At 37.6% G+C, this 1,051,397-nt stretch overlaps 2 protein-coding genes, 2 long non-coding RNA genes, 1 other non-coding gene and 1 pseudogene across 11 annotated transcripts; 3 read left to right on the top strand and 3 right to left on the bottom strand.

Annotated features, from left to right (window-relative positions):
* Nucleotides 1-68,591: 68,591 nt before the first annotated feature.
* On the bottom strand, nucleotides 68,592-133,345 carry Hapln1 (hyaluronan and proteoglycan link protein 1). Of its 3 annotated transcripts, none has more exon segments than NM_019189.3 (5): nucleotides 68,592-72,505; nucleotides 75,606-75,908; nucleotides 79,311-79,682; nucleotides 95,299-95,422; nucleotides 133,284-133,345. In NM_019189.3, coding segments are annotated over 4 exon segments (1,065 nt in total). In that variant the 5' UTR covers nucleotides 95,399-95,422; nucleotides 133,284-133,345; the 3' UTR covers nucleotides 68,592-72,215.
* On the top strand, nucleotides 88,165-98,598 carry LOC147995976 (uncharacterized). Its single transcript, XR_015670249.1, has 4 exons — nucleotides 88,165-88,218; nucleotides 88,506-88,597; nucleotides 93,656-93,799; nucleotides 96,562-98,598. It is a non-coding gene; the product is annotated as an uncharacterized LOC147995976 (long non-coding RNA).
* Nucleotides 133,346-141,170: 7,825 nt separating the features above from the next.
* On the top strand, nucleotides 141,171-142,640 carry Eef1a1-ps7 (eukaryotic translation elongation factor 1 alpha 1, pseudogene 7; annotated as a pseudogene).
* Nucleotides 142,641-212,799: 70,159 nt separating this feature from the next.
* Nucleotides 212,800-212,906, top strand: LOC120101144 (U6 spliceosomal RNA). The gene has a single exon (XR_015678491.1). It is a non-coding gene; the product is annotated as a U6 spliceosomal RNA (small nuclear RNA).
* Nucleotides 212,907-359,694: 146,788 nt separating this feature from the next.
* Edil3 (EGF like and discoidin domains 3) lies at nucleotides 359,695-896,673 on the bottom strand. 5 transcript variants are annotated; one of them, NM_001427434.1, is given in 11 exon segments: nucleotides 359,695-362,539; nucleotides 394,848-395,003; nucleotides 505,609-505,793; nucleotides 510,139-510,283; nucleotides 512,004-512,159; nucleotides 575,249-575,430; nucleotides 618,394-618,507; nucleotides 669,275-669,403; nucleotides 733,922-733,951; nucleotides 781,671-781,799; nucleotides 896,109-896,673. In NM_001427434.1, coding segments are annotated over 11 exon segments (1,440 nt in total). In that variant the 5' UTR covers nucleotides 896,173-896,673; the 3' UTR covers nucleotides 359,695-362,389.
* Nucleotides 477,980-482,577, bottom strand: LOC147995975 (uncharacterized). The gene is made up of 2 exons (XR_015670253.1): nucleotides 482,460-482,577; nucleotides 477,980-479,526 (listed from the first exon to the last, which is right to left on the bottom strand). It is a non-coding gene; the product is annotated as an uncharacterized LOC147995975 (long non-coding RNA).
* Nucleotides 896,674-1,051,397: the final 154,724 nt, after the last annotated feature.

Genomic DNA, 1,051,397 nt, shown 5'->3' with positions numbered 1-1,051,397 from the left:
AGGCCTTCGTATAAGGTCTGTCATTTCTTTCACACAACTTTAAGTGGAGATTATGTTGTATGTTTACAATGGCTTATTTATTGGTGGAAACAGGCACTAATCTCTGAGTTGCTGATGCTGTGAAAGTGTAAGATTTGCACTGCTCTAAGTCAACAACATTAGGTGGTTCTCTATACTTCTGAAGGCTAAGTGTCACATCACTTGGAAGTATGACCCCCTGACCGCAAGAATTACACAATTCCACCCTGAGGTGGAATTCTAGGGTAGCAGAAATGGAAAAGAAGTGTCAGAAGCTGAAGGAGGAAGGCTGTATCCTTGTAATGTGGTTCTGTTGCTCTGATCTGAATTTAAACACAGCCCAAAAAATCAGGGCTGGAACAGCATCTGCCAGGAGGAAATCATAAAGTGTGCAGAATAAATTTAGGAAGCTAGATTTCACTTGAATTTCAGTGCATTTCATTTGTGTTTTTGTGTGGCACTCATGTGCCATGGGAATCATAGGATGACTTGTGAGAGTCGGTTCTCTCCTAACATGTGGGACCTGGTGATAAAACTCTAGTCACCAAGCTTGGTGGCAGTCATGCTTACCTTCTGACCCATCTCGCTTGCTCCAGTTTTAAGATGTTTTGAAATGAACACATGAAAAGAACACGGATTACAAAAGATTCAGAGTTGATTTAGTGCACGCGCTGTGCAGAAGTATTTCCCAGGAGAAATCTATGAAAGAAAAAAGGTTCCAAAGAAAGGCAAACCGTGTTATCAAATAGTAGAAGCCATGTGTTTCTTTTTAATTCTGTCTAACATTAGAAGGACAGAGAACTTGTTTTTGAAGTGATGGATTCACGGTGTGCTGTTAGCGATGAAATTTAGGGACCACTCTTGCCTCTCTGCTGCAAGTCATATTTGCTAAACAAACCAGGATAATTCACTCAAGTTATTCTTTCCTAAAACAAGCTTAAACAGAAAGTTTACAAAGGCCTGTTTAAGATTGTGTAACCTTTTCCCATTAGTGTTCGCTCTGGTGTGTTTGCATACCAGGCCGACAAGAAGAACAAAAGCCAGAATAGAACAGGAAAGGGTCTGATGAGGTGTTTACAGAACAAGCAAAGTCTGTGTTTTAATTGGATTTTAATTCAGTGCTTGTGTGAGTCCATCAAATGATCCTTGGTGAAGATCAGAAGTACACTGCTGTGGGAAGTTACTATTAAATGAGTTTTGATAGTGCACATTCTAAAATAAAATTTACAAGCTAGGCCTTCACAGGTCTCGTCTTGAAAGTTTTATCACAATAAAAAAAAATGTAAAGTGATGCTGTTTTGTCATATTTTAAATATTACGATTCTGAAATAAACATTCTACATCATTCCACAGGAAAAGTGTGCATGTGTGTTTGTGTGCATGTGTGTGTGTGTGTGTGTGTGTGTGTGTGTGTGTGTGTGTGTGTGTGTGTGGTGCTATGGAGGTAAGAAGAAGGGTTAAGAACTTCTGGCATTCAGTTCCAAACAGAAGGTGATAGGAACCAAACCCAGGTCCTTAGCAAGAGCATCCAGTTATCGTAACTGCTGAGCCACCTCTCCAACTCTATTCTCAATATTTTTAAAATGTTAAGAAAAATTTGTTTTTAGAAGTCATATATTTTATAATTTTCTTTTCCTAACTGTAGATTTATTCTTCATTTTCATTCCACCGTGTATTTTATCTAATACATATTAGAGACTTTCCCTCTGATTAAGCTATGAAATGTATATACATTAAAACATGTTCTTGACATCTGAAGATTAATTTTTTTATGACGACAACATTATAAAAGTTTACGGTTTACCCATGTGAGCCATCACTGTAATTTACTGATCTGTATTTGATCAGAACAATGTAAAACCTTTATAACATTTGAAAGTTAGTTATGTTGGTTGTAAAATTCTAAAAGGAAAAAAAAACTGATCGAGATGACTTGACAGAATCTGTTTTCTATAAGCATGCAATCTTTTAAACGAGAGCATAACTTGCTTAGGACATTGTCCTCCTACTTTTTTTAAAAATAGGCTTAAATACTAGGGAAACGTGTTGAGATCTGTAAACACATGGGGGCTCTTGTCTTATGAGACAGGGCTACCCAGTCTGTGAGGCTCCATTTGCAGTAGTTAACGCTCACCATCTCCTTTTGAGTGCCTTCCTTCTGATGGCACAGTGAGGTCCTTCTATTCTTTTGTGTTGTAAGCGTCTGATTCAAAAAGGATTAGTGACACTCTCCTAGAAATCACTCATTTTGGAAACAGGATCTAGTTCAGTAGTAAAGAGGCTAGCACACACATGGCCCTGGGTTTATTTGTGAATCTGCAGCCTGGGTAATTGCTTGGCTCTGGATGCCCTTGCGCACTGTGGTATACTTCTAGGGTAGACAGCCCTGCTTTGGAGACTCAGTGGTTTTAGGACTCTCAGGTTTGATGTGGAGTACATTTGTAGTCTATGTTCATTCACCACAAAGGGATTATATTTCCCAGACTTTGAATGAGCCTGTGGCTTCCCAAGACAAACAAAAAAGACATTCAATCCATAGAAAATTGAATAAAATAATGTGATGAAAGCGATTATTTCTGAGATCTGAGATAAACTTGTAAGTTTAGAAAGTAGGATGAATTTACAAACTGAAAAAGAAGCAAAGAAGACATGACTTTAAGTATCTGGGAGAAGGACTTTCATACATCCAGGTGAATGGTAGATACGGCATGTAGGTAGAAGATGGTTTTGGTATGATTTAATCTCAACATTTCTCCAGCTATCTTTGCTCATGTCCCTTAGTCAGATTGATCAGCATTCTAGTCAATAATAGTAGGTACTTCCCATGGTCCAGGAACTGTAGGAAAACAGGATGCTAATATAGATGGAACCATTTGAGTTTCTGTCCATAGAGATGAAGCTATATACAGTCTAATGGATATGACTAAGACTTCACAGTGGAGAAAGAAAAGACTTCTAAAATGTGAAAGCCTTCATTCTTGGCCATTTCTTTGTTCAGTTTTCATCTTTTCTTGATACGGTCCATAACCATATAAAAACTCCTTACACAGGGCTGGGGATTTAGCTCAGTGGTAGAGCGCTTACCTAGGAAGCGCAAGGCCCTGGGTTCGGTCCCCAGCTCCGAAAAAAAGAAAAAAAAAAAAAAACTCCTTACACAAAGATTCAGAATAATTATTATTGAGTCCTTAGCCAACTCTCTTGTCATTTACTTACTGTACAACTGAATATTATGGACTGAGTGTCTAATAGAGGTTTGATAGCTCATGGTTCTGAGGGTGGGGAAGTCCATGATCCTGGACCTGGGTTTTCTCCTACTCTGAGAGTATCACTCACATGATGTGAGAGCAAGCTTGCAGTTGGAGTCTTCTGTTCTCTGGAAAGCCACCTATCAAAACACGGGGCAGTATGCCCAGCCTTGTGGGCTCATTAATTCCATGATATTCAATGGCTCTGCCTTCTAACATTGGCAACATCAGCCACTATTTCTCAGGGCTTCACAGGCAGCAAACATTTAAAGCATGGCACTGCCTCTACATTTGCAGACTGAGTTATTCTCCATCTAACTGAACACCTATATGCAGTCAATCTCTAAATGGTTCCTGCTGCATTGTTTATTCTTAAAGTCCTGTGTGTGTGTGTGTGTGTGTGTGTGTGTGTGTGTGTGTGTGTGTGTGTGTGTGTGGTGTATGGTATATGTACACATTTGGGGAGGCATATGGAGGACTCACGTGCACTGCTCCATCACTGTCTGCCATATTCCTTTGAGATATGTCTTTCACTGGAGTGGTTGACCACATATCAGAGTGATCTTTTCTTTACTCTATCAAAGATCTCAGAGATAATTCAGGAAGAGTATAACACTTAGCTCCTACCAATCAAAGAAAGACCACTCTGGTCCCCATGGACCGCTTATTGTGTGCTTTTAGGTTATGGCTTAATTTTTCTTTGACAGTTTAATCAATGTAAAACAGGGAAGTTTGGTCATTTTACACCCTGCCCAACCTCATCATCCTTCCTCTTTTCTTCTCTCAGGAAACTCCTCTCCTCCTAGCCATGTGATTATTAAAACTCTAAGACACTTTAGACACTCTAGCCCGTGTCTAGTCTTATTTCTTTGTCCTTTGATTTAATGTAAATAATAAAATGTGATACTTGTCAGCTGGAGACCACAGTCAGGTGCCAATGTTTGTTTTATAAGTGGGAGCAAAGAAAAGAGTGGGAAAATTACATTGTGAGGGCAACAGTTCTCTTTCCTGAGAATAAATCCCTGTATTTTCGAAACTTTATAGCCGTTCATGATGAGAGCAGAACAAGGGGCAAAGTTGTGACTGTGAACCTTTAGAGGAGAGTTTTCCATCATCCCGCGAGGACTAGTCCCCTTTATGACTGGAGAAGCCATTTGAAATCTGAGGCATCCCTAAGCTTGCCCTGCATCAGACCAAGTCCACAGCTGGAAAAAACCAGACAATGGGGAACCCTGGCTCTTCTGCATTGTGTCCTTGTTGGAGGTGGATGGCGGGCTGGGGGTTGGGGGGTGGATGTTCTGGCCCTATTTCTTGTTTTTTGTTGCAGTTTTTCTTTTCTCTGGTTTGTGAAGGAAGGTCTTTGTAACTCAAGCTGGTGTCAAACTCAGACATCCTACCTTAGCTCTCAAGTGCTGGGATTCTGTATGCTGCCTAAAAATCTAAGAAAATATTAAGTATAAAAACCCCCGAATATGAGAAAATGTGTATCACCAAGACTTTTTTATCAAGTTATACCTCCACTTGGACTTTTAATTTCTAGTTTCTTCTTGAGGTATCATAGAAACTGGCAAGATATATTTTAAGATAAATATAGAAAACTACCACAACAGTATAAAATCCAGCAGAACAAACAGAGAAAATCAATAAAGCAATTACAGAAATGAAATGAGACTGACAGAATAGCTTCATTGTTTTGAGGAAAGAATAGGTGCTGGGATTCTGAAGGCTGGAACCTTAGGCTGAACTGAAACAAGCCTGTAAAAAGCGGACCTGGCAATAAATGGCTGCTATGGGGGGAAAGTACATTTTCCTCAGGGGCATGGCATCTAAAAGGCTACCCGTATTTGGCAGACAGGCCTGTATTCATGCACATACAGATGGCATCCTGTGGGCTCAGTGTGTTTTAAAATCACAGGAGCACAGGGAGCTGGGAGGGAAGCGATGGGGAGGGAAAGGAAGGACTGGGAAGTAGGAAATTAGACGTGGATTTGATCAAAACCCATTATAAATATGTACGAAATTCTTAGTAAAATAAAACAAAAATGATTGCTTAACATGTCAGGCAATGGAACTTTGCAATACTCTCCAAAAGAGGAGAAACTTGTTAGGTGGGATGTCTATCATACAAGGCTTGGGAAAATAGAGATATCGAACAGCACATACAGAAGAAGGCAGGTTATTTAAAGACAAGAGACAAGGAACGCAGATGGGCTTCAGAGTACAGTGTGTGCAAAGCCATAAATTCAATCCTTAGCACACTAGGTAGATAAATAATCAGGGAACATTGGAAGCTTGTCACCAACAGAGCAAATGTCATAAGGGCTTAGAAGTATCTGGGTATAGAAAGGATAAATAAATGTAGGATTATATTTAATTAAATGAGGGTTTGGAAATAGAGAAACAGAGCTGCCTATCCACATGGGAGGAGAGTCAAACAGAGACCTGACAAGAGGAATAGCGGAGATGGATAAGCCAGTGTGTGAGCGCTAGAAAGTCTGTGCCTACGCTGAAAACACTGCGGGCAATTAATGTTTAGGGAATGATTACCAACCTCATAACTCCCTCTGCTGGATACCACGAAACATCTTTAGATGTGCATTGAACTATGCCTTAGCTCCTTCTCTGTCGTTTTGAATCTGTTGCCCACACCATATCTGTGCTCGCTGCAAACTTACAGAAACATCACAGCAAAGTGCAAACTAAAAAGCGAATACTCAAGAGAAGTTTTGCATTCCATGACTATTTTTAACCCCTGTAGCTCTGGCCTGTGCCGAATACCTACCCGGAGAAGGGACTGTTTACTGAGGGCCAGTGCTGCTCCTGAGTATGCTGCAGTCTGTTTCTCGTCCCAAGGTCATATCGTCAGTGAGCACAGGGCTTCTTCTGTTTTATATGTCACAAGGTTCCTAACACCAGTAGTGGTGCATGGCATGCAGCAGACACTCAATAAATACTGCTTAAAGAAATTACCAAATCACTTCTATTCATGCTAACATCAGTGGGAGAGTCAGTCCTCCTTACCTGCAAGGAACCAGGTTAAAGGAGACTTTTCTGACTTTGGAAAACCATGTAACACCTAAGAAGCAGAGCTAGGATGCACAACTGGAGAGCGGCCGTGCACTGCTCATGAATATATTCCGTCATAACTCCTTCCATAGTGGGAAAACCTGCAGGTATGGGATGACATTAAATATAATACTGAAAGTACAAAAAGCACTGGGTTTTTCTTGTCACAGACAGTAGAAAATAGTATGGATTGTTTTCTGAACAGTTCTGTTTACTGTCAGCCTCAGAAATGAAGGACAGTCTTACTTGTCTCATGTCATTCTTGTCTTGGGATATGCCACCATGTTTGCCTGTCACCTGAAGAAGAAGCTGGATCTTTTGGCAAAATAGACTTAGAATATCGGTATTTCTTTTGGAAATTGTTTAGAAAAAACAGGTAAATCAAGATCTGTCTGAACTGCAGAAAACGCCACTAACTTCATGCTGGATGTCGGAACTGTGCCTTTCAAAGGTTGCCCAGCTTAGCAAAGTGAATAAATGCTTGCCCAGTTCTATTTAAACAGAACCAGAGGTTGCTTGCCAGCAAGACATGATCATTTCCAAGCGTCCATTAAAATATGACCCAGAAGTGGGGAAATGAATACGTAGAATTTTAAAACATAGTCCACACTGTAGTATAAGTAGTAAAAACTGGCATGTTTATCTTTTGGGTTCTAGCACTATATGATATGGATATATGAAGTTTTGAAATAAATAGAAATTGCATAAAGTGACACAACATTGACTTTCGGAGATAACCTAGTAAAAGTATATGGAGTATGTTAAGCCTTTATAATGCTGAGTTAGCTATTTTTCATTTAGGCTTATAAAACAATAACATAAATTCAGTGTTCTGTTCACTAAGATTTTTTTCCACTCTGCAGAAGATTTTTTGAGGGAAGACCACCATTTAGGAATTGCCTTATGTTGTTTCTTGGCTTCATTTCGCGTTTTGTTACATTATTATGACAACATGGAGCCCAGGTTTTAGTAATGCCCCTGTAATGTGTGTATGTCGATGCATCTTCTTTTCTTTTTTTTTTTTTTTATTAACTTGAGTATTTCTTATATACATTTCGAGTGTTATTCCCTTTCCCGGTATCCGGGCAAACATCCCCCTCCCCCTCCCCTTCCTTATGGGTGTTCCCCTCCCAACCCTCCCCCCATTGCCACCCTCCCCCCACCAGTCTAGTTCACTGGGGGTTCAGTCTTAGCAGGACCCAGGGCTTCCCCTTCCACTGGTGCTCTTACTAGGATATTCATTGCTACCTATGGGGTCAGAGTCCAGGGTCAGTCCATGCATAGTCTTTAGGTAGTGGCTTAGTCCCTGGAAGCTCTGGTTGCTTGGCATTGTTGTATATATAGGGTCTCGAGCCCCTTCAAGCTCTTCCAGTTCTTTCTCTGATTCCTTCAACGGGGGTTCTATTCTCAGTTCAGTGGTTTGCAGCTGGCATTCGCCTCTGAATTTGCTGTATTCTGGCTGTGTCTCTCAGGAGCGATCTACATCCGACTCCTGTCGGTCTGCACTTCTTTGCTTCATCCATCTTGTCTAATTGGGTGGCTGTATATGTATGGGCCACATGTGGGGCAGGCTCTGAATGGGTGTTCCTTCAGTCTCTGTTTTAACCTTTGCCTCTCTCTTCCCTGCCAAAGGTATTCTTGTTCCCCTTTTAAAGGAGTGAAGCATTCACATTTTGATCATCCGACTTGAGTTTCATTTGTTCTAGGCATCTAGGGTAATTCAAGCATTTGGGCTAATAGCCACTTATCAATGAGTGCATACCATGTATGTCTTTCTGTGATTGGGTTAGCTCACTCAGGATGATGTTTTCCAGTTCCAACCATTTGCCTACGAATTTCATAAAGTCGTTGTTTTTGATAGCTGAGTAATATTCCATTGTGTAGATATACCACATTTTCTGTATCCATTCCTCTGTTGAAGGGCATCTGGGTTCTTTCCAGCTTCTGGCTATTATAAATAAGGCTGCGATGAACATAGTGGAGCACGTGTCTTTTTTATATGTTGGGGCATCTTTTGGGTATATGCCCAAGAGAGGTATAGCTGGATCCTCAAGCAGTTCAATGTCCAATTTTCTGAGGATCCTCCAGACTGATTTCCAGAATGGTTGTACCAGTTTGCAATCCCACCAACAATGGAGGAGTGTTCCTCTTTCTGCACATCCTCGCCAGCATGTGTTGTCCCCTGAGTTTTTGATCTTAGCCATTCTCACTGGTGTGAGGTGAAATCTCAGGGTTGTTTTGATTTGCATTTCCCTTATGACTAAAGATGTTGAACATTTCTTTAGGTGTTTCTCAGCCATTCGGCATTCCTCAGCTGTGAATTCTTTGTTTAGCTCTGAACCCCATTTTTTAATAGGGTTATTTGTTTCCCTGCGGTCTAACTTCTTGAGTTCTTTATATTTTGGATATAAGGCCTCTATCTGTTGTAGGATTGGTAAAGATCTTTTCCCAATCTGTTGGTTGCCGTTTTGTCCTAACCACAGTGTCCTTTGCCTTACAGAAGCTTTGCAGTTTTATGAGATCCCATTTGTCGATTCTTGATCTTAGAGCGTAAGCCATTGGTGTTTTGTTCAGGAAATTTTTTCCAGTGCCCATGTGTTCCAGATGCTTCCCTAGTTTTTCTTCTATTAGTTTGAGTGTGTCTGGTTTGATGTGGAGGTCCTTGATCCACTTGGACTTAAGCTTTGTACAGGGTGATAAGCATGGATCGATCTGCATTCTTCTACATGTTGCCCTCCAGTTGAACCAGCACCATTTGCTGAAAATGCTATCTTTTTTCCATTTGATGGTTTTGGCTCCTTTGTCAAAAATCAAGTGACCATAGGTGTGTGGGTTCATTTCTGGGTCTTCAATTCTATTCCATTGGTCTATCTGTCTGTCTCTGTACCAATACCATGCAGTTCTTATCACTATTGCTCTGTAATACTGCTTGAGTTCAGGGATAGTGATTCCCCCTGAAGTCCTTTTATTGTTGAGGATAGCTTTAGCTATCCTGGATTTTTTGTTATTCCAGATGAATTTGCAAATTGTTCTGTCTAACTCTTTGAAGAATTGGATTGGTATTTTGATGGGGATTGCATTGAATCTGTAGATTGCTTTTGGTAAAATGGCCATTTTTACTATATTAATCCTGCCAATCCATGAGCATGGGAGATCTTTCCATCTTCTGAGGTCTTCTTCAATTTCCTTCTTCAGTGTCTTGAAGTTCTTATTGTACAGATCTTTTACTTGCTTTGTTAAAGTCACACCGAGGTACTTTATATTATTTGGGTCTATTATGAAGGGTGTCGTTTCCCTAATTTCTTTCTCGGCTTGTTTCTCTTTTGTGTAGAGGAAGGCTACTGATTTATTTGAGTTAATTTTATACCCAGCCACTTTGCTGAAGTTGTTTATCAGCTTTAGTAGTTCTCTGGTGGAACTTTTGGGATCACTTAAATATACTATCATATCATCTGCAAATAGTGATATTTTGACTTCTTCTTTTCCGATCTGTATCCCCTTGACCTCCTTTCGTTGTCTGATTGCTCTGGCTAGAACTTCAAGAACTATATTGAATAAGTAGGGAGAGAGTGGGCAGCCTTGTGTAGTCCCTGATTTTAGTGGGATTGCTTCAAGTTTCTCTCCATTTAGTTTAATGTTAGCAACTGGTTTGCTGTATATGGCTTTTACTATGTTCAGGTATTGGACTTGAATTCCTATTCTTTCCAGGACTTTTATCATGAAGGGGTGTTGAATTTTGTCAAATGCTTTCTCAGCGTCTAATGAAATGATCATGTGGTTTTGTTCTTTCAGTTTGTTTATATAATGGATCACGTTGATGGTTTTCCGTATATTAAACCATCCCTGCATGCCTGGGATGAAGCCTACTTGGTCATGGTGGATGATTGTTTTGATGTGCTCTTGGATTCGGTTTGCCAGAATTTTGTTGAGTATTTTTGCGTCGATATTCATAAGGGAAATTGGTCTGAAGTTCTCTTTCTTTGTTGGGTCTTTGTGTGGTTTAGGTATAAGAGTAATTGTGGCTTCGTAGAATGTATTCGGTAGTGATCCATCTGTTTCAATTTTGTGGAATAGTTTGGATAATATTGGTATGAGGTCTTCTATGAAGGTTTGATAGAATTCTGCACTAAACCCGTCTGGACCTGGGCTCTTTTTGGTTGGGAGACCTTTAATGACTGCTTCTATTTCCTTAGGAGTTATGGGGTTGTTTAACTGGTTTATCTGTTCCTGATTTAACTTCGGTACCTGGTATCTGTCTAGGAAATTGTCCATTTCCTGAAGATTTTCAAGTTTTGTTGAATATAGGTTTTTATAGTAAGATCTGATGATTTTTTGAATTTCCTCTGAATCTGTTGTTATGTCTCCCTTTTCATTTCTGATTTTGTTAATTTGGACGCACTCTCTGGGTCCTCTCATTAGTCTGGCTAAGGGTTTATCTATCCTGTTGATTTTCTCAAAGAACCAACTTTTGGTTCTGTTGATTCTTTCTATGGTCCTTTTTGTTTCTACTTGGTTGATTTCCGCTCTGAGTTTGATTATTTCCTGCCTTCTACTCCTCCTGGGTGTATTTGCTTCTTTTTGTTCTAGAGCTTTTAGGTGTGCTGTCAAGCTGCTGACATATGCTCTTTCCTGTTTCTTTCTGCAGGCACTCAGCGCTATGAGTTTTCTTCTTAGCACAGCTTTCATTGTGTCCCATAAGTTTGAGTATGTTGTACCTTCATTTTCATTAAATTCTAAAAAGTCTTTAATTTCTTTCTTTATTTCTTCCTTGACCAGGTTATCATTGAGTAGAGCATTGTTCAATTTCCAAGTATATGTGGGCATTCTTCCTTGATTGTTATTGAAGACCAGTTTTAGGCCGTGGTGGTCCGATAGCACGCATGGGATTATTTCTATCTTTCTGTACCTGTTGAGGCCCATTTTTTGACCAATTATATGGTCAGTTTTGGAGAAAGTACCATGAGGAGCTGAGAAGAAGGTATATCCTTTTGCTTTAGGATAGAATGTTCTATAAATATCCGTTAAGTCCATTTGGCTCATGACTTCTCTTAGTCTGTCTACGTCTCTGTTTAATTTCTGTTTCCATGATCTGTCCATTGATGAGAGTGGGGTGTTGAAATCTCCCACTATTATTGTGTGAGGTGCAATGTGTGTTTTGAGCTTTAGTAAGGTTTCTTTTACATATGTAGGTGCCCTTGTATTTGGGGCATAGATATTTAGGATTGAGAGTTCATCTTGGTGGATTTTTCCTTTGATGAATATGAAGTGTCCTTCCGTATCTTTTTTGATGTCTTTTAGTTGAAAATTGATTTTATTTGATATTAGAATGGCTACTCCAGCTTGCTTCTTCTGACCATTTGCTTGGAAAATTTTTTTCCAGCCTTTCACTCTGAGGTAATGTCTGTCTTTGTCTCTGAGGTGTGTTTCCTGTAGGCAGCAGAATGCAGGGTCCTCGTTGCGTATCCAGTTTGTTAATCTATGTGTTTTTATTGGGGAGTTGAGGCCATTGATGTTGAGAGATATTAAGGAATAGTGATTATTGCTTCCCGTTATATTCATATTTGGATGTGAGGTTATGTTTGTGTGCTTTCATTCTCTTTGTTTTGTTGCCAAGACGATTAGTTTCTTGCTTCTTCTAGGGTATAGCTTGCCTCCTTATGTTGGGCTTTACCATTTATTATCCTTTGTAGTGCTGGATTTGTAGAAAGATATTGTGTAAATTTGGTTTTGTCATGGAATATCTTGGTTTCTCCATCTATGTTAATTGAGAGTTTTGCAGGATACAGTAACCTGGGCTGGCATTTGTGTTCTCTTAGGGTCTGTATGACATCAGTCCAGGATCTTCTGGCCTTCATAGTTTCTGGCGAGAAGTCTGGTGTGATTATTATAGGTCTGCCTTTATATGTTACTTGACCTTTTTCCCTTACTGCTTTTAATATTCTTTCTTTATTTTGTGCGTTTGGTGTTTTGACTATTATGTGACGGGAGGTGTTTCTTTTCTGGTCCAATCTATTTGGAGTTCTGTAGGCTTCTTTTATGCCTATGGGTATCTCTTTTTTTAGATTAGGGAAGTTTTCTTCTATGATTTTGTTGAAGATATTTACTGGTCCTTTGAGCTGGGAGTCTTCACTCTCTTCTATACCTATTATCCTTAGGTTTGATCTTCTCATTGAGTCCTGGATTTCCTGTATGTTTTGGACCAGTAGCTTTTTCCACTTTACATTATCTTTGACAGTTGAGTCAATGATTTCTATGGAATCTTCTGTTCCTGAGATTCTCTCTTCCATCTCTTGTATTCTGTTGGTGAAGCTTGTATCTACAGCTCCTTGTCTCTTCTTTTGGTTTTCTATATCCAGGGTTGTTTCCATGTGTTCTTTCTTGATTGCTTCTATTTCCATTTTTAATTCCTTCAACCGTTTGATTGTGTTTTCCTGGAATTCTTTCAGGGATTTTTGCGATTCTTTCAGGGATTTTTGCGATTCCTCTCTGTAGGCTTCTACTTGTTTATTAATGTTTTCCTGTGTTTCCCTAAGGGAGTTCTTCACGTCTTTCTTGAAGTCCTCCAGCATCATGATCAAATATGATTTTGAAACTAGATCTTGCTTTTCTGGTGTGTTTGGATATTCCATGTTTGTTTTGGTGGGAGAATTGGGCTCCGATGATGCCATGTAGTCTTGGTTTCTGTTGCTTGGGTTCCTGCGCTTGCCTCTCGCCATCAGATTATCTCTAGTGTTACTTTGTTCTGCTATTTCTGACAGTGGCTAGACTGTCCTATAAGCCTGTGTGTCAGGAGTGCTGTAGACCTGTTTTCCTCTCTTTCAGTCAGTTATGGGGACAGAGTGTTCTGCTTTCGGGCATGTAGTTTTTCCTCTCTACAGGTCTTCAGCTGTTCCTGTGGGCCTGTGTCTTGAGTTCCCCAGGCAGCTTTCTTGCAGCAGAAAAGTTGGTCTTACCTGTGGTCCCGAGGCTCAAGTTCGCTTGTGGGGTGCTGCCCACGGGCTCTCTGCAGCAGCAGCAACCAGGAAGATATGCGCCGCCCCTTCCAGGAGCTTCAGTGCACCAGGGTTCCAGATGGCCTTTGGTGTTTTCCTCTGGCCTCTGAGATGTATGTACAGAGAGAAGTCTCTTCTGGTTTCCCAGGCTTGTCTGCCTCTCTGAAGGTTTATCTCTCCCTCCCACGGGATTTGGGTGCAGAGAACTGTTTATCTGGTCTGTTTCCTTCAGGGTCCGGCGGTGTCTCAGGCAGGGGTCCTGCCGCTCCTGGGCCCTCCCCCACGGGAGCCCAGAGGCCTTATACAGTTTCCTCTTGGGCCAGGGATGTGGGCAGGGGTGGGCAGTGTTGGTGGTCTCTTCCGCTCTGCAGCCTCAGGAGTGCCCACCTGACCAGGCGGTGAGGTCTCTCGCATCTTCTTTTCTGATACGCTGAATATGCATGTTCTGTGCCTCGGGATTCAAGACACTTAGAGGAGAGCCAGCTTTCTTTGAAACTAGTAATCAATTGTGAATTTGAGCTAGAAATAGGTACACAGAAATGCAGATGTGCATCCAAGCAATGTGTCTAAATAAGGACTTTCGTAGATAGTCTTTAAAGTGGCATCGTCTGTCATTGTAAATCTGTGGAGATTTAAAATGTAGAGACCTGGTAACAAGTAACACTTTCTGTGGACATCTGTTTTCATACACCCCAGTTTCTTGCTTGGGCACTGACGGCATGCTCACCATCCAGGCACTCAGGAAATCTCCCCTGCATATCATGAGCACCAACTGTCTGGAAAAGGCACCTTTTTCAGCCCACAGGGAAAGAGGTCGCAGAGGCATGGTTGACAGCAGAAGACCTGACTGAAATCAGGAAAAACACCGGACCAGTCATCCATAACTCCATCTAACAGCTAAGTGACTTCCCAAGACACAACCCGGAAGAAGCTTTCCCCCCACATAAATCAGCTAGGCTTTGGCATTTGTCTACCAGACTGGAAAGAGATGGTGATTTTTCAGAATTATTTTCTGTGAATTAATTTCACTGGAAGTTGACACTAAAGGAAAGTTTATCCTTCATCTTTATGTGATGCTTGGTGAGTGAGCAGACAGAGACGCAGCGCATGTGCATCAGGTCAGGCAGCTGCTGAAGGAAGCCCTGGAGCAGAACCAGGGTTTGCACAGTGTTGTACTCCAGGGCAAACAGGGCAAAACAGGACCTAGAGTTAGACAGAAAGGATCAAAGAAAACAGGCAGTCTCTGGCTCTTTGGTGGCTAACAGGAACTGAACAAACCCAGGAAGAACCAGGCATCTCTGTAGAAGTTGGGGATGCTGTGACATCCTTTGTAAATCTGGAAGCAGCAATCAGACTCGTTACTGGGAGCCCAATGAGAATGTGCCAGAGGAGAGGGCAGAAGACGAGGCCAAAGGTGTTCCAAATGCTTTTGTCTAATATCAGTACAGCCCTCTTTTCTTAAGGCCTCTTAAAAACCCTGTAAAAACTATTCTAAATAGCACTCCTATGTTTAAATGAGAAGTGAGAACCACCTGGTCAGCTCACCAAGTTTTTTAATACACCTTATCTATGTGCTTCCAGTTTGCAGACAAGTTTGCTGGTTTGGTTTGCTTCCCAACTGTGCCACCCAGTCCTCCTGGGGTCTTGCTAAAATGCAGATTCAGATGCGGGAGGTCCGGGATGGTCTAAGGTTCCTCAGATTTAACAAGCTCCCAGGTGTGTTGATGCTACTGGTAGGTAAAACACACTGTAAACATCTTGGAGTGCTGATCTTCACATACATTCCCTTCAGGGACTTAGTAACTTTTCTGGTGCTGTTCCCACAGTTTCATAATTCGCAGAGTCTGGGTCATATGTAGTTCTGATAGACTCATGAGTAAGTCAACGGGAAGTGATCCTGTAAGGCAGTGGTTTAAAACATGGTCACACTTGGAGAAGCTATAACATATGGTCGTGATAGGTATTGCCATTGCTCCCAAACCCATTATTGCCTCTTAGAGTCAAAATTATAGTCTTACAAGTGATCCTAACACACAACAGGTTTGAAAACCATTCCCATAAAGTCTGAGCAGTCACAGAAGACTTCTGATTCTATTCTAAATGCCACACTAGTCCCTGCCTTTGAACGTGAATTGTGACCATATCAAAGGTGTTTTAAAGCAGATTATTGATAGAATCCTCTGACCTAAGCTATGCCTTCTACCTGGACAGACAATCTTTATTCTTTCTGCATTGTGCATGAGGGAGCCTCAGAGAGGTTGAACAGGCATTTCCTTGCTTATTATAGAAAAATATACTAAAAGAAACACATTGGGCAATTTTGAAAACTCTTTGTGCTATGACTGTATAGTTTTTATCTAAGTGTTTATTAACATGAATCTGTTCCATTGAGGGTTGTAAGGCTAGTCACTGGGAGCCTGTAAGTTGAAGTGACAGGTAATTGGCTTCTCTGTGAAATTCTGTGTAATTCATAATACAGTATTAAGCAGTAATTTTTTAAAATACAATTGAAGCTGATTAAAGTCAGTTCCAGGAGTTAGTAGTTCATATTAAACTTGAAACTTAATAATTAACCAGAGCACAAAAAAAAGCCATTTCAGTCTAGCTGTAAAAATGATTTTTGCCATTTGGTATTAATTATGACATGCTAATATCCATAATTTCATTTGGTCTATGTACATTAGCCTCATCTGATGATGAAAATCTGAATGGAAGTTCTGAATCCAAGGAAGAAAAAAAATCATTTGTCCCACACTTGTATTAATATTTAACCTGCTTCACTGAATTAATACTGTGAGGTTGCCAGCACAATCCTCAGTAGAAATAGCAATTAAGGATATAAAATTGGACTGTGGAATCAGGTAGGGCATTATTATTTTACAAGATTTGATTACATTTTTGAAAGTGAAAAAAAGTCTCATTAGAACAATGGATACATGTCACCAATAGTTCATACCTACACTACGTTCTATACTAAATACATGATCTATAATTATAGTGTATTACATTATAATTTGGACACGTTATATATTATGATATAAATATGTTTTCATGTATATGCATATAAATATTTAAATACATAAAATTTGCTTCCCAGATTTTTATTTTAAACTTGATCACTAGATTTTGATTTTTAACTTGTCCACTGGGTTCTGATTTTTAACTTGTCCACTGGGTTCTGATTTCTAACTTGTCCATCTGAAACGTTAAGCCCTGTAGTAGTATCACCTACAATGGCTAAAACTAAACTTAAAAGGCACAGCTTTCCAGAGATGTGCGCTAGATAAAGGTGTTGGCAAACATCCTCTGTGACTTAGAGCAGAGGTCACTGAACACTGCGTTGTCTGCTTCTCAATTCCAATATGACTTACTGCTATGCAAAAAGTTGCTATATCAGACAACTACCTCCAAGTTGGGAAGTAAAATTATATGCTAACTTACTAGAATGTGATGGCTTGGTAGATTAGAACCTCCAGTGCTTGGTTTTTTTCAAGAGCAAACATCTTTCTGATCTTTTTTTTTTTTCTTGGAATAAAAATAAATTTCCTATAGGTATAAAATTGATTTTTCAAAGGTATTTTTTAAAGATCCATTTGTTTATTTAATGTATAGAATATTATGCCTGTATTTATGTCTGGTGACCAAGGAGGGCAGAAGAAGGCGTCAGATTCCCTGGGACTGGAGTGACAGAAAGTGGTGAGCTGCGATGCGGGTTCTGGGAATTGAACCCAGGTTGTCTAGTGCTCTAAAGTACTGAGACATCTCTCCAGTCCCTATAGACGTAAAAAATGTCACAACTATATAATATAGAAAGAACATATCCATTTTCTTAAACCCAAGTCCTTTTTGCTATTGGGAAAAATGTTATTTTTCAATCCAATCTTTTAAAAAGAGCAACACATGAAGATGAGGTATTCCGACAGCTGTGTAACCAAAAAGGACACACTAGCTTGTCACAACTGCTCTGCATTTGATCGTTCATGTACAATCCTGTGCAAACTTCATCTGGTTTCCACAAATCCCACTGTACTGGATCTATACTCCTCGGCTGGATCCTGCACTGGATCCTGCACGTTTTCCCTCCTCACCTTGGCTACTCGATGTTCTCTACTCTTGAGGTTGCAGATACCATCTACTTGCTCATGAGTCACCCTTCACCTCTTTGTTGAACTCCAAATATATCCTTGTGTCAACTCTACATGAATGCTGATCTCCATGAATGCTGACATCAGAGTTAACACATCCAAACATACTCTCACCTCCTGTTTCTATCAGTTCTCATCTTTGTTGCAGCAACTGCATAGTTACTTCGTCCAAGCCACCACTGTCTCTAGGATGTAATGCTAGCTTTCTGTCTAAACCTATGTCTTGGTCTGTTCTCCTTCCATTTTGGTTTATTCTTGTCAGAAATATGAGAATGAACGTATTGAACGCTCAGTTAGCAGAGAGTCCTCCACTACTCTCTTCCAGACTGAAAGGCCCGGTGGACATCATTTGTGTGGTGCCCCATGCAGCCTAGCTCCTCGGCGTCTTGGATTCCTGCTGGTGCTCACCTCCATACCCACTGCGCCCCAGCCTTACTAGGCCCCTTGATGATTCTTGATCTTGATAGATCCACCCAGAGCTCCGTACTCTGCCAATTGCTTTACAATCTGCCTGAATCACTCATTCTCCATGTGGCTGCCTGTGTGAGTCTCTCACCTCCTTTAGATCTTCAAAGAAATGCCACCTATTCAGTGAATTTTCCTTAAACACTTTTATAATGTTCAAATAATGAAGACTTTAGACTATACTCTTGGGTTTATTGATATTATTTTTAACATATCTTATGTTTATCCATACTATTTATTATCTACTTATTCCCATTATACTGTAGACACTGTGTAGAATGATATTTTTGTCTTATTCCATAGTACAGCCATTGTTAGCAACAGCACAAGCTTCTTAGTAGACAATCCATAATATTTGTTAAGTTATTGGATTAGTCTCCTTGTAATATTCTTTTGAAGGCTGACCTAGCAGAATTGTGCTTCAAGTATTTCTCACTAGCTTTCATAGCCTGTTTGTTTTAATATCTAATTTCCAGTCCAATTATTCAAATTATATAAACTTCTTAATTGTTATGTGTTAGATACTATGCTAGTTGGTGAATCATGTCACTTAAAACAAATATTACTCCTATTATGCAAAAGACACTGGACACATAGTAACACAAATATATGTGGTATCATCAGTTGAACTGAAAGGTGTGAGGTCAACATTTATGCGAAGAAGTAACAGTGGAGTAGTGGGGAGGAGAATTTATTCTAGCTGATCTGTAAAATTTACCTTAAGGTGACACTTAATCTGTATACAAGACAACAAGAAGGCAGTAAATATTCAAGACATAAATAGAATAGTACACTTCTAGGAAAGAAAACAATCTGATATGAGAATGTAAGTAACAAAAACAGAGTGTTTGAGAAACCGAAGGAAAGCCATTGTGATGAAGGCAGAGCTTGGCGGTCCTGAAGGTTCTGGAGGGTGACACAATGGCGAAGAGCTTGCGCTCTTGAGCACGAATTCATGGATCAAATATGGACTCCATCTCTCAATACACTGATGTCTGGCACGTTGCTGACCTCTTCTTTTTATTTTTTCCTCTCTAAAATGCAGGTGGTCAATGTCTAATAATTTGTAGCTGCACTATCAAATGAATCAGTGCTTAGAAGTATTTCTAACAGTATCTGTCAGGTAACATTTTGGTTCATTGGTGGTGCTATAAGTAAAATAACTCAAAACTGGTACCTTATAAATAATAGAAATTTGCTTCTACGTTGTGTGACTTTTCCTTTACTGGAGAACATTTAAAAATATGTCGACCTTCTAAAGAGTGAAATCTACTTCTGACTGAAGACATGCCTTCTTAAAAATTAATCCAATTTGGTATTTAGTCAGCAGCCAGAGGTACCAACCCTAATGAAAGTGGGTTCATCTTAGGACATATTAAAGAAGTGGAGAAACAATTATCCCTTTAGTAAGATAGTGGACTTTTCCTGCTCAGGATTCTCTCCCCCAGGTGCAATTGTACAGTGTCAGCTATGCAGCTTCATAAAGCAGTCTACTTTCCAGATTAATTCTCCTCCTCCTAAAACGTTCCTCTTCCAGGTATGCTTTCCCAACACTCTAGATTTCATTCATTCTCCAATATCTCCTTCTTGCCCTGTGATTGTTGTTCTACCATGTGGTTGACCCTCATAATGGTTTAACTCAAAAAGCCTAACTTTCTCCTTATTTCCTCTTCTCTAACTCCCTCCTTTGGGCAGCTGCTGAGTCTTACAGCTTCTGTGTCTTATGGCTTTTCTTTTAAATTTCATAAAATTATCTTTGTGCTTCTTACATAGGCTGCTTTTCAATTTTATTAATGAAACTAAGAACCCCATTAGAGACCACAGTTTCCTCAATAACATGTGATGATTCTGCTAGGAACCAGCAGAATCTCTAATAACGTCTTAACCTCAGAGAGGACGCTGACAACAGAAGAAAGAAATGCTTCAGTTCAACTCCAAGTTGACGAAATATTCAATCCATTGGTGTTATTTACAGGATCATGAGTAAGGCTTTCTTATAGGTATAGGGATAACTCAAAAGTATCTGAAGAATACCCATCCCAGTAAGAGTGATGGCTCACTTAAGTTGTATTTCTTCTGCTCTTCAAAGAATTTGTTGGCAACTCCCAGACTGAAGAATCTCCCTAGACAAATTTGGGACCTAAGAATTTCTTTTTCACCAGTATTCTTTACTAATATAAATTTGGGGAAGGAATTATGATTCTTGTAAGTTTCAGGGACTTTATGAGTCTTGTGAATTGTTTACTTTCTGAGTCCTAAAAGTCTTCCACCAGAATAAGTTGTTTCAATTTGCAGGAAATTGTTATATAGAATTATTATAGTTCTGTTCCCCCAACCCCACTGGGAATTCGAAGACTGAGGTATCAAATGATTCAGTGCTTGCTGAGGACTGAAGAAATGCCCTATAGGCTTGCCTACAGCCCGATATTAATGGAGGCATTTCTCAACTGAGGTCAACTTCAGGTGTCTTCCTGGTTCATTTCTCACTTTACTTTTTGAGATAGGGTCTGTCATTGATGATTCTGATGCTCATCAACTGGAGAGGGGCTGGCTAATGAGAGACCTTTCGTGTCTGTTTCTAAGAACTGGTATTACAGACATGTTTCTCTGTGCCCACCTTTTTCTATTTGTTGTTTGCTTGTTTGTTTGTTTGTTTTTGATTTATTTTAAAAGTGAGTGCTGGGGATCTGAATTCAGTCCCTTTACCCACTTTACTCACTGAGCCATGTCCCTAACCAAGGTGGATTACTTTTAAAAGAATGTTAGTCATTTATTTGATCTGCTCCTGGCCTTCTATATTAAACACAACCATTTGTAATTTAATACTAGGCTTTTCCACAGCCTCCGAGGGCCTACATTATTAGTCCTTACAGGATACTTTCAACAGATTGTCTACCAAGTTCCCCTAACACACTGTGATATTTTATTTTAAAACCACAACTGAAACCTACTCCATTGTCTATAAATGTAATGCTTCTGTGTCTAGAGTCTGGAATGTTCGTGCCCTAATACTCTTTTCTTCATTTATACATATTATACCCAAATGTCTCTCAGAAAGGATTTCAATGAGTACCCACTTAAATGGCCATCTCTGTTGTCATCTATTCTTCAGAGAGACTACATACCGTTCTACATTTACTCTTTATCAACCAAAACTATATGAATGTTTCATTTCTCTTTATTTTTTCTTATTTCCTTTACTGGATCGAAGTCCTTTTCATTATAACATGTAGTACACAAATATTTCTTGAATGAAAAGATGCCTTTCTATTCTGAAAAATTAAAGACAAATATGTCAAGGGAAGTTGTGCAATATTTCTTCTTTTCTGTTGCCTTCTGTTTTAGATAGGGCTTTACTGCTGTGAACAGACACCATGAACAAGTCAAATCTTACAAAGGACAAAATTTAATTGGGGCTGGCTTACAGGTTCAGAGGTTCAGTCCACTATCATCAAAGTGGGAGTTTGGCAGCATCTAGGCAGACATAGTGCAGAAAAACTGAGAGTTCTACATTTTCATCTGAGGGCTGCTAGTGGAAGACCGACTTCCAAGCAGCTAGGGTGATGTTCTTAAAGTCTCCATCCACAGTAGGCACCTACTCCAACAAGGCCACACACTGCAATAGTGCCACTCCCTTGGCCAAGCATATACAAACCATTACATCCCACTACCTGGTCCCCATAGGCTTGTTCAAACACATGAGTCTATGGGGGGGCATACCTACCCATAGCATAATAAAATATACATTTAGTCCAAATTCCAAACCCCCATAGTCTATAGCAGTCTCAGCAATATTAAAACTCCAAAGTTCAAAGTCTCTTCTCAGATTCATCTAATCACTTAACTAATTCCCAAAACAAGACAGGAAACCAGATGGGCAAACTCCAAACTCTGCATCTGCATTATGCCAAAGTGATCTTCAACTCTTCAGATCATTTTTCACCTTTGTTGACTGCAGCAAATTTCTTTTTCCTGGGCCTGTTCCACTTCCTGTTAGCAGCTTTCCTCAGCAGAGAGGTCAAGGCTGTGGTATCTCAAACATCTTGGGGTCTCCAAGGCAGCTTCAATGTTACAGCTTCTTGTTTCAATGTCTGGAATCCAAACATGTTATTCTGGGATCCATCAAAGGGCTGGAGTCACATTTCCAGCTCTGCCCTCTGTAGCACTCTTAAGCTCAGGTTGATCTACTCTACTGCTGTTCTTGGTGATCATGGTATTGGCATCAACAATACTCTGGGGTCTTCTGCTGCAACTAGGCTTCGCCAATAGCCTCTCATAGGCTCTCTTCATGGAGCCTTAACTTCTTCCCATGACCCCTTCAGTCCTGGGCCATCAACTGTAACTGAAGCTGTACTTTCACCAATGGCCTTCCTTGGCCTATCACACTGTCAAGCTTCAGCTGTTCTTCATGACTCTTTTATGCCTTCAAAACCAGTACCACCGGGATGACTTTTCCATTACCAAGCACATTGGCTATCTTTGGGGCACAGCTTCTTTGTGCTCTCAGAAAACATTTCCCAGAAAATGCCACTTCAGTGATGCTGGTGTCTTTCTAATCACCACTAAGTTCTGAGCTTCAGCTAACCAGCATCAATTGTCCCAGTAGTTCCTTCTATTCTGGACTCTAAAGTCACAACCATGTGCTGAAAGATGCCAAGTTCTGCTGCTTGCTGGGGATGGAACATGGCCCTCTTTTTCTACTACATTATCACCAACTTTCTGTTTTCCAACCCCTTCACTGCCTGAGTTTGGCTGTCCTGGAACTTGCTCTGTAGACTGATTTTGAACTCAGAGATTTACAAGCCTATATCCTAACCACTGGGATAAAAGGTGTGGTCCACCAAGCCTGGATTTAAGCTTTTCTTCACCTAGTACTTGCTCTGTTCTAGGATGGTCTTGAACTCAGAGATCTGCTTGACTTTGCCTCCTTGGATTGAAGGTTTGTACTACCATGCCTGGACTTAAAGTTAGCTGGGTAGGATCTTGCCCCAAAGTCACCACTCCATTAATCCAATTTAATATCTTTGAACACACGGTTTGGCTCCATTTCACTCCTGGTGCCCCTTTAATACTTGGACCATATATTTTTTTATTTTTCATTTCTAAGCTTGCTACACTTGTTTAAAACACTCTTCATAAGACTTTGCCTGAAAGAAAGTCTCTGCTGGGCTTTTTCGAGACTTCCTTTTTCACAACAATTAATCTAAATCTCTTTACCTTAGCCTCAGGCAGACTCTTTAGCCAATGACAAAAGGCAGCCAAAATACTACAAAAAACAGTTTCTACAACATGTACTGAAATTCTTCTCCGCTGAAACCTCTTGGGCCAGATCTGCAGCGTTCAAACCACTCTTGGTAACAAATGTCCATATTCCTGCTACAATAGCAATATTTGTAGCAAATATTCCATATTTGGGATTTACTGCTGTGAGCAGACACCACGTCCAAGTCATGTCTTACAAAGGACAGCATTTATTTGGGTTTGGCTTACAGGTTCAGCAGTTCAGTCCATTATCATCAAGGTGGGAGTTTGGCATCATCCAGGCAGGCATGGTGAAGGAGAAGCTGAGTTCTACATCTTCACCAGAAGGAAGACAGGAACAGACTGAGCATCCTCAGGCAGCTAGGAGGAGGGTCTCCAAGCCCACCCCACAGTGACACACTTCCTCTAACAAGGCCACACCTTCTAATAGTGCCATGCCCTGGGCCTAGCAAATACAAACCACCACATTCCACTCTCTCCCCCATAAGCTGGTTAAACTCATGAGACTATGGGGGCCATATCTAGCCATAGCATAAAAAAAGGTTCATTTAGTCCAACTTCCAAAGTCCCATAGTCTATATCAGTAGTTGAAAGTCTCTTCTGAGATCCATCCAATCACTTAACTATAATCCACAAATCAAGACAGGAAACCAACTGGGCAAACTCCAAACTCTGCATCTCCATGTCTGATGCCAAAGCAGTTTTCAGGTCTCCAGCTCCTTTTTCATGTTTGTTGACTGCAACAAACTTCTTTTCCTGGGCTGGTTCCACTCCCTGTTAGCAGCGTTCCTCAGGGGATATCCTATGACTTGTAACTCAAAAATATTGGGGTCTCCAAGGCAACTTCAATGTTACAGCTTATTGTTTCAATGTTTGGGATCCACCCATGATCTTCTGGGATCCTCCAAAGGGTTAGCATCATTTCTTCAGCTCTGTAGCATGTTAAACTCAGGTTGATCCACTCTATTGCTGCTGCTGTTCTTGGCGATCATCCCATGGTCCTGGCATTTCCAATACACTGGGCTCTTTCATTGTAACTGGGCTTCGTCAATAACCTCTCATAGGCTCTCTTCATGGCACCAAACCTCAAGTCTTTTGCATGACCCTCTTAGTTCTGGGCCATCAACTGCAACTGAGGCTTCACCAATAACCTTGCACTGCCTCTCACAGGGCTAAGCCTTAACTGCTCTTCATGACCCCTTTATGCTTTCAAAACCAGTACCACCTGGGTGACTCACATTACCAATATAGCTGTAGCAAGGAGTACAACCTTGGCAATCTCTGGAACACAGCTTCTCTGTGCTCTCAGAAAACACTTCCCAGAAGACTTCACCTCAGTGATGCTGGTCTCTTCTTTTTTTTTGTTTTATTTTTGTTAATTTTAATCTGTTTGTAGTTAAGTATTATGGATCTTCTGAGGCCCAAGTTCATTGGTGTTATAAGGATGTTGAGTGGTCTTGATGTCTTTGGTTGAGTCGCATCTCTTTAACTGGCTGAAAGGCAATTACCATAGATTCATGAGTATATTTCTTTCTTTTTTTTTTTTTATTAACTTGAGTACTTCTTATATACATTTCGAGTGTTATTCCCTTTCCCGGTATCCGGGCAAACATCCCCCTCCCCCCTCCCCTTCCTTATGGGTGTTCCCCTCCCAACCCTCCCCCCATTGCCGCCCTCCCCCCATAGACTAGTTCACTGGGGGTTCAGTCTTAGCAGGACCCAGGGCTTCCCCTTCCACTGGTGCTCTTACTAGGATATTCATTGCTACCTATGGGGTCAGAGTCCAGGGTCAGTCCATGTATAGTCTTTAGGTAGTGGCTTAGTCCCTGGAAGCTCTGATTGCTTGGCATTGTTGTACTTTTGGGGTCTCGAGCCCCTTCAAGCTCTTCCAGTTCTTTCTCTGATTCCTTCAATAGGGGACCTATTCTCAGTTCAGTGGTTTGCTGCTGGCATTCACCTCTGTATTTGCTGTATTCTGGCTGTGTCTCTCAGGAGAGATCTACATCCGGCTCCTGTCGGTCTGCACTTCTTTGCTTCATCCATCTTGTCTAATTGGGTGGCTGTATATGTATGGGCCACATGTGGGGCAGGCTCTGAATGGGTTTTCCTTCAGTCTCTGTTTTAATCTTTGCCTCTCCCTTCCCTGCCAAGGGTATTCTTTTTCCTCATTTAAAGAAGGAGTGAAGCATTCACATTTTGATCATCCGTCTTGAGTTTCGTTTGTTCTAGGGATCTAGGGTAATTCAAGCATTTGGGCTAATAGCCACTTATCAATGAGTGCATACCATGTATGTCTTTCTGTGATTGGGTTAGCTCACTCAGGATGATATTTTCCAGTTCCAACCATTTGCCTACGAATTTCATAAAGTCGTTGTTTTTGATAGCTGAGTAATATTCCATTGTGTAGATGTACCACATTTTCTGTATCCATTCCTCTGTTGAAGGGCATCTGGGTTCTTTCCATTTTCTGGCTATTATAAATAAGGCTGCGATGAACATAGTGGAGCACGTGTCTCTTTTATATGTTGAGGCATCTTTTGGGTATATGCCCAAGAGAGGTATAGCTGGATCCTCAGGCAGTTCAATGTCCAATTTTCTGAGGAACCTCCAGACTGATTTCCAGAATGGTTTTACCAGTCTGCAATCCCACCAACAATGGAGGAGTGTTCCTCTTTCTCCACATCCTCGCCAGCATCTGCTGTCACCTGAGTTTTTGATCTTAGCCATTCTCACTGGTGTGAGGTGAAATCTCAGGGTTGTTTTGATTTGCATTTCCCTTATGACTAAAGATGTTGAACATTTCTTTAGGTGTTTCTCGGCCATTCGGCATTCCTCAGCTGTGAATTCTTTGTTTAGCTCTGAACCCCATTTTTTAATAGGGTTATTTGTTTCCCTGCGGTCTAACTTCTTGAGTTCTTTGTATATTTTGGATATAAGGCCTCTATCTGTTGTAGGATTGGTAAAGATCTTTTCCCAATCTGTTGGTTGCCGTTTTGTCCTAACCACAGTGTCCTTTGCCTTACAGAAGCTTTGCAGTTTTATGAGATCCCATTTGTTGATTCTTGATCTTAGAGCATAAGCCATTGGTGTTTTGTTCAGGAAATTTTTTCCAGTGCCCATGTGTTCCAGATGCTTCCCTAGTTTTTCTTCTATTAGTTTGAGTGTGTCTGGTTTGATGTGGAGGTCCTTGATCCACTTGGACTTAAGCTTTGTACAGGGTGATAAGCATGGATCGATCTGCATTCTTCTACATGTTGCCCTCCAGTTGAACCAGCACCATTTGCTGAAAATGCTATCTTTTTTCCATTGGATGGTTTTGGCTCCTTTGTCAAAAATCAAGTGACCATAGGTGTGTGGGTTCATTTCTGGGTCTTCAATTCTATTCCATTGGTCTATCTGTCTGTCTCTGTACCAATACCATGCAGTTTTTATCACTATTGCTCTGTAATACTGCTTGAGTTCAGGGATAGTGATTCCCCCTGAAGTCCTTTTATTGTTGAGGATAGCTTTAGCTATCCTGGGTTTTTTGTTATTCCAGATGAATTTGCAAATTGTTCTGTCTAACTCTTTGAAGAATTGGATTGGTATTTTGATGGGGATTGCATTGAATCTGTAGATTGCTTTTGGTAAAATGGCCATTTTTACTATATTAATCCTGCCAATCCATGAGCATGGGAGATCTTTCCATCTTCTGAGGTCTTCTTCAATTTCTTTCCTCAGTGTCTTGAAGTTCTTATTGTACAGATCTTTTACTTGCTTGGTTAAAGTCACACCGAGGTACTTTATATTATTTGGGTCTATTATGAAGGGTGTCGTTTCCCTAATTTCTTTCTCGGCTTGTTTCTCTTTTGTATAGAGGAAGGCAACTGATTTATTTGAGTTAATTTTATACCCAGCCACTTTGCTGAAGTTGTTTATCAGCTTTAGTAGTTCTCTGGTGGAACTTTTGGGATCACTTAAATATACTATCATGTCATCTGCAAATAGTGATATTTTGACCTCTTCTTTTCCGATCTGTATCCCCTTGATCTCCTTTTGTTGTCTGATTGCTCTGGCTAGAACGTCAAGAACTATATTGAATAAGTAGGGAGAGAGTGGGCAGCCTTGTCTAGTCCCTGATTTTAGTGGGATTGCTTCAAGTTTCTCTCCATTTAGTTTAATGTTAGCAACTGGTTTGCTGTATATGGCTTTTACTATGTTTAGGTATGGGCCTTGAATTCCTATTCTTTCCAGGACTTTTATCATGAAGGGGTGTTGAATTTTGTCAAATGCTTTCTCAGCATCTAATGAAATGATCATGTGGTTCTGTTCTTTCAGTTTGTTTATATAATGGATCACGTTGATGGTTTTCCGTATATTAAACCATCCCTGCATGCCTGGGATGAAGCCTACTTGATCATGGTGGATGATTGTTTTGATGTGCTCTTGAATTCGGTTTGCCAGAATTTTATTGAGTATTTTTGCGTCGATATTCATAAGGGAAATTGGTCTGAAGTTCTCTTTCTTTGTTGTGCCTTTGTGTGGTTTAGGTATAAGAGTAATTGTGGCTTCGTAGAAGGAATTCGGTAGGGCTCCGTCTGTTTCAATTTTGTGGAACAGTTTGGATAATATTGGTATGAGGTCTTCTATGAAGGTTTGATAGAATTCTGCACTAAACCCGTCTGGACCTGGGCTCTTTTTGGTTGGGAGACCTTTAATGACTGCTTCTATTTCCTTAGGAGTTATGGGGTTGTTTAACTGGTTCATCTGTTCCTGATTTAACTTCGATACCTGGTATCTGTCTAGGAAATTGTCCATTTCCTGAAGATTTTCAAATTTTGTTGAATATAGGTTTTTATAGTAAGATCTGATGATTTTTTGAATTTCCTCTGAATCTGTAGTTATGTCTCCCTTTTCATTTCTGATTTTGTTAATTTGGACGCACTCTCTGTGTCCTCTTGTTAGTCTGGCTAAGGGTTTATCTATCTTGTTGATTTTCTCAAAGAACCAACTTTTGGTTCTGTTGATTCTTTCTATGGTCCTTTTTGTTTCTACTTGGTTGATTTCAGCTCTGAGTTTGATTATTTCCTGCCTTCTACTCCTCCTGGGTGTATTTGCTTCTTTTTGTTCTAGAGCTTTTAGGTGTGCTGTCAAGCTGCTGACATATGCTCTTTCCTGTTTCTTTCTGCAGGCACTCAGCGCTATGAGTTTTCCTCTTAGCACAGCTTTCATTGTGTCCCATAAGTTTGAGTATGTTGTATCTTCATTTTCATTAAATTCTAAAAAGTTTTTAATTTCTTTCTTTATTTCTTCCTTGACCAGGTTATCATTGTGTAGAGCATTGTTCAATTTCCACGTATATGTGGGCATTCTTCCCTTATTGTTATTGAAGACCAGTTTTAGGCCGTGGTGGTCCGATAGCACGCATGGGATTATTTCTATCTTTCTGTACCTGTTGAGGCCCGTTTTTTGACCAATTATATGGTCAATTTTGGAGAAAGTACCATGAGGAGCTGAGAAGAAGGTATATCCTTTTGCTTTAGGATAGAATGTTCTATAAATATCCATTAAGTCCATTTGGCTCATGACTTCTCTTAGTCTGTCGACATCACTGTTTAATTTCTGTTTCCATGATCTGTCCATTGATGAGAGTGGGGTGTTGAAATCTCCCACTATTATTGTGTGAGGTGCAATGTGTGTTTTGAGCTTTAGTAAGGTTTCTTTTATGTATGTAGGTGCCCTTGTATTTGGGGCATAGATATTTAGGATTGAGAGTTCATCTTGGTGGATTTTTCCTTTGATGAATATGAAGTGTCCTTCCTTATCTTTTTTGATGACTTTTAGTTGGAAATTGATTTTATTTGATATTAGAATGGCTACTCCAGCTTGCTTCTTCTGACCATTTGCTTGGAAAGTTGTTTTCCAGCCTTTCACTCTGAGGTAGTGTCTGTCTTTGTCTCTGAGGTGTGTTTCCTGTAGGCAGCAGAATGCAGGGTCCTCGTTGCGTATCCAGTTTGTTAATCTATGTCTTTTTATTGGGGAGTTGAGGCCATTGATATTGAGAGATATTAAGGAATAGTGATTATTGTTTCCCTTTATATTCATATTTGGATGTGAGGTTATGTTTGTGTGCTTTCATTCTCTTTGCTTTGTTGCCAAGACGATTAGTTTCTTGCTTCTTCTAGGGTATAGCTTGCCTCCTTATGTTGGGCTTTACCATTTATTATCCTTTGTAGTGCTGGATTTGTAGAAAGATATTGTGTAAATTTGGTTTTGTCATGGAATATCTTGGTTTCTCCATCAATGTTAATTGAGAGTTTTGCTGGATACAGTAACCTGGGCTGGCATTTGTGTTCTCTTAGGGTCTGTATAACATCAGTCCAGGATCTTCTGGCCTTCATAGTTTCTGGCGAGAAGTCTGGTGTGATTCTGATAGGTCTCCCTTTATATGTTACTTGACCTTTTTCCCTTACTGCTTTTAATATTCTTTCTTTATTTTGTGCGTTTGGTGTTTTGACTATTATGTGACGGGAGGTGTTTCTTTTCTGGTCCAATCTATTTGGAGTTCTGTAGGCTTCTTGTATGTCTATGGGTATCTCTTTTTTTAGGTTAGGGAAGTTTTCTTCTATGATTTTGTTGAAGATATTTACTGGTCCTTTGAGCTGGGAGTCTTCACTCTCTTCTATACCTATTATCCTTAGGTTTGATCTTCTCATTGAGTCCTGGATTTCCTGTATGTTTTGGACCAGTAGCTTTTTCCGCTTTACATTATCTTTGACAGTTGAGTCAATGATTTCTATGGAATCTTCTGCTCCTGAGATTCTCTCTTCCATCTCTTGTATTCTGTTGGTGAAGCTTGTATCTACAGCTCCTTGTCTCTTCTTTTGGTTTTCTATATCCAGGGTTGTTTCCATGTGTTCTTTCTTGATTGCTTCTATTTCCATTTTTAATTCCTTCAACTGTTTGTTTGTGTTTTCCTGGAATTCTTTCAGGGATTTTTGCGATTCCTCTCTGTAGGCTTTTACTTGTTTATTAATGTTTTCCTGTGCTTCCCTAAGTGTGTTCATGTCTTTCTTGAAGTCCTCCAGCATCATGATCAAATATGATTTTGAAACTAGATCTTGCTTTTCTGGTGTGTTTGGATATTCCGTGTTTGCTTTGGTGGGAGAATTGGGCTCCGATGATGCCATGTAGTCTTGGTTTCTGTTGCTTGGGTTCCTGCGCTTGCCTCTCGCCATCAGATTATCTCTAGTGTTACTTTGTTCTGCTATTTCTGACAGTGGCTAGACTGTCCTATAAGCCTGTGTGTCAGGAGTGCTGTAGACCTGTTTTCCTCTCTTTCAGTCAGTTATGGGGACAGAGTGTTCTGCTTTTGGGCGTGTAGTTTTTCCTCTCTACAGGTCTTCAGCTGTTCCTGTGGGCCTGTGTCTTGAGTTCACCAGGCAGCTTTCTTGCAGCAGAAAATTTGGTCTTACCTGTGGTCCTGAGGCTCAAGTTCGTTCATGGGGTGCTGCCCACGGGCTCTCTGCAGCGGCAGCAATCAGGAAGACCTGTGCCGCCCCTTCCGGGAGCTTCAGTGCACCAGGGTTCCAGATGGTCTTTGGCTTTTTCCTCTGGATGCTGGTCTCTTCTTAATCACTGCTAATTTCTTAGCTCCAGCTAACCAGCATCAATTGTCCCAGTTGTCCCTTCTATTTTGCCACTCTAAAGCCAGAGCTACATGGCTGAAGCTGCCGAGTTCTGCTCCTTGCAGGAGCTGGAACATGCATCCCCCTTCTTCTATTACATTATCACCAGTTTTCTGTTTTCTAACTCCTTCACTGTCTACGCTGGACTGTACTGGATCTTGCTCTGTAGATTAACCTTGAACTCAGAGATCTGCATACCTGTCTCCTGGGATTAAAGATGTGTACCACCACACCTGGATCTAAACTTAGCTGGATAGGACATTACCCTGAAATCCTTCTGCCATCTCCTAGAACACAGGATTCGGTACCATTTTACTTCCTGGTGCCCCTTTAGTACTCAAACCATATATTTCATATTTTTCCTTTCTAAAATTGCTACGCTTGTTCAAAATGCTCTTCATGAGACTTAACCAGAGAACAAAGTGTCTGCTGGGCTTTTTTGAGGCTTCCTTTGTCAATGCAATTAATCTGAGTCTCTTCTCCTTAGCCTCAGGCAGATTCTACAGACAAAAAATAGACACATTCTTTACCAAAATACCACAAAACAGTCTCTAGGTCACATAGTGAAATTCTTCTCCTGAGAAATCTCTTGGGCCAGGTCTGTACAGTTTAAATGACTCACAGAAACAAAGTCTTCCATATTCCTACGAGGATAGCTCATTAGGCCCCACATAAAACAATGCATGGTCTTCCAAATCCAAAGTCCCCAAATCTACATTCTTCCAAACAAAACCATGGTCAGGCCTATCACAGCAATATCCCAGTTCCAGTACCAGCTTCTGTCTTAGGGTTTTAGTGCTGTGAACAGACACCATGACTATGGCAAGTCTTATAAAGGACATTTAGCTGGGGCTGATTTACAGGTTCAAAGTTTCAGTCCGTTATCACCAAGGCAAGAGCATGGCAGCATCCAGTGCAGGCAGAGCTGAGAGTTCTACATTTTCATCTGAAGGCGGTTATCAGAAGACTGCTTTCAGGCAGCTAGAACTAGGGTGTGAAAGCCCACACCCACAGTGACACACCTACTCCAACAAGACCATAGCTCCTAATAGTGCCACTCCCTGGGCCAAGCATATATAAACCATCTCAGTCATTTAAAACAAAGTAGACGTCACCCCTATCACTTTCCCCTGTGGGAATAATCTAGCTCTATATACACAACTTTCATCAGGAAAAGTAGTCTCTGTATGCGTGCAGTGTGGACTTTTGGATAATGTGAAAACACAATTCATGTTGATTATTGGGTCCTGAGTCTGTATGCCTTGGCTTTGGGAAACAAGGAATGATATAAATAATACATTTAGATGGGCTGATGCATTATTTCCTTTATTTTCTTTTCCTGTGGCTTATTTGTGCTATTTTAGGCTTCCAATTAACAAACAGTAGAATCAGCTGGATCCCAGAATCGATGCTTCTGGGACCCAAGTCTAAGATGTGGCCTCAGGTGGAATAGTGTTTGGTTAGTTCTCATCTTTATAAAAGATATATAATTTTGAATCTGAGAAGTATGAACTTATTATCTGCAGCACTGAGGTATTTCTGAGAATGAACATGATGTTCATTGTAAGGTGATATCTCACTTTTCCCCACTGAAAATACATTTCAATACTACATTTGAACTGATGTGAAACTTTGTTCAATAGATCTATATTTGGAAATTGGAATATGGCCCAAACAATAAAAAACATTGTCTACAAAAATTATTTCTCTATGCCATTGATTTCTGGGCAGCACATTTTAACTTAAATACCTCACTATTTCTTTTTTGCAAACAGGAAGTAGATAATTAGATATGAATTCATCTATTAACACTTAGGCTTCCTATTTTCATTTCCAACAAAATAATTTTCTCCATCAGTTATAATGCTGAAAATAGATAATTTTTTGTAGCAAAGAAAATTCTTTGTTATCTAATCTTTTGTGTAATGAAAGGGAAACACAAAATGAACTTTGAAAAAGGGATTTTTCTGTTGGTAATTGTTCTGGTATGTGCTGCCGATTCTGCATTCAGGCCTAATATGAAGCCAAGAAGTTATATATGGATACTTTTGATGTAGTTTCTGTATTCATAGCAACAAAGCGTGAATGATATCATTATATCCCAGAAGAGGCTCTGAAGTTAACTTAAAATAAAAAACAGTTTAAATATATGTGGCACACAGAATAATGAATTTATTTTACTCAAACTTGAGTTTTAGATCTAGACAGAACATTAAGAGGCATTGTTCACTCTTCAGAGTAATCCTATGGCCTATAGAATGTTGAGATTTGAAACTCTAATCTGATTTAAAAGTATTGCTTTAGTATTTTGGCTAAAGAGCTAGTTGGAAGAGTTCACTTATGAAAAATCTAGTTTATAAAAACTCTGAAAATTGGGTGGATAGGACAGGAAGTGGCAGTGGCAACAGAGGGAGGTGGGTACAAGAAGAGAAGAGTAAAAGTCATTTTCAGTCAAACTTCCGTGGACAAATACCAAACTTAAAGTTTTAAGGTGTTCTGAAAATGTTTCTGGGACCCTATAACACATGTAGAAATGGATCCACTCAGTCAAGAAACAATGTGCAGTGACCAGGAATTGTAAGTCATTCTTCTAAGTATTTCAGAAAAAAACAATATATTAACAAAAATAAAAATCCCTTAACTGCTGCCTTACCTACGCCTGCAACTTATTTGAAATTTTTGTGACATTTGCTGGTGTCTTTTCCCTTTAGTATGGTCTCCTGGCTCCTCAGTCTCGCAAGGTGCTGAAGTCTGCGATCAGCTTTTTAGTATTTCGTTTTCTGGCTCTTGTAGAATCTTGCCACACTACTGTACAGCTTTGGACATTGTTTAGTGATTGGTAGAGAACACATGAATATAATAGTATTCTACATTCATTTCCTCATCCTTTTCCTGAGTTTCTATCTGCTGGTTGCTCTTCTAGTTTACTTTGTCTTACTTTTATACCCAATTAGCTCAACTGATTCAAAACTGAAAGTTGGGCTAGCGTAGATCATTGTCTTGAAAATGTAGAACACAGTGCATATCAGCAGGAGGAGGAGGCTGGCTGGAAATGTTGTGTCCATGGACAGGAAGTAGAAGAGAACTGAAAATGGGGGCCAGAGTGGAAAACATCAAGGTACTCTATCTGTGGCCCCACTCCATCCAGCTAGACTCCTTCTATAGGTCTGTAGCCTTCTGAAACAGCATCACTAAATGGAGACTAAGTTATCACTAATGACAGCCCACTGAGACATTTCCTATTTAGACCAAAGCTTTGAGTGACACTGGGGAGATCCTTTGCATTAGGTGTGATGTGGAGTTATTGTTCCATTTTATCTCCTTTAATCTTCACAACTATTCTAGACAGGACTTGAAAAATTCCCTTTTCCCCCAAAGCCTAGAAAAGGTTATAACATTCCCAAATCTAGGCATCTAGGAAATATGGCGCCCAGCCAGTCTGCCTCCCGAGCATTCTGTTTCTAACCTCCACTCTAAGATTTTATTTCATATTCCCTCATAAATTGTGCTTGATGTATAGAATGCGATGTGTAGTCCTACATGCCAACTTATCTTGATCATGACATACCTAGGTTTCTGAGTCTGCTTTGTCCTGCTAAAAAAAGGAGTGATGGACACAAGGAATTTTGTAAAGAATGGAAACTTCACAATTTCAAAACAAGGAAGTCCATAATCAATGACTGCCAGTTTCGGGGTGTTAGGGTTCGGTCTCTACATCTATGTCATTAGAAGAAATGCTGTTTCTTACATAACCAAGAAAGAAGTGGCAACCCATTCCCAAATGCCCTTTGAATTGAAACACTAATTCATTTTTGAAGGGACATTTTCTAGACCTACAATACTGACTAGGTCCCATTTTTCAATACTCGGAGACTTGTTTTCTGTTGTTGTAAAATTATAAAAATGGGGCTGTCTTTTACCCCCTCTAGATCTAGCACCACAGTGCCCCAAGGTATCTAATAGATATCCTCATCTCAGTCAGTAAAACATCTCACCCACTCTCCTCCATCCCATATCTCTCTGAGCCTGGCAGCAATCTTTCTACCCATCTAGTTCTCAAGGCAGGTTTCCATGCCAGAAACACACATCCCAACTCCGTGGCAGCTTAGTGTCCCAGCCGCCACAAACTCTCTTAAACTTAATTCACCACAAGAAAGAACACACAACACAATAACCTCTGATCCAATTGATACAATATAATTGTCCACCTAAACATACAAAGCCCTGTACACATCCATCCCTTAAGAACATTCATAACAACCTGTAAAGGTACAGTGTGGAATCTTACGTCAGCTTCCATGTTCTCTCCACGGCTACTCTCCCAGTCTCCTCCTGTTTCTTCCTCCTTTCTGTTCCAGTATCCTCCCCTTCCCTCAAACTTTTCTCCTGCCTATCCATCCTTTTTGTCCAATGACAGGCCTCATTCTATCTTGTACCTGCCTCACCTGTGACATTATCCCACAGTTTCCAACCCACAAGATCTGGAAGGGAAAAAAATCTTGATACCATGAGTCTAAACATCATCATGTTTGCAACATGTCTCTTCATTCAATTTGTTGAACAGAGTAAAACAAGTCGCCCTTCCCAATGTAGGTGCAAACCATGCAACATTCTGAAAGATTAAAAACCTTCTGAAAGAGCAAAACGGTAGAGGGAAGTAAGTTCCTTTTTCTCCTTCTCTTTTGCCCTTTCTCTTCCTTCACTTTCCCTACTTTCTCCCTTCCCTCTTCTGCTGTTCTTCCCTCTTCCCTTCTCTCTCCCTCTCTATCCCCTGACCTTTCCTGCTCTCCTTCCCTGACTTCTTGAGCTGAGACTTGGTCTGTCCTCCATTTTGACTAGAACTTATGTCATCTGTGTCTGAGTTCCATATATTGCAGGCAGAGGCTGAGAAAATTTTAACCTCCACAATTTTATAAGTCAATTCCTCTTCTCTCCTGTTTTTATTATTTTTCATAATCCTAAACAGCAAAACATTTTGATGTAGAAAGTCCAGGTTTCATTCATCCCCGTGCCTCTGAAAACTAATTTTACTTTCTACAGAAGGGATTTACCATTCATTCCATCAGAAGTTACCATTGTTGTTGCCTCTGGGGCAGGCTACAGCACAGTCTGTTTTAGCAACCCTGTCTTTTCCCTTTGGAGATGAATAGCTGAAGGAGGGATTGGCCTCAGTTCAGCTCTGGCACAGTTTTATTTTTATAACTTATTTACAATGCTAACAAAAGAAAGTAAGCAGTGCCTAAATCTTGCATTACCTTTTGAGTGTTTTCTCCTCTGAATCATGTCTGAGTTTCCCTTGGCAACCATTAAGTCTGTCCCTCCCCAACTCTATTTAGTCCAGTCACCCTGTGGTTTTAGCACTTGGTGACTGTGTTAGTCAGGGTTCTCTAGAAGAACAAAACCCATTGGATGAAATACATGTTAAAGTGCCAGCAACACAGTCATCCACACTTAAGATTGAGAACCTGGAGTTGCTCTGTCTCTGAGGCTGCTTGCCTTACCAGTCAGAGTAGCTGCACAGTGACTGACGTATGCTAGAAACACTGACAACCAATTAACTGGTCAGTCCAAAGGCTGAGAACACTAAGAGTCGCATCTGTACCCCAAACCTGAAAGGTTCCTGAAAAACTCCTGCTCTCTAGTCAATAATGGAAGCCCTGGAAAGACTGCAGTTTTTCTAATGTGAAATGTCTTCTTTAATGTCAAGCATTTGAACACTTGATCCTCAGGTAGTGACAGGGTTTTAAGTGGTTACAGGGAGGTGCAGCCTTGCCGGAGGAAGTCCTCTCACAGGCTTGGAGAATTAAAAGCTTTACCCCACATCCAGATCACTGCTTTTCACTTACTGTTATGGATGTGAAGGCTCAGCTTTCTCCTCCAACCTCCATGTCTTCTTCCTGTTGCCGTGTCCCCACTCCACCATGATGGCCCTTTACCCTCTGGAAATGTAAGCCAAAATAAACTCTCTCTTCCCTATGTTTGCTTTGGTCAAAGAGTCCTCTCTTCTCAGATAACTCTTGCTTGTGTCCAGTTAACAAACAAACAAACAGCCACAAAATGATCACTAGGACCCTGATGTGTGCTTATTTGTTAGGACGAACTTAGTTCTGAATCAGCAGAATGCTTCTTATTTGATTTCATTGTTTTAGGGAGGCAAGCCCTGCAATCAACCAATCTAATTTCATGTGCAGTGGCTTCACCTTCAAGGTTCTGTCTACGCTTCAGATGGTTCTCATGTGTTTGACTTGGTGACTTTGGAATAGCACATGGTCTACACTGATCAGATGGATTCAGCTGCCCTAGAGGAAGGTCAAGATTCTCATATAGGCAGCAAGTAGTTTCCTACTTGTAGCTGTAAAAGCAAGGAGCTCAGCAAGTGTTCCTTTGACATCTTTGATGAGGAGAAAGGTGCAAAATCTGTGATGGTCCATCCTGATTGTTCACTGGGTGGGATTTAGAATGTCCATGGGAACAAATGTTAGGAACGTCTGTGCCTGCCTTTGAGGATCAGTTAATCTGAATAGAAAGATCCACCCTAAATGTCTGTGGTACCAATTCACGAGCTAGTAGCCCAGACTTGATTATAAGGAAAAGGAAATCTAAGGACATGTATTCATTACTCTGTTGCTTGATGGTGGACACAGTGTGACCAGCTGTCTCCTGCCACCATGATGCATGGTATCATTAGGACTGGAAGTCCCAATAAATCTCTTTGTCTTTAAGTTGCTTTTGTGAAATATTTTGTGACAGCAATGAATAATTAATACAGCCTTTCTCAAAGACTGTGTCTCTTTCTCTCTACCTCTAAAGACATAGGAAAAATTAGACCTAGTTTCCCAAGTCCTTTCTCATAAATCCTTCCTATACATTATCTACACATCCTGAATCCTCTAATTTCTAAACTTCCAACACTGGAACACAGACATGTTCAACATCATTTTCAGTTTTCTTCTGAGGCAAAGAGCCCAGAATATGTGCTGCAGAGTAAGATGGCAAGCTAGAAAGCAGGGAAGTGCTGGGAAACAAACAAGAAAAAAAAGACCATTAGTTAATTAATAATAGGTAGCATATGAGTTCTAGCAATCTGGAAGGAATGATACTCCTGATGCCAAGGAAACATGAGTTCAGACGCCCACCATGTGGTTTTTCTACCTGTAAAATTATGCAAATTGTGTTTAGTCTCCAGAGACCTGGCATTTTCACTTACGAAAATAGAGGAAGCAGTAGACTTCTCTGGAGTTGTTTTGAGGACTAAATATAATGAGATAATTTATGCAAAGCTAGAGAGCTTAAACACAGGAAGGACAGCAACTACTCATGCTGATGTCATGGAAAAACTTTAAGGCTGAGTTCGTTGTCTACGTCTGGCTTCTTTTCTATGAAACTAGCATCCAGAAAGACCAGGTGTTTGGCCTCAAGATTCTATCCAAATGTGGTTTCCCACCGCTGAGTGTCAAGATGTCACTCTGAGGATGTCTGTGCCTTAATTTTACTCCTTTTGTGAGAGAGAAACTAGATCAGTGACAAGTGCCAGCTTTTCCTTTCTTCTTTTTTAGACATTATTTTTGAGCCTTGGTGTAACTTTGGCAGACAGAAATATATATATATATATGTATATGTATATGTATATGTATGTATGTATGTATATATATATATATATATATATATATATATATATATATATATAATCTTCTTGGTCCCTGGATTGCCAACCAATCCCTCCTGGAGAATAAGGTGTGCTCTGGTATATTTTTAGAAGATGAAACCTAAACAAAGCTACCTTGACTTTGCCCAAGTTTCCTCTCATGAATAAGGGCTTGTCATGCAAATTCTCGGCCACTAGATGTCATAAGTGGTGAAGCATTCTGCTCCAATCTTCACGGTTTGTCTTGGAGTACTGAATGGCTGAGAAACACCTAAAGAAATGTTCAACATCCTTAGTCATCAGGGGAATGCAAATCAAAACAATCCTGAGATTCCACCTCACACCAGTCAGAATGGCTAAGATAAAAAACAGTAGATGTTGGTGAGGATGTGGAGAAAGAGGAACACTCCTCCATTGTTGAGGGGATTGCAAACTGGTACAACCACTCTGGAAATCAGTCTGGCTGATCCTCAGAAAATTGGACATTGAACTACCTGAGGAACCAGCTATACCTGGGCATACCCAAATGATGCTCTAACATATAACAAGGACACCTGCTCCAATATGTTCATAAAAGCCTTATTTATAATAACCAGAAGCTGGAAAGACCCCAGATGTTCTTCAATGGAGGAATGGATACAGAAAATGTGGTTCATTTACACAATGGAGTACTACTCAGCTATTAAAAACAATGACTTCATGAAATTCTTAGACAAAATTAAAAAATATCATCCTGAGTGAGGTAACCCAGTCACAAAAGAACACACATGGTATGCACTCACTGATAACTGGATATTAATCCAAAAGCTCAGAACACCCAAGATACAATTTACAGACTACATGAAGCTTTAGAAGAAGGAAGATCAAAGTGTGGATGCTTCAGTCCTTCTTAGAAGGGGAAACAAAATACTCAAGGGAGGAAATACAGAGACAAAGTGTGGAGCAGAGACTGAAGGAAAGGCCACCCAGATACTGCCCCACCTAGAGATCCAGCCCATATACATATAGCCACCAAACCCAGACAACAGTGCTGATGCCAAGAAAAGCATGCTGACAGGAGTCTAGTACAGCTGTCTCCTGAGAGGCTCTGCCAGAGCATGATAAATACAGAAGCGAATGCTTGCATCCAATCATTGAACTGAGAGTGAGGTCCTGATTGTAGGAGTTAGAGAAAAGACTGAAGGAGCTGAAAAGGTTTGCAACCCATAGGAAGAACAACGATATCAACCAACCTGACACTTTAGAGCCCCCAGGGACTAAACCACCAACCAAAAAGTACATAGGGATGGACCTATGGCTCCAGCTGCATATGTAGCAGAAGATGGCCTTGTCAGACATCAACAGGAGGAGAGGCCCTTGATCCTGGGAAGGCTTGATGCCCCAGTGTAGGGAAATGCAGGGAGGTGGGAGTGGGTGGGTGGGTGGGGGAGCACCCTCATAGAAGCAGGGGGAGGGAGTATAGGATAGGGGATTTCAGAGGGGAAATCAGGAAAGGGGATAACATTTGAAATGTAAATAAATAAAATAGCCAATAAAAAATAGGGGGAAAAAAGAGAAAAGCTGTTCTATTGTAATCCATCTTGCACTGGTTGGAGTAATCAATGTTGTCATATCAGTGGCAGGTTTCAAGCATTTCTGGTACATCCTGATAGTCAGGGCTCAGGAAGCTTCATAATTTTCCTATCCATATTTATAATCATGACTATCACTTAAAATTGTTTTTTAGTGACTTCACATTGAATGTTAATAATGTAAGACCAAGGTGAGATAAATCAGTATAATTGATCAAAATGTGGAAACTCTACTCTAGAGATTATCTATATTATCTTGACCAGTAGATTATATACTGATTCCATGACAGTGACAACCTATGACAATGTTTTTAAGAATTGCTTAAAAATACACAGCCCAAATAATAAATTCCTTTGGAAACTAATGACAAACACACAGTAGTATCTGCTGTCTTCCTCGGGGGATCAGTAGAGCCTAAGAAACCTAATCTACTGTGAAACCACTTTCGATTTGGCAACAAGCAGAATTCTTTAGTTGGGGTTAGTTTACAGGTTCTGTGGTTCTGTCTATATCATCATGGCTGGAAGCATGGTGGCATCCAGACAGATGTGGTGCTGTGGGAGCTGAAAGTTCTATACTTTCTTCCAAAGGCAAACAAGAGAATACTGGCTTCCAGGTAGTTAGGAGGAGGGTCTCAAAGCCCACACCGACAGTGACACACTTTCTACCACAAGGCTATGCTTACTTCAACAAGGCCACACTTCCTAATAGTGCCACTCCCTGGGCCAAGAATATTCAAACCACCACAAATGTTAATGGGTAATTAGTAGGCAAACTGAGATCTACGGGGCTAGCAGAGTCAAGAGTCATGGTGTACTCAAAAATAAACTATAATTCATGGTAATCACATATGTGGTGCCTACAGAAAAGAAAGGAGTAGCGTGCACTAGCACAGTCCTTGATTGGAGAATTCTAATAGGAACACAGTTGATATGGGGATGCATGGAATCTTAGGGTACCTCTGATAGTCTATGTATAAAGGCAAGTGTCCAAAACAGACTGGCAAAGAGATGTGTGTTTAGCATACAAATGCTAAGAAACTTCAACCAGACTTCAGGATAAGGGGCTCTCTTCTTCCTATATTCTTTCAATCTTCTTTTTTTCTAACGCGCTGTATCGGATGTGCTACAAACAGCCTACAATAGCCCTGAATGGAGGTCTAGTGCCAGAGAGTTGTTTTGGGAGGGGCACAGAGAACAAAGAACAATGAACAGTGTAGAAAGTGAAGGTCATTCTGATGAGGTCACAAATGCCAATGGAAATTGTATGATTGTCGGTGGAAGAGAAGGTTATTCTTATAAAGTAAAAGGGAACTTGCCTGAACAGTATTTATGCCCAAATGCTTCCCAGATACTTGAACTTCTGAGTAGTAGCATAGGGTATTGGACAGAATAATAAATACTTAAGTGAAGTGTTGAGATAAAATATGACCCCTCTCCTTTGCTTTTTGTAAAAATATGAAAAAGAGAGAAACACACTGAAGATATGGTTTAGAATCAGATACAAGATAAGCAGAACATAAAGGTTTGGCTTTGAGCTGTGTTTTGTTATAAAGAATGGGAAAGTATGCTCAGGAAAGGACACCAAGGGTGTGACCAAATGACCTTTTGATAAGGCTATTTTCTATTCCTGACAATGAAAGCATGACTCTGAAAGCATTTCAGAGCTCAACACTCCCAACAAGGTATGTCAGAGAATAATGTCAAAATATGTCTTTGATATGTAAGGATCTTTGTATCCTTTGCAGTCTAAGCTTGCTATTCCTTCCTTCTGACATAGTATTTCTTCTCCACCGCCTTGCATACAGATCAAGGAAGCACAGAAGGCCCTTAAGAGAGGGCAGGTGGCTCCTTCTGTGAGGTCCTCTCTCTATAAATATGTAGAGAGCTTGGCCTGTGGGGTCTGACTATCACCACCTAGATTTCAAACATGCCTGGGTCAATCTTTGAGCAATGCCTAACAGTAGTGTTACCATATATAAAACAGGGTATGCCAAAACCTTGTAGGGAGTTTTGTGATATTCTAACTGTAGGCAACTCTTCTTTACAAAATGTAGTTTCTCAATAATTTTCCTATTGTTTTTTCCATACTTTCTTCAGAAAAGTGGTTCTATTTTTTATTTTACTTGCACAATGTACTTGGCATCACATATACTATAGAGATAAAGGATGACAAGAATGCAGAGAAGAGCACCATCCTGCTACCAGGATCTCATTCTGGTCCCTCCTCAGCAACTTGGTTCTTGCTGTCTACCATCTAAGAAGAATCTACACACACAGAAATGCAGGGCACAGGGTAGAAGGTGGGTGGAGTTTATAATAAGATGAAGCAGAAGGACTCAAGGGTCAGAGTGTTCAAGGACACAAGGACCACTGTGCACACATTTAATTTTAGGTAGTGTTCTGTTTCTTAAAGTTTTTGAAACTTTAAGACCTGGAGACCATCTGTATGTCAGGCCCATTTGGTTTAATTCTTGGTGGAGGGAACTCCAGCCAAATGGCTCTCTTCTGATCGTCTTGGTAGTTTAGAAAGTCATATCTCTCTTTGGGGCCAGGAATATACTCGTTTTCTCTTCTTTTGACCAGTATTCAGTCTTGAAGTTTCAGTTTCTGTGTTTTGAAGTCTGACCACCTGAGTTCAATTCCCAGAACCCACACGGTGGAAGAAGAGAAGCTACTCATATAGGTTGTCCTTTGACCCTCACTCTCTTTCCAAATAAACAGAATGTAATGAAAGTGTAAGAATAAAAGTCAAACGTTGATCAAAGATAAACACTAAATATAATCATGTATTTTAAAATGTAAGCAATGTCTCTAAAAGTCATTCCTCCCTCCAGGAGTACCATCCCTCCGATATCCACCACCCATCCCTACGTCTCTCTCCATTGCTGTGCTGTAGCTTGTAAGGCACCTTACACAGGATTCCAACCATCTTGTGCTCTCTTGCTTACCTCTGTACTCCGAGTTCTTTCTGTCTAGTTTCGGTGCAACTTTTCTTTGCCTTTATTTTCATTGCTGTATGTTCTCTATCCTATTTCTTGGCTTGGGTAGACACCAATAATATTTTGCTGAAGAAATGAAGGATAACAATTTAGTTCTTCATTCGCATGAGAGAAGAGCAGGTTTGTCCAGAAAAAAAACTTCTATCCCTAAATCTTAAGCAATATCCAGCTTGATATTTTATTGTACTTTCAAACTCCTCTTTTTAATATGTTGGAAACTTATATTTTATTTTATTTTTTATTGGATTTTTAAACTTTACATTTCAAATGTTAATCCCTTTCCTGGTTTTCCGGACATAAGCCCCCTATCCCCCTCCCCTTCTTCTATAAGGATGTTCCCCTCCCCGTCCACCCCTTCCCCCCACCTCGACATTCCCCTACACTGGGTGTCCAACCTTGGCAGGACCAATGGCTTCTCCCTCCATTGGTGCCCAACAAGGTCATCCTCTGCTACATATGCAGTTGGAGTCATGGGTCAGTCCATGTATTGTCTTTGGGTAGTGGTTTAGTCCCTGGTAGCTCTGGTTGGTTGGCATTGTTGTTCTTATGGAGTTGCAAGCCCCTTCAGCTCTTTCAATCCTTTCTCTTATTCCTCCAACAAGGGTCCCGTTCTCAGTTCAGTAGTTTGCTGCTAGCATTCGCCTCTGTATTTGACATGCTCTGGCTGTGTTTCTCAGAAGACATCTATATCCGGTTCCTGTCAGCATGCACTTCTTAGCTTCATCAATCTTATCTAGTTTTGGTGGCTGTATATATATATATACGGGCCACATGTGGGGGTAAGCTCTATTTTTCTATTTAGTTATTAAATCCAGTGTCTGTTTTTCCTAATGATGTGGTTGAGGGCAGGCCATTGTAAAATGTGATTAGAATATACTACCCTAAGTATTTCAGTATTTCTCTTTGGCATAAGAATACACACACACACACACACACACACACACACACACACACACACACACAATCTGGCTGTTGAGCATAAATGTACAAACAAGAGAAGGCCTGGAAATTACCTTTCTATAATAGAAATTTAGGCCTATAAATGAGACATTTACTTATAAGTGGTCTCTAAAAGGAAGGGAAGGAATATTACTGGAAAATCAAGAGCCTACTGTGGGGTTTCTCAGTCTTTTTAATAAAAGAATTTAAAAACAGATAAGAATTTCAAAGACCAACAACACAGATAAGTGGTAAATAGCCACATGTCAAACAAGAGGGAAATAGAAAAGAAGAAAAGAGAAAGCATGCTGTTTAAAAGGCCCCCACCATCATCAAGATGCTGGATGGGCAGCCACACCGCAGGGAGGGAGCTTTAGAGTAAGACCAGATCATTAGAGGAAGATTGCTTAGAAGGGGTGCATGGAAAAGAAAAAGAAAAATTATGTTTGTGGTAGCTCTGAAGATCAGGTGGCCACATGCTATGGTTCTATAAACACCAAGGGGCAGAAATTCTGGGAAGGAACAGTACATCATTAAAGGAATAATTATTTCTCCTATCTACTTGCTGTGGCTTAAGGTGAACTTATCTTCCTGAGGGGTGGTCCCTTGGCTTGGCACAACTCAGCTGGATTAACTCTTTGAGGTTTTCGATAGGTTGGAATGTTATCTTGACGCAGGGTCGATAAATAGTTTTCCCCACTGTATCTTCACAGAGCCCTGAACTGGATTGACATAAAACAGACAAACCTGAATCCACAGCGAAGGCATCAATGGAAAGTGCTGTAGCCAATCTTACCAGAGGCCCTAGCTGTAAGGGGACTTGAAGTGAGCGAAGGCTTAGCTAGTCAAGCCATGTGCAGGAGAGGACTTCCCTTCCAGTGCTGATGCTTGTTCTTTTTTTTTTTTTTTTTTTATTATTATTAACTTGAGTATTTCTTATATACATTTCGAGTGTTATTCCCTTTCCCTGTTTCCGGGCAAACATCCCCCTCCCCCCTCCCCTTCCTTATGGGTGTTCCCCTCCCAACCCTCCCCCCATTGCCGCCCTCCCCCCATAGACTAGTTCACTGGGGGTTCAGTCTTAGCAGGACCCAGGGCTTCCCCTTCCACTGGTGCTCTTACTAGGATATTCATTGCTACCTATGGGGTCAGAGTCCAGGGTCAGTCCATGTATAGTCTTTAGGTAGTGGCTTAGTCCCTGGAAGCTCTGGTTGCTTGGCATTGTTGTTCATAAGGGGTCTCGAGCCCCTTCAAGCTCTTCCAGTTCTTTCTCGGATTCCTTCAATAGGGGACCTATTCTCAGTTCAGTGGTTTGCTGCTGGCATTCGCCTCTATATTTGCTGTATTCTGGCTGTGTCTCTCAGGAGCGATATACATCCGGCTCCTGTCGGTCTGCACTTCTTTGCTTCATCCATCTTGTCTAATTGGGTGGCTGTATATGTATGGGCCACATGTGGGGCAGGCTCTGAATGGGTGTTCCTTCAGTCTCTGTTTTAATCTTTGCCTCTCCCTTCCCTGCCAAGGGTATTCTTTTTCCTCATTTAAAGAAGGAGTGAAGCATTCACATTTTGATCATCCGTCTTGAGTTTCGTTTGTTCTAGGGATCTAGGGTAATTCAAGCATTTGGGCTAATAGCCACTTATCAATGAGTGCATACCATGTATGTCTTTCTGTGATTGGGTTAGCTCACTCAGGATGATATTTTCCAGTTCCAACCATTTGCCTACGAATTTCATAAACTCGTTGTTTTTGATAGCTGAGTAATATTCCATTGTGTAGATGTACCACATTTTCTGTATCCATTCCTCTGTTGAAGGGCATCTGGGTTCTTTCCATTTTCTGGCTATTATAAATAAGGCTGCGATGAACATAGTGGAGCACGTGTCTCTTTTATATGTTGAGGCATCTTTTGGGTATATGCCCAAGAGAGGTATAGCTGGATCCTCAGGCAGTTCAATGTCCAATTTTCTGAGGAACCTCCAGACTGATTTCCAGAATGGTTTTACCAGTCTGCAATCCCACCAACAATGGAGGAGTGTTCCTCTTTCTCCACATCCTCGCCAGCATCTGCTGTCACCTGAGTTTTTGATCTTAGCCATTCTCACTGGTGTGAGGTGAAATCTCAGGGTTGTTTTGATTTGCATTTCCCTTATGACTAAAGATGTTGAACATTTCTTTAGGTGTTTCTCAGCCATTCGGCATTCCTCAGCTGTGAATTCTTTGTTTAGCTCTGAACCCCATTTTTTAATAGGGTTATTTGTTTCCCTGCGGTCTAACTTCTTGAGTTCTTTGTATATTTTGGAAATAAGGCCTCTATCTGTTGTAGGATTGGTAAAGATCTTTTCCCAATCTGTTGGTTGCCGTTTTGTCCTAACCACAGTGTCCTTTGCCTTACAGAAGCTTTGCAGTTTTATGAGATCCCATTTGTCGATTCTTGATCTTAGAGCATAAGCCATTGGTGTTTTGTTCAGGAAATTTTTTCCAGTGCCCATGTGTTCCAGATGCTTCCCTAGTTTTTCTTCTATTAGTTTGAGTGTGTCTGGTTTGATGTGGAGGTCCTTGATCCACTTGGACTTAAGCTTTGTACAGGGTGATAAGCATGGATCGATCTGCATTCTTCTACATGTTGCCCTCCAGTTGAACCAGCACCATTTGCTGAAAATGCTATCTTTTTTCCATTGGATGGTTTTGGCTCCTTTGTCAAAAATCAAGTGACCATAGGTGTGTGGGTTCATTTCTGGGTCTTCAATTCTATTCCATTGGTCTATCTGTCTGTCTCTGTACCAATACCATGCAGTTTTTATCACTATTGCTCTGTAATACTGCTTGAGTTCAGGGATAGTGATTCCCCCTGAAGTCCTTTTATTGTTGAGGATAGCTTTAGCTATCCTGGGTTTTTTGTTATTCCAGATGAATTTGCAAATTGTTCTGTCTAACTCTTTGAAGAATTGGATTGGTATTTTGATGGGGATTGCATTGAATCTGTAGATTGCTTTTGGTAAAATGGCCATTTTTACCATATTAATCCTGCCAATCCATGAGCATGGGAGATCTTTCCATCTTCTGAGGTCTTCTTCAATTTCTTTCCTCAGTGTCTTGAAATTCTTATTGTACAGATCTTTTACTTGCTTGGTTAAAGTCACACCGAGGTACTTTATATTATTTGGGTCTATTATGAAGGGTGTCGTTTCCCTAATTTCTTTCTCGGCTTGTTTCTCTTTTGTATAGAGGAAGGCAACTGATTTATTTGAGTTAATTTTATACCCAGCCACTTTGCTGAAGTTGTTTATCAGCTTTAGTAGTTCTCTGGTGGAACTTTTGGGATCACTTAAATATACTATCATGTCATCTGCAAATAGTGATATTTTGACCTCTTCTTTTCCGATCTGTATTCCTTTGATCTCCTTTTGTTGTCTGATTGCTCTGGCTAGAACTTCAAGAACTATATTGAATAAGTAGGGAGAGAGTGGGCAGCCTTGTCTAGTCCCTGATTTTAGTGGGATTGCTTCAAGTTTCTCTCCATTTAGTTTAATGTTAGCAACTGGTTTGCTGTATATGGCTTTTACTATGTTTAGGTATGGGCCTTGAATTCCTATTCTTTCCAGGACTTTTATCATGAAGGGGTGTTGAATTTTGTCAAATGCTTTCTCAGCATCTAATGAAATGATCATGTGGTTCTGTTCTTTCAGTTTGTTTATATAATGGATCACGTTGATGGTTTTCCGTATATTAAACCATCCCTGCATGCCTGTGATGAAGCCTACTTGATCATGGTGGATGATTGTTTTGATGTGCTCTTGAATTCGGTTTGCCAGAATTTTATTGAGTATTTTTGCGTCGATATTCATAAGGGAAATTGGTCTGAAGTTCTCTTTCTTTGTTGTGTCTTTGTGTGGTTTAGGTATAAGAGTAATTGTGGCTTCGTAGAAGGAATTCGGTAGGGCTCCATCTGTTTCAATTTTGTGGAATAGTTTGGATAATATTGGTATGAGGTCTTCTATGAAGGTTTGATAGAATTCTGCACTAAATCCGTCTGGACCTGGGCTCTTTTTGGTTGGGAGACCTTTAATGACTGCTTCTATTTCCTTAGGAGTTATGGGGTTGTTTAACTGGTTTATCTGTTCCTGATTTAACTTCGATACCTGGTATCTGTCTAGGAAATTGTCCATTTCCTGAAGATTTTCAAATTTTGTTGAATATAGGTTTTTATAGTAAGATCTGATGATTTTTTGAATTTCCTCCGAATCTGTAGTTATGTCTCCCTTTTCATTTCTGATTTTGTTAATTTGGACACACTCTCTGTGTCCTCTCGTTAGTCTGGCTAAGGGTTTATCTATCTTGTTGATTTTCTCAAAGAACCAACTTTTGGTTCTGTTGATTCTTTCTATGGTCCTTTTTGTTTCTACTTGGTTGATTTCAGCTCTGAGTTTGATTATTTCCTGCCTTCTACTCCTCCTGGGTGTATTTGCTTCTTTTTGTTCTAGAGCTTTTAGGTGTGCTGTCAAGCTGCTGACATATGCTCTTTCCTGTTTCTTTCTGCAGGCACTCAGCGCTATGAGTTTTCCTCTTAGCACAGCTTTCATTGTGTCCCATAAGTTTGAGTATGTTGTATCTTCATTTTCATTAAATTCTAAAAAGTTTTTAATTTCTTTCTTTATTTCTTCCTTGACCAGGTTATCATTGAGTAGAGCATTGTTCAATTTCCACGTATATGTGGGCATTCTTCCCTTATTGTTATTGAAGACCAGTTTTAGGCCGTGGTGGTCCGATAGCACGCATGGGATTATTTCTATCTTTCTGTACCTGTTGAGGCCCGTTTTTTGACCAATTATATGGTCAATTTTGGAGAAAGTACCATGAGGAGCTGAGAAGAAGGTATATCCTTTTGCTTTAGGATAGAATGTTCTATAAATATCCGTTAAGTCGATTTGGCTCATGACTTCTCTTAGTCTGTCGACATCACTGTTTAATTTCTGTTTCCATGATCTGTCCATTGATGAGAGTGGGGTGTTGAAATCTCCCACTATTATTGTGTGAGGTGCAATGTGTGTTTTGAGCTTTAGTAAGGTTTCTTTTACGTATGTAGGTGCCCTTGTATTTGGGGCATATATATTTAGGATTGAGAGTTCATCTTGGTGGATTTTTCCTTTGATGAATATGAAGTGTCCTTCCTTATCTTTTTTGATGACTTTTAGTTGGAAATTGATTTTATTTGATATTAGAATGGCTACTCCATCTTGCTTCTTCTGACCATTTGCTTGGAAAGTTGTTTTCCAGCCTTTCACTCTGAGGTAGTGTCTGTCTTTGTCTCTGAGGTGTGTTTCCTGTAGGCAGCAGAATGCAGGGTCCTCGTTGCGTATCCAGTTTGTTAATCTATGTCTTTTTATTGGGGAGTTGAGGCCATTGATATTGAGAGATATTAAGGAATAGTGATTATTGCTTCCCGTTATATTCATATTTGATGTGAGGTTATGTTTGTGTGCTTTCATTCTCTTTGTTTTGTTGCCAAGACGATTAGTTTCTTGCTTCTTCTAGGGTATAGCTTGCCTCCTTATGTTGGGCTTTACCATTTATTATCCTTTGTAGTGCTGGATTTGTAGAAAGATATTGTGTAAATTTGGTTTTGTCATGGAATATCTTGGTTTCTCCATCAATGTTAATTGAGAGTTTTGCTGGATACAGTAATCTGGGCTGGCATTTGTGTTCTCTTAGGGTCTGTATAACATCAGTCCAGGATCTTCTGGCCTTCATAGTTTCTGGCGAGAAGTCTGGTGTGATTCTGATAGGTCTCCCTTTATATGTTACTTGACCTTTTTCCCTTACTGCTTTTAATATTCTTTCTTTATTTTGTGCGTTGGGTGTTTTGACAATTATGTGACGGGAGGTGTTTCTTTTCTGGTCCAATCTATTTGGAGTTCTGTAGGCTTCCTGTATGTCTATGGGTATCTCTTTTTTTAGGTTAGGGAAGTTTTCTTCTATGATTTTGTTGAAGATATTTACTGGTCCTTTGAGCTGGGAGTCTTCACTCTCTTCTATACCTCTTATCCTTAGGTTTGATCTTCTCATTGAGTCCTGGATTTCCTGTATGTTTTGGACCAGTAGCTTTTTCCGCTTTACATTATCTTTGACAGTTGAGTCAATGATTTCTATGGAATCTTCTGCTCCTGAGATTCTCTCTTCCATCTCTTGTATTCTGTTGGTGAAGCTTGTATCTACAGCTCCTTGTCTCTTCTTTTGGTTTTCTATATCCAGGGTTGTTTCCATGTGTTCTTTCTTGATTGCTTCTATTTCCATTTTTAATTCCTTCAACTGTTTGATTGTGTTTTCCTGGAATTCTTTCAGGGATTTTTGCGATTCCTCTCTGTAGGCTTTTACTTGTTTATTAATGTTTTCCTGTGCTTCCCTAAGTGTGTTCAGGTCTTTCCTGAAGTCCTCCAGCATCATGATCAAATATGATTTTGAAACTAGATCTTGCTTTTCTGGTGTGTTTGGATATTCCATGTTTGTTTTGGTGGGAGAATTGGGCTCCGATGATGCCATGTAGTCTTGGTTTCTGTTGCTTGGGTTCCTGCGCTTGCCTCTCGCCATCAGATTATCTCTAGTGTTACTTTGTTCTGCTATTTCTGACAGTGGCTAGACTGTCCTATAAGCCTGTGTGTCAGGAGTGCTGTAGACCTGTTTTCCTCTCTTTCAGTCAGTTATGGGGACAGAGTGTTCTGCTTTCGGGCGTGTAGTTTTTCTTCTCTACAGGTCTTCAGCTGTTCCTGTGGGCCTGTGTCTTGAGTTCACCAGGCAGCTTTCTTGCAGCAGAAAATTTGGTCTTACCTGTGGTCCCGAGGCTCAGGTTTGCTCGTGGGGTGCTGTCCAGGGGCTCTCTGCAGCGGCAGCAACCAGGAAGACCTGTGCCGCCCCTTCCGGGAGCTTCAGTGCACCAGGGTTCCAGATGGTCTTTGGCTTTTTCCTCTGGCGTCCGAGATGTGTGTGCAGGGAGCAGTCTCTTCTGGTTTCCCAGGCTTGTCTGCCTCTCTGAAGGTTTAGCTCTCCCTCCCACGGGATTTGGGTGTAGAGAACTGTTTATCTGGTCTGTTTCCTTCAGGGTCCGGCGGTGTCTCTGGCAGGGGTCCTGCCGCTCCTGGGCCCTCCCCCACGGGAGCCCAGAGGCCTTATACAGTTTCCTCTTGGGCCAGGGATGTGGGCAGGGGTGAGCAGTGTTGGTGGTCTCTTCCGCTCTGCAGCCTCAGGAGTGCCCACCTGACCAGGCGGTTGGGTCTCTCTCTCACCGGGTCTGGGAGCAGAGAGCTGCTGCCCTGATGCTTGTTCTTATAACACCCACATCTGTTGGTCTTTGTAACCAACATGAGGAGAAAAGTGGGAAGTGTGGATAAAAGAAGGAAAGGAAAGGGCTGGAAATATAAGCAGGTGAGAAAAGAGGGGCTCTAGACCATTAGTACAAGGAATACAGGAACAGCTGGAGATGGGGAAAAATACCCTGGAAAATAATAAGGTTTTAAAAATGAAAAATTCAGTTACTTTGAAGATGAGTATGGTCCCTGACCTTTGATTTCTTTTTCTGTGGGAATGTTTAAAAAGAAACAAAACAAAACAAAACAACACCACCAATAAACACTTTACAGATTCGATTACCAGTTAAATGAGCTAAACTAGGGGTCTAAGAATTAGGGTCTAAGAATTCCTTCCAGGTTAGTGAAGACATTTGTGGGAATAACAGTAAAATTAACCATCAAAGAAAGAAAGAGCTTCTCAAAACGCAGTCGAGATTTTGCAGGGTCCCAGCTGCTTCCTGGGAACGGGAACCTCGGTTGTCTTCTGACTGCAGGTAGCATTACTTCTGGCACTTTCCACCGTACCAGACACTCAAGATGCATATCCAGACATTAAGGTCTTCACTCCACAGATATCTTTTGCCAATATGCCCATTCCTCTCTCTCTTATCTTCTTGAGTCACCTAGCGTCTGTCACACAGCACTTCTTCCCAGCCTCAGGAGAAGTTTCCCGAGATAAAATGTTTTATTACTTGACATTACATCATTACTATGTGCTCAATAGGAGCCCCCACCTTTCTGGGGGAACATCACTGATAGCTATTGGAATGCGCACCAAACCAACTTCTCTGTCTTTGTAGTATATGAGTTTGGACAGATCAGCCCATCCTTTCCCCTTTTTCTTTTCATTTATCAGCAGCTTTGACATTGGGAAAGTTAGTACTTTCCTTTTGGTCTTTGTTTTGAAGCTGCAAAACCCTGGAGGGCAGCCTCTTTCTATGCAACAGCTGTGAGGACCTAATGCAACCTTGAGCACCTGACACCTTCTAAGTCGGAGTTTCAGGTCAGCAACAATGTTACTGGCTCCTTTCAAGCCAGCAGCAATGTTACTGGCTCCTTTCAAGCCAGCAGCAATGTTACTGGCTCCTTTCAAGCCAGCAGCAATGTTACTGGTTCCTTTCAAGTCAGCAGCAATGTTACTGGCTCCTTTCAAGTCAGCAGCAATGTTACTGGCTCCTTTCAAGTCAGCAACAATGTTACTGGCTCCGTTTCTAGATGATGAAAATCAAAAGGACGGCTTTGAGGCTCCAGGAAAAGCTGTCTTGGCAAACTGGACTGGAGCTTGAATTATACTGGAAGCATCGAAGCCTCCCGCTTCCTGCACAGGTTCCCACCATGTACAGACACACACATTTTCAATTCTAACTGCAGTATCTTTCTATAGTCCCCCTTCTTACTAGCCTTCATTGTTTCACATACTCAGTATTTCTCTAGGTTGACAATCCTGCATATTAAGAGCATGACTTGGTATGGCCCCTTTCACAGTGTTAGCTGTCAAACTAAGCCTGTTTCAAGATGCGATTTTCAGATACTTCTGACATTAATCTCAAGATCTGATGTCTGATGTATAGGGGAAATTAAAAAGTTACTTTTAGCTATACTTGAAGGCCAAACTGCATTTAAGAAGCCTTAGGTAAAGGACACAAATGTCTGTTTTTTTACAGAGTGCAATAATCCGCAATTCTATTCATTGTTAGTCCTATGTTCTTGGGCCTGTAGGCTTTGCCTTTAGTCCTATATTTATTAGTAAAGTTACCATGTTGTCCTCTTTACCAAATGACTGCAAAGGTGTGCTTAGAATAAAGCACTAAAACCAGGTTATTTGTTAATATTCAGAGGAATTATGCTATTATTAGTTACTTTGTAGTTGACCATTAGCAATAAATAATGAAGTTTCATTTTGGAAATTAAATGTAGGCGATATACTATGTGCAATCTACACAATTTTTGAGACAGGATATCAATATGTATCCCTGAGTATCTTAGATTTTGCTGTACTGACCAAAGTAGCCCCTATCTCAGAAAGATCTGCTTTTCCTAGCTTCCCAAGTTCTGGGATTAAAATCATGCACCACCATACCTGGCCTCTAATCATCTTCCTGTCAATAAGCCAAAAGTTTAGATTTTTAAATTTTCTGCTTCTTTTTCCCACCCTCACATCTACAACTCAAATCTCTGGCTCCTGATTATGCAAATGATACTTTTGACTGCTTTGGTGCAATTCTTTTCTCCTCACTCCTGTGTAGTCTACACATGGCTTCCGAATTACTTTTTAATTTCCTTCTTAAACTAATCATTCCATTCATTTACATTTCAAATGATATCCCACTTTCTGGTTACCCCTCTACCAATCCCCCATACTACATCTGCCCTCCCCTGTCTCCAGCCCCACCACTCCAGCATCCCCCTACACTGGGCATCAAACCTCTCCGGGACCAAAGGCCTACCCCTCCCATTGCTGTTAGGCAAGGATATATATGTGTATGTGTGTATCTAGAGTCATGGACCCCTCCAGGTACACTCCTTGGTTGGTGGTTTAGTCTCTGGGAGAACTGCGTGGTCAGATCAGCTTATGTTGTTCTTCTAATGGGGTTGCCTCCCCCGCTGCTCCTCTAGTCCTTCTGTCAGCTCCCTCACCATGTTCCCTGAGCTCACATCTGCATTGGTCAGTTGCTGGCTGGACCTCCCAAGGAACTGCCACACCAGGCTCTTGTCAGCAAGCGCCTCTTGACCACTGCAACAGTGTTGGGTTTGGTGTCTGCAGACACGATGGATCCCAAGGAGGGACAGTCCCCAAATGGCCCTTCCTTCAGTCTCTGCTCCACTATTTGTCTGTTCTTCCTTTGGACAGGAACATTTCTAGGTTAAAAACATTGAGATGGTTGGGTGGCCCCATCCCTCGACCAGGGACCGTGCCTATCTACTGGATGTGGTCTCTACAGGTTCTATCTCCCCCTTCTCTGTGCATTTCAGCTAAAGTCATTCACACTGTGTCCTGGGAGCCTTATGTTTCCCTGGTGTCTGGGACTATCTATTGGCTATCCCCCCTGCTACATATTTTTGTTCGATTTCCTAACCCTTTGTACCTCTCTCACATCCCCTACAGTTCCTGATACTGCCCCTTATTACCTCCCCCCCCACCCCGATCATTCCCAGGTCCTCCCCTCCATTCCCCTTCCATGATCATCCAGTTGTCCCCTCATTTCAGGACTGAAGCAACCATACTCTTGTCTTCCTTCCTTCTAAGCTCCATATGGTCTGTGGGTGGTATCATGGACATTGTGAGCTTTGGGATTAATATTCGCTTCTCAGTGAGTGCATACCATGTGTGTTCTTTTGTGTCTGAGTTACCTCACTCAGGATGGTACTTTCTAGTTCCATCCATGAAGAAATTGCTTGTAATTGCTGAGTAGCATTCCACTGTGTAGATGTACTACATTTTCTGTATAGATTCCTCTGTTGAGGGACATCTAAGTATTTTCCAGCTTCTGGCTATTATAAATAAGGATGGTATGAACACAGTGGAGTACTTGTTCTTGTTATATGTTGGAGCACTTTTTGGGTATATGACAAGGAGTGGTACAGCTGGGTCTTCAGGTAGAACTATTTCCAATTTTCTCAGGAAACACCAGATTGATTTCCAAAGTGTTTTACCAGCTTGCAGTCCCACCAGCAGTGGAGGAATGTTCCTCTTTCTCCACATCCTCACCAACATCTGCTGTCACCTGAGTTTTTGATCTTAGCCATTCTGATTGATGTGAGATGGTCTCTCAGGGTCATTTTGATTTACGTTTCTCTGATGACTAAGGATGTTGAACATTTATTTAAGTGCTTCTCAACCATTTACAATTCCTCGGTGGAGAATTTTTTTTAGGGTTTAGTGCAGAATTCTATCAGACCTTCATAGAAGACCTAATGCCAATACTGTACAAACTATTCCACAAAATAGAAACAGAAGGAACACTACCCAATTCCTTCTATAAAGCCACAATTATATAAACACTATACATATACCACACAAAAATCCAACAGAAAGAGAACTTGAGACCAATTTCCCTTAAGAATATTGACACAAAATACTGAATAAAATTCTCACAAACCGAATCCAAGAACACATCAAAATGGTCATTCATCATGGTCAAGTAGGCTTCATCACAGGGATGTAGAGATGGTTCAATATTTGGAAATCTATCAATGTAATCCACTATATAAACAAACTCAAAGAGAATTCTCTATTTAGCTCTGTACTCTACTTTTTAATAGGGTTACTTGGTTCTCTGGAGTCTACCTTCCTAAGTTCTTTTTATATTTTAGATATTAGCCCTCTATCAGATATAGGGTTGGTAAATGTCTTTTCTCAATCTGTGGGTTGCCATTTTGTCCTATTGACAGTGTCCTTTGTCTTACAGAAGCCTTTCGGTTTTATTAGGTCCCATTCACCAATTGTTTACCTTAGAGCATAAGCCATTGGTTTTCTGTTCAGGAAATTTTCCCCAATGCCCATGTGTTCGAGTCTCTTCTCCACTTTTTCTTCTGTTAGTTTGAGTGTATCTGGTTTGATGTGATCTACTTGGGTTTGAGCTTTGTACAGGTCAATAAGAATGGATTTAATTTGCATTCTTTTACATGCTGACCTCCAGTTGAAACAGCACTATTTGTTGAAAATGGTATCTTATTTCCAGATGGTTTTAGCTCCTTTGTCAAAGATCAAGTAACCATAGGTGTGTGGGTTCATTTCTGAGTCTTCAATTCTATTCCACTGATTTACCTGCCTGTCTCTGTACCAATACCATGCAGTTTAAATCACGATTGCTCTGTAATACACTTTGAGGTCAGGGATGGTGATTCCCCCAGAAGTTCTTTCATTGTTGAGAATAGCTTTTGCTATCCTGGATTTTTTTTTATTCCAAATGAATTTGAGAATTGTTCTTTCTAACTCTGTGAAGAATTGATTTGGAATTTTTTTTTATTAACTTGAGTATTTCTTATACACATTTCGAGTGTTATTCCCTTTCCCGGTTTCCGGGCAAACATCCCCCTAACCCCTCCCCCTCCCCTTCTTTATGGGTGTTCCCCTCCCCATCCTCCCCCCATTGCCGCCCTCCCCCCAACAATCTAGTTCACTGGGGGTTCAGTCTTAGCAGGACCCAGGGCTTCCCCTTCCACTGGTGTTCATACTAGGATATTCATTGCTACCTATGAGGTCAGAGTCCATGGTCAGTCCATGTACAGTCTTTAGGTAGTGGCTTAGTCCCTGGAAGCTCTGGTTGCTTGGCATTGTTGTACATATGGGGTCTCGAGCCCGATTGAATTGAATCTGTAGATTGCTTTCAGAAAGATGACCATTTTCACTATATTAATTCTGCCAATCCATGAGCATGGGAGATCTCTCTATCTTATGAGTTCTTCTTTGAGTTCTTTCTTCAGGGATTTGACTTTCTTGTCATACAGATCTTTCAGTTGCTTCATTAGAGTCACACAAAGATATTTTATATTATTTGTGACTATTGTGAAGGGTGTTGTAATCTAATTTCTTTCTCAGTCCTTTTATTCCTTGAATAGAGGAAGACTACTTATTTGTTACATTTAATTTTATAACCAGCCACTTTGCTGAAGTTGTTTATCAGCTGTAGGAACTCTGTGGTAGAACTTTTGGGATCACTTGTACTATCATCTCATCTGCAAATAGTCATATCTTGACTTTTTCCTTTCCAATTTGTTTCCCTTTGATTTCCTTTTGTTGTCTAAGTGCTCTGGGTAGAACTTCGAGTACTATATTGAATAGGTATGGAGAGAGAGCAGGTAGCTTTGTCTTTTCCCTGATTTTAGTGGGATTGCTTTGAGTTTCTCTCTGTTGGTTGGTTATTGGTTTGCTGTATATTGCTGTTATTATATTTAGGAATGAACCTTGAATTCCTGATGCCTCCAATACTTTTAATATGAATGAATATTGTTTTATGTCAAAGGCTTTTTCAGCATCTAATGAGATGATCATGTGGTTTCTGTCTTTGAGTTTGTTTCTATAGTGGGTTACATTGATGAACCATCTCTACATTCCTAGGATGAAGCCTACTTGATCATGGTGGATGATCATTTTGATGCGTTCTTGTATTCGGTTTGCCAGAATTTTATTGAGTATTTTTGTATTGCTATTCATAAAGTAAATTGGTTTGTAGTTCTCTTTCTTTGTTTGATCTTTTTGTGGTTTAATTATCAGTGTAACTGTGGCTTCATAGAAAGAATTGGGTAGTGTTCCTTCTGTTTCTATTTTAAGAAATAATTTAAGAAGTATTGCTACTAGATCTTCTTTGAAGGCGTGATAGAATTCTGCACTAAAACCATCTTTCCCTGGGCTGCTTTTTGGTTGGGAGTGTTCTAAGAGCTGCTTCTCTTTCCTTGGAGGTTATGGGACAATTTAGCTGATTTATCTGATCCTGATTTAACTTTGGTGCCTGGTTTCTGCCTAGAAAATGACTCATTTCATCCAGATTTTCCAGTTTTGTTGAGTATAGACTTTTGTAATAGGATATGAATATTTTTCCAATTTCCTCAGTTTCTGTTATGTCTACCTTTTCATTCCCGATTTTGTTAATTTGTGGCCTCTGGTTAGTCTGGCTAAGGGTTTATCCATTTTATTGATTTTCTCAAAGAACCAGATCCTAGTTTTGTTGATACTTTGTATAGTTCTCTTTGTTTCTACTTGGTTGATTTCAGCCCTGAGTTTGATTATTTCCTGCTGTCTACTCCTCTTGGGTATATTAGCTTCTTTTTGTTCTAAAGCTTTCAGTTGAGCTGTTAAGCTGCTAGTGTATGCTCTCTCCAATTTCTTTATGGAGGTACTCAGAATTATGAGTTTTCCTCTGCCCTTAGCCCTTTCATTGTGTCCCATAAGTTTGGATATGTTGTGCCTTCATTTTCATGGAATTCTAAAAATCTTTAATTTCTTTCTTTATTTTTCCCTGACCAAGTTATTATTGAGTACATAGTTGTTCAGCTTCCACTTGTCCATGGACTTTCTGTTGTTTTTGTTGCTATTGAATACCAGCCGTAGTCAATGGTAGTCCTATAGAATACATGAATAATTCAATGTTCTTTTTTATAAGTTGATTAATTTCTTTCCTACTATAATAGTCAAAATAAACACATTTACTCATCTCTCTTATACATGGAAATAAGAAAGATTTCTTTCTTTTTTTAAAAAAAATTTATCTGGGCTATTTTATGTATTTACATTTCAAATGTTATCCCCTTTCCTCCCTCTCCCATACTGCCTCCCCCTGCTTCTATGATGATGCTCCCACTCCCACCTACCCACTCCAACCTCAACACCCTGGCATTGCCCTAAATTGGGGAAATGTGCCTTCACAGGACCAATGGCTTTTCCTCCTATTGATGATGGACATGCTATCTCCTGCTACATATATGGCTGGAGTCATGAGTTCTTCCATGTGTACTCTTTGGTTGGTGGTTTAGTTCTTGGAAGCTCTGGTGGGGTCTGGTTGTTGATACTGTTGTTATTCATATGGTGTTACAAACCCCTTCAGTTCCTTTAGTCTTTTTTCTAACTCCTCCACTGGGGTCCCCTTGTTCAGTTCAATTGTTAGCTGCAACCATCCTCATTTGTATTAGTAGGGCTCTGGTAGAGCCTCTCAGGAGACACCCATATCTGGCTCCTGTCAGCAAGTACTTCTTGGCATAGAATAGCAATAGTCATTGGGTTTGGTGACTGCATATGGGATGGAGCCCCAGGTTGGGCAGTCTCTGGGTGAGCTTTTATATAGTGCTTATGAGAAGCACTTGAAGTGGCCAACCTCACGGAGAAAGAGATAAACAGGATTAAAGGGAAGAAGTAGAAAATACTGTACGTATACATGTGTGTGTGTGTGTGTGTGTGTGTGTGTGTGTGTGTGTGTGTGTGTGTATTTGCAGCTTTACATAATGGAGATTTCTCGGGAGAGGTGAGAATGGTTTGCATCATCTCAACTGTTTATTTACAATGGTTATATTGGTGTGATGGTTAGATGGTTACGTTCAGTTGTCAACTTGCCAGTATCTGGAATCACCTGGAAAGGGAGTATCAGTGAGAGAGTGTCTAGATAAGGTTGCCTTGTCTATTGCCTGTGGAGGATTTCTTTTTAATTTGTTTAGTTAGGATGCAAAGGCCTATCCTTAATGTAGGTAGCACCATTTTTGTGAACCAGGTATGGACTGAGGGCAAGGGATTGATCCCAAGCACTGGTGTCTCTCTGTCCCTTGTCAATGAATAGTGTGTCACAATCTGCTGTGCATTCCCGATGCTGTGATTTTTTCCTTGCCAGGATAAACTATAACTGAAACTGTGAGATAAAATTACCCCTTTCTCTCTGAAGCTACTTTTGTCAGGATATTTTGTCATAGCCACAAGAAAACAAAAAATGTGAAAGATGGTGAATTTTTGTATTTATTTTACCACAATAAAATCCTGGGGGAAAAAAGTCTTACCACATGGTTGCACTTATATAACAGCCACAAAATAGCAAAGGCAGAAATATCTGGCATAGGAATTAATTAGAAAAGCAACAAATCTATAGAGATTCTGTGCATTGTTCTGGGCTTCCATAGTTAAATATTGGGACCTAGGGACAGTTTGATGGCCACAAGGACTTTATATCTTGGCATCATCTACATTTCAAGGTAGTTATCTACCCTTCCTTGTAAGAGGCCAATGTTATGCTAGATGATGATGATAACATTGTATAATTTTATTTTTTTCAAAGCCTACTTTTAATGACAGTTCTTAAATACTTTAACCCCCCTTCTAGCTCATCACCCACCAGAGGTAGTAGAAAAGAAAGGATACCTGGGAAGTAGTCCTGTTTAGAAAAGCTTCCTTGGAGCAAATCCTATCTCTGCTGTCAGAATATCAGCAGTTCAGTTCACAGTCAGCTGGTATAGTTTGATCCCCTTGCAAACACTTCACAGATACACATCAGAATCAGGACAGCAAATTTGAATCAGCAGCTGTGGCACTACTTAGCAGAGACAGCCAGGCCTCAGCCTAGACAGAGTTAGCAGGAGGGAGCCAGAGGAACTCAGGAAATTCTCAGCTGTGCCTCTCTCAGTGATTGAAGATCAGGGAAGACTCAGCATGAACAAGCCTAGCTCAGCCTCCTTTGTCCCTGTTGGGTTTATTTATATTCCCTCCAAATATCACTTGGCCTCCATGGGTTTTGACTAATCACGTGAATCTGTTTCAGCTGACATCACTCTGCCAATCAGCTTGGGTCCAAGGAAAATAGCAAGAAACCATAGCACACCACCAGAAGTTTTTTGGGGCGTTTCTCTCTTTGGAGTCCTGACAAATTGAGCTCAGCTACATATTGTAAGGTTGACTAGTACATGTGTGTCTTTAGCAAAGAATTCTTCATCATGTGTGTTTCCATATGTTTGCTTTAGCAGAAGATTCTTTCTGCTTTAATGAAACATTTCTTCATGTGTTTGCCTTTACAAAACACCATCCAACACAATTGACTTTCCAAAGAACCCTTAAGTTTCCACTTCATTGTTGTCTTTCAAGATGACTAAAACCTGAGATAAGTCTGGCTTTGGTACTGGAAGTCAGATCAGTGACTAAAATTGAGCTATAAGAGCATCTGCACAGAGAAGTAATGAACTCCCGAGGAAGGAAAGTATTGTTTCTGAAGAAACTATATGAGCTCAACCACAGGTCTGAACAGGACTTGGAGATGACACAGGGGAGCAGATTATGATGGGCTTGCACAAAGATGCAAAACATAAAGTTGAATAGTAAATGGTTTCTCAATATGGGAGCATTCTCCTATGATATGAAGCTTATTACTTCCAAGTAAGTACAAGATAGCACTAATACTCACTTAGAAGCTTCAAGAAAACCTACAGAGGACAGTTGAAATGTTAGACTTTCAGGTGCAGATGGTAAAATGACAAATCCACATAGTGTTGAGTTTGGTGTGCTTTGTAAGAATGTTTTATCAGGGCAGAAAGCATACCAACTAGAAATTGCAGGCGCAATGTAAGATGTGAGAGATACAGTTATGGTGATTTATACAATTAAATCAGTTAAGTCACTTAACTCATCTTGTGGAGTTCATGAATGACTCCTGTTTTTCTTATAAAGTCAGAGTGTAACATTTGAACCTTTATCAAATAAGGGGATATTAGAGGGAAACTATTTCAAATGTCCTTCCTCTGCACCCAATAAGCACTCATCAAATTAGCAACACCTCACTCAAACTCATTTTAATCTGAGCTTACCTTAATAGTTTGTGTTTATTTAGCAAAGAACGGACCCTCCATTGTGTTAGTTAGGGTGCCTTTAAATAATCCAAATCGAGAGCGTCATTTAGTGCACCAAAGCATAGGGCATCTACTCAGGACATTGTTGATTTTCATGGTGAGTTTAAAGAAGTGTGAAGAGGTAGTCTCTCTAAATTGTTTCAGAATGTCTTATTCCTTAGACTTAGCAAGTGTTTTAGTTACTATTTTAATGCCATCAAGAAGCACCTAGCCAAACAACGTATAAAGGAAGCATTTACTTGGAGGCTTGCTCACAGTTTCAGAGGGTTTGCCCATGACTACCACTATAGGGAGTCTGGCAGTAGGCAAGTAGGCGTGGGTGCCCAAGCATTAGCTAAGAGATTAAATCTGATTCAGAAGGAGAGAGAGAGAGAGAGAGAGAGAGAGAGAGAGAGAGAGAGAGAGAGAGAGAGAGAGATAAACACATTCAGAGAGAGACAGAAGCATAGAGACAGAGAAATACATAGAGACAGAGACAGGGAGAGATGGAGATAGATAGAGACGGTGAGATAGAGAAGATACTGGGCCTGGCTTGGGCTCTTAGAAAAACCTCAAAGTCTACCCCAGTAACATACCTTTTCCAACAAGGACATACCTCCTACACCTTTCTAAACAACCCACCACTGGGAACCAAATATTCAAATATATGAGCCTCTGAGGACCCTTCTCATTCAAACCACCACAGCAAATGACACAGCACAGAGGAGCAACATCTCCATTGTTTGGGACATATCTCTAGTTCACTTTATTGAACAAAGCATAGACTATAATCTGTGAGAGTGCTGGTGAAAAATGATCACATAAATAACAGATAGGAATTCTTTGTGTACCCTGAGATGCTCTTCGTGAATTTGGATGGTTCTGCTTCATCCAGCCATAGATGTGGAACACACCACCCTCACATGGAAGGTTATAAGTGGGAGACTAGGCTAGGAAAGTCCTGAAAGCATGAATCACATATGTTGATGGATCAGCCAACAGAGGGAGCCCACTCTTTTATTAGACATTTGTACCTATGATCCCATCGGCAGCTGTGACCACTTTACCTAGGAAGAAAATATTTGTGTGTTTTGTGTATACTGCCTAAATGCCTAAAACAGAAAGAAGTGGGCAGTAATAGCATTGTAGCCTCATTTAAGAACAGTTCTCAATAATTAAGAAAGTGGAATTTTTCTGTAAAGTAGAAATTGCTGCCTTCTGTATATTGGATATTACCTTTACTTGCAAGGTAGCATCACCAGACATGGAGATATACAGTACTTTGTGGATAGGTGCTGCAAACAAGGCTAAAGGGTCAAAGACTAAATATTCCTAATAAAGTGGGAGAAGAATCATTGTAGAGTGTAGTTCCTACTACCCGGCTTTAAGCTCTGGATAGACCGTGCTACCAGTCACTGTCCCAGTTCCCATGGGTCCATGATGAAAGACACAGACACATACAGACACACACAGACACACGCACACAGAACTCATTTTTAACCTTCCTTATGACTCAGCGGCTGGGCTCTTCTAAGCCTCCCATGGCTAGCATGGTTCAGTGGCTGGGCTTTCTAAAGCCTCCTGTGGTTAGTGTGTCTCTTTCTTTACTCCTTGTTTAGATTTACTTCTAAATCTGAGCTTTATTTAGTTGTTCAGTTGTGAAATGGACTTATTAGAAATGATACGTGGAAATCTCACCAAAGTCAACTCATTTCAAACTGGACGTTAACAGTAAGGTAGATAAGATGGTTTGCTGTCTTCAGGTTATTTAGGACATTTCAGCTATTGCTCTCATCTCTCAAGCCTGAGAGAACTAAACGGGGAGGCACTGGTGGCATAACCATGTGCTGTGCATGGGCACCACAATGCTAACATTCCTTCATCACTTCTAATATGCCTGATATCCCATGAATGGGGGCCAAGCAATACTGACAATGAATTCTGAGCTTTTGAGCTGGAACTGTGCTAGATTTGTTATTCATCTGGTTCTAGTAAGAAGTAAAACTGAAGGAAAGCAAGTTCCATTGCCTCAACTATTTCTGATGGCAAGAACCATTAGGAAGCACTGAGCTTTTGAAAGTGTTTCAGGGTCAAGCCATTAATCTACATGAACTTTGAGGGAATGTGGAGTTCAGTGGTTTTCTTCTCAGGGTATTACGACTATAATAATACCTTGAATACTTAGTACACAGTAGTGAGCCAGTCATATACTTAAAGGGTTTGATTGTATTTTATTGTATTTATAATGAAAAGCCAAACCAAACGCTTTTGCTATATTGTATAAATTTCAGAGTAGATATGATTTTCGATCAATAATTCTATTAGATTCTGAGTCTTCCTATTGGTAGGCAGCTACTATGCCTTTTGTTTTTTGGGTTTGGGTTTTTTTTTGTTTTTGTTTTGTTTGTTTGTATTTGTTTTTGCTAACAGAATGTATACAAGGGAAAAGAGAATTTAAGGAGGGTCTGTGGTCCCTTCTATTTCTGACTCTGTATGACTTTTCCAGAGAAGGGATTTTCCCTCTTCTACAACTCTACATCTCTTCTGTTCTGGACAGACCAGGACACAGGATTAGAAGAATCTCAAAGTGTCTCAAAGAATCTCAAAGAATCTCAAATCTCAGTGGGTGAGGGATGGCTAGGCAAGTGTCTGGATGCTCACCACTGGTGCTCCAGGTAGGACATAAATTCTGTGCTTGTTCAACACCAACATCTTGCTGCACAAGATGGCTTCCACTTGCATAAACTATCTCATTTTTTCATCTGCTGTCTTTATCTTAGGCCTGACCTCTCTCTCTCCTAACCTACAGCATTATTTTTCTGTTTTCAGAGAGCAGTGGTGCCCTTTTGGAAACATGGATCTCATACTCTTTTACACTACAAGGCTGTGGGAAAGTTGTATATGTTAGCTGTATTTCTTGGCTTTATATGAGTGACTTTTAATTTTGCCGTCGGATTTATGGGGGAGAGAAAAACTTGACAGAGTATGGATTAATAAATTCTGCATTTGATATGAAAGACAAATACATACTTCACACTGCTGTTGAACGAAATCATAGATACCTCTATTGTTTTGTTTTGGTGTAAATGACAGAAAATAGTTTAAGAACCTCAGAAAAAATGTATCATCGCTTTGCAAGACTAATCAGAAAACATGTCAGCAAAACCTGGAAATTTGGCAGCTTGTAAATGTTGTGGGCTTTCAGTATTTCCACTAGAACAGGTTACATACCCAACAGACCTTTTCTTAGCATGGTGTAGATCACCAACACACTTGGGAGTCTTGTGATCCATAACTTCCCCCCATATTGATGAAGGTTGAATACACAAAACCACAGGATAAAACAGGAGCGACATTTTCTCTTCCATAGCTTTCTTACCATTGAAGGCTATGAGAAGAGTAAAAATCCAATTACTTTAAGAGGAAAGGGTAGATTAGGTGAAACTCTTCATATTATTTGCAGCCATCTGGTTCAGTAACAAACTCTCCAGGGATCCAAACATATTTATAACTGAAAAGACTTTGAACTTGAATGACTTTTAGATCAGGACATACGATGTGGTAACGCAGTATTCACAGATACTTAGCAAGGAGGAATGAATAGTTCTGTGATGTTTTCTTTTCCCTGGGGAAGTAGAAATAGAAGGATACAAATAAATGCTAAATACCGACTGAAAACTCTTCCCTTAACACTAAACCATATCTTTCTGAGTGTGAGAATAAAGCAACATGGCTAACTCTGGTAGAACTATATTCATATCCCGCAGAAAGCAGTGCGGGTTCTCCCAGAACTGTTGAAGAATGGGAGACAGCACTTATCTCAGAGGCTTGCAATGTTTCTACATCATGGATCGGAACAAAAGTGACTGGACCTACATCAGAACAGAGTTGACCCTCAGTCTCGGTTTATAGGAATTTGGCTGATAACACATTCAGACCTGGGTAAAAGGATAAATAAGTAAATAAGTAAATGTCATTTTCATAATTAAATTAATTTCATAATAAAATAAAACAATATTTATCTTTACTATGATAGATTAAAGCAGGCCCCAGGCTGTGTGATAGAATCACTTGAAGATAGTGAGAACTGCAGGGTCTGGTGGTGCTTGTCTTTAATCCCAGCTCTTGCAGGCAGGAGGCAGGAGGATCACTGAGTTTGAGGCCATCCTGGTCTAGAGATTTGTCTCCTGTTAACCAGTACTAAATGGGTTTGAAACTGTTTCCAAATCGAGACTCAAACCAAAAGCTCTCTAACTTTACCGGTTTAAGGCTGATACTGAGGAAATTTAACATAGTTACTCTAATTTTGAAGACCAGAGAGAAGCTCTCTGATCAGTAGGGAAGATTTCATTGACCACTGAGAGATGCGCCAAGCCAGAAACAGAATATGCTCGGCCCAAGTGTCATTGGTCTCGTGTTTTAAGGAACTTTATGCATCCCCCTAATAGCTGAAGTTTCTTAAAGCATAACGTTAGGCAGAACTCAGTGAATCCCGAAGAATAGGAAGAAATATTGTAGGATCCAGAGGGACAAGAACATCACAAGAAACCCGTAGACTCAGCAAACTGGGAGGCGCTCTCACGAGCAGTTTTTGGAACATAGCGGGTATCTGGGAAAGCCTTAGATAGTCAGCTGTGCGGATTGACTCGCTGGCTGGAGAGTGACTGCTGATCACAGAGCTTAGCGCAGCAAGTGTGGATTTTAAAATTATACGCTACAGCTGGAGACTTAAATGAGAGCTCTATAATCTCGCTATTAAAATAATAAGAAGAGACCAGCCTGCCACATGCATTTGAAACCTTAAGGCCCACCTGCAGTGAGACACTCCCTCCAACAAGGCCAGACCTCCTAATTCCTCTTCTAATCCTTTTAAATAGTGCCATGCCCTGGTGTCTAAGCATTCAAATCTATGAGCTCTTATGGGGGCCATTTTTTTATGCAAACCATCGCTAAAATTCCTTAAATAATCATTTTGCAATTCATTTTTCTTGTGGGAGCCAAAGAAAATAAAATGTTATTTTTTTAACATATTGATTTGATTTCTTTCAGACTTATTTACTTAATTGAGAGGTCATAAAGGGCAAAATACATTTTGAATAGTTGTTTTTATGATTTGCATAAAGAAGGAATGTAAGTATTTCCTGCATGCTCTGGAAGTTCATTATTAGCAACAGGAGTGCATACCTATGGTGATTTAAGAGTTAAGAAAATCCTGTTTACGGGTTGCTTTCAGTAACCATTGCCTTCAGGTATGAACACAGGCAATTTTTTTTATTAACTTGAGTATTTCTTATATACATTTCGAGAGTTATTCCCTTTCCCGGTTTCCGGGCAAACATTCCCCTCCCCCTTCCCCTTCTTCATGGGTTCCCCTCCCCATCCTCCCCCCCCCTTGCCGCCCTCCCCCCAACGATCTAGTTCATTGGGGGCTCAGTCTTAGCAGGACCCAGGGCTTCCCCTTCCACTGGTGATCTTACTAGGATATTCATTGCTACCTATGAGGTCACAGTCCAGGGTCAGTCCATGTATAGTCTTTAGGTAGTGGCTTAGTCCCTGGAAGCTCTGGTTGCTTGGCATGAACACAGGCAATTTTGAAATGGTGAACACACCTATCTTAACAGATTTATGATACACTGAACTAAACATTTTTAAAAATTCATTTAGGGCTGGAGAGATGGCTCAGGCATTAAAGGCTAGGCTCACAACCAAATATATAAAAATTCATTTAGTGGTGCTGAGTATTGAACATAGGGCCTCAGACCTTCTATCTTCTTGCTCTGGCTCTGAACTAAATACACTAAAGCCAAGAAAGGATTTTTGAATACATTTGATTAGAAGAGCAGACCCCAGTATTCAGTCATTTGAAATTGGTTCCCATCACAGAAGCAAGCTTCTTCCAATGGAATCACAATGTTCCCGTTGGCAGAAAGTAAGCACACAGGAGGCTGCCAAGGACTGTGTGTAGGTGTGTCTATTTGTCAGAGCAATGAGTGACAGATAATGAGTGTTTTTCTGTCTTCACCTTTAGATTCACCTGCAAGGTCCTCAGCATCTTTCAAGATCCGACTTCAGTAGTTTGTAAACCATCAAACTCACTGGCTTCAAAAATATTTTTCTGATTCTGGCAAAACATTTTTCATTAATTGAAAACCCAAGGGACTTTTTTTTTAAGCAAGAAATTTTTCAGTGGGATGAGTGAAAGCAGAGTTGCTAGGTTCCTTCCTTGGATAAGAAAGGATTGGGATTAATATTGCCAGAAATCTGTTCTCATCCAATATTTTAATTACTAGACAGAGGAGAATTTCAGCTTTGTCTTTACCTTGGGAATATTTGTCCAAATCAACAGTGGTCATGTGATCAGATAACTAGATGCCTATTACATGAGAGACCCTACTTTTTGTAGCTGAAGCTTTAGAGATGTAGATAACCTCAGAGGGTAAAAACTAGACGAGAGATGCTGAAGGAAAGAGAACTACTTGATTTCATAAGCCATTGACTTCCACCAAGCCTGCTAACATGTTCTGACAGTAACTGGCTCTAAGGTAAACTTACTGGCCTGAAAGAGATATAAAAATACATTGAGGCAGATGTGAAGTTTACTTCTTATGGAGAAATAACATGTGCAATTACAGTTTTCCCTTAAGTTTGGAACGTGAGTAACACACACACACACACACACACACACACACATACACACACACGATGCTACTGAGAAGTAAGGCTGCAGAACCTTTAAACATCATAAATGAAGAAACCGAGGAATTGAAATAGAAGCCAAGAGCCTGTCATAGGCTACACACCACTTGCTGATACCTTTCTGTTTCTCCTTTCCTTATACACATGGCACCTAATGCTCAAACACAGGATCTATTCTATTCAACAAATTGTTGTAGTATTAAACCAATTTTTTGGTAAGGAAGCAACACATCACACTCGAATGGTTTCATGACTTTTATTTGGGGACTTAGAACCTCCATAGAATCTTTCACCCTGCCTCATACACTTTGTATGACAAAAATCAAAATATATGAAAAACGATGATAAAATGAATAGGATATTCCTCATTTTGAAAGACTTTGCACACTAAAAGAAAATTTAATTAACCTCATTACTGGAAGTTTTTTTTCTTCAGGCTGTTTAATGTATCCAAAATCAGCATGGGAAAGTTCTGAAGTATACTTTCTTGTGTGAATTCACAGCTGGAACTCATTTGAGTATGTTCCATTCAAAGCATTGCACTAGCAACAGAAGAATTCATGGTGCATTTAATGAGTTTGACTCAAGGTAAAATGACTGATTCTATATGTCAGAAGAATCAAATGATACTGTAGCAAAACAAAATTGACTTTTAATATTTGTTCACCAGTTCATTGAATCTTACAGAAAATGAAAACATTCTTTTTTTTTCCAATACACATTGGTTCTCCTCAAACTTGTCCTTTGTAGCTATTAAATGCATTTAAATATTGACCTTCTTCTAACTGGGTGGCTTACTGACTTCTGTATTATCCGTAGCTGTTGCTGTACACTATGCTGGCAGTCTTGAACTATGACATAATTAACTTCTCAAAAAAGTTGTCAGCTGTCAATTGATTTTTTTTAAGCATTCTATGCAAAAAGAAAAAGAAACAAACAAAATGAAAACAAAAACAAAAACAAAACAAAACAAACAAACAAACAAAAACCAAGACTAACCCTAACCTGACAACTGATTCCCTTCTAACTTTCCCTTTTTTAGCAGTCAGCTACTCCATGACATCAGCATGTTTTTAGGAGTACTGAAATCAAGAAACCCAGTATGGCTGCCAGCAACCAAATTGGTATCTTATTTGAATCTACTAATTGCTGAAATAACAAGCTACTATCTTGCTGCATAAAATAGCACTTTAACAGGTACCGGCCCTTTTTATATGAAAGAAAATTTAAATTTACAAATACTACATTTGGCTAAAAGTTGCTGTGACAAAATATGGCAGCAGTCATTAAAAGATGGCTTCCAGTGTTAATATGACAAATTAACTTCATCCCTATAAGTATTTTTAAATGTATTGGATCTTTTTGCTTAGAGGTTTCAAATCAAGGAGTTTCAGTAAAATGTATAGATTTGTTCTGTTCTTCATGTATGGGCCATACTATAAAACATTTTCATTATTTTGTAGTCTATCTGTCATCTCTTTCATCTACAATGTGATTTCTGAAATAGACACTGTTAGGTCAACTTTCTGCTAGGAAATGTGCTAAGACAACTTTTTTCTTTTGAAGACATTCATAATGAGATATGAAGTAGGAAAATACATTACTTGGTGGAGTAAACAGAAAGGTGAGAATATTAAAAGACCCCTTTCAATTAGGAGTTCAAAGGGCATGAAGATTCTGGTCCTTTGTGTGAAATTAGAAGTTAAAAACTCTGCCCAGCAGTGTTCATTCTAGGATGTTTTTAAGAATGGACAGATGGTATGCGATTGGTGTAGACATACGTCAGCTAACAGTCACTGGAGGTTTTGATCAGCACCGTTTCCTATACTAAGTATTCAAAGGTTAAGAAATGCTACTGCACTGCCCTGTGGACTTCTAGGATGATAACTGAAAGGAATGAACCTACCTCAGTATAAAATGTATCTACTTGCCTTGCAGACAAAATTCTTACAATACAGGCAATGATGGTTCAAGTATATGATCTTCCTCCAAAGAGCTTTGCCCAGCCTGTAAGGAGCTAGTTTGGAGTCTCCTTCTTAAGTAATGTATTCACTATGTTATAGGCCATTCAGTCTCTTCAATTTGTGTTTAGCTTAGAAGTTGGAGTCCAGTTTATATAATCGCTGTTTGAGTAAAACCCCATTATTTCTTTGGATGTATACTTTTGTGTAATTTGCATACCCTAACTCACAACTACATGCATCATCACGGTTTAAGCCTCTGAAAGAAAGGACCTATTATTACTTACTATATTTTATCTAGATGATATATCATGATAGTTATGGTTTCATGGACTTCCAACTGCTCTATATCTTCCACACACATAACTATATTTATAGAGCATTTTTATTATAGTTATTACAGAGCTTTATGTGCAACCATGGTCAATTCAGGAAACAGATTTATTTAGTTATGTTCATGGGGGGGGAATCTACATAAAAACATTGATGACAGCATACCAGATATGTTATACTTGGATTATTATACTAAGTCCCATTCATGAGAATTCACTGTGAAGTAATGAGAAAACAGAACTATTACTTGAATACAAATATTGGTCCCTTTGGGGGTCTCAGCAGTTGTCAAAAGAACTCGCTATTTAAGACTGGAGTTGCTAGTACTGGAAGTCACTTTTCTGAACCTGGGCTTAACTTTTCACTTAAAGCCTGAAGGTGTGAAGTGTGCTATGAGAATGCCAGTATTTTACTTTGCCAAATTTAACCAGAAAGGAAACTGACAGTGGCTGTTTTTTCTATTTGAGGGACTATTTAGAAATGTATTTTCCCCAATTTTTCTCTAAGTTCGGGTCCTACTTGGGCACTATATCGTGCAGACAAACAAGAGCGATTTTGGAAGTTGAGTCTTTATTTCTTAGTTAGGCAAATGTAGAGTTATTCATTCATTTGATGGCTTTTGTCATGTAATGTAAATAAGAAATATTAAATAGATTAAAATTACTTTTATAGGACAATAATGTTTCATACACTAACATAAAGTCAAGCTGCTACATTGTACTTGTTTTCTGTCCAGCAGTTCACTATTTTAACTGCCCTGAGTAGATTCTAAATACTGCTTAGCAAAGTTTCTTAGAATTTAAATATAATTCAGTAAAGCTACTTAAAAATAATAAAACAAGTCTTCTCAGATAGGTAATTGTAATTAGAAGGTAGGATTCTTTCATTGATAAAGTATTATCTGTGTACTTAAGTCGATACTTTATATAAAGGAGTTGACCTAGGAGATCTAACCGTGGTTTTTAATTTTAATCTGAGTCTCTATGAATTTTTTTGGTCAAAAAGGTAGATTTTTAAAGAGTAAACTATTCTGTATACTGGAGACTTGAAGTATTAACTTTTAGAAAAAGTCTCTGTTATTCCCTTATGATACTGAGTTTTTGCACCTCCCAGAATCCTGGTTTATGTAAAGAAGCCTGTATTTCAAATTCGTTGTTCTAATTTGTTTAGCGAAGTGCATTTCAAAATTGTAGAAATATGTAAAATTTGTGCTTGTGGAAGTTACTTCGGCAAGTAGCATTAATTTTCCTAATACAGTCCTGGTGACTGTCAGCCTGCAGCATGTCCCTTTCATGAAATGACATCTTGTTGGGATGACATAGCATAAACCAGTTAGGCTCTAAAGCCCCTCCCCCTCTTTTTTAGCTCCCCTTATGCTTATATTAATTTATAATATATATCGACTGATAGCTTTACAAAACAAATGAATGAATTGGCCTTTATGAAAACGACTCTTTACAGTAAGTGAAAAAGGGTTATCACAGTTTTGGTAACTTGCATGAGTTCATATTAAAAAAAAAAAACAAACGAACAAAACTTTCACGTATCTCGAGAACTGACTCCAGGGCACACTCAGTTGTATGCTCGGAAGCAATAGACCCCGTACAGCTTATGCTTTTTATCTGGGAAACCCACAAAGCGCACTGCAGCCTCTGTCGGACTACAGCGCCGTCTTGGCCGAGAAATAGGGTAGCGGACACTGCCATCCGCCAGCCATCCGGCATCGCAGCGGTCATAGCCCAGAAGCTTCCAGGCAGCAAATATCTGACCCACTTTCGCAATCTGAGCACCATCATTGAGACAAGCTTGCACTGCTTCGTCGTAGGTAAGCTTGGTGGGGTGGATCAGGTAGTAAAATCGGCCTGTGGGGAGAAGGAAAGAGTTAGCCAGCCTGGGATGGAAGGAGCCAACAGCACAGTGCTTCTCAGTGAAAGGAGACGCAGAACAACATCTGAAATTTGGAGAACATAAGATTGCCATTTAAATGTCATATTAACAGGCCATTCTCGATTAAATAAATTTGCTTAAGCCTTGCTTCTTGGCGTGTGCTCACGCATGCCCTTGTATAGCATTAAAAAGAAAAGGGCACTGGCAGATGCAGTTTCTGATAGCTAATTAGAGACTAAAAGAGCTCTTCTGTGGTTCTAGGGAAGACCGAATTCACGTTGAAAGAAGGGCTATTTAAATTCTACTTGTAGCAAGACTGAACCCCAGTACAAGTTTCTAGAGAGGCGAAATTTGAATGTGAAAGGATCAAAAAACATTCTTCACATAAAAGTCCATTTAAAAGAAACTCAAAGCCCTCAAGCTCTTTTCAATACAGGTATCAATAAGACCTTATTCTCACCATAGCCACAGCATAAAAATTCATCAAACACAGGAAGTCATTTGCGATTAATGACATCCTTGCTGAATGCAAACCCCATCTGCACCCCCTTACTAGAAGAGGAGTTTGTTAATGTTTTAAAATTTTCATCTTTTGAAGCCTGACATTTTGCTGTTTCTTGATTGCACAGAAACACTGTTACTTTTGACCACTTATTGAAGTATTAATGACTGAGATCTCATTAACAAGATGGACGGCATCATGTACGAATGAATCATCAGTTGGCAGAACTGGCATACATTGCATGTTTTCTCAGTTGTCTTAGTTTTAAGGGTAATATAATCACATTTTCCAATCACACACATTATATAGTGTATTATCCTATGGCTCTCATTTAGCATGACGCTCTTGTGTGTGTGTCAGTGTCTCTGTGTTTGTGTGTGTGTATTTTTATGTGTGTGTTTGTTTATATGTGTGTATGTGCGTGTGTTTGGGAGTGTGTGTTTGTGTGTGTGAGTGTGTGTGTGTCAGTGTGTCTGTGTTTGTATGTGTGTATTTTTAGGTGTGTTTGTTTATATGTGTGTATGTGCGTGTGTTTGTGAGTGTGTGTGTTTGTGTGTGTGAGAGTGTGTGTGTTTATATGTGTGTGAGTGTATGTGTGTTTATGTGTGTGTGAGTGTGTGTGTGAGTGTGTATGTGTGAGTGTGTGTGTTTATGTGTGTGTGTGAGTGTATGTGTGTTTATGTGTGTGTGAGTGAGTGTGTGTGTCAGTGTGTCTGTGTTTGTGTGTGTGTATTTTTATGTGTGTTTGTTTATATGTGTGTATGTACGTGTGTTTGTGAGTGTGTGTGTTTGTGTGTGTGAGTGTGTGTGTGAGTGTGTGTTTATGTGTGTGTGAGTGTATGTGTGTTTATATGTGTGTGTCAGTGTGTGTGTGTGAGTGAGTGTGTGTGTCAGTGTGTCTGTGTTTGTGTGTGTATTTTTATGTGTTTGTGTTTGTTTATATGTGTGTGTATGTGCGTGTGTGTGTGAGTGTGTGTGTCAGTGTGTGTGTCAGTGTGTCTGTGTTTGTGTGTGTGTATCTTTATGTGTGTGTTTGTTTATATGTGTGTGTGTATGTGCGTGTGTGTGTGTGTTTGTGTGTGTTTGTGTGTGTGAGTGTGTGTGTATGGTAAGTGAATATGCATTTCTGTTCAGATGTTAATGGTTTTGACTGTGTGCCTCCAGCTAGAGGCACAAACCTTGGTGTTACACTCAGAAATGCTCTTCACATCTTTTGATACAGGGCCTCCCATTAAACTGGCCGAGCTGTCCTGTGAGCCCCAGGGATCCTCCTGTTTGTGCCTCAGCATCGCTGGGATTATAAGCGCATTCCACCACACCTGGCACTTTGCCATGAGTTCTCTGGACTAAAGGCAAGCACATCTGAGATGTCTCCCTATCCCTAAATAGGCTGCCACAGTGTAAACGAATGCTCCCAGTTCTTTCTACTCTAACCTAGTAAGATTTGAAATAAGGGTAGAAGCCACTGCAACATCCATTAACTAGAGAGACTGGTCTGCCATCTACATAGAACCGCAAACCATAGGACATGAGTTCAAATCTGACCTCTACCTGTTTGAAAATGAAATTTGCTTGAGATACATATCCATCTGTTCGGCACCATGAACTCCTGCAGCAGTGTGGATGGCTGGAACTGCATCATTCAAAGCTCTTTCGGGTAAAATGTTGAAGTCTAAGTTGTTTCCCTTTTTAATTCCTCAGGAGTCTATTTCCAGGGACTTTAAATATAACTATGGGCCTAGAGCCGATTCACAGGGATGTGACTTATGCAGTTACTCTGCCCCCTCAACTAGAAGGCCCTATGTTTGTTTTAAGGCCCTGCATTGTGCTTTTGCTTGTTCGTTTGAAGAGAGTCTCGCTATATAGCTTAGGCTGGCCTTGTACTTATAGTCCTCCATCCCCAGTCTACTAAATAATAGGATTATGGACTTTTGTGACAATATAGCTTAAAACTCTTAATCCATTTTGAACAAAGGTCCCTACATTTTCATTTTGTAGTAGGCCCCCAAGGTTAGGTTCAGGATGATCCAATAGAAGGGCTGGGAGTGGGAAGAATGCGATGAGTCTGTTATTGGTGCCATAGAAAACTTCCCTGCCTTTCTCTTTTAGTCTAATTGTGCTGAATTTGTCTCACTCAGTTCCCAACTTGCCTTGAACTTTGTTGATCATGATATTGTGACTGGGAAAGGGAGGGTAAGTATGGCCGGGAAGCCCCTCCCCTCAGCACAGAGCAGTAGTGCAGGGACAGGACACTGGCAGCATGAAACAGGCACACATGACAGCTTCAACTACGTCATTAAAAAACTGTAGCGAAACCGGAAATATGTAGCTCTTGTTGGATTCATGTAGATAATTTTAAAATTATGACATTCAAAATTCAAGAACATTTTGCTTCTTTTAAAAATAGAGTGATACCTTAAAGGATTGCTTTTCTGTTGTTTTTTTTGGGGGGGTTGCTTGTTTTTTTGTTTTTGTTTGTTTTGTCTTTAAAAATTAATATCAAAATTCAAACAGCGTTTTAGTACAACTTGTTCTCCAGGATAAAAGCGAGGGCAAAACAGCTGCCATCTTACCATTGAAGTTGGATGTGAAACAGAAAACATCATATCTGCTCTTATCCTTGTCCCAGAACCCGTAGTTCCTGACTCCAGGCACGGTGTTTTGGCCCCCGCAGGGCTCACGTGGTTTGGTGATTGGGTACTGCACAGATCCGTCACTGAGCCAGCCAGCATTGCACCAATCCAGCCCGCCCCGCCAGGCATCGTACAGCTGGTCGAAGGAAGCAATCACAGCATCCTGGTCCAGACAAGCCTGGCGAGCCTCGTGAAAGTTAAGATTGTAGCGTCCCAATCGTGGAAAGTAAGGGAACACCACACCTGTTCAAAGGAGAGACAGAAAAAGTCATTAGTGATGAGCCCTGAACATGTCGGCTTACAAGAGGGTGTGCAGAAAAAGTGCAATCTCCAGATGGACTAGGTTTTGGGGAACTCGGAGTGGTTTCTCACAGCCCACTTCTACTTCACACACTTGGTTGTTAAGTACCCTGTGAGTAGCTATGACTTGGAATGACAACTTTAGTGATTTGACTCCACTGCCAAGAGTTCAACTCATGCTAAAAATTTCTCCCCTGTGAAAGAGATTCAGCCATGTGTTTCAATATGTCATATACATACAGTTGTATTGAACATACAACTGCTGAGCTTTTATGGGAAGGCAAAAGTCCAAGCTAATACTAAGGGTTCTGGGAGATAGAGTACTTGGGCAGACGGTGTTTTCCAAAATTCACAGTTTTTTGGAAGATGTTGTTATGGAGTTAGCAGTTTGTTTCGTATAGTCTTTGACACTAGTAAAAAGAATAAGTTGGATGCTTCAAATGTGCACGTTCTTCCACTCTTCTGTGTGCTGCTGAAACCATGCAAGTAAGTCACTGTCACTTCAGGGTTTGAATTCGAAGAAACCAGTTAAATTTGCATATCTAACAAAAGTCTCATTCGTCTCATGCTAATTCCATAATTCTGTTCTAGGGAGACACACCCTATGCAAAAGCATGATAATTTTTGTTTCAACATTTTATGTATCCCTTAACTCTTGTTTTCTTGCCCTTGAAACAGCTGAAACAGGGGCTCTTAGTTTAAAAAATCCCCAGGATTTCCTTAAACATCTATTGAGTAAAAGTCACATCTCCCAGCAACAGAGAGGAACTGCATGGAGGACGGACGCTGAAATGGGTTTTGCTTTTAGCATTTTCGTTTTTCCCTATTTATGAATTATATTACAAACAAGAGCCAAGGTGTGGAAAGGATTTCCATATAAATAAACTAAAACTATCACTTCTCTTAAACTCATGCTATGCAAGATGAGTACAGAGAAAACGTCCATTAATTGACTGTTTAATCCTGAAGAGTCAAGTATTTCAGAGAAAAATCCGTTTGGAGATGCAAAGAGCATGGATTGGCATTTGACTTTGTCTGGGAAGAGGCAACGGCCTTCTGAAAGCAATTCTTTTGCTCAAATAATTATTGGCGGGAATCGAGCTGTCTCACATCCTACATAGTTTCTGTAGGATTGATATCAAGTTAAGGATTCAGAATCGTGTCATTTACTGTGTATTAAGGAAGACGTCTGACAACATGTCTCCCCTGTAGTTAGTAAAAGAATTCAGAGCAAGCATTCTTAGATATGTGATTACAGCAGATTAGTATCTTAGCACATGGATTGCAGACATCTTGTCCCACTGGCCCAGTTATTGTACAGACTTTGCTACATGCGACAAGACTGCAGAATCTACACAAGACCATGTACAATTCTCTAATAACCAATCATGGGTGGTGCGTTCTTTTCTAAACTGTCCTGGATACACCTACAAGAGAACTTGAGGTTTTAAATCAAATCTTTCCCCTTGTTCCTCAGTCCAGTCCAGCTGGCAGGGATCACAGCAGGAGAGGGTCCAAGAAGGCTTTCTGATCTCATTCTGCTTTCTCAGGTTCTTGGCTGATGGATCTATCAGCTGGCTCAGAGCCAAGAGAAGAAGGAAAGACTCTAGGTTGCCACTGACTGTGGTAATGGGGAGGAAGAACCAGGAGATGGTTCTCAGGATGCTCTGCCCCTGTCCAACTAGGACCAGGGTGTGCCCCAGCATAGAAGTGCTACAACGCTCTCTGCATACTGTGACATTTGTTCTCTTTTCTCAACAATCCCAGATGTGTAGAAAGGAAAATAACGTATCGAGCAATGCTTCTCTCGGTAGCTAGAGCTCAAGGAGCAGAACTCCCAGCATCTTTATCTGAAGATAGAAATGTTTGTACCACCTTTTCTTTGCCAAAAAGAAACTGGAAAATATAGGGTACTTTAATTTGTAATAACTTTAAAGACCCAGAAAAAATTTCAGATATCAACATACTATCCTGTGTATCCTGCTTCTTATAAGCAGTAGAGCAGCATTCATTAGTTCCTGAGTTAGTTCCAAATCCAGTATACAAATATAAATATAAATATGCATATGTATTTATATTTGAGTTGCTTTCTATTTTAAAATCACATCACTCGATCCTTTTATAAAGTCACAAGACTTTTGTAACTTTAAAAATACTTTAATATTTTCTTTAAAAAACAAATTAACTTTGTTATAAAAAAACCTTGAAGGCAAAAAGCATCACATACTAGGATTAACTAGACCCACAGTCTATACATCTCGTTGAACATCTATACAGCTAGAACACATGTTCTGTAGCCACAGAGCTTTGCACTGGATTTTATCAGGGAGATAAGGCTGACCGACTTCTACATGCCTGCCAGAATCTTGTGGGATTTGGGAGGGCTGGTGGTCAGGGTTATCATTTTCAAAAGACACAATAACTTTTTTTCTGGAATGAGATTAAAAGCTTCTAGCAAACACTGACCTATGGTTTTGTGAAGGAAACGATCTTACTAATGGAGCTAGTCTCAGTCTTCAGTGTAGAACATGGGCAAAACTCATGAAAATGTGACAACTTGCACTCTATACAGTGAACCTTTAGCACTTTCCAGGAGTGATGACCGAGAAATGAGTCCAAGGTAAGGACACTTCTGCTTGCATAGCTTTGTATTCTGTTGACTTTTAAACCCATTGAATGTGGTCAGTGTATGTATGTATGTATGTATGTATGTATGTATGTATGTATGTATGTATCTATCCTTCTATCTATCATCTATCTATCTATCTATCTATCTATCTATCTATCTATCTATCTCCCCAAGTACCTGCATCATTTGCTATTTAGTTTCTAAAGGACCCTGGGCCATTAAAAAATTGCTTCTTGGCAAGAATATTTAAGTAAATTTTCTGCTAAATTAACTTCTGCAGTCATCTTACTGAATACAATTACCTGTATTTCACTGCAGATGTCCTTTACAAATCTTACCATTAGTTGGAAATAGAGATAATTTTAGAAGCACAATAAAAAAGAATCTAATTTGAATTTCTCAATAACCACATAATGGGATTTAAGTTTTGAATAGCATAAGGCTATTTCCAAATATTATTAATTCAGTTCCATTGCAGGTTTCTCCTTGTCGTGAACAGTCTCAAATTTGCACATGAGTATTGTGCGTACATTTCTAAGCTGAAAGCTGAAATCATATGCAGATGGCAAAACATAAAAGGGGAAAAACTTGCTAGGCAAAGACATATGAGTTCGTCCATTATTGCTACAGTAACTATTACATGTTACCCTGTGTGAAAATAAAGAAGTGGAGACTCACTATTCCTTTGAAGTTTAACATGCTTGATGAATACCTACCTTGTAACTCTAATGCCACCACAGCAGTATCATCTTCTAGTCCTTCAATCACCTCACACTTATATCTTCCGTAATCCTCCAGGGTGAGATCTGTGATGATCAGGGAGGCGTCATTATCACTGCCTCCCTTCAGAAACACTCGGCCTTGATAACCTCCGTAGGTTTTCTTGTGATAGCCCATGGAAACGAAGACATCCACTTCCCTGAGGTAATCTGAAGTTAGCTTGGTCCACTTAATGCGGATTTTGTGGATTCCCGAGCCAAATGCTGTAGGGTCTCGATAAAATTTACATGGCAGTGTCACGTTGCCACCTCTGTGCGAGAAGACCTTGGCTTGTTCTGCTTCCACAAGTAGACGGGGGCCATTTTCAGCTAGAAGAGGAAGGGGAAAGATGAAGAAGCAGAAAATAATTTCATGGGTTTTCAGAGTGTTTTATCTAATGAAAAGGGCTACCTGACCCGTTCTCTACATGCTTGCTTTGAAGCATACATTAAGATATCTCTATTAGCCAAGAGGTGTCTGCAAGCCATTATAAAACTGGGAATAATATACACAGTTGTCAATTAGGGGATTCAATAATGACCTTGTAATAAAGTCTAAATACTGTTTAGATTCCTTTCAATATGAACACCAAATCTTTCAAGGTAAAGTAAGCTTGGACACATTTTCTACTGCTATTAAGTCTGAAATGCACTTGTAGAAAACCTTTAAAGAGACACAATTCACTTGTGCCTTATCATTACGGTCATGCATGTACCTTTACATTTATGTCTTCCATTTATGTGCACTTGTAAAGCATTTCAAGCAACATTCACACATTTCATTTCAACCGAGACTGGGCATCAGAAGGTAGTCTTAGTGGCGGTGATAAACTACAGTAAGCTCTGAGATACATCCTCAAACCATGAAAGCTTAAAGTGTTTTAAGAATCATAATTATTTTTGTAACACCCAATAACTATTTCAGTCTTCATTTCCTGAGGTGGCCTCAGTTCCTCTCTATTTCCTTTCTTCCTCTCTTTTCCTTGCTCTCCTCTTGTTTTACACCGAGCACTTCCACCTTCATTGTTCTTGCCCTGTGGTTTCCTGCCTCCACCCTCCAAGGACTTCGTAGCTTTCTAAAGAGCACTGTGATAATATAAGTCGCCAGTCAGCACTGCTGTCTCTGTTAGAGAGCCAGCAGTTATTTTCAGATCTCAACTTTCCCTGGGGTTTCCCCTCATTAGAACTTGATGTTTTTGACCTTGACACATTCTGTTAAGGATGTTTGAGATATGCAAAGGAAAAAGTGGAAGAACTCTAGGACAACCATACCTCTTGTCTTCACAGTTTCCAAACCATAAAAGCTGTTCTGAATATAGCTTGGCAGTCTTTGCAGCCCTAGAACAATTGTTCTTGAACAATCCTTGGCCCTGAATCTTTTAAGATGGATAGATCACAAGGACAGCAGTTCTCAACCTTCCTAATGCTGCGACCCTTTAATACAGTTCCGCGTGTTGTGGTGACCCCCAACCATAAATTATTTTCATTGCTACTTCATAACTGTAATTTGGCCACTGTTCTGAATCATGATGTAAACATTTTTGGAGACAGAGGCTAGCCACAGAGTCACAACCAGTAGGCTGAGAACCACTGCATCCAAAAGAGTCGCCATTTTCCTTGAGATAGAACTCAAAACTTATTTAATGACACGCGCAGAGCAGATTCTGATTCACAGTAAAAATTATCTAAACTCGGATGCTTCTGACACTCTTGTGATAAGAATTTGATGTTCAAAACTTAGCATATCGTTGCATTTATTTGAGTCCAAATACTCAAAAACAGAAAAGTTTCCACTTTCAATAGATAATGAAAATAAAGAACATGACTTCATAAAGTAGCTAATTAAAATGAATCACAGGCATGATTCATTAAACATTTGCATGTATTCCAATCAATCTCTTCTTATTTAGTACAAGAGAATCTGAAGAGGAGAAAAATAAAACCCACTTTTGCTCTACCCTACATGTAATTCTCCCACCTAATACTCTAATATCTGAGATCTACCTAAACATCTCTGCTCTTCTTTTTGGGGTGGGGGGACATGCTGCTGACTAACTGTGCTCAGTTTGGCTGTTTGAATAGGATTGGAACCTACAGACTCTTGTATTTAAGTGCTTGCTCCATAGGGAGTGACACTAGTAGGAGGTGTGGCCATTGAGTAGGTGTGGCCTTGTGGAGGAAGTGTGTCACTATGGAGACAGGCTTTAAGGTCTCCTATGCTCAAGCTAGGGCCAGTGTAGCAGTCTCCTCTGCTGCCTGCAGATCAAAATGTCCGACACGCAGCTCTCTCTGCAGCATCATGTCGGCCTGCGTGCTGTCATGCTTCTCACCATATCATTAATGGACTGAACCTCTGAAATTTTAAGCCAGCCCTAGTCAAATATTTTCCTTTCTAAGAATTGCTGAGGTCACAGTGCCCCTTTCCAGTCATAAAACCGTAGCTAAGGCACCAATTGTCACAAGGAACACTGATGCTTGATATTTGAGGAACACACCTGGACTTTATGCCATGCTAGGCTTTAAGTATCAATAGAGACACTACACATTTCTACAAGAGGTTTCCATTTTGCAATTTGTTCAAATTACTCAGTTGAAAGTGGAAACCGATACCCACGTATAAAACTGAGAGGCACAGCAGCAGATAGCCAGACAGCAACGGGGATTTTCATAGGCAAGAGAACCTGATCTAATCCCACTGTGTCAATTGGTGATTCTTTCCCTGGGGCAAGCTCCTTCCCTTACAAATGAACTAAAGCATCATAGAGTAGACCTTGCACACACGAGTCACTCAAAACAGCATCAGATAGCACATGGTGCTACCCGCCTAGTTACTATTGCACAGCTTGCACTCAGTAGGTCTCAGAATACTAGAGCACTGTCTAGTGGTAAGCAGGATTTTCACACTTAGAGATTTTCACCATCAACCACTTGTAAAGTTTTTGAGCCGAACGGGTCAAGAATCTAAATAATATATCCAACGCCACCTATTTATTAAGGGAATTGGGCATTTGTAGGATTTAGTGCAATGGTAAGATGTTTCAGGATGAATGCAAGGTCTTGTTCCATAAATTACTGAGCTGGAGCAAAGAACAAAACTCAAGGACTGAGACTTCTGATGCTCTCTGTTTTTAACTGTTAACTCTTCTGCAGTGTTTCCTTGTGGGTAGAGGCTGACTTATATTTCAGGATTTAATGTGCTTCCCAGGGTGTATGATAGTCTAGAGTTCTTGACCTGAAATTCAAATAAGTCTGGGAAGAATGCCTAACACATTTAGTAATGAATGACCATCAGGGTTCACTAACTCACACCCCATCATGGCCCTGCTGATGGCTTTGGTTTGCATTTAGATGAATATTGCAGATTAAATAGCACTAAGCATGGCTGAAGGTGGAGGGAGGGGCCTACTACCAAGCAGAATATATGGAAGAAAGAAACACGGTTAGCAAGTCAGAAGCTTTCAAAGCTCTGTCAAAACCCTATTACAGCCCAGCTTCACCATGTCTGTCTCAGAAGAAAACTTAGTTTAATCTTGTTATTAGGCTCTGTCACAGGCTTTCATCCCATGGGCCAACGACTAAGCAAGGAAGCAAAAAGGAAACGACAATAGCATCGGAAAAGGAGTCAAGATCGCAGAAGACAGAATGCACAGTGTGGGCTAGAGTAGGAAACCTTGGATCTGATCATGTCCTTTGTTCTATATATATTCATGCTTCCATCAACACTCTTTGATTGACAGGGTGGTCTCACAGCAATACAAGTACACTATAAAATTAAGCCTTGATTGTCAGAATCAGTACTGCCTGGTTTTCTTCTTAGCAAAATGAGAGAATAAATGAAACGAAGCTGCACAACGTGTGCTGGTTTTGTTCTTATTGTCCACTGTAAGTTCATGCGAACATCTAGGTAGACTGAAGACCTTGTCCTTAAGTCAGGCTGTTTACTCAAAATATAAAGCTGATTTGGGGAATTAAAGATGCTCGGTGGAGCATGGAGCCTTTCCGAGGAGCATCTTTGAAGTAGGAAATTACTTGTTCTATCAGAAATGGCGAGTGATGGTAACTTCAGGGACTTGATGCCCTTCCAAGTGTAGTGCTTCCTCCAAGGGAAACAGCAGGGCATGGTGAGAATGCCAACCGGGGATGCACTGGACCGCTGGCGCCCTCTTATTAGTTTCCAGAATGCTGTGCAATCTGGAGGAGAGATGCAGGGGCAGCAAATGAGAGAAGCATGACCTTTATCTGCCGTGTACTTTAGATAAACTCTTTAAACAATAGGTCAAAAATGATTGTACAAAAAAAAAACCTTAGAATCACAGCTTTGAAACCAAACCTCTCAGTTCTATTAGAAGTGTAAGGTTTTTGAAGTTCATATTCAGAGAGAAACCCTACCTGGGAAAAAGTTACTGTGAATCAAAGCTTATCCCTTTGAAATAAAGCCATGCAAGACAACAAGTCTTGTTAGGTTACTTGTCCCCATGGTGTATGGAAGGAAGTAGGTTCCAGAATTTTAGATTTCTTAAATCAATTGAAAAAAAAATAAGTTGTGACTCATCTGATAGTTACATAGGGGAATTAAAAAATACACCTCTACAAGAAAAACAGCAAAGCAAAGCTTTGTTACCTTTCGTGTTGCTTTGTTTTTTTTTTTTTTTTTATTTTGTTTGTCTTGTTTTGATTTTGGTGTGCAGTCAAGGTTATAAGGTATAGATGGCTATGAACACATAGGCTTGCATATTCACACATTATATATGTATACCTAGATTTAAATCCCATTCTCATGTGTGGGCAGGGACACTACTTACTTTCACTGTAGTGTGCAGGCATCCACTATCTATTTTCAGAATTGTTCATCACACAGAAAAGAAAGCTGATTTCTCCTGCAGCACGAACTCATAGACAATGATGTAGCCGAAACCCCCAGGAGAACTCATTCAAACAAAGCTTTAAAAATAATCCCCAGAAGAATTGAAAAATGTGTGTGTGCGTGCATGCGTGTGTGTGCGCGTGCGGATGTGTGTGTGTGTGTATGTGTGTGTACGTGTGTATAAGGAGTTTGCCTGTTTGTGGTGCAAACGGCCATGTTTTAAAAACTCTGAACTTTGTGTCTGTATTACGATGTTTGACAATGGAATGAAAAATAAACTACAATTTCAGGAATTCCTTAATAAATGAATAGCCAACTGAAACCAACAAATGCTTGTCTATGGTTCTTCAGGAAAGAAGTACAAGAAGTCCGAGGGGTGATTGTGGGGTATTTTATGGTCATGAATGAAGTATTACATTTTTATATTTATAGAACTCGCTTAATAAAACTGATATCTCTAACCAAGATTTTAAAGATGCTTTACTTCAGTTTCCTTGGTCCTTAAAGGCAATGTTTCCAAGAACCTTCATGATGTCTGGTTTTGAATTATAAATGAAAGCCCCGGTGCTCGGAACAGGGCAATGAAGGTCACCCTTTCAGCAGGTGATGGCTGCTGCCTTTCTGCTTTGAGCAATGCTACCCTCAAACTGCATGAACTGCAATAATGTGCTTTTGCATCAGTTTACTGCCTCCCTGTGCTTGGACTGCCATCCCTAACACCAGTTCTGTATGTCTCTGTGACCGATTCCTTCTCATGAATCTACCAGACTATCTAGAACAATATAGCTTACAGTTTTCTCAGACAGCATGTATTTTTCCTCCGAGACCGATATTTCCTGCTTTGATGTGCTACAGAGCAAGTTTCCTTTTAGTAGCACACCGTCTTCCTCCCTTGCCTTCTGGCTAAGTTGACTGTGATGGGAAATCATTCGACACTGAATAATAGTACTGTTTGGGGCAATCCTGATCACAAATGCCTGTTATGTTATTATTATTGCCAACTTCTCATTGAAAAGTAAAGACACATGCTGCCACTGTTTTAAATCCTGAAGGTGGATTTATGGCAATGTAGGAAATATTCTTGACACTAAAGGGAAACCTGTCTGCTTGAGCTAGGCATCAAGAGGCCCAGAGAAACTCTATGGGGTCAAATGAGTTACATTTAAAAAAACTCTCAGCTCTGAGTTGTGTCCCTGAATCTGTGTAACACACTGATAAACACTCTGAATTTAGTATTTCCATCTTCTTCATATTTTAGTATAGAAGACACAAGAAGTGGGGTTGGTTTATCTCTGTTTTACCAATAGAATTCCATGTGGGCAATGCAAGATTCTTAAAACACTCTGCTTAGTCCCTCTGACTCTCAGTAAAAGAGAACAAAACAACTTCATCCAAAGGTTCTTATGAATATTTATTTAAACAACACACAAAACAGCTTTGCCAATGCCCAACTGGTAACAAGTATCCAGTTAAAGTTAGTTATGCTAAGAAAGGCTCACTGCTCAGCACGGATTGGGTGTGTTTAACAGCTCATCTTGCAGCTTACCAGGCTCAAAAACCAGTTCCTAGAAGCAGCCAGTTAAAATCCTGCACCTCATCAATGCCTCCTCTATTCCTCTGAGGCAGTGACTCTGGGCAGGACTGCATGCGAGGACCATCAACTCCCAGGAGTTCTACCCTGCTCTTGTGTCCCACTGGCAGTTAACAATTGATGGGATATGAGGTTTCATTTTTCTTCAGTTGCATAGACTGTCATAAGTTGCTCTTGCTCTAGTAAATAAGCTCCCTATCTTCCTGAGGCTGAAAATTCTAATTAAACTCAGTGAGTCTCACACAAAAAGGAGACACTGATGTAGGGAGAAAACTTATCTGAAGAAACATTTCAGTGGGAGAAAAAGGATGAGAAAGGGGAAGAGGAATATATGAACATGCCCAAAATTCATTATATAAAATAGGAAATGTCAATCAACAGTCCCCCGCCCCCGCTCTCTCGCTCTCTCTATCTCTCTCTCCCTCTTTGTCTGTCTATCTCTCTCTGTCTCTCTGTCTCTGTCCCTGTCTGTCTGTCTCTCCTTGTCTGTCTGTCTGATCTTTATTTCTATATAGTACCATTTCATTTTGATTCTTCTTCAACTTCTTCGTAGATTACTTGGACGTTTTCATTCGGAATACGGTTCCAAACATCTGGATGAACAACGAACTGAATAAACCACTAATTATATTTACTTATTCCTGCCCTCAAAAAGTACTCCCCAAGGAGTGAGGAAGTTTACCTGAAGTCTATCTGCTCACATAAGAGCGCAGAACTCAGGAGAGGCAGACGGCTCAAGTGTGAATTTCTTCTTCAATAGCTAACTGCCTGGGGCAGGACGCTTAGTCTTGTCAAAGCTAGCATGACTCATCAGTTACATACTGCTGTTGAGGAGGATGAACTGGGACGATAGAGCTCACCTTCCATCAGGCTGCATACCTGAACCCGATTGTAAATGTCAGTTCAGATGCATTAGCACTCTGCCATGGAGTCTGCTAGTTGTTTCAGAGCAAGAGATGCTGTTGGTATTTTTGTTGACTTACGGGTTCTCTGGTTAATAATCTCCAGAAATTAAATGTATTGGTGTTACCAGTAGATAACAGGGGAAACCTAGCATTAGATTTTTATTAACTGAAACTGAGCAAAAGATAAATTAAGATATTGTAGAAAGACTAAGGAAGACAGGAAATTTTTTGAATTGGGCCATTTCAACAGTGCGTTGAATGACATTTTAAAGATAAATGGGATGGCTATTGTATTCTCATTTCTCTCAATTTTTGGGGATCACTGAAGCAAAGGGAGTGGGATGATTTTAAAAGTCAGAGGCCATGGATGACTTCAAGGAAAGTGTTTTCTGAACAAAGCAATGCAGTTGCACGTTAGCACTTAGAGCATTCGTGGCAGCATGCACAAGCCCTGGGCAGGCTTAGGCCATACAAAAATCCCACTATCAAGATGGACTCCTCCCTGGGCTAGGGAACCATGGGCAGCTGATAGATGTTGGGAGAGGGAGAGTCACCCCTTAAGGGTGAGGGCTCTAGTGGTTTAGGATGTCCCAGAAAAGACCATGCATCCAAGAGTATAAGGGCAGCACAAACTGTATTTAATAGGTTTAGAAAAAAGAAGAGGACACAAGTGTCAGTGGGTAGAGAAGGTGATCTGGCAAGCGTTGGGAAGGGAATGAAGATGATCAGAAAACATTGTATGAAATTCTCAAAGAATTAATGGAAAAGAAAAGTAAAGATAGATACACTTTCCAAGATGGTGACGATCAAGGTTTGTTTCAAATACACAGAGAAATTATTGTTCCAGTTTCTTTCATTTAATATCTGCGATAATCTGCACATTTCATAATTGCCAAAACTCTTGTATTTTATGGCAAAGGAGCAGAACTAAAGTCTGTTTCCATACAGAACATGTCTATTGTGGACGGAAGTAAAAGGTCAGTTTATAGTTTTCAGAAGGGACATTTAACCGTTTGTACTGATAAGATTAACACCCTTACATAATGGGGAAGATAAAATCGCAATACAAAAGCACTAAGAAAATATTTAGGGGACTTTTCACTATTGCTTTGAAAACAATTGTGAGTTGTTAAACCTTCAATGGATCAGGTATTGAATTTAATGCTGAAAGAAAATAAAATACAATTGGGTTGGGATCATGAAGACCTTTACACCCACAGATCTCTGTTGTGGTTTGCCCTGAAGTTATCTGTATTTTGATGCTAATTCCACTGCCCCAAGGACAGCTACCTAGTCATATACTCAGAAGTCAGATGACTTCACCAGAACCACCTCCCCATTGAATTTGTAAAGTACAGGTGAGGGACAGGTACAGGATAGAAGGAAGCCTGTCATTGGAGGAGAAGGAAGGATGGGCGGAAGAGAAGTTTGAAGGAGGAGGAGGAGGAGACTAGGAGAGAGGAAGAGACAGGACAGAGGAGAGAGAGAGGGAAGAAGCCATGGCAGGTGATGTTAAGATTCTGCTCTGTGTATTTACGGGTTGTTATCAATGTTCCTAAGGGATGGATGATACTGGGCTTTGTATGTTCAAGTGGGCAATTATATCTTACCAATTGGGTCAAAGATTATTGTGTTGTGTGTTCTTTTATGTGAGGGTTTGCGTGTAAGAAAGTGTGCGGCTGGGATGTGTTTCTGCCAAGATATCTAGCAGATATCTTGGGGCACTGCAGTGCAGACCTAGTGGGGTAAAAGACAACCCTTACTTTTTTATTTTTATATTTTTACAACAACAGATCTCCAGGGATATTGGAATAAATGGAGGACTGTCCTCTCAAAAGGAAGGACTCAAACCCTGCTCTTCCGTACAGAAGACTGGGAACCGAAGGTGATCAAAAGCCTGGTGCTGTGCATGATCTGCTGGGCTGGGCCATATCAAATGTTCAAAACCAGGTCTAGACATACCCAATGGTCTGAATTATCCTCACGTTATCTGTATAACCAACCACTGTCTCCCCAAGCTCTCACAACCAGGAGCAGTAATGGTTAATAGCCCAAATGATCTCTATGTTACCTGTATGACTGAGACCAGATCCTTCCTTAGACCCTTAAGCTACTGCAGGTACCTTATCTCTAGAATTCATTTTCTTGGAAGAAATCACTTGTACTTTGACTTCAGTTTCAATGTAGTTTTGCCTCCTTGTGCACTGGGGATTGTATTACACCAAGAAATGGCTTTCTAAAATGTGTTTAAATGTGCTGGCAATAAACTACCTGGCACCAGACTATCAAAGTGTGATACAATTTAAATAAGTAAAACTGAAGGGAAGTTTCATCCTTCCCTCTTGTAGTGTGTTTCCCTGCCTGCTGTGACACCTAATACCAGCACAAGTCAAACACAAATGTTTTGGTTGATGAAGGGTTATACATTGATGCGATCAGTTTGAACAGCAGAACAATGTGCCAAAAGGCCTATAGAGAGTCTGGGAGCAACCACCCCGTTCTAAGGGGCAGTGTTACAGGCCCTTCCAATGTTGTACTAGGGGACATAGGTTGTGAAGCATCAAACCATTGGTAAAGAAATAATATTTAATATTAAAGTGTCTACTTCTAATCCTTTGCAGGCAATTTAGATCTTAACAGTATTTTTCTACCTATATATCCAGGCTAGTTTGAAGCTTGATTTTTTTCTCAAGTTCTGGGATTATGAGCATATGCTGCCATGTCAATTTAAAATTAAAAATGATGAGGAAAAATTGCATACATTATAGATCAGGATTCAGACCCTTTGGACGTGAATATAAGCCTTTTCATACTCTTGTTCAAGTTGTTGGTAGTGAGGCTCTCCATATGTATCTTCTTGCCCCTGTCTGGATATTCTACCTCCACAGGCTATCTATTCTAGTCCCAAAATCCGTGGACCTATATCTTGTAGTTTATAGTATCACATGCATGGGAAACTCTGTAACTAGCACATCTACATACCTCTGGTCCTATATTGTGTTGTCAATGTATCTCTCTTGTTTTATCCTAACCCATCTTGTCTGTTTCTATTAGTGTAGGCCTTGCCTTCACCACTCATTCATTTAGTCAACATAAAACCTGTGGGCTGTGCTTTGAGATACCTCTGCATCCATTCCGTCAGTAAGCCCTGGTGTGTATACATCCAGTAAAGTGAACAGTCCATCTAGTCTCGTGACGTCATGATTTCCCATACCTAAGACCCTTCATACTTCAGTTACGTTCTGTTGTGATAGAACACTGACCAAAAGCAACTTATGAGTGATTTATTTGGCCTTCAGGTTATAGCCCATCATCTGGGGAAGCCAAGGCAAGAAATTAATGTAGGAGCTTAAAGTAGAAACTATAGAATGTTGCTTATGGCTTGCTCTGTGGCTTTGCATCTTACTGTCCTTTCCAACACAGGATCACTTTCTCAGGAGTGGCATTCTTCACAGTCAGCAGCACCCTCTCTCATAAATTATTGATCAAGAAAATGCCCCTCAGATGAACTAAAGGAAATCTGCTGGAGGCAGTTCTTCAACAGTGGCTGCCTCCACCTAGGTGATTCTAGTTTGTCAAGCTGACAAACACTAACCAGCACACTCCTACAGGGTTTCCTCACATTGACTTGTAGTGTGCTAGCCACCTGGTCTTTATAGGAGGCAGTCAGGGTAGAGTATATCTTTTCTTCAGACTTAACATTTACAGTGGTTAAATGTAGAATGCAAGCCTGGATGACAACACACGTGGCAGTCTGGTTTCCGTTTACTCCTCCAGCCTCATTTTATGTCAGACCTTGTCCATCCGAAACATTCAAATGCTTTGGAAAAACACAGTGAAGGCTGTGTCCACATCCTGCTCGCACAGTTTATACACTTGATGGCAATAAAATGATCCTTGCTCTAATAGGTTTCATACATGATGCACTGTGGCTCTGGGGAGTTTATTGTTTTCAGGATGTAGACATGTGCCTTTCGAGTGAAGAGTAGAAAATGTAGGATGGATTCTCTTTGACTTACTTTGTTTCACAGACCTCATAACACAGTCTTTGAACATAAGCTGATATACTTCACAGAGTGTGTACATGTGGTGATTAATGGCTGATTATTCAGGGAAGCCAACTACCCAACATGTATAAATACACCAGGGGAAAATGGCTACCTTTTATCCTGGTCACTGAGCAATGTGAATGCTCTCAGCCTCTCCCAGGTGTAGGAGATAGGGGTGAGTTTACTTCAGATTATTCATTACAAGTGGTTATTGTTATTTGTTTACGTGCCTGTATGGGGGAGGGGCATATTTTTGTTGCATTCGGCTTGTCTACCCCTTGCTGTGTGCCATTGTGATAATACACTTTACTCATGTGACTCCTTTTAACGCACAAAGTTTAATTGTCTGGTGCATTGTATAAAGTTGGCCATTGCATGAGACTTTATCTCACTTATCAGCTCCGTCTTCCCAGGTCCCACAGCCTCTAGAGTGGTAAACAGTACTTCACTACGGTCATATAAAATTTTTGAAGTAGTTTTAAGGTATTATGTCCATTTTTCAATGTCTTTATTTTGAAATAATTTCTACATGGTAATGATTTTGTTTTTCCTAGATACTATTGCTGTGGTAATCCTTGAATGAGTGTTTTAATTTCTTAGAATTTAAACAAATTTTCACTATATTTTTAAGTAAAGAGCTGAAACAATAAGCAGTTGTAAATATTTTCATTATGTGGTAAAATAAAAACTAGCATGCTGTAAAGATTTTAGGTAAGTGCTTCAATTGAGAAAACACTCATTCTCATGTACTTTTGGTCAGAAAGTAATTTACTAATGAACCATTTGCTTGGTTGTAAATATGTATTTTTCTAATAATTTGATTTCTTTCATAGTTTGGCAGTTTTATCATCCAGTAAAGGAGCATAAAATGCAATGTCTATCCAATGTAAAATTGTTGCCACCTGAAAGGAAAATTTTGTACGTAGAAGTATAAAAGTACATGGTTTTAATAGATAGTTAGCAAAGTAACATATAGTAATAGTGTGTGTTATTCATTCCAAACTTAGAAGTAGCCACAAGGTATATTTTATGGGCTAAAAATGCCAAGTGTTCAAACGTCAATGAATTTAGATACATTGCTGTAGATGGGACCCATTTGTGACTGACTACTTTTCTCTCTATTTTCCTTCATTTAGTTCTTATTTTCTTCTCTCTTATCACCTCCGTTGCCCTATTGGAAATGTTAGTAAGTTTGTTGAGAAGAAAATCTGTGCTTTGATAGTATAACTGCTTTCTCTGTAATAACACTCTGGAGCTTTGCAAACACTTGGAAACATATTGTTTAAAATTATGTAGAAGAGTAAATATATTCAATATGGACCAGAAATTATAAATCATGACAAAAGCAAGTGTTGTATTCAAATACATATTCATGTATAACCAGTAGTTTTTTTTGTGTGTGTAGGAGTGTGTTATGTTATTGCATGTGTGCTATATTTATGTGTGTAAGGGTGTACATGTACATGCCCACTTGTGTGTACACATGTGACATGTGGTATATTTATGAGTGTAAGGGTGTACATGCTCATGCACATTTGTGTGTACACATGTGACGTGTGGTATATTTATGTGTGTAAGGGTGTACATGCACATGCCCACTTGTGTGTACACATGTGATATGTGGTATATTTATGTGTGTAAGGGTGTACATGCTCATGCACATTTGTGTGTACACATGTGACGTGTGGTATATTTATGTGTGTAAGGGTGTACATGCACGTGCCCACTTGTTTGTGCACATGTGATATGTGGTATATTTATGTGTGTAAGGATATTAGTTGTTACCTTCCATATTGTTTTTGATTTTTTGCTTGCTTGAGTTTTATGTTTCTGAGACAGGAACTCTCACTGAATCTGGAGTTCACTGACCAGGCTAGGCTGACTAGTCAAAGAGGTCCAGGAACCCATTTTCTTTGATCCTCCTCTCTCCCACGGTGCTGGGGTTACAGAAGTGCTACCACATCCAGCTTTTGATGTGGGTACTGGAGAATTGAGAATCAAGTCCTCATACGAGTACAGTGTGCACTGTTCCAACTGAGATCTATGCTCTGTCCTCAGGTTTTGATTTCCTGCTATCTTTCCTCTCTCCCCCTTCATTTCTTCTCTCCTTTCTTTTCTTTTTTCTCATTCCTCATTCTTTCCTTCCTTCCTGCCAGATTAAACATTTACATGCCTACATTTCTAAAAAATCTGCAACAAAGTTGAAAAGATGTTACCAGAAATGTGCTTAGGTAACTCTGATTCAAGAAGCTGGACAAATCAAGAAAATGTCGAGGATTTATACCAAAGTATCTAAGGAGAATACATGGCCTATATGTGATATTAATTCAATCAGTTAGTTTTGCTTGGGGACTTTTGAGTATAAAATAGAACTTTAATGAGAAATACAGGGCATAAAGTATATTTTCATAGTAATGTGAATTTTAAATGGTTTTTCTACCTCTTTGAAACCATACTGTTTCACAATCCGCATACTGTTTCAACCATCCGCACAATTCAGTAATCAGCTAATTTAATCATTGGGGTGCAAATGACTCAAGACGTTTTGTGAGGGTTTCAAGTTTTTTTTTTTGATTCCTCTTGGTTATTACAAATAAAGTTTAAATATGAGAAATGAGTCTAGTATTTCCAGAGTGTAACAAAAGCCCCCTGCTTTCTTGGTCCCATACTGTGCTATGAGGTTTATATTTGTATTACAATAGACAATTGAAACTGTCTCATGCCAACTGGACATGGATTCTCAGAACTCCGTGCCTTGAAACCTCAATGTGAATGGTGGTGCTCTAAGGAAGGGAGGGAGGTAGTGGGAATGGTTCCTTGAAGAACTTTACAGTAAGTTTTGATTTATGAGGAGAACCTCACAATGTTATGCCCTGACTACATTTCTGTATTAGTTTCAGCCAGCAAACACCGGCTTGGTAGTTGAATCACCTGAAAGCATCAAGCAACTTCTCCAGGGAAGCCTCCACTCTCTAAGAATATGAATTTACAATTGAAATGAAGTGGATGATCAAGGCATTTGGAAAGAACCCAACAGTGTATGAAATCATTTGAATAACTTGGGTACCTTGGGCAACAGTCCCTTTTCAATGAATTTCAATAGAACTCATGGGATTTTGAGGGCTGGGCTACAGGAGTTTTCCTTGTCCGTATAACTTTACTGTAACATGAATTAGTTCGTGAATGTCAGTATATTTTTTAAAATAATATTTTCACTAATTGGGTTTCACGTATACTCACTGGATCACATGATTTATACTACAAATTGAGTAGATCTTGTAAGTTCAAAGCGTAGTTACATAAAGATTATTTTTATATTAGATTTGAAGTTGCTATTCCAGTGTTGCCATTTATATTGAATTGAATCCTGTGACTAGAAGTTAAGAGGATATTTATTATTCCTCATCACTAACCACAGCATGTAAATACATTCCAGCCTTGGGAAGCAGCTCTGGTTCTAACACATTAGGGGAAAAGCTGAGCTGGCAGCTTCCTGAGGAAAATTTACAATTATATAATTTCTTTCCATGCTTCAGCAGTGAAAAAATAAAGCTGCTGCAAGAAAACAAAACTGAAAAGGATGTGCCTAAAATACTCAGAGACAGATTAATTAGAAATTCTACTCTCAACTGCCAAAATATTTACAGGTTCACACTCTCAAACGACCTTTACAGATCCTGCTTTTAAACAGGGAATGTAATTTTCTGAAGACTACACCTTTGACCTTGAAATTATAACTTGATGTCTAATGTCTTTTATCAAACTTATAATGTCTCTGATCCCCAAGTTGAACTTATCTAAAATTATTAATATTATACATTTAAAGTATTTATTCTATAATTCTCAGTTTAATGATTTAGCATCCAAGGGCAGGTGACAGACCTTTTTTTTTTTTGCTCCTTGGACTGCCTTTCCTCATTGCATAAGTCTTCCAGCTTTCTTATTGCAGGATGTCCCTCAACAGAAGCTTAGCCTGACGAAAGAGCTGCATTACACTGCAGCCACTAGCCTTGCTACAGCTCTCTGGCTGAGGATCAGCTGAGCTCAACAGAAATATGCAGGGCTAGTGTGGTCCATAGGAACTCGAGCTTTACACAGAGACTAACAGGGTAAGCTGCTATTTCCCAGCCATAGCTTGCTTTGTAGTTTTCTTATTGGCATTACTTTTCTCAATCTTAAAGCAACTACTGTGACAGAATGACCTTACACCCTAAGTTCTGCTGCATTTTTAGCTCTCCCCTTCACTTTGCACTGAAATGAACTTCATGCACCCCACTGTACGTGAAGACACCAATCACATCGTTCAGCTTGGGGTTAACTGCACCAACTCCCTGCAGTTGGAGGATCTTTAGAGGTTCAACTTCAATTGTCCCCCTTGTGTATTAGGGTCCATGCACCAGACATGTGTTTACTAATTAGCAGAAAGAGAAGGAAAAAGTTCATGCAGCAGACCAGAAATTAACAAGCATCAAAGCATCTCAACTGTAAGTAACTGGAAATTCATCCGATGCTCATTTGAGAACTTGTGTTCTCTTACCTTGGATGTGAATAACTCTGTCTTGATCCGGAGTGTAGCTGTCTGAAAGGTGGTCAGCCCGACAGACTGAAATCAGCACCAGGAAAAGTAGACTTCTCATCCTTGTAGCTCAGACTCCTCTCTGCTGTAAGGATCACATACACAGAGGCTTGAGAAACTTGGAAGCCTTCGGAGTGTTGCACTGCACAAATTATTACCACCTTATCATCGTAGAATGGGTCTCTAAAAATATTTAACCCAATCTGTTCAGAAAGTTACTGTAGGAGCCTTTGAGAGCTGACAGTGGAGCTTTGAAAAATTTCAGTTTCTCAGAGGCAGCCAGAGTCCAAACAGTGTTTAACTCTGTCTTTGCAGAACTGTACAGCTAACAATTTTAAACACTGTGCTTTTGGCATGAAGACTTACAGAGTTAGGCAGAGCTTTAATAAGGGGTCAAATACTCTCTTAAAACATTAACCCCTGAGTTGGGTGTATAAGTTAACAAAAGAGCAATTTGGCACATTTATTTCTGAATATTTAATCCAGCCAGCCTTGTTAGGCACCGCATCTTAGACCAGAGCAAATGAGGAGTATTTGCATGAGCCTTGACACCATCGGTCATTGCACATGTGGCTTCCTAAGCAGGCTAGAGTTGCTTGTTCTAAATAGAAAGGAGGATAAAAGATATCAAGCAGAAAGCAGTGCATTTGCTACAGATGCACTTACCATTGTAAACACTGTTGGGGTCTATGGTGAAGAGGTGAAAATTTGGACAAACTAGATTAGAACTGTGCATGACACGCCACTGCAGGCAAGCGGATTGATTTCTCATTCATTCCAAGCTAAAGTGCTGACACATCGCCTTGGAGTGTCAGGTAGGGTCTCTGCAGTCAGCAGAGCCCTGCAGGGAATGTCCCCGCCAGGCTCACAGGGCAATTAGGCAAATGAAGAGCTGAAACCGAAAGGGAGGCACAGCTCTGATCCTAAGTGAAGGAGGCAGAGCCACCCTTTGCCTGTCCTTTATCCAAGACTGACTTGATAGGAGAGGACAGGACACGGCACCCCTAAAACTTTGCTACTGTAAGGACCAAAAAGTAATTCAGAGCAATGCAAACCTCCCATTCCTTGCTGTACTTGCAGGGAAGAATTTCAGGGTAGCTTCAGTTTTAATGTAAAAGCAGAGTCTTTGGCCCCCATGCACACAGCAGCCTTAACAATACTGGCTATTTTGAAAGCTGAAATTGCAGAGTTCTGGCTTCTCACACTAATTTGTTTTTTTTCCAGGAAAGCCTGGCTCTCCGGAATACTTATATTAATGAGTTTACTGTCTGTTCCTGGAGGTCCTTGAGTGTGACCCTGCCTCCCAGGACTTTCCCAGGTCTCTCGGGACTGAAAGCATACCTCTCTACAGTTCTTGCACAGTGACTCTGTCATTGCCTCTGTGAAATCTTTCAAGTCTTCATTATGTCACGGCGAGAAGATGGTGGATGCTTGGCTATTTGTTTTGGAACGCAAGTGTGACCTTTTCTAAATTCTACTTAATTTATTAATCTTATTTTCAGAACTTTTTTCCTCTGAGGGTTTTGTAAAATGTATTTTTCCATTTGTATTTGTCCATAACATCACAGCCACCAGATATTGCATATTTTCAGCCCAAATTGAGCTATAGGTGAGCAATTAGAAGAGAGACGATTTTGTAATTTTTAATATTATTGGAATAATTATACAAATATGAAATGATAGCCATACACTATCCAAGGCATGCTGTGCTCTCTGCTTGAAAGGTAAGAGTGTGCATTGTGAAATATATATTTCTATATATTATAGAAAAACGAAGAGTGCAATTTCAACAACCAAAAATGAAACACACTCTAAGAAAAGGGTAAAATCAGCAAACACAATGAATTTCCTAGATTAATTTTCATATCACTGTGACCACATATAGTTTAGTTCATGGGGAGCTATAGATATATGCATTTTTAAAGTTGCGTGAGTTCATTAATTCAATTACACAGTTCCCTTGAATTATCTTACCTAAAATAATCCATATACGTAAGATCTAGATAGATATATAGGGATGTACGTACATAGAAGCTAGAGATAGGAACATAGAGAGATGGATAGATAGATGATAGACAGACAGACAGGCAGAGAGACAAACAGATTTTGATGGATATAGCTCCTTTAATTCCATGGCTCAGTATTCAAACATATCAATAATAGTGCCTCCCACTGACTTAACTTCCATATTCCAGTTCTGAAATGCAAAGATTGTTAGAATGCTCTTGGGGTTTATGAGACATACATAGATGTATACACCATCTTTGAAAAAGCCAAGCAAAGACTCACTTGTAGTGAGTTCTGGATAACACAGTGGCAATTGCAAAGGAAGACTCTAGAGTGCCCACACTGATATTAATGCAATTCAGCCAAGAACAGGGAAGTTATCTTTTCTTCTTTTTTAAATCAATGGCAGAACAACCATCATTTTAACAATCATGAAATCAGAAAAGAAAACCTCAGGGACACAATTTTCAGAAACAGTAACAAATTGCAAACAGAGCAAGCTCTGTTTACCAGCGGAGTCCTTTGAGCATATTTGCTATAACAAGGATCTGCAGGCTGGTTCCTTAACAGATGAGGTCAACTCAGACTGTGGTAGTCATGCAAGTGAATGGATGAATCTGATTTGTGTCTTTAATGACTACTCTAAATATTTATGTATGTTAAATGAAAATTTCCAATTCTTGATGTGAGTAAAATCAGAATACTAAAGATACTTTTTTGTAACCAGCTGTCATTAACAGCTCCTGACTTAGCACTCATATTTCACCAAAAAACTCATTGACAGTCTTTTTTAAAAGCATGCTTAATTTTATTTTGCGTGACTCTGTATTTGTATGTGTAAGTGTGTGTGTGTGTGTGTGTGTGTGTGTGTGTGAGAGAGAGAGAGAGAGAGAGAGAGAGAGAGAGAGAGAGAGAGAGAGAGAAGTCAAAGGCTAACATCCAAGAGATGGGGTTTCCTACTGACCCTGGAACACATTGGTAAGCTAGGCTGGAAGACCGGTAAATTCCAGGGTCCTGTCTCTTTCTGCCTCCCACTGCTGGGATTACAGACATGAACTGTCTTGCTTGACTTCTGCCATGGGTAACTGGGGTCTGAACTCAGAGCCTTCTGATTCCCTGTCAAGTATTTTATCAGAGTCATCTTACCCATTTTAATTGTCACTAAGTCTCCTAAGCCTTCTACTACATAATGTTGTAAGTAGCACCCAAATGAGTCCAGATTGAATATTCATGGTTAAAATAAAAATATTCAGGTATCTCTGTTGTACGATAGAGTCCTTTGGGTACATACCACAGAGTGATACAGCTCGATCATCTACTTCTGTCTTTTGAGGAACTTCCAGGCTGGCTTCTTTAGTGGTTGCACCATTTTATATGCCTATCAGCAGCTAATATACATTCTCTTTACCCACAGCCAAGCGAGCATCTACTGTCTCTATTCTTAAGTCGTGGCTATTAGGATTGAAATAAAATTAAATCTCGATGTAGCTTTAATTTCCATTTCCTGGATTTTTAATGATGTTGAACAATTTTCTTGAAATCTTATTACAGAGGTAATGTTCTGCCATGTTTATTGCTCCTCTAATGTATCCTAAATATTCCTCATCCAGTGAGGGGGTAGGAAAACTGTGGTGCGTTTACACAGTGGAATAGTATTCATCTACTAAAAATAAAATTATAAAATTCACAAGTAAATAGATGAAACTGAAAATAATTATCTTGAGTGAGGTAGTCTGGACTCAGAAAGAAGAACATCGCATTTTTCTCTGAGATGCTAACTTTGAATATTTTGTTGTGAGCGCCTCAATGAGAATACCCTCAGAGCTTCGGAAAGCAGGAACAGTCCCCCTGCAGGAGCTGGAGCCCAGGCTCTAGGACAGAAACTAATACTATTATTCTGGGAGAAGAAGGGTCAGTTTACTTGAATGGTGTCACTTCTGATGGCCTGACCACACTCCAAGCAAGGCCCTACTCTCAAGAGTAATTGAAAAACATAGACTTTATTGGTTTAAAAAAGATGGGAACTCAACGTTGAGTGGGAATGAAAGTACTAGGGCAATAGGTCATGGAGGATTTGCAGAAGGTACTGAGTATGATCAAAATGTATTGCATGAGATTCTCAAACATCTAATACAAACATCGCTTTATAAATATGTTCCAGCAGATATCTTTCTTTCCTTTTTTTATTGGATATTTTTTTATTTATGTTTCAAATGGGCAAGCATACTTGTTGCCGAGCCTGATGACCTGATGTAATTACTGGCCCCATGTGGCAGAAAGAACTGACTCCTGTGCATTGTCCTCTGACCCCCCACTTCATGTACACATGTCTTCAGTCCCCCCAGATAATAAATATGAGAGTGAGTGTGAAAAACAGAAAAAAAAAGTAGATGCTAGCATGTCATTTTGTAGTTGGTTTTGGTGATACTTAAACACTATTGGGAAGCAAGGTATCCTTTCCAAAGTAAAATTCTTTTCTTTTATTAATTTTCTTATTCTATTCTGTTCTGTTCTGTTCTAGTCTATTCTTCACTTCGAAACAAGATTTCTCTCTGTAGTTTTCACTGTTCTAGAACTGGTTCTGTAGACCAGGCTGGCCTTGAACTCAGAGACCTACCTCCTTCGGCTCCCAAATGCTGGAATTAAAGACAAAGAGCTACGACCACCAAGTCCAAAGTAAAATTTTAATACTCTGAAATACAAATATACTAGTTCCAATGATCTGATACTAAAATAGTCAGTTGCAGAATGTCAAGCTTGATTGGAATGTAAATAAATATCGAGAGAGAAGCAATGATTAGGGAAAGAACATAAAACTTAAACAAACCACCATGCATCCCCAGCCACACACATTGCTCAACTTTACAATACCCATGTTCCCTGAGGGAAATGGGAGAGTTAAGCCTGTTGGTCAGTGGATCCCTCTTCCTGTCACCCTATATGATCCTATGAATCGGGTTGACTGTGGTGGTTTTCCTAGATTCTATCCTGCCCTAGCCCCAGTCATTTCTTCCCTCTGCCTTTCTCTATAATTTGACCACGAGACTATATTGCTCTGTTTCCCTTGGTGGAATTCTTTGTGCATCTGAGTGACAGGAAAAGGTTAAAGCCTAGACATTTTATCTTATTTTATTGATATATACAACTATATTTGTGAATGACACAGGTCCCATTATAATTATAACATTACTTCCTTCCCTCTCCTCTCTGCAAACCCTCTCATACCCCCTTCTCACTCTCCTTCAAATACACAGCCTCCTTTGCACTAAATGATGTTGCATGCATCGATGTGTATGTTTATAATATATGTTCACAAACGTAACTTTTTAAGTTCAATCATGTTCCTTGTATACATGCTTTCTGGTTGATTACACTGGACAGCCAACTGCTGTGCTCTTTCCTGGGCAGATAATCTCTGCAGCTCCCGGCCGTCCTCACTTGCCTATCGTTCTGTATGTGGACCTTGTGGACATAGCCCCTCCAGGCTAGCATGCCCAAAGATATCATCACTGTTCAGCTCCCATTTGAAGAGTCACCTTGGTGAGACTTTATCGGGGCGGCTTCTGTTAAATTTAATATTTACAGGGATTCTCAATTCATGCTGTTTTTGTTCAAGGAGATGTAAGCACATCTTATGCATAAATAGAGATTACTTACTTTTTGTCATTTCTTTCTACATGTTTTCAAAATGGGGGTCCTTCCCTGGTTTATAGTTTCAGAAATCTCAGTTAATTATGCCAATTAAATACAAACAGTAGGTCCTGGGAGTCTTATGGCTTAAAAGCCTGTATTTATAGAGCATTGGGTAATTTTTTCCTTTTCTATGTTTTGACATCAGTTTACTCCTACGTTTTTCTCATAATTTTTCTGTCCATTTATGTGTTTCTGATGCTTGTATTTCTCTATCACCCTACTTTTTACTCATCTTTCTGATTCCATGTGTTTTCTTCCCTGCATGTTGATGTGTTCTATGAACTGTCCACTACTTACCATGGATCACAGGATTATTTATTATTCAAATCAGGCCACAGAGAAGGAAGAATTTTATGTAGCTACATCCTGTAAGCTGGGACTGTCTTGGGGAGATAGGAAAATAAGAGTGTAATCAAAAAAAAGGCAAAACTAATTTTCATTCCTCGGCCACGCAAGCTGTAGTTGTATGACCCGAGAAATAGCCTCTGAACAGATTGTGGTCACATTCTTATTGTTCAGTTGAAATAGTTAATGCGAATACCAAAGTTATTCATTAGCAATTTAACCATGATTATTATTTACTTTTATTAAGGGTGGTAAAAATGGAAAGGAGAAAATTATAGGTTGATATTCTCTTTTCTTCCCTCATTCTTGCTACCCCCACTTTCCTCCTCTTCCTCCTCCTTGTCCTCCTCCTTCCTTGTTCTTTATTGAGGCTTGTGTTCTAATCTCTTCTTTCTTATACTGCATTTTAGGACTGCCAATCTAAGCAAAAAATTACAGATTTTTTTAAGGGAATGGCATCAATAATGCTTAAGTGGCAATTCAATTCTTCTTTACTCTTGACTGGCTTGTTGCTAGCCCTCTCTTGGGAAATATTGACAGTGGTTTTGCAAACTCAGCAACCTCTAATCAAAGTACAATGGTCATTGGCCCATCCAAGCCTTAGGTTATTGGTGGGCTCAGGGAAGGGATGAGGGGGGCGTACATACTTCTCAACAAACCAAATTGCTGAGTGACTTTCTGGTAGCTTATACATGACTCTGATGGAAATATAGTAAGGTACATCTTACTAAAAGCTCAAGTTGAATATGATGGTTATAGAGCTCGCATATGTAGCTCTTGTATGGGAAGAAAAATAGTATTAAAATACAGTAAGCAAAGGAAACACTTGGCTGTCTATGAGTAACTGACAGCTATGTGAATAAATTGATAATACACATATAATATATTTTATTAAATAAAATAGTATATAATATGATTTTGATATACAGGCTAAAACTTTTAAGATTTCAGCTCTTTCTAAGTGATTCTCGAAGCCTTGCACAGGACTTTCAATATTGATTTTCACATAGTACCTTCAGTTAGGGCTTCATTCTTTGATTTGTTGCCTGACTTTAGATTTACAACTGTGCTGAAGATATTATTGCGTATCATTTTGTATCTGTTTAAGCAGTTTGCTGACTATGGAAGGACTAGAAAGAATAAACTATGTCTTCTCAATGTGTTCTGACCTTTTCGACCTGGCATATCTGTCTGAAGTATTTGACAAAATCCAACTCTATAGCAGGAAGAAAAGCAAGGAAGTTGAAATGAAAGTAAAAATGGGCATTCCATTTTTTAACTTTTACTTTTATTTAAAGATAAGTGTTGCTTAAAAAGGATTTATTTATCTATTTAATGTGTGCGAGTACACTATCACTCTCTTCAGACACACCAGAAGAAAGCATCAGATCCCATCAAAGATGGTTGTGAGCCACCATGTGGTTGCTGGGAATTGAACTCAGGACCTTTGGAAGACCAGTTAATGCTCTTAATCACTAAGTCATCCCTCCAGTCCTGGGCATTCTTAATAGTATCCAAATGTCTGCATTCATTATCTGCCCTTAAATTTCCATTTCCTATATATTATTAATATTCATACAGCATCCAGTATGACTTGTGATTCTTTACAAGTATATTCTTTAGGTGGGGTAGAAGAAAGCACCATACTTTATCATTGCACCTAAAGAAAATCATCCGAAATCAAGTGAGTTTATGAACAATTCTTCAAAAATTGCTAAATCTTCAGAATATAAAATATCACTGTTGCTATTTTTTGGGCAAACTAATAATTCTTTTCAGTTTTAAGATATTAAACATCATCCTACTGTCACGTTGTGTTGGCATTGTGATAGTCGGCAAATTTATGGAAATAAGGTCATGTGTTAGAGGTAATATTGACTAAAATAAAAATTCCATTTGCACATTTGTTGTTTTTAGCAGAGAATATTTCCTTTAAAAAGTGTAATGCCAAGAACTAAGGGTAGCACAAGTGAGAATTCATAAAGTGCAAACACTTCCTTACAGCCAGAGAAACAGTCAGTCAGATGGAGAGCAAGGCCACAGATGGGCCAGAACTTTTGCCAGCTATCCCTCTGACAGCTGATTAATACCCAGAAAATAGAAAGAACTTAAACAGCCTCCATGTCCCATTCAAATTATTGAACCTGGAATCTGGGCTGAGAGGTGAATTCTCAAAGGACGAAAAAATGGTTAAGACCCATCTTAAAAATTGTTCTTCCTAACAATTGGGGAAACATGAATCAAAACAATTTTGAGATTTTATCAATGTCAAACATTTCAGTATTTCCTTACTTTCAACAATTTTGCCCAAACAACCATTAACAAATTCTGAAGTGGATGTGGGAAAGATAAAACCTTCATTCAGTGTTGGTGGTATTTCAAACCGCTTCAGCAACACAGAAGTCAGTGTAGAGATTCCTCAAAAGAACTAAAGATAAATCTATCAGCTATTCCTAAATTCCCTTTAACCAAGAAATAGATAATGAAAAGGTAGTATATGGAATACTATACAGCCATAAAGAAAGCTGAAATCATGAACTTTGCAGATAAATGGATGGACTAGGAAGAAAGACAGATACCACATATTCACTCTTAGCTTCCTACCTCCAACTTTTCAGATGTGAGTACTACAGAAACAAAGAAAGTAAAAAGCATCCATCATGGAGATGGGGTAGAGGAGGAGCAATAGAGGGAGAAGAACAGGTTGCAAGTGATCTGAACAGGACAAATGAAGGGGTTCTAGTTAGGGAAGGGGATGGAGATAAATACAGGAGAGAGAAGGATAAAATAATACTTAGTATGTCTGAAAAGCCTTAAAGAATTATACTATAGATTGCTTAAAATATCTACAGTATACATAAGTCAGTGTGTAAATAATTTGTGTATATAATATATTATATTTATGTGTATATGTATATTATTTTTACATATTATAGTTATGTATATAATACATATAATTTAAATTTAAACTGAATATAAATTTGTATTTTTTCAATATATATATGTACACAGACATATATATATACACGTATATATATGCATATGTACACATATATATACACACATATATATACATACATACACACACACACATATATATATATATATATACACATATACATATATATATAGTTTTTCTATCTGAGTTGGAATGTTACTCCCAAGAACCATAGACCGTGGTATAGACACTTAAATATCAGACATGGGAAGGTCCTTTCTGAGTAGTTGTTCAGGGTTGTCCAAGAGATTTCAAAAATATTATAGGTTATTGCTATTGCCCTTGGTTGTCCCCTTCTCCTATGAGAAAGGTCATTCCCTATTCATGAGGACACTATGCACTTCAGACAAAGGGCTCAGAGACCCTCAAAACAGATCTGACCTGAAACTTCTTCCCTGAAGACTAGCATTCAGAGTGCCAACATGCCCTGCAAACTATCAAAGGAGAGACGTAGCCAACACACCTAGCCTCCTATGATACCTACCAACCACAGCGATGGCCAACATGGTCCGATAATTCTAATGGTGCAGTAGTAGCATACATACCTTAGTAGTAAACATCAGTTTTCTTTCTTTCTTTTTTTTTTCTTTTTTTCAGAGCTAGGGACTGAACCCAGGGCCTTGCGGTTGCTAGACAAGCGCACTACCACTGAGCCAAATCCCCAACCCCCAAACATCAGTTTTCTAATTGGACTTAGGATCTGCTCAACATGAGGAGATAATGCCTGGTACTGGAATTTGGGCACTGTGTAAAGATTGTCTTTGTATTACTCAAATACTGATTTATGTAACAGCAAGATCTGATTATAGGCCAGACTTTGGTTTTGTTAAGCATCACCTTTCTTCCTGTTTTGTAAACATCCTCTCCATCACTTCTGATTGGTTTAATAAAAATCTGATGGCCAATAGCAAAGCAGGAAAAGATGGGAGGGACATTTGACAGAGTTAGGAACTCTAGGAAAGAGTCTGAGGTGGAAGAATTGCCAGGCGGACATGGGAGAAGAAGCAGGTGCCGGGATAGAGACGGAGATAACAGGACACATGGTAGGTTGTAGGCCAGGCCAGTATTGTCAGGTTAGAGTAGGTGAAAATCTGCCTAACCGCAGTGCCAAAGCTTATAATAAATTTGAAAAGGTATCTGCATTATTATTCAGGATCTGGTGGTCCCAAAGAAAGTCCCATTTCTCTAGCCAACAACCCAGAGCTAGTGAAGTCATGGATCGTGGAGGAGTACCCACAACCAGCATAATCCCTAACTGCACCTGAAATGCTTGTCCTTATACCAACAGATAAGTACAGTTCTCACCTTGTATCAAAGAGACCTGTCTTGGCAACAGATAGAGACCATGACAGACAATTACAGCCAATCAACATGCTGCGTTGTGGAGCTCAGTCCCAATAGATCTATCTACAAAAATGACTCTCAGACCCAAGGCTAAGAAAGCACTGGAACAAGCGCTGGAAAGAGTCTAAGAACCAGAGGGCCAGGAAGTTTTCTGTAAGCCTGACTCCCTGTAATGTAAGAACCTACACCTATACATAGTCTTACCCAACATGACTGCCTAAACCCAAATTGAATAAGAATGACACTATTAGGCATGACAATACAGACTGGGGGAATTTCCTAAAGTCTCAGCCCTAGACCAAGAACTACAGGCATCCCAGGAACACTGAAACAGGAGCAGCAGTCTTTCCCAGGGAAGGCCACACCAATTGGTTATCCAGTACCATTGGTCAGCCTTGAAAACATGGACAAGTAGCATTATGCAGACTGAGCAGGTTGCTGTATTTAGAAACACAGTCACACAGACACACAGACACAGACACATGGATACAGAGATACACAAAGACAGATACACACACAGTTTATATGAACAATAAATAGTTAAAGAAAATGGTCATGAATTTGAAAGAGCAACAACTGTGGTGTGTGGGTAGTTTTGGAGTGAGAAAAGGGAAGGGAGAAATTATGTAAATATGTTACAATCTCAAAAATATATATAATCTTTTAAAAAAATGAAGCGAAATGAAACAAATAAACAGAAAACATATCTATTTTAGCACTGATTTTGAGAAAAAATTCTCCAAATAATCAGAAAACTAGAAAATCTATCTCTCTCTCTCTCTCTCTCTCTCTCTCTCTCTCTCTCTCTCTCTGTGTGTGTGTGTGTGTGTGTGTGTGTGTGTGTGTGTGTGTGTGGTGTCTATAGTATGTCTGTCCATGTGAGAATGTGCTAACCAAGGTATTCATGCAGAGGTGAGAGGACAGCTCTGTGGAGCCAGTTCTCTCCCGCTGCATCTACATGACTTTGAAAGACCCCCAGAGTGGGGAGACCCTCACTCAAGTCTCAGGATGACGCGACCCCCTAAGAACTCACATAAGACCATCCTTGCTGTAATTTGCATGAGGTTTATTGATAGGAACCAGTGCACTGGGGTCGAGACTCGTATCCCACACAGAGGCAGTAGAGTTCGACAACCAGTAGCTAAGAGAAGGGGAATTTAAAGGAAGAAACCACAACCCAAGAGGGTAGGGAGAGCATCATTGGAAAATGTCAAGAATACTAGTGAAAAATCACGAGGAGCTTCCTTTTTCTCAAGATTGTTCTTTAAGATTTTAATCTAACTTTATCGTCAGCTAGTTCATGGGAGAGAGTTGTCAAATCAACTGGTGTAATTGCAGTCCAGGGCCTGACCAGTTTCTTTCTTCTGGTCTAAACTTTTGTCTGGGGGCAACCTTAAAACTTCTACCTTTCAGCTTCTAGGGATTAGGTAGGCTCATGTTGTCTTGTGTCAAGTACACACACTGAGACATCTCACCAATTTTAAGTTGGACATACTTGCAAAGAAAAGATAGACCCTTAGATTTCACTCATACTTAATCTGACAATCAAAATCCCAGTAATACCTGCCACAGTGAATTATTTTGAATAATAATATGGTTTAACTCAAACTATTTTCTTCATGTATAAAGTCAAATGCATAATTGACATTTTCAATATATTAATTGATACTGGAACCGTGACAAGGGCACTGATGCTAACTTTAAAAATCCCTAAAAGTAACTTAACTATACCCATTTGCTAGTAAATTACAATTTGAAGGAGTATCAGAAGCATTTAAAAAGAATTGGACAGTCTTTAGTCAATAATGTAAACATTTACTTTAATTCTAAAGAAACTAAGAGTTGCAGCTGGAGAGATGGCTCAGCGGTTAAGAGCACCCGACTGCTCTTCCAGAGGTCCTGAGTTCAATTCCCAGCAACCACGTGGTGGCTCACAACCATCTGTAATGAGATCTGATGCCCTCTTCTGGTGTGTCTGAAGACAGCAACAGTGTGCTTATATACATAAAACAAATAAATCTTTAAGAAAAAAAAACTAAGAGCTAAAATTTTACAAAAATAAAAAAGTAAAGCAAAGCAACTTCCTTTATAAATTGTTCCTTTATATTATAATATAGAAATATGAAAGTAATTGAGGTGTTTTAGGATTCTTTGAAATGTGGGCTGTATAACAATGAGTTTGGTGCAGAACATATGCACATAAATAAATGGACATATAAATATATGTAACCTCTTGGTTACAGGCTTTATAATTTGCATCACAATTGTTACACTTTTAGAGGTAAGATATCTGTGGATAGGAAAATTGATTGTAACACCACTTGAACTAAGTTCCCCTTGGAAGTGTTTCTGACAGAACCAACAAAGCTAGAAGACTCCATTTCATTTCCAGCGTTAACATCTTTTAAAGCTCAAAATGTGAACAGCTGTCACTTAAACACCGCGATTACACCGCGATTAAAATACAACTGCAGGTAATTTGCTGGATGCTCTGCCGCCACCACAGATGTGACAGAGACACATTGCTCGCATTGTCCTAGTGCAGAACTGACAAGGAGCTCACTGTGGCTTTCCACAGGAATTCAGAATGAGCTGACACACCAGCATGGATCAGACAAGTCACAACTATGTTAAGCAGGGACCCGATCGTGAAGAGTCTGAGGAAGACTTAAAGCACCTTCTGTTTGCACTACTTTTACCCCTCTGACTGGTAGTTAAAACATAAACAATCGGTGACTTACTGAGGGGCTGGTTATGCTTAGCTGTGAAACAGAAAAATCATATTAAAGCTCTCTGGTAGCAGCGACTACTCTCCCGTCTCCACTTGGGCCCATCTCCATCTTTTCATTGTCACATTATAGACATCTTCAAAGGACTTGATGTTGGTCTGGTCCTGCTCAGCATTACATGGTAAAGCAGGATTTCATCACAGTACACTCTACTTATTAGTCTATGAGCAGCATAGCCCGTTGCAGCCTCTCATGGTGTCTATAGCACAGAGCCCAGGAAAATATACTATTCCCCAAAGAGCTTAGTTAAAAGAGACCTAGTGACTGCTGGACTTTGTGTAATGCAAGATACCATCTAAAAGTTCATCTTAATAATTTTCAAATTTTATGTCATATTTTTGTATGTGTCTGTGTTGTACATGCGTGTGTGTGTTTGTGTGAGGTGTGAGGTGTTCATCAGTACAAGGACATGTGGAAGTCAGAGTCTGACCTGGGATTTCTTCATTAATCGCTTATCTATCTTAGTGTTGGAGATGGGTCTCTCCCTGAACCTGGAGCTTGCAGGTTTCTGCAGCACTGCTGGCCGGTGAGTCCTCAGTATTTGCCTATTTTTGCTCCATAGAGCTGGGAAAGCCACAAAATCCAAACAAACAGAACTAAAGCAGAATAATGTCCGGTAGACATGTGCTGCCATGCCTGGCTTTTCCCATGGTCGCTGGAGATCCAGTCTTTATGCGCAGGCAACAAATTACAGTGATATCTAAGGGCATTTTTAACTCTGAAAGAATTGTCAGAGACTTTTATGAAATACTGAAATCTTAAGCAAGTAAAATCATTTAACCAACTTAGACAAAATGACAATGTAGACTTCAAAAAAATCTTTATAAGTTGCATTTGAGTTTTATAAACAATAAAGTTATTAAAAATGTTCACATTATACACAATTAAAATATGAATATCTTTATTATATGTATGTATTAGGCTTGTCATTAGTTCAAAGTTACGTAGTTTTATATTTATAAGTGTTTTACATAAAAATATGGCAATATTTTCTAAAAACATGTAGGGCTTTTTTTTTCTAATCTAAAACTCTATCAAAAGCCTCACCCTTTACAGCTCCTCTCTCTCACAATGGTTTCTAATCTTACCATTAGATTTATCAGTAGAGAGTTCCCATTTCTTCCTGGCCACAGTTCTAAGGACTGTATGGAAAGTCTCCTGGCCACTCTAAGAAGAGTAATGGAGGAAGGGCAAGGTGTCTAGTGGAGTACACATCAATTAAAAATAAATAAATAGTCAAAAATTCAGACAAACAGAACAAAAACAGAACAATGGACAAGAACCAGTTGCAGTTTTCTATACTTGTTACAAAAGATGGTGGTCGTTCTATAAGCACTTCTACAGAAGAACCCTGTTCTCATCAGTGCTGGGCAGACAGCACTTATGTATGGTAATGTCCTTTAAATACCTTCCCTCTTATATCCTACTATGTTAAAGCAAGTATATGTATGTTTTCCTTGTATCTAAAAGATGAGGTATAATTATGAGAACACAGCATCCAAAAGCAAAGGGATTGACAACTTAGCCAATTCTGGTTAGTTATTGTTGACTTGAGACTTCTAAAGTCTCCTAGGAAGAGGTTTTTTCAAAAGAGAAATTGCCTCCACCAGACGGGTCCAGGGCCATGTCTGTGGCATATTTATTAATTGATTCAGGGATGTTGGCAGTGTTCTAGGCCTGGGCTGCATAAGGAAAGTAGCTGAGTAAGTCAGAGGGAGTAGCAAGTAAGCAGCATTCTCTCATGGTTTCTGCCTCAAGATGCCTACTTGAGTTTCTACATTGCCCGTGCCCCCACGCTTGATGGGCTCTAACCTGTAAAAAAAAACAGACCTTTTCTTCTCACACATTGAGTCTAGTGAGTGTTTTAATCACAGCAACAGAAACCAAACTAGGTCAGGAAAGCTACTAGAAAGCAGCTGTTGGTCAATAGTGTTAGTGGTTGGCCATAGCTCCCCACTTGAAAATCAATTTTACCTTACGTACTACTACAAAGACTCTGGGAACACTGAAGCTGTCTGTGGATGGCACGGGAGACAAAATCCAAAAGGTTGATCCCAGACTAAATTCTAAGGACATGTTTGTTACGAGCACATGACTAGTTACACAGTTTTGGAAGCATTTCTACAAATGTTTTTAAAGCTCTTTGGTAAGAAAATATATTACTCTCTGTGTATGCTGGTATGGCCTCCTGTGGGGCGGCAAGCTGTGAAAGGTACCCTGATGCCTGGTCAAGATAGTTTAATCCCTGGGGGACCCTAAGGGACCGCAGGAGCATTCCCAGTCTCCTAAGAGATCAGGCCCCTCTCCTGTAGCTAAAGCCCCCCAAAACTCCCAGTAGAGAGGTTTTAAGACAGATCAGTCATGCAGGGCAATGCCCCAACCCCCTTCTCCACAGGTGAGGGCGTGGCCACAGGTCACGTAGGCTCAAGACAAATCGGTCAAGTAGAAGCAGGACCACGCCCCCAAAACGTAGATGAGGTCTTCCCAAGCTCTCAGGCCAAATCAATAGAAAGTGTCTGCTGTTAAACCTGACCTGTTCTGAAACAGTGTTTAAGGATCTAATTCAGAAAGATAAAAGGTGTGCAGGAATTACTCCACAGTCTGAGAGCTTCTGTCCTAAGAGCTGTAACACTGCTGCTTTGGGAAGAGATCTGCTCTCTGGAAACCAGCACCAGAATCTCCCCTGAACCCCTTGCTGGCTAGTCAGTCCTTTGCTGGTCCAGCCAGACCCAAACCAAAGCAACCATGGCGGAAATAGAGGTGGAGCAGCACCAGCAGGGGAGACAGTGAAAGTAGTTTCCCCTCCGGAATTCTCTCCCCTTCACTGGAAACTTTGCACCTAGTCGGACCAGAGATCTCTGTGGAAAGCCTCGGTCTCCTAAGTTTCTCTCTGCCCCTTCCCTCCTTTGTCAATTTCTAGTTGGTTGAGCTGACAGTAATCTCACTCTCATGAGAGGATGTAGGGTATTTAATACAGAAAAGCCAGATATGATCCTTCCCGTTCCTTTGTCTACCCTTGCAAACTGGAGATTATATGAAATTGTACTACCGCCATTAAAGACTGAGCTAAAACAAAATCAGAGTTGGAAAATGAAGCCACAAAGGAAGGGGTGAGGGGGAGGGAAGAAAGGGAAAGAAAATGGCAAGACTCGAAAGGATTTCAGTAATGGCAACTCTTCCCATCCTCAGCCTCAACCCCTCAGTCTCATCTCTTCCCATTCTGAACCTTATCCCTCCCATCTCAACCTCATCCCCTCCCATCCTCAGCCTCTTAATTTCTATCCTTGAGCTGAAAATTCACTGAAAACATGTGCCCTTTGATTCATTTGGCTTTTAAAAATCTATTTATTTACTCTCTGACTCGGAAAGCAAAGGTATGACATGTAAAGCAAAGAACAAACTATTCCAAGTGGGGAAAGAGTAGATGAGGTAAGAAGATGGACCTGTCAAACATGACCTCCTCTCCTGAAGCATTCTGAAGTTGGGCAGACGACTTCTGCCAGGTTGAGAACCCTGCTACCTTAGTTTACTTGAGCCACAAACAGGGAGATCTGCAGATTTTATTTTTTATTTCAGTTGATAACCGTGTCATTGGATTACAAACGGAACATTCTACCAATGAGCTGATGTAGAGGCAGACAAGCTACGTCCTTCTTGTGCCACCACGAACTAGAATTACGGTCTTTCAGGTTCGATGCAAACATGGGCGCATGCCTGTTCCTGGTTTACACTCGCTGTGACTGCTGTTTTGGTGATAGAAAACCACCGAGTTTAGGAAAACTCTGTGAAGTTATCTAAAGTACTAGACCAGGAGGTGGGAGCACACAGCAGAGCAGGTGAAGATCCAAGTAAGAGAAAACAAAAAGAGACAAAAACCAATTTCATTTTCAGTGAGGTCAAGAAAGGATAAGGTTCACATCTGGAATGGCGTCTTTATTTGCATTCCTGGATTTCAAGGGAAGAGTTTTACTCTTTAAATTCCAACTGTTTAAAGAAAATAAAACTCAAAGGAATGCACTCATACGTAAAGTTGGCACTAAATGACGGGGTGAAAGGAAAGTAGAACAAAAGGAAATGAGCTTGGAATTATGAATTATGGTCAGCCATTCAGACGGAAGGGAAAAACATACAGGAGGAAAATATCCGACCCTGCTTCCATGCTTTCTTAATCAAAATCCATTCTGAAAACTGCATAAAATGCCAGATGCTCTCTCCAGATGCAGTGAATGGCCTGAGTGTGCACCTGCCACCCAGCTCTCAGAGAACATCAGGCCCCTCGGGAACCTCTTGACCACAATTTGCATTTCCTGGTGGCAGTGTATTAAGGTCTTTTTAAAAACAGCTTCCTCAGCAAGAGCACCGATTTCTATTGAGCAGGATGTAAAAAGAGGAGAAATAGCTATTGCCCGCCACCACCGTAGTCAAACCACTTGTTCAACACTGTCATGGCATCATGTACATGGCATGGAATCTAAGTCCCAAAATATCTTTCACCATTATGACCTCCAATCCATAAGAGGAAGGGCCTTGTTAAATCTCAAGGTGTCATAACATTGTGAATCTGTGTCCACCTTTGCTCCAGGAATGGAAATGGCTTAGTCCGAGTAGTTCCAGTTATGCTGTTGATCGATTTCCTCTAGCACAGAAGTCTCTGGAAAGGTACTGCCCTATTGCATTACATTTAGTGTTTTTGTATATCACATCTATTAATCTCTATAATGAGAAAAGTAATAAAGCCTGAAGATGATTGGCTGGTTCAGTTCTTGCTCTTTGGTGTTAGAATATTTGAAATTTTGTTGGGCTTTTTAAAAAAATATCCCTAGTTATTGATATTCTGGGAGGTCGAGAGGTTGTGCTTACATCCTTGCTTTCTCGCAGAGGGAGGCTAAACAAGAAATCCGATGTCACAAAACGGACCAAAAGGATGAAGTAACTTGGCTTTATGTCCACCCCTGGCTTTCTTTCTGAAAAATTTCATTCCATTTGTCTTTTGAAATAAATTGGTGTTTGAGACATTTTTAGCTATGAACCATCTGCGCTTACAGAACCTCTGCAAATGGGCTGGTCAGTGCTGGCACCTTCCTACTCATTCCCATTAAAACCACACTTCTTGGGACTTAGTCTTCAGTCCATCTCTGGCTTCTCCGTATGGCCTTGATGTAAAGACCTATGTCACAATGGGCATATTGAGGGCTATTTTGCCCCAGGAGTCCTGCAGTGACCACAGACTGCAGCATTCACCATGGCTGCTTCCTTTTGGACTCTAGATATCCTGCTCTCCCCACAGCAGGGCAAAGCCTGCCATTCGCTACTCACTTTTCTTCTCAAGTTGAAGTTTTCAGTATCCACAATGGATCTGGCAGAGCCCCCTGGCACTATCCCCACTTTAAGAAGGCCCCATTCTTAGGAGGAAAAATGAAGTTGCTTCAAAATACGAAGATAATTGCCCAATCAGAATCTTTCCAGCAATTAAATGCACGTGAAAAGTTTATGGATGTTGATCTCTTTTGTGGGAATCCACAATTCTGGGTAATTTCCTGAGCTAGGGTTTGCTAAATGTAGCTTTGGGTGTTTTGTTTTGTTTTTTTCCTCTTGTTTCAGAATGGATATTTGGGGAAAGCAATTTAAATATGAGACATTCATGTAGGGTGAGGCGCTTATGATGCTGAAACCCAATAGAGGAAGGGCAATTGCAGAGAAAAGGAAGAGCCTCCTACCACCTCCTTTTCATCTCCAAACATCTCCTCTAATAAAGCAACACGCAAAGAACACCAAGCTGATGACCATGCAGGCTCATCTGCCAACCAACACCCCGTTTGGCTCACACCGAGGACGCTGGGCAACACTGTGGGGAACTTAAATTCAGTGTTTGGTGTTCACACTAAAGTACATTTATCAATACAGTCATTGTGTTTGCACAGCCCCAGACAAGTTTAGAATGAGCTTGCTGGAGGGATTTGCAAGGCCTACATCGGTGTACTTTATGTAATTTGGCTCATTCCTTCAGCTAACCAAGTCCAATTCTTAGGTCCTCATTCATGGGGTATTATTTGAAGAGTCGAGTGGTAGGGGGAGGGTTGAGTGAATTTAACTAAGGCGCAATGTGAACAGTGTAAGCACCCCGAAGGTGGGATGTGTGCATTGTGTACACACACTGAACACACCCACACACACTCACATACAACACATGGGTATATGTACAAATTCGAGTGCACATAGACACACACACAATGAACATAAACACGTACTTTCACACATGCAGTTTTACACAGAAGCAGGCATACACACACACACACACACACACAAACACAAAGAACACACACATACTCCCCCCACACACTGGTACACAGGAGCAGCCACATGCACACACACACAGACACACATGCACACAAGCAAACACACACCCTCACACATGCACACGTGTCCACACACCAATACAAATCACCTCTCCTTCCCACACAGTCAATGTGGTAATTAAAATCATGGCTCTAGTCATGTGAATAGTGAAGAGTAATAACATTGCCAACTTGTCCAGCGTTTTCCTGGACAATTTTTCAGTGCAATGAATCCTGTTTGAATTGAAATATATTTTATTGCCAAATAAAGAAAATAAAAGAAGTATAGAATTTTATAGAAGAAAATGGAGACTACAAAACCAAATTTTAATATTTTGTTGCGGGTAAATTCTAATGGATTTGTAATATCAAGAAAATAGCTTGTGACTTCTCACTTGAAAGTGAAATCAAAAGTGATGACAAGGTTGAATAATGACAAACCTTCTCAAAATAGAAGCTTTAATTTACTTCCTATCGCCAGACATGAATTTACTACATGCACGACTTTATGTATGGAGATTAAAGCCGTGGCTTTGTGGACACATGAGTCTGTTCTCTGATGTCGGAGCTTGCATTTATTGCTAGCATTTATTGCTAGCATTTATTGCTAGCATTTATTGCTAGCCCTGAGTTTGATATGGAAGGTAGTGAGTGTGGGCACCGATTAGCACATGAACAGAAACGTATTAAAAGATTCAATTTTGTTTGTTCTACGGTGTCTCCAGAAGTCCCATGTGCTAAGGTTCTATCCTTGGGCTGGGGTATAAGGAGATGTTGTGGATCTTTGGAAAATAAGGGAGGCTTCAATGTTTTCTACTGCTGCTGCTACTACTGCTGCTGCTACTGCTACTAATACAACCACCAGCAGCAGCATTATTGTTATTATTATTTTGTTGAATTGTTTTTCAAGACAAGGTTTCCCGGTATAGCCCTGGCAGTCCTGGAACTCGGTAGACCAGGCTGGACTCAAACTCAAGAATCTGTCTGAACTGCCTCCTGAGTGCTGGGTTTCAAGGCCATCACATCCACCTGGGTATGTGTTCATTGTGTGTGTGCGTGTGTGTGTGTGTGTGTGTGTGTGTGTGTGTGTGTGTGTGTGTGTGTGTGTGTGATGTAGCATTTGCATTTGTGGTGCTGCCACTGGTGGTCAGAAGATTGTCCTAGCCCCTGGGATTAGAGATAGGGATGACTGACTGTGAGATGCTGTATGAATGCTGTGTATTGGACTGGGGTCCTCTGCAAGAGCAGCCAATGCTTCTGATTACTGAGCCTTCTCTCCAGCACCTAAATAACTTTCAACAAGTTAACTGTGTCAGATCCTTTGTTGTCACATCGTAAAGCTGACTAGTGATCCACACACAACGCATTAAATGAGAAGCTAGTTTTAATACTAAATACATACACTTCTATTTTTTCCTAGGAGTTTTTTTAAGGAATTTTATACTCTTATTTGTTTTATATACATAGTTTTGAAAATTTTCCTTCTAAATGTAAAAGGTATGGGCTAGAGTGCTGACTAAGCTGTTATGGAAGCTTGTAGCTTATCTAGAGGGCCAGAGCTTCACTCCCAGTACTCACATGAGGAAACTGACTGTTGCCTGGCACACCAGTTCTGAGGGATACAACCCCCTCTCCTGGCCTCCCAAGTTATCCCTACATACATTTTGTACATACTCACACACATGAGTAAAAATCATTCTTTAAAATTTGAGGTAAGAAATTCTATGCCAAACGAAAGTGACTAATTGATATCTATTCTTAGTTTCAAGATTAAAAACACAAGTGTTATTCACTCTTACAGTACTCTTAGATAACTGCTGTCTTCAAAGAGAGTTCTTTTTCCAAAGACCACCCAGAAATGTAACTCACTGGGGAGGCAGTTCCAGCTTACGTAAGTAGGAATCTTAGCGGGACATATTCCGAGGCTCAGCACACGTTCACCAGTTTGTGTTGAATGTTAAGTGAACAGTTTTAAATTCTCAAAATATTCTGCTCCTTTCTTTGTTTTGTCCATATGATACCCTAAGGGGAAAAACCATCTAGAATCTCTAGATACATTTTCAGAAGTTTTGTTTCATAATCAAAGCTTTGAAAACTCCAAAGAGGGAAAAAAGAAAGAGCCACCCATGGAGATCATAGACACTGATCCACAGGTGTGGAAGCAGGACTTTGTAGTGTGGTGTATTTCTAGGTTAGGAAGAGTAACTGTTATTCAAAGTGGAGTATTGAAGAGGTGGAATTCTCATCAGCTGTTCTCATGGGATAAACATTTGTCAAGAGCAAGTGAAAGTCCATTTTAAAAATGACTGAAGAACACATTGAGCAGTTGAGTCAGGAGAAAGCCATGTAATTTATATTTACAGCCTTTTAACTCTGGGCTTGTGTGTTTTATTGAAAACTTTAAAGTTTATTAATACAAGTTTTCTTTATAGAAAATGATATTATACTCGTCGCATAAGGCCATTTTTGCCTCCTGACTTATGATATTGTCTATCCCCAATTACCTATTCTTTAAAGAGTGAAGTTGGAAACTATGCAAGAATTTATGAGATATACTTAGATATATAACATTAATTATTAAACATAGTCTTCAGATACTATCAAGACTGTATGATGAAAATAAAACATGTTTTAATTATCACAATTGTGTTATACACATACACAATTCATCAGAGAGATTGAAATAGCACAAACGAAGAACAATAGAACTATGAAAATAGAATCATGTACGCTCTGCTTCTGATCAAGACTGGCCAGCAAGACTTATCCTGCTCAAAACAGCTTCTAAAGAAAATGCAAAGAGATTTTGTTTTGTCTTGTTTTTTCCCAGTAGCTCTTAAGAAATTGGGTGTCAAAAACAACAACAACAACAAAAAAAAACCAAAAAAAAAAAAAAAAGAAAGAAAGAAAAAGAAAAAGAAAAGAAAAGAAGGAAAGAAAGAGAGAAAAGAAAAACTGCATTCTAACTGATATGTAATAAGCAAGGTAAAGCCTATGATATTCAACATGGCTGCCCGAAGAAGGTTACCATATAGAGGAGGAAGGGAAACCAGCCCAGAGCTTGACAGAGTGTAGTGGACGGTGCTGGAGTCTGAAGAGCTAAGGATGCTACAGACGATAGAGCAGCAGTAGAGATTAATGGAGTAGAGGAGTGGTACCCAGAGGGAAGAGATATGTTCACAGAGGTCATCCTAGGATGCTCTGAGGAACTGAACAGGGCTGTATATGAGCCATTTACTTGATGCCCTGGAAACCTTGGCAGCTCAGCACTGGTTTTCAGCAGCCACAGCTCAGTGTAGTGTCTGAAGTACTCTCCTTAGGAACAGGCACCAGTGACACTACAGTCAAATGTAGCTCTGGTGCTACCTACCATGAGCTGAGAAACCCACAAACTCTAACTTACCTGCATCTTTGAACATTATCAGTAATTTTTCCATGAATAAAGACCCAGAACTAAACAAGGCTAGATTCACAATTTATGACAATGGGTAGAATGCTTGTAAGTGAATAATTAGGAAAACGACCAAAATTACGGGAGGCAAATCAAAAAGACTGTTTCAGAAACGACTCAGAAATAGTAGCTATGATTATTAAAATTGTATTATGTCTGTATTACAAATGTAGACAGTAGAGAAATTATTGAACGTGTTATAAAGAAGCACAGAATAGACATTTACAAATGACCTCGATAAAATATTTAAACATGAGAATTACATTTTCTGAGATGAAGTTTTTCCTGAGATTAACCGTAGGTTAAACAACTCAGGATAAAAGATTAATGAAGTGAAACCTTACATCTGAAATGACCTAAGACACTGAAACTGCAGTACACAATACACGGGAAACGGCGAATTTTGCTCTAAGGCACCAAGTGATCAGGTAAATATGTAATTATTTTCTCAAAAGAAAAGAGCTAGGAGGGGCAAGATGATTTCTGGAAGAAAAATATAACAAGCATAAAAATAATCATCATTGAGGAAAAATATAAACATATATTCAAGGAGCTTAGGAAATCCTAAATACTAAGAAAATTTAACCACAAGACATGCAAATTGAAACTTTCAAGAGAAAAATCACCCTGAAGGGAGAATTTGAAGAGAACAAAGGCGACATAATTTAGTAAAGGAGTAGAGATGAAGGCACACTTCTTACTTGCAACAAAACAAGTAAGAAGCAAGCAAGCGGAGAGTGTTTATTTTTAAACCAGCGAAAAAAAGGAATCGTCAATCTGGAATTCTTCAGCAGGCATGCAAACAACCCATCCAAACTAAAGAGCACGTTAAGATGCTGTCAGGCACGCAAATCAACCACTCAATGGCTGACACACATGTCAATAGGTGTTTCTAAATGGCTGTTGTCTAAGGGAAGTAGTCCTAATGTAACCTGGACTGACAGAAGTTATGAGGAAATTGAATATAGTAACTACGTGGGTGAAGTCTTTTATCCTGTGCAAATCTTTAAAATAATAATTGATGCATACCCACAAGTTGTCAAGGCGTGGCGGTGTTTACATGAAAAGGCATTTTATTGTCTGGAAGCCAATTAGGTGTGAGTTGTATGTTCTAAGTCCAAATGTAACCAGTCACAATATGGAATGATAATATGAGGATAATACATCAAAAGGAATATAACATTCAAATGGTACTAAGATTATTCCAAAGGAAGACCGGAGCTATCTGGGTAAATGAGCTAGGAACATGAATATATATATATATATATATATACACACATATATATATACACATATATATACACATATATATATACACACATATATATACATATATACATATATATATATATATTAGCAGCATAGAGGATTCATAACCAGCCCTATCAATGAATATATTAAATCTAAATTGTCCAAAAGTGCCAGTAAAAGTTCAGAGATTATCCACATTAAATTTAAAGAAAAGGCTAAGAAATACGGCAATGTGAAATTTAAAAGACACAAATCAATAACAGGTAAATGGGTGGAAAATAGATATCACGTAACAACAGTTTTCGGGAAGCTAGAGGGATTACATTAAAATCAAACAGTAGATTTCAGAAGAAAAAACTGTGCGAGCCAGTAATTCTTTATGATAAGGAGGAAGGTCCCAAGGACAGCAGGACAGCAGGATAGCAGGCATCCCTAGGTTTGAAGTTCAAGACGCAGAAAGTCAGAGCTGGGAAACAGAAAGCAGGAGTTAAGATGCTTCCTTATCAATGGATGATTATCCACACAGAGAAAAATTAGTGAATATGCAGAAAATGTGAGCACTGCAAGCCACTTTCCACAATTAATTTATATAAAGCATTCTAGGAAACATAGATAAAATAACGATCTTTTCCATATATTCTTTGCTGTAAAAAAAGAGTAATGTAAAACAATTCAAATCATGCAAAATGTATTGACTGCTCACAGAGCTATGTTTAAGATAAACAAAAAGACATACTTAGAATATCTGCAATTTGGAGGATTTAAAGAATAAAAATTAAAAAACCTCCAATGTCAAAGAATAGACCTCAAAGGTCCTGTAATTATTTGAACTGAATAAGCATGAGTACCCTATGTATTGGATTGGGGCGATGCCTCAGTCCGTAAGTGCCAGCCATGTAAGTATGAGGATTTGAATTTGGTTCCACAGAGCTCACACAAATCGATGGTGTGTGAGCAACCCCAGCACTGGGAGCGGGTCTGAGCCTGGTGTCTCTGGAGTAATGGGCCTAGAACCAGCCACATCCATTAGTTTCAGGCTCAGTGGGAAACTTTGCATCCACAAATCAAAAGTTGGAGTGTGATTGATTATATGTGAACACAAATACCATAACAACACACACACACACACACACACACACACACACACACACACACTCAAAAAGAAAAAAAAACCCAGAATATCTTTGATTTCTGTAGTCCTAATCTTATTCTTCCTGAGTTTAGAACTCTCAGAGGACATAGGACAGCAAACAACCTCATTATGAGAATTTTATAAATCAACAAAGAAGGACATTTCCATAGGGGACTGCAGCACAAGCTGAATAAAACAGCTTAAGATAATATAGTGAACATAAACTGTCAATAAAGATGGGACTCATTCCAGTTGGATACCAGCTAGGGGGCCTAGAGGGAAAGCTCTCAGCAGGAGCCCAGGGTCTTGGGGATGATGGAGTGGCAAGGAGTCCTCCTGAGTTGCATTGGGCCAGTGTGGAATCAGGGAACAAGAAAGACATTCTGAGAGTTGAATTCCTGGAACCATTCTGATGAATTTGCTTTTGCCTGAGTTCCCAACGTTTATCTATCGGTGACTTAAGAGACCATTGTCAGATATCCTATACAAAAATGAACTCTGCCAACGGGATGGCTTATCAGGTAAAGAGTTTCTGGGCAAGTTTAGGTAGTGATAGCCTGGGTCCCTGGAAATGATGGAGAGAGAGAAGAAACTGCACAAAGTTTTCTGACCTGCAAATGAACCCTGTGATACCTGCACATACTCACATGCACACACACACGCGCACATACATGCATACCACAAACACACATTAGTGTGCATATAGATAGTACTAATGAATAAAAATCTGAAAAGAATGTTTATTTTCTATTTTTAACTTAAAATAACTTTAAACTGCACTTTAAAAACAAATATGAGAGTCTGAAGATGCATTTAGAATTTTTCCTAGCTATGGTTAGGACCACCCAGCAGCAGAAAGCAGAGAGCCAGAAGAGGGCTGGCTGCCACACGTCTCCATCGAGAACCTTCCTTGAACCAGGCTCCTAGACACCCTTCCACCTTGAAGACTGCTTTGAGAGGAAGCAGGTTGGGCAGCTAAGTTGTGCCTGGGATAAGGTCATACCAATGCACTGACTTGGGGGTCTTTATTTAGGTGGAGAGAAAAGCTACTTTTTCTAAGTGATCATTTGTGCTACTCATTTTGGCTTGGAGTCTTTCATTCTGGGGAGAACTTGATGCTGTTTCTGATTTTGTCAGCTGTTGTGGCCTTCCATGCCTGAGGGCTGATTTCTTGATGCTTGATGGTCATCTTATTTAGATTGTGTAGTCACTCCGTCTCTGACATTTGGGAAATTACAGCCTACTATTTCTTAAAAATTGTTCCTGCCCCATTTACCATTATTGCCTTTTGAGAAGTCAATGTCTACACGTCTCACGTTTTAACCCCTCCCACAGCCTATGTATCTTTCATGATTTTCTTCACTTAAGTAATTCTAGCTATGTTTGTTGAGACTTAGTTTTCCAGTTTTCTAATCATTGCCTTGATAAAATGATGGACTGAATTTGTAACTTTAGCTGTTACTTATTTTTTCAGCTTTGGCCTTTTCAAGTCATCTTATTTATGTTTTTTGATCTTGTATTTTGATATCTAATTTATTAGACATCACATAAAGCCCTCATCTAATAACTGTAATGTTTAGATCTTTTTGGGTCTCCTTCTATATTCTACTTTGGTAGCTTGGCTTTTGACCATTTTAGCGTGCCCAGTGTGAGGGTGTGTGATTATAGATGAAGCTAGGAACAAAACCTACAGCCAGGTCTCTGAGAACTTGCAAACTGTAATAAATTATTTCTTACCAATTTTTATTACAGTAGAAAGATGCTGGTGAGATAGATTTAAGTATGAAACTATTACTATATTTACATTTTATAAAGGTCGCTCTCACTGTGACACGAGAGGATGAATTAGGACCAAGAATGGAGACACTGAACCCAGTGGATAAAGTATGCAGGAATTCAACCAGAAGGGTGTGAGATGCAGGGTGGAATTTATGCTGGTGGAGACAGAAAAGGTGTGTGCACTGGGACAGGACAAAGGGTGACTCTCGAGCTTTTGCCCTTAGCAACTGAATGGGGATAAAATGGCACTGTTTTCTAATAGAGCTAGATTAGGGTTTCAGAGTCAGGAGAAATGGAAGAGTTCCCTTGGACTTGAAGAGTTGGAGATGTGAGTTTTCCTAGTAGAGGTGGGAAGATCCTCTACCAGAAAAGTCTGGGAAGACTTTAAACCTGAGGGCTATCAACCAATGGGTGAGAGAGGTGTAATTGTGGGATTCAATGGATACACACAGAAGACTATGAAAAGTGAGGGCAAACTGTCTGAGTAGAGGCCATTAGAAAGCAGATAGTTCATAAATAATTAAGTCAATGGTGTCACACTTAGGAGAGAATAATACGGGTCTTGTGGAATTAATTCTTTATGAGACTCAGTTGTTGCATAAAGCAGCAAGCTTTTGTGCTGACTCCCTCTCTGGTTTCTTGACGTCCTACCAGGCTGTCTTTTTCCCATCTACTGTTGGCTCTACCATTCCACCCACTGGGAGGTCCTATGCAGATCTGGACAGTGCTGCAGCCTTGCATCCTGAGACCTGTGAATTAATTCTTTTCCTTTCCTTTCAAGGTCAAGACTCTAACACTTTTGTTAATGCAACAGAAAATGACCAAAAATGTTGGCTCTGAAGGAAAGGGATTTCATTAGTAGATAGACGGCAGAGAAAAACGGGGAGCTCTTGGCCTTGGTGGGAGGGTGTCCACATTTCCAAGATGCACTTGACATCTGGTTTCCAGTGCCCTTCCTGCCAATAGGATTACAGTGGGATGGAGGGAGGTTGCCCCTCCTTTGTGTGTGTGTCTGTGTGTGTGTGTTTTCAAACAAAAATTCAAGCCTGATTAAATTCTAATAGGAAGGCATAAGCAAAGTCTGACACATTAACGATGCAAGAGAAGGAAGTCAAATCAACAGAAATTTCTTGAGAAGACTAGAAGAGATAGATTACACTGCTCAGGAAACAACAATGCTTATCCTCTTAAGATCAAAAGGATCTTCAAAAATGTGTTATTATAAATGATGGAAAAATGTAGGAGAGAGTCTCGGGGCTAGTTTGGATGTGAAGGTGTGGGAGGTGTGGATCCTGTTTTCAGTGTGAGTCAGATAGAGGCTTGGGCATCTGAGCTTACACACACACACACACACACACACACACACACACACACACACACACACACACACATATTTATAGAGGAAAGGTGTATTTAAAAGAAATATGGTAGGTCTGTATCACAGTACCATCTGGAGACCAGATCCCATGAAGTTAGCATAGCTTAAATCTCTTTGGGATGAGTTACCACTTTATTGGCATAGTTTTAAGGAGATGGATGGGCAAACCATGATGAAAAATAATTTGTCTGGCAGATCCCTTGGCAGGCAGCAGGCCAAGGATGGGAAGGAGGCTGGTGAGCGAGATGAACAACGCAGAGGGAAGGAAGGTGTAGGGAGGGGAGGAGCTGAGGGTCCGTGAAGTCCGAGTGCAGGCTTCAGCCACTTTTGAACCAGGAGTTGAAAACTCTGAATTTTCTCGCCTAAGTGATTGAAATTATGACCATTTAAAGTTTAAATAACAGTAAAATGCCCACGGGGACTTTTTTTGTTTATATTTCGTTTTCTTTCAAAGGTGTTGGTATCTTGGTTTAGGAAATGGACCAGAGCTGGTTAAAGAAAAATGAAGTAAGGAGATCAATTCTGAAATTAATGAGTTCACCAAACTTATGTAAATCTATGTTAAAAATCAACCAGGCTGAAGACAAAGTAAATGCCAGTCAATCCGCCGTAAATTCTCTATAAATTCATATAGCACTGAATGACTTTTAACACAGCGATTATCTTAAAAATGATGAAACTATTTGAAGATAAACTCAGAAAGTATTTGAGTTATTCTCCTGGAGCTTTCTTGGTACTGTTTGTTGTAAAGCTCACAGATGAGGCAGTATTGATCTATCAAGTTATTACCCATTTGTTGTACTGGGCAATCCCTACCAGGACCACAAGGTGGCAGCAAACAGCAAAATAGTCAACAAGGAGGAAACACTCCTCCAGATCCTTGCTTTTAGAACATTTGGGTTTATATTTCTTGTACCTCCGATATTTTTATGAATGTATCATCTTCTTAGGATCATTTTGTCATATAATTATTTCTGGTAGGTAAAACCTGGAAATGTGAGCACTAATTAATACACACTCAAGGCTCGTGACAGCGCAGTGAAATGTTTTCTATAAATTTATGTCTTAATACGTTACAATTTGACAATGTTATTTGAAGTTTTATTATGCAGTCAAGGCTTACCTGAATTCACAATCTTCCTGCCTCAGCTATCCTAAGAGCAGGGATAATAAGCGTAGGCTACCATGCCTGATGGCTTGTTTATTTATTTGTTTTCAATACAATATTCTCATTAATAAAAACTAAATTTAGACCTGGTGATCTAAGCATTAGCTTAGCATGTGCAATGCTTTTATTCACAGAAACACACGCAAACACACACACACACACACACACAAGCCACACAAATACATAACGTTCAGTATCTTTGGAGAGTGTTCAGAAGCTTCATGAAAGGATTTTTGTGTGATAAGTTCTAGTGACTCCCAGTGAAGGTGGGGATGACAGCTTTACCCAGAACATTTAGTTAAATTTGAATCTCAGATGTACAAGATATTTTTGTTTAGTGTAAGAAGTATATTCATGCAACATTTCGGACAGGCTTATGTTAAAATTGTTCAATTATTCATTGTATTTGACCTGGTACTTCATTGGGGTAAACGAATTAGAAAAAAATACAACTCTAAATTTGACTTAAAATATTGAAGTCTTGAGAACCCAGGAACTAGTGAATGGATGCTAAGTGTCCTTGACCTACCCTCCATCCTCTGGGCAATTCATTCATATGTCAGGGCAAACACTGTGGCTATGGTTAATCAAGTACTCTGGTGAGTTACCATCTGCACCACACATGGACTGCTGAAATGTAAGCAACAGAATGCAACAGCCTATGTTTAACGTTAACTAAGTACTGGATGCAATTGGATAAATAGCTTCAATGCAGGCATTCTGAGGTCTTGTTCATTGTTCACAGTTATCATTATGACAGTCTGTCATTAGAGCATCAAGGCTTGGAAATGCCACTTTAATTTCATTTAATTCAGCAAGCATGTCTGGCATTTTGTCTGTGCAGAGGGTCGAGGAGGGCTGCAAGATGTGGAGATCGATGGAATGCGGCTGTTAATGGTGTGTTTTTATAAAACCAAGGATATGGTGAGGTGGGAGGTGGTATCTCAGGGGGCCCAGGCTGAGGCATCCCTCCCCTGAGGTTCTAGTATATTATATAGTACTCTAGTATAAAATAGAGTTTATTTGGGGGCATGGGAAGGGGAGTTAAGAGGGGAGTCGAGACAGAGAAAGAGAGGGGACAGAGAAGGACAGTGTGTGTGTGTATGTGTGTGTGTGTGTGTGTGTGTGTGCGTGTAAGAGAGGGAGAGAGGAGGGACGGAAGGAAAGATAAGGGGGAGGGAGAAGGGAAAGGAGGGGGAGGGGGAGGGGAGAGGAAGGGGAGGAGGGAGAGGCCATGGGCTCAAACCTCAGAATCCAAACAAGTACACAGCAGCTTGCATGGCAGAATGCTCTCTACCGGGTTCCACCTGGCATTTAGCTTTCCTTCGCTCCCCGAATGTGCTCTCCGACCTTCTTCTAAATGAGTTTTTTAAAAAAAGTATTAACAGTTTAATGTTAAAGGTTCAAAATCTCCATTTTCAGCCTGACTTCTGGCCTAGACACACATGTTGATTCAATTTGCCTGTCACCATGGGTAGTTCCTCAATTCCACTCACCATTTTCACCAAGAGTATTTTACTGTCTCAGGGGCCAGCGTCTGTCCCTCTGTCTGTCCCTCTTCTCACTGCCATTGACTCTTCACTCACTCTCATCTTCCTGGAATCTTTCCCTAACACAGCCAGTGCGCCCTCTAGTGCACCCTGTAGTGCTCCTTCTACTGCACCCTCTCCTGCACCCTCTTCTGTACCTTCTCCTGCACAGCCCCCCCTTCTACTAAACCCTCTCTTGCACTTTCTACTGGACTTTCTGTCCTGCACCCTCTATAGGGCAAAGGCCTCTTTACTGATTGCTTATGTCTAGATTTGTTTTCAGTTGTTTGCTCTCTTCTTTGTTCTTTACTTAGTTTGTTTTTGAAGGTGGTATTACATCTAATCCAGGGCCTCCCACCTGCTAGGAAATGGCTCTGCCCCCAACCTTCTATTCCCATCCTCTACTCATTTTATTTTTCAATTTAGAGATTTATTGAAATCATTTAGTTATTGAAATTTACTGAAGTTTAAGCTAATTTATTTTTTAATTCATGTAAAAATTGAATTTACTGCTATACTAATTGAAGCTGAGAAAAATTTATGAAGTTGGCAGTGACAGAAAAGAAGGCCTAGGGAATGGCCTAGGGTCAAGAGAGGATTAGATACTGAAAAGCAGACATCGTCCCATTTGAGTCCTCCGGTATCCACTACTCAATGTCTGATATTGTATGGCCCAGCTAGGTGGGTAAGAAAGGTCAGAGTTGGCTCCTCTAGGTTCTAGAAAGAAGGAGAAGGATGCCAGGTCTTCAAATCAGGACCGACAGCCTTAGGGAGCAGATGGCAGGCTCTCCTTAGTATCCTGGCTCAGAAGAGCGTCTTACAGGAACACCAAACTACAGTGACAGAGACATGCTATAACAAGGGAAAAAAAAATCTGTAACTTCAAGTGCAGAGGCCCCTGATGCCATCTTCTGGCTTCTGCAGGCACTGCAGAAATATGCAGATCAGAATGCAGGCAAAATTCATACACCTAAAAACTTTTCAAAACATAGTCAAACTAATTTGAGACATAATAAAATATAACGATCAATATGTCTTATGTTAATCAAGCCTGTTTTTGTAAAAGGAAGGCAGCTTTTTACTGTGATAGTTACTTATTTATTTACAAAATGTATTTCACACATGAAAAGACTTCACTCAGTATCGGTGTGACACATTTTCTAAATCGATTGTACCTAATCCTAAACCTCGCAGATCTGAATGATGCTGGCTGTGACCCAAATTTTCAACACGATGGCTGCTTCTCCTGTGTGTACCTCTACCTATTTTCTTCCAACCTCATCACTCTCTGGACTTTATATACTAAACCTTGATTACACTCTATATACCACCATCTCTTCTCCCTACAGCTGGAACTATATGTTGGCATTGGAGGCCCAAAGAGTAGCACACAAATATCTCTGAGTCTCACTTTGTCACTGGGTCACAATCAAAACTCTGCAGCAAGGGCAAAGGACTTAATGGATAACGACAAAGTCAGCAGGGAGCCTCAACAGGAAGGGCATTTGATGCCCTGGGGGTAGTAGTAGAGATGTTTTCTGCTCAAATTCCTGGAAGAGGTAGAAAGGGGAGTGGATCTGGCTCAGCTCAAAGGGTCCAGTCACCAGGAGCCAGAGTTCTTTGAGGTCTTACAAACAGGCCTTGAGGGAGCGCTCACAAGAAACAGTGACAACTCAGAGATTGAAGACTCTGAAATTACCCCCTTTGGGGCAAGCACCAGATGCCTCCAGATGCTTTAAATTCTTTTACTTAAAACAAAACATTTACTTTACGAGATAAAGGGCTTGAGATGTCGATGCACCATGAGTAGAACTCGTTCATTCATAGAGGTAGCGAAGAAGTCAGTGAACTAGATAAGTAACTGATCCCCTGGGAGTGGAGTGTGGAGAACGCTGATCTCAGTTTATGGTAGTATACAAGGGGTTGGGACGTTTGGATAACTGCAAGGAAAGAGACGAAGGCCGTGGGGGAAGGCAAATCCTATTTCTTTGGCAGATTGAAGTTGTGATTCCTGATGTGTGTCACCTGCCTTCTCCACTAATTTGAGAATGCCTTGTGCAAACTACTGTGTGTAGCACCTAGCATGAGACTTGCCTGGTGCAAACCATAAGCACTAAATCTTCCTTGCTCAGACTGAGTTTTACGTGCAAACTAGAGGATAGCACGGATGCACAGATGCAAGTTTGCTTTTCCCGTTAGTCTGAACAAAGCATTTTCCAAACCCCAGAACTGCTGGGGTACGGTGTATCATGGCTTTCTTCTTAGACCTAACTGTGCCCACACTACCAAAGAGCCGCAGCCCCCATCACCTCAGCTATTTGAAATGGAAACAACTTTTAAAGATACCGCTTCAAAATTGACTGTATACCAGAAGTAGGTGCCTATATCTTTTCTGACTTGTTTCTATTACTCAAAATATACTTCAGAATTCTGTAATGCTTTAGGCCCAGCACCATCAATTTTGACGTTCTGGCTGTGATTATTTTAGAATGGATTTCCCTAATGTAAAGTGTGGGGCAGTTACAGTGTATAGCACTGCTACTATGCGTGATATAGCTAGTGTACACTACAGTTTTTCTGACTGAAAAGATGGATGCTGGAAAGAGTTGGTCCTCCAAGCAAGAACAAGAATAATATATTCACATATATTATGAAGACTGAAATCCAAGACCACTTATAAGATTGTAGAGATGATTTAATTTAATTGGAATTTCCAGGAATCAGAATTTTAACAACCAACCAAATAATGCTGAATTGGCTTCAGAATTTTAGAACTGGCAGGTAGAAGGGAAGATACTGTTACCCTGACAGAACAGAGTCAAAACTTTCTCTGATTTTTTGTTTTGTTTTGTTTTTATTGTTCTATGGGCTTCTGTTTTGTTTTATAAAGAGTCTCCTGCTGTAACAAATGTGCTTGCCTGGCATGGGGAAGCGCCAGAGTTTCATTTCCAGTTTCACGGACAGGCGAAAGCGAGCAAGTGCAGGCAAACGAACAGATCCTAAAAGACGTGCGGTGTCATTGACATCCAACAGACAAACAGGACAAGACAAAACAAAACAAAAACCAGAAGCTTGGCTTGCTTTGGGAAACATAGCTAAGAATCTTAATTCCACAGCTCACTTTCCCAATCCCCCAGAGTGCACCAAGACATCACCCAGAATTCTGAACACACAGACCAACTCCAGTCACATCACACTTGGGAGAGAGTAGCTCCAGATTCCCTCATAGGCTTGTGTCTGGCCAGCATCCTGAAGTCACCAGTAGACTTCAGAACTGTACCACTTTGTAATTCCTGACGGAACTTCCACCACACTCAGGCATCTGACTTTCAGGCAGTCTCTTCTGAGCACACACACTGAATAAATGCAGGCTTTCTTCTCTATTGCATGGCGGCCAGATAAAGTATTGAAATTATGTTCACCTTATAGATAATGGCCCATTGCTGGGAAGACTAAGGAAACCCATCTCTCTTTACATGAGCGAGGGCCCTGATTCTCTATTCACCTCTGTTAAACTTAGACTCCAGTTTGGTGACATTCCTGAAAGAGGACTTGGTGAGTGGGTGGTTTTTGTCACTGTGTGGGTCCCAGGGCCAAACAAGAAAAGAAACAGGAAACCCAAACCCACAACTCCCTAAACAAGAAGGTCCTTATTTCATGATGGCAGTCCCGTCTACACTGGTCTAGTGCATCTCAGCAGCTCAGCACGTGATCTATCCATTGGATATTTTCTAATGAGGCTCTACACTTTCCAACTGGGCTTTGCACCTCAACTCTATTTCTTTCCATCTCAGCCCTGCTGCCATTATGTTGTACGTCTTGCACAGAACCCACGGGAGTAATAGTTCATACAACTCTTAGAGAAAAGGTGCTTCGAATTAGCAGTCCCCAGAATGAACCGCCAATAATATCCTACTGTTTCCGTAAAACAGTGTTTCTTCACTCAAAAACGCCTGTCTAAGAAGATTTCTTTTGTCATATGAACTTCACAAAAGCAAAGTCTGTTTTAAAATTTCATGTGACCAGTAAAGATGCTAATTATTAGTGTTTAAGAGCATTTCATAAAATAAACCTTATACCTGAAAGCTACACTGGCTATCCTTGTCCATCTACTTCAAAACATACAGGTTATGCAGTAAAACACGCTGGTGTCTCTGTTAACCCTTTAAAGTAGCAATTCCCTATCCAGACAGACGGAGTTAATAGCAAAATAAACAAAAATTTGTTTCTATTTGAGAAACTAATTAGGACAGGGTTCTCTCTGCCTTCCCTGGAGTTGTCTACTGATACTTATTTACATTAGATGTGAGTTGTGTAATTAAACTATCTCTCTAGTTTAAAAAGCTGACAGTTAATAACCGAGCGATTTGAAATGCAACCACTGGGAATTCAATAAGCTGTTCAGAGAGGCCTTGACTTTTAATCTACATAAAAAATTACACTTGTTTTAATTTCTGCTCTTAGCATCCACTCCACAGTTTGTCATTTAATTAAGGGTAAAATGTATGAAGGAAACAAACTAGTCAATTTTCATGTAATTGACCCCCCAAACCAGTCAATTTTTAGAGGCTGGTAAGAAAGTCTTCTGTGTAAGTCCACTAGGTGGCGATAAGGGACCATGCTTCACCCTAAACTACAGGCCCTCCCATTCATACAGCAAAGGAAGAGCTGTGTTATTAATTTATACCATCGTACCCTTGCTACATCTAATATTTGTTTAATCAGCTGTTTCCTCTAATACTTCTCAGACAATATTGATTAAAATCTCTAGCATACTCATATTCTGTTTTTTTCCCCCCTCCTTTACTTCCCCTAACATTTTGCTACCTTTTGAATGACAGGGTAAGTAAATTTAAATGACATAGACTAAGTGATGTGGTTAGAAGTAATGACTGCAAGTGGTTGAGAAATTAATTGGAAGCAACAGAAGACTATGATGTAAAAAATTGTTTCCAAATTTGCCCTTGGCTGCTACTGGAATTTTAATTGGGGAGATACTATTAATCTTAAAACTGTAATCTGGAAAAATATACATCTGGGATAAAAGGAAATAAAAACTGGTATTTTCTGAAGGGAGCCATCTCCTGAATATGGTCTGTGTTCATCTTTATGAAGATGAAGACAGTCTTTAGGAAACACTAGTACGTCACACCCACAACCCTAAAAGAGAGGACTGTTCAAAAACCTATCCACTGTAAGGTATTTTTCTGTATACCCAGAATGTATTTATACTGGATGCATTTCTTGCTCCCAAAGGAAGGAAAATGAACTGAAACCACCAGGGACATAATGAATCGATTCTTCTCTGTGAAGGTTTCCTCAGCATTTCTAAATTAGTGTCAGTCATTCCTCTCAGAGACAGAGCCTTGTTAGAAGTAAATGGCTCACTTCATAAGAACACCATGTTCCCCTCTCACAGAAAGCCAGGGCCCACTGGGCACTCCTGTTTGAAATACTGGCCTCTGGGTGGGTTCTTCCCATCGACCACTGGTCTTCTTACCTGAGGCTATTCATACATATTCATATATATTATGTATGAATATATATCACATATACATATAAACTTGCTAGTCGAGACTCTTTAGGCAAACATTCTGTTTGATTAAATAAAATTAAGATGCTCTCATTCAAATAAATAAATAGATTCCTGATGATATATTTTTATTAGATAATAATTCTACTCTATTATTAAAATGTGTATAACATTACTCAAAACTTAGCATACTGAAATAATCAAATAAAAATTGCTACCAGAAACTACATTTGGAATGAATAAATATTACATTTACTAGAAAATTAATTCACAGACTTTATTTCTTAATAACCGTTAGGTTCTAAGCAGCCAGCTAATATATTTGATTTTATGACATCACACTGGACCACTTACAGGGACATTTTCCACCCTCAAACTCTCCCCAAATGTACTGGCTACTTTGTGTACTTTTCCAGTGATAAATGAAAATAAAACAGCTTATTTTCAAAGGAACAGACTGTGTTATTTGGACACAACAGGCATATTCAACAGAAGAGAGCAGCTTAGTCTAACCCTAGGAGTTTAGGTTTGCTTTCCTTAATGGCTTCAAAGTACAAATAACTCCTTTAGACAACTTTTTAAAAAGTGCTCTTAACAGCTGTTACTTGAAATATTTTTAGGACATTGATATCGGCCATTGACATCATTCTCTACCAAAAAACAGGGCATCATAATTATCTGTTCTTAATTTTAAAATTACCTAGAGAGACCTAGGCAGAGTATGACGTTCCAAAGGCTGTTAATCTAACATGCATTAGCTCTGACTGAAGTAACCTTCTTTTTCACATAAACCTATATATCCCCTAAGACAGAAGTCGTAACTCTGGGATGGACATTTCTATTTCACAGCTCTCCTCCATCCTGTACTACCCTTCTCTCATCTCGGCTGCTATAAAACTGCTTGTTGAAATACAGATGGAAAAGCCAGCATTTGGACCAGCGTGCCCCTCAGATTCATAGCAGCAGTTGCAAACGCTAGGAAATCTTGAGTTAATTCTTTCTTCGAGTCTAGACGGAACCTGTTTGTTGCAATGATATTTTATGACAGTAAAGTTTAAAAAGTGGAGATGCTATGTTGTATATAGACTGAAGAAAGCGATACAATTTGTTTACATACAAACATTATATGTGCAATGCTATGAAATATATAAAGCACCAAGCTACCTCTGAATGAGGGAGGAAGACCCACCAAACAGAAATGATGGAAGTTTTACCTTGTCCTGAATTCCAGTTCAGAAGCTTCGAGTCCCACTTAGCTGGGAGTTGGAGATGGAGTGAAGCTAATGCTCCTCCTGACCTTAAGTTTGTCTCTGGGCGAGTGCGGTGTGGGTGTGGGTGTGGGTGTGCGCGTGTGTGTTCGAGCGCGTGTGTGCAGAATGTCTCTTTGTGGTGCTGGATGGCAGAGGTCCTGATCCGAGGATGAAGGAGGCACTTCTCACCAAGAGCAGAAGAAAAGCAAAGCGTCACCAGGAGACTTCTCCTCCCAGATCCTCTAATTACAGCCTAACTGCACTCCATGCAAACTTCAGGGGGGGAAGGGAGGGGCAGCTCTGTGCCCAGACCTTGTAAAACAGCAGTCTCTTAGATGACTCGCTCTGCTCAGATCCGGAGGATTCAGCTCTGGAGTTCAGGAAAAGCGGCAGGCCCAACCACAAGCCCCCACCCACACCATACCCTCTGCTCTCTGTCTACTCCACAGGAGATGCTGTGAGGGGTCTGCGGGATGACTTGTAGCCTCTACTGACTCCCCTACACAGTTGTCACCTTGTAGTTATAGTATTTTCTTAGAAGGAAAATTCAAGCCTGGAAGAGAGAGGTCTTTCTCCTATAGACAAGTAGAACAACAGAGAACCAAACTTTTACCCAAATTGCTTGTTCTGCCCCAATTGTTGGCTGCGGGGAATCAGTATCAATGTTGGATTAAATCTCCTTTAATCCACAACTGCTATTGTGTCCTTAGATGATAGCGCCTAAGAACCTGAGTTTATTTATAGAGTGAGGAATGCAAGGGGGAGTCTGGGTGGGTGGGACTGGCTTATAGATCCACACTCAGTATTAGAACCAGATGTCACAGGACTAGGGCGCGCGCGAGCACACACACACACACACACACACACACACACACACACACACACACACACACACTTAAAATAACTACTGGGGAAGATGCTGGGACACGCGGGTAAACGCCTCCTGAACAAATAGACATTTATTTATAACTCGAGGGAGAGTATATAGGTCCATTGATTCCTGCCTTGAGCAGCCAAAGGGTTTGGAGAGGAAACGGCTTCGCATTTCAATAACAGAGCCACCTTTGATTGGGCCTAGGAAAGGCGGAAAAGAAAGTAACACACAGCAGGAAGCAAGGGGCTGCTGAAGCGGCGAGGAGGGAACTGATCTGGCCTCTGGGTGGAGGACGAGCAAACAAGCTCTAGGGCCCCACGGGCCGGGAGGCAGGCGGAGAGAGCCACCGCCTGAGAGCTGGTGTAGAATGATGGGGCCCTGGGCAGCATCTCCGCGGTCCCTGTAGGCGGCTCGTCACTGCGGGGACCACAGCTCTGGAGGGGAGGGGCGCGGGCGTGTGTAGGGACCAGGGACAGAGAGACTGGTGGCCCCAGACTCTTGGCAGATAAGCCAGGGAGGCAGGCTGGATAGAGGGCGATTGGGGACTCTGGGTCGGGTAGGTGACAGGCAGAGGCGCTACTGGTGGCGGAGGCTGAAGATCTGAGTCCTTTGGCTGGCGGAGAGCGGCGCTACCGTCTTAGAGATAAAGCTCAAATGGAGCGCTGTGGTCAGGACTCCAGAGGGAGGCAGGGAAAGCAGCGGTGGCGGTGCGGTGGCAGAGGGGTAACCTCACGGTGGGGCATATTCTTTCCACCTTTTGTGTAAGCTGTCTCAGAGGTCTTGCTTACATGAGTGCACCGCACTGACTCCCACCTCGCCTTAACATTGGGTCTTTGGGGATTTAGGTGTATGTGGGATAGACTTTATTTCTCCATTTCATTTTTATTTTGTAAATACAAAGCATGTGTCTAAGAAAAGACAATTAGATTTGACAAAGGAAAGCCGTTATTCAACAGGCAACCACATACCTTTCTTGCATCCCGAAATCTGGGCAAAATGCTTGCCTTTCTTTTATTGTGTTTCTCCAACCAGGGAAGAGGCTATAAGTTTTGCAGTTTTATGTCAATCATTTGGTGATTCCTAAGACAGCTGGTATTTAAAGTCCCACATTAACTGCCAATAAAAATAAAGCACAACTCTGTTTCTCAGCTAAGAAGACTATATGCAATTTCTTGAAAATGATCAGGGTAGTCGGAATTTTAGAAAGCGTAGAAGAATTAGACTTAAAAGCAAATACAGTACAATTTTTATATTAAAGCACCATAAAGGTGGTAAGGCTGCTGTGGTGAGTGGGCATGAAATTGTATAAAGAGAGTTTAAATACTACCCTTGCTCCTTCAGATTAAAACCGTAATTTCATGCAGTTGCCTGGGAAGTAAATCAGATAGGATGGTTCAGGATAGCTTGTTCTCTCTCTCTCTCTCTCTCTCTCTCTCTCTCTCTCTCTCTCTCTCTCTCTCTCCCTCTCTCTCTCTCTCTCTCTCTCTCTCTCTCCCCTTCCTTCCCCCCTCTTTCTCTCTCTCTGTGTGTGTGTGTGTGTGTGTGTGTGTGTTCTATTGTATATACACTTATTTCAACACTGTATTGGGCAATTTCAGTCATTCTTGTCTTATTACTTATAATAGATGATGTTTCATTTTGCAGATTAGCCACACCATTCTAAGTAACACTAGAAATCATTCTTTCAGTGTTCAGTATTTCAGGTATGGCCTCAGCAATTTGAGATAGGTTTTGGGGAATGAAGGAAGGCCGCTTAACTCTGCTACTGTTGACCATCCTTGTCCACCTTTCTCCAGTCCTGTCCCCAGTTTGTACTTCCTGTTTGCTTGGTAACTAGTCTCGGTTGAAAGGCCCATAGTCTTTCTTACCACAAGTATGTACCTTGTGGAGCGTATGTGTCTTAGAGTGTTGTTCAGGACTGTTTGGGTCGATGTTATATACAACCCCAGTGATTGAAGTCAGGTAATTTGCTTTCTTTTTTACTGAAAGACTTTGTGTGTGTGTGTGTGTGTGTGTGTGTGTGTGTGTGTGTGTGTGTATGTGTGTGTGTGTGTGTGTGTGTGTGTGTGTGTGTGTGTTTCAGTGAATGTTCATCAAGAAGACTTTTGGTAAAGGTATCCACTATTTAGCTCAATTGTTCAAATTTTGCATTAGAGCACAGCCATTAAACTTAGGTTGAAATAGTTACAATAAATGTGGAAATAAATATAGAGCTATATTTTCTTCACTTAAAATATAGTTTATAATGGCATAAATCATAGACATTTAGATATGAGTATCTTTTCAGGAAAATTTATACCAAAAAGTACTCTGTATTGAAGAGTCCCTACAATTATTTATTAACAAAATTAATGGTGTTATAAACTGCAACTTTTCGTTCTTTTCCTTATGGTAAGATAATTTGACTAACCAGAGAAAATCAAATTAGGATATTCAAGCATCTTTCCCCCTAATTCATAGTTCATTTTTTACCTCATTCAGGATTGGATGTGTGTATAATATGAACATAACAGTAGCAGTTTTCAACATTAAAAAATAGACACCTAAAATATTGTTAGTCTTTGATATGGAATAAATTTATTCCCAAGCAGAATGTTATTCCTCCTGGCATATTATACTAGTAATAAAACATACATTTATATTCAAATGGAGATTATCTCAATTCATCGCCTCTTCAAACTCCCAAACAGGCTGTTCTATTATCCATTAAATTCCAGAGAACTGCTTCCCTGTGAACTCTTGTTTCCTGGAATTTTTGCCTCCGGCTAATATTATACCTGGTTGAACATCTGCTAAGATAAAGGTGCAACTACGTGCACTCTGAGGCACTGGGGGAGAAAAGCCATTTGACCTTTCTGTCTGAGGGCTCAGAACTTCATTAAAGCGCCTCTTGGGATTGCGGGCATAACCATGAGAAAGACATCGTTTGTAATTAAGTCCTTCCCACTGGCTATATTCCTGTTGAACTCAATGATTAAAATACAAATTCAATATTCTAAATGGTCACAAAGCATTTGATAAAAGGTTATTTTACGTTTAATGCGATGGGGGAAGGGAGCCTTTCAAGGCCCGCATTCTGCGCTCTCATTCAGCAACGGTTCTGCAGACCGACTCTTCAAAAGGGCAAATGAAATAATTAGGCAATAAATTGTTCAAATGTTAAGAGCTGTGCTCCTCCAGAAGCTGGTAAGTCCAAATGGATACCACGGCGAGTGATAAATAGCGTCCACTCCATAGAAGTACATGCCTCCATGTGCCTGTATTTGTTCCCGGGGTTGCCTTCCCTTTTCCAGGGATCATCAATTAGCTTTTCCTTAATCAGCTCCTCTCTGTGTTTATTCTGTACAGAATATCCAAGCTGCTCTTTCATTTCCCCCAAATAAATTATCATGTATTTCATTATTAGCTACATTCTTCTCTACTCACATTCAGTTTTGTTTCTTAAAAAAATATTAGGAGATTTCAATTTGCACAATGGTGACTAATTATAGATGACGAGAACTAATTGGAGATGAAGTGTATCAAAAATCAGAATAAAACGAAACTCAAAGAGATAGATGAATAGAGATGTGCAGAATTAGAATGCTCATTTGTTGACCTTAAAAAAACTTCTTCAAGTATTATCTATATCTTCTTCCTTCTTCTCAATTCCACCTTAGGACCAGGAGGATCTCTTTGCTTTCCTGTGATGTGTATGAGTTCTCTGAGAACATATCATATTTCTGCATCTTTAGTTTCCCTTGATATTATTGCAGTTAGAAACTTACCAAAAATGGTTATTGCTACCATTGAAACTGATAGTAAGGGAGATTATTTGTATGTAGAAAATAAAATAAGACTAAAGGAGAGTATTGAATGAGTTACTTTAGAGTGTTTTGCATTTAATAGCTAATGACATAAATAATAAATCTTCAAAGGTTGATTAATAATTGTATTATTGTTATTGATCTAATATAATTAAAGGAAACATAATAAACATTTTTCTTGCATGCTTGACTGATGAATGATTGTGTAAATGATAATCAATGAAGATGAACTGCTTCATTCATTTGAGAAACCAGGTTGAGGTTAGTGAGAAAATACTGTTATTATCTTAGAATTACAGTATCAGTCACTGGAATATTGATTTCCCCTTGCATCTCTGTAGTTCCTTTAAAATTTAACCAGTAATAACTATAAATAAACATGGTCTTCTTTGTATTTCACTTTTGTTCTTTTCTTATAACTTTCAAAGGAAAGGTTGTCAAGTCTAATTGGGCTAGAATGATTTATATCTAGTCTTTGAAGGGTAAAATGGGTGAATTAGCTAATTCATCAAGGTTGATATAGGGCAAACTTGCTCACAAAAGCCTGGAGTGTAGAACTTTGGTTAATTTGAAACAATGGAAAATATTTTTGAGTTGTTAGAAGTAAAAGGAAAGGATTGAACAGACTTATATCAGAAGAGCGTTTAAGAGGGGAGAGGAGTGAAGTGCCAAGGTCAGGAACAGGCTACAGAAACTAGAAGATAATGCATAGAGATATTTACAACAACTTGTCTTTCATTAGATTCTATTAGATTAGTTTAAAGACGAATATTGTTGCACTGAAGTGTTATATATGTTTGTGCTAAGGTTGATATAGTACAATAAGTTTTTTCTATTTTCCATAAACAAAGAATTACTTCTCTTTTGACATTTCTCTTTTGGCATGTCAGTTTAGGATATGGATTTGTTAGGGTTTTTTAAAGAACATCCCAGAACCTATGTGTGTGTGTGTATGTGTGTGTGTGTGTGTGTGTGTGTGTGTGTGTGTGTGTGTGTATGTATGTATAAAATTTTCTGATATTTTTGTGATAGAATCATCAGAAATCTCCATTTATTTTTTTAAACTGTTGAACAATTTTTGGAAGGGGTCTTGCATGTGGAAGGGGCCTTACAATGCACTTATCTCAAATCCTTTCACAGACTGGCCCAGCCTATTGATTCTACAGAGAAGTAGGAGATCTATGATTCTTCCCTCCCATTGTCTAGAGTTTCCAACATATGACTAAATTAAGACACCAAAGGCTAAACTCTATCAGGAACTGAGAAAAAGAACAAGAGGAAACATTTCTCCTTTTGGGCCTAATTACTGCTCGTTTCCTTGTGTAGGATACAATAATTCTTCAGTAGCACTGACCTAAATGTCAAGTTCGCTAGTGTAAATGCCTGCTGTTATATTTCTTTTAAGCGTAGAGGCAAATTAATTTGGTATCACGAAAATACTGAAACGATTCAAAATTAGCCCACCTCTCAGCTCATGCAAACAGAAAGAATTATCAATAACTTCAGAATCTGGGACCTCTAGTTTTTCATCAGTTTTAACTTCCCCCGCCAGCTCTTCTCTTCCAATAACACTTACATAGATTGTATAATGCTGTTTCAAAATTAAAAGAAGTCAGGCTGGAGATATGGCTCAGTGGTTAAGAGCACTAACTGTTCTTCTAGAGGCCCTGAGTTGAAATCCCAGCAATCACATAGTGACTCACAACCATCTGTAATGAGATCAGGTGCCCTCTCCTGGTGTGTCTGAAAACAGACACAGTGTACTTAAAATCAGTCAATCAATCAATCAATCGATCGATCGATCAATCAATCAATTATTTTAAAAAGTTAAAAGAAGCTAAAATGATCTAACTAACAGCTTTCTCTTACAGAAAAGTATATTGAATCTAGTGAGACTAATGGTTTGTCCTAACAACACTGTGGTATTTTGGTTTGACATTTGCACGTTTCTGCATTAGGAAGAGACACAGTGTTAGAGTGTTTCTCCTAGAACATAGCCAGGATTAAATTTTCTTCTTCTATGTCCATTATTTGATATCTCTGCTGTGGACCTTACCATAATTTGAATAATTTTTTTCTTAATGTATCTGTTTTTCCTCTTATGTCAAGAACGTAATGATTGCTTGATTATGCCTAAATCATTTCTAAATCTTTTAATGCTACTTCCCATTGTGTCTCAAATACAGCATAGATACATGCAAATACAAAACAAGCTTTTTCAATTAAATCTAACCTGAACTGTATGTAGGTGAAATGTATATAGGTGTATGTAGGTGAAAGAAATTACAAAGTAGGAGGTTTCAGTTTGATTTGCTTTTTTAAACATTTATTTATTTACTGTATGTGTCTGAGAGCTCATGTGTGTGCAAACTCCTCTGAGTCATGGAACACACATGAATGTCAAAAGAAGATTTACGGACGTCTTGGTTTCTCTTTCAGTCCTGTGGGGATTGAACTCAGACTGTCAAGGATGGTGGTGGTAACTGACTTTTCCTATTGACTCACTTGGTAGTCCAGTGTTAGATTTTTTTAAATGTTTGTCTGCTAAAGAAAATAAAAGACAAAAAGCAAGAATAAAACAAACAAGACCCATACAACATCATATTTTGATTTAGGAGTCAACTTGAGTCATTTAATGTTTCCCATACCTCTTACGTTTCATGTTGAATGTTTTGCTCTTATGGAAGACCATTGTTTTGAAGTAGCAACCTGGTTGTTGTCCTGCCCCTTTTCTTTGTCATGAGAGTGGATGGCAGTGTACTTTTAATGCTGTTACATGTCTTCATCATTCTGAGCATGGCCTCTCTTTCAGCCAAACTGTTTTTCTGACAAGACTTTCTAGAGATAGAGCTCACAAAGCATGGGCGTTGGATTTGATTTTGTTACTTAGACACTAAAGTCTACCCTGATTTACTATACTTGACCTTCATTTTTCCAACTAATCAAGCAGTAGAAACTACTTTGGGTCTGGTTCACAAGTTGTACTTTTTTCTTGCTAGACTCTGACAACTCTTTAAATGTATTTTAAAGACTTAAATTACTGTGGATGAAGCTTTCTTATATAAACAGCACTCTACATAATGGGACTTGTAGTCCACTTTGAAAGTCTCTGTGCTTTTTCCCAATGGGTTTGCTGTCAGAACGCAGGAGTTGTGAAAGCCACCGATAATTCAAAGCAAAAATGGGAAAGGAAAAGACTCACATCAGCATCGTTGTAATGGACACCTAGATTCTGGCAAGTCCACCACAACCAGCCACCTGCTCTACAAATGTGATGGAATCGATAAAAGAACCATCGAAAAGTTTGAAAAGGAGGCTGCTGAGATGGGAAAAGGCTCCTTCAAGTATGCCTGGGTCTTGGGCAAACTGAAAGCTGAGTGTGAGCATGGTATCACTATTGACATCTCCCTGTGGAAATTTGAGACCAGCAAGTACTATGTGACTATAACTGATGCCCCAGGACACAGAGACTTCACCAAGACTGTGCATCATCAAGGCTGACTGTGCTGTCCTGATTGTTGCTGCTGGTTTTGGTGAATTTGAAGCTGGTATCTTCTAGAACTGGCAGATCCGTGAGCATGCTCTTCTGGCTTACACCTTGGGTGTGAAACAGCTAATTGTTGGTGTCAACAAAATGGATTCCACCGAGCCACCACACAGTCAGAAGAGATAGGAGGAAATCGTTAAGGAAGTCAGCACCTACATTAAGAAAATTGGCTATAACCCTGACACAGTAGCGTTTGTACCAATTTCTGGTTGGAATGGTGACAACATGCTGGAGCCAAGTGCTTATATGCCTTGGTTCAAGGGATGGAAAGTCACCCGCAGAGATGGCAGTGCCAGTGATATCACACTGCTGGAAGCTTTGGACTGCACTGTGCCACCAGCTCGTCCAACTGACAAGCCTCTGCGACTGCCCTTCCAGGATGTCTATAAAATTGGGGACAGTGGCACTGTCCCCGTGGGCTGAGTGGAAACTGGTGTTCTCAAACCTGGCATGGTGGTTACCTTTGCTCCAATGTAACAACTGAAGTCAAGTCTGTGGAAATGCAACATGAAGCTTTGAGTGAAGCTCTGCCTGGGGACAATGTGGGCTTCAACGTAAAGAACATGTCTGTCAGAGATGTTAGACGTGGCAATGCTGCTGGTGACAGCAAAAATGACCCACCAATGGAAGCAGCTGGCTTCACTGCTCAGGTGGTTATCCTGAACCATCCAGGCCAAATTAGTGCTGGCTATGCTCCTGTTCCGGATTATCACATGGCCCACATAGCATGCAAGTTTGCCGAGCTTAAAGAGAAGATCGATCATCGTTCTGGTAAGAAGCTGGAAGATGGCCCCAAATTCTTGAAGTCTGGTGATGTGCCATTGTTGACATGGTCCTTGGCAAGCCCATGTGTGTTGAGAGCTTCTCTGACTATCCTCCACTTGGTCGTTTTGCTGTTCGTGACATGAGGCAGACAGTTGCTGTGGGTGTCATCAAAGCTGTGGACAAGAAGGCTGCAGGAGCTGGCAAAGTCACCAAGTCTGCCCAGAAAGCTCAGAAGGCTAAGTGAATATTATCCTTAACACCTGCCACCCCAGTCTTAATCAGTGGTGGAAGAACGGTCTCAGAACTGTTTGTCTCAATTGGCCATTTAAGTTCAATAGTAAAAGACTGGGTAATGATAACAATGCATCGTAAAACCTTGAGAAGGAAAGAAGGTTTTGAGGACCATTTGTGTGAGTGTGTGGCAGTTTTAAGTTATTAGTTTTCAAAATCAGTACTTTTTAATGGAAACAACTCGACCAAAAATCTGTCACAGAATTTTGAGACCCATTAAAACCAGTTTAATGAGAAAAAACAGAAAGTCTTTCTGCTTTTATATATAGATTCAAATCATAGAGGAATATTTTTTTTTTTTTGTGCAGCAAACACTGTACTTGATACTATTGTATCATGGCTGTGATCTCTTGGCTGACTTTCTTGTGACCATGGAACTTAGTGAAATTGTAGTTTCTTATTGAGCAAGGTTTTCAAGCACAGCAACCCTGTCCTCATACAATATACTCTTTAGAAAACTGAAACTACATCATACTGCTCTCTTGACTTTTAGTGTTGCCATGTAGTTTCAGAAGATGTATGTGGGCTCTTCCAAGCTCCTTACGCATGTCAACACAGAAAACACAAACAAATGTGTCTTGTTTAATTCAAAACATTTTCCTATGAGTCTAGAGAGTTTAGAAGAGAGAGAAGAGGTAAGTTTAAATAAAATAATTCTGGGCATGAGGGGTATATGACAGCCTTTTGAAAAGGGATCTCTCTCTCTCTCTCTCTCTCTCTCTCTCTCTCTCTCTCTCTCTCTCTCTCTCTCTCTCTCTCTGTGCTCAGCTGACCAGTATGCTGAGAGCTTCACCACTGCTGATACTCAATAATTAATCTCCCTTTAGTCTTTGTTCTTGGAGGAATTATTTTTCATTTTGCATTTTTACTATTAAAGTCGTGAATTATTAAATGTAGTGTTAGGGTTCACAGCATCAGTTTCATCTCAGTGTAAAATATGTATGTCATATTGTGATCACCCTTCCAAAAGTTAACTATGGATCTGACTTCTTTCTGTCATGTTTTTAAAAATAATTGAGCTTGAAGCATATTTTGTCACACTAATTTTTCAAAGTTCTGGCTGTCAAAAGATCTTTTTTCCTTAGGGTTTAGAAAAGAAAGGAGATGCTTAAATAATAAAATACCCAATTTTAAGGCGTATAATCTTTCTGTATGGTGGCATTATCAAAGGATAAGAATTAATAGACAATGGTTGTATTTTCCCTTTCTTTCTTTTCATTACTGTTTTTAAAACTGGACTTCTAGGAAGAAAGTAATTTGATAGAATCTATTTTCATTAGTTTAATATGATAAGCGTTTTGGGTAAGGTTTATATTCTATTTCAAAATGCAAGCAAATTTTACTTTAAACTACTATTTGGAAAGCCAAAAATGATAAATAAAAAGTAATATTTTTGTAATGTTTCCAGTCACCTAAGTTTCTGCTTCTGTGCCAAAATGCTTATGGAGAAATACAAGGGTATTTACTTTTGTTACTGTTTGTCATGTATTGAAGACAGTATAAACAATTGGCAGGATGGAGATGTTTCAATGGGTGAATGTGTTTGCTTTGCAAAAATAAAAGTAGCAATCAAACATGAGGTTGGGCTTGGCTTCATGTTCATGGAGTCCTGGAATTGGAGTGGATGGGGTGGAGATGGGTGGGTCCTGAGAAGCCATCAGAAATGTTGTCATTTAGATTGAGTGACAGATCCTCCCACAGTATGGTAAGGAGAAAAGCAATTGAGAACCCTAGGTCCTGCTCTGGCTTCTAAGTGCATGTATACACAGACAACATACCCATATACACTGTATCCCCACTCTGGCCTCCACATACAAGTTTGTACCACACATACACACACACACACACACACACACACACACACACACACACACACACACACACACACAGCATGCACATATACATTGTATCATTTCTCTGGCCTCCACCATATACTCACAACACACATACCATATTGCATACATAGACAATAAATAAATATGAATTTACAAAAATTTGTATAATGCATTTGTATGTATATTTATGCTTCATGTGTTTACTCATATTCACATATATGCTTATATGTGCAGATTGTGTGTAAATGTATATGTACATTATGTGAGTGTTTACACACATGCAAGACATTAGGTATCAAGGTTTCCACACCCTTGATGGATCACATGCTCTTTCAGGAAAAAAAAAGTATGTTGCTGTATCTTTGCTACTAAGTAAAGTTAAAAAGGGCCAGTCTTTTTAGACTCCTCGTTATCTTGCTAGAATAATTTGGTTGATTTATATCAACTACCATTTTACTTTCTCCTATTAAGAACTGTTTACAAGCATTTGAGTATAATCATCTTTTAAACTTTTTCAGAATTTATTTATTATTTTTATTGGATTTTTCTTTATTTACATTTCGAATGTTATCCCCTTTCCTGTTTTCCCCTCTGGAAACCCCCTATCCCATCTGCCTTACCCCTGTTTCTATGAGAGTGCTCCCATACCCACTCCCTCTGCTCTCCCTGCCCTGGCATTCTGTTATACTGGGCCATCCAGCCTTCACAGGACCAAGGGCCTCTTCTCCCATTGATGCTGGACAAGGTCATCCTCTGCTACATATGTGACTGGAACCATGAGTCCCTCCATGTGTACTCTTTGGTTGGTGGTTTAGACCCTGGGAGCTCTGGGGGGGGGATATTGTTGGTTGATATTGTAATTTTTCCTATGGGTTGAAAACACCTTCAGCTCCTTAAGTCCTTTCTCTAATTCCTCCATAAGGGACCCTGTTCTCAGTCCAAAGGTTGGCTGTGAGCATCTGCTTCTGTATTTGTCAGGCTCTGTCAGAGCCTCTCAGGAGTCAGGTATATCAGGCGTCTATCAACAGGTACTTCTTGGCAAATTTGATGTCTGTATATGGGATGAGTCCCCAGGTGGGGCAGTCTCTGAATGGCCTTTCCTTCAGTCTCTGCTCCGCATTTTGTCTCTGTATTTTCTCCCTTGAGTATTTTGTTCCTCCTTCTATGAAGGACTGAAGCATTCACACTTGGCTCTTCCTTCTTCTTGAGCTTCACGTGGTCTGTGAACTGTATGTTGGGTATTCTGAGTTTTTGGGCTAATATCCACTTACCAGTGAGTGCATAACATGTTGTTCTTTTGTGACTGGGTTACCTCACTCAGGATGGTATTTTCTAGTTCCATCCATTTGACTGAGAATTTCATGTAGTCATTGTTTTTAATGGCTTAATAGTACTCCACTGTGTAAATGTATCACATTTTCTGTAACCATTCCTCTGGTGAAGGACATTTGGGTTCTTTCCAGCTTCTGGCTATTATAAATAAGGCTGCGATGAACATAGTGGAGCACGTGTCTTTGTTATATGTTGGAGCATCTTTTGGGTATATGCCCAGGAGTGGTATAGCTGGGTCCAATCTTCTGAGGAACCACCAGACTGATTTCTAGAGTGTTTATACCAGTTTGCAATCCCATCAACAGTGGAGGTGTGTTCCTCTTTCTCCACATCCTGGCCAGCATCTGATGTCACCTGAGTTTTGCTCTTAGCCATTCTGATTGGTGTGAGGTGGAATCTTAGGTTCACTTTGATTTCCCTGATGACTAAGGATGTTGAATATTTCTGTAGGTACTTCTCAGACATTCGATATTCCTTAGTTGAGAATTTTTTATGTAGCTCTGTACTTCATTTTTTAATAGAGTTATTTGATTCTTTGGAGTCTACCTTCTCGAGGTCTTTGTACATATTAGATATTAGCCCTCTATCAGATGGAGGATTGGTAAAGATCTTTTCCCAATATATTGATTGTCATTTTGTCCTATTGACAGTGCTTTTTGCCTTATAAAAGCTTTGCAAGTTTATGAGGTCCCATTTGTCAATTCTTGATCCTAGAGCATAAGCCATTGGTGTCCTACTTAGAAAATTTCCCCCTGTGCCCATGTGTTCAAGGTTCTTCCCCACTTTTTCTTCTATTACTTTCAGTGAATCTGTTTTATGTGGAGGTCCTTGATCCACATAGGCTTGAGCTGTGTACAGGGTGATAAGAATGGATCGATTTGCATTCTTCTACATGCTGACCTCCAGTTGAACCAGCACCATTTGTTGAAAATGCTGTCTTTTTTCCACTGGATGGTTTAAGCTCCATTGTCAAAGATCAAGTGACCATAGGTGTTTGGGTTCATTTCTGGGTCTTCAATTCTATTCCATTGATCTACCTGCCTATCTCTGTACCAATACCGTGCAGTCTTTATTACTATGGCTAAGAAAGAGTTGCCCATGAACATACACAATGTAGTTCCACAGAACTACAAATAGACTGGACCAGAAATGAAATTCCTCCCATCACATAATAATCATGTCTGTTTTTAACTCAACATAGTAAATAACTTTTGGAAAAAATTGCATTCTTGATCTATTAAGTTATTTAAAATTTTGCTTGTAAAAACTATCATAATTATGATAAAACTATCATATTATTTCTGAATTTAACTCTTTATATAATTATGCTTTAAGCTAGATTAAATAATTATATTTATATCATATAAGATTACTGTCTTCCAAGTTCTAAGCAGTTGTTGTAATTTAAAGTGCAGTTCCAGGACACAAGATTTTTAAAACCCGTAATTAAGCTCCTTTTCACTTGTATTTGTTTTCTTATATAGTTTTCACAGGATTAATGACACTGTGCAGAAACTATAGTTGATTTGGGATAAGTGATGCCCAAAGTTTTCTTCTTGAGAAACATGGCTTTAGTTTTCTTGTCATGTACTCTTCAGGCATCCTGAATCCCTGCAGAGGAATTGTTTTATTAGTTTGATATTTTTTTTATTCACTAGCAGTGAGGTACCCTGTGGCAGGACCTCAGTGTGTGCCAGCCACTGCCTGGCTTTTAGTTCCTATGATAAACTCTTGACCAATATTTGGCTATCGAAAAATAACAAAGTTGTTTTAAACATCGAGAGCAAAATTAAGGCAGAGCAATAACTGCACTACTGAGTTTGAGTTTCACGGCCAGTATATTCTTAACCAAATATTTGAAGGGCACCGTTACTTGAGCACAGACTGTTTTCTTACCTAATTCACACAGTCCTCCCGACAAATCTGCCTTTAGCTCTGTTAATCAGAGATCAGAGACCATACTGAATCATACTGAGCTGAGCTGATCATTTTTATGAACGGAGTAGGAGGCTACATGGGTGGTATTATCCAAGGCACTGACAGAGCTCTGTCTCTTCCAAAATAGTTCAGGAAGCCTCTATGCTATCTGCCTCACTGTGGGCATTTTGCTGATGTTGTTATTAAAAATATCTCCAGGAAGACCCTTTTTTTTCTTCTTTTTTTCCCAGACAGGTGACTAAAAAGATGCCCTCCTCTCCTTTATGTACAGCATGAATATTGGATATTATGATGTGAAAGGCAATCATCTGACCTGAAAATAACTCAAAAGGTGCAACTGTTTTCTTGGGCAGAATTTTTACTGGAAAATTTGAGAAGTGAAACTTTTCAAAACCTCAGTACAGATCTGCTGTGTTTCAGAAAGAATTAAAAGATCTTGTCCAAAGAAGGGGGACAGGAAAAGATATATTAAAAAGTAATAGTTATCAGACTACATTGCGAAGTTTTAAATTGTGGGAAAATCGTAAAATAGACAACTGTTTTGTGTCTGTGTGTGTGTGTGTGTGTGTGTGTGTGTGTGTTTGTAATGAATAGGACAACAGGAACAATATTGGATGAGCAGTGATATGAAGGGACAAGCATAAGAGTGAAGAAGGAGGGTTGCTTAGCAACCCAAAGGCCATCAAAGCAACAGGACCTCATCAGAAAAGACTCCTTGGCTTGTGGAATCACCATCTGCCATAAAGGAAAGGAAAGTGCGACTGGCTAGTAACAGCCTAGATTTCTTTTGCTTCATAATTTTACTTAAGGCTGACTTTCTTATTTAGAGTGCACATTTTCTCTTTTTGCTTCCTTCCTTGTATTAGGTGATAATGTGTTCTACATTTGCTGGAAGGCAAAATTAGAAAGGAAGATAGGAAAGTAATAGACTTGGATTGTTTCCTTAATAAGTACTCAGGAGCCTGAATCATTAAAAGTTTGAGTTGATTTCAGATCTTTTTACTAGAATTTTCCATCTAGGCAAATCTTAAATGTCCAATGAGTATTACAAACTGTGATGAGAGTTCCTGGCCTTTCAGAAGATCTCAGAACTTACTTCTGTATAATTGATGAAATGTACTAGGTGTATATCATCAGATTTACTTCTTGACAAAATATTCATCCTCATGAGTTAATCAAAGGAGTGTATACACAGAATCAAGAGTGAACAAACCAGAGTTTATAGATTTTTGATGATACTGAAGTCTGAAACATCCACTGATTAAAACCCCACTGACTGTGGGCAGCTTACTTCTCATTCAGTCAGCACTACATCTATTCTGAAGAGATCAATAGTTCCTGGCTGCTAGGTTACCTAAGGGTTAAAGGAAAGTGAGCATGATCTATACCACCAGCTGCTCCATTGGCTATCCTTCCTTAGGGGAACAGCCCTCTGAGCCTGCTCAGACTGGATCCATCTTGGAATTAAGGGTGACCCAGAAATTCTTGAGACATTTCGCAGATTTCAGCTGAACTACACCGTGGTGTTGTTTCACAAAAACGCAGTCTAGCTTTGCCGCCAGAGAAATGCTTGACCTTTAATCGCGGGAAACATAAAGTTCTACAAACTAGGTAGTTTATTTAACAGACCAACTATGTCAGGCAAAACAAACAAACAAACAAACAAACAAACAAACAATTAAATACCCTCCTTTGAAGCTTCTTCATGCACTGTAGGGGATACTCTTTTTGAACTCAGTCAAGGAGTGTAACGTGGCTGCTGCCTCCTCCACTCTCCTGTTCCGGAGGTACCACTGAGATGCTACTTGGTTCGTCTTTACGGATTTGGAGAGTGTCCTTATGCTACGTACTTAAAATGATTCGTTCCCTTGGACTTGATGATGGTGCTCTCTCACCACTGAATCTTTGGTTTGCAGGTTTTTCCAGCCCTGCTAGAACGTTAATGCTTTCCAAGTTTCAATTCTTTTTGTCTGTATACAGTTTTTAGTAGATGACCTCACGCATCTACCTGGCAACCCCTTGTAAATCTGCATCTCCGGACTTCAGATTCGGTGTCTCTGTGTGTGCAGAAGGACCAACTCTATATAATCTATATAATCTGACAGACGCACAATAGAGCTCCTCTTTCCTGCCTTGTCATTCAGGCTCTTTATCCATCTTTTCCTTTAAAAAGGAAGCCAATGACCAGTCTCAGATGCGTTTTTTTTTCGTCTACACCAAAGTTCAGTCAAGTGAACTCCCTGACGCCTTTCGTATTGTTCCTCGTACCTGAGTCCCTACCGCCATCACCTCTGTTAGGCCTTCCGTATTAAACAGCTTTGAAAATGTCCTAATGATCTCTATTCTTTTTTAAACTTTCAACAACGTTATAGGTTGATCCTTAAGTAGCATCTATTACAAGTTTGTCTCTGTTCTGAGTATTTACCTACATGTAAAATTTTACTGCCAACTCAGTAAAAAAATATCTAAAAAAAATTCAGTGAAGATCTCGAAACATTTCACATAATAGACAAGATACACACAGGTTAAATAATTTGGCCACAAGCATAGAACCAGTGAATAAAGCACAATGTAAAGCTAGGGATATGAGTTACAGTTAATTTTATGTCCTTTTTAAAATCTAAATAATCGATTTCAATTTTATTACTATTAGCTGTTTTCTTGTTGCTGATTCTCTATAAAAGGGAATCTCTTTAAAAAGGCACGAAAGGTTTGGTCTCTAGCTGTTGACATTATCTCTCTGTATATACATATAAGAATGTATGCAGCAGTTGGTGGCAAGGACAGTTTCCTGTCTTTTCATGCCCACTGTGTCTTGTCATTTGATTAGTACATTTGTTTCTTTTGTTGTTGTGTTGTTTATAAGATTATGTAGCAATGAAGTTGAGGTTGGCTTAGAGCTCACTATGTAGTCTTAGCAGATGATGATGATGATGATGATGATGATGATGACTTTATAATGATAATGATGATGATGATGATATTAATATTAATATTAATATTAATAATAATAATAATAATGTTGCTGTTAATGTTCCTGAAAGAATGTAAAACATCCTATCCTCAAAATCCCCAAATTCCCAGTTCAAGTCCTTGATACTTCTATACGTTTTCCTACAGATTGAAACAAACCCCAATCCAGGTACTGCTATGAAAGGATTTTGAGGAGGTAAAGTCCTAAATCAATTATTTTGTGGAGATAGTGCCTTTTATGGGGGGGAGTCATCTAATAACAAGAGTCCTTTTAAAAGAGGTGTGTGTGTATGTGTGTGTGTGTATGTGTCTGTGTGCATGCTCTCCTTTATGAGAACAATAGAAAGATTCCAAGCACAAGGAGGGTTTGATTGACTGACTTGAAGATGTAGAGGGTTTTGTGTAAGAATGAGAAATGCTGGAAGTAGAGTTAGTTATCTAGTTTGCTTTCTCTTTCTTTTTTCCCTCTAAGACTATTAGTGGTATTCTCACATCCTGATTTTAGTAATTTGAGTTTCTTATATATTGATCAATCCTACTATATTTTTTTCTAATTTCATTTACTTTTGCTGTGTTTCCTCTAGTGCTTTCTATTCTCTCTTACTCATTCTTATCTCTAACTTATCTTTTTAAATATGCTTTTCCTTCTGTTTAATTTGGTTTAAGCTATATTTCTCTTTATAATATATTTTCATTTGTTTGTTTTTTTAACGTCAGATTTTTTATTGGATATTTTATGAATTTACACTTGAAATGTTATCTCTTTTCCTGGTCTCCCCTCCAGAAAGCCCCTCCCATGGCCGTTCCTCTGCTTCTATGAGGGCGCTCCTCACCACTCCCATCTGAACGCCATGGCATTCCCTACGCTGGGGAATTGAGCCTTCACAGGACCAAGGGCTTCTCCTCCTATTGATGCCAGACAATGTCATCCTCTGCTACATATTCAGGTGGAGCCATGGGTCCCTCCATGTGTACTCTTTGGTTGGTGATTTAGTCCTTGGGGGCTGTAGTGGGGTCTGGTTGATTGATTGAGATGAAAGTAAAAGTTGTTCATTTGTGGTTATTTCATAATTTTTTTGGTATATCCCTCTATGGACTGTTCTGGCTTTGTTACACATACTTTGGTATATTATGTATTTGTTCATGTTCATCTGTAATAAAACTGTGTGTGGTTTCATATTTGGACCTTCATTAGATAGTAATTTCCCCTTACTTGTTTATTTCCTAAATGTCTTTCTGCTATGATTTCTAATTTCATTCTATTGTGGTCAAAGAACTCAAGATTAAAGTCTATCATAGAAAACTTTTCATCCTTGTTTCCTGTTTCAGTTTGTGTTCTCTCATGGATAGTGAGCAAATTTCTCACAAAACTGTTAAAAATGTATGATTTGGAGTTGGGTCATATAGAAGTTGATCATGTCTACTCAGCTGCTTTTAGATCCTTCTGTTTCCTTATTATTATTCTCATAGTTATTTGTATTGAAACTAGTGCACTAAAACCTCCAGTGTTTATTATTAAATAATCCATTCTTTTATTTCTATCAGTTTTATTTTCTTTGTGTCTGACATTGGGTTTTGACACTTGTAGTTTCTATGCGTTCTGAATTTCTTCTCTGTGTTCTTAATAGGTTATCGTAAATGCTTTATAAAATAGATTTTAATTCTGGTAGGCACTTCTGTTAAAGGATCTATTTATTTGGTATTAGTATCATGACACCATTGTTCTTTTTGTTATTTTATTTTGGTCATATATTTTATATTGTTTCTTTTTAGCATATTTTTGTGTTAAAAATAAACAGTTTGGTATATGTGTTTCACATAGGTAAGGCATTTATTGATTTATGTTACTCATTTGTTATTTTCTTTCTATGTCTCATTCTTGTTTTTCTATTTTTTCATTAATTTACTCTTCTCTGCTAAATACGTATTTTAGAGTATACTGATATTGCTACTTATTAGTTCTTTTACTGTGCTGTTTACTTATATTTAATGGTTTCTGATTGACTTGCAAACAGAAAAGTCCACACAGTTCTAGTTTACATTGCTATAAGTAATCATAGTACTTCAAAATGTGTTAAAATATTGCTATATTACCTGTGTAGTACAATGTGTTTTCTCTGTTACAAAAATTCTACATTTATATGTTACATGCCTATAAACTTAGTTTCATAATTATTACTTTGTGCCTTTGTATAAATACAATAGCAGTTGAGTAGGAGTTAAAATAAAAAAAATACACATTCCTACCTCTTTGTTTTGTGAAGATGCAGCCATCTGTGATTGCTAATTCTCCTGTGAGTTCACACTAGCTACTGCTCTGTCACTGCAAACTAAGGAATCTTATTATTATCAAAGAATAGATATGTGAGTAGCAAGATTCTAAGCTTTGTTTACCTTGGAGCATTTTGATTTCTTCCTCACTGTAAAAAGAATCATTTATTACATTTCTATAGGTGATCTAATCCAGAAAAATGACTGTTCTAGCAAGGAATCACATTTAAAGACTTTCTAGGTCTGTGTGATCTGGCTGAAATACAGACAGGTTTGTAGTACACACCTTTAATCCCAGACAATGAAGATAAATTTAGCTTATGCAAGGAAGCAGCCATGTTTGAAAGTGACATTTAATAGAAGGGTAGACAAAGTGACAAAAAAAAGCCAAAACAACAACAACAACAACAACAACAACAACAACAACAAAACAGATTTGACAAAATGTGTCAGAGATATAATACACCTGAACTCTCTCAGGAGAACAGACAGGAAAATAAGGTGACTTAAAGCATGTGAGATTGAGAGAGAGAGAGAGAGAGAGAGAGAGAGAGAGAGAGAGAGAGAGAAGAGGGGGAGGAAGAGGAGGAGGAGCAGAAGAAGAAAGCCATTCTACTGGGGCAATTTTACAGAGACAGGTTGCAGGGGAAGACAAAAATAAGAAGGATCCAGAAGATTAGGACAGATTGCCAGAGATAGTTTGAGGACAAACAGAGAAATTCAGTGAGAAGCAAAAAGAAGCCAGATTGGATCAGTCAGCTTGAAGAGGAGTTTGAAGCAGCCAGCCGGAGTTCAGAAAGAACTAGAAAGGATGAGCTTATTCAGCAGTAAGCCTTTGAAACAATTACATCTGGCAAATATAAGTTACCTTTTCATATCTGTTTATGCCTTCATGAGTTTTTGTGCTTCATGTGTACTCAGGAGCCTGTGGAGGACAAAAAGGGGAATTAGATGCCCTGGAACTGGGGCTCTGTATGGTTGTGAGCAGTAACAGGGGCGATGTGACCCAAACACAGGTCTCTTGCAAAAGCAGCAAGAACTTTGAATAGCTGAGTCATCTCTCCAGCCCCTGTCCATAACTTTTAAGAGCTATGGAATTACAGATTATGATTTGGGGTCATTATATCTTCAGAATCTCGTGCTAACTCTTTGCTTTCTTTGTTGTTGTCATGAATTTGTATTGTGATTATATTTCTATGCTATATGATACCTCATACCTCTGAGACTGTGTTCATTATTTTTAACATTTTGCTTCTTGGACTAGTAAATATTAGAACAAGTTTACTTACCTTAACCTTTTACCAATTCATTTACTGCTGAACACTTCTGGAGAATTTTTCTGTCACTATATTTTTAACTTTATAATGTCTATTCAGCCTGAAATATTTAGTACCTGTTCATTCATATTCTCTACTTGTGAGACATTTTTTCAATGCTTAACTTCCATATATATATTTATATAGTTTATGTTTCATGTAGAAATTCAGTAACTGATTTAAAGCCTGTGGAGTTAATTCAACATCCATGTTTTCTTTATAGGCATTTCATATTGACTATTTTTCTTCAGATTGACCTACTTTACTGTTCTGTAATTTTTGCATGGAATATTGATCATCAAACAATTTGCCATTATTAAAAGTCAATTCTCCACATGACCTTTAATGACATGTACTTCTGTATTTTACTTTTTCTTTTAGTTTTATGATCTTCTGAAACTTATTTTCTACCCTGTGAAGTTACTGTCAGTTTAATAAAGCAGCTAGCTCACAATTGTGCAGTTTTAACCAAGTAAATTACAGTAATGTTTGGTGTGGTAAGTTATGACCTGGTACAATGATGGTGAGTAACAAGAGGGCTCTTGTGCGCTCGCGCTCTCTCTCTCTCTCTCTCTCTCTCTCTCTCTCTCTCTCTCTCTCTCTCTCTCTCTCAGAGTAATCTGAGGAGAAAGGCCATCCAGAGACTGCCATACCTGGGGATCCACCCACATCCAGCCACCAAACCTAGTCACTACTGCTGATGCCAAGAAGTGCTTGCTGACAGGAGCCTTACTGACACAGATGAGAATGCTTGCAGTTAACATCGAACTGAGCAAGGGAACCCCAATGGAGGAGTTAGAGCTGAAGGAGCTGAAGGGGTTTGCAACCCATAGGAAGAACAACAATATCAACCAACTAGACTCCCCAGAGCTCCCAGGGACTAAACCACCAACCAAAGAGTTCACCTGGAGGGCCTCATGGCTCCAGCAGTGTATGTAGTAGAGGATGGCATTGTCTGGCATCAATAGGAGGAGAAGCCTTTGGTCCTGCGAAGGCTTGATACCCCAGTGTAGTGTAATGCCAGGGTGGTGAGGTGAAGAGTGGGTGGGTGGAAGGAAGAGCATCCTCACAGAAGCAGGGGAGGAGGCATGGGAGAGGGGGAACGAGAAAGGGGATAACATTTTAAATGTAAGTACAAAAAAAGCCAATAAATAAAAAAGAAAAAAGAAAGAGAAAGCATTGATTCAATAAGGCTTGTTGTTCTTGGGAAATAATACCATTTATCTTCCTTCACACCTTTTAGGAATTTATACAGCAAGAAATACATTTCAAGGATATCTTAGTATCAACACTTAATTGCAATATTGTGGCCTTTAATAATTAAGGTAAACACAGAAGTAAAATATTTTATCATTTCATTGGCTATGAATTATATCAACTAAAAGCTCCATTATAACAGATTAAACACATTTTCTTAATTGTGCTGAATTTCATATCTGCATACTAACATCTTTTGACTCAATTTTCTATTTACCAAGAGCTTCCTGATTGAATTTAAAGCCTACTCCAGGAAAAATCATATGCCTGGTACCACAAATCGTGTCAGGAACCCAGGGTTGGGAAATTCACTGCCACAGAGGAGAACCTATTATTATTATTTTGCTCAATGGACACAATATCCATCTGTCCTCGGAGTTCTTATCTCTTACTTGCAGATTAGTGCAGTTCTTGGACCCCATCAGAGAAGGTTCTTGGTGTAGTGGGTGCTTATTCATGCAGGATTTTCTGTTTCTAATTAAGAGTTTCTATACAATGTTGGGGATCTAGGGTAAAACATATGTGCTTTGGCAGTCTACAACTCTGTCTTAGTTTTCTTTTTGTTTGGGGATACAGTAACACTGAGAGGTAAGACATTTCTGCTCCTTTCCTGAATGATTGCAGAGGTTTTTGCATCTGAAAAGTATGCTGGAGGGCTTCAACATCTCCAACGTAAGTTCAATTCCCCAGATACACCTTAAACGCCTCAGCTCGTCCCCTCTTTGCTCCAGTGCCTACTTCCACTTCACACTGTTGAACTGCTACAGATTGTGGCTCCTTACCTTTTAAAAAGAATCTCCGTGGGTAGATTTTTCTCCTACTGAGGGAGTTCTGAGTCAGACTAAGCAATGACAAGCTTTGTGAATGGAGAGTTTCCAGGGAACTGGCAGACATGAAAAACAGTGACTCTAGGGGTGTGGCTTGCTTGGAGGTTCAAATCCACTCTGTTTCTTCCAGTCATGGCACAGTGCTGGTTTCCTATTAGCCATGGTTACAGTACTGATGGTTTTTATGGCTAGCGTAGAGGTCTGAAAGAGAGATGAGAACAGGGCAAGCCAGAACACCACAAAAGCTTTCTGTTTTACCCAAACTTAGGCACTTTTATTTAATACCATTCCTTGAATTCTTGAAAGCTGTTAGTTAACTTTCCAGACCTTCAGAAAAGATGTGTTTTTCAGTGTTTTTTGACAGTGTTTCCATTACTTTGAAGAAGAGATGGAATTTGGAAACCCTTGGTCCATGACCCCAGAAATCCATCTCCTCGTTTCTCATTGCTCTCTTTTCTTTTCTAACTCGAGCAGACACATTTCTTAAAATATTTGACTTTGAAGTTCCTGTCTGTAAAGTGAAGATTATAATATATGTTTCAAGAGGTTCTTGTAAGCATCAAATGAAGTATTGTTGAGCCCTGAGCATGGAATGTGAAAGCTGTTAGGAGAGGGAGTTTTCCTACTCTTCCTTGGTATTTTTATTGAAATATTTCTGAGGTTCAGCTTAGAAACCAGCAGTGAGCATTCCTACTGGTTAAAGTTGGCCTCTCTCTTTAGCATTCAGTGCTTTCTACAATGTAACCTCAACTTACTTTCCGATTTACAATCTTCCCTACAGAATGATGTTAAACTTAGCTTCAGACAATCTGTCCTTGTCGAAGTCATCTCACCCCGACCCTGCCTCTCTCCTGCCTACCCCCGGCCCCGCGTTTGTCCGTGTCCGTGCCCACTCCCACTTATCCTTGAGTTGTAAATGAGGTAGGGTTTTGTTTCCATGTACTTGTGTGTTTATTTCTATGTTTGATTTCTCTGTTCTCCCTCACTGCTTTTCTGAAAACTTTTTATTCGCTGTAGTCCAAACCAGAGCAGAATCAATGAACCACGGCATTTCTTACGTTAGTGAAAGGCTGAAACATTTGGCACCTGAAATAGCAGAGCTATTTTTGGGTCTCCCACCTCTTAATTAAATAACCATCCAAACCTTCTGTCTTCAGACTGCACACCTTTCAAGCCTTCAAGGGCCACTTCCTTATAAAAATCTTTATCATTTGCACTTTGAAGCTCTGTCTTTTTTTTGCATCCAAATGCACTACATTTATTTAATTATTTTAGTTTTTGTTCTATTTAATTTTATTTTGAACGGGGCTTTAGGAAGTCTTGAATATTAGCATTACAGTGTAATGATATGTGGAGTTACACATAGCAGAATGAAACACAATTTAAAAGAATGTGAGTATAAAATAAATAAAGAATTAATTATAAAAATAAGCAATATTCCGGAAAGAATATTAATGAAAGGAGTTTATTTTTTATAGTTTGTCCTTATATAATCTTCTCACAGTTTAAAATAAAGTTAAATATTTTTTAAATAATTCAGTTCAGCAAAATTTTAGGCACTAGCTATTAGGATGTGCTATAGATGCATAGGAAGCTAGTATAAACACACAATCCAGCAAAGCTGTTCGATATTTTGATATACTGCTAAGTTTTTACTCTTTAAGGTTTAATACATGTCTATATCATACATAAACCCATGTGTTTATGCTAATATACATTTACAAATACTAAGTGAGCAATGAAGCTTCTGCACATCTCTGAGGCGATATCTTAGCAGCATTTGATCTATAACTACATGGTATAAATTTGATCTATAACTATATTGTTTGTATTTGATCTATAACTACATTGTATGTATTTATTTATAACTATATTGTATGTTTCATTGTATTTTCATGTGGCCACTCCGGGCCCTGTATTTTTTTTCCAATTTCCTGTGTGAGCTCTGTTTTGTCCACCTAGAGGTTTGTTTTTTCTTTTTTCATTATCTTTTCCCCCGATTCACTAAGAAAAAAAGTATAGACAAGATTTAAAACTTAGATAATCATTGGCTAGCATATTGGCCAAGAAGAACCCAGGAATTTTAATGAATGCCAACTGAACCTATTGTAGTTCACCCGTAAAATTGAAATGTAATATTTTTTCCTCAGGGTTTTGAAGTCGCACCTAGATAACATCTGAAAAGGACACGCTGTCAAACAGTGCCCTATATTCCTAATTTCATCATCTGGGCAGCTTTGTGAACATTGCCACAGTAGCACGGCTTTCATGTGTTGTTACCTTTTGACATAAATGACAGCCTACAAAACCTGAGGACACTATGGAAGTGTCCAGACAGTCCTCACTTTTACACATGCCTGGCTTCATGGATTACGCACTCTGAAGCTTTCTTGATATCTCTCAGTAGAAATTCGGAACACCTCTTTTGTGGAATAGTAAGTAAAATGAATTTTGAAAGTATTTCATTTACTGAGTAATGTCTTCTAAATTATAAATCTAAACATTGAATTCATGGGATATTGTTACTGTAAAGTAATTGTAATACAAAACCAAGTGATTATGAGGTGACTCTTTGCGTATTTCAGAAAAAAGAAACAGTTGCCCGACGGCATTGTAAAGGTAGATGCTTCAAGTCATTGTTTGGGAGGTAGCCAGGACCTTTTCTATTTTCAAATAATACACTAAATCATACTATTTCACAGAATGGGTTATGATTAGAAGAGTTTATTTTTTAAACTACCTGGCCATATTATGAGGTTAAAGGAGAGGCAGTGCACATTAATAATTCAAAATGTTACATTTATATTTGCCTAATTAACAAAGGGCTCTTCACAGAAGCTGTTAAGGAGAGTGGAGTGTCTCCATGCTATGAAAGTTTCTGCGTCATTAACTTCCTCTCTCTTTAGAAATGTTTAACAGAGAAGGAAACACTTTATAAATATGTCGTGGCTTTGAATGAATTAGACAGCTAAACAAACATGTCCAGACTTCACTCTGGGAAAGCCACTTCACTAGGCACAACGGAACTTCAGATAGACATGATGTGAGTTCTTTCTTTTGTGAACTTAGAGTTTAGTGCCAGGTAGGGGTACAGAAAGAAGTCTTTGTTATTAATTAATTATTTTATTTATTTACATCCAAAATGTTGCCTCTTCACTGTCCTTCCCCACAGAGTTCTTCCTCAATCCTCACTCCCCTTCAACAATGAGAGGGAGCCCTCCTCCCAACCCCCACTTTAGGGCATCAAATCTCTGTAGGATTAGGCCCATTCTCTCCCACTGAGGCCCGACAAGGAAGCTCTCTGCTAAATATATGCCAGGGGCCTCAGATCAGTCCGTATATGCTCTTTGGTTGGTGGCTTAGTCTCCGGGGACTCTCAGGGGTCCAGCTTAGCTGACACTTTTGGTGTTCCCGTGGAGTTGCCATTCTATTCCGTTCCTTCAATCCTTCCCCTAACTCTTCCAAAGGGGTCTCCAACCTCTGCACAATGCTCGGCTGTGGGTATCAGCATCTGTCTCAGTCAGCTGCTGGTAGAGCCTCTCAGAGGACAGCCATGCTAGGCTCTTGTCTCCAAGCACAACATTGTATCAGTAATAGTGTTAGGATTTGGTGCCTGCCCATAGAATGGATCCCAAGTTCGGCTGGCCACTAGTCGGCCATTCCTTCAGGTTTTTGCTCCATTTTTGTCCCTGCATTTTTTTTTTTTTTAGGCAGGTGCAATTTTGGGTGGAGAATTTTGTAGGTGAATTGGTTTCTCCATCCCTTTCCTGGGAGTCCTGTCTGGCTACTGGAGGTTGTCTATTCACATTTCACGTCTCCAATGTTGGGTATTTCAGCTAAGGTCATCTGCATTGAGTCCTGGCAGCCTCTTCTATCCGAGGTCTCTGAGACCACTTAGAGGTTGCCCCACCCTCACCCCTGTCAGCTGCATGTTTCCATTCAGTCTCCTAGCCTTTTGGGCCCCTTTCCTGTCTCTCCATACTCCTATTCCCCTCCCCCTCTCTTCTCCCACCCACTTCCTTTCCTCCCTCTGACTCCCTTGACTATTTTGTTTCCCCCTCTACACAGCATTTAATCATGCTGACTTGGGCCTTCCTTCTTGTTTAATTTCTTTGGGTCTGAAAGGTACATGGTGGGTATTCTGGGTTTTATGGCTAATACCTACTTACCAGTGAGTACTTACCGTGCATGTCCTTTGGGGCCAGGATTACTTCACTCAGGCTGACATTTTCTAGTTCTATCCTTTGCCTGAAAAATTTGTGATATCCTTCTTTTTAATAATGCCACACATTATTCCATTGTGTGTATTTTCTGTATCCATTCTTCTGTTCAGGGACACCTGAGTTGCTTCCATTTCTATTACAAGTAAGGCTTCTATGAACATAATGGTCAGATTCTTTTTTTTTTTTTTTTTTTGGAGCTAGGGACCGAACCCAGGGCCTTGCGCTTGCTAGGCAAGTGCTCTACCACTGAGCTAAATCCCCAACCCCAATGGAACACATGTCCTTGTGGTATGGTGGAGAATCTTTGGGTATATGTCCAGGAGAAGTATAGCAATGGAGGAATGTTCCTCTTTCTCCACATCCTCACCAGCCTGTGCTGTCACTTGAGCTTTTGATCTTAGCCATTGTAGAAGGTGTGAAGTGGAATCTCAGAGTTGCATTTCCCTGATAACTAAGTAAGATGAACATTTAAATTAATGTTAGACATTTGAGATTCCTCTGTTGTGAATTCTCTGTTTAGCTCTGTAGCCCATTTTTCAATTGGGTTGTTCGTTTTCAAGTCTAATTTCTTGAGTTTTTATATATTTTGGATATTAGCCCTCTATTGGATGTGGGGTTAGTAAAGATGTTTTTCCTGTCTGTAAGTTGTCATTTTGTCCTATTGACAGTGTCTTTTGCCTCACAGAAGCTTTTCAGTTTCATGACTTCCCATTTATCAATTATTCATCTTTAAGAGTCTGAGTCATTGGTGCTCTGTTCAGGAAACTCTCTCCTGTGTCAATGCATTCAAGGCTCTTTCCCACTTTCTCTTCTAACAGATTCAGTGTAACCTGCTTTATGTTGAGGTCCTTAATCTACTTGGAGTACAGTTTTGTGCAGGGTGATAAATAAGAATGACAGAAGTCATTTTAAGATAAAAATTGTACATCAATATTAACACAATGGAACTCAATGGTGTTTCAGAAAACAAAGCATTATCCCAGGTTAGTAAAGTAAAGAAGGCAATGTATGAACAGAGTCTTCAAAGATAAGTTAGTCATGCATATAATGGGTCAGGAGCTCCAAAGACATGAGCAGCTTCACAGCAGTTCAACTGTTACTGTGGCTGATTTCCTGAGTGTGTTTGTGTAGGTTGAGCGCTAGTGTTCACTCCCTATAACTAAGACTTGCAAAGTTATACCTTTCTGTACCTTCTCTGCTTACAGGATGCTGTTTTCTGTAATGCCCTTAGTGAGAATTGATCCCCTTTACATATTGCTACTAAAAGAGGACTGATCTGCAATTTATACAAGCCTGCTTGCAGATACATCTGTATTTAGGGTTGGAAGGAGAGCACAGTTTCTTTTCTGACTAGTATTCACTCAAACGTTCAGCTTTCCCAGCCCTTTATTCTCTACAAAAAATGTTCTGATACTCAATCCCTCTGTCTCTGTATTATTAGGTAGCAGATTGATATGTAGTTGGAAAAAGTTCGTTTTGTTCTGGGGTGTTATGTAGATCACAGTCGATACCGACCAAAGGAACCTGGCTGCAGTGTGCATATCAGTGTTAGAATACTTGCTTAGCTCTCATGCTAGAACCTCAGGGTGATCTCTAGAACCACAAAACCAACCCAAAACAAGAGCCCTACAAAGTAACACAACAGGGACATCTAGATGTTCATTCATGGGTTCTGCCTCAGAAGGAAACAGTTGTTTATTGAGTTTGTTTCCAGGAAAGTTATGTCTTGCGGCTGCCAGCATCGCATCCATGTTTCTACATAGTACCTCTCCGTTTTGTTTGTTCTTTCATTCCACTGGTTTTTTTCTCCAGGCTGCCAGTAAAAATTTCTCCCTAGTGTGTTTACCCTCCACATTCCCCCCGCCCCGTCTCTCCCTCTCTTTATTATTTTCTCTGACTCTTAGACACACACACACACACACACACACACACACACACACACACACAACTTTTGTGTTTCTTTTGTTTCTGTAGTAGGCGATTCAAATTTATCTGTTCCCATGTAAGCCTGAGATGAGGACAGAGTTCTGACAACACGAATAGAAATGTTTATTAATCTTAGAAGGGTTGTATGTTCAGTGAAAAGAAGAAGATAGGAATATTTATAAATACTAAATTGTCATATGAACTTATACTGTAAGTCACAGATAAAAGGACTTTTGGGGAAATCCTGAGAGAGTGGCTAGTACATACATCATTTTGTTTAACTGAATGAAGAATTCTTATTAAACTAACCTTGTCATAACTCCAATAAGGAAAGGCGTAGCTTGATTGGCCTCCGTATAAGTGGTTGTTGGCAAATATTAACCCCTTACAAAATAAAGGATTAAAGTTAAGTAGTTCAGTTATTATTACTCAGGCCAGATTGAAGGAATAGTGTAGAGAAGGAATCACCAGAAAATGAAAGGATTAATCCATTAGGGTGGGGCTCCAGAAGTTGTGGACGGTGAGAACAGCAAACAGATCCTAGAGAGCTGAGAAATACTTCTCTTGAGGTAGGCAGGTTTATAATCATTTCTGACCCTGTGATAAGAAATCCAAAGAAATGCTACCATCTGTGTACCACTGTGTGGCAATGCTTCAGAGAAATAGGACAGCTGAGAACCACATACTTTGGAATCATCTGTGTCATGTCAGATTTCGGGGTTCTGCCCCAGGGCTTACAGCATCATTTCTGGTAATAGTGAGACTCAAGATCTGATTTTTTTCTATCAACACCCAATAGTATCTGGATCCATTAACACTGACAAAGTGGTTTATAGGACAGTAGACACAGGAGCTGTTCTGACATAGAAAGATATGGAAGTTTGTTTGCTTGGAGGAACTGGGGCTGGAGATGGTGGAAAGTAGTTCTGTGGTATGCTTGCATCTCTTACACGGTGAATCTAAGAGATTTATTAGTACTTCAAATTAAACAGATGTCTATAATCCGATATTCATTTTATTTCCTATTTTCTTCTTTAAAAATATATTTCATCAATTTATACACAAACTGGAATGTCTTAGGACTGAATAGGTGAGAGAAAGGAGGTAAATCTCTGATATACATACAGCTGAACAGTGTGTTTACAGTTATGACTTTAAATGAACATAATTAGCACCAAATAAAATAGCTTGCTGGTTAATGCCTGACAAATGGCCCTTTGGGAAAATATCCTGATGTGTAGGATTAGCTGATTTCTGTGGTATGGAATTCCTCTTTCTACATTGGTGGCCTTTCTGTTGTCAATAGCTTGATGCCTGACCATCAGAGTTCCTCACACCCTCCTAAATCTGTGCTTATGAGTGAGTACTGACTCCGTGGTTTCTTGTGTGTCCTCCTGTGCTTGCCATTATTTTCTCAGGGTTGATGGTGTAATTAATGCATTATTTCAACAATGCACTGAACCCCATTCAGTTGTATGCTTTTACATTTCACCGTTTCTCTGTTCTCTGTGAAACATTATCATTTCGATATGCTAGCATGGCCCATAAACTCGTCACTCCAAGTGTTTGCATACATTTGTACATCAGTGTGCTTCGAAAATTAACAAAGACACTGTATTTCAAGGGGAAACGTAGTAATAACTATTAAATGAAATATAGTAATTAAAATTCTATATTAAAATTAAATGATGCCAAAATATAGGATGCTCTCTAATTCATGTTTCAACATTTTTTCTCTTTTGAAGGATAACTTAGTTTGGAGAGTGAGGGGCTCAATTGTTAAGATACTCTAAATATAGCTGTGCTCGATATTCTCTGAGAAGTAGAAGCTGATGTGCTCTGGCAGCCAACATGTCTGGCAGGAAAATATTTGTATAATTGAATTGTATAATTGAAAGGAGAGGAATTGAAGAAGTCTAGCAGAATTTTAAACAGCGCCCAAGTACCCCGAAGAACTTTCCAGGTTAGAGGGAAGAGCATGAGGCAGATTGGGCTCAGTGTTAAAGCTCTCTCTTGTGTGTGATGATTTTGCTGCCATGTACCCTCTCTGAGCTGCAATCAGGCCTCTGGCCTTCTGCTCTTCACCTCATTCTCTCTTGAGGAGCAGTTTGTTATCGTCAATTTGCTTTGTTTTGTTTCTGAAAATATTCTAGAGAATTAGAGTGTCATTAGATTGTTTGTTTAATGAGCAATTCCCCAAACTCATGTGGATTAATTGATTTACTGATTACACATGGTAGGCATCTGGATTACATATTAGTCTGAACACAGTTGTGTTCCCCACTCATATGTTGAAGTCCCAGTGTGACTGTATTTGGAATTAGGGCCTATCAGAAAGTGAGCAAAGTTACTGTTCTGGTATGGATTGGACACTAATCTGCCGGGACTCATAATTAAATAAGATCAAGGAGAAACATTTGTGATGTTCATCTTCCCCACTCTCCCTGTTGCTTCCCTTGTTCCAGAGGAGAGGCTGTATGGAGACATAGCAAGAAGAGTGACCATCGGCAAACAACACATCCTTCTAAGAATATATATTCCAAAAGTTTATTGCTAAAGGTACCCTGCTTACAGTATTTTACAGTGGAAATCCAATCAGATTAATTAAAACTAATACAATTTAATCAGTCAACCTCGGTGCGATAATAAAACCGCTTGGAAAATCAACTAAATGCAAGACAAATTCATTTGGATTTAACAGTTTTAGCGGCCTTAGTAGGTATTCATTTAAACCTGCTTTTACTAAGCCCACAGTAAGATAGAACATTGTATCAGAACATAGGGGGGGAAACTCCACTGTTCACCTCATGGCAATGAGAAGCACAGGGAGAGCGAATGCTGGGGACAGAATCTCTTGTTCAAGCACACAATCCCAAGTCCCTACTTCCTCCAAGACTACTTTGCCTACTCAAAGTTACACTTTGCTGCTCTAGCCCATGAAGTTATGAATCTACAAAGGAATAGGTTCATTCATGAATGTAGAGAGTACTTGATCATTTACCCTCCCTAGGCTTCATCTCTGAGTACATTTGCAGTGGGGGCCAAACCATGATCTTTTGTGGACTATTAAAGATTTAAAGATTAATTTACACACTACAAACGTGAAAGTGCCTGGATTTGATTCTACTTTTTCTCAGGGAAGAGTTCAATATCTTGTAAAACTACTTCAGAAGTGGAATAATGAAAATATAATTTCCACACATTTCCATTAGAATCTTATTTCCTGAAAGTGAATAATTTGCCTTTACTGTTTTACATCCTCTTTCATGATGTTACTGTTTTTTTTTTCTTGCCCATTAGTGCTGATATAACAGAATACCCAAAGCTGAAGAACTTTTGAAGGACCAATATTAATGCCTTAGAATTCCAAGGACTGTTAAATCTATGACAAAATCTCTGGCTTGCTTCACAACATGGTTAGGTGCTGTTCTTTCCCCCAAGACGGTATATGAATTTTGGGTTTTTCAAAGGAGATGACCAGACTTTCTTAAGGCTGAAGATTTTGAAAGACTGAAATCAAAAGCTATACTTGTCAAACCATTTTATAATGGTATTGATCTGTTTATGAGAATGGAGGATTGGTTACCCAGTTGTCCTACAAAGAACTTCACTCACAGCATGGTAGCCCTGCAGAGGTGGAGGTAAGTTCCTCCTTCCTCCCTCCCTCCCTCCCTCCCTTCCTTCCTTCCTTCCTTCCTTCCTTCCTTCCTTCCTTCCTTCCTTCCTTCCTTCTTCTCTCTCTTTCTGTTTCTCTCCCCTCTGTCTCTCTCTCTCTGCTTTTCTCTTTTTTCAAGTTATTTCTATCGTTGTTGCAGTGTCCTCTCCTTCCATTCCTCCCTCTTCCCCACATCCCTTCTCTCCCAGATCCATTTCTCCTCCATTTCCCTTCAGAAAATGGGTAGACTTTCCAGGGGGTACCAACCAGGCATGGCATATGAAGTTGCAATAAGACTAGGCACCTCCCCTCATATTAAGGTTAGACAAGGCATCACAGTAGAAAAAAATGTCCCAAATGCATGCAACAGAGTCAGAGGTAACCCCTGCTCCCACTGTTAGCACTCGCACAAGAAGACCAAACTACATAACTGTAATATATATGCAAAGGGCCTAGTTGAGTCCCATGTATGTTCCTTGGTTGGCAGTTCAGTCTCTGTGAACCTCTACAGGCCCAGGTTGGTTGATTCTGTGGGTTTTCTTGTGGTGTCCTTGAATCTTCTGGCTGCTACAATCCTTCTGCTCACTCTTCTATGGAATTCCCTGAGCTCCACCTAAAGTTTGGCTGTGGGTCTCTGCCTCTGTTTCCATCACTTGCTGGGTAAATTCCCTCTGATCTTGGTTATGGTAGGCTCTAATCTGCAAGTATAGCAGACTATTATTAGGAATCATTTCATTAATGTGTGTGTGTGTGTGTGTGTGTGTGTGCATGTTCGTGTGTTTGGTTCTATCATAGTTCTCTGGGCTGGCCAGCCTCTGGCTCCTGGCACTCCAGGTACTATTGGTGGTGGGCTCTCTTTTATGGCAAGGGTATTACGCTGGGCCAGTCATTGGTGGGACACTCCCACAATTTCTGTGCCACCTTTACCCAAGGACATCTTGCCAGCAGGACAAGTTGTAGGGAGAATATTTTGTGTCTGCGTTAGTGTTACAATCACTTCACTGAAAGTCTTGAGTAGTTACAGAAGCTGACCAGTTCAGGTTCCATATCCCCTATTACTAGGAGGCTTAGCTTGGGTGACCCTTGGAATTTTCATCACACTAGGTTTCTACTTTGATCCTGAAATAGCAACCAATTTCAGTCTTCTTTCCAAGTACTCTCTCCCTTTATCCTCGTCACCTGATCCCTCCAGTTCCCATCCCCACAGGCCCCCAGTCCACTTATGAAATATATTTTACTTCCTCTTTCCAGGGACCTTCATGCATCCTCCCTTCAGACCTTCTTGTTATTTAGCCTTTCTGACTCTGTGGATTGCAGCATGATTTTGCTTTATAGCTAATATATGCTTAAAAGTGAATACATACCCTATTTGTCTTACAGGGTCTGGATTACCTCACTCAGAGTGATTTTTTTCTAGTTCTACCCATTTCCCTGCAAATTTTATGATGCATTTTTTAAACATCTGAATAATACTCCATTGTGTAAAAGTGCCACATTTTCTTTATCTAGTCTATAGTTGAGGACAGATATCAGTTTCTGACTACTATGAACAAAGCTGATATAAACAACGTTGAACAAATGTCCTTGTGATAGAATAGAATGTTCTTTGGGTATATGCCCAGGAGTGGTCTAGCATGGTCTTGAGGTAGATTGATTCCCAATTTTCTGAGAAGCCACCATATTGACTTCTGTCTGAGTTTGGGTTTTGCTGCTGTTAAAAGACACCATTACCAAGACAACTCTTTTAAGCACAACATTTAATTGGGGTGGGCTTATAGATGCAGAGGGTCAGTCTGGGCTGGATTAGAGGGCCTTTGTGTCACTTGTCCTACTGAGATAAGAATCCATGCTTGTGGTCTGTCCTATTACCAAAAATGATATTCAGGTGCAGGATTCAAGGCTGTGAAGGTTAGGGAGGTTACTTTTGCTGTGATCCCTATGACTAGCCCCACAGTTGACAAGGTGGGGGAAGGAAGACTTCTGTTACAATCCCTACCCTACCCTACCAGAATGTAACAGCATAGACAGGAGCCATCAAAGAAAACTCTTAAAAAGTGTGATGGGGATTGTGAAATGTAGATCTCCACAATTGATAGCTTCTTGAAGGGCTATAGGAGGGGGCAGACTCAGTTCTACTTAAGGGGCAGGCCACTGACAGTATACATACAACACAAATTAGACTTGCCTTTCCTTTTAAGAAATCTTCCATTATTATCATTATTACTATTATTATTATTATTATTATTATTATTATTAGTAGTAGTAATAGTAGTAGTAGTAGTACTATTATTTTGGGGGGAGGAAGTCACAGGTGTAGGGGGACACACATGGAAGGACTGGGGAATGAGTGTTATTGGGGTATGCAAAAGTCCCAGAGAATCAATAAAAATTTTATGTTAAAATATAATTAAAATTCCATCATAGTGAGAATGTTCAGATGCATGTTGGTGAGTAAAATTGTATTTTAAAGTAAAGAGAATCTTTATCAAAGTATTTCAACATTGAGATATAAATATTTTAAGGCAACACTCTATTACCCAATTATGTTGTAATTATGTTTTTTTTTCTTTTCCAAAAATTTAAGGTATACTTATAAAGAAACATTCTCCTGCCTTTAGCAGATTTTGCATATATTTCTATACACGAAATAAACATAATAAAGTATGGTGATGAGAATTACGAAGGGGAAGCCATTGTTCTGCTCTCCAGGAATGAGGTGGTCCATGGAACTGTACGTTAAATTGACCCTGGGAGAACTGGTTGCTCAGAGGGAAAGGGTAGCCGGCTGGGTTACATTGATTATTATAGGTGCTGTTCTCTCAATCCCTCTCTAACGTGTCCCATGAGCGATCATGGGATCTGTGGCCACTGTGGCTAATGTTTTCATGTGGAAGGGAAATAGTTGATTTCTAAGAATGAACAATACTGGGTCTGCGAGTTTCGTCAGTTTACCCTTGTGTAGTTTTTGTGGCGGCCCCTCATCTTTTCTGACAGCTCATGGTTCTGGTGCCATGCAAAGGGAGAAGAGCTGAGGCCTCTCCCTGTGTTTTTTAGATACATTAATCAACATAGGCTCCGTCTTAGTTTTTCTTTCCATCTTTCCTATCAGTATCATCATTAATTAAAATTTCGCGTGACATATTTATGTAGTACCACAGGATATTTTAACGCTTGCTCACACCGTCCTATCTTCCATTGCAAGCACAATTCATTTCTGCTTAAAACATTTAATTTCTACTTTTTAAATTAAAAATTCAGTACTTTATTGTTATGTGTAGATACCCGAGAGTAGAATAAAATACATAAACATATTTCTTTTACCTAAATGTGATTTTGTTTTGAATGATCCACAGCCCCTATGTGAATTGCTGGCTGCTGTTCTCAGCTTCGTGTGTAAGCACTGTTCTATTGTTTATTTCGATGTTTCGAGAATCCACAGATGAGTTGCATGATGAGGTACTGTACTTCTGAGGCTGGTTAATTTTACTCAGTGGACTCGGTTCCATCTACATTATTGAAAACAATAGGATTTTGCCTTTTTTTTTTTAAAAAAGCTGAGTCATGGTGAATTGGATGTTACCTATTTTCATTCATCCCTTCATCAATTGTTGGGCACTTAGGCTGCTTGTAGTTCTTGGCTATGTTAAAAATACAGCAGTGAACAGTTATGCAGATGTGACTTTGGCCTGATGCCTTCCTTTTCCTTGGGCATTTGCAGTGTTAGACTTGCTGGACTAAATGGTAATTCTATTCTTTAATTCGTTCACTAACTTCAGTACTGCTCTTTTTAACTCCATGGTCCCTTTTACCACATCCCCATCTTTTTTATTAACAAAGACTCTAACTGGAGTGACTTGGTAACTCAGCATGGTTTTGATTTGCACTTTAAACTGTTATTGATGTTAAACATTATGTCACCTGAATATAGCTACTTGTGACTATTTGTGACAAATTTTCATCTGATTTACTTTTAATCAGTTTTTTATTTTTTCCTTCTTAAATTTTTTTTCCTTTCAAATATCATTGTACTTTGGGTATCAACCCCTTGTCAAGTGTATGGTTTACAAGTGTTTTTTTTCTTGTTCTGTAACTCTTCTAGGTTTCCTGGAGCACAAAGGGTGGCTTCGGGGGTCACCAATATCCTTTCTGTGCATGCTCTATTTATGTTCTTCCTGTTCCTCTTCCTCTGGGAGCTAGGCTCTTTCTGACCGTCGCCTTGTGCATCTTTTTGAACTTTGAACATTTTTCCTTACTTCCTTTTTACGTAGTTGCACACACTCCTCCTAGTAGTGTTGAACCTGATGTGATAACGATTCTTTTTTCTTTCATTTTCTCTCTCTCTGTGAAGAAAATTAATTTAGGGGTTAATTAATAAAAATTCAACTTACAAAAGTTATAATTTCAAAACCTAGTTTCTGAAAAGACTAATTTCTTGTTTCTATCTTATTCATACTGACAATGATTTTTTTTAGTCTATCAAATTTATCAGTAATTTTTCAATTTTTTTCAATAATACTTGGCATAATTTAAACTTTAGCTTATTAGTAAAAAATCAAATAGATATAGCTGAATTTGTAAATTAAACATAGTCATTGTTGCTTTTAAATGTGGGCATTTTTCAAAGGAAAATCACATTCGATGTAAAAAGATGATTTTCTCAAGAATAAACTATTTCAATTAACATGGCAAATGTTACAAATTTGAATCTTCAAAGAATTTATGCAAAATAGAATTAATCTAATTGAACTCTGTCCTCTGAAACCTTATTTCAAGAGAACGCAAACTTTTTCTTAGACTGTAGTTGGCATATTCCTGAAACTTAAAGCATATAAATAAATAAATAAATAAATAAATAAGGAAGTTATATAATTCAAATTTCTTCAGTTTCTGCACACCGTTGTTTCTTTTTTTTTTGTTGGTTTCTAATAGTTGCCTTTATGCTTTATCCAAAAGTGTTAATTATTTTCAATCTGGACAGCAATCTGACCATTGCTCTTTGCCCAAATGGCTTCTCTTGCTGACGATGCCCGAGTGATGATAGACAGAGCTGGAGAACGTAGAGCACATCACAGGCAGAACGTGGGCCTGTGCTTCTGGTGTCACTGGATCTTCTTGTCCATCTTCCTAGTGTGGTTATATTGAGTAACTCTCCCTAGAAAAGAAGGACACAGGTAAGCAACTCAAAATAAATATGCTCTTTCATGGGCAAAGGTAGAATCTTAAAATGCGAGGAATTCACACATGTCGCACACCATATGGACACAGTCCCATATTTGATTTATTTGCTACCGTGAAAGCTACTTGTGTACTAGGAAGTTTAAGGCTCCCAAGCAGAGTCTGCCATTTGTGGGGCCAGAGTTCTGTGAAACTGATAGTAGCCCAATGTTAGTTTCCATCAAAATTGTTTTGCTAAATAGGTATGTTTTGTTTTTCTTCATGTGGCTTCTATTTCTGAGCAAACATCTTTTCTCCCCATAGGAGCTGTATCACTGTCATACTGGGAAACATACATAGACTTCGAAAACTGCATATTTTCTTAATTTAATTCAATGAGAAAAATTTTCATTGTCTATCTGAAACATACATTCCTTTAAAATGTTTCATTACAGGCTTAGGATTGACCACTTGGGTTATCCACTGGGGAGGCTTGCCCTCGGAGAGGCTGCTTCCCTCTCTCAGAAGCAGTGCAGACGAACATCCCACCAGTTGTTTTCTGTATTTTAACCAATTGAGAATTTTACTGATGACCCCCATTCACTGCAAAAATCAAGTTTCTTTGAAGAGGGATGAAAGCTACACTTACTTGCAAATGGGAGTATTTTATAGGATGCAGTTGTGAATTGAATAGGAAAGTGGTTGAATAATATTAATAACCATAGTAGTAGTAGGGATAGTAGTAGTAATGATCAAATGGTTGTGAATTTTAGAGGGAGCATGAAAGACAAGGGAGGAGACGAAGGTGAAAAGGATTAGGTAAAAGTTATATAAATACAGTATCCATGTATGAAAATCTCAAGGTGTAAAAAGTATGACAGACAAGCAACAGGTTATTCCTACAAGGAATGGAGTACTGCACACACTCCATAACACCTGTGAATTTGAAACTGAAAAGGAGATGCCAGGAGGGAAGCAGCATTGCCGCGTCCTTTCTGGATGACAGAATTGAGGCGCTAGCAATGTTCCTGCAAACTTCCCGCATGGTGCTGCAAACCTCTGGAGACCACGAAGAGATAAATTCCCTCTCTCTTAAGTTATGTTGGGTATTTTACCACAGCAAAAATCAAACAAAGCAAGTCAGAACAAATGAAACAAAACAAAACTAAACTAACTGCCTAGCATGTCTTGGGAAACCTGAACAAATGATTCCCTTTATCACTTTTACGTTGCCATTTGGAGAGATAGGATGACTTTTATTCTTTGTCCAAACTTAAATTATACCTGTGGTAAATTCATAATCACATAAGACTCAGTTGTATTATCTCATTACTCCTGGAATGTTATTCTCTGTTCTCTGTCTCTCTAATAAACATAGTACATAGAATGTCTCCATTCGGTCTCATGCAATAGTACTTTTCTGGCTCCAGCCGAGGCACAGGTAAATGAAGTGGTGGAGAATGAGAGCACAGGTCCTTCTAGTCCCGCTTCTGGATCGATTCCCTATTTGGATTTATTCATTACTTTGTTTTCTATACCTATGTTCATATGCCCTTTTTAGACAACCACGTGTCTTACAAAACCTTGACTCTAGCATTAGTAACTCATTGGTAAGCTTTATTCTATGATCGAAATGTCTTCCTGTGAAGATGTCATAAAAATATATGTAGTTAAGCAGAGCTGCCTGAGGACAGATTGTTTTAAATCTGTTTAAAATGCTATTAAATACCTGTGCTATGCTGGTCGACGTCAAAGTATATTTGCTTCTGCGCTTCTACTTGTGATGGATTTAAGGGCAATTTACTACACAATTAATACGAGGATTTCACTCCAAAGCTCATTCTCCGGATTCTCAGGAGTAGAGCTGAGCCACTACTAGAGCATCACTAAGTACTCTTAATGGCTAATTGAGTGCTGCTACTGCTGCTACTGCTGCTGCTGCTGCTGCTGCTGCTGCTGCTGCTGCTGCTGTGTGTGTGTGTGTGTGTGTGTGTGTGTGTGTGTGTGTGCATGTAGGGAGGGAGGTAAGATAAATAGGTAGGTAATTCCTTTTCCTTCTTTTATCATACTTTAGACAGGACCCTAGGAACAAAAATATAGATTACCCAACGAAAAGCATACAAATTTATTAACTATAAGTGTTATATGACTAAGATTACTTCATAACGTCTCAAAGGAAGACCAAGATAAATGGTGGAACTTAGTGTTTCATGGGTTTGATACAGACTGTAGAACTGTAGCGAAGTATGGCAAGACAAAGGAGAGATGAGCTAAGACTCATCCCTTCAGTTCTTCTTAGTATCCTCAGTCATCCATAAGAAGAATGTCCATTTTAATGAGGGGTGAGGAGAGCACCTTCTACGTGAGGATCCCATGATCTGCTTCAGAGAGAGTCAGAAAGTCTTTCTTGTACCTGTTTTTCTCAAATCCTTTCAGCTTTAAATATTCGGTACATCAGGGTGATGTGTGTGTGTGTGTGTGTGTGTGTGTGTGTGTGTGTGTGTGTGTGTGTGATCTTGAACATCTCTTACCTATCATAATGAAACAATCTCACAGTCCCCTACAACATAGGTGACCACTACAGCCAGAACATTCAGTCAAAAGATGCTGTCCCAGCCTTAGTACTGCCTAGTTTAACACTAAACATCTTTTATTTAACCACCTAAGTGATAATCAAACCTCTCTATTTCATGTGTTTTGTGACAGAGGCCTGGGGAAGACACATTTGACATTGGCTGTCATTAAGCATTTTCCGTTTTAGTTTTCTTGATGCCAATGAATGAAGCGGGAGAAAGTTCAATCCTGGGTATTATAGCTTTCAAAGAACCCAACATTACTTCTGATTGCTTAGAAATTGTAGCAGCGAGGAGACCACCTATGAGGAAAATAGAGCTAATTACAAACAACAATTGCAGCTGTCAACTGCAGCAGGCATAACTCATCCTCAGCAGGGAAAGCTTGTAACCAACACATCAGATGTTCGTCTGTTCTGCGTCCCCATTTTCCACTTGGATACTAGACTCGAGCAAAGCCATAGCTAATAGCAGGGAAGGTCAGCATTAATGTCCACGGTTTACACTGCATGAGAAGCTTCTAATTACGCAGAATCAAAGCCCAAATGTTCAACTCTGCAGAAAGAACATGTTATGTTAAGGTTATGTGGCAATCACCATGACACATGTTCCTCCTCTGCTTCAACATTTCCTATAGATGGCACTTGAATCATTTTGCTTATTTTCTCAGCTGTATGAAGAATAGCACATCACCACTGATAACATGCCTTGAATTCCCTAATTCTAAAGCTTTTTGGGAGAAACTTTGTAGCTCCTAGATAGAATTACGTGTCTTTCAGTAGCCAAGCACTCAATTACGTTGGACACTTCCACAATAAAGTAATTATGGCTTACCTAAGAAGACTCGTTTTTTGTAACAGTTATTTATTTCACATCCTGTGAAGCATGTTTAAAAGCATATTTAATATTGGGGCTTTTTAGTAAATGTCATTTCTCCTTCTTATTTATTTTGCTTAAATGTATCACATGTCCTCAAAATAACAGGCCACCAAGACAAATCAAGTCATACAAAAAGGAAAGCATACATTTTAAACACAGTGGATTAATCCAATATGATAAAGTTAATACATTAATCAAAATTCTTCACATTACTTTGAAATCACAAGCATAGTTGGAATAGGCTGACTTTTTAAAAAAATAATGCAAATTTAGATAATATGGTTACTGCTTTTTTGGTGTCTTTGATGTGTATCCTGGTAACCAATTCTACAAGTCTGAAGTGTCAATTGACATACAGAAATAAACTGTTTTGTGTTGCATAAAGGATTTACACACGGGACACAAAAACAACAGAAACATTTTGGGGAACTTAATTAGTTTGGAAGCGCCTGAGTGTTGCTTTATGGGATGCAGTGCCCAATGTCTTAGCAAGGACCTTGCAAGGAGATGCATAGGGGTGTACTCTATTTAGCAATCCAGAACAAAGTGTTCTGAAGGGCATAAGTCGAGGAGAGTGGAAGAAAACTAAGGCAATTCTACAAGCTTTCTTTTTCTCATAGAATAACGGGAAGGTGAGTACTAAATCCTAGGTGGTTTTGTGATGCCTATGGTAGAATGTTTAACTTTTCCATCTGCCTGGGTGTGAAATGTAAGGGCAGCAAGAAGGCTGTTTGTACATGCTCTTCTCCCATCTTCTGTCTCAGTCCATTTAGTAATCAAACCGGGCCACTTTTTAGTAACTACAAATGCAATATGAATTCTACATATAAAATATGTCATGTTTCAAATCATTATCTCACGTGACATTTTTAATGATCTGAATATCAATTCTGAAAGAAGAAAGTGTAGTGTAACTCTTATTAAAGTTAGCTCATACTTAGAAAGCATCTGTTGTTTCTCATTCGATTCTGAAAATTATCAGAAAATCAGGACAATTCTCCTGAGATAAATGTTCATAGTTAGTATTCTCGAAAGTTATTCAAGGTCACTTATGACCAACACACTACAAATTGAAGTTACTAAGAAATTTTCACCTACCCAACAACTGAGAAACCAATATGCTTGATTTTTCAAGGGCATGTGTTGGTTAAAAGGCAACAATTGTATACTATGGGTAACATCATAATTCGTTATGCCCTTTCTGAATGACATTTTGGCACTAGGAATTTATTCCGAAGATAGAAGATAAAATAGCTAAAAACAACTCTGTGCATATGAATGAATGTTAGTGCAGAGTCATTTAATTTTAGAGATGTAATTTATCTAGGAAAATGTGATTTGAAGCAGTGATCATGATATATGAGGACATTTTGTATATTAAGATCTCAGAAAGATAAAAGAATGAAGTAAGCCTGGAATGAGGGTTTCTTTCGTCATCTCTTCTCACCTGCACCGTTTCAGACGAGAGACAGGAAATACTTGTTATTGTAGCTCCTTGTCACAGCAAATTATAGTTCTAGCTGGCAGAGTTATATGTATTAATTGAATGTATTTACTTAATACCAATTGTTTTAGGAAAATTTTGGGGCTTTTATTATAAGAATAGAATTTTGTTCTTAAATTTCTTCGTAATAGTAAGAAGGATGCCATACTGATTTCTGTCTCATCTGAGCCGATCCTATCAAATCTATGTATTATAGCACATATTTTGCTAGTGTGCTATGGGCACATATTTGGTGTTGCAAATTAAAAATTAACTAACAAATCCTAATCTAATCAGTTGAGTACATGCACTTTTAGAAAACTCTTAGATTTATCTCTCTGAATTATTAGAAGGCAGATGTGCAACTTTTAGAAAATTGAAAAAACTGGTCATCAGAAGTACAGTGTGCCTTCTCTTTTCCTTGGTTACCCTTGAGTCTTCCTGGAGGACTGTCCTTTCTTTGACAGTCCTCATGCTGCTCTGTCTTCCTAAGGCATCTCGAACAATCTTCCACTCTCCTAGTCCCTTCTTGCTCCTTCGTCTTGTCCTATATGATTGTTAGGATTGAAGTATTGGTTCTTGTGTAGATAATGACAATGGGGGCACTGTGCTCTTAGTTGAGCAGTAAATTCATTTAACATGCTGTAAAGAATGACTCAGTTATCACAGATGTCTGTCCTGTTTAGTTCTTTGCCATGGAGGCAGAAAACGCCTGTTTTTCCCCCCAAGACCACAATGTCTCCAATGACATGATATCTTCAAGGGACATCTCTGGGCTGCGGCTTCTGTCCATCTAGCTACATTCTTCATTGCTATCTCTTCCTCTTGCTTTCTTGCTTATTTCCTTTGTTGAGATATGGGCATTTCCAGGATTCAGTTTTCTTTTCTTTTCTTTTTCCGGAGCTGGGGACCGAACCCAGGGCCTTGCACTCGCTAGGCAAGCGCTCTACCGCTGAGCTAAATCCCCAACCCCAGGATTCAGTTTTCTTACTTCTTTCCTGTGCCTAGTGTGCCTTTAACTTGCGGTTTGCCTATGACCTCTATAAAGACAGCTACCAAACTTTTCCCAGTCTTAGCTTCCGGGCATCCTCTTTGACATCACCATTTCCATTTACTCTTCAAACCCATTTATGATTTCCCTTGTTACAAGCCATACTTTTGATGTCCACAGGCCTGTTACTGTATCAGTACGTTCCAGTCACCCAGGCTCAGAACGTCTGATATCCTGCTCTTTAATCTGACATTCCTAGGCCCTGTCTCCTGAAACCATCCCTTCCTGCCCATTGCCACTGATAACACTCCGACTGCATCCGCTCAAAGTCTTGTCAAGTGCAGCAACTCTGAAGAAAATTACACAAAGGCTGGTTTCTACTCAGTGGGCTGTTAGCCTTTTCCTCTTCCCAGCATTTATCAGTCTTCTTTACAGCCAATCTTGCTCGCCTTCAGGATTAAATACTTTATACTGTGTCAGACAATTACTTGTTGCATACCTTTCAATGTAATCTACTTTTTGCCATGCAAACTTACCATTCCAATGTAACTACTCCTCTTAACCACTGATTCCCTCACCTGGCCCCCATGTTTTTGCTAGATTAGTTCTCTTTCTTCATGAGGAATTTTGGCACATTTTCTATCAACATCCTACCAATTCCTGAGAACCTAAATTAAAAACTAAATTTCTACCCTTTTCATAAAAAGTCTTACTCATACTGGACAGTTTTATAACACTTAATGTTGCCATTTTAAGGCTTTGCTTTTTGTATATTTTAATACTTTCCATTATAGCTAGTTTCTCACTGGTTTCTAGGAACTAATTCAATGTTGTTACCAGATGCTTTCTCGATAAGAAGTTTATTTTCTGTAGTTGATACTGGAGGTCAATGTTGATTTATTGATGTTTTCCTCTGGAGATTGTCTTTTATTACAGTCCTTTTGGCCCTATTATCCCATAAATGAGCAAAAGAAGGCCATCCAAAGGAAATTTTTCTAGGTTAAAAATAGTGGGTATTTAAATCACCCATGTAATTCTAATGGTGGCATAAGAAAAATATCAATGTGTCTAATTTTTAGTTCTTAAAACATTTACTGGAAATGCCATTTGACCATCTGGATTTCATGTGACACATTTAAAACACATCAATTCTGAAATGATTTCTACGGCTAATGTCTCTGATAGCTCAGGTAGAGGCTCAAATTGAGGACTCCATGTAGTTTGTGGTACTGAAGGGGCACAATTTGCTGTGGCAGTCTGTGACTTTTTAAGCACTGCAGTGAATTGCTCGCAGTCTGCATTTTGATTGCTATGACTTCCAGACATTCTTTCTGAAAACCTTTTGATCATTTCTTTGAAAGATTTGGCTTTAACTGATCATATTTATTAGCAATTAGAAAGGGAAGAAACACCATCTGGTTAGACACTGGTAGTACTGCAGAACAAAATGGGGTGCAACTTAAAGTAAATATGCAAAATGGCTGTGCCTGAATAGATTGCCTATGTAAGTAAGCTTCTTAAAAATCATTAGTGAGGGTTGTTCTGTTAGACACTTTGCTAGTTATGAACTTGTTATAGTTTCTCCACAAAAGAGGGATTAATTAAATCTGAGTAGATATCTATTAGTTTTTAGTTCTCTTCATCTAGTAGCATCTTCAATTACTATGTCTTCCTCCAGGCACAATTGATCAAATCCATCAATCTGTCCTTAATCCCTCCAGGCAGTAAGTACCACAAGCATAGAAACAGATACCAAGAGTCATCTCCAATTACCTGGGGAGTCATGTGACTTTTGCTGGGTGTAGACATGCTTGCATTTCATATTTTAGGACTGAGGATTTTTATGTTTGCGGAGGAAGATACATTTTTGGTACTGTGTGAGAAAAATCCTCCTGAGAATGAAGCCAAGCCAGAAAAAACAGATAAACTGTACTCTAGTTGTGTCTCTTCTCTTCTTAAGCCAAATTTAACAGGCCTTTGGAGATTTATAATTAAAAGAATTATAAGTAATACAGTTTTTCCATTTTACACAAGATAGTTCCCAGGCTTCTCTAAGCACAGAGATAATGTGCTGCTTTCAAGGCATCAGTTCCTTTGATCCCAGATTCATGGTCATAATTCCACTGCAAGTGACTTATGAACTACCCAGGCCACTAATCTAAAAAGTATGCAGAACCATGACTCGAGAGGACAAATGTCCCACAAATGGTAAACAGTGATTGTTACCCAACAGATAGTAACACACATCATTTGTTCGGACACTCTTGTAGGGTATTTGCTTAGTTTAACTGTGGTATGTGAGAACAGTTACTTTTAGAAACACTAAATACATTGGCTATGAATCCTGACATTACTGCTGTATAAACAGTCAATATCACTTAATATTGATTGATGGAAGCTGTAGAAAATAATCCCTGGATCTTGGCCACCAGCATGTAAATCAGACCTTCCTGAGACCAGCTTTCACAGCCCAGACAAGGGCTATTTCCTCTCTCGCCGCCCTCCACAGTGTTTTGATAACCCTGCTAGTGAGAGGTCTTTGGCTGGGAGGCACAGATAAGGTAATCATAGGAAAACAGTTTGTTTGATGTTTAGGGCATTTCATGAAATCTTGCAGTCTGTTTAAAAACTCATGGCCTCCTAGTTTATCACCTGTGATAAAGAAGTGACATAAGAATTCTTTTTAAGGAAAGATATTCCACAACTTGTTCTAAAGTGTTCTCAAATGAATAAGATGGAAATCAAGCTGTCTATTTGAGAGACCAGGTACAATTCTTAATTACAAAGCAAGTCTTTATGAAGACTAGTCTCTGAATATTTTGGGAGTTAGGTGTGCATGTATCAAAAAAAATACACCTATGAGTTAGTAGATATAGGAAGAATACGTGACTAGTAAACCCTGAGCTTACCAAATATTTGATCTTCTCTTATAATTTTTGAGTCTTACAATTTTTGAAAGCGAAAAATTAAATCTAGAACTGATTCCAAAAGGTAGGATTCAAGAGTGCAACATTTATTGAAACATTATTTTTAGGTTTCATATTATATTCTCAATACTTTATTAACATCAGTCTTTTTATACTTTTCATTTTGCATTCATGATATTCATGGTTATGAACATAGGGCTTATTTATAATCATTGTTATCATAAGAGCAATGTATGTTGATTCATTTGTAAACCTTTAGAACTCTTGTGAGATTATAATGTTGCTGCCTCATTTCACTTTCTGTTTCCTCCCTCTAATCTCCTACATACTCCCCATCTTGCTCAGAAATTCAGGACCTCTTTTTCTTTAGCTGTTATCTATCTATCTATCTATCTATCTATCTATCTATCTATCTATCTATCTATCTATCTATCTATCTATCTATCTATCTACCTACCTATCTATCTATCTATCTATCTATCATCTATCTCTATCTATCTATCTATCTATCTATCTATCTATCTATCTATCTATCTATCTATCCAACTATGCATCATCTATTTATCTATCCATCTATCTCTGTTATCTATCATCTATCTAAACTTCTATCTCTATCATCTATTATCTATTTATATATCTATGTATAATATATCTGTCATCAACCTATCTTCTACCTATCATATATGTCACTAAATACATACATATAACATGTACAGTTTATATAATTTCAATTGTACACACACACATACACACATATACACACACATGCTCGCACACACACACACACACACACATACACACACACACACACACACACACACACACACACACACACACACTAGGGATGACCAAGCTCCAGGCCAAAAGTTGAATTCAGTATCTTGTCAAAATTATTTTAAAGCATATCTGTACTCTCTACCATCTAACTATATTTTCTTTTATTAATTTTTCGACAATCCAGTGATTTGGAATTGCAATTAAATAGCATATGCAAACTCATTATTAAATTTAAAAGCTTAAGAAACTATACTATATTTTATAGTGTAATTTGGAAAGTTATACTGTGTACAATGTTCATACATTAGCCTTTTCTTCCTCAGATGAATGTAACAGGATGACAGGTATGTATTTCGGGGTTATAAATATTGGCTCAAGGGATTGGCTGGGAAGAATGGAAGATTGATTGGTGAAATGAGAAAAGTTTAGAAGCAAAACTACAGCCAGAAGAGTAGTGAATGACTTAGCAAATCCTAGAAACCAATCAAGAGAGACAAGAAAGCCTGGGAACAAAGTGCTTTTTACACAGAGACCTCTAAAGAGCTGTTGAGCTGCAGGCATGAGGTAATTGTTGCTTGGACTGAAAATGAACGTACGAAAGAGGGTTGACCTGCAGAGAAGACTGCTGCTGGGTGCTTAGGAAATCTCTGCTGCTTCTACCCAACGATGGTGCTTTTCCCCCTGTCAACAGGAAGAAAGTAGCATGTGAGCAGAAAACCTCCTGATGGGCTTCCATACTGTCAAACAGAAGACTAAATGTACATTTTTCTGGTGAATCTGACTAGTTTCCCCAGGAAGAGATTGAGTGTCCTCCGTTGATTAAAGGAGTAAACATGAAAAGAACGCACACCTACAACACCCGCCTACCTCCACTAGATAGGGATTTCTTACTTAATACTCAATCATAGATTTGAAAATCAAGAATTCTCATGGCATGTCAGAAAACCTCTAACAAGAATGACACAAATCCAAATGTATACTCAGTGTAAGACTGGAGAAAGAGAAATCAAAGGGTAGTTAGGACAACAGGACAGCTGAGAGACAGTTACTGTCACAACTCAAAAACGAGAACGTACATTGCTACCAGAAAAGAGAAAGAGAATGTAAGTAGTATACAGCAAGCAGAGTGACATCAGAGTTCTTATAAATTCACAAATGTAAAAGAATAGAAATGCATTTTCCTGATGACTAAGGACTTTGGTCATTTCTTTAAGTGCCTTTTAGCCATTCCAGATCTTCTGTTGTAAATTCTCTGTTTAATTCTATACCCCACTTTTTGACTGGGTTGTTTGGTATTTTGGAGATTAGCTTCCTGAGTTCCTTATATATTTTGGATATTAGCCTTCTATCAGATGTAGGGTTAGTGAAGTTTTTTCCCCAATATGTAGGGTGTCCTATTGACAATGTCCTTTGCCTTACAGAAGCTTTTCCATTTCATGCGATTCAGGGAAATATAAATCAAAATGACCCTGAGATTCCACCTTACACAATCAGAATGACTAAGATCAAAAACTCAGGTATCAGCAAATGTTGGCTAGGATTTGGAGAAAGAGGAACACTCCTCCATTGCTGGTGGGTTTGCAAACTGGTACAACCACTCTGGAAATCAATCTGGATGCTCCTCAGAAAATTGGAAATAGATCTACCTGAAGATCTAGCTATCCGTGCTTGGGCATATACCCAAAAGATGCCCCACCATGCCACAGGGGCACATGTTACACTATGTTCATAGCAGACTTATTTTGTGATAGCCAGAAATGGGAGACAACCCAGGTTTCCCACAAGGGAAGAATGGATACTGAAAATGTGGTTCATTTACACAATGGAGTACTCCTCAGCTATTAAGAACGAGGACATCCTGAGTTTTTCAGGGGAATAAATGGAACTAGAAAATACCATCCTGATTGAGGTAAATCAAACCCAGAAGCACATGCATGGTACGTACTCACTAATAAGTGGATATTAGCTCCCAAAACACAGAATATCCAGGATTCAAGCCACAGAACTCAAGAAGGTTAACAAGTAGGACCCAAGTGAGAATGCCCCAATACCACTTGGGAGGGAGAAGAAAGCAATCACAGAAGGGGGCAGAGGGAGGGAGGAATATGGTGGGTGAGGGGACAGGGAGAGGAAAAGAGGAACATGATCAGGTATTTGGGGGGGCCTGAGTGAAGCCCTAAGGCCAGTAGAATGAATGGAAACTGGCAACCTCAGGAGATAGTAGGAGGGCAGACCCTCTTAGAATGTACCACAGACCTAGGGGGTAAGAGACTCTCAGGACTCAAAGGAGGGACACTAGATGAAATGCCCAACAGTGGGGAGAGGAATTTGTTGAGGCCATGTGCAGTAGAAAGATAGGGTATCAAGCGGAGGGATCGGGTTGTCATCCCACAGTCAAAAATGGTGACCCAGGTTTGTTCCTATCTAAAAGAACTTCAGGGACAAAAATGGAGAAGAAACTAAGGGAAAGGAGTGGTGATTCAGTGACAGGCCCAACTTGGGATCCATCTCAGTGGAGGCTCCAAGGTATCACTGTTGCTGATTCTATGGTGGGCTGTAAGACAGGAGCCTACCATGGCTGCCTTCTGAGAGGCCAAACAAGCAGCTATAAGAGTCAGATGCAGATACTTACACCCAACCATTGGACTGAAGTTGAGGTAGTTGAATTAGGGAAAAGCTGGAAGAAGCTGAGGAGGAGGGTGACCCCATAGGAAGACCAGTAGTCTCAAGTAACCTGGACCACCTAGATTTCTCAGACACTGAGCCACCAACCAGGTAGCATACAGTAGCCAATATGAGACCTCTGACACATACACAACAGAGTACTTCCTGGTCTGGACACAGCGAGAAAAGATACATCTAATCCTCCAGAGACTTGAGACCCTGTGGGAATGGGGAGGTCTGGTTGGGTTGGGGTGGTGGTGGACTGGGGATATCTTCTTGGAGACAGGGGCAGGGGGAAGAATGGGATGAGGAATAGCTGGAGGGTGGACTAGGATGGGGATAATGACTAGAATGTAAGAAAGATTAAAGAATAAAAAAAAGAATAGAAGTGAAATATTTAGGAGGAGGGTTTTAAAGGTAAATGTTTCTTCCAGAAAACTTAGAAAAGTGGTCCTTTATTGAGAACTAAATGAAAGAGAGAAAAGATAATATTCGATATAGGAAGCACAGCATCTAAGTGAAGCCAGAGGGGAAAAGCAACAAAATCTGAGATCAGGATGTCAGGAAAATAATTCCCTGATATTCTAGGCACTGCGAACCATGTTTCTACATTTAAGAACGCCCACGATGTGACTGACATATAGTAAAAAGCAGCCTTAGACCCAAGTACACTATTTTAAATTTCAGAACATTAGGGAGAAAATAAGATAAAAATTACTTTGAAAATCTCTGCCGAATAAATGGATTCTAACTTAGAAATTTATGTTCGCCAAACTGTCATTTACACTTCAGAGTAGATTGAGGACATCTTCTGAAGTGTAGTCTCATAATTGGAGCACCCTTGTTCTCTTTTTCAGGACAGAAAGAGTGAAATAGATTCAAGATCCTTGGAAGTCTTTGGATGTAAGACAATACCAGGAGAAATATCCAGAAAAATTCAAAGCGATAGCCATTTTCTATTGAGGTACATCAGCAAGCCCATGAATAAAACATTTGTAAGAATTTTGTTTAGTGTATAACATGCTTGAATTAGCTTACTGGAAATCAAGCAATGGGCAGGAATGGTTTGACCATAGGTTATTAGAAAAAATACAAAAAAGTAGATGCTAGTGTCATCGGGGAAAAACAAATGAGCAGAATAGGGAAGAAATCAGACAAATACAAGAGACTACAGCTGAGCAGTGAGCAAGGAGTCATGGTGTAACCTTGGGGAAGAGGTGGAGAGGAGGTAGGAAATATAAATGACTATGAATCAAGCCTGCTTCACAGTGGAAAGTTAAGTGTCCAAAACTCAAAAGTCAGAAGAACAAGGCAGAAGGAAATCAACGCACTTTAACGGATTAAAAAACGTATTTGGAATTGATTATTTCTAGAAATCTGGGAGGGGTGACACCTGGCAGGCCAGAGATGTGCTAATTTATTTTTAGATAGTTGTTTATTCTAACCAAGGTGTGTTTAACTTTTTGACATAGTAGTACAACACAACTGAGCTATCAAAAGTATTTTCAAAACAGGCTGTAGTGTTTTATGCTCATAACTTTATGCTGGTGCATTCATAACTGTCTTTGTCCATAGCTTTCATAGCTGTAACAACATAAAAGGAAGAATGTAATAAATGATTTAAATATTTGGAATAATATTCAGCTTTTGTAATATCGTTTCCTGTATTCCATCACTGCCCCATGCCTTAAGATGCAGTTGTTATTATCTGTGCGATCATATATACATGTGTGCATACATACACAGTTAGGTATCTTATTTCTTTTACTAATTAAAGTAATGCCTTGATGAGCAGCCTTCATTGTATAACTTTATCCATAAGTCTTTATACATGTATGTTCACACAATTATACATACTTATCATTATCCGTACTTATCCCTATTTATTCATTATTGCCCAGGGTCCATGTTCCCTTCTCTAACAGTTCCTGCAGAAAGGACTAGCTACCAGAGCCTGAAGTGGACTCTCTCACTATCTGTTCCCTTATGTCTTCCCCAAACTTCTGGCCTTTGTTAGAAGTGACTATATGTTTCTTGCCTTTCATTTTTTCCCTGTTGCCATAGATACCACCCTAGTTCAAATTCTTGAAGACACGCTGCTTTATTTTTCCAAAAAATGTATTACAGGTCTAAAATCATTGGTCATGTGACTTTTCCTGGAGTGATACAAACCAACATCTATTTCCCCAAATGGGGTACCACAAACAGTCAGGAAGAATGATTGCACCTGAACCTAGCATTGTGAACCAGTGAGTTGGAGCATCACAGGCAGAGATAACAGAACTTGAGAAGCCTTCCCCAGCATGGGTTGACTCAAGAAAGCCGAGTCTTCAGAGCTCCCGTCAGAAACTGCAGACAACATGGCTGATGGGTGTCTCTTCTGTCCTCAGCAGTTCTTACAGCTTTTATATCCAGTGGGAGAAGCCTTTCTAGTTTTAGAAAATTCCTTTGAAAACTCCTGTGCTCCCCATTCCTTGTACATTTTCTTTGATTCATGAATATAATGGATTGTTCTTTCTATTCCAGAGACGAATGTTTCAGTTTGGAGGAAGCAGATCCACAACGCAGAGGGATTTGTTTGCATTATGGGTCTTCCTAAGATAACCAAGTATATGAAGAAAAGCTATTCCCAAAGCAAGCTCCATGTATCTCGAAGCTTCACTCACAAGCGCTTGCAAACCAGTGTTAATTGTTCTTGGTTTTGAAAAGAGGGTAGGCTATCTGCCAAATAAGGATCAATTAAAATATTGGAGTAAAAGAGGTTAAGGTCAAGCAAAAGAGTTGAAGAAACCGACAACTTCTGTCCATGAAAAATGCAGCCACATTCACTAATTCACTACTCAGTTTTCTCACCCCTAGTTTAAGAAATATTGCTTAACACCCAAAACAGTTACTTTTCACTTTATCATATGCAAATATATTAGAGGGAATAACAGTTTAATGAATAATTACTTTAACTAAGAAAAGATATCTAAGTGTAGCATTTTCAGATGCATGATATAAACGTGTTGAATTCATAACTCCTGCCCAACAGTCAAAGGTCAGGAAAGGTTACTTTGAAAGAGTTACCTATAAGTAGGTTATGTTTAATAGCGGGAAAAATGCTACCACTACGCAGAGAACAAAGACAGCAAGGAAGTGCACTGCTTGCCAGCCTAGTGTGGTAGTGGCATTGGCCAGCACAAATCATGGACTCAGTTACTGTCATTGCATATTCTGTAACTCAGGAAGGCAGTGTGATAAGAACTTTCAGAAGATATATACGAGTTTAGATTATAAATAGAAATATTGACTCATAAACAACAGATCATTTGAGGAGTGTGCATCTCATATGAGTAACCACATTCATATTTGCCGGCATTTTATGATTCAGATTTTAAACAGAAAATACCCTCCATTCTTTGCCTAACAAGAGATGCATCTGTTTACTTATTCTTAATCACAAGCAGAATAATGTTTGTGATATCATGCCTGAAGTATCAAAAATTTCCTCCACGTAAATTTGGCTTTGGGAGGAAGAAGTCACACATCTATCCTTAATTACTTAGTAATTAATGCATTAGCCTTTAGATATTTTATTTTGATATCTGTAGATATCTGATAATTTATGTAATAAGAAAAGAAATTTTTAATTTAAAACACAGCCTAAGCATCCAATTTTCCTTCTTTGTGCGTTGCCCTTTCTCGGCTTACCATTTAGCATCAGCCTTTGAATTGCTGTAGGCAAGCAAAAAATCGTTTGCTTCCTTACATTTCCTTAGTGCAGTTTTTGCTGAAAAGAAAAAGTCAATAGGTGAGGGGAAATTCCCGAGAACCTTTGTGGTCACACAATTTAGAGATTTTTTTTTGATAACCATGAAATAAAAGAAACAAGAAGCCAATAAGTCCTCAGCTTTGTCATTTAAAATATTTTCATGATGAACAAGGAAAAGAAAACAAACCGCCGAATGTGTAGGCTGTGAACCACAGAGCTTCAAAAATGCACAAACATGGACTAAGGTCGACATAGTCACAGGCCTTGTCTCACAAGCGCACTCGTGAGGTGATGGTGATAATCTCACAAGGCTGCTCATTCTACAAAGAAAGGCATAAATAAGTTCAGATTATAGTAAAATCCTGTATCCTGCAATCAGCCGGGAATAGAAAGATTAGTTAAAATGCTCAACATGGTGGTGTGGGAATCACAGATCCTGAAACGATATGGTCGGAAAAGGAAGTTGGTAGGAAATCCAGCAAGAGGCATTTTCTTATATTTGCTAAAATTAAAAGTGTTTAGTCTCTTGGCCTAGAATTATGTTTTTAAAGATATATGCATTAAAAAACAGGCCCAAATCAGATAATTCCAGAACTCAGGATGTGGAGGACTTCGAGGTCATCTTTGGCCTGACAGTAATTTTGGGGACAATCTGAACTACATGAGACCTTGACTTAAGAGGCAAAATGGTAATAAAAAGAAAACTTATTCAGATATATCAGGATATTCAAAAATACTGATAATCTCATTGCTCATTTTACATATAAAATAATATACTTGTAAATATCTTAAATAAAATTTCAAGAGATGGCTAGGCCAATATATTGCTAAAAGGTAAGTTATGGTTAATATATGGTAGAGAAAACTCACAGGTAAGTGCCTTGCTCAACCTCTATCAGGGAAGCTTCGTGCAGTAAACAGTAATTAACACAGGGACCCATGACTAGACAACACGCACAGAGTGAGAGTTTTTAACATACTCAATTCTAAATGGTGTGTCTTCATTAAAGATGTACTCTCAAGATGAAGAGACAGACCTCTGCAGAAGAGGGGACAGAAAGGTTGTAAGAGCCAGAGGGTTGGGTGGTTGTACATGTGAACTCATAAAGACTGTGGCAGCACATACAAGACCAGCACAGGTTCAAACCACACAAAACCCCAAGGCTGAGAAGGGAAAGTGGTCACAAATCTTACTCTAAAGAAGCTTTTGTAATTGATACCTCCTGAAAAAGGGAAATCAATTTTCTATAATTTCGTTTCACTGGGTATATCAACATTTCAGTGCAGGACTCATGACCAGCATATAGAATGGAATCCACTTTTCCCCCTCTGTCATGTTGTCATAGTCTCCTCCTCCTCCTCCTCCTCCTCCTCCTCCTCCTCCTCCTCCTCCCCCTTCTTCTTCCCCTCCTTCCTCCTCCTCCTCCTTCTCCTCCTTCTCCTCCTCTTTCTCTTCTTCTTCTTCCTCCTCCTCTTTAATTGTTTCTTTCTTGGTTTCTCCTTTTGGTATCATTGAATCTTTGATGTATGCTTTTTATTTTCTTTGCTTTTGTTAAAATGAGGGGGGAAAGAGCATGAAGTTGTGTCAATCAGGATATGGGGATGGTCTAGATGAGTTGTAAGAGGGGACAATCATGATCAGAACATACTTTATGAAAACATTTTAAAGAAAAACTTATCCATACTTACTGAATAGGCTAGAATATTGCTATTACTATTATGACTTTTTGCTAAATAACAACATAGTAAGGGACATCTTGGATATCATATCAACAGATGACTAGCAAAATATAAGTGAAAAAGTAAAATATATATGCAAGCAATATTGTCAAATAATAAGAGTAGATAAATGGGCAACGGTATCTCTTTTGGGCTTTAATTTTCTCATCTTTTTAAGGGCCTATGTGGTGTTTTGTAAAGGCTGAATACAAAGATGGTTATAAAATTTGCCTTGGGAAGGGAGGTTTGAGTTGGACTGCAGTGGTTTATTTTCAGGTACCTTAAAATTTATTAATATTTGTGAAGTAAATTTATTATTTTTAAACAATTGCCATTAATAATAATAATAGTTGGACTTTTTGCAAAAATATTGTTATGCTCTGCCAGTTTGAGGCTTAATAGAACAATGGTAAGCATGGTTTTATGATTTCATGTTGCTAGTGATAACTGGACTCTAACGTTCCATAGATGACCTTAAATATTAATTTAACCTTAAATATTCAATGGAAGACTTTAGAGATTAATGCAAGCTAAAAAACAATAGGCACATCGAACAAATCTTAGGACATGGGTACCATTAGGATAGTACTACTCTTCATTTTGTGAGCACTTGTAATGAGCAAAAGTTGATCTTAGCAGTCTATGCTCATTAACCTACTTGATTTTCGTACCTGTCCTGAATCATACATTGCCATCACCTACATCATGTATTGTAGAGAAGGTGGAACTGGGAGACAGAGTTATAGAACAACGTGTCTGAGACCAAAGCATTATTAAAGGATTGCTCACAATTCCAGGGGCTGTAACCACTGTCCTTAGCAAACAGAGGAAGTCTGATGCTCCACAGGCAAAGTCCTGCCCTTTGCAACACAATACCTCCAAGGAGGGATCTCTCTCTGTAATACTCAAAATGGTAGGCCTATTTTGGCTCACTATTCAAATCTGCAAATCTGTTCAAAGACTTTATGGATCTATTAAAACTATTTTTTAGTGAACAATATTGAAATGCCAGAGAAACAAAGGCAGGAATGGGAGCATTGCCAGACAAATTTCAAGTGTATGACAGTGACTTGTCAATTATGGTGTAGGAAAACACAATCCCAAATAATAATAATAATAATAATAATAATAATAATAATAATAATAATAATAAATATAGGGATGATTTAAAAAATATTGACAGTATTGAATTTCCACAGCAAAAATATCACATCTGTGATCATCAAATAAAATGTAGGAAGCATATTCAACCAAGAATATAAGAAATTCAAGGAAGAGTGAACGGGGAACTGTTCTGTAGATTTTTTTTTTTTTTTTTTTGGAGCTGGGGATCAAACCCAGGGCCTTGTGCTTGCTAGACAAGCGCTCTACCACTGAGCTAAATCCCCAACCTCTGTTCTGTAGAAATTTAACACACACTGTGCATCACCACTAAGGGACACTAGGAAGAAGTCTATGCTGGATTTTATACACCATATTTGGAGGGTCATATGGAAAAAACATGTAAAGCACTGAAAAGCTTACCTTTCAAAGAAACACTGGAAGGGATCTCTGCTTCTTCTGGAGGATGTGACATCACCATGCTTCCTACAGTTATATTCAGAGCAAATTATCAAAGGGAATCTGTTCAGTGACATTTGGGATGTGATACTACATTTCCATCTACCTCCTCAAACAGGTCGGTGATGGTAATATTTTGACACTAATAAAATAATGAAGAGAAATGAACTAAAATACAAAAAAATGTTTCCAAAAGTAGATTTACAGATCTGTAAATCTCTCGAACTTCAACTACAAATCTATAAACTGTTTGGTGATCATGGGAGTTTGATGCTAAATAGCATTGATAATAATGGAGCAGGTTAGTTTATAAGGTTAAAAAGTTATAATCATATTATAGAATTGTGCTGAAATGGAAACAATATTAGTGCTGTTTGTAAACAGAGGAAATCCTCTCTGTTGGTTGATGATATGCTGGAAATCTGAGGCACAAATTGCTCTAGCTGTGTTTTCTCTATCTCATTTGGATTTTAGGCCCGAAGGCTGTCATCCTTCTATAAGAAGGGCTTCATAACACCGTTAGAGGAAACAATATCTGTAGTGCGTTCCAGAACCTGTTAAAAAGTACAGCTAATATTCTGAGAGGCGCGCAAGCCCAGGAGAACCATGGAGGAAAAGATCTGCCTGCCATGTTTCCTAACTTTTTCCTTGGCAAATTAATTGGTTATCTGCTTCCATCTATTTTAAAATCTACCTACGTTACATTTTTAATATTTGTAAAATAACAGAAGCCCTTTACATGCTTCATATTAATTATTTGATTTTATGCATTCAAATCCTGTCTGTGGTTTCTGCATCATCATTTAATTATGCAAAACTTCATAATTTCTTGATATGACGTTCACATTGTTCTCTTAGGTAAGCATTTCTGGTTTCTCTGTGTATCACCACTTTTAAAATATGATACCAAAGATTTGAGACTGTCTGGCAGAGGGTGGTGACTTCTCTCCTTTTTGTATCAAACTCTGTTAGTAGAATTGAAAGCGGAGCTACATAGATCGGGTGAGAAATGAAGTTCGGTGAGTTTCTTAGTTTGGGTTCCTTGAAAGCTAATCTCTGGAACAAATGTTGAGAACAGATGGTTTGCCTGTGAAATATTTCTAAGAAGTACCAAAGAAGGATCGGGAGGAGAAGGAAGGAGAGGAGGTAATAGAAGCCAGGAGTGAGGAAGGGGGACAGAGTAAGCACACACACACACACACACACACACACACACACACACACACACACACACACGGATGGATGGACAGACAGGGAGAGGGAGAAGGGAGAAGAGGAAGGAGAGAGAGAAGTAGAGGGAGAGGGAGAGGGAGAGGGAGAGGGAGAGGGAGAGGGAGAGGGAGAGGGAGAGGGAGAGGGACAAACATTTAGGGAGTCATACAGTGATCTGAGGACTTCCACTGCTAACTTGTATAGAGTTTCTCTGGGAATATCAAGTACCAGCTGATTTCGCTCCGTGCTATTCCACAGTCCCACATCTCTAAAAATCACTGAGCCGGCTAAATAGTAGCATAGCATTCTTAGACTCTTTAAATGGATGGGGAGTGTCCAGGAAGATTTTTTTGTGGATGTCGAAGGGCATTAACAGCACCTACCACTAAGACATGGGACTTATATTTGAAACATAAATTCTTCCTGACAGCATAGAGCAAATATATGCCCCTTTGGTGGTTTACCTGCTGAGCTAGTGGGAAAGAGAATGCTACTCCTTTTTTTTTTTTTTTGAAATGTCATCTCACCACCCCAGTGCCTTTTTCTTTTCTTCTAGTACACTCCTGTCTTTCTTCGCATCTTCCATACCTGTCTGAGCTGAACCCCAGAAGTGAGTACAAGCTCAGTCATTTCCCTGGAGCCTCATTAGGCTTCCATGCAAAGAGGTTTCCCAGGGGCTTCTTAACATGTTAAGCATTTCTAAGGTTTACATTCTCACCAGTGACTGGAACGACTTCCAAACCGAGAATGACAGTATACAATCAAAATGAAATCTTACCATTTGTGTCTTTTCTCTTTCATGACCTCTGCCAACTGTTATTTGACTTATTGAATCCGAGGAAGGAGATTTACTTACAAACGTTTTCTCCTCATATTTCCTTAACTACCCTTAGCAACAGGCTACTTTAAACTTTAGTTTTTAAGTATAGACTTAAAGTGACAGCATTCCTTTAAATACAAAGAAAATTAAGAGCCCTTCTCATGAATAGACTAACAGATAATTATTTCCTCTTTGTTTTTTCATCTACAGTCGCCTCCATTTATTTACTTACAATGATCTTGGAAGGAATACTTAAAAGGAGTTAGGCTTTGGGCCAAGTGACATTCTGTCAAAACCACTCAAGGACAGAGGAGAAAAGTTGGTAGTAGGTGACTATTGAAATACTCTCTCTTCCACTGAATTATTTTAAAGCTCGAGGCAAACAGGTTGTTTTCTCCATTTCACACTTCCTTCATTTTTAGCAGAGAAGTACTAGGTGGTAAAGAACTCTAGGGAGGTCAACCCGAAGGGACAGATGAGTTGCTCTTGGCAGACTATGAGATAACTGACAAAGGGGAACTGTTGGCAGACGTGTCAGAAACTGACAGGTTATGAGATCTACTCGTGTAGGGAACTCTCTAAATTTGTGACATATGACAGGCACCATTAGTTCTCAGCCCTTGCTGCTTGGGTAGTATGGATTCTCATGCTGGTGTCTGTGTGAGGCCTGTGAGACTCGTGCACCTAAAGGATGAAGTTCAGTGTGCTTCATTTGCAGTACACCTAACCAATAAGCAGTGAGGACTGTGCAGCAGAATGCCTCTAACTTCATAATTCAAAATATCCTTTGTATTTGGAGATATACAGTAAATCCATGAAGCAATTCACAATTTTGTCTTCTCTTATAGTTACACAAGTGAGGAAAGATTAGACGTTCAGCTTCCAACTCATTTCTCTCCAGCTTAAATCCCCGTGATCTTGTTTATGCATTTCTGCCTTTATCAGGTAAAAATGAGTGTGGCTACTGGCAAGCACCCACTTGCCTTACAGGACATATCTTACATAAATTATTAGTTTTGGTTTGTGTTTTCAAATGTTTTTATTTTTGATTTTTTTCACATATAATATATTTTGTTCCTAATCATTCTTCTTCCTTAAGTCCTCAAAGACCCTCTCTACTGCCCTACCATCTTCATGGTCTTTGTCTCTCAAATCACCATGTAACAAACATAGCAGTCAAAAACAAAAACCAACAAAAATCCAAACTAATGCCTATAAGACAAAAAAATACTAAAACTAAACATAAAAGTACACACACACACACACACACACACACACTCACTCAATAACAAACACAAAAACAAATTACAACGTCCGTTTTGCCTTGCATGGGGACTTCCCTGAAGAATGGCTGATATACCTCATGACATTCCATTGAACAAAACAGAATTTTTTTATCTTCCATTAAGTGTCAATTGTGAATAGTTTCTTGGTTAGGGGTGAGACTTTGTGTCCACTTCCCTTCTCCATGCTGAGATTTTGTTTGGTTAGAACCTGACTTGGGCATAGTATCTCAGTGTCTATGAGTTCACATGTAGACCATCCGTATTGTGTCTAGAAGATGTTTTTAGTCACCCACCATCTGTGTCTCTAACGATATTTTGCTTCCTCTACCACATAGATCATTAAGCCTTGAAGAAAAGGGCTTGATGAAGGCATCTCACTTAAAGAGGTATGCGCCAATGTCTCTTGCTCTCTGCTCCTCCTCTAATTGTGGATCTCTGTGTTAATTCTTATATATTGCAAGAAGATTCTTCTACGAAGTTTTAACAAAAGACTGATCTATGGGTATATCATTAGGAGTCATTTAATTTATATGACCATTTAGCAGAATAACTGTAGTAGATTTTCCCACAAATGCATGACCTACCTAATCTCAGGTTCTTGGCCACTTTAGCACAATACTTTAGTCACACATGGGTTCTGTTTCACGAAGTAGGTCTTAGAGTTATAATATTTCTGTGAATAATACACCAGTATATCTTGAAGGTAGGTCACTGTTTTAGACATAGGTTTTGTAGATCAGTCATATTGATTTCTTTCCTCCCTTGGTAGCATGCAGAGTAATTTCTGGAACCATGGATACTAATCAATAAAGACAAAGCTTTTTGTTGGGCAACAGTTGAATTTCTCTATGTTCCAAAGCATTAGTAAGTGGTGTCTTTAGCAATAGGACTTTACCAGTGAATTGTGGAGTTAACATCAATAGTCTTAAAACCCCCAAATTTAGGAAGGAATAGCAGAGTAGACTGTGAAAATCCTAGATTTTGATTCCAATCTTGATTTTGAATCTTGGTTCAGCCATTTAGTTAGGTGAACTGCAAGTTACACAAACTCCTTTAAGCCCCAATTTCCAGTACTCATATGTGTTCACCTGCCCTTCCAATAAGGAAAATGTTATTTTCCAGGATGGTATGACCCTTGGTGCCTCTCACTGTCTTCCTCTATCATACCACATTTACCATGACTTTCTCATTAGTCAATGCAGTGATGGGGAGAAGCTTTTTGGAATCATAATGTGTTGTTACAGCATTCGATTTTCTTTTGGTTCTCTAGATGTATGTCCCAAAAATGGAAATTCATCTTTTCTCTGGGAAGACAGGAGATAGTAAATTCAGATACAATTGACCCAAAGTACAGAATTTTAAGGTAAGCAAGAAACAAGTTTTATTGCTACAATATTACATAGAAAAAATAATCTCTCCAAGATCATGTCAGAGTAAGTGAAATCACATACACGGAGCTCTAAAATGTGCTTGTGAGCACTGAGCTTTGGGGGATTAGGAGTACCATGGTCTTCAGGACAGTTTAATGTGGGGATTTCTGTTACCTCTTTTTCACCTTTTGGGCCTTTGAGTCAACAGAAACATTCTTCCTTTCCTTCTAGAAGAGTTACAACATATAACTCAAGTGACAACACAAACTCTCCCTCTATCCCAAGGCACCCCACAACTCTGTCTCTGTCTAAAATTATCTAATGTTCTATATAGCAGCATCGATGTTGTATCACACACTTACACGCTTAGTTTCTGAATTTTCTATCTGAGCATGTAGAAAGCAATAAAGTATACAGGCAGCACAGTGCCTCGTTATTGGACAATGTAATTTATTTCAACAACCATATCTGAATTGAGTGTGATTCCTTTATTTTGTGCTGTATCAGGACAACCTAGAAACACATACTGAAGTTATAATGTTTAAAAGAGAATGGAGTAAATCCTGCTTCCTGGACATATATCTTATCAGCAGTTATCATTAGCTGTCGAAGCTAATCTCTGTATAATCTCTATCGGCACACACTTTTTTTTGTGTGTGTTCTTTTAGTTAACTTTAGCATTTTTTTATTTGCTTTGCAAACAATGTCTGCATTGTACATTGTGTCTTTAATATATGTGTATTATAGCAGAAGATAAAGTTAGCAACTTCGTTCTGGGTAGATATGTAATAAACCACACCCGTGTAAAACACATAATTTGAGAAGTTCTTTATGTGTAGGATTGAGCAACACTTGAAATAGTGACTATAGTCTGCTGCGCCCAGAAACTGCCCTAAGTCTCTTGGCCTGCTCCCTTCTCTAAGCCATCTAAGATAAGCACAAATATGTCTTCTGTACTGCAGATAGGTTTACATTTTCTAGAGTTTGATATTAGTGGAGTCACGCTGTGTGCGCTCTTTTGTTTTGGGGTTCCATTCAGCACAAGTTATTTTGGAAAGAACAGTTGGCTATTTCCAGTATTCTGAATATAGCTTCTTTGAATATTTATGTACATTCCTGTGTGTGGACAGATGTTTTATTTACATGGGTAGTAAACATCTAAGACTTTGTATGAACCTGTGAGGCAGTCTTCTACAATGGTCTCCAATACCACACCCTCAACATTGTGTGCGCACAACAGGTTTTATATCCTGACCAACACTTAATTACAGCCATTCTCTTAGGATCTCATTAGGCTTTTCTTTGGCTTGATTTTTTTTTTCAGAATTGAACTAAGAAGAGTTTATTTTACTTAATTCTTTTTCATTGTTGGATCTCGGACCTGGTGCTTCACACATACTGTGCAAGGCAACCAATGAGCAACATCACAGGCTTTCCTCAGGTTTTCATTTACTCTGACTAATGATTGACTTCCTAGTTATTTCCTTATTAGTTCTCAGTTATTGAAGACATCTCCACATTTTCTTTCTTCTTTGTAGTTTTTTTTTTTTTTTTTTTTTTTTTTTTTTTTGGTTCTTTTTTTCGGAGCTGGGGACCGAACCCAGGGCCTGCCTTGCGCTTCCTAGGTAAGCGCTCTACCACTGAGCTAAATCCCCAGCCCCTTCTTTGTAGTTTTTAATGAACTGTTTTTTTTTTCATATTGCCTTTTATGGGTTCTTGTGTATTTTTAATGTGTTCTATTTTAAATAAAGAGATATGCTCTGGAAAATATTCTTTTTTAGCCCATGAATTATCTTTAGATCTGCTTAAAAATATCTTCTGGGCAGAAGACTTTATGAATTGTGTTAGAGCATATTTCATCGATATTTTAGTGGAGCAATAATCAGTGTCCAAGAAATTAATACCTAAATCAATATTGTGCAGATCTGTATCTTCTTTATAACTTTCTTTTTTGAAATGATAGGGACAAGAGAAATCTTTTATTTAAAAACACTACAGCATGTAACTTAATTATTAGAATTATGAAATTATTGCATTATTACTAACATTATTGTTTAAATTTGGTCTTATTCTGCCTATTAGTAATAGAACACCAATAAACCTGGCTGCTTAAACAGTTTTGGTATTACGTTTTAGAAAGGAACCTATTGCTATACTAGCATATTAAGACATTATTTTTAGAAAGTTTCGGGGCTTGATTTAATACCCACAGTTCTATTAACAAAATTTGTTCTTCCCTTATTCTCCACTTAAAAGCAGCAATATGAATCATGCTGGATGTGAAGATTTCTTTGAAAGGTAGAAAATACAAGCACATGACATGCTTTTAACCATCATGGTCTACCTAAGGCCAATTGGGACCCATGGATCTTATCATGAACATCCAATATTAGATAACTGGTTACTGTGGCCATTTACAGCCTTCAGTTTAAAACCCTGAAGAAAGAAAAGATTTACCTCATAAGAACTATTATATAATCATTAATGTCTTTATAACTTTTTGTGACGTTTTGGTGCCACATTTATATGAATATTTCACAAGATAATTTTCATCATAGTACAAATGAAGGATCCCAGCTCCTATTTTTGTACAGGATGTCCAATTTTTTCCACCATTATTTCTTGAAAAGACTATTCTCCTCCAATTTTGTAACTGTTACAAACCACTTCTCTATACTTTTAAGAGTTTATTTCCAGTCTGTCTTCTCTGACATAGAGAGATAGAGATGACTGACTGAATGCTCTGTAAATTTCTGCAAAGCAAACAATGTACGTCTAGAGTTTGCATTGGGAAATTGAGTATATTCTGGATGTTTCTTTCTTTCACTTCTTTAGTTCGTTCTTTCAAAACTAAATGTTCATTGATTGCAACTTAATATGTGAATCGGCACAGGTCCATGAATAAACTCATGATGTTATTATTATTGTTTTTATTTGATATTTTTATTTACATTTCAAATGTTATTCCCTTTCGTGGTTTCCTGTCCATAAGCCTGCTATCCCTTTCCCCTCCCCCTTCTTCTATAAGGTGTTCCCCCTCCCCAACCCCTCATCTGCCTCCCCGCCCTGACATTCCCCATACACTGGGGGGGGGGTCTAGCCTTGGCAGGACCAAGGGCTTCTCCTCCCATTGGTGTCCAACAAGGCCATCCTCTGCTACATATGCAGCTGGAACCATGGGTCTGTCCATATGTTGTCTTTGGGTAGTGGTTTAGTCCCTGGATGCTCTGATTGGTTGGTATTTTTGCTCTTATGGGGTCGGAAACCCCTTCACCTCCTTCAATTCTTTCTCTAACTCCTCCATTGGGGATCTTGTTTTCAATTCAATGGTTGGCTGCTAGCATTTGCCTCTATATTTGTCACACTCTGGCTGAGCCTCTCAGGAGAAAGCTATATTAGGCTGCTATTAGCATGTACTTCTTGGCTATATCAATATTGTCTAGTTTTAGGATAACACCTACAATGGAGAAATGATCAGTCTTCTACCCACTGTGCTTTTCACATAGTTTTATATAGTTATTGTTATCTTCCAAGAGTATATTTTGTATGTGTGGAATACAATTCTAATATTCATTTTATGATGTTTGAAGGATAACACCTGTACCTAAATCATATTCAATTTTTTTTTTTACTCCTTGAATTTTTCTGGTCCTCTTAAGCATCTGCTAATCTGGGTGGGCAGGCCAAAACTGAAAGTTTCATGTTACCAGTTCTGATCAATTTGAGCTTATAAATATATTCAGTTTTGGATAGATTTTTTTTTTTAGTTCTTGATTTTTAAGATTTGCCATGTAGAACCAGAGTTGTGTTTTATTATTAATTATTTCTCAGTAATGAAGAAGTCTATCTTGGGTGTACTAATTCATGCTTGACAATTATGCAATGCTTTAGTCTGTCTGGAGGGACAAGTACTATCTCCTATTTTGCCTAAACTTGAGGAAATGTCCTTTATTTTTCTTGATAGAATGAAGTTTTCTTGCATATTGGCACTGCTCTGAATTCCACCGAAAATTCAACTTCTATGATTGCTACCCTCATTCTCAGCACAGCCTTCTTCTATCTGATAATTTGTCCTGAGATCTATAGATTTGTCCTTTGATGGTATAGATCGCTACATCCATCTCTCCAACTCATAAAATCCAACTCTTCTGAACCCTTCTTTCCACAGCACATCTGAAATCTCATCAGAGTCAACAAGCTGAAGATCACTTTGTGCATTTCTCATATTCAAAGACCACAACCTTTTCTTAACAATGTCCAGTACTCTAAAATCAATATGTATTGACTTATTTGGACAGAATTTCAGGCAGGAACTTAAATCACATAGTTTTTCCCTCCATATTGGTTAGATGCAGAAGTCTCTAAACATTATCTTTAATTGTGATTTTTTTTCACTTTAATATATTTAGAAAAGCTCATTGTGTTGATCAAGATAATCCTGCATGTAAATATAGTTTAATTAGTACTATCTGTGTCTATAATTCAGAACCCTATCTTCATTATATCTAGCCATCTCCAACAAACCTTCTCCATTTTTCTGAGTATCCATAAGTGTCTTTAAGAATATATGTTCAATTATACAAATACTAAGTAATATATACATGTACTAATGAAATTAATAAGTACACTGGCATTCACTTAGTTGCTGTCATTTTATTATAAATTTACTATTATCTAGTGTGCTTTGAAGCTAACAGATTTAATTTTACAGAGTTTTTCCAACACCATTTATACAAAGCTGTCAGCTGTCAGCTGCCAGCTATATGTTTATTTTGTATCAGAGTACATCATAGAAAGTATAACCTTTTATGTATATGCACAATTTTAAAGCAGTGATAATGCTTAAATTAACACATAGAGTCACTTTCCTTCACTTATATATATTAGCATTATAAGAACTTGAGGTTTGTTGAGAAAAACAGTATTATATATACACTTTTCCAGTAGTAGGTAGATTATTTTTACCTATTCTCGACGTGGAAGGCTATGTTTACCTATACAAACACTATAAGCCAAGTGATATGTATACTTATTATATATGTGTATATTATATAAATGTATAGGTATGTATATATCCATGTATATATATGTACATATATACACACATATAAATATATACATATATTATGTATGTATGCATATGTATATGTTATATATAAAGATATATATCAATGTGTACGTATATGATGTACATATATAAACATATACATAATGTACTGTGACTGAATAAACAAATAATGGAATACTTGTATGCTTTTGTAATGCATCGTACTCATAGATTTGATTGTGTGTGTGTGTGCTTCTATGAGTAAATACATCAGATTGTAAAAAGTGTTATGTGTGAAGTTGATGACGTCAGAGAGTATAAAGGAAATTCTACGGTGCCTTCCCTAAGCGATCAGGTACTTGATTTATCTGTTAGGATGATAAACTAGATTTTGAGATGATTTCACAAATACTTGTTATGTTTTGGTAGGCAGAAATGTGTAACAGGTAATTCTAAGCAGGGGGAAAATGTTCAAAGTCAGTCCTTCCTGGATAACTAAAAATGTTCTGGTTTCCTGTTGGTTTTAAAGAGATGTAAAAGATGATTTAGGGGATAAAACTGGAGCTGCTTGAGAATCTGAGCAGAAGTAATACTCTTAGGAGTCTGGAAAATAAGCAGGATGAGGTTGTTATGTCCTTAGATAACCATAAAATTATATCTATCTATCTATCTATCTATCTATCTATCTATCTATCTATCTATCTATCTATCTCAAGAACTGGCAAGTATAAGTAGGACCAAAGTGGCCATAATGAAGACAGGGAAGCCAAGTTGAGGCTTGAGGAAAATAATTCTGTGATTTAATAGTATAGGTACAAATATTAGAGAATATTGAAGATGTTTTAGAGATAAAATTGGAATTGAGGCTTGGTTAAACATGAGACGTTAGGGGGTTTTAGAGCAGGGAAGGAGTTTTACAAATGTATTCCACTTGTTTTTAACTAACATTTCCAAAAATGAAACCACAGAATGCTGAACATGATGACAGAGTGTGTGAGAGCCCATGGTAATCTGAATGTGAGCTGTGTCCTTAAGGTCTGTACACAGAAATTGAGGCCAGAAAATTTACAACAACACAGCAGGGTAAATAAGGTGTTGAAAAACAGCCCCTTCATAAGTGTTTTTTCTGTTGCAGTAGTGACTTGGATGTTCCCAGCTTGCAGAGCAAGTACTAGAATATTAGTGCAGCCAATGGAATCCAAGAGTCCAGGCCACGGCAGTAATTCATCACTATAAATATTCCACTCCCTCTTAAACCTAGATGCTCACTGCTCTGCCAAAAGCAAACTAGAAACAGGATCTTTTCTTTTTCCCCCATATAAACTTAAATTCTGTTTACTCTGCCAAGTAAAAGTGGCAAGGAGGAACATTGAAAATGTTTACAGCAAAAATGCATGACTATTTAAATAATAGGTTTTATTTTGTAAAGCTACAATTAAGAGCACTCTCAGTGGGTCCAGACAACAACATCAGTAAACATGCCTAAATTAATGATACATTAATTGGTGTGTCATTAGATGGTTGGGTTTTTTAAAAATTTCAACAGTTGCTTTTGTTTCTTACTCAGTTTTGAAGTGTGTACCAGGCCCAATTCTGTTCTTACGTTGCAAATTAGCATTGTTTCTTTCTTATTCTCTTTTACCTTAATCTTAAATTTTTATTTTTATTTTTTCCTTATTTTTTCCTTTTTTTATTTATTCTTTAATTTTTTTTTTTACAATCCAGACTTTATCCTCCTCTCAGTCCATCCTCTAACCCTTCCACATCCGATATCTCTCCCCCAACCCCTGTCTCCAAGAGGGATGGCCCTACCCGCATTCCGCCAGACGTCCCCACTCCCTTGAGACTCAAGTCTCTTGAGAGTTAGGTGCTTCTTCTCTGACTGTGTCCAGACCCAGCAGTCCTAGGCTGTGTGTATGTTGGGGGCCCCATATCAGCTCGTGTATGCTGCCTGGTTGATGGCTCAGTGTCTGAGGATCTCAGGGTCCAGAGTAGTTGAGACTGCTGGTCTTCCTAGAGGGTCAATTTCCTCATTAGCATCTTCCAGTATATCTGTAATTCAACCACAAGGATCACCAGCTTCTGTTCATTGGTTGGGTGCACATATCTGCATCTGATTCTTTCGGCTGCTTGTTGGGTCTTTCAGAGGACAGTCATGATATGCTCCTTTGTGTGAGTACTCCAGAGCCTCAGTAGTAGTATCAGACTTTAGGGCCTCCCCCTAAGCTGGATCCCAATTAGGTCTTGTTGCTGGACCTCCTTTTCTTCAGGCTCTTCTCCACTTTGTTTCTGCAGTTTTTTTCAGACAGGAACAATCGTGGTCACAGTTTTTGACTGTGGGATAGCAACCCATCCCTCTATTTGATTTCCTGTCTTTCTACCAGAGGTGGACTCTACAAGTTCCCTCTCCCCACTGTAGGGCATTTTATCTAAGGTCCCTGCCTTTGAGTCCTGAGAGTCTTTCACCTCCCAAGTCTCTGGTTCATTCTAGAGGGTCCCCCCTCCTCCTACCTCCCAAGGTTGCCTGTTTCCATTCTTTCTGCTGGCCCTTCGGGCGTCAGCCCTGCTCCCCCACCCAATACCTGATAATTTTCCCATTTCCCTCCCTATCCCCTTTCCTACCCAGTTTCTAAAGAACTGATTCTGATCTCAAGTGGTTTCAACCACCATCGGTTTTCACCAGCCTTGGTTCTGAGATTGTCTTCACTTTTATTTTCAGTAAACCATTCAGTACCTCCTTTTGTCATCACTTACCAGGTGTTCATGAAAAATTATAGAATTTATGTTCATCTGGATGACAAAAATGCATTGAAGACACAGCAATAAAGATAACATGAAGGTGAATGAAGACAGCTGCATTGTCCTGGAGTTTATGTGCAGAAACAAACCCATTTTTGCTGTATTCATAGGTATCTGGAAGTTGGGCCATTTATGAGCATGAGTCATATGTATTTTCTGCATTCTCTCCTATTTGCTGTCTCTTGAGTACAGACTGGAAGTTGATCTTTCTGTTCTTACTAGTCATATAGGAAGGTGTAATACTCATAGAAAAGTCATTCTGTATTATTTTTAACTAAAAAATGTAGTAGGCTATTGTTAGGATGTTTTCTGCAGTGTCTTGGCATTACTGAATTCTCTCTATGAGAAAAATGATAAGAGACACTCCCAAGAAGATTCTAAATAGAGAAGTGAATGAGAAAATGCTGATAACCGTCATTCTAGTGGCATTTATTGCAAAGAAACATTTCCTTGCTTAGGGTTGATGAATGCACTTATCTGTGGTGATGAGGAAATATTTAAAATGTAATTAGGGATTATGTTAGTTTAATAAGGTTGTGGTTGTAGACATTTCGCTAAGATCCTCTGAGAGTTGGCTAGGTTTCTGGTGCTAGGCACGGTTTTCCTCCTGGTGGGTGGGTTTTAAGTTCAATTAGAGAGCATCTGAGAGATCTTTTGTCTTTTGCTCCTGCCCATGTGTGTTACTTTTTTCTATAGATTGTATAGCAAAGCAAGACAAAGCAAGACAATGTATTGAAAATACTTTCTGAGACCTCATGTGTTAATCAGAAGCCACAAACAAAGGAGCAATTAGAGTGCCAAGCCAATTGCGATGCTGCATACCAGACTACGGTACATATGGGAATGCACCCAGCATCCAGTAATGTGAGTTGGTTCTGTTTCCTTTGTTTCAGGAAGGAAAAAAAAAACAGTAAATTAAATTAATAGGATTAGTTGGATTTTACAAATCACTATCAAATATTTGGGTCTTTATAAAAATGTATTGAAAATTCATTTTTTCTTTATAAAATGTTTAGAAAGTTCATTTTCCCTCATAAATTAAATGATAAGCTAAGAACATATCTTTTCAAAGCATGGATTATTAATGGAGAAAAATGGACAATACAGAGACCTCTGTAAAAAGCAAACAAACAAGCAAACAAAGGAACAAACAACTTTGCCTATATTTAGGAAAGTCAGACTCCATTTAATAAATCATGTATTGATTAGAATGTAGCCAGGGAATTGATTATTATATGTACCATTCTACACCCCAACACCCCAAAGTTCTCTTGGCTTGGGATTCTGCATTGGTTCAAGCTACATGAGGTCCTAGTGCTGAAGGTGGGAAGTAGACACACGTTTTCATTCTTATCCAAGATGCTCTCTCCAACTGAAATCCATAAACAAGCAAAGGGAAAAAGAGATTTTTCCAAAGGAGTCTCGCCAGGTATATTAAATACACTCAAGGGTAGGCCCTGTGCCCAGCAGCCGATGGCCAACACAAAATTAATTCAATCATATTTTTGTGGATTATTCAACTTATATTGTTCTTGGGTATGTTTTTTGTCTTGCTGTTCATTTGCTTGTGTATTACAGGTTTTGACTTTGTGTTTTTATTTGTACGTGTGTGTGTGTGTGTGTGTATTTGTGTATTTCTAGTTGTTCATTTGCTTTATTTGCATGTTTGTTTCCTTTACTAAAGAGAGAGAGAGAGAAGAGGGTGGAGTTGGGTAGGCAGAGAGATGAGGAGGGCACCACAGGAGTTGGGGTAAGAGAAATGTGATCAGAATGTATTGTGTGAAAAAAATTTCAATAAAAGTATACTTAAAAAACCAAAATGGCTAGAGGTTCTCCTAAGAATACAAAATATATACAAGGGATATATACAAGGGATCTCTCAAAAGAAAAATTATCCAGTTCCAAATGTCAATAGAGCATAGTTAGAAAACCTCAACATGTCAATGGTCTTTCTTCATTCTTGTTAGCTCATACCTGTGAGCCCTTCTAACTTAGAACCTGTATCCAATAATTTTATTTCTACAGTGCATTCCACTTAAACCATAGGATTAAATGAAAATGGTTTTAAAGTTTTTATTATGTACTTATAAAATTGGTACCCAATATAATCTGTGAATGTACTTTTAAAGTTTGTATCTGCATCAAAAAATTATACATATTGGGGAAGTTTATCTGACTGGTTATTGAGAGAATTGACAAAAAATGTTTTCTGTCCAAATTGACAGAAAAAAATGTTTCTATAGGAAAGCATTGTAATAATAAGTTATTATGACTAATAAGGTAAAATTGAGAGTTTGAAGTTCTATAACATATCGCCTATATTCCCCTTTTGTAGGCATACACCTCAAAGAGTGAAGGTCAGCATTCCACAGAGATACTTACACATCACTGTTTAACATGACACTCATCACCATTGCTATGCTATGGTCCAACTTAGGAGACCACCAATGAACGATAAACAATGATAAACACATTATACACACAGAATAGACTACTATTTGTATTCTACCTGTTAAATGATTTGAGGATTTCTAGAAATGATGGAACTTGTGGTTCCAAGTTAAATGAAGTTAGACTCAGAAGATACAAATGAATTGTTTCTGTCATATTTAGAATTATGTTTTAACAAAGAATGTGAAGATGCACGGGGTGTTTGAGAGAAGGTAGTTGAAGGTGTAATACAAACAAGAGAGTGTACTGGAGGTTAATATGATAAAACTATATGTTTTACATCTATGTGAATATAATGAACATCATTATTTCGCATAATTTATACACTAATAAAAGTTACAACTTTTAAAACATGACCTTTCTTTAAACACTATTTTATTTTTCCCGGTTCTCACACTCATATAGAAGAGGTACCAGTCTCTAAAACTTGGACTCAAGGTGAACTTTTTGCCTCGCGGTTGCTGAATGACTGAATAGACTGTTCCTCCATTGCAGGCTCTCCCGATCCACAAAGGTGCCATTTGGGGTGCCCACATACCTGGTGGTTGGGGTGTAGTGGGACCTAGGAATGGGTGTGAATAATCTCTCTGTGGGTTGAGTTACACCCAAGTACGAAGTAGGAGCTGAGCTTCAGAATGCAGCCTCTATACTCGCTTTTAAAGCATTTTATTTATCTTTAGGTTAAATAACATTCTAGAATATGTAAGCGAAATCCCTGAGGCACATGGTACAGTAGTTAGAACAGATTGCACAAAAGCAAAGCCTGTAGGAGGCACGTTGTGAGCCTAGTGTTCTATGAATATCTCAGGAAAATATACATTTCAATAAAATGTAAATGTTCCAACATTTTTTTCCAGGGGGCATAAATGTTAGCCATCTGTAAGTCTAAGTATCCATTCATGTGAAGTATTGCTTCTTTGTCATAAAGGTCAGCTGGATTATTTCTGACCTTCATTTCTTCAGTCTTATGACACAAACTCACTGTGGACTGGCATTTTAAAAATGAATGTGACAAAAATTTTCATCTTTCCTCCTGGGTATCTACTCTACAGAGAAATGTTGTCCAAGATCACCATCTTTGGATTCATGATACAAAGCTAAGGTTATAATTGTGTACCCATTCATTTTTGTGTTTATCAAGTCAATAAGGAGATTAAAAACACAGAATCTGAGAAATAGACTCATTATAAAAACCACCCAATTGTAAAAATACTTCATTTTTGTTCCTCAGAAAATCAAGCACATACCATCCAGTTTCAGAGTATGTGCAAAAATAGATTGTGTTTTTTATTCTTAGGTCATAATATTTTTGGAACTGATTTTAAGATAATTAAAGAAATTTAACTAAATTTGACTGACCTTCTTGAATGCATTTATGTTAAATCTTATATTTGATGTGATTTCTTACTGGATTTCATTAATGCAAGGGGTCATAAATCAAGATTTTTGTCTGAGACAAATGTAAGTACTCAAGAAGAGAAAACCATATGGATGTAACTATGGTTTGACAGCAATTTCCAGGACTCTAATGGACCCATAAATTCCAATGGTCCCATCATACTGCTAACACCTTTTGTGGGGAGGGAATCTCCCTTTACATTTGGGTTTCTTCTGAGTTTTAAATTTTATTACTTGGCATATCAGGAATATTTAAGATATAATTTTCTATATCTTTACTTCCTCTACTCTCTTTTAAGCATTTGAACATTTAGCGCAAGATGCTTTGTGTGTTATAGAGAAGTCATGCAAGTCACAGTATGTTTCAGAGAGAGTTCAGAATAACTCCAAACTGGCTGACTGTTAAATAGGGAAGATTTCAGAAGACAGATGTATCTTCAAAAGTTCTCCTCATCTTTTAAGACTTCTCTTTTCAATTAACTTCAAATTAATACACAATCATTATTCTACATGCCTTCAAACTTGCAGAAGTCAAGTCAGCTATTCAGTAAGCATTAAGAACTATTTCTTGGTAACTGCCAGAGAGTTAAGGATAGCTATGATTTGGAGCCACTAACCTATCTCAGTGATTATGAGATCAAGTGTGTCACAGATATATACAATTGTTACATGCTTTCACAGAAACAAACTCTTCTGGTAGTTGTAGTGTGTACTGTACATTCTAGAACCTACTAATACCACAAATAAAGAGCTTTGAGGAAAAGCAATAAATACTTTTCTACTTTTACTATTAAGATATAATTAATGTAATATCTGAAGTATTGATTGACTTTAGGTCATTACATATGCCCATGCAACCACCATTTCCAATAATATAGAGAATTTTTCAAAAAACAATCTGGTACATTTTCAACCAATTATTCATTTCTAGCACATTTTTTCATTTCTGTTAGTATTATGTTACTTTCCTCATGAATTTGATAAAACAAAAACCAAAACCAATGAAACAAACAAATGAAATACCAGGAGGCTTCATAAGAGAACAAATATTTATTTTGGTTCATGGTTTCAGAGGGTTCAACCCACCAGTGAAGTCAGGAATAGTAGAAGGAAGCAAAGGAAAAGCTACTCTTAGCTCCTTTTCTCCTGTGTCTGCCCAGTTATGTCCAGGTACACAGCTGAGTATGATGCTGTTTACTTTCAGGGTTGTCTTACCTACCTTCCTCAGTTAATCTCTGTTTTTACCAGATATTTTTAAGTTTACATTTTAAACATTATCCCTTTTTCTGGTTTCTCATCCAAAATCCCCTTATCTCATCTCCCCTCTTCTTTCTTCTATGAGGGTGTTCCCCCACTCAACCACCTACCCCTTCCTGCTTCCCTGCCCTGACAATCCCCTATACTGGAGGGTCCAGCCTTGGCAGGACCAAGGACTTTTCCTCCCATTGGTCCCCAACAAGGACATCCTCTGCTATATGCAGTTGGAACCATGGGTCTGTCCATGTGTAGTCTTTGGGTATTGGTTTAGTCCCTGGGATCTCTTGTTGGTTGGTATTGTTCTTATGGGGTTGCAAACCCCTTCAGCTCCTACAATCCTTTCTTTAACTTCTCAAAATGTGAACCCTGTTCTCAGTTCAGTGGTTGGCTGCAGGCATTCACCTCTGTATTTGTTATGCTCTGGCAGAGCCTCTCAGGAGACAACTATAACAGGCTCCTGTCAGCATGGACTTCTTGGCATCAGGAATATTGCCTTGGTTTGTGGCTGTATGTATATGGGCTGGATCCCCAGTTGGTGCACATGCTGAATGGCCATTCCTTCTGTCTCTGCTCCAAACTTTGTCTCTGTATCTCCTCCTATGAATATTTTTGTTCCCCTCTTCTAAGAAGGACTGAAGTTTCCACACATTGGTCATCCTTCTTCTTCTTCAGCGTCATGTGGTCTGTGGATTTTATGTTGGGTAATCTGAGCTTTTGGGCTAATATGTACTTATCAGTGAGTGCATACCATGTGTGGTTTTTTTGTGATTGGGTTACCTCACTCAGGATAATATTTTCTATTTTCTTGAAGTGCCCACACAGACTGAGGGGTGTCTGTCCCCTATCTCCTCAGTTATACAAGATCTAACCACATTGAGAATGAAGACTGAGCATAACAGTCTACTCCTTGTCAACTTGAAACCTGAGTCTATTACTTCAATGTCAAGCCCCATTGACTCCCAAAAAGCTCATGATCATCTCCCAGTGCACATAATAATCATCCTCTCTCCATGAGTTCTTTTAATATTAATAGTTCCAACATCTTACCAAGATGCAAATTCAGTTGATCTCTGAGACTCTTAGCAGTGAGCCCACATGCAAATACATTTTACAAATTAAATGCATCCAATAAATATGACAATAACAAAATGTTTATTATAAAGTGGAATAATGAGTGCCTAGAAAGAAAGGATGGGAACAAAGCAAGACTGAAACTCAGCGGGCAGTGGGTCTATTCCTGGCCAGTAGGAAATGTACGGTCAGGATATGAGCTCAAACGGGGCTGAATATCACTGGTTTCCCTCTGGTCTTGCTATTTGCAGCTCCTCTTTTTATTGGCCTTGTACTTGACCAGACTATTTCATTTCATGTTTCTGATATTTCTAATATCCCGAGATATCCACAGCAGTCTAGTTTTCACCCAAAATACTTTATATATTGTCTTTTAATGGAGTGCCAACCAATTATCGAAGTCAGCTATTTATTGCTTGTCTGCTCGATATGACCTTTGGAATCTTGCCGTAACCCTCCACGACCTTTTCTCTCTTCCATTCTATGTTCCTGCGAAATAGCTTTGTACTGAGAAGGTCAAAAAGGCCATGACCTGCTTTCAGCTTGAGCAATATCATAATAACCTTGACCATAGCTGCTGCAGCTGCCGCGGCCTGTCCTACTTACTTCTCTGTGTGAATAGGGTACACTGCTGTATCTTTTCTCAAAGGATAATCTTTAAAACGAGATTACACTTTACATTCTGGGTCTTGCAAACAGAGTGAGCTGTCAAACATCCTAGTGAACCAGTGTAACATATTCAACATGCCTTCACCTATGCAAACCTTCTTAGTAAGCATACCTTCCTTGTCTTCAACTTCAAACTTATTTTTCTGGAATCCCTGTATGTGGAGGGGTCCATCATTGGATTATCCATAATTCTGCTCCTTCATGCCCATAAAGGAATGGGACTGGACATTAAATAATCTCTTATGCTGAATAAAATTTATTTAACAAGTAAAAATTACTGCTTTTACTTAGCATGCTACTTAAATTTTTTGACATAAATTATAGCAAACTATGAACTATTATACAGTGGGGATAAACAGTATGGATCAGACATGAGATAGGTTAGTGCTCTGTAAACAACAAAGAGAATCTTTCTCCCTTTTTATCTACTCTCTTTTTCTACAAACTCAGTTATACTTAACTATGTCATTAAATAGTCAATTTCCAATTACCAAAGTAGTCTTTCCTTTTTCATATTCTTGTAGAAATTTTTGTCACATAAGTAGAATCTTTCTTGGCACATAGATTATTTTCTTTAGAGATTAATATGTATAGATACTGTACTTTCCATACCTTGCTTTACCTTCCAGCATAGAGCATCAAATAATCTAATTGCTATGATAAATATATGTGTGGACATATCCATGGATGGATGAACACATAAATGAATTATGAAGAGTTAAAACACACATATATTGCTTGAAGCTGCTAAGCGTCAAGGTTAATTTTTCAATTTTTATGGTATTATCTGGTTATTGAAATGTACTCTTTTCACTGGTAATATTTCAACCATGAATGCTCTTGGGGCAAATGGGTGAGGATAATGATAACAGAACAAGAATGTTCCTCTGTATAATACCAAACAGGGACTAATGACAATTAAGTTGCAATACATTGATAGCATTTTCTCAAAATATTATGCAATGTTTACCATGAGAGGTCTCCTAATTTCCATGTGATAGAGTTTACATCACATTCATTAATATATGACACAAGGGGTTTATCATGTCAGTGAAGCAGGTAGAATTATTTTTTGAAGATTTATTTTGATTTTTATGTGCATTGATGTTTTGCTTACATTGGGTGCCTCGTCCTTTGGAACTGGAGTTACAGATCATTATAAAGCTGCTATGTGGTTGCTGGGAATTGATCCCAGGTCCTCTGGAAGAGCAGTAACTGCTATAAACTACTGTGCCATCTCTCCAGCCCCTAAACTTTTTTTAAGACATGTAAAATTTTAACCATATAAGACTGAGATAATTTACAAAGGAAAGATTCTTGAAAACAATGGTTGAGATACCAAAGCCACTTCTTCATGATTTCACATTAATAAGTGACAGACAAAAGTTTTGTCTGAGTAGAAATGCCCATGTCCCAGTGTAGTGGCAACAAACAAACAAACAAACGAACAGATAAAAAACCAACCAGTGTAAATTTCATTTGCTTCATGATATATGAGAAAAGAGTAAAATTGAAGTACTTGTTATAAGTTGTGAATTAAATGATTTCAACTAAGCATAATTAAAATTAAATTATTTTTAATTTCTCATGTAGGACAAGTACATCTCTAAACTCGAAATTTTTAGGGCTTAATTAGGGTTCTATAATTATAGTTCAGTATATTAAAAAGCATGTGGCTTAGAAAATCTGCTCAGCAGTTATGGTTTTAAATATTTTTTTAAAGATGCCTTTATATAGGGAATTCTACTCCTGTCTCGCTGTCACTCTCGGAAACACTTCTAGCTATACTACTCTCCTCTGACCAATCTTTTAATTTCATGACATTTTCCTTCTGGCTTAGTCTCCTTTGAGCTATTTTCAACTCAGAAACTGATTCTATTAAAGCCACAAATCAAACTACATCACATTTGATGAGAACCTTCTAGTGACTTTCTCTCTCGTTCAGCCCTAAAGTCTAACAGAAGGAGATGAATAGAGAAGCAGCGCTGTATAGCAATGAGCAATGGTATTACACCACCAGCATCCTCCAAGGATGTGAGCAAACCTCACCTTAGTTTGTAAAAACAGACCATATTTTTTTCTTTATAAACATCCTTGAGAAAATGTTCAGTACAGACGTATTCAATGCTTTAAAGAAACCTTTTAGTTAGGAAATAATAGATATGACATCTTCACACTTCTTTCATTCAGTTTGGTTTATATTCATCCTCACATTTATTTTTTGTCTTCCTCCACTACTCATTTCCCCTTTCTCTTCCTACTAGTCATCTTCTGCTTTCTTGTCATATGCAGGTAATTAAATTTTGATTCCATATAAAATAGAAAACATTTCATGCCCAACTTCTCTCTACTTTGTTTTTTGTACTCTTTCCCCCTCTCTCTAGTCCCTTCAAGGCACTAAATATTTCTTATTGCAAAGTATATAGAAATATGGTATCTATGGAGAACTGTTTAGTAACAGGTATGTTTGTTTTTCTTACTGTTTTCTTCTCCTATTGTATCTTATATTATCTGAAATAAGAATATTTGCCTTCTTAGTCCTCCACTGTTATGTCCTCTAATTCTAGAAGGATGTTTAATTGTAGATCCTTCACTTGTATTTGTTGACCAAATGCAAAATGAAGCTTTCTTCTTCCCTGGAGATTACAAAAGATACTATCTGGAAGATATCATAATTTTGAAGGCAGGAGCACAGGGCAGACTTGCCTATGTAACAATCTCATTTCTTCCTGCTTAAGATAGTGACAGGTTCATGGCTATAGAGATTAAAAATCCAAGGTCTGGTGCTCGCTTCGGCAGCACATATACTAAAATTGGAACAATACAGAGAAGATTAGCATGGCCCCTGCGCAAGGATGACATGCAAATTCGTGAAGCGTTCCATATTTTTGAGCCAAAACCATCCAATGGAAAAAAGACAGCATTTTCAGCAAATGGTGCTGGTTCAACTGGAGGTCAACATGTAGAAGAATGCAGATCGATCCATGCTTATCACCCTGTACAAAGCTTAAGTCCAAGTGGATCAAGGACCTCCACATCAAACCAGACACACTAAAACTAATAGAAGAAAAACTAGGGAAGCATCTGGAACACATGGGCACTGGAAAAAATTTCCTGAACAAAAATCCAAGGTCTGTGGTCAGCAAGCTTAGACACAGGTTTGAATCCAAGGCAACACAACTACCAGAGCAAGTGAAAATTCCAGTTGGGTCTGAAGGGAGAACAAAACTGCTGTTTCAGGTCAGTGCATTTAGGAAAAAAGAAGTAATTATCCTCACATTCTTCTTAGGCCTCCAGAGAATTGGATGAGGTCCACTCAAATTGAGAAGACAACACTCTATGTATTCTATAGATTCACATGCTAATTTTATGCAGAGAAACGTTTGACATAACACCCAGAAACAGTATTACATCTGAGTTTTGTTACTCCATTACCCCTTTGGCTTGACACGCATCACATTTGGTGCAATCCAAACAATTTTGAATGGAAGAGTATGTAATATTATTATAAGGACTCAGATCATTGTTCAGATAGTTGTATTCAGACTCATCTTCACACACATAGACACACACACACACACACATGCATACACTTGGTAATCAAAGGTAGAAGACAGAATATTAGTTTTTTCCTGATATATGATGTGTAGAGAAATCTTAATCTAGCAGCATGGCTGCTCTGGCAAGGGATCACATACAAAGACAATCTCGGTAAGTGTAATCTAGATGAAGTACAGACTTCCTCTTAGTACAAACCTTTAATCCCAAAGAATGAGGGTGAAGTTAGTAGCCATGTTAGAAAGTGATTATATAATTGAGGGGCAGACAAGGTGATGAATCAGAATAAGATTTGACAGAAAGAGTCAGAGATAGGATAAGACTAACTCTCATAAGAACAGGACAGGAAATAGAGACTGCTTAGGAACAGCACAGGGAGAAAGCAAGGAGAGTTTTTACCAGAGAGGTTTATCCTTGTATAATTTCACAGAGACAGGTTACAGAGAGAACAAGCCAGAGAATGAGGAGGGGCCAGAAGACTAGAGTGTATTGCCAGACTTAGTTTGAGGCTAAGCAGAACAGTTTAGTCAGAGGCTGAGAGAAAAGCCAGATTGATTATATCAGCTTAGAGAGGAGTTCGGACCAGAACAGCCAAGTTGAACCAGCCAGTGAGAGTTCAGAAAGACCTAGAAATGGTAAGTTTATCCTTCAGTAAGCCTCTGAGATGACAATTACATCAGGTGAATAAAAGACACTTTTATACTTATGCCTGTAAAAGTTGTTATTTAAAAACTCATGATCAAAGTAAATAAAAATAATGGATTCATAAGTAGGAAGAAGACAACCTTTTAAATATAAAAATAATGATGAAGAGTCTATTTTAAGTGTTTTAAGAGTTTATTGTTTAGAGAGTTGACATACTAATAGAAATCAGAGCATTGTACAGTGAAAATGAAAATCTTTGAGTTATAGTTATCACAGGTATGTGTAATATTTAAACTGGAAATGAAGTGAAAGACATTATTCTTATAGACCCAGAGTACTGTTATGAACATACTTGTTCGATCAGGGATTGACAAAGACAATAGAAGCCCTCCTGTGCCTGTGCCTGTGCCTGTGCCTGTGCCTGTGCCTGTGCCTGTGCCTGTGCCTGTGCCTGTGCCTGTGCCTGTGCCTGTGCCTGTGCCTGTGCCTGTGCCTGTGCCTGTGCCTGTGCCTGTGCCTGTGCCTGTGCCTGTGCCTGGTGACTCATTTCTGTTCTACTGGCATCCAGGAGGCTGAAGTAAGGAGAGAGGAAGAAGGATTGCCATGGGTTTGAGGTCAACCTGGGCTACAAAGTAAATTCTAATTTTGCTTAGGTACTGAAAATGATACTCAGTCTCAACACACACACACACACACACACACACACACACACACACACACACACACACACACCACAGAGAGAGAGAGAGAGAGAGAGAGAGAGAGAGAGAGAGAGAGACCTATACTTCCCCATAAATTCCCAAAATATGCCTACAAATAACCACCTCAATACAAGGAATAGTAAAAAATTGTTCAAACCACCTCCTACTTGGTTTCTATCTAGATGAGGCTGGCTGCTTTTCTAGCACATCTTATCATCATCACCATCACCATCAGCAGCAGCAGCACTATCACCACCACCACCACCACCACCACCACCACCACCACCACCACCATCATCATCATCATCATCATCATCATCATCATCATCATCATCATTTCAACTCCACATTATCTGAAACATGGAATTGACTCTTTTTTTTTTGTTCTTAGTTTTGTTTTTTGTTTTTTTAAAATAGTTCTTACAGAAGGTGTTTTCAGCATTCACTTCCTTTTTTGCCACATTGAATAAAGTAGTGCCAAAAAATAAGTCAGAGTGACCAAATCCTTTGATCTGCTTAAGTTTTTAAAATTAATGAGTTTGACAGTTAAGTTTTCGGCTTCATATATAAAATGCTTTAAAAAATCCTTATAAGTTATTGTAATTATCCAGGTTTCTTTTAATCCAATGAGTTTTGAAAAACTATGTTTTCCCCATTGCTTTTTATTTCTAAAAGAATCACAATTTCACACATTAAAAATTACTCAAGATTATTTTTCTTTTGTTAAAAAAGTTTTAATTTATCAAACCTTGCAAAACTTCAATTTATTTTATAGTTTAACTTCCCTTTGGGTAACTTATTCATTACTTCCTGAAATTGACCAGTCTTCTAGGTAGAAATGACTAGGTTTCTAGAAATGGCACCTCTGTGAGTCATTATTTTGGCTTGAAAATCCTATTTCCAGGGGCTAGAGAAAACATTATGGATACTGGCACACCCATTATGAGACATATGTTAGCAGAACTGAAGCATTTATGCATTAAATGTTCCTTTGGAAAGAATTTGAATATTAAAAAAGGGAGGCTGAGCTAAGTATAGACTGATCTGGTGGATATGGTCCTACTTCAACTCAGCTGGGCAGATTACAGGACCACATGGTACGAGGGGGTGTTTCCAAAGTTGTGGGAGAAGGGAGTGCAGGGTAGTCAGTCTAGTCGTTAAGGAGCAGAACTCAAAATTCCAAGGGGCAGAATAACAAGAATGGGCAGCCACAGTTAGCAATGAATAGAAGTAAACAGACTTGACATGGGCTATTGAAATAAATGTAGGATTTTGGATGAAATTTGATTACTATAAGCCTGCTGGGTAAGTCAACTTGAAGAATTAAGGCTTCATATGCTCCTCACAAAACTCTAATATTTGTACTTAGAAAATTAAAAATCAGGAGAGGAATTGACATCTCTGTAATTTGAACTGTTCTATCTGTAAATACATAACCCACTTAGTCTAGGCTGCTTCTGTGTGCTTTAATAACTTAAGACTTCAGTGTTTCCTCAGGTTTATTGCTGGAGTCAGGATAATATTAATGTTGCTAATGTTTTTTAGTGCATAGGCATTTTCAATTACACTTTCTATTTGATTATAATTGGTATGCTCACACATTCATAATCTGCATTTTGACCTTGCATCCTCACATTTTGTGTAATCTATTAGTGAGAAATCCCATTAATCGCCAAAGTCACCAGCATGCAGAACTTTGTTTCTACAACATTTACTTGGTTAGGTTTATAATTCAATGAAAATTAACATGATATTTATTGTCTAAGTCCATTTTCAAAATCATATTCAAGCTGTATAATATAATTCTCTTCTGTATCTGTTTTTATGATTATATGAATTTGTTTTTTATTCAGTTGTTAGTGTATTGGACAGTGCTTATCTGTTATTGAGCTCTACCCTTCTGAGATAATCAGAAATAACATAGTATTTTATGTCTACCTTTTCATTTATATATTATTCGGTTGTGTGTTGGTATTTGTTACTGGCTTAATTTTAAAATTGTTTTATATGGAAGTATGACTAATATTTTATTTCTAATATTTTTTGTGTCTTATATACTTACTGGTTTTAGTTTAAGTTATTTTCACTTTGCTTTTACTGCCAACAGGGGAGGGTCCTACTGTTTCTTTCTTCTGATGCTTACCTGCTATTTCAAATACCTGCTCCTAACTTTCAGTTTGTACTTTAAACGTTTAAAAAGTTTGATTTTTTATCGTTCTAGGTTTTTCTGTGAATTTCTAACACTTTCTTTAAGTCTTTCCTCAAAAGTTATTTCTTTTTAAAGTATTCTTTTATACAATTAATAAATTGTTTTTTCAAGGATGAACTTCAGTTTACATATTTATATTCTTATCTTACTTTTGCAGGGTCTCATGTTTTATAGGCTGGCCTTGAACCAAGGATGACTATGGCGTTTTGTTCTCCTGCCTCCTCGGCCCTAGTTTAGGTATATACCAATCTACTTGGTTAAGGTAGTACTGGAAACAGAGCCAGGGTCTCTGTGTATACTATGCAAGCTTCTCACAGTGAGCTGCATCCTTTGCTCTATTGTCCCCTCCTTAAAACATTGATTACTGGTCTCCTTCAGCTTCGCTTTCTAATACTTTGTTGATTTTTACTTTTAATGTTTCCTTCATTGCAGGTTTTCTTTTTCTCTGGAGCTGCTTAATGAAACAAGAAGTATATTATACAGCTTGAATATGATTTTGAAAATGGACTTAGACAATAAATATCATGTTAATTTTCATTGAATTATAAACCTAACCAAGTAAATGTTGTAGAAACAAAGTTCTGCATGCTGGTGACTTTGGCGATTAATGGGATTTCTCACTAATAGATTGCACAACACACACACACACACACACACACACACACACACACACACACATACACACATGCACATTCATATACATGCTTATTCCCGCTAGTCTAATTACTCACATTTTGAGTAAATTACACAACAGCATGGTTGCATCATTTAAAGATAAATTTTTAAACATGATGGGTCCTGACTTTCAGCACCAGATGAATGAAAACAATAATTTAAAAATGGAAGGATATGAATGAGTTTATATATGATAGAAGATGACATTTTGTAGCTATGTGGGAGAGCATAGCCAGAGGCAGGGACATCTGAGAGAGTCCAGAGTAGACATGATGGTGAGGATAGGGTGCAGGTAAGGAGTGTGGGCATGTGTAGTAGCCAGGAGGCCCAAAAGAGAGCATGGTAACAAAAGTAGTTGGATTATATAGGGGAGGGCAGCTGGGGGACAGGCTATGGAAGTTCAGGGTAGGGGGAGGGGTGGGACATGCCAGCCAAACTCTCTAATAAGTAGGAACTAGAGGATTCTGGGAGAACCTGGTGGCCAGGTGTGAGCATAATTGCTTATGCATTGTGTCAAAGAATTCACCTGTCAATAAAGCGATGAATGGCCATTGAGCTAAGGCAGGAAATAGACATCTGGTAGAGAGAGGCAGAATGTTGGGAAAGAGTCAACAATGAGAGATTTGCCCTGAATTCTGAGGAAGTTGGATATGTGAAACTGAAGAGAGTTAACATAGTCATGTGGCATATATAGAATAAAATAAACAGGCTACGAGCCAGTTGGGGAATGAGCCAAAGCTTAAGGCCTAGGCATTTATTTATAAATAATTAAGTTTCAGAGTTGTTATTCTGGGAACAAAAGGCTGGGTAGAAAAGCTCCCTACTATAACCAGGTCCACTTGGATACATTCATTAAGTAGGCACCTAAGTTATTTGTGCCTGGGTTTAAAATCTTAACAGTTTTGAGACATCTGTTTTCTGTCTGATGTTCATGTGTAATGTTATTTTCCTTACATTTCTGTTTAAATTTAGGTCTTATAATTATGTATGCCTCAAAACTTCTTTTTACACTTATAATGAGGAACAGTGAAATTCTGATGACTAGTCCTTCAGGTCTCTTGAGTTGACCTGTGATCCCACAGAGTGGCTGCGCTCGTTGCCTCCTGGTCTGCGGCTCCCTAGAAATAGTAACCACAGAAATATCCTGAAGAAACATGCTGGTAAATATTTTTCAGGATAGAGTGTTGGCCACGGATGGCTGCTTCCCTGTGTGTATCTGTAAGGATTAATGCCGGACTCACCTCACCTGGAACATTTGTGTCTGTATGTGTTTCTCTGTGGGAGTGGTGTGTGTGTGTGTGTGTGTGTGTGTGTGTGTGTGTGTGTGTGTGTGCGCGCTCGCGCGTGCCTGTGGTGTGGTATGAATGGGTATGTTGTATGGTGTGGTATATGTGTGTGGTTTGTGTATGATGTGGTACGTATATGTGTATAGTACGTATGTGTGCCTGTGTGGTATGTGTAATGTCTGTGCTTTGTGTGCGGTTGTGTGTATGTGTGTGAGTGTATGTATGTGAGTGTGTGTGTGCGTGTGTGCGTGTGTGTGTGCGTGCGTGCACGTGTGCGTGCGTGTTGTGGGGATGCTTCCCTCGCTCTGAGCAGATGAAACGAGAGGTTATTTCCTGTCCTTGGATGATGAAATGATCATTTTAGGATATATTTCAGGAACATACTGAATATCTTTTCTGTTGTATTTTGCTTTTGGTCTTTTTTTTACCCCTTTCTTTTTGCCTTTACATGTTTTATTCCCATGTGTCTGTCTGTGTAACAAGGAGCACATCAAAGCAGAAACTCCATGCACTCTGTTGACTTCACTGCTTTTATCCTGACAACATTTTGAGATTTTTTTGTGTGTTTGATAGGAAGAAATATCTAACTCATACATCTTCTGTCTGAGTAAATCAAGATCCTCTATTTTACAGGATAATTCAGTTAATCCTGTGTGACCTCTGGCTGGAACTGGTTTGTAGCTCAAGGACCTGCTGCTGCTGGTGGTCCTTTTGTTTTCCTTCATCCTTCTGCCTTCCTCCATCCCTCCTCTGCCTTCCTCCATCCGTCCTCCTTCTTCCTCCATCCGTCCTCCTTCTTCCTCCATCCCTCCTCCTTCTTCCTCCATTCCTCCGTCCCTGTAGCTTCACTCTTTCTGTTAGACAGGGTCTCACTGTGCAGGTTATAGCTTACAGAGATCACTTGTCTCTTCCTTGAAAGTGCTGAGGAAAAGGCCACACCACCACATCCAGCTTCATTTATTTTCCTTTTAACTCTTTGGGCTTCAAGTAAGAATGAAAAGCCTAGCTACGCACCAACGCAGACCATGCTCTTCTAGTGTTGGACGCTTTTCTTTCATCTTCGGTGCCTGTTTGAGCCATCAACGCATCTGAGAACGCACATTCTGCATTCATACATTCACCTGTGTTTTTGATCCATTAGCAGATTTTTGAAACTTTTTTCTTCATAAATATTTCTCCTCCCAGTTTTGCTTCTCATGGTATGTTTAGAATGCAACATAGAATCTGCAGCAGGCTTGGGGGTTGGGGGAGGCTAATGACTGCTTTGAGATTCTGCAACGCATGCACATACTCAAAACAGTAGGTGGTCTTGAACGATCACTGAGTCTACCTTGCTCTTAACTCCCTCATCACCAAAATTAAAGAAAATGGATCTTCTGTCCTTTAAGATTCATAGAAGATGCATCCTATGTCTATTTCCAGGCAGTTTGAAAGCTTTTAAAAACCACTGGTCAAAAGAACATACAGGGGCTGAACCTAGGCCTCCCTGCACATATGTAGCAGATGTGCAGCTTGGTCTTCATGTGGGTCCTGAACAACTCACGCTGGAACTATCCCAAAAGCTGTGGCCTTTATATTGAATATGTTCTTCTAGGTGGGCTATTTTGCCTGGCTGCAGTGGGAGAAGAAGCACCTGTCCTTGCAGAAACTTGAAGTGCATGGGGTTGGGGAAGGGGATACCCAGGGGGACCCCACCTCCTCAGAGGAGAAGGGGAGGGGAGTGTGGGGGAATGACTGTGAAAAGGGATGACCAGTAGGGGAACAGTGAGGGATATGTAAAGTGAATAAGTAAAAATAATAAAATAAATTAAAATAATCATTGGTGAGTTGCAAAATGGGAAGAACATATTAATCACATGGGAAAGTGGTGCTTTCTGAGTTAATGTCACAAATAGGAGGAAGAAGGGGAAGAAGAAGACCAGGAAGCCTACTTTTTTTCCTAGAACACTTGAGAAAGTAAAGGACTTGCTGACTAATGCACACGTTCTATTTGTTAGCCTAACAAGTATTTTCTTAATAAGCCAGACTCTCCTGTTATTTAAATTATTCCCTTAATTCATTTAGGTAGCTAGAGTAGCAAGCCCCGGAGTATCAAATTTGCCTTTTTATTACTCTGCTGTCTCAGATGTTGTGCCTTAAAACGCATAGTTCAGGCAGTTGTGAAGATCGGGCTCAATTTAATGTCCAATTTTAGGTACCAGGGGGCTTCATGATGCTTCTTTTTCTCCCTAGAGAGTCCATTAATTGCAGCAGGGACACTCAAATGGTAGCATACTTAACATTATTTATCTCTTGCTTTGCACACTGAGGACATTTTAGCCAGTGGGAGCATCCTGGCCATTGGTTTTGGTTCTAAGAAAATTAAGCATTATTCTCAATCCTTCAAATTTCTTGCTGAGATTCTCTGTAGCCATAATGAGCTATTCACCTTCTCAAAGGAACACTAAGTATCAATAACAAAATCTTCATGCTGTTCAACAAAACCAATACTTTTTCTATTTTTAGATATCCTCTGAATTTATTGATTTCAGTATAATATGCTCACACATGGTGTAGCTCAGTTTAAAAGTCTAATCTATCACACATCACAATGATGTCACAGATGTAGTTCTCTATATTACCTGGCATCCTTTTTTCTTTTTCAGAGTTTGATATCAAGAAAGGTTTACTTCTTTGAATGTCTGTATAGTATTTACCTGCTTACTTCGAAGACAAAATTCCGAGTGTGTGTGTGTGTGTGTGTGTGTGTGTGTGTGTGTGTATTACAGCTATTCTGTATATAGAGTAACTGAAAGGGAATAGCAGATATAAAATATTAAGATTTAAATAGAATTAGACATATATCTATCTGCACTCTCTCCCAAGGACAAAAGATGCAGGTTATTTGCATTTTTGAAATCTTCATTCCTGAAAGCAGCCATTTTGTATTTCCATTCCATACATCAATATTCATTGTACAAACCAGTTCTTTCTGTTCCCCTTTTATTTTCCATGGTACAAATGTTAGTGTATTAAGGGCTGAAGTTGAAGCTTATTGGTAGAATGTTCACAGGGTATGTTTGAAGCTCTAAATTCAATCTTTAGTATTGCCATGAAAAGAGAAAGGAAAAGGAAGTCATATATAATCATTGTGAACATTACATATGATGCATTCCTGAATTTATACCTTTCTGAAAGTACAATAAATAGTTGCAATGAAAAATATGTAAAAATAAGGAAATTTTAGTCATGTTTTTACTTCTTAAAGGCACCTACATCTATATTTTGCACATATATTCTTTTCTATGAATGTTTGCACAAATACAATGTTCATAATGCTTTTTATTGCTTGAACTATTAGTGTGTGTGTGTGAGAGAGAGAGAGAGAGAGGGAGAGAGAGAGAGAGATGCTAAACGCTGACGACTTGTACATGTCTTCTACTCTGAAATTTGAATGTTTGACTTTAATTTACAAAGCAAAATGATGCATTTACTGGGAAAGCTCAGCTAAGACCAGGGTCCTATCGGGATCTGGCTTCTGAGAGCTTAAATATATGATAGACAAATTGACCCTCGTCTTTGTTGCCTGTATCTAAACAGTCAGAGGTGGTGACTACATGGAACCATTGGGATGATTCAGACTTTATCACAGAAATACCCACTGACAATTAAAATTAGTGAGAAGCATTCACATTTTGATCATCCGTCTTGAGTTTCGTTTGTTCTAGGGATCTAGGGTAATTCAAGCATTTGGGCTAATAGCCACTTATCAATGAGTGCATACCATGTATGTCTTTCTGTGATTGGGTTAGCTCACTCAGGATGATATTTTCCAGTTCCAACCATTTGCCTACGAATTTCATATACAGCCACCCAATTAGACAAGATGGATGAAGCAAAGAAGTGCAGACTGACAGGAGCCGGATGTAGATCGCTCCTGAGAGACACAGCCAGAATACAGCAAATATAGAGGCGAATGCCAGCAGCAAACCACTGAACTGAGAATAGGTCCCCTATTGAAGGAATCAGAGAAAGAACTGGAAGATCTTGAAGGGGCTCGAGACCCCATATGTACAACAATGCCAAGCAACCAGAGCTTCCAGGGACTAAGCCACTACCTAAAGACTATACATGGACTGACCCTGGACTCTGACCCCATAGGTAGCAATGAATATCCTAGTAAGAGCACCAGTGGAAGGGGAAGCCCTGGGTCCTGCTAAGACTGAACCCCCAGTGAACTAGTCTATGGGGGGAGGGCGGCAATGGGGGGAGGGTTGGGAGGGGAACACCCATAAGGAAGGGGAGGGGGGAGGGGGATGTTTGCCCGGAAACCGGGAAAGGGAATAACACTCGAAATGTATATAAGAAATACTCAAGTTAATAAAAAAAAGAAAAGAAAAGAAAAAAAAATTAGTGAGAAGCGCTTTTGTTTCTTTTGCTTTCAAGAGTGAATTTCAATGACCGTAATGAGCAGCATATAACTCACAATTCTAAAAACGGTATGATATCATGGATCAGTCTTCCTCTGGGAGAAAGCTCTCATTACAGTTAATCTTTTGATGATTCTCCCAACTATTTCTGGGCATCAGTGCTAGCATTCTGCTAGGACTAAAATGCCTTTCCCTATAGAGATCTTTGAGTAACATACAAAATCAAATCTCATTTTGTATGAGCAAAAAGTAGTCTGCATTACAGTGTGACTGTTTCCATCCCTCCAAAATTATATGCGGCTGTGTTTGAGGCGGGACTTTCAGAAAATAATTGGGCCATCAGGATGGGAATATTGTGTTTGGAAAGGGCTTAAAAGGAGGTCAATTCTTTTACTTTAGCTCTGTGAGGACGTGACCTCTGCTCTTAGAGACTATAGAACAATAATGTCATCCTCGCAGCACAGATAACAGTACTTACCAGACACTACATCCGCTGATGCCTTGAACTTAGGCTCACTGGCCGTCATATTAAGAGAGAGGAGGATCTCTGTTACTTGTAAAATTGTACATTATTACAATGGAAAAATGGTCCAAAGACTTCTGTCCACTGAGATATGGAACAGAAAACCATAGGCCAGATGCAGATGCAGCGCACAGTAATTGTCTATGCTTGAGTACACACACACACACACACACACACACACACACACACACACTGATAGTTTAAAACATTTAAAAGTGAGAGAATACATACAGAAGTGTGGATTTCTTGCTTCATAAAATTAAGAAATCAGATGACTGTGGGATACTATTTCATGGAACAACAATTGGTTTAGACTCACTGGTGTTACCCACTAAATAACAACTATATTTTTCCATGCTAATAGATGCATTTCTCAGTCACCTGCATATGGCTGCTTCCACTCAGTCACTTCACTTCTCATTTGGATTTCTGAACCCCTCTCAATGAGTTGACTCATTCATCTCTACAGTGTAACTTATTCATGAGCTAACAATAGTCTGGCCGCACTGCTCAAAAATGTTTGTATTTATTTACTTAGATTTGTGTGCTTCTTGTTTCCTTGCTGTAGTCTAAACAGATGCTTTCCCTGTCCAGATATATAGTCTACTCTTGTCTTATTCATCAACTGCAGAGGAACCACTGATAATTTTCTGGAGCATCATAAAGTGTTGCACTTCATTGAACCTCTTCAGTGAGAAGCTTTCTGCTCCTAAAATCTCTTTGAATTCCTAGCCAACCTTTGAATGTAACTTATTCACACTACATAAACACACACGTGCATGCACACACACACACACACACACACACACACACACACACACACACACCATAAACCCAGTATCCACCCTACATTTATTCTACAGTCTGTGCCTCCTCTAGGTTCCTTACCTCGACTACTATCTATTAAAAAATTTATCTTGTTTATGAACTTAGAAGTCATACATTGATTTGTAGCTGTTAAGTTTTTCCACCCCTAGAATGGTCCCGGAGGGCATGGATTGTATGATTTGCAGGCGTTATGTGTATACATTTGACTCCATGCTCAGCCCCTAACAGGACCTGAAATGCAGATTAAATAAATGGCTGAGAAGGAAGGCATATCCCTTCAAGGTATCCTACCTTGGAGTCTGCTATTTGTTACACTCAGGTGGGATTTATTTGACAGTTTTCATAACAAACTGCACATAATGCCAGAATGATAACATAGCAGAGTAATGATACTTATTAATATCGATTATTTTGGAAATTCCAGGAGCATAAAAATAGTCATAGAAACAGTAACATCAGCCAATATTTTCCACAGTGTTTTATATATGTCTAATAAATATGTAAGTCTAATACATTAAATATATAGAGTTATAAATCTAATAAATCATATTTTGAAAACTTACTTTAATAGCAAATAAAAATATCAATTAATACAATGCAGAGATAGAATTGAAAGAAACAGAACTTTTAAATGCTCAAAAATTAAGTGTGGGTTACACAGGTAGAGCATATTCAATAAAAGGCACAGGAAATCCGAGTTAAACTGTGAAAGAAGTAATTACAGGAAAGATCTTCATGATTACAATATTACAGCCACTTGAAAAAGTGAACCATGAATATCCTCATCTATGTCCCCACTATAGAGATACTAGTCTTTATGGGATTGATTTGAATTGACAACTAATGCAGGCATTTAAATGCAAAATCTGACACTCAGGCTTCCCCTCAAATGATATTTTTGATTCATAAATTATGTGGATATGGGTAGCAGTATTCAGTTATGAAATAATGCACCTATCACTTAGTAATGCAATTGAAAACATTTTTCACTTTATTTAGTTGCTTCCAACTCTATTGCATGTAACTATGACAAGAATAAAAATTGATTAGACAAGGAGTAGGACGTGGAAAAACGCATTTTCTGGAATGTTGCCCAACTTGTGGTAAAACGATGGAACCATAGCATTTTGTTTCCTACTGAGGAGAAGGTTAATGCTCAGGTGGCCTGGTCCTGAGTTAAAGTATCCTCAAAGTACTGCTTCTATTTCCATCAAAAGATAAAATATGGTTTGTGCCAGAGAAAAGTATACTACCAACTAGAAAGAAATAAAATATATTACTACAGCATACTGACATAGCTTTAGTTCTAAAATTCAAATACGGTAGGCCTTATAATTGAGGAAATTATACCTTTTTCTTAGCTTGAAACTTTTTTCATGTTGGGTCAATATTAATGTGAAAGTAGCTAAGACCACAATAGTAGCTTGACGGTCAAGGGCCTTTTCAACATTATTTCTGCTGAATATATTATACATCGTATTCAAAACTCCCTGGAGCTGTGGAATTATCATTGTCTTTGACCGAGGGCTACTTTCAGGCCTTGTCAGATTAAATAGCTTATCCAGGGTGGGAAGTGAGTCCTCTATTCCAAGTTTGTCTGACCCATTCTCCATCCACTTCTTCACATTGTACTGACAACTCCTTTGTTCTCATTCTTATTATCAACTTAGCCCACAGCCCGGGGCTTCGTTATGAAGTGCTAAGGGGTCCCCATTCCCTTTCTTCCTAAATATGGGTCACACATGCTTGCCTCTGTGAGCCTTGTGGACTTATAAAAACATTTTGCTGTCTGAGACTTTTTTTTTTAATTCAGAGGAACTGATTTCGATATGAGTCTGTTCTAGCATTTAAGGAGACTCTGTGAGCAAGCATCTATCTGGTGGCAATGGAGAGTGTCATCTTGTCAGACCATCCATCATGTGTAAACCCAGAATGTATCCTCTGGTGCACTTGTTCACAGATGCTGACTGAGAAGCAGCTCATCTTAGAGTTCTATGAAGACTAACTTGTCAAATCACAAGAGATATGTGTTACATTTGATTTTTTAGTATGTGGTATTGGGGATCAGACTTAGCAGTTTGAGCAGAAGGCTGCTAATTTCTCTTGTGGTCTTTATCAAAAAAGCAAAAAATCAGTGAGCAGTCTATAGTTAAAGGAACACGTGTCCAGTGAGTTCTGAGTTATACAGCCAGATGGTCTTTGCTCTCCATGGACTACTTCAAACTCATATTCACGCTTTCTTCATTAATTTCAATTTTTACCTAACATTTTTATAGGTATTAAGTTTTACTACAAGGGGAAATATTAATTTTAAAGGAAAATAAGAGTATTTTGGGCTATTATTCATTTTGTAAGAAAATCTAATCATATACTTACATAGGAGTAAATGCAAAATGCCGCAAATGTGTTCACGAAGCTTTGAGTCTGTCGATTATTAGAAATGTTTAATTCTGCTCACCAACTATATTATACTGAGGTTGTGCTTCTCACCAAGAGCGACAAGAGTTCTATAGACTACCTTTCCTGATGTCATAGTTTATGTACATCATGAAGCTCATTGCATAAAACTTCCTTACTCTTCCCCCTTTGGTTTGTTTCCGACTCTGACTCCCATACGATGCTAATATTGTGTTTGTGGCCATCTGGACTCCTTAGCAACTTGATAAGGAAATGACTAGATTATATTGTCAGGTTAGCAATTCAGTGGTTGAAGTAGAAAGTTCACATTTGGCCTAAATTAATGCAATTCACAACGGTGCCATGTTACAAAGAAAGAAATTTAAGGAACCTCAGTCAGTGCCATAAAAATTTCCTTGAGTAAGAACACGGAGAAACTAGCATAATGGATAAAATTATTAATTATTTCTTTCTCTCAAATACCTCTTAGTTTGATGCATGGAACCCCAATACAGTTCTGAAGCAAATGTTATAAGCACACCGTGGAAATCAGAAGGCAAACAAATCATATCACAGTTTGTAAGCGAAGGGGTCTGAAGGTATCTGGAAGAGAATGGGGGACAAGAGACACGAAGAAGAATGCTAAGACAAGAGTCTGATCAAGGCGACAATTTTATTTTTTCCCAAGGCTGAATTTATACCATAACATGGGTAACAGAGGGAGGGGGGAATCAAGAAACATTTACGCAGGCCAAGGATACAATATTCGTGTGGTCAGGGAGTAGGCTGATGTTGACAGGTTGTCAGTGAGGTCACAGGCTTGTCATATCTATTAGTCAGCAGAATGTCAGTTTTTCAGAAAGGTTATAGGTCATCACATTGGGTATCGTTATCATATGATTATTCATCTTGACCACCAGATTTGTATTAGTCTTCTGCAGCTGGCTGGGGATTTTCCGTGAACCCAGTCATACTTAATTCTAACCATAATAATAACATCAACAATGGAAGGCTTCAAGGGCATCGCTCCCAACAATAGTTTGCATTTGAATATTCATTAGATCGACATACTCTTTGTCTTGATTTTCATACTTGTAAGTGGAATGATTAGCACGGCACAGATGGCCAACTCAAGGCCAACTCAAGGCAGCATGGTCTCTTCACACTCAGAGAGCAGACCTTTGTGCTACACCAGGGGTTCCTTTTCTTCTCTCTTCACTTGCCTTTGTTCCTGTCCTTCTGAGTCCACATGTGACCCTTCTCTGTTGGGAAGCCATTTCAAGTAAACCTGTGTTCCCTGGCCTCAGTTAATTGATATTACTTAATAGCACAGTGATATTACTTAATAGTTTTTGCCTTGCTTCTGCATGATGTAACTATACATATCCAGCTAGATTGTCAGCTTCTTGAAGACAGAGATACCATCATATGAATCCCTTAACACCAAGAAGAGCTTTCTTCTCAGAATTAATTCATCTACAGAGCTTCACACTTTCTGTTACTTTATTTTACTGTTCAATTGGCAAGATTCTGCAGATCACAATGTATTAAACCTAAGCCCCCTTTGAGGGTCATATTAATATAGGATGCCTGGGTACTCTTTATCTTCTATCTCAGTGTTCTGAGTTGGCTGTGCTGTCAATCATGGGGACTGACAGTCCGTTAGACGGGCAGAGGTGCTTTTGCTCATTGGGCATTGCACCTTCTCTTGTGACCTAAGTGGGACTAGAGGGAGAGGGCATCGTTTTCCTTTTCCAGCTTCTGTACCTGAAAAGAATTGCTTTTGTAAATATTTCATTCTGAGAATGAAGAAGGAACCCTTCCCTTAATAACACAAGAGAAAGAAGCTGAGTACTTTCCTTAGGATAGCACTCTTTGTTGACATGCCATCTTGGGCCCCCTCCTGTGCACCTCACCAGCACACCATCACATGCATTCAACATAGATGGGCATTTGGAGGACTGTTCAGAACTGAATCCCCAGCAGGTCTGAGTCCTGGGAGATCTAGCAAAGTGTTCTAATAAACATTTTCTAGGTGCTCAGCTTTTTGCAGTAAGTTCTAAGAAGGTGAGTCTACCTCAGCATAGTTGTGCCAAGACTATGTTATCATTAAGTGAAAACCATTGCCACCATCATCAGCTCTGTAGGACATAATTATTTTATGTATTCACTTTCAGATTAGTACTGAAATGCAAAAGTATCTTTTATTCTTCTGATGTAATTGCAGTCTCCGATGCTCACTTCTGCTAATCTAGGTCTAGTACTGGAAGCCTCTGTTCAATCTTATCTCAGTCTAAAATGTTTTTAGCCCCTCAGACTTGCTGCTGAATATGCTCACCCTTTTTAGCTCTTTCTGAACTCTAGTTATCAGGTTCAACTCAGCTGAACCTGTCTCCAATTCCTCTCTAAGCTAACTGATTCAATCTCTTTTCCCTGGGCTTCTCCTGAATTGCTCTGCTTGGCCTCATACTTCCTTTGGCAATATGTTCTAATTTTCTGGCTCCTTCTCATTCTCTAGCTCTTTCTGTCTTTACCTGTGTCTGGCTTATTCTTTTCCTACAAACCGTCTTTGTACATCTGTCCTGGTAAAACTGCCTCGTCTTTTCTTTCTCTCTGTATCAATACCTCCTACAGCTTCCCTTTCCCCTCTCTTCTGTGAGTTGGGCATTACTTTATCTACGATTCAATAGACATTACTTTCAAATATGACCATTTCCTTTTACAAACTAACTTTACTTTCAATTTTCGGGGAATTAAAGGTGTATGCTAAGGCTGAACTACACCACAACTAGAAATAGGTTACTCTAGTAAACAACAGAGTTTTGCATTTCCCAGCATGATGTTCAAATATCCTGCATCACTGAAATGCCTTATGGTTAAAGGATAGACAGACGGAATAACAACGATAAACCTAATATGAGGGGTCCAGGAAGCTGAGTTCAGGCCACAAAATATACTCTAAGAAAAACTAGTTTTTGGTTTCTCTAGCTTGCAATCCCAGGTTTTTTGCTTGCCAAGGATGGGAGACAATGCGTTCAAAACACCTGGTAGAGCAAATAAAATCTTGCCCCAAAATTAAAAGTGAAAATGAGACTATGGTTATAGCTCAGTAGTAGAGTTCTTGCGTTGCATTTATAAGGTCCTAGATACCCCTTCCTATCCATACTCTCAAATAAGGTAAAGACTTGTGTATGTATGATTTGGTTGGTCCACATAAGACTCTGGTTCTAACATGGGCAGTGAGAGACAATTAGAGTGCAACAAAGAATTCACTAGATAATGCAGCCCCAACAAGAGGTTGGAGGTAAGAGTAAATCTGAAGTTGGACATTCTAAATAGTATCCTAAAAGCTAAATCTATTTTAGAAAATCACATTTGTCGAGGCTCATCCTGACCTTCTTTGCCAGATTATGGAATGCTTTCAGATTATTACCAGACGTGTTTTGTCTTACACTGAAAAAGAATGGCTTCCAGGTCTGGTAATTAGCAGGGATTTTTAATAATTAACCCTGGGAAACCAGGTACCTTTGGGATTCAACTTTAGAAATGATGGAGTAGGGCTGTGCCACCATAAAGAGATACTTGGGAGACTCTATTGGCCATTTTCTTCTTGTTACTATAGCAAAATGTCTTATATAAGCAACTAAAGGGAGGGAGAATTTAATTTAACTCAAGGTTTGGCAGAAAAAGCCTGGCGCTAGGAGGATGAGGTGGCTATTCATGCTGGGTCTGATGTTAGAAAGTAAGATAAGCCAGGTCTAAAATCTCAAGCTCCCCATCCAAATAACCCGCTTTCTCTTGAAGCCCAGTCAACTAAAGCTACCTCAACTGGTACCAAGCAAGTATCTGAGCATGTGCTAGGGAGGACATTTTATTCAAATTAAAACACGGAGCTAAGTGATAAAGAGAAAAGTTTGAGTTCTATCTATGGGTCTGAAGTTACAGTTCAAGATTCAATAATTCCACTGCACTGAGCTCCCGCTAAGGATGACACATCATGCTGGGGGTGTGTGATGGGATAAACAACTCACTTTGTGAGCCAAGAAGGAAAGAGGTCAAGGGACTCTGGTCCTCACTCTCCTCCATTGACTTTCATTTTCATCTTAAAGATTCCTTCCGATTTTGCCTTCTAATAGTAACTTCTGAGGAAAGAGGCCTTTTAATTCATGGATCCTTGGAGAGTCCTGTCTGAATTCATGCCGTGGCAATTGTATTCATGTGGCCCAAGTCTCTTTAGTAGCACTAGTCTGAGTGTCTGTCCCAAAGTGAACCTTCATTCTTCACATTACTGGGATGGGTCTCCAGCACTTTCCAGACCACAGTGCCCTACTCTGGGATAAAGACAGACTCCAGGGTTTGCTTGAAACTCAGCGTATGCCTTTGGAAACACTGAATACACCTAGCATGAAAATAACCTCTCTTTGGTCAGTAGCCTGTGTGTGGCAGGGCCTTTCTCAACCCAGCACTTTCCTCTTTGCATGACTTCAGAGAAAAGGTGGGGCTCAGCACTGAAGGCTGAGGTTACAGGGTTCTCAGAAACATCTGCTTCACAAAGCAGCTATTCTTTTCACTTGAACGACTTTGAGCGGATTAATTTCATTTTCCTCAAACATCTATCAGTGCTTTGTAACTTGTGAGCAAACAAACGGAAACAGAAAGTCATTTTTAAGTTAATTTTATATTTTGGTTCAGGATTGGAAAACAGTCTCTGCTCACACACCAGCTATAGCCTGTGGCGTAGAAACCAGGCCTGCTCTTCCAGCACTGAGCAGCGCCTTTCAGTTAGCAGGGATTTAGGCTAAGAGAGTGAGAGAGAGGAAGGAAAGGCCACTGCATCAGCTTGCAGGTAATGCTCAATGTTCCCTACCAGAAGCTCAGTTACTCCTCTGTTAGTATTTTCTTTTCCATGTGTGTCATGGCCTTAAGACATTTTGGCAACACTAACGTCCTATATTCTCATCAGGAGCCATGGATCATAGAATCATTTATGAGGATTTTATTGCAGTGTCCCGAGCTGCCTGGTCACCTCCCGCTAAATTTAGGTTGAAATAAAAAGAGCATTTGAGCTGCAGAGCCACTAGAAAGCACTCAAGTATGGTCAGACCGACTTAGAACTTGGCATTTCTGTAAAGTGAAGAATAACTTTGAGACTTACGTTATTCCTCTTAGTGCAGTATGTGTACAATATAGATATTGATCCTTTCCCAAGAGAGTCTGAACAAACACAATACATAGCAAAGTTTACTTACTATCTCAAATAAAAATAAGGTTGTCAATATTACAGCTTCATTAGAATCCTTAATGAACGCAGTTTACACTGCGGAATGAATTTCTCTCTCTCTCTCTCTCTCTCTCTCTCTCTCTCTGCATCACTTTTTTATTAGATATTTTATGCATTTACATTTCAAATGTTATCCTTTTTCCCGATTCTCCCCCTCCTCCATCCCTCTTCCCCATGCTTCTATGAGGTGGCTGCCCCTCTCACCTACCTACCCACTTCTCCCTGACATTTCCCTACACTGGGGCATTGAGCCTTCACAGGACTAAGGGCCTCTACTCCCATTGATGCCAGACAATGCCATCCTCTGCTACATATGCGGCAGGACCCATGAGTCCCTCCATGTGTACTCTTTGGTTGGTGATTTAATCCCTGGGAGCTCAGGGGGGCATGGGGGAGTCTATTTTTAGATAACATCTTTCTCCTGGTGAGTACAGAAGCCTAGGCTGATCCTTTTATTCCTCATACATTGTCGCAGTGCTTGAAATTGATTTGGACACTCAGGGAGGACAACGTGTCACATCCCTCAGTGGTGTAGTCCCTGGTAAATTGTGCTTGCTCAAAAATAATCATCCACTGTCCATAATCCTTCAAGAACCCTAATTAAATACTGTCAGACACACACACACACACACACACACACACACACACACATATACATACACTCACACACACACACCGTGAAAATGTAAGGGTGACTTGGGGAAGGACTATGTATGAGGTGGATGGGAGAAATGTGTAGAATAAGACATAGTGGGGCTGAAGGTGGTCAAATCACATTATTTATACATATGAAATTGCGAAATAATAAATAAAAGTTAAACGCCAAAAGAGAGAAGTCAGAAATACATCCTGTAGTGATTTGTACTTACCATGAAATTGAAGTCCTAATAATCTAAGTTTAAATCCAAAGCATTAGTTTTTAAGCACATTCATAGCACAAAATATTTAATCACCAGTATATATACATTCTCAAAATTTATATAAACACACACAATTTAACACAAAGTAAATACCTCTCTGTTATTCAGTTAAAGCAATCATTTGGAACAGAAGTTGTGCAGTTTCACATTGGACTTTACACTTTTTAAATTGAATATAATTTTATGCACTTACGGATATATGGACGGAATGCAGTTGGCAGACTCACGTTATAAAGGAGGATACGAAACTAATTGTTTTTAGCTTTAGTTCTAACACTCTTGCCGGTGTGGTGGTAGAAAAAGGCCCATTTCTCCCTGTCATCCCGTTTGCCTTTGGCGAGGCTACTAGAGTCTTCCTGTGGAATGTGTCGAACATACTGCGTTCATTTACAAGCACACGTAGAAAAATACACGTCTGTGTCTAGTGCAGTAAAGTGGAGACATGATCTTGAACTGTTCTTCACTCAATAATATAGCCAGTAAGGGATTCTTCCATTAACACCCGGGAGCTAAGGCATTCTTTAAAAATACCGTTCAGAATTCACTTAATAATGTACAATTTTCCTAAACCGTTTGCTATTGTAAATTATACAGGAAGACTAATTTGCATGTATGTCATTTCACAAGAGGCTAATTATAAGTAAATGATAAACACGTACAAGCTGGATTGCTATGTGCAGGCACTGAGGGAACGTTCTCTGAAGACGTTTGCCCAGTCCACTTACAGTGCCGTATGATACGCAAGCAAAGAGTGTGGCATTATTAATGGCAAACACATAGTACTTAGAGTGTGCCAGCCACTGGGGCTTACATACATTATCTCAAATAAGACTCAGAGCAACCCTGTGAGGGAGCTGCTTTCATCGTCCGTAATTTCCAAATAAGATAAAACATTGAGCTTCCTTCCCTTTGAGGTCATTCGGCTGATAAACAGCAGCTGATAGCTGAGTCCAGGATGTCTGGCACCAAGAATTAGTTCTTCTAGCAATGACCCTAAACTGGGCCAAACACAAAAAATTTTTCTTACATGTTCTACACTTGATGTATAAAGGATTTCTCAAGAAGTAATTGTGTAAATGTTTAATAAGGATGAGTGGGTCAAGCTTTACCACTGGAAGGTTTCTTTTCTTTAGAGTATCTGATTCTCCCCTCATCATTCACACAGGGTTTTAGCTCACAAACACACCGAGTTCATTGTGATTATAATGAAGGTGGCTGTCAATGTCCATGCCCAGACACACTTTGGTGCCCTGCTCTCTTTGTCCCTCAACCTCTCCCTCAATGCCTGTGATCTCATCGAGCCTCCTCTGTCTTTTCCGAGATTTGTCACTGCTAATTGTGTCTCCTTTATTATGTATGTTTCAAGATCCTAGCCACAGTTCAGTAACTTCCGTTATTCTCCCTTCTCTAATGCTTCCAATTTACTACTTCGGTGAACTTTACTCTACTGACCTGGGGAAGATTCTTTTTCTCATCAGAGAAGAAGTCTGGTATCTTCAGTGTTTATTTAGCTTTAACCATGCATTGCCACAATCTTTCTTACCTAGATCACGTCCCTCAGCAAACCCTTTGCTAGCTTGTCCTCTTTCGATGCATTTCTCAAAGCATCAGACAAGCTTACTAAAATGCAAATGAAATTATGTCACTTTCAATGTTAAATCACTTTGATGTTTTACAGTTTCATTTGAGATAAAGGCAAGGCATATTAAGAGAGTATTCATCAGTTTCTCTGACTTTATATTATTCTCTCTCTTCTGTTTCTCACGGTACTTAATGCCTTGGATGTTACCTTCTGTTTCCGGAAACACCCTAGACAAGTCTGACCCTGAAGGTTTTGTGTGTGTGTGTGTGTGTGTGTGTGTGTGTGTGTGTGTGTGTGTATCATTGGGAATTGATCTTAGGGCTCAGGGGCTCTATCACTTACAGACTCAGTCACCACACCCTGAGGTCTTTGTATCTGGTTTCCGCTCTTGCAGATAACGCTCTTCTTTAGGCCAGAAGGCAGAGTCCTCCCTGACTTATCCAACCCAAGCTAAATAGAGTTACTAGCCAAATTTTTGTCTTAAAATATGTAAAAACATTTATATGCTGACTTTTTGGTAGTAAGTTTGATATAATGTTATTTATTTTCCTTGACAGAGTAAAGTTTTAATCAAACTTAAATCATTTATTGTTAGCCCTGAGTTCAATTGAAAGCCTCTTACGGTCTTTTCTTGATATATAAATTCCTGATTCAGAGAGATTGGAGGTGTGCTATGCCCAACACAGAAATGTGGGCTCATTTTGTCTGAGTAGTAGGCTTTGTAAAAACTCCATTTTTCTGAAAATGTATATTTTTTAATTTTATTTGGTCACCTGTTTGTTTAGAATTGCAAAAAGAAGAAAGAGAAAAAAGAAAAAAGAAAAGAAATGGAAAAATGAAAGAAAATAAAAAAGAAACACCACCACCCTTGAAAATGTTTGTGAGCTAAAGGCTTTATTGAGCGAATTTATAGAGAAAAGTTAAATAGTCTTTAAAACAAAATAAGTCTGAGTAACACCTTGTACTGTGTCTCTAAAAAAAAACAGGGAAGAGAAGGGGGTTCAAGGAGAATGTATAAATATCTGAAATGTTATTATGGGAAAACTGTCAAACTAAATGAGAAATAGCTATGAAATACAAATGTGGAAAATGTATGGAGCCGTACGGATAGTGTGGTTTCTACAGTTATTACCACGAAAAATTTGAAAAAGAGTTACTGTTGGCATGGTATAAGAATAAATATGAATGCTTCCATTTAATGTTCCAGAAACCACAGTGAGAGCTCCATGAGGAAAGGGAGCTGCTTAGCTTTCATTTATGGTTTTCACAGGTTTATTTTCAATATGCATTTTTTCGCTTTTATATTCAAATTTTAATTTGCAATAAAACATCAAACTGGGTCATGTGGAAGTAACTTAGTTGTCACTTCATAAATAGCAGGGCACCTTTATACCTTTGTTGTGCATTTAGTGCTGCCCCAGGTGAAAAGAAGAGACAAGAAGAAGTAATCAAATCAAAGGAGACAGGACAGAAGAGCTCTGTCCTTAGCTCCCTGAGAAACCCCATAGAGATTTCCCTGCCCGTGCCCACTTCTGTCACCCCAGGCTAAAGGACTCTTAAGTTCTTCTGTGGAGACACTTTCAAACACACCTTCATTTCTGCACCATTTGTAATAGTTAGAGAATCGAACGAACCTAGAAGTCTCCCACCAGGGGAATGAAAGAGGAAAATATAGCAATACAACATGATGGGATTTTATTCTGGTGTAAAGAAAACTTTAATCATGACATTTGCAGGACGATGGATTAAAATGGCAATGAGAGTTATGCAATATAAGAAAAATGCAGAAAGAACTATTGTGTGTTATCTGCCGGGTGTAGTGTGTAATTATTATTTGTGTGTGTGTGTGTGTGTGTGTGTGTGTGTGTGTGTGTGTGTGTGTTGACTGAAAGGGCATTGTCAGAAGCCATTAGACAAAGAAGATAAAAGATCTCTGGTCTGGTTCTTCAATGACTTTATGGTTACCTCAGAATAATGAGAACAGGAGATAGAAGCTCATCAGGGAGGGCAGGAACCTCAAAGCAGCAGGAGACACTCTTAGAATGTCCTTGCTGGAGGCCCCAAATACCAGAGAGGAGTTACCCCTGACCTTTGTCTGGTTTCAAATGAGCACCTCTGCCCTACACAACTGAGAGGAGGTGGCTGGGTACTGCTAAGGCCAATGGATAGACCAGTCTCTCCCGTTCATCTTTCCTAAGTCTGTTTCTGCCTTAAATTCTTTCCTAAAGGCCTCAGACTAACAATTAACAGCTTTACAATACCCCATTTCCTGCTTCCTCTAACCTCCCATCTACACAATTATAAAATACTACCTAAAACAAAAAAAAAATGCCTTTGAAGGAATAGATGACAGCCCGAGAAGAACAATGTATACAATAATCTAAGGAACACATACCAGGAAGCTTTAATAAATCTACAAATAAGTTGATGATATACAAATTTTTTAACTTATAACGTAAAGTACTTTCTGTCCCCAGCACCATGTTTCATGGCTGACACCACCTGCATCTCCAGCTCTCAGGGAAGTGATGCCATCTGTGATTGATTTGAGCCCCAACAGACACATGCCATACACATAAGAAAAAGCCAAATAAGCTTTTGAAACAATGTTTTAGGAAGTCAGATATTGAGATGAGTATGAAAGCTAATAGAAATTAATAAGACTAGAGGGGAAACTTATTTGATGATTAACATAGAAAACCAAGCCAGAATATTTCAGTGTAATGTAAAAAAAAATCATAGAGAGGAAAAATAAATTTATACTATCCTAGAAAATACAAGACATTTTTCCATAGAACTAAGTGATATTTTAACCCTGCAAAAAATATTTTCAGAATAGAATGGGCTTCAAAATAATTTCTAATTTCTAATGTTTCTACATTGGGTATATACATACATGTATGCATATACATGCTTAAATACATGCATACATACCTACACACATACATACATATAGACAGACAGACAGACAGACAGACAGACAGACAGATAAGTGATATCAAAACCAGAGCTGAAGAATGAGAAGCAGTTGTCCAAAGGTTTCTGTAACTGAATTTGACGTAGACAGACAGTAGTAAATGGTGCTTGTAGGCAAGTCAGCAATATTTTCAACATTCTTTGTGTGCAGTTATATGGACATTGTCAGAACTTATTCTTTATAAAGCTGATTGGCAAAATAAGTGTTCAGTACATAAAAATAATTTAGGAGTAAATCTCTGATGAAGGAAAATGAGTATAAGAAAAATGAGTACAAACAGATGGGTTGTTTTCTTCAAGAAGAGAGGGTAATGTTATAGGACACAATATACTCTTTTAGCCTTCACTCTAGACATTGGAGATAAAGCCTTGTCTCTCTGTCTTTATCTCTGTAGTGGTGCAATCTTCCAAGATGAGGCTAAAGGAAGGGATTAGATAAAGTCTCAATGGACAAGTCCAGAGTATAAATCCAACTTCTTAAGACTAACTAGATTGTCCTTCACCCCGCATAAAGCACCCAAAGACTGAGCAACTGTTTTTCCTCAAACAGTATTTCCAAACAAAATAGGGGTGCTCTTACATGGCAGAGCCATAGCAGATAAATGGGGGGGGGGGCTTGAATGAGAAACTGCGTGATGTTATTTAACAAGCACTCGATCAGGTACAGGTGAAACAGCAGTAAGTCAGAACCCAGAAGCCATCTCCTGTTGGTTTTCTACAGTGTCCTGTTTTTCTCTAGCCAGTGACACCATTCTGGAGCTGCATCACAGGTCTTGTCCATAGCCCTCTCTTCTCCCTCTGCCTGTGATGCTCCAAGGACAGGCCTCCCTCTTTCATTATCACCTCCCTTATCTGTATCTGTCTTTTTTCTTATAATTCTTCTTTCAAAATTAGTTTTTCCCCCTTAGCACAATAAATCTTTTATCAGATGCTAATGCTCACTGGCCTGATTTTTAAAATAGTCTATCCTACCCATCTATGATCAAAAAATATACTCGCCTTTTTCTTTTTTTTAATAAAAATTATATGAGTTTTTAAAAGATCTCTTACAATGTCTACTGCCTGATCAGTAGAACCTATGTTATGCTCCACAGGGAAGATACTATTTAGAGATTGGGTTTACCTAATGAGATTTTGCAAGTGTTTTCTTCAAGCCAGAGAGATGCAGTGTAGAAATTTGTTTCTTCGGAAAAGTTTGAAGAGGAAGACTAAGAAACAAAGGAAGCCAGCACCAGCAGATTCTGAGAGCAAGAAAACAGTGTCTCATTCTCCTATTTTTTTGAAGAACTGAATCTTTTCAGTAGTCATAATGAACATAGAAGCAGGTTCTCCTCTGTAGGTGTGTAAAGGATTAAATGCCCAACATATACTTCCTTAGTATATGGATAATTTTGAGTGGAGGGCAGTTTCTGGAGGAAGGCTTCTTAGAATATTGTTTTACTAAAGTAGAAGCTTTTTTTTTTTATTAACTGGAGTATTTCTTATATACATTTCGAGTTTATTCCCTTTCCCGGTTACCGGGCAAACATCCCCTAATCCCTCCCCCTCCCCTTCTTTATGGGTGTTCCCCTCCCCATCCTCCCCCCCCCTTGTCGCCCTCTCCCCAACAATCATGTTCACTGGGGGTTCAGTCTTAGCAGGACCCAGGGCTTCCCCTTCCACTGGTGCTCTTACTAGGATATTCATTGCTACCTATGAGTTTAGAGTCCAGGGTCAGTCCATGTATAGTCTTTAGGTAGTGGCTTAGTCCCTGGAAGCTCTGGTTGCTTGGCATTGTTGTTCATAGGGGGTCTCAAGCCCCTTCAAGCTCTTCCAGTTCTTTCTCTGATTCCTTGCCCAGGAAGCTGCTTTCTAGGAGAAGTTTATGGTCATCATGAATTTTGGCGATGATCGTTAACTTCACAGTATCTAGGATGAGCTGGGAGACGGGCACGAGGTCATTGTGGGAACTGAGATGGGAGAGGCACCATCTCTTCATGGGGATCCTGGATTGTGTGAGTGGAGAAGAGGAGTTGGATAGCAGAACGCATTAATTCATCTTTTGTTCTGGCTGCATATGCTATGTGAGAAGCTGCGTCTTGCTCCTGCAGCCGTGACTAACCTGACCTTATAGGCTACACTGTGGAGTGGGAACTGGGAACTAAAATAGACCGTTTTTCCATTAAGTAATTCTGGTCAGGTGTTTTGTCGCAGCAATCTCAAAAACAAGTAAAACCAAGAGCTGTGAAGAAGCTGGACAATTGGTGCTCGGTAGACTTTTCAGGAAGTAAACTGCCTTGATTTGTTTCCCGTACATTCCATCTCTCAGTTTGATTTCCTGAAAGTAAAGTAATTAATTAATAAAATAAATAAATAGAAACAAAACAAAATCCTGAAAAAAAGAAAATTAGTAAAAACTTCCCTTTTTCCTGATTTCTAAAGGGTGTCATCCTCTGATGAGACTTATCTCTAAACGGTGTTGCTGTCTGATGGCACATTGTGTCTCAGCCCACTTCTTTCTTTTTTTTCTTTTTTTAAATCTTTATTAACTTGAGTATTTCTTATTTACATTTCGAGTGTTATTCCCTTTCCCGGTTTCCGGGCAAACATCCCCCTCCCCCCTCCCCTTCCTTATGGGTGTTCCCCTCCCAACCCTCCCCCCATTACCGCCCTCCCCCCATAGTCTAGTTCACTGGGGGTTCAGTCTTAGCAGGACCCAGGGCTTCCCCTTCCACTGGTGCTCTTACTAGGCTATTCATTGCTACCTATGAGGTTGGAGTCCAGGGTCAGTCCATGGATAGTCTTTAGGTAGTGGCTTAGTCCCTGGAAGCTCTGGTTGGTTCAGCCTACTTCTAACCCTCCCACTCTTTCCTCACTCACTCTCCATCCATGTCCACCATATGCTAACTAAACTCTGTTTTGCTCTGCTAATTTCTCCTTGGACAATAAATTCACAGGATTTCAGCAGAAACCAGAAGACTACAGTACAGATCACTGCCACTATGGTCTCAAGCCACTATGTCTATGCATATGAGAGAGAAAATAAGTCAGCTTTATTTGAGTGGCTAATAGAATGTAAGTTCTTTTCTGGTTTTCAATTTTCTGTTTTTATTTTCTTTTTTCATCTTTGCTCAACACCTAGCTAGAAGGCTTTATTCTTTGTTTTATAATCTAAATTCTTAAAATGTTTCTGGGTAGTGTGATGCTTTTCTATATGCACTATTTAGGGAATCATCCTTCTAATAAATACACCACACTCAAAATAAAAGTTGAGTAATTAAAAATTATTAAATGTATTTTGTATTTATTTGTGTGCATGCATGTGTGTGTGTGTGTGTGGTGTGCGTGCGCGCATGCGTGCACGCGTGTGTGTGTGTGTGTGCATATCTGTCATATCAGGCTTATGATTGTCAGAGGACAACTTGCAAGAGTCTATTCTTCCTAGTGTGCTAATCCTTGGGATTGAACAGGTTTGATGACAAGCACCTTTACCTATGGAGCCATCCAATCACGATGAATAATTTCTAAATGTAAAAATAAAAGAGTATGATTTAAAATAGAATGCATATGATCCAGGAAAATAGGAAAACAACCATTTTCCTATTCATTTGACTCAGGGAATACGGAAACACTCAGTATAGAACTCACCCTGAAGTTAAATAAAACAGAAAATATTTTCATTCATAATAAAGTTAACTGAATGATATGATATTTGGCAAGCCAAAATTTATGTGACTTGTTTAAAACAAAGATGAACAGAAGTGTTAGTATCAACACTATAAAGACCTAATTCATTCAGATTATGTGTATGTTGACTCTAAAATCTGCAAGTAAGTTGAAAGCAGAGTGTACAGGCTAGGATCCAACTGTCCCTCTCCTATTTCTAAAGTATAGATTTTTTTGCACAAAAATCTATTGGCTACAAATAATATTTTAAAGTTTATAATTTTATAAAATTTAATCTTTAATTAAGAGCAAGAGGGATTACAGATTAATATTTTATCAATATTTATTGAATTATGTGTTAAATTCTAAGAAAGAATAAAATATGAAAACTGAATATTTAAAAATACTTTGGAATGCCTACGTTAATGATGGATGTGCTCTGAGATAAGCAATACAATTTATTTTAATATGTAAGTATATTAAAATACTTGCAGGGACTAAAAGATTATGTTTTTACTAATGGCCACTGAGTTGCACATTGATAAACTGCAGTGAGAGACATTAATGAGTCTTATTCTACAGGTAAGCTGCTTCAATTAATACTAAAAATATGGAGCAATAGATTAATCTTACAACCAGTCATTTAAAGACATTTAAATGGGTATATTTTACTACTTCTTTATAAAACAATGGCCGTGGGGTGGAGGAGAGCTTAGATTCGACCAGGAAGTGATTTGTTACCTGTCTCTGGTTCATGCCACTACTGCATGAGAGAGGATGTCTTTCCAGCCAGTCATTATTGATGTTCATGGAGTTTCGAGCTAGGTAAGAATGACGATTCTTTGCTTTTTCAGTAACATATATAACACTTGCTAACACTACAAAATTTACCCAGTTCGATTAAAACCTCCAGAACCAGTTTGATACCTCAACATTCTATGATTATAATATCATTAGCAGTAAAATCTGACAAATCAGTTCTGGAAGTAACCAAGAGCCTTAGCAATAGCCCAAAATGTTTGAGGTTCTATACTGTATATACTGTATATACTGTATATAGCTCTAAAAGACATAACTGGCTCTTGTCATGGCATTTTTATTTGTTAGTCTGTAGTGTTTAGTAAGAGCATTGCCATCTCATCAGATAGGAATTGCATAATAACTCTGTCCATCTGTCAGTCCGTCTATCTATCTATCTACCTATCTATCTATCTATCTATCTATCTATCTATCTATCTATCTATCTATCTATCTATCTATCTATCTATCTATCTATAAACAGGTTTCCATGTGAGTCTTTTGAAAGGTTTTTAGAATTATTTGTACCTTGTTCCACCTGCCGGCTTTTATCCAGCCCCAGGTGAACCTTCTTCTTCCAATAAGCCCTTTAAGAATTTAACCAATAGCATTCTATCTCTGTAACCTTGAAAGTCCAACTTCATGACCCCTTACTAATTTCTCTCCTTTAATGGATATGTCAAAAAAAGCATACATATTTGAAGACTCAAAGCTAATATTAACAAATGAGAGAAAACATGTAATTTTTGTCTGTCTGGGTCTGAGTTACCTCATTCAAGCCAAGAACCTGTTACTATGAAGGTACCTTTCTGGGGAGAACCTTTTATTATTCTGCTAAATGCACATAGTATTAATCTGACTGCTAATAACTTGTGTTATACCTATAGATTGATGCTTCTTTCAACCCTCATCAGAAAAGCTTCTATTTGCAGTAGTAGATGTTGACAGGCTTAGAGAAACACAAGTCTCTCAGGTTTAGGGAATAAGAATCTCTGGGCCAATCAAATTTTTTTTTTCGGAGCTGGGGACCGAACCCAGGGCCTTGCGCTCGCTAGGCAAGCGCTCTACCGCTGAGCTAAATCCCCAACCCCATGGGCCAATCAAATTTAATTTAACATTTGTGTCACATCTCCTATTCCCAAGTTTGGGGGTTAGTTCAGAAGTGCTGACAGATAGACCATAAAGCCAGAGGAGGTAGAGGGCTACAAGGAAGCAATGCTGTGACATCACAGCACAGCTGCAGCTACAAAGTCAGCAGTTGTACGCAAACGCACAGTCCCCACATAAGCTCAAGCCAGACGAAAATCCTAGCATGAGAAGACAGGTAAGTAAGATTTAACTCCCAGCTGAGGAGCCACTGGTAACTTAGAGCTGCTTGAAGACAGAGTCAGTTTCCTTTAAGAGTGTTGCTAGTGGCATGTTAACCACACTGCAGTGGGAGACCACACATCCAGCAATCTTGAATTGATGTCGATGGTAGGGGAAAGGGAAATAATGTTGGATATATAGAGGAAAGGGTGCATCTGGGACGAATTGGGAAAGAGCTGGTAAACATGATTTAAAAATGCTACGGACCACATAATAAACAAAAGATAGCTTTCTCCTAGGGAAATGTTATACACTAAAAATCAGTTAAAATAATATACCTGAATAGAAAATCTAGAAACCAATTTGAACATGCCGAAAATTACCCTTATGAAAAATCTTTTGACTCTTTTTCAAAGGACACATGTGTTCTCCCGTTACCATGAATCACAGTGCAAGGGAAACTAAGAAGTGGAGAGTTTTCATCCACAATTAGATGTAGACAGTACTGAAATTAATGTCTACTTTGGTAAAAAAAATGCCATCATAAGATATTCATTTGTTTAAAACTTTGGCTACCATGAAAAGATTGGACCCATTACCAAGGCAACATGTCTCAATGAGTCAGATGTGACGTTTGCGGCACAGTAGCAAGGCAAAGGAGAGGGAGCGAACACATCTAGTTTGAGGTTGTCCATTCTACAAATACTTCAGATCATTTTATCCTCCTTGTGTCGGTCACTACCTTGGCATTATCTTCTCTTCTGTGTCAAAATTTTAAAGGCATGGACTGCAAATACCTTTCCCAAGTTGTCTACGGGCTCTTTCACCTAAAACCCTAGGTTTGCTGTCTGTAGAAATTCAACTTGCATCATTCTTTGGGACATCATAAGTATAGGTCTCAGTGTGAAGGACTCTGTCCTTTGCAAGAGATGGAGGCTTAGAAATAGTTTCTCCCCATATCAGTGCAAGTTTTAAGGCCACTTGTCTAGAGTGGTGGCCAAATGAGTTAGAGGTCGGGAAAGGTTTCTATTCATTGCGTGCTTCATTCTATTGAGCTTAGTTCAGTAACTTTCCTGTGGGCACTGTTTTATTGAGACATCCTGAGCTACGGGGTAAGCCAAAGATGGGGATATCCTGAAAAAGAAAGGAAGAAAGGTGTTATGATTTTGAATCTAGATTTTTCAAAGTCACAGCATAGTAGAGATTTAACGAGTTAAAATTAGACCTCATAGAATTTTATATCTTTGGCAATAGGTTGAGGAGGTTGCACATGGAAAATAAAACTGTTCTTCCTTCATTTTGCATGCTTTTTCCTATTCTTTGACAATGAGACTAATTTGAAAACCTCTTTCCATATCTATGTGGTATTTCTTTGAAAAAAAATCCTCCCTTACTCTTAGTACTTCCCTGTCCTTTAGATTTTGAATGAAAGATTAAAGCTTACCATTTGGAACAGTTTGAGATGCAACAATAGAATCTTTGCATAAAATCTTTTTTTATCATTTTCCCAATAATTTTAAAATTTATTATCTATCAAGAGAAAAAAATCTGCATTACAATCCCCAATTTCAGAAGAATTTTACCTCTTCAGAATATGTCAATGATGCCTTCTCTTCCTAAGTGACAGCTTTGCTTATGTTCAAGTTTTAGGGCAAATTTTCTAAAATTGTGTCCATAAAAGCTGATGTGGTCTTGAGTGGAAATGTCCTGTGGAAGAGTTATAAATTTTTTAATGTGTGGGAGAAAAGAAAAGACAAAAAAATCTAGAGAAAATGGATAAAATAGTTATATTTGTGTATGACTATTGTTAATGTTCTTTACTGCTAAGATCAGGGTTATTCACACACCATTTCATACATTTATGAGTTTTCATACCTCAGAAATATATACATATAAATGCACATCCACTCCCACAACAATATAATTACAAGCATACACATATTATGGTGTATGCATGTGCTCATATGTGTGTGTGTGCCTGTGTGTGTGTGCGTGCATGTGTGTGTGTGTGTGTGTGTGTGTGTGTGTGTGTGTGTTCTACTAACTATAAAAGACTAAAATCAGTTTTTCCTTTGCTAAGGACTTATCTTTTCAACCTTGTTAGAAATAACAAAGGTGTAGATTTGAGGTTAGGCTATCCATCCTGTGGAGAGTAATCTGCTCAGAACTGGGGCCTCTAAATCTCTGAGATTTGTCTAGATCTGTGTCATTTTCTAATGTTAATCCTCAGGAGACTCGTTACATTGAGCAAGAAAAGTAAGCACAAGCTGGAGACAAATTCAAACAGGCTGAAACTGGCATGCTTTGACCTGGAATGCATTTCAGCTACTTGATCCATTCCTGCTGTCCTCAAATGCGAAGAAACACTGCAGTGGTCTGGTATAGGCTTTAAGCACCAGTTTTGTAAGAGAAAAGAAATGCACAGATTTTACTTAGAATCTATTTTCATCTTTTCTTCAAGTCGAGATAATCACATACACACAACAAATAATTGTCAATAGGCTATGCATGCCTCTTGTGGAGCACTAGTGGGTCCATATATGTAACAGTTTCACACTTCAAAGTCTACTTTCCTTTGGGTCAGGGGAAAAGAAAGTAATGGCACAAATTTAATTCTCGTTTTGCAAGAGAAAATAGTGGCCAAGAACCAAACTGTTCCTCAAAAACACTCAGCTCCTCATCTGTTCAATCTCATTAGGGGTTTTCCTCTATTGCAGGAGCTAAAGAGGCATCCGATACAAAACACGCCCTCCAGGAGTGGATCAGGGACATCTCTGTGCAATCTGCAGCATCTGCAAGGGCGTACACGACCCATTCCTGCCCCACTGCTAGCAAATATGGCATGTGAAGGCTCTGGTGACATTCCCTGATGTCGCTAAAATCTATTTCCCATACTCCATATATATATATATATATATATATATATATATATATATATATATATATATGTAGATCAAAAATTTACACAGACTGGCAGTCAATGAGAGTCATTTTGAACCAATCAGATTAAACCATTCAAGTTACAACTAGAATGGGCTGGATGCTGATGACCTTGCTTGGTGATTTCTTTTATATGACCAGCTCAGAGGTTGCCAGAGTTCCCCTCCGCAGCAATGACACACATTTGGAAGCACTGCATTACTCTCAGTCCCAAGAGAGCTAATCTGGCTCTTGTAATGCAAATGTTGTTAGAGGCACACAACCATCTTTACTAATAAAATCCAGTTAGGGGTGGGAGGCAGGGATTGGAGGGAATTAGGTGACATTTTGGAGAGTTTGTTGTGTCATGCCTTTATAACACAAGAAAACGGGACTATATGAACAGTACAGGAAACGTACTAATTTCCATTTTCTCCTTTGTCACACTGGGCATTGGAGCTAGAACAGCCAGCAGATTGTTGTGGCTCTCTGTAGGGTGCCGTTGATGATGAAGTCCACCATTTCACCAGATATCCTGTTCAGTGTGTTCAGTTGCAGGCCTCTAGAGAGACAGAAAGCAGCCTGGAAACTCACCTCTTTGGTTTATTCTGTCTGGCATGGCAACTAACCAGAATGGCTCTGATCCCAGAACCAGTAGCCTCAGCCTCCACAGCCTGGCTGAGAGAGACGTTCATAGACTCAGCAAATCTTATTTGCCAGCATTTCAGATCATAAAAATTTAAATCTTTTTGCAAAAATATCCCCAGTGCAAGCAATGATTAGTCCATAGGAGATCAATGTTGTTCCCATTTTCTATGTTGCATGTAAAGAAAACATGTTTTCCTACCATTTCTCTCTCTCTCTCTCTCTCTCTCTCTCTCTCTCTCTCTCGCAGTGAAGCACTGAAAAGGAAAAAAGGAAAGCATTACAGAAAACTGCACTGAAAATATTCATAGTTCAAGAACATTCATCCTTGCTCCACTTGGACCTGCAACTGCCCAGGTGCATGCTTCATAAAGAAGAATGGCTAGAAAGATCAGTGCTTTACACATGAAATATGACTATATAGCCATAAAAAGTTATAGCCATTGTAACCTCTAACCAATGTAAATCCATATGCTGTATACTGTACTTGACTTAAGTAAGAGAAGATATGCATATATGACTCTATAAATATAGAGTAAAAGCAATATTAAAATATTCAAACAGGACGGAAAATGCCCGTTTTAAATAGCAATCAACAAACTTTTGTTATATAGCAAACGCTTCCTGATTCTTTTTTTTTTTTTTTTGAGGGAAAGAAAGGTATATTGTCATCTGAACATATGCTCAGGTAAAATTTATTTAGTTATATGTTTTGATAATTAACTTCCTATGTAGAAAATTCACTTCTCTGATCAGTCTATAGGAGACCAATGTTTTCTCATATCCCGTGTTGCATGTAAAGAAGAGGAGGCAGCTATGTGATTTTTAGAATCCTTGTATATTTACTGTCTTGATCATCAGGTCTGTAACTGTGTGTGCATGCTTGTGTGTAGGTGTGACATCTAAATTTCAAAGAGCACACTAGAGTCCTTCTACCTTTTCACACTCCTAAATATTAAGAAATCCTTACTGGAGCCATTAAATAGCACTCACGGTGAAGACCTGCATTTCAGTGTGCTGGAGTTTACAGATTCTGGGCTTCACTGTGCTTATTGTTTCTTTCTCTGCATTTTTCTCCTTCCGCACTCAGTCTAATATTGATTTCTCAACACCATGCTAACTAGGAGGGTCATTGCTGACTGGACTTGGAATGTCAAAATCTTTAGAAGGTCTTTGGACTGTTAAACAGACAAAGGCATCTATACACTGCACTGGAAGGTGCCGAAGTCCACCAGCCACTTTAAGGCACACCGTTCACGTCCCCAGGAATATTTAGCAAATCACGCTCAGGTAAAAGGCTTCTTGAAAAGTGACCTAGGTGCTTATAGGTACAGGCAATTTCACAAATTTTCCCCTGCATTTCCTCTCCAAAAACCTTCCTATGTGTTCTCCTTGCTATCTTTCAAATTCATGGCCTTTAAAAAGTTAATCATTATTATACCCATACATATGAATGTGTATATTCCTAAATATAATCTGCTCAATGTTACTTGTCCATGAGTTTTCAGGGATACGTTCAACATCACTAGTATTTTAAAAATGTAAATTAAAGCTATTTTGAGATTTTATCTTACTTCAGTCAATAAAAAAAAAAACCTAAGATAAAAATCTCCCCAAAACAACAACAACAACCAAAACAAAAAACTACCACCGTCATCACCACCAATAAATACAAATGCATGTCAAGAAAGAATACTATTTATTTACTCTTAGCAGGAATACAAACTGATTTAGCCACTATGGAAATCCAATTAGAGGTTCCCCCCAAAACTGGAAGGAGATAGAGCATATGACCAGCTATACCACTCTTGGGCACAACTCTACATTCCACTACAGAGATATTTGCTTGTCCATCTTCATAGCTGCTCTACTCACAATACCCAGGAAACAGAAATAGCCAAGATGCCACCCAACTCTTTGAATGGAAGGTGAAATTGTGGCATATTTGTACAATGGAATAATTTTCAGATTTGAAGCCTAACAAAATTGTGAAAATTCTATATAAACGAATTAAATATGTGGTGATTTAAAAGAGTAATGTACCTCAGGAGCTCTGGAGTTTGAACATTTGGTTTGCATTTGTTTGGCGGTGCTGTTTAGAGAATTTGGGGGATGGGGCTGGGGATTTAGCTCAGTGGTAGAGCGCTTACCTAGGAAGCGAAAGGCCCTGGGTTCGGTCCCCAGCTCCGGAAAAAAAAAAAAGAGAGAATTTGGGGGAGAAGCAGACTTGCTGGAGCTGTTACAAAATGTGGACTTCGTATGTTAAAATCCTCCTGATGTTTCACTTAATTCTTTCTGCTTCATACTTGAGTGTAAAGATGTGAGCTTTTACTTTCCTGCTCCAGCTCCCGTGCCTGCTACTGTGCCTTTCCGCCATAATGGGTGTTTATCCTTTTGGAACCATAAGTCCCCCAACCCTTTTCTCTATGTAAGTTACCTTGGTTAGGGTGTTTTATTACATTTACAGATAACTAACTAATACAACCTGGAAACAACCTTTCTGAGTGCACTATCAGACCTGGAAAGATAAATGATGTATCTTCTTTCATAGGTGGATACGAGCTCTGAATCGGTAGATAATTCATTCATTTGGAGTACCCATAGATGTTGGTAATTAGCTGGAACAATGGTGGAGGAACTTTACAAAGGAGACAATATAGAATGCAGCGTATAGCAAGGTAAAGGGAGGAATTACAAAACAAGAATAGACAAATTGGGGTGAGAGAGGGTGAACAAGGTAGAGGAAGGGATATAGGGAGGACTAAGAGAGACATGATCTTTTCAGAGAAAACCTAATAATATAGGAGATGCCTATAATATACATGTATACCCATGTAAGAAAAGTTCAACACAGTTAGTCTGTAATGGAGAGGTGATACTCATTAAACACTAGAGAATAGCAAAAACCCAATATCAAAATTGTTGGCTGGTGTGTCCCCATAGATCCTCAAACATTGCAGAGGGCACCAACACCCTTGTTTACCCTCTGTGACGTTGTGGTTAGACCCTTTTGCGGTACTCAGTCTTAAAACATTGAGAAATTAACCTGGTTCTGACTGGGAAACTTCACCCCTGTTGGCAACTTCACGTGTTAAAAGGTGCCGTGCATGATACCAGAGAAGCAGTGCTACCACTTCGCACTTCCTTTTCCTCTGTTACTGTCACTTGGCTCCTCTTCCGTGCACGTTTAAGGAGGAAACTGGAGTCTTGTTATATAAGAAGTTTTCTCAACCGTCCACAGCCCCAGGCACCAGACCTGCACGTTTGGTTGCTTTTGGATTGAAGGTGGGGCGCTTGCTTCTCAGCAGTTGAAGGACTTGTGAGTGTCTGCTCCAGCTGCCAATTATTTTCCAATTCTGCAATTATTTTCCAATGAAATTCTCCTTGAGGTCTGGCTAAGTCTTAGGGTAAAGTTCTATATGTCACCTCTCTGAGGATGATTTATGCGTGAATTAGCATTTATAGAATGAAGTCCTCCACCTCTTTCAAGGATCTCCATGCATCACTGGATAGGTTAGGGAGACTCTGAAGGGAGACGACAATCTACTCAGCACTGCTACCTTTAAATCTCCTGGGCCGTTTTCTCTGTGTCTTCCTCCCTCTCCTTCCTCTCCAGCATGCAAGAAAGAGCAGAGGAATCACTGTTTGCACGTTTCTCGTTTAATTTTGATTATGTAAGTGTGTGCTTTCAGAAGAGGTTAAGTTATTTTGTAAATGACTCAAACAAGTTTGCATCAGGTCACAGATGAAACCCTGAGCCCATATCCACTCTCTTCGCTTCACAAATCTCTGTATATTTGAATAATTTCGACTGATTTTCTTGTTTCTAGGTTCAGCTTCACATAAAAATACGATAGAAATTAAGTGAGAAAACTTTTATATTTAAAAGTATTCTTAGAACATCCAGGGAGAGACAGACCTATATTAATGTCTAACCTCTTCCTTTCTTCTTTCTTCACTTTTTAAAATTTCCGTTTCCTAAGAGACAGTTCATTCATCATCCGGTGGCCTCTCTTGCATTGGAGAGCTGATTCTCTTAGTCTTTGGGTACTGATTGATTCCTTATACCTTCTATGTTGTGAAGCATGAAACATTTCCTATCACCAAAGCATTTTCCCTATGGGATAATATTTCTTTCCTAGAAATGACCATCGTAGTCTTGGTGACTCAATTTCACATTTCTCAGTGTTTCTAATTTTGCTTTTCCCTCTATTACTAATATGTTACCATAAAATTATTTCCTTGAGTAATACAAATTTTTGTGGAAATCTACTTTCCCACATGTGGATTGACAGACACATAGAAGAGATGTAAAGTACTTGATTTTGATACCTCTCAATGTTTGACTTTGCTTTTCCATTTACTATTTTTAATAACTTACATGTGCACTTGCAAGAAATGGTCAGAAACATGTTATAATTAAAATGTTATGATTAAAATGTTGTAATCAAGATGCTGTAATTATTGCTCCATTAAGTGAAAGGTTAATGTAAAAGGACTTGTTGATTTCCATTAGCAAGTAAGTCAAATGGTTTGAAAATTATCTGTCTTCATTTATTTTGTAATTATCAGTGTGATCTTATTTCCTGTGCCAAACACTGTTCTTGAGAGAGGGAAACAAAAGTGAGTCAAGGAAGAATCGTTTTCTGCCACTAACTAGTTGGAAAGATAAATTAGTGAAAAGAAAAGGTGAATGAATTCCTGCTCAGTGAAGAAAGAAAGGAAAAACGAACAAACAAACAAGCAAACAGGGCCGCTGTAGCACTTACCTGCTTTTGAATGAGAACTTGGAAAAACAAGTTTTCAGAGAAAAATATTCCTGAGTTAAGATCAGAAAAATCAGAGAGGTTTGTAATGAAGCAGGATTAAGCAGTATCTTAGAATCGGAAGAGAGCGATTGAACACTTGACATTTCAAGAAAAAGAAGAAACCAGAAATGGGAAGAAGACAGCTTGGGGAGAGCATGCAGATGCAGCCAGCACACCATCACTGTGATGAGAAAGGTAAGAAGGACCTGGCCAAGTGCATGGCTTTGGTGGTGTGGAAGATAGCGCATGAAGAACAATAAAAGTTTATTATCATAGTTATGAGCATAGACATTATATGATTAACGAAGTTTACATCTTTAAAAAGGTCCTTCTTTTACTCATGATATAGCTTGGGCTTGGATAAGACAAGAAACTCATTTTTCACTAATGTTCAACTTTAAAGTTTTGACTAAAGATACAATTTAGTAAGACATTTTATAATGCTATTAAGGTCTTTCTCTTTCTCTGCCCCTTTCTTCTATCTCTCAAGTTGTAATTGGCTCAAAGTTGATAAAATTAAAAATAGTTAAAAAAGTATTTAGGAAAAACATTTTCTAAGATTCTCTTACAACATCTACAGAAAATTGAATTCTCATATACAGTATGAAGATAGAATAATAATTGATAACCAGTAGGTATCAGATTTATAAATGAGAAATAAAATTATTAAACCAATAAAATATAAAGTAGATCAGTGTAGATATGATACACTTTCTTATTTATGAAGATATATTAATCATTTGTTATCTGTCTGTCAATCTATCAATTATCTATCATTTATCTCTCATCTATCTCTACTTATCCCCTATCTATCTATCTATCTATCTATCTATCTATCTATCTATCTATCTATCTATCTATCTCCTATATATCATTTATCTGCCTATCATCTCTCATCATCATCATCTATGTAAAAGATATGAATTTTATAGAATCATTAGATTAAAAGAAGTCTGTCCTTCCAACATAACACATATAATAACATCTTGGACAAATTTTTTACTATTTCTCTTAGTGACAAGCAAGCACACCTTTTATTGATTCATGTGCTTATTATATTTAATAAATGCCAACTGTATTTTAGGTGTTGGTTGTAGTGATATGACAGAACAGGAGAGATAAATATTTTGTTCTTATGAGTCTTATATTTTCAATGTATTGGACAGATAATCACATTAGATACAAAGAAATACAACATATGCTGTATGAAACTATAGGAAAGTGTGTGAGGTATTTGATTACATTTTAAAGATTCAGGTATGAATAATCACTTCCAATGAGATCATTTTTTTAAGCATGAAATAATATTAATACGCTAAATCAAAGAAAGCCTTTTCAAATTTCCCTTTCACTTATTGGGAGAAGACACAAAAAATTACACAAATAGTAAATATTTTTAGCTACCAAACTCAAGTGCTGACTTCTTGGCATTTGATATTTAATTGTCATGCTGGTGCCTCCTGACTTGTCCTGTGCCAGCCCTTCTTTTGTTTTTTGTTTCATTGCCAGAAGCAGATCTGCTTCTAGCTCTCACTAAAAAGTGCCTGCTAGTTGTTGATGATTACAGAGGCTTGTGAATAGCATGGCTGGTAAAAATCCACTTCATTTGCAGTGCAGTTTAATTATAAAAGAATGTTTAAAACTAATGTTTCGCTGTTAATTTCTCTCTCAGATTTGGTTTTTCTCCTTCGCTTAACAGATGTGCTTTCATTATGTACCCATTTGGTAACTTTGAAACAACTTCACACCAATCCTATCTTCTAAACCAATCTGTACATTTATACAAACTATGAAATTGACTTTCAGCTTTCTAGCTGCAACAATCAGAGGACACTTTTGTCAGAACTTCGCATCCTGAAATTGAAGACTCAATCGTTTTCAGTGATGAAATTAATTTTCTAGGCAATGAAACCAAACATTACCTGTTTTAACAATCAGAAATAAAATGTTGTCACATTATTCATAATATGTGTGATTTCTAAGCATTAGAAATCGACATTTCTGTTTCAGTAGGATGCTCATTTTCCCAGTCAAATCTATAATCCTCCATAGGTTGCTTTTATGTAGACTCAGTTTCGTGTTTCTCATTCTCAGGACTATACAGAATTCTTTTTAAGCAAATCAGATCAAAGGTCACATAATCGTCGCATTGCGCTCTTAGAGAACGAAGAAGACTTGTTTTCCTCAAATGCATTAGCCAAAGCTCTAAGCCCCACTGTGATGGTTTTGAAGATGAGACTTTTAGAGGGTGTTATCCTGTCTTTGCATATAGAATGATGTTATCACGTGAGCACACAGTGAGATGCTGGATGCCTACAAATCTATAGAAGGAGAAGAAAATCAACCCCAACAGCACACTGATTGTGGTATTTCTACATTCTGTGACTGTCAAATAAATTTCTATTGTTAAAATATGTAGTCAATGCTATTTCTATATGGTAGCCTGAGTAACCTAAAACACATATTATCCTGATCTGTCAATACATACATGGGTTTTTTTATTGCAAATGCAGCAACATGACACAAATATTAAATAAAGTATTTCCATATAATACATTAGATTAAAGAAGCAATAACACAATTATCATTGTAACAAGGTACATGCACAACTGGCATTCAACTCACTTATGGCATAGCAAGGAGATAAGTACCGTAATAACACACTGCCAACTCTTCTTGCTGAATCTTGAGATTCAAAAGCATATGCAGAATCACAGTCAAAGTTTGCTTAGCTTTCTTTCAGTACTGTTTGAGTTATTAGTTGATGTTTTAAGGGAAATCAAGAAGGCTGACATCTCTCTATTGCAGTGATATTTATTATATGATTTGAATTCTTATTTTAAAGAAAGTATACAATTGTTTAAAATAATTTGTTAGACCATCTTCTGATCAACTAAGGTACAACTCAAGAACCTACATGGAACTATTGCTTCAATATACATATTTTTTGCATAAAATTCTAAATACTGTGATACAGAAAGTTGGAATCAAAAAGTTGTACAAAGCAGCATGAGTTAGATTCAATAACTAAAACAGTATGGCTTTCACCAAAGACTTATGAGAGCTAACGAAAAATCTCTCATGCACACAAATTTATATTGTCTTTTAATAATTTAAAAGAGAGCAAAAGATAAGGCCACATTGCCTATGTTACTGACATCCATAGAATAAAGCAGTGGGACTGGTTACTTACTTATTTCTGAGTCATACTTAAAATAAGTAGGTGTTTGAGTTTCTGAATAATTTTTCCATCCTCATTTACATGGTTCACCGTAATGTCATAAATTTCCTTTAAGGTTGTCCTGAACAGTATTTGCTGGCTAATTACTAGGCTTTTCTGATGGGTTTTTAAATGTGTACCAGCAGAGGATAGTAAATATTAATGTCTTTAACCCCATTTCTTAAAGCAACTACATTAAAATTTTCCTCCATCTGAGCTAAAATGTACTGTTTAGTTAACGTATGCATATTGGGGGCCTCAAAATGAAATATAAATCGTGACCACATAAAATGTAATCCTGAAAAATCTACACCACTAAAAAATCAGATAGGACATTATCCAAAACTTATTTGTACACTATCTCTGGATAATCAACCTATGTTCAATGGAGTAATAATACAACCCGATCAAATTCTGCCCTACAGGTATATTGTAACTAACATCTATAGGCTGGCACACAAACTATATATAATAACCTCTTTAACTTCTCTGTTTTTTTTCCAGGAACTCTAATTATCAATTTGTATAAGTTATCTCTCACATAGTCTAGAAGCAGAATTCTCTTCCTCTAGTTATATTGGCAACTAGGAATCATTTAAATTAAATGCTGAAGTTGGCAAGGATAAAGTGTGCCTTGTAAATTTCTTTGCCAAGTTTTTCACATTGAGTAGCTTTAATTTAACTAAGCATGACTCATTTCTACTAATCATGACTGGAATTAAGAAGTCACATCTTTATTCTATTAACGATCATTTCTAACATCTAAGTACACTAATTAGTAAACAGTTAGTTTTTGATTTAAAAAAAAGAGTTTAAAAAGCAATTTGAGCTGAGTCTAGCATGGTTCCCAGAAAGGTCCAAAAACTGTTAGCATGAAGATTGTGTCTAACCATGAGTGGGGTATGTTTTTACAGATCCAGCACTCCAGATGCTAACACAGGAGGATACCCAGTTTGTCTCTGGCCAGAGATGTAGTCCAACAACCCAAGTAAACAACAGGAGCAGTAAACTGGACTGGCTTTGTAACGTTATACTACACAGATTATCTGAGAAAAGCAACGAGTTTCCAGCTCATTATTTATTAGTATGTGCTGTATGCTAACCATGTAAATGGGAATCAACTGTAAAACAGGGCAGAGAAATGCTTGTTGCAGTGTCTTCTACGGGAAAGTTTTTCTATTTCTTTTGTGCCACGTTTCCAGTCTGCCATGATTAGAGTCGGCCATGTACTTCCCTGAAGCCCTGGAATTTGAGTGGGAGGCTTCTCAGAAGAGACTTTGATGCTTCTCCTGGGCTCTCAGAAGAGACTTCAGTGCTTCTCCTGGGCTCTTTTCACACTGCTACATGACTGACACTGTGCAAAGCTGATGAAGCAGAGCATCTTGAGATGAGAATTATAGAAAAGACTGTGTGAAGCCACATTTAGCTTCTAAGGGACATAACATGAATAAGGAAAAAAGTGTTTCCTGCACAGAGATATTGTGGGTACTTAATAAAAAATGAAAACACCACTGATGATACACTAGTAGGGCTACGGATAAAAGTGAGGGGTATCAGGCCTCTGAGTTCAGAGGCTGATGTCTGAGGCCAGTTCTATCTCTGCACAGTGTCTACCTAATTTGACGGTAGAGTGCTGGGCATATTCACAGAAACACAATCCTGTGTCTGGGTGACTCTAGCTTGTTATTTGTTCACACTCACCCATTAAAGCTCCTCCTACTGTGTTGCCTGGCCGAGCCTTGATATGAGGGCATGTGCCTTGTCTTATTGTAACTTGTTGTGCCAAGTTTGGTTGATATCCCTGGGAGGCTTACTCTTTTCTGAAGGGAAATGGAGGAGGAGTTGATCTACGTGGATGGATGGGGAGGGAACTGGGAAGAGAGGAAGGAGGGGAAACTGTGGTCAGGATGTAATATATGAGAGAAGAGTAAATACAAAGAAAAAAAATCATTAAAAAGTCTCTAACAAAATCTTCAAAACAGATCATCCTTTAAGCTCAGCTTTATGTCTCTAATTTTCTTCTTAAAAATAAATTATGTTTAAATTCTATTCAATAAAATGTGTTTCTTCGTTCTTTCTCATGATGCATATTACATATAGAATTAACAATAGATAAATTGATGCAATCTGTCAGCCTCAATTTCAGAGTTTTATTTTGCTCATAAATAACTTAATTTAGGCAAAATATTTGCATAGAGTGTCCATTCAGACCAGGTCCTTATTTTTGAAGAGTTTGCATCACAGCTAGATAAGTGTCTATATCAAAATACATTTTTGACATAAAATAATTATGTTTCTCCTTTCTCTGTCCTTCCTCCATGCCCTTCTATGAGCCTCTTCCCACTCTCTTTCAAATTCATGACCTTTTTTCACTAAATGTTATTACATACATATATGCATATACATGCATATTCCTAAATATAACCTGATCAGTACATATAATGGCATGTCTATGTATTCTATAAGCAATAAAATGCGACCACACACAAGCATTGTTACAACAAACTATTCTAAATGATATGTAAAAGCTTTCTATGTTTTCATACATGTGGAGTATGAATTTGCAAACCTCTGAGCCTAGGTTGTTCCATCCCAACCTCTTAACTAGTTTGGTGATTTATTTACTTTTCTTTTCCCATCTCATCCTCACACAGGTAATCATAATAAATAACAGTGATAAAATGACTGATATAATCCAGAGATACAACTGAAGGGTAATTCAGGGAACATATTAAAATGATTATGATAAAGCAGTATGCTATATTAGTATCTTTATTATTATGATCACTTAACTGATACAGTCAGATTATTGTTTTTTTCTATGCATAAGGCTAATAGTTATAGCAATTTCCAATGAAATGTACTTTGTTCTTGTATTTGTGTGTGTGTATGTGTGTGTGTGTTTGTGTGTGTATTTGTGTGTATGTATGTGTGTGTGTTTGTGTGTATTTGTGTGTGTGTATGTATGTGTGTGTGTTTGTGTGTGTGTGTTGTGTCTGTATGTTTCTATGTGTGTGAGTGCATTCATGTGTGTGACACAGGCTGTGGATGGTCAGTGGAAATGTGTCCTTATTTTTACCTTGTTGGAGACAGGGTTCTTCTTGTTTTTTGTTTTCTACCTCAGACTAGCAGGTCCCTGAGGGTCTAAGGACTCTTTCTTTGCCTTTCATCCCCTAGTGGGTTGGGCTGGGATGATAAATGCCCACACTGCTGCGTTGTCATTTTATATGAGCTTGGGGGATCTCAAATCACTTCATCAGGCTTGTACAACAGGCATGCAACCTACTGAGCCATTCCCAGCTTTGTTCTTACGTTTCAGTCAGACTTTTAATGTAGCTTAGAGCATTTTGTCCAGCTTTTATAGAGAAGGATAAATTTTACTAGAAGAACTTCAGGATTTTAGCATACTGGTGATGTACACTACAGTCTCCAGTACTGAATCTCAATTTTTCATGAAGTTTCTCAGCAATCCCACATACTTTTCAAGGCTGTAATGATTTCTGCCGTGTAAGTGATAGCTATGAACTTTTTCAAATCCTAGATGAAAATGGTATTCTCACCTTATTTATTTAAAGTAAAAACAATGCTTACTTATCCTAAAACATTTTTTTATTTTTTGTTTTTTTTTCTTTTTTCTTTTTTTCGGAGCTGGGGACCGAACCCAGGACCTTGCGCTTGCTAGGCAAGTGCTCTACCACTGAGCTAAATCCCCAACCCCTAAAACATTTTTAAAAAAAAGTAATTTCATCTTAAATTTTTATCAAGTCAAGTGTATATCTGATAATGGATTGAACCAAAGATCTTTATCTGCTAGTCAAGAACTTATATAATCATCATAATTCTTAATCACCACCCAAAGCTAGATTATATCATTTTATAGATGCAGGATTTTCTTTTCTTTTTTTAAAATTTTTTATTAGATATATTTCTTTACTTACATTTCAAAGGTTATTCTCCTTCCCAGTTTCCTGTCCATAACCCCCCATTCCCTCCCCACCCCATCTCCCATACAGGTATCTCCCACATCCACTCCCTTATTGCCCCCTCCCATATTCCCCTGCACTGGGGGTCCAACCTTGGCAAGACCAAGGACTTCCCCTTCCACTGATGCCCCAACAAGGCTATTCTCTGCTACATATGCAATTGGAGCCCTGGGTCAATCCATGTATATATAGTCTTTCGGTAGTGGTTTAGTCCCTGAAAGTTCTGGTTGTTTGGTATTATTGTTTTTATGGGGTTGCAAGGTCCTTCAACTCTTTCAATACTTCCTCTAGTTACCCGCAAGGGGTCCTATTCTTAGTTTGGTGGATTGCTGCTAGCACTGACCTCTGTATTGGACATGCTCTGGATGTCTTTCTCAGGAGAGATCTATCTCTGGTCCCTTTCAGCATGCATTTTCTAGCTTCATCAATCTTATATGGTTTTGGTGGCTGTATATATATGGGCCACATGTGGATCAGGCTCTGAATGGCTGTTCCTTGAGTTGCTGCTCTAAACTTTGCTTCCATACCCCCTCCTATGAATATTTTCCCCTGTTTTAAGAAGGGGTGGGAGCATCTGCATTTTGGTCATCCTTCTTCTTGAGCTTCCTGTGGTCTGTGGCATCCGGGGTAATTTGAGCTTTTTGGCTAATATCCACTGATCAATGAGTGCATACCAAGTGTGTTTTGATGTGATTGAGTAACCTCACTCAGGATGATATTTTCTAGTTCATTCCATTTGCCTTTGAATTTCATGAAATCATTGTTTTTGATAGCTGAGTAGCACTCCATTGTGTAGATGTACCACATTTTCTGTACCCATTCCTCTGTTGAAGGGCATCTGGGTTCTTTCCAGCTTCTGGCTATTATAAATAAGGCTGCTATGAACATAGTGGAGCATGTGTCTTTGTTATATGTTGGAGCATCTTTTGGGTATATGCCCAAGAGAGGTATAGCTGGGTCCTCAGGTAGTTCAATGTCCAATTTTCTGAGGAACCTCCACAATGATTTCCAGGTTGTACCAGTTTGCAATCCCACCAACAATGGAGGAGTGTTCCTCTTTCTCCACATCCTCGCCAGCATCTGCTGTCACCTGAGTTTTTGATCTTAGCCATTCTCACTGGTGTGAGGTGGAATCTCAGAGTTGTTTTGATTTGCATTTCCCTGATGACTAAGGATGTTGAACATTTCTTTAGGTGATTTTTGGCCATTTGATAATCCTTAGTTGCGAATATGTTTTTTAGCTCTGTACCCCGTTTTTAATAGGGTTATTTGACTCTCTGGAGTCTAACTTTGTGAGTTCTTTGTATATTTTGGATATTAGCCCTCTATCAAATGTAGGACTGGTAAAGATCTTTTCCAAGTCTGTTGGTTGTTGCTAAAACAACATTTCAATAAAGTAACTTTTATTTTACAAAATAAAAAGTAGTAACTCAAATAAATCAGAAATCTTCCTTTATACAAATGATAAAGTCTGAGAAAGAAATTAGGGAAATAACACCCATCACAATAGCCACAAACAGTATAAAATGTCTCGGTGTAACTATTGCCAAGCAACTGAAAGATTTGTATAACATAAAAGTTCAAATCCCAAAAAAATGAAATCCAAGAGGACCTCAGAAGATGGAAGGATATCCCATGCTCATAGATTAGCAGGATTAACATAGTGAAAATGGCCATTTTACCAAAGCAATCAAGAGCATAGCCTTAGGGGATAGGAGGTGGGGGGGACCCTCTAGAAACTACTAGAGACCTAGGAGGTGAGAGACTCTCAGGACTCAATGAGGGTGACCTTAGCCAAAATGTCCAACACTGAGGAAAGGGAACTTGAAGAGTCCACCTCCAGTAGGTAGACAAGGCCTCAAGTGGAGGCACTGGGTTAGCAACTCATAGTTAAAATTTCTAACCCAGAATTTTTCCTGTCTAAAAGAACTGCGGAGACAAAAATGGAGAAGAGCCTGAAAAAAAGGCAGTTCAGTGACAGATCATCTTGGGATTCATTTCATTAGGACACCAAGGACTGACATTATTACTAATGCTATGATGTACTTACAGACAGGAGTCTAGCTTGGCTGTCCTCTGAGAGGCCGTACCAGCAGCTGACTAAGAGGCAGATACTTAAACCCAACCCATTGAACTGACGTTGGGGATCCCTATGGTTGAATAAGGGGGAGAATTGAAGAGTTTATGGGAAGAGTGACTGCATAGGAAGAGCAGCAGTCTCAACTAACCCAGATCCCAGGGAGCTCCCAGAGACAGAGCTACCAAGCAGGAGCATACACAGGTCGGATCCAAGCCCCCTGGCAAATATATAGGAGAGGTCTGCGTGGTGTGGCCTCAGTGGGAGAAGTTGCACTCAATTCTTTAGAGACTTGAGGCTCCAGGAAGAAGGAAGCCTGGTGGAGAGAGAACACCCTCTCAGAGTCAAGGGGGAGAAGAAATAGCATGAGGAACTGTGGGAGGGAGGATTGAGAAGTAGGGAATTAACAACTGAAATTTAAATAAATAAAATAATTAAAAAATAAAACAAATTGACAAAAGTGGCATTTTATTGATGACAAGTGTGTCATTGTCTTGTTTGTGCACAACTGTTTGATAAGTGTTTAATATTGCCTCAGAAATTATCTGGGTACTCACAATGCCTGTTCATAGTATGTGCTGTGTATTTTGTTATAGCTAAAGTGTGTACAAAGACCACGAGTTTACAGATTTATAACAGTTAAACAAAGGAGTAGTTTAATATTATTTCTAGATAATTAGGGACGTTGTTTTTTGTTAACTCACCAGAAACTTGTATGTGCTTCTCTCTGAACATTCAATTACATTGTAAAATGGGTCTCTACAGTTTTATATTAAATTGATAGGATGTCTTTTACTTCACACAGGTCTATGGCATTACTGATCAACCACTGATATTGTAACATGGCACATTGGTTACTTGTAGAACATCAATTTTCCAATTCCTATAAAGTTTTCAGGTGTAATTACAGTTCACAACGTAAAAAACAAATTACAATCATTGATAATTCCATGAATTCCAACATAGATATCTTTATGTTATGGAGTCATTTTAAAATTTACAATAGATTCAACTTTCCAAAAACTTAAGTTTTAATATAGAAGTAGTATTATTATTGAATAACAAATATAGCAAACTGTTTTATTGAAAGAAATGCTTGTTTATTTTTGATAACACAAATGCTAAATAGCCGAGTCTGAATAAACATAACCTACTCTTATTTGCCCACATCGAAAATATGTTCAACACAAAGTGACATAAATTGTTTCCCTGGAGATTGCCATGGTGCTTGTAGGCATGTCATCAATGTTTCCTACATTCTTTGTGTGCATTATGGATGCAAGGATATATTCTCAAGGGTGAGCCTAGCTAAGATTCCTTTGATTCCTTGTCTATGTAAAATAGAAATATGCTTCTTGTCTCCAAGCTTTTACACATTTAGAGGAATATGATGACCAATACCATGTGCTTCCAATGCCTTAAGAGCAAGCAGTTCTAGCTAAAGCTGCCTTTGCCACACAAGAGTGTCAGGATAATGAAAAAAAAACAAAGAAAAGGATAACTGTACACATTGGTTTGCTATGGAAATGGGTTACTACCCTCAGGAGTCTTAAAGTAGTCTCAGAGACTGGGTGCTGTGTAAGACACTCCCTGAGAACAACTGTTTTAGAACAAGTGTTTCCACATTTTTTTGTATTAAAGACATGTTCAACAAAACATTGTAATGACAATTTGCTCTGTCTCATTAGAGCATTTGTATGTTCAACAATGCTCAGTCATATGTATGTATTTTCTACCCATTCTTCAGGAAGAAACTAGCAGCCTTAAAATATTAAATTATATTTCAATTCACCAACTTTGTAATTTGTGGAATTGTAACCAAACCTTCAAACATTTAAGCAAATAAAAAACTACCTATTCTTAACCACAAATTTAATTAATTTTTCAGTATAAATACACATTGAATGTAAATTAGAAGTGACTCAGGGACCATAGAACTCCATTTCTATAAAGAATTGTTATTCTGGCATATAGGGCAATAACAAATACACCTAGATAGATTTTTCCTGGAATGATTTGCTGTGAAACAGCACTGAACACATTTTCCTGTAGCAAGACCTGACTTCGTCCTGTTCTTTGATTTCTGTTTCTCTATTACCTTCTACTCTGAAATTTTAAATGCTTTCATCCCAGGAAGGTTGATTAAAAAAGAAAGAAGCCTAGCAGGAAGGACGAGGCGGTCTTCTTTTAAAAGTCTAGATCCTTTTCTGAGACAGCTGGGATTTCAACATGTTCACTTGAATCTTTCATATGACTCTAGGTTAATCAGACACAGCTTCCTTTTCCAGAGTCTGTTATTTTCTTTCAGATGGCAAGGCACTGGGAGCAGAAACTCGTTTCATCTCTAGACTACATCCTTTGTGACATCATGGGTGCCATTCCAGATAAGCAAGGCCTGGTGATAAGGGGATTCCAGCTACCTTACTCTGACAAGGCTCGATAACCTCACAGTCTGTTTGTTTCCTATTTGGATTGATTCTTCCTATTTAGATAAAGCTTTGGGAATCAATGGAAACCCTGCTTCAAGTGAGGGAACAAGCTATCCAGTGAATCGTTGATTCATAGGTTGAGGGAACACAGCTGTGAGTCAATGACATAGGATGTGTGAGCTTTGAGAATCTGTACTTTTCTCAGAGAGCAGAGGGCATGGCTTCTGTGTTGTCTACATGCCATTTCCACTTCTCTCTAGATATGAACCTGTGACAGGGGAACACTTGTCATGACAGTATCCTTTCCTGCCATGTCATTTATTGTGTTAAGACCCTGGGGACTTCCTGTCGGCACAGGGTTAGGAACTGTAAAATAATGGTAAACCAACCACATGGCCTTACCTCCAGAACACTTAATGTTTATGTGAATATCTGCTATTAACTATATAAGTAAACATTTTTTTTGTCTATTAGCAAAATCACAATACTTTTCTTACCTTTATAGGAAATTTACCTCTGTGAAAAGTAACTTAAAGAAGATTCTGACTTGTTAAGCATCAACTTGTTAAGATGTCAACAATCCTTGTGTCTTATGAAAGGCCTTGTGATTCTGAGCTGTGGCCATACAGAACACCCCCCAATATCATTATTTTCATGATGTGAAACAACCTGCCACAATTCTTTCCCAGGGAAGTTACTCATCCCTTAGATCATAGCTCACTCGATAGTGGTCTACATAGTTTGCTCTAACTCCAGCTGATAAAAATGAATCCTGCCACTGTGTTCTCCCAACCCAGATAAGTCCATGGGTAGTTTCTCAGTACCCGGAATCCAGAACACTTGGGCTTGAAGACTGACATTGCTGTACCTTGCTGTGTGGTGTTGGAGTAGCCGCACAGTTGGAAAACCTCTGTGCTACTTACTACGTTGGCAGGCTTACTACTCAGAGATGCAAGGTATCTAGAAGGCTTGGCATGAAGTCAGCATAGAGTTAATTAGGTGATGGCATACTAGTTGGTACATCCATTCTTTTATAATATAATTATCTGCATATCCATTTCATCATGAATGTGAGTCAATATCCAAAACCCATTAAACTATGAGTTTATCCATTTCTGCTACTGTGGCCAAATATTTGACAAGAACAATTGTTAAGAGAAAAACTTTTTCTTGACTTAACAGCTTGAAGCCTACAGTTCACCATGGTGGGGAAGACAGGAGAGCAAGGTTAAATGTTAGTGTTTCTTATTCTTTCTCTTACTGTTCTCCATGCAGGTTTCCAGTTGGTTCTGACTTCTCAGCCATCTGCATTTGAATCTTTGCATTTTCCTAAGATAATCTTTTCTCAGGCAGCTTTCTAGATTCTTTTTCTTTGTCCTCCTCAGAGAAGATGGCCTTCCTAGTCATGACATTCATTATGCCAATTCCTTGTATTGTTTTCTTGACTCACTTTGTTCATAGCCTCATTGCTCTGCATTTTAATTATCATTAGCTTCCCTTGCTAGCTAGATATACACACTCTTTGAAGGAAACACTTTGGCAATTTTTATTTACCATCTAGGACCTCAAACCCTAGGAAAGTTTCTGTTGTCTAATTGTTGCTCAGTGGTTAGTTACTGTTGAAATGAAAGAGACACGCTTTCCCACTCTTAAAGTTTCTTCATAGTTTATGTATAGAGCTATTTGAATGTATGATTCTTTAGCCCAAACAGATGCTACATAAAAGGTCATTTTAATATTGGATAGATTAATCAGATTCTAATCTTACAAATGACAGGAAAAGTGGTTTTTCTATGTGAGTAAGTCTATTTTATGGAGCTAAAGATTCACAATCCCCATCACATCCAGAAATTCTTTTCTAAATGCTTTATGTAAGTAAATATTTATTGTTTAGTGTTCTTCCCTATCACTCGGTCAACAGTCTGAAACCAGAAAATGTGTATGATACACACACACACACACACACACACACACACACACACACACGCCCTTAAGTGTGGATGTTTGCCCTCCTGAAAGTGTGAAAGAAGATGGAACTTATATATGTACTTGTGAAAAAGTCCTAGATATGCCTGCTCCACCCCTGCCAACTTCTGTTCACTCTCCTGGCCCTCTCTTCCCAACTCTCCCTAAACCAGATTCCACCCCACCACAGCTCCCTTTCTCATTCTCCTGCCCATCCTTTCTGCCACCAAGTTCCTGCCCTCCATCTACATCCAATGACTATTTTATTTCCTCTTCTGAGTGAGAATCAAGCATCCTCCCTTGAGACCTCCTTGTTATTCAGTTTCATTGGGTCTATGAATTGTAGTTGGGGTATCTTGCTATGCTTGCACACAGGATCCTGGCACAATTGTTCTCAGAGGCTACACGCAGGAGCTGCCTGAAACACATGCACAGACTTATGGCCAAACATTAGATAGATCTCAGGAGTCTTGTGGCAGGTTTGGGAAAGGGATTGAGGGATCCATAAGGGATAGGGACTTTACAAGAAGACCAAGAAAGTTAACTAACCTGCACCCTTGTGGCTCCCAGAAACTGAACCACCAACCAGACTGTACTGACTGGTTGTCAACTTGACACAAGCTGGAGTTATCACAGAGAAAGATCCTCCCTTAAAGAAATGCCTCCATGAGATCCAGCTGTAAGGCATTTTCTCAGTGACCAAGAGTAGTAGGGCCCATTGTGGGTGGTGCCATTCCTGGACTGGAATGAAGAAAGCAAGCTAAGCAAGCAAGGGGAAGCAAGCCAGTAAGTAACATCCCTCCATGGCCTCTGTATCAGCTCCTACTTCCTGACCTGCTTGAGTTCCAGTCCTGACTTCCTTTACTGATGAACAGCAATGTGGAAATGAAAGCTGAATAAATCCTTTCCTCCCCTACTTACTTCTTGGTCATGATGTTTGTGCAGGAATAGAAACCCTGACTAAGACACAGACACAGTCCCCACCCCCAATGCCTCAACACACACACACACACACACACACACACACACACACACACACACACACACACACAGCAGATGTGCTGCTTGGTCTTTATGTGGTTCCCCAACAACTGGAGCAGGGGTGGTACCTAACTCTTGCCTGCCTATGAATCCTGTTCTGCTATCTGGGCTTCCTGTCTGGCTAAAGAGAGGGAGGATGTGTAAGTCTTGCAGGGACTTGGTGTGCCAGGATGGGTATCAAAGAGATGCCTCTCTCTTCTCAGAGGAGAAGGGGAAGAAGGTTAGAGGGAGGGTGTATGTTACTGGAGTCCTGGGAGGGGGCTCTGAGATCAGGATGTAAAGTGAATACATAAATAAAGCAATGGAAGAATAATTTAAAAGGTTATTTGCTTTATATTATAATATTGACTTTAGTTTATAATATTGGGGATAAAAAAGGAAAGGCTATGGTTTACTAGTAATGTATTGGTGTATCAAGTTGACAAGGTTAGATTTTTCTCAGTCTAATACAAGTTATAGTTATCTGTAAAAAAGAACTTCAGTTGAGAAAATGCCTCTGTCAGATGGTCTGTAGTGCATTTTCTTGATTGACAATTGATATGGAAGGGGACAGTCCTCTTTGAGCAGTGTGAACCCTGAGCAGATGGTCCTCTGTGATATGAGAAAGTAGGAAGATAAATCCAGGATAGCGAGCCAGGAAGTAGCACTCTTCCATTGTCTCTGCTTCAGTTCCTGACTCCAGATCCTGTTTTGAGTTCATGCATTGACTTCCCTCAGTGATAAACTGTGATGTGAAAGGGTAAACTAAACAAACCCCTTGTAACACAGTCTTTATCACAGCAGTACAAGAGTAACTAAGAGGACAGACTAGTAGAAGGAGTATGGGAAATGATAAGTAACACTAAAGACCTTTGAAAATGCAGAATAAAAACACAGCATAGAAGCTTCATATCTATCTATCTATCGTCTGTCTATCTATCTATCATCTATCTATATATGAAATATATGTATATTTACTTAACACTGTAATATGGGCAATGCCTCTTCCACTTGCCATAGACTATCAAATAAAATGTCCAATAATAGGCAGGCATGTGTAACCTCCTTTTAATCATTGGTTAGTGTGGCCTCGTAGATCCTGTGCTAATTAGGTTTTTCCCTTTTTTGTCATTGTTGTTTGTTTTGGTTTATTTTGTTTTTGTTTTTTGTTTTGTTTTGTTTGTCATCTGAAAGAGGTAGGTGATAAAGGGTGCACACCAGTAAGATTTCTTGTAGGCAGGTTGGTGGGGCATTTTCTTGATTAAATATTGAGTGTACCCAGCCCACTATGGGCAAGGTCATCCCTGGACAGGTAGCCCTCAGTGATACAAAAATGAAAACCGAACAAGTCAATAAAAGCTGACTTTCCTGTCCTCCCAAATTTGTTTGTGATTAGTGTTTTATCGCAACAGAACAGAAAAGGAAACAAGAACAGCCCTGGTGAACCTACAGGCTATTACCATTGCTCTTGGTTGCCTTCCAGAACTTGATGGTAAGACCCATTGCTAAAGACACCACATATTTGAGCCAGAGGACATTGAATAGATATTCTGTTGCTGATCTAGAAGCTTCATCTCTATTACCTAGCTTTTATAAAGAGGGAAAGTATTATGCATGCTCCTGAGGGAGAAAAATCATCAAGGGCCTCACCAGCTGGGAACTTTGGAAGCTTCACCAGCAACTGGCCTGGCACGGCATGCCCACTGGTGAATTCCTGGCAGGAATATTAGGAGAGTAACTAACCACTTTCTGCTTGATTTTTAAAGCCCACTGAGAGCAAAGCCATGCCATGGAGAATGTTCCTATATCCATGCACACACAGGCAGCGCTAACTCAGTAGGCTAAATAATGACACCAAATGAAGTTAGAAGAGAAACATGGTGAGGGGATATGGCAGGAATGAGAAGGCAAGGAAGGGGTAGATTTGATCAAAATAAAATTTATGAATATATGAAATTCTCATACCCCAAAAATTCACTTAAGAAAAAATATTTATTTTGGCTTATGGACTATAACTGTTGATGCACTGTGGGAGAGAATACGTAAGTCACAGTAATAAGGACTTGAGGCAGCTGAAAGGAAACAAAATGGCTTCCTTCAGCTTCACCGTTATGAAGAATAAATGATTTCATAAGTTCAGAAAATGAGAATTGCTCTGCTCCCAAACCCCATGGGAGAGAGACCTCACCGCCTGATCAGGTGGGCACTCCTGAGGCTACAGAGCAGAAGAGACCACCAACACTGCCTACCCCTGCCCACATCCCTGGCCCAAGAGGAAACTGTATAAGGCCTCTGGGTTCCCGTGGGGGAGGGCCCAAGAGCGGCAGGACCCCTGCTCCTGAGACACCGCCGGAACCTGAAGGAACAGACCAGATAAACAGTTCTCTGCACCCAAATCCCGTGGGAGGGAGAGCTAAACCTTCAGAGAGGCAGACACGCCTGGGAAACCAGAAGAGACTGCACTCTGCACACACATCTCAGACGCCAGAGGAAAACACCAAACGCCATCTGGAACCCTGGTGCACGGAAGCTCCCGGAAAGGGCAGCGCAAATCTTCCTGGTTGCTGTCACCGCAGAGAGCTCGAGGGCAGCACCCCGCGAGCGAACTTGAGCCTGTGGACCACAGGTAAGACCAACTTTTCTGCTGCAAGAGACCTGCCTGGTGAACACCAGACACAGGCCCATAGGAACAGCTGAAGACCTGTAGATAGGAAAAACTACACGCCCGAAAGCAGAACACTATGTCCCCATAACTGGCTGAAAGAAAACAGGAAAACAGGTCTACAGCACTCCTGACACACAGGCTTATAGGACAGTCTAGCCACTGTCAGAAATAGCAGAACAAAGTAACACTAGAGATAATCTGATGGCGAGAGGCAAGCGCAGGAACCCAATCAACAGAGACCAAGACTACCTGGCATCATCGGAGCCCAGTTCTCCCACCAATGCAAATACGGAATATCCAAACACACCAGAAAAGCAAGATCTAGTTTCAAAATCATATTTGATCATGATGCTGGAGGACTTCAAGAAAGACGTGAAGAACTCCCTTAGAGAACAAGTAGAAGCCTACAGAGAGGAATAGCAAAAATCCCTGAAAGAATTCCAGGAAATCATAATTAAACAAGTAGAAGCCCATAGAGAGGAGTCACAAAAATCCCTGAAAGAATTCCAGGAAATCATAAATAAACAAGTAGAAGCCCATAAAGAGGAGTCACAAAATCCCTGAAAGAATTCCAGGAAAACACAATCAAACAGTTGAAGGAATTAAAAATGGAAATAGAAGCAATCAAGAAAGAACACATGGAAACAACCCTGGATATAGAAAACCAAAAGAAGAGACAAGGAGCTGTAGATACGAGCTTCACCAACAGAATACAAGAGATGGAAGAGAGAATCTCAGGAGCAGAAGATTCCATAGAAATCATTGACTCAACTGTCAAAGATAATGTAAAGCGGAAAAAACTACTGGTTTAAAACATACAGGAAATCCAGGACTCAATGAGAAGATCAAACCTAAGGATAATAGGTATAGAAGAGAGTGAAGACTCCAAGCTCAAAGGACCAGTAAATATCTTCAACGAAATCATAGAAGAAAACTTCCCTAACCTAAAAAAAGAAATACCCATAGGCATACAAGAAGCCTACAGAACTCCAAATAGATTGGACTAGAAAAGAAACACCTCCCTTCACATAATAGTCAAAACACCAAACACACAAAATAAAGAAAGAATATTAAAAGCAGTAAGGGAAAAAGGTCAAGTAACATACAAAGGCAGACCTATCAGAATTACACCAGACTTTTCGCCAGAAACTATGAAGGGCAGAAGATCGTGGACAGATGTCGCACAGACCCTAAGAGAACACAAATGCCAGCCCAGGTTACTGTATCCTGCAAAACTCTCAATTAACATAGATGGAGAAACCAAGATATTCCATGACAAAACCAAATTTACACAATATCTTTCTACAAATCCAGCACTACAAAGGATAATAAATGGTAAAGCCCAACATAAGGAGGCAAGCTATACCCTAGAAGAAGCAAGAAACTAATCGTCTTGGCAGCAAAACAAAGAGAAGAAAAGCACACAAACATAACCTCACATCCAAATATGAATATAACAGGAAGCAATAATCACTATTCCTTAATATCTCTCAAAATCAATGGCCTCAACTCCCCAATAAAAAGACATAGATTAACAAACTGGATACGCAACAAGGACCCTGCATTCTGCTGCCTATAGGAAACACACCTCAGAGACAAACACAGACATTACCTCAGAGTGAAAGGCTGGAAAACAACTTTCCAAGCAAATGGTCAGAAGAAGCAAGCTGGAGTAGCCATTCTAATGTCAAATAAAACAATTTCCAACTAAAATTCATCAAAAAAGATAAGGAAGGACACTTCATATTCATCAAGGGAAAAATCCACCAAGATGAACTCTCAATCCTAAATATCTATGCCCCAAATACAAGGGCACCTACATACGTAAAAGAAACCTTACTAAAGCTCAAAACACACATTGCACCTCACACAATAATAGTAGGAGACTTCAACACCCCACTCTCATCAATGGACAGATCATGGAAACAGAAATTAAACAGAGATGTAGACAGACTAAGAGAAGTCATGAGCCAAATGGACTTAACAGATATTTACAGAACATTCTATCCTAAAGCAAAAGGATATACCTTCTTCTCAGCTCCTCATGGTACTTTCTCCAAAATTGACCATATAATTGGTCAAAAAACAGGCCTACAGGTACAGAAAGATAGAAATAATCCCATGCGTGCTATCGGACCACCACGGCCTAAAACTGGTCTTCAATAACAATAAGGGAAGAATGCCCACATATACGTGGAAATTGAACAGTGCTCTACTCAATGATAACCTGGTCAAGGAAGAAATAAAGAAAGAAATTAAAGACTTTTTAGAATTTAATGAAAATGAAGGTACAACATACCCAAACTTATGGGACACAATGAAAGCTGTGCTAAGAGGAAAACTCATAGCGCTAAGTGCCTACAGAAAGAAACAGGAAAGAGCATATGTCAGCAGCTTGACAGCACACCTAAGATCTCTAGAACAAAAAGAAGCAAATATACCCAGGAGGAGTAGAAGGCAGGAAATAATCAAACTCAGAGCTGAAATCAACCAAGTAGAAACAAAAAGGACCAAAGTTGGTTCTTTGAGAAAATCAACAAGATAGATAAACCCTTAGCCAGACTAACGAGAGGACACAGAGAGTGTATCCAAATTAACAAAATCAGAAATGAAAAGGGACACATAACTACAGATTCAGAGGAAATTAAAAAAATCATCAGATCTTACTATAAAAGCCTATATTCAACAAAACTTGAAAATCTGCAAGAAATGGACAATTTCCTAGACAGATACCAGGTACCAAAGTTAAGTCAGGAACAGATAAACCAGATAAACAACCCCATATCTCCTAAGGAAATAGAAGCAGTCATTAAAGGTCTCCCACCCAAAAAGAGCCCAGGTCCAGATGGGTTTAGCGCAGAATTCTATCAGACCTTCATAGAAGACCTCATACCAATATTATCCAAACTATTCCACAAAATTGAAACAGATGGAGCACTACCAAATTGCAACAGAGGAATGGATACAGAAAATGTGATACATCTACACAATGGAATATTACTCAGCTATCAAAAACAACGGCTTTATGAAATTCATAGGCAAATGGTTGGAACTGGAAAATATCATCCTGAGTGAGCTAACCCAATCACAGAAAGACATACATGGTATGCACTCACTGATAAGTGGCTATTAGCCCAAATGCTTGAATTACCCTAGATCCCTAGAACAAATGAAACTCAAGACGGATGATCAAAATGGGAATGCTTCACTCCTTCTCTAAAAGGGGAACAAGAATACCCTTGGCAGGGAAGAGAGAGGCAAAGATTAAAACAGAGACTGAAGGAACTCCCATTCAGAGCCTGCCCCACATGTGGCCCATAGATATACAGCCACCCAATTAGACAAGATGGATGAAGCAAAGAAGTGCAGACCGACAGGAGCCGGATGTAGATCGCTCCTGAGAGACACAGCCAGAATACAGCAAATACAGAGGCGAATGCCAGCAGCAAACCACTGAACTGAGAATAGGACCCCCGTTGAAGGAATCAGAGAAAGAACTGGAAGAGCTTGAAGGGGCTCGAGACCCCATATGTACAACAATGCCAAGCAACCAGAGCTTCCAGGGACTAAGCCACTACCTAAAGACTATACATGGACTGACCCTGGACTCTGACCTCATAGGTAGCAATGAATATCCTAGTAAGAGCACCAGTGGAAGGGGAAGCCCTGGGTCCTGCTATGACTGAACCCCCAGAGAACTAGATTGTTGGGGGGAGGGCGGCAAGAGGGGGAGGATTGGGAGGGGAATACCCATAAAGAAGGGGAGGTGGGAGGGTGATATTTTCTGGAAACCGGGAAAGGGAATAACACTCGAAATGTATATAAGAAGTACTCAAGTTAATAAAAAAAAAAAAAAGAAGAAGAAGAAAAAAATAAAATGAAGGATAGAGTAAAAAAAGGGGAAACAAGAATATCCTTGGGAGGCAATAGAGAGGCAAAGTTTAGAACAGAGGCTGAAGGAACACCCATTCAGAGCCTGCCCCATATGTGGCCCATAAATATACAGCCACCAAACTAGATAAGATGGATGAATCAAAGAAGTCCAGTCTGACAGAAACCGGATGTAGATGTCTCCTAAGAGACACAACCAGAATATGGCAAATACATAGGCGAATGCCCGCAGCAAACCACTGAACTGAGATCGGGACACCTGTTGAAGGAATCAGAGAAAGGACTGAGAGAGCTGAAAGGACTTGAGACCCTATATGAACAACAATGCCAACCAACCAGAGCTTCCAGGGACTAAGCCACTACTCAAACACTATACATGGACTGACCCTGGGCTCCAACTGCATAGGTAGCAATGAGTAGCCTAGTAACGGTACCAGTGGAAGTTGGAGCCCTTGGTCCTGCCAAGACTGGACCTCCCAGTGAACGTGATTGTTGGGGCGAGGGCTGTTATTGGGGGGAGGATGGGGAGGTGAACACCTATATAGAAAGGGAGGGGGAAGTGTTAGTGGGATGTTGGCATGGAACCCAGGAAAGGGAATAACATTTGAAATGTACATAAGAAATACCCAATCTAATAAAGATAAAAAAAAAAGAAAAAAAAAGAAAATGAGAATTATGCCTGGGTTATACCACATATTTAATAACTATGCAACATTTTATGGACGGTTTTCTCCCAATGTATTGCCTGTACCCAATACACTTCAATGTCACATGCAGTGGTATTGAGGTTACCCATGAATTAGGAATGAATAACTTCAGAGGTGAACTCCTATGATGTTTATAATGATTGTACCTAAAATAAGTGGCATCACATTTAACGAGTGCATTTAGGATGTGCAGAATACATCATTATTCACTGAAAGAATGAACACCTGACGTTTCCTCTTGATAAGTGCTTATTAGATTCAGTATGGAACATGGCCACCTAGATGACTTGTCAAAATACCGGGTATTGAGTTCTGTTTCCAGTTTCTGATTCATTGGTCTAGGATAATGACCAAGTAATTTGCTTTTCTAACCGTTCCCCAGTGTTGTTCATTCCCTGGTACATGCACCATGCCTTGTGAGCGAAATCAATGCTATATTTTCTATAAGGCTTACGAGACCCTTTTCATTTCCACCAATATTTGCTGTTGTCCTTACGGCCTTGTGTTCATTTGGAAAATTGATTGCATTGGGAAAGGCATCCTGGGAAGTCTTAGATAAATAGAACACCAATGCCAACATGAATTTTAAGAAAATTATATTATTTACACTTTCAATTGGTGCATTTTTAGCAGTATATTACTTCACGTTTTGTAGCTGCTTTGAAATCTTAAGGGTGTTTCTTTTCTCTCTCTCATGTCGGTACCATGGCCACCATCTCTGCCCCGGACAACAGTAAAAATCATTGCTAAGACGATGATGCAGACAGAAACTTTTCTTCTAAAAAGGTTAAATGATGTTTGTGTTTGTAATTTCTTTTTTTTAATCTTTGGAGAATGTGATAATCACACACTAATAAGTCAGATTTAGAATGTGATGTGATACAGCATGTCTTGGTCCCAAAAGTGTGAACAGAAATCCTGTTTATAACAAATGTTTTCCAGTGCTTTGGCATGAGAGCATTTTGCAAACGGACAGTAGCATGTGGGCTCTGATACTACATTTTCTTATGTTCACTCAGAGTTCTCAAGTCTGCAGTCTCCAGCTACTCGTTAAAATCTCCAGATGGCCAGAATCCTCTCTCTCTCTTGCTCTCTACCTCTCTTGGTCTCTTACTCTCTCTGTGTCTGTCTCTGTGAATGTCTCTGTGTCTCTGTGTCTCTGTTTCTCTCTCTCTCTCTCCCTGCACTCACTCCCTCTCTTGCTTTCTACCTCTCTTGCTCTCTTACTCTCTCTGTGTCTGTTTCTGTGAATGTCTCTGTCTCTCTGTCTCTCTCTCCCTCTCTCTCCCTCTCCCTTCCTCCCTGCCTCTGTCTAAATTAAAGAAAATATAATCCTCTTGCTGAGCTGGTCACTGTTGCGGTTTGTAGGCTTTATGGCTGGGTAGAACTATCCATTGCTTTTCTCCTTTGGCGACTTACATAGTGCCTCCCAATACTATGAGACCTAGTCCTCAGGGAAGCGGCTTCCAGGTCAGGTCCAGCTAGAAATAAACCTTGGAATACATAAAATGAGCAATTGATGAGTAAGAAAAAAAAGTTTTCAACTAATAATAGGCAATATGCACAGGCTGTCTCATTTTATTGGTGTTGCTATTTTGTGATCTGTTAATTAGGGGTCATTTATTCATACTACAAGCAGTGGTGTTTCACGTCTAAGAGTGTATTTACTCATTTAGTAGTATAGACATTCCCAATAAGGGTGTGTCTTGCCATCACACCTGTGACTAAATGTGTGACCTTGTCTTGGAAATACATCGCTTGTTGGGCGTATGCATTTAAAAACACTTATTTTACTTTGAAATATCTAATTTTGTATATTTAGCCTAAAATTATTAATATGTAGTGACTCAGGACATACTCTCCCAAATACCTCAATCAGGAGGCTGTTTGTAAGACATCCAAAGAGAAGTGACCTCAGGCATGAAGCCTGGGCAGAGGTTCGGAAATAGCAGCCAAAGAAAACTACACCTTGTTAAACAGGCGTGCTACTGAGAAACAGTTGCCCTTTTGAGAAGCGGGTTTCTGGAATTTTCCCAACTTGGGGGTGACAGTAAGCAAAATAAGAGTTAAATGGAGTTCTTTAACCTTGTTCTCCAACGGTCTTGGAAGCTAGGCACCAGCCCGCCCACTGGCTGGTTAGCCCTGAAACAGGAAGGCAGCTGAGGAGAGAAAAGCAGTCTGCTAACAGGATATTTCTGTGCGCTTGCTCCACAGCTGCATCCTCAAAGAGGATAAATGAGGGCACATTCGCTCATTAATCAACAGAGAGGGATCACACGCGCAGAAAAAAGCCCCAATCAAGTGGCTCAGATGTGTTTGTCCTTAAGCGCAGTCACTAATTGCCTGGAAATGATCCTACAATTCTTCGAGTTGGATCTGGGCCTCTGCTCTCCCGGTTTTTTTTTTTTTTTTTTTTTTTTTTCTTCTGAGTAGCAATAGCTGGTTTCCAAAATCCTGCCGATAGACAGAGCAAACTGTGGCTTTTGACACGTGCCGGTACCTCTTCCGGAACTTTCAGGAGGGAAAATGGAAACAGAGTTGCACAGGTTAGAAACCCTGGTGACTGGAGAGATATATCTGAGAATGAGGGTCAGAGTAGCCCATCTCTTCTATAAAACTTTATTAAGTTTGGCTGGCTGACATTATTATTTTCTATCGTTATAGCTTTCATTTACATAAAAATATATTGAAGAGTGAAGTTTATCAAATGCCAATGAGACATCAGATTTCAGCTTTGAGTCGAGTTTCTTACAAACCTTAGAGAAGATCTGTTTGCAGTTTGGAGTGAGTTATAAGGCAAAAGTGTACTGTTGGGAGCTAGACAGCAAACATCACCCTGTAACTTTGCTATTAAAAGACAGCCTGAGATACATTGTGTTATGCTGTAAGGGGCCCAAGGCGATGTCTCTAATCTCATCCTTTGTTTTTTTTGTTTTTGTTTTTTTTTTAGAGAAAATGGGAAGTTGTGGGTGGAGTGGGGGTAGGGTGTAATAGCACAGGTTACTCAATGGTGAACCAAGAGATTCCCAAGGGTTATGATACTTGCTGAGTGCTTTGATTGGAAGTGAATCTCCACATTTTTCATTTTCAAATATAAGAGCCAAAATATATTCTGAACTAAAAGATAAAGACTTTTAACCCCATGTAAATAATTTGCTTTCTGTCCCTTTATTAAGAATAGTCTATTCTTAACACATTGCTGTGTGTATGTAAAATGTAAGTGGGATTGACACCAGGAGTGTTCTTCATGAAGCAGAAGTCACCTCCGAAAGAATTTACAGTGTATTGTTTATACTCCAAATTCTGTGCTATGGTTTGGTAGGTTATGGGATGGGGAGTTTAATTAGAGAATAAGAAGAGATAGCACTTTAAATGTTGTCTTCTTAAGAGCTGTTGTTACCTATTGTTTTATTTGCTTGTTTTGGGTTTTCAAGAAAGATTTTTTATGTTTATGGCTGTTTTGTCTGCATGTATGTATGTGAACCACATGCATGCAGTGCCCATGACAGCAAGAAGAGGGCATTGGATTGCCTGGAACTAGAGGACGTGAATAGCTGTCATGTGTGTGCTGAGATGTGAATGCTGGTCCTCTGCAAATGCAGCTGGTGCTCTTCCCCATTGTGCCATCTTTTCAGTCCATGGCTTTCTCAAACTTGTGATTTCCTCTGTTAGCCTCCTGAGCTCTGAGATCACATGCTGGAGAGCAAAGTCATGGGATTCAGGTATATTGGGTGAGCGATACATAGCTGAGCCATAACCACCCTCGTCTTCTCTTCAGATCCTTCTCTCCTCCACTGTCAGTCATACTCATGTTTTAAGACTTTAGGATACTGTTAATGTAGTAAAGATTAGAGCCAAGGAATGAGCACAGCAGGTAATTTCAGCATGAAATGCTTAAATTACACATTCTGAAATAGAGCTAGAAGAGCTGAGATTTAGTACAGACAAAAATGAATGGGCTTGGCCAGAGATGTCTCCAACAAATTCTGCAAAATGAGCTGTCATTCAATTTAGCAAGCAGGTTTCATACCTCACTCTGAATTTGGACAGGAAAAGGAACCCTTATAAGTTCTCATTTTTCTCTCTCCCTGTGGTCAAAAGTGATCACAATAGTACCTGCAGTCTCATGGCAATTACCACTGGTCACATTTTACTGTTTCTTCCTGCACATTAGTCACAAGAATAGGTGTTCCAGCCCCACCTAGTAGAACATAGAGAAATGCCTGCTCAGTCTCATTGTCTGTGGAAATGTAGAGCAATAGCAAAGCTGTCAGTGGATCTGCTTTTTGTTAACACCATTAACTCGCCATCCTAAACAAGTTAGTAATGCTTCCAGATCCTTCCAGAGGGCCTGCATTTCTCATAAAGTCATAGCAAACTGGTTTTATTTTGAGAACTATGATTATATAGCAAACAGTTTGTCTTTTGTTGCTACTCAATATCCCTTCCTGTTGTATAGTTCTACCCTACCATTATTCATTGACTTAAACAATTCCCTCTTTGGAATTCTGTAGAACGATTATTTGTAAAACTGGAAACTAAAGCAGCTCGTTTTATATTCAGTCACTAGTGCTTTAGTGTAAAATTATTGAGTAGAAACAATAGAGAGCATATTCTCTCTCTGTCTCTCTCTGTCTCTCTCTCTCTCTCTCTCTCTCTCTCTCTCTCTCTCTCTCTCTCTCTCTCTCTCTCTCTCGGCCTGACTGTTATAGCCCAAGTTGGTCTCAGTTTTAATGGTTGGTTTTGAGTATCAGTCAGTCAGGAGTCATGGCTCTAGGCATCTGTGCGGGTGCTTCCAAAGATTAACTGGACAGATTCACTGTCAAAGTGCACAGTGAGTTCCAATGGGCTGTGAGACAGAAAGGGGATCTAAAGAAAAATACAGTGTGCTTGTTGCCTTGGCTGCTTCATTCTGAGCATGCACGTCCCTGCCTCTGCTGCTCCTATCACCCTCTCTGAGACCCCTGGCTACTTCATTCTCCTTCGTGGCTTTAATACCAAGGCTCTCAATGGAACTCCCAGGATGTCAGCCCTCAAATGCTCACACGTTAAGCTTCATGGAACTCAGTAGCTCTCCTCCCAGCATGCAGAACACCATTGTTGGACTACCCAGACCCTATCACAGAAGCCTGTATGTTAATACCTTTTTAGTATTTTTCTGTTTCTCTCTCCTCACCCTTCTTCCACTCAGTTCTGTACTTCTAAAAAAATCTTGCCAAATGTACTTATAATCTTGCCTGTTTCCTCAGAATTAGGATTATAGATAAGCCAGATAAGGCTTTAAAGCAAAACATTTCATTGTAGAAAATTATACATATTTAGAATCTCTCCCACAATGTTGGACAGTAGACACTTCCTAGTAGGTATACCAAGATTGAAATCTATCTTTAAATACAGTAATAAATATATATGAAATATCCAGGATAATTTGATAGATCAGTTGTGTCTTATCGTTGTTTTAATTTGTGTTGCTTTTGCTTTATTTTGGTTCTTATAGTGAGGCCGTTAATGTTCATCAATTTTCTTGAAATTTTGATAATCTTTATCCTCTTGGCTGAAGTATGTGAGTACATGTTTTTAAAATTATTCTGCAACAAAAGAGAATCAGGTAAGTGAATTTTTACTCCTTTCACTGTGTTCTGATTCCAATCTCCAGATTTATATCTAGCCTTGTAGTACACCATTCTCTGTGGCCTCTCTGCCCTCTCTTTCCTTTTCCCACATATCCTGGTGCTACAACCAGCTTTCTCTCCTTGACAAAATAGAAAGAGAAGGAACACTGTTTAATTCTTTTTATGAACTCAAAGTTACTCTAATATTGTAGTGCACAGCCAGACAATGTACAGAGAATGTCCTAAAAGGGATGTCCCCATCAAAGCCTTCCCTTCAGGGTTCAGAGAACACTGTGGAAGATGAGGCAAAATGGTTGCTTGAGCTGGAGTGGGAGTGTGGAGACTGAAGACATCACTGGGATAAGGCCTTCTAATTACAGTACGACCAGATGCACTCATAAGCCCACAGAGACTGTGGCAGCCTGCAGTGCCTGGGCCAGATGAGGTTCCAGCATGGAAAGGGGAAGTAGACACATACCCCCATCCCCAACCCAGAAGCTATCTCCCATTTTTAACTGTTTGCAAATGAGAGGTCAGTTTTCTCCAAAAGAATCTTACTAGGGATACAAACCACTCTTAAGGGCAGGTCAGATGCTCAACATGAGATTGCCTGTTGAAAATGAAATCCATGGCAGTTTTGGAGGTTTTTTTTGTCTTATGTGTCAGGAATCATTTTGTCATTTATTTTGTTTTACCCTAACAGGTTCTTTGCATATATATATATATATATATATATATATATATATATATATATATATATATATATATATATATATCATGGCTTCTGCCTTTGCGTTTTTGTGGGATTTCTGTGGATTCACACATGGATGGCTCTTTATCTATGTGAATCTTTGTGCTTTTTCTTCTACATTTTTCCTTCTGTTTGTTTGCTTTGTCCTATTGCCTTTTATTGTACCTTAATATACTATATTTTACTGGATTATTATCCCTTGGATGCCTGTTTATTTTCTAAGGGACGCAGAAAGCAGGTAGATGCAGATGGGAGATGGGTTGGGGAGGAATTGGGGGCATAATTAGAAATATTGAAAGAAAAACATGTATTTTCAATAAAAGAAAGAAATTTAAAATGTTGCTTACTATGCATATTACAAATAGTTTAAGTGTTTCTTTGACTTATTTATTCTCCAGATAAGTTTCCTGAAGCTATGGGTTGCAAAGAACTGCTTAAAATTTTACATAGTTCAGTCTTATTTTAATATTTTAAAAAGTAACTGTGGAATCGAGCTCTTTCTTTTTCTCTTACATGTTTTATGTCTAGGTCAGTTTCTATTTTGGAATGTAGAATAGCGAGCCAACTGTGGTACTTATCAAATTTCAGTATGATTATTCCTAAAATGAAATTTTTACATGCATGTGTATATATGTATATGTGTATAGATATAGATACTTATTTTCTGTTTTATATGTAAACAGATAGTATGATAGATATCATACTATTCTCTTGCAAATAATACCCTTGATCTCTCCTCTTATAGTTTTAACACTTCATTTTATTTTATTTTATTTATTTTTTATTGGATTTTATTTTTAACATTTCATGTTTTCCCCTTTCCCCGTTTCCCATCCATAACCCCCCTAACCCATCCATCCCCTCCTTCTTCTATGAAAGTGTGACCCTCTACTCACCAACCACTTTCTGCCCTCCTGCCATGACATTCCTCTATACTGGGGCATCCAGTCTTGGCAGGACCAAGGACTTCTCCTCCCGTTGGTGCCCAACAAGGCCATCCTCTTCTACAAACACAGCTGGAGCCTTGGGTCTGTCTATGTGTACTCTTTAGATTTTGGTTTAGTCCCTGGGAGATCTGGGTGGTTGGTATTGTTGTTCTTATGGGGTTGCAAACCCCTTCAGCTCCTTCAATCCTTTCACTAACTCCTCCAATAGGGACCCCATTCTCAGTTCAATGGTTGGCTGCAAGCATCAACCTCTGTATATGTCAGGCTCTGGCAGAGCCTCTCAAGGAGACAGCTATCTCAGGCTCCTGTCAGCATGCACTTCTTGGCATCTGCAATAGTGTCTGGGTTTGGTGGCTGTGCATCTGATGGATACCCAGGTGAGGGAGTCTCTGGATGGCTTTCCCTCAGTTTCTGCTCCACACTTTGTCTCCGTATTTCCTCCTGTAGTTTTGTTCCCCTTTATTTCCTTTATTTTACAACTTTATGAGTACTGTATTTATGTCACCCCTCTTTCTTTTTCCCACTACACATCCTATATCTAAATTTAAGACTTTGAAGTTTTTATTTAGCATTGTTACATACATATACATATAAATTCATAACTGCAATTAGCCATGTGAATTTCATGTTGCTTTCAGGTATATGTGTTAAGGGGTGTCCTGTTTGAGATTGGATCACCTCTCAGAAGACCTGTCAGTGGAACAGACTGACTCTCCCTTTCTTGGTAGTTATTCATTGACTAACTCTTTCTCTAGTGGCAGCTTTGTGATATTTCTCCTATACACATTGGCTTGTCATTTGGAGTTATTTAGGTAGTCATATTGTTACTATCTCATGAATGTATTTTCCTTGTTCTATCTTGAAGATACAGTCTCTAGTCAACTTCTTGATCCTCCGGTTATTCCCATATTTCTGCTATGTCTTCTGTGATGCTTCCTGAGTCTTGGATGTATGGGTTGTATTGTAGATGTACCAACTGACATTGGGCACCACCATGGTCAGTTGTTCTCTGGATTTTGATGAGTTGTATCTTTCTGTAATGGTCTGTATCTACTACAAAAAACCTATTTATGAAGATTGAGAACTACACTTATCTGTGGAAATGAAGATAAGTACTTAGAATGCAGTTTGAAATTTTACTGGTTTGGGGAAGTGGCAGTAGTAGGCTCTTCTTTACTGTCTTTGACTTCACCAGGCACAGGGAGAGCCCCCCTCCCAAGATAGAAATACGATTATTGCATCCTTTGGAATATCTTGCCATTTTGAGGCTCCTAGGCATTCCAGCTGAGTAGAATTACTGATTACCTTCAGCATGCACATCTGTGCCCAGCTGACATTCGTTTCACATAGTGCCAAACATTCTTTCTCCTGTTCCTTCCTCTCTTTTCCTCTCACTCTCTCCCGCTTATTTATTTTTGATGTTTCTTATATAAACATTTTCACAATAGAAGGCTAATTTAAAATCCAAAAGAGATAGATATAGCATATGACAATTCTGCTATATTTTAACTACTGTTTTCCCAAAACATGTTTCTATATCAAGCACAATATATTCCACTAATAGAGAATATTTTTCTAGATATTTTCTTGTGTTTTTTATAAACTATATTTTTGTATGTATGTATGTATATATATATATATATATATATATAGAGAGAGAGAGAGAGAGAGTTCATGGAAATGAGAATTATATTATGTATTTATTGTTATCATACTAATCGAATTCTACTTTAATTTTTCCATAGTTCTGCTGAAAGACTCCATGTCTTAATTTTTTGAAAACTTTTTTTTATTAATTTATTTATTCACTTTACATCCCAAATCAGCTTTCTGTGTACCCATAGTCCCTCATTCACACAATTCTTTACCCCGTTCCCACTCCTCTTCTCCTCTGAGGGAATCACCCCACCCTAGCATATCAAGTCATTGTAGGACTAGACACATCCTCTCCCACTGAGGCCAGACAAGGTGGCCCAGTTCGGGGAACAGGATCCAACAGGTTCAGGGATAGCCCCCACACATGTTGTTGGGGGACCCCATGAAAACCAAGTAACGTATGTACTTCATATCTACTACATATGAACATCCCATACTTGCTCTTTGGATAGTGTTTCAGTCTCTGGGAGACACCAAGGGTACAGGTTAGTTGACTCTGTCGGTCTTTCTGTGGAGACTTCATATTTTAGCTTTAAAATGAAGTTTTACCTTTAAGTACTTCACAAGAGTTTATAAGCATATGTTTTTCTTTTAAAGACTTATAGAGGTTTCTTTTCTTAATTAAAAAGCTAGACAGGTATATTATCAACATAGCGATCCTCTGGGCAAGTATGCTTTGAAAACTTTTCTCTTTGCTTACCTCTGTGCAGGTTGGTATTATATAATGTGATGCAGAAGGAGCAATGATTTTGTGTTTGTTTGTTTTTACGATAGAAATGAAAGGATAGGAAGACAGTATAATTTAAAAACCAAATAGTTTGAAATTACTCTTGAACAACTGGAGGAGGGTCTTAGCACAGGTGAAAACATCACTTATATTTGTGGGAAAACAAAATATCTAGCTCCTTTGCGTTTATATAGCTCCTAAGGTAGAAAAATGAAATATGAGACTCTGTTCGGCTAGACTTCTAACAGGTGAGAACCAGGGCAGAAGGGTTGTTTGAGTGGATGGATAATAAGATTTTGGAAAAACGAGAGTAGGGCAGGAACTATTTACGACTCAAAAAATATCTAACTGCTCTGCTTAATCAAAAGTATGCCACTACATTTTCAGCAAGCAAACTGATGAGGGCTGCTTAGACATGTCTAGACAGTTTCAGAAAATTTTGAGAAGAGAAAAAGCACACACTGTAGGGCAGCATACCGTTATTATATCTAATCTTCAGTAATAACTGAAACCCAAACCATTGTTGTAGATGAATGTGGAGATAAAGAAATTCAGGAAAGTAATGGGGACTAGCTTTGAAGAAAATGAAGGTCATACACAAGTGAGACCCAGTTAAACAATGTTAAAATCATGAACATAGCAATAATTATAGAGACTCCACAATGCTCATCATTTACAATGTGAAAATCAAGCATGTTTGTTACAAACATTTTTTGTGTATGAATGTGTATGTACGTTAACGTTTTGTATGCAGCTGTATATGTGTATGGGCATGTATGTAGACGCAAGAGGATAGCCTCAGCTATCATTCCTATGTGCTGTTCAATTTGTTCAGGATTTCTCATTGGCACTATATTTGCAAAATAGTATAATCTGCCCAGTGAGATCCAGGAATCCATCTGGCTTACTAGACCTGGGATTAAAGCTAGCACCACGAAGTCATCTTCCTTCTTCTTCCTCTTTGTCTTCCTTTCATTTTTATCTTATGTGGTTTCCGGAGATCCAACACAGGTCCTTATGCTAGAATGGCAAGATGTTTACTGAATTAAGTATTTACCCAGCCCTAATTATGATTTTTAGGAGGCTTAGTATAATCTATATCTAGATTACATATGGTTAGACCTCTTCCTTAAAAAGAGGTACAATATAATTACATTAATCATCACATGTGATATAGTTAGAATTATAACCAAATATGTTATTTTTTAAAACTTTAACATTTACTTGTCATTATGCTATCCTTATGATCTACATGATTGGGAAGCTATATATACAGTCTTATAAGTTCGATTTGACATTCAAAAATATTGAAATATTTGGACTTAGTGTTTATCCTTAATTTTCAATGTAAAGCAAGAAACAGTAATTAGAAGACATATTTAAAAAATATTCATCCACAGTTTGTTTCCTTCTCTTTCTCACATCCTCAGTTTGTTATTAGCAAACATTACAATTTCTTACTATGTTTTGATTTCTGCATATCTCTTTGGGAACTGGAATACACTATTGTAGGGTTTCGAGTCCCACATCTATCTTCTCCAACACAGGGCATGAGTGCTTGGTATGGTGGGCCATCTGGTCTACCCTGACCTCCATTCTCTCCCTGGATCTCAACTCCATTTGACTGTATCTTATAGTATACTTAAAATTGCTCTCAAATTATATTCTACATAAACTGAGTATTTGTAGCTATCTCAGCCTTTTTCAGTCGAGGCCTATATAAATTATTTCTTGAAAAAAATTAGCAAAGGATTATTTTATTATTAGGCAGGTAGGCTACCTTTGAACTCATGAATCTCTGACTACTCAAGATTCCAGCCTCTGATCACTGCATTTGATTTTTTGATGGCAGCCTTTGTACTTTTCAGATAATTTGTCCCTCATTTTACCCTTTGTTCTTGAGATATCTATGAGTTTCAATGAGAAAACTCATTTTTAAAAATTTTATCATTGTACTCATTCTGTATCTTATTGATAAAACTTCCCTGAATTCTCAGTTGTCCTTTCAGGCATTTTTCAGAAGCGATGTTGATAAAAAAAAAATGAGGTGTGTATCTGTGAGTGTGTGTGGGTACACTCACATCTCTCTGTGTGTTCAGTGGTGTGCATATATATATATATATATATATATATATATATATACATATATATATATGTTACTTTTAAAGACTTGCAGCTGTTAGAAGGAAGCTCTTGAGCGATTCTGTAATTATAGTAAAGTTTATAGTCTTAATGAATTCATGCAGTTTTATTTTTCTTTCTTTTAAAAGAATCCATGTAAGAGTATGAATAAGTGAACTATTATGCCAAATTATTGATTTAGAATTTTCTATAAGTTTATATAAGCTTACATTCACAGATATGGAAAATACCTTTAAATAAGTCAGGAAATATAGCTTTTATGATCCCTAAGAGAACACCCGCAGTAGCTGCTAAAGGTAGCAGAAAAGAATAAGTGTTATTATTCTAAGGCTGAGAGCTCAGAATCAGTTTAGGGAATTGTGGCATACCTAGGATTTTAAAACTCTTTATTTTGCTTGTGTATATTTTAGGGTTTTGTGACTCTTAGATTTACCCAGTATAATTTTTATTTAGTAAAACTGATTCTGCACAGAAATATAAAATCTCTGGCCTCTGAGGGAGTACCAGCAAGTCTACAATATTGACTGTCAGTTCAGAAAGAATGTACAGTTTTTTAAAAACATTAAAGCAACTTATATAATTCAATATGGTGCTTTAAACTTTAAATGGATAGAAAGAATTGCTACTGAGACAATGTTATCAGGTAAGATTGACATTTGATTTATTTGGAAAATTAATACTCATGGTTTTGAAGAATTGAGTCAGTATTAAGAGGGGTACTTGAAAATTTGAGGTGGTTCACGTTCATGTGTTTATATTTTTATTTTTATTGAATTTTTTTCATACTTGAATTATGGTTTCCCTCCCTCTACTTCTCTCAATTTCCCCATCTACCTTCTTCCTGTCTCTTCTTAGAAAATAAACATACATTTAAAGTGTATATATATTATATTACATTATAATTATATATGTATATATATATATATATATATATATATATATATATCTCCTAAAAAACAAACCACAATCAGAATAGGACATAGCAAACAAACAGAAGCACAAGTGTTAAAGAAAGAGAACAAGGGACACAGATATACGTACAACAGACCCAACACTATATGAACTCACAGAGACTGAGGTAGCATGTTAGGGCCCTCACAGGTCTGTACCAGACGGGGTCCTAGAGGTAAAAAAGCAGCAGACACAATTTCCCATCCCTAACTCAGATGTTATTAATAATTGATAATCATGTACTAATGGTAATTTGGTTTTCTACAAGGTTTCCACTGGGGAAACAAATTAATCTTAACGATAGGCCACATGCACAGCAAAAGATAGCTAACAGAAAGTGAACTTAATAGCATCTTTGGACATTCTTTGTCTGGTGTCGTCAGTGATCGCCTTCCTCCTTTCTCTCTCTTCTTCCTTTTACCTCTCCTGTTTTCTCTCGTTCCTTCCTTCTCACCTCTCTTTTTCCTTCCTACCTTTCTCCCTCTCCTTTTTAAATCTTTCTTATTTATTACTATAAATAAAAGGGTGAGGCAGCAATCCTAGGGCCTGCATATGTATTCAACAAGTTCTTTAAACACACACACACACACACACACACACAGAGACAGAGAGAGAGAGAGAGAGAGAGAGAGACAGAGAGACAGAGAGACAGAGAGACAGAGAGACAGAGAGAGAGAGAGGATTCAAATGACTGGGTCTTTGTTTCTTGTGTCTTCTCTTGGGTTCTTTTCCTTGTGTTTGATTTGTTCAAGTCTGATGTGTTAGTTTTTGATTTATCATACTATAACATAATTATATTATATTATTTTATATTTATATTATATTACCTTCAAAGTCTGCATTTTGCTAATGAGAGACAAAAGAAGAGTAAGCTCAGATATTCAGATGAAAGGAGAAGTGGGGAAAAATTGGGAAGAGTGATCAGAGGGAAAACTATGATCAGGATACAGTATGTGAGAATAAATTCTATTTTCAATAGAAGGGGAAAATCTTACATAAAAGTACACAGAACAAAGTTAGACATATATTTTTATCTTGAAAAAACTAAAAGTCAAGTCGTATTCTGATGTATCTACTTTTATATGTGACTGGCTATTTCTTCCAGTCTCAATTTCTTTATTTTTTGTTTGTTTGTTGTTTGTTTTTGTTTTGCCTTGTCTATACATTTAGTGATTTGATTCTTATATGACATGGGCAGTTTCTTTCATGGTCCTCTTTATGTGTGTGGTGTTGTGTATGCCCTTGCTTCAGTTGTCGTTCCTTTCTTCCCTTAGATTAAGGCAAACTTATACTATTTTTTGTCAAAAATATTTTATGTGCCTTTGAATTTCTTCTTTTTATGCTTATTATCTATAGATTTTTTTATTGAGATCTTGCTATATGTTTGTTCGTTTGTTTTTTATACTGTTCCAATTTTTTGCATGTTCAGTTCCTGGTTTTATTTAGATTTAACACTTTGACAAAGTGATCCACACCCTCTTCCCTGTCTTAGGAACCTGTTATTCTCTCTTCTGCTAGATACCATCTGTTTTCTGATACTTTCCTCTAGGTTCTTAGCCTTTCTGAAGTTTTCATTTTGAGGTACCTTCCATTATTAAGTTACTTCATTTAGTTAGATAACAATACAATGGGGTGTTAATTTCTGCAGGGGGCAATATTTTTATTATTTATGTTGTTTGAGTTTTTGTCATTGGGCCTAGACATTTGGAGTTAGGGCTTTGGCAGTGTTTCTTCTGGATGTCTGGATCCCTTAGTAACTCAAGTTGACAATGTATGGAGCAGCTGACTTATGGTTTGTGTTTGTTCTTGAAATACTCTTTGTTGATTTGTAAATAGAATGCTAGAAGTGTGTACTAGCTCAGCTAGGTGTACCTTCGGAACCTAGAAGTAAATGTTTTGTATTGTGATGGCTAGTTTTATGTTTACTTGACATAAGCTAGAGTCACCAGAGAGGAGTGAGCCTCAACTGAGTAAATGCCTCTATAAGATCAGGAGGTAGCCAAGCCTGTAGGTCATTTTCTTATCTAGTGATTGAAGGAGAAAGACCCAGCCTGCTGTGGTTGGTACTACCCTTGGGATGGCAGTACTGGGTCTTATAATGTCCTTTAACTGAGGAATGAATACAGAAAAATGTGGTACATTTTCACAACGAAGTACTACTCAGCTATTAAAAATAATGATTTCATAAAATTCATATGCAAATGGATTGAACTAGAAAATATTATCCTTAGTGAGGTAACCGAGTCACAAAATGCACTCACTGATAAGTGGATATTAGCCCAAAAGCTCGGGACACCCAAGATACAATTAACAGACCACATTAAGCTCAAGAAGAATAAAGACCAAAGTGTGGATGCTTCAGTCCTTCTTAGAAGGGGGAACAAAATTACTCACAGGAGGAAGTATAGAGACAAAGTTTGGAGCAGAAACTGAAGGAAAGGCCATCCAGAGACTCCCCCACCTGAGTATCCATCCCATACACAGTCACCAAACCCAGACAATATTGCAGATGCCAAGAAGTGCATGTTGACAGAAGCCTGAGATAGCTGTCTCCTTGAGAGGCTCTGCCAGAGCCTGACATATACAGAGGTTGATGTTTGCAGCCAAATGTTGAACTGAGAATGGGTTCCTCAATGGATGAGTTAGAGAAAGGACTGAAGGTGCTAAAGGGGTTTGCAACCCCATAAGAAGAACAACAATATCAACAAGACCCCCAGAGCTCCCAGGGACTAAACAAGCATCCCAAGAGTACACAGGGATGGACCTATGACTCCAGCCACATATGTAGCAGAGGATGGCCTTGTCGGGCATCAATGGGAAGAGAGGCCCTTGGGCCTGTCAAGGCCCAATGCCCTAGTGTAGGAGAATGTCAGGGCAGGGAAGTGGAAGGGAGTGGATGGGTGGGTGGGGGAGCACCCTCATAAAAGCAGGGGGAAATAGTGGGTTTATGGAGGGGAAACCGTGAAAGGGGATATTTGAAATGTAAATAAACAAATATCCAATAAAAGTGCTCTCTTCCCATAAAAAAGAAAAAAAAAGGAAAGAAAAGAAAAAAGAAAAAGAAAGCAGGCTGAGCAAGTCAATAAGTGTAAGTGGCAAACTTCTATGACCTCTGCAACAGCTCTGAGTTCAGGTTCGTGTGTTGAGTTTCTGTACTGGCTTCTTTTGATGATGAACAGTGATACACATGAAAATGTAAGCCAAAGAAACCCTCTCCTCTCTAAGATGCTTTTGGTCATTGTTTTAAATATATAACAGCAATAGTAACCCTAACTAGGACATATAGGTTTAGAAGATTCCTTTGGCTGATCTTTAGTTCGTTTAGGGCTTGCCAGGCTGTGCACGTGGTCCTTGATTTCAATGGTGAACTCATGGTACACATGCTTTGCAGGGCAGTGGATGGTATAACTGACATGCAGGTGAATGTGTGACAAGATCTGGCTAATATACTGCTGGTCCTTGCTGTACTCCAAACCTCTGCTTCTTGTATCAGATGTCTAGTTCACATGCAACTTCTTTTGTGAAATTTGTTCTTGTTTATTTGCTCGATTTCATTTTTTTTTTTTTTTTTTTTTGGAGCTGAGGACCGAACCCAGGGCCTTGCGCTTGCTAGGCAAGCGCTCTACCACTGAGCTAAATCCCCAACCCCGATTTCATTTTTAAAAAATGCAAGTAAACCATGTAAATTACTATGGAACTTGTACCCACAGTGTCCACATCATATGTATCAAAGCCACAATTTTGTTCTCCCTAATTTTGTGTCTCCCCCCTATCATACTGCCAGCTCCTTGAAGACTCGAGAGGTGCTACTCCTACATTTTTTGTACCATAGAATACTGTTTTACAGATGCTCAAATATAGCAAATGTACAGAGAAGTAAATCCAAGAATTCTAATTCTGCAAAGTTGCTTGAAACTTTAAAACAGATTCAAATTAACTTGTGAAAGCACACTAGAGGTATAATAGCATTTATTGAAGAAAAAAACAATAAGTAAGTGCTATAATGCCTCTTGGAGTTAAAATTTCTAGAATATTAGAAAATTGAAAAACAAAAAACTATTGTTTTTCAAGGATTTCTAAGCAATTGATATTTCTTACTATAAATGAGATACTCTTATTTACTTGGATTTTGTGTTGTGATCAAGTATCTTTGTAAATACTCCACTCAAAAGAAGTATGTTGCTTATTGTATGCTCGTTGAAGCAAGACTGCATGCAAAAATTGGTCTTGACATGACAATGTTTTCTTGTTTCTTAACATTGATGAGACATTAAAAATAAAAAAAAATCACCTAGTCAGCTCAGCAAGAGAGACAGAAAAGACAACTCAAAGATACGTTAGAGCAGCATATTACAATGGCACCCATCATGCATCATTTGAAATTATTGACTGACTTAATTAAGAATTTATAGCAGGTGTGCACACATGATCTTTCGATGCCATCTGTGATCTGCCTGCCAAATTGCAAATTATTTATACAAGATTGCACTGATCACTCTTATCAGCAGGGCACTTACAAAAGATCGGCTCTGATTTCACCAAAACATTCTTTAGGGTCCAGTAAAGGACTAATAGAAATGAGCTTATTATGCATTGAGTGGGTATTTGTGATTAAGTGTCCACAAATGTGTGCTGCTTGAATAAGATAGTAGAATAGCAGATGGATGGCCTAATTTGTACTCTTCCATTATTCATCTGTCGTTATTGATATAGTAGTTTTTACTTTTCCAATTGCTGGTAATTTTAATGGAATATTTTAGATACTGTCTCTGTCTTGAAAAAAAAGTCTTCATACGCTCCAAAGGAAGTTTTATTAGAAGTTTTCCATGGTTTTGTTTAGACACATTTACATGCCTGAAGTGGCAGAGCATATGTGGAGAAGTTGAGCCTCTCCCTTCCCTTGAGTAGACTGTGACAGCTCCTGAACGGACCCTGTGGCAGTAAGCAGCCTGGCACTTTTCTCCAACTCAGTTGTTCAAATATGATCTTTTCATGTATGCAATCATATGAAAAACATTTGGAAATCATGTATAGCATGTCCTTCCAGAACCTTAGGAGGAATTTGCCGAAAGACCTACAAAGAAAAGGAGATCATAGGATAGTGTCCAGAAGCTTTGAGGTGTTGACATGCCTGAATTTGAGTTTTTGTTCTGTTTTTACATGTTGGAAAACATTGTTAAATTACTCAATTTTTCTATGCTTAATTTTTTTCTGAAGATAATAATAGAATGCTTCTAAGTCTGAAAAAACAAAGGAAAACAATAGTCCAAAGGCTTAGAATATATTTGACATACACAAAGTCCATGAGACTGCTCACTATTTTGATTTGCTTGGTGAAGAATAAGTTCTATTACATACAAGAACATTTTAATAACATAATATTACTTGTTAAGGACATTTCTCAATAGCACCTAGTTTCCTCTCTGTAAAGAGTTCATCTTTTTTCTCATCTGATCATTTACTCATGTTAAGCAACACTTTTGTGGCACTTAATCTTCAATAGCATAGACTAAGGTAGAAGTCTACGGTACATCTGCAAATGCAACTGAATTGGCTCAAACTGTGAAGTTTCAAATCTGAAAGTGAGGAAACCATGGTTACAAGGGCTGTTTGAAATACAGACTGCATTTTGCTAACCTTTTGATTTAGCTAAGGAGCATTTAATAGTTCATGATCTTTATGGCTGATTCTGAAGGAATCGTGGCCTGAGCCGGTACAGTTTGTAGACCTTGCTACACATGCTATTATGTTTGAAAGATACAAAGACTTACTGCTGTTCTGTGTTGTCAGTGCACCAGTTTGTTTCAACCCAATAGGCATCTGATAACTGTCCCCTCCCTGAAAATTAAGTGAACGCATTAACTAGTGTTGAGATCAAGCCATAAATTAATCATGCAATTTATTCACCTCACTGCTGCAGTCATTCCCCAGTAGCAACTTGGATACTGCAGAGAATAAGTTGACTATGGAAATGCACAAAATGGCATCTTAATGACGTCCAAAAGCTAATGTAAGTGTCTAACTAAATATCAGAGTGGCTTGGATGCCGGGGAGAGCGTGGCTCATTATTCCACTCTGCTGAGCTAAATCATTTAGGTTCCCTTTATTGGCTGTTGGCCTTTATCTTTCTCTTTTTCTACTCATGCATAAAGAAATTGATTTAAATAAAAGATATTGTAAACAAGAAGTTTGTTAGATAAATTTGACTATGAAAGTTTAATTTCAAAGGTCAGAGTTCTCTTGCAATGGTTAATTTATATTAATTTGTTCTTGAGGCAAATGTCCTACTTGACAAAATAAATGTTTTTTTTAAAACCAAATCATGCATTGCTCCTGGTCATCTATCATATTTTCCCAAAGTCTATCAGAGAAGAAAAATCATATTTACTAGAAATTATCATACTTGATTTCAGCTTAGTATTGTAAAATAGATTAAACCTCTGAGAAAGACTAGAGAAATGAATTTAAATATGAAAGATTTTTGTACTAAAGTTGTCCTAAAAGTTTTTTTAACCACCATGAAATGAATAGTTTCAATTTTGGGGAATATTTTACAAACTTTCTTGGAGAATTAATTTAAATGAAATATGCAGTTAAATTTGAGCTGATGTGTTTACTTACGTGTAAAACAGGATAGATGTTTTTAAAAAATGATTATATAGACCAGTTACAATAGTAAATAGATATTTTCAGTCATTTTCCTACACCAATACTAATCTTCCCTAGGTGTGTTTATTTTGCATATAATTTATTCTGTAGTTCTCATTTGCTTATGATATTAAATACAGTTTCTGAAAGTACTTTACCTGCATACGAAAGTTCATTTACCATTTCAGTACTCTAGTCCGTAGGGTTAAATGGTGAAGTGAATTAAACTCTTGAAAGTTAGTGATAAAATTCTATTGGCTGTCTTGTGACAAGCAAGTAAGACTGTAGTATTAAGTCTTTCATAAACCCTGTTTATACTCATTTATTTTTACCAGATACTCCTAACTCTTAAGAAATGCAATGTTCTGTCTCATCTTTATGAGAAACGTTTGAAGGCTTCTATGGAATGAGATATGAAGTAGATCACAGAGCAAACAGGTTATAGAAAGAGGATGAGAATGTTGCCAACAAGGACACTGACAAAACGGCAACCAACAGATTGGGAAAAGATCTTTACCAATCCTACAACGGATAGAAGGATGACCAAAGTGTGGATGCTTCACTCCTTCTTTAAAAGGGGAACAAGAATACCCTTAGGAGGGGATAAGGAGGCAAAGTTTAGAACAGAGACTGAAGGAACATCCATTCAGAGCCTGCCCCACATGTGGCCCATACAAACACAGCCAGCAAACTAGATAAGATGGATGAAGCAAAAAGGTGCAGGCTGACAGGAACCGGATGTAGATCTCTCCTGAGAGACAAAGCCAGAATACGGCAAATACATTGGCGATTCCAGCAGCAAACCACTGAACTGAGAACGGGATCCCTGTTGAAGGAATCAGAGAAAGGACTGAAAAATCTAAAGGGGCTTGAGACCCCATATGAACAACAATGCCAACCAACCAGAGCTTACAGGGACTAAGCCACTACCCAAAGACTATACATAGACTGACCCTGGGCTCCAACTGCATAGGTAGCAATAAATAGCCTAATAAGGGCACCAGAGGAAGGGGAAGCCTTTGGTCCTGCCAAGGCTGGACTCTGAGTGAATGGGATTCTTGGGGGAGGGCAGTAATGGGGGAGGGCAGTAATGGGGGGAGGATTGGGAGGGGAACACCCATATAGAATGGGAAGGGAAGGGGTTAGGGGGATGTTGGCATGGAAACCGGGAAAGAAATACCATTTGAAATGTAAAAAAGAAATACCCTATTTAATAAAGATGGGGGAAAAAAAAAGAAAAAAGAAAACATCAACACAATCAACAACGAATATGTAAAACACCAAAAGCTCCTAACCAAACCATCCAGGAAATCCAGTACACAATGAGAAGACCAAACTTAACGATAATAGGTATAGAAGAGAGCGTGATTCTCAACTTAAAGGGCCAGTAAATATCTTCACAAAAACTTCCCTAACCTAAGGAAAGAGATGACCAAAAACATATAAGAAGCCTACAAAACTTCAAATAGATTAGAACAGAAAGGAAATTCTTCCTGTCACATAATATTCAAAACACCAAATGCACAAAACAAAGAAAGAATAGTAAAGGCAGTGAAGGGATAAAGGTCAAGTAACATATAAAGGCAGACCTATCAAAATTACACCAAACTTGTCACCAGAGATTATGAAAGCCAGAAGATCCTGGACAGACATCATATAGACCCTAAGAGAACACAAATTCCAGCCCAGGCTACCATATCTAGCAAAGTTCTTAATTAACATATATGGGGAAACCAAGATATTCCATGAGAAAACCAAATTTACACAAGATCTTTCCCCAAAGCCAGTCATACAAAGGATAATTGATGGAAAACTACAAAACAAGGAGGGGAACTATACCCTGGAAAAGGCAAGAAAGTAATCTAATTTCAACTAACCCAAAAGAAGTTAGCCACACAAACATAATCCCAATTCTAACAACAAAAACAACAGGAAACAACAATCGTTCGTCACAAATATGACTCAACATCAATGGACACAATTCCTAAATACAAAGACATAGACTAACAGACTGGATACATAAAGAGGACACAGCATTTTGCTGCATACAGGAAACATAACTCAATGATAAAGGCAGATTCTACCTCAGCGTAAAAGGCTGGAAAACAATTTCCGAAGCAAATGGTAACAAGAAACAGGCTAGAGTAGCCATTCTAATAGCCAATAAAATTGACTTTCAACCAAAAGTTATCAAAAAGATGAGAAAGGACACTTCATATTCATCAAAGATCCACCATGATGAACCCTTAATCATGAATATTTATGCTGCAAATGCAAAAGTACCTACATTCATAAAAGAAACTGTACTAAAGTTCCAAGCACACATTGCAGCTCACACAATAATAGTGGCAGACTTCAACACCCCACTCTCATGAATGGACAGATCATGGAAAAGGAAACTAAACAGAGACACAGAGAACCTAAGAGAAGTTATGAACCAAATGGATTTGACAGATATCTATAGAATGTTTCATCCTAAAACAAAAGAATATACCTACTTTTCAGCCCCTCATGGTACCTTCTCCAAAATTGACCATATAATAGGTCATAAAACAGGCATCAACAGATACAAGATGTTGAACTAATCCCCTTCATCCTATTGGATCACGATGCATTAAGACTGGTCTTCAATAACAACAAAAACAACTGAACGCTCACATATACATGGAAGTTGAACAATGCTCTACTCAATAATAACTTGGTCAAGGAAGAAATAAAAAAAGAAATTAAAGACTTTTCAGAATTTGATGAAAGTGAAAGCACAACATACCCAAACTTATGGGACACAATGAAGGAAAGGAAGGACTAAGAGGAAAACTCATAGCTCTGAGTGTCTCCAAAAAGAAACTGGAGAGAGAATACACCAGCAGTTTGATAGCACATGTAAAAGACTCTAAAACAAAAAGAAGCAAATACACGCAAGAGGAGTAGATAGCAGGAAATAATCAAACTCAGGGCTAAAATCAACCATGTGGGAAAAAAAGAACTGTATAATGAATCAACAAAACAAGGAGCTGATTCTGTGAGAAAATAAACAAGATAGATAAACCTTTGCTAGACTAACCAGAGGGCACAGAGAGAGTATCTAAATTAACACAAACAGAAATGAAAAGGGAGACATAACAACAGAAACCAAGGAAATTCAAAAAAAATATCAGATCCTACTACAAAAGCCTATATTCAATAAAACTGGAAAATCTGAATGAAATGGATAATTTTCTAGACAGATACCAGATACCAAAGTTAAATCAGATTCAGATAAACCATCTAAACAGTCCCATAACTCCTAAAGAAATAGAAGCATTCACTAATATTGTCCCAACCAAAAAATTCCCAGGACCATATGGGTTTAATGCATAATTCTATCAAACCTAATACCAATACTAGCCAAATTATTCCACAAAATAGAAACAGAAGAAGCTCTACCCAATTCCTTCTATGAAACCACAATTAGGCTTATACCTAAACCATGCAAAGACCCAAAAAAGAAAGAGAACTTCAGACCAATTTCCCTTATGAATATCTGTACAAAAATACTCAATAAAATTCTTGTAGATGGAATCCAAGAACACATCAAAACATTAATCTATCGTGATCAAACAGGATTCATTTCAGGCATGCAGGGATGGTTCAATATATGAAAATCCATCAACAGAATCCACTATATAAACAAACTTAAAGAAAAAAATTACATGATCATCTCATTAGATGCTGAGAAAGCATCTGACAAAATTCAATACCTCTTCATATTAAAAGTCTTGGAAAGATCAGGAATACAAGGCCCCTAACTAAACATAGTAAAAGCAAAATACAGCAAACCTGTAGCCAACATCAAATTAAATGGAGAAAAACATGAAGCAATCCCAAAAATAAGAGACTAGACAAAGTGGCCACTCTCTCCCTATGTATTCAATATAGTACTCGATGTCCTAGGCAGAGCAAACAGACAACAAAAGGAGGTCAAAGAGATACAAATTGGAAAGGAAGAAATCAAAATATCACTATTTGCAGATGATGTGATAGTATACTTAAGTGACCCCAAAAGTTCCACCAGAGAACTCCTAAGCCTGATAAACAACTTCAGCAAAGTGGCTGGGTATAAAATTAACTCAAACAAATCAGTAGCCTTCCTCTACTCAAAGGATAAACAGGCTGAGAAAAAAATTAAGAAAGTGACACACTTCACAATTGTTACAAATAATATAAAATACCTTGGTGTGATTTTAAGCAAGCATGTGAAATATCTGTTTCACAAGAACTTCAAGTCTCTGAAGAAAAAAATTGAAGAAGATCTCAGAAGATGGAAGGATCTCTCATGCTCATCGCTTGGCAGGATTAGTGTTGTAAAACTGGCCATCTTGCCAAAAGCAATCTACAGATTCAATGCAATCCCCATTAAAATTCACACTCAATTCTTCATTGAGTTAGAAAGAACAATTTATCAATTCATTTGGCATAACAAAAAAACCCAGGATAGGGAAAACTATCCTCAACAATAAAAGAACTTCTGGGCGAATCACCATCTCTGACCTCAAGCTGTATTACAGAGCAAAAGTGATAAAAACTCTATGGTATTGGTAGAGTGACAGGCAGGTAGATCAATGGAATAGACTTGAAGACACAGCAATGTACCCATGCAAGTACTGTCACTTGATCTTTGACAAAGGAGCTAAAATTATCCAGTGGGAAAAATATCGAAATTTCAACAAATGGTGTTGGTTCAACTGGAGGTCAGAATGTAGAAGAGCGGAAATTATTCCATTCTTATTGTTTTGTACAAAGCTCAAGTCCAAGTAGATAAAAGACCTCCACATCAAACCAGATGCACTCAAACTATTAGAAGAAAAAGTGGGGAAGATTCTTGAACACACTGGCACTGGGGAAATTTTCCTGAACAGAACACCAATGGCTTATGCACTAAGATCAAGAATCTGCTAATTTGACTTCATAAAATTGCAAAGATTCTGTAAGACTAAGGACACTGTCATTAGGACAAAATGCCAACAAACAGACTGGGCAAAGATCTTTACCAATCCTACAACTGATAGAGGGCTAATATCCAATATATACAAAGAACTCAAGACGTTAAATTCCAGAGAATCAAATATCCCTATTAAAAAATAGGATACAGAGATAAACAAAGAATTCTCAACTGAGGAATATTGAATGGGTGAGAAGCTCCTAAAAAAAATGTTCAGCATCCTGAGTCTTCAGGGAAATGCAAATCAAAACAACCCTGAGAGTCTACCTCATACCAGTCAGAATGGCTAAGATCAAAGACCCAGGTGACAACAGATGCTGGCAAAGATGTGGAGAAATGGGAACACTCCTCCATTGTTGGTGGAATTTCAAACTAATACCACCACTCTACAAACCAGTCTGGAGGTTCCTCAGAATATGGGACATAGTACTACCTGAGGACCCAGCTATACTACCCTTGGACATATAACCAAAGATGCTCCAACATATAACAAGGACACGTGCTCTACTATATTCATATCAGCCTTAGTTATAACAGCCCAAAGCTGGAAAGAACCCAGATGTCCCTCAACAGAGGAATGGATATAGAAAATGTGTCACATTTACACAATGGAATACTACTCAGCTATTAAAACAATGACTTCATAAAATTCAGAGGCAAATGGATGGAACTAAAAAATAATCATTCTGTTTGAGGTAACCCAATCACATGGTATATACTCACTGATAAGTGGATGTTAGCCCCAAAGCTTGGATTACCCCAGATGCAATTCACAGACCTCATGAAGCTTAAGAAGAAGGACAACCATAGTTCAGATGCTCCAGTCTTTCTAAGAAGGGAGGACAAAATATTCATAGGAGGAAATATGGAGACAAATTGTGGAGTAGAGACTGAAGGAAAGGACATTCAGAGTCTGCCCCACCTGAGGATTCAGTCCATATGTATACAGACACCAAACCCAGACAATATTGCTGATGCCAAGAAGTACATTCTGACAGGAGCCTGATACAGCTGTCTCCTGAGAGGCTCTGCAGAACATGACAAATACAAAGGCAGACTCTTTCAGACAACCACTGAACTGAGAACAAGGTCCGTGTTTGAGAAGGTGGAGAAAGGATTGAAGAAAATGAAGGGGTTTGTAACCCATAAGAACAACAATACCAACCAACCAGAGCTCCAAGAGTACTCATGGACAGACTCCAGTGTTATATGTAGCAGAAGATGGCCTTCTTGGGCACCAATGGGAAGAGAAGTTGTCGGTCTGGTCAAGGCTGGACACCCCCGCCCTCAGTGTCCCGGAACATCAGGGCAGAAAGGCAGGAAGGGGTGGGTGGAGGGGTGACAGAACACCCTCATAGAAGAAGGGGGGAGGGAGATGTGATAGGTGTTTTATGGACAGGAAACCGGGAAAGGGGATAACATTTGAAATATTAACAAATAAAAATATATCCAATAAAAAATAAATAAACTATTTATATATTTATGTATAAATTCTTACATATTATATATTTATAAATTGTCTTTCATAAATACTTATGTATAAATAATTAAATAACAAATAATTAAATATATAAAATATTAATATTTATACAAATATTAAGTATTTCATTTTATCTCATCATTTAGACATCATATATGCTAGATCACAGAAATGCATAGTCACATTAATTTCTGTAGGCCATTAGTATATTTTATTTATTTTATCTAATGGGTTTATATTTTTATAAATAAATCATTTAAAAAATTTGGCAATAAATAGATGCAAGTTTTAAAAGATTCAGTGTTTTTTACACTCCGAATTTTCCATGACATTTTAATGAGGAAAAATTATTTGTTACTTGTAAACCGTTTCGTTTTTAGATTTTTAAAACTGTGTCTTTTCACATAGCCTGGGGTAACCTCTATGGAATAATGGTTTATAAATACATTTGAGTCAGTTCAGCGGTAATTAGTGACACTTGAGTGAAGGACCGTATTTTAACGCCACGGATATTTAGCTTAGTGAATGATATTTGGCTCTATAAGTATCTGTTGGGGGCTGTTATGAATAATAATGAAGCAAGAGCATATAATTTCATCTATGGTGAATGCCCCAAGGCAGTGTGGCCTTGGGAATCCGAGCTGCCCTACTTCCATTGCCTAAGTGACATCCCAGAAGACCCTCTGCTACAAGCAGCGTGCTGCTGCAAGGGTCATTACCTTAGGTACACCATTCTCATTGCTTCTTTCATCTGCCGTTCCTCTGAGAATAAATTGTATTCATTCTATAGCTCTAATACATCTGCTTTTGGCGATTGTTATCAGTAGTTACAAAAGAACAAATCGTGTGAAATTTGGAACAATTTAGATATTGTCTAGCTGAACTGTGGCTCTCAGTTTTGTAGAACTTCTGGAACCCAGCATGGCTTGCAAATCTTCCTGTTTTGTTAGGGAAGGATAATCCGTAAGGATCCTTTTGCTAGAGGCAACCTCCGCATGCTCGCCCTAAGTCGGCATCACTTCCATCTTTGCTTATATGTCTTCGCTATTTTGTGTTCTTTCAAGCATGTAATACCCTCTGACATTATGATATTTAATTATTCATTGCTTTTTGTCTTCCCAGTGGGATGTAAGCTTGGTGAGAATAAGAATTTTTTATTTGGCCACAACGGAAATTTTAGGGTTAGAATTCTGTCTGCCACATTTTGCTGGATGAATGATTGGGTGTGAATTATGAGGATCTCGAATTCATTTTCACACACACACACACACACACACACACACACATATTCTTTGTATTTATCTTAGGAATGAATCCATGTTATATATTGGATTTATGCACTATTATATCTATTCTAATTTGATAATTTCAGTATAGAATGCTACAGCATAAATCCCAGGGTAATTCAGTTCTGTTAGGTAATAGATAGTTGAAGATGAACAAAATAGAATCCACTTAGACTTCAAATTGTACATTTATACCAATCTAATTTTATAAGGCAATGTTTTAAAGCTAAAATTGCATGCAGGCCTCCTCTTAATTATACAGCACACAAGAGTCATGAAAGACCCCCTGATGCAAATGACAGATCAATTAAAGTGTTTCCAGATATTAGTGCGTGTGTGCACAACACACACACACACACACATATGCCATCACCACCACCACCCTACATACTATTGTAGTGATAAAAAAATATGAAAACTAACGAAATACCAGCCATGATCATCTGCTACTGAGCACTTGGCGATGATGGTATTTCTGATCAACGTACATTTCCCTAATTTTGTTAATGATCTTTATATTTTGTTTTGGGATCTTGTTTTCTTATCTCTTTGTTTTCAAGTTCTTGTGGCATAGCAGACAAATACAAAGATTCCAGCTGAGGAAAGCAAGACTCCAGGTAATCCAAACAGAACAAGCCACGTCTCTGGACATGATAATGTCTTTGGTGTGACTCAAATGCATGGCCCACATGAAATGTGACTCTCTGTCAGGAAGACATATTTGTGACTTCTACTTTGATTCACACTTAAAATGAGAAGTTTCTTCACCCACTGTACTGTGGACCTGTAGGAGCCTGCTGATTACTGGCGCTAGAGAAGAGGGGTTTGCTGGAAACCTGCCATGGTGCAGTGGAAGAAATTAGACACATTTTCTTGAACGTCTATATAACCAGGTCCATACAAAGCTCACTTTTATTGTTTTTGTTAGTGCTTAACTAATTTATTTATTCACTTTACAGTCTGATCACAGATCCCTGCCCTCCCAGCTCCCTAACTCTCCTTCCTCTTCTCCTCTGCGAAGGGGAAACTCCCCTGCGCACTGAGTACCAACCTACCTTTGCACATCAATTCTCTACAGGACTAGGCACATCTTCCACTGAAGCCAGAGAAGGCAGCCAAGTTAGGGGAAAAGGATCCACAGCCAGTCTCTGCTCCCGTTATAGAGGGTTCCCCTGTGTTCTTAGTGGACAGTCACTTTTGGAAAATCAAACTTTTCCTCTGATTATCATTTGGTAGAGGATAGACACATCTATGCCCCTGGAAGAGACAAAGCATTTTATTTGTAAGTAAGAATATTTTCCCCTGTGGGACTCTCATTTTCTCTGTGTCTAACATGGGGTACATCTTTACATTTGCTGCATCCTTCCCTTTCTTTTACCCTTACAACTGAAGAGTTGGGCTGACCTCGTTCTTTCCTTTGACACACACTTCATAGATTGAGCTCCTTGTGCAGAGCTTGGTATCACGGCTAGACATCTGCTTTGAGAAAAATGTAGGCTGGTGATAGTTGGTGCTCATACAATTTCAGGGATGGGAATAACAGCAGTATGTATAGAACTGTATCAACGTCTCAGCTCCTAGTCCATGCTGAATCAGCTGCTGTATTTATGTGGCATCCTCCAGTAGAAGTCCCATGTCGAGTCCAGCGCCCCTTCTCCTTCTCAGGAGGAGCAGCAGCTCTACTGCTTGTGGTACGAGGTGTCTCCTGACAGGTCTTCGGTATTGACTCTGTTCTTTTTGGATTTCCTTGTGATGCGGATTTGATGCTAATTTTCTGTGAGTTCAAAGAACTGAGGAACATTGATCCGATCAAGGTTAAACATGCCAAACCTTATCAATGTGTCGAATTATTGTGAAACCTAGAATTTTAGATTTCCTCCAAGTATTTGGAATAAGTATTTTCAAAGAAATATCTAATGGCTTCTTCTTTTAGAACAAACTTGTTTTTTTTTTTCATTTCTTTTCACGAAAACTATGAATTCAATGTGCATTGTTATTTTAAAAATTCTCAGCTTTTTTGTGAATAATTTATAAGATGTCAGACATTATCAAAGGTCCAAAAATAGCCTGTTTGCTCACCTACACAGATGTATTGTGCCTTAAAATGATTCAACACAGTTGAGTGAGTCAACCCTGTTAATGTCTGCTCTTTGGCAGAAAGTAAATGGTCATTTAGTCTAGTAAAGGACAACAGTAATCTTCACACAGACTGTGAATACTAGATGCTGTATTTAACTTCTGTAGGTGTGAACTGTGGGCCAATTGAGTAAATGCTTCTCCGAGTGAAGAGAACAATTTGGAAAATAAAAACAAGTTTGAACTCAAACTTGTACTCCTCAAGTTTAAACTGAAATTCAATAAATACAGTGCCATATGTATGCAATATTAAACTCATTATCTAACACTTGGGTACACTGTTAGTATTTACTCACATGGCATTTATAACAGATATGCATTAATTAAAATGTTTTGCAATACCAGTGTTTCTATTAGGGCAAAATAAGATCTCTTTTGAAATGGCCTTGGCAGAACAGTTACATGTATTATTTTAGACTGCTGCTTGCTTCTTATTGCAGTAGAAAATCTGTAGATAACAATACCAAGTCTGACTTGTCATTTGAAGGAATCTGGGCAAACATATTGCATCTTCTCCTAGGTAATTTGAGAATATTTTCTGAAATTTAAAACTTGTTGGAAGATTATGTGCAATCTTTTATTTAATCTATAAAAATGGGTACCCACTATGTACCAGCTACCAATTGGCCATTCTGAGATAAGATCCATTCTAGTCACTGTATGTTCTAATGATGAGGGCCGACCCAATGTTTTCTTTGAGGTATGTAGAAAGAACACAGATACTTCTCTAAAACTAGGAATATGCTTGGTAGAGACACTAGGACCTCAGGCTAGGTCTTTAAGAGGTTCTGGTTTTGAGATGCCAAATCTTCTGCCCTTATAGGGCTGTAACATCAGTGCCATCACAGCTGTGTGCACAGTGGGTAATGTTCTTGAAATAGCCTGCTTCCCTTGTGAAACATTGCTTGACTAGTTTTCCACTGTCTTTATCCCATCGTATAATAGTTTGTGCTGATTTCATCCCACTTATCCCCTGTAAATAATATATAAGGTGATGTACTTTTTAATAAGCCTCCTTGGAATATGAAATATATGTAGTTTACTGAAATATTTCATTGGAGATTTTAAAATGTTTCAATCTCATAGTTTATTGACAATATCACATATATTTTCAAGATTTTTGTGAAGACTGAGGAAACTTCTATTAAAAATTTTTCCTTGTGTGAGTTACACAATTTGAGAGAATTTCATCTGTTTCAATTCATTTCAAACCTCTGTAATAGGCATTATAAGTTCAGATGTTGGTTGGGCTTCTGTCTCAAGACATGGCATTAAGCAGCATTAATTGTCATAACTAGTTTTAAAAAATCCATTCTTATACCAAAATACCAACCAATGACAAAAATCATAAATAGTAATTACTGAACTATGACATGTATCTCATTAAACCCCAACAAATCATGCTGTCACTTAACATATATTAATGGATTCCTAAAATTATCATGACTTTTCCAATGATATTCTTCCTTCAGTGATGCCGGAGAGTTGTGTCTGGACTGGAAGAGTTAATCAATCTTTGAAAAACATTTTCTGCAGGTAAGTACAAAAACTACAAGTGCGTATGTGAAGATACAGCTGGAAATCTGAACTTCCAGTATCACTCAAGGGCTGTAGAGCCTGTGCAGATTAAATGTTCACCATAGGTCTTTACTGTCTTCTGGTAGACTTTCCTCTGTATTATAATAGGTATTTTCTTATAAAGGAAAAATAAGCTAAGTGTTGTAATTAATAGTCAATATTTATTGGACATTGTTCTCATAATACCAGTGTGAATTGATAGCATTTTAATGTGACAGAGTCAGGTTCATTTACCTGACTAATGTCTTTATTTCCAATATTATCTTTTTAGCTTCTTCATTCACCCATTGCTTCTTAATTTATTCATACAGTTAATTAAAAAAGTCACTTAAGAAAGACAATGGCCTTAAAATATGCAGATGATCAGCAATATTGAAGCCTTGCCCTGCACCGCCATAAAATATCAATGGATTTTTAACATGCAGGGCATGGATAGTAAACTAATGTTGTTTTCAAAATGTTTAGATTTATTTATTTATTTGTTTATTTATTTATTTATTTAAGTATATGACTATTTTGCCTGTCTACATGTTTGCACATGTATGCTGTCCCTGCTGAAGGCAGGAAAGGGTGTAGGATCTGCTGAACCCACTGTTACAGATGACTATGAACCACCATATGGGTGCTTGGAATCAAACTTGGGTCCTCTGTAAGAGCAGCAAGTGCTTGTTACCAGTTGAGCCAACCCTCCAGCCTCTGTACTAATATTTTCCCTCTTTGGCATTACTCTCATTTACCCAATGTTTTACTCTGAGAAACAGAGAAATGTCTGCCTTTTCAAATATCTTAAACTGTCTTTTTTGAAAACAGCAAACACTCTAATATTCTCTACCATTCATTATTTTTCAAGTGGCTATACCACATCTCGCTAACAGTATGCAGATTCCAGAGCCTGTCTTTCTTTCTGCTCCATGTAGCTTTATAATTAAATGTTTATAGCTATGTCCTCCAGCAGAGACTGATGTAGGACAAAAGCTATTTGAACATTGCCAACGGTCCTGAGACACTGTCTCATTACTAGATACATGAACAATCAAAGCACCACATTTCCTTGTATTTTTTCCTTAGATTTCTCAGTGTGCTGAAGACACTTTCCTTTCATATTCATTTAGACACAGTGGTAATCATTTCATGCCTTCTCCCATATCAGTCGGTGAAATAGTCTCTTGTTGATAAAGCACTGTGATTTCTAAGAAGTATCACTCTAACATTGATGGAGCCTCAGTCATCTTAAAAAGACATTCCTGTGAGGGAGTATTTTTTTAAAAGGGATTTCAATAGATCAGTATTGGTTTACATGTAGTGTATATTCTTCTTTTCCCCAAAGAATCTTTTCATTACAGGACTAGTCTGTTTACCATCAAAACTAATGATCAAGTATTGAAAAGCGGGGTTGGGGATTTGGCTCAGTGGTAGAGCGCTTGCCTAGCAAGCGCAAGGCCCTGGGTTCGGTCCCCAGCTCCGAAAAAAAAAAAAAGTATTGAAAAGCATCCCTCTAAATGCATAGGACCTGACATAAACCTGGAAAGAGCAAAGAGCTTATAATTTGTCCAATAATTAATGAAGGTAAAGTAAAACAGGAGTCTGCCTTGGGGGAATTTCTGTACTTTCTGTGGAGAGTCAAGAAAGCGCTGAGTGAATGACTATCTCTGAGTGAAAGTGTGGAGCTGACATGGGCATGTCTGTGCCAAGGACTCCAAATGCCTCAGCCCCATGGGAGTGGCAAAGCCTTCTCCTTGTGAGACTCATAAGGATGGCAAATCCTTCTCAGCAGCCTGAATATAAATGTTGACAGTATTGTCAGAAAATGTGCAAAGTAGATGCCCTTCCTTCCCTGATATTTGTAGCCTGAAGACTACTGTACAGAAGCTGGTCCTACTAAGAATGTCTAAACCAATTTTCCTGCTTCGTCTTTATGAAATAAACCCATGTGTCTGTCTGTGCTTGGCATTTCTTCACTCTCCCACAGCCTCTAGTCAGGTCAGTCCCTGAAACTGTTGCGGTAAAATTAAATAAAATGCTTTCTTTTATTCCTCACTAGTGACAGAACCATGGGGCCCAATGCCATCTGTTGGATATTTTCATCTCAGTTAGCAAAGCATCTTACCCACTTAACTGTAACCCATATCACACTGTCGATGGCTACTATCTGAGCCTGGCAACAATCTCTCTACCCATCTAGTTCCCATGGCAGGTTGCCACCATGCCAGACATACACATCCCAGTTCTGTGGCGGCCCAGTGTCCTGCCACCACGCACTCTCTTGAACTCAATTAAATTGCCACAACACAATAACCTCTGATCCAATTGATAAGATATAATTTGCTATAAAGACATACAAAATCCTATAGACATCTATCTCTTAAGAATATTCATAACAACCTGTACATGTGCAAAGAGGAATCTTTATTTTTCTTTTTTTTTTGGAGCTGGGGACTGAACCCAGGGCCTTGCGCTTGCTAGGCAAGCGCTCTACCACTGAGCTAAATCCCCAACCCCAAAGAGGAATTTTAACATCTGACTCCATGTTCTCTCTCTGCCCCTCTCTCCTCATTCTAGTCTTCTCAACCTCTAAAATTTTTCTCCTGCCCATCCTCCTTTTTTGTCCAATGACAGGCCTCATTCTATCCTGCACCTGCCTTCAGCTGCATAATGACATCATCCTACTGAATGAGACCAGCTACCTATTTTACTTCTTAACAATGACTCTTCTCAGACTGTGGTTGCATTTATAATAAAATGATTCCCAAATTTAGTTTCAGAAAGGTAACTTGAAACAGGAAGTTTGTAAAGGTTACCTATGAATAATGTAATCTCATTGAAGGTTGGGTCTTTAAAGACTCCATAACAGAAATGGGTAAAACCACATCTTATATATTATCCCTAAATAATACTCTGGAAACCAACAAATTTATAAACACTCATTAAGGTCCTATAAGATCAAAGACAAGCCTCTTGTTTCTTAAGTTTGCATTTTTCCCACTTCAGATTTCTCCACTATGCTTCAATAAAATATTTTGTGGGCACTTATCCATTCAACATAGATTTTCATTGTTCCTAAAACTGTCATGACAATGCATTGAGAATTCAGAGAGAAGTGAAGAGTTGCAGTCTCTGACCTCAACTGTCTAGAAAAGGCTAAGTATGAAAATATGTGTGAGGACAGGTGCAGTGGGATTATGTTCTCACACAGTACAGCAAAGCAAAAGTTACCATTAAAGAAAGAGAAATGCAGCTTTACCCAACCTTTTACAGTGACATTTTTAAAGTAACCCTGCACGTTACCAAATACAGTATATACTTCTCAGAGAAACATGTCCTCTGGGATTAGATCTCGGCAGGATAGAATAACAAGAAATGAACACTTAAAGAAGAAAGTACCTGAAACAGACTCCTTCTAGACAAACAAAGATTTTCATAGCCAGGTTCTCACTTTTAAGTCATTGATTTACAAGAGCAAATCCTCAACTGAGAGGTAATGTGTAATTTGCTTTATTTCCATTATGAACACTTTAGACATCCTCAGATCTAGTTTTAGGCACTCTGCCATCCAAGGCAGAACAATGAGTGATTTCAAAGATTAATTCAGACTCCATTAAACACTGTAGTTACTACATGGTTACTGGCATAAACATGTAAATAATGCTTGAAGAATTAGAATAAGGCTACACCAAGCTTAAAAGCATATATAGAATAGTAATTCTCATTGGTTTTATTCCATAAACACATTGAGAATCTAATGTAATATAGATTCTCTTATTTTCTTGGAAAATGCATACTATACTAGTCTATGTCTATGCCTATAACTTTACCCATATTTATCTATCTGTCTGTCTATCTATATCATCCGCAATTTTATCTAATCTATATCTAGATCTAAATCTATCTATATCCTCTATCTTTTCACTCTTTCTATCTCCTATATCATTGTCATTTATCTTCTATCTCAATCTCTATGTGTAAGAGGTATCTAAGGTGAGAGTACTGATGGCTTCTAATTTGGACCCAAATATACACCTCTTAGTGATATTCCCTTCATGTTATTTTGATTATCATAGCATCATTTGGCATCTTAGTTATTATTTGTTATATATATATATATATATATATATATATATATATATATATGATCTGTAAATCAAGCATCTCATTTAAAAAAATTTTGTCTGTCTGTCATTAAGAATCCACATGCCACATGAGGACACTTATGTTCATGGTGAATATTGATGTCAAGTGAGAACACTAATGGCTTCCAACTTGGTCCCATGCAAACAGATTTTGGAGTTTGTGTCCTCTTATAATTTTGATTACTATTTGGTCATAGAACTCAATATAAGCCCAAGCCTAAACCAACAGTCTTCCTGACTGCCTCTTCTAAGTGTTGGGTTTACGATTACGTACTACCATGACTGTCTACTGGCTCACATTTGGTGGTGAACCACAAGTAAATTGTTGTGATATAGTTGCAAAAGAATCCATCCATTATGACATGCACTTGCCTCTTGACTCTTCTCATTCTGTGCTGATGGAGTACAGTCAGCACTCTGACTGATAGAGTCCTGAGCTAAGCTCTTATCAGTCTTATGAAGAATATCACACAGTCAATAATAATTCAGAGTAGTCATCAACAAACAGCTAGGAAAGGAGGATCCCTTGCTAGTAACCAGCAGCTAGAGGAATGATCTGGAAAATAGTCTTTAATGAAATTTTTTAGAAAGTCATAGCTTCTACCTTGGTTTAGCTCTGTCAGACTCTGAGCTAGAACACCAAGTTGAAATACTCCTTGACTATTGATTTACAAATTGGTGAGGTAATAAATATTATTTTAAGCAACTAAATTTCAAGGTAATTCATTACATACTAATATGTAGCGCATATATATATATATATATATATATATATATATATATATATATATATATATATAGTCTGGGATGAAAAATAAAGTCATAGAAAGCCTTGAATATTAGGCGAAGGAGAAGTAGGAAGACTAATGACCCTTCCCCCAGGCTGTCCTTTTTGTAGATCTTGAAACCAAAAAACGTTATAGGGTATATAGAAAGAAGGAATAAAAATTATTCATTGAATTTATGTTGCTAATGTACCAACTGTAAATTATAATATTTAGCTTTGATAATTGCATAGGGGTGAATAACAAGTTTGCTTCAAGAAAAATACAGAGAAATTAGATCAGAGAATAAGTTTTAGTAATGAAAGCATAGGGTAGGGTACTGTGATTTGTGGCTTTGAAGACAGACAGGAACTATGAGCCAGATAACACGAGCAGTTAGTTGTAAGACACACACAAAGACCAGGGATCTGTCTCTCCCATAGAACTGCATGAAAGAACATACCTTATTTTAACCTTATCTATCTCAGTGAATCTCATTTGGAATTTTCATGTCCAGAACTGTAAGATTAGTCTTATTTTAAGATTAAAAAATAGTCTTCTGACACCGGTGGATCCCGGACCGCAGCAGCTCTCTGCTCCCAAACCCCGTGGGAGAGAGACCTCACCGCCTGATCAGGTGGGCACTCCTGAGGCTGCAGAGTGGAGGAGACCACCAACACTGCCCACCCCTGCCCACATCCCTGGCCCAAGAGGCAACTGTATAAGGCCTCTGGGTTCCCGTAGGGGAGGGCCCGGGAGCGGCAGGACCCCTGCGCCTGAGACACTGCCGGAACCTGAAGGAAACAGACCGGATAAACAGTTCTCTGCACCCAAATCCCGTGGGAGGGAGAGTTGAACCTTCAGATAGGCGGACACGCCTGGGAAACCAGAAGAGACTGCACTCTGTGCACATCCAGGCGCCAGAGGAAAACACCAAACGTCATCTGAAACCCTGGTGCACGGAGGCTCTCAGAAGGAGTGGCACAGATTTTCCCGGTTGCTGCCACAGCGGAGAGGACTTAGGCAGTACCCCACGAGCAAACTTGAGCCTTGGAACCACAGGTAGGACCAACATTTCCCCTGCAAGAAACCTGCCTGGTGAACTCAAGACACAGGCCCACAGGAACAGCTGAAGACCTGTAGAGAGGAAAAACTACACGCCCGAAAGCAGAACACTCTGTCCCCATAACTGGCTGAAAGAAAACAGGAAAACAGGTCTACAGCACTCCTGACACACAGGTTATAGGACAGTCTAGCCACTGTCAGAAATAGCAGAACAAAGTAACACTAGAGATAATCTGATGGCGAGAGGCAAGCACAGGAACCCAAGCAACAGAAACCAAGACTACATGGCATCATCGGAGCCCAATTCTCCCACCAAAGCAAACACGGAATATCCAAACACACCAGAAAAGCAAGACCTAGTTTCAAAATCATATTTGATCATGATGCTGGAGGACTTCAAGAAAGACATAAAGAACTCCCTTAGAGAACAAGTAGAAGCCTACAGAGAGGAATCGCAAAAATCCCTGAAAGAATTCCAGGAAAACACAATCAAACAGTTGAAGGAATTAAAAATGGAAATAGAAGCAATCAAGAAAGAACACATGGAAACAACCCTGGACGTAGAAAATCAAAAGAAAAGACAAGGAGCTGTAGATACAAGCTTCACCAACAGAATTCAAGAGATGGAAGAGAGAATCTCGGGAGCAGAAGATTCCATAGAAATCATTGACTCAACTGTCAAAGATAATGTAAAGCGGAAAAAGCTACTGGTCCAAAACATACAGGAAATCCAGGACTCAATGAGAAGATCAAACCTAAGGATAATAGGTATAGAAGAGAGTGAAGACTCCCAGCTCAAAGGACCAGTAAATATCTTCAACAAAATCATAGAAGAAAACTTCCCTAACCTAAAAAAAGAGATACCCATAGGCATACAAGAAGCCTACAGAACTCCAAATAGATTGGACCAGAAAAGAAACACCTCCCGTCACATAATTGTCAAAACACCAAACGCACAAAATAAAGAAAGAATATTAAAAGCAGTAAGGGAAAAAGGTCAAGTAACATATAAAGGCAGACCTATCAGAATCACACCAGACTTTTCGCCAGAAACTATGAAGGCCAGAAGATCCTGGACAGATGTCATACAGACCCTAAGAGAACACAAATGCCAGCCCAGGTTACTGTATCCTGCAAAACTCTCAATTAACATTGATGGAGAAACCAAGATATTCCATGACAAAACCAAATTTACACAATATCTTTCTACAAGTCCAGCACTACAAAGGATAATAAAGGGTAAAGCCCAACATAAGGAGGCAAGCTATACCCTAGAAGCAAGAAACTAATCATCTTGGCAACAAAACAAAGAGAATGAAAGCACACAAACATAACCTCACTTCCAAATATGAATATAACGGGAAGCAATAATCACTATTCCTTAATATCTCTCAATATCAATGGCCTCAACTCCCCAATAAAAAGACATAGATTAACAAACTGGATATGCAACGAGGACCCTGCATTCTGCTGCCTACAGGAAACACACCTCAGAGACAAAGACAGACATTACCTCAGAGTGAAAGGCTGGAAAACAATTTTCCAAGCAAATGGTCAGAAGAAGCAAGCTGGAGTAGCCATTCTAATATCAAATAAAATCAATTTTCAACTAAAAGTCATCAAAAAAGATAAGGAAGGACACTTCATATTCATCAAAGGAAAAATCCACCAAGATGAACTCTCAATCCTAAATATCTATGCCCCAAATACAAGGGCACCTACATATGTAAAAGAAACCTTACTAAAGCTCAAAACACACATTGCACCTCACACAATAATAGTGGGAGATTTCAACACCCCACTCTCATCAATGGACAGATCATGGAAACAGAAATTAAACAGAGATGTAGACAGACTAAGAGAAGTCATGAGCCAAATGGACTTAACGGATATTTATAGAACATTCTATCCTAAAGCAAAAGGATATACCTTCTTCTCAGCTCCTCATGGTACTTTCTCCAAAATTGACCATATAATTGGTCAAAAAACGGGCCTCAACAGGTACAGAAAGATAGAAATAATCCCATGCGTGCTATCGGACCACCACGGCCTAAAACTGGTCTTCAATAACAATAAGGGAAGAATGCCCACATATACGTGGAAATTGAACAATGCTCTACTCAATGATAACCTGGTCAAGGAAGAAATAAAGAAAGAAATTAAAAACTTTTTAGAATTTAATGAAAATGAAGGTACAACATACCCAAACTTATGGGACACAATGAAAGCTGTGCGAAGAGGAAACCTCATAGCGCTGAGTGCCTGCAGAAAGAAACAGGAAAGAGCATAAGTGAGCAGCTTGACAGCACACCTAAAAGCTCTAGAACAAAAAGAAGCAAATACACCCAGGAGGAGTAGAAGGCAGGAAATAATCAAACTCAGAGCTGAAATCAACCAAGTAGAAACAAAAAGGACCATAGAAAGAATCAACAGAACCAAAAGTTGGTTCTTTGAGAAAATCAACAAGATAGATAAACCCTTAGCCAGACTAACGAGAGGACACAGAGAGTGCGTCCAAATTAACAAAATCAGAAATGAAAAGGGAGACATAACTACAGATTCAGAGGAAATTCAAAAAATCATCAGATCTTACTATAAAAACCTATATTCAACAAAACTTGAAAATCTTCAGGAAATGGACAATTTCCTAGACAGATACCAGGTATCGAAGTTAAATCAGGAACAGATAAACCAGTTAAACAACCCCATAACTCCTAAGGAAATAGAAGCAGCCATTAAAGATCTCCCAACCAAAAAGAGCCCAGGTCCAGACGGGTTTAGTGCAGAATTCTATCAAACCTTCATAGAAGACCTTATACCAATATTCTCCAAACTATTCCACAAAACTGAAACAGATGGAGCCCTACCGAATTCCTTCTATGAAGCCACAATTACTCTTATACCTAAACCACACAAAGACCCAACAAAGAAAGAGAACTTCAGACCAATTTCCCTTATGAATATCGACGCAAAAATACTCAATAAAATTCTGGCAAACCGAATTCAAGAGCACATCAAAACAATCATCCACCATGATCAAGTAGGCTTCATCCCAGGCATGCAGGGATGGTTTAATATAAGGAAAACCATCAACGTGATTCATCATATAAACAAACTGAAAGAACAGAACCACATGATCATTTCATTAGATGCTGAGAAAGCATTTGACAAAATTCAACACCCCTTCCTGATAAAAGTCCTGGAAAGAATAGGTATTCAAGGCCCATACCTAAACATAGTAAAAGCCATATACAGCAAACCAGTTGCTAACATTAAACTAAATGGAGAGAAACTTGAAGTAATCCCACTAAAATCAGGGACTAGACAAGGCTGCCCACTCTCTCCCTACTTATTCAATATAGTTCTTGAAGTTCTAGCCAGAGCAATCAGACAACAAAAGGAGATCAAGGGGATACAGAACGGAAAAGAAGAGGTCAAAATATCACTATTTGCAGACGACATGATAGTATATTTAAGTGATCCCAAAAGTTCCACCAGAGAACTACTAAAGCTGATAAACAACTTCAGCAAAGTGGCTGGGTATAAAATTAACTCAAATAAATCAGTTGCCTTCCTCTATACAAAAGAGAAACAAGCCGAGAAAGAAATTAGGGAAACGACACCCTTCATAATAGACCCAAATAATATAAAGTACCTCCGTGTGACTTTAACCAAGCAAGTAAAAGATCTGTACAATAAGAACTTCAAGACACTGAGGAAAGAAATTGAAGAAGACCTCAGAAGATGGAAAGATCTCCCATGCTCATGGATTGGCAGGATTAATATAGTAAAAATGGCCATTTTACCAAAAGCAATCTACAGATTCAATGCAATCCCCATCAAAATACCAATCCAATTCTTCAAAGAGTTAGACAGAACAATTTGCAAATTCATCTGGAATAACAAAAAACCCAGGATAGCTAAAGCTATCCTCAACAATAAGAGGACTTCAGGGGGAATCACTATCCCTGAACTCAAGCAGTATTACAGAGCAATAGTGATAAAAACTGCATGGTATTGGTACAGAGACAGACAGATAGACCAATGGAATAGAATTGAAGACCCAGAAATGAACCCACACACCTATGGTCACTTGATTTTTGACAAAGGAGCCAAAACCATCCAATGGAAAAAAGATAGCATTTTCAGCAAATGGTGCTGGTTCAACTGGAGGGCAACATGTAGAAGAATGCAGATCGATCCATGCTTATCACCCTGTACAAAGCTTAAGTCCAAGTGGATCAAGGACCTCCACATCAAACCAGACACACTCAAACTAATAGAAGAAAAACTAGGGAAGCATCTGGAACACATGGGCACTGGAAAAAATTTCCTGAACAAAACACCAATGGCTTATGCTCTAAGATCAAGAATCGACAAATGGGATCTCATAAAACTGCAAAGCTTCTGTAAGGCAAAGGACACTGTGGTTAGGACAAAACGGCAACCAACAGATTGGGAAAAGATCTTTACCAATCCTATAACAGATAGAGGCCTTATATCCAAAATATACAAAGAACTCAAGAAGTTAGACCGCAGGGAAACAAATAACCCTATTAAAAAATGGGGTTCAGAGCTAAACAAAGAATTCACAGCTGAGGAATGCCGAATGGCTGAGAAACACCTAAAGAAATGTTCAACATCTTTAGTCATAAGGGAAATGCAAATCAAAACAACCCTGAGATTTCACCTCACACCAGTGAGAATGGCTAAGATCAAAAACTCAGGTGACAGCAGATGCTGGCGAGGATGTGGAGAAAGAGGAACACTCCTCCATTGTTGGTGGGATTGCAGACTGGTAAAACCATTCTGGAAATCAGTCTGGAGGTTCCTCAGAAAATTGGACATTGAACTGCCTGAGGATCCAGCCATACCTCTCTTGGGCATATACCCAAAAGATGCCTCAACATATAAAAGAGACACGTGCTCCACTATGTTCATCGCAGCCTTATTTATAATAGCCAGAAACTGGAAAGAACCCAGATGCCCTTCAACAGAGGAATGGATACAGAAAATGTGGTACATCTACACAATGGAATATTACTCAGCTATCAAAAACAACGAGTTTATGAAATTCGTAGGCAAATGGTTGGAACTGGAAAATATCATCCTGAGTGAGCTAACCCAATCACAGAAAGACATACATGGTATGCACTCATTGATAAGTGGCTATTAGCCCAAATGCTTGAATTACCCTAGATCCCTAGAACAAAGGAAACTCAAGACGGATGATCAAAATGTGAATGCTTCACTCCTTCTTTAAATGAGGAAAAAGAATACCCTTGGCAGGGAAGGGAGAGGCAAAGATTAAAACAGAGACTGAAGGAACACCCATTCAGAGCCTGCCCCACAGGTGGCCCATACATATACAGCCACCCAATTAGACAAGATGGATGAAGCAAAGAAGTGCAGACGGACAGGAGCCGGATGTAGATCGCTCCTGAGAGACACAGCCAGAATACAGCAAATACAGAGGCGAATTCCAGCAGCAAACCACTGAACTGAGAATAGGTCCCCCGTTGAAGGAATCAGAGAAAGAACTGGAAGAGCTTGAAGGTGCTCGAGACCCCAAAAGTACAACAATGTCAAGCAACCAGAGATTCCAGGGACTAAGCCACTACCTAAAGACTATACATGGACTGACCCTGGACTCTGACCTCATAGGTAGCAATGAATATCCTAGTAAGAGCACCAGTGGAAGGGGAAGCCCTGGGTCCTGCTAAGACTGAACCCCCAGTGAACTAGACTATTTGGGGAGGGTGGCAATGGGGGGAGGTTTGGGAGGGGAACACCCATAAGGAAGGGGAGGGGGGAGGGTGATGTTTGTCCGGAAACCGGGAAAGGGAATAACACTTGAAATGTATATAAGAAATACTCAAGTTAATAAAAAAAAATAAAAAAAATATATTTATTGAAAATAAAAAAAAATAGTCTTCTGCTTCGTTGCCGTATTATACTTGTTTTTATTTTTTGAGTCACCCATTCTCCCCACATACAGCACTCCAAAGTAGGAACTCTCCTTTTTTCAGTATCATAGCCAATGAAAGAGGCTATAAGTTGACTGAATCAAAGAATTCAAGTTCCTTCTTTTAAAATGTTAAAAATTAAAAAGAACTAAGCACATGTTACATGTAGTGTATCATTTCTGAATAGAAACATGACTAGTGGTATTTTAATTAATCATTGGTTAGGACATTAACATATCAATATAGTAGTGATATTTTCAAATTTCTCAAAATCTAGTGTTAAAGTGAGTGTTTACAAAATTCTGTACTTTATAGTCCAATTATATGGACTATAAAGTAAAAACAGAAAAAGGAAGAAAGAATGAACAGGGAGACAAAACAAAACAAAAACACTACTACAGAGATTAGTATCTTCCTGTAATAAATTGGCAAACATTCCGAATTATTTCATAAAGGCAGGCCTTAGAATCCCAAGAGTGCTCAAAATAAAGAAAGTTGGCAACTGAAGTGACACCTTATCTCAAAGAACAGTCAGCTTGACCTACTGGAGCTCAAAGATACCCTTTCAAAATAACCACTGAAGTAATTTGCTATTATACTTGACTGGCTACTTTGTTGGGCAGTCAGTCTTAATTACCCTAGTATTAAAGTCTGTCCTTTGTCTTCTATGATTTTCATTTCATTTACTTACCACAGATATTTTTTCACAAAACATGTTATCTTAAAACTTCTACTTATAAAAGAGGTCAGTCTTGACATTATTAAATAAATATCTTACCAAAGTTATAATTACAGGATACATGATATTTTGTTCTGTAGGTCATAATACCTGTACGTTGACCTTAGATTTTCTAGTTTTAAACATAGTAATACTCTAAAATAACTGAGTACAAAAAATGAAAACAAAGAGAAGTATAAGAAAGCTTATGTTGTCCCATGAATAAAGTCCTCCCCTCTGTCTTATTTTATTTTTCATATGCTAATTATTTAATTCAACAAATGTCTAAATATGAAATATAATTGGCTCTAATTTTTAAATTATATACATAGATATTTGACTTGAGAAATAATGTAAAGAATAAGTAAAATAAGGTTATCTAAAAAACTCCAGGAAACAAAGTTGTAAGATATATATGGAGGATCTATCCATCACAAGGTAACTTTTAGATTGGGCAACCAATGGAAGCATCTGACATTTCTTCACATATAAGCTTGTTTAAATAGTGAGTAGATGTTTGTATTCAAATTTTTATGTAAGAATATGAATAGACATGAAATTATTTGCCTGTCTGAATTATCTAATTTTACATATATATAATTTTAAATATATAAAATTTATATAATTAGTACTTTATTAGAGTTCTTTAGAGAGACACAACCAATTGATGAGTATATATTAAAAGAGAATTCATTGGATTGGCTTACATGAGACAGTCTTGGTTGTAAAATAATGGCTCCTTTCACATTGGAGAGGCACAGACCTTGTAGCTGCTGAGTCCATGAGGCTGACTGGTTCTGCACTTCTAACCTGGCTCTGAAAGCTTCTGTCAATGTTTGAGGCTACTAGGAGGTGAATTCTGGTGTTATTGAAGGACCAGCAACAGTACCAGCACCAGCACCAGCAGCACCAACTGAGTAGATGAATCCATGAACAGAAGAAGTAGACTACCAGCAAAATGGGATGGCAAGAAGAAAGAAAGCAAAGGGTCTCCTCTTGAATTTCTACATCCCTGGGTTTGACAGTGGGAGATTTCACTGACATTCATAGTGGACCTTCTCACTTTAATTAGTGTAATTACAAAACCAACCTACCAAACCAACAACTGATCAATCAATCAAACAAAACTCCACCATCACCACCAAAAACAACAAACAAAACCCCATAAACCAAACCAAACCAAATCAAAAACACATAAAACAGTTCAGAGATTAATCTACTGCAGATAATCCTTCAAGATGTGCCCTGAGACTTATATCACTTGCGATTCTATATCCCATCGAGATCACAACCAATTCTGACCTTCATAAGTGCTGACATGTAAACACAAATAGTTTACACATATAATATAACACAACATCCAATCCCATCTTATATAACATGAACCTTAATTTTACTATGGATACTTTGTTGGTGTAGCACACCGGTTTTGTATACCTTTTTGCATGTTTGTCTATCCTGGAGCATAAATACATATGTAGCCATTAAACATTCTGAGTGTTAATGCCAAAGTTGACATTTCAGGTACCTTGCCTGTGTGACTTTGGATAATGCATTTCAACTTCCCTTATTGATTTACTGGTTGCAAATAACTCTGTCAAGCTTTCTTAAGAAATGTGAAGATACTAAATCTCTCATTTTCTTTCTTCTACTTTAACTTCTTTTCCTTGTATTCTTTTCTTAATGGTTTGACTTATTTCTAAATTTTCAAATTTCCCTGTTATGCTTTGAATTCCCCTTGCAGGAAACAGCCCAAAGTAAAACTTATTTCATATGAGTTATTCTCTTACACTTCTAAGTACTAATTCTTTCTGGAGAGGGAAGGAAAAAAATCTTCTGGCTACTTGTGAAAAAAAAATTATGAAACACAGCACAGTGAATATAATTAGTCCATAATAACAATTCTTGAGAATGTTTTCAGCCTTGTAAGAAGTTGTGTTCTTAAACAACTCTGGAAATGTCAGTGCTACTGAACTACACATTCTTTATTTACTAGGTGAATGACAGGAAGTCCCTTTTCTACTGAGGCCAGTTGTCAACTGATATATCCTTAAATCAATGCCAGTTTGATGAGGTCACCAAGTTCATTTATCCTTTCAGTTTCTTCTATGGGTGGACTGACAGCTAGGTAGATAGTATGAGTGTAAATTCCTATTTCTTAAGGTGAAACAGCTTGTAGGGAATTTAGGTCACTCTAATTATTATTATCACTTGAACTTAAATATGATGACAGGTTGACTTTGGATTCACAGACTTACGATATAAAGAGATTTGAAATAAGAATATGAAGTAATCCTCTACTCACAAAGGGGCAAATTAGCAATAAGATAGATAGAAACATTGGCAAGTCCCGAGGAAAAAAATGAAAGAATAAAACATGTGAATTTCCACTCATCCATAACTATGATAAACATGGTGTTTAGTCAGAAATACTCTCTGAAGTTTGCTGAGATTTTTGGACAGGTGAATTCAGAATAATAGTTCTAACACACTTGCTGATGGATCCAAAAGAAAGGATTCCTGGCCCAGCATCTGCTGTTGCATGAGAAGAGGGCTCCTTTCTGATCCTCTGGAGCCTGATTTGTGGGAGCATCTGCTTCCATTGGCTGTGACAGGAGTGGTTTCCTCAGGGAGTTCCATTCTCCCCACTTCCCTTCTAATTATTCAGATGCTTTTCTCCCCTCAGCTGCTTGCAACAGAACAAAACTGTGCTCAGTAATTTCTCCTGAGATAAAACTGTATCAGCAATGTACCATAGAGAACACATATGTGACAATTTGAAACTATAAACAAGAAATAAAAATATCCAAGCAGATTCATCAGCGAAGGTATTTTGGAATTATAGTTTTTATTGCCTTAAAGACCAAGGAAATACATTTTATTACCTCATGCTTAGGTCTTACATACACTTATTGTTAGTATTCATGGTTGTTGGAGGTGTGTCTCTTCATAAGGAAATACAGTGTAATCAATCATAGTTCACCAGCTGCTGGATTGGCCTGTGTGACAATTTTGTTAGCTGGTTATTCTTTAACAGTTTGGATCAGAGGAGGTTTAAAATATTGATGCCCATATTCCCATTACTAGACAGACTAATTTCCTCTGGCAAGTGTGGCCTGGGACTTGAGATTTCTAAAATATCCCATGAGGTGTTATAATGCAACTAAGTTTGAAAATCACTGCCTAGATTATAATACCTGGCACATAGTAGTAGGTGTTTATTTTGTGACAGCCATGTGCAAAGTACATTATACATGACACCCTGTTTGCTCAGCCAAACTGTTCCATAGAATGGCAAACATTATCTCCATTTTGGAGATGAATGCTCTAAAACAAGGCAGACTCAGTGAACGTCTTAGTGATGTGATTGGTGGATGTAGAGGAGGGAATTTTTTTGACTTCTAATTTTTTTGTGTGTGTATGTGTGTTTGTGTGTGTAAATGGGTATGATATTATAGTCACATTGAAGGAAAATTGGTAGATTCAGTTCTCTGCTGGCACCATGGAATCTAGGGATTACATTCAGGGTGACAGGTTTCCAGGACAAGTGCCTAACTAACTCAGCCAGCCCAGTGGCCCAAGGGAAGGGTCTGAACCAGGTTTGTCCCTAGTTCTATGCTACTGAATGCATTCATGAGCAAAAGTTTTGAAATTCTGAGGGGAAAAACAGCTGGTTATAAGGGAAAGATGCAGTAAGAAAGAATTCTCACCAGGCAGATTACCTGACCAGGAGCTTTTAACATTCTTAGTGATGAGAACCTTTTGAATCTTCTAGTGTGTTTCCTGCTAGCTGATTAACCATTTAATCCCATATCTTTGTTCCTATTTTTATTTTATACACTTCAGTCGATTCTTTTCTTTGAAAGGCTTCGGAAGATTCTGGACTTGATACTTACAGGAAGTCTCTCCTCCTCCTCCTCCTCCTCCTCCTCCTCCTCTTCCTCCTCCTCCTCCTCCTCTTTCTTCATTTTTGAGACAGGGGCTCTCTGTGTTGTGTATCCTTGCCTTTCCTAGAACTCACTCTGTAGACCTGGCTGAACTTGAGATCCTTCTGCCTCTGTCTCCCAAGTGCCTGGATTAAAGTTGTGTACTTCCTCAGCCCAGCCTTTTTTGTTTTCATCTTATTCATTAAGAATTTTTATTCATTCTACTTAAAAAAAGTAGTCTCCTCACCTTCATAATGAAGACATTAACCATATATGCACATAGACATAAATCTTACATTCAATCGTTATAAGATATATAACGTATAATCCATTTACATTCAATTTCCTAAATTCTCCTCCAGAGGCAACTCCAGTTGGTTTGAATGTTTCTAAATACCAATAACAATGGTGATACAAATAATCCTTGCAGTCTATGTTTCTAGACCACAGGATCTGTACATTATCTTGTTTCTACATTTGTTGAAGTCTCATAATATGTTTACCTTGGCAGTGTCAACACTAATGCCTTCATACATTGTTAGCTCTGCCTCTTGAACTGAGCCCTTTTTTTTTGCTTCCCAAGAGCTGAATTCACTTATCTTGACCCAGGTCTCTTCTCCAATTAGTGTCTCAGAATCTGAAAAATTTTATTTAAAAATATATTTATATGTACAGACTCATTGCTAATGTGTAACAAAGCTTTTCTTTTCTCTTTTCTATTTTATTGATATTTTTTATTTTTTTATTTTCATTTTAAATGTTATTCCCTTTCCTGGTTTCCTGGCCATAAGCACCCTATGTCATCCCCCCGCCCTGCTCCCCGCCTTCTTCCCTAAAGACTTTTCTTCTATCTCTTAGTGGAAGTCTTTTACTATGGCAATCATCAAATCACTCATTGTTCTCCCCTCTGCTTTCTATCTTTAAAACTAGCAAATTCTTTATTTGCTTGAATGATTCTATCTGGAGTCTTACTAATTAACCTCCACACTTTACATGGAGACTGTCAGCATCTGACGATTATACACAGAGCTAGTTTAACTGACCAGTTTGGTTAGCCAGGTTTTTGCAGTGATCCTTCAGTTCCTCCTCACTGGAATTAGAGTTAGGCATTTGTCTAGCATTTATGTGGCTGTTGGGGATCTGACCTCCAGTCCTCATGCCTGAGCTAGCAGGCATTACCTACTGAGCTGTGTCTCCATGACAGTCCATCGTAAGAGCGCCACACCACTGTTTTAGCATCCACTACTGCTTAATAGAATGTTAACAATGCCATCTGGAAAATCAAACAAAAAGGCTTATTCCAGAAAGTATTTTGTGCTCACTTCAGCGAAAAAGTATGCTTCCTCTTTTGACATGCGTCAGCTTTCTCTGCTAACGAAAACAAAGCACAGGGGACCTAACATTTGTAAACTTGCTTTTCAGAATTCTTAGGAGGTCAACCTCATTTTTTAAAAATCATTTTATGATTTGACATCCATTTTAATCTTTAATTGCTCAGTGTTTTATACTTAGAAGATGTTCTTAAGGTTTTCTTTCCAGAAGCTATTTGGTAATATCATTTTGCAAGCACTCCTGTTTCTATGGCATTTCTGAATATTGTCAAGAAAGTCGAATTATCACCCAGGACCTTGTGTCCAGGACCAGAAACGTTATCTCTGAGCCTGAGGTCTTAAAAGATTTCAAAACACTGGCTTCTAAAATATCATTTGACACAGGGCCTAAAAATTATGTAGTCAGTTCTGTAGCTAGCTTTTCCTCCCTTCAGGGCATTAAATACATTTTAACTTCTTTATAATATTTACATTGCTTAATAGGTAGCTATTGCTTGCTAAATATTTCCTGATTGTTCAGGAAATAATGTTTGTTGACCGTAGTCAGGGATCAAGAGTTGAGGTTTTACACAATCTCTTTGTATGTAAATCATTTCACAATGGAGATGAAGTTCATCAGATATATATATATATATATATATATATATATATATATATATATATATATATATATATATATAGAGAGAGAGAGAGAGAGAGTGAGAGATACAAAGAGATTGGAAATGTTTACCTTTTCTCAAACTGAACTTGCTTGCTCTGTGGGAAGCCTTAACCAGCTCATTATAGTGTTCAATCCTTTTATAAAAATAAGCGATATCATTGAAAAATGAAAAGTGTACCAGAGACCTGGGAAGTGAGAGACTCTCAAGACTCAAAGGTGGGGACCCTAGATGAATTTCCCTGTAATGGGGAGAGGAAAATTATTAACCCCACCTCCAGCAGAAAGACAGGGTTTCAAGTGAGGGATGGGGTTGCTATACCATGTCAAAACTCTGACCCATAATTCTTCCTGTCTGAAAGAAATGCAGGGATGGAAATGGAGAAGTGCCTGAGGAAAAGAAGGTCCAGAGACAGGCCCAAAGTGATATCCAGATAAAGGAGAGGCCCCAAGACTTGACACCATTACTGAGGCTATGGAATGTTCACAAAAAAGACCTATCATGACTGCCCTCCAAAAGACCCAACAAGCAGCTCCAAGAGTCAGATGCACCGAAGCAATGACCAGAAGCTGATGACCCCTCTGGTTGAATTAGGGAAAAGCTGGAGGATATTGAGGAGATGGGTGACCCTGTAGGAAGACCAGCAGTCTTAATTAACCTGGACCCCTGAGATCTCTCAGTCACAGGATCACCAACCAGGCAGCATCCGCCAGCTGAGATGAGGCCCCCAACACATATGCAGCAGAGGACTCTGGGTGTGGGTTCAGTCAGAGAAGATGCATCTAACACTCAAGAGACTAGAGACCCCAAGAAGTTTAGAGGTCTTGTGGGGTTGGGAGGGTGAGGAGAGCTTTGTGGAGACTGTGGGGGTGGGGTTGCATGGAGGAGGTATGGGATGTGAAGCAGCCAGTGGGTAGACCAGGAAGGAGTAAAGTCTGGAGTGTAAAAACAAACAAACAAATAAACAAACAAACAAATAAATAGAAAAACAAAAAGTAATTGGAAAGGGGGATAGTCTTAGTACTGTAACATGAACAACCAACAAAATTTCACCAGCTTTTTACAAGCTATCGAGCTTATTAAATTGCAGCATTGTCACTGTAATTAATAACTGTATCATTGGCCATAAGCACATTGATGTGGAAGGAAAATGCTTACCTAAGATTTGGGAAGAACATTCGTAGGGCATGTGTGACTTTATGGCTTTATACTTGATATGTATGATTTCACATACATATTGCTGCCTTCATAAATGATATTCATTCACATAAATGAGGAAGAGAAGTACCTAATTATGCAGTAAGATTGTTCTACCAGTGTGCTGGCTTTTTAACATAGCTTATGTTTTTTTTAGGGTTAGAGAAAAATATAGTATAAAGTCTTTGACATTCAGGATTATAATTTAGTTTTGGTTCTGTTCTCTGGATCCAGGTTACCAAACAGTTAATTGCTTTTTGTCATTGATCCATTCAAGTGCTGTGCTGAGAAATATTAAAAAATAATTTTTCTACAGTAAACATCATGATTTTGCTTCAGTTAATAAATAAAAAAGGCAGTCATCTAAAATTTTAAATTAAGATAAATTATGAGGCATTTTTTCATGTGACCATGAAAAATTTATATGAAAGAATATTAAATGGATGAGAGGAAATAAATTCCAAAAATAAAATATCCTAGAGAAATAATAACATTTTGCTTAAGTCACTGAAATTCATAGTAAAGTACTATAAATAAGATGTGCACATATATGAAATGGATATGTACATGAAGTTTTGGTAGTTCCCACCTACAGCTTGTCTACATCCTTCCTTGACTGCTATACTCCTGCCCCTACAGGAGTGGTGGATACCTACTGTTCAGGTACGGGTCCTGTTAGTCAGAACAGGTAAAAAGCCCTACCAACTCTCACAACCCTCCCACACCTGAAGACACACCTTTCTATACCATCCTTCCTCTCCAACCTGCCCCTACACACACCTAGGGTGGAAAACCACTGCTCAGGTACAAGTCAGACCAGCAGAATTACTAAGAGCCCCCATCTGCCCTCTAAACTCCCCCACTCTCTTGGCTTTAGCTGAAAAAGCCAAACTTGATTCTTGATATTACCACCAACTGTCCTCACTACAGTGACCTCTCACATATCAGATACACACTGCTCAAGTACAGGCCAGGCTATTCAGAAGAACAGAGAGCCCCTACTTGACCAAAGGCAATGCTAACTATGAGAAATACAATTCCAACTCTGATGGAGACTTGCTGCTGGACCAGCAGGCAACCAGAAATACAGACCACAAAGACCAGAAGATCAAAGAGGAAACAGTAACCAAGGAACAAAACACCTATCAAGAAATAAAAACAGGGCTGGATAGATGACTTAGCAGTAAACTGGGTGCTCTTCCAGTGGTCCTGGTTCTCAGCAACCACATGGTAGCTCACAAAAATCTGTAATAGGATTCAATGTCCTCTTCTGGTGTGTCTGAAGACAATGGCAGTGTACTCATATACAAAATTTAAAAATATTAAATAAAATTACAATGACAACAACTCAGAAATCAGCTGTTAGACTAATATTCATCCCACCCCTAAATGCCAGTGTAAAATCACATCAACAATAGATATTGCAAATGGTTCAACCAGAGTTCAGCTACCCTATTACCGCAATTCCAGAATACTTTAAACAGCTGAAGCAAAAGAAAATTACATTAAAACCAATTTTATCAAGATGATAGAGATCCTTAAAGAGTAAATGAGTACATCCCTTAAAGAAATCTGAGAAAATTCAAACAAACAATTGGAGGGCATATATAAAATATATATAAAATGAAAACCTACTTACATCACTGAAACTCCCTGTCTGCTTCCACACACCCATCCCTACTTACATGGATATTCTTCCTTAGTTGGATATCCCTACTTGGATAGATAACCTCTGCTGAGATGCAGGCCACACTAGTCAGAACTGGTGAGAGGCCACGCCACCATCTGAACCCTCCAACTTCTTTGGTTCTGGCCTTAAGGAAAGCCAAGAAAATCAATCAGGTAAAGGGAATGGGGAAAAGTGTTCTGAAAATAGAAATAGAAGCAATACAAAAACACAAACTGAGGGAATCCTGGAGACAGAAAACCTAGGTAAGTGAACAGAAACTACAGATTCAAGTATCACCTTCAATACAAGAAATGGAAGAGAGAATTTTGTCCATAGACAATTCAGGAGAAGAAATTTGTCAAAGAAAATGTTATGTCTAAAAAGTTCCTGACACAAAGCATCCAGGAAATCTGGGAAACCATGACAAGACCAAACCTAGGAATAATAGGAATAGAAGAAGGAGAAGATTCCCAGCTCAAAAGCCCAGTAAATGTTTTCAACAAAGTCACAGATGAAAATTCTCCAAAACTCATGAAAGACATGCCTATAAAGGTACAAGAAGCTTACAGAACACCAAATAGTTTGTACCAGAACAAGAAATTCCCCCTGCCACATGTTAGTGAAAGCATTAAGCACTCAATAAAGAAATAATGTTAAAAGTAATAGCACAAGACCAAATAACATAAGAGGGCAGACCTATGGGAGTTTATATCCGACTTCTTGTCAGAGACTCTATAAGCCAAAAGGACCTTGACAGATGTCTTGCAGACTCTAAGAGAACACAAATGCCATCCTAGACTAATATACCCAGCAAAACTTTCTATCACCATATATGGATAAACTAAGATACTCCATATGTCAATGTCAAATTTAAACTATCTGTTCACAACTCCAGCTCTAAAGAGGTGCCTCCAACCCAAAGAGATAAACCAAACCCATTAACAATAGAGGAAATAATATCAAATAAGCAAAACCAAAAGAAGGGAAACACACACATACATACACACTACCACCATCAATATCAAAGGAACAGGAATCATTGGTCATCAATATTTTCAACATCAGTGGATTTCATTCCTCAATAAAAAGACACAGTCTAATTTATTATATCCAGGTAAGGCTTCCATTAGAAGGATTGTGACACTGATCCATCCACACAACCTTTGACATAAAATTTGTCTTGACAGCAAGATACACTGGTGTAACAGTGGCACAGAAATTGTACGAGTGGTCAAACAATGTTTGGTCTATCTTGAGACACGTGCCATCAGAGGGAATCCACCCTTAATACTATCTGGACACCAGGAAATTAGATGCTAGATGCCCAAGAAATCTAGTATAGATAAAATATTCCCAGAAAAAGAAAGAAAGAGAGAAAGAAACAATTCCTAATGATATTTTGCTATATTCATAGACAAGAGCATGGCACAGTCATACTAAGAGATGCTCCACAGTTGATGGAAACAGACAGAGAGACCCATAGCTAAACACCAGGAAGAATTCAGTAAATCTTTCAGAGGGGCAGGAAAGACTGTAGGAGCCAGAGGGTCAAAGACACCATAGGAAAACCTACAGAGTCAACTAACCTAGGTTCACAGGGGTTCACAGAGACTGAACCAACAATCAGGGAGCCAGCATAAGTCTAACATAGGCCCTCTTTATATATAGTATGGTTGTGTATCTTGTTGTTTTAGTGGGACTCCTAATAGAGCAACTTGGAAACCTTTGAACACATTTTGCTGCTTTTGAGATACATTCCCTCCTACTGGGTTGCCTTGTCCAGTCTTCATATGAGGTGAGGTGTCTAACCTTATTAAAACTTGATAGGCCATGTGTGTTTGACATCTCTTAGAGGTATTTTCTGAAGGGAATGGAAGAGGAGTGGATAGGGAGAAGAGGGACTACAAGGAGACTAAGGAGGTGAACCTGTACTCACAGAAGAATAAAGTAATTAAAATATATGGAAAAGTCCTTTAAAATACACACACACACACACACACACACACACACACACACACACACACTAACAGAATGGGTTTGAAAATAGAATCCATACTTGTGCTACATACAAGAAACATCAAAGATAGACATTGCCTCAAAGTCAAGGGTGGGAAAATCTTTTTCCAAACAAATTGACCCAAGTAAAAAGCTGATGCAGCCATTCTAATATTAAACAAAATAAACATGCAACAAAAGTTAATAAAAAGAAATAGGAAAGGACATCTTGTATTCAACAAAGGAAAAATACACCAAAATAACATCTCAATTCCATGCATCACTCCCCCAAAACAAGGGACCACATTAATAAAAGAAAGATTACTAAAGCTTAAACCACACAATGAACCCCATACATTAATAGTAGCGGACTTGAATACCCCACTCTAAACAGTGGACAAGTCATTCACACAGAAACTAAACAGAGAAATAATGGAGGTAACTGATGTTATGAAGCAAAAGGAACTAGCAGATATCCACAGAATATTGCAGGCAAATGCAAAAGGAATATGCTTTTTTTAAATCAGTTCACAGAGCTCTCTCCAAAATTGACCATGTACTTGGCCACAAAGAAAGTTTCAACAGATACAAGAACATTTAAATAACCCCTGGTATCCTATTAGATTGCCACAGATTAAAACTGGATTTTAACAACCGAAACAACAGAAAGTCTACAGTCTCTTGGAAACTGAACAAATCTCTATTGAATGACTACTGTGTCAAGGCAGAAATAATGAAAAATGAAGGAATTCCTAGGATTCAATGAATGTATAACATAGCCAAACTTCTAGGATGCATCTAAAGCAGTACTAAGAGGAAAGTTGATAGCATTAAGTGGTCATAAAGAAAGTAGAGATATCTCATCCTAGCAACTTAAATAGTACACCTGAAAGCTCTAGAACAAAACCAAGGAAACACACAGAGTAAATAGCATGAAATAATCAAGCTAAGGGCAGAAAACCATAAAATAAAAACTAAGAGAAAAATACAAAAATTCAATGAAACGAAAATCTGTCTCTTTGAGAAAAATTAACGAGATATATAAACCCTTCGCAAAACTAAGTAAAAGGCAGAGAAAGAATATCCAAATCAAAAATCAAAACCGAAAAAGTAGACATAACCAAACACTGAGGAAATCCAAAGGATAATTAAGTTATATTTTAACAACTTGTACTCCATAAAATTGGAAAACCCAAAGAGAAATGAACACACTTCTTGATAGATACTACTTGTCAAAGTTAAATCAAGACCAGATAAACAATTTAAAGTTATAATCCCTAAGGAAATAGAAGTAGTCATTAAAAACAACCAACGCAAACCAAGGCCACATGATTTTTAGTGGAGACTGCTACCAGACTTTCAAAGGAGTGCTAACGCCAATACTCCTAAAATTATTCCACAAAATAGAAACAGAAAGAACATTGCCAAATGCATTTTATAAGGCCACAGTCACCTATATCCAAACCACACAAAGATTCAACAAAAAAGAAAATTTCAGATCAATTTCCCTGATGAACACTGATGCAAAAGTACTCAATAAAACTTTCACAAACCAAATCTAAGGACAAACACATCAAAAAGATTATCCACTATGATCAAGTACGCTTGATCCCTGTGATACAGGGGTGGTTCAACATAGGAAAATTTACCAACATAATCCCCCTATGCAGGAACTGAAAGAAAAAAAAAAACCTAAACATGTTGATCTCATCAGATGCTAAAAATACTTTCACAGAATCCAAACACCCTTCATGATAAAGTAATTGAGAGATCACAGATATAATTAACATACCTAAACATTAATGAAAGTCAATTTAGAGCAAGCTGACAGCCAAAATCAAATTAAATAGAGAGAAACTCAAAACAGTTCCACTAAGATCTGAAAAAAGGCAAGGACATACACTATTACCATATCTATTTAATATAATATTTGAAATTTTAGGTAGAGAAATCAAACAACCAAAGGAGATCAAACTGGAAAGGAAGAAGTGAAAACATTGCTATTCACAGATGATATGGTAGTGTACATAAGTAACCCCAAAGTTCTACCAGACAATTCCTACAGCTCTTAAAGAACTTCAGGGAAGTGGCAGAATATGGGATTAACTCAAGAATATCAGTAAACTTCTTTATATAATCAAGAAATGGGCAGAAAAAGAAATCACCAACAATAGCTACCAACAGTATAAAATATCTTGTAGTAACACTACAAAAGTAAAGGTTCTTAATGACAAGAACTTCTGATACCTGAAGAAAGAAATTGAAGAAGATAACAGAAGACAGAAAATATCTCCCATGCTCATGGATTGGTAGGATTAACATAGTAAAAATATCCATCTTATCAAAAGCAATCTACAGATTTATTGCAATTCCCATCAAAATTCTAACACAATTCTTTACAGACCTTGAAAGTGCAATTCAACTTCATGTGGAACAACAACAACAACAACAACAACAACAACAACAATAACAACAGACTAGCTAAAACAATGCTGTATATTTAAAAAAAACAACTAAAAACTTTTGGAGATATTACTCTCCCTGTACTACAAAGCTATTGTAAAAACCACGGGGTACTGGCCTTAAAAACAAACAGGTAATCAATGGAATTCAACTAAGACCCAAATGCAATTCCACATAACTATGAAAATCTGATTATTGATAAAGAAGCCAGAATTGTCACAATAGAAAAAAAGTATTTCCAATATATGATGCTGGTTCATTTGGATATTTGCATGCCTAATAATCCAAATAGATTCATATTTATCATCCTGCACAAAATTTAAATCCGCATGGATCAAAGACCTCAACTTAAAACTGAATATATTGAACCTGATAGAAGAGAAAGTGGCGAATAGCCTTGAAACATCTTGGCATGAAAACAACTTTCTCAGCAGGAAACTAGTAGCACACGCATTAAGATCAATAATTCATATATGGAACCTCATGAAACAGAAATGCTTCTGTACGACAAAGGATACCTTTAATAGGACAAAATGGCAGCCTAGAGAGTGAGAAAAGATCTTCAATTCTGTATTTGAAAGAGGGATACTTTCCAAAATTTATGAAGAACTAAAAACAAGAACCACAAACTAGACATCAACAGACTAAATAATCCATTTAAAAATTAGATACATATCTAAATGGAAAATTCCCAATAGAGGAATCTTAAATGGCTGAGAATGTTTAGCCATCAGTGAAATGCAAATCAAAATGACTCTGAGATTCCATTTTTACACCTGTCAGAATGGCGAAGATCAATAACACAGGTGTCAGCTCCTGCTGGTGAGGATGTGCATTAAGGAGAAGGCTCCTCCATTGCTGGTGGGAGTGCAAACTTGTACAGCCACTTTGGAATTCAATATGGTAGTTTCTTGGAAATTTGGGAATCAATCTACTTGAAGACCCAGTTATACTAATACTATGTTTAAACCTGAAGGATAATCCATCTCAACCCAAGGATGCTTCCTCAACTGGAAACAATGTAGATGTGCCTCAATTCAATAATGGTTAATCCTTACCAGAAGTTGGCTAAGACAGAGGATATACAGCCAATCATTAGAATGAGGTCCAGGACACCTACCTAGGAGAATGACTGAAGCAGCCGAAGAGGACTGCAACCTTATAAGAGACTTCAGCTAAATTGGATTCCTAGGATCTCCCAGAGACTAAGCAACCAATCAAAGAACGTACACAGATGGTCCAAGGCTCCTGGCACATATGTGGCAGAGGACTTCCTTGTCTGGCCTCTGTTGGAGAGGACGCACCTAATCCTGTAGAGACTTGATGCCCTAGGAAAAGGGGATGTCCCTAGGAGGAGGGGGAACAACCTCTCAGAGGCAAAGAGGAGGGGGAATGAGATGACAAATTAGGAGAGGGGGAACCTGGAGGGGTGGCAACATCTGTAATGTAAATAAATAAAATAATAAATTAAAAAAGAAAATATGGTACATTTATACAATGAAGTACTATTCAACTGTTTAAAAAATCTAACATCATAAAATTTGCAGGCAAGTCTATAGAACTAGAGCAAATTATCCTGAGTGATTTATCCCAGTCCTATAAAGACAAAATTAGTATTTATTCACTTATAAGTGGTTATTAGCTATAAAAGAAAAGATAATCATGCTATAATTCACAGACCCAGAGAGATTAAGTAACAAAGAGGGCTCAAAAGGAAAGAAATGAATCTCACTGAGAATGGAAAATAGACTATAGATATCAAGGGTTTACTGGAGCATATGGGGATGGGAACAGGAGGGATCAGGTTGGGAAGATGGAGGAAGAAAGTATTAGAGATGGAGCCATTTAGGGGTGAGGTCAAAACCTAGTGTAATGTAAGCTAGCAGGAAACGTCACAGGTGACCCTGGATAAGACTCCAGTAATGGAGGATACAGAGCCTGAACTGACCATCTCCTTTAACCAGGCAAGACTTGGAGGGATTAGGACACTCACCCAGCCTCAAGACCTTCAACCTACAATTTGTCCCACCTCCAAGACCTGCTGAGGTAAAAGTAGATCAGAAATTGTGGGAGGGGACAACCAGTAATCTGTCCAGCTTGAGGCCCATACCATGAGAGTGAGCCCACTCCTGCCACTGCCTGGAGGTCCAGGAATCAGAGACTGGATGGCCCAGACACTTAGGATAGAACAAGACAACCCAAGAAAAGAGAAGAAAAAGTCAATAAAATGATTCCTAAATAATACTTTGTTATAGTTGTAGACAGGAGTCTAGCGTAATTGCCATCAGTGAGGTTTCATCCAGCAACTAATGGAAACAGATGTAGAGACCACAGCCAAACATTAGGCAGAGCTTGGGGAATCCTGTGGAATAGGGATGGTGAAAGAAAATATTTCAGGAGCCAGAGGAGTCAAGGACACCATTGGATTAAAAAACCCACAGAATCAACTAACCTGGGTACATAGGGACTCATAGAGACTGAACCATCAACCAGAGAGCTTGCATGGGTCTGATCTAGGCCCTCTGCAAATTTGTTACTGTTGTGTTGCTTGGTCTTCTTGTGGGACTCCTAACAGAGAGTGTGGGGCTGGCAGGGGTGGGGCTGTTGGGGTGGGCTGTCTCTGACTTGTTTGTCTGCTGTTTTTGGACTCTTTTCCTCCTTAATGACTTGAAAAATCATGAATGGGAGAAGACAGGGATGATACACAGAGGGTCAGGAATTTGAACAGAGGTGTGTAGCAATAGGGGAGGGGGAACAGGGGGTAGCCACCAAGTCCCAGATGCCAAGAAAGCAAGAGGTTTCCAAGACCCAACAAGGATGTCATTAACTGAAATACCAACAAAGGGGAGGAAGAACCTACAGAGACCATATCCAGGTGTTATCCAAGACTCCCAGCTAGGGGATGAGAGCACCCACGCTTCTCAAAATGGTAGGATATAAGTGGTTCGAGAGACCTGGGCCTGGCTAGACAGGGTGGGAGAGAGCTTGCTTTCTAGAAGGCTCAGGACACAGATTTCACCTTGTTGAGAGAGAAAGAACAGAGCCTGACGGCCATGTTTTTGGAAATGTTATATGAGATTTGAAAACAGCCTTTCTATGAAATGTAACATTTTCTCATTAAACTAAAGCCTGAAGAACAGCTGTTGATGTTCATTCAGTGAGCTTTGGGGCTCTCTCTTACTGAATTTTTCATACTGCACAAGTGTTCATGTGAGAATGAAATATTGGGCCCACAATTTAGGAGACCTGATTTCAATTACCTTCCAGCAGTGATGGCTTCCTGGTCTGCATCAGGTTTCTCTTTGCTGTGTCCTTGCCTCCCATGAAGTGAACAGAGTGAAGAATCTTTTAGATATTGGTGATTTTAGGTTTAACTGTACCAATGAAAGAGAAGGAGACAGGCTGAGTTTATTAGATGGTTTCTTGCCCTCTTCTAATTAGTTTATGTCTGGACACTTCACATACAAACACCCATACATGTTTGAGGCTGAATGGAAAATATTTGTAGCCAACGCCCCAGGCAAATACAGAGTATTTAGGAACATCTAAAATGTCTCTGTGTAAATCTTCACACAAGTTATTTTTCCAGTCACAAGATATTTATTTCATTTTGGATTTCTTACTCCCAACTGTGTATTTATAGGTATATACTGCACACACCCTTTGGTCAAACCTCAGTGTACAGATTATTTTTGCTCATATCAGAGGGTGTGTTGATTTGCTTAGGTTCATGAAAGTCTCTGTTTGGTTTGTAGGAAATATGTAGAGAATGTGACCTTTAGAATTAAATTTACTCAGAGTAAAAGCTAGTATGTCAATAGAACCTTCCCCTGGGGCTACATAATGGTTTTCATTTTATGAAAAATTAGATTATCTTGTGCAAATGACCTAATGGATTGATACTTCACAAACACTTTTAGATTGAGTTCATTTTTTTTCACAGTTTATGAAACTGACTTATTACTTTTATTTTACTTTACATTTTAAACCTGGTTACATTAAAACTTTTACAAGATGTTGGAAACACTCTGTAGGCACCATGCTTTCCACAGAGGATAAAAACAAAGGACCATTAATCTCCCTAGATATTGGAATTTCAGTTAAGTTTCTTTAAAAGTGCATGACCTTTTACATTGTTTACGATATATTTCCTTTTATAGTTTAAGTAACATTGTCACTTTTACATTTTATTTGAGAAATAAATTTCAAGTCACTTTAATAGACTTGAATCACAAGCAGTAAGAGACAAAGAAATGGTAGTTCAAGATAGTTATTAATATTAACTTTGACTACAGGGCTAATTAAAGACATGATGACTCTAATTATCAACTATTTCTCTTCTGATACCATGATACCAGGCATGCATGACCACAGTAAATGCCAGGTTGCATTTTATATGTGTGTGTTTGTGTGTGTGTGTGTGTGTGTGTGTGTGTGTGTATGTTTATAAAGTTTCATCATAATTATTTAAATAATGATGTGTAATTTATAGGATATGAATCAGAGGGGTAACTATCCTGCAAGGCATTTGTGTCACTCTTGAGAGAATACACTGCATATATTTTCTTGTATGCAGATAGTGGTACATGTTAGGCAGAAAGACGAACCTGCTATTGTCTCTGTGCAGAATCAGTATGAATGAAACATGCTCTATTGCATAGCTGATAAATCTTTGTTCTGTGACAGTTAATTTTATGTGTCAACTTGACTAATTCAGGTTCTCAGACCTTTGCATGAATATTATTTCAGATGTTTCTGTAAAGACATTTTAGATCGCATTAGCAGTTTAATTAGTGGGATTATAAACATGATAATTTGGATAAGAATTGTCTAATTATTTGAAAGTCATAATAGATATAGAATTCCCTAGAAGAAAGAGTTCTCTGAAACACTTGGATTTGAAAGGTGCAACTTTAAGTTTCTTAAATAAATAAACAAATGAATATGTGCAGATTTAAAAGAATTGGCTTATCATCCCCTAGATTTTGTAAATAATCTAACTAAGCCCTGTAGCTAATCATTTAACCCTTTCCCCACCAGCACACTTTGCTGGCTCTGTTCTTTTTATTTCTTCAATAACATTGCCTAATAGCGCTTCTGAGACAATTCCATAATTTTAGTAACTTATGTAAGTAACATAATGGGGTTTCACATAGTCTAATAAAGGCCACATGCATGTCGAAGAGCCAGATAACCTACTAGTTGCTCAGTTGAGAAAGTTAGGATTCTCTGAGCATAGGGAGGCGATGGTCCTTCCCAGATTGAGTTTAGAAGCGCTGACAAATCATCGTGTATATCCACGCTGAAAGAACGAAGACTTCCGTCTGCTGTTTACAGTGATCGAATAAGCAACAGACACATTCAGTCGAAAAGATTGCACGCACTGTATGTCTTTCTCTTCTGCTACATATTTCCTTATCTGCCCCATCAGTCAGCCTATTGAAAGTGATGGTTACATTCTGGAAAGCTCTTTCTTCGTCAATTGTTGTGGTGATTATTCCTGCAGTGTCTTCAGTGACATGCCCAAACACCTAAATATCTCTCAACTCAATCAAGTTGACAATCAAAATTAACTATTTTAATTTACTGCCAATAAATAATTATCTTTTTAGTTAATGGGTGAGAAGTGTGAGGAAAGACAAATAATTTGATAAATAAAATGGGGTAAAGCTTATGACAGAATTAATGAAATCATTAAAAAACATATAAATTCGACTTGATATTCATTTGATCATTGCCAATATCAGTGTGCCAAAAGGGAGGGGGTAGTTTAACTGATTGATATTCGCTGAGACACAGGAGAATGTCTTAATACTTCCTCATTTGAAGAACCTGACAAACAATGGGGCAGAAAAGGTTTATTTTAGTCTGTGGTTTCAGAGGATCCTAGTCCATATTGATAAGGAAGGAAATATGAGACGGCTTGGTCCATGGTGGTTGGAGTATGGTGTGGAGGTGAAAGACCACCAGTAGAGAAAAGGGGGTAGTGCCAGAAAGAAGTGTACTTGTCAATATGTCCAAAATAGGGAACAAAGAAGTTGTACCATCCATTTTACATCCCCATATAAAGACTATAATACAAATAATATAAAACTATTATTAATGTATTGTCATGGCTAATCAATGAAGAAATATGATAAATCACAAACTATCATTTTTAGATATCAAAAACGAGTAAATACAGACTTTGCAGTGAAACCCATGTGTTCCTTTCGCAGTACCAAGATGTTTAAGAGTAATGAGCAAGGGACGTGAAGAGCATGTGTGGTCCAGAGCTTCTGCTGAGTTTGAACAGCTATAGAAGAGTTGGTTTTTGTCCAAGAGAACTATTGCTTTTTGAGTGTGAAGGGAAGGTAGGATCTCTGAAACCCTGATGCAACATGTAAGAGAGAAGAGTGTGAAATTCATCACACTTTCCTGTGCACTGCACCTGGGGTTCTTCATAGAGCTGAAGTCCTTAAGAGATTAGTAGCAGCTTATATTAAGAATGCTGTTGTGTAACACTATGGGGGATGAAGATGAATGACTATGTGCTTCATGATTACTGGGCAACATTGGCTGAGGAATCTGTAATGAAATTGAGGTGCAGTTTTCTTGACAGCAATATAATATGGCTCTGCGAGTTCCTTCTGTGAAGATACCAGTCCATGAGACTGGTTTCGGAGTAGAGACATTCAGAATCATGGTACAGGAATCCCAAACTAAAATGAGAGGCAACACAGTCAGTTGCAACATGGCTCTCATTCTTATCTCTTGTGTGCTAGGCCTTCAGTGCTTATTCATTGGAGGATTCTTAAGTGCTACTAAGGTAGGATTTAGGCTTATATTAATCTATTTGTTGCCAATGTAAGTGAAGAGACTGCCAAATAGGAAGTCATGGCTAGATGATGGGGTATTGAAGTCTAAAGTATTTAAGAAGTCATGCACCTTTGAGGGTGATGAGATCTTGAAAACTGAAACAACTTTCAGAACTGTGTAACGTCGTAGAGAAGAGAGATTTGAAGAACTGGAGCTTACCCATGAGAGTTACAATCCATGTGGTCATTCAGTTTGACTGACACAAATATAAGGTGACAGGGTTGACCTCTAACGACCAAAGATTACTTCTGGGCCTAGACAGGAAGGGAGAAGGGATATTATAATCACAGAGAAGAGTTTTCACAGAGGATCAGAAATAGAAAAGTCTATGAGCCAAACTGTCCCATTTGTTGATTAAAATTAGTAAAAATAGGAGTAGTTTATCCTAAAGGAAACACTACTTAGTGTATTTTGGGTGAAAATCATGAATGATACCTCAAAATACTTAGATGTTTTGAAATCAATCTTCCTTTCTACTTACAGAATCATTCACTTAATAGCAAGTGTAAGTATGTAAGTATGCTGGTTAAAATAATATATACTAGGTCTGTTTTGAAAGGCACATGAAAGTATCAAACAGTTAGGATTGTGTTCTATAGTCTTCTTTTCAAGTCTACCGAGTGAGTGAAAGAATTCCTGACTTGTGGCCAAAGACCATCAGCAGTGAAACATGAATGTACGTGCTTAATTTAGATCTTGGGAATCATCAGACAGCTGGGTGAAGGTTATGCATTTCCCGCTGTACACTAAAGAACATGAACAAATGGCTTTATGAGTGCATAATTCACAGTGTATTATATCAGTCAGTCTGAAAAATTTTAAAAAGTGTTTATAACGGTTTGGCTGGCATTATTCTGTAGACTGAAGTACCTCAGGGGCAACAGAGCATGGAAAGCCCACTGCTAATGACTGGCCTCTTTTTCACACACTCATCATGCATGCCTGAGCCCTGTGCACTGCCTTGGGCTCATGGGGGCACTATGATGCTGAGCAAAAGGGGCAGCAACTGGGTTTACAGTGACCAGAAGAGAGCATGAGTTAATGTTGGATCACAAAAGAGGATTGCCTGAAGTGGCTCTTAGGCTGCTGTTGCTCAGCGGAGCAATTTAATAACGCAGGCAGAAAGCCATGCTTTGGGCGATCACTGCCTCAGTACTGGATATGCCAGCTTCTGGGATTTTCTGATGTATGGCTTACAGCAAAGTCTTCCTAGCTCACTATTTCTAAAGTCCCTGACTAAATGTGGCTCCCTGACCCCCATCAGGCCTGCTTAATACTCTGCTAATTGAACTCTTTCTTCTCTCTTCAGTTTTAAAAGGAGTATTTCAACATTTTGTTAAACTAATGGCATTATTTTGGAAGCGAAGTATTGCCATCTGTTTTTCTTCCTTTGATGTAGCAGACTGTGGCTGAATAATATATCTCCCTGCTTCTCTTGGTTCTCAGTGTCCTGGTGGAAAGAGATTCTTCTAAAAGGATATACAAAAATGCAAATGACTAACGGGTTTACCATTGGCTGTATTTTCTATCCTTTTTTTTTGTTCAGACTGGCATGTCAATGGTGAATTCTGCATCAATAATTTTAGGCTAAAAAGCAAGCAGAAAAACCAGCCAGAAATATCTGAGATTCCAAAATGCTGTAGCCCCATAATCACCGGATGGCATATTCTTCAGTTGTTAGGTGGGATGGAACTACACTTTGACATTGTTTAAAGTACTGTTATTTTTACATCCATTGTGGTAACATAACTGACATTCTTAGCTGCTCAGTTTAAAAGTCTTCACTGGATCCTCATATACATATCCTGCCTCTGGGGAAGGCACTTAAAGCTCTTTTAAGTGAGATCCAGGCCAGGTTTCCAGCTTCCTTTCCTGTCACTTGGTTATGGATATCCTATTTCAACCTTCAAATCCTCCCACTTTACTTTATGCTTTCATTTGGTTCTTTCAAATATGCTGCACTCTTTTCTTAGTATAAATGCCTATTTCTCTCCTTTGGTCCTGTCTCAATATCCTTTCCACTAATTCTTTAACGTGGAACTCCAATGTTACTGTATCTTGTGACTCCGGAGTTCTTACAACATTTTCCCTGGCAGATTGAACTTCTTGAGTACTCCAGAATCCTCTGTGTGCAAGAATGGGAGCCTTTTATCTGTATCTCCTTGCAGTATAAAAGCTACTCGTCTCTCCCACTAGGATTTCTTTCACTTTATCTTTTTGCCCAGAGGTAGGCTACACAGCGGTCCTCTGTCCTTAGGCACAACACAGGCAAATTTGGATAGCTAGTAATTTGGGTAAAGATATTACTCAAGTCTGTCTTTATTCGGGAATGAATCATTGAGTGAGATAAAAGGTCTGTCCTCAAAGGGGAAAGGTTATGGGATGCTTTGCATTCCTTTCTACTTGCATGCCTTTGTCAGTGGGGTGAGGAGCAAGGGGTGCAGAGACCGAGGAGGACCTAAACAGCATGATTAAAATGTCTTCGCTTAATGGAATGAAGCTGAATAGGCCCCAAGAGGCTATACTCACTAGTGCATATTTCTAGAAATAAGAAAGTGTTCAGAAAGTCCCATGAGGAATTGAAGAAAATGGGGAATGCAATTCTTGCAAACAGGATGCCTTGTTTTACTAGATTAGATATGTCTTCCAAATTTTTCTCATTTTGAGATCTCCTCTGGGCACCCAGAGCTGACCCTGTGAAACAGCTCTCTGTACCCAAATCCCATGGCAAGAGAGCTGGATTCTCAGAAGTGCAGACAATTCTGAGAGCAAAGATGAGACCACCACTTCTGCTTACAATCCTGGCCCAAGAGTAAACCACCTGGAGCCCTCTGGACAAAGGAATTGAGCAGTCAGTGATAGGATTCTTCCAGTTTCAGCCTGCTCCCTGAGATAACCCTGTGACACAGCTCTCTGTACCTAGATCCCAATGGGAGAATGGGAGAAATCCAGTCTCCAGGATTGCTGACACACAGGCTTACAGAGGATCAAGCCGTGTCAGTGACAGCAAGACCAACTAACACCAGAGTTAGGCAGATGGTGATAGATAAGATTTTGATTTAAAATCACAAATCATAATGATGTTGGCAGTCTTTAAATACATAAATAAAAGAAATACAAGACAGCACAGGTAAACAAGTAGAAACTTTTAAGGAGGAAACACACAAATCCCTTAAAGAATTACAGGAAATTATAACCAAAAAGGTGAAGGAATTGAACAAAACCATCCAGGATCAAAAAAAAAATGGAAATAGAAACAATAAAGAAATCACAAAGTGAGACAATCCTGGAGATAGAAAACCTAGAAAAAAGATCAGTAGTCATAGACAGAAGCATCAACAACAGAATACAAGAGATAGAAGAGAAGCAGGGGCAGAAGATGTCATATGCTGGTGAGGATGTAGAGAAAGAGGAACACACCTCCATTGTTGGTGGGATTGCAGACTGGTACAACCATTCTGGAAATCAGTCTGGAGGTTCCTCAGAAAATTGAACATTGAACTACCTGTGGACCCAGCTATACCTCTCTTGGGCATATACCCAAAAGATGCCCCAACATATAACAAAGACACGTACGCCACTATGTTCATAGCAGCCTTATTTATAATAGCCAGAAGCTGGAAAGAACCCAGATGCCCTTCAACAGAGGAATGGATACAGAAAATGTGGTACATATACACAATGGAATATTACTCAGCTATCAAAAACAATGACTTTATGAAATTCATAGGCAAATGGATGGAACTGGAAAATATCATCCTGAGTGAGGTAACCCAATCACAGAAAAACACACATTGTATGCACTCGTTGATAAGTGGATATTACCCCAAATGCTTGACTTACCCTATCTGCACAGAACATGTGAAACTCAAGAAGGATGACCAAAATGCAAATGCTTTGCTCCTTCTTTAAAAGGGGAACAAGAATACCCTTGGCAAGGAATAGGGAGAACAGAGGTAGAAGGAACACCCATTGAGAGCCTGCCCCACATGTGGCCCATACATATCCAGCCACCAAACTAGATAAGATGGATGAAGCAAAGAAGTGCAGGCTGACAGGAACCATGTAGATCTCTCCCGAGAGACACAGCCAGAATACAGTAAATACATAGGTGAATGCCAGCAGCAAACCACTGAACTGAGAACGGGAACTTCATTGAAGGAATCAGAGAAAGGACTGTAAGAGCTTGAAGGCGCTCGAGACCCCATATGAACAACAATGCCAAGCAACCAGAGCTTCCAGGGACTAAGCCACTACCCAAAGACTATACATGGACTGACCCTGGGCTCCAACCTCATAGGTAGCAACGAATAGCCTAGTAAGAGCACCAGTGGAAGAGGAAACCCTTGGTTCTGCCAAGACTGAACCCCCAGTGAACGTGATTGTTGGGAGGAGGGTGGTAATGGGGGGAGGATGGGGAGGGGAAACTCATATAGAAGGAGAGGGGGAGGGATTGGGGGGATGTTGACCCAGAAACTGGGAAGGGGAATAACAATCGAAATGTAAATAAGAAATACTCAAGTTAATAAAGATGGGGAAAAAAAAGAATATACCTTCTTTTCAGCACCTCATGGCACCTTCTCCAAAATTGCCCATAAATTGGTCACTAAACAGTCCTCAATAGATACCGGAAGATTGAAATAATCCCATGCATCCTATCAGATCACCACGGACTAAGGCTTGTCTTCAATAACAACAAAAACAACAGAAAGCCGAAATAAACATGGAAGCTGAACAATACTCTACTCAATGATAACCTTGACAAAGAAGAAATAAAGAAAGAAATTAAAGACGTTTTAGAATTTCATGAAATTGAAGGCACAAAATCCCCAAAGTTTTGGGAAACAATGATAAAAATTGGAGAGAGCATACACTAGCAGCTTGACAGCATACATAAAAACTCTAGAACATGAAGGAAATACACCCAAGAGGGCAAGAAATAATCAAACTTAGGGCTGAAATCAACCAAGTGGAATCAAAAAGAACTATAAAATGTATCAACAAAACCATGAGCTGTTATTTTCAAATAATAACAAGATAGATAAACCCTTAGCCAGACTAACTAGAGGGCACACAGAGTATCCAAATTAACAAAATCAGAAATGAAAAGAGACATAGCAACAGAAAACGAAGAAATTAAAAAAGAAAAAATCACCAGATCCTACTACAGAAGGTATATTCAATAATACTGGAAAATATGGAAGGAATAGATTATTTTCTAGACAGATACCAGGTACCAAAGCTAAATCAGGATCAGGTGAACCATCTAAACAGAACCATAACTCATAAAGATATAGAAGCATTCATTAAAAGTCTCGCAACTGAAAAACCCCAAGATCTGATGGGTTTAGTGCAGAATTCTATCAGATCTTCATAGAAGACCTAATACCAATACTCTTCAAACTGCTCCACAGAATAAAAACAGAAGGAACACTACTCAATTCCTTCCATGAAGCCACAATTATGTTTATACCTAAACTACACAAAGACTCTATAAAAATGAGAATTTCAGACCAATTTCTCTTAAGAATATCAATGCAAATCTACTCAATAAAATTCTCACAAACAGAATCCAAGAACATATCAAAACAATCATCCATCATGATCAAGTAGGCTTCATCCCAGGGATGCAGGGATGGTTCAATATATGGAAATCCATCAGCATGATCCACTATATAAACAAACTCAAAGAGAAAGAAAAACATATGATGGTCTAAAAGAGCTGAGAAAGTGTTTGTCAAAATTCAATACCCCTTCATTTTAAGTCTTTGAAAGATCAGGAATACAAGGCCCATACATAAACATACTAATATTAATCGAGCAAATCAGGAGTCAAAATCAAGCTAAATGAAGAGAAATTTGAAACAATCGCTCTAAAATCAGGGACTAGACAAGGCTGCCCACTCTTTCTTTACCTATTCAAAATAAAGTACTCAAAGCCCTATCAAGAACAATTATACAAGAGAAGGTCAAAGGGATACTAATTGGAAAGGAAGAAGTCAAATTACCACTCTTTGCAGATGATATGATAGCATACTTAAGTGATCACAAAAATTCCACCGGAGAACTCCTAAACCTGATCAACAACTTCAGCAAAGTGGCTGGTTATAAAATTAACTCAAACGAATCAGTAGCCTTCCTCTACTCAAGGGATAAACAGGCTGAGAAAGAAATTAGGGAAATGACACCCTTCATAATAGTCACAAATGACATAAAATACCTCAGTGTGACTCTAACCAAACAAGTGAATGATCTCTGTAACAAGAACTTCAAGACTCTGAAGAAAGAAATTGAAGATCTCAGAAGATGGAAAGATCTCCTATGCTCATATATTGGCAGGATTAATATAGTAAAAATGGCCATCTTACCAAAGCAATCTACAGATTTAATGCAATTCCCATCAAAATTCTAACTCAATTTTTCATAGAGTTAGAAAGAACAATTTGCAAATTCATATGGAATAACAAAAAACCCAGGGTAGTGAAAACTATCCTCAACAATAAAAGAACTTCTAAGGGAATTACCATCCCTGACCTCAAGTAGTATTAGTGATAAAAACTGTATGGTATTGATACAGTGACAGGCAGGTAGATTAATGGAATAGAATTGAAGATCCAGAAGTGAATCCACACACCTAGGTCACTTGATCTTTGACAAAGGTTCTAAAACCATCCACTGGAAAAGAAAGATAGCATTTTCAACAAATGGTTCTGGTTCAACTGGCAGTCAGCATACAGAAGAATGCAAATCAATACATTCTTATCTCCTTGTAAAATGCTGAAGTCCATGTGGATGAAGGACCTCCACATAAAACCAGATACATTCAAACTAATAGAAGAAAGAGTAGGGAAGAGCCTTGAACACATGGGTACTGGTAAAAATTTCCTGAGCAGAACATCAATGGCTTATGCTCTAAGAACAATAGACAAGGGAACTTAACAAAAGTGCAAACGTTTTGTAAGCAAAGGAGACTGTCATTAGGACTAAATGCAAACCATTGGAAAAGATCTTTACCAATCCTACATCTGATAGAGGGCTAATATCCAATACATACCAAGAACTCAAGAACTTAGACTCCAGAGAATCAAAAAGCCCTATTAAAAATGGGTACAGAGATAAACAAAGTGTTCTCAACTGAGGAATATTGAACTGCTGAGAAGCACCTAAAGAAAATTTCAATGTTGTTAGTCATCGGGGAAATGCAAATCAAGACAACCCTGAGATTCCACCTCACACCATTCAGAATAGCCAAAAACTCAGGTGACAACAGATGCTGGCAAGATGTGGAGAAATTGGAATACTCCTCCATTGTTGGTGGGATTGCAAGCTGGTAAAACTACTCTGGAAATTAGTCTAAAGGTGCCTCAGAGAATTGGTCATAGTACTACCTGAGAACCCAGCTATACCACTCCTGGGCATAAAAAGATGCTCCAACATATACTAAGGACACATGCTCTACTATGTTCACAGCAGCCTTATTTATAATAGCCAGAAGCTGGAAAGAATGCAGATGTCCTTCAACAAAGAAATGGGTACAGAAAATGTGGTAGTTTACACAATGGAGTACTAATCAGCTATTTTAATAATGACTTCATGAAATGTATAGGCAAATGAATGGAACTAGAAAATATCAACCTGAGTGAGGTAACCCAATCAGAAAAGAACACACATGGTATACACTCACTGATAAGTGTCTGTTAGCCCAAAACTTCTGATGACCCAAGATATAATCCACAGACCACTTAAAGCTCAAGAAAAAAGACCAAAGTGTGGATACTTCAGTTCTTCTTAGAAGGGGGAACAAAAATATTCATAGGAGTAAATAGGAAGACAAAGTGTGGAGCAGACACTTAAGGAAAAGCCATTCAGAGCCTGCCCCACCTGGGTATCCAGCCCATATACATACAGCCATCAAACCCAGACAATATTGCTGATGCCAAGAAGTGCATGCTGACAGGAGCCTGATATAGCTGTCTCCTGAGAGGCTCTGTTAGAGCAAGAAAAATACAGAAGCAGATGTTGGCAATCAGCAATTGAACTGAGAATGGGTTCCCCACAGGAGGAAAATGATTGAAGGATTGGAAGCAGCTTGGAACCCCATAAGAACAACAATACCAACCAACCAGAGCTCCCAGGGACTAAACCACCGTCCAAAGGGTCCACATGGACAGACCCATTTCTCCAGTTTCATATGTAGCAGAGGACGGCCTTGTTGGGTACCAATGGGAGTAGAAGCTCTTGATCCTGCCAAGGCTCAACCCCCCAATGTAGGGGAGTGTCAGGGCCGGGAGGTGGGAAGGCGTTGGTTGGTGTGTGGTGGAACACCTCATAGAAGAAGAGGTGGAGGATATGGCAGATTTATGGACCAGAAGCTGAGAAAGGAGATAAAATTTGAAATGTAAATAAAAAATATCCAAAAAAAAAACCTAAAAAAATATAATAAAACCTCTTACCTTGCTATGTAGGCCTATTTGGTGACCTGTAAAATAACTCAGTTTGTTTTAATATCTTTTTGCATGTGTATAACACTTTGTCTTGAACAAGATGTTGAAGTTCTCAGTGTCCAACATTTGCAAATAATCTAATTTCCACCTAACATAATTCTTCTGAATCAAACTCCTTGAGAATGACACATTCCGATGGAATTCATGAATTTTAGTTAGGTAAAAAGAGACAATAGGGAAAACACAATGTATATCTAACACTGTAAACTGATTTCAAAACTAAATTTTCTGTAAAAGATTACCATCTTTTACAATTTCTGAACAAATAGCACAGTAGATAGGTAGATAATTTAATGAATTATTAGAGGTTGTCACAGAGAACTATGCTTTAAAACATAAAATCAGAATAAGTTGTGCATTTCATGGCCGGGGCCTGTTCCTTGGTGACAATGCGTAAACTTATTGACATTAACTACTGAGGCTAGAGCACCAAAATAATATTATTATGGACCTCATAAGCCTTCTAGAAGAACTCAATGAGATCAATATATGAAATCTTTTTATAGTTTTTATTTTATCATTGCAGATAGAGTAACTATTATATCTATCCTTTCTGATTTCACATAGTAATAATTTGTCAGTTAATATTCTTTAAATTGACCTTATATAACCTGAGACAATGGAGTGTTTCAAAACTTACAGAGATTGGTGACCTTATAAAATGAGTATCAAGAATCTCATATTGGATTTTGTAGAAAGACAGGATGTGAATTGGGAACTTGTTAGCTCATGCCTACGTAATGACTTTTGTTATACTAAAAACAAGGTTCTTTTTAAAGTCTAAAGGTGTGGATGGGACTATCACATTGTAAGATTTTTGTATATGAAGCAAATAAAAAAATGGGGGGGGGAAATGGTCATAAAATTAAGCCACATGGCATTTTGGCACATAGCTTTATGTTGGCCACCCCTGAGACAGCAGCAGGGTTTGAAATGGAGTCATGCCCAAATTCTTCATGGTATAATTTTAAAGGTTTTTAGAAAAATATGTGGCCACAATGAACACACATTCTGTGCTTTATGAATGGCCTGTTTATTGCAGTGGTTCTGCACAACTAGAACAGACTGTTCTAAGCCAAATTCATGCGTAGTTAGGAGCTTATATTTTAAACCTAGTCCTTGTTTCTGAACCTACTTCCAACTATATTAATGTAGCGATATTGCTGGACCGCACTGTGTAAGTTTACAACAACCTCATCCGTGTCAGGGATGTGAGTCTGAAGGAATCTGATTCCCATGCTTCAGCGTGCTCTCCCAGCTCATTTCTGACTGCAGGAAATAGCAGCCCCATCTTTGAAGCCAGGGCTTTTCCTCTGCAGCGAAGAGTAAATAGCTCCAGAAGCTTCCTCACTCCGAGGAAGTCTGGAGAAATCTGTGATAGGCAGCAGAGGGCTGTCTGGTGTGCCTGTCAGAATGGCACCTGAAGGAAAGCAGTTGGCTCCCGCTGACTGATAAGGTGAAGGTTACTGAGGCAGAGATAAAAAGCTCGCTAGGTCAAAATATATTACAAACAGAAAGTTCCCAACAGGAGTTTTTAGCAATGCAACCTGAACAAAATGACATTCTGCTCTGATTTTTGAGGCGATATAAAAAGCAGACTACATAAGTGGAAAAAGCGTACAGGATGCACACACACACACACACACACACACACACACACACACACACACACACACGGCCTGTTTTGCTAGCTGTAGCTGGCTGATTCCTTCTGCAATGGTACGGTTATAGAAGAGAAGAAATAACTGCAAAGGAGAATGGACAGACTGAAGCAGTTTGTTGCCTGAAGCAGCAGGTTTCATTGCCCTTGATATGGGTGTTGGTGGAGGTAATGCGGTGGTGATGCTGTTAAGTGTCAGTTCTGGTGCTCTACGACTAAGCCACCTAAATGGATAGAGCCACGGAAAAGTCTCACTGGCTCATCTCTGTGGTTGCTATTGTTTACCCATTGTTACACACTTATATGCCTTAAAAAATTGATTCTACTTACCCTGAAATATCTCCTTCCCCTCAGTGGTGCCTACCCACTGAGAAGGGTATATTCTCCGTGAAGACCTTAAGGATCCTTATTTTCTATGGTTTGCATTCCCCAGATAAATATGTTCCACAATTAGCAAATTACAACATTTTATTAGATTAATTAAAATTAAAAGTGTAATGGGATTTTACTGTAAAGGATTTTGTATAACTGAATCACTACCGTAAACTCTCATCACTTCTATGTGTTCTCTCACCTTCTCATCTCCATGTTTCTGTGCTTGTCAAAAATAATTCACCTTGCATATCATCAATCAGAAGAACTTGACATATGCAGCATAAGAATGGATAAAGGGAGAACTACTTTATATTTTTATTATTTCTACATATCCTAATCACTCTTCCTGGCAACAGTTTGAACTTTAACTTTCCAGTTCAGGTCAGTTTTAGTGAGCAATACCAATAGAGGGAGCTCTTTGAATGACAATCCCTGTGTTGTCTGGCAAGGAACTGAGCAAGGCATGCGTATGAGGGTGACTGTGTGGGTGGGCAGTCCCTTGGAAATGCCTGTGCTCATTTAATGTAAGGACAACAAAGACTAACTTCTGCATTGTGCAGTTTTCTGCGTAGAAAGAAACTACCCCATAGAAATGAACAATGGAATGGAAATGAACAAATAGACAATGGAAGTTTTGAGGGAGATAGAGGAAACCAAGTTTGCATGGTCAAAAGCCTTCCAATCAGTCAAGAGGAAAAGGCATGATTGTGGGTTCCCTTGATGATTGTGGCATGACACTGCCTTGAGCCTGTAGCTGCACCGGTGAGGTCAATGCTAGTGAGTGATCAACTCATGTGTAACAGAGTTGAAAAAGAAATAGAAGATACTTTGGTTGGCTCTAGTACATGGTTTCTTACAGCAGATTCTAGAAGCATTCACAATGATGCTGAAGTTGAAGATGGAAAATATTTTAGCCTGATGGCAGAACTGATGAATGTCAGAAAAGGAGGAAAAGAAAAATACTAAATAAATTTCATATAGACCCATTTAAAGCAAGAAAGGTGGGGCTTGAACAATTTGTTTTCATGTTATAATCTCTATCAATCATCCAAGAGGACTGTGCATTGTTTGAACGCACGTTAGCTTGTATCTGTATTTTTCACTTCCAAAGACAAGGGAACACAACCTTTAAAATCAATGTTTCTAGTTCCAAAGTATTCCAGGTACAATTATTGCACAGGAAACCATTCTTTTCTTGATAAACACAAGAATACAAAGGAGCAAAGAACAAGGTACAAGGCCAAGACCCTTTCTCCCTCTGCTGAGAGAGAATGCACTCTAAATGGCTTATCCATCTGCGGCTTCACTGAAAAGGTAGTGCACTAAATCTGCCAGAGTTTCTAGAGCTCTGTATCATTAGGCAAAGCAATTATCTTCAATTTGGCTGAGTGACCAGCAGGCATTTAAATGATGACCCTCGTTGAAAAGTGATGGTTGGTACAACTCTAGGACTGGGGGCAATAAAAAGGGGCCATCACAATGAACATTTCTTGTAGCACTATGAATAGTGCCTTGAAAGTTATGATCTCCTGTGGCCTCCTGGGTTTAAGGGACCCTACATGCAGTATCCTTTTCCAGACACATGGCTATATACAGTTCCCCTGTACTTTCCCTTTTCCTTTCTTCAAACCTTTTCTGCCCTCTTCCTTCTTCCTTCTATTCCCTTCATGCTCCATTTCAGTCTCTTACCTTCTCTCCTCCTCCTCTCTCTGCATCCTCTTCTAAGCCCTCGTCTCTCTCTTTCTTTAAATACTTGCAGTTTTATTTTGTCCTTTGACAACATGAAAAGTCCAATAGGAGAAATAAGATATGTTAGTCTTCTATCCAAACCACGATTAATTAAAAACAGTAAACACAGAGACTTAGCATATTAGATTAGTTTTAATATATGGTATATATGTATATAGTTGGGCATGCATGTCTTTACAATATGTTCACTGAACTGATATGTGTATATAAATACATATATCATACATATACATACATGTATATAAGTTTATATACATACACCAATGTACATAAACTTACAAGCATATGTATATTTTTTTCTAGAGGAAATCAAGTAACACGTTGAAGATTTGGGCACAGCAGGGCTGTTTGATTCACAGCATTGAGGTTCTAGTTTTATAGAGCAAGAGTAAAACAAACCTGACCTGATTACCTGTTGGTAGCTATAGTACTAATCTTTTCCCAGCTGGCCCCTAGATTGTACCTCTAGGCATATCTACAAAGTGGGCAAAGTTGTTCCTAGCCAATGGATGTTAGAGGATTTTGGAGGCTATTTACTGTACTCTTTCAGAACATATTGGAGAGTTAGATTAGTAAATTTTATGTAAAATTCAGAGAGTCAAACAGAATATCTTAATAATTTAAAGTTTATGTACTTTGGTGTTTGAATAATGTCATAATGTTTGAACCTTTGAATAACTACCTCTTTTGGGATAAGATAGGCAGCAAGGTTAAGAACAGAGTTGCCAAATTCCTTTTTATTATAGCTAACTCATAACACAGAAATCACTTCATAAGACTGCATATATTCTAAACAAACATTCCTGATGCTAAGGTAAATTTCAGCTCACTCACAGTTGTTATTTTAAGGCTCACATTATGATAGAGAACAATTTAACTTTTAGACAGTTTTATATAAATATTAAAACGCTAAGGGATGTTCCAAAGAGAAGAAATATGAACTGAGTAAGAAAACCATTCCTTCCCACTACGTGATTAAAGGGTAAAGTCTATTCAGCCTAGTATGTAACATAGGTGATGTATCTTTAAATGTTTCAATGTTTATCTCTTCACTGTTCCCCTCTTCTCTCATTGATGTACGTCAATGTCCTGGGCAAACTTATAGTGGAACCTCTATCAGGTTTTCCAAAACAAGACATGACATTTCAGCCCATTTCCTCTTTTCATATTATGCAATCTAAACCATAAGTTATGAAGGAACATATATTTTTAATTTGCATTTATTGATAGTTCTTGATTAAAATACCCAATTAACTTGTTTTTGAGGGAAAAATCATATTTTACAAGTGTGATTAAAAAGTCATTATTGTTAATGCATTTAAATTTTTATCACATTTACTTATTTATATAGTGTATGTATGTGCATGTAGCACAGTGTTCCTGGAGAGGATAGAGAACGACTGGAGGCCAGGGACTTAGTTCAAGTCATCAGTCTTAGAAGCAAGTGTGTTTCCCCAGTGAACCACCTTGCCAACCCCAGAGGTTGCGCTGTAAAAATATTCTTACAAAAGGTTAATAAACAAAGATACAAGGTCTGAGGGAAGTGCAGTTTGGAAGAGCTGGAGGAGGAGGGTAAACATGATCAAAACATATTGTTCAAAATTTTCAAAGAACTAATAAAACTTTAAAAAAGAAATTTAATGTTTAAACCTCCACACCCTGAAGTTTCTTGTACTTTCATCACATTTTGCTTGGATTCCTTTGGGTTACTCTGGTTCACTGATGAATAATGGACAGAATTGACTATTTAATTCAAGTATGGGAATTTAATTTACTGATTACATGGGGTTGTACAGGGTCATTTGTAACTGATTAAGCTTTAATTCTACTAACTGAAAAGTCAGCAAGGAACAAAAATGACAGCTCCGGATTTATTTATTGTCAAAAATTGGGTCCTTTATTGTGATGACACCATATTTACTTGTGTGTCAAGATGTGTGTATATGATGTGTGTGCAGGTGCACATGTGTCTCTGAGGGTGTATACAGCTGCTGTCCTTAGGCACCGTAGTCTTCTTTGTTTTTGAGGCAGTCTTGAATTGGCCTGGAACTTATCAACTAGACTATGTTACCTAGCTTGTGAGCATTATGCATTTGTCTCCATTGCCCTCAAAGATTACAAGCTACTTTCCTTGGGTTCTGGGGTGTGAAACTCGGGTCCTCATACTTTGATGACAGACACTTTACTGAATGATTTAACTCTCCAGCCCCACATTTATATTTTTGTTCTGATTTTGAAATTATAAGTATATCATTTTCCCTTCCCTGTCCTTCCTCCTAAGCATCCCATTTACCCCTCAGTCAAATTCATGTCCTCTTTTATCAATGTTGCTGTATGAAAGCATGCATATACACATATTTTTCTAAATATAACCTATTGAGTATATATAATGTTACAATATATAGTGTTTTTAGGAGTGAGTATTTGGTGTTGGAAGATCAATGTGTCACAACAATCTTGATGCAGTAGTGGTACAAATACCATGGTGATAGCCAACAGCTCTCTCACTGCACTTAAGGGCTGCTCCACAAGAGGAAAACCATGCTTGGGACTGGAAATCTACCCAGCTCCCCAGATATAGTAAAGTCATGGATCTTGGAGAACTTAAAACCACCACATTATTAAACCAGCACAATCCCTCACTACACTCTAAATATCTGTCCTTATACACACATATTGGTATAATCCTCATCTTTCTCTCATCAAGAAAATTTCTTGTTGGAACCAAGACCATTACAGAAAATCATAACTAACCAAACTGCAGAGTTGTGAGGCCCAGTCCCAACTGATACATCTATAAAATGCCTAAGGCTCAGGGAACAGTGTAGAAGAGGTGACAAAAGATTTTAAGAGTCAGAGAAGCAGGGAGTTCTCTGTGAGATTGAGTCTCCCGATAATGTCAAAAGCTGTATGTGTAACATCTCACCAACATGACTGATGAACATGAGCTGCACAAGGACAAAGAAAATAGACATGGCAAAGTTGGTGAAGGAAAGCCCACAAGTTCTCAACCCTACCAAAACCTAGTGGCAACTAAAGAATACTGAGAGCAGAAGAAGTAGTCTTCTCACGAGAAGTAAGCACTACATTTATTTTGTAATATATTACTTGTTTTGCATCTCGTTTTCTATTCAATATTATAGTACCATAAATTGTGGAAGGTAGAAGTGAAGAGAGTACCTTCGAATTTTCTTTGTATTCTTCTCTGATCTACATAACACTGTTTTTAGGTTGTTTTTCTTTTTTCTTTCTTTTTTATTCTTCCTTCCTTCTTCCCTTTCCAACCCCTCTCTCCCTTTCCTTCTTCCTTCCTCCACCTCTTTCTCCAGATGAGTCTCTCTACATAGCTCCTGGAACTCACTATGTAGACAGTGTTTGTCTTGAATTCACAGATATTTGCATGCCTCTGACTCCTGAGTACTAGGATTAAAGGCAGGTGTGGGCATGTTCAGTTTTCTGTGTTTTCTCTGAACACATGTAAACATGCATATTCCTCAACTGAGGATGTAGATGTGTTATAAAAATCCTATTGTACACTGAAAACATTGTGCTAAGAATTATACTTAGCATACTTATCTATGCAATATCTTAGCCTGACCTATCTTAGGACTGCTCAGAACATTATGGCAGCCTACATTGAGGTAAGAGCATCATACACATCTCCGTGTAATAATAAAATGCAATTAATTACTTTCTTGTAGAAGCTAGGTTTGGATCTTCCTCGAAGTCCTATGCATCCAGAAATAAGACTTGGATTGAAAATATATTTCTAAGTACCTTGGCTACATAGCTAGACTCACCTTTGACTAGATCGCGACTGGACCGCAACTTAAAATAACCAATTTATTCTAATTTACATTCTGTCGTGTGGTTATTTACCTGTGCTCAGGTGCCATTTGTTCCCCTTGTCACATTTTCCAGGGCCGAAATCTTGCCTGGCATCCCAGAATACTTTCTGCCTCCTGGAGGCTCCACCTTCTCTTCCACCCTTTCCTAGAGGTCATAGACTTTTTAATTACTCAGTGATGTACCCATATGATACACCGGATATTCTGTCTACCCTCTATGTGACTTATTTAATCTTTATATTCAGAACAGAGGAAGTTACTAGACATGGGAAAGAGTAGTTGTTTCCCTTCATGGTTTCATGGCTAGGACTGTAGCTCATTGTTAAAGCCCCAATATTATGAGAAAGTTTCAGAGAAAGACCAACTAAAAAATATAAAATAAATATGTGTTGAAAGCTTTCCAATTCCAGAAATTGAAGCATTGTAAATTAAACTACACTCAGATTTAGGTTGTTGATGTCAATATTTTTACTTGTGAACTCAGTATTTCATTCTTTCCACATAGAGATGATAATGCTTTTATTGTTGCTTTGATATATTGGGTATGTCACCATATGGAAAAGTATGCTGTCAAATATGTATCAATAGTTTGTTTAGTAGTCATTCATTTTTAATTAAAGTATAATCATCTAGTGATCAATTTTTAACCATTGGTTGATTATTTAAGAACTACATTATTAAGTATTGAAGATTAATTAAAATATATAGGACTATACAAGACATTATAAAATAAACGCTTCAGAACTTCTTAGTTGAAGGAAGTTTACCATTATGCCCATTCTAGTTTACAATACAATAATTGAGTTAAAACAAGAACAGGAGTATGAATGGTTCCAGGGTAGTTGTGAGATCTTGGTAGAAAACAAAGTCCTACAATTTGGTCAAAATCTAGACTCTTTGACTTCTGCATCTTCTATCACCAGGAAAACATATAATAATATACTCTTCTTAGATTTGGCATGAGTAGTGCTTGGGTCATTCATTAAGTTTGATTTTTTTCAGTGTTACCTCCTTCAGTGTGCCTTTCGTACTCTGTTGCATCGATGGCACAGATTCTTATTTTGTTATAAAACATATCCTATTTGTTTCCTTTCTTTTGTATCCAGATCTCTATCCTATAAGCTGAGAGCCTAACAATATTGATGAAACCAAGAAGTGCATGCTGACAGGAGCCTGATATAGCTGTCTCTTGAGAGGCTCAACAAGAGCATGACAAATACAGAGGCAAATGGTAGCAGCAAATCATAGAAGTGAGAACAGGATGCTCATTGGAGGAGTTAGAGAAAGACCAAAGGAGCTGAAGGGGTTTGAAACCCCATAAAAACAACAATACCAACCAACCAGAGCTACCAGGGACTAAACTGATAACCAAAGAGTATATGTGGATAGACCCATGGCTCCAGCTGCGTATGTAGCAGAGGATGGCCTTGTTGGCCACCAATGGGAGGAGAAGCCCTTGGTCCTCCAAGGCTGGACCCCCAAGTATAGGGGGATGTCAGGGTGGGGAGGTGGGAAGTGGGGATGGTTGGGGAGGGGGATCACCCTCATAGATAGAAGGGGTATTTTTCATCTCTGTACTTTCAATGTTACATATACTGGCTGGTATTATATAAGTGCTCCCATTATTCTGAATTAATAACTAACAACACAACAAACAAAACATCAGTTGAATATCCTTAACCTTTCCTGAAGACTAATTCTACTGTTTAATAATTATCTTATGTATGAAATACATAACAGAAAAGCTATCAGAAATATATCGGTGAAAAGCTAAGTAAAATTTAACATCTCACAGGATGTGGATTATAGCATAATGCAATAATTCAGAAGTATAAATAAGTTATTAAATTTGAAAAGAAGCAAACACATAATCGTATAGCTTGAGTTTCTAGAATACATGGAAAGTTAGAATGAGGGTATGGAGAAGTTTATATTATGAATTTTAAATTGGAAGCAACTATGTAAAATCTATTCTAAAATTCTTTAAAATGTATTAAGACATATAGGCAAGCCACCATCTTTATTATTTTTTGACCCAAGTTGAAGGTCTAATGCAATTAACCTTGACCCAAGCCTCAAAAATCTATCTTCATGTAACATTTGACTCTGATGCTTGCTCCATAGCAAAATCAAGAAGAAGGGAACAGAGGAAGAGTTGGAGTCCCAACGTAGTATTTTACAGAAGAGCAGAATAAAGAGCTTTGCCCTCCAGGTAGAAGAAATCCACACAATTCTCTGTTTATTATGTTTTATTTTCCTCTTAGAAATCCTTTCAGGTTTCTAACACAAAACTTTTCTTCAGCTCAAGCCATAAGCAACTTCCCATCTAATTTACCCTGGAAACTCATGCTGGCTACTAATCATTCAAAAACCCTGTGGCCAACAAACACCAACTGTGTTCAAGGCAGCATTGTGGTACTGTAGAAATGGTTCTGAATGTTTATTGTTGTGTCCCAGGGTTATAGAAATAAACCATATTATAATTATTGTGTCAAGGACAAATAATAGTCAAGGCTATAATTGATTAAAATATAGTTATAAAAATCCTTCCTCCTGCCCTCCCTATATTTTTTTGTGTCCTGGAATATAATATTTTTTAAAGTTTCAGCTCACTCATTTATTTGCATTAATCATTTGAGTTACTATTTTCTTATCATTTAAAAATGTACTTGGAGTCTCTTGTCCCATAACTCAAGCATCAGATCAGCATATCCATACCATTTAATAGGCATCTTTGAGGATGTTTCTGATATATGGGGGAAAATTATTTACTTAACATATATAAGCTAAACTTTTAGTTATTACTGCCTTTGTGATTTGCTACCTTAATGTCTTTGTTTAGTTTTATAACTCCTCTCCTCAGGCCCAGGCAGAACATATTTTGGCCTTTAAACACACAGTGGCAATCCAGTTGTCAGATTCACTGGTCTCTAGAACTTTCTTGCTAAAAGAAGGCACTTCTACATTTTATTTGGTTGGTCCTTTGAATATTACCTATAAGACAAAGAATGAAAAAATATTGGAAGGGACAGGAGAGAAGTACAGAGGGTCTGGAAAGTGAATAGAAATATGTAGCAATGGGGGATGGGGAAATGGAAGTAGCCACTAGAAAGTGCCAGACACTAGAGAAGTGAGAGGATCCGAGGGCCCAACTTGAATGACTTTGTCTGAAATATACAACAAAGGGGAGATAGAACCTGTAGAGATCACCCGCAGTAGATAGGCATGGCCCCAGTTGAGAGATGGGGCCACCCACCCACCTCAAAATTATTGACCCAGAATTGTTCCTGTTCAAAGGAAAGACAGGGACAAAAAATGGAACAGAGACCAGAAAAAAGGCCACATAGAGATCCATCCCATCTTCAAACACCAAATGCTGACAATAATGCTGATATCGAGAAGCTCCTGCTTACAGGATAGACTCTGCCAGAGTCGGACCAATGCAGATGTAGATTCACAGCCAATTATCAGACTGAACCTAAGGACCCCAGTGGAAGAGCTAAAGGAAGGATTAAGGAGCTGAAGGGGATTGAAACCCCATAGGAATAACAATATCAACTAACAGGACCACCTAAGAGTATATACATGCAAGGATTCATGGCTCCAGCCACATATGTAGCAAAGGATGGTCTTATGTGGCATCAGTGGGATGGGAGACATTGGGTCCCGTGAAGGCTTGATGCCCCAGAGTAGGGGAGTGATAGGGTGGTGAGGCAGGAGTGGGAGGGTGGGTGGGAGAGCGCCCTCATAGAAGCAGGGGAGATGGGACGGGAAAGAGGGTTACGGAGGGGTAACCAGGAAGGAAGATATCATTTGAAATGTAAACAAATACAATGATTAATAAAAAATGCATAGATCTAAATAGTCTGTTGGTCAGTGTGACTTTTACTTAAATAATTTCTGTTCTTCTCAGATGTACACAGTCTACTACAGTTATCTTCCTGTCGATGTCGATGTCTGTGGTTATAGTTGTCAAACTCTCATATCCTCTCTGGCCATGGGAAAACAATGTTTGAATGTATCACTGGTCTCGCTGCTGCTGCTGCTGCTGCTGCCATGCAGATGGAAGTGGGTTGAGCTTACCTTGCAATTCATCAGCGTTGCTAACATACTGCTCTGTAGGCAGCAGAAGGGTGTCACGGGGGTTTATATACATATGAAAGACTATGACTCACATCTTTAAGAACATTAAAATAAAATTATATCAGAGGCAATCGCCATATGCTGTGTTGAACAATGAGATGTTCTATTTGCTGGTGTGACTACACCATCTTTCCATAGAAATTATGCTTTCAAATGACTCAGTCAACTTCTGCCAGTCATGGAAAACATAAATGCCTTTTCCAAACATGTTTTCTCTTTCCTGCTACCAAATTCAACTAATAGAAATAACTCTTTGAGTGAGTGTGACTTTCTTACTGTGGAAAGCACTTTTCTTGGCAGCAATGGTGAACTGCTCAGTATGAATTATAGGTAGCTACTAGAAGAGCATCAAAGAATCTTATTTTCTCCTTCAAAATCAATAGAGAAATTGCTACTTACTCTAGGCATTCTGACTTCGTAAAGACAGATGTGGCAGCACATTTTGTTTCAGAATAGTTGAGATGTTTTTCCACTGGCAAAATGTTCCAATCCTCTTTTCCTCTTTTGAGTAAAGCAGTCCTTTTGCTTCTCGAAAGCAATATTGTCACAAACAAACAATAAATTGCCTTGCTCATTAACTTTGTAAAAAACAAATGTTGGTAAAAAAGAAAACCGTATATTCAGGGCCTTCATAGTTTTACTTCTTGACTTGAACTTTGAAAATATTTTATCTATTTAGAGTGATGCATTAAAACTGAAAATTGAAATTGTAGATAATATTTTTTAGGTTGTACTGATTGATCCTATTATTTATCATATTTTAAGGGTTTTTTTTCCCTGCTGCTCAGACTTTTCTCCTTGGAATGCTAAGTATTTAACTTCTTTTTGCATCTAGAAGTAGCTGCTCTCCTCCTAATAGAAGATTCTCTGCTAACTAATCTTCTATCATAATAAAAATTTACTCTGTATATTTGTTTTCATAATTCACTAGCAAGCATATTGAAAATGTTCCCATAATTGTTTTTCTTAATAAAATACATTTATATATGCTTGTGAATACAAAAATAAGGCAAAATGGAGCCCCACTGACTATTCATATTAAAATGCCCTTTGATAGAAACATGTACGTATACAAAACCATGCAGCTTGATCTACCAGAGATCTGCTGGAATAAAACAGCTTTCAATATCTTTAGTTTTCCTCTATTTTTTTTGAATCCTAAGAAAATATTGAAGTTTCAGAATTACACATGCCCTTTTTACTGGTGGCTTGTACAGAACCAGAGAAGGAGTGTTTATAAAGAAGCCACATGTTCAGACTTTCATTAGGCAATAATTGGAGGTAGAGGCAAATTACTGCTTATTACCAACAGCTTCACTCAATACACTCCTGAGCATGATAAATCAAAAGAATAATAGAAGCAAGAGAAATATTGTATGAATAACAATATTTATCCATCTTGTACTACACTGCTCTAAGTGTACATTGGGTGAAAATGACTGGATAATTATCTTGCAAAATTTCTACAAATACAAACGTATGGATAAATTTACTTGTTTTAATAACTTTGGAAGAGTCACTTTTGCAGTCTTATATTTGAAATTAATTGTACAATAATAATCTTTCTTGCTTGCCTATTTAGTTGATCTGTATAAATAAAAATTAAGCTTAGTGTGTGGTGAAGTTTCGTGTGCAGCCACAGACAGACAACTTGTACATTCTTATACACATGTTTAAAACACAACTTCAAAAGTAACACGGTTTTTCAAAAGTTTATTTTAAGTTTGAGGACTAGACATGATCATACTGAGTTTACAACATCCTACGTGATTTAAGTATATCTACAAAGAAAAAACAACATTGGAATATTACACAGCTTGAAAGTTTGCAAAAGTTATGTGTATCTTAGTTATTTCTGTCCTTACAGACACACCAGACGACAGCATTCAATGTTATATTTCATAATTTGTTGTCTAGCATAGTAATAATCGTTAATATCTGTTCTTCAAAATCCACACCTAACTTTATGAAGACATTCACAGAGAGAAAGTCAACCTTAAAGTAGGAATTGTGTCTGTGACAAATGATTAGAATAAAATATACATGAATTGGTTATTTTAAAAGTTAATTAATTCATAATTTTCTGAATTATAAAATTAGCTCATGATAATTATGTAGTAGAGTGAAGGGTAAGGGATTCCATGTTTTGTATTTGTAAAATTTTATTTGCAAATTAAATTAAATAAAAAAATTCATGTTTCAGCTTGAAGCCATGGATAGAACTGATAGGCAAGCTACTTCCCAATACAAGCGCCCTCGTGGACAAATGCATGTCCATTGCACATGCTATGCTTTAGGTAGTGCATAGAGCTGGGAAGAAGTGTACAAGCAAGGGAAAGACTCTCACCATCTTTTGAAACAGTAACTGCTACTGTTACTAGCAACTTTTATCGAGAACAAATTTTAAACAGGTATCAGCAGCGTCACAAAGTCAAAAATGGTTTCAAAAGGTATTTCAGCACAACACGTTATTCATAATTTCTGGAACTTTACATTACATGTAAAGAATCTGCAAAGAAAAACACCTACAAATTCAGTAGTACGGTTATCACTAAGAGAAACAAGGACCATGACTAGGTAGAAAATCTTGTACTTCTAGGGCTTAAGTGATTCTATGTAGAGCTATTTTAATTGAAAATACTATTTTAAATATTCTCTATTGATAATTTTAAACATTTCTTAGGATAGTAATATTGAGGATAGAGCTGTTTTGTTTTGGGAAAATGTTGAAAATTATTCAGCATTTTATATTCTGAAAATCAAGAGATTTTTAACAAAGCTGGTGGAATTAGCACATGGGCATGGGCCAAACATTTGGCCTGACAGCCGCTATAGAACAATGAATTTGCTGTCATTTAAAATGGCAATGTGGTTGACTTTCTCTTTCACTTCTTTGCTGTGATTGAAGACTGCTGCATATTTACATCACTGAGAGATGTTGTGAACACATGAACAGACGGGACAAAAAAGTAGTGGCTTTCCTTACACAGCACACATATTAATGACAAAAAGCAAATAAAGGATAGCAGTATTGTGCATTTCATCCACATCCACCCTTTCCTTCCCTGGGCCTTCAATTTAAAACTCCAATAACTCTGTGTCAAAGCCTTATAAAATAAATACGTGTTAAGCTTATAAATTAGGTATGGAGGACATTTATGGAGGCAGTGTGAGCTTTAATTTGAGACATATGTCAATGATGCCTCCATTATCAATAACAAATTGTTATGATAATTGCTTAGTTTTTCTAAGACGTTTGAAGCAAAAGAAATAAAAATCAATTTTCATCCTGAAGATGGTTTATGATTTTGTCATTAGTAAATACATTGCTTCTCACAAATAATTATGCAATGTGCTTTCTTCAGAAACCATCACTGACTTTAAACTGCATTGAAAATTTCATTTCACGGGAAATGTGGAAATTCACAAAGAAATGTTGAGTGCACTTGGCCAAGCTGTGCAACACTAAGCTCACATACGTTTGCTAATATTTTAAATACACAGATAATGAGTCTATTATTTCAAAGAAATGAAGATTTAAATTCAAGGACTATAGTGGTTTTTTTGTTCTTTTTCACTAAATGGTAACAGGGGATTCTCAAAAAGGATAGCCTTTTGACATGAAATACATATAGCTTCCTTCAAAAATAAAAATACAGGTTCAATGTACTGATATTCAACATAGAACCATTTACTGATATCCAATCATGTTCAATGCATATTAATACATGTTCTGTGTATATAAATAAACTTAAAGGATAATAATACTTTAAGGCAAATAAAAGGAGGAAGTCCAATGACAAAGAATATTAACCTATTTATGAAGCATATAAATAATATAAAGTATTTTATTATAAGTAAAGAAATTAAAACTATAATTGCTCTTTTAATGGTACTGCATATCAAATTTTCCTCCCCAAATCTCTGTAATACACACTAACAGTGTTAGGCACAGGAAAATAATCAAGATAATCCGAATTCATCCCAAAAAACCTTATTGCTAACATTGTAACATTTTATGTGTTAACTGAACAGTGACCATAATTCTCCCTTAACTCTTCCTTCTGATGACTATGAGTTTGTTTAGTTTTATTTTTGCTGTAAAGAGGAGACTTGTTATGCCTACTATACTTCAGCCAATCTATATAATTCTTAGAACAAGGAGAGTAATTCAAACGGTGTGATATTACATAGAGAGTTGAGCAAAGGAAACAAAATTAAATTATTGAAAAAGCAGGCTTAGAATGCCTAAAAAGACAGTCAGTAGCCTACTGTAATTTGAACGCTTTGACAAAAACAAATGCTGTTTCTATCAGATTTGCACAGTTCATTTCATGTAGATACTTATAGGAAAATAAAGAAAAGCATTGTGGGATATGTGGTCCCTTCCTTCATTCCTCCTCTGTGCAGCCCAGCAGCTCTGACCGCAGAGTGATCCTTCCATACCAGGACCAAGGAAGGATTCTTATGTGTCGTGCATAGATGGGAGGGTCGATGACATTTTTCCTGTGAGTATCATTATCAAAATTGCCTTGAAAAACCTAAAAAAGAACAAAGAACATGATCATATACCTCTTTCCCTGTATAGTGTGTTCATTTTGTTATTGGAGTACACATTGTAAATTTAAAATTGGTAACTGCTTATTTTTAGGAGTAATATTTTATATATTATTTATTGTATAGGATGGGTAATAATGAATAAATACAAATGCATAGATGTTTGTAGATGCACACATGCATGTGTGTATTGTGTGCACATGGGGTCCGAAGTCAACTTCACTCTCTATAAAAGTTTCTGTTTTTTGGGACTTGGAATTCATAGACTAGGCTGGAATGATAGGTCAGATATTCCCAAGGCAATCCAATTGTCTTCATCTTTGAGGTGCTGGGATTATAAGCATATATTACCATAGCCATGACTGCATTTTCTTGGGCTCCTAGAGATCAAATCCATGTCCTCATACTTATACAGGGAACATTTTGAAAACTGAGCCATCTTTCCACTTTCTTTTCTATAAAACATATTGCAGGTATTTAAAACAATTACCTTAATTTGAGTTTTCATTATTTAATTCTAAGAACTAAATTATTCAAGAACTTATGTATTACATAGGAACATATGGATCTGTCATGTTTGATATGATTATAAGACCAATGAGACAACTGAGAATAAAATTAAGAAACAAGAAAGAAAAAATTCCACCAGAGAACTACTAAAGCTGATACACAACTTCAGCAAAGTGGCTGGGTATAAAATTAACTCAAATAAATCAGTAGCCTTCCTCTACACAAAAGAGAAGCTAGCCGAGAAAGAAATTAGGGAAACGACACCCTTCATAATAGACCCAAATAATATAAAGTACCTCGGTGTGACTTTAACCAAGCAAGTAAAAGATCTGTACAATAAGAACTTCAAGACACTGAAGAAAGAAATTGAAGAAGACCTCAGAAGATGGAAAGATCTCCCATGCTCATGGATTGGCAGGATTAATATAGTAAAAATGGCCATTTTACCAAAAGCAATCTACAGATTCAATGCAATCCCCATCAAAATACCAATCCAATTCTTCAAAGAGTTAGACAGAACAATTTGCAAATTCATCTGGAATAACAAAAAACCCAGGATAGCTAAAACTATCCTCAACAATAAAAGGACTTCAGGGGGAATCACTATCCCTGAACTCAAGCAGTATTACAGAGCAATAGTGATAAAAACTGCATGGTATTGGTACAGAGACAGACAGATAGACCAATGGAACAGACTTGAAGACCCAGAAATGAACCCACACACCTATGGGCACTTGATTTTTGACAAAGGAGCCAAAACCATCAAATGGGATAAAGATAGCATTTTCAGCAAATGGTGCTGGTTCAACTGGAGGGCAACATGTAGAAGAATGCATATTGATCCATGCTTATCACCCTGTACAAAGCTTAAGTCCAAGTGGATCAAGGACCTCCACATCAAACCAGATACACTCAAACTAATAGAAGAAAAACTAGGGAAGCATCTGGAACACATGGGCACTGGAAAAAATTTCCTGAACAAAACACCAATGGCTTATGCTCTAAGATGAAGAATTGACAAATGGGATCTCATAAAACTGCAAAGCTTCTGTAAGGCAAAGGACACTTTGGTTAGGACAAAACGGCAACCAACAGATTGGGAAAAGATCTTTACCAATCTTACAACAGATAGAGGCCTTATATCCAAAATATACAAAGAACTCAAGAAGTTAGACCGCAGGGAGACAAATAACCCTATTAAAAAATGGGGTTCAGAGCTAAACAAAGAATTCACAGCTGAGGAATGCCTAATGGCTGAGAAACACCTAAAGAAATGTTCAACATCTTTAGTCATAAGGGAAATGCAAATCAAAACAACCCTGAGATTTCACCTCACACCAGTGAGAATGGCTAAGATCAAAAACTCAGGTGACAGCAGATGCTGGCGAGGATGCGGAGAAAGAGGAACACTCCTCCATTGTTGGTGGGATTGCAGACTGGTACAACCATTCTGGAAATCAGTTTGGAGGTTCCTCAGAAAATTGGACATTGAACTGCCTGAGGATCCAGCTATACCTCTCTTGGGCATATACCCAAAAGATGCCCCAACATATAAAAAAGACACGTGCTCCACTACGTTCATCGCAGCCTTATTTATAATAGCCAGAAGCTGGAAAGAACCCAGATGCCCTTCAACAGAGGAATGGATACAGAAAATGTGGTACATCTACACAATGGAATACTACTCAGCTATCAAAAACAATGACTTTATGAAATTCGTAAGCAAATGGTTGGAACTGGAAAATATCATCCTGAGTGAGGTAACCCAATCACAGAAAAACACACATGGTATGCACTCATTGATAAGTGGCTATTAGCCCAAATGCTTGAATTACCCTAGATACCTAGAACAAATGAAACTCAAGACGGATGATCAAAATGTGAATGCTTCACTCCTTCTTTAAAAGGGGAACAAGAATACCCTTGGCAGGGAAGAGAGAGGCAAAGATTAAAACAGAGACTGAAGGAACACCCATTCAGAGCCTGCCCCACATGTGGCCCATACATATACAGCCACCCAATTAGACAAGATGGATGAAGCAAAGAAGTGCAGACCGACAGGAGCCGGATGTAGATCTCTCCGGAGACACAGGGCCAGAATACAGCAAATACAGAGGCGAATGCCAGCAGCAAACCACTGAACTGAGAATGGGACCCCCGCTGAAGGAATCAGAGAAAGAACTGGAAGAGCTTGAAGGGGCTCGAGACCCCATATGTACAACAATGCCAAGCAACCAGAGCTTCCAGGGACTAAGCCACTACCCAAAGACTATACATGGACTGACCCTGGACTCTGACCTCATAGGTAGCAATGAATATCCTAGTAAGAGCACCAGTGGAAGGGGAAGCCCTGGGTCCTGCTAAGACTGAACCCCCAGTGAACTAGATTGTTGGGGGGAGGGTGGCAACGGGGGGAGGATGGGGAGGGCAACATACATAAAGAAGGGGAGGTAGGAGGGGATGTTTGCCCGGAAACCGGGAAAGGGAATAACATTCGAAATGTATATAAGAAATACTCAAGTTAATAATAAAAACAAAAAACACAAAAAATACCAAAAAACAAAACAAAACAAAAAAAAGAAACAAGAAAGAAGAAAAGAAACATGTTAGGGGAAGATGAAAGGAGGAAGTCAGGAACAAAAGGAAGGAGAGAGAAAGGGAAAGAAGTGAGGAACAAAGAAAAAATCCAGAACATAAGAGAATAGTTAACCCGCATCGTATTATTAATTAAAAGAATGTTTAATTATGGTCACCTAGAAAACTGTAGTTTCAGTTTTTGATGATAATCAAGGAACCTCAAGACAGTGTGTGTGTGTGTGTGTGTGTGTGTGTGTGTGTGTGTGTGTGTACGTTTTTTCTCTAATGCATTAGACAAAATAGTGGTGATTGATAGAAACAACAGAGGATGGAAAGGTAGATCAACACTTAAGGACACTAAGTGCTCTAGTGTCCTTCTAAAGGATCTAGGTTTGAGTCCCATCATCTACACAGTAACTAACAATCATCTATAACTCTGGGTCCAGAGATATAATGCCCTCCTCTTCTGGTCTCTACAGGTACTAGACACATATGGGTTGCCAGTCACATATCCATGTAAAGTATTTATTAAAAGAAAGTACAACAACGACTATTACTACTACTACTACTACCACTGATAATAAATGCTGATACACATATAACCTGAGTCCAAGAACCCTGGCTACAGTCAGGGAGAAGAGATTTAAGAAAGAAACACATGTGTAGAAGCTGGGACCAAGTAGGCTTCTGTGGCAGGTACCACTTCTACAACTTTAACCACCTTAGCATGGTTTCTCTGTAGATCACAGGGGGTGAGTGAGAAATCTCTGTAGGAGGTCTCTGTGCGTTAGCAGTCTGAGGCTCCAGACTTCCCAGAGGAGGAAACTGCACTAACTAGTCTTTGCATGCATTGATCAGCTTTCCATAAACAGTCATACTCCCATACTCCTACTGCCAGAAAGAGAGAGATTTGTTTCCTCCCTAAATCCTGGTTCATGCAGGTATTAGCTTAGCCAGTTGTGTGGTGGGTACTAGTTCTTGGGATTTCTTGACATGGCCATGCCCATATCAGGATACACATTCACTCACAACTTCATTCACTCAGGGCTTCGTCTGTTCCCCATGCAATAATGAATATAGCAAATAATAAACAAACAAGCAAACTGAATATTTGGTTATTTCTTTGGTTCATCTACTGGAAGCTCATTTGCCCTGCATGCCGAACACAAAGTGATTCCGCCATCAAGTGTGAGCATACAATTTTGGTTTGATGACGTATATCTTCAAAGTTATTCTTGAGTAAATATTTGCTGAATAAACGAATATAGAGAAATTCTGTATCTTGAAACTACCACTTTTGCATATCCAATATGTATTCACCTAATAAATTTTTAAAATTGTTATTATTTTCAGTATGGAAATGGTCTATATATACTAACCAGGGAGGGTCTCATTATCGATTGAAATGTACTTTACGTAAAATAAAGTAAATCTGCTGTGAAGTAAAATTTTGTTATTAGTAAAATCTTACTTGTTGATAATATAGCATATAAACAGAAGCCTTGTGATAAGTTGTTATGTCAAACCACAGAAGCCACGAATACATACTTGTGTTTTCTGACATTCCCTAACATATTAAGTTAAATATGAAGTCTGACATCCAGCTTTATCAGCCTGTTAAAGAATGTGATGTCTATATTTGAAATAACTGACTTTAAATTCATTAATGTGCACTGTAAAACCTATAATCATTTAAAACATGATTAAAATAGTTCATATTATACAATATATTATACATAAGAAATTAAAATTTCATAATATATCATAAAATAGCTTACAATTTTTTAAAATAAAATAGAAAGGAAATATAGAAAAAGATCATTTTCTTTTTAAATCTCTACTTCTTGGTACAGGCTTCTACAAGGAGCTATCAAGCCCCAGAATGTTAAACAATTATATTTAGTTCTTTATAAGATGGAATACATTAGTAGTGAAACTGATTCTAGCTATGAAATATCTGATGTAACATGTAAAAACCTCACAGATACTTGGACATTCACTTAGAAAGTAAATGAAGCTTGAGAATACATGACAGTTTATAAAATTCGTGTCTACAGAAAATTGTACAGATTTTTATTTCTCTCATTTAAACTTTAGTCAGACAGCACTGAAAATAGAGTTTATTTTACAGGGTTCACAGTCACGATGGCACAGAGCACAAAGCATGTGAAGAGTGAATTTGCTCATTTTTAGGGGGACATCTTGTTCTTGTTGTGCGAACATGTTGCACACATCCAGTACCTAGTCTCTAGCACAGTCGTGCTTGCTAAGACTACAACTTCAATGTTTTACCTGGGAAAGCAAAGCAAACATAGCATTTTTGGCTGAGTTTTTCCTTTATAAGAAAACAACCTGTAAAATTTCCAGAAATATGTGTTTCAGACATCCACTTTAGTCAGGATTTGTTAAGGTGGGTGGAAAATACTGATTCCATAAAGAAGGGAAAATGTCTTAGATGAGACAGATGCAGCTTGTAAATTTTTGAAAAAAGTACATATAAGTTTGAGTTTAGGCAGGAGGCTATTTGCCTTATGACAAGTTTGTGGCTGTCTTCAAATATGATAGTGCTTAGGGATCTCTCAAGCATTTCCTAATACATGGGCCTCAAATAAATGTTACTGAAGGTGCTTTGAACAGGCTTCTATAATTGCAAATTAGGAAAAGCAAGAGAGGCTCTCTGCTCCACCCGGCTCCAGAGACAGCCTCATCTTCTCGTGCAGTGCCAGCTTCGTCTCATAGACAAGATGGTGAAGATTGGTGTGAACAGATTTGGCTGTATTGGGCACCTGGTTACCAGGGCTGCCTTCTGCTCTGCATCTGGCAAAGTGGACATTGCTGCCATCGACGACCCCTTCATTGACCTCAACTACATGGTCTACATGTTCCAGTATCACTCTACCCAAGGCAAGTTCAACGGCACAGTCAAGGCTGAGAATGGGAAGCTTGTCATCAACGGAAGGCCATCACCATCTTCCAGGAGTGAGATCCCGCTAACATCAAATGGGGTGACGCTGGTGCTGAGTATGTTGTGGAGTCTACTGGCGTCTTCACCACCATGGAGAAGGCTGGGGCTCACTTGAGCTCCACCGAGCCAAAGGGTCATCATCTCCACCCCTTCAGCCGATGCCCCCATGTTTGTGATGGGTGTGAACCACGAGAAATATGACAATTCCCTCAAGATTGTCAGCAATGAATCCTGCACCACCCACTGCTTAGCCCTCTGACCAAGGTCATCCCTGACAACTTTGGCATCATGGAAGGGCTCATGACCACAGTTCATCCCATCACTGCCACTCAGAAGACTGTGGATAGCCCCTTTGGAAAGCTGTGGCGTGATGGTCGTGGGGCAGCCCAGGACATCATCCCTGCATCCACTGGTGCTGCCAAGGCTGTGGGCAAGGTCATCCCAGAGCTGAATGGGAAACTCACTGGCATGGCCTTCCGTGTTTCTACCCCCAATGTATCCGTTGTGGATCTGACATGCGGCCTGGAGAAACCTGCCAAGTATGATGATATCAAGAAGATGGGGAAGCAGGCGTCTGAGGGCCCACTAAAGGGCATCCACTAAAGTCCCCTGCGACTTCAACAGCAACTCCCATTCTTCCACCTTTGATGCTGGGGCTGGCATTGCTCTCAATGATAACTTTGTAAAGCTCATTTCCTGGTATGACAATGAATACGGCTACAGCAACAGAGTGGTGGACCTCATAGTCTACATGGCCTCCAAGGAGTAAGAAACCCTGGACCACCCACCCCAGCCCAGCAAGGATGCTGAGAGCAAGAGAGAGGCCCTCAGTTGCTGAGGAGTCCCCATCACAACTCGGCCCCCAACACTGAGCATCTCCATCACAATTCCATCCCAGACACCCATAATAACAGGAGGGGCCTAGGGAGCCCTCCCTTCTCTCTTGATTACCATCAATAAAGTTCGCTGCACCCAAAAAACAAAAGACAAAAAAAACAAAAAAAAAAAACAAAAAAAATTAAGAAAAGCAAGAGGGTCGGGGAAGAAAACTCTAAGTATGGTTGGGCTTCAGGGTTTTATTTTTTTATTGTAAATTCTTCTGTGTTGCTAATTAAAATTCAAATCGGATTTTAGAAAGGATTCAATCCTCAGCACAGACATAATATCATATAAAGTGTGACAATAAAATGCTCCTCCCAGCAACACTTTTATGTTAAGATGAAACTGACATTAGTTTCTACAGATCAACATCTATTAGACCACTGCATGTATCAATCATGGGAAGCCATCAAGCACTGTGGAGGAAAGGGAGAATATTCTTCATGATACAGTCAGGAAGGCTGGCTCTACCTCAGCTTATTTTTGTTGCTATTGTTTTGAGAGTAGACTTTTTATGTGACCCTGACTAGTCTTCCAAAAAGCAGTTCAGCTTAGAATCCTCAAGTTCTAGGATAACTGGTGTGCAGTACCACTATTTCTAACATTATACCTCAGCTTTTGAAAGTCCTAAACTGGAACTCTTAAGTATAGAGAAATAGATTGTGTGTGTGTGTGTGTGTGTGTGTGTGTGTGTGTGTGTGTATCTATATGCATATATGCAAATATAATATATAGGAAATATTTCATGTCCTTCCAATACTGAATAATTCTAAGTACTGCTGCATTGTCTTCCCCAGGTTCTTCGAGAATTAGAATCCACATCTTACTCAGGCCACAGTGGCTATCACTTTGTCTCTGGCCCCCTGGCCCTTGTAGATAGCATTCATTGCTTCTTTTAGGATAGGAGGAGAGAAAACCCAAATCTAGAATGGGTGACCAAAGTGTACCCTCTTAGCATAATACATAATACATTCTGTTCATTGTGTTAGCATGCGTCTTGTTCATTGTGTTAGAACAAGCACACTCTGGGTTTTATTGACTATCTGTACACTTAGCTGATGTGCTTAAGAGATAGAGAACATGATAATGAAAACAATTGGCCAGGGAAGTGGCATCCATGACATCTTAAATGCTATGGCTGCCTAAACAAGGCTTGAACAATGGCAACACCAATTGTTGCGCCAATCTAGATAATGGAAAACTTACAGGGACCTGCCCTGAGCAAAGTGTTGGAGACACTGAACAAATGGAGAGGAAGGGGTAATTAGTCTTCCCTAGGTATCAGTCTTCAATTTGTTATCAAATACCAACTGCTCAGTCCTAAAAACATATACAAGCAACATTAAACAGACTCAGGAGTTGTGTTTATTAAAGATTAAATAGACTCATGGAGTTGTGTATGTATTTACTCATATGTGTATATGCATGCATGAACATGGTAACGATTAAGAGGCTATGAGTTTATGAAGAAGTGGGGGTACATGGGAGAGGAGAAGGGATGTAGCTGTATTATAATTAAAAATAAAAATTAGCTGACTTTAGAGTTCAATTTATGGAAAAAATCTATTTGGTTAGAAGGTAGCTATGTCTGTCCTTGGGAATAGAAGAAGAACTTAAGGAGACATGAGAATCCTACACTTATGTTCACCTGTCCTTTCATGCAGTGGACTTATATTAGAGACACTACATAGGAACTCTCCTTTTTAGTGCTTATTCTCAGGAACCTTGTTTTAATCTAATACTAGGCATAAACCAATTAAAATCTCAGTTGAAGAACTGCACATTTGCTAGTGTCAACTACTCTCTGAATTTATTACTCTCTGTATTTCTTTTTGTTACAGCATTTTATTGTTTGTGCTTCTCTCTCTCTCTCTCTCTCTCTCTCTCTCTCTCTCTGTGTCTGTTTGTGTCTGTCTGTCTGTCTCTCTTTCCTCTCTCTGTCTCTCTGCCTCTCTCTGTCTCTCTGTCTCTGTCTCTGTCTCTGTGTGTGTGTGTGTGTGTGTGTATGTGTGTGTGTGTATGAGCACGCACAGGCACATGTGTATATTTAGGGGCAGGGAAATGTCATGTATGTGCATGTCGAGGTCAAAAGACAACTTAGGAAAGTTGGTTCCCTCCTTCCATTATGTGGCTCCTGGGGATGTAATTGAGTTCCTTAGGATTTTTCATAAGGTCCCTTAGCTATTGAGCTATTTCACTGAACCTTGCCTGCACCTACCCATTCTATGGCTTACATGAGACATGTCCTACCCCATATCAAGTTACAATTTATTAGAGAAGATCTACATTTAGAGACTATGAAAGTCCTTAAATTTTGCTTTGTTGAGAAAATTGACCACAAATCATTTCCCCCCTCCTTTTCTTCTCCATTCCTCCTGTGTTCCTTTGCATAACTCCCGCTCAAATACATGACTATTCCTACAATTATGATTGCTACCGGTGCAACACTCAGGGGCCTGGGAGTGTGTGTGTTTTGTATATGAAGTTTATAATATGATGAGAGATTCTCCTTCACCTATTTATCACTATGTTTTTTGATCAATCAGAGCAGGAGGTCAACCCATGAAAGGAACGTTTCTTTCACATATTCAGCAGTAAGAGAAACATCGTTTGAAACTGACATTTAGTGTTTCAAGCTGAATACTCACGGAAAATCTTTGGTAGTTCATTATTTTTGATTATGTTCATGTGAAGTGCAGATTATAGAATGTCCTGTGTTGTAAGTGTGACAATTAACTAATCCTGCATAGCATATTATAAACCAATGAACTTAGAATAAACTTTGCTATGGATATGATATTTGGAACTATGCCAATTTATTATTAGAGATTCTTGACTTTTTCATTTTTCCTTATTAAGCTTGCTATTTTCTGTTGCATTCCTAGTAAAAAATTAAACCAGACAAAAAATTTTATTAATTTTTCTTTATTCAGTCCTAGGAATTATAAAGATTTATAACAAAATTTTATTTATTTAAAAATAATGGAAACTTAGTGGATCTTAAATATTTTTCATAAGTAACTATGTATATGTGAGTATGAAATTCAAATTTTGTGGATGACCGTCTAGGTCACATGCTTCTTGAAATAAGTTAAGAATCACTAAATTATTGCTATATGCTTAATTAATATTGCTTAGATACTTTTGTATCCAAAAGTTTATTGTTTGAACTGAATTAAACCACAAGATTTAACTATTTCAAAGTCATAAAAATTTTGACAGTATTAAACTGTGCACATGAAGTTAAAATATTTTGATTTAACTAATATATTAAAAATAAATATTTTATTTAAATAAATAATAAAATTAATCTGAATATAAAATAAATAATTTATTGATTGTATACATCTATATGTTAAAAATTAAGCTTTATCTGTATGAAACCTCTGGCATTGTTCAGATTGTCCAGTTTATAATCAAGTCTGATTCTTTTAGAATAGGCAGACTCTATTACTCAGGAAATTCAATTTTCTAAGTAAACTTTCCAGCATCCTAAAACCATTTCATGATTGAGTGGCTAGTGCATCATTTTTGAAGGTTTCCTTTGCAATCAATTCCAGTAAGCCAATGAAACTCTCTAACAAAATTAGTCTAAATATGAGTGCATTCTTTCAGTGTAATAAGGAAATAAGAACCTACACCCCAGGTACTTTCCAATATACTAGAAAATGTTTCTTTGTAAATTAGGGTGTAATGAGAATCTATTCTAAGAGTTTCAAGCCATCCCTCTGCACACAGAGGAGCTGAGTATCAAGGAGCATTCACACTATGAGGACATCCCAATAGTGCTATATCGAAGATATGCATGGGTATCTTGTAAATAAAGCTGCTGGAATAGCCCCCATCTCTGTTCAGCCATGTTTGAGCTACTGCCCTCCAGAGTTTCAGGGGAGGTGATAGCCACTTAACACACCCTGCTAGGCAGTGACCATTTCTGCTCATGAGGCAAACCAGATTCAACTAGCAGACTTTTTCATATCTCTACTTCAGGACATATCATGCAAGTAGTCTGTAGGTATGCAATCACGTAATCAAGTAGATTTATCTCTGTATTAACCACTGCATCTGGTCAACATCAAAGTTAAGAATCATTTTATTTTTCTCTTTCCCAGAATATCGTCTCATTCTTTTTGTAAGTATGCAGCATATAAAAGTGTGCTTTTGCCTGGAGTCTACTTGAGTGCTCTTTAAAACAAACAGCTAACCAAAGCTTGTGTTAGTAGATGTCCCTTTAGGAGAATTCAGGAGTAGAGGAGTTAATGCTTTTCTAGTGGCTATATCTGTAAGCTGTTTCAGGATACAACAGTTTAGCTTTGTATAATAGAGTGTACATTAAAAGATTAATCTACCCTAAGAGAATTCTGGCCTTTACCTTTATCTCCTTTAAGGTCAACTGTAAGCGTTTGGAAAGTGGCTTCTATATGAAATAGTTTTGTGCTCCTGTGGGTTATGGGAGGCATTAAATAGTCTATGTCAGCTCTGCTATTTAAGGTGGGGATTTGGGTCAGCTTCACTGCTGGATGGGCTGTTCTGGACTCCGCTGCACGTGACATCTCATTTCGTGGGTTTCTAACCATATTCTTTCACTATCATACGTTCACTATCAGCATGGCACTCTAAAATATGTTCTGTGTGTATTTTGATAAATTCTTCAGGTTTCAGGGTGGTATTTGAGATCACCCGCGTATATATCAAATGCTAGAATAAAGTTGGAGAATCCTAACATTTGCACTGTGTTGTATGGAAGGGCTACAGCCTTCCAAGAAGGTTTTGAAATATATTTTAATACTGATAATTCCAAGAAGGAATGCTAGTTCCAGAAATCATTGTGTCTAAGGCTTTCCCAGTACCCAGCCCAGCCTACAACAGGTTTTATAGTTCAAAACTAACTTAACATTAATCTCTGAATAAATTCTGGCATTGCAATGCAGTGGGTTGTTTTCGTGGTTTTTTGTTTGTTTATTTGCTTTTTGTTTGTATTCTCTCTTAGACATTGTAAACATTTCTATCAGAGTCTACTTTGCACACATACTTTTATTTTAAATTGTAGATGATTTTATTATCATGAATACAAACCTAACAAGTATAACCAGCAGCTAGAACCAGTTATTTTTTCCCCAGTGCTTTGGTTTAAAATCATTTCACTATCTTTATGCTCCTGTACTCCTTTAATATTTTTGCAACAGCTTATAAATTTCTTGGGGACTGTTACCCTGGCCCCATCTCTTCATGTTTAATTTGAAGCCACAGTTTGCTGAGAGCCATAGAACATGGTGACATATATAAAATGTTCTGTTCTATAATTCACATTGGATACCAACTTTTATCTGTGTTCCTTTCAGAATGATGTTTTGTTCCATAAGCTCTTTTACAAACATAGATCCTGCTTGCTTCAGAGATTTGTTTGCCTCTCAAGCTCTCAATGAAATTATACGAGGCTTTCGCACAGCCTGTCCAGAGATTTAGTTTCAAAGACCCAACTGTAGAAATTTTTACTTTAAGAAGAAAGTGAAAGGAAAAACTCGGGGACATAATTTTTGCAGTTTTTCTCCAGTGCAAAAATTATTTTGCATCACTAATAAACATGTGGATTTCCTGGCAAATTATTCATACTCTGACTGTTGCTCTCAAGCAGTTTTTTTTGTGTGTGACTCTAAAATTTACATTTTATTCTACTCATGTTAAAAAAAAACAAAATATTGTTTTATTTCAGGCAGTTCACATTTCTCTGAAGTGCTGTGGTATTGTAGCATGCTCCGAGGATATCCAAAACTCAGACTGTATTGCACGACTTAACAAAACCAAAAACAAAGAGGAAGCCATTTGATGGCTACTCAGAGTCTCTGTGGTATTATTTTCACTAGTTTGGTATTTCTGAGAGGTCCTATTATGTTTAACACGAGTCAATAGATATTCCGATATCAATCGTTGAACAGTTATGCTTCTGTGTTGATCCTTTCATGTAATATCCATACGTTCTGTCCCTTCATTGTTTTGCAAAGTCCTATATGTTCTCCCTGGTTCTCATATAATTGAAATGTCAAAAGCTCAGCTGACAGTTAATTCTTGACTGGGAAACAGAACTCCATGATGACTGTCAGAATTCTTTCTCTCACAGGGTTTAGGATTGTTTAGAAGGAGAAGGCAATAGCCTGTCATTGACAGTGCTCTTGAGAATTTGAATTTTTCTGATTTCTCATACACAGATTGCATTCATAAATGTGTAATATTGAGGAATGATCTGTCTCCAGTCATATCGAATCCTCCGTCCCTGGCAAAGTTCACATTCACTGTTCTTTGTCCACTGTGAATAACACACTGATTAGAAATTTCTAGCTTTTGTTTGCCTGAAGAAGGATGGTAGACTTGGCAGGTGCTACTTCTGTCCTTGAAGGCATGGTTTTCATACATAGGCTTCCCTTCAAGCAACCAGAAAACATATGGCTTTCTCTCCCTCCTTCTCTAACTGCATCCAAGTAGGATGACACTACCCAGCTGAACTCCCAATACTCCCGCCTGTGCCTACGAGTCCATTGATTATAGGATTACAGGTAGGCACCTCATGGCCAGCTATATGGTATTTGAAAAAAGAGCCTATTGATCCTCAATAAGAAATTCGTGCTCTCCTTTGATTGGTTGCAGTTTTCTACAGTGGTCTCCATCTGTCACAAAGAGAAATAATCTTGAAGAAGAATGGAATAAGGACAAATGTTTAGAAGGTAGTTAGGAATTAAGCTGGGGAAAACATATGTGTGTGTGTGTGTGTGTGTGTGTGTGTGTGCATGTAACAGAAATTAATGAAAGCGTGCACAAATTTGAAAAAGAGCAAGAAGGAGTGTATGGGAGAGTATGGAGGAAGAAATATAAGGGGGAAATTAAGTAAATAATTCATAATATTAGAAATAGAAGAAAAATAAAGATAGAAGTTTACATTCTCCTTTGTTATTAAGTTACTGAGCCCAGAATGAAAACCTAGGGCAACATCAGAGCAAAACCCTGTTTACTGCCATTTTCCTTCCAAACCTACTGGCATTTAGAATGCTCAGTCAAAAAGTCAGCAGGTAGGACACATTACCATATTTAACTTCTTTTATGATGAAAGCTGCCTTAAGTAACAAGAATAGTCTCTGAATATATCACATGGGATGATAGCCTATAAAGATTTATGAAACATAAAATATTCCATTCTAAACTGTGGCAATATATTTAAACTATCTGCCTTCTGGCGCTCAGATTTCACTGTCAAATGAAATATTCCTACAAAAAAAGGAATAGTATTGGAAAATCATCTGTTTTCCAAAGATATCTCCAAAAGATATTATCCTGAACAGTCAGAAGAAAAGAACATCTCTATTTTTTCAGTTTCCACACCAGAAATGTAGAAATGCCTTTTTTTCTTTCCTTTAAAAGTACAGAGCAACCCAGGCTCTCCACTGAAGCTCAAAGCTCATCTCCCAGAGTCTCTTAAATCACACCAGGTATTTTCTATTTTATCAGAACAATTTATGGCCTGCTTCTAGCCTTTCACATCAGCTAAAATACAAATGGTATGACAGTGGAAAAATTGATGTTTTGGTAATTCTTACTTGACATTAGTATCCTTTTCCTCCCTTCAAATCTCTTTGAAGAGTTTCACTCTACCTTGGTAAGAACTAACAAAACGCAGTGTTGTGTGTTGGGACATAGAAGTGATTGAAGCATTCAGCCATGTTTCTCCTAGGCCGATTGCATTTTACTTAGCAGATAAAACGTTAGATTGCCAGAGCCCATCTTCCTGCTCTTGGTGGTCAAGTGTGCTGTGAGCTTTGCAGTGCAGTGTGAGCATGTGGCTGCACCTGTGCCTTTTCCCTAGGCTCATGCAGAAGGCATCCTCCCTTAATTGCCCTCAGTGTTTTCATGAAAACACAAGGTGCAGCCAGAAAACCCTAGGGAGTCTGTAATGGAGAGAGGCTGGCAAAGTAAAGTATTTATAATATAGTTGTATTTGAAAATTCACTGTTTATCTGATTCTACTGATTTAAACATGCTGTCACTTAATTGGCCAGGTCGGCTACCCTAATTGAGTGATAGAGTGGGTTCTTCCCTAAACTGAGCAAGTATTGCTTTGGTCTGAAGTGATTCTTACACCTTGTCCTTATAGAACTGAGGGTGAGTTGATTATTAAAATATGGATAGTATCAGAAAAAGAGTAAACTTTACCATTACTTACCGGTATTAGAGTAATAGTAAAATGAAGTAAAGAAACAAAAGTACAATTGTGTTATGCAGAAGTAATAACTTTTTAAAATTAATATAGGCTAAAGGTATCTCGTTTGTATATGATGTTTTGTTTCCCCTAACTTTATTGGAAATAGGGAGTGAAATCTCGTCTTCTGTCTTCTGAGCTCTAAATTCTGCTCCCAGATTCAGGGAGGCTTTCCTTCAATGCTCAGATAATCCTGGATTTATCTTTTGTAAGTGGCTTTTTAAATTCAAGTGAGTGACAGAGAATTTTTAAAGTTATTTTTATAAAATTTATTATTAAAAACACTAATCAATTTTTAAAATCATACACTAAAATTAAATGGACTGAAAGTCTGTTGACGTGAGTGAACTTCCACATGGTTAGAATCGGCATTCAAAACAGAAGCTGTGGGCAATCTCTGTTAATTTTATGCTTCAGAATTGACTATATTATATGCACATATCCATCACCAAAACCAAAGTAACCCATGACAGCAAAAATCTGAGGACAATGAGACATGCACTATCTCTTTTAAAGAGTTCAGACCACTAAGTCAAGCTTTATATGTTCCAGAGCATGCTATACATTTGATTTGTTACAAAAGTATACGGTATTGATACATTGTATGTAAAATATGCTATATGGGTAATCTTAATGGGCATAGAAGATTTAGCAATCCTTTTATAGTTTACCATTAACATGGTCATATAACAAGTTGCTTTTATTCTTTTTGAGACAGAAGCTATAAAAAGCCAGAAGAATAGTACATTAATTAGACCATTCTGAAAATGTGGAAGAAAAGATTTTTAATTACTGAACATATTGCTGCCGATGGCGTGTTGGTGGATAGAAACACCGGCAATGTGTAATGTACCACATAGAGTATGTCCTGGAGCATTTTTAGACTCAAATTAGAAGACATAGTTAGCAGTTCGTTTTTGGTGGTTATTTTGCTACGGAATGAGGATCAGAATATCTTTTGTCTGTGTTTTGGTTACCAATTCTTGTTTCAGAAGGAAGGGTATGGGCTCTTAAAGTCAAAATAGCAAGTTACTCATGTTCCACATGTGAAAGTTAATTATTAGGTTTACGACAGGTAGGTCTTTGTATGTTTCTAGCAAATTGTTTTCTTTTTTCAGTTAGTATTTCTTATCTACATTAGGTTCTTTACTGTCTGTCAATTAATAAAAACATTCATTCATTTTAAATAGTCTATTAAAGTGGCTAATCCTGACTATTCTGTTGGAGGCCCATCACTAATAAGTATTTTAATATGTAAATGTTTTCAGGAAATGCTGATGATAAGGACTATTCCCTAAGCATAATCTGGGCAGAATAATGAGTAATATCTTCTGCTAGGGAACATTGTCATGATTTCACTATGGAATGTATCTAATACCGTATAAGGAGAACCTGAGACGATGTTGGCAGTCTGCAGTATGAACATGTTTATAGATTTACAGTGAGTGTTGAGAGATTAAAAATATAAATTGTTTTGTGTTTACCTTTTTTTTTTCTTAAATAGAAAGAAAAGGAAGATACGGATTTGAGTAACTGAAGAGTTGGGAGACAGGCAGAGTTGGGGAGGGGAAACTCTAATCAGAATTTCTTGTATGAAAAAAGTGTCTCCCCCATCGACAGAAGTGAAGGGAGGGGGTGAGTGTAGGAGCTCAGCTAGAGGGGACCAGGAAGGGGCAAGATTTGGGATATAAAAAAAGTAATTGATTAAACAAACGTAAAAAGTGTTTTTAATACAAGAAACAATTACAAAAATATGTAAAATAAAAAAATAAATTTTCTGGACATTTGAGGATTTTGAAATTAATACAAAAATCAATACAAAAATCAAACATTGTATTATTTTTATTCATAACTATTTTTCTTTATTAATGCTGCTAGGGTTTTCTCATATGCATTTTTGAAATCTCATGGAAACATCTGTTAGCAAGACAAAACACATGGTTTCAGATTTTAGGGTACTTTATCAGTTACTGCGAAAGAAAAGTTCTGGGTTTGAGTGACATAAAATAAATAACAACAAATCAAGAAAACTGTATCTTCATTCTTATGTATTGTTTTGGTTTTTTTTTCTGAAAATTTCTTCAAAATTTAACTTTATAGCATCTGCTACGATTTTAGTGACACTAAATATGAATCACAACATTATGCTAACCTCAATTAAATTCCATATTACAGATTTTATGTCCGGTCTTTCTGTCTATGATGGTGTTCTGTTAGCACTTTTAACCCGTTCTATTTTATTTTTCTTTTTTTTTTTTTGTTTTATTTTCAAGGATGTTGTTGTTGGTTCATTTTTTAATCAAAGAAGTTTAAAGAGTCTTACTGGTAACAAGAAAATTAAAATTTGATCTCTTATAGGTAGTTGTCTATTTGGCACCACTAGTCTTTACTTTTAGAGAATGTAGAATAGAATACCAAGAATTCTCCCAGGAAACGTGAAATCTATTTCTGAATTATAACTTGCTTCCCACAATGTCTACAAATATATTGACTGGCTCTTAGTAAATTCATGAAAGCCGTATGATGAGGTGACCCCATGCTTGTGCCTATGGCCAGCCTGTCATTCTTGATACTCTTTTATTTCCGTCACCCAGAATGCTGTTCTTTCTACAGCTTTAATTATATACAGCACTATTAACCTTTCTTACTCTTATCTCACCTGCCCCATGTCCTGCTCTCTGTGTCCCTTCCTGCTCTTCAAGCTTTCTCCAGCTTTCATGTGAGAGCATTAACTTGAGCTAGAGAGGTCCTTGGTGCTCCTGTGAGATACAGGATTGGAACAGCATTCCAATATATTCAGCTGTCTGTTTGCATTTGCGTTTGCATCCTATCTTTGGTGCTGTTCCTGACCCTGGACCTTCTTTTCAGATAATCCTTCTAAGGTGTGAGTCCCTATCATGTCTTTGCATATGTTAACAATGTAACCAGGTGCTGGCTTACAAATTGAAATTTGCTCAACGAGCAGATCACTTCACGGTCCATTAGGAAGAAGTATATCTAAATAATCATTTTCTCTCTGCTAAATAGTATCTTCTATTCATAGGTATTCCTCTATAGTTGTATCCCTCTTTAGTTATAATCTTTAGATAAATGACAAGTATTGTGCTAGTAGTAGGAGTGCATTTAAAAGCTATAAATATATGTATGATATTGACTTCTATAAGATCTATATTTTGACAAATAGAGATATTGAGTATACTTCAGGTATAATTTAGCTAACACTGGACGTGGGGGTAGGACGTAAGTCAGCCCAAAATGTAGATATCTAATGTTTGACAAATGCTAAAGTCTACATTAACATTATTTCTGGCAAAATGCCAATTCTTGCCTAAATGTCCAAAAATGGTCTTAAAGTGAGATGCCAAAGTCTTTGCCTTCACCAGCCTGCCAGTGTGAGCCTGCCTGTAGATCTGTATGCCTAATTCCATGTGGCCTGTATCCTGGGCTGTATATTGGCCTGTGCCTCTGTATTTGTGAACAATAGGAGCTGGAATGTGCCTTCTGGCATCTATCTGGGCAAAGGCTTCTGTGCTGCTGCTTATGTGTGGCTTTTCTGTCTGTAGATTCTCAATCTCCTCAATGTTCTGGCATCCTGCTCCCTCTTTCTTTCCTGAAGTCAAAGCTTAGACCTCACAGGGCTTTACTAGATTTCTTTGCATTTGACTTTTAGTATACACAGTTCTCTGAACTATCTCTGCCCTAGTCCTGCTTTATGTCTCCCCTATCTTAACCCAGAAGGTAAGTTATGAGGACATTTGTGCCTTTGGGGGAGACTAGGAAATGAGAGAATTGATAAGGATCATTTCTTTAATTTAAAAAGACCAGAGAAAATGTTTGTTCCTCGTGTTGGAAAATGTTACCATATATTAATCAGAAAGGTTATCTTTCCAGATGTTGAAACTTCTAGTATCTTGATCTTGAAGTTTCCAGCATTGAAAAGTCAGAAATGAAGTTCTGCTTTGTATAATCTCACCAAATTATGAGACAGGTTGTTGTTGGGATTATGCTGGTTTCATAAATTATAAGTTGTATATTCTCCTCCCATAATGATGGCTTTGCCATCACCGAGTACCTAGCTAGGTTTCCAGTATGAGGCATGATTTCCCTCTTACTGAACAAGTCTTCAGTCCAACTAGAGAGCTGTTGGGTTACTGCAAAGGTACCACTCTTAGGGTACAATGAACTGACATGTCATTTATTGATCCTGTTCATAGGCAACATATCAGGGTAGGAAGTCACTACAGAAAATCACAACCCATCAAAATGAAGCATATATACATCTACAAAATGCCCCTAAACCTAAGAGCTCAAAGAGCAACACGGAAGAGGGGTCATAAAGATTGTAAGAGCCAGAGAATCAGGAAGTTTGCTGTGGGATTGTGTCTCCTAAAAACATCAAAGGCAATACTCATTAGGACTCAACATGACTGGCCAAGCCTGATACCAATGGACATGCCAAACTCGACAGGGGAAAGCCCATGAGGCTTCAACATGTACAAAAACTATACACAACCGAGGAAAGCTTGGAGTGGGAGAGGAGGTCTTCCCAGGAAAAAGAACACCAGTTGCTTGTACAGGGACAAATTGTCAGCCTTGAAAACTTGTGTACAAGTGACATTATCTGGACTAAACAGGTTATAGTTAGGCATAATATATGGATACTCAATATGCACACATGTATACATGCACATATATAAACAAAAGTGGTAAGAATTAGTGGAAAAAGTCCATAAGTTTGAAAGAGAGCAGTGAGCATAATATGAGTTTTCAAAGGAGAACGAAAAGAGTAAAATGTAATGAATTATATAATAATCTCAAAGAGTATAAAAAACTTTCACATTTACATGAATATAGGAATTTCCATATTTTTCACCTTAACTCCTGTATTGGTGAGGTCCTTTGGTTTTCTCAGATTCATGTCAACGGACACAGCTAGGATCATTTTAGAAAATAGAACCTCAACTGAGTAAATTTCCCCATTACAGAAGCCTGTGGGCAAGCCCATGTTGCATTTTCTTGAATGATGATTGATGGGGTGGGCCAAGTTCACTGTGGGTGGTACTATCCCTAGGAAGTCATCCTGGATTTTATAAGAAAGCAGGTTGAAAAAGGCTTGAGGATCAAAGCAGCAGGCAACACCCTGCTATGAGTTCTGCATCAAGTTTGTCTTCCAAGTTTCTTCCCTGAGTTCCTGCCATTCCTGCCTTCAAAAATGGACAGTGGTGTGGAAATGCAAGCAAAATAAATCCTTTTATCCCCAAGCGGTCTTTTGGTTGTGGTGTTTTATCACAGCAATAGACAGTGATGCTAAGGCAAGCCCTAACATTGAATTATTGCAAAGAATAAAGCAGGTTTGTTTCTGAACAGTTGGTTCCAGATGGTGTGTATTTAAATAGCAATGTCCTTACTTTTAAACAAAGCTTAAACTCTATCACTATCTCCTTAACTCTAGTTTCAATTAAGTCATTCAGCAAACATCCAAACAAGTAAAGTAAAAGGTGACAGAGGGTGGCTTTCCATTAGGTGGTCATTTATCATTGAAACCCAAGACTTTGTGTGTGGTCATCTCTTCTCAGAAATTGCTTTCAGAAAGAAATTTCTTTTCCTTTCCACTCAACCATATTTGAAATGGTGTCAGAAGCCGGCTTTGAGATATGGGCATTAATAGCTGTAATGGTCAAGTGATCAGTAGACAGGCTGCTCCTCTTATAGAATAATCCACTCCATAGTGTGCCCTGGTCCATTTTTCCATCCTGATTATGATAAATTTCATTCTTAAAAACTGTTTTCTAAGTGCTCATGTGTACCTGTGTATCTTTGTACAAGTGCACACATGGTATATGCATATGTGTTTACATATGCTTGTGTGTAAATGTGCACATGTAAAAGTCAGAAACTAATGTTGAATATCTTTCTCTATTGCTCTTACATTATTATTATCATTATTATTTATTGAGACAGTCTCTCATCTAAATTAGAACTCACCAATTTGCCTTAACTAATTAGCCAAGGAAACATGAAAAATCCTCCTGTTTCTCCTCTCCAGCCATGATTCTAGACGCATGTTACCAGAACTAGTATTTTACATGGTTTCTCAGGATCTGAATTTCTTATGTTTATGCTACAAGTCCTTTCCTCTCCCATCCTAAGGACTTTTTATATTAAAAATTTGCATTCCAGGAACCAGGGATAGAGCAGAGACTGAGGAAATACCCAACCTATAAGCTGCCCAACTTGAAGCCCATCCCATAGGCAAGCACTGATCTCTAACACTATTAATGACAATCTGTTATGTTTGGAGATAGGAGTGTATTATCCCCTGAGAGGCATTACCCTGAAGCTGACTCTGTCAGTTACAGACACTCACAGGCAAACAGTAGATGGCACATGGAGATGCTTATAGAAGAATAGGAGGAAGATTTGCAGGTGCAGAAGAGGAAGAACCCCAAGAAAGAAGAACAGAGTCAACTAACCTGGACCCTTAGAACTCTCACAGACTGAACCACCAACCAAAGGACATACATAGGGTGGACCTAGGCTTCTTGCTCATATGTAGGAGATGTGCAACTTGGTCTTCATATGGGTCCCGACAATTGGAATGGGGGCTCTCCTAAAATCTGCTGCCTGTATGTGTGCTATGTTGTTCAGGCTGGGTTGCCTTGTTTGGCCTCAGTGAAAGGAAGTGAGAGGAAGTGCCTAGCCTAGCAGAGAGTTAAAGTGCCAGGGTGGGAGAGATACTCAGGTGGGACCTCAGCTGCTCAGAGGAGACATGGGGGTAGGATGAGTGAAGGACTGTGGGAGAGGTTTCTGGGAAGGGGCAGTGAATGAGTAGAATGTAAATTGAATAAGTAAAAAAAATGCTGATCTTTGCTCCACTATAACGTGCTCAGATACAGTCTTCTGGCAAATGATTGAATGAAATACAAATGTCACTCCTTCAAGGAGCTTTGTAAAAGTAATTTTTATTTACCAGAGGTAATTGTCTTCTTGGAGGCTTATTCCTGAATAAGCTCCCCCTTTTAGTTCTTTCTGAACTCTGGCTGGCTGCTTCAACTCAGCTATTTTGGCTTAAACTCCTCTCCATGCTGACTGATTCAATCTCATTTCTTTCAGCTTTTTACTGAGTTGCTCTGCGTGACCTCAAACTAACTCCGGCAATTGTCAAGATCTAGATAAACTATTAAGGCCTAGATGGAATGTTAAGGCCTAGGTAACAGTTATCTGGTTAGCCTGCCATTACAAAGAAACTTTTTCAAATGTTTCTGCTGCTACTAAGAAATTTTCTAATACTAAGATTGATTACATGTTATTCTGTTGTTTTCTGTGCCCTTGGAAACAAATTATGATAAAACTCAATAGAAATGTTTTGTATAGTTACCCACACAACAAGCTTGGATCCAAACCAACCACCCTATGCCATAGCTTTTAGGGTCTAAGCTGCCTCTTGGATAGACTCCAATAAAAGAGAGACACCTGCATTAATATAAGAAACTCTTTGGAATCAGACTTCCATTTTAAGTAGTAATGCGGTAAAAGCTTATGGTCCCAAGACCTCTCTGGGAACTAACATCCTACTTAGCAGGAAGAAACATGTATATGGGTAACTGACATCCTGTTTGGCAAATTAAGGCATGAACGCTAGACAAATCCCATCCTTGTAAACAGGTTAGGACATGAGTATTAGACAAGGCAAGTCCCCTCCACAGCTGAAAACCCCAACCAATGGGAACAGGGTAAATGTACAACAAAGACGTGTTCCTAAGGAAATCCCTTATCCCCGAATCCTGATTGGTGAAATAATTTGGCACAGATATTTGTGGATCTGGGACATAAAATCCCTGTAGGATCTTAACTTGAGTTCAAGGTTCAGTTCCTGAATCTGGAGTACAGCCCTAGTTGATGAGTCCTGGGGCATACACTCAATAAACTCTCTGTGAATGAGATTACTGTTTGTGTGGTTTGTGAGGCAATTCCTGGAACCCAACAACATTGTTTTCTAATCATCTGGCTCTTCCTTATATTCTGGCTTCAACTGCCTCTGCTGACCTGCACTGAACTCAAGAACTCATGAATGAACTCAGTTCCACTGCGCTCTACTCACCTCCATGACCCTCAACCCTGTGCTGCTCTTAAACACCTTCTGCCTCCTGTGCTGTTTACTGAGACTTGGGCATATCCTATCTCTGACTCATTCTGTCAGATCTTTCTCAGGTGCCTCACTTTGTCTTATTCTCAATTAGATGTCACATTTAAACATGGTCTTTTTCTTCCACCAAGTAACTGTATCTCAAAGGTCTTTATTAAGGCTGTGTCTGTATTCCATGTAGATCACATAGACCTAGAAGGTCTTTGGATTTGATTAGAGTAGTCAGGTTGATAGATTAAAATTCTTCTGCCCAGCTTCTGAACTTTTGTTCCTAAGTTTTTAGTTTTGTTATTTTAGTCTAAATTAGGTTTACTGTTAAGTGCTTCAGTGAAGCTCTTTATAAGGATATTTGTGAGCTTATTAAAAAATTCTTCAGAGACACACACACAAAAACATATTGACATTTACCAACTAGTTGGAGGCCAAAGTTCTAAGGATGACAATGTATTTCCTTCTGAGTAGCAAAAAACTATTTTAATTCAAATTTTTAATTTTTCATTCAGAGGTGATTAGATTGATCATTCCAACATTTTTTTTACTTATATTAACTATGCTCTTATATTAACTATGTATGACTTCCAGATATATAACTTCTCTGAGGAAGGGGTCAGAAGTCTCTTTGCTTCTATCTTTTTGTTTCCTTGTTTCTTTCTTTGTTTCTTTTTTCTTGTTCTGCCTTAATCCCTCACTCACCCAATACACACATTTTAATACTTTATTCTATATTTCATGCCTACCTAGAAATGGCACTGTTTCTAAGCTGACTGTAGATTCATGGTCCTCCCGCCTTACTTTCTTGGAACTAGACTTAAAGGTATGACTCAGCAAATGGGCTGTATTTACAATAGACATTCCAATGTGTCTGAGGATCAGGTATCTTCATATCTGAACTACTGAATACGAAAGTTAACCAACATGAGTGATCAGGGATGCTTTGTCCAATTTGCTTCTCGAACACTGTGTATCTTTCTTCCTTAAGGATCCATGCATCTTCTAAAAACAGGTTTTAGGAAGTTTTTCTTTTCTGAAAGTTTCTGAGAAATTTTTCATTCTTTTCGTGGTTTTAAAATACTTGATGATTTCAAGGATGAAGAAGAAATAATAAACAACAGCTTTTTCTTCCTCAAAGCTCTTGTTGTATAAATTTAAATCCCCAAATTATGAAATTATGACTGGTCTACTGAATAAGGAAACTTATTTTTTAACTTTTAATATTTCCATATATGAACTCTTCCTAAAATTTATTATTGCTTTGGTTTGGTTCTATCCTCCAAAATTAAATACTGAAAGTGCCTGTCAAGTTTTGTAGTTTTCCTGCTAAACATAGTAAAACCACACTCCAGCAGGGTGAAACAAATATCACCTTCATAAGAGCAAGGAACATTTGACTTTCAAATTAAAAAAAAAAAAAACCCAGCTGAATTCATGTTGTGAAGAAAGCGAAAAGTGTTAGGAAATATTGTGTACTGGAAAAAGGGCTTCAAGAATGTGTTGAGTGTGTGAGTGTGCCATCACAGGCTTGGTTACACAACACTGAATACACAATACTGTTAGCACACAGAATTGTGGGTGGAAACTGACACCATCATGATGAGAATGGGCAGTCCCTTTGCCATGTATTGAGTTTTCGTATTTGTGTATGCATAGGTAGGTGAGTGCAGTCATATGTACATTCAGATACTGCTATATACACATACAGTTTTTCATAAGTTATCTGAAGATCACTTAGAAAAACAGACAAAGCATTTATATATTTTTAGAATTTCATTTTTACCACTTATGGAAAAACAGAGTTATTACCACCTGATGATTGTCTTTCTGGCATAATCTTGTTGAAGGCCAGCAAAGGAGCTAGTTTAGCTTGGGTCCCCATTAAACCTGGCTCCTTCACCTGCATATGTCATAGACTAGTACTCTGCTTAATGTTATATTGCTCTCCCAATAATGTACTGAGTCACCTCAGAACTCCTCAATCCCTTACCTGCATACTTCCATATGGAAAAATTGGATAAGTTCGCTCACCTCTGTTAACAATGAGATTTAGAAAGTTTCTATGAAGTGGACTCCAATGGAATATGAATAATAGAAGGACCAGGCTGCCCTGAACTAATTCTGGGTGCACACTCAATAAGGCAAAACTGTCCCATAACAACATTTCATGAATGTTCCATAATTTACCATTTTATGACTTTGTATAATTGAACATGTATAGAATTAAGATGAGATATATCATGAGGGGACCTGAGCAGTAGAAACATGATACTGTGATCTAATCTGTTGTTCTCCACAGAGAATTACTCTAACTACTCCCTACTTAGTAAGAAATGCTGCCACCTCTAGAATTCAGGAACAACACTCTGGGTCCCTAAAGCTATCGAGCTTGTTGCAAAACTATGTGAGCCCCTCTTTTTGATTCTTTGGACAAGAAACCAAGAATCTAGATAAAGCTGGACTATGTTCCCCCATTTGCCACACTGTGTCAGTATCCACAATGAACTTTCAAATCGGCTTCTCCAAATTTGTGGAAGAAATCATCAAGGAGGTCAAAGGAACCAAAAGGAATTAGGAGTGTCTGTATATATTTTCATTCAAAATATGCATCTATGAATATCCTACAGTGAGTGTTTCTTCTAAAATATATAATCTGTCTATTTACTCTGGCAAAAATATATGCTTTGGTTCTTATTTGTTAATATCGATGAGTCCTTACAAAACATAACATACAAAATAATATGTAAAGAATATAAAGAATCACTAGGAAATGTCTTACTCAAACTCAAGAAAAAAATCATTGGTGTGATGTTGGGCACTGGAAGAGCACATTGTTGACCTGGTATCTATTGTTGTATAAATAGAGACACAGTATCTACAACAATAATTATAAAACACAGATATTGTTTTTGTGTTTGTCAAAAGCACACAATTTGCTTGATGTATGTTTATTACATCGTATGTATTTAAACAATGTGGACAACATACCTTGTATTTGTTTTGTTAGATACTCTTCCATGTAAGGATTACAATGCCCTTTAGTTTTACTGTCATATATACATATATATATATATGTATATATATAATATAAAATCCATATGTACGTAGATAATATTAGTTGCTATTTTATTACATGTCATGTTTTGGCCCTGGTTAAAGTACTAGTATGTAATAAATAATAAATGACTATTAAGCTTCTTAACTGTCCATTAAGACTTGTAATATTTTAAACAATCTATCAGATTTAATTCTAAAACTAGTAATGAAGGGTTTAAAATGTTTAAATCACTTAATTTTATTTAAACTATTTTTAAGCAATATATTTTGATCATATTTCTCTACTTCTTCCAGATTCTCTACTTACATGTGTCATCACTGCCTGACACATGTTAGATCATGTTCATGGACTTTAAATTTGTGGAAGCTCAAGGCAGGCCCCGTGTCACTTTTCCTTACTGCTGCCTGCTGATCCAGATGTAGAACTCCCAGCTATTTCTCCTATACCATGTCTATTTCATGACACCATTCTTCCTGTCATAACAATGATGAACTAAACCTCTCAACTGTAAGCCCAGTCCCAAAGACATTTTTTTCATGAGAGAAGTCATGGTCATGGTGTCTCTTCACAGCAATCAAGACAATAACATGAACACTGTTGATAGCAATAATAATAATGGTCCTTAAGTGTTTTTATACCTAAAATCGCTTTCATTTTGTTTAGAGAGTTAAGGGTATGAGGCTTTACATTAATTTTAAATTAGGTTCCAATAGGTGATGTATATGTCATAAATCCAAATACATTGTATACAATAATAAAATATTTTAACCAATGAATTAGATCAAACAGAATCACTAAAATTTCAAACTTACTCAAATGAAGACAAAAATAAAAGATGTAATAAATAGGGAAATACTTAAGTGATTAGTTTAATGGTAGTTATATCAATACTCTTATCAAATGGGGTGGCTTGAAACCTATTTCTCTTTGATTTGTTTTCAAGCTACAGTTAGATTGAACATAAAACCACACTACACACTGTAGAGTTTGTGTTAAATGAATTGTAGCTAAATAAATGTACATGCCTTACATGGAGGTAATGTTTTCCAATGCTCAAGCATCTCTATCAATGCCTGATTAAACAGATTTCAGAGTAAAGCTATTACACGGCATAAACATTTCTTACTTTCTAAATGACAACAAGACCTTGTTTGTGCAAATATATGAAGAAAATGATGTCATGGCAAAGAGAAATAGGCAAACCCATAATCATAATGAGAGAAGTCACATTCCTCTCAGTAACAGATAGGCAGCAAATGAAACATCAGGAGGATACGGGAAACCTTGAATAACATTAGCCAGCTACTTCACTGAAATTATTTGCATATGTTTCAGACCGAGATAATAAGATCAAGTGTGCTCATTAGCAAATGCCTAGTCTATCAGTTAAATAATTTAAAATATTCAAATATAAGCATTAATTTACATTTTAAATGTAAATACAGATAAGTATTTCAACAAATGAATGGTTGTTTTTCTTTTGTTTTAGGATTTGTGTTTTCAAAACAGTTTCATGTGGAGGTCCTTGATCCACTTGGACTTGAACTTTGTACAAGACAATAAGTATGGATTAATTTGTATTCTTCTACATCCTGACTGCCAGTTGAAATAGCATCATTTTTTGAAAATGCTCTCTTTTTACCACTGGATGGTTTTAGCTCCTTTATCAAAGATCAAGTGGCCATAGATACGTGGGTTCATTTTGAAGTCTTCAACTCTATTCTGTTGATCTACCTGCCTGTCTCAGTACCAATACCATACAGTTTTGTTTTGTTTGTTTGTTTATCACTATTGCTCTCTAATACAGCTTGAGGTTAGGGATGGTGATTCCCCCAGAAGTTATTTTATTGTTGAGAATAATTTCTGCTATCCTGTGTGTTTTGCTTTCCCAAATGAATCTGCAAATTGTTCTTTCTAATTCTATGAAGAATTGAGTTTGAATTTTGACGGGGATTGCATTGAATCTTTAGATTGTTTTTGGCAAGAGGGCCACTTTTACTATATTAATCCTGCCAATCCATGAGCATGGGAGAGCTTGCCCTCTTTTGAGAACTTCTTCAATTCTTTTATTCAGAGATTTGAAGTTATCATACTTGCTGGATTAGAATCACAACAAGGTATTTTATGTTATTTGTGACTGCTGTGAAGGGTGTCATTTCCCTAATTTCTTTCTCAGCCACCATGTAAAAACCACCAAATAAAACCAGATACACTGAAACTAATAGAAGAGAAAGTGGGGAGGAGCCTCAAATACATGGGCACAGGAGAAAATTTCCTGAACAGAATACCAATGCCTTATGCTCTAAGATCAAAAATAGACAACTGGGACTTAATAAAATTGCAAAGCGTCTGTAAGTCAATGGACACTGTTAATAGGATAAAACAGCAACCAACAGATTGGGAAAAGATTTTTAGTAATCCTACATCCGATAGAAGGCTAATATTCAATATATACAAGGAATACAAGAAGTTAGACTCCAGAAAATTAAATAACCCTATTAAAATTGGGGTACAGAGCTAAACAAAATATTCTCAACTGAGGAACATCGAATGGTCACGGAAGAACCTAAAGAAATGTTCAACATCCTTAGTCATAAGGGAAATGCAAATCAAAACAACCCTGAGATTCCACCTCATGCCAGTCAGAATGGCTAAGATCAAAAACTCAGGTGACAGCAAACGCTGGCGAGGATGTGGAGAAAGAGGAACACTCCTCCATTGTTGGTGCGATTGCAGACTAGTACAACCATTCTGGAAATCAGTCTGGAGGTTCCTCAGAAAATTGGACATGGAACTGCCTGAGGATCCAGCTATACCTCTCTTGGGCATATACCCAAAAGATGCCCCAACATATAAAGAGACACGTGCTCCACTATGTTCATCGCAGCCTTCTTTATAATTGCCAGAAGCTGGAAAGAACCCAGATGCCCTTGAACAGAGGAATGGATACAGAAAATGTGGTACATCTACACAATGGAATATTACTCAGCTATCAAAAACAACGACTTTATGAAATTCGTAGGCAAATGGTTGGAACTGGAAAATATCATCCTGAGTGAGCTAACCCAATCACAGAAAGACATATATGGTATGCACTCATTGATAAGTGGCTATTAGCCCAAATGCTTGAATTACCCTAGATGCCTAGAACAAATGAAACTCAAGGCAGATGATCAAAATGTGAATGCTTCACTCCTTCTTTAAAAGGGGAACAAGAATACCCTTGGCAGGGAAGAGAGAGGCAAAGATTAAAACAGAGACTGAAGGAACACCCATTCAGAGCCTGCCCCACATGTGGCCCATACATATACAGCCACCCAATTAGACAAGATGGACAAAGCAAAGAAGTGCAGACCGACAGGAGCCGGATGTAGATCGCTCCTGAGAGACACATCCAGAATACAGCAAATACAGAGGCGAATGCCAGCAGCAAACCACTGAACTGAGAACAGGACCCCCATTGAAGGAATCAGAGAAAGAACTGGAAGAGCTTGAAGGGGCTCGAGACCCCATATGTACAACAATGCCAAGCAACCAGAGCTTCCAGGGACTAAGCCAATACCTAAAGACTATACATGGACTGACCCTGGACTCTGACCTCATAGATAGCAATGAATATTCTAGTAAGAGCACCAGTGGAAGGGGAAGCCCTGGGTCCTGCTAAGACTGAACCCCCAGTGAACTAGTCTGTTGCGGGGAGGGCGGCAATGGGGGGAGGGTTGGGAGGGGAACACCCATAGGGAAGGGGAGGGGGGAGGGGGATTTTTGCCCGGAAACCGGGAAAGGGAATAACACTCGAAATGTATATAAGAAATACTGAAGTTAATAAAAAAAAAAGAAAATGAAATAAAAAGTAAAAAAAAATAAAGAAAATAGTCAATAAAAGAAAATAAGTTTCATATGCAGCCCAGTCTAGCCTTGAACTTGTACCAGATTTTTGCCTCAGTTTCCTGAGGTCTGAGATGATATGCATGTACCACCATATCTTGATGAGTATAAGGATTTCAGTATTATTGATTTTAGCACCTAGTAGAAATAGTTTAGAAGACTTCACTGTCTTGAACCTAATTTAAGTACCATATAAAGTTTAAAGAATGAATTATGAACTTTTAAACCTCTATTCTATGCTGCACACAATACTACACATTCAAAGTGTCTGTACATCCTTAGGGAGGTTTAGATCAATGTTTGTAACCACTTCTTGTGAAATTTTGTTTACAGCTCATAAAATAAATATGACAACAATTCTAACAAAATGTTCAATAAGTATTTGCTCCAAGATGCTACTGATATACAAATACCAATTAGTTCACACGGTCAAATGAAACAGCAATTGCTGTCAACTAAAATGTGAGTTGGGTGGATGGGGAGATGAGGAGGGTCTGTGAGGTACCCTGGAAAAGCAAACCTGTTCACATATATTGCATGAACTTTCATTCCATTAAAAAATATAGAACCTGATATGTTGCTCTATAAAGCTTGCAAATGACTTAATGTGATGTCATAAGAGCATACCAGGTTATGATATTCTAAAATGTAAAACATGTGTGTTCTGAATTATTAAATGGAACATTTGCAGATATGAAAATACAAACAGATATGGGCTATTCAAATTAGAACCTACAACTATTTCCTTTAAATGAGCCCCTTTGAATTGAATTTAAACGAGTGTCTGAAATAGCTTTCCTGGCTTAAAGGTAAGTGGGTAGGTTTATAAATTCTTTGCCTTCACCACTTAAGTAAGAAAGATATTCTCAACGTTGTGTCAGTTCACAATACTCCAATAACAAGAATACAAAAGTGTTATCTAACATAAAAAGATATTAACTCATAAACACAGGAAACGTGTGAATTTCTTAAAGTTTACGCCAACCTTTGAGCTCAGCATTTTTATCGATGTCTTCGGAAATGTCAAGCTCTTTGTATAAATGACACTGAACAGTAACTCAGCCCCATGACTTGGGGCCACTCTGGCTGTATTACAATACATGGCCAGAATCATAAACCAGCTTCCAAGCCTTCTCTATTCTGGAGTTCTGGAGAAATGGAAACCAGTTAACAAACAAAGAGTTCGAGAGGACTACAAATTAATAAATAGGAATTCCATTCTTAAGGAGGCACATGGTATATGTAGTCATAAAACATATAATTTATTTTAAAATGTAATTTTCAAATTATAATGTATTCAGACAAATTTAGCAGAGAAGAATCTGCTGTGTTTGGATGGACTAACAGACTATTCGAAATTTGTCTGTCTCTAAAGTTCCTATTTGTTCTTAATTATTTTAGAGCAATTACCCATGGAAATATTTTTCTCAACCAAATGTTTCTTCTAATACCACCAATTTATTCATAGGATTGGTCTTAACAGATATCTTATGCATGTTATGATAAAATTTTATAAATTTATAATTTAAAAGTTTATAAGATATAAAGTAAATGTTACATGTCCTTATTTTAGTGCATTTTATAGGAGATATTCACTAATAGAACTACTTGTTTTTATATGTTCAGGATCACATATTTTTATATAACAGTTTATTGTATACCTTGTCATTATTTTTAGAATATATTCAAAACTGCTTCGGGATTTTTTCTTATTGCTCCTTTGATAATATATTATTATTTCTAGTTTCATACATTTAATGGATTTGTATGTGTGTTTCTTTTGTTTCTCTCTGTCTTTCTTTCTGTTCTTTTTTGTCTTTTTGTTAGATGTTTTTGTATATTTTGTACCTTTTGCATGTTTTTCTTCTCTAAAGAGGGAAAGAAGACCCATTGAGCTGAGTGGGTGGAGAGGTGGGGAACATCTGGGGAGAATTGGGAAATATAGAAAATATGATTGGAATACATTACACATTTTTCCTTTAAAATTAAATATAGTACAACTCTTCTCTCTATAAGGCACATGAATCCATTACCTTATCTTTTCTCTGCTTTGCATCTTGGTACACCGTCCAATGTTCCCCATCATTGCTGTAGGCTAGTTTGTATGAACCAACAAATTGCACATGACCAAAATCCTTAGCGCCTTGTGTAATGATGCCTGTCACTTTGGTAGGGACAAGAAGATCAACCTAAAAAGAGAAGAGAAAACAATCCTTAAATGCCATGACTTAACCCATTATGAATCTGTAAAATCTCTTGAACTCAAGAGGTTAAAAGCCATATATGCTAAGTGAAAAAAAATTTCTTGGCTATTTGTACTTTGAAATAGATGACTGCATTCATTAGTGGCTTATATTTAGACTTTGCAATCGGGTGTCTAGTCCAAGATGTCTTGGACAAGCAATACAAATAAAGTGATGGTTAGTTTAGCTCACTAGTTCTTATATTTAACTATTTTACCTATATTGCAACCATCCGACACTGTTTGAACATTTGTGCTCACCATGTAATGTACATTGCATTGGGTATTTGAAAATTAATATTAAATAAGATTCTCACTGACTTTTGTGAATTTTGCTCAATTCAGGAATATGTAATTTATTAATAGTAATCATTGTACTCTAAAAAAACTCCTTTCAGGAGATTATAATGCCAAATAATTTTAGGATGAAATTAAGCGCTGAACTGAAGGATGTACATAAAGGTAATGGAAAAACGGGAAAAATAAGGATCGAAAATATGAAAGTCTAACTGTAGGCTCTGAGTTGTGATTTTGTCTTCTCACAAAGAAAGTAAATGAAACCTGTAAATGTACATGACGAATGAAACCCATAAATGAAATGAATGAAAAACTAAATTATTACGTATTAAAATTATCAAAATATAAATGAAATCCAGGGTCCAGGGCTGCTTTTCATTAAACAATGTGACACAAAAAATTTCCCAGAAGCTTCTCTGCTTATTTTTACACTCATTCTTAACCTTTTTTTTTTTTTACATCTGGCAACACTAAGAAAAACTAAATTTAGAAACTTCCTTTTCTTGGCTGCCAACTTTTGAAGTCACCTTTGCTTTTATTTGTGCTCCTTGATCTATAGATTTTCTTCTTTCCTGGGCAAAGCACTGTATTCCAGCTATTTCCTGTGACTAAGTCCCATGCTCCATCCTTGATCTTATCTCTAACCACCATGATCCCATGAGTGACCTCAGTACTTTAAAACACTGTGTCCTTTTGTTCCTATTTCAAGTCTTCTGTCCTATGAGACTGTAACCCCAAATAGATGGCCATAGGTCAGATATAGGTGGTCATTGAAAACAGATAGGTGGAGTATTGAAGACCATATTTGGTGAAAAAACATCAAAACATGTGAAATATTTCTAAGTATTACACTTTAAGATTACATACAAATACACACACACAGAGAGACACAGAGCATCTATACAAATGTATATGTACGTAAGTGTATTTAAATTTATATGGAATTATTCTCATTTAAGAGATCCATTAAAAATAGTAAGCTAAATATAAATGATGGATTAAGAGAAAGGAATTCTTCTACCAGTTTGTGAAAGTTCATGAAAATATTTCAGAATGAAATATTACCAATGTGACATGTCATTGAAAATACTCCATGAGTGAAAAAAGAATGTTGAAGGGCAAACACGCTATCCTGGGTTTGGATGCTGCTCATATCATATAGGACTTTCCCAAGGCACCCCACATTTGGTCCTTTGACTGGACACATACTATATTATTTCTTTACACATGAAGAAATAGATACATAGAGAAGTCAATAAACCACTTCATATTTCAAAGGCAAACAGGGAACAACGAACTGGAGATTCAGCCTGGACCTCAGTGGTTCCACAACTCTTGGTACTCAAACCCCATGAGGGAGAGAGCTCAGGGGAAACCACCACTTCTGCTCACATTCCTGGTTCAAGAGGAACCACATAGAGCCCTTGGTTCCTGGACACAGGAATCTAGGAGTAGTCAGTGAGAGGATCCTTACAGTCTCTGCCTGTGCACAGAGCAGAAAGTCAGTCACCAGGAGAACTGACACATCTGAGAGCAGAGGTAATACCAACACTTCTGTTCCAAGGGACCCACCTGGAGCCATCAGGACACAGAAACCCAGGAGCTGTTTGGGACAGTACCCTTCCAATTTCTGCCTGCACTTGGAGCTGACCAGGTCCCACCAGCTCTCTGTATAGAGAGCCCGCTGGAAGAAAGCCGGCATCCAGGACTGCTGACACAAAGGCTTACAGGAGGGTCAAACCACTGTCAGAGACAGCAAGACCAGATAACATCATAGACAACCAGATGGTGAGAGGTAAGCACAGGAACCTAAGCAATAGAAACTAAGACTACTTGACATCATCAGAGCTCAGTTCTCCCACCAAAGTAAATACTGAATATCCCAACACACAGAAAAAGCAAGATTTGGATATAAAATCACATCTCATGATGATGATAGAGGACTTTAATAAGGACATAAATAGCTCCCTTAAAGAAATACAGGACAATACAGGTAAACAAATCATGGAAACAGAATTTAAACAGAAACATAGAGAAACTAGCAGAAGATATGAACCAAATGGATTTAACAGATATCTATAGAACATTTCAATCTAAAAGAATATACCTTCTTCTCAGCACCTCATGGTACCTTCTTCTAAACTGACCATATATTTGGTCACAAAACAGGCCTCAACAGATACAAGAAGATTGAAATAATCCCATGCATCCTATGAGATCACCACAGATTAAAGATAGTCTTCATTAACGACAAAAACAACAGAAAGTCCACATACACAGGGAAATTGAACAACACTATACTCAATGATAACTTGGTCAAGGAAGAAATAAAGAAAGAAATTAAAGACATTTTAGAATTTAATGAAAATGAAGGCACAACATACCCAAATTTATGGTACACAATGAAAGCAGTGCTAAGAGGGAAAACATTTCCATTCTGGAAATCAGTCTGGGGGTTCCTCAGAAAATTAGACATTGCACTACCTGAGGACCCAGCTATACCTCTCTTGGGCATATACCCAAAAGATGCCCCAACATAAAACAAAGACACGTGCTCCACTATGTTCATCGCAGCCTTATTTATAATAGCCAGAAGCTGGAAAGAACCCAGGTGCCCTTCAACAGAGGAATGGATTAAAAAATATGGTACATCTACACAATGGAATATTACTCAGCTATCAAAAACAATGACTTCATGAAATTCATAGGCAAATGGAATGAATTTGAAAATTTCATCCCTGAGTGAGGTAACTCAATCACAGAAAAACACACATGGTATACACTCATTGATAAGTGGTTATTAGCCAAAAAAGCTGGAATAATCCAAGATGCAATCCGCAGACCACAGGAAGCTCAAGAAGAAGGATGACCAAAATGCAGATGCTCTCACTCCTTCTTAAAATGGGGAAAATATTCATAGGAGGGGATATGGAAGCAAAGTTTAAAGCAGCGACTCAGAGCCTGCCCCACATGTGGCCCATATATATACAGCCACCAAAACTAGATAAGATTGATGAAGCTAAAAAATGCATGCCGGATATAGATCTTTCCTGAGAGACACATCCAGACCATGTCCAATACAGAGATCAATGCTAGCAGCAAACCACTGAACTGAGAGCAGAACTCCCTTGGGGAGAATTAGAGGAAGGATTGAAAGAGTTTAAGGAGCTTGCAATCCCATAAGAACAGCAATGCTAACCAACCAGAGCTTCCAGGGACTAAACCATTACCCAAAGAGTACACATGGACTGACCCAGGGCTCCAACTGTATATGCCTTGTTGGGGCTCCAGTGGAAGGAGAAGCCCTTGGTCCTGCCAAAGTTGGACTCCCAGTGCAGGGGAATATGGAAGGGGGACAGTAAGGGGGATATATGGGGGGAATACCTGTTTGGGGGAGGTGGAGTGGAGGGAATGGGGGCTTATTGACAGGAAACTGGGAAGGGGAATAACATTTGAAATGTAAGTAAAGAAATATATCTAATAAAAAATTTAAAAAAGAAAAATATTCAATTAAAAATAACTTTAAATTCTATGTTATCCCCCCCCAGGCTTCCCATGATTTCTGTCATCAGTATATCACACTTTCATTCAAAATGTCAATTATTTTATTTTTTCCCTTCTGGGACTAATGGATAGTTTTGAAGGGATCACTATACTCAGTACATAGTGTGTAAAGAGAAGCAAAAAACAATGCTGTATTCACAGTAGGAGAATTCTGTGAATTTTCACCCCGCTCTTCAGCTGACTCAGCTTTAACTGTTATACATCCAAATCTAATTGCTCAGACATACTTGGTCAAAGCCTGCTGTCAATCATGAGGTTCATTCTGTTGACATTCAAAACTGATAAAAATAGGAGGTGCGGGATATGAGCCACCTTGTACCATCACAGGCTGTAAACACTCCGGAACTCAATGGCTGAGTAAAATGAACCACTAAGCCTTCACTCCTCAGCTCGAAATGTCTGTGAATCCTCAGCTCAGATGTGAGGAGGAATCTTCCAGCATATTTTTTAGTGGTGATTCCTCCAGTAATCTGGATTTCCTGGGGAGTGGAGATGTTTTCTCCTAAATTATAAGGCTTTCTCTTGCCAATAGATAAGTTTTTCACCCACTCTAGCTGCTCCCTTTCTCAAGGTTTTTTTCATCTAGAAATATTTTTCATTTTTCTGTCAGTTAAGCAAGCTTCTGTACTTAAACAGGCAGCATAGGCAGCAATCTGTTTCAACCTGGACTTTATCCTAAAATTCCCTGCATTAAATTTAGAATACCAGCTCTAAGAAGGGTTCTTTCAGCACAGAAATAATTTTGACTCACATGTAAAATGAGCTTGCTGAAATAGAGCACTCCAGAACTCATCCAGAGCAAGACACTGGGAGAATTCTGGCCAGTGTCCTGGGTTCTCTTGTAAATCTGAGTTAAAGGGGAACTACAGACTTTCTAGACTAAATACTGCTCCAGGAGACTCACCACCTGAGGTTTCACTAGAATAGAACAGATGATTGAGAACACTGGGCTGGTTCATGGTCTGACATTTGACCTTATGTCTGAATCAGACTGACACAAACCTGTCATGTAATAAGTTCTTAGTAAAAGTCTTGTTAGTTTCAGCTGGAGCTGATGCCTTAGTAGGTCCCATGAACAGGAGCAAAACTATTGCTAAGAAAGCCATTGTGTGTCCATCCAGAAAATGCTATCTGACTTAAACTGATGCTTTCTATGTGGCATAATATTTTTGGTATTGTACTCGTTACAAATAGACTACAAGCAAAAGCAGCCAGCTAACAACTCTTCCATGTTTCAAAACTCGATTTTAAGAGTTGGTTTCACCCCCTCAGCTGAAAGTGATGGCTCCTTTCCTTTCTTTCTCAAATCTTACTCATTCTCTTCATCAGAAAAGTTAAGTGAACCAGTGCCCAGGGTTTTATGAAAGTAAAATGGGTATGCATATGAGCGCATATATAATAGAATGAGTAGTATGAAGGACATTAATTAGAAGATCAGATAAAAGTGAAAAAATAATTGAATATTCTGTTGGAACCTTGATAGAAGGCTATAGAAATGCGAGCATGGGTGCCCAGAGTTGCATGCATATAAACATATGCCTATAGTAAACATAAGTGAAAGAAAGAGCCATGGATTTGAAGGAATATAGGGAAGGGTACAAGGGAGGGCTAAAAGGGAGGAAAGAAAGGGAGAAAATGTAATTATATTATAATCTCAAAAATTAAAAACAGATAAACATGTATTTACAGCCTGAAAAAGTGAGCGAAGCCTATTTTGATCACATGTTCAGAATATATACAAAGAATCATTTCTTCTTAAATTATTGAGAAAATTTTGATATAATCAAAGTTCTTATTTATAAGTAAAATTGTTATCACAACTTTTATAACATATTTTGCATTACTCTTTAAATATTCTTTTGGACATAATATCAATGTAATATAAACCTGTTACATTGAAATGTTTAGGCCTTCTATATATTCAGTAGAAATATACTTTTTCCATAGGTTATTAACCCATTGTTGGTTGGATCTATGAATGCATACATAATCTACATATACTGCAGACAAAATATTTAGAGAAAACTTGTTTTCAGTAGACATAGGATTATATGCATGCTGGGCAAGTATAGAGCTGCACACTTGTCCTTAGGAATAGTTATTGTATCTAAACATTGAATCAAACAATTGTATACAATGTTAGTTAGGTTGAAGTCGGACAGGAACTCCCACTAGCATTTGAACAATGCTGTTATCATATGCTGACTGTTCTTTCAGTGGGAACACAGGGCAATTAGTGTGTTATTATATTATGACTTACTGTTCACTTTCAGTATCTGATTTGGTCTTACTATTCTAAGGTTTGGATTCCACAAACGCTGTGTATCTGGATAATATATGAATTCTAGAATCCATTATTATAATCAATGCAGGGAAATGGTTAGTGACAAAGGTAATTCTAACCACTTAAAAAGAGCAGTTGGTTTTCCTATGTTACACTTTAACAATAAAATTTGAGCAATAAAATCATTTGCATGCTGCTAGGAGAAGCTTTCTGAGTGCAGGTCGTCATGCACTATCCTGTTTGCAGGCTATCTGCTCTGTGGCAACATTCCAAATACCCACTTCTCACCTGGCCTGGACTTCAGTTAGAGAAAATTTTCCCCTTAATGGCTAAATTCAATTACAAAATAAACAGAGATGTATGTCAACTTGAACTTCAGCTCCCACTTGCTGCCAGCTTATAATGGTTACCTTCTAAAATGATGACATGAGAATGATATAAATTGTTTGACTGAATATTTTAACTTAACAATACAGGTAGCTTGGGGATCAAGAGCATGTTAGTGTTAACCATTTAATTTTTATAATCTTTTCATGGTAAAAGTAATTGTGTGCTGAATAATAATCTTTATGAAGAAGGAGATAAAAAATAGAAACGACTTTGTCTCCCAGGTGCAATCAGTCCTTCTTTTTGTTTATTTTTGTGTTTCTGAAAAATTCTAATATTTGGCATTTAAGTACAACTTTATAGATGATTTTTAAATTATTAAACATCTATCTGTTTATTTATATTTCATTCATGAATTGATTAATTTTACATCCTGATCGCAGGCTTTCTCTCCTTCCAAGGATGAAATATTTTTAAACATTAAATCCTAATTTGCTTTTTATTGTGATAAATGCCAAACCCCAAAACAACTTGAGGAAGGAAAAGATTTGTTTAGATTGCAGATTACAGTCCATGACTAAGGAACTAGGGCAGAAATTCTTGCATCAAAATATTTTCATATGCTTAGCTTACCGTGTACATGCAGCTTTGTAATTTTGTATGTTGTATGTTTGTATCTTGAGTGTTTTGCATATAATAGTAATGTAATAATAATCATAATAACAATAATAAAAAGTTTAGTAATAAGTTGTGGTGATTATATTATTTTCTTTATTATAGATACATGCTCTATGAAAATTATTTTCTCAGTTCCTCTAGATAGTCATGTGTCTGCAGTTCTTTTATTCACAGCCAGAATATATGCTAAGCTCCATTTATATTTCATTGTTCATTGCTCTTATCTTTCTTTATAGACAGAAAGAACCTGCTATTTGAATCACAGCATGCATTGTTTCAATTTGCTCCACAATTATAGGCTTTCATCGACTGTGTATTTCCCTCTACTGTTCACAAGATCTCTCTTGTAGAAACATTTACGTCTATGATGATACCCCCAATAAAGAGGCAATATTAAATTTAATGTCCTGAAATGACATTGGATGACATTTGATTGTCATTTTTCTATATGTACAGTCTAACAGTATATAGATTATCCTCTTTAATGTCCTCTTACAGATCTTCTGGTTCACATTTGAATGACTACTTATATGTTATTGATATTATATCTAATATTTGCATTTCCTGTAGATGACCATGTACTTTTATTTTATATTTGATTGACATTGTCTTGGTTAGGATTTCTACTACTCTGAAGAGACAGTATGACCATGGCAACTCTTATAAAAAATATGTAATTGGTGTCTGGCTTACAATTTAGAGGCTCAGTATATTGTTGTTATGGTGGGAAGCTTGGCAGTGTGCAGGCAGATGTGATGATGGAGAAGAAGCTGAGAGTTCTACATTCAGTTCTGAAGGCAACTGGAAGAAAGTGCCATACCGCGCCTTGTTTGAGCATTTGAATTCTCAAAGCCCGCCTCCAGTGACGCTTTGCCAACAAGACCACACCTACTCTAACACGGCCACACCTCCTGGTATTGCCAATCCTTATGGGCCTGTAGGGGCTATTTTCATTCAAACCAGCACAGACACTATAAAAATTTAAGCTTTCCTTACTGAAATAGTATTACCTTTATATTGTATAATATTTTGGGTCTTAAAAGACCTATAAAATTGGATGAGCTAAAACTTATTTACATGTATTACAATCTCTACCATCTTTTCCTTTTTTATTTATTCAAGTTTAAAATTACGCTATCATGAATACTTATTTAGATGTATATGTGTAGATGCACAAATATGAGCACCTGTATGATTACAAAACACATATATATGGTATGAGAGCATACTATACTTTCATAATTATTTTTTCTAGTTGTTTAGTGACATATTTTTTCTGCATTCATGACAGTGCTTATTGTAAAATTTATGCTATGTTTTTGAAATTATTACTATCGATCATCATTATTACTAGAATACCTCTTGGTAAGGATTTTACTCATGCTTATATAGGTAAACGAGATGAATTTTTCACAAGCTACACTGCTTTCCCTGAGAAAACAATGGAACTTAAAGGGTTTCTTTTGTCCCACGCCTATCTTCATTTACTTTTTATTTTTTGAGAATTTCATACAAAAGCACTGTATTTCTATATTTTTAAAATACTCATTTTACTTCTTTTGACTTCTTAAACCTAAAAGCCAATACTGAGGGTTTACTTTTGTTTTTCTTTTTTTACTTGTATCATTTTGTCTGTGAACATTCAGTTTTTGTAACCCTTCCCTGTATTCTTAGAGTTCCCGATTTTGTTTTTAATGATAGTATTTTTATCTTTAGTAATGTATCCATAACATTTGAATGTTTAACTTCCCTGGATAAACGTTGTCTCCCTTATCATCTTAGCATTTGCTTCACTCCCCCCCATGTATTCTTGAGAATAGCATCTTTGCATAAAGTCCTTCAACCTGTTCAATATGCAGAAAAGGCAATTGGTCTCCTCCTGCTTTTCTTCATACCCTCAGGACTCTTTTTTCTCTTTGTTGTACTGTGTATTTTAAAAAAGTCAGTTTGATCTTGTAAAGTGTATTCTTTTTTACTGAGATGTGAGAAGAGAGAAGAATCCTTATATTGTTACCATTGACCACTGAGGATACCCTTACTAATCATCTTCTCTCAGGAAGTCGCCTTGATTGCGTTTCAGATCTTCCTATATCAGCATTGTCTCTGGCTTTCTTTCCAGTGCTCGGCAGACATTTACATGGTTGAAATGAAGCTAGTTAAAGGACAATTCTCTTCTATTCCTTCTGTGTATCTTCAAATGAGATATGCTATTTTTTAAGATAATACCAAATTTGAAATAGTCTTTATATTTAATTAAATGGAGATTTTGATTGAATAACTATTTCCTGATAGTTAATTTACTTATTATCATATCATTATCAGTTTTTGCCTCAAGATGAAGAATCTCAGGGCCATCTTTGTTAACCATCCTTTGTCCAGTGTACATGAGGTGTTCCTGTAATGTTATTAGAATGAACAGCTTTACAGGTTAGAGTAAAATAAGCAGCTCATGTGTTGTATCCTGTTATCCTTGAGTAGTTTGCAGTACTGGGTGTTGGATTATCTTTGTCAATAGATACAATAGAACAAAGAAGAGGAGAGTACTGTTGCCAGGTTTGAATTTCTTGCTGCAATAAAATATCCACTGGGTCCTGACTTGGATACCTTTGGTTGAGGCCTTGTTCTAATGATTGGGATGTCAGAATCTCATGCTATGGTTATAAAAGTTGCCTCCCTCAGACTAGAAAATCTGTGTGCATACTTCAATGACTTGGAAGGGGTTCAATCCTACAGCAATCATCATCAGCAAACTGAATGAGTTAAAACAATATACATGAATTTTTTAGAAGTTCAATTCAGAAAGACTTAAACTTGACTCTGTTTTATCAACTCTGAAGGGGGTTTTGGAATGATTACTCAAATCTCACAAGACTGAGTTCATACTAAAATTTTTACCTAAATGGAATTTATTGGAATGTTATCAAATCTCAAAAATCATTTAAAAATACTAATAAACTAATATAAATCTTATGAAGTATAGTTGTTTTGAAATAATGTGAATGCACAGAAAATATGCTTCTGTTGATTTGTGTAAATAATGCTCTACTAAGGGAGAATACATATTTCTTTTGTTGTTTTATAAGTAGATCATTGTAATAGCACCCTATAAATTTTACTTTTGAATTGTTTTGAAAACTGTCCTTAATTATAGTTCCTAATAATTAATGTTAACATGCTAGCTACTATCTTTTACTCTCAATTCTAAATTCTGAAAAATCCAGGAAGAAGAATCCCTCCTTTCTTACAGTGTTATTGAAAGTGACTTTCTGCTGAGTTCATGAAAAACAAGATTGCCTCAGGAGAGAGTAGAATTAACATATCTTCTTTCAAGATCTTTCAAGACTGTTTCCAATTAGGCATGGACCTTGGTTTATTTAATCTATGAATGAAATTTAGGGTGATCCTTAATTGAATCACTCTACAATTGATAGTCATTGCTAGTTGATAACTGACTGTTTAATACAAGTCATTGATCAAAGAGTATAACAACATATAATATTTTGACATGAATTAAAATTGTTGACGCTAAGCTGAATGAGAAAAAGTATTGTCAATAATAACTTCTATATAATTTAGAAAGCAATGATAGCTCTTTTAGGTTGGAATTGAGACAATTTGTTATTTGTCAATACTAAAAGCCCAAATTTACCTTATGTAGTCAAAATTTGTCTACATGTTCTTGAAAAGCTTTCTCTGAAAATATCATTAAGGGTTACTTTAATAATTTGTCTTACCACAAAGACACTTGCTCAACCACATTTATTGTGGCTTTATTCATAATAGCGAGAAACTGAGAATAGCCTAGACATCCCTCAACAGAAGAATGAATAGAAAGATATTATTCTACACAGTGGAAAATTACTCAGCACTTTAAAAAAGTGATATCATGAACATTCAGGCAAACAGACAGAATCAGAAAAAAAAATCATCCTTAATGTAACTCAAACCTATAAAGATTAATTTGTTTTTATGTAGATATTAACTGTTAAGTAAATGATATTCAAGCTACAGTCTTCAGACCTAGAAAGTCTAGGTAAGGAGGATAGGTCTTGATGGGTGGGTGGGGATAAACCTCCCTGAGAAGAAGAAATAGAATAGATCAGATAAATGAATGGACTTGGAGTGGTTGAGGATGGGAACTACTAGATTAACTGGAGAAACAAAGGAGGAAAGGGTATAGGAAGAGAACAGAGCTGGAATTGAAGAGCCGGTTAGGGATGATATAGAAACCTAAAACATATGAAAATGACGTGAAATGAGATTTTCTAATGATAAATATCGAGTTTCAACTGGTCATCTCTTTTCACCTAATAAGGATCCTAGTTGTAGGACTAGGTTCAATTCAAATGAGTTGGTAGTCAAGGATTACATGGAAATCCCCAAGTAATCCAGGTTGTGGCTAACACAAAGTATTAATTTCCACAAAGTGACAGCAGGACCTCATTACCGAGGACAACACCCATATAACTAACTGAACATGGTGAAGTCAAGTGGGTACCAACATGGAACCTTCACCCTATGTTCTAATCTTTTTTGGTGTAGGAAGGTACTCTGCGGGCTACTGCAAGTTAATTGTAAACACAATTCCAGCTTAAAAAACTTCGATCTACAATCTACCCTGCCTGAAAAATAAGCCAGGGCAGTGGTGGAACAGAACTTGTGGGAGAAGCCAGTTAATATCTGATTTGACTTAAGGCCTGTTCATAAGAAGGAACCAGTATCTGACACAGCTTGGGTAACCAAGTACCAGACAATAGATAGCCTAAAGACCTAGGATATATACCAAACACTACTAGCCCTAAAAAAGTATCAATAAAATAACTTCTAATTATTTTCTTGTATACTCATAGATCACTGCCCTATTGAGCCGTCATCACAGAAGCTTCCTTTAGAAGCCAAGGGGAACAGATACAGAGACCCATAGCCAGATTTTATCTGGGGATAAAGTCTAAATTGGAGGTTTCCATCAGATCAAGTCCCTCCCATTAGAGCTCACCAAACCCTTAAAAAGAGGAGGTAGAAAAAATGTACAAGAGGCTATGGAGGACCTCAGTAGAACAAGACCCTCTCAATCAACTAAACAAGGTACATGTGAGCTCCCAGAGACTGAGGCGGCAATCAAAGGGCATATATGGAGCTGTTTCTAGTTTAATATTCTTATGGGACTCCTGAGTGTGAGAACGAGAATGTGTCTGACTCTTTTACCTGAAATCTTGACTCTTTTTTTCTCTTGTTAGTTTGCTGTGACTGAATTCAATATGGTAGTAGTTCATTGATCTCATTATGTTTTATTTATCACATTGTTTTTTTCTTTTCTTTTCTTTAACTTGAGTTACATACCTCAAAATATAGAAAATAATAAAGCATCATATAGAAGATGTGGAACAATATCTTCTGTAAGTCAGAACATATGGTAAGACAATTTAATATGGCTATATGTGAGAAATATGTCATTCATCTTAAGGCAAAAGAAAATAATTCTTCAGGATGGGAGAGATCAAATTGAAGAAACATTTTTATCTATCAGGAAATAAGTATTTTTTATTCTTATTTTTTTTATTAACTTCAGTATTACTTATTTACATTTCGAGTGTTATTCCCTTTCCCGGTTTCCGGGCCAACATCCCCCTAACCCCTCCCCCTCCACTTCTTTATGGTGTTCCCCTCCCCACCCTCCCCCCATTGCCGCCCTCCCCCCAACAGAATAGTTCACTGGGGGTTCAGTCTTAGCAGGACCAAGGGCTTCCCCTTCCACTGGTGATCTTACTAGTATATTCAATGCTACCTATGAGGTCAGAGTCCAGGGTCAGTCCATGTATAGTCTTTAGGTAGTGGCTTAGTCCCTGGAAGCTCTGGTTGCTTGGCATTGTTGTTCATATGGGGTCTCGAGCCCCTTCAAGCTTTCTAGTTCTTTCTCTGATTCCTTCAACGGGGGTCCTATTCTCAGTTCAGTGGTTTGCTGCTGGCATTCGCCTCTGTATTTGCTGTATTCTGGCTGTGTCTCTCAGGAGCGATCTACATCCGGCTCCTGTCTGCCTGCACTTCTTTGCTTCATCCATCTTGTCTAATTGGGTGGCTGTATATGTATGGGCCACATGTGGGGCAGGCTCTGAATGGGTGTTCCTTCTGTGTCTGTTTTAATCTATTCCTCCCTATTCCCTGCCAAGGGTACTCTTGTTCCCATTTTAAAGAAGGAGTGAAGCAATCACATTTTGATCATCCGTCTTGAGTTTCATGTGTTCTAGGTATCTAGGGTAATTCAAGCATTTGGGCTAATAGCCACTTATCAATGAGTGCATACCATGTGTGTTTTTCTGTGATTGGGTTACCTCACTCAGGATGATATTTTCCAGTTTCAACCATTTGCCTACGAATTTCATAAAGTCATTGTTTTTGATAGCTGAGTAGTATTCCATTGTGTAGATGTCCCACATTTTCTGTATCCATTCCTCTGTTGAAGGGCATCTGGATTCTTTCCAGCTTCTGGCTATTAAAAATAAGGCTGCTATGAACATAGTGGAGGATGTGTCTTTTTTATATGTTGGGGCATCTTTTGGGTATATGCCCAAGAGAGGTATAGCTGGATCCTCAGGCAGTTCAATGTCCAATTTTCTGAGGAACCTCCAGACTGATTTCCAGAATGGTTGTACCAGTCTGCAATCCCACCAACAATGGAGGAGTGTTCCTCTTTCTCCACATCCTTGCCAGCATCTGCTGTCACCTGAATTTTTGATCTTAGCCATTCTCACTGGTGTGAGGTGAAATCTCAGGGTTGTTTTGATTTGCATTTCCCTTATGATTAAAGATATTGAACATTTCTTTAGGTGTTTCTCAGTCATTCGGCATTCCTCAGCTGTGAATTCTTTGTTTAGCTCTGAACCCCATTTTTTAATAGGGTTATTTGTCTCCCTGCGGTAATTTCTTGAGTTCTTTGTATATTTTGGATATAAGCCCTCTATCTGTTGTAGAATTGGTAAAGATCTTTTCCCAATCTGTTGGTTGCCGTTTTGTCCTAACCACAGTGTCCTTTCCCTTACAGAAGCTTTGCAGTTTTATGAGATCCCATTTGTCGATTCTTGATCTTAGAGCATAAGCCACTGGTGTTTTGTTCAGGAAATTTTTTCCAGTGCCCATGTGTTGGAGATGCTGCCCTAGTTTTTCTTCTATTAGTTTGAGTGTATCTGGTTTGATGTGGAGGTCCTTGATCCACTTGGACTTAAGCTTTGTACAGGGTGATAAGCATGGATCGATCTGCATTCTTCTACATGTTGACCTCCAGTTGAACCAGCACCATTTGCTGAAAATGCTATCTTTTTTCCACTGGATGATTTTGGCACTTTTGTCAAAAATCAAGTGCCCATAGGTGTGTGGGTTCATTTCTGGGTCTTCAATTCTGTTCCATTGGTCTATCTGTCTGTCTCTGTACCAATACCATACAGTTTTTATCATTATTGCTCTGTAATACTGCTTGAGTTCAGGGATAGTGATTCCCCCTGAAGTCCTTTTATTGTTGAGGATAGTTTTAGCCATCCTGGGTTTTTTGTTATTCCACATGAATTTGCAAATTGTTCTGTCTAACTCTTTGAAGAAATGGATTGGTATTTTGATGGGGATGTTATTGAATCTGTAGATCGCTTTTGGTAAAATGGCCATTTTTACTATGTTAAACTTGCCAATCCATGAACATGGGAGATCTTTCCATCTTCTGAGGTCTTCTTCAATTTCTTTCTTCAGAGGCTTGAAGTTCTTATTGTACAAATCTTTTACTTGCTTGGTAAAAGTCACACTGAGGTACTTTATATTATTTGGGTCTATTATGAAGGGTGTCGTTTCCCTAATTTCTTTCTCAGCTTGTTTCTCTTTTGTTTAGAGGAAGGCTACTGATTCATTTGAGTTAATTTTATACCCAGCAACTTTGCTGAAGTTGTTTATTAGCTTTAGTAGTTCTCTGGTGGAACTTTTGGGATCACTTAAATATACTATCATATCATCTGCAAATAGTGATATTTTGACCTCTTCTTTACTAGTCTGTATCCCCTTGACGTCTTTTTGTTTTCTGATTGCTCTGGGTAGAACTTCAAGAACTATATTGAATAAGTAGGGAGAGAGTGGGCAGCCTTGTCTAGTCGCCGATTTTAGTGGGATTACTTCAAGTTTCTCTCCATTTAGTTTAATGTTAGCAACTGGTTTGCTGTATATGGCTTTTACTATGTTTAGGTATGGGCCTTGAATTCCTATTCTTTCCAGGACTTTTATCATGAAGGGGTGTTGAATTTTGTCAAATGCTTTCTCAGCATCTAATGAAATGATCATGTGGTTTTGTTCTTTCAGTTTGTTTATATAATGGATCACGTTGATGGTTTTCCATAAGTTAAACCATCCCTGCATGCCTGGGATGAAGCCTACTTGACCATGGTGGATGATTGTTTTGATCTGCTCTTGTATTCGGTTTGCCAGAATTTTATTGAGTATTTTTTTTTCCTTTTTTTTTTTTTATTAACTTGAGTATTTCTTATATACATTTCGAGTGTTATTCCCTTTCCCGGTTTCCGGGCAAACATCCCCCTCCCCCCTCCCCTTCCTTATGGGTGTTCCCCTCCCAACCCTCCCACCATTGCCGCCCTCCCCCCATAGACTAGTTCACTGGGGGTTCAGTCTTAGCAGGACCCAGGGCTTCCCCTTCCACTGGTGCTCTTACTAGGATATTCATTGCTACCTATGGGGTCAGAGTCCAGGGTCAGTCCATGTATAGTCTTTAGGTAGTGGCTTAGTCCCTGGAAGCTCTGGTTGCTTGGCATTGTTGTACTTTTGGGGTCTCGAGCCCCTTTAAGCTCTTCCAGTTCTTTCTCTGATTCCTTCAATAGGGGACCTACTCTCGGTTCAGTGGTTTGCTGCTGGCATTCGCCTCTGTATTTGCTGTATTCTGGCTGTGTCTCTCAGGAGCGATCTACATCCGGCTCCTGTCGGTCTGCACTTCTTTGCTTCATCCATCTAGTCCAATTGGGTGGCTGTATATGTATGGGCCAAATGTGGGACAGGCTCTGAATGGGTGTTCCTTCAGTCTCTGTTTTAATCTTTGCCTCTCCCTTCCCTGCCAAGGGTATTCTTTTTCCTCATTTAAAGAAGGAGTGAAGCATTCACATTTTGGTCATCCGTCTTGAGTTTCGTTTGTTCAAGGGATCTAGGGTAATTCAAGCATTTGGGCTAATAGCCACTTATCAATGAGTGCATACCATGTATGTCTTTCTGTGATTGGGTTAGTTCACTCAGGATGATATTTTCCAGTTCCAACCATTTGCCTACGAATTTCATAAACTCGTTGTTTTTGATAGCTGAGTAGTATTCCATTGTGTAGATGTACCACATTTTCTGTATCCATTCCTCTGTTGAAGGGCATCTGGGTTCTTTCCATTTTCTGGCTATTATAAATAAGGCTGCGATGAACATAGTGGAGCACGTGTCTCTTTTATATGTTGAGGCATCTTTTGGGTATATGCCCAAGAGAGGTATAGCTGGATCCTCAGGCAGTTCAATGTCCAATTTTCTGAGGAACCTCCAGACTGATTTCCAGAATGGTTTTACCAGTCTGCAATCCCACCAACAATGGAGGAGTGTTCCTCTTTCTCCACAACCTCGCCAGCATCTGCTGTCACCTGAGTTTTTGATCTTAGCCAATCGCACTGGTGTGAGGTGAAATCTCAGGGTTGTTTTGATTTGCATTTCCCTTATGACTAAAGATGTTGAACATTTCTTTAGGTGTTTCTCAGCCATTCGGCATTCCTCAGCTGTGAATTCTTTGTTTAGCTCTGAACCCCATTTTTTAATAGGGTTATTTGTTTCCCTGCGGTCTAACTTCTTGAGTTCTTTGTATATTTTGGATATAAGGCCTCTATCTGTTGTAGGGTTGGTAAAGATCTTTTCCCAATCTGTTGGTTGCCGTTTTGTCCTAACCACAGTGTCCTTTGCCTTACAGAAGCTTTGCAGTTTTATGAGATCCCATTTGTCAATTCTTGATCTTAGAGCATAAGCCATTGGTGTTTTGTTCAGGAAATTTTTTCCAGTGCCCATGTGTTCCAGATGCTTCCCTAGTTTTTCTTCTATTAGTTTGAGTGTGTCTGGTTTGATGTGGAGGTCCTTGATCCACTTGGACTTAAGCTTTGTACAGGGTGATAAGCATGGATCGATCTGCATTCTTCTACATGTTGCCCTCCAGTTGAACCAGCACCATTTGCTGAAAATGCTATCTTTTTTCCATTGGATGGTTTTGGCTCCTTTGTCAAAAATCAAGTGACCATAGGTGTGTGGGTTCATTTCTGGGTCTTCAATTCTATTCCATTGGTCTATCTGTCTGTCTCTGTACCAATACCATGCAGTTTTTATCACTATTGCTCTGTAATACTGCTTGAGTTCAGGGATAGTGATTCCCCCTGAAGTCCTTTTATTGTTGAGGATAGCTTTAGCTATCCTGGGTTTTTTGTTATTCCAGATGAATTTGCAAATTGTTCTGTCTAACTCTTTGAAGAATTGGATTGGTATTTTGATGGGGATTGCATTGAATCTGTAGATTGCTTTTGGTAAAATGGCCATTTTTACTATATTAATCCTGCCAATCCATGAGCATGGGAGATCTTTCCATCTTCTGAGGTCTTCTTCAATTTCTTTCTTCAGTGACTTGAAGTTCTTATTGTACAGATCTTTTACTTGCTTGGTTAAAGTCACACCGAGGTACTTTATATTATTTGGGTCTATTATGAAGGGTGTCGTTTCCCTAATTTCTTTCTCGGCTTGTTTCTCTTTTGTATAGAGGAAGGCAACTGATTTATTTGAGTTAATTTTATACCCAGCCACTTTGCTGAAGTTGTTTATCAGCTTTAGTAGTTCTCTGGTGGAACTTTTGGGATCACTTAAATATACTATCATATCATCTGCAAATAGTGATATTTTGACCTCTTCTTTTCCGATCTGTATCCCTTTGATCTCCTTTTGTTGTCTGATTGCTCTGGCTAGAACTTCAAGAACTATATTGAATAAGTAGGGAGAGAGTGGGCAGCCTTGTCTAGTCCCTGATTTTAGTGGGATTGCTTCAAGTTTCTCTCCATTTAGTTTAATGTTAGCAACTGGTTTGCTGTATATGGCTTTTACTATGTTTAGGTATGGGCCTTGAATTCCTATTCTTTCCAGGACTTTTATCATGAAGGGGTGTTGAATTTTGTCAAATGCTTTCTCAGCATCTAATGAAATGATCATGTGGTTCTGTTCTTTCAGTTTGTTTATATAATGGATCACGTTGATGGTTTTCCGTATATTAAACCATCCCTGCATGCCTGGGATGAAGCCTACTTGATCATGGTGGATGATTGTTTTGATGTGCTCTTGAATTCGGTTTGCCAGAATTTTATTGAGTATTTTTGCGTCGATATTCATAAGGGAAATTGGTCTGAAGTTCTCTTTCTTTGTTGTGTCTTTGTGTGGTTTAGGTATAAGAGTAATTGTAGATTCGTAGAAGGAATTCGGTAGGGCTCCATCTGTTTCAATTTTGTGGAATAGTTTGGATAATATTGGTATGAGGTCTTCTATGAAGGTTTGATAGAATTCTGCACTAAACCCATCTGGACCTGGGCTCTTTTTGGTTGGGAGACCTTTAATGACTGCTTCTATTTCCTTAGGAGTTATGGGGTTGTTTAACTGGTTTATCTGTTCCTGATTTAACTTTGATACCTGGTATCTGTCTAGGAAATAGTCCATTTCCTGAAGATTTTCAAATTTTGTTGAATATAGGTTTTTATAGTAAGATCTGATGATTTTTTGAATTTCCTCTGAATCTGTAGTTATGTCTCCCTTTTCATTTCTGATTTTGTTAATTTGGACGCACTCTCTGTGTCCTCTCGTTAGTCTGGCTAAGGGTTTATCTATCTTGTTGATTTTCTCAAAGAACCAACTTTTGGTCCTGTTGATTCTTTCTATGGTCCTTTTTGTTTCTACTTGGTTGATTTCAGCTCTGAGTTTGATTATTTCCTGCCTTCTACTCCTCCTGGGTGTATTTGCTTCTTTTTGTTCTAGAGCTTTTAGGTGTGCTGTCAAGCTGCTGACATATGCTCTTTCCTGTTTCTTTCTGCAGGCACTCAGCGCTATGAGTTTTCCTCTTAGCACAGCTTTCATTGTGTCCCATAAGTTTGGGTATGTTGTATCTTCATTTTCATTAAATTCTAAGAAGTTTTTAATTTCTTTCTTTATTTCTTCCTTGACCAGGTTATCATTGAGTAGAGCATTGTTCAATTTCCACGTATATGTGGGCATTCTTCCCTTATTGTTATTGAAGACCAGTTTTAGGCCGTGGTGGTCCGATAGCACGCATGGGATTATTTCTATCTTTCTGTACCTGTTGAGGCCCGTTTTTTGACCAATTATATGGTCAATTTTGGAGAAAGTACCATGAGGAGCTGAGAAGAAGGTATATCCTTTTGCTTTAGGATAGAATGTTCTATAAATATCCGTTAAGTCCATTTGGTTCATGACTTCTCTTAGTCTGTCGACATCACTGTTTAATTTCTGTTTCCATGATCTGTCCATTGATGAGAGTGGGGTGTTGAAATCTCCCACTATTATTGTGTGAGGTGCAATGTGTGTTTTGAGCTTTAGTAAGGTTTCTTTTACGTATGTAGGTGCCCTTGTATTTGGGGCATAGATATTTAGGATTGAGAGTTCATCTTGGTGGATTTTTCCTTCGATGAATATGAAGTGTCCTTCCTTATCTTTTTTGATGACTTTTAGTTGGAAATTGATTTTATTTGATATTAGAATGGCTACTCCAGCTTGCTTCTTCTGACCATTTGCTTGGAAAGTTGTTTTCCAGCCTTTCACTCTGAGGTAGTGTCTGTCTTTGTCTCTGAGGTGTGTTTCCTGTAGGCAGCAGAATGCAGGGTCCTCGTTGCGTATCCAGTTTGTTAATCTATGTCTTTTTATTGGGGAGTTGAGGCCATTGATATTGAGAGATATTAAGGAATAGTGATTATTGTTTCCCTTTATATTCATATTTGGATGTGAGGTTATGTTTGTGTGCTTTCATTCTCTTTGTTTTGTTGCCAAGACGATTAGTTTCTTGCTTCTTCTAGGGTATAGCTTGCCTCCTTATGGTGGGCTTTACCATTTATTATCCTTTGTAGTGCTGGATTTGTAGAAAGATATTGTGTAAATTTGGTTTTGTCATGGAATATCTTGGTTTCTCCATCAATGTTAATTGAGAGTTTTGCTGGATACAGTAACCTGGGCTGGCATTTGTGTTCTCTTAGGGTCTGTATGACATCAGTCCAGGATCTTCTGGCCTTCATAGTTTCTGGCGAGAAGTCTGGTGTGATTCTGATAGGTCTCCCTTTATATGTTACTTGACCTTTTTCCCTTACTGCTTTTAATATTCTTTCTTTATTTTGTGCGTTTGGTGTTTTGACAATTATGTGACGGGAGGTGTTTCTTTTCTGGTCCAATCTATTTGGAGTTCTGTAGGCTTCTTGTATGCCTATGGGTATCTCTTTTTTTAGGTTAGGGAAGTTTTCTTCTATGATTTTGTTGAAGATATTTACTGGTCCTTTGAGCTGGGAGTCTTCACTCTCTTCTATACCTATTATCCTTAGGTTTGATCTTCTCATTGAGTCCTGGATTTCCTGTATGTTTTGGACCAGTAGCTTTTTCCGCTTTACATTATCTTTGACAGTTGAGTCAATGATTTCTATGGAATCTTCCGCTCCTGAGATTCTCTCTTCCATCTCTTGTATTCTGTTGGTGAAGCTTGTATCTACAGCTCCTTGTCTCTTCTTTTGGTTTTCTATATCCAGGGTTGTTTCCATGTGTTCTTTCTTGATTGCTTCTATTTCCATTTTTAATTCCTTCATCTGTTTGATTGTGTTTTCCTGGAATTCTTTCAGGGATTTTTGCCATTCCTCTCTGTAGGCCTCTACTTGTTTATTAATGATTTCCTGTGTTTCCCTAAGTGTGTTCATGTCTTTCTTGAAGTCCTCCAGCATCATGATCAAATATGATTTTGAAACTAGATCTTGCTTTTCTGGTGTGTTTGGATATTCCATGTTTGTTTTGGCGGGAGAATTGGGCTCAGATGATGGCATGCAGTCTTGGTTTCTGTTGCTTGGGTTCCTGCGCTTGCCTCTCGCCATCAGATTATCTCTAGTGTTACTTTGTTCTGCTATTTCTGACAGTGGCTAGACTGACCTATAAGCCTGTGTGTCAGGAGTGCTGTAGACCTGTTTTCCTCTCTTTCAGTCAGTTATGGGGACAGTGTGTTCTGCTTTCCGGCGTGTAGTTTTTCCTCTCTACAGGTCTTCAGCTGTTCTTGTGGGCCTGTGTCTTGAGTTCACCAGGCAGCTTTCTTGGAGCAGAAAATTTGGTCTTACCTGTGGTCCCGAGGCTCAGGTTCGCTCGTGGGTTGCTGCCCAGGGGCTCTCTGCAGCGGCAGCAACCAGGAAGACCTGTGCCGCCCCTTCCGGGAGGTTCAGTGCACCAGGGTTCCAGATGGTCTTTGGCTTTTTCCTCTGGCGTCCGAGATGTGTGTGCAGGGAGCAGTCTCTTCTGGTTTCCCAGGCTTGTCTGCCTCTCTGAAGGTTTAGCTCTCCCTCCCACGGGATTTGGGTGCAGAGAACTGTTTATCCGGTCTGTTTCTTTCAGGTTCCGGCGGCGGTGTCTCAGGCGCAGAAGTCCTGCCGCTCCTGGGCCCTCCCCCACGGGAGCCCAGAGGCCTTATACAGTTTTCTCTTGGGCCAGGGATGTGGGCAGGGGTGAGCAGTGTTGGTGGTCTCTTCCGCTCTGCAGCCTCAGGAGTGCCCACCTGACCAGGTGGTTGGGTCTCTCTCTCACCGGGTCTGGGAGCAGAGAGCTGCTGCGGGCCGGGATCCGCGGGTGTGGGACAGTTTCTCTCTGTGGCGCGGATCCTGCAAGGGCCTCACGCGCTGGCTAGAATCCAGCAGTCCACAGCTCAGAGAACCCTGACGACCGCTCGAGAGCGTCACTGACAACCCTATTGAGTATTTTTGCATCGATATCCTTAAGGGAAATTGGTCTGAAGTTCTCTTTCTTTGTTGGGTCTTTGTGTGGTTTAGGTATAAGAGTAATTGTGACTTCGTAGAAGGAATTCGGTAGTGATCCATCTGTTTCAATTTTGTGGAATAGTTTGGATAATATTGGTATGAGGTCTTCTATGAAGGTTTGATAGAATTCTGCACTAAACCCGTCTGGACCTGGGCTCTTTTTGGTTGGGAGACCTTTAATGACTGCTTCTATTTCCTTAGGAGTTATGGGGTTGTTTAACTGGTTTATCTGTTCCTGATTTAACTTTGGTACCTGGTATCTGTCTAGGAAATTGTCCATTTCCTGCACATTTTCAAGTTTTGTTGAATATAGGCTTTTATAGTAAGATCTGATGATTTTTTGAATTTCCTCTGAATCTGTAGTTATGTCTCCCTTTTCATTTCTGATTTTGTTAATTTGCACACTCTCTGTGTCCTCTCCTTAGTCTGGCTAAGGGTTTATCTATCTTGTTGATTTTCTCAAAGAACCTACTTTTGATTCTGTTCATTCTTTCTATGGTCCTTTTTGTTTCTACTTGGTTGATTTCAGCTCTGAGTTTGATTATTTCCTGCCTTCTACTATTCCTGGCTGTATTTGCTTCTTTTTGTTCTAGAACTTTTAGGTGTGCTGTCAAGCTGTTGCCTTATGTTCTTTCCCGTTTCTTTCTGCAGGCACTCAGAGCTATGAGTTTTCTTCTTAGCACAGCTTTCATTGTGTCCCATAAGTTTGGGTATGTTGTATCTTCATTTTCATTAAATTCTAAAAAGTCTTTAATTTCTTTCTTTATTTCTTCCTTGACCAGGTTATCGTTGAGTAGAGCATTGTTCAACTTCCACGTATATGTGGGCGTTCTCCCATTATTGTTATTGAAGACCAGTTTTAGGCCGGGGTGGTCTGATAGCACGCATGGGATTATTTCTATCTTTCTGTACCTGCTGAGGCCCGTTTTTTGACCAATTATATGGTCAATTTTGGAGAAAGTACCATGAGGAGCTGAGAAGAAGGTATATCCTTTTGCTTTAGGATAGAATGTTCTATAAATATCTGTTAAGTCCATTTGGTTCATGACTTCTCTTAGTCTGTCTACATCTCTATTTAATTTCTGTTTCAATGATCTGTCCATTGATGAGAGTGGGGTGTTGAAATCTCCTACTATTATTGTGTGAGGTGCAATGTGTGTTTTGAGCTTCAGGAAGGTTTCTTTTACGTATATAGGTGCCCTTGCATTTGGGGCATAGATATTTAGGATTGAGAGTTCATCTTGGTGGATTTTTCCTTTGATGAATATGAAGTGTCCTTCCTTATCTATTTTGATGACTTTTAGTTGAAAATTGATTTTATTTGATATTAGAATGGCTACTCCAACTTGCTTCTTCCGACCATTTGCTTGGAAAGTTGTTTTCCAGGCTTTCACTCTGAGGTAGTGTCTGTCTTTGTTTCTGAGGTGTGTTTCCTGTAGGCAGGAGGGTCCTCTTTGCGTATCCAGTTTGTTAATCTATGTTTTTATCGGGGAGTTGAGGCCATTGATGTTGAGAGATATTAAGGAATAGTGATTATTGCTTCCTGTTATATTCATATTTGGATATGAGTTTATGTTTGTGTGCTTTTCCTCTCTTTGTTTTGTTGCCAAGACGATTAGTTTCTTGCTTCTTCTAGGGTATAGCTTGCCTCCTTATGTTGGGCTTTACCATTATCATTCTTTGTAGTGCTGGATTTGTAGAAAGATATTATGTAAATTTGGTTTTGTCATGGAATATCTTGGTTTCTCCATCTATGTTAATTGAGAGTTTTGCAGGATACAGTAACCTGAGCTGGTATTTGTGTTCTCTTAGGGTTCGTATGACATCTGTCCAGGATCTTCTGGCTTTCATAGTTTCTGGCGAAAAGTCTGGTGTGATTCTGATAGGTCTGCCTTTATATGTTACGTGACGTTTTCCCCTTACTGCTTTTAATATTCTTTCTTTATTTTGTGCATTTGGTGTTTTGACTATTATGTGACGGGAGGAGTTTCTTTTCTGGTCCAATCTATATGGAGTTCTGTAGGCTTCTCGTATGCTTATGGGTATCTCTTTCTTTAGGTTAGGAAAGTTTTCTTCTATGATTTTTTTGAAGATATGTCCTGGTCCTTTGAGCTGGGAGTCTTCACTCTCTTCTATACCTATTATCCTTAGGTTTGATCTCCTCATTGAGTCCTGGATTTCCTGTATGTTTTGGACCAGTTCCTTTTTCTGCTGTACATTATCTTTGACAGTTGAGTCGATGATTTCTATGGAATCTTCTGCTCCTGAGATTCTCTCTTCTATCTCTTGTATTCTGTTGGTGAAGCTTGTATCTACGGCTCCTTGTCTCTTCCTTTGGTTTTCTATATCCAGGGTTGTTTCCATGTGTTCTTTCTTGATTGCTTCTATTTCCATTTTTAATTCCTTCAACTGTTTGATTGTGTTTTCCTGGAATTCTTTCAGGGATTTTTGTGATTCCTCTCTGTAGGCTTCTATTTGTTTATTTATGTTTTCCTGTGTTTCTCTAAGGGAGTCCTTCACATCTTTCTTGAAGTCCTCCAGCGTCATGATCCAATATGATTTTGAAACTAGATCTTGTTTTCTGGTGTGTTTGGATATTCCGTGTTTGCTTTGGTGGGAGAATTGGGCTCTGATGTTGCCATGTAGTCTTGGTTTCTGTTGCTTGGATTCCTGCGTTTGCCTCTCGCCATCAGATTATCTCTAGTGTTACTTTGTTCTTCTATTTCTGACAGTGGCTAGACTGTCCTATAAGCCTGTGTGTCAGGGGTGATGTCGACCTGTGTTCCTGTTTTCTTTCAGCCAGTTATGGGAACAGAGTGTTCTGTTTTTTTTTAATTACGTAGAACCCTGTTCTTTTCTAACAAGAGAGAGAAGTGGTGTGGTTCTAGAGGTGAAAGGAGTTAGGGAAGAACTAAGGACAGTTAAATGAAGGGAACTATAATTAGGATATATTGTATGAGAAAGGAATCTATTTGTAATAAGTGGAAAAGGAGTTACTTTAATAAATCTAATTTTAACAAAAACATTTTATTTGAGTAATTATTATATAGTTTTGAATACTCAGAATTACCAACAAACATACACACACTACAATGTTGATATACATATATACATATATATTCTTAATTTGTTAGCTACAAATGAAAAGGAACTTTAAATTTAAATATTCACAGAAATAATGCAGTATAATGATAAACTGTATAATATTTATTGAAGATGAAATGGCTGGCAATGTTAGGCATGCTTCCATGATACCTAACATAGCTTTGTGTATTATTCTTGCTGGAGGATATATGTGTCTATAATTGAAAAGAAATTCTCAAAACGTCCAAATCATTCTTATACATTTTGACTTATAAGACCATGTAAACATAATGCTAACCTTTTCTATTCTCAACTGCATATGTATGTTTTATAATAATTAACTTATAGACTAAGTCAACATTCATGAAGCAAAGAATGTTAGACACATGTACTTTCTTTTATCCTTTGAGTATTCAAAAGTAAGTAGTAGGAACAAGGCCCCACAAAAGTCAGGCCTGAGGTTAGTACTTCAAAATGTTTGAGTACAGCAGACCCTTAATGTTAATAGTTAAAGCAAAAGCACATAGGATGTCTAAGAGGCTAGAGAAAGATATGGAATGACTTAACAGGTCCGAACCACTGATGGGTTAAAACAATATGCTCTCTTACAGAAAGTTGACTGTCCCAAAGGATATATACAGAAATACATTTTATCCAAAATATAAAATGAACACATGATACAAAGATACAGATAAAATGGATATAAATTATTTCCAGTTAAATGTTTAGTCAAAAGTGTTAGGAGCACTGTTGACACTTTAATTAAAATAGAACCCAGTCTTTAGTGGCTTTTATAGAAGGATTTATTTCCCTAACATCAGTCATGATATTATTCCAGGGCAATAATATATCTATAAACTTTTCTCACATAATATTTATAAAATATAAATAATGTACTTATTCATACTTATGCATGTATATATAGCATAAGTATCTTATATAAGTATTTTCATGTATTTATGTTCATTTCCATTTCTTTTCCTGAGTTGAACTAAGAAATAACGATTTTATACTTGTGTCTCTAGTCTTAAAATATCTCCTTTAGATACAGACTTCTGTATCTCATTAATTGCCCCTTTTTACAGTATTGACTTTGTTGACTTTATTTAAATGTAGAAAATAGAACAGTGTAGTATGGAAATAAAATCTTTATATGTTCTCATGAGTATATACTTACTAAATCCTATAGAACAATGTGATTTGAAGATATCTATATGGAAGCTCATACCTAGTACATGGATAACAAAATGTTTTGGCTTGAAATAAGATCTATAATTTTCCTAAAATATGTTACTCTTGACTGCTTGCAAAAAGTATTCTGCTTCCATTTTCTCTCCTTTGAGAAATGGCATTACATTTCACTATTTGAATGTATGTGCTTATCTCAGGTCTTATGTAAGGGCTAATTCCCTTGTGCAGTTATCTCCAAGAGCCCTTGTGTTTATAAAATCATACTCTTTGGTATTGAAACTATTCATGCACTATTTTTCAATTATTATGAAATAGCTCCTAAACTACAGTCTTAAATTAGATGTGGGATTATGAATCACTTGAACTAAACTCATTATATTAAACTTATTTATTTTTTGCATGCATAGCCAAGATTTTTAACAACTTCCAAAGCTATACTTTACTGTGCTATAATTTACTTGTAGATTTAGATAAGGAATTTGTGATATCAATTTCACATCAGCAGATTATCTTGACTTAACTGTGTTTAGTATTTTATAGGAAGCATAGGATCAAAAATGCTGACTTATTTATTTATTTTTTTTTGTTTATTTTTGGGGCAGGGTCTCACTATGTAGCTCTGGGTATTCTATAACCAGTGATGGATACCTGGTTGGCTTCCAATGGACAGATCTTCCTGCCTCTGCTTCTTTAGTCCTGGGACTAAAGGCATGTGTTAGGCACCATTCCTCTTTAACTTAGTAGTAAAACTTAAAAACAAATTGGAAGTATCATAAACATATTCTGTAATACAAATTATTTTTGGTATTTATGCATTTAAGGGTTTTGAAATCCAAATAAATATTAATAAAATTCTTACATTGATCCAAGAAAAGGAAAACCATATTATTGAACAAAATGACATTAAACTATAATATTAGAAGTTATTTTTACAATAGAACCAATAACGAAATTAGCAAGGAAAATAGAGATAAAAACCTAAAGAGGTTATTTTGGCATGTCTTTTCCATTAGTAAGACATCTTATACATTTCAAAAATGCTAAAAGATGTATTAGTTTATAGTTGGAATAAAAGAATCTTTGCAACTGCTTATTCTAGATGCAGTCAGTACAGGAAAATACAAATCTCCTCTTGAAGGTTCTCTGAAGGGGACTGAGTAGACCCAGAATAGAGGTCACAGATGTATTTACTCACGTTAATACACTGTATTGCTAAAACCATGACCTTGTGTTGGAATGCACTGTGTTCAACAGTTACACATTCACTTTTTAAAAAGGCCAGCAACAAATGACATTGCTCAGCATTCTAACGGAGCCTACCAGGAATCAGAAGCTTCTTGGTTGCTGGTAGCATTGTAAAGTAAATTATGAAGAATGACAGAAATAACATAATCTTTCGAAAATTCTTTTGCCACAACAATCAATGTTACTACATTTTAAAGTTTAAAGACTTATTTAAGGTAATACAGTAAAACTCAACCACTAAAATATAAATTTGATGTTTTTGCTTTGAGTGTCCTAAATAGATATTTTTGGTAAAAATATTTCATTAAATTGAGAACTTTTCCATTTATCATTTATTTGCTGCAAAACTAGAAAACCATGGTTAGATAATAAATTCTATCAAACTGTGTTTCTTTCGTATTGAGTTAATCATGAATATTTCTCAGTTAATGTTTAAAAGCCATACAACTAGTGCTGAAGGAATTAAGCAACCAGAACTTTGACAATTTCAGTCTGAAGATCTCCATCCTGTTCTTGCACTACCTTAGTTAAAAGCATTTCATGCTAAATTATTTAAATTTCTCTACTTTTCAAATATAGTTTTAGCACCTATGGTGTAACATTGAATGTCCACAACTCTTATTGAGGCAGTTTTTCAAATTTACGTAATTAACATCATAAGGGAATATTTTAGGACTTTTGTTTTACATCAGTACTGTTATCTTTAACAAGATAACCCATATATTTGTTACCAATGTTCATTTATTTCCACTGCTGTGCAAAATTCCATGTATGTGGATACAACAATCTACACCTACTCATTTAATATATATTGTTTTAGATTTGTGAGTTTTGAAATCAGAAAGGCAAATTCTTGTAGTATGTCTTTTTAAAAAAACTTATTTTTCATTTTATGCATATGAATGGTTTTGCCAGCATGTTCATAAATATACTGCGTGAATGCCTGATACCCATGGAGGTCAGAAGAGTGTTTTGTATCCCTTGGAACTGGAGTTCCACATTTATTAGTTGTCATGTGGTTCTGGGAAGAGAACACATGTTCTCTGTAAGGGCAATCAAGTGCTTTTAACCATTGACCAAGTCCCATTTATATTTATTTCTTCATGTAAGCATGCAAAATTTGTTTTTACCAAGATGTCATGAGTTTTGTTAGAGAATATAATAGTATTTATTTTCACAAACAATTGTGAGCTTCCAAATGCCATTCACTCTTTACATTCTGATGATATATTTAATTTTAGTTTTGATATCTCAGTTCAAGGATTAACATTTAAGTTGACTCAAATAAGAATGTCATTAATAGTCTCACACATTTGATTGCATGGCTCAAGGTAGTGGAACTGTTTGGGAAGGATTAGAAAGTATAACTTAGATGTATATAGTTGAGAATGGATTTCAAAAGCCTATGCCATTCCCAGTTAGAGCTCCCTCCCTCTCCTTTCTCTCCCTCTCCCTCCCCACCCTCTCCTTCCCCCCTCTGTCTCTGTCTTTGTCTTTCTCTCTGTCTTCTCTTTGTATATGTCTCTGCCTCTCTCTGTGTCTCTGTTTTCTGTGTCTCTGACCCTCTCTGTCTCTCTCTCTTTCTGTCTCTGCCTCTCTGTCTCTCCCTTTCTGTCTCTGTCTCTGCCTCCGTCAGCTCTTTGGGTACCAATTCAGCCAAATGACTGCCTATTTGATACCATGCTTTCCACCATGATGGACATGGACTCATTCAATACTGCAAGCACATCCCCAGTTAAATGCTTTCTTTTGTAGATCACTTTGGTCATGATACCACATCACAGCAATAGAAAAGCAACTAAGACAATCCTAGCAGATGCATTTCCAAAATTAAACTTTTACACATTCTCAAATAGATTATTCTTTACTAGTAAAGATATTTACGCTTTGATGGATTTTGTTTCTGGATGTTTTATTAAAACATTTGCATCAGTATTCATTTGTGAAATTTCCATCCTTCTTTCTTTTTATCATGTGTTTGTTTTAGTGATGGTTCATGAAAATCATTATTTCACAAAACAAGTTACAAAAAAAGAAACTATTTTATTCTATTTATATTATTACAGCATTTCAAGAATAAAATAGTTTTCTCTGCAAGAAAAGTTTGTGAAAGGAAAAGAAATGAAACTTGAAAGTGGAAATTGAGATTCAATTTCTATAACAGTAATAAGAATATTTTATTTGTTATAAGATTTTTTTATTGTTACTTCTTTAATTTTTTTCTAAACATAAAATGCATGGTTTTAGTATAGTTCTGAAATTCAACATGTATTATAAATACATCCTTTTTATTAAGTGTAAGTTTAGTGGCATACATATTTATAGTGGAGTTTTCCACTTAATATGCATTTCTGTCATATTTTTAAGTAGTAGTCTTTTTATCATTTCACATAATTTATGAGAGATTATCAACTTATTATTTCCTTACACTTTCAAAATTACCTTCGAAGTCCTTAAAGTGAAATAGTTCTTTATTTTGGAAAAATAAGCATTTTCTCCTATATGTATCACTAACATCAAGTGTGGGGGAAAATTCTGAAACTATATTAAATTTGGACAATTATAACATACTGAGGTCACTTTTTTCCAATGAATAATGCAATTTAGTTCACCCCCTTATGCAACATGAAGAAAACATTAACATTGCTGTTTTAATACATATAAGTGCTAATCAATTAGAAGTGTAATTTTAAAACCTGGTGCACAGGCCTTTAATCAGAGCATTCAGGAGGCAGAGGCAAGCGAATCTCTGAGTTCTAAGCCATCATGGTCTACAGAAAAAGCTCCAGGAGACCCAGGGTGACACAGAGAAACCCTTTCTCAGTGTTAATAATAAGAAGAAGAAGAAGGAGAAAGAAATAATTTGTATTCACTATAACAATAAATCCTATAAAGATTTGCTATGTATATAGATACAAAAATTCTTATTTAAAAGAATGTAACACTTTTAATTACTTTTCAAAATGATAAGCCAATGGAAAGATAGAACATATTTCATATTGTGTAGTCTTGTTATTTAAAGTTGAATCTAATTGCCCCAGATGTTCTATAATTTTCAACTCTTCCATTAGGATTTTATAATAATTTTCTGAATTAACATAAACTCTGTTGGCAAATAAATGAAAGAAGGGCCGAGACAATTCAAATAGATGTGTGACTCAAACCCAAACAGTGATGGTAGGAGAGAAGGGGGAGGTGTGTGAGACTAGGAGCTATTCTCATGTTAGGACTTCATAATTATTGAGCAGCATGGCCACATGGATGGAAATGGAGGCGATTCTAATTGAGTAAAGACAGAAACTGTGCCACTTGCATGCTTGTTGTGAGACGCAGATGGCGTTATGAAGCAATAGAAGTAGATTCAACAAACAATGGAGCAGAAATTGGCTCTTTGTAAATAAGACATATATCACAGTCTTTCTTTTTACCATATGCTGACGTTCATAAAGACTAAACTTCTTTAATGTGAATCAAGATGTCTAAGCATTCCAGAAGGTAGTCATTTGTGATATGAGGAAAGGCATCATGCTAAACTTTAAAAGGATATTACTACAGCAGAATAAACTTCATAAACCAAAAAGTATTGTTAGAACAGAAGGAAATAGCATAGGTAAGGTCAGTCTCCAAAATGTTTTGGGAAGCTGCATCTCATTGCTAAAGCAAAACAATAAGCTGGATGTGGTGCTACTCACTTGCTACAGAGGAAGAAATAGGAAGATCCGAAAGTCCACATGAACACACCAACATATGTGCCCACCTGCACACACACATGCAATCAATCAGACAAAAGTACATGCACACATATGCATCACATGCCTCTCATCTCCAGCAAATAAAAAGCAAATGTTTATAGGTTGAAAAAAACAAGTAAGATATATAACTACAGATGTGGTAATGTAGTTTCAACATTAATGGCCATTGTAAACTCATATTGGAATGCTTGATCCCTAATTTGAGGGATGGTTGGGAATAATTAAGAGGTGTGATATTGTTGGAGGTAGTGTGTCACTGGGCTTAGACTTTGAGGTTTGAAAAGGTGTGTTATATACACTTACTACTACTACTACTACTACTACTACTACTACAACAACTACTACTACTACTACTACTACTATTACTACTACTACTAGTACTACTATTACTACTACTACTACTACTACTATTACTCTACTAATATTACTACTACCAATTCTTCCTCCTCCTCTTCCTCTTTCCCCCTTCTCCTCCTCCTTTTCCCCCTTACCCCTCCTCCTTCTTCCTCTCTCTCTCTCTCTCTCTCTCTCTCTCTCTCTCTCTCTGTCTCTCTCTCCATCTCCATCTCCATCTCTCTCTGTCTTTCTCAGTCTTTTTGTTTCTTGGTATTTTTTACAGTTTCTGTCTCTCTGCTTTTTTCAGTCTCTATGTCTCTCTCTGTTTCTCTGACTCTGTCTGTCTCTCTATCTTTCCCTCCCTCCTTCTCTCCAGTATAAAGATCAGATAAAAGATCTCAGCTACTGCTTCAGTGCTATCTCTGCCTACTGCCATATTTCCCACTATGGTGGTCATGATGGTTATCCAGTTCCACATACTGATTCTGTAAAGAAGCCCTCAACTAAGCTTGTTAACATTTTTATTGGATATTTTTAAATTTACATTTCAAATGTTATCCCCTTTCCCAGTTTCCCCTCCAGAAACCTGCTATCCCATTTCCTCTTCCCCTGCTTCTGTAAGGGTGCTCCTACACCCACCCTCTGACTCCCTCCCTACTCCCTGCCCTGGCATTCCCTTACAATGGGGCATTGGGCCTTCACAGGACCAAGGGCCTCTCCTCCCATTGGTGCCCAACAAGACCATCCTCCACTACATATGCAAATGGAGCCATAGGATCATCCCTGCATACTCTTGAAATGGATTAGTCCTTGGGAGCTCTGGAGGGTCTGGTTGATTTTGTTGTTCTTATGCGGTTGCAATCTCCTTTGGCTCCTTCAGTCCTTTCTCTAACTCCTCCATTGGGCACCTCATTCTCAGTTCAATGGTTGGTTGTGAGCATCTGCCTCTGCATTTATCAGGCTCTGGCAGAGCTTCTCAGGAGTCAGCTATATCAGGCTCCTGTCAGCATACACTTCATGGCATCTGCAATATTGTCTGGGTTTGATAGCTGTGTATAGTATGGATACTCAGGTGAGGCAGTCTCTGGGTGGCCTTTCGTTCAATCTCTCCCCCACACTTTGTCTCCATATTTTCTCTTATAAGTATTTTTGGTTCAACTGATGGTCAACATGTAGAAGAATGCAAATCTTATCACCTCGTACAAAGCTCAAGTCCAAGTGGATCAAGGACCTCCACATAAAACCAGATACACTCAAACTAACAGAAGAGAAAGTAGGAAACAGCCTTGAATACATGGGCATGGGGAAGATTTCCTGAACAGAAAGAACACCAATGGCTTAGGCTCTAAGATCAACAGTAAACAAATGGGACCTCATAAAATTGCCAATCTTCTGTAAGGCAAAAGACAGTGTCAATAGGACAAAACGGCAACCAACAGATTGTAAAAATATCTTTAGCAATTCTACATCTGATAGAAGGCTAATATTCAATATACACAAAGAACTCAAAAACTTAGACCCTGGAGAATTAAATAATGCTATTTAAAAATGGGGTACAGAGCTAAACAAAAATTCCTTAACTAAGGAATATTTAATGGCAGAGAAGCACCTAAAGAAATGTTCAACATCCTTAGTCATCAGGGAAATGCAAATCAAAACAACCCTGAGATTCCACCTCACACCAGTCAGAATGACTAAGATCAAAACTTAGTTTTCAGCAGATGCTGGCAAGGATATGGAGAAAGAGGAACACTCCTCCATTGGTGGTGAGATTGGAAGCTGGTACAACCATTCTGGAAATCAGCCTGGCAGTTCCTCAAGAAGTAATTTTTTAATAAGTTGGGTTGATTGTGATATATCTTCACAGTATTAAGGTAGTAATGATGGCAGAAGTAAAATGAATGCTGCTTCTCTTATGCTGTTTCTTTTGGGTATTTTTTTACCCTGATACAAAAGGCCACCATTATAACTGTATAGAAATAACTCATATTTTATGATATTGAAAATGCACATAAATACTTCATTCAAGAAGTCCATCCTTAAATGTATCACTGAGATAAGTTATTACACCTGACTCCTTGGAGACATAAACAAGAGCATTATGTGCAGCAGTACAATTGGGGAGATAGCTGCAGATCCTGAAGTCTCTAGCATAAGTTATATCTCAGTGAGGTAAATTTCCTCATTGCTGTAAATGGTTATGATAGCATTGAATGCAAAGTTTCAGGAAAAATTCCCAAAACTGTAGCATCCAACTCTATTAATATAAAAAAGATAAGTTGCAGATAAGTATTAATACCTACAATTCCCAAGTGTGCTGAGTAGTTTTGTATTAACTTGTTATAACCTTGAGTCATCAGAGAGGAGGTCGCCTCAATTGAGAATGCCTCTTTAGAACTCGTCATACATAAGGCTTTTCCCTAGTTAGCATGAGAGGGCCCATCCTATTGTGGGTGATGCATTCCCTGAGCTGGGAGTTAAGCGTTGTGTAAGAGAGCAAGTTGAGCAAGCTGTGCGAGAGCAAGCCAGAAAGCAGCACCCTTCCATAGCCTCTGCATCAGCTCCTACCTTTAGTTTGCACCCCTGTCATGGCTTCCTTCCGTGATTCACTATGATGTGGAAGTAGAAGATAAACTAAACCTTGTCCTCTGCTATTTGCTTCAGTGCTCGATGCCAAATATATACCGACTACTTCCTCCTAACATGGCCGCCAGCTATCTCAATCCCCCAAATGATTTCCTTCTTTATAAACTAGTGTCACCAAGATATAGTAGGAGCCTGTACCTCTCGGTCCATTCTTTAAGCAGCTAAACAACTGTCCACCTATGCTTTATAGAGAAATGTAGTCAATTTAGTTGCTTACAAATCCTTGATTTGCTTTTCTAACTGTCCCCAACTCTTCTCTTATTACTCACACTGTAGTCTTTGATTATGTTCTGCAAAGATGCAATGGGGCCTAAAGTAAACATATATGTATTATAATGTACTTACAAGTTTATATTTAGAGAGTTAATCCATCAAGTACATGCAGACTACAAGTTGAAGTGTAAGGTGCAATGCTGTTAAATGCAAGCCCTGACCAAAAGGACCTAGGAACGCAACACAATTCCCCTGAAAATCCCAGCTATCTTACTTCCTTTGAGTGTACTGATTAGCTTTAAAATTCATCTGGAAAATCAGGGAATCCAAAAAATAACAGAAATATCTTGAACAATAATGAAGATGGGTGACTTTTATTTTTTAATTTCCAAATTTGCTGCAAAGCTATATTAACTAAGAATATATAGTAATATAAATGAATTAATGTATATTCACACAAACATACACATAGGAATATATACATGCTTTTAATTTCATTTGCAATCTGGATGACCCTTTATTAATATTTTAACTCTGGCTAAACTCATATTGTTAATAACAATACATTCTTTTTAAAGAAAGTCTTTGTAGTGTGTTCCTAAATTTATTTTTATGAACCATTTTTATACTTCTTCTGTTTTTAATATAAAATATGCATTGTAATGGTCGTGTAGCCTAAACTAGAACCATAGCTGTATAATTCTTAAGTTATATCACAAAAGTAGTCTCCCATAATAATAGACTAGCTCTCATATGGAAGTCATGTCTAATTAAATGACCTATAAGTGCTATTTCTTCACTATAACATTTACTAAAAACAATCTCACCAATTTTAAAGTCCATGTACAACGGTAGAAAAATGTAATGCCATCAACTGAGGAGCATATATTGGGGGGCCAATATAGTCTTTCTTTCTTCCATAGCATGTCTCTTAAAGTATGATTCCCAGTGTAGAGATTTATGTTCTCAATTTGCATTCAGACTTTCAATCTTTTAACTTTTAAGTAAAGCCAATTAGTATATCAAATTACATTTGTAATTGAGATTCATTCAATAATGATAAATGGCACTATGGAGCTTTTCCTGTAATTCTTCCTGAGTGTGGACTACACTTCTGCTTTGTCTCTAGCATGAAGACACTGTAATTTTAACAAGGTAATAAGTAATGGAGTACATATTCATCAAATAAACCTGAGTGGGTTCTGTTTTTATATAAGTTCATCATTCAAGAAAGTCAGAAAAACTGTGTGACTTCTCCAAGGTCATGTAGGTTGTAGGTAACACAATCAGAAATTTTACTAGGTGTATTCAATACATGGCTATTGTGTTCTGCATTCTCAGGATTATATGCTAATGAATCGTCCTAGTAGAAGAGAGTTTGTAATGCAAACTTCTGTCTGTGTTCAGAATTCCAGGTTAAATGCCTGTGAGCAGCTTCTGGGTAAAGAGGCATCTTATTTCTTGTTTATCTGCTGCAGTGTAAATGCTTCTGTAATTCATCTGCTGTGAGGAGACCTGCTTGTACTTGCTCTAAAAGGAGCTGTATATACTAGGTTCCGTCTTGTCCATTATTTTATGCATCTGGTGAATACCATGAGGGAGAAACTCATTCTAATGGCAGGAATTTGTTTATGAATATTTGACTTGTGCTAGAGTTAGAGCTTAACAGAGATCTTCCAAATTATATTAGGCAACCTAGAGTGTGCTTATTTGACAGGCAAACAGATAATGAAGGAGACTAATCCACAAACAGAAACTGAGGTTGGATTTTAAAATGCACAGTATCACCTTTTCATCAAGAATATGAAAACACTAAATGGGTGTCAATCAAAGACAAACAATGGCTAAAAGAAAGACCGTTAAGGTATAGCATTAAAAATTCCATGTTTAGACTTTGCAGCACAACGAAGGTGGCAGCATTGTGCAGTGTGAACTTTGACAGTAAGTGGCTGAAGTTAGTGGGACTGCCACTAATGCTCTGTCAGCAATTCAGAGGAAGATAAAGGTGACTGGAGTCAGAGAAGGTAATGAGAACTAAAACACCCGAGACTTTGTGGAGGAGAATGCACATCTTTTTCCCTTTTTGCACCATTGACTGCCTTAATCAGAGTGAAAATCAAGATAAGGAACACCAAACTGATAGCTGGTGACAGTCCTCTGGAAGGAGTGTGGTAAATGCAGGTAGATAAAGGTCTGTGGCAGCAAAAGGAGTGTAGAATGCAAATCATTTCTTCCAAATCAGTGGGGAAATCAGAAGAATAAAGGCATTAGGATTATCCCCCTGGTTCTTTCCTTTTTTTTTTCTTTTCTTCGGAGCTGGGGACTGAACCCAGGGCCTTGTGCTTGCTAGGCAAGCGCTCTACCACTGAGCTAAATTCCCCCTCCCCCCCACCCCTGGTTCTTTCTTGATCCTGCTGGAACTTAGAATATTCACAAGCGAACATCATTGTGTTACCTCAAGAGCCCAGCCAACCAAGAGAAATTGTAGATTTAGGAACAAGGAATGAGAGAAAGTATATTGGAAAACAGGATGTTCAGACTAATTGGTAGGATTTCAAAGATTCAAATGTGGCAAAACTAATTTTGAAAATGTGAAGAAATCTAGCAAGACTTGCTGACAGGAAGTAGAGTGCCTGTGAAGAAGAAGATGTAAAAGGGAATGAGCACCAGGTCTAGCTCCCACCTTCAGCAGGAAACAGTAGGCTAAGGACCAAGTAGACTTTCTGTGTCACGGAACAGAAAGAGATAGGTAACTATGCCTCCTCAATGACTGGATTCGTTACCAGCAAATTATGATGAAGTTAATTTTGTGAAGAGGTACAATAGCATTCGGTGAACCAATTAGGAATCTAGTTGATAGTGTGGCTAAAGGAGCAAATCATGATCAGGCAGTCAAAAGCTGAGAGGCAACAGAGGAAAGACGCAGCAAATGAAGCAAGAGCAGCTGAGTTCCTGGGTCAGGGCTTTTAATCTCCAAGATCTTAGAGGAGGAGTCTAACCCCAAGATGTAGGGCTGGAAGGGAATGAAACTGCATGTTTGCTTGATGTCCCTCATTGTGAGAGCTGTGAATTCATAGCGCAGAGAACCCAGGCAGATCAGCGTGAATGAAGCCCATCCAGGTTAATGAAGGATTTGGGGTCTTGGCTGGGACTCAAGTCATTGTATCTCACTGTTAATGGGATAAAACAGTACTCATTCACAGTAAGAGGTCTTCTGCCTGAAACAAATGTGGTATTCTGCTGAAGGAGAAGGGAAGCAGGCTTAACTACATGGGTAACACACCACAGGACTAATTAGGTAAGGGTCGTGAACACACTGAACGGGTACTGCATGGTTTCTACAACTTTGTAATTCCATTGCTTCAAACGCTCTCAGATTCTTTTTATTTCCTTCCACACTAACTAAAGGAAGAATCTATAATAATTCAGAAGACTCTGCTGTCCGCAGATTCTATTTCATGCAAGCTCCATGTTACTGTCCCCCGCGTGAGGATTCCTCCAGAGATCAGAAATCAAAGAGATGGAACTGAAATCACTCATGACGGCGGTACACTTTTTCTCTCTCCCAGCATAATAAGTCTTCTGGTTTAACAAGCACCGCTATGGAATGTCTGAAAAAAATCATTTCTGGGTAATATATTCTGAGTGGACAAAATGTTCAATATAATCCCCATTTGCTTGCTTACTATCAGCTGGAAAACAACGTTGTCCTTAAGTGACAAGATTTAATTTAATTGTGGGGCATGTATGTTAACACGATGTCTCAGAACACTAAAAATTAAAAAATAATAAAATAAATTTTTGGTATTATACACCAGAAAATAAAAAATAATAAAATAAAATTTAAAAAAGGGTATGAAATCACTAATGAAAAACCACAACTTGAATAAATTAGACTTAATTTTTCTGTTCACTCTTTTAGAGACTTTAATCTAGAACTAGATATTAGGCAAACTCATTTTGAGATTCACTATGGTAATTCACTTCTTTTAAACTATTCCTTTTAGATACTATAAATAGGATTTTACTCTTATGTTAAGATTTAAAATGGGACTTGTTCCATGTCATATTGATGCGAGAATAAATGAATTTTAACAGAGTCAACTAAGGTTCCTAATGAAACACGAGATTTCATGTTAAAACTACAGAGTTGCAATGCAGAACACGCAATGAAAGCTGGGGAAAGATGAAAACTTACTGATAAGAGTGAGAGGGTGCTCACTGTGCGGGATTGTACGTAAGCCTGCAGGTCAAACCAGTCCATCGCTGAATATAAAACAGGAAGCATGATTTGATGACAAAACCGAAGCAATAGCTTCAGTCCTTATTTTATAGCAAAATTCCAAATAGTAACATGCTTAAATAATAAGCTTCCTCCCATTAGACACTTTAAGACTGGATTCAAATTTTGAACCTATCATTTTATACTTTCAATACCTCTCTGAATTCCACTTATACAATGATAAACATAATTATCGAGATTCCTTTCGTTAGATAATATTGTGTTTCCCTGTGGAATGTAAAATCATGCCAGGGAGTTTGGTAAGGTAAAGCAGGTTCAGACGCCGAGACTCGGTGGGCACACACCTGAGGCTTAGGGGACTCCCAGCTGCCTGCCCGACTCTTGACTTGGAACATGCCCCATGCTTCTCCCAGAAAAGAAACATGTGCTGTCCTCACAAAGGACCAAAACAGAGCTCTCTATGCTAATGAGGTACCTAGAGGCCTGAAGGGCTTAGCCAGTAAGATTCCTTCCAAAATATTCCTTCCTGAAAAAAGTATTTAATCTCAGTTTTATCCTAAGAAGCGGTATATGGTTTTACAACTCCATTTTTCGCCATGACAATAAACTGCTTAGAACCATGGGCTATCTCTTTTCATCAAGATCAGCAGTGGGTAGCCATGAAGAAGGCCTTTGCCTACAGAGCCACAGCTAAATCTCCTATAGAAGGACTCTCTGCACCACCAGCCACAACCGCCAAGCCTGCCTTCGCCAAGCTAAGGACAGTCAATCCCATTGGACAACCGGAGCTACTCTTCTTTTGGCCCCGGGCTAGTCGATGTCCCTCCCCATCCTGTGCCATTCTACTCTGTTCTCTGCTCTTCTGTGCCTGGATGTCCAAGAGTCTGGGAACCCCACTGCCCAGCCTTGTCTCAGGCTCCGGAACCCCGAACCAGCTCCTGATTTCCTGCACCTAAGACTGTACTTTCCCACCCCTGGGCTATGTCTCAGTGGCTCAGAACTTCACAACAGCCTGGGCACCCACCCCTTCGGCAGGGTGGGATAAGAACAGTCAAACTCTCTGAGTTCCACCTCCCCTAAGAGGCCATGCCCACTGGTAGAGCTGACACAGACTGATAGTAACTACTTCTAATTCACTTTTTATGCTCAATTAATTCAAACATCAAGTCAATATTTAGCTAATATCTACTATGTCTGGGGCCCTGAAATTAGTAAAATCTCACTGTGGTATAAAGTGAGGGAAGACTTATACAAGCACAGATTATAGTCCCCTAAAACCCTTTGGACAGAGGAACCGGTGTGTGGTAAAGTACAAAACTGGGAGAAACAAGGCAACCTTGATTATCTCTGAGCTCCTGCGGGTATGGAAGTTTGTGCCACGTATAGGAGGCTCCTAGCAGTCCTAGCAACTAGAGAGCCAGCAAGACAGCAAATTTACTGTCTGTGGATTTGATATTTTTAACAAGAACGGGCGATATCAAAAGTAAAGGTAATTATTTTTGATTTTTCCACTTGAACAAATACTTGAACCCCTCTGGACTTAGCATGTTTATAAAACGTTATATTAGGACTTCCAGACCTACCCTTTCACACTGGGGTTTTATTTCTCAATCTTATGCTCAGCTCTAAAACTGTGCAGTCTCTAGGTATAAATTTTTATAGAGAGTTGACAACAGCTCAGTGTCACCCTGTGTTACTCATAAACAACATAAACGACCATTATCATACATAATGTTCAAGTCTATAATACACTCCAGAAACACTTTATGACTTTGGAAAAGAAGTCTGCATTCATGTGGCACGACGCAAATTTAAATTTCTTGTTTTAGCCAGCCTTCCAAATAGTATTCTATATTTAATTTCTGGTAATGTTAGTCTTCTGACTTTTTAATGTTTACTATTTGTCAAATATGTAGGCCCTATTTCACCAGCATTTCTGGAGAAATTCTAGAGTGGAAACTAGGGTGCAGGTTCCTAGATCACATTTTATGGGTGTTGGAAAAAAAGGCTGCTACTAAAAAAATAAAAATGCAGTTGCTATAAAGTGCATTCCTTCCATATCGCCTTGCTTTATGTTCAGTGTTGCCTCATGCAGCTTAATTCTTAGTTGGAAACTGCAGTTTTGCCTCATTGTCCACGCATAGGTGCAATATAGGAAAACTCATCACTTCTGGCCGATTCTCAGTATCTTTCTCTAAAGGGAAATGATTACATCTTTGCCGAGTTTAGCAATATTGATCTAAAATATTTTTTGCATAGGTTTTAGAATTCTGAACTAATTTATATTTCTATGAGGAAATGTATTATTTAATAAGAGTAATCTGAAATATCATTTATTATACTGTCAATCTATGTCAACTATGTATTAGGAATGAAACTAAGGTGGGCAGCTGTGGCCTCCTCCCTCACTGGATACATTTGTTTCAAAACTCTATATTTTTTCCACTTGAAAATGAACCTTCCTGTCATAGACACTACCATTTCAAATCCACATTAGGATTGGTAATAGAAACACACTTAGTTTATGAAGAAGAATGCAATTTCACCAGTATTAAGGCAGCCTAAGTCAACACATTAAGATGTTGATATTTCAAGTGATTTATGTGCTTATCAAACCCTTTAACAAAATAATGCATCATTACAAAAATCTACTGACACTGAGAAGAAAACTCATATTTCTTGAGTTCAGTCCACTTCTAAAGAGAGACATAAAAGAGCGTGTTTCATATTTGTTAAGTGCAATTATATTTTCATTTGAAAGTAAAGGAAATGATGAGTTAAAATATTGATTCCATATTGTCAAGAAAGATGGACCTTCCATATTCTTTCTAGAAAGGCTGTATTTTTTCCCTGATTCTGTATAGAGCTTATCCTCTTTGAACCTCCATGGAGGCTCTTCTTCCACAGAATTGGCTGTTGTTGACTGAACATAAATTATGTATGATGTGATGCCCTGAAACAACATATACTCTTCCTCTGCTCTTTCCCCTCTTACAAGGTGAGGAGCACAGCTATCACTGACTTATATTTTACAACTGCTTGCTATACTTCTTTAAAAAAACATAGATATGAAATGAAAAAGATATTAAAATATTTTGCAGAAGATGATACTAAAACACATTTAAGACAGGTTTTTCTGTAGTTACTAGAAATGTCTCCTAGCAACAGATTAGATCAAGATAAACCCAACACATAGATTTAATTAGTAGGAACAGAATCGTAGTGGTGAATAAGGATCATGATTCTCAAACCTGGACCATCAACAAGAACCTGTTCCAAAGGGAGACTTGGCTAAGGGCACTAAACTGTGGACAGTGCTGCTCTCACGGAAAGGAGATGTTTTGGGCAAAAGAATGTTCTGATGCTTTCTTTTCTAATGCTGCCATGCAAGATTTAGTGCCCTTTGTATTTTGGGTAGGTGATTTAAAGCTTCCCAGGTGATGTTTTTGAATCTAAATAGATGTGTTCTAGAACAAGCAGTAAAGAGAGTTTAGATCTAAAGGGTTTAATAAGATTCAATAAGATCTAAAGGATTTTATAAGAGATATTTGACTGAAGTGTAGATCTTAGGTCTCCACTGGCATAACCACATCATGTCTACCCCATTATAGATCCCCTTTGCCTAAATATGAGGGGGATGTGTGGTTTGAATGTGCCATTTTCAATATGCTATCTTTATGAGATAACATCTCATCAGAGTGGAAATAATTTCCTCTTTTACCTTGATTATACCAGCCATATCACCAAAAAATGCACATGACTGGGAATTGACCTCGAGGACATGGTAGTAGCCCTCAGCTGAGAATCAGTAAAAGGCATGAGCCCTGACCTGGCATCTAAGAATGTAATGCTCTCATCAGTTTGAATGTGATAAAAATGGACTTTTTCTTAAATTAGAAAAAAGACCAGTCAATACTTCAATTATTGTCATCTAATACACCAAACAGAGAACCCAATTTAGCATTGCTTGTTCTGCTAAGGCAAAGAAACTGTGCTGTTACAAATATACACTTTTAAAGTAGTGATTTATTCTTCAGAATTGTATTTTTTTATCCCAGAAAACAAAAAGAATAAATCATAAAGATGACTTGCTAAACTATTAGCACTCAGACAGTAAAGACCAGGAGGACACAGTTGAGTGCATTGCAGAAGACATCATGGGTAACAGATAGGGGAAGCATTTTGCATTATTTACCAAGTGTAAAGGCAGTGTTTGCCAATGGAACATGAACTCTTGCTATTTTGAATCCTTTAAAAATTCAGTCATTTCAAAGCATCCTATATTTCGAGTTTCTGAAGCCTATCTTTTGATTAAACATTTATTTTTCTTGCTTCTTAAACGTTATCATTTCGTGTATTTCATTTTCAAAACTTTGTTTAAAATTTCTATATCAACTGGCACACTTGTAATTCCATTCATTACCTAGTGAACTGAAAAATAACTGATTTTCAGAATAACATCTAGAAATATTTGAGATGGTAAAATTTCTTCATGTATATAAGGGATACATACAGCAAAGTAGTCAGGTCTTGTTTTAATTGGAAAGAGCTAAATGTACTTTCTGGTAACCAATCACTCCATTTTACTGTATCTGCCTCATCAATCCACCATCTGCTTCCAAATTTCATCCAACAACATGTTTTTCTTCTTTAATCACACCTCTATTTTCTCAATTTTATTTAACTTCACATGAATATCACAAAAGTTAACACATTCGTTTTCAAAACAGTGCACATAAATGTACTCTGCCATTCATTCTCTGCCAATTATCCTAGGACAAAAATGTAGGCAGACAAAAGAAAACTACCGATGGAAGATATGATATTGATGGCCGGAGCCATCTAGGGAATACATCTGGGGTGTGCATAAGTGTCTAAAGCCATCGAGTGATGCCTTTCTCTGGATATTGATGCATCCTTTGAGGGCTGGCTGGGCCATTTGCACTGGCAAAAAGGATTTCATCATTCCTTTTTGTCATCGGCTATCTTTTATTTATTTTTAAATTATGTGTGCAGGGAGGTTTTGGCTGTATTTAAGCTTTATGCCCCATGTGGGTCTGGTTCCCACAGAGGCCGGGAGAGTGTTGCATCTCCTGGGACTAAAGCCCAGAGGGTTGTGAGCTACAATGTCAGGGTTTCAAACAGAATCAGGTTCCTCTGGCAGAGCATCCAGTGTTCAGAACTGCAGAGCCATCAGTCCCGTTCTCTACCTCCTGTTGTAGTGAGAGGTTCCCATCTTCCCAAATTTGCTCAGATTAAACTATGCACTTACTTCTTCTGACTCAGCTAACTTGCTTGGCTTTTACTCTCACAGTTTCCATTTCCTGCTCTGAAATCTACATGTTGGCTCCAGTATCTTTTAAACATCATCACCACTTGCACTATATAGGGATTCAATCATGAAAAGAATGGTCGCTGACAGGATTTCTGCTCCTGCACTTTTCTGTGTGAGGATTCCCAGCAAGACTGAAAGCTCTGCAGGGCGAGAAGCAACACATATCAGAGGGCTTGGCTCGGAAGCCTAATAATAGATTCCTCAGATTAAGAGTTCACATCAACAGCTTCTCTCCTTCTTTAAAGGGGAACAAGAACACCCTTAGGAGGGGATAGGGAGGCAAAGTTTAGAACAGAGTCAGAAAGAACGCCCATTCAGAGCCTGCCCCACATGTGGCCCATACATATACAGCCACCAAACTAGATACGATGGATGAAGCAAAGAAGTGCAGGCCGGCAAGAACCGGATGTAGATCTCTCCTGAGAGACACAGCCAAAACATGCCAAATGCAGAGGCAATTGCCAGCAGCAAACCCCTGAACTGAGAACGGGAGCCCTGTTGGAGGAATTAGAGAAAGGACTGAAGGAGCTGAAGGGGCTTGAGACCCCATATGAACAACAATGCCAGCCAACAAGAGCTTCCAAGGACTAAGCCACTACCTAAAGACTGTACATGGACTGACCCTGGGCTCCAACCTCATAGGTAGCAATGAATAGCCTAGTAGGAGCAGCAGTGGAAGGGGAAACCCTTGGTACTGCCAAGGCTGGACCCCAGTGAACCGGATTCTTGGGGGGAGGGCGGTAACGGGGGGAGGATTGAGAGGGGAACACCCATATAGAAGGGGAGAGGTAGGGGTTGGGGAATGTTGGCCTGGAAACCAGGAAAGGGAATAACATTTGAAATGTAAATAAGAAATACCCAATTTAATAAAGGTGGAAAAATGAAGAAAAAAATTAACATCAATAAAGCAAAATACCAATCACGAAATTATCTATTTGATTGTGATAATATATTCTTTGAATTTTCACTATTAAGACAAAGTGGTCTTTCAATTTTTAAGAGCATCTCCATGGCATTTTTATATTGTAGAAACAATGGAACCTCATCTACTTTTGGGAAGTATGAGACTAGAATTATCTCCTCAAAGTTTATTTTAATTCTATTTTGTGTGTGTATATGTGTGTGCATGTGTGTGTATGTGCATATGCGGTGAGTGTCTGACATAAATCAGAGGAAGGTGTTTGGTCTCTTGGAATCAGAGTTATAGACAGTTGTGAGACACCTAACATAGGTGGGGGAAGATGAATTGGGCTTCTCTGCAATAACAGTATATGCTACTAGCCACTGAGCCATCTCTTCCACCCACAGAATTATTCCCTAATGTCAGATTTCATCAATTAGTGAAAATCTATTTTCATTTTTTCATCTATAGAAATAATGTGCAAATATGAATTTTTATAGTTTGGCTCATGTTAAGTATCTGCATAAATTTACTACTGCTCAAATGTCTAGAAGCATCAGTTACTGTTCTGAAAGAGTAAATTTACTTAGAAAAGAGAAAAAATTTAAAATAACCAAAACATGAAACATAGGTATCAGTGATCTTTATAATAAATAAAATTCATTCAATAATTAATGAAACTCTAAGAAACATCTTTGTGGTAAAGCAGTATCTACCAGCTGAATGACCCATCTCTATAAACTGAATACAGAGATTTTATAGTCTTCATCTTATTACATAAATAAAACTAGTTTGACTAGATTATTAATTTATGCAACACATTTTCTTCCATTCTTGCAACAAAGTTAGAAGTCCTAGTGGGGCACCTTCTCTGTTTCCATACTTTGACTCATTCACGGTAACGTCATCCTTTTGAAACAGGAAGGGCTGAGAGAAGAAATGCGAAAAGTGCTTGCTGAAAGGGACTGGATATAGATCTCTCCTGAGAGACACAGCCAGAACATGTCCAATACAGAGGTCAATGCTAGCAGCAAACCACTGAACTGAGAGTGGGACCCCCTTCGGGGGAATTAGAGGAAGGATTGAAAGAGCTGAAGGGGCTTGCAACCCCATAAAAACAACAATGCCAACCAACCAGAGCTTCCAGGGACTAAACCACTACCCAAAGAGTACATATGGACTGACCCAGGGCTCCAACTGCTTCTGTAGCAGAGAATAGCCTTGTTGGGGCACTAGTGGAAGGGGAAGCCCTTGGTCCTGCCAAGGTTGGCCAGTGCAGGGGAATATGGGAGTGCAATAAGGGGGATGTATAGGGGGAATACTTGTATGGGGGAGGGGGGGAGGGAATGGGGGTTTATGGACAGGAAACCAGGAAGGGGAATAACGTTTGAAATGTAAGTAAAGAAATATATCTAATAAAAATTAAAAAGAAAACGAAATGCTGAAACAAATTAATCTGAAGATTTTCCTGCAAGGAAAAAAAATTAAGATCACTGTCTTTATAACATAATCTTTAGGCTCAGGGCTGACTGGCTTAAAAAAGAAAGACATTCAAGTGTCTGCTGGGTCCCTGCAGTAGGAGCCACTGCGATGAGCAAATATGCGATGGAGAAAGGGAAAAGATGGATTGTGTGATGGAGAGATCGGGGAGAGAGTGGAGATGAGCATTTGTGCCCTGTGGAGAAAGGTGAAACTGGAGATCCAACAGTGGTGAGAAGCAAGCAGATATAAGGAGCCCACACAACTACCAGAGGCCATGGTGATGTCTAACCCAGGGGGCCACAAAGGGTCACATCTGTTCCCTGACCCTACTGCAGCTGGGGTCTGTGCTCATGCTTGTGGCTCACACTGAAAGGGAAGGCCAGAACAATGTCTGGGTTGCTGCCTGAAGCCATGTAGATGTCCAGCAACTGTCTTGGTCCCTGGACCAGACTGATCTAAGTGGCCTGTGTTGCCACTTGAGACCATAATGATGTCTTGGCTAGGATGGCTGCTGCTGCTGGATATGTTTGGGTCTGTGATCTTGCTGTACCTAGGGTCTGTGTTGATGCCCAAGGCCCTTGCTACAAACAAAGACCATGAGGATGTCAGTCATCTGGACTGCTTCCTGAGGTCATGTTGATGTCCAAGTACTATGCTGATCTGCTCCTGACCCTTGCTGGCTACTACACTTCCTACTTCTCACCTGTGCAGTCATGGGAGAGCTGACTCTGGTTGGCTGGGTGCAGGAGTGCTAGAGGGCTGACCAACTCAGCTTCCGCTCAGGTCCAGATCCAGAGCTCTGAATTGGTCCACCCCAACATCCATCATGTCAATGAACTGCTGGAACACATGAAGGGGCTCGTCCTATAGATACAAAATTATAGGATCTCCATGACACAGAGTGATTACAGGATATCTGAGAGGAATCCCAGTGAGGACCTAGTAGTGATAGTGTAGCAGAGTCCAGAGGTCCTGAACCAGACTAACTACTCATTGCAGTGAACATTTGCAAGTAGAGCTATTTGAGCATAAGGGGTATACTGTGTGACACACCTTGACACACCATGACACACCACTGTTTCCATGGTAAGATTTGTTTTGTTTGTTTGTTTTTGTTTTCTTTTGGGGAGAGGTTGCAAGGGTGGAGGACAGATATGAAAGGAAAGGGAAATGTGTGGGAATGGAGTGCATGATGTGAAATTCACAAAAAATAAAAAGTTAAGAAAAATAAACATAGCGTTCCATGGAATCTGATGTAATGTGGTAAAAGTTTGTACAGTCAGGCTAGCAGAAGGAGAAACTAGGCTGCCCTAAATTTGCTTCTGGAATACTGAACACCTGCTCTGTAATCATGACCTCCAAGGCAATCCCCAAGCTGAAAAATAAAAATAAAATATTACCAACTTTAAAATACCTCTCAGATGAGTCAATCTGTTGTCCTCTCAAATTACTGCTCACATTGTCCCCACTTTTAGCTTTCAAGTTGGCTTCTCTAATGTATAACTCTGCCTATACTTCTCTGCAGCTCTCCTGAAAAGGGTAATTTAGTTGAACATTGTAACATGGTTATGTTTAGTCTGTAGTTGAAAAGTCTTCCAAATTGTGTATATAACTTCACTATTTGGGATGCAAACGATTTTAAGATCACCTTATATAAATGGAGTATTATATTGATTTGTGGAATACATTCAGACAGATACTTTTCATTAGTTGTAGCTGTGCCATCTTTCTATCAAGAGTGAAGTAAGATAAATAGAAGGCATTTGAATCATCTACGAAGTTACATTTACATGGATGTGTGACAAAGTAGCTTTCACGGTTTCAAGCCTTCTACGGTTTTCACACAATCATTCATCCCATTAATAATTCTACTGTTACAGGATATTGTGTTGAGGTTTTTCTTTAATTAACAAAACATTTTTGCCTTGATTCTTTTTGCCTATATCCAGGCAGCAAAGTCTGAGTGAAATGAAAATACATTTGTTTCCTGAAATAGCAGAAGGAAAAAGAGATGTGGATAAAAGTGTTACAATTGGATGCTGCTAATTCTTATGTATTCTTTTTGGAGCCTGGCATTTTATGAGAAAGAAACATTCTTAGGCAACACCAAATTGCTTAGTTCTTTCCAAATTACTTCTAGCCTAAAAAAAATCAAACCTGAATCTATTAGAGTATTTCTACCTAAATTACTTCAGAAGAAAACATTTCTCAATTTGTTTTTCAATGAACTTATTTTCTATTGGAATTTCTTGATTAAAATAAAGCTAACTTAAAATTTATTCTATATAAAACCATATATATATTTCATTACATTTATTTATTTGTCTTGTCTTATGTATGCATTTCTTAAGCCAATGGTATACAAAAATACTGTCTTTCATTACAGAAATTCTTTCTCTCTCACACTCTCTCTCTTTGTATATGCGTATGCATGTGTGTGTGTTTAAATATGCTGTTTTTAGAATGTGAAATGATAACTCACAGATTAATGTTTTGAAACCTAGCTGGTTCAATATTTTTGGATCATGTGAAACTTTATGAGCTGAGGCCCCCAACATATAGACAGCAGAGTACTCCCAGGTCTGGGTACAGTCAGAGAAGATGCACCTAACACTCAAGAGACATGCTTTATCTTTTCCCCTTGCTCAAGAAGTTTAGAGATCTGGTGTGGTGGGTGGTTTGGGTGGGGTTGTGACATCCTCATGGAGATTGAGGGCAGGGAGAAGGTATGGGAGGTCAAGCAGTCGGAGGGGAATAAATTCTGGAGTGTAAAAATAACAAACAAACAAATAAAATAGAATCTCTTCTAGCTAGTGGAAAGAAAGCTTTGCGGGTACACTGTTGAGGGGCTATTTGCTCTGGTTCTACCCTATACCTCTGTTTTCTGATATTCCAAAATTAAGTAACTCATGCTTCAAGATTATGATGCCTATGCCCTTGTCCCTCAACTTTCATGACTTCCTCACCACTAGGGATTCCATTTCCTGAATTGTGAGTCCAAGGAAGCCTCCCATCTCTTCAGATGCTTTCTACCACAGTAAGAGGTAGGTTATGCATTGCCTTTTCCTTTGTATTGATTTCTTTCACATACAATATGTTTTTATTGAAAAAATGATAACATATTTGTCCTGTAGAATTCAGTGGCATCTCAAAATGAGTTTTGCACTAGTTTGTTTCAGAAAGGACTCAAAATACACCCAAATGGATGTTGTATTGAGTTTGTTACCAGAAGTACAATGTATTCTAGCAAAGTCTCTGGCTTTTCTTCTAACAACCCCCTTCTCCACGGGGTTGACGGACACTAGATGAAGGCATGATGTTTGCACATAAGCACATATTTTATGGACAAACCGCTAAAGTGGCAGCAAAGCATTTATTTCATGAATTTTGCTTCCTAGTGCCTTCTACTAATACGTGATATATAACAGTACCAATTGAAGTTATCTCTATATCAATTTAAAGAGCAAAATTACTTGGTAATAATCATTAAAACTGCTGAGCTGTTACATATTAAAAATGACTGTGAAATCTAGGAAGCTGAAACTTTAATCCATTTTTATATATTCTTAAAATTTTTAATAAAATCCAAACTCAGTAAGATTTATCACATAATTACTTTAGGGATTAAAAACATCAAAATCTTTCCTGGTGAGTCACTCTAATGGTCAGTGAAATCTGTATGCTATCTATGATATTTCTTAGCGGATGTGTCTCAATTTCTACTTTATTACACTCTATTACCATGTTTTATTCATTTGCCTATTTCTTGTCTGCTTAAAATATCCATCTGAGAAGAGAAAATGCTCTAATGCATGTAGACTTCTAAGTGAGCAACACTCTGAGTCTCATTATGTTCTTGACATATATACTTGTATATACAATGAGGTCAGAAAATGAGTAGCTTAAATTAACCTTGATTTCTGTAATTGACCCATTAGGAAGCATAAAGTACAACCATTGTGCTCCTGTTTTTCTGGGACCTGTTTATGAGTAATCTTAAGCTCCTTTATTTCAATAGTAAATTTAATGATGCCTGGATTTAATGATATCTGAAGATAGCTTGTGATGAGTGGCTCAGACGAAATGAGAGCAGGTTGCTCCTGATTAAGTCTAGTTGTTCCTAGAAGCATGTCAGCCATTCTGTCATGTAAGTGGTATTGGACAACTGCAAACCATTATTACAATATTGGACACAAATCAATTAAATCATAAAATCTCTTAGTACAGTATATAATTTTGCATGGTGCCTGTGTTTCAGGGCAGTTATAGTTACATTTCCCGCATTGGTATTAAACCCGGAAGAGGATATGGCTGAAAGATTCCTGCTCTGTTGCCAACATGATAAAGAATGGAGAACAGCAGAGAGTAGAGGCAGCCAAAGCCAATAGATCAAGTCTCTGATGGTTCCTACAAGAACAGGCACATATTCAATCTAGAGGTTATGACAGGAGAACAATATTTGTTCTTGAGCAAGGGAAAAAGATAAATCATGGTGTGTGTGTGTGTGTGTGTGTGTGTGTGTGTGTGTGTGTGTGTGTTAATGAGTGTGAAAGTAGGTGCGCACATACCATGGAACATGTGGTGAGAAGATAATCCATTGCATAGTCTAATTTGCTTGAAAATTTTAAAAGATTTTTATTGATTCTTTGAAAATTTCGTATCATGTACCTCAGTCTCGCTTCTCATCTTCCCATGCCCTCATATGTGTCCTTTGTCCTTTCTTTCCCCACCCAAAATAAAACACACACACACACACACACACACACACACACACACATACACACACACACACACACACGAAAACAAAACATAGAAATCATCTCATCATGGAGGCTGTAGTATGTCACAGTGTTTTCTCTTCACTTACAAATGCTCTTTGTACTGAGTCACTCGTCTGGTTCAAGCTCTCCTACTTTTGTGACACCATCAGTTTTAAGACACTCTTCCCAGTTACCCTGTTGTTGGCCTGTGTCACAGAGATCTCACATCTTTTTCACAGCAGGACTGGCCCTTTCACATGCCCCAATCATTTGCAGATTCTATAGGTTTTGGTGTGTGCTGATTCAGAGCCCCAGATGTGAGTCTGGCTGGTGGCTGAGCTGGTGAGCCTCAGGTTCTTCCTTATCAGCATCACCAGGGTAACTCTTCAGCACTGCTCTGGCTAGACCACCTCGTTCAGCCATCTGCACCAAGCAGGGTCATCCCTTCTGCTCTCATGCCCTCAGGCTAGCTCATCCTGAGTCAATTCCACTGTGTTGCCCAGGCAGAGTGCAGGATCCACTCTCCTAAAAGCTGCTCTGTCGATGAGTACGTTTAGCCCATTTGGTCTCCCGACCCTGGAGTCAGCTCTCCCTACTGTCTCTGGTAGAAAGGGAAGAGGGGCAGAGGGCACTCCCCCACCAGATGACCATACAGTAGAAGAGTGCTGGGGTCAATTATCCTCCAATCTTGTCTTCAGGCTGACTTACCTGTACCCAACTCCTTATCATCAGGGTCAGCTCTACTGTACTGCCCAGAAGTGTGCAGCTGCTCTTCCAAGTGCTGTAACTACCTTCATGGCCCCAGGGCCAGTTCTCTAGACTGCCAAAGGTTGGGGGTCATCACTCCCATACCTACTGCATCTCATAGTAAATGAGAGTTGGGCTCAGGTCTCCTTCAGTATGTCCTTGGAACAGACTCACCTGCTCCTCTTTGACCAGGGCCAGTACTACTGTGATGCCCAGGTAAAGTGTAGGGCCCGTTCTCTAAAGTTCTGCAGCTGGGGATGGATAGGTCAGCTCATATTCTCTCATGAGCCAGTTCTCCCAACTGCTGCCACACATGCAACCAGGCCACCTCACTGCTGAGGAGTGCCAGAGCTAGCTCTCCCACACTCTTACCCTCAAGGCTGGCTCCCCTGTGCTCTCACCACCATGGTCAGCTCTGCTGTGCTATTTAGGTGAAGTACAGAGCCTACTCTCCTGAGGGTTGCACCAAGTGATAGCCTCTTCTTGCTCTCCTCAACTCAAGATCCTGTCGGAAACTTTCCTGAGTGTCAGTGGTGAAAAGGGAGCAGGGCTAACACCTCTGTGCCTGTGCCATCCCGTGGTAGACTAGTGGTGGTGTCAGTTTGGGGCTGGTTCATCTACCCCTGCCACCATGGCTAGCTCCACTGTGCTGCCTGGGTAAGGTGCAGGGCCTGCTCTCTCCAGTGCAGATGCCTATGAGTGGAGTGCATGTGGGGCAGGTATCCAGAACACCACATTCAGTGAGGGGCAGGGCCAGTTATGCACAGCTCCTGGACATTCATGTGGTCCCCAGTGGCCGCACTGATCAGAGACATCCCCATGTTCTATAGTGATAAGATGAGCCATGGGCATTGACACCAAGCCATTCTGTTGTGTAGTCATGAGTTCAGGCATGGCCTTCAGTTGTAGCTCTGACTGGGACCTTAACATGGATCTAGGCAATAGGGCTGGCCACTCAAAACAGGTTACTCCTTTCCACTCTTGAGTCTCCATTCCATCTCTCTATAATGCTCAAGCTGCTCTTCTCCCTCTCTCTCTCTCTCTCTCTCTCTCTCTCTCTCTCTCTCTCCCCTGCCCCCGTCTGACCACCACATACTTGCACCTTGTGGTGGCTCCTGCCATGCAGCTGGTGGGCCCTTGGATGACATCCTCCATTTGTGCTGTATGTCATGGCAGCAAAAAGGTATCTGCAGCTTGCCTGCACTGTGCTCTGGAAAGGACATCTGTGGGTGGCTTGGCAGTTCTTAGGTCTCTGCCTCTCTTCCTACTCCTGTACTGTGCTGCTTGGATTTGATTTGATTTGATTTGATTTGATTTGATTTGATTAATATGAGTCCTAGGCATGAGACAGCTTTGCCCACCAAGCCAGTCATCAAGCTAGGATGAACAAAGGACCGCCATCTACTCTGCCCCTGTCTGATATAAAAACACCGCCACCAAGAAAGTGTATTTTTATGTATTGCCAGGGTTGGGGCAGGATGGGGTGGGATTGGGGTGGGGTGGCTGTGTTGAAGGTTTTTTTTTTTAATTATTTTTTCCTTATCATTTTTTCTGCTGGGTAACTGGTCTAAGAGTCTTTAGAGATTCTCCTGCCTCCATCTTTATTTTCCTATATAGTTAATATACATTAGTTGACGATTAGTAGAAGCAGAGGGAGGTACTTTTAGCAGAGCCTTACCTGAAGAGTGTTGTTTCAAGATCTGGTAAAATCAGACCTTTAAGGTTGTACCCCCTGGCTTCTATGTTTTGTCTCCTCTTCACAAATTTAATTTGTTTTCCCACCGAATTAGAATAAAACAGAACAACAAAACAACAACAGCAAGAACAACAAAACAAAAACAATAAAACCAATGTTTGTTTCTTTTTAAAGTTCTGGCTACTGAGTTCATTGTATTTATTTAAACATCTTAACTTGAAAATGACAGAAATGAGTAATCATTAACCTAGTGACCATTTTGCTAGAGACAGAAACAGAGCCAGTGAAAACTTCCAGCATTTCCCCCAACTTGATACCATCTACACTGCATTGTAATGAAATGGCACTGTCACTCCCTGGGCCTCAGTAAGTCTCTGTTTTGAATAACAAATATTTAAGACATTGAAATCCCATCTGTCTGTGATGTGATCAACAACAAAAATACCCTAAGCATGCTAAAATGATGGTCAGACAATTAAGCAAATTCCAGGTAGATTAATATTTAATTTAATGAGACTAATATTTAAATTAAGATCTTGAGAGATTAATGGCATGAAGAAATGTCAAGAGTAAAGAATACGGTCAGGACTCAGTTGTTATACAAATATCAAATTGAGATGAGGTAAAAGGGGATTAGATGGCTGGAGACTGGAAAGATTCTAGGAATGTCTGAAATGATTATAAACAGGCATTTCTTTAGAGGCAGAAATGGGGCTTGGAGAGGCTAAGCTAACAAATGTAAATTGCATGGCAAGCAGGGAACTTAGGGGAGACACAAAGCACTGGGGGCACATGAGAAGCTCATACTTGTACCACAGAAGCAGTTCTTGAATATATAACCAAGAAACTCACCTCTTAGGAACTCATTAAAGACCCATTTTGCAGGATTGTGGTGGACAATGATTGCTATGCAAACTTCATGTTTCTTCCTTTTACAGTGGGAGAATGGATAGATTTTTGGGAAAACTGCATATATCAGTGTAAACTGTACCTTCTATTACTTCACATAAAAATTCTAATCTGTAGCACGGGGACTTTATAAGCATAATCCTTCCCAAGTGTGTGCACTGAGTGTCTACTGCACTGTGCTTATATGTTTACTTATCATGCACAAGGCTGCCAGTTTTCTCCATCTTTCATTGGTTTACTGCACTGTTTTTCAAAATTTTGTTACTCTGAATATAGTTAGAAACATACACGTTTATAAAAATAGCAGATATAAGAGGTTCTCTTCTAGGGTCCATGACTTCTTCAGTCATGTGTAGTCGCCTAGGTTTGCTGTACCAGACATGGAATTCTTCCTCAGTGGGACTTAAGTACAATTAAACTACAATTATCCCTATGACATAAGTACCCCATTACACCATTAGAGATTCCTTGCTGAGCTTTATATGTTTGTGGTTAATAATCTTCAAAACTTAGTGGAACTGTTGATTATGTTTCTTCCTCAGTAGCTTACATAAAAACCTTTGAATACAATGAGAGCTAGTCTTTAGGAGAGAGTCTTCTATGACACAGACAGATGAGTTTGCCCAGAACCTTTTTTGTGAAAGTGTAGGCTATCATCGACAATAGGGATTTATCTTCAAATTCTGGGAGACAACCAAAGGCAATGTCAATAGAATATCTATATCTACAGATAAGTGTGGTTCTTACCGTTTATCAAAGAAGCATCATTTTGCTGAAGAGGTCTCCCTCTATTACAGAAATCACCGTTTAGCAAAAGTGCAGATAACAACTGACTGTAGGACTCAACGCCAATGATACATCCACAACACAACTCCTACCCTCTGATGAACAGGGGACAGAAAGATAGTAAGAACTAGAAAGGATGCTGAGTCCTGCTTAGATATATGTAAGGGACGATGACATGTCATGGTTCCTGGCCCTGGAACAAGTCAGGAGGGTGTGGGCCTCCACATGTGTCAATGATTGCTGTGGGTAAAAGGATTGATTGTATAATAGTGTACATATTTTCACATTTATGTTTCTATGAATGTCCTCTCTGCTAAGGTTATTGACTCCATAATAATCAGAGATAGCATGAGTCTGGGAGCCCAGGGTGTACCTATGACTCAGCAAAAATGGTAGAATGCTATGACCTTCAGGACAGCCCTAAAGGCTGTGGGAAAGAAAGCTGAAATCATGAATTTGAAAATATATACATTTTCAACTATACAAAATATAAGGATGTAATATGAATTGTGCAAGGAGCTTCACATACATAAAGGAACAGAGGCAGCTGCACTATGAGCCTGCTAGTCAGAAAATACAAAACCAGGCAAAGATTCCTGAGTTCAAGGTTAGTCTGGAACAGAGGTAGTTTAGGTCCAGGCCCAGGTCTTCCAATGATCAGAATGGTAATTTCAGGGTGAAATCCCAACCAGATATCTTATTGTCTGTGCTAGTTATTTCTTTCTAAGAAAAATGGGGCCTGAGGTATTGGGATGCTCATTCATGGGATAATCAAAAGGGAATCTGGGTTAATGATTCAACTGACATATAAAACAAAAAACTGGGCTTTTGGTCCACAAGAGATAAGCTATCCAGAGTTTTTTAGAATTATAAAAAAGCTGTCTTGAGCAGAGAGCTATCTGGAGATTTTGAGAGAAATTTGGGAAAGCTGTCTTGAGTAGAACATATGCCATTAGTTTGTAAGCCATGATTTTATTTCAAGTCATTTGTTTTACCCCAAACACCCCTTCTCTCAGGAACACCTCTCCAAGCCAAGGCTGGTCTTCAGCAAGAGGAACAGGATGACTGATGGAAGTTAGTGTATTTCTATGCATCACAGGACAGCTGTAACCATGAAATCTCAACAATAAGGTTTCTTCCATGAGACAAAATGACAACACCATTTGACATTACAAGCTGAAAGAGTAACATCTAATAGGACCCCTCTACTGGATAGGAACCTCCAGGCAATTAATGAATGTTGAGAAAGAGGAAATGAGACTTCTCCAGGGATGAGTCCTATAATGGTTTAAATGACAATCCCCCTCCACCCAATGACTCATATGTTTGAATACATGAACCTCAGTTGACAAAATATTTGGGAGGGACTAGGAAGAGTGACTTGTTGGAGGGAGTGTGTCACTGGGGCTGGGCTTTGAGGTTTCAAAAATCTTTTGTCATTTCCAGTGTATTCTCTCTGTCCAATGCTTGTTGATCATGATGTAAGTTTTCAGCTATCCCTGTTTCCCTGCCTTTACTCAACCATCATGACCTCTAACCCCACAAACCCATAAGCCTGATTAAATGCTTTCTTTTATAAGTTGCCTGGGTCATGATGTTTTATTGCAGCAATAGAAATAAGTAAAATAAGACTTCTGATAGGTTGTTCTGATGTGTGTCTTTATATAACAATTATATACACTTGAGGGATTTATTTCTCTTTTACTCATAAGTAGAAGTTATATAGCTGTTTTCTAAAGTTATTTTCTAAAATGTAAATGATAATTTATATGGAAATTCTACTATTATGTATGTTCCTACAATTTCTTCAGTGAAGTTCTAGGAGATGTAAATTGACATTAATTCCAGTTAAAATGATGTAAATGTTTTAATGTGATTACTCATTGTATATATGCATTAAAATCTGACATTAAGCTCTGTAAGTATGAGCTGCTTGTATATTAAACAATAAAAACCTAAAAGCATAGTCCAGAGACATTTGGGATACTCCTGGTTGATATCTTGACAAAGTTTTGCTTAACTTTGTATTTTAGTAATTTCTACTGTAGGGTTTGCTCATACACAGTTTTCTAGATTCACAATGATTTAGACATATCTCATTTAAAATTATAGATAAATTTTATTTGTTATTCTTCATAATTTAAAGCATCTTTATAATTGTACAGAATCCACCTGAAACTATTAATGATGATTAAATAATCAAAGAAATCCCCTCAAACTCCTAGATATGATTTAATCTCTTGTTGTCTGGATAAACAAACTTTTCGCATTGTATGTAAGTTGTTTTCATTTTACAGGACTCCAGCTGAATACATAAAATCTATTAAGTGCATTACCGTTTACATGCAGGTTTTAGTGTGTTCAGATAAAATGTGCACTTCAAATCTTAAAAGACTTTCTTCCTAATTAAGGAAACATAAAGCTGGTGGATTTAAAGAATTAAAATGCTCTAAATTGTTTTACAGATACAATTTTTAAATAATAAGAAATCGTCTAGCTTTCAAGGGAGACTTTTCAACCTACCATGCTCAATTTCTAACAAGTGAAGTTAAGAGCTGCATCTCCCATTTGAAACCAATTACATATATAAATATAATGTAAGCAAAAGCAGTAAAATTTTATTTTCCAACGTTTAATCTAAAAACACTAAAAAGGATTGTTCATTGCAAAACTTCCATGCAATTAGAATGTCTTAGTCAATGTAACGTGTCACTTGTGATTTAGAAAATGGACTGTTTAAAGCTAGAACGACACACATACTAGTATTAATTCTCAGACAGGCATTCTGGCATATGCCTGGAATCTTAATAGGTGAAGACAAGAGAAGGGTGAGTGTGAGATCATCGGTGTTTTCAGGTCAGACTGAGACACCTGGAGAGACCATGTTTTCTGGAAACAAGGGCTGAACACTGTCTCTTTCTAGACTCAGCTCCTACTACAAGGCCTCTCCACCCCTCCACTACACTGAAGGCTTTAGTAGGCTCCACTTTCCTTTCTCAACTAGCTTGTTAAGTGTAATTTGTAGCCTGACTCCCAGGCTTCAGACCAATACTATGGCCCCTGTCTATTGACTAGACATACCTTGCTTCTATTGGAACATTACTCTGAGGTTGACCCCCACCCCCAATATTTGACATTTTTCAAAAGTAATCAGGGATACTATACTGACAAATACAGAGATTATTCCTATGGAGGATGATTGTTGGGGGCAATATGAGATTAAACATTTATTTATTCAAGAGATATTTATGAGTTCTAATCTTTTCTCATTGTGAATGCTGGGATGAATCCATGATTAAAGAGAAAGCAACATGTATCCATAAATTTCATTTTAACAGTAAACAACATATATAATCTGTGCTGATGCAATAGAAAATACAAATATATTTCTCAAGATACCCATTATTTATATATGTTAGCTCTTAAACTACATCAGTAAAATGCTAAAAAAGAGTAGGTCATTCATTTCTGCTAATTTGATTATAATATTGGCCAACCAAATTAGTTTATTTTGGAATTAATTATAAAATAAATTGAAAGATAATGTATTTTTCTCAATTTTGTTTTCAATGGGTGAGGTATACTATAGGATTAGCTATCGATGGTTTCTGCCTGTGTCCAGAACTGAACTGAACTGATCCCACAACTCGCTGCACCCAAATCCCATGGGGGAGAGAGCTGGACTCTGAGAAGTGCAAGGGGTCAATCCAGAGACCTCGGGGAAAACTGTCATGTCTGCTGACATGCCTGGAAATAGAAACAATAAAGAAAGCACAAAGGGAGACAACCCTGGAGATAGAAAACCTAGGGAAAGGATCAGGTGTCATAGATGCAAACATCACCAACAGAATAGAGGAGAGAATCTCAGGGGCAGAAGGTACCATAGAAAACATTGACATAATCATCAAAGATAATATAAAATGTAAAAAGCTCCGAGGAAGCAGTCAGGAAATCCAGGACACAAGGAGAAGATCAAACCTAGGGATAATAGGTATAGAAGAGAGTGAAGACTCACAACTTAAAGGGCCAGTTAATATCTTCAACAAAATCATAGAAGAAAACTTCCCTAACCTAAAGAAAGAGATGCCCATAAACATACAAGAAGTCTACAGAACTCCAAATAGATTGGACCAGAAGAGAAATTCCTCCTGTCACATAAGTCAAAACACCAAATGCACAAATCAAAGAAAGAACACTAAAAGTAGTAGGGGAAAAAGGTCAAATGACATAAGCAGACCTATTAGAATTACATCAGGCTTCTCCCCAGAGACTATGAAAGCCAGAAGATGCTGGACAGATGTCATACAGACCCTAAGAGAAGACAAATGCCAGCCCAGGCTACTCTATCCAGCAAAACTCTCAATTAACATAGATGGAGAAACCAAGATATTCCATGGCAAAAGCAAATTTACACAATGTATTTCTACAAATCCACCCATACAAAGGATAAGAGATGGAAAACTCCAACACAAGGAGGGAAACTACCCCATAGAAAAAGCAAGAGACCTTGCTGATCCCGGCCCACAGATCCCTGCTTCCAAACCGCATAGGAAAGAGAGCTCACTGCCCTGACAAGTGGGCACTCCTGAGACCGCAGGGCAGGAGACATCCCTAGTATTGCCCACCCCTGCCCACATCCCTGGCCCAATAGGAAACCTTATACGGCCTCTGGGAACAGGAAGATAGGGGCACTCATTGCTGCGGTCCAGACACTGCCCGGATCTTAAGGGACCCAGTCAAACAGCTCCCTACACCCAAATCCTGTGGGAGGGAGAGACAGACCTTCAGAGGGGCAGACACTCCTGGGAAGGCAGAGGAGACTACACTCTGCCCACATTTCTGACGCTAGAGCAAAACACCTAGCACCATCTGGGCCCCCTGTGCACAGGGTCTCGAGCGAAGGCTGGGCAGGCCATTCTGGATGCTGCCCTCAAGGAGAGCTGAAACCCAGATCTAAGAAGCAACTCCAGGCCCGAGTCCAGAGGCAAGACCAACTTTTCTGCTCCAAGTGACCTTCCTGGTAGATTCAGTACACACGCCCACAGGAACACCTGAAGACCAGTAGAAAGGAACCACTACACACCTGAAAGCAGAACACTCTGTTCCCATAAATGGAAGAAAGAGAACAGGAAAACAGGTCTATAGCACTCCTGACACACAGGCCTATAGGACAGTCTAACCACTGTCAGAAATAGCAGAACAAGGTAACACCAGAGACAAGGTGATGGCAAGAGGCAAGCGCAGGAATCCAAGACTACATGGCATCATCAGAGCCCAATTCTCCCACCAAAGCAAACACTGAATATCCAAAACACCAGAAAAGCAAGATCTAGATTTAAAATCACATTTGATCATGATGCTGGAGGACTTCAAGAAAGACATGAAGAACTCCCTTATAGAAATGCAGGAAAATAGAAATAAACAAGCAGAAGCCTATAGAGAGGATATGCAAAACTCCCTGAAAGAATTACAGGAAAACACAATCAAACAGGTGAATGAATTAAAAATGGAAATATAAGCAATAAAGAAAGCACAAAGGGAGACAACACTGGATATAGAAAACCAAACGAAGAGACATGGAACCATAGATAGAAGCATCATCAAAAGAATGCAAGAGATAGAAGAGAGAATCTCAGGAGCATTAGATTCCATAGAAATCATCGACATAACTGTCAAAGATATTGTAAAATGGAAAAAGATACTGGCCCAAAAAATACAGGAAACCCAGGACACAATGAGATCAAACCTAAGGATAATAGGTATACAAGAGACTCAAAGAACCAGTAAATATCTTCAACAAAATCATAGAAGAAAACTTCCCTAACTTAAAGAAAGAGATGCTCATAAACATATGAGAAGCCTACAGAACTCCACATAGATTAGACCAGAAAAGAAACTCCTCCCGTCACATAATAGTCAAAACACCAAATGCACAAAACAAAGAAAGAATATTAAAAGAAGTTAGGGAAAAGGTGAAGTAACATATAAAGACGGACCTATCCGAATTATACCATACTTCTCCCAGACACTATGAAAGCTAGAAGATACTGGACAGATGTCATACAGACCCTAAGAGAAGACAAATGCCAGCCCAGGGTACTCTATCCAGCAAAACTCTCAATTAACATAGATGGAGAAACCAAGATATTCCATGACAAAACCAAATTTACAAAATATCTTTCTAGAAATCTAATCCTACAAAGGATAATAAATGGTAAAGTCCAACATAAAGAGGCAAGGTACACCCTAGACAAAGCAAGAAAATAATCTTTATGCAACAAAACAAAGAGAAGACAAGCACAAACATAATCTCACATCCAAACATGAATAAAACAGGAAGCAATAATCACTATTCCTTAATATCTCTCAATATCAATGGACTGAATTCCCCAATAAAAAGACACAGATTAACAAACTGGATAAGAAATGAGGACCCAACATTTTGTTGCCTACATGAAACACACCTCAGAGACAAAGACAGACACTACTTCAGAGTAACAGGCTGGAAAACAGCTTTCCAAGCAAATGGTCTGAAGAAGCAAGCTGGAGAAGCCACTCTAATATTGAATAAAAATGATTGTCATCCAAAAGTCATCAAAAAAGATAAGGAAGGACACTTCATATTCATCAAAGGAAAAATCCACCAGGATGAACTCTCAATCCTAAATACCTATGGTCCAAATACAAGGGCACCTACATACGTAAAAGAAACCTTACTAAATCTCAAAGCACACATTGTACCTCACACAATAATAGTAGGAGATTTCAACACCCCTCTCTCATCAATGGACAGATCATGGAAACAGAAATTGAACAGAGACATAGACAGAATAAGACAAGTCATGAAACAAATGGATTTAACAGATATTCATAAAAACATTCTATCCTAAAACAAAAGGATATACCTTTTCCTCACCACCTCATGGTACTTTCTCCAAAATTGACCATATAATCGGTCATAAAACAGGCCTCAACAGATACAGAAAGATAGAAATAATCCCATGCGTCCTATCAGACCACCATGGGCTAAAGCTGGTCTTCATTAACAGTAAGTAAAGAATGCCCACATATACACGGAAGTTGAACAATATTCTACTCAGTGATAACCTGGTCAAGGAAGAAATAAGGAAAGATATTAAAGTCTTCTTAGAATTTAATGAAAACGAAGGTACAACATACTCAAACTTACGGAACACAATGAAAGCTGTGCTAAGAGGAATACTCATAGCTCTTAGTGCCTGCAGAAACAGGAAGGAGCATATATCAACAGCTTGACAGCACACCTAAAAGCTCTAGAACAAAAAGAAGCAAATACATCCAGGAGGAATAGAAAGCAGAAAATAATCAAACTCAGAGCTGAAATCAACCAAGTAGAAACAAAAAGGACTACACAAAGAATCAACAGAACCAAAAGCTGGTTCTTTGAGAAAATCAACCAGATATATAAACCCTTAGCCAGACTAACTAGAAGACACAGAGAGTGTGTCCAAATTAACAAAATCAGAAATGAAAAGGGGACATAACAACAGAGACAGAGGAAATTCAATAAATCACCAGATCCGTCTACAAAAGCCTATATTCAACAAAACCTGAAAATCTGGAGGAAATGGACAATTTCCTAGACAGATAACAGGTACCGAAGTTAAATCAGGAACAGATAAACCAGTTAAACAACTCCATAACTCCTTAAGAAATAGAAGCAGTCATTAAAAGTCTCCCAACCAAAAAGAGCCCAGGTCCAGACGGGTTTAGTGCAGAATTCTATCAGACCTTCATAGAAGACCTCCTACCAATACTGTCCAAACTATTCCACAGAATAGAAACAGAGCACTACCGAATTCCTTCTATGAAGCCACAGTTAATCCTTATACCTAAACCACACAAAGACACAACAAAGAAAGAGAACTTCAGAACAATTTCCCTTATGAATATTGATGCAAAAATACTCAGTAAAATTATTGCAAACCAAATCGAAGAGCACATCAAAACAATCATCCATCATGATCAAGTAGGCTTCATCCCAGGCATGCAGGGATGGTTTAATATACGGAAAACCATCAACGTAATTCACTATATAAACAAACTGAAAGAACAGAACCACATGATCATTTCATTAGATGCTGAGAAAGCATTTGACAAAATTCAACACCCCTTCATGATAAAAGTCCTAGAAAGAATAGGAATTCAAGGCCCATACCTAAACATAGTAAAAGCCATATACAGCAAACCAGTAGTTAATATTAAACTAAATGGAGAGAAACTTGAAGCAATCCCACTAAAATCAGGGACTAGAGAAGGCTGCCCACACTCTCCCTACTTATTCAATATAGTTCTCGAAGTCCTAGCCAGGGCAATCAGACAACAAAAGGAGATCAAAGGGATACAGAATGGAAAGGAAGAAGTGAAAATATCACCATTTTCAAATGGTATGATAGTATTTTTAAGTGATCCCAAAAGTTCCTTGAGAGAACTACTAAACCTTATGAACACCTTCAGCAAAATGGCTGGCTATAAGAAGAACTCAAATAAATCAGTAGCCTTCCTCTACACAAAAGAGAAACAAGCTGAGAAAGTAATTAGGGAAATAACACCCTTCATAATAGTCCCAAATAATATAAAATACCTTGGTGTGACTTTAACCAAGCAAGTGAAAGATCTGTATGATAAGAACTTCAAGCCTCTGAAGAAAGAAATTGAAGAAGACCTCAGAAGATGAAAAGATATCCCATGCTCATGGATTGGCAGGATTAATATAGTAAAAATGGCCATTTTATCAAAAGCGATCTACAAATTCAATGCAATCTCCATCAAAATTCCAACTCAATTTTTCATAGAGTTAGACAGAACAATTTGCAAATTCATCTGGAATAACAAAAAATAGAGGATAGCTGAAACTATCCTCAACAGTAACAGGACTTCTGGGGGAATCACTATCCTTGAAGTCAGGAAGTATTACAGAGCAATAGTGATAAAAACTGCATGGTATAGGTACAGAGACAGAGAGATATACCAGTGAAATAGAATTGAAGACCCAGAAATGAACCCACACATCTATGGTCACTTGATTTTTGACAAAGGAGCCAAAACCATCCAATGGAAAAAAGATAACATTTTCAGCAAATGGTGCTGGTTCAAATGGTGTCAGTATGTAGAGGAATGCACATCGATCCATGCTTATCACCCTGTACAAAGCTTAAGTCCAAGTGGATCAAGGACCTCCACATCAAACCAGATACACTCAACTAATAGAAGAAAAAGTGGGGAAGAACCTCGAAAACATGGGCACTGGAGAAAATTTCCTGAACGAAACACCAATGGCTTATGCTCTAAGATCCTGAATCAGCAAATGGGATCTCATAAAACTGCCAAGCTTCTGTAAGGCAAAGGACACTGTGGTTAGGACAAAATGACAACCAACAGATTGGGAAAATATTTTTACCAATACTACAACTGATAGAGGGCTTATATCCAAAATATACAAAGAACATAAGAAGTTAGACTGCAGGGAGACAAATAACTCTATTAAAAAATGGGATTCAGAGCTAAACAAGGAATTCACAGCTGAGGAATGCCGAATGGCCTAGAAACACCTAAAGAAATGTTTAACATCTTTAGTCATAAGGGAAATGCAAATCAAAACAACCCTGAGATTTCACCTCACACCAGTGAGAATGGCTAAGATCAAAAACTCAGGTGACAGCAAATGCTGGCGAGGATGCGGAGAAAGAGGAACACTCTTCCATTGTTGGTGGGATTGCAGACTGGTAAAACCATTCTGGAAATCAGTCTGGAGGTTCCTCAGAAAATTGGACATTGAACTGCCTGAATATCCAGCTATATCTCTCTTGTGCATATACCCGAAAGATGTACCAACATAAAACAAAGACACATGCTCCACTATGTTCATAGCAGCCTTATTTATAAGAGCCAGAAGCTGGAAAGAACCCAGATGCCCTTCAATAGAGGAATATATACAGAAAATGTGGTATATCTATTCAATGGAATACTACTCAGCTATCAAAAACAATGAGTTACGAAATTCATAGGCAAATGGATGGAACTGGAAAATATCATCCTGAGTAAGGTAACCCAATCACAGAAAAACACACATGGTGTGCACTCACTGATAAGTGGATATTAGCCCAAATGCTCGAATTACCCTAGATGCACAGAACACATGAAACTCAAGAGGGATGACCAAAATGCAAATGGTTCACTTCTTCTTTAAAAGGGGAACAAGAATATCCTTGGGAGGGTATAGGGAGGCAAAGTGTAGAACAGAGGCAGAAGGAACACCCATTCAGAGCCTGTCCCACATGTGGCCCATACATGTACAGCTACCAAACTAGATAAGATGGATGAAGCAAAGAAGTGCAGGCTGACAGGAACCGTATGTAGATCTCTCCTGAGAGACACAGCCAGAATACAGCAAATAAATAGGCAAATGCCAGCAGTAAACCACTGAACTGAGAATGGGACCCCTGTTGAAGGAATCAGAGAAAGAACTGGAAGAGCTTGAAGGGGATCGAGACCCCATATGAACAACAATGTCAACCAACCAGAGCCTCCAGGGACTAAGCCACTACCCAAAGACTATACATGGACTGACCCTGGGCTCCAATTGCATAGGTAGTAATGAATAGCCTAGTAAGTGCACCAGTGGAAGCAGAAGCCCTTGGTCCTATGAAGACTGAATTCCCAGTCAATGTGATTGTTGGGCTGAGGGCGGCAATGGGGGGGGGATGGGGAGGGGAACACCCATATAAAAGGGGAGGTGGAGGGGTTAGGGGGATGTTGGCCTGGAAACCAGGAAAGGGAATAACAACTGAAATGTAAATAAGAAATACCCAAGTTAATACAGATGGAGAAAAAAAGAAGAAAAAAAAAAAGAAAAAAATCATCAGATCCTAGTACCAAAGCCTATACTGAAAAAAACTGGAAAATCTGGAGGAAAGGGACAATTTGTTAGACAAATACCAGGTACCAAAGTTAAATCAGGCTCAGATAAACCATCTAAACAATTCAATAACTGCTAAAGAAATAGAAGCATTATTAAAAATCTCCCAACAAAAAAGCGCCCAGGCCTAGATGGGTTTAGTGTAGAATTCTATCAGACCTTCATAGAAGACCTTGTACTAATACTGTCCAAACTATTCCACAAAATAGAAGCCGAAGGAACACTACCCAATTATTCTATGAAGCCATAATTACTCTTATGCTTAAACCACAAAAAGACTCAACAAAGAAAGAGATCTTCAGACCAATTTTCCTTATGAATATCAACACAAAAATACCCATAAAATTCTCACAAATTGAATCCAAGAACACATCAAATCGATCACCCATCATGATCAAGTAGACTTCAGCTCAGGGATGCAGGAATGGTTTAATATATGGAAATACATCAATGTAATCCACTATGTAAACAATCTCAAAGTTGAAAAAAAAACCACATGATCATCTCATTAGATACTGAGAAAGTATTTGACAACATTCAATACCCATTCATGTTAAAAGGCTTGGATAGATCAGGAATTTAAGTCCATATCCAAGCTTAGTAAAACAATATACAACAAACTAGTAGCCAACATCAAACTAAATGGAGAGAAACTTAAAGCAACCACACTAAAATCAGGGACTAGATAAGAATGCCCACTCTCTCCCTACTTACTCAATATAGTATTAGAAATCCTAGCCAGAACAATTAGACAACAAAAGGATGTCAGATGGATTCAAACTGGAAAGGAAGAAGTCAAAATATCACTATTTGCAAATGATATGGTGGTATACTTAAGTGACCCCAAATGTTCCACCAGAGAACTCCTAAGTCTTCTCAACAACTTCAGCAAAGTGGCTGGGTATAAAATTATCTCAAACAAATCAGTAGCCTTCTTCTACTCAAAGGATAAACAGACTGAGAAAGAAATTATGGAAAAGACTTCACAATAGTCCCAAATAACATAATATAACTTGGTGTGACTCTAACCAAGCAAGTAAAAGATCTGTATGAACTTCAAATCTCTGAAAAGATCTCAGAAAATGGAAAGACCTCCAATGCTCATGGATTGGCAGGATTAATATAGTAAACATGGCCATTTTGCCAAAAGCAAACTACAGATTCAATGCAATCCCCATCAAAATTCCAACTCAATTCTTCATAGAGTTAGAAAGAGCAATTTGTAAATTCATTTAGAACAACAAAAAAAACCCCGGATAGTGAAAATTATATAAGAACTACAGAAGAACTTCTGGAGGAATCACCATCCTGAACTCAAGCAGTATTTCAGAGCAATAGTGATAAAAAAAGAACTGTATGCTATTGGTACAGAAACATACAGATAGATCAGTAGAATAGAATTGAAGAACCAGAAATGAACCCATACTCCCATAGTCACTTCATTTTTTGACAAAGGACCTAAAACCATCCAGTGGAAAAAAGATAGCATTTTCAACAAATGGTCCTGTTTCAACTGGCAGTCAGCATGTAGAAGAATCCAAATCATCCTGTCCAAAGCTTAGGTCCAAGTGGGTCAAGAAACTCCACATAAAACTAGATACACTCAAACTAATAGAAAAAGTTGGGAAGAGCCTCAAACACATGGGCACTGGGGAAAATTTCCTGAACCAAATGAACACCAATGGCTTATGCTCTAAGATCAAGAATCAACAAATGGGACCTCTGCTTCTGTTAGGCAAAGGAAACTGTCATTAGGACAAAAAGGCAACCAACAGATTGGAAAAAGATCTTTACCAATTCTACATCTGATAGAGGGCTGATATCTAATATATAAAAGAACTCAAGAAGTTTGACTCCAGAGACCAAATATCCCTAATATTCCTATTTAATAAAAGTGTTCAGAGCTAAACAAAGAATTCTCTGCTGAGGAATATTGAATGGCTGAGAAGTAACCAAAGAAATGTTCAACATCCTTAGTCATCAGAGAAATGCAAATCAAAACAACCCTGAGATTCTACCTCATACCAGTCAGAATGGCTAAGATCAAAAACTCATTCAGCAACAGATGCTGGCGAGGATGTGAAGAAAGAGGAATACTCCTCCATTGTTCGTGGGATTTCAAACTGGTACAACCACTCTGGAAATCAGACTGCAAATCTGAAAATTGGACATAGTACTACCTGAGGACCAGCTATACCTTTCCAGTGCATATACCCTAATGATGCTCTAACATACAATAATGACACATTCTCCACTATGTTCATAATTATAATTTATAATTGCCAGGAGCTGGAAAGAACCCAGATGTCTTTCAACAGTGGAATGAATACAGAAAATGAGGTGCATCTACACAGTGGAGTACTAATCAGCTATCATGAAATTCATATGCAAATAGATGGAACTGGAAAATATCATCCTGAGTCCTCACTCACAATCACAAAAAAACACACATGGTAAGTACTCACTGATAAGTGCATATTATCCCAAACACTTAAATTACCCAAGATAAAATCCACAGATCACATGAAGCTCAAGAAAAAGGATGACCAAAGTATGGATGCTTCATTCCTTCTTAATACAGGGAACAAAAATATTCATAGGATGGGCTATGGAGACAAAGTTTGGAGCAGAGACTGAAGGAATGTCCAGGCAGTCCCACCTGAGGATCTAGCCCATACATATACAGCCACCAAACTAAACAATATTGATGAAGCCGAGTAATGCATGCTGACAGGAACCTGATATAGCTGACTCCTGAGATGCTCAGGCAGAGCATGTCAAATACAGAGGCGAATGCTGAGAACAGGTCCATGTTGGAGGAATTAGAGAAAGGAGTGAAATAGCTGAAGGGGCTTGCAACCCCATAAGTACAATACCAACAAACCAGAGCTTTCAGAGACTAAACCAGTATCCAAAGACTACACATGGACAGACCCATGGTTCCAGCTGCATTTGTAGCAGAGGATGACCTTGTTGGGCACCAATGGGAGGAGAAGCCCTTGGTCCTGCTGAGACTGGATCCCCCAATGCAGGGGAATGTCAGGGTTTGTACAAAGTGGGCAATGGTTGAGGAGGGGGAACACCCTCATAGAAGAATGGGGAGGGGGGATGGCATAGGGCGCTTATGTCTGGGAAACCAGGAAAGGGAATAACATTTGAAACATAAATAAAAAAGATAAATCTAAAAATATCTCAAACCACCAAAAAAATAAGTTGATGTCCTGCTTAATTTTCTAACTTTTCAGTCTTGGCTCTATATAGGTTAATTCTGTGAATGTACTATATATGATAAAATTAATATTCTATGTCCTTGAAGTACACCATGATTTTATTATTTTCAGTCCTTTTTTTTGTCAGCATGTCTTTATTTTGGAGCAGACACTGAACACATGAGAAAGCATCCAATGCTTCTACTATAGCTGTTTAAATCTTTACTATTCACAAAAACTTCCAAGTTCCTTGCAGGAGAGACCTCTGCAACTAAGCTTGGGAACTTGTGCTTGATCCCCTACTCTTGTAATTCATCTTCTGACCTCTCTTCAAGCACAGTGACATGCTTATGCCTACACACACATACCTGCAGAGACACGTGAGCGAATGATGTAATAATAAATCCCCATATGGCTGCAAGGAAAGCTCTTAGAACATAATATTTAAAAGGTGAGAATAGCTCTGAAAGCTTTCGTTTGTAATTAAAGTTCTTCTAGAAAACCATCTTGCTTTACATGTTTGCCATTCCACAAATCTGTTTAATTCCATCTGCACTGCAGCTCTGACGGTAGGTTTGTCATTATTGATTTGACTTTAAATATCAAATTCAAAACACACAGTTTAATCCAAAGTTCATACTCAGTTTAGATTTTCTTCATGTAGACCAGAATAAGGGTTTTATGAACCTTGTCTCCTTTTTGTTTTTCCTTCCTCAAAAGTCTCATTATGCCTCCATTGTTGTAGAAATTATTGTTTTTAGCTTAAATTCCCCATAGTCTTACATATTTGATGGATAACACAATTCATCTAGCATAACAAGTATTAGAGGCAAAGGCTTTGTGTCTGAGATAGAGGGGATCGTAGATGGTTGGCAGCATGGAGATGGCAGTGAAGGGCAGTAGATGTGGGGGATGAAACAGTGACCGAGTTATACCATGCAGATACAAAATTCCTGTAAAATGTACAGTGCTGTATAGATTTAAATCTATATCATTCCGCTGAAGAGGGAGCCAGGCTGCTATGCTGGAATTGGCTAGTGATAAGTAGAGTCTTCCACCTGTTATGATGCACAGCGATGAAAAGCTTCAGTAGGTGCCATTTTAATTACTTTTATTCATTTTAAGGATTGTTTTGTTTTCTGTTTCTGATTTTCTTTTTCCCTTTAGGAATCCTACAACCCGAGTTTCTGGTATAGGTTGTCAGGCTTCTTCCACAGATTGCTAATTTATTCTTAGGAAACTAGGTAAATAAAAGTTAATTAATATTTGCATTCAAAATTTTAAGGTGATTCTAGGTATAAAACATGCTGTGGCATATTAGTGCAAAGTGTCAAACTTTTAAAGTTTTTTAAATAAATATGCAGTATCAGAGGGGAGTCCGTTCTTTGGGTGGGAAATGTATGAGGCATAGTTTGGCTAAAAAAATCCAGAGTATACACTGGGTGGGCAACATAATGTGACTAATAATCATTTCAAATTAAATATTTTGTTTTCTTTTCAATAGTTACCAATTCTGTCATCTGGTAATATTGATCATAAATTCTGTCATTTCCAGGCCAGTTTCTACATAAACAAATTAAAGAGTTCCCAAAGAAGGTTTGCTTTATTCCATGGCAAGTCAACCTAGATTTTACCTTTCTTTGACCATCTTGTGAGAATCTATGCATATACTGACTGACCCAACTCTTCTTAGCTTACTCCCATGTTTACTTTGGTCATTGCATTTCTCTACTCACTCTTTTTCTTTTCTTTTTTTTTCATTTTTTTTTATACTCCAGATTTTATTCCCCTCAGGTCCACCCTCCGACTGTTCCACATCTCATCCATCCTCCCTGTCCCCCCTATCCCCACTCCTGGATGATGTCCCCACTCCATCGCCCCCTCATCACCATGCCTCTAAACTCCCTGGGGCCTCTAGTCTCCTGATGGTTAGGTGCGTCTTATCTGACTGAAGCCAGACCCAGCAGTCCTCTCTGCATGTGTGTTTGGAACCTCATATCAGCTGGTGTATGCTGTCTGGTTGGTGGTCAGTGTCTGAGAGATCTCGGCATGATCTTCTGAAGTATGTATTCAAACAAGAGTGTACAATAGCATTCAAAGCTGTTCATCTTTCTAAGTATGAAGTCTAACTTTGTATCAGTGTGTAATTTCCTATACCTAATGGTTCCCTGAAAATTAGCCCTGCAGAATCTGATGAACTGAGAAAGAAACAATTAGATACATTTACTGATTCCGCAAGCAGTGGTCAAACGCCATTGTTTCTGGCAGAATAATGTGAGGTTCCTGGTGTTTGGGTTTAGCCCACTAATACGACCGAAGGATCTGAAGGAAATATTCAATACAGCCATGGGCAGCTCACTTCATTTGCATTTATTTGTCTTCAAACTCACTCTAGATTTACTGCCAAAGCCACGGCTTAAAAACTGTTCTTGTCTCCCTTCTTCGCCGTAGTCTCTGTGTTCAGTTGGAACATTTGGGAAGCTCATACTTTCCTATAGTCAAGAAACTGGCAAGGTTTTCTGAAGCTTGTCTTTACTGTAAGCAAGCTATTATATCTGAAATTGTAGAATCCCATGTATGCCAACACCATGAGGCCGAGGTCAACTTTGATTCACATTCCAAACACCTCTATTCAAATGACCTGGGCACCCACCTAACCTGTCTTTTACCATTCAAGTAATTTTTTTTTTGTATGGAGAATCAAGAATCATGAATTGTTCTTCTCCTTTCTAATAAAGCAAAATTAAAAGAGAAGGACTCAAGTGGCTTGGCACTTTACATCTAGATCATCTTTGCTTTAGATCTTGTGCTCTTGGAACTTGGGATCAAATTTATTAATAGTGTCTGTGTATGCTACCTGTGGGAGGTCTGGGATCTGCTCCTAATGAAACATGTTGCTCGCCACAGCCAGGTCAAGAAAAAAAAAACCCACTGGAACCAAGATACTTTCAGTTGCAATTAGGGAGGAAACTGCAGTTACAGACTCCTGTACATTCACAAAATTTATGAGTATATTTACTATTTTATAATTATTCCTACTTCTACAGACATAATACAAAAATTACTTTCTTTTTTAAAGTTTAAATTCTTCTGTAATTCTAAAGATGTGCTGTGAAATGCCATAATATTTCTTAGTAGATATTTTAAATAGAATGTCACCTGAGTCTCATGATTAGATGCTAGTTAATGTAAAATCTTCGCAGACTTGTAAGGATTGAAAATGTTTTCTGCGGACTCTTTCTCAAGATATGAGTACTCAAGTTAAGAACAAAACCACCAAGTCAAACTCATTCTTACTATAATCTAGAATCTAAATGACAGCTGTTATATCCTCCAGGTTTGGGGTTCAGACTTTTATATGAGGGAATCAGCTTATTGATGATTTTGTAATATTATTAATATATTTTAACTTTCTGAGGAAAATGTTATTATGATAAAGAATGCAAAACTGTTAAAGTAAACTTTGACAACTACATCTGATTGTGTAAGTTATTTATATGCAAATACCCCATACAGAAAGAGCATCCATTCTAGAGATTTATCTTTGTACATAGTAAACTGCTTTTCTCAGCAAGAATAGTAAGAATTGATGGGAAAGTTGTAAATATATACAAAAAAATCATTGTCCTTTTCAGAGCATGGCCATATTAGCAAAATGGCTTTTTAATTCTTCTGTTATTTCTCAACTAACAGGGAGTACATAAAACCAATTTAGGTGTCTACATACACAGGTATGCATGAAAATAATTTTTTCCTTTAAGAGGAATAAAGACAAAAGAATGTGAATTTTTTGAGAGATTCTGAGGATTGAAGCCAAGATTTTACTCATTATGGGAAAATAATCAATTACTATGCTACAGCACCACAATGGACGCATAATTCTCAGAGACAAGATTAATGAAAGTCAGAGGCAAAAAAGTCAAATAAACTATTAAAGAGGGATATGGGGGAGAAAGAGAGATAAAATAAAGTTGCAGAGGTTGGAATTTTGGGATAATTTGAAAAAGGTGGATAGAAGATAGAGAGTATGATCAAAATATGTTATATGAAAAATAATTGAATAGAAAGGTCTGTGAAGAACAGTACACTTAGAAGCCCATTCAAGGCAAAGGTGAAATTTAGTGCATATGAAATACAGAAAGAAAATTAAAATACATAAACAAATCAAGTTCTAGGAGTTTAATTTAGAACATGAGAAATGATGAAAGTGATAATAAACATGAATGGCAATCCATTATGTACATATGTGTGCATGTATGTATATATTTGTATATACAAAATAAAATTTTATCAGCTTCAGATTTTTCATATTTCAATATGATGTAAGTAGTCAACTGCAAATACTACATAGAGTTTTTATACATATTAGTATAGTTTTATACACACATACTCACACACACACACACACACACCACGTAAGTATACAGAAGGGAGATATATATGAATGTGCATATGTACATATATATGAATGCTTATCAATAAAATACTTGAAACAAAACAAAAATGACTGGTAGATTCCTAATATTTTAAGAAATAGTCATAGAACTTATTTTATCAGACAACGATATACAGAAGAGTCTAGAAAATGTTTGGAAAACTCATAACTGTATTTTAATTATATATATAGAGAGAGGTCATATAACTATCAGACATCATGAATTTGTCTTATGTCCAGTGATATAACATCTCCTGCTTTACAATACTAAAATCCTAAGCACCGTTTCTGTAGTATATTTTTAGTCATTGAAAATTTAAAATTTGCAGAAGGTCTTCCCACACTACCTATTTTCCTCTACAATGCCTCACATTCATTGTACTAGTATGCATAAAATTCCATGTAAGATTTGCAGTTGACTGCTTATATCATATTCAAATATGAAGCTGATAAAGTTTCATCTTTTCCAGGAACAACTAGGGTAAGGTTTCCATTAATCTATCTTTTTAGAATTTTTATTTATATATTTATCATGGAATCAATTTCTACTTAATAATTAATACAGAACAAAAAGACCCATCCCATTTTCATCCAAAAGTGTGTGTGATACATATATTCAAATTTCTATCAAGATTACAGTTTAAATGGCACAATATCAGTGTTCAATTCAAACTTACATTTTTCTAAATGAGAAAAGCAGATTAAATTTGAATAATTAATTTTAATGCTTTCTTTTATATGTAGTACATTAAATTTTTACTTGCTCTGAGTCATTAATGATGGGCTATAACCCAATTTCCAAGATCTGGAGATTTTTTTAGCACAGATTAGCCTTCGTGTTTATGACAGGCAAACCTTCCTCAGAGGCAATAGAAAATTTGTAACTATACTTTAGTTTTAATTGGCCTGACCAAGGCATGCTATGAACAGACTAACTTTTCTTAGCAAATTGCTCTCAAGGTAATTGTGTTTATTTTTCTGGGATATATCCTTGAATTAATTTTCAATCAATTTTTAAGAGTAGACTGTTCTTTTGATGTTAGTGTTAAAACTTATCTTCAAGTCGAACAGAATTCTGAATATAATCCACTTTTAGCAACAAGGCTCCTCTTGTTCCATTTAGTAATGTATCCAGCTGTAAATTACTTAACAATTAATTACATGAAACCAATGCATATGAACCCTTGGACCAGGAACTTTCAGGATATAAATGCATATGTTCCCAACTCAACACTTAGTTATTTAAATCCTCTCTTAAAACTGATATTATATAAGGCAACCCAGAGAACTAGGAACAGGAAGAAAGATCTCTGATCAAGGCATCAGAATTCCTGGGTTTCCATCATTAGTTTTTATTTCTAGGTGTGTGATGCTTGCGGGGTGTAAGTAGCAGAGAAACTCAAACGATGTTAGCTCATGTGATTACAGAGATGTATTATTTCAGGCAAGTTTACTCTAGAACTGGATAATGGAGAAGCTCTGTAGAACTCTAAAAACATGGTTTTTTCTTTGTTTTCTTGCCTCACTATATTTAATATATTAATCTTTCCAACTAGTATCCTTGCACAATCAAATTGGATTGGCAAATGTTGGTGAATTGCGGTCTATCACTGCAGTATTTAATGTTTTCTAGTCAGCATATGATATTTAAGTAACTTTGAAACTAATAATTTTAAAAAGAAAATGCTTGAATTACCCTAGATGCCTAGGACAAATGAAACTCAAGACGGATGATCAAAATGTGAATGCTTCACTCTTTCTCTAAAAGGGGAACAAGAATACCCTTGGCAGGGAAGAGAGAGGCAAAGATTAAAACAGACACAGAAGGAACACCCATTCAGAGCCTGCCCCACATGTGGCCCATGCATATACAGCCATCCAATTAGACAAGATGGATGAAGCAAAGAAGTGCAGGCAGACAGGAGCCGGATGTAGATCTCTCCCGAGAGACACAGCCAGAATACAGCAAACACAGAGGCGAATGCCAGCAGCAAACCACTGAACTGAGAATAGGACCCCCGTTGAAGGAATCAGAGAAAGAACTGGAAGAGCTTGAAGGGGCTCGAGACCCCATATGTACAACAATGCCAAGCAACCAGAGCTTCCAGGGACTAAGCCACTACCTAAAGACTATACATGGACTGACCCTGGACTCTGACCTCATAGGTAGCAATGAATATCCTAGTAAGAGCACCAGTGGAAGGGGAAGCCCTGGGTCCTGCTAAGACTGAACCCCAGTGAACTAGACTGTTGGGGGGAGGGCGGCAATGGGGGGAGGGTTGGGAGGGGAACACCCATAGGGAAGGGGAGGGGGGAGGAGGATGTTTGCCCGGAAACCAAAGAATTATTATTAAGTATTAAATAAATTAAAAAAAAAAAAGAAAATGCCCTCTGTGGCTGAATGCATTATGTCCAAGTTGCAGGAAATGGATAATGTTGTCTGGCTTAAATTTATTATTTCATGTGTGTTTACTTGGATAGAATATCATGATGGTCAAACAAGTGAAGCTGTTCAACCTTTCCTCACCTTAACTATTTCAGTGTTTCTGTAACTAGCCCTCGTAATGGTCAGTGTACTGAGTTTGGTAGAGAACTAATTAAATTATGTGAAAATAATTATGCCAATACACTACATCAGACAAACCTGTGGCATCATGATAATATGTTTTATAATATACAGTAGTATTTCTGCTACATTTAGTCTACTATAACATTATGCACAAAGAAGAATGAGATTAGGTTGTGGTAAATTACTCCGTGTTTCTTTATACCATTCTCATATCACAGTCTTCAAAATGGATTCATTAGGTAGTCTCAAGGCACTGAGTTGGAACAAACAATACCTTTATAGTTCAGGCTACTTTACAGAATAGAAATGATATGAATTTTGCTCTATTAAACAACCTTTTTGTTTGTTCTTTAACGTGTGGTCCCTAAAGAAGGATTTTCACTGGTGGGGAAGTAGCTAGACATAAAGGATGTGCAGCCATTTGGCTCTGAATCTCCCACTATACTAAAGAAAGGCTCAGCATCTTCATTTAAACAAGATGTCCAGGTGATTCACATGTGGATACATTTTCCAGAGTCCACTTGGACAATATGGTTTCTGTTTTCATCTAACAAATGTTTTGAGTGTAAATATTATGTTAAAATTATGTTTACATCATTTCATCATAAAAATATTTTCTGAGGCAAATTATATAAATCAACTGAATCTTTGACTACTTTACTTTTCATAAACATTGCTTTGTTCTTTTGTTTTAAAAATTATTTTACAACAAAATTTAGTTCAGTCAATTACTACATTTTTCATATGTAATTGTTATATTTGACCAACCATATAAATTTTTTATGGTACTTAGCTGCAGGTCCAATTTTCTGGCTTAGATCTATTACCCAACTTCATCAAACTTTTGGCATTATAGCAGTATTATATTGTTAGTACAAAATTCTGACCTCTTGAGACATGTATAGAAATTTTTTTATTTGATTATTTGCAACAGTAGTTTCAAATAACTTTGCAGACAGAGCTGTTGAAAACTAATGCCTTTAGCAGGCATATAGAATTTTATTTAGTATAAGTTCTATCTTCACACACAATCACATATTACTTTATTTCTGTTATCATTCAACTTCAAGATATATTATAGCAGCATATGCTATTAACAATATAGATAGGCTTTTGTGCAGATTACTTTGAAGATTATAATTGGCATCTAATCTTTAAGCTGGTACCTATTCTCACTAATGTTTATCCCCTTAAATAATCTGGTATGTTATGGATATTCCAAGCATTTTTGAATTAGAGACAAATAGAGTTCCTAATTATCAAATATATGCTTTGAGAATTCAGAATACAAAACCTACTTCTACCTGAGAAGTGGATAGTTTCCATTCCTTCTGGAAAGTACAGTATAGTGCAAATGTAAAAACAGAAATATGATAAGAGTGTTTTCTGGGATGTTGTACATTTTATTCAATGAAAAAGAATAGACTATGAGTCTGGAACAAAAGGAAACTTGGAGGGACTATGAGATAGTGGTCAGTGAGAGTACATGGTTGTCTGATGTCAACTACAATGGAACACAGGGCAGACAGTGGTGAGGATGGTGATGTCCTGAGACCACAGGGAGATCAGAGTACAGACTCTGGTAAAGCCTGAGCTTGCAAAAGAGTGATTGACATGGAAATGAAAGGAATGACCCTCAATGGCCTTTCAGGCACACAGAATGCCTCTTTTTTCTTGCTACACATCCTTCTTAAAAAAATCGAAATTGTTATTAACTTTAAATTTTTCATTTGGTTTTCAACTTTAGACCAATCCCTGAAGTTTTGTACTGCGACATCTCATAGAAACTTGATATCCTAAGAATAATTCTCTATTTTATATTCCAAATTAATATTTTTCTTGACGATTCAATTGTAAAAGGTGAAAAGAATTCATACTCTACTAATCAATGCAGCTATCCCAGTGAACTCTCACACATATATTTCCTTGTCTGCTCTCTGTCCCCAGTTGCCTGTCAGGCTACCTCTGCGATGTCCCATAACTAGTCTTTCCTTCTACAAATTCAGTCATTCAAATGCATTTCTCACAGCTGCCACAGAGACCAGTCTCTGAAAGTCTACCCATGTAAGCCCTCAATAAAATATTGCAATGCTTTCTAAATCTTGTCTTCTGGAAAGGTAGTAAATTGTGATAGAAAGAACAAAACTTAGAATCACACACAAACTTGAATCTTGAGTCTGCCATATAATATATATCTCTGTGAGAAAGTTATTTATCTGTCCTTTAGTTTTAAAAGTTTACTTCACAATACTTTTCTGAAAACTGGAAAAATTTATATATGTGTATGTAAAGTGTGTGTGTGTGTGTGTGTGTGTGTGTGTGTGTGTATCAGACAGTGAACAATGTTAGTAAAATTTAAACTTTAAAAATCTAATAGTTTATAATGCACATGTATACATAAACTTACATATAGTTACATGAATATTACATATGTATTTATTTTCTAAATATATTTTTCTTAATAAACATTGCTTAAAGTTTAAATAAGTAGGGTCCGTTTGTATTGAAGTCCTAAATATAAATGTCTATATCTATTATAAGGATAACAATAATACAAATATAGAAGCTACCTCAATAAAAGCATTAAACTTTTATAAGATATATTGATCTTTTTTATGAAGTAGTTTTGGTTAGTTTAAATTTTTATTTATTTTATTTTTTGCTATTATAATTACAATATTTCCTTTTTTCCTTTCCTCTCTCCAAGTACTCTTATATGTATATATATATATATATATATATATATATATATATATATATATATATATATGTCTCCTGTTTTCTTTTAAATCCATGGTCTGCTTTACACACACACACACACACACACACACACACACACACACACACTTATATAATCAGCTTATATAATCTCATCTGCAATAATGTCTCCTGGGAACGTTAAAAGCTACACCTATGAAGTCTCACCAATGTGACTGACTGCCTGACCATGAGCCTAACAAGGATGACATAATAGGCATGCTAATATCAGCAGCGTAAACACAAGAGGCTTCAACCATACCTAAAATATTTCTTCAATATTGTTTGGATATCATACAGTTAAATAAAAATGTTGTGTGTGTTTGTGTGTGTTATATAGTTCAGGAAAATCTTGCGGTGCCATAGTGCTAGAAAAATGTATATTACTATGGAACTATGACCTATGACCTCCCTTAATATAACATGTTGTAGTGGTTATACAATTTAAAATTATTATTTTACCTGCTTTCTTCATGAAATTATAATATAATAAAAATACAATGTCAAAACAATAAAACACTTTCTCTTATGGTAATCTGTACCAATCAAATAGTGTGTCTACAAAATCAGAAGCAGGATGATTCAGTTACTACATCTAATTATTAGACATTGTGATGAATTCTGGGGATTCAATTGTTTTAAATAGCCATTTAAGTACTACTGTACAAAGAGTAAAGCAAACGAAGTTGCTTGGTAAAACTGCTATGTCTTGTTCAAAACAGAAATACAAGAAAACGTCTGGATATTCAAGCTAGCTTTCTTTGTGGAAGGGCAAGGTAATCACCAAGGTAATTCCAGCAATGGTTGGAGTTCTCTGTAGACTGAAATTATCTAGACTCATCAAAGGTCGTGTGTCTATAAAGACTGTGTTGAAAAGATCATAAGTTTCACTGCTTTGTTTCTGGAAGGATCCACAGTTTTTTCTGATTCTGTCAGGGATCTACTCTCAGTATTGTTTATTTGCATATCTATTATTACTTTATATTACTTTATATTTATACTACTTTTGCCCATTACATGCTTTATAATCACAAACGTATTTGCATGTCTGGAATTGCTAATAATGATTTTTAACATTTCTGAGAAAGTTCAAACTACAGATCTCTAGGGTTTGTTTTCACATTAAATTTTTTAGTCTCCACTTCAGAAACATAAAATAGAAGTTGTTAAATAGCACTTCCTGAGGAATGCACATGTCTATACTTTAAGAAAAAGATCTCTAAGCAAGCAAATTTCTGACACACAAGCAGGATGTGGCAAATAGTGCAAGATTATGTACAATGAATTTTGAATTATTTTTGGTGCTGGACTTTTATTGTTATAATATGACGATTTTAGAATTATTACTGTGGATATTGCTCAGTGACTAAAGGTTTTAATACATGAAGCAAAGCATGAGGACTTTAGATTGAATTCCTAGGACCCATAAGAATGCCAAGTGGATGCTTAAGAAAAGATGCTGTTTAGAAGGTAGATACAGGGCATCTATCCCTGGAGTGAGCTGCAGAACTACACTGTCTGTACTTGTGATGTCTGGGTTAACTGAAGGAGTACTGCCTCAAGGATTTAAAAGATAGAGAGTAATCATAAGGCTGTGATGTCAACTTTCAACCTTCATGCAACATACACACATGTACATACATAGGTCCACATACATGCTCCAACATATATTAACACATATACACATATTGCTTGCCTATTTACATATGTAAAGAAAAAAGCAAATGAATACCTTAAACATATTTGACAGTTTATTCTTCAATTCAATTCAGTTCAATTTAAATAATATTTTAAACCATGAACCAGATGACATTTTCTCTCTACTGCAGGTTCTATGCATGAAAGTTACTAAAATTTTACTTCTGAATCTACAGGAGTAGAACCATAAGGGGATGTTGTTGATGGAGGCAAGGGCCTAGTGAGATTGCCAGGAGATCACGTGAACACCATCCTTGATCTCTCCAATAATACCACTGCTCGGAATCTTCCAGGACTCACTTCCACTAGTTCTTTGCATGGAATGATTTGATTTTATAATTGTATGGGTATCCAAGGATATCACAGCAAATCACCAGAGACTCCGTGGATTGAAGACCCAAAAGTATTTCCTTATCATCCTAGAGGCTAGAAATCTAAGCTCAAGTCTGGGTGGATTTGTTTTCTCAAATATGCCAATGGCTTGAAGGACAGTTGTTTTCTAATAATGTCTTTCCAACATCTGAGGCTGTCCCCTAATCTTCTGTTCTTATAAACCGTCAAGGTCAACTGACTTTATTTTAACTCTTTACCAAGGAATCACTTGAACCTGCCTCCAGAGATGTTTCCTTCTGAGGTGCCAGGGAAAGATTTCACCATGTCAGTTTGGGATTAAGTTTAATAGGTGCATGCTGCAAATTTTACTAATATTTATATGATATAAAGAAAGAAAGAAAACTTTGTTTCATGTAGTAGTCTGGATGTGGTTTAGTATTGATTTACATGGTCATTCTGCCAAATCATTATCACTACATGTTAAGGTCTACATAGCTATGTTATCTAAAATTCAAACATCGAATACTTAATCCCAACAGAATGTCATTTGTTTGGGACCTAATTGGAAACACTTAGATAGATCATGTGAGTAACTTCATGGGTTAGATCAGTACTCTTATCATAATAGACAAAGACCCCCGCACATACTATTCACTTACCACAAAGACACATCAAGGAACTAGCTATGAATGAGCCAGGAAGTCTACCCTCATCTAACAGCATCACATTGGTAATTTGACCTCAGGAATCTCAGACTCTGGAGAGAAGTACATAACTTTTGTTTTAGTCACTCGTCTATGATACTTTTATCAGCTGCTCAAACCACTGTGACATAAAACTCTTAACAAGAGATGACAAGAGAATGTCACTTCAAAACATTATAGGATTTTATTTGCAGTTTTATGATGACGGAACCTCGCTGGAGTTAGTTAAAATTCCACACAAACCATATAAAAGACAATGGAGGGCAGAATTAGAGAAATACTCTTGTCTTTGAAGCATAGGACAAAAACCCATGTTTTGTGCTTATACCGAAACAGCCACTCAACGAAGACTGAACCTCTGTTTGCAAAATACAGTTGCCTATTTAATTAAAAACAAAGTTTTATCTGAAGTGGACTAAACACCACTACTGTTTAATTAAACCAACAACCTTGAAGAGGATCATTCCTAGAAGATCAATTAACATTCTGTTCTGTGCTGAAGGTCATATTTTGTGATCCACTGGCATAACCTTTAAAATCCACTCCGCCTTTACAATTTGTCTTTATAGCATTTCCATATAATCCAAACAATTAAACAGGAAAAAATTCATCCACTACTATACTGTACTATTAGTACTCACCTTGAAATTAAAATAATTTACCAAATGGTACATTTGTGCTGTTTTATTTGAAAAAAAATGGTATTTTTGAGCATCTAGGTCTTCTGCATGGAAATTTGGCTCCTGTGAATGATGCAGGTGAGTTAAACTTGTATATAGAGGTGAAATAATATACTAGGTTCTGGTCTACAAGTATAGCAGGTCACTAATAGGAATCATTTTGTTGCCTTTTTAAAATTAATTAATTAATTAATCAATCAATTTTGCCAGCCATGTTTGTTCTATCCTCTGTCTCAGGGTTATGTGGACTCTGGTTCCTGACCCTGCAAGCAGTGTAACAGGAGTTCCTTTTCATGGCATCATGGACCATTATCAGAGAGGCTTCACCAAGCTCCCGATGAGAGTAGATATAGAGACCTGCACCCAAACACTAGGCAGAATTCAGGGAATCCTGATGAAATAAAAAAGGCAGGATGGTAGGAGCCAGAGGGATCCAAGATACAAGAAAATGCCTCACAGAATCAACAAACCAGGGCTCATGGGGGCTCACAGAGACTGAACTGTCAATCAGGGAGATGCCTATCTTCATGTAACCGAGGTTCTCTGTATACATGAAATAGTTGTACAGTTTGGTATTCTTGTGGGACTCCTACTGGATTGCCTCTTCTACTCTTAATATGAGTTAAGTCGCCCTGTGTTCTTGCAACATGATATGCCAAGTGTGGTTGATGTCCCTGAGAGGCCCGCCCTTTTCTGAAGGGAAATTGAGGAGAAGAGGAATTGAGGAAAAGAGAGGTGGGTGACTGAGAGGACAGGAGGGATGGAAGGATGTGGTTGGAATATATGAGAGTAGGATAAATAAAAAGTGAAATATTAAACAAATAGAGGAGGGATATCAATTTCCCATCCTCTTTTACAAGCCGAACTTTCAAGTCACGGTTTCTATAATATTTGCCCTATATGTCTGAGTCACACAGCTATGTGGACATAAAAGAAAATACATAAATGTTAATAATAGCCTGGGAAGAAAGCCTCTATTACTGAGCACTCCTCTGAAACATTTGGAAATGTTTTAAGAAATGGGAAAGAAAGAAATGGCATATGGAATTTGACGAGGACAATGCTGCTTTGACAGATAGTAATTGCTAATGGCTTGCAAAAAATATTTCTTCCACTTTCAGAAATGTAAACGATGACTTTGTTTTAAATAAACAGTAGTAGTTGCCTTCCTTCAAAAATAATATATTCTGAAATGCACTCTAAGCAGTGTTCAGCTAGATAGAGTGATCATTTAGACAAGTATCTTCCTGGGTGTGCTCGATGACATGTGGGAACCTTACATTTGTACTGTTCCTCTGGTGGCAAGAAGGGTATACTTCAAGATAAGTAACCTGTCAGCCACACCATGCCCATAACAGAGTATCATAGAATTTACACCAGCATTTAGATTTAGTTTGCTTGTTTGTTCCTTCATTCATCTCAGTGTACGATTAGATATACCGTTTGCCTGTCTGCTCATCCATTCCAGCGTAGGATGCATTATTCTTGCACATTTTCTTCCACTTGGTGTATCACCTCTTGCCTTAGCCTTATGGTGCTGAGGTCTTTCAGAGTTGATTTCTGCTTGATCAAAATACAATTTTGTACAATAAAAATAAAGTCACTCAATGAATACAAGTAACTTGTCTTCATCCTTAACATACTTTATTCAGTTCTTCCCTCTTCTGACCTCAAAATTAAAATTAAGTTACCTACAAGGTTCATGCTATTCACATTTGTTATATAATATGAATTTTGGAGGATGTGCACAGAGTCCAGAGTATTGATGGAAGTCTGCTGCAGGCCCTCATGAGATACCAGGAACTCCCTGACAGTACTTTTCAAGGGGATATTCTGGTTTAATTAATATAGAAGCTGAGTTGTCTGAGACTAAATATTTAATTTAGTCTCTAACATGGCAATCAAATTTAAACGGAGATTTTCTCAGTCACCTTTGTTTCTGACCCAAGAATCTAAGCTGTCTTCTTCCTTGAATGGTCTTATTTTGAGGAGAAACACTGTTTAGCTTTTCACTGCTGTTAATCCATAAGACTCCAAGATTGCCAACTTACTCTAAAGCAGTAGATCTTAACCTTTCTATTGATGGGACACTTAATCCAGTTCCACAGGTTATAGTGATTCTCCAGCCATAAGATTATTTTTTTAAGATTTAAAAAATAATTATTTTTTATTATTTTATATATGTGAGTATATTGTAGCTGTCTTCAGACACCCCAGAAAAGGGCATAGGATCTCATTACAGACAGTTAGGAGACACTATGTGGTTGTTGGGAACTGAACTCAGGACCTCTAGAAGAGCAGTCAGTGCTCTTAACTGCTGAGCCATCTCTCCACTCAAAAAATTATTTTTTGTTGATCTTCATTACTGTAATTTTGCTATTGTTATAAAGCATGATGTAAATATCTGATATGTACAATATCTGATGTATGACCCCTGTAAAAGGGTCATTCAACTCGCAAAGTGGTTGCAACCCACAGATTGAGAACCACTGCTCTACAAAGGAGAGGGAATGCTGGTGACGTGTGTGTGCCTCTCTTGTATAGGGAGTAGGTCAAAATATTGACAGATAAAAAAGATTCCAACATTCAAAGTTACGCATTTTAAAAGAGCAATTGGCTGTGTATTTTCAAAATAGTTTCATAAATTTTACTTAAATGAGAAGAGTCACACATTGCAGGTGCATAATTACACTTGTCATTAAATACAAGCACAGATGCATACAACTAAACTAGAAAGAATAGTTACATTGCACTAACACCGACACTTATTACTCATTTCACTTTTTTTTGTTTAAAAAACTTAAACAGGTGGTGGTTTTGCTTATATGTTTGCTTGCTTGTTTGTTTCTCAAAGGCTGAAGGCTGTATTTCTGTGTTTCCCACAGTTTAGTAGAGAAAAGGTGATCAAGTCATTGTATATATCAAAGGAGGGAACATCATCATGTTAGGTTAGCCATCTTTCATACAGCCATAATAATAACCACATCTCTACCATAAGCTTTGTAGGGAGAATCTGGACACACACACACACACACACACACACACACACACACACACACACACACGAGAAAGGTTGCTTTCAATCAATCTCTTAATGATTCTTACTGTAATTTTGCCTACTGAACACATGTGGAGCAAGGGTAAAGGAGGAACTTCATCTTTGTTTACACATAGAGAGAAGCCACATTCATGGATGCCAGGCCATTTGAAATCTACAGTAATCCCTTGATGTAAGGCTAGCTTTGATTTGAAGATAAACCATCCTGAGATAGGAAATGTGTACACACAACCAGTAAACACAATGAACAGAGCTACAACTTAGATCACAATGGTCAGACTCTAATCTACTCTTTTCACCTGTCTGCCACTTAATAACCCCCTGAGAAGCCCCAGTTTTCTCTTGCCTGGTAAAACATGGCCCCAGAAAGGACATAAAATCCCATAAATCCTAAAGACAGAATTGATCTACTTTTTCCTTGTACTTACAGTTTTGGAAGATAGATTTTATTATTTGCAGAAAAGACATCTGTGACATTACTTTGTATCCTAGGCTGAAAGACTGTATTGAAATTATAATGAATTCCCTAGTGAATATGATGTTGAGAAAGACTAAATTGAGTCATACCTGAATTCCCAATAGCATGAGCTCCAGATTAGAAAAGAATCATTTGAACATCTAGACAAATCAAGTTTACTTTTGTTGTGGTTGTTTCCACTTTTTACTTTTTTTTTTTTTAATTTTAGAGTTTGATTCAATTTCAGGAGAGCACGGATTTAAATTCACCTTCAGGGTGCTATAGCAACCAAATCTCAGCGAAGATATCATTGTTTCATTTATGGAAAAAGGATAATATCATTTCCATTCTTTTCATGTTTTACTATAGAAACTTTTTACTTTTTGTCTTAAATTACACGTTTTTATTTCTTTGCTAATGTGCCAAGAAATGAAACCAGTTGCATTTTTAAAAGATGACGATCTCGAAAATTATTTTCATTTAATTCACAATAAACTTTACAGGATGGTGTTTGAAACAGGATGCTCCATTGATAACTATTTCAGTAGGAATTCTGTCTCTTTCATTTTATAAGCATGTTATTGCTTTATAAAATGTTATACAATGTACATCATTTAGTGCAACAAAGCTTCTTATGAAGTTGATATTAACTGAACTTCTTGCTTCTCAATCTATTTGGATATTCTTTTATTATTTTATGGATAGAACTATTTTTTTCTGAATCTTTTTTGAATTTATACATTCTCACTCCTTTTTGGGCATAGCTAACGCAAATCAATCTTAAGGCTTGTATTCTAACTACCTAGTCCTAGGATAACTCTTTCCTAGTTCTGCATTCACCATACTTGGAGTTACCTTATTCTGGTCAGCTGAGAGATAGGGTAGCACAGGTTGTGTCCTGCATAGTGAGAAATACTTGTATGAGTGTCCAGATGGTGGTGAAAAGCTTAGTAGCCTTGGCCACTGAGGAGAACTCACCGTAATCAGGGGTCCATGTAGAGGAATCTCTGGTTTTAAACGGTTCATAGACCATCAGCAGTGAAAGCCCACTGTTGTGTGGAGGTGTGATGTGGTACCCCACCTGAAACCGGAAGTTCTTCGACAATAGCATTAATTGAAAGTGGTATTAATTGACCAGTTTAACGACACTGATTATTTCCATTTTCTTTCAAGTTCTATTTGCATAAATGCAAGTAAGATTTAATCGATTTTTTTGCTTACTAGAAGCTTATCTGTCTTTTCTACTTTATTTTGAAAATAGCAGAAATTAGGCAAGCATCTCAAATTAGGAAGAAGGCAGTAACAAGTAAGACAGATGTCTGTAATATAGTTCACATTTATTTGAAACAATAAGTAACAATCTTGGAGAAGAATATGTTTGTGCTACATATAAATTGGTTTTTGCATACTAAAGAACCCTAAAGAATAACATTTCTGTACTTTAGATGTTATATTTTCTATATTTAAGCCTTATCAGTATTTTAATTCCCGACATTATTTATAGAGTTTTAAAGTGTTGTATTTTTAAGTTGCTTTTCTATTGCAGGAGCTGAATAATAGGCAGAGCCCAGCAGTTCTCCAATTATGTTCCCAAAATCTTCATGGCTGAACAAGCAAACAAAAACCATCTCTAAACAACCAGTGGGTAGAACTTTCTAAAGCATAAAACAATTCCCATGATTGTTTCTTAGTCATTTGCCATTTCCTACTTCTTGGGGGTCTCACCATCTGAAATGTGGAGAAGGACTGACCATTAACATGATAATGGAGCAAGCTCAGATGCCCTAAGGCTGATCACACAGTCAACCTTACTCTTCCCTCCTTTCAGTTTCTCATCTGCGAGAAGACCGAAGGCTCCAAGGTACAGAAAGCTGAAACTTTACTGCTTTATTTTATTTTTTTTTCAGTTTAAATCAATATTTCTTCTGCTTTCATAAGTTATGGTGAGCTTGCTCTACCAATGTAACTTAATTTTTTGTCTACTACTGTCTGCTCCTTCCCCAGGACCAGAAAAAAAGTACTTGAAATATATATATATTTCTATATATTTCTATAGTTAGAAAACAGAAACTGAGAAATTTTATTGTGGTATCATTAAAAGGTTCAAATACCTACGAATGAGGCAAATGAAACTGTGTACAATACTGCACTGAAATCTCTGGAACATTGGTAAAAAAGGCAAAAAGGATAGTGTTTGTATACTAATAGACTCAATACTGTGAAGATGCTACAGCCAAGTATTATGCCTATAATCATAACACTTGAGACACTGAGACAGGAGGATTTCATGAGGTAGATTCCAGGTTAGTCTATGTAACAAATTCCAGCTCAGCCTGAGCTAGATGGTAAATTTATCTTCATATTCAAAAGAATTTCAATCACAGGCTCTGGAAGTTTTTACTTTGGATGCGGTGTTCGAAATGGAACTCAGGGTCTTGCACTTGCTAGGGAAAATACATATTCTTTTTTTTTTTATTAACTTGAGTTGTTTCTTATTTACATTTCGAGTGTTATTCCCTTTCCTGGTTTCCGGGCAAACATCCCCTTAACCCCTCCCCCTTCCCTTCTCTATATGTGTTCCCCTCCCCATCCTCCCCCCATTGCCACCCTCCCCCCAACAATCATGTTCACTGGGGGTTCAGTCTTAGCAGGACCAAGGGCTTCCCCTTCCACTGGTGATCTTACTAGAATATTCATTGCTACCTATGTACGTGGAAGATTTGGAGTATTTGTTGAAGAATATAGATGTAACCGGGGAACGCATGAGTGTGTTGGCAGTTCATGGTTCTACATGACGACCTGGACCAAGTTAGTGTCTTTCTAGAACTGATAAAACTGGATCATAAAACAGAAAAACAGATGGTGGTTGTGGGTCTCAGCATTTTCTGTTGGTAGTCAAAGTTGTCACAGAAAAAAATCAGAATTATAAAAATTGGAGTATATGAAATAATTGAACTAAATCTGAGCACAAAAATATCATTTTGTTCCTTCTTTCCTGTTTTGTTTCGAAGCACGTGCATGCCTGCCTGAGAGTGTGTGTGCTGCATGTGCCTGGGTAGGTGCGTGTGTGAGTGTGCATGTATGCATGTGTGCGTGTGTGTGTGTGTGTGTGTGTGTGTGTGTGTGTGTGTGTGTGTGTGTGCATGTGGCAGGATATATATGTAAACGTCAGATGACAACCTGAGGTTAAGGGCTTTCCTCCATCTTATGTGAGGTAGAGTAGGTACATTGTCCACAGTGAACAACACCTAGGGAGACATGTTTCAGAAGGTTTGGGAACTTCTGTTTCTACCTCCTATCCCACAGAAAGACTACCAAGATTACACATGAGTTCTCTGGAGGTCAGAACTCAGCTTTTTATGCTTGTGCAGCAAACATTTTTCTGAGCTACCTCTTCAGTCCTCTGAAAGTAGGGGTCAAATGATCTCTAGTACTGCTAACTTCTAGAATAACTGTACTAATGCTGAGAAGATAGCAGTCATCCAGAACATATGCATTCTCTGGGCATCATGTAGAAAGCTTATTAGTGTAATTGTATTAAATTGTCCTATAGCCCCATGAAATGGCCATTTACTCTATTTCATAGATAAACTCTTGGTAAGGGAAAAATATAAAGACTTGAATTCAAATCACAAAAGATATGAGCTACTTAAAAATATGAACTCACTAGGCCTAAAAGAAAACAAATCTACACGAATCTTAGAAATGTGAAATGTCATCAAATGAAAAGTTTAACAAACCATAGACACGGGAGACTTAGCGTCTTTAACTCAGTGGTGTTCCTAGCAACTTCTGTCCTTTCCTGAGATGAAAAACACTGTACTGAAGTCTTCCCTGTGTTGAAAGACACTGCCTATAGAATTTAACACACATTGACCTGTAGATATAGAGGTACCTTTCCAGTTGGTACAACAAGCCAGAATCTTAAAAAATCACTTGCTTCATCTCCTTCAGATAATAATGGAGATTGATAATATAGACATGGAAGTCAATATAACAATATCTTCAATGTTAACATACTATCAGTGTTTCCAACACTTATTCTCGGAGTATAGAGACAGGGTGCAAAATGGTCCAGACAAGAATTTACTAAAATCACTATGTATTAGCTAATCATCAGCTCTCTGTCAGTACCCTAGTTTTTTTTATATTTGATTTGCTATCCTGAGAGGAAGAAAGAAATAAGATTGCTGGATTCAGCAAAATAAAATATTAGACTCCTAGTTCAGTTTGAATTTCATATAAATCAGAATGTTTTTTTCTGAATATTTCCCAACAATATTTTTGGACAAGATCATTCTCAAACACATTCATCATTTACTTGAAATTCATATTCAGCTATTTCCTATATTTTTATCGGTTAACCTTAAAAGACAGAAGATGCCATGAATAGTATCATTAGGTACTAAATCATTCATAACAGTAGCTAACATTTTCTCAGCAGTGATCTCCTCTGAACTTTATACATGTCAACTCACTTAATCTTAAACCTACTCTATGCCATATACGGTATTCTCCCTAGTTAGCTAATCAGAGTCCTGAGATAATTAAAAATAGATGGATTGCTTGACTGCGTTCATACAACTAACTAGTTACTGGAAGAAAAGTCATTTGGACCCAGAGGGTCTGAGTAGAGTTTAAAGCCCTTAACATTATGGTATGCTCTTATAAAATATACCACTTTATTAAAAATGTCATATACTTTGAACACAAATTGGCCTTTTAAAACAATTTTAATTCATTTTCAATGTAAAGTGTATGTACTTCATCCTAGGCCTTCCTAGTCATTGGTAATGCTCATGGCCATTGTTTAGATTCTTTGTCATTGTGAATGTCCAGCAATATGTCTACATGTATGTATATATATGTTAAAGGTCGATCTAAACTCTTATGTAGATTCTATCAAATGCGTGTCAGTGAGAAGCACAATTACAACTGCCAATATAGATCCACTTTCTCATTGATTTTATCTGTCTCTAAATGTATTACTTTAGTAGACTTTATTTTGTCTAGTGTAAAAGATAATTAAAGTTCCGTTGTCAAATTCGTTCATTTAATAAATGTCAAATCAACATAAACCTGAACTTTTAATACCCAAGCAATTTTAATTAAATATATGTAAGCTCATCAAAATAATTCCCAAGGAATAATTCACTTTCTCAAGCTTCATCTTTCATAAAGAACCCAAGTATATTTGTTCCCAAACTTACTTTTCTATGTGCAACACACCCCCTATAACATGAGCATCTCAGAGGATGGAGTTAAGGACGTTTCAATCAGCTAGAAGATTCAGATGCAGGCAGCCTTTAACCACACTTTGAGCAAATGCCTTGAGCACCCAGGATGTTAGAAGATTTGAGCAGCTGTTGGTGTACTTTCCTCCACTGAGAGTTCTGAGCTGTCTTATTTTTAGAAATGTCTCTATATCCCATTAGAGAGTTTGAGGCAGCTGTAGAAGCATATGCATTTATATTTAGTGATGCATTCTGAAGTACTTTTAGTACCATTATCTTGCATTGCAGCTCCTCCCACATCATCAGACATATGTCTAACAGAACAGATGGGCCTTGTGGTACTCAAGAAGGGACATCAAATATGGTAGCCGTGGGGATTAAAACTCTAAGGTGCTTTTCACAAGAAATGAAGGCTGAAGCCCAGTAGGTGGTAGAAAGTTAAAAGAAGGGGAAAAGGTGACTCAAATTTTAACAAAAGTATCACTCATTGTTTATTGTGAAAGACTGAAATATGTGGGAAGGAAAGAAACCTAATTTATTCATTCGTTTACTAACAACACTTGTTTTTGCCAATTATGCTGTATAGACACTAGGGAGAGAAGCCACTTAACACAGATGCAAACTTGAATACAATTACTACAAGATTCTAATGTTTTAAAAACACAGAAGTAGTTATTAATCACGATTCTAGCTAAATACTTTTCTCTTCCTCATGCTGAAAACCCTTGCGTGAGTATGTTTATGTTGCATAAAAAGTAATCAAAGGAATATGCGAACCAGGTATGTTGAGTAAAGCTAAAAAATACACACCCTGGCTTTGTTTAAATGTTTCTGATTGAAAAAACAACTAACAAAAGGAGAAAAGGAACATGGAAAAACATAAATCTATCATTCAGCAAACCTGTGGTCAACATGTTAAGTATCTGTAAATCCTGTCATAAATAACGGATATTTTTATGGTAGAGTTTATGTTACAGAGCATGGGAGATATGTTTCAAAATGGGTACGGGTTTGGCGTCCTATTTTAATGTAAAATGGTCAATAAAATACAGACTGTATAGGAACATTGTATGCCTATCAGCTATGGAGCCTTTTTTAATGGAAGGCAAATCCAGATTTGTGGTATTTATAGGATAAACTTAAATTTATATAAACAGCACAACAATGATATACTCACTTTTAAGGGACAAGGAAATGGTTGTAAAGGAAATTATTCAATTTAAACAAAAGACAAAAACTATAATTACTGGAGCAAGAAATATGTATTTAAACATATCTAGTTATGCTCTTTGGATCATTGGAAGTATTTCTCAACTAGCCAGGTATCCTTTATTATTTTCTTTGATTAGAAGTCCATAAAGATGACCCATTTAAATTAAAATGACATCAGCTAGGCTTAAGTTACATCCAAGCTAACTCTAGTACATGAAGATGAGATAAAATAGATGCGTAGAATGCATTTGGTAAACTTAAAAACAAGTTTAGACAAAAAGATGACAGAAATCATTTTAGATATTGTCTACAATGGAAATGGAAGAATATTATAAATAAAAAAGTGAATTTGTAAACATATATATTACTAATTAAAAAACCACTATTATTAGATTCTATTCAATATAAACAGGTTTTAAAATTACACTAACTAGAAGCAAAAATTAGAATTTGAAAACAGTTTTCTTATTTTCAGGGTTAAGTCATATTATCTAAGTTGTTTTCCATACAAAGCTACATAATTTCATAAAATGATGCTAATCCACATCCTTATTTTTAGAATGATATATAAATATATAATGTATAAATATATGATCAAATATATGAATACAATATATATTCATACACTATATACTCAGAGACAAGCCTGACTATATGTGTTTGGTTGAAGGCATGGCCTAGGATTCTGAACTGTAAATAATCCATAAAACAAAGTCAGCAAGTCAGAAGAGATATGAAAGCAGTTTCAGTGGTCTATGTCTCACCATCCACAATATTTTTCATAAATAAATGTATTTTATCTTGATATTAACTAAAAACCAAATTATTGACAACTAAAACAGACACACAAACATATATAATAACATCAGCAAAACAGAACTACCTAAACATTATAGCATCATTGATTTGAAACAAAAGTTACAAAAGTGTCTAGGATAAATCAAACCAACAAACCATGTGGATTTAACCCTGCCCAAGTTTCCTGGACAAAGAACAAATATAAAGAATTTGATACATATGTAATAATTACATATCACTGAATTGTGAGAAGAATAATTTGTTCCTAGTATGTTCTATTTTAAAACTAAACTACTTTTCGAATGTTCAGTATCCAATGTTTACTAATGTTATAACTGCATACGATTTTAATCACAGAGAGCAATTAAGTGAAGAAAGGAGATCAATAGATATACTAAAAGCTGTCAATCACAATAAGTGGCTAGGGCTCAGCTGGTTAGAACTGGTCAAGGGTATTACCTCCGGAGAAAGGAAGTCACTCCATTTATTAGATACTCTAGTAAATACTGTGGTAAATATCACTGCGTGCACTGTCTAATCTGTGTTGTGTCCTCTTTGCATTGCAGATTAGCTGTCCAATCTTCAGCAAACTTCTCTGACTCCATAACCTCACTATTAAACAAAACCTGTTAGCTCACTTAAAGGGCTGCTTTACAGTCAAATAGAATCACCAATTAAAATTAAACTCAGGTTTTCTTATGAGTCCTTATAAATGCTTATTTGATTCAAATCTAATTCTCAAAGTCTAGTTTTTACTCACAGGAGTGTTTTTCAATTCATTGTTTAAACAAGAAAATTTATAATTTTTTAAGTAGAAACATAATTATGGTCACAAATTAAAGTTTACTTTTTACACACACACACACACACACACACACACACACACACACACACACACACACACGAATTGGATGTATCAAGTCCTGCTATTCAGTCCTTTAATGTTTTAAATAGTGCTTATTAAAAATACTTCAAATACCTTCATTTTTCTTCATGACTTTTTAAATGTTGAATCTAAAATCCTATTTAATATTTGTATGTAAATACCTTTTAAGTTATGCTTTGCTTATTTCTATTAGTTTTTACTGGAAGACTGGAGAATTCTTTTGATAGAATTGATAATAAACATTTTTAAAGATTTTTATATATTTTAAAATAAAGCAAGGTCATTTTTTGATTCCTTGTATTTACTTCAAATATACAAGAAGTTGTTAATCACACTTTTTCACATCTATGTCCATAATAATACACTTTTCTTTTGTTCTTTCTTTTCTCTTTTCTTTTATTGGATATTTTCTTCATTTACATTTCAAATGCTATCCCTTTTCCAAGTTTCCCCACTGGATCCTCCCCATCTTATACTCTCATCCCCTCCCCCACCCACTTCTCCCACCTCCCCACCCTGGCATTTCCCTACACTGGTGTTATGGGGCATCGAGACTTCACAGGACCAAGAGCCTTTCCTCTCATTGGTGCCAGATGATCTTTATGGATGTTTTCACCATATGACTGCCATGTGCATGACAGTGGCAGGGCACACTGAAAATCAGAATACTTCCTCATTGACAATTCCTGAGAATCCAGTGGTTAGTTAATCCTTGAAAACATCTTCCTCACTTCTTTTGTAAACTGATAGTTGAGAGACTTAGACAAAGCATGTATGAGTTCTATGGCTATGACATACTTTTACAATCTGAAATAGTCTAAATTAAATCAGACTTATTTAATTAAGCTTAAACATTTCTTACACATTTCCAACAAATTATTATTAAAATTAATTTCTCTGGGTTAAGATGCTGTCCAGCATGTGTCAACACTAAATCATGCAACCCAACCATTTTATTAATTTTACTTATTTGGTTGAAATACTTAAGACTTCCTTAAATTAATAAATACATGATAATAATACAATAATACAATAGACCAAAAAAAGCTATTTCCTTTTTCATAGCATCTTTTTGCTGTCTATAAACTATATTGTATTACCATTTTTAAACTTTGATAAATGTATTTTGACAATGAATTATGTATTTCTATAATCATCACCAATAAGGTAATGAATACTAATATAATCTATTCACTGTCAACAATTTATGATACATCATTCTAAAATATATTTTTCAATCAATACAAATCAATTCCATTATTTTCTCTCAGATTCTTGAATCATAGAAAAATGAATTAAATTTTATAATTTACTAGATTATGATAAGGAGTGCTTTCATTTCTGATTGATTAAATATTAAATATTTTCTGTTCTTGTTGAATCAATTGAGTAACTATCATAAATGTTAGAGAAATTTACTCAGCTGTTGAAGTTAATGATGAGGCAATTACAATACATGGCTGTTTAAAAGTAGAGCTTCAGTAAGGAAGATCCAAAATTAACATAGTATGCATTTTAAATTGTTAGTATTTATTACTAATTTTTAGGTAAAAGGCTAGAAAATCTCTTAGATGAGTACAATGTCATATTTACTTATTTTAAAATTTGTTTATTATACTGATGCCAATCTATGGCATTTTTTTTTTGGTTCTTTTTTTTTCGGAGCTGGGGACCGAACCCAGGGCCTTGCGCTTCCTAGGCAAGCGCTCTACCACTGAGCTAAATCCCCAACCCCATCTATGGCATTTATTAACACTACTTGCAATTTGTTATCTGCTTCAACGGATGTTGCCTTGCATTTTTGTGTTTATCTAGAGATAGAATTTCACTGGAGAAACACAAATACACACACACACACACACACACAGACCCACACACACACAGACCCACACAGACACACATATCACGTAAACACACACATAGTCACACCACACACAAACACACACGTAGACACACCACACACACACACACACATACACACACACACACACACACACACACACAGTCCTAATTTATTTTTCTGTTACTGTGATAAAACATTTTAACTAAAAGCAAGTTGAGGAGAGAAAGGATGTATTTGGATCATTTCCAAGTCTGACATGGCCTTTGTAGGAAAAGAATGACATGGTTCCTGCCTCTGGGGCAGGACCAGCAGGCTTTGGTCTCCATGAGAATGCCATGGCTTCTGAGGGTGTAAAGATTATTTGTATAATAATGTACATCATAATTTATATTACTCCTTCAAGGAATGTCCTCCTGCTAATGTTAATGTCTCCATGGTAATCAGAGACAGATTGAGTCTAGGAGGCAAAGGTGTGGTTAATGTCTCAGGAAATGGTAAATGCTGGGACCTTCAGGATAGCTCTTAAGGCTGTGGGAAAGAACTTTAAAAACAAGGGTTCAAGAAATAAAATTTCTCAAAAACATAAGGATGCAATATGAATTACATAATGGACTTCATGAATATAAAGGAAGAAAAGAAGCTGTGAAGGAACTTGTCAGAAAGATACTAAGGAAGGAGATAAAGAGATTTAGGAGTGGTGATCATAGGAGGTTCCATCAGCCTAAGTTTTTGTTTATTTGTTTGCTTAGGCCTACAAAGGCAGACAGATTCTTGAGTTCATGATTGGCCTGAGACAGAGCAAGGTTAGGTCCAGGTGTGGTTGAAATGGTAATTTCAGGCTGCGATTCTACCCAGCTAGTTTATCATGTGTTCTTAACAGAGGCTGACAGATCTCTGGATTCTCTTGCAATATTAGAAGAAAATGTATGTTTGCTGTCTTCTAAAAATTAAATGGCTAGGGTCACAGGATGCAGATTCATTGGATAATCAACAAACAATCTGGAGTAAATAACTGGATTGATATGTAAAATAAATGACTGGGCTTATAGTCTGTAAGGGATGAGCTATCCAGAGAATATTTTAGGCTTGCAAGAGAGAACTGCTTAGAGAACTGTCTCAAGCAAAAAACAGAGAGAGAGAGTTGTCTGGAAAATAGAGAGAGAAGCAATTTGGAAAGCTGTCTCAAGCAGAACATAGGCTATGATTTGACTTTAGGTCATTTGTTTTTGCCATCCCAGACACCTTTTTCTCAGAAGCCCCCTCCAAGCTGGGGTTGGACCTTGGCAGTTTACATTTTCATTTTATAGTCTATCTTTGAGGGAAGTCAGGGCAGGAATTCAAGGGAAATAACACAGAAGCAGGAACTGAGGAAGAAACCATGGAAGAGCACTGCTCACTGCTCACTGGCTTGTTCCTCTCTAAAGATTGTTCAGGCTTTGTTTTTTTGTTTTGTTTTCTTTTTGTTATTGTTGTTATTTGTTTTGTTTTTGTTGTTGTTTTGTTTTGACCACCTGCTGAGGTGGTACTACCCACATTAATCTGGCCCATTCCACATCAATCAATCATCAAGAAAATGCCTCACAGACTTACAGGGCAATCTGATACAGTCATTTTCTTTTTTGAAGTTCTATCTTACTGGATGACTCTGCTTTGTGGCAAGGTGACAAATGACCAACCAGCATACATGTCTTCATATTTTATTCAACTTGGAAGTGTCGAAGATAACATCTTGATGTTATGCAAACTATAGGAAGAGATTATGAAACAGTAGGTCTGTAATTTCTCTTAATTCAACTGAGAATCCAACATGACTTTCAACTATTTTACTGAAATCTAACTATACAAATTTATGGTGAGGGTTTTTAATACAAAGCCAAAATGTTATTGAAATACTCTTTTTTATTACTTCTTATTTTAATTTTAAAATATTTTTACATTTTGAGTCCATAATATAATTGTATCATTTCTCCTTTCCTTTCTATTATGTCTATGTATGGTTTCAGGGTTGGTTTGGAGTAACCAACTGCACTCTTACAGAAGGAAGACTATTCCTTCAACTCTAAGCATTGCTAAGTAACTGCCTGAAGTTCACAGAGTAAGGTTGAGGTCTCTACTGTCTTTCCCTGCCCACTTTGGTATATCTATTTGTTCTTGTTCAGCTCATGTTCAGGCAGTCATGTTTGTGAGACTACATGGGTATAAATTCTGACCTTCCTAGGAGAGACAAGTTCACACCACACTTCTTGATCCTCTCGCTGTTGCAATCTTCTGCTCCTCTATCCTCACTGATTTCTGAGCTGCTAGTACAGGGGTTGTTTTAGCAAGGTAGCGCAGACACAGGAAAAGCAAATTTTATATAGTTTCTTCTCTTGGGGCGCCTAGCTTTAAATATTCTGATGTTAATACATACCATAATAACTTTCGAAACCATGAGGGTAAAGGGACCATTACTAAGGTGGAAGTTTGTGGTAATACAGAGGAAAACATAGACACACATGACGTGGTCTAAGGAAATATGAAAAACAAATGGGCTCTAGTTATGGATGAAGAAGAGAAATACAAAAAAGGAAGGAAGAAAAAAGATGACTGAAAAAATCATAAAGATTCTTGCTAATAATGATTTATTTAAAAAGTAACCTCTAATACACATAAGAATATATATATATATATATATATAGTTTATATTAAAAAATTCTCATGTGGACTGACAATGCTACCTCCAAAAGGCAAAGATCATTTACCCAAAAGACAACAGCAGTCAGGAAGCTATCTTTTGGGAGGGTGGTCAAAGATATCCAAGAGAATTCCTCAATACTAGAAGTTAAGCAACAATTGCTTAAGACTCCATGCACTTCAGGTGCTCCTAAGCTAGGTGGAATTTACCTGAATGCCTCCTTCCTATGTATCAGAAGGAGGGAAGGAACCAAGAGTTCTACCCAGATATGATGCTGATGAACCACAACAGTGACCATCATGCCATGAAAACTGCCAGGGTGCAGCAATGGCACACATATTTTGGCAGTAACCAAAAATTCTGTAATTGCATTTAAGAATGAAAGCATGCCGTGTTCTGGAAACCTAGACAATCCCCCAGGGCTAGTAAAATAATATATCTTGGAGGACAACCAATAACCACCACTTTATTAAACCAACATAGTCTCTAACTATACTCAAAATATGTTTAATAATACACAAAGATAAGTGTAGTCCTCAGGTCTTATTGAGGAAATTTCTCTGTGACAAATGGAGACCATTATAGAAATCAGAACTAATCAAATGTGAAGTTGTAGTGCCCAGTGCCAATGGATACTTTCTAATTGTTTGTTTGTTTGTTTTGTTTTGGCTAAAGATTTTGATGTAATACAATTATGAATGAGAAATATCCATAAAGCAAGTATTGTTTTTATAGGTTCTTCAGTGAGAGTTTTAGGAGAATAAATTATTCTTTAACTTTAGATGGGCTACGCAAGCCATTGTTTTTGTTTGTTTTGTTTTGTTTCTGTTTTTGGTCTTTGAAAATGGTTTTTCTGTGTTTCCCTGGCTTTCCTGGTACTTGCTCTGTAGACCAGACTGCCTCTGCCGTCATGGACTGGCCTGGAAACTCTCTTGATAGGGTTTTTTGTACAAAGTTTTGATTATATATAAAGTTTAGGACCACAGCATGGTTTGGAACTCAGAGAAATGCTTCCACGGAGGTTGTCTGTGAACTTCAACACAGATTTGTTATTTCACATATGAAACACTAACATAGTGGCATCTGCATGAGCATACCAGAAATTTGATATCATAGAAGACACAGGCAAGATCATTAGAGGACTGATAAGCATTGCATATTGAAGTTATATATAAAGCATAGAAATTCCTAAAGGAGCACATAAAAATTCTTTCTAACATGCCACAATGGACGTGTATTTGGCAGGATTAACTTACAATACATTGCATTTACAAGTACTATTTGATTAAGTTATGACAAAACATTAAGCTTGAGTAAAACTCTTACATGTGTTGCTCATATGTGAAAGTAATTTGTTAAAACCTTAATTTAGAAAGGATGAGCAATGAAGGAAATTGAGAAGACAGAATGGCTTCCCTTCTGAAGAGCTATTGCTCACAATTGATGCATTACATTTAAAAACACAACTAAATTAATGATTTCAGAAACCTCATTTAAGGACAAAAAGTAGTCTATATATCAACAGCTCAAAAATCACCATATACCTTTTTATCCTTTTATAAAACATTAATCAGCTTCTGTTTCCCGCCCACAGGGACAAATGAAAGCCAACCCCTAGGAGCAACTTCAGGCCCAAGACCAGAGGTAAGACCAACTTTTCTGTTCCAAGTGACCTGCCTGGTGGACTCAGGACACACAAAGGCAAAATTCCTCTGGGACTGGACACTTCCAGTTTATAGCTGGCGCTCGGATCTCGCTGATCCTGGTCCACAGTTCCCTGCTCCCAAACCATGTGGGAGAGAGAGCAGGTCTCCCAGGAGTGTGGGCAATCCTGAGACTTCAGGGCAGGAGAGACTGCCACTTCTGCCTACCTTTGCCCACATCTTTGACCCAAGAGGAAACTGTATAGTACCTCTTGGTGTGGGAAGATTGTAGCAGTCAAACTGTAGGAGCCCTGTGGTCCAGACTGTGCCCGGATCTGAAAAGAGCCGGTCAAAAAGCTCCCTGCACCCAAATCCCGTGGGAGGGAGAGCTAGACCTTCAGAGGAGCAGACATGCCTAGGAAACCAGAGGAGACTACTCTCTGCCCACATTTCTGACTCTAGAGGAAAACACCTAGCGCCATCTGGGTCCCCTGCACACAGGGACTTAGGAAAAGTAGGGGCAGGCCCTTCTGGTTTCCACCCACAGGGACAGCTGAAAGCCAGTGGACAGGAATAACTACATGTCTGAGAGCAGAACACTCTGTTCCCATAACTGGCTGAAAGAAAACAGGAAAACAGGTCTAGAGCACTCCTGACACACAGGCCTATAGGAAGGTAAAGCCACTATCAGAAATAGCAAAAGAAGTAACACCAGAGACAACCTGATGGCGACACGCAAGTGCAGGAATCCAAGCCACAGAAACCAAGACTACATGGCATCATCAGAGCCCAATTGCCCCACCAAAGCAAACATTGACTATCAAAACACACAAGAAAAGGAAGAACTAGATTTAAAATCACATTTGATCATGATGATGGAGGACTTTAAGAAAGACATAAAGAATTCCCGTAGAAAATGCAGGAAAACACAAGTAAACAAGTAGAAGCCCTTAGAGGGGACACACAAAAATCCCTGAAAGTATTGCAGGAAAACACAATCAAACCGGTGAAGGAATTGAAAATGGAAATAGAAAAAAATGAAGAGCACAAAGGAAGACAACCCTGGATATAGAAAAACAAAGGAAGAGACAAGGAGCCGTAGATACAAGCATCACCAACAGAATACAAGAGATGGAAGAGAGAATCTCAGGAGCAGAAGATTCCATAGAAATCATCAACACAACTGTCAAAGATAATGTAAAACGGAAAAAGCTACTGGTCCAAAACATACAGGAAATCCAGGACTCAATGAGAAGATCAAACCTAAGGATAATAGGTAAAGAAGAGAGTGAAGACTCCCAAACTCAAATGAACAATAAATATTTTCAACAAAATCATAGAAGAAAACTGCCCTAACCTAAAGAAAGAGATGCCCATAAACATACAAGAAGCCTACAAAACTCCAAATAGATTAGACCAGAAAAGAAACTCTTCCCATCACATAATAGTCAAAACACCAAATGCACAAAATAAAGAAAGAATATTAAAAGCAGTAAGGGAAAAAGGTCAAGTAACATAAAAAGGCAGACCTATCAGAATCACACCAGACTTCTCACCAGAGACTATGAAAGTCAGAAGATCCTAAACAGATGTCATACAAACCCTAACAGCAAACAAATGCCAGCACAGGTTACTGTATCCAGCAAAACACTCAATTAACATAGATGGAACTATGTTAATTGTCAAGATATTCCATGACAAAACCAAATTTACACAATATCATCTTTCTACAAATCCAGCCCTACAAAGGATAATAAATGGTAAAGCCCAACACAAGGAGGCAAGCTACACCCTAGAAAAAGCAAGAAACTAAACGTTTTGCAACAAAACAAAGAGAAGACAAGCACACAAATATAATCTCACATCTAAATATGAAGATAACAGGAAACAACTATAACTATTCCTAATATCTCTCAACATCAATCGACTCAATTCCCCAATAAAAAGATGCAGATTAACAAACTGGATATGCAATGAGGACCAGGCATTTGGCTGCCTAAAGGAAACACTTCAGAGACAAAGACAGACACTACCTCAGAGTAAAAGGCTGGAAAACAACTTCCCAAGCAAATGGTCTGAAGAAGCAAGCTGGAGTAGCCGTTCTAGTATAGAATGAAATCGATTTTCAACTAAATGTCATCAAAAAAGTTAAGGAAGGACACTTCATATTCATCAAAGGAAAAATCCACCAAGATGAATTCTCAATCCTAAATATCTATGCTCCAAACACAAGGGCACGTACATGCATAAAAGAAACCTTACTAAAGCTCAAAGCACACATTGCACCTCACACAATAATAGTACCCCACTCTCATCAATGGACAGATCATGGAAAAAGAAATTAAAGAGAGACATAGTCAGAGTATGAACCAAATGGACTTAATAGATACTTATAGAATATTTTATCCTAAAACAAAAGGATATACCTTCTTCTCACCACCTAATGGTACTTCCTCCAAAACTGATCATATAATCTGGCACAAAACAGGCTTCAACAGATACACAAAGATAGAAATAATCCCATGCGTCCTATTAGACCACCATGGGCTAAAGCTGGTCTTCAATAACAATAAGGAAAGAACACCCACATATACATGGAAGTTGAACAATGCTCTACTCAACGATAACCTGGTCAAGGAAGAAATAAAGAAAGAAATTAAAGACTTTTTAGAATTTAATGAAAATGAAGGTACAACATACCCAAACTTATGGGACACAATGAAAGCTGTGCTTAGATGAAAACTCATAGCTCTTAGTGCCTACAGAAAGAAACAGGAGAGAGCATATATAAGCAGCTTGACAGCACACCTAAAAGTTCTAGAACAAAAAGAAGCAAATACACCCAGGAGGAGTAGAAGGCAGGAAATAATCAAATTCAGAGCTGAAATCAACCAAGTAGAAAGAAAAAGAACTATACAAAGAATCAACAGAACCAAAAGCTGGTTCTTTGAGAAAATCAACAAGATAGATAAACCCTTAGCCAGACTAACCAGAGAACACAGAATGTATGTGCAAATTAACAAAATCAGAAATGAAAAGGGAGACATAGCAACAGAATCAGAGGAAATTCAAAAAATCATCAGTTCCTACAGTAAAAGCCTATATTCAACAAAACTTGAAAATCTGGAGGAAATGGACAATTTCCTAGACAGATACCAGGTATGGAAGTTAAACCAGGAACAGATAAACCATTTAAACAGCCCCAGAATGCCTAAAGAAATAGAAGCAGTCACTAAAAGTCTCCCAACCTAAAAGAGCCCAGGTCCAGAGGGGTTTAGTGCAGAATTCTATCAGACCTTCATAGAAGACCTCATACCAATACTATCCAAAGTGTTTCACAAAATTGAAACAGACCGATCACTACTGAATTCCTTCTATGAAGCCACAATTACTCTTATACCTAAACCACACAAAGACCCAACAAAGAAAGAGAACTTCAGACCAATTTCCCTTATGAATATTGACGCAAAAATACTCAATAAAATTCTTGCAAATCAAATCCAAGAACACATCAAAAAATAATCCATCATTATCAAGTAGGCTTCATCCCAGTTATGCATGGATGCTTTAATATACGGAAAATCATCAATGTAATCCACTATATAAACGAACTGAAAGATAAAAATGACATGATCATTTCATTAAATGCTGAGAGGGCATTTGACAAAATTCAACATCCCTTCGTGATAAAAGTCCTGGAAAGAACAGGAATTCAAGGCCCATAACCAAACATAGTAAAAGCCATATACAGCAAAGTAAAAGTTAACATTAAACTAAATGGAGAGAAACTTGAAGCAATTCCACTAAAATCGGGGACTAGCAAGGCTGCCCACTCTCTCCCTACTTATTCAATATAGTTCTTGAAGTTCTAGCCAGAGCAATTGGACAACAAAAGGAGATCAAAGGGATACCGATTGAAAAGGAAGAAGTCAAAATATCACTATTTGCAGATGACATGATAGTATATTTAAGTGATCCCAAAAGTTCCACCAGAGAACTACTAAACCTGATAAACACCTTCAGCAAAGTGGCTGGGTATAAAATGAAGTCAAATAAATCAGTAGCCTTCCTCTACACAAAAGAGAAACAAGCCGAGAAAGAAATTAGGGAAACGGCACCCTTCATAATAGTCCCAAACAATATAAAATACCTTGGTGTGCCTTTAGTCAAGCAAGTGAAAGATCTGTATGATAAGAACTTCAAGCCTCTGAAGAAAGAAATCGAAGATCTCAGAAGATGGAAAGATCTCCTATGCTTCTGGATTGGCAGGATTAATATAGTAAAAATGGCCATTTTACCAAAAGTGATCTACAGATTCAATGAATCCTCATCAAAATTCCAACCCAATTCTTCATAGAGTTAGACAGAACAATTTGCAAATTCATCTGGAATAACAAAAAACCCAGGATAGCTAAAACTATCCTCAACAATAAAAGACTTCGGGGGAGAATCACTATCCCTGAACTCAAGCAGTATTACAGAAGTGGTAAAAATGCATGGTATTGAATAGAATTGAAGTCCCAGAAATGAGCCCACATACCTATGGTCTCTTCATTTTTGACAAAGGAGCCAAAACCATCCAATGGAAAAAAGCTATCATTTTCAGCAAATGGTGCTGGTTCACCTGGAGGTCAACATGTAGAAGAATGCAGATCGATCCATGCTTATCACCCTGTACAAAGCTTAAGTCCAAGTGGATCAAGGACCTCCACATCAAACTAGATACATTCAAACTAATAGAAGAAAAATGCAGAAGAGTCTCAAACACATGGGCACTGGAGAAAATTTCCTGAACAAAACACCAATAGCTTATGCTCTAAGATCAAGAATCGACAAATGGGATCTCATAAAACTACAAAGCTTCTGTAAGACAAAGGACATTGTTGTTAGGACCAATCGTCAACCAACAGATTGTAAAAAGACCTTTACCAATTCTACAACAGATAGAGGGCTCATATCTAAAATATACAAAGGACTCACTAGTTAGGTGGCAGGGAGACAAATAACCCTTTAAAAAACGGGGTTCAGAGCTGAACAAAGAATTCACAGCTGAGGAATGCCAAATGGCTGAGAAGCACCTGAAGAAATATTCAACATCTTTAGTCATAAGGGAAATGCAAATCAAAACAACCCTGAGATTCCACCTCACACCAGTCAGAATGGCTAAGGTCAAAAACTCTGGTGACAGCAGATGCTGGCGAGGATGTTGGTGGGATTGCAGACTGGTACAACCATTCTGGAAATCAGTCTGGAGGTTCCTCAGAAAATTGGACATTGAACTACCTGAGAACCCAGCTATACCCCTCTTGGGCATATACCCAAAAGATGCCCCAACATATAAAAAAGACACGTGCTCCACTATGTTCATAGCAGCCTTATTTATAATAGCCAGAAGCTGGAAAGAACCCAGATGCCCTTCAACAGAGGAATGGATACAGAAAATGTGGTACATCTACATAATGGAATATTACTCAGCTATCAAAAACAATGATTTTATGAAATTCATAGGCAAATGGAGGGAACTGGAAATCATCATCCTGAGTGAGGTAACCCAATCACAGAAAAACACACATGATATGCACTCATTGATTAGTGGATATTAGCCCAAATGCTCGAATTACCCCAAATGCACAGAACACATGAAACTCAAGAAGGATGACCAAAATATGGATGCTTCACTCCTTCTTAAAAGGGGAACAAGAATATCCTTAGGAGGAGATAGGGAGGCAAAGTTTTGAACAGAGGCTGAAGGAATGCCCATTCAGAGCCTGCCCCACATGTGGCCCATACATATACAGCCACCAAACTTGATAAGATGGATGAAGCAAAGAAGTGCAGGCTGACAGGAACCAGCTGTAGATCTCTCCTGAGAGACACTGCAGGAATATGGCAAATATATAGGCGAATGCCAGCAGCAAACCACTGAACTGAGAATCGGATCCCCATTGAAAGAATCAGAGAAAGGACTCAAAGATGTGAAGGGGCTTGAGACCCCATATGAACAAAAATGCCAACCAACCAGAGCTTCCAGGGTCTAAGCCACTACCCAAAAACTATACATGGACTGACCCTGGGCTCCAACTGCATAGGTAGCAATGAACAGCCTAGTAAGAGCACCAGTGGAAGGGGAAGTCCTTGGTCCTGCCAAGACTGAACCCCCAGTGAAAGGGATTGTTGGTGGATGGAGGTAATGAGGGGAGGATGGGGAAGGGAACACCCACATAGAAGGAGGGGGAGGATTTAGGGGAATGTTGGCCTAGCAACCAGGAAAGGGAATAACATTCGAAATGTAAATAAATACCCAATTTAATAGAGATGGAAAAAAAACATTAATCATTCTTCCAATTAAACACTTACCAGCACCAATGCTATCTAAGCATGTGCAGTGGATAGATTACATTCCCATAGTAGAGAGCATGAAAAAATACTCCTATTCTGGAAGTTTTTCCTTGCACAATGCCAGAAAAATAAATAAATTATAGAAGTTGTCAGTTTATTTTTCCTCAGAGAGTCTGGATTTGTTTTGACATGATAAAAATTAGATATCCACTTGAAGAAGTGGTCTCAGAATCGACAGAAAATATATCATCGAGAGAATAAATCAATGCTAGTGTGCAGGAGCCTTTAAGAAGACATCTTAAATAAAATGATGGATGGATGTTTGCTCTGAAAAAAATCACAAATCTATTCATGTAAATATATTTATTTCATTTTTGCCTTTCTAAAGAAATTTGCCGTTAGCCATTCCTTTGTGTGTGTATTTCTAGAATATAAGCATCTGTCTAGGTTGCTATTTGTGTGTATAATATTTCTCATCTCTACATGTTTTATGAATCATGAATAATCTTCCTTATAATCAGAATATCTTAGAGGTGACTTGGATACTTAACAATTTTAAATATTTTATAGCCAATTGTCAAAATTAATTTGTCTTTATCCTAGTATATCCTAAGGAAGGTAATGGATATTTTTCATGGTTTATTCATACTGTGAATTTGAAAGTACATGTATTATTATTTTTTTTGGAATCTTGATCTTTTACACACACACACACATATACATTTAAAATCTTACTCATAATTTTTAGGCATGAAGTTGATATTTAATGACAAAATTCCTACCTAATATGCCTGATACCTAGAATAATGATTTTAAAATATGTAAAAATTGGCTTTCTATACTGAAGATCAAATACATACTGTACAGAGCAAAACGCATTGCTTGAACTTCCTCAAAATCATTATCTCCATGTGACAAGTCATTATAATATAACTTCTACATGCCAGGATCCACTATTGTATTTGGCTAGGTACTAGGGTACAAACTGAGAAAGCAAACAGACAGCCATTGCAATATACCAGTCATTCTGAAGCTATCAATCTAGCATCGAGTTACAACTTCAAAACTACTTGATATTACTATGGTGAGGTTATGGAGGAATCACATTAAAAACAGCAGCCTTATCTTCTATGGATTTCCTTCTTATTCCAGTCATGCATAACCAATCCAATACTAAAATATTGAGTGGAAATTACAGAAATAAATATTTCACAGTTCTTACGTAGCAACCATCCATGAGTGTTGCCATGGGCTTTTGAGCTGGCATATACTTTGCTCAACACATAAGTCACGTCCTTTTTCAGTGTGTCTATCCTGTGTGCTACCTGCTCATTAGTTATTAGTTATATCCCCTCACTACTATGTTGAAATTGTTCTAGGAAGTTTTACATTACTTCCAAATTATATCCAAATACAAGAATAATGAAAAGGAGGCACCCAAGCACAAAATGGGTCGGGTTTAGTTCTTTGAATAATTGACAGTACTTCTCAAAGCATATTGGGAGATATCTATATACAGATTCAGTACGATCTGTGGTTGTAGGCCTCTGTAGGCATCTGGAAAGGCATTCAACCTTGATAATGTGAGACTAATGTATATAGGAGATCCTAGATTAGATGTAAGTAGGGCATAGCCAACAGACAAGCCTTTCTACAATAAGCGACATACAAAGCTCAGCTGAAGGATCTGGTGTCAGACAGCTGATGGTTTTTGTGTGTGTGTTTTCCTTTTCCTTATTAAGAATAAATTCATAACAGAATAGGGAGAGCTGGATGGTGTTGCGTTTGAGGAACTTGAGGAAGTTAAAATGAGTATTGTTAAAGATGAATAAGGGCAAAGTAGGGAAAGATTTTAGGCTGTATTAGAAATCTATATTTTATTCTTAGGCCTAGAGAAAGCAATTGAAAATTGCATTTTAGCATACACACATAAGCATTTTCCAATCCACATACTCACATATTATGATTAAAGAAACATAATTTTTTTAAAGCATAAGAAGAGAAACTAAGAAATTAATGAACTTCAAGAGGAACACAGAAATAGGAGTGGCTTAGATCTTAAAGTGACAGTGAGAATTGGGTTCTTACTGTAAGGCTTGGAAGAATGGTCATAAGTTCAAGATGATATAGCCTCCATTTCAGGAGCTAGAATCACCAGTCATTGGTAAGCCAGTTAATCAGAGGCCTTGGTTGGCATGGATAAGAGAGACATTAGTGAAAGCAGAACAAATAGATGAGGGGTGGTGACAACAAGGAACATTTAACAACCTCGGGAAAGAGGAAGATTGCTGTTATTTTATTCAACTTAAAGATTAACTCGAAGAAACAAGTGATGTCTTCAGGGCCGGAGGCATCTGATGTTTGAGTACAGGAGAGGCTTCAGGAGTACATCACATACAATCACTAGTTACATACGTGATTAATGTAGTGCTATTGGCTAGATGAGAAAAGCAGTTTGGATGACATAGTAAAAACAGAAAACACACCCCTGATCTAAAATAAAAATAATAAGAGAAACTCATATATAACTACTCATAATGTTTGTAACCTAAATAATAGTTCAAGCAAAATTTAAGGCAACTAAAGAAAATTCGACCATTTCTAATGGTGTGACTATGATATTATAAAACTCAATGAGACAACTGAAAAAGAGTATTAGAAACTTCAGGTGACTGTAGTAAGGACAGATGAAACTTGGTAAGGGTTAGCATTTGTTGTTTAAGTGGTTTTTATTGTTGTTGCTGTTGTTGTTGTTGTTGTGTTGGTGGTGGTTTACAGACCTACCATGGTTTATCACAAGTTTCTAAGCTTACTGATCAAGTATGAAATCAAAGTGGAGTTCATGTACATCAACCTGTTTATGAAATTCAGCCATCGTGTTTCTGTTGCCATAAGAGACATTAACAAAACTATGTATGCATAAAGGTATCTTACAAATAAAGGTATTTCAAGAGGTCTGTTTTAAAAGGAATTAGATGTTAATTTTCGTTGCAAGTTGTAAACAGACTCTGCAGAATCTCCATTTTTCTTGTATAAGCTAATTGTGTGACAGTGTACTCAAATTATCTCATTGCTTAGCAACCACAGGTAAAGAGATACTTTGTCGTGAGTCATGGTATCATGAGACTCCCTGCAGGACAGTGGTATGATTTCAATGTCTTTGGATTCTGATATTAATTTTTAAAAATCAAATACAAACCACAGAACAGATAAGACATAGAAGGTAGCTAGTCTCAAATTATATCCAGAATGTTCAGGGTGTTCTGGTACAATTTACCCATCCAACTTGCCCACAGCCTTTATCTACAAGTCAATGTTGAATGGATAGAGGCCAGAGAAATGAATTCATATGAAATTTCTGTTTACTTAGTTTGGCAAAGTCAGATACGAAAGCATATTTAAAATTTTCTAAAATAATGATTCTGACATTCAGCTAGCAGCTCAGACATCATTTAAGGCACAAGATTGGTGGGTGATGAAGTAGTTTCATGCTGTTACCTGTAACCATTGTGACTGGTCATTATGGCCGGAAGTCCAGGCGTTCACTTTGCCTTGCTTGTCCAGCCTGGCTTTCCTCGGTTCCCAAGTGAACATGTCCATGTTGAGTGTTCTGAAGATGCTGGAGGCGGTGATCTGGTAGTCTTGTATATGTCCGGATTTCATCCCCAAAGGTTCTGAACAGCCTGGCAGAATGAGAAGAACTCTATGAAGAAAACAATTTATCATCCTGGAACTTTTCCTTGTTCATTTCAGATTGGCAAGAGAAGATGGAGCATAATGCTATTCATTCCCCCAAAGAGAGAACATCTAAATTCAAAAAGGAGCTATAATAAGAAATAAATCTGGAATAAAATAGAAAAACAAGATAGCCAATTCAAGCTATTTCGTCTGAATATATTTTGGAAAAATTGAAAACAAGACAGACAATTCAGACTACTTTTCTGTGATAGATGATTTTGCAAATTGAAAACATTGCTGAAATGCTCTCTCCTGTCTCATTACTGGAAGCCTCAAGACTGTTCCTTAGTTTTCGACAATTTTATTGTCTCATGGAGAATGGGCCTTTTCTCATAAAGTATATTTGGTTTTCTTTTATTTGTTTTCATAATATCACCAGTGGAAATTCCCCCAGTATAGAGTCATTTTTGTAAATTGCGGCACACTCATATTCTAAACTGACCAGCATTTTGTTGTCTGAGAAATAAGCACTACTCCTATAATTTAGATGCAGTACCTCATCTGTAGTCATGCTGGCCTCTACTATAGCAATCTTCACTTAGCCTTTCAGTGGTAGAAAGAAAGGTATGTGCTGAAATCCTCAACACTAGTTTATATCATTTATTATTCTGGCCTAAATATGGTTTATTTCAGAAGGGAAGAAGGGAATCTTCATTCAGTATATACCATGTGCCAGTCAGTGTACAGCTGTGGAATTGGAAAGTAGAAAAATGATTAAGATAGATAGATAGATAGATAGATAGATAGATAGATATAGACAGACAGACAGACAGATAGATAGATAGATAGATAAATAGATAGATAGAATGATTTATAGATAGAATGATAGGATATATCTTATTGTTATAAATAAAAAATTACATATATGTGTATATATAACCATTATTATTCTTTTCATAAACTCTTAATACTAAATAACATTGAGTACTTCCATATTTTTGGAAGATTAACAAGTTTACCACATGTGTTTCCAATTGTGTTACAAAGTTTGGATTTATGTGGTATTAAAAATATCCGTGTTTGTGTGTGCTAAAAGGTTACCTACCAGGTTTGTCTAGGAGACATGAGTCTTTCATTGTATTGTCCAGTAAGCCAGTCTTTCTTTTAAAAGCTGTTACATTTTTGCCAAGGAATTAGAACTTCTCCAGGCCATACCTTCTTTGCATATCCTATTGGTCTTTCCTTCAGTGGATGTGTGGTCTTATACCTATTATATATTCAATTTATGTTTCAGTGTTCAAAGTGAAGAAGAGAAGATACCTTGGACAGGTATAAATTAGTTGGTAAACTACCAAGTATTTAGAAACATTGTTGGGATAATCAACATTCTATGAAAGTTAGCTCCTCTTATTATCTCCATAAAACTCATTCCAGCAGAAACTGGAATGATAAATCTCCCAGAATCAGTGCATCAGTGACTGCCTACTTGGTACTGCTATTCAACACATACTGCTTGATGTGTAGGATTTAAAAGAAATCATGGAACTCTCCACTCATATTAATCCACTTTATCTAACTGCTGTTTGCCCTAGTCAATCTGAATCAGTTGTTTTTTTCCTGTGGCTTCTCTGCTTAGTCTGTATCTGTGTCTTTATTTCCACTGCCTGACAAGAAGTAGCATGGAGGGCTGTTTCTTCGTCAGAATCTTATTGAAGAGACCTGTATCCTAAAGGCAATGGTAAAAAAAAGGGTCTAAAACTAAAATGCAAATTCTGACAGAAAAAAAATTCCCTAACAGGGAATCCAAATTCCACAAAGTTCTAATACCCATGATGGCATGATATTTGTCTTCAGACAACTCCAAAGTAAGATGCAGTCTGAACAAAAAGCTTCTGAATTCTCCTACTTAGATCTTGCCCTCAAACCCTGATGTAGACTTATCTTTGTAACAGTTTTGGTTAGCTTGCAGAAGATGTACAATAAAAATAATAAAAATAATAACTTATTACTCCTTTGTGATAAAATAACTGAAAAAATCAATACAAAAGAAATGGATTTGATTATTTCTTTTTAATCACATAATTACTTTATATCTATTCTGATGGCCAGTACATAGCGATGAAAAAGTGTTAAGTAATAATTATTAGTTAGAAAAATGGAAGAATGAGTTTTATTTCTCTAATTATTAACATGATCTATTTCCTTCCAAATGTAGCAAGTTATCTTTCAGACAGTGCAAAAAATGTTTTTTCAAGTGTCCAAATAGGATTAGTTACTTCCAGGTAAGGTTAAAGACCTAAGGCTGCTGAAAACATTTACAGAGACTTGGCCTTTCCAGTATTGTACACCCTTAAAGAAATATCTTAGAATATTATAAAATACTATGTCAATGTTTATTTCTAAGAATCATAGCTAAGTTATTTAGCAATGGACTTAATATCTCACAAATTTTCTGTCTCATTCATGTGATTTTGTGAATACAAAATAACTTTTACCAGTATGAACTTTGTGTGCGTGTGTGTGTGTGTGTGTGTGTGTGTGTGTGTGTGTGTGTGTAAAGTATTAACAACGTATTAACATAAGCATTGATTATCTATGGTGAAATTCTCCTTTTTAAAAACAGTTGGCAAGATAGATTGTTCTCTGCAGCCAAGTTTAAAATCAATTTGTGGGGCTGGGAGATGGAGCACTGCTTCCTTCTGAGAAAATAAAGTCTTAAAGTGTCAGGTGTAACTTCTTGTCAAGCTTGAAAGCAAAATATATTTACCCCTTACGGGTGTAACGGTGTCATGTACGAGAAGCTGATCCTCATGAATCAAAGGACTGACGAATTGGGGAAGGTGATGTCAAACAACCAAAAAAACCAGTGGGCTTACTACAAACCTCATCAGACTGTGGCTTCCTCGTGATTACTTTATGATGAATGGCTTAGGGATGACACTGGCCTCTGCTGACACTGAGACACGCAATCCACACACTCTGTGGCAATGATTCTGCTCACATTTACTGACAGTCAATAATCTGGTCTAAATAATTCAAAATAATCTCTCTTCTAAGATAAATTAATGACGGTGAAATAATTCCTTCACAAACACCAGCAATGTAGAATATATATACGAGTTACTTAAGATAGAGTCACTGAGACGGAACATTTATTCTCAATTTTTCCAATGCTGGTAGTTTAACTCTGTATTTTATTTGCTTAAAACTGTTTTCTTTTTCTGTATCATAAACATACAGAGGTAACCATACATCAAGTATGAATTTGAGCCCTTGATAAAGATCCTCAGAGTTTTGTCCTTCCAGAGAAAAGATTCTAATGAGGGACAGGTAGGGAGAAGCGTGAGTTCACGGGGAACAGAAGATTTAAGACAACACAGGGGAGAGAGTAATGAGATGAATTAAACATATGTATGGCATTTTCAAAGGACTAACTTAAAATTTTAAACCAGCTTTATTCTTTCAAATTTAGAAAGTACTTTCCCTGTTTGGGGGCTTAGGCTAAAGTGTGACATAAGAGAACATTCTAATTTATTTACAGTTGTTTGATCCAAAGAAATCTTTTGCCACCATACGGCAAAGATAGGTAAGTTTCCAGTGGATGAAATACAGTAGCTGTCCAGTAAAGCATAGTGGAGTTGAAAGGCAGAAGGGGATTTTGTATTTAGTTCCTAATATAGTTAGGAAAATGATGGAATTCAGACATAAAGTCTTCATATTTGCATCTTGTTGTGATGATTGGGAAGAATTATTTAGCTCTGTGGTGTTTGATAGATCATCCTTGAGCTAGATAACCCTGACATATAATAAGCAGGTCGCTAGCTGAGAATGCTCAAAAATGAATTTATAGTAGTGTTCTTGGTGTTGATGTATTGTTCCCCAGGGTAAGAGGATAAATTTACATGTTTCATAAAATCTAAAAAGAAAGCACCAAGTTTAAAGTTAAAAGTTACTTTCTTTGGAGCTTACAGCCTAAATTTGCACAATTTATGAGGTCAAGCAGATTGTATTTTTAAAGTGAACTTTTATTACCAAACATAAATCATATTTACAACTAAAACCAATTGAGTGTATCTTTTGACAACAGTTTCTCATGAGAATTCCATGTATCCCACTTTATTACAGAGAGCTCTACTTGATGGTATACTATTTCTGTAGGGTGCATACAACTTTATTTGACATATAAACAGCCTGCTTTTCTCACTGAACCATGCCCTGCGTGTTCTGTGAAAGAAATAAACTTCTGTAAGTGCTGAAAACCTAGAGATGACTAGCTGACCACATACAGAGATGTTTGGTGTTTTCTCTTTTCTTTCAAGGCATTTCTATTACGGCAAACAGTTAACTTACCTGAGAGCTCACAGCCAAGAAGTTCCATTCTTAATGTGCAGTGCCTTCGACAAATTTGGGGGTAGAGTCTTACGTACTGAGCTTTGATTGGAGGTGTAAAGGAATTAGCGTAGGGTGTGTTGTTATCAACATTGCCACGGAAGACCTGTGTGTGAAGACATATGCAGGATTTTCAAAGTTGAGCATGGTGGCTCATGGCTGAATAACAGTGTTAAGGAAGCTGCGATAAGAGGATATTTAGATGCCTTGATAACATACTTTGCAATGTTTGTTTAACATGCATTTATACAATGAAGTCTCCATGTTTATAGTTCTTCTAAATTAAAACCTTTTAAACAATAAAAAAAGAGGATATTTAGAAGACAGGGTTCAATGTCAGCCTAGGACATAGAATAAGACCCTACTACTCATATGTATATACATATATTTGTGTATGTTAAAGGTATATGTGTATGTGCACACACATGCATGTGCACAGATGGGTGAGTACATGTGTGGGGATATATATATATATATATATACATATATATATATATGATTTCTTCATTTTCATATACGTATTCTGTGCTTCACTTGAAACAATTTTAAAAGATCGTAATAAAATATTATTGAGAATTTAGGAAACACCTTGCTATTAGCAGGCAACAACAACAACAGCAGCAGCAGCAGCCACATATGAAATCTGAATTAGAATTAAAATTATAAAATGCAGTGTACTGGGTCATAATAACACTTCCCTGACTAAAGCAAGGATTTGTTTATTTTATTTTACATGTGTTTTGCCGACCTGTATGTATGTACACCAAGTGTGTGCCCACCAAGGGTAGACAGAGACACCATATCCATTGAAATTGTAGTTAAGTAGATTGTTCTTAAGCCCAGTGTAGGTGCTGGGAACATCACCCATGTCTTCTATAAGAACAATGAATGCTCTTATGTACTGAGTCATCTCTCTAGTCCCCTTATTTACCACTTTAAAGGCCATGTCTGTAGAAACAGAGGAAGTCATTCTGTCTCTGTCTCTCCATATCTATGTGTCTATCTGTGTATATATCTATGTATCATCTATCTGTCTGTCTGTCTGCACACACACAGACACACACACACACACACACAGACACACACACACACACACACACACGTATCATCTACCATCCATCTGTGTGTTTGTCTACCATTTATTTGCCTAGCTATTTTTCAATTACCTTTCTCTCTGCCAATCTATCTATCATCTGTCTCTTAAAAATTAGCACCCTAAAATTTTGAATATAACTTGAGTCTGTCCACTTGCAAGTGAATAAATTTTTCAGGTAGAACCATTTCTTCTATGCATTTTAATCAGACTTTCAAGTATCATTACAAAATGAATTAGTTTAACATTCTGAACACCAAAGGAAAAAGGAGATATTAGATGCTACAACTTCTTTTTCCACAGCATTTTATTCTTGAATTCAGTAACAAAGGCATTTCCAATGCAAAATATGCACAGATCTCCATCATTTCTATTATTTCATATTCTTGTTTTCATAATAATTTATTCGATTGAGGACAAAGTTATCTGTAAAAGCAAGGAGAATAACTTGGTAGGCTGCTTGTCCTTAAAGTAGCTTATCTGTTATATACAACCCTCTACAAACTCCTTGAGAATAATTTGTAGGAGCACCAATTAAAATCTTAGAAAAGTTTAAGTGGCAGCTGTTAGAAATTTCTAACTTTGGGAAGCCCAGCTCCCTTTCACCCAATTAAATTCCAAAAGCTGCAGAAATGGATTTGAACATAAGCTTCTAGCAGAAGGCTCAGGTGTCACTTGACAATGTGGTCATCATGGAACCTTAGTTACATACTGGAGAGTGAGTCAGGCTTACCATTTCTTCATTGGTGCCTTTTACTTTGTACATTGCCCAGGTCTTCCCGTCATTGCTGTAGGCAATTTTGTAGGATTTGATGTATTCTGGGCTTCCAATCCTTTTGGCTCCTTGGGTAATAACACCCGTTACTCTCATTTTTCTTTGTAAATTTATCTGAGGAGACAAATATAATCAATGAAAACCTCTCTAATTGCTGTCAGGGTTTCAATATAGGCAATATCGATGCTGACAACAGCACATTTTACTTTTCTTCATAGATTCAACTGATATGAAATGTTAATTAATATTCAGCATTTTTCATACAAATATATCAAATGGTGATATATTAACTTTAAATTCAAAGTGTCTTCCAGTGATGGCATATAAAAACATGTTCAGTGCACTGCCCTCCTCCAACATAGAAACAGAAAGTCTTTGGTTGGCCATGATATTTATGCACGGTTCTTTCATTAACTCAATGACAGGAACACACTTCGGTAATCCCGTCGTGACTGTGAAATTCTGATGGCCATGGGATTGGTTGTTGGTGTATCTCACTGACTGAGGACTCCAGACTTTCCACTGAAAGGAAGCGTAGCCGTGCAAGCCCACTAGAGTGTTGGATGTTAGAAGAGGAAAAGCTAAAAGCACAGGCATGACAGCACCAACCACAAGCATCCGTGCTCCATCATCTCTGCTGTGGTGGGCCGAGGGTCATGGGATCGGGAGCTTTGCAATTTCTCACTTGGCAACATTCTATTTGATATAGACCTTTCTCATTGGAAATCAATTTGCTGCAGGAATCATGGACAGCTACATTTAAAAAACATGACTCTGTCATTTAAATAGAAAATGCCTTTTGACTCTTATTTTATACTAATTTTACAATAGAATGGAAACATGCATGCTTTATTCAATTTATTCAGTTGACAGAATAAACACCAAACCTTATTTCATTTGCTCTGAGTGCTTTCATTATATCTACACATGTATGTTTAACAAAAATTTACCATTTTAGATGAATTGCTATAAATTTTTAGTCTTTCTATGTCTACAAATAGAGGTAATTTAAATGTCTCTCACATTTATATTAGTTATTAATTTTACAACATTTTTTCCTGAGAAAGTCATCAAAGCCAGAGATGCCAGTGAATAAGATTTTCTGTGATCTGGTAAGCCTTTGAGATTATCATTTAAATAATACAGGTTGTGAAAGAAGGTACCAGAGGCACTATTTCAAACAGTTGTCCCAGTGTCTCCCTACTCTCAGAACATCATGACAGTAAAGCTCATTCAGTAAAGCTCAGTCTTACTCTTGTATCAAAACGATGAAATACCTCTATCTCTATCTATCTCTATGCATCTATCTATCTATCTATCTATCTATCTATCTATCTATCTATCTATCTATCTATCTATCTATCTACCTACCTACCTACCTACCTACCTATCTATCTATCTATCTATCTATCTATCTATCTATCTATCTATCTATCTACCTACTTCTCTCTCTCTAACACACACACACATATGAGAGAGAGAGACAGAGACAGAGACAGAGAGACAGAGAGAGAGAGAGAGAGAGACAGAGACAGAGAGACAGAGAGAGAGAGAGGATATTCCCTACTGCAATGTGCTGATCAGAGCATCCATTGCTTGTTCCCTGATAATCTAGATTCTGAAGCCTGCAGTTACTAAGGAACTGTCAATGGTCCCCTGTTTCTTCATCAGTGCTATATGGATCGACCCTTACATTCATCTCTGTATTTCTCATATTGTGGTCAGACATCACAATGATTATCGCTGTGGATGTATTCTCACCTCCATTCTTGTTCATAGGCTCAGAAAGTGAACACATTTCTGTAATGTAAATTTTACTCACTACCTTTAGTATTTATCTGCATTAGTTTCAGTTCGCTGATGGTTGGATGTGAGGCTTTTACTGTGCACTCTAAACTAGGTTACCCCTGATAGACACTTTCATTGTGTTAAGTAAATCTGCAAGTTGCTATGCAACCAATTTGCCTGTGAATCTTTTTCTTCTTCTTGTTTTACTCTCGGGAGTCTTCTGAGCCTGAACCTTCCCCATACATGCAACATAAATAGTGGACACTTTGAATTATGTTTCCTCCCATTTTGGAAGCCAATCTTTTTTAAAACCACATTTCTTACTGCTGAGAATTCCTTTCTCAATTATGTTTTATCTCATTTCAATTATCTTGTTTATGCCTCTTGTAGACAGCCAAATTATCTCAGCTAGAAATTTGGCTGATGAGATATACAGTAATTTTCTAAAGCTTAAGTGAAAAAATTGTGCAGAATTATACAATAGAAACCTGAAATAGTTTTTCTCCAAATTATTAGAAATTGTTTTAAAAAGTTCATATTTTCTTCAGTATATAACAAGATCTAAGCATATATTCTAAGAATGTAGAACCCCCGTTAGTAAAACAGCATCTCGCCTGAATTGTCCTCATTAAGTAAACATTTACAATGAAATATCAGCAGTTTTCATTAAATAATAAAGACAACAAAACTTTTAAAAGTTATGTTTGTAGTCAAAGTTTTAGGATTACATTGGTTTTTAGAACACGGATAATTACATACCTGCAATTATTGTGCTTGGGAAATTGGAATTCAATACACTTGAGTGAGAATTTCATTGTCATGATGGCACTCGAATTTAAAAGTAGGAATCTATGTTGTTGTAAAAAATTTTAAAAAAATATGAAGTTGGCCTTGGACAAGGACTAAGTCATGGATTTAGAGGCACTATCACTTTAAACATTTGCTGCAAGCAGACCTAGTTAATCCCATTAAACCATTCTCTGCTTGATTCCTGCCAGGCAACCTATTCAAGTTGATCTTAGATTATCGTATTGTGTGGACCATAGTGGCCACTATATTAACTGTCTTTTGAAAATCACATTGGATATTTTAAAATTATTCTGTGGGTCCTTATATTCAAAAATATATTTTCGTTTATATAAATGGTTATAAAATTGATTTTTCTATACAAAATAGTAGGTTTGCTGTGTGACCATAAAAGATCAAAGTACTTTTTGAGGTATTTGTAGCACATTGTGTCCCTTAATGAATGTGAATATGAACATTCATGCAGCATTGCATAGAGAGAGCCCATGCTGGGACCAGGCATCAGTAGAAAGAACTGGGCTATTCACACCTACTGTGTTACTTCCTACCTATGTAATGTTCAACTTGTCTAAACATTGAAGTTTAATCTTATGAATTGTTTAAGGGATTTTAATAGAATTTTGATTCATAAACATTATGCAATATACACATGAAAAATTAGTCGCCTAGAAAACTTTAAAATATTTGCTATTTGATTAGATTTTTTAGTTTCATTTAGCAGGGCAGGTGTTAAATTAACAGCAGTCCATTGGTATTTAGTTCTCAAGGAAAAATTTTTTATGAATTTACCAACCCAATCTAATTTTGTAAATGACTTTGATAATTTTACATCCCTAAAACACTTAGGGCTACAATTATTAAATAGAGCATACATGTGTGTTTATATGCTTGTGTATGATATATGTATTTCTATGTGCATATGTGCATATGTATATGAATATATACATGTACACTATGTATCTTTGTGTTAAAATATGTATGTTCGCAGCTCTGTGTGTGTGTATATATACATATATTTATGTGTATCTGCATGTGTGTATTTGTGTGTTGGTATGCATGTGTATGTACATATATTTGTGTAATTATGACCATGAGTTTTAATACGGTATGAAAATGGTATCCTTTTCAAAAAGATAGCATTTAAATGGGCTTCTGGGCTACTAGCTGCATCCAACACTGAAAATGTTCTTTTAAGAAATATAGGAAGTTGGAAAGATCTCCTGTGCTCACCGATTGGCAGGATCAATACAGTAAAAATTAGCCATTTTGTCAAAAGCAATCTACAGATTCAATGCAATCCCCATCAAAATCCTAAGTCAATTCTTCACAGAGTTAGAAAGGGCAATTTGCTAATTCATTTGGAATAGCAGAAAACCCAGGATAGAGAAAACATTCTCAACAATAAAAGAACTTCTGGGGGGGGATCACAACCCTGACCTCAAGCTCCATTGCAGAGTAGTCATGATAAAAACTGTGTGGTACTGGTACAGAGACAGGAAGGTAGAATTGAAGACGCAGAAATGAACCCACACACCTATGGTGATTTGATCTTTGACAAAGGAGCTAAAACAATCCAGTGGTAAAAAGACAAATTTTCAACAAATAGTGCTGTTTTAACTGGCAGTTAGCATGTAGAAGAATGCAAATTGATCCATTCTTATCACCCTGTACAAACCTCAAGTCTATATGGATCTCAGACCTCCACATAAAACCAGATACACTCAAACTAATAGAAGAGAAAGTGGGTAAGAGTCTCGAACACATAGTCACAGGGGAAATTTTCCTGAACAGAACACCAATGGCTTATGCTCTAAGATAAGAATCAACAAATGAGACCTCATAAAACTGCAAAGTTTCTGTAAGGCAAAGGACACTCTCATTAGGACAAAATTGCAACAAACAGATTGGGAAACGATCTTTACCAATCCTCCATTTGATAGAGGGCTAATATTCAATACAAAGAAATCAAGAAGTTAGACTCCAAAAAAACCAAATAATCCTATTTAAAAATGGGGTACAGAGCTAAACGAAGAATTCACAGCTGAGGAATATCAAATGGCTGAGAAGTAGCTAAAGAAGTGTTCAACATCCTTAGTGATCATGGAAATGCAAGTCAAAAACAACCCTGAGATTCTACCTCACACCCATCAGAATGGCTAAGATCAAAAACCCAGTTGACAGCTGATGCTGGCAAGAATGTGGAGAAAGAGGAACACTCCTCCATTGGTGGTGGGATTGGAAGCTGGTACAACTACTCTGGAAATTAGTCTGGCAGTTCCTCAGAAAATTCAACATAGTACTACTTGAGGACCCAGCTATATCACTCTTAGGCATATACCCGAAATACCCTCCAACATATAACAAGGATATATGCTCCACTATGTTCATAGCAGCCTTATTTATAATAGCCAGAAGCTAGAAAGAATCCAGATGTCCCTCAACAAAGGAATTGATACAGAAAATGTGGTACATCTACACAATGGAATACTACTCAGCCATTAGAAACATGACTTCATGAAATTCTTAGACAAATGGATGGAACTAGAAAATATCATCCTGAGTGAGATATCCCAATCACAAAAGAACACACACGGTATGCACTCCTGGTAAGCAGATATTAGCCCAAAAGCTCAGAATACCCAAGATAGAATTCACAGACCACATTAAGCTCAAGAAGAAAAAAGACCGAAGTGTGGATGCTTCAGACCTTTTTAGAAGGGGGAATAAAAATACTGACAGGAGAACTTATGAAGACAAAGTGTGGAGCAGAGACTGATGGAAAGGCCATCTAGAGACTTCCCCAATTGAGGGATCCATCCCATATAGAGACATCAAACTCAGGCACTGGATGCCAAGAGGTGCACGCTGACAGGAGCCTGATACAGCTGCCTCCTGAAAGGCTCTGGCAAAGCATGAAGAATACAGATGTGGATGCTCACAACCAACCATTGAACTGAGAACAGGGTCCCAAATGGAGGAGTTAGAGAAAGGACTGAAGGAGCTGAAGTGGTTTGCAACTCCATAAGATGAACAATACCAACCAACCAGAAACTCCAGAGGTCCCAGGGACTAAATCACCATCCCAAGAGTACAAAGGGATGGACCTATGACTCTGTCCGCATATGTAGCAGAGGATGGCCTTGTCTGGGAATCAATAGGAGGAGAGGCCCTTGGTCCTGTCAAGGCTTGATACCCCAGTATAGGGTAATGTCAGATTGAGGAAGTGGGACAGAGTGGGTGGGCAGGTGGGTAAGGGAACACCCTCATAGAAGCAGGGGAGAAGAATGGGATAGAAGGTTTTTGGAGGGGAAACTGGAAAAGGGGATAACATTTAAAATAAAAATATCCAATAAAAGAAAAAAATACACTGAGGTTTTAACTGGATGGTAATCTAAATAATAGAGCATTTGAAGCTATATCAAAATTTGATTTTATATATAAAATCACCATGCTGAGATTTTTAATCTACAGTTGTCAAGTATTATGATCTGTATAAATGGTTTTTCTTTTTCTAATGAAAATAATCTATATAGAATCTTATTGTAACTTCCTTTGGATCTATTGCTAATATTTTATTGGTTATACTATTATAAAGGTAAAAAGTTTAAAAATCCATTTTTATTCTTCTCTTGTGAAAATATGATTTATTTTGCACACAAATTTGAATACTTTTCTAAAACAAGAAAAAAATCATATATAAGCCTTGTCTATCAAATATTCTAAAACTTGTGTTTAGAACAAAAATTAAAATATTTTTCCACCCTTCTCCCATCCTGTAATAGCATTATGCAAATGTTTTAATCCCCCGCCCACCCAGTAAAATCTTTGTTTATACAAAGGCCCCTACTGAAGTCTAAGATTGTGATAGCCTGAAGCAATGATCTTTTATTCCTTGGAGCAGTGAGGCTCCTCCATTTCCTGTGCACAAAGTATTTCAGACTATCCAGCTAAATAGAATAGTGAGTGAGGTCAAACTCCAGACAATGGGGAAAAGACACAGAACTCACCAAAGTTAGAATAAAACACAAAGGTACTTTTTCCCTCAGTATTCATTTGCCTTACTAGATCTCACACTCTTAGTCAAAAGGAATGTTTGCCTTGTTCAGAAATTTTGGTTGGAATAATATTCTCTTTCTTTGTGACTTACTTCTAGCATTATATTTCAAGAAATTGCTGAAACATGACAGAGATTAATAACACTTTAAAATACACACACGCGTACACATGCTCACCCACACGCACCCCGCACCCCACACACACATCCCAGCAAGAGCAAAGTCCTAATAGTACTATGGGAAATCTTTAGTGCAACTGAAAGTTTTCAAATTTCAGTACTTTTTCTGCCTGAAGCATATGAAGTGGAACTGCAAGGACTGAGAGATACTGGGCATAAAACTCTAGACATATCATTTTTCCTGCTCCATTTGGTTGAATGAACTCTACTTAGGACCAGTCAATATTCATGAAGATCAGACTTCAAATGTAGGTGAGACTGAAGGGGAGCCTATGGGTATTAGCCAGCCTGTGTGTTCCACCCTCTCTCTGCTCTCAAAGTCCCACTTAGGGACTGAACAGGTAAAGCAGCAGCTGGGAAGGTAGAAACAGGATTCCTAGAGCTCGATGAACAGCCAATCTAGATGAGGAACTGAGCTCTGGGGCCAGTGAGAGAGCATGTCTCAAAATAAAAAAAAAATGTGGCGAGCAAACATGGAAAGAACTCAGTGTTAACCTTCACAAGTACAGACACATGTGCACTTTCACATGAATGCATATACTATACATAAAAGATAGTAAATAATACAACAATAGTATATGTACAAACAAAAAATAGAGAATTAGAAATATATATATAATTGTATATAACTATATATGCTTTTGTGTATATATGTATATTTTTATGTATATATTTGTATATATGTTTTGTATATATGTCGTATATGTAGTTTTATATATACACATTTTATATATTATTTATAAAAATAACATACTTTTATATAATTAAATTTATACAAAATTAATGATATATAACTTGAGAGAAAATAACATTAAAGTTTATATTGGTACAATATGGTTTGTATCTTAAATAATCAGTAAATCAACATCTACTACTTCATCCCAGGAAATTTCCAGACGACCTGAGAACTTAATAAAAAATAAAGAAACTAAGGACTAGTCAGAGGAAAATAGAATTTAAAATAACCTCAGATGGGGGCTTGAAAGACTGTTCAGTGCTTGTAAGCTCTTACTACTCTTTCAGAGGACCCAGGTTTGGATCCCAGCCCCAACAAGGCAGATCACAATCTTTAAGAACTAATTACAGATGATCTAATGCTCTCTCTGTCTTTCTTGAGCATGGGGCATGCAAACAAAACACATATGTAAACACAAAACCCCACTCATACATGTAGTATAAATCTAAAAACACAGTATCAAGGGAGAAATGGTTTTACACATGAAACATGATTTTTAAAGTCTTAGATGGAACAGAAATTTCTTCAAGAAAAAAGTCAAGGTGTGAATGGCAAGTAAAGACTAATAATTTACAGTTCACATCACAGCAAAGTGATTAAGCCACGAAACTGGATAACCTTACAAATGATAGCTAAAGTGTAACCTATTTAAAAAAGAACAAAGTACTATTTAGTTTTTGACATTGAATAAAATATATGTTAACACAATTTAAGGATCAGGAACAAAACCATAACATTGATTCTACGCTATTAATGAGGACCTTAGAAAATAGGCAAATAGAAAATTTTAAAATTTCTGTGATCATAAATGACATAGTTGAGCGGTTACATAAATCAGGATGAAATTAAAAGGTCTCTTCAACTCTGCAATTGCAGTCTAGGAATGTTGCTCACAAGTATAATCAAAACATAGGTAGATTGATGAAAGTTCAAAGCTGCTCTTTTCAGCACTGAGTATCATAAAGCACAATTTCCAATAATTGAAAAGCTCTATCAAAAGATAAATAAGTATTTTCATAATATTTAAGTTCAGAAAATGGGATACTGGCAAGTTGTAAGACGAAAAAACAAGAGGGAGAGACAGAAGGTTACAGGAATAGAAGCAATGAGACAATTAAAAGGGAAGGGAATTGAGTAGGAACAGAGAGGAAGAAATAGAATGAAAGACTGATAGATTTCAGCACATTGATGCAGAAAACACACCAGGTCTTCATCAACCTAAAGTGAATTATATATTTCTAAAATGCCCAAATAACTTGATTTCTGTTATGCCAATACATCACAAGGTAAGTTCACAGCAATGGCTGAATTATTAAAACTTGACTGGCATGGCAATGTGGGTCATGACCTTAGCACTTGAGACAAAAAGATTGCCATGAGTGCGAAGCCATTGTAGGCTATGTAATGAGTTACAACTGAGACAGGCATGCAGAAGGCTCTATCAAAACCAGAACCAGAACCAGAACCAAAAAGAACCAGAATGGGTTTTGTCAGAGAATATAGCTCAAACTTTTAGTGTAGGGGATTGTCAGGAGGCGGGGTAAGGGGGAGGTGGGTCTGGAGGGGAACACCCTTATAGAGTGGGAGGGGGAGGGGTTAAGGAGCTGATGGACAGAAAACCGGGAAAGAGAATAACATTTGAAATGTAAATAAGAAATACCCAATTTTTAAAAAATGGAAAAAATTAAAAATTAAAAAGAATAAATAAGAAAAAAGAATACTCATTAAAAATAATTGAAAGCACAAATATTACAGTGTGTGTGTGTGTGTGTGTGTGTGTGTGTGTACTTTTTAATACATATAAGCAGAGCAAATTATGTTAGACACTTAAATAAAACGTTTTAGAAATGTTGATTCATTTAGGCCTTAGAAATGGATTGGGAGATAAAGCACTTGCTGAGCAAGTCTGGTGGACCAGGCTCAGTTTCCAGAGCCCATGTAAAGATGAACGTACAAAACTCATTACACAAAGTTGCCTTCTAATCTCCACATATGATCTTATCACATGCAAGTCCACCCATATACAGAGAAAATAATAATACTAAATAAAATTAATTTCAAATAAAATATCGTGTACAAATATTAAAATAGTCACAAGCTACCTGAAGTATCAAGTCTTGTTAAAAAAAAGTACACTATACAAGTATAAACAAAAATTTACTGAGAAGTTTGTTTATATTTTTCTAAATTTCTCTTAGCTATGACTTGAGAAGGCTCACTCTCACACTTCCACATTAAATCCACTGGAATTCACTGCTTTGCCTGAGATATTTGAAGAAAATTCAGCTTTATATACACGAGGAAGGAAAAATATAGTTTGGTAATCTATCTAATAATTGTGAATATTTTTCTTTTTCTTTGATACCACATTAAAGCAGGGAAGATTAGTTTTTATTTTTCAATAAAAGTAGCTTCTTCAATTTTACTCTAAAATCCAAATTCTTCCAATAAATTTTCTTTCCTGCATGTTTAAGTCTGTGGATTGTCTTGGCCTTCACATGGTTCATTTCCTCATGTACTATTTTATAAAACTGTGCATTGATCATTTCAAACATTCCGTCTCATTAAGCTATGCTGATTATTCCAAGTGATGACAGATAATGCTATTTAATTTCAAACTTTTATGTTAATTAATATCAACACCAATTTCAGCAAAACAAAACTTTTCATTTATTACAAGCTATCAAAATCGCATTGGTGCTTGCGAAGTTCTACAACACTAAATTGAACTTGAATTTTTCTGATTTTATATCAGTAAATACTGTCAAGCCGTTTCCCCTGGTGTAGAGCAACTCTGACAAATAACTAGGAATTAAGGCTATAATTTATCTGACAATTGTTCTGTGACTTCAACCTGGTGCTTCGGTCATGAGGGAGAGGAGTTCACATAGAAAGTCACATAATCATACAAACTGCAGCACTCAGCAGAGCGTGTTTGTACAATTCCCATTGCCTGGCACAGAATACGAAAGACTTAACAGGGACTGACAGTTAATTAAGTCGGCTATCATTACCGCTTCATTAGGGGAAATTTTAAATGAGCAGTGTGCTACTGCTTTGCTCCCAAACGTGCATGACAGAGATGATCCAATGCCAGCGACTACAGTTTGCTACCACTGTGTTGATTTCTGTTAAGATGTGGACACTGATTTGCATTACCAGTGTATCCCAGCTTCTAGTTCAAGGGTTTGTTTGAATAGCTTATTTCATTTTTTATTTAAATTCATTTTTAGCTTTTCCAGTTTGGTGTAATACAGATTCTAAAAGTATATTATGATTCTTTAATATCCTTGGTCTTTCTCGCAATGTCCCCGTTTTAATCTCTAATTTTATTGGTTTACATCTTCTACCTCTATCTCTTGGTTAATTTGGTTAAGGGTTTGCCAATCCTTTTTTATTATCTGTGAAGCAACTCTTCATTTCATTGATTCAGGGTACTGCTTTTTGTGGTTATTTGTTTGTCTCTGTTTTGTTAATTTCAGCCCCAAGTTCCTTTCTATCCCTGTTTAATCTCTTTGGACATTGTTTCTTCTTAGTTGTCTTAGATAGGGTTTTACTGCTGGGAAAAGATACCATGACTAAGACAACTCTTAGAAAGACAACATTTAACTGGGGCTCAGTTCATTGCGATCAATGTGAGAACATGGTGACACCCAAGCAGGAATGGTGCAAGAGGAGCTGAGAGTTCTACAACTTCATCTGGAGGCTGTTAGCAGCACACTTGCTTCCAGACAACTAGAATGAGGATCTTAAAGTCCATGCTCACAGTGACACACTTCCTCCAACAAGGCTACACCTTCTAATAGTGCCACTCCCTGGGCCAAGCATATGCAAACCATCACATTAGTGTTCTAGATACTTTACATATGTGTTTAGGTTATTAATATATGACCCCGCCAGGTTTTTAATGTAAGAATATTATGCTGTCATTTTGCCTCTTAAAACTCTTAACTTTGTTCAGAGTTTTTGGGTATGATGTGTCTTCATTTTTATTCAATTCTAAAAGTATTTCGTTTTCTTCTTCACTTCTGTCTTGATCTGGTTTTCATTCAGTTATTCAGTTTCCATGAGATACAAGTGTTCTTGTTGATATTGAACTTTAAACTGGTGGTCAGTTCCACTGTAGGCAGTTACTTCAACTTTCTTATATCTGCAGAGACTTGCTTTGTGTCCCAATAGATGGTCTATTTTGGAAAAAGTTCCATAAACTATTGAATAGAATAAATATTGTTCTTTGGTGTTTGGGTGGACTGTTTTGTAGGTATCTGCTGGTTTAATTTGATTTATGACATTATTGAATCTAATGTCCCTGTTTAGTTTTTGTCCTTAGGTCCTGTCCATTGGCGATAGAGATTATTGAAGTAACAACTATTATCTGAGGCTTAGTATATGATTTTCAGCTGTAGCAGTGCTTATTTTTATAAACTTTAATCTCCTTGTGTTTAGTACATAAATGTTTAGAATTATAATATTCTCTTGGTGAATTTTTTTCTTTAATTAGTATGTAGTTACTTCCCTTTCTCTTCTGATTAGGTTTAGTTCAATGTCTACTTTTCACATCATAAAAGAGTTATTGTGTGCTTCTTGTATGCATTTACTTAGAATAACATTTTTATCCCCTTTACCTCAGGTTAATCTTGAGTTGGTGATATGGTGTGTTTCTTGGAAAAAGCCAAAAGACAGATCCTGTTTTCTAATCCAAACACAGATCCTGCTTTTTAATCCACACAAGTTTTCTTTGTTGTCTTCTCATTGCAGAATTTAGGTCATTATTATTGAGAATTATCAATGGATAATTTATACTGATTTCTGTTATTTTGCTCTTGTGGAGTGGATTTCTTCTACCTTTTTTTTTTACTTATAGCTTTTGGATTATTTGTTCCTTCTGTTCTCTTGGGGGTGGTTAATATCTTTAGACTGAGAATTTCCTTTTGGCTCCTTCTGCAGAGCTGGATTGATAGAAAAGGTTACATTTGGTTTCATTGTGGAACGCTTATCTTTATCCTTCCAGTGCAAGTTCTAGTTTCTCAGGGTCTAACAGTCAGGTCTGGCATGTACAGTTTGTAAATCATTCTCTGAGGCCTTTCTGGCATTCAGTCTCACTAACAAGTCTAAGTCTAATGTTCCTGCCTTTATATTTGGGCTTTTTCTCTTTCAGCTTTTAATATCCTTTCTTTATTTTGTGCATTTAATGTTTTGATTATTATATCTCATGAGAAGTTTTCTTTTTTCTTTTTTTTTTTTTGGTCCAGTCAGTTTTGTGCTATGTATGCATCTTGATTAGTATCTAATTCTTTAAATTAAAGACATTTTCTACTACGATCCTAATCAAAAAATATTTTGTGTGCCTTTGACCTGGGGTTCCTCTTTTTTCCCAACAGGTGGGCTGGAGGAGTTGCTCTGGCAGAAGAAAAGTAGCATATTGAATAGCACTCCAGAGAGTCTGGAATGCAGGAGGGAACGGAAGCCACTTTCACCCCACCAGGCCAAATCTAATGGCTGTGGGGTTTCTGAGTTTGTACGAAGGCACAAATGAATGGATATTGTCTAGGAGGAATGGTTGATTTCAACCAGAGAACACGGAGTAAGTAGACCCTCTTTCATTTATTTCAAACATTTTAATACTTAAAAGATAAACAAATAAATTTTTTTTTATCACTGAAGTGGTAGCAAAGCAGGAATTATGAGTTGAGAGGAAAAAAACGTCTTGATTCAGAAATCATTTTTAAAACCATTTTTAGAAAAAAAATCACTTAGCTCTCTTTCTGGGTTTCTAAAGCTATTGGTAGATATTTTTAAAATATAAAATGCAGATTTTATAGACATCTATATTGGACTGTTATATCAGCACAAATATTGTAAAATAATGTTCTCCTATAAAAAAGTATGCATAGCCATATATTTTCAAAGCATTGCCAACCCAGGTGATATTGTTAAACTACAGAATGCTTAATGTTTGATATGTGCTTACATTTTTAAAATATATCTTTCATTTGTGAGTGTGTGTGTGTGTGTGTGTGTGTGTGTGTGTGTGTGTGTGTATCCCCACTGGTCAGCAGAGGTATTTGATTTCCTGATGTTGGAGTTAAAGGTAATTGTAAGACACCAGATATAGATTACTCTTCTGAAAGAACAGCACAGTCTCTTAAACACTCTCGGATCTGTAACATTTCCCCTTTTCTGGTTGTTACTTCTAATGTGAAAGAGGGTAGTAGCTATTGTAGAGTGTAAGCTAGGGTTCAGTGAAACCGCTAAACTAGGCTTCGCCATGGTTGGAAAGAAGGTTTAATAGACATAGGAAACTTCACACAGCCATGTGTGGTGTAGATCTCTCTGGTGGTAGAGATAGAATAGCCACAGACATTTGGTAGAGTCCAAAGTTGTCATGGCTAACTTGGGAACACAGAGAGCAGTATCAAGAAGGCAAGGAAAACCTTGACAGTCATAATAAAGAGAGTTGGGTAGCTGCAAGGAGAAAGGTAAGCAAGCTAGACTACTTAGGTTAGAGTAGCAGTGAGGTAATGAGAAGAACTAGGAGGCAAGGATGGGGCTTTGATATGCATTATGAGTATTTGGTAATGGTGATAAACATGATATCTGGTAATGGTAATGTGTATTATGGGTATATGGTTCTGGGGAAGTAATGCCTTTTCCTGACAACAGTTTCTAATGGATGCTGAGTGTAAGCTTTATCTATCCCCAGCGAACCTTGTGTTTACCCTCTTGAAGTCCAGCTTGATTTGAGCTCAGTATGTCAGACCTTGAACATTGTCAGTGGCACTGACACTTTAGAGTTCTTGGAAGCCTGCTTTGGACCTAACACATAGGTAATCTCTTGGTATACATACCAGTGTTGTGACAATTTGTTATTTGATGATACTGCACTTCCAAAATTTCATTCTATAAATTTCAGTAAAGTTCAGGAAGCTATTAAAAATATTACATACCTCAAAATATAGAAAATAATAAAGCATCATATAAAAGATGTGGAACAATATCTTCTGAGAGTCAGAACATATGGTAAGACAATTTAATATGGCTATATGTGAGAAATATGCTATTCATCTTAAGGCAAAAGAAAATAATTCTTCAGGATGGGAGAGATCAAATTGAAGAAACAGTTTTATGTATCAGGAAATAAGTATTTTTTATTTTTATTTTTTTATTAACTTGAGTATTTCTTATTTACATTTTGAGTGTTATTCCCTTTCCCGGTTTCCAGGCCAACGTCCCCCTAACCCCTTCCCCTCCCCTTCTTTATGGGTGTTCCCCTCCCCATCCTCCCCCCATTGCCGCCCTCCCCCCAACCATCACGTTCACTGAGGGTTCAGTCTTAGCAGGACCCAGGGCTTCCCCTTCCACTAGTGTTCTTACTAGGATATTCATTGCTACCTATGAGGTCAGTCCATGTATAGTCTTTAGGTAGTGGCTTAGTCACTGGAAGCTCTGGTTGCTTGGCATTGTTGTTCATATGGGGTCTCGAGCCCCTTCGAGCTCTTCCAGTTCTTTCTCTGATTCCTTCAACAGGGGTCCTGTTCTCAGTTCAGTGATTTGCTGCTGGCATTCTCCTCTGTATTTGCTGTATTCTGGCTGTGTCTCTCAGGAGAGGTCTACATCCGGCTCCTGCCTGCCTGCACTTCTTTGCTTCATCCATCTTGTCTAATTGGGTGGCTGTATATGTATGGGCCACATGTGGGGCAGGCTCTGAATGGCTGTTCCTTCTGTCTCTGTTTTAATCTTTGCCTCTCTATTCCCTGCCAAGGGTATTCTTGTTCCCCCTTTAAAGAAGGAGTAAAGCATTCACAAGGAAATAAGTATTTTAATTGTGCATCTGAACTGTCTTCATGTTGAATAAAAACTGTTGGGAGCGACGCCCTGGAAGCCCTCCATTATTGATATTATTATTATGGTTAGAATTAAGTATGACTGGGTTCATGGAAAATCCCCAGCCAGCTGCAGAAGACTAATACAAATCTTGTGGTCAGGAATAATGATATGATAAAGATGTGACCTTGCTGAGAAATACAACTGATGTCAAAATAACCAATGTGATGACCTGTAACATTTCTGAAAAACCAACATCCTGCAGACTAATAGATATGACAACCTGTGACCTTTCTGACATCCTGTCAACATCAGTCAATTCCCTGACCACACGAATATTGTGTCCTTGGCCTGTGTAAATGTTTCTCTACCTCTGTTACCCCTGCTATGGTATAAATTCAGCCTTGGGGAAAAATAAAATTGTCGCCTTGATCAGACTCTTGTCTTGGCGTCCTTCTTCGTGTCTCTTGTCCCCCATTCTCTTCCAGGTATCCTTAGCTCCCCTCGTTGACATAAAACATTAATTTTATACGATTATTTGAAAAAAGAATATTGTCAAAAGGCATCTAAATAATGTAATTTATCAGTTGTACTTTCATCTTTACACACATATAAATTAAAATATTAAAATATTACCATGCAATATTCAACAAAGATTGAAATAAAACTTGAAATTCTTCTATGTAGGAGTTTTGAGAATAAATTTGTCCTTTTATTTAATTTATGGCTGTGTTCTTGACACACATAAAACTAAAAAAAAATATTTTTAATTATATGTATGTGTGTATCTTAACAATGCTCCCATGGAAGCCAAAGTTGGTGTCAGATCACTAGGAGCTAAGGTTGTTAGTCATCCTAAAGTGGGCGCTGGGAACCAAACTCATTTGGACTAGCAGCACATACCTGTTTTCCACTAAGACATGTCTATACCCCAAGACAGAAGTCTTCTACATACTATATTGTTACATGAATAATTGAAACATCTCACACAGAGCTCCTAAATCCCCTTTTAATAGCCTTGATCATAAAGCCTCTTTGTCTTGATGAAGCTATTCATTCTAGGTTCATTTTCAGCATGGATCAGGTTGCCAGGGAAACCAGACATATCATCATCATCATTGGAGTCTTGGAACTTTCAATACTAAGTTAACACCCTCTAAGGAAGCAAGAGACACTTAAGGTTAAGTTGAATACCCAGGTCAATGGTGTCAACAGGTTTCTAAAACGAAGCATGCATATGCATCCGAATAAAGCAACCAGGCTATGGATGCCTTTGACTAGGCTCCTGAAGGATGGTGAGTTAGAAGGAGCAAGTACACTCAGTACACTTTCTCCCATGCTGAGTGTTTTTTCATCTCGCTGTTCCTCAGCATCCTTTCAAGTAACCTTTGCAATAAATTGGCACACCTGATTGTTTGCCAAAGGTCTGTGAGCTATCCTAGTAAATCATTCCTTACCCAAGATTCTGGTAGTGGGGATTTGATTTATTGCTAGTTGGTCTGAAAATTGCTTCCCATGGCTGACATCTGAAGAGCTAGATGATTTTCCTGAGCCTTTAACCTATGGAGCCAGTATTAACTCAGGCTAGCGTTACAATTATGTTAAATTATTAGAAAGAAATGACAGTCTTCAATAGAGAAATTGCCTCTTGGAGGGAAGAAATTTCATACATTTGGTGACCAGAGATAGAACATTGAGCGTGAGAATTGTTTCTCCCTCAGATAACTAAGTTTTCACTGGTACTTGAAAACAGTCCGCCAGGGAAGGGTTCTTTTAGCTTCTGTCAATAAAAAATACCCTTCAGGCAAAACAAAACAAAATAACAACAACAAAAACCAAACAGGCAATCAGCTACATTATTTGATAATAAAAATAATTTGAGCCTCCTAGACAGTTTTACATAACATCTTCACGTTTCATTGGAAAGAGTTAAAAGATAAATACGTATACATCATCACCAAAAGTTCTGGAAGAAATTTAAATGGTATAAAGAATTGAAACTTCTTTTTTCATTCTCTCTCTCTCTCTCTCTCTCTATCTATCTCTCTATACACACACACACACACACACACACACACACATCACACACACACACACACACACACACACATATATATATATATATATATGTAAAATAGAAAGACATAATATAGTATGTGTTAGTATCAGGAACTGCTTTCACCTCCAGCAGTGATGTCACCTGGCCAACTGTGCATCTGTTGCCATGGCAATGGCCATATACTACTAGCATACCTTTGGATCAGTTCTCATCTTCACCGGGGAGCACTTATGTCACATTTCAAATAAAAAGCGGACCTTCCCTGCTCCCTCTCTCTTCTCTTTTTCTCTTTTTTCTCTCTCTCCTCCCTTTTACCACACCCCCTCACCCTTGCGTTGTCTCCTCCATCCCAATAAACAGCCTCAGCGTGAGACCATATTGGGCTGGTGTGGTTTGTCCAGATGCAAACCGCGATTTCCACCCCAATAGTATGGAATAGTATAATATAATACATAACATACTACAGTGTTACCATATAGAACAATATCAACACCTTCTATGGAGGCTTAGGTTATAAGAAACCTCAAGATGTGACTTTGTAGGAAGGCTCTAGAGCTATTTTGGACAGGAGACGAGAGCTGTATCTGTTTCTTGAGTATAGCTGACTAGTTTTCCTAGCTGTAAAAGAATTTAAACAAGATAATCTAAACCAACCAAAAATCCAGTCAAAATACACAATATGTCCATGCAGTCTTAATCCTTTCCTATGTTGGGTTCATGCCTGGAAGCACAACACTCTAAGATTTTGAATCAAACTACTGTGTGACATTTTTTATCCAAGACAGTGTGTGTGTGTGTGTGTGTGTGTGTGTTTGTATTTTTACAAGTTGTACTTGTATGTGATAATGTAATTCAGTAATTTAATTAAACAGTAGTCTCCAATTTATCCAGTTTTATTTCCTATGCTTTCATTACTTTGACCAATTGGGATTTGAAAGTGTTAAATTGCCATAAATATTAAGTATTTAACTACAATATTTAGCTATTGTAATTACTAAAATTGTTTTATTTTCATTTACTTGTTAATCTCTTACTGCACCTAATTTATTCTATCAAATGTGTGATTGTTTAGGAGACAACAATATATATAAAATGAGTATTATCCACACTTTCAGATAGTTGAGGGAATGTCTTGTAATGTATCCTTCACAGTTATGCAAGGGTGTACTATAATTGATGACACTAGTAAAGATTATTTTAATTCATAAAAGCATGAAAAATTCCTGTGAAATATTGCAAAATGGCAAGTTACTGAGAAAACCTCTGACTCTGGAAAACTCTATTAACATTCAGGACTATACACTTGGACAACTTCATTAATATATTTTTTAAAAGACACAAAAACAATTATTAAAAATGTACTCCTTGCAAGGCAGATTCAAGAATCAAAAGATGTAAGTAATAGAATTAAAGCGTGTTTTTCTTTTAAATATTATCGGTGCTATACAAGTTCTGACGGACTTGATCAGAGGGTGAGTAAATGATCCTCCACTGACCTGGGTACTGAGAAGCCTTTGGTAGGTGTCCAGTTAATTATTCTCTTTGGTAAGTGATGGAAAAAAACATGTGTATAGACAGAACTGCTGCTGTCTCCTTGCAACTCTTTGCTGGTAAAACACCCCATTCACTGCACAGCACGCACCAGATGTAACACCCCAGCAGGCCTGGCTTGTTGGCTCTTCCAGAATTTTTGGACAGGAATACTTTACTCCAACTTTCCACCCATCCGTTAAACGCTTCCTCCCTTTGGGGTGTCTCCTCTCTTTTGGCTATTGATGCTGCTAGGATTTTTTTTAAACCTGCTCTGTCATTTCCTGGTTCACATTCTAGCAAAAAAGTCAATTGAGTCTACTCTGCTTTACATTACAGCTTGTGTATTAAGTATGGAGGATAAATATGTATTAAAGTAGGCTGAACTCTCACACATAACATCTTACTTTCTGACAGACAGATTTAAGTTCATGTGGCCGGGATTCTGAATTTATCTAGTTTTTTTTTTTTCCTTAACAGTTGGTTCAAGAATTGAATTATTATCAATGTAAAAAAATCTGCTAACTTGAAAAGATTCATTAAAACATAAACTACATGTAAGGAGTCTTATGCCTCTTCTCCTGTGTATTGGCCATGAGATTCAGCTTCAAGTCCTTTTCTCAATTAGTGATCAGTGGGGTTGGAGCAGTCCATGGTGGGTGGTGTCATCCTTGTGTTCTCAATTCACCTTCTTCTTTGACCTCTGCATATAAAAGCAGAGCCAATGAAGGATCTGTTACTAGAATATTCTATACCATTCAATGTATGAAAGTCAGTACTGGTGCTGATAACAGATTTTCAGTTAGACTTGGAAATTAATATCCTTCAGGACAGAAAAAAAAATCATACAATAAAATATGAACAGGTACCACAAGCAAGCAGGACATAAGGACACAATCTCAAGGTGTGTTGTGCTGCAAAGAGGGGCAGGGGTCTAGGTCATCGTTTTCTACTTTCAATTAATGTGAGTTCATTAAACAAACCAGAGAAAGAAGAGAGCTAAATAGGACATCTCTCTGAAACTGGTGGCTAATGGCCATCACCAAGCATCAACTTTCCATTGTGACTCTTACTCTGCTGAACTTAAGGAAAACGAAATGACAACACCTTCATTATTTATTTGTTCCTCCTGTAGACCAGTATAGTTGTGCACGAAAGCTTGAAAGCCTTACAGATGACTGCTTCTCTGTATAACTAGCATTATATTAAAATTCAGTTTTTGTACACTTTTAGTAGGCTACTTTTTAATTATTTAGTCTGACTTTACATGTAAATAAACACACTTGCTAGGAATGGTATTAAGTGATTTGTTTAAAGTGTTTTATCTAGATATGTTTATAAGATACTTTTAATATGGTGCCTACAATCAGACCTGCTTTCACCATGTTTCATAATCTTTAAAGAAATCCCAGTGGACACAAAAAACTCAGTGCAGCCTCTAATAAATTCTTTCTTGATTAGCATACTTTAATTCTCCCACCTGCTCATTGTCCATCTTTGTAGTGAGGATTAATTTTTATTTCAAATGTTTTCTTCTTTGGATCCTGTTGGTACTGCACTTAAAGTGCATGTAACTGCGCATTCGAGAAACAGTAAAAATATCCTGAATTCTCTTACCCTTTAGAGCCAATTTGAATAAATATGCCTGAAATAGTGTTTTGAGGACTGAGGTTACAAGTTCAAATTCTCCCATTCTCAGGAGCTAAGAAAGTGTAATGGTGGATTGGTGTGAACCTTTACTGGAGAGATGACAGGCATCAGAAAAGAACGTGTGCATCCTGTGCTAATTGACACATGTTCATCCTGTGCTAACTGGCAGTAATGTGGACATCCTGTGCTAAATGACACTAATGTGGACATCCTGTGCTAACTGACACTAACATGGACATCCTGTGCTAACTGACACTAACAATGGACATCCTGTGCTAACTGACACTAACAATGGACATCCTGTGTTAACTGACGGTAGCATGGGTATCCTGTGCTGACACTATCATGGGCATCCTGTGCTAACTGACATTAATGTGGATATCCTGTGCTGATACTAATGTGGGTATCCTGTGTTAACTGACTAGAGTGTGTGGGGAGGGATTAATTTACCTGGTGCTGATGAGCAAACTAATCTCACACTTCCTACCTTGCTTAATAAATATTAAAAGTTGTAAGCTGAGCATGGCGAATGACGTTAATGCTAGCATTTGGAAGGGGTGGTGGTGGTGGTGCAGATCTCTGTGTGTTTGAGGCCATCCTCATCTACAGAGTAAGTTCCCAGATAGCCAGGAGTATGTAGAGAGACTGTCTCAAAAGCAAGCAAACAAACAAACAAAAACAAAAAGCCCCAACCGAACAAAAAATATTGCCTCATCCTTCCATGTCAGCTTGACCAGGGGTACTGGGAACGGAAGTTATAGCCTTGTGCTGTGTGACAGGCACTCTCCTGACTGAACTATTTCCTCAGACCCATGGTACTTGATTTTAAAATAATGTTGCTGAATAAATGTTGAAACCTAAGAAATTATTTTAAAATCCACACATTACATCTTCTATAAATTTAAAATTTTAAGTTTTTAACATTTTCTAAGTCTCTAAGAATGAAATATTTTAAAATGAACAAATGTATTTTTTATCCTTCTGGTATCACCAGTGTGCTCAATTGGGAGAAGCTGTATCATGTGTTTGCCACATGCACATTTATTTGCGTTTATCCCATCTGCCTAGAGTCTATCTTATTAAAAGTGAGTGAGAAAGGCTATTTACATTTTACATGCTTACATTTCAAATTCTAAGTTGCTAAGGCTTAAAAGCAGTATAAATTCACAATAACAAAATATTAAAATCACTATTGCTCTATAGTACACTCGGAGGTAGTGTCTCTCTTTGTTTCTGAAGGGTGTTTCCTATATGCAGCAAAGTTCTGGGTCCTGTTTACATATCCAGTGTGCTAGTCTATGTCTTTTTATTGGGGAATTGAGTCCATTGATCTTAAGAGCTATTAAGGACCAATGATTGTTGTTTCCTGTTATTTGTGTGGCTCTCTTCTTTTGGGTTTGTGCTAAAAAGATTAATTTCTTGTTTTTTTAGGTCTAGTTTCCCTCCATATGTTGGAGTTTTCCATCTATTATCCTTTGTAGGGCTGGATTAGTGGACTTGTGACAGAGAGTCAGGAAATTGAAGAGAGGTGTATAGCAGTGGAAGGATGGAAAGTATCAGATGCCAGGAAAGCAAGAGGCTCCCAGGACCCAACAGGGATGACATTAACTGAAATACCCAAAGAAGGGAAGAGAGAACATGCAGAGACCATATCCAGAGATTAGGCCTCACTCCAGGTTGAAGAATGGGGCCACCCACCCATCTCAATAAAAGTTAACACAGAATTGTTCCTGTCTAAAGGGAATCCAGGGGAAAAGAGTGGAGCAGAGACTAAAGGAACAGCCATCCAGTGACTGCCCCACTTAGGGATCCATCTCGTCTGCAGACATCAAATCCAGACACTACTGCTGATGCCTAGAAGCCCTTGCTCACAGGAGCCCATTATGGCTGTTCTCTGAGAGTTTCTACCAGCACCTGACTGAGACAGATGCACATACTTACAGCCAACCATTGAACTGAGCCCGGGGACCCCAGTGGAAGGACTGAAGGAGCTGAAGAACCCCATAGAACAACAATATCAACCAATCAGACACCCCAGAGCTCCCAGGGACTAAACCGAAAACCAAAGAGTGCACATGGAAGGTCCCATGGCTGTAGCTGTTTATGTAACAAAGGATGGCCTTATCTGCCATCCGTGGGAGTGGAGGCCCTTGGTCCTGTGGAGATTTGATGCCCCAACATCTGGGAATGCTAGAGTGGTAAGGCAGGAGTAAGTGGGTGAGGGAACACCCTCATAGAAGATGGAGGAGATGGGATGGGGGGGTGAGAAGAGGAAATTTGGAAGTGGAATATTATTTGAAATATAAATAACCAGTTAAAATACAAAATAACCCCCAAAATATTAAAATCACATTTGGACACATAAAATTGGATGAATTAAGTAATGCTTGTCACATTTGAGAACAAATTTAACTGTGGATTTCACCATTTTCTTAATACTTGTCAGTTTACAATTGTTAGTAGCTTCTTCCATTTCTCAAGCACACACACACACACACACACACAGATATACCCATAAACACACACATACACATAGGTATACACAGACACATACATGCAGACATATACATACACACGCATGCATAAACACACAGAGCTATATCTAAAAACATAGGCACACACAGACAAACAAACAGATACACACATAAACACATGCATACACATAGGCACACACAGACATCTACACCATAAAAGTCCACATATACACAAAGGCACACAGACACATAGATCCTGATAGACATAAACAGACACATACACATAGGCTCATGCGTGCATGTGTACGTGCACACTTATTTTTCATTATAGCATTTAACAATTCTCACAATGTCATATTATTTTTACTGTGGTATCTCCTCATTTCACATTCTTTGCTGCTCTAAAAAAATTAGATGTCAAACTGATAAGGATAGATATTTTACTTGATTTAGTCAAGAGGCTTGTTTTTGTCAAGGGAATCTCACTGGTAAACAAATTATCTTTTAGCTTCTTGTCTTCATATGTTTTGGATATTAGCCCCCTATCAGATGTAGGGTTAGTGAATTTTTTTTCCCAATCTGTGGGTTGCCATTTTCCCCTATTGACTATGTCTTTTGCCTTACAGAAGCTTTCCAGTTTCATGAGGTCCCATTTATCAATTCTTGATCTTAAAGTGTGAGTCATTGGAGTTTAGGAAAATTTCCCCTGTGCCAATGAGTTCAAGGCTCTTTCCTACTTTCTCTTCTATTAGATTTAGTGTATCTGGTTTTATGTTGAGGTCCTCGATCCACTTGGACTTGAGCTTTGTGCAAGGTGACAAATATGGGTTTATTTTTATTTTTCTACATTCAGACAGCCAGTTAAAACAGCACTATTAATTGAAGATGCTTTCTTTGTCCATTGTGTATTTTTGGCTTCTTTGTCAAAGATCAAGTGTGTATAAACATGTGATTTTACTTCTGGGTATTCAGTTCTATTCCATTGATCAACCTTTCTCTCTCTCTACCAATACCCTTTATTTTTTAATCTCTATTGTTCTGTAGTATAGCTTAAGGTCAGGGATGGTGATTCCCCCAGCAGTTGTTTTATGTTAATTTGTTTCACTATTCTGGGTTTTTTCCCTTTTCAGATGAATATGAGAATTGGTCTTTGCATGTCTTTGACGAATTGTGTTGGGATTTTATGGGGATTGCATTGAATCTGTAGATTTCCAAAACGAAACAACCCAATCAAAAAGTGGGGTATAGAACTAAACAGAGAATTCACAATAGAGGAATCTCAAATGGCTGAGAAACACCTAAAGAAATGCTCAAAGTCCTAAGCAGGGAAAGGCAAAACAAAGTTACCCCAAAATTCTACTTTACACCAATCAGAATGGCTAAGATCAAAACCTCGTGTGACAGCACATTTTGGCAATGATGTGGAGAAAGAGAAACACTCCTTCATTGCTGTTTGGATTGTAAACTGGTACAACCACTCTGGAAATCAATCTGGACATTCCTCAGGAAAATGGAAATAGATACCACTCTTGGGAATATACCCAAAAGATGTCCCACTAGGCCACAGGAGTTCATGTTCCACTATGTTCATAGATGCCTTGACTGTGATAGCCAGAAGCTAGAAACGACCCAAATATCCCAACAAGAAGAATAGATACAGAAAACATTTTTCATTTGCACAGTAGAATACCACTCAGATATTAAGAATGAGGACATCCAGAGATTTGCAGGCAAATGGATTAAACTAGAAAATATCATCCCCAAAAGACCCAACAAGCGGCTAGAGTCAGATGCAGATATGTGCACCCAACCAATGGACAGAAGATGCTGCCCCTTGTGGTTGAATTAGGGAAAACACTGGAGGAAGTTGAGGAGGAGGGTGATCCTGTAGGAGGACCCGCAGTCTCAATGAACCTTGACCCCTGAGATCTCTCAGACACCAGGCAGGATACTACGCTAGTTGACATGAGGCCGGGAACACATATACAGCAGAGGGCTGCCGCATCTGGGTTCAGTCAGAGAAGATGCACCTAAAACTCAAGAGATTGGAGGTCCCAGGGAATGGAGAGGTCTGGTGGGGTGGGGGTTGGGGTTATGGGGACATACTGGGGAGACAAGAGATTGGGGAGTAGGTATGGAATAGGGAACAGTCAGAGGGTGGACTGGGAGGAGGATAAAATCTGGAGTGGGAAAAAAAGATTAAATAAGATTTAAAAGAAAAAGGGAAAAGGAAAAAAAAAAACTGTCTCCAAGAACAGTCCCATGTCCAGCAGTAGGTGGCCCACAGAAAACAAATTCAACAGCCTCTTTGGTGGTTTCTTTCCTTCATAATTTTGTGTCGAGTCTTTTCTTTTTTTTTTTTTTGTTTTTTTTAATTTTTTTTTTTATTTTTTTATTTTTATTTTTTTTTATTTTTTTATTTTTTTTTTTTTATTAACTTGAGTATTTCTTATATACATTTCGAGTGTTATTCCCTTTCCCGGTTTCCGGGCAAACATCCCCCTCCCCCCTCCCCTTCCTTATGGGTGTTCCCCTCCCAACCCTCCCCCCATTGCCGCCCTCCCCCCATAGACTAGTTCACTGTGGGTTCAGTCTTAGCAGGACCCAGGGCTTCCCCTTCCACTGGTGCTCTTACTAGGATATTCATTGCTACCTATGGGGTCAGAGTCCAGGGTCAGTCCATGTATAGTCTTTAGGTAGTGGCTTAGTCCCTGGAAGCTCTGGTTGCTTGGCATTGTTGTACTTTTGGGGTCTTGAGCCCCTTCAAGCTCTTCCAGTTCTTTCTCTGATTCCTTCAATAGGGGACCTATTCTCAGTTCAGTGGTTTGCTGCTGGCATTCGCCTCTATATTTGCTGTATTCTGGCTGTGTCTCTCAGGAGCGATCTACATCCGGCTCCTGTCGGTCTGCACTTCTTTGCTTCATCCATCTTGTCTAATTGGGTGGCTGTATATGTATGGGCCACATGTGGGGCAGGCTCTGAATGGGTGTTCCTTCAGTCTCTGTTTTAATCTTTGCCTCTCCCTTCCCTGCCAAGGGTATTCTTTTTCCTCATTTAAAGAAGGAGTGAAGCATTCACATTTTGATCATCCGTCTTGAGTTTCGTTTGTTCTAGGGATCTAGGGTAATTCAAGCATTTGGGCTAATAGCCACTTATCAATGAGTGCATACCATGTATGTCTTTCTGTGATTGGGTTAGCTCACTCAGGATGATATTTTCCAGTTCCAACCATTTGCCTACGAATTTCATAAACTCGTTGTTTTTGATAGCTGAGTAATATTCCATTGTGTAGATGTACCACATTTTCTGTATCCATTCCTCTGTTGAAGGGCATCTGGGTTCTTTCCAGCTTCTGGCTATTATAAATAAGGCTGCGATGAACATAGTGGAGCACGTGTCTCTTTTATATGTTGAGGCATCTTTTGGGTATATGCCCAAGAGAGGTATAGCTGGATCATCAGGCAGTTCAATGTCCAATTTTCTGAGGAACCTCCAGACTGATTTCCAGAATGGTTTTACCAGTCTGCAATCCCACCAACAATGGAGGAGTGTTCCTCTTTCTCCACATCCTCGCCAGCATCTGCTGTCACCTGAGTTTTTGATCTTAGCCAATCGCACTGGTGTGAGGTGAAATCTCAGGGTTGTTTTGATTTGCATTTCCCTTATGACTAAAGATGTTGAACATTTCTTTAGGTGTTTCTCAGCCATTCGGCATTCCTCAGCTGTGAATTCTTTGTTTAGCTCTGAACCCCATGTTTTAATAGGGTTATTTGTTTCCCTGCGGTCTAACTTCTTGAGTTCTTTGTATATTTTGGAAATAAGGCCTCTATCTGTTGTAGGATTGGTAAAGATCTTTTCCCAATCTGTTGGTTGCCGTTTTGTCCTAACCACAGTGTCCTTTGCCTTACAGAAGCTTTGCAGTTTTATGAGATCCCATTTGTCGATTCTTGATCTTAGAGCATAAGCCATTGGTGTTTTGTTCAGGAAATTTTTTCCAGTGCCCATGTGTTCCAGATGCTTCCCTAGTTTTTCTTCTATTAGTTTGAGTGTGTCTGGTTTGATGTGGAGGTCCTTGATCCACTTGGACTTAAGCTTTGTACAGGGTGATAAGCATGGATCGATCTGCATTCTTCTACATGTTGCCCTCCAGTTGAACCAGCACCATTTGCTGAAAATGCTATCTTTTTTCCATTGGATGGTTTTGGCTCCTTTGTCAAAAATCAAGTGACCATAGGTGTGTGGGTTCATTTCTGGGTCTTCAATTCTATTCCATTGGTCTATCTGTCTGTCTCTGTACCAATACCATGCAGTTTTTATCACTATTGCTCTGTAATACTGCTTGAGTTCAGGGATAGTGATTCCCCCTGAAGTCCTTTTATTGTTGAGGATAGCTTTAGCTATCCTGGGTTTTTTGTTATTCCAGATGAATTTGCAAATTGTTCTGTCTAACTCTTTGAAGAATTGGATTGGTATTTTGATGGGGATTGCATTGAATCTGTAGATTGCTTTTGGTAAAATGGCCATTTTTACCATATTAATCCTGCCAATCCATGAGCATGGGAGATCTTTCCATCTTCTGAGGTCTTCTTCAATTTCTTTCCTCAGTGTCTTGAAGTTCTTATTGTACAGATCTTTTACTTGCTTGGTTAAAGTCACACCGAGGTACTTTATATTATTTGGGTCTATTATGAAGGGTGTCGTTTCCCTAATTTCTTTCTCGGCTTGTTTCTCTTTTGTATAGAGGAAGGCAACTGATTTATTTGAGTTAATTTTATACCCAGCCACTTTGCTGAAGTTGTTTATCAGCTTTAGTAGTTCTCTGGTGGAACTTTTGGGATCACTTAAATATACTATCATGTCATCTGCAAATAGTGATATTTTGACCTCTTCTTTTCCGATCTGTATCCCTTTGATCTCCTTTTGTTGTCTGATTGCTCTGGCTAGAACTTCAAGAACTATATTGAATAAGTAGGGAGAGAGTGGGCAGCCTTGTCTAGTCCCTGATTTTAGTGGGATTGCTTCAAGTTTCTCTCCATTTAGTTTAATGTTAGCAACTGGTTTGCTGTATATGGCTTTTACTATGTTTAGGTATGGGCCTTGAATTCCTATTCTTTCCAGGACTTTTATCATGAAGGGGTGTTGAATTTTGTCAAATGCTTTCTCAGCATCTAATGAAATGATCATGTGGTTCTGTTCTTTCAGTTTGTTTATATAATGGATCACGTTGATGGTTTTCCGTATATTAAACCATCCCTGCATGCCTGGGATGAAGCCTACTTGATCATGGTGGATGATTGTTTTGATGTGCTCTTGAATTCGGTTTGCCAGAATTTTATTGAGTATTTTTGCGTCGATATTCATAAGGGAAATTGGTCTGAAGTTCTCTTTCTTTGTTGTGTCTTTGTGTGGTTTAGGTATAAGAGTAATTGTGGCTTCATAGAAGGAATTCGGTAGGGCTCCATCTGTTTCAATTTTGTGGAATAGTTTGGATAATATTGGTATGAGGTCTTCTATGAAGGTTTGATAGAATTCTGCACTAAACCCGTCTGGACCTGGGCTCTTTTTGGTTGGGAGACCTTTAATGACTGCTTCTATTTCCTTAGGAGTTATGGGGTTGTTTAACTGGTTTATCTGTTCCTGATTTAACTTCGATACCTGGTATCTGTCTAGGAAATTGTCCATTTCCTGAAGATTTTCAAATTTTGTTGAATATAGGTTTTTATAGTAAGATCTGATGATTTTTTGAATTTCCTCCGAATCTGTAGTTATGTCTCCCTTTTCATTTCTGATTTTGTTAATTTGGACACACTCTCTGTGTCCTCTCGTTAGTCTGGCTAAGGGTTTATCTATCTTGTTGATTTTCTCAAAGAACCAACTTTTGGTTCTGTTGATTCTTTCTATGGTCCTTTTTGTTTCTACTTGGTTGATTTCAGCTCTGAGTTTGATTATTTCCTGCCTTCTAGTCCTCCTGGGTGTATTTGCTTCTTTTTGTTCTAGAGCTTTTAGGTGTGCTGTCAAGCTGCTGACATATGCTCTTTCCTGTTTCTTTCTGCAGGCACTCAGCGCTATGAGTTTTCCTCTTAGCACAGCTTTCATTGTGTCCCATAGGTTTGAGTATGTTGTATCTTCATTTTCATTAAATTCTAAAAAGTTTTTAATTTCTTTCTTTATTTCTTCCTTGACCAGGTTATCATTGAGTAGAGCATTGTTTAATTTCCACGTATATGTGGGCATTCTTCCCTTATTGTTATTGAAGACCAGTTTTAGGCCGTGGTGGTCCGATAGCACGCATGGGATTATTTCTATCTTTCTGTACCTGTTGAGGCCCGTTTTTTGACCAATTATATGGTCAATTTTGGAGAAAGTACCATGAGGAGCTGAGAAGAAGGTATATCCTTTTGCTTTAGGATAGAATGTTCTATAAATATCCGTTAAGTCCATTTGGGTCATGACTTCTCTTAGTCTGTCTACATCACTGTTTAATTTCTGTTTCCATGATCTGTCCATTGATGAGAGTGGGGTGTTGAAATCTCCCACTATTATTGTGTGAGGTGCAATGTGTGTTTTGAGCTTTAGTAAGGTTTCTTTTACATATGTAGGTGCCCTTGTATTTGGGGCATAGATATTTAGGATTGAGAGTTCATCTTGGTTGATTTTTCCTTTGATGAATATGAAGTGTCCTTCCTTATCTTTTTTGATGACTTTTAGTTGGAAATTGATTTTATTTGATATTAGAATGGCTACTCCAGCTTGCTTCTTCTGACCATTTGCTTGGAAAGTTGTTTTCCAGCCTTTCACTCTGAGTTAGTGTCTGTCTTTGTCTCTGAGGTGTGTTTCCTGTAGGCAGCAGAATGCAGGGTCCTCGTTGCGTATCCAGTTTGTTAATCTATGTCTTTTTATTGGGGAGTTGAGGCCATTGATATTGAGAGATATTAAGGAATAGTGATTATTGCTTCCCGTTATATTCATATTTGATGTGAGGTTATGTTTGTGTGCTTTCATTCTCTTTGTTTTGTTGCCAAGACGATTAGTTTCTTGCTTCTTCTAGGGTATAGCTTGCCTCCTTATGTTGGGCTTTACCATTTATTATCCTTTGTAGTGCTGGATTTGTAGAAAGATATTGTGTAAATTTGGTTTTGTCATGGAATATCTTGGTTTCTCCATCAATGTTAATTGAGAGTTTTGCTGGATACAGTAATCTGGGCTGGCATTTGTGTTCTCTTAGGGTCTGTATAACATCAGTCCAGGATCTTCTGGCCTTCATAGTTTCTGGCGAGAAGTCTGGTGTGATTCTTATAGGTCTCCCTTTATATGTTACTTGACCTTTTTCCCTTACTGCTTTTAATATTCTTTCTTTATTTTGTGCGTTTGGTGTTTTGACAATTATGTGACGGGAGGTGTTTCTTTTCTGGTCCAATCTATTAGGAGTTCTGTAGGCTTCCTGTATGTCTATGGGTATCTCTTTTTTTAGGTTAGGGAAGTTTTCTTCTATGATTTTGTTGAAGATATTTACTGGTCCTTTGAGCTGGGAGTCTTCACTCTCTTCTATACCTATTATCCTTAGGTTTGATCTTCTCATTGAGTCCTGGATTTCCTGTATGTTTTGGACCAGTAGCTTTTTCCGCTTTACATTATCTTTGACAGTTGAGTCAATGATTTCTATGGAATCTTCTGCTCCTGAGATTCTCTCTTCCATCTCTTGTATTCTGTTGGTGAAGCTTGTATCTACAGCTCCTTGTCTCTTCTTTTGGTTTTCTATATCCAGGGTTGTTTCCATGTGTTCTTTCTTGATTGCTTCTATTTCCATTTTTAATTCCTTCAACTGTTTGATTGTGTTTTCCTGGAATTCTTTCAGGGATTTTTGTGTCTCCTCTCTGTGGGCTTCTACTTGTTTATTTATGTTTTCCTGGAATTCTTTCAGGCATTTTTGCGATTCCTCTCTGTAGGCTTCTACTTGTTCTCTAAGGGAGTTCTTCACGTCTTTCTTGAAGTCCTCCAGCATCATGATCAAATATGATTTTGAAACTAGATCTTGCTTTTCTGGTGTGTTTGGATATTCCATGTTTGTTTTGGTGGGAGAATTGGGCTCCGATGATGGCATGTAGTCTTGGTTTCTGTTGCTTGGGTTCCTGCGCTTGCCTCTCGCCATCAGATTATCTCTAGTGTTACTTTGTTCTGCTATTTCTGACAGTGGCTAGACTGTCCTATAAGCCTGTGTGTCAGGAGTGCTGTAGACCTGTTTTCCTCTCTTTTAGTCAGTTATGGGGACAGAGTGTTCTGCTTTCGGGCGTGTAGTTTTTCCTCTCTACAGGTCTTCAGCTGTTCCTGTGGGCCTGTGTCTTGAGTTCACCAGGCAGCTTTCTTGCAGCAGAAAATTTGGTCTTACCTGTGGTCCCGAGGCTCAGGTTTGCTCGTGGGGTGCTGTCCAGGGGCTCTCTGCAGCGGCAGCAACCAGGAAGACCTGTGCCGCCCCTTCCGGGAGCTTCAGTGCACCAGGGTTCCAGATGGTCTTTGGCTTTTTCCTCTGGCGTCCGAGATGTGTGTGCAGGGAGCAGTCTCTTCTGGTTTCCCAGGCTTGTCTGCCTCTCTGAAGGTTTAGCTCTCCCTCCCACGGGATTTGGGTGCAGAGAACTGTTTATCCGGTCTGTTTCCTTCAGGGTCCGGCGGTGTCTCTGGCAGGGGTCCTGCCGCTCCTGGGCCCTCCCCCACGGGAGCCCAGAGGCCTTATACAGTTTCCTCTTGGGCCAGGGATGTGGGCAGGGGTGAGCAGTGTTGGTGGTCTCTTCCGCTCTGCAGCCTCAGGAGTGCCCACCTGACCAGGCGGTTGGGTCTCTCTCTCACCGGGTCTGGGAGCAGAGAGCTGCTTCGGGCCGGGATCCGCGGGTGTGGGACTTCCGGTACACACAGAACGTGCCCGGTTCTAGAGAAATTCTGCTTCCGTGTGTCCCAGGCTCACCAGGCAGCTTTCTTGCAGCAGAAAATTTGGTCTTACCTGTGGTCCCGAGGCTCAGGTTCGCTCGTGGGGTGCTGCCCAGGGGCTCTCTGCAGCGGCAGCAACCAGGAAGACCTGTGCCGCCCCTTCCGGGAGCTTCAGTGCACCAGGGTTCCAGATGGTCTTTGGCTTTTTCCTCTGGCGTCCGAGATGTGTGTGCAGGGAGCAGTCTCTTCTGGTTTCCCAGGCCTGTCTGCCTCTCTGAAGGTTTAGCTCTCCCTCCCACGGGATTTGGGTGCAGAGAACTGTTTATCCGGTCTGTTTCCTTCAGGGTCCGGCGGTGTCTCCGGCAGGGTCCTGCCGCTCCTGGGCCCTCCCCCACGGGAGCCCAGAGGCCTTATACAGTTTCCTCTTGGGCCAGGGATGTGGGCAGGGGTGAGCAGTGTTGGTGGTCTCTTCCGCTCTGCAGCCTCAGGAGTGCCCACCTGACCAGGCGGTTGGGTCTCTCTCGAGTCTTTTCTTTTTCTTTTCTTCTTTGTTCTCTGTTACTTTTTCTTTTTCTGTTTTACTCTGACAGGACCTTTTCATATATATTATGGTTTTTAGTTTTGTGTTTTTCTGGGATTTCTGTGTGCACCAACGTATGTCTGTATGTGTTTCTTGTGCTTTTTTTATTTGTTTCTTTTCCTTCTGTTTGTTTTGTCTTATTCCGATTTGTTTTTCTTTCATCTTTTCTTTTCCTTTATTATTATTCCTAAGATGCTAGGTCATGGGATAGGTACTATAAAATTACAGCTGGGTTGCAGGAAGAAGAAAATGCCCATTTGTGTAGACTACAGACAAGAAACCAATGCATTAAAAGTTAAAGGACTTCCTTGTGTTTACATGCCAGAAAAATTAAGCATTCCAGTCACAGAGAGTCTGAGGTTTGGCTCAACTGCCATGACACCAGAGGCTCTGACAGAGAAGTGATTCTTGTGTGCTGTAGAAGTATAAAGGGCATGTGTGGTCTGAGAAAAGGATAATTTCTTCTGCAATGGGGATCTTTTCTCAGCATACCCCAACTCCTGCCCTGCCAGCTAATGTAGAGAGGAACATATTTCCCTTTATGGTTCATTTGTAATGAATTAACACTGAAAATTTGTTATTGCATTATTCCCTTCTGCTTTACAGCTACTTTTGAGCAGGCCTCTTTGTAGACTTCATGAGGTACAGTTCACTTTATAGCAATAATAGAAAAGACAAACTAACAGTGATATAAAGAAAGTTTCCTTTCTTCTTTACTAAACAAGGAGGCCAATACCTGAGGATACTAGGAACCTTATAACTTATTGCTCACTGTTATCTGGATCGCGGAAGAAGATGACAGCCGTATTAAGTCCCTGATAGCAGGGCAGTGGGAAATCGGAATGGGGGGAGTGGTGGGGTTGAAGGAATGTGCGCTGGTTTCTTAAGGAAGATTTCCAAATATCAGTCTCTGACAGATCTGCTTTCAAGCCTTGGCTCTGGAAAATTCCCAAAACCACATGTCTTAGCTTGGGTTTTACTGCTGTGGAGAGACGCCATGACCACTGAAACTCTTATAAAGGAAAACATATAGTTTGGGCTGGCTCACAGTTTCAGAGGTTTAGAACATTATTGTCATCGCAGGGAGTAAGGCAGCATGCAGATAGAGATGGTGCTGGGAAAGAGACTGAAAGTTTAACATCTTGAGCTAAAGGCAGCAGAAGGAGACTGTGTGCCACAATGGGTATAGTTTAAGTATATATGACCTCAAAAGTCACCCCCGGTAGTGAGCACTTCCTCCAAGGCCACACCTATGCCAACAAGACCACACCTCCTTATAGTGCTACGACTAAACGTTCAAACACATCCATGAGTCTATGGAGATCTTTCCTATTCAAACCACCAGGCACAGTTACTAACATCAGAGTTGAAATATCTCATTTTCAACTCTAGAATAAAACATACTCAGCTCACAACAAGCTTTGTATGAAAACAAATGAAAATTATACTGGAAGACAGTATTATCTACATAATCTTGTCTATAGTTCTCAGTGAATATTTGTTGGTTTGTTAAGAATATTCTTTAATCGATTACTGGCTATAGTGGCTATTCCTGATTGTCAACCTGACTATATCTGGAATAAGTTACAATCACCTGCAATCCAGATTTTGAGGCTGGAAGACACAAGTTTCTGATCTGCATCTTTGCATGGAGATCTTGAGGCATAATGGCTATGAAAAGCTTATGTGCAGGCAAGGTGGTACAGGCCTTTAATCCCAAGAGACCAAGGCAAGGAGATCTCTGAGTTCAAGGTCAGCCTGGGACAAAATAAGTCCCAGATCCAGGCGTGGTAGCACACTCCTTTAATCTGAGCTACACCTTCTGCTGGAGACTGACATAGGTCATTGAAAGAAGGAACATTTGCTCTTCTCTGCCTGCTTGCATTTACTTTCCAGCTCATCTAGTTCTACAGAAGACCAGCTGAAACAACTAGCCTCATGGAACTAAGAAACTACTAGATTCTTGGATTTTTCACTCATAACTGGACATTGTTGGGGTAGTGGACTACAGATTGCAAGTAATCACAATAAATTCACTTAATTTATAGAGGCATTCCATAAGTTCTGTGACTCTAGAGAACCCTGACTATTTACATAGTCAATATTTGATTCTGTGTTTACTATATAACCTGTACCACTCTGAAAGGATGCTTGGTAGTTGGTGACTATTTACAAAGAAGCTATATCATAGGATGCCTAAGAAACTTTATTTAAAATGATAGTTAATAGTTTCATTAATATCACTGAAAATTAGTTTACTTCTCAACAGAGTATCACTATTTATACATGTAGGCTTATCCTGCATGAGAATTAAAGACTAAAGACCAGATGCTGTGAATTATTTATTTCCTTTTACATCCTATTTCTTTTAATCAATACATACTACGAAATATCAAACATTATATGTAATTTTGTTTATAAAAGAGCAGTTAGTGAGGCTGGTGAGAATACAAGGTGAGATAAGCACATTCCTTTTCTGAAATAAGTTACCTAATTGAGTAAGCTCTCAAAACAACTTTGTCCATAGTTGTGTGCAGGAAAAGTATAAGAGGGTTCAGAAAGATGGCGCGGCGGGTGAGAGAGGTTGCCATGGATCCTGGTGCTCAGAGCCTGGTTCTCAGAGTGGACTACTGCAAGTTGTCCTCTGACCTCCACACGTGAATCATGGTATGTGCCCCATGCATGACAAATGAATAAATAGCTGTAATCAAACATTATAAAGAAAGGAAGAAGAAACTACTAATCCTAGACTAGGAGAGTCAACGGTGAAAGGGGGAGAGGAGGAAGTCTTCTGGAAAGTGCATTGTGACGGCAATTAGCAAATGGAAGATGCTTAGTGAACACACTGAATGCTCCCTTCATGTGAACAGACCCGCCAGTCATAGCAGAAGATGCTCCATGTTAGTAAGGAAAGGTAGAGAGAAGTCCTCTTCAAAGGCTCACATGTGGTCATATCACCCAAAGTGAATTCTCTTCATTCACTTAATTGTTCTTTATTCTAAATCACAGGTTTCCCTTTCAAATGTCTGTACAATGAAGTAGGAGATTTCCACATTAAAAATTGAAATATTCTTTTTATTCAAATGAATTCTATCTGAGTACAGAACATGTCTACGTTGCTTAAACATTAAAGTAGTAGTCACACAATAAGCATTAGTTTATCTGTTGCAAAAGCATGAAAAGCATTCTCAAACGTACTGGATAATAAACTTCTCTTTTACCTTTTGTACAATTTTCACATCAAGGCTAAGGCCCCTCACAAAGGGAAACCTAAGATCTATTGCCAATTACATTAAATTGTGGAGTTTTTATTCCTTGGGATTACTGCATTTTGATTTAAAGGCTTGAACAATATCATTATGTACATACAGATATTGCCTTAGGCTGGGCTCCTGCTAGGAAAACTAAAATAGAAAAATGTGTATCTACTTCTAAATTGAATACTTTATCTATTAACGGCAGTAATGAGAGTGATCAACTAAAAAGACCTAAGTTAACAGAGTTGTTTAAACCTGAGAAATAAAAAAAATTGCCTATATGTCAGGGCCTCACAGCAAACATGTTTCAAACTGTTGGAGCATTAAGTACATAACACAAGCAAGCAAACTTTGAGCTTATTTGTGCATGAGAGAGTTAAATTAGTTTTCCAAGAACCAAAGTCCTAAGAAAATGAAGCAATCTATATTAAGTATACCAATGTTAGGCTCAAACAGCTACAATTTTAATTAAATATATCAATTCTGGGAAAGCAGCAGCAGCAACATTAAGAATAAACACATGGGGAGAATGTAGCCAATGTATGATACAAAAATATGTTCTTGAAAGCACTAATGGAAAATGAATTCACTTATTCAGAACCTCAAAGTTCAGTTCGTTTCTTTCTGTGAGCTAGGCACACACACACACACACACACACACACACACACACACACTCACACACACACAAAGTGAGTTCTGCTGGGCTGACTAGAAACTGAGTTGATAAAATAGAAAAAAAAAAAAGGAAAAAGAACATGCTACTTTAGTTCAGGATTCTCCTTGTCTGTCATATGTTTAGTTTAAATGGAAATTACCAGACTTCCTCCACCAGCTACAGCCATGGCACCCACAAGTAGCTGTAAGCAGTTAGGAGAATGGTATGTTCCATAAGGCAACAAAATTTGATTCATTAATTCCCTTATACCCTCATTAGAGAGCAAGAAATGCACTTTTCCAACTCAATACTAGAGACTGTGATCAAGAAAATAAAAATCACATGGTCCACTTTTTTGATTATACCTATACCTGTAGGTGTTTTTCTACTGGATATTGTGCTGGGGACTCATCCTAAGATAGTTAGCAAGTCATTGCTCAAAAATCCAGTTGTGACAGAGTGAAGAGATTGTTGAAAATCCTTGATAAATATTGCATGGGAACTTAGCTGCACATTAATAAACTTCCATGCTTTGGAGGTACCTTCTTTTTTCATAGTTTACTTTCTTGTCAGTTATTCATAGTTTAGATTCCTGTCAGTTCCAGAAAAAAAGTCCTCCAAATTCTTTAGAATAATAAATAAATAATAAATAAGAATTTTTCCGGAATTCCTTTGAGCTTCTTTTGGACTTAGTTTATTGGGTTTCCGTTTGGTTTTTTTCTTTTTAAGAAAATTATTTAAGGCCACCCTAAAATGCCCAAGTCCCCTTTAATATTTAAAATGCAAAAGAGTTTTTCATAATATTCAGGGCTCATGAAATGTAGGAATCTCTTCTGTTAAGACATGATTGCAGATTTAACACTAAAACTTTTAAAGCCACATTTTGTGGGATGTAGATATTTTTACACTCTTTTTTTTTATTTTTCTTTTTTTTATTATTATTTTTTTTATTAACTTGAGTATTTCTTATATACATTTCAAGTGTTATTCCCTTTCCCGGTTTCCGGGCAAATATCCCCCTCCCCCCTCCCCTTCCTTATGGGTCCCCCCCTCCCAACCCTCCTCCCATTGCCGCCCTCCCCCCATAGTCTAGTTCACTGGGGGTTCAGTCTTAGCAGGACCCAGGGCTTCCCCTTCCACTGGTGCTCTTACTAGGATATCCATTGCTACCTATGAGGTCAGAGTCCAGGGTCAGTCCATGTATAGTATTTAGGTAGTGGCTTAGTCCCTGGAAGCTCTGGTTGCTTGACATTGTTGTACTTTTGGGGTCTCGAGCCCCTTTAAGCTCTTCCAGTTCTTTCTCTGATTCCTTCAACGGGGGACCTATTCTCAGTTCAGTGGTTTGCTGCTGGCATTCGCCTCTGTATTTGCTGTATTCTGGCTGTGTCTCTCAGGAGCTATCTACATCCGGCTCCTGTCGGTCTGCACTTCTTTGCTTCATCCATCTTGTCCAATTGGGTGGCTGTATATGTATGGGCCACCTGTGGGGCAGGCTCTGAATGGGTGTTCCTTCAGTCTCTGTTTTAATCTTTGCCTCTCCCTTCCCAGCCAAGGGTATTCTTTTTCCTCATTTAAAGAAGGAGTGAAGCATTCACATTTTGATCATCCGTCCTGAGTTTCATTTGTTCTAGGGATCTAGGGTAATTCAAGCATTTGGGCTAATAGCCACTTATCAATGAGTGCATACCATGTATGTCTTTCTGTGATTGGGTTAGCTCACTCAGGATGATATTTTCCAGTTCCAACCATTTGCCTACGAATTTCAGAAACTCGTTGTTTTTGATAGCTGAGTAATATTCCATTGTGTAGATGTACCACATTTTCTGTATCCATTCCTCTGTTGAAGGGCATCTGGGTTCTTATCCATATTATTATATGGATAATAATAATTCTGGCTATTATAAATAAGGCTGCGATGAACATAGTGGAGCACGTGTCTCTTTTATATGTTGAGGCATATTTTGGGTATATGCCCAAGAGAGGTATAGCTGGATCCTCAGGCAGTTCAATGTCCAATTTTCTGAGGAACCTCCAGACTGATTTCCAGAATGGTTTTACCAGTCTGCAATCCCACCAACAATGGAGGAGTGTTCCTCTTTCTCCACATCCTCGCCAGCATCTGCTGTCACCTGAGTTTTTGATCTTAGCCATTCTCACTGGTGTGAGGTGAAATCTCAGGGTTGTTTTGATTTGCATTTCCCTTATGACTAAAGATGTTGAACATTTCTTTAGGTGTTTCTCAGCCATTTGGCATTCCTCAGCTGTGAATTCTTTGTTTAGCTCTGAACCCCATTTTTTAATAGGGTTATTTGTTTCCCTGCGGTCTAACTTCTTGAGTTCTTTGTATATTTTGGATATAAGGCCTCTATCTGTTGTAGGATTGGTAAAGATCTTTTCCCAATCTGTTGGTTGCCGTTTTGTCCTTACCACAGTGTCCTTTGCCTTACAGAAGCTTTGCAGTTTTATGAGATCCCATTTGTCGATTCTTGATCTTAGAGCATAAGCCATTGGTGTTTTGTTCAGGAAATTTTTTCCAGTGCCCATGTGTTCCACATGCTTCCCTAGTTTTTTTTCTATTAGTTTGAGTGTGTCTGGTTTGATGTGGAGGTCCTTGATCCACTTGGACTTAAGCTTTGTACAGGGTGATAAGCATGGATCGATCTGCATTCTTCTACATGTTGACCTCCAGTTGAACCAGCACCATTTGCTGAAAATGCTATCTTTTTTCCATTGGATGGTTTTGGCTCCTTTGTCAAAAATCAAGTGACCATAGGTGTGTGGGTTCATTTCTGGGTCTTCAATTCTATTCCATTGGTCTATCTGTCTGTCTCTGTACCAATACCATGCAGTTTTTATCACTATTGCTCTGTAATACTGCTTGAGTTCAGGGATAGTGATTCCCCCTGAAGTCCTTTTATTGTTGAGGATAGCTTTAGCTATCCTGGGTTTTTTGTTATTCCAGATGAATTTGCAAATTGTTCTGTCTAACTCTTGAAGAATTGGATTGTCATTTTGATGGGGATTGCATTGAATCTGTAGATTGCTTTTGGTAAAATGGCCATTTTTACTATATTAATCCTGCCAATCCATGAGCATGGGAGATCTTTCCATCTTCTGAGGTCTTCTTCAATTTCTTTCCTCAGTGTCTTGAAGTTCTTATTGTACAGATCTTTTACTTGCTTGGTTAAAGTCACACTGAGGTACTTTATATTATTTGGGTCTATTATGAAGGGTGTCGTTTCCCTAATTTCTTTCTCGGCTTGTTTCTCTTTTGTATAGAGGAAGGCAACTGATTTATTTGAGTTAATTTTATACCCAGCCACTTTGCTGAAGTTGTTTATCAGCTTTAGTAGTTCTCTGGTGGAACTTTTGGGATCACTTAAATATACTATCATGTCATCTGCAAATAGTGATATTTTGACCTCTTCTTTTCCGATCTGTATCCCCTTGATCTCCTTTTGTTGTCTGATTGCTCTGGCTAGAACTTCAAGAACTATATTGAATAAGTAGGGAGAGAGTGGGCAGCCTTGTCTAGTCCCTGATTTTAGTGGGATTGCTTCAAGTTTCTCTCCATTTAGTTTAATGTTAGCAAATGGTTTGCTGCATATGGCTTTTACTATGTTCAGGTATGGGCCTTGAATTCTTATTCTTTCCAGGACTTTTATCATGAAGGGGTGTTGAATTTTGTCAAATGCTTTCTCAGCATCTAATGAAATGATCATGTGGTTCTGTTCTTTCAGTTTGTTTATATAATGGATCACGTTGATGGTTTTCCGTATATTAAACCATCCCTGCATGCCTGGGATGAAGCCTACTTGATCATGGTGGATGATTGTTTTGATGTGCTCTTGAATTCGGTTTGCCAGAATTTTATTGAGTATTTTTGCGTCGATATTCATAAGGGAAATTGGTCTGAAGTTCTCTTTCTTTGTTGTGTCTTTGTGTGGTTTAGGTATAAGAGTAATTGTGGCTTCGTAGAAGGAATTCGGTAGGGCTCCATCTGTTTCAATTTTGTGGAATAGTTTGGATAATATTGGTATGAGGTCTTCTATGAAGGTTTGATAGAATTCTGCACTAAACCCGTCTGGACCTGGGCTCTTTTTGGTTGGGAGACCTTTAATGACTGCTTCTATTTCCTTAGGAGTTATGGGGTTGTTTAAGTGGTTTATCTGTTCCTGATTTAACTTCGATACCTGGTATCTGTCTAGGAAATTGTCCATTTCCTGAAGATTTTCAAGTTTTGTTGAATATAGGTTTTTATAGTAAGATCTGATGATTTTTTGAATTTCCTCTGAATCTGTAGTTATGTCTCCCTTTTCATTTCTGATTTTGTTAGTTTGGACGCACTCTCTGTGTCCTCTCGTTAGTGTGGCTAAGGGTTTATCTATCTTGTTGATTTTCTCAAAGAACCAACTTTTGGTTCTGTTGATTCTTTCTATGGTCCTTTTTGTTTCTACTTGGTTGATTTCAGCTCTGAGTTTGATTATTTCCTGCCTTCTACTCCTCCTGGGTGTATTTGCTTCTTTTTGTTCTAGAGCTTTTAGGTGTGCTGTCAAGCTGCTGACATATGCTCTTTCCTGTTTCTTTCTGCAGGCACTCAGCGCTATGAGTTTTCCTCTTAGCACAGCTTTCATTGTGTCCCATAAGTTTGGGTACGTTGTACCTTCATTTTCATTAAATTCTAAAAAGTTTTTAATTTCTTTCTTTATTTCTTCCTTGACCAGGTTATCATTGAGTAGAGCATTGTTCAATTTCCACGTATATGTGGGCATTCTTCCCTTATTGTTATTGAAGACCAGTTTTAGGCCGTGGTGGTCCGATAGCACGCATGGGATTATTTCTATCTTTCTGTACCTGTTGAGGCCCGTTTTTTGACCAATTATATGGTCAATTTTGGAGAAAGTACCATGAGGAGCTGAGAAAAAGGTATATCCTTTTGCTTTAGGATAGAATGTTCTATAAATATCCGTTAAGTCCATTTGGCTCATGACTTCTCTTAGTCTGTCGACATCACTGTTTAATTTCTGTTTCCATGATCTGTCCATTGATGAGAGTGGTGTGTTGAAATCTCCCACTATTATTGTGTGAGGTGCAATGTGTGCTTTGAGCTTTAGTAAGGTTTCTTTTACGTATGTAGGTGCCCTTGTATTTGGGGCATAGATATTTAGGATTGAGAGTTCATCTTGGTGGATTTTTCCTTTGATGAATATGAAGTGTCCTTCCTTATCTTTTTTGATGACTTTTAGTTGGAAATTGATTTTATTTGATATTAGAATGGCTACTCCAGCTTGCTTCTTCTGACCATTTGCTTGGAAAGTTGTTTTCCAGCCTTTCACTCTGAGGTAGTGTCTGTCTTTGTCTCTGAGGTGTGTTTCCTGTAGGCAGCAGAATGCAGGGTCCTCGTTGCGTATCCAGTTTGTTAATCTATGTCTTTTTATTGGGGAGTTGAGGCCATTGATGTTGAGAGATATTAAGGAATAGTGATTATTGCTTCCCGTTATATTCATATTTGGATGTGAGGTTATGTTTGTGTGCTTTCATTCTCTTTGTTATGTTGCCAAGACGATTAGTTTCTTGCTTCTTCTAGGGTATAGCTTGCCTCCTTATGTTGGGCTTTACCATTTATTATCCTTTGTAGTGCTGGATTTGTGGAAAGATATTGTGTAAATTTGGTTTTGTCATGGAATATCTTGGTTTCTCCATCAATGTTAATTGAGAGTTTTGCTGGATACAGTAACCTGGGCTGGCATTTGTGTTCTCTTAGGGTCTGTATGACATCAGTCCAGGATCTTCTGGCCTTCATAGTTTCTGGCGAGAAGTCTGGTGTGATTCTGATAGGTCTGCCTTTATATGTTACTTGTCCTTTTTCCCTTACTGCTTTTAATACTCTTTCTTTATTTTGTGCGTTTGGTGTTTTGACAATTATGTGACGGGAGGTGTTTCTTTTCTGGTCCAATCTATTTGGAGTTCTGTAGGCTTCTTGTATGTCTATGGGTATCTCTTTTTTTAGGTTAGGGAAGTTTTCTTCTATGATTTTTTTGAAGATATTTACTGGTCCTTTGAGTTGGGAGTCTTCACTCTCTTCTATACCTATTATCCTTAGGTTTGATCTTCTCATTGAGTCCTGGATTTCCTGTATGTTTTGGACCAGTAGCTTTTTCCGCTTTACATTATCTTTGACAGTTGAGTCAATGATTTCTATGGAATCTTCTGCTCCTGAGATTCTCTCTTCCATCTCTTGTATTCTGTTGGTGAAGCTTGTATCTACAGCTCCTTGTCTCTTCTTTTGGTTTTCTATATCCAGGGTTGTTTCCATGTGTTCTTTCTTGATTGCTTCTATTTCCATTTTTAATTCCTTCAACTGTTTGATTGTGTTTTCCTGGAATTCTTTCAGGGATTTTTGTGTCTCCCCTCTATGGGCTTCTACTGGTTTATTTATGTTTTTCTGGAATTCTTTCAGGGATTTTTGTGTCTCCTCTCTATGGGCTTCTACTTGTTTATTTATGTTTTCCTGGAATTCTTTCAGGGATTTTTGCGATTCTTTCAGGCATTTTTGCGATTCCTCTCTGTAGGCTTCTACTTGTTCTCTAAGGGAGATCTTCACGTCTTTCTTGAAGTCCTCCAGCATCATGAGCAAAAATGATTTTGGAACTAGATCTTGCTTTTCTCGTGTGTTTGGATATTCCATGTTTGTTTTGATGGGAGAATTGGGCTCCGATGGTGCCATGTAGTCTTGGTTTCTGTTGCTTGGGTTCCTGCGCTTGCCTCTCGCCATCAGATTATCTCTACTGTTACTTTGTTCTGCTATTTCTGACAGTGGCTAGACTGTCCTATAAGCCTGTGTGTCAGGAGTGCTGTAGACCTGTTTTCCTCTCTTTCAGTCAGTTATGGGGACAGAGTGTTCTGCTTTCCGGCGTGTGGTTTTTCCTCTCTACAGGTCTTCAGCTGTTCCTGTGGGCCTGTGTCTTGAGTTCACCAGGCAGCTTTCTTGCAGCAGAAAAGTTGGTCTTACCTGTGGTCCCAAGGCTCAAGTTCACTCGTGGGGTGCTACCCACGGGCTCTCTGCAGCGGCAGCAACCAGGAAGACCTGTGCTGCCGTTTCCGGGAGCTTCAGTGCACCAGGGTTCCAGATGGTCTTTGGCTTTTTCCTCTGGCGTCCGAGATGTGTGTGCAGAGAGCAGTCTCTTCTGGTTTCCCAGGCTTGTCTGCCTCTCTGAAGGTTCAGCTCTCCCTCCCACGGGATTTGGGTGCAGAGAACTGTTTATCTGGTCTGTTTCCTTCTGGTTCTGGTGGTGTCTCAGGCAGGGGTCCTGCCGCTCCTGGGCCCTCCCCCACTGGAGCCCAGAGGCCTTATATAGTTTCCTCTTGGGCCAGGGATGTGGGCAGGGGTGAGCAGTGTTGGTGGTCTCTTCCGCTCTGCAGCCTCAGGAGTGCCCACCTGACCAGGCGGTTGGGTCTCTCTCTCACCAGGTCTGGGGGCAGAGAGCTGCTGCGCGCCTGGATCCGCAGGTGTGGGACTTCCGGTAAACACAGAACGTGCCCGGTTCTACAGGAATTCTGCTTCCGTGTGTCCCAAGCTCACCAGGCAGCTTTCTTGCAGCAGAAAAGTTGGTCTTACCTGTGGTCCCGGGGCTCAAGTTTGCTTGTGGGGTGCTGCCCATGGGCTCTCCGCAGCGGCAGCAACCAGGAAGACCTGTGCCGCCCCTTCCGGGAGCTTCAGTGCACCAGGGTTCCAGATGGTCTTTGGCTTTCTCCTCTGGCGTCCGAGATGTGTGTGCAGAGAGCAGTCACTTCTGGTTTCCCAGGCTTGTCTGCCTCTCCGAAGGTTCAGCTCTCCCTCCCACGGGATCTGGGCGCAGAGAACTGTCTATCCAGTCTGCCTCCTTCTGGTTCTGGTGGTGTCTCAGGCACAGGGGTCCTGCCGCTTCTGGGCCCTCCCCCACGGGAGCCCAGAGGCCTTATACAGTTTCCTCTTGGGCCAGGGATGTGGGCAGGGGTGAGCAGTGTTGGTGGTTTCTTCCGCTCTGCAGCCTCAGGGGTGCCCACCTGACCAGGCTGTTGGGTCTCTCTCTCACAGGGTCTGGGGGCAGAGAGCTGCTGCGGGCCGGGGTTTTTACACTCTTTTAACTATTTAATTATGGCTTAATTATTGAAGGTTTTATATTGCAGAGAAAAATCTTTTGGAAGCAATTAAACATGAAAATTATCAGTGTGTGTACCAATAGATTTTTACCTAGGAGTAAGAGGAATATAGTCAGGGTAACAATAAGGTATAGGGAAGAGAAAGGTCTTAGATTTGTTATGCCCTTTGTGGTAATTCATTACTCTAAAATTCATCACAATGAGGTCACATTTTGAAGTATAGTACCCTGTATTCCAGCATCTCTACAGAGCTAATGAAGTTTCTTCTAAAAATTAGACAGCTGTATAGTGAAAAAAGTACCACTTGCTAGACAATGAACTTCAACAGAATTGTCAGTATCAAATGCCCCATGAATCCCTTGGTCATCCTATGATCTCTGAAACTCCAGGAGAGGAGCCCTGTTCAAAAAAGAGGTCTTAATGTGGATTTCATGTAAAATTTGAGAACCAGTATTACAGACTAGCAGAGAACTGTTAAGCTGTAGCAGATGATAAAGCACAGAGAAGCTTGCATTTTTCAGAGCTGGTCTCTCACACCAGCTGAGTTTGAATCACGGTTTTACGGTTTGCGTGATACAGGTTTAGCAAGCTCAAATGATTAATTTACCTATCTGAACACATGGATAAAAAGGATAGCATGAGTGATTTGAAAGTGTCAGGTGACACACGGAGTAGCTAGAGTTCCTTTAGACTATACAACTAATGTTACACCATGAGGATCGTGTCTATTTCTAACACGTTTTGCTGACTGGATGTCTGTTTCATTAAGTCTATGTCCAGTCAGTTTTGAAAGTTCAAACACTCTCAGATAGAAAAAAAAGGTTTTAAATTAATTGCTGCTATGAGAAAATGAAGCTTTCAGAGTGAGGCCAGGTGGCTTGGTAGTTGGTCATATTTTCAACACAAGGAGGTTTTCAGTGAGGCACTGGGGCAGAACAAATTTGTTCAGTGTCTGCTGTGGAAATAAGGAATTCCTTCAGCCCTGTCCAAATAGTAATACTGCCAGTTCCCAGAAGATAAACATGAAGAGACAGGCAGACCGTTACTTCAGGCTCACACTTTTCTCCTACTTCTCTGCATTTCTCACATGTAGGTACTTGAGGACAGGCTGCCAGGAAACTCCCTGTGTTCTTGCAGAAGGCATTGAGGCAGCTGTGTTAAACTGCTGCTGTGGAGACAGGAGTGACGGTTATTCATTAAGAGCATTTCCCACAGGGAGTTCTGGTAAGCAGGCTTAACACCCTTGACTGAGAGGATTCTGTCTCACCATGCTGGAGTACACTTAGCTCTGTAGATTGGTAAGCGGCTCTGAAAGATAATAGAGTCTTTCAGAGATGATTGGGGCTTAGAATGCTCCAGTCCCACATGCCAGGAACAGGTCTATGCATATCAGAGTTTGCTTGGCTGGCTGTGTGACGAGACACCAAGACAGAACCAGGGTACTGACCACAAAGGAAGTAAAGGTGGATTCTGAATCCAACAATTCTAATTCTCAATGCCCTTCTTATGAACAGGGAGTTACTCCTTTTCAATGATTCAGATTTTCTCCATTTTAGTAGAGTCTGAAAACATGGATGTGGTACCATAATAGAGCACTTAGCTTCTCAAACTCTGAAAATCCAAATTCGATTTTTAAAAGTTTCCTCATGGCCAAGATCTATAGCAAGTAAAGTGAAAAAAATTATTATTTATACTTTAGATTATAAGATAATTATATCATTTCTTGTTTTCCCTCTCTTCCCTTCAAAAACTCTCACCAACTTCTTGCTTTCTTTCAGTAATGAGGTCTTTGTCTTAACAATATGTGCTGTATACATACATGAATATGCCTATTTGTATTTACTCCTAAATGTATCAGACTAGGTCTGCATAATGATACTTGTCACTCTTTTGCCCATTTTGGGTAGTCCAGGGTTCCTTGCACAAAAGGAGGCAGAAATATTGTAAGAACCAGAAGTTCAGACAGTTTAATATGAAACTGTGTCTCCTCGGAATTTGAAAAGCTACACTCATAAAGTCTTACTAACGTGAAGTATTTTACACAAGGAAGGCTTACTAAATTATCTCCTTAGAATTTAAAATTTACGTTAAAGCACATCCCTATAACTCTATATTCTAGGCAAAGCAGCACTGAGAATATTTTTATGTCTTTGATATTTCTAGAAGAGTAAAATTACAAATGTTGCCTGTTAGACAAACACTAGGATTTTTAGGGTTTTTAAATACTGTCTGAGGATATTAATCTTTGAGGAAGAGGATACATGTATACTGCTGAATATGTCTGGGTTTCTAGACTTCGGTGGTGCTATTAGAGCAAAACCTTTATTTTAAAATTCCTTCAAAAATCTCAACAAATAATTAGCTTACAAAATTTTTATTACATTTTAGCGTGTGTGTGTGTGTGTGTGTGTGTGTGTGTGTGTCTGCATTGGTGTAGTTGTAGAGAGAGTGTGTGTGTGTGTGTGTGTGTGTGTGTGTGTGCATGTGCATATGCATGTGTTGTATGTGTGTGTGTGTTTTGCCTGTATTTTTGTGGTGTGGGCCTGTATGTTGAGTGGTGTGTGTGTGTGTGTGTGTGTGTGTGTGTGTGTGTGTGTGTGTGTGTATGTGTATGTGTGTGTGAATGTATGTATGTATGTATGTATGTATGTATGTATGTATACCTGAATGTATGTAATATGTGCCTCCACATGCCAGAGAATATTTGTTGGAGCCAAAGGACAGTTCATTGGTGTCAGCTCTCTTCCTCCTTCATATAAGTCCCAGTGATCTAATCAGACCATCAGAATTGGCAGCAAGGACTCTTACCTACTGAGCTATCTAGCAGACTCCAAACATTCACTTATTTTAACATTTCAGGAATGAAACATAAATGAGGCAAGCAAAAGTGTAACTTGCTCTTTTTTGGTGCAGGTCTCAACAGGCAGTCTTCTCCATAACTAACTTACAGGTTTCCCTCATACTTCTCCATCACTGTCTGTGAAAGGACTTAACAGTGCTCAGGAAGGAAATGCTGGTCATTGGGTTGTAATGAAGTTCCTCTGCCTAGAAGATGGATGAGACTCTGGTGATACATTGTACCATATATGCTGGCAGTGGTATGTTACATGTGACTGAACAGACTGAGGCAAGTTGTTTGGGTATTGTTAGAATCCTTGAATGTTGTATGATCACCATGGGAGATAAATCATATATCTTTTATGTTCCGGAATCCCTATTTTTCAGTAATCAGTCACACGAATCCATTACCAGTTCTTTCATAGTGTTATGAAAATGGATTTAAAATTGGCGAAAACATGATGGTTTTCCATCAGATGATTTCTGTATAGGAGAGAGATGGACAGTAAGGAAGTGCAAAGTCTTTTACCTGATACCATGGACATGCGTGTGATGATTAGACTGCTTTGTAGCACTCTCAGCCCCACTGTTACACACTCTAAAAACAGACAAAAATGAAATAAAGGGAGAGAGGGAGGAGAAGAAGGAACAGAGAGATAGACACACAGAGACAAAGAGGGACAGAGAGACACAGAGAGGCAGGGAAAGAGAGAGATGGAGAGAGAGAGAGAGAGAGAGAGAGAGAGAGAGAGAGAGAGAGAGAGACCAACAAACAATTTGCAGCCAGGAAACATAATATAATGTGTTAAAGTAACTTTTCAGTTGTGTTGAAAAATTCTCTTTGGTATACTGTTTTTTTTTTCATTAATACAAAAGAACCAGGAGTTACCTTGGAACATTAACTAATCCAGAACTAATATCTAATACCAAGTCACCTACTGAGGATAAAGTTAAACTGTTCTATAACTAATCACAGAGCACGACATAGTAACCCACTGACATTAATGCTGTGCACACTACCAGCAAACACTCTGGCAGACTCTCCCTGCTGCTTGACAGTCTCTTCATTGCACTGTTCCTCCTTTCCCTTCCTCCCTCTCAAGTCAGAGCTCTGGGATTCCAAGGCAGTGAAACCAGGATCCACTGTCACACTCAATCAAATTTGTCCTTTTTAAAAATTTTATCCGTTATCTTAACTGAAGCAGAAAAGAACCACGACAAAACAAACACATAAACAAAAAACCGATGCTTTCCAGGGTGATGCAATCTTTTTACAACATAGTGTGATGATGACAGATAACCGGTCGGTCTGAAAAGCATTCATGGTGAGGTTATTAAAATCCTGAGTGCATTAAAATATAGGAAATGACGTTCTTTTACACTTACATAAAGTAGGATTCAAGAGACGGAAGCATATTAAGACCATAGCTACAACTTTTGAAAGTAAAATAGATTATTTAAAACTGAAAAGAGCCAATCTACTTTAATCAGTGTTAAAATACCAGTACAAACTCAGAGGCAAGAAGTAAATTAGTTTCCAAATGGAAGTCTAAGTATTATATCATATTTTCTCCCTACACACATATCAACATGTAGCAATATACTTAGGCAATGAAAATGATCCTGGGAATTTCTCCACATTCCAGGAATATGCTTACTTCAACCTAAGGTTTGAAAAAGTACTGTTAAAAAAGCTGTTTGCAGACGATAAAATGCTGTGTTTTTGGTGTAAGTTACTGAGCTATAAGAGACAAATTCAGGTATTTTATCCTGTCAGCGTTCTTTCTTTGTTTTTCCATCTCAATACTCAGAGCTTTCCCCAACTTCCTGGAAAGGTACTGTGGATTGAATCCAGGGCACAGGCAAGCACTTGACTACTGACTATAATGCTAACTTCTTACTCTAAGTCTCCCAGGATAACCTCAAAGACAGAAGCCAAGGCTTCCAAGACTGGGTGACTCAGGACCTCTTAAAGGTAAGCATTGCATTTCTTTGTTTTAGTAACTGATATAGTAAATCACAACATCAGAACATCTGTTCAGTAAATGTTTATTAATAGTATGAATAAATGAAATGCTAGAAGTTTGATACCCAAAATTACCTCAAAGGAAAAAAAAGGAAATGAAGGAAATGAAACACTATTACATATTCCCAAAAAATGTATAGGAATAAAAAAAAAACCAAATCTTAAAAATAAATAACAAGTAGTTTGCCTAAGTTTAGTTAGCAAAAACTGCAAATGGTTAATAGAAATGTTTTAGATTTTTAAATGAAAGATTCTAATAATCTAAGATATACTACTTTGTTCAAATTTCCTATTTCTAAGACATGATTAGGAAATATCAATTCATATCCTAGGGTGTTAATTATCTGAAGTGTGATGTGGCTGCAATTAAATAGCTCAAAAATATAAGTGAAGAGTTGGAAGGTCAAAAAAATTTATAAAAATAAAATAAAAATGTGAATTACAGTTATAGTACCAACCCTTTAAATCGGAATGAATTATGAACATTGTGGTGCCATCAATGATTAAATGCTCAGCATGTAAATTTAAATTGGCCATTTTAATTTTATCAAGACAAAGAAGAAACTTAAATTGCATACTAAAAATTAGTATATTATGTCATACACATGAACATTAGGAGAACAGTGCATTTATAGGTGGATTTAACAAAATACTCAAAAGCTTCACTTGAAATACTGAATACAAATAAGAGAATCAAGAAACAGGAGAATTTAATAAAGAATTCTGCAACACACAAATAATTTAGTACCTAGTGAGAGTCAGTCTTTTACGTATGAGTTTTAGCTAATTGATAATTTTTTTTTAGAAAAATAACATGAAATAAGATACTCTTAAGAAAACAATAATGAAATATGTCCCCTCAGCATACTTAATCCCTGCATATTAAATAACAGTAAAGAAGCTTTAGTTTTAACTCATTGTGTGCAGGTGACCTTTCCTCTACAAAACATGTTGCATTTGTGTTTGCTGATTTATATCAAGTTCATTATCAACTTCACATAAAAAATTATATTATCTTCATTGTAATTAACATATTCCTCTTAGAAGTAAGATAAATCTGAATTCTGTTTAAGAAGATCAGCTCGTCTTTAATCTAAATCTTCTTGAGCAGAACATTTTCTTGTTCCATTCAATTATTGCTTTCCTAGGACAATGGATATATAAATATCTTACTTTGAAAGAAAGAATAATGTGTTATGTTAAGTACACAATAAACTGGTCCAAAAATAGAATGAAATATTTGTCATAAAAATGATGAATATAGCATCCCTCTCACATCCAGAGACAGCTTGACTCCCAGGAGCTCCAATACAACTAGCAGCATAGGTGAGAGACCCCTTACTTCCAATACCTGGACTAACTGGGATCCTCAAGGGACTCAACAAAGGCAGGCATTATCCAACCTGCCATGCCAGAGACACATGTTCCTTCTTGCCCACAACTCAGCCCAAGGCACTGCAGACCTTCTCCCACACCCAGAGACAGCTTGACTCCCAGGAGGTCCATCATAACCAGGCTCACATTCTCACAGGAGGGAGAGGGTACAGTAAGAGATAGCAAGCACAGTTAACACCTGAGATAACCAGATGGCAAAAGGTAGGCATCTGAGCATATGCAGCAGAAACCAATGCCACTTGGCACCATCAGAACCCAGCTCTGCTACTACAGCAAGCCCTGGATACTCCTGAAAAGTAAGACTCTGACCGAAAATTGCATCTCATGAAGATGATAGAGGACCTTGAGAAGGACATAAATAACTCCTTCAAGAATTACAGGAGAACACAAGTAAATAGGTAGAAGCCCTTAAAGAAGAAACACATAAATTCTTTAAAGAAATACAGGAAAAGACAAGCATGCCAGTAAAGGAATTGAATAAAATCATCCAGGATCTAAAACTGGAAATAAAAACAATAAAGAAATCACAAAGGAGGACAACTCTGGAGATAGAAAGCCTAGGAAACAGATCAAGAATCACACATACAATTATCATTAACAGACTACAAGAAAGAGACGAGAGAATCGCAGGTGTAGAAGACACTACAGAAAACATTGACCGAAAAGTACAAGAAAATGCAAAGTGCAAAAAGCTCCTAACCCAAAACAGCCAAGAAATCCAGGACACAATGAAAAGACCAAACCTAAGAACAGGAATAGAGGAGGGAGAAGATTCCCAATGTCAAGGGCCAGGAAACATCTTCAACAAAATCATAGATGAAAACTTCCCTAACCTAAAGAAAGAAATGCCCATAAACATACAAGAAGCCTATAGAAAACCAAATAGAATTGACAAGAAAAGAAATTTCTCTGATAATAAAATAATCAGAACACCAAGTGTACAGAACAAAGAAAAATATGCAAAGTTCTTTGGGGAAAAGGCCAAGTCACATTTGAAGGCAAATGTATCAGAATTACATCAGACTTCTCAACAGAAGATCTTGGACAGTTGTCACACACACTCTAAGAGAACACAAGTGCCAGCCAAGGGCTACTACAATAACAAAACTTTCAATCACCATTAATGGAGAAACTAAAATATTCCATGAAAAAAAAAAAAAAACAAATTTAAGCAATATATTTCCACTAATCCACCCTATACAGGATAATAGAAGAAAAACTCCAACACAAAGTGGGAAACTACACTTAACAATAAACAAAGAAGTTCATCATCTCACAATAAATTCAAAAGAAGAGAACCACATAAACATAACATCACCACTAACAACACAAATAACAGAAACCGACAATCATTGTTCTGAAATATCTCAATATTAATGGACTTAGTTCCCTAAAAAAAGACATAGTTTAACAGACAGGCTAAGTAAATCGGACCCAGCATTTTGTTGCATAAAGAAAACACACATCAGTGCCAAAGACAAACACTACCTCAGACTAAAAGGGTGGAAAAAAATTTCCACGCAAATGGGTCCTAAGAAAAAAGCTGGAGTAGCCATTCTAATATCTAGTAAAATAGACTTTCAATGAAATATTATCAAATACGATGTGGAAAGACAGTTTATAGTAATCAAAGGCAAAATTCACCAAGAAGAACTCTCAATTCTAAACATGTATACACCAAATGTGAGGGCATTTACATTTTTAAAAGGAACATTACTAAATCTCAAAATACACATTGATCTTCATGTAATAATAGTGGGAGACTTTAATATTCCACTTTCCCCAATGGACAGATCATGGAAACAAAAACTAAAAAGAGACATAGTGAAACTAACAGAAGTTATGAACCAAATGTAATATTTTATATATATATATATAAACATTTCATCATAAAACAAAAGAACATACCTTCTTCTCAGCACCTCATGGTACCTTCTCCAAAATTGACCATATAGTCTGTCACAAAACAGGCCTCAACAGACACAAGAGGATTGAAATAATCCCATACACTCTGTGAGATTACTGTTGACTAAGGCTCTTTTCAATAACAACAAAACAACAGAAAGCCCACACACTCATGAGAACTAAATAATTCTCTACTCAATGACAACACGGTCAGAGAAGAAGTGAAGAAAGAAATGAAAGGCTTTCTAGAATGTAATGAAAAAGAAGGCATAACATACCCAAATCTATAGGACACAATGAAAGTAGTGATAAGAAGAAAATTCAGAGCACTGAGGACCTTCATAAAGAGATTGGAGAGATCCTACACTAGCAACTTAACCGCACATATGAAAATTCTAGAACAACAACAACAACAACAACAAAACAACAACAACAACAAAACAACAACAACAACAAAACAACAACAACAAAACCACACCCAAAGGAGTAGATTCGAGGAAATAATAAAACTCAAAGCTGAAATCAACCAATTAGAAACAAAGAGATCATATCATGTATGTACTTTTGGGTCTGGGATTCCTCATTCAGGATGATATTTTCTAGTTTCATCCATTTGCCTGCCTGCCAGTAAGTGGATATTACCCTAAACGTAACAAAATACTTAGTATATAACCCACAGAATTCAAGAAGTTAACAAACAGAAAGGACAAATAAAAATGTTTCAATGTTGCAGGGTACTGGGAAGAAGATAATCATGAGAAACAGAAGGTGGGAGGGATTGGGGCAGGAGAGGGGATGGGGAGGAGAAAAGGGGAACATGATCATGCATTGTGGTGGGAGCACAGGAGAGAAGTCCAGGAGGCCAGCAGAAGGAATGGAAGTATGCAGCCTCAGAAGGTGAGAGGTAGAGAGACCCTGGAGAAAGAACCAGAGATCTGGGAGGTGAGTGACTCTTAGCATTCAATGGGAGTGACCTTAGATGAAGTGCTCAACAGGGTGGAGAGGGAACTTGAAGAGTGGATTCAGGAGATAGATAGGGCCTCAAGTGGATGGATGGATGGTGTTACCAACCCACAGTCAAAATTTCTAACCCAGAAGACTTCCTGTTTAAAAGAACTGTAGGGACAAAAATGACGAAGAGAAAGAAGGAAAGGTGGTTCAGTGACCAATCCAACTTGAGGTCCACATCATGGGTAGATACCAAGGCCTGACACCATTACTCATGCTATGATGTGCTTAAAGAAAGGAGCCAAGCATAACTGTCCTCTGAGAGGCCCAATCAGCAAATGACTGAGACAGACACAGATACTTACAACCAATCATTGGACTGTAAATGGGGACTTCTATGATTGAATTAGGGGAATGATAGTATAAGAAGATGAGGAGGGAAAACACATAAGACGACCAGCAGTCTCAACTTATCGAGACCCCTGGGAGCTCACAGATACTGAGCTACCAACCAGGCTGCATACAGGAACTGGTCCTAAGCCCTCAACACATATACAACAGAGGACTTCCTGACCTGGCCTCAGTGGGAGAAGATACATGAGTTGTCTAGACTTAAGACCTGAAGGAGGGGGGAGGCAACTCAGGGAAATGGGGAGGAGATATGGGGTGAAAAATTGTAGGAAGGGGGAGTTGGAGAGGGTGGGCAATGGCAGGACTGTAAATAAATACATAAATTAATTTTAAAACGTTAGAAAGAGAAACAAATAGACCCATACAAGGAATCAGCAATACTAAGAGCTGGTTCTTTGAGAAAAATCAACAAGATAGACTAACCCTTAGCTAACTAAAGGTCACAGAGACAGTATCCAAATTAACAAAATCAGAAATTAAAAGGGAGATATAACAATAGGTATAGAGAAAATTTAAAAATCATTAAATCGTACTACAAAAGGCTACCTTCAATGAAACTGGAAAATTTGGATGAACAGGAAGATTTTCTAGACAGATACCATGTACCAAAGTTAAATGAGGATCAAGTAAATGTTATAAATTGTCTCATAACACCTAAGGAAATAGAAGCAGTCATTAAAATTCTCCCAACAAACAAACAAACAACACACACACACACATACACACACACATTCACACACACACACACACACACATACACACACACACACACACACACACACACACACACACACACACACAAATGTACAACAAAACAAATAAGAAAGTCCAGGGCCAGAAGATTTTAGTGCAGAATTTTATCAGACCTTCAAAGAATACCTAATGCCAATACTCAAACTATTCCACAAAATAGAAACAGAAGGAATACTACCTCATTCATTTTATAACGACAAAATACCTGAGTCACACAAACATTGAGAACTTCAGACCAATTTCTCTTATAAATACTGATGCAAAAATATTCGATTAAATTATCAAAAACTGAATCCAACATATCAAAACAGTCATCCAACATGATCAAGTATGTTTCATTCCAGGAATACAGGGATGTTTCAATATATTGAAATCCATCAACACAATCTATTACATAAACAAATTCAAAGAAAAGAATCACATTAGCATCTAATTAGATGCTGAAAAAGCCTTTGGCAAAAAACAACATCCCTTCCTGTTAGAAGACTTAGAAACCTCAGGAATTCAAAGCACACATGTAAACATAAGAAAAGTAATATAAAACAAAACAACAACCAACATTAAATTAAATGGAGGAAACTTGAATCAATATCACTAAAATCAGGCATAAGAAAAGGCTGCTACTTTCTCTCAATTGATTCAATATAGTACTAAAAGTTATACCTACAGAAACCAGACAACAAAAGAAGGTCAAAGCGATACAAATTGGAGAAGAATATATCAAGGTATCACTATTTGCTGATGCTATGATAGTATACATAAGCAATATCAAAATTCAACCAGAGAACATCTACACTTGAAAAACAAGTTCAGTAATGTGGCTGGATGTAAAATTAACTCAAACAAATCAGTAGCCTTCCCCTACTCAAAAGATAAACGGGCTGAGAAAGAAATTAGGAAAACAAAACCCTTTACAATAGTCACAAATAATATAAAATATCTTGGGGTAACTCTAACCTAGCAAATCAAGACCCCAGAAGAACAAAAACAATCTACAAATTCAATGCAATCCCCATCAAAATTCCAACTCATTTCTTCACAGAGATAGAAAAAGCAGTTCTCAACTTTATCTAGAATAACAAAACAAAGCAAACAAAACAAAACAAAACAGGATAGCAAAATCAATTCTTTTTTTTTTCTGTTTTTTCTTTTCTTTTTTTCTTTTTTTCAGAGCTGAGGACTGAACCCAGGGCCTTTTACTTGCTAGGCAAGTGCTCTACCACTGAGCTAAATCCCCAACCCCAGCAAAATCAATTCTTAATAGTAAAAACATCTTCTGGAGGAATCACCACCATCCGTGACCTCAAGCTTGCACTAGAAAACAATAGTGATAAAAATCAAATGGCGTTGCTACAAAAACAGATGGGTAGATAAATGGAATAAAATTGAAGAGCCAGAAATAAACCCATACCCTTGTGTCACTTGATCTTTGATAAAGAAGCCAAAACCATCCAGTGGAAAAAAGACAACATTTTTAACAAGTTGTGCTAGTCTCACTGGAAACCTGCATGTAGAAGAATGCATACTCATTCAATATTTATTTCCTTGAACAAAGCTTAAATCCAAGTGGATCAAGGAGCTGAACATAAAATCAGATACACTAAATGTAATAGACAAGAAAGTGGGAAAGAGCCTTGAACTCATTGGCACAGGGGAAATTTCCTGAACTGTACACCAATAGCTCAGACTCTAAAATCAACAATTGACAAATGGGACCTCATGAAACAGAAAAGCTTCTTCTGTAAGGCAAAGGACAGTGTCACTAGGACAAAATGGTAATCTACAGATTGGGAAACATCTTTACCAATCCTACATACAATAGAGGGCAAATATGCAAAGAACTGAAGAAGTTAGACTCCAGAAAACCAAATCAACCAACTTAAAAATCAGTACTTGGACTTTCTAGTGCCTACTCCCTGGTCCTATTCCCCTACAGACCTTCTTTCAAAATCCTGACCCTCTGGACTTCTCCCCCATCTCCTCCCATATCCGAACTGGTCCCCCTTTTTCCTCACCCCCCTCTCTCCCTTGTTGTATTATGGGTATTCCAAGTCTTCTTTTTTCATTTTTTCTGGCTAATATCCACTTATCAGTGAGTATATACCATTTGTGTTCTGCTGTCATTGGGCTACCTCACTTGGAGTGATATTTTCACTTTCCATCCATTTGTTTTCAAATTTTTGCCATTTTTTAAAATAGCGGAATAGTACTCCATTGCATAAATGTATCACATTTTCTGTTTCCATTTCTCTGTTGAGGGACATCTGGGTTCTTCCAGCTTCTGGCCATTATAAACAAGGCTGCTATAAGGGACCTAAGAGGTTCCCAAGACCCAATGAGGAGGACATTAGCCAAAATACCCAACAAGTGGGAGATTAGAACCTGTAGAAACCATATCTGGTGGATAGGCATGGCCTCTGGTTGAGGGATGGGGCCACCCACTCATCTCAAAAATATTAATACAGAATTCCTCCTGTCAAAAGGATATGCAGGGACAAAGAGGGGAGCAGAGACTGAAGGAAAGGCCACCCAGAGACTGCCCTACCTAGAGACACCAAACCCAGACACTATTGCTGAAGCCAAGAAATGCTAGGTGATATGAGTCTGGTATAGTTCTCCCCTCAGAGGCTCTGCCAGAGCCTGACCAATACAGATGCAGATAGCTGCAGCCAAATGTATTATTTAACCCAGGGACTGCAATGGAAGTTAGGGCAAGCACTAAAGGAGCTGAAGGGGTTTGCAACCCCATAGGAAAAACAAGATCAACCAATCAGAGCTCCCAGGGACTAAACTACCAACCAAAGAGTACAAATATGGAAACCCAAGGCTCCAGCTGGATATGTAGCAGAGGAGTGCCTTATTTGGCATCAATGGGTGGGGAGCTCCTTGGTCCTACAGAGGCTCAACAACCCAGTCTATGAGAATGCTAGCTAGCTAAGGTGGGAATGGGCTCTGAGACAGGAGTGGGTAGGCAGGTGGCATAGCACCCTCATAGAGGCAGGAGAAGAGGGGAGGGAATGGAGGGTTGGTGGAGGGGAAACTGTGAAGAGGGATAACATTCAAAATGTAAATAAATAAAATAACCAATAAAACCTTGGTATTGAGCTAAATAAAAATTCTCAACTGAGGAATCTCAAATGGCAAAGAAGCACCTAAAGTTCAACTTTCTTAGTCATTAGAGAAATGCCAATCAAAACAATCCTAAGATTCCACCTCACACCAGTCAGAATGGCTAAGATCAAAAACTCATGTGACAGCAGATGTTGGTGTGGATGTGGAGAAAGAGAAACACTCCCTCATTGCCTGTGGGATTGCAAACTGGTACAACCATTCTAGAAAGCAATCTGAAGATTCCTCAGAAAAATGGAACTAAATCTACCTGAAGGTCCAGCTATACCACTCCTAGGCATATACTCAAAAGATGCTCCAACATATACCAAGGACAGGGGCTCCACTATGTTCATAGCAACCTTATTTATAATCACCAGAGGCTGTAATTAAGCCAGATGTCCCTCAACAGAAGAATGGATACAGAAAATGTGGTACATTTACACAATGGAATATTACTTAGCTATTAAAAATGAGGACATCAGGAACTTGGCAGACAAATGGATGGAACTAGAAAATATCATCCTGAGTGAGGTAACCTAGATTCCAAAGGACACACGTGGTATGCACTCATTGATAAGCTGATATTAGCTCAAAGGTTCAAAAGACCCATGATACAACTCACAGAAAGAGCATATGGAGCTTAACAAGAGGGAAGGCCAAAACATGGAGGCTTTAAAACTTCTTAGAAGGGGAAACAAAATAAACATGGTATGGAGAAGAAGGGAGGGACCTAAGTGCAAAGTGAAGGCTAAGAAGGGTTAGGACCCGATATGGGAAGAGGCAAGAGAGAAGTCCGGAGGGCCAGGAGAATAAATAGGAACAAGTATCAGTGGGGGTTGGGGAACTTGTGGAACCACTAGAAAGTCCCAGAGGTCAGGGGTGGTAGAGGCTCCTTGGACCCCATAGGGATGACCTTAGCCAAAATACCTAATTGCAGGGAGATAGAACATGAAGAGTCTATTTCCTGTAGATAGACATGGTTCCCAGTGGAGGGATGCGGCTACCACCCATCTCAAATTTTTAACCAAGAATTGTCTGTGTCTAAAGGAAATGTAGGGACAAAAATGGAACAGAGTCTGAAGGAAAGTTGATCCAGAGACTGCCCCACAATGTGATGATTTCCATCCCCTGACACCAAACTCTAAAACTATTGCTGATGCCATGATGTGTTTGCAGAGAGGAGCCTGGTTTGGCTGTCCTCTGAGAGGCTCTGCCAGCACCTGACTAAGACAGATGCAGATACTCATAGCTAATCATTGGTATGAGCCTAAGGATCCCAATGGAAGAGTTAGGGGAAGGACTAAAAGAGCTGAAGGGAATTGTAATCCCATAGGAAGAACAACCAGTATCAATTAACCAGACCCCTCAGAGCTCCCAGGGATTAAGTCACCAAGAAAAGAGTATACAAGGGCTGGTTCATGGCTCCTGCTACAAATGTAGCAGAGGAGTGCCTCATCTGGCATAAGTGGGAAGTAAGATGCTTGGCCCTGTGGAGGCTTGATGCCCCAGAGAAGGGGGTACTAGAGAGGTGAGGCAGGAGTGGGTGGGAGGGTTGGGGAGCACCCTCATAGAGGTAAAGTGGAGGGGAGGGGCATGGGTTGGGAGTTGTGGAGGGGAGGCCAGGAATTGGGATAACATTTGAAATGTAAACAAATGATTGATAAATTAAAAAAGAAAATATTTTAACTTAAAAAATGCTGAGTTATTTAAGTTTGGCCCAAGGAACCAACATTATACTCTACAAATTCTTCCTCAGCCATACTCATCACCTCTTCATTCACAATAGCTAAGAAATGGGAAAAAGTTAAATATTCTTTAAGTAATGGGTAATGAAAATGTGGTACATTTACAGCATATGATACATACTTAAAGATAAAGAAAACTAAAATAAAATTTGAAGATGGAAATAATACTGGATGAATTAACCTAGACCCTAAAAACAAACAGCCATGCTCTCTTCTTTGTGGATCCTAGCTCTAAATCTTTACATGTGAATGTTTATCCTGGAAAAGCCATTTAAGCAAGAAAATAATGGGAAACGATGGGAGCAAAGGGAAGGAGAGGAGGATATTAGGATACAGGTTCTATGGAAAAAATATGAGGAAATAGGTGCCGGACGTACCTAGGGAGGGTGAAAGAGGCAATACAAAGGAAGTGGGAAGATAGGACAAATAGCACTAGGATGTTTGAAAAACCCATGGAAAATGATTTAGTTACACACACACACACACACACACACACACACACACACACACACACACACACACACATTAATCAAGGTACACAACTCAAGGTGATAAAGAGCTCTTAAAAAGCCATAGATAAGCTACCAAAATCCTAGTACGTTTGTCAGGTGACTTCAAAAAACCCCTGAAATCTAGCTTATTGCCTATGCCCTTGTTTCTTCCCAGAAACTGAAGAGTAGACCTGACTGCTAAAGACACCTTGGGCAAGGACGTAGAAAACTCAAGCTCAGACCACCTTGCATGCCTCCTGCCTGAGGAGTAGCTTTTGTGGTTTTAGAAATGAGATGCAAGCTTCCAAGAGAGAGAGAGAGAAAATCACTGGCTCAAACTTGCTATACTATCTACAAGCCATGGAATCAAAATAATGACCCGAACTGCAAGATATTCCCAATTAGCAATAGCAGCATTTATGTCCTGGAGGTGACCAACAACCATTTCATTGGATTCAGGAGGAGAGAATACATGTCTGGTATTGGAAGCTAAACCCAGTGCATATGTGGCCGGAGAGGCCATGAAATTTGGAAAGAATCTTCTGCTACCAATTCCCTAAACCACCAGAATTCCTAACTACATTCTCAATATTTATCTTTATACCAACAGGTAAGTTCAGTTTTCACCCCTCGTCATTGACATTTATTTCTGAAACAAAGACTATTGTGGAAAGTCACAACTGGTCAAAAGACTAAGGACAACAATCCACTGAATGTCCAGGCATGTTCAATACCTATACCATGTGTCCAATACACTTACAGTTTTACAAGATTCCCATAAAGAAGAATAGAAAGATTCTGAGAACAAGAGTTTCAGAACATCTCATGGGAGATAATGTTTTCTTTATATGTCAAATAATCTACACCCATAATATCTCAACAATATAGTTGTCAAAAAGAAGGAAGACCTGAAAATGACCACACCAACTTGCTTGTCTACATTGAGAGAGGATATCTTGCAAGACGCCATCCCTCGATAACGAGCTATTAGCAATTAACCATTGTGAAAGGGGGAGAATCAGTTTCTCCAAGTACTAGCTTCTAGATATGTTATCCAATACCAAGTGGCCAGCCATGAGCAACACAGATGGGCAACACAAAGTAAAATCAACAAATTGTATTTCTAAACTAATATGCTTATATATGAAATTATTCAAATTAAAGAATAAAGGCCATGAATTATGAAGCAATCAAATAGATGGGAAGAATTGTAAAACAAAAAAAGTTGGTGGGTAATCATGTAAATATGAAACTCATTACTCTTATATGAAATTTTCAAACTGTAAATAAACTTTAATTTGTATATTGTGTGTTGTTTTAAATATAATTTTATGTTTAATGTGTACTTCTATATTTTATTCTTAAGGGTTTTTTTTATTGCAGTTCTATAAAAGTTTTTGAGACTGGACAAGTAGAATGGCTAAAGTGTGTCTAGAAAGATCAGTATCAGATTAAATATAGGTGTTTCATAATATATAAATTTTAATCCCTAAGTGGGTTTTTATTCATTTGCTGCCAACATGTTATAGATATAGTGTTCCTATAATCTGGTACTTTTTGTGCATATGTAGCCACAGAGTGAAATAGTCTTGTAACTTCTGAGTTAATGTACACAAATGCAGACCAACCTAAATTGACAAACAAAAAATGTACTTTATGCAACTGTTTATCTTTGTGACGATAAATGAGATGTAGCTAATGTACATATGAGACCCCAACAAAGACATCCACTGGAAGAATTTGGCTTAGTTGTGAAGTAGGAAAGTCTTTCTACTCAACGACAAAATAAATTTGTTGCTATTAATGATTGTAGATAAATCTTTAAATATGTTATACTTAATAATGTAAAAGAAAATGTTTCATGCTTCTCTGATTCAAATTATGGTATAAAGATTATTTATCTAATAAAATTCTTTCAGAGGACTCCATGGCAACAAAATGTGGCAGAAACCATTTAGAATAACCCTACAGCATTTGCAAACTCTCACACCGGATTTAAATGAATTTCTCTAATAACGCACTTGTCTTGATTTTCTACATGCTATTTGCTAGATTCTTATGTACTGTCCTTGATTATGCTGTTCTTGAAAATCTAGACCAGTTGAAGCTATTTTCAAAATCACTTTATATAAAAAATTTCCTGACTTCATGTAGTTTCAACATGATTACCCTGATCCTCAGAATACTGGATTTTTCTCCCATTTAGCATATGCTCCCATTTTGGTATCTGATTTGTTAGATAGTGACTATTTTAAGGAATCGCATAAAGAAAAGAATAACATTTCACAGAAATCAGATCACCTTTTCTGTCTTCCTAATACAACTAATTTCAGCTTTTACTTGAGTGCTCAGGAAGATTAAGTGGACAGAATATGGGTGATCGGTTTTGCTAAGATGTTTCTTCTCTAGCAAAACATTTAATAGATCATTGCATTGTTTTCTTCTGTTTTAAGATCAGCTGGCCAATGAGGATATAGGGCGCTATGAATTAAAATTCTCTCATTTGTAAAAGGGGTTCTGCAGACAGTTGGATATTATCAAGATCTGATGTGCACTTTATATTTATTTGCTCATGGAAACTATTTCTCACAGAAACTACACAGATGAAATTGTTACTTTTTTGTCTCAGAATCTGTTGCTAAATATTAACACATTATGAATAAACTTGTGCAAATGATAAAAATCTCTTTAATATAACTTAAAAGAGTATATTTTTGCTAAACCTGCTTTCGTCTTGATTTTCTTTTACATTTTCAGACAGAGAATGTGCATGTTCTTCACATATTTTCAGAAATTTCAACCAGTTTTAATCTAAACTAAATCACATTTTAACTATAAGAAAGAATCACAGCCAATTCTCCGTAACGTACTTCCATGATTATTCTGACATTTTGGGAAATGGCTTCGTCTGATCCCTGTGTTACCTGAATCCACGGCCATCTGTCATTTTCAGCAGCTGTCCAGGCATTTATAAGGCCCTTCTTATTAAGCCGAGCATAGTAGGGATACCATTTCTGTAGTCCAAAAAGAGCTCGATGTGTAGATGAAGCTGTGATTTGCTGGTTAGATATGATCCCACCTTCAATTCCCAATGGCCCAGAGCATTCTGGAAAGAAATCAGGAAAAAAATATATGTGTGTATCAGAAATCATAAGGATGCCAGATTTTGCAACAAGAGTGTTTACATAAGCTTACTTTGTACTCACAAACCATTTCAGTCCTGTCCAGCTGGCAGGTCTGTTACTGATTACCTCATTTACAAATAGTGATTGGTAGCTGTGACCCTCTCTGCTCTTTCTGCTATCTGTGCTTTGTAACTGGCTTCTAAAAATCTTATCTTTCCTATATTTTGATTTAGATTTGTGGAAGTATATTGTCTTAAATTGTGACTTATATCAACGAAAGCAACTTCTTTTAAAAAGCCTATACTGGATCCTTGACATAGAATTATATCCTATTTCATATTTCATATTCACAGAGATTAGTAAGACTCAGGATTCTTTAGTGCTTAAGAAATATTTGTTGATAATTTTCTCTTGACAAGAAAACATTTGAATTTTGAGTCAAAATTACTGTGACACTAACATTTTTCACTTTTATAAACTTTCCAACTTAAATGTGTATAAGTGAGTCATGCTTTCATAAAAACGCAATATAGAAATTTGTTGAAACTTATAATAGTTACTATAAAATCTAAATTATGGAAACAGTATAGTTTGAATATTTTTATTAAAAGAACACATAGCTATGAACCAGAACATATGGCATTTTTATACTTAGAGTATGTGATAAACTTAAAATGGTATCTCAAATACTTTAAATGAAAATTTACAATTCTGAATGCATAGCCCATGTATTTAAAATTTTAAGCATCTAAAAATTTTCTACAATTGTATAACTTGGAACCTTAAAAATTCCTAATACAAATTTAAATTGCTAAGATTTAAGATTAAGATCATATCATCTTATATTTCAAATGTGTTTAGTTCTTCAAATTAAAAATGAAGTTGAAGTCATAAAATAACACTACAAATATATATTTTACAGTTCACAGTTTCACTTATTTTAAACTTAGTTTTAAAGTTCAAGATTAATAAAATGATAATATAGCAAAAACTTGTACTTGATTTTAAACCTTCATTAACATTCCATGTGCCCAAATTTTTATGATGCAGATCATAATTCTACTATGATATCTATTACAATGTGTTATATGGATCCATGAACCTGTGAATAGCGAACATTGCCCATATTAATGTCAATATATATAAATCAGCTTGATTGGTGGTGACTACCAGGATTAGTTTAGGTTTAAATAATTTAGTTACTTTATTAATTATGATTAATTTATCCCCTGTTGTTTCCCATTGGTCACCATTTTCATTAACAGTGACCATATCATTTTCTAATCCTTGCTCAATCCATTGAACAGCTTTTTGAAAATTACTAAAATTTCTCAAATGGTCTTAAAACTCATCTCGGACGCCAGATGAAAACACCAAAGGCCATCTGGAACCCTGGTGCACTGAAGCTCCCAGAAGGGGCAGCACAGGTCTTCCTGGTTGCTGCCGCTGCAGAGAGCCCGTGGGCAGCACCCCGCGAGCAAACTTGAGCCTCGGGACCACAGGTAAGACCAACTTGTCTGTTGCAAGAAAGCTGCCTGGTGAAATTGGGACACACAGAGGCAGAATTCCTCTAGGACTGGGCATGTCCTGTGTTTACCGGAAGTCCCACACCCGCGGATCCCGGCCCGCAGCAGCTCTCTGCTCCCAGACCCCATGGGAAAGAGACCTCACCGCCTGGTCAGGTGGGCACTCCTGAGGCTGCAGAGCGGAAGAGACCACCAACACTGCCCACCCCTGCCCACATCCCTGGCCCAAGAGGAAACTGTATAAGGCCTGTGGGCTCCCGTGGGGGAGTGCCCAGGAGCGGCAGGACCCCTGCCTGAGACACCTCAGGAACCTGAAGGAAACAGACCAGATAAACAGTTCTCTGCACCCAAATCCCGTGGGAGGGAGAGCTAAACCTTCAGAGAGGCAGACAAGCCTGGGAAACCAGAAGAGACTGCTCTCTGCACACACATCTCGGACGCCAGAGGAAAACACCAAAGGCCATATGGAACCCTGGTGCACTGAAGCTCCCAGAAGGGGCAGCACAGGTCTTCCTGGTTGCTGCCGCCGCAAAGAGCCTGTGGGCAGCACCCCACAAGCGAACTTGAGCCTCAGGACCACAGGTAAGACCAACTTGTATGCTGCAAGTGACCTGCCTGGTGAACTCAAGACACAGGCCCACAGGAACAGCTGAAGACCTGTACAGAGGAAAAACTACACGCAGGAAAGCAGAACACTCTGTCCCCATAACTGGCTGAAAGAAAACAGTAAAACAGGTCTACAGCACTCCTGACACACAGGCTTATAGGGACAGTCCAGCCACAGTCAGAAATAGCAGAACAAAGTAACACTAGAGATAATCTGATGGCGAGAGGCAAGCGCAGGAACCCAAGCAACAGAAACCAAGACTACATGGCATCATCAGAGCCCAATTCTCCCACCAAAGCAAACAATGAATATCCAAACACACCAGAAAAGCAAGATCTAGTTTCAAAATCATATGTGATCATGATGCTGGAGGACTTCAAGAAAGACGTGAAGAACTTCCTTAGAGAAACACAGGAAAACATAAATAAACGAGTAGAAGCCTACAGAGAGGAATCACAAAAATCCCTGAAAGAATTCCAGGAAAACACAATCAAACAGTTGAAGGAATTAAAAATGGAAATAGAAGCAATCAAGAAAGAACACATGGAAACAACCCTGGATATAGAAAACCAAAAGAAGAGACAAGGAGCTGTAGATACAAGCTTCACCAACAGAATACAAGAGATGGAAGAGAGAATCTCAGGAGCAGAAGATTCCATAGAAATCATTGACTGAACTGTCAAAGATAATGTAAAGCGGAAAAAGCTACTGGTCCAAAACATACAGGAAATCCAGGACTCAATGAGAAGATCAAACCTAAGGATAATAGGTATAGAAGAGAGTGAAGACTCCCAGCTCACAGGACCAGTAAATATCTTCAACAAAATCATAGAAGAAAACTTCCCTAACCTAAAAAAAGAGATACCCATAGGCAAACAAGAAGCCTACAGAACTCCAAATAGATTGGACCAGAAAAGAAACACCTCCTGTCACATAATAGTCAAAACACCAAACACACAAAATAAAGAAAGAATATTAAAAGCAGTAAGGGAAAAAGGTCAAGTAACATATAAAGGCAGACCTATCAGAATCACACCAGACTTCTCGCCAGAAACTATAAAGGCCAGAAGATCCTGGACTGATGTCATACAGACCCTAAGAAAACATAAATGCCAGCCCAGGTTACTGTATCCTGCAAAACTCTCAATTAACATAGATGGAGAAACCAAGATATTCCATGACAAAACCAAATTTACACAATATCTTTCTACAAATCCAGCACTACAAAGGATAATAAAGGGTAAAGCCCAACATAAGGAGGCAAGCTATACCCTAGAAGAAGCAAGAAACTAATCGTCTTGGCAACAAAACAAAGAGAATGAAAGCACACAAACATAACCTCACATCCAAATATGAATATAACGGGAAGCAATAATCACTATTCCTTAATATCTCTCAACATCAATGGCCTCAACTCCCCAATAAAAAGACATAGATTAACAAACTGGATACGCAACGAGGACCCTGCATTCTGCTGCCTACAGGAAACACACCTCAGAGACAAAGACAGACATTACCTCAGAGTGAAAGGCTGGAAAACAATTTTCCAAGCAAATGGTCAGAAGAAGCAAGCTGGAGTAGCCTTCTAATATCAAATAAAATAAATTTTCAACTAAAAGTCATCAAAAAAGATAAGGAAGGACACTTCATATTCATCAAAGGAAAAATCCACCAAGATGAACTCTCAATCCTAAATATCTATGCCCCAAATACAAGGGCACCTACATATGTAAAAGAAACCTTACTAAAGCTCAAAACACACATTGCACCTCACACAATAATAGTGGGAGATTTCAACACCCCACTCTCATCAATGGACAGATCATGGAAACAGAAATTAAACAGAGATGTAGACAGACTAAGAGAAGTCATGAGTCAAATGGACTTAACGGATATTTATAGAACATTCTATCCTAGAGCAAAAGGATATACCTTCTTCTCAGCTCCTCATGGTACTTTCTCCAAAATTGACCATATAATTGGTCAAAAAACGGGCCTCAATAGGTACAGAAAGATAGAAATAATCCCATGCGTGATATCGGACCACCACGGCCTAAAACTGGTCTTCAATAACAATCAAGGAAGAATGCCCACGTATACTTGGAAATTGAACAATGCTCTACTCAATGATAACCTGGTCAAGGAAGAAATAAAGAAAGAAATTAAAAACTTTTTAGAATTTAATGAAAATGAAGGTACAACATACCCAAACTTATGGGACACAATGAAAGCTGTGCTAAGAGGAAAACTCATAGCGCTGAGTGCCTGCAGAAAGAAACAGGAGAGAGCATATATAAGCAGCTTGACAGCACACCTAAAAGCTCTAGAACAAAAAGAAGCAAATATACCCAGGAGGAGTAGAAGGCAGGAAATAATCAAACTCAGAGCAGAAATCAACCAAGTAGAAACAAAAAGGACCATAGAAAGAATCAACAGAGCCAAAAGTTGGTTCTTTGAGAAAATCAACAAGATAGATAAACCCTTAGCCAGACTAACGAGAGGACACAGAGAGTGCGTCCAAATTAACAAAATCAGAAATGAGAAGGGCGACATAACAACAGATTCAGAGGAAATTCAAAAAATCATCAGATCTTACTATAAAAACCTATATTCAACAAAACTTGAAAATCTTCAGGAAATGGACAATTTCCTAGACAGATACCAGGTATCGAAGTTAAATCAGGAACAGATAAACCAGTTAAACAACCCCATAACTCCTAAGGAAATAGAAGCAGTCATTAAAGGTCTCCCAACCAAAAAGAGCCCAGGTCCAGACGGGTTTAGTGCAGAATCCTATCAGACTTTCATAGAAGACCTCATACCAATATTATCCAAACTATTCCACAAAATTGAAACAGATGGATCACTACCGAATACCTTCTACGAAGCCACAATTACTCTTATACCTAAACCACACAAAGACCCAACAAAGAAAGAGAACTTCAGACCAATTTCCCTTATGAATATCGACGCAAAAATACTCAACAAAATTCTGGCAAACCGAATCCAAGAGCACATCAAAACAATCATCCACCATGACCAAGTAGGCTTCATCCCAGGCATGCAGGGATGGTTTAATATACGGAAAACCATCAACGTGATCCATTATCTAAATAAACTGAAAGAACAAAACCACATGATCATTTCATTAGACACTGAGAAAGCATTTGACAAAATTCAACACCCCTTCATGATAAAAGTCCTGGAAAGAATAGGAATTCAAGGCCCATACCTGAACATAGTAAAAGCCATATACAGCAAACCAGTTGCTAACATTAAACTAAATGGAGAGAAACTTTAAGCAATCCCACTAAAATCAGGGACTAGACAAGGCTACCCACTCTCTCCCTACTTATTCAATATAGTTCTTGAAGTTCTAGCCAGAGCAATCAGACAACAAAAGGAGGTCAAGGGGATACATATCGGAAAAGAAGAAGTCAAAATATCACTATTTGCAGATGATATGATAGTATATTTAAGTGATCCCAAAAGTTCCACCAGAGAACTACTAAAGCTGATAAACAACTTCAGCAAAGTGGCTGGGTATAAAATTAACTCAAATAAATCAGTTGCCTTCCTCTATACAAAAGAGAAACAAGCCGAGAGAGAAATTAGGGAAACGACACCCTTCATAATAGACCCAAATAATATAAAGTACCTCGGTGTGACTTTAACAAAGCAAGTAAAAGATCTGTACAATAAGAACTTCAAGACACTGAAGAAGGAAATTGAAGAAGACCTCAGAAGATGGAAAGATCTCCCATGCTCATGGATTGGCAGGATTAATATAGTAAAAATGGCCATTTTACCAAAAGCAATCTACAGATTCAATGCAATCCCCATCAAAATACCAATCCAATTCTTCAAAGAGTTAGACAGAACAATTTGCAAATTCATCTGGAATAACAAAAAACCCAGGATAGCTAAAGCTATCCTCAACAATAAAAGGACTTCAGGGGGAATCACTTTCGCTGAACTCAAGCAGTATTACAGAGCAATAGTGATAAAAATTGCATGGTATTGGTACAGAGACAGACAGATAGACCAATGGAATAGAATTGAAGACCCAGAAATGAATCCACACACCTATGATCACTTGATTTTTGACAAAGGAGCCAAAACCATCAAATGGAAAAAAGATAGCATTTTCAGCAAATGGTGCTGGTTCAACTGGAGGTCAACATGTAGAAGAATGCAGATCGATCCATGCTTATCACCCTGTACAAAGCTTAAGTCCAAGTGGTTCAAGGACCTCCACATCAAACCAGACACACTCAAACTAATAGAAGAAAAACTAGGGAAGCATCTGGAACACATGGGCACTGGAAAAATTTTCCTAAACAAAACACCAATGGTTTACGCTCTAAGATCAAGAATTGACAAATGGGACCTCATAAAACTGCAAAGCTTCTGGAAGGCAAAGGACACTGTGGTTAGGACAAAACGGCAACCAACAGATTGGGAAAAGATCTTTACCAATCCTACAACAGATAGAGGCCTTATATCCAAAATATACAAAGAACTCAAGAAGTTAGACCACAGGGAGACAAATAACCCTATTAAAAAATGGGGTTCAGAGCTAAACAAAGAATTCACAGCTGAGGAATGCCGAATGGCTGAGAAACACCTAAAGAAATGTTCAACATCTTTAGTCATAAGGGAAATGCAAATCAAAACAACCCTGAGATTTCACCTCACACCAGTGAGAATGGCTAAGATCAAAAACTCAGGGGACAACAGATGCTGGTGAGGATGTGGAGAAAGAGGAACGCTCCTCCATTGTTGGTGGGATTGCATACTGGTACAACCATTCTGGAAATCAGTCTGGAGGTTCCTCAGAAAATTGGACATTGAACTGCCTGAGGATCCAGCTATACCTCTCTTGGGCATATACCCAAAAGATGCCCCAACATATAAAAGAGACACGTGCTCCACTATGTTCATTGCAGCCTTATTTATAATAGCCAGAAGCTGGAAAGAACCCAGATGCCCTTCAACAGAGGAATGGATACAGAAAATGTGGTACATCTACACAATGGAATATTACTCAGCTACAAAAACAACGGCTTTATGAAATTCGTAGGCAAATTGTTGGAACTGGAAAATATCATCCTGAGTGAGCTAACCCAATCACAGAAAGACATACATGGTATGCACTCATTGATACGTGGCTATTAGCCCAAATGCTTGAATTACCCTAGATGCCTAGAACAAATGAAACTCAAGACGGATGATCAAAATGTGAATGCTTCACTCCTTCTTTAAAAGGGGAACAAGAATACCCTTGGCAGGGAAGAGAGAGGCAAAGATTAAAACAGAGACTGAAGGAACACCCATTCAGAGCCTGCCCCACATGTGGCCCATACATATACAGCCACCCAATTAGACAAGATGGATGAAGCAAAGAAGTGCAGACCGACAGGAGCCGGATGTAGATCGCTCCTGAGAGACACAGCCAGAATACAGCAAATTCAGAGGCGAATGCCAGCAGCAAACCACTGAACTGAGAATAGGACCCCCGTTGAAGGAATCAGAGAAAGAACTGGAAGAGCTTGAAGGGGCTTGAGACCCCATATGTCCAACAATGCCAAGCAACCAGAGCTTCCAGGGACTAAGCCACTACCTAAAGACTATACATGGACTGACCCTGGACTCTGACCTCATAGGTAGCAATGAATATCCTAGTAAGAGCACCAGTGGAAGGGGAAGCCCTGGGTCCTGCTAAGACTGAACCCCCAGTGAAGTAGACTGTTGGGGGGAGGGTGGCAATGGGGGGAGGGTTGGGAGGGGAACACCCATAAGGAAGGGGAGGGGGGAGGGGGGTGTTTGCCCGGATACCGGGAAAGGGAATAACACTCGAAATGTATATAAGAAATACTCAAGTTAATAAAAAAAATATGGGTAAGTAGTTTATCACATTCTTTTGGGAAAAATGAGGTTAGAAAAGTAAACTGGTTTCTTTGAAATGAACAACTAAAAAAATTCTTTTTTTCTGTTCCTTTTATTAGTTTTTACTGGATATTTTCTTTATCTACATTTCAAATATTATTGCCCTTCCTGGTTGTTTTCCCCACCAGAAACTCCCCTATCCTGTCTCCCAACCCCTGCCTCCATGAGGTTGCTCCCCCACCTACCTGCTCCCTTCTGCCTGTCTGTCCTGACATTCCTCTACACTGAGGCATCTAGCCTTGACAAGACCAAAGGCCTCTCCTTCCACTGATGCCCTACAAGGCCATCTTCTGCTACATATGTGGATGGAGCCCTGTGTATTCTTTGACTGGTGATTTAGTCCCTGGAAGCTCTGTGGTGTCTTGTTGGTTGATATTGTTCTTCCCTATGGGATTGCAAATCCTCTCAGGTTGCTCAGTCCTTTCTATACCTCCTCCACTGGGGACCCAGTTCTCAGTCCAATGGTTGTTTGCAAGCATTCGCCTCTATATTTCTCAGGCTCTGGCAGGGCATCTCAGGAGACAGCAATATCAGGCTCCTGTTAGCATGCACTTTTTGGCATCAGAAATAGTGACTGGGTTTGGTGACTGCGTGTGGATTGGATCCCCATGTGTGGCAGTCTTTGAATGGTCTTTCCTTCAGTCTTTGCTCCATACTTTGTCTCTATGTTTCTTCCTGTGAATATTTTGTTCCCCCTTGTAAGAAGGACTGAAGCATCCACACTTTGGTCTTCCTTCTCCTTGAGTTTCATGCTTTCTATAAATTGTATCTTAGGTATTACAAGCTTTTGGGCTAAAATCAGTGAGTGCATATCATATGTTTTCTTTTGTGATTGGGTTACTTCACTCAGATGATATTTTCTAGTTCCATCCATTTGCCTAAGAATTTCATGTAGTCATTTTTTTAATAGCTGAGTAAAAATCCATTGTGTAAATTTAACACATTTTCTCTATGCATTCCTCTGTTGAAGGATATCTGGGAGTTGTGTTACTTTCTCCACATCCTCACCAGCATCTGCTGTCACCTGAAATTTTGGTCTTCGCTATTCTGATTGGTGTTAGGTAGATTCTCAGGGTTGTTTTGATTTGCATTTTCTTGATGACTAAGGATGTTGAATATTTCTTTAGGTGCTTTACAGCCATTTAATATTCCTCAGCTGAGAATTTTTTTAAAAATTGTTATATCAACATAGAGTGCTCATTTTTGCATGCATTCGACCTGTATACCATTATCTTAAAGAAGTGTATGTCTTATTAAGAAGTCAATCATAATTATAGTGTTAGGAACTGCATAGTAAACTAATGTTCATATTCATCAACACTAAACACTGGAAAACTTAAATAAATATTTATTCTGTGAACTTTTGTTTTCTTTCACATTTTAAGCCTCAAGAACTTTTACAGATTTCATAAAGGGCTATGAAACATTCATGATTACTCTTAGTTGGGTTATAAAACCTGCAGGAACCTAAGTTTTTGCCAAATATCAACATTATTTGGCTGTAGTTCTATGTATAATGTTAAGAACCTGTGAGGTGTAGATTATACCTATGTTTTTATGGGTGTACAAATACATATACATTTTTGTACATGAGATTTTTTTAATGAAAAGAGAAGTTATGAATCTGACAGAGGAGGTAGGGATATATCAGAGTGTTTGAATGAAGGAAACACAAATGGAGAATAATTTAATTGTATCAAACATTAAAAAGTAATTACTGAAAGAAAAACACCATTAAAAGAGTCTCAATGACCCTTTTGTTCTTTGTATAATGTTTGGATACTAAGATGTTGAAGGCAGAGAGGTTCTTTACTGCAGACTGTTTATATTAAACAACTAAAGAGATTGGTACTGTTGCAGGGCCTATCTTGATCAATTAAATTTCATGGCAGCCTTAACAAGAGCTGAATGGAATTTAGGAATGGACATTTAAAGAACTTATACCATTTTCAATAGTGTTTTTGTCACTCTGAAAAGAGAATCTAGATTTTCAATCATACTATTCAGTGGGTCCTTTTAATTATTACTCTTAAACTACCTACTCTGTCTATTAGGCAACACACCAGCAAAATTCACTGTGAACTTTCAAGTTATCATAAGAAGAATACAAAGAAATGATGTTCATTTTGTTACTATCACATTTTTATTTCTTTCACATTTGTCAGTTGACTGTGTGAAGAAGTTAAATTAGTTTAAGTTAAGGGTGGACCCCATGGTGCCAAGGAAATTCTACTCATTGTTTGCCATCTTCATTTAAGTTTCATAAAACAGGTTCTGAAGATCCATCAATTCTGTGTTCACCACCTTTAGTCAGTTCAGTGTGGTGATTTGTAGATATGGTCCCCATAAACCAATGTGTTTGAATGCTTGACTTATAGGGAGTCTCACTATTAGCAGGTGTGCACTTGTTTGAGTGGGCATGGCCTTGTTGGAGGAAATGTGTCACTGATGAAGCAGGGTTTGAGGTCTTTCCCTATGTTCAGACTCTGACTAGTGAGGATGAGACCATCCTCCTGGCTGCCAGCAGAGGATAATCTCCTTCTGGCTGCCTTCAGATCAAGACATAGACTCTCTTGGATCTTCTAGCGCCTTGTCTACCTGCATGCTGCCATGATTCCCACCATGATTATAATGGACTGAACCTCTGAAACTCTAAGCCAACCCTAATTAAATGTTTTCTTGTGATCATGATATGTCTTCACAGCAATGAAATCTAAGACAATTGGGAACAGACATATGCAGTAGAATTCTTTAGTTGAAGAGATTCTGGTCTTCAGTCCTTTTTAAACGGCACTCGAACTATCCACTACAACATCTTTCTATGCATAATTGCTCAATAAATAGGTGCTGAACACAGCTACTGAAGCATTTTTTGGTAAACAGGAAACTGATGAGCAAATTCAAACCTTGCATTTATCCCACAAGGACACATTGTCACAATAACAGCTTCCTACACTAATGATGGGGATCACAAACAAATGGATGTCATCATCATAAACGGTTAAGAATCTAATTTTCTTTAGCCTGTGCTCCCCACTGCCCTATTAAATGCAACAGTATAATAATAAAGGAAGATGTTACAATTCAAAATGAAAATGTTTATAGACCTAAGATTAAGTGACCTTAGGCAATTCAGAGCAAGATGCTTCAAATATATAATGGGTGTACTGCCATCACTACTAGAAAACAAAAACAAAATATGCAACAGTAATTCTTAAATAGCTCATAGAATGACAACTCTGTGTTTGAGGGTCACACCCCACTGAGTGTTTGCACATGATATTCAGTGTACTTCTTTAAAGGGGAAAAGAGGCATCACACTACTTCATAACAGAGGAGACATGGAAAAAGAAGCGAATCCTATGAAAATGGATATGGAACATGGAGTGATTCTTCAGAGACTATGTTTCTTCCACTGCTGCTTTATTTGGGGAAATCACATTCTCTTCAAAGAGGATAGTGGAATGAACACCAAGGGAATACAAAGAATATTGCTAGGACCTATAGATATAAAAGTGCTCACAGAATGAGATGTACTGAAATAGTAAGTGTGAGAATGACAGTTAGGTCCAGAGGTGACTGTTGAAGGAAGAGGGTGGTCCCCGAGACTACTGTGCACTAGCATTCGCCAACGCTCTAAAACGTTAGCTGGACACCATCAGTGGCCTGAACCCTGCTTATTTGTTACAAATAGGATGATGGCTGATTCTCAAATCAACTTTGTATAAGTTAGAATCACGAAGTACAGAGCCTCGACTGAGGAACTGTTCAGATTGCCCTAATTGCCATACGAACACCCACTCCAGATAGAGTTCACATCTTTTGGTAGCAGCCCAGATGACAAAGGACGATGAATGGAAGGAGGATTATTCATTTCACCTTTTGGTCACATGGCCTGCCCTCTTGCTGACAAGTTCATTGGACTTGATGCCACTGCTGCTGATACAGATTCCTTCTCCAACATAGATCTAGAATTCTAACTTGCTAGTGACAGCAAAGCTCCAGCAGTTCTCCAGAAACCTCCATGTTTGCCACACAAGATTGGGACTAAGGCATCTAGCCTCATGAACTCGTGTGTGTGTGTGTGTGTGAATATATATTGTTTGAATATATTTCTGAATGCATACATATATATGATACATATTCATTCTATTAATTCTCCTTTAGAGAAACCTGATGAACTTATCATAGACCAATTCAAGTTTGACTCATTTACTGAAGTCCTGTTATGTGCTTATCTGTCTAAAATCCATCTACTCTTCATTAATTGGACAAGCTTTTGAGAACACATATCTCTTTAACAAGCTGTCAGCAGCATTATAAACGGCTTCTGAAATACCCCATCAGAACGTCTATAGTAAGTTCAGCAGCAGTGTGATCGGAGCTGAATTCTGTAGCTAAACGGAGACTACAGGAGTGCAAATGTTAGTCTATATTTGCTGGCTGTGAGGTTCTGTTCATACATCCTTGTTCTGTGCTTGTTTTTGTCAGATATAATAATGCACCTAAATTAATGAACTCATTGAAGAGTGGAGACTTCAGCCCTCATTTACATAGTCCCTAAAATAACTATATTCCTCGTTGTCTGAATGGATTGGAAATGGCTCCTGACCCTAAGGCCTACTGTTTCGATGAACACCATTGAGCAAGAGAATGATGTCACCTGGCAGGTTGAACAGGAGCAGCTGAGCCAGCTGGGGCCACGATTCAAGTGTCCTCTCCCGAGTGTTGTACAATGTGAGGAGAATAGCTCCAGAGTAAAGTTATTCTCCTTTTGCAAACACATTCTGTGGAGTGTGGCAAGGAATGGTATATGCATTCTATCGATCTTGCAGCTGACAAGTAAGCAGAGCCTCAAGATGTCTGACATCTTGCTTTTCCGTGTGCTGATTAAGCCTTTCAAGTAAATGAGATGCACGACTACATTGTAACGGGGATGCCGGGCTTTCGTTCGCTCCATCGCGGTATACAGGCACATCTTTAGAATGAAAGGATTTCAAATTACAGCCTTGGAAGAAACAAATCTCTTTAAACATCTCCAGTCCTCTTTTCCTCTGGGCATCTTCTCATACAAGCCAATGCTCTGCTGTGCTTAGCATAGCATGGTAATTGTGCTGAGCGCGAGGACTGGTAAATAGATTGCTGCTGACCTCCAATTCTGCAGAAATTAATGCTGATTCAAATGGAAGCTCCCTGCTGTGCCACGTGTACCAGAGCTTTCATTTATCCCTAGTATTTGTTCTATGTTCCTTGCCTTGAGACCTGGCCCTAAAGTGCTAAGAAGGGATCTAGACTGTTCCTTTTCTTCCATTTTGGCCAGAGAGTTTAAAGAATCTCAAAAGGTTTATTTTCTGAAGACACCCAATCCTCCAAGGCTTTGATTTGATTTCTCTCAATGTTATCATTTCCCTGGTTTTAGGAAGTGGTGTGAGCAGAAAGAGGGCAAGAGGTGGAGGGAAGACAGGAGCTCAGAAGAAGACTTACCCCAGGAAAAGAGCATGAACATGTTGATTTGGCTGCAGGAGGCAGAGAGGATGAAAATGACCTCCTAGGACATGGAGTGGGAACGTGAAGGTTCAGAGACACAGAGTAGCCTTTCCTGTACCCACCATCGACCAAGGCCCATTCCTGTTTCTCTTCTATCTAAAGCGCTCAGGGAAGCTGTTCTAAAAGAACCTTAAAGTGAAAGGTCTATTTCACAACATATGTTTCCCTCCAAAAGCGAGAACTTATCTGCACTGGTGCACAAACCATACACCTTGGCATCTCTCCAGTACAACCACCACAACCGTTTTTTAATTAAGCTTATTTTGAGTTCATATGACATTTACATTTCTTTGTATCGGACGCATTGCTTAGCTCAGGCCTATGCTATTTTATTTTTCATAAATATGAGTGATGTGGTTCTATTACATGGGTCACTAAGAATTATTCCTCCAATTGCTATTAACAGTTGTACTTACTTATTGTCACACATTGGAAACAGAGCAGGAAACAACTGATTAAAGGATGGGAAACAACTATTTGTGTATATTTTTTTCTATGAGAACAATGAATGAGATCATATACTTCTTAAAGCTCTGCCTATGTGCTATATACTTTTGAAACACACAGCACAATACCTTACAAATTTGCATCTTTCCAATGTAAAAAAGAGCTAATGTAAAAAAAAAAACTACAGCTTTTGGATTTATAACTTTCTCCTTTCTTTGAAATGGAATAATTTTCTGAATATAGATATTATCACCCCAATACAGATATTATCACCCCAAGGATTCACCAGATTGAGTGGTTGGCAAGATTAAAAAAAAGATGCTTTTATTTTCTTCTGGGGCTTGAGAACTTACAATAAATAATAATAAAATTGGAGGTAGAGGAAATGCCAATTTAAAATGAAACCTACATAATATTATGGATTCAATTATCAGCTGTCTAGCTACTTGTTTTGTAAAGTGTGGGCATGCTTTTCTCACCTGCCTTACGTCAAGCCGATTATGATATATTATTAGTTTCAATTAACTAACTAAGGAAAATGTTAAGACTATGAATACATTGAATTATAACAGGAAATTCCCCCTTTACTGTGCCTCAAAGCTAAAGTTCATGTTTATTGAGGAGGCATGCTGGGTGTCCCATAAGTAGAAGAATCCATGCTCCCTAGTATTCCCTAGTAACCAACATTCTTGCTGTGATGATTTATAGAACTTAGCACAATACAATGATAACCATCTCATCACTGCAAAGAGTGCTGCAGGAAGACAGAAAAAAATGTGTCCTAGTGTGTTTAGAGTACACGCTTCTAAATCAGAAGCACAGCATGGGCTTTTAAGGTGATAGGCATGGTTTCAGGACCTGGTACTAAGAATAGCATTCGAAGTGAAGTATGCATCTTTCCTCAGTTCTGAAGCTGACAGGATGGCAAGAAGCATCAGATACTCAAACTCCTGCAGCAAAACACCTGAAGATGTATACTGATTATTACTTACTTGCAAAGAATACATCTTCACATACAGAATCAACAGTGAAAATAGGGTCAAATTAAAATGCTAAAGGGACATGGGGAGAGCATGAATGGTGAATGAAAATGGTCAACCTATGGTGAAGACACATTGTCACACCTCTGGTTTATTTTTATCTTTACTCAGATGTATATCAGGACAAGTTTTACAAAGCATTTCTTCTGTAGCTTGGCTATAAAGCAGTATTATTGGCAAACCAAGCAATGGTTTTTATTCCTGAGATAAATCATAGTTCAAGTCTAATCGTCAGCTATATCTATCCTATACAGTATTTTTACACTTTTTTTCCCTACTGGATATTGTCTCAGGTCACATGTGATGTCTCAATATTCTAGAGGTCAAATGAAAGGCAAGAGGTCAACCAGGCTAGCACAGTGCAGATAGCACAGTGCAGCACAGTGAGCTTGCAGACTAGTTACTGTGGGGATCGTGGGGTGAATTCTGAAAACACAGCAGCATCTAAAATTGTGCAGGTAACGATGAGCTCATGTGGATTTTAGAAACATCTATTCTGTGTATACTGTCTTACAGTGTAAAGAAATGTTTGCTTCACTTAAAGCAGAAAACTGGCTGTTACCTACAGTCCAGAGAACTAGTGGGGCCGGTTCAGGCAACTAAAAAGGACCGAGGCTGTTCAGTCCTTTTTAGTGAGAGCATCTACCCTAGGCCTTTTGCCAGGGAGGCAAATGCATGCTATAAAATAACAAGCCTCTTCCAAATGCCAGCCCTGGAAGTTAGGAGTCTCAACTGTGCCTTTTCTTTAAGCATATATTTGTGCATAGATATATGAATACATACATATGTACATAGGTATACACATACATACATGTATATTGAGGTTTCCAGGATGCAGCTGAGACATTTTTTTCAGACTATCCACATGTAAATTGAGCATCCCCACAGAAGACAGTACCAATAAAGTTTTGCATATGGAATTTACAATGCCTTTCGTAGTCCTGAAGGGGATAATTCAATGAAATTTTGAGCATAATAAATGTAAAGCTACTAAAACACAGAACGGCTTACTAGTTTAATGGGAAGAACATTCTTGGGGAATTTAATCGAGTAACAGTTTTATTATGAATTTTGAGAGCTGAGGCTAGCTTCTCCAAGGTTATCTTTCATTCAGCAGAGATTCACACTGGAACTGTTTTACACTGTGATGGGTAGAGAGCAGGCTGGTGAAACATAAGTTTCGACTTCTGCTTCTTTCAAGTTTATTACTTTTAATAATAAAGCAGACCCTAAGGTTGTGTGTTGTCTGGGTTAAACATTTTGTTGGACACATTATTGGAAGGAGAAATTGCTGGAACTTGTGCTAGTAATGCCTATATTTTAGTGGACAGGCACACATTTCAAGTCTTAAATACAGACTTAAATCTTCAGCTGCTCAAATGAAATTGCGCATTGGATATGTGCAATGAAATGTCCGTATGGAATTAAAAGCTATTTTCTGTATATTGCGGCCCGATACAGTATTGCTCTATAAATCAGTTTAATGAATAAGCAGATAAATATACTTTTATGAGCATGTAAAGGTATATTATACATATCAAGTTTGAAAAATATTAGAACGTGACACTTAGAAAATTCTTTCTTACATACTGTTTATTGTTGTATTTGCTTGGTCTTTGAGAACTGTTTTATTTTGTTGTCTAGACTAAGTTTCAACTCCAGATCTTACGACCTCAGCCTCTGGTGTCTCAGGTATGTTTACCTGGCTTTCCTTTGAAGACAAAGAGATTCATGTCTCTTTCACTGTGCAATTAGAGAAAACGGGGTTCTATCATGAAGCTTGCATTTTACAAATACCAGCTAGCTACCCTTATATGTTAATATAATGACCTAGGATCCTGGTAGCACCATCAAGACAAACAGAACGATTAATCTGAAATGCAGCAGGTATTATCATTTTCACCGCTGGAAAATCCTGAACAAAAGGAAACATGATCTGCTTTTCTTAGAGAGTTTTTTTTTAAGTAAAATGCATAAAAATCGGTAAGCACAATATTTTCAAGCTTTTCATCAAAAGGCATAGTCACTACTTCAAATAGAAAGATAAACAGCAAGAGAAACAAGGATGCAAATATATTAGGACAAAATACATCATTGGCTAGATAGTCTCTTCAATTCCCAATTACCCTGTAGCTATAGGAAAGATAATCAACTCTGTGAATTTTAAATTATCCTGAAGAGTTTGTACTAAAATGCCCTTGGAAACATAGTATTTTATAAATTTGTCTTCTCCATTAAACCAAATCTGCAAAGAAGACAATAAAATAGAAACAGCTTATTTTGATTCAAGAGATTTTAAGTGTGCATAACTGTATGTTAGGAAAAGGAAAACAAAGAAATAATTGACTATAATTTAATTAACGAAAGTTTACATGTATGTAAAGTGCTTCATTGAGTTTGGGAAAATTCTCCACTGCTAGCTTCCCTTCGCTGCCTTTCTATTGAGAGTGTGTGTGTGAGGGAATGAAGTTCCAAAACTGGCTGTGTATTGTGAGCAGAGGTTTGAGCATGAGTATGCCTTCTTCAGTGGCTATTTTCCCTGAAAAGCTAGGGAGGTTTGGTTTGGGTCCCTACAGCCATGACTTACCAATATGTGACCTAGCAGAATTTACAAAGGCTTTGGAGGGTTCTGGTTAATCCATTGCTCTTTTTTTTTTTCTTTCAGTTTCCCTGCACATTGGGTTAGCATAGAACACTGAGGAAGCCCCAGTGCCATGGCTTATGCAGGAGCCTGGTATCTTTAATTTTTAAACATCTACATAACCATAATCAGAATAACACAGAATATTTATACTAAAAGAGATCACTCGCTTACAGGTTTGCTCAAAGGTTAGGGATAGCACAGAGTAGGAGCTCAGTGCATGTCTTGCGGCCAGTGTGCCTTCAGTGAACTGTAGAGTGCGTATTGTTGTTTTACTGCAGCTGAACAGAGCTGAGATCAAAATTCATGGACGGGTAAAATAGATTTTACTGTAAATACCTAGAGACTCATGGTCTAAACAAATGCCATGGATTCAGACAGGTTTAAATCTATTCATCTCAAAGAAATAAAAACTGAGTAAAAAAGCTACTCATATTTCCCATGCATAATGTTCACTAATAAAAATTATAAACACACACATAGGCACAGCCATTAGTCATACAGTTAAGGAAAGTGACTCAAAGCATCATGTCGCTTGGCATCTTCTTAATACCATATCCATCATCAGATATTTTTGTCACTAAAGCGTTCAACTTGTCAGATAAAGCTCTTTGCCTGGGGGAAATATAAACCATGGCTTCTGTAATGAATGAAAATGAAATGATTCCCCACAGTATATTTTCAGCCTCGCTGGAAATAAAAATAACTAATTAAATAACCTCTTTTTAAAATAGGTCTGTGTCTGGCAGGCACTTTTCTTTAGTGCTAGAAAATCGGGGTCTCTTATGGAAGAGCCTCGCATTAGCACTGTGACAAATCAGATTACAACTTTAAAAAGCACATATGTGATGAATATTTTCCAACAAATTTATTATCCGAACAATGAATAATCCATGTAGAATAAATGAAGGAGCTGTTTTAGCTGTTGGCAGTTTTACGGAAGCAATCAGCGCTGTGTCATCTATTCAAGTGCATATCAGAGAGTAAAGCAACAGACATTTCCTATCAAACTGAAGCCCCCATTTCCCTTGTGTGCAGACCGCCTTTTCTGCTTCCACATGACAACATGAAAAAATGCTTTCAGTTAGATCCCCAAGGTCACAGGCAGGATACAATGAAGAAAATTCAACAATTAGGTATATTTAAATGTGATCCTGGTTGGAAGGCACATATTTCTTTTCAGATAAATATTTATCAGTAGCATTAGAAAACAAAAACGTTTATCTTAAACTAGAAGGATATTTCTTCTTTATTATTTCATTTCTTCTTGATTGAAATATAATTTTATTATATCACCCTTCTCTTTTCTCCCACCAAACCTTTATTGCTCACTTTGGAGTTTATGGCCCCTTTTTTAAACTAGTTTTTCTTACTTTTATATGTGTCCATATGTGTGTACATATACATTCATAAATACAACCCACTCAGTCTGTTTATTGTTATTTCTATGTATGTATGTGTATACGCATACACATTCTTAATAACAAGCTATAATATCACTAGTATGCATTTACATGTATATACATGTACAATCCACTCATCTGTGTAATGTCATTTGTGTTTTTATACCTATATGTCCTGCTCAGTCTACATAATATTTATACATACATATATATATATATGTGTGTGTGTGTGTATGTTTAAACATTACTTGTATGAATATACATGTGTGAAATATACATATGTATTTTCTGCTCAGTCTGTAAATGTCATTTGTGTGTCTATCTATCTGTCTATCTATCTATCTATCTATCTATCTATCTATCCATGTATGTTTGTGTATATATATATATATATATATATGTACAACCTTTTCAAACTGTGTAATGTACATGTGTGTCTGCATCTCTGTGTGTTAATATACATGCACATACCATCTACTCAATCTATGTAGTGTCACTTGTATGTATGTTTTCAGACAATTTTAACCTGTAATTTTTTTCATCATAAAGAAGTTGGCAGGGTTTCATTTCTCCCAATGGTCCATTGTACTATTTGAGTGAAATGATGAACCATTTGTGTTAAATGATGAGTTAAAAGGGTAAAACAGCACAAGAATGATGATCATTTTAAGCAACCTTATTTTTCAAAAGTCTGTAATTTTAGTATGAAGATTGGCACTGAGTATCAAGATTGTTGCACAGCATGTGTAAGACACAACAGAGAATCTGAAGAAGTAGCCGCCAAGTATCAAGAGTAAATTAATGACCCCAATCGGCTGTGGCTCCATTCTACTACAATCTGTGATATATACTGTAGTAAGTGCAAGCTGTATAAATAGTTTATTTCACGCGTGAAGCGATGCAGTCACTATACTCTGAATAGTGTGCAGCCGTCCTTAGTCATCTGGGTCTAGCTTTAGTCTCCTCTCATTGTCAGTTTACAGAGCTGCCAAAGAGATGAATTCAGTATTAAGTGATTCAGAAGTGACACACTATATAATTATTTAGAAAGAAGAAAGTAGCATTTTGAAACCAATTTTGTTATTAATTACTTTAATCAAATAACTCTCTGAATGATTCCATTATTTAGCTGATTTCATTCCATCAAGCTCAGGAGCTCATTGTCTGTGTTTCTGTCTCTTGTTTCTCTCGTGGCTCCCTTTAATTAATTCTGTATACTAAAGAATATATCAGAATTTCTCAACGTTTCACTCTCCTGAATCCACACTTTAATTTTAAACCTTAAGAATTGAGGGTCAACCAAATGGATGCTTACTATCTAACTTTTAGTAATACTATACTGGATATTTTAGAATAAATTTTATTCAGAGATCAGCATCTGAAAATACTTTTAAAACCAGTATTTATCATTTTTTTTACCTGTCACACTCTTCCTCTCCCTTCAGTTAATGTTGTCAATTTTGGGATCTGGGATACAGTGAACTTCTAAGTTCACACTGTAACTTAAAAATAAACTTTAACTGTTCTTCTTTGCATCCATATTCTTTTGATATGCACTTATAAGCATATATCTGTCTTTCATGTGATATGAATATTTGTTTTATGACTTCTTTTTGTATCTGATTCTTTCCTGATGGTCTGACTGGCATATTCCCTGTATCATAACCACAACTGGCAGTAAAAGGTACTCAAATACGTAACTGGGTCATTTGATCAAGGCTCAGCATGATGAGTGGCCTCTTCCTTTGCACCACTCTCTACAATTAATACATTTTCTGCTTAGCTTGTGTCTTTTATATCTCTACTTTTTCATTTATACCACTACCATCTAGACAGGCTGATTCCTTCTAGATGATTGCAGCACACCTCTTACTGCTCCCCTCTAAATGTGTACTAATTAAGTCATGATTAGCATTGTGATGTAAGATTCTAGGGACATTTAAATAGGGTACAAAATCTATAGAAATGACAATTTCTAGACTTTGGTCATAGTGTACCAAATTCAGATTAATAAATGAGCATACATATTAATTCATTTTGTAATCCCTACTCTTACCGTTCCTTCCATAGACTGTAGACTATGGTTTGGTTTGGATCCTATCACACCCTTCCTTAAGGTTCAAGGAGCTGAGGTAATGAAAGATAACTGACACTGACACCAAGTTGATCTGACTTTTATACATGTGGTAATGTATACAAACCATCTTAGACATAAATACGATAAAACTGTGTGGTTGTTGTCTGTACGCAGGTGAAGGCAGGCCCAAGGTAAGGCAAGCCTGTGAGTAGGCAGTGAAAAGGTAATGCAGGCACAGAGAGGGCAGGAGAACCAAGATGGAGGCTGAAAAGGACAAGCCAGACCTCTGTGGCCTTAAAGGGCCACAGGTGGTTATGAAGATTTTATAAGGGATGGATTTTTATAGAACATTTTGTCTTATCTAGGTGGGCAGTTTTTATCCATATTAATTGGCTCTGAGTTAACTGTGTAGACGTTTTGTGGAGTGAGGATTTACTGATATAAATCTGTTTGATAATTTCACAAGCTTATTGAGTTTTGATTTTAAAACTGGTTACTGGGAGTTGGGACTATAATCACAGGGGGTGGATGCTGAAAATGTGAGCACAGTCCACAGCAAGAGATCCCGAGATAGGAAGTCTCTATACGGAACTGGCGTGGTAGCAACCAGCCTCGGGAACTAGACGGATCGCAAGATCGTTGCTGGGCCCAGAAAGTAGACGGAGAAATTGGGAACTTAATGAGTCGGGTGGGTATGCTTTGCTGATTAAGATGAACATGCCCAGCAGATGCCATGTGGCCCTCCGTCGCCGGCAGGAGTGTGGGTGGTTGCTCGGGTTTTTGTTATTATTCACTGCAACAAAACTGTACATGTACAATATGTATAAGACATATAATAATATTTGCTTTATACACACACACATAGTGTGGGGATTGGAAACGGAATGTAAGTCAGTTAATTGTGCATTTTTTGAGGTTTAAATAGAAACCTTTATTTACAAGAGCATTTACATTCGGCAATGCATCCAAAGCTCGATACAACTGAGTCACCAAAGTGGTTTCTATTCCTTGCAGTGTAAAGAATGACATCGTCTTAAGTGACATTTAATATGAACGTGACTAACCCCAAATGTGCTCTTAGTGCTGTTGGTCAGTTACTGAGAATTTACTGCTCTTGGAGTGACATTTCCATCTTCTTCAAAACTCTGTCTTTCAAAGGAAGAGAATAAGGAAGGAGGCAAAGAAACACAAGACACTACCCTGACTTTAATCACAAGTAAACACCCCTGCTGCTTTATAACAGGGCCAGATTTCAGCTAGCCTAGAGGTTAATTATGCATTTTCTATGCAAGCATGAGTACAACAGTTAAAATCCTTAGACATCACAGGATTTCAAGCTCTGTCTATAACCTTAACACTTCTCTAGTGAGATGCGTGTTAGGAACTAGAATTCCTGAGAGCCTGTGGGCTGGCTAGCAAAGTAAACAACAAAAAGACTGTGTCAAACAAAGTGGAGGACAAGGAACTGAGGTTGTTCTTTTACCTACACACTGCAGGATACACAAGCCCTCACAGATCCAAGCATGACTCCATGCATGTGTATATACACACACATACATGTGTGCACATACACATTTATACACACAAACTTATGCGCACACACATACACAAACTTATGCACACACACATGCACACACACAAACTTATGCACACACATATACATGAACTTATGCACACACAGACACACACACACACACACACACATACACACACACACACACACACAGTCTTGTTCCCTTGCATAAGACACAGGTATAATGTGCCTTAAGGCAAAGGATTCTTATAGTTTCGGTTATGAGCCTAGTCTTTAATGGCTGAGCCATCTCTCCAGACCAAGGCAGAGGGCTCTTCTATTGCAAGACACAACTTAGTTGGATCAAGCTTAAAGTTGGCAGCATTTCAAATCTATAGATCCATAAGCAACGATGATAGCAAACCGTATACCTCAATGATTTCTTGCTTGTTGCTTGCATTCACGCTATAGAGGGGACCATTTTCATATTTCTTCATATAAGAAAGCCCATTATGACTGAGCATTTCCTTTTGTTTATCAAAATGGCACAGAATGAATTGTGGAGGTGATTGTTTGCAGTATTGCCGCACAGACCATGCATTCCTGTGCACTAACAGAATGGAAGGCCATTCATAATTGCCGAGCCGTTATCACTATTTATCATGCACCTTGCATCTTAACTTCTTTTTATGGTTGTCAAGTTTTCTTTCCAGTAGGATTTATTTAATTTACATAACATTCTTGGAACAAATAAGTCACTGCTCCTTAAAACATTTACGTGCACAAGAATGGAGCACCCCTTGTAGTCCTATTTTCTACTATCTTCACTTCAATGCATATGCAAAGCTCATCATCTGAGATTACAATTTTTAAAATAAATATAAAATTAGTGAATTAATTACAGTTACCTACACATCTTATAGTCCTTTAGGAAGTACATTTTTATCCTCAATTTTCACAAACATGACTAACGAATAACAAGAATTACTAACTGAAACACTATCTTGTACTACGTCGTTAAGGTGGAATTTTAAAGAAGAAAATCTTTTCATCCAGTAAGAAAAGCAGCCTTGTTACAACATTACTAGGCTGGGCAGTCAGTTTGATTCCAAAAACTGTATATAATTTTGGAAATAGAGAAGCTGAAACTAATATAAAACAGTGGCTGTCTTTCATTTTTATGTTGCTAAAAAAGTGTAAGACTAACATGAGAAATATTCCAGTTTTTTCCTTTTAAAACTTCAGTTTAATTTGGATTAAGTAGTTCTCTGCTCATACATTTAAGCCTTTGTCTCTTTCTCATTTTTCATCAATTATAATAGAGAATGTTTTGCTCTTAATTTCTCTCTCTTCCTTTCCCTCACCTCTGTGTGTCCCTGTGTTTTCTCTCTCCTTCTCTCTGTCTCTCTGTCTCTGTCTCTCTCTCTCTCTCTCTCTCTCACATCTATCTATATATATATAATAGGTATAGATATAGATATTCACAGAAATCTTAGTTCCTCCTCAATTGTGGATTTTAGTTGATGTAGTGGTAGGGAGATGCTTATTCCTGGGAAACTGAGATTCAAGGCAAGATTTGGCACACCTGAGACAAGGAAGACACAGGTAGCCCTTACATGGTAATAAGTATATATTATGTGTATGGTCTTTGATGATATGTTACGTGTAGTGAATTTAGGTAAACTCACTTTATAAAGTGAAGGAAATAAAGGATAATTTTATGTTTCTAAGTATTTTTCTGATACCCTCTGATTTCAATGAGAAAAAAGTGAATACAATTTCAACAGGTTCCCAGAGGTCACTTCCCTCCATGTAACATGGGTAAGAGGTTTTTAATAGGTTTCTTTTAGTATTGATGTGCCACAGACAAACATTATTCCCTTTCATGCTGGCATATTAATTTCAGTGTAAAACATTTTGCATACTGCTTAAAACTGATTTTAAGATAAAATATCACTGTGACTCACAGAACATAGTTTATTAACATTTTTATAACAACTATGCCAAGCACTATAATGATACAATTAATACTATCTTCATGTCAATATTTGCATAACTAATGAGCTCAAAGAAGCATGTAGAAGAAACTGTCACACTTCTCTAACAATTAAATGCGTTAAAAAAACATCAAAACACAACTGGTACTTTTGCATGCTAAGAAAGCAGTTTAAAAGTGCCTATGAATTCTTTTTGCTACTCAGATAAATCTTAAAAATTGATTGTCACTCTGTGTTGTTAGTAACATCTTCATGGACAACATGGTGCTCTACTGAACCTTTATTAGGAAAAGCCGCTTTAAGTGCAAATATTGTCAAATTGAGAAATTTCAATAAATGGAAGTCATCATTTGTACAGAAAAGAAATGAAATAATACTAAGTGAACAAAAATTTCTGACATATTATTTGACATAGAACTGATCATGGAGAAAGAGAAGTGCAAGGCACAAAGCTAATCAATGCCCCAGTTTTCTTTATAGTTTTGGTTTATTAATAACTTGAAAATGATCATTTTTTTAGTCAGGTAAATTGGGTAGTTCTATTTGCCACAAATCATAGATGTCACACAAAGGTCACAACAGCAACATTTCAAATGTCTTTGTATCAAAGATCACATTTTATATATTTTTATATTTTCCTTGGCATGAGCATAATTATAGTTATAAAGCCTTTGCAAAAGCCTGAATTGTTAGATAGCCAATCACTATTACTTTATACTTGTGTCCATGTAAATTAACTTTATTAAACAAAGTCTAAGTAATTGACATAAACACAGATTTGGAAAATATATAGTACATTAGGCATGTTTAGGTTTAAGTGAATCTAGTATTTGAAAAAATTCAAAACCATACCTAATTTTATATTTAAGCCTAAATTAATTACTTAAAATTGATAAAAATGTTCATGAAGTCATTGTTTGAATAGCTGAGTAGTACTTCATTGTGTAAATGTACCACATTTTCTGTATTCATTCCTTTCCTGAAGGACATCTGGGTCCTTTCCAGCTTCTGGCTATTATAAATAAGTCTGCTATAAACATAGTAGAACATGTGTCCTTGTTATAGATTGGAGCATCTTTTGGATATATGCCCAGGAGTTGTGTATAGCTGGGTCCTCAGATAGTACTAGAAAATATCATCCTGAGTGAGGTAACCCAGTCATAAAGGAACACACATGGTATGCATTCACTGATAAGTAGATATTAGCTCAAAAGCTTCGAATAACCAGGATACAATTCACAGACAATATGAAGCTCAAGAAGAAGGCAGACCAAAATATGGATGCTTCAGTCCTTCATAGAAGGGGGACATTCAGGAGGTAGAAGGTGGGAGGTACTTGGGATGAAGAAAGGAGGGGTGTGAGAAAAAAAGCGAGTAGTATCAGGTATGAGAGGAGACAGGAATGGTATACAGAGGGTCAGGAGTTTGAACAGAGGTGTGTAGCAATGGGGGATGGGGAAATGGGGGTAGCCACTAGCAAGTCCCAGATGCTAGAAAAGCAAGAGGCTCCCAGGACCCAACATGGTTTATGAGATTAGCTGAAATGCCCAATATAGGGATGAAATGCCCAACAAAGGGGTGGGAGAACCTGTAGAGACCATATCCAGATTTTAGGTAAGACACCCCGTTGGGGGATGGGGCCACCCACCCTTCTCAATATTTTAACACTTGAATTGCTTCTGCCTAAGGGACATCCAGCTACAAAGAATGGAGCAGAAGCTGAAGAAAAGGCCATTGAGACTTCCCCACCTAAGGATTTATCCCATATGCAGCCACCAAAACCAGTCACTACTGCTGATTGCTGATGCCAAGAAGTGCTTGTTGACAGGAGCCTGATATGGATGTCTCCTGAGAAACTCTGCCAGAACCTTATTGTTACAGATGAGGATGCTTGCAGCTAACCATTGGACTGAGCAGAGAGATCCCAATGGAGGAGTTAGAGAAAGAACTGAAGGAGCTGACAGGGTTTGCAACCCCATAGGAAGAACAACAATATCAACCATCCAGATGCCCAAGAGCTCTCAGGGACTAAACCACCAATCAAAAAGTACACATGGAGGGACCCATGGCTCCAGTAGAATATAGCAGAGGATGGCTTTGTCTGGCATCAATAGGAGGAGAAACCCTTGGTCCTGTGAAAGCTTGTTTCCCTAGTGTAGGGGAATGCCAGGGCAGGGAGGACGGAGTGGGTGGGTGGGATGAGGAGCATCCTCATATCAGTAGGGGGAGCAGGGATCAGAAAGGGGGCAAGTGGGAAAGGGCATGACATTTGAAATGTAAATACATAAAATATTCAATAAAAAATAAAAAGAGCTGTTAAAAAATATTAAGTAGAAAGATATTTACTATGCTGATGAGATAGCTCAATGGTAAAGAGCACTGGGTGCTGTTGTAGTGGACCTGAGTTAAATTCCCAGTATGCACATGGTCGTTCACAACCACTTTTTCTTCTGACTCCTGTGCCACATGGAGCACAAGCACATGATCATTCATGCACATAAAATAAGTAAACATAAAAAAATTATAGATGTGGAATTCCTCCTCCACTGTGATCTGCATTTGGTTATTCTTGAGGTGATGCTCTGTGTTCTGCCATGTGGAGGAGAGAGCAGGACACAGTTACCACTCCCGGAGCATGGAGCCGAGCCAGCAGGGTGTAGATCTCTAAGAGTGCTGACAGGTTTTGTGGAAATGGTGCTTGCTTGTATAATAGTTTTCACAATTTATTTTCCCCCTTTGGGAGATGTTCTCCCTGCCATGAAAATTAGAAAGAACACAAGTCTGGGAAATGAGGTTGTGTCAGGTGTTCCTCACCAAAAATGGTGAATGTTGCAACCTTCAGGACAGTTCTTAAGGCTGTAGGAAAGAGCTCTGAAAACATGAGTTCAAGAATATATAATTTCTCAACTATGAAAAATATATGGATGCAATATGAATTATATTAAGAGGCTTCACATACCTAAAAAACCAGAGGCAGCTATAATATAAGCTACCTTGTTAGAAAGATATTTAAAAATGAGATAAAGAGATGTGGGGAATGGTTATCACGGGGCAATATTTTACCCAGCCAAGTTTATTCTTAAATCTTACAAAGGCAGACAGATTCTCAAATTCAAGATCAGCCTGGGATAGAGCTCGTTTAGGCCAACATGTGGTGGGCTTGATGACCTCAGAGCCATATCTCGCCAAGGTAGCTTATTGTCTGTGCTGCCTACAAAGGTAAAAAGATCACAGAATTCCTTGCTACATAAAAAAAGTACTTGCTCTATTTTCTGAAAAATTAAGGGGCTAAGGTCATAAACTGCTGACTCATGGGATAATCAAAAGTGAAAATCATCTAGAAGAATAGGACCAATAATGTAATTAGTGATGCTTTCAAGATGGTGCTTATGATCTGTTAAACCAGAATCTACAACCACAAAATGTCACTAACATGAGTATTCACACATGAGCTTGGTATGACACAAAACTGTACAGGGAAATGCCCATGAGACCTCAACCACACATAAAGAGTCAGGGATGACTAAGGAGAGCTGGGAGTCACAGAAGTAGTCTTCCACAGGGAAAAGCAAACCAATTGCTTTTCTAGTGCCATATGGTCAGCCCTAATAACAAATAACATTATAAGGACAAGCCAAGCTTTCTGTAACTGTTTCCTTGGCTATTGAAACATTCCATCCTGTTCCTTAAGCAGGAAGGTCAACAACCAGTTTCAGGAAATCCCAGACTCATGAAGCCTCACTCTGCCAAAATGAGTGATAAATGCTGAGAGGAAGATTCAAACAGGGTGAACTTCAAAGTAAACTTTGGAGTATAGATCAGCTGCCTTAGAAGATACACTGAAACAATGGAACAGATTGGAAGAGATTCAGACAAACCAAGTAGCTTGGAAAAGACACTCTAACTCATTGAGCTGACTGGAGGCTCTGCAGTGTGCTCCAGCTTCTCAGGTTTTGTGAACTGTCACCAGTGCTCAGGTTGGCCAGGATGATGTAGCTCTCTTTGAGTCATTTCTGTACCTGTACATAAATCCTCACCCATATTTCTGTAAGTAACTCCAATAAAACTCACTGATTCACTATGTTAGACTTTGGTGGTATCTGTACTTTTGTCTGTCATGGCATTTCTATCTGGGGAGAGCAGACTTGTGTTATATCTCCCCACCAAAAAGTTCTGACACTATATATATATATATATATATATATATATATATATATATATGTATACATATATTACAAATTAGTAAATAAATGTGGCCAAGCATTTGTAGAATAAGGAGGAAGGCAGGTGGGAGGATTAGGAGGTAAGAAATAGCAGGAAACAATGTTGTTATATTATAATCTCAAAAATAACAAAAAAGAAAAATAAAAATGACTATGAATTGTACTGGAATAGAGGGATAATTCAATTGGAAAAGGAGTTGCCATTATTAGGTACTATTTGGCAAATAAATATGAAGTGTTATTTATAGATAATAGTCATCTAATAGATATAATCAAATTTTAGTCTGCTTGCATGTACTAGAGAGAATGTAAAGTGAATTTTGGAATTTCTCTGAGTTCAGAGCTGTGTTTTCCATTCTGGGTGTTTGGGGGTTAGATAATAGTGCCATGTATTTATAGGCTTCTGTATATGACTCTTGTTCTTTCCATTTTTTCTTGTCAGAATAGTTTATTTTCTGCCCTGCTCCAGTTTTTCTTGAAGTTTAGAATTGCACTTACTGACTTTGTGCTGGCTTCATTCTTTTTATAGAACCATACTCCTTGAGTTCAATTTACTTTTACGTTGGATATTTTATGTCTGTTCCCTTAGAGTTCTAAAAAGAAGGTGCATTATTGATCAAATAAAGCTATTCAGGTGACTATTATGAAATTTATTTTTAGGACCTTAGCTGCTTTAGTGGCTCTTTAGAGTTTAAAATATGCTCAAAGTGGCATGTCCCTTAACATGGTTCTCTTTGGTTTTTGTTTCTTACTAACGCCTGCTCTATCTTCTATCCCGAATTCTTCTCTACCTCAAATTACAGTCATATAAGGGCCATTAATGGCTTGATCTTGAATGAAAAATTTCTTCTCTTAGGCTCTATTTTATTGACCAACTCTTCTGTAAACATTATTTCCTACGTCCTTTTTAGTTAATTCTTCTTTCATTTTTCTGATTATTATTTTGTTTTGATTTTGAGTTTTTGAAACAGGATGTCATTTGAACACAGTGGCTTGAACTCACGATATATACAACCAAGGGCAACAATGAACTATTGAACTTCCTAATTCTACTTTCTAAGTGCTGAGCTGAGATCTACAGATTATGTTTCTACACACACACACACACACACACACACACACACACACACACACACAAACACACACGAACACACACACACTTTTTCAGATAAAAACCACCTTTACAATTAGTCATACGCAATCTCATGTACTTAAAACTTGTCACTTCCTCTCTTGGTAACCTTATCTCAGACATCCATAATTTTTATTAATAGATGAATTTTAATGAACATGTTTAAAGAAGTGTTTTAATAGTTATTTAGCTATTGATATATAATTACTAATATATTGTTTTATATATTATTAATACATTACTGTTCTTTTTAGGAGAAGGTTTATTTTAAATTATTCTACCAACAAACCCTGAAACACTTAGATGCCATGTTACAGCCCCTCACTGAAGACATACTGCACTGTAGATGGACTTTCAAGGTCTGATAGAGACTTGAACAAAACCCAAGGGCAGAATCACAAAGGAAAAATGCTAAGAATGGGTAGGAGAGTGTCACTTGGTAAAAGTAACCTAAAGGATGCATTACATGTCATGTTGGATGGATTACAACCTTGTGCTTTTCTTTCACTGTGGGGTTTAACAAAACCTTAGTTTTCCACAGGTGGCAGCTTTCACCTGCAGAGGGAGAGTTTTTGCTATCTCATATCTACATTTACTATAAATAAACAAAGTCCAAATCAACAGATGTTTAAAAAAACAAAGCTACATAATTTAGTACAAAATTAAAAATTGGACAGTAATAGTTGAATACTTCAAATATACAACCAGGAGAAAGAATCACTGTATACAGTTTGGAGATTGTTAAACATGGACCACTCAGAAGGTTGAACAGTGCAAGGTGCACTTTTCCTGTTAAAAGCTCAAAACAGGAGTGCAAACAAGGCTAAAGCTTCTGTTCAGAGTTGTAATGAGAGCTTGAAAGTGGTATTAAATAGCTTCACTTGGATCATGAAATGAAATGTTTTTTCATGGTACATTTTTCTTCAATTAACATTTCTCTCAGTTGGGTCCATATTAAGTCATGGTTGACTCCTGAGCACAGAAATGAGTCAGATCATGACTAATTCTCAGAGGTCTCATGTCTACAGAGAGCCTTGGATTTGAGGTTCTGTCTTAGCCACTGTACCTAAACCCTACAGAGAAGAGATACAGCGATGGATGTTAACAGTTTCTTGAGCCTGTAAAACTGGAGGTTAAATGGCACAATTCTCCCCCTACAGGCAAGCTGCTGAGCAGGAAGACACTGAGTGCTTAAGTCAATGAAGGAACAGCTCTAACATGTGGAGAAGTCTAGAGATTCAAGATGAACACCAGTGCAAGAGCTATGTGAGGCAGGCAAGCAATGCAGGCATCCATTCATGCAGATGGCGAACATGGCCCCAGAGAAAATGGAAATCATGTGTCTAACTTCTGGAAACACCCTTTGCCAGTCGTTTATAAAAATAGTCGCTACTGTAGCCAACACAGTCAGTCCTTTCCATTGCCCATTGCTTCAAAACCAAAGTTTCAACAGTGTTTCAGACATTCCTGACAAAGGTCACTTATAACAAATAAGATATCAACCTTTTTTTTAAATAAGTAAAACAAACAAATAAACAAACAAGATAATGTCTTTTTCTAAAAAAAGATTTTTTTCTTTCAAGTGAACAGGGCATTTTATGTATTAAACTTAACTTTTAGTCTGTCAAGAATGGGTTTGTTTAAAATCTGTATGTAATATGCATATATGCAGAAACAAACTTAACACATCACCTGCACAGGAGCACTGTTAGACAAACATCCCCCTTGCCCTGCCCTACCAAACAAGATAGAATGGGTATGATTAGGACAAATCTATTGCAAGGTAAGAAGGTTCTGTGCATCTGCTTCACCAGAGAATCTCGAAGGATGCCCACCACAAGAGCCAAGTGTAAGTTGTGTCTGATGTCCTGGAAGCCTAAGGGACGCCATATTGCTCCAATATCCTAACAAGAGTAACTACTTAAATCTCAGCCATAGACATCTTCCTCTGGAGCTAGAACCATATTCCAACTTATTTTCTTTTCCAAAGTCATTTGATTTCTTAAGAGAATCTAAGGTTTCTGTTGCCTTCCTTCATTTCCGGGGAGACTACTTACTCTATCCAGACAGTGAGGATGTTCCTACTGCACTTTCCATGACTTCTCAGAGCTTTTGTTTCAGCTCTGCCAACCATGTGTTTTGCTCACCTATGATCTGGATCTGCGCTAGCAGTTTCTGGTCTTGGTCTTGAAGCTGTTTCTGCTGTTCTTACACTTTGGTGAGGAGCTCAGAAATCTCACGCCTAAGGACAGCCACACCAGGGAAGGACTGAAGGAGCTGAAGGGGATTGAAACCCCATAGGAAGAACAATATCAACTGTAACAGAACCACCCAGAGTTCCCAGGGACTAAACCACCAACCAAAGAGTATACATGGAGGGACCCATAGCTCCAGCTACATATGTAGCAGAGGATGGCCTTATCTGGCATCAATGAGAAGGAAGGTCCTTGGTCCTGTGCAGGCTTGATGCCCCATCGTAGGGGGAGGCAGGAGTGGATAAGTAGGTAGAGGAGCACCTTCATAGAGGCAAAGAGGAGATAGCATGGATGGGGAGGGAGAGTTGGAAGTGAAACCTGGAAGGCAGATATCATTAGAAATGTAAACAAAATGATTAATAAAGAGAAAAAGAAAAAGTACATATGTATAGCAATACTTTCTTTATGGTTAGACAACAGGTCCAATCCATAGAAAATGTAGTTAGGTCTTTTTTAGGTCTGTGGTATAGAAGAAAGACTTGAATTAGTTTATGTGTGAAGGAAAGAGACATCCTTCTCAGTTGAAAGGGTGTTCCTAATCTAAATAGGGTGCTCTGGTCTCTCTGAGTTGTATCACCTAACGATCTCTGAGCAACCACCCACGCCTCAATAACTAGCAGCCCGACTTCCCTCAGCTGTTCTAATTACACTGGCAAATTCCACATGCCTAGGCAGAAAAGTCTATTGTGTCTGTGCATCTCTCAGCGGATGCAGAAGCAGATGCCCTGTTTTCAGAACTGCACACTTGGTCTTCAAACTTTGCGTTACATTCTGCTGAACATAGTCCCTTCGAAGCATACGGAGCCACAGAAAACCTTGGGTAGGAGTCCTGCATGTTGCTTCTGCAATTGCCAAATTGGCTCCAGGTTGCAGGCAAAGTTTACTGCACCCAATGGAAACCTTTGGGAACTCAACAAATAATGCTATCGTTATTGGGGGAAACATTGGGGACAATATATTTCTTTTCTCATTCTGAGAAAGTCATGAATATCTATGAATATCTGATAGTTGAGATAACATAGGAAATCATTTTGGGCTTGGGCATAATTTCTCATTTGAAATTAACTCTTTCAGGCTCACATTATTCATCAGGACCTAAGTTTGTCCTATGTGTTCAAGTCCTATGTGCTGTCACTATGAAGAGAGCATAATGTACAATGTCAAGGTTTAGTGGTTAAATTCTGGCAAACAAATCATATTTTAATCAGGTCACAGTCTTCTAGACCTGGAAGAACTTTTTTAAAAATATTTTTCTTGTGTAATATTTTCACTTTTGATATTGCACATGCTTTAAAATGTTTAATACTTTCACATGGTGAGAGTCCAAATGATAAGTGAAATAATTCATATTTTAATCTGAGAAAAGTAGACTTTGCAATATATATTTTTGTATAAATAAGTAGGCTATATATTATTTACATATATTATGCATACATATCTATCTATCTATCTATCTATCTATCTATCTATCTATCTATCTATCTATCTATCTATCTATGTAATTGAACGACCAAAGCTAGACATTTAATGACCACTAAATACAGTTAGGTTATTCACAAACTCCTCGCCTCTATGTATCTTATATATCTGTCTTTGAATTGGGAAACATAAGAGTATAATTTAGCTTAGAGAGTAAATAAAAGGCTAACTTAGAATTTCAAGACATATACAATGTAATGATAGAGTAATATTACCACCTAGGGATCCCTTCCATCTACAGACACCAAACGCAGATGCTATGATCCTAAGAAGGGCTTTCTGACGGGAGCCTGGTACAACTATCCCCCGAGAGGCTCTGCCACAGCCTTACCAATACAGATGCGGATCCTCGCAGCCAACCATCAGACTGAGCACGGAGACTCCAATGGAGGAGTTAAGGGAAGGATTGAAGGAGATGAAGGGAGGAAGAACAGCAATATCAACCAACTAGACGCCCCCCACTCCCACCCCGAGCTCCCACGGACTAAACCATCAACCAGAGTACACGTGGAGAGACCCATGGCTCCAGCCACATATGTAGCAGAGGATGGTCTTATCTAGCGTCAATGGGAGAGGAGCCCCTTGGTCCTGTGGAAGCTGGATGCCCCAGAGTACGGGATTGCTAGGATGGTGAGGCAGGAAGGAGTGGTTGGGGGAGTACCCTCATTGAAGCAGGGGAGGAGGAAGGGGATGGAAGTTTGTGGAGGGGAGACTGGGAAGGGGGGATAACATTTGAAATGAAACAAATAAAATAACTAACAAAAATAAAATTTAAAGTTAGCATATGATGTTTCATTATTTGCAAGCCAAATTGTAAGCTAGGAAGAAATGAAAAGAAGATTCCATATTTTAGAGATGTTTGATGAGTCCTAGAAAGTCTAGGCAAGCAAGTGTCTGATATTTGTTTCTCTTTTACTTCCTTATCATTTTAAGGAACAGCAGGTAACTTTTTAAGTCTGATTGTCTGCAAAAATCTATGGGGGTAACATAGAAACTCAAACCCAGAGGCATCTGATTGAAGATGGAACTTATGTGTCAGCATTGCAAATCCAACTGAGTGTTGCCCTCAGGTCATTTCCGTGCGTGTTTATTGCAGAGATCTCACCTTGCAGGGATGCTGGAATCCTTTCTTGCCTTGAGGGCTGTTGATGCACTCTCACAGTGCTCCGTTTGTGACTTTTTTACTTTTTTCTTAACCTCTGGACTGTTTCAAATAAGTGAAAAGTAAAAAGTAATATATGTAATGATATAAAATTGTATGTACTTTGGATTTTCTTTATGTAAAGGTTAATGCTGAGGAAATATTGTATATGGTCCATAACAGTTTTTTCCCTTATGTTCACAAAAGTAGCCAACCTGAGATTAATGGTCTTTCTCCTGTGTTGTTGGAGTTCTGGGTTAATCCTTATATTAGTATTTCAAGCAAAATAGAGTAAAACTAAATTAAATTAGGTGATATTTACAAAGACAAAAATAAATATTTAACAATCTTGCAAGTTTCTGTAACATAACAGGAATAAAACTGTTACTAATTGTGAATGGTTATCACTGTTTCTCCTTAATATTTGTTATAGTTAAATATTTACATTTCAAACATTTAAATTTTATATATTAAGTTCCTAAGAGTCACAAAAGACTAGTTTATATGATAATTTTTAATGCATAAATATTACCAGCCATAATCATCATGACTCCAAATAAAACTTTTTGATTACATGTTACCAGGGCTCATATAATATATATATATATATATATATTTCTATTATATTAGGATACGTTACACTCTATTAGTACCATAAAATTCTAGATTGTCAAAGAAAAGGGCCTATGTAGGTTATTCTTCTTAAACAATACATATTATAGGATGTGAAATTTATTAGCGAACATATCTTATGTGAGCCTTGCAGAAGTCTGATGGTTCTGAGTCTGCCCCTGTACACAGGACTAAGTCTTGGGATATATTGACTTTACAGCTCTCTTACAGATCATGTTGTGGCCATCTGGTCATTAAGTTAAGCTGTACTCAATGTTGTAAATTCCACTTCTTTAAGATATGAGTCTTCTGCTCTCCAGGGAACAGGACTCTGGCCCTTTGGGGGGTCCTTATTCTGCAATTTGTTATGAGAGGAGTTTGAAACCTAGCCAGTATGAACCGTGGCCACTGCACTCTTTGGCTTCTCAACGGGATCTCTCATGCCAGTTAATGCTGGTATAGGACAAGCTCTTCTTGATGGAGCTGAAGCAGAAAGAGTAGAGCTCCAGTGAAAACCAAAACCATTCTTGTGCGTATACTGCATCTCATGGCACAAAATAAGCCTCATTCGCCTTTGTCCGTTGTCATTGTCCAACTCTGTGATGTGGATGTTGACACAGAGGACACCTCACCTAAAGCAACCATTGACTGGTATGACTGGTTCTTTCAGTACAGGTAACACCAGGCAATTCCATGATCACAATGTCAATGCTGAGGTAAGCTTTCTGGTATACCGTTTTAATGAACGTCACATTTCCACTAGTCTCCCTTTTCCTTTTCCAAGCGAAAAACTATTTTGGTCTCATCTAAAATATTTCTTCTCTCATGCCTGTGTCATAGCATCTCCTGTTTGTCCGTTTTATTAATCAGACTCTATGTTCTTATTTCCCACCATTAATCAGCACCATGCATGACAGTCAAGACTGATTCCATTCTGACTATTGCCGCTCCCTAGAAAGAAGGTAGCTTGATGTAATTGGAGAACAAATTAATTGATTCACAGATGTTATAAATCTCATATCTATATAGGCATGCCAAAATGGTCCAGGAAACATTTGTTACTAGTTTATTCAATCACATACTTTAAATTTATTCAGATTCATTTGCTCTTATTTATTATCTAATTTTTTCCAATCAGGAATGATTAAAAAAAACTTTCTTATATGAAATGTATATTTAAAATATACCTTTAATTTGTCTAATTATAGATTTTTCCATTATATATTTATTATATTTAGTACCCATTACTCTTTCTAATTATTTGTCCCTTCTCTTGTTGGTAACTTTCTTCTTCCTAAGTATTCCCAATATTTCTGTATTCTAGCTCACTTTAGCCATAGTAGTTATTATCAAGGAAACTGCCGACAACAAATGCTGCTACAGTTTTATGGGAACAGAAGTCTTATACACATGATTGGTGGATTTACAAATGTTTTTCAGGTTCGTAAGAACAGAGCTATCACATGATCCTGCCATACTGTTCCAAGGAATAGACTTGAAGGTGTATAAGTAAATATACCACAGGACCACATGTATATCCATGTTTCAGTGTTCACAAGAGTTGAGTTATGGAATTGATCTATTTATCTGCCAAGAGAAAACTGGATAGGGAAAGCAGTATATGTACTGGATAATATATAAACAACGAACTTTTATTCTGCCATAAGGAAGAAGTAATTTATGTCACTTGCAGGGAAATTGATAAGAATGAGGTATCTGGTTAAATAAGCCAAAGTCAAAAGAGAAATATAACATTTCTCAAATATAGAATACAAGTTTCAATAAAATTTATTTTAAAAACCATTTTAAATGGAAAATTAAAAGTGAAAAGTACATACTCTTAAAATGTGGCCTGATGTTTAATATATACATATATTGTATGGTGTCTAAATCAAGTTAAATATATATACACATATATAAATATATATATCTTCAGATAATTATCATTTCTTCTAGATAAAAACATTAAAATCTAACTATTTGAAATACTATATTCTTCTTATTTCTAGTTACTCTAATACCTACTTGCTCTTCAGATCTTTGTGATTCTATGTATATCTTTTACCTTTCTCTAGCCCTCACATATCATGACCTCCTAACCTATAGTATTCTCAGCTTTCATAGTTCAGCCATTTTATGCTTAAGATATGCCTGAGATTACATGGCCTTGTCTATCTCTGCATGATTTTTCACTGCCAGATTTCTTGAGAGCCTTGTATTATAGGCCAAAATATATACATATCTTTAACATGTCAGAAGGTACCACATCCTTAACTCCACATATACTGGTTTAGTTTGTCATATATTGGGTATTTAAATAAAGAACAATGACAGCTGAAAATAACCATAGACAAATAAACACAAGGAGTAATTAGGGGTTTCATGTTTAGAAAACATGATGACCTCATATTTTAAAGAAGAAGGAAGGAGAAAGTTGGCAAGAGCTGTCTTCTGCAGGATCTTTAGTTGGGTTTATGAGTATTCATCCTGAAAACATGGAGATGTCTCAGGGTTTTCTTGCCTTATGCTCCTTAAAATTATGTCTTCTAGGCGTTATCATTGACTTCTCTAAATAGTGTTCTCAATCAAATATACTCAGTTATTAAACATAGGTGAGTTGTTTGAGTAAGTAACAAACATTGAGACTAAACACATTTACAGCATGCACATATACAGATACTCAAGGGTTCATTGTTATTGTAATTTTTAATAACTAAGGAAATCCTCGTGAGATAGTTTCAGGTATTTATTGATATCATATATTACAAATATATTTTATATATGCTAATAATATACTGCCATTAGTATAAATTCATTTCTAGACGAGGAATGGGAAGCACAAGAGGAGCAACTAACTTGTTCACAGTATAAAGAAAGGGTAGAAGTGAAAAATTTAATTCCAGTTCTAGTTGAATGTAAAGCCTGTGTTCTTTCCTCCTGTGTTGCCACCACTGCTTAAGGTCACTTTTCAAATGCAAGCGCTTGAGCCTATGTGGTTTGACACTCATTCTATTGTTCCATGATTGGCAGGACCGTGTCATATGTAGGATAGCAGGTATACAGCTGCAGCTAGCTGGGATTCAGGACAAAGAGTAGCTTGCTATCCATGCATCCCTAAGGAAATTACTTAATAACTCACTAGGTCAATTTTCTCAGTAAAGTGGAACTAGAAATAGATAGAACCTATTTCAAATAGCTCTGAAAGGATTAAGTGAGACATTTTATAAATGACTTAGAAGAGTACTTGATATACAATGACATCTAAAATGAAAATCAGCATTATCATACGATCCTTGGTAAAAAGATGTAGTTTATCAAACTGTTTGTCATTAAAAATTCATCTCCACAAGGTCATCAATGTAGGGTTAAGGGTGCAAAATACATTCCACATGTATTTATAAAACAAACACTTCTCACTGAGTAAGCCTATGTTGACAGAAATATATCTGTTCATTATACTAGTAGCACAAAAACAAATTCACACATGTATACATAAAATGTAGATATTGTATCTATTTGGGTATTAGTAACTATTACTTTATTCGTTGGTGGACATTCCAGTTATGATACTCAAAAATGAAGATAGAAAAGTCTAAATTTTAATTTCCAAACTATTTCCACACATATCAGCTTCTGTTATAATCATAGGAGAATTTTTAGAGTAAGGTTCAATAGAATTATTTACACATTTTGTTCCTACACACAGCAAACTCAGACACTATTGCCAATGCCAGGAAGTGCTTGCTGACAGGAGCATTATACAGCTATCTCCTGAGAGGATCTGACAAAGTCTGACAAACCAGATGTGGATGCTTGCAGCCAACCATTGGACTTAGCACACCGGGTCCCCATGGAGGAGTTAGAGGCTGAAGGGGTTTGCAACCCATAGGAGGAACAATAATATCGACTAACCAGACCCCCTAGAGGTCCCATGGACTAAACAACCAACCAAAGAGTACCCATGGCTGCAGCCGCATATGTAGCAGAGGATGCCTTGTTGGGCATCAGTGGGAGAAGAGTCCCTTAGTTCTGTGAAGGCTCAATGCCCCAATGTAGGGAAATGCCAGGGTGTGGAGGCTGGAGTGAGTGGGTTGGTGTGTGGATCGGGGAGCACCCTTACAGAAGCAGGGGGTGGGGGTATGGGATAGGGGTTTTAAGAAAGGGAAACCTGGAATGGGATAACATTTGAAAGGTAAATAAATAAAATATACAATAAAAAACAGCAAACAGACAAAAAAGAAAGCTAGATCATTGACATTTCAAACATCACTTTATTTTTTCTCTGTAATAGGTTAGGTTTTGTTTTTAATATATCCTCCCCTCCAACTTATCTGAGTCTTAATTCTTTTTTAGTATAGTGTTCAGGAATTAAACATTATAAGAGCTCCCTGGGTGACTATTTTAATTTCCACAAATAGTGTCAGCGATGAAAACGCATTTGACTGTCATCCCTGAAATTTAATCATGTCACATTTAAATACTCAAGAGGAAAATGTATATGGCTGTTATGAGAAGAAAAAAATGCAACAGATGAAAAAAGTCTAGTTATTTTTAGATCAGTTAACTAATATGCTCTCTGTTCTCATTGCATTATTCTGAATTAAATATCACATCCATTTAAACATACATGACAAAACCCATCTACTCTCATAAGGAAGGGTTTGTCATTGCAGAACCTTATCATTTTTCTCCTGGCTGTTTATGGAAATACCATTTTGGGCTCCTGAGCATGTCATTGAAAATTAAAAAGGGAATCTACACAAAGACTTTAATTGGAGGAATTTTTGTTATATATAGTAAATATTAGAGCAACACCTAAAGGATACTCAGTACAATCAAAGATAGTTTCAGTAGAAGTAAACAACACTAAACTTTAATCAAATGTTACACTCAATAAATAGAAAAGTACACATTGTGCAACTTGAAATTATTTATTTTGCTTTAGCCTACTTATAATACAGCTAATAAGCAACTGCTAACAATATATTGGAAATTATTAGTAGGCAATTTTAACACCTGATAGGCATTTTTATGTCAAATGTGGAATGTGTCTTTTTAGTGTGTGTGCAGGGGGTGGTGGTGATAAGAAGCATCTTGCTATATAATCCTGACATGTCTGGAATTTACTGTATAGATTAGGTAACCTTGACATTTTTCAAGAACTTTTGGCCTTTACATTCTACATTTTAAGGTTTGAAGCATGATCCATCATGCCCAACAAGGAACTCATCCTCAATATTTGAAATAATTATCATTTTACTCAAACTTAAAAAAAGTGGTTTGCAAGATGACAATCTTATATTTGTGCATCAAATCATGAAAAATAAGATTAGGTATAAATTTATTTCTCATTAAGCAAAAGTGCGTTACAGCTACACTAAATGAGCCCTAATTTATGATAAATAATTCATATATTTACTTCTATATTTATTAACTCTGTACTTAAATACCTTGATTTTGTTTCACTAAAACGAATAGATATTTTTACATTTTAAATGTACTATGTCACTAATGATTGAAAGGCTTCATTTAATTGCATTGACAAATCTGTTTTAAGATTAAGCCTGAGAAGGACAGTTCTATAAAAAGCAAGGCAAAACCAGAGGAAGTTTAAGATGTGACATGGACTTCTTTGTTGTCATTTCTGTTTCTGTTTGATTTTTTTAATTAGACTTTGCAAAATAAGTCGGCTTAAGCAATAGTTAACATGACTAGTTCTCCAGTGCTGATGGTCAAGGCTCCCAAGAAGACAGGTGCCGGGCCACTCGACCATGTCTACGTTCCTCAAGAGGACTGCGTTTATGCTGTAAGGCTAGGTTGTAGTAGTAGCTGCTCAATAATAGCACCCAAATAGGCCTGCCAAGTTATTTGAAATGAATGGTAAAATGAGCAAAGCATGTCTCTACAGACATAGCTGACAAGGAGACGCAGGTTCCCCTTTATCTTCCTTGTTTTTTATTGGATATTTTATTTATTTACATTTCAAATGTTATCCCCTTGCCCAGTTTCTCTTCCAGAATACCCCTATTCCATCACTGTCCCCTGATTCTATGAGGATGCTCCACTACCCACCTACCCATGCCCTCCTGCCTCTCTGCCTTAGCATTCCCCTGCACTGGGGCATTGAGCCTTTACAGGACCAAGGGTCTCTCCTCCCATTGATGCCCAACAGGTCCATCCTCTTCTACCTATGCAGCTGGAGCCATGGCTCACTACATGTGTACTCTTTGGTTGGTGGTTTAGTCCCTGGGAACTCTGGGGTGTCTGGTTGGTGGATGTTGTTATTCTTCCTATGGGGTTGCCAACCCCTTTAGCTTATAGCCAATCATTGGACTGAACATGGGTCCACAATGGAGGAATTAGAGAAAGGATTAAAGTCCCCTTCTTTATCTTTCCTATATTAACTTGTTTTTATAAACCCATTTCAGGAGACAGTGAGGGAGGATGGACTTATACTGTATGTTCATTCACGGGAATCTGTGTATAGAAAGGTCACTCAGTTTAAAGGAGCCTAAATATCTGTAAAGCCAGAGGCCTGGCTTCTGCCACTTTCATTGTGAAAACTGGGGAACCCATATTAAATTCAACCTCAGCTTCTACATCTGAAAGTCAATCTGCATCTTTGCTATGCATTTGCATTTGGTTATTCTGCTGTGCAGGTGGCATAATATATATAAAATAAGTATTTATAAAATTTTCTTAATGCCCAGTAATTAGAAAGGCTGCCATTAGTGTTACTGTTAATATTGCTTACTTAGGCCTTAGTCCTTTGACTATAGTCCTGTGATTCTCATTTCCACCTCTCATTTAAAATTCTGTTGCAGAAGAATTTTTCCATTTTTATTAGCATTCTGAGTACATGGTTATCCTACCATTATTTTCATCATCTGAGAACTCTCCTGTCATAGGTCTGAAGAAGACAAGAGTTTGCACGTTACAACACCCTTGCTTGTGTAGATGCCAGTTAAGCTGTATTCTGTTTATTTTCGCATGTTAACTGTGATTGACTCTATTTGGTCCCATTAGCTGCTCAATGCAAACCATCTCCTTTTGTCGGTGTAAGTCTAAGTGACGCGTGCTTGCTGATGAGTGAAAAGCAACTAGGAAAGAATTTGCCTGGGTGTGAGCCGCTGCCATTCTTTTCCGATTGTAAGAATTACATCCTCATGCCTATGCACTGAATAATACCTCCAGGAAGGTACATAGTAGTAAGAACACATATGCAATGAGCTACTTCAATCTCAATGCATTCTCAAAGCACCTGATAATAACTTGGGTCCGTACTCCATTACAAACGCACACTGCACAACTAACATCACGTGTGTGTACACATATTCTGACATAATATCACTTACTATATTGACAATTCCGTCCCATAAATTCTCCTGGGCATTCACAGGAGTAGTTGGCAACAAGGTCCGTACATATTCCACCATTTCTGCAAGGCTCAGCTTCACATTCATTTATATCTGAGGGGGAGAAAAAGAAGAAAAGGAGATTGTTTATTGATGCAAATAAGCAGATGTTAAAAAATGCAGGTATCTTAAATCGATTGCCTGAAGAGTCCTATTCCCTTCAGTTTATGTGCATACATTTCAATAATGCAAATTCTCCAAAGCCAACATTTTACTTAAAAAACAAATTAAATGAATTTCTAATAGAAATAAGAATGTATATACATCAAAGACCAACAGACCCAAATCATTCCCCAATTCTGAGAATAAATGTGAGCAGTTTGGGGAAATATTTGGTGCATTCTTAGAATTAAATCAAACAAATTAACCCCGATGGAGAGATGAATTGGCTTCTCTTACAAGATCTCAAATCTCTCTTACAGCAATAACTGCCAATTAACACTGTCTCATTTCATCTTAATTCATTAAAATTCCAACTGACAGAGAGGTTTTAGTTTCTAAATAGGTTGCCTTTGATTAGAAGCAAATTAGAGTTAATAGCTAAAGCTCATTACATGTAAAATATAATAAGTGTAAATGATGATCATCTTCTAATCTCATTCATGAGTTTCTAAAGTTAGGGTGACTAGAGGGACATACCATTGCTCCACCATCATTATATATACATGATGGAAAACCATGCGAACCGAAGCCACTTAGTGAATTCTGTCATCTCCATGTGAATTTTAGACAACAGAGAGCATTATTGAGAGTTTTAAAGATTTACTTTACCTTTTCTTCATGTGTATTTGTCTGTGTGTGTGTGTGTGCACATACTCATTTATGCATGTGCATGCATGCATGTGTGGATAGTACAAATGTCAGTTATGAGAAGGTATTGGATTTCCTGGACTTACAGGTAGTTATGAGCCTGATGCTATGGGTGCAGAGAAGAGTGTCACATTTTCTGAAAGAACAACAAACACTGAATTGCTGAACCACCTCTTCATCGTACTGTAGTTTTGGAATCACGTGAAATTTTAAGCTTCTGATCCTATCACAATGTCACATAATTTTAATGTGATTAAAATTAATGTACCATTCATTTTGTTAAAAATTTTAGTTTATGACATGTTTTTCTCTATATCATATATATCAAAATTTCTTCTAAATGATCATATCTCGATAGCTGATAAATTAAATTTCTAATTTCTAAGAGAGTTTCATTTGTTTTTTATAATGTAAAATATAAATATTGTCTTCTTTATTTACAGAAATATAGAATAAATGGAGTACTGAAGAATGATTTGTGGTGACAGTTTTATCAATACAAATGAAGAGAAGATGTGGATGGTGGTTTTTAGCAGGAGGATAAAATTGCATTCATGCACGCAGACCTTCCATACAGGGAGGGTATACAGGCATTCTGAATCTAATAAAGTAAAGAAGGGAACAGAATGGAAGGACCGCCTGGTGCACCTGACCTAACTCAGTCTTATCTTTCAGCACTGCAGACTTGGAACTGTGAGGGAGCAGTTTGCTCTTACACTTCCAGTAAGTCTCATGAAGCCTTTCAGCTGTGGACTTCAGGACTGAACAGGACAACAGCACAGGGACTGATTTAAGGTTGATATTCACATTTGTAAAATGTAATTTCATTATTGAGTAGAAGATATTACATATTAGCATTTTAAGTTTCAAATATCCCACAACATTGTTTCTGCTTTAATTTTTAGCAGAACTTTAAGTGGATGTTTCATCACCAAAAATGAGAATAACCAGGAGTTTTCTATGTTAGAAATGATGAATATACACTGCTCTCTGTTTCATCAAACATTCCAGATGTGTGCATAATAAATACTGTTTTCAATATCCGCTTGTGAATCAAAGAGAAAACTAATCTTTTAAACCTTTCAACTATAGGTACCTCAGTGCACATTGATAATTATTAACAAAACGAGTTACAATTGAAGCTACCTGATTCTTCAAAAGCAAGTCAATACCTTTAATCAGAGTTTAAAACATGATAGGAGAAAGTAGATTTGAGCATGTTGAACTTGAAATGTTTTATAGACATATTCCAACTATGGCAACAAAGGACCTTTTCATCACATTAAATGTACACTTGGCTTTTTAACATAAAATATATCAAATCTATATTCATAAAACACATAAATGAATTATATACTTAATAAAATAGAAAATTTAGCAAATCATCCCATGTGTACTTATCTAGTAATATGCAGGATTAAAGAGCAGACAGCAATTACACAGAAACGCTTATGCGTTCATGTAATGTAGCTCTTTCATTGATGAAGGCTATTTGCACTGTGATTAACATTGCAAGCAGTCTAAATGAAAACTGACCTCATTTTGAGCAAATCATGTTTAATTAAAGACTAGATAGAAATGTTCATGGAATACAATGTAGTGAAATGAAAATTAAATCTGTATAATAAATTAGTTTTTGTCACAGATCAAGTCATTACCATTTTCTGAAAAAATGTCCACATCTATTTTCAATATAGTGAAATGAAGGAGAATTTTTTTTGTATCTAAGAAGTACTTGACCCTGTAGTCTTTTCCTTTTCGCAAATAAAAATTCCCATACGCTATGAAATTTACAGTTCACAAATAAAGAAGGCTGTGCTACTCTTATTACCTTGTAAGAATATGTAGTGATTTCCTAATATATTACGAATAAAGGCAGAAAACAGACTTCTGAAAACACACAGCTTTGTTATTTCCCATGTTGTATGCTTGGCGCCCAATGGCCATGCTGCTCATAAAGTTCCAGAAAAATCTCATGACTCACTTTTGTTTTACTAATGACATTTTTTTCTTTTTCTGTCTTGTTTTGTTTTGCTTTGCTTTTTGGTGAAGAAAAAGTTGAGGTAATAAACAAAGTAGGGAAGATATGAGTTTGAGTTTCCATGAAATGTAACAAGAATTTCTGCGTCTAGTATTTAACAAATTTCAAGGGTTCATTCTTCTTATCTGGGTAATATAAGACATTTACCTTGTGCTCTATTTATTTCCTGCATTTCTATAAATGCTGGTAGCAATGACAGTTAATGCTGGTGGTCCACTGGATTGGATCTGTAACCCAATATGGCACACACTTTTGTACTAGTCTGTAAGGGTGTTTTCTGAAAAGATGAACTGAAGGGGAAGAGTGTCCTCTAGAGGGCAGTGCCCTTCAAATGGCTGTCCACAAAGGAAGAGATCCTAGGGAAAAGAGGCTGATATTTTGACTGCCTATTTTTGATGCTTGCTACTGGAATCCTCTGACATCAACACCTAGTTTCTTTTTCCTTCTGACATAAATATAAAACCTACAGCTCTCTAGAAATCCTTCTTTCATCTTTAATTAAAAATCATCCAGTCCTGTGGATACAGAAGCAGCTCCTGGCTTTGCAGACCTTCCAGAGTGAAGGCCATTGTTGGACCTAAATGTGGAAGCAGGAGCTGATGCAGAGGCCATGGAAGGCAGCCACTTAGTGCCTTGCTCTTCACGTCTTGCTCAGTCTATTTCTTAGCACCCAAGACCACCATCTCAGGGGTGGGTTCACCCATTGTGGGACGGACTCTACCCCATCAATCACTTAGTATAAAAATGTCCTACAGCCCAATCTTATAGAATCATTCTCTTAATTGAGATTTGTAGGATGATGTCATTATGCAGGTGAAGGCAGCTACAAGATAGAACGAGACCTGTCATTGGATGAGAAGGAAGGATGGGCGGGAGAAAAGTTTTAGAGAGGAGGAAGAGACTCGGGCAAGGGAGGAGGAGCAGCAGAGAGAACACGGAGGTGGATGTAAAGATTCCTGCCTGCACATTTACAGGTTGTTATGAATATTCTTAAGGGATGGATGTGTACAGGCAAATTATATATTATCAATTAGATGAGAGGGTATTGTGTTGTGTGTTCTTTCATGTGGTGATTTAAGATTAAGAAAGTATGCAGTGGCTAGACAAGTTAGCATGCCATGAAATTGGGATGTGTATGTCGGGCAAGGTGGCAACCTGCCTTGGAAACTAGATGGGTAGAGAGATTGCTGTCAGGCTCAGAGAGTAGTCATCGGCAGTGTGATATCGAATAGAGCAAAGCGGGTGAGATGCTTTGCTGACTGAGATGAAGATATCTACCAGATGTCATTATCTAGTGCGGGATAAAAGATAGCAATTTATTTTAATTTTACAGCAACAGAGATTACATAAAACCAGCCAGTACATACAGTAACCAAAGAGTATATAAACATATATTTAGCTAGATATAACAGAGAGACAGACAGAGACAGAGGCAAAGAGAGACTATGCTTAACCCAAACATTGTTTAGGAATTCATTAATGAAAGCTCTGTTAATAACTGATAATTTATTCAAATATCCATGACTTAATTACTTTTATAGTGCTGTGACAAGAGTTCCTGACATAGGCAAGTCACAGAAGTGCGAGTTTACTGCAGCATCATAGTTTAAGTGACCATGGCACAGAGCATGATTGCAGGGAGGCAGGTGGGGACAGTATCTCAGAATCTACATTTTGATCCACAAGTAAGAGGCAGAGTGTGCTAACTAGGGCTTTGCATCCTTAATTCCTATCCCCAATAACGCTCTTTCAATAGTGGTATACCTTGTAGTCTTTGTGAAACAGTTCAAAGAACTTGGGAGCAAGCATTCAAATAGCCTATGGGGCAGTGTTAATAATTCAAACCACCATTTTCTAGTTCCCTTGAATTGTACCTTGTTAGGCTTCTGTCTGTATCACAATGCAAAATGCATTAAGTTTTATTTCAACTTCACAAATGTCCATAAACTTGACAGCCACAATACAACACACTTGAAAAGTTCAAAGTCTAAAGTCTCTTCTGAGACTCAAAATAATCTCATAATTGTAATCATCTGTACAGTCAAAATAAAATTACATAGTTTCAACATACAGTGGCAAAGAATATATATTCTGGTGCCAAAAGGGAGGACTTGGAACGGTGAGGAAATATTGGACCCAAACAGAATAAATCCTAGCAAGACAATATCCAAATCCTGTAGCTCTATATCTAATGTCACAGAGCATAGATGGTTTTGTCTTTCCAGCTTTGCTGACTGCCACACATTTCACTCACAGGCGGGTTCTATTCCTTGTCTGCAGCTCTCCTTAGCAGATTTCCCACAGCTCTGGAACCTCTAACATCTCTGGGTTTTTACCACAATCTATACTTCATGTTTAGACCTACATGCAATGGCCTCTCAGGGCCTCCATGAAGGGATTCTTCTGCTTCACAGCTCTCCTCAACAGCTGTTTTAACAGAGGAGAACTATTGCATAGCCCCCTTACTTTTGTATCCTTTCTGACTCTAAGACCGGAAATGTGGCAATCACTGCCATGTTGAGTTGCTTTTTGGGGATGGAATCTGTTCCCTTATTTGAATTATGTTTGCATATGCATTGATTTGTTGTTGCTATCTAGGAACAGAAAATTCTTCAGATATTTTGTTTTTACATACTGCAGTATTATCTGGCTGGGGTCCTGCCCTGAAGTCATCACAGCTTTTATTCCTTGAAAATCAGATATCTCCCTCATCTTGACACCTCACCACACCCCACTTCCAAACTATACATTTTGCATTTCTTTCTACTCTGCTTGCTTTTTTTTTTCTTTCATTGCAGACCTACATAAGGGTGACTTAAAAAAGAAATCATGCGACAGGTCAATATTAGGCAGGTTTCAAATCTTTGCCAAGAAATATAGACCCTAAATTTCAACTTAGTCTCAAGCAGATTCATAGTAAAATGGCAAAATGATGCGATATTATTTGTCTGATTTCACAAGTATCTAGCCAAGTTGTTGATATTGTTTCCTCTGAGGTCTCTTGAACTGGGCCTCCATAGTCTACATTGCTCTCATTACTGCTGTCTTCCAATCTCCTGTTAGATCCTATTACATCCTAGTAACAAGGCTGACTCATGAAGCCCTGCTCAGAGTGTTCAATCATTATCTCAAGGCTAAAGTGCCCAAATATTTCCTATTCCTCCATAATTGGCATAACCAGGTTTGTCAGAGCAATGGCCCACCCTGTTACCAACTTCTGTCTTAGTTACTTTTCTATTGCTGTTATATGATGCCTTGACCAAGGCAGTGTAAAGAAGAGAGTTTACTGGAATCTAACATTTCCACATATTTTAGAGCTCATCATTATCTTGGCTAGGAGCTTGGTTGTAGGCAGTCAGATAGTTAGGCAGGCAGGCATGATGCTGGAGCAGTCGCTGAGAGCTGATGTTTCTTCCACAAGCATGAGGCAGTGAGAAACCTAGGAAAGGTCTGGGTTTTCGAAGCCTAAAATCCTATCCCCTTCCACCTCTACCCAGTGACAACTCCTCCAACAAGGTCATCAATGTCATACCTCTTAACCCTTCTTTAACAGTTATAGAACTGGAGACCAAGTTTTCAAGCAGATTAGTCTGTGAGGACCATTCTCATGCATACAACCACAGTCATTGTGAATTTTCATCCAGGAGAGATCATTTTATATACACAAACACTCTGAGAAGGATTTAGATAACCCTCAGTTTCTTAGCTTGCATCTTTTCCTCACATACTTTGTATAGGCAATAGCCTAAAGCCTATAGATTTTTCTTTGTAGTGAAAGGATGTAAATTAACTTTTGAAAATCAAAGCTGTATTTGATAGTTCCTTATTCATGCCTTTCAAAATCAATCTCTTTACTAATATTTTCCTGTAGCAGAAAACATTTTGAGTGGTTGGTGAAGTGGCTAAATATAGGATGTGCCAGGGGAGTTGCTCTGAGATATACTTACTTAAATTCTGATTCCCAATCCAGATTCAGACACAAAGGGCCAGCTTAACAGAGAAGGTAGGTGGCTAATAGGTCATCAGGGTAGGGAGGTAAAAGATGTTGGAAGTCTTTCCCAAATAGGCTTCAGAGTCCAGATACATGTGGCCCAGTTTCTAACTTTGGTTGAGATGGCTTCGTGGCACTGGAGGATAACAGGCTCTGTAATTCCCTTCCTAAAGTTCCCTCAGAATTCCGAGTGGTCTCAGTGGTGGTGGGTGGTGGTGGCTGCTAGGAGCACAGGCAGGGAAAGCTGACTGACTGGAAGTCTCGTTCTTGCATCAAGTTCTCATAGATATTTTCAGGTAGTTTATTTAATTTCTTCATTAGTATGTATCCTTTCCTCTTTGTATATTAAACAAGCCCCAAAAGCTTTAAGATTATTATCCTTTTTTTGCAAGAATCAAATTTCTTGATTTCCTGTGTTTACATTGGGGTGTCTTTTTTTCCCTGTGATATTGTTACTGACAGCTAATTAGTTACAAGAGCTTATTTTCAAGAACCTACCAGTGTCGATCCTTAAAACCATACCTTCTCTTGTTTTCCCATTAATTATTAAATATTGCACAGAAATCTTAATGATTCTCGCTTCCCAAAAATAAGGCATTTGATATTTTTTCTAATCTACAGACTTTAGTTTTCAAAGTTCTCTTTCAAGTGTGAATAACTACTGATGAATTCTTAGAATTCTCTTCTGCCATGCAAATGCTGAATTTAATTATTTCATAATCAGAAGTACCTAGAGGATTTCCCGGCATTTCTGAAACAGTAAGATAGATTTTTAATCTTGTATGCGTTTATGCCTTTTGATCTTGATTTTTGGCTTATTACCAGTAATTCATATTAAAATACCAAATTAAAAGCAGTTTCTTCAATAAGACTCAGCCATATGCCAATATTTTATAATGATACTTAGGTAACTAATTTTCCCTTATGAAAAAGCAATAATTAACAAAAGCTTCAAATGCATTTACTGGCCATTTTTCCTAAAACACCATATTCTGTATTTGTCTAAGCCCTGACAACATTTAATTTATTTGGAGACTTCAAATTAGATAAAAATTCCTTTGACATTAATATTAAGGTGGTATATATATCCAAATATTCTGCAAAGTTATCTTATAAACTTATCTCTATATTCAGGCATTTGGAAAGCAAGAAGATCAGAGTAATGATAATCCAAGTTGAAATGACAATGTGGAAGAGGAATACTTTACAAAGTCCCACCCCAATGCCTACTGAGAGAGGGAGGATCAGTCCTCATCAAGGATGAGCTCTTGTATAGGTTGTCTAATCAGAAATGATTGGCTCTGGAAAACTGTACTTTAAACCAAAGTTAAATTGACTCAGTGAGTTACATGTATTTTTCTGAATACACATATGTTTTTATATGTATAATGTTTATACATATATGTAAGCATATTGTATAGATGTATTTACATATGTCACCATAATAAGCAAAGAAGAGACCATGAATTTATGAGTAGGGGATATGAGAGACGTTGGAGTGGTGAGGGAGTCTTGGTATAATATAGATGTGATGTTACTGTATGAAATTCTCACAAACTGTAAGGTTGCTAAATATAACAGCACCAACAAATAGGCATCCCAATGTACTTGAAAAGCCCAAACCAGGTAAATGGAGGCGTAATGAGGAAGGCACTATTCCTCTATAGGTCAAATATCTGGCAAAAATGTATGAAGTAGTATGAAAAAAGTTCAGTCAATACAAGACAAAAAAGAATAGGTGCCTTCTACAGGAAAAATTCTTACAAAAGTGATTTACTTTCAAAGCTCCTTCTGTCTCCATTGAGCATCATTATAATTTTTCCAACATTAAATATTTATTATTAAAGATTGGTTTAAAAAACTGGGAATGCTGGAGATACATAAAACCATCCAATATGTATTACCAGAGAGAAAGTTTTGATTGGGCTAAGTGATCCAGTTTCTCTTTTAAGGGATTCTGTTAAGGAAAAATGCAAAACATAAATTATTATTGCTGCTATTTTTAGTTTGTTTGCTTACTTGTTTCTTTCTTTTTATGGTGAAATTGGGGTGTTGGTGATGGAACTGAAGACTTTGCCCATATAAGGCAAGTACTCCACTATTGAGTAATCTCTCTAGCCGAAGCTTTCTCTTAAAAGTTTGTACTTTGAAAACATTTTAAAGTTCCACACCAGGAAGCCTGGTTTAAGTGCCCTGGGAGAGAATGAAGGTGTTTTTATTGTATTTTTAAAAAATCAGGTGATTCTTATAGGCAGGTAGAATCGACAAACATTTAACAGAGCCTTTGCTTACAAAGTCTATTTGTTTCCATCCATCCATCCATCCATCCATCCACCTACAATGGCTTCATTGCAAACTGTTAAGACTGTAATGACTAATATGCCATTGTCTTTAACTTTTACCATTGCTCTTACAGTAGAGTAGATAGAAAAGGAAATACATAATAAATTGTAATGCTGAGTGCTATAGTCCATAGCAAAATAAAGCAGTTACTCAAATGAAGTCCAAATATTGACATTAAAGTCCAACTAGTAGGCTAGAGAATGGGGAACTTTACAGGAGTCAGTGGACTCAGGAAAAATATTTTTACATTTAATATGTTAATTTATGATTTACTCTAAATTATTTTGTAAATTAAGATATCTCATTAATTTACATTTTAGGAATGTATGACTCCTCATTATACTGTGGGCCTTCGTTCCAAGTATATAAATCATAAATCACACAGCTTACTTCTTTTACTCTGATGTGTTGACAGTCATAGGTTGTGGTATATTCTGATTGTTTATAGAATATTGGTTATTGTATTTTGTCAGCTGAACAGGAAAACAGTTGGCTTGCATCTTTTTCTAGTTTTAGCAGTCAACTTTAATGACAACAACTTGGGATTTCCATCCATAGTAGATTATAAAGTATCTATAACTGGCTATGTAAATTGGAATTCATTTGGGAAACTTAACTATAATTTACAAAGTTCGTCCTCATCCATTTGTTCATTCAGCAAACTTACCCGCTTATTATCTCATTCAAATTCCAAATGAGTAGCTTAAAAAAACTAGCAAGTAATCAAGAAAGTAACCTGTAGAGTTTACTTCCACATATGTTTTACTAATGCATTATTACAAAACACTTTAGGGTTAATGATGACTGATACAATTAGCACGCTCTTCTCTTTAGAGATTCTTACCAGTGTTCTTAGCGTCTCATCTCTATAAGACATTTGTATGTATTAAATCAAGCTATAAATCAGGCACTAAAATATGCAGTTAGATAATTTAGTGAATCTGGTTGGTTTCTTTTTAAGAGATTTTATTTTCTGCATAGAGAGACTGTCCAATGGATAAGCATTTGCCAGGTTAGCATGGGAACCTGTGATCAAATGGTCAGAATCATCCAAAACCAGATATAGTTTCACAGGTCTGCGATCCCAGTGCTATCAAATCCAGAGGAGAGGCAGACAGTAAGGAATCTCTAAAAGCTTGAGGACAAGCTGGTCTGAGAAATATATCTGCAAACAACAGAGAATCCCTGCCCCAAACAAGATAACCAATGAGGATTTGTAGCCTAGGTTGTTACCTAAATTCTACTGATGCTGTGGTACAAATGCACCTGTACTCAGATACATGAAGGTATAGACAGACACATGGCTCACACATACACAGACACATAAGCCCGTGGATAAATCTTTTCTTTTCTTTCAGATGTTTTCATTTTAACAATTATATCAATCTTCTTTTATCCCTCCAGCTCTTTGAATGTCTCCTATCTCAAACCCCTGCAATGCCCTCCTCACTCTATCTCAAACTGAAGGCCATTTTCTACCCAGCAAGAGTTGCTACAAAGATAGTACTAGTGATATACGTACCCTTTAGCATTTTCTGCAAGATGAAGTGTGATTAACAAAGAAACACTGGATTTCCCTAGAAGAAATGTAGAATATGTCCTAAGAGATAGACTAGATCCATTTGTGCTAAAAGGCAAGCGAGCCAGTATGGCTTTGTTTCAGATGCATCACATTGGTAAGGAACAAGAAAGAACGCAAAGTTTTTGGGAAAGTCAAACACTTTACATCATGAGATCATGCACTCATATGGATTTGCCTGGTGAGGTGGGGCCATTAAGGATGGCAGTTACTTTGTAGACAAAGACTAGAATTTATGGCCTTATGAATCCCGTTCAGGAGTTTGAACTTCAGTCTGTAGGTACAGAACAGTTAACAGGGAATTCAAGGAACACAAAAAAGGCATGCGATTGGATACATCTCTGTTTTAGAAAGTTGGTTCATGCAGTGTAAGGTATTAGTAGTAAAATTTTGGAAAAATCATTCTAAAAGTCAGAGATGAGCATGTGGACTCCTTATTAATCGGCTTCTTAGGATAGATACTGACTACTAAGAGTGTGTATTTTTTTAACACTGTGCATGATTTCCAATGCATGAGTCTTCCATATATTCTGGCTTGCCAAATATAACAAATAAATGCAGAATGCTCAGGCAATGTGTGTAATATACTTATTGTTTTATCAGTTTACCTGAAATACAATGTATCCTGGAAATCTGTATTTCCGTCAATAATATGACTCTAATTGTTAAAGAGAAGGTGATTTCCTCATATTTTTTCTTTTTTCCCTTACATGCATTTTAACTTTCAGCATATGGTTGTATTTCAAATTTTGTACATTCAGCAGCACTTCGAGAAAAACGAGATACAGTAGAAAATCATTATTGATGAATGTTCTTCCTTAGGCTCTTGATCAAGCTAAAAGAAGTTCGTAGTCTTTAGAAGTGCTTTCTGTGTGAAATTTAATAAATGTAGATGGAGGGCAGCACATCAGAGGAACATCTGACTGATTACAATGAGCCCTTCTTAGAATTGTTGTTTCCTTGCATATGTGTGTGCTTATGTATATCCATATGAAAAAGTTATTATTAGTATACATTTTTCTATAAACAAGGGAAGAAGGAAGAGTTATATTGCAAATCTAAGCAGCTCTTCTAGAGTTAAGAAGTAATACTAAATGCAAACACGCGTTATTCTTTATTTTTATTATGAGCACCAGATACTCACTCTGCATCCATACTTCCAGAGCCACGTTGGTCTGCCAAGAGACTGGATATTTAAAGTATCAACTTTAATAGCCCAGTGTTATTAATAACTGAGAAATAGTAGCACGTTTTTCTCATGGTCAAAGTTTCCTGACCAAACCTCTGAATTTGAATACCCCCCTTTTCTCATTTATTTTATTTCTCTTATTAATTTTATTAATGGCTTTCAATTATTTGAGTATCCCAGGCTTTAAAAAATTTAAATCTCAAGTCCACAAATGCTATCTATCTAGAGCTTTTTTTTTTAAATGAAGAATTTATTTGGCTTTTGTCTTCTATCCCACATGGCATTTATCACTGTACTCTGATAAAAGCTTCATTTTGACTTAAATTCTTTTTAGACATTATAGTTATATTTTTTTAGCTTTAGAGTAAATGCTTTGCTATTTACCTTGAGTGATTTTGATATTATTTTAAAATATCTCTTTGAAATAAAATGTCCATGTTGAAAAGTATACAAAACAAAAAATTAAATGAGTAATTGTAAAGAAAAAACATGTCACTGCGGAGGTAAAGCACTAGAACCCTCCTAAGTATTCTGAATCTTCCTGGAATCCTTCGATGGCTTTTTATAATGTATAGTTTTACATTTACCATACATTTAATGTACTGTACATTGTACAGTTTATGTAAATGTGTACATACAAACAGGAACTTTTGTTTTGCCTTTTAGCCTCACAGTTGCAAACATCAGTCATTCAGTGTGTACATCTCCATTTGGGGCTTTATTTACATGATTCTTACAGTGGATACAGTGATTTGCCTTCCCCTGTAGTCTGTGGTCATTATGAAGCATTACCATAGGGATTTTCCTGCTTTCCTTCTAATGGCACTGTGTTGTTGCAAATAAAAAGATCAGAATGCCTGCTGGTATATGTCTCTTGATTCATAAGTGTATTCCATGTGTTCTGGATGTATTTGGGAGATAAATGAAGGGATCATTTATGTGCACACATTCAATTTTAATTGATAATTCCAGACTGTTTTTGTACACTGGTCTCAGCAATGTAGTTCGTAGTATTTTGCAAGAGAGGAGCTACATGAAACTTGTAAGTGACTGCTTATTTCACGTACAAGTGATGAGTAGAAGGGCTTAATGCCAATATACCTCACTAAGAGGATCTTTTAAAGGGGGTAAAATCAAACTTCATCTTACTAAGTTAAATTACATTTTTCTGGTTCAATGTTCTCGGATTTTTTAATATCAGTAACATTGCATTACAAATGTTCAAACGTTGTTTGTATGCAATGTTCACTTAAATATCAGGCTCTGATAGTCATTTGTAGTTTGTATATATGTAGAAGAATAAATCAACCTAATCTAATTAATTTCTTTAAGTAATTTTCATAACTGGACTCTCAATTGCAGATATATAAGGACTTATTAGTGGACTATGATTAGGTCCTTGTGCTAAATTTTGATGTCTTCTAAATATCAGTATGATTAAATAGAAATAACGGTATAAAATGAGAAACTAGACACAACATCTAGAGTGTCTGAAGGTGGGCTAAGGTAATTGATGGGAAGGAAGTTTATAACATAAACTTTCTGAGAATTCAGGAAGAATTATCTCTGTTCTTTCAATAAGAATTAAAACAAAGTCATAAAATTTTATAGAAAATGTCATTATATCCCTGGGAGAAAGGAAGGTGTAACTTTGACAAGGTTGATATATACAGAAACATATTTGGCATTATTCTTAGAGTAAAGAAATGGGTGAGGTTTTATGAATTTTTAGAAGGGTAGCTCTTTAGATTTCCTTGAAAGAAAGTAGTAGATTCTGAATGTAAACTCCCATCGTTGTATGGAAAGCAATATGAATATCCCTGAGAAAAAACTACAATTAGAACTACTATATGACCTATCCATTTCAGTACTCTCCCTCCCTCCCTCCCTCCCTCCCTCCCTCCCTCCCTCCTTCCCTATCTATCTATCTATCTATCTATCTATCTATCTATCTATCTATGTATATATATATATATCTATGTATATATATCTATGTATATCTATCTATCTATCTATCTATCTATCTATCTATCTATCTATCTCTATATATATATATATCAGAAAGATGCAATCTCTCTACATGAATAAGACATATTCATGTTCACAATCATTGCAATGGTGTTTTAAGGTCCAAGATACAGAAGTTGCAAATGTGTACCAACCCATGAGTACAGAAGATCTTTACAAGAGAATTCCATTCAGCTCTAGAAATGGATGGATCCTACTGTTTATGGGATCACGAATGGAACCGAAATAATCATGCTACGCAAACCATTCCAGACACAGGAAAACAAGAGTGTCATGGATTAAACAACTGAATTGGTCTTATTTATTAAAACATTTAGCCAAAATTCAGAATGACAAAAGTATTTCTGAGAAAAGTAATCATGTAAGACAAATGAGCTCAAGCGGATACAGAAAACAAAAAGTTTACAACATTCAACAATATGGGACATATTTGAACATGAGTCAAATTTAATAGACAAGTAAAACCTGAGAATTTCTTTGTTAGAATTAACAAATAACAGACTGGAAAGCAATTGTGTTAACACCTTCTATACATTGTATAATGTATACAATAATAATCTATACAATGTATAGAGTGTCATAACATACTCTATAGATTGAGTGTGTCAGGTAGAGACAAGGTAGAGAAAGGCATTGGGTTCTAGAAATGAAAACTACAGTGCATTAACTAAATAGTAAAATAGTCAGAAATAATAGTGATACTGGGTTACATATTGCCCATACATGCTATATTCACTAAAGGTTAATGAATATGAAAGACATGCTAACACACAATACACAAAATAAACACAGAGGGACAAAACGCACTGAGCTTCAGTGACATTGGGAACAGGCACACTGGAATATGAGGTTTTATTTATTTATTTATTTATTTATTTATTTTTATTTTTTAGTATAGAGTAGAGTTTATTCAGGGCATGGAAAGGGGAGTTGAGAGGGTAGTAAAGACAGACAGCAGGAGAGAGAGAGAGAGAGAGAGGGAGAGAGAGAGAGAGAGAGAGAGAGAGAGAGAGAGAGAGAGGGAGGAAGGAGGAGGAGGAATAGAGATAGGTCATAAGCACCTGGAGAGAGGGGGAGATGGGGAGAGAGGGGCAATAGGGCAGAGCAGGAGCAAGAAGGCAAGAGAAAGAGAGTGGGATCTGTTTTCTTGCAAAGGAGAAGCAGGGAACCTTTCCACTAAACCTTTATAATGCATGTGCAGATGTAAAGAGCTTAAGAGATCCTAAGCATGAAGAGTTATACAAGCATAGACTGATGACAAATGAGGTAGTCTGACGAACAGCCAAGACTTTTCTATATGTTCAGTTTGGGTGTCTATTTGCCGAAAAAGAAGAATGTAGGGTCATCCTCACTTCACTATAGACTCACTTGAAATAGACTGTAGACTCAGAATGAAAAGCTACAACCATTTCTTTTTTTTAATTGGATATTTTAAATTTTCATTTCAAATGTTATTCCCTTTTCCAGTTTTCTGAACTTAAGCCCTCTGTCCCATTCCCCTCTCCTTCTTCGGTGAGGGTGTTACCCCTCCCCAACCACCTCCCTTTCCAATTCCCCCTGACATTCCCCTGCACTGGGGTCTCAGCCTTGGCAGGACCAAGGGCTTCGTCTCCCATTGGTGCCCAACAAGGCCATCCTCTGCTACATATGCAACTGGAGCCATGGGTCTGTGCATGTGTAGTTTTTGGGTAGTGATTTAGTCCCAGGGAGCCCTGGTTGGTTGGTATTATTGTTCTTATGTGGTTGCACGCCCCTTTAGTTCCTTCAATCCTTTCCCCAATGGGAACCCCTTCTCAGTTTAATGGTTTGCTGCTAGCATTCGCCTCTGTGTTTGACATCCTCTGGCTGAGCCTCTCAGGAGATAACTATATCAGGCTCCTGTCAGCATGCATTTCTTGACTTCATCAATATTATCTAGTTTTAGTGGCTGTACATAAATGGGCTGTATACCCAGGTGGGGCAGGCTCTGAAGGCTATTCCTTTATTTTCTGCTCCAAACTTTGTCTCCATATCCCCGCCTATGAATATTTTTGTTCCCCTTTTAAGAAAGACTGAAGCATTTCGAAAACCAGGAATAAATATTTAAAAAAGCCCTATTTGTGCTCAGTTTAGCAAAACATTTTAAGTGCAATACTGAAATCATTAATCACAGAACATTGATTAAACTCTACATTATGGAAAATGTAAAGAAGTCAAGGTCAAATTTAAGTGAATTAAAAGCCAAGCCCCAAACTGGCAGAATACACTTGCAAGTCAAGAATCTAGGACAACACTGAAATTTGCAATGTATAAAGAATTATTGCAACATTTTATTATGAAATAAGAAACTCCATAAAATGATCAAAATATTCATGAAAACATGAATTTTACAGTGTCATAAATTGTATGAAAAGGTATTCAACACCTTTGTAATAAAAATTACAAAGTAAAACTAAAATTAGATGAGATGTCATTGAACATGTGTTACAATGGCTAAAAATTAAGTCAGTGACTTTAGTGAGCCTTGTTGAAGAATGCAGAAGAATTGAACTCATATGCAGTAAAATATATAAAGTTTATGGATAAAGTAAGACAACTACTCTTAAAAACAACTTGACAGCTCCTCATAGAAATACACTGTATTTCCAGTACTATGCAGGCATTTACCCCTACATCTTTGCCAAGTGCTGGAGTGTTGATATATTTTAAGCATCTTTATTTAAAATAATCCTAAATTTGGTGTTTATCATGTATTCATGCTGAACATATTTTGCTGAACAGTTCATACCATTCGTCACTGTTGACCAGTAACATAAATTCTTGATATAAACAAAAGCAGGGAGAAACCTCAAAGGAATTAATCTCAATAAAGAAACCAAATGGAAAGAACTTCTATATGATTCTATTTTTAGATTTTTAGAAAATGAATATTTAATCTGCCTTGGCAGAAAATGCAGAGTTTGAGACAAACTTACAGGCACCAGAAGTGGCTGAGTGAGTATAGGAGAAAATAGAGGGATGTTCACTATATTTGTAAGGATACTGGCTTCACAGGTGCCCTCATGAGTTACAATGGAACACACCACAAGATCCTAAAAATACCTTATACTATGTTGGTTACTTCTCAATAAAACTGCAGAAACAGTGACTATGCCATATATATATATATATATATATATATATATATATATATATGTATATATATATATGTCATGAACAGAAAGCTATGCAAACATTCACACATGCACAATTGCACAACCATATTTGCTATATCACCAATTAGCCCATAAAGTAGATGAAGAAACTCAAGCTTTCTCAAATTTATAGCAGAGAGGCAGTTTCCTTTCCAAGACATTTTAACTCAAAACAAAAACTGTGCAGCCCAAATGAAATGAGGCAGGACTTCCTGGGAAGACTGATAAGTGTAATCAAATAAACGAATAGAGGGAGCTATATTTATAAAAATGAGAAAAGTCTAGTTTTTGAAGTAGTTCATGTGCGGCTCTACAGGTTATTTCTCTCACTCAAGAGAGACTTTCCAGGAAGCTCTAAATGAAGTGAAAGCCAGGGAAATTGTGAGATTTTTCTTTTGCTCTCAGATATTTGCTTTCAGACTGAATCTCCTTCTGATATGTTGACTTACAGAAATCTGAAACACATCAGAGTTTAAGTGGGGTTATTAATGCTTTTCCTAATAGTTCTTGATACCAGTAGATTTCTGAGGAAAGTTCACTGTATGTATTTATGAGCAAGCTATCTGTATTTCTATGACCTATTTAAGACATAATTTTCATGTGAGAAACATGAAATACTTTTCTCCAGTTCTATAATCCCTTTAAAACTGCAAGTGTGTGCTAGGAGGTTTATTATTTCTTTTAATATACATTAAGATGGAAATCTCATATCCAGTAATTACTTACCATGTAATTTCACATTGGAAATATAAGCCTCAGGGACATCATTTGCATCCTTTCCATTGAACCTGATTAAAATAATTAGCTATTTCCATAACAAGTGCTTTGACAAATGGACCTCCTTCTGTCATACCGGAATGCCTCCAACTAGAAACTGTGTTTCAGTAATATTCCAGTATAAGAGTCATGAAAAAATTTAGTTTTCCTTAATAAAATTTAATGACTCGTGAATTACATTAAATACCAGTAAACAGTAGTATTATGTGAAGTTCCATCCACTTAATGTGCATGTTTAATATGATGCTGACTTTAACTATTTGAGTTTATACAGCGACTTCCACACACTCATTTAGTGTCCTTCTGTTGTTTCAGAGGATGAAAGAGGGATTATGGGGTCTCATTTTTATGTACTAGTGCGTTATATCTAAAAGCATTGCTAATATTTTTCCAAACTAGAATATTTTTACAACTGACGCAATACGTGATATATTTTAGTTGACATGACTTTTTTGCTTATTGTGCTTTGCTGATGTACAAATATATTTATGAAATTTGAAGATTATCCAGTTTTATCAGAAAGGTATAGTAAGTCTCTGTTAAACACAGAGCATGAAATACCTTGTTATTTGGTATATATTTGTGATATTGTTTAGCTCACAAATTTTACTTTATTCTGTTTGAAATTAATAATCATTAGGCAAGAGAGTTTTTTCCTAAACACTTTGAATTTTTATTATTCATTATTATTGTTGGTTATGTCCGTGGGGGTGGGGGATGGGTGTTTGCCATATTGAAAACAGGTGCCAGCAGAGCCAGCAGATGGTGCCATAACCCATGGACAGGTGTTCCAACCCAATGGGAACATCCCAAAAATTAGGTCCAGGAACAGAATTTTTTTTCTGAGTTTGTATTCTGCAAAAGTAGTATGACCTCTTAAACAATAAGCCACTTCTACAGCTCCATGCTTGAATTTTGTTATATATTATTTTTATTCTTAAACTTACTTTGGAACCTGACTTTATTTAAACCTGCATTTTGTCTATTAGTTTTTAGGCATTTACCCTGCTGTAGTACACTTAAAAAACTTCTATTTCTAAAACCATATATATAATTTTGATTTTTCATTCTGTAACATATTCTGTTCTATAAGTTTTGTGTAAGTCAACTGCATAGTCAATTAATACGCATATGAAACAATTCCTAAAATCAAGGCCTACAGCAATACATGCATATTTATCTATTAGACATTTTACTTTCCCTTAGTTTTCAGAATTTTTTAGTTTGATCATATGTAAACCCACCTAGAACTTCTGCCAGATCTGCCGCCCCTTAACTACCAATCCAGGACTGACACATTTGTTTTATAATGCCATCAGGTCCAATTTATGCTGTACATATAGTTTGGGGTGTGGGGTCATCCAGGGAAGCATCGTTGACCTCCCATTGGACCCTCCTTAGAGTAAACTGACTCTTGTTTTCTACCAGCAGCTCTCAAATATCAATAGCTCTTCTAAGTGGGGCCTTTGTGATTACCTACTCTGTTCACTCTGAAATGTCGATAGGGTTGGGCTTGCACAAATATAGCACATGCTCTTACAATCACTGTGAGCTCATTCGTGCAGCCTTCCCACTCTGTCATTCCCTCTGGCTCTCATAATCTTTCTGCACCCTCTTCCATGGTGATCCCTAATTCTTTGGAGGAGGAGTCTGATATAGACACTGGCATAAGGGATTAGCATCCAGACTCATTTTCTACACCTTCATCAGTTAGAGGACTCTGTATTAATTAACATCTACTAGCAAAAATGCTTCTCTAATGGGGTTTGAGAAATATCTTAGTGTATGAGTACAATAATACGTCTTTACAGATTGGTTTAGTACTATGTCAATTTACCATAATAGCAGTAGGCATTCTCTAGGGTATATGACCAGTCTTACAATAAGTTTTTCACCCTGATAAGAATGGGTTCCGTATTGTAAAAGGGAGCTTAAATCTAATGAGAAATTTGCTGTTTTCTCCTTGACAGTCATTGCGCTATTGTACACAAGGGCATATCCTTCCAAGTCAGTCATTATTTTAGCTCACAGGGATTCAGAGATGGGTAAGACTCACAGTTACTTTTGCCTTCTGGATGGTACTTTTCAGCAATATAAAAAATAGTTCAAAAGTATGAAGTGTTTAGATCAGTAGCACCCTGAGTTTTTTATTCTACATGACTCAAGCATATTATATCTTTAGCAATTGGTTTTGCCATTAATTATGGGGTGAAAGCACAAGCAGTGATAATAGCTTATATTATTTCAGGGCATGAGACAACTCTGGTTAACACCTCCAGAAGAGATTACCCTTACCAGGCTGTGAGATTTTCATTTAAATGTCAGTGTACATCATGGCTTGAGATCCATGGTGTGCTGCGATAAATTCTGCTTTGAATGAGAAATTTGCTTCATTCTGTTTCCTGATGAGTCATGGACTCAAGTGTGCTTCTGGCACGTCAGTCAAGCTGAGGACCAGCGTTACTTCTTTTACACCTCTGCTGTAGAACAGTAGGAACTATAATGAGCAAATGAAACATGTGTGGTCTCTTAAACCTCAGACTTCAAATACTCAGTTTTTCATGCAATTCTCAAATTAAACTATATCTCCAAGCTGAAAGTCAAAAGATGAGACATTTATATTCTTCCTTTACATCATAACATCAAATTCATGTGAAATGTCAAAAATATAGGGAAGGTTAACAAATGGAGAAATGCTGCCATCTGCATAATAATGTTTCAATATCTTGTTTATAGCTAATATTTTAAAATAAAAAGGAAAATTTACAAAATGCAATTATCTAAATATTGTTAATTGTAGGACTTAAGTAGAAGAATTAAGTGTTACCCAGAATGCACCAAACTGCAGAACTTATTCTAGCACTGTATGCAAATGCATTTTCATATATACTCCAGCAATTGTTTAAAATTATGATTCATTTGCATACTTCTTCACAGATATTTGCTTGTTTTTCCATGGAGTACCCGGTTATTTTTTTTCCTGCTGTAGAAAAGGTGAGCGTATTTATTATATGATCACACTCTCTATGAATTCTTCCTGAAATGTGCTCCCACGTTTCTTGAAGACATACTACAATAGCCCTCTGATTTGCTGCTCTCACTTGATTAGTTTCTAGGGATGCTGCAAGTTAGATCCTGGGAAGGCATTTCTCTTCTTTCCTGGGCTTATGATAGTCCCTTTGATCCACATTTCTTCTTTCTTAAGTTACCAGTGTATTTCTCTAGAACATATTCAAGAGCTTTTCATAAAATGAGTAAGGAAAACACAAATGTGAGCCCTGTTAATGACTAGTACTACATTAGAAAACTTATGTCTGCTAAGAGAAAGTCTAAGAACAGATTCCTGCATACCGAGAAAGTGAGAGCGGCATCAATGTTTGTGTTTTTTATATGAAGTATAGATAGTTTAGATGCTAAGAGCAGTATAATTGCTTCTTTTAAGTTATAGATCATAAGACATCTAAATTTAGGGGTCAAACCTGACTGGATTAAAGAATATAAAGATCAATGGTAAAGCATAATTACTGGGTATATTTGTGAACATGGTACTCAAAGAGACTCGATCATAGATATAGTATGGAAGGTTTGTTCCCAATGCAGCTGTTACCACTATATTTCTGAAGAGACATGAAAGGACCTGAGAATGTGGAAAGTGAGTGTAGTTTTCTTTCATGGAGCTCACACACCCTCTGCTGATTATGATAATCAAAAGTTCATGGCTAAAGTGATTTCTCAAGACACTCTGGATACTCTGTCTTGGGCAGTTTAACTCAACTGTCTGGTGAAATTGCATTATCTAATCATGTAACTTGAAAAGTAAGTTAACGATTTCAGTTAATTAGGCATGTTTCTTTTGTACATTTCTGGGTTTGTTTTCAGGAATAGGCTCCTCTCTGCTTGGTTGAAAGCATGATTAACGCCTCGGAGTAGGTTGCAAAGACACAGAGCAGGTCACAAGCTTCTTGTCAAATTGCATGGTATTTTAGGTTGGATGCCTAGAAGATCGTGGATTTTTTTTCTACCAAGTGAAGAACATTTTTACCTCTATTCTAAAATGGTAGGAATACAGATGCTGTCTTCTTCTCAGACCAAGATGATAACCTTCCACATTCCTTCATCTGGGGAGATAACAACTTCTCCTTGCTTTTAGTTCACTCATTTCTTTCTATGTTTAAAGATTTATTTTATTGTGTTTACATGTCTGTGCATAGGCTTATGTGAATGTGTATATATTTGTGTATGGGTGTCCACAAATGCCATAACAAAACATAAGATTCTGTGGGGCTAGAGTGTGGTTCTTCACTTCACTGCTTTACACACACACACACACACACACACACACACACACACACACATATATATGAATGTATAGAATATGTATATGTATATCTATATATTCTTATTACTTGAAAGTAATTTTCAAATGATTATTCATCTATATTTTCTGCCACCATGTATCTATATACTATCTAGTATCACTTATATATTGAAGGCATAAAATAGGCAAAGTACTTAAATTTAACTCTCTATTTCCTACTGTTCTTAAGGAAAAACACTTCTCTCACTTTCACAACCAACTTCCTACTATTGTCTTTCTGTGGATGGTGACAGCCCAAAACACACAGGAATTTCATCTGATTACCCCCATTTCAAAAGAAGTGATAAATTCCTACCAAGGTACTGATCTTATCCTAAAGGTTATTTCAAAAATTATCATGAAATTACTCTTTTCTAAAAATGTAACCAGCAATACCTAAAACACTTCTTCCATTGAGACATTCATCTGACAAAGAAAACCAGAGAAATATCAGCACACACAGAAGCTTCAAAGGTGCTGAAAGGGAAGATGGTTGCCCAGGGGTTGGGAGAGAAATGAAAACAAGCTATAAATAAAATAAATATTTTAAAATATCAGAATAAAACCTATACATGCTAATTATACAATTTTAAGAGAAAACTTTACTGAATAAACACTTTGAAATATTTCCTCATTTTTTTCCTCAAAGAGTGGATGTTAATAATTGGATATAGGATCTAGACTTGCTTGACAGAAGGGATCCATGTCTAGTATGGAAAACCTAACTTATTACGCATGACTCTGGAATGTAAAGACCTGAGAAGAAAACACACGACTTCCATTTTCCCAAAACAATATGCTTTAATTGGTTTTCTACATTCTTATCTTCATAAGGTACTTTCTGTTCCCTTCTCATAAACTTTCTATTTGTAACAGACAGAAGCCATTACAGAAAGCTGAAACTGGTACAGTGTAGAGAATATCTGGGGTGATGAGACATCAGATTTATATCCATAAGGCAACCTCTACCCAAAAACTCAAGAATACTGAAAGTTCATGGGCAGAAACTTTGTAAGAGCCAAAGGACCAAGAGAGCTCTTGCCACATAGTGTTTCCTAGGGAGAATAGGAGACAATATATCCATGAAATCTCAAAAAATATCTGTCTGAACACCACCACCACAATGACAATAACAGCAATGATATGTCAATATGGATAGGGGACTTCTACGTACCTTCCACCCTATCTTAGTCAACGTTTGAGTTTTGTGAACTGACATCATGACCAAGGCAATTCTTACAAAAGAAAACACTTAATGTGTGGGCATCCTTATAGTTTAAGAGGTTTAGTATATTACTGTCATGGAAAGAGAGAAAACAAAGAGACAGACAGAGACAGAGGCAGACAGAGACAGAGATAGAGCAAGACAAGAGAGAGACAGAGACTGGATCTGGACTGAACTTTTAAAAGGCTCTTCCCAGCAGCTAACTAAAATATATGCAGAAACCCACAGCCAAATATTGGATAGAGGTCAGATAGTTTTATCCAAGAGTTGAGGGAAGGATTAATGTCTCTGAAGGGGATAGGAACCACCAAAGGAAGGCCAAAAGAGTCAACTAAACTGGACCTGTAATATCTCTCAAAGACTTAGCCACCAACTAAAAAAATAAATAAATACATGGGCTGGAACGAGACCCCCAACACATGTGTAGCAGACATGCAGCTGAGTCTCCATGTGGGCCATCCAACAACTGAAGCGGAGGCTTTCCCTAAAGCTGTAGCCTGACTGGTGTGCATGTGCCTGTGGTAGCTGCCTTGTCTCGCTTTAGTGGAGGAAGATAAACCTAACCTGGCAGAGACTTGATGCACAAAGTTTGAGGGATACCCAAAGGGGATGTCCCACCGTCTCAGAGGAGAAGTGGGATGAGGGAGGGACTGTGTGAGGTGGGGTAGTATTTGGGATGTAATAGATTAAAAAAATTAAAACACAACAACAAAAAAGACTTTTGAAATTCCCAAACCCACACCCAGTGCCACAGTTTCTCCAGCAATGGCAAAGCCTACTCCAACAGGGTCACATCTCGTCTCTCTAATCCTTACAAACAGCTCTACTTTCTGCTGTCTAAACATCCAATTATATGAGTATCTGGGAGACTTTCTTATTTAAACCATCACAAACCAATGTCTGCTGAGTGATAGAGAATTGGGTATTTCATATAGATAATCTATATAGGAGGTTTAAAATTAATTGTCAGCCCTAAACATGTGTATGTATGAGAAATGCAACATGAATTTACCAGGTTGTATGTTTTTCTATATGTATATTGTGAATGTATATGTGTATATAGTTATATGTTTGTGCTACAATAATAATTATGAATTTGCAATGTAGAACATGAGACAAGTTTGGGGGAAAGGGATAGGAGAGAGTCGATAGTGCTCATGTAGAATGTTATCAAATGTTAAATTAGAAAAAAAGATAGGAGAAAAGCCAGCTAGCTCTTCCCAAAGTGCCACAAAGAACTAGATGACACAAGAGTCTCCAGTGATCAGATGAAATCTAGAAAGCTAAGAAGTGCTTGGTGACAGGAACCAGATTTAGGTATCTCCTGAGAGACACAGCCAGAGCTTGTCAAATACAGGGGTGAGTGCTAGCAGCAAACCATTGAACTGAGAATGGGACCCCTGTTGGAGAAATTAGAGAAAGGACTGAAAGAGCTGAAGGGGTTTGCATCTCCATAAGAACAACATTGCCAACCAACCAGAGCTCCCAGGGACTAAACCACTACCCAAAGTCTGTACATGGACTGACCCATGGCTCCAGCTATATATGGAGCAGAGGATGGCTTTGTAGGGCACCAAGGGAAGGAAAAGCCTTTGGTCCTGCCAAGGTTGTTCCCACAGTGTAAGGGAATGTTGGGGTGGTGGCTGGAAGGGAGGGTGGATGGCGAGGTGAATATCCTTATAGAAGAAGGAGAGTGGAAGGAAATACGAGCCTTATGGACAGGAAACTGAAAAAGGAAATAACTTTTGAAATGTAAATTTAAAAAATTCAATAAAAATGTTAAAAATACATCTACTTATGTATTATAACATATCTTTATTGGCATTATATTTCATTCTGCTTTATGTTATACTATTTCTTTGATACAAATCAAAATATAAAAGCTTTCTATATTTCCACCAATTATTTCTTGGCCCTTTCCATTTTACCCACATAATATAACTAACTCAGTTTGTGACCATGACTATGCTTCCTGTGTGGCTAATCCTCATATGAAGCCCATGCAGAAATGACTATGAAAATGTGGATGAATATTTTTAACTTTTATAAATTCTGGTGGCAAATTTGCTTTTCAGTTCTAATTAGTTCTTATATAATTGTACTATGAATTAAAAATAAGAGTATATAGAATGCAAAATGCATAATTTATGAAATGCATACATATACGAAGAGATAACTAAAATTAAAGTGTCTCAGTTTAGAATATTGTATATCGTAATGCCAATAAACTAGAATATTCTGAAAATTTCTAGACAATGGTAGCTAGAATATTTTACAGAAGAAAATGTTGCACTAACAAAGAAGCAAGATGCATTTAATTAAAACATTAGAATAGTACACAGACAAGCATGTTAGGCACAACAAGCTTCATTACATCTGAGCAAAGACAAAAAGGACTACATTTATAAAACCAGATATAAAACTGACAGTGAAAGTAATTGAAGTATGGCTGGCTTATGAATCTATCAATTACAGTGGGCAGGGTAATGTAACATTTTGGCATTCTCATTTCTCTATTCTTATCTGCCAATTCACAAAAGTAGGTAACCTTCAGGGTCTTTTAGTCATTTACTTCTTAAAGCAGGAGGAGAATGCTCTGAAATTTTCATGATTAGTATTGACACTGAAAGAAATTTAAGTGAATATTTGGATTATAACTTATTCAATTTCCCCTAGCAAAACAAAAAACCTTTCATTGCGTTCGTAAGTATTTAAGTATGTCAGCTGTTTCTCAGAGACAAGTCGTGAATTATGCTACAAATAGAAAACCCTGGAGATGGGAGGGCACTCATAACATTAGCAATGAGATACTGTTTTCTAAAGCAGAAGCTTGAAGTTGCTGGTAATTGTGAGACACCACAGTTTAGTGCTACCCTATGGTAAAACAAGCTAATGTGTTTTTACTATTTATTTTTCTGTAAAAGTGGATACTTAAAACATAAACAATAGGATAATCTTTGTCTTTATACCCTGCAATCCTTCTCCTAAGATCTTCAGGAAAACTGTCAAATAAAAATGTACTTCAGAGTAAATTCTGTAATTTACCTTAAATATTTAAAGATGTCAGTGTAAGGAATTCAGTTCTGTAATTCTATATTTTTGCATTTCTAATCCATCCTGAATTTATGGAGTACTAATATAGTCTTTGAAATGTCAACAGTCATTTTATGTGTCCAAAACCTATTTATTTAAATAACCTGAAAATCGTATGCTGGATGCTTATAATAAATACAAAGAAGAAAATAAAATTGACAAGAGGCACTTTGTGATGTTTTAATGATACCTCTGTTGTCTGTGTGAACTGATTGTGTGGACATTTTAGCCACAGGGTTCTCAAGAGAACTACTTTCTGGATCTTTGAAATACAATTTAACGGGCAGAAATGTACATTAGTACAAAGTGTTGAAAGGCAACAAGTATCTAAATAAATAAACTAAATTGTGATTAAGCTCCTCTTAAATTCCTTCATAGAAATCAGGACACAGATTTTGAGGAAAATATGCATGTGTGTGTACTTTAATAAATAAATAAATGTAAACTAATTATTTCTATGGCTTGTTCATTGGTTTTGCTTGTATATCATATCCTGACCTACTATTTAAACCGAGAATATCTCAACTAACCCAGACCCCTGGGCATTTCCAGAGTCTGAACCAAGCAGAATGCTTGGGTTAGTCTGACCCCTTTGGCACATATATAGTGGAAGACTGCCTGGTCTGCCTTCAGTGGGAGAAGGTGTGCCTAATCCTCCAGAGACTTTAGGAGCTAAGAAACGGGGATACATGGGGGTTAGGGCAGCGACCTCTCGGAGGCAAGTGTGAGGGGGAATGGGATGAGGAACTATGGGAGGAAAGACTGGGAAAGGGGGAAATGGATGGAATCTAAATAAATAATTAAATTACAAACAAGAATATATATCCATCTGGTGGTGGTAGAATTGTTTTGCTCACATTTGGGCACACATTTTCAGTATAGATTTGTAGACAAAAATGTTACTATTTAGTCCTTTTAGTTTGATTTTCTTTTCTAGGGGGAAACATTTTAATACATACAGAAACATTCTTTTGTCCTTCAAGATGACTGCTATAGAAATCTAGTTGTGTTAGCACAAGCTTGCACTCAGGTCTCCATAAATTGTGTGGGAGGACCACTGGATACCTGTAAGGACAGGATCAAAACTCAGAATGATTGTTGGTCTTCATTTAAAGAGTTTTCTAGGATTTAAAATTATAAACAAAACCAGACCAAAAGTTGCTCTTAGATATTTGTTAGTTTCTGAGCCTCTGTTATATTTTCAAAAAACTGTAGTACCATTTTTGCTCAGTTTAAGGAACAAAAATGTCTTGAGCAATAATAATAATTTATTATAGATATGTTAATAAATTACTTACAACGTGTCACTTAGTTTCTTGAAAGGTGCCACTTTCTTAACTCCTTTATTTGATATCTCCTTAAACTAGCATCTGTCTATACCGGTTACAAAGCTACAGAATGGATATATTGATTGACAGGGTCCATCCATTGGAGAACACACATGAAGAAAGTTGTTCAGGTACTGTGTATTCTGGGTGATTTGGGTGAAATATTCTGCCACTGGGATATATAATATGTCCTGAGGTTTATGGGCTTCCTGTGACCATTAGCCCTGTACTATGGAATGCATGATATCAGAGAAAAGTCTTCTTTTTGACACTTAAGACAGAGCCTACTCCTGACGTTGGGTAAGAAAGGAACTAGGAAGGAAGGAATGATACCTTCATTTTTTTCTTATTGCAGACTACCTTCCTCAACACACTGTGTTTTTCAATCTCTATATCAGAGATGAGAGGCTTCCTCGATAGTTGTGGTTCTGGGCTCCAGCAAAACTGAACCGTAGACTCTTTCTCTTGTGGGAGCAAAGTTTTGGAAGTTCTTTAATGCTATTTCACCACTGAGAGCTCGCCGTGCATAGCTCTCCTTCATGATTTGTCACTATGTCGTTTTGCCTTGTGTCCCTGTGGATCATGCGGCAAGGAGATTGGGTGATTCCCTAGAGGCTGCTCTAGGACTCGTGTTTCCTCATTGTTAGAGCCGCTTTATTTAGAGCATTGTGGCTGTTCCACAGAGAATCTGGATGGATTCCTTCTGTGTCATATTCTGGAATTTTAGTACTGTCTCCTAAACTCTCCTGCTTTTGTCCTGTTGCAGTCTGGATTGATGTCAACCACAGCTTCTAGTTTTTGTAGGTCATAAATACTAAGGCATCATTTTAAATCTAATATAAGAAACCATAATTGACATAAAAACTAAATCCAGACTTTCATTTCTTTCTAACTTTGCTTCACTGTGTTCTGGTCCCTTTATCAATAACTGTGTACTTAACATAACTTTTAAAGAGAGCATTTGGAAGAAACTATGAATTGCTTCCAAAGCTATCAAAGCTCTTGGATTTGAATTGGCAAAGCACAGAAAACTAAATATTGGACAAAGAATTTGAACCCCAAAGGGTAACTGTACTTTCAAATGACAAAACTAAATCAACCAAAATCTCTAAAACCCAGAAAATATCCAGGAGGTTCACTTTAAATATAGTCCTAACAATTTGAAACTGTCAACCAATAAACCGTATCAGACAGATAGCTAGCTATAAATATTTTCTTCAATTCAGTTGCTCTTAAGAGAAAAGAAAATCACTGTGTTCTTAGATAAAAAATGTCATTAAACTCTTGAATGGCTACACATCAATTTGAAAAAAAAAATTACATAGTCTTGAGCTCCAAGTATCACTTAAAATCAGTTTTATAACAGTTCCACTAACACAAGAAACCGAGTTTTATTCATGATCATTTAATTTTTACATATGAGACAATGGATATAACTACTATGAAACTTAACTGATCTTATAAATAGAAAAGTTTTTAACAGTCTAGAAGCCAACGTCTCAGGAATTAAGAGTTGCTCAGCATAATTGAGTGTCAAAATCTTTCATCTGGAGTCAATTAATGAATAAAGTTTATGGTAAAATTAGCAGGAATAGATTATCACAGAAATTGTTTTATAGTAATGAAATGTCATATAAGATTCAATGTGTATTTAGTATATAAATACTATATATATAGATAGATCGAATATGTTTGAATGAAGACATGTACATGACTATACACATTGAAAACAATCACCCATATTTAATCTTCAAATAACAACATATCCAATTTTAATTGGATCACGTATTTATTGTATCAAAAATGACAAATTAGTGTTAGAAGCATAGTTTGGAGCATGGAATGCTCTTCTGAAGACATCCTGAGGGACTCTCTACCTCTGCCCATTCCATGCTGCGAGTCTCTCATTATTCATGAAGGCCAAATGAGAAAACTAAGACTATTGATTTTTTTTTATTAACTTGAGTATTTCTTATATACATTTCGAGTGTTATTCCCTTTCCCGGTATCCGGGCAAACATCCCCCTCCCCCCTCCCCTTCCTTATGGGTGTTCCCCTCCCAATTATTTATTTTTAATGCACACCATTTTCATACACATCTGTTCACATGAATTATAGTAATGTCCCTAAATAGAAAGAAAACGATGAACAAGAACGGAAATCTCAGGTTATATTGTAGTCTTTGAGCCATAGAAACTTAAGAAAGGTGGTCAATGGATTTCAACATTGTTTGTCCAGATCATGGTTCTAATTACCATTTCCCCCAGAAATGGTAACATAAGTTTTCATGAAATATGAAAAATATCAAAATAGATGGTTCACTTTGACTCATTAAACAAATAAATGTTGCACATCTACTACATGGTAGGGACCTTTCTAGGAACATGGGATTAATTTCTAGGTGGAGCAGTTGTAGTTTCAGCCAGTCAGGAGATGACTCCAAGCTTATATCTTTCATATACCTGAGGTGATGAAGAGTACAGAACAAAGAAATTGGCAGAACAAATGCAGAAATACTATATGGAAGATAAAGATATTTTCTTTTGTGAGATACGGAGGCCATAGCCTGGTATTGGAGATGAGCAGTCGTGAAAAAGCTTCCTGGGCATAGGAATTTAATCAGGCAGGATATGGGAATGCACCAAATGTGAAAGAAGAACAGCAAGTGGCAGACGTTGGTGAAATGTGGGTGTATAAGAGGATACAAATGATGCCAAGAAGTGGGATCAGTCCCAAAGTATGTCATCAGTCTGGCAAAGCAGGACGCTCAGTTTGTGCAGGTAGTAAACTTAACTATGACACTTACTGTGAGCAAAGCAAGAAGCATGTGTATCAGACCTCTTTCTGTTAACAAATTGATAATTTATAATCAACATGTTCAGATGAATGTAAGAGCCTCCTCCTGATCTGTTCCACATAGGTTTCCCTTACTGATGGGTGTAAAGCACTCCAAAATGGGGGTTCCTGGAAGTTGAGCACAGTTAAGCCAGCAGTTCTGAGACAGATCTCTTTGGGTGACTCTCAATGTGAACTTGGGTTCGCAGGGCATTTTTCTTTTACAAGGGTAACTCTGGTCCTGCAACTCGAACAGTACAAGTGCCACATTACATTACTGCTCTTGGAGAATTCAGTCCTTTGGTTGTACAACTGAAGCTTATGAAATTCTTCAGTTTGCTCTGGACAGATGTAGTTATAAGGCATTCACGCCTTGGGAAAAGTGGCTGAGGATGTGTTGTGCATATATGAAGAGAGTCAGTCACTCCAGCAAAATCAGTGTGCTCACTATAAAGCATGAATCATGATGAGGACTAGTAGCAAAAGTGTCAGATCTCTATCGAGGCAATCTTGCTGGGGACCTGTGCTCGCTGCTCTTTAATATTTCAGATAAAGTATGTCATCACATGCAAGGCAACATTAACATACTCACTATTTCTAGAACAATGGTAGATGAGGGATAGAGGCTGTAGTTATATTATGCATGGGTGTCTTTCTCCTGGTGAGTATTTGTAGAACACATACACTTGAAGACGCAGAGTGTCCTTGCAATAACTGAATGGTGATTAAATTCTCCACTTGTGATTTTTTTATACTGCTCCAAACCTGTACTTTGCAGTTAATTGAGTTAAACAAATTCTTAAAAATTATCTAGCATTTATCTATAAATCATCCTTTAAAAACTATAGCACTCAGCATAACCCTCCAAAAGATCATGAATATTGATAATCTCAAAAATAAGAAAGTACACAATGTTCCAAAATTCATTAGGCCATAAGCATTATTGTCAGAGGAAGTGGTCTTTCATTCCACATTAAGTTTCTAAGTTCTGAAAGGCACATACTTATTTAAATGTTTCCTCTTGCCTTACTTGAGAGATGAACATCATAGAAGATACACTATTATTTCATAATACATAAATGTATTATGTTAATAGCAATTCATTCACTTATTCAGTTAATAAATATGTATCAAGCAGTTACTATTACCTAGGTTCTTTCGAAAAATACAGAGAGAGTAAAACATAAGCAAATTAACACTTTAGTTTAGAATGGAACCTTATTTTCTAGATAAAAATGATAAAAACCGACAATACAATATAAAAGTCTGCATCATGATTCATGCTTTATAATGAGCAAACTGATTTTCCTGGAGTGACTCTCTTTGTATACACAGCACATTTTCAGCCACCTTTTCCAGACCTTTCCTAACTTACAACTACATCTGTACAGAGCAAATGGAATAATTTCATAAGCTTCAGCGGTACAGTCAGTTGCTTTGAATAATGAAAATACTAATGCAAAAGGTAATAAATACTACTACTACTACTACTACTACTACTACTACTACTACTACTAAAAGGTAATTTAAGAGGTGTTACAGAATATCATTTCATTGGCTGTACTGATCGCCACATTGAAATGTAACTCTTTGGCTAAAGTCAAGACAAGGCACAAGCATTGTAGTTATGTGGTGAAGAGCAAAGTAGGTAAAAGACACAGATGTAAAAGTTGCAGACGGAAAGCAAGTTTGTCATGATAGAAGAAGACAAGTAGGGATTAAAAGAAGAGGAATGGGTATCTTTGTGAAGTTTTTAGTGCTGTGTAGAGCCACCATGACCAAGACAACTCTTATAAAGAAAAACATTTAATTGGAGCTGGCTTACAATTTCAGAGGTTTAGTCCATTATCACCACGGCAGGAAGCATGGCAGCATGCAGGCAGACAATGGGCTGGAGAAGGAGCTGAGAGTTCTACATGTTGATACACAAGAAGCAAGGGGGGAGTGAATTTGTTTCATACTGGGCATAGCTTGAGCATTTCAGGCCACAAAGACTGCCTCCACAGTAACAAACTTCCTCTAACAAGACCACACATCCTCCAATAAAACCAAGCCTCCTAATCGTGCATGACTCTATGGAGGCCAAATCTATTCAAACCACCACAGTGGGAACAGATGTAAGGAAGATCCTCAGGTCCAGCCCTTTGGGTCTCAGTAAGGAGTTTGGATTCAACATCAAACATACTAGGTAGCTGGAGATAGTTTTGAACACAGAAATGGCTTATTGTAATGAGTAATTTAAGACAGTTATTTAGAGTGCCTATTCTGGAGATTGACAGCGGGCAGCATAAAAAGAGTAAAACTAAAAGGACCGTATAAGACCAGAAATGGTGCTTTGGAAGAGATGGGAGGAGAGGATACATAGAATCTGGACAGTCTTCAACAAATCACAGAAAATAGGCAGACAACAGCCTCAGATAAGTCTTCTGAAGAGAAAATAACAACAGTAGCGTTTACAGGTTGTCTTCTGCTCATTTGTTTAGTACGTGAGTGACTCTCCCTTTCTCCACTCTCTACCGCTCACACATGCTATTGAAAGGGAACAGACTACAATTAACCTTACTTTTGCATCAAGTGTAGTAGTTCTGTAGGGATTCTATAACTAGGTCATATATAATCAGTAATTATTTTAGTATTGCTCTCTTCTATTATGCTTAATGGAAAAATATTTTTCAAAACCAGTGATTGAAATGATAATGAATAAATGACAAATGATTGTACAAGAGCACTTTCAAATATTTTAAATTATCTGGGTATTATCACAAGTTCTAGTAGAAATTGGTCAACCTAGTGAGTTCTGTTTAAAGAACAATGTCAGCTGACCTGCATCAATATCTCGACTGGACTCAGTATTGCCTAAGATATATGCAACTGGTTCATCTCTGACAATGTTTCCAAAGATGTTTAACTGAAGAGAGGGGGAGGGGGAGGGGGAGAAGGAGGGAGAGAGAGAGGGAGAACCAAAACTCAGTGTGGCTGGTATGGAAATGTACTGTAGACCTTGAGTGACTAACAATAGAAAAGTGAGAAAGCAAGTTGAACAACATTCATCTCTCCAAGCTTCAGGACTGTAGCTATCAAGTTATCAGTTGCTGCCTTCTCTACCGTGTCTTCTCTGCTGGGGCAGGTTTTACTACCCTTAGGACCTAAGCCAAAACTTTCTCTTCCTACTTTAAATTTCTTTTTAATCATCTATATGGCCACACATAGCAATGAGAAAAGTAACTCTCACTGGGAAGAAACCAGGGCTTATCACTGTCATTAATTTAAATTTGTAGGACATGCTAAGGCACATAAGTAATTCCTAGTAAATATGAGTTCTCATTTCTCTTAATGTGCCTGTGTTCATCTTTCTAATAAACTGCATTTATCCTACTACAATAAAGTCAAGAAATTTCATTTCCTACTTAAAATGGTCTTTTTCTGACGATAAGGCATGATTTTTTTTTGTTTAGAACAGTTCTAAATAGTGCTATATAAAATTATTTAAAATCCCTGAAAAGCAAAGTGTAATTCATCTTCAAAATATACATTGCCTTAAATTTCTATGAATATATAGGCTGTAATATGATTGCTAAATCAATAAAGAAAAATGAGGGCAAAAATCAGTCAAGTTACATTCTGAAAGGCAACACTGGTAAATATTCGCTCAATACAATCACGATGTCCAGATTCTTCATTACAATGTAAATTATGCTCCTTTCCCCAAAACGATTATTGTATTTTAGCCTGTAATTATATTAGTCTTGATTTACATACTTTCTCTGAAACATTCTCTTGAAAGTGGACGGCACTGCACAATTATAACTCAGCTAGCTTGAAAGACAAAATGATAATGTATCTAGTCAATTGATTTTTATGGTTGTTTCTCAGCTGAAAATCATCGTTATATTTATTTATTTTATTTATTTATTTATACTCCAGAGTTTTTACTGTACAGCAGCATCCGAACAACTCATATACTTACATGAGAAACAAACCAGCAAGTTTAGTGTGACACAATGAGAAGCTTCTTTAGACTCCCTGTAAGCAAACAATCATTTCGAGCTGGCAAGAAGCAGGGTATGATACACAGGAGTGCAGGCGGAGGCACAATGTTTGATAAAATCAGCATAGTGTGGCTAATGTCATTTTCCTTTTCATATTTTATTGCTCTAGAATTTTACAATTCCTTTGCCTTACAGAAGTTTGGCAGTTTTATGAGGTCCCATTTCTTGAGACTTGATCTTAGAGCATAAACCTTTGGTATTCTGTTCAGGAAAATTTCCCCTGTACCCCTGTGTTTGAGGTTCCTGCCCACTTTCTCTTCTATTAGTTTCAGTCTCTGGTTTTATGTGGAGGTCCAAGATCCACTTAGACTTGACCTTTGTATAAGGCAATAAGAATGGATCCATTTGCATTCGTCTATGTGCTGACCTCAAGTTGGAAGAGCACCATTTATTGAAAAGGCTATCTTTTTTTCACTGCATGGTTTTAGCTCCTTTGTCAAAGAACAAGTGACCATAGGTGTATGGGTTTATTTCTGGGTCTTCAATTCTATTCCATTGATCTACCTGTGTATCTCTGTACCAATACCATACAGTTTTTATCACTTGCTCTGTAATACAGCGGGAGGTTAGGGATGGTGGTTCCCACAGAAGTTCTTTTATTGTTGAGGATGGTTTTGGCTCTCCTGGAATTTTTCTTATTCCAAATGAATCTGAAAATTGCTCTTTCTAACTCTGTGAAGAATTGACTTGGAGTTCTGATGGTAATTGCAATGAATCTGTAGGTTGCTTTCAGCAAGATGAGATTTATACTATATTATTCCTATCAATCCATGAGCATGAGAGGTCTTTTCATCTTCTGACATCTTCAATTTCTTTCTTCAGAGACTTGAAATTCTTGTCATACAGAACTTTCGCTTGCTTGGTTAGAGTCAAATCAAGGAATTTCATATTATTTGTGACTGTTGTAAAGAGTGTTGTTTCCCTAATTTCTTTTTCAGCCTGTTAATCCTTTGAGTAGAGGAACACTACTGATTTGCTTGAGTTGATTTTATATCCAGCCACTTTGCTAAAGTTGTCTCAGGTTTAGCAGTTCTCTGGTGGAATTTTTGGGTTCACTTAAGTATATTATCATATCATCTGCAAATAGTGATATTTTGACCTCTTTTCCAATTTGTATTTCTTTGACCTCTTTTTGTTATCTAATTGCTCTGCCTAGGACTTCAAGTACTGTATTGAATAGGTAGGGAGAGAGTGGGCAGCCCTATCCAGTCCCTGATTTTAGTGTGATTGCTTCAAGTTTCTCTCCATTTAGTTTGATGTTGGCTACTGGTTTGCTATATATTGCTTTTACTATGTTTGCTACGTGTACTATGGCCCTTGAATGCCTGATTCTTCCAAGACTTTGATCATGGAGGGGGCTGGATTTTGTCAAATGCTGTCTCAGCATCTAATAAGATGATCATGTTGTTTTTTTCCTTTGAATTTGTTTATATAGTGGATTACTTGGATGTATTTTCATATATCGAACCATCCCTGCATCCCTGGGATGAAGCCAACCTGGTCATAATGGATAATCGTTTGTATATGTTCGTGGATTTAGATATGAGAATCTTATTGAGTATTTTTGCATCAATATTCATGAGAGAAATTGGTCTGAAGTTCTGTTTCTTGGTAAGGTCTTTGTGTGGTAAAGGTATAAGCATAAGTGCAGCTTCAAAGAACAAACTGGGTAGTGTCCCTTCTGTTTCTATTTTGTGGAATAGTTGGAAGAATATTTGTACTAGGTCTTCTTTGAATATCTGATAGAATTCTGCTCTAAACCCCTCTGGTCCTGGGCTTTTTTTGGTTGGGAGACTTTTAATGACTTTATATTTCTTAGAGGTTATGGGACTGTTTAGTTGGTTTATCTGATCCTGATTTAACTTCAGTACCTGGTATCTGTCTAGAAAACTGTCCATTTTATCCAGGTTTTCCACTTTTGTTGAGTATAGGCTTCTGTAATAGCATCTGATGATTTTTTTTGTTTTCCTCAGTTTTGGTTGTTATGTTTCCCTTTTCATTTCTGATTTTGTTAATTTAAATAGTGTCTCTAGTCCCCCTGCTTAGTCTGGCTAAGGGTTGATCTATCTTGTTGATTTTCTCAGGAACAAGTTCCTGGTCTCCTGTTTTCATTGCTTCTTTGTATAGTTTTTTTTTTGTTTGTTTTGTTTTTTTGTACTTGGTTGATTTCAGCTCTTGTTTGATTATTTCCTGTTGTCTACTCTTCTTGAGTGTATTTGCTTCCTTTTGTTCTAGAGCTTTCAGGTGTGCTGTCAAGCTGCTAGTGTATACTCTCACCTGTTTCTTTTTGAAGGCACTCAGAGCTATGAGTTTTCCTCTAAGCACTGCTTTCACTGTGTCCCATTAGTTTGGGTATGTTGTGCCTTCATTTTCATTATATTCTAAAAATCTTTAATTTTTAATTTCTTCCTTGACCAAGATATCATTGAGTAGAGTGTTGCTAAACTTCCATATTTATGTGGGCTTTCAGTCGTCTTTTGTTTTTTTGTTTGTTTTTTGTTTTTTGGTTTTTTTTTGTTATTGTTGTTATTGAAAACCAGCCTTAGTTCATCGTGATCTGATAGAATGTATGGGATTATATCTACCGTCTTGTATCTGTTGAGGCCTGTTTTGTGACAGACTATGTGGTCAGTTTTGGAGAAGGTACCCTGAGGTGCTGAGAAGGTTCTTTTTTTTTTTTTTTTGGATGAAATGTTCTATAAATATCTGTTAAATCCATTTGGTTCTTAACTTCTGTTATTTTCTCTTTGTTTCTGTTTAGTTTCTGTTTCCATGATCTATCCATTGATGAGAGTGTGGTGTTGAAATTTCCCACTATTATCGTGTGAAGTGCAATTGTGTGCTTTGAGCTTTAGTAATGTTTCTTTTTATGAATGTGGTTGCCCTTGGATTTGAAGCATAGCTATTCAGAATTGAGAGTTCTTCTTGGCTGATTTTTTCTTCAAAGTACATGGTCTTGACTGGCATCAATGGTAGTAGAGGCCCTTGGTCCTGTCCTGTCTTGATGCCCCAGTGTAGAGGAATGTCAGGGTGGAGATGTGGGAAGGAGTGGGTGGGTGCGCACTCAGAGAAGCAGAGAGGTGAGAATGGAATAGTGGGTTTCTCCAGGGGGAACCAGGAAATGGTATAACATTTAAAATGTGAATAAAAAATTCAATTAATAAAGAATCTAAAATTAAAAAAAGAATTTTACAATTCCTTCAATATTCACTGCTACTTTTTTTTCTTCCAACTCATTTGCTTTTGTATTCACTATTTAAATCTACTAACTCCACATAGTGCCTCATGTATTACATGGATGTAGAATCATGTATTGATCCAGAGATAGCCTTTCCATGGGCATATCACTTAAGAAAACCTTATGCTCATACCCCAAGCAGGCATCACTTGGCATAGCTTCTCATGTATGGAATGAACTATGTGGATTTCAAACGTGTCATTTGGGCCATTGAGGTGGCTCAATAGATAAAGGTATCTGTCCTCATGCTTGACTTCTTGAGTTTGATTCTCTGAACCCACATGTTTGAAGGAAAGGAGAAATCCACTCAGGTTATCTTCTGGCCTCTATACATGCACCATCGTATACATGTGTTCTCTTTCCCAAATAAATAAATGTAAAAGAGATCAAGTTACAAAACTCAGTATTATAAAAATCATCATACATGTTAAGCCAGTGTTTTAACATGCATGGTGATATTTTAATACTTTTTATTTATGTACTTAAAATTGCTACCTAAATATGTTTTTTATATGTTATATATCCTTTTAAAAATTTCTAAACTATACATGTCATACTGTAGAGAGGAAAAAACCAAGCCCATAATAACACATACTGGAAATGACAAGAATATATTATATTGTCCAACATGTAGCAAGCAGTTAAATAGCTAGAATTAATTTATGTGCTACTGAAGTTCATTAGCAAAAAGTAAATATTTATGAAATCAGTATAATCCATATTAAATTATTTCCCAGATATGAAGATTGTGCATTTCTATGTAAGTCTTCATTTTCCTTCTGTCCATGTTATGGCATCTAGAGGCTGTGCTTTAAAGGTTCTATTCTTGTGCTGTTAGTATCTTTTATTCACCAGCAGTCAGGATCTTTCTCAAAACAGTGATTGGCTGACATATTCTTTTACACTCTACTCTCCAAATATGTACCTCTATAGCAACATTGAAAATTTCAAATTCTGCGTAAGAATTTTAAACCTTTTTCTTTTCTAGTCTTGTATTTTGTGTGACTTGTTTTTTAATCTCTTTGTAACTATGCATTCCATTCAGAATGTCTGTGTCTTCCACTCCTTGACTCCACTGGCCAGAGTTCTGGCTTCATTCACACCTCTATCCAAATATCAGTAGGTGAAGAAAACCGGTTCACCGGGATGTAAACAACACTCACTTTCCTCCACCTCTTGGTCCCCATTCTTGTTAATAATGCATATCAGTACTTGATATTATATCCTATCACCTTAGCTTGTAAAGTTGAAAGTTTTGGTCATTGTGAAGTCATATATACTACAGGAAACAAAGCAATACTTTGCCTTAACACACGTTACCACTTTGCCAGAGTCATTTCCATAGTGAAAAATAACACTGTAATAGTAGAAAAATATCAACATCACCATAATATACCAATATCACGTAAATGATATTGTATTTATGTATATAATTTTCTATACAATTTTGACACTGTAGAGAATTGCCAGTCTATCCCCATAGACTGTATGTTGAATGGTTTATGTTGCCCTTAATAACTATGTCCCTCCCTGCTAATATCTGGAGACTATTCATTTCTATTTGTAAAAACTTCTCATCTCAAAAGGACAATGTGTGTGTGTGTGTGTGTGTGTGTGTGTGTGTGTGTGTGTGTGCATTTTATGCTTTGTTTAACTATTAATTTGCTGAAGGGCATTTGCACAGATTCTGGTATTAGGCTATTGCAAATTAATCTTCTATGAGGTTTCACACAGATCTTTGTTTTGGTTTACTTTATTTCTCTGATATAAATGCATGAGTACAATCACTTAGCAATGAGGTAATACAGGTATTGCAAATTTTATGTTCCCTTTCCTCATTAGAAGTGCTGGGAGGACAGACTTGATTACCTTGATGTGCTGCTGTATTTCCATTTACAGAACCGTGCTTGGCACAATGTGAGAAGTATGGATGAACGGGCTTTGAATGCTTATGCGGACTGATTTTCTGTTCTTTTATCAAAAGCAAGGATTAAATTATGACTTTTCAAATTTTGATTTCTGAGAAAGCTAGTTAAGGTGATAGTAAGAAATACAGTTGTGTTATCTGACTATTAAGTAGCCTGAGATTGTTATTTGAAGCCCGCACTGTAGAACAGGTTATGTAACAAGGATGACCATCTAGATATTTTTTAAAAGGGATTTGACACAGTCATGTGACTTTCTAATTGAACAAAGGAGTAGGATCTATTCAGGCCTAGAATTGCCAGGTTGTTTCTTTGGGTCATGCAATGTTTGCATTGGCTGGGTGACCAGAGCAAAGAAAAGAGTAGCCGGCAACTTAGTAGTATGTTGTTTTAGGTTGACACTAAGAAAACAAGGAGAAAATGATTCTTGTTAAACACATAGAATCCTGGGCAAGTAGGAACACTTTTCTTACCAAACAATGCCAAATTTATGAATGAGAATTTTCTAAAATGACAAGGGAAGATTTGAGGAAGATTAAAAATCATACATGAGTATGGAGTAGGGGAGAAAGCACAGAAGTAGTCTGGAAGTCAAAGGTAGCATCACTTGAGGCTGGAGAACATAGAAAACTGGATCTTTCACGCTTTTAAAGTATAGATATTCTTGAGATATCCGTTATAGAGTTATCTGTGAGTTGGAACTAGAAGCTCAAGCTTATTACAGTGAGGGCAATGTCTTCATTAATTCAACATTGGGGGCAAAATAAAGAACATTTTCCTGTTTAGAGTGTATGACTGTTCTGGCAGTCAAGTGTTCTCTTTGTTAATAAGAAAAGGGATAAAAATGATTCATCATCTACATCATAATTTAAAATATATTTGATTTTGTGTATATCAGAGAATTTCACTTGGAACATCATAAACTTCTGTTTATGTATGGGCAGTATTTCTGTGTACATTGTCGGTTGTCTATGTCTGTCACACAATACCTGTGTTGATCTTCAGACAATTAAAAAATCAAGAATCTAAAAATTCTTTAGAATGCTGCTTACTATGGATTTACTAAGGGATGGGAACTTTTAAGAAGGGCAAACGAATACCTCTTGCTTTAGTCATTCCAGTAGGTATGAGTTCCTATGGCATAGAAAGACTTGCTTTATTTTTACCAAAGATGAATTAAAAGTAGCAAAATTCAACAATTTATGGCATTGCATACCATGAGTGGACCTCTGATTCTGTATCCTAATGTTGATTTTTCTTTCAGTGCTTTGCAACTAGAAAAAAATATACTGTTTGAGGTAACACAGACCCAAAAAGACAAATGTATTTACTTACAAGTGAACATTAGCTGTTAAGTGAATAAAAATCAATCTACAACCCATAGACTCAGAGAAGTTAGGAAAAGAGGTGAAGTACAGGGAGGAAGCATGGCTCTCCCTGGGAAGAGTCAACTGAATAGGTTCTACAAGAGGACTTGGGCTGTTGGAGTATGAGTCACAGTAATCAGGTTAGGGTTAGGAATGGAAGGAGAGAATGTGAAGAGAGACAGAGCTGAAATTGGGTTGGCATTTGGGGACTGTGAAAACTTAGTGCAGTGGAAACTTACAGGAACCTGTGAGGGTGACCTTATTGAGGTCTAGTAATTGAAGATAAAGTCTTACTGAACTGATCATCTTTTGTAGCCAAGAAAGGATTTTTGTGTGGGACTGTGTTGCATTCTGTTGAGTTGTTGGCCAAGGAAGTCTTGTGCAGATTCCTATAAAACCAAAGGCTAGTGCTAGGATAGAAGGTTGTTCTCTGAAACTGAGAGTGGGGCCCCATTGCTAAGGGCAACTTCCACAGAACCCACTGAACATAGAGAGGTAGAGCTGCTGAAGCCTTGGAGTCATCATCGCTATGTTCTAGTCTCTTTGGCATGAGAAGGTGCTCTGAAGTCTATGGAAAGAGAAACCTGGAAACTAACTCAGCCGAAGAAACCCTCTACCTATAATCTTCCCTGACTGGGCATGTGTTGCGGAAATGGTGACACAGAATTTGTGGTCATGGCCAAGCAATGCTTGGTTTAACTTGAAGCCCAAACAAGAAGGAGCCTATGCCCTATACAGACTGCAAGGCTAAAATATAAAATCAACACAATCTGGACACCTATGGTAGAACTCAACACAACCAGCAAACAGAACAGAACAAAATAAGACAAAACAAAAAACAAAACACAATGAAATGTTTTCTGATGATATTCTGCTACACTCATAGATCAGTGCCTTGTCCAGTTGTCATCAGAGAGTCTTCTTGGGCAGCAGAAGGGAATGGATGCGGACATCCACAATGAGACACTAGGCACAAAAAGAGTCTAAATTGGTGGTCTTCACTGGGTTTCTCTTGGAGATTGTGAAACTCTATGGAAGGCTTGCAGGAAAGACTAAGATTCGGAGAGGATGAACAACACAACAAAACATGTTCCATTGACTAAACTAAGTGGGGCTCTCACAGGTTCCCACAGACTCCCACAGGCTCCCAGAGACTGAAATGGCAAGCTTGGTTCTGTACCAGGTCCTCTGTGTATATGTTATGGCTTTTAGCTTGGCGCTTTTTGTGAGACTCCTAACAGGGGGCAACAATATCTCTTATCCTTTTACCTGTTCTGGAGACTCTTTTTCTCCTACTGGGTTCCCTTATCCAGCCTCAATATGAAGGTATTAGCCTTGTCCTAGTCTGTCTTGTTTTGTCTTAATTGGCTATAGTCTCTTGGAGGTCTTCTGTTTTTCTAAATAAGAACAGACAAGGAAGTAGACTTGGAGAGGGGGGAGTTGGGAATTAGCTAGAAGTCAAGGGGTGACAGAAACTGTGGTTAGTGTGTATTATATGATAGAATAATCTACTTTCAATAAAAAAGAAAAGGGAAAAAGTTTTCTAAAAATTTTTAAGTTTTCATTATGTCATAGTGGTTCTCAGTGTAACAGTTTAAATGAAAAAAATTTACTGTGCTAAAATTAGGATTGAACAAATGTAAAGAGAAGTTCTTTTAGAAAAAAATAATGCTCTCTTTGAAGTCTCTTCTTGCTATCTAACAACTGTTTATAAATAACAAAATTTAAATATTTAGAAAGAATAAATAAAACTATCAGTATGAATTACCATCATATTTTAATACCTTAGAGCATACTAACTGTAAAAATGTCAAAGTGAGTAAAACGACAGCTCAAGTAATCCTAACCAACATCTTTTGTCTGCATATGAGACAAAGGTAGTTTATCCATGTGTTTGGAATTATCTTATTTCTGGTGTACAACACAGTGACATCTCAGTAAGCATCTGATGAATTGAGATCTCCAATGAGAAACCGGAAGCTCAGAATGATTACGGTAGCAACTGGCCATTCATATGTTAACAAGAACTGTGTCAAAGACCAGGTTTAATTCATAATATTCCATGTAAAACACTGCTTCCTCTAGATATAGATAGTCTTTAAGTTAGTAGTCCTTATGTTTCATGAAGCTAAAGATCACATGGGAACTTAAAACTAACATTATACAGGCTGACCAGGTTACACTTACGTCTTTAAGAATAGGCATCCACATACATAAATGTAACAGGAATTATTGAAACAGAGGCTACGGGCTTGAATGAGAGCAAGAAGTATGTGGAAAGTGAAAGGGGAAATAATCTGATTATTTTATAACTCCTAAAAAGTAAAAAGAATAATAAAAAAGAATAAAATAATCTGAGGTATTGGCTAAATTTCTGTGGTGTAGATATAGGGCAGTCATTCCTTTGCTTACTGTGTTGAAACTATCAAAAACGATTATAATGTTCAAATACACTATTAATTCAATTACGATATTTAGTAAAATCATAAATATCATAGGCTCAATATAATAAGCATGAATTTTTCAGTTTATAAAAATGGAATACACAAACCCAATAAACAGATGCTGAATGCTAATCCATACATCGATAACAAAACACTGAGATCAAGCTCATTAACAGTAGGTAGCAAAATACATAAAGAGGAGATTTTATAATCTGTTTTCTTCTGACTAGCTTTCTCAGTTGAATGAGAGGTTACTAAACATTTTATCTTAAGCTAATATAATAACATGAACCATGTCTTTAATAAGCAGGGCATTTTACTTCCTGTGTTTGGCTTGCTTCAAGGCCAGCTTTTCTCTTCTATTTTGAAGTGGAAGAAAATGAAAACTGTGTGTGCGGGTAGGAAAAATGCTTCATTGGGAAGATGGGCAGAGTCCTGGTAATGAAGAAATCTTCCTTCTAGAAGGCATTAGATTTGTTACTAGGCAACAAACAAAATATGAGTACTTCTAGCATACTCAGTGCAGCATTTTGTAGACAACTCCTTGCTGACAAATGCTTTTTAGAAGCCTATTGTCTTGACAACAAAATTAGGCTCCTAATATGTCCGGCAATTTGTATGCTTTAATTTACACATGTATCTGAATGTTGGTATGTGCATGCCATATAATATTTTGTCATTTTAAAAGCAAATGTAATTTGGCAGTTCCCCATAAAGTCTAGTATTTAACATTATTATAAAATTCTTAATGGTTGTAATCTCATCAGATTTTCAGTACAATTTTTAAAAATCCATGTAATGGCTCACATACAAAACTAAGCTGAACAAATACCAATTAGAGGCTGGAGCATAGTTTCTGACTCATTGCTAATGAGTCTGCCACATAAATAAGAAAGTTTGAATTTTTTAACCAAATTGAGTGCACTTTTGCCCTCAAATCCAGCAACTGCATTCTCAAACTTACTTAAATAAGCTGAAAATGTATGTCCACAAAAATATAAAAATAAAAACCCTGCACACTAACTTGCATAGCAGCTTTACTTGTTTTTGACCAAACCAAAACAGCCAGGAAAGCAAGGTATTTTTCAGTAGACAAACATACAGACAGAACTAGTAAAAATGTAAAAGAAAATGAGCATTTTTAGTATTAAAAACGTGAGCTATACAGACATAGACTCTATATTTTAAGTGATAATCATCAACTTGAAAGACAACACGTTCCAAGAGTCTAATGTAACATACTCTAAAAGTTATAACCATGGAGGCACAAACCATATCAGCAACCGTGGAGGGTAAAGAGATGGACAGGAAAGGATAGGTACATAGAAAACAAGGGATGCTTAACTAAGGAAAACTCTCTTTGTATGATCTACAATGGTGGACATATGATTTTATACTTCTCAAATTCTATGTACTCTATGATAAAAAAAGTGTGGATCCTAGTATATGGCATGCACTTTATTTAATAATACTTTCGAAAAACTTCAGAATCGTGAGGCACACATTTATTTCCAGCACTTGGAAGGCAGAGGCTGGGAGATCTCTGCAGCCCCAGTCCCATCTATATAATGAAGTCAAGGTCAACCAACAGCTGGATAGTGAGACCCTGCCTTAAAACAAACTAAACTACTGTATCGGAAGTCATTCCCAATGTACTTATTAGGAAAGCAAAAATGCTGAAATTAGGGCCAAATTATCAGGAAGGAAAGCAAAATGGAACTTTCCATATTCCATGTCCATTTCCTGTAAACTAAAACTACTCTAACAATAAAGTTTACATAGTTTTAAAAATCTAAAACCAACATTAATAGTCTTAATGTTAGCACTGGAAAAGATTATTGCAATTTATACCATGAAATTGTTCCTCCTAAATTTATACCTAACTCCATCATGTAACATGAAAATTAAAGTTTTGATTGTCTATAATATATATTCACAGGCATATTTAATTCATATTCTATTATAATTATATAGAATGTAATTAGTAATTCTTTTTCTTCTTTTCTAATAAAATATTGTTACGCTTCTTTGTATTCTAATGAAAGAGAAAGAGGAGGTGTAGATTTGAATGGCTGGGGAAGGAGGGAGGAAAGGGGAGGATCTGGTAGGACACTGGTTAAGAGAAACCATATTCAGAATATATTCTATGAAAAAAATCTATTTTCAATAGAAGGAAATACTATATTTTAATTGTTTAAATAAAAGTAATGTTAAATATCAATAGAATATCATTGTGATATTACTACTCACCTCAATTTATTGATTTAAAAATTGTTTGGCTTACAAAAACTTTAATAAATGCTTTGCCTAATGTCTATTGCTACATAAGAAGAGGTAGAAATCACTTCTTTTGTGCTGTCATTGTTGAAATGTTCATATTTCGATTATTAAAGTCTCAAGAAGGATTTTTCAATATTTTATGGGGATGTGTTGATAAATTAGAGAATTCAAATTCTAACTTAGTTGATCTGTAGTTAATTTAATTTTCTAAAACCCTTCTGGGTGGTGATGATATCACACCACACCTTGGGCAGCAATGCTCTTGGGAATATCCAGGCCATAAAGCTGTTGTGAGAATGAAAACACCAGCTCAAATCTCTGTGTGTCCAAGCAAAGGAGTAATCAGCTCTGTTCCTACTTTTCCTACCTAAAGAATCTCTCAGGGATCTAGCACTTCTAAATCTGCTTTTCTAATGTATGATACTTTTCAATTCCACCCAAAAGAGGAAGATTCGATAACCTTTGTGCTGTGAGCAAGTTTTCATTTAGTCATAATACTCTCCTGGCTTATGTGAACCCAAGGTCACCTATTTCTAGTTCAATTCCTTAATGTATATATTTTCAATTGGGGAAAGGTCAAAGGAGTTAGTCAAGGTCAGTCATTCAATAACTATAAAGGTCATGTCTCAAATCCCAATTTCTGAATCCAAAGTCAATCCTCTTTTACCCATTTTTGTCTTTCTTCTATTAAGGATGCATGCCACCGGAGACAGACTGGCTACTTTAGATATAAAAATACAAGCTCTGAATTAAATTTCACAGCCTTGGGCTTTTCACTGCAATTCCAAGGAGACATTTAAATCTTAGAGATGTAAGTTACAGTAAAGGGGGCAGGTTTTGTGTTTTAACATAAGCCTTAGAATTCAGTTATACATTGCAGCTGTCCAGCTTTCTACACTATGAGATAAGGGAATGTGGAAAAAGACTTGTGTGTCCCACTGTGGAGATTGGGAGCAAAAACAATGTTAAACTCCCTCATCTCTAATGATACAGCTGTAAGTGCTCTGCCAACCACAGATAGGAGCCGGAGGCAGACGGAAACTTCCCTACTAACAACTTTCAAGACTAGATCACTTTGTTGAGACACAGATGATGACTTAATGCCATTGTGTGGCAATATAATGGAGACTGAACTAACTTGTGTTCTATTAGAAAAATAAGTGCTGGAGAAGTGATATTATATTACTGTATAGACCTTGTTCATTGAAAAACAGTTTTGAGTTTCCGACATCTTCTTAAGAAGAAACATCAATTTCATACCCCTTTAACTGCAATCACAGTGAAATGTTAAATAACCGAGACATACGTGACATTAAGGATCTATGTATCACCTGCAAAATATGTATTTTTTCCTATATGACAATAATTAATGAATAGAAATAACTAATTTTAGAGAGATCAAAAGAAGAGTAACATGAAGGTTTAGAGGGAGGAACAGGTAATAAAAAAAATCACTTCATAAAATATTTTCTGATCAACCAACTCCTCACAGATTTTTTTCCTCCTTCCTATCCACCCAACACAGTGCTCTTTCTTTCTTGCACTCTCTTTAGAAGGCAAACAAAGACAAAGAGTATTAGAATAAAAAAAAGAAAGCACAATAAACACAAAGCCCATAAAAAGATAGAAAACCAAAACAAACAAAAAAAATAACAAACAAACAAATGCCAAAATAGTAAGACAAATACAAAATAATGCCCAAGGAAACATGAAGAAAACCATCTGCATAAAGACCACTAAGTTTGTTTTGTCCACCTACTGTAGGACATGGGTCCTACATTTAAGTGTGATTAATATATCTAGTGAGATTCCACTGGTGAAAACAAAGGTTTTCTTTTCAAGCAGGTGTTATTTGAAGATAGAGTCTTAGGGGTAGATGCGCCTGTTCACTTCCTGGTCTCAATGTTGGGAACCCTCATTAGTTCCTTTTGTATCAAGTCAACCTGACAGATAATGGAGTATCTGAAAGGAGGGAACCTCAATTGAGAATATACAAGATCTTGCTCTAAGATACTTTTTAAATAGTGATTAACGGTGGAGGGCCTAGTCTATTGTGGGTGGTACCACCCCTCTGTTTGTGTCCTAGGTTCTGTAAGAAAGCAGATTGAGCAAGTTAAGGTGAGGGAACAGGTATGTAGTACCTTTCCATGACCTCTCCATGAGCTCCTCCATCAGGTTCCTGAGCTGTTTCAGTACTAATTTCCTTCAATGATTATCTACACCCTGAAGGTATAAGCCAAGAAAACCCTTTTTGTTGCACACTATTTGATCATATTGTGAACCCCAAGACTGTGAACTGGAAAATCTTTCTTGTGGTGTGCCTCAGTCCTGGCACACACCCATTACCTAAGAGCTTTCTGTTCGCTCTAAACAAATAGTCGTGTAAACACCTTTAAGCCAAGAGCTTTCTGTAAACAAGAACTAAATAATGACAAGGATAGGTCATGAGGCCAAGCAAGCAACCAATTGAGAGGGAGTACAGAGGAATACTGAGAGAATGGTACTGAAGACAGCAAGAAGGAGGTTTTCTCCTTGTGAGGTCAGTGGAGTAGGAAGGTCACCTGGATGCTTTCTCTGCCTCTTTGAGCTAGCAGACTTTCACCACAGCATCTTTCTCCTGGGTATTTGGCAAATCAAACTTTTGTGATTTTGTTGCTTAAAACTAAAAACTTCACCTTGCTTTTCATCGCGGCATTCCATTATAGCAACAGTAATCCTAATGCAGATGACAACTAGCTTAAAACTCTGAGGGCCCTGAGTGTGCTCTTATAGTCTGCATGTGCTGTTATAGTCTGTGTGAGGTCATATGCACATCTGTTCTGTTGTATCTGGAAGACACTGTTTCCCTGGAATCATCAATCCTATAATCTTTCTGTCTCCTCTTCTGGAAAGCCCTGTAGGGAGTCCGCTGAGCTCTGAAGGGAGGAGTTTGATGAAGACATTCCACTTAGGATTGAGTCCCTGCACCTTAAATATGACACATTGGCTGGCTGGCCATGGACCTTAACAGGCCATGAACACGGAGGAAAAGCAAACATTGTCCCGCTAAAAGAATATAGCAATAAAATAATTCCTATTGATATTCTGCTATAAACCAAGATCAACATCTCATTCATCCATCATTGAAAAGGTTCCTCTTTCAGCATTCAGGAACAAATATAGACCCACAATTGAAAAACACACAGAGGTAATTACATTTTAATTTTAAATGTATGTGTTTCTTGTACTTTTAATATTTGACAATTCTGGTTGTCTTGTTTTTGTTGTTTTAATATTTGTTTTCTAGAGAAACTGATCAAGAAAGTTCATGAAGTTGGGTGAGTGGTGACGTAGGGAGGACTAGGGAGGAGTTTGGAGAGAGAAACAATAATCATTATATTTTTAAAAGTATTTTCAATAAAATTATGCATATTAGAAAATATTTTGGAAAAAGGAAGCTAGGAATTTTCAAATCCCTACATCTGATTTTGGAAAACATCCCATAATAGAATTCTTTCTTCAGAGAAATCCTTTGTGTGTACTGCATTTAAGAAGCTGCTGCTTGAGTTACAGCAGTACAGAAACTGTGTTCCCTAGTCCTTGCATCTAATAGAGCATCTTCTACACTCTGTGCTCAGTGTTTATAATATTTTCCATGGGATTCGGTGAATAGAGAGACACTTAAGATACTGATTTCCCATTTTGGTCTTTCTAGGTCTGTTTGAGAAGTTCTCATGTAGAGAATGAACTGCGATCTTACCTTCCAGAAAAAATAAACCTTGACACTTCAGAACTGGTGGAAGAGAAATGAATAGCCTCTAATTTGCTTGTTGCAGACTAGAGACTTAGAGATCACTCAGGGGAGGTCAAGGGCCAGTTGTAAGTAACGCACGTCTTTTGGCACTATAGCAAACTTCTCCAGATGCTTTACTAACTCCCAACTGTGAAAGAACTCTAGGAAATTGCAAGATGCTTCCAGTGCCTAGGAGATAAGACATGATATGTTTGTTCCTGAGGGCTGAAGCTCTGACTCAGGCTGATTTGTTTCTTTTTTCCAAACCATTATCCCCAGGATCACTTTAGTATTCATCAGCAGTATTCTCTCTCCTGTCTTTCTTCCCATGCTGCCTCCCCACCCATAACCTTGCCATCCTAATTAACATTCCTCCTTCAGCATCTCCCCTACTTGTGGCTCCCTCTGTAAGAGCAGCTCAGAGTACACTGTATTCTGCCTGAGTGCTGCAATTCACAGCGTGTAAGGTCCCATGCCACTCATCTGGCATTTTTGTGTTTATTGAATTTTCAAAGATTTTCACATAGAAATGTCAGCATGTAAGAAGGAAAATACTGGCTTATATATGAGGTAGAGTCTAGAATGTTCTTTTCTTGTCCTTATTTTTTTTCTTTCTTTGTTTGTGTTGCTATGATACTAAATGCCAGAATAACTGCTGTAATGCTTAGAGAATGTAGTTCTATGGATAAGTATTAAGGAGAGAGACAAATATTATTACACGAAAGCCAACATATTGTGAATTGAATGGAATAATAATGAAAAGGAACAGAAAGCATATTAGTCAGATACAGTATGGGGACCGGAACAGCCCTCATCATGGGATGTGACATGTACTGTGGAGAGAGGCCACATGAGCCAAAAATGCCTAGACTTTGTGCTACTCTACATTTCTGCGACTTGACCAGAAACAGAAAGGGTAATGGCTTGTACATGATACATCAATAAAAATAAAAGCACAATGAATATAAATAACTTACTGTGCTGACAGTGAATCCCATTAAATCCCTGGGGACATTTACAAACATAGTCTATGAATGTGTCTCCCCGATATGCTTCACTTATCTCACAAGTTCCTCCATTATGGCATGGATTGGGGATGCAGGGACCTGAAAGACAGAGACAAATGCTTTATAATGCATGTGCTTAATAAAAGATGCTTTTATCCACATTTTCACTTGACAACTTTGTTCTTGATGTTTTAGAGGAAAAGCACAGCTGTATGAACTCTGATGAATGGCCCGAATTTGAATATGAATGCCATTATCTTTTAGCTATGTGATCTTGGGAAATTATTTACTTTTCCTGTTGCCTTGGTTAGGTCTTTTGACAAATATTAGTACAATAAAATTAACTTTAGAGGTTATATTACAGTTGAAAAGAGTTCATATATTAAAATATACAGAGTAGTATTGACTACATATTATGTATTAAATTAGCCCTAATTCAATTATTATTATCAGAATCTTTGAATTGTAGAATAACCTTTCACATGTTGAAAAATTAATAATGAGTTACAGTTTCTAAAGCACTTTTGACCTGGTTGATAGAAAAAGAATCTGAATTTACCAACATAGAAAAAGTCAACTGATGCTTGCAGTAATTTATGGAATTTCATAAAACTGAGGAGGAAAATAGCCTTAGAGAAACTACTGTGGTCCACGCTAACCTGAGTAAGTCATGAAGAGTTGCTTGAGAGGCCACATAACCATTTTGTTGACTTCGAGAATGTAAGTTCAAAAAGATTGAAAACTGCTGCACGAAATAATCATTCTGAGGTTTCCCTGGGCAAAACCAGCTGTTACCAGTGTGATTAGCTGGCAGCATCCACTGTAGGATCTGCTGCAACAATTCAGCTAAGGTTCTGAAAGATCTGGTGCAACAGTGTTCACTCCAGGTCACTTCCCTGAGGCAATGACAGAGCACCATGTGGTATCAAACTGGGCAATAACTACTCAAGTGGGTATTCTGTACTCTGGGATGCTCCTCTGGTACAACTGAACTCTGCTAGAATACGCTGTCACTCTGAAGCTTTATGTAGACAATGCTTTCTTTTCTTTACTGTTTTCTTCTTTTAGAAGTGACAGGCTGTCACAGTCTGAGGGCCTCTGCTAAGCATGCAACAGTCCTGTTGTCCTTTATAACTCATAAGCATTCAGTACAATGCTTTCACCACATTCAGTTTTCTAGAGTAAGTTCTAACTGAGAGAAGACAGAACCCAGAGGAGAGATTCTGAAGGTGTCTAGGGAAATCAAGGAAAGTTTTCACTTAAAGATAAAAATGGCCAGAGAACAAAAGTAATTTGAAAAGATTACTGTAATACCTTTGACTTGCCCTACTAGAAGAAAAATTAATGACAAGCAGTGGGTTTTTAAAAGTGTTTGTGATGAACAATGGGTGAAAGGAGTCAAGATGAGAAAGTGCATTTATTAAGACTTATCATTGGAAAAGTAGATCAGACATCAAGGTGAGGCTGGGTTAGTCAAATTTACCATTGGTAGATGTAAAAACTGGGAGGATGGGAGAGATCAATTAGGAGCAACTCTTTTTAAAGTATAGATACTAGAATATGTTTGTAAGGAAAAAATTATTGAAACTTAGTTTATATGCTGAACCTATAATATGAATGTTGGGGCTATGAAATTAAATGTCTGCTAATTCATGAGGAGCACATCCAGAGTCCCGGAGAAAGATCAAAAGAGAAGCTAAAGCTCTCAGCTGAGACAAGAGGGAAGGTAGAGCACTGGATACAAAAATACCGAAGAGTTGGGACGACTTAAAAGATACACCAAGCAAGGTTGGTAATGGATAATGGAAAGTGAACTTTAAGGAAAGAGGACATTCACCATCTTCCCTTAGAGCAGCCCAATCCACATTAGGTTTGAACATGGTTGGAGACTGGGTAACATGCTCCTGTGATAGAAAGAGAATTATGATTTGATTATTTACTTTAGAAACCTTATAAGGAAAAACACTCCACTTCTTTCTGCTTAATATTGAATGAAACAATAAAAAAAATGATTTACTAGGAATAGTCTGTAGGCACTTTATAGTGTCCAAATTCATACTTCATCTCTAGCATTTGTTTTAAAAACTGAAAAGAAATTATGAAATCTGACCTTTTCCTGTAAGTATCTATAAATTCATATCCTCAAAAAAGATACCTAGATATCTAATGTACAACATGAGGATTTTTTAAAAGAATTATTTGTTTATTTATTATATATACGTAATCCCCATACAGATCCCATTACAGGTGGTTGTGAGCCATCATGCGGTTGTTGGCAATTGAACTCAGGACCTTTGGAAGAGCAGTTAGTGCTCTTAACCACTGAGCTCTCTCTCCAGCCCACAACATGAGGATTAATGTCAGTAAGATTGCATTACAATGAGGGCATTTATTAAGTAGATTAAAGCTGACTGTTTTATCTTAAAATTAACTATACAATGGTAACAATGTCGTTAGCTATGTGCTTCCCATATTTTCAATTTGTAAATATTAAGTATGTGATATGATTGTTTACAATTTTTTCTGAAGCAAATAGTTTAGTCCCACATAGTATCTATGAATCAAATAATGTAGTAACTTTCCTTAAATGGAGACATGGTCTGTGTTTAAGAAAACAAAATAAATATAAAACCTATGAAAACATCAAGAAGCAATTGAAACAAGTTTCCTCATGCTAAGCATCATGCTAAATATCCCAACCCTCCTTTCTGTTTCTTCTGTACTCCAAAACTTATTTGATAATACATCATACTGTAAGAACATAGTTTAAGAAAAATAATCTCATCTATTTCTCACAGAAAAAGAATAAAGTGGTTGCTATTCTCTTATACAGGCCCTGGTTGCTGTTGTGTTGATGTTTAAAGTTGAAGGTCAGAGAAATTTGATGGTATTCATCAGATTAATATCTCCTGGTGATGCATTTAGATCTCAAACTAGGAATCTGTGATTCCAGGAGGGGAGAATCTAACAAAAGTAACACTAAGGGTTTTGTTGCATCAATTCTCTTCCAGACCAGAAAAAAAGTAAAAGTATATTTTAAATAAGTGGTAACTGATACTTATACATGTTACATAAAAATACACAAAATATATTCAAATGATTATTAATTTCTGAGCAAATGGGGCATTGTGAAAGACACCTAATCCAATCGCCCAATGTAGCAGGTTAAGAAAACATAATGTGATAAGAATTCAGTAAAATCTAAAAATTTCTATGTATGAAGAAAATTGGATTTAAGGAATTATACCTGGGAGAAAAAATAGTTATTAAAATCAAAATTAATGAAGCTATTCTTGCTTCGTCGAGAGAGTGGAGTAATTATAGCAGAGAGAATAGCAACCTTTTCCACATTCACTTAGGTTAAAGAAACTCCATGGGGAATTAATAAAAGATTCGAATGTAAGACCTTTGCTTGGTCGTGCTAGGAGATAAAATTGATGCAAAGCAGTGGGTCATTGAAAGTTTCTTTGAAGAAGAGTGGGCACAAAGGAGCCTGGACGACCTGGCACATTTATGCACACTGTTTTTTGAAGATTAGACTAGGCAAGAAGGCGAGATCAGACAGTTTAGTACAGGGAAGCACTGAGGAAATACAGAAAAGAACAATGGGAAGGAATCCTAACAAAGCTGAAAATAAAGTCCCCATGGAGAGAGGACAGACCAAGTCCTGAGTGGCTAATTCATGAGGAAACGTGTCTAATATGAAATCGTGGTGCCCATAACTCAGGGGTTAGTCATTTGCACAAAATTATGTTTTCGGTGATCTAGATCTCCACCAGCATCAGCTAACCACCAGAGTCTGCTGGGTGGGTTTGAGAAAGCCAATAGGGAAATCTGTAGCATTTTACAGCCTTTATTCTGGTAGAAGCGAAGAAGGGTTGATGGTCATGCAGTTCAGTGGATTCCAGTTAAAGACAGAAACCCAGAGAAAGATTTGACTGAGGAATCCTAAGTAGTAAACTCCCTGGGAACACAATTCTGTTCAGAAATCTTGATCCAGTCTCTGGGATTCTCTGCAGATGTGAGTTTTTGAGTTGGAGCTCTTTGTATTTGCATCCCAAAGGCGATTGTGACCTCAGCTGCCACCATGGTTTTAGGAAAGGATTTTTCTCAGTCCATGAAAACCAGTGTTTTTGTTTTTTAAGGATAGGGGTGAAGTAAATCATGTGGGAGTAGGATTTTCTTTTCTAGAGTCCTTTTAAATTCGTATCTTTTAAAATATATGTTGTAAGAATATATTCTGGATTTAGGGGGTGGTTACAAAGAAGTTCAGTAACATGTCTAATCAGAAGCAAATCTTTTATCATACTTTGCCTGACTACAAAGTCTACAATTTTCCTAGCAAGCTGTGCTTGCTCCCAAGTTGTCAATCTGTTCATTAATGTTAGTTTTGACAGATGTAAATAGTCAGCACGAATTCACTGAGCATATTTCTATAAATAATGCAACGTTCAAAAGCCTCCCCTAATGCAAGCATCTCAGAGTCTTCAGCCATTGGATCCGAATATATTAGATAATATAGATATAGATAGAAAGGCTCTAATGCTAATGATACTTTTTCTTATTAGTATAATGTATAAATTCAATTACACTGATAGAAGTTAATCTTAATTATATGTAGAACCTATTCTATATATTCTATAGATATGTTCAATTTTGTGTGTACTTATGTCTATGTCAATGTGTGTATGTGCGTATGTGTGTTTTTGTGTCTGTGTGCATGCATCTCTTTGTCTCCTGTCTGTCTGTCTCTGTCTGCCTCTGTCTCTGTCTCTGTCTCTGTCTCTGTCTCTGTCTCTGTCTCTGTCTCTCTCTCTCTCTCTCTCTCTGTGTGTGTGTGTGTGTGTGTGTATGTGTGTGCACTGTCAGTTGGAATCATGTGTCTCTACATCCAGAAAAGTGTCTATTTTGACCTTCTCTATCAGTCCTCAGTCCTTCCTCTGAGGCAAGTCTTTCCCTGAACCTGGTGGCCCTGCCTGCGCAGCTGGGCTAGAAGCAAACAGGCTGCAGTAATCCTCCAGGCTCTTTTCAGGCATTTGTAGGGATTCCTGACTTATTTATGTGGTGCTGAGATCTGAACTCCAGTTCTCATGATTACAGGGCAATCACTTTCAACCACTGAGTCAGCTTTCCAGCCTCCAGTCTCTCCATACCTTTCATGCACTCTTTGATTTCTCAAGGCAGAAAGCTTGAGTGCTGAGATGAGAGGCTTCCTATGCCCTTTGCTGGAGGCCATAAACTTCATATGGGAAGAATCCTGGTTCCTACACATGAGATTGGATTTGTTACATCTGACAAAATGAAGTTATGTCAATAACGAGTGGTAATAATGACATCTATGTATGACACCTTATTCTAGGTTTATTTAAAATACCAATAGTGTTATTTTCTTTTCATAAATTAAGGTAGCTACTTTCTAGAATTTTATAGACTTTACAAGTTTCAAGGCTTCTGAATTTGTGATCAGGTTTTCTTTCTATCTTTCTAATAAGGTTGATGCTTTAAAATTGTTATTTTTAATTGCAGAATTTTATTAATATTCATCATGACTGCATATACCCTAATTCTTTGGATAATATATTATTAGAAAAATGTAGCATTGTATAACATTATTGACAGTGCTTTTTTTGTTAATCAAATAATCCACATACTAATAAAGCTATATCCTTTGAGTCTGAATAAAGAGAGATGACTATAAAATAAGTTAGTACTAAAGATGAAATAGGTGAGCAGCCACAAAACTTGCTGGGTAGTCAAAATTGTTTGGTATGTGATATTGCACATAAAGAATTAAAATGTATAGCAATGATTTCTAGTTTTCTTTTCTCCAAGTGATAAGAAGTTTAATTACATGCAAATGAGGGATATGGGGAAACTTACATTTTTGTGCCATTCACATCCAGATGGCAACTTATTACTAAAGCCATTATTTAGCTCTTGGTATACCAATAAATAAAATTAAGTGCTTATAATATGTGAGGCTCCTTCTTCTGCACTAGTAAGAATAAACCTGGCCCTTACACTAGTAGCTTCTATTCATGAGGCACTAACTGTGTTGGTGGAACTGTGCTAGTAACTTGTATCAGTGCTTTCCATGGGGTTAGGATTGAGGGCAGCAGGAAGAGTAAGCTCATAATGTCAAAGTACATTTCATTTTCACTTTTGTGTGGTTGATTTTAAAGAAAATTTCACAGCTCACAAGTACTGTGAGTGGTACACACTTAGGATTAATATATTTCATTGTTTAGGTAATGGTTTCATGAAATTTAATTCTGAGATTCCCCCTGGCATTATAATAATCTCTTAAAAATTTTTACTGTTTGACAGTTTCATCCATTTATATAATGAACTTTAGCCATTTTATATGTCTTCCCACCTCTCCTCTTACACTTGATGCTGTTAACTTTAACAGCCAAGACTTTATTGTATTTTAAGCATGTCTTCTACGTCTCTTGTATCTCGTCAGGACTGGAACAGGTGACTTAAACACAACATTAAAAACAATGTAGCCGCAACCAAAGTTGGAAAACATATTTATATTTCTGAGCCACGTAGAAATCATAACAGAAGCAACACCTACAAACACACTGTAATGTCTTTCCACTCAAGACAGCTCTCTAAAGAACTTGACATCGTTTTGTATTACAGACATAGAGAAGCTCAGAGGCTGGTGGCTATGTGCTTCACTTATGGTTTGTATTATGAATACTAAACCAATATGTTTGGTGATATCACTCTTAACCAAGAACATAAATGAACTTCCAAATCCAAAAGGCTTCTGGGAATGTTTAAATCAATGCTGAAATGCTTTTTTTAGGGAATCTTTAAGTAGTTCCGAACATAATGGGGACAGCATGTGATCAAAATTAATGATCAACTGGGTTCAACAACATTCTTCCAGGCGTCTTTAAGCAAGTTCATATAAGTATGTCAAAAAGAGTAATTACTTACAAAACAATAGATTCAAATACTGTGCTGTTTTGCATCCATCTTTTCATAATGTTAGAGAAATGTTAATGTCAAAGTCCACAGAGTTCAAATTATTTTCATATATGTAACACAGTTATAATCTTAAACAGTGAACACTGTGCTCCAATTAGAGAACAGCCAGAATATTAGGAAGCAAATGCATTATTACCCCAGTAAGATGTACATTCAGGGTTGGTCTAGGTTATATGTTATGTCTCAAAAATCTTAAAATTAGTGCTTAAAATTGAATGTGTACATTAAACGCATAATAAAGAAACACCGATGTAGTCATTGCAAAAGTATGGGCTTTCAAGCTGTGGTTGCTGGACAATTGAAAGAGCAACAAACAGTTAAGACTCAAAAGTTGGTTCTAACTCTTTTCTTAATAAACATACTGAAGTCCTCTCTCAGGGTTGTGTTTACATTTATTAAGACTTGGATATTTTCTTGTTGTCATTTTAAATCGTACTAACTTAAAAAAAAACTAGTTGGCACGTTACAGTGGTTCCTCCCTCAATGGTTAATACTGTTCTTGTAACATACCAGTTTAGTTCCCAGTACCCATTTTGGTAGTCATACAGACTCATGTAACTGCAGTTCTAGGCATCTGTCCTCATCTATACTCTGTAGACACTTATAATCACACCCAATCACACTATTCCCACCCAATCTCTCTCTTTCTCATTCTCTCTCTCTCTCTCTCTCTCTTACACACAAACACACACACACACACAAACACAAACACACAATACACTCACACACACCCAAACACATAACTAGAAATAATAATAAAAATAAAAAATATATTTTAAAAAACTTGTTGAAAAAGAAATTATTTCAGACATGCTTATGGGATAGATGTTTTAAAGCTGTATTCTATGTAGTCTGTTTTTGTTTTTGTTTTCCCTGTTCTTTCTCATAAATATAAATGTACAAGTTTCAGGTATGTTAGGAAAAACAGCTCATCTAAGTATTTTGTATTTATATTTATTACTAAACTACTCTAAACAATTTAAAAATCATTATTGTAGAAAATCAGCAAGATTAATAAGCTTTCTCTTCAAACTGTAAAAGCTCTGGGGAAAATCATGCAAATTAAAATCTATGGTAAGCAGACTTTTTTTCCAGTACATGCTGACAAACTTTCCCCTGCAGAACACAGAGTGTCAATATGTAAATGTCTGCAGGGGGCCTGGAGATGACCAGTGCTTACACAGCAGGCTCTCCGGGCCTTGTATTCATTTCAGGATAGCTGCAGCTAATTTCTACTCACTCTGCAGCATAAAACAGCAGAAACAATCCTCTAAGCTCTGGAGGGTTCAAATTGGAAAAGAAGGCATCAAATAAACTCTCAAAAAAATAACTTCTGAGGGGCTCCGGATAATGATGTCATGTGGTCATTAGTACTGGCACATGATCCATCTCAACATCATTTGGTTATTCAGAGCATCCTGTCAATCCCTGCCTGTCTTCACAGTCATCTTGCCCGGTTCCTTGTTCCCTTCCATAGTGTTTGCTAATTTGTGGTTCTTGTTTCTTCTACCCATTTATACTCCCTTTCTGTTATTTCAAAACCCTAACACTAGATAGGACAGAATAAAAGATAGAAAAAGAAAAGAGGATATAGCTGTACTTCAACTATTTCTTGGTGGTTAGGAGCAGAAGAAGCAGAAACAGAAGCAGAAGGAGAAAGAGAAGAAGAAGGAGGAGGAAGAAGAGGAGGAAGGAAGAAGAAGAAAGAAGGAAGAAGAAAGAAGAAGGAAGAAGAAGGAGAAGGAGAAGCAGAAGGAGAAGAAGAAGAAATGTCAAGTAGAAAATCTTAATGAACCTCATAATTCCTAAAGAAAGAGAAGCAGTTATTAAAAGTCTCCCAAACAAAAGAGACCAGGACCAGATGGGTGTAGTACAGAATACTATCAGACCTTCATAGAAGGCCTCATACCAATACTTTCCAAACTATTCCACAAAATAGAAGCAAAGCACTAACAAATTCCTTCTATGAAGCCACAATTATGCTTATACCTAACCGCATGAAGACCCTACAAAGAAAGAGAACTTCAGAACAATTTCCCTTATGAATATTGATGGAAAAATATTCAATAAAATTCTCACAAACCGGGTTGGGGATTTAGCTCAGCGGTAGAGTGCTTGCCTAGCAAGCACAAGGCCCTGGGTTCGATCCCCAGCTCTGAAAAAAAACAAAACAAAACAAAACAAAACAAAAAAAAAACCAAAAAACAAAAAACAAAATTCTCACAAACCGAATCCAAGAACACATCAAAAGGTCATCCATCATGATCAAGTAGGCTTCATCCCAGGGATTCAGGGATGGTTCAATATATGGAAAACCATCAACGTGATCTGATATATAAACAAACTCAAAGATAAAAAACATATGCTCATCTCACTAGATTCTGAGAAAGCATTTGAGAAAATGCAACACCCCTTAATAGTAAAAGTCATGGAAAGATCAGGAATTCAATGACCATAGCTAAACATAATAAAAACTAAATGCAGCAAACCAGCAGCTAACATTAAACTAAATGGAGAGAAACTTGAAGCAATTCCACTAAAATCAGGGACTAGACAAGGCTGCTCAATCTCTCCCTACTTATTCAATATAGTTCTTGAAGTTGTAGCCAGAGCAATCAGACAATGAAAGGAAGTCAAAGGGATACAGATTGGAATGGAAGAAGTCAAAATATCACTATTTGCAGATGATATGACAGTATGCATAAGTGACCCCAAAAGTTACACCAGAGAACTACTAAGCCTGATAAACAACTTCAGCAATGTGTCTGGGTATAAAATTAACTCAAACAAAATAGTGGCCTTCCCCTACTCAAAGGATAAACAGGCTGAGAAAGAAATTAGGGAAATGATACCCTTCACAATAGTCCCAAATTACATAAAATACCTCGGTGTGATTCTAACCAAGCACGTGAAAAATCTGTATGACAAGAATTTCACGTCTCTGAAGAAAGAAATTGAAGAAGATCTTAGAAAATGGAACCACCTCCTATGTTCATGTATTGGCAGGATTAATTAAGTAAAAATAGCTATTTTTCCAAAAGCAATCACAGATTCAGTGTTATTCCCATCAAAATGCAAAATCAATTCTTCATAGAGTCAGAAAGAGCAATTTGCATACTCATTTGGAATAACAAAAAACACAGGATAGCGAAAAGTATACTCAACAATAAAAGAAATTCTGGGGGAATTACCATCCCTGACCTCAAACAGTATTACAGAGCAATAATGATAAAAAAAACTTTATGATATTGGTACAGAGACAGGCAGGTAGATCAGTGGAATAGACTTGAAGACTCAGAAATGAACCCACACACCTATGGTCACTTGATTTTTGACAAAGGAGCCAAAACCATCCAATGGAAAAAAGATAGCATTTTCAGCAAATGGTGCTGGTTCAACTGGAGGTCAGCATGTAGAAGAATGCAATTGATCCATTCTTATTGCCCTGTACAAACTTAAGTCCAAGTGGATCAAGGACCTCCACATCAAACCAGATACAGTAAAACTAATAGAAGAAAAAGTGGGGAAGAAACTCGGTCATGTGGTCACTGGGGAAATTTTCCTGAACAAAACACTAATGGCTTATGCTCTAAGATCAAGAATCGACAAATGGGATCTCATAAAACTGCAAAACTTCTGTAAGGCAAAGGACTCTGTCATTAGGACAAAATGGCAACCAACAGATTGGAAAAAGATCTTTACCAATCCTACATCTGATAGAGGGCTAATATCCAAAATATTAGACTCCAGAAAGACAAATAATCTTATTACAATGACTTACAGATCTAAACAAAGAATTCTCAGCTGAGGAATACCTAATGACTGAGAAGATCCTAAAGAAATGCTCAACATCCTTAGTTATCAGGGAAATGCAAATCAAAACAACCCTGAGATTCCATCTCACAACATTCAGAATGGCTAAGATGCTGGTGAGGATGTGGAGAAAGAGGAACACTTGTCTATTGTTGGTGGGATTGCAAACTGGTACAACCACTCTGGAAATCAGTCTGGAGGTTCCTCAGAAAATTGGACATTGCACTACCTGAGGACCCAGTTACACCTCTCCTGGGCATATACCCAAAAGATGCTCCAACATACAACAAAGACCCATGCTCCACTATGTTCATAGCAGCCTTATTTATAGTAGCCAGAAGCTGGAAAGAACCCAGATGCCCTTCAACAGAGGAATGGATTAAAAAAAAAGTGGTACATCTACACAATGGAGTACTACCCAGCTATTAAAAATGATAACTTCATGAAATTCATAGGCAAATGGATTGAACTAGAAAAATATCATCCTGAGTGAAGTAACCCAGTCACAGAAAAATACACATTGTATGCACTCACTGATAAGTGGATATTAGCTCAAAAGCTTAAATTATGCAAGATACAATTCACATACTCCATGAAGTTCAAGAAGAATGATGACCAAAGTGCAGACGCTTCACTGCTTCTTAAAAGGGGAAACAAAAATATTCATAGGAGGGTATATAGAGTCAAATTTTGGGTCAGAGACTGAAGGAACGGCCATTGGAGCCTGCCCCACGTGGCTCATATGTGTGTGTGTGTGTGTATGTATACATACATACATATATGTGCGTGCTGACATGAGTCTGATATAGATGTCTCCTGAGAGACAAAGCAAGAGCATGTCAAATAGAGAGGTGAATGTTATCAGGAAAACATTGAACTGAGAACAGGACCCTCATTGGAGGAATTATAGAAAGGATTGAAAGAGCTAAGGTGCTTGCAACGCCATAAGAACAACAATGCCAACCAACCAGAGCTATCAGATACTAAACCACTATGTAAACACCATACATGGACTGACCGATGGCTCCAGCTGCATATGTAGCAGAGGATGGCCTTGTTGGGTACCAATGGAAGGAGAATCCCTTGGTCCTGACAAAGTTGGACCCCCAGTGTAGGGGAATGTCGTGGGAGGCATGGCAAAGGGGGTGGATGGTGAGGGGAACACCCTTATAGAGGAAGGGGAGGGGGATGCTATAGGGAGCTTATGGCCAAGAAACCATGAAAGTAAATAACTTTTGAAATGTAAATAAAAATTATCCAATAAAAGAAAAAAGGAAAATCTGCATGAGAAGGATTTGAACTGGTGTTAGGGGAAGAGTGGAGGGGTTGAATATTTTCAAAAATATATTGTCTGAAATTCTCAAGATATTAATAATAAAATACTGCTTTTATTACTGGGTCAAAATAAAAATCTAGAGCCACATGTCTTGTTTTGTGGCAGGATATACACACACATACACACATGCATACACATAAGGACTCACACAGTAAAGAGAGGGGGAAGGGAGGGAGAGATAAAGGGAGGGAGGGGGAGATGAACAGGAGAGAGGGAGTTAAGAGAGAGGGAGAAGGAGAGGGAGAGGAACAATAGATATAGGGAGGAAGTCACTTAGAAAAAAATCCCACAGTGATATACCCCTCTGAGCCTCCTATTGCAATGATTTAGTAAGTGGATTAACCCATTGATTTAGTTTGTGTTCTTATGATCTTATCACTTCTCACAGATTAGATACATTATCTAGGAGCAAAGACTTTAATCCATGAGACTTTTAAAGGCCATTTTATATCCAGTCTATAAATAATGCCCTAATCACTAGGATTTTAGAACATGAATGTGCTCGGACTCATAAATTGTAAGGAAATGACTAGGGTTAAATGGAGTCATGTGTGAATGCTCTCATGTATTCAACTTCTGTATACTTGGAGACTATATTTGGTCACACAAAAGGTGAGAAATCGTTCTCTCTCACCTAAATGCTATGTGAGGATAACAAGAAAACACATTGTATTTGGATTTTCAGCCTTGAGAAAGTACATTTCTATCATATTAGGCACTTTATATGTTGAAGTTCCTGATATTCAGTTCTCTCGAAGAGTGTAACATTCTCTAGCTATAATTTTTTAGTTAGGTGCTCTCTTATGTAAATGGAGGTGATTAAGGGAACAGCAGTCATAACTTATTAGTAGTATTGTATTGGCTGATCACATTCATATTTTCAGGAGTAATAGTATCTTAATCTCATAATATATGTATATACATATGTATGTATGTATGTATGTATGTATGTTTCAAAGATGAGCACCACATTTGAGCAGAATGACTTACTTTTTCAAATGCTAGTAAGGACTACTCCAGCTATTACCTTGTTGTAAAGTGATCTCTATCTATCCTTTCCCATAGTCACCCATCTTTCACAACTGTGGCTACAAGCTTTAAAACCGCACCATCATGATGGCAAACCTCAGCTCTGAATGTTTCATCATCCAAGCAGAAATGTAGCATCTTCTGTAGTCATACTGTATATGCTTTTCAAAAGTAATCAAAATGTCATTTTGGTCCATACATTAGTTAATCACTAATATTCACTGTCTGAAGAAGGTGTGATTTTATTTATTGGTCCATATGTAGTGGTCACAGACAAAACAATGTTGATCTATGACTTTCTAAAAAGTCTTATAAAGTGAGATCTACAAATATGTCTGTTAATAGAAGAGCTAGCATCTAGAAGACATTGATGAATTAATGGATATACTATTATGTTTAATAATGTTAATAATAAAATATTATTAAATTTAGTAAATAGAAGCTCAAGGAACATTTTTAAGTCCCTTCCCTATCAATGGTATAAACACTACAGAAATAGAAGATACCAAGGAAAGAAAAAAAAAAGCAAATCAGAGTTTCAATGTGAAAAATTCCATGAAAATTTGTTATGTAAATAATTTATAACCCAATGGCCAACAATTTTTAAACTAATGTAAAGAAAGCATATCAAAGTTTGTTTCTGTTTTTTATCCAGAGGTCTGATTTCAGAAAGCAAACACAAAAACTAAAATAAGAAAGACCTGTGCAGGTCATTTATATAATAACTGTGTGCGTTGGAGTTCACTGGAATGTACTGAAGAACAGAAACATGGGGTTGGGAAGATGATTGAAGGATTAATCCTGTCTGCTCTTCTTAATGAATAAAATTCAATTCCCAGAACCTATATGGCAGCTCTCAACTGTCTGCAACTCCTAGTTAAATGGTTCAACTCCTTCTCCTGGACTCCACAGTCACTGCAAGAACGCTGTGCATGGGCACACATTCTGGCAACTACTGAAGCAGAAGCAGAAACAAAAGTAAAGGCAGAAGAAGAACTTAAGGATTCACATTAGCAGGTGGTATAGAGCCTAACGATGTCACTTAAGTTTCCCTTCAGCTACCAACTGTTATTTTATCTCCATATGTCAGCAGAAGAGGAATACATTAACAATAGGATAGGGACCACAGTTTTCTGTAAGATTGTTATCTAGAAATATTTGAGCATAGAAATATTCTGGAGCATAGGCAATCTCACCATGTTGCATGCAACTCTAAGCAACTGCAGAATTTCCATGTTCTTCATCAATCTTCCTCTGACAGCCCTTCACCTTACTCACCTCCTACTCAGCTTGCTGCCTGCACCTCAGCGTCTCACCGAATACTGTTTCATTTGTAAGTCTGTGATAGGTTTCTTTTGTTTCCTCAAGTCCATTATTAACTGCTTGTACAAAGTATACCTCTGTGATTTATTCTTTATCATCAGATCCTAACATAATACACCTTTGATAGCATTTAAAACAGGAATGCTAACTGACTGAAATATTTATAATTTCAAAATGCACACCACACTTCTATCACAGTCAATAGCAAGCAGTAATGGTTGCAGAACAGATATAGTGTTCTGTAGCCCCTTATTCATGCTACCCACTTGGAGCTTGGGGTCAAGCCACAATTTCATTGTTCAACGATGTTGCTGTGATATAATTTCAGATGTTGCACAATCTTATCAGTTAATGAGTATTTAGAATAGATGTACTTTTGCATGACCCCTTTCACTTTGAAGACAGTGATTGGATGTGGTGGAAGAATTTGGGTTTCCCCTCGAAATCTGTCCTTCCTGGCTGCTATTGTAATCACTGAGCAGAGAGGCCCCTGCAGGAGGTATTGTAGCTTCCTTCGGATATAGATAGGAAAGGCACAGACTCCGACTTCACAGCTGAGGACGCCGAAGCACAGCTGGACAGGCCAGTGGCTGTTTGGATTGCCTCCTAAGGTCGCACATGCGACTTCTTTGGGGCAGACTTGAGAAATCATCAAACACAGCAAGCATGGATTCTAGCCAGCTGGCCATCTGTTCCTTCACCCACTGTGATAATTTGGTCTTGTAGAATTTTGTTAAGTGAGCATTAAGTAATGACCATGTCAAACTGGTTGCATAGTGAAAGCCTCTTAATCACAGAATGAAAGCACTGGGGAAGCTTACTCAAACACAGAAAAGGTCACCAAATCCATCTAAGGCGAAACGCAAAGCAAAGCAAAACAGAGTCCATACCAAAACAGGGAACAGACGGAAAAATATATCATTAACTCCCTTTGCATGTTCACATTGCATTGTATCGATTCCATACTGAACAGAGGCGATTGGACAATGTATTGGGCAGTTAGGAGTTAGATGAATATAGCCAGAGGTCCTATTACCCCATTTTGTAAATACATGCTAAAGACTTGAGATGCTAAGAGAATGTGTGGGTGGCTTTATCATATTGTCTGAAGTAGAGACATTTACTCCGTGAGTCACTGATACAAAACAATAACTTGTTCTAACAGCTCAGAATACATTCCACATAACTGTTCTCGTTTTGGTTTTTCTAGGTTTTTAGAGAGAGCATTAAAAAGAACGTGTTTCCTTATGGTGTTTGTGTACACAGTTTGCTCTTATTCATCCTCCTTTACTTCCCTCTAAGTCAATGGCTGTCAACCTTCTTAATGTTGTGACCTTTAATACAGTTCTTCATGTTGTTGTGGCCCCCAGCCGTTAATTTATTTTCATTTCTCCTTCCTAACTGTACTTTTGCTGCTGTTATGAATCATATTGTGAACATCTGTGTTTGCAGATGGTTGTAGGTGACCCTGTGAAAGTGTCATCTGACACTCCAAACGGGTCATGAGCCGTAGATTAAGAACCATTGCTTTACATCTCTCTGAGCCCTTCTTACTCAACCACATCTTCCAATCAAATTTCTTTTTCACCAAAATAATATTTTAATTAATTATTTGGAAATTTCATACAATGCACCTCATCATACTTGGCTCCCATCCCTGTCAGATACAACCTAGATCTACCATAAAAAGAAGAAAAATATACTAGGTCCATTTCTGTTGTCTATAACAGAAGCATGATGATATTCCCAGTGGACAGCCCTTTAAAGTAATCCAAGTCTTTCCCAACTCCCGGCCAGTTCGTGTCACATATACTCAATTATCTTACCCACAGCTTTTAAGATTTTTTCCTTTCCATATTTTTTCTTCCTAGATTTACCTGTGTGGACACTTCCCCCCCACACACACACAGACATACACACTCACAAAATTAAATGCTCTTAAGTACCATATATTTCTACCAATAAATGGACTTCTGAACTGAATAGAGAGTTCTTAAAAGTTCCCCCCAAAAAATGGAAACATGTTCAATATCCTTAGATATCAGAAAATCTAAATTAGAGTAGAAATTACAGTGGAATGTAGTTAGTATGTGGGGATGAGGACCTATATTTACTGGTGGTGGTAATGCATGTTGGTGCGAGTCAGTTCAAAGATTTCTCAAAAGATAATGAAATTAAATCACACAATCAAGGAGAGCATTTGACTTTAATCCCTATAAACTAGAGATGTGTCATTGTTTTTTAAACATCATTTGAGCTATCCCACTTGAGAAATGCAACTTTCCCTCATATACCCTTTTTTGAATCATGCAAAACATTAAAATATTCAGATAATTTCTTAGGTTACCACACAATTGATTTGATTTCATCGTGCCATTTTTATATGTGTATATTGCAGTTCGTTAATCCCCTCCCCTCCATTGCCTTTCCAATGTCTCCTACACCCACCATGAGGTGAATTCATCATTTCCCCTACATAATGGTTTTGTCTTTCTTTTTCAGGTTTATTTCATTCTCCTTTCTGTATAATTCCTCCTTTCATATCAATCAACCACACTCCACATATTTGTTTGTTTGTTTATGTTCTTTGTGATCCTCTGTGTAATTTGTAGTGTTTGATCACTTTTCTGTATTATTGGTGTTTGTTTTGACAACTACTTCATGAAATTCGTAGGCAAACAGATAGAACTAGAAAATATCATCCTGAGTGAGGTAACCCAATCACAAATAAACACAGATTGTATGCACTCACTGATAAATGGATATTAACCCAGAAGCTCGGATTACCCAAGATATCAAAGACCACTTGAAGCTCAAGAAGAAGTATGACCAAACTGCAGATGCTTCAGTCCTTCTTAGAAGGCAGAACAAAAATGTTCATAGAAGGAGATGTGGAGACAAAATTTGTAGGAGAGACTGAAGGAATGGCCATTCGGAGCCTGTTCCACCTGGGGATCCATCCCATATATATACAGCCACCAAAATTAGACAATATTGATGAAGTCAAGAAGTGCATGCAGACAGGGGCCTGATATAGCTGTCTCCTGAGAGGCTCAGCCAGACCATGACAAATACAGAGGCAAATGCTAGCAGCGAACCATTGAACTAAGAACAGAGAAATGTGAAAACAATCTAGGATGAAGTCTAATGGAATTCTACTATCTAATGCCTGAGTTGGAGGAGTTAGAGAAAGGATTGAAGGAGCTGAAGGGACTTGCAACCCCATAAGAACAACAATATCAACCAACCAGAACCCCAAAGCTCCCAGGGATTAAACCACTACCCAGTGACTACCCATGGACAGACCCATGGCTCCAGGTGCATATGTGGCAGAGAATGGCCTTGCTGTGCAGCAATTGGAGAAGTCCTGGTTCTGCCAAGGCTGGACACCCTCCTCCCCCCAGTGTCGGGCAATGTCAGAGGGAGGAGGTAGGAAGGGGGGTGGTTCGGAAGGGGAACATCCTCAAAGAAGAAGGAGGAGGGGGATTGGATAGGGGGCTTATGGCCGGGAAACTGGGAGTGGGAATAACATTTGAAATGTAAATAAAAATATCAAAAGGAGAGAGAGAGAGAGAGAGAGAGAGAGAGAGAGAGACAGAGAGAGACAGAGAGAGACAGAGACAGAGAGACAGAGAGACAGAGAGACAGAGAGGCTGAGGTCAGGAAATCCGTTCCAGGCATATACAGAAATGTTGCTGTAAGAGAAACACTGATATATTTAAAATTAAGGTACCACTTGGCCTGGCTTCAATTTGAAAGAAAATTCTTTGGACAGTATAGACAATATTCGAAAAGAATGAGTGAAGATAGAGAAAACCAATTCAAGGTCAAAACTTGCTCAGGAAAGGCACAAAAGGAGGCCTGAACTATATTGATGAAGATATGGAGCAAAGGGAAATTCTGACAGAATGTTCAAGCATGACCCCTTTGCAGAAATAACATTTTGGTGTGTGAGCACTGATGCCACCTGCTGACAAAGCAGATCAGGGGGAGAACAGACAAGAAATCTTTGAAGACATAGTATTCATAAGATAGCCACTGGTACAAAGTGGAGAATATGCCCCAGGAACATAAGCGTTCCTTGATGTGGGTGGAAATTAATGCCTACAGCTGTACCCATTAACTAAAAGAAATAGCACAGAGAAATGTGCAAACAATCTAGAATGAAGTCTAATGGAATTCTACCATCTAATGCCTGGGTATAACTAATGTAAACACAACAGTGATAGGCAATAAAGAAATTACCAGGAAAATAACTCCTTTGTCCAGTGCTAATTGCTAACTACAGAGACTTCCATCCAAAATTAACACTAAACACCAGGCCATGTAAGATTTCTCTTTCAGTGTCTTTTTTATAAGTACTCTTTGTTTTACACACATTCAAGCAAGAGATGCTTACCTACTGAATGTCAAAAAATCACAATGGTTAATGAGATTTAGTTAGGTGAAGGAAACGTGCTCTTTTGAGTCACATTATTTTAAATCCATTGGGCGTTCTGTTTGGGCCTTTTCCTACTTCATATTAATATAGGACAAGCTACAAATAGAATCTAAATCATAAATCATACCAACATAGTTTGCTTTTAAAATGTGGCTTATTTATGGCATAAGAGGAAACCTGGGAAATGAAAATATTTGATGGAAAGGAGAGATAAACAGTTAAGAATGTACACAGGAACAATGCTTCTTTTTGTCTTTGTATGGAGCCCCTCTCCCATTTTATAACATTTCATTTTGTATCTTTGTTATTTGTCCTCTGCTGACTTTAGAGGTGGGTGCTACCATCATGCGATAACCCTAAAGTCATTTTGTGTATCTAAGACTGATTCTTGTGAACCTATTCTGGTTAGAGTCCAGTTTACACTGCTATACCATGATGATGAGAAATGTTCTGCAAAGCGTTGCTCATACAGCTAAAAAGTGCAAGGGAAAATATAAACACACAATTAAACAAATAAACAAAGGCATCACAACGTCTATATTCCTGGAAGTGTAGTCAATAAATATGGAGAAGCTAGGAATTCACTTAATGTATGTAACAATATATTATCATTGCAAACTCAGTTAAAAATGTTGAGCTATTAAGCTCAATTCGCTTTGCAACCCACATAAGTATTAAATATATATAGCCAGATCTGAATTACTATAAAATCTTCATTTCTACATTTCCAGCATTATGCACTTAAAATTGTAAATTCCATGTTACATTAATCACATGAATATAGATAGGGAAAATTTGCACAGCACCACAGTAATTACTGTATTCCGTCAAAAAGAAACTATTGCAGCTGACGCTTTCTACTGAGTGTTATTAAGATTGACTATAGTTCATAAATGGCACAGCTCCACTTATGAAAGTTATAAGACATTGAAACCCACCTCATTCTAATCCAAATAATGAAAAGATAAATAATCCATCTTAATATCACTTTCTTAGGACTCTGACATTAAATTTAATGCCACATTAAATATGCTTATAAAACATTAGAATAAGTGGCAATAATCCAGTTTTTGCAGTGTTGCTATTTAATATATATAATGTTTTTATGTTCCAAGAAAGATATTTGACATAACCAAGATGGCACCATATGGATGTCGCAGAAGCTCAGTTCATTCCCTCATGCAGAATGCTATGGGACTTATTCTGTCTATTATCTTTTCTTATCCCAATAAATTTATTCTTTATAAAATGTTATAAATTCCAAATAAACAACTCAAAAAATGTACACTGTAGCTTCCTTGCTACTAAGAGGTGCCATGCACCTCTCAAAGAAAAGAAACAACCAATAGAAGGTGCTATCAACTTTGATGTCTATAAACCACATCAGTGATTTATATGAAACAATACACTAAGGGCCTAATAGTAACCAAGTCTGACTTAAGACTCATTCACCAAAAGAGATAGCATACATGGTACGGAAATCTAGCCATCCAATTATTGCCAATGTGATTGTGTTTATTAGAGGAGAATCTGCAACTACTATTTTACTAAGCCAGTGCAACATTTAATTACTATCTCTTCATGTTTGTTCTTATACCCTCCCACAGATAAATGTAGTCCTCTCCTCTCATTAAGAAGCTTTTATTTGCAACAGACAGAAAACACTACAGAAAACCACAACCAATCAATATGCAGAGTTTTGTAGCTTGGTCTCTATGGATACATCTATAAAATCACCCACACTTAAGACTCAGGGAACATTGCAGGAGAGGAGACAGGAAGACTGTAAAAGCCAGAGGATGAGGGACTTTGATATGAGATTGATTCTCCAATAACATCCAAAACTAAAACCACAATAAGTTCTTGCCAGCGTGACTTAGAATATGTGAGCTAAAAAATGAGGATACCAATGATCATGCCAAATTGGACAAGGAAAAGTCCACAAGACTTCAACACTACAGGCACACAAAGGTACTACATGCAACTGAGTAAAGCTGTATGCATGAGAGGTGGTCTTCCTTTAGGGAAGACCATACCAAGTGATGTTCAGTGCCAAATGAACAGTCCTGGAAACGTGTTTACACACATGCAATGGCAATTGAAGAAAAATGGAGCCATGAAAAAAGGAGAGTAGTGGGTGTTATGTGGCAAGTTTTAGAGGGAGAAAAGGGAAGGGGGAAATGTAACAAACATACAACATCAAATAAATTATGAAAATAAATGTCTTAAGCAAGTAATAAGATGTGGGGTTGGGGATTTAGCTCAGTGGTAGAGCGCTTGCCTAGGAATCCAAGGCCCTGGGTTCGGTCCCCAGCTCCGAAAAAAAAAAAAAGAACCAAAAAAAAAAGTAATAAGATGTGATATAGTCACTCAGCTATTCCCTTTAAGATCAATTTAACAAGGGCAAAGGATCTGAAAAGTAACATCATTTCCTGAAAGCAGCAAATATTTTTCTGCCACTTGGTTAATATAGAATGGGTTATAGCTGGAAGCTTCCTGCAAAAACGTTTTAAAAATTATTTTGTAAATCTAATTAAGGTGAGAAATAGATGATGAAATAAAGAGAATTATGATTGTATGTTTAGTACTAAAATAATCATTGAAGATTTACAGATATTATAATTTCCAAAGAACTACCTAAAAATGTTTTCTTATACTGTTGTGTATGACAGTGTGGAAAATATGCTAAATTTCAAGCATAGACTGTTAGGCAGGAAAGATGGCTGCCACTAAGGCATTTAGAGTTCACCATATTGTTCAAGATTAAATATTTGATGTGGAATGACTTGCTTCTACATTCTATTACACTTGCTGTAATAATTTTCGAGATGAAATAATTTTAAACATGCTATATGTTAGAAAAGTTAAATGATTTAAATTTTCTTACTATCTGTGTGAAGGGGATTGAATAATGTGAGAAGTAAAACTTTCCGTTTTCTTCAGGGTCCACACAGCCCACCTTTAAAAGAAAAACTGCAGGCTTCAGTTTGATTGACTGTATTTCACAGTCTTTCAAATTTTCGTAAGATGCCATTTCTAATTCTGGTTGTATTGTCCTATGTGAAAAACATGTTCGTTCTATGTTCAAAATGCTATCTGTTACAGAGTCTGAAAACACAGATAAATAAGTATAGTAAATAATTTAGTAATATTATATTACACTAAATGAAAAACTGCTTTCCTCTGCAATCCTTGTTTTCATGATGAAAATGACAGTCAGACTTCTATCTCTGGAATCTTGACCTGGCTACTTTACCTGAAGAGTCTTTACTCTATTATTTTTTATCTCTATTAAGCTTTGCCCCAGTTTCTTCTGAGCAATGGCTACCATGAAACATCCGATTAAACCTGCAAACACAGCACATATCATCATGCAATGCCACGTGAATATTGGTAACATTTTTGTAAAATGAATATATCTCTGCAGTAACTAGAATTTAAAGCAACATCCCTGAATAACACCAGAATATCTCTTATAGGAGTTTAAAGGGTCCTCAAGGCATATACAGAAAATGCCTTCATTGAACTTTATTTGAGTATTAAACTTATCTAGCTATAGCACAATGCTATGAGAGAAATGTCTAGTTTACTTTTTAAGAACATATGCTTTCTAGGATCTTAGTAGTATACTGAGCTTTTAAAGAAAAAATGTTTTGTTTATAAAACCAGTTGGGTTTTATGAACAATTTAATCTTAAAACATTACTCAGCAGTAAGGATTGCAAACTTACTGTGTATCAGAATCCAGGTATATTGAGAAATATATATATATATATATATATATATATATATATATAGAGAGAGAGAGAGAGAGAGAGAGAGAGAGTCAACAGCATGAGTAATTTTATAGGCCAATTCTTTGAATGATAGCAGTCATGGTACTGGAAAGTGCTATGAAATCTGACAAGAGAGTGGATGACCCAATTTTCATACCCGCTTGTAGTGGCCCATGAGCCAGCACCATAATATATCTTCAAAGATGAAGAAACAACATTCATGTATTGAAGGAAACCAACAGCCATTTCATTGTAATTAAAGCCCATTCGACAGAAAGGAATTCATGTTTGACCCTGCAAACCTAGTCCACTACGCATGGCTAGTGAGGCCCACTCTACAGTAGAAACTACAACTGCCACCTTGCCAAAGCAATATCATCCTAACTGTGTTCTAAATACTGATCAGGAAAGAAGTGATGACATGATTTGAAAAGCCAAAGACCCAGATTTATACTGAGAGAGTGCTAAACTAAACACACACACACACACACACACACACACACACACTCACACACACTCACACAAAATGAGTTTGTGATACGTTATATTATTTTTAGTTTAACAAAGCTATGAGATAAGTACATACAAGGTTAATGTATATTTCAAACAGGCATTACTAATTAGGTAAAAATTTACAGAAGAAAACAAATTCCTTGGAAGTGAAAGATTTGCCTCAAATAGAGGTAGGATTATGCGAGGAAATTAACTAATCAAATTGGCAACATTTAAGATGTACTTTGCTTTCTCAAAAGAAACCAATGAAAATGATTTCTGAAGCAATAAGGTTTGGTAGTATACATATTACTCTATAAAAGCTACTGTAACTTCAAGTAAGGTAAGTGTACAGCATTTTAATAGGATGTACCCGAATAATGATGGAATATAATTCTTGCATTATAATCTCATCAAAATAATATGAAAAAATGAATATCAATCCTCAAATATGCACCACTTGGATCATTTGCAAGAAGATGCTACAACATTGCTTTTGAATCCACTTCTATATTACTATTAGGATATTGTCCCATAGAAGGAATACAGGAAGGATGATCAGTTCTTTGTAAGTATCTGTTGTGCCTCTGTGGTGACAAAACGTACAGATGTATGGGAAATGGCAAGAGGATTATAGAGATGTGTGAACATGTATATGTATATTATGATATGAATATATATATTTCTAATTCTTTATTCATGAAGCACTTAAATATTACTCACATACCACATTTAGTGTTTTAATCTGTTTTTCAGAGTTAGGACACATATTTTTAGTATAGAGGAAGAACTTTGCCATTATCCTCATGGTTTTCAAAACCTTAGTATTGCTTCTGCTTCTTAAAAATATTAGCAAGCAATAATATGGAGTAAAATCTTATATTATTTAAATTTCCAATGAGGGTTTCTCTTCTTAAAGTGTGGGAGATGCTATGTGTGATTTCTGGCAGACATGGTAAGAAGTAGGGTTCAACTGGAGGGCAACATGTAGAAGAATGCAGATCGATCCATGCTTATCACCCTGTACAAAGCTTAAGTCCAAGTGGATCAAGGACCTCCACATCAAACCAGACACACTCAAACTAATAGAAGAAAAACTAGGCAAGCATCTGGAACACATGGGCACTGGAAAAATTTTCCTGAACAAAACACCAATGGCTTATGCTCTAAGATCAAGAATCGACAAATGGGATCTCATAAAACTGCAAAGCTTCTGTAAGGCAAAGGACACTGTGGTTAGGACAAAACGGCAACCAACAGATTGGGAAAAGATCTTTACCAATCCTACAACAGATAGAGGCCTTATATCCAAAATATACAAAGAACTCAAGAAGTTAGACCGCAGGGAAACAAATAACCCTATTAAAAAATGGGGTTCAGAGCTAAACAAAGAATTCACAGCTGAGGAATGCCGAATGGCTGAGAAACACCTAAAGAAATGTTCAACATCTTTAGTCATAAGGGAAATGCAAATCAAAACAACCCTGAGATTTCACCTCACACCAGTGAGAATGGCTAAGATCAAAAACTCAGGTGACAGCAGATGCTGGCGAGGATGTGGAGAAAGAGGAACACTCCTCCATTGTTGGTGGGATTGCAGACTGGTAAAACCATTCTGGAAATCAGTCTGGAGGTTCCTCAGAAAATTGGACATTGAACTGCCTGAGGATCCAGCTATACCTCTCTTGGGCATATACCCAAAAGATGCCTCAACATATAAAAGAGACACGTGCTCCACTATGTTCATCGCAGCCTTATTTATAATAGCCAGAAAATGGAAAGAACCCAGATGCCCTTCAACAGAGGAATGGATACAGAAAATGTGGTACATCTACACAATGGAATATTACTCAGCTATCAAAAACAACGAGTTTATGAAATTCTTAGGCAAATGGTTGGAACTGGAAAATATCATCCTGAGTGAGCTAACCCAATCACAGAAAGACATACATGGTATGCACTCATTGATAAGTGGCTATTAGCCCAAATGCTTGAATTACCCTAGATCCCTAGAACAAACGAAACTCAAGACGGATGATCAAAATGTGAATGCTTCACTCCTTCTTTAAATGAGGAAAAAGAATACCCTTGGCAGGGAAGGGAGAGGCAAACAGAGACTGAAGGAACACCCATTCAGAGCCTGCCCCACATGTGGCCCATACATATACAGCCACCCAATTAGACAAGATGGATGAAGCAAAGAAGTGCAGACTGACAGGAGCCGGATGTAGATCGCTCCTGAGAGACACAGCCAGAATACAGCAAATATAGAGGCGAATGCCAGCAGCAAACCACTGAACTGAGAATAGGTCCCCTATTGAAGGAATCAGAGAAAGAACTGGAAGAGCTTGAAGGGGCTCGAGACCCCAAAAGTACAACAATGCCAAGCAACCAGAGCTTCCAGGGACTAAGCCACTACCTAAAGACTATACATGGACTGACCCTGGACTCTGACCCCATAGGTAGCAATGAATATCCTAGTAAGAGCACCAGTGGAAGGGGAAGCCCTGGGTCCTGCTAAGACTGAACCCCCAGTGAACTAGTCTATGGGGGGAGGGCGGCAATGGGGGGAGGGTTGGGAGGGGAACACCCATAAGGAAGGGGAGGGGGGAGGGGGATGTTTGCCCGGAAACCGGGAAAGGGAATAACACTCGAAATGTATATAAGAAATACTCAAGTTAAAAAAAAAAAAAAAAAGAAGTAGGCAGCTCTTTCTGCTTCTGTGACTGTGAGCCTGCAGTTGAGATTGAGTCTAATTGAAAGCTCTCCCTGTCTACAAGTAGGAGACTTTCTAGTGCCTCATACTGGCACCAGATAGGCTTAAAACTCACTTCTGTTTTGAATAACTTAGATCTAATTATATTTGACTAATCCAGAATAACAAAGATCAACTTAGCTAACAAAAGAAGTAAGTAATGAGAATCTCTAGTAGTTTTTTTTTAAATAACATTTTTAGGCTCTCAAGAAGTAAGGATATGGATCAAAATACAAAAATAGAGAAAATATGATATATTAAGCTTTGGTTTATCTAGTTATTTAAAAATTAATGTTAATCTAATTTACTGGGTGCTGTCCAACAGTGCTGTCAACAGAAGCAAACGAGCATTGATAGCTACAAACATGGCAGAAGAAAAACAACACTTGGACTGTATTACAATTTAAAAAAAACGGTATTGCTTCTTACTACTTCAAAGGAGCAAGTACATTTTTTTTTCACGCAAAGATAGTTTTAAATTGTACCAGACAGGAACATGTATCAGGCCTACATTCGACAGCATCTGAGACAAGAACCGAGTAAGTGTACAAAGCAACACTAAATAAGAGGCAATTAAATGTTGCCTGAGTGCTTTATACCTGACACATATTATACTGATGGTATACACAGAAAGGTTAAATACAAAGAAGTGGGAAGAAAATATAAAGACCATTACATACGGCTGCAAGTGACAGTTACAGAGAAACAAACAAGAAGGGAAAATGTTTCCCTATGTGTGTGAAGCATCTATACCTGTGGCTTTTCCAGTAGGCATTGTATGCTTACATTTCTGAGAAAGAGTGGAGGCACCATAGGTCTTAGCTTCCTAGATTTGAAAACATGACCCACAAAATAACTAATCAGAATCCAGGAGGCATTGCAGACAAGAGGGCCAAGAGATAGCAAATGGGCAAGGAGAAACCATACGAAAGCATACATTATTGTTCCCAAGTGGCAGAGATCGCTTAAACCAAACAAGGGGGCTGTCAAGAATTCATGGACATATGGAATCTTGCTGAAGAATAAACTATTCCGACTGTTTCCAAACTGCTGTGATTTTTGTCTCAAACTGATAACTTGAGGAGAGCTAAGTCATAAAAAGTATTTGTGTTTCATATATTCATATTCTGCATAATAAAAAGCAGAACAACTCTCAGATATATTCTATTTTATGAGCATTTTACCTCATGTTTACCTAAATTAAGACCCAGGGAATAAAGCAAATACTAACAGTAGGAAAAAATTTTATTTCCTCAAATAAAATTTTGTGGCAAAGATGACCCAACAGGTGTTGAATGAACCCCTTAACAGGGCTAAATCATACATGTAAATTAATTCAATGAATTGTTCTCAAATGGCAGTAGAACTACAGTGCTGAGTTTGATGTGCCAACAACACGTGCTCCTGTTGGGCATAGCACTTAATGAGATGCATGGGAAATTCTGAATTAGATGAATGTTAAAAGTGGTCTTTAGGGAAATCCCAAGTTAGAATTCAGTCCAATAATTTAATTGAAACACTGTAAAATTAACTAGAATAGAATCTATAGCCTAATGGAACCAAGAAACTGTTAACACATTTAGATCAAGGTATTATTCCATTTATAGATTTGTGAGATAATTATCCTTAATTTCAGAAAGTTTCTTCAAGTGCTGTGTTCTGAGCCCCCTCTCCAGAATAGCTGTAGCCATTTTGTTCCATGCTTCCCATTTATTTCATATTGTTGCTATGACAATCCTGCCAGTCATTCTGCTCTATTCTATATGAGGTGGACTAATCTTAAGAAATTCACTTCTATTAGATTCAGTGTATCATGTTTTATGTGGAGGTCTTTTATCCACTTGGACATGAGCTTTGTACAAGGAGAAAAGAATGATCAATTTGCATTCTTCTACATGCTGACCTCCAGTTGGACCAGTTTCCATTGGATACTTTTGGCTTCTTTATCAAAGATCAGGTAACCACAGGTGTGTGGGTTCATTTCTGGGTCTTCAATTCTATTCCATTGATCGACCTGTTTTTCTATGTACCAATACCATATGGTTTTTAATCATTATTGCTCTGTAATACTGCTTAAGGTCAGAGATGGCGATTTCCCCAGAAGTTCTTCTATTATTGAGAATAGTTTTTGCTATTATGAATTTGCTATTGCAGATGAAGTTGAAAAATATTCTTTCTATCTTTGTGAAGAATTGAGTTGGAATTTTGATGGGGATTACATTGAATCTGTACATTGCATTTTTTGAAATGGCCATTTTTACTATATTAATCCTGTCAATTCATGAGCATGAGAGATTTCTCCATTTTCTGAGGTCTTCGATTTCTTTCTTCGGAGACTTGAAGTTCTTGTCATATAGATCTTTCACTAACTTGGAAAGAGCCTCGGACACATGAGCACAGGGGAAAATTTCCTGAACTGAACACCAGTGGCTCATGCTCTAGAGCCAACAATCGACAACTGAAACCTCATAAAATTGAAAAGCTTTTGTAAGGCAAAGGACACTGTCAACAGGACAAAATGTCAACCCAAAGATTGGGAAAAGATTTTTACCAACCCAACATTCAATAGAGGGCTGATATCCAAAATATAAAAAGAACACAGGAAGTTAGACTCAGAGAACCAAATAACCGTATTAAAAATGGGGATCAGAGCTAATCAGAGAATTCTCAACTGAGGAATCTTGAATGGCTGAGCAGCACTTAAATGTCACTAGGGAAATGCAAATCAAAACAGCCCTGAGATTCAACCAGTCAGAATGGCTAAGATCAAAAATGCAAGTGACAGCAGATGCTGGCAAGGATGTGGAGAAAGAGGAACACTCCTCCACAGCTGGTGGCACTGCAAGCTGTTAAAATCACTTTGGAAATCAATCTGGCAGTTCTTCAGAAAATTGGAAATAGTTCTACCTGAAAACTCAGCTACACCACGCCTGGACAGATACCCACAAGATTCTCTAACATATAACAAGGACACATGTTTATAGTGGTCTTATTTATAATATCCGGAAGATGGAAACAGGGTAGATGTTTCTCAACCGAAGAATCAATACAGAGAATGTGGTTCATTTACATAATGGAATACTACTGAGCTATTAAAAACAATGACTTCATGAAATTGGCAGGCAAATGGATGGAACTAGAAAATATCATGAGTAAGATAACCCAGATACAAATGACCATACGTGGTATGTACTCACTGACAAGTGTATATTAGCCCAAAAGCTCAGAATGCCCACAATACAATCTATAAAGTATATGGAACTTAAAAAGAAGAAAGACCAAATTGTGGATGCTTCAATCCTACATAGAAGGGAGAACAGAATAATCACATGAAGTACAGAGAGAGAGGGACCTGGGAGGGAGAGCATAGGGGGAGGAAAAAAGTGGAGGGCCAGGATGAAATATTGGAAGGGACAGGAGAGAAGTACAGAGGGTCAGTAAATTGAATAAACATATGTAGCAGTAGGGGATGTGGAACTAGTGGCAGCCACTACAAAATCCCAGATGCCAGGGAAGCGAGGGGCTGCCAGAACCCACTGGGGATGACTTTAGCTGAAATAACCAATAGAAAGGAGATAGAACATGTAGAGACCACCTCTAGTATACAGGCACAGCCACCCACTCATATGGAATATTTTAACTCAGAAATGGTCCTGTCCAAAGAAAAGGCGGACAAAAACAAAATGGTACAGAGACTGAAGGGAAGGTCATACAGAGACTGCCCTAGCTAGGGATACATCCCGTCTGCAGACCCTAAACCCTGACACTATCACTGATGCCAAGAAGTGTTTGCTGACAGGAACCTGGTATGGCTGTTCCCTGAGAGTTTCTACCAGCACCTGACCAATAAAGATGCAAACACTCACAGCCAACAGTTGGATTGAGGCTGGGGACCCCCAATGGAAGAGCTGGAATTGATTTGAAAGTCTCCTTCAATTGGTTTTCATGGTACCAGAGGCTCCATGCAAGCTTCCAAAGAAAGAGAGTAAACAAAGGTCCTGGCTAGCTATGGTGCCTATGAATAGCTAAGGACAAGCATGGCATGATTCCCCCAGGGGGGAGGAGGGACATACATACCTTGACATAACCAATGACTCTCTAATTGGAATTAAGACTTTCTCCACTTGAGAGAAATCATGCCTAGTTCTGTAAACCTGGCCAACACCCTAAGGCTAGTGAAGTCATGGACCTTGGAGGAGGACCTATAAGTACCATTTCATCTAACCAACATAGTCCCTAACTATATTCTAAGTAGCTATCCTCATTTTTACAGATAATTGTAGTCCTCGCCCACATCTCCGCAACAGATGGTGATTCTTACTGAAAACTATTACCAATCAAATGCAGAATTACATTAGTTTTATACTAGGAAAACTAGGAAAAGTAAAACTTCAAGCCAAGCTGCAAACAGTGGAGAAGAGCATTTACAGAAATAATCTAGCAAGTAAAGGGGATAGCACCATGCAAATTACCTAAATTACTGGATTACTAAGTTATTATTTTATTTATTTAGTTTTTAAAAAGAGCAAAGGTAATTATTCAATGTGGCAATCATGGAAAGACCGACAGAGAGATCCAGATCCAGTAACCCCTTGTCCTGTATTTTCTCTTCAGGGTCTTGTTATGAGATTTAGGTCCAAATTTTTTTTTCTTTTTCTTCGGAGCTGGGGACTGAACCCAGGGCCTTGCGCTTGCTAGGCAAGCACTCTACCACTGAGCTACCCCCCCAAATGTTTTTAAAGCAAGAGGGTATGCATACCTAAGCAGCTCTGGTAAAGTTATGCCTCCTCAATCCATTTCCATTGCCTCGGTGCTAATACAAATAAGTTGCAAAATAATAGCTTTTTTTTCAAGTAAAGATTACAAATTTATATTGTTTGACTAGTGTAATTCACCTTTATGCACTTCAGTGTATTATCTACTGTATATCCCTTGAAGACAGAAAAACTGCCACATTTTAATTTAAAATATTTTAATTGAAAAATTGTATTACTACTGAAATTGTTTTCTTAATTTTCATGAAAGTATATGGAAAAATAAAATTGAGGTTTTACACTTTGTTCATTCCTGTCTATTCTATTTTCATTTAACTAAAATTATTCCAATGGCTTTGCTTCTATTTAAAAATGTTCATAGATATCCACTGAGCCATCAAGGTTAGCCTTTATCCAATTATCAATTTTTTTTTATCTCTGACTCTGCATACAACCTATCCTTCCCTCATTTGCTTGAGTTCTATTAATTTGGAAACTCCGAAGGCCCTTTATAACTACATATCGGCTTCCTTCAAAGAATCTTCTGCTCTTCTTTGAAGTAATGTGTGAGTCATCTCAAAATAGATCTTAAGATTCTCTTTTCTGCTGTCCCCATTTATAAGTGTAAGTTAATTGGCCCAACATAAACTATCAAAAAATGGCTGGTTGAAATAAAGGGGCAAGGTTTCCGCTGTATAATTTTTGAATACAAAGGTCCTGTAAGCAGGCTTTCTCATTAAAGTTGAGACTTTTATGGGATGTGCATATGCATTTGAACCTGTTCATGTCACATGTGATGTTTTTAAAGCAGTTGAATCAGTTTCCAAAAGTTTCACGTATAAACTTGAAACATTCCAATAAACAGTGAAGCTGTCAGAAACATGATAAAGAGCAAGAAAAACAATGAAACCAGATGTTATATTCAAAGCCTGTGTCTTTCACAGAGGAAATATGAAATGTAGAATGCCCATAATATGGAAAATGATATAAAGAAACTATGCTTGAGGAATGTGGCTCTTTAATAACAGATGGTGAACAGCAAGGCCTCTATCAATCATGGGGTAGAGAAATTGGCAATGCTGTAACACTTAGCAATAGAGATACATGTACTTATTGGTTATCCTGTTCGCTGGTAAATAAAGTGGAAAGGATTCCATTAAAATGTTTTCTTGACACATTTTTCACAGCCATCGACTGGTATTTTCTGCTCTATCTCTCAAGCTACTCCACATGGTGATTTCCCAGGAGTCATATTCACATCACACTGAAACACTTGGCTCTTGTTATCTGAATCTGGAGCTTGGACTTGTGTCTGAGCATGTTATAATTTACCTTTTATTGTCAGTCACTTTAGAAAAAAATTTCAGTGTGCAAAAAATACATAGGATCTGCATCTTAAAATTATCATGAAAGTAAAATTAGGATGGGAATAGTTGAAAAGATGAATTCATTATAGGAAGATTAAACTTTGACTCCTAATTGATGAGAATAAATTTAGACAAAGATTTTGTGCATTTGTCATGCCACATATTTGCTTTCCATTGCAAACTGATAAACTGTTGTGAGCTGATGCTTATCTGCAAAAGGCGATATTAAAATAGAATGTAATGTTTCTTTCTATGCTTTTCAATTATTTGTCCCTCTAGTTCAAATATGATTTTGTTAAAAATTTATCTAATTTGAGTTTCTGTGTGGAGTCAAAGAACAAATTTAATGCACGGTAGTGATAAAATTATATTGAACTATGAAATACCCAATTTGTGAATGACAATTTCACTTATGGGAAGTGAAAAAGAGTGATATTAGGAATGCTTAAAATATTAGTACATTATCTTTTCCAGTCTTTATGTGTTTTTAAACTTTATGTTTATAGGTATAGAAACATTATAGTGGCTACCTAGCTTCTTACGCAAACTGACTTCAAAAAGACCCACAGCTGTCAATGAAATGGTAGTTAATGCCCTTGTTACTGAATTTCATTGACTGAAGCATTGAAAATATCTGGAGGGTTAATATGTGTCCTGGGAGTTTTTTTATATTTTAAATAGTTCCCTTACATTTGGACTATGGATGATATTGACTACAGCACAGAGGTATTTTCCACCTTTTAACAATGTGACAAGATATTGATACCTGCATGATTCACACTAAAAAAAAAAACTGAACAACTGAAGCTACAAAAGATAGACGCATGAATGTGTGCATGCATATACACATCCGGCAATGTTTTAAATTTATAATTTCATGTTGGGCTTTATTCACAGTTATTATACTACACAGCATACCATGAGTTATAGAAGGTGTTCATTTCTTTACTGCATTTCATCACCAATTTCCATGTAAGAAATTTATAAGAGCTATAGAGTTCCATCTACACTTAAGAATGTTTCTGGAGGAATGGGGTCACCAACCTACTTTAAAAATTTTTGATTCAGACTTTTTTCGGTCTAACAGAAATGCAGAAAGAAAAATGGAGCAGGAATTGAAGGAAGTGTGATCTGGTGACTTTGTATCCCTCCCATGGACAGGCACCAGACCCTGACATTATTACTAATGCCATATTGTGCTTGAAGACAGGACACTAGCATGGCTGTCCTTTGAGGGGCTCTACCAGCAGCTGACTGAGACAAATACAGATACTTACAGCCAACCATTAGGCTGAAGTCATAAACCCCTATGGAAGAGTTAGGGGAAGAATTGAAGGAGCTGAAGGGGATGACAATCCCATAGGAAGACCAACAATATCAACTAACCCAGACTCCTGGGAGCTCCCAGAAACCAAACCACCAACCAAAGAGCATACGTGGACTGATCCATGGCCCCTTACAAATATGTAGCCTTGTCTGGACTCCGTGGGTGAGGGAGGATGTGCTTAATTCTATTAGAGTCATGATTTCCTAGATGTGAGATGTTGGTGAGTGATGTGGAGGTGAGGAGGTGGGTGGGGGTGGGGTGAGGGAAAAAACACTCTCAGAGGCAAAGGGGTGGGGCAGGGCATGAAGAACTCTTGGAAGGGGGACCACAAAGGAGCAACATTTGGAATGCAAATAAATAAAATAATTAAAAATGTTTAATTATACCTCGACATATTGCTTAAAAGTAACAAATGCAATAAATGACAACCTAACTTACTATACATGTAGGATATTATTTTAGCAAGCTGAATGCTGCTAAAAATAATTCTTGTAGTCCTACCATATTCAAATCCTGGTGTCATGTGAGTGTTTATTTATTTAAAAAAGACCCATCAAAGAAGTGCTACATAAGAATATAAAGGTGATGTCTTTCTAGGTTCTCCAGAAAAGCACCAAATTCAGTGGCAAGTAAGTCTGATGTAGTAGACAACATAAAGAAGGCATCAATGTGAAGGTGGCAGCTACGATTGTAGTGATGTGGCTTCAAACAGTGACATCAAATAATATCAAGATCCACCACAAACTAGAGTTCCATGGCTCAGCGGGTTCTCGACCTCATTGACACCTGGATTTTAGAGTCTTCACCTTCATAACCTTAAGAGTAAGTCTGGGTGTTCCTCCCCACTGTATACATGCTATAATATATGCCAACCTGTCCTCAAACTACTATGCCTCATCTTTCCACCTCCCAAATTCTGAGATTGCAATTACTCACTGCCATTTTTGACTTCATGGGATGATGGCTATCATGCTGTGGACATCATGCATCCTAAGCAAGCATAGTTGAGCTGAGATATATCCTAGGACCTAGTTTCCCTAGTTGTACATAGTCTTTTTTTGTGAGTGTCACTGACCTTCAGTTGAGCCTAGTTCAAAATATAAGTGCAGAACGCTGTAATTACATGTACGGATTTATAATTATATGCCACTATGAATAACCTGAAGATATCTAGCATTGTCTTCCAGCCTGGGACTTTTATAATCATCCTTTTACCCAGTCTGCATGTACATGATGTTCTCAACCCATCAAGCAGCCATATTGGTAACAAGATCAGTGTTTTCTTTATCGTTGTGCTTTGTGTTCAAGGAATCCGTATTTTAAGCTATAATATTCCCAAAATAGAAGAGCAGAAATGTTTGCCACCTTTGCATGCCAAGGCAAAAATTTCAAAGGTTTCACACGAAAAGGCAAGGGTCCAAGACATATTCAAAGAGACACTATTTATGTAAAAAACAGTAATGCCAAACCTCTGACTTCAGAAGAAATAAACCTATAGTGTAGCCATGCTAAACATAGGTACATATTACAGAAAACATTAAGCAGATGCACAAGTTCAGAATCAGAAAAGAGACATAGATTTTGGGACAAGAGATGAATGGAATGGTAAGATAATGCAGATCTGTAATAAACTGTAGTAGACAAATATGAATTAAACCTTTCTAGTCACAATATGTCAGATATGTACAAAATACAATGGAGTAGGATATTCTACCTATCATGGAGAAGTATGATTAAAAAGGCTTATTAAAACACAGAGTTCTGGTAATGAAATGAAAGTATGTCTTAAAGAACCATGTCTAGTGATCAACTCATTTCCCAATAAAGATACAATTAAGTGTGTATGAGCCAATCCATCTTTCTGCTACCACAATTTAATGCCATGTGCAAACACAACGCATTCATTGATGATACAAACTGTGAGGAACTGAAGAGAGTCAGTGTTTGAGGTTAGACAATAGCAAGCTAGGGATATTCACAGGAATTTAGGGACTCAATAGCACTCATGCATTTCAGTGGTTTCTATGCTGTCAGCATGTTAAAAGATGCCATTCACTAGTGTTCTAACCATTTTGTGTTTCAATTTTGTTTTTCTTGTATCTGAGTACTTCCACATTAACTCCAACACATTCAGTCACTAATTTAAGAGCTGAAACAGGTTGAGAGGGCATAATTCCAAGGCCACTGTCATAATATCTAAGAATAATGATGAAATAAGCAAATATTCTTGGCTAATATGTGCGCTATAGTCTTATTTCTTATTTTTATTTCTGAGAACTCATTGTTCATTCTTATGAAAGCCTCTATGCAACCTTGAAAACAATCAATGATGTTTTAAACATATCCACATTAAATTAAATATTAGACATTTTTATTTGAATTTATGACTAGAGATGTATAAAGCTAACTGGGTACATGTAGAATAAATCATTAAATCTTGATGAATTCCGGCATGAGAAGACCTTCTTTGAACAGATATAGTTTTCATCTTTTTGAAAAATCTTTCAAAAGCAGAGTTAGAATAAGATTCCTTGAGATTTTATCAAGTAATCTTGAATTATTTGTCACTCCTTCCTTCCGCATTTGTCTTAACCTCTTGGTAAATGCATGCATATACATATAATACTTATGATAGAATTATATAAGTGCTATAAAATAATTAAATGTATATTATATTAATAACTCTCATACTTAATATATTATAGTTTTATGATACATTATAATAGATTATGATTATGTATTATACTATTTTAATATATAAAAATATAAAATCAATAGGAAGTTGTGCCACTAGCCCACTAGGACTAGCAATGTTTGCCAAAAGAATCACATAGGTTAATAAAACTCCCAATACTAGGCAGAGGAAAGAGACTTTAGAATCATTGGTGAGTTTAGCCCAACAAATCCCCAATACAATATAGACTATAGTTCTTGCTTTTGATTGCTTGTGAAAGATTGATGGTAGGCTCCTATTTCTGAAGACATTGGACACATAGGGAACAGGATTCTTGAGTTAGCAAGCTGGAACTAATCTTAACACCTTCACTTTAGCCTCCAAGATACCAGAAAATACTGTCCAAGGGTGGGAAAGTAATTAGTAGTCTGGCTCTAACATCTGTTATTCATACCCATGAGCATCATAGCAAGATATTCATAAATGTTCAATAAGTGGCAACTCAAATATTGGTGGAAACCAACAGCCATCTAATCAGACTTAAGGCTCACATGAAGAAGTAAACTATATCCAGGTACTAAAGACCTAGCCAAATTTCGGGAAGTAATCTTGTGGAACTTAAAAGAGAATCTAGTACTGTGACTTTGTTAGACCATTATAAGTTCTAAGTACATTATACATTTGTAATCCTTATTTTCACGGATATAAGTGTCTGTTACCTTTCATCAAAGAAATCGTTTTCAGTCCTCTTGGACCTCTAATTCAGAAGTAAACTGGATATGTAATAAGCCTTTTAATGACAGGGCTCACCTTTGAGCCACTTGCTTCTGAAGCAGCTCTCTTTATCAATACCCAGTATTGTTGGCTGTTATCTTGTTTCAGTGCTTTGACTTCCGGTTAGCAATTATTAACAATAGTTAAATTATTAGCATTGTTAACTGAAGAGTTACTGAGAAAAAATGTATTCTACTGCAGCAAAAGCAGAAAAGTAGAGATCAATACAATGGCCCTTTTATTCTGCTGAGGAGTATAAATAGTAAGTAACAGTTTAAAATTTATATCAAGTAATAATCAGTGTTATCCTTTCCTTTGTATTTTAATCAAGGAAATGTTTCTATCATAGTTTTATTTTTCAAACTGTTAAGTTCCCATGAAAACAGAAATAGTTTCCTGAATTAAAGTGGCTTTTGAAAACTCTATATAAAATCATTTTGATTCAAATTGTTCACTGGATAATCAAACCATAAATATTTATGATGTAGTTACTATGTAACATTTAATATAGCTATAACAGGTGTTGTTTCAGTAGTAACTAATATAGGCAAAAGAAAAACCTATGTATTTTTGCTTATGTCAGAAATTATAAAGTAAAGTGCAAAATGAACAGAGATAAAAATGAGAATTAATATTTAAAACAAAGGGCATAAGAACATGAAAATATAGGAATAAACTTTCAAGAAACACGAGAAGGTACTATTGTTGTTCAAATGTTAAGAAGTTGTCCTTTGAAATTTCCCTTAGCATCATCCAAATCTAAAACCTGTGTCGCACGTAAATGCCCCACCCAAATCCAAGGTCACCTTCTCTTTTTTTTTTTTTTCCCGGAGCTGGGGACCGAACCCAGGGCCTTGCGCTTCCTAGGCAAGCGCTCTACCACTGAGCTAAATCCCCAACCTCCTCCAAGGTCACCTTCTCATACTTGTTAGCAATATAGAAAGTTCCTGCACGGCCTTGCTTTAGAGTTGGCTTCACTGGCTGCAGTTTTTACCCAGCAGACTTCTGACTGGCCAATCACAGCACTGGATATCCTGAAGAAGAATACAAATCATGCTCCCAAGAGATGATGGATCCTGATCACAAGATAGTGAGTCAGGCTGGAAAGGCACTGTTCTTAGGAAACTTAAGAAAATACTTATTATTTTTCTTACTGTTATTTTTTGGTAGGGTTTCTTTGTGTAGCCTTGGCTGTCCTGGAACTTCCTCTATAGAACAGGATGGCATCCAACTCAGAGTAGGTTTGGGGGGAAGAAAGGTAAGGGACAAATGTTATAGCAAACTATTATCTCATAAATGAAATTCAGAAACCGAATGTCTGGAAGTGTCTTTTAAATTGATGTGATATTCTGAGTCGTCTGAGAGCTTGGTCATAAAATCAGGAGAACCTAACATACAGTGCTGTGTAAACTTGGTAGCTACTTTAGAGGCAGACCACTGAAGCTACAAACGAAAAACAAAGAGTTCAGTACAGAAAATGCAGGTTATATCTTGGTAAGAATAAAAAGTATGCTTAGCAACATGAAAGAAAATGAAAATACTAGTGAATTTGGGTTGTAAAATTCACACTATACCAATCTGTTTGTGTGAATGCAAACTTTAGTATAACTGAGACAAACACCAACTTACTTGATTACATCAGGTTTCCAAGAATTAATGTGATATTTTATAAAATGGTAAAGAATACATTAAAAACAAACAAACAAACAAACAAACAAAAACAGAACTTCTGGGGGAATCACCATCCCTGATATGAAGCTGTAGTACAAAGAATTTGTGATTTAAAACTCCACGTATTGATACAGAGACAGGCAGGTCGATAAATGGAATAGATTTGAAGGACCAAAAATGACTCTGCACACTGATGGTCACTTGATCTTTGACAAAGGAGCTCAAACCATCAAATGGAAAAAGGACAGCATTTTCAACAAATGGAGCTGTTCAACTGGAGATCAGCATGCAGAAGAATGTAATCAACCCATTCTTATCTCCTTGTACAAAGCTCAAGTCCAAATGTATCAAGGACATCCACATAAAACTAGATACACTGAAACTAACAGATGAGAAAGTGGGGAAGAGCATAGAACACATAGGAATAGGGGAAATTTTCCTGAGCAGAACGCCAACGGCTTATGCTCTAAGATCAAAAATCGACAAATAGTACCTCATAAAATTACAAAGCTTCTGTAAAGCAAAGTACACTGTCAATAGGACAAAATGGCAACCAACGTATTAAGAAAATATCTTTACCAATCTTACATTGGATAGAGGGCTAATATCTAATACATACAAATAACTCAATAAGTTAAACTACAGAGAATGAAATAATCGTAATAAAAATGGGGTACAGAACTAAACAAAGAATTCTCAACTGAGGAATATGGAATGGCAAAGAAGGACCTAAAGATATGTACAACATAATTAGGCATCAGGAAAATGCAAATCAAAAGAACCCTGAGATTCCACCTCACACTAATCTAAATGGCTATGATCAAATTCTCAGGTGACAACAGATGCTGGCAAGGATGTGTAGAAAAAATAACACCTCTATTGTTGCTAGGACTGCAAGCTGGTACAACCACTTGCACCTGGAAATCAGTCTGGCAGTTCCTCAGAAAACTGGACATAGTACTTACTGCCTGAGGACCTAGCTATACCACTTCTGGACATATATCCAAAAGATGCCCTAACATATAACAAGGGCCTATGCTCTACCATGTTCATAGCAGCATTATTTATAATAGCCTGAAGCCAGAAAGAATGCAGATGCCCTTCAACAGAGGAATGAGGAATGGATACAGAAAATGTGGTACAAAACAATGACTTCATGAAATACTTAGGCAAATGGATGGATCTAGGAAATATCATCCTGAGTGAGGTAGCCCAATTAAAAAGAACACACATAGTATGCACCCACTGATAAGTGGATATTAGCCCAAAATCTGGGAATACCCAAGATACAAGTCACAGACCACATGAAGCTCAAGAAGGAGGAAGGCCAAAATGTGGTTGCTTCAGTCTTTCTTAGAAGGTGGAACAAAATACTCTCGGGAGGAAATACAGGGACAACTAGTAGAGCAGAGACTGAAGGAAATTCCATTCAGAGGCTGCTCCAGTGGGGAATCCATCCCATATGCAGTCACCAAATTCAGTCACTATTGCTACTGCCAAGAAGTGCTTGCTGACAGAAGCCTGATATTGATGTCTTCTGGGAGGTTCGGCCAGAGCTTTACTGATACAGATTAAGATGCTTGCAGCTAACCATCAGACTGAGCACAGGGACCCCAATGGAGGAGTTAGAGAAAGGACAGAAGGAACTGAAGGTGTTTGCAACCCCATAGGAAGAACAATAATATTAACCAACCAGACCTCCTCCCACCCCAGAGCACCCAGATCCTTCTTGAGCTTCATATGGTCTGTGAATTGTATCTTGGGTATTACACGATACACATGTTGGGACCCGTGGCTCCAACTGCATATGTAGCAGAGAATGGCATTGTCTGGCATCTGTAGGAGGAGATACCATTGGTCCTGTGAATGTTCCATTTCCCAATGTAGGGGAACGCCAGAGCAGTGAGTTGGGAGTGGGTGAATGGAAGGGAGAGCATCTTCATAGAAACAGGGGGAGAGGCAATGGGAGATGGGGGAACCAGGAAAGGGGATAACATTTGAAATGTAAATAAATAAAATATCTAATAAAAAAACCCTCCAGACTTCTGGACCTCAGTACAAAAACATTAAAATGAACAGTCATGATAATATGCCTCTATCAGAACCCAATAACCATTTTACCCTTGACTTTGAGAAATATAATGTAGCTGAATCACAAGACAAGGACTGAACTATAGCAATTATGAATATGTTCAAAGACATTAAAGGTATGAATACATCTCTGTGAAGACTGAAAACACAAAAAAACAGTTGAATAAAATAAAGAAGAATATCTAAAACATGAAGGTAGAATTTAAAAGAAATAAAGTCATAAGATAAAATCAAACTAGAAATAAAGTTATAGGAATCCCAACAAAAACTTCAGAGATAAGCTACACCATCGTAGAAAAGATAATCTATCTCAGTGTTGAAAGAAAGTAGAATAAAAAATACTTCAGAAAAATAAAATTATAAATCCTAAAAGCAAAGAAAAATAAAACAACAGATAAATATAAACAAACAAACAACACTCTAGGTACAAAAGCCAGGAAATATGGAATACCATAAAAAGAAAAATTCTACAACTAATAGGGATAAGGAAAGGAAACTAAATCTATCTTAAGAGTACAAAAATATATTTTATTTAAAATCCAACTTTCAATACAACAAATAAACTGGACCAGATAAAAATTTGCACAGGAAAACCCCTCCAAAACAAAGAAAGGATATTAAAAATTGTAAAGGAAAAATATCAAGTAACATGTAAAGGCAAGCCTATGAACATAATATTTGTATCTCATTGGACGCTCTGACTACTAGAAGGACCAGAGTAATGTTTTACAAAGTCTGAGACAAAACAGGTGGTATTCCATACAACTATAGTCAGTCAAAATATAAGTCAGAGTAGACAACAAAGGAAAAAAATCCATGATAAAAAAATTAAGCGAGAGAAGTGGTGGCAGGACAACAGAGGCTGACTTAAAGATCTTGCTCTGTGTGTTTACAGATTGTTATCAATGTTCTTAAAGAATGGATGGTACTGGGCTTTGTATGTTTAACTGGGCAATTATATCTTATCAATTGGATCTAAGATTATTGTGTTGTTCTTTTCTGTGGGGGTTTGAGTGTTGGAAAGTGTGCGGCGGCAGGAGACACTGGGCCACCACAGAGTTGGGATGTGTTTCCGCCAAGATATCTAGAAGATATCTTGGGGCACCGCGGTGCCAGACCTAGTGGGATAAAAGAACCAATACCTTTTCTTATTTTTTATATTTTTACAACAACAGATGGCGAACAATGTGATGGGCAAGAATCCACTAGTAATCCAAAGAGTTGAGAGAAAGTTTTTATTTTCTAAGAGGAGGCAGGCGCCATGTTAAGTCATGTGATATCTCAAGTGAGGGAATTTAACAAAGATATGGGGAAGTAACCTGAACTGGCAGGCTGTTGGTCCCTTATGGTGTGATAAGTCATGGCAGCTCAGAGAGTTAGAGATTAAAAGCTGCTTTTTAAGGAAAGTTGTTTAGAAAATCTTTCAGGATACTCATTCTTTTTAACGTGGGCACCACAGGAATTTTGGGTTGAAATCCTAGTTAGACAAGCTACTTCTTAATTACAGGTATTACTAAAAGGTGATTAAGTTTGTTTTTAGAAAGAAAAGAATAAAGAGATTACCTGAATCAGGTGGGGATTTTCATCCACCGTTCATATCTTAGGGAAAAATTAGTCACTACCTCCAAGTAGAGAGTTGTGATGAATGTCTGTAACACAAGGCTGAGTGAATGCAGACATATCTTATAGAAGTTATTAAGGTTAAAGAAAAATCTGTGGCTCCGGCTCTGGGTAGAGAGCTTAACAGATGGATATATTTTGGGCTAAATTCCTGAGTTTTGAGTTGCTTATTGGTTTTAGAATTCATAGAAGGTGTTTAAGTTTGTTTTAAAGAGAGTAAAGAGATTACCCGAATCACATGGGGATTTTAATCTACGGTTCAGAATTTAGGGAAAAATTGGTCACTAACTCCAAGTTGAGAGATATGATAAATGTCTGTAACACCAGGGAGAGTGAATGCAGACATATATTATAGTAGTTATTAATGTTAAAGAAAAATCTGTGGCTCCGGGTAAAGAGCTTAACAGATGGATATATTTTGGACTAAAGACCTGGTTTGTTATGTTGCTTATTGACATTGAAATTGCTAGAAGATATTTGGTTTGTTTTATGAATTACCCCGCTAAAGGCCACATGGCTCATTGATGCTGGCTAGTGAGGGTTTGTGGTTACTTTTGATATTTACCACAACAGGAAGCTCGAATTCTCTTAATGTGGGCTCCATGGGAACCTTGGGTTCATTTCCTGATATCACAGAGTACAAAAGCCTATCAGGCTCATTGTTTAGCTTACTTCCTTTTTAAAAATTTGTCTAATCTTCATAATGGGTGTGACTTTGAGTTTTATGGTTATATTATTACTCTGGGAGAGAGTGCAAGATACAAGCTTTTTTGGTTACAGACTAAGGAATCTTTTGGGAGAAAGATTTTTGTCTTTGTGTTTTTAAAAAGTATGATTAGGCTCTAGAAACCTCACAGAGTCATACTGATCGGATTTGATAGAGGTAGACTGCCTGAAAATAATTGATTCAGGAGAATCAAACAAGATATCTCAATTCTAAACTTTTGTCTTGAGAGTTGTATTTTTTAAAATGTGCCTACTTGGATTTCTCGTCTCAAGGACTTTCAGCTGGGTCCAGTCAGGACACATTGGCTACAGCATTTGCTTCATTCTTCCTACCCCCTTATCCCCAAGGATATCTCAATGCCTATGTACAGCTTGAAGAAGTTATAGAGGAGTCATCGCCCCAATTCCCTGTACTTTGGGGAGGCTGAAAGTGGTCATTCTAAAGTTGTTTTTATGAGGAATTTAAAAATGGCTGTAATTTAACAGGGAAGAATAGCTAGATTGAGTTATACATAATCTCATTTGTTAACTAAGCTAAAACCATATCTTTGCTTGATATAGAATGTATTTGTTAAAAGTTTAAAAGAACAAGGTTTAGAGCCAGTCCTTCTATTGATATCCTTACAAACTTCTGAGTTTATGATACATGTGAGTTAAGGGCCAAATAGCAAGCAAATATATTGCTGACTTTGAGAGAGTACTTTCAAGATATTATTAAGATATAAAGACAGGAGTACAGATTGTCTTATATAGGTAGATGGTTTTCAAAAACGTCAGAAATCCACAAAATTTGAGATTTAAAGTTACTTATCTTTAGTTGAGAGATATCTGCTCCTAACAGTTGCCCTTTGGCGGATTTAAAGAAGAATTTGAATATCTCTACCTCCAGGTGAGGCAATACTTTGTGGCTAGGGAGCCACTGGACAAAACTGCCTGTTTCATCTGCAGACTATGCTGTCCAGAAAAGGACAAATTATGCAGAATAGTTGACTGATAAACTCTGCCAAGACAGGGTGATCAGCCCTTCAAAATCTGCATTTCAAGAGTCTGTCAGTTGATTTTGGGCCAGAAGACTCTAGACTTGCGCTCACATTTTGCTAACAGGGGACTGTGCTAGTGGAGATTTGTCTCTACAACCTCTGAGTTCTAGAAGCTGTGTTAGGCTTCCTATGTGTATAGATATTTGGCCATTCTCAGATTTCTGACAGGGTTGAAGACTGATTATAGTCTCATAGCCTATCAGTCTGTTCAACTCTGAATATGCATATTTTATTGGACACTTATCAGATAGTATACAAGCTAGCTTAGATATAATATAGATTTTAAGCCTTTCTTCAGCTGGAATGGATAACTAAATGTTCTGTTTAACTGATATAGTGATGGACTGGGTGTTGAGTATATCATATGCTTTATAAATTGTAGAATGGTAATAATTGTACTCAATTTATATATAATGAAAAGGCTTTTTAACTGGACAAAAAGGGGGAAATGTTGTGGTTTGCCCTGGAGTTATCTGTATTTTGATGCTAATTCCACTGCCCAAAGGACAGCTGCCTAGTCACATACTCAGGAATCAGGTGACTTCACCAGAAACTTCTCCCGATTGAATTTGTAAAATACAGGTGAGGGGCAGGTACAGGCTAGAAGGAGGCCTGTCAATGGGTGAGAGGAAGGATGGGCGGGAGAGAAGTTTGAAGGAAGAGGAGGAGACTAGAACAGAGGAGAAGAGACAGGAGGGGAGAGAGAGAAACGGTGACAGGACAATGGAGGCTGACGTAAAGATCTCCATCTGTGTATTTACAGATTGTTATTAATGTTCGTAAGGGATGGATGGTACTGGGCTTTATATGTTTAAGTGGGCAATTATATCTTATCAATTGGATCTAAACATAAAAAAACAAAAAATATTAAGTAACATGGAAGAATTTTAATCCAGCAACTTGTCTATTCTGGCAATGGATCATATCCAAACAACTAATTCTATGTGATCTATATAGACATGCCTAAATGCGTACTTTTAATCCTAAACATTGAAATCTAATAGAGGGGCAAGCAAAGTTAGGAAACAGAATGAGTCAGAGATAGAATATGCCCAAATCTCACAAGAATGGAAAAAAAGAGGCTACTTAAGAGCAGTGCAGGAAGAAAGAGGTAGTTCAGTTTGGTGTAGTTCATTTGAGTAAAGATTAGAAAAGAACATGGAGTTTAGAGGCAGTTTTTTAAAGCAGAACAATTCAGTCCGAAACTGAGAGAAGCCAATTTGAATAAGTCAGCTTGGAGAGAAGATTGAGTCAGAATAATTGAATTGAGTAAGATAGAATTCAGAAAGAGCTAGAAAGAGTGAGTTGATTCATCAATACATCTTGGAGGATGAAACATTCTAGGCTTAATTTAGCAGATGGATGCTGGAAGATGAAGCCTTTAAGGTCCAGGGTTACAGAAGATTAGATTTTTCCTGAGACTAGAAGCTTCCAGTCTGAGGCCTAGGGAAAAAATATTCTGGACTTAGCCTAAGGCATATTTCCCAATACTTGGGTACAGCTCTCATCACATACCTTCATCTGAGGAAATAAAAGCAATGATTGCAATACAACTACTATCTACCAGTTCAGCACTTTAGAACATACTAGAAGAAATTTTAAGTCTAAATACTGTGACCATATCCAAGAAGACACAGTGAATAAGTAATCTCCAATCAGCAAATCAAGACAGAGAGAAAAATGTACATCAACACAATAAAATAGCAGGAATAAATAAACATTATTGATTGATAACTAATAATAATAGTTATTTGAATTCCCCAATAAGAAGACACAGAGAAACAGATTGGAATAGAAAACAGGATAGATCTTTTTTTTTTCTATATCTAAGAAACATGTCTCTCTATCAAGGACAGTATTAACAGAATAAAATGATGTTGATAGGAAACCTAAGAAAATGAAAACATAAAGATGGGAAGCAAACTAGTATAGCCATTTTAATATCTACCATTTTAATATATATAAGTAGACCTAACCATAACTAATTAGAAGAGATCACAAAGGACACTATATACTCATTAAAAAAAGCATCATATACAGCACATTATAATCTAAAACATTTATTCACCAAACAGAAAAAAATGTATCCAAATAAATTTGACTACAGTTAAAGTAACATACACCATTCACAGCAACAAACAAGTCATCTGGATAATAAATAAACAAACAAACAAAAAACAGGAAAATGCTGGAGTTGATTAAAATCATGAAACAAATATGTTCATGTCAGGTATGACTTTTAATGTTCTACAAAACATTAAAGCCCGATACAAAAAAGACAATTTTTTCTCAGCAGTTTAAGCAACTGTCTCCAAAATTGACCCCATACTTGAACAAAAAGCATATCTCAATAGATATAAGAAAATTTCAATGACACACATTTTATCTGGTCCACCATGGATTTAAGCTAGATATAAACAACAATAGAAGAAGCAAAAAGTATAATAAATTCATGGAAAACAAAAAAGTCAATATTGTGTGAAAAGTGGATCAAAACAGAAATCAAAAATGAAATAAAAACTTAGAATTAAAAAAAAACAAAAACATAGCATACACAAATATATGGCATACATAAAGGTAGTTCTGAGAAAAAACAATAGTCCTACCAGAGAGTTAAGTTACTACAGAACTATAGTAACAAAACTGGTAAGATATTGATATAAAAACAGACACATTGATTAACAAAATCAAATTGAAATTGAAACACCTATGCACAAATGATTTTGGACAAGGAAGTCAAAAGTACACATTAGTGAAGTGATAGCATCTTCAAAAAATCAATGTGGAAAGTTTTCAACATATTAATACTGATCGTGCACAAAACTCAACTTTAGATGAATTAGGACCTCAACTAACACTAGATACCCCAGATGTGATATAGTAGAAAGTGAGTAATGGTCCTGAACTCACTGGCACATTTCAGAACATGAGATAGATAGCACAAGCAATAATAACAACAATTAATAAACAAAATCCCATGAAACTAAAAAAAACTCTGTCTAGCAAATTACACTATTATTCAGACAAACTGATGCTACAATATGGAAAAAGTTATTCGCCTTTCATTTACATCTAATAAAAAGCTTAGTATCTAAAAATACCTAAAGCAGTAAAATAAATAAACCACCATATAAATAAATGCCAAGAAAACAAATAACCCTAATTAAAACAGAAATAAGCAAAGAGTTTCAGAGGAGGGCTCACAAATGGCTGAGAAGCACTTTAAGAAATGTTCAGTATCTTTAGTCATCAGGAAAATAAAATTGCTTTGATATTTCAACTTACACACCAGTCTGAACGGCCAAAATCAATACAGAAAATGACAGGGCATGCTGACGAGGATGTGAAATAAGGAAAGTATGCATGCATTGCATACTTATGCAATCACTATGGAAGTCTGAATTATGGTTCATCAGGTACCTTAAGCATCAGCTCTATCAATCTTGGGTATATTTGGGGAAGGACAAGTAAATCAGGGTCATTTGAGGGCCCTTATAGTAATCTGATTCTGAGGAAGCTTTCCTAAGTATATACACATATGAAATAGCTTAATGTCACCAAAAAAGAGGGAATTCAATGTCTCAACTAGACATGTCGCCAAGTGTTTACCCAATGTGAGGAATAGGGCACATCTAACATTTGGACCAAAGAGGACACAATGAAAACCCACAAACATCTCAAGCTATTGTCACGGTTACTGTTTATCTGCACAAACTGAATTTGTGGAAGACATTTTTACATATCACCTTGAACACTGAGAAGTAGAGTTGTTTACTATCTAGAGCCTACACTATACTGACCAGTATTTACTATACTCATCAGCAGAGAAGGGAGGAAAACACCAACCCGTGTACAAACCTGGTAACCTACGATGGCGGCTTTTCATAAATGCTTGTTAACTAGTGGTTGGCTAATCAACCATAGTCTCATTAGAATTACAACCCTCTTCCTGAGGTAGAACTCATGTTTGGCATTTCTCAGGTGCCACATAGCAAAGACTGAGCAGGCCAAGAGCCTAGAAGAAAACAGTACACTGCTGGAGGAACATAGTGAAAAAATGCTCCTGGTGAATTTCTGTTATAACTATACATCAATGCCTCACTCAGCCAATATCAGAGAAGCTTCCTCTTACAATAGATAGTAATTAATGCAGACACTTAAACTGGACAATGTGCAAAAAGTGACGCATTTTGGAGCATATGGTCCTGAACCAGATATAGTCTTCAAATCCCTCCTGTCAGGGCTCATGGAGTTATGCAGTAAAGGAGGAAGGAAGATTGTAAGATGGATATCTCAAAGGAAATTTTTTTCACGACATTATGGGACTGATGCACGTAAGAACTCACAAAAAACACTATGGAAGAACACACAGGACTATCACAGGTTCAAGTTAGGTGGGACCCCAATACTGAGACAGAAGAGTGGATGTAGGGTCCCATTTCTAATCAAGAAGCTATTGACAGTTGGTATCCACTAGTACAACAAAAATTAGTCTTCTCCACAAAATTCACATTGGGTCTATTTACCACACTTCAGGTTAGACTAAATGCACAGGTTTGGATGGTGAATACAGAACAAACTCATTGGTATTTTTGAAGGCCCTTTATCTTGTATAGCTTTTATCAGTCTTTTGCTTGTATATTTTTGTTTCTGATTTTCTGTTTTTGTGAGCATATTTTTATGCCTGAGGTTTTTTGATTATTTATATTTTGTTTGCATTTTGACAGAGAAAAAGAGAAAGAAATAGCAGAGTTGAATGGGTGAAACATAAGTAAAATCTATGAGAAGTAAGGATAAGAGTATGATTAGAATATATTTTATATTTTATATATAGAAATATTTAATAATTTTAATATAGAATATATTTTATAAAGCCAAATATTTCAATAAAAGTAAAAGTAAGAAAAGAATTAATGTTATTTATTTGATCTATGATTTCCATAGCTAAGGGAGCGTACAATATCAATAGTTATTGCCAAAAAGATTACAACTATAAGGAAAACATATTTAAGATAGATATTCATGTTATATATAAATATATTTATTTGTATTGTAGAATATATAAATGAATTGAAGAGGGAAAAACAAAGACAAAGTAAGAATTTAGTGTCATCCTTGAGCCATCTATTTTCAATTTAGTGACTCAACAAAATGCCTTAGGTGTTAAACAATTTCTTTTTTATGCATGCCCACATAAACATTTATATTTTATTATGAGAAATTTGGCTTTTTTATTTTTTATGCCACATTTAGAAATAATGAAAAGACTAAAGTATCAATCCCATGTGACTATATCAATAATAGTAATACAATATATTCAATCATCAATTTTCATAATCATATTTGAAATATGAGATATAGCATTAGTCACAGATTTAACTAGCAAAAGAAATATTTAATAAGTCTCATGGTTTTACAATAAAAAGGCCAATATATATTGAATGACTAGTAAGCCATTTTTCCTTATTGAATACTTTAAAATGTCCTTTTTATACCTTGAGGGAAATAGAATTCATTTTGTGAGATGACTGGGGATGGTTGGATTTGAGAACAGTGGGAATCAAGTAGAAGAGGGAGGAGCCAAAGGAGAAATGAATGGAATTTGGGGACACTAAAAGGACAATGTGGAAAGCTAGTGCAGTAGAAACGTCCTAGGGCCTAGGAGAGTGATCCTAACAAAATCTTTTACCAGTAGAAGATATAGAGGGTAAACCTGCCATATTTTATAACCACATAAGTCTTCCAGTGGTGAGACTGGGACAGCAACCCAGCTATAAAATCTTCAGCCTACCTAAATCTGATAGAGGGTTAATATCTAATATATACAAAGAACTCAAGAAGTTAGACTCCAGAGAATCAAATAATCCTATTAAAAATGGGGTACAGAGCTAAACAAAGAATTCTCAACTGAGAAATATTGAATGGCTAAGAAGCACCTAAAGAAATATTCAACATACTGAGTCTTTAGGGAAATGCAAACAAAATTATCCTGAGATTCCACTTGCACCAGTCATAATGGCTAAGATAAAAAACTCAGGTGATAATAGATACTGGCAAGGATGTGGAGAAAAAGGAACACTCCTCCACTGTTGGTGGGATTAGAAGCTGGTACAACTACTCTGGAAATCAGTCTGGAGGTTCCTCAGAAAATTGGACATAGTACTACCTGAGGACGCAGCTATACCACTCCTGGGTATATACCCAAAAGATGCTCCAACATAGAACAAGGACACATGCTCCACTGTGTTCATAGCAGACTTCTTTATAATAGCCAGAAACTGGAAAGGAACCACATCTCCTTCAACAGAATGGATACAGAAAATGTGGTATGCAATCGAGTACTACTCAGCTATTAAAAACAATGGTTAAATGGAATTCTTAGGCAAAATGTAGGTGCTTCATTCCTTCTTAGAAGGGAGAACAAAGTACTCATGGGAGGAAGTACAGGGACAAAGAGTGGAGCAGAGACTGGAGAAAAAGTCATCCAGAAACTGCCTTACCTGGGGATCCATCCCATATACAGACACCAAACCCAGTCATTATTGCTGATACCAATAAGTGCTTGTACACAGGGGCAAGATATGGGTGTCTCCTGAGAAACTGTCAGAGCCCTATTAATACAGACAAGGACTGAACAAGGGAATCGCAATGAGGAGTTAGAGAAAAGACTGAGGAGCTGAAGGGGTTTGCAACCCCATAGGAAGAACAACAATATCAACGAAATCCCACTAGAGCTCCCAGGGACTAAACCACCAACCAATGAGTACACATGGAGGGACCCATGACTCCAACCCCATGTGGCAGAGGATGGCATTGTCCAGCATCAATGGGAGGAAAAGCCCTTGGTCCTGTGAAGGCTTCTTTCCCCAATGTAGGGTAATGCCAAGGCATTGAGGTTGGAGTGGGTGGATGGGAATGAGAGCATTCTCAGAGAAGCAGGAGAAGGGGTATGGAAAGGGGGCAAACAGGATAGCATTTGAAATATAAATACATAAAATATTCAAGAAAAATTAATTTTAAAAGCAAAAAACCTTCAGCTTGCCCTGCCTGCAAGATGTGCTGGGGCAATGGTGGCTGACAGCTTGTTGAAGAGGCCACCAATCAATGACTGATCTAATTTTAGACCAACAGTGAGAGGAGCCCATGCCCCACACTGAATTGATAGCCAGGAACAAGAAGCTGGATGATCCAGTGAACTAGGGTTAAACCAAACACGAGTGGCAATCAAAAGTCAATGAAATGATTCCTAATGTTATTCTGTTGTAATCACAGACAGTGTCTAGCCCATTTGTCATCAGAGAGGTTCCTCTAGCAGTTGATGCAAGCAGAGATCTACAGCCGAACATAAGGCAAAACTTTGGGAACTCTGAAGTAAAAGAAGAAAGATTGTAGGAGCCTGATGGGTCCAGAATATGAAAAGAACAAGACTCACAGAATCAACTAAGCATGGCTCACAGTGGGGTATAAACAGAAGCATCAGTCATTGAACCTACATGAGTCTGTGCTAGATACTCTACTTATATATTGTGGTTATTTATTTTAGGGATTTTATGGGACTCCTTGGTGGCTCCGGGGTGCCTCTAACTCTTTTGCTTGCTCTTAGGAACCTTTTCTGCCTACTGGTTTGTTGTATTCAGTCTTGGATATGAGTTTGTGCCTAGGCTTACCATCTTGTTAAGCCATGTTCAGTTGATATCCCTATGAAGTCTATCCTTTACTAGAGGGAAAGAGAGGAACATTGGATATGAGGGCCAGGGATGGGAGTTAGGGAGGGAACTTGGAGGAGTGGTAGGATGCTACAGTCAGGATGTATTGCATGAGAGAAAAATAAATTTAAAAAGAAATAGAAGTCTTGAGTGTGGGATGGAATATATACTACTAATATAAATATTATATAAATATATCATCTTATATATACTAGTTATATAGTATGTAACAAAGTGTGCTTCTAGCAGACATGTTACAAATAAACCATAAATACTTTCAAATAGGAAGTTTTTGGTTCTTCGACCTGAAACCATGCCACAACACAATTGGTTTTGAATGGATGTGTTTTGAGATACATACCCATATTCCAGAATATAAGTATCATTTTCATTGTACCTTGAGAGATTTTACTTGACAATAACATCTGATTTGCTTGTTCCAGTTGTAAAGTTTTGAAAGTAGTGACAAAACTGCATGTATGTGAATATATATACAAATCTTTTATATATACAAATCTTTCTGTTTAAATACATTTTTAGTTTTTGGTGGTTTAATTCATAAACTTTTTCTGTATATAATGCCATAGAGTACATGACCCTTCAAAAAGAAATCCACACTAGGGAGTTTTAGCGATGACTTACTGGTTAAGAGAATACTTTATTCTTCCAGAGTAGCCAGGTTCAATTCCCAGTAACCACAGGGCAGGCACCTCAGAGTTGCCTGGAACTCCAGTTTCAGGGTATCAAAACAGCCCTACTGATACCATATTCTACAAGGGTTACCTTAATAATATATGAAAAAAATTGTTATATAAATATAACAAGGAGAAAATTGCAATTTTTTGTCTATACATCAATATCGTGACTACACCAATAAAAATGCATTGCTGAACATGGTTTATTCTGTGATTGTTTCTGTTAGTGCCTTGGAAGACCAGTCAAGTTAAATCCTTCGAAACAATGATCTCTTTTTCATTTCTATGAGAATCTAGAAACAATTGCTTCTTTCTGGGTTTACAAAGTGTAGCAATAAACTTTGGTTTTTATAAATTAGGTTTTAACATTTAAGCCTATTTTGAATATATTTATGAATAAGACTATTCTTGGTAAAATAATTAGTAAAGTTTCTTCAGGCAATGGAGAGAAAATATGCATTTCTCCACAAAGAATTACAGAACATTCACGACAAATGCAAGACAGAGAAGAATAAAAATGTGGAGCTCTATCTCAGGCCCCAAGGAAATAAAGTCCAAAAATCAAATGAGGGGGCAGCACTTGCTCATTAGGAAACAGTCTGGAAAGATAGCATTTCTTTCTAAAATGTATGAATTGTAGAATAATTGAGCATAGTCAGCCATGCAGAATTAACCTCCACAAAAAAATAGAAAACAGACAAAATAAATGTTAGAGTTTAAAAAAATAAGTCACCATAACAGAAGTAATGGTTTGGTAGGGCTAATAAAAATGTTTCAAAACTTACAGAAAAATATCTAATTACTGTGCTTTGGTATAGGTATACATTGTTTTATTTATAGTTTTTCATTTAAAACTAAAACCTTATAATATTATTCATTTATATATGTGTATAAACTATATTTGATAACGTGGGTTTACTAAATAGCTAAACATATAACTTAAAAATATTTTAAAATTATTTAAAAAGCACTGCAGTTGCTAAAGTGAAATTCACAGAGTTTGCAAAAAAAATTGTGTAAATGTTTGAATCTAGGTATGTCACTATCATGACTCATGATTTAGCCAATACCAAATACACAGAATTGTATTTAAGTTATGAAATATTAAATTTATAAATAAATAAAGAAAATTATAGGTTTTACAAAGTGTAAATAGTTATCATTGTTAGGAATTTTATAGCTTTTTGATAAAATCCATCTCTAATTCACCTGAAATGGTGAACTACCACTGTTCTGATTTATATTTCTTTTTTTTTTTTTAGTTTAGAAAATAATTTATTTCTTTTATGACACTTTCATTCCATGGATTTTGATGACTTTTTTTAATTTGTATTTTTTTTTATTATTAACTTGAGTATTTCTTATTTACATTTCGAGTGTTATTCCCTTTCCTGGTTTCCGGGCAAACATCCCCCTAATCCCTCCCCCTGCCCTTCTTTATGGGTGTTCCCCTCCCCACCCTCCCCCCATTGCCGCCCTCCCCGCAACAATCACTTTCACTGGGGGTTCAGTCTTAGCAGGACCCAGGGCTTCCCCTTCCACTGGTGCTCTTACTAGGATATTCATTGCTACCTATGAGGTCAGAGTCCAGGGTCAGTCCATGTATAGTCTTTAGGTAGTGGCTTAGTCCCTGGAAGCTCTGGTTGCTTGGCATTGTTATTCATAAGGGGTCTCTAGCCCCTTCAAGCTCTTCGAGTTCTGTCTCTGATTCCTTCAACGGGGATCCTATTCTCAGTTCAGTGGTTTGCTGCTGGCATTCGCCTCTGGATTTGGTGTATTCTGGCTGTGTCTCTCAGGAGCGATTTACATCCGGCTCCTGTCGGCCTGCACTTCTTTGCTTCATCCATCTTGTCTAATTGCTGATTTATATTTCTTGACACAGTCCCTGGGGGTTAACAGTCTTTTGCATGCCATGGTCAGCTTTGAAGAAGGGTCTACAAAATTTATTTGACTAGTTTTTAATCTATTCATTTAGGATCTCTTAATAAATCATGTTTCTTTTCCTAAATTAAGTTTACAGTAGGTATATGTATCTCAAGTCTTATATTCCTTTTTATGGGATGCCTTTTCATTGCCATCATCTTTGAAGCTTTGTATTTGATATGCTCACATTGCTTAATTCTTTTGCTATCCAAGATTTATTGTTATGCTCAAACAATCATTTTCAGGCCATAATCCTAAAACCAGTCTACTGAATTTACTATAGGATTTGCTGTGTTCCAGGAATTATGTTTATGGATTCAATCTATTTGACATTGGCTTTTTAGTTGTTGAGTGGAAGAACCAGGAGACCCTGTTGATTATACCTCAGAATAACCTTGAAGTTAGTATAGAATTTTCACAAACAAACACACATAAAACTACAGCATGACACAACACTCTTCTGGCAGTATATCCAATGTATAACTACCATATCATAAAACTATGTGCACTACCATGTTACTGAAGCATTACATGATAGCTAAGGTATGGAGACAATCTTGGTTTCCACCTATCGAAAATTAGAGAATGAAGTTATCACCCATATTAAGACATATAGTGGAGCATAATTCAATCTTAAGCAAAGAGTTTTTGACATCTGCAGTAGCACGGATAATTCTACAACTACATATGTTATATTGGTTATAGTATTTGCATACGTAGAAACAGAGAGTAGAAAGGGATTACTGGGGCACTGGATGATGTTGTAAAAAGGAAGAAGTAATGCAGGGTCTATGCCTTATTTTTAAAGGCTGGCCATCTACAAAGCTAATAAACATCAATAATGTCATAGACAATAACATTAAACTTTTATTAAAAACTTGCTACAAGATATATGTTATAAAATTTATAAAGTTCATATAATTCTAAGGTGAATTCAACATTCATAGGGACATGTCTAGTTTCACTTGTCTTCATATGAATATATTCTAAATAAATAAGTAATAAATCACTTAAATATAGCTAACACCTAGTTATAATTAATCATGATGACTCAAGGAGAGATTTATTTTGCAATGGGACAACAAGCTTGGCAGACAACATTATCAAAGTGTGATATGTGAGCAGAAATTAGATTTAACTAGCCTTAAAAAGCAGAGGACTGGGTAAGGTTTAATATCCAGAGATGAATAATATTGTGGTTTGCGAATAAGAAGTTATCTTTACAAAAAGCTCTCAACATGAAAGATTTGAAGTTAAGGAAAAAAGTTATAAATTACACAGAAGAGGCTCAACCATCTATGAATCTGTTACTCAGTCATAAATTTTACAAGTTTGAAGAAAAGGAAACAATGCCAGTTGGAGTAGAAAAAAGTGGCAAAGGGTTTTTCCTCATCCAAATTAGTGTAGATGGTATAAAATTGAAACATAAGTTATGGAGTTTTCTGAATTTCCAATGGGATTTTTAGGACAGTTGTAATATATACTATGTGATATAATTTTCATGTATCATTGTGATTTATCAAAGAAATTTGTACATTAATTATTTTGTCATAATCCAGATTATTTTGATCTTTTTCTCTATTCTTACAAAAAATCCTTCCCTGGGTTAACACAAAAGCAGAAATCATGAGGCCATGAGAGTTGAAAAGAATTCTATGAATGGTCCTGGCTGTACTTGATATGAAAGAACCAACAGAATCACTGTGTTAGCCCAACTTTTCAGCAGGATAGAGTCCAGGTTTTTAAGGAAATCATAAAGAGAACTATTTATTCACTTGTTACTGAAGTTTGTCTATACTAGCTGGGCCATGTGCTAGAGAGGTTCATTTCATGCCAGGAAAAAGACACCTGCTCCTTCTGTTTGCTCATTCCACTCAGTCCCCTACATGTTGACTAGAGCTGACCAACAGCATTCTCTTTCTTTAATGAGACATCTTGGAAGCATCCTCACTCAGCAGTGTCTTCTGCTACCCTCTTGACATTTTTCAGTCAAATCATATTCATAATCAAGGTTAAGCACACAACCCCAATTATCTCTGCCATTCAGTCAACCCAAGTTCCTTTTAGGTTTGGAAACCATTTATGTATTTGTTTATTTTATTTGTCTATTATTTCTCAGCCCTAAATGCTTCCCTCCTTGACTTAGGAGGAAATTGTCTACTACTGACTTCATCAAGCCTTTCCTCTTCACAGCTTCCTATGTCTTCATCTCAGGCCTTCATCCATCTCTCCATGTGGCTGTTCGATGACTCTGGTGTTTGGTTAGTTATCAATCAAGTGAGATGTTCCCTGCCTGTGGAATTATGTTATCTACTCTACTGTTTCTTCTTGGTCTGTCTCACACTTTAGGGGCCCATATTTCATTCTACCAATGTAGACATTGACACTTTCTGTGATAGTTACATTAAGACTTACTTTGTGTTTAAAAACGACAGTCAGTTAGATGAAAGTCAAGCAAAGTCAAGCTTTGGGGTTGAAAGACTATTACAATAAAATTATAGAAATTAAAAATTTTAAATATGTGACTTAGCCAACCACACAATTTTCATCCTCAAACACGAATATCATGACTGTATTTGATAAGTCAACATATTACCATATAGAATGTATTTCAGAAATTTATATTTTTCTTTTTAAAATATAATTGAAATATTTAACCTTAATTATTTTTAGCATTTTTACAATACCCTAAATTTCCATGTTTCCATATTGCTTAGTGTTGATGTTGATATGGTTTCCTCTGTTAGTTCACTCAATTTCCTGAGACAACATCATTCAAACTAACTGTAGCCTACTTATGAAATAAAAATGCAAACAAAACTGCTAATTTTCTGGTTGTAACATGAAGAAAATGTTCTTCAAAGCTTGACCTTTCATTTTTTTGTTCACTGTGTTGCTTTAAGATAGGACATTAATATTAATATTAATATAATGTTTTATGACAGCAGTATAGGCTATTCAGAAATGTTCTGAGTACTGTAGATATATGAGTTATTATATCGGGCTCCTAGGGGCGGGAATTAGAGGTGTGTACCATCATACTTGACTTAAAAACCATTTCAGCTCTCTGCTCCCAGACCCGGTGAGAGAGAAACCCAACCGCCTGGTCAGGTGGGCACTCCTGAGGCTGCAGAGCGGAAGAGACCACCAACACAGCTCACCCCTGCCCACATCCCTGGCCCAAGAGGAAACTGTATAAGGCCTCTGGGCTCCCGTGGGGGAGGGCCCAGGAGCGGCAGGACCCCGCCGGACCCTGAAGGAAACAGACCGGATAAACAGTTCTCTGCACCCAAATCCCGTGGGAGGGAGAGCTAAACCTTCAGAGAGGCGGACAAGCCTGGGAAACCAGAAGAGACTGCTCCCTGCACACACATCCCGGACGCCAGAGGAAAAAGCCAAAGACCATCTGGAACCCTGGTGCACTGAAGCTCCCGGAAGGGGCGGCACAGGTCTTCCTGGTTGCTGCCGCTGCAGAGAGCCCCTGGGCAGCACCCCACGAGCAAACCTGAGCCTCGGGACTACAGGTAAGACCAAATTTTCTGCTGCAAGAAAGCTGCCTGGTGAGCTTGGGACACATGGAAGCAGAATTTCTCTAGGACCCAGCACGTTCTGTGTTTACCGGAAGTCCCCCACCCGCGGATCCCGGCCCGCAGCAGCTCTCTGCTCCCAGACCCGGTGAGAGAGAAACCCAACCGCCTGGTCAGGTGGGCACTCCTGAGGCTGCAGAGCGGAAGAGACCACCAACACTGCTCACCCCTGCCCACATCCCTGGCCCAAGAGGAAACTGTATAAGGCCTCTGGGCTCCCGTGGGGGAGGGCCCAGGAGCGGCAGGACCCCGCCGGACCCTGAAGGAAACAGACCGGATAAACAGTTCTCTGCACCCAAATCCCGTGGGAGGGAGAGCTAAACCTTCAGAGAGGCGGACAAGCCTGGGAAACCAGAAGAGACTGCTCCCTGCACACACATCTCGGACGCCAGAGGAAAAAGCCAAAGACCATCTGGAACCCTGGTGCACTGAAGCTCCCGGAAGGGGCGGCACAGGTCTTCCTGGTTGCTGCCCCTGCAGAGAGCCCCTGGGCAGCACCCCACGAGCAAACCTGAGCCTCGGGACCACAGGTAAGACCAAATTTTCTGCTGCAAGAAAGCTGCCTGGTGACCTCAAGACACAGGCCCACAGGAACAGCTGAAGACCTGTAGAGAGGAAAAACTACACGCCCGAAAGCAGAACACTCTGTCCCCATAACTGACTGAAAGAAAGGAAAACAGGTCTACAGCACTCCTGACACACAGGCTTATAGGACAGTCTAGCCACTGTCAGAAACAGCAGAACAAAGTAACACTAGAGATAATCTGATGGCGAGAGGCAAGCGCAGGAACCCAAGCAACAGAAACCAAGACTACATGCCATCATCGGAGCCCAATTCTCCCACCAAAACAAACGTGGAATATCCAAACACACCAGAAAAGCAAGATCTAGTTTCAAAATCATATTTGATCATGATGCTGGAGGACTTCAAGAAAGACATGAACACACTTAGGGAAGCACAGGAAAACATTAATAAACAAGTAAAAGCCTACAGAGAGGAATCACAAAAATCCCTGAAAGAATTCCAGGAAAACACAATCAAACAGTTGAAGGAATTAAAAATGGAAATAGAAGCAATCAAGAAAGAACACATGGAAACAACCCTGGATATAGAAAACCAAAAGAAGAGACAAGGAGCTGTAGATACAAGCTTCACCAACAGAATACAAGAGATGGAAGAGAGAATCTCAGGAGCAGAAGATTCCATAGAAATCATTGACTCAACTGTCAAAGATAATGTAAAGCGAAAAAGCTACTGGTCCAAAACATACAGGAAATCCAGGACTCAATGAGAAGATCAAACCTAAGGATAATAGGTATAGAAGAGAGTGAAGACTCCCAGCTCAAAGGACCAGTAAATATCTTCAACAAAATCATAGAAGAAAACTTCCCTAACCTAAAAAAAGAGATACCCATAGACATACAAGAAGCCTACAGAACTCCAAATAGATTGGACCAGAAAAGAAACACCTCCCGTCACATAATTGTCAAAACACCAAACGCACAAAATAAAGAAAGAATATTAAAAGCAGTAAGGGAAAAAGGTCAAGTAACATATAAAGGGAGACCTATCAGAATCACACCAGACTTCTCGCCAGAAACTATGAAGGCCAGAAGATCCTGGACTGATGTCATACAGACACTAAGAGAACACAAATGCCAGCCCAGGTTACTGTATCCAGCAAAACTCTCAATTAACATTGATGGAGAAACCAAGATATTCCATGACAAAACCAAATTTACACAATATCTTTCTACAAATCCAGCACTACAAAGGATAATAAATGGTAAAGCCCAACATAAGGAGGCAAGCTATACCCTAGAAGAAGCAAGAAACTAATCGTCTTGGCAACAAAACAAAGAGAATGAAAGCACACAAACATAACCTCACATCCAAATATGAATATAACGGGAAGCAATAATCACTATTCCTTAATATCTCTCAATATCAATGGCCTCAACTCCCCAATAAAAAGACATAGATTAACAAACTGGATACGCAACGAGGACCCTGCATTCTGCTGCCTACAGGAAACACACCTCAGAGACAAAGACAGACACTACCTCAGAGTGAAAGGCTGGAAAACAACTTTCCAAGCAAATGGTCAGAAGAAGCAAGCTGGAGTAGCCATTCTAATATCAAATAAAATCAATTTCCAACTAAAAGTCATCAAAAAAGATAAGGAAGGACACTTCATATTCATCAAAGGAAAAATCAACCAAGATGAACTCTCAATCCTAAATATCTATGCCCCAAATACAAGGGCACCTACATACGTAAAAGAAACCTTACTAAAGCTCAAAACACACATTGCACCTCACACAATAATAGTGGGAGATTTCAACACACCACTCTCATCAATGGACAGATCATGGAAACAGAAATTAAACAGTGATGTAGACAGACTAAGAGAAGTCATGAGCCAAATGGACTTAACGGATATTTATAGAACATTCTATCCTAAAGCAAAAGGATATACCTTCTTCTCAGCTCCTCATGGTACTTTCTCCAAAATTGACCATATAATTGGTCAAAAAACGGGCCTCAACAGGTACAGAAAGATAGAAATAATCCCATGCGTGCTATCGGACCACCACGGCCTAAAACTGGTCTTCAATATTAATAAGGGAAGAATGCCCACATATACGTGGAAATTGAACAATGCTCTACTCAATGATAACCTGGTCAAGGAAGAAATAAAGAAAGAAATTAAAAACTTTTTAGAATTTAATGAAAATGAAGATACAACATACTCAAACTTATGGGACACAATGAAAGCTGTGCTAAGAGGAAAACTCATAGCGCTGAGTGCCTGCAGAAAGAAACAGGAAAGAGCATATGTCAGCAGCTTGACAGCACACCTAAAAGCTCTAGAACAAAAAGAAGCAAATACACCCAGGAGGAGTAGAAGGCAGGAAATAATCAAACTCAGAGCTGAAATCAACCAAGTAGAAACAAAAAGGACCATAGAAAGAATCAACAGAACCAAAAGTTGGTTCTTTGAGAAAATCAACAAGATAGATAAACCCTTAGCCAGACTAACGAGAGGACACAGAGAGTGTGTCCAAATTAACAAAATCAGAAATGAAAAGGGAGACATAACTACAGATTCGGAGGAAATTCAAAAAATCATCAGATCTTACTATAAAAACCTATATTCAACAAAATTTGAAAATCTTCAGGAAATGGACAATTTCCTAGACAGATACCAGGTATCGAAGTTAAATCAGGAACAGATAAACCAGTTAAACAACCCCATAACTCCTAAGGAAATAGAAGCAGTCATTAAAGGTCTCCCAACCAAAAAGAGCCCAGGTCCAGACGGGTTTAGTGCAGAATTCTATCAAACCTTCATAGAAGACCTCATACCAATATTATCCAAACTATTCCACAAAATTGAAACAGATGGAGCCCTACCGAATTCCTTCTACGAAGCCACAATTACTCTTATACCTAAACCACACAAAGACACAACAAAGAAAGAGAACTTCAGACCAATTTCCCTTATGAATATCGACGCAAAAATACTCAATAAAATTCTGGCAAACCGAATTCAAGAGCACATCAAAACAATCATCCATCATGATCAAGTAGGCTTCATCCCAGGCATGCAGGGATGGTTTAATATACGGAAAACCATCAACGTGATCCATTATATAAACAAACTGAAAGAACAGAACCACATGATCATTTCATTAGATGCTGAGAAAGCATTTGACAAAATTCAACACCCCTTCATGATAAAAGTCCTAGAAAGAAAAGGAATTCAAGGCCCATACCTAAACATAGTAAAAGCCATATACAGCAAACCAGTTGCTAACATTAAACTAAATGGAGAGAAACTTGAAGCAATCCCACTAAAATCAGCGACTAGACAAGGCTGCCCACTCTCTCCCTACTTATTCAATATAGTTCTTGAAGTTCTAGCCAGAGCAATCAGACAACAAAAGGAGATCAAAGGGATACAGATCGGAAAAGAAGAGGTCAAAATATCACTATTTGCAGATGACATGATAGTATATTTAAGTGATCCCAAAAGTTCCACCAGAGAACTACTAAAGCTGATAAACAACTTCAGCAAATTGGCTGGGTATAAAATTAACTCAAATAAATCAGTTGCCTTCCTCTATACAAAAGAGAAACAAGCCGAGAAAGAAATTAGGGAAACGACACCCTTCATAATAGACCCAAATAATATAAAGTACCTCGGTGTGACTTTAACCAAGCAAGTAAAAGATCTGTACAATAAGAACTTCAAGACACTGAGGAAAGAAATTGAAGAAGACCTCAGAAGATGGAAAGATCTCCCATGCTCATGGATTGGCAGGATTAATATGGTAAAAATGGCCATTTTACCAAAAGCAATCTACAGATTCAATGCAATCCCCATCAAAATACCAATCCAATTCTTCAAAGAGTTAGACAGAACAATTTGCAAATTCATCTGGAATAACAAAAAACCCAGGATAGCTAAAGCTATCCTCAACAATAAAAGGACTTCAGGGGGAATCACTATCCCTGAACTCAAGCAGTATTACAGAGCAATAGTGATAAAAACTGCATGGTATTGGTACAGAGACAGACAGATAGACCAATGGAATAGAATTGAAGACCCAGAAATGAACCCACACACCTATGGTCACTTGATTTTTGACAAAGGAGCCAAAACCATCAAATGGAAAAAAGATAGCATTTTCAGCAAATGGTGCTGGTTCAACTGGAGGGCAACATGTAGAAGAATGCAGATCGATCCATGCTTATCACCCTGTACAAAGCTTAAGTCCAAGTGGATCAAGGACCTCCACATCAAACCAGACACACTCAAACTAATAGAAGAAAAACTAGGGAAGCATCTGGAACACATGGGCACTGGAAAAAATTTCCTGAACAAAACACCAATGGCTTATGCTCTAAGATCAAGAATCGACAAATGGGATCTCATAAAACTGCAAAGCTTCTGTAAGGCAAAGGACACTGTGGTTAGGACAAAACGGCAACCAACAGATTGGGAAAAGATCTTTACCAATCCTACAACAGATAGAGGCCTTATATCCAAAATATACAAAGAACTCAAGAAGTTAGACCGCAGGGAAACAAATAACCCTATTAAAAAATGGGGTTCAGAGCTAAACAAAGAATTCACAGCTGAGGAATGCCGAATGGCTGAGAAACACCTAAAGAAATGTTCAACATCTTTAGTCATAAGGGAAATGCAAATCAAAACAACCCTGAGATTTCACCTCACACCAGTGCGATTGGCTAAGATCAAAAACTCAGGTGACAGCAGATGCTGGCGAGGATGTGGAGAAAGAGGAACACTTCTCCATTGTTGGTGGGATTGCAGACTGGTAAAACCATTCTGGAAATCAGTCTGGAGGTTCCTCAGAAAATTGGACATTGAACTGCCTGAGGATCCAGCTATACCTCTCTTGGGCATATACCCAAAAGATGCCTCAACATATAAAAGAGACACGTGCTCCACTATGTTCATCGCAGCCTTATTTATAATAGCCAGAAAATGGAAAGAACCCAGATGCCCTTCAACAGAGGAATGGATACAGAAAATGTGGTACATCTACACAATGGAATATTACTCAGCTATCAAAAACAACGAGTTTATGAAATTCGTAGGCAAATGGTTGGAACTGGAAAATATCATCCTGAGTGATCTAACCCAATCACAGAAAGACATACATGGTATGCACTCATTGATAAGTGGCTATTAGCCCAAATGCTTGAATTACCCTAGATCCCTAGAACAAACGAAACTCAAGACAGATGATCAAAATGTGAATGCTTCACTCCTTCTTTAAATGAGGAAAAAGAATACCCTTGGCAGGGAAGGGAGAGGCAAAGATTAAAACAGAGACTGAAGGAACACCCATTCAGAGCCTGCCCCACATGTGGCCCATACATATACAGCCACCCAATTAGACAAGATGGATGAAGCAAAGAAGTGCAGACCGACAGGAGCCGGATGTAGATCGCTCCTGAGAGACACAGCCAGAATACAGCAAATATAGAGGCGAATGCCAGCAGCAAACCACTGAACTGAGAATAGGTCCCCTATTGAAGGAATCAGAGAAAGAACTGGAAGAGCTTGAAGGGACTCGAGACCCCAAAAGTACAACAATGCCAAGCAACCAGAGCTTCCAGGGACTAAGCCACTACCTAAAGACTATATATGGACTGACCCTGGACTCTGACCCCATAGGTAGCAATGAATATCCTAGTAAGAGCACCAGTGTAAGGGGAAGCTCTGGGTCCTGCTAAGACTGAACCCCCAGTGAACTAGTCTATTGGGGGAGGGCGGCAATGGGGGGAGGGTTGGGAGGGAAACACCCATAAGGAAGGGGAGGGGGGAGGGGGATGTTTGCTAGGAAACCGGGAAAGGGAATAACACTCGAAATGTATATAAGAAATACTCAAGTTAATAAAAAAAAAAAAAAAAAAAAAAAAAAAAAAAAAAAAAAACAGTTGTTACAGCAATTTTTGCAGTAAAAAAAAAAAAAAAAAAAAAAAAAAAAAAAAAAAAAAAAAAAAAAAACCATTTCAGCAATCTGTGGATAGTCCAGTAGATTGAAACTAAGGCTAGGCAAGTACTATGCAACTGAGTCATATCCCCAATCCAAATTCCCATTACTAATGTATTAAATATAATAGAAAAACAAATATTTATCATGTAGGAAGTTTACCTGCTGAAGTAGGCTTTTCTTCATCTGATGCTATAATAGAGAGAAGGAAGTGGAATGGAGAGAAGGAAGGGATGAAGTGGACCATGGTAAGGGAAAAGGAAGGGAGACAAAGAGAAAAAAATGAACATTAATATTTTCATATTTTCACATAATCAGTACAAGTCAATGATGAATAATTTTGGCACATACTAGAGTTTTTATTGTCTAATAGAACTTACATATAATTACTATAGGAATATTAAATAGATATATGCATTATTTAATATATGTATTTCTTATAGAGGACCGTTTTTGTTCTAATTGATGATAATTATTTCATGAAATTTTACAGTTTTTCAAAATATAACATGTATATAATTCTTTTTCTGTTTTCTATTCAATTAAAAGCCATTGTCAACAGCAAAAACTTTTGTACTCTGTGATAGAACATGATTTTTGAATCACATAAGGAGACCCTAAACAAACCTGTGTTAATCTCCTGTCTGTAATTCCCCTATGCTCTTCCTAAAACACTCAAACATACACATTCAGTCATTGACATGTATCACATATATTTCAAGATTCAGTACTGATATGTAATCACATGATATAGGCATAGAGATATGTTTTGTTTGTTGAATCAATGTCTCACTGATTATCCCAGGCTGATCTAGAATTCTATGTATTATAAGTTGGCCTGGAACTCACAGACTTAAAGCAATAATACTTCCAAAGACCCTGAACCAAGTGTAGGAATTGTGGATATGAACCATGAAATTCAGATTTATGGATGAAAATTTAAAAGGATGAACTTTGGTAATCTTTTCAGGTATTCTTCAGCTCGCATAGGGATAAACATGGATAGTTTAACAACAAAGACCATAATAAAAAAACATCTTACTTCAGTGTATCACAATCCATGTGTCAACTTCTGAGGTTCTTGTCAAGGTAATTACTTAGAATCCGTTCAAATGGTACTAATTTGTATCAGGATAGAAATATTGCCATAATAATTGCTATGTTGTAATGTAAACTATAACTCATTAAAATGTGATTCATGTGGATTCCTATGTTGAATATGGAGGTGTTCAAGAGCAATAAGACATCAAAGAAATAATGTACTGTTGTGTGAATGTTGAAAGTAAAATCAACAATTATAATAAGAGTGAAAAGTAGAGTTCACATGAGTAGTTTCACAATGTCTCATACAATATTCCTATTTGCCTTTATATTTTCACACACCCACCCACTCTCTGTGGAGGTATGTCTGTTTTGTGCATAAGAGTAATTTGACTAGAATATTACCATTGAGTACTATATCAAAATCTAATACTACTTCCTGTGAAGCTTGATGTTTTAAAATAAGAAAAAATATTAAACTGAATGGCTTGTAGAGTAGCTTTGTTCCCAGTTGATTAGTTAATCAATGTATCCTATGTAGCCTGGAAATGTTCTCTGTTCTTTCCATTAAAGTTCCAACTCCACAGGGGACACTAGAAAAAAGCTTCCTTTGTATCCCTCCAGTACTTTCCTCTCCCATTTTGGCTTGCCTCCTCAGCAAATAAAGAAATAAAGTAAACATGACATTGAAAATATAAATAATTAAAAAGCTGCTCGATCATGTCCAAAATATAACATAACACATTCATAGGGAAAAGGAGTTGGTAGCTTTCTAATTCCTAAGTAGGTAGGAAAATCGCAAAGAGGACTTCTGTAGTGCCAAGTTAGAGGGACCATTACAAATACCGGCAGATTCAAATGAGTAAAAGTAAATATGCTTGTGGCTGTTCATTTTGCGTGTGTGAACTCATTTAAGTCAAGGAAACCAATAATTGAAGATTAATGAAGTTATAAAGGTTCCAACTCCAAATTTGTTTAAAACTTATCTATTCATTCTAGATGATATCAGTTTGACTGTAAAACTGTACTCTTTCATCATCATACCTTAGTGTCCAGCAAAAGCTATTTGGTGTCTTCTCAAAAAAAAAAAAAAAAGAAAAAGAGGAAATGATGAAGAGTTTGTTGAAATTTGTTCACTACTATTTACAAATTGGGGCATGAAATGAGAACTGACCAAATTCTGATAATTTCAAATGGGCTTAAGCATAAATAGAAATAAAATGAAAAAAAAAATTGAACACTGGAGCCAAGTCCTTTTGGGGGAAGTCCTTAGGGCTGCCTACAATGCAGCCATATAAAAATAGAAAAGTGGAAGCATCATTTTAGGTTATATAGAGCACAAAAGGAAATGGTGCCCAAGGGTGAACTAGTAGAATTGCCAAGATTTTAATTCTGTTGTAAATGTATCAACCTGGGCATTTCTCAGACTCCAGGAAGTACCCAGTAGGCAAGTATAAACTTGGCTATTGTTGGGTTTTGTTTGATATTAAAACCAGTGTTTTCCCAACTTTCTTGGCACACCTTAAAGCATCTTTACAAGTAAACAGTATAGAATTACTGGGATCAGAGTATTATATAGGGTTTTATTTCTATAAAACATTTCCCTTCCTTTCTCAGAATATTTAGATGTCATCAAGTAGTTCCCTTACATTTCACATACACATATTTACCAAGGCACATACAGAAGACTAAGTACTGATGTTAGTTTACTTAACTAGCTAGTAGTTATTCAGTGGTATGGGAAGGCCTTTGTGTTGGTTAATTATATCACTGAGAAAAGCTTCAAAAAGTATTAACTCGTCAAAAACAAAAGCAACCCCAAAAGTTGTTATCACATAATGGTATTTGCAAGGACTGTGGGTTGCAGGCTGCTGAAAGTGCTGAAAGTCCACATCACACTCACTCATTACAATTGCCTCTGCCTCTGAGTGTCATAAAATCAGTGGTTAGTAAAGATGTTCACTTGACCCAACACAGTCTTGTTAAGTTCTGGAAATGAATAAATAGACACCAAGCAAAACAATCAATAAAATAGGTGTTGTTCAAATCAGCTCTTAGATACACTGAAATGTGTGTAATGTTGGGAAATCAGAAAGGGAAGAAACGTTGGGCATTCAGGATTTAGCTAATCATGCTTCCTTCATCAAGCATAGCAAACATTCTCTGGATGCTTATTAAGATTGTGTAACATTTACACAACTTTTGATCTTGAATGTGAATTGTGAGTATTATCCCAGGCTACTACATTTTTCAGAAGGATGTTCAAATGATTTCTTTGAATATTACACTTTGAGAATTATGGCTGTAGCCCATCAAAAATTGATTAACTTGAGAAAAGCCACACGTCTAATGGATGGATGTATAAAATTTAGAAGCAGAAAAGATAATAAAAACAATAAAACACAGATGAAATGAGTATTATGGTTCTTCTTATTCAAGTTTATTAGGTATCTATACTATTAAATTTGAGAAAAACTGGCTTAAAATCTGCTTTCTTGTTGGCCACAGTCACTTTTTTAGGTGCAGAAATAAACATGTCCCTTACTATGCACCAGTTTATTCCAGGCTCTCAAGTCTCAGATAAAAAAGTCACAGGGTCTACATACAATATAGTGTCCAATACTCACTATATTTCAAGTGATTTCTGGATTTCATATAATATCCAATATATCACTAACTATACGCACATAGCAATTATACAATTCTGTTTAGAAAACAATGTTAATAGTAAAACTACCTTCTTGTTCCATGCAGCAGCAAATCACTTTCTATCTGATATTGCTTAAAACTCCAGGCTGGAACCCTCAGTTATAAAAGGCTAAATCTGCCACAATTTTCCAATACCATTGAGGTTTATTGACATTAACATGGAAAGAAGGAATTGGTAGAGAAGTCTCCTCATTTTTCTGAGAGAATATCTGTAAATACGTTGTTCATATTCATTCTCTTCTTCTTTTTTCCTTTATATGTTGACAAGGAAACCTATTGAAACAGTGATTTATCAAACACCCTAAAACGTAACTGATGTTATCTTTAAAAGAAGACTAAGATACATTATCTAATTTAATCTGTCTTATATTTGAAAACTAAGATATTTGCAACAATGTGTTTGTATAATATTAAGAAGAAGGAAACATTAATTTTAACTTAATCTCAGTTTGCTAACTGCAGAAACAGAAGCTGTATACTTGATGGCCCTGTGGAAACCGTGAACCATTCTGAACATTAATTCAGATGAGAAAAGTTAATTCAAATAATTTTCAATGTTTCTTGTAAAAAAAAATTCTGGGCTGCATACAAAAACATCTGAGAGGTTCTAGACCAGAAATATATACAAACTCAGGTTCCTAGAACTCACCGACATCTATCAATATGGTAAACTACTCCTTTGATTTTGAAGTGTATCATTTTCCACATGGTACTAGCTGTGCATATGTCCGGGCAGTGGAGAAGTAGGTAGAATAAGCAGGAGAAATTTTCTGGAGGACTCCTTTTCCTGCTTACCACCCCTGTATACCTTCCCCCCTTTTATTCTTCAGGGATCAACTGTGAAGTCCAATAACTCTTCAAACATATTTTTATTACTCTAATATTTTCTGATGTGAAACACATAATCTTCTTCCTTGGAAAGACTGCTCCTTCTATATTCTTCTATATCTTTTTGTGTTTTTAATCCATCTGCACTCTAAGTGAGCTTTTGTACTTGGATAGTTTATATATCATAAACAGTTCTGTAGCCAATGTGACCTAACCTCAAGTAGAAACCTCACTGAAGAATATAAAACACACACTTATCTCTCCAGGACTGTTTTAGACCAATAGTGGTCAACACACGGTAACTTAGAAAAAAATTGTTTACGATGACAGAAATCCAGCTAATTTTGGAAGAAGTGTGTTCATAAGCATTTAATTAACTATGCAGTTAGCTATTACATATGTAATAATATGCATTGATATTTAAAACATGTTTATTCAACAGCAGTGAGGGACAGATGTTGATGACAATGTTTATACACGATCACCCATGCCTAGCTGATAGCAAGTGAAAACGTGGTGTGCCTGCATAATAAGACAAAGAAAAGCAAACCATCTCTGATTTATTCTCAGTTATAAAATAATGTAAATTATATTACTTATGGGGTTGTTTTTGGAAGAATTTAAAAGAAGAATTTAAAGAAAAGCTTAAATTGTTTCAATTTTGTTTTCTTTTTATGGTTTTTGGTGGTTGGCCCAATGAGAACAGGAATAAGAATTTCAGAAATTCAGTTACTACCTTTGAAAGTATGAGAAAGATATCAAAGCCTTCCTAGAAAGCCTCAGACAATCTAGGATGAGGTCCATTGTACACTGAAGGGATTACAGAGCTTTTGAGGTACAGCGAGTCCCAGTGTACACAAAATTTTCACAGAAAATATACACCAAATGAAAAACTCCTCTTTTCTTTTAGTTTTTAAATTAATTCTTGTGTATATTTACATCTCAAGGGCTGTGAAACCCTCCCTGAGTTCTTCTCCCCATCTTCCCTCTCCCTTGCCTCTGAGAGGGTTCCCACATCTCCCCATGTATCCTTCTACCCCCCTGGGGCATCAAGTCTCTACAAGATTAGGAACATCCACTCCACTGAGGCCAGAAGAGGCATCTCTCTGCTATATTCTTGCTGGGGGCCAGGAACTAGCCCATATAAGCTCTTTGCTTAGAGGTTCTTTTTGTGGCTTTGAAATCTGACTTTCATATGCATTTTGAGTCCTCAGTAATATTATAGGAGCTATGCAAACATAATCATAATAAACAAAGTTATCATGTATGCATGTAGTTTCCATGCGCATCTTTTATATGCTTATTGGTCTGTCCCATAAACACATCTTTCTAAGGGAAGACTGAACCTAATTTAGCTTACTATTTGATAATCAGTTTCTATACTAGTGCCTGAAGTTCATTGTCAAAGTACAAAGGTACGTGTCCAAATACACTAAAGCTAGAAGGCAATTTAATTCGGGAATTTGTGTTACTCATTGAACGAAGCTCAAGTGCCTCATTGTGCAATATTGCCGAATATGTCAAAATGAAAGCTTGGAATCATTATCTACATTTTTTATACAAATACCCCCTCTCTCCCTTTATATGTTATATATATTTTAATAACTATATTTAATGTCCTATCTTGTATCAAGGAAGGACAGAAAGTATATTTAAAAGAAAAAGGGTATTTTAATGAGCACTTAATTTTTGAATACCTTTCAATTACCATTTGTTGTTAAACAAAAATTGATATTTACAAAAATAACTACAAAACTTGAAGGCTATAAGTTGAGCTGTTTGTATAGCATACATCATATTACAGCTTTTATTACAGTTATATTTTCTTGCTTAAGAGTTAAGCAATGTTAATGAATTTTGCTTATCCAGTCAATCCTTCTTCCACAGCTAAACTGATTCCACCTTCTTGGAGGAACTTCAAACCATACCCACGCACCCATGCACTTACTTCGTGGAAATTAGTATCCAGAATATGTAGTTTTTCCCTTCTATATCTACTTTCACACTAGAGTCTAGAGCCAATATTAATTCAATACAGAACACGATAATTTGCATTCTTGTTTTTTACACAGGGCATTAACCTTATTTTAAGAGCAATGGTTATATATTAATTTCTTACAGTGTTTATAATTGGGAATGAGTAGTTTTAGAAATTTATCCAATTACAGAGATAAGAAAATAAAACACAGTGGGTAAGTTTATTGACCTTTATGAATATTATTACCCAGGTAATTTGATGGTAGGGAGCTAACTCAAAATTGATTGATAGGCAAAAGAAAGAGAAATTTGCAGGAAAAAGCAGGTGAGAAGTTTCTAAAATTATCTTTAATACTTATGCATGTTCAATTGGATTAATGTAGTCATAATATTTGCCAAATAAAATAAAAAGAGGATGAATAACCATATAGTAACAATTATTAATGTGGCCTGAAACTCCAGAGGCCTAAAATTATCTTTTCACTGTGCATGAACTTCCCATGGTCACAACATCCAAATCTTGCATATGGCTTGACAAGTAGTGGGGACTGACACAATCAGATTCCTGCTCATTAGATTTATTTCTGTCTGGGAGACTGCTAAATTCAACCTCGACTCATTTCCTTAACTCTGAACAAATGACTTAATCTATAAAGCCAATGTGTTACAAACAAACAAAGAACTCCCAAAAAATTCTACAATGCAATGGGAAGATATTGGCACATAACTTAGTGACAACATCCACTTAAGCAAACCACAGAATCATTAAACATAAAATGTTAATGTTGGTTGAGATTAAGGGTTTGAATATGTTGGGAAGAACTCTACTCTCACAGTGAGTCAGTGTTTGATTAGAAAATAAAATCATATGGCTCAAATCATCTAAGTTAACAACTAAAATGCATCTCTACATGTTTTTCAAGATATTGTATTAAAGACCCAGAACACATAAAAATTTTCAGAATATCTGCTATATATAATCAGTTCAAAAATCAGAGAATTAAAGTTATAAAACATTTTTACATTTTACTAACACATGTTTATTTATTTGTGGTTGTTTGTGGGTGTGCATCAATGTGTATTCATGTCATGATGCATAGGTTGAAGTCAAAAAACAACTTTCAGGAGAATATCTCCTCAATCCATGAGTCCCAGCAAGTGAGCACAGGACATCAGGGTTATCTCTGAATCGATTGACTGGCCCATTTTCATTTTGAGGCATATCACACAGAGTGGTTGTGTTATATTTAGAGAGTATGAGCATAATGAATAATTGCTCATTTTTGTGACTATAGCATAATATATTTAACTGTTTATATATATATATATAACTGTTATATATAATAGTATATATAATAGTATGTATAATAGTATATTAACTGTGGGATACTTGGACATACTTTACGGTTTCTCTTGTGGAAAATGATGTTTATAAAAAAGTGTCAGAATCCATTAGAATCATGATAAAATTTGAATCATATGTATTATTTAATAAGTTCATTAAGTAAGGAACATCCTAAACATAATACAAAATATTCATGTTTTATAAATAAAGATTTTGATTAACTACGCCATCAGCCTGGCTTGTGCAATATTATATTTAAACCTTCTTCCTATAGAATATCTTTTATTTTAATAATGTTAACAAAGTTGATTTGCAACTAAAAGACTCCCTGCTCCATGTTTATATGTCACAAGACACAAGACAGGTGAGTCATGTTTGGCCAATACAGTCTTAGAACAATGGACGCCACATTTTACCTTTCATGTCCGTTTGAAATAAGGGGTAAAAGTCATAATTCCAGACTAGATATTCTCACTCTTTCACTGTTCAATCATAAATACAATATTTTAAATAAAATAAATTAAAATTTTATTCTCTACATTATATTGATTACCTGTGCTATCCTTAATTTTTTTGTATTTTTTTTCTTTTAACTTTTGTTCTTCAGGACACTTGGACCAAAACGCACACAGTAGCCTCCTGTCCACATTCATGGTGCATGTATAATGTTATGCTCCCTGATAGCATCATTTATCACCTCTGTAGCTTCCTGGCACACACACACACACACACACACACACACACACACATTGTATATATATATATATATATATATAGTATGCAAAGACTCCCTGCCCAATGACTATGTATCATAAGACACAAAGCAGATGAGTCATGTTTGGCCATATTAAAAACTAGGATCCTCATTAAAGAGAGAACATACAGTATTTGTTTTCTGAGTCTGAATTATCCTGCTTAATTTAACATTTTCTAAAACCATTAATTTCTTGAAAATTTCACAATTTCATTTTCTATATGACTAAAAAGAATGCCATTGTGTTTAGGAACTACAATTCATTTTTCCAATTGTTAATGGACATCAAGTCTGATTCCATTGCTATACTACTCTGAATATTGAACCAAAAATTATAGATGGACAAGTGTCAGTAAAAACGAATATGGAGAATTTCAGGCATATGCTCGGAAGATACAGCTAGGTCATATAGTATGGTAGTTGACATTGGCTAACAACTTGATCCATTTGCAATGAACAAACCTCAATGGAGGTATGTTCTCTACCAGACTGACCTTTAGACACATCTGTGAGGCAATTTCTTTTCTTTTCTTTTTTTCATCTTTATTGACTTGGGTATTTCTTATTTGCATTTTGATTGTTATTCCCTTTCCTGGTTTCTGGGCCAACATCCCCCTAACCTCTCCCCATCCCCTTCTCTATGGGTGTTCTCTTAACTGCTAGTCAATGCCTAGAAACCCAGCACACTGTTGAAAGTACCATTCCTCAGTAGGTAGGCCTGGCCAGTGTGAAGAAAGACCTTTGATCTAGACAAGAATAACAAGCAGATAAGAATCTTATCCTGTTCTGCTATTCTGTTTCTGGTCTTCAATTTAAGCCTTGAGTTCCAGCTTTGGAGTCTCTCAATTGTAGACTATAATTTGGAAGACAAATAAAAATGTTCCCTTCTAAGTTGCTTTTGGTCATGGAGCTTAATACAACAATGGAAAGGAGCAAGTATATATGGCAATTCTATTCTTAATTCATTTGGAAGATTCCATAGTGATTTGCATGATGGCTCCTCCAATGAATAATGGTACTCTTTTCCTAGGTCCTTACCATGACTTTTCTGCCTCTTCATTTTGTAATCTTTTATGTTTGTTTGTTTGATTGTTTGGTTGCTTGATTTTTGATGATTATTCTGAGTTGAGGTGGATTATCAAAGTAGTTTTAATTTGCATTTCCTGAGGGCTACGATGTTGAGAGGCTTTGCCAAAGCCTAACAAATACAGAGGCGGATACTCACAGCTGAACTGAGAATGGGGTCCCCAATGGAGAAGTTAGAGAAAGGACTGAAGGAGATGCAGGGTTTGCAACCCCATAGGAAAAACAACAATACCAACCAACCAGACAACCCAGAGCTCCCAGGGACTAAACCACCAACCAAAGAGTACACATGGACAGACCCATGGCTCTAGTCACATATGTAGCAGAGGATGGCCTTGTCAGGCATCAATCAGAGTTAAAGCCCTTGGTCTTGTGATGGCTGGATGCCCAGTGTTGGGAATGTCAGGGCAGGGAAATGGGAGAGAGTGGGTTGGTGGGTGGGAAAGCACCTTCACAGAAGCAGGGGGAGTAGGGGTGGGATAGGGGATTTCCGGAGGGGAATCCAGGAAGGGAGATATTTGAAATGTAGATAAAGAAAATATCCAATAAAAAGTGAAAAAATGATGTTGTTTAAATTGTTTATTGCCATTTGTCTTTGTTCTTTTAAGAGAAGTCTGATTTTTTTCTTTATCTCATTTATTGATTAGCAGTCTGATTATATTTTGTGTTTGTTACACTGTTTATTATATTTTCTAGACAGAACCCTCCTGACTGAAATATAGGTGTTATAATATTTCTCCAGTTCTGAGGGTTGTCTGTTCACTCTATTGGTTGCTTTCTTTGCTGTGCAGAAACAGTTGAATATCGTGTTACTGCCATGTCTTAATTCTTGTGTGCTTTTCCTCTGCTACTGAGGTATGTTCAGGAAGTTCTTGTCCATGCCTGTATGTAAGTGATTTCCTGTCAAGATTTCAGCATTTCATATGAATTAAATAAAGCCATCTGTTCTAGTTTGCTCAGAAATAAACCAATACAAGTAGGGGAGTGTCTATTTCAACCTACATACATTTATTTAGTCCATCATGAAAAGATTCAAAGGCAGGAGCATAACTGTGAACCTGGAGACAGGAAGTGAAGCAGATGATGAGGAAAGATGCTTCTTGGTTTGTTCCCAGGTCTTATGTAGTCACGTATAGTCCAGGTCTAGTTACCTCAAAATGGCACAGTCTACAATGTACTGGGGCTACTTACATCAATTATTAATTAAATATGTCTGACTGGTATGAATAACAGGTCAACCTGATGAAGGCTACTCCTCCATGCGTATCCCCTTTTTCCAGTGTGAGAAATTAACAACTGAAGCAAGTCTAGCAGCAGTTGATCTATTTGGAAATGATTTCCCTGAAGATGTGGAAGGAAGAGACATGGTTTCAGTTTCACTGTGTATAGTTTTTACTACCTTGGTTAGGTTTAGTTAACTGTATTTTTGTAAAGTAATTGTGAATGGGATTTTTTTTCTAATGTCTGAAAAAGTTTTCCCTTAGAATACATAAAACTGCTGTTTTTGCATGTTATTAATGTGTCTTGTAACTCTACTTAAAGTGTTTATCATATTTATGAGTTTTCTGATAAAGTGTATAAGTTTTGTTTTAAGAACAGAAACATGGCATTTGTGAGAGATATAATTATACTTCTTATTTTTGTATTTTTATTGTTTTCTGTATTTCTATTCTCTTATTGCTTTCTCTAATATTTCAATATATTAAATATAAAATAACATATTAAATGAGAAGAGAAAGTAGAGACCCACATTTTAGATGAAATGCTCTTATTTTTCCCCCTTAATATTATATAATCAACTTTTAAATTTGGGGTATACTGTATTAGCTAGATGGCAATTAGCATGCTTGAAAGCATTTTAGGACTGACCGCTCCTTCTCTAACAACATTTAGCTTTGGATCTCATCTCTCATCTCCTTGGTAACAGAAAAATCTTAAGAAAGTGAAGAATTAAAATGCCATATTTAAAAGGGAAGAAGATATCAATATTTTGTTGAAGAACACTAAGCGAAAGACAATTCTTCCTGATCTCTACCCTGAGTGGAAACACACTCTAACCTGACAAAAAGTTAAGATTGAAATACACATTTTAATTTCTTATGCTAAGAGCTTATTCAATTGGGTATAACTTGGCCAGGCATCAAACATCAGGAAAGCCAATATACTTAAAGATTTGGTAGGGACATGATAGTGACAATCAAACCATGCCTTTTTTGAGGATGTATGTTTATTTACCTGGAAGTCCCTTCCTCAATGAAATTACATATAGGCTTTCACTGCTGATCTATAAGAGTTCTAACTCAAGTGTATAGTTTTTTTTCCTTTCCCTCTTTATGGGTCCAGCAATATAACCTATATTATTATGCAATTTTACTTTGAGGTTAAGTGTCTTATCACTCTTTCTCTAAATATATTTCACCTGTGTAGCTATTTTAGCCCTCCATTGCTGAACTTGGCTGCTATATTAAGTTTATCTAAAACAAGATGACTTTATTTTCTTTTCATATCCATCTTGATAATCCCAGAAGGTGCTGATATTACAGCTGCCTAAACTGTTGTTATTTACCTTTCAAGCTCTATTAAAATGCTACTCTGGCTTACATATGAGTCTTTGTACCCTAATAATTATTTTGTCAATAGGTCAAACGTTTGCAACCAAGCCTAATTTCCTGGTAACATATAACTGAGATGATTGTAGCAGGCTGTCCTCAGTTTCAACATCATGATACTATTTGCTTCATACAATTAGGTCAGTAGTATATTTCCTTTTCTTTTATAAGGAAAAACTTAAGTAGTATTGTTGTTCCCTAAAATTCTTGGTATTATATACCACAAAACAATCACTACCAAATACAGAGAGAGGAAATTACTTATATCACATCAGTATAGTAAAGAAAGAATAAACCTCAATAGAAACTTCAAAATGCGCACTTTTTCCTATTAAAAATATACTTTCAGTAAACAAAGATCATTGAGAAAAACATCAAAGAGGAAAGTAACAGAACTACAGAAGAATTTACCTTATAATATGGATGCAAATTCACTCAATAAAATACTTGTAACCTAATCCAGCAGCATACCAAAAAGACCAGGATCACAGAGGACTAATTTCAAAAATGCAAGAATGGCTAATATATACTTAAATCAATAAATGTAATATACAATATAGACAAAGTGGAAAAAAGCTACATCTCACTGTCTACAGAATAGGTCCTTGACAAAATATAATCTCCTTCCATGCTACAAGTCCTGTAGAGACCAGGAATACAAGGGATTTATCTAAACATAACAAAAGCAATTTACAGGAATCCCGTAGACAACATCAACTTCAATCGAGAGAAACCCCACACATCTCTACTGAAATAAGAAACAAGTAATGAAAGACCAGTTTCTCCACTTCAATTCAATATAGTAGTTGAAATTTTACCTATAGGAATAAGATAAATGAAGGTGGTCGTGGGGATAAAAATTGGAAAGTAATAAGTCAGAGTATATTTCCCTGAAGCTGATATGATACTATGTGTACGTGATCCTAAAATTCTACCAGGAACTCCTACAGCTGAGAAATAGTTTCAGCAAAGTAGTTGGATATAAAATTAATGCAGAAAGATTAGTACCCTTCTTATGTACAAATTGTAAATGAAATAAGAAAGGAATCAGGGAAGCATTACCTTTCACAATGCCCTGAAATAATATAGAAATGTATAAGATATTTATCTTGGGGTAAGTCTAACCATACAAGTAAGTACTTATATAAAAACTTGGAAGTCTTTGAAAAAAGAAACTAAAAACATATCAGAAGTTGGAAAAATCCCCCATGTTCATCTATTTAGTATAAATGTATCTATTATTATCTAGATAAAAATTTATAGATAATAAATATATTCATCTTTTACTATGTAGTAAAATGATTATCTTACCAAAAGAAATCTATTCTTCACATATATTAAAGAACAATTCTCAGCTTTACATGGAAAAACAAAAAACACAGGGTAGTTAAAACAATCATGAATAATAAAAGAAGTTGTGACATTGTACCATTCCCTATTTCAAGTTAGACTACAAAGCTATACTTTAAAGAGGGCAGTATGGTACAGGCATAAAAATAGACACATTCACCAATGGAAAAATACTGCAGACCCAGACTTAAATTCAAACTTCTATGGATACCTGATATTTTATAAAGAAGGCAGAAATACACACTGAAAAAAAAGACAGTATGTTCAAAAAATCATGCTAGTCAAATTGGATGTCGCATGTAGAAGAATACAAAAACATCTATATTCATCTCTCTGCACAAAACTTGACTCAAAAGGATAAAAGAACTACACATAAAACCAGGTATACTTAACCTGGCAGAAGAAGCAATGAGAAATAGCTTAGAACTCATTGGCACAGGAAATGGCTTTCTAAACAGAGTCCCAGTATTGAAGGCACTAAGATAAACAACTAATAAATAGTACCTCATGAAACTAAAAGGCTACTTTGAGGCAAAGGACACTGTCATTCAGACAAGGAACCAGCCTACAGAGTGGGAAAAGACTTTTCTTTTTTTTTTCTTTTTTTTTTTAATTTGAAAAAGAAATTGTTTATTTTGGTTCATATTTCAGGAGTTTCTAAACTCCGTATTTGAAAGAGTTCTAATATATAAAATATAAACAGAACTTGAGAAATTAGATATCAAAAAAATCAAATACTCTAGTTCAAAAATGGAGTACACATTCTGGTTTCTGACTGAAGACAGAGCTGACTCCATCCCACAACTCTCTATATCCAAATCCCGTCGGGGAGAGAGCTGGACTCTCAAAAGTGTGGACAATCCTGAGAGGATAGGGGAAACCACCACTTCTGCTCACATCCCTGGCCCAAGAGGATCAAACCTGGAGCACTTAGGTCAAGAACCCAGGAGCAGTCTGGGACAGGATCTTTCTGGTTTCTACCTGTACCTGGAGCTGACACTGTGACAAAGTGCTCTGCACCAAGATCCCACTAGAGAAAACCAGTCTCCAGGAGTGCTGATACACAGACTTACAGGAGGGTCAAAACCCTGTCAGAAACAGCAAGACCAGCTAACACCAGAAATAACTAGATGGTGGGAGGCAAGCACAGGAATCTAAGCGACAGAATAAAAGACTACCTTGTATCATCAAAACCCAGTTCTCACATCAAAACAATTACTGGATATCCTCACACACAGGAAAAGCAAGATTTGCATTTAAAAATCACATCTTATGGTAATGATAGAGGACTTTAAGAAGGACATAAATTACTCCCTTAAAGAATTATAGGACAATATAGGTAAACAAGTAGAAGTCCTTAAAGAAGAAACAAAAAAAGTCCCTTAAAAATACAGGAGAACATAACCAAACAGGTGAAGGATTTGAGCAATGCGGTCCAGGATCTAAAAATGGAAATAGAAACAATAAAGAAACCACAAAGGGAGACAACCTTGGGGATAGAAAACCTAGGAAAGAGATCAGGAATCATATACACAAGCATCACTAACAGAATATAAGAGATAGAAGAGAGAATCTCAGGAGCAGAAGATACCATTGAAAACACATATACAACCCTCAAAGAAAATGTAGAACACCAAAAGCTCCTAACCCAAAATGCAAAAAATCCAGGACAAAATGAGAAGATAAAATCTAAGGAAATTAGGCATAGAAGAGAGCAAAGATTCCCAAATTAAAGGGCCAGTGACTATTTTCAACAAAATTATAGAAGAAAACTTTTATACCCTACAGAAAGAGATGCCCATGAACATCCAAGAAGCCTAGAGAACTCCAAAGTTATTGGACCAGGAAAGAAATTCCTCCTATCACATAACAGTCAAAACACCAAATGCACAAAACAAAGAATGAATATTAAAAGCAAAAGAGAAAAAGGTCAAATAACATATGAAAGCAGACCGATCAGAATTACACCAGACTTCTCAACAGAGACTATGAAAAGTAGAAGATCCTGGACTGATGTCATACAGACACTAAGAGAACACAAATGCCAGCACAAGCTACTATATCCAGCAAAACTCTCAATTAACATAGATTGAGAAATCAAGGTATTCCATGAGAAAACCAAATTTACACAATATCTTTCTACCAATCCATCCCTACAAAGGAAAATAGATAGAAAACTCCAACACAAGGAGGCAAACTATATCCTAGAAAAAGTACAGAAAGTAATCTTCCTGCAACAAGCCTAAAAGAGGGACACACAAACATAAGTCCACCTCTAACAACAAAAATAACAGGAAAGAGCAAGCACTATTTATTAATATCTCTTAACATCAATAAAGTCAATTTCCCAATAAAAAGACATAGATTAACAGACTGGATATGGAAAGAGGACATATGCTGCACACAAGAAACATACTCAATGACAAATACAGACACTTCCTCAGAGTAAAAGGCTGAAAAAGAATTTTCTAAGCAAATGGTCACAAGAAACAAGCTGGAGTAGACATGCTAATATCAAATAAAATCAACTTTCAACCAAAAGTTATCAAAATGTAAGGAAGGACACTTTATATTCATCAAAGGAAAAACCTACTAAGATGAACTATCAATCCTGAATATCTATGCTCTAAATGCAAGGGCACCTACATTCATAAAAGAAACCTTGCTAAAGCTCAAAGCATACCTTGCACATCACACAATAATAGTGGGAGATTTCAACACCCCACTCTCAGCAATGGACAGGTCATGGAAACAGTAACTAAGCAGAGACATAGAAAAACTAACAGGAGTTGTGAACCAAATGTATTTAACAGATATCTATGGAATATTTCATCCTAAAAAGAAAATAACTTCTTCTCAACACCTCATGGTATCTTCTCCAAAATTGACCATATAATCAGTCACAAAACAGACTTTAACAGATACAAGAATATTGAAATAAGCCCAAATATCCTATGAAATCACCATGGATTAAGGCTGGTCTTTAATAACAAAAACAAAAACAAAAAAAAAAAAAAAACCCGAAAGAAAGCCCATAAACACATGGTAGCTGAACAGCACTCTACTAGATGATAACTTGGTCATGGAAGACACAAAGAAAAAAATTGAAGACTTTTTATAATTTAATGAAAATGAAGGTACAACATACCTAAACTTATGGGACACAATTAAAGCAGTGCCAAGAGGAAAAGTTACAACTCTGAGTACCTGCAAAAAGAAAATGGAGAGGGCACACACTAGCAGCTTGTCAGCACACCTAAAAACTCTAGAATAAAAAGGAGTAAACACACCTAAGAGGAGTAGTCAGCAGGAAATAATCGAACTCAGGGCTGAAATAAACAAGTAAAAACAAAAAGAACTATACAAAGAATCAGAAAAACCAGGGGTTGGTCCTTTGAGAAAATCAAGAAGATAGATAAACCCTTAGCCAGACTAATCAGAGGGCACAGAGAGAATATCCAAATTAACAAAATCAGAAATGAAAAGGGAAACATAAAAGCAGAATCTGAGGAAATTCAAAATATGATCAGATCCTACTCCCAAAGCCTATACACACCAAAACTAGAAAATCTGAATGAAATGGATAATTTTCTAGACAGACACCAGGTACCAAAGATAATTCAGGATCACAGGATCAGAAAAACGATCTAAACAGTCTCATTACTCCTAAAGAAATGGAAGTAGTTATAAAAAGTCTCCAAACCAAAAAAAAAAAAAAAAAAAAAAAAAAAAGCCCAGGACCAGAGACCAGATAGTGCCAAACTCTATCAGACTTTCATGGACAACCTAATACCATTACTGTCCAAAGTATTCCACAACATAGAAACAGAAGGAACACTACCTGTTGCCTTCTATGAAGCTACAATTATTCTTATACCTAAATCGTATAAAGATGCAAAAAAAGAGACTTTAAATTAATTTTCCTTATGAATATTGATGCAAAAATACTCAATAAAATTCTTGCAAACAAAATCCAAGAACTCGTCAAAACGATCATTCATCATGATCAATAGGCTTCATCCCAGAGATACAGGGATGGTTCCATATACAAAAATCCATCAATGTAATAAACTATATAAACAAATGCAAAAAAACCCCAAAAACCACAGGATCATCTCATTAGATGCCGAGAAAGCATTTGACAAAATTCAGACCCCCTTCATTTTAGAAGTCTTGGAAAGGTCAGGAATTCAATGCTCACATCAAAACATAGTAATAATATACAGCAAACCAGTAACTAACATTAAAAGGAGGATTTCAAAATATCACTATTTAAAAATGAGATGAGAGTATATTTAAGTGAGTCCAAGAATTCCACCAGAGGACTCCTAAACCTGATCAACAACTTCAGCAAAATGGTTGGGTATAAAATTAACTCAAACAAATCAGTAGCCTTCCAATACTCAAAGGATAAACAGGCTGAAGAAGAAATTATGGAATTGACACCCTTCACAGTAGTCATAAATAATATAAAATAGCTTGGGTGACTCCAACCAAGCAAGTGAAAGATCTGTATGACAGGTACTTCAAGTCTGTCTAGAAAGAAATCGAAGAAGATCTCAGAAGATGGAAAGACCTCCCATGCTCATGGATTGGCAGGATTACTAAAGTAAAAATTTCCATTTTGCAATTTTAAAAAAGCAATCTACAGATTCAATGCAATCCCATCAAAATTCCAACTTAATTCTTCATAAAGTTAGAAAGAGCAATTTGCCAATTCATTTAGAATAGTAAAAACCCCAGGATAGGGAAAACTATCCTCAGCAATATAAGAACTTATGGGGTAATCACCATCCGTGACTTATTACAGAGCAATAGTGATAAAAACTGTATGGTATTGGTATGGAGAGAGGAAGGTAGATTAATGGAATATGATTGAAGATGCAGAAACAAACCCAGCTATGTTCACTTGATCTTGCCAAAGTAGCTAAAACCATCCAGTGGAAAAAAGATAGAATTTTCAATAAATTGTGCTGGTTCAACTGGAAGTCAGCGTGTAAAAAAATCCTTTCTAACTTTTATCCCTTTAGAAGAATGCAAATTGATCCATTCTTACCACCCAGTATAAAGCTCAAGTTCAAGTGGATCAAGGACCTCCACATAAAACCAGATACACTCAAACTAAAAGAAGAAAAAGTGGGGAAAAGCCTCAAACACAGGGGTATTGGGGAAATTTTCCTGAACAGAACACCAATGGCTTATGCTCTAAGATCAAGAATCGACAAGTGGGATTCATAAAATTACAAAGCTTTTGTAAGGCAAAGGACACTGTCATTAGACCAAAATGGCAACCAGGAAATTGGGAAAAGATCTTTACCAAACCTAAATACAATAGAGGGCTAATATCTAATATAAACAAAGAACTCAAGAAATTAGACTTCAGTGAAACCAAACGACCTTACTGAAAAAAATGGGGTACAGGGCTAAACAAATAATTCTCAGCTGAGGAATATCGAATGGCTGACAAGTACCTAAAGAAATGTTCAACATCCTTAGGCATCAGGAAAATACAAACCAAAACAACTCCGAAATTCCACCTCACAGCAGTTGGAATGGCCAAGATCAGAAACTCAGGTGACAACAGATGCTGGCAAGGAGATGGAGAAAGAGGAACACTCCTCCATTGTTGGTGGGATTGCAAGTAGATTTGACTACTCTGGAAATCAGTTTGAAGCCTACTCAGAAAACTAGACATAGTACTACCTGATACCTCGTTGTACCACTCCTGGGCATATATCCAAAAGATGCTCCAACATATAACAAGGACCCATACACCACTATGTTCATAGAATCCTTATTTATAATAGCTGAAAACTGAAAATAACCCAGATGTTCTTCAACAGTAGAATGGTTACAGAACATAGTGTACATTTACACAATGTAGTACTACTCAGCTATTAAAAACAGTGACTTCTTAAAACTTGTATGCAAATGGATGGAACTAGAAAATATCATCCTGAGTGAGGTAACCAAATCCCAAAAACCACACATGGAATGAACTCACAGATAAGTGGCTATTAGACCAAAAGCTCAGTTTACTCAAGATACAGTCCGCAGAGCACATGAAGCTCAAGAAGAAAGATGAGACAAAGTTCAGATCAGAGACTGAGTGGATGGCTATTCAAAGCTTTCCCCACCTGGACATCCAGCCCATATCCATACAGCCAACAAATCCAGACATTACTGTTTCCAATAAGTACATGCTGACTGGAGCTTTATATAGCTATCTCTTGAGAGGTTCTGCCAGAGTCTGACAAACACAGAGGTGAATGTTGGCAGCCAACCACTGAACTGAGAATGAGGTCCCCATAGAGGATTTAGAGAATGAATTGAAGGAGCTGATGGGGTTTGCAACCCCATAAGAACAACAATACCAACCAATCAGAGCTCCAAGGAACTAAAGCACCATCCAAAGAGTCCACATGGACAGACCCATGGCTCCAGCTGCATATGTAGCAGAGGATGGCCTTGTAGGGTACCAATGGGAGGAGAAGCTCTTAGCTCTCCTAAGACTTGACCTCCCAATGTAGGGGATACTTGTAGGGTACCAATGGGAGGAGAAGCTCTTAGCTCTCCTAAGACTTGACCTCCCAATGTAGGGGAATGTCAGGGTGGGGAGGCAGGAAAAGGTGGGTTGTTTTGGGAACACCCTCATATAAGAAGGGGGAGGGTGGTGAATGTTATAGGGGTTTTTGGATGAGAAACAGGGAACGGGGAGAACATAGGAATTGTAAATTAAAAATATTCAATAAAAAACAAAGAAGTTAAAAAAATAGAGCACAGATCTTAAAAGAGAATTCTCAGTAGAAAATATTTGGATATCTGAGAAACTGCTAAAGAAATGGTAACCATCTTCTAGAAAGTATTATTCTGAGTGATGAAACTCAGAGCCAGAGGGACATGCATGGTATATACCCACTAAGAAGTGGATATTAGCCAAAATGTACAGAATATCCAGGACAGAACCCACAAGATTTGAGGTTAACAAGCTGAAGGACCCAAGTGAGGGTATCTCAATACCACTTGGAAGGAAGAACATAAGAGTCACAGGGGGCAGAGAAATGGGGGACCTGGGTGGGAGAGAGGACAGGGAAGGGAAGGGGGGAACATGCTCAGGTATTGGGTGGGGGTAAACAGGACTGAAGCCCTGAAGGCCTGCAGAAAGAATGGAAACATGCGACCTTGGGAGGTAGAAGGTACAGGGACCCTCTAGAATGTATCGGAAACCTGGGAGGTGAGAGACTTTCAGGACTCAAAGGGAGGGACCTTGAATGAAGTCCTCTGTAGTGGGGAGGGAGAGCTTGTAGAGTCTACCTCCAGAGGAGGGTCAGGATGTCAGGTGGAGGGATGGGTTTGCCATCCCATAGTCAAAAGCTGTAACCCATAATTATTTCTGTCTGAAAGAACTGCAGGCATAAAAAATGGAGAAGAGCATGAGAGAATGGAAGTCCAGTGACAGTCCCAAATTGTGATCCAGCTCAAGGGGATCTGATACTGTGGTGTGCTTGATTACAGGGGTCTAGTATAGCTGCCCTCTGAGAGGTCCAACAAGCAGCTGAAAGAGTCAGATGCAGATACTAGCACCCAACAAATGGAGAGAAGACATGGACCCCTGTGGTTGAATTAGAAGAAGGTTGGAAAACACTGAGGATGACGGCAGCTCCATGGGAATATCAGCAATCTTAACTGACCTAGGCCCCTGAGATCTCTCAGTCACTCAGCCACCAACCAGGCAGCATACAGGAACTGATATGAGGCCCTCAACACATACACAGCAGAGCACTGCCTGGTCTGATCTCAGTGAGAGAAGATTTTCCTAACCCTGGAGAAACTTGAGGCTACAGAGAGTGGGAAGACCTGGCAGGGGGAGACATCCTCTTGGAGACAGAGTGAGGTGAGGAAGTATGGGTAGGGAGCACTTCCGGGGCAGAGTGGGAGGGAGATGAAAACTGGACTGTAAAAAAGGATTAAATAATAAAAATAAATAAATTTTAAAAAAGAAATGCTCACCATTCTTAGCCCCCAGGATAATGCAAATAAAGTCTTGTGGTTTCCATTTACACCTCTCAGATTGGCTAACTAAAATCATTAACCCACATGGCAACTCATGTTGATGAGGATGTGGAGAGTGAGGGGGATACTCCTCCATTACTAGTGACAGTAAAACTTGTAAACATACTTTGAAAGTCAACATGGCAGTTTCTTAGAAAATTGAGATTCAATCTGCCTCAAAACCAGTTACATCACTCTTGAGTATATAACTGAAAGATGCTTCATTTTACCACAAGGCCACCTGTTCAACCATTTTCATTGCTACTCTACTCATAATAGCCCAAACTATAAACAACTTAGATGTTTCTCAACACAAGAGTAAAGAAAATATGGAACACAATGGAGTAATACTCAGATGTTAAAAATTATGACATCATAGAATGCAGAAAATAGATGGGAGTAGAAAAAATTTATCCTGAGTGAGGTAATCTAGATCCAGAAAGATAAATGTGCCATGCATTCACTTATACATGGACCTTAGCCATTATATAATTATAACCAGGTTATAATCTATAGGTCCAGTGAGGTTAGGTATAGAGGAAAGGACTTGAGGATACTCATGGATCTTTCTAAAAAAAGTAGAATAGATTTTTATGAAAACAGGGCATCGAACATAAGAATTGGAGGACAAGTGAACATGGGTAAAGATGTCAAGAACTGAGTGGAATTTGAGGAATGTTATGGAAGCCTAGTTCACTGGGAACTTTCTATAATATATGAAGAAAAAACGAAGAAGTCTACAAAAAAAAATGGAGATGGAGTCTACATTGGCATTTCTTGTCACCAAATGAAACTTCCATTACCAGGACTAGGTTACATACATTTGAGTTTTTGACCAAAGGAGTCCCATGGGAATTCCCAAACAACCTAGACTATTGCCAAGTTAAAGGGTCACTCTCCACAAAATGACAGCAAGGCTCTGTTTCTGATGACAATTCATTGAACAGGTGATTGAGCTGTTTTCTACAAAGAAACTTCACCCCTATGTTCCAGTGTTTTTGGTAAGAGAAGGTACTCTTTAGCACCCAAAACAAAAAGTAAACACCAGCTCAGTCATAAAACCTTTGATCTACAATTTGCCTTGTCTAGGGAATATGCTAGGGTAACAGTAGCATAAAGCTTGTGAGAATAGCTAACCAGTGTCCGATTTGACTTGAGGTCCGAGTCACAAATAGGAATCCACACTTGACACTTCTTGAATAACTAAGAACTAGAGACTAGATGGTCCAGAGACCTAGACTAAAATAAAATGCCACTGGATAAAAGAAAGTAACAATAAAATGGCTCCTAATCATATTCTGCTATACTCATAGATCAGTGCCTTATTCAGCCACCATTACAGAAGCTTTCCTCTGTAACTGATGGGATCAAATACAGAGGTCCATAGCCAGACAAAGAGAAAATCCTTGGAACTAATAGCTTTAAGTGAAATGTCTCCATCAAATCCCACCTGTTAGAACTCAGAATCCTCAGTGAAGAGGAGGGAAATAGTTTAAGTGCCAAAGTATACCAGAAGAACAAGTCTTTCTCATTCAACTGATCAAAGCTGATATGAACCTACAGAGACAGCATCTACAGAGATTACATGTGTCCATGCCAGGTTCTCTGTGCCTATATTGTAGCTTTCAGTATAGTATTTTTATGGAAAACTGGAGTGTGCTGATGAGTTGGTCTCTGATTTGTGTGCCTAATTTTGGTTTTATTCATTTTCTTGATCTTCCTTGTCCAAATTTCAGGTGATGGCTTTTGGTTGATTTTGAGTCTGGTTTGGCTATATAAGGGACAGTATAACATGATTTCCTACTCTTGGAACAGAGCCAACAGGTTTTGGGCCTCCATGAGTGTTGATGGTTACTGTGAGTATAAGGCTTGTTTGCATAATAGAGTACATATTTTCACATTTCTCCTTCAAAGAATACCCTCTCTGCGAAGTTTATGATTCCATGATAACCAGAGACAGCATGAGACTGTGAGGTGAGGATGTGCTATATCTTAGCAAAATGGTAGAACTCTGTGAGTTTCAGAACAGCCCTTAAGGCTGTGAGAAAGAATGATGAAAACATGAGTTCAAAAAATATAATTTCTCAATTATAGAAAATATAAAGGTATAATATCAATTTTATAAGAAGCTTCATGGACCTAAAGGGAGAGAGGCAGCTGCACCATGACCCAGCTTGTCAGAAAGATACTAAGGAAGAAGATAAAGAGATTTAGGGGTTGGTGATCACAGGGCAAGATTCTACCCAAATAAGCTTGTTGTTGTTTTTGTTGATGTTGTTGTTTTGGATTTCTTTAAATTGATTTTTGGTTTTAGTTGTGGTTGCTATTTGTTTATGTTTCCAAAGGTTATTAGATTCATGAGGTCAAGGTCCGCCTGGTCCAGGGTGTGTTAGGACTGACAATTTAAGGGTGGTGTTCCACCTAGATACCTCTATTCTTTTGCATGCTGTTTCTTTCTTAGAATCAAGGGGCTTAGGATGCTGATTCAAAGAAAAAACAAAAAGGAATCTGAGATAATGACTGAATTGATATGAAAAAACAAACAACAAACACACACCCACTGGACTTCAGATCTGCAAGAGATAAGCTCTCCAGACAGTTTTTAGAATAGCAAAAAAAAAAAAAGCTCTCTGGAGCAGAACAGAACACAGGGAGCAATCTGGAAAGCTATCTCAAGCAGAACAGAGGCTGTCAGCATGGAACCATGATTTGATTTGGTTTGTTTCATGATTCCTAGACACCCGTCTCTCAGAACCTAAGCCAACACTACTTGGCAGTTTTAGATTATTATATTTTGTTTTGTTATTCTTTATTGTTATCTCTTAGAACCTGTTCTTTTCTAATGAGGAACAGAAAGGAAGCAAGTCCAGATGGAACAGAAATGGTAAGAAACTGGAAAGAGTAGAAGAGAAGAGTGAATTATAGTCAGGATATACTCTATGCTAAAGTTATCAATTTTCAGTAAAAGTGGAAAAAAGAGAAAATAGAAGCTAAAATACTACAAAAATGAAGCAACTGAAAATGATAGCATAAACAAGAAGTTTACAGATTAAAATGCTTATATTTAGAAAAATAAAAATTAAAGTTATCTCAAGAAAATTATATAATGATAAAAGTTGAGTCTATCATAAACAGGAAATCAAACTCACATCTAGTCCATTCAAATCATTAAAAAATGCTAGGGGATAAATTAATGGAATGAAGGCTAACTAAATAAAACATTATATCAACCAAGTAAAATGCTGATTCTTTGAAATATTAAAATAAGCTTGGGAGAGAGTACCAGGCAAAATAATAAAAAGAGAAAGAAGATTTAAATTAATAAATTTAAGATGAAATGAGATTATTGGATTAGATCCCAAAGAAATCTTGGATCATTAGGGCTCTTTCAAAAAACTTATACTCCCCAAATCTGGAAAGTATAGATAGCTTTTAAACACACAAACTTCACTAACTCCAGAAGACTAAACAACATAAACAGAACCTAAAAAGCAATGATATTAATGCAGTAATTAAAACTCTCCTTATAAGGAAAATCCCAGAACTGTAAGGATTTACTGCTGAGCTCTGGAAAACATTAAAGGGAGATTATTTTCCTGTAAATGTTTAGTCTAAACAAGGGTTCAGAAATTTTCAAATGGCTTGAAGGCTTGAAATAATGATATTAAAAATCTACATATTTGCCTTATGTAAGACATATTTGAAACTCAATATATGAAAATATGTAGGGAAAGATGTACTTTGAAGTCAGGTAGGATATTTCTATTAGACCTGTTCTTTTATTTTTGACCAAGGAAACATTTTCTTTTACATAGTTTTAAATTGTACTAAGAAGGTATAGGGCTGTCCTCTAGACTACATTGAGTTCTCTTAATGTAATGTCCACTTGTCTGTTCAGCAGTGAGTTAACGGTATCAATTGACTTTTGTCTACTATTGAAATTGGAGCTAAAATTATAGACTTTCTTTTCCAAATCATTAGGGCTTGCTTTAAAGGGTAACAGTATATCTATGTTTAGATGTTAATCAAACAACAATGTAATTTCCCTTTCTGCACAACTTGTCTCCTCAGGCTTCTTTTCCCTTTCATTGGAATGCCTTTAAAGAACATAGCTGATGTAAGTGAAAATAGACACATGAAAATATAAGAGGAGTTCACCGGATGACTTTACAGGTCCACTTACAGCTATGCTTTCCCTCCAGCTTCTTATATTTTTACATTTCTTTTCTTTTCTCTTCTCTTTTTTTCCCAAATCTGAGCCGTTAGTTCAAGGATAGAAAACAGAAGCTTAATATATACAAGCTCTGGATGTGATCTCAAGCACTAAATAAATAAATATATGATGAAGAAATAAATGCATTTTATTTTGTGAGTATAAATTCTTGATATTTATTTCTTGAATCTTTTAAAGCACAGTGTGAAATATGGACCCTTTACAACTTCTGAAAAATAAAGTGGAGTCCAAAGCAAACATGATGGTCACATAGTAATCTGACATTCAGAAAGAAATTTTCAAAGCTTCTAGTTCAGAGCATGCTTCATCTTACAAAGACACTCCTTATGTCTGTCTCCCAGATCTGGCCTCTGGAAACCAATAGACTAATGTCTCTACATGATGCACTAACTATTCAAATATTTATACAGTTATCACACCTTGCATGATTTTTTTTACCATTTTTCATGTTCTCCCTTATGTATTTATTACTTTTTCACCATGGCAAATTTTCCTAGTGTTGAAAATCTCAAATTTGTGAAGATACTCTAAAATATTAAGAAGGATATAAACAGTTTAATATGTTTTAAGTGATAAGAAAAAAAAAACTAGTCTTGCTAAGGCAAGGTTACCATCCTAAAGGAAACAACCTTTATTAGCAACTTAAAGAGTAAATATTTATTTTCCTTTCCTCCTCAGGCACATCTAAAGGGGGGCAGTGCTCTTATCCTCCCCCGTTCATAAGCCGGGCTTGAGTACTGGAGGATAGAAAGGCTCAGAAGAGGGAACACGTTTGTGGTAAAAGTGAGGGGTCTCGAAATATATGCACCATACAAGTATGTTAAAAATATCTTAGAAGTGAAGATGAAATGTAAATATTTGAACCCAAGAGATGTCTCAAAAATATTTCCCAACATTTCATTTTGTCTATTGTAAAGAATCCAAAATGGGTATAGGTCATGTGCCCTTGATTAGCATTCACAGACAGAATAAACACACATCTGTTCTTAGTGAAATGATTTCCTGCTGCCCAGAATCAGAAGACCCTCTAGCTGAATAAAAGATGAGGTGGAATCTCAGACTGTCCCATATCAAGTAACATTTGAAAAACGGTGTAAAATTTTATTGTTGTTCCTATCAATAATTAATTTCTGGATATAATTTGCAGGTTAGGTATTAGCATTGTTTGCCAATGAGTCACTTTCCTGCAATTTCAAATGAACTATTTGTTAGTTACATGAGAAACAAGATAATTGAATACAGATATTGAATTGAAGATGGATTGAAAAGCAGGAAGCTAAGAAGCAGAAGAAACAAAGGCAAAAATAGAGAGAAGTGCAATTTAGAACGCGCAATCTTCCAATGAAAGGCATGAGTCTACAATTGTTCAAGTTGATGTTCAGATTAGAGCTTTGCATTTCATTTTTGTAATAATTTCAAATTTCAATAACAGCCAATATTGAGAGGTTCTAGTGTTGTATTATTGGAGATAACTTTGATAATACAAAAGAATACTACACATGATAAAGGGATACCTGGGAGTCTGCCCATCTTAGGACAAAATGACTTCTTGTCTGATTCCAGTTTTCCCTAACAAAACATTGCAATTGGAGCAAACAATAATGTAACTTTTTTTCTAGAAAGTTCTCACTTCTCTTACATATGTGGCTATAAACACACCACATTTTGCATAAAACACTCTAATGGCACACTGCATCTGATGAGCTAGGCTCTGATTTGTGTTCATCTCAACGCTTAGCCCTCTCACAGAGTATGGTCTGTAGGGTTGGGCATGATTTCCATTCACTGGATAACTGGAGCATCTTCCACTCATATAGTCACTGTTTTCTGCATGGGGTAATGGTTATTGATGCAGCTACTCTCACCCTTTCTCATTTTTATGCATCTCAAGGGAGGGATCTTATCTGGAGATCACTAAAAATAGGAAGATTATCTTTCACAAGTCAAGAAAAGCCAACAAGGGACGGCGAACGTACATTGTTAAATAGAAGTTTGGAGTGCTCCTATTTCCTTTATTCAATATTTATGAATATTTATGCAGAGCCATACAGAGCTTATTGTTGATCTATCGTACCTAAAACATAATATTAATGTGTTGTCATAAATTCTGACTTGGCATTTATTATATTTTTAGAGGAGTACCATTCTGTAATCTTATAAAGAAAAATCAATTCATAAGTTATTTGCTCTAAGTATGAAAGGCTATATTCCTGAAAGGCTGGTTCTTAATTATGCAAGCATTACTTACATTATTCATAATTTTCAAATAGTAAGACATAGGGTTATTTTCTCATAGCAAATGAGGTTATTTGTCAAATTATATGTTGAAAGAAAAAGTTTAATAACATCAAAATCTGACAGTTAAATTACCCGCAGTTTGTATATTCAAGTATAAGTAGAAAAAAATTTTCATCTAAAAGTAATGGGTCAGATTTTGCCACATGCTTCAGTAATGTTATTACTGACTGAAATGGTGGAAAATATTCAGAAGTGTGTAGGTGTTTGATCTCTGTTCACAGCTTTTCACCTTAGAATAAGGGTTAACTTTGTATATTACTTAACTCCTAGATAGCATTTATTGTCATTTAGAAACTGTTTTAAAAGCTTTGCATACAACAATTTATTGACCATGCTTAAAGTGTTGACCCACATTTTAAAGACAAGTAGAGTAAAGGAGCATAAGCAAAGTATAATCATCAACAGGAATCTGGAGGACATTGGTCTTAGAAAGCAGAGTTATTTATAGGAATCTGTGGGACACGGTCTCTCAAAGTCCAGTTATCTAGAGGTATCGCTGGACATTTTCTTAGAAAGTAGAGTCGTCCATATATAGGTATCTGTGGTTGTCAGCCTTAAAAACTCTGGAGGAATAAAAAGGTTGTACTTAGTCCCTTACAGAAAGAGATGGCATTTGTTTATTACTTAGACACACACTTCCCTACACTTCAAATCTTTATATAACCCATATAAACACTGGAAATACAATGTAAACACTGTCATGCTTAATCTTTATGGAATGATAGGAAGACAATATCTGAGCATGCTTAGTACATTTACATTTCAGCTAGTTTCTATCTGTGACTGTCTTATTCCATGGGTGTAGAATTTACATATACTTACAACAGACCGTAAACAGAAGGCCAATATTTGAACTCAGCCTTTCTGAGGTCTTCTTAACTACAACACCAAGATGTATTTCTTTTAATAACAGTTAGCTAAGTGCCACAGAATGACAATGGCATGATTTTATGTTATATACTTTGTTTCAGGTTGTTTCAATATATCCTCATATATACACTGCACTGTGAAGAAAGCCTGGAGAAACATATATAATAACCATTCTGCCATTGAACCAGAACCCTATTACCTTGGTCTAGTCATTATATTATCACAGACTCACTTTCTCACTTAATACTAAGATTGATTTTAGATCATTTTGATTTAGAGGCTATGATGTATAAATAGGTTTCATATGCACATAATACATTTGGTATTAGACAGTATAAACATAAGCAATATTTATGAATGAAAATGCCCTTTTCATTAGGTTGATGGTAAACCACATAAAATATCACTGACCCATACATTTCAATACTTTTCATGTAATGGTACTGCAACCCTTCCTGACTAGCTGTGTACAGTGAATCTATCCACAGCAGTGTGGGGTCAAGAAGTCATTTTGATGAATGTCTATAGGTCAATAATTAATGACTTAAGACAATCGAAACAGAGGCTGTTGTGTAATGTACCTTGTTTCTCTATTATGTTAGAACTAGAGGCACTGATTAAAAGAGGGAATTAATGTGCAGAGGCTCTGTCCTTGGAAATGTTTTCAGCTCTCCCGAAGATGTGTAACATCAATAAACTCTGTGCCCAAGGGCTGTCTGTGGTGGAAATGAAATACTTGAGCCTTGATTTTGCGGAGAAAATCAAATGAGGTAATTATACCATGTGACTATATCAACATGTGATATAAAGAAGGCATTGATTCTTATTTGAAATTTGCTTTTTTTCCATTGAATAATATGTAAGTGAATAGATACTTTTATTGGTTCTACAGTTTTCTGAGGAATTAATTTGTGTCCTCTCCATTTTATTTTATAAGCTGAAGCTGAAATAAACTTAATAAATATAAACTGTTGTCTACTTAAGATTAATTAATGATTTTACTTAAAGGACAAGATTGACTATTCTAGAATATATCCATTCTCAATTATTTTTCATTACCAGAATCATGTAAACATTATATATTGTACTGTACATTAAGGAATATGGATACCTAAGATTGCCACCACATTTATGCCTTGAAATATACTTGACAATCCAGTTTTTAAGAGTACAAAGTTACCTTGAACTATCACCTTGTTCTTCTTTGGCTTCGGGCAATGCAGCTAAACAAACTTCCACAAATAATATCATCTACTTTCAACTCCTCAACAAATCAATGATGCCTTCATTCTTATTTCAGTCATTTTTAACTTTTGCTTTCATAATCCTCAAAGCAAATACCATGACACCAACACATAGTTATTGATAACTAAGTTTGTGTAAAATGGCATTATAGTTTTCAATAAATTGATTCCTATCTACGAGAAATATTTACTATCAAAGAATCATTTACATGGGCCTTTTTTCTTGTCCCAGTTCCACCTTTTGTATCACTAATGATATGCTGAGAGGGAGTAAACCAATGCTCCCACATCAACCAGTAGCCTTTCCTTGGCACCCAGATGATGTTAATGAGTTTGTCATTTCTGCCATTATCTGGCCTTCCTAGCTGACCTCAGCTTCTCCATAATCACAGTGCACTAGAAAACCATTACAATTCCTTTGATTAAATGTCACCTTCTTTATGTACTTCTTCTAATATCAGAGACTGAATCCTTCCTTGTAGTTTTGCTTACACATTCCAGGCTCTACATCAACCTGGGCTTATTTTATCCCCTTTAGGTGACTTATGTACTGTTATAATAATCAAGGATTTAAGTGAAACAAAATGAATATAATTTTCTTATGTTATTTCATTGTGCTTCATAAAAGTGGGTTTTTTATTAACCAATACACAATTTTTGTATCTACTATGCAAATAAGCAACTCAAAGCAGATATAACTATCATGAAGCAGACCTACACCTAATGATTTTCTTTCAATTGAAACCCATGATGATAACATTTTCAGCATTTGTTATATTATTCTTATGATATTACATTTTTGATAGTGTTTCTTTGTGTGTATCCCAGGCTAGCTGTGAACTGAGCATTTTTCTATATCTGCATCTCAAGTTTGGGGATTATAACTATGTGGCACCCCTCTTGACTTCATAATTTTATACAATATTAATTGTGCTTAAGAATTGTGTTGTCTACTAAATATAAATGAAATTTTATTTTATTATTCTTTTCATATAAGTATGGGAAATTTTTTTCTGTTTAAAAACATATCACTTTGGATATATGCCCAAGAATGGTTCAGCTAGGACTTCAGGGAGATGTCTAATTTTCTGAAGAACCTCCAACAGGGGCGCTTGGTCCACTATGTTCATATCAACCTTAAATATGACGGTAAGAAGGTGGAAACAACCCAGATGTCTCAACACAAAAAAATGGATGCAGAAAATGTGGTTCGTTTACATGATGGAATACTACTCAGCTATTAAGAATGAGGACATCGTGAATTTTATAGACAAATGGGTGGAACTAGAAAATATCTTCCGGAGTGAGGTAAAACAGAGCCAGAAGGATATGCAGGGTATGTACTCACTAATAAGTAAATATTAGCCAAAAGTACAGAATTTTCAGGATACAATCCATAGAACTCAAGAAGGCTAACAAGCTGAAGGGCCCAAATAAGGGTGCTTCAATACCACTTGGAAGGGAGAAGAAAGCAATTACAGGAGATTGAGGAAGAGGGAGAGACCTGGGTAGAAAAGGTGACAGGGAGGTCAAGATGAGAATATAATCAAGTATTGGGGAGAAAGAGGACTGAAGACCTGAGGGCCAGCAGAAAGAACCAAAATAGAAAACCTCTGAAGATGGGAGATGAGGGGCTCTAGAATATACCAGAGACCTGAGAGTTGACAGAGAGACTCTGTGGACTCATAGGGAGGGACCTTAGATGAAATGCCCTACAGTGGGGAGAAAGAACTTGTAAAGTTCACCTCCAGTAGAAAGACAGGACATCAAGTGGAGGGATGGGGTTGCCATCCCATAGTTAAAAACTCTGGCCCAGAATTGTTCTTATATGAAAAAATTGCAGGCACAGAAATGGAGAGAAACCTGAGGAAAAGGAGGTCCACTGACAGGCACAAAGAAGGAACAAGATCAAGGGAAGGCCCTAAGACCTGACACTATTTCTGAGGCTATGGAGCCCTCACAAAAAGGGACCTATTATGACTGCTCCCCAAAAGACCCAATGAGCAGCTGAAAGAGTCAGATGCAGATATTTAAACCCAACTAATGGACAAAAGCTGGTGACCCCTATAATTGAGTTAGGGAAAAGCTCGGAGAAGCTGAAGATGGGGGCAAACCCTATAGAAAGACCAGCAGTCTCAAATAACCTGGACCCTGGGAACTCTCAGACACTGAGAAACCTACCAGGCAGCATACACCAGCTGATATGTGGATGCCAGTACATATACAGCAGAGGACTTCTGGGTCTGCACTCAGTCAAAGAAGATGCACTTAATCCTAACCCTCAAGAGAATTGGAGCACCAGGGAAGGGGGTGGGGGCATTCTCTTAGAGATAGAGGGATAAAGTGTGGGGTGTGAAACAACCAGAGGGTAGACCAGGAGGGAGATAAAATCCGGGCTATAAAAAAGATTAAAGAATAAAATCAAAATATATCAATTTCATTGATGATGAACTTTTCATACCTATTCATTATTTCTTAAAATGTTTCATTCTCTTTGGGATGCTTTAGTTCAGTACATCATTAACTAATTCAAAGGAAAGCAAACAGAAGGTGCAATTTTTAAGAATAAAGAAATATATTCATATTGAAAGTCCATACAGAAGGGAAGCCCAGACAATTAGATCAGAAATTTTTAAGATTGCTGAGCACGTCTTAAATGACTTTTTGAAAGAGTTCAAGAGGGAAAAGAAACATTGTTGGGAAAATAATACTGTGGTATCACTATAGCTTGTGATTGTAGTTGTTTTTGGTGAATATGAGGTGTCCTTCCTCGTCACACTTGATAACTTTTGATTGAAAGCCTTTTTTATTGGATATTAGGATGGCAACTCCAGCTGGTTTCTTGGGACCATTTGCTTGGAAAAACTTTTTCCATGTTTTTTCTCTTTCCATGCTTTCTCTGGTTCCTTCTTTGTGCCTCCTCTTGAGCTGGTTCCTTCTTTGTGTGTCTTTGTCTTTGAGGGGTGTTTCTTGTATGGATGAAAATGCTCCACCTTGTTTGCATATCCAGTCTGTTAACTTATGTCTTTTTGTAGGTGAATTGAGTTCATTAATATGAAGAGATATTAAAGACAGATGACTGTAGGTTCCTGCTATATTTGTTTTTGTAGGTAGCTTTGTGTGCTTGTGGTTCTCTCCTTTTGGCTTTGTTGTGAGATGCTTAATATCTTGTCATTGATGGTGTAGGTACCTTCCTGGTGTTGGAGTTTTTCTTCTAGGATCCTCTGTAGGGCTGGATTGGAACATAGATACTGTTTGAATTTTGTTTTGTTCTTGAATATTTTGTTTTCCCTATCTATGTTGATTGAGAGGTTTGCTGGGTATAGTAACCTAGCCTGGCATTTGTGTTCTCTTAGAGTCTACATGATGTCTGACCAAAATCTTCTAGGCTTTAGTGTCTCTATTGAGAAGTCTTAATTCTGATAGTTCTAGCTTTGTATGTCACTTGGTCCCTTTCCCTTTTGACTTTTAATATTCTTTCTTTGTTCTGTGTGTTTAGTGTTTTATTATATGATGAGAGGATTTTAATTTCTGGTCCTATTGTTTTGTGTTACATAGGCTTCTTCTACATTTATGGTCATCTCTTATTTTTACATTGGGGGAAGTTTTTTTTTCTATAATTTTGTTGAAGATGATTTCAAGTCCATTGAGCTTGGAATCTTCATTCTCCTCTACTCCAATTATTCATGGATTTGGTCTTTTCATTGTGTCCTGAATTTGTGGATGCTTTGGGTTAGGAGTTTTTTATACTTTGAATTATCCTCAACAGTTGTGTCAATTTCTTATAAGGTACCTTCTACACCTGAGGTTCTCTCTTGTATATTCTGTGGCTGATACTTACATCTGTACTTCATGACCTCTTTCCTAGGTTTTCGACTTCCAGGTTTGCCTCCATTTGTGTTGTCATATTTGTTTCTACTTTCACTTTTAAGTCTTGGACCACTTTATGCAATTCCTTCACCTGTTTTTGTTTTCCTATATTTCTTTTAGGAATTTATTTGTTACCTCTTTAAGGGAGTCTCCATATTTACATGTGCTTTCCTGTATTTCTTTCAGTGAGTTATTTATATTCTTCTTAAGGGACTCTATTGTCTTCAGAAAAATTGAGAGATTTCCCATGCTCATGGTCTTGGCAGAATTAACATAGAAAAATAGTCATTCTACCAAAAGCAATCTACAGATTCAATGCAATCCCCATCACAATCCCAACACAATTCTTCAAAGGCATAGAAAAGTAATACTCAAATTCATCTGGAAAGGTAAAAAACCCAGAATAGTGAAAACAATTCTTAACAATAAGAGAACAGCTGAGGGGATCACCATTCCTGACATCAAGCTCTACTACAGAGCAATAGTGATAAAATCTGACTTTTATTTGTAAGGAGATAGGCTGGTTGATCAATGGAATAAAATTGAGGACTTAGAAATAAAATCACACACTTATGTGCACTTGATCTTTGACAAAGAAGCCAAAATATACAATGGAAAAAAAAGAAATCATCTTCAATAAAAGGTGCTAGTCTACCTGGCTGTCTGAAAGTAGAAAAACTAAAATCGACCCATATTTGTCACCTCAAAGTCCAAGTCCAAGTGGATCAAGGATATCAACATAAAACCAGATACAATCAATCTAACAGAAATGAAAGTGGGAAAGAGCCTTGAACTCATTGGCACAGGGTGAAATTTCCTAAACAGAACTCCAATGACTCATACTGTAAGATCAAGATTTGATAAATGAGACCTCATGAAACTAGGGAGATTCTGTAAGGCAAAGGCCATTGTCAATAAGACAAAATGGCGAACCTACATATTGGGAAAAAATCTTCACAAATCCCACATCTGATAGAGGGCTAATGTCCTAAATATATGAAAAATTCAAAAAGCTAATTACCAAACAAAACAAAACAACAACAACAACAAAAAAACAAAAAATGAAAGAACTCAATCTAAAAACAGAGTATAGAACTAAATTGATAACTCACCAAAAAGGAATCTCAAATGGCTGAGAAGCACCTAAAGAAATGTTTAAAGTTCTTAGTGATCAGAGAAATGCAAATCAATATAACTTTGAAATTCCACCTTACATCAAGTAGAATAGATCAAATCCTCAGTTAACAACACAAGTTGTCGAGGATGTGAAGAAAGAAGAATACTCTTCCATTGTTGGTGGGATTGCAAACTGGTACAGCTACTCTGGAAATCAGTCTGGAGGGTCCTCACAAAATTGGAAATAGGTCTTCCTGAGGTCTCAGCAAAATCACTCTTGGGAATATACCCATAAGGCACCCCACCATGCCACAGAAGCATTTGTTCCACTATGCTCATATTGGCCTTATTTGTGATAGCTAGAAGCTGGAAACAACTTAGTTGTCCATGACAGAAGAATGGATACAGAAGATGTGGTTCATTTACACAATGGAATACTACTCAGCTATTAAGAACAAGGATATCCTGAGTTTTGCAGGGAAATGGATGGAAATAGAAAATATCATGCTGAGTGAGGTAACTCAGATCCCAAATGACATGCATGGTATATACTCACTAATAAGTGGATATTAGCCAAAGAGAAAAAAGAACAAAAGGACAGAATACCCAAGATATAGTCCACAGAACACAAAAAGTTCAACAAACTGAAAGGCCCAAGTGAGGATGCCTCAGTACCACTTTTATCTCTGTAAATAGTTGTATAATTTCTTTCATTGCAAAAATAAGAGCCAGTAGCTTGAACATTTTCTCAGTGGCTAGGAACATTTCTATGCTATGGCAGAGGACCTCAATTATTTCGCAGAGTCCATTCTGCATTTGCACAGCTACCTATAACTTCAGAATCTTGTCTAACTGAACACAATCTCACACAGTGGGTACACTTACATGCACAAAGATACACCACACACACACACACACACACACACACACAAACACACACACACACACAATTTAATATTTTAAGTTTAGAAATAATAGTAGAGAAAGTTGATGGGACTAATTTTATTAGTCTTTATATTGCCAGTATCTACAAACATGTATATATATATTAAATTTTGTACTGATTAAATCTTAAAGAATCTACTTTAAAAGATCCAGCTATGATAACATCTTTTAGTTATACAATAAATAGGTCTCAATTCTCTCTTCTACATTGTACCCACCTTTGCAATAGGACATGATGGCTCATAAAATTAAAGCTCTTAAACATAGCCTTTGACATAGGTTATATTTAGGAAGTACTGATTAGTTGAATTTTCTATTTATTATTACTCTTTGAGACCTTGGCCATTGTTGTTATAGAAAATGGCGTGGCCTACCTAAAGGGGATCAGATGAACCATCTTTGAAATCCAGTTGCTACCATGAGTTGAGCTTCTCTGGCTGACACAAGGAGAGAGCAGTAAGAATCAATAAGATGTAATATGCATAAACATTTTTTCAGGGACAGGAAGATGGATCTACAGGTAAAGTCTGATAACCTATGTTTGATCTGAAGAAACCAAGGTGAAAAAAATGGACCACTTTCTAAAAGTTGTCCTCTGATGTGTATGTGTGTATGTATGTGTATGTATGTGTGCTGTGGTTTGTGCATATTCTCTCTCTCTCTCTCTCTCTCTCTCTCTCTCTCTCTCTCTCTCTCTTCACACAAATGCATAAATAATTCATTGGTTAAGTAAAATGAAAACATAACATCCACTCAGCTAAATCACAAAACTATGATATAAATTATCAAATCAAAAAAATGCAATTATAGAATAGAGCTCAATGGTATATACATGCCCTTTGTCTGATTATACATAAAGTATCCATCCTCAATTAAAATAAAAAATTCAGAACAAAAGGCAGTCCTTTAAATGATAGATACAAAGTGTTCTCAATAGCTTACATTATATTTTGTTATTAATCAAATCTTTGCCAATATATGAGTCTTTCTTTCATCTGGAGATCAACAGCTCACTGTACTCAATAATAATAATGTCCACTGAGGGTCTACTTGTATTTCCTGTCAGTAGGCACATAATTGTTAGAGCTGGCTATGCTACACACATAGGTTATAACCAATGTGACTAACACCAAATTAGTAACTTAAAAGAAGTAACCAAAAGTGTTCATAGGCATGTTTTAGACATTTTTGATGTGTAAAACAAAATTATCCTTTTGTGGCATGTGTTAACAAATACAAAAAATTATTATATATGTTACCTAAGTGAACAGTCCTATTTGTTTATGCAAGTATGTATATGAATTATTGTTTTTAGAAAAGCAAGGAAATATAATTATAAAGATAATTCTCTTGTCCTCAAGGAGACTCAGAAGTCTGAACAATCATCACACAAAGTTATCAGCATTGTTTAAAACTATTGTAGTCCATGAAGAATAGTGACCTTTCATTATGATGATTTCATATAAGGTGGAATCAATCTTTTTAGTTCAAGGAGTAATATTAAGGGGTGAACAAAGTTTCGAAAAATCTTATTTTGGTAACCAATTTTTGGAAATCTAAAATTAGTCTCAAAGGCCTATATTTCTGCTTAAAGCTTGTTATCATTCTAGTATCCCATTTCTAACCGGAAGTCTTTCAGGCAGTCTGACACTACCCTGCTCCGTGTTCTGTCACCAGTCACTTTCAAACAGTGTGAATAGGGCTATTCACATGACAGCAAATGCATACTCAGCTTGTGATTTTTTTTTCAATTTTTAGAGCAATCTTCATGTTTTGATGATAAAGAGCCATTTTTTGTTTCATAATGATGTAGGAGCAATGCAACAGATTAGAAATGATGAGCTTGGAAAGTGAGAAATTAAATAGACTCTTAATTTATGCTAGAAAAAGATCACCAACTACAAACTGAAAATAGGTTTGCCTGGGAAAGAAAAGGGAAGGTGGCTTAAAAGCTGTCATGTCTCTTTCCTTAATTATTAGAAATGAGAAGTCTGTTTCAATGCCAGCCAGCCCATTGAGATGCAGTGGCAGGGCATGTCATGATGTCTTCCTCTAAACTGGTCCCAATAAAATAATTTTTTAAGAAATTCTTTTTCTAAAATGTTGAGAGATCTCATAATACTACCAATCTCCAAATGTGGTAGTTTTCAGGTGGCACATTCATGCTCAATATGAGCACATATCTCTCTATGCTATTTCATAGCTTATTTACAGTAAACAGCAAGTGTCCGTCTTATGCATTGTTCTGTATTTTTACGCCATCCATTTATCAGAAGATTGTCCCTGTGTTCTAATCCTCAATCCACATTTCAATTTATCTTGGTTCTTATCTCAGAACTTCTCTTAAATTTTATATTAGCTGCTACCTTCTCAGTCTCTCCAACATGCCTTATCAATCCCTTAGATCTTTGAAGACAAAGCTATATGCTCTGTGCACATAGCTGATACTCAAATATTTGATGAATGAATGAGTAATAAATAATATATAGAGAAATATTTGCTTTAGTAATTGAAAAAATCTACTAATTCTTAAAGACAGACGTTCCCATCTCTGCATATTTTAATAGTCATATGCACAATTATCACCTCCAAATCTATGCTTGGCATCTTAAAACATGTCTAGCTAATTCCTCAAATTTTATATTTGGGATGCTGAATTTACTTTTCACCTGCATTTTGATTGTACTCAATTGTTAGTATCTCAGAAAATGGTACTCTGGTGATTAAAAGCACTTACTGTTTTTCCAGAAGACCAGAGTTAAGTTCACAGCACCCACACTAGGCAGGCAGTTTCTACCAGTCTGTACCGCCAACCTTAGGTAATTTAAACACTTTCCACTGCTGGACTACACAGGTACCTGTACTTATACATGTACGCATTCCCCACATCCATGTTGCATAGATAGAACCAAAAAGAGTACAAAAATATTTTTATAAATAAAATAAAAATAGGAATGACTTTGTTTAAACTCTTTTCCCTGAGTAGACAATGAATTCCCTGTATAAATTGTCCACTGTATCCTTTAAATTCTGAGAGCTTCTTCCCCATTAGTGCTTAGCTTCTGCCAAGTTACAGGTTATTCACTCAAGAGCATCACAGTTGCCAGATTAACTATATCACTGTCAACCTGTTCTCCTCCACATTTCCTTTATTTAATATCATACTGCAGCAACATAATCTTCACTATGTATCAAGCATCTCTGTTATTTTTGGTAGGAAATAAACATTTGTTTGTGACTTGTTTCAATAATTATTTTTATTCAGTTTACATGCTGATCACAGACCCCCTTTTCTTCTCCCAGTCCCAACCTATCAAATCCTTCCCCCATAGACCCTTCCCTTCTCAGAGAGGGGGAGTCCCCTTTGGGTGTCGCCCCATCCTGGGATGTCTACTTGCAGCAGTCCTGGCCCATCACTCCCACTGAGCATAACCAGGCAGTCCAGGTAGGTGAAGAAGAGACAATGGCAGAGAACGGATCACTGTCAGTAACTTCTTTTCCCTGGTTTTCAACATATTGGGTCTTTTGTCTAGAAAAAGTTTTGCTTCAAATGTCCTAGGATATAATTATTTTATAGTTATTTGTAAATGTTACAGTTTTCATTAATACATAAATTCTCTAACATGTACTAATAATGGGTCTCTCCTGTGTAATTTCATGGACTTAGAGTAGTTTCCTATTTATTATCTATTTATCCATAATTATGATCATCTATTATTAATTTATCTCATTTCCCTGAAATTAGATAGCAATTTCTGTAAGTTTAACATTCATATCCATTATTACTTAAGAATTAAGTATCAGATATAAATGAAAGATAATTGAGACTGTGTTATTTGTATTGGATTAATTAATTATCAATTTGACTTCCATGGCTATAATGCTGATATTTCTTGAAGTAAATCTGAGCTACACTCTTGGCCATAGAAATTATGTTTTTTCTCAAAGAATCAATCATTTCTTAAATTCCTTTGATTTCATCAATAAGCTATATGGCTGTGCTTCCATTTGTTACTATTAATAATATCTTAATTATTTTAATAGCATAAACAGTTGTAATATTAAATTGAATATTTTAAGAGATACTAAAATTTCCATTAATAAATACTACACTCTTCACAATCAATAGAAATTTTCTTTATAAATGGAATATATAAACACTCAGCTTCACATTGTTCTCTAGGAAAAGTGAGACATTTATTGACTGGGAAAAAAATGTGGACACAACCATGTGGACTTTTCTCCACAAGTTCGCCGAAGTGGGGCCCAGCATCCAGAGACTATCTGTGCAAAGTCTAGCTCATTTGACAGACATTGTCTTCAAATACAAGATATGATATAACAGGTTTGGATTTGTTGCAAAAGAAACTTTCTTATTTCTATCTGCAAAGATTTTAGTATCTTGAAAAGGTAAGAATCTAAATTCAAAAGAAAGCACGTAAGAAAAAAAAAAAAAGAAGAAGGAAGCATGTTACCTAAGGAATGGATTTTGCAAACCTGAGAGAGTTACCCTTGCTAACCTCCAAGTCATACTCCAGAAATGTAAGGGTTAGGAGATTGATCCCAAAAGTGGGGAAGTGTTCTAAGTTTATTTGACACTAGAGGATTTGCTGGGGAAAAATAAAAGCATGAAATTGGATGAGAAGATCCTTTGAATTGAGTAGCATAAAGAACTTCAAATGAGGCTATGGCAAAGCACTATGGTCTGAGATAAAAACATGATAGAAGTTTCCTAGATATGTGTTTGAAAGAACCTCTTGCAGACTGTAGAATCAGTGGGATAAAGGTTATTCTGAAACTTTGCCCTTTTTTTCTTTTATTGGATATTTTCTTTGTTTACATTTCAAATGTTATCCCCTTTCCTAATTTCCCCTCCAGAAACCAGCTACCTGCTATCCCACTTCCCTCCCCCTGCTTCTATAAGGATGCTTCCCCACCCACCCACCAACTTGCTCCCTCCTCCCTGTCCTGGCATTCCTCTACACTGGGGCATCAAGCCTCCACAGAACCAAGAGCCTCTCCTCCCACTAATATTCCACAAGGCCATCCTCTGCTACATTGTGGCTAGAGCCATGGGTCTATCCATGTGTACCTTATCTCTAGGATCACTGGTTGGTTAGTATTATTGTTCTTATGGGGTTGCAAGCCCCTTCAGCTCCTTCAGTCCTTTCTCTAACTCCTCCATTGAGGATCCCATTCTCAGTCCAATGGTTGGCTGTGAGCATCCATCTCTGTATTTGTCATGTTCTGGCAGAGCCTCTCAGGTGACAGCTATATAAGGTTCCTGTCAACCTGCACTTCTTGGCTTCCCCAATAGTGTCTGGGCTTGGTGACTGCATATGGGATGGATCACCAGGTTTTGTTTCTCCCTCCTGACACTAATGTACACCACCCAATGCTCCTTCAAGTTAGAGCCTCTTTTTTTCACTGCTTCTATATGCATGCATTGATATACATATGTATTTCCAAATAGAGTCTTTTCAGTCTGAAACGCTACTTACATATGTTTTCAAGGTCTATCATTTAGCAATGAACAAGAAATTGATGCTTTTCCCTGCACCCCCAAAAATCCTCCTGTTAATGATTTTTTCTATTGCCTATCATTCTTTTTGTAGGGTAGAAGGTTCATGGGCTCTTCAAAATATTTTGTTCCTATCTCTGAGGAAGTTTATTTTCTTTTCTTGTGGAATAATAATAGAACTAAACTTTTATATAATTGTGCAAATATGGTATTCAATAAAAATATGAAAATAAATGTGCATCTAATTAAAATTTTAATATGTAAGAAAATGTATAGTAATGTTCAAAGCTCTATGTCTTTTAAGGTATTCTCTTTAAATGCCCACTTCTGTAGTATTGCTTTTTTAATATATAAAATCTCTTTTTTATGGTTTCTGCACTATTTTTAGCTCATATGGAGAAATTGCATCTATGAGAATATTTCAGGTTGTATTCAATTGAAAAACAAAGAAAAGGGTTTAATGGTTCAAATATTTGTTTTCTGTACTTTAAAAATAGGGTGAACTCTAAAGTAGGAAAGGTAATAAAAGAACTGCTAATTAGTATTTTTACTAAATAAGTGTTCAGTATTAGACTAATGTATGCTAGAAAATACAGGCTTGAAAAAGAAGTTCCAAAAATAAAATAATGTGCTTATTCTATGAAAGCATCTAATCTGAAATTACCATTTTACTCTAAATTCTAACTTTTTTATCAAACTATTTGAAAGGATTAGCTCTCTATTCAGTCAAAATAGAGTGCTGGATGTGTAAGAATGAAAGCCTGAGTGTGAATCCCAAGCACCCAAATACAAAACCAGGAGTAGACTCATGACCTATAACTGAAAGATTCATTGGACAGCAGAGACAGAAATGTTGGAAAGGCTTGCTGCCCACCAGTCTACCTGAGGGACCGCAGGTTCACCAATGTCATATGATGATGCAAGATGATTATGTGGCGAGCTGAAGAAGAGGAAGCAAGTGTCTTCCTTTGTCCTCCAATCACATGGTCTTCTATCATATGTGTACATAGCATGTGCACACACATATATACACAGCTAACTTTATAAGACAGCAATGCTCAGTAACACACAAAAGGCATTTTAACTTGCTACATTCAAATGTTTATGGTACTCTTTCATTATTTTGATACTAGAATTGCTGTAATAGTTATGCTAAGCTATGCTGTTGGGCTGAAATAAAAATAAAACTTGTCCAAAAACTGCTAAATATACTCCACATGAGGGCATGGTTGTATGAAACACATTATACCAAATACAGTTTAAAATATTGTAGTTTAAGTACCAAATGTCTAATTATATGTTTTAGTCGTATAGCAATATACCTAGGGAAATTTTAATTATGTAAGCATTGATGCCTCAGCAACAATGAACTGTGACTGGTTTCTCACGCCTCACTTCTGGCAAAACGTTGGATGTTGAATTAATAATTAAAAATAGGATAAACTTTAAAAATATTTATCATGCTTATCTCTGATTTAGAGTCTGCTTTTTCAAGTTGTTTACAAAATATTATATACTACTAAGGAACCATAAATTCAATATTGGTAGAATTAAAATAATGATACCAAAATTTAATCACATTCCAATATTACAGCTATAATTCTCTTTGGTTCTATAGACATCTGGATATATGGCTCTTATATTAAACTCTAAAATGCTTCTGTGAATATCTGTAGTTGAAGTCAGAGTGATTGTGTGAGTTTTGAGTTTATGGAATAATGTCAAGCTCCCTAAAATATTGCTGACTTTAAAAGCTTTAAAAGAGAATTACCTTTGATATGAATTAAACTGACAAACTAAGCAATAGTATAAATCAAAATTTTCAGAAATAATCATGCCAGTGTAGTATTAAAATCTAAGGAGCATGTTAAAAAATACAGTATTGTGAATTTCCCTAATTTCTTTCTCAGCCTGTTTTTCCTTTGACTAAAGGAAGGCTACTGATTTATTTGAGTTAATCTTATATCCAGCCAATTTGCTGAAGTTGTTTATCATGTTTAGGAGTTCTCTGATGGAATTTTTGGGATCATTTAAATATACTCTCTGCAAACAGTGATATTTTGACTTCTTCCTTGCCAATTTGTATCCCTTTGACCTCATTTTGTTGTCTGATTCCTCTGGCTAGGACTTCAAAGACTATATTGAATAGATAAGAAGACAGAGAGCAGGCTTATCTAGTCCCTGATTTTAGTGGGATTATTCAAGTTTATTTCCATTTAGATTGTTATTGGCTACTGGTTTGCTACATATTGTTTTTACTATGTTTAGGTATGGGCCTTGAATTCCTGTTCTTTTCAACCCTTTTAACATGAACAGATGTTGGATTTTGTCAAATGCTTCTTCAGCATATGAGATAATCATGTGTTTTATTTTTTAAGTTTGTTTATGTAGTAGATTAGGTTGCCAAGCAAGAGAAAGATGTACAACAAGAAATTCAAGCCTCTGAAGAAAGAAATTGAAGACCTCAGAAGATGCAAAGATCTCCCATGATCATGGTTCAGCAGGATTAACATAATAAAAATGGCCATTTTACCAAAAGCAATCTTCAGGTTCAATGCAATCCCCATCAAAATTCCACCTCAATTCTTCACAGAGATAGAAAGAAAAATTATCAAATTCATTTGGAACAACAAAAAAGCCAGGATAGTGAAAATTATTCTCAACAATAAAAGAACTTCTGTGGCAATCACCACCCCTGACATCAAACATTACTACAGAGCAATAGTGATAAAAACAGCATAGTATTGGTACAGAGAGGGGCAGGTAGATCATGTAGATCAATGAAATAGAATAAAAGACAATGGAATAGAATTGAAGATTTCATCTTTGACAACGAAGCTAAAACCATTCAGTGGAAAAATACAGCATATTCAAAAAATAGTACTGGGTTAAGTAGAGCTCAGCATGTAGAAGAATGCAAATTGATCCATTCTTACTACCCTGTACAAACCTTAAGTCTGAGTGGATCAAGAAATAGAATCCAGAGCACAACAAATATGCTAGCAACCAACTATTGAACCAACAACGGGTCCCCATTGGAGGAGTGAGAGAAAGGATTAAAGGAGCTGAAGGGGTTTTTAGGCCCATAAGGACAACAACACTAACCAACCAGAACTCCTAGGAACTAAATCCCCATCCAAAGACTATACATGGACAGGCCTCTGCATATGTAGCAGAGGATGGCCTTGTTGGGCACCAATGGGAGGAGAAGTCCTTGGTCCTGTGAAGGCTGAACCTCCCAGTTTAGGGGAGTGTCAGGGTGGGGAGGCAGGAAGGGGTTGGTGAATGGGTGCAGGAACACCCTCATAGAAGATGGGGAGACGAGACAGAATGTCACAGGGAGTTTATGGATAAGAGACAGGGAAAGGGGATAACATTTGAAATGTAAAGGAATTTTAAAAAATCCAATAAAAATTGTTTGACATCCTTAGTTATCAGGGAAATGCAAATCAAAACAACCCTGAGATTCCTCCATATACCAGTCAGAATGACTAAGACAAAAAACTCAGTTGACAGCAGATGCTGGCTAGCATGTGGATAACAAGGAACATCCCTCCGTTGCTTCTGCTATTGCAACCTGAACAAACATTCTCGAAATCAGTCTCATAGTTCCTCAAAAAATTGGACATAGGACTACCTGAAGACCCAGCTATACCACTCCTGGCCATATACCCAAAATATTCTCCAACATATAACAAAGACACATGCTCTACTATGTTCAAATTAGTCTTATTAATAATAGCCAGAAGCTGGAAAAAAGAAGATGTCGCTTTACAGAGGAATGGATACAGAAAATGTGGTACATTTACATAATGGAGTACTCCACAGCCATTAAAAACAATGACTTTATGATATTTTCAGGCAAATAGATGGAACTAGAAAAATAGCACCCGGAGTCAGGTAATGCATTCACGAAAGAACACACATGGTATGCACTCAACGGCAAGTGGGTATTAGGGAAAAAAACTTGGAATACCTACAAAATAACTCACAGATCACATGAAATTCAAGAAGAAATAAGAACAAAATGGAGTATTCAGTTCTATGTAGAAGGAGGAACAAAATAATTTTGGGAAGTACAGGTAGGGAGGGACTAAAGGGGACAGAATCAGGTTTGGGAAGAGGTGGGATAGAAATACAAGTGGGAAAGAAATTGAATGGAGGTGGGCAGCAGTGGGGGTGGGGTTGGGAAACTGGTGGTATTCACCATAAAGTCCCAGATGCCAAGATAGCAAGAGGCTCCGAGGACTCAGTGTGGATGACATTAGCTGAAATATCCAACAAAGGAGAGAGAGAACCTGTAGAGACCGTATCAAGGGATTAGACATAGCTCCTGGTTGAGAAAAGGGGCCTCACACCCTTCTCAAAAATTAAATCCAGAATTGTCCCTGTCTAAATGACAAAGAGTGGAGCAGGAACTGAAGGAAAGGCCATCCAGAGACTGGCACAACTTTGCATCCATCTCAAACCAGGCACTATTGCTGATGCCAAGAACTGCTTGCTGACAGGAGCCTGACATGGATGCCTAATGAGAGGCTCTGTCAGAGCCTTACTGATCCAGATATGGATGCTTGCAGCCAACTGTGTGACTGAGAAGGGGGACCCAAATGGAGGAGGCACTTTATCTGACATCAAAGGATGAGAGGTCCTTTTCTTGTGAAGGCTTGATGCTCCAACTTAACATGCCAGATTAGTAGGTGGGAGTGGGGGCATTGTGAAGGCATGGTGGAGGGCAGATGGCTTGGTTTGTTTTTGTTTGTTTGTTTGTTTGTTTTGAGAGGAAACAGGGAAGGGGATAGCATTTGAAATGAAATTTAAATAGAATAACCAATACAAAATAGGAAACCACTAAATTCCATAATTGATGTTCAAGTGTAGTAAATTAATGATTTTTTAAAGTGATTCTTCTATCATTCAGTTAATATTTGTGGGCTTTTACTAGACAAAGTTTCTATGTCAGATGTATCAGATACAAAGTTAGGTAACACAGTCTCATCACTGTCTACAAAAGCTAATAATTTACCTTTTCCAAGGTGTTAACCAAAAACCACTAAAGTGTCCAGTTTTCCAGCAATTATGATGACAAACACAACTTTATTCAATATTACTGGATTTCATATTTGACAAATATAGACCATTTTGGACACCTTTTTTTTGTACTGCTATGAAAATCATTTTCACACCTATCAGAGTGCTGCTTTGACTCAGAGAAAAAAATTTCACAGAAGTTTACACACTGTGATTTTAAACATATTTTTTAAATTCTTTGAGAACTTTATAGAATTCATTTTGATCAAATGTCCCCATCAACTTCTTCCAGATCTATTTCCACCTCTCTTCTACCCAACTTTCTGTCTGTTCCTTTTTACACTTAACAAGCCATCTACTGCAATCTGTGCTGTCCATATACCTCAGGGTGTGGCACTATTGACTGAATGGTAGTCAGCCACTTAAAAAACCAGAACATGTACATATGTCCTTGCTGGGGAGAACAAGTTGATTGGAAACTTTGTGTATTACAAAGTCCTATAGCAATGATGTTTTTACAAATTAAAACAGGATTTTGCATAGAACAGAATTTTGAAAAGGTTTTGATGAGGATTGCAGTAGGAATGCTTCATATTCTTCACCAACTTAAAATGTGGTACATACTCATATTCTTGAAAACAAATAATTTAGATTTACAAAATACTAATACATATTACCAATTCATTTAAAAGACCTATTAAATTTATAGTAATGATTTTACCTAAGTCAACATTAGAATTATCTCCTTAATTTGCATAAGAATTCATTTACATCAGAGGCATAGGGAATTCATTATATTCAACTATTTTTGCCAATTATAGTGCCAATCACTGAACTAGGAACTAGGATATTTAAGTATATCACCAGTAAAAATATAAGTAAAAGACAAAGTAAAAACTATAAGATCAATAGCAATACAGCCAAGCAATTTCAATACAATCTTAAAAATATCTTCACCACACAAAAGTCATTTCTGAACACCATCCACAAAAACGAATGCGATGACTATGGAGATGCTTAAATCTTGCACTTACCAACCTCCACAACACTAGAGCAGTTTGGATCTGTGAAGCCGTCTGGACACTCACAGGAAAAGGAATCATCCGCCAATCCTGACAGACAGATGCCACCATTTTCACAGGGATTGGGGTTGCAAATGTCCCCTGAGGAACAGAGTAAGAGTTTCACTTTTTAATATATGTTTTAGGATTAAAATACTAGTTCACTCAGTTTACAGGCAGACTCCTAAAAGTCAGGGGTCCTGGGTTTCTTTAGTTACCTCAATAAATGGTCTCTTTAGAGCTCTATGTTTCTCACTGTAACTTTTGGGGTACTCTCTGTAATATGCGGGGATATATTACCCAATGCTTAGACATTGAAATTGACTTGTGTACTCACATTAGAAACAGGATATTAACAGACTTGAAAGTTATGAAGAACTAAAAACATTGGATTTCTATTGCTCTTGTCCAACTAACTCAACTTGAATGCATTCAGGTCAATGAACTTCCTGAACATCTTAAACTGAGAGATGCGCTGAAAGTCCAGAGAAAAACTGCAACCGTGTAAGTTGCACCAATGTGGAGGCAGTAGATACCGTGGCTTTGTCTCTAGTGTTGCATAACAGTTCAAATTCTGTACTCTAAATCTGGATAAAGGAGGCTAGAAAAATGGCCATCAATGTTGAATAGAGTATGGCAATAGAGAATTGAAGTTGTCACCTATAGTTACTTGTAAGACAGAAGGTGTATGTGATAACATTTTGGGTAGGAGTAACGAGGTTTCCACACAAACAGTTAAACTGTCAATTGCCTCACTATCTGCACACGACAAGGTACTACAGAAAAGAGACGTGTCAAAGAGATCTGAAATCTCATTTGGAGCATGAAAGACCCTCTTAGAAAATCAAAGTAACCAAAAAAAAATCTTGAGAATTGTACCTCAGCAGGCTGACATACCCAAAGTAGCAATGCTGATTCAACATGAAAGCAATACTAGCTTTTATGTAAACTGCTGAGTGGAGGAGCATGACTTATTATACAAAGAGGAGTTGAGTTAGGTTACTCGGACCACGTCCTAGACTTCATCAAGAATCTCAGTGCTTCTGGGAGCTTTGTCAGTTAAGATGCTGCCTTCAAGGCTAAAAAGAGTGGGGAAGAAAAGAAGGAAGAAAAGGGGGAAGGACTAAAGAAAGTCAGAGGATGAATAATCATCATCAACTTTAACATCATGTGGATTACAATTTTATCCAATTTCTTTGTTTTACTGACAACAATATGTGTGAAAAACACTCCTCTGGTGTGAAGACAGCTTCACAGAAGGCAGATGAGCAACCCTGTCATCTACTAAATCAAAGAGTACGGAGAGTGAACAGTCCTCACAAAAATTTTGCAGAGTCTGTCATAATTCCATACATTTCCACCACTAACCCAAAAAGGGCAGCACGTATCCAAAGGGGCAAGACAAGCTGAAGATATTTATATCATCTTACTTGTACTGATACAAAGCAATGTCTGGGAGAGGGTCAGAGCATGAGGGACATTCTAAAGGCATACAGTTACATATTCACTTAAAATCAAGAAAATCTCATTCTGACATGCTTCTTTCTGGTGTCTGAGACCCTCTGCGGCACATGCACAGCGATCTCATTCCACAGCACATAGGATGTAGTACTCAATATAAGTACCGATGTTGGTGGACAGAGAGAATCAGAACTGCATGGGGTTGGCAGTTCTTGTTCTTTTGCTTTTCTAATAATTCATTTTAAGGAACAATTCTTGGAGTCAGGGGAGTTGGCACTGTGAATGAAGTTCTTGCAAGTATGAAGAGCTATGTTTGAACATCATCCATATTAAATCTCTCCCAGACTTCATCAATAATCCCGGTGCTTCTCAGATTGGAGGGAGATCCAGACACATCTCGAGAAGCTCAAGGGACAGTAAGACCACTGTGCACATGAAAGTCACTAAGAAAGAATTTTGCCTCAAGCAAGGTTGAGGGTGAGGGCCACACCAGAGGATATCCTGTACCAGCACGTGCCTATTATGTGACTATTATGACACACATGCACCTACATCCCCATATACATCATATGAAATGAAACCTTCCTTGGCACCTAAACTGCTCTTTCCAGATGACAATATTAAATATGTTATATATTCTTATACATGGCTACTAGTAATATAATGCTTCTGTAGTTAAAATGAGAAAGATCTGTTTACTTCATATCACATGCCTAGAAACTAGCGTTTATTTAGCGGAACTCTGCTGTTGTTATTTTTCTTGCTAAATATTTGTTCTTTTTTGATTCTGGCTTAACTTTCTCAGAGTTACTATTGCTGGGATGAAACTTAGTGAGCAACTTTGGGAGGAAAGGGTTCATTTGGCTTACACTCCCATATCACTTTTCATCGTTGAAGGAAAAGAATAATCACCAGGATATAGGACAGGAACTCAAACACAACAGAAATCTAGGGAGAGTAACTGATGCAGAGGCTATGGAGAGATGCTGCAAAATAGCATGCCTAACCTGTTTTCTTATAGGGCTGTAAGTACCATCCTGGGATGGCACCACCCACCATGGGCTTGGCCCTTTCACATCATTCTGTAATTATGAAGATGCCTCCGAGACTTGAATACAGCCTGGTCATATAGAGGCACATTTTTCAATTGAAAATCCTTTCTGATGATTGTAGGTTGTGTCAACTTGACATAAAATTTGCCAAGCCATGCCTACTGATTCCTAATCAAATTTGTAAACATTTGTAGGTGATATGAAATTTCATGTGTTTAGTGCACACAACAGGAGGGAGTAACAACTTAGATTGATGGCTACAGACACACATATTTGCCAAATTGTCGCTCTACTACATTAGCAGTTTTGTAAATTTAATATTTTTGATTTAAGTTTTATGTGCTTGCACTCTTTCTGTTATTTTTAGATGATCTGACTTTAGCTTATTTTTGGGGTAGAAATCTTAGCTCCTGTCTGGAAATCTTGGCTCGTTCCACATGGAAAGGTTTAATGAGAGAAGAAGAATAGAAGAGGAGAGGAGTAAAGGCTAGCCATGATCACATGGAGGGAAGAAGGAAGGGAAATGGAGAGAGAAGGGACAAAGGGCAAGAGGGCAAGAGGGCAAGAGCAAGGAGTAAGAGCAAGAGAAGAAAGAGAAGAGAGGGCAAGCAGCCCCTTTTATAGTGTCGTGCATGCCTAGCTGTTGCCAGGTTACTGTGGGGCAGAGCATATCTGGCTATTGCCAGGTAACTGTGAGGAGTGGAGTTTACTTATGACTTGCAAAATGTCAGACAAATGCTCTACCACTAAGTTGCATTTTTTTATCACATTAGCAATATTTATTCAGGAACTTGTACATTTTAAAAAATGAATTAAATATGAAATGAGATTTGAAATCCTCAACCATTGTCAAAAATGTATAATTGTTTTTCCTTTTATATTGGATATATTTTTATTTACATTTCAAATGTTGTCCCCTTTCCTAGTTTCCCATCCATAAACCCTCTATCCCATCACCCTCCCCCTTCCTCTATGAGAGTGTTTGCCCTCCTCAAACCACCCAGCCCTTCCTGCCTCCACACCCTGACATTCCCCTACACTGTGGGGTACAGCCTTGGCAGAACCAAAGGCTTCTCCTCCCATTGGTGCCCAATAAGGCCATCCTTTGCTACATATGCAACTGGAGCCAATGAATGTGTCCATGTGTAGTCTTTGGATGGTCGTTTAGTCCCTGGGCACTCTGGTTGGTTGGTATTGTTGTTCTTATGGGGTAGCAAACCCCTTCAACTCCTTCAATCCTTTCTCTGACTCTTCCAGTGAGGACCCAATTCTCGGTTCAAATGTTTGCTGCTAGCATTTGCCTCTGTATTTGTCATGTTCTGTCAGAACCTCTCAGGAGACAGCTATATCAGGCTCCTGGCAGCATGCACCTTTGGCATCAGCAATATTGTCTGGGATTGGTGGCTGGATCCCCAGGTAGGGAAAGCTCTGAATTGCCATTCCTTCTGTCTCTGCTCCAAACTTTGTCTCCCAATTTACTCCTATGAATATATTTGTTCCCCCTTCTAAGAAGAACTGAAGCATCCTGACTTTGGTCCTTCTTTTCCTTGAGTTTCATGTGGTCTGTGGATTGTATCTTGGTAATTCGAACTAAGCTGCATTCTTAAACCTAAGATTATAACATATTGCTATCTTTTCTCTAATTTGCATATTATTCATCACATTATATTTGCACAATATCATTTAATGAAGTTTAAATGATATAAAATTACTTTAACATGCACTGAGTCCAAACAGCATTGTAACAAAATAGAGGTCAGTACAAGAAATTTTGGTTGGTTTATAGAGTTCATGAAAGTATGACTGAGTAGTCAGTTTAAAAAAAATGTAATACATTTGGCTTTAGAGGATGTATTGTATATAAGAAATTTGCAGAACATCTAAAATAAATATGTCTGATAATAAGCAGGTATTGAACTGGAGGGCTTTCCCTTCAATATGAATTATTAAACGCCAGTGAGTATTTAAGTGCAGAGATAGAACAGGATCTGGACGATGAGAGATACTTCAGTTCCTAAGTAAATATTACAGCAGACAAAGGAAGAACCTTTTGAAATAAATATAAGAAGTGTTATGTAATCTTCAGTATAAATGTGACACTTGTAGTAAGAAATCTAATACGTCAAAGTCTGCCAGAGGTTAACAAAAGCCTCCAAATATTAAGTGGGCAATATGAACAGAACATGAAATTTTGGCCTCGTGAGCAAAAAGCACAGACAACAGAAAACAACCACAGAAAGAAAGAAAGAAAGAAAGAAAGAAAGAAAGAAAGAAAGAAAGAAAGAAAGAAAGAAAGAAGAAAGAAAGAAAAACAGACAGGGAGGGAGGGAGGGAGGGAGGGGGAGAGAGAGAGAGAGAGAGAGAGAGAGAGAGAGAGAGAGAGAGAGAGAGAGAGAGAGAGAGAGAACAAGAGCTAATAAAGATGTGAATCTGTTTTGGCCATGCCCAATTATAATAGCATTCTTGTTATAGCTGTGTTGAGCAAGACTATCAATACTAAAAGGAAGTTAAGAGTAAGAAGTTCAGCTAGCTGAGATAAGCTTCTGTGGTAGAGCATGAGTCTGACAGGCTGAAGGTCCTGTACTCAATACCTAAAACCAGGAGAAGAAAAATGATAAAAATGTTTACTAAGAAATAATGACTGCATGCTAAGTAATCGTTTTGCTAAAATTACGAACTTAAAAATGTAATGCCCCAACACTATTGTTGATGCCAAGAAGCACTTCCTGACAGGAGCCTGACACTGCAGTTCCCTGAGATGCTCTATCATCATCTGATCAATACAGATGCAGATACTCACAACCAGCTATCAGACTGAGCTTAAGGATCCCAATGGAAGTAATAGAGAAAGGACTGAAGGAGCTGAAGAGGATTTCAACCCCATAAGAAGAACAATATCAAATAACTGTACCACGTAGAACTCCCAGAGACTAAACTACCAACCAAAAAAGTATACGTTGAGGGAGCCGTGGCTCCAGACACAAATGTAGCAGAGGATGGCCTTATCTGATATCAATAGGAGGAGAGATCCTTGATTCTATGGAGGCTTGATGCTCTGGTGTAGGAGGATGCTAGAGTGATGAGGTGGGATTAGGAGTGGGAGTGTTTGGAGGAGCTCCCTTATAAAGACAAAGTGAAGGGTAGATGGGATGAGAGTTTGTAGAGGGGTAACCAGGAAGGAAGATATCATTTGAAATATAAATAAATAAATTATCCAATAAAAGAAAAGATAAAAGAAAAAATGTAATACCTAGGAAAGATGGGCTGATGAGAAACTAAAAGCAAAGAAAACCTTCCTCTTGCAGTGTATGTTTTACACCTGTGCAAAGAAATAGAGGTTGAGGACAAAGAGGACAGAAGTAAGAATAACCAGTAATGACTGCTGTCTAATACAGGCACAGCAATATTTTCTGTAATACAGTAGGGAGACTAAAAACAAAAACCACTCTGGTGGATTCCCTCCCATGCAGGAACAGCTAGGACCTGGTGACTTCAGTAGGATTAGTTATTGGTTTTATGCAATTAAGACCAAGTCCAAGGGGAGCATCCCACAAGTTCTGCATAGAAGGACATAAGTGAATAGCAATGAAAAATTATGTTGTTCCATGAAATTAGATTAGAAAGTGTATCCCTATGGGAACAATAACATTCATTCTCAAAATACCCTGCTATGCTGTCTTGCTCATTGAAGCCAACACCTTATCCTGCTATTTTCTATATGTAGCTGTTATCAGGATAATGGTGTAATTGTGGGTTAATATTTTTAAGAGAAAATAAATGTCCTGGATAAGTGCTGTGTCTAATTGACATGTCTGCCAAAACTTCTGATTCTCTGTAATTCAAATTAACACAGGGAAGAACACATAACGAGGAAACATTTCTATTTAATGCCTAATAAGTTTTTGGAGTGCAAATAAATGATTGTCGTCTATTTATTCATCCCCTTGGTTGATAAATCTTAAAATTATGATGGCAATTAGTGCAAGAATGCAGGCTGAATAAAGAAAAGCAAAACAATGGAGATTACACAACCCGCTCTTCCACCGTCAGCAAGTCCTCGGCTGCGGGGCTGCACGCCGTAGCCCATGCAGTGTGACACCTTGATGTTTCTTGGCTAGCGTGTCTCACCTGCTTTAGATTAGGACAGATGTGTTTAATTTTCTCCTAACTATGTCTTATAGTTCCATATGCAGTTTATGGCAGGCACACTCAGGCAAATTAAGCTGGTGATGGTTTGCCTTTTGGCAATAGAAAGAAGTAATTATTTTTCCCGGGGGCAGGAAATCTTTGCAGGCAAAATTTAACTTACTCTTTGCCTGCATTTTCCACCCACTCTAGAGTTCTGAAAGCGTTGGCTCCAGCTTTAGCTTTGTTTTTCCCACCGACCCTACCTGTTGCTAGGTGCTTCATACTTAAAACAGTCCACATAATATCATATCTGTGCCATTTTCTGTTCACAAGCCATAATACTTGGACCTTTGGAGTAACACTTTCAGGTATCTTAATTATCACCTCTTAGTGTATAGAACAATGCAAAACAAATGAGTAATGACAAGCCAACAAAGACACAAAAAGTTTGTACATTTTAATGCCATTTTCTTTGATATTGGTATATACAAATGTGATATTTCTAGTTCATATAAAGAAGAATATTATATTGTGGCAATATGGTGGAAACTGGCATTCACGATGAGTAATTTATTTCATTGACATTTAAGCTCTCCATTGGTTTATATGCTACATTTTCTTGATGAGTTTGTGACTCTCTTCAGTTTGCATATGAGACTATCAGTGACTCATCCATCATAGATCGATTTGCCAGACACCACACTGAGAGACTTGAGTGCAGCTGAAATGAAACACACGATTCCTGTATTCTTTGAGTTAATCCTACAGAGGAAGTGAATGGAGAAAGCATCACAAAGCAGAAAACAAGGTGTTGTTATTGTAAAAACATAGCCAGAAGGAAAAATCTACCTGATATGGAATGCTGGAAATATAATTGTTTATTAAACATAGAGAGTCAAGCTAAAAATTGAAAGGTGAACAGGAAGGAGCAATGTAAAAAGAGAAGAAAGATTATGCTTTTCAGAAAGAACACAAGGGATGACTTGCATGATAGGCTCAGAAGTGATGAAGGCAAATCAGTAAAAAAAAAAATCAGTTTATACACTCCACAGTAATCATAGCCATTTGTTATATTTGTTATATAAATATTGTTATCTCAACAATTTCATAGAAATTTAGATATAATTTGAAAGACTAAATTCATATAACCCCATGTACAGGACAATAAAATATAGTGATTTGTTTTTTATATCTGAAATATCTAAAAATAGTGCCCTTATTATGTAATATTAATGTATTTATCATACTGTATTATAAATATATAGATATATGCTATAAATACATGTGCAGAGTGATACTAATGTCTTTTCATGTTTGCATAAATACATTAGGAATTTATACAGAAGAATAAGGAAGTCCTTGTTTCATCTTTTCTACTAGAAGTGCTAGGAAACACTATTTCTAGGCTCTCTCCATCTTGACAAACACATTTGTACAAAGACATAAAACTAAAAATAAGAAACTAATATGTTACAAAGAATCTTACTTCATGAACATGACTTATTACTTAATTGCTTCAGTGTCTCTGCATGGTAATTGTGCAGGATGTCACAACTCATATTTAATTGTGGGAAAGCAAAGCACAAGGAATGCTTGAATTGACATTACTCAACATGACAATGTGGGCCTGCACACTGCTGTGCCATCTCCAATTTATTGCTCTCCCATTGAAAATGGCAGTTATAATGCTACTTCATTAAGGAACTGAAAGAAAGCAGAATCTTTGCTTTCAGTTGCACAAGTCAGAATTTTGAAACAACTATAAATTAAGTACGTAGAATAACTAGCCAAATCTAGTACACAAATGAGCAAGAACTCTAGTTAAAATGAGATAAAGCTCATGAGAATTTGCATACTCAAACTGGCAAACCTTACAGAAAATGTTAGCACTCTCTTGATATATTTTCTATGAAACTGTGGAACAATATATGTCTTCTTTTAAATTGACAAGAGCCTTTCTTAAGTTGCTACCCTTTGAGAAAGCATATGTATTATGTATTCCAATGGCAAAATTCAATTCAATTTTAAAACCTTCTCTCTCATACTAAAGATTGTGATGGGTCACTGTATATTTCAAAAAAAATTTTTAAAGCTATTAATGATGCTTCAAAGAAGAGTAATAGTATACTATGGTCATTTAAAAACTCATATAAAACCTGGCATATTACTATAGAGCCTGGCATATTACTATGTCTGTGTGTGTCTCTGTGTGTGTGTGTCTCTGTGTGTGTGTGTGTGTCTTTTAAAATATAGTTACCCCATACTAAAATGGTGATGACTTTGGTAAATGCCAGAGGTCATCAAGTAAATATCTCAGATTCATAAATAAGTTGTCTTTTATGAAATTTTGGGACAAAGAGATCCCAAGCCTTACAAACTATTGACAATGCTATTAGTGACTTTCCAAAATCTGTGGGTAAGATGCTATCACTGAAGACATCACATATTTGCACCATATAAAATTGAGATGTTATGCAGGCACTCACTTGGAATCTTTATATATTTTCTAATTTTCATGGGTCTTGAAAATTTTGTTTGTTATTGGCAGAAAAACTGTAATCATCTCTTTTCTTTTGATATGAACCATGTAAGCTAGAATCATTGACCTGTTAAGATATGGCTAACCTTAATGGGAATGTCATGGGAGTAACCAATGACTTCTGTTTGACTTTAAATACCATTTCACAAGGTGAACCTTTTACTGGTACCATTGAAAGATCAAGAGATTATGGCAAAACGGGTCATAAACTCTAGGAAAGAACCTCCTCTTCTTGTTCTGCTAAATGGACATAGTATTAAATTGGTCCCTAATGGCTTACAATTACACTCATAGATAATTGCGTCTCTTGAACCTCATCATAGAAGTTCCTGTTTGTAGTAGATGGTGATTAACACAAGACCCACGACCTGTCAAGGTGCAAAGAATAAGTGACCATGGAACTCTCAGCCCTCAATGAGACATTTATATCATAACTCCTCCTCCCAATGCTTAAAGCTCATCATGGAAAGGGGAAGGAAGAGCTTAGGAGTCAGAGTTGGTGGATGATTATAAGCAAATAGTGTCATTTGGACACCATAGGTCAGCTGTACATATGAAAGCTCAGCAGTTGTTAAAGTATGCGCCGGACCTCAGAAGCTCAGTCCCGACACAGATGAACCCACCATGGACAGGAAAGGTATGCAGGAAGGTGCACCCCTAAGTGTGGAGTTCTCATCATTTGGTAGTTGCAAGGAGAGGAAATGTCAATTTTCTTTAAGTGTGTATCCCTGGACCCCTGAGGCTCTCAGTCTGACCCACCAATCAAAGAACATATATGGGTTGGACCTAGGCCTCCCCACAAGTATGTGGCAGACGTGTAGATTGGTCTTCATGTGAGTCCTGAGGCTATACATGAAGCTGTTTCAGTTGGATAAGTTCTTCGAGCTGGGCTACCTTGTCTAACCTCAGGGGAAGAGGAAACGCCTAACTCCAAGAGACTTGATGTACCATGGTGGGAGGATACCCAGGAAAACTCTACTCACTCAGCAGACAACAGCAAAGGAGGAGGTGACTAGAAGAGGTGCAGTGAGTGATAAATAAAGTGAATAGGCAAAATACTAAATTAAGAAAGAGTGTATCCCTTGTTAAGCTGACCACAGAACAGGGAAAAGCTACTTATCCGAGAACAAATGGGCAGTACACATTGGACTTTGTTAACAAAAGAAAAAAAAAGAAAAGAAAAAGAAAAAAAAAACATATTTCAGTATGTAGGGGTCAGGGAATTTGGGAAGAGTTCCCGGAGAGAGTAAATTTAATCAAAAACTTTGTGCAAGAATCAATGCAAAAGAAAGCCTTCAAAATAGTGATCTGGAGCTGGAGAGATGGCTCAGTGGTTAAGAGCACCTACTGCTCTCCCAGAGGTCCTGAGTTCAAATCCCAGCAACCACATGGTGGCTCACAACCATCTGTAATGGGATCCGATGCCCTCTTCTGGTGTGTCTGAAGACAGCTATAGTGTACTCATATACAAAATAAATAAATAAATCTTTAAAAAAAATAGTGATCTGATTCTATGCTTTGCTAATTTAAAAATAATTTATAGGCTCTTCAAGATAGCTATACTAGAAGTACCTGTCAGCAAGTCCAGCAGTCTCATCTCTGTCCCTAGAATCTGCATAGTGAAGGAGAGCACCAGCTTCCCTAAGTTGTTCTCTGACCTCCACCGGCCCACCACAGTACAAGCAAATGGATACTTATGCATGTCAGTGCACGAGACACATAAACAGGCAAAACAAATTAAAAACAAATTCTAGATAACAGTGTATACCATGAGAATTAAAATAGAAGAAAAACCTATTTAAAATAGAAAGAAACCCTAGGGTTAGGTAGGAATAATAGGAAGTGGTATTTCACTGATGAATATTTAATGCCCTTATCATGAAAGGCCACCCAAATCTGCATCTCAGTGACATCACTGTTCAAAATTAGTCACAGGAAACTATGGGATTTCCTGTCAAATATCTGACCAAAGGAAACCTTAGACACAGATGCCCTTAAACCTACACTGGTGCTATAATTAAGCACTATGTTCAAATGCAATTCAAGGTTTTCCCTCTTATATAAGGACAATTTTTCTTCTTCAAATTGTTTTCAAATACTAATAGCCTAGAGGACTAAAATTATCTAGAAGAAAATCAATAATTGTTGTTTGCTAACTGTTTAAAATTGTATCTGATTTTGTGAAGTTTCAGTCAATGCTCCCTGAATAAGTAGGTAGAAATATGTTTTCAGACTCCAGCAAAGAGAATCCTTGATATATTTTGTATTTTAAAGCACTCCAGAGAGTCTCCTAAAATAACGGAAGCTAGAATTTTTAGAACTGAATGGAACATTAAAGATGATCTAACACAGTGGTTCTCAACTTTGCTGTGTATTAGAAACACAGGGGAACTACTCAAATGCCTGGTGCCCACTCTGATAAAGTCAGTGATACTAGGAATGGGATCCATGCCTCAACACTTTTAAAGCTCAGACAAGTGTTTCAGTAAATAGAAGAAGACAAAAGTAAGGCAGAAAATAACAGAAAAATAATAAAAAGGAAGAAGGGAGAAAAGGCCATAAAAACAAAAATTAGGCAGAATAACAGAAGAAGATACTTTACTTCTAAGCTTTCTTTGTTAATGTCCTCTGAGTGAGGAAATAAAACTTGTCCAGTAAGTTTTAGCCAAATCATAAATAAAAAATATGCTCTACAATGAATATAGAGTAATTATAATTTAATACATATATTGTGTTATATATTGTATTAATATATTGTACTATATATTGTATTAATATTATATATATTACATATATGCTACATATATTGTATTTGTGTGAACAACAGAGATACGACTCTAATGGCAACCAGATCATTTTTGTATTTGATAATAAAATAAAATTACAAAGTATTTTTGATTTCTAACTCTTCAGTTATTCAACTGACAGTATTTTGTTAGCTGCTTGTGCCAATAAAAGTTACATATTTGGAGGCCCAGGATAGAAATTATGTGTCGTCACAGTCTAAACGTACATACAAAGAAGACAAGAAATGGTTACCTGAGCTAGGTAGGGCAGACTCACACATAGAAACGGGAAAGCCTTCGGAGAATAAATGGGCTCCATCTAGAAACCATGTGGCCAGCAGTGTCAAACCGCACAGATTAGGTTCAGAACTACTGTCTTGTCTTAGAGTTTCTGCTCCTCTCAATGACCAAGATGACGAAAGATAAAGGAATTGGCGATCGTAAATGCCACCTTGATGATTAAAATAGGAGTGTTGGCTGCATTTACAAAGACTTGTAACTCTAGCACTCGAGAGAACAATTGATGTACTTAAATGTGTAGTCCTCAGTCTCAAGCCTTTTAGGCACAGGGAGACATATGTTGTTGCCATGCTCAGCCATCAGTCTTCATTTTTACCCTAGGTGTTTCAAAAATGCATTGCACTATATGTAACATGATATTGTGATTGATATAAGAGCAGGTGGGTCAGCCTCAACCTCATACTCTGCAATGTTGTGGCCCTTTTGTTCTATATGTCTGTTGGCTTCTTGAAAAATGATCATTGGTAAAACTCAAATGACTACATCCATGGGCATAAGTTTGAGCAAAAGTTCTTGACATTAAAATGTCTTTAATAAAAACTATTGAAATCACAGAGAAATCGGTGAGAGCAAGAATTGATTCTACAATGGAGGAACCTGGTAGTACTTTGGTGCTGACAAGAAACACCTTCAAGCAGAGACAAGGTTACAGATAATAATAGCAAAGGAAAAATCGAAGGAGTAGGGAGTGAGGGGAAAAAAGGCTTTCAGAGCACATGCAGGGCTGTTTTACTTGAGCAGTGAGACAATGTAAAGAGAAGTTTGGGCTGGATGTCCATATGTTTGTAGATACTGTGACATAAATTGAAAGAGTTCCCATCTGGTGTTTTCATGAGGTTGGCTGCTAAAAATGTAAGTAAGGAAAAAAGAAGTTAACATTTACCTGCAGGGATTAGAGAACAATTTCATGGAAAAACAGGACAAAATTGAGCGAGGGGAAGCAAGAATTTCTCCTGAATTGAGAGACAGGAACGGATACCAGCATGCACCTGCTGCAAATGTGGGTAGAGGGGATCAGCTGGAGTGTGCATAGCCAAAGCCAGGCTTGTGCCTTCACCACACATGTGAGGCAAGGCAAACGGAGCCTAGGATGATCATCAGACCCAGTTAGCTTCACTGACAGATAATACATCACCTATGCTGTACAATAGTGCACTTTTAAATCACATATGTAGCAATTATGTAAGCATCACAGCCCAGTGAATTTTTCTCTCAACAAATTCTGCAATTATTCAGGTGACTGAAGGGGATAACTCAGAAGTTAGGCTGCTTGACTTTGCCTGATGTCTATAAATAATGCAGCACTTCATGAAAGTTGTGCCCAGCCCATCGATCCCCTCATTCGCACAAACCCACCTTGATCTGTGAAAACAAGAACTGTGAAACATAAAATCCAGGGTCATCGCCAATGCTCACCACACTGCTCCTTATTTAGATATTAGATCACAAATCTCCACTTCCTAATGCTGAAGGTGCTTAGCCACGATGTAAGAGTAATAACCTCTAAGGGAAAACAAAGCTCACCTCTGCCAATTAGCCTAATTAGTTACTCAGCATAGTATATCAAAAGGAGGAACGGGACCTTGTGTTCTGTCCTCCATGATTTCTTTTATTAACTTTATTTTTGAGGCAGAAATAATGGAAGACAGGAAAATTACCCACCACCACACTCTTATCTTGTTCTATTTAGAATCTTATTTCAAAATTCGTAATTATAAGGCAACATCAGGATGACTTAATATCAATTACAGCAGATCAAAGCTGAAAGGGTACCATGTAGTGTTTCAAGTGCATCTCCAACCACTCATGGCATCAATGTTTCAAACGACAGTCTCTCGCTGCATCACACTCTAAGGTGCAACAGCGGACCTGAGAGTAGGCACTCATTTGCCTGCCGATCAATAAATAAACACACTACAAAACCCACAACGGGTCCTCTTCCAGTAAATACTGGGCCAGAGGCATGCAGTTGCAATGAAAATTAACATGATCATTAAAAGGTCATATACAGATCTTAAATTTTGTAAATAGGAATGAGTTCATGTTCATCTTTAAACAGTATTTTTACGTGAAGACACTATAAAAAAGATGGATCAACTCTGGTCTGATATGTGGTCAAATCACACGTTTTCTTTCGCTCCAGTCACCATCATTCATCCCAGAGAACAGGAAAGTTAATTTCCTCTACAGAGCTCTCTCTGTTGATATGCCTACTGATAATAACAGTACCAATGTTCTTGCTACAGCATCTAACAAGCCTGGGGTCTGTTTTTCTGATTTAAATCTTAAGTGAACAGCTTGCTTTCTAATACAAGGGAGCTTCTAGACAGAAAGACACTTGAGCAATTAACTCAGCAGAGGGCAGAATCTGCTCAGTGCTGCCCATCTCCTTTGGCGAAACATGGTCAGGTTATGGCTGCCAACACCTCAATTTGCATCTTTATAGGAAACAATCAGCTTGTAAGGGAGGGAAGCAAAGAGCCCTTTCTTCAGAAGTATCTGATGTATTAATGGAACTCCATTTAGAATATTAGCGCTTTTACCCTAAGTAGATCTAAGGAAGTCTGAAGAGGTGTGAGTTTGATTCTCTTCTGGCCTTCCAAATAGCAAGGTGATTTGCTGAAAGCAAGCCATTAGGCACAGAAATGGACAGCTCCCGAGGCTGAATGCAGGCAAAAGCCCTCCATCTCTGTAGTTCCCATATCTAGTTTTCAGCTTCTCTCTGTTCTCATTTCTGTGATGTGGAAAAGCTCTGAATCTGTGGTGAGCAGAGGGAAGGTTCTTCCTAGTTAGCAGCCCAAGACTAGTTATGGCTTTTGCTCTGCAGCTGCTGAAGCTCTCTCCTCATTTGCCTCAGTATTTTCTCAGTGGTAGAATTGCTTTTGAAGCAATGCTGTTAGCAACTCTCAAAAAGGAGTGGTGAGTTCAAGTTAAAACTAACTGAGGTGTAGGACTGCAAACTTCTAAACACTTTGGACAGTCCCAGTCCCAAGTTCTGTTCAGATTTCTTTCAACTATGTGTCTGAGCATATTACCAGTGCAGAAGAACGAATGTCATATAATCATAGAGCACTTGTGCCTAACTTCTGCTACCTCTCTTTCCTTGCTCCAGTAATTCACAGGAATCCTTTGGCTTAAACTGTGACAGACCCTTTACAAAAATGTTTCCTTATTCTTTCTCCACTTGATGATTTTTAATTTTACATCTAAATATTTTATTTAATATTTCTATATGCATATATGCTTGGATAGAATGCATTCAGCACTTCCCCTCCAGCATTTTCCGTATGACACTATTGTTTTATGCATTTAAAAATTAGCTTCTTCTCGTGTATGCAAACAGATTTTAAAAAAAGTACGAATATCCTAGTAAGACCACCAGTGGAAGGGGAAGCCCTGGGTCCTGCTAAGACTGAACCCCCAGTGAACTAGATTGTTGGGGGGAGGGCGGCAATGGGGGGAGGATGGGGAGGGGAACACCCATAAAGAAGGGAAGGGGGAGGGATTAGGGGGATGTTTGCCCGGAAACCGGGAAAGGGAATAACACTTGAAATGTATATAAGAAATACTCAAGTTAATTTAAAAAAAAGCATTTCTTTTATTTTTGTGGTTACAATATAATTATATTATTCTTCCGTTCTCTTTCCTCCCTCCAAACCATCTTTTAGGCCCTGTTTTCTTTTTCAAATTTCTGGCTTCTTTTTCCATCATTGGTTGTTACATGCATGTATGGAAATACAGAGAGATTTTTAAATACGTAAATGTAAACTTTGCTCAATCTTTCTAATGTTTTATGTCCCTAAAAAATTCTGTTATATAAACTGTTAGAGCATTACATTATGGCATAGCAATAGTAGTTAGTAGTTTCTGTGTTTTACTACTTCATAGTTACTATGATCACATGATCCTTAACCCCTATCAATCCCTATGAGAAAATCTGCTGATATTATTAACAAGATTGGATTTTCCTCTGGGAAAACTGACAACGTTAAAGATGCAGAATTTACCCAGGAGTCCATGCACGGACAGCATTGCTTGAGAAAAAGGGAGCTGTGTGTATACACATTTTCCTTAGTCTCTCCACCATTCTCCTTCACCTTTTCCTCGACTTACAGAGCTCCACTTTCTGCAAGATATTTTAGATTTCCCTGCTGACCACTTCTTTAGTACTGATGCATGTAGCCTCCCTCTCTCATCCATTGTGAAGTCATGACTTTCTGAATTAGTGCCTCATCATGTTCTGATTTCATTTTACTTTGTTAAAAGAGAAGGAATTGTGGGTTCGGACTGCAGTGATCATCACTACCCTCAGTGTGGTGTTCTGAAGTGCAGCTAGCATCAGTATCAGAGAGAGCATCAAGGAAGATCCTGGAATAGAACAGGTAAGAAAAAAACGCTATATTGTCGCATTGACTACTTAGTGACATAATTTTTCATGTTAAGCTAATTACTTCAATGTTAGAGTATTACAAAATGATTCCACCTGTTATTTTCCAATTAACTTTGCAAAGTTTGAGAATCTCAGAAAGTGGGTAACCATTGAGGTCAGTAATAAAATTCCTGGGACAAGGTCTGGCCTAGACCAGGCTCAATACCGCACTGGGAAAGAGATGGCAGTTTGATACTAGAGGGTGTTTACAAGCATCTTCTCTTATTCAAAGAATCACTGTGATGATACCAAAGAACCGTGTGACATTGACATTACATCAACTTAGAAGCAGAGGCCCCAGGAATTCATGCACACATGCTTCAGTATTAACGTACTAAAAGAGATTGCTGTCTTTTGTAATGGTCCTATCAATAGTAGATGTGTAGCAAGAGATAATTAAAACTGTGCTAAGGGAAGCAATGCATACCTTATGTATTGTGCCACTAGGACTCTTTCAGATGCACATGATACGCTAAGCAATAGTCTATTCGCAGTCTCTCCATGAAAGCCAGTCCGTCCTGAATGCATGCAATGTTTACAAAATGGAATTAAGGCTAACTCACACAAAACAGCAAAGGACTCATCATTAAAAATGTACGAGCATTGTAATTTAAAATAATACGATGAAGTTTCTGCACAGAAATGAATATCGCTTCGATGATGTGACCTACTTTTATCAGACAAAGCTTGTTTGACATTGGTATTGATCTGAAGTCTTTCAAGTAAGTATTAAGTAACTGTAACTTTGAGGGATGTTTGACTGATCTCTTGCAATGTGCTGAGCACTTTTATTGTCAAATAGTAATGTAGAAAATTGCCTATGTTCAGGAAATTGGAACCTTAGCAGAATAACTCAGGAGCCTATACTACTAATCACTATTTTTATAGTTTTCTTTTAAAATTAAACATTATCTTGATTCTAGAAATAGTGTATATGATTTTTGAACAGTTTAGAAAATTACTATTAGCAAAATGAGGAATTACCTATATAATTCACTACCATACATATAATCATAACCAATTTGAATTGCATTCAATTAAACTTTTCACTGCTTAATTTCAACGATTACAAATCATTTTTCTGATTGTAAAATGAGAAGGCAGCCTTCCTTTGAAAATGAAAAGACATTATCATGCTTTCCTCGATACGTTAAAGAAGGCATGCTATAACTTTGTATGTTCACTCCCTGAGCTCTCACTGCCTAACATGGAAAGACATAATTACATTATCTCGTTCTTTGGCAACGTTTCTGAAAATCTCTATGTAATTAAATTTACATTTACTTAGCACAGCTGGACAGAAATGACAGTGCTCCTTGTCTCACTTTTGGCTTTAAAATACCTCGAGGACATTGTCAGCATAGTATTTCATTTGCTAGGCAAATATGTACCACTCAAGGGTGTGAGCACACTAGGCTTCACAAATACTTCCAAACCATACTTTTAGAGTGCTCCAGTTTCTCCCTGTTGCAATCTACTGTGAATTGAGGATGCTTACACAGATACCTTTATACATGTTATTTGGAATAGAAATATAACCAGAGAAGCGAGTCACAGTTTTCAAATATAGTATCCTTCTTACCTACTATCCTTTAAACATAGTTTTCAATTTAGAAAAACACTAATACTGTGTGGGATTTTATGTTTGTAAGAATTGGTTTGGGATTATATCCAAATTAATTTTCATTAGTGTAAGCAATGTATAATGATGATTCTCTTGCTGCCTATCTAACAGGAGCTGTTTACACGACTGGTTCTATTAAGATAAACTCTGAGTTCTTGTCACTTGGGGAGAAACAGCTAAGGATGACTTGCTTTATTGCTTTACTAATCCAAAATTGACACAAATTTGGGGGTCTTAATTCCCTAATATTGTTCTGCATATGTGTTCCGATGTTAATGTGATTTTTGTTGGCAACATTCCCAGACCTAGGGTTAGGGAATTCAAGGGATGTGTCAGCAGTCACTGCAGATTTTCCCTCCTCATGCCCCCTCTTTCCTCTTTGAACTGCAGGTAAATGTCACAGGAGATGTTTAGCGTAGGTAAGCACAAGGACACTTCATAAGAGACTCCATCCTCTCATTTCCTTGAGTGGAAAAGCAGTAAGTACAGTGTGATCTCTCTAAAGTTGCAGAGAGCCATAGAATTAAAAAGCTATGGGTAAAAAAATCAGCAATGCTTATATCTTCATGGGCAAGCCATAAGAATATTTAGCTGTTCTTCTTTGTGTTCCTTTTTCAATATTTTCTGAATGTCATAGTAATGAAAAAAACCTAATTACAAAACTAATAGTACTTAAAATCTAATTAGCAGCAAGATAGAAGCAGAAACATAACTACCAAGGTTGAATCAAGTGATACAGAGGTTAGTGAGAATCGTGATGGTATGTGAATATTTAATGTCTACTTAATTCAAGAAACACTGAAAAATGAGATCTATAAGAATTCGGCATATTTTTCAGCCCAGAACACAGGTGTGAAGTATCAGTTGACTCAGTGCTGTTAATTCTTGGACCTGATGATGCATAAATAATTGTCAGTAATTTGCTGATACAGTTTGTTTGACCAATGTGTGTCCTGTGCTAGGCTGTTACATCTTTTGGACAAATTTCATTAAAAAGTAATTTCGAATACAGTATTTATTTTATTCATACATATTCTGAGATGTTAACATTTTTTGTTTCCTAATTTTCAAAATTGACAATAATATCACCAACAATAAAAGAAGTCCACTACAATTAATTTTATGCCTAGCACTAATCTAACAATTTAAGGCAATATCTCCTATGAAGCTTAACAGTTACATGTTGTGAAGCTTACTGTAACTTAATAAGAGAAAGTTAATATACAGTTTTAGCAGCCTTCTCAGAATTCAGTAACAAATAAATCACTCAAAAAATGAACAACTGTGCAATCTGATTTCTCATTCGCTTACCTATAGTCTGAGAGGAAAAAAAGACATTACAAACCATGTAGGAGGAAAAAGTAAAATTATCTTAGGAAAAAATGCCTTGAGTCACCCCCACAGCAATAATCTGCAACTATTGTGTGAGCAGTGCATTAGGGTTCAGAAGAAATTAAAGAAAGAATTGAACACAAATCTATCCAGTGACCCACTCTACCTGGGTTTATTCCTCTGTTTTCATCTGGACAACTTACACTTCTGGTTTTGGAATCTACTGAACATTTTTAAATACAAATATGCAAATCCAGAAGAACACACATATACAGAATTTTATTTAATAAGTAAAACAACTAGCAGAGGCAAAAACAATTTTATTCAGAATGTCATATTATGCATACAGAGTTTATCATAGAGTTTCATGTGAAATTAAATGTCTTTTTACTGTCACTAAATTAATGAAAGGGCTAACTAATGGTGATGTTCAGAGACCCCTTATGCATGATGCATTTGCCTTTGATTCCTGGGAAGCACCGAGCTGCTGTTTTGTTTAATATGTTCCACACTTGTGAGTCACTGAGATTTAATTTATGCTTGGAAAAAAACACCCAAAATCTCTATGTTCAGTTAAGGCATTTTACCAAATTTTTTCCTTAATAAATGAAATTATGCCCTTTGCTTGTTAATGTAATTACCCAATTACTAAATCAGCTACAGTCTAATACTAGTGGGATTATAACTCAGTTTCAGAAACCATCGGCAAGATAACATCCAGAATCATTTTCAGGGTCAGCATAGAAATCCTCCAGGCAGGAAATCTTACTTGACAGCAATCAAAGGTGTGAGGGGACCTCAGGGTGGACTCAATCTCAGGGCCTCTCTTCATGCTATTCCTGGAGCTTTGTTCTTGACCACTTTTAAATGGTTTGTTTTGTTCTTTAACAAAAGAGAAGTTATAAACTGTTACCTATTGATGTTTAAGAGTTTGGAGCTAAAATCTCAAGATACAGCAAGCATGTTCAATGAAAAGACATGCTTTTCTTATCCCTGTGAGCTTCATTCTGACGTTTTTGTTATGATATATATACACATATGTACATATATATGATAGCAATATATATAACATGAAATATATATATAAAATATGAAGAAACAATGATTTTCATTTTTCAATCTAAACTATAGTACCTTTCTATATGAACATGGTTTTTTGAAACCAAATGTTCTAAAATAAAACACAGAAGTGATAATTATAATTACAGACTTAAAACCACAGAATTATCTAACAATATCAGAGCACCAGAAGCCTATGACACGCTGAATTTATGGGATGTTTTCGAAATATATTGTTAGTGATTAATGATGAATTGATCATTTTCTATATACTAAGATTTACCCAGGAACCACACACACACACACCCCCCCCCCCCACACACACACACACACACATACACACACACAAATAAGCATGAGTACATGCCTACACACAAACACACAATCTTATTTAATATATAAAAGTAAAACATGAGGTCACCATTATTACTATCTCCAAACATACCTAAAATAAGGCTTAAAAGAAGAATTGCATCCAATACTAAGTTGAACACAAAATGCCAAGCTTTCTGAACTTGTTAACTTTCTGTACTAGTTTATAAGTTGTTCTCAAGCCCAAAACACTTCTCCATTCATAGGGAAGTGGTTCTCACACTTCTATAAACAGACCTGTGAAAAACCTAATTACCTCAGAATGTTCAGAACTAGTGATGCATTGATGTATTGTCTGGAAGGTGACAATAAGAAGGTCTTGATAGTTTGCCAAGGGACAGGGAGCACAGGACCATGACAGGTATAACACTGCTTTACTATTTAGTGCATGTGCTCAACTCAGAAGTTGGCTGTCTCTTCTCCTATTCCTTTGAGCTTGGCTGTAGTGCCCCAAGGACCAAAGTGTTTAAAGGATTCACGACCCTTCCCTCGTATGACAAGAAAGTCCTTTTGCAAGGGGAATAATGTCAGAAAGATTGCCTTCATAGTACTCTCCCTAAATATCAAAAGCACATCCCTGGTCCAACTCCAGTCTGCTCTAGTTACTCTTAATTGTCAGCTTTACAAGATCTAGAATCGCTGAAGAGACAAGCTTGTAGGCCTCTGTGAGGGACTGTGTATGATGGGTTAGTGGAAGTGGGAATACTCACTATAAATGTAGGTCAACAGCATTTTGAAAGCTGGAGTGTCAAGACAAATAAAAGGGAGGGAACCAAAGGATCACCAGTGTTCATCTCTTAGCTTCCTCAGTGTGGAGGAAATGCAACCAGGTAGCCTCTAACTCTAGCTGCCAAGTTTTTTGAGCTACCATGGAATGTAATCCCTTAAAATATAAAGTCAATCAAACGCTCTTTCCTCAAACTGCATCTTATCAGATAGTTTGCCATCACAAGGCAAAGGGAGAATACTTTCTCCTTAAGGCACTGCTTTGTGCAGTGATGAACCTTCATTTCTAAGATGTACTTTGAACTTCCGGTTGTGCTGAGAATGGAGTGACATCGAACGAGATACTTCATAAAGGACCTAGGACATAGAAGACCATCAATGGCATGAAAAATATGTTACTTTACAAGAGCTATTGTTCCAACATTGTCACAGTGGATCATGATTTCCCTATGAAACACTTTGTTTTGAGTCACATATGGTTATTCTCATGGTCCCCAACTTCATCCTCTCTTGCTTTCTCTTTTAATTTGATCAAGGTTGCTAGCCTATAACTCAGTACAGGGCAATCCAGCTCAGTGTGGATCCTATACGTTTTTATCCAGATGTTCTTTTATATATCCATCCCAATAATTATATGCACCTATCCCTTTGTATTTATATTTCTATGATGGGGGTTGTAGGAAGAGAAGAACTGAGTACATTGAGGCCACTGTGTTTCCTAATTATACAATTATTCCTTGATTATAACCCTATGCAAGTTTCTATATTCTCATTGGGGACAACTGGGCTTTATTGACTAAACTTGTTCAAGATCTTGACAAGCAATGAAGATGTAGTCATTTATTTTTTTCTATTGTCATTGTTTCGTTCCTTTTAAAAATGAACATTTGTTTCCTTAATCTAAAATTTTGAATTAAAAATATGATTTGAACACCATAAATACTTTAAAATCATTTGTGAAAAACTGACATCTACATCTACACTAATATCATTTTCTAGTAATACTCCAGCACAAGATCAGGAATAGTGAGATGATTTTAGGAAATTGATAAAGCAGGGTATTTTATGCATCTGCCTTGATGTTCATAGGAAAAATGAAACAGGCTTATTGGGTTCACCCTACGAATGTTATTGTTAATTTTTTTTCAGTAAAGGGGGAAAATTGTGTAAAATATAAAGTCATATTTAAAATAAATTTTAAATAGATACAAAAGGTAATGCTGGGTATACTAACTGATTTTTAGAAATGCCCCTTATATAAAACAATGATGAGTATATACACAAACCCACAAAGAAAAAAAAACAAAAATAAAAACATCTTGCAAGCACACATTGGTATAAATAGTTCGTTGTATTTTCCAACAACTTAATTCTTGCAATGCATGCTAGAAAGTATATATTTTGATGTTAACCCACCAAATTTACTTTTATTTTAACATATTTTTTCATGAAATAATCAAATAATCAGTGTAGTTCCATAGATGCCATCACCTATTTCCCTGGCTCTTTAAATGAAGTATATAAGCACTGTCCCGTCACTATGCCACTGATCTCTGGGTTGACACATTTCAGATTGGAATCTCAATCTCTGACAATACCATGGTCTAGTTGTCAGTTGGCTTTACAATGCCATGTAACATATTCCATAGGAAACATTGTTTTATGATAATCAAGTCAAGTTTTCTTACTAAGGAATGATTAGAAACTAGTTTCCCACCAACTGGGTTTTACAGTAATTTTACTGTATTCCTCAAGTACTAAGTGATAATAATATGACAAAATTCACTTTCCAGTTTACATGTAGTAATGTTTTCTTATAGAAAAAGTCCAGCATCATTAATTTCCATATATGGCTTGTCAGAATGTTCTCTTATATTTATTTCCTATCTAAACATTAACATTAAAAATATTTTGTCCTTTTACCAGTCCAAGGAAGAAACCGAAAGGATCTATATTAAACATACTGACAGATCTCTGTGCTCATTTTTATATATTTGACTTAATTACTGGTTATGCATATACAGACTGAAATGTCTATTGGGTATATGATTTTTTTCCAATTGAATTGGTACTAACGTGCATGAATACAATAGCTATTCAAAGTATGCTTGGGAATTCTTAATTTTATCCTTAAGGAGATCTAAGGACATGGGGGACATATATGAAGTATCTAGAATATTGGAGCTTAAATAAGAGGCAAGCATCATTTATCATACTCTCAGGATGTCAAAGATTATAAAAGTTAGTCTGACAGGTGCATATGTTATGTCCCTAGGGAGTGGTTGTAAGTGATTTTGATTTTTAAAAGCAGGACTGAAGCCCTGAGAGGCAGCAGAAAGAATAGAAACAGGCAACCTTGAGAGGTAGGATGTGGGGGGACTGTCTAGAATGTTCCAGAAACCTAGGAAGTGAGAAACTGTCAGGACTTAAATAAAATGTACTACAATGGGGAGAGTGAACTTGTAGAGTCCACCTCCAGTATAAAGACAGGACAACAATGAGAGGGATGGGGTTGCCATCCCACAGTCAAAAACTCTGACCCAGAATTGTTCCAGTCTAAAGGAACTTAAGGGACAAAAATAAAGAAGAGACTGAGGGAAAGGTGGTCCAGTGACTGGCTCAAATTGGGGGACAGCTCAAGGGGAGGCTACAAGGCCTGACACTATTACTGATGCTATGGTGTGCTTACAGGCAGGACCCTAGCATGACTTCCCTCAAAGAGGCCCAACAAGCAGTTCAAAAATTCAGATGCAGATACTTACACCCAACAATGGACAGAAGCTGGGGACCCCTGTGATTGAATTAGGGAAAAGCTAGAAGAAGCTGAGGAGGAGGGAGATCCCTTAAGAAAACCAGCAGTCTCAACTAAACTAGATATCTGAGATCTTTCAGACACTGAGCCAAGGTAGCATACACCAGCTGATATGAGGCCCATGACACATATACAGCAGAGGGCTAGCTGGTCTCATCCCAGTGAAATGAGAAGAACCTAAGACCTAAGAGAACTCAGACCCCAGGTATTGGGGAGATCTAGTGGGATGGGAATAGGAGTTAGGACATCTTCTTGGAGATGAGAGTGGGGAGGAAGTATGGGATGAGAAACAGAGGGTGGACTGGGAGGGGGATAACGAATGGACTCTAAGAAAAGATTATAGAGTAATAATAAAGAAAATAAAAAAGCTCACTGTAAAATAGCAATCTTGTAAGTAAATGTAAAAGTAAAATCTTACCTGTAGAGTTTTATTTTGTTTTATTTTGTTTTTCTTTTTCAAAGATAACCACTAGTGACAGATCAGCACTCCATTATGACAGGAATCAATTGCATTTTATTTATTGATTGTCCATATAAAGACACACACCGGTCTTTCTATTGTGGTTTTTCATTCCAGGACTTTACAATAAACTCTTATCTCTGTGGTGAAATCTCATATTCATATGTGCTTGAGGTTTAAAGCCAGATGGAAGGCGTCCATAATTTCACTCTTGCACACCTGTTGGGGTATCTATGTGTTGTTCTTTCCCAATGATTTCTTTGGCTGGTATATTGTTTATTTGCATTAATGTGTAAAAACTCAGTCCCCTTGAAGTTATACAAGAAGTGAAGAGTTGAGAAATACAGTCTAATTTAAAGTCAAGTTTAAATTATAGTGTGAAGATGTTTCTAAATATAATCAGATAAATTTTATTAAATATTTACTTTTTTATGACTCTGAACCAAAATTTAAAGGGCTTATTCAGACCTGTCACTTTACTGAGTCTTCTTTAAGTACCATTATGACTTTAAAATTGATTTCTCTTATTTTTAAGTTATAATTGTACCATTAACCCCTTCTGTTTCCTTCCTCCTAACACTCCCATGTATCCTTCTAGTTATATTCCAAATCCATAGCTTCTTTTTTCAATAATTGTTTTCTCCAAATCTTTATTTATATGCATATTTGCACCTATTCCTAAATGTATAAATACATCCCTCTCAGTCAATGTGTGGCTTGTATGACATTTTAGCGCGTCCTTCACAATCTGTCAACACTCATTTATCTGCTTATTGAATTTTCCAATGTGTTGTTTTTCTTCGTCATTGCTTTTTTGGAATACTCTTAGCTTTCTGTTCACAGCATATGCATGTTTACAGCAAAAGTCACCTTGTGTATCAATCACATTCTAAATGTAAATAAAATGAGCCAAAAATCTTCTTAGCATTTGGACATATTGATATTACTATGCAATAAGACACAGCCTATTACATGAAAAACCTTAAAAAATGTTGCTCCTTTTTGCTTAATCAACTTGGCCTCCAAATGCAGTAGGTGGGTTCTTTTCGTTCGCTCGAGTTCTGGAGGCTATACTCCTATCTCTATGGTGATACCATAAGGAAGTGCATGCTTGAGGTAAGAATGTCCTTCTAAGACCCCAGAGATTCCGCCATAGTTTCTGCTACAGAAATTTTTCATGAAACGAGTTCTCTATGAGGAGAAAGTCCTCACCTGCTTTCAGAACTGTAGGAAAAAGTTCCTGCCATGTATACATTATCTATCATGTACAAATCTTTAAAACTTGTTATTTTCCATCTCATAGTAAGTAAAGAATTTCAATTATTTATAAAATGTGGCCATTTATTTGTACTTTCAAACGTGTTGCTACAAAAGTTAAGACCAGCACTTAAAATGTTTTATGTTTTCTTTGTAATAGTTGCTAAATATTTGATGTGATTGTCATAACACCTCCAAACATAAAATCGCCTTTTTTAACCTTCTGTGTCTCATATATTTATATCATACATATAGTTTCTTCGATTTGTTTAACAGCTTTTTGTAATCTTTTTTGTCCCTGCAAGTGGTAGAATAATAAAAATCTCAGTCTGATTCTTTTAATGTAGAAATTCTTGCCAGTGCATGAAGTCAAAAATCCCTCCTTTAAAAGAGAATTCATCTGAAACTGATGGTGGTAGGAGGTGCAGGGGCATCTCCAGGACAAGACATAGCCCGGGAGAAGGGAGTGGCACAAGAATCAATGGAAGTAACCTTAATTGTGACTCACTACATTGTGGATATGAAACCTAAGGAGTTAACCTCTTGTATTTAGACAGGAACCCCAGTGGACCGATAGAGATACCAATCCACTCTCAGTCCTTTCAACTCAAAATTTATCCTGCCTACAAATAATGCAGACATGGGAAATGGAACAGAGACTGAAGGAAAGGCTAACCAATAAAAGACCCATCCCATGGGCAAGCACCAACCCCCAAAACTATTAATGACATTCTATTGCATTTGTAGGCAGAAGCACTTGTTCCTCGGAGAGTTCCACCCAGCAGCTGACCTGACAGATACAGACACCCACAGACAGTCAGTGGATGGAGTTTGGGGATTCTTACAGAAGAAAAAAGGGGAAGGATTGTGGGTATTGAAGGGGAAAGGAACTCCACATGAAGACCAACATAGTCGACTAAACCTGGACCATTGCAGCTTTCATCGTCTAAACCACCAACCAAAGAACACCCATGAGCTAGACCTAGGCTTCCCTGTTCATACATAGCAGATCTGCTGCTTGACCTTCATGTAGGTCCTGAATGACAAAAAGGGACTATTGCAAAAGCTGTTGCCTGTCTGTGGAATATGTTCTACTAACTGGGCTATAGTGTCTGGCCTCAGTGGGAGAGTAAGTACCTAACCTTACAGAGATTTAAAGTACCAGGGTGGGAAGATACCCAGGAGGACCCCAGCTGCCCAGATGAGAAGATTAGGGGGATGGGGATAGAATTGTAGGAGGGGTTGCAATGAGCTGGGTATGGAATAAAAAAGTAAAAAAAAATTAAGTTAAAAAATGTGAATTTACTTCTGCACTAACTATTTAGAACAATGCATGCCATCCATTAGTAGTCAACTACTACAGTCAATCTCCAAAACCTCTGCTTTTTTAGGGCCTCATTTAAGGTTCTCTAATTATACCTGTTTGTGTCTTTCATATCGTCCCCAAATAAGTCAGAATTATATTAGCTTTAGTCACGACTGACATCAAGCAAATAGCCTACTTTCTCAATTCTAAATATAAAACGTAATAGACACACAGAATTATGAAGAGGCAAAATGTGCAACAAGGAAGGGAAGAGTGAGCAGGAGCATATGAACGTTAGATACATAACACAGAGTCCTTCAAAGAGAGCACGCAAATGTGTGGAAGAGATTTTACATGAGGGTTGGACCTCTTCAACAATTCACAAACTTCTTTGTCTCCTTAATTTAAATCACCTCCACTCACTAGGAGATATCAATTGAGCATATTGATCTCAGAATCATTTATAAATTTAGCACCAAATTAGCATGAAATAAAAATCCAAATATGATTCCTGCCCCCTCCAATTGTGGTTCCTCAGAATTATCTCCAGCTGTGTAGCACACTTCATGCTACAACCTCTCCTTTCTTCTCTTCTTACTTATAGTTTTGGATTTTTGTTTGTTTTGTTTTTTTTTTACTTGTGTTTTTTTTCTTAGTTTATTTTATCACTGGTAGTTTTTAAAATATCTGTTTATATTCTAATGATAGAAAAAGGATGTGGATTTGAGTGAACGGGGAAATTGGGAAGATCTGGGAAGGTTTGTGGAATGTAAACCATCTTCATCGTATATTGTATGAAAAAATATTTTAATAAGGTGATTTAAATATTGTATGGATTTTGACTGAACCACATAGGAAAATTATGTCCTCTACATCCCTACAGCTTAAAACATTGATCTTTTGTTTTTCAATCTTTTACCACACATCTGAGTATTAGGGGCCTACTTATATGTCCAGGATTATAGGAGACTGACGAGAGGAAAATACTGTTCTTATGGTTGCCTATCTCTATGGAATATTTCAATAACACATTCTTTGAGGTTACTGTCTCTTTAAATCGTATCCTAACTCTGATCAGCCTTTGCTTTTCCTCATAAGGGTGAATTAAACTTCCCAGGCTCTCAGTATGCAATGTATTACCCACATGGCTTGGCACAAGGCTACTCAGATCTGCTGCCTTCTCGATGGACTATCCAGGACTCTCTCTCCTCTCTCAGGTCTTTTCCACCAGAGCTTGTATCCTGAGTGCCCTCCTTGTCCATCCTGCTATTCTATATTCTGTGAATGATGTGGCATTTCTTAATGGATAGCAGCTTCAGGCCCCAGAGGAACCCCAGTTCACATCTCAGCTCTGCTACTTTCAACCTTGTGACCCTAGGGAAAGTTCCCAGTTTCCTCTTCAGCCATACAGTCTGCGGATTAAGGAAGAGCCCTGAGAAATTACCTTGTGCAATGCTCATTGCGTGTTAAGTTCCCTAATGAATGTCTCCGATTTCAAGAATGAAAACATATGCAAATCCTGCAGTAGTAGAAGAAGAGTTATTAAGTCTACCTCCCTCTAGGAAGAAAGTATAATTTGAATATATGTGGTGTAATTGCATCAAAACATGGCTTTAACTAAATCAACCAGATCGATAAAACAAATTATAATCTCCAAAGAGAATCTGTCACCATTCCACTGACATGTTCTAAACTGTTTTATTGTATTTTCCCCAGAAGTTGTGTCAAACGGATCTGCAACATTTCAGCAGTCTGCCTCCTGGATTTTTTATTTGCATTTTTTTATTTCTATGCAAAGAATATTAACAGGGATGGTCTCACTGAGTGCAGCTAAACTCACAACAGAACATGCATTTGTTTACAACATAGTCTGCTTTGTAAACCTTACAATCATTTTCTTATTATTTGCAGCACAAGCCTCTATCTGCAGAACATTTTCCTGTTTAGGACTTTGTTCCTGAGACTGACCTGGACAGGTACATTGGTATAAACAGACCTTTGACCTCTCAGATTGCTCCAGCTGGCCTTTTGTTACTTCTGTGCCCACTGCCCAGAGTCAAATATCGAGCAACAGCCTCTTAAAGATATTTCTGCTGACCTCGCTGCAACACTCTTTCCTGTCTAACTCCTACTCTAAAATTTTCTGCTGTTCCTCATGCTCCCCAGATGCCCTGGAATTCTGTACAAAAATAGGCATTACTTTATTGTCTGTGGACTGATGCAGCCCAGCACTTAATCCCTGGGGTCTCTTTCCTGCTATTTAATGTACCCCTGCTCAAGAATTGATGCTGTCCAGTTTTCACAGAAGACTGAAAGCTGAGCATTTCCTGTACTTTATGGCGCTTGACGCTTTGGCCACATTTGTTTTGCACATTTCCCACATGACTGCTATCACTGAAGGGCAAAGGCTGAGGACAAGAAAGGTAAAATGTTATGTTTGCGTTTGTTTGCTCTCTACGGGAACTCTTCACAAAGAATTGCTTCCTAGTCATGCCCTGACACTCACATCCTTTACTGCGTTCCCCTGCTTTTGCCTTTGCTAAGAAAAGACAAGAGTCAGTAGAAATGTAGAGGGTGAGAATCATAGAATTTCCTGCTGGTCTTAACCAATACCTGGAAGCTATGAATGCTTTTCCGGTAAGTGCTTCAGTAAGAGGATATGGATTTGTAGGATCGAAAGTCGTTTTCAAATGAGATCTGCACTAAGCAAGACATTTCTTTCTATGGATGTGTTACATTCTCTGTGTTCATTTTCATCACCCTTGGCAACATAGTGTTGCAACACTCATTCAAAAGTGACTATTATTTCTCTAGCCCATTCTAGTGATCAGGGTTGCATGTTCAGAGTCCTCCTACCGTGTAAGCATTCCCATAGTAGCTGATGTTCTTGCAGATATAAAATCACATTGGTTTTCCCCTCACTAGTTAGCAATGCTCTGTAAATAGGTATATTTCCTATAACCATTTCATGCCATAACTCTCAGTTATACAAAGCTGGGCCACATCAGAGACTCATTTAACCATTTAAAGTCTATGCTTATAAAATCATTTTTGAAGACATAAAAAGAAACAAAGAAAACCACATACCTATATAAACAGAACTACTAGAGGAGATGAATGCATTAAATATTGCAAAGTCCCAGAACAGTTTTCTACATGTAGTAAGTGTTCAACAAAGGGCACTACTCTACCATGGATTGCTAACATTTTGAGACCTATTTCAGGACTTGAGTCTGACTCCCCACTTGCAATATGCTGCTGTTTTCTGATCAACCCATTCTAACTCAATCTGGACTCTTTCTCACCTCTTAACAACATTCAGATGTGCCTATAAATATTTATAATATTTCATTCACAAGTGTGCATCTCAACCAGTTCAAAGGAGACTATAAACAAAGAAGTGTAAGATCTATTGATCCTAAACCTGTCCCATCTTCAATATCATTATTCATTTGTCTCTTGAATATCTTTTGACTACTATATTCCTTGTAAATAAGAGGCAGTCCATTCTCATACATTTTAGTTTACACTTAAATTAGATTTGTGATTTCATCTGATTCTAATGCAATATAATCAGCATAAAACACACAGCAATCAGTCCTTTAATAGGATATGGTTTGTAGACCACATCAACAGTCACAGTGTGGGGATGGCGAGTGTTCATCATTTTTCTGCATGGACAGTAGTGACTGTGTACTCCAGCGTTTTCACTTCGGATGATGATAGTCAGACTTTCTCTAATCTTGGCTTTGTTGATAATGGATCAGAAATCCGGGTGGTACTTTGTGAAATTATCATATGTTGAAGAAGACAAAAATATCTGACTTTGAGTTATTAGTAACATACATATGGTGACATTAAATTTTATAATATTATTTTTAACATTATATTTTCAACAAACATTAACATTAACATTTAAAATATGTATGCATAAGTTACTTTATGTTATCTGCATTGGTGTGGGCTCTGGATACTGCTCAACATCCTTGATTTATTCTTCTCTTGTTCTACAAAGCAGTCAAAGCTGCTTCTATCCTAATTATCCTTGTGACAGAAGTTGGAAGACTCTGAACATAACCAACACCTAATATGGTCCCATGTCTTTATTTTCACTCAGTAGGAATAATATCACAGACCTTCATTATCTTGGTTTATATTCACCTAATTTATTTTGATTTGTAGATGTTGTCATCTTTAGTAATCAATGTTAATGTTCAGTGACTTTCTGTGTTCAGTTCGTAGAATACACCATTTGATAAAGTAGTCAACATATATTATATTTCTTCTTAGAAACTAATCAAATATGATGTAAGAAGGAAAAGACAGTTCAACAAACTGCTACCATGCATATCACTATACCCTTGATTATGTTTTATATTTTCTATTGCAAAAAAAGGTAACTTAATAAAATCTTGCATAAGGATTATATGTTCAGTGACCATAAATAAGGGCCTATATACTGTTCCGGTTTGACTTTCTAATGCCATCTAAAGGTTGATGTGCTAAAGTTCGTTTTTACCAGCCCATAGTACTATAGGGACATGATGGAGCCCTTAGTAGATGAAATTCAGAGGGATGAGTTTACATTGTTTGGGAAACATCATGAGAGGGGGCATGAATGGCATGGAATTTTCTTCCTGCTCCCTATTTCTCACAACCACAGGTGGGTAGCTTTGTTCTATTAAGCATTCTTTTTTTTTCTTTTTTTGTTATTTTCTTTAATTACAATTCAAATGTTATTCCCTTTCCCCTTTACTGCGCATTCTTTCCCATAATGCTCTGCCTTGCTGTTGGCACAAAACAGCAAAGTAAACAGGATCTGAAAACATGGCCTCGAGTTTTTTATGTTATTACTCCCCTGCCCCCGCTTTGTGATTTCTTATTTTTCAATTTGTCACCTCGATGATTCAATTCATAAAATTCTATGATACTGTAAATTAATTATATCCTGAAGTGAAAGTCTGCAGCTTTTACCTCAAAAGCTCTACCAAGAACATAATACCATTTATCTCGGCTACACAAACAAGCTCTTACTGATGCTCTTTCATTCTCCTTTTCCACGACTTCTGTTTATTGGTCAGCTCCCCACTGGACCATCAGATATTTACATCAAAGGTCTATCCTTCAACATGGTATTACCATTGTGTACAGTGCCATCTATCAAAGCTCAATACTGTTTATAAACAATGGCATGTAACAGAGCTTCGGTAACAATTCTATGGAAAGTAACTTCAGGGCTAGTTGCTGTCTTTGCCTCATTTTCAGTGTTGGCTAAGCTATGTTCCTACTTGGTGTGATAAGACAAACTTCTTTAAGACCATAATTAGTTATCCAATACCTAGAGTTCAGCCCTAGAAGTCATGTAGGCAACACTGAACGGACTCATCAAGTTGTAATTATATGTTGATTCATTTCATTTTATGTGTGACAACAATGATAAAACAAAAAAATTGAGTTAGGGAAGGTGGGGAAATCAGACATGGGAGTATGGTGCTTTGGAGGGAGGGGAGAAAAGTCTTAAGTATATTTTCCTTAGAGAAACAAGAATGATAGAATAAAAACAAAAGTCTTGAGACATTCATGTTCCTAAAACATAATTGAATATGACAGCTACTACAGCATAGTGTTACAATAATACCATTGTTTTCAGTACAACTAACAAATGCTATTACCTTTCTTCCTGAAAGAAACCATTTTTAGATTTATAGTTAACTCTCAGTTACCATCCAGAAGACAATGTGGAAAAATCTATAAAATCTATTAGTTTTAGTGACATTCTCTGTTCCAGAGAACACAGTGTGATAGTCTGAAATTTAGTTTATAAAACAACCAAACTGTCTGATGAAGTCAATATCTACGAGAATGTTTCTGAAAGCATGAATGTGTGTGGAAAAAAGATGTGCCAAGAAAACATGGCCATTCACCTATATTTAAACTAAGAACGTACATGTGTATATTACTGAATTTGAACAGATCTAGGGATCTTTGTGAATATCAGTTGATCATGAACTGTCTGAAAGTCTGAGCATAACATTTACTGATTTTAAGAAAATGATTAATGATTAAAAGCTGCTATTAATTAAATAACAAACATTAAAAGTATCTCGTCCCTGAGGCCTGAAGAGATGGCTCAGTGGTTAAAAGCCTGTACTGCATTTTCAGAGGACTGAAGTTCACTTCAGTGTACCTTCACCTGCAGTGCACAAACCATTTTTAAATCCAACTCCAGAGGTACCCAACTGCCTTAGCCACTGCGGTCAATTATAGCCACAGGCATATAACCACACATAGATGCACACATCTGCGTATAACTAAAATAGATCTTTGAAAAAAAGTTAAATACCTGTGAAGATGTATGATATCATATATATCAAATGTGAGCTACAATATTTATCTTCAAATATTATGTCGGCTGATATTAACTTTTTAATCTGAAAACCAATTATTAACTACTGATATATAATATATAGGAAACGTTTTTGGAGAGAAAGCATTTGCTATGTATTGGGAAACTTTAATCGGTCAAGTGATTGAATGTGGTGTAGTATTGAATAGAAGAGAAAAAAAATTGTATAAGAAATGTAGTATTTCTTCAGAGTGTGGCTGCCTGCTGAATCCCTTTAATATAGGCTTGATAGGACCTGAACAATATTCTAGATCTTCAATGATAGCTAGAATATACTGTTGTTACACAATAAGGAGCCAGTTGAATGAACCACAACATTTTGTCTTTATATTATTATAAACTTAAGGTTGCTCAGGCACATTGAGACAAAATATATTTATTAATAGAAACTCTGCTAAAAATTATGTTTAGGTTATACTAATGTTTCTATGTGATTGCGCCTAAGCTGACATGCAGCTACCAAGACGTTTGAGGCTACTTGGTATGCATTACTATGCTTCCGGTGATCGTTGCTGCTTTCACCAAGGATTTAATGAAGGGAAGTGATGGACTGTGGACAGCCTCAGAGAGAAAACCTTTAAAGGAAAAGTGTCAAGGCGACTATTCTGTCAATGGCATGAGGGATCCAGTAGCCCTGATTAGTTTCATTGCCAGTACCTTCTATGGGAATGGCGAGGCAAGGAAAGCACGGTATTAAAAATATATTGCAAATATGCCCCTCTTAACTCGTCGAAAGATTATTGCTGACAGCTAGAATATCACTATGTGGAATCCAATGAGAATATTTTCCATGGATTGACCTGGGGATGAAACTCTTGTCTGCGTCTTTAAATTTTTGCTTTAGCTTTAGGCTTACAGTGAACTCCATAGTCAGGCTGCATAAATATTCCTGAGGCCTGCTTTGTGTGCCAAGTTCTCCTGAGAGTAGCACAGGCAGTAGACTGCAGTTAAGAATTTTAAATATGCTTTTAATTCTACCGTTATCATGATTTTTTGTATTTAAACACACACACACACACACACACACACACACACACACACACACACTCAGACCCCTTGTTTTCTATCCTTTTTGAAAATGGACGTACTTGGGAGAAATAACATCTACTCACTTAAAAGTAAATGAGATGGTGTCCATATGAAAAAGCAGATTTATTAGAAAAAAACAATAATAAATAGAATACTCTCTAAAGTATATAAAAAACTATTCAGCAACAAATCTTGCAGTACAGTCTGATATGCCGTGCTTCAGGTTTTATCAAGTCTATATTGAAGGAATTCAGCAGGCAGCCACACTCTGAAGCAAGAGTGTATTTCACATACACAGTGCTTTCTTTTCTATTCGGTGCTACACCAGAGACCTGCCACACTGCGAATTCAGTTGGCTTCTTTATTTACAGAGCCCATGATTGGTCTTCTTACCTACTTCACAGCTTACTAGATTGGAAAGGGTAATAGCACACATAGACCACTGTAGAGTTTGTAACTTTAGAAAGATTCAGATTCGAACCTTCCTCTGCGCATATTTTATTTTATTTTTCTTTCATCCCCATCAAATAGGGCACTACACTTTGGGTTACAATCAATTAAACTCACTCTCAGCTGTTCAGCATTCTGGGTTCCCAATGGAGCAGCCTGTACATGCTTGATCTACACTCTAGGGTATTTAGACAGAACGTCTGGGAACCCTGCCCACCCTTCAGCCACGCAGTGTCGGCCATGCTTGTACAGAAGGTTAATGAAGGCTGGAAGGACCTGCTGCATAGTTTAGTGCATCCCACCATTTGTCTGAAAATGCCTCCACCCTTTAGATGTCTGTGACCAAATAGTAATTGCAAGGATTCAGAGTAAGAGTAGCCCATTATGGCAAGCACAGAAATTTTGGTTTGGTGATGGCTTTCGTTATTGTTAAAGGGATGAGCATCTACATAAGTCATATAATTGCATAGTTCTATTAAGTGAAGCCTATGTTTATTCATTTACTTTATTTATATAAGGCATATGTAGTTTTCTAGTTTATAAATGAAATGTTCATTTAATCTTTGGTGTAGAACTTACAACTTATTTTTAGATATTATAAGAATGGTGAGACTATTTTAAAATAATGCTTTATTGAGCAGGTTAAGTGTGAGTCCTTGATTTCCAAAGTTCTAGATCTTATTTATAACATGTTTCCATAGTCTCATTAGCATAATTTTGAATGAAGAGAAAGCTTTCACAGTTTGAATATTTGCGATACCAAATGTGTATGCCTAATCAATGATTTCTTTCAAAATGGTTACTGCAATTTCTTGTAAGAATCCGGCCTGAATCTTGAAGTTTACAAGTTTATACAAACTAAATGAGTATCCTGGATTCAAACACAAAAATGTCTATGTCATAGGAGCATATACATAGGAGTATATAGATGTTAGCTTATATGTTAATAGAGGAAAATGAAGCAAATGCTTAATGCACTGCTCAATGCAACTGTAGTTGTTAGTCCTTTCTAACTGGACAAGTCCGCAGCAGTGCAACCCTGCTTATTCTGTAAAATACTTTCTTTATTGGCTCCCACAATTTCTTCCACCCCAGGTTCTCACTTCTCTGATCATTCTTTCTCTGTGAGTCTTTCTTCATTCTTTCTACTGTTTATTTTACAAGTTCTATGATATACCTCAGGCTCTGTCTGCAAGCTGATATTCAGCCCCAACGGGCTTGGAACTCACCATCATGATGACTCAACATTCCAAGTTCTAGGATTACAGGCATGGCTTACCCTAACTAACTGTTAATTTTATGCTGTTTCCATGTTACTTCATGCTTTCTATCTATATTCACCCCAAACATAATTTCATAGTCTTATTTTTAAGTACTTTTGTTGAACAATTCATGGCTCAATGTTGTTATCTCATTTGATATATCCCTAAACCCCTAGAATTATAAACTCACTTGGATGATTAATTTCTATTTCATATTTAAGATGTTGAAGTTCTTGGCCATTTTCCCAGCCAACTATTTCTGTTCCCTGTTTTCCCTCAGGTTATGTCAGCTATGACAGTAGAGTCCCTCAAGCCAAACCGTAAGAGGCAATCATGACCCACACCTCTTCTCTGTGTTTTCTTGCTGAATACAGTTTCAGGTGTTTGTACCTTCGAAGTGGTTTATCTTACCCTTATGAAGTGAGCATCTAATCTATGTCTATAATTTTCTTTGGACTTGAGTATTGTACTAACTATTATCCAGCTTGCCTTTAATTATCTCTAGACATATTCTTGATCTCGATATCCAGGACATATAATTTTGATTAGCATATATATGCTAAACACACATATATGCTAAACATATATATATGTGTGTGTTAAACATATATACAAACATATATATGTGCTAAACATATATATGCCAAAAACACACACACACACACACACACACACACACACACACACACACACTAATCTACTTCTGCCTGCTTTCTCCACGCTTGTCTCCATCACTCAGTTGACTATAGTCCATACTATTTTGATGGCTGTCACAGATTCTCATAGGAATCACACTACCTAACTTGTGTCTCCCATCACTTCTTTAGCTTATTTTTATGCCAAGCATGAAATGACCTTGACCTTATTCTCATTTAGTAGTTTGCCTATGCATCTCTTTTTCAGGAAGTCTCTGCTGATGATAATACATAAAATCTTAGGTTTCCATCTTCTCACTTTCTTGTCTGTCTTTCATAAAATCCACATGTATCTCAAGTCGCCAGTTTTAAATATTGTATACTGGTTATTCTTCATTCTAGACAGAATCCCCACAAGGGTAGAGTCTTTTGTTTTTACTCTCACAAATTCACTACTTTGTCTTCATAAAGTAATCACTCTGGAAAAATGGATGAGTTAGATAAGAAACATTAGAAGAGAAGAGAAGAGAAGAGAAGAGAAAAGAAGAGAAGAGAAGAGAAGAGAAGAGAAGAGAAAGGAAGGAAACAGAGAGAAAGTAGAAAAATCCTTAATATATTTACAAATGAAGATTCAGGATATTCCAAATATTCCTAGGTGTCCAGATTTTTGTACCGGTTTTGATATTTCTAAACAATGGCAAGCCCCCAAAATTTCCACTCTCTGGCTTTCCTAATTGAGTTGGGAGTGTTTTACAAGGAAGGAAGCAGATGGAGGAGGAGAAGTTCATAATTTAATTTTGTCCCAGACTTAAATTTACACATTTAATATTTCAAACATACTTTAACAATAATTACAGTGCTACCCTTCTTTGAAATCAATTAAAGACTATCACCTGAAGTGCTAGCGTTTTAGTTAGCATTCATTTTAGAGAACTCAGGTTCCATTTGCTCAGTTCGGAGAGACCGTTCCCCTTAGGCTTGCATTCTTTCAGTTGTATGCTCATCAGTTCCCTGTCTACATGCCTGCTGAGAGAGTCAAATACACTCCGATCCATTATTCACTCACTTCTCCACATTTCAAACTTAGTCTTCCCGGGGCTCTTCTCTCAAGCTGTCTTTTGTTTTCGACACTAGAGAGTGTTCAGCCTCTCTGCTCCCTGACTTTTGGTCCACATTGAAGTAGTTGGGTGCACTTTGATCCTTCTCCTTTCTGGTTGTTTTTTTGTTATAAAATTCTTATTAAATGAGTTTCAAATGTTCCACTAAAAATCGTGAATGCCAGTATTAAATGACATAATGGTTTCTTCTTGCCCTACTGTAAGGGAGGAAAAGTGAAATTTTCCTACCTTTAAGATAACACATGCGCACGATGCTTTAGCAGCAGTAGAGGTAGTCTGCTGGAATACAGAAATGAGATTTCCAAGCCAGGATTGTTGACTCTTGAGAGTTCTCAAGTCACCTTTCCCCTGATAACCTCCCAAACAAAATGAACTAACTTTTGTGGGGAATATAAACACAAGGCCTACTTAATTATGGACTATGACACACTACATTTTCTAATGTTAGAGCTCTCTCAACCGCAGAGTTCTTTATCTTACCACAGGAGACCATTTTATGTCTCTGTAGCAGTATATTTCTCTATCAGCTCAGCCTTGTTTCCTTTCCTGCAAAACATTTTCTGCTTGTAGGTGAATCTCCACATCAAACTCATTTAAATTTCTGTGGGATGCATTTAGATGCACATCATCTCTATTAAATGTAACATCTATAATATTATAGAGTGGCTGAAAAAATCTCCAAAATATCACAGTGTCAAGATCATTTTTTCATTTAAAGATATTTGATCAGTAACAAATGAAAAGGTCTCATTTTCCTATTTTATTTTCAATGGAACAAGAAAAAAAAGATGTACTCTTGGCACTAGAATGGGGAATTAGAGGTATGTAATAATATATACATATATATATATATTACTATAATATCTCTCCCATGATTATTCATGTTGGATATTTTCTTAGCTCAGTTACCCAATACTGTTAAAAAACATTTAGAATTTAGAATAGAAAAGGTTTATTGAGGCTCACAGTTCTAGGCTATCGTGCACCATTGCATCATCAACAGGAAGCAGTGGATGGAAGCATGCTAGTACTTAAATCGTTTTCTCAACTATTATACACTGAGGATCCCCTGGCTAAGGAATTCTGACAGCCTTACTAAATGCATCTCCCGATATCATCTAAAGTGATCAGGTATTACTCATAGACATGATCATACGCCAAACTAATGCAGAAGGTCTCTCTCATTAATATCCTCTTACTAGGTGAGTCTAAATAGTGTTGTCTTAAAACTAACCATCACTAACAAATTGGTATAAATTGTTAACTCTTTTGCTCTACAAATATTTAATTTGTTAATGGTTATTAATCGAGGTGAAAAGGACTTGCACTGATATTTCCCATGCCTTGATGTACCACACATTGCTCGTCCCTCTATCTTTCTTCTCCCTCTGTGTTGATGTGTCACGCACTGCTCATCCCTCTTTATTTCACCTCTATACTACCTCTTACTTATATCTTCCTTCTCATTCCCAAGAAATCAGCTTATTTATAAGACTATCATTTTTTATTTCCATATATGAAAGAAAATATGGATTATTTGCCTTTTGATGCCTACTTATATCAGTTGATATGCTTGCTGTTTCCCTATCATTCCACTGCAAATAACAATTTATTAAGAGTGAATAAAGCAACATTGAATAGATGTACCATACATATCATGTACATATGTTTAGACATGCCATATATTCTTTAGTCTTTCATTCATTCCTCCATTCCTCAATTGATGTGTACTTATATTATTTTAGTCTCTTAAAAATTTTCACATATGATATTTTAGTGACTTTTATACAATTTGTTTAAATTACTATCTCTCATAACTATTTTATTTTTTCTATGTTTTAGATGCATTGTTTTCTTGTTGGATGTTCTATATCATTAAAAAATAAAATTAATACATTTTCTCCTATAAACATGCCTTATGTCAATTTAACTCAGAGGCCCAAACAAAGCCACAAAGAGGGTGGAGTTAATGCTTTACTTCTCCTACATTATTCCAAGTAACAGAATGTCAATTCTTGTACAGACAGCTCCTGAAGACTTGCTAGTAAAACTGCACTAAGAATATTCTCCAGAATGGAAAGTTATAAATAGAAAGACATGTTCTTATTATTATCTTTTTGACAAGCTTCTTCAAAATTTCAATATATGGTCCTATCAAAAAGATCCCAGGTTGTACCTGCCCAACAGTGAGGTTATGTGTCATTCAGAATAATATGAGTTACCAAGTAGGTGCTGTAAGACCAAAATATTAAAAGGAGGAAAAAATTATGTAGTTTTGTAAAATCCTGTTAAACCAACTAAGATTTACTGATTTTCCTAAACATATTGATTTTCATTGTCTCCACAACAATGGTAATCAAGTAATATTGAGACATTTAATAGCGATTTTCCTGCACATATACAGGTGCATGATGTGTCTGATTCAATATAGAAAAATTCATAAATAAATGAAGAAATTTGACAATGAAGGAATAATCATTTTTTGAAGAATACATATTAAAAATAATCCTGAAGGACAGTATAATATGATGGAGTATGTACACACAAAATATGTTAGACTTAACAAATTTATAAATGGCAAGTCAAACTATTTAAGGTAATGTTTCTTAAAGATCTTAATAAAGAAGTGATTTTTAAACTGGAAGTTAGAATTTCAATTATTGCTAAGTCATAGTCACAAAGGTTAAATATATGAATTAAGATATAAAAATACATGAACTAACACATTAAAAACATTCAGATGTATTTATAGGCCAACACGAGTACATTCAAAAAGGTATCATTAACTCACCCAGTAGGTATGTAGAATACATGACTGCCTACATTTGAAGTTATAGCTACAAATTAAATTCTTCATTCACATTCTTGAAATATCCAGAACTTAGTATCCTTGAGTGGAAGAGTTCCCGCATCATTCATATTGGATATAGAGCAAGAGAAAAAAATCATAGAATGTTGGACTCGATAGTATTTTTGAATAATACAAATCATGGTAGGGATGGATGGTGCATGGCTTTAACCCCAGCACTCAGGAGGCAAAGGCATGTGAATCTCTGTGAAGTCAAGGTCAGCGTGGTCTACAGAGTGAGTTTTACAATAGGCAGGGCCACAGTGAGAAACTCTGTGTAGCAATCAAAATAAAACAAACCACAAAAGTATACAAATCAAAATATTAACAGATAAATGATATGCTGGTCTGGTGGTAGTGAATTAGTGTGCAAGAAGAGAATGTTACTCATTACAACTGCTTTCGATTGCCTTTTAAAAACTATTTAGGTTCTAGGTCAACTATATAACTAAAAATTATTTTCACAGCAGAATTCTATGCAAAAACCTGTTATCTTTGATAAATTATTCCATGAGCCAAAATTCCTTGGCTATTTATGCTTCTATAAATTTTAACCCACATATTACATATCAAAACTAAATTAATTTTAAGATTGGACAAAAATACATGTTAAATGTCTCACTAGAATATCTTTTTTTGGTATCAAAAACAGAATCAAAGACTTTGGGTCTAGGGATAGAGATATTATCACAATTGTATCTCTGAAAGATAGGTTGAAATACTAATCCCCAGAATCTCTGACTAAATTTATTTGGAGATGTTTTTTGTGTGTGTTTAAGTGGATGCAGATGAAGTCATTAGGCTCCCAACTGAAGGCAAGCAATGCCATCACAAGAAGATTTGGACACAGGCACACACAGAAAGAAATGGGGTAAGCCATAGAAACTGATTACAGAAGCAAAGAACTCTATCAATACCTTGGCTTTGGATTTCTAGACTGAAAAATTCGGAGAAATAAGTATCTATTCCCCTGCACTTATTAGGTAGGACCTCTTTGTCACTGCCCAGAACATAATATTTCAAGCTGGGTATCTCTGTTATTCATATTTGTCTGTGAACAATTACATCATATATTGATAATTCAGGTAAAATATAATCATAATATTCAAAAATTTGAGCTTGCTTTCATCATGAAGCATCACAAGGCATTTAGAATTACCTCATGCTGACTAAGAGGCATTGTTCTGCAACCAGGAAAGCATTTGGGTTGACAGTGCTCTTTTGTTTTGTTCCCTCAGCTGTGGGCACATGAAACAGAATGAAATACTGGCACTGATTTGTGCCACACAGTGACAAACATTGGATGGGAGAGCTTCTAAAAGGTTTGAACCCTGATAACTGAAGATTACAGGAAAAACAGTCTTGTAATCATTGCATCTTTGTTAAGGTTTGAAACTACGGTTTTTTAAAAATATTTGGCTCACAGAGTCAATACATTCACATAGTTTGGATTAAAAACACCTGGGATACTGATTAAACCCAATTATCTTATCAAGTCTAGTAATTTTCTTAACATTCTCTAAATGAATACTCTTACAAAGAATGCAATTTTCAAGTTGAGAAACTAAACTTGAAATACAGCAAAGTTAAAGAACTTTCATACAGTTACAAAGGCAGGGAGTGTTTGATCCCATTTATGCGATATGTGTATTCAAGCATAAATACCCATGTATGCAAGAGTACACAGGAAGAATGAAACAGCCTAGGTCAACACGTAGGTGTTGAAATTAATAGTTTAAAAAATAAAATTTTAAAGATTGAAAATATGCAGTCTTTGTTGACATAATTTCAGGATATAATGTAGTAAATGAAGTAAAAGGCTGATTGTCACGAAAGATAACATACTATCTTCATTGACAAGTGGAAAAGTCAGGAATAGCCACAGGACCAGGCTTTCGTGTTGGAGTTCTTTAATGTTTGCTCCAACCAAGAGAATGCTCTCATGTATCTAATATTTTAAGTAATTTGTTTTTAGTCCATTCATACCTGTGTATTTGTGAATTGTCAAAAAAAATCTCATAATATTTCTAGTAACATACAGCTACTTCTTTTGGACTTGTTGTTACTATAACCCTATAGCATAACCCACCTACAGGTGATTATTGGAAATATCAGAAAGATGGTCGCATATCAAAAAGGAAGTCAATTTCACTGAAAAGCATCACAGAGTTTCATTTTAAACTTTGTATGCTGTGACAGCCATAAAGAAATCACTATTCAAACAGAAATAGGGTGAAAAGTTTTAAGTAGTCAAATACATATGTTTGAAATTGTGTGTGCGTGTGTGTGTGTGTGTGTGTGTGTGTGTGTGTGTAATTCAATGTCATTATATATATTTTCATAGTTACATCATGATCACAATGAATCAGGTAGAATATTCAGCAGTCATACATAACAAAGGGATAATTTCAGTATTCTTTCTATCCCAAGTAATGCATCATAACATATGATGAGGAAATAGTAGGAAACACTGTCACATGCTCACACACACACACACACACAGAGAGAGAGAGAGAGAGAGAGAGAGAGAGAGAGAGAGAGAGAGAGAGAGAGAGAGAGTCAGAGAATTATAACTCCTTAATTTACTCTACAGGTGAGAATGTGTTCTATTTTTAAATATTTTATTGCTATGTCACTTAGAGATGAGTTACCGTTTCATAATAAAATATTATTAGCTATCATCTGAGCACTACAAAGATGAAAAATGAACTAAGGAAATTACAACACTACATAAGACATTTAGGAACATTATTAGAGAAATAGGAATATTTGCCATCATAACAATGGGGCATCAACAAGACACCCATCAAAAAGACTAACTATATTATATTGTTAAGATGTTAAATAGTCTTCATAATACTCAACAAATGGCTAATGTGTAAAATAATAAAAAGACAATCATGAACTTTTCTCCAATTAATAGCTAATTCTGAAAGCTATGCTCAAACCCCAGTGTTTTAATTTCAAAACAGCAACGGGAGTAATAAATAAGAATATGACTCTTAGTTGCAGAATAAATGTTGAGTTCCCCTCTTCCCTTATTCATCCTCTCCCTTTTCTACTTGGAGCTTTAGGTGCTGGAGTTCAGCCTATCTACATAAGCACCTAATTACTGCTTTATCAACATTCAATTTTAGTTGGATATTTTAGTAATTTTGTGGATAAAAGTTGTATCTCAGAATAAATCAGTTCTATTTTACATTTCCCACAGGTCCTGAGAGAGTGACACATATTTCTGGAATATTAAGTACATATTTTAAAATTAAAATGAACCTTTATCTCCAGATATACAGTCCACATGGCAACTCTTCCTTTTTAGAAAAAAAGTTTTTTTAAACTGATCACAAAAGACACAGATTGATTTTAATTCACCTAGTTTTGAAAACAAACAGAGGTTCGTGTTATAGTTTTACATCATGAAAACTCACTCCCTCAAAAAGGTCACTGTCTGCATGGTTTCATGGAAGCTGCTCTTGTTTGAATGCACCTTGAACAAATGCCACATCTCTGCCTTCCTTTCAAACATAATTGAGCTCCCTGTCCTTCTAACTACTCCCTTTATCTTAAGCTGTAATTCCCTGACTTCCTCTGGTATCTGTCCTAATGCTGTTTTGCAGTGTTTATCAGATCTGGACCTCTTTAGCCTCTACTAACTTTTTTCTAAATGACTTATTTCCCTTAGGTTTATTTGCAACCTGCTTTATCCCTACAATAAAATTTAATCCAGCAAGAAAGGAGTCACACCAACCAGAAGAACTCTTCTGTTAACATCTGAAATGCCCAACAGACCTGTGCTGAACGAAAGGAACTGTGATGAACAGCTTATTTCCTAACAGTCACTCAACCAGCTTCAGAATAACTACAAGAGAAACAGCTCTGTGATCCATTAACAGGTAGTGATGATAGAAACGTGGGCACAATCCCCTTTAAATAAGAGTACATGATGGACAAGCAAGCTGCTGGACTCTGAGATGGTGGCATGCTTCAAGACGATGTGCACTAAAACCACAACAAAGAGATCCAAATGATAACTGTGGTGCTTTGTGGAACAGTAAGACACAAGCAAGTAACAGAGGAAGCCTTTTTTGACCCTTCCATTGAGTGTTACACATTTACTATTACATGTATTATTTCTTGCACATGATTCTATGAGTAGAAGTATACATACATATATACATACATGCATACAAATACCATATGAGCATATATGACAAAATAATGCATGTTCATTCCTCCAAGATGCTGTCCAACTGAAATTCTTCCTAATGTCCATACAGAAATTAAAGCTATTTCAATATTGTACCATCTTCAATTTCTTAATTCAACTGATTTATTTTTTACAACTAATTTTTGCCCCTGCTATACTAAAGACCCAAAATTGTATTGTACTTCTTTACATACTGAAAAAGCCCATAATTCTTGGGTTGGTAGTTGTTTTGATCACTTGGTGCTCAGAGACTTTGTGTGTTTGTTTGTGTGTGTGTGTGTGTGTGTGTGTGTGTGTGTGTGTGTGTGTGTGCCACTGAAAAGAATCTATTATTTTTTACTTATAGACTAGAAGTTCTCCACGGGTCTCAGTGGGTTAAAGTGTGAGTAGGTATACACCCGCTCCTTTCTTGAAGCAAAGATGAGAGTGCTTTAAACACATATTAAAGGCTAACAACTTTAAATGTTCATGACAGGGGTCTGAGGCCTAGATCATCCAGATATGCCTCATCGCAACTTTTACAAACTTAGATGAGCAAAGCATCATTTGCCAAAGAAAGAAAGAAGCCTGCAGGACTCCCAGACAAAGAAGAGCCTTTAAAGTCCACTTTTTGTTTCAGCTTGTCATATTCAATAACGTTGATGAAAAATAACCCGTTAAGATAGTAGTATAGAGGGCTGCTTAAAATATTTTATTTTTTCGCATGTCCACATTATACAATTAGCTATAATTACATAAAAATCAAACATATTGTAACAAGTAGAATGGAAAAAACACCTAATAAACAGCAGTATATTATAAACAAATGGGTATATTATAATCTCTGATTTTGTGCTTCTAAGAGATTTCTGTGTGTACAAATATGTCACTGTGTTTACATGTGGAGTTTATTTTTTTGTTTCTGTCTTTTCTTCTGTTTGTTTTCTTTTACTCAAGTTTGTTTGCTTTTATCTTATTATTTTATTATTTTTACTTTTTCTAAGGAAAGATGGGGAAAGGGAGAATAGATGTGGATGGAGAGGCTACCGGGAAGAAGTGAGAGGAGTAGCAGAAGAAAATCCATAATCATAAAATGGTTTATGAAAAACTAAGTTCAATAAAAATATGGAATAAATTCAATTCCATAGTGCTTCTAGTTACAAAATAATTCTTTGTGCTAAACCATACAAAATTATACTTATGGAAATTCATGTCTTAATTCATAGACAAGAAAAAAGACTCTAAGATAGTCTCTCAAATATTAGGCTGTGATATTTTTGTCCTTTCAAGTAGCAGCATACCTGGAATCCCAGACTCTGAGCCCATAATATATTTGCACATGTTCTCACACACATACATAAACATGTGTAAACAGGTTTTTATAAAACACATTAGAAATTTTAAAGAGTAATATCAACTCAGAAGTTTCTATTTTTCCTTTAAAAGAAAATTCTTGAAGTAAAATGAAACCAACAGAATGAAGTACAAAAGACAGTTCTTGTGACAGTATGTGTTTTAGACTTGCCAATCTCAAAACAATCCTGTTAAGTCAAGTCATGTGTAATACAGTATACTCTCCTGCTTGCAAGGCCTAGTCTTGCTTACTTTAGAGGGCCGCACACAGAAATAGAACACTCAGACTCTCCCCAGCTAAAATGTGTCAGTTTCCATCTAATTAGAAAAAGGACAATTATCATTATTTTGACAAAAGCCTGTCATACTCTTAGTAAAGAATGTAGCTTCACCTACACTCATTGAATTGCGGGACACCATGTCTGACAGCCTGTGAAACAGTCCTTAGTCAAAGCCAGATTTCATATAAAACATTCCCATGAGCTAAGCATTCCTCATCTAATGACTTTTTATTTCTTTTATTCGAAAAGAATTTTCAGTTATTTTTTGCACTGATTACTTCAGTTAGATGCAAAAGATAAAAAGAAGAGAAGAAATATGCATTTTGATTGATTCTTCACTTGTGGTACAGGTGTATGTGTGGGGTGAGGGAGATAGAGACAGACATAGAAATGTGAGGCAAGTCTACATAAAATCCATAAAATATTTAAAGCAGTTAACATTAAAATAAAGATACCTTTTCAAATCAGCATACATTTTTCTCTAAAGATAATTTATTACATAGAGAAAATCTGCCTCCTATATTGTAAACAAATATGTTTCAAAAAGTCAATAATTTAACTCACACAGCCACTTGCTGTGGCCTTTTATCAGTCATAATGATAATACCTCCATTTTCTTATTTTATTGACTTCTTAATATTTTATCAAGTTCTTTTCCCGTAGCTTACAGTATCATGGTAATAACTATGCATGATAAAATTGAGAAGGATATCCTCAACTATCTATTATATTTTAAGAAATAATCAAGTAATCTACATGAGGATTTCCATAGCTCTGTCCATTTATTTGTGTTTGTTTAAATGTTACTCACTTTTCACATGATTCACATGATTTATGTATTTATGGGGGCCTACATGTGTCATGAAGCATACATGTAAGTCAGATGGTAGTATTTCAAGAGTCCGTTTTCTCCTTCCACCAGGTCACTTGGTCATATTCAGGCCTCCAGGGTATTACTTATGCTATCTTAGTCTTCACTAATCTTACTTAAATTACATGAATTCCACTTTCTCTGTATACATCCTTAAAGTAGAAGTATCTACAGTCATCTTATCAGGGCCTCCAACTCAAGCATCTGTGTGTCTAATCATTTAATCAACTATTAATCGTTTTATTCAATGAATCCCCAAAGGTTTGAAGCATATTTGAGTGATTTCTCTCATATTTGTGTATTGATGTACAAAGTATCAGAAGGCAAGTAAACAATAACCTGGCGTTTTGCTTGAAGTAGGTGTGCTAATCTTTGGAGTCATGTGCACTGATAGGTGGGTGTACATCGTGGCTCTGGATGCCACAGAGATGGTTCAAATCAAGGTGAGTCATTGCATATTCTCATTAGTCACTAGCCTTAGATAAATGTTCCTTCTGTATTTTGAGAGTTGATCTTGGATTTCTTTGCGTATAACGAATAGTTAAATATCTATGTCTCTTTTTTCCTATATAAACAATTCTATCTCTTTATACACAGGCATCAGTGAAGTAAAAACATTTTATTTATATCTCTGAGTTTCTGGTAAGATTCTCTGGGAACACTCAGTGGACTAGAGCACTAGAGCTGTGTTTATGTTGCCATTTCACGTTTTCTTTCTTCCTTATCGTTTCAAGATGTCTACCTTTTTCTTCACTAAGGATATCAGCGAAGACAAAACTACCAGTTTTGAAATATGCTTCTTGACACTTATGTCTTGAATTCATTGTTTTCACAACTAAACTGTGTGATAAAACGAAAGGGTTAGAGAATTTAGAATTGTCACCACATTGTCACTACGCCTCTCACCATAACATTTCTGCTCTTGTTCTTCATGTTGGCCAACTAAGTTGACTTTCAGAATACTACAGATTTCCCTTTCTTCAGGTTGTAAAATGGTAATTTGTTACAATTTTGACCTACAGAAGTACAACCAACAATTAGTCAATTTTTTTTACATTCTCATATCCTGTGTTGGTGTGTTTCTCCGACATAACTTAGTGATTAACTTCAATATTGAAAGATGATAACTTATTATTCTGGTAATCACCTACATCTTCATTAACTAATTCTGCTTTGTTTGTTAAATTTTAAATTGATACGTAAGGACCAATGAGATTCTTATCATTTATTTTGTTTTTTTTTCAGAGTAACATATTTGTCAGTCAGGACAATTGCATCATTACTTTACTTGTTTATTTATTCATTTATTCACTCACTTTAAAACCATCTTTTCATTAGTATGTGATTTTAGATACTTATAAATCTGCTTACTAAAAAAAACCTTATTAATAACCACAGCAAACAGCTCAGCTCATCTACAATGCTTTTCCTGTCAAAATATAAAGATGTTTTCTATGTAAAACCTGAACTGGTAACACAACATCTGGTTCCAACATAATATTATAAGCCTAACTACGTTTTTTAGTATAAGTCAATGAACTGACAAGAGTGTCAAACTTGCAGTTTTCAACTCAAAATCACATAGAGTGCATGTAAACTATGTTCTCTAGAGAATGGAGATTCCTTTTTTCAACGTAGTATAGAACACCTGGGACATTTCTGCAATTTAACTGACTTGTATGGCAGAACACAAATTAGTGCTAATGGCCAGATTGCATCATGTAGTTTGGAAAAGTCTACTTTTACTCCATGGGTGTTGCTTTAGTTGAATGACAGAAGGCTGCCAAAGTTTTATTTCGTGCATCAACTTGTATTTTAAGTCTAACCATATATATTGTTATACAGATTACCCTAATGTGGAATGCAAAATTATTTTTGAATATTTTTAGCTTCTAGTATAGCATCAGATGGATTTGACAGGAATTTGCAACGTTCTGAAAAAGAATAAGATATGTCCATAGTATTTTAAAAATTGAATTAAACTGAAAAGGTAGAGGAAAAAACACAAATCTAGAATTAATAAATTCAGGAGCTAATCAAGTAAGGACTTGATTCATATTCCATCCCTTTTCAAACGTACTTATAAATGAACATTGAACTTCCATTATGTATGGTATGTTTATACATATACATACACATATACATATACACATGTATTATATAACATATTATACATAATCTGTGTTATATTTTCAGGGATATAGTCCTGAGTTGACACATGAACAATTAACTACTTTCTTCCTTAGAATAACACATTTTCTCTGAACTACTCTGCAACATTTTTCTATGTCAACATTGTTCATAATTTGTTCTGCAAAACTGAATTCTTACGAGATTTTTGTAATCATTCCAAAGGTCCATCTAGGTGCTGGAGCCTATTTAGTTCTCAGCGGTAATCCACCAGCTCAATGAAGCATGCTCTCTCTCAGGACCCTGCATTGTTTGAGGTGGTGTTTGGTGTACACTTCTGGTCTGTGAATTCTGTGGCTTATGAATTAAAAATTAACTTCAACAGTAACTGTGTGACATGCAGGTAACCCCTACTTCCGTTAGCTATTGCACACTTGTTCTGATTATTCAAATTGAAATATTCTTCAGATTTACTAAAGAAATAAATGTCTTTCCTTTTTGCAGTGAGGACTATTTTTCAGCTAACTCCATTTTTTAAGAGAAAAGCATGGAAACACACTTGGGAAATTAACCTAAGAATAGTGACTAAGCATAAATAAGTAATTTCCCTGATATATTTCTTTCACTGTTGCCAAAGAAGCATTGGAATGCACACCAGGTTTAACCAAATCATGGAATTAGGTTGAGCCCTGGCTTGAAATGTAGCATTTCAGACTCAGCAGCAAGCAATCCATTGATGCAGCCAGGATTGCATTCTATTGCAATCATGAAAATGGTAAATTCTTAAATAATTACAAGGCTACTAGTCAAAGCCTAGTACTCCAGCATGTTTCTAATAACGGGACAAAGTGTAATGATGATAGTTTTACTGGCAATTGTTATCTGTATAAATAATGTTGTTGCCTAGCCTGCGAACTAAATAGAATTTTACTGTGGATTCTGAATAATGACACACGATGTCTTCCACAGCTCAAGTATCTGTGGCTCTCTCAAGTAATCACACTGAGATGGTCTCAACCACTTTTAGAGCTTACAGTTAGGGCTAACTCATGTGCACAGTGTCGAATACATATTAATCACTGACAAACACATTAGTTTCTCAGTGGATCTACCGTCTTATTATTTTGTGCTGTGAAAGTTGGCAAAACACTCAGGATAGAAAACCAAGCTCACTGCATGAATATTTCCCTGGGAAGACTGCATCTGCAGCACCCTGCAGCCCACTCAAGCAGCATTTTCCAAACCAAGTGACTGTTTATATGTCCGTGTGCAATTCCAGACCTAAGTTTGCCCTACTCTGAACCAGACAGGTGATCAAAGAGAAGCCATTTTCCCTGTTTGTATATTAATTTCCTTGTCAAAAACAAAAACAAAAACAAGAGTAATAAATGTGTAAGTCAAGGGAGACTTCACGAGCAATAACCTACTACAACATGTAAACTGCTTTATCTAGTACTGAGCACACAGTAGAGGGAGTGGCCAATAAGAGTTAAGTGTTATACACCCACTCTCCCAAGAAGTGGGTGGGGGTTGAAGCTCCATCTCTTGCATAAATGAAACTAGAGATTTAAAAGAAAACAATGGTAGAATCATAAGACTAATTCAGTTAGAGTCAGAATTAAGAAAATACAAGTGCTTATTTATCAAACAGAAAAAAATAAAAGTTTTCTAGGGGTCTAGGAGACAATCAACAACAGAAGCCATACATAACCTGAGCATGTTGTTGCATAGCTCTCTTTTTACAGCAAGAAAGCCTGAGAGAAGTACATTTCTATGAGTCTGTGGGTAACTTGGGCTACACACTGAGGACAAAATGACCCAGATCTACATAGCAAGTTCTCATTTTGAACAAACAACAAACAAATTTGGGTAAAACCCTGGAAATAAATGATTGGATGAGGCCAATATTAAAATGGACAAGAGGAGGCCAATAAAAAGAAGAAAGCAGGTCACTAACCAGAGATAGGAAAATAACAGTGCTTATACTACAGTCTGGTAATAGGCAACATGAAAACACAGGGGTCTTTTGTAAGAATGTTATAGCCGCTATTGTTACAAAAAAAGACTAGAGATATCAGAATTATGAATAAAAAATTTAAATTCACTATAGTTCCTTGAATTGGAAATTAACTTGTCAAAATGACATTTCATACAGTTTTCACCAGAGCTGTAGGCTGTACACACTGGGTAGAAGAAACACCAGAAGCATAGAGTTGGAGTTCGGAAAGCAAATGAACCTTCTCAGAGGGATTTATTAGAGGGAAAATAAGCTAAGGGCAAGGGCAAACTTGATAGAAGTCCACATTAGTCGTGAGCAGCTCAAAAAATATACATGCAGAGTGATCAGTGCCAGGGGATCCTGATAAAGCACAAACAGTGGCAAAGAAGTGGAAAAGAAAGTGGGGAAGTCTAGAACTGGGTGGACAAAGATGAGGTGACTAGACCATAAAGGCACCATAAGGGATTCTTGCATTATCCTTTTACTCATTAAACCACTTTAGAAATCACTATTAAGTGAGTATTTTAGAAGAGTCATTCTGTCAGGCAGTAAGAAGGAAATGATTAGGGGAGAGAAGGTTAAAAGCAAGAGGAAAATCAAGGGTTTACAACCACGGTTCATTGGAGAGAAATAAACCTGGAGATGAGCAGCAGAGGACCACAGGGAAGATGGAGATGTCTAGTCAATGTGCTTAAGTGGCTAAGAGGCCTCTTAGCTTTCTAATATTTACTAGAAATAAAGATTCAGTCTGAGAAGACAAGAAGGACCAGGAAACACATCCATGGAAAAATGCCAAGAAAAACCAGAGAACACATGCTGCGGGCTCTAACCTATACTGGAATGTTGAAGAGAAAAACCCAGGGAAAGAATATGTAGGGCAGAACATCAGTGTTATACACGCTCATGATTGTTATTGTTTTAAAGTGCTTAATCGGTTCATTTCAAATACAAAATATGAAGAGGCCTTGCATACATTAAGCAGCTTCAGGATTCTAGGGGCAGGTTAAGATTTAGGTTAAAGGTCGATGTGTTTGTTGTGAGTAATGTGCTCCATAATTGATGTGACAAAATTCTTAATTCTTCTTGGGCTTATTCCTCAAATGAGGTCTTCTTCCTAAACTGCTGCAAGGTCATCTACAACTACAACTATCAGTGACAAACAGTATAGTATTCTCAGTACAAACCATTTATTTTATTTCAAGTTGATTGGACTTCATCTGGTAACCTTATTTTCTTGACCATGCAAAATATTAAACTGAGTATTCCCTTATAGGTAGTAGTTTTAAGAAATATTGGTATAAAACTCAACGGCAATAATTGCATTAATATACATATCTTAAATAAAGATTTTATTTTCCATCAAGACAGGATAGTTCATAAAATTACACTAAAATTAAAATATGGATTTATGAATAAGATCATTTGTATAAGACTATATGTGTGATATCTCATATTTGATAGTAATTTAAAATTAAATTGGTTGTTTTTATAACAGTGGTGGCCTGAATGTCAGGTTAGGTAGTGAGTGTGAGACCAGTCTGGGCTACATAAGGCTCTTGCCTTTAAGGGGAAAATTAAGGGTAAGCGTCTAACTCCACTCAATACTTCATCATTTACATAACCCGAATGATTTTTGTACATGATATTCATATGTGAGTCCTATCAACTGTTTTATAAGCTTTTGATTAACATTTCATTCTCAAATTATCATTCTCACCTGGTAAACAAAAAGGCATTAACTCCGGCCACTATGCCATGATTCCTCTAAGCATATCATATCCAGACAAATGGAGGTCTAAAATCTCAACAGACATTTCTCAGTCCAAAAACTTCTGTGGTAACCAGAAAGCCTTTTTCATCAGCCTCTGAAAACCGAACCCCACTACACGTTATGCAAGCATTGCCATCTCCACTGCAGAGAGAGCATTCAAGTCTGAAACTAAATTAAACATTTCCAGAAGACAAAAACCAGCAACCAACCAACCAAAGGACCAACCAACCAAACAACCAACCAACCAACCAAACAAACAAACAAACAAACAAACAGAAACCTCACAGAAATGACTGCATCCTTACAAAGATGTTAACTGAGTTGAAAATGCTTACTCTAAAATACTTCTCTAGATAGGAAACACATTCAAGGCTTTTACTGAGACATTCATTACCATAACATTTCTATGCTCGGAGATGAATGGAATAAACAGCTGTGGTATGCTAACTAGTGATGATTACATCATATTAGAAATCATCATATTAATGTTGGGAAGTGATTATGGAAATAATTAGGGTAAATGTAACTGGAGGGAAGCCACTTTAGAGAACTGTTAACTTTTGAGCCCTTTGTCCCCACATTCACATCACAAGGTGTTAGGAAAACCATGACTCTTCCTCCTATACGTTAAAGCAGTGATTATTAATCACCTGGCAATGTCCTAAAATTTTCCAAATGTCAATTTCATTCCAGTGCTTTAGATAAACAATTATCAACAAACAAAATTCCATTTCCTAGGGCTACACTCTGTAAGCTGCATAACCATCTGGAGTCCTAATTCAAAATCCTTGGAGGTCACTTTTTGTCTTTTCAATCATACAAATAGTTACTTTGTCCCAAGTTATTTTGTAGCCTAGAATCTTTATCCTTTAGAAACATTCTTTATTTTTCCATGTGGGGGAGTTTTATTGGGTGTAGGAAAAAGGACTAAGGGAGCAACAGAGACAAAAAGGAAAAGAGAGAGAAAGGCAAAGCATTCTTTAAGTTGACAAACACGAACGTATTCATTTCTTTTAAAGATTTATTTATTTTGTTATATGTAAACATACTGTAGCTGTCTTCAGACACACCAGAAGACAGCATCAGATCCTATTACAGATGGCTGTGGTTGCTGGGATTTGAACTCAGGACATCTGGAAGAGCAGTCAGTGCTCTTAACCTCTGAGCCATCTCTCCAGCCAAACATATTCATTTCTATTGTACTTTCCCAGAGTTCCAATTTGCATGCAAAAACTTGGACAGATCGTGAAGGCACAGCTCTATGTTTACAAAGAGATGTGTCCTCAGAATCTCTCTGTTCAGTTCAAATCATATTCAACATCCAGCTTGCTCTCTTGTGTCCTCATTCTGTCAATGACTGGGTTTCATGTCTGTGGAGTGTATTTTTTCTGTCTTTCACTCAAAATTATATGTTCAAAATCCATCTGTATCGTGCCAGGCAATAGTTTAATTTTCCAGTCCTATGGGTTCCTCATGACTATGTCAGTTAGGTATCCGTTCTACATCTGACGGGCATTTGTTTGTTTTCAGTTCTCACACTATGAATGGTTCCTTTATTTGCATTCTTTTAGAAGCCATGCATGTCTAAATGGTTTGTCTCAGTTCATGTATATATCTAGTTGGGTAACTTACACTGATTGCAGAAAGCAAGGCCAAATGGCTTTCTACAAGTATACCATTATCAATTATATACACCTTTTTTTAGTGTTTCTATACTTTCTTAGGATAGGTAAGTACTTAAGCCATCCACTTTTGTCAGCATTGTCAGAGTACTCTTCTGCCTAAGTTATGATGTACTTTAATCAAAAAACCAATATGCCAAATGCCAAAAAGCCTAGAATATAAAATAAATGAAAAAGGAGCCTGCAATTTACAGTAATTGTCAAATATAATATTCAAAATTTAAATGTCATACTATGAAAGAAAAAAATAACTTTAACAATGTTCAGAAGAAATACTTTAAGTGGCAGTCCATTCCCGATATAATGCTATTTGAATTACCCCTAAAGAGGTGTGATTTGTAAAACATCTGCTTTTCACTATGTATATGTTCATATTCTTGCTTATGTATATGTACATTTTTGTTTTTAATATTGCTTATTTTATTTATATTTCAAGTGTTATTCCATTTCCCAATTTCCACTTCACAAGTCCCCTATCTCCTCCTCCAATCCCACTGCCTTTATGAGGGTGCTTCCATACCTGGCCACCCACATGTTCCTCCGTGACCTAGCGGTCCCCTATCCTGGGTTATCAGGCCTCCACAGGACCAACGGGCTCTCCTCCCACTGATGCAGGATAAGGCAATCCTCCGCTACATATTCATTTGGAGCCATGTGTATGTCCTGTGTACTCTTTGGTTTGGTGGTTTATTCTCGGAGATTTGGGAGTCCGGTTGGTTGATATTGTTGTTCTTCATATGAGGTTGCAAACCCCTTCATCCCTTATAGTCCTTGCCCTAACTTTCTCATCTCTCCTGTGCTAAATCCAATGTTTGGCTGTATACATATCCATCTGTATGGGCCCAGCTCTGGCAGAGCCTCTCACAGGGCAGCCATACTGAGCTCATGTCAGTAAGCACTTCTTGGCATTCTCAGCAGGTGTTATGGATCCCAAAGTGAGGCAGACTCTGAATGGTCTTTCAGTTAGTTTCTGCTCCACTCTTTGTCCCTGCATTTTTTTGACAGGAGGAATTCTGGGTTAATATTTTTGAGGTGGGTGGCTGGCCCTATCCCTCAACTGGGAGCCATGCCTATCCACTAGATGTGGTCTCTACAGGTTCTATTCTCCTCTTTGTTGGGTATTTTGGCTAAAGTCCTCCTTCTTGGGTACTGGAAACCTCTTGGATCCCTGGCATCTGGGACTTTCTAGTGGCTATCCCCAGATCCCCCTCCCCCCTGCTATACACCTACTTTCAAATTCTTTACCTCAGAAAATTTCTGCCATGTCCTCTCATATCTGAACTGCCCCCCTCTTCCATTCCCCCACTTGATCCTTCCCAAATCCCTTTCTCTCTCTATTTCTCAGAGATTATTCTCTTCCTCATACTAAATAGTGCTATAGCATCCTTACTTTGTTGTGATAGTTCTTCTTGGGTTTCATATGGTTTGTGAATTATATCATGGAAATTCCATGTTCTTTTGTGGATACACTTATCAGTGAATGCATACAACATGTGTTCTCTTGTGACTGGGTTACCACACTCAGGATGATATTTTCAAGTTCCATCCATTTGCCTGAGAATGTCATGAAATCATTGTTTTTAATAGATGAATAGTACTCCATTGCATAAGGACCACATTTTCTGTATCCATTTCTTTGTCGAGGGACATCTGGGTACTTTCCAGCTTCTGGCTATTATAATTACGGGTGCTACAGACATAGTGGGCATGTGTTCTTGTTACATGATGGAGCATCTTTTGGGTATATGCTCAGGAGTGGTATAGCTGGGTCCTCAGGTAGAACTATTTCCAATTGTCTAAGGAACCAACATACTGATTTCCAGAGTGGTTGTACCAGTTTACAATCTCACTAGCAAGGGATCAGTATTCGCCTTTCTCTACATCCTCAAACATCCAATGTCACCTAAGTTTTTGATCTTAGCCATTCAGATTGGTGTGAGGTAGAATCTCAGGGTTCATTTCTGGGTCTTCAATTCTATTCCATTGATCTACTTGTCTGTGTCTGTAAGAATACCATGCCATTTTTATCACCATTGCTCTGTAGTATAGCTTGAGGACAGGGGTGGTGATTCCCCCAGAAGTTCTTTGATTAATGAGAATGGTTTTTGATATCCTGGGTTTTTTCTTATTCCAGAAATATTTGAGAATTGTTATTTCTATCTCTGTGAAGAATTGAGTTGGAATCTTGATGGGGATTGTATTGAATATTGCTTTATTGTAAACAAATATTGCTTTAGGTAAGATGACCCCTTTTACTATGCTAATCCTGCAGATCCATGAGCACAGGAGATCTTTCTATCTTCTGAAGTCTTCTTCAATTTCTTTCTTCTGAGACTTTAAGTTCCTGTCATACAGATTTTTCACTTGCTTGGTTAGAGTAACATCAAATTATTTTATATTATTTGTGACTATTGTAAAGGGTGTCATGTCCCTAATTTCTTTCTCAACCTGTTTATCCTTTGAGTAAAGGAAGGCTACTGATTTGTTTGAGTTAATTTTGTATCCAGTCATTTTGCTAAAGGTGTTTATCAGCTGTAGGAGTTCTCACTTGTTGTGTTTGGTCACGTATATGTACTATCATATCATGTGTTCCTTAATGCAGGTCCCTACAGAGGCCAAAGGAATCTGATGCCCCTGGAGTAGGAGATATAGGCAATTGTAAGTTGTTTGATGCAACTGGTGGGAACCAAACTGAGGTCCTCTATAAGAGCATTAAGTGTTCAGTGCTACTTCATCACTTCAGCCTTAAAGATCTTTAGCCATAAAAGGCTTCAGCCATAAAGGTCGTATTTGTAGAATTCAGATGTATTTCCTACCCACAAATGTTCAAATTTTCAACTGAAATCAAGTAGGACATATTAGAACAGCCTTTCATTCTTTTTGTGTATTCATGTGTGTTCTGATAGGATCCCATTTACCCAGGTCAAAATTGCTATAAAGCAAAGGCTTGAACACCTTACTCTGTCTTCAAAGATTACTTGTACAAAAACTCCCAGTTCGTGGCAATACCTATATTATCAAATAAACATGATAGCTCTATTAGTCAGGTTAAAGAGGACAACCAATTTTTATTCAAATGAACCACTATATTTTCATATTAAAAAGGGAGAAAACAATTTTAATTTCCTAGATGTAGAATGTTATTAATACTGTTCATACATATAAACAATATCTATTGTTATGAAGATTTTGTTTTAATGTATTTTGACACAGGAATAAAATGAAGTGATTTTATTGTATGTCTCACTCATGTAATACAGAAGTAGCCCTGCTTCAAAATACTGAGAGTAAGCCAGCAGTAAATAAATCTTGTATAGAGTGCTTTGGCCTCAAGATACTAGTAGTATTAATATTAGGTTAGTCATCTGGATGTTCACAAATTCAATTTGCTTTTCTTTGCCATTTAAATAGTATCTAATGAGAAGACAATTTATTTATTAGAATAAATAGCAACTATAAAGGGGCAAATATATTTCCCAGAACATTTCCTAGACACAACTATACATTAGTCAGATCCTACAACTTATGATGCCAAAGCTATACCAGCATTAGATCTATTGTCAGAAACAAGACACCCGAATTTCTTAAAACTTCTAGATCATATTTATTTGTAAATATAATACTTATAACAGGTCTGTGCACTAAAAGTTTAGATAAAAAATATAGGAAAATTACCATTTAGTCAACTAAAATCACGGAAAGCGTAGCTGACTGGAGTGAGAATTGGCTGGGAATTCAAAGTTGACATGTCACTGAAATGCTCAGGGGGTGGAGTGGGCAGGACATTAGGCAGCTCCACTGCTCTCCACCCAGCACAGTAGTAACTCAGTTGCCGGGCTCCAGGGATGTTACTTTATCTGCTTTACTTTTCTTATGTCTGAGGTAGAATTAGCTGTTTGCTATCCTGTTAATGAAGGTGTATGAAGGGAAGCTTACTATGAGGTTTTGGGAATTCTTAGCATCAATTCACATGTGCAGAAATGTAACCTAAAACATTTAATAAATTTAATAAAAAGCACCTCACTAAAATTATAGCTGCAATTTGCCTTTGCAGGAACAAACATCAATCTTCCTTCCAAAACATTCTGAAGATAAATTGTCATCATTTAATTCTTTCCAAAAGCATTTCTATTCTATAATATGAAACATTTTAAATATATATAATAAAATTTTCCTTAAACTTTCTCAAATAAGACTTTATAGCATATAAATTTTTGCAGTGTCTAAAAGATAATAAATGTTAAAATACCCTCCTAATGTAATAGACATGTATGCCTGTTAAATCTTTTAGAGGAATGAGTCCCAAGGATCAAATAAATGATTTGAAAATTATTATGCTAATCTCCTCACTTTTAGTAGTTTAAAAGTGTCATTAAAATATAAATATATTTTCATTTTATTCTTTCTTCATTAGTTGGTAGGAGCAGATAATAAGAGGTATGTGATGTTATGAAATGTTTACTGAAAATTTTTAAAATTTCATTTACTTTCTCTTTTGACAGAATATATATTGATGACTATAAAAAATATGTGACTTTTCTATGTCTTGTTAATCTGCAGAACCATTACATTTTCAGTAATCGATAGAATTGTCTAAACTCTACAGTTGGAAGTTTATAATATACACAACTGTTCTTAAATTTTATATGTAACCTAACACACAAAAAAATCTATTACTGTCAAAGCTGGATAATTCTACCTGTTATTGACTAGGCCAAAACAGAGCAATCATCAAATAATCACCACTCAGCTGGACTACTTGAGACTTAGATAATTTATAACAAAGCTGATTGGCTTAGAAGTCTTAATGATTGAGATAAAAAACCCTGAAGTGATAGCACATGCTGGTGGGGCTATGAAAGAAGGGGAACACTCCTCAATTGGTGGTGGGGATGAAAACTTGTTCAATCACTTTGGAAACGCTGTTTTCTCAGAAAGTTGGGAATAGTTCTGTGCCCAGAATCCATCTGCACCACTCGTGGGCATATGCCCAAAGATGTCCCATTATACCACAGGGATGTTTGCTCAACTGTATTCAGAACAGCTTTATGCATAATAGCCAGAAACTGAAAATAATGTAGATGTCTCTCAACTGAACAATGGATTAAAAGAAAGTAGAATGTACGATGGAATGATATTCAGCTATTAAAATTTGAAAGCACATAGGTGGAACTTGAGAAAATCATCCTGAATGACGTAAACCATACTCATAAAGTTATGTATAGCATATACTTACTTATACATCATAAATTGCAGGGATAACTTTGTTACAATTCCCAGAGCCAAAGAAACTGGGTAATAAGGAGTCTGGGACAGGCTCCAAGAAGTCTATGGGGATGACCCTAGCTGAGATTCCTAACAGCAGGGAATATGGAGACTGATGTGGCTAATGCCTGTAGCCAGGCATGACTTCCAGTGGAGGGAGGGGGACATCAACCTACCCACAAAACCTTCAAACCAAAGTTTGTCCTGGCGAGAGAAGCCAGGGGGTCTGGAGAGGTGGCACAGTGGTTACGGGTGTGCACTACTCTTTCAGAGAACCCGAATTCGATTCCCAGCACCTATGCCAGGCAGCTAACACCAATCTGGGCTTCTAACTCCAGGGGATCCGATGCCTCTGGCCTTCTCAGACACACCCTGACCCCTGTGCTTATACACTCGTTCAGAAACATACATACGTGATCAAAAACAAAGTTTGTCCTGCCCACAAGATACACAGGAATAAAGATGGAGCAGAGATTGAGGGAACAGCAACCAATGACTGCCCCAACTGGAGCACCATCCCTGACACTGTAAAGGATATCTGCCTTGCTTGCAGACAGGAACCTAGCATAACTGCCCCCTGAGAGGCTTCATCTAGCAGTAGATGGGAACAGATGCAGAGACACACATTCAAACATCAGATTGAGCTCAGAGAGCCTTGTGGAAGAGTGGAGGATAGAAGAGAGCAAGTCTGAGGGTTCAAAGATACCAAAAGAAGACCTACAGAACCAATTAACCTGGATCCATGGGAGTTCATATAGACTGAACAACCAAAGAGCATGCAGGAGGTCAACCTTGATTGCTTACTCATTTGTAGAAGATGTGCAACTTGGTATTCATGTGAGACCCCTAAGAATTGGAGCAGGAGTCATTTCTGACTCTGTTGCCTACCACTGGGTCCCCTTCCCCACCCAACTTCCCTGCTCAAAGAGTCTGTACAATTTAATCTTCCAAGCTGACTGATTCAGTCTGACTTCTCTCAGCTTCTGACTGGATTGGTCTTATTGGCCTCATCGTTAGAACCTTGACAATAGGTTCTAAATTTCTGGATCCTTCTCATTTCCAGGCTCATTCTGTCCCTCATGTGCAAATAGCTTGTTCTTTCTGCAACCTGACTTTGAAAAACTGTCCCAACCAAACTTCCATACGCAAACACAGCGCTCTCTCTCTCTCTCTCTCTCTCTCTCTCTCTCTCTCCCTCCCTTCTTCTTTGCTCCCCCCTCTACTCTTATGTAGCCTCTCTTTTCTCTGCTACTCTCTTATAAATTGAACATATCCTATCTCTGACTAATTTTATCATTTTTTCCCATTCATCATTTTGTCTCCCCACTTTCAAACATGGTTTCTATAAACTAACCTTGCCATCATTGTTATGGATTAAAGGTGTGTACTAATGGTGTGTTTGTATTGCAGCCAAATCATACTGTAATCCAGGGCATGTTTTCATTCCAGATGGACCATACAGTCTTTGGAGAAGATCCTTTGTCAAAACAGCCATGTTGATGGATTAAAATTTATCTACAAAAAAGTTTCATGTGTACTGACCATGCCAGATGTTTTTTCCTTGTCATTCTGAACAGTAAAATAAAATAGTACTTACTTTGCAGTGAACTTGTCTCAGGTACCATAGCAAAGTAGAAATAACTTCTAGCATCAAAGGATATGTGTAGGACATAAGAAATGCTTCACTATTCAGTATTGAAGCATAAGATTCTATGTATTTCCTTCCATATGGGTGTCCTGGGGTCATCACTCATGGACACTGATGGACAACTGTATGGACTTCATGCTAAAGAGAGCCGTGGCACTGTGAACTTTCTCCATACAGTTGTATTGTGACAATACTGGAAACAAAGGCAGTTTGATTTCCAGAATTAATACCTTGAATGTTTACTCTGTCCTACTCACCTCCAGTTGCTCCGTAGCCCTGGTAAATGACACAGCAAACATGGAAGCTTTGCAAGCTCCTTTCCATCTTGTCTTTGGAAAACTCTAAGAGACCTTTTGCCATCGTGTGCTTGAAAACTTCTCAAAACATTTCCCACGCTGCTGCCTGTCTGCCTGTCTATTTCTATGCCTCTCTGCCTGTCTGCCCATAGCATTAATGGTGGTTCTATTAACATAGAAGTATAGTCTTCCTCATTATCTACCTCGAGTCCCAAAAATGGAAACTTTCACTTTATAGCCATCGTACATACTTATTATTAGGTCTCTAGAATTTAATTAATTGTCCTATGTAACTACATTTCTATACCATTGACCAGCAGCTTCACTTTTTTTTAACTATCATCCACTCTCCACTTTCCCAATATAACAAACCAATTTAAAAGGAAGTGCAACTGGGGATGGCAGCATGACTCAGTGATGACTCATGACACATTTGCTGTCCAGCTGGATGACCAAAGTTTTATGCACTTTACACATGGTAGAGTAAACTGAACCCTGAAAGTTTCCCTCTGACTTCATACCCTTGGGGTGTAATTTGTGTTTCCACACATCCAAAAATATAAATAAGTTAATAATAAAATTTAAAAGTTAGTACAAGTACAATTACCACGTTTTCCACATCCAGAAAGTCAATTTGTTTTATTACTAATATTACAGGAAAATATTTAAAGATGCTTATGATTTTGTCACATTTTTCAATCCCTTTGTTTCTATTTCTCTCTATATTTATGTGTGGTGAATTGAATACATTCGTACATATTCATGTGTGCACAGGTACACAGTGGATAATGTGCAGGTATGCATCACACACATACACATTTGAAGGGCAAAGTGACTAGTGTCTACCACCTTCCAAGCCAATTTGACACACCACCCCTCACCGACACAGCACTAGCACTAAGTTAGCCTGGCTGAGCAGTGAGTCTTGCGGTTTTCCTGCCTCTGCCCACTGTCACCCAAAGGCACAGAAGGTTGAGCACTATGGTATTCAACTGTATGGACTTCATGCTAAAGAGAGCTGTATATATATATGTGCCTGTATATTTGGGTCCTGAGGATCCAAACTCAGGTCCTTATGTTTACATAGCAGAGCACTTTACCAGCTGAGTGATCTCTCCAGCCACTGTTTTATATTTTAAGGACATTAAGGTGGATGTTAATCCATCTTTTATTTATAATCCTTATTATGAAATAATTTTCTACATTTGGTCTTAACTTTTCATAAGGACTACTTTCTGTGTATTTGGTTTTTTTTGTTTGTTTGTTTGTTTGTTTTTTAGTTCATAGTCTTAAGTCATTTTCTGTAAGAGCAATTAGATATGTTCCTTTCATCCCACCACCTACGAGAGAATTTTGTGCTTACATCAGTTTCATGCAGAAGACAAAATCTTCCAGATTACTTGGTAGTAAATTTTAAAATCACATAGTCATCAGAAATTGTATTTCTAGGGGCTGGGGATTTAGCTCAGTGGTAGAGTGCTTACCTAGGAAGCGCAAGGCCCTGGGTTCGGTCCCTAGCTCCGAAAAAAAGAACCAAAAAAAAAAAAAGAAAGAAAGAAATTGTATTTCTAAAACCCTAGGAGGAAATAGTCATGGATAAGAAATTTGGTGAAGGTATTCCATGCTTTTATTTCTTTTTAAAGCAATTTTTATTCATTGGCTAGATTGAGAGAGCTGAGTATATTTTCCTTTTCCAATGGAGGGAGAGACGCTATTCCAACTTAGCTTTATTTAAGTATATGAGACAAAGGTGTAGACAGAGTTTACCTGCATGAGTTGTTAAGTGACTGAATGGATATTTGTAAAAATAAAAATTACCTGCTTGCTGTTCTTAACTTACATCCAGTGGAGTTTCTTCCTTTTCTTAAAGTTACATTTCCTTTTGCTCCATTAAAGTGATAAATCTAACTCACAAGATTTTAGAAAAAAATGTGGATAGCAAAAAACATTTTCTGAAACATAACAGTAGAAGAATGTCATATACTATTAAATATTTTGTGTTTCTTGGTAATCCTCTTCTACAGAGTTATACGTGCTAGATGCAGAACTCGTTTCTTGAAGATTTGTCTTAAGGTGGAAGATACCCAAGCCTGTAATATGTGCAACAGTTAGAACATAGTGATTCAGTCTGCCAACTCAACCACCAGTCTCCTCTTTATTCTATTACTTTCTCTAGAAAGATGCATTTCTATTACCAATGGAGAATTAAAAAAAATACAGGAAAAACAAACAAAACAACAAAAAAACCCCAACAAAACCTTAAATATCTCTAAGGAATGAGACTTATGTGTCTATAGTGAATAGTGTAATACACCACAAGAGCATGGGTTATTTGATTGCTAAAATTTGAACTCAATGTATTTGAAATAGATAGGAGACTCTTATTTGCTTTAGGTTCTGCACACAAAATATATATAAATAGTCCAACAGATAGATAAACTTCTAGCCACTAGTCTCCCCTCCATGCCTCTGATTTGTTGCAGAATGTGAAAATTTTTTCAGCATGATGACACTAAAATATTACTTGAGTAAAGTGCCTTATATCAACCTACCAGTAAAAGATACGTGGAGCCCAAGTAAAGGGAGATGCCCCCAATGGCTGGTGAGTTATGACTTCTCTAGCTGAATCTGTAAGATCATTTCATTTGGGAAAAGGCAAAGCAGCGAATGCACATTGTTTCTTATAAATGCTTGCAATCGTCCTCAGGGTATCTATTTAGGGAGAGAGACTGGGAAGTTGAGAAAGACTAGCTCTTTAAAGTCATAGTTATTTGACACAGAATCGTCAGTGATTGAAAGGAAGCAGAACTGACCCGTCTCCACTTACGACCCATCATTATATGCATAGTAATGATGGCCTACTCAGTATGCCTAGTCTAATATTGCATCTATATAACAACTGCAAAAACAGACCTTTTGAAGAACATGCAAATTGCTTATCAATATTTCCTTCCCTAATGGCTGGCCACAGGGATAGCTTACAAAAATAAGCATAGCTTTCAGCTTTCATTGCAAAAAACTTTGGCTGAAAACCTGTGTGCTATCAATTTGTAGAATGTTATCATTGCACAGGAAGGCAGTGTGTATACAGTAAGATAACAACTTGATAATTTATACCAGTGTGTGACAGAATGTTTGTTTCTTTGGTTTTTTTTTCTCTGTAATACTCAGTGGATACTAAGAGCAGGCAGGATAAACAATGGCCCTGACTTCCTATCTTAATGCCTGATCTTCAGATGTTCTTGAATATAGAAATCTTCTACCTCTGTTACATCGTGTTGGATATGAGAAGGTTTTCTTTTGACATTCTGCAACCTATGACATATGCTACATTATTAACTCAAGTTATACTTTTTAGCAGTCAGCATACTGTTATGCCACCCATCTGGTATAGTTTGTCACTGTCAACAGTTTGAAATTTTCTTTCTATTTCAAGATTATTTATTTATTATTGGAATTTCTTTTCATCTTCATTTTAGTCTATAAATTATTTATTTTAACGATAATTGCTACTCAGCACAGTTGCTAAAATAATGTTAAGTATGATTTAACAGAAATATACAAACGGAGTAACAACATAAATCATGTTTCAGAGAGCTGTTGAATACCACATGATTGCCACCATTGCATCTGTAGAGATATCTGCCATGCTTGTTACTGTAGTTTGTAGGTCCCACAGCTTATTAGGCCATTGGATGCTTACATTCCTTGCCCACTGGTACAGCTACTCCAGGAGTGTGAAAATTAGTCCATGGTGGGAGGCTTTCATGTCGGATTAAGCTCAGGTCCTGAGTCCTGCATCCAAACCACATAGTATTTTCAGGAATAGGGACTAACCTACACTCTCTGAGGAAACCACTAGCAGTGGCAATAGTCTATATTGTTTTATAAGTCTTCGATGTGTTTAACAAACAATTCTACAGGGATTTCTCTAGTCCGGTACTAGGTTTTACATTTTAGATAGTTTATGACTCCTGGAGGGAGCATTGTCAGACCAAGTGTCATTATTTCTTACAAATATGTATAGATATACACATAGGTCTTATGTGTAATTTTAGGTGAAAAAATAGGCTCCTTTACTGGTTTTTTCAAACATTCTTAGTGTTGTTTCCCTTTTCCCTCTCTCTTCTTATGTATTAACCTTCCTCCTTTCTTTCCAAGACCTAAGACCCTCTCAACAGGAGATGAATCATTCCTGAAACACAGACCTAGCCAATTACTTAGGGTTAGTGAGGACATCAGTCTTAGAAGAGAACCTACTCTAAACCATCATAATTCCTAAATGCTTTCCATATATTTATCCTTATATCCACAGATAAGGGTAGCTCTCATCCTTCTTCAAAGAACCTTCGCTTTGCAACAAAGACCATTAAGAAAAGCCACAACTGGCCAAAATGCAGAGAAAACTGATGATGGCGTGCTTAGTCCAAAGAAATACATCAAAAAACCACAAACTATGCACCCAATCTTCAGGAACATCATGGAAGAGAGGGCAGAAGGAATGAAAAAACCAGAGGACCAAAAAATGTGCTGTTGTATTCTGTCCACAATGTGTACATAGGCATGTACAAACACGTAAAAAGATGTTGCAAATATGAGAAGACACCTATGGGGGGCAGTTCATGGTAGAAGCTAAATGGATGTAAGAGGAAGAGAAAATGTGGATGGTGTTTTAATTTAAAAAATATACGATTTTAAATCATTTTTTCATTCACTTAACTTCTTCTATTCATAACTTTGATGAATAAGTAGAGAAATTCATTGCACAATGAAACAAACAGTATTATGACATATTAGGGGATATCATAATAACTATGTTTTAATATTAAAATAGAAAACTCAGATTGGCAGAAGAAACTTCAATTTTTGTGTTACTGAGATATCATCTCACTTCTTGAGATATCTAGTTTAAAAATAAAGATAAACATAAAGGCACACTTTCCACTTGAATAAATACATATACGACACATATGGAAAATAAGCGCTCAATTTTCAGAGACACACATTTTATACACTGAACTTCAGCACTACTTCAAATCACTAATCCAATCTCAAACAGTGTGAAATATGTGCCAAGTAAGACAGGTTGGGAAACTACCTCACAATGTTACCAGTTTCTCCTGGAATAACTAGTTGCTGGTGTGAATAATGAATAAAGAAAAGGATGAGTTCTAAAACCGGAATAGTTGGAATTCAGAAATGCAGAAGCACGCATTCTGCTTTTGCTCAGACAGCAATAATCAGGCAGAAGTAAGATGAACAGGTGTAGTCCGGCAACAGTACACATCACACTGGCCTGCCAAAAAGGCTTTCTGAGATGTCTGACTCTACTCATTGCTTCAATATGCAAGGAATTCAAGCAGTAAAGGGTCAATAGGTTCTTGTCAATGTTTAAACTAGTAAATCTTCACTATTACTGTGTGCATATTTCCTTCCAAGTAAGAAGACTATTTTTTGAAGGAGCAGAAACAAAATCAGTTCGTGCAATTATTATAGTATAATTAGTGTAATTACAGCTCTCAGATTATGCACAGTATATGTTACATAAATTAAAGGTGATATGCATCTAATATATAATCAGTTATATTTATTACTAGAATGAAACTGAAAAAATAACAATCTTACTCAGAGTATATTTTATCCTAGTCAGCTATCTTTCTTTACCTGCATTCAATGAACAAAGTCAAGAAAACCATTCTATAGGCAAGGTGTATAAGCAGTAAATAAAGGAAGGCTGTTGTTTATCACAAAATCCATCTATGCAAAACATTTTAATTGTTTTGGTTTTAAACTTGAAGCACTTACCATTAACTAAACAAGGCCATAATAAAAATTAATAACTGACAGCAAATTAATATTCATAAATATTATATTAGTATATATTTTCCTATTATATGACATAATTAATAAGAAAACTTTCTCTAAAAAATTCAGATTTTAATTTAGAATTGTATACTGGAGATGTGATTCAGTTGGGGAAGTTTTTGGTGAGTAATAATTTGTTAAGGTTCTCTCACCTTTCAGTGAGATAGACAGGCAAATGTGTTGAATTCAGAGAAACCCATAAATATTAGGGTGAACAATCAATGTTGACCTTTCTATCTCTCTCCTTATGTATATTAACACACATGCATGAGAACCTCAAAACACGTGGCACATATAAATATAGAAATGCTGAATGATGACAGATACAGTACAGAAAAAATTGAATTCAGAGAAACCCATAAATATTAGGGTGAACAATCAATGTTGACCTTTCTATCTCTCTCCTTATGTATATTAACACACATGCATGAGAACCTCAAAACACGTGGCACATATAAATATAGAAATGCTGAATGATGACAGATACAGTACAGAAAAAATAAAAACCATATAGCATTTCTGTATATAGATATTTGAATAACTGAGGGAAGGAATGTCCTTATAAAGAACAAGAGATGTGGGATGTTTCAGAAGAATATAGACAAGTGTCACTTTACACTCATTTTCTTACCTGTGAAATGAATTCCCTTACACAGTGACCTTCTGGGAGGAAAACAGAACTTTTAGCCAATTTTCTCTGGCTTGCTGTGTGATCCAATGTACAGATGCCTTCTTTTACTGAGATTTATACCTTTGAATTAATTTGACATTAATTTATTGAGTGACTCATATACTTAAAAAAATAAAAAATGAAACATTGGGTTTAAAATGTCTTCATCGTCGTGAGATACCACCATGATTAATGATATCATAAAAGTCATACCTTTGTTTGAAGTATCCTTTTCTACCTGTCTTCCTAAAATTATTTTTTTCTCGGTCAACATTATGTTTAAAAATCTTGGACAAACTAAAGTGAGAGCAATGCACAGTATACTAACCAGGAATTGGGGACATGAAATCTTGCCCCAACAGAAGTTATTGACATCTGATTTCTCTAGGGAGAAGAATAGTTTTCTTTATTCCTGTAAACCCTAGTTGACCAGATACCAGGGAAGGTCTGCCTCCAGGACAAACTGGGTGAAACCAATTAGAATCAGTGGGGCCTTAGGGAGGGGAAAGAATAAAACTAAAATTTGGGTTGGGAAGGATGCAAGGGTGAAGAAGGTGGTTATGATAGCAATTGAGAAAGTAATGGCTATGTTCAAAATAAATTGCATGAAATTCTCAAAGAATTCATAAAATCGTTGTTTTAAAAATGACTATTTGCCCCACAAGCTTTAGCGTGTGTGTGTGCTCAGTAAAATATTATGCTGGTTTTGGGTGAGAATTTCTAAATTTGTGTTTGTCCCCTTCAAATCTAAGAACATAAAATTATTTAAATATGAGTTAACTAATTGTATAAGAAATAAAACTAACTTTGTAAATATCTCATTTGTACTAAAACTGAGAAGGGATCTGTCAATGTCCTCATAAGAGCAGTGATCAAATGGGTCTTTGCCATATGAACTCACCCTGTGGGATCTGAAATTGCTGGGACTGAGATGGGGACTTCAGCCTACAAATATCAGGAATAAAAGACATTTCGTAACCAACAGATTGGGTGCCTGTATCATACCAATGCTGGGCACCACTCAAAGCTATAGTGGATGTGCTTCTGCACTACTTTCTATACCAGCATGAATGGAAGTGCTAATTTTCTTCACTGCATTTCAGTATTCTAATATAGCATATCAGTTAACAGGTGAAGCTCTTGGTTTAGAATCAAATAATTTTCTGCTGCTTCATGTGGGGAATCTTCTCTAATGTTAGCTTTTTCTTAGGAGAACTAATTATTATGCCAACTTGGAGAGATATGAGAATCAAGAGAAAACGCATATGTGTGAGTATAGAAACAGACACATATGCACATGTACACACACACACACACACACACACACACTCATTTGAAGCAAGCCAGTGCAATGTGCCAGCCCTTATCTTTAATGCCTAACATGATGTCACAAAGAAACACTGTGTTTGGGACCTTTTTGTCTGGCAGAATCTATTACACTAGACAATCCAAGATATGTGTAAATTACAAATGGTAACTCCTTTGTGGTATATAAAATATGTATCATGCAAAATTACTCAACAGCATGAGCAATAATACTGCCAAGCACACAGTTGCTGGGCTGCCAGACCATCATAACTGTTGACCCACAGTTCAGCTTAGTCCTTAAAATGTAGTCGTAAATGCTGTGACATTTACAAGCAACATGGAGCAAGTTTTAAAACGAATTATCTTGGTTATTGATTAATAAATTTAAAAAGTTAAACCCGTGACCAAATGCCTCCTGGGTGTCAGAAAACAGAACACAGTTAAAGTGGGAAACATTGTTAACACAAGTAAAAGTAGGGATCATGGGGCATCCATCGGTCTCTGCTGTTTCCTAATACATGAAGCACCTTTTCTATTTAATCAACCTGCTGCTTTTTAATATTATACAATAATATTTCAGCTCTTGTTGTGAAATGTATGTGTTTTCCCATGTCAGTTCTAAGTGGCTTTGTATTGATGGTATAGTTCACCTGACCTCACAGTAGGTTTTCCTTTCTGTGCTCAGGTTGCACAGTGATAAACTCCGTCATTCCCATCAATGACTCTACTGTGAATCTTACTCTTTGATAGTTTCTGTAACCCTTCCTTTGGTGGAACTACCAAATCTTCAAAGGGTTTAGCCTGTGCATTTTCATCCCTTCCGCAACACTTGATTTAAATGTTTTTCAGTTACCCATTTCCCCCCTTCCCTTACTCTGGTAATGATTTTGAAGTCATTTTGTATATGTAAACCATCCCTGTTTTCAGTCTTCTTTTTTGGACTGCACCACAATACCTTTCTCTTTTGTACTCCTATTTTACCCTTCATTTCTACCCCTGGGTTACTGCTTATTTCAGGTTAGATATGCATGCTGAAAACAAGTGGAACCCTAGGTAATGAAAGTGCTCAATTGTGCCATTTGTTTGAATCACTTGTGAAATAAATCTTTTGATTCGTGCTTTAAGTAGAAGTCTGAGGCTATAATGAAAGCCCTGGCTAGGTTTTCTAATTCATTGTGTGCACCACGAAATGGAAACTGTGACTAGTGAGGTAGGTAATAGAATGCACAGGACACTCATAAACAAAGTTTAGGTGGATGATTTGTTCAAGATGAAGAAAATGAGCTGCTATAATGAAACTAGGATCAGCTAATTTATGAAGAATGTTTATTTCTTCCTTACATTTTTGAATACTAGGAAATAGTGGATGAGTTGAAGGGGTTTATGCTTTTATCCATAATGATACCTCCACTTAGCCCTCACATAAAGAAGTACAGAAAGATGAACAGCACCCTTGTGTCTCTGCTGTAAGATTATTAAGCCCCGTAAAAACATCGTGATCCAATATTTTTTATTTTCAATCTTACTTGTTCATCTTGTGTATTTAGGTGGTGCTGGGGACTGAACCCTAAGCCTCCTGCACTTTAGGTAAAATTCTCTAACACTAAGCTACCTCCATACCCATTGCCATTATGATTTAATCAACCCCTCAAATTGTCATCTTTTAACACTGCTGGCATCAACAAGGATAAAACAGTCAGAAAGACAATGACATCAGAAAAGAGAGATACAAATCAAAAGTCACTGGGAAACTAGGGTGCAGCTTTTGAATAGTGGGAATGGTTTTTCAAATGCAAATGGTTATGAAGAAAAGCTAACTTTTGAGTCTGCAGGAAGTCAATAAAAAGATAGAGCACAAGACTAGGAAAAGGATCTGAACATTAGAAGCTCTACATGTATACTCATGTCCGAAATTTTCCTGTGTGAATCATGAATCTCTTTCCAAAGGAGTCAGATGAGAACATATCTGTAATATAAAGGTGCCCATTATGACTGTGTGAGATGGGATAAGAGAGGACTGAAGTTGGATTACAGTAATACAGGGATTTAATGAGCATCTAGACCAAGGCAGTGAGACTCATATGGAAATGCTATGAAAAAATAATAAACAATTGCCTAAGAGGAGATACTGTTAAAACTAGAGTGGGTGAAGAGGGCAGATCACAGAGAAGTGATCAGGTTTGATCTGCAGGATGAACCCAAACCCTATCTTTTTCTCAGACATATTTAATATATAACATATCTGAGGAAGGCTACATATCAGTACAGAATAATAAATATCTATAGCTTGTTTCCTTTCAATGTAGTTTCAAGGTAATGTGCTATAGTATATATCCTCATTCTCATTGAAATGAGATCAATTTTTTAAATATTGGAAAGATTAAGACACTTGCTCAAAGTCACTACCTTCAGGAATGACTACTGTAAATCCATTTTTTTTTGTCTAGAATTTTGTAAATTTTAGCTTGAGGGTGGTCATTTATTTACAGAGATTGTTCATTCTGCAATGGGACCAGGTTAAGACAAAGGAAACAAATTCCAGTCTATGGTCTACCAATATGACACTGACTATGCTTCAAGCCTGATTCTAAAATTTCAGTGGGCTACTTTTTAACAATTTAGTGAGTCATTCTGATTACCAAGATGCATGCTCTCATAACTATGTCTCCCTACAAGGAAACAGGCAATGACTATTGTGAAACTGGAGAAAACAACTTTCTTAATGGGAATGTCTCTAGAAAAAAAATCACATGTATAAAGTGATTAAAATATATGATGAATAAAACATTTCTTGCACTATATAGTTTTTATGTTATACAACCACTAATTTTTTGAGTAAATTAATTAATTAATTTTTTTCAGGTTACTTGAAATATTTTCTGTCACTAATTTTGGTCATGGTAAATGACTCATCACCAAAGGAAGGATTTCTTCTATAATGGTATAAACATTTCATTTTTATTAAAGAATTATAATCTTTAACTAGAAAATGAATAAAATATCACAGTAATGTGGAACACTGTTGAAAAAGCATGGATATATGCTCCTTCTATAATAAAATATGATGTTATTAGTTATGGAACTTTACAAAATATGCATTTCATTCCTATTGTAGATCTGCTTTCATGCATTCTTGAAGTTTCAAAGCTATTACTTAATGCAGATCTACATTTAATAAGTTTATATCTGATAGTCAAAGAGGTGGAATGCAGGCATAATCACATGTAAAACATAATGGAACATTTTGCATTCAACCTTTGTAAAAATTAAATAAAGTCAATGTAATATCACAAACACATTGTCTTAACTACCTTAATTCACATAAGTAATTTACCAGGAAGTTTTGCCTGAATCGATCCACATTGACAATATTTAAGCTCTAATTTTACTCACAAATCTTCCTTTCCTTTTCATTGTTTCCTAGTTTGTAAATGTCTGAGCCATTGGAACTTGTTTAACTTATCCTCTGATGTCTACAGTTTAAGGAACTCGTTAGAAAGGAGGGCATGATATGGAAATTAGTCAGTCAATCCCCATGGTCTTCTCTTCTGTCTTCCTTTCTATCCTTCTAATTTTTCTTCTCCTCCTATCTGCTAGAATATAAATCCTTTAGTCTATGTATTTTTCATGGTCCCAGATAGATCATATCAAAGCTTGGACTGTCTTGGTAGGTCTACTAGGCAGCAGTATACAGGTATTTCGGTCTCTTGCTTAAATCGTTATATGATTAGAAGGCAACACCACACTGGGAAAGAGAAACCCCTCCTCCATGAAGACAGCATAAAGTCAGTTTACGTAGGGCAGCAAATAGTTGAAACACCTCAAACCACAGCAATTTACCAGAAATATACTTCTGTGTCCATTTCCAAGACAAAGTCTGCTTGCCAGATTTAACTCCATGGACACTGAACCTGTCAAGCCACACAGAGCCTACTCTGAAGATTCCTAAAGCCCCCTGTGCCTCAGGAAATTACTTCCTTATAGCTGTCTTGAAAGTCTAATTATTTCTGGTAAAAGGAAATCATAATTTTATTTTACTTTAGGAGTTGCAAATTCTGTGGCTAGACCCTTAGCTCTCTCTTCTTCCCTTCTTATATGCCTTTCGTTTCTTTAACCTTATGTATGTTGGGTATAGGTTTTTGGTGCTGAGAAACACTAGAAGGGGCTAACAGAGGCTCTACCTTCAAATACTGTGAGTACAATGCTCATATCCAATGTAAACTTCCAAGGAGGGAGGCATTCCCAAGTTCCCTCTGCAAAGTCTGGTAGTATAATCAAATCCCTAGACTCTCTTAAATACACTTAACCACCCTCCTGTATAGCTCAGAGGATAACTCTGTGAAGAGTTGTTAGAAATCTAGACACACTGGTTTCCTAACGTCTGTCAGAGTCCTCAGTCCTTCTGTTTCATTGCTTATAAGTGTCCAGTCAATGATAGGTACATGTCTACATTTCCTAACAGGTTTATTCGCTTTAGTATATACACAAATCTTTGTGCTGAACTGAATTCTCACAAATATTTATTGAAACATATTAACTAGCATGAATTGTTCCATGTAGCTGACTAGTTTTCCCATCCAGACCTGCACTCAGAATGTTTCATATTCAGAATGGTTTTCCACTGGGGAAAATATTCTAAACTGAGCCTGGAACTGTCATAAAGAAGAAAACTTCCTATCGATTGTTGACTTTCTGTTTCAGTGGAGCTGTTTAACAACTGTGGTTGACTATAAAGAAAGAGAAAAGATTTAAGGCATTCTGAAAAGATCAGAAGCCCTTAGAAAATAATGGAAATATGTATTTTTTGAAAAATTATGCAAAAGCATGCCCCTTGATTTTAATAGTTCATTAACATCTATCGATAACTTTGTTAAAGTAGCTTTAAGTGTTGTTTGTGTTATATGATCTGAATCTCACACAATCATCTTAAATCCTTTTGAGACTAAACCTAAAATACGCTATGCCATGATTCATCAGAGTAAATTCAACTGAATTGAAATGGAGTCACTGAGGAAATCTGTAATTCATTAAGTACGGATAGCATTTGATTTGCATGGATTCTGCGCATGTTGCTTCAATTAACCATTAGTATATTGAAAACTTATTGCATCAAAACCAAATATGTACTTGTGACTTTTCTCATCAATTTGTTTTTTAAACATAGTTTAGTTTAGAAACTACTTATGTAGCTTTTATGTTAAGACATGATTGTCTTTGGAAACTGGCACTCCCATACACTGGAGAATGACTGATATTATAACTTAAAACCATTTTAGGTATTTAAAGGGTAATAGACATTGTGTGTGTGTGTGTGTGTGTGTGTGTGTGTGTGTGTGTGTGTGTGTGTGTTTGTATACTGTGCTGGTAAGAATAGGGAGGGTCCCCACAGACTCATGTTTTCATGTTTTTGGTTTTGTTTGGTTTTTCTCGGAGGTAGTGTGTCATTTTAGGAGAAACTTTTAGGTCTCATATGCTCGAGTTATGCCCAGTGTGGGACACAGTCTCCTCCTTGTTTTCTGCAGATCAAGACATAGAACTCTCAGCTCCTTCTGCAGCACCATATATCGCTGCGTGTTATGATGTTTCCTGCCACTATGATAATGGGCTAAAATCTCTAAACTGTAAGCTAGCTCCAAGTAAAGTTTTATTTTATAAAAGTTATTTTGGTCATGGTGTCTCTGTAGAGCAATACAACCCTAAGACTTACAATAAATTGTGCTAAGCATCTGAATGTAATATCCTTGCTAACAAAATGTTCTTCTGTCACAAACAGAAAAAGAAAAAAAATAGATTAGTTTTCTACATACTTAGTACATGTAAAACATGTCGAGTAACATATAAAGGCATGTTGTTCTTTTATCCTACAATCATTGAGTATTTAATAAAACATAATTCTTTTGTCTCCAGTTGTAATAAAAAAAGGTTTGAAATCACAATATGTCCTGATATGATTCAGAGAGCTGAATTAATGATTTGGACTTCCAATATTAAATTTCCCAGAATGAAATAGACAGTTCTTTCACCAATCCTTGAGCCCAGCACAGTAAGTCAGTCATTATATAGTGAGTGATCGGTCCTTCATAAGTGCTCAGCGCTGTATTGCATTTTTACACTCACAGTAAAAAACTCAAGCTGTTGACAGATGTTATTTACAACACGTTTTTGTTTCTTTCTATTTTAAGGATTATACACTTAAATTTCTACAATTGAGCAGTAAACTTGGAAATTATCAACTCATTTATAAATACTTTGCTTTCTACATTCTGCTTATATATATTTTATACTCATGCTTATATACAATATATAGACTTCTGTTTACTCATATACATATGTAATGTATATATAAAACAGGAGAAAATATGTTTATCTTCTCAGCTATTAATGTTGCCAAGATCATGTACAAATGCCTTAATCATAGAACTTAAAGTAAAACCATAGTTAAAAAAGGATAGGAAATAGGCTATTCCTTCTGTTTACATTATTTAAAATGTACATGGCATATCTCTCATTTTATAATAAACATAGCTTTTGGAATTTTCAATAGCTAAAATGAAATTTTAAAAATGTGAGCCTGTTTCAAATCTCTGTCTTCTGACTCCATACCTCTACTCCTACTCTTTTCTCTCCAGAGAAACTGAAACTGAGGGGCTGTTCAGATATTGCTTAAACTTAGCCACCAATATTTGTGCTTTGCACTTTTTTTTGCTAATCTTTACTTTAAATTAAAACAACTCATTTGATATGATTCAACATTTAAACATTATTTGTTTTTTCTTTTGTTTAAAATGATGTGACTTTCAATACATTTAAAATTAATGTATATGTCCACTTGCCTCTGTGTGTGTGTGTGTGTGTGTGTGTGTGTGTGTGTGTGTGTGTATGCATGTGTTTGATAACCTCTACTTTTGCTTATATTCCTGAAAGGTTCAAAGAATGGGTTAGGACTCTCTGTACTTTTAACCTAAAATAAAAATAGTTTCTTGACATTCTTTTTTTGTTATTAGTGAATCACCTTTAAATCTGAAGGAAAAATAGAATTGATTTTTTTAATCTGTTTTAAGATAAGTCAGCTTATCGGAAAAGGTACAGGAAGTACACTACTTGCATTCATTAATTTTTCAAAGACAATGTAAGGATTAAAAAAATCATATATCTCCACAATATTTTCACCCATTGAAGATGTCACAAAGCTACTTAAAATCAAAATACAGAAGATCTGGTGAAGATTCGTGGTACACACTTGGCTATACTTTTATTTATGCCAATCTGTCCACAGAACTCAGAAATCAATTGCTTCCTGGGATCTGTAGTCTATTCCACTCATTATCTCTATCAGAACCAATGGGTAGAATAGACAGAATTTCAGAAGCAGAGTCTTATCTTTACTATCATATGGGTTTTACTTCTCATATGGGTTGTAACAATGTAATGTGTCTAAGGTATTCCTGGACAATTGGATCTACATAGCTAGCTCATTCCATTGATCCATACAACCCAGTAGTCATCATACAGGGTTCTGCAACACTTAAGTATGGTCACCCTGCCTGAAGAAACAGTTTCAGTTTTGATTGAAATTATTATTTTTTAACCTGTGAATCCATTTAGCTACTGGAAAATTCTTCAGGGATATAGAAACAAATTAGGAAAGTTATCTTTTGTTTTGCCAACAGTGATTTAATGAAAATTTAAAACATCAACTATTTTCATTAATATTTTGCATATAAATGAGATGTATGATTAATGTAAAGCACATACACAGATCATAAATAAGAAAAATAAATATTACCATGCATAACATTAAATTATAACCTCTTTAGACACTTTTGAATAATTATTTGAGAATATTTTTGACATATTACATATAATACATTATAATTTTGACCTGGTGACCTACTACTTTTATGCTTTTTGAATGTTGTTAAGAAAAAAATAAATTTTATTTTTTCTCTCTTTGAGATTTAAAATATTTTATTCAAATATTTCTTTATTATGTTTCTACACAAAAAATAATTTTAATTAAAGGATAACTTTCACCAGGTTTGAGGAATAAAACATGCCTTCTTATCTTCACAATATAAAACATTTCAATTGTTCACATGCTCTTTAAATATATGAGATTTTAAATTTTCCAACTAGGATGAGTGGGTTGAAATTGAAAAGTATCTCATATTTACAATACAATGGCTAAAATAAATTTAAAATAATTTGTTTTGTTTACTGATACACTTAAAGGGATCCAACATAGTTTATAGTTATCTGTTTTTCTTCCTTTTTTGAAAAACATTTTCATACAATTTTATTAAATTCTTTTCAGACAATATATTTTGAGCATGTTTCCTCCCCCTCCAGCTCCTCAGATCCAATTAGACATTGCCTACTTCACCATCCACCCAGGTTACATTCTTTCTGTTTCTCTCTAAAACAAAGTAAAACACAAATCAAAACAATAAAAACAACCAATATCACTAAAAATAAAAAGCTTAAAAGTCCCATCAAGTTAATAACATTCTGTTAAGCATTGTAGACAATAATAAATCACTTAATGTTTGAAATGCTAAGTGCTTAAACACTTTCTATTGCTTCAAAGTATGATATTTTCAGTCAATACTTCATATTACTTACACATAAGAACACTGGCAACATTGCCGTAACCTTGTTGCTGTAATACTTGTTGGTTAGGAATTATGTCCATGGGCTCTTGCAGTTTCATACAATTATTTAAATTAGAATCCTTCCTCTTTCTTCACAAGAAGGAAACTCTACAGTCTATAAATTATAAATTTTATTTGTAACATTTTAACAATTCTTAAATAGATCATTGTATAACCAGTATCATCAGTTTCTTCTCCTCATCTCTTAGGAGCATCTGAAGTGTACCAAGAAAAGGATTAAGAATTATTCAAATATTATTCTCCATACTTCTTCCTCGGTATTTTTGGTGTGGGAAATGAACAGCAATGATTCAAAAATACTCCCTCAATATTCTCCTCATCTCAAATTCTTTTGACCATGGTTTTAAGTAGATCAGAAGCTATACAATTACTATGTTGCCAGATTATAACTTTAAGAGAACCTCTATAAAATATCTTAAGTGTGAGCTATGAAAATTCTTTCTTAGGATACTAAAACAATTAGGCCCTGTCATTATAAACTGCTTCCTAACTGATAAAGAATCTGGATAATGCAGAAAGAGATTGTGTGTTTGAATTTTATCAATAGAAGCCCAGATGAGAATAAAAGATTACACTGTCCACTTTCAAGAAAAAGGGATGTGAGATAAAGCACTTTTACACAGATGTTTGAAAGTCAACACTTTAACATGTAGGCACAGAGAAAGTCTGTGAGACAAATTGCAAGATGATAAAAGATGAACTGAAAACTCTAAAAACTGGCAAATAACGATTAACATAAAACATAAGGGTGATTGTCTCTGCGCCGAAGCCTTTGCAGCCACAGAATTCGTGAAGACTACTGCAGGGAGGATTGAAAAAAAGTGTTGCCTGGAGAAGCACAGCGAACTGGTGCTTTTTGGACTTTCATTGCTCTTTAAAGTACATCCAGTTACTTCTACGATTTTGTCCTTAAATCTCTGTTGCAGGGTTCAACAAGCTGTTATTTTGAAAGACCAAACAAGTACCGTGGACTTGAAGGTCGCACTACTTCTGCTGTTATTACTTGTTTCTGCTGATATTCTGCAAAAAACAAATCAGCCAGTTTGATAAAACATCATGAATGGGCTTGACTATATTTCAATAAAAGTTTATTTGCAGAAACAGTGTATAGAGTTCAGCATAGTGGTTTATGCTTGTGGCACCAACACTCGGGAAGCTGAGACAGGCAGATTGCCACGATTTAGAGGCCAGTTTGAGCTACATGGTGACCACTATACAATGTGTGCTATGGTATTAGAATAGGACTCTAGACAAACAAATAAATAGTAGTGGGGCTAATTCATGCCAAGCAGGCTTAGCATAATAAATACTGCTCTATTTTTGAGCACATAAATGTGCCAATTTTATTTTCAGTTATCATATGCTTGTTCTACTGTTGTCCTAATTGTAGTGGATGGCTGTTGTCCTTCTGCCTAAAAATCCATTAGTTTTCTTGTTTGCATAACCTTTTGAGGTTACTTAGGGCAAGCATAAGTTTCATAACTGGTACTTGTGCCGTTGATGGTTATTTTAAAAACCCAGAGAGGACAACGTGGAGTAGCAGGACATCGTAACTAACAATGATTCTTATATGGTCTTTGTAAATCTTTCTAGAGCTAAACCCGTCCTCTTCTGCTAGGCTGCACTTGTCAGCTGTATTTTGGGATCTGTGTGAGGGATGATTGTATGAGAATAAATCCCACATAATGATCTGAGGATAGAATGAGGCTAAATTTTCTTGGCATTATCTGAGTCTCAGGATCTAACAGTGTGTTTAACTATGAAAGTTTCAATTACATGAGACAATGCATTTTACTTTTGCTTCAGTTAAAGATATTGACAAAAATGCATCAAGAAATTACTATTCTATCTTAAGGCTTCCAGTCTTAGGTTCAAACTGTATATATGAGCTTGGTTTCTCAATACATGTTTTTAGGAAGACAGATATTTTAAGTGCCTTTTCCTTCCCAATTCCCAATCTTGACAGCACTAATTATTTGAATGGACGGAAAACAATAAAGCCACAAATCCATTCATTGTTCAGCAAATAAACTGTTCTATTTTATTGGTCTCATTAGAAAAAATATTTGATTTCTCTAATTCTGTCTTATATCATGACTATCTGGAAGAGAAGTATTATCCCTGTTGTGAGAATGCTGAGCTTACAACTCTAGCAATATTCTTTAATTTTGTTATAATGCCTTGAGCTCGTTAATTATAAAAATCCACTAGCAGTCTACTGCGCAATTCTATTGATCTTCTTTAACTAAATACACATAATTATAGTTTGGCTTTTTTCCTAACTCAGATACAATCTAATAATTTCTAAAAAAAAAAAAGAAGAAAAGGATAGACTAGAATTAATTGAAAAGAAAACACCATGGAGTACTACACAGCTCTTAAAAACAATGACTTCATGAAATTCTTAGGCAAATGGATAGAACTAGAAGATACCATCCTGAGTGAGGTAACCAAGTCACTAAAGAACCCACATAGTATGCACTCACTGATAAGTGGATATTAGTACAAAAGCTTGGAAGAGCCAAGATATAACTCAGAGACCATATGAAGCTCAAGCAGAAGAAAGAGCAAAATGTAGATGCATCAGTCCTTCTTAGAAGAGGGAACAAAGTACTCATGGGAGGAAGTACAGGGATAATGAGTGGAGCAGAGACTGAAGGAAAGGCCATCCAGAGACTGCCCCACCTGGGGATCCCTCCCATATGCAGCCACCAAACCCAGTCATATTGCTGATGCGAAGAAGTAGTTGCTGACAGGAGCCATATATGGATGTCTCCTGAGAGGCCCTACCAGAGCCTTCCTGATACAGATTAAGATGCTTGCAGTTAAATATCAGACTCAGCATGGGGACCCCAATGGAGGAGTTAGAGAAATGACTACTAAAGGAGCTGCAGGGATTTGCAGCCCCATAGAAAGAACAACAATATCAACCAAGAAGGCCCCTAGATCTCCCAGGGATTAAACCACCATCCAAAGTATACACATGAAGGGACTCATGGCTCCAGCTGCATATGTAGCAGAGGACAGCCTTGTGGGCATCAGTGAGAGGAAAGGCCCTTGGTCATGTGAAGGCTCTTTTCCCCAGTGTAAGGGAATGCCACATTGTTGAGTTGGGAGTGGGTAGGTGGGAGGGGCAGCAACTTCATAGAAGGAGGGGGAGGAGGGATGGAACGGGGGGTGGGGGCATGGTAGGGGATAATAGAGACGCAAAGATTAAAACAAAGACTGAAGGAACACCCATTCAGAGCCTGCCCCACATGTGGCCCATACATATACAGCCACCCAATTAGACAAGATGGATGAAGCAAAGAAGTGCAGACTGACAGGAGCCGGATGTAGATCGCTCCTGAGAGACACAGCCAGAATACAGCAATACATAGACGAATGCCAGCAGCAAACCACTGAACTGAGAACAGGACCCCGTTGAAGGAATCAGAGAAAGAACTGGAAGAGCTTGAAGGGGCTCGAGACCCCATATGAACAACAATGCCAAGCAACCACAGCTTCCAGGGACTAAGCCACTACCTAAAGACTATACATGGACTGACCCTGGACTCTGACCTCATAGGTAGCAATGAATATCCTAGTAAGAGCACCAGTGGAAGGGGAAGCCCTGGGTCCTGCTAAGACTGAACCCCCAGTGAACTAGACTGTTGGGGGTAGGGCGGCAATGGGGGGAGGGTTAGGAGGGGAACACCCATAAGGAAGGGGAGGGGGGAGGGGGATGTTTGCCCGGATACCGGGAAAGGGAATAACACTTGAAATGTATATAAGAAATACTCAAGTTAATAAAAAAAATTGTATTGCTAAAAAAAAAATAAATACTCAAGTTAATAAATAAATAAATAAATAAATAAATAAATAAATAAAAGAAATGTAAATACATAAATTATTCAACCAAAAAAAGAGAAAAAGGAAAAAAAGAAAAAAATAAAGCCTCATTACATTCTATAATCTAAAGAGTAATTATTAAAAGGAAGATATTATTGAATGTAAATTCGAAATGCTAGCCGATCTTATGACTATCTTTATAATAATTTTCTTTTCATTTCTAGGATGAAGTTTTAATCACAGCAGAGCTATGTATCACTAGTTTTGCCAGTGTAAAAGCTATTATATATATTTTTTTCATTTTGAACGCTTTCAGTATAAGTTGATTTTAATTTTTGTAAGATGCATTTAGATGTTTCAACCACAAATGCATTACAAAGACCTGGGAATCAGGTGTTACAATTACGAATAGGTAAGATAAATTTTCTTTTACTGACTTCCACCTAATTGTTTTCTCCCTCATGATTTTCAATCATGGAGTGAACAAAAAATAAAATAAAACCAAATAAAAGAATAATAGCAAGGACAGATAACTCAGAAAAAGAGAGCAGTTAGTGAACGTTGATGACTGCACCACTGCAGAGGATAAAGTGCCATACTTGAGTTCTACGCATTTTTCCCGGCATTAGAGCATGGGCTGCATGAAGAGTTGGGCCACTTAAATACTAAGTCTGTCAAGTAATTGCTTGGAGAGCCATAAATATGTTAATTCCTCATTATTTTCAGTCAACCTATTCCAGAGATTTAAATAGAGATGTGAAGTGACAGCCAGAGGTCAGTCTCCACACGGTAACCTGAAATGCATGCAATGGGCAGGAACTAGCAGTGTCTGTTGTGCGGTGGTCTTCAAAGAGCACAGTCGACTGATGCGCTAATAGTTCCTAACTTCTAATAGTTCCTTCTTAGCTTTACCAAATTTAAATGTATAACTGACATTTGCTGTTTCTTTTTCTTTTAATTATTTTACACATTTTGATACATGTTCTATTTATAAAAGAAATAAAGTGTGTGTATACATATATATTTATGTACATGTATGTATATATTAATATATATATATATATATATAATTAAACCCCAGTCATGATTTTCATGTGCATTAGTTTTTGGGCTCCAACCTCATAGGTAGCAATGAATAGCCTAGTAAGAGCACCAGTGGAAGGGGAAGCCCTTGGTCCTGCCAAGACTGAACTCCCAGTGAATGTGATTGTTGTGGGGAGCATGGTAATGGGGGGAGGATGGGGTGGGGAAGCCCATATAGAAGGGGAAGGGGAAGGGTTAGGGGGATGTTGGCCCGGAAACCGGGAAGGGGAATAACAATAGAAATGTAAATAAGAAATACTCAAGTTAATAAAGAAAAAAAAAGTATTCCCCCAAGTTTTTCTCTTTCTTTATAAAATTCACCACCATAAAAAGTACATAGTACACAGCCTTCTAGAAATACTCTCAAAATTAAAGATACACTTTAACTCATAAAATCCATTCTTTTGGGATTGTTACAAATATAACATTTGAAATAGTTTTCATGTTTCTTTAATTTGGTGTTACATTTCAGGATTTCTCAGATTGTAGAAATACAATGTTCCATTCAGTCATTATTTTGGAAAATACATACACTTTCTATTTGAGGTATGTATGGCACTGTGCCAGAATGCAATACTAACAAGTTTTCAATATAATAACTCCACAAAAATCTGAGTGATACAATCATTTCTCCTCATGGTATAATATAGACACCTTTTTAAAGGATGAATTATTTTCTTAAGTTCTGATGTCAACATTCGAAATATTTTAGTGTCCTTGTTTATAAAATATAACAACATGCTATGCAGAATACAGGTCTTGAGGCAACAGTGCCCCAGATATTTCTTCAGCCTTGTGTTGAGAAAAAAGTTGTCCAGAGGAATCTAATTAGTGACAATATATCCACCTGTGCTCTCTAGTCAGGCATGACCCGCAGTGGCTTGCTGGCACTCCTGTAGCAATAGGTGAAGGGGTGATTGTAAAGAAATGATCTGTTATGTATCAATTAGCTAAGCTTCTAATCTCAAAAGGCAATAACCCACTCCATCATCGACCATCTCAAAATGTATTGTGTCCACTTTCTGAGGAGAAAAAAAAATGAAGACTTTTATATTACAACATAATTTTATTCCAAACATATTTCTGGAAGATTTGGAAAAATAAAACTAATAGAATTATTTTTAAGCAAAGTTTCACTTCAATGGATTATCCTGTTCACATGTTTTACTCCTTTTCTATGACACACAAAGCAGGCCCCAAGGACACATAGAGTCAATATACAACCTCCACTTCTCTCTATGCATGCAATGTCAAAGGTGACATAAATTAATGAATAGAAATTATTTCACTGAATCAATCTGCCAGTATTGGGTTAATTGTTTCACTGTATACCTTACCTGCAATATTATAGGTTTTATAATTACATATCAGTTACTTTTTATTAATTTAAAATACATGATTATATACCAGGTAATCTTTCAAGATGGCAATAATTTCTTTTATTCATATGACTAATAGATCTACAAGGTAGATGCTAATATTGCTTTCATGCTATAAGCCAGGATCAGAGGCACAGGAAAACTGAGTGCTATACAGAGGAAGGCTTTGTTCTCTATTACAGATAGTCTGTCTCCAAAACTGCTCAGCTGTTATGCTCTAAAGCTATGCTACAAATTTTAGCACCTACTATAATATAATTTGGTATTATTTATATATCAAACATATGACTAATATTTATAAGTTCAGTAAATCTTATGTGTCATGTCAATTTCTATAGTTATATATTTGTACCAAATTATATTCTTCTTAAAAATAAATGTTAAAAACAATATTGGATCTTATTAAACTGTTATGTTTTATTGCCAAAAAAATAGCAAAGGCCAGTTCGCAGTGGTTCAAATTTTATTTATCTGCTTGCATGGTGAGATTGAGTATTACTGGATATAGCTATTGATAACGTAAGTGGAAGCCCTGATGAGAAAAAATGATTTCCTAGAGTTTTGTATTACATAGACGTAAAAGCTGTTGGGTAAGCATAATCATACAACTGGTTTTGAACTTTTAAACTCCACACACTCACACATGATGCAATAATAAGCCTGTCACTTCCGTAAATATCATGTGGTTAAAAATGTTATTCTTTCAGCAACGTAGAGTGTGCTACTATTGAGCCTTGTAAAGAAGAGTGAGCCAGGCTGGAGAGACTGCTCAGCCAATAAAGGCTAGACTCACAACCAAATATCCAGGAGAGTGCTGTCAGGACATCTTTGAATAGCAGCCATACTTGTTTTTCTTTATCTTGCACACAAATATATTGTATAAGCAAATGTTTCCTACTTAATGCGTGAGTATTCACTCTTCTCATGCATATTCAACGATTTGCCACTCAGTACAAACAGAAAAGGAACACCATATTTTGTGTTGCTAAAAGCTATATTTATTTTTTATTTTGTGTGTGTGTACATTTCTGTCTCTGTCTCTGTCTCTGTCTCTCTGTCTCTCTGTCTCTCTGTCTCTCTGTCTCTCTGTCTCTCTGTCTCTCTGTCTCTCTCTCTCTGTCTCTCTGTCTCTCTGTCTCTCTGTCTCTCTCTCTCTCTCTCTCTCTGTGTGTGTGTGTGTGTGTGTGTGTGTGTGTGTGTGTGTGTGTGTATTTGTGCATGCATACAAAGGAAAGGGATTTGGATTTCTAGACTGAGAGTTACAGGTTGTAATGACTGTATCCATCATTTTACAACTTTTGAAAGTTATAAAAGGTATAGTATTACACATTTCACTATATAAGTTTAAATAAGCAATTACTGTATTTAACACTATCATTCAAATATATATGTATGTATAGGTAATCTTAAACTATTGTATTGTAGATTGTAAAATATGTAGTAACATCTCCCAGTTGTAGTAAAATATTAACAAGAATAAATAGTTTTAATAATTAACTTCCCATTTTAAAATGAATTAATTTAATTAAGTCATTTAAAATAGTACATAATATTCAATCAAGAGAGTAATTAAACTGTAGTCTTAATTTGGTGCTAAAATACCATAACCCAAGACCAACTTGTGTGTGTGGGAGGGGGGCTATTTCATCTTTTAGCTTGTCCTCCAGCAGGAACTGAATGCAGGAATTTGTAGACAGAAAGCAATCAAGAAAAAACACCATAGGCTTTCCCACAGGCCAATCTTTTTAGTGCATTTTGTCAATTGAGCATTCATTTTCCAAAATGACTCCAGCTTGTGTCGAGTTGATATAAAACTAGGGAGCCCAGAAGTGTAAACAGGATTGAGAGAGGGAAATAGGGGAACAGAGTAGAAGGAGAATGTAGGAGGGAGAGACAGTAGAGAAGAGATTTAGTGGTGACAAGTATTCAGTATACACTTAAACTTTCTAAAGAATATGTCTAAAAGATAATGACAATAACAAAGTTCTATGCTTTTGTGTAAAATGATGAGATTCATGACTTTTGCTATTCTCTTTTAAATCTCCTATGTCTTCTGTAGTCACTAGACACATTAATTGCATATGGCCACACCAAAATATATAAATAGCTCAAGAAGCTAACCACCAAATAAAAAGTTATGGTAGAGAACTAAACAGAGAATTCACAACAGAGGAATCTCGAATGGCCGAGAAGCACCTAAAGAAATGGTCTAAGTCCTTAGTGATCAGAGAAATACAAATCAAAACAACCCTGAGTTTCCACCTTATACCAGTCAGAATGGCTAAGATCAAAACCTCAGGTGACAACACATGTTGGCAAGGATGTGGACAATGAGGAATACTCCTCCATTGCTGGTGGGATTGCAAACTGGTACAACCACTCTGGCAATCAATTTGGAGGTTCCTCAGAAAATTGCAAATAGACCTACCTAAAGACCCAGCAATACCACTCTTGGAAATACACCCAGAAGATGCCCCACCATGCCACTGGAGCACATCTTCCACTATGTTCATAGTAGCCTTATTTCTGAAATACAGAAGCTGGAAACAACCCAGAAATCCCATGACAGAAGAATTTATACAGAAAATGGTTCATTTACACAATGGAATACTATTCAGCTACTAAGAGCAAGGACATCCTGAGTTTTGCAGGCAAATGAATAGAACTAGAAAATATCGTCCTGAGTGAGGTAACTTAGACCTAAAAAGATATGTGTAATATGCTCTTACTCATAAGTGAATATTAACCAAAACAACAATGACAAAATGAAAAACAAAAAACAAACAAACAAAACAACAACAAAATATCCTAAACCAGAATACCCAAGATACAATCCACAGAACTCAAAATGGTCAACAAGCTGAAGGACCCGAGTGAGGATGCCTCAGTCCCACTTGGGTGGAGAAGAAAACAACTACACGGGGGAAAGAAGGGAGGCACCTGGGAGGGAAAGGGTAAAGGATGGGTAGAGAGGGAAACATGATCTGGTATTGGGTTGGGGACTGAAGCCCTGAAGGCCAGCAGAAAGAATGGAAACAGGCAATCTTAGGAGGAAGAAGTTTGGGAGGACTCTCCAGAAAGTACCAGAGACCTGGGAGGTGAGAGACTCTCAGGATTCAAAGGGAGGGACCCCTTGATGAAATGTCCTACAGTGAGTAAAGGGAACTTATAGAGCCCTCCTCACGCAGAAAGACAGGGCATCCAATGAGGGATGCGTTAGCTATACCAAGGTCAAACTCTGACCCTTAATTCTTCCTCTCTGAAGGAACTTCAGGGATGAATATAGAGAAGAGGCTGAGGAAAAGAAGGTCCAGAGACAGCACAATGGGAGGTCTAAAGTCCTGACACCATTACTGATATTATGGGGTGTCCACAAAAAGAGACCTATTGTGACTGCCCTCCTAAAGACCCAACAAGCAGCTGGAAGAGTAAGATGCAGATATTTACACCCAACCAATGGACAGAATCTGCTGACCCCTTTGGTTGAATGTGGAATAAGCTGTAGGAAGCTGAAGAGGAGGGTGACCCTATAGGAGGACCAGCAGTCTTAATTAACCTGGACCCCCGAGATCTCTCAGACCCTGGATCACCAACCTGGGAGAATACACCAGCTGATATGAGGTCCCCAACACATATACAGCAGAAGACTCCCAGGTCTAGGTTCAGTCAAAAAAGATGCGCGTAACCCTCAAGAGACTGTAGCCTCCAGGGAATTTAGAGGTTTGGTAGGGTGGGTGGGGTGGAGACATTCTCATGGAGACAGGAGGGTAGGGAGGAAGTATGGGATGTGGAACAGTCAGAGGGTGGACAGGGAGGGGGATAAAATCTGGAGTATAGGAGCTGGAGAGATGGCTCAGCGGGTTAAGAGCACTGGCTGCTCTTCCAGAGGTCCTGAGTTCAAATCCCAGCAACCACATGGTGGCTCACAACCATATGTCATGGGATCTGATGCCCTCTTTTGGTGTGTCTGAAGACAGTTACAGTGTACTCATATTTAATAAATAAATATTTAAAAAAAATCTGGAGTATAACTATAATTAAATAAATTATAGATACATTAATTGATTATTAATTAATTAAAAAAGAAATTCATACCCACCCATGAACAATCTTCAGTACTTGGCAGCAGAGCTAAAACACCACCCTCCCATCTTTTTTCTTTTAAACTGTCTCTTTTGCATTAGGCACGATGTATGTAGGTTGACAATGACAGACACTTTTAGGAAACTGTCTGATATCACTAGTAGTCCAAGCATATTCTCCCTGCTTTGACTCTTCCCGGGATTTTGAGACAATATTTCTCAGCTTTGTTATGGGTTTTGTGCTTTCTGGCTTAATATCCATATACAGTATTGAACATATTTAAGTTCTACTGCTAGTCAACTGTAAAAAATTGAGCTGGCAAAGCTGTCTGATTTTGTGCGAAATACCTAAGTCAAGTAAAGCAGTGACTTGGAATCTCAGAGCCTAACATCTTCTTAGCCCTCATGTTTTGGCTATCTAGTAATAGTAACATTTAGAATACCTAAGCAGTTAATTATTGTTAAATAATTATCATATAAAAAGATTTAAAAAGAGCATTCATTTTATATTTTCTGTAGCATACTAGTTACTAATGACCAGGACACACAACTGAGAGTCATTCAGTCTACATTTAGTTTTCTTGTGAAATATATGTGTAATATTTCATTTTCTTTTAAGGAATTTTATATTTCACAACTGTGGCTTATGTTGGCCTCATGTCTTAGAGAAATCATCTATCACTTCTGAAAAATGAGTTTTATGGGTATGTAATTCTATATAAGAAAAAGGAACCCTGCATGCAAATCAAAGCAGATGCTTCACTTATCTCTAGCAATATTTAACACAAAAAAGCTTAGTGTCATGCAATTATATAGACATCTTTAAAAGTACGTTTTTAATAGAGTTCCAAAACTGGTAAAAAACAAAAAAAAAAAACCTAGTTCCACACTAAAGCTAAGAAAATAAAGGGACTCTTGTGTATAAGATATAATCCATTTTCCATCTTTTAACAAATTAAAAACACTTGATAAAAATCATAATTCACCAATTTTGTTGTTCATTTAGATAGAGGTCCCTCTATAGAGCCGAAACTCTTAGTGATCCATACAAACATCATGCAAAATATTATTTCTGTGATTCTGTGTGCCAAAATAAGGTGGTGGTGAGGGCGGCAAAACCAGGGTTTGAGTTTGTGGTGAAGACGTTCTTCTCACATTTAGAGCGCTGATTTTCTATTACTTCTCTAGAATTAAATGTCAAATTTAATGGCTTAAACAGTCTAAGATTATCCTGAAATTCAAAGCAAACATGAATAGATATCCCGAGGCTAAAGTCAAGGTGTCAGCATGACTGCATCCCTTTCTGGAAGTCCCAGAGAAGAGTCTGTTTCCTCGAGTTACAAGGGCTGTGGCAGAGGTCTTGGCCCCATTCTTATTCTGTCTTCAAAGCTGGCAGCAGACATTCATGGAGATTTCCAAGACTACTCTGTCATCACATCCCTTTCTTTGAATCTCAGGCACCCCTATATCATTTACAGACTGTGACGACTGGAATGAACAGATAATTAAGGAAAGCTGTTCTGTTAGCAGAATCTTACATTTATTAGATCTATAAAGTCCTTACATTTATTAGATCTATAAAGTCCTTGCTCTTACATTTCAGGGATTAAGACATGGGATCATGGTAGAGCCATTTTTCTGCCTACCATGATCAAATAATGCCTTGAAGAAATTTCTAGAAGGACACTAAAATATCATTCCAACAGTTGTGATATAATTTATAAGGAAAAAATAAGCTCCCTCAAGTACTTAATTACAAAGCTAAAGGAATTTGTATTTATTCATTAAAATATCTTTAATATTGTTGCTTGTCTCCCCCATACAAATTAAAATTAAAAATTATTTCTCATCTATACCATGTAAGATGATCTTAAAAACTAACAAGTGGTATTTTAAATGAGTCAATGATTAATTCACACATTGCCCTTAATCACTGCCTTCATAATAAATCATGAATATGCAAGGGTAATATAAAAAATACATAGTTTTGATAAATCTTATCTGTAATGCTGTTTTACCTAAAACATATACAGATGTGCATATAATTAGATAATATTGCAACACTTTGCTAATCATTAAAGCACAAATTTTAAGATACACAAGTTTAAGAAAAAGGAAACCCTTTCAACTTGGCATTTATGGCATTCATGCTGAGGTTCCAATTTGAAATCTTGAGAATCCCTTGAAAACATGAAATTATGAGAAATGCACTTATTATCTGTTTGTTAAATTAGAAAATCTTAACAGATACAATCGATGGTCTTCTAGATCTGTTAGTATTGATTTGGAAATAAAGGAAAGTCCTACTTTATCTAAAAAATATGGGAAAATATTCTTTGAGCAACTAAAGGGCCGAAAATGGCACAACAGAGAGAGTAACCTTGGCTTCATCGTTCCAACATAGGCAGTGACTGCATGAGAGATTTGAGCAGGTGGGTTCCCATTGCCATCAGTCAATTTTAGCCTCTGACTATAAAACGCTCAATTAACCGAATTAAACTTCTGCCTTTGTATTTCACGATCAATAACAGGTGAATTATCTGAGGATAAAATTCATTTCTTTTAAAATAGCACTTGTGATTATAATTTTCCATTATGAGATTTCAGTTTCATATTTTGACATTTTTGTGTGTCATGTGTTAATGCTCTAGAGACATGACTCTGTATTGATCATCCCGTTTCTATTACTTACTTGCTGAACTATTACCAACATGCCGACTCCTACCTGACTATCCTGAGGTGGGATAAGTTCACAGACATTTCACTGAAAGACATAAGACTTGAGGAAAACAACAGAAGTGGGATGAGATGAAATGCAGTGCTTAAGACATTGACAGAAGAGTAACTAGGTGGCTTTTATGAGGTCAAAGGCCAGGTGCTCCAGGGTATCTAATACAGTTTTAATACTTCAGAATCCATAGAAATAGGAGGGAGAATATAAGGACAGCTCTTTTATAGACTTCTCTATGCTCCATTAATTCAGTCAGCATACATCCAATTTTGTTAAATACGAAGTCTGACAAATTAAAGTCCAAGGTGTTTGAAGGCTGAGAATAAATTCAATGTTTCCTAAAACATTCCTAATATAAAATGAGTAGATAAATTACATGTCCTTTAATAGTCATTCCCAACTATAGTAGTAAAGAAGGAAATACTGATGTAACTTCTGTAGGCTGTAACCTCCAGAATTCTGATTACCTAAATGAAAGCCTTAATTAACATTGGGAGGAAGGAAGCTTAAGGAAATCTCTAGGGAGCACTTTGGACGGATCAGAGAAACCCAACCACTGACTAGCACAGTGGAGTGGGTCTTTAGACATTTTATTTTATTATAATAAAAATATATAATTGATTACAATATGTAAACTATTATATGTTATAATAAAAATATATAAAGAATAAGAGAGAATGTGCAAAAGCAAATCACCCAGAATTGATCTTTGGCCTCTACATGTGCAAACACAAACCGGTTTGCACTCACAGAAATGCCAATGAAATTATATAGCAATTATCATAAAATTGTTTTCTCGAAACATTCAAAGAAGCATGTTGACATACTCATTTTATTACTCATGTGCTGAACAGATGCCAGCAACAAGCATTTGAGATGACTATGTAGTCCCTGTACGGGTTCTATCTACTTTTCTAAGATTATTTTGTACAATGACTTAATAAAAACAAGATTTAAAAAAAAAGTTGACTGGTGGTTTTTTGGTTTTGGGTTTTTTGTTTGTTTGTTTCTTAGTTTGTTTCTGTTTTGCTTTTATTCTTTTGATTTGACACTGGTGAGTTTATTATCTGATTATAAAGTTCAAATTAAAAGTAAAAGATAAAATTTTGGCAGGGATGCTGGAGCCAGAATCTAAGAGTAGTGTTCTTGTTCCCAGATTCCCTGGCCAAGCCAAGGCCAGTTCTTCAAGACTTGAATCTCTATGTAACCTGGACATATCTGCTGTTCTCCCAGCAGTCACCATGGCTTCAGTGAGAGCCTGATATACACTCACGGCCTAGCCACTATACTTGTGACATCAGTCGCTGTGAGTAGAGAACCGGGCTGTGCTGTGCAGCAGAGTTGGAGTCCTTGGTAAGTTTAGAGAACTTGCTGACATCACTGCTCTGCCTCAGCCAGTGCTGCTGCTGTATCTCATTAGACTGAGTCAGAACTTCCGGCAGGATTCGAATCATTTCACCTTGGTAGTGGTCAGAACTGGACTAGCCTCTCTTGCTTCCTGATTTGTCGTTTTCTGCTTTGGAGGGCAGAATCTGGACCTTGTTCTTCTGGTCTGCCAAACTTAAGCTGTCTCTAGGGTTGCTTCAGCTACTAGAATCCGTTTCTAAGCCCATTTCCATCGCTCCTCCTCCACCTACATCCACACAAACTCGTTTACTCCCGATGGCACATAGATATCCTTGTTCTTATAACACAGACAGGAGCCTGCTGTCAGGAGCCTGGTTGATGGCATCCACAATGTTGGCATTTAGAGACTTCTGCTTCCAAAATATTTTGTCCAAAGAAAACTTGCCAAGCTCGGATCTCACTCATCTGAGCTTACTGGATGATAGCATACTCAGCATCTTCTACATCATAACTTGCTTTGTACGGATCCGTAATACACAAACGAAGGACTTCATCTATTTTCAGAGTAATATTGTCAAGTTACAGATGACTGCTCAGGCATGTTCATGGAGATTTCCTTGAAACTCTTGCATACAGCGGGTTGGGTCTATGGGCAGTCAAATGAAGTAATAGTATCCGTTGCAATCAGCCGATTCAGTCCATCACCCAGGTCTGCCGCTGCAGCACAAACATTACCCAAGTGTTTGGGGACCGTTCAGAGGAAGCATGGCCAGAAGCAGTGCTTCATTACCACACACCTCCTCCTCAGAACCCAAAGACATTTTTTGTTTAAAGGATTTATAAGAAAATCTCGTCATTTGAACGTATCGAAAATGTGAAAGAAAGAGCTAAAGCAAAGCAGCTTTCTGGGAATTCCATCTTTCTGGAATAATGTTGACAAAGTCCTACCCCATTCACCACACACACACACACACACACACACACACACTCACACACACACACACACACACTCGTAAAGCTTTAAAATTAAAGTCAACAAGAAAATATCTTTTCTTGCTACAAAAATATAACAATCTACCAAAAATTATAACTATATTTTAATTGAATTTACTTATTTTAAATGAATAGTGTTTGTCTGCATGTATACATATGCACCCTGTGTGTACTTGGTGACTGCAGAAGTCAGTAGGGGACATCAGATCCCCTGGGTGGGACTGGAATTCTCAGCTGTCATGTGGGTTCTCAGAATCAAACCCAGGTACTATGCAAGAACAACAAGGGCCATTAAGTCAACTCTCTGGATAAATATGACAAAGGCTTTATAATACAAGAGAGTCATTTTTCCATCTAAAACTGTTGAAATATAATAATTTTAAGGTTGTCAACTGATGATAGTTATTCTAAATCTTTTCAATTCCGGGCTACTTTTTGTTGGCTTACAATTTCAGTTATTTGCAACTTTCAATGTGCCAGATTGCTATGATTCTTTGTATATGTTTCTGGACACTTACACTGTTATGTTTAACCAAAAAATTTGCTACAATTATTTTTATGTGAAAACCTGACTATAGTAAATGTTTCAAAGTATGTTCTTAAATAGCTAGTCAGAGCATGAGGCTGGGAAATCCCTATTCTACAGACAGAATTCGGAATTCCTGTTTCCAAAATCAGGTGACTACTGAGGAAATGAATGCCGTGTCGCAGTGTGCTTTTAAGTCCTGCCTCAGAATTTAAAGTGCAAGTCACTTCACAAACATAATGATAGACATTTTCAGGTTACAAAATTAGTATACAGAAAGAGAAGTACCGCCATTTGCCAGTAGAAAATAATATGCAATAGAAACCAAGAAAAAAAATACCCTTCAGAATAGCTACAGAAATATAGCTTGGAGTATATTTTCAGAGGAGATAACACTCTCAACAATTAAAAATAGAAAAACACCAGTGCATACTTACAAAGTGAAGTGACAGCTTCTTGAACACACACTGGTAGAGTTAATATTGCTAAAATGTTACAAACATCTAAAGCTGCTACTTCTGAATTAAGCATGCTTCCTATGGAACTGCCCATGATATTCTTCACGGAACAACATAAATCTATTTGAAACTTTATATGGCACAATAAAAAGTCGAGAATAGCTAGAGATATCTGATCCAAAGGTATAATAAAAGTGAGATTATAATACATGACTTCTAGTATAGTACAAAGCTGGTATAGACTATGTCCGGTAGTATTTTTGCTTTTATTTTTGACAAGTATCTTTTGAAAACCACGGTATTTTTAATTAATGCTACAAAAATACTTAGCATCACTAATATGCTCAAAATTTATATCAAGAGCACTGGAGAAACAATAAGAATGGTTATTTAAAAACTAGATCTAGCATGCAATTGTGAGGATCTGGAGAACAGTGAATTCCTACACAATCCTTTTCTGGTGTGTTAATTTGCACATCTGTTACAGAAAAAAAAACACGCATAAAACTAGAATAAAACCAACAGCTACACTAATGGAAACCACATAAAATGCCGGTGGACATCTCCCTTCATGTTCCTTATAGTACTATTAGCAAGAGATATGAAGTGATGAAATGGAGCCAATTTTAGTGCTTTTAAGGTGATGAATAGATTATGAAAATGAAGTGGAATTCAAGCTAGCCATAAAAGAGAATGAATTTGTGCCATGTGCGATAAGAGAGATGAATTTGGAGATCATTACAGTAACTTAAATAAGTGAAGGATAGGAAAACAGTGGCTGAATTGCTTCTCTCCTGTTCAGAGTGAAACACTGGCATCATTGAAGGTGATAGCAGAACTATGGTTAGCAGAGGCTGTGGAGACCAAAGCAGGAGCCACCCGAGTGAAGGTTCACTAGTGGGAACCATACAACAGTGAGAAACTAGAATAGTTTGGTATGGTCTTGCATAGAAGACGAGTATAGATGTTGACCTATTGTAGATTCCAAAAGCCATAGAAACAATGTTTTATATGTTTCCTTCAAAGATATGATATTTGAGAAAACATATATATTTACTTAAATTTATAAATTACATAATTTCTAAGTGTTTGAAAGCATCTACTAAAGACACATAAAATATGTACCTTTTGTCTACTTTGAGAATTTAAGATTTAGTTTCATTACAACCTTGAATTTCTCAATAATTGACACATATACACCAAAGAATAGGTAACAGAAGAGAAGAGAGATTTGGTATGTAAAGGTTTTAACGTACATAAAACATAACATTTGTGGAGCAAAGGGCAATATACAGAGAGAGTTTTAAAATATATTATACCTTAGATAAGAAACTACAGACAATTCCTAAAACTCAATAACACAATACAACCTGCTTCAATGTGGACAGCAAAGTTGAGTAGCTATTTCTGCAGAAAATACATACCAAAGGGTAATACGTAGATCAAAAGGTATTCAATGTCACTAATATTTCAAAGAATATTTAAGAGAGACTACATATTTATAGTACTATGTGCAGCATTGAATACTACTAAAAATATTTAAATGAGACTATGTATGTGTGTTGGTGTGTATACATACTACATATTTATGGGTTTTTAGGTATTCATATAGAATAAATGGCCTCCCTATGGCTTTATCAACTATCTTTAGCATTATTTATGTCTCCTCTTCTCCCTCTATTTGAATGACCTTCCCTGCTCCTCGCCAAGGTAAAATCTCTCACTGTATTTTTCACCTATCCTCTTCATTAGCACCTGTGTCCTGCTAGACTTCTCTCTTGAACTTCATCTTTCTCATTCCTGATACTACCGTTTTCTGCTTTCTTGGCTTCTGCAATTACTCCAGATCATACATTCAGATCTAAAGACTCCGAACTAAAATCTACTAATGAGAGAGAGCATGACAGTATTTATGTTGCTGGATCTGAGTTGCATCGCTCCACATAATAATTTATAGTTCCACCCATTTGCCTTCAATTTCATGACTTCTTTTTTATTTACAGCTATTTAGAATTTCATTATGTTTACGTAGTAAGTTTCAATTATCCATTCACAGTTGGTAGAGATGGAGGCTGTCTCCATTTCTTAGCTATTGTGAATAGACTGGCAGTAAACATGGCTGAGAGTGTCTTTGTAGTAGGATGACAGATTCCTGTGATATATGCAAGGAGTGGCACTGTGGCTTGAAATGATAGATCTACTTTTTGCATTTGTGAAAATTTCCAACTAATATCCACAGAAGCTTCATCAGCACAAAATTGAGCTTGCCACTCCACAGTCACTTGCATTTTTGATCTCTGTGGTAGCTTCTATCTGTAACAAAACTAAGCTTCTTTAATGAGAATCAAAACTAAGATCACCTGTGCATATGAGAATAAGTACTTAAAATCAGAAAGAAACTGCCTACAATGATATAGACAAGTGGCAGTAGTAACCGATTGTTCTGCAGGTTATGTCTTCTCTAGCCATGGCTGTTTGTCTAGGTTCACAATGACAAGTATTAATTTCATCCCATTGAATAGACCTTATGTCCACTTAGAAAGATGTTGACTACCTTTAAGATAAGAGTGTTCCTATTGCAAGGTTAGAGATATCTTACCAGGCAGGTTATTGTTGTAGTTCATGGACTTTATAGATTGGTAGGATTACTGATTGATTTTCTTTTTGGTAAATATTATGAAGATAGCCTTCATGGTGGAGGCTTCCAGTACAGTACCCATTTCATTCTTTTATTTCCTAAGCCCTATGTATGTGGTTCTTCACCAATTTGGTCTTACCTTCAGTTCTTGGAGAAAACCAATGGCATTGCCAATAGCTTACATTGTCATTTGGGAATCTCTTAAATACACAACTGAAGGGAGGGTTACTTTGATTTGTGCTGGGTGGTGTTAGATAGATTTGCTTCCTGTGGACAGTGTTATCATTCATTATATTTGGCCCAATTGGTACATCTACAATAAGATCTGAGAGAATATGGTGGGAGGGAAAGGCAGAAAGATTAAGAAGCAGACCAAGGCTCTTGCCAAAGGATAGAATCTTCTAGAAATGACAGGGCTGTTATACCCCTGTAACATCAACTGTATGTTGCTTAAACAATACCTACATAATGGCCACTTCAGTTGATGCCAGTAGATAGGGATAATGCCACATCCTTACATGCAGTCAAGAGCTGATAGCAGGGGAAGACTCAATGTTTTACAAGGATGAAGCCCCTGAGAGTATATCTAATTCTCAGTGTATCTATATACAAGAAATCATGAATTTGGCAGGGAATAGTGACACAGAGGAGCTTGTGGAAGATATTGTGTGAAAATAATCTTAATGGAGCACGCATGTACCAAATTCACAATAAAGCATATGCAATGAAAAACTACTATCATAACTCAAAATAACAAGTTATGCAAATGATGTGGGAAAATTAGAAAACATGTTAACTGTTTGTAGATAAAGAACATGCTGAAACTCTATGTGAATGTGTAAGTTGATACCTCCAAAAAATATTAGCAGAGAATTCAATAATTCTACTTTGGGTTTTCACTGGAAACCAAAGCATTTAGCAATAGCTAATAGTACGAAGGAACCCAAGTGTTCCAACATGTTTATGAGAAGTTTATTCTGCCTTACAAACATAACAAACATATGTGCACCATGGCTGTACATGGACGACATTGCACTAAGTGAGAAAGTTGACAAAAAGGTACCAATCCTGTGGGATATGATTTTACTTATGTGAACCACTTAAGAGTGGTAAAAACCATACACACGGTTTAGATCCCCTAAGGGCTCTCTGGATTCTTGGAGCTTTCCTCACTCCAGTGGACTTATGCAGACCCCACTTTAACCCATTACCACTTCTTTGTGTTGGTTGATTACCTAGAAATCCTCTCTATCAGGGAACCTATTGGCTACACCAGGATGGAAGTCACATCACCTTTGTGTCTCACTCGGTCAACATCAGAGAAGAGTTCCGCATGTGGGCTCTGAGAGCTACTAAAGGACAATATGCAACTGGACAAAGTACTGAGAACAAGAGACCTTGTAAGGTTTAGTCATAAATGGGACGTTTTCATCAAATCCCTTTCCTCGGGGCTCAAGGTACCCCAGAAGCTGTCTCCAAGTGTCAGCCATTGACAAAGGAAAAGTTAGTTTCTATCAAAGGAGTTTCCCTGGGTATAAACACCATGTCCATGCTTAAGGTCAGGTGCATGCCCAACGGTATGAGATGGTCAACAACAAAAATGGACTTAGTGGCTATTTGGAGCTTAGTTAGATTTTTTTTTTATTTTCTTATAGTACTTTGATTGGGCTTTTTTAATCTATACTTTTTCTTAAATATTACATTTTCCCTTTTCTGTTTTAATAGTGTTCATTTGTTTTTACATGTTTCTCCTACATTTTTGTTCGTTTTTATTGTTTTGTTTATTCTGTTTTATTTAATGCCCATTTGTTTTCTAAGTAACAGTGAGAAAGAATGTTTGGAGTTTAATGTGTATGGAAATCATGAGAATCTGGAATGAATGAGGAAGGGGAACCACGATCAGAACATATTGCATGAAAAATTATTTTAAAAATTAGAGCTGGAGAAAAGAATCTATGATGGACTTGGTAATGGGAAAGGGGAATGGGAGACTGAAAGGCATTCCTTTATTTGTATATAAATTACCTATAGAAGTTGATGTCAGTAATGAAGATAGAGTTGTTAGTATGCCTAATATACATTTACAGAGTATCCTATGGTATGTGAAGTTTATCAACATAAAAGCAAACAATAATCTGCACGGAAAAATATTACTTAGAAATATTTAAGGCCTCTGCAGAATGCCAACAAATGCCACCATAAAATGGTTTTATTGTAATGACCATATAATTGCTATGCATTCAAGAGTAATAAAACTTTAAAATAAGTAAATAAGAGTAAGAAATTTATTTTATTCTCCAACTTAAAAACTTTGACAAAAAACTCTCAGCTTTCTTATCATTTTAAAAAACAATTACTATATTTTACTCTGTACAGACCTCTCTAGAAAGAAATTTCCTTTAACAATTTTAAGCTTAGTGTGGAAATCACACAATTATTGAGGTCACAGTACATATATCGTTTCAGAACCACAGGAACATTTAAAAACAGTAGGAGTATGGTTGCCTAAGGGAGCAGACAGCACTTGCAGTGACATCCAGATTGCCATTACACACACAACTAACTCGAAACAGAGCTGTTTCCAATATTCTTCCATCCTGGGCAGACACAGTTCCCAGGTGCTATCTGCTGTCTCAGCCAGGAATGTTTGGGTTCAGCAGGTGCGAGGGCATGGAGGGAGGAGGAAGAGACATGGTGGACACAGGAAAGGAATTTCTGGTGGATTTTAAGGCAATAGTTGTCAGGGCACTGAAAATAGCGGATGAAAGGACTACCTGTGGCCTCAACCCAACAATTAAAAATGCCCCTAGGTATTTTGGTTCTGTTGTACATGCTTCTACCAACCCTGTGCTGTAAAATTAGATTTGAAGTTCTCTGTTTCTTCATATACAATCAATATTATTCTGTTCAGTTAGATGAAGATGGGACATAAATCTGCTTTGAAAGTGTTCATAAATTGGAAATTTATAGAAAAGCTATAAATTCAGCAAATATTAACTATTTACTGCTAAAACATAGGGTTTGGGCATTTACATGCTTTAAACAGTATAAAATATTTATTTTGTCTTCTTCAAGCTTATGGAACACAGGACAAATATATTTTAAGTGAATTTAAAAGTGATTAGGGAAATTTTTAAGATATAAACGATTTGAAAATATTGGTGAAGTATAACACTTGTGTGTATGTGTCTGTCTGTCTGTCTGTCTGTATGTATGTATGTATGTATGTATGTATGCATGTTTCAGACTCTTTAGAGAAGACAATTTATTAGCAATTCACTGTGACTATGCAATTTCAACTGAATAATGTTTTGGAAAGTAAATATAGCAGAACATGGGATACAGCCAGAAATAGATATAGAAACAGATAAATTATATATTAATTGATGTGAGTGATAGTTTTAAGATCTCAAAAGAAGAAACATGATATGTAATATTAACAGCAAGAATCTATACACATGTTTGTACATGCATATAAATATACATGCATGATAAATTTCAACAAATAGTCTGGTGACATCTTCAAAAAGAAGCACAGTACTCAATATCCATGTCAGGAAAGCACAGGTCATAAAAAGTAACCAACACAGCAAACAACAAACTGAACTTTAAATACAATTACAACGAAATCAAATGTATGAGATACCATTATGGGAAAAGGGCCTATGCTTCACCTCAGGGTTATCTAGAAAGAGGTCACCCCCCCAGAAAAATCAAATAAACAAAAAGCATACTAAAAATTACTGCCAGTTTCAAATTTTAAACAAGGGGTTGGAGATTTAGCTCAGCGGTAGAGCGCTTGCCTAGCAAGCACAAGGCCCTGGGTTCGATCCCGAGCTCCGAAAAAAAAAAAGAAAAAAAAAAGAAAAATGAATCAAATTTTAAACAATGAGTAATAGTATACTACAGTGGTTAAGTAAAAACATCAATTTAATTTTCTGTTGAAGACTGGAAGCTTTGGTATAAATATGTAGGCTAATGAGATGGGTCCCAGTGAAATAACTCACAGGAGGGGAATAATGGACAATGAGGACCAAGTAAAGAAAATTTTGTCCAACTCCAGACTATCAGAGACATAGAAGGAACACTGTGCTTTACAAATATTTGAGGCTTGTAATTTTGAGGATAAAGAAATCTTTCTGTATAACATATAACAAATTCTTTGAAAGGATAGACATTTTCTGTATGAACAATTTAAACAAATGATCTAAAAATGACCAGGAATGAGGGCCACCAATCAGATAAAGCATTTTCTGTAACTACTAAGTGCTGACCTCAAAAGACGTAGAGGCCCATCTTAGCAGCTCAAAAGTGGGTCAGGGAACAACTGCGGAACTCTTACTCCTGCCCGCAGCAGAGCACTAAATTTAGAAGAGATACTCGTGTGGACTTAAAGCATTTCTTTAACTATATTACATTGAAATGATACCTGGATGTAAATCTATCTGCCCTATATTTGATGCTGTTAAACTACCTTGTTTTCAGTGTACAATCTTATCTTGCCATGTAAATAATCCTTTAGATTCCTGTAAGGATTGGAGAAGCTGTTTTGTATAAACAAATAGAACCTCTCTATGGGATACGGCAACTGTTTTAACATGGCGAATCTATAGACGAAGAACTGTGGGAAAGAGAAATAGATAGTTTATCAATTCTCAATTGATAATAAATAATAAATCAATTCTCTTCCAAGAACTATTTACACTTCCAACCTCTCAACTGTATAATGTTTCTTCCCAGATAAATTTTATATTTGAAGTGCTATTTTCCTGTTTATCAGTGTCATTTCCAGAATATTTTGCTTCCTTCCATGCTAAAAGCCAATGAGTTAAAACTTACGTCATTCTTCTTTTCTTCCAGTGTATATACATTGTGTTTTCCTGATGTCTACCACACCCCCACACACTCTCTTTTTCCCTCGTCTCCAGACCTTTCTGTCATGTCTCATCACACGTTTATTTTGACTTTAATTCCCTCAGAGGTGACTTTTATTATTGTTGACCATGTACTGTTTTGACTCCTTTTTCCACCATTTTGTCTTCTTTCTTCTGATTAGAGCCATGGTTATATCCCAAAATTTGTTGTTAGCAAAATTATGCTCATGTTGTAGTTCCTACATGCCTCTATATTCTTAGTAACTCACTTCTTACTTTTCTGTTCTACTTCTCTCTGGAGCGCAATTCAGCCTCAGCCCTATTCTGACTTCTGGAATGAGGATTTTACAGTCTCTTGTAAACACTTAAGCACCAATTAACTATAGATAGGAACAGAACTTTAAAAATGATTTTATTTATAGTTCAATGATGCAAAAATGATAAAGGTACTTGGGCAACCAAATCAATGGGGAAATTCTTTTTTTTTTTTTTTTTGGTTCTTTTTTTCGGAGCTGGGGACCGAACCCAGGGCCTTGCGCTTCCTAGGCAAGCGCTCTACCACTGAGCTAAATCCCCAACCCCAATGGAGAAATTCTTAAACAGTGTGTTTATCCTTTAGATGACTAAGTGCAAAACCACGTAGGGAACAAAGTATGATTGAATGAAGATTACTGTACTGATCACAAAAGGAGTCAGTGGAAGTATAGAAACTGGAGAGAGAGAGAGAGAGAGAGAGAGAGAGAGAGAGAGAGAGAGAGAACGACCAAAATATTTGAAGTGCCTGCAAGTTGGTGGTTTCATTTAACAGTACTAATTCTACTGACTAGATGTTGCTAGACGTCAACTAAAACACAGTGAAGGCAAACACTGATGCTGGGATTTGAAGGTCTTCAAATTCATTGATGCTCTCTAATAGGGAAAAAGTGACAGTGTGATAAGAAGATTTAAGAGCTACTGCAACATCAGCCAACCTTTTGCCATCTCCTCATTTTAAAAACCGAGGATAAAACAGAATTTATGACTACCTCAAGTACTCTTGTGTGGCAGCCGTGAGCAGTTGGAGTCAGCACAGTAGATACAAGTTCAGACTCTCCAAGTCTGTGAAATCCAGGACACTGGAACTTTAGAACCTCGGGTTCCTCTCTTTAAAATTAGGTTAAAAATATTCTCTTCTTCCATATTTTCTAAGGCAGAGTCCCATTTAAACTCAAATACTGTACAGTCACACAGAGAAAACAATAAGAAGATACTCTATACATTTATAGTATGACTTCCATTAGCTTTAAATATAGTTCAATTTTATTTAGTTTTAAAATACTTAAAATACTTGGAGTAAATAATAACTCAATTAAACCAAAAAGAAAACGTGTGGTTAGTGTGGTTTGGCTTTGTTCTGATAATGCTGGGGAAAGAACTCAGGGCCTTGTCATGCTTCTAACCTTTCCGAGGTTTTAGTTGTTTCGTTAGTGGTGGTGCTAAATAAAAAAATTAAACTGTTCCTAGGTATTGTCCACAGAAGCCAGAGGAGTGTCTTGGACACTTGAAACTGGAGTTACAGATTATATAAGCCACTATATGTCTGTGGGAAGTCAGTTTTTGGCTCTCCTGGGAGCATTCGGTGCTGTTAACTACTGAGCTATCAGCCCAGCTCTAGTTTCCTGGGCTTCGTACTGTGTAACCCAGACTGTCCTTGACTTTGTGACCCTGCTGCCTCCTCAACGTATGGAGTATAGACTTGTGCCATGATGTTTAGCCATTAAGTTTCCTTTTTTTAAACTTTTATACAGAAGTAAATGTGGGTGCTACAGATATAGCATGTCACTTGCATGTTTTGACTTGTTGAATGTGGCAAAAATAAAAATCATGGTTTTGTAAATATCACTTTGTACTGTGTTATGTAACTGAGATTGCTACAGAAATTATATCCCTCTACATTATGTCTAATAGCACTGGAATCATGCAGAGGACTGGCAGAGTTCTGGAATCCAATCAAGAAATCATGCTAGAATAAAACTGAATGGAAAGATTTTGCAAAAAAAAAAAGAAGAAGAAGAAGAAGAAGAAAAAGAAAAAGAAATCTGTATTTTGAACCACTCCCCAAGTGTTTCTTTTTTTTTTTCTTTTTTCTTTTCAGAGCTGGGGACCGAACCCAGGGCCTTGCACTTGCTAGGCAAGCGCTCTACCACTGAGATAAATCCCCAACCCTTCCCCAAGTGTTTCTTTTCTTCCTGCTATCCCCAGTACCATTGCATTATGTACTAACAAACACATCATTAAGTCTGTCAGACTAAATAGCATACTTGTTAATTTCTGCACGCGGAATGAGCTGTATCCCACTTTTCTACTTAAAATTTAATTCACTCAACTTTTTAAAACTTATTTTTAAATTGTAGAATTACTTACATTTCAAATAATATTTCCAAGCATAAATTCATCTTCTAAAAATAATTAGATGTTACCTAGTAGTTGGGTAAGATATATGCATTTTTTTACAAATAATAACATGTAGAAGACACCTCCTTGAACACAGTGCACAACTGATTGCCACACGATATCAGTTGGTAGTTAGGAGGGTAGTGTCCAGATTTCCTCTAATTATATTTGAAAATTTTTAAATAAATTATAACAAAATTGCGGGTAAAGAAAAGCATCAAATATTCAAATGAGTCAGACTCAAAGTCTATAAAACTTCATAAATATATATAATTATATTTGTTTCATGTGCTCTCTCATAACTCAAGTCTGTAATCTGCATTCACTCCTTCCTCAGGTTCTTACACATTATTTCTTCTTCTTCCTCTTGTTCTACACTGCCTTCTAACTTAGCCACTGTGCGGCCATGGCAGTTACCTTGGTATCTTTTTTGTTATTCATTTGTCAAATGATCCATCAGCACCAGCGGGGTTGACTTATGAGATTTAGAACTGATAACCCCCACAGTGCACTGTGCAGAATGCATCTGCTAGACTTATTTACCCTGCTTCACATCTCTCTGAGTAAATGACTCTTGCTAACTTGTCTGTTAAGATGCTTATGCCGTTACGGCGCAGCCTTCATATGAAAAGAGGGAAAGCTCAGAACTAAGACTGTGACTGTGAAAAGCACATCTTTGCAGGAAAAGATTCAGACAAAGAACATCAGGACCTGTATAGATTATAAAGGAACCAGCCGTTCAGTAGTGACGTTCCTTTGAAATGAAGTTGTATAACAAACATAAGAGGCCATTTACATTCTGTCTGGGATTTAAAAGTATATTTTTATCAGTGTTCTCTTTGCCGGAAGGGTTAAAAAGTACATTCAGAGAAGGAATATTCTAAAACATAGAAACACGTGTAAATGAAAGCAAGTAACATAAGCTTTTAAATTTTCTGACCTGTCTTTGAGATCTGTCTGTCTGTCTGTCTGTCTGTCTGTCTGTCTGTCTGCCTGCCCGCCCGCCCGCCCATCTGTCTGTCTGTCTGTCTGTCTGTCTGTCTGCCTGCCTGCCTGCCTGCCTGCCTGCCTGCCTGCCTGCCTGCCTGCCTGCCTATCTATCTATCTATCTATCTATCTATCTATCTATCTATCTATCTATCTATCTATCTACCTATTTATCTATCTATCGATCTACCTATCTATATGAAGTCATTGCTACTTAAATATGCACTTAGAAGGACGGAGTGATAGATGTCTTGGGAGGTAAAAACCCTTGTAGAGGATCGAGGGTCAGTTCCTAGAATGTGTAAAATGGCTCACAATATTCTTGCCTTAGTCTGAAGGTATCTTACACATCTTCCCATCTCTCCATGCACCAAATACACAGAGTTCACATGCATGCATGTAGGAAAAATTAAAATGTGCATAAAATATGAATATGTAAATTTAAATTAATAATAACAAGAGCCAAATGTCCACGTAATTTCTAAAAACAGTGAAGTGGGTACTGTTGTGATGATATCTCCATCTAATTAAAAGACGATTAAGAACCCACTTTGGTGTTTTTGTTACTGTTTCTTTGTTTTATTGTCTCACCTATGCTATACTAAAAATAGATCAGCAGTAAACAAGAATTTGGAAAATAAATATTAAAGCACTTAGATGATGAGCTGGCATAAAACATTCCAAGAAAGTTGGTGTATATAATATATGAGTTAAGCTATAAAAATAATATATATTTATAGAATATATTTAATATACAGACAGGAAATAATGTTATTAAAATTAGAGCATCTTGTGTTGGGAAAAGATTATCACATATTTGTGACTGGCAAACATACACAAACTAAAAAAAAAATGAAGATTGATTGCAAAAGGGATTGGTCCATTTAGTTTAAAAAATATTCTACAATCCAATATTTCCACTTGCCTGTTCTGGATTTTCTTGCTCACATGTGCGAACTCCATTTTACTACAGCTGACCTCATAATCTCCAGTATGAGTGAAATCTAAACAGTCACTGTGAGCTTAGTCCAGGAAGGGACTTAAAGGATTATTTTTCATTCTAAAAATAAACCACTTTGTCAAATGTGAAGCAGAAACCTTAAGGACTGCAGAGTAGCCTAACCCCATTTACACATTGCCTCCAACCTAAGCGTGTCATCATGTAACCAGAGATTAAGCCGTGGCCTTCCCACTTATGAATAAGTAAGCAATCAGTCGTCTTGATACAGATCTGCTTTAGAAAAGAGGAACAGTAAGAGGAAGTCAGTCCTTCAGTGCAGTAACAATTTCCTTCTCAAGGGCTTTATGTGTAAGAAGCTTCACTGATATCCTTGCGGTTAAATCCTCCCCGCTCACTGATGAACCAGTAATCTCTGGTGGAGAAACCCGACCCCGTCACTATCTCTGTATTAACACATTTAAACAGAATGCAGCAGAATATTTTCTTATAAAATGTGGCCCAGTCATAGCAAGCCACCTTATCTGAATTCGGAGACCAACCCCTTTCCTGTAAAACTAAGCTCTTTTCTATTACCTTCCTTGGATTATTCTAGGGAAAATTTACAAGACATCATTTTCTATAGCAAAGTAAAAAAAAAAAAAATACAATTACCAAACAAATAGATTTCTCAGATTTCTACATCCTTCACAACAAAGCAGATATCTGAGCTTATACATGTTCAACAAAATAGTTTCTTATTAATAAATACAAATACTTCAATATTTTTGTATTCCCAAATTGTGAACATGCTGCAATTAGGTCCTATCTAGATTCATGACAGTTAGGATAATAAAGACAACAGAGGCATCAGTTAATATAATAAAGATTCACAGGTGAATGCCTTTATTTTACTCAGTCCCCTTACCACATCACTAAATTTTCTGGGTTTTTTTTTCACTGTACAATATGTACAATGTGTCTTACATACACTTTCCCACTTCCTCATAGCAGCGGCATGCTTTATTGCTTAAATTGAGACTGACCTATTGCTTCATATTTCACAGTTTCAGAATGTAGTTTGTATAGAGTCAGTGAATTTGGAAGTCAGGATAAATAGATTTTTAAAATAATAATCTAAATTCCAAATGCGAAGTCTACATCAGGTGGCCAAGAGCTTCTCGTTCTTTCCTTTATGCTTCCTACGCTCCTCTCTGTGTCACACAGGTGAAACTGGAAACCAAGTCAGGTCCAGATTGTTAGGGGTACATGTTCCATTTGTCCAGTAGATAGTTTCAGAAAGAGCATTGTAATCACAGTACAAAATAAAACCCTTGACTTGTTCTTCCGTTGAGATCCTTTTAAATCACGGGGACTGGGAAAGGGGGCGTTATGTTCGCTCATTCCATTTTTCTCCTTCCAAGAGGAAAAATGATAACTTCACAGTGTTTTGTAAATTTACCGTCTTTTAATAATGATGACAGAATGTCAAATTGATTTTATCCTGGATGCTGTTTCCTAGTGATTACCCAACAAAGAAGTGGGAAGGAGAAGAAAAATGTAAAATGGGAGAGACAGAATGGAAGATTTCCTTTTTAACTTTAAGCAACTTTAACACAGATAGAATGCCACTGAATATAGGCCATTTGGCATGTCAAGGAGCACTTAAAAGCTTGAGAAAACTCATAGCAAGAATATAATGGTGAATCTGAAATACAAACTTAAGGGCTGTATCAACCAAAAAAGGGACAAAAGTTTGATAAAGATAAACTAGGAGTGATTTTTAGTAACTTGTAGAATTGTTCTATGATAGGTATATATCCTGATATATATATATGAGTTATTAATATATATACATTAATAATTTCCTGATATGGATAAAGAGAATCTAGGATGCATTTAGTCTCCTTTGACCATATGGTTTTTATTAGTTAGGAACTTGCAAGCTCCACAAAAATATTAATATAGAACAAAGGTAGGCACTCGTATGACCTTACATGCAGTAGGTGTGTTCAGAGATCAAATGTGTAAATAATCTAAATCAGGAAAACTCAATGAATAATTACTTAGACTGAATGTGGAGAAGAAATTTAGGAAGAACGCTAGAAATGCCAGTAATAATTGTTTGACAACTATAAACTGACATTCTATGTTTATTTCCTTGAAAGGCACTAACAGACACCTGGAAGAAGGAATGGGCTCCCCAAAATGTGTGACTCTTACCTGGGGCACCTGTGACTCGAAGTTAAAATTCTACAGTAAAAACTGTCCATCCTGACGATGAACTCCTTCTGTCTTCAGGGACTGATGAGAACTGTCATTAGTTCCGTATGTACTAGGACATATTTGTGTAGATTTGCAGGCTAGACTTTCTTATTTACCTCTTTTGCTTCTTTCAAAGATCTTTAAAATGTCTCCATTGATTATTCTGACACCTGCTGGTGAGGGTGAAGTGGATCCTAGTCTTTTTCCTTCAACAACTGTGGAACCAAAGGTTTTTATACATACTTGTTCAGGAACGATTAAGTGATGATTTCTAGCATCTGCAATAACTATGTAAAACATTTTAATGATTATCCACTTCATATCGGCATTCATTTGATTTTATTCATAAATTAATTTACTTTGATTAGGAAAGCTGTCACTGTCTTTTTATGGACTGTGAGAAAGCAGAACACAAGAAGAAATATGTTGGGCATCTTCCTAAAATCACAGCTAAGAACTCAACTGTAAGAATAGCATGAATGGGTGTGGACCTTTTCAGAAGTGTGCCAAAATTCAAACTATTTAGTTAATAAAAGAAGTAAATTGATTTCTATTATAGAAGTTTTACTACTATTTGCATACTTGTAATATTTCCTATTTTTTCATTTTATCCTATTATTATTAGTAGTATTAGTATTAGTATTATTATTATTGAGATTTGAATATAACCACATGGTTCTCCCCTTCCCCTTTCTCCATCCAACTCTGTGTAACTGTCCACTTACAATTAGCTTCTGGCTTGACTGAGCTCAGAAGCCTTTACTACTTTTGGGGGTAGGCAAGGATTTGATAAAACTGTTATATCATAAATCATACTGAAAGCAATCATGCCTGCAAGTGTGTGCAGTAAACAATACTAGCACCACTTTCCTTGGCTTTAGAAAACCCAAAGGCTTATAAATGTACACAAGTGATCCATACACCATTATTAGCATCCATTCAAAGGATGGATCTCATGAATAAATTACCCAGTTAACAATGCTATCAGAATGGCGGGTAAGGAAATTTAAGAGTTTGGAGTAGTAGCATAGGCACTGAAGTCCATTAAACATGTTCTGTGATGGTAGCCTTGTTCTGGTGGTAACTCTTTCTTCTGAGTATCCTTCCTCTTTTATTAGAACCATGTATCCTTTATTCATGTATATTGCTAAGATTTTGATAAGTAAAAAATTCATAACTTAGATGAGTCAAGTATATTAGAATTATCATTTTAACAGCTAGGTATTAAAACATTTAATGAAAATACAAATGTTTTAGCTTAAAGATTGGCTCAGAAATGTACTACGTTGGACCTTATTTGGGAACTTTGTAAGTTTAAGAAGATGGTATACTCTATTCATTCTACTTTCCCATTTTTATTGTAAATATTCGCCACAATTAATACAAATTTCTATGCAAAATACATTTCACTTTTAAGGGGACGTTTAAGATAGAACGAGAACTTTCTCTGCACCATTGGAGAAGCAGTGCCGTATCATGCAATTGCCTGGCACAGCGCAGACTTTACGCTGGTTTCAAACTCCCACAGCAAGGTACTTTATGTCCACTTAACTATTCCCTCCAATATATTCTTAAATTAATTTAAAATGTTTCACCTTGAATCTGATGTTAGCAGTTATTTCTTAAAGTGGAAAGTTAACGGTCATGCAAATGAGGTAACGATGGCACAAAGGGGCAATAATAAAATCCCCATAGAAACCGGTTATTTTAGCTTAAACTTCACTCTGCAATCACGGAAGCATAGTGGCATCTGGAGTGAGATTCTTTAGGTATTAATTTCTTCTCATGTAGAATTAACTGAGATCTCCATTGATTAAAAGATGGAAATTCAAATGCCAATGATTCATAGCATTTAGGGCACATCTAGACATTTTTAGAGAACGCCGTTTGCTTAAAGACTCCAGGCACTAACTGCGGGCACAGGGACAGATTGCATAAGATGTCACATGTTTGCTGCAACTGTATGCATGTTATTGGATTTTTTTAAAGCAATACACAATGATGAATAATTTAGGAGCTAATAAAATATTCAATCTGACTGATCCATTGGTTTAATTTTAAAATAAAGACAGCTTATAAGTGGACTTACCTATCATTATCAAATTTCCAGGCATGAGTGCCTGCAAATTGGGATCCACACAAAGGAAAACACTAATTTCTCTAAGACATTGGATAAATTAAAGCTATACGATGGGGGAGGGGTAGGAAAAAAAGCAGAGTAAAATTCCATGTTTTAACACTAGCTTCAGTAAGTTTCCCCAAAGTTGAATTGTTTGAACTATCGGGCTCAGTTCTTTCTGCAGAGGTCCGGGAGAAGAAAATGAGAGAGGAACAAGTTTAACAGAAAAAGCTGATGCAAAATGGTCCGTTTCTTTCCCAGAAGCTGCCGCCCTCCATCCACAGGGTGGCTTACAAAGGATCGATTGAAGGTTGGAGGGGGTGGGCTTCCTGAGCGTGGTCTAGAAGAGCGGATTGGAAAGCCCAGGCAACATTTCCATGGTCCACTTGACTTGTGGCATAGATGCCTCCGCCTGGGCATCTTTAAGAGCTCAAGGCAGCTGCAATATTTTTTGCCCAGGCTCTAGCAACTACAAGTCTTCTGGCCAGCGCAGTCACTCACTAGATCCTCTAGCTTTCCAGTCACCTTTGTTAAGGGTCACTTAGTGGCAGTTACGGAGTAGGTGCTTGTGAGTGCACCCATGAGCGTGTGTGTGTGTGTGTGTGTGTGTGTGTGTGTCCGCGTGCGTCTGCATTTGTGTGTGTGTGTGTGTGTGTGTGTGTGTGTGTGTGTCCGCGCGCGCGCGCTCGTGATCGCGCGTCAGTGTATGTGTATGTTCCTATTTGGGGTGGGAACGGAGGCGGGGATAGGAGGAGAGAGGAGTGCCTGTGGTTCTTACAGTTAGTTCCCTTTCAGCTAAGGCATCCAAGTGCAGAAGGAATCCAGACCAGAAATAAAAGAAACAGGAAATATCAGCTTTGGAAGACGGTTCTTTTCCTTAACACTGGAGACTAAGGCAACCCACTCCGGAAAACATTTCCATATGCTAACCTTCAGTGGAGTGACTGCCTCTGTGAGGCAACAATCAGAGCAGGTTTGAAAACCAGAAGCGAAAAACAGATCCCACCCCTCACACCTACAACCATGGAAAAAGTCACATCCTAGGGAGCTGAGAAGACCTGAACTACCCACCACTTCTAGTCCCAAAGCGATGGTATCTGGCTAAAACTCAGGTTTCTGGAGGACAGTCCCCGAACAGCCCATCCTCTGAAGCACATACATAGGTGGTGAATATGTGTAGTGTAGAGTATCCATGAAATGCCTACTCTAATCTCAAATGGATTCGAGTCAACACATTTTTTATTCCAAATACTTCTAGAGCCACAGCGTGACAAAACCTTGTGGCTTATTCAGCTCTCTACTCACTGCTGCTGTCTGTTGAGGATTCTAGTACATTTCTCTCAGAAGGGCCTTCTGAATTCATAAACGCAGAGAGGGTACAGACACCCAATATCTTGAAACCCCTTCTCTTCCTGGCTCCAATTCAGTACCTGCTGGTATGCAGACAAAGGTTTCCGACCAGGTTTTATATTGACAAAGCCTAATCTCTCAGAGGATCTGAAAGTCACCTAAACAACTCAGCAGGAGACTCACTGTAATCCTATATTTTTTTTAATGTTTTGTTTTGTATGCTTGATTTTTTTTTTTTTATTTACATGCAAACCCTGAAAGGCTCAGGTAGAGCAGCCGGAACAACTTTTTGGCTCCTGGGCCAGGGGCGCATGAAGGTTGGTTTGCACATCACAGCCATCTATTACCAAGAGTTATGGTCTTACCCAGAGGGAGTGCACAATAATGCTCAGGCCCCCTGGGGTTAGAGACAGGGAGGGTTGTTTGAGCTGTTGTAATTGAAGTCACGCGCCCAAGGGGAGGGTTGGGAGAAAGCTAACGACTTAGAAGACCTCTCTCTCTTTCTCATTGGCAGCACAAACTCTCAATATCGGGTCCAGGTTGACAGACCCCTTAGCCCCCGCCCTGCACCAAAGCCTGCATCCAGCTTACCTCCCGGTGGTTATCTAGGTTGTTCTGACACCAACTAGATGGTGGCCCGGTACACTTAGCTCTGTCGGGTCTCTATTACAGCCCTGTCCACTGTCATCGGCCAACAACATTTATGTTCGCGCAGGGAATCAGTGGCAAAAAATAAAGCCTAGGAACACAACCCCTTCAAACCCCTCAACCGTCTTATTTTCTAGATCGCACCCTCTTCCCAGGCTCAGCCTGGGGCACTCCACTCGGACTTTGCTAGCACTTTGGCTGGGTATCCAGGGAGCATCGCCTCCTCCGTAGCGCTCCTCACGCGGGGCACGCACTGAGGACCCACTGTGGCCCCTTGAGCGGCATTTCCAAAGCTGCTCCCCGCCCGTCCCTCATCCAGGGACCCCTGCCCAGCCACCTCACCTTTGACGAACTGGGGCACACCGAGGAGTCCAACCAAAAGCCAGGCTGCTACCAAGTGCTTCATGATCCTTCTCCCGGACGTGACCCGGGTTGGTCCGGGGTCGTAGCTGAGGGCACTGTAGGCTAGGTGTCCCTGCAGGACAGCAGTAAACCCCGCCCTGTCAGAGATTCAAGAGGACGTCTTCCTCCTGCAGCGCTTCCTCAAACAAATTCTTGGGAAGGGCGATAAAGAGTGATGGCCCTAGAGAAAGGGTGACTCCCCCCCTCACCCCAGCTTCGCTTGCGCTGGGATGCGCGGAGGTGGGTGCGCTTGAGATAGGCTGGGGCTGCAAGTGGGTCTTAGCAGAGGCACAGCGGGCGGAGCGCCGGCTCCCTGGGTTCCTGGCTCCCCGATTTTCGTGCGCGCACCGCAGGCGAAGCGGCCAGCAGCGACTATGGCTCACGCTGCTGCCGCCGCGGCTGCGGGGCTTCTGACTTGGAGAACAATGAAGCGTGAGCTGGAGGGGAGCGAGCCTGAGGCCAAGAGCGCACTGTGTACAAACAGTGGCGGCGCGCGTGTGAGACTGAGCCTAGCAGGCTGGCTTTGGGCTCCCCCGGCACCCGCCCCCCTGTCCTCCCTCTTCTTATTATTGCCTTCCCCAATTTCCTCTCTCTCTCTCTCTCTCTCTCTCTCTCTCTCTCTCTCTCTCTCTCTCTCTCTCTCTCTCTCTCTCTCTCTCTCTCCCCCCTCCCCTTTCCCCTCTCCCCCAGCTTTGGAAGGTGGCTCCTTCTGCTGGAAGAGAAAGGGAGCCAGCAGCAGCCACACCCTGCCTGATACCTGCCGCTGTCTGCTAAGTTCCAGACCCTCTGCACCTCTGATAGGAACTCTAAGGTTAGGGGAATACGATAGATGTTTGAAAGTGTTGATTCCCGGCTTGGTTTTATAGCTAAGTATACAAGAGTCCAATGAACTTCGGGACTGCAGGAAAATAAGTTAAGGGATTTTACAAAGTGGCTACAGGAGTCTCAAGCTTGGTGAGATCCAACACTGCTAAGTCTTCCGATTTCTCAGGAATCACGATTTAGTCAGGAGTCACACTCTAAACAGGCAAGACAGGCTGCTGCTCTGTTGTTCTGTCTGCAAATCAGTTTGCTCAGGACTGAAGAGGAAGACTGTGGGCTCATCTGCTCCCAGTGAGGAAAGGGCAAAAGCAAGTAGGAGGCATGTAAGCAGGACATCTGTTTCACATGAGAGAAGTCTTAGAAAAACAGAGGAAAAAGCAGATTCTTGACACATCACTCAGGTGGATCAAATTTCGCTGCTCCTCACCAAAACTAAAATAAATCGGCTTATTTTGCACTGAAAGTGATTGAACTGAAAATACAACCCCTGGCTTACCATTGTGCTTTCTCCTGTTTTTCAGTTAGCATGATTGCTTACTGTAGATTCAATTCCTGTGGTAGCAAGTACCAAAATGAAACAGGGTTCTCTGCCATCCCCAAGTCTCCGTTAGGAGGGGAGATAGGAGCACACAAACACATTCATAGAGAAACTGAAGCAATGAAGAAAATAGTCCCTCTTGGGGTTAGATGCTGAAAGGGGACAACCATGAAACTTCCCCTTCATTTCTTCAAGTCCTTGGAACCTCATCTTGTACCAGCTTTCTGGTGTTTGGAGTGAAATCAAGGGTGGGAGGAGATGGAAAACAATTGGAAAATAAAACCAAATGAAGGATAGGGAGAGGTAATGTGTAATATGGGCAAAACGCCAACCACAAAAACCATGTTTCTCATGCTGAGTGAAAGGGTGGCGATACATGTTTAAAAAAATTGTCTTGCCAAGAAAAAGAAGAGTCACTTTCTTGTTGAACTTTGATGCTTAAACCCAGCCCTGTTGGATCAGAATAGTACGGTTTAGAGTTGTAATCAATTACAACGTTGCTTCCTTTTTTAAAATGTTTATTTATTTTAGGTGAGCACACTGCCACTATCCTTAGACACCCTAGAAGAGGGCATAGAATCCAATTACAGATGTTTGTGAGCACCCATGTGGTTGCTGGGAATTGAACTCAAGAACCCTCTGGAAGAGCAGCCAGTGCTCTTAACCACTGAGCCATCTCTCCAGCCTGTCAATGTTGCTTCCTTGTACATCACTATCCTTTAACTCCCAAAGTGCACTCATGCTGTGACATGTGGTTTACAAAGATCTTCTTTGACTTGGGAAATGACAACTCACCTTTTAGGGATTCTTTCTAAAGAATTTTGGCAAATCTTAAAAGCAGAACCTGAATTTGCTCTGCATGATGAGATAGCCAATGGGAGACAGTAGGATAAAAAATGTATTTGCTTTATTTTACTTACAATTTCCACTTTACTAAGAACATGTAATATTAAAAATATGTCAAGATGTTAACTTTTTTGGCAAAATATAGGATATTAAACAATTTTCCTTTTACAAAAAGGGTTTTTCATTTGTTTTGTGTTTTTAATACTCAGGTAGGCATAAAGCCACATCAAAATACATAATCTATGTCCAAACAAGTGAGATGATGACTATAAAGGGCACTCTTTATGAAGTGTTTTACCAGCTTTGAAAGGCGTTGCCAATTTAACATCTCTGTGCCCTTAAGTCTTATTTTCTATCAAGAGGTGGAATAAAGTCTTAAATACAACAGCAAGAAGTCACTTCTTTCTTCCTGCTTGGTGATAATGACTTTCTACAAATAAGCCTTACTGTCAATTACATTTGTGGAGTTCACTTCACTGTTGGTACATTTATACGAACCTGCATAGATATATACAGCCCTTTCCCAGGTGGAATACAGAAAATGTCTGAAAAACAAAGACAGAAAGGGTAAAAGGACAAAATGCTGCTTTGAATTTTTTCCTGAACATAAAGTGCTAAGAGACCTTTACTAATCACATATGATCCACCCTATGGTTTTACAGCTTCTCCAAATCTGTGCCTAAAATATTAAAAATGATCGATACATCACATGAAAACAGCATTTCTCAAATTGTTTTCTATGGGTCTTCTTATCCTTAGGATGTTGATAGGTTTCTGGGGAAAGAAAATAAAATTATTTCATGGACAAATGATTTGAGGAACACTGTATATTAATGAAATTTCTTATACATCCTTGAGGAATAGTTGCATATTAAATTCTCTGAAGATCCTGTGGTTAAGAGGGTTTTCAAAAAGTGGTTAACCCACCCAGGATTTTGAAAACTTTTGTTGTAGTTATTGTTGTTGCTGTTGTTGTTAGAGGCATTAAAATAAGCTTTTCCTTAAAATACCTGCTAATATAATGCAGGTTTAGCACTACAAGGAAAGCAACATTACCTTAAAACAAAGCAAAAATAAGCAGGGAGGAAACAATCAAATGAGAAAATGCAGAAAGATTGTTGATTTTTACTAGTAACTGAATATTCCTTTCCTGCTATAAATGTGGTAATTAATCTCAGTTGTCAACCTGATGAGATGAGATCAGACTCACCACCAGAGAATTGGTGCTCTGGGCATGTTTGTGATGGGTTATCTTGATTATATTGAGGTGGGAAGATTTGCCTATTGTGAATGACATCACTCGCTAGGCTGGGATCCATGAAAGGAGAAAAAGAGAACGTGAACTGAACTTTCTTTAGCATTATACTTCTTACCTGTGGATGCAGTGTGACTAGGTGGGTCAAGCTCATGTTGCTGTGACCCCACTATCATGGCATCATGATAGACACTTTGAACTGTAGGCTGAAATAAATGGTTTCACCTTCAAGCCATTTCTGTCAGGTATTTTATCACAGCAGCAGGAAAGTAAACTGACACATAAAATTACTGTCTTGGAGTGGAGCCGATGCTATGATAAACCGTACTTTACGCACATTTCTTTGGCTCTTGGAACTGTTCTGTCTTCAGTGAGAATAGTTTGTTACTTTCAGCTAGAAAAGCTGAGGCTGAATGGAGGAAGCTTTGGAAGACAGGAATGTTGAAAAAACAGTAGGCAGTGGAGGCCAGATACCTAAGGCTTCGTAAGCATTCTGTCAGGAACTAGTCTAGTGATCTTTTGTATGATATTTTTCATGATAATCATGTATCCTGAGCACTCAAGGAAGTTGAACAGACTCCAATAAGGAAGGGAATGTGGGTAGGCTAGGTGCTTGGTGATAAGAAGTTTTTTAAAGAGAGAAATGGGAGATGGCTGAAGGGAAAACTAATTGGCTACACTGTAACAATAGGAAGAGGTACCAGGAGGCAAAATTGTACCCATTAGCTCAGCAGTTCTCAACCTCCCTAATGCTGCAACACTGTAATACAGTTCCTCAAGTGGTGCCTCAAGCATAAAGTTATTTTCATTGCTGCTTCATCATTTTAATTTTGCTATTGTTATATATTTACTATAAATATCTAATTTGCAGATGGTCTTTTTTTCAGGACTCCTTACTGGGTAGGAGTTTAAGTTCTGCAACATATCTGAGTTGATTTGCTCTACCTCAAATATAAGTCATGCACTACAAATAAAGTCAGCTAATTGCTAGGCCTCAATATTCCCATCAGTAAAATGGAATTAGTCACAGGACAAAACTTGTATTGCCAAGCCTCTGTGTGGTGCATCACAGGGCCTAGTCAAGTAATTATTACATATTGATGAAACATAAGATGGTAAGTAAACATAAAAGCTATAATCATATGCCAAATCTCAGAGTGACCTTCCATTAATAAGTGATTATCTCTATCCATTCGTTGTAGAGAAATTTTAATCCAGCAACATGGTTTTTCTGATCACATCCAAAGACCTTCCAGGATAGTGTGATCCAGATGAGATACAAACACACCATATACCTTTATTATATCTGACAGGAATACAGACAGCCTCTTAGTACATGCTTTCAATTCCAAGCAATGACATCTAATTGACGATCAGACAAAGTTACAAATCCAGGAAAGACTTGACAGAATGAGTCAGAAATAGAATATGTGCAAATCAGAGAGAGAGAGAGAGAGAGAGAGAGAGAGAGAGAGAGAGAGAGAGAGAGAGAGAGAGAGAGTCAGTCTACTTGGTCAGTTGAGTTCAGTGCAGTGGACTTAAATCAGTCAGTTAGGCGTCAGGGCAGTGAGTCAGTGAGTGCAGTGAAGTTGAGTTCTTTAGGGAGTTCATGCAGATCAGCACAGGTCAGCAGAGGCAGCTGAAGCCAGAGAATAAGAAGGAGCCAGAAGATTAGAACAGATTTCCAGGTTACTTTGAGGCTAAGTAGAGCAATTCAGTGAGAAGCGGAGAGAAGACGAATTGAGTCAGTCAACGTGGAGAGGAGTCTGAGCCGGGAGAGATGAATTGAACCAGCCCGGCAGAGTTCATAATGAACTGGAAAGGGTGAACTGACTCATCAGTAAGCTACCATGATGACAACAACATGAGGAGAATAAAGGATACAATGAGTTTCCACTTTTATTAAATTATCTGAAAACATGGAGCTTTCAATTCCTCAGGAAAAATAACCCTAAATCTTAATGCGGCATTTTTTAATATTCTGTCATTTTAAAATTTTTAATTAGATAGATAGATAGATAGATGGATGGATAGATAGATAGAATACTTAATCAATTTATACCCAGTACTTTTTATACCTGTTCAGTATTGAGGATCATAGTGGTCCTGGTTATTCAAGTCAGCACTGCGATGCATTACCAGCCATGAGTATTACAAATTCAGGCAAAGCCAAGTAGATTTCTTGACCTCAAAAACAAGCTACAAGCTTATAAACACACGTTGTTTTACTGCCAAGTTTGTGGTAATATGTTTTGTGGCAACAGTAAGTCACTATTCTCTTCATCATTTCCATGAGAGGGATTAAGTCATAGAATGAAATTAATCGATTATGTTTTAGCAAGTGTCAGCACCAGAGCTCAAGCTCGAATCTAAGTACTCAGTATCTAGATCTGTCACTACTGCTGTCAGCCATGTTGCAGATTGCTGCAGGCCAAGCTGCACTGCAGCTTTACATATACTGTGTTTGTAAGTCATAAACTGCCCCCTGTCAAAATAATAAAGTCCTAAAGCCCAGGAAAACCCCTAGAAGACAAATGATTATGTCTGTTTCATGTTGAGAAAAATGAGGTGCTGAACTTTTCAGTGACTCGTGAAATATAAGATGCTCGTGAAGGACTGGGCCAGTAGATAGGACTTGAACTCTGTTTGGATTTTCAGAAATTATTCTCAGATTATTTTGTCAAAGTCCTGGTTTAGACCATTGCCTCAATTATTATATTTATTCATCCTTCAATTTAAGTAGCTATAATTGTTGGTTATTGTACTATTTTTTTTCAGAAATACTTTATCTGTTCTTTTAGGATCCATGGGCCTTGGATTTGAAGTTTAATGTACTTGCTTAAATCTTTAAATATTTCCATAATCTATTACAATTTTTCCTGCTTCCTCAGGATCAACATTATTTGTTTTCCAACTGTCTTCTTGAACAACCTCCTGCAAATACTACTAATGAAATTGCTGTCTTCCCTTGAGTCCTCCGGGAGATATTCCCACACCCTGCTGGGTGTTGTTTCCTGGAGATCTGTAAGTTAACTGAAAACAATTCATCTTTGCTTTTAAAGTCTGGCCCTGAAAAAGAGATTTCTAGTGTTTCAAACTCTAGTTTCCAAACCAGCCTAATTCAGTTACTTAGATTTTAATTTCTCTGAAATATTTTTTGAAGGTTTGATATACAAAACAAAAGGTCAGAGTATAGGGGGGAAGTATAGAGCGAAAAACATATCCCTGCTAATGGCATTCCCTCCTTATACAAGATAATCACTGTCAACACGGATATATACAGGTATGTAATAGATACTGTTTGCCGTGTGTGTGTTTGTGTGTGTGTGTGTGTGTGTGTGTATCTACACACATACCCACATGAATTTATGTAAATACAATGTGTGTGTATATATATACATATATATATATAACACGGATATATACAGGTATGTAATAGATACTGTTTACCGTGTATGTGTGTGTGTGTGTGTGTGTGTATCTACATACATACCCTCATGAAGTATATATATGTATATACATATATATATATAACTTTACAAAGTTTACTAAATTATAAGAACATTATGAATCTCCAAAAGTATATCAAGGCCTACAAAGTGTTTATGCAAGAAACCCTTTTTTAAGACAATGGAATTTTCTTTTAGACTTTCAGTATCAAAGGCAATATTAAAATATTAATTTATTTTACACATGTGCAAGATAAAACTCAGAAGTATATGCTGCTTGAAGTGGCCTTGTTGGGGGAAAGGTGAGTATATTTAAAATTATCACATAGGTCATGAAAAAGCCATTTAAAAAGGATGTATGAATTCTTGAGTCTATGCTGCATTAATTACCGTGTCTTTTAAAAATTAAAATATATTATCACCATTTTGGTGTCTGTCTTTCTTATATTTGAAAATATGCCTTTTGGAGTATTCTTTCTAGTTAAGCAACTTTTCCATATTTAAATTAGTATTTTATGCGTTGTATTATTTCTTGGGGTTTTTTTTCTCTTTTTTTGTGTTGGAATGATGATTTTTTCATACTGACCTGTGTATATAAGTGAAACGAGTATGCAGCATGTTATATTTATGTCAAAATTATTCAGATATTATTGCTGTTATTGTTACTCATGATGAACATTAATATTGTTTACCAACATTTTGTTGATTTTGCTGTGGTCATGTATACTACACCTGGGCAATGACGTTTGTTCTCTCTGTTGTAAGATTTCTGGCTTTTGTTTTTTTGTTCAAATATTCTTTCTCTATTCTGAGTTTTAAAACATATCTTTCAATGTCTTTGAGTAATTATATGGGTATCATGTTCTCTGATGTGTACGCACTACTCTTATCCAATTGTATTATGTAAATTGATGCTATAGGTCTTATTTTCTCCCCAAACTACCACATATACCAAAGACACATATTAAATGAATCCATCTCTTCTTAACTGACGTGACGAGACAACTCTGTCTTTAGTCCCTATTGCTTGTCTCTGCTTATTTTCTACCCAGCACTAGTGGATTCGTTCTCCAATACCACATATTTCATTTCAGGTAAAATGGTCTCTTTTCCATCCCTCAAGCTACTCTTTGGCCAATCCTCATTTACTTTTTCTGTAGAAACTTCATTGTGAGCTGGAGTTGAAAAAGAGATAAATATATTTCTAATATTTCTAATAGCTATCTGTCTATCAAATATTCTATGTTCTTGCTTATTTTTTATGTATCCAATTTTCACATACTGATCTCGATGAACTTCCAATTTTTCATAACTGGCTATAGTATATTTATAAGAGTTGTATATCTCTATGTATACTTATGCACATGTGTACCATAATAGCACCACTGTTAAAGCTAACCATGTTTACAACATTCTTCATTATAATATGTTTATTGTTATCATCATTACTAATAACATTATTAATATTATTTCGCTTTTCAGGTAATTCCTTTGGAATTGCAAGCCACAAAATTATATATCATGTTTTTCTTTCCTTTGGCAAATCGTTATGCTTATTATTTTCTGTCCCTATTTAGTAAAGCTAAGAGTACTTACATTTTAAATAGATAGACACTTGAATTTTTCCTATGGAATTTAACTACTTCAATAATTTTTTAAATAAACTTTTAATGGGGGCTCAGCTCTAACTGTGATGTCCCCATTAAATCTCTCTGCACAGAGCTCAGAGAACCCCTCAGAAGGCTACCAAAAGATAAACTTACCTACGAAGCTAGCCACAAACCCTTTGATCTACAGTGCTGTTCTGCCTGCCAAATATGCTGATGCAGTGGTGGCACGAGGCTCATGGGAATCAGCAACTAACGTTTGATTTTACTTACGGCCCACTCCTGTAGATGGAACCCATACCCAAAACTCTTTGGGTAATCAAAATGACAAACTAAATAACCCAGAGACCTAGAGTAAAACCAAACATTACAGGTCAAAACGAAAGCAACAACAAAATCACTCACGCACACACACAGTAGTGATAGAATGACTCCTAGTGATATCTGCCGCACTCATAGATCTGAGCCTTCAACAATCATCAGAGAAGCTTTGTCCTGAAGGAAATGGGAAAAAAATACCGGACATTACAGTATTGCATAGTGTGTGTGTGTGTGTGTGTGTGTGTGTGTGTGTGTGTGTGTGTAGGGAAAGAGGGAAAAAGGGAAGAGAGGGAGGGGAGGGAGGCAGAGAGAGAGAGAGAGAGAGAGAGAGAGAGAGAGAGAGAGAGAGAGAGAGAATGGAACACTAAGCTCTAAATGTGATGTCTCTATCAAGTCCCTCCCCTCATGGCATGTCTGTCCCCACATGGCTCATACAGTCCCTCAGAAGAGGACGAAGAAAGAGTTCAAGAGTAGAGGGAATGGAAGACCTCCGGAAAGACCCACATGAATCCACTGGGACTGAAGCAGCAAGCACAGGGGTCTGCACCAGGGCCTCTGTGTGTGCATATATAATCTGCTTAATATATAATAATATGCGTTTGGCTTAGTGTCTTATGAGACTCCTGTGTGTGCAAATGAATGAGTCTCTGATTCCTGTGCTTTCTCGAGCTCTTTGCGTTGGGCTGTCTTTTCCAACCTCGACGTGATAGCTTTTGTTTTGTGTAATTAGACTTTATGTTTTTTGTTTTGTTGTTATCTCTTAGGTGCTTGTTATTTTCTGATGATAGATAGAAAGGCATGGGAGGTAGATAGGATCTGGTGGAATACCGGAAGAGGAAGCTGTAAACTGGATATATTGTATATGAAAAGAATCGATTTTCAATAAGGGAACATATAAAATATACAGGACAGTTATGTATCAAGTCTAGTACATGGATTAAAGAATATGCCAATTAAAATTAAAAATTCTGCGTGCTATCAACAAAACTTAAGCATTATTAATAAAAAATGCCTTAGGGCTCTTCCTCGTTCAAAAAATAGCAGCAAAATAAAGAAAATTCTGTTAATCAGAACAATTCATTTTTTGATGTAATCATTGTCTTATACAAAATGAAAAAATAAAATGAGACATATATTTTACAATTTTCAAAAAATACTCTTTTATCTGTATTTTTCAGTCATGAGAAAATGACATGTAACTTGTATTTAAAATTCGCATGTGTTTTGTTCATTTTGACTTCAGGTAAAATCATAGTATATTTTTTTAACACCTAATGATCTAAAATGTCATTTTAAAACAAAATCATCATATATGTTTTCCATTACCTTTGTAATTCCTTCTAAATGGTTATGTTATTAATGTTACATAAAATGTTTAACTAAATGATCTAAGTCCATGTATTTCATCAGTAACCATAATACATTAAAATTGAGTAGATGACATAATGCCACAGTGATTACTATGGACTAAGTAAATGACAGACCTGGCAACTATCTAAGTTTAAACAAGGAATTCTTAAGATAAAAATATATGAAAGCTTTCCAATTAAATCAATATTAATTTTAAGAGAAAATTATACTTTAATAATTATGCTTTTGAGTGAGATCAAAAGCAATGACAAGTATTCAAATCAAGTTTTGAAATGAATTGTTTTCTGATGTTTATGATTGAACCAATGGTCTCCTGTAAGCAGAGGCTCTACAATGAGTCACATACAGAACTATTTTAAGCAGTGTTTTGAAAGCACAGTGACATTACATTTATTTACACTTTTGAGACTTGAAGAAGCTCTCAATTTCAAGCACAGCTAGAAAGAATACAAAAGGACGGTTAGTCTTCAAAATTTCATTTTTGACTCACCAAATTTTGAAAGACTGAAATAATTGCTTGACTTTACACAGTTCATACAAGTATTTATAGGAGTGAGTTTGGGTTTGTAGGATGAGTTGCAATTTGCAATATAATCTTCAACTAAATTGTTGGAAACTTTAAATACCCATTAAAATGGACTCCTTCCTTCATGCACTAATCACCGAATTCAAGTGAAATAAAACTTTCCGTTCAACTGAATTCAGAGTTAAATTCATGTTGTAAGGAATGTTTGTACACATGTGGTCCATACATATACAGCCACCAAACTAGATAAGATGGATGAAGCAAAGAAGTGCAGGCTGACAGGAACTGGATGTAGATCTCTCCTGACAGACACACACAGAATACAGCAAATACAGAGGCGAATGCCATCATTAAACCACTGAACTGAGAACGGGACCCCGTTGAAGGAATCAGAGTAAGGACTGAAGGAGCTTGAAGGGACTTGAGACCCCATATGAACAACAATGCCAACCAACCAGAGCTTCCAGGGACTAAAGACTATACATGGACTGACCCTGGACTCTGACCTCATAGGTAGCAATGAATAGCCTAGTAAGAGCATCAGTGGAAGGGGAAACCCTTGGTCCTGCCAAGACTGAACCCCCAGTGAACGTGATTGTTGGGGGGAGGGCGGTAATGGGGGGAGGATGGGGAGGGGAACACCCATAAAGAAGGGGAGGGGGAGGGGTTAGGGGGACGTTGGCCTGGAAACAGGGAAAGGGAATGACAATCGACATGTAAATATGAAATACCCAAGTTAATAAAGATTAAAAAAAAAAAGAAAAATGTTTGTACAGTTTTTTTCCATAGCATAATGTAATGTATTAAAAAGAGATTACAAGTCAATCTACAATAATTTAAGTGATGAGTTTCGGGCTCCCTCGGGGATACTTTCATCACTATAGCTAGAGGCAAATAAGGGAGAAGTTCATTAGCATGGAAATCATGTGTTCTTTCAAATTTTAAAACTGAGGTTTTTTTTTCACCCCCCTGGGGAAGCAAAATGAATAAACCAGTTTTCCTTGACTTCTCTTTATGGTTAAGAAAAGTACGGAGAGGAAAGACTTCCGGCTTTGCCTTTGCCTGTCTGACTCAGCATCAGCTGAAAACACGCTGTTAGTTGAACATTTTCCTTTCCCCCTTTGAATAATGTGTGTCTCTGGGATTTGGCCCGAGCCAATGACTCAGCTCTGTTCAAGACTAAGCCTGAGGACACTGAGTGATGCAAACTTTCCCCTGCAAAGGCTGTGCTTTAGTGAACAAGTGCACAGGCTATGTGCCACCAAGCTCAGTCAGTTCCTTTTACATAAAAGGATGAGTAGGCCCTTTGTCTTTTTTTTTTTTATATCTTCAACCTCCACAAAATGTTTTGTTGTTTTACCCCATGTGTATTATACTGTATTTGATTTTATTATATTTAACTTAGATTCGAATATTTATTTTTTTATTCAAATGCAGGAGGATAATTTTAAAAATTCTGTGACTTTCATTCCTAACGGGAGAGGCAGGTAGCCCCTTTGCTTCTAATTAGTTCCCTAAAAACCCTTTTAACGTTCCACAGCTGAGCTCCTATTTTAATCTCAGATGGTACCTTTGCCCTAAGACATAGTCTTGTTTAGGAAGAAGACAGTGCTGAGCTTAAATCACTGCTAATGGCAGTCAGGGGGATTTCTGACTAAGTATTTCTTCTCATGGGAACAATAATCACCAACTCACAGCCAGCTTGGGGATAATGACTGGAACATTGTTGCTTTCTAATAATATCTAAGCTCAATCAGGCCTTAATAAATGAACTCATGATCTAAAGATAACTTTCTGGCAGTGGCCAAACAGTTCATTTAGTCCATATTATAGAAGGGAAATTGAATATCACTACAATTCATTTATAGAAGTATATATGAAAAGGACCATCCCATACATTTTAAAGCTGTAAGTATACCAGTATATTTCTATATAATTGTTATTACTTTAACATTAGAGAATTTACTTGTGTGTTTTCTTTCTTCATTCAGCAACAATAAATTTAATTTTTGCTCATATATTTTTTAAATATTTATTTAGTACAAATATGTAGTAAATACTGTGATCTATAATGCCAGTCTTTTCGATATTAATTTTCTATGTACATTTGAGGCTCAGCAGACAATTCATTTTGTCTGTATTTTCAAGACAAGGAACACTTTCATTTTTATGAATTTCGTTTATTTTATATCTGCTTGGTGTCTTTCAAGGCCTCAAATTCTAACTGGCCATGCTTACATTTTTATCTTACTAGATGAAATTATATGTCTTTTAGTTAAAGTACATTCCACTCAAATTAAGTAATTAATTATAATTGTGTAGATTGAGTTGAAGACAGATTATGTATCCATGTACTTACCTTATTCCACTATGAATATGACTTTGGGCACTTTTGAGTATAGACTGATGATTATGACCTCTCCCTTTATCTCAAATCTTTTCCTTATATGGCATCAAAATAGTATGTTCTTATTTTTTTTTTTTTATTAACTTGAGTATTTCTTATATACATTTCAAGTGTTATTCCCTTTCCCGGTTTCCGGGCAAAATCCCCCTCCCCCCTCCCCTTCCTTATGGGTGTTCCCCTCCCAACCCTCCCCCCATTGCCGCCCTCCCCCCATAGTCTAGTTCACTGGGGGTTCAGTCTTAGCAGGACCCAGGGCTTCCCCTTCCACTGGTGCTCTTACTAGGATATTCATTGCTACCTATGGGGTCAGAGTCCAGGGTCAGTCCATATATAGTCTTTAGGTAGTGGCTTAGTCCCTGGAAGCTCTGGTTGCTTGACATTGTTGTACTTTTGGGGTCTCGAGCCCCTTCAAGCTCTTCCAGTTCTTTCTCTGATTCCTTCAACGGGGGACCTATTCTCAGCTCAGTGGTTTGCTGCTGGCATTCGCCTCTGTATTTGCTGTATTCTGGCTGTGTCTCTCAGGAGCGATCTACATCCGGCTCCTGTCGGTCTGCACTTCTTTGCTTCATCCATCTTGTCCAATTGGGTGGCTGTATATGTATGGGCCACCTGTGGGGCAGGCTCTGAATGGGTGTTCCTTCAGTCTCTGTTTTAATCTTTGCCTCTCCCTTCCCAGCCAAGGGTATTCTTTTTCCTCATTTAAAGAAGGAGTGAAGCATTCACATTTTGATCATCCGTCTTGAGTTTCGTTTGTTCTAGGGATCTAGGGTAATTCAAGCATTTGGGCTAATAGCCACTTATCAATGAGTGCATACCATGTATGTCTTTCTGTGATTGGGTTAGCTCACTCAGGATGATATTTTCCAGTTCCAACCATTTGCCTACGAATTTCATAGACTCGTTGTTTTTGATAGCTGAGTAATATTCCATTGTGTAGATGTACCACATTTTCTGTATCCATTCCTCTGTTGAAGGGCATCTCGGTTCTTTCCATTTTCTGGCTATTATAAATAAGGCTGCGATGAACATAGTGGAGCACGTGTCTCTTTTATATGTTGAGGCATCTTTTGGGTATATGCCCAAGAGAGGTATAGCTGGATCCTCAGGCAGTTCAATGTCCAATTTTCTGAGGAACCTCCAGACTGATTTCCAGAATGGTTTTACCAGTCTGCAATCCCACCAACAATGGAGGAGTGTTCCTCTTTCTCCACATCCTCGCCAGCATCTGCTGTCACCTGAGTTTTTGATCTTAGCCATTCTCACTGGTGTGAGGTGAAATCTCAGGGTTGTTTTGATTTGCATTTCCCTTATGACTAAAGATGTTGAACATTTCTTTAGGTGTTTCTCAGCCATTCGGCATTCCTCAGCTGTGAATTCTTTGTTTAGCTCTGAACCCCATTTTTTAATAGGGTTATTTGTTTCCCTGCGGTCTAACTTCTTGAGTTCTTTGTATATTTTGGATATAAGGCCTCTATCTGTTGTAGGATTGGTAAAGATCTTTTCCCAATCTGTTGGTTGCCGTTTTGTCCTAACCACCGTGTCCTTTGCCTTACAGAAGCTTTGCAGTTTTATGAGATCCCATTTGTCGATTCTTGATCTTAGAGCATAAGCCATTGGTGTTTTGTTCAGGAAATTTTTTCCAGTGCCCATGTGTTCCAGATGCTTCCCTAGTTTTTCTTCTATTAGTTTGAGTGTGTCTGGTTTGATGTGGAGGTCCTTGATCCACTTGGACTTAAGCTTTGTACAGGGTGATAAGCATGGATCGATCTGCATTCTTCTACATGCTGCCCTCCAGTTGAACCAGCACCATTTGCTGAAAATGCTATCTTTTTTCCATTGGATGGTTTTGGCTCCTTTGTCAAAAATCAAGTGACCATAGGTGTGTGGGTTCATTTCTGGGTCTTCAATTCTATTCCATTGGTCTATCTGTCTGTCTCTGTACCAATACCATGCAGTTTTTATCACGATTGCTCTGTAATACTGCTTGAGTTCAGGGATAGTGATTCCCCCTGAAGTCCTTTTATTGTTGAGGATAGCTTTAGCTATCCTGGGTTTTTTGTTATTCCAGATGAATTTGCAAATTGTTCTGTCTAACTCTTTGAAGAATTGGATTGGTATTTTGATGGGGATTGCATTGAATCTGTAGATTGCTTTTGGTAAAATGGCCATTTTTACTATATTAATCCTGCCAATCCATGAGCATGGGAGATCTTTCCATCTTCTGAGGTCTTCTTCAATTTCTTTCCTCAGTGTCTTGAAGTTCTTATTGTACAGATCTTTTACTTGCTTGGTTAAAGTCACACCGAGGTACTTTATATTATTTGGGTCTATTATGAAGGGTGTCGTTTCCCTAATTTCTTTCTCGGCTTGTTTCTCTTTTGTGTAGAGGAAGGCAACTGATTTATTTGAGTTAATTTTATACCCAGCCACTTTGCTGAAGTTGTTTATCAGCTTTAGTAGTTCTCTGGTGGAACTTTTGGGATCACTTAAATATACTATCATGTCATCTGCAAATAGTGATATTTTGACTTCTTCTTTTCCGATCTGTATCCCCTTGATCTCCTTTTGTTGTCTGATTGCTCTGGCTAGAACTTCAAGAACTATATTGAATAAGTAGGGAGAGAGTGGGCAGCCTTGTCTAGTCCCTGATTTTAGTGGGATTGCTTCAAGTTTCTCTCCATTTAGTTTAATGTTAGCAACTGGTTTGCTGTATATGGCTTTTACTATGTTTAGGTATGGGCCTTGAATTCCTATTCTTTCCAGGACTTTTATCATGAAGGGGTGTTGAATTTTGTCAAATGCTTTCTCAGCATCTAATGAAATGATCATGTGGTTTTGTTCTTTCAGTTTGTTTATATGATGGATCACGTTGATGGTTTTCCGTATATTAAACCATCCCTGCATGCCTGGGATGAAGCCTACTTGATCATGGTGGATGATTGTTTTGATGTGCTCTTGAATTCGGTTTGCCAGAATTTTATTGAGTATTTTTGCGTCGATATTCATAAGGGAAATTGGTCTGAAGTTCTCTTTCTTTGTTGTGTCTTTGTGTGGTTTAGGTATAAGAGTAATTGTGGCTTCGTAGAAGGAATTCGGTAGTGCTCCATCTGTTTCAATTTTGTGGAATAGTTTGGATAATATTGGTATGAGGTCTTCTATGAAGGTTTGATAGAATTCTGCACTAAACCCGTCTGGACCTGGGCTCTTTTTGGTTGGAAGACCTTTAATGACTGCTTCTATTTCCTTAGGAGTTATGGGGTTGTTTAACTGGTTTATCTGTTCCTGATTTAACTTCGATACCTGGTATCTGTCTAGGAAATTGTCCATTTCCTGAAGATTTTCAAATTTTGTTGAATATAGGTTTTTATAGTAAGATCTGATGATTTTTTGAATTTCCTCTGAATCTGTAGTTATGTCTCCCTTTTCATTTCTAATTTTGTTAATTTGGACGCACTCTCTGTGTCCTCTCGTTAGTCTGGCTAAGGGTTTATCTATCTTGTTGATTTTCTCAAAGAACCAACTTTTGGTTCTGTTGATTCTCTCTATGGTCCTTTTTGTTTCTACTTGGTTGATTTCAGCTCTGAGTTTGATTATTTCCTGCCTTCTACTCCTCTTGGGTGTATTTGCTTCTTTTTGTTCTAGAGCTTTTAGGTGTGCTGTCAAGCTGCTGACATATGCTCTTTCCTGTTTCTTTCTGCAGGCACTCAGCGCTATGAGTTTTCCTCTTAGCACAGCTTTCATTGTGTCCCATAAGTTTGGGTATGTTGTATCTTCATTTTCATTAAATTCTGAAAAGTTTTTAATTTCTTTCTTTATTTCTTCCTTGACCAGGTTATCATTGAGTAGAGCATTGTTCAATTTCCACGTATATGTGGGCATTCTTCCCTTATTGTTATTGAAGACCAGTTTTAGGCCGTGGTGGTCCGATAGCATGCATGGGATTATCTCTATCTTTCTGTACCTGTTGAGGCCCGTTTTTTGACCAATTATATGGTCAATTTTGGAGAAAGTACCATGAGGAGCTGAGAAGAAGGTATATCCTTTTGCTTTAGGATAGAATGTTCTATAAATATCCGTTAAGTCCGTTTGGCTCATGACTTCTCTTAGTCTGTCGACATCACTGTTTAATTTCTGTTTCCATGATCTGACCATTGATGAGAGTGGGGTGTTGAAGTCTCCCACTATTATTGTGTGAGGTGCAATGTGTGTTTTGAGCTTTAGTAAGGTTTCTTTTACGTATGTAGGTGCCCTTGTATTTGGGGCATAGATATTTAGGATTGAGAGTTCATCTTGGTGGATTTTTCCTTTGATGAATATGAAGTGTCCTTCCTTATCTTTTTTGATGACTTTTAGTTGGAAATTGATTTTATTTGATATTAGAATGGCTACTCCAGCTTGCTTCTTCTGACCATTTGCTTGGAAAGTTGTTTTCCAGCCTTTCACTCTGAGGTAGTGTCTGTCTTTGTCTCTGAGGTGTGTTTCCTGTAGGCAGCAGAATGCAGGGTCCTCATTGCGTATCCAGTTTGTTAATCTATGTCTTTTTATTGGGGAGTTGAGGCCATTGATATTGAGAGATATTAAGGAATAGTGATTATTGCTTCCCTTTATATTCATATTTGGATGTGAGGTTATGTTTGTGTGCTTTCATTCTCTTTGTTTTGTTGCCAAGACGATTAGTTTCTTGCTTCCTCTAGGGTATAGCTTGCCTCCTTATGTTGGGCTTTACCATTTATTATCCTTTGTAGTGTTGGATTTGTAGAAAGATATTGTGTAAATTTGGTTTTGTCATGGAATATCTTGGTTTCTCCATCAATGTTAATTGAGAGTTTTGCTGGATACAGTAACCTGGGCTGGCATTTGTGTTCTCTTAGGGTCTGTATGACATCAGTCCAGGATCTTCTGGCCTTCATAGTTTCTGGCGAGAAGTCTGGTGTGATTCTGATAGGTCTCCCTTTATATGTTACTTGACCTTTTTCCCTTACTGCTTTTAATATTCTTTCTTTATTTTGTGCGTTTGGTGTTTTGACAATTATGTGACGGGAGGTGTTTCTTTTCTGGTCCAATCTATTTGGAGTTCTGTAGGCTTCTTGTATGTCTATGGGTATCTCTTTTTTTAGGTTAGGGAAGTTTTCTTCTATGATTTTGTTGAAGATATTTACTGGTCCTTTGAGCTGGGAGTCTTCACTCTCTTCTATACCTATTATCCTTAGGTTTGATCTTCTCATTGAGTCCTGGATTTCCTGTATGTTTTGGACCAGTAGCTTTTTCCGCTTTACATTATCTTTGACAGTTGAGTCAATGATTTCTATGGAATCTTCTGCTCCTGAGATTCTCTCTTCCATCTCTTGAATTCTGTTGGTGAGGCTTGTATCTACAGCTCCTTGTCTCTTCTTTTGGTTTTCTATATCCAGGGTTGTTTCCATGTGTTCTTTCTTGATTGCTTCTATTTCCATTTTTAATTCCTTCAACTGTTTGATTGTGTTTTCCTGGAATTCTTTCAGGGATTTTTGCGATTCCTCTCTGTAGGCTTTTACTTGTTTATTAATGTTTTCCTGTGCTTCCCTAAGTGTGTTCATGTCTTTCTTGAAGTCCTCCAGCATCATGATCAAATATGATTTTGTAACTAGATCTTGCTTTTCTGGTGTGTTTGGATATTCCATGTTTGTTTTGGTGGGAGAATTGGGCTCCGATGATGGCATGTAGTCTTGGTTTCTGTTGCTTGGGTTCCTGCGCTTGCCTCTCGCCATCAGATTATCTCTAGTGTTACTTTGTTCTGCTATTTCTGACAGTGGCTAGACTGTCCTATAAGCCTGTGTGACAGGAGTGCTGTAGACCTGTTTTCCTCTCTTTCAGTCAGTTATGGGGACAGAGTGTTCTGCTTTCTGGCGTGTAGTTTTTCCTCTCTACAGGTCTTCAGCTGTTCCTGTGGGCCTGTGTCTTGAGTTCACCAGGCAGCTTTCTTGCAGCAGAAAATTTGGTCTTACCTGTGGTCCCGAGGCTCAGGTTCGCTCGTGGGGTGCTCCCCACGGGCTCTCTGCAGCGGCAGCAACCAGGAAGACCTGTGCCGCCCCTTCCGGGAACTTCAGTGCACCAGGGTTCCAGATGGTCTTTGGCTTTTTCCTCTGGCGTCCGAGATGTGTGTGCAGGGAGCAGTCACTTCTGGTTTCCCAGGCTTGTCTGCCTCTCTGAAGGTTTAGCTCTCCCTCCCACGGGATTTGGGTGCAGAGAACTGTTTATCCGGTCTGTTTCTTTCAGGTTCCGGCGGTGTCTCAGGCACAGGGGTCCTGCCGCTCCTGGGCCCTTCCCCACGGGAGCCCAGAGGCCTTATACAGTTTCCTCTTGGGCCAGGGATGTGGGCAGGGGTGAGCAGAGTTGGTGGTCTCTTCCGCTCTGCAGCCTCAGGAGTGCCCACCTGACCAGGCGGTTGGGTCTCTCTCTCACCGGGTCTGGGAGCAGAGAGCTGCTGTATGTTCTTATATTGTTTCTCTTCTGTTGTCAGTCAAGTGACTCTGATGTAATAGATAGTATTTTACTATATATTACTTCTCTCCCTTCCGAAGATTATTGTTTTTATCACTTTTCTGTCAGGGTTTATTTTCTTGGAAATGATCTGTGTCCAATTAAAAAAAATGTTTCTCTATGTATCTATTTATATAACTTTAGTTTATTTAGTTAGCTAATTACGTAGTTTAGAACTTCAAATAATTCATTGATCTGAACTCTCAGCTATGTAAAAGTAAGCGCAATGCCAGAGATGTGCAAACCAAGGAACTTAACGGAAACCCAACATGAGCAACTTACTGTTCCTTCAGTCATGGCTATGCAATGAAATATTTTTCTATAATTTTTAAAAATGATTAGCAAGATCTGATTAGCAAGATCATTCCTAAGAGAGCTGACATTGGGAATTAATTTGGAGGGTGAGTTCTTAAAAAATCAAAGAGAAAATTGGAGGGGAACATTTGTAATATTTTTCTCAGAAATGGAGTGGGAAAAATTTGTAAGGTGAAATATTTTCTGATGAAGAGAATTGGCCTCTGTGTTGCTGGAGTTCATAACACAGATTTAAGAGAAGAGAGATTGGCAAGCTAGGGAGAAGGTTCACATGGTCATACACAGAAGGACAAAAAGAATGGTCAATAGATGTGGAGAAGCCAAAAACCGAGGAAAGTCCTAAGAAAAAGACTTCAGTGTTTTCACACTTGTTCCCAAACAAGATAACTTGAAAAATTAAGCAGTTGTGAGTTTGCTGTTTTTTCATTTGCATTAAGAGCATATACGGAATTACCAATTGCTCTTAAACATTGTTCTAAGAATAAAACTACCACCATTCTACAAGGAGTTTTGCCCACAGAGTCTAATGCTTGCTGAGTTGATTTCATTGTTGATGTCAGGAAATGTTGATCTGCTACAATAGCATTTCATTTATTTTATAACCTGGTAGTTTTAAGTAATTTTTAATTATAGAGCGAGTCATTTTCTCCACTTTGATTTCTTTAAAGACAAATTACTCAGAATGTCTGACTATGGTCTTTTCATTTTTTTATTGTTCCCTTAAAAGAGGGAACTTTTAAGCAACTGCTTAAAATTATATTATAATAATCTAGAGTCTCTTCTAAGTGTCCATAGGAAGAAGAATAATCTTACCCTTCTCAATTCTTGATGCTTTCCTCTTCTTTTTATACACTGTGCCACTGCCTTTATAATAGCAAACAAACACACACACACACACACACACACACACACACACACACACACACACTCATACAAACACAGTCGGGGGGGAGAGAGAGAGACAAAGAGACACAGAGACAGAGAGACAGAGAGAGACACAGAGACAGAGACACAGAGAGACACAGAGAGACACAGAGACAGAGAGACACAGAGAGACACAGAGACAGAGAGACACAGAGAGACACAGAGACAGAGAGACACAGAGATACAGAGAGACACAGAGGCAGAGAGACACAGAGGCAGAGGGAGAGACACAGAGACACAGAGACAGAGAGACACACAGAGAGAAAGACTGATTAAGGTTTTGTATAATCTAGGCGGGAACTCTACCACTGAGTTACATCCCCATCCTGCAGTTAATAATATTTTAACTGCAGTTTCAAGTAGGTTTGTATCTGCCATACTGTGTGTTTGTAGCGTATCTATCTGTGTGTAGCAGACAAACAAATTCCTTCACCTCTTATTGACTTGTTTGAAAACTATCTGAAGGTATTTGTTTCTGCCTCCGATGATTCTTAGTTCATAGAATCATATTAAAATTAGAAATGATCTATATAAACTTTAGCAATTATTTCTGGGGGGAACACTCAATGGCATAAGACATGTTTAAGTAAGAAAATGTGCACATTTTACACTTTAATACAAAGTCCTATTTGTGAAAAAAATAGGTGCCCCAGCATATAACAAGGACACATGCTCCACTATGTTCATAGCAACCTTATTTATAATAAATAGAAGCTGTAAACAACCCAGATGTCCTTCAAGAGAGGAATGAATTCAGATAATGTGGTTCATCTACACAATGTAGTACTACTCAGCTATCAAAAACAATGACTTCATGAAATTCTTAGGCAAATGGATGGAACTAGAAAATATCATCCTGAGTGAGGTAGCCCAGTCATAAAAGAACACACATGGCATGCAAACATTGATAAGTGGATATTAGCCCAAAAGCTTGGAATACCCAAGACACAATTCACAGACCACATGGAGCTCAAGAAGAAGGAAGATCAAAGTGTGTTTTTTTCCAGTCCTTCTTAGAGGGGCAAACAAAAATATTCATAGGAGGAGATATGGAGAAAAATTGTGGAGCAAAGACTGGAGGAAAGGTCACTCAGAACCTGCCCTACTTGGGGATCCATCCCATAAACAGCCACCAAACCCAGACAATATTGCTGATGCCAAGAAGTACATGCTGACAGGAGCCTGATATAGCTGTCTCCTGAGAGGCTTTGCCAGAGCCTGACAAATGCAGAGATGGATGCTCACAGACAACCACTGGATGGAGTTAGAGAAAGAACAGAAGGTGCTGAAGGGGTTTGCAACCCCATAGGAAGAACAACAATATTAACCAACCAGATATCGCAGAGCTCCCAGGGACTAAACCATCAACCAAAGAGTACACATGGAGCGATGGCTTCAGCTGCATATGTAGCAGAGGATGACCCTGACAGGAATATATGGAAGGAGAGGCCCTTGGTTCTGTGAAGGCTGGATGATGCCCTACTGGAATGCCAGGGTGGGAAGGCAGGAGGGTTTGGGTAGATGGGTGTGCAAGTACCTTCATAGAAGCAGGGAGAGAGTGATGAGACACAGGGTTTCTGAGGGGAGGGGCTGTGAAAGAGGATAACATTAGAAATTAAATAAAGAAAATATCGAATAAAAGAAAAAAAAAGGAGCTCCTCCTACCTCTGTCTTCCTAGAGACTGAATCAATGACATGTGCCACCACACCCAGGTGTGACAAAAAGTTTTAAACATATCATCTTAATTATAATCCTTTCTACTTATTACATCATCATAGGCATATATTAAGTGAGATGAGACTGTTCAAATTCACTTTTGATTATGATGCAGTTTATGTACTGTACTTAATTGTATGAAAATTGAGTTTATTTCATCTGTATAAAACATAATATAGTATATATTCTGTCTCTAAAATCTTTTACAAAATTTTTTATTAGTTTTAGCTTAGAAAAGCCACTTTCTACATTGGAAATAAAAAGGGCGCTTTCTGGCCTGTGGTTTTGTTAAATGCCCTGGCATCTTGCCAAGCCAAGAAAAATTTCCTGAAACCACTTACTTCCTGTAGTAAGCCGAAAGCTGTCAATGCCCATTTATTTTAAAAAAATAGTGTTAAGTCTGAGAACTCTTGAGCTATGTATTCTAGGTTTTAATGACATCCTCTTCATACTCAAGTAGAAAAGAATAACGAAGAAAGATAAAAGTCAGGGCGAGCAAGAGAGCTCAGAGGGTAAAGTGCTGGTTGTGCAGGCCTGGTGACTCAAGTTTGACCCTCAGATCCCATGGTCAGAGGAAAACTTTGACTCCTCTTAGCTGTGCGCTGACCTCTATTCATACACACCTGCACTCCACGTACATGTCCTATGCAAATCCACACACAACAATGAAGAGGCAGCTCTTAGGAAGTCATTTTCTTTCTTGCTCGCAGAGACAGGGTCTTTCCAGGGCCACACAGTGCTATATAGGACCAGCCAAATTCAACATGTTGTTTTCCTGCATGAAGCCTAACAGAATACCAACAGTAAACAACAGTTAGGCTTGTTAGTCAATATTCATTTAAAATTATTGAGTATTTTAAAATTTAAACAAACCTGAGGAATACACGAAAGTTGAAAATGTCACAAATAGAAATATATTAATAGTGTGGTATAAATCATACATTTTTTCTGTTTTTTCCTGAGTATATAGTTTTAAAGTGTTATTACATTATATATATATGTATATGTGTATGTATATGTATATATATGTGCATGTGCATATACAGGCATGCATGCATGGATGTGCATGTGTGCGTGTGTGTGTGTGTGTGTGTGTGTGTGAGTGTGTACATGTGTGGATGTAGGTCAAAATAAATCTTGTGCTATTTAGTTTTTACCTTCAATCATATGGGTACCACAAAAACCCTCATGTGGTCAGGCTTGGAAGTAGGTATCTTTTTCTGATGAGCCATCTTGCCCTGGTACATGCTTGGTGATAACGTCTTCACTTAAGAATTGTTTACAAATGTAATACATGTATGTAGACTGGATAAAGAACTTTATTATTTTGCAAGCATCATTTACCATAAAATGATTTTTCTTTCATAACTTTGACAGTGTCATACACAATTAAGATATATGTGAAGGCTTTTAAACTATACCATGCCTGTTTCATGAGTAAGAAATAATATTTCAAGAAGGTTTCCTATGCAATGAATCTCGGAATGTAATCTGTCAAATGTCTGTATCTCTGTATGGGGCCTGATGATTCCCTTACCCCTGGTCTTGACCTTCTAATAATACCATTAGCCAGTAGTAAAATGATTATAAGATAGTTGTTGTATTGCAACACTGAGCAGATGCTTTTTGTAGTGGAAATGACTAAACCATACAGAAGTGTGCCATTTTCAATGACTAACTAAATTGTATCCTTAACTCAATGTTTGAATTATTAGGTTCCTAAATCCCACGGTGTTTTCAAGATTAGTTTTTCATAAGTGCTAAAAGAAGAATGTGCAGTTGGACTGGAAGAAAATAGTAACTTATTTATTTTGATATTCAAATTAATATTTCTATTCTTTGAAAATTTCATACATGCATAATATACTTTTCTTTGTTTTTTGGTTTTTTTTCTTTCTTTTTTTCAGAACTGGGGACCGAACCCAGGGCCTTGCACTTGCTAGGCAAGCTCTCTATCACTGAGCTAAATCTCCAACATAATATACTTTTCTTATATTTCATCTACATCCCTCCTTATAATTCCATACAAACTCCTCAACCTCCCAAATTTTATGTCATTTTTAGTTTTTATAAACCCATAGAATCCAACCATGATGCTTAGGCCATCTATTGGGGTATGGTTGGCCATCCAGCATCCACACTCTTCTTTTGAGACAGAGTCTATTTACATATTCTGGCTGGAAGGGAATGTCTGTGAAGAACAGGCTACCCCCAAACCAATAGAGATTCACCCTTCGCTGTCCTCCTGAATGTTGAGATAAAGGTATATTCCATCATCTCCACATGCATAGAGCCATATTCTTAAACTGATTCTCCATCCCTTGGAAGTCACCAACTTAATAACTTTTTAAGTTAGGAGTGAGGGCATGAAAACCTCTCCCCATTCTATGCCGGAATGCTGACCGAATTCTTATTGTGCTGGTCTTTCACAAGCAACAACAGCTCCCGTGAGTTCCTGAGTATAGCACCCCTGTCCTGTGCAGAAGAGACAGAAACCACGGTTTACAACATTACTGAAAATCATTAAGCTGCTTCTTGTAAAGTGTATAACTGTGGTTTCAGGACTGAAATATTACCACAGGATGGGGAGTAGAGGTTCATTCAAATCACAAAATAGTAGAATCCACAAGAGAGTTCCAAGTGTCAATGTGCTCTTCTGTGAGGTTATACAGAAAGTAAACAATATCCAGGGCAGAGGAAACCTATTTGTGGAGTGACCTGCGTGCCATGCAGTGATTTCCAGTGGTATAGCCTTGATGCTTGGATGGCCTTTTCAGCTGTTTGAGGAATCTTTGTCCCTACAAGCAATTGCAGCTCATGCTCTTGCAATTAGCTTCAATAAACTCACTGGTTTTTCCTTTATAGTCTTCAGTAGAATATTTTATTAGTTAGATATCTGTGCTCTACATGAGGTGAGTAGGTGGCTTGTGCATTTCTCCCCAGGAAACATTTCAAAAGAGAAGAACTAGTGCAAATGAAACCAAGAGAATGGTGTCACTGGCATTAAGGTAGATCTATGTTTCTTAAGAGTGGTAATGAACCTAGGCAATCAATATGAATTCTTTTAGAAGAAATGAGCCCTTTGCTTAGTAGTTTGTGAAATAAATTGTAAGCATTTGGGAAGCAAAATAAGTGGGTGGTGGTAGGAATCCTTGCTTAGGGTAAAACTGGAGTAGTATATCAAAGCTGACTGGAATTTTTGAAGCCATCCTGAAGTTACTGTGCACGGGAGGACCTATAATGGTATTAATATTTTGTTTTTAATTGCTAGTCCTTGTAGAAAGGCTGGTTGACATAAACTGTTGATTGATTAGTGAAATGATGCTACTCTAAAAAATTGAATGTATGTCAGGTTTTATTCAATCTGGGAAAATATGCACTGCTATGAAAATAACCACAACTTATTGTAAATTAATGCATCTATAATATGACTCAAATACCTGAGACTTAGGGAACACTGCTGAAGAGGGAGGAGAAAGACTGTATGAGCCAGAGAATCAGAATTTACTGTGAGACGATGTCTCTTAGTAATGTCAACAGCTACACTCATGAAATCTCAACAGTATGACTGCTTAAAAATGAGTTGAACAAGGAAAATAGACAGAACTAAGCAGATGAAAGAAAGACCACAAGACCTCAACCTCACACAAAGAACTACAGGCAATTTAGGATACTAAGACTGGGAGAAAAAGTTCCCCAGGGAAGATCACACCAATGCCAAATGGTCAGCTCAGGAAACAGGCATAAAAGAAACATCATATTTAAGAATATATATGTATATAAATTTGAATATAAACAGAGCAATAATTAATGGAAAAAGAGATTATTAATTGAGAGAGAGAGCAAGAGGGGTGTAAGGGAGAGTTTAGAGGAAGGAGAAGAAAGGGGAAATTATGTAATTATAATAAAATCTCAAATAGCAAAAAAGTAGAAATAGCTGTATATGAAATGATTGAAATTTGTTGAAAATTTTTCATAGTTGCATAAGAAATATTTTTGGAAAGTTGCATTTTTCAAAATAAAAATAAATACATTACATAAATGTGTCCATATATATCATGATATGGTAAATATTTGAAGTTTAAGTATATATTCATTTCACTTGTTACTTTTGATGTATTTTCTACATTTACAGTTATATTACTGAAGAACACATTTTTTTCTATTATGTTACACCCTGTGCAGGTCACTAAATGATATTTAAGTCTCATATAGTAGGAACTTCTTTTTACTCACATAAGTATTTCATTGTTCTAGCTTGTAACAATTTGGTGTTGGTATCAGTCATATATTACTTCTCTATGGCTTGATAAGCCTGTATGTTTTCTACTTTTTTTTTCCTTTTTAGCTAAATCTGGAAGAGGCAGATGACACACTGAGTCTTGTTTGGCATACTCTGAGAGCTGCTCCATGCTTGACAGAAACCTTGTCTGTTCCTAAAGTGTGTGTCAAGATAACATCTTTTCAGGCAGCAAGTATATATTTCAGTAAGTTTTCATCTTAGAAGAAAGTTAACCCTTCACTTTTCAGTTTAGAGAACACACCGAGGGGTCTGATATAATAGGATGGTTTCTACCATTTCCAAATATAAGTGAAGAAGACACATGTTTTGAAAGTGAAAAGGACTGTGAATAAAATAACAATTCCCGAAATAGTATCAGGCTAGAAGGGATTCAGCTTTCTGTTTCCTGGTTTATGAACTGTGTGATTCTTGGGGAACATGATTGCTCTAATTTCTGAGATATTATAGCCAATGTTGCCTGCATAATTATGCAGTTTAGCCCACCTCATGTTTAATTAGGATTCGTGAGCTTTTATGGCCCTCAACTATCCTCACAATGTTTTTATGTTCTTACTTCCAATTTGTCAGGAAGTTTTATTGTTGGTGTTGATTTCTTGAATTATTAAAGGGACAGTTCTAAGGAAAAGAAAACAACAAAAATAACAAGATTCCAAACTTGCCTGATATATACTCTGTGGTGGGTGGAGAGGATATAAAACGTTAAGATAATTAGGAAATTTTAGTAAGATGTAATTCAACAACAGTAAAGATGCTGTGGCGTTGTTGCTGTTTTCTTACTGCATTTTTAAATAGGTGTCCATAAATAAAGTATGTACAGTTGGAAGGGAGGAGAAGGATATAAGATGCAAAAAGCAACTTTAAAAAGATAGCACTAAATTTATTTTGAAACAGTGTAGTCAAAGCTATTGATAATGAAATAATTTAATTAATATTTATCAGATACTATTAGTCTTCTTACATTGTAGGTAATTAAAATGTCCCGTAACATGAACAATTTTTGTTTACGTGATTAATCCTAAAGAACTTTCCACTAAATTTAGAATGTTGACATTTCTTAAAACCATGCCATATTTTTCACTCTGTCTTGTCTGTTTCTGTATCAGCCACAGTCAGACAAATCTTCGCTGGTATAGAAGAAAGGTATAGACTTCTTAGCGTGGTGTGATCTCTTCTTCCATTACTTTGAAAAATGTCCTGACTCAGTGCGTCAGTGTTAAAACATGCTCATCTCTGACTAATTCTGCTGAACATAGAATGGTTCCCAACACACTATTGAAGCATAAATCTCTCACTAACTAACTGATAGAAGCAGAGACATCTAGTGTACTGAAAATCAACTCATGTACTCCCAAAGAGAAAACAGAAGTAAGTCAATGTGTTTTAGATTATTGAAAATGCTACGTTTTCATTCCTTGAAGCAAAGGAGGGATTTGGGGCCTCTTGTCTCATACTCTTTAAACACATAGTAGTTTAGTTTGTCATGAGTTTATATGGATAAAATATTATCACAATGGTCAAATACATAAATGTGACTTATAAAAGAGGCTATCTATTGTTAGTACTGCTTAGAGAAAAGTCCTAATGGAAAATTTGGGTATAGTTGAAAACATTAAGTAACACATACTGAGATATTTCAATTGCTTCATATTTTATAAAATAAACTTATTTTAAACTTATCTTCAGCAAAATCTTGGTCAAGCAGAGATATGTATGCTGTAAAAATTTTTAATCTCAATCCAGGGTTTCTACCCTGCATTTGACCATTTAGTTCCAGCATAAAAGACACACAACTTTTATTAGGTACAATAAACCTTAATCAGCACTAGAACCAGACAGATATCTACACTGCATGCTAATAAAATCTGTTTTCTATAAATAAGCTGAGTTATTACTTACTATATTTTATTTAGGTTGCTCTTAATTCCAATTGGTCAGCCTTCGGGCTAGGTTTTCTTGACTACTAACCCATAGGGACTTTCTCTTTCTCCTCAACTTCTTCTCTTATCTAATGATTCTTCTCTGGCACCCATTACAGGACGAGGAACACTAAAACTCGACTATGTTTCCTCTGCCCAGCTATTAGCTGTAGGCATCTTTACTCACTAATCAGAAATAATTTGGGGACAAGGTAACATAGTATCACTCGGCTCAATGTATTGACTTGCTTGTCTCTAGGGCAACTCGCTTGTCTCATATGTGTGCCTGTGTGTGCCTGTGTGTGTGTATGTGTGTATGTGTGTGTGTGTGTGTGTGTATGTGCATTTATTTTATATTCTGAGTAAAGAAAAAAAGAAAAAAATTATTAAAGAAGGATTTATGTGTGATTATCTTGTCACATTATTTTTAGATTTAATATTGTGAATTTTACCTAAAAATATGCCTTGAGTTAAACAAAATAAGGAAAATAGAAACCCATTCATATACTGGAATTTCAGGTCTTAATGGTATTCATCAGTTGAAACTGCATTTTCTAATTAAAAAAGAATCATTACCTTCCAATCGTCTGCAGTTGTATATTACTTGTTTTGAAATACAGTACTCGGTATCCAGATAGAAGGTTTTGAAATATTTATTGTTAGCTCTTGTCAACTATTTTCACAGCAAAACCTATTATAATCTCTAATACCTGTATCTGATGAAAAAATCATTCCTATCTAAAACAAGAGATCTTTTGTTGTATACAGAATATATAACATAAAAAAGAAATATGTTATAAAATCATAGAACTCAAGTCTGCCACAAGACTTATAGAATATATACTCTAAGTCATCTTCTAATTAACTGTGCCACGATGCTAAACAACTCCCTCAGTGTTCACAAGCTGAGTCAGGGAATGCTCATGGCCAGATCTTCTGACTCATGGTCTCGCACTTTGGCTCGTAGGCAAGAGCACTAAAATGGACAGAAATGAGGCTAGTACTCCTTGGATTTTCTCTTTCAAGGGTATGGAAAACTGACTAGCATTGTAGTATTAAGGAATGGGGAAGAAAGATAGAATATACACCTATTCTCGCTATTTACTAAGTCTTCATCTTCTATGATTCACTTTCTACTTTCTAAAGTTTAAATGGATACTGACATGAAAGGATGAGGCCATTACGTTTTAGAGATAATGGGTATGAAGTATGCAGAATACAGCAGGCTTACCAATGGAATCACTTCTAATCTTACACTGCCTCACCCAGGGATAACACCTAGGAGCTTCTTTGTCCCTAAGAAAAGCTCACTGACAGGGCTATTTCCTTAGTATACTGGTTTAGATGATTATAAAAAAAGGTTTTCGGGCTGGAGAGTTATCTCAGTGGTTAAGAGCACTGACTGCTCTTCCAGATGTCCGGAGTTCAATTCCCAGCAACCACATGGTGGCTCACAAGCATCTGTAATGAAATCTGATGCCCACTTCTGGTGTGTCTGAAAATAGCTACAGTGTACTCACATATATAAAATAAATAAAACTTAAAAAAAGGTTTTCTAGGATACAGAAACTTATTACTAATTCTCTCTTTGCTATGTTTGGTCACCTACCTTATATTTTAGTAAGTACTTTTATTAAAATGAATTTAGACATATAATTAGATAAACTAAATCTTTGGATGACAAAGCAGTCATATTTTAAAAATAGTAGAGTTTTTTGTTTAAATTTTTCATCAGATATAGTTTATCATATTCTTTCCCTTCCCTAAAGTAATTCTGAAGCTTCCTTACCTCCATACCTGCCAAGATTTATACTTTCCATTTTGTGTTCTTGTCAAACAAAACAAAATTTAAAAAGCGTATAATCTCTCGGAATATGGGAACATACATTTCGCAACCATACACTGAAGCTTTTTTTCCCAGTTTTTACTTAACTCATGATGCTAACCTAAAATGTTTATCTCATGTTATTTTAAACTCCACTTTGGAAGTTATCCTTTTATTTCCAAGGAATGAAAATCTGGGCATTTACTGAAGCACTATTTCTTGAAAAGAATTGATGCTTAAGATTCCTCCTTAGCCAACAAAAGAGGTTACAATATAACTGTGATATGAGATCTCTGTCTCCAAGCATCACCACAGTGTTTCATATACCTCATTAGGATCACAGAACAATCTGTAAGCCACGACCAGAGCAAAAGGCTCTCCTAGCAGTTTAGAAAATAATTGGAAGACTCTACCACAGGAGTTGGCAAAAATCATTAACAGAAAAATGACCCTTTTCATAGAGAGTAGCAAGAAGCACTTGATGCCATGAATGGAGCTGTGGGTTAAATTGTAGACTTATCATCCCAGAAATTGATAAATAGCAAATACCTAGTGGATACTAGTGTGAAGGTTTAGGCTGCATTGTCCAAACATCAGAGAAGCTGCCACATACATCAGCATGGAACTATTTTAAAATTTTATACATGTAAACAAATTGTCTTTTTCCTAAAATGCACAGATTTTCTGTATTTCCATCATTTTAAGAAAAATATGGCTGATTATTTTTGTAAAAGAAAGTTTTAAAAATGTGGTGCATAGGTAAAAATGTTAAATCCTTACACTTATTTAGTTGCTAACATGAAAATATAATGTTGTTTAATATATATTTTAAAATTAAACTATTAAGATTTGAATATTATTGAATTGATTTATGTTTCTTTGAAATGATCTTTAAAACCATTTCTCACATAGATATTTAACCTTATATTTCTAAAGGTAAAATAATATTTGCATTCTAAAATTGAATCAGCTAAGTCAAGTATATATTGTTAATTAATTTCCTAGGCTATCCTCTGTGACACTAACATTAAACACACTGCATTTATATTTCTTGAGTATATAATGTATAAATAATGTATATATTTCCCGAAGTATACCATGACAAATTCTCCTGATATAATTTCCTTTACATAAAGGGAAATATATTAAATCACAGCATCAAAAATTAGTTAATTAATATATTAATTCTAAACAAAGTCTATTATGTAAATAAATGAGATTTCAGAAGTGGATATTGGAATAAATTTAGGGCCACATAATTTCTTCATCAAACCAGTTTCTTAAGAGTTTAAATCAAATGATTTTGGTTGAAGTGTTTAGACTTAGGTGAGCAAGTTCTTTGTCCTCAACATTCTTTTAATAAAATGAGTCCGTGTCCAGTGAAAATAGAAACTAAGAATCAACCTGGATAAAGGGGAACAGAAACTGAACAAATATCTTACCATAAACAAAATAGGCTATGATACTCATGAATGCATTTCAGCATGCAGGCTGCCTGAAAAGAAATCAAGGAAAAGGCCAGCTATGTGTTCCTGACCATTCTCATCAAAGGACAGGATACCTGAAGCTAGATATGATGATTAGAAAGTGAACAACATAGCAAAATTAAAAGCGGCAAATTAGCAAAATAGCCCCATTCTACCCTCACATTGATTTAGGTCAGTGGCTGACTTTTATTGATGACTTCCTAAATTTTATTAGAATATCATTGTTTTTTGTGATGTGATTTAAAAATGATTGAAATGCAGCTGTTAAGTCTGTATATTAATTTGTCTTTGCATAGCCAAAACATTTTAATTTGTATTTGTCTTTTTATAGAATATTTGCATAGTTGAAATTACATGGCTACCCTAGGTACTCATAAAATACTTCAATACGGCCTCCAAGAATAACACTTCCCTTTTACAAAGTAGCTTTGCTCTGTCTTTTGTGGAGGAGGACTTTTGTCTGTACTTCTGTGTGCCTGGGATGGTACTGGTGCTAGCTTTGTTCTACAAAACCTACCCAGTTCAGTATAGAGTTCTGGATCCTCAGCCACAGGAAGCCTGAGAACGTCGATCTATTCATTTTGTAATTCTGAGGTAATTCCTGTCAGGTCTCAAGAATGAACCAAGTAGAAGAAACTCAAGGCACCCAGCCGAGCTGTGGTGTTGACCAACAGACATGTGGTTGGGTTCGTGGGGCTGAACCATCCCAGCTGATTGCAGGGACACAAATGAACTCATAAAACCAATACACGATGAATGCACCCACAGAAATGTCTGAAATAGTGGGTTATTATCTTATGTCATTTATATTTGAAACGGTTTCTTACATAACAATGGATAACTATCACATTTCCCGACTCTTGTCAGATTATATAATAAGGTATAATGAATTAAGGTGGTTGAAAATCAATTCAGAATTTATTGATTTTGAAAATGACACCATAAACATGTAACTCTACTGCGATGTATAGTAACAAAAGTGAAAAGAGGCATCCATCAGCTAAATGGAATGTGAACACTTTTATTACTTGCTGAAAATATCTATTTAGCCCGTATTTTTTAATGAATAAAACATAGATTGAAGTATACCATTATCTCATACTACTGTGCAGGATGTCTACACAATAAAAGCTAAAGACAGGCTGAAAGCAATTACTATGGAAGAGGAGATAATTCACAATCTCCCCAATTAAGGAAATGGACAATACTTAGGAGGAGTTAAGATTGCATCATTATGTATCAAATTAATTCTCTAATTCTTTGACAAAAGAGCTGGAGCCACTTAAGGTGGAAGAATTCTCATTATTGACAGAATTGTGATAGCACCTGTTGATGAATCTAGGTCCTTATGATTCAACGTAAATTTTCATTCCTATTCTTATTTTCTCTGTGTCATAGAAACTGTTGAATATTTCATTGATGTTCACTAGATACACTGACCCTTACAATTGATTTTTCTTTTTTATTTCTAAATCAAACATCTCTTCTTGTGGATATTACGAGAAAATGATGGAATGACATTAACTTCCAATTTTCCAAGCATTTTCAAAATCCCTCACAGAGTCACCCATTAGCCTGGGAATGCCTTCCAGACTTAAATCTGATCTCTTTTATCACTATACACATGGGACCAGCAGTTTAGCTAATTACTAAATGCTGGCTCGGTGAATGATCAGAGAATATTGGTTAAATATAAATATTTATCATCCAGATACTTTTAAGCTCCGTGGCTCCCAATCAACTGCCGTTTCCCATCCCGTGCCTCAGGTAGAACATACAAGAAAATGTTGACTGAAGTTTTCCAAGGCAGCTTAAATTAAGTTGCATGATTGTCTCTGGGAAAGTGAAGCAGTGTGGGAAGAACAGTTCTTAAATCATATGTATCCTTTGTACTTACCAAAATCCTCACTAGGGAAGACAGCCATCCTTGGAAGAAAATTGTGATTTAAAGGCAGAGAGCTGCTTTTAAATGGTGACATTTATAAACCAACTGAAAATTCTCCACAAAAAGTCTGCTTAGATGAAAGGGAAACTGTGTTTTGCTCGCCTGTGGTAGTGGCAGTGTCAGGCCTTGCTGGCTGACAGAGGATTACTCAGCCTTTGTTCCCTTTCCATGGTCCACATGTCTAACTCCATTGCCTCTAGGCAAAGACAAAAGTCAGAGGCATCTTGAGTAAGAGAGACTTTCTGGTGCACATTTCCTTCCTGGACCAATTCTACTATTCTTTCAGTTTGAACATTAGTTCCCTTCTGCATAGGTTTTAAAATATTTTTTGCAGAACATATTGATTTACAAAAGTACCTTGTGGTTTCTTGTAGAGAATGCACTTAGCACTAATAGCATGGTTAGTTCTCGCTCCTGACTCCACAGAAAGAGGCTTTTCCAGAAATGAGATAGAAAAAAAATAGAGGTCATCTTTCTTTTCTTGTGTATTTATTCTGGGCTTGAGACCTACTACATCTTAAATATATGTTACCTAAAATAACGAACTTGTTAAATGAAAATTACATAAAGGTAAAGGAGAAGTAAAATACATAAAAATGTAAAATAAGTAAAAACAATGGTAACAGAAATGAAAATGACAAACGTATAATTAAAATACACATAAGGCATTTTCAGAAATTGAGAGTAAGATAATTGAAATTGTCACTCAGACTGACGTAAATTTTCTTCATTTAGGATATAGCAGATTTTTAAAAGTAGTATGTAATTAGTTTTATTTGCTTGTTTTGAAAGAGTCTGTTACAGCTCAGGTTGGCCTTGAATTCACTATGCAGCCCACGATAACACTGAACTTCTGCTCCTCCTGTGTGGCTACTCCCACCCAGAATAACCTTGATTACACGGTCTCCTATTTATGTTCAGTGATATTTACCCACTGGAGTAGATTGGAGTGAGTTATATGGTTGCATATATTTGTTTTCTTTTAGGAATAGTATTTTTCATCAGAAGCCTCAGAGCTGCGACTCAAATCTTTAACAACACCAGAAAGTCAGACTGGCAGTTGTCTGCAGGAGTCTTCCCTAGCCATCAGGATGAGGCACACATAATCACGCTAGATGTCTCCTCTTAGTAAAGTCTATCCACTGTGAGTCTAAGGATAATTACAGCTGCTCTTTCTGTGTTTTCCTCAGTAAGTCTTTTCTGGTGTGATTAGGTGAACATGGCAGATTGCCTTTCCTGTAGCAGGGGACTGTAGTAAGGGACAAACGTACAATCCAGATAATAAGGCTATCTATAATGAGCGCAGCATGCCAACACTAAAATGTTTCAGGAAAGAGAATGTATCATAATAGTATCTCTCCTGTAAGTTTGAGATTATTTCTTTTCTTTTTTTTTTCTTTTCTTTTTTTAGGAGCTGGGGACCAAACCCAGGGCCTTGCGCTTGCTAGGCAAGCACTCTACCACTGAGCTAAATCCCCAACCCCGAAATTATTTCAAACCTGAAATGCAACACAGCACAGAAATAGAATTACTAAAGCGTGTTATTGTTTGATAACTTTTGGAAAAAATAAGTGAGATTTAAGAGTTTTAAATTAACATCTAAATTATAGATTTAATGTACCAATAAAACCTTTTTTATTGGATATTGATTTACATTTCAAATGTTATCCCCTTTCCTGGTTTCAGGTCCATAAACCTCCTATCTCATCCCTTGTATTCCTTCTTGTATGAGGGTATTCCCTCTCTCCAACCACCCAATCCTCCCTGCCTCCCACCCTGACATTCCCCTACACTGGGGGTTCCAGCCTTGGTGGGACCAAGGGTTTCTCCTCCCAATGTTGCCCAACAAGGCCATCCTTAGCTACATATGCAGCTGGAGCCATGGGTTTGTCCATGTGTACTCTGGTTTAGTCCCTGAGAGCTCTGGTTGGTTGGTATTGTTGTTCTTATGGGGTTGTAAGCCCCTTCAGCTCATTCAATCCTTTCTCTAACTCCAGCAGTGGGCACCCCGTTCTCAGTTAAATGGTTGGCTGTGAGCATTCACCTCTATAATTGTCATGCTTTGGCAGAGCCTCTCAGGAGACAGCTATATCAGGCTCCTGTCAGCATGCACTTCTTGGCATCAGCAATACTGTCTGGGTTTGGTGGCTGAATATGGGCCAGATCCCCAGGTGGGGCAGGCTCTGAATGGCCATTCCTTCTGTCTCTGCTCCAAACATTGTCTCTATAGCTCTTCCTATGAATATTTAGTTCCTCCTTTTAAGAAGGACTGAAGCATCCACACTTTGATCATTCTTCTTGAGTGTCATGTGGTCTGTGGATTGTATCTTGGGTAATTTGAACTTCGGGCCTAATATCCACTTATCAGTGAGTGCATACCATGTGTACTTTTTGTGATTGTGTTATCTCACTCCTGATGATACTTTCTAGTTCCATCCACTTGCCTATAAATTCATGAACTCAATAAAAGCTTTTTCCAAATGTTCCTTATCCTCAAAATGCTGACTGTATGAACAAATGTATGTTATTCCTCCCCCAAAAGATTACTGCTATCTATCAACAATTTGATTCAATTTGGTGGATATATATATATATATATATATATATATATATATATGATCAGAATTAGCCAACTTCCCTGTGTCACTGAGCAGAAAGGAAGCTAAACATCTCAATGCTAATGACTTTAAAGTACATGCTCAACTTTCAATGAGTGCAATCAAGTAAGATGACTCAGATTCAGCCAGACTGAGTTATAGTCACTAGATAAACAAATCAACAAAACTTAATCTCATACTTTGTTTCAGAAATTTCTTATTTTTCAATACTCTGCTCTTGAGATTTGGCCTTTTGCTTTTATTCCAATACTGCCCTCAAGGTCTGGTTGCCCCCATGGATAAGAAAGTCTAAGTGACATACCCAAGTAAGCCTTTGTATCCCTGCCCACCATGTTATCTCTGATTGGTGAAAGAAGATGCCTACAGCCAGTAGCATGACTGAGGAGCGATAGACTGGATTCTTGGATTCATAGGCTTGGGGATAGAGGAAGCCACCATGGGGAGAACAAGTTATGACTGCATGTTCATGAGGGCTGGCCAGCAGGAGTTAAAAGCAGCCCAGAAAGTACATAGCAAGTTATAATTCAGAGATATTGGTGGGGAAATAGATTCTAATAACATAGAGGGTAGGTACCTGTCTAACAGTAATGGTGATAAAGGCTTATTATATTAATAAAAGCTGTGTGTCTTTTATCCGGGAACTGAATAGCCTAAGGTAGGGCAGAAACCCCTGATTGAGATTAAATATTTTCTACAACAGTTTGTCATTTTCTAAAGAGTCTTTTTGTGAAGAAATTAAATGCTTAGAATTATTAAGGAATTAAGAGTTTCTTGAAATAGGTAATTGACAGAATAACTTATAGATACCATTAGTATTCAATTTGATGAATCAATGAGCTTTATTAAAATTAAGGGAATATGAGTGACGTGTGACTTTTAGAAGCAGATAAGTCACATACAACTAACCAACAAATGCTATCTCAGCATGGGTGACAATCCTGCTGTTGTAAATGTTACCGTTAAAAAGTAACTTTCTGTCTCTACCAATCCATGCCCAATTATTGCTGTCTTCCTGTATTAAGATTTTGAAAATCCAATATAACATATTTTTTGGAACAGTTTTCTACATAGTGCTTTATTTTTTCCAAAGCGACCATGTAATTCAATTCATATTTGTTTTGGTAAATGTATTTTCTTCTTATAGTCATAAAATCCAGAAATCTAAAGTGTATTGTATAACCTCAAACAACTTAACTGGATGCAGATTGTACTCTCCAAGCAGCTCAGCTATTTACTGCTTCTTCCAGACAGCTCGTATGTCTGCTTCTTCAAGGCAGCCTACCTTGTCTAAATGTTCTTGTGTCATACAGCTTGTCTGAATGTTTTCCAGTTCTTACAACTTCTGTAGGGTTGGGAGTGGAAAGGCAGAGTGAATCTATTCAGTTTCAGGGAAATCCTGAATCTATTCAGAGCTGTTTACTTCCTTTGCCTAAAGATATTCCTTGCATTATGGACTGTTTTCTTTTCCCTTTGAATATCTTGTTTAACCCCCTTTTAACAAACTGTCTTAAAATATCCTGTCATTTCATTAACACCACCACCTTTTAATATCCTTTGTTTTAAAGAGTTTCCCTATGAGATAAAAGGATGTAGTAAGGATGGGGAATGCTAGAGCTATATAGCAGCAACAACAACAGCACACATACAATCCATACACACTTACATTATTGGATGAATATTTGATTACTTTAGAGCAAAGAGAAAGAAGAGTGAAAGGATTTTGCTACTGATTGATTTACACGTAAGAGACAGACATAATCAAAAGAGAAAAACTAGGAGCAAATCTTCCTCCAGACTCTCCACAGAGATTGCCACTCTGGTAGCATTTTGATCTATTTCCAATGATGCCTATTTTAGTCTTCAGAACTTTTGAACTATAAAGCAATATAATTGTACCCTTTTAATCTATGATGCTTGAGAAATCTATTAAAGTAGATACAAAGTAATTTGAGTAGGAACAGAAATAGCTAAACACAGAAATCATCACTTTATATTTGGATAGTGTCATGAAAATGCTTCAGGATCAAGTGGTCACTGAGAAACTAGATTGAGGTGCTTAAAAACGTATGAAGAAACTGAGCAACTGATAAAATGGTGACTAATATTATGTGACAGTGACACATTCTGTAAAATTATCTTTGAGATATATTGAAAAATAGAACGTGTACCTAATGAGATATGAAGATATTCCTAATTAAAATGAGGAAAATGAATAATTTGATACAAAAAGAGAGAAAATGAAACCAGGAATGTTTGTTTGCAAGCAAATAATAGAAAGAATAAAGAAAACATAAACTTCATTCTCAAATGATTAAACAATGGGACTTGTTTCTCTTCAAATCAGTACTGCATACATTACAGCCTTGTCTGAACAAACTGCTGTGCTAAGGCTGTAATTACAATAGCATTGGTAATATTGTTTGAAATATTAAGAGCACAAAGTTACTACTTTAGTCCATGACAAAGTTTGCTAGTATTACTGAGACTAAAGGTTAAGAGAAGACTGATATGGTCAAAGACACTGCAAACAAAATTTAAAAGATAGGCATGCAGGAGCTTTGAGAAGGATCAGCTGGTAAAACTGTTTTCCCCTCAAACAAATGTGGTGGCCTGAATATTAGTACCCAGGTACAAGGAAAGAACTGATTCACAAAAGGTTTTCTTTTTCTGCCAGAAATTCACTGTGCATGCATGAACCTGCACATATACATACAAACATCCATACACACAAATTTATAGAAATTAAAAAATCCCCTCAAATGGGTCTATATAAATGCTACTTTTATGTGTTAATTCTTGTTTTATATAAAAATGGGAAGGATAATAGCACTATTTAAACTTAGATTTTGAATCAGACGTGCTGTTTTCCATACGTTGGCTAGATCATCCATTTATTACAATGTTTCTCAACACATGGATTGAAATGTCAATTTCACAGGGGTAGTTTAAGGCCATCAATAACATATATATTTTAAAGTTCTTACCAGTAGCAAATTACAGTTATGAAGCAGCAACAAATATAATTTTATGGTGGGGGGAAGGTCACCTCAATACCAGGAACAATGTTAAAAGGTCGCAGCATTAGTAAGATTAAGAACCACTGATCTGGACAGAGGCTTTATAACATCAAGCCTGACTTGCCATGAGCAATTAGTACACTTTAATTTGAATATTTGCTTAAGACTTGAACTACCTTTCTTGCTGTGTTTGTATTCAGCCTTCATTTTGTGGGTTTTATATGAATAAGCTCCCACAATAAATATAGCCTCTCTCTCTCTCTCTCTCTCTCTCTCTCTCTCTCTCTCTCTCTCTCTCTCCCTCCTCTCTCTCACACACACACACACATACACACATACACACTCATACACACAAACACAAACACACCTTTTTGTATCTGATTTTCTGTATTTCCTTGACTAATGCAGAGATAAGAGCTTTTGTTTTGTTTTGTGTGTGTGTTTGTAAGTGTTTCTCAAGTAGTGAGCCAATAATATAAAGGAATCCTCTACCTGACTTTGTGTGTTGTAGATATATGGCATCTCAAGAAGGAAAACTAAGGCTTGGAAAACAGGCAATAGCTGGGAGTCAGATCCTAACCTGAATCTGGCATAGACCCAGCATAAGATATATCCCTGAGAGGCAGTTGTAGGGAAGTCCTAGATTCACCAGACACTGAGTAGAAAATCCAAAGCTTCAGAAGACATGGATCATGCAGTGGCCAATAGCAGGTCTACTGGAGATTATCAGAGATCCCTCCAATATATGGAGAGTATATCTTCCTAGTAGAACAATTGTAATTCATGGGAGTATAAATTGGATTTTACAGGAGGGTAGAAAAATTTGTTCAACCCTTAAGGAGCCAAAAATCAAAAGTCCACAAATATATATAAGTCTCCCATCCAACAAATAAAAAGTTCTAGTTAATCTTTTATAATTTATATTTAGTTTTTTCCCCTTAGCTACACCATCAGCAATGTTTTTATTTTATTAAAACCTAAATTTTATATTGTAAACTCCTTAATTTTGTTATCCAACTCATATTATTAAAAATCTGTTAATGCTCTACTTTCTGTCTTCTATTTTCTCATTCATAACACTTGTCTCTCCTTACCTCTTGTAACTTTTTATATAACCATTCTTTGCTCCTTTTCTCCTTTCATGTCTTTTTCCTTTATCTCATCCATGTACTGATTTTTCGCTCTGAATTTTTAAGCTTCATAGCATATTCTTTATTCACTGAGATTATTTGTTTTTGTTCTGTTTTTAAAGATGTATTTATTATATTTATATGAGTAAATTGTAGGTATTTTCATACACACCAGATATTACAGATGGTTGTGAGCCATTATGTCATTGCTTAGAATTGAATTTAGGACGTCTAGTCAGTGCTCTTAACCACTGAGCCATCTCTCCAGTCCTTGTTTTCTTACCCCCCTTTTTTTTGGTTTTGTTTTTTTGTTTATTTGTTTTTGTTTTTTACAGTCATGATTATATACTGGTAGGCTTTAATTATTTTTCAGTACATTTTTCTATTTTTTTGTGTGTTTTATTTTGGTGTTTTATTACAAGTGTTTTTTTTTCTTTTTGTTTTTGGTTTTCATTTTTTTTAAATTCTTCTCTCACATATTACATAGTAACCACATTTTTCTCTCCCTGCTAATTTCCTCCTTCCTGATCTATAGCCCTTCCTTTCAAAAAAAAAGAGCAGGCCTCCCAAAGACATCTACCAAACACAACACAACAAGCTATAAGAAGACCAGACACATACGATCCTGGTAAGACTGGAGATGCAACCTAGTAGTCGGAAAAGGATGCAACAAGTAGGCAAAACAGTGAAACATTGCTCCTATTCCCATTATTAGCTTTTTCATAAGAACTCAACATAACATAAATGTAGAGGAGTTAGGTCAGACCCCCACAGGGTCCCTGATCTCTGTGAGTCTCTACAAACACCAGTCAGTTGATTCTGTGGGCCATGTTCTTGTGGTGTCCCTCTCCTCTGAGTCCCTTGCCTCCTTCCCTATCCTGAAGAAACTTGAGCTTCTCCAAATTTTTGTCTGTACTACTCTGCATCTGCTCTCATCTGTTGCTAGATCAAGTCTTTCTGGTTTCTTTGATAGTGATCTGCTAGACTCTGGTCTCAGAAAAATCTGCAGGTAGGACATATTGTAGGCTAAAGGTTTTGTAGTCTTGTTAGTATCCCAATACCTCCATTTGAGGCCTTGCCTGATTATAGAAGATTGCTGATTCAGTCTCTCTGTCCCTCATTACTAGGAGGTTACTCTTGTAGATTCCGTGGAGTGTTCATTACATTTATTTTCTACCTCACCCTGAAATGCTGGCAGAAATGCCTGGAACTGAGGGCACTACAGAGTGTTTTCTATCTCTGAGTTATACCATGCAATGGTTTATTCAACAAAGCAAGGAATACGTGAGATTTCCAAAAAATTTCAGAAAAGTCATAAAAATGATCTGATGTCCATGTTGTAACCCAGAGAACAAGAAACATCCAAAATAGAGGGAACATTTCTCTTTCCAAAATAAAGGTACAATTTTAAGCTATACATAGAAAGAAAGTTCAAATATTTAATAATATGACCAATGGCATCAAAGAAAAAGCAAACAGATAAATCCCGATCAATAGAGGAAGATGAAAATCCCACCTAGAAACAAAGGTCAGCTACATTGCTGAGAAACAAAGGTCAGCTACATTGCTGAGTTACATTTAGCAACACAGGTGGAAGTGTCAGGAACATGGACACTTTTTTAATATAAAAAAGTGAGGTTTTAATGAAAATATAATTTGTATATATAGATTGATGAATAAAATAAAAGCAATGGCAAATGACATTAATAAACCTGGTCACTGGGAAGAAAACATGAGAAATGGAGAGCAAGAAACAAACAAGAAAAGGGATTCAGAATCTCAAAGAGATGTGAACAACAAAATCATCTTTATGACATTTTAGTCGATATTTTAATAGTACAAGTCAAAGAAACTGTACAGAGAGAAAATGGGAAACCAAAGTTTGATTATAAAGGCTCATTGTCTATTCTCTCACCAGTTGACCTAAAACCCAAGAAAAAAATAGGATTATATATTTTATCCCCGGAAAATAGATAATTATTAATCAAAATTAAATGATCTGTTAATAGAGATAAAAACATGTGAATGCTTCAAGCTAAGCAGACCTGAGGCTCTTTATGGGTAACAAGCCAGTACTGGGAAGCTGCTTTAGGAGTACCATGCATAGGGGAAGAAGCAAAACCCCTCGCAAATATATAGGAAGGTAAGTATCATGAAAGGTATAGCTGAGTAAAGAAGAAAAAGGTAGGAATGCATGCCAGACATTATTGATCAGAATGGCCTTAACGGTAGTAAGAGAGAAGAGTAATCAAACAAGGTAGAAAATAAAATGACAGAAATTGCAGGCATATCTCAATAATTACTTGTGAGTTGATGTCTATATGCAGGTGAGGGCAGGCACAAGATGAGGCAAGGCCTGTGATTGGGAAGTGAAAAAGAAAAGTGAGCTGAGAATTTTAGAGACAGGACAGAGAGTACAGAGTGGGGAGAAGAAAGGGAGATGGAGGAAGAGGACAACCCAGACCTGTGTGGCTTTAAAGTTCCACAGGTAGCTATGAATACCATGTAAGGGATGGATTAGTACAGGATGATTTGTCCAATCTGAATGGACAGCTTATATCAATATCAACTGGCTCTGAGTTTATTGTATGGATGTTTTGTGGGGTGAGAATTTACTGATATAAATTTGATTGTTAAATTGATAAGCCTCTAGAGTTTTTCCCTTTCCCGGTTTCCTGTCCATAAAAACCCCTATCATCTTTCCTTCCGCTTCTTCAATGAGTATGTTCCCATTCCCCAAACATTCCCACCTCTCCACTCTGATATTTCCCTACACTGGCAGGTCCAACATTGGTAGGATCAAGGGCTTCTTCTCCTCTCATTGGAGCCCAACAAGGCCATCCTCTGTTACATATGCAACTGGAGCCATGGGTCTGTCCATGGATACTCTGGATAGTGGTTTAGTCCCTGGGAACTCTGGTTGATCAGTATTGTTGTTCTGATAAGATGCAAGACCCTTCAGCTAGTTCCATCCTTTCTCTGATTCCTCCAATGGGGACCCCATTCTTAGTTCAACAGTTTGCTGCTAACATTCTCTTCTGTATTTGTCACACTCTGGTAGAGCCTCTCAAGAGACAGCTATATCAGGCTCCTGTCAAAATGCACTTCTTGGCATCAGCAGTATTGTTTAGGTTTGGTGGCTGTATATAGGCTGGATCCCCAGGTGGGGCAGGCTCTGCATGGCCATTCATTCTGTCTCTACTCCAAACTTTGTCTCCGTATCTCTCATGGCCATTCCTTCTGTCTCTACTCCAAACTTTGTCTCCATATCTCTTCCTATGAATATTTATGTTCCCCTTTTAAGAAGGACTGAAGCATCCACACTTTGATGGTCCTTCTTGAGTTTCAAGTGGTCTGTGAATAATAGTTGGGTAATTTGAGCTTTTGGGCTAATATCCACTTATCAGTGTGTGCATAATATGTGGGGTGTTTTTGTGACTGGGTTACCTCACTAAGGATGACATTTTTTAGTTCCATCTGTTTGCCTATGAATTTCATGAAGTCATTGTTTTTGATAGCTGAGTAGTACTCCACTGTGTAAATGTACCACATTTTCTATATCCATTCCTCTACTGAAGGGCACCTGGATTTTTTCCAGCTTCTGTCTGTTATAAATAAGGGTGCTATGAACATAGTGGAGCATGGGTCCTTGTTATGTGTTGGAACAACCTTTGGGTATATGCACAGGTGTCGCGCGCCCAACGCCTCGCCAGCAAGAACGATGCGCGGCAACAGGATTCTTCTGCGAACAAGCCTTTATTGTACAGCTCTCTTGGACAGGGACAGGGGACAGAGATAGGGGACAGGGGACCCCGAGGGAGGAAAAGGCACTGCTTATATATGCTTAGGAGACTTGTGTCGCTACCCGATTGGTGCAAGCCCCAATGCCCAATTTGCATGCCCCGAGAGCGGGCTGTGACGTGCTTGGCTCATGCGCACTGCGTCCTTTGGGGTGGACAACAGCAGTGCCCTGTTGACTCACTCACAGGAAATCGGTGCCATCTTTGGGCGCGGTACGGGCGGCTACCAACACACAGGAGTGGTATAACTGGGTCCTCAGGTAGTAATATATCCAATTTTCTGGATTTCCAGCTTTCAATCCCATCGACAATGGAGGAGTGTTCTTCATTCTCCACATCTCCATCAGCATCTGTTGCCATCTGAGATTTTTATCTTAGCCATTCTGACTGGAGTGAGGTGACATCTCAGTGTTGTTTTGATTTGCATTTCCCTGATGACTAAGGATGTTGAACATTTCTTTAGCTACTTCTCAGCCATTCGATATTCCTCAGCTGAGAATTCTTTGTTTAGCTATGTTTTCCATTTTTTAATAGGTGTATTTGAATCTCTGGAGTCTAACTTCTTGAGTTCTTTGTATGTGTTGGATATTAAACCTGTATTGGATGTAGAATTGGTAAACTTCTTTACCCAATCTGTTGGTTTTGTCTTAATGACAGTGTCCTTTGCCTTACAGAAGCTTTGCAATTTTATGAGGTTCCATTTGTTGATTCTTGATCTTAGAGTATAAGCCACGGGTGTTCTCTTAAGGAAATTTTCCCTTGTGCCTATGTGTTTGAAACTCTTCCACACTTTTTCTTCTATTAGATTGAGAGTATCTGGTTTGATGTGGAGGTCCTTGATCCATTTGTACTTGACCTTTGCACAGGGCAATAAGAGTAGATTGATTTGCATTCTTCTACATACTGACCTCCAGTTGAACCAGCACCATTTGATTAAAATGCTAACTTTTATCCACTGGATGGTTTTAGTTCCTTTGTCAAAGACCAAGTGACTCTAGCTGTGTGGGTTCATTTCTGGGTCTTCAATTCTATTCCATTGATCTACTTGCCTGTCTCTGTACTAAAATAATACAGTTTTTATCACTATTTCTCTGTAATACAGATTCAGATCAGGGATGGTGATTGCCCTAAAACTTCTTTTATTGTTGAAGATAGCTTTCCATATCCTGTTTTTTTTTTTTTTGTTATTCCAAATAAATTTGCAAATTACTCTTTCTTATTCTATGAAGAATTGAGTTGGAATTTTGATGGGGATTACACTGAATCTGTAGATTGGCTTTGGCAAAATGGCCATTTTTATTATATTAATCCTGCCGATTTATGAGCATGGGAGTCTTTTCCATCTTCTGAGATCTGCTTCAATTTCTTTCTACAGAGACTTGAAGTTTGTGTCATACAGATCTTTCATTTGCTTGGTTAGATTCATGTTGAGGCATTTTATGTTATTTGTGGCTAATATGAAGGGTTTCATTTGCCTAATTTCTTTCTCAGCCTGTTTATCCTTTGAATAGAGGAAGGCTGCTGATCTGTTTGGGTTAATTTTATATCCAGCTGCTTTGCTGAAGTTCTTTATCAGGCTTCCTAGTTCCTTGGTTGAACTTTTGGGTTCACTTAAATATACTATCATATCATCTGCAAATAGTGAAATTTTGACTTCTTCCTTTCCAAATTGTATTTCTTTGACCTCCTTTTGTTGTCTGATTGCTCTTGCTAGAACTTCAAGTAGTACATTGATTAAGTAGGGAGAGTGTGGTCAGTCTTGTCTAGTCCTTGATTTTAGTGGGATTGCTTCAAGTTTCTCTTCACTTACTTTGATGATAGCTACTGGTTTGCTGTATATTGCTTTTACTATGTTTAGGTATGGACCTTAAATTTCTGATCTTTCCAAGACTTTTAACATGAATGTTTTCTCAGCATCTAATGAGATGATCATGTGGTTTTTTTCGTTAATTTTGTTTATATAGTGGATTACATTGATGGATTTCCATACATTGAACCATCCCTGCATCCCTGGGATGAAGGCTTCTTGATCAGGATGGATGATTATTTTGATGTTTTCTTAATTTTGGTTTATGAGAATTTTAATGAATATTTTTGCATTGATATCGATAAGGGAATTTATTTTGAAGTTCTCTCTTCTTTGTTGAGTTTTGTGTGTTTTAGGTGCAAGAGTAATTGTGGCTTCATAGAAGGAATTAGGTAGTGTTCTTTCAGTTTCTCTTTTGTGGAATAGTTTGGACAGTGTTGTTACCAGGTCTTCTATGAAGGTCTGATAGAATTCTGTACTAGCCCCATCTGGTCCTGGGCTTATTTTGGTTAGGAGATTTTTAATAACTGGTTCTATTTCATTAGGAATTATGGGACTGTTTAGATGGTTTATGTGATCCTGATTTAATTTAGGTACCTGGTATATGTCTAGATAATTTTCCATTTCCTCCAGATTTTCTAGTTTTGTTGAATATGGGCTTTTGTAGAAGGGTCTAATGATTTTTTTTGAATTTCCTCAGACTCTGTTGTTATGTCTCTCCTTTCATTTCTGATTTTGTTAATTTGTATACCCTCTCTGTGACCTCTGGTTCGTCTGGCTAGTGGTTTCTCTATCTTGTTGATTTTCTCAAAGAACCAGCTCCTGATTTTGTTGATTATTTGTATAGTTCTTTTTGTTTCTAATTGGCTGATTTCAGCCTTGAGTTTGAAATCTACTCCTCTGCATTTATTGTTTGATTCTTTTTGTTCTAATACTTTCAGGTGTTCTGTCAAGATGCTAATATATGTTCTCTCCTGTTTCTTATTGGAAGCACTCAGAGGTATGAATTATCCTTTTAGCACTGCTTTCATTTTGTTCCATAAATTTCGGTATATCGTGCCTTCATTTTCATTAAATTCTATAAAGTCTTTAATTTCTTTCTTTATATTTTCCTTAACCAAGTTATCATTGAGTTGAGCATTGTTCAAATTTTATGTGTCTGTGAGCTTTCTGTCTTTTTTTTCTTTTTTTGTCATTGAAGACCAGCCTTACTTCGTGGTGATCTGATAGAATGCATGGGATTATTTCCTTCTTCTTGTGTCTATTGAGGCCTGTTTTGTGACCAATTATATGGTCAGTTTTGGAGAAGGTACCATGAGGTGCTGAGAAGGTATATTCTTTTGTTTTACAGTGAAATGTTCTGTAAATACCTGCTAAATCCATTTGGTTCATAACAGCTGTCAGATTCTCTATATCTGTTTAGTTTCTGTTTCCATGATCTGTCCATTGATGAGATTGGGGTGTTGAAATCTCCCACTATTATTGTGTGAGTTGCAATATGTGCTTTGAACTTTAGTAGGGTTTCTTTTATGAATGTAAGTGCCCTTGCATTTGGAGCATAGATATTCAAGATTGTGAGTTCATCTTGGTGGATTTTTCCTTTGATGCATATGAAATGTCTTACCTTATATTTTTAATATCTTTTCATTGAAAGTCAATTTTATTGGATATTAGAATGGCTACTCCTGCTTGTTTCTTGGAACCATTTGTTTTGAAAATTGATTTGCAACCTTTTACTCTGAAGTAGTGTCTGTCATTGTCACTGAGGTATGTTTCCTATATGCAGCAACATGCTGGGCCCTCTTTACATATCTAGCCTGTTTTTCTGTGACTTTTAATTGAGAATTGAGTCCAATGATGTTAACAGATTTTAAGGAACAGTGATTGTTTTTCCTAATACTTTGTTTTTATAGGTGGTATTATGTTTGTGTGAGTCTCTTCTTTTGGGTTCGCTGCAAGAAGATTACTTTCTGCTTTGTTCTATGGTATACTTTCCCTCCTTGTGTTGGAGTTCTCTACCTATAATCCTTTGTAGGGCTGGATTTGTGGAAAGATATTGTGTAAATTTAGTTTTGTCATGGAATATCTTGGTTTTTCTATCTATGTTAATTTAGAGTTTTGCTGGATATAGTAGCCTAGACTGGCATTTGTGTTCTTTTAGGGTTTGTATGACATATGTCCAGATCTTCTGGTTTTCATAGTCTCTTGTGAGAAGTCTAGTGTAATTCTGATAGGTCTATCTTTATATGCTACTTGACCCCTTTCCCTTACTGCTTTTACTATTCTTTCTTTGTTTTGTGTGTTTGGTGTTTTAACTATTATGGGACTGGAGGAATTTCTTTTCTGGTCCAATCTATGTGGAGTTTTGTAAGCTTCTTGTATGTTTATTGGCATCTCTTTCTTTAGGTTAGGGAAGTTTTCCTCTATAATTTTCTTGTAGATAATTACTGGCCCTTTAAGTTGGGAATCTTAGCTCTCTTCAATACCTATTATCCTTAGGTTTGATCTTTTCTTTGTGTCCTGGATTTCCTGGATGTTTTGGGTTGAGAGCTTCTTGCATTTTGTATTGTCTTTGACTATTGTGTCAATGTTTTCTATGGTATCTTCTGCCCCTGATATTCTATCTTCAATCTCTTGTATTCTGTTACTGATACTTGTGTCTGTGACTCTGATCTATTTCCTAGTTCTTCTATATTCAGGGTTATCTCCCTTTGTGATTTCTTTATTGTCTCCGTTTCCAATTTTAGATCCTAGGTAGTTTTGTTCAATTCCTCTACCTGTTTGGTTGTGTTTGCCTGTAATTCTTGAAGGGATTTAGTGTTTCCTGTTTAAGGACTTGTGCTTATTTACCTGTGTTGTCTTGTATTTCTTTAAGGGAGTTATTTGTGTCCTTCTTAAAGTTTTCTATCAGCATCATGACATGTGATTTTTCCATCCAAATCTTGCTTTTCTGGCGTATTTGGATATCCAGCATTTGCTTTGGTGGAAGAATTGGGCTCTGATGATGCCAAGTAGTCTAGATTTCTGTTGCGTTGGTTCCTGTGCTTGCCTCTTGCCATCAGGTTGTCTCTGATGTTAGTTTGTCTTACTGTCTCTGACATTGGCTTGACCCTCCTGTTAACCTGTATGTCAGCATTCCTTTAGACCTGTTTTCTCCCAGTAGGATCTGGGTACAGACAACTGTGGGAACTGGTCAGTTCCAGGCATAGGTAGAAACTGGATAAGTCCTGTTCTAGACTGTTCCTGGGTTTATGTGTCCTGAGTGCTCCAAGCAGGTCCTTCAGAGCAGAAGACTTGGTCTTACTTCTGCTCCCAGGTATGTCAGCACTCCTGGCAACTGACTTTCAGGTCTGGGTACAGGTAGAGACCAGAAGGATGGTTTCCCTGACTGCTCTTAGTCTTTTGTGTCCAGAATACCTTAGGAGGGTTCTTCTTCAGCCAGGATTGTGAGCAGAAGTGGAGGTCTCCTCTGAGTTCTATGGATTGTCTACACTTCTGAGAGTCCAGCTCTCTCCCACATGTGATTTGGGTACAGAGAGGTGTGGGCCCAGATCAATTGTGGCCACAGGCAGAAACCAGAAGGTGCTTCTAGAGTTTTGATTTTACTGGATTACAGGGGTTTGTGACAGCTAACTGTGAGATGCGGGGTTGTTTCATTGGGGTGTGGTGGCAAGCAACCTGCCATGGGAACTTAGCAAGATGGGTAGAGACATTTTGGGAGCTCTGGGCTAGAGAGTCTGCTGAGATAAGAACATCCCTCTGTTGCCATGTGGCCCGCTGTTACCTGGCACAGTGTGGGATGGAAATTCCCTTTTAAAATATTTCCTACTACAATTATTTTACATGCAAATGCCCTCAATTCACATGCACACAAAAAAGACAGGTAGTAATTGAATGAAAACATAGATTCAAATGTAAGTTCTCTCAAGAAGAGCATACTTCATTAACATAGAAAACTACATAGTGAAATTTATGGTACTTGTGTGCTTGTCTTCTCTCAACCAAATGAAAGATGAAAAATGGTGAGACATATATGCTTTTAAGGAAACAAACTTTAAATCAAAGTTATTGAAAAAAGATAAAATATGTTAATAAAGGAAAATTCATCAATAATAAGCAGCTGTATAAAGAATGCACATGCAAAATCTCATTTAAGAACTTTAAAGATCAGCTATATTCTGATATTTTACTTGTAGCTTCATCATTGTAATCTTTAATGGTTCATTAACCATTTTTCTCAGCCAATCATAAAAACTCCACTGAAGCACACAACCTTCTAGACAATGAAGGAAGCTTAGTAAATAAAAGTAATAATCTAAACAGTTTCTTATAACTTATTAATTTATAGTGGAATAGTTCTAGAGATCAGTAACTGAAGAACTACAAAAGTATACCAGCATTTGTTGACTGAACAATGTACACTTTAGCAGTGAGTGTCATTAACAAAGCAAGGGAGAAGTAAATGGAAATGAGCTATTACTTGGAAACTTTGGGGAAATGTTGTAGCTCTGAATATTTACATAAAAAATCCAACAAATTGTTTAATGATGCATCTCAAACTCTTAGTAAATAAGGAACAAGGAAGTATGTGGAAAGCAATAATAAAACCAGGCCAGAAATTATGAAATGGAAGCCTAAAACATACAAAGAATAAATCAGATTAGAAGTTTGTTCTTTAAAAAGGTAAACTATATGAACAAACATTTAGCTAATAAAATTAATTAATTAACCAAGAAAAGTGCAAGTCTCAAGATAATAAAAGTATAGGTAAAAAGTGATATGAGGTTTTAATGTAATCCAGTCGATCACTATAGAATATTCTGAAAACCCCAATTACTTAAAATTTGAAATCTAAAAGAAATGGATAAAATTCTAGATGTAACTCACTAACATTAAATTTAAAAAAATACGCGAACAGATTCAAAGATTTATAACTAGTGAAAACACTGAAGTTGCATGAACATGTCTACCAAAAGCAAAATTTTAGGACCTCTGAGATAATTTACTGATTCCTAATAAGGAAGAGACAATATCTATAATTGTTGAAATCTTCTTTGTGGAAAAAGGGCACAGTACCAGTCTTTTTCAATGAAGACAATATTAAGGTGACACAAAACAATATAAGGACACCGCCAATAAAATAACTCTAGATTGTTCCTTCAAAGACTCAGTAAAATGGTAGAAAATTGAACTAAAGAACATTTTAAGAATTCACATACCATGCCAGGTACATTTTTATCCCAGAAATGCAAACATCCGACATCAAAACATAAGAGAATTATTTAACAGATAAGCACAGAAATATATTTGTGGTCAGAAATACCAAAGTTATATCAGTAGGCATATGAAAATCATTTGATCATTTTCAATGCCCTCATGTTAAAGAAACTTTAACAATCGAACAAATAGAATAACATAAGTCGACACCATAAATACTATAGACACGATAGCTATAGCTAAGAGTATGTTATGTTGAAGAACTGAAAACATGTCATATACAATCATCAGAAAGTCAGAGCAGCCCATCACACCACTCTTAGTTTCTTTGAGTCTCAGCAAGGAAAAAAATAAGTTAAATTAACAGAGATAAAAATAGGACTTAAAACGTTAGACTCTAATTACAAATAACATGATTCTGACTTTCAAATGCTCTAAATAATTTACCAGACATGATAGTCCCAGAACTTTATTATGAAACAATATATAACAATAGTGATCTTGCTGAAGAATAATGAGAAATAATATCTATAATAGCTTTAATGGTAAAATGTTTAAATAAATTCACAGCAGTGGCTCAGTCTTTCCAATATTCCTGGTAAGTTTATGTTTTCGCACCTGAACATTTTATATAAAAATAATCAAAACAAGATAAATAGTGTGAATTCTCAAAAATTAAATAAATTACCTAATAATAAACCAAAACAAGAAATGAAGTCTGTGCAACGAAAATGTTAACACGTCCAGGAAAGAGGGGATTATGAACATAGAAGATGGACAGACTTCTTGTGTTAATGGTTTGGCATAGTTAATATTGTAAAAAATGACTGTGTTAACAAAAATTATAGACTGATCAACCCACCCTCATAAAAATCAAGATGATTTTCTTCACAGAAATAGATGCAATGATAAAATGTAAATAGTAGAAGTATAAAATATCGTGGGTGAGAAAAACATAGAGAAGTACATGGGATTAATAGAGATTAATATCTAGAATATAAAAAGAAATGAAAACTTGAAGTAACAGAACCATAGCTCCCAAACAATAAATAGTCTAGAGAATGAACAGACATTTCTTAATTGATGAAAAACAAACCAGTAAACAGTTACACCAAAAACTCAAATAACTATGTAGAGTTTTAAATGCAATATGTGTGTTCACGGCACTATGTCAACTTGATAACTTAGAAATTTTGGAAGAGGAAATATTAATTAATAAAATCCAACTACCCAGTTGGCTGGTGGGCCAGGCTGTGGTGAGTTTTCTTTGTTGGTAATTGATGAGGAAGGAACCAGCTCGCAGTAGGTAATGACACCTGAAGGTTGGTGGTCTGAATGCTATAAAAGGCAGGGTATGAAAGCAATTAGGATCAATACAGTAACCAAAACCTCTTCATGGTCTCTGCATCAGTTCCTGCGTTGAGGTCCTGCCCTGACTTCTGTTATTGAAGGACTCTGAGGTAGGAATATAAGTGAAATAAACCCTTCCCTCCCCAAGTTGTTTTTGGTTTTGGTTTTAGAAAAGGAATAGATAAAAACTCCAACCAAGATAATATATGTATATTGCTATTACATTATCATCAATTAATTGAATTTGGAGTAGGTTTATTAATTTAAAATATAAGTATTACAGAACACTAATATTTCAATTTATATAATAGTATCTATTTAAAAAGGTCACACATGCCTGTCGTCTATAGACTGTCTAGATATTTTAAATACTGTAATTTGATTATCTTAAAATTTTAGCTATACTCAGTATTCATAGTTTAAAATTTTTTAAATAAATTCAGTATTTATAATAACAGACACACAAATAAATTAGCTTATTTACCTCTTCCTGTAAGATCAGCATGGCAGTCAGGACTCGGTGTATTCTGAACACTAAGAGGGTTACATGCTCTCTTTGTCGCTCACTTTTTTGTGTCTCAGGTCTTTGTGGTCTTCACATGACTTTCAGACTTCAAAACCAAGCAGCCATTAAATTTCTCCAGAAAATTTCTGCAGAAACTTTCTGGCACTTGAAGGTCACATTGTTTTCTGTGGGTTTGGGAGTGAAACCATCACACATTATTTGAGCAATGAGAATTGAGGTGGTGACTCAGAGGCAGCAGCTGAACTACCAGTTGTATACAGGAAAGGAACTAGATCCTAGCATAGAGGTACTAGAATCCTGGTTTGGAAGTATTTTCCTGTGATGGAAACATTCAGCACCTGGTCCATGCCATCATTCAGAATGAGACCTTCAGTGAGCGTTTCCTTCTGAATCAAGCTGCTGCACCAGTCCTTCAGGAGATAAGGGAAATGAAGAAAGTTGACTATGTTTTAAAATCACTGTATTCAATTGAGTGCATAATAACAATGTTCAATATTTAAATTAATTTTAATAGATTTTGTGATAGCTTTAAATTAAACTTACTTTTTCATCCGCAGATTCATTAAGTATTTTGTCTGTTAAGTACTGTGGCTGAAAGTAAACAAAATGAGTAGTAAAAGTACATAGTACTTTTGTTTGCCTGATTTTAAAATGTAGGTAAATTTAGATAACAGAAAATGAAGATAAAATGTAAAACTGTCCTTTAAGCAGAATCTTAACATGGGGAAGTGAATGCCTTCACTTACTGAAGTGTAAGACATCATCCAAGAGGTCCTGGGTGAAGGGTAAAGGAAGGATGTGTTAACATTTCCCAAAGAAAACAATGAAGTTTAAAGAGTAGGAGATGACAGTTGGAGTGGTCAAAGGCAGAAGATATAAATAGACAATAGTTTTGTGTTATATATTTAGAATCACTAAGAACAAGGCTTTAAATCAGCTACCTAACTTTAAGCATATATTTTTGATTATGATTTTAGTTCTTCTATGCTGTGCTGCAGGTTAGAGCTGCCATTTTTCTCTAAAGTAACCAACATCACAACTGCCCCCTGCCATATGCTGCTGCTCATTTTCTGAAGCATCTCTCAGATGCTGACTGTGTAGGGCAAAGAGAATCATGAACTGAGTGGGAGAATAGCAATTATATTCTGCTCAAGCAACATCCTCCAGCAGGCTCCTTTGGCCTTTATTGGTTAATATGAGCTCAGAAACACGTCTGTTGGCTGTATCCTTTTGGTTTCAGCTAGACTAATTCATGGGTCTGTGACAGTGTCTCTGCAAGCTGACTCAGCATTTTGATTGGGCTATTTTGCATGTCTGTTGGCCTGTAGACTGCAGCCATGGTTGAGATAACAGAATCACAGGGCATTGCATATGACCTGATGTTTTTTTTACTATTATTTTATTTATTTTTTAATTGGATATATTTCTTCATTTGCATTTCAAATGTTATTCTCTTTCCCGGTTTCCTGTCCATAAGTCCCCTATCTCCTCCCTCTTAATGGTGTCCTCCCCATATGCCCCCCTTACCAACACCCCTTGACATTCTCTTGCACTGGGGTTCAACCTTGGCAAGACCAAGGGCTTCCCTTCCACTGGTGTCTAACATAACCATGCTCTGCTACATATGCAGTTAGAGCCCTCGGTCAGTCCATGTATAGTCTTTGGGTAGTGATTTAGCTCTCATTGGTTGGCATTGTTGTTCTTATTGGGTTGCAAGCCCCTTCAGCTATTTTAATCCTTACTCTAATTCCCCCAACAGGGGTCCAGTTCTCAGTTTAGCAGTTTGCTGCTAGTGTTAGCCTCTGTATTTGACATGCTCTGGATGTGTCTCTCAGGAGAGATCTATATCTGGTTCCCATCAGCATGCACTTAGCTTTTTCAATCTTATCTAGTTTTGGTGGCTATTATATATATATAATATATATATATATATAATATACATATGTATATATATGTGTGTGTGTATACATATACATATACATATACATACACATACACATACACATACACATACACATACACATACACATACACATACACATACACATACACATACACATACACATACACATACACATACACATACACATACACATACACATATACATACACATATACATATACATATACATATACATATACATATAATGTGGGGCAGGATCTGAATGGCCGTTCCTTCAGTTTCTGCTCTAAACTTTGCCTCCATATCCCCTCCCAAAGGCATTTTTCAGAAGGAGTGAAACATCCACATTTTGGTCATCCTTCTTGAGCTTCACTGGTCTGTGTATTGGATCTTGTGTATTTCGAGCTTTGGGGCTAATATCCACTTATCAATGAGTGAATACCATGCATGTTCTTTTGTGATTGGGGTACCTGACTCAGGATATTTTCTAGTTCCATTCATTTGCCTATGAATTTCATGAGGTCATTGTTGATAAATGAGTAGTACTCCATTGTGTAGATAAACCACATTTTCTGAATCCATTTCTCTGCTAGAGGGCATCTGAGTTCTTTACAGCCTCTGGCTATTAAAAATAAGGCTGCTATGAACATAGTGGAGCATGTTTCTTTGTTGTCTGTTGGAGCTTCTTTCAGGTATATGCCCAAGAGAGGGATAGCTGGGTCCTCAGGTAGTTCAATGTCCAATTTGCTGAGGAACCTCCAGACTGATTTCCAGAATGGTTGTACCAGTTTGCAATCCCATCAACAATGGAGGAGTGTTCCTCTTTCTCCACATCCTCGCCAGAATCTGCTGTCACCTGAGTTTTTGATCTTAGCCATCCTCACTGGTGTGAGGTGGAATCTCAAATGATTTGCTTTTTCCTGATGACTAAGGATGTTGAACATTTCTTTAGGTACTTCTCAGCCATTTGATATTCCTCAGTGGATAATTCTTTGTTTAGCTCTGTGTCCCATATTTTAGTAGGATTATTTGGCTCTTTGGAGTCTAAATTCTTGAGTTTTTTGTATATTTTGGATATTAGCCCTCTATCAGATTGCGGGATTGGAAAAGATCTTTCCCCAGTCTGTTGGTTGCCATTGTTTTAATGACAGTGTCCTTTGCCTTACAGAAGCTTTGCAGTTTTACGAGGTTCCATTTCTCGATAGACATGATACAAGAAGAAAAAAAAGAGAAAATGTTGAACATTACCACCTATTAACAGTTTCTACTATCTTATCTGCAAAATAAGTTATATGGCTTTGTCTAGAGCCAGTCAGTAGAGACACTAACAAAATTCGTAAATTTAAAATGATGCCAAACTGAAACCATTAACTCAATTAAACAAAGTAGAAATCAGCAACTGCAACAGAATCTTTAAAAAGGTAGACATTTTATTACATATGTTTTCCATTGCTTTTTTTCTTCTCTTGAGAATTCTATGTTCATGTCTTGTCCTAAGTACATTTTGCAGATGGGTTGTTTTTCTTTGTTTCTACTTTCTTTTGTTTTTGAGTTATTTGTGTATTCTGGATATTAATCCTCTATCAGATGTCCACCTGACTCAGTTTTTCTCCAATTCTATGGGCTTCCTCTTAACCCAGCTGGTTGTTTATTCTACAACCAATCAAAATGAAGAAATATGCATTCCAGACTCAATGTATACATCTTGAAAACACTTCTACAACTAAACCTTAGTGAACTTTGGAGAAGAGGGGACAGAAAGTTCTTAAGGACCAGAGTATCAGAGAGTTTGCTGTGAAGTTGTGTCTTCTAATAATTTTAGGAGCTAAACCTATAAAGTCTCACCAACATGACTGCCTAAATATATGCTTAATAAGAAAATTGCCACTAAATATGAAGAAGTGGATGACAGAAAGCCTGGAGGCCTCAACCTCACAGAAGAACAACATGCAACCAAGGAATGCTTAGAGTGGAAAAACTAGTCTTCTCCCAGGGGAAAAAAGCACAAATTATTTACATTATCAAATGATCAGCCCTGAAAGCATACATATACAACTAATATGATTCCAAATGTGCAGATTATAAATACCAATATAGATTTTGTAGCAAGCCTACTTGTCAAGGTATAGACACAGGAATTTTTTCCCATACAGAATGGCAGTTTCTTGACTTATTCTTTTCATTCCAAGCGGGACACTATTTTAGCAAGCGTACTTTTCAAGATATAGACACAGCAAGGTTTTCCCATTCAGAATCGAACTATCTTGGTGAATTCTCTTCATTCCAAGCGGGACGAACTTGTATCAAGCTATAAAGATATATGATTATTATAACAATGTCTTAAGAGGCTATAAATTTGAAAGAGAGCTGGAAGGGAATGTTAAGGAAAATGTAATTTTATTATAATATCATAAATTGATAGAAATAAATGTCATATTATTTTATCACAAAAATTAACATGTATGTAAATTAACTTTTATTTTGTCTTTTTATCTTTTCACTGATTTATTTGTCTATTCATCTTATATCTCAATCGCTGCCTACCATCCCCTCTCACAGAGTCCCTCCCCCCATACTCTGCTCCTTTTCATATAGGAGGGTGTAGTCTTCCTCTAAGAATCCCACAACCCTGGAACATGAAGTCTCTGCAAGGTTAGGCAATCCTCTCCCACTGAACACAGACAAGGGAGCTCATATGGGAAACAGATTCAAAAAATAAGCAACAGCTTTAAGGAAAGCCCCCTCTCCTGTTTTTGGAGGACCCATATAGGGACTAAGCTTCCTCTCTGCCACAAAGGGGCCTGGGGCATATGCCCAGCTCCTGTATGCTCTTTGGTTGGTGGTTCAGACGTTGAGAGCCTAAGTAGTCCAGATTAGTTGACTGTTGGTTCTCCTGTGAATTTCCTATCTGAATCAGAGCCCTCAAACGTACCCCCAACTCTCCCATAAGAGTCAATGACCTCCATCCAATGTTTGGCTGTGGATATCTGCGTCTGTTTCAGTCAGCTGCTGGGTCGAGCCTGCAGAAGACAGTTATACTAGGCTCCTGTCTTCAAGCATAGTAGAATGGAATAGCAAATTGTCAGGGATTGGGGCTTGCCCATGGGATGGATCTCAAGTTGGGCCAGTTATTGGTTGGCCGTTCCTTCAGTCTCTGCTCCATCTCTGTCCCTGCATTTCTTTTAGATTGGATAAATTTTGTTTCAAAGTTTTGGAGTTGGGTTAGTGTTCTTCTCCTGCTACTGAGCGTCCTGCCTGACTACAGTAAGTGCTTTCTTCAGGTTCCATATCCCCGCTAGTATGAATCTCAGATAAGGTCACCTACATTGATTCCTGGGAGTCTTCCTCATCTCATATTTCTGGCACTTCCTAGAGATTTCCCCCACCCCATGCCCACCCTCACCCCCATCAGCTACACATTCCCATTCATTCTCCTAGACATCTGGCTCTCTGGTCCTTTCTCCTGTCTCTTCCCAGAATTGACCCCGACTCACTCATGCCCTCTCCCGTCCAGTTTCTTTCCTTCCTCTGCCTCCTGTGAGTATTTTATTTCCACTTCTAGTGAGATTCTAGCATCCTTATTTGGGTCTTCTTTCCTGTTTAGCTTCTTTAGGTATGTGGAGTTTATTGTGGATATCCTGTACTTTATGGCTAATATTCACTTATCACTGAGTACATTTCATGCATGTCCATGTGGGTCTGGGTTGTCTCTGTCAGGATGATGTTTTCTAGTTCCAACCATTTGCCTGCAAATTTTATGATGTCCTTGTTTTAAATAGCTGGGTAGTATTCCATGTGGAAATGACCTATATTTTCTTTATCCGTTCTTTGGTTGAGAAACACCTGTGTTGTTTCTAGTTTTGGGCTATTACAAATAAAGCTGCTATGAACATAGTAGGACATGTATCCTTGCAGTATGGTAAAACATCATTTGAGTATATGCCCAGGAGTGATATAGCTCGGTCTTTAGGTCAAAATATTTCCAATTTTCAGGGAAACAGTCAGACTGATTCCCAGAGTGGTTGTATCAGTTTGCAATCCCTGCAGTAATGGAAGTGGTACTCATTTTCTGAATCCTCCCCAGTATGTGATGTCCCTTGAGGGTTTTTTATTTTATTTTGTTTTTGTTTGTTTTTTGTTTGTTTCTTTGTTTTTTGTTTTGTTTGTATTTTTATTAATTATTTTATTAATTACATTTCAAATGTTGTCCCCCTTCCCAGTACCCCTTCCATGAATTTCCCACCCCATTCCACTCCCCTGAGGGCACTCTCCCATGGACTCAACCCCACCTCAACCCTCTAGCATCACCATTCTCTGGGGCATCAAATCTCAAGAAGACCAAGGGCACCTCTTCCCACTGAGGCCTTATAAGGCAGTCCTCTGCTGCATTTGTAGTGAGAGCTATGGACCAGAGGTGGCTTAGTACCTGGGAAATCTGAGGGGTTCAGTTAGTTGATAGTATTGTTCTTTCTATGGGGTTGCAATCCCCTCACCTCCTTCAGTCTTTTCCCCAACTTTTTCATTGGTGTCCCCAGTCTCAGTCCAATGATAGACTCCGTCTTTGAGTATCTGCATCTGCTTTAGTCAGATGCAGGCAGAGTCTCTCAGACACAGTCATGCCAGCCTGTCTGCTAGCAGATTTTGGCATCAGCAATAGTGTCAGGGTTAGGGGTCTGCAGATGACATGAATCACAATGTTGGCTGGTCTCTAGATGACCTTTTCTTCAGTCACTTCTCCATTTTTTGTCCCTGCATTTTCTTATCAGGAATAATTCTGAGTTAAAAATTTTGAGACTTATGCTGTAGTCTTTCTGTAAATTGTTCCTATAATATTAGGTTTACACATTGTATCCCTGATCTTTCCAAGGCTTTTAACCTGAAGCAGTGTTCAATTTTGTCAAAGGATTTTTCAACATCTAATGAAATGATCATGTGATTTTTTTATTTCAGTTTGTTTATATGGTGGAATTTCTTTGACCAATGTATAAATTTCTTCTATTATATCTTCCATGCCTCTTTCTCTCTTTCATCTCTTGTATTCTGTTGATGCATGGATCTGCAGTTCTTGTTCTCTTTCATAGGTTTTCCACCTCCTGGGTTGCCTCTATTCATGGTTTCTTCATTGCTTTCATTTCAATTTTCTGGTCTTAAACAATATTATTCATTTTCTTCATCTGTTTGATTGTATTTCCCTGTACTTCTTTAAGGCATTTATTTGTTTTCTCTTTAACTGCTTCTATCTGCTTGGTTGTATTTTTTCAGAATTCCTTTAAGGCAGTTATTTATTGTCTCGTTAAAGGTTTCTATCATTTTCATAAGATGAAGTTTAAGGTCATAGTCTTGCTGTGCAGGTGTGTAAATATATCCAGTGCTTGCTGTAATATGGGAACTGGGGTCTAATGGCACCACATTGCACTGGCTTTTGTTGATTGTGTTCTTTTGCTTGCCTTTATTTGTCTGGTTGACTCAGATGTTGGATGGCCTGGCAGTCCCTGATAGTACCAATTCTCTCAGACTGGTTGTCTAATATAACAGCAAGCCTCAGAAAAGGCAGGCAGAACTGTGGGCTGGGGTATGGAGTGTAGATCCTTGATGACTATCATAACATATATTTACCAAACTCTAGTGCAGCTAACTTCAGAAAAAGTGTGATATTAGAATTAAAGACACAGATTAACATCAACCCATTAGTAATAGGTGATTTAATATCTCCAATTAAAGGTTATCTGGACAGAAACTGGACAGTATAATATAATAATTAAATAACATCACATGGACTTAGCAGATATGTACAGTGTATTCCAAAAATTTTACTGTGTTTCTCTAAAGTAGAACATATTCTGAGACACAAAGTAAATCTTAACCTCATGGGGATTAAACGAATCCAGATAGTCTACTAAACCATATGCAATAAAACTTAAAATCAAACACATGGATATTAAGCAATCTCTTACTGAATGAATGAATCAAAGATAAAAGCTGAAGAGAAATAAAGAAAAAAATCCTGTAACTCAATGAAAATGATAACTCAGTGTGACAAATCCACTAGGATGCATTAAGGAGCTGTCATAGAAGGGAAATCTTTGCTCTAAAGACCTTCATTAAAAATCAGAAAGAACAGAAATAAATCAGCTAATGATGCAACTAAAATATTCGTACAAACATGGACAAACAAAACATCAATAATCTAGATAACAGGACATAAAAATTAGTAAAACTTTATGAAACACAGATAAATAAAACCAAAGAATCCACTAATCAGTGGGCTACTTCTTTATAAACAAGATCAAAAGATGACAGAGCTTTGGACCAACTACCAAAAAGGAAGCAAATAGATGACTGTGGTGGTTAAAACGTGCTTTTCTTAGAGAGTGGCACTTTTGGATGTGGCCTTGTTGGAGTAGATTTGGCCTTGTTGGAATTAGTGTGGCCTTAGAGTACGTGTGGCCTTGTTGGAATAAGTGTGGCTTTGGAGTAGGTTAGGCCTTGTTGGAGGAAATGTGACACCATGTGGGCAGGCTTTCTCCTATCTTCCTGGAAGTCAGTCTTCTGTTTGCCTTCGAAACAAGATACACCATGCCTGCAAGAGCATGGCTGTCTGGGGGCTACCATGCTCCTGCCTTAATGATAACAGACCGAAATTCTGAACCTATAAGCCAGTCCCAATTAAATATTCTCCTTATATGGGTTGCCTCAGCTATAATGTCTGTTGACAACAGTAAAACCCTAACTAAGACAGAAGTTGGTACCAAGGACTGTGGCATGGTTGTGATAGAATTGACCAAGTTTTTTGTTTGGAAGAATGTGGATGTTGGGACTTTGGATTTGGGAAGCATGGAATCCTTTTAAGTGGCACTTAAAGGACTAGTAGGATTATAAAATACAGTGGTACTAAGGGTGATTGCAGGTAGAAGTGTTGACAGGGAGATGGAGTTGGTTGTCCTGTGTGGGAACAAGTCTTCTAAGCTCTGCATGCAGAGCTGTAGGTTTGGGAGTGAGGGGCTGATCCACAATTCCAGGTAGAAGTAGATTGTAAGGAAAATGGAGTTCTGAATGGATGTGTCAGACTTTGGGCTTGCTGGTGGCCTGAGAAGCAAGGGATTGAGGTGTGGGTGTCTCGTTTGGTTGTCCCTGGTGGGAACAGGTCTCCCTGGAGATAGGCGGAGCTGCAGGCTGAGGAGTGGTGTACCCATCTTCAATTGCAGGTAGACATGTGGACCAGAAAGAAGATGGAATTCTGAAAGACTGATTTTGTTTATAAAATGGAAATTAATTCCTTACCATAAGGAATAAGTTCATTTCTTAGGACATCCAGGGAATGCAACTACAAGTTCTGTCTCTCTTGTGTGCAAAATAAAGTACCACTGAGAACACAAACAATATCACAAACCAACAACACAATAACTACAATCAGCATATAGTTTCAATAAAACCATTAAATAATAGTAATCTCAACTCTTCAACAGCAAAACACAAGCTAACTAAACCAATCAAGAAACAAATCTATCTATATCCCATCTACAGGAAACACATAGCAATTTTAAAATTAGTCATGAAAGGGCAAATTATAATATTCCAGATAAAGAAAACCTAAAGCTGTCTCTTCTAATGCAACAAAGAAGAATGAAAACAGAAACAAAGAAGGAAAGACATAAAATAGATCCTTTTATAACTTCTTATGGTGCTGAAAATGATTTTCTTGTCCACTTGCAGAAGAATTAAATTAACCTCTATCTATCACATTGTTCTAAAACTAACTCCAAGTGGATCAAAGACATTAATGTGAAACCTGAAACACTGATACTGCTAGAAGCAAACAGAGGCAGTTTCAAACTGTATAGGTGTAGATACTGTCTTTCTGAATCGAGGAAAATGAATCATAAATGAGGTCCATAAATCTATAAAGCATCTTCACAGTTCCTTAACTGTTACAATCATTCAATGGAATGAAGATGAATCCTATGGAATGGGAGAGACTTTTGGCAGGTACATATCTGATAAAAAATTAATATCCATAATAAAAAGGGGCTTATAAAAAGAGAATCAAAAGGGAAAATTAATGATCCATTCAAAAAATAATATCAGGATCTGTACACAGATGTTTTTGTTTTGAGTTGGTTATTTTTTAGGTTTTTCTTTTTTCTTTTTAACTTTTTGTTGATTCTTTGTGGGTTTCCCCTTTTACAGTCATCTCCCCATACTCTCATATCTACCCTTTGTTCTTGAAACCCACCTCCAATATAAACAAACAAGCATATGTTACCAAGTCTATTGTTGCTTGTAGGCAAAGTAAACGAGGCCATGGGTTGATGAGTATGGCGTCATTCAGATAGGTCTGCCTTTACATGTTACTTGGTCTTTTTCCTTTGCAGCTTTTAATAGTCTTCAGTATATTTAGTGTTTGATTATTTTGTAACTGGGGTACTTTCTTTTCTGGCCTAATCAATTTGGTGTTCTCTAAGTTTCTTATATATTTATAGGCATCTCTTTCTTTAGTTTATTTAGAAAAAATTCTATCATTTCATTGAATTATTTTGTGGGCCATGGAGCTGGGGTCTTTTATTTTCTAGTCCTTATTTAATCTTATATTTGATCTTTTCATTTTGTCCCTGATTTCCTGGATGTTTTATGCCAGGAATATTTTAGATGCATCTTCTTTTGACTGATGAATCTATTTCTTCTATTGTATTATCAATCACTGAAATTGTTTCTTTCATGTTTTGCATTCTGTTGGTGATGCTTGCTTCTGTAGTTCCTGTTCATTTCTACAGATTTTCTACCTGCAGGTTCCCTCAGATTGTTTTCTTTATTTCTCCTATTTCAATATTCAGGCCTTGAACAGTTTCCTTTAACTTCTTTTGTCTTGGCTTTCTTGACTTTCTTTAAGAGATTTATTGATTTCCTCCATTGCTTTTGTTTTTCATTTCCTAGATTTCTTAAAAAATTTTTAATTCTTTTTTAATAACGTGCATCCTCTTCAAAAAATTGGTTTTAATGTTGTTTACCTGTGCTTCTGCTGCATTAAAATATTCAGGTCTTGTTGTCAAAAAATAGCTGGGCTGGGTAATGCCATATTGCAATTGCTGTTGTTGATTGTGTTCTTGTAGTGCAATTTTTGTCATCTGAGTTTTGAATGATTATAGCACCAGGAGCTGATTTCTTTGTTTGTCTTTGTTAGATGGTTTTGTTGTTCCTTAGTTTCTGTTCCTCTTTGGTCTTCTGGTCTTTGTATTCTGCATTTCTGGTGACCTGCTTGACCTCTGAACCACTAGGGATTTTCTGACCAGATGGGAGCTTCATTTCTGGAAACCTTGACCTTTATGCAGCATTGGGTAGGGAGTCTCTGTTCTTCTGGGTGGTGTAGTCTGCCCTGGAGCAGCTGGAGACTTACAGAACTGGGGGAAGGGGCCTGGCCACAGGACAGTTGGTGAAGAGGGAAGGAAGTGGTGCTAGAATGGTTCTCACGCAATAACTTCTAGGAAGCAGACTTTTTAGATGACTGGTTTGCCCTATATCTGACTTGCTGGAGTATTTCAGAATTGGGGAAAGAGGTCTTTTGCTGAAGTGGGGGTAGAAAGAAAAATGGTGAAATGGGCCTTGAGGAACTGAAGCTAGGGTATGGGCCAGTTCTTCTGGCAGGGGCTCATCTCACATTCTTAGATTTTTTATTTTTATATTAAGCTAGCAGCACTTGCTGACTTTCTATTTCTATTTAACTGGAATATTTATTGCCATCCTTTCATGTTAATATGATTCCTATTTTTGAAAGTAAGATAAATTTCTTATAGACAATTGACTGATTTGTTATCCTTGCAAATTCTAAGTGATGGAATCTAAATGATACTCTATATGTGCATATATGTTATTTATATAAAATAACCTACTCTCCAGGCTTATAAAAAGGAAATAATCCTGTAATTTCCCAACAGACTGATGGGCTTGCACAATGTTATGCCTACTAGAAATAAGACAGGTACTGTAAAACAAATTCTATGTAATCTCTATCACATGTAGAACATAAAATATAAAGAAAATTTATACATATATAAAGTAAGTTGGACTTGTACAGGATGTGTATGGGGATCAGGGAGATGTTAATTCTACAGCACAAAATTTTCAGACAGAAAGGAGATATATTTTTGGAGCTATATTATTCATTATGGTCAGTATCATTAATATACATATACTATATGTAAAATTTTTTTCTAGAAGTAGATTTTATATGCTTCCTAAATATCTATCATAATGAATATGTTTATTAGCTTGATTTAATCATTCCACAAGGGCCACATTATATGAACTGCTACTTCATCAATAAGTAGAATCCAATATTTACAAATACATTTTAGTGAAGTCAAACGTTTATTTTTTGGTAACTTTGAGTACATGAAAACACAATGAAATGGAAATCTATTTTGTAATTCTAGGCATAATCTTAAATTTCTTCTGTGTTTTCAGTGAAGCAAAAAGACATTAGTCTTTTTCCCTACGTTTCTAATGATTTCTTCCCAACAGTAAATCACCAATTCAAAATAATTTCAGAACTGTTTCCACATACATGGGCTGCACCTCAGATTTCTACTTTATGTGTTTATATGGCTCTGTAAATCAGCACTGAAATTAACAGTAGAAGTTACAGTACATCTCACTTCTCTTACTGCTCTCTGAATTGACACTAAAACTCTGGACCGAAACCCTTAAATTGCACGTCAATGCCATATGCCTTTATTTGGTTAAATTTGTCTTTAAAACAAAAAGAAAATTTTTACCCAATATTCACTGTGCTTTATATAAGATATCTATTGTTCTTTGTCATAATCTGGGTGTTACATTACTTGAAACTAAGGACTTGGTATGTCTTAGTCATTTTGTATGTATGTCACAAACAAGTATTCTAGAAATCAAATTTTTATATAGGTATTAAAACATTCTTAGAGGACTAACATTTTTTTTTAAGACCCTCTATCTTCATTTCTTTTTCTCTCTAACTTCTAGGAATAGATATGAATTTTTTTTTATTAACTTGAGTATTTCTTATATACATTTCGAGTGTTATTCCCTTTCCCGGTTTCCGGGCAAACATCCCCCTCCCCCCTCCCCTTCCTTATGGGTGTTCCCCTCCCAACCCTCCCCCCATTGCCGCCCTCCCCCCATAGACTAGTTCACTGGGGGTTCAGTCTTAGCAGGACCCAGGGCTTCCCCTTCCACTGGTGCTCTTACTAGGATATTCATTGCTACCTATGGGGTCAGAGTCCAGGGTCAGTCCATGTATAGTCTTTAGGTAGTGGCTTAGTCCCTGGAAGCTCTGGTTGCTTGGCATTGTTGTACTTTTGGGGTCTCGAGCCCCTTCAAGCTCTTCCAGTTCTTTCTCTGATTCCTTCAATAGGGGACCTATTCTCAGTTCAGTGGTTTGCTGCTGGCATTCGCCTCTATATTTGCTGTATTCTGGCTGTGTCTCTCAGGAGCGATCTACATCCGGCTCCTGTCGGTCTGCACTTCTTTGCTTCATCCATCTTGTCTAATTGGGTGGCTGTATATGTATGGGCCACATGTGGGGCAGGCTCTGAATGGGTGTTCCTTCAGTCTCTGTTTAAATCTTTGCCTCTCCCTTCCCTGCCAAGGGTATTCTTTTTCCTCATTTAAAGAAGGAGTGAAGCATTCACATTTTGATCATCCGTCTTGAGTTTCGTTTGTTCTAGGGATCTAGGGTAATTCAAGCATTTGGGCTAATAGCCACTTATCAATGAGTGCATACCATGTATGTCTTTCTGTGATTGGGTTAGCTCACTCAGGATGATGTTTTCCAGTTCCAACCATTTGCCTACGAATTTCATAAACTCGTTGTTTTTGATAGCTGAGTAATATTCCATTGTGTAGATGTACCACATTTTCTGTATCCATTCCTCTGTTGAAGGGCATCTGGGTTCTTTCCAGCTTCTGGCTATTATAAATAAGGCTGCGATGAACATAGTGGAGCACGTGTCTCTTTTATATGTTGAGGCATCTTTTGGGTATATGCCCAAGAGAGGTATAGCTGGATCCTCAGGCAGTTCAATGTCCAATTTTCTGAGGAACCTCCAGACTGATTTCCAGAATGGTTTTACCAGTCTGCAATCCCACCAACAATGGAGGAGTGTTCCTCTTTCTCCACATCCTCGCCAGCATCTGCTGTCACCTGAGTTTTTGATCTTAGCCAATCGCACTGGTGTGAGGTGAAATCTCAGGGTTGTTTTGATTTGCATTTCCCTTATGACTAAAGATGTTGAACATTTCTTTAGGTGTTTCTCAGCCATTCGGCATTCCTCAGCTGTGAATTCTTTGTTTAGCTCTGAACCCCATTTTTTAATAGGGTTATTTGTTTCCCTGCGGTCTAACTTCTTGAGTTCTTTGTATATTTTGGAAATAAGGCCTCTATCTGTTGTAGGATTGGTAAAGATCTTTTCCCAATCTGTTGGTTGCCGTTTTGTCCTAACCACAGTGTCCTTTGCCTTACAGAAGCTTTGCAGTTTTATGAGATCCCATTTGTCGATTCTTGATCTTAGAGCATAAGCCATTGGTGTTTTGTTCAGGAAATTTTTTCCAGTGCCCATGTGTTCCAGATGCTTCCCTAGTTTTTCTTCTATTAGTTTGAGTGTGTCTGGTTTGATGTGGAGGTCCTTGATCCACTTGGACTTAAGCTTTGTACAGGGTGATAAGGATGGATCGATCTGCATTCTTCTACATGTTGCCCTCCAGTTGAACCAGCACCATTTGCTGAAAATGCTATCTTTTTTCCATTGGATGGTTTTGGCTCCTTTGTCAAAAATCAAGTGACCATAGGTGTGTGGGTTCATTTCTGGGTCTTCAATTCTATTCCATTGGTCTATCTGTCTGTCTCTGTACCAATACCATGCAGTTTTTATCACTATTGCTCTGTAATACTGCTTGAGTTCAGGGATAGTGATTCCCCCTGAAGTCCTTTTATTGTTGAGGATAGCTTTAGCTATCCTGGGTTTTTTGTTATTCCAGATGAATTTGCAAATTGTTCTGTCTAACTCTTTGAAGAATTGGATTGGTATTTTGATGGGGATTGCATTGAATCTGTAGATTGCTTTTGGTAAAATGGCCATTTTTACCATATTAATCCTGCCAATCCATGAGCATGGGAGATCTTTCCATCTTCTGAGGTCTTCTTCAATTTCTTTCCTCAGTGTCTTGAAGTTCTTATTGTACAGATCTTTTACTTGCTTGGTTAAAGTCACACCGAGGTACTTTATATTATTTGGGTCTATTATGAAGGGTGTCGTTTCCCTAATTTCTTTCTCGGCTTGTTTCTCTTTTGTATAGAGGAAGGCAACTGATTTATTTGAGTTAATTTTATACCCAGCCACTTTGCTGAAGTTGTTTATCAGCTTTAGTAGTTCTCTGGTGGAACTTTTGGGATCACTTAAATATACTATCATGTCATCTGCAAATAGTGATATTTTGACCTCTTCTTTTCCGATGTATCCCTTTGATCTCCTTTTGTTGTCTGATTGCTCTGGCTAGAACTTCAAGAACTATATTGAATAAGTAGGGAGAGAGTGGGCAGCCTTGTCTAGTCCCTGATTTTAGTGGGATTGCTTCAAGTTTCTCTCCATTTAGTTTAATGTTAGCAACTGGTTTGCTGTATATGGCTTTTACTATGTTTAGGTATGGGCCTTGAATTCCTATTCTTTCCAGGACTTTTATCATGAAGGGGTGTTGAATTTTGTCAAATGCTTTCTCAGCATCTAATGAAATGATCATGTGGTTCTGTTCTTTCAGTTTGTTTATATAATGGATCACGTTGATGGTTTTACGTATATTAAACCATCCCTGCATGCCTGGGATGAAGCCTACTTGATCATGGTGGATGATTGTTTTGATGTGCTCTTGAATTCGGTTTGCAAGAATTTTATTGAGTATTTTTGCGTCGATATTCATAAGGGAAATTGGTCTGAAGTTCTCTTTCTTTGTTGTGTCTTTGTGTGGTTTAGGTATAAGAGTAATTGTGGCTTCGTAGAAGGAATTCGGTAGGGCTCCATCTGTTTCAATTTTGTGGAATAGTTTGGATAATATTGGTATGAGGTCTTCTATGAAGGTTTGATAGAATTCTGCACTAAACCCGTCTGGACCTGGGCTCTTTTTGGTTGGGAGACCTTTAATGACTGCTTCTATTTCCTTAGGAGTTATGGGGTTGTTTAACTGGTTTATCTGTTCCTGATTTAACTTCGATACCTGGTATCTGTCTAGGAAATTGTTCATTTCCTGAAGATTTTCAAATTTTGTTGAATATAGGTTTTTATAGTAAGATCTGATGATTTTTTGAATTTCCTCCGAATCTGTAGTTATGTCTCCCTTTTCATTTCTGATTTTGTTAATTTGGACACACTCTCTGTGTCCTCTCGTTAGTCTGGCTAAGGGTTTATCTATCTTGTTGATTTTCTCAAAGAACCAACTTTTGGTTCTGTTGATTCTTTCTATGGTCCTTTTTGTTTCTACTTGGTTGATTTCAGCTCTGAGTTTGATTATTTCCTGCCTTCTACTCCTCCTGGGTGTATTTGCTTCTTTTTGTTCTAGAGCTTTTAGGTGTGCTGTCAAGCTGCTGACATATGCTCTTTCCTGTTTCTTTCTGCAGGCACTCAGCGCTATGAGTTTTCCTCTTAGCTCAGCTTTCATTGTGTCCCATAAGTTTGAGTATGTTGTATCTTCATTTTCATTAAATTCTAAAAAGTTTTTAATTTCTTTCTTTATTTCTTCCTTGACCAGGTTATCATTGAGTAGAGCATTGTTCAATTTCCACGTATATGTGGGCATTCTTCCCTTATTGTTATTGAAGACCAGTTTTAGGCCGTGGTGGTCCGATAGCACGCATGGGATTATTTCTATCTTTCTGTACCTGTTGAGGCCCGTTTTTTGACCAATTATATGGTCAATTTTGGAGAAAGTACCATGAGGAGCTGAGAAGAAGGTATATCCTTTTGCTTTAGGATAGAATGTTCTATAAATATCCGTTAAGTCCATTTGGCTCATGACTTCTCTTAGTCTGTCTACATCACTGTTTAATTTCTGTTTCCATGATCTGTCCATTGATGAGAGTGGGGTGTTGAAATCTCCCACTATTATTGTGTGAGGTGCAATGTGTGTTTTGAGCTTTAGTAAGGTTTCTTTTACGTATGTAGGTGCCCTTGTATTTGGGGCATAGATATTTAGGATTGAGAGTTCATCTTGGTTGATTTTTCCTTTGATGAATATGAAGTGTCCTTCCTTATCTTTTTTGATGACTTTTAGTTGGAAATTGATTTTATTTGATATTAGAATGGCTACTCCAGCTTGCTTCTTCTGACCATTTGCTTGGAAAGTTGTTTTCCAGCCTTTCACTCTGAGGTAGTGTCTGTCTTTGTCTCTGAGGTGTGTTTCCTGTAGGCAGCAGAATGCAGGGTCCTCGTTGCGTATCCAGTTTGTTAATCTATGTCTTTTTATTGGGGAGTTGAGGCCATTGATATTGAGAGATATTAAGGAATAGTGATTATTGCTTCCCGTTATATTCATATTTGATGTGAGGTTATGTTTGTGTGCTTTCATTCTCTTTGTTTTGTTGCCAAGACGATTAGTTTCTTGCTTCTTCTAGGGTATAGCTTGCCTCCTTATGTTGGGCTTTACCATTTATTATCCTTTGTAGTGCTGGATTTGTAGAAAGATATTGTGTAAATTTGGTTTTGTCATGGAATATCTTGGTTTCTCCATCAATGTTAATTGAGAGTTTTGCTGGATACAGTAATCTGGGCTGGCATTTGTGTTCTCTTAGGGTCTGTATAACATCAGTCCAGGATCTTCTGGCCTTCATAGTTTCTGGCGAGAAGTCTGGTGTGATTCTGATAGGTCTCCCTTTATATGTTACTTGACCTTTTTCCCTTACTGCTTTTAATATTCTTTCTTTATTTTTTGCGTTTGGTGTTTTGACAATTATGTGACGGGAGGTGTTTCTTTTCTGGTCCAATCTATTTGGAGTTCTGTAGGCTTCCCGTATGTCTATGGGTATCTCTTTTTTTAGGTTAGGGAAGTTTTCTTCTATGATTTTGTTGAAGATATTTACTGGTCCTTTGAGCTGGGAGTCTTCACTCTCTTCTATACCTATTATCCTTAGGTTTGATCTTCTCATTGAGTCCTGGATTTCCTGTATGTTTTGGACCAGTAGCTTTTTCCGCTTTACATTATCTTTGACAGTTGAGTCAATGATTTCTATGGAATCTTCTGCTCCTGAGATTCTCTCTTCCATCTCTTGTATTCTGTTGGTGAAGCTTGTATCTACAGCTCCTTGTCTCTTCTTTTGGTTTTCTATATCCAGGGTTGTTTCCATGTGTTCTTTCTTGATTGCTTCTATTTCCATTTTTAATTCCTTCAACTGTTTGATTGTGTTTTCTTGGAATTCTTTCAGGGATTTTTGCGATTCCTCTCTGTAGGCTTTTACTTGTTTATTAATGTTTTCCTGTGCTTCCCTAAGTGTGTTCAGGTCTTTCCTGAAGTCCTCCAGCATCATGATCAGATATGATTTTGAAACTAGATCTTGCTTTTCTGGTGTGTTTGGATATTCCATGTTTGTTTTGGTGGGAGAATTGGGCTCCGATGATGGCATGTAGTCTTGGTTTCTGTTGCTTGGGTTCCTGCGCTTGCCTCTCGCCATCAGATTATCTCTAGTGTTACTTTGTTCTGCTATTTCTGACAGTGGCTAGACTGTCCTATAAGCCTGTGTGTCAGGAGTGCTGTAGACCTGTTTTCCTCTCTTTCAGTCAGTTATGGGGACAGAGTGTTCTGCTTTCGGGCGTGTAGTTTTTCCTCTCTACAGGTCTTCAGCTGTTCCTGTGGGCCTGTGTCTTGAGTTCACCAGGCTGCTTTCTTGCAGCAGAAAATTTGGTCTTACCTGTGGTCCCGAGGCTCAGGTTTGCTCGTGGGGTGCTGTCCAGGGGCTCTCTGCAGCGGCAGCAACCAGGAAGACCTGTGCCGCCCCTTCCGGGAGCTTCAGTGCACCAGGGTTCCAGATGGTCTTTGGCTTTTTCCTCTGGCGTCCGAGATGTGTGTGCAGGGAGCAGTCTCTTCTGGTTTCCCAGGCTTGTCTGCCTCTCTGAAGGTTTAGCTCTCCCTCCCACGGGATTTGGGTGCAGAGAACTGTTTATCCGGTCTGTTTCCTTCAGGGTCCGGCGGTGTCTCTGGCAGGGGTCCTGCCGCTCCTGGGCCCTCCCCCACGGGAGCCCAGAGGCCTTATACAGTTTCCTCTTGGGCCAGGGATGTGGGCAGGGGTGAGCAGTGTTGGTGGTCTCTTCCGCTCTGCAGCCTCAGGAGTGCCCACCTGACCAGGCGGTTGGGTCTCTCTCTCACCGGGTCTGGGAGCAGAGAGCTGCTGCGGGCCGGGATCCGCGGGTGTGGGACTTCCGGTAAACACAGAACGTGCCCGGTTCTAGAGAAATTCTGCTTCCGTGTGTCCCAAGCTCACCAGGCAGCTTTCTTGCAGCAGAAAATTTGGTCTTACCTGTGGTCCCGAGGCTCAAGTTCGCTCGTGGGGTGCTGCCCAGGGGCTCTCTGCAGCGGCAGCAACCAGGAAGACCTGTGCCGCCCCTTCCGGGAGCTTCAGTGCACCAGGGTTCCAGATGGTCTTTGGCTTTTTCCTCTGGCGTCCGAGATGTGTGTGCAGGGAGCAGTCTCTTCTGGTTTCCCAGGCCTGTCTGCCTCTCTGAAGGTTTAGCTCTCCCTCCCACGGGATTTGGGTGCAGAGAACTGTTTATCCGGTCTGTTTCCTTCAGGGTCCGGTGGTGTCTCTGAGGACTAACATTTACTCAGGCATATTTCTTGCTAAACGTCTTTTATGCATTTTTCATGCAAAATATTTTCTTTGATGATGTGAAAGTAACATAAGCTCAATAATAATTTTCTCATAACATATACTAATGCTTCCAGTTTGTTAGGGCTTATAAAACTTCAATAACAACATAACTAGTAAAAGTAATAGATGCCTCATTAATTGTATAACATAAAACTCAACATATTTAGTAAAATTTCATTGAAGGTCTGGAAAAGTGCTTCAATGATTTTTTTTTCTTTTCTAGTGTTGCCAATTAATAGGACATATTTCTTTGTAGTTGCAAAGATCTAATCAAAAAGGGAATCAAATTAATAACATAGTTTGAAGTGAAAACATAGTAAGCATCAGAATGTGTTCAGGACTGTAGAATGAATATTTTAATTCTTTTAAAGTAGGGACAATAAGCTTGTGATTAGAGTGAGAGAATTAAGAGATAGAAGATTCTGAAGTGACTAATGAAGCCCCAAGAGCAGCTGTGTCTCTTCCACCATGTGATGAGGCAATGCAAGATGATCAACCAGGAAGTAAATCTGTATCAGATAACGAATCTGCTAGTCCCTTGGTCTTAGATTTTCCAATGTCCCTATCTTCTGTTTGACATACTTCTGTGAAAAGAATATTGGTTGTTCAGTTAAAAAATTTTTTTAGAGAATAATAAAAAATGAAAATACTTGATATTTTAGTTTAGATTAGATTGCTCAGTCGAGGTCTCTACTTAATGACTGAAATGACCATGGCCAGGTCTTTGAATGTGAGTGGTTTGAACTAGTTTGCAGGCTCAGAGCAAAGTAGGTAATTCCCCTAAGCAGATGTGTCCTTAGAGATTTGTTATTTTTTCTAAAGCCTAGTGATTTCACTTAATGCTGCCACATGCTCCTTACTTTAGGACAATGTACTAGAGCCTGAAAACACTCCCCAGGAACACATCTTTGAAGAAACTGACACCTCCGTCATCAATAGCTTTCAATAGCCTACAAGTCATGAGTGACTGGTGCTTCTCATGAGCTTTCCCTCTTCAACGCTGAGATTTTGGCTAATTTTTTCCTTCATGGATTTGAGCATGTAGATAGTTACTACATTGCATTGTGCAGATTGGAAAATCATGCTTTGCAAGTAATGTTTCATAGAAATATTTTCATAGAAAATATCTACTATCTTTGGCTCTTACATATTTTCTGCCCCTTGTTCTTGAGACTTAGGAATGTTGTGATATAGGCGTCCCATTTAGAGGTGAATATTCTTCAGAATATTATTCTCTGCATCTTTACCAAAATAAGTCTCTGTATTAGTCACCATCCACTATAAAGATGTATCTTTTTTGGTGAGGTGTCAGATTGCATAGTTTATGAGTATAAGCTTACGGGGACAGCCTAACAGTATGAGTCTATTAAGGAGAATGCTAACATCAAGTTTTCCTTTATTATTTCCTTTATTATTATTTCCTAGGCATGGGTTTTGGCTCAATCAACTAATATTCATAATTTCATTTATTTATTCATGTGAAAATACTAATAATATTAATCTTTTTCATTTAGTAATCAAGTTACATAATTTAACTTGAGTTATCTTGCTAGATAGAATTGCAAAAAACAAATACTGTTTTAAACTTTAGAAAATACCAAGTGTACTATTTTTATGCTGTTTCTTCCTAAGAACATTAATGCTTTTCCAAGAGCATATATGTGTTTATGTGCATATGTGTGCTATAAAGAGTAGGGATTGAATCAAATTTTGTCATCATTTTCATAAAAACCAATTTAAATACCATGATCTCTTCCAGCTTCATGATCACTGTCTGACTTCAGTGACTAACCCCCACATATATCAGAAAAAAATTAGTTTGCAAATTGTGGAATTTTTAGTGATTGAAAAGCTATTTTTTACAATCTCATTTCTACAACTGAAGAAGTATACTGCCAATGTTGGCTGACATTTGGATGAGCTTCTTTTTTTAGGAATAATGGTAGACCATTATAGTCATTAAGCATTTGTTTTTGAATTTCCACTATTTCAAAGGTAGCCTCACATTCCCTAAGGAAGCCTACAGTACTTTCTTGTATATAATCTTTTTCATGACAGGTATTCTCAGTGTTCCCTTATTTAACCCGCTTAGTTTTTAACCAATTTTAAAATATGTTCTAGACATATACCAGTTAAAATGAAAAAAACCTAGAAGAGAAAAAAATTACCTTAAAAATAACTGAGGGTTTTATCACCAAATTAATGCAAAAAATAAATCATAGTTTGTTCTATTTTTTTCTCATTCATGAAGGAGTTGTAGCTGAGTAAAAATAATCCTCAAAGTATCTTCCTGAACATTCAGTGACAACATAGGACTGTAAGTTACATTGCTGAACTTATATTAAACTCATGATAAAAGTTGATAAACTTCATTTATATAGCAAATTTGATAATGTAAAACATATCCTAAGATATTTGAGATGTAGCTCAGTAGTAATTATTCTTTAATGGCTCATTATTCAATATGGAGAACTAAATGTACATTTACACACACACACACACACACACAAGAACACACACAGACAAATAGACATACACAAACACACACAAACACACACACACACATTCTGGAAACAACTAACTAACTCTAAGCACTTGAGAGACTATGAGTGGCATATGATTGCTGCTTAGGCAGCAGTCTAGTGATGATAGGCTAAAAATTATCACTATAACTATATGTATAGTGTTAACATGGTTAATAAAACAATGGATCATGAAGAAAAACCTTCAAATACCAATTTAATAAAATAAAATCATATCTTAATTTATTCTAAATATTCATCCTTATGTCCAAAGTTAAGTGTAGTCCTTGTGTGTCATCAAGGAAATTCCTTTATGCAACAGATGAAGACCATTACAGAAAACTACAGCCAATTAAAATGGAGAGTCATTGTTTTTCATAGCTGAGTAATAGTCCATTGTGAAAATATATCACATTCTCTCCTTCCATTCCTCTATTGAAGGAAATCTGAACTCTCTCCATCTTCTGGTCTTTATAAATAAGGCTGCTATAAATACAGTGGGCATGTGTCCTTGTTATATTTTGGAGCATCATTTGGGTGTGTGCCCAGGAGAAGTATAGCAGGGTCCTCAGGTAGTACAATGTCCAATTTTCTGAGGAAGCTCCAGATTGATTTCCAGAGTGGTTGTACCAGTTTGCAATCCCAACAATAGAGGAGTGTTTTTCTTTCCTCACATCCTTGCCAGCATCTGTTGTCACCTGAGTTCTTGACTGGTTTGAGGTAGAATTTCAGGATCATTTTGATTTGCATTTAACTGATGACTAAGGATGTTGAACATTTCTTTAGGTGCTTCTTGGCCATTTGATATTCCTCAGTTGAGAATTCTGTTTCGCTCTGTACTTCATTTTTAATAGGAATATTTGATTCCCTGGAGTCTAACTACTTGAGTTCTTTGTGTATATTTGATATTAGCCCTCAATCAGACATAGGATTGGTTAAGATCTTTTCCAAATCTGTTGGTTGCTGTTTTGTACTATTGGCAGTGTCCTTTGCCTTATAGAAGTTTTGCAACTTTATGAGGTCCAATTTGTCAATTCTTGATCTTAGAGCATAAGCCATTAGGAAAATGGATGGAAGTAGAAAATATCATTCCGAGTGCAGTAACCAATCAGAAAAGAAGATACATGGTATGTAATTATTGATAAGTGGCTATTAGCCCAAAGGCTTAGATTACCCAAGATACAACCCACAGACCAAATGAAGTTCAAGAAGAAGGATGACCAAAGTGTGGATGCTTCAGTCCTTCTTAGAAAGGGGAACAAAAATATTCATAAGAGGAGATATGGGGACAAAGTTTGGAGTAGTTACTGAAGGAATGGTCATTCAGAGACTGTCCCATCTGGGGATGCATTCCATATACAATCACCATAACCAGACATTATCGTGGATGCCAAAAATGCATACTGATAGGAGCCTGATATAGCTGTCTCCCAAAAGGCTCTTCCAGAACTTGACAAATACAGAGGTGGATGCTCACAGCAAACATTGGAGTCTTTTATGAAGGTGGTCCCCCAACCATCCATGCACCCCAACTCACCTCCCTGCCCTGACATTCCCCTAAACTAGGGAGGGGTAGTGCCTTGGCAAGACCAAAGGCTTCTCCACCTATCAGCCAACAAGGCCATCTTATGCTACATATGAAGCTGGAGCTATTGATCTGTCCATGTGTCTCTTTGGATGGTTTAGTCACTGGGAGCTCTGGGAGTTCTGGTTGGTTGATTTTATTATACTTATGGGGTTGCAAACACCTTCAGCTCCTTCAATCCTTTCTCGAATTCCTCCAATGGGGACCCCATTTTCACATTTTCAGTTCAATGGTTGGCTGTGAGCATTAGCCTCTATATTTGCCATGCTCTGGTAGAGCCTCTCAGGTGACAGCTATATCAGGCTCCTGTTTTCATGCACTTCTTAGCATCAGCAATATTTTCTAGGTTTGGTGACTGTATACACACACACACACACACACACACACACATACACACACACACACACACACACACAGAGAGAGAGAGAGAGAGAGAGAGAGAGAGAGAGAGAGAGAGAGAGAGAGAAGCTGGATCCCCAGGTGTGGAAGTTTATGAATGGTCATTCCTGCAGTCTCTGCTCCAAATATTGTCTCCGTATCTCCTCCTAGGGATATTTTTGTTCCCCCTTCTAAGGGCTGAAGCATCCAGACTTTTGTCATCCTTCTTTTTGAGCTTCATTTTTTCTGTGGATTGTATCTTGGCTAATCTGACCTGATACTAATACTCTTCAAACTATTCCACAAAATAGAAAGAGAAGGAACACTACCCATTTGCTCTTTGAAGTTACAATTATGCTTAAACATTAACCACACAAAGACCCAACAAAGAAAGAGAATTTCAGATCAATTTTCCTCAAGTATATCTATGCAAATATACTCAAAAAAATTTCTTGCATACCGATGCAAGAAGACATCAAAACAGTCATTCAACACGATCAAGAAGGTTTTATCCCAGGGATGCAAGGATGGTTTGTTAGATGGAAATCCTTCAATGTAGTTCACTATATAAACAAACTCAAGGAAAAAACACATGATTATTTTATTAGATGCTGAGAAAGCTTTTGACAAAATTTAACACCCCCTTATGATCAAACTCTTGGAAAGAACAGAATTCAAGTCCCATTCCTAAACACAGTAAAAACAATATAAAGCAAATCAGTAGGCAACATTGAAGTCAATGAAGAATGACTTGAACAATTCTACTATAGTCCAGGACTAGACAAGGCTGCTCACCCTCTCCCTACCTATTCAAATTAGCACTCAAAAATCGTAGCCAGAGCAATGAACAGGCTGAGAATGAAATTAGAGAAATGACACCCTTCTTAATAGGTATGAATAATATAACATATCTTGGTGGGACTTTAACCAAGCAAGTGCAAGATTTGTGTGACAAGAACACACAAGAAATTGAAGATCTCAGAAGATATATAGATCTCCCACACTCATGGATTGGCAGGATTAATATAGTAAAAACAGCCTATCCTTCTGAAAGCAATCTCCAGACTTGATGCAAGTCCCATCAAAATTCCAACTTAATTCTTCAAAAAATTAGAAAGAGTGATTTGCAGATTCATTTGGAAAAGCAAAAATTTCAGGGTAGCGAAAACTATTCCAAACAATAAAAGAACTTCTGGGGAATCACCACCCCTGAACTTAAGCAGTATTACAGAGCAATAGTGATAAAAATTTGTATGGTATTGGTACAGAGACAGGCAGGTAGATCAATGGAATAGAATTGAAGACCCAGAAATGAACCCATATACCTATGGTCACTTCATCTTTGACAAAGGAGTTAAAATTAGCCAATGGAAAAGAGACAGCATTTTCAAAACATGATTCTGGTTGAATTAGATGTCAGCATATAGAAGAATGCAAGTTGAGTCATTCTTATCTCCTTGTACAAAGCTCAAGTCCAAGTGGATCAAAGTCCTCCACATAAAACCAGATACACTCAAATAATAGAAGAGAAAGTAGGGAAGAGCCTTGAACACATGGGCACAGTGGAAAATTTCCTGAACAGGACTCCAATGGCTTATGCTCTAAGATCAAGAATCAAAAAATGGGAACTCATAAAATTGCAAAGCTTCTGTAAGGTAAAGGACATTATTAGTAAGACAAAACAGCAACTAACAGGTTGGGAAAATGTCTTTACAAATCCTACAACCTATAGAGGGCTAATATATAGTAGATACAAAAAACTCAAGAAGTTAGACTCCAGAGAATCAAATAATCCTATTAAAAATGAGATACACAGCTAAACAGAGAATTCTCAACTGAGGAATACTGAATGACTGAGAAGTATAAAGAAATGTTCAACATCCTTAGTCATCAGGGAAGCACAAATTGAAAGATCCCTGAGAAACCACCTCACCTTAGTCAGAATAGCTAAGATTATAAATTCAGGTGACAGTAGATGCTAGCAAGGATGTAGAGAAAGAGGAACACTATTCCATTGTTGGTAGGATTGTAAGCTGGTACAACCACTCTGGAAATTTGTCTGATGGTTCCTCAGAAAATTAGACATAGTTCTACCTGACCACCCAGCTATACCACTCATGGGCATACACCCAAAAGATGTTCAAACATATAATAAAGACATACATTCAACTATGTTCATAGCAGCCTAATTTAGAATATCCAGAAGCTGGAGAGAACTGAAATGTCCTTCAAGAGAAATGGATCAAGAAAATGTGGTACCGAGAGAGCCCTTGGACAGCACCCTGTGAGCAAACTTTAGCCTCGGGACCACAGGTAAGACCAACTTGTCTGCTGCAAGAGAGCTGCCTGATGAGATCGGGACACACAGAGGCAGAGTTCATCTAGGACCGGGCACGTCCGGTGTTTGCCGGAGGTCCCACGCCCGCGGATCCCGGCCCGCAGCAGCTCTCTGCTCCCAGACCCTGTGGGAAAGAGACCTCACCGCCTGATCAGGTGGGCACTCCTGAGGCTGCAGAGCGGAAGAGACCACCAACACTGCCCACTCCTGCCCACATCCCTGGCCCAAGAGGAAACTTTATAAGGCCTCTGGGCTCCCGTGGGGGAGGGCCCAGGAGTGGTAGGACCCCTGCCTGAGACACCGCCGGAACCTGAAAGAAACAGACCGGATAAACAGTTCTCTGCACCCAAATCCCGTGGGAGGGAGAGCTAAACCTTCAGAGAGGCAGACAAGCCTGGGAAACCAGAAGAGACTGCGCTCTGTGCACACATCTCGGACGCCAGAGGAAAACATCAAAGGCCATCTGGAACCCTGGTGCACTGAAGCTCCCAGAAGGGGCGGCACAGATCTTGCTGGTTGCTGCCGCTGGAGAGAGCCCCTGGGCAGCACCCCATGAGCGAACTTGAGCCTCGGGACCACAGGTAAGACCAACTTTTCTGCTGCAAGAAAGCTGCCTGGTGAACTCAAGACACAGGCCCACTGGAACAGCTGAAGACCTGTAGAGAGGAAAAACTACACGCCCGAAAGCAGAACACTCTGTCCCCATAACTGACTGAAAGAGAGGAAAACAGGTCTACAGCACTCCTGACACACAGGCTTATAGGACAGTCTAGCCACTGTCAGAAATAGCAGAACAAAGTAACACTAGAGATAATCTGATGGCGAGAGGCAAGCGCAGGAACCCAAGCAACAGAAACCAAGACTACATGGCATCATCGGAGCCCAATTCTCCCACCAAAACAAACATGGAATATCCAAACACACCAGAAAAGCAAGATCTAGTTTCAAAATCATATTTGATCATGATGCTGGAGGACTTCAAGAAAGACATGAACTCCCTTAGGGAAACACAGGAAAACATTAATAAACAAGTAGAAGCCTACAGAGAGGAATCGCAAAAATCCCTGAAAGAATTCCAGGAAAACACAATCAAACAGTTGAAGGAATTAAAAATGGAAATAGAAGCAATCAAGAAAGAACACATGGAAACAACCCTGGATATAGAAAACCAAAAGAAGAGACAAGGAGCTGTAGATAGAAGCTTCACCAACAGAATTCAAGAGATGGAAGAGAGAATCTCAGGAGCAGAAGATTCCATAGAAATCATTGACTCAACTGTCAAAGATAATGTAAAGCGGAAAAAGCTACTGGTCCAAAACATACAGGAAATCCAGGACTCAATGAGAAGATCAAACCTAAGGATAATAGGTATAGAAGAGAGTGAAGACTCCCAGCTCAAAGGACCAGTAAATATCTTCAACAAAATCATAGAAGAAAACTTCCCTAACCTAAAAAAAGAGATACCCATAGGCATACAAGATGCCTACAGAAATCAAAATAGATTGGACCAGAAAAGAAACACCTCCCGTCACATAATAGTCAAAACACCAAATGCACAAAATAAAGAAAGAATATTAAAAGCAGTAAGGGAAAAAGGTCAAGTAACATATAAAGGCAGACCTATCAGAATCACACCAGACTTCTCGCCAGAAACTATGAAGGCCAGAAGATCCTGGACTGATGTCATACAGACCCTAAGAGAACACAAATGCCAGCCCAGGTTACTGTATCCTGCAAAACTCTCAATTAACATAGATGGAGAAACCAAGATATTCCATGACAAAACCAAATTTACACAATATCTTTCTACAAATCCAGCACTACAAAGGATAATAAAGGGTAAAGTCCAACATAAGGAGGCAAGTTTTCCCTAGAAGAAGCAAGAAACTAATCGTCTTGGCAACAAAACAAAGAGATTGAAAGCACACAAACATAACCTCACATCCAAATATGAATATAATGGGAAGCAATAATCACTATTCCTTAATATCTCTCAACATCAATGGCCTCAACTCCCCAATAAAAAGAAATAGATTAACAAACTGGATACGCAACGAGGACCCTGCATTCTGCTGCCTACAGGAAACACACCTCAGAGACAAAGACAGACACTACCTCAGAGTGAAAGGCTGGAAAACAACTTTCCAAGCAAATGGTCAGAAGAAGCAAGCTGGAGTAGCCATTCTAATATCAAATAAAATCAATTTCCAACTAAAAGTCATCAAAAAAGATAAGGAAGGACACTTCATATTCATCAAAGGAAAAATCCACCAAGATGAACTCTCAATCCTAAATATCTATGCCCCAAATACAAGGGCACCTACATATGTAAAAGAAACCTTACTAAAGCTCAAAACATACATTGGACCTCACACAATAATAGTAGGAGATTTCAACACCCCACTCTCATCAATGGACAGATCATGGAAACAGAAATTAAACAGAGATGTAGACAGACTAAGAGAAGTCATGAGCCAAATGGACCTAACGGATATTTATAGAACATTCTATCCTAAAGCAAAAGGATATACCTTCTTCTCAGCTCCTCATGGTACTTTCTCCAAAATTGACCATATAATTGGTCAAAAAACGGGCCTCAACAGGTACAGAAAGATAGAAATAATCCCATGCGTGCTATCAGACCACCACGGCCTAAAACTGGTCTTCAATAACAATAAGGGAAGAATGCCCACATATACGTGGAAATTGAACAATGCTCTACTCAATGATAACCTGGTCAAGGAAGAAATAAAGAAAGAAATTAAAAACTTTTTAGAATTTAATGAAAATGAAGGTACAACATACCCAAACTTATGGGACACAATGAAAGCTGTGCTAAGAGGACAACTCATAGCGCTGAGTGCCTGCAGAAAGAAACAGGAAAGAGCATATGTCACCAGCTTGACAGCACACCTAAAAGCTCTAGAACAAAAAGAAGCAAATACACCCAGGAGGAGTAGAAGGCAGGAAATAATCAAACTCAGAGCTGAAATCAACCAAGTAGAAACAAAAAGGACCATACAAAGAATCAACAAAACCAAAAGTTGGTTCTTTGAGAAAATCAACAAGATAGATAAACCCTTAGCCAGACTAACGAGAGGACACAGAGAGTGCGTCCAAATTAACAAAATCAGAAATGAAAAGGGAGACATAACTACAGATTCAGGAAATTCAAAAAATCATCAGATATTACTATAAAAACCTATATTCAACAAAACTTGAAAATCTTCAGGAAATGGACAATTTCCTAGACAGATACCAGGTACCGAAGTTAAATCAGGAACAGATAAACCAGTTAAACAACCCCATAACTTCTAAGGAAATAGAAGCAGTCATTAAAGGTCTCCCAACCAAAAAGAGCCCAGGTCCAGACGGGTTTAGTGCAGAATTCTATCAAACCTCCATAGAAGACCTCATACCAATATTATCCAAACTATTCCACAAAATTGAAACAGATGGATCACTACCGAATACCGTCTACGAAGCCACAATTACTCTTATACCTAAACCACACAAAGACCCAACAAAGAAAGAGAACTTCAGACCAATTTCCCTTATGAATATCGACGCAAAAATACTCAACTAAATTCTGGCAAACCGAATCCAAGAGCACATCAAAACAATCATCCACCATGACCAAGTAGGCTTCATCCCAGGCATGCAGGGATGGTTTAATATACGGAAAACCATCAACGTGATCCATTATATAAACAAACTGAAAGAACAAAACCACATGATCATTTCCCTAGATGCTGAGAAAGCATTTGACAAAATTCAACACCCCTTCATGATAAAAGTCCTGGAAAGAACAGGATTTCAAGGCCCATACCTGAACATGGTAAAAGCCATATACAGCAAACCAGTTGCTAACATTAAACTAAATGGAGAGAAACTTGAAGCAATCCCACTAAAATCAGGGACTAGACAAGGCTGCCCACTCTCTCCCTACTTATTCAATATAGTTCTTGAAGTTCTAGCCAGAGAAATCAGACAACAAAAGGATGTCAAGGGGATACAGATCGGAAAAGAAGTCAAAATATCACTATTTGCAGATGATATGATAGTATATTTAAGTGATCCCAAAAGTTCCACCAGAGAACTGCTAAAGCTGATAAACAACTTCAGCAAAGTGGCTGGGTATAAAATTAACTCAAATAAATCAGTTGCCTTCCTCTATACAAAAGAGAAAGAAGCCGAGAAAGAAATTAGGGAAACGACACCCTTCATAATAGACCCAAATAATATAACGTACCTCGGAGTGACTTTAACAAAGCAAGTAAAAGATCTGTACAATAAGAACTTCAAGACATGAAGAAGGAAATTGAAGAAGACCTCAGAAGATGGAACGATCTCCCATGCTCATGGATTGGCAGGATTAATATAGTAAAAATGGCCATTTTACCAAAAGCGATCTACAGGTTCAATGCAATCCCCATCAAAATACCAATCCAATTCTTCAAAGAGTTAGACAGAACAATTTGCAAATTCATCTGGAATAACAAAAAACCCAGGAGAGCTAAAGCTATCCTCAACAATAAAAGGACTTCAGGGGGAATCACTATCCCTGAACTCAAGCAGTATTACAGAGCAATAGTGATAAAAACTGCATGGTATTGGTACAGAGACAGACAGATAGACCAATGGAATAGAATTGAAGACCCAGAAATGAACCCACACACATATGGTCACTTGATTTTTGACAAAGGAACCAAAACCATCCAATGGAAAAAAGATAGCATTTTCAGCAAATGGTGCTGGTTCAACTGGAGGTCAACATGTAAAAGAATGCAGATCGATCCATGCTTATCACCCTGTACAAAGCTTAAGTCCAAGTGGATCAAGGACCTCCACATCAAAGCAGACACACTCAAACTAATAGAAGAAAAACAAGGGAAGCATCTGGAACACATGGGCACTGGAAAAAATTTCCTGAACAAAACACCAATGGCTTACGCTCTAAGATCAAGAATTGACAAATGGGATCTCATAAAACTGCAAAGCTTCTGTAAGGCAAAGGACACTGTGGTTAGGACAAACCGGCAACCAACAGATTGGGAAAAGATCTTTACCAATCCTACAACAGATAGAGGCCTTATATCCAAAATATACAAAGAACTCTAGAAGTTAGACCACAGGGAAACAAATAACCCTATTAAAAAATGGGGTTCAGAGCTAAACAAAGAATTCACAGCTGAGGAATGCCGAATGGCGGAGAAACACCTAAAGAAATGCTCAACATCTTTAGTCATAAGGGAAATGCAAATCAAAACAACCCTGAGATTTCACCTCACACCAGTGAGAATGGCTAAGATCAAAAACTCAGGGGACAACAGATGCTGGTGAGGATGTGGAGAAAGAGGAACACTCCTCCATTGTTGGTGGGATTGCAAACTGGTACAACCATTCTGGAAATCAGTCTGGAGGATCCTCAGAAAATTGGACATTGAACTGCCTGAGGATCCAGCTATACCTCTCTTGGGCATATACCCAAAAGATGCCCCAACATATAAAAAAGACACGTGCTCCACTATGTTCATTGCAGCCTTATTTATAATAGCCAGAAGCTGGAAAGAACCCAGATGCCCTTCAACAGAGGAATGAATACAGAAAATGTGGTACATCTACACAATGGAATATTACTCAGCTATCAAAAACAACGACTTTATGAAATTCGTAGGCAAATGGCTGGAACTGGAAAATATCATCCTGAGTGAGCTAACCCAATCACAGAAAGACATACATGCTATGCACTCATTGATAAGTGGCTATTAGCCCAAATGCTTGAATTACCCTAGATGCCTAGAACAAATGAAACTCAAGACGGATGATCAAAATGTGAATGCTTCACTCCTTCTTTAAAAGGGGAACAAGAATACTCTTGGCAGGCAATAGAGAGGCAAAGATTAAAACAGACACAGAAGGAACACCATTCAGAACCTGCCACACATGTGGCCCATACATATACAGCCATCCAATTAGACAAGATGAATGCAGCAAAAAAGTGCAGGCCGACAGAAGCCGGATGTATATCGCTCCTGAGAGACACAGCCAGAATACAGCAAATACAGGGGCGAATGCCAGCAGCAAACCACTGAACTGAGAACGGGACTCCTGTTGAAGGAATCAGAGAAAGAACTGGAAGAGCTTGAAGGGGCTCGAGACCCCTTATGAACAACAATGCCAATCAACCAGAGCTTCCAGGGACTAAGCCACTACCTAAAGACTATACATGGACTGACCCTAGACTCTGACCTCATAGGTAGTAATGAATATTCTAGTAAGATCACCAGTGGAAGGGGAAGCCCTTGGTCCTGCTAAGACTGAACCCCCAGTGAAAGTGAGTGTTGGGGGGAGGGCAGTAATAGGGGGAGGGCGGGGAGGGGAACACCCATAAAGAAGGGGAGGGGGAGGGATTAGGGGAATGTTTGCCTGGAAACCGGGGAAAGGGAAATGTTAATAAGAAACACTCAAGTTAATAAAAAGCTCTCTTTGTTAAAAAAAAAAAAGAAAGAAAATGTGGTACCTTTACATGATGGACTACTATACTACTCAGCTATTATAAACAGTGACTACATGAAATTCTTATTCAAATGCATTGAATTAGAAAATATCATCCAGAGTGAGGAAACACAATCACAAAAAATCCACACATTTTATGCACTAATTGATAAGTGCATGTTAACCCAAAAATTTGGAATACCTAAAAGATTCATAGATCATACGGAGTCCAAGAAGAAAGAAGACCAAAATGTGGATGTTTTATTCCTTCTTAGAAGGTAAAACAAAATATTCATGGGAGGAAATACAGGGACAAAGACTGGAGCAAGAACTGTAGAAAAGGTCATCCAGAAACTGTGTCACTGGGGATCCATCCCATATGCTGCCACCAAACCTAGTCACTATTTCTGATGCCATGAAGTGCTTGATGACAGGAGCCAGATATGGGTGTCTCCTGTGAGGTTCTGTTAAAAGCCTACTGACACAGATGAGGTGGTCTGCAGCGAACCATTGGACTGAACAAGGGGACCCTAATGGAGGAGTTAGTAAAAAGACTGAAGGAGCTGAAAAGTTATGCAACACCATAGGAAAAACTACAATATCAACCAACCAAACCCCACCAGAACTCCCTGGGACTAAACCACCCACCAATAGTACATATGAAGGGACCCATGATTCTAGCGACATATGTTCCATACAATGGCATTGTCCAGCATCAATGGGAGGAAAAACCCTTTGTCCTATGTAGGCTTATTTCCCCAATGTAGGATAATGCCACGACATTGAGATTGAAGTGGGTGAGTGGAAATATGAACATCTTCATAGAAGCAGGGGTAGGTGGAAGGCATATGTGAGAGGAAGAAAGAGGATAGGATTTGAAATGTAAATACATAAAATATCCAAGAAGTATAAATAAAAAATAAATAAAATATACAATAAAAGAAAAACTCTACACACACATACAGACATTCACACAGACACACAAATTCAGAATTATGAATCCTTGTCCTAATTGATCCATTTACAATAGAACTCACACAACTAAGGCTTGGGGATCATTGAAGAAATGAGAATCAAAAAGATTATAAGAGGTAGAGCACCAGAAAGCTTGATACTGGATTGCATCTCATAGGAATGTCAGAAGTTACACTCATAAAATTTCACTAATTTTACTTGATAAACATAATATCTTCAAAGTCAACCTCAATAGAAATGCTAATATGAATGGAGGAAATCCCAGGTGGCCTCACTCATACACATAGAATCACAAACAACCAAGAGATGCTAAGAATGGGAAAAATAGTCTTTGTCAGTGTAAAGAATTTTAAATTGGTTATCTAATATCAAATGATCAGCCCTGATCATATACTATAAGTAACATTATACTATGTGAGCAAGTTGAACATACATATTTAGAAATATGCAAGTTTAATCTGTATATATAAATATAATTAGAATTTCTATAGTCTTTGCTTCCCCCAACTGTACCTGGTAGATTCTTCTTAGTTCAAAGCCAGCCTTGTCTTTATAATGACCTCTACTGAGCACACATAGAGATTTGTAGCAATCATAAAAGAGGCATGATTCTGAAAGAGAGCAAGGAGGGATATATGGGATGGTTTGGAGGAAAAAAAGAACAGGGAATGATGTGATTACATTATAATGTTAAAATAAAGTAAATAATTAAGCATATGTACAGGGGTAGTGGATGCAAAAAAACTATTCAGTTGAGTGAATAACATAGAAATAAATGAACATATATATGTACCTACAATTGGAGAACTTGGGATGACAACAATATGGGAAGGTTGATTTGAGAGATGTTATAACAGAGTATATCACTGTTTAAGAATGTATAAATGTATAGCTTATTATATCTGAATGTGGATCTATCATCATCTTAAAAAAGTTTACTTAAAATAGTTAGAAATATAAGTCATAAAAAGTAAAAGTAAAGTGGAGTATTATATCATCAGAAAAATATATTACTGCTGATCATTTCCAGTTAGATACGTGATGTCAGTTATGCAGACTAACTGACAAAATTAGTCATCATTTCATTTTGCCAAATATAGGACTTTTTTCTTCCTTTTGGCTCTTCTGAAGATGATGGAATCAACATCACCGTTTTAGCCTCTAAGAGGAAATCAACACATCTATTACATTTCTAACCCATGAGCTTGTCTTTTGCAATCTCTAAAAATTTCAAAAATCTAGACTAAATTTTCGGAGAAATCAGAAATCATCTTTGAACAGCTGCATATTTTTCTCACTTCTCTAAAATTTGCTTTAAGTTACTTTAAAATGTATAGGAACTCTAATTCTTAGCAATTTAAAGATGCATATGAGAGTAATTAGAATCTTTATGGTAACCACTTACCTAACTGTATCTATTACAGGTCCTCTCAGTTATAGGAAAAGTGCTGTTTAAGAATATTTTTGCTTAGAAGTTGGAGAGATGGCTAAGCAGATAAAAGCATTGACTGTTCTTCTAGAAGTTCTAAGTTTAATTCCCAGCAACCACATGATGGCTCACAACCATATGTAATGGGATTTGATGCCCTCTTCTGGTGTGTCTGAAAATAGCTACAGTGTACTCATATACGTATAATAAATAAATGAATCTGGTTTTCTTTTTAAAGAAAGACTCCATGAAGAATATTTTGATTTAGCAATGGCATCTTCTAGTATAATGGCACATACATTTAATTATGACACTCAAGAGGCAAAGGCAGAAGAATCTGTTAGCTCAAAACCAGTCTGCTATAAATATTGACCTCTAGTGAAACCGAACTACAGACAGATATCCTATATCAAAAGGTAGAGTGGAAGACGAAGAACAGGAAGAGGAGGAAGAAGAATTTTCCATATCCTTTTTCAATTTCCATGGAAAACAGCAACATATTAGGAAACTACACTCTCAAGTTGCTTTCTTTCCCTTAGATATAGGTAGGGGAACACTTCACAAGTTGATGCAGAAAATAATATTGATGGGAAAACAATAAATCTATTCTTGATGCTGTGCAACAGACATTATTGGAGTGAAGCAACTATTTTACTTTATAAGGCTATCTTTTTATTTATTTATTTTTTTTATTAACTTGAGTATTTCTTATATACATTTCGAGTGTTATTCCCTTTCCTGGTTTCCAGGCAAACATCCCCCTCCCCCTTCCCCTTCCTTATGGGTGTTCCCCTCCCCATCTTCCCCCCATTGCCGCCCTCCCCCCAACAGTCTAGTTCACTGGGGGTTCAGTCTTAGCAGGACCCAGGGCTTCCCCTTCCACTGGTGCTCTTACTAGGATATTCATTGCTACCTATGAGGTCAGAGTTCAGGGTCAGTCCATGTAGAGTCTTTAGGTAGTGGCTTAGTCCCTGGAAGCTCTGGTTGCTTGGCATTGTTGTACATATGGGGTCTCGAGCCCCTTCAAGCTCTTCCAGTTCTTTCTCTGATTCCTTCAACGGGGGTCCTATTCTCAGTTCAGTGGTTTGCTGCTGGCATTCTCCTCTGTGTTTGCTGTATTCTGGCTGTGTCTCTCAGGAGCGACCTACATCCAGTTTCTGTCGGCCTGCACTTCTTTTCTTCATCCATCTTATCTAGTTTGGGGGCTGAATGTGTTTGGGCCACATGTGAGTCAGACTCTGAATGGGTGATCCTTCTCTCTTGGTTCTAAACTTTGCCTCCCTATTCCCTCCCAAGGCTATTCTTGTTCCCCTTTTAAAGAAGGAGTGAAGCATCCACATTTTGGTGATCCTTCTTGAGTTTCATGTGTTCTGTGCATCTAGGGTAATTCCAGCATTTGGGCTAAAGTCCACTTATCAATGAGTGCATACCATGTGTGTTTTTCTGTTATTGGGTTACCTCACTCAGGATAGTATTTTCCAGTTCCATCCATTTGCCTATGAATTTCATAAACTCATTGTTTTGGATAGCTGAGTAATATTCCATAGGGTAGATGTACCACATTTTCTGTATCCATTCCTCTGTTGAAGGTCATCTGGGTTCTTTCCAGCTTCTGGCTATTATAAATAAGGCTGCTATGAACATAGTGGAGCACGTGTCTTCTTTATATGTTGGGGCATCTTTTGGGTATATGCCCAAGAGAGGTATAGCTGGATCCTCAGGCAGTTCAATGTCCAATTTTCTGAGGAACCTCCAGACTGATTTCCAGAATGGTTTTACCAGTCTGCAATCCCACCAACAATGGAGGAGTGTTCCTCTTTCTCCACATCCTCGCCAGCATCTGCTGTCACCTGAGTTTTTGATCTTAGCCATTCTCACTGGTGTGAGGTGAAATCTCAGGGTTGTTTTGATTTGCATTTCCCTTATGACTAAAGATGTTGAACATTTCTTTAGGTGTTTCTCAGCCATTCGGCATTCCTCAGCTGTGAATTCTTTGTTTAGCTCTGAACCCCATTTTTTAATAGGGTTATTTGTTTCCCTGCGGTCTAACTTCTTGAGTTCTTTGTATATTTTGTATATAAGGCCTCTATCTGTTGTAGGATTGGTAAAGATCTTTTCCCAATCTGTTGGTTGCCGTTTTGTCCTAACCACAGTGTCCTTTGCCTTACAGAAGCTTTGCAGTTTTATGAGATCCCATTTGTCGATTCTTGATCTTAGAGCATAAGCCATTGGTTTTTTGTTCAGGAAATGTTTTCTAGTGACCATGTGTTCCAGATGGTTCCCTAGTTTTTCTTCTATTAGTTTGAGTGTATCTGATTTGATGTGGAGATCTTTGATCCACTTGGACTTAAGCTTTGTACAGGGTGATAAGCATGGATCGATCTGCATTCTTCTACATGTTGACCTCGAGTTGAACCAGCACCATTTGGTGAAAATGCTATCTTTTTTCCATTGGATGGTTTTGGCTCCTTTGTCAAAAATCAAGTGCCCATAGGTGTGTGGGTTCATTTCTGGGTCTTCAATTCTGTTCCATTGGTTTATATGTCTGTCTCTGTACCAAACCCATGCAGTTTTTATCACTATTGCTCTGTAATACTGCTTGAGTTCAGGGATAGTGATTCCCCCTGAAGTCCTTTTACTGTTGAGGATAGTTTTAGCTATCCTGGGTTTTTTGTTATTCCAGATGAATTTGCAAATTGTTCTGTCTAACTCTTAGAAGAATTGGATTGGTATTTTGATGGGGATTGCATTGAATCTGTAGATTGCTTTTGGTAAAATGGCCATTTTTACTTTATTAATCCTGCCAATCCATGAGCATGGGAGATCTTTCCATCTTCTGAGGTCTTCTTCAATTTCTTTCTTCAGAGTCTTGAAGTTCTTATTGTACAAATCTTTTACTTGCTTGGTTAAAGTCACACCGAGTTACTTTATATTATTTGGGTCTATTATGAAGGGTGTCGTTTCCCTAATTTCTTTCTCCGCTTGTTTCTCTTTTGTGTAGAGGAAGGCTACTGATTTATTTGAGTTAATTTTATACCCAGCCACTTTGCTGAAGTTGTTTATCAGCTTTAGTAGTTCTCTGGTGGAACTTTTGGGATCACTTAAATATACTATCATATCATCTGCAAATAGTGATATTTTGACTTCTTCTTTTCCAATGTGTATCCCCTTGACCTCCTTTTGTTGTCTGATTGCTCTGGCTAGAACTTCAAGAACTATATTGAATAAGTAGGGAGAGAGTGGGCAGCGTTGTCTAGTCCCTGATTTTAGTGGGATTGCTTCAAGTTTCTCTCCATTTAGTTTAATGTTAGCAACTGGTTTGCTGTATATGGCTTTTACTATGTTTAGGTATGGGCCTTGAATTCCTATCCTTTCCAGGACTTTTATCATGAAGGGGTGTTGAATTTTGTCAAATGCTTTCTCAGCATCTAATGAAATGATCATGTGGTTCTGTTCTTTCAGTTTGTTTATATGATGGATCACGTTGATGGTTTTCCTTATATTAAACCATCCCTGCATGCCTGGGACGAAGCCTACTTGATCATGGTGGATGATTGTTTTGATGTGCTCTTGGATTCGATTTGCCAGAATTTTATTGAGTATTTTTGCGTCGATATTCATAAGGGTAATTGGTCTGAAGTTCTGTTTCTTTGTTGGGTCTTTGTGTGGTTTAGGTATAAGAGTAATTGTGGCTTCATAGAAGGAATTCCGTAGTGCTCCATCTGTTTCAATTTTGTGGAATAGTTTGGATAATATTGGTATGAGTTCTTCTATGAAGGTCTGATAGAATTCTGCACTAAACCCATCTGGACCTGGGCTCTTTTTGGTTGGGAGACCTTTAATGACTGCTTCTATTTCCTTAGGAGTTTTGGGGTTGTTTAACTGGTTTATCTGTTCCTGATTTAACTTCGGTACCTGGTATCTGTCTAGGAAATTGTCCATTTCCTGCAGATTTTCAAGTTTTGTGGAATATAGGCTTTTATAGTAAGATCTGATGAGTTTTTGAATTTCCTCTGAATCTGTAGTTATGTCTCCCTTTTCATTTCTGATTTTGTTAATTTGGACACACTCTCTGTGTCCTTTCATTTGTCTGGCTAAGGGTTTATCTATCTTGTTGATTTTCTCAAAGAACCAACTTTTGGTTTTGTTGATTCTTTCTATGGTCCTTTTTGTTTCTACTTGGTTGATTTCAGCTCTGAGTTTGATTATTTCCTGTATGGCAATCTTTTTAAACATGTGTAATGAAATCTGAGATGTACTTGATACTCCATCCTGAATGATCAAATTAACTTTGTATTCTGATTTTAAAAGAACATGATTCATTTTATTCTAATATTTTGCAAACGTTCATTTTATAATTTTTACCAATGTCTTTACTTTTATGGCTATTAAAAATAAAATTTTCTTACAGTACTTAAGTAATATTTATGTATAATTCAAACTTCATTTACTTCAATATTCATCCACAGTCTATACTTTGCATGAGTGACAGTAACAGTGCCTGATTTTAGCATTACTTCTCGTCTTTGCCAAACAGTTAGCTAGCAGCAACCAGATATGAGCCTGGCTTGCTGTAAAAGACTGTTTGGTCTCCATTTCTCCTGTCTCTCTCTCTCTCCCTCCTTCCCTCACCTCCCTCCCTCCCTCCCTCCCTCTCTCTCTGCCCTTCTCTGTCTCCTCTCTTTCTCAACCTCTACTTTCTTTTCAACCCCTATTCTCATGTCCTAAAATAAACTTCATTTTATACCAGACCTGTTGTGTAGTTGGTTCCTAAAGGGGGATGCCTCCCTCAGCATGGGCCCGCCAAGCATACTCTCGTGCCGCATCATACTACTGTTTTATAAAACACATCAGCTGCATCAATAAAATACAGTAATATGTCTCTATATTAATAACAGTAAAATTTCAAATGTACATTAAATGCATGTATTTTATTTTGTTGCATTATATGTATGTAAGAGGAAATTTGGATTCAGCTCAATGAGGCCACAACCATTATTACATTCTGAGAAGTAGTTAAGTAGCAAAAATCAAACTAATTTTCAGTTCTGTCTGGTTTAACAAATATAATAAACTGAAATATTTTCAGAATAAATTCTCAATCTTTTAAGAATGGTCTAGAAATATTTTTGGTAAAAATGTTCAATCTGTTAAGAATGTAATAATGTCTAAATTTTCACATGTATGGTTTCTTTTAAAACTCATACAGATGTAAGCCTCTTCAGCTTTGAAAGAGAGATTACATATCCATTAAACTTAATTTTAATTTTCTACTCAAATCACAGAAATATTCATTGCTGATTGATCCTTGAACAATATGGGTAATTGCTCATCCAGTAGTTCATTAGGCTTTTAGTGGACCACGGTTCTTCAGCTGCAGCTGAAAATTTCATTAAGATATTTCGATGAAGCTCTTTTATACTTCCCATTCTTAGCACTTAGATTTAGGGTCACTGGTGTCTTCCTACGAATCTGCCAACACTTCTGTTAGTTACCACAGCTGATCAAATATCAAAGCATTTTATTAATATTTCATATCATTCAGTAGAACTCACTTTGCTTACCAAATTATAGTTTATGGTTTAATAAGTTGAAGATGTCCACATGTGGCAAATGGGTATTGGTTGTCTATCAGGAGCCTTCATCTGTCAATAGGCATGTCATGTGACTAGATATGATACTTTTACTTATTATGAATTGACATTTTATAACTCAAAAGTATGTTTTTCAGGAAAAAAATATATATGTGTATATATATATATCATTTTCCACTCACTGTCTACCTTTATTAAATAATATTAGGTCAAGAATAGGCTGCAGAAGAATTTAGTCCAGCAACATGGCTTCTTTGATTACATCCAAAGATATTCTAGGTGTGTATGTTCTGCCTGGAAGGACCCACCTTTAATCCCTCTGTCCAGACAGACATCCCCTTAATACTTACCTTTAGTTCCAAACAAGTAAAGTTAGTTTGCAGGAGGAAGGAGCTATGTTTGACAATGAACTCTAATTGAGAGGCCAACAAAGTGTTTAATCGGAGACTTATTTGACAGAATAAGTCAGATAAGATGTGTCCAATTCTTACAAAAATAGCACAGGAAAGACAAGTAATTTAAGAGAAGTGCAAGGAGAGAGAGTCAACTGGGAGTCAGTGTAATGAGTGGAGTGGAGTGGAGTTGAGGTCCTTCAAGTGTTCATGTAGTTCAGGACAGGTCAACAGAGGCAGGGAAGCCAGAGGATAAGAGGAGGCAGAAGATAAGAATGAATTTCCATAGTTTGAGAACAAGAAGAGAATTTCAGTAAGAAACTTAAAGAAACTAAATTGAATCAGTCAACTTGGAGAGGAGTTTGAGGCAGAATAGTTGAGTTGATCCAGACAGCCCCAGTTCAGAAAAACCAGGGTGAGCTTATTCAGTAGTAAGTTTCTAAGACAATAATTATATTAGATAAATAAAATTTACTTTTATAATAGGCATCTCCTTTATTTGTGACTAAAGTCACTTTCTACAAGACTATGATATTTGCTGTTCTGGCCATGCTCCAACGGAAGGCCACATGTAGTAGGATTTTTAGGATCACAAAATGGATTTAAAGAATTTAAAAGTGATAAAAGAAAGAAGACACAAAGTTGAATGGGTAAGGGAGCAGGGACCACAGGTAAAACTAGGAAGAGTTTGAGAAGGGGCAAATATGTCAAAATACATCTAAGGCATAGCTAAACTGGTAAATTCTAAAGAACTAATGTCTGAAATTTGCAAAGTGAGTGTAGTCCATACATTCATATTTTTTCTAACCTAGCAGCAACTACCACTGTCACAAACCACTACCACACACACACACACACACACACACACACACACACACACACACACACACACCTTGCAATTCTTTTTCTGCAGTTCTATATTTATTTTTTCTTATAGTACAACTTCTTAGTCATTATTTATTCTATTTCCAATTAAAAAACAAACCCCATTCATGACTCCTTTAAATTGCCATTATAATTTAGTTCTTTAATTTTTTTCTACAGTGCTTTTTAATCTACTGAATCATATATTTATTTTAAAATGGATTGTTTCAAATATGACTTTTACTATTAGGTAAAATACTGGCAGGATATTTTTGTCTCATTTTCGAACTTCAAGATTTCTGTCGTTGACCAGCACAAATTTGTGCTAAATATGTATCTGATAATTTAATAAAAGTTCAAGTCAGGTTTTTCCAATTTTTTGTTAAATTATAGAATCCTATTGTATGACAAGATCTTAACTGTTTAAACTATTTTTCATTCTTATTACTTTTTAATATGTAAAAGTAAAATACAAACTATGTGATTACAAGAAAAATAAGTGAATCAAAGATGGAAATGTATATATGTAATATAATATTTAATAAAGGCTCCTTCTCCTTAGTGTTTGATATTAGTAAAACTACTTATTCATTCATGGGTTCTAGATTATGAACAACATTACAAGTAATAAAAGTTGAGAGAATAAACATAGAGCAACAGTAGTGAACTTACTATACAGAAGGGCAGCAAGGTAGTATCAGTAGAAGACAAATATTAAACCAAGTAGAGTAGTAGATGGCTAAAGAGGACAAAAAATATGGAAAACTGTTGGGTTTAACAAAGAATTCTCTAGGAATCACAGTTACCTTTTTTTGGGAGAAAGCACCATGAACAAAAATGCAGCCTGGAAAGGAAAAGATTTGCTTCATCTTATGCAACCAGATTATAGATCATGATAGAGTAACATCAGAGAATCAACTGAAGCAGAGCCAGACCCTGAAGGTAGGTGAAGCCATAGCGGCTTAGTAGCTAACTCACTGTGGCATGCTCAACTTGCTTTCCTTTCTTTTCTTTAAAATTAATTAGTTAAATTTTATTTCCTCTTCTATATATTACATTGAGACTACAGTTTCTCCACCTTCTTTTCGTCCCAGGCCCTTCTCCCCTTTCCTGGGCACTCCCTATTTCTGTTTCCCTTCAGAAAAGGGAACCCCATCAGGGGTATCAGCCAAATATGAAATATAATGTTGCAAAACATTATGCACTTCCACTTATATTAAATCTAAATGAGACAACCCGGTTAAAGAAGAAGTTTCCCCAAATTAGGCAAAATGTTAAAGACAGCTCCCCTTTACCCATTCCCACTGTTAGGAGTCCCACAAGAAGACCCACCTACACTACCATAAAATATATGCACAGGACCTAGTTCAGACCCATGCAGGCTCCCTGCTTGTATGATCAATCTCTGCGAACACCTGTGCATCCAGGTTTGTTGATGCTGTAGGTTTTGTTGTGGTGTTTATTGACACCTCTGGCTCCTACAGTTTTTCCTCTCTGTTTTGCAGGATTCCCTAAGTTCCACCTAAAGTTTGGCCATATGTCTCTGTATCTGTTTCTGTCAGTTTTTGGTTGAAGCCTTTCTGATGAAGAGTACCAACTTGATTTCTTAATCATCTAGGATTATTTGTCCAGGGTTGGCAGCATTCCCTATAGTCTGAATTTTCTTACACCAATCACTAATCCAGAAAATGTCCTATAGTTTTGCTTATAGGCTAGTCTTACAGGCTAATTTTCTCAAGTAAGGTTATATTCTCAGGTAAGATTTCTTCTTCCAAGACATGTGTAGTTTTGAGTAAAAAGCAATAAACATAAGCACTTGCTTAGGGAGTGAAGTTAATACAAATGATACATAATCAAGAAAAAGAATCTGTCTGTGGATTTCATTTGTAATTTTACATGGAGCATAAATAACATTGTATTGAAATTGCAGATGGTATGGAAGTGTTAAGGATCAATTCTAGAGACCTTGGCATGCTAGGCAAGCACTATACCATGAAGTTATATACTTACCTCTTGTTTCACTTTTACCACTTTATCTATGCTATCACTGAACTCACATTGTAGCATAGACATGCCCTTGAACTTGTGATCATACAATTTCAATTTCCTGAGTAGTCAAGAATACAGGAATACATCATCAAAATCAGTCTAATGGAAAATATTCTCCATTTGTAATAGGCTGTATCAACTATTTTAAATATTAAACTTAATAATAGGGCATTCTTGTTATTATTCTGAGTTAATAATAAAAATATGACCCTGCATGCTTTCTGTGAGAACCTCATGTTCTTTATAATAAGATTCTGTCCTTCTACCCTTCTGCCCATCCTTAAAATAATAAGAGAAAGAATATTTCCAAATTAATTTTATGAAGCCTGCATTATCTTGATATCAAAACCAAAGAACAACTAAAAATGGAGTTTATATTTTTTCTGACAACACAGATACAATACTTCTCAGTAAAATACTTAGAAATGGAAATTTAATATGGTAGAAGTCATATATATATATATATATATATATATATATATATATATATGAGGGCTGTGTAAATAAAATTTCCAAAAATTGGAGAGACAGAATCCCAAATGGTGATCATTTTTTACCAAATGAAGTTTCCAGCACCTGGATTCAGTTACATCTAATTGAAGTGTTGTACAAAGGAGGCCATGAGAATCCTCTAACCAATTCAGACTGTTGGTAAAGTTACTGATTACTCCCCGCAATCTGATGGCAAGGCCCCGTTGCTCAAGACAATGTGTATATGACTCACTTAACTCTGAGAATTCCAGCTAGGGCCTACATAGAGCCTTCACGCCTACATTCCAGTCCCTCTGATACAATAAGCTACTCTGTGTGCTACTGAAGAAGAAAGATGAGCACAGGAACTAGGAACCTAGTTCCCAGATCCAGCTGAAAGAAAAACAGATCTACAAGAGTGCTGACACACAGGCTTACAGGGGGTCAATCCACTGTCAGAGACAAGACAAACTAACACTAGAGACAACTTGATGGCCAGAGGGAAGCCCAGGGAACTAAGCAATAAAAACCAGGACTACTTGGCATCATTAGAGCCAGTTTCCCCACCAAAGAAAATACTGGATATCCAAACACATCGGAAAAGCAAGATTTGGACTTAAAATTATATCTCATGATGATGACGATAGAGGACATTGAGAAGGGCATAAATAACTCCCTTATAGAAATACAGAGCAACACAGGTAAACAAGTGGAAGCCCCTGAAGAGGAAACACAAAATCCCTTAAAGAACTACAGGAAACAAAATCAAACAAGTGAAGGAATTGAACAAAACTGTCCAGGACCTCAAAATGGAAATAAAAACAATAAAGAAATCACAAAGGGAGACAACACTGGAAATAGAAAACCTAGAAAAGAGATCAGGAGTCATAGATGCAAGCATCAGCAAGAGAATACAAGAGATAGAAAATCTCAGGGGCAGAAGGTACAAAAGAAAATACTGACACAATCATCAAAGATAATGTAAGACACAAAATGCACCTACCCCAAACATGCAGGAAATCCAGGACACAATGAGAAGATCAAACCTAAGGATGATAGGTATAGAAGAGAATGAAGACTCCCAAATTAGAGGGCCAGTAAATATCTTCAGCAAAATTATAGAAGAAAACTCCCCTAATCTAAAGAGATTCCCATAAACATAAAAGAAGCCTATAGAACTCCAAATATATTGGACCAATTAGAGAAATTCCTTCCATCACATAACAGTCAAAACACCAAACACACAAAACAAAGAAAGAATATTAAAAGCAGTAAGGGTAAAAGATCAAGTAACATATAAAGACATACTGATCAGAGTTAAACCAGACTTGTCACCAGAGACTATGACAGCCAGAAGATCCTTGGCAGATGTCATACAGACCCTCAGAGAACATAAATGCCAGCCCAGGCTACTATATCCAGCCAAACTCTCAATTAATATAGATGGAGAAACCAAGATATTCCATGACAAAACCAAATTTACACAATATCATCCCAGAAATCCAGCCCTATAAGGGATAACATATAGAAAACTCCAACACAAGGAGAGAAATTTTACCCTACAAAAAGCAAAAAAGTAATCTTCTTGCAACAAACCCAAAAGAAGAGAGCCATACAAACAATTCCAACTCTAACAACAAAACTAACAGAAAACAAAAGTACATACTACTTAATATCTCTAAAACTCAATGGACTCATTTCCCAAAATAAAAAGACATAGACTAAGAGACTGGATACATAAAGAAGACCCAGAATTTTGCTGGATCCAGGAAATAAACCTCAGTGACAAACATAGACACTACCTCAGAGTAAAAGGCTGGAGAACAATTTTCTAAGCAAACGGTCCCAGGAAACAAGCTTGAGCAGCCATTCTAATATTGAATAAAATTGACTTTCAACCAAAAGTTATCAAAAACAATAAGGAAGGACACTTCATATTCATGAAAGGAAAAATCCACCAAAATGAACTCTCAATCCTAAATATCTAAGCTCCAAATGCAAGGGTGTCTACATCTGTAAAAGAAACCTTACTAAAGCTCAAACCACACATTGTACCTCACACAATAATAGTGGGAGATTTCAACATCCAACTCTTATCAAAGGACAGATCATGGAAACAGAAACTAAACAGAGACATAGAGAAATGAAGAGAAGTTATCAACTAAATGGATTTAACAGATATTTATAGAACATGTTATTCTATATAAAAAAAATATACCTTCCTCACTGCACCACATGGAACCTTCTCCAAAATTGACCATATAATCGGTCACAAAACAGGCCCCAACAGATACAAGAAAATTGAAATAATCCCGTAGACCCTATCAGATCACCATGGACTAATTCTGTTCTTCAATAAGAACAAAAATGACAGAAAGCCCACATATACATGGAAATTGAACAGCCCTATACTCAATGATAACTTGGTCAAGGAAGAAATAAAGAAAGAAATTAAAGACTTCTTAGAATTTAATGAAAATGAAGGTACAACATATGGGACACAATGAAAGCAGTGCAAAGAGGAAAACACATAGCTCTGAGTGCCTGCAATAAGAAACTGGAGAGAGCATACATTAGCAGCTTGACAGCACACCTAAAACTTCTAGAACAAAGAGAAGCAAATACACCAAAGAGGAGTAAACTGCAGGAAATAATCAAACTCAGAGTTAAAATTAACCCAGTAGAAACAAAGAGAACTATGCAAAGAATCAACAAAACCAGGAGCTAGTTCTTTGGGAAAATCAACAAGATAGATAAACCCTTAACCAGACTAACCAGAGGGCACATAGAGTATATCCAAATAAATAAAATCAGAAATGAAAATGGAGAAATAATAGAACCTGAGGAATTAAAAAAAATCATCAGATCCTACTACAAAAGCCTATATTAAACAAAATTGGAAAATCTGGATGAACTGGACAATTTTCTAGACAGATACCAGATAACAAAGTTAAATAAGGATCAGATAAACCATCTAAACAACCACATAACTCCTAAAGAAATAGAAGCAGTTATTATTAAAAGTCTCCCAAAAAAAAAAGAAAAGTCCACGACCATATGGGCTTTGTCCAGAATTCTATTAACATTCATAGAAGACTTAATACTAATACTATTGAACTAATCCACAAAATAGAAACAGAAGGAGCACTACCCAATTCCTTTTATGAAGTCACATTTATAGTTATTCCTAAACCACACAAAGACCCAACAAAGAAAGAGAACTTCAGACCAATTTCCCTTATGAATATCAACATAAAAATACTCAAAAAAATTCTCGCAAACAGAATACAAGGACACATCAAAACGATCATCTATCATGATCAGGTAGGCTTCATCCCAGGGATGCAGGGATGGCTTAAATTTTGGAAATCCATCAATGTAATCCACTATGTAAACAAACTCAATGGGGGGAAAAACAGGATCATCTCATTAGTTGATTAGAAAGCATTTGTCAATTTCAACACCCCTTCATGTTAAAAGTCCTGTAAAGATCAGAAATTCATGGCACACGGCTAAACATAGTAAAAGCAATATACTGCAATCCTGTAGCCAACATCAAATAAAGTGGAGAGAAACTTGAAGCAATCCCACTAAAATCAGGGACAATACAAGGCTGCCCAGTCTCTCCCTACTTATTCAATATAGTACTCAAAGTCCTAGCCAGAGCAATCAGACAACAAAAGGAGGTCAAAGGGATATAAATTGAAAAGGAAGAAGTCAAGATATCACTATTTGCAGATGATATGACAGTATACTTAAGTGACCCCAAAAGTTCCACCAGAGAACTACTAAGCCTGATAAACAACTTCAGCAAAGTGTCAGGGTATAAAATTAACTCAAACAAATTAGTATCCTTCCTCTACTCAAAGGATAAATTTCTTTCTGAGAAAGAAATTATGGAAAGGACACCCTTCCCAATAGTCACAAATAATATAAAATATCTTGGAGTGAATCTAACCAAGTAAGTGAAAGGTCTGTATGAACAAGAACTTCAAGTCTCTGAAGAAAGAAATTGAAGAAGATCTCAGAAAATGGAAAGATCTCCCATGTTCATGGATTGGCAGGGTTAATATAGTAAAAATGACCATTTTGCTAAAAGCAATCTATGAACTCAATGCAATCTAAATCAAAATTCCAACTCAATTCTTCATAGAGTTAGAAAATACAATTGCACACTTATTTGGAATAACAGAAAATCCAGGATAATGAAAGCTATTCTCAACAATAAAAGAACTTCTGGTGGAATCACCATCCCTGATTTCCAGCAGTATTACAGAGCAATAGTGATAAAAACTGTGTGGTATTGAAACAGAGACAGGCAGGTATATCAGTGGAATATAATTGAAGAATAGAAAACAAACAAATACACCTATGGGCACTTGACCTTTGACAAAGGAGCTAGAAACCATCCAGTGGAAAAATATAGCATTTTCAACAAATGGTGCTGGTTTAACTTGAGGTCAGCATGTAGAAGAGTGCAAATTGAACCATCTTCTTGCCCTTTACAAAGCTCAAGTCCAAGTGGATTAAGGACCTCCACATAAAACTAGATATAGGCAGACTAATAGAAGAAAAAGTGGGGAAGAGCCTCGAACACATGGGCATTGGGGAAAATTTCCTGAACAAACACCAATGCTTTGTGCTCTAAGATCTAGACAAATGGGACCTCATAAAACTGCAAAACTTCTGTATGGCAAGGGGCACTGTGATTTTGACAAAATGGCAACTGTCAAATTGAGAAAAGATCTTTACCAATCCTAAATCTGAGAAAGGGCTAATATCCAATATATACAAAGAACTCAAGAAGTTAGACTTTAAAGAGCCAAATAACTCTATTTAAAATGGGGCAAACAGCTAAGCAAAGAATTGTCAGCTGAGAAATATCAAATGGCTGAGAAGTATCTAAAGAAATGTTCAATATTCTTTGTCATCAAGGAAATGCAAATCAAAACAACCCCAATATTATACCTCACACCAGTCAGAATGGCTAAAACAAAAACTCAGGTGACAGCAAATGCTGTTGAGGATTTGGAGAAAGAGAAACACTCCTCTGTTTTTGGTGAGACTGCAAGCTGGTACAACCTCTCTGGAAATCAGTCTGAATGTTCCTCAGAAAATTAGACATTGTACTACCTGAGAACCCAGCTATAACACTCCTGGGCAAATACCCAAATGACGCTCTGACATACAACAAAGACACATGTTCCACTATGTTCATAATAACCTTATTTATAATAGCCAGAAGCTGGAAAGAACCCAGATGCCCTTTAACAGAGGAATGGATACAGAAAATATGGTACATTTACACAATGGAGCACTTCTCAGCTATCAAACCAATGACTTCATGAAGTTCATAGAAAAATGGATGGAACTAGAAAATATCATCCTGAGTGAGGTAGTCCCATCACAAAAATCACACATGGTATGTACTTACTGATAAGTGGGTAGTGGCTCAAAATCTCTGATTACCCAAGATACAATCCACAGACCACATGAAGCTCAAGAAAAAGGAGGACCGAAGTGCAGATGTTTTGTTCCTTCTTAAAAGGGGGAACAAAAATATTCATAGAAGGAGATATGGAGACAAAGTTTGGAGCAGAAACTGAAGGAATTCAGAGCCTGCCCCACCTGGGCATCTGGCATATATATACAGCCATCAAAGTTAGACAATATTTATGAAGCCAACAAGTGCATGCTGACAGGGTCCTGTTATAGCCGTCTCCTGAGAGGTTCAGCCAAAGCCTGACAAATACAGAGATGAATGCTAGCAGCAAACCATTGGACTGAGAACAGGGTCCAATTTGAGGAGTTAGAGAAAGAATTGAAGGAGCTGAAGGGGCCTGCAACCCCATAAGAACAAGAATACCAACCAAACCGAGCTCCCAGGAACTAAACGACTACGCAAAGACTACACATGGACACATCCCTGGCTCCACCTGCATATGTAGCAGAGGATGGCCTTGTTAGGCACTATTGGGAGGAGAAGCCCTTCATTCTGCGAAAGCTGGAACCCCTGTGTAGGGGAATGTCAGGGTGTGGAGGCTGGAATGGGTGCCGGTTGGGGAGGGAGAACTCCCTTATAGAAGGAGGGTTCGGGATGGGATAGGTGGCTTACGAACCAGGAAGAGAATAATATTTGAAATGTAAATAAAAAATATCCAACAATAAAGAAAAATTACTATTCTATAAGAAAGAAAATTCAAAATTTAGAAAAGAAATATGGATAAAATGACTCCTAACTTTATTCTGCTATACTCATAGATCTTTGGCTTGCTTCTCCCTTGTCAGAGAAACTTCTTCCTATAGAAGATGGGAACAAATACTGAGACCAACAGTCCAACATTATGCAAAGAGAAAGAGATCTTGGAAGACTCAGTCCTAAGATGATGTCTACATTACATCCCTTCCCTCAAGGATCAGGGAATTCTGCAAAAGATGAGTTAAGAGCCAGGGAGGAAGAAAGACCTTATAAATATATCACAACTATCACACATATCTTTGAATATGAATTCAAAGAGACTGTGGCTGAATGTATAGGGCCTGCAGAGTTATACACTATGTCCTTTGCATATGTGTTATGAGATCTAGTCCATTGCTTTGCTTTTATGGAATTTCTGAGTGTATGAAATAATGGGTTTCTGTTTCTTATGTCTTCTTTGGGGCTTTTTTTATTCTAACTTTTTTGTCCAAAGCCAATATGTTAGTGTTTGCTTTATTTTATTTTATTATTATCATTTAGAAATCTGTTTTCTTTTAAAAGACAGAGAGGGAATGGATATCAGTGGGTAGAGATATGGGGAGAAATTTGGAGGATTAAATGGAGCAGAAATGCAAATCAGGATATATTATATAGGGAAAATCTATTTTCAATAAAAGGAATAAAATGAATTAGTGTTGTTATTTGCAATAGTAAGAAAAAATTGCTAAAATACAGCCTTTACAAACTGAAGTCAAGAATATATAAAAATATTATCACATTATCTACACTAATCAATGAAGCCTAAAACCATTAATGTAGGGATTAAAAGCACACATAAATCAAATAATAGGGTGTATCACCTACATGAAGACAATATACAGTAATTCCACAGGCAACATGCTAAACTGAGCAAAGAAATCAAAGTTTGTCCTCTAAAATCACATACAATAGTGGATGGCCACACTTTTCAGTGTTGTTAAATATAGTGTTTGAACATTAATTAAAGAAGCAAGACAAAAAATAAGCAATATATAGTTAGGAAAGAAATGAGTTGCAGCATCCTTATTTACAGACAATATTCTGTACATAAAATGAAGATCCCATGAGAATGCGACTAAGCTGAAAAACATATTCAGTAAATTGGCAGGATTCAAAATTAACACATAAACACCTGAAAACCTTTTTACAAACTTTAAATATAAGGAGACAAAATAACCCCCCACACACACACAAAGAAATACCCACATGCACAGGTAGATGGATGATAGATAGATAGATAGATAGATAGATAGATAATTAGCCAGGAGTGTGAAAGACTTATACAATTACAATATTAATACACTGATGAAATATTAAGAAAATTCATGTATTCTTATGGGATTAGAAAGAAAACTTAATATTTGAAACATAACAAAACAATACAAATAATCAAAGCAGCATTAGCACACTAGGTTTAACATTTATACTACTGAGAAATAAAATAATTAAGGGAAGTATGATTCTTAGATAACACATAACACTCACACATAGATAGATAGATAGATAGATAGATAGATAGATAGATAGATAGATAGATAGATAGATTTTTAACATTTTTATCTTGAGTAGACAAAGGTTGGTGGGGAGGATATTAGGTGTGCTTCTGAAAGAAATTTGGGGGGGGAAGTACTATCAAATTTATTCTTTGAAAAATCTCAAAGTTAATATATTTTTAAAAGAATATTGATAGCTCACTTGAAAACAATAGTTTCCAAAGTAAAAAAGAAATCAGAGACTGAGGGAATTGATCTAAAACAAACAAACAAACAAAACAAATAAGCAATCAAAACCCAGCAAAACAAAAATACACAAGAAAACTTCTGTTTGAAGGCTTGAGTGGAAGAAGGACTTGATGTGTGTGGGGTCGAGGGGGGATGAGGAGGCTTATACCTACAAAGGGGCTTCTCCTCAAAAGAAGAAGGTGGAATGGGGGAAGGAATTGTGTGAAGGAATTGGAAGACATTGAGTTATACAGTGAATAAATAAATTTATTAAAGAAAAGGAAAAATTAGTGTCAGAGATTGGTTTTTACTCATGGGATAGGTCTCAAATAGAACCAGTCATTTGCTGACCATTCCCTCAGTCTCTGCTTTGTCAGGGCAAATTTTGGGTAAAAGCTTCTATGGGTGGGTCGGTGTCCTTAGCCTTCTACTGTAGGTCCTGCTTGGCTTCAGGAGGTGGCCACTGCATGCTCCATATTCACTGCTAGGAGTTTCAGCTATCTTTACACTTAGGAAATTCCTGGAACCTCCCTATCCCAGGTCTCTGGTACTCCTGGCCCTCTCTCTCTGCTTCTTTTTACATGTGATTCCCCCCTTCCCTCCAAATCCCCCCTCTCATCCAATTCACTCCCTCCATCCACCTCCTATGACTCTTATTTCTGCTTCTGAGTGAGGTTCAAGCATCATCCTTTGGGCCCACCTTGTTATTTAGCTTCTTTGGATATGTGGATTGTAGCATTGGGTATCCTGTAGTTGATAGGCTAATGACAGTGCATACCATGCATATTCTTTTGAGTCTGGATTACCTCATTCAGAATAAATCTAGTTTTATCCATTTGCCTGCAAATTTCATGATGTCCTTGTTTGTAATGGTTGAATAGTTTTCCAATGTAAAAATGAATTACATATTATTTATCCATTCTTTTGCTGAGAGACATCTAGATTTTTTTCTATTTTATACCTATTAAATAATATTACTATGAACAGAGTATGGCAGGTGTTCTTGTGGTATGGTAGAGCATCTTTTGGGTGTATGTTGAGAAATGGTATAGTTCTGTCTTATGAAAAAAATATTTCCAATTTTCTGAGAAAACATCAAGTCGATTTCTGGAGTGAACATACAAGTTTCCATTCTCATCAGCAATGGAGGAGTGTTCCCCTTGCTCCCCATTCTTGCTAGCATGTTCTGTCACTTGACTTTTTGGTCTTAGCCATTCTGATGGGTGTAAGGTGGAATTTCAGAGTTGTTTTGTTTTGCATTTTCCTGATAACTAACGATTTTGAACATTTCTTTAAGTGCTTCTTGTGCATTCAAAATTCCTGTGTTGAAAATTCTTTGTTTAGCTCTGTAACCAACATTTTTTTTTCAGAGCTGGGGACGGAACCCAGGGCCTTGCGCTCCCTAGGCAAGCGCTCTACCACTGAGCTAAATCCCCAACCCTGTAACCAACTTTTAACGGGATCATTTGGTTTATTGGTGTTTTACTTCTTGAGTTCTTTACATATTTTGGACATTAGCCCTCTGTTGGATATAGGGTTGGTGAACATCTTTTCTTATTCTGCAGACTGCTATTTTGTTCTACTGATGTTGCTCTGTGCCTTAGAGAAGTTTTTCAGTTTTATGAAGTCCCCACTATTAATCATTGATCATAGCTCCTGAGTTATTGGTGTTCTGTTCAGGAAGTTGTCTCTGGTGCCAATTTGTTCAAGGCTATACCCCAATTTCTCTTCTATTAGATTTAGTGTGTCTGGTTTTATGTTGACAACTTGATCCATGTGGACTGGAGTTTTTTGTAGGGCAATAGATATGGATTAAGAATTTTGACCTCGGGGTTGGCGATTTAGCTCAGTGGTAGAGCGTTTGCCTAGGAAGCGCAAGGCCCTGGGTTCGGTTCCCAGCTCCGAAAAAAAGAACCAAAAAAAAAAGAAAAAAGAATTTTGACCTCACGTTCTTTCATGTGTATGCCTAAGTGTGTATATACCATGTATATTTTTCTATAAATAATTAAAATACATAAATATTAACTTACTACATTTTTATAAAGCATTGGCAGTTTTAAGTACCATTGTCCACATATTAACATTTTACAGCTTCTAGATAATTAAAGAATTAACATATATTAGTTCTTTCTGAGCTAGTTCTAGTGTTATCTATCATTAATCTCAGAACTCCAAAGGCTTAGATAGGTGAATCTCAATGGTCAGCATCATATATATAGTGAGCTCCAGGGTAGTTAAGAATATACAGTGAGACCCTTTCTCAAGACTCCCAACCCATAAAGAGACCAGTAGAGGAAATGAGAAGACTCATACTCACACACAGAAAAGGACACCATCTTTCAGGCAATATAGTAGCCTATAGAATAGAAAAATGCCTTAACCACAATATATCAGATAGAAGGATAGTGTTTGTAACATAAAGGACAAAAAGAACTAAACATCAAAAACTGTAAGTAACACAATTTAAAATGTACTGAAATATGCAGAGAATTTTCAAACACAAATGGGTAAAAACACATAAGGTTAGCCTTCGGTGAAATGTAAATGACATTACTTTAAGATTCATTTTACACCAGTAAAAATGACCATAGTTAATAACATAAGCAAAGTTCATGATAGCAGGAATGCAGGAAAAAGGGAATACTTATTTATGTGGAAGGTGTGAAGACTAGTACAGTCACTATTAAAATTAGTGGAGATCCTCTGAGAATCTGGAAATATATATACCCCGTGATCCAGCTACACTACCTCTAGGCATACACTCAAAAGGATTCTATACCTTGCTGAAGAGATACCTGTTCATCCATGATCATTGATGCTACATTCATAATAGCCAGAAATTGTGAAAAGAACAGATGACTACCAATAGTCAAATGGATAATGATAAAATTGATAATTTATACCATGCGATATTACTCACCTGTTAAGAAAATAAAATTTGGAATCATGCAGATAAATGGATGGAGTTATAAAAATACAAATATTGTACATGTATCATATATTTGGATGTTAGCTTTTTAAATTTTGATGTGTGCGCTACAGTCCAAATAACTACAGAGGTTAGTAGGTATGCAGAAAACTACCAGGTGGAAGAAAAGGCTCTCCCAAGGAAAGGGGGATAAAATATAGTTTTCTGACGAGATAAAGGGGAAACCAGAGTAGAATGTAGGTAGAAGGAGGAAAGAGAACATTAAAGAGGGATGCTAGGATGAACAAAGTAACACAAATGGCCATTTGAAAAAAATATGCAAACCTAAAATTTTTGAACTTTCTAAAATATACACATATGTGAATGAAATCTACTTGGATTCATCAAATAATAGAGCACACAGTGCCCTGACTAGACATCTTATGCAATTAAGTAATACCTCCAGTGACAGGAATGGGTTACATCTCATTAGTTTGTGAGTCAAATAAATCGAATGGACCCCTCAAACATTAGAAGACATTTGCAATACTATTGGTTGCTCTCCACAACTTGAAGCTAAGGCCATATTGCTAATGACAACACATTTTTTTGTCATTGAACAGAGAGGAGTTAAGTTGTTACCTACTCAGAGTTTTATCCCTAAGGACTAGCCATTCATGGTGCTTAAATGTACTCTGTGTGATCTCAGAGAAGAGGGTAGTCATCAATACGACACAGCTTCATTCTGCATCTCCAGATTTAGTAAATTGTCTGCAATATTTGTGCATTGGTAGTATAAATTTTATGGGAATAATAAACTACCTTTTATTGGAATAAAGGACCATTTCATGAGATGTAACTTATACTAGACACTGTTAAAGTGTTCCCTAACCTGCGATTAGAAAAGTCACAAACCTAGAGGAAAACATTCTACTCTTATTCTGCTAAAGCAATAAAATGACCCCTACAAGCACACTGCTATACCATAGCATATGACCTCTAAGAGCAAACTGCTATTCCATAGCATATGAATGGTGCCTAGCTTGAATGACACCAGAGAACCTTCTTACAGTGAAGAGAATTATCATAGTGACCTACAATTAGAAAATATCCAGAAAGTGTGACTCTGGAGAATTCAGCCTTGGGTGAAGTGTTTTTGTCAAATTCTTCCCCTCAAGGTTCAGAAAAATGTGCAGAAGAGGAGGTAGAAAGACTGTAAAGAGCAAGAAGGAAGGATTTACTCCCCAAATTCAGCATCTTCCAGAGACACAAGAGGACATATTATATGCACTCTTAAGGACTGTAGCAGCAGATATACACATGCGTACACACACACACACACACACACACACACACACACACACACACACTCACAAGATCTGCACATATTCAAGCAAAGTGGGTTGCAGTACTAAAAGGGGAAAGTGGGCCTGGATGGGATCCCATTCCTAGCCAAGAAGTTAATTGCAATTGATACCTACTACTAAAGGGAAAATTTCTCCAATAGAATGTCACTGGACATATATGGATGCATTTTTCCATGGATTCCACATTTTTGTAGAACTGGAGTTATAGAGCGTTATCTGCTACTGGTCTTGGATCTGGAAACTGAACTCAGGAGTTCTGAAAAGGCAGTATGAACTCTTAACCATTGAGCCAATTCTCCAGACCCTCAAGACGTTTTCTTTAAAGCTTATTTACGATCTTTTTTTCTCTTTTCATTAACCTCTCTCCCTATATATGCTACTTTTGTTTTTTTAATTGTTTGTCTAATACCCTTTGCACTCTGGGTACCGTGATGCTACTGTAGGGTAATCTGTGTTCTCTGGCATGTAGGCATGAATAACATTCCTCTTTATATGGGGAATGACAAGAAATGTTATAAGCACCCACTTTCCACGTATTTAGTAATTCTTTGCATATATATATATATATATATATATATATATATATACTACATATATATAGTACATGTATTTATATGTATTCTAAATTATTTAAACTCATATGATATAATATAAACTTTAATTACTTAAGAATCAGCTTCTTTTGCCCGGAAACCGGGAAAGGGAATGACACTCGAAAAGTAAATAAGAAATACTCAAGTTAATAAAAAAAAAGAAAGAAAGAAAAGATGGATGAAGCAAAGAAGTGCAGGCTGACAGGAACCGGATGTAGATCTCTCCTGAGAGTCACACCCAGAATACAGCAAATACATAGGCGAATGCCGGCAGCAACCACTGAACTGAGAACGGGACCCCCATTGAAGGATTCAGAGAAAGGACTGGAAGAGCTTGAAGGGGCTCGAGACCCCATATGAACAACAATGCTAAGCAACCAGAGCTTCCAGGGACTAAGCCACTACCTAAAGACTATACATGGACTGACCCTGGACTCTGACCTCATAGGTAGCAATGAATATCCTAGTAAGAGCACCAGTGGAAGGGGAAGCCCTGGGTCCTGCCAAGACTGAATCCCCAGTGAATGTGATTGTTGGGGGGACGGTGGTAATGGGGGGAGGATGGGGAGGGGAAGCACATATAGAAGGGGAGGGGGAGGGGTTAGGCAGATGTTGGCCTGGAAACCCCGGAAGGGGAATAACAATCAAAATGTATATAAGAAATACTTAAGTTAATAAAGATTAAAAAAAGAAAAGAAAAAAAAGAATCAGCTTCTTCGTAAATTTTCATATCATCTAACCTACTTACATGGCATTATTTTGTTGCCTCTATATTTCACAAACTCTAATGGACCATATATATATATATATATATATATATATATATATATATATATATATATATATATGTGTGTGTGTGTGTGTGTGTGTGTGTGTGTATATATATATAATATAAATGTCTGTTTCTTTAACACACTTAATGACTAAAATAAATCTATGCGTATTTGTATTTAGCTTTTAGAATGAACTGTTGAATGTACAATTTAAAGTTACAGTTTAGAATCTCCTTCTACTTCCCCAGTATACTATGAGGGCTACTCTAGCTTCTGAGAGAAAATATACCAAAGACATATACCCTGATTAGAAAGGGTGACTAAAATATAGGACCATACTTAAAAGTGTAGTAGGTTAATAAGTAAATAGTTTTAAATGCAGGAGAGTAAATCTGCACGAAATGACTGCTCTTCACTCGTCACATACTACAGTGACATTGGGACATGACTAAATAAATGAATAAGAAATAGAGTGTGACATTTGCATGATGAAATATGAAGCCTATTTTCAATAATTTCAGTGATCTCCTAGATATCATTCAGAAATGTTAGCTGACCTAAATTTCCATTTGGCTAATGACTTTCACTGCAAACCATATGACAAGCTGTCACAGCCACAACACTCGTAATACATCAATAGATTACACTGCTTATAAGTTTCTATATATTTTCGGAAGTAGTGGACAAATTTCAGGTACAATAGAAATTAAATCAATAACTTACAGAATCAAGATAGAATGTTAAAGTCCCAAACATTCATATAATACATAAAACATGGGAAGGTACTTTTCTTAAACAAAGAACATTTAACTGTACCACACAAAAATTTCTTTTTTTTTTAAATTAACTTGAGTATTTCTTATTTACATTTCGAATGTTATTCCCTTTCCCGGTTTCCGGGCAAACATCCCCCTAATCCCTCCCCCTCCCCTTCTTTATGGGTGTTCCCTTCTCCACCCTCCCCCCATTGCCGCCCTCCCCCCAACAGTCTAGTTCACTGGGGGTTCAGTCTTAGCAGGACCCAGGGCTTCCCCTTCCACTGGTGCTCTTACTAGGATATGCATTGCTACCTATGAGGTCAGAGTCCAGGGTCAGTCCATGTATAGTCTTTGGATAGTGGCTTAGTCCCTGGAAGCTCTAGTTGCTTGGCATTGTTGTACATATGGGGTCTCGAGCCCCTTCAAGCTCTTCCAGTTCTTTCTCTGATTCCTTCAACGGGGATCCTATTCTCAGTTCAGTGGTTTGCTGCTGGCATTCGCCTCTGTATTTGCTGTATTCTGGCTGTGTCTCTCAGGAGCGATCTACACCGGGCTCCTGTCGGCCTGCACTTCTTTGCTTCATCCATTTTGTCTAATTGGATGGCTGTATATGTATGGGCCACATGTGGGGCAGGCTCTGAATGGGTGTTCCTTCTGTCTCTGTTTTAATCTTTGCCTATCTATTCCCTCAAAAGGGTATTCTTGTTCCCCTTTTAAAGAAGGAGAGAAGCATTCACATTTTGATCATCCGTCTTGAGTTTCATGTGTTCTATGCATCTAGGGTAATTCAAGCATTTGGGCTAATAGCCACTTATCAATGAGTGCATACCATGTATGTTTTTCTGTGATTGGGTTACCTCACTCAGGATGATATTTTCCAGTTCCAACCATTTGCCTATGAATTTCATAAAGTCATTGTTTTTGATAGCTGAGTAATATTCCATTGTGGAGATGTACCACATTTTCTATATCCATTCCTCTGTTGAAGGGCATCTGGGTTCTTTCAAGCTTCTGGCTATTATAAATAAGGCTGCTATGAAAAAAAAAGAAAGCACAAAAATTTCTTAATCATCACTTTTGATGCTAAACAAAATCACCTTTAGAAGTCTATAGCAAAACATTTTATAGTAAAGTATGTAGAAAACTAAGAGGATTTTAATAGACCTTTTAGGGTCTTCCCTCTTCTCCACTGCCTGGATTAATCCATATGTTTCTTTCTTATCTTCTTTGAATTCCTACAAAAGAAAGTTTGAGTAGCACACATGCAAAAGAGGAAAATATATATTTTAGTATTTAGTTAAAATGCTCTGATTTGAAATAATCATTAATTTGTGTATAGGAATAATTGTTACTTCACATTTATGCATCGTACACATAAAAAGAAATGGTCACTTAAATAATATCTTTGATGAACAGTTTTCTTTTTATTTTGCAGAGGAAATCAGGGCAGAATTGACAAATGCCTTTTATTAAAGGCAAATTGTCATGTAACAAAGAAAACAAGAACAGCACATTAGCTACTTTTATAAGAGAGTTATACTTCAAAGAAATAATATCAGTACACCAAAGAACACCCTTGTGGTGACTGCAGCATACTTTACAATAGCTAAAAACTGAACTAAGGTATTGTCTACTTCATAGTAGGTGAGTTGAAAAAATATGATACACACATATTATATATTATATTATTAGATATATATTATATATATCATCATATATTATATTATTAATATAATTATAATATATTAATTATATATTATATATTATTATATAATATATTATTATATATTATATATTATTATATAATATATTATTATATATTATATATTATTAGATATCATATATATCTATTCAGTTGCAAAAAGGACAAAACACTATTAGCAATGATATGAGCACCAGAGAATACAAGATTAAGTTATATAAGATGGGAAGGAAGGTATGTGTTGAATATTCTTGCTGAGCTGTCTGAATAAAACTTAGAGCATCATAGGAGCAATGAGAGGTCATTAAGTGGAGGAAACAGACTGCTGGTTCCACCTGGGACACCACCAGCAGAGGTGAACTCCAAGTTGTCCCCTGAGCTCCATTACTTGCCTTCCCAGGGAAGACTTCAGAGCCCCAGAAACATCCAAGTTAGACCTTTCTGCCCCAGTCCCCCTACCTGCTGTGTTCACATGGGGTACAGCCAGCAGAGGTGAGCTAGGCCCTGTCCCCTGAGCTCCATCATCATGTTCATAGCTCTATTTCCCCTCCTGAGGAGGCCAGTGGGACTGCAGAATCATCCAGGTCAACCTGGGGCATAACCAGCATACTGCTCCCTGAGATCCATTCTCAGGCCTCAGGCTCTGTCTGCCTCCCCCAAGAGTGGAGAAAGGATATAGGAAATTCTAGACTGGTTATTGAAAAGAAACTTACAGCCAAGTGGGAAGACTAGGTTCTTGTCTTATATCATTCAAAGGGAATATTGTGTTTAATAATACATCAATGTACAAAAATATAGAATGGAGAAAGTAGGTTTTGTAAATTATTTTTTTTTACCAAGAAATGACTGTTGAGGTGTTTTACAACCTAAATAACCCAGGTTGATTCACTAGTCAGTTGTATATAATCTCCTGATATGTAAGCATTCTCTGAAAATAAAATAACCGCCAAAATCCACTAGATTTATAGGTGCTAATTATGGTACTCATTAGTAAAATCGACAGTGAACTCCTGTGACTTAGAATTAGGGAACGTGTATTCCTTGTCATACATAATCTCCCCTGCCTACCCACAATTGATTCAACTGCATCATGGGTGAGTTTCCAATCCCTGCTGGAAGTAAACATTCCTGTTTATTTCCTTTGTTTTTGTGCACAAAGTTACTGATCTTTATTCAAGGACAATAAATTTAAGATCTGCCCCAGTAGCCACTTTTATCAGCTCCCACATGTAAAAGCCAATGAAGTTTAAAAAAAAAGATGATTTGATTTGAAAATTCAGCAACTTGCAACAGATGTACACCCAATGCCAATGATTTATGGCAAAAAGAGAGGCAGGCAGACTTTAAAACATGCTTCATAGTAGCTGAAACTAGGTAGGGCATGTAGACTTATGGAACTTTGGTTCATCATATTCCTTCTGGGAAAACTTAAGTCTAGTTGAGAATCATTAAACTTTCTATTTCTGTTTAGAAAGGTTAAGGGACCGCAGCAGCTCTCTGCTCCCAGACCCGGTGAGAGAGAGACCCAACCGCCTGGTCAGGTGGGCACTCCTGAGGCTGCAGAGCGGAAGAGACCACCAACACTGCTCACCCCTGCCCACATCCCTGGCCCAAGAGGAAACTGTATAAGGCCTCTGGGCTCCCGTGGGGGAGGGCCCAGGAGCGGCAGGACTTCTGCGCCTGAGACACCGCCGGAACCTGAAAGAAACAGACCAGATAAACAGTTCTCTGCACCCAAATCCCGTGGGAGGGAGAGCTAAACCTTAAGAGAGGCAGACAAGCCTGGGAAACCAGAAGAGACTGCTCCCTGCACACACATCTCGGACGCCAGAGGAAAAAGCCAAAGACCATCTGGAACCCTGGTGCACTGAAGCTCCCGGAAGGGGCGGCACAGGTCTTCCTGGTTGCTGCCGCTGCAGAGAGCCCCTGGGCAGCACCCCACGAGCGAACCTGAGCCTCGGGACCACAGGTAAGACCAAACTTTCTGCTGCAAGAAAGCTGCCTGGTGAGCTTGGGACACGGAAGCAGAATTTCTCTAGGAGGCACGGTCTGTGTTTACCGGAAGTCCCACACCCGCGGATCCCGGCCCGCAGCAGCTCTCTGCTCCCAGACCCGGTGAGAGAGAGACCCAACCGCCTGGTCAGGTGGGCACTCCTGAGGCTGCAGAGCGGAAGAGACCACCAACACTGCTCACCCCTGCCCACATCCCTGGCCCAAGAGGAAACTGTATAAGGCCTCTGGGCTCCCGTGGGGGAGGGCCCAGGAGCGGCAGGACTTCTGCGCCTGAGACACCGCCGGAACCTGAAAGAAACAGACCGGATAAACAGTTCTCTGCACCCAAATCCCATGGGAGGGAGAGCTAAACCTCCAGAGAGGCAGACAAGCCTGGGAAACCAGAAGAGACTGCTCCCTGCACACACATCTCAGACGCCAGAGGAAAAAGCCAAAGACCATCTGGAACCCTGGTGCACTGAAGCTCCCGGAAGGGGCGGCACAGGTCTTCCTGGTTGCTGCCGCTGCAGAGAGCCCCTGGGCAGCACCCCACGAGCGAACCTGAGCCTCGGGACCACAGGTAAGACCAAATTTTCTGCTGCAAGAAAGCTGCCTGGTGAACTCAAGACACAGGCCCACAAGAACAGCTGAAGACCTGTAGAGAGGAAAAACTACACGCCGGAAAGCAGAACACACTGTCCCCATAACTGACTGAAAGAGAGGAAAACAGGTCTACAGCACTCCTGACACACAGGCTTATAGGTCAGTCTAGCCACTGTCAGAAATAGCAGAACAAAGTAACACTAGAGATAATCTGATGGCGAGAGGCAAGCGCAGGAACCCAAGCAACAGAAACCAAGACTGCATGCCATCATCGGAGCCCAATTCTCCCGCCAAAACAAACATGGAATATCCAAACACACCAGAAAAGCAAGATCTAGTTTCAAAATCATATTTGATCATGATGCTGGAGGACTTCAAGAAAGACATGAACACACTTAGGGAAACACAGGAAATCATTAATAAACAAGTAGAGGCCTACAGAGAGGAATGGCAAAAATCCCTGAAAGAATTCCAGGAAAACACAATCAAACAGATGAAGGAATTAAAAATGGAAATAGAAGCAATCAAGAAAGAACACATGGAAACAACCCTGGATATAGAAAACCAAAAGAAGAGACAAGGAGCTGTAGATACAAGCTTCACCAACAGAATACAAGAGATGGAAGAGAGAATCTCAGGAGCGGAAGATTCCATAGAAATCATTGACTCAACTGTCAAAGATAATGTAAAGCGGAAAAAACTACTGGTCCAAAACATACAGGAAATCCAGGACACAATGAGAAGATCAAACCTAAGGATAATAGGTATAGAAGAGAGTGAAGACTCCCAGCTCAAAGGACCAGTAAATATCTTCAACAAAATCATAGAAGAAAACTTCCCTAACCTAAAAAAAGAGATACCCATAGGCATACAAGAAGCCTACAGAACTCCAAATAGATTGGACCAGAAAAGAAACACCTCCCGTCACATAATTGTCAAAACACCAAACGCACAAAATAAAGAAAGAATATTAAAAGCAGTAAGGGAAAAAGGTCAAGTAACATATAAAGGGAGACCTATCAGAATCACACCAGACTTCTCGCCAGAAACTATGAAGGCCAGAAGATCCTGGACTGATGTCATACAGACCCTAAGAGAACACAAATGCCAGCCCAGGTTACTGTATCCAGCAAAACTCTCAATTAACATTGATGGAGAAACCAAGATATTCCATGACAAAACCAAATTTACACAATATCTTTCCACAAATCCAGCACTACAAAGGATAATAAATGGTAAAGCCCAACATAAGGAGGCAAGCTATACCCTAGAAGAAGCAAGAAACTAATCGTCTTGGCAACAAAACAAAGAGAATGAAAGCACACAAACATAACCTCACATCCAAATATGAATATAAAGGGAAACAATAATCACTATTCCTTAATATCTCTCAATATCAATGGCCTCAACTCCCCAATAAAAAGACATAGATTAACAAACTGGATACGCAACGAGGACCCTGCATTCTGCTGCCTACAGGAAACACACCTCAGAGACAAAGACAGACACTACCTCAGAGTGAAAGGCTGGAAAACAACTTTCCAAGCAAATGGTCAGAAGAAGCAAGCTGGAGTAGCCATTCTAATATCAAATAAAATCAATTTCCAACTAAAAGTCATCAAAAAAGATAAGGAAGGACACTTCATATTCATCAAAGGAAAAATCCACCAAGATGAACTCTCAATCCTAAATATCTATGCCCCAAATACAAGGGCACCTACATACGTAAAAGAAACCTTACTAAAGCTCAAAACACACATTGCACCTCACACAATAATAGTGGGAGATTTCAACACCCCACTCTCATCAATGGACAGATCATGGAAACAGAAATTAAACAGTGATGTTGACAGACTAAGAGAAGTCATGAGCCAAATGGACTTAACGGATATTTATAGAACATTCTATCCTAAAGCAAAAGGATATACATTCTTCTCAGCTCCTCATGGTACTTTCTCCAAAATTGACCATATAATTGGTCAAACAACGGGCCTCAACAGGTACAGAAAGATAGAAATAATCCCATGCGTGCTATCGGACCACCACGGCCTAAAACTGGTCTTCAATAACAATAAGGGAAGAATGCCCACATATACGTGGAAATTGAACAATGCTCTACTCAATGATAACCTGGTCAAGGAAGAAATAAAGAAAGAAATTAAAAACTTCTTAGAATTTAATGAAAATGAAGATACAACATACTCAAACTTATGGGACACAATGAAAGCTGTGCTAAGAGGAAAACTCATAGCGCTGAGTGCCTGCAGAAAGAAACAGGAAAGAGCATATGTCAGCAGCTTGACAGCACACCTAAAAGCTCTAGAACAAAAAGAAGCAAATACACCCAGGAGGAGTAGAAGGCAGGAAATAATCAAACTCAGAGCTGAAATCAACCAAGTAGAAACAAAAAGGACCATAGAAAGAATCAACAGGACCAAAAGTTGGTTCTTTGAGAAAATCAACAAGATAGATAAACCCTTAGCCAGACTAACGAGAGGACACAGAGAGTGCGTCCAAATTAACAAAATCAGAAATGAAAAGGGAGACATAACTACAGATTCAGAGGAAATTCAAAAAATCATCAGATCTTACTATAAAAACCTATATTCAACAAAATTTGAAAATCTTCAGGAAATGGACTATTTCCTAGACAGATACCAGGTATCAAAGTTAAATCAGGAACAGATAAACCACTTAAACAACCCCATAACTCCTAAGGAAATAGAAGCAGTCATTAAAGGTCTCCCAACCAAAAAGAGCCCAGGTCCAGATGGGTTTAGTGCAGAATTCTATCAAACCTTCATAGAAGACCTCATACCAATATTATCCAAACTATTCCACAAAATTGAAACAGATGGAGCCCTACCGAATTCCTTCTACGAATCTACAATTACTCTTATACCTAAACCACACAAAGACACAACAAAGAAAGAGAACTTCAGACCAATTTCCCTTATGAATATCGACGCAAAAATACTCAATAAAATTCTGGCAAACCGAATTCAAGAGCACATCAAAACAATCATCCACCATGATCAAGTAGGCTTCATCCCAGGCATGCAGGGATGGTTTAATATACGGAAAACCATCAACGTGATCCATTATATAAACAAACTGAAAGAACAGAACCACATGATCATTTCATTAGATGCTGAGAAAGCATTTGACAAAATTCAACACCCCTTCATGATAAAAGTCCTGGAAAGAATAGGAATTCAAGGCCCATACCTAAACATAGTAAAAGCCATATACAGCAAACCAGTTGCTAACATTAAACTAAATGGAGAGAAACTTGAAGCAATCCCACTAAAATCAGGGACTAGACAAGGCTGCCCACTCTCTCCCTACTTATTCAATATAGTTCTTGAAGTTCTAGCCAGAGCAATCAGACAACAAAAGGAGATCAAAGGGATACAGATCGGAAAAGAAGAGGTCAAAATATCACTATTTGCAGATGATATGATAGTATATTTAAGTGATCCCAAAAGTTCCACCAGAGAACTACTAAAGCTGATAAACAACTTCAGCAAAGTGGCTGGGTATAAAATTAACTCAAATAAATCAGTTGCCTTCCTCTATACAAAAGAGAAACAAGCCGAGAAAGAAATTAGGGAAACGACACCCTTCATAATAGACCCAAATAATATAAAGTACCTCGGTGTGACTTTAACCAAGCAAGTAAAAGATCTGTACAATAAGAACTTCAAGTCACTGAAGAAAGAAATTGAAGAAGACCTCAGAAGATGGAAAGATCTCCCATGCTCATGGATTGGCAGGATTAATATAGTAAAAATGGCCATTTTACCAAAAGCAATCTACAGATTCAATGCAATCCCCATCAAAATACCAATCCAATTCTTCAAAGAGTTAGACAGAACAATTTGCAAATTCATCTGGAATAACAAAAAACCCAGGATAGCTAAAGCTATCCTCAACAATAAAAGGACTTCAGGGGGAATCACTATCCCTGAACTCAAGCAGTATTACAGAGCAATAGTGATAAAAACTGCATGGTATTGGTACAGAGACAGACAGATAGACCAATGGAATAGAATTGAAGACCCAGAAATGAACCCACACACCTATGGTCACTTGATTTTTGACAAAGGAGCCAAAACCATCCAATGGAAAAAAGATAGCATTTTCAGCAAATGATGCTGGTTCAACTGGAGGGCAACATGTAGAAGAATGCAGATCGATCCATGCTTATCACCCTGTACAAAGCTTAAGTCCAAGTGGATCAAGGACCTCCACATCAAACCAGACACACTCAAACTAATAGAAGAAAAACTAGGGAAGCATCTGGAACACATGGGCACTGGAAAAAATTTCCTGAACAAAACACCAATGGCTTATGCTCTAAGATCAAGAATTGACAAATGGGATCTCATAAAACTGCAAAGCTTCTGTAAGGCAAAGGACACTGTGGTTAGGACAAAACGGCCACCAACAGATTGGGAAAAGATCTTTACCAACCCTACAACAGATAGAGGCCTTATATCCAAAATATACAAAGAACTCAAGAAGTTAGACCGCAGGGAAACAAATAACCCTATTAAAAAATGGGGTTCAGAGCTAAACAAAGAATTCACAGCTGAGGAATGCCGAATGGCTGAGAAACACCTAAAGAAATGTTCAACATCTTTAGTCATAAGGGAAATGCAAATCAAAACAACCCTGAGATTTCACCTCACACCAGTGCGATTGGCTAAGATCAAAAACTCAGGTGACAGCAGATGCTGGCGAGGTTGTGGAGAAAGAGGAACACTCCTCCATTGTTGGTGGGATTGCAGACTGGTAAAACCATTCTGGAAATCAGTCTGGAGGTTCCTCAGAAAATTGGACATTGAACTGCCTGAGGATCCAGCTATACCTCTCTTGGGCATATACCCAAAAGATGCCTCAACATATAAAAGAGACACGTGCTCCACTATGTTCATCGCAGCCTTATTTATAATAGCCAGAAAATGGAAAGAACCCAGATGCCCTTCAACAGAGGAATGGATACAGAAAATGTGGTACATCTACACAATGGAATACTACTCAGCTATCAAAAACAACGAGTTTATGAAATTCGTAGGCAAATGGTTGGAACTGGAAAATATCATCCTGAGTGAACTAACCCAATCACAGAAAGACATACATGGTATGCACTCATTGATAAGTGGCTATTAGCCCAAATGCTTGAATTACCCTAGATCCCTAGAACAAATGAAACTCAAGACGGATGATCAAAATGTGAATGCTTCACTCCTTCTTTAAATGAGGAAAAAGAATACCCTTGGCAGGGAAGGGAGAGGCAAAGATTAAAACAGAGACTGAAGGAACACCCATTCAGAGCCTGTCCCACATTTGGCCCATACATATACAGCCACCCAATTGGACTAGATGGATGAAGCAAAGAAGTGCAGACCGACAGGAGCCGGATGTAGATCGCTCCTGAGAGACACAGCCAGAACACAGCAAATACAGAGGCGAATGCCAGCAGCAAACCACTGAACTGAGAATAGGTCCCCTATTGAAGGAATCAGAGAAAGAACTGGAAGAGCTTGAAGGGGCTCGAGACCCCAAAAGTACAACAATGCCAAGCAACCAGAGCTTCCAGGGACTAAGCCACTACCTAAAGACTATACATGGACTGACCCTGGACTCTGACCCCATAGGTAGCAATGAATATCCTAGTAAGAGCACCAGTGGAAGGGGAAGCCCTGGGTCCTGCTAAGACTGAACCCCCAGTGAACTAGTCTATGGGGGGAGGGCGGCAATGGTGGGAGGGTTGGGAGGGGAACACCCATAAGGAAGGGGAGGGGGGAGGGGGATGTTTGCCCGGAAACCGGGAAAGGGAATAACACTCGAAATGTATATAAGAAATACTCAAGTTAATAAAAAAAAAAAAAAAATAAAAAAAAAAAAAAGAAAGGTTAAGGGAATTTCCTGTCACCACGTACTGTGTGAATTGTCTGTTCAATTTTCTAGTCAGATTTCCATCTCATTTGTAGGAAATTCTTTTAAGAAATATACAACCTAGAAAAAAAATCACATATGGTAAGCCAGAACTGAAGAAGAACCGCACAGTAGTTTAGATGGACTCAGACATCTATTTATGGTGATTTTCGAGTCCAGGAAATGGTAGCTGCATCTCTGATCACAATCATTTTGTCCCGGAAAGAAGTGAATTTCAAAAGTATAGGACTCTTGCAAGTCCACGTGGCTAGGTATTTTCTGAAGGTCAAGTTGAAAAATGGCTCCCTAGTGTTACAAGGCCAGTACTGTTTCTACTGTATCAGTATTCCCATTCTTACCAATTCAATTAAAAAAATATTCTAAAATGACAAAATTATTTTTTATTGGAAATATCTGTCATATTTCTGTTCCTGTTGCCTTAAGCTACAAAATAGTTATACACAACTTCGTGTGTGTACCTTCTAAATTATGTTGTGCACATATGAGCATGAATTCATGTATATGTAGATGGTAGAAGTCGGTGTCAGATGTCTTCTTTGGTCATTCTTTGCCCTACCTTTTGGGACAGGTTATTTCACTGAACCTTGTGGTGTTCATATTCGAGACTCTGGTATAACAAACAAACTATGGTGATTGACCTCTCCTTCCTCATGCTAGGTTCGCTTACAGATGTCTGTGAATATGCCATGCCTTTTTGCATTACACTAGGGTTATAAACTCAGGTTCTTTTGCTTATGCAGCTAGGACTCTAATACATACGCCATCATTCCAGCCCACAAAACCTTTATAGATTTCAAAGAAAGACTTCTAATGCCAGCTTCAATGGGACAAAATGAAAGTATCAGCAGGGATTTTCTCTTTTCTGGAAGTTCTAGGGCAGAATCCATCTACAGCTTCTTCTAAAGGCTGGCTATCAACTTTGATGGTGCATTTGGATATCCAAAGCCAGCAAAGGAAGGTCAACATCTTTTGCATCAAAACACTCAACATACTCCCATTAGCACACCTTACCTTATATTACCAAAGGTGGTTGACATTTTTTTGGAACCACCTGAGTACTCCAGGACAATCTTTCGATTTTAAAATAAGCTTGCAAATAACCCAATTTTCATAAGCTAGTAAATTTACCTTGTAAGAATTCCCTTATTTCCTGCCAATGAGATTTCATATAATATGCTAACAGGGACTTACAGTACATGAAAGATGGTGCTAAATAAAGAAACTGTGAAGGAGATGTCATGCCCAAAGGTCACTGAGGTGCATTATTATCAGTTATGATGGAAAACTGAGAGGATGATTTTTGATGACAGTTAACACTTCGAGAAGTCCAAGTACAAACTATTTTTCTCTGTAATGTGGCTGACTCTGCTGCCAGAAGCTGATGACCACAAAAGAACACAAATTCACCACTTCAAATCATTAGCTCAATTGTTCTTCCCAAATTACCAGCAGCCAGAAATTGGATTAGGTCTCCATTCTGGGTTATCCTGGATCTCAAGCCAGTTGGTACCTACTATACACTCTCAACAAACTACTCTCTAGGACCTCAAGAACCATTTTCTTAATAATAAATATGTTGTATTCATGCTGCTTCTTTAGATAGACCTAAGTAACATAGGTAACTTCTAGTATCTCTAGATAAATATGAAAGTTTTAATTCTTACTTTACATCAATCTCTGCCTATTATTTCTTCATTCTACATTTTCCTACTCAGTACTATTTTGTTTCTATGTTTTTAAATCTGATTTCTACTATAGGTTCCTCATCTAACGATTTTACTACCCACAGCAACTAATATACAATTTATTCTGAATGAAGTCTATACTATATAACAACAGAATTCACCCAGATCATTACCACTTTAGTAATTGCTTATAGGTCTCAAATCATCCACAGCTTCTTAACCACACATATCTATAATTTCTAAACTCTTAGATGAACTCAATTTTAGACAGTGTAATTTTTGAGTGTAAATTATTCTCTACAACTATATCATTTTAGTTCTTGTCCTTGCCACATAAATGTAGTAATAAAAACATCACAAATTTGATAGTGTTTTCACCACTGATGCCATTTAGCTTATATTTTGTTGAATCCTAGCATTCTCTATAGCCTCTATAAAAGAATGAGAAGAAGGAAATACAAAGTAGTTTACACAGATAATCTCGAAGCAGAGTGTGGCTATAAGGGGAACTGGCACTCCTTATGGTAATGAAACACTGATGGCAGGAAGAAGATTCGAAAATAGGTTTCTCAAAGGAGGTCATCTTTGATCTATATTTGAAGTAGAGGGCATGTTTACTAAAGAAAATCTGGGTGTCCTAGAAGCCATATTTCTTGCTCATTCTGAATAGTTTGTAGCATTTTTATTTTCTCAAATTTCAATGAATATCAGATCTATTTACTATACCAGATGTAAATATAGATTTTTCTCAAAATCAAATTTCAGATTATGTATCAAGCTGTATCTTTCAAAAATATTGCATCATTCTTATTTAAATAAGCATTTAAATCCTATTTGTACTGCAATTTTCTTTCAACAATATTTCTGAACCAAGATGAACAGCAGTCATGATAAAAGCACCCCTGAGCTAATCATCTTCATCTTTCCAGATTTTCAGTCTATCCATGGATGACCTATGATACAGAAAATCTGTCAAGTCATACTCTGAAATGCTGATAATGAAGAATCCACATGCACTGAAACTGCTTTTACAAATGTGTGACCATTGTACCTAATAGAAATGCTCTTAGCTCGAAATGAACTTTTCATAACAAGTTTCCTAAAGGACACACTTCAACACTTTTATCCACAATTAGCTTTGTTCTGAACCAAGGTAGATTTTTGACGTTTCTTGTGGTGTCTTTGTTGGATTTTTCTCTCCATATACTGATAAATGTTCTGAGGGAATAAGATTTTAAATTTATTCAAGTATATGTGTTTCCAGTACAACTCTTAGATCAAAAACTGTTATCAATAAAGTGAATAAATACAATATTGTTTATATAATTTCTTTAACTTTGCAATTTAGTGAGCCATCTATTACCTTCTTGAAATATAAATTTAATAAAGATATAATTCTCTCTGATTTCTTTTCCTTACTTATGGTGAAACATTTTTCTATATGTACATGGGGAAAATGACACAGATAATTTTATGGTGACTTCACATAACCCAATGCAATCAGACAGTGACACAGCCGAGAACACTACTTAATTCTTTGACTTCTAATTGATGTTTCCTACAATGTGTCAGTCAACTTCAGAAGAAAAAAACCGTATGAATTAAATATTTTTTTTGAACTGAAACAAGTTTTCCTTTTCTACATCATCACTTTCACTACAGGGCATTCTGAGACCTGAAAGAAAGGCTTTGTGATAAAGCTGTGACTGGTAACACTTCAGTTGCCACATTAACTGCCTGTGGGAGAGCTATTTAATTTGAATAGAATTTGAACAGTGGTAGGAAGGTTGTATGTGACCCCCCATTATTCTATTGATAAAAATTCTATTGCCTTTAAGATCTGCAAAGCAAGACCTCTGCATTAAAAAGAAAATAAGTTGTCTGGAAGATATAGTTAGAAGCAGTTAAATATATAATACAGCAGACTTTAGTCACTATGAGGCCAAAGAGAGAGGAGACCATGAAATTAAGAATTCGGGCTGGGGATTTAGCTCAGTGGTAGAGCGCTTACCTAGGAAGCACAAGGCCCTGGGTTCGGTCCCCAGCTCCGGAAAAAAAAAGAAAAAAAAAAAAGAAGCAAAAGAATTCACTGGTTGTAGAAATAGAAAATAATAATTTTCAAAACATGGTAAAACTTATCTTTGGAAGTATTTAAATTTTAACTGAAAATACAAGAATAATAGAAAATGTCTGGTGTTTTAGCTATAATTCAATGAATATAATTTTCTAATAAATGGGGCTTATGAAAGACGAAACACTTTAACACATGAAAGTCGTGTATACTAGAGTAATAAGTTTAGAAGTTCTGCGGCAATGCATATTTGATTACTCAGGACAGATGAATGTCTTAAAGGAGGCCTTATCATTTTGTATATGTATACCAGAGCAGTGTACGCCGTTCTCTCACCTGAGAGAAGGTAAATCTAACATTGTTAGGATGTGCTTTTGTGCCTGTCATAGTGTGCTTTCACTTTGAATTGTCTTCAGGGAGTTTTGATGGGCTCTGTATTTTATTTGACATTCTAGAAAATGACTAAGTGAAGCTCTTGTTGAAGTAAAAAGATAAAGTTGGGTTTTCACATTTTCTGCCATTCTGAGTGAATGATTTAAGTTGATACACTTATTTAAAAGTAACAATTTATTGGTAACAACAAATGATAATTGTAAACTAAATATTCTTAGAAAATGTCATGGAATCTTTAAGATATAATTGTACTAAATTGAACATGTATAGCTTACATTTAAATGTTACCAAGATTATTTCATTAGTTACAATACTTAACATTGAACAGGTACTAAGGTGAAAGGGGTCAGGTTTTCATTAAAAGCAATGATCAATAAAAGCTCCTTTCCTATATTCCTTTGAGTATTATCTTATCCTTGATTAGCCATCAGGTTGATACTGTACAATATACACAGCTACATAAATTCAAAACTCAATATTGTCCTTCACTCCTTTTTCTCATTACATAACTACTTTGAATATAATTAATTATTCCAAGACTTTTGAATTGTTCTCTTACCCCTTTGTCATTATTATTACAATCCTTAAATAAAAGCCTCTTTCTTTGGAATATATAAATATTCTCTTACATGCCTTAAATCACCAAGTTCTGTCACACTGTTTTACTTAAATTGTGTCTTGAGTTTAATACTCCTAAAATAGTCATTGCATGTGTGGTATATATTTTCAAGAGGAAATCTTTAATAATTCAAGTAACTTCCATTTATCTAAAACCTTTATACCTCTTGAGTACAGTTATCTCAACCTATTGTCTAAAATTAAGGAGGCAGTATCATGATCTATACTCTGACATACATATCCTATTTCATATTGTTTTCTATCTTGATGACTTTAAATCAAGCTATCAATGATCAATGTGTTTTTATTTCTGTCCCTAGCCTTGAAAGTTCTTTAAGTCTCATGATTTTTTTTGTTCCAAAATTCCAAATGAAATGTATGTATTAATATCTATTTGCCGTGCCTTTCAGACATAATATTTAGTGATTGGAAACACTGACGTATCTCCTAAAATTCATTCAATGTATTTCCAACTGAATTAGTAAATGAATATATCTTGCTTTGAGATAGCACGGCATTTTACAAGAATATTTTGTTTACAATTATTATTTGGTATCCATGAAGAAGCTGAAGTTCATACATAATGATAAAAGCAATCACAGACAAGTTGGATTATTTTAATGTTATTGTAGCCTTTACAAAGTTGTTTTGATGATTAGATGTGTTCATTGAGCACTCTAAGAAGAGCAAATAAATTAAGAATTTACAGGCCCCAATTCACTTTATTTAGTTCATGTTTATTCTGAGAATAATGTTATGTTTCTTAGAGATGGTTATAATATCATCATCATGAAACAATTGGCAAAAGCTAAAACAAAATAAAAACTATTTAATAACATAATTAGCTAATAGTGTAAAGACCTGGATTCCTTTTCTGGGTCATAATAATTCTGTAATTTACTTGACTAGTAAAAAGATTTCAAAGAAACTACATAGAACAAATAAAGTATTCTGTTACATGGGCTTCGCATCACATATTCTGTTATTCATTTTTCTATTGTTCAATATTAAAAGGTAAAAATTATATTAAATAATTCTAGAATATATAAGACATAAATTTTCCAACATTAAAAGATAGTACCTTTCAATTTAACATATTTCTGTGCCTTCAAATGTTAAAAATGTTTGAATACAATATCATATCTTATAGAAGTCCCCTTAGGTTCCAGTGTCAGAGTGTCATTCAGGCCATGATTTGTTCTTCAGAGCTTATGATTGTTTCTATAATGTTATACTTCCTTTCAATTAAAGGAAATTTTCTACGGAGTTAGTACAAGCCGACCAATAGGAATTAAGATCTTTTAACATCTAGGTTTTTATATGCAAACCTTTCCTGCTATACTAAACATTTCAATATTGTTCCCCAAATGATCTGGATAAGATCATGTGCTCCATCAGCACTTAAGAAAGGAGTAGATTTGAATCTTCAGGATTTTTTAGTCTTTATATTGCATGAGTAAGATACATGGTTAATTTATATTTATTTTTTAAGATTATTAGAATAAAGGTGCACAGAAGAATGAGTTTACTCCGATGAAAGTTTTGAATCCACTAACTTAAAAGAACTTGAACTCTCAGCGAATAAACAAATCTATCTCATTAATACATTTCATTTAAAGGCAATATTTATTCACATCTTGTAACTTATACTCTGTGTTAGGCAGATGAGTCACAAATCAAAGAATAATGTTTAAAATTTTCTTGGAACACAGTTGTGTTTGCATCTAAATATTTTTGGACTATTTTCTATGTAACCATTCCTCAACATTGATGTTTGGATTGGGTAATACCCACTTCCTGCTACCCCACAACTGCTTGAGAGCAATTAAACTAAGACCTGCAGACTGTGCTACCCCAAAATATTCAATGACGATTTTAATGATACAATGAAAGAAAGTAGAGTGAAACATTTCAAGCAATTAGTCAGCAGGTCTTTGAACCTCCCACAAGTGTCACATATATTTCAATGTTTTACTTATTGGAAAATATGCTACTATCACTCTGAAGCATTTTCAACACAAGATACTACATGTAATTGCTAATTTTCCAGTCACCAAAGGGACACAGTAAAAAGATTGTCCATACTTGAGGAGTTTTTCAAGGTTAAGATATCATCCTGCCAACATGAAAATGTAAGATGCAGAAGTCTCTGAAGAAAATGTCAGTAACCTTTAGTTTTACATTGTGTCTTGGTTCCCTGGGGAGACACTGGATGTCCTTGGCACTACACTGTAGCGTTGCTTCTGCAGATCTAGGCATGTGGCTAGGTACTGTTTTTACCTTTATGAGTGCACAGTCATAAAGAGTCTGGAAAAGTTGAGATAACGTCTGACTGGTTTGGTTTGTTTACAGCCAAGTATCAGAAAGTGCAGAACTCATAATTAGAATGAATGTTTATTGGTTTTTATGTGCTTATGAAATAACTGAATGTGATAGTTTAAAATCAGACTGGACTAAATTTATGGCAAAATCACTTTCCAATCTCTTTGGTCTATGACTAATGTTTACCCTTACTTGAAAGTATATTATTAAAGTGTAGTGGTTTGTAGAATTTCAATTTACTATTTATAGAAATTTAGTTTCTTTGTAATGTGAAAATCAATACAGTTCACTCTCAAAATTTTAACAACTTCAGAGTAAAAAAGACTATGATTCATGAGTTAGCATGCTATAAGTGAACACATATTAATAATATATTCACATATAAAACAAAACTGATATTCTTTGTTATATATTTATGTATTTATGTTATATATTTATACTATGATTCATTACTAATGAAAATCATATAACATAAAAATGCAGTTTATTAAATTGAAGATCAAAAAATATAGTGAGGTATTTTTTGACTTTCATGGCCATAAGCTTGGTTTTGATATAGATAAGATGGTACTGAATTAGGTCAGTCAGCCCAATACATATTTGATGAGCTGTGTATTCATAAATTGAATTGAATATCTAATATTAAATAATATAATAAAGAAGACAATAATAATACATGCCTGAAGTCACAGGACTCTAGAGAGCAAAACACCAGAATTGGCATGTATTTGCAGCCATCTTAAGCTTCATAGGGAGTTGCAGGGCTGTTTGGGCTACACAGTATGTCATTGTGTCACAAGCCAGAAAGAAAAGAAGACTGGAGGAACAAGAAGGAAAGTATTAATAGGTTGTATTTAGTGAGTTTTATATTCCTATTCCTTTCACACAATACAATGTCAAAAAAATGTTCATGTATGTGTATCCTGATGAATTTATATTCATACACTTCATGTACAATGAATTATTACATTTGCAAATTAGAGTGACACAGACATGACATGCTAGATATTTGATATTGAGTCAGTATTTTATTTATTTATTTACTTACTAATTTATTAACCTTACATCTCACTCACTACCCACCTCTTGATCATCCATTCCCATAATCACCTGGGTATTCCCCACCCTGGCACATTAAGTCTGCTAGGCTAGGCACATTTTCTGCCACTGAGGCCAGACAAGGCAAGCCAGTTAGAAGAACATATCCCACGTACAGGTAATAATTTTTAGTATAGCCAACATTTCAGTTATTTGCTACCCACAGGGAGACCAAGCTACACATCTGCTATATACACATGTGTGTAGGGGCTAGGTTCAGCTGTGTATGCTCCTTGTAAACCAGTATTTATTTGGAAAGTTCTTTTATGCACAAATTTAGGTAATATTTGGATATGGGATTTTTCTTTAATTTTTTATTTTTTAAATTACATTCTTTTTCTTTCTTCTTTTTTTCACATTCCAGTCATTACCCACTCCTGGTCCACCATCTCACAGTTGCTCATCGCAATCCTCCTCTCCCCTATCTCCAAGATTGTGTCCCTGCCTCCACCCTGCCTCCTCTTGCCATGTCTCCCAACACCTTGGATATGGAATTTAGAAAAAAGACATAATATACAGAAGTCAGCATAGTCTGTCATTAAGATGTACAGTTTTTAAAGAATTTTCACAAATGTGTTTCCCACTTATACATCTGAAAACCATAAGTCATATTCATTTTCTCTAAAACAGCATTTCCTATCAGTCATACTGATTTTTAAATAGCCTAAGCATTTTCTATTCAGAAATTCAGTGAAGGTTAATATACACTTGAAGGAGTTTAGGATTTCTCAGTTTAATATCTCTGACAATTGAAAATACTCAACATGATTATGAGGCAAAATTCATTTAGAAATATATTCCTTGAACTGTACCATTGCCACAGTTGACATACAATTATTATAGTTTCTAAAAAGTAAGATATTATATATATCATTTGACTATTTCAGTGAATATTAAATTACTCATGTTATCTTATTTAATATAAAATATTGTCACTTTAGCCTCACACTGTAACAGAAATAGATTGTAAAATTTGAACAGAATTGGAAATAACAGTAATTTTAAACTATGAAAGCCAGAAAGGTGTTAACCTTAACCTTTCTCAAGATGATAATATAAAATAGCTCACCTTCCTGTTCTAAGTTTTATTAAAGTATTAGTGACTTTTCTTGTTGCTTTGACAAAATATCTGACACAGTAATGTAAAGAAGGAAGAGACTTTTTTTATAGCATAGGAAGGTGTATGAAAAGGATGGGAGACATAGGGGCAGAATTATGAGTGACCACTCATATTTTGTCAGCAGTTAAACAGCAGATAAGAAATATGGTCAGTCTATGAAATCTCAAGGTCAGCACCCAGTGTCTCACCCCCTCAAGGGAAACCCAGTTCCAAAATTTCCCTCATGACCACCATCTCCATTAGCCCTGTACCAAATGTTCAAACACAAGAGCCTACAAAGGGATATTTCACTATATCATTTGACAGGAAATATTAAGAAAAATTAGACTTTCAGTTCCTATTTGTATTTGAAATATCACTTGTATGTATTGCTTTTCTCATTGTTGCTGTCGCCATTATTAGTTATAACTGAAGGAGGTAAATCGTAAAGGTCCAGCTTCTGTCTGAAGGTATAACTCTCTTTCTCCCATTTTATGATGTATATCTCATAGGATAGACTCAAACCCAGTGACCTTAGTGAAGCCACGTGGACTATGTTAATGTATATTCCCTGCTGACTCTTAATGCAACAAAGGAATGATCATTAATCCAAAGCCTATGAGAGTCTGGCTATCAAAGTACATCTGTTTGTGTTGTATACTTTTCTGCAAGGTTAAAAATACATGTTACATTTTAGTCTCACATAATCAAAGAATAAATAACTAGCTTAAAGCTGCAACAATTTAAAAATGATCCTTCCTTTATATAAATGAAAAACAATGGGCTGAGAAAGAAGATAGGAAAACAACCTTCACAACAGTCACAAATAATATAAAATATCTTGGTGCAACTGTAACCAAACAACTGACAGATGTATATGACAACTTCAAGTCTCTCAAGAAATCAAAGAAGATCTTGGATGATAGAAAAAAGTCACATGATCATGGATTGGGAGGATTAACATAGTAAAAATGTCAATCCCACCAAAAGCAATCTACAAATTCAATTCAGTCCCCTTCAAAATCCCAAAACAATTCTTTTCAGACATGGAAAAAGCAATTCTCAATTTCATATGGAAGAACAAAAACCCCCAGGATAGCAAAAGAAAAAAAAATTATCATCCCTGACCTCAAGCAATACCACAGAGCGATTAGTGATAAAAACTTCAGAGCTCCCAGGAATTAGGCCACCATCCAAGGAGTACAAAAGGATGGACCCATGGCTCCAGCTGCATATGTAGCAGAGGGTGGCCTTATTGGGCACCAATGGGAGGAGAAGCCCTTGATCCTGCCAAGGCTGGAAACCCTAGTATAGTGGAGTGTCAGGACAGGGAGGTGGGAAGGGATGAGTGGATGGGTCAGGGGAACACCCTCATAAAGTATTGGGGAGGGGCAATGGGATAGGGGGCATATGGACATGAAACCTGGAAAGGGAATAATATTTGAAATGTAAATAAAAAAATCCAATATAAATGTTTTATAAAAACCTGCATGGTGTTGGCACAGAGACTGACAAATCAACCAGTGGAACAGAATTGAAGATCCAGAAATAAACCCACACACTAATGGACACTTTAACAAAGAAGCCAAAAATATACAATGAAAAAAGAATCTTCAATAAATGGTGCTGGTCTAACTAGGAGTCTGTAGGTAGAAAAATAAAAATAGACCCATTTTTGTCACCTTGCATAAAGCTCAAGTCCAAGTGGATCAAGGATACCAACATAAAACCAGTTAAATTGAATCTAATAGAAGAGAAAGTAGGAAAGAACCTCAAACTCATTGGCACAGGGGAAATTTCCTGGAAAGAGCACCAGTGGTTCTGTTTCTAAGAGTATCAATTTGATAAATAGGATGCCATGAAATAGAAGAGCTTCAGGAAGTCAAAAGACACAGTTGATAGGACAAATGGGCAACCTACAGACTGGGAAAACAGTCTTCACTAACCCACATTCCATAAAGGGCTAAAATCCAACAAATATAAAGAACTCAAGAAGCTAACCTCCAAAAACCAAAACAATCCAATTAAAAATGAGTTACATCGCTAAACAGAGAATTCACAACAGAGGAATCTCGAATAGCTGAGAAGTACTGAAAGGAATGTTCAAAGTCTTTAATCATAAGGAAACGCAAATCAAAATGAACTTGAGATTCTGTCTACCTTACAACCAATCAGAATAGCTAAGATAAAAAACTCAAGTGACAACACATGCTGGTGAGGATAGCGAGAAGGAGAAATACTCCACCATTGCTGGTGAAATTGCAAACCGGTACAACCACTCTGGAAGTCAATCTGGCAGTTCATCAGGAAACTGGAAATAGATCTACCTGAAGACCCAGCCATTCCACTCTTGGGGATATACTCAAAAGACGCCCCACCATTTCACAGAGACACATGTTCCACTATGTTCAGAGCAGCCTTATTTGTAATAGCCAGAAGCTGGAAACAACTCATATTTCCCTCAACTGAAGAATGGATACAGAAAAATGTCATTTGCTTATACAATGGATTACTATTCAGCTATTAAGGAGGGCAAGCTGAGTTTTACAGGGAAATGGATGGAGGTAGACACTATCATCCTCTATTCAGTAACCCAGACCCAAAAGGATGTTCATGATATGTACTCACCAATAAGTGGATATTAGTCAAAAATGCAGAACAACTAGGATTCAGCCCACAGAAGTTTAGTTTAAGAAGCAAAAAGGTCCAAGTAAAGATATGTCAATCCCATTTAGAAGGGGTGTGGGGAAGTAGTCATGGAAGGCAGAGGGAAGGAGGAATCTGGGTGGGAGAGGGGAATCAGGGAAAGGGAACAGGATCAGGTATGTGGGGGGAGAACAAGAGGTGAGAGACTCTCAGGACTCAATGGGAGTGACCTTAGATGAAACCCCCAACAGTGAGGAGAGGGAGCTCTAAGAGGAGAGAGGTGGTGTTACCAATCCACAGTCAAAATTTCTGACCCAGAATTGTTCCTATCAAAAAGAACTGCAGGGACAAATATTGGAGAAGAGATTGAAGGAAGATGGTCCAACTTGGCATCCATCTTATGGGATGGGCACAATGTTATTACTAATTACTACGGTGTGCTTATAGACAGGAGCCAAGATCATGATGGTCTTCTAATAGGCCTAGCCAGCAGCTGACTGACGGAGATGCAGATACTTGTACCCAAACAATGGACTGAAGTTGGAGACACCTATGGTTTACTTAGGGGAAGGATTGAAGAAGCTGAAGAGGAGAGTTACCCCATAGAAAGATCAGCAGTGTGAACTAACCAGGACTGCTGGGAGCTCCCAGATACTGAATCACCAACCAGGAGCATTCAATATTTGGTCTGAGGGTCCCAGATACATACATGGCAAAGAATTGCCTAGTCTGGCTCAGTGAGAGATGTGCCTAATTCTTAAAGATTCGAGGCTCCGGGGAGAAAGGATGCCTTAGTGGGGATGAGGAGATACTTATGGAGACAGGGAGAGGAGGAATGGGATGAGAAACTGTGGGAGGTGGGGGAATTGGTAAGGTGAGAGGAAACGTTGCATTGTAAACAAATGAAAAGTGATGAAAAATTATTTAAAATGATTTTATGAGGCTGTTATGGAATGGTCTTTAGGCTGATAATATTCATTGTTATTTGCCTTGTCCTACTGCATAGTAGGACATGGTAAGTATTTTCTTATATTTTCATAAAAGTGTGTTAAATATCTTTTTTTTTATTAACTTGAGAATTTCTTATTTACATTTCGAATGTTATTCTCTTTCCCTGTTTCAGGGCAAACATCCCCCTAGTCCCTCCCCCTCCCCTTCTTTATGGGTGCTCCCTTCCCCACCCTCCCCCCATTGCCTCCCTCCCCCCAACAATCACGTTCACTGGGGGATCAGTCTTAGAAGGAACAAGGGCTTCCCCTTCCACTGGTGATCTTACTAGGATATTCATTGCTACCTATGAGGTCAGAGTCCAGGGTCAGTCCATGTATAGTCTTTAGGTAGTGGCTTAGTCCCTGGAAGCTCTAGTTGCTTGGCATTGTTGTTCATAAGGGGTCTCGAGCCCCTTCAAGCTCTTCCAGTTCTTTCTCTGATTCCTTCAACGGGGGTCCTATTCTCAGTTCAGTGGTTTGCTGCTGGCATTCGCCTCTGTATTTGCTGTATTCTGGCTGTGTCTCTCAGGAGAGATCTACATCTGGCTCCTGTCTGCCTGCATTTCTTTGCTTCATCCATCTTGTCTAATTGGATGGCTGTATATGTATGGGCCACATGTGGGGCAGGCTCTGAATGGGTGTTCCTTCTGTCTCTGTTTTAATCTTTGCCTCTCTATTCTCTGCCAAGGGTATTCTTGTTCCCCCTTTTAAGGAAGGAGAGAAGCATTTACATTTTGATCATCCGTCTTGAGTTTCATGTGTTCTATGCATCTAGGGTAATTCAAGCATTTGGGCTAATAGCCACTTATCAATGAGTGCATACCAAGTATGTTTTTCTGTGATTGGGTTACCTCACTCAGGATGATATTTTCCAGTTCCAACCATTTGTCTATGAATTTCATAAAGGCATTGTTTTTGATAGCTGAGTAATATTCCATTGTGTAGATGTACCACATTTTCTGTATCCATTCCTCTGTTGAAGGGCATCTGGGTTCTTTCCAGCTTCTGGCTATTATAAATAAGGCTTCTATGAACAAAGTGGAGCACGTGTCTTTTTTGTATGTTGGGGCATCTTGTGGGTATACGCCCAAGAGAGGTATAGCTGGATCCTCAGGTAGTTCAATGTCCAATTTTCTGAGGAACCTCCAGACTGATTTCCACAATGGTTTTACCGGTCTGCAATCCCACCAACAATGGAGGAGTTTTCCTCTTTCTCCACATCCTCGCCAGCATTTGTTGTCACCTGAGTTTTTGATTTTAGACATTCTCACTGGTGTGAGGTGAGATCTCAGGGTTGTTTTGATTTGCATTTCCCTTATGACTAAAGATGTTGAACATTTCTTTAGGTTTTTCTCAGCCATTCAGCATTCCTCAGCTGTGAATTCTTTGTTTAGTTCAGAACCCCATTTTTAATAGGGTTATTTGTCTCCCTGCAGTCTATCTTCTTGAGTTCTTTGTATATTTTGGATATAAGCCCTCTATCTGTTGCAGGATTGGTAAAGATCTTTTCCCAATCTGTTGGTTGCCCTTTTGTCCTAACCAGAGTGTCCTTAGCCTTACAGAAGCTTTGCAGTTTTATGACATCCCATTTGTCGATTTTTGATCTTAGAGCATAAGCCATTGGTGTTTTGTTCAGGAAATTTTTTCCAGTGCCCATGTGTTCCAGATGCTGACCTACTTTTTCTTCTATTAGTTTGAGTGTATGTGGTTTGATGTAGACGTCCTTGATCCACTTGGACTTAAGCTTTGTACAGTGTGATAAGCATGGATCGATTTGCATTTTTCTACATGTTGACCTACAGTTGAACTAGCACCATTTGCTGAAAATCCTATCTTTTTTCCATTGAATGGTTTTGGCTGCTTTGTCAAAAATCAGGTGCCCATAGGTGTGTGGGTTCATTTCTGGGTCTCAAATTCTGTTCCATTTGTCTATCTCTCTGTCTCTGTACCAATACCATGCAGTTTTTATCACTATTGCTCTGTAATATTACTTGAGTTCAGGGGTAGTGATTCACCCTGAAGTCCTTTTATTGTTGAGGATAGTTTTAGCTATCCTGGGTTTTTTGTTATTCCACATGAATTTGCAAATTTTTCTGTCTAATTCTTTGAAGAATTGAATTGGTATTTTGATGGGGATTGCATTGAATCTGTAGATCGCTTTTGGTAAAATGGCCATTTTTCCTATATTAATCCTGCCAATCCATGAGCATGGGAGATCTTTCCATCTTCTGAGGTCTTCTTCAATTTCTTTCTTCAGAGTCTTGAAGTTCTTATTGTGCAGATCTTTTACTTGCTTGGTTAAAGTCACACTGAGGTACTTTATATTGTTTGGGTCTATTATGAAGGGTGTCATTTCCCTAATTTCTTTCTCGGCTTGTTTCTCTTTTGTGTGGAGGAAGGCTACTGATTTTTTTGAGTTAATTTTATACCCAGCCACTTTGCTGAAGTTGTTTATCAGGTTTAGTAGCTCTCTGGTGGAGCTTTTAGGATCAATTAAATATACTATCATATCATCTGCAAATAATGATATTTTGACATCTTCTTTACCAATCAGAATCCCCTTGATTTCCTTTTGTTGTCTGATTGCTCTGGCTAGACTTCAAGAAGTATACTGAATAAGTAGGGAGAGAGTGGGCAGCCTTGTTTAGTCCCTGATTTTAGTGGGATTATTTCAAGTTTCTCTCCATTTAGTTTAATGTTAGCAACTGGTTTGCTGTATATGGCTTTTACTATGTTTAGGTATGGGCCTTGAATTCCTATTCTTTCCAGGACTTTTATCATGAAGGAGTGTTGAATTTTGTCAAATGCTTTCTCAGCATCTAATGAAATGATCATGTGGTTTTGTTCTTTCAGTTTGTTTATATAATGGATCACGTTGATGGTTTCCCATATATTAAACCATCCCTGCATGCCTGGGATGAAGCTTACTTGATCATGGTGGATGATTGTTTTGATGTGCTCTTGGATTCTGTTTGCCAGAATTTTATTGAATATTTTTGCGTCGATATTTTTAAGGGAAATTGGTCTGAAGTTCTGTTTCTTTGTTGGGTCTTTGTGTGGTTTAGGTATAAGAGTAATTGTGGCTTCATAGAAGGAATTCGGTAGTGCTCCATCTGTTTCAATTTTGTGGAATAGTTTGGATAGTATTGGTATGAGGTCTTCTATGAAGGTCTGATAGAATTCTGCACTAAACCTGTCTGGACGTGGGCTCTTTTTGGTTGGGAGACCTTTATTGACTGCTTGTATTTCCTTAGGAGTTATGGGTTTGTTTAACTGGTTTATCTTTTCCTGATTTAACTTCAGTACTTGGTATCTGTGTAGGAAATTGTCCATTTCCTGCAGAGTTTCAAGTTTTGTGGAATATAGGGTTTTATAGTAAGATCTGATGATTTTTTGAATTTCCTCTGAATCTGTAGTTATGTCTCCCTTTTCATTTCTGATTTTGTTAATTTGGAGACACACTCTCTGTGTCCTCTTGTTACTCTGGCTAAGGGTTTATCTATCATGTTGATTTTCTCAAAGAACCAACTTTTGGTTCTGTTGATTCTTTCTATGGTCCTTTTTGTTTCTACTTGGTTGATTTCAGCTCTAAGTTTGATTATTTCCTGCCTTCTACTCCTCCTGGGTGTATTTGCTTCTTTTTGTTCTAGAGCTTTTAGGTGTGCTGTCAAGCTGCTGACATATGCTCTTTCCTGTTTCTTTCTGCAGGCACTCAGCGCTATGAGTTTTCCTCTTAGCACAGCTTTCATTGTGTCCCATAAGTTTGGGTATGTTGTACCTTCCTTTTCATTAAATTCTAAAAAGTTTTTAATTTCTTTCTTTATTTCTTCCTTGACCAGGTTATCATTGAGTAGAGCATTGTTCAATTTCCACGTATATGTGGGCATTCTTCCCTTATTGTTATTGAAGACCAGTTTTAGGCCGTGGTGGTCCGATAGCACGCATGGGATTATTTCTATCTTTCTGTACCTGTTGAGGCCCGTTTTTTGACCAATTATATGGTCAATTTTGGAGAAAGTATCATGAGGAGCTGAGAAGAATGTATATCCTTTTGCTTTAGGATAGAATGTTCTATAAATATCTGTTAAGTCCATTTGGTTCATGACTTCTCTTAGTCTGTCTAGTTCTCTGTTTAATTTCTGTTTCCATGATCTGTCCATTGATGAGAGTGGGGTGTTGAAATCTCCTACAATTATTGTGTGAGGTGCTATGTGTGTTTGAGCTTTAGTAAGGTTTCTTTTATGTATGTAGGTGCCCTTGTATTTAGGGCATAGATATTTAGGCTTGAGAGTTCATCTTGGTGGATTTTCCCTTTGATGAATATGAAGTGTCCTTCCTTATCTTTTTGGATGACTTTTAGTTGAAAATTGATTTTATTTGATATTAGAATGGCTACTCCAGCTTGCTTCTTCAGACTATTTCCTTGGAAAGTTGATTTCCAGCCTTTCACTCTGAGGTAGTGTCTGTCTTTGTCTCTGAGGTGTGTTTCCTGTCGGCAGCAGAATGCAGGGCCCTCATTGCGTATCCAGTTTGTTAATCTATGTCTTTTTATTGGGGAGTTGAGGCCATTGATGTTGAGAGATATTAAGGAATAGTGATTATTGCTTCCTGTTATATTCATATTTGGATGTGAGGTTATGTTTGTGTGCTTTTCTTCTCTTTGTTTTGTTGCCAAGACCATTAGTTTCTTGCTTCTTCTTGGGTGTAACTTGCCTCCTTATGTTGGACTTTACCATTTATTATCCTTTGTAGTGCTGGATTTGTAGAAAGATATTGTGTAAATTTGGTTTTGCCATGGAATATCTTGGTTTCTTCATCTATGTTAATTGAGAGTTTTGCAGGATACAGTAACCTGGACTGGCATTTGTGTTCTCTTAGGGTCTGTATGACATCTGTCCAGGATCTTCTGGCTTTCATAATCTCTGGCGAAAAGTCTGGTGTGATTCTGATAGGTCTGCCTTTATATGTTACTTGACCTTTTTCCCTTACTGCTTTTAATATTCTTTCTTTATTTTGTGCATTTGGTGTTTTGACTATTATGTTTTGGGAGGTGTTTCTTTTCTGGTCCAATCTATTTGGAGTTCTATAGGCTTCTTGTATACCTATGAGTATCTCTTTTTTTAGGTTAGGGAAGTTTTCTTCTATGATTTTGTTGAAGATATTTACTGGTCCTTTGAGGTGGGAGTCTTCACTCTCTTCTATACCTATTATCCCTATGTTTGATCTTCTCATTGACTCCTGGATTTCCTGTATGTTTTGGACCAGTAGCTTTTTCTGCTTTACATTATCTTTGACTGTTGGGTTGATGATATCTATGGAATCTTCTCCTCCTGAGATTCTCTCTTCTATCTCTTGTATTCTGTTGGTGATGCTTGTATCTAAGGCTCCTTGTCTCTTCCTTTGGTTTTCTATATCCAGGGTTGTTTCCATGTGTTCTTTCTTGATTGCTTCTATTTCCATTTTTCATTCCTTCAATTGTTTGATTGTGTTTTCCTGGAATTCTTCAGGGATTTTTGTGATTCCTCTTTGTAGGCTTCTACTTGTTTATTTATGTTTTCCTGTGTTTCTCTAAGAGAGTTCTTCATTTCTTTCTTGAAGTCCTCCAGCATCATGATCAAATATGATTTTGAAACTAGATCTTGCTCTTCTGGTGTGTTTGGATATTCCGTGTTTGCTTTGGTGGGAGAATTGGGCTCTGATGATGCCATGTAGTCTTGGTTTCTGTTGCTTGGGTTCCTGCACTTGCCTCTGGCCATCAGATTATCTCTAGTGTTACTTTGTTCTGCTATTTCTGACAGTGGCTACACTGTCCTTTAAGCCTGTGTGTCAGGAGTGCTGTAGACCTGTTTTCCTGATTTCTTTCAGCCAGTTATGGGGACAGAGTGTTCTGCTTTCAGGCGTGTAGTTTTTCCTATCTACAGGTCTTCAGCTGTTCCTGTGGGCCTGTGTCTTGAGTTCACCAGGCAGGTCACTTGCAGCAGAAACGTTGGTCTTACCTGCAGTCCCAAGGCTCAGTTTTGCTCATGGGGTCTTGCTTATGAGCTCTCAGAGGAGGCAGCATACCAGGAAGATCTGCGCCGCCCTTTCCGGGAGCTTCCGTGCACCAGGGTTCCAGATGGCGTTTGGTGTTTTCCTCTGGAGTCATAGATGTGGGCAGAGTGTAGACTCTTCTGGTTTCCCAGGCGTGTCTGCCTCTCTGTAGGTTTAGCTCTCCCTCCCATGGGATTTGGGTGCAGAGAACTGTTTATCTGGTCGGTCCCTTCAGGTTCTGGCAATGTCTCAGACACAGCAGATTTCCTGCTCCTGTGCCCTTATCCAAGGGAACCTAGAGGCCGTATACAGTTTCCTCTTGGGCCAGGGATATGGGCAGGGGTGGGCAGTGTTGGTGTTCTCTTCCACTCTGCAGTCTCAGGAGTGCCCACCTGTCTCGGTGGTGAGCTCTCTCTCCCAAGGGTTTGGGCATAGTGAGCTGGAGGCAGGGAGCGCAAGATTGGGACTCCCGCTAAAAACCTGAAGTCGTGTGTTAAATATCTTATATTACCCTTAATCCTCACTAGTTACTAGCAATCTACAGGTGTATATCACATATAAAGAAAATATCTTTCCACATGAATTAGCTACCTGTATACCTAATCCTTTACTATACTGGTATGAAATTATTATTGATGCTTATTTTAATTTGGACTGCTATAAATATTTGAAATTTAAAGATAGTTCAAAGAAAAAAACTTTCAAAGTTATGATTCGCATTTTGAGGAGCAGGGTACTCCTCACTTGGATTACTCACTTGGAAATCAACTCTTTTCTAAGTTTATACTAGTGTGTGGGGTGTGTGGGGTGGTGTAGGGGGTGGGTGTGTATGTGTATTTACCTACATGCAGAGTTCTTTTTGCCCATAAACCATTAGGAATACCATGAATATTCATCATATAGGTTCCTATTCTCAATATAGGAGATAAAACACCTCTTTTTCTACCCAAAAATCTGTAAGTGGGTGTCATTGAAGACCTGATGACTTTTGTCTCTCTGTTGCAGTAGATCTCACCTACCATTTGCTATAGAGGCAGCCCTCACCTGAACCTCCAGAATGTTCACCCTAGACTCTCACTCCCTAGTTCCCAATTAATAAAGCCATACATAGGGGGATGTTACATGTACTTTATACATTGATAGCCACTTAGTCAGGAGCCACACTAGATTCTAGGCTATGTATCTGTGAAACCTATGCTCATGGTCTCATGTAGTTTGCAAAGGAGTTTCTTTGTAGTCACACCCCAAACTTTATTGTGCACCCGGATTGGGAATGATTGTTGTCTAGAAACTTTTTACTGAAGTTTTAAATATACTAACAATGGACCTCTTGGCATTAGACTCCTTGAAATTTGATCCAAGTTGATAAAGTCTACTTGAACTGAGTTTTCATTGTCATCTCTTTGCTGGTTTGCTTTACTGACTGGGCAGTTGCCAGTCACCCTCATTTACATATGCATGAATTGTATCCTCTGTTCATTTGCTCTTTTGTAAGAACATTGTTAGCAAGTTATATGCATTAAAATATGCTATGGAACAAAACAAACAAACAAACACAAATAACCAAAATCCCCATATGTTTAAGAATTAAGAAATAATTATTAGTTTAAAAATATTCTCTAATATATTTCACATGATTTTCAAGTAAAGTATAATCATGTGCTTATTAAATTGTATGTAATAAATAACACAATGGTTTACAAAACTATGGCAGCATTTTTCTTTTATAAAAATAAGCAAGCACTGAACCCTACATGTAGAAGTAGAAAATATAAATCATATTAACACCCTTTGGCCCCTGTGTTCCTAGAACAATCAACTCCCAAGCAAAAACTAATAATTGATAAACTGGTGCAAATGATAGCTAGTCTCATGGAGTAGCTGTGAAGGTTAACGGGGTGGGGGAGACACTGCTGGGATAGCTTAAAGCATAGACTTTTAAAAGATCCACTCAGAATAATAACAGCTATGAGCACAAGCAAAAGATGAGTTGCACTTGTGGGTCAGACTGAAGTGTCTCAAGTGAAGTCTCTCAGCTTTAACTGGGTATTCACCTAGGTAATGTTAATCGTTTACAAGATGGATTTCAAATACTTTCTCCTGCACGTTTCTGCAGTAAATTGAAGTTTTATTTGTGATCCAGAAGATGCATAAATAAAAGTTAAGCATTTTTTAAATGTATTCTAGATTGCTAGATTCTTATCAACTTTCTCATTGAGACAGTCAATGAAGTTCATTTCCGATAGCCAGGGACAAACCCCTGTGTGAAGCTGAGGAGTTACTGTGCAATAGAGGGTCAGCACACAGGAGCTGCTGTTGGTAGGTGGCAAACTATGTTTAAGCACTAATGTATAAGAAAGAAAAGCAATATTAAGTATTCACTAGCTGTTTTAAAACACTTTCATTCAACAAAATTCTGACCCTGTTTATTCTATTTTATTTAGACTTAGTAGTCCATTGTAAGAAATGTTTAAATTTCTCAGGACCAATTTTTTGTTAATTAAAAATTATTTCTATTATTTCAGATGACCTATGTTTGCACCCTTGATGTTGACATTGCACTGGATGACATCTATCTTTATACATTGGAGCAACTCCGTTTTAGAAAATCTTACCATTGTAGACACATCGGTTTCCAGAGATATTGATAATCTGAAATTTCAAATGTTGTAGAGAAAACCTACACGAATTTGTGAGAAAGAAATTCTGAACTATGTATGAGAGTTAGAAATCACTTTTCCACATTTTTGTAGTAAATCTGTACTACAAATTCTTTAAGACAAATTCTTCCTCTCATACATAGTCTAGATGTTTTTCACAAATTCATGTAGGCTTTGTCTGTGTAAAGTAACATCAAAATCTATTTGTAACTAAAAACTGAATAAAATAAATTGCAATAAATACAGAAAAAAACTAATCAAATATTCTTGTTCTATGTGACTACTACTTTTTCATGGATGACATTAGTGAAAATAATTAAATTTTCATTTAACAGAATATATAACTTTGCAGAAAGTTCTGAAACTACATTCAAAATTATGTTTAGAGAGAAATATCTTAAAATTTAATAGTTTTGTTAATTACATGGTTGGAGAAACTGTACATTTTACCCTGAGTGAGCTGCATACTTTGAAAGATAAACTCATAACTTATCCTAAAACAATTATAAAACATAAGAAATATTGTTTATTTTTTCAGAAAAAAATGCTAGGCATCAAAAATAGCATAGAGGCTTGTAGGACTAAAGGATCTAAATGAGGATCTAAATCAAAGTGAGGATCTAAAGGTTGGTGCTTGGAACTGAAGCTCAGAAAGCCATCATCAAAGTAGAAGAATTTGGATGCTGCTTACAAAAGGCTCCTGATGGTCAAGGATCTGTGAAGTGAGGCTTCATGTACCTCAAAGCAAGTGATGCTGAGCAGCATAAGTCTGTCACTGGCATAAGAGCCAGCAAAGCAACAGACAGGACAGACCTTAGTATTTCTGTCTACAAAGCTCATAGGGGGTCAAAGCCAAGAGAACAATACCTTCCTCTGCAAGTATCAATGAGGTTTCATCAAATGCCTATAGTTATTCCAGCTGACTTTCTTTGAACATAAACTCAAGCAAAGCAAGCACTTATGAGACTCAAAAAAATGACCAAACCAAAAGAAATAAAAAAAAGAAAGAAAAGGCCAGAAACTCCAGAACACACATATCTCAGAAGATGCACAGAACAATAATACTAACAGAATACCCTCCCTGAAATTATGAGACAACATTCCACATTGACTGCACTTCAGTGCCATGGAAACAAAGCTAATAGCATAAAGGGTAGAAATAAATTCAGATTACTCCATCGAATGAGCTCAGAAAGGGGCTGAAGAGATGAATTTTCCCACGCCGAAACATTTAATTGCAATAATCCCTTAGAAGGGATGAGTCCTCATGACATCCCAGTTCAGTATATTTCAGATCTTGTGAAGAAAGCCACATCTTGAGTAAGTTTATGAGTACAATAGCTACATCACATCCAGAAGACATTGATTGATACTTGTTTTTCCAACATGGCCTCACATTTCCACTCCCTCTTTCATATTGGTTCCTGAGCCTTGAAGGTATTGATAAACCTTCCGTATGTAAAGACAAACAGTCCAACAACACTTTGTGCACCTTCGCCACTTATGGGCTCCTCCAGTAGCCTCTGTCTGATGCAGTAAGTAAGTTCATTATTTGATGAATCCCATAAACTACAATAAAGACAAAACTGGCAAGATGTTCCTCTTAGGACACTAATGGCATGGTTGGGTAACCAACTTTCTTATTTGAGTTGAGGACCATTGCACCCTGCATGGTTCTGTTTACCAGGCTTAGAATCTCTAGCTGGGAGGTCAAAGGACCAAGGAAAATATACTACTACTCTTCTGCTAAAACATCTGATTGCCCAATGTCAAATTGCTAATACTGTAGATGCTTGTAGTCATAGCATTTGTGCTATGCTCGCCATTCATCAAAGACAAAATTTTCAACAAATATGTGTAGCAAAACTGAATTATGTACCTGTGAAAGAAAAAGAAAATAGATCTATATCACTCTCTCTCACAAAAGTCAATTCAAACTGGATCAGCAAGTATACATCCAACAGGAAACATTGAATTTTCTAAAAGAAAACAGGCAAAGCTCATCAGCAAAATATGCCTAAGAATTGACAAGGGAGATAATATGAGTATTAGAAGATGTAAAAAAGATTAATAAAGTATTAGTAGAACAAACACTTTGCCTATAGAGTGGGAGGTAACCTTTGCTAGGTACATTAGACAAGGAATTTATACAAGGAAAAGAACTGCAAAAATTAATTTATCTGAAAAGAGTATCTCCAATTTTTTCACACAAAAATAGGACAATGGTCTGAACAGAATAATCCAGAAGAAGAAATACAAATGGCCAGTATATATCCATCAGAAAAATATAAGCAATAGTATTTTGAAATAGCATCCCACCCCATTTATAGGGACCAACACCAAGGAAACCAAGACAACCAGAGACAGCAAGATGTTGGAAAACAGGAGCCCCTATCCATAATTGATGGGAACATAAATTAGAACAGCTTCTGTGGCAATCAATTTGGAGACTTCTCCAAAACCTAGAAAGAAAACTTTAGAGTGACCTAGCTATACCACCTGTCAGACACAAGAGGTTTACCTTCTTATAGAGACACTTACACATTTATTTGCTGATGCTTTTATTTTGCAATAGCAAGAAAGTAAAATTGGTGTAATTATCTATTACTACATTAATGGATATTGAAATATGGCACATAATAAACAATGGGCCTACAGAATTGGAATTTCATGAGAAATTGGGTGGAAGTGAAAAACAGTAAGTGATATAGGCTAATTTCAGAAAGTCGAGTGATTGTTGTCTCCGGTACATTGATCTTCTTAGGATTGAAGGCATATGTCCAGGTATGGATGAGTAAATAGGAAGCTAGAAAGGGGCAAACGTGACTTGGGAAAACAACAGCAAATCTTACTGGGGAGTGAGGAATGCAAAAGAACAACATAGAGAAAGAATATCAGGAATGAAAACACATAGAAAGGAGAAGGAACAAGAAGATGCAGGGAGTGTGTGAACAAAAATGAAAATAAACAGTGTTTGAAAACCAATATGGAGATCTATTCTAAAATAATTTCAAAAAGGGAAAATGGATGTAAAAATCTACTTATTTGTTGAACAGGCATTTCTTAAGCACCTACAAGCTATAGGTGGCATATTTTATAGTTGATATATATATATATATATATATATATATATATATATAGTGAAATTTTCTGAGTTTTCATGATTTTTTGCATGTGTACTAATGATTACAAAGAAATATTTTCATTTTTAAAATGAAAAAGTTTAAATGAAAATCTGAAGTGCAAATGCAAAGTATGCAGCATAGACTTAAGGCTTTCAAATAGTAAGTTGGGAATCCTTGGTGTATCTTGATGAGGCTATAGATTGAGGCTTTAGACGAAATTTTTCTTCTCATGCTAGCATTTCTCACTTGAGTTCTGCATCTTGTCCAGCATTTCTTAAATCTGACTTCTCAAGGTTCCTTACTCTTAGAATTTTTTCTCAAAATTCCTATTCTTAGATAATCACCATATTTCTTCAAAAGAAATACACTATTAAAAATATCAAGTTATTTCAGTGGTAAGGAAATCTTACTATAAAACACTAGCTCATAAATGAGCACCTTTTAGCCTACAAATGAAACTTGAACAGATCATCATATGTGTTTGGTTATATTCCTATTTAGAAGGTTGGAGTAAAGAAATCTAAATCTGTTATATCTTTCAATATCCATAGTATAAGTATCTTACTTTGGTTGATTTCGTGTTATTTCGACATTACTGGACATATAAGAAATTTAAGATGCTCCAACATACAACAAAGACACATGCTCCACTATGTTCATCGCAGCCTTATTTATAATACCAGAAGCTGGAAAGAACCCAGATGCCCTTCAACAGAGGAATGGATTAAAAAATATTGTATATCTACACAATGGAGTACTATTCAGATATCAAAAACAGTGACTTCATGAAATTCACAGGCAGATGGAATGAACTAGAAAATTTCATCCTGAGTGAGGTTACTCAATCACAGAAAAACACACTTGGTATGCACTCATTGATAATAGCCAAAAGCTTGAATTACCCAAGATGCAATCCACAGACCACAGGAAGCTCAAGAAGAAGGATGACCAAAATGTGGATGCTCCCATTCCTTCTTAAAAGAGGAAAAAAATATCCATAGAAGAGGATATGGAGTTGTCATTCAGAGCCTGACCCACATGTCCACATGTGGCATATATATATATATATATATATATATATATATATATATATATATATATATATCCACCAAAACTAGATAAGATTGATGAAGCTAAAAAATGCATGTGGAAAGGGACGGGATATAGACCTCTCCTGAGAGACACATCCAGAGCATGTCCAATACAGAGGTCAATGCTAGCAACAAACCACTGAACTGAGAACGGTACCCCCTTGGGGAAATTAGAGGAAGTATTGAAAGAGTTGAAGGAGCTTGCAACCCCATAAGAACAACAATCCCAACCAACCAGAGCTTCCATGGACTAAAGCACTACCAAAAGACTATACATGGACTGACTCAGAGCTCCAATTGCATATGTAGCAGAGAATAGCCTCTTTCGGACCCCCAGTGCAGGGAATATGGGGGAGACAATAAGGGGGATGTATAGGGGGAATACCCATATTGGGGAGAGGGAAAGGAAGGAATGGGGGTTTATGGACAGGAGACTGGGAAGGGGAATAATATTTGAAATGTAAGGAAAGAAATATATCTAATAAAAAGATTAAAAAAAAGAAATTTTCATTAGTGTACACATGCACACATGCACCCCATATCCATGATTTTTACATCTCATTGCTAAAACAGGAATAAATGAATTAAAAGCCATGTGTCTGGAATGAACATGTGTACACCTCTGCACTCAAGTGAGGAAGACAGACCTTCCTAAATATGGTAGCATTTATAGGCCAGGAGGGACTTAACCAAATCATACAATGATATAAATCGTGAGGTTCGTGTGGGGTCATTCTCATAAAATTTGTGTCCTTACAAAAGCAATAAGAGAGTAGATTCTTACTCTGTCTCCCTCTATTCCTATCTCTGTCTCTCTCCTTTTCCCTGTCACTTCTCCCTCTCTGTCTCTCACTGTCTATCCCCCCTTCATGTATCTCCCATGTGTGTGTGTGTGTGTGTGTGTGTGTGTGTGTGTGTGTGTGTGTTTCTCTCTTCCTGTCCTCTGTTTTCTTTTTATTAACATTTCATTTCACCCTTCTTATTGTTCTCCCTGTCTCCTTTCCAGCATGCTGGAGAAGAAAGTAAAGAAAGCCTTCAAGAGTAATTAGATCTTTTAATTCCTTTATCTTGGATTAACTTTCTCAAGTCCAGAACACACCATTGAACATGCCAAATTGTCCAATAAGTGGAGAAAAACTCCAGATGCCTCAACAATAAACAAAGAGCTTTAAGCAGCTGAGGATAGCTGGGAGCAAGAGAGTTGATTTTTCCCAGAGAAGAATTCGTTTGATCAAACAGTCAGCTCTCAAAATATGCATACAAACAAAATTTTATTAATCAAGCAGTTTATATTTAGAGATATATGTCTAGATAAAAATATTTATATGCATATACATACCTATTAATGCATACAATAAAAATATGTGAAAAATATCATGAATCTGAGATAGAATGGGAAAGGGTATGTATAGGAGAAAAGGGGAAGAATAAATGTTATGATTTAATAAAAATGCCTCTTATTTTAATTCTGAGATCTACGGAGGTGTCTGTATGTTTAGATTTTTTAAAACCTAGCTTTAATACGGGTCTTTAAATACTTTAACCTCCCTTCTAGTCCACCACTCACCAGAGGTAGTAGAAAAGAAAGGTTATTAGGATACAGGGGAAGTGATCTTGTTTAGAAATTTTTTTTTTGTATTTGTCAGGCTCTGACAGACTCTCTCAGGAGACAGCTATATCAGACTCCTGTCACCATGCAATTCTTGGCAACCCGAATGGTTTTAGGGTTTGGTAACTGTACGTGGGATGGATCCCCATGTGTAGCAGTTTCTGGATGGCCTTTCCTTTAGTATCTGCTCTGCATTTTGTCTCCGTATTTCCTCCTATGAGCACTTTGTTCACCCTTCTAAGAAGCACTGAAGCATCTACAATTTGTTCTTTCTTCTTGAGCTTCATATGCTCTGTGAATTGTATCTTGGCTATTCCAAGCATTTGGGCTAATAATTACTTATCTATGAGTGCATATCTTGTGTATTATTTTGTGAGTGGGTTACCTTACTCAAGATGATATTTTCTAGTTCCATTCATTTGCCTAAGAATTTCACGAAGTCATTGTTTCTAATAGCTGAGTGGTACTCCATTGTGTGCATGTATTACATTTTCTGTATCGATTCCTTCACTGAAGAACATTTGGGTTCTTTCCAGCTTCAGGCTACTATAAATAAGGCTACTATGAACATAGTGGAGCATGTGTCCTTATAATATGTAGGAGCATGTTTTGGGTATATGCCCAGGTATGGTATATCTAGGTCCTCAGGTAATACTATGTCCAATTTTCTGAGGAAACTCCAGACTGATTTCCAGAGTGGTTGTACCAGTTTGAAATCCTACCAACAATGGAGGAGTTCCACATCCTCATCAGCATCTGCTGTCACCTGAGCCATTCTGACTAATGGAATCTCAGGGTTGTTTTGATTTGCATTTCCCTGATGACTAAAGATGTTGAAGATTTCTTCAGGTGCTTATTGGGCCATTCAATATTCCTCAGTTGAGAATTCTTTGTTTAGCTCTGGACCCCATTTTTAAATGTGATTAGTTGATTCTCTGGAGTGTAACTTCTTGAGTTCCTTGTATATATCAGATATTAGCCCTTTTAGTAAAGATCGTTTCCTAATCTGTTGCTTGATTTTTTTTATCCTATTGACAGCGTCCTTTGACTTACAGAAGCTTTGCAATTTTATGAGGTCTCATTTGTCTATTGTTGATCTCAAAGCATAAGCCATTGGTGTTCTGTTCAGGAAATTTTCCTCTGAGTCAATGTGTTCAAGAATCTTTCCTGATTTTTCTATTAGTTTCAGTACATCTGGTTTTATGTGGAGGTGATCAAGTGATCCACTTGGACTTCAGATTTCTACAAGGAGATAAAAATGGATTCGATTTTTATTTTTCTACATGATGACCACCAGTTGAACTAGCACCATTTGTTGAAAATGCTGTCTTTTTTCCACTGGACAGTTTTAGTTCTTCTGTCAAAGATCAAGTGACCATAGATGTGTGGGTTCAATTCTGGGTCTCCGATGGTCTTGAATGCTCGAAGCCAACCATTAGACTGAGAACAGACTCCCCAATGGAGGAGTTAGAGATTGAACTGAAGTAACTGAAGGGGTTTTCAAACCCATAGGAAGAACAATATCAACCAACTAAACACCCCAGAGTTCCCAGGGACTAAACCACTAACCGAAGAGTACACATGGAAGGATCCATGGCCCCAGCCGCATATGAAGCAGAGGATGGCCTTATAGGGTATCCGTGGGAGGATAGGCCTTTGTCCTATGAGGGTTTGATGCCTCAGAGTAAGGGAATGCTAGGGCAGGGAGGCTGGAGAGGGTGGGTGGGTGGGTGGTGGGGCCCCCTCAGAGAAGCAGGGGAAGGGAGATTGGGATAGGGGATTTCTGGATGGGGAATAAGGAAGGATGATAACATTTAAATATAGATAAGGAATATATATAATAAAAAGTGAAAAATGTTTTTAGATCAAATGCCATCTGTGTTGTGAGGAAATCAGCAGTTCAATTACAGGATTCAGCAGCTGCAGCTTGATTCATTCTTAAATACTTCACAAATATATTAACATTCCAGTATTGGAGTAGCAAACATGAATCAGCAGTGGTGGCATGATCTAGTAGAAACAGCCAGGACTCACCAGAAATGGCATGAGTCAGCAGGAGTAATCACGCAGGTCAGGAGAATTTGATTGCCATGCCTCTCTCAAAGAAGATGTGAGACCAACAAACATTGCAAAGCTAGGTATGCAAACACGCCTCTGTCACTGTCAATTAGGTCCTATTTATTCTCCATCCAAACATCAGTGTCTTCCATGGGCCTTGCCATAACACTTGTCCTGCTTCAGCAGGTGAGTCTGTCTTAGCAAAATTCCATCACAGAAATCTATCACTTGACCCCACTCTGCAAACAGGTCTGAATCTGCAGAAGTAGCAAGAAGCCACAGGAAGGATTTTGGGTTATGACCCTCTATACAGTCACAAGAAATGGAGCTCAAGAATGGAATGTAAGGCAAACCGATATATGCATGCAAGGAGTCCTTCATCATTTGTCCTTTCATGTGCTTGCTTTAGCAAAAGATACTTTCACCAGTGTCTGCTTCAGCAAAACCATTCCTTCATGTGTTTGCTTTAGTGAAACATCCTTTCAACTGTGTATGCTACTGGAAAATACTCCCTCAGATGTGTTTTAAACAACTTGATCAGATCAATAAAACACAATCATTTCTTTTTCTTTTTAAATTTATTTTTATTTTTTATTTTTACACTCAAGATTTTATTTCCCTCCTGATCCACCCTCCTATTGTTCCATATCCCATACCTTTTCTACTGGCCCTGTCTCCACTAGGATGTCCCTACCCCACCCACCCTGCCAGATCTCTAAACTCCCTGAGGCCTCCAGTCTCTTGAGGATTAGGTGCATCTTCTCTGACTGAACCCAAATCCAATAGTCCTCTGCTGTATATGTGTTGGAGGCCTCATACCATCTGATGTATACTGCCTAGTTGGTGATCCAGTGTCAGAGAGAACTTAGGAGTCCAAGTTAGTTGAGACTGCTGGTCATTTCACAGGGTTGCCCTCCTCCTCAGCTCCTCCAGCTTTTCCCTAATTCAACCACAGCAATCAGCAGCTTCTGTTGATTGCTTGACTACAAATATCTGCAGCTGACACTTTCAGCTGCTTGTTGAGTCTTTGGGAGGGCACTCATGATAGGTTCCTTTTTGTGAGTGCTCCATTGCCTGGGTAATGGTGTCAGACCTTGGCTCATCACCCCCTTTGGGGTGGATCATCTTTTCAGCCTGTCCCTGGACCTTCTTTTCCTCAGACTCTTCTCCATTTCCATCCCTGAAATTCTTTCAGACATGAACAATTATGGGTCAGAGTTTTGACTGTGAGATGGCAACCCCATCCCTTTCTTGATGGGATGTCTCTCTGCTGGAGGTGGGCTCTACAAGTTGTACCTCCCCACTCTAGGGCATTTCATCTAGGGGAAGCCCCCCAAGTTGAGTCAGGAGAATTTCTCTCCTCCTAGGTCTCTCTGGAAGTTCCTCCCAACCTCCTACCTCCTGAAGTGTCCTGTTTCCATTCTTTCCTCTGTCCCTCAGGGCTTTGGTCCTTCACCCCACCCATTACCAATAAGAGGGGATCATGTTCCCCTCTTAATCCCATTCCCCCATCCCTGTTTCCCTCCTCAGTCCCTCCCTCCCTCCCCACTTGTGGTTAATTCCTTCTCCCTCCCAAGTGGGACTGAAGTATCCTTACTTGGGCCATTCAGCTTGTTATGCTTTTGAGTTCTTTGAGTTCTGTGAACTGTATCTTGGGTATTCTACATCTGAGTATCTGGGTTTTTTTGTTTGTTTGTTTGTTTTGTTTTTTTTTTTTTGCTAATATCTACATATTAGTGAGTATGTACCAAGCAAGTGCTTTTGGGCCTGAGTTATCTCACTCAGGATGATACCTTTTAGTTCCATTTATTTGCCTGGAAAACTCAAGATGTCCTCACTCTTAATGGATGAGTAGGACTCCTTGTGTAAATGAACATGGTGGTGAGGATGTGGAGATAGAGGAACACTCCTCCATTGTTGGTGGGATTGCAAACTTTTACAACCACTGTGGAAATCAATTTTGAGGTTCCTCAGAAATTTGGAAGTAGATCTACATAAAGACCAGTCAATACCACTCTTGGGAATAAACCCAAAAGATGCCCCAGCATGCCACAGGGCCACATCTTTCACTATGTTCATAGCGGCCTTATTTGTGTTAGCCAGAAGCTGGAAACAATGCAGACGTCCCACGGCAGAGAATGAGTACAGAAAATGTGGTTCATTAACACAATGGAATACTACTCAGCCATTAAGCACAATCATTTCCAACTTTTGCAATTTATTACACGGAGGTCCATTTCAGTTTATTTTTTTCATCTTTATAATAGGTCCCTTGAAATAGCTGTACATTTTGTGTACATGCTCTCTCCAAGATCCACAGTGGAAACACCATTTGCAAATACAGGGCTTTAAAATCCACATCACTCAGCTCACAAGTCACCATGATCCTGCATATAGTTGCCTTCTTATATAAACACAAACAAGGAGCTCTTTTAGATGTGTGTTTCAGGTACCTGCTAAGTATTCAAGTTGTTTGAGCTGTTTGTTTTCCAAAGGAGACTTGTCTCATTAAAGGCTGTATCTTGCCTGCTTAGTTTATGACATTAAAGTGTTATGCACACTTGGAACTGAAAATGTAGGTATTAAATTTAACTCCTTCTCATCTCCTAGATTAGAACAACATATTTCATACTTTCAAAGCATTGTTTAATCTGTTGTCTTTTACTTGTATTGCCATCTTAA

This window comes from Rattus norvegicus, chromosome 2, assembly GCF_021556685.1.
Source record: "Rattus norvegicus strain SHRSP/BbbUtx chromosome 2, alternate assembly SHRSP_T2T, whole genome shotgun sequence".
NCBI lineage: Eukaryota > Metazoa > Chordata > Mammalia > Rodentia > Muridae > Rattus > Rattus norvegicus.
Note: the sequence above shows the minus strand (reverse complement) of the source record. Positions and strands in the feature narration are given on the sequence as shown.

Bases quoted from the DNA above. Each gene is read 5' to 3' on its own strand.
- Hapln1 (XM_087617341.1), bottom strand. From the start codon at position 95,398: ATGAGAAGTCTACTTTTCCTGGTGCTGATTTCAGTCTGTCGGGCTGAC. The intron at 79,683-95,298 runs GTAAGAGAACAC...TTCCTCTTCTAG, and splicing joins CAGAGTTATTCACATCCAAG to CTGAAAATGGCCCCCGTCTA. The intron at 72,506-75,605 runs GTAAGATGGCAG...TTCTCCCCACAG, and splicing joins TTTCACATCCAACTTCAATG to GCCGATTTTACTACCTGATC.
- Edil3 (XM_087634184.1), bottom strand. From the start codon at position 896,172: ATGAAGCACTTGGTAGCAGCCTGGCTTTTGGTTGGACTCCTCGGTGTG. The intron at 781,800-896,108 runs GTGAGGTGGCTG...TCTGTTCCTCAG, and splicing joins TGTGCCCCAGTTCGTCAAAG to GGGACATTTGCAACCCCAAT. The intron at 512,160-575,248 runs GTAACACAGGGA...TTGTCTCCTCAG, and splicing joins ACAGATGGCCGTGGATTCAG to ATAAATTTACAAAGAAAAAT.